This window comes from Passer domesticus, chromosome 2 (genome assembly GCF_036417665.1).
Source record: "Passer domesticus isolate bPasDom1 chromosome 2, bPasDom1.hap1, whole genome shotgun sequence".
Classification (NCBI taxonomy): Eukaryota; Metazoa; Chordata; class Aves; order Passeriformes; family Passeridae; genus Passer; species Passer domesticus.
The window spans coordinates 20,127,042-21,222,455 of record NC_087475.1 but is presented as its reverse complement, the minus strand read 5'-3'; the positions used below and the strand labels follow the sequence as shown (position 1 = coordinate 21,222,455).

Sequence of the window (1,095,414 nt, the reverse complement as noted above, 5' to 3'; positions counted from 1 at the left end):
GGATTTTGTTACTCAGACATGTGGTGCACCTCATAAATGCAGAACTGTGTTATGCAAGAAATCTGCCTATTCACATTATTATTTTATGAGTGCTCATATTTCAGCTTTGCAATTAGCCTGAACATCTGGCCAAATAAAATAGTAATTAAATGTATGAGGCTGGCAGGTCAAATACAGAGTGCTTAAAAATAAGTGCTGGTGAATACAGAGAGAACTTACTGTGTGTGGTTGGATTTGATAAGTTGACTGGGAGGCCAGAAAACTGTTTAATAGAGGCAATACCACCCTGTATGCATAGATATCCTCTCTATGTGATTCAACTACACTAATTATATTTTGGTGCATGGATTCAATTATCTTTTATTTCTAATTAACATTTTTTCCTTTTGATAAATTCAGGAAGGCTTTGTTGTGCTCTAATACACTCAATACAAGAAGCTATAGTTGACAACTGCTGTACTCATGAAACAACACTTTAGCTACATGTATTTTATTAGACAGTATCTCATCCAGTTTTACTTCTGTTTACTTCTGCTCTGAGTCACACCTTGCTGTTCCAGAGGAGCAGCTGCCCTCCTGCTCAAGGAGGGAAGAGCTGGGTGACTGGAATTGAGTCCCTCCCACAGTGGAAGATGAGACCACAGGCTGACTGCACCAATGGACCTCAGTACTGACGAGAGCTGGCACTTGTTAACCCAAGCCATGTTTGAAACTCATCTTAGAAAACAAATATGCAGGCCAGAGACAAACACTTCCTGCACTCACCTCATGGCAACCGAGCAGATACAAATCATCATCAGAATGAAAGCTAGGATGTGTTTCTGTGTGCGGATAAGCACAAGGGTCTCTCAGCAGTGGGCGGCACACTTAAGAAGGCAGTGGAGGTGTTGGTGTCAGAGCTGGGCTGTGCAGGATGTGGTGGGTGCAGTTTGCCCTTGCTGGCCCTTGGAGGACACTGATTCCCTCAACATGAAGCTGGCTGTGGTGGCCTGTGCCTGCTCCCTCACATGCATGCAGCAAGCACATGGATCAGGGACAGTCAGGAGATGGACCTCAAAAGTATATTCCTGGTGGGAAGGGAGGGCCATCTGCTGCAATCCTTGAAGAAGGCAATGCTTTGCCTGATTTGTTGAATAGTGAAGCAAGAACAACGTTTGTGTGAGCTGAAATCAAATGTGTCCATGGTTACACATGAGTAGAATGAATTATCATCCAATTTTAAGGAAGGAATGGCTCCTGTACATCCACTGGAGGCTGGGAACAGCAGGTAAGGAGGCTGTCCTCACACACACTTCTTTAATAAGTCAAAATCCACTGTCAGGGTGCTCTGGAATGTCCCACACTAATTTCTAGATACACCAAAATTAGGTCAGTTTTCTTTCTTAGGCTCTCAGATGAGTCCTAAATTTCCCTGATGACATCCCATAGATAACTGGCACACAGACACACCATACTCACCCCAACAACAGCCTTGAAAGAGCAAGAAAAAGAGAGGAGCAAAGCCTGGCCCTTGCAGAAGGCTGTCCCAGAACAGGAATGTTCCAGTGCCAGCAGCCACCTGGCACTGCTCAGGGGCTGCTCACAGCTTTGGGGGGCCAGGACTGGGGCATCCCTTCTCTCCCTGTCCCACACAAATGCCCTGGAGCAGTGAAGGGAGGGAGGGATTAGTCATTCAGTCCTCTCACAGGGCCTCTTGCTACAGCCTGTCACCTCCCAAGTGCTTTCATGCCACGTAATTATTCCAGTGAAGGCAAAGAGTGTTTATTTTGGTTTAAGGTTTTGCAGCTTGGTCCACACCACAGCATATGAAAAGGTTTACCAACAAATCCACCTCCACCTTTTTCCTGCTCTTTTGACCCCAGTTGTGATAAGTATTGCACTGAAAAATTGTCTCTGTTTCAAAAGGCTCAATATAATCTGCTCATAAATGTGCTGTCTCTTCATACTTTGGTAGGTAACAAATGACTGTGATTAAAAGAAAGGCTCTGGTGATCTGCCAGTAGTTCTGACAAGGAGAGCAGCAATAAAAAGCCATAAAGCCACAAAGGTTTCCAAAGGGCACAATGTTAAAGACTTGCCACAAAACAAGGACAGCTCTGTAATGATCTGCCTAAATAGTTGTCCAATCATTGTTTAACACCTTTGCATCAAACAATTAGCTCAAGAATCTGATTTATTTTAATTAGCTAATCAATATTTTTCAGTATTTTTTCTGCTGATCCTGAATTTCTAACCTTCCTGAGACCTCCCTGAGTAACCCAAGAAGTTAAGCCTCATGTTATTTTTGCATTAACCTTTCAGCTGCCTTTAATTTTTATTACGATTTTTAAATTTTTTTTGTTTACAATAGCTGAAACTGAGCTGAGTTGGAAACAGGTAGAAACAGCCAAGAAAGTTCAGCCAAAATGGATGTGAGCAGGATTTAAAGCCCAGACCTGGTCCCATGCTGAAAAAGAGGAGGGCAATTATTCGGGCTCAAGGAGCTTCCATCATGCCATCAGTCAAACTGTGCAGACAAATCAGATTACTTCTATTTTTGGTATGAAGTCAAAAGCTTAGGGTAGACATGGTCATTATTGTTTCTTAACTTTCAACCAATCTGGTTAATTGTTTGGATGTAGGTACCTTGGGCACTGCACAAAAAGAGATGTATCTGACAAGATAAGGAAAATGGATTTAATGCCTCTTCATTCAGCACATGAAGGTATAAAACAGAGAACTCCTCAGAGAAGGGATTATTGATTCTGCTTGCTCTGTTTTATGATGAGCACTCAGAGAGTGGAAGTGTTTTATGCTAATTTTGTCTCTTAATGCACCTGCCCCAGCAGCCACTGTCCTGTTAGGTAAGTACACATAAAGACCAGACTGAATCCGTACTAAAAAATAGTTTGAGGGTTTATTTTTTCCTGAACACGGCATGAACTGGAATCTTTGTTCTGAAGTGTTTGTGGAGCCTGTGCCGGGCTCATTTTTTTTTTTTTTAAATAAAGCCTTTCAGCTCCCTAGATAAAACCACACCAAAAATTCACATACACAAGCTAAAAGAAGACTATGTCAGTGAGAGTCAACACAAACAGGAAATATTTGTGCTGAAGTCAGAGTCTGCTGTCACTAATGCTTTACCAGACTGTAAAGATTGTAAATGATGGTGCCTCAGAAATCCTAGGGCTGTAATTCTGGTTGAGGAATTTTATGCTGAGCAAGACAGGCAAGGCAACACATTTAAAAACCCAACATATGAATAGTCCATTTATTAAAACAAAAGACTCTTCTACCATAAGGAGGTTACAAAAGAGAATAAAAGAAAACGAATGAAAATCAATCATAAGTAACAAATCTCATTGCAGATATATACTCCTGCTGAAAAAAGGTTCAAGCCTTTATACCTGTTTACATCTCTCCATATCTCTCTGTCTCACACAGTGTCACAAGCTACAGGAAATGACATCAAGCCACTGAGCACAAACCCAATTCCAGAGTACAATGATTCACACACTGATGTGGTTTTGTGAGTATTGACAATGTGAAAAGTTAGATCCAGGGAAAGTTAGATCCAGCTCTGCACATAGAAACTACCAGCCCTGGTAGATGGGAGAGCTTCTGGTCAATCTTTCGTCACTGCTGGTGTTACCTTCAGACAACATGCTTATGGCCTCGTCGGTCTGCTGGCTGTCAGTTGTTGAGATCTTCTTGGAATCATGGATGTTGGTCTGGTAGTTCACTGGTGAGGGATAGGCATTTTCCCCCACAGTTGATGAGGACATAGATTCCCAGGGTATTTCTCTTTTCCGCCATTTCAGGTCCACTCTCCATCCTGTCCAGCCGTAGAAAGCTAATGTGAAGAGAAAGCCCTGCATGGGATTAAGAACCCCCTGGGAAAGAGAAGTGCAAGAGGAGTTACACCAGCAAGGAAGGCTTCATCCTCCACTCTAGCAGAATGATTTGCTTGTATTAAAAACTTCCCTTTCACTGAAAGATTGCTGACTTTAAAAGTCACTATATGCACTCAAATAAAAAATTATCCATCGCAGACACAAACAAATAAGAGAAAAGTACCATGACCTGTTTTCTAAAATGCTGAGGCTATAACAGTAAGCAGTAAGCATGAAATTATTTTCTAGCATGAAGTTTAGCCAGTCAATCCCTTGGTGTGTTTTTAACTTTCTGGACTTTTTTATTCACAAAGTCATGTATATTTTTAATTACAAGCCAAGTAAAATATATGAGAGGAGACACTAGCATAGACAGTGAAGCTTTTCCTGCCTTTAAAAATAGCAGGAATTGATCTGTCTGGAATTGCTTTAGATTCTTGAGCCAGTGAAAATGTCCATCAAAGTGGGATGGAAAAATAGGGAGAGGCACTGAAAAAGAAAATCCCAAGTGATCGCCAAAAAATTTGTCTCTGTTTCCAGTGCCATGAGAGACTTAACGAACTAATGGCTTTATATGCTTCTATTTTTCTCATAGGAAAAGAAAGAAATTATTTTTATAGCCATTTTAAATCACAGATCAGTGCCCAGACTTGATCTCTTGCTCTCCAGGTGAGCAAGGGCAAGGTCCCTGTCACATGAATGTGTTCACTCCTTGTCAGAGGAGAAGGAGGTTGTATCACATCAGTTGCATCACTTAATCTTTCAATACCAAACTGCTCAAATGCTTAATTGCACAAATCATGCTCAGGCCTTATATCTATTTAACAACTCCAGAATAAATTCTCTAGGAAAATGAACCTGCACTGTCACCTCTGAAAAATCCCTTGTCAAATATTCTAATTGGAGAAAGAAGCTACAGTAAGAGACCAGCATTTCACAGCTATTTTTGGTGCCTTGTGTGAATGATTTTTCACCTATTTGTTCCCAAATAATGATCCAAATTTCATTGCATAAGATGCAATCATTCTTTATAATAATTTAAAAAACCCCACCCTAGTTGCAAATGGAGAATTTCCATGAAATGCCCATTTAATTGGGAAACCTTCAGGAATTGTGAGCTAAAACTTTTCAGCTTGCATTATGGCAGAGTTTAGCAAGGTGGGGATATAATTTGTTGTAGTTATCTCTTGTGGATCTTAAAATGGGTAGTGATCTCTCACAGAGAGATTGCATACTCCAGCAAATGGGAGAAATTAGCCTCTAGGACATTTTTTGGCAAAGTTTACATGGGAAAAGCCCTCCCATTGATTGCTCATTCATTTCTCTTACTTTCTGCTTTTCTTCCTTGATTTTCAGAGTGTTAATATCCCTCAAAATCAAAAACCCCACATTATGCAGTTGCTGTTCCACCAGTCTCACAACAGTGATTTCTAAGCCCAAGTAATGTCACAGCTAACCCACCATTATAATCCAGGTGATCAGTGCAGCACTTCTGATGTTTTTCAGGGGCATTTCATTGATATCTGGCTGCATTTCGAGGTAGAACAAAAGGGTCTCGTTGATGATATTGGATGACCAGCTATGGCAGGAGCAAAGAAGAAAAGGTCAGTTATATATTGATGTGCAGGTAAAATATGCTTTACCTTCAAATTATAGAAATTAAAATCACTCTAAGGACAGTAAGATTTTTTAAAATCATAGAATCATAAAGGGTAGAAAAGAACTCTAGGATAATCAAGTCCAAGATGGTTGGACTTCTTGTTAAATCTCAATCTGAAGGGACTCATAGGTCTATGAGATCACAATCAAGAACTGGACCTACCTACTCTCCCAGGCCTAGACAATATAAATTAATATAAGAAAAAAAAACATGATCATTTTAACTTGCTGCAGAACAGTAAATTGCAGAATAAAATTGAGATGAGAAGGAAGTGTGATCCATAATGGGATATCATGCATGCTGACTTCTTTTGCTCGTGCCTTAGAAGAGTTGTGCTCACAGACAAGGAGCTCAAATATAAGCACATGTCATTGTAACAGACTGCAGGATTTCCAGCTGGAGTTAGAATTTCAGGGTTAGATTAAAGACTTCCAGAATGTCCATTCAAAAGCACCAAAAAGCAACACAAAAGTTGACTTTTAAATCCTTGAAAATGTTAACAATTATTTTGAATAAAGGCAATATCTGTTTCCAGATAAGGATGAGCATAATCAAGCCTCCTTCACTGAAAGAAACGGAGTATGTTCTACACTAAATAGAGATTATAGCATATGTCTATAAGTTCCTATGACATCTAAACAGTGAGAGGAGCATTTCTTTATAGTTGTACTGCAGATCCAGAAAAGAAACCATCAGCTTTCATGTCATACTTTCTAAGGGGTTTTATATTTATCCTCTGCACAATTACATCTTTTTAACAATGTAAAACCTCCTGCTCTCCCCTCCTAAATCTGTAGGCATCTCTTCTATCCTATTTTGTCCCAACCTGCTGTCTTTGACTAAAGCATTCTATATTTGACTTCTGGGATGGAAGGAAATCTTCCCTATGCTCTGAGATGAGACTGCCTCAGTCTTTCCCTCCAGTAACCTTTGAGAAAAGTTTTACACTCCAGAGCTTATGTTTTATTAGAGCAAAATCCTAAACCAGAGCTGTGATTTTACTTTTTATTAAGAAAGTCCAGAATGAGACAGAATGGAAATAAACAAATGTCCCCACAATGTCCATGGGAAATTGGCCTTTCCTTTCATGCTTTTTCCCAGATAATCAAGCTGGCCACCATCCCTTAGGTTGCAGTGCACTTCTGTGATGCCTCTGGGCTCTTTCTTTCCACAGCCCTGGGAGCTTGGCTGAATCTCTGCTCCTTATTATTTCAGCAATTTCCAGGAAGCCATGCTGCAGGATCCCTCACTGCTGCCTCTCACTCCTTCCTCTGCTGGCTACCCCACCCTTCACGCTGGAAACTTCACTTCCAAGCCAAGAGGACTGTTATTCCCCCAAAAAATACAATCATTTCCTTTCAGAACACTCCAGTAGACAGCAGCCAAGAGAAGATAAAAGAGGCAGCCTTTCTCCCTGCCCAGCCTGTTAAAGCAATGTAACATGCATTAATACACCTGTGTATAAAGAAGTTAAGTGGGATGTAGAGACTGCTAAGTTTGGCCTTCTCACTTCACCACTCCACTTCTTGTTGTCCCATTCTTTGCCTCCCTATCTCTTTCCTATCCTATGCCAAAGTACTATTTTCATGGGGAAAGACAAAATATTAAAAAAAAAGAAATGGAGTTTTCTTTTCTGGCATTTCCTTATTTTCCAGTCAGTATCCATATGTTTTTCAGACACTTGAAAACTGCAGAGCACAGAGGTGGCTGCATTGTATGGTCATGGTCAGAGCCATGAAGCCAGACTTAGAAGCATTTTTATTGTAGGTCCTCAGTGATGTGTTTGGTGCCAAGAGGCTCTGAGAAATGTTGATTACAGAAAGCCATCAGCCCACAGAGCTGGGAGCCTGCTCTATTAGACAGCTTCAGTCGATGCCCAACCTATTGGGAATTTTTTGCTATTGTTTCTTGTTGCTTTTGCTTTTCTGTTGGTTAAACATTTTATCATTTCCTCACAGCCTTGTGAGTGATTCAGCTCCTTTGTGAACTAGTTTAGAACTGCTTCTTCCTTAGATACCTTCCCTTCCAAGCATAAAGACAAACAAATGAAGCAACCCATCAGTCTATATTCCTGTCCCTGACTCTCTCCCTCAGGAAAAAAGGCCCTTTAAAACAAAATAATGCACCTCTTACCAAATAACAAATACCAGCATAATTTTGAAGAAGCGCATCTGGATCTCTGTCCCTAGACGTCTTTCGTTCTCTGTGTAAATTCCTTGTCTCCCTTTCAGTAAGGAGGCAACTGAAAAGTATACAATATGTTCATTAATATATGCACATCTTGTTAGTTTAGGCACAAAAATCCAGAAGATAGAGGCCTGAAAGAGGGAACAAAGGAATGGATGGATTTTTCTCCAGCAGCTGTTCAGAAGCTGGAAGGACAATTTTCAAGGAATCTCGCATATAGCCTAATACTTAGGAAAATAATTACACACAGCTGGATTCCTAAAATGAAAGATATCCCACTATTTGTTTTTCTCTCAATCCCACTGAAAATATTAAATAGTATGATCAACGTAATTCTATTTCATAACAAAAGGTAGCATGTACCTTCTATATAATGTGTGATATAATTATGTGCTTATAATTATCATGTGATGTTTGAATAGACTCTTCTATCCTATTATGCACATTGTTTTTCATTGTGCCATTGACAGAGCATTAGCTACACCTCTAAAACATGAAGATGGATTGTCAGCAAAAAAAGTTATGTCACATACTGTTCAGATATCACAAGGAATATAAAAATGCAAACACAAATATGCAAAGAACAACTTTTTATGGGAATGACTTCTTAAAAGAACAACTGCTTCTTTGAAAATGAGTATGGCTGAGGGACAGAGAATGAATGGAATAAAGATTGAACTAAGAATACTTGATTTTCTCCAGCTTTTTTATATAATCAATGTGTAGATTAATTCAGGTACTGCAAACATCTAGCGATGATCATATTACATGTAAAGAATGCATTGAATCTGTGACTTTTTTTCAGTCTCACTTCTTCCAAGTACTGGATAATAAATTGAACTGGAACATCAAGATCCCATCTGAGTTGTGTATAATTCCCATCTGTTTTATAATCTCAGATGTGACAAAATTCTGATCACATTTTATTACATTTTTTGCTCTAGGGCTGCCAAGAAGTTAAATGAACTCTCAGATCTCACCAGCTAGGATAAATTACATTAAAAATTCGACGTTGGTACCAAAACTGCAGCAGAGTTAAGCATCCAGGGTACAGTGCCTCAAAAGCTTTAAATCAAATAACATGGAAATGTCTGCCCACCTGCTGTTAGAGGTTAATCACAGAAGAGCTCCTGTATCACCAGAATTTGTCTCTAGGACAAATTCCCATCAAAATGGTGTCTTCGCTTCCATAGGCAACTGCTTCCCACCCTTTGCTGTATCTTTATGATTTAACAAGGAGCTGTCACACATCACTGAGTACAAAGCCATGACTTTCTACAGTGCTATGTTGCTAAATAACACAGACTGATTGATGCTGGCCATCAGGAACATACCTGCTGATACTGTCCTCCTAAACAGGATTGGGTTGGCCACAAGCACTAGCAGGAGTGGGACATAGGTTGTGACGTAATGTGGGATTGCATGTTCCAAGCCATTTTCACAGCTGAGAAGAAATCATTAAAAGATTATGCTTTTTTTTTTCCCCCACAGCTCACTTTTCTGGCTATTCTATCTATGCCACCTTTAACTTGAAAAAAAAATTAAGCAAACAGATGCAAAAACTTTGATTTATGAACCTTTACCATCAGTTCACATGGGATATGAAATTGATTTTAAACACACACTGACTGTGGATTTTTCTCAAATGGAAAGGAAAGCTAAAACCAGGAGTGGGAGAAGGGTGTCTCAGAGAAGCTGTTTCACAGCATGCCCAAGTGCCTGGATTGCCTGGATATTTCTTCAGGGTCTCCTGAAGTCCAGGCAGGTATTTCGAGCATAATCACTGAAAATGATCAGTGGGACATCCTTTGCAAAGACCAAAATTCTCAACTTTTGAATGTCTGTCTCTAAAGCTGACCAGAAGACATTCAAATGACCAGAGAGTGCCACGATTTCAGTCTGTTTCCAGAGCCTGCTTACCTGGAGAGAGAGGGGTAGTAAAGCAGAGCAATCCCCTCCACGCAGAGCAGCACTGCAAGGCCCCATGTCATCATGTGGTACAGCACAATGGTACTGCAAGCACCAAACACCACAGGCAATTAAAGATATCCAACACCACACTTCCCACATGGCAGGGTAAAAACAGGACCCTCACTGAAAAAGAGCTTTACAGACAGGAAATTGTGCATTGTAACACTGGCAATACATGAAACTAAGAGGAAAGCAGGTGGGTCCTGCAGGAGGGCAGTCCTTCAGAAAAAGAGTGAGCCAAAGCAGTTATTCAGGATTGCACATGGAAGTCCTGTTCCCTCCAGCCTGTAGGGTGGAGGGGAAAAGACTTCTTCCCTACCCTTATTGTTGAGAAGGAACCTCTGCATCTTTCATTTCTCCTGCAAATTAACATATTAAAATTTAAGAATGGAAATGAACAGTCAAATAAACCATCCTTTTGTGATTTGTAGAAAATTATGTTTAACTTTCAGAGCTGGATACTGCTCCCTTCTTAGGGAGATTCAGATCTGTGTTTGTAGAAAGTCTTTTGGTGTTTACTCTGATCTCATAATCAAGCCCAAATACATATGATTTTTTTGGTTAACAGGGATGGGGGAAGGAGGCAGGTCCCAGCTGTTTGACAAGAACTATGGGACTTTAGGCTGTTTGGGATAAACCTGATTTTGCAAAGTTAACTCAAAAAGCCTCATGTTGGTTACACCTGCAGAAGAACCATAGCCTTAGTATGTGACTGCCCTGTATCATCTGAGAACAGAGTCACGTAATTCCACTTTTAGCAACAGCAACTGAAGGTTATTTTGCTCTTCTAACAACCAACTTAAAAACATCTTTTTCTTTTCTTCTGTCTGGCATTAAAGCACAGTACTTTCCAAAGGGTTTAGGCGCTTCTGTCACAGGCATTGCAGAAAAATATACGATAAATACATCTTTTTCTTCTGAGGGATTTTAAAAGGGTGATCAGAAGGGCAATAATGACCACACTAACTGAGAAATGTATAAAATAAAATATCAGAGAAAAAGAAAAAAAAATGAAATTAACTATATGAAATTAACTGTATGAAGTTCAGCACTTTCCCCCTAGTTTTATAGTGTAATTTTCATTTTCAGTATAACATGTATTTTTGCTGCAAGAATCAATTTCAGACACAGGGTAGGGACAAAAATAGTTCTCTCATTGCCATCAAGTTTATAGACTACAATTTGGTCCATATTTTTCCAAAGGTTAAATGAATTCAGTTACACTTAAATTGAAGTTGGACATAAATCAGTATCTGAGCATTGCCCTGGCAATTTAAGCACTTAGAACACCACTGATCCCTAACATTACCTGGTAGCTATATGAGCATCAGATGGTTGTACAAGATTCACTTATAGCTGCAAACAGAGACATACAATGTTGGAGGGAAAAAAACAAATTCAGAGCTTTAGCTCTGGTACCTCAGTCCAGCTGATCTTCTCACCACCAAGTAAGAATCAACAGCATAGCAAAACAACCACCAGAAGCCAGCACTATATAGCAGCTGGATCCACATCTAGAGGGGAAAGAAGTGCCAAATGTCACAGCTGCTTCTGCAGGGCAGAAGGGACTCAAACCTTTGGCCTGCTTATTTGTTCTTTAAATGTGTGTATATTACAGATGACATTATGAAGTATGAAATCGTACTCAAAGTCACAGAAACAGCACTGTTGTAGCCTATGGGTCAAGTAAATTGAACTGCATTTGCTTTCACAGCTTATTTTCTGATTTAGAAAACCTGTCACTTACCTCTCTGTTCCTAACCTGAATGTGGTAAGTGAAGCCCAAAGAAATTTATAGCAAGGATGTTTTAATTTTAGGTTAAAATTGCAGTTGTTTCTCAGTAGCTGAGGCATAAAAATATAACTGAGGTCAGTCACAACCACAGTGTGCCTATGCATTTGTGAGTTCTGCATGTGATGGGTGTTTTCTCCATGCACAAGATGGTTATCAAGAAAAAACTCATTAATGAGAAAATCACTCACACTCTGGAAGAATATACCTACTGAACTCCCTGAGTGATTTCTTCAATAAAAATCCAAAGCAAACAGGTTCAAGTCAAGCCAAATTCCACAGCATTCTTGAGCTGACCCCATGCATTTTTCCCATGAGCTTATATAGGAAAAGTGACCTTTCTTTGCCACTGTATATAAATTCCACATTTCTTCCCCATAGGAGCTGGCTCTTTGTAATAGTGTGGGAGTATTTTAATATTCACGCTATCTTCCCTCCAAGCTGTCTTTCAGTTCTTATCTGAATATCCTTTATCACAGCTCCATAGTAGCATCATTTTACATCTGGAAATCAACATACTTGTTACTGAGCCAAACGTTGGTGAATAGAGAGCTAGCACTCCTTCCTCCAAAATGCAAATCAAGCTGGGAAATATTTCCTTTCACCATGGGTGTAGACCCTACCTCTAGTAATTTGTGGCATGAATTATCAGTATTTAATTCAAACATCATGATATTTTCCTAGTGCACAGAGGCAGAAAACAAAATCTCAGTCTTCCTTCTAATGCACTTTACCTATAGCACTCATGTAACTCCATCATCACATTTACATATTTGCTGCAGTTGGAAAATGCACAATTTACTACCCATAAACACACATATGCAAAAATAAACTGCAGTGTCTTTTCAGAAAATCCAACACGGATGAAACTGTCTCCAAAAATAATATAAATCAGATGCACTTAAACCCTAAAGCTTCATATGATACCTTACTTTTTAGCTTGCTGCAGTGCCTGAAAGGGTAGCCCTCTGCAAACCATTCAAGGGAGTTGTCTAAAAGTTTCACTATTTGGAGTTTGTATAGGCTTGTGGTTAAGACAAATAAAACAATAGCACTAAAATTAAAAAAAAAAAATAGAATCGGAAACATTTTATTAACTCACATGAGATACATTAGTGGAAATGAGTGGAAGAAGGGTTATTTTTCATTCCAATATAGTTGAATCTATATTTAAAATGACTCAAATTACAGCATTTTCCTGGAGCATAAGTAAGGGAAAATAAAAATTGTGGTAGACCACTATGCTGCTCACCATCTAACCTGAAATTCAAATGAAAAACAAACAGTCTGCATAGAGTACCCTGTCATGTTTAAAAATACATTTTTATGTGTTATGGGCCAGAAAATGAAACATGAGGAGGAATGGGTTTTGAGAAGGACATTCTTGCTGCACAATATTGAGATTGTTTGTTCTTTCTCAACGAAAAAAACAACATTTGCATCTCATAAGCAAAACTTAAAGATGTGAAATAGAATTGAGAATTGATAGATGCATACAATTTATATTTGTGTCCATTGCACAAAACTATCCTGTTTGAAGCTGCTTTTATATAGGCATATAAAGCACAGTGAGTTCAATTTGGCACAGATTGCTTTGTTTTAAAACTACTGGAGCTGAATAATTTTCTTTGCATGCAACCTATCCCCTTCTGCATCGTGAACTTTGAATTGCAAAGCTAATACTGCTATTGCTCATGCATTAATTCATTGGAGATCCCACATTCCTATTGCATCTGGGAAAAGTGATGATCTGTCTTACTTGTCATTGTCAATGTTTTGGTAAAAAATGTGACCTTTATTCTTTTACAGTAAGCTCAAATTCTATTTCCCAGTGTTTTGATTATAAAATTTGTAACTGAGTTTCAATGTGTACTTTTGGAATGCATTTACATTTTCTTATTATTGCATTTTAACCCAGAAGATACTTAATTAGACTTGGCCAGATGCAGTCATTGAGATGCAGCCCAGCAATCTGAGCTGAAATCCCACATGGCAGGGACAGACCTTCTGCCAGCAGATTTGTGGCTGTGAGTATATTTCTCCTGTTGTCCCTCTGTGTCTAAAACACACACTCTCATGCCACAAAAGCTAATTTGAGCTACCCAAGTTGCTGGTTTCGGGAGGTCCTTGCTGCACCACACAGGCTGCAGTTTCTGACAGAGAGGATGGACAGATAACCTCGCACTGCCAGTGCAACGGAGCCACTGAGGCATTCGTGGTGCTGTGCCAGCACAAACCCAAACAATGGTTCACAGCTCTTTTGGGGTGGCTTATATCCTTTTGGTTCCATGCTCCTAACTTTGGCGTACTCCACTCCCCTGGCACTCCTGTGAAGAGTGAACACGGCAGAACTCGTGGGATCAGCCTGACCCAGCTGCCCTACATCCCTCCCCACCGTACAGCACCAGCAGCACCCTGCCTGCCCTGACCCAGGCTCACAGAGGGAGGCATGAATGCACTTGCAGGGGTGTGGCAGAGGCTGAAACCGTCATATCCAGGCTCTGACTCACAGCCACATTTCCTTTTGGATACAGCAGTTTTCCTTTCAGATTCCCCCTGTGGAAGGGCTCTCAATTGGAGCGGAAGAAAGGGGGGATGATCTCGGTACCTACCGCGCTCCCCACACAGAAAGTGGAAGGCCACACGTCAGTCCCGTTCACCACAGAAATGTTAGCTATGAAGCCTGGGAAGCCCAGCCATACACTTGACCTGAAGATCATACCTAAAGAAAGAAATGTATTAATGCTTTGAATCTGCTGGTGTGATTTGAGTCACATGCTTTTCCCTGGCCACATATTTCACATCGCAGCCCAGATTTCGTGCGTCTGCAGGAAGGCGACGGCTGCAGAGGAGCACAGCAGGGACAACTGTGCTATTTAAATGTCAGTGTGATCAGTCAGGGAAAGTAGCCCCAAGAGTCGGAAGCTGCTGGGACTTCAAACATTACATCGATTAAGATCTCACTTAGAGATGCTGTCACATGCTTCCTTAACATAAACTGGGTAGTATTTAAGAGATTGACATGAAACACTAAATAACTGTTTACCAGCATATATTTGTACACTAATATTTACTTCTCTATAAAATCCCACATTGAAGAAAAGGAGTTATTTTTCACTTTTCTCTGCCTTCAATTTAGAAGCAGCCCTTTTCCTCTGTCACAGGACTGAGCAAAAGCAGCACTTCTGAACTAGGTAACAACAATAATATTTTTAAAAATGAACTTTAAGTTTGTTAGTGAGGTTTTCTGGGTTTGCTTGAAATAAAGCACCAACAGGAAACAGAACAAAATTACCAGGTTTCCCACCAAGAATGAACTGTTTTCCACCCACAAAAGTGAGTGTAATACAAAAACAACAATGGATAACTAGTTTGAGTTTGCCAGTGAAAGAGGAAGGGAGAAAAATAACTTTGTTTATTGTTGGCTTCATCTGACTGAAAGGACCTTTTCCAGGTGCATGCACATATGTATTTTCCACATATCTTTCTTTACTTCCTTTATAATCTTTGGTTTAGTATTGGTACTTATTAGGTACTGTAGGAGAACCTGGCTGGGTGGGAAGGGGAAGAGAAATGAAACTCAAAGACACACAGACAAATAGATACACAAACTCACACACAGCCCCCACCAGTGAGACAAAACAGCACTACTTCTATTATTATTTCTAATGTGAGAGGGGGAAATGCTGCTGTAGAAATAAACTTGTCCTGTATTTTCATAGCACATGTCATGACAACTTATGCCCAATTTGACAGTAAATGACTGATGGGAAAAATTACCAAATGACTGATGGGACAGCTCAAGACATATTAGTTTCATTTTGATTCATGCATTCTGTTTTGGTCTCCATTGGTTTATTCCTCCAGACTATCTGCCAGGGTCTGGGTAGCAGGTTGTCCTTGATAAGGTACCTTTACTCACATTTCAAAAGCCTGTGTCCAGCATGATCTGTGTGCAGCTGCAAGTCAAACCCATTTTTTGTCAATGTGATATGCCCAGAGATGTAGCTGGCACATGAGCAAGACGCACACTTGGGCCAAAAGGATTGAGGGCATAGAGGACAATGGTTTTCAAATGCCATCCTATGGATTGGCTAAATGTTTTATGTCAGACTTATTATCCTATATGCTGCTTCACCTCCACTTTTATACCTTAGTCTGAGAAGCAGTTGCCATTCTAGATTTTAATTTGTTTAAAACAGAGATTCTGGCTTAGATTTGTCAAGAGCTTTCACTTCCACAGTATAACTATTAAACAAGAACCTTCTCCCCAAAGACCCATAATTTCCTGATCTCACTTAGTCCAAATCTGTGAACACAAACAGCATGCTTCCTTCAGAAATCTCTGCTGTCCACTCACCAGCTTCTGAGGTCTGTGGTACTCCAGAGCAAAAAGAACCTGTTACAGCAATGGCAAGGACATCAAGCTGGCACTTACCTAAACCTCCAAGGATGTCACAAATGGAGATGAGGAGAAGGATGGTGGAGGAGGAGGAAGCTTTGGGCATCTTGCGTGGGCTCTGTCCCTTCTTTGGCAGGAGCTGCAGGATGGTCAATAGCAGGCTGATGGAGGCACTGCCAATGCAGACTCCACAGAAGACTTGAGGCTGGAAGTTCATCACCAGCTGTGTGGCTGCATCCCGGTTTGGGCAGCAGTAGGTTTCTAACCTCGGAGAAGCCATGACACATCCAACTGGTGGAGGAGCCCCACGAGCAGAAGAAAATGCTGTTGCTTCCCCAAGGCAGCATTCACTTTTCCTTCACCCTCCCCATTAGTCCTCGGTGGTGAGAATCACGCGATTGATGGATCATGTGCTGCTGCTGCTGCTGCTGCTGCTGGAAGTAAATCCCCTAGAGCTGCCTTTCTCAGCCTCTCCTAGCAAGGAGATCAGATCCAAACAAGAAACCACAGTGTAATCTGAAACATGCCCCATGCTCGCTCAGAGCCATTGGCAACAGTTCACTCACATATTTCTGCTTGCACAGTATGTGATACAGGAAGACTTAAACTCATCAGAGCATAGAAGATGATTTAAAATAAATAAGGATGCAGATGCCAAAGTGGAAGCACTACATTTTAACTGTGTTTCTCTCTAGCCCCATCCCACACAGCACCCTTTAATTACCTCAAATTAATTGGAAAGATGAGTCCAGACACAAGCAGTCCCAGTCTTTACAGGGAAGAGCAGGGAAATAAATTCACACCCAAATCTCAGTTTTAGTGATCCAACCCTCTCATCTCTCTGTAAATAAAATTAGAAACATGATAACTTATCACTGTAGAAAGAGATTACACTTGGGAAGAAAATATTAACCTCATGCTATTTAAATTGCAAGCACAAAGAAATTCTCTCTTTAGTCAGTACTGCCTGCATTAGATCAGCTTGACAAGGAAAATTCCAGGACTTAGGATTTCTCAATAACATATCTCTCTGTCTCTCTCTCTTTTTTTTTTTTCTTTTTTTTTTTAATTTGGTAAGGATTTAATATGAGAACAGGAACTTGACCTGCAATATTTGTTTTTCCTTTATAAGCTTGACAATATCTTTTATGACAGGGTCCTGCCAGATACAACAGCAAACAAATACTATCATAAACACAAAAAGTAGTTCTTCCCTTTAAACTAAGTCTCAAACTCCCTGTATCAGCCCTCACCCTTTCAGAAAACTTGTTTATAGGGACACATTCAGGAAATACAGGAGGCAACACTGCCAAAGGCTCAAAGTCATCAGCATGTTAAATAACACAGTCATGGATTTTATAATTAGACCCTAAAAGAACAAATTACCTAACCTTTTTTTTTTTTTTCCCTCAATAGTCTAGCTTATTTTTTTAGCAGAAATTATGAGGGGCTACTGAATAACAGTGGAATGTTTTGTGTGTAGTGTTTACGAAGACAGTGAGTTTGCCCTCAGCAGGGAAAACAACTGCAGCCCTGGGTGAAATGGTGCCTGCTGCATACATTAGCCAAGAGACCTCATACACTCGATCCCAGCAAAAGAACAAACCCCACCAAGCTCATCAGCCTGCTGGTAGGGCTGAGCAGCCTCCCAGTGCTGGACAGTGGTGGCAGGGCTTTGGTGGCAGGGCTGAGGGGGCAGCTGGAGCCCAAGCTGCCAGGCCTGGTGTGTGTGCACCCATCCTGCTGCCAGGGACTCCCAGGGCTCTGCTCGGGTGCCGGCGCTCGAAGAGCAGGGTGTCAGCCTGCAAAGCCAGACTCCTACACATGGACGGCCATACATCAGCAAGGTGTTTGGACTCCTGCAGCAGTCAGCTGAGGTCTTAGGCAGCCAAGCTTATGGTGTAGACTTTGTCTAGAGAGCTGTTCAGATCTCCTGAAAATAAATGCACAGGGTGAGCTGAGGAGGCTCCAGTGACCGTGATGAGAATTTAGGCATACATGTCATCAAAGACTCTGAAACGCAGGCAGCTGAGCTGCACGTTTTGCCAAGTGTTTTTGCTGCTTTCCAGCATACAGATATTTCCCTGCTCCTTGGATGAGGACTGGTGAGTGACCTAGATGTTGCAATCCCACAGTTTGTTGCTACCATGTATACAAAACCATACTGGTGACAGCAAGTTTGCAAAATCAGATTGCACTGCTCCAGAAAAATAAACTCATGCTGAGGTTGTCAATAGAAGGCTCTGTCATCAGTACAAGTCTGGGACTCCTCAGATTTATTCCACTTCTGCTAGAGCAGTGGTGCATGGAGTTGCCACATTTCTGTCAAGATACTGCATTGAAACCTAGCTGGCTACTAAAAAACTAAGGAATTACAATCCACAGAGACAGATTATTAGTTAAAATTAAGCCATCGTATGCTACATATACAGCTTAAAGACACATAAATGAAAAAAAAAAAGTTTTCTCTGATTTGAAAGAAAATTTATATTGCTTGGCTTATACTTAGAAGTATAAGTACTTATTACTTTGAAATATTAGAGAGAATCTGTTTAATAGAAGACTTTCATTCCTACTATCAGTCTCTAAAATTGTTCCCTTCGCTATTTCCGTAGCCATTTTCTTTCTTTCAAAAATTTGAAAAGCATGTCAAGTCATTATCCTGATTGTTTGTTCTAGCTTACAGCTAGGAATGTTTTGTGTATTTTGCTTTTTCTGCTTATTATTTGTTTTCATTGATCTTGACCATGATCTTCTACTCTGCCCAAATGATTTACCATTTTATTATTATAACTTCTCTCTCCCTTTTTTTCAGCTATTTTGAAACTACTTTCATTCCTCAACTGTACTCCTATACTCGGGATATTAATTTTTTTATACATCCCTTCTCTTCTTGCCACAGTTTTGTCAGCTGTGCCCCCTCCTTTTATTGATTTACTCCTCTGAGTGGAGCATTGGCTTTTTAACCTCTTCTTCTTGGTTTCTTCCTTCCTGTAATTTCTCAGGACTTGATTTCATAGTTTCTTCAGAGGGAGTATGTGGTTTTTATTGGAAGCAAAGCACATACGTTAGGTATGTAGCATACCTAAAGCAAAAAGTAAAATTAAGTGACCCATGAATGAACTGATATTTACCATGATAGAAGTAGAAGTGTCTAAAATGTGCCAACATTTGAGGCTGAGTGGGAAATGCATCTGCCAGATTAATGAGCCATGCAACACCTCAGCTAGTAAGAGCTAGCTAGTCTCTGGTTCTCATTGCTGGGCTCAAAGTATAGAGAGTTAGAACAGTCAAAGAAATTCAAAGCTGGTTTTGCAGTCTTATACTCATGATTAATTTAGCTTCTTGTGATTATGAAAATAAGAGGATAAAAGCTGGGGACAAAGGCAAAGGAAGCAGAAAAGTAGGGAAAGAAATAAGAAAAGAGTTATTTTGTCTTGTTAAGGACCTTTATTTAGTATTCTATAAAACTTGCATCGTTCTACAGGTCCTAATTCCCTACTCTCTGAAGTTATTGACACAATTCCCACTTCTGCTGGTGTATGAGAAAGACAGACAGGTATGTCTCATTTCTGCACCAAGACAGGATCTCAACTAAGCAAATTATGTAGCTTGGAGACAACCATTAGCACACGTACAAGCAACACTAAAAAAACCCCCTCCTGGCATTGTAAATAGTAATCAATCACACTCACTGCATAAGTACAACATTGCACAACACTGCATAACATTGAAAATTCCAGTCACGATTTTGGACATTGGCAACAGTGTGCTTAAGGATGAGAACAATACTGTGCTCCTTTGGAAACAGCTATGTGCTCCATACTTTTAGAAATACCTACTCACTCTCTTCTTGGACCCAGAACACAATGTTTCATCCCAGTCCATTACAATCTTTAAGATGAAACACTGGCTTCTCTGCTTCTAAGGGAAAGCAACAGGTTTACAAAAATATGACAGGCATGCACTTCTGTTGTTAAGGAGTGTGGGTATGGCTTATGTTTGAGTGTGCAGCTGCACATACTTTAATCACTGTTTTAATTAAGTCAGGGACTACAGCACTGGTTTACAAAGGAAAAGGAAATTTGTGGATATAGAGACAGAGGATAGTTTGGTTTTGTTTATGTGTACGGTTCAATGCATCACTGCCTGACAGGTCCCAGTGAAGATCTTAGCTGCCTCACAAATGTAAAAACTATACTTTTGTTCAGGATCTCATAGTCTTTTACACATTACCTGACATAACATTTCCCAAACTGAAGAAAGCTAGGTCTGCCTTCAAGCTCAATGGATGCAGTTATGATCTCTCCAACAGGTCCTGCAAAATGTTCCTTAAACAATCTTCTACATGCTTTAACATCTTTCTTTATTTTATCTACCCAGACCTCCTGCAATTAGATTTAATTTGGAAAAAACTGTGAGATATGCTCATCCCATAATTAGCTGTACTAGTTTTTAAAAGGTAATTTTAAACCTTTAACTTAATGCATAACTGAAATGAATGGAGAAATTCACACTCCATTCTTGCTATTTCTAGTTTTCTGTAAAATTAGGGATCTTGGAACAATAGTGATACTCAAGGTGCAACATCTTATAACAGATTATAACAGCTACTGACTCCATTAAAAACTAGTGAAAGAAAAACAGAGGCATTGCTTTCCTTCCCTCTGTCTTTTAAATATAATTATAGAATTGTAAAATAATAATTTACTTTTAAGGATAGTGGATATTAATTTCAAAGGCTGAGATAAATGTATCTCATTTGCATAAAGGTAATAATATTTGAGTTCTTTTTGTTTTCCCAAATAATAAAAACATAAATATATTAAATGAACACCTAAATAACTGTGTATTTGACTGATGCAGTCGAGTTACTTGTATTTTATTGATTTACTATATACCTTCTCCAGGGAAATGTTATCTTACCTGGCTTTTGTGAAAAAACATATGCAAATTAGTTTTTTAAACTGTGCCTCTAATGAATTTAAATTAGCGAACAAGATTTATGCAGATGAAGTACAAAATAACTGAGTAGATAAATGTATCCAGAAAACTGAAGAAAATTACTTTTGCTTATCGATTAGAAGAAAAAAAAGAAACCCAATTCTCTATGCCAATGCTGAGAATATTGCGGTCTTTGAACTTGCATTGAGATGGATTTTTGTGGCCAGCCTTATTTCTCAACAAATTCCACCCTTAGTCATTGCCATCGTTACACTATTTCACAGAACAAAAAGATACCCCAGTTTCAGCTCATGTGTAATAAAGAGACCTTGTCCCATACCTATGCACACTACAAGACATAGTTTGAATAGGAACTGATTGATGAAGAAGACTGTGAAAGGAAAGAATATTATCTCTCACATACTGTGATACTGAAAAAAAATTGGATAGTAATGTTTGTAGGCATGTACCCCGACCTACAAAAGTTTAATGTCTATCCTGCCCTCAGTGTCTTCCAAAGGAAGAATAATTTCTCTCAGGAGAAATTAAGTAGGACACTCATATCCTTGATACAATTGCTAGATGGTTGGATCTTGTTAGATTACATCTCCCACCACCCAGTAGTTATATTTTCAAAGCCCATTAGCACAAAAAACTTCTCCCATAAAACCTGTGTCCTCAGACCAGTCTATGTAGTCTAATCAAAATATACTTCAGCACTAACTTCACTGCTCTTACAGTGCAAGAGCTCTCCAAGGCTCTATTAAATTGATAAAAATCTCAGTGTACCATAGTCAATTAGATGGTCTTGTTGGACACTGGAAGCAAGTGTAACTGAAGGGAATTCAGACAAAATGTACAGTTCAGGTCCAGACCACAGACACCAGTCAATGTTCCTCTTGGAAACCCAGTGATGAACATCACTGGCTTTTTTAACTCTGCAGTGGTTGCATGGCCAGCAGTCAGACCTGCAGCATCCTGGGAATGGGTGAAGGAAAGTTGCAACCTTCAGTTCCACAAACTGTTGTTTTGAAGTCTCTGAAATGAGCAGATAGCTAAAAAACACAGCTTAGCTTGCTAAGAGAATCCAGAGGAAATGCAGTAATAGCAGCAGAAACATTGTAGTGCAGAAAGGATTTCTGATCCACTCCTTTGACTTTTCTGCTCTTCAGGATTAAAGACCACGACTTCATTGTCAGAGGTGGACTCCACAGTCCAGGGTGGAAAAAGTAATGAGCATCCAATGCAGTGTACTGGATAGTTGACATTTAGGTGAGAAATATGGCTACACTACACTTTTATATTACAGCTTGGCTACATCAGCTACTTCTATTAGTCAGTTTCCTGTGAGCACAACTCCAAGAAATTGCTTGGTCCTAAAACAGCTTCAGAAAATCAGTGTTCTGAGAGTAATCCTCTGTGTACCTTTAGTACTCCACAAATTCAAACCTACAAAAGAAATTAAATTTTGAGGTTCTAACAGGATCTATGTAAACACAGAAGATGGCAATAACCCCCCAATCCAAAGCTGTTTCCTCAGGACTTTATTAACAATGCTCCATTGCCATGAATCTGCTTTACACAAAATTCAGGCTAAAGAAACAGTACCTTCCACAGCCTCATCCTTTCTAAGCCAAACACGAGCCAGGGAAAGCTAATCTGAATGTTGCACTTTTTCTGATGTGCATGACTCAAAAGGATTCCCTCAAATATCCTATCAACCACTAACAGTTCTATTAGTAGAACTGAGAGGAAACCACACCTACCTTTAGCAAAAAGGGTCACAGCAGTCTGTGAGGAGATGGCATGCACAGAAAGAACTTCTGCCCCCTGGACTCCTGGACATACCCAATTCATTACATCATCCTTAATGCCACCACATTCATGCAATATCCTGCATCTGCCATTGCTGGACCACAGCCTCTGGAGCACACCTAATGCTTTAGGGCAAACTCCTATGGCACTGCAACAAAGAAACCCCATATACTTCATGCCTTATGCATGCTTAGATGGACTCTCACAAGGTTCTACATCCTATGACCTTCACCTGGACATGGTTCATGCTCTGTGTAATCAAGCTGAGGGTAGAAAGGTCAGTTGCAATGCAGAAACTGTGTCTGTTTATAGAAAGCACCGAGAGATTTATTTATACATGGCTGATAGGCAGAAAAAGGTCTGTTTGGGGCTGGCTAGCAAATGAAGACAAAGTCCAAGTGAAAAATATCAGATTACAAGGCTTTTATCTGTTCTCATGCATACTCCAGCTTCTTGCTATTTATCTTACATTTTAAAAGCCTTCAGAGCATTCTCTGCACAAAGAGCATTTGAAACCCTCCCTTTGCATTTCCCATGACAAACTTGGCTCCATTGACCATCTTCATCAAGTACAGAATTCAGATATAACATCCTGTGATATCAGAGTTTAAATGCATTAAAGACTCTTGTTAGCCTCTGAGACTATCTTTCACGTATTTAAAATGGGTCAGTGTTTTATGGTACATAAGAGTAAGTGGCACAGCACAGTTTGTACAGAGAATGCTATCATGTAACAAGTGTTATCAAAGAAGATGGACCATGAAAAGCACTCCCTAATGTACCATGATCAGAAACTCGGCAGCAAGAATAAATATTACAAATGATGCTTCACTGAAGTGATGAAACTTCATGAAGCAAAAAAAAAATTTCCCAGGTTAATGAAGCTGCAATGCACAGACATATGATCAAATGCAGCTATGTAGTGTATATATGCATATGCTGCTGGACTCTCTTCCACCACTAGAAAAGCATGGCACCCTTAGGGCCTCACAGTAATGGTCCCTGGCCCTTATTATCCCCCAAACTGTGTCCAAGTGCTGCTTAGTCAGCCTGCTGACAATGAAAGAGTACGGACTGCCACGTACCAGTATTTCAACCTCTGAGCTCTCACTCTGCTTTTTGGTTTCTCTGTAAAGTGGTACTCAGAGATGTAACACAATTTCATTAAGGGCCGTAATGTAAGAACTGGAAAAGGAACAGATACACTGATACCAGAGGGACTATGGCCCAAGGCAGGACTTAACATGTGCCTGAACTCGACTACAAGCTGAAAACTACATCTCCAGGGAAAACTGGTTACCTATTCATCTCCTCTTGCTAGGTGTATGCGATCTTCTGACTCTGCAACCAAATGAGGAGTTGCTCTTTTCTTTGATTTTCAATCTTTTTATCATGCAGCATTGTGAAAATTATAAATCCTTAAGAAGGCTACGGATTATAGGAGTGTGTTGGACTCATCTCCTTTTTCTTGTCTACAGGTCAAATAGGTCTCAAGATCTGAATCAAGAGTATTATCCATAGCAAATTGTCATATTTTTTTCTCTGGCCATTCACAGCCTCAGTTCTCATCCTTCTTGCACAGTTCATGTTGTCACCCTCAGAAAGTTGCTCTGAGGTACAAAGCTTATGTGCTGTGAGAATAAGAAAGAATTGAACAAAGTTTCAATCAAAATCATCATGGGAGACAAATATCTGGGCATCATCTAAACTGGTATTCTTTCATGCATTTCAGCTTTATAGAAAGCTTTAGATAAAGGACACAGGTTTTATTTGTAAAGAAATAAAGAGTTCATCAAGTATTTGAGTTATATATCTGAAAGGTTGAGAACTTCTAAGGTTTTCTCCAGCACTAATTATGCGCTGATGAAGCCTTACTTGCAATACAGGAGAAACAAGACACACTTGGGAAAGGTTTTTAAAGTGCCTAAATCAGAGACATCCTGCTGGAACTTTACAACATGGTATTTTTCATTCTGGGAAAATGGGTAATTTGTTGGAATCAAAGTGTTTTGCAGAAGAGCATGATTATGCTGAATCCATCAGAGGCAGCATGGCAGGTTTCCAAAGGAAAGCCTCTTGGTTCCCAGATATGCCAGGATGTCTGTCTGTTGGGCTGCTACTCAACCTGTTTCTCCGGGTTCTCAGGACTTTCAGACTCCACAACAGCAGCTTGACAAACCTTGAACTACTTGATCAAAAAATCCATCCACTTCTGTGGCAGGAACTTCTTATCACTATTTCAGTTGTTTTGGTCTTTGTGATGATAATTTTCAAAGACATTCGAGCTGGAAACAGGAAAGAGCTGCAAGCCACTGTGCAACTAGAAAGCTACAGTCTAATCACTATTACTGAAACGTGGTGAATATGAATTGCATGACTGGAGGGCTGCCATCAATGGCTATAAACTCAGAAGGGACAGGCAAGGAAGAGGTAGTAGGTATCACAAAGAAATAATTTACAGTGAGGATGGTGAGACACTGGAACAGGTTGTCCAGAGAAGCTGTGGATGCCCCATCATTAGAAGTGTTCAAGGCTGGGTTAGATGGGGCTTTAAGCAACTTGATCTAGTGAAAAATGTCCCTGCCCACAGGACATTGGATTCAATAATCTTACAAGGTCCCTTCCAACCCTTCCAACCATTCCATGATCCTGTATTTCTCTCAAAATATGTACCATGGATCAGCTTTTGTGTTTTGGCATTTGAACTTAAATTGTCAATGTACTATGCATGCTCCAGGGCATCAGCCTTTGATTTTGTATGGCTGAGGCAGAGGCACTTTGTCTCTTCACCAGCCTGTCAGTGTTTGGTGGTTAGCTCCTGGAAGGGCTGGTAACAAAGTGGGAGGCTGTAAAGGCTTACCTCACCTCAGTTCTTTACTCTGTAACTATCTACATCTCTCAAATTTCCTGGCTTCTGGAGGCAAAAAAAAAAAAAAAAAAGCTCTCCTGACATTGCAATGTCCAGCACAATGAATGGCCTCAGGACTGAGAGTAAACCAGCCTATTCTAGAGCCATCCTGCAGGTATCCTGTGCAATTCACTGCAAGGTGACGTGCCTTAAGGAAAAGATATATTTCGTACAGCCACAAAGGTGAAACAGGCTGTGCCTCAACATCATATTGTGCCTGTTCAAATAAAATCCTGCTATAAAGTAATTTGGTCAGTTTTCTTATCTTCTAAATAGGGAACAGAGAGTTTTAATATGTGCAACAGAAAGGAGGTTGAATAAATTCTGTAGAACAAAATTTCACTTCAAATTGTTAATTAAGCTTCAAGTATCAAAGTAGGATAACATGAAGCACCATGGGAGGAGACTGGTTTACTGCAGAAAGCTTTTGTTTTCACAGGGCAGGGACACACAATCTGGGGATGTGAGAAGCATCTCTTAAGCCTGATAGCTTCTTTTGCACAGCAGGAGAAGGCTCTTGGGTAACTTTTATGTATCACAGTGAAGTATCTTTGATACATGTATCCTTGGCACACATTTTTATGCAAAACGATCCCTTTCATACCTTGTTGGCAATAGCTGTATCATTCTCTGTCCTCGGTGTAAAAAAGTGGTCTGTTACTTCCTTTCTTATATTTATGGCACCCTGATGTATCTTGCATTTCTACCTCCTATTGGTAACTTCAGTGTGCTCAGAAAACATTTGGCAAGAGAAAAAGCTGAGAATTTGGTCACCGAGGCCTTTGTTAGACAAATACAGTTACCATTGGTTCTCTTATCACACAAATAAAAAGTAATATTTTAGAATCTATTCAATAAATCCTTTGTTCTTTATGACTATTTGAAACCTTATGAAGACTGGCACAAGTTGCAGAAATTCAAGTAATAAAATTATCACAATATTTTAAGAAGAACAAAAGAACAAGTCTCCAGCTGAGTTCTGAATAAGCTTCAGATTTCACAGAGAGGGAGGATATAAAAGAAATTGACAGAAATTTGACCAGTATGACAAAAAACAACTCCTGCATTGCTTTGGCTGGTCAAACATACGTAAGAAGAACTTTACTTTGTGGTCTCTTAGTAACATTGATAACATCAAAGAATAAAAGGTAAAAAAGGTGTCATTCAAGGTAAGGAAGTCTAATTTCTGAACTGTCAGCCACAAACTGAGGGTCTGCTTGACAGCTGAGTCAGTCTATCAGGTTCTAAGCAAGCATTAGCTAGAAACTTCTTTACTGAGGTCTCTCTTAACAAGGAGTGTGAAGCTTTCAGATATTCCTCCTTCAGGCAACTGCTTTCCCAAGCATGTCCACATCTTCCACTGATGTAATTACAGTAGCAGAGTTTGACAGTTTTCAATGGCTGCCAGTTCCTGGTTCTAGATTTTCCAGTTTTAAAAGCTGTGCTCAGATTTCTCCATCATGCTTCAATACTGATTTTTTAAGACCAATTCTAAAAGCCAGAACAGTAATGTAAATCTTGAATTTCTATGGGCAACAAAATGTTCAAGATGAAGAATTAATGTTTGGCAGTTGAAAAAAGGGGGGATATAAACAGATAAGATATTTTTTTGGTAGCAGTATTTGCTCTTCTCATTAGTGATGTAAGCTCTTTTATTTTATTTTCATTTCAATGTGCATACTTGGGGATACAGAATAATTGTTTAAACTTTAGTGTATCTTCCTTTCATTATCACACAGAAAACAAATTGCATACTGCAGCTCCTTAAAACTTCCAGCTATATGTTACTGAGTACACATTACTGTGAAGACAGCTTGATACATGTTACACAAACATAACTGAAGACTTTGTTTCAGATTCCAAGAATTGGAGACAGGACATCGGGAAAACTACTTATATTTCTGCTTGTCTATATGACAGAAAATAATTGCAGAAGAAATCTGACTGAGGGTCTGTGAGTCATTAGAGACCTTAAATAACTTGATGCAATACCTAGGTTTGGTATAAGGTTTGTATTTTGCCAGATTATTATAAAAGAATGCATGAGTTTGAGTACCCCCTGCACTGTTCCTTCTGTCCCTTAATCACAAGGGAACAGTAACCATCCTAATAATATATTTTTCTTTTTTGTAGATGTCTTCTAATCTTCTGCTGGGATTGACAACTCAGGTGTTCTCAATCCTGAACCCAAAGTTTTCTTTAGGTATTGAAGAAACATCCTGCAGCTAATCCTGGAAGTATTGAAGGGGAGAAAAAAAAAAAAAAAAAAGAAAAAAAAAAAAAAAAAAGTTCAAGGCAGGACAGCTTTATGAGAAATAAACAAACTGAAACAGGAGTTAGAGGCACAAACTACATAATCAATGGTCCATTTCAGAAAGCAAAATATGCGACCTATTACATGAAAATACAAACCTTAAAATCCCACTGCATACAACCAGGCACCTCCATGAGACAGCTCGTTACATGGAAAAGTACCTTGAGGTTCATTAGTCATTCAGAAATGAAAATAGAGATTTGCCTCAATTAGATCTGTTTGGCAGAGAAATGCCAAGGAGGATTGTATGTTAGCACACTGGTATTCCAGGCCAAGTCTGCTCCTGATTTAAAAGGACTGAAACTTCCTATAAAGTGATTCAATTAAACCACGAGAATTTCAAAAAATAAGTATTTCACTCCCAACCTCACCACTAACTCGGTGAAGGCATCAGGCAAACCCAAACCCTGCATTTATTTCCCATCCAAGATTTGCCTTCAGATTAGCACTTCTTGTCCTGCCTCGCACTCTGCCATCAAACTTTTTTTTTTTTAAATCTGGCACTCCAAATCTCTTCTCTATTGGATTTCTTTGCTGAAAGCTTCACCTGTGTTTCCCGCCGGTTCCTGCCGGTGCCCGGCCCGTCCGTAGCGGGGCTGCCGCTAGAGGGGCCGGGCGGGAGAGCGCGGCCCGGAGCCCGCGGGCCCCTCCCGCCCCACAGGTGGTGGAGGCAGCGCGGGCAGGGAGAGGAAAGCTCCTCCTTCCTTCGGCTCCCGCTGCGGCTGCCCCCTGACCTGCCCCCGGCATTGCCTGGTTTCCCCTCCCCGAACACCGCGGCGAGACGGGAAGAGCCGGCAAGGGCCGGCCCCCTCAGCGCTCCCAGCCCCGGCCCCCCGCCGCCTGGCACGGCGAAGGCGGGGCATCCCTGCCCGGGGGACGGCCACAGCCGCCGGCTGCCCCTTCAGCCCGCCCTCCACCTGCTCGCCGCTTTTGTTTGGGAACGGGGGTGGAGGGTAGCGCGGCCGCCCCTGCGTGTGGTGGGGCGGGGGTGTCAGGGGTACGGCCTGGGGCCCGGCCCCGGGGTGACTCGGGGCTCACGGCCGTTCTCGCCGCTGCCTTTGTCTGGCGGCCGGCCCGGGGCTGCCCCCCTCTCCCGCCTCCTCCTCGGCCGGGGGATCGCGCTGCGGGGCTGCCGCTCTCTGGGAGGGGCGAGCGGCTGCCCGGCTGCTGAAACGCGGGTTTCGCCCTCTCTCCGAAGCGAAGGGGAGGCGGGGGCGCCTCTGCCCGCCGCGCTCCTCCCAGCACCCCGCGCTGCTCGGCGGCGTCTGCCCCGCCGCCAAGTTGCCACAAGTTGGTGCCGCCCCCCCGCCGCCGGGCTCCGGCCTCGGCGTGAGACAATACCGCGGGCTGCGGGGGAGGAGGAAGGGGAGGGGGCGGGCGGAGCAGCCCTCTCTCGCCGCCGATGGGGCCGGGCCGGCCGGCGCTGCGGGGCGGGTAGGTGGCTCCGCGGGCGGCCGCCGGCTGGCGCGCACCGGGGAGCGGCCGGCAGAGGCGAGCCAGCCCCGGCGGCGACGGGCGCTCCATGGAGGACGTGGGGCTGCGGGGCGGGCGGGAGCGGCTGGCCGTCGGCGACCCTCGGCTCGGCGGCGGGCTGGTGGAACCGGGGCCCCTGATGGTGATGGTGGAGCAGCGGGCAGCTGAGGGCTACAAGCTGGTGGAGGTGCAGCTGACCGGCGGGGCTCCCTGGGGCTTCACGGTGAAGGGCGGACGGGAGCACGGGGAGCCCCTCATCATCACCAAGGTGAGCGGCGGGGGGTGGGTCCGGCGGCTCCATTTTGCCGTGCCCGCGGCGGTGACAGCCCGGCCGCGCCGCCTGCGCGCAGCCCGGGGCGCAGGTACCGCGGGGCAGCGCAGGTGCCGCCGGGCCGGGCTGCTCCAGGGCCCCGCGGAGCGCTACCGGAGGGTGCGGGCTCGTCCCAGCTCCTCTGGGGGCAACAGGTTGCTGGGCAGGCAGCGTGGCGGCTCCGAGCTGCCGCTTCTGGCCGCTCGTACGCCCCGGTGAAAAGCCGGCGCCGTCGTTGTGGGCGCTGGAAGCTGGCTGGGGGACCCGAAACCCTCTGCTGGGCTCTTCCCTCCCTCTCTCCCCTCCGGGCTCCTGGCGCAGGAGGGTATGGAGACTTTAAACTCGCGGCTCCGAGGTTGAGTTTTCTCCGCTGCCGTTGCACTTGTAAATGCTGAGTAATTAGGATAGCCCTTTTTTTGTCCTTTCTTCTTTAAACAAAAAGGTCTTGTGGATAGTGACCAAATCCATGTACCGAAGACGGGGGAGAGGGACGTGCTTGGTTATATATGCAGTCTCTGGTTGTCTTGTTTTCTTCTCTTTTGTCTTTTTTTTTTTTCTTGTATACTTACAGCTTTAATCTCAGTGTACTGGACACAAGTTAAAGAAATGCTTCACGTTTTGTGGATTTTTTTTTTTCATCTGGATGTGTTTTTACTTAAGAGCCCCCATTCTCAGTAATTGTTGGTTTTTGCAGTTAAGACAGCTTTCATGTTGCACAGTGAAAGCACATGAAAATAGATCCATATGTTGTAGTGGGAAAAAAAATCACATTAGCAAAGCAGATTTTGCTCAAGATCTGTCAGAAAGTTATATATACGCTTTTGTCTACAAGTCCTCCAGACTCTGCCTGTTCCCATTTTGAAAGTGCCAGAGAGTGTCAGAGGTCAACAAGTCCTGTTTTATCCACAGTAGAAATCATACTAATATTATTTTTCCTCTGGTTTCGTTATGAGTTTTCTAGTTGGTTCCTTTCTCCCACCCTTGAAACAACTGTGTTACGGAACTTTCCCAGTGAGAACTTTTCAAACCATCTGTTTCTAGATCACTTCCCTAATGCTGTTTTTCAAGGAACAGCAGTCAGTGTCGGATGTATAGACTGAAATATGACTGCAAGAGTGTTGGCTGCTTATCACTGTCCTGAAATAGAGAACAGCAAAGCTGGGAGCATTTGAGAAAAGGAGAAAAGAGCTATTTTACTATGTATGCACTAGCTATTAAGTTCCAATTCAAATAATTCCACCTTTCTGGTAATGGCAAATTAAGTGCGACATCTAAAGACTGATCAGTGATGCTTATTCATAATGTTACCTAGGTATTAAGTAACAGGCGTAAGTATTTGTGGCATGAGGATGTGGCTGTGGTATGTGGAGAGAAGTGTCTGTGCCTGGGAACCTTTTAAACTGGGTCTGTTGCAAGGGAATAATTAGGTGGAACCACAGAGCTGTGCTGCTGTGTGGAAGAGCAATCTGGGTCCATTCATACAGAGATGAGGACAGATTTAGGAATAAGAGGGGAATCTGGATCCTTGGGTTTAAATTTTGGAGCATATTTTTACTTGCCACAGTGGTATAGAAATAGTTTTGAAACCAGGGACTGAAACTTGTGTGCCCAGGACTATGATTTTTTAGCTGCAAAATTTTCCGTATTGATTTGGCCCACCCATCATGGTATTTTGGTTTTTTACTGTACTGCTTCTAGTGGTGGGAAGGATAATTTAAAAGAGAGTGGTTCAAACAGTCCCTCTTTGCAGGAGACGTAAGGTTTGTCCCCTCTCAGCTGAAGAGGGCTCTGAACTTGTTACCCTGTTCCTGAGTGGGGATCATTGAGTGAGGAGATGCCATTTCACCAGTGCCTCTCTCTGTGGCATGTGTCCGTCCTTCTCAGAAGATTGATGGCTGGTCAGTGGGAGACTCAAGAAAACCCAGTGGACTAAATCCTTCGGGACAGCTGTGGAAAAACTCCTGGTTTTGTGGATTCAAACTGCTTAAGCGTTAGCTGTCTATAAAGCTCTGTCTCACTCTAGTCCAGAGCATCTCTGGGGAAGTGAGGGTGGATGACGACAGCTGCCAGCTCTTCCAGGAATGTGACAAGGTGTGAATGGAGTCTCAGATAGCAGCTGCTTAAGGGGGATTTCTAAAATTCTGCTTGTCTCTGCGCTCTTACAGTCTCAAAAGCAAGATCAGCCTTTGAAGAAAGTTGCACCTTTATGTAAATGCTGGGAAGTCTGTGTAAATATTTGCCACTTTCTTTAGCATATATGGCACAACTGCTGGAGAAGTAGCACCAAAAAATACTGTAATTGAAAAAATCATGAACACATATATGGTGTTCACTTTTCAACATTTTCTCTGTAACACACTTCTCCATTTCTCTGGTTGTGTGGCTATTTTGCTTGCTGATAGGAAGGGAAATTTTTTACTACAGGTATCATGGGCAGACTCTAGGGCAAATACTGGCAGCAAATACTATTTGGGAATTTTTTTTAGAAATTAAGTCAATTAAAACAGGAGTGCCTTTTGATCCACCAAATTGCCAATAATCAGAGAAAGCAAGGCATGCTGAAGAGGAGAAAATGTGTCCAGCCTTACCAAGGGTGTAAGCGTGTGCTCAGCTGCTGGAGTTTTGTCCCTGCTCATTGCAGCGGGGTTGCGTTGGATGACCTTTAAAGGTCCCTTCCAACCCAAACCATTCCGTGATTGATGCTGTGAGGGAAGTGCTTTGGCCCGGGAGAGGTCAGTGCACAGTCACACTGCTGGTGCCCAGCAGTGGGCCCAGCACTTTCAGGGTGGGCAGATTTCCCCATTCACAGTAGCTTTTCTTCCTGTACCTGAAACAACACTTGGAGAAATAGTCCAGAAACAGAACCAGGTAGGCAGAGTATCAAGTTCACCTGCCAGGCACAAGCCTTTTTAGTTTTTTTTTCCCTTGCCCTTTTTGTTATTGCTGCAATAGGTACAGAGAAAAACGGTGCATGATACAGCTTGCTCGATCTTTAAACATTGCTGGTCGTCTAAAGCTTGCCCCACCCAAGTGCAAATGGTGTTGCTAATATTTAAGAAAAAAGTCTTTTAGCATTGTCACTGTGTGGCATACCATTATTTTTAATGTCCCTTTAAAAAATGCTTTACATTTTTTCTGATCTCTGCATGTGTGTGTGATAACATTCCAAAAAAATTGCCCAAAGGCAGCTTGTTCTTGCCTAATTTGACATCTTGAAAGAAAGGACTTGCTTTTTGTGGCAACATGCATATTTCAACAAAAGGTGAAATGAGAACTTTGAGGACAATAATTAGAAGTCTCAAGAGCCTCAGTTTGTATTTTCCTCTTTTTTAAAGAAACAACATCTGAAGAGTGAGGTCTTATTGGAAATAAAGAAAATGAAAAGTCAGAGTGCTCAAGAGTGAATCTCTTGAAAATCTCCCATAGCTGCATTATCTTGATTACTTTTACTTTAAAAGTGCTCTTATCTGAGATGCCCAACTTGCAGTGTCAATCATACTATTGATTGTGGGTGGTGGGTAGAAAGTCATTTCACTTCCTGTACTGACAGTATCCTTAGGAACTCTGAAGTTGTTCTGCAGTCAGCTTTATCCATATTACATTAATAAATATGAGAACATTCTTGAGCATTTCAAGAAAGATTGATGTATCATTTAAATAAATTTCTCTTTAGTACCAGCTTACAAGAGCCTACAGCTATACCTCCTCAAGCTATGATCTCATTGCAGTCTAATCAAGGCTGAGCTTGGCTGGTATTTCAGCAAGATTTCCAAGTGAAACCTGGACTGTTGCAAGAAGTTTTGTTGTTGATTTAGTAGATAGAGTTCTTGTCTCCTGAATCAGTGCTGAATTCATGCCCCAGCTGGAGGTGCTGCCTTTTAAAAAGGAGTATCAGACTCAGAACATTTATTTTCTTTATTCCACTGCACTTTCCTACTGTGCTGCTGTCTGTGGTTAGGTGTGAATTGTAATTTTTATAACCTAACAATCACTTAAATTGTATAAAGAAGTGCTTCTTTATTATTTGGCTGCAAGACTTCTCCATGTGACTTGTATTAATTTGTCATTTCAGTAGTAAGTGGTTACTGTTTTAGTTAGATAATTCTTTATTCTTTGGCCTTAAACATGTAACTAAAAGCAAATACTTGCATCACCATACTGCGACAATATTTAGGGTGGAAAAGAGCTTTATTGGTGCTGTTTACAAATAAATTAAAAAAAAAAGACATAATCAAACACAAATACCAGTTTCTTCCTTCAAGTTAGATGTTTGAGGTAAGCCACATTGTTCGCAGACATTAACAATTCTTAAACTTGGCTGTGGAGTTTGATGTCCAGAAAACCAGCATTTACCAGTAATCCTGTGAAATTCCGGACTGCTTAAACTTAAATGCAGCCATTCGTGTAAATAGCTGATTTATAAGTTCTTAGGAGGCATTGTACTGTAGCCAAAAAAGAATTCTAATCTAGGTCTCTGTATCCCAATAAATTTCATTCACTTCCTTCAGTTCTAGAAAGATAATAATACATGAAGGATTCTTCATTCTGTTTTGTTTGCTATTCATTTTCTCTTGGTCAGCAAACCCAGGCAGAATTACCAACCTGTATGGGTCAGAATTTTAACAAGTGTGTTAGTGAACAACTTTGAAAGAATGTATCAGATCATGTTCTGCGTTTCTTTTGAAATGTTTATTCAGCTTCTTATCTTGCAAGAGGGGCTTATGGTCTGAGTTGGATCTCTTTGTGTTGTTCAATTTGATAGTTGAGAAATATTAGGAAATGTGTTTACAATGAATGTTTTAGGCTTGAAATAGTATCATGTAGCTATTTATGTTTTTCCCCCTGCCAAATATGTTAAAAATTGGGCTTTTTTCAATGCTATAGAAACTGTTCTGGGTGGTGTTTTCTTTGGAGTCTGGTTATTAGATCCCAGGTTTCTATTATTGGAAGGGAGGAGTTGGCTTGCTTTGATGCAGGAAGATCTTATTGCTTTTAATTTGGTAAGCTAGTTGATGAAGGGAATGGTCTCAATTTTAGTGCTTTAATGGCTAGTGAATGACCTCTTTATTGGACTGTTAATTTACTGGCAGAATGGAGCCCACCACCCTCATATGTGGTGTGGAAGTCTGAAGCTTGGGAGGTTGGGTTTGCAGGGTTTTTTTTTTTTGTTTGGTTTGGGGGTTTTGTGGGGTTTTGTTTTTTTTTTTTTTTTTGTTTGTTTGTTTGGGGTTTTTTTTGTATGGGTTTGTTTTTTTGCAGGGGCTTTAACAGTTCAAATGGCACCAGTGTTGGAAGTTGCATTTAAAAGTTATGTTGGATATTGTCACATGTGATCTAAAAACTGTAATGAGTTGAAATGAAAGGATAATTTAAAGGCTTGTGACTTCAGAAGTCTCAGGGCAGTTGAGTTAGGTGCTTAGCAGTCAAACTGTTAGAGTGGAGTTTGCTTGCAGTACTGAAATTGCAGTCTTCCTTTTTGCATTTCATACTACATTTCAGGAGAAAAATCTTCCAGAGGACTCAGAGTGCTCTGTTTAAACTCAGAACGAAGAAATTTTGTTACAACAAACAAACTTCTAACTTTCGGGTATACTGGTTGCTTCCAAATTGCTTTTTATCTTCTCTGCATTTCCCTCTTTCAATTACTTGGGCCAAAACATATGTTAACATATGTTAATGTGCTCTTTTCAGTATGAATTTTGGATACTATCATAGACATTAGTGTGGAAATAAGAGATCTGCAAGACACCTCTAGTTATTGCTTGCTGTTATCAGAGGTTTGCCAGTAATGCAATTTATTATCTAGATATGTTAATGGTTTTGTTTGTTTCTTTTTTAAGAGGAAAACCAGTGTGGGTATGTGTGGTGTTTATGCATATGCTACATATGCTTTTCTCAGTTACTCAATAGACTGTACTTATTTTTATCTGCAGACCTTGATTCATTGTATGTTCTCCTGCTTAATGAGTGTTTAAAGTATGGGAATGTGGAAAGAATAAGGTAAATGGGAATTGAAACGTGGCTGTGAATAGATTAGAGGAAACAACTGTTTGGTAGTAACAAAGCCAGTATTTTATTACATGCGAGCTTCTTTCTTCTCAAGAAAAACAATTTATGTTTAGTCTTCCTACGCATTTGTAATCTATACATAAATACCTAATATGTATATGGATCTAGTTCTGTGGGTCAGTTTGTCTTAGAAGTTTGAGACAGGTCCTAGATATCAAGATTTTTTACCTGCTGTGCATTTAAGACTTACAGTGAATGAAGATTTTCACTGGTAAAATAAAAATTAATGCAGTTATGCTGGGACTTCATTTAATCTATGAGGACTTGCTTTCAGCTGTGTATTTTGAACCTATTTGGTATTGATGCCTTTCTATAAAACTTAACATAATTTTGGACTTTTGGGTTTGGGCTTGTTTTTAGTTTGGGGCTTTTTTGGGGATGTTTGTGGGGTGGGTTGCTTATCTTTAAGATAAGAAACAATCTTGGGAGCTTTCTAATGCCACAGAGCATAATATTTTCAGTTTCTTAAAGGTTATGCAGGAAGTATGCTGTACTCTCCTTATCCTCACATACCCACCCTTTCCAAGAATATTATCGCAACTCCGGGTGGAATTATTGGGAGTTGTAATTTTTGTACTACTTCTAACTTCACAGATATGGTTGTATACAAACAAGAGGGAATGTAAGATTTTTGGAATGGGTAACTCAATGTTTTGTGTTTAAATGCATCCATTCAGTGACAGGAATAGTCTGCAAAGTTTTGAACTGGAATCAGCTTTCAAAAATCAACTTGATGGATTTCTGAATGTGTTTGTACCCTCTGTATATGTTTTGCCAAGCAGCAGACTTCTGCTGGTGTTCATCCGGGTTTAAGATGAATGTTTACTAGAAGGAGATAGTTTTGAAAGGTGTTTTGTAGTATTTAAATTAGACAGGACATAAGTGCTCTGAATTGCTTTCTGGAGGTGCCTGCTACTTGCTGTCAACTGTGTGAGAAGCTGAGGAAACCCCTGGTTCCTCAACACATATCTGGATCTTCCATGGGTACCTGTAGTAAGGTGAAATATTACTGAGCAAGGTTGCAAATAGGTATTTGCAGTGTGTGTGTGCCTATATCTAAAATATTTTTAAAAATTTATTTCTCTGATTGTTACTGAGCATAACTTTTCATTTTGATTTATCAAGCTGATCAGAGGATAGTTGTTACTTACCTAGGACAACATTTACGAACTTAGGAGAGAACTTCCTTCCTCTCTCCATAAATTAATACAGTATTAGTGTTCAGTCTCTGATTAATTCAGGGCATTTTTGGTAAGCACAGATCTCTTATTGTAGATAAGAGAATGGCATCTGCTGCATTATTTTTTGGGGGCTTTATTAGTGGCCTTCATGTGTATCTGAAGGTCATTGTGGTGTGCTGGATCTCCCCCAGGCAGAAGGAGCCAACTTGCTGGTAAATGCTGGAAATGCAGCAAATTGCAGTTTTGAGAAACCAAATAGCTTTTGTCAGGTACACAATTCTTGGGTTGACTCTTAGAGTAGAAACAGATGGAGTTGAGTGTTTGATGATAGGAAAGAGGTGGTTATTTCAAAGTTACTCCAAACCCTGATGAAATGCCAAAATCTACTGAAAGGTTTGAGCTGTTTAGCCAAAAGCTCAGTGTATTGTCACTGAGGGGAATGCCTCACATGCTGCCTACTTCTCCTACCTCACTCCATAGAGAAAGGGAGACTTTCCCTTCTGCCACCAGCCCTGCTTTCTCCCCATTTAAATCTGTCAGTTTCTAAATTGTTACATTCTTTGAAATGTTTACATTCCTCTTACTTACTTAGAAATAGCTATTAACTGATATATGAGCTAGGAAACACATTATCACATCTTAGAGATTTTCTGAAGAACTGTATTTAATAATGAGTATTTAAAAAAAAAGATGTAGAGAGGCCTGTTTTTCAGGGTGGTACAAAAAAGAGTGGGACAAATCTCAGTGTCTGAAAGCTAGAAATGGGTAACATAGTAGGGAAATCTACTTCAGTGAGTGAGAGGGTGTATCCCTTTGGATAGCTAGTAACAGTGCAGGTTCATCCATTCTTGCAGTCATTTCTCTAGCTGACATGACCTTTCAGAAGGAAAATGGATTCTGATTGAGGATGTTATTGTGATTTAGGTGCCTTTATTGAATCTTTTCTTTACTCCAGGCTCTTTGATGTTCTGTCAATCATGTTGATAAGCTTTAGATCATTTCTGTACTCACTGTATAGAAAATATTCTACACTTATGCTGTGCATTTGTGTCATGTAAAACAAGTGGATGTTTAATGTTCTGGTAATAGCAGAGAGGCATCTCTGAGCAGTTTGGCAGAGAGTCTAAGAATGCTTTTGCTGATGTGTGAAGGTTCAATTTGATTTTGTGGAAATTTTGTGGCATAACCTACTGAAATTTTGGGGTTTTTTTTTTATATAATGGAAGTGCATGAACCTCATTCTGAGCTGTGCTTTGAGTGTTTAGGTTTGTTTTTTTAATGAAAAAGGATCCATGTGAAACTTACTTGAAAAAATACCCAGAGCCTTTTAAAATGGCCAAACTTTTTAATTTTAGAGTAACAAGTTCTTTGTCCTCAGTCCTTCTAGTATATTCTCTCTGTAATGGACTTGCAGTCAAGTCTTAATAGCTGAAGGAGGGAGGGATCTATCAATGGGGAGCATGAAAGTACAGAAAATTTGTTTGGAAGTGATGCAGAGATACCTACTGCTGTACTCAAAATTGCAGTTTCAGTACTTTTCCTCTTCAGTAAAATATGCTTCTCAGAAAATCTTCACCAGGCTATACAAACAGAGTATTTTTTTTTTCTCTCTCTTGAGATAAAATATGTCAAATAAAGCAACTTTGCTTCACAGTTGCTTTGAAAACTTCCACATCATAAATTATGAAATAAAGCAGTGTCTCCCAGTTTCCTAAATACATATAAACTAGTCAGCATTCTTTAGGAAATAAGCTTCTGATTTGGTTCAGTGAATACTGTTTGGGAATAGCAATACTTTATTTGGAAGCTGTATATTTTTCATTGAAATACTCTAGTATTTTAGGATAGTATCATAGAAACATGATTTGATGACAGAGGAAGTGAAGTGCTTCCTACACAGTGTCAGTTAGTCATCAGTGTGTTAATTTTCTTAAACAAATTGCATGCAGAAATGGGTTTGTGGGTGTTCAGCTGGCTGATATCTGATGTAATGTATTATACAACTCCTGATGAGTATTTGGATTCTGGATAATGCAATAATTACAGTATTGCAATTTTTTTTCTTTTCTCTACAAATACATATTTTGATGACCAGATGAAAGCAGAACATTAGATTTTCAGCAGAAACATTTGCAGTTGTCTCATTGTTTTTTTAATGGAATAGCAAAACATCCATTTCACAGCCATTCATTCAAGTAAAAGAAAGATGCAAACATACTGTGTTGACATGAAGTAGTGTTTTATTGGGTGTTTATATGTGGAAAGAATTTTAGGATAACAGGGAAAACTTGAAGCTTCATGTGTCTGTTAAACATGATTATTGTTGTGAATAGTTAACTCAAGACTTAAGAGAACTGTATACTTTAAAAAACAGCTTTTATAAACAGTTTGTAATTTTTTTTTACATGACTATTTTGGTCAAGTGCCTTTATTTCCAAATAGGCTCCTGTGAAATTAAAAAAAAGTCTTGTTCTGTGGCTGGGAGATATAAATACTAAATTCTCTTAAATGCAACTCTCATGTCCTAATGCTTCTCCTAAATTTAAAAAAATTGGTAGAACACAACTTTTCAGTTCCGAGGCAATTTTTTCCCCTTTTAAACTATGTATAAAACTTTTGTACTTCTTACTCTTTTCCTTTTATCTTGCCTTGTAAAAGGTAGCATCAAACAATTTGCTCCCCTACTTGTAAAATGGAAACTCCAGTGATGTATTAGTAAAACAAATTTTTTCCTACACTTTTTACCTTCTGGGAACTTGATGTTTTTCCTGACTGCTGTGGAAGATAGCTATCAGGAGCAGGGAGTAGGGCTGTGCCTTTTCTGACACCTTGGAGACCTGAGGAGTTTCTGTAATTACTCAGTCTCTTGTTAGGGAGGGGTGCCAGACAAGTCTTGTGTTGCTCAACTGAATTTCTGCTGTCTGATTCAGGAAATCGTCATCGTAACAAATATTGTAGCTGTGACCTGTTATATGGTGATTAGAATATGCAAGTGAAGATGCATGTGGCTCTTTGGTGGTTGTTTGTTCTCTTGAAGCCAGTAAAGGGTCTGAGTTGGCAAAGCTGCAGCACAGAGCCCTGTCAGAAGCAAAGAACTGGAAATTTACTGCATTGAAAATTGGGAGATCTAGTAAATTAATGACCTCTTTTTCCATGGGTTGCTTGTGTACCTCTGTGGAATTGTCTGCTTTGCCTCTGGTGATGAATAGAACGAATACTATTTTCTCAGAAGTCTTGTTTCTCGTGAAACAGACCTGATGCAGAAGGGCTGAAATATTACAGTGGCAAAGACTTTATAGTCTTTCTATTAAGACCTAGAACACAGATATTTGAAAACCCTTGGGGTACACAGAGTTGTGTAGAAAGGCTATAGCTATGTAATTATGTACATTTTTCTTCACAGCAGACACAAGCACAAAGTATTGTTTTATCTACAGTGTTCATCATAAGTAATGTACTAAAGTGTACAGTTAGATCTCCATTTACAAAATTAAGCCCAGTACCTACCCCAAATGCACAGATGGTTTTAGTGCTTCAGAAAGTAGCGGAGATAAATGGAGTGAGGTGAGTCAGCACCTGAGTGCATGGCAAAAAAACCCCAGTGTGGACTACTTACATAGTAGGTGAGCCAGCCATTTGAAACAATTGTTGATAATAAAACTTCATAAGGAAATATATTTTTGTAGCCAAAATGTGTCCTTGCTGACCACTTGAATTTCCTTCAATTTCTGATGATTATGACACACTTACAGGTCTATAATAGAAAGATACTGTCAATGATGATTGATGATTTCATCAATTGTCTAAGGTCATAGCAGAGCATACAAGTTTCAGCAGAATGAGGGGAGCATGTGCATGTTTTCTTCTAACTGCAGACAAAATAAAAAAAAATTAGTTTGTCTGCACATTACTAGCAGTAATTGGAGGCTACTGTCTGTATTGTGTCAATTGGTGCCATCACCCTGCATTTCAGCCTAAAGGTGTTGGGCTAGTGTGGGCTCCACCTTAAATCCAGTGCTGCAAACATCGAGTCTTTAGCAACCTGGTTTATTTTGCTGAAAGCTGACTGGGGAAATGTTGCATGAGAATTTAATTAACTGATTAGAGGGAGTGGAGATGAGCAGCAGGGAGTGGCAACATCATGGTATACAGTCAGGTGCTCTGCAGTGACTAACAGGCTTCAGTCCAGCTGACTTCCAATGAAAATTAAATTCAAGTACCAAAATAATTTTGAAAATGCTTATCTCCTGTTTCCTAACTTTTGAATTTTCATTAATGAGCAGTCTGAATCTAAAATGTGTTCACCTCTCTTCTGAGGACAGAATGGGCATGACTGTTATTAATATCAGAGTAAAAAGAAAACTATTTTGCCTGTTTTTATTTTTGGCTACCAAAAAATACTTGACATTTGACTATCTAGGAGAGCACATTCACTAAATCAGCACTAAATTAAGTCATGACATATTATAGCTGTGTCTGCATTGCTTATAAGGACTTCTTTGCCTAAAACTTCAGAATTTTCTGGTCCATTTGATTGATGTTGGCTGCAGTTTTTTATGGCCAAGTTTTCTTCTGAACTTGGAGAAATTTCTGTGAAGTTTTTTTGGGCCTCTTGTTTTGATATTAAATAAAATTGGCTTTATACCTTTCAATACCATGCTGTTAGTAATTACTACTTTAAAAAATATTTAAAATGTTTTTGAACTTGGCATTGAATTTAAAAAAAAAATTTCTGATTTGTTTAAATCTGTTGACTCTGGATGCCCCATCCCTGGGAGTGTTCAAGGCTAGGTTGGGTGGGTCTTTGAGCATTTGAGCAATGTGATCTAGTGAAAGGTGTCCCTGCCCATGGCCAGCGTTTTGGAACTCGATGATCTTTAAGATCTCTTCCAAACCAAACCATTCTATGATTCTATTTGTCCATGAAATTTAGCATTAGCATGTTATTCTGCATGGTTGTAAGGAATGTGGGCTAGGGTTGTGTATATATAAAAATTACAGAAGTCTGAAATCATTTTACAGAGTGATTTGGTCTTTACATTTTATATTCTTGTAATAGTTTTGGGTTTTTGTTTTTTTTTTTTTTTTTCTTTTACTTATTTTTTTTTTTTAAGAGATGGCAAAGGAAAAGTGTCATCCTAGTATCCTAGTGGTGTGTATGTAATTTTATCAGCCGAACTGCATTTTCCAAACTAATTTTCGGGTGGGAGTCAGCATTAGAAAGTGACTGGTGTGCCTTGTGCAGTGGGTCCTTTGCCAAAGGAATGTTTGGATTCAGGAACCTGGTCTCCAGGTTCTGGAGGGAGTGTGTTCTAATTTTTCTTCTTTCTGGTGCTTGGGCTCAGACTTCTCTGCATTTCCTTTAACTCATTGGAGTGTTACCTCTTCTTACCTAAAAGTCTTTTTCTCTTGTTATTCTCTACATGAGTGATTCTGAATTCCATTAAATAGTCAACATTTTCTTTCTTTACCTACTTCTTTCACTATGCTATTTCTTTACCCATCTTCAAAGCTTGATTTGCCTTTAAAGGCCAAAGCCTACAAAATGTGAAGGACCTTCTCTCAGGACTTCCAGTTGATTGAGACTTCTAATAGCTGGGAACTTTTACTTCTTCCCCTGAAGCAGGGGTCACTAGAGTATTCAAATGTAGTTGCCACATTTACATCTTAACATAAAGATTTCTTTTCATAATTTTATTGCTTCATTTGTTTCTTGGAACTGGGTGACCCATTTCAGTTGAAATGTAAGTAAAATCAATGTTTGAGCCTTATATATACAATGGAGAGTTTCTACCTAACTAATTGAAGTATGGCAAATTCATCAACCGCTGAAAGGAAATATGATCTCATAATGGAAGCATTGAACAACTTTGATTAGTGAAGTGGTTAATACCACCTGTGGTTAATTACTGAAATGGATTTTGGAATAAGATGGGGACACGATGATTTTTGTAAAACCATGGCTTAGATACTACTTCATTAGAAAGGTATAATATGTAAATAAATAAGAGCAACCAAATGACGTCTGTATTTTCTATACCATAAATTTAAATACAAATGAACAGGAACTCAAGAGCTTGCAGGAAGAGCAGTGACTTTTATGTTTTTGTAGTTGTATTTGAAGTCAATCAGTCTGTTTTTTTTTTAATTCAAAGCCAGAGTACACATAACAAACTGTGACCTGAAGAAGTATCCTGTGAGTTTTGGTACACAAGAGAGAGCATTGTTTTTTCTCTATCTCTGTGAGTCATGCAGCTAAAACATCTCATCCAGCTTTAGTTTTGAAGACAAGAGTGTGTAGCAAGGTAAGGGAATGTTTTGTAGTGTTTGATGATAGTTGTCCAGGTGCTGATTAAATTTTAGTAAAGCACTAGAAAAATGTGTCTCCTTTCTGAGCTATTCTGAGCGTTATTTCCCTTTTCTGATTAGTCTGTGAGTTGAGGCAGAAGGATCATGACTAGTAGTAGTTAGGCATTTTAAACAGCAGAGCTAGCTTTAATGTACAGTGTCAGAAAAGGAATTTTCCATTCTTGAGTACATGTTATGCAGAGCTTGCAGTTTTGGAAGGAAAGCAGGAACACCTTATGACCTCCAGCATATTCAGGGGTTTGGTTTTTGAGGTTTTTTCTTTAAAAAAAAAGTGACAGTTCAATTGCATTTTGTTCTTACTTGATTTATGTTCGCAGATCCATTTCCTGAACTGACCAAAAATCTGATAATGGATGCCAGTTTCTTGAAAAGTTTCAAAGTTAGGTATTAAAATTAAATCTTGAAGTTCATAACCTTTGCTTACTGAATGCTGGCACTCGTTCTCAAAGGAATGGGAAAAAACTCCAAACCTGTAAGCTGTTACCTCAGTTATTGCACCTCGGTAATGCAGTGCAGGTTGTGCACATGAGATGGGGACTTCCCCCCCAAGGCAAGAAGAGACCAGGGTTTCAATATGAAGTTGATGATGCAGTGGCAATAAAAGAAGGGATAGTGCAGGGTCTTGGGTGTTACAGCCAAGGTTGCAGTCACCATAAATTGGCAGGTTTTTATATCCTGGTGCTGACAATTGACACAAGCTTCCAGTTTATTAAAAGTATGTTGAAAATCTAGTATGGTGCTGGAGAACGGCCAAAGTTACTGAAAAAGTGACAAAGTGTATTTTACTCAAGGAAATTGAAACACAGGCCAAAATTCAATGGATTTTTAATCTTAAGAAACTTGAAGACTTGGCCATGTGTGAAATAATAGTATAGTTTCTACCCTTTAAGCATTATGTCCTGGAACTTTGTTCTTATGTTTACTCTTCCTTGGTGGCTTGTTGTTGGTTTTTTTTTTAAGATACTTGCTCGATGCAAAAGAAGTTATTGGCTAGGTGTCAGTGTACCTGAAAGAAAGCAGATCAGAAATAAAGCTGGATTGTGAACTGATGGACCCTTTTAGTATGTCGTCCATTCAGAGTTTCTGAGGAAACAAAAAAAACTACATTGGGATTCAAAACCAAAAAGCTTGAGTTGTGTGGTGGCCGAGTAAATTCCATTAAATCGTAGTATCTGTAATCTGTAAAGTTGTTAATTAGTCACAGGGCAACTGAGCAATGAAAGTTTTGACTGATACCATTCAGGTTAAATATAGGAAAAAATGGGTTTTGTTTTGTATTGCATTGTGTTTACAGGATACTGAAATGAAAATATGTGGCTTTGTTGATAGTTAAACACAGCTTTGAATCCCTGTTTTTCATGATCATAAGATTGTTTATATAATATATGAGATTGGATCCTACTCTGAAATAGTACAGTATTTTCATTTATCATGTAAACTCCGGATGACTTCTGATATTATAGAGGATAGTGCTGGAATTTCTTCAGTCATGCTTTATATTGTATCCATATTTTCTTTTTTTAAAGAATTTAGCTATAGCTTCGGTAACTCTGGAAAAAATTACTGAGATGCAAGTTATAATTAAATGATTATGCTTAATGTCATATCTCTGTAGTTTTGAATACTGTGTTATTTCCTGCTCTTCTTGGTGATTCTTAGTCTTATGCTGAGTGTCATAGTAGTGCTGGGAGGTAAAGCTCTCTTTGTCTGGCCTTCTCTGTGGTGTAGAAAAATTCTTAAAATTATCCATTCTCTTCATAAGGACCACCTTGGTGGTAAAAAAACCTCCTTAAAATCTTTAGGGTTAAAACCAAAATTGCATTTAATTTTTAATTTGGATTCCCTACTTTTCTCATTACTGTACATTGTTTTTAATTCCTTCTCATAGCGTGTGATGCAGTGTGTCTGATGGTGTGTAAATGTATTTGAATTTTAACATGTTTTTAATGAAAACAAAAGATTGAACAACCTGTTCTATTGGAAAGTATCTGAGCCTGTGGCAGGGGGAGGAACTAGCTCTTCCAACCCAAACTCTATTCTATGATTCCGTGATGTGCTGTGCCCTAGCTAGGAAAGTGCTTTAAAGTTCTTTGATGCTAAGGGTGTAACAAGCCTCAGTGTCTATTTGTTCCAAGATACTCCTCTTGCTTGGGGTTGCTTTTGGGTGGAGGCCTGAGGGCGTGCAGCAGCACTGGAGGTAATTATACGAGATGACAATAGCAGCAGCTTGTGGTTATCTCTGTGGCTGTATCAGTTTTGTGCTGGTAATTCTCCCAAGGAAACCTCCCTATGGGCGGCTGCCTCACGCTGGTGTACGGCCGCTCTGTTGTAACCTGGCTGGAGCCAGCCTCTGACTCCTTGAGCGTGGGATTTGTATCAGGACATAGTTTCTGGTTGCCTGGTAGTTTCAGAGAGAAAGATATGCAGGAAATAAATGTGGCTAATAGATTTGCAAATGTGATGAGCTCTTAACATACAGGTCATGAACAATAATGATGTATTGGCTACCCCACTGATGAGGAAAACATCCTGGGTTTGCCAATCAAAGATTTCCATTAAGGGCTAGACATATTTTTTTCTTGATTTGTGGCAGTCTCTATATAATGATTGTTGCAGAAACATCTCTGTGTATTCTCAGAGAGCAGCTACTAATTTGTTCCACATTTAGAATTTCATACATTTAGAGACAACCGGTATTCTCAGGTCTTAAAGAACATACTCTGGTAGTTCACAGAGGGGAAAAAAAAGTAGTTATAGGGTCCTTCTGGAAAAGTTAGGAGACCAGAAATTTTAGTTGAAGATATATGTTGCCTAGGAAGACTTCTGTTAATTTTATTTGGGTGTGCATTTATGGATTCTGCAAGCAAGGAGAAAACTTGTGAATTATTTTTATTTAGTCATAAGTTAATATAATTCTGTTTTGCCACAACTTAGCTTTGGTATTCTGAAATTTTGCAAAAATTGAGTATTTGCCGACTTTATTTAGGTATTGGAGTTGCAATTTCCTCATGAAGCTTTAAAATTCTCAGCTGAAATTCTTCTATTTAATAAATGGTAACTGTTGGCACTGGTAGAGTCTGTGATGAGCCTCTGTCAGTATGTGCTGACAGAATGGTGATTTATCTACTGTCCAGTCCAAACCAGAGAGCCTGATAAGTTAGCAGTGATTTCCAGTCAGTAATATTTCCTTTTAATTTTTCATAAATAGCAATACAGATTTGTATCAATTAATTTCAAAAGCTTCTGTTTGACTCTAGGCTGTAAGTACACTTAAAATACTCTTAGTGTTTTATACTCTTAGTGTTCCTCATACAGTGTTGCCATGAATATCCCAGGCTAACTGGTATCACATGGTTTAAGGATTGTTATATATTGCCTTTATTTCTTTCCCTTCATCATTCAATGTTTGTTCTTGTCTTCAGAGTTAGACCTCTGTAGCTCCTTCATTTGACATTGCCTTATTATGAATATCTGTTCTATGAATGCAGTCTTCCAGTGCTGTTTTTCCAAACCTGTTTAGTCCTGAAAACAACATCTGTTGCTCTTGACTATCACCATGTTGCTTAGAGACATCATGACCTTATACCTTTTTCAGAAAACTCCTTACCTGTAATTGTTGACAGCATCCTCTATTTTAAATTTAAAAAAAATTATATTTTGTTCTTCTTGACTTGCTAACATGCATTTTGTAGTAGCTACTGTATAGGCAGCTTAATGTACTCTGTGTTACAGATTGATCTCCTCCATCTTCCCCCTTAGCATCATCAGACAGGGATATTGTCTGAGTGGGCATATCTGCTGTATCTAGGAACATGAGGACAGCTGTACTGAGTAGGGGCAAAGTCTGCTGGACCCAGTTTCCTGTTTGTGGAAGTAGCTAAGGAATAGTTCTGATAATAACTGAGGAATAGTTCTAAGAAGCGGAAGTATAATGTAATTTTGAAATTATTATTATTTCCCTTTCTTTTAATTTTGATAGAGTTTTTTAGTAGAAAGGTAGGGATGTCTGAATTGTTTGTGTTTAAGTTAATTAGCAAATTCGTGGCAGGACACTTGTTTGGCTTTTTTTGAACTCACTATTTTTGAACTTTTGCCTTCCTTGGTATCTACTGACAATGTTTCCTGTCTGCTTTTAAGTAAATTATGCTATTTTACAGAGGTGTAACTGGCTTTGTTATAATTCTGAGAAATAACTGACGCTCTAGATTTTGTGGATTCAAAATAGTGTGTTACAGTTTATTATATAATAATTATTCTTGTTACCTCTTTTCTAAGCTCAAGTCTGTCCTGATTAAATTCTCTTCATGAAGATTGTGGGTCAGTATCTCTGACTAGCCTGTTCTGTGCTCTTATGTTCTAAATTCTGCCAGATTCTACTTTGGGTGGAATTACATGAGACTTTATTTACAATAACATAGGGAATTGAATGACACAGGACCATCATGTGACTGAAAGAGAGCAAGCTATTCCCTTTCTGGTCATTCCAGATGTTTTATTTACTTGCTTGATGGTGACCACTGAGCTGCTGTTTTCAGAGCACAGCAGAGCATGATGCAAGTGATGATCTCTGGCATGTCCAGAGAGCCTTGCCTTGGATGGTAATTGTTGTGTGTGGGTGTGTGTGGAGTTTTGTGTCTGTTCCCTTATCTACAGTGACTTTAGCAATTCAGTCTTCCTGGCATGGCTCTTGGCAGCCAGTGCAGCCTTGACTAAGCCAGGTAGTCTTGCAGACAGCCTGCAGAAATCACCTTTTGCTGTTGCCTCCTGCCAGTCTTCTGTAGTGTGTAAGTTGGTAGAAACTAATAGTTGTGGGCTTGCCTTCATTTTCTCTGCACTTTTGTGGGGCTACTGTAGACATTAATATATTGCTTTCATTTTGTGAGGTAGCAAGGTTGTTTTAAGTGAGGGGTCCTACTCTGCAATAGGAGTTGCTTTAAAATGTTGCCTGGTCTTGATTTTTTGAAGGTTGTGGTGGAATTTTTTCCCTCCCTCTTGCTATTGCATCAATTTGTGAGTGTTCTACTGATTCTTCATTTTGTAAGAAATTATTCTGGTATATGGAAATTTTGAGGTTTGCCTCTGAAACTTTTTTTTCATTAAAATTCTACAGAATACTTCACTTAACTGTTAGTGGCAATTCAGCATCTTGCTGAGTGTGTTTATTGCACATAAATTGTTTTTCAGGAGCTGTACTCCTGAATAACAGGATTGTGAATGCAGATCAAAATTATTTATTTTGATTTTTCCAATCAAATACTGAGGGCCCTCTCTTGATCTCCAAAATTCTCTAGTTCAGTTCTTGACTTGTGTTAGAATAGCAGCACTGTGATTTTAAGAGAGGAGGAAAGGCTGTATACAAAATTAAGTTACATGGTCTTGATGATTTTAGAGAGTGACCCGAAATAAAATCTGTCTTGCTGTGTGAGTGATGGGTTTGTGCTCACAGATGCCTGGCCAAAAGCAGATTTTACAGGCAGCTGTATTTTCATTCTGTCAGTTCTCCTATACCTTGCTTCTAAGACATAAGCCTAATCCATTTTATGATCAGGGATATTTGCCAGCAAAATTTGAGCATTACTTCAGGGTTTGGGGCTTTTGAGTGTGTGTAGTCTCATGGAATAACAGACCATAACCTGTTATTTTCTTTATAAATTATTAAATATTCTTTATTGCTTAATTGGATAATTGACCTTGTCTTTCTAGGAAGAAGCTGTTTCTCAGGTAAATAGTCCTATTTGTTAGACTCCTGTCCAACCAGTCCTGGATTTGTTGGACAGTCCTGTCCTAAAAGCTTTTTCAGATCGTATTCTGACTCTGAGGCTTGACATGTGCTAATCACTGGGCCCAAACCCACTTACATGTGTTGATAATGCTTTCTGTGTTTCTTCAGTATGTTCATTTTCTGTCTGTGGTGTAGAATTGCCTGGCTCTATTTGTTTTTTCTTTTCTCCAAGTGCTTGGACAACATAATTCACTTATCTGGCATTGACTGGGTAGGAACATCATTTACTTTTCTCAGGCACAAGGAAGCAGCAAGTCTTTTGTTCTGCGTTAAAGCCAGAGTTACAATGTTGCTTCCCTTATTTAAAAAAAGGTGCTGACCTGTGAGTGAGCTTTTTGAAATTACAAGTGTTTGCATGATTATATTGGGGGTTTTTTCGAGGCAACTTGTGCCAAAATAGAGATTATTGGAAAATAAGGGCATGTAAGGTTATGTTGTGAAGTGGATATTACCTGGGGGCCTGGATTCTGTTTCAGGATTTTTTAAAAGGCCCCCACTTCTTTCTTCAAATCACATTTTGGCAAAAGAAACTTCAGTGCAAGATTCAGGCATTCTTTGTAATCTCCTTTTTCTGTTATTTTGTCACACCCTTGTTCACTTACATGAACTCAGCTGTGCTTAGGAGAAAATGTCATTGCTCCCAGCCTACTGTGTGGGCTGGCTGGTTGGAGAATACAGCGGGCTGGCATCTTAGCTGAGCTGTGGGCTTGGTTTACTGTAAATGGGCTAATTAACCATGAGGTGCCATACTGCTGTGTTTGTGTGTAGGGAAGCTGCAGATGGGTAAGCCTGAGTTGCCTACAGTTTTCTGTTTCTGTCCATTGATTTGTTGTAGTTAGATATAAGGAGGTAATAGTCATTAAACAAAACTTGAAATAAAATGCAGAAAAATCAGCAGGACAGCTATTTATTTTTGCTCAACTCGTGCTTAGCATTTCTGGATGTTTTTAAAATATAATACTAGCTCAGATTTTTGTGTTTTGCTATTAAATAACTGAGAACTGTGATTTGTTCTGGAGATTCTTAATAAAGGTTAATTGATGGCAGATCTGTACTTTTTAACTCTTTCGTGCTGAGAGACTTAACAGGCTAAGTATTCTGGTACTTTTGAAGGAAGAATAGAGCAGCAGTTTGTTATTACTATGATTGAGGTAAATTGGGCTGTCTTAAGCATGTCATTATAAACCCACTGTCTTTTGGTAATTGATTTTTTTTTTCCTATTTGAAAGACAGAAAATTCTTGCAAAGTTTTTTCTAATTGCAGGAACTCTTTTCTGAAACTGACAAGCACTAAAAATCTCATACTAGCAACATTTGCATGTCAGTCTGTTCATTAAAAGACAGAAATTTGCTCTCCAGCCTTATAATTTACTATTTTGTACCATATGTAGCCAATTAAATAAAAAACAAGGTAAGAAAATATTGTTTGCTTTTTTTTTCCTATATAAATAAATGGAAGTGAGCATAAAAGCAGCCAAAGGAAACATTCCTCTGTGATTGCAGCAAGGTTTGTCCAAAATAATAGGGTTTGTATTTTGTAAATGTTTGGTTTGCCTCTGATGTTTAACATTTTAGGCTCTTTAATGTATCTGGGTGCATACCAGGCTAAGTGTAAAATTTCAAAACCCATTGGTGGAAGTCTTGTAAGACAGGACCACCTGCTGTGTTTGCTGGGCTGTTTCAATTGCTCTGTTATGCAATTTCTTCTGTTGCAAGTTGAGGAAGACGGAGGAGGCCACTGGGTTAAAGTATTACTTGGCCTTAAGTGTTTATGCTGGTCACCATTTTCCTCATTTGGGAACAAAAAGTTTTATCCAGTGACTTCTGAGTCCTCTGGATCCACAGAATGATGGATCCTTCTTTGTGTGCATCCAACCAACCGGTGTTTTGTGCATATTTATTCTAGGTTTCAACACTGAAGTAGCTGTTAAGGCTATGTGTGAGGCTAGTTCTGCCACTCCAGTCAGCTGGTTAATGATAATTGTTAAGAACAGTAAATTCTTCAGGCTTTGTAAGTGTCTTTATGTGAATATTCTTGCAGGAGTAGTGGGCACTTTGTTTTGGGACTTCAGGTAAACCATGCAGAACTCTATGGTAAATGGTAATAATGATAGCCAAAAAGCATCTGAGTCTGCATGGGAGATGATCGGAAAAATTCCTTTGTGTTGAGGGAGAAACTTTTGTTCAAGGGACTTTTCTTGTACTGGGAGGACAGTACTGCTCAGCATACCTGTAGTTTCACAAACAGTCTTGTGTACATACCTGTGGAAGAAAATCAGATTTGTGAACATAATCCAAATTATTTTGTTTTCTCTGTACTTTAATGTGTCTGTGACTGTCGACTAGGCCAAAAGTGTAGTCAAATGAGAACCTCCAGAGTTCATAAGGAAAATTAGGTCTTATCCTTTGTCCAGTCCTCTGTAAAAGAATGCCTCTCAAAGCTTTGTAAGCACTGATACAGGATGACTCATTGATGTCTGAGCCATTGAAAAAGCTTCCTTCTAGCAGCATTTCAAACAAAAGCTGCCTCTAGGAGCTGTTCTCCAGAGTAAGGTGGTGCCAGTGTGGGAGATGCAGAAATCAAGCTATGGGAACTGCTGTGTGCCCTCTTAGCTACAGTTAATGCTGGACAAATACTACCACTTAGCCCCTTGCAAGATGTAGTGAGGAAATCATGCTTTAATACAACTTAAATACTAAGACAGACCACAGGCAATTGAATGCCATTTTAGAGGCAACTCAAATGAGTTCTGTCACTTACAATGTAGGGTCCCTGTATCAAAAGCATTGTGCTGAGCACCTACTCAGTAATGGAAAAGCAGTGGGTAAAGGGAGCATAAAACCAGTTTGTAAGAAGCCCTGTGGATGTTGACAGTTGAGAATACTTACAGTTTTAAAGGTCTTATTTTGTCCAGCTCTGAGCTGATTTTACATGTAATGGTTTGAGTAAATCCATCTTCAATCAAAAAAAACCCGAACAGATCTTAATAAGAGGCATCTTCAGTTTCCACAAAGGATGCATCTGTAGCTCAGATTTTTTCCCACTGAAAATAATGCTGCCTAGTTAGACTAGATTTCCTTTGCAACATTAGTCAGAAAATGCGCTAGTGGCTAATGATATGGGTGAGTGCTAGGGTGGGTGATTTAAAAGCCATTAGCTTGTGCATTCCTGGTTGTCTTTTCATAATTTTCGTCACTCCCTATATTTAAAAATCTGTCTGAAAATGGGTAACAAAAATAGAGATGATGTCCAGGTTTCAGTGGTAAGAATTAATCTTTCACAGAGATAATTTTAGTTTAGTTTTGTGGGGTTTTTTTCTTTTTTCCCCCTATTTTTTTCTATCCAAGTGTTTTTTGTTCTTCAGCTCTTAGTTGTAGTCAGCCCATGTCCTTTCTACCCCAGCCCCCAACTCCGACACTGAAACGGCTCAAGGTCAAGAATTTGGCTGTTAAAGGAAACTGTTTTGTTTTGCATTAAGATTAATGGAGCTTTAAACTAACTAGGAGAGAGGAATTGTTCTGCTGAAATTATTAAACACATCCACCCTTTTCAGCAGAGAAGTTTTTGTCCTCAGCAGTGCTGGCAATAAGTTTTTAACAGATTGCACGAGCAGTAAGATACTCAGTGCAAGTGTGTAATTCCGTTTTCAAATGAAAGCTGAGACTGAATATGTGTAAATGTGACAATCACAATTAAAACTTAAGTAAACCCTTGTCCCTAGTAGTGCTCAGTAGGAGATTATTCAGTTAGAAATAACCTAAAATTATAGTCCTGTGCCTTTGTCCATGTGTGTGCTTTGTCTGATTGCTCTAACAATACTTGAAAAAGTCAACCACAGTCAGTATGATTTGATGGAAGCATGGAGAGAGAAAGCAGGGAAGGGGCTCTGAGCCTTCCTTGTCTATTAAAAAGACATAATGGTTCCCACCTTTTGCTCTAAACATCTTCAGGAATCCTTTTGGGAGCAATATGGCAGCTGCTTAAGTAATTCTGGAGCAGAAAAATCTCAAAGTAAAAATCAAGCCGAGGTGTTTTGTCAGCAGCATATTTTTCATTTATATTAACTTCTGATGCTTTTTATCCCCATAGCCTTGGAGACAGACCTTGGTGGGCATTCTGTCTCACTTCTACAAGCCTTGAGAAGCATGACCAGCAGCATTGCCCATGCCCTCTCTGTTTAATTCCATGTACAGTGTACAGTACTGGAAGTAAAATATGGTATTGCCAGTCGGTTCTGGCTCAACCCTGTATGACTTTGGCTGACAACAGGCAATAACTTGCTAGCCTTCCTGGTGAGTAGGAGTTCACTGCATGTGTGCTGACCACAGAAGCATCCAGTGTCATTTTTCACTGAGAGATTATGCAGTCCAGAGATGAAAAGTTATGTTTCAGCCATATACTTCCAAATTCTTGAGGACTTCTGTAGCCAGCTCACTTTCATTTATTACTGGCTAAAGTGATAACATCATCTTCTGCTGTGCAGTACTTTGGAACTGTAGGTACCTATTTTCATTTTTTTCCCTTTAAGACAGGTGATAACCTTAGTGAGTATAAGGCAAAGACTGACAACTGGGGGTTTTCCTGCACTGAAGTTTTCTAAAGAAAATAAATCAAATCTGAATTTGTACAGGAATGTTTGCCTTGCATTCCACACACTGAGTCAATTTATCTCAGGGGCTCTCTTTTTCCTCCTTCCCACCCTCTTTAAAGGCTTGGTGACTGGAAAAAAAAGGGAGGGGTGTATGGTAGATTGTAAAAAGAGATTTTTGTAGCCACTGGTGCCAGGAATCATCAAGGAATGCTTAAGTAGTGCCTCTTGTGACAGCATCCAGTCTATTGGAAAAGCATCATGTGCCATCTGGCTTCGATTTTGACTTAATTAAATGCATGCAGCTGACTTTAAGAACTCGGCTAAGATTCAGCTGTCTTGACATTTTGTAAAGAGCTAAGATTTTGTTGGGGAAGCTGCAATAGCCACCTGATTTATGTTGTTTAGTTCCCTTTCAGTGTGGTCCATGCAGTTTGCTGATATTTGAGTGACAATTCTGTTTAAATAAACTCTTAAGACTTGCTGACTCTTGGAAGCCTTATTCAGTAGGGGTTTTCCACTCTTGATTCTGGGATTTTTCTTAGAACTACAGTTATTGTGGAATTTTTTAATAGCGAAAGGAGTTTCTTAAGTTCAGCCAAGTCATTTGTCTGGGAAAAAGTCAAGCTGCTTTGTAAAAGTTTGGTTGCTCCACCCAAAAAACTCTATATCAATGGGATTTTAGCTTTGTGTGAGGAAGGGGTTAGGAGCAGAATGCGTTCTTTGCTGTTAGCCAGTTTTTCTTAATGCAGAGGATAGTGAGGAACTACTTTTCACATTCAGGCAAACCATCCTGCAGTCATGAGAACCTGTCATTTTAATAACATGTTCCATCTTGCATCTTCAATGGCAGCTTACCGATGTGGATGGAGGATGTGGAAAAAAAATTGATGTAAACTTCTACCCATGCAGTTGTAATTAAAAAACACTCTTTTGTTGTTATGAGTGCTAGGTATCTTCATTTTTGAGGTTTTATCACTTTGATCTTTAAAATATAGGAAAAAAGTCGATGGAAAACAAATGCACTTAAATAGTATCTTTATTTATCATCTAGGTGAGATGCACAGACTCATTCAAATTAGCCTTTTCATTCTTACATCGAGTTTTATCAAGTTGACTAGTGATAATGGTCAAGTGTTAATTTAAAACAAGTCTTCTACCATGCTTCTAATACTCCCAAATGGTCAAGTTTTATCTTTTTCATCCAGCTATGAAGGATTGCCCCATTTTTTTCCCCCTTTTTAATCACTGGAAATGTTATATTCTTGGAAGGCCCTTCAGGAAGGAGGAGTATTTTAATAGTTATATGTGTAGTATTATCTGGCCCTTTTCTAGTTCTATATTGCAAGAAATGTTTTCACTTTTTTATCTTTTTAGGTCTCTTACTTTTAGCAAGTTATCCTTGGCCCACTGCCACCCATTGTATGAATGGAATTCTACAGTTCTCATTACGACCATCAGTTTGCTTAGACCTCTTTAGCTGATTCACTAAGTACAATATCCAGATCCCTCCTGCTGTGTCTTAACAGCTGTGCTGCAGGCTTGGGTTGAACACACCCCCCTGCCCCCCAGGCCTCCTAACCTGTAATAGGCACTCTGGCCTGCTTGTTGAAGAAAGAAGCTTTAGGAGCTGCTTAGCTTACCTTCACATCTCCATTTCCCTGTACCCATTCATGGTTGAAATCAGGATTAATGAAAAATTTGCCATTTTGACATCCTTGGTGATCGGTTCACTATCTGTAGACTAAAAATACCATTATGAGATAGCTGTCAAATTTCCTCATGCAAGGCTGCTAAATGTGTCTTAAATCTGCCCTTGGGAACCCTGTTGGGGTTCTGCTTTCATACGTGTTGAGTTCTTGGCCTCTGTTTTCAGTACCTGAACAAGGTTACAAATAACATTTCTTGCAAAGGAAACACTTACTAGTGATAAGGAAGAACGTCTTCCTTCTAATGTTAATCTGATTACTGAGGACTAATTGACTCAAAGCAGTTGAGAATCAAGGAGCTTTAATTTCCTATTGTCCACCTGTACATGTAAGCATCAAGATAAGAAGAGACTATGCATTTTTAAAAGCTTGGATTGCTTGGATTTATTTCTTAAAAGCTAGTATGCATTGCTTGTGCATTGTTATTTATATTTACTGCTAAGTGAAATACTTGAGCTGAGAAGCCCTCCTGAACTTTCTTGTGGTTGGAAATTAATTGATTATCAGAGCATGAGTCTTTCCCTGCATTTAGATTATTTTGCTTGTGTTTTTTGTTTGGTGGGAATGGTGCAGCATCTCTCTGGGCTTGAGGGTGGCACTATTGTAGTGGTAGACATGCCCTTTTATAATTTTATGAAAGCTTTAGTTTACATTGCTCTGGTTTTTGAGACATTTTAGAGGTGATGTAATATATGCAAAGCATATTAATAGATTTAATTCCCATGAAACAGGTAAGCAAGGCAGTGGAAGCTGGGGTGTTGGAAAAAAAAGTCAGGAAAGCTGTCTGATTGTTCTGCCTGTTTTCTCTATGTCCACATTTATTTGAGGGAGACTGTAAGATAGAAACTCGAGCCAGAATTAGGTTGGGATAAGACTAGAGGAAATGATTCAGGCTGACAGCTATTACTCAGTTGAACTGAAGTTGGCCACAAGTTCCTTTGTCACCTCCTGTGAAGTGGGATTGTGGGGCATCCCTTGAAGACCCCAAAAAACTAAAAAACTACAGAGATGCCTGAAAATGTTGCCAGGTCATGAGTCCCTGATCTGTATATGCATCCATTCTTGGGAATTCTTTTACAGCCGAAGGAGGTAGCAGGGGAAGCTTTGCAGTTGATTGTACAGAAGATCTGACCAGAGTTGAATCTCTTGATTGATTTGTGTAGAGTAAGTGAAGATGGGTGTAAAGCAGCTGAAAGCACCATTATTGGGGTAAGAATCCCTCTCTACACTTCTATTTGTACATTGCTCTTGTGTGAAAGGTAGGGAGCATGCCTTTTCTAACCTGCTACTGAGGTATTTGTACTTCACCCACAGCTTTAATTTCAGTTTCTTACTTATTCTAAGGTTTAGCAAAAATGTTTGCTTGTATTGTACTTAGCTTGTAGCAGATGCTTCCTACAAAGGGCTGGACCAGTGCTTAAGAGTTCAGATGAATCAGTGCATTTTTTGGTGCCCTTCAATTCTAATTTCTCTGGATGGAGAAAGTCACATTCAGCTCTGTTGTGCATAGCAGGTTTTGGTGTTTGAGTGTCTAAAAGACCCTGGTGTAAGCTTTTCTTTGTTTGTATAGTTAACTGTGGGCCTGTGTTTCTTATCTTTGATGGTACTGGCTTTTAAACCTGAAGATAATGCTGCTGTTTCAGTTTGCTGCACTTGAGGTGTCTACAAGCACATGCATATAGTTTGAAATGGGGGAGAAGGGCCCCCCAGGTGAAGATATTCACATAAAGGTGATCTCCATTACCCCTTTGTATTTCAAATTGTGAAACAATTACTTAGAGGAGGGAATTTTGGCCAAGTAAACAAAGGATAGAAAAACATGAGGTCTCAAAGTCCAGGAGCCTGACCACTACAAAAACTAAGTAAAGAGTTATGTAGCTGACTTTTCTAGGATTGTTGATCTACTTTCATCCAATGTAATTTGTCATGTGAGAATTTGAAAGACTTTACATTGACTACAGTTGAAATTTTATTTGGAGCATTTCAGCACTGCATCTTGTACAACTGTATCTTGCACTAAGAAGAAATTTATTGTCTTTTGTGTGGCACAATTTACCTGGCACAATTTACCTGTGATTTTTAACAGTGCTGATTGGAAGACACAAACACTGAAAATTGGTCAGAAGTTGAGAACAGGAAAGAAAAAAACTTTTATTCTCTTCATTTTTTAATTTGACTGCTGGAAAAGAAAGTGGGGGTCAGTGCTTCAATGAACAGCAAGGAAAGGTTTTTGAATTAGTTCTCAAATACTTCTTATTTTCAAAGAATGTTTTCTTTTAGGTATGTTTTTCAAGTAGAATAATTTGAACAGTTTCAGTTCTATGCTTTCATAGTTTTTGAGAATTTTAAGGACAGTAAAAACATTTCAAATCATTTGGGTTTTAATAAGCTTTTAATAAGGAGAATATCTCTGTGAGAAAACTGAGGTTACAGCAAGGAAGTCTTACTTCTTAAAAGTTTAGAGATGTAGACTTAAGAGAAGAATGAGCCTTCTGTCCAGTGTGGTTAGGCCTTGAGTGTTCTGGGTTTTGTTGGTTGAAACCTGGCCTGTGACACATAGGATGCATGAATATCAATTTTGGTCCATGGGGAAAACAGAAAGTAGAGTGAACTATGTCACCTGCAGGATGTAGGTGCATTTGTTCTGGGCAGACAACTCCTGAGGGGTTCAAGGTGTTCTTTTCAGCACTGAGTACCACTCCAGCCCTTGCGTATTTTACTGGTTGTAATACGGGTAACTGCAACTTAGAAAATATTGTTGTATTTACAAGGCAAGGAGCACTGCGGAAAGTGCAATCTCCTCTGAAACCATACAGCCCATGTGTATGTTTTGTGGGTAGGAATCTGGGCTGCAATAAACTCCTTAAGTCATGTTGCTCAGATGAGAAAGCAAAATATAGTACAGTGGCAATAGTTGAGTGTGCAAATAGTATATAGACCCCTTTTAAAATATGGGAGGGCTATGACCTTGCATTCCAGAGGAGATTAAGTAGAAAGCATCAGTAAAAGCCATCTGTAATCAGATTCTCTGCACAGTTTTTCCTTTAGTGCTTTTGATCTGAGATGAAGCCAGTGAGTGATGTGAAAGTTGCCTTAGCAGAGCATGAAACTTCTGAGCTTCATGCATTTGGCACATGTTCAAATGGCTCTGTGTGGGGTCAGTTGTACTTCAACCTTGAGCTTTAGGCATGCTGCTAGAGAGTTCAAGCACATTTATTTGTCCTCTACTTTCCTCAGTTAATATATTCTGTCTTAAAAGTGAAAATATTTAGCAGAATGACTTTTTTTTTTCAGTTTTTACACAAGTCAGATGTTAAATGTCATGATCCAGATAGCTTTCCTTCTTTTTTTTTTTTTTTACCACTTCCAAATTCAATTCTAATATTTCAGTTTGGGAGCTGGCCAAAATTAGCTGAGGAGTTTCTTATCTAGCCTCGTCATTCTGCAGGCATTCCCTTAAAACTCTCCTTGAGTCCAGAGAAATGAACTGGTAGAGTCTTGCTGTGTTTCAACTCGGCCTGCTCTGCATCTTGGCAAACAATGAATTTAATAGAAATGTGCTTTAGCATTAAGTATTTTGGCAGTGATCCTACTTCGGTGTTGCTCAATGCAACAAAGAAATAGTAAATATATCCCAGTATTGCTTTCATACCAATTAAAGCAATAACTATTTAATATTTGTGGTTATATCATATTATGGGACATAGCTGGATATGATAATCTGCAGCAGTGTTGTTTGCTTATCCATACTGTACAATCTGAACAACTTCTAAATATAATTTTAAAAAATATTTTGATTGGTGTTGTGTAGCAGTTACTCTAAGTCTGAAAGAAAACCTGTTAAATGTCGGCATGTTTAGGCATTGCCCTAAAAGAATTCCTTAATGCTCTCAAATGTTGCCAGTGTGTTCATTTAACAGAGAGGTGTTTTGTCTCTTCAGCCACAGGACAGCTGCTGACAAGTACACCTTGCCTGACTTGGTTGTTTTGCTTTCTTTCATTCTCCCCAGTTGATTCATCGATTTTTTTTTTTTTTTTCCACAGAAAACCTGGCTTTTTTTCCTGCAGAGCTCTTTAAAATGCTCTTTTGCACTTTCCTGCCATTGACCAAGCAGACAGGCAGATTTTGAAGGCTGGATTCTGTATTTTGTCCCTTCCATCTATCAGTTTGTTTAGCCTCTGGGATGTGATTCTTGGCAAACAGTGTGCAGCCAGTACAAACTAAGATAAACTTGTCAACTGCAAACCAACAGAGAGAATACCTAACTCAAATTTTATACATTGTAACTTCTCCCCCCAGATAAGCTACATATTTTATAAGCTTACATAAAAAAACATTTCAACACTATTAGGATTGCAATGCTATAAATACTTCAGTGCAATTTATACTTGAGATATTTTAGATAAAGGTAATATTCAGTACTGTGCAGAGTAACAGTCCAGTGTAAGTACTCTGTGCTTGAATGCAAAGGGAAGGGTCTTTATTTTAAGGTGAAAGAGAAAAACTGCGACCTTATAAGTTCTTTAATTTTTCTACATTGTAATTTCCTGACACTAGAGCTGAGTGTTTCACAGGGGAATGGCTGGAGTGGGGTGGTGTGGGAGCTCTCAGGGTGGCACAAGACTGCGTTTGTCCCTCTGCTCAGTGCCTTCCTCCATGGGTGGGGGCACAGCCCAGGAAGCACCCGTGTTCTGAGGGGCAGCCTCGCCCTGGCCCCCATGGCGCTGGGCACCCGTGTTCTGAGGGACCTCGGGGCAGGATCCCCTTGTCCCCCATGGCGCTGGGCACCCGCCTTCTGAGGGACCTCGGGGCAGGATCCCCTTGTCCCCCATGGCACTGGGCACCCGCCTTCTGAGAGACCTCGGGGCAGGATCCCCTTGGCTCTCATGGCGCTGGGGACCTGCATTCTGAGGGACCTCGGGGCAGCCTCCCCTTATCCCCCATGATGCTGGGCACTCATGTTCTGAGGGACCTTGGGGCAGCCTCTCCATGCCCCCATGGTGCTGGGCAGGAGCTCTGCCAGGGAGGTGGCTGTGGCCAGGCCACCAAAGCTCCCCATGGCCTCTCACTAGGGCCAGTTCAGCTTTGCCGTCTGCTCCAGTGCCAGGAGACTGCTTTGAGTTGTTGTACATTGACTGATGGAATTGGCACTTTGTTTTTCTGTCTTTGGTAGCAGGGCGACATAAAAGCAAAAGAAAATTGTCAGGTAAGGAAATATTTTTATTTAGCATTCTATTTTCCTTTTTTCTTTTTTTCTTATTAAATTGAAAAACTAACTTCTGGAACATAGCTCATAGTGTCGTAGGTTATAGGTGATGCTACTCTGTGAGAGGAAGTTGACTGTTAGGGTTTTGGAGTTAAAGTAACTTCTTCACTGTGTTCTTGAGAAAATTGACATGTTGCAAAATGAAGTTACAGGTGCTTTTTAAATGTATCATTTACTGTATTGAAAATATCTGTAATATTGAAATTGACTAGAAAGTGACTTTGACTAAAAAGTGACTTTTCCTATTAGTTTCATTTTGCATGGAGTTTGTGCTGATAAGTCTTAAGTATGATTTTTATATCAGCAAATGAGAAACCTTTTTTTACTTCTCTATTCTGGTAGAAGACTAATTTTCTAAGTGAATGGGTTTGTTTTTTTTCTGGCCCTGTGCTGCTTACATCTTTAAATCCTCTTGACAAGCAGAGCAACTGTTGTGCTTCTTCTGCATATGTATAATTAAGAGGCTGATTATATTGCCTCCTAATCTAGATTATCATCCTGAAGAAAAAAATGTGTTCCTTTTGCAAAAGGAATGGTGAAAGGCAGAGGTGCAACATAATACCAGCATGGGGGAAAGCATTACCAATTAATAACTCCATCAAGAGAAGTAGTATTGTGTTCCTTATCACAAGTTGCACAATTTGTTAAAGTCAGCTAGTTTTTCCTTGCTTGCACTTGACAGACACTTTAAGAATCCTGAAAATGCACATTTGGTTTAGAGTGTAAGCGGTAATGTTTTTATCCAGGTTTGAGTCTTAGTTTCCTGTTTGTGGAAAACTTTTTAAATTACACTTTTACAGCTTTGAGCCATTTTAGTGAGTACATTGTAGCATTATTAAATACACTAACTTAGTAGTTTGTTCACTGTTTTGTGCTAAGCTCTTGGAAAATTGATACCGAGCAAGCTGTAGCTGTGAGCCCAGGTGATACAGCTGGCTCTGTGGCAGCACAGTCTGGTCCTGTATCTTTAGAAGATCACTGTAAAGGACTTACCATGTCCAATAGAGTTTATGCTCTGTGTAATCCTCTGGAGATTTGCTTACAGTGAAGTAACGAATTGGGAAAATGAGTAGCATTTAATGCCACTCTAGTGGCTCTGTCAGGTAGCACTGAGAGGGTGAACTTCCAAAGCAGAGCGAATACTCTTCCTGCAGAGTTCCTGTGTTAGTCCCACAAAGTTCCTAAACAACATAGCTGTGTATTGGACCCCAAAAGTGCTTCATTCACTTTTGTCAATTAAAAAACTTTCCCATCTAAAAGGTCTTTTTATTGCACTTTGGGCCTTGCTGATAAATAGGCAATATCACAGTTCCAATATGAAATGTATTACAACAGTATTCTAAAATTAGTGTGTGGATGTTTCTTTGGATCACAGACTTTAAATTTCATTGAAGAATCACCATACCATACCAAAAAACTTCTAAAATAGGAATGGTAAAATTGAAGAATTCAAAGATTATGTACTAAAAAGACAGTACTTTCAGAAAGTTAGTTCAAATTTTGAAATTATCTTGAAATACAAATAAAAATTTTAGTAGATAACTGATAAAGGAGGAGAAAGGGATTTGCGTTTGAAATGAGAAGAAATGAGAACTATGAATGCAAGACAGAAACTTGTGGTTTGGATAACCATGTGGAAAATGAAGTGAAATTTTATCTGTAAACTTAAATTGGATGATGCCCAAACAAGGAAAAAACCTATGACTGATAGCAGTTATGGATCTGTTGTAGCTCTAAAACCTTGTATGTAGCCAATCTGTCTCTCCAAGTAATTTGTTAATATTTCAAAGTAAGAAAATTCCTGCATATTCTGTACAGGAGCATAAACCAGTGGCTTAGAGAAGGAAGGAAGAGGTGCTGTCTAGCAGCTGCCCCATGCTTGCTTTAACTGGTAGTGTCCATGCACTTGGGAGATCTTCATGAAATGTTTTTACTTAGAGTTACATCACGCAGCTCAGAAAATATGTTAACACAGCAGGAGTCTCTGCAGCTTTCCTCAAATAATGAAATGGGAATTTTAGGTCTTTTGCTGCGGAGTTATCTAACTTCCTGCACTTCAGTCTTACTCATGCTCCGGAAACTCCCTAATGTAAAAAGCTGCAGTTCTTCCCTGTCTTGAGTGGCTCAAGAGGTATCAACCTCAGCCCACATCAGCACAACATCACAGCTGCTAATAGCTTGCTGTGTGGTGTAGACCCAGACCAAATCAAATAGACTCTTGCTAGCCCATCTCTGCCTTCCTGTATCTTGGCAAGAGTGAATGTGCTGTTCTCCACAGTTCACTAGACATTAAGAGTGCTGTTCAGCTTAGAGGGAGGAAGCTGAGAGTTTTGGATGGGCTCCCAAAAGGTACATCTATACCTCTATCAGACAAGAAAAATTCATGAACACTAGTGCAGCTTTCTTCCAATTTCCTGTCAGCTTCATGTCTTTCTGGTGTATCTGTGTACTGCTTTTCAAGTGCTTGTGAAGGTACAGACCCTTGTTTCTGAAACAAGAGATGAACATAAGCAGGAGGAACTGAGACATGGGAATTCAGGCTTCTCATGGTGCTTAGCTGTTGTTGAGGTAAAGAAACAAACAGTAACACAGGAAGTATAGGAGTAGCTGTCTAATAAAAACAGCGGACTTGTACTGACTGACCTGCTTAGTAAAAGACTTGGAATACATTTTTAATCTCAATAGTCCTTAATGATGATATTTAGCAATAATACACTCTTTTAATATTAAAAGCAAGCAAATAAAAGAAAAAAGTTTACTTTTAGAATACCATTTCTTTTACATGTCAAAAGGAGCATTAGAGTTATTAGTAAAGATAGCAAGGTTCATCTTCAGGAGCTGAGATTGGGCACGTACTTAAAAGAATTAACTGTTCTTCAGGTCCACAACTAGCTAAACAAAAAACTCCAGAGGTTTACAGATTGGTCATTACAGTGTCTGATGTTTGGCTCATAGAGTGGATATGCAGTTTTATAGTAATTAAGTGCTTGAAATAGGTAATCCAGAAACCTCCTTGTTAAGCAAGGAGCTATTTAAAGAAGTATCCCAATATGAACATCTGTACAGAGAAACAGTCCAAATTCTCCCAGGTTAATTCAGAGGGGAGAGTCAGCAGAAGGCTCTCCAGTTGCTACTTTAGCCAGACCTTCAACTTGCTTTTACCATGATAAATAAAATTTTATTAAAAGGTTTTCCTACAATTTAGAGTGTAAAAATTACTGAATTTGGAGATAATTTAAATACAGCGCAAACAAAATTTTTCAGTATGCCACTGTTGTTGCATACTGTGTAATATAGTATGTGATTTAAATTTTTATCACATAAATAGAATAGATTGTTTCTCTGGTGTTTTTACTGACTTAAAGGCAGTCTTTAATCATCTGTCAGTTATCAAGATGAGCAAGTACAAAGACTCCTGTGCAATGTGGTATTTGAACATTCAACCCCCTGCCAACACTGACATCCTAAACTGGTGTGCTCAGACATGAATTTTTCATGAGTGTGGTTGCATGCTGCTGGAATACACGCTCCGAGAAGAGGTCATGTTTGCTGGCATGGACAGCAGTGGGGGACAAGAAGCTCTCTGTATGATGCTTGTGTGCACATACAGTGGTCCCACCACCAACGTCAGAAAATAAAGTGCAATTATAAATTTTCTCCTGTGTCACAAGAATTATCATACAGATGTTTTTCCCAAAATTCCACTCATGCTCGAGTGCTGCGCAGTGAAGTTGTGGATTGTGCTGCCTGAGCAGAATGTGTCTTTTAATAAGTGCATCTGCACAGATGACAGACACTTTTGCCAAACAGAAATACAGATATTTGTCAAACTGAATAGTTTTGTCATCGTTAAATACACATTTTTTAATTGGGAAAAGCAGCTAATTGTGTGAGCAATGTTTGGATATGGCTTCATTTTCTAAAATCTTTGAAGCAATGTGCTCCTAGAGCTAAATTAGGCCAGTAGCATGTGTAATACAATAAAGCTTTTGAAATAAAGCCTGCAAAGTAAAGCCAATTTGGAAAATGTCCCTTTGGAGTAGTAAGCATACTCTGACTTCTGAATATAAGAATTCTTGAGCACTATGTTATAATTTACTGTTAAATCCATGCAGCTTTTTGAAGCACGAGTGTTTCATGTCCTGCTCAGTCAAGTATGTGCCTTAGGAAGGCAGATGAGTACTATTCCATCTTGTCAATAAACTGCATAAAATGCTGGTGTTTTTTTATGGATGTGCTCTTTTATTACTGGAGCATCATGAGAGATTTACCTTGATTGTATTAGCAGTGTGTCTCCAGAAAAGCAGCCCCTGTCTGACCGTACCAGGCAGCCCAGGTACTGCAAGCTGGCAAAAGTGGACCTCGGCGAGTAGAAATTGCCATACAGTCCTTGGCAACTTGCTTTGTGAACTGTGTTTGGTAATTTTAGGAGCAATTACTTTGCAGTTCCTGCCCCAAAAAAGTATATTCAATGCTGTATTTAGTGTTTGTTTCTTCAAGTTTGACTTCTGGGTCAAAGTGGAGTGAGGGAAGCTCTCTTCCTTTACTTAGACAGTAATAAACAAGAACAGAAGACAATCTAAGGGCAAGGTTACCCAGACCTTTTTTGTTTCTATAATAGTATGCCTTTTTTTTCCTTGAGGGTCATCCCACTTGCTTCCGAGTTTTTATTGCTCTAAGAATGGAGAGCTGAAATGGTGTGCAGAGTGCACAGCAGAAGCATGGCTTTCATACAGTGGGAACAGATATCTGCATCTATTCAGTTTGAAGTATACATACTTAGAGTAAATGGGGTTGTATAAATTATATAAAGGTAAATCAAGACAACTTCAGGTTTTGTTGACTGTTTTAGCCCTGGGGTGGGGGAGGAAGGGATAAATGTGTCTTCTTCTTTGAACTTGGCTTTAAATATTTGAATTGTTGAGGAAGACGATGGAAAAGGATGGCTTCAGTTTGTAATTTGGATACTCTGTGAATGTGCATATCAATGCTGAACAGAGATCAAAAGTTAATGTAAAGAACAAAATCTGTTGTTCAAGTTTAAAGCACTCAAATTTTAGGAGGAGCCTGACCCTTCTTTTGAAGTCTTTTGTTTGTTTTCTTTGCAGAGGAGTGGTTGAGGGAATCAACAAAGACATGCTTTAAAATTCAGCGCCTTACTGAGCCTCTTTTTTCTTTAAAGTTGAATAATTTTGCAAAGTGGAGAAATCTTACTGAAGAAATTGCTATCAGTTATTATGAGAGCAGGTCATTCTCATTGTTTGCTGGATTTTTGTTTAGATGTGTAATGTTATGTTCGGTTCACTACATAATGGGTTCTTAAATGCTTCTGCAGTAACTATTACAAATAACTTCTACTTTTGGGATAAAATCACATTTTCAGGAATGTAATTACAAGAATTATTGGGAACTGTTATATTATCTGTCTCAGAACTGAGCATTTGTGCTATGACAAAAATGGAGGATTCCAAAGAGCAGCTGTGATTAAAACCAAATAATGGTATGAGTTAGTCAAGATAAGCATTCTGTTAAAAATGGACTGTTCAAGAGAAAGTATTTAAAATGGAAACCTAACACTCGGTAAAATTCCTGTGGGTTTTGGCAGGCCCATCATAGTGCTTTTTGAAACTAACACACAGTGAAGCAGGTTTTTTTTCTGTTGCTGGGTCTTAATCAGTGCTACCTGTGTCTAAAAGTGTAGCTTTTTTTTTTTTTTAAACCACAGCAATCTGTAGACATAGGCATAGATGCAACTTAAATTTTTGTAGGTCACATTTAGACTGATAGACTGAATAAAATAGTTTAAATTTATTTTTGGTAAGTATACTGTTGTCATCCACTAGGTCTTTCGATGTCTGTCTCTCAGACCTGTTGAAGTCCTTTACAAACAAACTGCAAGTTGATAAAACTGGTCTTTTCCTTTTTTAATGCACAGTCCTATCTACACAATCATACAGACACATTCAGGGTTTTTTTAAATTTGGTTTGTCAGTGACTCCTACCCTTTCCCTAATCATGCAGTGGTTTTGTAGGCTGTTGGATTGCATTTGGTCTGTTTTTGTCAAGGGCACATGGGGAAATGATGACATTATTTTCCTGGGATGGACAGGAAGGCAGAAAGATAAACCAGTGTTGTTGAAAGCGTATGATAGTTGCAAGGTAAAAAACTTTGAACCTTATGATCAGAAAGATTACTTTGTCAGGTCATATTTTTCCTCTTGGAAGTCTGTTCCTGTTATCAGTTTGAAGAGATAAAATACAAGTTGTTTCTAGGCATAACCTCTTTATAAACCATTCTTATCATTGTTCGTAATAGCTGAAAGTACAAAAATGTAGACCTATAAAAATGCTTAATGTTGACTGCACAGATTGCATACATAAACAGCCTATATATATAGTCATCCGTAAGTAAACTTGGGCAAATAAATGTGGATAATCCAACCCTATCAAACTTATCTGCTTGGAGGTTGTTAGAATAAATAAACTACATCTAGAGAAATCAGTTCTCTTTTGGCCAGATGGCTATTACTTTTCATAGCACAATTATTCACTCCATTCTTATACAGATGATTTTGTCATTTGGAAGGTAAAAAAAAATATAGCAAAATATTTAAGAACAGTGTAAGGCGTCTGTGACTACAGAGGGTCCCTCTGGGCTGGATGTGCCATTAGTTTCTGTAAAATGCAAAACCAAACTTGTGGCTGAAAGTGGTAGTTATTTCTCTGTAATTTTTGAATAAGTTGTGTACAGATTGTCTGTCTAAATGAATGCTGTACCAAACAGCAGTAGGAAGGTGTTTAGATGTTGGTGATGTGCTATGAAAAAAAACCCCAAATTTAAGCTATGCTTTGGAGGTGTTTGGTGTGAGGGAGGGACAGCACTGAAGTTGTTTATTTTCAGGAACAACACTACAAACAGGCTTCTGCCATCACCCCTGCATCCAGCATCTTCACTCACTTTAATCTTTTCCGCTCTTGTCTTGGCCTTATTCTTACTCCAGGTAAGCTGGGTGTGTTTTGGCTTTGCTCTGGCCTAGGTGCCAGTTTAGGGCTGTAGGGACTGTGAGCTGAGAAGCTTCCCTGAGGGTCTTGTGCTGCCCTGAAGGAGCTCTTCCATAGAAAGATTTCCAAAGACTACAGTTTGGCTGTATTTAGTTGCTTTGTAGATGGGGAATATATGCAGGCATGCTGCTCTGGCATATGTGCAAATATTATTTAGAAGCTGTAAAATGTAACTAGTAAAGCTTAGGTACTAATGGCAAAAGATCAGCTATATACTTAACACTCAGCAGCCCTACTTATTTTTTTTAATACATTAGCTCTATGCTTTCCAAAAATCAAGGGTTTTTGGGGGTTTATGAGTTCTGCGTTTTTCTTGGGTTTTTAAAAATTATAATTAATTTATTTCTAGCAGAATTGTTCAGCAATGATGAAAAGTTTCCAACTTCTGTTGCTGAAACAATGGAATCCCTTGGAAAAAAAACCTGTTCAAAAGTAAACGTCTGTTGTTCAGTTTTTTAAAACCTACAAATCTATGTGAAATTTCTCTTCCTGATACTTTTCATCTGGAAATTGCTATCATTAGTTTCTTGGGGGGAAGTTTCATTAATTTTTTTACTTCAAATACTTTAATCGATCTTTAGTCCATAACAGCCCTGTGATGTAAAGAAGCAGATATAATAACAGTAACCTCTTTAGAAATAGTGACTGATGATTTGTAATTGGAAATATTTTCTCACAGGCTTATGGTAGGTATTGTTTGGAATGTAGGTTGAACTAAAATATTAATCAGTTTATATATGAATTGTTAAAAAGGGAAATGGTGGATGTATTACCATACTTCTTAAACATTTCTGGCATGAGGAACTCTGAAGATAGTTTTCAGCTTGGAGTCAGTTTTTACAGCTGTAATAAATCCCCCACAAAAATGGCCTGTTCTAGTGGAAGTGACAGCAGCCCTTTGTCAAAACGGTGGCATGGACACAGTTGTGAAAACTGAATAAATACTTGAAGAACTGTACCAACTTTCAAAATATTATGCTTTTTTTCAAGCAAAAAACAACAAAGAAAGGAAAAGATTACTGGGAAAATATGCAAATATTTAAATACTCTAAATAACCAGCAATTAGGCTGTGATAGACTGTGTCCTGTTACTCGACTCTACCCTTTAAAAAATGTTTCCATTTTGATTTTTAAGAATCGCTTGTTGACAGAAGGGAGGGCTTCTGCCAGCTCAGGATCTGTGCAGTACAATGGGGGACACTTTGAAAGAGCAGCTGGACGAGGGGGATTTCTCTGCCTGTTCAGTGGTTTTGTGACAGTGACCATGTACTGTTTCTCTTGGGTCTAGAGAAGAAAGAAATTGTTGTTAGGGAAATACATTGTCTTGGACTAAGCATTCCTGAAATTTAAAGTTATTTGCTGTAATGTTTAAAAATAATCTCAGGAAGAGCAGATATGGACAATGGCTGTGGGGTGTGAATTTATGATACCAGGCAAAGGGAAAGTTCTGTGCTAAGAACAGAGTGCTAAGTTAGAGTGTCACCAAATGCAGCAGACACCCACCTGCCTGATAGAAGTAGAGCAATTGCCAAGTTAATAATATTGGATTGTATTGTGTAGGCACAGAGTTTGCAAGTTAGTAGCTCATCATTAAGTTGGGCTTTTTTATATGGTGGTGTTTAAAGTTCATGTTGAGTAATTAATGCTGATTATTTAACCTTCAGTCTGTGGAAAGAGGTGGTTCAGGGTTACAGGTACCCTCCACCAATGTGAAGGTTTGTGCGGAATTCCTTGCTTTGTTGCAGGCATGCTGCATTGTTTTGAGCCTTGTTTCCACATATGCTTCTGAGCCCATCTGTAAAATGGGGCTGGAGTTTCTTCCCTTCCAGGTGTCCTTCCAACAGTCTCGTTCAAAGTCCATGTGGAGTGGGAAGGATGTATAGGAATGTTCAGTCAAATGCATTAGGCTTGCTCAGCTTCTAGTGTGTGCATGCCTGTGTGTGCTGCCTTACATACACACACACCCCCATTGTCTTTAGACCAGTTAGGTCCTGCTGGAGTTTGCACCCCTCTTTTATCCTGCCTCAGTCTGAGCCATGAGTGTTGCTGGTGAATGCAGCCTTTGCCACTCAAGAATGCATTTGCAGAATGTATAGCTGGAGTTAGGTTGCATCTGTTATTTTTCTGTTCATTCCTTAAAGTTACACAAATGCCAGGCTTGAACTGTAGAGATTTTTCTCCTTTGTTTAACTCTTTGCAAATCAAAATAATTGACACTTTCCACATTTTATTTGTTCTGAAGATCTTCTACAAAGATTGTAAGGTTTGTGGAAAAACTGTATTAGATACTCATAATAGAAACAACCAGGGAAACATTTCTTGGCTGTACAAGAAATGAATTATGATAGAATAGTTTATCACAGCTGATAGCAGAATGCTGATAAGTGGTTGTGTTTTTTCCTGTGTTTGTCTGTGGGTTTGGGTTTCCATCCCGTCTCCCACCCTGTCCAAAGAGAGTGTGGACAAGAAACTGTTGGCTTTGTAAACAAAACTGGATCTCTCATATGACACAGCATTTCCTCAACCTGTCTCCTGCTTGTTTATACAGGTGCCTATAGAAGAATGTGGGTATTTTAAGTAAAGCATTGGACCTGATAAACACAGAAATGAAGGGGTCACATGCTAGAATTGGTGCTCCCCATCAACACTGCAGCAATTCAAAGCTAGAAATATAGGCCATTATTTTCCCTTTCTGTTTGTTACCAGCAGGGGGAATACAGACTTGTAAGTATCCTTTGAATATGTTTGTGCATCTAGCTGTTAGACATTTTCTCCAGGTTTGAAGGCTCTATCTTTTTACAAGAAGAATTTCACATACTAGATTTACATGTTGTTTTTTCAACAGTTTTTTTTTAAAATCCTCATATCCACATTTTGAATCAGTGTTTCTTCCTGTTTTGTGGATGTGATATAAGCAAAAATAAAATTGGGGAGATATGACAGTTAATGTAGGTACTGTTACAATGGCAAAGTCTGCACTCACAATCCTTCCTGGTGCACAGATCCCAAAGTTTGCTTTTGCTGTTGGCTGCAGGGAGGTCATCAGGGACAGCAGGGTGAGATGGAGACTGTCTAAGCAGATGCTTTTGGTCAACAAACATCCTTTTCATCTCCTTTGGAAACACTTTCTTTGGTAGCATACCAACATCACTGCTAAGGGTAGGAAGTAAACATGTTTACACTTGTTAATTTAGCACAGTATGAGGGTATGACTTTTTAGTACATAACAAAAGCATGGTTTGAGGGCATTTCTAGAACCCTTGCTCATTCAAGATAAGCTGTGTAACTATAGATGTTTGTTGAATACTTATGCCTGTTCTTTATAAGAAAATAAGGTGTTGATTGTTTTTCTTCTATGTCTTTTGTTTCCTGCTATTGCTATAAAAATACAAAGATGTGTGTGCTTATTGGAGTTCAGTTCCTGCTAGGTTACATCCACTTGTATTTACCAGCTGGTAGTGACTGAGGCAGAACTCTTCTTTCTGACTTTAGGATGTCTTTAAAGACATTTGAATACCTTCCTCTGCATTTTCAAGGCTTTATTTCCAGCTCTTGACCTAGCTTTTCTGGACACCTGAAATCCTAAAAGAAATTGATGTTAGGTAGATAAGTAATACAGGCTTCAGTCTTAAAAATTGTGCTTAAATCCCAAACACAGCATAGCACAGCTGACTCTGAAGATGGTGAGTGAAATACACTTGTGATTGAGGTGTGACAAGCAATGACATTTTTGAGTGTATTTGCTAGTTCTAAAATGTTCATGTAGTTTGGTTGGTATTCACATTTCTAGTTAAGGCCTGATGAGATGAAAAGTTACTCAATGGGTGAATAAATAAAGACAATGAGTGTTAAAACTAATAAAACAGAAGAAAACCTAAAGTAGAAACTGGAATGGCATTGTCCAGTTTTGCACAAAGAAGGCAGGTTAATAAAGCAGCATATTTGAAGAGGCCTTTTCCTCGTGAATATTTTTGGCTGTGTTTCTTTATACATGTGCAAAGCCTAATGTTTTTAGTTGTTATGACTAAAGGAAGGACTTCTAGTGTAACAGAAGAAATGGTATTTTTCCTGTCTAACTTTCCCATTTCCACTTAAAAGTGTATTGTCAAGTAGAATCATATCTGTATAGCCATGTGGGGATTTGAGTATGAAAGATTTATGTTCAAATTTATTCAGCTTGAAAAGACTTCTGCTGTGAATGGATGTGTAGTTCTTATTCTCACTACCTGTAGGTGATCTGAAGACAAGATCTTCAAGTCACTTGAAGTTGTCATGAGGATGGCTTCAGCTTTGTGTTTAGGTTTTGATTAAATAGTATTTTTAAATACTTTTTGAGGGTTTTTTTATGAATATTGTTTTGGACAGCCAGAGTCTCTTTGGAAAGCTTGCTTTGTGTGGAATGTGTAGTTTCCCTGATGAAATTAAAACTCAGAGGGGGTAACTGAATACTCCCTGCTGTCAGTGCATTGCCAGCCTGAAGAAAAAACAAACATGCTTACTGAGAACAATGAACATTCCTTCAAATCCTAGGAGGCAGATTTTTGCTGCCTCCCCCCCCCCCCCCCCAATTTTTTTTTTTTACAGACAAAAAGTGTTTTGCAGCCCAGCCCAGGGGTATCTCAGCCTTGTCATTATGTTTGGGTGCCTTGCCTGGGGCATAAGGGCTGAAATGGTTTAAATGGTTTGTCATCTACATTTGGAATTTAAAGTGTCCTCCAAGATACTTTCCCTCTCTGCCCCTGCCATGTGTGTCCCATCCCAACATCCACCCCCCACCATGACCTTCCTCCAGCAATTCTAGTGATTAAGCTCTGACTTTCCTTAATGTTTTTTGTGCCACTTTTCTAACCTACTTGGGCTTCAGATGTGTCCCAGGCTGCCTGTTCTCTTGTTCTGCTCAGCCTGATTTCAGTGTCCCTTATATGGCAGATGCTCTACACTTGACATCTCTGAACTGACATCTCTACTTACATCTAAGCAATTTCCACTGCAACTCCCTTGTTTCCAACCTAAGTGAAGATTTGCGGTGATAATTTGGTATTCTGGTAAATTCTTGATGCTCAGAAGATATGTGAGCAGGTCAGAGGACAGGTCATAACTTGAAAACTAGATGTATGGGGATGTAGAAACTTGCTCTGTCTTTAATTATCTGGGGGTTTTTTAAGATAAGAAGTTCTGTAAATAAAGTTTCTTGATTGCTATTAATAATGAGTGTTTTAGAATGGGATATAAGAATAAGCATTTTTCATAGTGTTCTTTTTGGCTTAGGTTTACAGGCCTGAAGATTTTTAAGACCATCTATCATGAACTTACGTAAAAAGAGCTTTTATGTGCCTGCAATGAGATTGAGTGCTCTATGAGATCATCCTAAAGTACTTTCATCAAGCGATATTACTTTTTTTATTAGCTTATTTAATTTATATTTTTGTTGCTGGACTCTTTCTAAAACCTGTACTGTGAGCTTCAGAATTCATGAAGTTATTTTCCTCTGGATTTATCTCCTTGCTGATTGACTTTGGCTTCTCAGAAGATGGCAGTACTTTATGAAGCTGTCTGCAGTTGGGGTGATTACAAGGAATTGCTCTTTGTAAATTTGATGGCATTTAATAATGTGGGACTCAGAGATACTATAGTCAATGTAAAATATAATGAAGACATAAATTAAAGTCTTTGAAGATCAACTGTCAAACGTATAGGAAGATGTGGGATATGGATTATGAGCAAGTGAGGGAGCAATAAAATTAAATATGTAGATCATGAAGCCAAGCAACTCAGAAGCCAAAGGCTGTGTTGACAGCAGAGGAGACAGGAAGAAACTAGAAAGCCAAGGGATTGAATTGCAAAGTGTTCAATACCTACAGCTATACTTAGAACCATAGACTTCTTTAGGATCATAGAATCCAGCTGTTAACCTAGTTCTGCCCAATCCACCACTAAACCATTTATTAAAGTGCCCCATCTTTTAGAGGGATGGTCCCCACACATCCAGTGAAGGATAAAGATTTTCCTTAGCCTTCCATTGCTTCCTTATGTATTTATGAAAATATTTGATTGTCTTTTACAGCAGTATCCAGATTAAGTTCTAGCTGGTTTAGGGCCTTCTAAAACTAGCTTGTTAGGGCCTTCTAGAAGGTTTTGGGCCTTCTAATTTTCTCCTTGCATAACCTTATAACATCCTTGTAATCATTATTTGAAATCAGTTCAAACTCTTGGTACTTGTTAATCTGTCTGATCAAGCTTGTGAGATTTGTTTTTAATTTTGAAAATGGGTAACTTTTAATGTGGGGGTTTTAGCTTTGTAGGGGTGGGAATTACAGAAGCCTGAATCTTTAATTTATCTTGTGTTTTTGCCACATGTTATGAACAGTTGTATGAAAATTGAATGCATTCAAGAATTGCCTGTGACAGCAAAATAATCTTCCAGTGAATTTCCCTTAGTATCACTGTGTGTTTAAGCCAGAACTGTTAATTAGCTGTATGGTTGGTAAATTTTCAGGTATTTTCCTAAATGTCATGTTCCTGATAATACCTTCGTTTTCTAGACTAGCCTGTTAAGCAATATTTTGGGATTTCATGGCATGCCAGATCTTTGGAGTTGGCGGTGTGTAAATGTTATTGACAACATGGTTGATATTATTGTCTGCCTTCTCTAGAGAAGCAGATTTTTAGATGCCTGCCCAAAGCTCTATTTGCAAGTGTGATTACACATTCTGTATTGAACAGAGGTCAAGATGACAGATGCTTTTCACAGAATCACGGAATGGAGCAAGTTGGAAGGGACCACAGTGGATCATCTGGTACATCCTCCCTGCTTAAGCAGGGTCATTCCAAAGCACAAATTTGCATCCAGACAGTTCTTGAAATCTCCTGTGAAGGGAGACTCCACAACCTCTCTGGGCAACCTGTTCCAGTGCATGCACAGCAAACAAGTTCTTCCTTATATTCCCAAATTTCCTTCAGGCTTTCTAGCTTTCTCAGGAGATTTCCTCTTTTATTTCTTTTGTATTCTAATTGTCTCTGTATAATTACTATTTCTTTATAGTGATTTTTAAAGTGCCTTCTTAATTATGTTAAGTACTTAATTATTGTATTAATTTTTATTGAAGCCAGTATTGAAAGCTCATTAGTTTATTTTAAATGTGGTATTATGAAACCTGTATAATTCTACCATTTTTTACACACTTTTTTTTTTGTCCCCCCCAGATAGAAGATGGAAGCAAAGCGGCAGCTGTGGACAAGTTACTGGCTGGGGATGAAATTGTTGGCATCAATGATGTGGGCCTGTCTGGCTTCCGACAAGAAGCAATCTGTCTGGTGAAAGGTTCACACAAGACACTGAAGCTTGTAGTGAAAAGGTAAGCTTCTGTCATCAGCTGGAACACCAAATGCATTTCAGCCTATAAGCTACTGAGCAACTAAATTTGCCAAGACTTGGCAAGTTAATGACTTTCATTCACTGTTATTAATGTGCATATTATGTGGTGTTCAACTCGTCCTTAAACACAGACCCTTTATTGAAGAAGATGTGGAGAGAGGCAGCCTATTGATCGGCACAACACCCGAGGCACACACAGTTCTGTGAGTGCTGCTGTGACGTGATGAGTCAGGACACTGCCTCTGTCCTCCCGAGGGGCAGTGCCCAAAGCACTGCAGGGCTGTCAGCCCTGCTTCCCTGCCTTCGGTGTGCAGACACTGGCAGTGCTCTCTAGGGCATCTGCCATGCGGGCCAGTTGTGCTGTGAGGAATGGGTTACATGGAAAGCTTTTGGAAAAGCATTTACCCACTCTGAAAGTATTTGAGGTCTCAAGCATTTCATAAGTGATTTGCATAGAATACTTTCAGTTGATTATTAGTGAAGGGGAAAAGTGAAGCGATTTATCAAAACAGATCACATTTTGGTATGAAAACTTTTTGACATTTTGACTTGTGACTTTTATGTTCACACAACTTTTGCTAACTTGAATTAAAAATAATTTTCATAAAATATTTTTGACAGAAGTGAACCAATGTTAAAGCAGCTAAATGTTGTAATTGCTGAAAAAAATTCCAGCCAAGAAATCTAAACAACATGATCATTGTTGGTAACGTCCTACTCTCGTGTATCAGAACTTTCCAGTTAATTACTTCTATCAAATTATACAAGCCAGTCTTTCATGTGAGAATTTGTTAGAATCAAAAAGGAATTTTGATGCAACACAGAAAAATGCCAAGAACTTGAGCTTGACAGGTATGATGGTCCAGTCCATAAATGACTGAGGCTGTCTCTAAGAAGGACAGTCTTTTGTGAAATAGCACTGATAGGTAAAGGAGGTACAAAAGTATGCTTTTCACCTTTGGTTTTAGAAGGTATTTTGATAGAACGAACTATGGGAACCTAGAGCTCTTTCACAGCTGATAGTTTATATCCTTAACAATAGCTACTTCCAGAAACTCTCACCAAATTTTTGTAGCATTAGAGCTAATAAATGCAAAATAAAATATATTCACAACTACTATAAATCATGTTGATGTTCAGCAGTTCCAACTTGCGCTGGCTATTCCAGTAAAAGCACTTGCTGGCAGAGGTTACATCAGTTGTTCCTGTCAGAGAAAGGGAGAACTTCAGGGCTGAGAAGTTTTATAGACACTAAAGAATCTGCCAAGACAGCAAGTCTTAATTACCAAGAAAAGCTTCAGACCGAGTAGAAAGATTCCTCTTTCTTGGTGCTTTTCAGTTTTATGACATTAATTTGCTTAGAATTTGTGAATTCTGATCTATTTTTGGAAAAGGCAGCAGGTTTGGTGCAGAAATACCCTCATGAGAGGCACAGCTGTGTCATTCTTGTTACTCATACCACACGGCTCTCTAATACCATCTGAAAGGAGGTTGCAGTGACGTGGGGGCCATTTTCTTCTACTGTGACAGCAGTGAGAGGACCAGAGGAAATGGCCATAAGATGGGAAAATCAGAATAAACAGTAGAAAAAAAAAAATTCCCTGACAGGGTGGTTAGGCATTGGAATAGGTTGCCCAGGGAGGTGGTGGAGACACTCCCTGGTGTTGAAGGCACCTGGATCTGGTGCTGGGTGTTATGTTTTAGTGGTTTAGGAGTTACTGTGGTAGTGCTGCATGGACAGTTGGACTGGATCTTTTAAAGCGCTCTTTCAGCATTGATTATTCTATGAGTCACTTCATGTACATGATTTTGGAGAACTTTGCAACAGCTAATCAAATGCTGATTTGCTGCTGGGGATTTGTGGCCATTCTCTGCAGTCAGCAGAGTCCCATTGGTGTTCGTGCCCTTGAGCACTTTGCTGCAAAACGGATGGATTTTCATCAGTCCTTTATCATCCCTCCCCGTTTTCCTTACTTAGCATGTGTGCAATGGTCAAAAACAAGCCAGCTAGTCTAGCCAAGAGGCTGAAACAGTGGCTGTTGTTAGAGAAAACATTATTGTCTGAAATTCATTAAGAACTTCCATAGCTTCCAAATGAGGCACTAGCCCTTTGGGTCATTGACAAGCCTGCATAATATTAGAAAAAATTTCATAAAACTTACTGAATGAAACTAGCTGGGGCTTTTGTCTTGGTTTTTCAACTTTGCTCTTTCTCTTGGAAAGTTGCCTTAGGACATCAGTCCTTTGACGGTCAAAAACCTTTTAACTTCCAGTCTCATTTTATTCTTGGCCAGCTTGTTCTCATGCACTGCTGTCACTGTGCTGAAATAACTTCTCCTGTTGGAAGTTGAAATGACACAGGTTTTTGTAAAAGTCTTGTTGCATGCTTTCTTTCAGAAGTTATGGTTTGAACAACAGTATTAATTTTGTTTTGTTTGTCCTAAATCTTAGGCTGATTTTTTATAAGTACTTTAAACAGCTGTGTGTTTAAGCAAACAAGTTGTTTAGTCTTTGTGTGAGCACTCCTGCAGGTCTGAATTGAATTGGATCAGGGAACTGATCAGACTACAAAATTACTTCAGTAGGTTTTCAGCTGGGTAGGACCATCACTTTTCAGAGGTAGTCTGCATTTTCATCAATTGCAGCAATCTGCAAATGCCTATTGTAGCATTATTAGATCACATTTAGTGTTACATTTTTAGATCCACACTTACTGTTCCCTGGGGAGATTGGCAACAGTCCTACAATTTCCTTTCATTGTAGAAATAGATGAAGTATTGATCTGGAAGTCATTTTACCATCTTTTTGTCTGCTTGCCCTGTGTCCTTTGTCTATCACTGTGATGGCTCTCTATAGCATTGGTTTAACATTTTATTCTCTGTGGTGTCAGTGTGATAATCTGAAGCACAAAATAGACAGAAGGTTTGAAGTTCAACTCAGTCCTGAAGCTTAAGAGAATCTTTGTTTTAATCATGTTGTTCTTGCTATCTGTGAGAGTTAATGTGCATAGCCAAGATCTAGATTTTATGTGGAAAACATTTTTCCTTGGGGTTGTTTGTCTTACCTATTTGTATACTGATCCAGAAGTGAAAAGCAGACTTCTAAAAATCTCTTATGTTATGAAAAAATTACTTCTTAACAAAATTCTTCTGGAAAGTAGAGAACTTTTCTTGCTATAATGTCAGTATAATTATAATATATGTCAGTAGAATCGAGGAAAATCACATTTTATTTGCCATTGCTGAGAAGTGTGTCCCCAGGAAATTTCTCCTCAAAGCAATAGAGCCACAGCCTGATCCTATGTTGATCTAACTGTGTGTAGGAAACAGCAGCACATGCTGTCTGTTTGGAAGTCTAATGTACCCACAGCAAAGACCAAGGGAAAATATTTTAGCGAGAGTAATGTTTCATCCACAACAATTACTTTGTGTCTGTGACAAAGATTTCTTAAGGGTCTTAGATTTTCCGCAGTGGTAGCTGGCTTCCAAAAAATTATATTTACCTGCTGTTTTTAAAGAATATTTTTTTTGACTCACGCAGGGAACATAACATTGGCTTCTAATAAAACTGTCTGCAGTGCCAAATAGTCACCATAAATGTGTTGGCTATCAGCATATATACTTTGCTGTATTTTCTGGAAGCATTGCATAGTTGTGGTCTAAACCAAATCAGGACTCTGCAACTGGCTCAACAACAAACATGACAATTATGTGGCTTACATATATTGATGGTAGAACAAGTGCAGTGTACATTCAGTCCTGATTAAAATAGGACTCGGGAGGCTGCATGTTATTTTCTCAAGTGAATTTGTAGAAACAATACATCTTAATTGCATGCTAGTTCTTCAGTGTAGTACTGAGTAATTTCCTTTCCTAGGGAAATGGCAAGCAGTCTGTGTTTAGGACATTTCTTACAAGAGAATTTCTTTTGTTTGGAAATGGTGTCCATATCTGCATACAAATGAAATTGGTCTGAGTGTTGATACTGAATGTTGATGTTGAGGTGATTGCCATATTCTGTGTACTTTAATTATTTTGTATATATTTCTAACTTAAATTCCTTCCATTACGTACCATCTTCACTGTTTTGCGTGTGCTAGACATAAACATATATTACAAATCTGTAGTAAGAGCGATTTTTCACTATGCATTCATGAGACACATTAAACTGTTAAAAAATGGCACATAGGTGAGGCTTTCATGTGTTATTTATTAAAGGCAGGGTGAGATTTTCACCTCTGGGAGTCACCCTAAGAAGTTACATGGGTTGTCCTCTTGGCTGCTTGAGTCCTCTGTTAGCAGCAGTTGAAATGGGTGGGCGAGGGAAGGAGCAGCCTCTTTTCCACAGGGTCTGCCAGTGATGAGAAGCTGGAACTCATTCAACTTGGCCAGCTCTGCAGGTACTGCCAGTGTCTGAGAACAAGCTCTAAAGTTCTGGACTTCAGGCACACTGTGTACATAGGAGGGTTTTTTCTTTTCTGTAGCATTTTGGTGTTGTGCCTTCTTGTTGTCGAAGTTCAAGCTCTTTTTGCAATGCTGAGGAAGTCCCTTGTTAAAGGAGAGGCAAAGAGCAGGAGCAAACACACTTGCCATGGAAAGCGTAGTGTGAATGCTGACATTACTGTGCAAATCCTAACAAGGAAAATGACTTTCAAGATACTTGTGCTATAAACACCAAGACATGGAAATTGAGTTATCTGTATTTGCATGGCACTTCATGAAGACAGTCAACTCTTAATTAAAGCACATAAGAAGGAATTTTTAATTAATGTCTTGAGGGCTCCAAGATTGAACAGTACTGTTTCAGACACCTGCAACCTGAGCAGAAATCTGTGAATAAAAGCCTTGACAGTCATTTGCAACGTTCAGTTGGGAGATCACTGAAATTTGTCAGTCTGAGCAGAAACCTGCTAAACACCACCAGTGACCTTTCTGTAATGGGTTTTGTGTAACTTAGCAAGGAGATCTAGTCTTACCTATTTATGACCTGTGGAGTAGCTAACTCTGTACTTCATGGATCCTTGTAGCTGCAGAAATACTGTGAAACTTGAGAATATCAATTTGTGAGATGACTTGGAAAATGGAGGGATTTTTTTTTCTGTACAGTTATGAAATAGAGATGGAGGACTGTGAATTCTGTCTCTTACCTGTGTTTGGCCTTGATACTTCTATTTTCATAGATACCAAAATGGTATAGGAAACAATCTGCAAAATTATATGTATACTAAATTACTTTTAAACATTTAGTATATTATTTTGTCTATGGTTTTGGTTAAGCATTGCTCAATAAATCAAATGCACTTGTGGAGACCACTGTTGATTATAAGTGAAATCTAATTTGTCTTTCAATTAGATTTCATTTCTTCTGGAACTGGGGTTTGTTATGGCAAAACAAATGACAGTGGTTTCTCTCTTGTTGCCCAGTAGCCATAATTCCTCCTGTTTAAAGGCTGACCTTGGCCTTAACTGACCAAGACGGATTTTTTTAATTTTTTTTTTTTTAATTCCTGTATTTTCAACCAGACTTTGGAAACATACAAGAAACTGTAATAGGTGTTTTCAGGGCTGTATCTGCATAGATGTACCACTGCTGTGAGAAGGTGTGATAGCCCCTTGCCACCCATGTTTATTGGAACTGACAGCTGTGTAACAGGATGTGCTGCTGTTGATCTTTGGCAATGGGGATTTGTAACAGACACATGCAGCTTTCCAAGTGCAAGGCTTGAACATTTCTGTGGGACTACAGCTGGTGCAAGGGCTGGGCACTTTTAAACTCCCACTTTGCAAATTCACTTGAGAAGTGGGTTAGTACTTTGCTGTGGGCCCCCCCTTTTGCTCTCAGCAGGATGGACAGGTGTAAATGTGTGTCAGGTGGAGACATACACTGCTCCCAGCCAGGCCTGGTGATGGAGAGGGGAGTAAGCCACGTGTTTCAGGATATGTGACACGGCATGACCAGGCTAGGGCACCTCTTTGTCTCCTTTACTGCTGCCAGTGAGGTACCATGGCTCACAGTGGGGTGGCAGGAACCAGATATGCACAAACATGGCACATCATGCAAACTGCACAGCACCTCCAGGCCCAGCTCAGGAGAACTTTGGGGTGGATGTCCTGTGCTTTAAGGAGTGCCTAGTAATCCCAGCAGGATCTTTCTGTGAAGGAATGTTTAATGGAGCATCTGCCAAATAAACCACCCTGTACACACACACTCAGTTGGGGCACACAGAGTAGACCAGCTGATGGGGAGATCCCCTGCTCAGGTTTGCCTTCCAACTTCTCCATTGGCAAGCACAAGGCTGGCTGGGCCTCCACTGTGTTCCTCATCCTTCAACTGTGTGATCCTGCACTACTGATGGAAGGGGAATGGAGACATGACAAAAGGAGGAACACACACTTCCATCTTATATTTTCAGCAAATTATACCTTAGAAAAGTCCTGATGAGAACCATTTTTCCTTGTTGCATTGCAGTCACTTAACCCAATATATTAACAGCATGCATCCACATTCCCTTTGCTGTAACATTAGCAATACCACCCAGGATATTTCCCATGCCAACAGCCTTTTTGGTGGGGTTGTACATCTAAAAAGCACTTTTATTTCCTAATTTTCTGCTCACCTCACCTGCTTCTTGGTTACATTAACATGATTTGATTCATGCTATTAGTGGCACACTGATGGATGCTTGAGGTGATTGTAAGCTTTAGTTCTCCAGTTGGAGGTGTATTGTCCCTGGTTTCAAAGAGCAAGTTGTTGTCTTATGATTTTGGATGTTTGTTTTATACAGCTGTCAGGCTTCTCTCAAATATTAATGTCATGACTGACGTGTTTTTGTTTTGTGGCAACTTCCATAATTTATTTCTTTGCAAATCTAAAAAATCTGCCCTGTAAAGCTTAAATAACAGAAAGCCAAAATGACAACAGATGTCACAATATTTTACCAAGGCAACTCTGTTAGGCCAATGGTTGGGCTACTCGGAAGGCCGTAGACATTTCCATGTAGGTAAAAGGAATATTCTGTAATTTGAATATGCTTATTCAAAAGATTACTTATGCCAGTGCTATTCAGTTTTTTTAAGTAATTACCAAAATTGGGCAACATAGCTTTTTTGTGGAATGGGATATCCATCAAACGGTAGCAGCTGGTGAGTCATGACTGGATTTTAGTAGTGGGTTTTTTCCTTCAATCATGCATGCACTTGTCAGAATGGTTAATTTTGAGCATGAGTAGTCTCATCCAATTTAGTAAGAGCACTCACATGACTGAAGATAAAAAAATATACAAGTGCTTACAGGATCTAACCAAAGCTTTTTACAAGGTGGTACATTGGAGTTATTCTGAAAACTGCCTTCCACTTGTGAATTTTCTTGGAAACTCTAATATGTAGCCCTTTGGGTGAGACAGAGGAAAACAAGTGAGCCTTCTAAACTTTGGGGATCTGTAGACTTACTCATTCCACATAATACTTTTGCATGCCCACACAGATAATTTTTTGTGTTCAATAATACTGTAGATATCTTCAGATCCTGAGTGAAACAGAATTATAAACCCATCCATTAAAGACCAAATGAATAATCTTTTTATGTCAGAGATGATCTTTGCCATGTTGAAGGCATGCTTCTGTGTATGTTCTATATGTTTTGAAATAATTGTTTGGGACTGCTTTTAAGCACCTAAGAGTGCTGGGTTTTTCAACACTAGTCAAGGATGTTGAGATGTACTTGTCCAGTTTCAAGAGAGAAGGAATAATACTTCTGTTTCAGTGTGTTGCAGTTTTCTCCTTGTGGAAATTTTATTTTAGTTTACCTATTTCTTATCCTGAGCATTAAATGATTGACAAGTTGAAGAGCTGGGCACTTACATGTTTCAGCATCAAGTATCTACCATATTGAGTGTAGAGATTTTATGCTCTACTTGCTCAAGCAACTACATGTAACACCTTTCAATTCGAGAAGATTATAAAGAAGTTTTAAAATATTTTCTGAATCCAACCCTTAACTTCAGAAATGTGACCACTTCAAAGAAGGGCAGGAATGCAAGTGTGTTGCAGATTTAGTAACTGAATAACTGAAGAAATTTGCATCTTATCTCTTGCACAAGAAACTCAGGGTATTTTATGGTTGATTCTACTGAATCTGCATAATACTGGATCAACTGGCAAAAGAGTCACAGCTGCCACACTGCTGAGTTATATAGCCCTTGTGCTTATAGGCAAACTTCATGCTGAGTGCAGAGGAAGGACAGAATGACAAAAGCTGAAGTTTGGGGAAATTTCTGATGGGTTGTAATCAAAACCAATTGTCAGTTCTTTGATCTGGCTCATGGAGCAGCCTTGGCAGCAGGTGGGCAGCTGAACCAGGGCTAGCATGTGATGGGGAAGAAAGCACTCTGGGGGATGGTAACTGGTCTGACATAGGTCATGTCAGAGCAAAATAGCTTTCTCAGGTAAAACCTTAGCCATACCAGCTTGTGGCACAGTTCTTTGTGCAGGCTCTGTAATTTGCATCATGTGGCTATAGTGTTTTAACCAAGATGGAGACGAAGTAGGGCTGGGCTGTCTCCTGAAATGCCCTGGGAAGAGGAATTCCCTTTCCCCATTCCTGTTTTTGGGTCACCTTGGACGTGGTGAGGTAAATTATAGCTGAAATCGGTGTGGGAAAACACCACACCTGTGTAGAAAGACTGGTATTTGGAATGTGGTTTCTGAGGAACCTCAAGTCATTTGGGATGGCTATTGAAAGGTAAGCTTATTGTGGTGAATGGCTGGGAGGCAAAACACACCTGTTGTTTCTGACCACAAGCAGCACCAGGGTTTCTGTGGCTGTGTGCCCCAAGGATGTGGCAAGTTCCTTCTTGCTGAAGGCAGCATTTCGGGCTGGCACAGGCAGCCGTGTGCTGCTCTGGCATTCACCCTGCCCACCCTGGGCAAAGATGGCAGGAGGGAATGTGTCTGAAGGCTGCTCTGCTTCCTGCTCCTTCACCTCAGCCATGGTAAGAGCCTAAAACCCCTCATTGGGACTCCTGTTGCTGCTGTTAGCATTGGCCCTGTCAGAGGCTGTGTTTTTCTTCAGTGTTACTGGTGAATAATGTTTCTTTTATATTTACCTTCAAGGTTAATTTCTTTAGCACTTTACATGGCATGATAATTTCCAAGATACTTGAAAATAAATCCTGCCAGAACCAATTTATTCAATGTGTAAAGCACTTTAGATGTTTCCCAATGATAAATACTCATTAAAAATGTTCTATTTTCCTTCTGAGGAATTTGATAAATTATGGTAAAAACTGAGGTAAGAAGGTGATATCAGGAGTTTAATTCTATCTAGCCATCAAAAGGTAGTAGAATGTGCAAAAACTAAGGATGAGGGAAAAATATTTATGTAGCTTATACAATGTACCATAAATCCCAAGAGCAATACTTTTATCTCAGACATCCACATGTGTCTCTCTAGTTCCCCAAGGCAGAGCAGGGAAAAACAGTTCCAGAATATGAGAGCTTTATCATGGTAGTCTATTGTGAATTCAGAAGGCAGGAAGATTTATGATGTTATACCTCATACAAATTAATACCCCTTTGTTGACAGTGCATATCTTATTTATAAATGAAATTGCTGTTCCATCCTGCTCAAGCCTGTACGTTGGGCTGAGGAGCAAGGAAAGCCTGAGCAAACTGTGATGGTGAGATCCTGATTTCTTCAAGTTAATGACTGAAGTCTTTAAGAGCACTAGGTTGATAACTTATTTGCATTTATTTATTTTTCACAGACAGAGCAGAGCATTTTGCAGGTCTCTTTAGTTCTTTTTATGTAAAATGCAATTTATTAGAGCATAGGATAGGGAAGGAGCTGCTGTGCTGTGACAAAGTCATACTCCTTCCAGCATGGCTTCCATTGGAAGAGGCTCTGTTGGCTGTAGTGTGGTGTTGCTGTTTGCTTCATTTTTCAGGTGCAGGATGACTGTGAAATGGGAGGTCAGACCATGATACATGGGAGGAGAAAACAAAGAGCAGTGCTACAGGCCCTGTAGGTCTCACCATGGTTAACAGCAAGGCAAAAGGCGATTGTGTAAATGTTTATATGAATTTTGGCATGTGAGAATGGTCATTTAAGGTAGAATATGCTGCTTTGCTAAAATTTTAGGGATTTCTACAGATTCCCATGTAATAGAATTCTGTCAATAACTTGTCTGTCAAAATACCGGTTCAATTTGCCATTGTAAGAATATCTTAATATTAATAGGTTGCTTTCATTACTGCTTTCTCTTTTGGAGCCTCTCCTTCCCCCTAGAAGTCCGTAGGTTAAGCATGTGTTTATATTTTTATTTTATTGTTTTTAAGTTCTAGGTCACTTCTTTTTTGGGGATACTTTTTGGAAGTCATTTCCTTTTATGATAAGATACTAGAAGCTGAAATTGCAAAAACAGGAACTCCTTCTGTTTTGCATGGACAAAAGTGCTGCAGTTCCATTTGCTGCTTCCAGAAAAATAGGTTAACTTTGTTGTTATAATTTGTTGGCACTTTTCTTGAAAAGATAAGTAAGAAGGGAGTACAGGGTATTCAGATACTCAGTACATAGAGATCATAAACAACAAGGCCTCAGTTTTGTTGTTTTAACTCATTGCATTGAGTTTTAGTCAGCTACAAATATTCAGAAAAAAAACTGGTAATACTAGAAAAGCTGTTAATTTCTGTTGTTGGAGTGGATCATTTTAAAGGTGCAAAAAAATCCAGAAACTGTCGACTAATCTCCCTTTGAAACAAAGAGAGTCAATACTCTATCTCAAATTCCACCTTCAAAAATGGAGACATCCAGAATATTTCCTGACTTCTGAAGATCACAGCTATAGCAATTAAAAGTCTGATGTCACCTTTTAGATGTGCAAATAAGACTGCATAACCACAGTCCTTATTTTTTATTACAGTGAATAGCTTAAAGTCTGATTTCTCCCCATGACTGAATCCTTTGCTGGTAGCGCTCTCTTGTGGCTGTTACTTTCATTTAAACGACTTAAGGGATTTCAAAAATATGTATATTATTTAGAAATTTTGCCTTAGGACACAACAGTCTGTGTTGGATAAGCATACTGTGGTGGTTTTGCATGTTCCTAAATTAAAAGTGGTAATATATATTTTAATGATGCAGGAAGGTCAGTCTAGGCAAAAGTGTCCCAAGCATGTTTCCCAGAAGAGCTCAAAGGGACAGGCATATTGAGCATGCAGGTTTTTAACCTCTTTTTTTGGTATATTTTTGGTGAAAAGCCATACGCCTTTGGATGGTGGACAGATGGGGGAGGCTTGGAGAGGAATGAAATCTGCCTTGGCAGCCAGTCAGGTGGAGGAGAGACAGGGATGGGCACCTTCATTAACTGGCTTGATTGCAGATGCTGCTGTTCCTGTGGTGCTGCTCTTGGTGATGAGCAAGTTACTTCCTACAGCTTTGGCTATTAAAAGGAATTAAAAACATTATTTGGGAACTTTTCAAGTGAAACTGGTATGTGTTTTCCTGGTGAAAACTTGAAAACTTTTCACCCTGAATCTGTGTTTTCTCATTCTGGGGGTGGGAAAGGAGAAGGTGGGGGATTAACTCTTGACCTATTTTGTTTTTTAATGCAAATTTTTTAGCTGATGTTTTAATTTTCAGTAAGGAGGCAAAACGTGGAAGCTCAGATTGTGATGTGCAGGGGTTTCCTTTGAACTAGGGACAGAGTTTTCTCTTTCAAGGACAGTTACCAATGAGCAGTTGTTTGCTACTACATAGCCTCGATACTACTGGGATTGTGCATCCAGTGTAATAGTTTTATAAGCATGTTTGCATTATGAATACCCAGGGTGTGATGTTGGATGTAGGCACCTTTTCCTTGTATGCTGTAACCCAACAGCAAGTGGAATAATGATTCCAGGTTGTTTACTCAGTTGTACTCTCTTAGAGAGGCAGGTTCACACTTGAGATAAGGCTTTGAATGAGAGGGGTCTTGGCCCTTGACTGAAAAGTCTCTCTTCTGTAGGCTGAACTCTTGTGTGTGGCATTTGTCTGATCACCAGCTTCACTCATCTTTGGATCCTATATGTCACATAAGCACTGTGATAATCCTAGTTTTTTCAGGGATATTTTTAAAATTTCAACTAGTCTTCTGGGAAAACTTTCATAGCAATTATGTGACTGTTTTTAGCTGTTTTCCAGCAGTACTGACATGCCCAGCAGTCTTTGAAGTGAAGGTAAGATGAGCTTTGCTGTTTTGGCTGCAGTCTAGCAGGACAGCTCAGCAGTATCTGATTGCAGATTAAGACTGAAAAGAGACTTTTTAAGGCAAATTAAAAATCCTATTAGTCAACTGTATTTTGAGGCTCAGGTTTTCTTTTTCTTTAAAATTAAGGAAATACTTGATTTTCCTCATCTCTTACCACTGTATAAATGTAATTCTTACTGATTTTTTAGACGGCAGATTCAGTAGTATCTACCCTATCAATTTATTCTTCTGTTCCGTAGAGAGAGGATGGAAATCCAGGAAAAAAAGTTATTTTTTCCCACTTGAATTTTATTTCTCTGTTTTTCCAAATAAGTCACTAAGAATAATATTTGTCAGGTCTGCATCCTCATTAATACAGCAGTAACTCCATGGTTGTTAGACTCTTTCTGAAACATTGTTAGAAAAGCCAGCCATTAAGTCAGAGTCTGCCTTTCTCCAGACTGAGTATGCACATGCACACACAGGCATGTGTGTTAATGTTAATAAGCAAGGTGTCATGCTGGGTTTAGCTTACCTTTCTTAAAGGCTCTTTCCAAAAAACCCTCATTACATTACGTTTAACATCTGTGAGTAATCTATACTCTCACTGTTATATGAAGTGCAGTTGTTTTTTAAGAGAATATATCAATCTGGCTGAGAAAGTTTTAGCCAGATGCCATCTAACTTTCCAGCGGGTTCACACAGTTGAGCTATTGGACTTCTTTGTAATTTTTAATTCTGCCATATGCTGTCTTAACTGTATTTCTTATTAAAATCTAAATATGTATGCTTGCATAGAATGGGACCACTTTTTGGCCGTTAGCCAACCTCCTTCCTGAAGTTTGAGCATTTCTGTAAATCCATAGAACTTCCATCTTTTCCTTTACAACTATGAATGCATCCTGCTTTGACCTGTGAGAAGTTGTTCATCTTACACCTGCAGGATAGGGGTCAGTCACTTGGTAAGGATGCTGTGGTGCAATCAGTCCACTCTGTTCTAGAGCAGAACCAAAAAAATGTATAGCTGTTGTTTAGTGTGATGGGCCAGTGAACCTAAGGAAAACATGATTGTGGCACGTAAGATAAACTTTCTTCTTACACACATTGTGGTGTGTAAGAGAGTTTATCTTTTTTCTGCTGTGCCAATCCTTAATGGTGCTGTATAATTAATCTTCATTTTCCCCCAAAGAAACTCTGCGCAGCCTGTTACTGTATCCTTTATATCCTCAGGTATAATGATGGTCCACAACCTTCAAGCAAACTTACATGTGCAAATCTGGCTAGCAGAAGGGGATTAATTGTGTGACTATGGAGCAAAGCTTATTTTTTCAGAAGACTTTTAAAATAAATTGCCCTTTGAAAGAACTCCCCAGAATTTGTAACATCATTCTCCCTGGGGGATGGAGATACCTGCCACTTTTTTCTGTAGGTGATGATTTCCAGTGCCTGCATACTGAGGTGGTTTATTTCTAAGGATGTAACAGGCTGCTTCTCTTTTAGGGAAAGTGCTGTTCCCTGAGAAGACTGTGTAGGAAAAACATCTGTAACTCTCCAATGCCACTGATGATCCATCAGCTCTTAAGAGATTTTCTTTTAGCTTTGTCATCTCATGGGGGTCATTAACTTCTTTACAACGCAGTGCCCCAGACTCATTTATTTACCTGCCCATGCATTTGCTTAGAATTTTGGAAAAGGATAGAACAGATCAAACGAGCAGTTTCAGAAAGCAGCATAATGTCAGTGCATTTTACATGCACCATGTCAAATGCCACTTCAAACGAAAACCAAAAATCCCCCTTTCCTTCTCCGTGAGGAAGAGTCCTCTGGTTTCATTTTTGGGGCTTTGCTCAGCTGTTCCCCGCCGAGCTCCGCAGCAGAGTCGCGGTCTGACTAATCTGAGCGCCGCGGCCTCTTAGCGGGGAGCGCTAACAAGGCTCCTTTGTGAGTCTAATTATATCCCTAAGCTGGCGGCCGCAGATTAGCACAGGACAGCCGGTGGCAGAGGCCTGGGGAGTCCCATGCTCTGCCGGGGACAGAGCCCGGGAGGGTGCCACCAACACCCCGCGGTGCCGCCTGGGCCCCGTCGCTTGGCTCTCGGGCCGGTCCCGCTCCATGCCGGGAGGCTGCTCCGCCAGCCGGGAGCTCTGCCGGGACCCGGAGGGAGCAGGCACCGCCCAGCAGAGCCTGGGTAGGTACCTGGGTAGGTACCGACGGCTGTGCCAGGGTGGCTCCTGGCAGGCGGGACAGGACGTGGGACACTCATGAGCTCCGACAGCTCCTCACCCCTTCCTTCCGATGTTGGGATAAGCCGGTGCTCAGGGCGCCTTTCTCTGGGTTTTTTGGTGTCTTTTGTAACTTGTTGGATGAGTGGGATAAAAAAGCTATGCATTGTTGTCTCAAATGCATCCGATTAAAATTTCATTGTAGAATTGTTGGAGTCGCAGGTGTGGAAGAGGGGAGGTGACTTTGAAAAGAGTATTTTGTTGTTTGCTTTCAAATTTGCCTCCCATTTCTGAGGCAGACATGGCTTCAGTGTGCTTTGTTTTGCTGAGCAAAACCCCTCATCTCCCAGCTGGGCCAGCCACTGGGGTGGCATTGCCACTTTCTAAGAGATCTGCAACCAGTTTTCTTGGGCTGGTCTCTTCATCCCAGTATGGCATGGAGACAAATGGAGTGGCAGAGTCACTCTTAGTAAAACTCAGTGTCAAGGCCTGAGGGTTTTTAAGCTTTGAGCTTTTAGTGGTGTGGAAAGAAAACTTGGTGGAAAAAGTTTCCCAGGCCATGAGCTGTTTGCCAACATGTGCAGAGCTTACACGAGGGTGGAAGGGGATTTTTACAGAACAGTGCAAGAGGAAATGAGCATGTTGATAAATGTGAGACCAAAATGGTTTGTTCTTCATGCTAAATCTAAAGAAAGGGTTGTGGGATTTCTCTTTGGGAAGGAGAAGAATATGAAGTACTGAGCAAAAGTGGGGGGAAAACTGCCTAATCATTGAAATACACTTGTCTTACATGGTTTTGGGAAGGGGGAGAGAATTAAATGTTCAATTTAGGATATTTTCTTCTTTGTCACTGCCAGGCAGTCACTGCTTTCTACTTTTTGAGAACATAGATGCTGTGAAGGTGGGGTGCTGGAACAGCGTGGGCTCAGGATGTGTTTCTGTCTGTATCTTCTTAGTGGTGACCAGACAGGCCAGTCAGCTCCATTAGGGAAATCCTTAATCTAGGGAGGCTAATGGAACTTCTCACACAAGAGGGCTGCTCAGGTAGGATCTGCCCACTGTATTTGTGGGGAAGGATCCCAGAAGAGTTAGTGTTGGTTTATAATAACATAACATGTGCACTAGCATATAAAGCCCATCACACATTTCTGCTGACTTCACTGAACTTTGAGTAAAGCTATAAAACAGTAGACTTCCATTAGTCACTTCAAGCTCATATGTGGTATTCTCTGTGTCTCAGTGATTTTTTTCTATAATGAAGGCACCTTTTCTATTCTTTGAGGTTGTTCAGACATTCTTGTGCAAAGCTCTGCACCACCCTAGAAGGAATGTTAAAAGCCAGTTTTGTTTCCCATCTGAAGGTGACTAAATGTAGCATATACAATGCAAACAGCTGAGTACTCGCTGTTAGAGGTGTATTCACTGCTCCAAGTTTAGCAATAGTGATGTAGGTATAATTTGCATGTGAATGTAGTCATAGTATCTGTGTGGTCTGTTGTGAGATTGTCTGTAGATACTTTGGTTTATGCAGGAAGAGAGCATGGATGAATTCAGTTATTAAACTATTTGATCATTTTGGAGGGATGCTGATAGTCCTGCAGCTTTTTAATAAACAAGCTTTGGCAGCAGGACTATTTATGAATATTAACTAGAGAATTTTTTCCTGTATTTTGTCATCAATTGTAACTGATCTGGACTTGGAAAATTTAGATAGTTTCTGATTTGATTTCTGTGTATCGAAGCGCATGTTTCAACCTGTGGGCATTTATTATTCTACTTTTGCCAGATTTACTCTCTTGTAAAACTTGTACTTGGTGATAATTAGGGTGGCTAAAGATTAAGATCTGAAGGGGTGTTGTGAGCAGGGCTGGAAGAAGAATGATCTATTGAAGATTTGTGGTGTTATTGCTGTGAAGTGATTCTGTTTTCAATTTTGCTTGGAAAATAGCTTTTATTTTGCTTTGAAATGACTGAACCCAGCGTTCAAGTCTAATGATGTTAAATTGGGTGCATATCTTGGCACATTAGGTTTCTGTAAAATAAGCCTAAAAACCTACTTCCCCAAGCAAAATCAGTGCTGTTCCAGGAATCCCAGAAATGAGAGTTGTCTGGTCATTATTAACATTCTAGCTCCAGGTGATTGTTTTAGGGCTGTCATATATCTGCTCAAAATGAGGGTTTGTACTTATTCCCAGCATAACCAAATCAAGGGAAACAGCTCTGTTTCTCACAGAATGAAATGTCAGAAGATGAAGCAGGACATAGAACCAGCCTCAGCAGAGGATCCAGCTTCTTGCACTTGCCTTTACTGCAATCCCCATCTCCCCGCTCGGGATGGAGGGCATGGGTTGCCTTTCTTAGGATTAGGCTCCTGCCCACAGGGTGATAGGAGCTCTCGTAGAGACAACATGACACCTGCCCATGAAGATTCCTTCTACTTCCATTAAGAGTCCAACAAAACGTTAGAAATATTTGGCCTGAGTTAGTACAGGCATAGGAAGAGAGTAGCTCATGCTCAAAGAAGTTGCAGGAAAATATCTGCCCTTTGCCCATGGAGAAATGGTAGATGGATGTGTAAGTGTTTCAAATTGCACTGCTGTGTGTTATAATGCTGTTATGGCTGCAGTCATCAGTTGGGGATTAAGAACGGGATTTAACTTGGAACTAACAATTAATTTCACCTGAAACTTGAGCTGCCCTGGGAGGTAAGGAGGGAGAGGTTACTTGGATGATTGTGCAACTGTAACCACCTCATGCCTTGGGCTTCCAACATGTTAAGGCAGCTGAGATTTCCTGCCCAAATTACGAGCTCTGTAATGTGCCAAAACTCTAATGTCTGTTTTAATCTGAAAATAGTTTTTTTATGACAATAAAAATCCTTTTTACAAACCATACTGTATATCAAAGAGTGATTTACAGTTGCATAGCTACCCCAGTTCAGTGGAAGAAGTAAAAATTTTTACATTCACTTGTATGTGTAATCCATAAGGGGCTCCTCAGCAGAGGATATTTTTGGGGAGTTTGGGTTTTTTGGTTTTGATTTGGTGGGTTTTTTTGGTTTGTGTTTTTTTTTTTTTTGTTGTTGTTTTTGGGGTGCGTGGGGGTTGTTTGGGGTTTTTTGTGTGGTTTTTGTGTGTTGGTTTTGGGGGGTTTTTCTGGGGTTTTTTGGGGGAGGGGGTTGTTGTTGTAGTTTGGTTTGGGTTTTTTGTTGGGTTTTTTTTTGGGTTTGGGTTATTTTTTTTGTTGTTTTTTTGTTTGTTTGGTTTTGTTTTGTTGGGGTTTTTTTGAGCAGATTTTTCTTTCAAAATCTCTATTGTCCTTCTGAGACCAAGATGCCTCAAGGGAAAATTTCTACATGAAAAGCTTATTCAGTTCTTTATTAATGTGGAAAGTACTGTAATTTTTTACAGTATTACACTCACTTTTGTCTCAGTTATGGTAAATGAGTCCTGGACGCTGTATGATGTGACCAGAATTTATTTGGAAGATTACTTGAGAATTCCAGGTGTTGTGAGAATAGGCTGAGAAGCAGTACTAGAGTACTTAACAAGTGCAAGCATTTAAATAGATGAGCAATAAGACTTTATGTGGGCCTGTTGAGTTGGTTCTACTTCTTATTCCAGTGGGGTTGTTTTGGCTGAAAATAACTATATTGGGGATCAGCAGTATTGTTCTAAATATTTACTTAATTAAATATTTCATTAAATGTTCCTGCAGTGCATCTGATTTAACCGTTCCTTTTGTGAACAAGCCAGATGTAAATCCAGACAGGTTTTGGCTTCATGTGAAACAGAGTTCCATTCAGGTGTTTTTTGTATTCAGGGAGTGACCCTGAAAGAAAGGAGGAGATGGTATGTGTTGTTTTTATAAAGCTCATTACAGATCTGCAAAAGTAAAAGACATGGCCCTAAAGTACTTGCCACGATGATATTTACCAAGAGGTTTTTTTTGTTTTTTTTTTTTTTAATGAAAAGACATTTTACACATCTTAAGTTTAATCTCTAATATAAGTGAGGGTGTGATACCTCTACAGTTAAAATTTCAAGTCCTGATGTTTCTGCCTCTCCTGGGAAAGCCCCGTTTTTTGGCCTTTTGGAGGGGCTCATGCAGTTACTGTATCTTCTGTCCTTACTTGGACATTTAAGGCTCTCCTGGATGGACAGTTTGTATGCTGGCACAGAGTGTATGTTAGAAAAAGCATTTAAGTTGCTGCTGTCTAGCCCTAGGACAGTAGGAACTTGGGGCATCTAAGACTGAATCAGAGGGAAAGGCAGTAGGACAGCCCTAAGAGAAAGGAAGGGAAGTGGCTGGGGCTGTGATGCTCTAGCAAGCAGCATGGAAGTGAGTTCATAGGTGGGTAGTGGGACAGGTTTTAGCAGTGCTTCAGTATATTGGGAAGACCAAAAAAGTAGTGGCTGGAGAGAAAGTGTGGATATTTTGGAAATAGAAAAGCCTAAAAAGTCACTTTTTATATATGTATAAATCTACGCATGAATCTATATAGAGAGACACATGTGTTTGTGTAATCTCTGTTGGATATGAGTGACAGTGAAGGTTTACTTTGAAATACATTTTAGAAGTTTTTTTTTAATTTGGGAAATCCATTAATACACAATTTCTGCATGGAAATTTTCAGGAGGGCTTTCTATATTTTTCTTCCTTCTCATATTCTTTCTGACATATATACCACTCTCTTTCCTTTATTTTTAAATAAATGAAGGAAAAATAAAGCAGGAGACTGTTCAGAAAAAGTGTTCCACCTCAAGTTTTGGATGCTTTTTCCTCACTTGGTTTGCTGTTACATCCAAAGCTGTAGATGTACCTTTATGTCAGGAGACAGGACAACACTGAAAATGATAAGGAGAAAGGAGCAGAGAATTGTATTTGACTTAATCAAGAGCTTTTTTATGGAATTGGTAACAACTGGTTTAGCCTAAATTAGGATAACTTGCATGAATTTAATTACTGAGAATGGCACAAGGAATCATTCACATTCCTTATAGAGTTTTGCTGCTGGGTGATAGCTTCTTGCCAGGTTTTAGTTATTTCATTTCCATATTTCCCTGGCAGATAGATCTGCCAGTGGTGACTAACGTAGTATGAAGTAATTTGAATTCTATGAATATAGTTGTCTGAGATAGATAATGCTGTATGTCTTTGTACTGGATGATGACTCCTTTGGTATTCTGTAGAAAGGAATGTTGTTTGTCTGTTTTAAAGGGAGGGTAAAAAGAAAGATCAAATTAAGTGCTCATTAAAAAAAATAAATTCTTCATTTTAGAAAAATCATCCAGTTCTAATCATGAGCTCCCATGTTAGACAGTTGGATGAATTCTTCAAATCTGCAGTGACAAATACATATAACAGCTTCTAGAATGAAAAGCAGTTACATTGTCAATTACTTTTTATTTGAGGTCCCTGTGGGTAACTGCAGACTCATGGTGGTATCCAGCCTCCTGTTTTTTTTCCTACCAAGGATTCAGAAGACTAACAAAATCCAAACATGTTTTAATACATTGAATAAATGATTTAGCAGTTCCTTTGCAGTGGCTTTTTGCATACCCAGTTAATTACAACATATGTTGGTCTTCTAGTGTGTTTTAATTTACTGAACAAAAGATTGGTGAACTGCAGAAAACTCTCATGGATTGGGATGACTTTTGTTCCCCCAGCATATACAGATTGACTAAAAGATATTTATTAAAGAAGTATTGGTATGTCTAACCTGCTGTTATTGTAGGGAAAGGGAGGTGAGAAAGCTGAGAACTTTGAAGCTGTTTGGGATTTATAAGCAGACAAACAAGAGCACCTGTGCTGTCTCTACAAATTCTTGACATTTTCTCTACATGGAGTTAAAAAAAAGTGTGAACGGCTTGCTGAGGATGTTGCAAAACTGAACTCTTCCTAGGCAGTTTGTGTGGCTGGCATGGAGCAGCAGTGTTTGTAACTGGTTCTGTTTCTGTAGGACAAACAAGAGCAGCGTGGTTTGGTTTATTTGGCTTTGACACAATCTAAGGGCACCTTGGGAGCTGTACCTTGCAGTGCACTGCTCGAATGTGCTGCTTGTTTGAGAATGCCAGTGATGTGTGCACTTGACCTTTAAGCTTGTGCAGGTTTGCATTTTATCTCAGGGCTGCAGCCTTTCTGCATTTCCTTAGCCTTGCATCTTTGGCATGTCTTGTAACTCATCACATTGGAATTAGGGCAAATTTCTGGTTCTAGACAAGGGTTAAAATGACTGCCAGTAGTTTGGACCTCCTGCTGCAATTTTGGAAAAGTGAACTTGGGCTATTTTAAAAACAAAGTTTTTAACAACACACGCTTTGCTGCACTGCTGAAAAGCTTTGAGTTGCACTGTGGTGAATGGAAGGAGAAGAGTTTTATTTTGATAGCTGCTGTTCAGCACTGCTACACTGACTGGTTCCCAAATTCTTGTGTTTGTACCTTGAAACATGGTCTACAGTTTTCTGTAGAAATGTGACTGAAAAGGGACTATATCTATTTTTAAAGAATCTGTAACATAAATGATCACTACAACAGTTTTCACTCAAAGATTTAGGGCTGACAATGTGTAATAGTAAGAGTTAAAAAGAACAGATGCTTCTGCTTTGGGATTTTTTTTGTCTCTGTAGATCCAGCTCAGTTCTGACTGAAGCCACTGACTCATCCATCCTTTTACTTTTGAAAAATTGGGATTTCTTATCTAAACCTAGGTTTTATTAGGGTAAAGACCCCACCTTGAGTATTGTATCCAGTTCTAGCATCTCCAGCACAGGAAGGATGTTGGAGTGAGTCCAAAGGAGGCCACCAAGTTGATGAGAGGATTGGAGCACCTCTCCTATGTAAAAATCCTGAGAGAACTGGGAATGTTCAGCCTGGAGAAGAGAAAGCTTTGGGGTGACATAATGGCAGTCTTCCAGAACCCAAAGGGAGCCTACAAGAAATTGAAGAGAGACTATTTTCAAGGGCATATAGTGACAAGACAAGGGGGAATGGCTTCAAATTGAAAGAGAGTAGGTCTAGGTTAGATGCTAGGAAAATCTTCTTTGCTCTGAGGGTGGTGAGGCACTGGAATGGGTTGTCTGGATAAGCTTTGGATGGCCCATGCCTTAAAAACATTCAAGCCAGGTTGCACGGGGCTCTGAGCAAATGGTCTGCTCAAGTGGAAGGTGTCCCTGCCTTCATCCAAAGGGTTGGAACGAGATGATCTTTAAGGTCTCTTCCAACCCAAACCATTCTTTGATTGATTCTATGATTTGTTTCTTGTCACAGCAGGTACAGATGAACAGTGGGTGACACTGCATTTGCAAGGACTGGCGTCTAATGCTCACTGTGGGGAGCCTTGGCTGTCAGTGATTACTGCGGATGTGGAGCGCAATTCTGCAGTGCCAGGGCTGCAGCCGCTAGGAGAAAAGCCGTGTGGCGATAGCAGAGTGCCGCTCTGGCGGCCTGCGGAGGCTCGGTTGGGATGAGGAACAATCCCAGCAATGCCGCAGGAGGCGGCAGCTCGGGAATGACGGCGGCCGGAGCCGCGGCGCAGCGCAAGGCAGCCGGCAGGGGGCGCGGGCGGGGCAGGGAAGGACGGGAAGAGCTCCTGGGGAAGGGATGGACAGCGGCCCCTCCGTGCGGCCTGGGCTGACGGCCGGGCCGTGCCGCCCCTGACTGCGCGGCTGCCGCTGCCTGCGGGAGAGGTGCGGCCCCGGGCTTGAGGTGTGTGCCTGCAGATGGGCCTTTGCTCCTTCAGCAGGGGGCTGGAATGAAACATTAGCAGACAAAGCAGATAGTAGGAAGAAATTCTTTAGGGTGAGGGCGGGGAGGCACTGGAACTGGTTGCCAGAGAATTGTGGATACCCCATCCTTGGGAGTGTTCAAAGCCACTGTGGCTGCGGTTCACTGAGGCTGTGAGCAACCTGCTCTAGTGGAAGGTGCCCCTGTCCATGGCAGGGGTATTTTAACTGAGTGAACTGATCTTCCAACCCAAACGATTTTGTTGTTCTATGAAATAAATTCTAGCAATGGTTTTCATCTGGATACAGCCCCCTGGAGCTGCCTGTCACATTTTTGCTTTGGTTACTCCAGATGCAAATGCCTGTATGGCAGGGTTATGACAGAGGTGCTGTTTGGTAGATAAGAATGATACAATTTCTATTGGAGAAGGGGATGCTGGGGAAACACACATTTCTGTTGTATCTGCTGGCTTTTTATCTTTTTTCCCTTGTAACCTATCTTCTGTGCTTATCAACATTTTCCTTCCAGCAGCTTCTGTAAAAGCACTGGCAGAAAGATAGTTTCAGTGAAATGGTTTTAATAATGCTTCTATTAATGCTGCAGGTTTTCTGAGTTGTAGGTTCAGATGATCTCATTCTGTCACTCAGAAGTAACAGAGAGATAGTACATTAGAATGTAAATGCTCAGCTTCCATCTTCTTCAGTTGTCTGCAAAATATTCCTGTTTTGAATCTTTGAATCTTTTCTTTCTAGTCCTTCTATCAATTTGCTGAGTTTTGGAATCAATATTTATGTTGCAGTCCACTTTTTAGAAAAAAATTGTTTATTGAAGTGCAGGATAGATTCTTACCATTTAATTAGAATTACTCTCAGAAAGTACTGTTGACTGTGCATGGTGAATTAATTTTTCATCATGTTGTGAATTTCCCAACAAAAGCAGGTGTCTGTGATGTCTATGAGATTCCACCTTCTAGGTATCCCACCAGTATTTTTAGGCTGTTCAGACCATTATGTCCAAAGAAAACCTAACCAAAACCACCTCAAAAATCCTGTGTGGCCACAAAAATAGAAAATTTAACAGAACTTGTAAATTCATGTCCACTTGACTTGCCTTATGCCATTACTCAGTCCAGTCTGTTCCTCCCCTTGCTTGGCTGCTCAGGAAGATGAAAGTGGTGGTGGATATTGTAGCACAGAAAATGCCTTCTGAAAATGACATTCATGTAGCGAGGAACTATCTTATCAAGATCTTGACAAGTTCCATGAGGTACGGTACTGACTTTACATGTGCATCCCTTCTGTTTCTTCCCAGTGATTGGATTCCTCCTGCCATTTGTCAAGCCCAAACTGTCACAGAAGCCCTCTTCCCAACCTTCTTTTCCTTATGCTCCAAACACTGCTTGTATTGTGCTAGTTTCCTAGTCTTGTGTTTCCTTAGCAGTACATCATAGAAAAGTAATTGTCTCATAAAATATAAACCTTTTCAGATGAATTGATGCCTTGAGATCTACTGCATTTGACTTACCAGGTATTTGTGGTTTGCTGAGTTGTTGTCAGTACTGTTAAAGATAAACAGTGGGGGGAAAGTTCATGTGATGTTCTGTGCAGCTGAGCAGTGGAATCATAACTTTTTTCATAGCTGCACACATGCTTGGAGCAAGCAAGGATTGTCTGGAGCCCATCATCACACAGCTGAGCAGAATCTTTTGCATTTGTTTGTACTGAGAGTGCTGGGCTCCTCCACTCTCTGAATGTCATGTCCTACCAAGAACAAGCAAATAGAGATGCTCTGCTTAACCATTTTCTCTTTTGTCATGCTGAGAAGAGTAGGCTTTTGTTTATGGAAACAATTACTTCTTTTTTTAGTGACAGTAATGCTGCTACACTTTGTAGTGAAATTACAGTTTCCTCTTAGAATTGTTATTCTCCTTTTGTAATCCTGCATGCAGAGTTTGGAAATTCATCACTGATTTCTTTAGACCTTCTTAAATGTACTCTGAAAAGCCATGTACTCAAGAGCTGACCTGTTTTGAAGATACTGCCTTTAGTTTTGGTCTGCAAATGCAGTGGCAGTCTGATAACAGACAAATTTATGAAAAGGGAGAATGAGTAAAAAAATGTAGAAATACCTTTTTACAGTTCAAATTGAAAATATGGAACACTTCTTCAGTGTAGGAAATTACTTAACCTTGGAGTAATAGATTTCTTAAGTGCAAAAGTGCATTAAAAAGAATCTTAACAGATCTTATAAGCCTTTATTTCAGATTCAGACTTCAAAAGATGGGATTTGTCAAACCTCGTACTGCATCTAAATTTTAAATTACACTTCCTCCAGGATGAGCCAAGAAGAAGGGCAGGATGAACTACTTTCAGAGAAGGTCCTGCTTCATTCCCAAGTGAGAGGGTCTAGACAAATGGCCTGTAATTTGCATCTGCTCACTGAAACAGAAGTAGCTGGATTCCACCCAGAAGGCTTATTTAACCTTAGGGAGAAAAGAATGCACTTACTCCATGAGTGCTGAGAGCTGTAACAAACAGCAAGTCCTTGGAAAGCAATGCAACCTGTAGCTACTAATTCCTGAGCAGAAGGAAGGGGGTAGGAGTAGGAGCAATTTTTCAAAACAGTTTTTAAGGTGCAAAGCTCTAATAACAATCTACTGTTGATAGTTCTTAGAAGGGATCTCTTCTGTTAGGTGAGCAGGAGCATTTGGAGGTGATATCCAAGTAAATATTTGGGGACTTACATGATTCACTGAACTGATACCTGAGATGTATTCTTTAAAAAACAGTCCCAGAAAACACCATAACAAACAAAACCTCCCTGCATATCTGGGATGCCAAACATTTCAAGAGCTGAAGCAGAACTTGCCTGGAGTTAATATGATTGCTTGTATCACTACCTTGTATGAAACAATGTACATGGCTTTATTCCTGCCGGTCATTTACTCGTTTCTCCCTAGCTCCTCCCAAATGCGTCTACCTGCAGTAAAATCTTACCAAAGCCTTACTGTTGTCAAGTTGTAAAAGAGTTCTTAGTCTAATATTAGCTTTAACTATTAAATCTCTGGATACGTGTCAGGCACTTTAAAATTTATCCGTCTCTGTTCCTTGTAATAAACATCCATCTTGCCACCCATTAAAAAAATAAATTTGGCATTTCACTGCATCTCAAGCATTTTAAAGAAATGGTGATGTCTTTTCAAAACTGGCATGCATGCATGTAGAAAGTTTTGCTGTCATTTAAAGTCATTATGCCTTTGTCCTATCTATGAAATGTTTTACTTCTGTCCTGGTAGATTTTTTGCTGCGTATCACCTTGTTGAACTGTTTGCATTAAGTAGCACCCTCTGCCTCTGTTGTTTTCAGAAGGAATGACCTAGCCTGCAGGCCGCACTCCTGGCACGCAACCAAATTTACGGAAAGTCAACCGGAGGCAGCCACGTCACACCTTGCGTCGTCTAATGCCTGCGCCTCCTGGCACTCGAGCTACCATGCAAGGTGAGTCTCTGCTTCAGTTTCACACATTCAGCTCCTCACAGCGAGGCTACAGCAGTGCAGGTCATGTTGCTGAGGGTTTTGTTTTTAAAAACAACCAACGCAGAATCGTGGTGTTACACTTCTTTAGAGTTGCCTGTCCTTGCAGTGAGTGAAGGGGGAGTTGGGGAAGTTTGACGTGTGGATGAGTGGATTTCTGAAACAGTTTGTGATATGTGCATGTGATTGAAAGGTAAGAAACTAGCTTTAAAGGCAGTCACAAGGTTATGCTTCTTGCTCTGCATTTCCTTTCAATGCCCACTGGTAAAATCCTAAGGCGAAGTAACCATCAAAATTAACATTCATAAAGTGAAAGAGGAAAGGGAAAAGAAAATAAAAATACTGTTTCAAACAGTTAAAAGGGCTTTTTCTAAAGAGCGGGTGCAGAATGCTTTACTGTTGTTTTTTAAGGTATTATTGGTTTAATTAAACTGTCTTTCTGTAATCCTTCCCTGCATCTGTGATCTTGCTTGTCTAGAGAGGTAATAAGACCGATGATTTTCAGTCACTGTTTAAAGCACTTTAATATTTGTTAGATCACATTCAATATTAATGGAGAAAGGCTGGCACCCAGGCAGTTTTAGCTGTGAAACTCTAAACCTTTAGGTAACGCCTGTTTTCTGTCTGGTCACAGGTTCTTGTTTGTTTCCTGCTCCTAGGTGACATTCTTTACGATTTTCATGAAACATTTTATTGGTTTTTGGGAGGGAGGGGGTGGGGTTTTCTTTGATTTGTTGGTGTGGGGTTTTTTGTTTGTTTTTTTTGGTCTTTTGTTACTTTTTCCTTTTCTGTTCCCATTGGGCCATAGTTACACTGAGCATTACAGAAAATTAGTCTGGTGTGCAGTCCCGGTTTGGGAAGTAGACTTTGGTTTTCTATACTTGGTGCTGTACATTCTCTGCTGAATCATTACTTCTTGAGGTTAATATTTTGTGGTAGTCAAAGCAAAAGAATATTAATACTTCAGTATTTTATTTTTTAATCTAATTTTTACATTTAGATGAACATTCACAATGTTTTTACATTGTTTTCTTTGGGAGCTCCGTACTGTTTTTGAGCTAAGTTGCTGTCTGCCCTTGAATAAAGTTGACAGAAAGGGGTTTTTAAAAATGTCTTTTGTAATACTTTATTAGTAGAAGTTTTAGAACCTTTGATTACAATTTATGCTGGTTTACACTGATTTAAAGTTTGTATTTAAATATCATGTAGATGGGTTGATTTAGATTTATAGATTTTAAGACAGTAAAAGTCCTTGTACATAGAAACAAAATTCTGAAATTTCTAAAATCTTTTGTAGGGTTCCTCATTGCAATACTATAGCTAAAGAGTATTTCTGCTATTAATATAGTAAATTCTATACTAAGCTGTAAATCATTATATGCTTCCTGCTCTTCCTGGTGGTTGTCCTTGTACCTTGTGAAAGTAAAATACTACAAGATGTGTCTCAAGGTGTGTTTTGATAGGAGCTGGGTGTGTCCCAATACTTTAAAAAGAGAAAAAAATGGTTCCATGCCAGTTTGAAATGAGGTTTGGTCAGGGAATTGTGCATGTAAAGGAAGAGGGGATAGGAATAGAGCAGTTCTCTCCCCTCACATATCAGAAATAGCCACAACTGCTGGCAGACACTAATACTAATAAAAATAAGAGATTCTTTCTCACATGCTGCTGAATGTGGCCTTAGTGGCCTTAGCACAATCTCATACCACAGTTCCCAGGTCACTGCCATCCTAAACCCCTTGGCTACCTGTGCTGCCCACTTAAAAGACAATATCTTTGGGAGATTTGTGATAACACAACCTGGTGTCTGTTGTCCAAGACACTTTCAGTGGCAGAACTGCTTTTACAGTGCTGCTGCTGGAGGATACTCAACATTCCCATCGTGGCAGCCCAAGGACTTTGATACTTTGGGGATCTCAGTTGCAGAGTGGGGTACTTTGGGCTTGCTGATCTACCAAAAGAGGTGAGCAGCCTCAGAGATTCCCCACTTTACAAGTACATTTCACAAAAAGCTCAGCTGATCGGAAGGCACAGCAATCAGTAGCTGAAAGCAGCAGTATGCAAGGAGAGAATGGAAATAGCCCGAGGAGGGGATATTTCTAGGCCAGGCATCCCATCCCTGGGCTGTTTCTGGAATTTTGTGTCCTTCCTTGAGCTAAGCATCTGAGATGGGTATTCAAAGCCTAAAATCTCTTCTCAATGTGCCTACCTGCATTCTCTCTGTGAGCGTGAAAATTCACTAAAACACGGAGAGTTTGTGGGGAGAGGGGGCACTCAAAACACTTATTTGTGTTGATGGAGTAGGGCACAGCTGGCCAAAACAGCCCCTTGAGGACTGTCCATACTGTCTACTGCTAGGTTAAGGTATGGGCAGTTTGATTTGCTTTAGGGTTTTTTTGGTCAGTTGGTTTATGCTGGGGCTTTCTTTTTGCCGGCCTGATGAATTTGAACATTTGAAAAGGTGGATGAAGCTAGAGGAAGACAGCCCAGAAAAGGCTGTACCAGTATATAGGAGAGAGGGTGGTCCTGGAATCCAGCCCTCCACATCCAGTGCAATATGTATGGGGTTTTTATCATGTGACTTTAAGGCAAAAATTGTAAGTTATTTTGGGAGCACTAGGCTAGGTCTGGATGCCTCTCATGCAAGGCTAGAGAGCTGGAACTTGTAAAGTTTTTGGTGCCTTCATTTCTCTCTGTGAGTCTTCTGTCTTTTTTGCAGAAGTCGTGTCTTAACATTGTGCAGACTTTTTTCCTGGCCCATCCTAAACTAAGGCTGAGTGCACTTTTCAGGGAGGAGTGTAACTGAACTATCTTAAGTTGCTGAAAGTTCAAATGCTGCATTTTCTTGCAGTAGGGTATACTATAACAGAGGAGCCCTTGGGTTTTTTTCTGTGCCCCTGTTGTGCAGATGAACCCAATCACCTCTTCTGCTTCATTCTGGTATTACAGGTGCGGCTGTGGGACAATGTACTTTGAGAAGAACATCCTAAACTGAGGTTTTGGGGCAGTTAGGGTCAGATTCATCTGATTTGTAATCCCATCCAGTTGCTGAGAGGAGATAATTTCTGTAAGGGTCAAGGAGCAGAAGCTCATGCCCCAGGGTTGGGAAGGGTGTTTACTGGCCAATGTGGCCAAAGGGTGGTGTTTGTGGTGTTTGTAGATTATTCCTGGACTTCACCTACCTGACTTTGACCAGCAGCATAGGTGCTTCTATTAATCTGCTCTAAAACAGCCATTGAGAGAAGGTTATCCTGGGATCCCAGCCAGGCTGAGGCAGAACTAGCTTCTGTACTCTGTTCCATGTCAGGGTTCACAGGAGGATTGCCCTGCAGTTTAGGACCACAGAAGGCCATGCTTTGCAGCAACATGCCATTAGAAACCTTCCTGTCCTTCTTTAAAGTGCTTGCTGTTTCTGCTGGGTTTCCATTAGGCATTTTCTAGCAGGGCTTTGACCTCCAGAGATATCTCTGCTTCATATTGGATACCAGTAGATTTACATGAGACCTGTAAACTGAGACTTTCCTGCACAAGTGGCATGTTTCTTTTAATTAATGCAAGTATCTGTTTGGATTTTATGAACTTAAAGGTCTTTTCCAACCTTAATGGTTCTATGATCTCCTTAGTGCTCAAGGGAGTGGGAATATCAGCAATTCTTAGTAATATCTGGTTTACATTATTCTTTGACCAAAAAATCCTAGTAATGACCATGATACTTTTTACATGCAACACAGTATCACTTAAGATGACAATTCAGACCTTTTTAAAGATTCAGCAAGATGTTTTAAATGCTGGAAATAAATGAATGAAAGAACACAAAACCTCACAAGATGAGGCCATTGTTAGTGTATCTTGTAAATAAAATGCTTTTAGAAAATAAGCATAAAGCATATCTTATTTCATATAAATTGCTTTTGACCATGTTGTATAAGAAAAGGAGTTTAAAAGGCTGTAGTAGTAGAGGGGGGAAAAACCAAATTCTGTTAGTACTGAATTCCAAAGAACTGTTGAGTTGATCTTTGCAGTATTTTTGACAGAAAAAAAGACCTATATCTCTCTTTGTATTTTTTTTAATGTGGATTGATCTAATTTCATTGCTAGCTTTCACAGGTCTCTTTACAGCCCAAGATTTGATAGATGCTTCATATAATTATAGCTACAGGGAAGTGGAATAATTCTGGGATTTCTACCAAGGGGCTTTGCATGCAAAGACAAGAATTTGAATTTGGTATATAAAAGCAGGAGGAGCTGCCAGTGAAGTTCAAATAGGGAGATGTGATGAGAATAATTGGCAAGACTGTCATCTCAGCCTCAGTGTGTTGGATTGACTGGAGGTGGGTACTGTGAGAGAGAAAATAAATGAAAGGAAGTGAAACAAAACTCATGGGATAAGAAGGTAACAGAAGCAGCAGGATTTCGGAATAGTGTCCTTAGCAAAAGACCTGAAGAAAGTACTTTGTCAAAGATGATGTTTTTATGGAGGAAAGAATGGTGGGGAGAAACTGGTGGCAGCAATGAATCTTGAAGGAAAGTTAGAAGTTTATTAGGCCGTGCAGAGCTTGTTGCTTTGGCATTTCCTCGTGACGTTTTCCTGCCAATCTTGTGGAACTGGGTGGAATGGAATGTTGTTTTAAGAGTGTCAGCTTGAGAGTGGTTTGAAACCACACTGCTAAGGTGCATGTGCAGGTGGTATTTGAGACAAATGCATTTAGTGTGTCTCTGCTTAAAAGTTAAAACACCAAACAAATAGGCAGATGTGGATATAACTTTATTGGAGTAACTTATTGACAAGGGAATAACATCATGGGCTGAAGAAATCTAGAGTCATATTTGAGCAATGAAGAGAGAAAGTATGTGAGTTTAACAGCTGGAAGAATCAGGGTACCTGGAAAATAAGCTGAAAAATAAGTTGGTGTTTGTCCCAGGAAAGAGGGATGGATCTCAAACTAATTTTTTCTAAAAGCAAAGTCAGCAAAATCAAAAATTTGCAGGGGGACAAGGAACCCTTCAAGGAGATAAATGCATATTACTTACTGGCAAACTTACATAGGGAAGCTGAGGTAGTTACTAAGTTTTCAAGCTTTGAACTGGTGGTGGAGTTTGAAGTTGGAGCCCTGACTTGGTGTTCAAATTTTGTTTTGTTAGATTGTTTGTCTTTAACTGCTGTGCAGATGGATTTAACCAATATTATTAAAATGGATGGTTATAATTATGTTGTGGCATTATTTGACATTTTTGATATTTATTCTGACACTTTTTTTTTGTTTTGTTTCCTTCAGTAGTTGTTCTTCTTATGACCTGTCAAACTCATGGGATCAGTCAAGTCTGTATCGCACTTCTGACCAATTCAGCTCTTTGGGAAGTATGGACAGCTGGGACCACACTCCCCAAGTAGCCCAGTATGGAAGACTTTCTTCTGCAAGGTCTAACAGTAGCATTGATCATCTAGGGAGCCAAAGTAAACGGGATTCAGCCTATGGGTCTTTCTCCACAAGTTCTAGCACCCCTGACCACACTCTGTCCAATGCAGACACTTCTTCAACAGAGAACATGCTTTACAAAGTGGGGCCCTGGGAGACTGCTAAGCATGGAAGCAAGTCTGGCCAGTTTTTGAACGACAGCAGTGGAACAGAGGACAAGCCTGGGTATTTGCCAGCTCCCATCCAATATGAGAACAACAAAAGTCCTAGAACAGAGGAACAGCCAGATGGCAAGCTCCCTAGCTCGGGAAGGTCCAGTTTTGGACCTGTCTGGTACGTTCCTGATAAGAAGAAGTCTTCATCTCCTCCCCCTCCACCTCCACCCCTTCGTAGTGACAGCTTTGCTGCCACCAAGGGCCATGAGAAAGCCCAGGGCCCTATGTACTCAGAGGGTGCCAGCACGCAGCACTTTACAGCCCTGAACCGATCTCAGCCCAGGAGTGACTGGAGTTTGGAAACTGCAGAGCAGCAGCGACGGCCCTCCAGAGCATGTGACAGGAGGATCAGCAGCTCAAATTACAAATCTGATCTCAGTCCAGAACACACTTTTTCTTCAGCTGGTGAAAGGTACAGTAGTAATGCAGGAACTGTGAACAAACTGCAGCCATCCTTGTCCAGCACCGACATTAGGTTTGCACAGTCTGCTTACTCTTACCACCACCAGCACCAGTATAGTGATGAAAGCACCTTTTATCCCAGTGCAAGAATCTTAGCTGCACCTAAAGATCAGCAACATTATCTGTCCTACAGTGGCATTCAGGAGTTAACTACAGATCATTTTCATGGCTACAGTCCAAACCAAGCCAGTCTGCTCAGCACTTCCTCTTTGAACAGTGCTGCTGAACAGAAAGTGGACAACAGTGGACAAAGTCGATATTATTGTGTGACAGCAAAACAGCCTGCTCAGGGAAGCTCAAAGCCACTACAACTCAAGGATGACAGCTGGAAACCTGCAGTGGGAACTGATTTGTCACTTGGACCTCATGAAAATTCTGCAGTTATTACAATGGCCCCAAACCCAAAATACTATCTACCTCAACAATCTATTGAATCTTCACTGACAAGGTGTGAGAACAGTAGTCATTACCCAGTGGACAGAGAGGGAGATGCTAGGTGTGCTGTAGTAGAAGAATCTAAAAAACCTAATCATACTGAAAAATCTGGACATAAGAAAAGCTGTGAGAACACCTCTGAGGAAAGTGAAACTAGGCATGGTCAGCAGGAGTATGTAAAGGGCTATGTCCCTACCACTGAAAACAGATCTGCTCAGAAAGATTTTAGGTGGGGAAAAGATGAGAGCAGCAAGATATCTCCTCAGAAGACGCCAATGTTGCACTCTTTAGCTCAGGAAGGGAAAAAACAGTCTGACAACAACCCAGAAGAGGTATCAGAACGACAGACCTCATTTGATACTCACCTGTCTAAACAGGCACGAAGGAGTGATCGTTTTGCAACAACCCTCAGAAATGAGATCCAAATGAGAAGAGCAAAGCTACAGAAAAGTAGAAGTACTGCTACACTAGTAGGGTCATCTGAAACAGAGGAATGCAGTGAGACCTGGAAACCAGATTCAAGTGACAATGTCATCATGTCTCCTGACACAAACTTTACCAGCACCTATAAAGATCACCTCAAGGAAGCCCAGGCCAGGGTTCTGAGCGCAACATCCTTCAAACGTCGGGACTTGGAGCCCAGCCCTGCTGAGTATCTCCCCAGGTCCCCTGAGCGGAAAACTGGTAGTTACAACTCTTCATTACTGGCTTTGGCTTCTGAAGATGTCTCTGGATTCCTTGAGGCTACACAAGCCAAACCAAACCCTACAGGGAGTGGCACTCATCACGTTTCTCGGATTGGAGCCAGAAAGAGGTTCACAACAGAGCAAAAACTGAAGTCATACTCAGAACCAGAAAAGATGAATGAGGTGGGCATGTCAGAGGATGAATGCCATGCTCATTGCCATCCAAACATATCAGAAGAAGCCCTGGGCTCATTTGCAGACAGGTGGAAATTTTTTGAAGAAACAAGTAAGCCTTCATTTAGAAAATCATCACAGAAACCAGGTCCCCATTGTCTAGCAGAGGGACAGCCTGCGAGGCCAGATAGGAAAGCACAAGAGGGAGAGGAGCTCTGGTATGAGAGAAGAGGTCGGGTAGCCTCTGTTGGACTTGAAACTGCTCATGCTTCAAAAGACAGTGTCCAGCACAGCAGCAGCAATAGGGCTGCTGAGAGGATTGGGAAATCTGCACAGCCACTGCGCCTGGGAACCTTTGCAGAGTATGAGGCATCGTGGAAGGAGCAGTGGAAGCCAATAGAGCCAAGGGGCTCAGGAAGGTACCACTCAGCTGATAATATCCTCGATACAGGCCATGAACAGCATGGGAAATCACAATACACCCATGAGAGGTCCAGATCATCCCCTTCCACTGATTTCTACAAACAGGTACAAGTATCTTTTGCATTTTCCTTTAAGTTGCCCAGTGTGGTGGAGGACAGTAGAGGAGTGGAGGGGAAGAGAGAATTTTAATGAAAATTTCCAATTTAGGAACACTATGTAATATGGTGTTTGCCTTTTTTCAGTAAAGGAGTGAATGTTATAAGTAGCTGTCTTAAGTAAAATGAGGAAGATCTAAGTTTGTGCTGCACAAGAGCAGTTGGATCAAAGTAATTTCTTGTGTGCTGTAGTCAGGTGGAAAAAAAACCATGATTGCTTTGCTAATACCCTCTTTTTTATAGTAGAGATTTTGAAGGTTCAAAGCAATTTTCACCCAGACTTATCTTTTCATGGGTGTGGCTATATTCCCTGTTTAAATTCTCTGAAACTATGAAGAAAAGTGTTCCACATGTCAATAATACATACTTTTCTGTAATTTTTTAATGGTCTAATAATTTCCGTGGATTTCCTCTTTTCTTCTAAACTTGCTTCATGCAAAATCACATAGGACAAAATTTCTGCCTGATAAAGTTTAGAGATTACAAATATGCCTGTTAATGTTAAAGCCACAGCAACAGTGAAACTGCTTAATGTTTTGTTTTATGTCAGTTTGCTTGATTTAAGATGTATACATTTATTCCTTAGAGAGATGCCAAAAGTCTTTCAACTTGCAAGTAAATATTACGTTAATTTTTAACCAAGCAGGGCCAGGCAATGGTTGGCAGGTGGCACTGGAAGTAAACAGAGAAACCAAGTCTCTTTGGTTCTCTGTTAAAAGATGTTGCTCAAGCTACTATGAGACTGCCTGATAGGTATAAGGAGTCAGAGTGTGTTCAACCTGTGTTGAACTTCGCCTTCTGCAAGAATAGAATTGAAGCAAAGTAGTTGTATGTTACTTTTTCTTTATTTTTCTCCTCTTGATAAAAACAAAGCATATATACATACACAGGTCACCTCTGTGTGTGTGTGTAGACATGGAGTAGAATGAGAATAGCTCAAAGAGAAACAAAAATGTTGATCTCTTAAAGTTGTGGACTGTCTTTCCATACTTTTTTTATGTCTTTTAAGTTTGGCAAAAGTTATTTTTGAACTCTATGTGCAGACTTAACTATGTGGATAATTTACTAGGGTAGGGATTCAAAGCACTGAAAATATTCACCTGGAAGTTACTTTGCAAATTAAATTCACTGAATTATTAAATAATTGCCTACCCAGCAGAAAAAAAAAAATCATGCAATCTATTCCCTGTATGCATTTCTGGTTTATTAGTCAGTGCTCTTAAGTTCAGTATAGGCCTCCTGGGGCAAAAAGCAGACACCTGTTTAGGCACCTGGAAAATATGGTGATAAGTGCATTGAAGATGCTTACAGCAGACTGAAGTAAATAAAGATGTTTTGCATATATGATTCAGATTATTCCAGTGCTAATGCACAATTAAATTTCCTGTAGGTTCAGTGTTTGTAATGCAAAGCTATGCTTTGGGTGGGGTTGTTTGAAGATAGGGAGATAATAACGTTCTGGAACAGCACTGTTGGTGTTTTACTGAGAAACTCAAGTACTCGCACGGGGATTCACAATCTGGTGCATACTTGCATCTCCTAAAATGTGAGCAACTCTTCTGCAACTTCTGTGCCTCTTTTTTTTTGTTTGTTTTTGCCAAATGGAAGTTGCAAACGTTTATAAAAATGTTAAGCTCTTCTGTAGATCAGCAAAGCAGAGCAGCAACGTGAGCGCAGCCAGGTCGGGAGTGCAGCGCAGGAGGTCACAGAGCACGCTGTACTGCTTAAAACCAAACAAGCTTAAAGCATGCTATGCTGTTGACTTCATGTATATTTGAACAGAGCAAACCCACAAATAAGAGGTTCCATAATCACAGATTTTTCTGGGAGCCTGAAACATGATGACTTGGTCTCTTATTTGTACTACAAACCTCTTTTAGGAAGTATCAGTTGAAGTAAGGAGGCAAGCAGAGGATTTAAATGAAGATGGGGAGTGTATTTTCTCTAACAAACTGGATGAGAGGAACTGCACTGTAGGGTAAGTACAGTCTTTCTTCATTTCTCTCTCTAAAAGATTTGGTTTTGACCAATCTTTTTGACAAATTTCTCTGATCTGATCTTTTCCTGACTCAAACTGCAAGTTCTGCTCTGATTTCAGAGTTTCTGCAGTGTGTTCTTCCCTTACTTCCCTCCTTCTCCCCAACTACTTCAATGTGCATGATAGAACTAATTTGGGACTGAAATTTTTGGGGACTCTAGTGTGAGCTTAAAGAAATTGTTGAGTGTTGAGCATATTACAGTTTGTTCAAAGGCAGTTGATTCTTATTTGTGTGCATGAATTATTTGTGTGATAGTTACGGGTTTTTTTCGTGGGTAGATGGGGTCCTGGGGTTTTCCTAAAGAGATTTCCAGTATTATCCTTGGCAAAAACAGCATGCTGCTGAAACATAGTACTGCTGTAAATTGGCCTTTGCTTCTTTTGTGCCTTTACAGAGTGCAGTACATGAATAGAAGACACTAAAGTTTGTTTTACTCTTTGAAGAGCTCTGATTTTCTCTGTTAAATCATGTTTTAATTCATAGACAATGTTTTCAAACCCTTTTTAAAGGTGTGACTGTATGCACAGTGTAGTTAAAATCTTTTAAATGTCTAGCATGCTGAGGGTTGTCCTCATCCTGGCCCCGATGTGGTGTAAGCAGTGATTTCAGCAGTTGCTGGTTCTGCGGCTGCTGGAGCCGAGCTGAGGTTGTGCACACCCTGCTGTTGCCAGGTCTGACAGCTCTGGGTTTCGTAACAGAGGGAACCCATGCATAGGAAAAAAGAATCTCTGTAGGCTTTCCTCAGTTCTGTAAGTGGTATTAATCTCTCAAGGGAGAGGGAATTATGAACTGTATCAAGCATACGCTCTAGCTGTGACCATAAAACCTTGTAAAAAGTTTGTATTTATTTGTGGGTTCATATGATTGCATTTTGCATTGCTTATAGCTTAGCTGAAGAGACCACCCCCTATTTTGCTAGTTTTTGGTAGCCCTTTGTACTTAGGGCAGCGATTCCAAAACAAGCAGCCCAGAGGGTGTGAGTGCTCACAGGGTGGGAGGCGGGCAGGATGAGCCGGGAGCGGCCGGGCTGCTGGGGGCGGGCAGCATCTCTGGACAAGTGAAATGATTTCCATCTAGCAGCGCCGAAGCCGAGTCACAAAAGCATGTGAATAATACTCCTACGCCAGCATTTTAGCAGTGTTTGTGCAGCACAATTCTTGCTTTATAATCATGGAATCCATGAAAATCACATGACTGGGCACCAGCTGCAGTAACTTTTTTTTCAGCTGGAGCTTATTTTGACATACTATTTCAGATGTGGTATTTGGCTATTTTAGTGCATTACAGAAGGTTTTGTGAAATGGTCTTTTGCACAGTCTTTGTCTCAACATTGATATGCAGAGGCTTGATATGCCTTCTGTATTCAAAAGACTAACTGATTAAAATCCCTCATTTGGGCATTTAATTCCTGTGTTGTGAACTACCACTGCGTGATAATGAATGGCTGCCTTATGGGAAAGAATATATATTTCCGTGTGCTCCTTTTTTACAAGGCATTCTTGTGCTCAAAAGGAACTGGCCTCATGGCATCGACTGATTTTATGATTTTTGAGCTGCCCTAAAGACATTTAGCTTTCTATTTTTAAAATGTAGCAATCTGCAAATGACTAGCAAATCTACCTAATTCAGGGTATATTCTAGAACATGAATAGTAACCAAATCTGAGATCTTCCTTATGGTCATTTTTAATACTCTATTTTAAAATTTATGTTTGGATACTCTATTTTAAAATTTATGTTTGGATTAAATAGTTGGCAGCTGTTAATTTGTGCTGCTGAGACCTGTGTGCTCTGGTGGCCTTTGTGCTACCAAAGTCAGTGTGATGGGGCTGAACACAGGAGTGGCCCTTCTGCATTTGTGGGCATGAGATTTGCAGGAACCCAATCTGAGAGGTGCTGTGGAGTCCACAGGTGCTTTTTCCTGTCCTATACTACAGAGTGCTTCTGGCCTCCCTCCCCTTCAATTGTTCTGAGAAATGAAAAAAAATTAACTGGAAATAAATTTTGAATAACTACCATTTACAGCTTCCCTGATTATTTTCCTCAGAAATAGGAAATACAAGTGTTTTTAAATGCACTGACTCTAGAGTGAAAAAGGGTTAGAATATTGTAACAGCAAATGGCTTTTTAAAAACAAACAAACAAAAAAGAAGATGTTTGATATTTTTTTCTTCCTGAACATTTTGCTACAGTATTTTCTTGACTGTTCTTTTTTAGCACACAATCATAAAACGTAAATTAACGGTACTTTGAAAAATTTGGGGAGGAGGGGGTGGTGTGTGAATGTTGAGTTGATGAGGATGGTTTGTGAACCTCTTCATCTCTGAGCTCTGCTTTTCCGCTCTGAGGTTACTGAGTGCTTCCAATGAATTCAGGTTGTTTCATCTTCCTTTTTAGGAGAGCTGCACCATGTTCTTCTGAACTGCAGTATTTAATAGTTTAGGGTATTACTTTGTAGGAAGAGAAAATAGTGGTCCATAGCAGCCATTGTCATCTCTTATGGAAGAACCAAACCACTCTTGTTACGAACTTACAGGGATGCAGTCATCTAACACAAGATCAGTATTTTTATACCGACAGGTTGCAGTGATTCTATGGATGTTCTTAACTTAGGACAGCTTAAAAGCATTATACAATTCGGCTGATCTGTAAAACAAAAAAAGTGCTGCTTTTTTATTTTTGTTGTGCCACTCTTTATATTTCAAATGAGTTACAAAAGCTTACCTTTTTATGGATGTGAAGTCTGTGCTTCTTTAAATACGTCTCTCTTTCTTCATTTTTAAAATTACTTAAACGGATTATATAATTACCTTCCTTATAGAAGTCCCCACAATTTCTAAGCTGAAATAGACTTTCAAGAAGTTAAAGAGGGAAATGGATGCTCTGACCAGTTGGCTTCCTGCAGTATGACATGCACACATAAGTCGTTCTGCATCAAAAGAATCATGCTTTATGATTTAATTCTTAAGATTGCCATCTACCAGAGATGTTTACAGCCATTGCCTTTATTTACTTTCTAAGAACATTTGACTCCTAGCTCTATTAATTTTTTCCTGTGATGTCTATTAAAGTTACATAACTTGAAAAAGTGAAAAATTATATCTGAGATCACAAGCTACAGAAAATATTTCAGCGTTTAATAGGTGTCAAGTCCAAGAGTATATGCGTGTCAAGTGTAGGACTACAGTGTGACTCAACTCTTAATTAAACACTGTAAAATATTTTTCAGTGTTTTCATGCCTTAGTAGTTACTCCCATTTGGGCTGAGCTCTTGAAGACAGAGGAATAGTCTTTACAGTGCAAAACCATAATATAAATAATTTCTTAATGCTTAAATTGTCCTAAATACCCAAGTATAATGTTCTAGAAAAATCTTTGATGATCCAGAAACAGGAGCCTATGGACATGTTCCCAAGTTTTTTATTAGGCTCTTTACAAGGAAGATTTTTCAACACCTGGTGAATATCTAGGCTCCATGCTCACCAAGAGGAGCAACAAATTATTGTGCAAAGAAGCAGGAGGACTTTCAGCAACACAGGAATATGACTGACCTTATGTCTTCTAAACTGAATGAGATAGAAAAGAATTTAAAAATTACCACTGGTCTATTTGTGTATGTGTTGATTTGTATCATGCATATATGGATGTTTGTGTGCATATATATACAGACATAAAAAATATACATGTGTATATTGATAGTTATTCCTCTTAGCTTTTTCTGATTTGTGACCATTACAGGGGTTGGGGTTTACATATCTATGAGGACTAATTAACAGTGGGGAAAAAAACCCAACAATTCACAACACACATTTGGACAAATTAGTTGCCTCATGTTTACAATGGTGTAAATTATTCATTGGAAATATTCTCAGAAACTACAGTTTTTCATAACTCCAGAAATTTTAAATTCTATATTTTGTTTGGGTTTCTTTTACTGTGATGTCAAAAAAATTAATAAAGTACCAATATATAGTGATCAGCTTAACTAGGAACTGAGCTACTGAAATACAAGAATTGAAGCCTTGGAGGTTTTTATATGTAGCAAAAGGGCCATTTCCTTAATTAGTTAATAAGAACTTTTGTCAGCACTGTGTTTCATATCTATTTTAAACTTCTTTATTAAGAATCATAAAGTCCTAGAATAGTTCAGTTCGGAAGGGACCTTAAAAATCATCTAGTTCCAACCCTCCTTCCATGGCCAGGGAACTTTCTACTAGACCAGGTTACTCAGGCCCCATCCTGCCCGGTCATTGACACCTCCAGGCGTGGGGAGTCCACAGCTTCTCTGGACAACCTGCCTCAGTGCCTCACCACCCTCAAAGTAAAGAGTTTCCTTCTAATACCTAATCTAAACCTGCTTTCCTCCATCTTAAGGCCATTCCCCCTTGTCCTGTCACTACATGCCTTTGTGGAAAGTCCCTCTCCAGTTTTCTTGTAGCCCTCTTTAGGTACGGGAAGGTGCTGTAAGGTCTCGCTGGAGCCTTTTCTTCTCCAGGCTGAACAGCCCCAACTCTCTCAGACTGTTCTCAATGAGATGTTCCAGTCCTGTGATCATAGTAGTGGCCCTCCTCTAGACACATTCCAGCAGGGCCACATTTTTCGTCTTTTGGGAACCCTAGAGCTGAATCCAGTAATCAAGGTGGGTTTCACAAAAGCAGAGGGGGAGAATTTCCCTCCCCTGACCTGCTGGCCAGACTGCTTTTGATGTAGCCATTTGGCTTTCAGAGCTGGGAGTGCACACTGTCAATTCATTATTGAACTTCTTGTCCACAAACACACCCAAGTCTTCCTTCCCACCGCTGGTCCTGGTCCATTCTCAGCCTGAACTTCTGCTTGGGATTGCTCTGACCCAGGGGCAGAGCCTGTTGCTTAGCCTTGTTGACCTTCCTGAGGTTACTAATTTTTTGTTGCAGTTAACAGTCTGTGAGTTGCTTTCCTTGACTGAACATTGCAGGACAAGTATGTCTCAGGCATTGAGGGACTTACCAAGACATTACCAGAGCTATGTAAACAAAATGTTTTCCCCCTTTTCTGTGTGAGGAAGAAATTGTATGATCTTGTGCAACTGCTTCCTTAGAAATCAGTGGAAAAATTACTCTGGCAAACATTTCATGCATGTGTTAACAAGCTCCACAGCTTTCTCTTCTCCAGACTGAACAATTCCAACTCTCTCATCATGTCTTCACAGGAGAGGTGTTCCATCCCTCTGATCACCTCCCTGGCACTCCTCTGGACTTGCTCCAGCAGGTCCGTGTCCTTAGCATTTCTTTATTATGAGATGCAGATTCTTAAGACATTTAGGCATTTCTCAGACTTTTTTTTTTTTTTTTTTGCCAGTGATGTCATTGTGTGTGACATATAGCAATGACACAGTACAGTCTGGGCTGTTAAAAAGTTTCTATTTTGTTTGAAAATGGGAAAAACCTACTCTTCCTGTGCGTATAGAGGAGAGTGAGCATCTATTCATATATGAGAAACCCCCTGTAACCTTTCATCTTCCTGAGGTTTCTGTGAATACTTGTAATTAGTACAGGTTTCACTGCCATGAACTTTCAGTGTACCAGTGTATGTGACTGACTAATAACAGATATATAAATATCACACTCTGAGACAGCGGAACCTTGAATCACTGGTACATGATGGCAGCTGATGGGTGTTGATGCTTAAAAACAGGCCAAATGTCTACCTAGACAGGTTTTTTTTTCTCTGTGTGAACCAGTAGCAGATCCTTGGAGGGGCAAACAGAAAACCAGGGCAAACCAGGAGCCATGCAGCTGGGTATCTTGTCAAGCCTCTGCTGGTTTGCCTGTCTTTGAGGTTCGTTTGATTTTGGGGGTTTTGTTTAGTTTTTCACTGCTGTGAAGTATGAAGATTGTATGTTCATAGAACAGTCTGTGAAATTCAGCTTTTCCTTCTTGTATAGCAGCAATTTCTGTTGTACATCATTGTATAGGTTGATGAAGTACAGGAAAATCTCTCCTGTGGGTTACTTTGCATTTATTATATCTGAATAAATTCCTCATAGCAGCAGCAGCTGCTGCCACCTAGTTTTTCACCCCTTTGTGAGTCATCTGTGTCTAATGAGTTCTGATGTGAACGATGTGATGAGATGAGTGAGGACTCTCTGTCACGGGAGTCAAATTTTTAAGAGCCTCGGGTGAGACAGAATTTAATTTTCTAACTCATCTAAAAATCCAAAGTCTGTGTCACCCAGATCACTCTTGTCCCTATGTGTAGTTAGTCTTTCTAAGATTGGTAGTGCATCCAAGACATATCTTTTCTACACATGCCCAAATTATTCTTTGTCAATTTTACTCATTAGTGCAGCTGCTGAATCTCTTAATAAAATATCTACTTTTTTGCTTATTTCAGATGTTAGGTTTATGATTCTGAAGTTCTCCAGATTCATAATGAGTTGTTTTTTTTTAATCTTGGCTCTCTTTCCCTCATTCTTTCTCTTCAGCACCCTCACAACTTCCCTCCCCTAACAATGAGTATGTCACTGTGCTTGAGCAGCTGTCCAAGTATCAGAGGAGTGGGTAGCTGTGCATCAGAGATCCCAGTTCAGCAATTTCCTGTGGAAGTTTAGGTGATTGTCATATGGCCCAGGTAGCTTATGACTACCCACTCTTAATGGTGTGCAGCATCTGAGAATAGTTCCTGCAAGGCTGTTTGCTGGTGGAGTTGTGAAGGGGAGACCATGTCCATTTTTTGCTGCAGCCTTATTTATTTGTATTCTTACTATTGTACTTTCATCCCTATAATCTGTTTGGCAGATATCAGTGTTTGAAGAAGTGCTTTTTTTCCCCCCTTTTTTTTTTTAATCCTAACACCCCTAAGGATTTGTACCTCAGCTTTTTTTTTTTTTTAATTTCTTTATTTGCTGTATTTGCTTATACATTTGCTTTGCTAGGTTAGTTCTGGATTTCCTCATTTGAGTAGGACCTAAGTTCTCTGGCGGATGTTCCTTTTAATTGCTATTTAATTCAGCCTTTGGAGGGGGCAGAGAAGAGGGAAGGAAGAACGGTGGTTGGGTGTTTTGGTAGGTGTTACACATTTCCTCTGAGTTTCATATATTGTATCTTAGGTTGCGTGTTATCTCTTAGCATTGTACCATCTGGCTTGTTATCTTAAAAAATATTCATCTCATGTATGGAAATGTCCTTTTCAAAATTAAATAGCACTGTGTGGATTCTTAATCTTTCAAAAAAGATTTCTCTAAATGCATATGGCCACTGGCACAGAGTAGCTCTTCAAATAGCAAAGTTTGGACCAGATTCTTCTCATGCCTCAGCATCAAGGCAGAAGTTGCATGATAAATTGTCCCACTTGTAGTCCATTTTAAAACTTCCAGGCTAGTTGAGCTGAGAGATGTGTGGGCATCTTCATAAGCATCACAAATGCATTATTTTGGGATTTGGAGGTTGGTTGTGGCTAAATAAATTGTTAAAACTTGCAGGCTCCTGCCACTGCCTCCCCGTTCCTCACTCTCCTGGCAGCCGGCGGCTGTCAGGTGTGCATTCTGCAGATCAGTGAGGTGCTCCACTCGGGCTCACCAGCAGCTCATTAAATGGGTGCTGGACTGCCTCCAAAACCTGTGCTTGGTTTACAGTACTACAGTAATACAGCCCTGTTTCTCCCCCATCCAATTTGTGCATTCTCCACACCCTTAAAATGTGGACTCTCCCTCTGTCTTTATTAGGTGAACTTTGAATGGCTGTTTCTAAACTTGAGGGTGGCTATCCTATCTCATATATCCCCTTTTTTCTACTTGCAGCTTTTTGCTACCAAGTTATTTTTGCTTTAATTGCTCCTGGCACATCTCTTCTGCTCACTGTGCATGCAGGGACAGCTAGGGGTGTGTGAGGCCATCATGGGCTGATAGAAGGAAGTGTTGGAGGGTGGTTTCTTCTTATAGAAAATCTCCTTCCTTGCCCCTAAAGGTATTACCAAGCATGAGGAGCTGGAAGAAGTCCTAGACATTATTCTGAACTTGAGTGTGAGTAAATGAACACCCAAAAATGTTTGTGGAGAGAGAAACAGAGATAAATTCATACACATTAGTTCATTTTTGTATTCTGGTTTGATCTTATTGCTTTTCCTGGAAATAGGATTAGAATGAAAACCATCTAAAGACATGCATTTTTTGTTGCGTTGCTTGAAATTCAGCTATCTTCATGTAGCCCTGTTGATGATACCAGTTGTGTATGGAGATTTAGAGCTAACGTAAGATGTAGTCTCCAGTGGTTAAAGTCATAAAAACATCATGTGTTGACTCATTGTAGATTTTATTTTTCCTTAAATTACTCGATGAAAAGCATAATTGGAAATAGGTGACTGATTTGTCTCTTCAGTGTAGCAATTCATGCTTTTCTGACATATGGAGTGGCTTTATGGTGCTCTGGTACTAAAAGCTAGCCTGTGAAATGTTCACTTTCTGCTATAAGCCCTTAGGCAACATGGTTATGGTTTGCTGTCACGCAGGAGACTGTTTATATCAGTAAATGTGAGTGAAATCTTGTGCTAAAAAGTAATGTGGCAGCTATAGCTTCCATTTCTCTGTACGGGCCAGCCAGACTTGCTGCAGTCTGTTAACCAGTTGTATTGTATTATGTGGAGTTTTTTCTTGAAATCAAATAAGCAGCTTTTGGAGGCAGAAAAATTTTAGGGGGGTTTATTTACCTGATATCTAGCTGCTCTATGTGGTTTTGTGTGCAATTTAAATAACATTTTCCTCTTAAAGTGATCATCTTTAAAATTATCTTTTCGTACATATTAAAGCCTTATCCACGACTTTTCTATTGAGTCTTTAATGTGTTCATGTAGATAAATTGAAAGGAGTTTGAGCTTTGCTCTGATGAAAGCCACGATTCCTTCTAAAGGTGGAGCATGGGGGTGGCAATGTGCTCATGCAGCATGAAAGCATTCAGTTCTTTCCCTGCAGAATCTCCTGCAAGAGAGGGCGCCTGTGCACACAACACATGCAAAAAAATTCAGGCTGGAGGGCTGTTGATGAAGACTCTCCTCTAGAATTAAAGACATGGTTATTTGAATGTTGTTTGGAAAGGAATCTAGTGACACACTGATCTTTTAAAGTCATTGTAAATAGTTAAAACTTGCAGAGCTGTAGTTGTGGAACTGCAGATAATGATTTTCACAAATGAAAACCCTTAGAAAATTAAAGGACTTTTAGGTTTTGTTTTATTTTTTTTTTTAATAAGCAAATCCAGGAGGTGGGGGTGGGGGAAAGGAAAAGCTTTGAAGTCTCTGAGATCTTTTCCCTGAGGTCAGAAGTTTCTGGTGATGTAACATACAATACAGACTAAGCCTTCACTTATCAAGGTTAAAGTTGACAGAGCTTGTATGAACTTGTCAATCATAGGAAGCAGGCAAAAACAAGCCAGCTGTTGTAAGGCATGGCTTTGAAAATCCTGTGTGTTACAGTAAATGAGACGCAGAGGTTGAGACAGATTCAGTTCTGCAAGGCTTTCAAACTGGCTGGCACATTTGCAAGGATGCAAAGCTCACGTATCCAGTGAATATGGGTAAAAAGCTGTAAATCCTGGTAAGATTGTCTTGTCTTTAGTGTTAAAGCATGAAAGAAATGGCTAGAGGTGTGTGCCTTGTTTACCATTTTTTGTCAGTTGTGAACAGGAATTTGCAGTGTTAATTCATACAGTATTTCTTTTGTTCTTCAGGTCTTTGAGCACAGGCTGCATCCTCTGCCTCTATCAGCAGAAGCTACAGTAGCAAATTAGCAATGATGCAATGCTTGGTATAGAATTTTATTTTGCTTAGTGCAGTCAACTGCTCTGTTTGCTGATGGGTTGGGAGAATGGGGGAAAACGTGAGTTAATTCCAGCTAAGATGCTCTGTGTGCATATGCTCGCACACGCGCGCTGTTTTTAGCAGCTTTTGTTTTCACAGTTGGCATCATGCACACTGGAATTAGAAAGCAGTGCCTTTCGAAAATACTTGTTTTCTGGACTGAGGGCTGCAGTGCCGTTGTTGTGGCTCAGGGTGCCAGGCTCAGGGTTCCTCTCGGCTAGGGGTGGTGCGAGAGCTTTTCATCTTGTTATTTGCCTGGCAAGCCTGTTACTGTGAGTACAGGCTTGCACGAAGACCTTTTCCACAGCAGCAGGAGCTGTTAGCTGGGAGTGTAAGAGAATTGGATGTGACTATTAGAAGCAAGCGGGTGAGTGTGGCTCAGAGTGAAAAGATGGCTATTGAAATGTGTGCATGTTAGTTAATTTAAATAACTGGATTAGGATGTTTTTTTTTTCCTTTACAGATGAGCTAGCTATGTGTTCTTTTTTAGTGAGAGAATGCCTGAGAATCCCAGGTGACCTAGTTGTTATTCACAAAGTGTTTCATTTTATAGCTTGTCTTCTGTTACCTAATTCTTGTTCAGCTGCAAGCAGCTGTTTTCAGTAGTAATAGCAACAAGAAAATAGCAACAGCATTATCAGGACAAAAAGGTCTAAATAAAAAAAAAAATCAAAGGAGTGGCAACTGGAATGTAGGGGTTTTTTTAGTAAATTTACAAAATAACCATTCTTCTTTGAGCTTTTTTTTAATGTGACTGTGATTTCCTTGTTAGCAGTGTTGGAAAATACTGTCTTTTGTCTCTGCAATGGTTGCCATTTGTGTAATATGATGGTTCTCGTTATACTGTTGGGATATTCTGATGATTGAATTCAGTGTGTAAGTACTGAACACGTTAACTGGCTGACTTGAGTAGAAGTAATTTTAATTCCATGCAGGTAATCCCCTGTATGCAAGGAGAGGCATGCAATAGATAAAGCAATAAGAATACAGCCATAAAAATTACCTTTTATTGTTTATTTTTGATGTGCAGCAGAATGGAGGAGGGGCTTTTGTTTTCTGAACTAAGGAAGGGAAAGCATCGTTCCTCCTGCCCTTCCCCACAAAATTCTTTCCTTCTGCATAAAGGCCCTTGTGCTGCTATAAGAAATATAAATTTAATCAGATTTTTTTTTTGTTATGGGCCTATGTCTTTTGCTATTACCTATGACTGGCCTACATCCATCAACATAACTTTGTTTATTTACTGCAGAATTGGAGTGGATATGTTCTTTGTTATTAATTTATTTCTGATTTTCATGGGGCAAGAGGTAACATTTTTAGAGAGGCAGAATGAGATATGAAAACTCATTGCAGTGTATATATTGCCATGCAGGCAGGACAGGAGAGAAATTCTGGTGGGATCGATGGACTGGCAAGCAGTGTCTGTTACCGTATTTCATTCTGTGATAAAGCCAGGTGATAATGCAAGGGTTGTTAAGATAGAGTGACATTTTGCTTTATCACATTGGGTGCAACAACTAAGCTGTATTTAGTATGACTGACTAAACAGATAGCTGCCATTGAGGCACAGCTAATGTTAACAGGCTTTCAGAGACAGAATTGAAAAACCAAGACTTGTGCCATGATAAACGGGTTGTAGTGTACCAGTGATGTGCTGTGGGATATACATTGTGAAATATCTTGCTGGTTTTGTACCTTCAGTTGTCTTCTGACAGGCCTTTTTTTTCCCCCTTGAGAGAGAGAAAGCATTCTCTCATCATTCAGTATTCATTATTCTTTTCATCTTAACACGTGTTTTGGTTTTAGGACTATTTGCTTCAGCAGTGCTTCTTGGATTGCTAGTTGCCATCATCTGTCTCTTCAGACCAAGGCAGTGGACAGCTCTACTTCTTTGTAGTGGCTTATATGCTGTGCCTCTTCATAGAAGGACTGTTAGGCTACAGCCATCACGGCTCTTTAGAGGGTTCTTTATTCTCTGCATTTATCTTTTAACATTTCTAAGTAGTTTCATAGAGCTCTAATGTAGCATCTTTGGAATATGTTTTGTGTGTTGCTATCTGATGGACAGTGTGCGCTGTACTGACTCAGTAGTGAGAGCAGATAGAGTTCATAAAAAAAATGAGCCAGTGGTGAAATAATTGCCCTGGTATTGCAGGTCCAGATTGTGGTTTTGTGTTGTCAGTGTCTCCTGAGTATTGCAATAGTAAAACCAATTTAAGGGCTTAACTGGTCCTGGACCCTCTTCAAAAAGAAAGGATATGGGACTCAGATGAGGGTTCAGGTAAATAATAGAAGGGAGACATCTCTGTGCAAGTGAAGTCCTGAGTCAAGCTGTAGTTCACTGAGAACTCAGGTTTAATTCTAAGTTGGCTAAGCTTGGTTGGCTTAATGGTTGTCTAAACACAGGTATCTTGGGAGATCTGAGATAACCTAGCATATCCCACTTGGCTTCCACCTGCCTTCTCTTAGGGGAGCTGATGTCTCTGAACCTTTAAAGTTTCTGAAATCATAGAAGACACCCATCATGCATTAGTTAGTGCACATGAATATGGATTAAAATGTGGCATTAGACAGCAATTTTTTTCCTGAATTTCCAACAGTCTTGCCCTATGCACCCCATTCTAACTTCATAGCATTGTATTGTCTCAAGCAGAACTATACTGGATAGAAGAAACTACCCTTTATTTGTGGATTATTGCAGAAGTGCTTTTGGATTCCCGTGTGCCACGTGCCAGACAAATACTCAATGAAAACATAGTTTCAGCACATGAAGTTCATAGCTTAAAAAGTATTGGCAAGAGCTGTGCCTATAAACAGGATTTTGTCATATGCAAAGACAGTATTTCCCAATTGCTTTAAGCCATATAATTATCAAGCCAGGTCAGGTCCTTGATCAGTTTTCTGTGGGGCTGTACAATTCCTACTGCTAGTATGCTGGAAAGAGCAGGAAGACAAAACTCAAAGTGCCTAAGAAGGAGACTGCCTCTTCTGGAGGAGTATCTGCATATGGTGACTTTAAAGGGACTGCAAAACTGTGGCCTTGATTTTCGGTGTTTGTTTTTGTAGGGTGAGGATTTTTATGGAAGAGTCATAGTCAGGTATGAAGGCCTTTTTCCAGTGTAGCTTGTAGTTCTTGAGAAGGAATTTAAATTAAATCAGAAACAGCCACTCCATTTGCTCTTCTTTGCCAACAAGTTAGTGCAGGACATATCATTGGTTACATAACTGTGCTTATGTTTTATGGTGAAACTTTTGCACAGAAGTCAGGTCTTTAATGAATGATACATTTTTCAAATGTTGGCTAATACATTTTTGCAAAGCTTATCTAGTCTGGGGTTTTGAAGTTGGAGCGTCTCGTGGCACTGTTTGGGTTGGCCTGAAGTGTTCTCAAGAAACTGTAAATCAGACAGATAAAAATCAAACACATTGCGTTTATTGAAATCGCTTTCATTTATTGAGATACAACATTGGATCAGATCATTCTATCTCTCTATCCAGATTTAGTCAAGTCTTGAGTATGGGGCAAATGAAGAAAGTGGTTTGGAGTTGTTTTTTATGGCAACCAAAAATGTTATTCTTCTGCTAGGCATCTATACATAATGATTCATTTTCGTAAATGCTCACTGACTCCACTGGCAGGCTCCAGGTTAATGTGTGTGTATGTGTATGTGGTTTAACCTTCATGCAAGAGCTAACATTACTGTTACCTCTCTCTGGTTTGTTGGAATAGCCTGTTTGTATTATTGCTCGGGGGACTGAGGTGTCCAGGCTGGGGATGAGACTTGGGAGGTTTTTGCCCAGCTTATTCTTTATGTGGCCTTTACATTTCAGTCTTGAGTGTGTATGCCCCAAGCTAACAGAGCCAGAAGGAAACTGAGAGAGGTACTTGTCCCTTTAGGTAGAAAGTACTTTGTGCCAGTATGGAGATCCACATTCCCACCCCCACTGCAGTAAGTGATGCTGGTATGGCTGTGGCCACTGGGAAAGTGGAAGACACAGAGCAGAGCTCCTCCTGCATTGACTGATGAGTGCTCAGCCTCTTGTCTCTCTACACAGATCCCCTCTGGGAATGCTGAGCCCTCTGCTAAATGAGAGCTTCTCAAAAATGTGAAGGACTGGTTTGTGTAATGAAGCAATTCCTTCTTTTCAGTTAGAAGCCTACATTGGTTTTCTGCCTCCTGCTGTTTAGATATGAAAGCTCCTACAGCAAAATACTAAAAACAAATGCAGTAGAAAAGGCTCGTGTTAGACTCCTGTACTAGACTCACCCTTACTGAATACTACTTTGTAGCAACAGCATAAGACTCTTAATTACACTTCCTTTGCAGCTGAGGTTAAGTGACTGCTGTAAGTTGCCTGACAGTGAAAGCTGTAATGTGCCGTGCTGGGTGGGGAATGTGGTGTGAGCTTTCCTGCTTCTGTTGTCTCAGAAAGGCTCCTGCCACTTGGGTGATTGTGGCATTGTATTATGGGAGTGGGGGAGCTTTGGGTTTGAAGACAGCTAAGAGTTTAATGTTTTTGATGTTGGCTGGTTTCTTATCTAGAATGAAAATAGTAATTAAGTCAATTGTCATGTTTTCAGATGATTTAAAACTGTTCGGTCTCTCACTTTGTGATGTTTGGTTATAAATTATGAGTTCCTTTCAGTGGTATGTTATCTTTGCATAATCCTATGGGCCTCATTTCCAAACCATCTGTATTCTGGGCATATTATTACATGATGGACTGACAAATAGCAAGCAGTTTAGTGGACTTCTCAGTATTGATAATAATATAACACCTTTGCAGGTTCTTGCCACTGTGTTCTCCTGGGGCTTGAAGCTTGTTTTCTTTTCCTCCTTTCTGAACAGTAAGCTTGCATCTCTCCAAAATAATGTGATAAGCATGTTTTGCATGAAGACGCACTCACACTGAATGCAATTTAGCTTCAGTGAATGTAGCCACCACCTCTCCTCAGACCCATTTTGTGCGGCGCTGCAAAATTTTTTATTAATTTTGTGGAAGCTGTATGAAGTCATGTGTGTAATCTCTGAATTTTATCTCCATGTTTGCAAATATGGCATTTCTAAATTTCTCTCTGCTGCAATTCTTTATGTTCTTTTGCTCAGTTTTGGAAGGTGACAGGACTGCTAGAGCATTCACTGCTTCTGAGCCACTATATTGGTTACATGTTTTGGATACTCAGATGTGTCAGATTGGTTGTGTTCTCTGTCCTGTTTGCTTCCACCAGCACTCCCAATCCCCATGTGCATGTGAAGTTCATGGTATACTTTGCAAACTGGCTGAGGTAATGCATGTAATTGATGTCTTCACAACATTTTGTGTCTTACCCTTGATTTTTCTGTGCACCTGAGAGCATCTGTTGCACTGGTTTTTGTTGTGGCTTATGGATGTGAGGGTGAATTGGGAGGCCTGAAGAGCTTTTGCATGGGTTAACGAGGAGAAAATTGTGCTGTTCATTGATTATCTAGACAATGAAAAATGCTGGCTTAAACACAGTATTTCCTATGGAAGGCCTGCAGTCTTCATTTGTAAATATTTCCATTAAAATTAGTGGATCTATTTACAGGCCTCGTTCTGCTTACTTTGAACTCACTAAGGAAAATGAGCTGACTCTTGAGATTCCAAGATGCCATGTAACCAAATCTGAATAGTGTTGGTCTTTCAGGCCTTTTGTATAATTTCTTACTTCACCAAACTGTCCTTCGTCTGCTGTTAAAAGAGGAGTCAATAAATACTGCTTTGTAAATCAAGAGTTGACTCTGAATTTGACAGACAACTTGAAGTCATCTGAACCAACTATTCTTAGTTAAGAGCAATATGAAGAGACTTGAATGTCAACAACACTAATCTCCTCATTCATGTTAAATTTAAAATTTACTGGTTAAAGTTGAATTTTAATCCTCCTTTAAAGCAGAGGGCAATCCAGTCTCCTCTTGGGGCTCCAGAGGTACCTTCTCCTTTGTCTTTATCTGGTGAGCACAAATGTACTACGTGTCTTGTGGCAAAGGACAAGCATGGAACTGCAAAAGGCTGTTTCCTGACTGGAGAGACAGGGTGTGAAACTGGAATAAACCCAAAACCATTTAGGATAAGATAAGGCCTTTTTGGCCGTTGTTTGTCATTTGTGCTGACGGGGCAAAGAAGTTCAACCTTAAAATAAGTCTGACCAGAAAATAAATTCCTAAATTTTCTTTTTTGCCTTAATTCAGGAGATAGTGACTTTCTTTCCCCAATTTTTTAGCTTCAGCAAACATTTTGTTTGCTCTCATTTCATTTTGCAGCAGACACACAAAAATTCAACCTCCAGATTGGTAATTAAAGTTCCTGGTATCCAGTTCACATTTAAAAATGTTTCTGAAGTATTATTGCACCTAGATAAGAAATGTGTTTCACATGCTTTGTTACTGACTTTGGAGCAAGAGGAGAATTAAATTTTAGTATTAGAATTGCTCTTCTGGAGACAGTTTTGTTTTCTACCAACATTTGGCTGTTTGGCTGTGCATTTAACTAAGCTGTACAGAGTGCAGCGCCTCGGGTTACCCAGAGGTTGTGTCGCGTCCTGTGGCGCTCCATACCCTAATTTAGCCTGACATTATGTGTGGACTCATCACGTTAGATTAAGTACAACATGTGTGCCCATACATGAGAGGATGTTTTTGTGCTGTACAGTTACCATAGATTGGAGGAGTTGGTGTTCAGTGTTGGATGTTATCTCTGTGTTCAAGCTTCCTGGGCTGGTGCATTGGCCTTGCACCGAAGGGAATAAATTACGCAGCATACTAAAAGCATGTTCTTTTCTCTAGACAAGCTGACACAGGGGCCCTGAGGGAAAACCCACAAGAGAAGAGTGATCAACTGGACCAGAATTTAGGCAATAAGTGGAAGTCTTCTGTCAGACCTTCGCATGTGCAAGAACCTACAGTTCTGCCTCACGAGAGTCGGGGCAGGTCTGGGACATTGCCTAGTGACTACCGATACTCTCAGGAAAATGTGAATGAGAAGAGCAAGGATTGTAGCCTGCCTCACCTGCCCTACTCTGAGCCGCAGACCTTGAATGAGAACCACTCCTGTCAGTCCTGGGGCAAAGGAGAGGAAAACCATAGAACAGAGCCAGTGCCACTGAACAAGAAGCGTGGACCTGCTCCTCAGAGGCCACCGCCACCTAAAAGAGATAAATACAAGCGACCAGATATTTCTGCACCGTCGCTCGGCGCCTCTTCTGAATCTCTGCTGGCAGCAGCTAGCCGGCCCTTTCTGTCCTCATCCCCCAGCTCCGCCCAAGTCTTTGCCAGTCAGTCCTCTCTCTGTCAGAGCCCTGCAGCTTTCAATGGAAAACTGAAGAGTGCTAATCCACAGCAGCTCCAGCAAGTGTCATCCACAGAGAATGTTTGTCAGAACTTAGAAGAAAAAACACACCTTAAGTCTGAGTCTTCCAAGTATCGGTATCTTCAAAAACCTGGCATGGAGTCATCAAGGTCCCCTTCTCCCCAATTTGCACCGCAGAAGCTCACTGATAAGCCTCCTGTGTCCCTACACGATGAGAACCCAGCCAGGTACTAGATGTAACTCCTTTACTATTTTATTAACACTTTTTGCCCAGTTAGACTGTATTATTGATTGTCTCTTCGTTTTCTTTACACATTCTTCAAGTTCATTAAGCACTGAGCCATTGCAGCATATTTTAGAGACCACAGACATGTGTGAAATTCCTTTTGGTACTATTAATGTCCTTCAGCTGGTCTGTGGTTTCTTTTAGTTGATTTGTGCTGCCCAGGTGTTACACCAGTAGATAGCAGAAAATGAAAGGGAAGGGCTCTAAGGGATTTTCCTCTGGAAGTACAGGCAAAGTCAGAAAAGTCCCTGTCAGCATTCCCCCAACCTGAATCTGTATATAAACATGAATCAGTGTTGGGAGGGACAAAGCAGATGTGGGAAGGGAAGCTGGATTCTTTGTGAAAACATCTGTTTTGAAAACATACAGAGTAATATACACTTGCCAAATCATGACTGGTTTTATGTTGCTTTTACAGTGAAATGTGGCACTTCAGGTTGTCTGTTAGGGGTCCTCAACACTTTATGTTGACAAGGACTGAACACTCAGTAGGGGATTGTCAGTAGTTTCCCAGGGTAGATAAACTCAGAATTAGACAACTGACTGAAATTAATGGATTGCTGCATCTGTCATATGCTGCTAATATCATAAAAGGTTACTCTCCCGCAAGATAACAAACTCTTCCAGGAAGCTCAGGAATCTTGGTTTTCATAAATCCTTCAACACTATAATTCATGGTTAAAGAATGAAAACAAAACCTCTAAATTTTTGCAGAGGTTGCTTCTCTGAGCAAAAGCAGTTGGCATGGCTTTTCTCTACTCTAATGTAAATGGTTGAACAAACTCAGGCTGTTTTCCATTTTGCCTCATGACATGAAAACATGAATCACTTTTTTTCCTAAATAAGCCTTGATGTTTTTCCTCTTACAACTGGAGGAAAAAATGAGGTTTCATTCTGCTGTGTTTTTAACATGAAGTAATAATATAATTTACCATGAAAAGTGCAATATGTCATATGAACCCTAGAGCCCATGTGCTAAGGTAGATGACAATAATGACTTCCTTCATATTTTGCTTTGACTTCCGTAATATATTACTTTATGAACAGATACGAAGGATGCATAGAAAGGCAATTGTATTTGTCCTACCTTTTTGCTAAGCTTTAATGTTGAAATGAGCACTGAGGTGTGCCTAATTATATGCCCATATCTGAAAGACTAAATACTTACCCTGCGAATCTTCTGCTAACATTTAAAATTCTTAGGCCCAGACAGCTCTTGTTTGCACACAATGTATTGTCCCCAGTTAATAATTAAATTACTCACTAAAACAGGTTCAGCCAAAAAGGACAAGTGTGGCAGCCATACCTCAGAACCTTTTATAGGGTATTTATTTTATATGAATAAAATATGTTAAGTAGATTTATCTTAATACATAGTTAATCAGATTTGGCTTATTATTTCTATTGGCTCCTTGCATGTGAGTGTTTGGACATGCCACTTTACATGCTGGGGGCAGCTAATGTTTGATGATGTTAGCTTATAGCTTTTGTACTCTTTTAGGAGAAGTGTCTTGTTCATCAGCAGGCCAAGGTGAGTGTGTGTGCAGGGTTTCCTGCAGTGATTTAGGAAGAATAACGTGTGTGGGGCAAACACACACACATTACTGTATGGTGTGCTGATGGTGTACTGTACCCTGATGATGTGCACAACCCAGCTATTGCCAAAGACAGCTGTTTAGCAACAGCAAAGCTGAAAAGAGTACATCAATAGATTTCAACTAAACCTAAACTCAAGTCAAGGAGGGATTCTTTGTGTTGGGTTAAGCTTTGGAATGTCCAGAGTTGCTGCAAGTTAAAATTTCGTGCTGCCTTTTCGCAAATGGAAAAGCTTCAGAAACCAGCAGGGTAGTGATTGCAGAAACAGAATTTTTGAAGCACCTGGTGTTGAACTGTCTTTGCTTTTACTGAGAGCGATCGATTTAATGATGCTTGAAGTTTCTGGAAAATCTTTGACTAGGCTGAGAAGAATGTACTCAAAGTCTCAAAACAGATGCTGGGCATTTTAGATGAAGAATTGCACTCAGCTCACTTCTTTTCCTGTTGCCCCCCATACATTGATGCATTCATCTTATATTTCCCCCAAATTCCAAAATACGTTTCTCTTCACATTCTAATGGAGCTTCAAATGTGTGGGCTTTAATTAAAATAAGAAAAGGAAAGGGTTGGGGGTGGTGGCTGGGCACTGCCCAGCTCTGCTGCAGGTAGGAAGAGGGTCCCAGTCTGCAGGTGGGGAGCTGGGTCTAAGCAATGGGCACAGCTCTTCAAAGTGGCAGTCCTCTTGAATGAAAACAGCCTGATGAAATGGGAGTGGGGAGGTGCAGCATGGGCTGGAAAACCTGCCCCAGGAGTTGAATCAGTATGTCAAAGCATATCCACAAAGCACTTGTGGAAAGTAAATACCTACTGGGGGGCTGCATGTTCATTCAGAGGCAAATATACATTTAAAATACAAGATACAAAAAATGTCAAGTCAAACAGATTCTGCTGTTCCCAACAGTAGAAAAGTATAAGCTTATTTTAGAGAAAGTGACACACCCACACTTAGAGAAAAAGAGCTGTAGTATGTCTTGGTCACTTATCTGAAAGGCGGTGAGCTACCCAGCCAGATGAAACCAGATATTTTAGCTAGTAGGCAATGTTCCTTTCCTTGCTGTAGAGGTTCCAAACCCACATTATGACAATAATTTTAAACTTTTTGCAAACTCAGAACCACTAAACTAGCCTTCAGTTTCTTGTATGGTTTACATACACTACAGATGTTTCTGTAATGTTATTTAACATGTTATTGTCCAGTTTAAAAATCTAAGTTAGCATCTGCTTTAAATACCTTTCCTTACTGAATGGCTAAGGTGGCCCTTTGTGCTGTGGAGTACAGAACTTCTGCTACAAGCTTCTCTTAAAAAGAATATCCAGAAATGTGTTACCCTCTTCAATGACCAGTTTCTCTTCTTTAAGTAGAAAACTAGCACACTATATGATCTATTTATTAAGCTTCTATGTCATATGTGAAGTTTTATAAGTGCAGATTTTTTAACCATGTAATTAAGTTTGGAATTATTTCCAGATTTCCCATGTGTGAATCTTTGTTATTCTTGTAGCTCAGCAAAAACCTAGCCTGTGGGATGCTCCCATCTGGTCTGTTGTCTCTTCCCTTGGAAGAGCTGAGAATTTATGTGAGGGCATCACAGACTCCCCAGGCAGCTCAGCTGCCTGTCAGGCCAAAAGGCGAGGCCACTGTTGGATCTGTGTGAGGCAGTGAGGGTGGGCTGAGGGCACGTTTTCCTCTGTGCCTGTGGCAGCAAAGGGATAAAAGGTGATTCAGTAGTGCTGTCTGAAATCTGGGGCCTGGCTGCTGAGATTGGACCCTTGCATTAATGGAAACAAACAGAAGTCCTATATCATGAGTATTGTACAAGGTTGATGTTAGGATATCTTACAAATGAACTATTTATTTAATACTGTTGAAAACTTGTGGGTGGAAAAGATTGTGTAGGTTTAGGGTTTGAGATACAGTGCTAGGAGTAGTCCATTATCTCACTCTCTTACCTGTCTTTTTGGGTTTCCCCTCTGATTTGCAGATATGAATTGAGATTTAAGGTTCTTCCATTTCTAAGGATGAATTTTGTTTATTTTCCAGAATTGAAAGGGTTATAGACAACAATACTACAGTGAAAATGGTTCCCATCAAGATAGTTCATTCTGAGAGCAGTGCAGAGAAGGAGAGTCGGCAGAGCCTTGTCAGTACCATGGAGCCTCCTGCTTTACCCAGTGGTTTGGAAAAGGACCAGATTAAAACACTCAGCACTTCTGAGCAATCCTATTCACGATTCTGTGCTTACACCAGGCAAGGTGTAGAGCCAGAGCCAGAAGCCAGAACCAAACCAGCTGACCCTCAACCAGCTGAAGAACCTGGAAGCAACTTGAAGGACAGCAGTGCTGCCACACAAGCATCCAGCTATGTAAAGGCCAAAGAAAAGACCTTGGAAGACTGGAAGTCAGAGGAACTTGCCAGAGAAATTGTGGGAAGAGATAAATCTCTAGCAGACATACTAGATCCTAATGTGAAAATAAAAACAACAATGGATCTGATGGTTGGTATATTCCCTAAAGATGAACATCTCCTGGAAGAAGCTCAGCAGCGCAGGAAGCTTCTGCCAAAAGTTCCCTCTCCAAAAATTTCAGAAGAGAAGTGAGTATTACTTTCTGTAAGCTGGTGTATCTTTGTAAGCTTCTATCCAGAGTGTGTCAGTATTCCATGGGGGCTGGAGGTGAGTCTTACTTCTGTGGAGGGTCTTTTCTGAGACTTCTGTGATAAAATAGTAGTCAAGCATATACTACTGATACCATTAATGACAGAAACAACGCTGTTGTACAGTATGAAAGATTTCCCATACATGGTTGAAAGCCAGTTTTTGACAACTTAAGAAATAATTCACTTTTGCCATTTCATCGTGATTACATATTTTACCAAGATCATCCAGTCTAGTAACTGGATAGAGAAGGAACAATATATCTTGCCTTTTTTATGTGACGAAAATTTATGATGACACCTTGAAGCAGGCATGAGGCATTTCCTAGAAGTGAATGAGATCAAAGAAAGAAAATAATTGAATTCCATTCACACTGATGTTCTATTTTTTTGTTTCCTTGATACAAATTATCTGATAAGTTGTATCCTTCTCAAGAAGTTTATGATTCTCAGATCAAGAAGTTAAATATTTATGTTGCACTATCCCAAAAGGATACTGTCTATGACACTGAGATTTTTTTTGCACTACTTTGTAAAATGTAACTTTCCATTTTGTTTCCAGATGCAATATCTTTGATGCACTTCAGTTCTTGTAATGATGTATGATCTTCTGTGTGGTTTCAGTTTTAACTTTTGCTGAGCATATACTGAATTCATACAGATTTTATTCTCAGATAGTGTTTATTTATCTTATTTGTATAGGTAATGGTTTTCTCTTGAACCCCCTGCTTGCTTGGGGAAATGGTGGCTCTAAAACATTCTCCTTTGTTTTCATTGATTAGGGTGTCAAGGCAGTTAATGAAAGTTTTGACTTTTTCCCAGGAAAGAGGAGCAGAGTACACCATCTGCCATCTCCCTGACAACCAATTCTACTTACTACAGCACATCTGCACCAAAGGCAGAGTTGCTGATTAAAATGAAGGACATGCAGGAGCAGCAGCAACAGCAGCAGAGTGAGGATGATTCTGAAGATGAGCTGGATCATGACTTGTCAGAGAAGAAGGTAAAAGACATTTCTAAAAGTGTAATGGGAGGCTCTGAGTTATGTTCATTACTTTAAATGTGAATTTGTCTGAACAGGCTTCAATAAAAGGCCTTCTAGATGTGCAGGATCAGTTGGAAAAAATCAGCCTCTTTTGGTGCTGGGGGCATTTTGTTTGTTTGTGTAGATGAGTTAAGTGTGCACCTGTGAATTCAGCCACTTCATATTAGGTGCTTCTTGCAATTTGTTGCATGTTTTGGAAAGTCTCAAAGGGAGAAGTCTTGATGAGGTTTTTTAAAATACCATTTTTCATTTCAGGTCCTTCTCTATTTCTCACTATGTAAAAAGAAACAGGAGTGCTTATGTGTATCCCACTGAAGCTGTTGGTGGTTTTAATTGTTCCATATTTTTGAAATTTAGGTCCAGAATTTGGGTTTGTCTTGAGAGAGAGGGAACATACACACACCTTTTTTCTTTTTTCTTTTTTATTTTCCTCCCACTTTGTTTTCATGAACAGCAAAATATTTCTCCTGCCTCTCAAATTAATAATGATTGTGGGAGATAATTAATTAGCCTGGTGAATTCACTGGAAGTTGCTTGTCACAAGGGAGGGAAGCAGTCTTCTTATTCATCCCCATCCTTTGGTGTTTTATTTCTGATTAAAGGTCACCGTAATTCCCTAGATACTACAGTGTGGTTGTGAGGTTGGAGAAAGTGTTGTCCTACAGTAAAATCATTGCATTCATCTCATTAGTAACTTGGCACAAAATATTTTAATCATTGTTCCCAGTATGGATAAGCTGGAGGAAATGTTCTGTTTGATCAAGTAAAGTGATGTAGTTTAACTCTGTTTACCTAAGCCAGTAATGCAGATGTGTGCAAACCTTTTCTGTCCAAGTCAGCTCTCTGCTTAAAAATCAGCTGCCAGGGTGTACTTGATAATCCAGTCCCAAAGAAATAATTTTTAATTATTAGGACTGTACTTAGTTGCTAAGAATGAGATATTTCAACCTGTGGTTCAGAGCAGGCGTGGCTGGCACTGCATTTGAGTGGGCTGTTGTGTTTTCTGTTACCTCTGTGTTGTTTCAGCCTCCCTCTGCATCACACTGTTCATTGTGCTGTGCACTGCCAGGGCATGGTGAGGCTGCTGCAGGAGCCCGTCCCTCACCCTCTTGCTAGACAGCTGCTGCATCCAACAGCTGTACTATTTAGACAAACTAGTGATTTCATTTCATTTTAAATTGTTTGGTTTTATCTGGTGCCACATGTGATTGTCACATTCATGATTTTGCTAGGATTAGTTTTATTCTCATTAATTACAGAATAGGAGGGAGGTAAAATTAAACCTTTCTTATTTGCTCAACAAACTAAATACTAAAACTTTTATAAGCAAGAGTGACATTTACTTGTGTTGGTTTCTTAACAGGAAAATAATGTTTACCTTTTCTGTACTTTTCCATCCATCCCCCAGCTTCAGTATATACCACTAATCATATGTCACAGGAAGGTTTTTATGAAGGGCTTTTAGCAGAACCCTCCCATCTTCTCCTCTAAGTGTACATGTTGTAGCACACGTGCCCTGCTGCTTGCTTCTCTCCCTGCTCTTCCACATGGAGATGGAGCACTCAGTTCAATGGGCTTTCATCGTGGATCTTGTCAGAAAACATATAAAACTCTTTGTAAGTGGGTCGAGGCATCTTTATTAAATGAGCGGAAGATGGAGCTTGGTCCAGCTTCTCATATTTGGCAACAGTTTAACAAGGGATTGTTAGGGACCTGAACATTTTAATGGCACACTTTATGACTTCAGTAATTTCAGATGGGCCATATGCCCAGAACCTGTTTCTTGATTCCTGGAAACTGGTAGTTCTGTTATGAGATATGTTAATTGCAGTTCACTGTGGAATGATTCCTGTATTTGTCATTCTCTGCTCTGCAAACCAGAAATGTGGGGTGATATTTTTTTCTTTTGAAATAAGTATTGGAATTTCATATAGGGTTGTGAATTTTTTTTTTTTTTTTAGCTAATCCCTGTATTCCCAGCTAGCAGGAATGGAATGTGTGTCTCTTCTGTACTGAGTTTAATGTAGGTTTAGCACAATTATAAAATACTGATCAGATTTTGAAGATGCTATAAGAGTGGTTTTTATAGTAAAGAAAATCCATGTATGGCTGTGTAGAAGTTTCCTCTTTGCCCTTAGGAAAATTTCAGCAACTGCTGAAGAGTATAAAAATAATTAATGTATACCAATTTTTATCTGGTTTGAGGCTTGAATTCCTTAGGAATGGGGTAGTGAGCTGAAAGCAGAGTATAATTTACATAAAAGCGTGCCAAGCAACGAGCCACCTGAGCAGTGCTGTGCTGAGCCACCTTCTGTGTTGCTAGTCAGATCAGCAAGAATGACTTTATTGTTTTCTTGTGTACTGGTACAGAATTCACAGCTATAAATTATTCATCTGCCAGTCTGAAGATGTAGACTGCAGCTCTTCTGGCTCAGTAGATATTGAACATAATACAGGTTTTCTGCTGTTTACTAAAAGGATGTAGTGAGTTCACAGTTGCTGCATGCAGAGGCTGCTTCATCTGGGTATGAAGCAATCAGTAATCATAATCCAATGCTTAATAGATATGACAGTCTTAGTATTTATGACCTTCTCACCTCAAAAATTGTTGCTTTAGATGTTAGCTTCAGCTGCTTGGGATGTTACTAAACAGGATGTTAGTGGGAAAATGGCTTCTTCTTAATTAAAGAAAGTTGAAGCATAGCTGCAGAAGTGAAAAAACTTGAGATAATAACATAGAGCACCATAGTATCTTGCTGTGTTTCAAATGGTGAAACAGCAGCATAGTGCATGTCATCTGAGGGAAATGGGAGTGTAGCACTGTGACCTACATAATCCAAATCAAACTGCATTTGCATTGAGAGAAGGGGGGAAAAATCAAATCCTGCAGATTAATCAGTCAGTAAAGCAGGCATCTGTAGAACTGCTTACTACCTTAATCTTTTGGGCACCAAGGCTAACAGATAACCCAGATCCAGATTAACCTGGACTGAGTACATTAAATCAAAAAGGAAAAAACCAGTATGGATAATCCATGGGTTGAATTTCTACTTTCAGAAAGGCTGCTGCATTTTCGCAGTGTAGTTGCTTTCTGTTAAGATGACAGACTTTGTTTTGTGCTGGTTTTTGTTCCCAAAATAAATTGGCAATGACTGTTCAGTGGCCTCTGTGAGCAGCAGCTGCTATCAGTATGTTTCTCACTAATCATGAAGGCTTATAATTAGATTTGCATTTAGAAAGCAGAGTTCCTAAAGAATGTCATGAGTAATTAAAAAAAAAAAGCTAGGGGTACTGTGAAATAATGACTATTTTAAAGGATGTAATTTTCATTCAGAATTTGCACTGAGGTGTATGTTTAGAGAACGCTTTGGAAATTTTTCTTACCTGAAATTAGCTGAATACCAAATAGGCACGTACATTTAAATAACAAGGCATTTTTAGGGTGTGAATTATCTCAGAGTTGACAGCTGGCTGAGCTGACTTACACCAGTGCACCAGCTGGGCATGTAAGAAACAAGAGCTCTTGCCCAAATGCAGGCAAGTAGCACAGAGGGACCACAGGTGATCAAAGGAGATCTGGATTCTTAGTCTGGTTTCTGCTGGTTCTGCACCTGATGTGCTTTTCTAAGACAGAACAAGTGTACCTCAGGCAGTGGGGACTATAGTGCAGAACTCCCCAAACTTCAAGTGAGGCTGTGTATTCGCCTGGCCCGGGACAGTGATGCATCTTTGGTCCTTTGGCAGAGCCACTTTGCAGGGCTTTGCGCAGAGCTGCTTTCTACAGTACAGTAGATTTTATTCCCTGGTCCCTAGGGATTATGACTACCCTGCAGAAATGTTGTAAGGCACTGTTAATGCTGAGATTTTCTGAGAGTGGAAGGACTGCTATTGGAGGAATGCTAATATTATGCAGAAAGGAAAAGAAAGCTTGACAGTGCCCTAGTTTTAACTGCATCATGTGGAAAATACAGGATTGTTTTTCTAGTACTGTGTATGTTCCTAAGTGTAACTCTTCAGCAAGGTGTTATGGACCTGACCTGATATTTAGAGACACAGACACTTGCTGTACTTTCTGCTGTTCATAACAGCTTTAAAGCTGCTCAAATAAAAAGCAGAAAGGCTTCTTGGTAGGGTGAAAAGCTTTCATCTTTTTCCACAAAGGTAATTTGCTTTAGCACAGGTCTTAAGCTGAGCATTGTGAAGCTATGTCCTGAACCTTTGAATGCAGAGGTATAGACCTTTGACAGAGGCATGTATTTATTTGTAATGTACTCATTGTTAAAGCCTCATGGAAGTTTGAAATGTATTAAACTTCTAGGTGACATGACTTTCAGAAGTAAGGAAAAATGCAGTAGTGCTAATAAATTCTTATCTCCTTTATTTTCCACAGCAAGAACTTATTGACAGCATTAGTAGGAAGCTGCAGGTGCTGAGAGAAGCACGGGAGACACTTCTGGAAGACATCCAAGCAAACAATATCCTGGGAGAGGAGGTAGAGGCCATTGTGAAAGAAGTCTGCAAGCCAAATGAATTTGACAAGTTCAAGATGTTTATTGGTGACCTTGACAAAGTGGTCAACCTCCTGCTGTCCCTGTCTGGTCGTCTGGCCCGGGTGGAAAACGCCCTCAATAACCTGGATGACAGCACCTCTCCAGAAGAACGGGTGAGAAGGGCCAACAATAATATTCCTACATTTAGGGAAGCTCATGGGAGAGGGGAGTTTGCCTGGTTTTGTTTATCTAAGTTGCAGTGCTCAACATGAGGGATAGTGTGTGAATAAATATCGTAAGATTTTTTTTTTAGATTTCTTAAAACTTTCCTCTTTGCCTTCTTTTCCTGGAATACTGAAACTATGAGTGGCTTGCTGGGAAAAAGTGGGTTTGGGGTGCAACGTACTAGAAAACAGACTTCTTGGCAAAAGTTAAAAGAAAATGGGAATCTACTGATAAGAGCATAAAAGGAGGTGAACGAAAATATGCTAACAATTCAAAATGTGAAAAGGAGTGTTTGTGCTGTAATGCAGAAAGCTTGCAGACTTCTTTATACTCAATAAGGATCTTGATACAAGTCTATAAGGCTGTTAAAAAGAAAATGCTTCTCATCTACTACAGCTTCCTTCCACAATGCCTAGTGAGGAGCAAGAGCAAGAAACAACAGAAGGACAAGCCTTTAAAAAAAAAAGTGGGGGGAACAGGGGGAAAAAGAATTTTTCAGTAGAAAACATGTTTTACCCAGGCAGAATAGCCTGGTAGTGATGTGGAGGACTCCCAAGAGAAGTGGAAAATTTCAAGAGCAGGAGCATTCAAGGTGCTCTTAAGCTGTTGGATCCCACCTCTGCTTGCAGCAATTTTTTAACATCAAATCCCATCAGGCCTTACTTAGGAAGGAGATAGATAGCAATGCAGATATGCACCAAAGGTGAGATGCATATAGTGTGAAACTTAGGCTAAAATAAATAGAGAGTGTGGAGGGGGTGTGTGTTTCAAGTGAGTTTGGCTTCTATGGTTAAATGAATGTGAAGTAGGATTTTTGGCTTGTAGCTGTGGACTGAAACAGTTCACCTAAACATCATGACAGAATTCTTTCCATAGGCTGTGGCTTCATGTTGTTTCTTCAGCCTGTTGCATTATTTCACACATAAGAACCAGCAAGTGCTGGGACTGATCTGAAGCTGTGCTTTTGCTGTTTGGCCCCAACATAATTGATTAATGACTGTTCAGACTTCTCTCTGACTGAGTTGGAAAGGAAAGTATTTGACAGCTTATTAAAGGGCAGATCAAAGCTTCTGAACTTGGAGAAATTTAATCCCTCATTAGACTTTTTTCTAAGTGAGGTTGCAGTTGCGTGATGGGGAAGGAGCTACCATGATTTGTGTACATAGGGAGCACAGTTTGAGAGCTGTGATAAAAATAGCTTACTGGCCAGATGTGGAAAAGGAAGATGGTGAGGAGGTGGTGTAGTAAGGACAGTCAGAAATTGTCTGTGTCTTCTGATGTCAAATTTATACTGACAGAACTCCAAATCCCTAACATATTTCAGTCTCCATTCATCTTCGCATTTACTGACACCAACATCAGGAGAGATCCATCAGGACTGAGGTGAGCCCTGGGGAGGAAGACTTGGGGGTATTGGTGGACGGAAATCTCAACATGACCCAGCAATGTGCACTTGCAGCCCAGAGAGCCAAACGTGTCTTGAGCTGTATCAAAAGCAGCATGGCCAGCAGGTCAAGGGAGGAGACTGCTCCTGTGAGACTGCTCCTGTGAGACCCCACCTGCAGTGCTGCATCCAGCTCTAGGGCACAAAACACAAGAAAGATATGGATCTGTTGGAACACTTCAGAGTAAGGCCACTCAGTTGATCAGAGGCCTGAGCACTGCTCCTATGAAGACAAGCAGAGAGTTGGGGCTGCTCAGCCTGGAGAAAAGAATACTAAAGAGGTCTTAGAGCAGCCTGCCAGTACCTAAAAGGGGCTTACAAGAGGGCTGGTGAGGGAGTTTTTATAAGGACATGTAGTGATAGAACAAGAGAGAATGGCCTTCTTTGTTGAAGGAGGACAGGGTTAGATAAGACGTTAGGAAGTTCTTTCCCTGAGGGTGATAAGGCACTGGAACAGGTTGCCCAGAGAGGTACCCACCCTCCTGCCTGGAAATATTCAAGACCAGGTTGGATGGGGCTTTGAGCAACCTAGTGTGGTAAGAGTGGGCATTGGAACTATATGATCTTTGAGGTGCCTTGCACCCCAAACCATTCTATGGTTCTATGAAATGTATCTTGAAGTGTTGAATTTAGACTGGTGCTTGTGGCTTTCTTGGTTGTCGTTTAGTATTTGTCCTTTTAGTAGGTCAAATGATAGTATGTCATGAACCACTAATGTACCACATAAACAAAACAGAGGATTTTACTTCCAGTGTTGGGGAGCATATTCCCAGTGACTACTGACTTTTCTTTCCAAGATGATGTTGTCTAATATGTTGTCTAATGTCTGATAGCTTTCCACTTTCTAGGAGCCAGCAAGAGCTTACCAGACTTTCTCAATAAAAGCAGTCAAATAATGACTGTTGAATTCATACTTTGACTGTCAGATGCTCTGCTGTAGTCTTTTTTTTGCCACAGTATCAGGTTTTTTGAAGTTCAGCTTCTGAAAGGGGCTTCATCTGAAGAGCTACCGGCCCCCTTCCTCTTACAAACAAGGCCAGTGTCTTCTCATTGCTTGTGCTTTGTGTCCACATCCTCTTGCATTCACAACATTCTGGCTAGTTACTGCTGCTCAGCGTGCACACACCTGCAAGGCTGCTCTGGGAGCAGTCTAGCCACGCTTCTGAGTTTGAGGCTGTCTGCTACTCTGCTACTTGCCCTGGTGAGTTCAGGAGAACTTTTAGTGCCATCTCTTTGCAGCAGATAGTTCTGCTTGCAACTTGTAGTGGGATTTTTTTTCCCCTGGCATAAGCTCAAGGGAAGATTAAACTGTTTTTTCTAAGAGTGTGTGATTTTTCTGACTTGTCTTCCATAGCTGTTGTGAATCCTGAGTTAATCTAGGCTGTGTATTTTAAGTACATTGAGAGCACAAATCTGAAAACATTTCACTCTTGAGCTTTGTTCTGTCTGTAGAAAGAGTCAGCACAGGATGCATGTGCAACTCTTGACAGGTAGGTTTATTAAAGCTCACTGGTCTGTAGCCCCCCTTTTGTCTCATACTTCCATCTTGAAAAGACTGTTTTATATCCTACAAAACACTTCTCTGTAAATCCTTCAGGCTTATTAAACAGCATGTGTGATTTAACAGAAGGTGCAAATTAAAAAGATGGACACATTTATTAGAATAGACTGAGGTTTATTTGAAGGAAGCTTCTCAAAGAAAATTCATCTCTGAAGCAAAGCTAGAAGTTATGGATTGGTACCTCTTAGGGACACTTTTTAGTTAAGTTCAGACACTGTGTAGAATTATTGATGTCAGAGTAAGCCAGCCATACTGTCACTGGAAAAAAGCCATCACTTGTAGGCAGACATCTGAGATAGGTTGGATTGATGGTGCTCCTGTGTCTCTCCATGTACTGCCAAAGGAGTGTAGCCAGGTGATTCAGGTGGGACTGTTGGCTGTGTGGACAGATGATGCTGGGGGAGAGGCTGCTGTCTTCTGCTGTCCTCTCTCTTTTGCTTCCCTTTTGTCCCCCTTTTGCCCTTCTGTTGTCTTGCCTCAGCTTTCACTCTTGCTCATGTCTGAAGACCACAGGACTTCACATGTCATCAGGAAGGCTTGTGGATGCAGCAGAATTGCTAAATACACAGTGTCAGGAGCTGTATAAGGACAAATGGCTCCATTAACTGGTCTGTTTTGAGTTCTGTAACCACAGCTGTGCCAGTGCTGTATGGAAGACCTAAAACAGCTGAGTCTTAATTTGAAGAACTATTCTTCAAAGGCAATTCTATTGTATACAGCTATTTATAACTATTAAATAGTAAAGGAATCTTTGAAGTAATGCTTTTGAGGCCAACAGAAAGTAATGGTGCGTCTTTCATTGATTTACTACATTTCTTATCAGTTTGTTAATGCATTTTATTAGTCTAAATTTTAAGGTGCCTTCTTTTTCCACCTTTCTAAATATTCAGGAAGGTCTCTGTAGATAAAACAGACTTGAGAGAGAATTGAACAGTGAAGCTGTTGTCCCAACCTAGTGAACCCAGTGAATTTTAACTGTTTTTCTTTTTTCCTAAGCGGACATTGGTAGATAAGCAAAAGCTGCTGACCCAGCAACATGAGGATGCAAAGGAGCTGAAGGAAAACCTGGACCGTCGAGAGCGCATTGTCTTCGACATTTTGGCGAACTACTTGAGCGAGGAGAACTTAGCAGACTATGAGCACTTTGTGAAAATGAAGTCAGCCCTCATCATTGAGCAGCGAGAGCTTGAGGACAAGATCAAGCTGGGGGAGGAGCAGCTGAAGTGTCTGACTGACAGCCTCCAACCCGAGCGGCTCAAATAAGGGCACTGTCCAACCAGCAATGGGAAAAATTGGAAAGAAGGAAGGGATAGGGCAGTTTCCAAGTATACAAATGAGTCTCTTGGCTTGCTTGAGTGTCTGGTAGAGAAACAAATGCACAAGAGAAAAATAGCTCTCACAACAGCAATAATGCTCTCTCTTTTTTTGAATGATGTATTTAATTTTTTAGAACACGTTTTTATTGCTGGACTGTACAGCTGTTCCTCATTGCTTAACTTCCAGAAAGCTCCACAAAAGAGGGGAGAGTCTTAACCTTTCTGCTCAGTGTGTTCAAAGTCTGTGGCAGTTGTGCATGCAAACAATGGTTTTTAGAATAGGTTGTATACTTCCTTTATGTTCAGATGCTGCACAGTCTGCTGGGAACCCCTACAGCAATTCACAAATGCACACACATATAGAAGCTCTAAATTTAGTGGGTTTTTATGTTTTTTTAAAGACACATTAAATAGGGGAAGCATGCATCTTATAGCTAATATATTCAGATTGCTGAAATACAGTGTCTCTCTGATCCTGTGGCATCAGACACTTTTTTGTAATATTGTATATAGGATACACATTCCCCTTAGAAAACAACTTCAAAATCAGTCTAGTTAAATGCTTCTTAAGCAGCTTGCAAATTACCTAATGCCTACCTTGATGAAGATTTTTTTTTTAAATTATTTTGCAAGACATATTTGTACACCCTCTAAATGCAATGCAAGTGATTTTCTTTACCAAGTTGTACTTGATTTAAGAAATGGGCTGGAAGTACTGTGCTGATTTTATTCAAACATTTTTCATCTAAATTATTTAGAAGGCTCATTTGCTTTTTTTGTGCTTTTTTATGCATGTTTTTATTCTTCTTGTCCCAAACCCACTACACTTCATGAAAATAAATGTAGGTTAAGGACATTGCTTTTCTTTTTCTTCTGGTTGTTCAACATTGTGATGGTTTTATATAGACAATTAAGTTATACTGAAGTTGACCTACATAATGCTGTTTGTTCCTCTTTCTCAGACTACCAAATGCAATAGAAACAATTCTGCCGTGTAAATACTGTGCATTACTTGCAGCAACTCTGTGTTGTAACTGTGAACATAAGTGGGGCTGTTTTCCTGTTTTTTCCATTGAGCAGTGATAAAGGAGAAGATGTTGGTTCACAGTGTCAGATCACTAATCTGACCTCCTAATACTGCCATTGACTTAGACAATTTCCAGTGGCTCTAAAAAGAGGTGCTAACTCATGTTTGCAGCACAGTAATGGGTTATGCTGACTTGCATAGATACCTGCAGTAAAATTCTGTTGTCTTTAGTGTCAAGTTCTATATTAAGACAAAGTTTTGCAGGCATAGAAAGTCTGGGAAGACTTTGTGTATATGCCATTTCCATTGTTGTAAGGAAAAGATTTATCTCTCCTCAGACAAACAGGTTCCCCAGCTAGAAGCCATTTTCAAGGCTGATGTGAATGCCAGTCTGTAGCTAAGCAGGTTGAAAATACAATCAGTTGTTGAAAAGAGGGCAAAGAATTCTTCCCACTACTCCTTCAGTATGGCAGCATTCACAAGAGTTTTTCTGTCCTTCTTACCTGAATCCTCTCTTTTGTGGGGAGAGAACTGGAAAGGCACTGATCAGTGAATTCCTTGTGAGTTGGGGAGCTGGGGAGCAAAAATCCTCTGGAACCAGTTCCTTCACAGACAGGTGCAAACATTAAAAGGACTGTTGCCCCCACACACACCCTTATCGTGCACTACTTCGTATACCTGGACCAAATTTTAATTTAAATGATGTTGATGTGCATCAGTTGAGGTCAAATGGAGCTACCATTTTACAAGACCTACAGCTGACCTTAGTTTCTCCCTCCTTGTTCAGAAATGTAGTCTTCTGGCATCTCACAATTATTTGCTGCTATGTTCCTAGGACAACTGGTCCCTTTGTCCTTAAACCTATCCCTTAACCATAACAAACCCAAAACTAAACATAAATAAATTATGCTTGTCTTAGCTTGGAGAAAAGTGTGCATTGTTTTATCTGTGGCATTTTAAAAATTTTACATATTGTGGTTACTCTGAAATGTGTATGTGAAATGTGAAGAATAATATAATTACAATGTGTTTGTATACAGTACTTTGATTTAGATCTCTGATAAAAGGTAGCAATATTGTGAAAGCTGTATCTATTATCCTTTTCACAGAACAGTTGTGTAGACACTAATATCTCCTTTCCTTCTTCAAAACTTTTGAAAATCACTCACCCTGGAAACATGAAGATGATGGCCTCCCAATGTTATATGTAAATCTGTAAATAGCTGTACTGTTGCTTTTTGAAAAAAATCTGGTGCTAATGTTTTGCCTTTGGCGTCCTGGGGATGGCTGTTTCTTCATCCATTGTTGTTCTCAATTCTAGATCTCTTTGTATAGTGAAAGATTTCCATAGTGCTTCTCCAGCTGTTTGGATCCTGCAGCCCAGAGTGAAAATGTACAGTTTTCCTGCCTGACACTTAACATGTACCCTACTGACAAATGGTATTGCTTGACTTCAAGAAAATAAACTGTATATTTCAATGTAGAGTTAGTTTTTGTGTGCAGTGTTAATGTCAAAAGCTTCTGCTGTGCTTTGCTGCTTTGCAGTGTTGGCCATCTTGTGGTGCCCATCAATAGTGCTTTTCAAGGCCAGGCTGGTTATCTTGTGGTCTGAAGTAGTTTGTTGTCTTTGCCAGCTTATTTAATGTGTTGAGTATTTAATCATTCTCAAGTTCCCAGTGTAAGTACCAGAAATGTGTTTGTGTCTATTTAATATTTTAAGAGTGTGAATATCAGATGGCAGAAAGGTAAAATGTGTTATGAGGTCGATAAAATTAATGGGTCTCTCACCACAGAGGATGCCAGGGGAGCAGTTTAGATTTTCCTGCTTGGGCAATTCCACTGTTTCAGCTTCATCCTCTGTTTAGAATGGATACTTCATATGGAAATATCCAAAGTCAGTTTTCTGCAAGAACAGATCACTTGTGAACTCTCCAACTCTAACAGACTTTCGCAGAAACTTCAGTTTAATGGGGTTCTCAGATTAACTGCAGAACCTGCTGCCTTATTGGGAAACACTGGCAAGTATGCACAAATTTATATTAGAGGTGACCACAGATCACAGAACCATAGCTTAATCCTGGAAATTAATGTCTGTCATTTTCTGTGAAGGTCTTTGTAAAATCTGGGAACAGGGAGTTAGGGAAAGAAAAATACTTGGGTATTTGTAAGATTTTTCTAAACTTCTTTTCACCCTTTTTCTCCCTCTCTTTATACATGGATGGACCCACCAGTTTGTGCCTATTTTTGTGAGCATTATGTATAATCCAGGATGGCAGCTCCAGAGGAATGGTCTAGTTTTTGTGTACTGTTTGCATTTTTTTTTAAATTTACTTTCTTTAAAATGAAATTCAGCTCTTTATTTTCTCTCATGGGGTATATGAGATTTCAAAGATTTCAAAGGAGTCACCATTTCACGGTGTTCTTTCTAAATCAGGTTCTAGTGACTAATTTTAGTGTACTTGTCTCAGTTTTTGCAGCTGAAGTAACCTGTTGGCAATCCAGTAGCTCTAGCAAGGCCTTATGATATGCAGTAGAAAGCAACTCCTGTTGTAGTGGTGTCTGGTCATTCATTGCAGAAGTTTAAAGGCCTATTCTAATTAAGGGCTTCTCAGTTATGCAGGTTTTTTAGAGGATAAATCGTTTTTTTTCTATATACTTGAGCAGATCATGGCCACAGAATGTTATGAAAATTAACAATTACATCTTTAAAATGGATTCTATATTGTCACTTGTCAGCAGTGGTAAATTGGTCTCACATTTACTTATCACAGTTTTTATCACTTAACTAATTATAATGATCCATAAAACTAATTATAATGATCCATAAACTGTAAGATGGGGTAACCCATGTGAATTAGCAACTCACCTGTGAAATCTTGGGTTTCATTCTTTCTACCTGCTGTTTTGGTAATGTTTCTGTGAATAAAGTTGTTCCATTTGAAGAAGGTTAACTTACTGCATTCCAGAGGAAAATCTGAATTGAAATCAATTGGGACAGTTCAGTAACAGGAGGTAATTCTCACTCAGGCTACAGTAGCACACCTGCAAGCAGAGCAAGTATCACTTTAGTTCAGCTTACATTAAACATCTTTTTCTTGGTTGTAACCATATGGGCCAGTATCTTAGACTGAGTTTTATTTTAGTCACAGCAGTTGAGCCATGAGCACAAGGCTAATAAAAATGCAATTTTTTTCTCATATGTTAAAAATCCTCACAATGGCTTCATTTTTAAACGTTTTGATATCTGTCTTGGAGGCAGTCTTGAGTTCTGCAGGGGGATATGGCCTTGTGGCCGGGATGTGCCTTCCACTACTGCCAAGCACATCAGGGTCAGTGGAGCCTGTGTCCTCCCTTCCTCTCCAGTCCCCTCCATGCAAGCTGCTTCCTGGTGGAGTTAACAAGAAATGTTAAGAAGAAATGTCTCACTGCCATTGCCTGCTGCTGCTGACCAACTTGTGCTGGCTGCTGCCAGGGCTGGGATACCCAGAATATCTGTGGTGATTTCTGGCACCCCTTCTGAAGTGAAGCAGAAGGAGGAATTCTGTGTAACTCCTGCTATCTAGGTGTCATTTGTTAGCCTGCAACAGTGCCACTAGAGAGCAACCAGATTCCCAATGCATGTCATCTTTTATTGGAATACTTTAATTTGCTGCTCACGATTGTCTTAATACAGGAGAGATTTTAATTAAGGCAAATGGATTTGTGACTGTGAAGCTGAAGATGCAGTGGAAGATACAGAAATATAATCAAACTTTCAGTAACACAAAATCTCCAGCAAAAAAGCCTGCATGCTACATGTCCCAGGTGAGAACTGTCCAAAATTTTAGGTCTATGTTCCTATATTTTAATGGAATTAGTGAAAGAAAGCCTTTTCTTAAGTGCATACCAAGCTGCAGCTGTGTTAACTAAACTATTCATTCCCAGCAGCTTCTGTAAGAGGAGCCAGTGCTGGCTCTGAGGAAGCTGTGGTCCAGCGTTACCAAGAGTTGTTGATTTGCTGCTGTTCCTTGTGACAGCAGCATTTGCTGGGCTCCTTATGGAGAACGTGTTCTGGGGTAATGGGTGTCTGCTTCTAACAGTTTGACCAAAACATTTTTTTGGTGGAGCTGTGAAGTGCAAAAGCCTGAGAGGAATTAACAAAATCGTCATTATGAGAATAATTTAGTTTCAACATCTGTTTCACTTCCCAGCTGTCTGCTCTTCATAGTGTCTGTTACTGATAAATTACACTTGTGTTTTTGCTAAATGCCTCAGAGAAATATAAATACAGTGAGCAGTTGCAGGCTAAATAATGAGCAATGGAAGGAAGATAATCTTATCTCAGTATCTAAATATGAAAGGCATGAGTCCTGTGCATACTATTCATTGCCACTCCCAGGAGTTGCAGCTTCAGCAGCTTTCTCACACAGGTATGGTTCCCCCAGAGATAAAATGGGAAAACAAGTTGTGATGATTGAAAGTGGCCAACACTGATGAGAAAGGGGTGGAGCAGTCATTCTCGTATTAATGGGGTGATACATATCACAAGGAAGTGAAAACCAAGAAAGCCTGGAAAGATCAGTGCCCTGAAGGAAGAAAAACTAAACCAGTGGTAAAGTGCTTTGGGACTCTGAATTTCCTGTTTTTCTTTCTCTGTACGTGACACAGCAGAAGTGTTCTGTCTTCATGTGCTGGGGCAGGCTTTTTAGTTACTATAATGTAAAAATACCTTAAAGCATCTTTGGAAATTAAAGTTATGGGGAATAACTCGGAATTTCAGAATCTCAGATCTCACTGTGTGAGACCATTGTGTTCTGTGCATTCGGTGACAACCCTTTATAGGCTCAAGAGACACTGGAACAGCTCTCTGGCACTAAGGAGCCTCAAAGAAGTTACCCTTTGAGGAAGAAGCCATCCTTTCTCTGTGGTCATCCTAAATTTGCTAAACAGCCCAGCTAGCTGCACACGCTGAGATGCTGAAGTCACACAGGCTGGGAGATGAGGGTGTTTACAGCACAACACACATTTTCAGAATGAGTGACCTGGCTTGCTCTCTGGGGTTTTGCTGAACTAATTGCCACCTCTTCAGAGCTCAATTTAATACCAGGCTTCTGGTTGAGGGCAGAATACCAATTCAGCACCCAACAGAATATTATATACCAATTACCAATAATACTAATACCCAATTCCTGTTGAAGTTGGATTATTGTGTTCTGCCAGGAAAGCATAATTTAGAGAGCAAAACACTGAAGATCTAAATATTCAGCCTTTCCATCAACAGGGAGTAGAGGATCTTGGGTTTTTGTTCCCAGGACGTTCTTACATAGTTCATGGTAGGCCATCAGTGAATTTGAAAGCAGAAATATTCCATGGAGAACTGTTACCAGAATGTGCCCCATGAAAAAAATTATAGAAAACCCAGTACTTGCTATTTTTACACAACAGGGAAGAAATAAACCTAGGTGAGTAAACTTCATTGTCACGCTGGTTTTGCAAAGGTGGAGTTACTTAGACCAGCGTTTTTTGCAATGGGCAGTTCCACAAAACCAATAAGTGATTATTACAACAGAAGCCCCGTGATAATGGTCACTGTTTGCAACATGTATGGCAAACAGAGAAGAGGAAAGTTGCACAGAGAAAAATTGGTAGTCTGGGTGTGTTCAAACAAATTATCATTTCATATGGTGAAATGCAAAGCAATTAATCAAGGAGACAATTATGGCAATTACATGGACATGGCAATGACATAGACCAGACTCTCTAAATGTGTGTGGGATCGCAGTGAATGATCAGTTCACATGAGCTCTGTGCTCTAGGAAAAGGCTGAAACACAGGAAACATAATAACTTGTGATGCAATATTGCTGGAAACTTCATAAAGTTTCTAAAATATTGTGTCTAATCCCACAGTCTATATCCAATGCAAAGGACGGGGAAATGAGAGAAGAGACATAAATTATTAGGGAGTAGAGAGAGTATGTCAAACAAAGAGCACTCGCTGATCAAAACTGGGATTTAAAAGTTGTTGTGTGTGCTATCGAGCATCACACCCAGCATGAGACTCGTTTGAGCAGAGGAAGCCCTGTCAGGGCCCAGCAAGTCCAAGACAGATTAATGAAAATAAAAATTTGTTGTAAATGTTCAAGGGTGTCAGGAGTGCAGTACTGTAGTCATGAATGACAGGGAAAGTGCATTATGAACGTTGGCCATAAAGCCTCTGGAAGTCAGGAAACTGGGAATGAAAATTTTATGGTCCCTATAAATCTACCTTTTGTGTTTGCTGTTCTTACATTACACAGTCACGTACCGAGGTGTGACTACTTCGGTAAATATTTAGATTGCCTACAGTTTTGTAACAGGGGTCCTTAAAGAGCAGCAGGAATTATAACATGGCTTTTGGAGCTGACAGGCCAGGAAAACAGGTGGGAGTTTGCAAGCCCTTGGCTTGAACACTCCTGGCAGCATGGCTCAGACAATTTTTTTTTCTTCCATTACAGACCCCCTCCCCACATGCACCTGTGGAAACTGCCACAAACCCTTCTCCTTTTATTGGTTCAGTTACTAAGTTTGCTTTTGTTTTCTCTCCTACATTTGGGGTTCCCTACCAGTGCTCCTGTGCTGACCAGTTTAGCTATCCATAAAAGCATTACCTCTTATCAGAACCTTCCAGGTGGTTGTCCCCACATTTTGAAACTGTCCCAAGCTGCAGCATGTGCTGGAGCATTGATGACCTTTCATCTCTGCCTTGTAACTTTTAAGCTGGATGTGGAAGGGCTTTGAAGGAAAGCAGGGACAATGTGACACTTCTTTCCCCCACTGCCCAAGTAAATGACAGACCAGCACAAGGATAAATAGTAGAGCTGTCCTGCCTTTGCACTGGCAGTGCTGGAATAAAATGCTTTTGAAAAGCAACTTCCCTTCACATATTTAAGGAATTTGCTCTGTCTGGAGCTCTTTACAGAGCTGCATCCTGGTCTCCACTGGCATCCAGCTTGTGGCTGTTAGGGTTTTACTAATAAATCTGTTTTGCTTTCTGTAGTATCCTATTTTACTTATGTTCTGGGTCACCAGAATATTTCTATGTACTTCCTACTGCATTAATCTAAATAGGGTACTGGTCAGATGAAAGATCACAGTCATTGTTTAGCTATTACAGTAGCCAGGAATTAGGGCAAAGGTACAGAAATACTTTTAGGGTGTCTGTAAAGATCCTAAAGATCTCCTATGTCAGATCATGGCCATGATCAGCTAACGAGCAACCAGTTATTCATATGGTTCTCCCAAACTACTATAATATTTCTCCATCATTTATGCAGGGAGTTGCTTTGTAAAGCCATTAAACCCCCATGTTCTGTTAGCAGCTAAAGGTTTCTATTGATCTCTTACTTTAATTCCCTTTAATGAAAATACATTGGTATTTGATTTCCTTGTCACTTCTAGCAGCTGATAAGAACAAGCTGCTAGAGCAGCTGCAGTGAAGTGACAAAAGCCTGGTGGTGTAGCACTGCAGCTCTCTCAGAAACACTGCCAAGGCAGAGTGAAACCCAGTGTGACGTGTTGATAACATTCTCCCGTCAGGTGGTCTTTTCAGCTGGCTCAAAAATGTCAAGTCTGAGGGAAATGTCTTTGTTAAGCTTTGAATGACCTACTTTTGGGTATCTGGGAATAACCAGGAGCCTACCCAAACCACAAGAGTGCATCTAATTTTAGCAGCCCTTCATTTCATGCATGCCAGCTTTTGTGTTCTGCATCTCCAGGAAAAAACTTCAATTTCTTGCTGAGCGAAAGACAAGTTTTATTGGTTTTAAATCAGCCCCTTGTGAGACACAATCACAGTGAAATGATTCCTCTTAAATTTTTTGAGCCTGTAATAGTAATCTCAATTTTGCTTCAAAAACTAATAGTGAGCCCATTCCAATGGATCTACAGTTGCTGCTCTCTCAATAAAAGGTCTAAACAGCCCATGCTGGAGGTAGCCTGGGCAGCTGTGTTTTGTGTGTTCCCACTTCCCCCTGGTTTTTAACTGACCAATATTAACAGGGTTAGATTCTTTGTAGGAAGTTTCTGTGAGTCTTCTGCCTCAGTTATAAGGGAAACTAGGGAAAGTTAAGGACAAAAATAAAGGGCTGTTAGTGTGTCATCAGGGGCTCTGAGGACACTGCTAGTGCTGTAGATACTGGACAAAAGGTTTCTGACATATTCTGGATAGAAGAAGCACTAAAATGTATGTGACCACTGTTAGGGATATTAGTGCCGTGCAAGATTGAAAGGAAGCAAGTTCAGACATGAGTGAGGTACAGTCTCCCTTGTTTGTAATACCTAAATTGGATATTGAACAGTGTTTCTCTTGCTGGGAGGGATAATCCCTCCCATAACATAATCCCTCTCATATAGTGACAGAGTGCACTGTAATTTCAGACTGAAATGTGTTTGAATCCCACCTGCACTGGACAAGTGGAACTAACACAGAGGATGGTAGGGACTGAACATTGTAGATGTTTATTTGGAGCTTCACAAAAGAGAAGAGAAGAGAAGAGAAATCAAGGCCACACAAAATATAATAACATAATCACAACAAACCTATTAGCAAGTTCTCTGGAGCCAGAAAACTTCCCAGCCAAATGGGATTAACTATAAAAACAAGCAGCACCTGCTGGCAGCTCTAAACAGGGTTGGTGTCATTTGGGATTGAGCTGAGTATCTGATAATGTGTAGTGCTTCCCTGTGGAGTCCCTTGAGGCTGGCAGTGGGCTGCCTCTTCAGAGGCAGCTGTTGACAATGTATTTGTGATCTGTGTCTGAAGAGGCCTGGGCAAAACAGGCAGAAGGTCAGCTGCTGTTGGGCTGTGAAGCACTTAATGATGAGAGATGTGTTGAGTTCCGTAGAGGTGTTTGTCTCATCTCTGAATTTCCCAGGTTTTAAAGAACAACTTTGTTTGGCCATAAAGGTAAACAGTTAGGAAAGGTGTTTATGGAAATACTTTTATTATACTCGAGCAGTGGTTTTAGAGGCCCACATTTAGGTTCAGTGTTGGATTTGGAGAGTTGCTGATCTGATGATCTGTTGAGGACAAAGCAGGGAGCGACCAAGAGTGAGGATGCAACAACTCTAATGCCCAGCTCACTGATCACAGAGTGGCAAGCTGCTGCAGGGAGGCTGCTGTGCTTCCTGGAAGAAGCAACCTTTGTCACAGAAACAAAAAATGAGAAAGTGCTTGAACTTGAGTCTCCAAGCTGTCTAGGGGCTCTCTCAGCTGCCTATGTGGTACCACTCGCTGGGCAGTGTACCTTGCACAGTGTCTTGCTTTTCAATGTGTAGCAAATAAAAGGAAAAATAACTTGAAACAAATATTTCCTGTTCTGTGGTATTTAACAATGAAATTGTAAACCACAGAAGGGACCGGGCTTGATCTAAAGGTCTTTGAAGTCAGCAGAACTATTTCCACTGATTTCAATGTGCTTTGGGTGCAGGCCATGGAGGAAGAAAGCAAATGTTTTCTGCCTCAAAAAGTATTAACCATTGGCATTCAAGCAAGAATAAAGTCTTAGGTTTAAAATGTGTTCCTTTAAATAAGGTAGTCAGAAACTTAATTAATTTCTATCTGCTTCCTAATATTTTGTCACTCTTACACTAAGAAGGAATATGTTTATAGAACTCATAATCATACACTGAGAAGAAAAAATACTTAATACTGTTATTTGCCTCCTATCTTCTTTCATTCCATTTTGTGTGTATTGTATTTCTCACCAATGTAATGACGCTTATGCTGCTGGTTGCTATCACAGATTGAGAACTGTAGATTTCCAGTTGAATTAAACTTCACTGTAGTGATGGTGGCTGACAAATACATTGACCTCACTATTTTTCAGTACAATTTGATCTCTTAAACATCACAGTGGGTTTGGTTTTGTTGTTGTGTTAGTTTTTGTCAAAAAATTGGTTTTTTGTGACTGAGAAGAAATAGGTCAGATACAGGATTTGGTGAGAATTGTTCTTCTAGGAATAATGTAGGGGATGCCGCTCCTACTGCATGGTGTGCAGCAGCTTCATGTGTAAAATCAGCAATGCTTTTGCCTGCAAATTTTCTCCCTCACAGTTATTAAATGCAAGAAAAGGAATCTACCTGCCAGCTGCCTACTGCCCAAGGATGCTGTCCTTGTGAATCAGCAGCCCTGTCAGGATGTCAGGAGGCCATCCTGGAGTCTGGCAGATGACAGCAGCCCATTGTGGGGTGTGTGTGTGGTTTTGTGTTGGGTTTCTTGTCACACAAGAGCAGAGCCTGAGCAGCTGAGTTTGCCTGTGCACCCAACCAACCCCATCCAGCTGTGAGCCACCAGAGAGGAGATCCCAGGCTGCAGGAGAGGACAAGACTCTGTTGTCATGGCCAGCACAAGACCTGCACAAAGAACCAGTGAACTGGCATCAGCTGGAAAATACATCAGGAGAGGATTAAAGGTGATGCAGGAAACAGGAGGGTATGAATTAATGATATTTTTCAGCCTTCTTTAGTGAGGGCAATGACCAGCCTTTGTGCATGTTACAATGAGAAGAATTTTTCAATGAGGAGAATTTTTCAGTGGGGCCTCCCCATTTCAGGGTATTTCTATGAAATAAACTTACTTGTCTTTTGAGACCAAGCTTTGAAATGTCACAGAATCACAGAATATTCTGAGTTAGAAGGGACCCACAAGGATCATCAAGTCCAACTCTTGAGGGAATGGCCCATACAGAGATTGAGCACACAATGTTGGTGTTGTTAGCACTGTTCTGTAACCAGCTGAGCAGTGCCTCATTTGGAATTTATCAGGGTTTAGAATAGGGTTCAAAGAGAAGAAACCAGAACGGAGTTAAGAACATTCTTCCAATTTGTAAGAGCTGTTGTTTACATTCATGGGAAAACCATGAAGCAAGGCAAACATAACATAATTTTGGAAAATGTGTGTGGTTTTTTAAGCATCTGAAATAGCAAGCATAGTACTATTTGTACTAAAGTGTGGGTGCTGCCAACCAGAGTCCATCAAGACAGCAGTTCAGCTTGAATTTGCTCCTTAGAAAAACTCCTCTTTCTTCCCTATATTTCTTCCCACTGCAGAGCTGCACAGATTTAAGTTGCATAAATACAGGAAGAAAAATTTAAAAGAGAAAGGATTATGAAATCACTTTGTTCTCTTTCAGATGAGAATTCTGTGTCTTTCAGGCTGCCAGACTGGGGCATCATGGTGGTCTCAAGCTGAAAAATCATAAAATCAAAAAGGTAGATGTTCAGAAAGGGTATCTTACAGAAAACTGTCATTTCCATGGGAGTTATCTATAATGTTTGGGAAGTGTTTTAAAACAATTAGAATAAATGGCTAATGGCAAAGCTTTCATATTTTTATAATATGTTAATGATTAACTGACTTCCTACATCTTTGTTGACTTAGTGGGAGAGTGACAAGGAACTGTGAGGTACCTATTTGGTAGCATAACAAGTTGGACAATTCACATGGGCATTTTTTTCCACCTCCCTTTTGAAACTTTCCTCATCCAGCTGACACTGCTTCAAAGCCTTAGGCAACTCTCAGACTCAGAGAAGTAAGTCCCCCTTTTTTAAAAATATTACTTATTTTATGAAATGCTGATAGAGAACAGATGGGGAGAGATTTAAGTATTCATTTGTTTTCTATAAAGAATGCTTTCCCAACTGGGAATTGAAGAATTAAGTTTTCAAGTATTAAATCATAGAGATATTGATAAGAAGAGACCTTTATAATTACTGTACTGTTGGGTTTTTTTTAAAATTCCCTTTCTGCTGCAAGACTTACATTAAACAAAAAGATTTGGTTAGTAAACCATGTCCAGTATACCCCAATAAAGCTGCATCTAGGCTATAATACTTTTCAAAAGCAGGATTTGAATGTTAATTTAGAAATGCATGTGATGCCTGGTATATCTAAAGCAAAATATTTGCTTAAAACATGAAATAAGTGGAAATAAGTGGATTTCTGCTTACGTGGGCTGCAAAAAATAATTATATGCTTATTTTTCATAAGAACAGTTTATCATGAACGTTCTCTTTAAGCTGGTTACAAGCTGCAGTAGAATTCCTAGGTTTTTGGCAGGCAACTGGGTTCAGACAGGGAGACTCAGACATCGCTCTACTGTCGGAACATTTTAGTGTATTTTATTTTAGCTGTGCTGTCATTTACTAGGAAGCAAGTACAGTCTCTTATCCTTTTGGAAGGCTCTCCTTGCACCCACTTCCCCCATCTGTGAAGGAAGCCTGGCCAGCAGGTTGCTGTGTGCAGGTTGCTGTGTGCAGGTTGCTGTGTGCAGCTTTTGTGCTCTCCCACTGCCCCTTTAGCAGGTGCTTCCTTATGTGCCCTTGGCTCAGGGAATGCTCCTGCCTCCCGAGCAACTGCCTGTGCAGCACTTCCAGGCTGACATTCAAGTTGCTTCAGGAGTTCTTCATTTCCCCTGCAGCTCCAGGAAGCATTTGTTCCTGTTCTTTTGGCTGGGAGGTGTCTGCTGTTGGGTGACATCTTCCCATGCCCCAAGTGTGTGTTAGTGCCTCATCTTCCCATCGTGTGTGAGTTCTCTGGGACCTGGATGTGCTTGCCTTATTTACACTACTGAACCCTTAGTGCTCTTTTCTCTGTGCCAGACACCCAGAGTAGGCAAGCTTTTGTGCTCCCTCTGCTTTCTGAAGCTTCTTGAAAGGATCCAATCTCAACACAACCAGGTTATCTACCTTAGTTTTTCAAGGGCTGTTATTCCTGGAATGTCTCTAAACTGTTCCACTTTGGCTCTAAATGGAGCTCCCTTCAAGACAGAGGCAAAGCAATCTGTAGCAACGCTGACAACATTGAGTCATCTGGGTCCTGGGTCAGTCCCACTCCCATCTCACTGCCTACCAGCCTGCAATATTTCCTTATAACAAGAGCATAAGATGGGCTCAGATAGAGAAAAGTAAATTAGGGTGTGAGAAAACAGTGAGAATATATAGAATCGGTTTCATTTTGTCCTATTATCAAAGCAAATCAAAACATTTTCCTGAAATAAGCAAAGACTTTTACACAGCTAAGTTTCAATGTATTCTTACTCGATGGAAGAGAAATGAAGATCGCTTTGGTTTGCTGGTTTTGAAACACAGTGAATAAATGGAAGCAGCAGAGTTTATACACTGGACATTGACATTTGGAGGGAGAGGCATGTTAAATCTGGACATTCCCTACAAATCTGGACAACCCTACAATGATTTCTAAGACTCTAGGCCCCATTAATTTGTCTTTTTTAACTGAAAATAACTATGTTAGTGACAGCTAAAATCTAAACATCAGATATCAGAGCTCAAGACTTCATGAGTGTCGGGGAGATGTATTCAAGGAATGGGTCACAAATGCAGCTAATTTTATTTCTAAAAAAATAGGAACAAAAGAACTGCCACAGTGAGTGTTTGAAATGTCTGTAGAGAAGGTAGGAATAGACTGATTTATCAGCCAGTGGTGGCAACTCTTATGGACTGGACCACAGCAAGTAAATGGCCTTAGACAAAGTTGTCCTTCAGCCAGAGCTGTGCTGAAACAGTGATGGCAGAAGGATAAAAAATATTTCTGAAGCTCTCTTCTAGACACATCCAAACTCAAGGATCCTAAGGCTTTAATCAGTCTTTGAATATCATGTCAAGGATCATGCAATTTGTGTAAGACTTTCAAACATTTCTGTGACAAGACCCAGCTCCATCTCACATTTCCCTGCAGTTTCAGTGTCTGAGAGCTTATGTTCCATGTTGATGGAACGTGGATGTGTTGGTGACTGGCCTGTCCAGCTCTGCCTGGTGCCTCAGGTCCCAGAGGGGTAAGAGATACTGCAGAGGGGGTGCTGCTGCTGGGGAATGTATTACCAGCACACACCAACCAAAGGACTTCTCCCAAACAGCAAACTCCCTTCAATGCCTCTGAAAGCTGCAGCCCTCTTGCTCTCAACCCATCATATGGAATGATGAATTTAAAGACAAGTCTTGCAGGTGATTGTGTGGCTGGGGACACTTTCTTATGCCACCCTACAGTCTGGACATCTGTCCCTGGCAGAGGCCTTCATCCCCCCAGGAGGGAGCCTGACACCCAGTAACCTGAAAGGCCCAATTATATTTAAATGCATGAACTAAGAGAGTTTGATAGCTTTTTTCTCTCTTGCATTTACCTGCAGGGCTTTTAAAGTCTCTGTTTCAGGAACTAAAGGCAGGGTGAGTTTTGGAATGAAGATCTGAAACCCAACTAATGCCTATAGACTACTGAATGCAATTAAAACAGCTTTGAAGACAGAGTATTAACTGCAGAAGTAAAAAGCATTTGGTGTAAAAGAGGTTTTTCCACCCTCAGAATCAATATCGTAGCCCCAGACTTTTGTTGCTAACAATTACTGGAAGAAAAAGAATTGTTGACAAAATTACAAGATAACTCAATTTCTGTTTATTCCTGCTGCTGAGAATATCAGGAGGTGGGGTTGTGGCCACAAAGAACTGATCTATTCAATTGCAACGTTTCATTTTAGTCATTTTAAATGCAAGCTTGATGCACAGATGACCCAAACCCCCCCTCTGTGAAACCACTTAGCGTTGTGAGAGCAGCTTGCTTTCAATTTTTTTCTTCTAGAAGCAAGCTTGCAGCTATAGGAAAGTCAACATGGCTGTCAGGCATCCTCTCTGTTTCCTGAAGCTAAGAGTGGGAAACTCATGCCTCATTCTGTCCCTCAAGTCCATGTGCAATGGCACAACATACTTTCCATAAAGAAAAACAGCTACTTACTGTGCAATGCTTAATTTAAGTAAAATCAGAAAAAAGCATCTAAAAGCATCCTTCAAGCTTCTGGTTTTGAATGAATACACTGACATGTTTCATCTTTTACTAGTAACTTCTGTCTTTGTGCAAATTTGCATTGAATGCTAGCAAATTTACATTTAAATGCACACCCCCCTATGAAGACAGGCTGAGAAAGTTGGGGCTGTCCAGCATGGAGAAGAGAAAGTTGTGTGAGGACCTCCCAGCAGCCTCCCAGAATCTGAAGGGGACCCCCAGGAAAGCTGGAGAGGACTCTTCATCAGGAGCTGTGATAGGACAAGGGGGAATGGCTTCCACTGAGAGACAGTAGGCTTATATTAGATATTGGGAATAAATTCTTTGCTGTGAGGGGGGGTGAGGCACTGGAATGGGTTGCCCAGAAAAGCTGCAGACTCCCCAGACCTTGAAGCATTCAGGGCCAGGTTGGACGGAGCTCTGAGCAACCTGGTCTGGTGAGAGGTGCCACTGCCCAGGTCTCTGTTTTTAAGCTACTATTTCTAGACTTTCCAAACACTACCCCAAAAGCTGCTGGGGTGCCTGTTGGATTGAACTGAGTACATTTTAAATGAAAATGTGGATGAAATCATGGGATACTGGAAGATGGTACTGTGGCCACCTCTCAAAACCACTTCTCACTTCTTTCTGTGAAAAGGGTTTTCAGTCATGCTTTTCATCCACTGCCACTGACACCACACAGACCCAGCTTGCTCCTGCTGGCCAGATTGCCTTTGTAGGCTGACTCCATCCCAGGGAGTAGCTGGTCTGCAAGGCTGGAATGCTGAAATCTGCAGCTCTGAGTGAGCTCCTGAACCAAGGAGCACATGCCAGTGACACCACCTAATTACTCAGGAGATCTCCTGTAGCTGACTGAATATGAGTTCATTTGCCTTAGGACATTTCCTCTAGTGACTGCGTTACATCACTGTATTATTCAGACCATACAGGTAACCTTACTACACTAATTAAACTAATTCAAAATATTTATGTAATTACTAAAGCATGAAACTGGCCAGTGCTGTCTGTGTTAGCACAGCCTGCTATATGATCTGAGCTTTGAACTGTATTTTATCCAATATAGCTCAAACATGCAGGGACTGAGCTTTCCCATTTTTCTTCCAGAAGGTTGAAAAGGGCATTTGCACAGGGACCAGAAGTTTTAATTTAATTTAAAAAATTAAAATTTTGGGGTTTTTTGGTTTGTTGGTTTTTTTGTTTGGGTTTGTTGGGCTTTTTTCCTGTGGATGACAAGTTGGTGACAGATCAAATTCTTCCTTTCCAAAAGGGATGCCTCTGTTGAAATCCACAGGAATGGCACTGCTGGTATTTGAGCCAAGTTCAGCACCTGCATCTCCCACCTACTGTGGATAGAGACTTGTGCAGGGTCAGCCCCAAGGTCCTGCTGAGGGAAAAGCTGACAAAGCCCTGACCCAGGCGCTGCTGTAAACCCCGGCCTGCTGTGACCTTCCTTCCTTCCTTCCTTCCTTCCCTCCCTCCCTCCTTTCTTCCCTCTTGAGGCCTCACAGCAAGGCAGTCGCCTTGGCTGAAATCCTGGAGGACGACGCCCTCTGCAGCTCGCTCCCTGTTTTATTTGGCATCTGCAAGAGAAATGTCTTGTTTGGTTTGTTATGGGGTTGGTTTTTTTGGTTTATTTTTCTTTGTTTGTTTGTTTTAAATACTTGCCACTGTAGTTCTGAAAAATCAATGTATCTTTCTAGATTTGGGAGAAGAGGAGTTTCCCTGATCCTCTTTGCCCAAAGGCTTCCTTTAAAATCAATGCTTCTGGCAAGTGATAGATGCCTGTTTCTTTTCATTAGGTCAGCAAAACTTGTAGTGTGCTTATTAATATTCATAGTAACAGAGACTGGAATCGGGAACTAGAACTTTTTAAAAAAATTTTTACATGTTTTCTTATGTCTATAAAAATCCTGTAACTATTTTACCTTGATATTTTGTTCCTTATTTTCCTGCTGCATCTCCGTACCAGGAGGTCACTAAGTATAGACTTCGGTTTGATTTTCCAAAATAAAAAAGTATGAGAACTGTAATTTAATTTCATCATGGATTTTAAAAGTACGTCTTTTGAACCTTGTTTTTGCTCTAAGTCAGTGATACCAGCCTAGATCAAATATGCTCCAGTGGGCAGGGTGTGGAGAAATGAGCCAAAATGAATCATTTCCTACATAAGCAATTTTTTGTGTGTGTCTAGACACCTGATAACTCATCTAAAGCCCATCTTTGTTAGCTGGTTATTCTCCAGCATTCTCAGAACTTTTGTATAAGCCTTAAAATCTCATCCTGTGTGTTTGCTTGTTTCATGCTTTTTTTTGAGAATCATAAAGGGAAAAAGATCTTTCCCCAATATTTAATTTTATAATTAAAATGGGCACGATTCTAAGTATCTCATCACATGCAGGTTTGATAGTGGGCTCGGAATCACATTTGTTCTTATTTAGATCTGTGAGCAGACAGTTGGGTACATTCAATCAATGAAGTTGTATCAGATAATGTAGTCTGGAAAGATGTTGGTGATAAGGATGCACCTGCTGACACATCTTTTATGACCTTGACAGCAGCAAGTTGTTTAAATGAATGTTTATGATGTGCACGAGAAGTGTTACAGACATATGGGCTCTACAAAAATGGTATCTTCACGTGGTTCAGGCCTGGCTTCTCTGTGCTCCACTGATTCCAAGAGAAAGGGAATGGAGTCAGCACAGGACTCCTCTGCTCTCCCTCTTTCCTGTCCAGCACCTTCCCAGCACAGGACAGGAACAGAAATGATGCTGTTTTGAGGAATTGGGACAGGAAGAGGGACTACTGTGCTCCATGCCTGGTTACACAGTTACTTAGAAAGGGAGGGTTATGATCACTTTGTAAATAATGCAGCAAAATAAACATAATGCAGAAAGTGTTTATAAATTGGTTTTAGTTTAAGTAGATAAACATACGAGAGACTCTTCTGGAGAAGAATTTTCTCCATGCTGGAGAAGATTAAATGTACACTTGCAATAATGGAGTTTGATATATCCCACAGGAAATCTACTGGAGATACATAGATGAACTGGAAGGCCAATATGATAAAATTGCAGATGTTGCTGTGCTTGTCTGGCATCAAAAATCACTCTGTCCCATCCTCTCATGGCTGGCATCACCTTCAGGACTGAAGTAAGTATGTAGTGGGCACTGGTATGAGAAGAGGGACACTGTCTGCTTAAGGCCATATTGCTATGAATATATTTCTTTTTCAAGATTTCCACAGGTGGATTTTTGCAACTAGATTGTATTGCCAACTAAATCCCTTTACCTACCTTAAGATCAATAAATAGAAAAATTGTTGCTTTAGTCTTTATGTTTAATATTTAGTACAAAAAATATGGTGGCAGACATATCTTATTAGAGTCAACTTGGTACAGTATTTCTCCAGTCCTGAATTAAATGGGATCAGTAGAAAAAGCATTTTAGAAAACTTATGAAATATACAGATCCCTAGAACCTTTCAGATTTACATAAATTTGAGGCCACGTCTTCACTGATCACAGATCATTCCTATAGGTATTCAAAAAATGGTACAAAAGACATGGGAAATTAAGTGTTGATTTGTTTATATTTTTCTCTTTTTTTAATTTTCTTTTTTCTTTATAAAATAAAACCCTAATTTGCATTCAGAATGTACAGTCAGCAAACAAATCTTAAATCTAAATTACTAAAATATTTTCCAGCACAGTTTTAGGAGTATTCAAACTGGGGAAATTGGGCAATTTATAAACAAGTGGGATTTGCAAAGGTAAAGCACCGAAAAAACATGGGTAAAGTTTGAGGGTGGGAAAGCAATGACAGTATAGCCAGGTTCCAGCCCCCACAGAGTGTTACATTTCTGATTAATTCAAATTTTTCTGCTAATGCATTCATGGCTAATTAATCTGAAAATGGTCAGAGTTCAGTGGTTGTTGTCAGATTTTGTGGTGTGGATTTTCTGTCTGACACTGGTCCCAGCAGCTCTCAGTAAAGACAGCACAAAAGCTGAAGTCTGTACAGATTGACCTCCAGCATCAAAGCCCAGCTGCTGGGAGAAAGGAGCACAGATTCTGCTTTGTAGGATCTCTTGCAACAGTCGGGAACCTGAGGATTTTCTCAGATTTTGTTCCTGCTAGCCAGTAACTCCAGGGCTCCTGATTATATGTAATGTGTTAAAGGATATTTGAACATAATTATTAACAAAGAAGACAATAACTTGGAAAAACCCATCAATTTTCCTTTTGTGAATGTAAAAAGGAGATCTTTAGGGGAGCTAATCAGGCTAATCAGGCCTCTTTCTCCTCTGTGTGACACTATGACATAAACAGAATTAAAACCTGCATATTACTTGTCCATGGATATTAAATTTCAATAGTTCATGGAAGTTGGGGAAAGATGACTGCCATCTTCCCTCTACATATGCATTCTCTTTTTCACTGACAGGTTCACCTGCTCACCCAACTAATAATTGCCTTTGTCATTTTATTTTTTGTTTCTTTGCAGTGCCTCTCTCTCTTTGCATGGCAACTGTGTGTGTGACAGAGCAGGAAAGCGCCAAAGGATGAACTCCCTGGTCAGCACCTCACACCTCCAGCTTGCTGCCTTTGCTCTGGGCACCATAGGCTGGATCCTGTGCACTGTTTCTATGGGAATTGTGGAATGGAGAGTGTGGCATGTGGACAACACCTCTGTCATCTCCTCTGGCATTGCCTGGGTGGGGATTTGGAAAGTCTGCTTCATCAGTTACCTTTACGTCTCACCTGGCTACAGAGAACAGTTTTGCCATAAATTCAGTGGCTATGACTCCTTCATCCCCCATGAAATTTATGCTGCTCAGGGTCTCCTGCTGATCGCCATGTTCATGGGCTTGCTGGGACTGGCTGCTACAATATTTGCTCTGAGAAATGTGTACATGGGAGTCACTCACAAAACTCTCATTGCCCCATTCTTCCTGCTGGGTGGCTTCTTCTACATATTTGCTGGTCTGTGTGTCCTGATTCCTGTGAGCTGGAATTTCTATTCTGTAACTCACAACCAGAGCATAGCTTTTCCTCCTTCTTACTACATGCCCTCCAGTCCAGCAGCGCAGGAAGCTGGCGCTGCCATTCCTGTTGGGATTGTGGCTGTCATCCTCCTGATGCTAAGTGGGATATTTTCTCTCTCATACAGATTTCCCATGACTGCAAACACTATCATGAAATCCTGACAGGACAAATCTCCCCATGCTATTTCAGAACAAGAGCATAGTTAAGAGATAAGGACAGTAGCATGAGTGGCTGTAAAGTTAAGGAACTGCAGAATTTAATTTTATTTTATAGTAGCCATGCTATTTTATTATATTAACCAGTTGAGTCACCATCTTAGTATTTACCCATTAGCAGAGGTTTGTCTTTAAGATAACTGCTGTTGAGCAGCAAATGTGATTAAATTTTGCCAGTTGTCTTCTTTTGTATATACAAACATTATTGATTGTGTGTGTAAAATGTTTACCATGCTCAAAGAGCTGACTTTGAATGAACTGTCCTGTAAGAAAAATGTGAAGTAATATGTATTAAATGTGAATTTCTTTCCTTGTCAGTACTAAGCTCTTTTGTTTTTTATTTAGTTATATCTGTAGCAAAGTATGTTTCGTGACAAGTGAAGACTTTTAAAACCAATAATATGATTGTCATCATGGTTGTGTCAAATGACTCTTCCCTGAATTGTCTTATAAATGTCTTGCCAGTTTCTCCTCTTCCTCTAGGGCACATAAAGAGCCATTCCTTTATTGCTTCTGTTTTTCTTTCAAGCTATTTGCATTTTATGTTGCAACATGTTTGCCTGTGGGGAAGGTGTGCTCTTTAGTTCCTAACTGAGGCAGAGCCAAAAAGTCTGCAAGTGTTTGCTTCTTCATCTGACACATCACTGAATCCAAATGTATTGCAAAAGACGGAAATAACTTGTACAAGTTATTACAGAACTAATGTCAAAATCAGTGCTCTCAGTAACCAGGAGTCCTCAGTGCAACTTTCAGGGTATGATTCATCTGATGCAGAAATTTATATCTAAACCGGTCACTTCAGGTTCTGTTTATAATCAATGTAGAGACAAAGACTGCCTTTTTCCAAGATGCCTAAAATGGCTGGGAGAAAAACCTTTTTCTCTTAACCCACTGTAATGGCCATAGGAACCACAGCTGCTAACTGTGGCACATACCACCAAACTTCACCTAAAGAAAAAAAAAAAAAAGATAAATGTCCCAAATACTGCAATAAGGTTAATTAAAAAAAAAAAAGTTTAGCAATTGAGAGGAATGAACCAACAATGTTGACAGATGATCTCTTGAAAGAGGTCCTCAAGATGTTGTTACATTTTTAAAGAAATGCTACAGAAATCTAAGTAATTTAGTTTGACTCTTTTAATTGTCCTCCTTTTTTAAAATACGCATTCATAGAAAGAAGGAAATATTTTTTTTTTTAATCTAATGGTTTTTGGACATTGAAAGACAAGGCAAAATGCCAACAAACCAGGACATCTTGCTGGTGCCTGTTACTAGCCCAGCTTGTTCTAGCAGTCCCATTTTTCCTACACATCTTCCCCTGGGCTTGACTTTGCAGTATTGTCTGACAATATAGAAACTCCACAGCACCTTCATGTCCTCTCCAGTCACTTTTGAAACAGCACTTTATCTCATAATTGGTAATTTTTTCATTGATGCAAGAATCTTATCTTTTGACTCTTTATGATGGTGTAAAGCACTTTCAAGTGGTGTTTCAATGAAGGCGGTTTAATAGCTTGTTTCTTATATATTGTTTCCTGTTTGGTTTCTAAAGTACATTCTTTACAATGTTGGTAGGTTTCAGTAGTACTGTCATCTCTTCCCTCAAGGCCTACAATAATATTAGATTATATCATATTATAGTTGTAAGGGGAAAAAAAAAGAGATCTATCCATGTCTTTATGCCACTAGTAAACTTATTGCAGTAGTAAACTACCAATATTCCCTGGCAAGAAATTACAACTTTAGGAGAAAATACTGATTCTTCAATCCTTTTTGAGTTAATGTATGCACAGAAATGTCAGCAACCCCAACTGCATTTGTTAATTATATTCACTAAATCATTGGGTTCATTTGGCTAAAGAAAAAGGAAGAAACATCATCAGGGACATGCCAAGTTTCTGTGTTGCTGCCACTGCTGTTTCCACTGGGAATTATATTCATCTGTACCAATGCATGGCTATTAAACATTGATTGTGTGTCAAACATGACTAGATGGTGATCAAACTCCTCAGCTAAACACTGGAATAGATTACCTAAGGAGATGTATGGATTCTAAAATAAAGTTTTGTCAAAAAAAATAAGGCAAATAGTGCCAGGAAGACTGTAGGTACAAGTGAGCCCACAAAGGACAGAGGGCTTATCTAGATGGAATTCTTGGCATCCTTTCCCAGTCTCTCAATAGTCACATGATCCAGATGCTATGTGATATATGGTAAAATACAATCCATGTTCAAATACTAGTCTATATTAAAAATCTGAGTCTGAAGACAAGATAGGAAAAAAATCTTACAGAATCATGGAATGATCTAGGTTGGACAAGACCTCTGAGATAATCGAGTCCAACCTTTGGTCATCACTTTGTCAGCCAGATCATGGCACTGAGTGCTATGTCCAGCTGCTCCCTGAACACCTCTAAGGATGATGACTCCACCATCTCCCTGAGCAGCCCATTCCGATGCCTGACAACCCTTTCAGTGAATAATTTCCTCCTGATGACCAGCCTGAACCTCCCCTGGCACAGCTTGAGGCTGTTTCCTCTTGTCCTGCTGGTTGCAGAAGAGACTGACCCACCTGGCTACACTATCTTTTAAGAGAGTCATAGAGAGTGATCAGGTCACCCATGAGCCTCATTTCTCTAGGCTAATCATAGCTCACAACAAAGGACAGGCAAAGCTTCCATTGATTTCAATGCATTGATCCTGTCTGACCTTGATCCACCAGGGCAGTGTGATTCATTAAAATTTAGTGAATGTTTGCATTCATTGCAGTTTCGATACTGGAGGAAAGTAGAGCCCCTGTGCTTTTCCTTCACCAGCAAGGTGGCATAGTTTCTTTGTGTATATTTACGTGACACATTTGTTTTAGATTTGAGAAGCTAAGTTATCTTTCAGTAGGTCTGTTTGTTACCATGCCAGTTGTGCTTATATAGGTACTTCTAGAGGTTGTCTGTAAAATCAGGCAGCTGAAATGGTTTTGGTTTAAAACTCAAATATGCAAAATTATTTTGGAAGGATATTTTTAACCTAGACTGCTTTAGACCTCAATAGCCTGACCCCACACTCATTGGTAGCAGCACAGTTGAGGACAGGCAGGAAGCTGTAATGTAGCAGGAGCGAGTGGCCAGGGTTGTGAGGTAGGGAGATAAGGGACAAAAACCTCCTAAGCAAATTTCACCACAGAATAGATCATATCATGAAGCTCTGTCTCCAGCTTCAGTGCAAACTGGGACCTGCTCCCTCCCCAGTGACAGCACTGCTCGCCTTGTGGGCTCCACCCTGTCTAGGAATGTCTCCACACTGGCCTCAGTCTACACATAAACCAGTCTCACTTTATTTTTCTGAGTTTACAATAAACAAGTACCTTGTGATTCACTCACATGTCTGAATTCACTGCTGGGGGAAGAACCTGAATACCAAGACCCCCTTTTGGTTTTGCTGGGTGATAATGATGAGGCCCCCATCTTTGACCTCCATAACACACTCCTTGGAATTAATCCACCACAGGATGCATTTTCTTAATCTTACATGTACCATCTACCTCACTTGTCCCTTCATGGCCACAGACCAAAAAATATATGAACATACTTTCAATATTCTTCTAAGATGGATGATCAAATAGAGAATGGAGCTGAACAGTGCCTAACAGAAACAGCCCCACAGCACAAAGCCTGCTGAGTTTCTCCCCCCAGATGAATACGCAATTCAGGACAACTGTCATTTGTGTTCAGGCAAAGGAAGCAGGATGAACTGGAGACATTGTAGTGCAGAGTAGGTCATCAAATTAGTCAGGTAAACAAAATTTTTATTTGAGTCAGCAGTTCTACACGAAGGCAGTCTCAGCTGCAGATTTAGCTGATTTAAAACAATGTTAAGCTCAGAAAGAAATGTCTTTGTTGTGACATGGCTTATAGTATATTACAATGACGAGAAAGGAGGTTGTTTTCACAGATATTTTTAGACCTTCAACCATTTTCCCCTTAGAATGGAAAAACTGAAATGTCACAGCCAATTTCCTCCTCTTTGGGCCATGAAATACTTTAGGACAAAGAGGTTTTGCTTAAAAAAAATGTAAGTCTGGCTGGCATAATGTTAATGGCAAATTGTTTTCTTAAAATAGGAAACCAATGTACATTAAATTAAGGGTTCCCAGAAGAGACATGTTCTATGTGAAAAATATACCTTTTTGAAAACTGATTTGGGATTCCTTTCATTTTTGCCAGCATCTGTATTGTCAAATCCAGTATCAGCTCATAAAAACATATTTTTCAACTGACCTATTTCCCTTTCCACTGCTCAGATAATTTACTGTTTCCCTTGCTTGAGAGGGTTCAATAATTAGCCGGGTGCTTTGGAGTGTGCTGGCTCTTAATTACTGTGTCAAAACCAACTGCATGCCAAACAAGAAAATATAAGTGAATCTCATCTCAGAATTATAAACCAAATAAATACTGGCTTAAAATTGGGAATGGAGTACAGCATGCAGCGTTAATATCCAGGTCACAGAATGTCACATCACTGCCTTCCTCTTGGGTTATATGTGGGAAAAACCAAGTATGAGGTTAATTCCCAGGATGCTGTTTTGAAGAAGCACATACATTCTGACTGTCCAAGGTCACTTCATGTGCAGGATGATTTTCAGCAGCTGAATATGTGGCTACATTATAATATAGATAGGGAAAGGTAAAAAATTAGAATGGGTGAGATAGCATGTGAGAAACAGAATGGGAGGCATTCATGGTACCCACAACCACGTAGGTGCATTGCAGCTGTCAGCTGACTAAAATTGATGGCGAGGGGAGGAGTCCCTTGAACACCAGAAGTGCTTAAAAAACCCTAAAGACTACAGAACTAGAAATAAAACATTCACTGGCTGGGGAAGAGATTTGAAATATTGGTGTTATTGCTGAACATGGAGATGTTTCATCTATCTCTGTAAGAAGTACATAACACCCAGCAGCTATCCCCGGATAAAAAAAGATCTTGAGGGAATTTGAAATCACTTCAAGTCAGACCCCTAGTGATTTATCCATATAATGCTGTGGCCATCCACTTACCTGACTTTCAAAAGTCCTACTGAAAAGATTCATTGGTCTGCATGCAACTTTCAGAATAATTGATTTCAGTGGACCTCACATCTGAACTTTAGTATTCCAAATATGTGTAAGATCTGACACAAAATTTTTCCTTACAACAGTTACCCATTTAACTGGGTAAAATAAAGATAGTAACAACTCACAAAAAGGTATGATAATGAATATATTTAAGTAGAATGATTAGTATGATAGAAGCCACAGAAAGCATTACAATAGATCTGCTGAACCACTGGTTTGTGCTCACACTCTGAAGCCAGACTCAGGGATGCAGGGGTCCCCTGGGTGTGTGATGCTGCCTTGCTGTTACCAACTGAGCAGGGACAGAAGAGCAATGGTGTCATGCAAGGCAAAGGGAGAGAAACTGGGACAGCAAGGGGAAAGGAAGAAGAAGGAGAGGGAATGAAAGGGAAAAAGAGGCAAATTGTAGGATGCTATAAAAATATAAAAAATTAGTGCTGATTGACATCATGATAATAAATATTTGACTAACAAGTGATTTTGTCAAACCTGGGAAAAAAGGATAAACAATAAAGAAGGAACCATGTTTTAAAGAGAAGCCAAAATGAAAAACAAAAAATGTCACATGAAAAGGGAGAGAGATGATTCAGAAGGCAAAAAACAGCAGAGAGGGGCCCACCAATGCCCACATCTAACCAGAGCGACTTTGGCAGAGTCCTCTTTGAGGGCAAGGATTTAGATGGGAACTACATCCATGGCAGCCCTGTGGACATCAGGGGCTCCACTGACAGAGTGCCAGCAGCAACCACGTGCGCTGAGCCCCTCTCTGCTGCCCAGGCCAGGAACTAAAATGATTTGCTGTGCTTCCCTCTACCCCCCATGTATCCATCCTGGATGTGCTTGCCTGTGGCACGGCTGTGGCAGTTGTCAGAGGTGTCTGCACCATGCCCTGTTTGGTACCACCCTCAGCTGCCCTGCGTGAGGTAAGCTGGGCTGGATGCTGGGGGCCACCTCCCATGCAGCACCGAGCACGGCTTACCAGGGACACCCCTGTCATCGCCTCCAGCACTGCTCAGGTGGGAACTGGGAAACTTGAATGGCCACTGCAGAGTCTCCAGGGACTTTTCAACAAAGGTCTATCACAGAGTTAAGATCAGTGAAGACTTTACCCCCTGGAAACCCTGGTTGTTCAGGAACTTTCACTGGCTGCTACAATTCTGGGAACACTAGAAATGACCTACAAGATTTCTTCTAAGAAAGAGTTACAAGGGATGTGCTCAAAGTCGACATATCAGCTTTTTCCTAGCTAGGGGGATGTTGAAAATTATCGCTGGCCTATGTGTGTTAATCCCTGAGAGCTGCAGTTTCTGGTCTGCAGTGCAAGCCGCGGTGCCTCATTTCCCCCTCTGCCCACGCCAGCCTGGGGCGCAGGAAGCGCTGCTGCCGCTCCTACCGGCATCCCTTGTCCTGCCGCTCGCAGTGGGACCTTTCCTTTTAGCATAAACATGCCATTGTGCTGGATGCCAAGGCTCCTTCTGATAAAACAGGCCTCAGATGCCTGCGAGAAATGTGAGGCAGGGCTACAGCATAAACATAGCAAACCAGTGACTTCATCTGGCCAAGGAGCTCGCTGGGTTCAGCTGTGACTCTTCAGTGACAATCATCCATTGCTGTCAGTTCATTCAAGGGAATGGAAATACACTGTGTGACTAATTATTTTCAGATGAAGAATTATTTTTTATTAGCTAACTTTGAAACACTGTGGTGTTTCATACAGGTAGCTGAGTTCACTTCAGTGTTGCTGACGAGTGTTATTTCTAAAGTGACCTTCTACATAGGTTGGACTTTTGTTTTTCAGAGATATCAAAATTCAGCGTTCATTTAATTGAATTTTGACTGCTGCAATACAATGCTGCATCAACTATTCCTTTACCAAAAAGGCAAAAAATTATGCTTTTTTAATAACGTTGTTTTAGAACTAAACTGCACTATATAGCACAGAGATCATGGCCTACATTACACAAAATATTTGCCCTGGTTAAGAATAGATTTAAATATTTTAACCTAGGAATAAAATGGGATTGTGAAAGTCACTATACTTTTTAATATAAGGGTCTCAAACTAACTGGTATGATATCCCTCTGGCAGGAATGCACTGAGCACATGCCAGTTTATCCTATCTTTCCATGAGCCCACACCATGAAAACATGAGCCTTTCAATGGGATTAGTTGCAAAGAGCCTTAATAATTTATCTCCTTTCTACTATTTCTCAGAAATGTTTGTATCCACCAGAACATCTCTCTATAAATAGCTTTATTTCCAGTGATAACCCATGAATTCTCAGACTTACATTTTGCAGCTGTAAATGGTAAACATTGCTTAGTGTGCTAATAGTCCAGAATTCCCAAATGATCCTGGTGACGTTCAAAACCAATACTGACATTCACCAAAATTGGTGGCATCTTCAGTGTCTGCAGGGCCCTGCTAGCTGCCAAGCTCAGCCCAGACCTCAGAACCTGCTGTCATGTGCTGCTCTTTCCTTTGAAATGCTGGTTGTCAGTCCATGTGAAGAATGAATTAACACTACCCATACACTATGTGAGGAGGAGATTGGTCCACAAATTTCACAAGCTTTGATGTGGACATTTAAGCAGCAGTCTCATAAAGATCATTACTAATGGTCAGAAAAAGTTGCTTCTGAAAAAAACCATTTCTTGCTTTTCAGAGGCCCAGAAGTGCTTCAGAAAATCTGTTCTGTAGCTGAAACTTCGTATTTGTGGCAGCAAATACAAAGTGCTCTGGAGTAGACCTAAGCAAAACTAACCTGAGTTTGAAAAGAAAATTCAGTCTTTTAGCCTTAAAAGTGAATCTTACAGGAATCTGATTATAGAAGTCAGAGGGAATTTACAAAAGTACTCAGCATCTTGCAGGATTGCTTTTTAATTTTACTCTAAAAAGGCTGAGCTCTGATGTGCAAAACTGCCTAAGGATATACTGTGAAAACTTCTTGGTTTAAACTAAACAAAAAACTAGGCACTTTGAAGAAAAGTATCAGAAGTCCACACCACCTGAATTCTCCATTATTTTATTTGCAAATCATCTGACAAGGAACTCAAATTCATTTTAAGTTGTCCTTATTTTAATGTCCACTGTGATACCTCAAGAGATCTAAGACTTTTTCTTGTCTAAATAACCAGTGCAATCTGGAGATCACACAAGCATATCAGCAGTGAGGGACAGGCCACGGGAGGCACAGTAGAAGAGCAATACTGGACAGAGGAATAATAAAAAAAGTCACGAGTGGTAAAGAAGAAGAAACTTGAGTAAGTCACTGAGGACAAAACAGAGAGAGAGGAATTCAGAAGGAAGACAAAAAGAGTAAGTTACATAGAGACAAGGTGGCTGGACTGTAATTTCATGGTGGACAGAGTGCTTAGCACTCCAACCCAGAGAGCACAGGGCAGGTATATGTGACAGTGAAGAATGCAAGCAACTGCAGATTTATATAACAGGTACAAAATATATTTTTTAGTACACAGGAGCCTTGGCAGTTCCTGTCCTCATACTGGTATTCATCTGCCTAAGCCTTTCTCAGGAGTTAACTTTTGGAATTAAAGGGATTTGTAAACTGAGGCACACATCTTATTTTGGATGACCAGCATCATCGTCCTGAGAAAGTATATCCATGTACTCCCAACTAATAGCTTTCTCTGGCCATTCACTGCTGATGAATTATGCTGCAATAGGAAGATTTAACCCCAAATCCAGTTTAATCCTTTGTTTACATAAAGTCTTAGAAATCATGCTCAGTTACTGGAAAGCCAGCAGAGGAAGTCCATATTAACATAGCCTTTTACACATGCTCTCTCTGATTATTTCAGTGCTAACACAAAAAGCAAAAAGTCCCAAAGAAAAAGAGTTCCTTGTCTTTTAAAACAAGAACAGTTTACAGTAGAGTGGATAGACCAGACAGGAGGAGCTTCTGCTTTCAAGCTTTTACTAATCACAAAGTTTTGTATCAGTCCACTTTGGCAGATTGGTGACCAAAGTCTGGTTTAGGAACCACAAAAATGCTGTTAGCCAGCTCCTGTGGTAGGTGATTTAATCTCTGTGCAATGCTAGACACACAACTGTTGGGAGATGCATTCATGTCTGTAGCACTCAGAAAATTGTTTGCATTGCTCAGACAACACCTGGAAGGCTGAACCAAGGATCAGTGATTTAATTACCATTAAAAGTAAGCAAGTAGCTACAGATACCAGCTTGGTTTTAGGACAGGCTGCCTTTTTGCCAAGTCATCACTGGGAAAAAAATTATCAACTGACGTCATAAAATGAAACCAATTAACATTAGTTGGGAAACTGAGTCTTGTCCTTTAATAGATAAACACAAAAATTAAATATTTCTGAAAACTCTACTAACCTTAGTTCAGCCTTCTTGGAGTAATCACCTGGCCATGGGATTGTGAAAAAAACCCCAGCACGTTGTTTGTGATTTCTGTGCTAGTTATTTGAATTGTAAAACTTAAAAGGAAATGATCTTGACTGAGAAACTTTCTACTCACACGAAAGGCATGAAAGAAAATATTTTTCTTACAGCTTAAGTAAAATTGTTTACAAAGAAAGATGCCTCTTAAAATAATTTTGGTCAAGTGTTTTAGACCACAGATGCAATTTCAGGACTGAACACTTGCAACGACAATCCATGACAGATTTCCTTAAGGGAAATCATCATAAAATAGTTTAATTTGGAAAGGATCTTTAAAGCTTGCTGGTCCAACCACCCCACAAGGAGCAGGGACATCTTCACTGAGATCAGGTTGCTCACAGACCCATCCAACCTGTTGAATGTTTCCAAGGATGGGCATCCACCACCTCTCCAGGCAACCAATTACCGTTTCACCACCCTCAATGTAAAAATCTTCTTCCTTATCTCTAATCTAAATTGATCCTCCTTTAGTTTAAAACCATTACCCCTTGTCCTATCACAACAGGCCCTGTTAAATCTCCTAAATTCTCTATGTTGATGAAGTTAAAGTTTTCCAGTTAAATATCTCAGTTGAAAGCTTAGGATAGTAATTTGAGGATTTTTTTAGAAATGCAGCCCACTAGAATAAAACAAGCTGTCACTGCTACAAGGTTCTGGAATTATTCCTTTGGCTTTCCTGCTGGAGGTGTGGGCTGGGCTGAGGAATGAGATGGTGTCAATCTCAGACAAAAGTCTGGATGCTCACACATTGGACTCAAAGACCTTGGAGGTCTTTTCCAACACTAGGAATTGAATGATTCTGTGTCAACATCCTCTATTATGTGAATTTCAGAAGCCCAGAAACATTTTATAGCTTTTTTTCCCCAGCACAGTGAATGAAAATTAAATTCAGTATTTTTCTTTGATCAGATATTAGAAGAAAACTCACCTGCAAACCCCATGGTAAGAGCAAAACACCACATAGGGTTAAACGTCTCGAAACTCTGGGGACACCCTGTTCCTCTGATCCTTCTGCTTTTAAAGAAATGTGCTCTTGTGATAGAAAATGGTGATTAAAACCCTCACAGGCATTTTTAATGGAGGTCGCTGCATGTTGTGAGGGGCTGAATCCATTAAAGCTCTGCAGGATACAACGTAGACTTCAGGTCACCCCAGAACTCAGGCCTTCCTTTCTGTAAATTCATACTGACGCCAAGCATACAGTTTTCAGTGGATGTTTAGTTTTCTTCATGGTCAGCATTGCACCTGACAAAGATGTGACAACAGCTGGTCACCTTCAGTTAGCAATTTCCTGTCCATCATTTTTATCTTGCCTAATTGGAACTGCTTTCCAGGTATTAGGGTGAGGTTTGTATATAGTATTAATGCTTCCTATAGAATGGAAACTGTGGTACACTGAGGTCACTTTCAGCTCATTTGTGATTCGTGGTTCAGACTCTGGAGAGCCCCACATTATTTCAAAGAGATTTTCTAAAAATTTTTGTCATTTGTTATATAATCCTCCTGTCTCCACAGGAGTTATTGCCCACCAAGACTGCTGTATGGTAGCTGCTGCCATGGAGATAGCAAGGATATGGTTGGACCACTTTGCCCTGTGGGATATCTCCAGCAAAGAGTTTCAAAAATATCTAATTTTATCTGGTGGGATGAATCCTAACCACCTTTCCTATCAACTGATTCAATGCCAGAAATCTTGAGTTCCATCAGTATTTAAAAATCAAGGCATTTCTTTTTCTCCTGAATCCAAATACTCTTCCAGCCCAGGGGTTGGAAGATGCCTGAGAAGGAAGATGCCTCCTTCTCAGGCAACGAGGAGTGCTGTTTCTACCTCCTGGGGTCCCACAGTTTGGAAAGCAAAACTTGGTACATAGATTTTGTTGTGACCATGTCAAGTATTTGAAGGTTTATAGGTTAGCTGTGATTTCTGTGGCTTAACTCATGTACATGTCCACTCTGTATGCCACAACTTTGTTTATATTCACGTTTCAGAAAAGGAAAAACCTAACGAAACCAAAACAAACAAACAAAAAACCCACAAACAAACAACAACAAAAAAAACCCCACCAAACAAAAAAATCCCACAACCTTTGTCTGTCTGGGATTGTCCTAGAGTGTTTTTGTGCATTCCTACCCAGATTCTGCAGTTTTTTGGGACCTCCCAATGGCATGGGGAAGGAGGCTGCAGAAGAGCGTACAAGGAACCTGACGAGAGATGGGCTCACGGGGCATCCGTGCGGCCTGCAGTGAGAAAACAAAGCTTTCCTGCAAATAGCTTCAAACCAGGTGTAAGGCTAGTCATCGGGATGTTCAGCCCAGGAAAAATCCCATATCTTTGGGAGAAAGGCCTGTGGAAAGGGGGCAGTGTGGAAGCCGGGGGCTCCGCTGGTCCGCAGCCCCCTCAGCGCCAGCCGCCTGCTCCCTCGGGCCGGGCGCCGCGATTCGCTTGGCGGCTGCGGCGCTGCACCGCCGCACAGCGCTCTGGCGGAGGTACAGGGCCTCTTGCCCCTCTCCTCCCCACAGAGAGGACCGGGACCTGCGGGGCCGCGGCCCCGGGCGAGCCGGTCCCAGGAGAGCGGGCCCCGGGCGAGCCGGTTCCGGCGGGCCCCGGGCGAGCCGGTCCCAGGAGAGCGGGCCCCGGGCGAGCCGGTCCCGGCGCGGCCCCGGCGGGCGCGGGCACAGCGCTGCTGCCGGCGGCCGGCAGAGGGCGCGCGGGGGCAGAGCCGCGCCCGCCCCGCCCCGCCCCGCCCGCCGCAGGGCGCGTGCCCGGCGGAGCGCGCGGCCGCGTGTGTGCGCCGCGCTCTGAGGGAGCGGCGAGCCGGGCGAGGGAATGTCCCCGGCGCGGGCAGAGGGCAGCTGGGAGTGCCGGAGGGAAGCTGGCCAGGCGGGCACGCTGCCCTCGGGCACCGGGAGGCAGAGCAGAGGGGGTGCGAGCTGCCTCCTGCAGAGGGTCCGAGCTCCAGCCGCTCTGCTCGGGGAGCTGCCGCTCGCCGCTGCCCACAGACGTACGGGGGAGGTGAGAGAACGTCCGGACAGAGGTTATAAGGTGATGCATTTTCACCACACCCCCACAAACCCATGAGGAGGGTGAGGTGAAAATGAATCACCTTAAATCACACCTGAGCACGTGAGGGTGCTGAGGTGTCACATTCAGAAGTCACAGAATGGGTTTGGGTTGGAAGAGACCTTGACTATCCTCCAATTGCAATCACCCTGCTGCAGACGGAAGCACGCTTCACTAGGCCAGGTTCCTTGGAGCACCATCCAGCCTGGCCTTGAACACTGCCAGGAACAGGGAATCCTCAGCTCTTCTGGGCAGCCTCTTCCAGTGTCTCACCAGCCTCACAGTAAAGAATTTCCTCCTAATACCTAACCTAAACCTGCTCTCAGTTTGAAGCCATTATCCCTTGTTCTGTCACTACACAATCTTGTAAATTGACTCTCCATCTTTCTTGTCGGCTCACTTCAAAAGAGGCTCCTGAAAAATCCATTCTCTTCTACAGAGCGAACAACCCCAGTTCCTTTAGGCTTTCCTTGTAGGAGGAAAATCCCTGTAATCAGCTCAGTGGCCCTTCTATGGACTTGCCCTAACAGGTCAATATCCTTCCTCTGCTGGGGACCCTAGACCTGGATTCATTTCTCATAATGTGTATGACCAAGGTGCTGGAAAACTGGTTTTACTGCCTACTGGCTTCAGCCCTTTTCCTCAAAGTTCCTATAATTTAAATAATACCCTATTTGTTGGGTTTTTTTGTTTGTTTGTGGTTTTGGGGTTTTTTTGTTTTTTTTTTTTTTTTCCCTGACATATTTTGTCCTATTCCACTCACTTTCAAGTTCTAGCACTTCTAAAAAATCAATTTTGGAAATTCATCTGACTTCATTTATGCCAGGCTGAGACTATGCAGGATTTGAGCCATGCAATACTGGCATGCCGCACGAGCTGCACCACCTAGGGTGCTTGCTCTGTTCCCACACTGCTGTTCAAAAGGATGTTAGTGTCACTTGAAAAACCTATGTTCCTGTATTTCATGAGATGGTATTGCTGTGTGTGTATCATGGGGCAGAATACATGTAACACTCCCAGGCTTCCACTCTGTTAGACTGAGAACGAAGCTCAGAGGTGTGGGCCTGACACAGGAGCAGCACTGTACCCTAATGCTGGTTTAGTTCTTGTTAAAAGTGCATTTGAGTCTGGCAACATGATAGACCACGTTCTGCTGCAGCCTGAGCTGGGGCAGCGACTGGCATAATAATTTATTGATGTACCTATGAAGGATATGCTTATTTTACCTATTTTAGTCATTTTTAATGACTAAATTATACTACTGTGGCAAAATAATCATGATTATTAAGACTTTTTTTCTTTTTCAGTTTTTATGGCAGACACTTTTTGTTTTCTGAATACCTAATTTCCCTAATGCCAGAGAGATTTTTCTCCCTTCTTTCTTTAATTTTCCTGGTGTTTGACATTGTTTGGTAATTTCCCTTCAACAGCACTTTCACATCTCCAACAGTTCAGGAGATCAGATATTTAAAAAAATGTGTCCTGAGAAACACCGTGTGTATCACATGCCAAACTCTTGCAAATGTTTCAGGTTGTTCACATTTTAATCTGTCTGATGAAGAATCTGTGACTTATCTGTCTGATGAAGTTAATCTGGAGGAAGGCCTGGACAGGCAGTGATGAGATGTTTGGATTCAGTTTCAACACAAACCATCAAATGACATCTCTTATGCCAGTAAAAGGAAACCAACCTGAGGAGCCTTCTGGTAAACACTTCCTTCCTTTGGAGAATTTATAGAAGGGAAACAAAATAAACCTAGCCTTTTATTTAAAAATAACTTGTGGTTCTCTCACAGACACAACTAAAAACAGCCTTGACCAGGTAGGAAACACCTGATTTTTAATATCCTCTCTAATTTTAAATCCATCATTTAGGTATGTGGCTAGCAGAGTATAAAATCCACTTTAAGCTCTATGATAAACATTCAGAAGGATTTATATAATTAGATATTACAAAACTAAGATAACATGATGGTGCAAAAATCTTACAGCTATCAAAGACAGCTAGTAAGTTGCCCTTTGCTCTGCCATTTAAACACAAACTGTTTGAGCTGGTGTCATTCCACACTGATTTAAGGAAACTGGGAGAGAGGGATAGCTGCACAGTACACTTTACCCAGACAGTCTGGGATGGGATTTTTCAAAACATTCATGGATATTTGATCCTCAGTTGCTTTTGACCAGAAGCTTTCCTTTTTCTTGGACTGCAAAGCAGTATTGGGCACTTAATATGTAAGTCCCCTTCTACTCCAGCTTTCAGGATTTTATCTAAATGAAAAAAATAAAGTTCAATTGGGATGGAAAAGAAAAACTCTTTAGCAGGTAACATTAATAGGTAATCCTTAAGACAGAAGGCAAAAACTAGATATGCAAAACTTATTCTGCCCTCAAAATGAATGGTGCTACACCTACTTTAAATGCCATGACAGCTCTCATTTGGATCAGCACTACCCATAAATCAGCTTTCTTATAAATAACTACAAAGCTGGAAAAAATTGCCATCCTGTGCAGCAAGAGGGAGTGTTTGCATTTACAGAGATATGTGTTTTGCCCTGACTAGTAGCATAAACATTTTTGCTGGCTGAAAATTTTCATGCTTGGTTTGTGTTCCAGAAAAAGAGATGGAGATGGAAAGAAGAAACTTAAAGTAACGTAAATTCCGGGAAAATATTTTACATCTATACATAGGCAGGTTTCAGTAAATATAATTATATGAAAGATGACAAAGCACATAATATGAAAAACAGAATTAAAACAACAAACAGAACCATGAAAGAGGTAAAATTTATATTCTTTGCTTATAATTTTCAAATATGAGTTGGTTACCAAAATGCATATGCCCTGTGAGTGGGCAAGTAAAGTTCCTATTGAACAACCTTTAGGACTTTGAGTGATACTGCAAACACATTAAATTTTTTTCTTGCAACCAAGAAATAAATGCCCATAATCAGTATTAGTAATTAAACTGGTTTATTTTTAAGTGGCATGTGTATGCCAATTAATGATAATAATTATTGTGTTGGTTTTTCCTTCAGTGCTGCCATCAGTATCCCTTTGGCTGTTTAGCTTTTATAAAGACTTCAGAATGTTTCCTTGCAGTACAGGCTATTTCCTTTGGACAGATGGCTACTTACTGTGCTGGCTCTTAACCTGCAGTACCAGGAGCAGCCAAACTGGAGGCTGTGGTTTGTGAATCATACCTCTATCTTTGCCTCCAGCATCACTTGAATAAGAACATGGAAAATCTGTTTCCCTAAGAACTAGAGGTTCCTGTGGAATCTAATGTAGTGTGTTGCCTTGATTTTCATGTCAACGAAATATTCTTCCCTCTAGAAATGCATTTGTGTTCTGTGCATGTTTTGTGGGAAGATTAGGAATACTTTTCAGCTTCTCCTCCTGGAAGGTATTTATGAAGACATTTCTCAAAACCAGTTGGATTTGAACACGTGAGGGAGAAGGAATGTCATTATGCCTTCTCAGGCCTCTGCTTCTGGTCTCTTTGAGCTGGAATTTCTATTCAGTTGTAAACAATGCAAGTATCGTCTTTCCTCCTCCTTTCCGCCTGCCCTCCATCCCAGCCAGGCAGGAAATCGGGTTTGCTCGTCCTCTAGGGACGCTGTATGGCTTTGCATGGCTTACATGGGGCATCTTGCTTAGATAACCAGCCAAGTCTCTGGAAATAAATCCTGTGCTCACAGCACCTTTGTCATCGATCAGTGGGGCACGTTCGGTGCCAGCAGCTGGCTGCAGGAAGTACTTTGGCCTATGATCCTGTGTGGATAGGTAATATTTGAGTTAGCTGAGAACAAATAAAGCTGATGGTTGGAAGTCACAAAAACAAAACTTGTTTTTGCTAACCAGCTAGCACGTGCAGGGATTTGGCAGTGTGATTGCCAGCTGCCACAGCTCACAACTGAGGTCACCTTCTCTTTGTATATAAACATTAGTCATTTACTAAAGAATGCAAAAAACAGGTGTTAGTGTTCATTGGTAATCTGTTCTTTCAAAGGGATGCTGTAAGATAGCACCTGACATAGAACAATTCTTTCTATGCCTGTTGTTATTAACATAAACACACTTGTACTGTTACTTAGGCAGTGCCATTGGTATGCATAGTACAGAAAAGATAAACAAAATGACAGATGCTTAAGCCAGATGAAATTACAATTAAACTAATGACAGACAAAAATAAAGGAAGTGTGGCAGGAAATGTGAAAGAACATAGAAATCATTGCAAGCTATGCCTTTTTTTTTAATGGTGTTGTTTTTAAAGAGGCAGTTCTGCATTTTATGGCCAGTATAAGAATTGAAGATTGAAGCTGAAAACTATTATCTTTATAGATTTTGAAATGCAGGAGTGCTTTTCCTACATGATGAAAGAAGATATTGAAGACTAAGAAATTTGCATGAAAAAAACCACAGTGATTTGTGGAAAAGCAGAATTAAGCTGTCATCTGAAGTTGTGCCCTCTGGAACAATTTTAAATTTAACTTTCCTATCAGCTTTTAAACTTAACCTTCCTATAAGCTGTAAAACGTAGCAGGGCTTCTGATGCTAAGGCCCTGTCTACTCTCAAATCTACACATTTAGGTTGACAGGACAGGAACAGGAGCAGATACCCACTTCAAACTTAGGGGTTGGAGAAGTCCAAAATGAAATTAAGAAAGCATTTAAATAATATACATCTAAATATGAATGTATTAATAAAAGGTATCCATTCTTCTACAGTAGACTTTACATTTCTCTAAAATCACAGTAATTTTTACATTTTGCTGCTTTGAAAGATCAAAGACTTACTAGAGAAAAGTCAGGCCTCCCTGCTTTCCATTCAGGGACCCGCTGAGAATGAGATTCACCGTCCGGCGCTGAGCCCCATCTTGCAGCTCTCGCATCCCCAGTGGCGCTGCCCAGCTTTTGGTTCTCCACCTCAGCAGTGGGACACAAGGTAGAGGGAAGGGGAAGGAATGTGTCAGCAGGGAGTGTTGCCTTTCTGCACAGTGGGGTAAGAGGTTCTAGCCACAGGGTGCTTATTTCAGTATAGCATCACTGCAGCTGGAGCTTTGGTTAGGATTTAACAGCTGTGACAAGGAGTGGTTGGGTCAAGTTGCATCTTCACATGATGTGAAACATGGATGGTCCACGTATGTTGACTATACTCTAAAAAAGGACTGTCCTGTTTCATATTAATTTCAATGGGATTATATGATTTATGGCACCAGTGAAAAATACAGTATAGCTCTAAACTGAAGACACTGGACTTTTATTCTCCCATGTAAAAAGGGGATGCTAAAAATGAGAATGAAGAAACTGTGATCACTAATTATTCCAATTATGTTCTAGTGTTTAAGAACGGTAGGAGCCTGTTCTGCTGAAGAAGGACCTTGAAAAGCCAAGACAGACATGTATAAAGTGTAATACAGTATTGCACACTGTCAGTCTAACTGCAGTCTCACTTTGTGCAGGTATTATCAAATTGTTTTTCAAAGATTAGTGGGGTAGCTTTGAAGTTGTTACTGAAGCACTCCTCCACTTCCAGACAAGTTACACTGGGATGATACACATTCAGAAAAAACAGTGATGCCAATGCAAAGTAATCTCAGTTTTCCTTCAGGTATGATGTTCACAACTACATTTTTTAAATGTAGGAGACAGACAACTACCAAAGAATTGCAATGTTTTAAAAAGTTAAGTTCTTCCAAAAGAGTGTGAAACAGTGGGGGTGAGCAGAGAAGCAGCACCCTAGCAGAGCTAAAGCATTTTTCTCCACTTATGACAGCATCATTTTCTTTTTGTCGCAAATTGTCATAGCCTTCCAGCCAAAATTATTGGAATTTTTTCCATTGTACATGAAGTATTTTTACACAATAATTCCATCTATTCTTAGCAAGATGCTCTTTAGTGTGAATTCTGTCTATTGTTAGAAAGTGTTATTGAGAAAATATGATTCTAATCTTGTGACTTTTTGCCTTGATATCAAGAGAGTCACTGCCAAATATGCAGTCATGTCTTTTGTTAATAAAAACAAGTTACAGAATCTATTAATAGAGTGGTAATAAATAATGATGTTGCTAGGGGAGAGGATTATATCTCATTTTACTTCTAGTAAAATGGTACTCCCAAAGGGCCATGATATTAGGAAAATTAGCTGCTGTTAACCTAGTTCTCTACAGACTGTCTCATAGGAAAAAAAAAACAAAACCCAACATGTTGGAATAACCACTGCGGAAAGGAAAATGCCATTTATAAGTTTTTCCAGCCAAAAGAAAAACATTGTTTTATTTCAGTCCTAAAGCATACCACTGACCTCTGCTTCAAGGGACATCTTTTGCACATTGCAGTCATCTAACTTTGTGATAATGTTGACAAACACAACGAAGAAAGAAACAGAAACTCACAATGGAAAAGAGAACAACAGCTGAAGTAGTCATTGCTCGTTTTCTAGATTTTCCTTTAATAGGACATCCTAAACACGCTGACCAAAACTTCTGCAGAGCTAGTGGTTACAGAAAGGGCATACTAATGTGTGTCAGGTGGATGGCAACAGGAGGATCCAATGGACTACCAAAGCTTTCATGTACACAATTATAATGTTCTGAATAGCATTGTCGATTAATACTTTTTTGATTTAATTTTTCCTTTTTTTCCCCCCCTCTGTGTGACCTCTCCATTGTCTTATCAGGTCTGACGATAAAATTAAAACAGAATAATCTATAATCTTCAATTCAGGCATAGATTGAAATGATGTCTCACCAGAATTAAAGCGTATCATACATACTATTCCATTTTGAGCTTTTTATGATTTGATTTGGTTTGGTTTTTGTGTTGATTTAATTCCAGGAAACATTTAATGGCCTACAGATTTGTTTTCTCCCAGTTGTGTCAGTTGTTGGCAAAAATGGTTTCTGAGACCTACAAGCCAAGGAATCATTTAGTAGGCATCTTTAGGACAGGCAGGCCTGGAAGCTGGGCATGGCAGCCTCCTTTCCATCCATTGGATATCTTCAGGAAGCTGGCAACTGTTAGAAGGAAAAATAAGCAGTCCTTCAACTTTACCCCATGGAAATTTCCCTCTGGCAATGTCAGTGTCAGCATTTGTGAAGGAAACACATGCAACCCTTAGACACGCAGTCTGTTGTCAGTGGCATTGCTCAGTGCTGGTCATACAGGAAGGTCTCTTCCCTGCATACTCTGTGTCATTTTAAACCTTTCAACTTTGATTTTCACAGGACTTTGCATTTTTCTCTTCTGTGTCCCAAAACCTGGAAGTGTTTAGTGCATGAGGCAAGACACTGTGCTCAGAGAAAGTCTGGTGATTAAATCAGCTGCTTCCTGTCCTGAAGAACTGGATTGCAGCCCTGTCTTTGCCACAGAATTCTTCGTTCTTTGTGATGATGGACACATCTATGACAGACACATGACAACAGTCATTTATAACAGAGAAAACTAAAGGGTAGTATCTTCATTATCTGCTTAGGCAATTCATGGTGTGTAACTCAGTTATAAAATCCAGAGCTTCCAAGGCAAGAATAGAGTTCATAGAGAGGAAAATACATTGACTTTGCTAGAGGAGCATGGAAAATAAGTTCTTTCTATTTGGAGTCAGACCAAATCACCAAATCTGCAGAGTAATATTTGCATGACACAAGGAGTAACAGCACAGATCTCTCCAGCATCAAACTGTTCAGAGGGTGCTGACTTTGACATAAGGATTTTTCTGTGCTAATGAAGCATTGAATAAAAGAATAGATTTTTAACGTTGTGTCAGATTGCTGTGTTTAGTGACAAAAGCCCATTGCTGGACACTGGTCTTAATTCAATATTGTGAGCTCAGCAGATGCTTTTCTTAGGCTATATTATTCCTATACCAAGCATAGAAATATGGTTTTTACAATATTAAGCATTACAGAAGCTTGCTGCTTTTCCTCTAATAAGGTAAAATAAAGAAAAAGGGCCTTTGTTTTACAAGGCTTTCAAAGGGCTGAGAAATCTTAAGATTTTGGAAACTGATTAGAGGTTTTAAACATTGGGAAAAAATATCTAAGCAGCCTATACAATCATTTAAACTTTGCTTACTGTTATTTGTGATTCAGTGAAAATATTAATGCACCTATATTTAAAACGTCATCTCTGGGGATCTGTTTAAATTTAAACATTATGTAAATTTGACAAGAACTTGAGGACATGAACTTTAAGGGTTCTCAGACCACATTGAAGTCTGCCTAGGTAATTTGTCTAGGTGGTTTTGGTGAGGAGATACTCACTAGGGGATGATGTAGGGAAAAAAATTCGAAGGACAATCATCCAAATAATTTTGTTTATTTTTCTTTTGCTGGTTTTAACCTTTGATCAAAGATTGGACTTGATGATTTTGGAGGTCTTTTCCAACATTAATGATTTCTTGAAATTAAAAAAATTAGAAATTCTTTGCACGTATATCCTACATCTAGCAATGATCTGTTACATGATTGTAAAATATCACCTTGATTTTTTCAAGGGCTGATGGCTTAAAAGAAAAATATACATCCAAATGGGTTGGCAGTGCTGCTTAGAAAAAATTTAAATGAAAACAACAAAAAAAAACTAAACTAAAAGAAGTCCCTGAAAAATTATTGATGACTGCTATGTAAGAGGAGGAGCTTTCTAGTTATGAATGCAATACTCCTATAGCATTAATATAATAGTATGATGGTTGCATTTTTCTGATCTGGGTGTACTGAGGAATTCTGTAAGGAATTCTGCTTTTCCGAACTCATATAGCCTTTGGAGGTTCCGATAGTCAGCACTTCTGTGCATATCCACAGCACGTGAAAAATGGCCTGAAGGCCAAAGTAAACCACTAAATTGCATTTTTTGCCCTTATTTCAGGTAGGACAGACTAGTGGGGACTATTATCCAACCCTGTTTTTTAATTTGTTGGTCAGCCATTGTGGTGAATGATGGGCAGTGATCACTTCAGTCCAATTTGCAAGAAATAAAGATGAGATTTCTTCCTCCATAAGGCTGGGAATATCACAAAACCACATCACAGTGAGGATGGATGGGAGATATGTTTCATCTCCATGAAGAAGACAGAAAATCATAACAGTTTTCTTTAGTACAACAGATAGGAGGAATCAAACTGGTAACAGCACAAAGGTTCAAAAGATAATACTTCTCCAAGGGTATAGATAAAGATATCTGCCATATATATTGTGGATGCTAAAACAATTTGATGAATTTAATAAAGACAGTCCCTTGGAAGCTGTTGAATACAGGGGTGCTGGCTCTGGGCAAGAATATCCTGAGCTGGAATTTGCTTTTTTCAGTTCTTCAAAAAAGTGACTGTATGTCTGATTTGTCCTTAAACTCCTTTGGGCAGCTGGGAGTGGCCACTGTTAGAAACACTGTGCTGGCCTGGATGGCCCTTGATTTGACTTGCTAAAATCATCCTCATGTTGCAGAGGTATTATATATGTGTGTATATATATTTATGTTTCCAGTATCCAAATCACAACATGCATTGCCAATGATACTTGTCTTGCTGAACTGGAATGTGTACTTACTGAAACACATGGGAGCTGGCATGTTTCTTTTAGATGGGAGAAAAAAAAAAGGGTGTTGCTGGGAGGTTGTTTTGCCTTGTTTTTTGCTTCTAAGTGTAGGCAATGTCACAGACATCTTTTGATGAAAATGAAAAATGAACTGTAGTAATGTGCTTATGTAAAACAAAATTGGGCATATTCTGCACAGCAAACATCTTGTGTTGGAATAAATGTCTCTCTGGTGATGTCAATGTGAGAACAAGCACTCCAGTGTTGTTGAAGTAATTGGGAGTCGCTGAGCAAATGTGCTGGGGAATCCTGCATAAAGCCTATATATGGTAATTTATCTAGAATGTTCTCTATTTCTGTTTTGTAAAAGCTTTACGTGGGACAGTGACTATGTTTGCTGTCTTTCAAACTGATACAAGACACACACCAGTCTTCAGGCCTTTCCTTGAGCACCCTGCCCAAGGGCTGGGCAGCACCAGCAGCAGGGAAGGGGCCTCCTTGCCATGGGGTGGACAGCACCACACTGGTCAGGAGGCAAAAAAACATCTCCTGTTGGAGCTAGAATGCAGTGGGCTGTGGCCACCGGGTGTATAAAATGCTGACATGAGAGATTTCTTTGTCAAATCTAACAGGACAAATAACTCTCCCTTACTTTAAGTATAAAGTGAAATGAAATTCTGTAAAATAAGTTTTTTTCCTTCAAGTTTAATCTATCATTTGAAAAAAAAATCAAGCTAACTTCAACACATTTTTGTAGAGAAGTTGCTTCTAGCAGCTTATGATTATACAATTAACACAAAATTGTCATTGCAGTCACTGAAGTTTGTATACAGTACAATAAGCCTTAAACTGCAATCTCAGTTGAAGTATATTTTTCTGTGTTGGAGTTGCCTCTGCTAACATTTCCACAGGTCCTCCCTAGCACCCACCATCTTGTCCTCCAGCCTTTTGGATCCTCTAGAGTAGCTCCACCCTCTCTTCCATCCCATCTTATTTTGGGCACATGAGAAGTCTGAGCTCAGACTTAATCCGTTTCTTCACATTATTTTTTAAAGAATAATTAATAGCAGCATGAATGATGAAGCAAAACAAGTAATAATGTGCCAGTATGCAATCATATTGCAAATGGTTTGAACCATTAAAGCATTCCAGGTCCCCTGTGGCCAATTGCTAAGACCTGGATGGAGGAGGAAAAAACAATTGCATTCTGCCAGGAGAAGCTGTTAAATTCCTGTGAGTGAATGTGGTCCTGACTTAATTACCACTTCCAAGAGACTATTTATAGTTGTCTGGGAAAGCACTTAAGTGAAATAGGCTTAAGTTTGCAAATAGAATAAGTGTGTGAGTATTCAGAGTTAAGACAGAGTTGAGAGAGAGGCTCTGTGGGGTAATTACCCCCTACTCTGCTACCCCTACCCTCTCACTCTGTGGTGGCATGCTGGAGCAAGAATTTACATTGACTAAACTAGCTTGACAACTCACCAGATCTCTACAGAGAATTTTAAACATCTGAAATTTAAAATATTGTGCAGTTTATACACAGCACTTCATGATGGCCTTCAGACTTGAACATTGGCTGGGACAGATTGTACCACAGGCACATGAAAAACTTCTGAGAAAAGAAAACAATTTTCTCAGTCTCTGAGAAAAAAAAACCCCAACATTTTTTATAGCTATAGTCATCTGAAATGTTTTAATAGATAAAATGCTGAATATAGGAATTTAAATAGCTGGCAAGAAGAAGTGTGGTGTAAAGCATGGGATTTATGATAGGACAGTGGGATTTCCTAAGGAGAGCACTTATGCTGCTTGAAGAAAATACTCACAGCTGATAAATAAATAGAAATGTTATATTAGGAATGATAAAAGAAATTCACATTGTCTTTATCCTCAGAGACAAATAAGTAGGTGACAAAGAAGATTAGAAAGGGATATGCAAGCTGAATGTTAGCAGGCCTGCACACTTAGGGAATTGATCTATATTTAAATCTATTGCTATAGTTGTTTAATATCTAACTTCTGTATATTTAATAAATTTTCTGTTTGTAGCTAATAAAGTCATAATAAGCTGTGAAGCCCAGAGGACTATCATATCTTACCATTTCTACATTATTTGGTTTATTTAAAATTCAATAATTAGTTCTGTATCTGGTGTATTAAATTAATGTCATAAAATAAGATTTTGGCATGCCACAGAATTTTGAATGTGCACTATAAAGGCATATTGTATACATATTTCAGTGGTTCATGGGCATAATGATAGGAGGAAAAAATAGTGGTGTAAACATTTCATTGCAGTGAGTATATAAGCATTTGAATTGCATTTATTCAAAGGCAAACCACAACCTTAATGCTTGAAGTAAAAATACTGTAAGAGAGTATTTTCTTAACATGCCCAGATGCACTGTCCTCTTTGTCATCTACCTCACGTGTCATCTACACACACTATGCACTATGGCAATGCAACAGGAAATGCAGCACCACACAATAACTTGTTATTATTTATTTCTTCAGTTGGACCCCAAGATTCTAACTACAGACCTTCCATACTCCAGTTAAGTAGAATTACTATGGAGAAAAGAAGCAGGGGGAAAATATTAAGGATTACAAAAGGCTCATAGGATTATTTGTCCTTTTCTCAGATGACTTGTTGCTGCAGAATAAATGCCTCCCGATAACACAGTTTTGTTTGTGAAGTCTTTCAGTAATACTTCATTAATTAGATTCAGACTTATCCTCTGTGGTTTTTTTTCCCCATTGATCTGGAATTTTCAGTCTACTTTTCATGTGGAAATACCCTTCCTTGTGAAAAATGTCAGATTTGCTTGATGTATAGAGGGAAAAACTTGCTTCCTTCACACAGACACAACTCCTTTCTGTGTAACCCATCCTGAAAGTCCTCAGAGATTTTACATTCCTGTGTTGCTTCCTGGCACCCTTCACACCTACAGCTGAGCCAGAGAATGATCATCAACAGGCCCTCTATTCCTGGAGCCCTGCTCTTGGCTGCTGACAGCAAGCGAGAGTTGAGGGTTTGCTACTTTTTGGTTCCTCTGAAATGGATGACTGCTGATCATCCTTCCAACTACACACTATATCTGTCATCTATTACACCATCCCTGAACCCTATGTAATCCCCAGAGACTGGTTCTTGTCCAGTTCCCCTGCCAGTTCTCAATCCAGTTCCCTGTCCAGTTCCCAGTCAGTACTCCTCAGGAAGAGACAATGTCCCACCTTGTTCTACATACTTAAACCCAAGTATCAAAACTCTGCTTTGCCCAGCAAACTTCTGAAAGAACTTCAGGTACCACACCAGCTCAAGGCTGCAAAAGCAGGGCAGCCACTATGGTTTCCACCATGCTGGAGGATGCTTAAATCTCTGTAAGGCAGCCCAAGGAAAGCCTCCACCTGAGACAGATTTCTCAGCAGCAAATCCATTCAAGCAGCTAATAGATTGTTATAGACAGAAAGCAGATTTGTTTGCTTTGGAGAGACGGGCCTTACAATATACCTTTCTGTGTATTTGTGCACATGTATACCTGTGTATATATTTCTATGTCCTTGCTATCTCCAATTTATCTTTGTATTTATATTTCTATTTTTGCATACACGAGTATGTGTGGGAAACATAAATGACCCAAAGGGACAGAGCTAATGAGAAATTATGTCCCAGTCTCTTATGATTTTAATCTGTTGTATATGGGAAGAGATGGCCATAAGGATGATGATGAGGAAGACTTGCTCTGCTCTTCCAGATGACATCTATGATCCCAGAGAAGTGACAATTTTTAGTTAGGTGTCAAGACAATACAAAGGTCCCACAGAGGATGGAATATCTGGGAAATGGGAAATAAATTGCAAATAAGTATTCACAATTAGAAGATGGGGTTGGAGTTGTTATACACAATGAGATATCAGTTATACACAATGAGATACCAGTTCTGAACTGGCTTCCAGCAATTGTGAGAAAGAAGTGGAGAGCCAAAATGAAGTTGGGATTTTTATGCAGAGTTAATGGCTTTTGCTGTGGATAGCAATAAAATTAGAACTTATTATATACAACCTACAGTGGGAAATATTTACATTTTCTGTGGAAAATGTGATATCATTCAAGACCTGGGTATAAGAGCATGTATAACAGAGCTGTGTAGGTAGAACCTGTGATTATAAACACTGAAGATGGCAAGGGAGGGCATATGTAGAAAAGCTGCTTATGTAATTTTGAGTTAATGGGTATAGGTGTGCCTAAGGAATGAGTGAATGTGTGAGCAATGTTTGTGGGTGGGAAAAAGTGGAAGGAAAGGAAAACAGGTGTGGAATGAAGGTATGTGAAATACATGAGAACTGAGATGTGTATTAGGTTTATTTGGAGAAGATGTGAAAAAAGGAACTGTGTAAATGTATGTAGTTATTGCTTTATATGAAATATGATTTATTGCCATTTGTTCAGATTGATTAAAATATGTACTGAAAGCATTTAATTTCTTGTGGTGAACATTTATCTATTTTAAGTCAAAATCTTCCGTGTTATTACATGTTCCATACTATGCAGGTCATCTTTCTCTGGTAGAGTGTTTCCTTCTGCAACCCAAACCAGAGATAAGCTGTGTTGCACCAGTTTCTCTGTCCTCTTTTTCCTATTACCCTCTGGACATAGGACAGACATTAAAGAGGAAGGAAAATAAAAGGGAGGGAGCAGCCATGCAGGCCTGGGAGGGGCTCATTGGACAGCACAAAATGCATTGCAAATTAGTACTTTGGCATGAAAACGACAGTGACCTTTTCAGGTTCTTCTCTTCTTGAATGTTACTCAGAAATAATCCTTGGCTCTTGAATATTTTGTTCATTTCCTCACAAGGAACGGGCAGAAGGATGAGGTAACATCTGAGGAAGGGTACTGTTCTGGCCTGGAAAATAATTGAGAGTTCCTGCCTAGCACTTTGGCATGGATGTGCTGCAGACAGAAGGAGTTTCAATTCTGGTGAGGCAAGTGCTAGCCCTATCATATCCTACTGGTTCCCGTAGGCAGCCCTGTGCACACTTGGCTGGACTCTTGGAATCAGGTTTTTCAATATTTTTATTCATGAGTCTTTAAGAAGCTTCAGCTACTAATTGAAGCTAATGATTTTTCTAGATACAGACAGCCTAAAAGTTAGACATGAAGTCTTGGATCATTTTAAATCTAAGTTTTTTTTAGGACATGTTCTCATATTTAGCCAGAAAACTTTGCTGAGGCAGAATCGTGTTCAAGATTTAGGAAGATGCAACATGTTGCAGAAGCAGCTACAATGCACCTGAAAATCTTGGATGTGTGCTTTACATAGTAGCATATGCATCTTCAACAGTTTTTATAATGAATGCCTGAGATCCAGGACACACTGGATATACGGATCATATTTTACATGGAACATGTGCATGTTAATTCTGCCTGAGAAACCACAGCCCAGCCAAGTCCTTTTCTGGCTCTAACCTGGAGCAATTTGCCAAAGTTAAGACAAGAATTTAGTTGAAGGGCTATGACCTGAAGGAAATGTTCCACACTTAATCCTGCCAGTTTCCCTTTTGTTCACTGCTGTGTTGAGCTCCCTGCCTCCTTTTTTACTGACTCCATGGTCAGTCTCACACTGTTTCTGCAACTTCCATCTACAGGTTTTTCACTGAAGCTTGATCCTCTTTTGGGACTCTGGGGAGTGCTGAGGAAGAACCAGCCCATGTTGGAGGGCAGTGTTGCACGTATCCTCAGCAGGGCTCATTAGTCCTGGTGGATTATTACAGCAACCTGGCTGTACTGCTTCCAGGTATTATGAACTAGTCCAGTGTCTCAGAATGGTGCTGAGCTGGGCAGCTACTGTGCTAAGGTAACTGCTGCAAAGGCATTCAAAGCAGTGAAAGGACAGTTGAGCTGTGGTGCACAGTGGATGGCTGTTTGAGGTTTTCCTGAAACAAAAAAAAAAATCCAATGTCCCAAAAGGTTAATACAGACATGGGCCATTTAGAATGCCTACCTCTGCTAAACAAAACTTCTGAAAATCTGGGAGACATACTTAAAATAATAGAAGCTGCAACCACCAAAAAGCAGTTTGTACTGTGCCTTAACTCTGCCCGCTTTGAAATAGTCTTCAGAAACATCTGTAGCACAAAAACAGCAGCTTGCTCCTGGAGATACTGCTGAACTCTTGGGACCACCTGAGATGGAAGTAAACACCGTTGAGATGAGCTGATGCAAACATAAGCTGTTGTGCTTATGAAGATCAGATCTACAGCCTTGCATTTGCTAAATTTTATACCTTTACTACATTTTTAATCTACTTCACTTTTGCTGTCAGAGCTTCCTGCACTGCTTTGCATTCATCACTAAACCCCCCTATTACTCTATTGCACCTCATGGCTGACAGTGACCTGGTAAGAAAACTACTGTCTACTGCTATTGAAATAACCTACAAGGCATAAGTAGAAGTAGAAATATCTATTCTATTATCCATGCTGCCTCTCTCATGCACTGCTTTTGGATAACCAGTGGTTTTTTTTTTTGGGTTTTTTTTTTTTTTTTTTTTTTTTTTTTTTTTTTTTTGAGTGGCAGAAAAAGTTCTAAGAAGTCAGGAGAAAAAGTCCTCTAACTTCCTGCACTTATAACCATACTGCAGCAATTAATGTTCATAAAGATGTAATTTAAAACGGTGAATGCAAGTGAAACATAATTGGAATTGCAATATAATCCCTGGCAGGGTATTGCCAATTTCAAGGGGCTGAGTTAAGACTGTTTGAGAATATATTGTTAACCCCCTAGTTTTCAGAAGCTTAGCCTGCATTACCTTAACTCTTTATGTCCAGATTTTTAAAGGTTTAGCTGAAGGCAGGCATCCTGCCACGGCAGTGTCCCATATGCCAATTTTTAACCCTGTTTTAACAAAGTTTCATGGAATTAACTTCTAGACGATAGCCGGAACTCTGCATTGTGGTCTCCAGCAGGCTCAGGTCAAATCAGATACAGCTGGTTTCTGCTCTACAGAATGGGGTTAAGGGACCAAGTTGAGATGTCAAGCAAACCAGATGTATGCTTTTCCACCCTCCATTATCCAACCATGGATACAGCATGATCTCCGTGACTCGTCCTCTCCACCAACATTTTTTGAGCCTCTGCAGTGGACTGCCATGCCTTTCCCATGTCCCTGTGCACATCGTGATTGTTCAGCTCCTCCGAGGCATTTCTGGCGAGCACCGGAAAAAGATAACCCAGCGAGGACCGGGCATGGCTCCCCTTTTCCTTCACCGCCCCCGGCCCCCCACGGGCCGTGGCAGAGCACAGGCCCCGCGGCAGGACAGGACGGGCCCCGGCAGGGCCTCAGCCTCCTTTCCCCCGGCCCGGGCCCGGGGCGGAAGGCAGCCGCCCTCTGCTAGAGCCGACGTGTCTGGGTCTGGGCCCGGCTTCCGCGGCGCGGGGTGCGCCGGGCCGGGCCCCGCTGCTTCCCCCGTGCCCCACAGAGCGGGCCGGGCCGGGAGGTTCCGCGGCGTGGGAACAGCCGGGCGGGGCGAGGGAGGGAAGATGGCCGGGGCAGGCGCCGGGCGGCAGGCGGCGGCGGCGGGGCGCTGCTGACCGGCGGGCGGGGGCGCTCGGGCCGGGATCGGGGGCTGGGAGCCGGGGCGGCGCGGGGCAGGTCCCGGGCGGGGTTAGGAAGCGCGGCGGGGCTGGTCCCGGCTTGGAGCGGGGCTGGCGCGGGGGAGGATGAGCTCGGCGCGGCGCAGCCGGAGCCGCCCGAGTCCCGCTCCCTGCGGGGCCGCCTGTTAGTGCTGGAGGAGGAAGAGGAGGAGGAGGCGGCGGGCGGCCGCGGCCCGGGCGGGACTGGAGCTGCCCCGGCGGCGGGCGGGGAGCGGCTTTCGGCCGGAGCAGGGCGGCGGCGGCCCGGCGGCGGAGCGGCCATGCCGTGGTTGAGCGGCGGGCGGCGGCGGCGGCAGCAGCAAGCGGCGGCGGGACAGGGCGGCGGGCCGGCGGCGGGCGGACAGCGGGGCCGGGAGAGCTCGGAGCTGCCGCTGCCCGCCGGCTGGGAGGAAGCGAGGGACTACGACGGGCGAGTCTTTTACATCGACCACAACACCCGGCAGACCTCGTGGATCGACCCCCGGGACAGGTACGAGTGAGACAGGGGGAGAAAGAGGGCCTGAGTCCCGTTCACCCGGGGCCGGGCCCATCGGCGACATTTTCCTTCCCCCGTCCGCGGACGCCGGCAGGGTGTGGGCGGAGGTGCTGCTGCCGGCGGGGCAGTCGGAGGCTCCGGATCTGCGGCCCAGAGTGGGGGCTCTGTCACACCGGCCCTCCGCTGCCCATCGCGGAGCAGAGCCTCCGCCCTTGCTGCTGCTGGGTTTATCGGAAGTGTTAAATGTTAAATCTGATCCAGAAAAAAAAAAGAATTCAGGCTTTCTGCCCCCCACCTCCTCGCGGTGGGTGCTTGGACTAAGCGTTGTCTAGGTGCGGGGGAGATGGGGAGGCAGGAGCGCTGACACCGCCTGTGTTTATACTCCTCGCGTACCGGAGCAGCCCCGCTGTAACCGAGCGGCTTGGCCATCCTGATTTATTAGCCGGGCTGAACTAATTGGCAGCAGCAGGCTGGAGGCATGCTGGAGTAATTTGGTAGATTACCTCCTCATAAAAGATAACGCTGCGTGGAGGTAAGCAAACCGGGAAATTCCTGCACTTAATTTGACAAATACGCGGTCTGCTGCAAATTAGCAGCAAAATTCTGCAGCTGCGTGGTGTCCGGGGCAGCGTCTGCTCGGCCCGGCGGTGCGTGGGGAGAGCGAGTTAGGCCTTTTCTTCTCACTTAGGGTGAATAAATACGGGCAGGTCTTAGGCTTTAGCAGAAATGCGTTCTAAGCAGTATTTAAGCGTCGTAGCTGAAGTCTGGTGGAAGCGTGGGCTCTGCTGCGGGTGCTGCCCAGTAAAGGACGACCTCGCTTCAAAGCGGTCGCCTAAAAATTTCCACGCGGAGTTAGTGAACACAAGTGTCAGTATTTTAGGTGTCTGCGAAATAAGAAACATATGTCTCTGTGTATGCTTTTCTATATTAAACAATGTTTTTATAGTTAGTGAAAGTTGGACAAGGACAGTTTGAACCTCAGCCAGAGAGAGCTACCTTGCCAGAAGTATGCCTGGAATGTTAAGCAGGCCACAGAAACATTAAGCACAGTCTGGGTTAAAGACTGTAGTAATTTGAGAGATTCCTGTCGTTTTGCACGACAATGCATAATTGTTTAAAATGGCCTAAATATTTACCTACCGGATAATGTTTTATCTCATTATGTGAACGTACTTATGCGTGCACGTATTTTTTTGCTGAGATGTTAAGTATTTGTTAATATGCTTTAGACAGCACTTTTTTTCAATGTCAGAATGCATGTACACGTTGTTAGGTTACTTTTGATACCGTGTTGTAAAGGTAGTCCATGTCTGTTGCTTCTCTGCATCTCATCCTTTCCATTAAATTTCAGAGTATGCGGTTTTGTCTTCTGCAGTATCTTCTATACAGACAACAACAGGAATGATTTAGCCATTTACTACAGTGTTAAAATTGGCCTACTGTTCAACTTATGTAGTATTGCTAAAATTATGGCTCCATGTTTGGAAGAAATAATTGAAATGCCACACGTTGCTTGAAATTTTGTCTAAATACTTCACTCCAAGGTTTAAACTTAGATCTATTTTTCCCGTTGGTTAAGAACAGGCTGCAGAGCAGAGATCGAGATATTTGGATTGGGGCAGATAGAAAAGAGATGGTGTTTTCATGAGCACATTATCAGTAGTTTGTAGAGAATTCAAGTACCAGGAGCTGGTTCTATGACCGCAGAGTTAATCTCTGGTTGGGAATAGACCACTGTTATTGTTTTAGTGAGATGTCCAGACATCTGGCATGGCAGAAAGTGACCAGTCTTTTTGGGTTTCATTGCAGTTATTCAGATTCCCATGGGCAGCAGAAAACTAGGAAAGGATCAAGGTAGTTGTTTTCTGAGGAAGTTTAGGAAGGAAAGGTAAGAGCAGCAGTGAAGTGGTATTGAAGCTGTGTTTTTGCAAAAAGTGGTTAAGTAGAGGGTAAAATAACCTACTTGTGTTATATGTACCTCAGCATTATGAGTTAGGCATAGAGTGATAAGAGTTCAGCCCCCCATTTCTGTGTTTGAGTGGTTTTATTTCTACCCAGGAGGAATTGGACAAAGCTGTGAGACCTCAGGCCATGCTGCACTTGATCAAGGGCTCTGAGAATCAGCACCTCCAAGCTTTCCTATGGCTAGTAGTCTGTAAGCATCCCCACAGGCTTCTCTTTCCATTTAGCTGGCACTCAGTAGTTTGTTTTTTGTTTTTCTTTTCAGGACTCCCCCCTGAGATTTCTGAGCCTTTTGTATAGTTTGGTTAGTGAATTTGATTTGAAATAATTATTAAATTAAAAATCCCACCACAAAACAAAACAAATTTCCCACCCCTCCCCCAATGTTTTTCCCATTGAAGCCAAAAAGACAAAGAAATGCTAATTGGAGAAGTGCTCTATAAAGGATTCTGAAGTTGGGGAAAGAGAAGATGATGAGGGTAAGGGGGCAAGTCAGAATAATCAAGACTGAGAAGGGATAAAGGGCTCATAAGTGGATACCTTATGGTTTTCTGTGATAAGAAAAACGAGGTGAAAGAGTGATAAAATGAGCAGATTTGAGAAGGATGTTCTCTTCAGTGAAAAATCAGTGGTTGGGTTCGGGAGGATGCTGTGTTGCTCTGCATGGATTGTGTATAATGAATGGATTGCGGATGGTGGTTTAGCAGATCCTGTAGATCTCAGACGGGAGCCATTCAGTGCATGTTTTAATCTCGTGGTAGCAGTCGTCTTTTATCTTAATAGATTGTAAATTCTTCAAGGCAGGGAGCTGCCTTTTTATCTTGTGTTTGCACAGTACTTGCTACATTGAGATTCTATTCAATAACGGGATTGTAAATGAATTTATGAAAGACTGACGGTGTTTGTGGTTGATATTGATGATCCTTGTGGCACTGGAGATCTTACTACTGTTGCTGTTTCTTACAAGACAGTTTTCAAGTGATTAGAGCTTAGAAAAAATTCTTGGAGTTTGGCAAAAGCTTTTGAGCTCATGAGTCTTGCTAGATTTGCTGTATGTGGAAACTACACCTAAAATACAGTGTTGGTTTTTTTTGAATAACTAGGGAAGAGGGAGTCTTTCAGCTTCTTAATGTGACTTGTCCTCGTGGTTTAAAGATTTGAATCATATTCTTTTGGAGTGGGGATTTTAGACTTGGGTGGTGTAGGAGTGTTTTTGCATGGAGAAATCACCCATTTGGACCAGTTGGGGAAGAATTATAAAATCAGTATGGGCTTGGTGAAGATCTAGTAGGTTTTTTTAGCAGCTGCAGGTAACTTCCTGCAACATGGACTGCTGGTACTGGGGATTTTTTCTGTCCTATGTCCTCATTAACATTGTAATTCTGAGGCCTGATAGCAGAATGATGTGAGCACAGGAGGAAAACCCTGGCGTTGTAGAAGAGGTGGCTTGAAACAAGGAGTATGGGATCAAATGGTGTTGGCCCTGGAACTTGACAGGGAAAGGGGTTAATTTGGTAGGTTTTGAAAGCAAAGCAACCAGGAGCTAGGGGTAGAGAGAAGGTGGATGGTACCTGAAGTCTGGGAAGAAAAAAGTAGGGGAACTGGACTGGAAACCAGTAGAGCAGGGAGCAACAGGTAAGGAGAAACTGGTCTGGTGAGGGTTCAGGGTGTGAGGCTGTGAGGCTGTCAGCTCTTTTCTGTACATGGAACCCTGAGGGAAAAGAAGAAACACTGGATTTGGATGAGGAATCTTCAGGGTGAGAAAATACCGCAAGGGGCAGTATGCAAAGCCTAGGTGAAGAAGGGAAGATGACTCAAAGGTGAAATATAAGAACTATGTGTGAGATGTAAGTATGGGGGTCAAGAAATGTAAGATGTGCGAGACAGGAGATTATTAAAAAGTCAGAATTGTAGAGACTGGAAATAAGCAGGAAAGGCTAATGGATTTGAAATAAGGAGTCAAATTGGCAAAGTCACTAGCGGCAGGTGTCTGTTGTTTGGAGTGCAGAGTAGAAATGTTTTAAGTGAGTGCTGGGCAGGAAAGTCCAGAAGTGCTGACTGCTTTTTGCTGAGCTATTTCAGGACTCCTGATGATTTATTTGATTTTAATAAGTGTCTGTATTACCCAGCTAGTTGACTTCTCCTGTTGGGTGAGACAAGTCTGCTACTACTGTTGTGGCCTCAGTTGTGGCAAGTGGCACAACAAGGTGTTCAAACATGTGCTCGTGTGATCCTGCATATTGCGATTTCTCTTTCCCCAGACTGGCTTTACAAAGGAATAAGAAATCGTAAGTAAGAAGCCTAAATAAAAAGCATATTCATGTCAGATATTCAAATCCAGAAATTTCCAGACTTTGGGTCTCTTAGCTACTGCTTGTTTCATATTAAAAGAGCATTTTGAGTGACAAATTATTTTCTCATAACTTTTCTTGCTTTATTTGATGCATGTAAAGGAGCAACTCTGAGGGCAGATGGGAGAGCTGTGAAGTGATGAGAATTGCTTCTTTTTGCCCAAATTGGAAGATGGGCCTTTAGTGAGGCAAAGGATCTTTTGATGTGCCACCATGCCATAAGATTAGAAAGTCAGTGGCCTCTTTGTCAAGGCAAGAGAATAGTTCCTAGTGTATTGGAATTTATCAACTACAGTTGGCAGTATTCAGCAGTCCAAAGACAATCATAGGAAGCATTAAATTTTTCTCAAAAATAGCATTTTTCTGGGTCTGCCTTAAGCCCCTGTACTGAGAGTTACAATTAGTGACATTCATTATTGCATTCAAATAGTTATATTCCAAAACATCAGACAGATGAAGACAGCAGTATAGTGAGTACCACTGCCATTTTTGAATGTTGCCTTCAGGTTTGTATATCTTTTCATACTTTTCTTGTCTACTTCCTGTTTGTTGTGTTTTGATGTTCAACTCTGTCAACTTGTAGTTTTGTTTTGAGCTAATACCATTTGTGGAATGGGAAGAAAACAAAGTGATTGTTGATCATTACTTTAGTCTTCCCTAGGCAAATATTTCAATGACTGGACAAATTTAAATCATATGCTGTATTTGACTATGATGCAAGTTGTTAATATAAAACATAAAATGAAACATGTAAGGTACAGAAAGGTATTTCTGGAAGTGATTCTTTGAAAATGTTTAAAGTGGAGCAGAACTGTTTAAATACTAATTTGATCGTGATTTTCTAAATTTGCTTTCTAGGCTGTTGTTACCAAGCTCGCAAGAGATGAAGAAGCTTGGAAAGGAAAAAAAAAAGAATGGTTAAATGAATATAGATCTGGAAAATATGCTCTCCCATGGGAGGAAAAGAGTTGAATTTATTCAGTTGAAGAGGTGTTTAAAAAGTGATTTGAGTACTTTTCATAAAAAGAGATGATACTAGAGACTTCAGAACTCTTTTAGGTAGATTTGTAATAGCATCTGATAGTCAGAAGTTAAAACCAGAAATATGCTATGATTTTAATCATAGTAGATATTAGATGTCAGAGTAGTTTTTCCACTCCTTTATAGCTAAAATCACCTACTTTTTTCCCCAATTTAAGTCAGTTATCATTTGAAGTTATATTGTTTATGAGACATCAATTTTTACTGCCTCCATTGCATAATATATCATTTGACCTGTATTTAAAATATATGTAGGCAAATATATCTCATAAGGATTGGCAGAGCAGCCATCCTTCCATAAGAAGGGGAGAGCTGCTCTATTTGGTTGTTTCTCTTTATGCACCCAGGAAGAAATCCTATTTATTGTCATTACTTCAGGCATCTAGGTCACTGTATTTGCACCATTTGCTTACCTCAAGTTGGCAATACAGTGGACTTGATAGAATTTATATAAAAAGCATTGCATATAAAACAATATTTGAGATCCAGATGTTTTGAATTTTCTTTGTAAATGTCAAGCCTGGATGCAGCCACAGCATGGATGGGAAAGCTGTGCAGCTGTGTGGACTGCTCTCCTGGCATGTGATGGGAATACATGTTGCAGCAAATGGTGTTGAGAAAGGGCTACAGTGCCCTGAGCCTCTCTGGGCAATGTGCACATATTTGTACTTAAGCTCTTGTTTGGACTAATTCGGTAATATTTTTAAGGGCATGCTGTAGCTGACATTTGTTTTGAAAGCTTCACATATATGTGTGCTATGATAGATCTACTTCTGTGCCTTTCACGAGGGAGATAAATTCATAATTTTTTTCATCCCATCTGGTAGGTCTTCAGACAGATATTTAGCTTCATATTGTGTGAATCCCATGAAAATGTTTCTGATTAAGAATGAATGAAGACACAAGCATCCTAGAATTAATGTTACTAGGTATTACCTAAGCTCTTCAAGCTGAGTCTTTTGTTGGATTGGTAGATTTGGATTAGGTCTTAACATGTTGCAATGTTAATCAGCTGATTCATGTAAATACTTCTAAATTACTGCTTTCCCCCCTCTCCTCCCTTAATCTCACCTCTCTGATTTAAATCTTTTAAAAAAGTAACTTGATTTCAGAATTATATTGCTGCTGGAAAAGCAGTGCCTGTATGAATTGAGCATTCATGTTTTCTTGAGATTTAGCATTATTATAAATGAGTGCTACATCTCCAGTCACTGAGTATTATAAATGTTTAAGTAGTTTTTCAGTGTCTTGAAAAGTAGAGGTAGAAGGCATCCACTGATTCTTCCTAAGATAAAAGGTTTTCCTTGTAGCACAATAATAGTGATTTATGGTTTATTTAATTGGCTTTTACTAGTTAAAATACATATCCTTTGAAAATCTGTCTTAGGCAGCATAAAATTTCAAGACCTAATGCATGTGTGCTAAAAGCATCAAAACATCTATTGAGCCACGGAAATCTCATTAACAAAAACAGCCACCGCTGTTAAGCTTCTTGATATTTTGTTAAAGGTGAAGGGGTTTTTTTGTGTGTGCAGTTTTTACCTCTTAATGGAAGTGTTTTCAGCAATTAGATATGTGATGTAGAAACCTGTCTTACTGTATTTGTGTGCATGCTAGAAAAAACTAAATTAGCAGTTGTGTGTTACAGCAATGTGATGGCACATGTTATGAGGGCTGTTTCTTGAAGGGTTCTGTGACATGGTATTGACTCACATCTGTGTTGGGTCTTGCAAACTGAGGAACCCTGTTCTGTTGGAACTTGTCCATGCTTGAACCTGTCAGAGAAGGTACTTTGCTTTTTATATATATATAAATTAGTGTGTATCTAAGTTGGTAAAGACATAGTCATTGTTTTTATTGTAATTAAACTGCACCAGGCATTGTAAAAAGAAAATTGGATGTTAACATTAGCATATGTTCTAAAGGATATAAGGAGGGAAGTCTCTGCTTTTCAGGATCTGCCATGTGAGAATGAAAGATTTGAAATGTCAGAAGGCTAGGGCTGGAGTTTTAGTTCTATTATCTGGAGAAAAAAAAATCCTATTTAGGCTTGGATGCTAGTGATTAGCTTGAGAGATAACTTCATGTTTTTAGCAAATACAAATATAGTGACAACACTGTGTAAACATAAGAACAAATGACATGTAGGCAGTAAAAAAACTTAGAAACTTATCTATAGTAGAGCCCTGTTAACAAGCTTCGCAGAGGTGCCTGTTAAATATAATGTTGATTTATAATTTTGTGTTGTTTGTTGGAAGGTAGAGCTTTGTAAAGTTGTAGGTGAGGCCAAACGGGGCTATTCTGTTGATACATTGTTGAAAAAAGCAAAACTAATACTTTTCTGCCTACAGTTAAAAATAGAACTTCCTGAATATCTTATCTGCTGCAGATGTGACAGTTCACATTCACAAGCAAAGTCAGCCAGTATTGCAGCTTTTAAGTAATCTTCAGCTTGTTTCTGGTTGAAAGAAGCACGCTAGAGAAAACACGCTCTAGGTATTTTTCCTACCTCGTTGCCTGCTGTGGCAGGGCAGGGAGCACGCTCAGCAACATTTGGCAATACAGTGCTCTTGAGCTAATAATTCCCTGCTGCCAAAACCAGTAATGTCTTCCCTGCCAAACCACATGGTCTCGCACCTCTCTTGCCCTGGTGCTCTTGCTTATCTGACCTTGCAGTAAGAAAAATGAGAAATAACCCCAACCTAAGCAGTATTCAATGTCTCTTTTTTTTAGGAAGGGTAGTATTCAGCTGGTTTAGTTCCCTAAGCTGACTTAACCTTTGGGGCAGATGGGTATTTAAGTGGTTTATGTCAATTAAGTTGGATTCAATAAAGAATTGGATTAGGCAAAAAGTGATGAGTCAGTTTAAAACCTTCTTTGAGTAAATCCTCTTTGTGAATGGCAGCCTTGACTACTGATTTTTAAAATACTCCCATAGTAAAACAGTACATCTCTAAACAAGCTTCAAGTTTTAAAAGGAGGGGAATCAGTTTTCAGACATAAGATAGATGTTTAAAGGCCAGGAGAAGGAAAATAGGTGTCAGAGTCAGTTTTTTAGAGCAGCAGCACTGAAGTGGCTATTAGGAGGTGATAGAGCTGCGAGTAGCAGAACCGATTTGGGGACTGAGCTTGTGGTATCATCACCAGCTTGGATACACTAAAGACTTGGTGAAGTCGCTGGTGAGACTGCCATTGCTCACAGGGAGCAAAGTTGGTCTGTGAGGGAATTGGACCAGATGTGTGTTAGGAAAGTGAGTATAAGTTCAGGTAGATGTGGGAAGGATCTTGGCAGTGGAGCACCTCCAAGGAAGATCTCAGTCAGGTGTAGAAGTGTAGGGTGTGTCTGAGGAAGGGATGGAGCATGAAAAGGCATGTCAAGGTAACAAAAAAAACCACAGGGCAGCTATTTGGGTGAATTAAAAGGTGGTTTTGTCACCAGCGTTTCGAGTGAGAACTGGTCAAAAGATCATTACAGTGCATCTGGGGAATTTTTTAAGTGAGGTGAGTGTGTACAGGTGGAAGTTGCCAAGTCATAGAGGAGGAGGAGGTTGTAAATATTAGGATTAGATGAACAAGATTTTTGTCTTTGCTTGTGGAGAGGAGGAGGGACTCTGTGTTCTTTTTCCTTGATACCAATCTAGCCCATTTTGTAAGAATAAATCATTCAGTTCTTAGCTAGTCATTAGTAGCAAGGAATGGGGGTGTAGGCTTTCTTCTACCATGGCACGGGGTCTTGGTCATTTCTTATTCTGTCCCCAGTAGGAAAATTAATTTGAGCATAATACAATGAGAGTGTGCTAAAAGGTTGGCAAGCCATGATCTGTGACTTTACTAGCTGATTGAATTCTTCTAGTTAGCTATTTAATACTGTTACCCACCTGGTGAGTCTTGCTCTAGGTACATGTTGTATGATCAAATAAGCTGGGATGTTTCTCAATTTGTTTCTCTTCTTTCTGTGGGCGTTGGTTGGAGTAGGGAAAGGCTTTTGCATCCAGTGATGAGCTTGGTGGTCTTCCCGTGGTTTGCAGGATGAAGGCAGTTCTGTGCTGTACTGTTCACACTTTGGCTGAAGGAGCTGGTTGCCATCAAGGGCTGAGTTAGTAAATATCAAAACCTAAAGCAACTACATTTTTTTAATTTTTGTTTTCAAAGACTTTTCTATTTCAGTATATTTAATTGGCAGTGGGACAAAAATGAAGTGCAGCGATATCAACACCCTTGAACCAGCAACGGAGAATCAAAGGCTATCTTTCATAGCATTCTGAAAGAGTTATTTTCAAGATGAAATATCTATGGAGAATCTTATTGAAACTATTTTGACTTATATTGTACTTACGCTGAAGCTCTTTTGCACAATGAGTGATTAGGATTCTTTGTGGCAAAAACAAAGTTTGGTATCGAAGCTGAAAATATAGCATGTTTCAAAATTGATTTATTTAATGTTGGATTGCAGTTTAAACAGCTGAAAATAAGACTTAAAAAGCCATCATGCACAACATTTTCTTAGAAAGCGGGACTTATCCATGTTTGGGAAAGCAGCTGAAGTACTGCATAATTATCTAATTCTATAGCATAAACAAATTGTGACCCACTTCTCAAAGGTGGAGACAGTCCAAAGTTACTTGACTTGAACAGCAATTCTATGAGTGCTTAAAAGAATTACAGAATAAAAAGTGTGCTGCTTTTTTTTTTGGGGGGGCAGTCTAGGGACAGTTAGGAGCTTGAGAAGAATTGTACATGTTTGGAAATAACTGTTTGAACACTTCTGTGTCTTTTGTTTCCCCCAGATTACATCTTTTGGATAAGACTAAGAATCACAGTATTAAAGATATGATGAGGCACATAGGTAAAAATTCTTGAACCCCAAACTTCAGAATAAGTTAATCACAAAACCCAAGAAATAATTGATTTAATGACAGTTATGCCTGTTGGATCACAGGTCAGTTTTAGTAGCGTCTAAATAGTTTTTAACACTATAATTGATGATTAACACAAATTAACCTGATGATCATCTGTTAGAGATAGCATAACTGACCTCTACTTCATATAGTTAAAAAATAAATTGGAGGAAATGATTTGAGATGAAACTACAATAGGTAATTTGTCAAAATTTGGTTAAAAAACATGTATATTCATATTGTGTGTTTGTATCTGCTTGTTTTCAACTGTATGCAGTGTACTGATTGGCAACATTTGAAAAAAGCGTATGCTACTCTGTGTTGGTTTGACTTGTCTTATTTTTGCTTTTCTGCCAGCTCATAGTTTATTCAAGGGAAAGCCTAGTGGTGCTCTTGTGGTTGTGGGTGTACTGAGATTTGTGATAAACAAGCACCATGTGCTCAAGACTCTGCACGGGCATTTGAATACTACTTCTGTGCTTAATGTGGCTGCTCAGTTGGGACAAATTATAGAATTATTTTTTTAGAAAAATGTTCACTAGTACCAGCTTGAAGAAAGATGGTTAAAAATGTTGTGCTTTGAAATGATGGGCTTGTTTATTACTTTTCTTTGAGATTCCTCTCAAGTAATCAAATGTAATCCATGCCTCGATAGATGCACACCTGTGAGCTTCCATTTTCTTATTTTGATAATGCTTCAGAGGCTGAATTTTTCTATTAAAAGTACTTTGACAATCCATTGTAGCCTGTTTCTTAATTGCAATTTGATTTTGATGCTTATGTCTCATCTGTATGGCAAAATACATAGTTTTAACTAGATCTTCATATTGCACAAAGGTTTTAAAAAAATTTTCCCCAGAAGGAAAGCAAAAGCATTTTAATTAAAAATGGTAAGGTATTTTTTATCAGCTGTATTTTGTGTGTGGACTGGTTGCCATCATTTTGTGTTGCCTGTTGGGGAACTTTGGGAGTAAATGTCATGTCATAAGGAGGAATATCTGTTGTGAAAACTTCTTTTTGATTTCACACAGTTCTCAGCCCTTGGAAATGCAGCTTAATGCATGCATGGTCCAATACTTTAATGTCTTTGTTTATAGCCAGGACTGCAGAAAGAAGCAACTCTCCAGTTACCTCCATTACCTGCATAAAAAGTGGCTGCAGCGTGTATGGAGTTCAAGAAACAAGAGATTTCTTAAGCCTTTTGCCTTAGTCAAGGAAAGCACGTAGAGAGATGGAAGGAGAGGTCCTAGAACTTGCCTTCATTCTTTCTTTTGTGTTGTTTGTATTTAATAATCTTTGTATATTGAGTCATGTGTACTGATGGACCTGAACAGCTTCTTGATTTCTCATAACAATGTGCAATGCATGGAATTTAAGAAGTGTTTTCTTTGATCTTAGTGAATGGCTAGTTTCAGCTAAGTACCTTGGAACTGATCTACAGTGTGAAGTATAATTACTGTTCTTGAAGTGTGTTACTTAATGTCTTCTATTCAGGAAGATGATGTTGTTGAGAGAAAAATTAAGTGCTGAATGCTGCGTACTTGTCTTAAGCAGAATTACAGTGGTAGGTTGGTATATTTTGGTGTGCTCTCTATGGGTTGTTATGTTTTGGTTTGTTTTAATAGAGTACAGCTACAGTTTTTTCCCTCAAGAAATTGTGAAATAAACCCTTTAATTTTTGTTAAATAAAATCTTTTCCTTTACTCCCTTTTTGGGGTAAACTGTCAAGAGGTTTATGATCAGGCTGACTCTTGGATTCTGATAGATTGATGGTGCAATGAAGATACTGTATTTCCAGTCCCAGGAATTATTTTCTTACTGTAAAATAAACTACTTTGTAAATTCCTGGTTGTCATCTTTAGTAGTTTTCTGTATGCACTTACATGAAGTTTTGGTGAAGTGTTACAGACTTCTTCAGTGGGATGTGATAGAAGGCTTTTGGAGCAAAGAGCATTTTTAATCCATGAGCAAGTATCCAAACACAATTGTGTAGGAAGGAGTATGTAAGTGGTCTGTACTATGTCATTCAATCATCTGAAATTTCAGGCAACTTAGCATCTACAATATTTGTTTATGGCTATAATCTCAGTGCTTCTCTTAGTAAGCATGATTCTGATTTTACATCTTTAAGGTTGGAGTTGAGAAATGTTTGTGGGGAGTGATCCATGGAAGGTTTGCTGAACCATGATTAGTTTTGTGATGTTTTTTTTGTTGGTTTCAGTTTTTAAAGAAAAGTCATGGTAGTGTTTCCTGTACGTGGCTGTAAATGGCACTCAGAACATCCTTACTCTTAGTACTGGCTCTGTTCTTAGAGATTCAAGTCCTTTTAGGAAATTACCAGCTAACTTAATTTTTAATACATTTCCAGAAATGGCTTCTGGAAGTTTTGGCATAGATTTTGATATCCCAGCTTTTTTTGTCTTCTTGGAGTGTGTCATGTGCTTAGAAAAAAGTCTTAAGTTTTCTCAGAAGAAAATATAAAAAAAACCTTGAACATTTCTTGGAACTTAGATGTAAACTTGTTTTAATGCTAAGCTGGATTATAGGGTGCATTTTTATTACTTAATAAAAGACAAAACAGCAAGTGATTCATATGAATGGAGATAGATGAAATTTTTTTTAAACTAGTTCATAAAATTTGTGACAATGTTTAGGAGATGGGCTGAATAAAGCTCCGGTGGAAAGTAGTTAATTTGTGCAATCATCTCCCACTGAAATACCAATACTTGCATGTAGAGTGAGCTCTCTTGTAATATTGTATATGGGAAATTATTTCTGGGAGTAATCTTGTATATCTGTCTGTGCCTGTTGAGGGCTTCTGTTCAGTCACAGCGATGATGTAGCTGATTTTCTTCTTGGGACATCTGCCTGCTGGGAGTGAGATGTGTCCTGTGTTCTGTCTCATAATCTGCCAGACAGCCCATAAGCAATACTGCACTTGCATTACTATTGATAGGACTCAGTTTGGATTCTTGAGTTAAAGACTCTCTTTTTCTGTTTTCTGACTTGTACAAAAATTTTTGGCCCTTACCTGTGTCTTCTGCAAAAAGTATCTGAAAGGGAATATTGGTAATTTATTTTCTTCTAATGTGGAGTGGGTTCAGAATTTTTAAAAAGTTTTGTTGCTTTAAAATACAGCTGCCTCATTTTATCATTAAAACATACGGTAATAAATTTCTGGAATATCTCCTTTGGGGTAATTATGTTTGGTATGTGAACATCTGGAGTTTTTGAAGTTTTGCACATATGACTGTTTGCCCACATGGTCCTTAAGATATTTGTTTTATTCTTTCTGAAGTGACTTGATAAAGAAAAACATGTTCATTTTTTACTTGAATCACAACTGTAAGTTTATTTTCTTTACATTTGGAATCTATGGAGCATTTATAAAAGGCTTTTCTGTTCTCTTTAAAATACAAATTACTCTGTGTCCAAACCTCTGGTTCCATTTGGAACACCCTGAAAATACAAATAGTGTCCTGACTGTGGAAATTTTCTCCCTACTCTCCAGTCCTTGAATATGGTTCTTTAGAATGCAAGTCTTTTGAGATCCTGTGTTCATTATTTTCCTGTCTTTTGCCTTTTTATGTAGCTTATTAAGAAGCTTATTTTTTAAAGATCAAGACGTAAATACTGATACCCATATCCGAAATTTCCAGGTTTTCTGTAAAGAAAAAAAGCAGATGTTATACAGACTAATAGGCTCTTAATGTAATATTAGTATGTGATGTTAGAAGTGAATTATTTCCCCTTTATTGTGATTTCTTTCTCAAATTAGGAATACATTTTTTTTCTCCCCATTAGCTAAGATGGTCAGTTTTCCAGATTTTTACAAGAATAATTTCAAAACAGTTGTGACAGCACTTCAGTTAAAGAATTTTTTACTGTTTTAAGGTACTACACTTGGTAGAATTTGAAATACATGAGCTTTGTTGTGCTTTTGGGGGTTTAAATATTTGGGGTTTGTTTTAGAAGATGGAAATCTGTGCTATGAATTGAGTGCTAATACAGGAGATTTTCCTTGAGTCCATTTTATACTCATTTTATATACTCTGTGTATGCTAGGCAGGCACACTTTTAAAATGTTGGGGGTTTTTTTTCATGGCAAAAATAGCTTGCAGCTTATTGAAAAACAAGGCAGACCTGTGCCTCAAAATCCAAACGAAACTGCTGCTTGGATGAGGCTCTAAAGAGGGCATTTATATGTTGTGGAATGAATGGCATGCCTGCACTAACTCCCGCAGGCCGGATATTTCCAAGGTATGCGCCTTTTCCCCTTTGGATCCGAAGGTTTCTCCCTTGGCAAGGTCTGAAGGACCCCTGGCTTTTGTGGGGAGGATGAGGTGGGGAGTCGGGGCTGGCAGGGGAAGAGTAAAATGAGCAAGGTGACTGTATGTGTGTGATGCTTTTTTCTTTATTTTCCACCCAGACTGCCCTTCTTGTGCTTTGTGAGCTTGTGTTGTTTTTCTAATCATTGTTCTTTGAACAGTGTAGTTAGGAATTTCCTGTTCACGTTTTACTACAATGGTTTGTTTAAAATGATAGACCACAGTCTTTCCTGACCTAAAACTAGATTAGCCTTGAATGTCGAAAAGAAGTTGGACAAATAAAGAGGATAGGCTGTATTTGCTTATGTCATGGAGAGAGGCCTTTTAACCATGGTCTCAGTTGTATCAAATACCACAAGTCATGTTTCTTAAATATTTATTAAGACAAATAAACATAGTTATTGTATGAACTGGCGGGTCTCCAAATTTCTGTCTCTTTGATTCTCATGGGTGGGTTGCTTTTAATCAGGAGAAGTATTATTTAGTCAAGACTGATATCTACTGGATTACTGAATCCAGCCATAGCTCAGTTTTCTCATCTCCTTTGCTTTGTTACATTTTTAAGGGCAACAAAATAAGCTTCAGGAAAGTTGAAGTTTTAAAATACTAAGCAGCAAATTTTGGGAAATACATTGGGTGCCTGTGATAAGGAAAGTTTAGTATAGTCTTTTTATGTACTGCCATATGCTTGCTTTCAGATTTTGGAGGAAAAAATCTCCCAAGCCCAGCACTGTTAGATGTAAAATGAATTGAAATATCCTTATTATACAATTTAAGTTTATCTAGAACAGCTTCTTTGTATAACACTGCTAATCTGTGTCAATAGTGCACACCTAAAATGATGGAATAGTACAGGTGATAAGGCTATTGATTTTTATCTGGAAAGAGATAAAATTTCAGTGTTAAAAGCAATATATGAACTTGACTTTGGGCTATTTTATGGAAAAATACTGTATCATAAATGATATTATGGTGTGGCACAAAAATTTTATTCAGTTTTAGAGGAATGGCATATTGAGCTGCCCGAGTTGGGTACTGAAGTCATCAGTAACAAGTGTCAAGCTCATGAATATACACTTTATACATTGCTCTTGGGTATTTTTAATGCACGATTTGCTGTGACCATGTGCATGTGAAATTCTGGTAAACCTGCTAAATCACTTTTTCAAGATGGGAGATGTCACATTTGTAAGGTTGTGGAGTCTCTAGCTGATATGACACACAGGCATGTCATTACAAGGGTGTTGCCAGTTAAAATACTCAGCTGTTATGGTATTTCCAGCTTAGCATCTAACTTTGTTCCACCCAGCAAATAGTCACATAAATAGGACTAGCTGTGGATTTTTAAAGGAAATATTTAATGTATTTTTAAAGAAAATAACATTTGGAAGGAAAAATATTTGGGTAGCTTGTCTAGGGTAGGGCAGGGAGATGCCTTGCAGGGTACAGAGTTTGATGTGCTGAAGAAGCTCTCAGTAGAGGTTATATGGAAAATGTTACTGTTTATAGAAATCAGGTATTTCCGTGAGTACCGGAACTGGTGAAGTTTGGTTTCCTGTGGGTTTGAGTCTTACGGCTGATTGGCTTTGGAGTCCGGGAAGGTGAAAGTTCTGTTGGATGCTTTTTGCCTTTTGTTTGGGCTGTTTGCATTCACTTGCTTCTGAACAGATTTTCTGGTACCTGGTTAGGTGTGAACATGTGTTTCTCACTTTCCATTAGACCTTCTACATTCATAAGCTTTCATAGGTATTTGAAATAGGGGGTTTCCCTAAAATTTGAAATCTCATCAATGGAAAAAAAAAACCAAATAGACTTAAGTCTATTACTTGTGTTATTAATAAAAATCACATATCCATATTTTTATAGGAGATGGGACTATGAGCCCTTGATTTATCTTTTTTTTTTAAATGACACTGTTGTTAGCTGATTTTTAGTAGCCAGTTTTGTTTGAAAACAGAGCCAATTCCTAAAAACCAAGTGATGCTTTTACCTATTAAATGGTAGAAATACATTTTGAGATTAGTGTGCCAGATTTTGTGGTACAGACTTGGACTTTAATAATTCTGTGTGTATGTGCAGTGGATGCACTATTCATGCACAAATGAAACAAAGCATTAGATTTAATTTTCCAGTATAGCTGTTAGGCTGAGTTGTGTGTGCTTTTAGGTTTGTTTTCCTGTATGCACAAGCAAAAAGTGTTGTCTTGAGTGGAGAGCCAGAGTCCTGCTGAAGGTTTATCATTGAGATTCCTGCTATTAATGTACCTCCTGGAGCTGTTAGCAGTCGTTTTTTTGTTCATAAGTATCAGAGATGTATTATGTGAAATACTGTCAAGGGCAGTGGGTGCCATTAGTTTCTCTGTCAGCAAAAATTGTTCGCTGTAGTTTTGACCTTTGTGAAGCACAGGTTTTCTACCTGGAAAAGCTCAGTAAGTTAAGGTGTGAGTAAACAGGGCCCTCAATCTTCCATATGAATGCTTTTTGTGTAGCAATACAGGTGAGTAGTTTATTCCACTAGATGAAGTAAGTGAGGTGAATAAGGTGAGTAAGCAATTTCATTATGAGACGCTGTCAGTTGTGTCTAAATGCTATGTTGCAGATTTGGCTCATGCTTTGAGCTGGTTGTGAGCCAGTGGCTGTGGTTAATTCATCACCAGACCTGAGCTAACAAGCCCTGTGTAGGCTAGGTTATATTAGATGGAGCTCTGTGCCACACTGAAGTATCTGGAAGCTGTACTCATGGGAGCCACAGCAAAGCTGTTTTGAGTCTGCTGGAAACATCCTGTGTAGACAAATGTAGAAGTGTTTGTGTGAGGTAAATAATTTATAATATGAATTTACAGTACCTTTACTGTGATGTTACTTTCTTTACAGAAGTCAGTTAATATTATTTTCTGTGAGCTGTAGGCTCTAGTTATTTCTTCTGAAGTTGTATTTATAAATAATGCATAACATCTCTATTATCATAGGATGTATCACCAGTGTTAAATGAATTGATAATGTTCTTGCCTCTTGCAGTAGTATGGCATCTTATATATAATAAAGTTATATTAAGCAAAGATCTTTAAAATAAAGCCATGACTTCATGAATATTTCTAATATGATCCAATCATTTGGAAGGCTAAGTTGAATCTTCCCACTTCTGCGCCCTGAAAGGAGCTGGAGGAGCACATGCTGTGATGCAGCACAGCAGCACTGCCATGGTGCTCACAGAGATGCTGCTGGAGCTCACCATCCTTCTGTGGAACAGGCTGGCTATGGCTCTGGAGGGCTCAGACTGCTCCCAGTACTGTGAAAAGGCATTTATGTGCTTACAGGAAAGAAAAATGCCAGAGAAGAAAATGGAGACAGTACTAAGAAAGTGTTTTTGTCATTGTTTGGAGAGTTGTATATTGTATACAGTCAAAATTTACCCTTCCAAAAGCTTGCAGTTGGCAGCAATGTAAAGGGAACAGTGCACTCGGTGCCATTAATATGTGTGTGCATGGGAGAGCACATGCCTGATCTAAAAGGTGTGTTTGAGAATGCTTTTGTAGTTAGCTTGTTTTGGAAATTAAAGATCAAAGCAATGTAGGTTCAAAACAACAGAACAATGTGCTGGGCTTAATTGTACAAAATACATGAGGATGAACTGTTACTGAGGGCAAGGCAAGTTCATTTTCATGGTTACTTTTGAGAGAAGTAAGAAATTACTTTTATTTTTATGGTGGATCTCTGAAGACAATTATTTCTTTTTTTCTTCTCAACATTGATTTTGATGGATGCTAAAAATTGCTGGAAGAACTTGTCCATTCTTACAATATGTTTAATACCTATTAAATTAAACCATGTGTTAGAACAAGCTACTATTTAAAATGGCATTTTTGTAATTAGTTTTCCTTTTTAATACCAATTAGAGTCCATAAACTTTTTTTGTTTACTTTTATGCTGTTCTTGGATTGCATAAGCTGTTACATTATGAAATTGTTTTGGCTCAGTTGTCAATAAACTGTGTGTTATCCTTTTAAGTATTCTGAATTTGTATTATGGCAACAGCTATGTTATCCTGTCCTTTGCTTCTGTCAGCACTCATCTTCTACAAAGAAGAAGTGTCCCTTTTATGTGTTTGCTGGAATTTTGAGAAATGCAGATTACTCAATTGGTGGAAATGTGTGTTTGTGCGAGGGTGCCTGCCCTCAGCATCATTTTAGTGCCACCTCTGAAAGCAGTGTGCTTTGGTAGTTGATGCATTGCCTTGCATGGTGCTCTCTTTAGAAAGTTTGGGCTTTGGTTTGTGGGGAGTGGGTGGGATTGGTGTTCTTGCCCAAATCAGCATTCCACTTGAGGCTTGACGGGTGTCTTAAATTGGTGTATTTGTTAATGCTTCTTTGTTGAGAGGAGTTAGGGAAAATTGTCTCCATAAAACTAATTTTTGAAGAAATTAGAAGCATCAAGTCATTGTGAGTAAGATGCATTGCTCAATATATGGCCAGAGGGTAAGAGGGGGCCTAGACCAGTCATATCTGTAAAATTCAGGCTTTCACTAACATGCAGCACAGCAACAGGGTTTAACTGGCTGTGAATGATGTTCCTTGCCTCAGAAAGCTGCTTCAGAAAACCAAACAAAGATGACCAGATAGGCTGAGAAGACTTGCTGCAGAATGGTTGTTAGAAACACTTTGTCAGTTGCATAGGGAAGGAAGAGATTTAATGCAATATGATAATAATTTATTTAACTGGTGATATTTTCATTATATTCTAATCAGAATTGTAGGGCAAAATTGTCAGGGAAGTTAATTTGAAGACAATAAAAATTTAAGTCTTTCAACTACAATGAAGAGTAGGGAAGGGATGGACGTTTGCTTGTCTTACAGATTCTGTCTTTAGTAGTTCCTTGTTGTGCTGTGGCAGTATGAATTCAGAAAACCAAATCCTGTGAATAAATCCTGTGGATTTCATGCTCTGGGAAGAGCAAAGAGTGGCTATGTATGTAAGCATCTGGGTTCACTTAGGGGAAGTAAGGCCTGCAGAAGGAAGCTTAGATGAAGGGTGATGGCAGAAGAGAGGCTTTCCTGGCAGCAGCAGTCTAGGAAATGGTGAGAAAATCTCTTCAAATTATTTGTTCAGTTGTGGCATAAGCTGCAGGATGGGGGAGGAAAGAGGGACTGCTCCTGTTTCTTTTTCCACAGCTGTCTTGGAGAGGCTTTCTTCTTGCTTAATAGATAATGGTGAAAGGTTTTTAGAAAATGACAGAACATGAAATTGTGTGGAGAAGGGAATGTAAGAGTCATTACCATGTTTTTCTGGGATTTCCCTGTCAGGCTTGTACGCTGCCTTCCCATGCGCCATAGTTTCCCTTTCAGTTCACTCAGGTTTCCTAATAGCATTTGAGAAGCTGGGGTAAGTTTTGAAGTCCTGCTCTATTAAACACACTTGAGTCACAGATTTTTCAGCACACATCTGGAATAGCAGTTGTGGTTCAGTTTGCTTCATGCCCTCCTTTTACTGGATCTCCTGGAGCATTGCTCATCAGCCCAGCTAAGCAAGCAGGCTTAGAACACTTCTGAAAAATCCACTTCTGTGGATTTTTTTCTCTTTCAGGCTACTCAGAGTTTGAGTCAGTACATCTTTCAGTAACTGGAAATAGCTAGTATTGTCGGGAAAAGTTTGTTACCTATCTAAAATTTTGCTGATGAGCTCCTAAGTCTAGGAGACAGTCCTGCCTACCATCCTCACTTCAGAGACTGGGAGGGCCCCATTGATGGGGGCATACTCTTGCATATAAGTAGTTTTGAAGAAAATAGGTGCATTGGAGTTAAAGAAACTGAAACTTTATATTCTTCCTCTGCTAGTAACACAGAAGGCTGGGAAATGCAGGGAACAGTTACTCTAACAAGATTTTGCATAATTTCTGTGAGCAGATAATTTTCTGTATTTGAAGTAAAGGAAACATATGTCCCTTCTGCTGGAACTTAGAATTCTAACATGTCAGACATAAACCCCATTCTCTTCTGAATGCATCTATCCAGCCTGCTTGTTGCTTAGTACCAGACAAACCTCGTGGAAATGCAGATGCTTTTCTTTACCTAATTCTTTTTTTCCTGCTGTTCATTTAATCTGCATTTCTGATGTCTTTGTGGCTTTTCTGTGGTTGCATGTGAGCAGGTGGTTTCTGTATTAAAGATAGACTTGATGTTATATGAGTAAAAGAAGCTGGGAAGAGATTTAAATGGCAATTACTATGGAAAAATAATGTTTAGTGAGTGTATAGTTGAGGTTATGACTCAAAACACAGTAGCTTATTTAATTTCCACACTTTTTAAAATAATTGCTTGGTCAGTCAATCATTTTATGTATTTTAGTAGTTAATTTTCTTCATGAATGCCTAGTTATGTCCTGTGCAGATCTTGTGTTTGAGTTTATTTGGTATTTTTTTAACAATGTTAATGGATAAATGTATTAATTAGTTGATTCCCAAACATGTTATCTATGTCATTATCTTATGTTGTTAGGTCTTTACCTTTCATGAGCACTGAAAGAAGTATTCATATTGGGGATTGCTCTTCCAGGGGGCTACAGTACCATTGTCTAGCAGTGCATATTCAGAGGTGCTTTTGGGATTTTAATTTTTCATTTGCTGTATACTTGAGTTTCTCAGAAACTTTTGAAATAGACTGTATTCTTCTTCCAAACTTTAGATGGCTCTTTAACGTATGGATCCTGGTGCTTCAGTGTTTTCTTCCTGAGAAGTTTTTGTGATGCATCTGTGTGGTTTTTTAATGTTCATTAAAATTGAATAGCCAAGCACAGACCAAGCATTGTAAAATGCCAGAATTCATGTGTGTGTCATCATTGTTGTGAACCTGTCTTTATGTGGCTGTTCTGATTTTAACTGGGTGAATTTTTCGGTTCTTCTTTCTTGCCCCACCACCCCCCAACCTGAGTGAGGCTTAGTGCAAGTTAGGCTAGTGGTTTGTTATGAATAGTAGATCTTGCTCACCACATGCCTTTTTTACATTGCCTCTCTGCTCGTCTGATGGTAAAATAAACTCCATTCAGTATCCATGGGACCCCCCCCCTCCCACAATTTGCAACTTTCCCTTTTCTCAGTTACTTTTTTTGAAATTCTGGTGAGTGAAGCATACCTGCTCTTTACTGTCTGGTCAGATGAGTGTTAGAAGTAGCTGCGCTATGGAGTGATGGGATTGTGCAGGTTGGGGCAGCAAAGGGAGACACATTGGAAGGCAGCAGGGATATCTCCAGTTCAGTGGTACCAAGCTGTTAATTGAGCTTTCATACAAAACTGGAGGTGGGATTTATGGTATAGTTGGAGTGTAGAGCGCAGAAGAGAACAGAGCCATGTGCAGTCTCAGAGCTGAGGGATGTAGAGGCTGCTTTGTTTCCCCATCCAGCCAGATAGTCTGTGGCCTGTTCACACTACTGCAGGTCAGTCCCTTCTGTTTGGGCTCTGCTGTTAATCTTCTTCCTTGTGTATCCTACTTCTTTGTCTGTGCTTCCTTGGAGCATTCATTGCTTTCTGATTGGCACTGTCTCTTCTTCGAGCGCCTGGTTCCCATGTTCCTCATTCTTTCGTATCCCTTTGTGTCTGCTTCTTTTTTTTGCTCCATGATGTTCAGGTGCTAACAGGGGATGTATTGAGGCTGGAAGGAGAAACTGACTTCCTAGTCTCTTCCTGGAAGGAGCAGGGTTGTACTGGAATTGTTTTTCTGGAGCTGCTCCTTGCAAAAAAAAGAGGAGCAAACCTCTTGGATGTCCTGAACACTGGAGTTGAATGGCTGTGTGGCCGAGAGATCCTGAGAAGCTGGAATGTGTTCAGTGGAGATGAAATCTGCAAAGACCTGAGCTTCCGTGCTTCACAGAGTTATGATGAGCATGTGCAACGATATTCCCCTCTTCAACTCCCTTGTACCATCACCAGACTTGAATGTTTTTTCTTTGGGAATGTAGGATACCTAGAGAATTCGGATCCCAGGGTTAGCCATGCTGAGGTTATCTGGGAGACTGATGTAAGAATAGAAGCGGGGGGTGGGGAGGGACGGGACAGCATTTTTCCTGTTCTTCATTGTTTCAACTAGCAGAGCTGTTTTAATTGACTCTTACAAGGGTTGAGAAGGAGGCACACCCTGAGGAGGGAGAACTTCAGCCAAGGCAACTCTACTCTAGCAGAATAAAAGCAATAAAAAGTTGCCTAATGAGTGAATGCCTAACGAAGCATACCAGACTTCCTAATGAATGGGTGGCACTGCTTTATAGTAATGTGCAGATGTTATAACATCATATTGCAGCAGACTTTAGATTTTTGCTACTTTTTGGTTGTTGATACTCAGTGCTTCCAGATAAAGAATTCAGATGTTTATTCTGCAATGTACATTTTTTTCAATATTTACAAACACTTCTCTTGTCACTATGGAAGGTATGCTCTAGGTCACCCATGAAGTTGGGCTAGATGCAGGGATTACCAGCTGAAGTTTTGTGGTTTGTAGTATGCAGGAGTTGGATTAGATGATGACAGTGACTTTCTGACCTTAAAATATGGACCTGGACAGCTGGGGCCACTCTGTGCTGCCATGGTGGAAGTTAGGGACTTCCTGTGGCTGAGTTCCTCAAAGGCTCAGGGCAGGGAGGGAGGGAGCTGAAGCTTTCTACAGCTCTTAAGCTTTGCTTCCTAGTAGTGGAGCTGCTTTTGGATATGGGGGATTGAGCACTGCGCACTGAAAATATCTGCATTTACTAACTGCAAAGGAATGCATAAATATAGAAAAATATGCCAGTACAGCTTATTCCCAAAATATGTTACTATGTGGTGCAAGGGACCTTTGGGTGAGCAACATCCAAAAGGAGACATTGGAAGAGATACTTCCACTTCTAGAGAGACTTGTCATTTACAAATGATAATAATAATACAAACCACAGAAGCCAGTTTCCTGAGTTGCTGTAAATGTGTGCTTTTAACACTCCTTTTCTAACACAAATGTAGGAAGCTGGCAAAGCAGCTATTTCAGTGCTCTAGAAAAGTTTAAAGTGAAATAATCTAAGGAAACGGAAGCCTCTATTTTTAACCTTCTCCGTCATGGGAGATGGGGTGGAAGAAGAGGAGGCCATCTATTGTTGAAGTCTCTTCAATATCTTACTGTAAATTTAATCAGATTTCCACTGCTGTTTTAATGAAGTGGTATTCGTTGATGTTCAGTTATGTTCAAATTAAGATCACTGTAGGTTTGATGGCATGGTCAGTCTTCTAGAATTTTGCCTTTTCTCCTGTTTACTGGTTTTTACTTTCCCATTTTCTGTTATATGTGAAATTTTATACTGTAAAATAACTCTCAACACTGCTTGTGCTGTTTTATGGTTTGATTTATTTTCATATATTAAAAAAATAAATTTCTGAGAGTTCGAAGTGTTTTTTTACTTTGGGTTTGAACAGATTCTTTTAAGGTTTTTTTTTTCATACTGCATTATTATAATTCATTAGAAGTATGTTATTTCACTGGATTTCTCTGGATTTTTTCACAGAGTATTTTTTATTCTTGTCTATATGTAAAAGCATGAAGTTATGAGTAATTCCTTATATTACTTATTGGGAACTACTTCATTAGTCTAACTGGAAGCTCAGATATAATACATTGTACAACTAGTGGCAGCCATAGAAAAAATAGCATCAAAATTTGTAAGTTCAACCTCTTAAAAATGTTCAGAACCTTATGCTCAAATGAACATAAATATGTACAACTGACTTTGGGATATATTACTAAATGATTAATATTGATTGGGGACTATACTGCATTAATTTGCAAGGTCAGCATTAAGGAAGACTGTGGAAAGCAGGTGTATTTGGGGAATGATAATAACAGTAGGGTAATTGGGAGAGCAGGGGCTGGGCTAAGTTTTCCTAAACGCTTGAAAATTACTGTCTGCCAAGGGTGCTAACCTGGAGTGTGGAAACACTTCTAAGAGTTTAAGTGCATGTCTTAGAGAATCTTCTCCACAACATCTGTGTTAACATTATATATATGTAGATAAAATGAGTTTCTGTTTGTGACTGATAGATTGGGACTATTGAGAATCAGAAGTTTAGGAATTATATAAACTAATGTGTTATAAAGTGTAAATAACTTGACAGCTGTATCTGTAATTTTAAAGGCAAAGACTAAGCTGTGGAGAAGGAAATGTAGCAAGGCTGCAAGTCATTGGAGAACTATTGCTTTTTACTTCAGGCATTTATTTGGCTTAAAGAAATTATTTTACTTTGCAGGGCGGTTATTGCTCTATTGGTATAAAAGCAGCAAAGGTTTTAGAGAGATGAAATTTCTTCTGTTACGTCTCCTGATTATGTTTGGAAAATAAGACACATTTTAAGCACAGTTCTCTTTAATGGGTTTATTTTTAGACCACTTCTAATATCTTGTAGGTAATCATTAACTGTTTTTGTAATTCCACTTAAAATATGGAGCTTTGAAATCAGTGGGTAGATTGAGGATGCTAAAATATACAATAGTCACTAATCACCACTTCTAGGCAGCTGAAACATGCATCCATTTATGCTTAACTAAGGGTCTGTTACTCCTGGAAGAGTGGAAAAACCTTAAGTAATGAGGTGACTGCTGTAGATCAGTGCTTGAGAGAAATGGACTCTGAAACCCAAAAGCATCAAGGATCCTGTCAACATATTTCCACTTCAGTTGCTTAGTGCTACGTCAGGCTAAGTAACTCTTCAGGCAAGTGATGGAAACTTCAAGCCCTCAGATGCAGTGTGCATGTCACATTAGTTGCACTCTTTCACCCTCGCATAAAATATTGTTTTATTAATGTAGTTCAGAACTTAAGAAGAGGAGCAGTCTGGAAAGCCTTCCTTGCAGATCTGCAGTGCAGTTTGGGCAGGGGGCTGCTGCAGGGCAGTGTAATGTCCTCTCTGGTTACAGGTTTCCCTCTTTGCCCATGGGCACCCACTCCACTGAGAGGGGCTTGGAGCCAGAGCTGTGGCCTTTTACAAGGCAAAATTTCCCTGCTCTACAGGCGAAGTCAGTGCGTGACAGCTCAGTAGCGTGTTAGAAGACATAACATAGAAATGGTAAAAAAGAGTCCATAAAATTTCCAGGAATGTGATAATTGAATATGTTTGAGAAATGCCATATGTGGTACTTTTAGGAAAAATACAGGATGAGTATAACACATTTTCTTGTGTTGGAAGACAAGAAGGAGAAAAGCTGTTTTGAAAGATTAAATGAGAAACTCTTGTCTTGAATTTCTAATATTAGCTGGCATTGTAGACTTTTCTGGGTGTGAGGCCTTTGTTTACTGTTTTACCTCACAATTTGTTTTGAATAGGATGTATGTGAAGTCATGGTATGCATATTCTTTTGGCACTTATCTACACATCACTTTGTTCCAAGACTTGAAAAGAACGGTCTCTTCACTATGTGTTTTTTCAACTGGTTTTTTTTTTATACTCAGGCCAGTTGCATTTACTTTTTCCTCCCATTGTTTGCCAATTTCTGCTTAATTTCTCTAGAAATAGTTTCTGGTAACTTCCAACTTGCATTTTCTTTTTTATTAATATAATTAAGTAGTACTTCTTGGTGCAAATAGTTTCATGAAAATAATTTCAGTAAAACTTAATTGAATATACTCAAAGTATAGTAAGTTTTTTGAGGATTGCAGCTTGAAATATTTTAAAACATCAAATTAACTAAATTTTTACTGAGAGTAGTGCTAGGCTTGTTTGTGCATATAGGCATGTGGATGTCTGTTTCTAGTGTCATTATACTTAATTTTACCTGTATGGGAACATTAGGTATAGCCTTTTCTAAAACATTGTTTCTTTCAGACTACAGAAATAAAAAAATCCCTTTAGCTGATGTTTGTTGGCATGTTTTCAGAATGTTGGATCTTCTTAGTGTATGAGAGAGATTTTCACGGAGTCATGAAATATGCAGGTTGGAAGGGACCTACAAGGATTACAGAGTCCAGCTCTCAGCCTTGCACAGAACCATCTCCAAGAGTCACACCGTGTGCCCAAGAGTATTGTCCAAATGCTTCTTGAACTGTGTCAGGCTTCATGCTGTGACCACTTGCCTGGGGAGCCTGTTTCAGTGCCCAGCCACCCTCTGAGGGAATAACTTTTTCCTGATATCCAACCTAAACCTCCCCTGACAAAACTTCAGGCCATTCCTTTGGGTTCTGTCCCTGGTTACTACAGGGGAGTGATCAGTGCCTGCCCATCCTCTTCACTGTATGATGAAGCTGTGGACTGCAGTGAGGCCTCCCCTCACTCTTCTCCAGACTGAACAGACCAAGTGCCCTCAGCTGCTTCTGATATGGCTTCTCCTCATGGGCCTTCACCATCTTTGTTGCCCTCCTTTAGATGCTTGCTAGTATCTTTCTTACATTGCAGCACCCAAAACTACCCCCAGCACTGGAGGTGAGCCCACCGCAGAGCAGAGCAGGACAATCCCCTCCCTTGCCCAGCTGGCCGTGCTGTGCTTGATGCCCTCCAGGACAGAACTGGCTTTCCTGGCTGCCAGGGCACTGCTGACTTACATTCAAGTTGCCAGCGACCAGGAGCCCCAGGTCCCTTTCTGCAGTGCCACTCTCCAGCCTCTAGTTCCTCAGTATGTCCATAAATCCAAGGTTGCCCCATCCCAGGTTCAGAATCTGGCACTTTCCCTTGTTGAACTTCATACAGTTGGTGATTGCCCATCTCTCCTAATTTGTCAAGGTCTCTCTGCAGGGCCTCCCTGTCTTTGAGGGAGTCTGCAGCTCTTCCTGATTTTGTATTGTCTGTGAACTTGATTGTATCCCTTCCAGTCCTGCATCCATTGGGTTCTAATTGTGTATATACTTCAAGATTCTACAGTTAACCTTATGCATCTTCAAGTACTTGCCTTCTAGTCAGCCCAGAGGCTACCAGTTAATGTAAGATTTTCTGTGTTGTTAAGACTTGTCTAAGTGGTTTAAAGAGTTCACAAAAATGTTTCACAGTGCTTTCTTTATTGAAGAATGTCTAAGTTAAGCTTTAGTCATTTAACACTTGAATGGTGTTTAGACTATTAAATCAATACATTGTGTGGACAAATCACTTGTGTGTGTGTGTGTGTGTGCACATATACATTTACTTATTTCCAATCTGGATAGTTGGTAAAGAAGAATGATACATTTAAGGGAGAGAAGCACCTTCAGCAGTGAAAAGATAGCCATTATAAATGTACAGAAACTTGAACTGGCTGTTAGAAAGTTGTAGAAAAATCTTTGCTATAATGTTTGAGACAATCAGGTCAAAATTTTGAAGAAAAGCTTAGTTGAACAAGGTCAGACTTAAAGGTAACAAGTTAGTTAATGCTGGTGTAATCTGTCTGGATATAGGACACCTGAGGTTAGCAAGAGAATATAGTAGACGGGCAGGCAGTTTTGAAGAACGTGACACTTTTAATTCTCTGCTGCACTAGTAAGCAGTACTAGTGATAGCCAACACATTTTAATAAACTGGTAGTGAAAGAGCCAGTGTAATAATGAGGATGTTCTAATCTGTTTTGATGTAAACCTTGAATGATCATGCAAGAGTCCTCAGGAAGTATTTAACTGCATGATAGTGTCTTGCAGCATTTAAGACCATTTTACTTCTTACTGAAATATAAAGCTTCTTTTGGTGCCTTATTTGTTCTAACACATGGAGCTTCATGGCCTTGAATTTGGAGTTTTATGTCCCATTTTTCTGCTGCTGGGGACCATTTTCCTGTCTGCTGCATTTTCTTCCTGCTTTGAACTCCTCCCATGATTCTTGTTCATGTGCAAAATGCTTATTACTAAGAACTTGCTGGTAAGATCTTGCCAGATGCACTTTTTCACCTTTGCTCGGGTGACTTCCACTAGGAAAATGCAGGTGTTTCCTCCTCATCTGATAGTTGTGTACAGAAGTTGTGACCGGCAATCGGAAGTGAATATTTTCTGTGTATAGGCATACACTTATACACAAGCACATATACACTCCTCTGTGTAAGGGTGAAGCACTTACTGTCTCTCCCAAATACTCCTCTGCAATGATTTAGTTAACCGATGGGCTGGATCGTGGTCAAATAAGCTAGCTGGAAATTTATATTCTTAAACCAGAGGAGTCTTTACAAAACTAAAGTTAAAACTGTCAAGCAGTTTGTTAGAGCTGAACATAGAAATGGGTTTTAGCATGTTCTGAGGACATAGAAATCTGACAGCTTGATGACTTGCTTGTCTCCAAGAGAAGGTTGCAGGATCGTGATTTGCAGGATGGGAGAAATAAATGGATAAGTACGTGCCTGGCCTTTACTGAGACCTTTATTGTCAATCAGATGTAGTTGGAAAATGCTGCTGTGCACAGATGTTAAAAAGTTATAAATGTTGTAAATGTTGATTCAGAATCAACTAGAGCACTGCATACTTGCTTGCTCCAAAGCTGTGCTGTCTGGACACGTGTAGTGTCATGTTAGGCTTCTTACACAAGGGAAGAATTCAGATTGTTTCATGAATTTTGAAATCCTCTGTTTTTTATTTTTTAGCTTGGGCTTTTGATTTTTATTCATTTGGTTTTAAAGTTTTTTTTGAGTCTCACACATTACGGAAGTCCTCAAGAAGATCTTGTAAATATTGAGAGATTTTTGAGTAGCACTGGCAGAAGAAAAGTTGTAAATATTTTGCATGTTACTCTTTCTAGCAAAGAGCATATTCAATATGAAGGTGGAATTTAAAATCAGTTTTGGAATTAGTTTGAAGGTGCAATTTGAAATCAGAAACTGTAGTTTCCTAATTTTCCTTCCTTAGCTGTCTTATCTGCCACACATCCCTATTATTTTCCTCTTACTGTTTATACCCAGTTACCATATATACTTTTGTCTATTTTCTGTTCTAGATGTCAAGTCATCTGGCATCCAGTCTGCTTTTCTTCAGCCAGACCCTCCAGGAATTGTTGTTGCCCCACTTGCTAATCTTAGGATTTGGCTGGTGGCTTTGTACAGTTGCTGGTCACTTCAGGCTATCTATGCATACACAAACTAAATAAGTTTTAAAGCATTCATGGATAGTCCTACTTAACCCCTCTGCCCATTTTTTTACTGTTTATTCTCTGTAAAAAACCACAGTAAATTGCAGATACAAAAATAGTTTCCTTAAAAGCATTGACTTTTAACCTGGCTATGATTTTTGGGAAAGGCATTTTCATTGTGTACATGAAATATTTTCAGCAAGTATTTCTTACAATATTTGTGTTCTGATTTTGGATGTGGATCATAGCTGTTGTTAAGAAATGGATAGCTGCTGGAAGACTTGGCTGCTTGTGTAGAACTGTTTCAGCAGTTCCTGAGCAGCCAGACAAGTTATGCGAGAGCTGCAATTGGACATAGCATTTTATGTTTCAACATACAAAGCCAGTATTTTTCAGCTGTTTTGGTTTGGGGGATTATGAGAAAGGGTAAAAACAAAAGTGTGTTATTTGGCTATTGTTGCTTGCTAGTAAAGGTTTATTTTTTCTAGAATAGTGAAAGGTAAGAGGGTGTCCTTGGGTACATTTCTTAGAGGTGCTTATAGACAATGTAAGCTGCTATTCTTGTAAGTCAACAAGTAATATAGGTTCTCTCTTAGCTGTGTAGCTTTACATACATTTTGCATCACAAAATCTCATTGTGCAGAGTTTAAATGAAAAAAATGCTCTGATAGTGATCACACATTTTCCTCACGGTTCAAGATGTTGGTTTATTACTGTACAAATCGGTAGCTAGTGCCATCCTGTGCCTTCTGTTTTACACATTGATTTGTGCTGTGTTGGCTTGTGTTACTGTAAATTGAAGCAAATACACTGATTGGACTGTGATCATCAGTTTATTTGCTGTAGAGGAAAAAAAAAAGAAAATAATGAAATATAATAATAATAATAACAACATAAATAGATGCAAAATAGTGTGGTCTTAAAAAGACCAAATTTTAAGTGACCTTTAGAAGAGTTGGTGCTGTGATTTCCTTGCTGCAGGGTACTTTTTTTTTTTTCCAAGGGAAATGTATCCCAGCAATGACTCTGAACACATTACCTTCTTTTAATTCTTTGTCCTGAGCACAGAATTTCGTTTATGTAAGTTTCAGTCTGACCATCTCTATAGTGGATTTATTTTAAGGAAGAATTTAATAGATGTTCAGTGAGTTATTTTAACCTCAGAGTCTGAGGTTAAGTCACATAGTAAGATGAAGATACATAAATGGAATTAAGAAAAAGGTTAAAAGAAACTTGTATCTTGAAAAGATACATATAGTTTGATGAACTTTGTTGTACTTTTGACTAAGCAGTTGGTATGTGATTTGCCAAACTTTATTTCAAAATCCAGTTCATTTTTATGACTTGGCTGCTTGCAGAGAGCTGAGGGGATGGAGGACAGACGAGGAGGAAAACCATGGTGTACTCCAGAGTGCTGTAACAGTGGATCTGGAGCTCGTGGTGGCATTTGCTGCGAGCAGCCCGTGCCCGAGTGCGTGTGCTGCCCGGGGTGAGGCTGCGTGGGTCTGACTGGTGCCTGTTCTGCCCTGCGGAGGAAGCTCCTTCCCTCGGCAGCTGGGCAGTGTGTGCCTGCCGTGTCCCTGCCCTGCTCGGGGCAGTGCCCGCTGGGCAGTGTGTGCCTGCCGTGTCCCTGCCCTGCTCGGGGCAGTGCCTGCTGGGCAGTGTGTGCCTGCCGTGTCCCTGCCCTGCTCGGGGCAGTGCCTGCTGGGCAGTGTGTGCCTGCCGTGTCCCTGCCCTGCTCGGGCAGTGCCTGCTGGGCAGTGGGTGCTGCCCTGCTCGGGGCAGTGCCTGCTGGGCAGTGTGTGCCTGCCGTGTCCCTGCCCTGCTGGGGAGGGCAGCCTGCTCGGAGTCACGGCACAGCTGTGACCCTCTCTGTCACAGAGACGGTCTTGCTGCCCAGGTCAGAGCTATGGTGGTGGAAGATGTCGAAGTGCCTCCAGGACTGCAGTGTAACTTTTAAAAACAACATAATTACAATCCTCCCATTCTCCCCCTCAGTGTAAGCAGCTCTTCTTGACAGTGTCTGTGAAACAACAAAAAAGTAATCTTCCATTCCTTCTCAATTTCTTGGTTTGGTTTATTTGGGATCTTTAATTTTTTTTTCTCTCTGTGCAGTTGGAAGGAATAAGAACCATGGTACGAGACAAGGGGGTTAGTTGAACTTTATAACAATATCTGTAACTTAAATTCACATTTGAAAGGAGGTAAGAAAAAAACATTGAAAGCTTTAAAGTGTGTGCATGATTCCTCATTTTGCCTTTTCTCTTTCTTGTCTTGTGACACTTCAGTAATATGCTTGGCGTAATACTTTCCTTGGAGAAACTATTGCTAGATTTATCAGATTGCTAATTCTTTTCTAGTTATTCTGTTACTCATTTTTAAAATGCATGGTGTTCTTCAGATCTCTAATGTGAATTAATGCAGTTTCCTAGTAAATTGGTAATACAGTTTCTGTATCTGCATTTGGCAGGCAAAAACATCTATTCTATTAGGTGACGATTCAGACTGAGATCAGGTTTAAGGAAATTTTTCTCCTAGTTCTTTGTGGACTTGTATCAAATTTTGTTATTTTGTTATATTTTTGCTGCTGTTGGACCTGACCAAAATCAGAAACAAAATGAAAAACACTGTTGACAGCCACCATTCTTGCATCCTTCTCTCTGTCTCCTGTAGACAGTGACTTTTGTTCAGAATTCAGTGGTTCTTTTTCAGAATTAGCACTCATGGTTAGTGCTTTCCTCTTAATCAAGGCCCACTTTGAAAGGTGGGGTGACCTTTTATGTAATTTAGGTGTCTAGGCATTGTTTAAAGGAGGGCAACTAGTTTACAGCAGTAGTTTTACTTTGGAACACCTTTTTGATTTCCTGTTCAAGATCTTGGAAAAACAGGCTGTGTTTATCTTTATTTAGTTCCTCCCAGGGGAAGTTTTACTTAATTAGACCTAGGGATTTCAAGCAGCCAGGGTCTTCTAATGTGGCATCAGAGCCATGGGAAAACTGAGGATCTTACCTAATATTTTCCAAATCCTTGTGCTTTTAGTGATCTGGTTGTGGTTTTGCAGGTCTATGACAGTGAAGTTGCTCTACTCTGTCTGTGAAACTGCTTTGGAAATGTGAAGTATGTATTTTCTTTGGACTGAGAAGCTTTTCGTTATTATTTAAAGTTTGAGGTTTTCTGTGAGGTTTTTTTGTTGGGGAGAAAGAGGGGGTCAAAATTATATGCTGTTAACAATGTATTTGAAGCTGAAAGCACTTTTGAAGTAAATTATCTGAAATGGTATTTAGCCATTATCTTTTAATGCCTTTTCTTTTCCCCATCCAGTCCCATGAACTGATGCATTCAAGAAATACTTGTTTTGCTGCCACATATTCAGAAAGCTGTAATAATGTGTTGTGGAATCCTTCTTTGTGTCGTAGTGGATAAAGATACAAAAGAAGTATGCAAGGAGGAGAAAAAACTTACTTTAGTCACTTGGTTTTATTTTACAGTTTAATTTCTGTATTCTAACTGTTAAGCATGATAATTGATGCAGAGAAAGTGTGAATAAAACTTGAGTTTTATGGTCTGAGATGTGTCTGTTGGATTGTGTGCAAATACCTGGCTTTTATTTCTTCTTAATGAAAACATACAATTTGGGTACTTAGAACTGACAGATATTAGGTGCATGACATTGCTCAAAGATTTTTCTCTAGGTTTGATATACTGGATTTGGATTATGAAAGCTTTCTTATGTGATTCTTTATTTGGTTCTGAAGAGTTTCAGAGTCACAAAAGATTGGGTACCTAAGGATTGAGGAGCATCATTATTTTTGGAAAGAATAAATTCAGTTAATCTGATGTCAAGGTTGGTTTTTCGATATGTGCAGAATTGGTCCCCATGGAGAACTGTTACTTGTACCTGGTCTGTAGGTCCAGTGGCTGCAGAAACTTAATGCCATAAACTGGTCCCAGCGGATTTTCATCTTCAGCTGAAAGTTCAGAATCCTCTTATTAGTGTCTGCCAGTTGTTCTGGGGGAAACAGGTGATCATAGTTGAGTGTGTTAGTTATTGTTTACTACCTTGATCAGATAGATGCCTTAGTTTTTCTTTACTGTGAATAGCACAGTTTGGGACAGCCCTGTTTTTTTGTTTCATCAAAGATGGCAGCATTTTTGTTGTGTCTTTGTCTTTATAATGCTTTGAAAAGTTTTTTGTCTTTATTTCAATACTTCAAAATGTTTTAACAGATGTACCTTTTACAATTCTTTATAAAAAAATAGAAAAAAATCTGTAATATTTTATAGAACTTAAGCTAATTAAAAAGAAACACAGAAGGTAAAGCAGTATTTCCAGAAGATACTTAATTTCAGCAGTCAACTGCTGTAATTTGTGGCTGACCTCCAATGTAGATATCTGCATCTCTTCCATTTTGTTTTAGTCATTCTGAAAAACCCTAGTTTCCTTAACTGGCAAGAAACTAATCTTGTCCTCAGAGTTGTCCTGGTTAAACCAAGAAGGTATTTTTTCACTTCACTTCATCAAAGCAGTGCAAAACACAGGCAGAAACTTCCAATTCTTAGTTTTGTGTCTTTGGCTGAAGGTCCAACTACATAGGATTGAGTCAGTATGACATTGTGCTTTGTCTGAAGGGAATCCAGTTTGGAGCAACTTTGATTATAGTTTAAAATGAGCAACATCAACTTAATAATGATCTGAATATCTGGAAGACAGCTTTTAATGTGTTGGGTTTTTTCCCCTACAAGCTTTCCTTCAAAACTATTACTTAAACTGTTCACACATGCTTTTATAATGCTGTAATGAAAACTGGTTAGACCAGATGCATTGGTTTTCTTCAGTCTCCCTTTTCCAAAAAGTGAACATTGTCCTCATCCTGCAAGTCTGAGTCCTGGCGGGATCACAGAGAGTATTGAATTAAAGTTTTTGTAGTGTGAAAGGTTACAGTATCATGTGCAGGTTTTATTTATGAATAAAGGGTGAGGGTATGTTTGTGTAACAGGCAAGCAAGTCTCATAACTCACTCCAAAGAAAATCTTGTCTATAGTGCGGTAATTTAAGAGCTGATGTCTAGACTACTTTGAGAAATTGTAAACATTATGTCTTCAGAACAAGACCATGGGGGTTTAAGAAAAAGTGCTGCACTTTGTGTGTTTAATATTTGACTGAATTCCAGGGAGATCAGGAGTATTTTGGCAATATCTGGTCTGCCTGACTGCTAGATAAATTAATGAGAGTGCTTATGTCAGTTCCTAGTAACACTTTCTTTCTTGAATAGAGCATCTTTGGATTTGCATAATTACATGATGTAGACTACATATTTGTCAGTAATGGAAAATTTGTACTTTAAATAGTGGAGCACAAGTTTATGTACATCTTCTTGTTAAACTGTTTATATGTGTTGGAGAATCAACCAAGTAGGATCAAGCTATTATTTGACCTGAATAGCTTGGTCTTCCTACTGTTGTGCAAAGCTGTTGAAATGTGACATTGAAACCAGTAAGGATATTTTTAAAATTATTCTGCTACAGTTAATTTTGAACACTGTAATCACTGTAAAATAGTTTCAGGAGGCTGGTAAATGCAGTTTTTCTGTTCGCTGTGTACAAAGTTTTGTGTTGTTTGTTGGTGATTGAATGGTGTGCTTACTGCACCATTGGGCTAGCTGGAACGTAGCTGTAGTAGTATTTGCATCATTTTAAGTCTTTACTGCTAGGTTATTCTGGCTTGTTTTATTTTGGGGTGGAAAAGCACTTCCAGGTTCAAAGACAGGCATACTTTAGTTCAGACAAAGTTACTGTGTTATACAGGTGTTATCAGATGAAGGACAATTAGGAGTCCTGATGGTCTCTCCATTCAGCATTGTATTTGTAAGCATAGTCCAAATCTGGTGTCAGAAAACCTTAACAACCTACAAGTGGAAGCACAGCAAACAGTATAATGCTGTAGATTATGCTCAGCTTAAGTCAGTTCCTAAATTAATGCATGTATTTAATGTTTGCAAAGTTGTCATCATTGTAGGTATTAGAAGTGACTCAAAATATGTGAGGAAGGTGTTGGATCTATATCCCTCATGTAATTGAAGTTACTTTATTAGTAGCTGTTCAGTAAATGAATTTTGTGACAGCTTTTAGAGGAAAACATTATCCTAGGGGTTAAGTAAAGATTCAAATGAACATTTGGGTAATAAACATGATTAGACTGAACATAAAAGCATTTATATAATTTATTCTTCCTAGTTTTTTATAGACCTTGCTGTTCTAGAGCAGTGTTGGAGTCTTTCTGTATAACATGGAACCAAGTACTTTCAGTGTCCCTGTCAACACTGACATGGCTGTTCCAGTTTTCTATTATCCACTGATCTATTAAGACTTTGTCTAGCAAGGGCTGTGATATTTTAAGCTGCTAGACAGTAATGCTGTTACTTATTAATTACTATTTCTGGTCTAATTGCTTCAGAATTTTTCACAGACATTTGTTTGTCTCTTCTTTTTGAGGGAGAGGAAGTAATTTGGATATGTCTGGACCAAGAGAATATCATTAATAGTTGGAAATGTATAATTGAAAAGAAGAAGTCTGTTACAAAGTGCTGTCTTGAATTTTATGTTTTTTTTTTTTTTTTTTTTTTTTTTTTAAGACAAGCAATTTTGCTACATTGCCACCCGAAAGAAGTTAAAACCTATAAAGCTTCTAGTAGTTTCAGCAGTGGTGAACTCCAGCTTCACATTTGTGTTCTTTGCAATATGGGAGAAGAACTGGCAGGACTGCATGCCATTATAATTAAATTGTTATACATAGAAACTGGAGGGGAGAAGCTGGTCTTACCTGTTTGGAGAGTATCTGTCAGCATATTTAAATGAAAATTTATTTTGAAACTGTATGTTTGTAATTATCAGCACATTCCTAAGTAGCATAGCTAGGTTTTGATCAACTGGTGAAGGTATCTTTAAAACATATAATAATATTCATTGCATTGTAAACTCTGCACCTTTTTGTATTTATTTGCGTTATTTTTATTTTTACAGGATTACAAAGCCACTGACGTTTGCTGACTGTGTTGGTGATGAGCTTCCCTTAGGATGGGAAACTGTTTACGATCAACAGATTGGAGTTTATTATATGGACCACATAAATCGTGAGTAGATATGTGATTGTTTTGAGGAATGCTGGCAAGCTGGTGTTTACTCTTGCCACTAACTTTGCTTCCTATACCATTTATGCACCTTGTGCAACAGTGAGAAAATGTATGCAAATAATTTCTTGCAGAATGTGTTTCCTTATCTTTCATATGGGGGCATAATTGTAAAGAATTCCATTTGTAAAGACTTTTACAACCTATGATTGAACTGTAGTGTATCAAAATATTTTGGTTTGCTTGGTCATACTGTGAAGTATCAGTAATTTTTTTTGTTACTTTTTGTCATACGTCAGAAAGATTTTGTGATATATTCTTACATTTTCTATTTTTCCAGTAATCCATAGTTCACTCTTCTAGATTGAAAACCAATATACATTCTGAGAGAAGTATGCTGATTTTTAATCAGAAGCACTGTGAAGTACAGTAATCTCATTCTTGCTTAAGTAATGTATATTTTGTATTTTAATGCATTACAAAGTGCTATCAAAAAGACAACAGATGTCCCTTTTGGAAAATAATTTTGAACACTTTCCCTTTTGGACTATCGCTGAGCTTCGTATCGTCATTGTGGCACATTTGCCAGTTCTACTTTAAAAAAAATGTCTTATCTTTATAGCTTTGTACTGCTGCTGCTGTTACTGTTGTGCTATCATTAAGCTTCTTATCGCCATTGAGTGAATGCTTGCATATTGTGAGAATTGGCAGTTGGTGGGGACTAAGAAAAGAAGAAAGTAGTTACATGGGCTATATTACAGCAGTGGTAAATAGTATAATCTGAAAAACCAACCTCAATATTATCTACTTGAAATCTAGTCAATTAAAAATGAAAGTGTAATAATAATTTTGGGCTTCCAGCCATCATTGGAATTACTTGTATATTGTGGTTTCACAATTACTTGCTTTAAAAAATCTAAACAACAGAATAATAAATGTTCCCATGGTATTGTTTGACCTATACAGGTACTTATTTGTTGTGAAATTTAACAAAGATCATTAACTAAATGATAAACTTTATACAGCTGTTAATACATTAACCACAGGGATAGATAGACAAGAAAATTCAAAGGCAATAAATAGAGACTGTTAGGTAATTCTTACAATAACTCTGTGTTTTAAAAAGTATTAATTTAAGGATTGCTGTCATGCTAACTTTAGTAATGTTGAAATTTAATAAAAAGTGAGGATTACATTGGAATACAGTAATAGAGTGCACTTACACCAAAGTATGTGCATGAATACACATATTTAAAAAAACTTAAGGTATTGCCAATTATTTTAATTTTTTTTTTAAATTTGCTGGTGGGTTTAGAGTCCCTGCAGGAAATGAATAGAACATGAATTCCTATTGCAATGCCTTAAAAAAGCTACTGATAGGCCTCTGTGATAGGAATAACAATCACCATCACATGCAAAAACAGGGCTTCCTTTTGCCTTTTGAATTTTGTTTTTAGCAGCTTTACCACAGACTACAAGTTTGAACTTACAGAAGGGATATTAATCATTGTATGCATGTCAGATCTGGCTTGCGTTTTTTTCTGTGCGATTTAGAGCAAAAATTGTAGAAGAGAGTCTTTGCAAAGAGCAATTGAGTTCCCAAATTATCAGTGGGTAGACAGAAAGAAAAGATAAATATTACTGGGTCTGGAAAAGTAAAGTTAATCATATTAGGTGTGAAATAAAGTTAATGTACAAACAGAGGGATAGAAGCTGAACTGAGTAAAAAGAATCATTCAACAATTAACAAGGTTGCAAAATTGGCCTCTTTCATGATAACTAATTACTTGCAGCCCACAGATATTATCCTAAATGGTAATTCAACCGTCACAGTGAAATGGGTTTGTCACCCTTAGGCTAATACAGTGCTTTCATATACCAGCAAGATTTATAATAAGAGGGAAGACAGAGTTGATATTATAGCTGGATAATTATTATTCAGAAATTAGTTGGACACTTGATCCAATTTTTAAACTGTGGACAACAAAGGTACCAATCAAGGCTACATAAACTTCCTTTGTACAAGTGAGAACTAATGAGTAGATAATCATGTGCATCATGAGGTCGTGTCAGACAAGTGGCAGAGATGGTCTAGGAGCTGAAAAAAAGTTTTTATGAAATGAGTATGTCTAAACCGCTTGGAATGGTAGCTTCAGGAGAAAACATTTGGATTGTCTTTTGTGGCTGACTGGGTTAAATGCTTTATGCATTGGAGTTCTGTTAATTGACAAAACAGTTAGAAGTGCTTCAGTGTCAAGAAATACTGTGAGAAAATGCAAGGGATAATTCAGAGAGAGTCTTTCTACACTTACACTTACCAGGGACCTCTCATGTTTTGTGCACTGTCTCAAGCTTTTTGCCCCTTGCACCTTTAAAAAAAAAAACAGCAATACTTCTGATTTTTTTTCTGAGTCTCTCGCTATGTTTGTTTACCCAGGAAGTGAGAAAAAGATTTCTAGGCAATAGTTTTCCATTTAAACTGGAAAAAAACCAAGGAACAGAAGAATCTTCTCTAAATCTCAATGGTGCTTCCAACCCTGATCTCCATCTTGTTCTGTAAATTCAGTACTTTGTTGACACCCTTACTAAGCTGCTCTTGGCTGTTATCCAACCATTGCTTAAAAACCTTGGCGGTTGCCAGCCACAGAATTCCTTTCTCTCCTCCTCAGAGTCTTGGGAGCCTTTGAAGTCTCCTCTAAGCAGTTGGGCATTCCCCAGTGAGGGAATAATATATTCTCTGCATTTGTCTGGGACTGTTCTTGAGTTACTATAGTGGGTTTTTTTTAAATTGGTTGTAAAGAAAAGAAGGAAGTTAATTTTATCATACAATGTAGCTTTAGTCTTGTTATGTGGCAAACTTGTTTAGAAATCCAGGGCAAAGTTTCATAAACCAGAAAAAAGCAGTGAAGAAGTTTTCTACCTCCAGTGACTGCTGCTAGCTTTTCAGAAGGCTTCTGAAATAATTCTGTGAGAGATGCAGTGCCCTAAAGTATAGGATCTCAGAAGTTTAATGTGTGATAGAACATAACACCTTAGCTGGGGCTGGTTTTTGAGATTAGGACTAGTAATTTACCATTCAAAAACAAAAACTGAATCCTAGTAAGCCTATCTGTTTTGTAAATATTTACTGATTTCTCATTGTATCCATGGGGGTTTAGCAGTTTTAGAATTTGCAGAGATTTCAGAAGTGCTTATGGACAGATGAAGTAGCAGTGGAAATTGAAATGCCCTCAGTGAAGGGTGGGCAGCAGTCAGAACTCTGTTTTCTTCTGCTTGCCCTCCATGTAGAGAAGGATTTAAGGCAACAACAAGACAAAGCGCAACCTGTCCTTGGTAGAGGAGATATTTTCAGGACACTGGAGTCAGAAGGGAATCAAAATCTCCCCTGGGAAGTGGGGAGAAATTGCAGTAATGTTGGCGTTATCTTTATAGTGATTCAGTGTGAGGAGTTGCAGGGAGAGAAAGGTACTACTTTTAAGAGAAAAGGTTATTTAGGAACCTAATTTGCAAATCTGTTGGAAGCACTGTTCTTTGCTGAGCTTTCTGTTTTTGTTTATATGCTTTTCAGATGGCTCTCAAATGGTAGAGCTGCTAGCATGACCTTGACACCATTAGAGTTCTTAATCTGTTGTGCTTAATCTCCTACAGTTTTGTATTTCATCACTGGCACCCATATACTGAATTATGTACTCAGAATTAATGCAAAACATAACTGACTTTCATCTCTTGTAAGAAACCAAGTTTGGAAAAAATTGCTAAGTGCTTAGCTCCTGACTGTGCTGCAGGTGTTGCCACTACTTTGAACACTGACATTGTGTCTGCAGCAGCTTCTTATTGATAGAGCTTCAGTCATCAGAAATTAATATTACATTGAGACACAAGGCTTTACATCAACATCGTTATGTAAAACATATTGGACTCACAAAACCCCCCAAAATGGGCCAATAATTTTTTAGGATTTTAATGTGTGTCATCCTCAAATGCCTTTGCAACTGCAAAGAGATTGTTTTGCAGTAATAGCCTTGAAAATCAATAGATACGGGAAAGATTTTTTTATGTCGAAACTTGTTTTTGTGTTTAGATAAAAACTGGTCTAAACCCTGGCAAGGAAAAGCATCAGACTGCTGTTTCTTAAGACAAAAAAAAAGAGAAGCTATTTAAATGCTTTATGGATTTGAGACTTAGATGCTGACTTCTCTGTTGAATTACCTTATTCTTCTTAACTGTGCAGGGGTAGCCTCTGTCCTTTTAGGATGTTATGCTTGTGAAGTTGTATGCAGTATCATGAGATAGTTTCAGCTATTTATAGACTTATAGGTCAAGCATTGATATACCTTTCATTTTTCCTTGTGGTTCTGGGTTTTTAGGAAGTTCTTGGAATTTTCAAGTTGGCTGTGAGGGAAGGTTAGGGACTAATTACTGTTTTCTTTGGGTTTGCAGTGGTTTGTAAAGAGAAGAATAACATTTAAATGCCTTGTACATTTGAAAAGCCTTTCCTGTTCTTTCACTCTGCATCCTTCCTTCTCATCCTGGCTGGAGTGATTTTGGGCACTGTAGTGTCAGGTGTGCTGGTTGAGAATGGACATTAACAAAAATAACTTGGACTTGGTGGCACAAAGTGTAATATAATTTTATTTTAATGCTTTTACTTTTCTCTCCTTAGAGCTCACACAAATTGAGGACCCAAGGGAACAATGGAGAAGGGAGCAAGAACGCATGCTAAAGGAATATTTAATAGTTGCCCAGGAGGCACTCAATGCCAAGAAAGAGATTTACCAAATAAAGCAGCAGCGTTTTGAACTAGCCCAAGAAGAATATCAACAATTGCACAAAATGTGTGAGGATGACAGCCGTTCCTATGCCAGCTGTGAGTTTATAACCTTTTCTTGATATTAACACCTGCCCTCACAAGATGTGATGTAAGAAATAGTGTGAAATATTTCCTTCACCTAATTCTTCTCTGAATGAAGGTCCTGACTACAGCAGTGAGGTGCTGTCCTTTGACTCTGCAGTTCAATGTCTTCCAATTCCTGTTACATCTATTACAACAGACATTTAATAGGGATTAATGTTAATATTAAAAAGGGATGTAACTTTAAACAGGCATATATCCCAGCTGGTATTTCTACCCATCTTGGAGCCAGGTGTAGTGATGCTTCCTGCGAGGCAACAAAGGGCTGAATGTTGCTGGATCAGCTGCCTACCTGTGCTCCTAAACTCAAAGATTATTTTATACTTAACATAGGAGGAGGCCATCAGCTTAGGGGAAACCTTCTCTGGATCCATAATCTGCTTAGCAAATTTACAAAGAGTTAGGGACAAGCTGTTGTGTTCAAGAGTACCTCTGACCATGAACTAGGAAACAATATTTCATTAGTTCACCTCATTCTTGAGTGCCAGCCTGTGATACTCATGTTGGTGATAGAGAGCTTTAATTTCTGCCCTTTTCATTCTTCAGATATCTCTGGTAGCTTGAAGTAGATAATACACCTTTTCTGAATTCTGAAGATCTTTCACCACTGTCATGGCTGTTTTGGTTGGTGCAGTAGAAATGGTGTCTCTGTCAAAGAGTCAACCAGACTAGTTCAAAGAAGTGGATATACTCAACAGCCACATGGAAATCTAGTGGAGTTTTACTGGGGATTTTTTATTGTAGTTTTTCAGTGGCTGTACAATCGTTGTTTTAACTGCATGTTTCCTGTTAAATGCCAAGGATTTAATAAGAATGGGAAGCTCTGCTTTAGCCTTTTCTGAAAATGTTCAAGAAATCTGATTGTGGAAGGGTGTTTAGAGCAGGTATCTGGATAGAAGTGTTTAGCTACTAATTCAGTTGTATTTATTAGTCCAAGAGAATTCATACATGTGCCAAAATCCTAAAAAAAAGATGTTTTCGAGAGCTGAGGTGTCCCAGATGGTTTGGACCAAGTACTCTTTTACTGTTGAGCTGGGATTATCATATTTTTATTTACTTCATATATATATACACATATATGTATATACATAAATATATATATACATGTATGTATATACATACATATATATAGATATATTCTGTCATTCAGTTTGTAACATAACTGAACAGTTGTGACTAGTCTTGTTTCCTCCTCTCATGTTCAAGTTTCTGAAGAAGTAGAAAGATATTTTCCTATTAAGAAAGAATTTTTTAAGAAGAAATTATTGTGTAAAGTGTGTTTAACAACTATTTAAAGACTTCTAATAGAGTAAAAGGTAGTGTCATCAGTATTTTTTGAGATTATAAAGTCTAAATTGACATTTATTACAAAACCTTTCTAGGACATTTGGGCTTTTTGTTTTTTTTTTAAATTTGCAATAATTCTGTGTGATATTTTGTTGAATTATTTCAGGTAAATATACAGAAAGAAAGTTAGATAAACAAGTTATTTGAAACAGCAACAAAATATGAGTGAAAATGACACAATTTCAGATTATCTGTAATGAAAGCAAATGCTTTGTCGATTTACTTATGTTTGTCAGTCTTCTGATAGTTCAGGGTTTTGTAGGTATATCTGGAGTTGATAATGAGAATCTGTAAGAGCAATTACTTAAAACTGTTTGCTTGCTTTGAGGTGGAAAAATATTTTAATTTTCTACAGATGTGTTAATATATTTTATATTGGTTTAAGGTCATATGTATTGGTTTTGAGAAAATGAGATGGGCTGATTGCTCAGATGATTTTTAAAATTTTTTAAAAATGTGCTTTCCGGGATTAATCATGCTGTCCACTCAAGATCCTTCTCTCAAGATCCTCCACTCAAAGCTCCTTCTCCACTTGTTTTTCTTAATTTGACTCCTCCGCTCCACTGTGGGATGCTTGTCTCTCCTTTTATTGTTCAGAAATATCAGTCTTCTAATGCGAGTGCAATTACATTACCGAAGTTGGATGCTTATATAGCGAATATCTTTGCCTCCGCCACCACTTGTTTCAAGTTACTGCATTTAAAGAACTAAAACTTCACAAATTGTTTTTCTCCACTTTTCTTGTGGGTGCTGCCATTGACTCAGTGTCGTGTGCTTATGTGTGGGAGGTGACCTCAGCGGTTGTGGGTTGGCAGGGAGGTGCCCATGCAGCAGTTTTGTGACTCAGTTGTGATCAGCACTGTTAAAAAAAAAATCCATAGAAAATCCTGGATTTAGAGAATTAGTCCAGGCATGACTACTCATTTTGGCAAGTTCCTGCACGCTTGACATGACCTTGGCATTGCAGTATTCTTTAGAGTCGAAAAGGCCCAGCCCCAGACACGGATACAGGTTTCAGTGCAGCGGCCTTCAGCTCTGCAAAAGGATGGAAGGTCTGACAGCACAACCCCATCCATTCACATACCAGGCATTTTTCAGTGGGCCAGTGCTGCCTTGAATGGCTCGCTCCATAAATCACGGTTGCTCTTGTCCCATCTCTCCAGGACCTTTATTTCATCTGTGTAGGCTTTAGCTTGTAGTGCCGCAGCTCGAAATCATTGCCTGGCTGTAGATGCCCTGGGTTAAGAGCTCACTTGCCAGGGTTGGTTTGTATTTCAGTTCCCTACACTATTGCTTTAGAAAGCAGCTTCTCTTCCTAGCTGATATAATTTTGTTCTGACAATATTTTTTTTTTAACTTTAGTCCCAATCATACTGTTAATACAGTGTACCTAGGAAGTAACTAGTAATTCTTAATACTACAGAAATTGCTTGCTTCAATAGATGCCATCATCCTGTCACAGAAGCTAATTCTTTTTAGGAAATACATAGTGCTGTTATTTGCAATTTTTGGTGGTGTTCAGATGAAAAGAAAGTTTCTGGTGGGCCAAATGGAAATCTTCAGTTGTACTTCACCATAGAGGATAATTTTAGAACCTAGTGACTTGTAAGAAAAAGAATTAATGAATGGTTTATCAAATAGTGTCACATCCTAACAATTGTATTTTAGAAGGGGGGAAAAATAAAGTAAAATACTGTTTTCCATCTGTTTAGCATTCTCTGGATTTTCAGCTAATACCAAGTATGACCCATATCAGATTAAAGCAGAAATAGCCAGCCGTCGTGACAGAGTGAGTAATCTTTTTTCATTTTGTGAAAATATGAATTGGGTGTGGGGAAGGGAGGGAGGAAGGGTCTGTTTTTCTTTTACTTTAGCATTCACGCTGAATGTTGCATGCATTTATAGAAATACAGTATTGAAAAGTGCTTTTTTATTCTAACCCATTGCTCTATTAAAACAGCTCTATATTAACTGCGTTTCAGTGACTTGAGAAGTAATGCTTCTTCCATGTTACAAATGCAAACATTTTTGTCACAAATGTCAGAGGCAAGCTCAGCCAGGCTTTCAGAAATTGCTTTCTCTCTACAAACTGCCACAAGTAGTAAATGGTCTGCAGCCAAATTCTTTCAGTTCAAGCCCACTGTCTTCATACCATTTACTGATTTTCAGTGAGGTTCTGCTGGGCTGCAGATTTAGCCACTTATTTGGAAATCTCTTCACAATTCAGTAGACCTATTGGCCAAATAGAATTTTTCAGCTGATTGACCAGAGCTCTTTTATGAGGAGAGGGAAGTTCAAGTATTCTGACAATTGTAGGCAGTTCTCTAACAAAAATGTTCCTTATTTATGTATTTAAAAAAAACCAAACAAAGTAAAGTAATGGTTTTGATAAATAAGTATTTTAAAAAATACTTATCCTTGCAGGATAGTGTTCCATTTTTGTTGTAGTGACCACTTTTCACATGAGTGCCACTGAAAATAAATCCTGTTCACCACCCTTCAAAGGCATTTATTCTATCTGTATATATTTATTACATGCTGCCTAGTGTTTGCTTGTTTTACATACTCTAAATGTCAGCATATTCTAAACAAGAAAACAAGCCTTATTTGTTTAAGTAATATTTGAAGAAAATAAAAAAGGTTTTCACATATGACTGTTTTCCTCTCTTCGTCCTTAAACAAAATGACATGGGATCTTATGTTCAAGTGACTGTGTGCATAGTCATTGAGTTGTTTCAGGAAATAGAATGAAATAGGCACTATAATGTACATGATATTAGTGATGCATTTTCTCATTTTACTTTTGGTGGGTGTTAAAGGAGCTGGTAAGGATATAGTGCTTAGGGGCTCGTGCTATGAATTTTGATGAAAGGGAGAGAGCTGTGCAGGATGGTGGGACTGATAGTCCTGGTTTGCATCCTGATACTGATGCAAAGCCCCTTCCTCTTGGAATAGAGCTGAAGAAAAAATAAATTTTTTTATTCTCTTTTTTGTAAACTCTGTTTTGTAATGACTTTGTATTGAATTTGCTGATGTACATATGAAAATCAAGAGCGCTCTGGGTAAATTCTAGCAAATATGCTGAGTTTGGTAGCTTCAGAAGAGAGAGCTTTTTTCCTTCCATCCCTGCCTCTCTTTGTGCTCGCAGTTTAGTCTTAACCTCACTACCACATACTGAAACACCCCTATTCCCCTCATTGTCTGCTGTCCCTTGCATTCTCCTCTCCCTGTTGCCTTCAGTTATATGTCAGCTTTGGAGGGCAGGAGGCTCTTACTTTGCAGATCATGCTTGGCTCTTCCATGGTCTGCACAACCTACTCAGGTAACTGTTTCCATAAAACTACAAGAATAGGTTTTTAGAGACATCTTTGCTATGTCACTTTCAATTTATGCTCATTAATTGGATTAAGATAATTGACAAGGGGGTTGAGAGGGCAGGATAGTATGAAAATAACTGTGGAAAGCCAGGCTGCCATTTCTGGGAGACCAGCTCTGCTGCCAGTAATTTTGTTTTCCAGGATTGAAAAATTAACAGCATTGAATGTTTCATCTTTTTTAAAGTTGACTAAAGAATTTAAGACAGTTGAGAGGTGTCTTTGCTGCAAAGGGAGAAGAAAATTTTTATGGGTTGAAACTTGCTAGCTGTTAACATAAACTATTGGAGGAAGAAACCTTATAGAATAGATGAGGAAATTGATACTTTGAAAGCTGAATGTTTTGACTGGTTTTTGATTGGGACTTCAGATATTTAGGACAGTCTTCTGTTATTTTAATGCACAATTTTAAAGCAAAGAGAGAAGATAAATTTTCACTTCCAGTTCTTTAATTTAGCTTAAGATTTTTAATTAAAAAACCAATTATTTTTATTGTGGAATTTACTGTTACTCATTTTTACTTTTAATTATTTTGTGTTATTCAGCTTTCTAGGCTGAAACGAGAATTGGCACAGATGAAGCAGGAGTTGCAATATAAAGAAAAAGGAGTGGAAACTCTGCAAGAGTAAGTTAAGAGTTCATGGGAGGATCTTTTTTGGGGTTTGGGTTTATTTTTTAATTGCCTTCGAATGAATTTCATAGAAAAGTGTTGTCAAAAATAAAATGTTAAAGGCTTTGCTTCAGACTTTCTGCTGTGATAGGGACACAGGATGACACAATGTGAAAGGATAGAAGAGTTAAACAGAATTGGTTGGAGCTGTGATTTCGTAGGTTCACATGCAAGAATAGCTTTATAGGCCATGTTCTTTAACTTTTCTTCGAGATACCGCCAAACTGGAATTAGATTTTAAAAAATATTTCCCAAATACTTTTTGGAGATACCTACTGCCTGGAGCACAGCCCAAAGCACCATGCTGTTGAGTAGTTTCCCCATGGCAGTACCAAGGCTTTCTGGCTGGGCACAGAACTTTTCCTAGAGGGAATTCTGTACACCACAATGCTTCTTCTCCCTGTTACCTGATGGTCAGACCATCTCATTCTGCACTGTATGGCTGATTTGTGCTTGTACTGTAAAACTAGTGGTCTGTGAGACCTTGGATTGTGTTGCATGTGTGCAAAACATCTGCATGTAAAAGTGGCTCATTGTCTCCTCCCGGTAAGGAAAGGAAGCTCAGGGCAATTTGCCCCTGCTCCCAGGGCAGTCAGGCAGCCCCTCTCTGTTTCCTGTGTGCACAGTAATGCCAAAGGCTGTGAGATGTTGTGGTGACACTCTCCCTGCCACTCTTCCTGCAGGCCATCTGATGGGAAGGGAGCTGTGTGACTTCCATCTGTGTGTCCTTAGTCACCTGCACACGTAGCTCATACACGGTATGCCCAGTGGGATAGGGAGAGAGGTTGCCAGGCCATGAAAAAGATGGCAGGTAAACACAGGTTGTTGTGGCTTCCAGATTCCTTCAGCAAGGCCAGTGGCTAGACCAAGAGCTTGAACAGCACTTGGATCTGCCTTGGATATGTGGCTGTGCATTTAGAAACCTTGGCCTTTTTTCAAGCATGCATGTGAACAAACTGCCTAATGTAGGAGCTTCCTGAAAATGTTGTAACTGTTGCATGTCTGATGGATTTTGCAACTTAAGTGCAGCAGCTGCAGAAGTATTTTGAAGCTTTGGATTTATTGTGTTGGTGCTACAAAGCATGGGCTTTCACATCAGGAATTTTGATGAAATTCCAGGGATCTTGGAGCAGTTAGGATACTTATTTTCCAGTTTTGATTGGTACTACGATAACAAAACAAATTAAAGGAAGATTCTTAGATTTAACTTTTAAAAAAGGAGTAACCCATGCACTTATTTTTTGTGTGTTTGATTGGTTTTTAGATAACAAAATTTTCTGATTTTTTTAAACAAGCCTCTTTTGCTTTATAGTGCATTTAGAAAATTTCATAGGAGAAAACTTGTTCAACCAAAATACCAAAATTCTTAATTGGCAGATACAAAGTAATCATTTACGGGCATAAATGTATTTTTATTGAAACATTTAGAGGTAGTTGGGGGAATTGATTAACTGAAAATTAGTAAAATAAAGCACTGAAAGTATCTGCAGTTTCAATATACTAAATAATATTTAAAATATAGTCAGCATATCAGTATGGTGGTGTAGATATGTAAACAGTGACAGAACAAAACCAATTTTGTCTTATGACTCTTAATCATATTTTCTTAAGAGTAAGAATTGCTATTCCATTTCTGCTTTTTTAATTGTTTTCCTTCTCTTGATTATTGCGTTATTTTAAGGGTATAGGTTCAATTGTTTTATAAAAGGACTAACCACTTGACTAGGATGATGAAAGTATTCGAAGACCATTTGAAACTCAAGATTGTTTTAATTAGTATAATTCATTTAAGATAGTCCAGTAAAGTAGTGCAACTTTTTGAAAAATAAAGTCTGCAAATGATTAAGAATACAAATGTTAGTCTTGGATTATAGCCCAAATCAAGTTGCCCATGTTCCAGGATGGGGTTATAGGAGAGACATATAAGAAAGGAATTATTTTGAAGCATATCTTATTAGTCAGTAGTCAGTCCAGTCATGTAGTTTAGAAGTTCAGGCATAACAACTCAGTGCTCCAGTGCTGCTCATTGCTGCTGTTGCTGCAGTCGCCCTCTGTCCCGCTGATGCACTGGGTGGCACTTGTGCTTGCAGGAGCTGGGGAGAACCTTTTGACTGTGAGTTACCTGGAGCTGTGCTCTGCTCTCTGCAGTGACTTCTTCACTTGTGAAAAAGACTTGTGGTTTTGTTTTTGTTTTATCCTTTTAAGTGGTTTTTTTATTTGCCCTTCTGGTGAGATACATGTGGTTTTTTTGGGAGTATTTTGCTTCTAGGAGGAAGTGAGCCAGTTTGGAGAACACTTAAACTAACAGCTGAAGAGAGGAGCTTCTCTCACCTCCTTGTGTAGTCAGTAGACAAATTAGCCTGAAAGCCTAACTGTGCTCTAGCCTGTCCTTGTGCAATCTCCCCGCTACCTCCTGTGTTTGTTGGGAGGGAAGGGTCACTCAAGTCAAGTACCAAGGCTGAAGTAGTTTAGTTTTTCCATATCCTCAAAGTAAGTATATTGTCCGAAAAGAATTTCTCTGCTCCTTCTTTAAAACAAAAATGCTGGTGTTTTGTTTTTTTTTCTGTTCCCCCCCTACCCTGCTTCCCTTTCCCCTTTAAATTTTATTACATTTCAGACATTTCCCACTTCTGTTACGTTTTCTGAAGTTTTGGTCTGCGTCATTCTTCTTCCTTCTTGTGCTAAGTCAAATCTTCAAGTAACTGCCAAACTGCAAATGGCATGCATCCTGTTCAGGTTTTTTAAAGGCATGTACATCACTTTATTTCAAGTGTAAGCCAAGAACAACATTAGGAGCCCATGAAACTTGGGCCTTTACATCTGGCTGAATGTTTGCTTTGAAACTGTTACCAAAATGGCATCATGTGCAGATATTGGAACTTGCTGCCAGGTGACTCTCTGTGCAGTCTTGCTTGGTATAGCTCTCAGAGAAGAGACAGCTTTTATGGAGAGGGTGGTTGGGTTGCTCAGTGTTTCCACCATTTTATGTTGCTGTCTGATTCAAATGCCTTTGTTAAATGCAAATCTCTTACATTGACATTTTCCATATACAGTGTCTGCCTTGGACTGTGTTTTGTTTTCTGTTCTTTTTAATTTTAGTAAAATGGCTTAACCATCTTTGAGGAGAATGAAATGAAAACAAAACCACAAAATTACTATAGAAGTGGGGTTTTATGAGCGGATACCCAATTGAGGGGGATTTCGATACCTCTGCAACTTCAGTACTGTCAGAATTCCAATATTCATAGAGCTGCAGCTTTCTATCAGGACTGTACATTCTGGAGTTTCATCTAAATTTGATAATGTTGTGTGTGATAAACCTTTGGACATGGGTTTGTGTTTGCCCAGTGGAGAGTTTGTAGAGCTCACTGTTCAAAGCCTGCAAAGATCCCCACCCTGCAGGGTGGTGCATCTTGGCCTCCGCCACCTTTGCCCAAAGGTGCGTCTGATCCTGTCACAATCCAAACTTACAGGGTTAAAAATGAGCCTTTTCTGGAACAGATTCCTTCCTCTGGCCTAGCAGCAGGGACTGAGAAGGAGGAGCAGTTCCTTCTCCCCCGTGTTTTCAGTGACCCTACTGCTCCCCGTCAGGAATTTTGGAGGAAGAAGGCGTTTAGCAACAAAGGAAATGAAAACTTGGCCAGTTGGCCAGGAGAGCAGAGTGAATGCTGTGAGAAGTTGGGAGTGACGAGGAATTAGGACTGGCTAAACAATTTGTAGCTACAGACTAATTTAGAGGTGAGATCTGACAAAAACTTTAAAATTAGATTTTTGCTTAAGTACAGGCCTGTGCTTTGGTGGAGGAAAATGGAGGAACATGGGATCTGCCCTATAGGACTGAAACGATGACAAGCACATCAATAGTCTGTGTATCCTAGAAACATCTTCATGTCTTCACAGTCTTGCATGTTAGTTGAGTATTCTTAATATCCATACAAAGGTCTGATCTATATTTTTGGCATGCTATATTCCATTAATAAAATGGAAGACTCCTGCTAACTCTATAGCTTTCAGAAATAAATCTTTATGAAAAGAGGGAAAAGAATGAATAGACAATAAATAACAGGTAATTTTGTAAGCTACTTTAGTCAGTTTGCGTTGCCAGCAATACTGATTTAAGCCTAAATATTTTTGGCAGTAGGAACTTCTCTGATTCTTTCCTAAAACAAATATCAATTCATAAGCTGGGCTCCAAAGTGGCGTCCAGGAACATGAATATGTGGATAACTGGGCAGAAATCTGGTTGAAATTAAATAATTTCCTTTTCCTGAAATGCCACCTTAGTCCTGGCAAACTGTATAATGAGCAGTTGTGTAGAATGCATTTTCATGTCTAATATTTGAATATGGTTCTTAACATTACAGTTACCTTCAGATTAAAATGTGTTATCGTGTTATCTTTTTTACGTGACTTTTAGCAAATTGGATTAGTTGTTTTATCCTGGTTTTATCTGCTCAGGATTTTAACTGAAAATTAGTGAAGACTCAAGGAAACATTGTGAGAACAAAAACAAACAAACCCCAGCTTTAATACACATAACATTTAAGTCCTTATTCTTGAACCACTATTCATAAAAGATTTTATGTTTTCTTATGTAACTTGGGGAAATTTGTTTTCAAAGAAAACTTTTGAGATTCAGACTTATTTTGTGTTGTCTCCAAAAAGAGTAACTGCAGAAAAAAACCAAACAAATGAAAACAGTAGAAATCAACCTGTTTTTTTCCCTAAATATTGTTAGCTGCACAATAAAACCACTGGATTTTAATTTACTCCTTTTGATTTTTCATTTTAAAGTTTTAATTTTAAAACAAGCAATCAGTTGTAAGGGGAATTGCAGTGCTTGTATTCTAACTGGCAGAACATGCTGAGAGACTCTTGTTGACACTAATGTAATAGCTGTCTTAAAACTTGTTGGTTAGTCACAATATTTTAAACAGAGTTTGGGTATCCTTCTTCTGTATGTATAGCATACCCTCTCCTACTGCATCTGTTTGTAGATTGATGTCTGTCAGGAATGATGTGCGTTTTTACATTTAATTCTGTTAATCTCACATACCTTTTCCTGAAGCTATTTGTTCTTAGCATTGGCCTAAAGACTTTACACTTACCACATTTTCTCTACATACATTGTTTTCCTGCTAGATTAACAGGAAAATTTAGTTTTCTATATTTTAACGGGCACTTTACATGATTTTCAATAGTTGCAGTAAATAACCTGTTAAAACTCCATAGTCATCTGTTGTAAATCCAAGACCTAATAGTTCTTCTGACAAGTTCACTATAGTCTCTTGTCTTATTCTTTATCTGTAAATCAAAGCAAATTATCAAGATGATATACTGGACTAGTCTTCTGCATCCCGATATGTTATCCTTTACTATTGTGAAATGTTGGAAAAGAGGTTGGGAACTCAGCCAATGGATGTTCCACTTGAGTGATTTTAATATGTCAAGATGGAAACATTAGTATTACTTCAGTCTTATGTCATAACTTCTGCTCTTGCTTCTTGATTAAAGGTTAAAATCTTCTGGGATGTTCCCATATCATGTCTTTCAGTGCAGAATGATAATGTCTTACAGATATCTTATGGATAAGATAGTCAAAGAGGCCTATAATGGCAGGATAGCATTTGCAATAAAATTTTAGGCATTAAAAATTTCTTCCTGAGAAAATGAAATGCCTTTGTTAGGCATTTCTAAACTTCTTAAGCAGGATCCAGTAGAAACTCTGGAACAGATACTGCAATATGTAATGCTGCATGAAAAATATGACAGCTAGACTGCTCATGGTTACTTTTTGAGTTATAACCATCTAGGTAAGTTTTAGGTTCATTTTGCTTTTGGTGCATGAAATCACCTGCAGGCATTACTCATAAATAAGCTCTGCGTTAGGATATTAAACCCAGGAAATTTGTTGCATCTGCAGAACCTGGATAGATAATTGCTTTGCTTTGTCCTTAGAGTGGTCTTGGCACTGAGTGCTGTGTTAATTCCAAGTAGAGTATCATTTCATTCCTGGAAATGAAGTGGGACATGAATAAACAAGAGGTCTTGAAAAGTCCGTGTGCTTTCTAATTATGTGAAAATTCCTAAATTTGTCTTAATATTTTCAACAGGATTGATCGTAAGATGTCAAATGCTCATACAAATTACAGACTGGATGAAGCACAAGCTATAATGAGTGAACTTCGAACCATAAAGAAAGCTATATGCACAGGTGAAAAAGAAAGGCAGGACCTTATGCAGGTAAAAAATATGCTACTGAACTACTAAATAGTAGTAACCTACCTCTGTTTTTTTGCTTGGGTTTACATTGGGTTTACCAAGTTTAAATAAGAAAGTAGGATGGCCTAAACTGATTTTTCTGTTTGATAATTGCCAATAGCAAACAGTTCAAAAAAGGTAAGTAGTCATTGTCTATACTGCAAGCACAGGACTTCATATACATTTCATATTTTTGTCTTAAGTTTCATTTATGTCAGTGTTTCATTGAATATAGCTTTCTATTGTTGCTATGTTGCTAGTTGCTATGTAATTACATGGTATTAAAAAAAAGCCTTTGTGATTTGTGGTAGTTGTTTATAATTTTATTTTATGTCTCTTTGTATTACCTATAATGAAGTAGAATTGAGTGTTCATGTGCTAAAATGTTTATTCTTGTGTCAAGCATGTATATCCCTTTATATGTATTTCCCCAAACTGGATCTCTGCCGCTGTCACACTTTTTGCCACAAGCTCTCAAGTTTGACAGTGTATCAAGGCTCCTGTTAGCTTCAAAATGTTCTCACAAAACTTTCAAATAGTATGAATAAATACAATGTATATGCAAGTGTGAAATTGATGGATTAGAGCATGAGGATTGAGGCGAGATACAAACCTGAGTCGTGGTCTAACTTTTGAATGGATTCTGTGCCCTGCCTCGAGCTCTCAGCTGTGTGCATGTTATTAATGTGATTGGAGCTTGAGCAAAGAACAATGACCCTCTGCCACCAAGGGACTTCACTACAGACTTGCCTAAATATGCTGCATATACAAAGAGGTGATAAGGACAGTTCTCTTCACCCAGTCTTCAAATATTTGTTTAGAAGAAGACATATTTGTTACCTAAAGTTGTGGGACCATACTAAATTACCATTGCCATGCAAACATTTTCTTTCAGTTTTCTCTGCAGTGGTGGTTTTAATTTTTTTTTTCTTTTCAGTTGTTAAATGATATGGGAAGTTTATAATCTTCATATAATGAATTTCCATAGTTATGCAATTATTAAGTCTCCAATGCATTACACAGAGATCATCTGATGGACCACAGGTCCTTGTTGAAGTAGACAGAACACTGAAGTTGCTATGAAAAGTTTCTGCCTTGGCAATTTTTAGCATACTTGTTATTTTGGGCTGGCCAAGTTTTAAAGTGATTCTCAGTCTTCTATGTGCCTAGCTAGCAAGAAGTGATTAGAAAGGCACTTCTTCATGGATGCAGTAACACACATTCTAGGAAACTAACTGGTAATATAAGGACTTATGTGTGAGATCTTGGAGCAGTTTAACTACTGGCCTTGTTTTTACTTCCCCAGTAGATTTTTTTTACTTCTTTTCCTTACATTTTCAGTCCTCAGTGGCAGTAAATCCAACTGTAAACATTGAGATGCTTTGAAAATCATATTTGGTAAACTAACTTTAAATGTGCCTGCAGATTCTTTAAATAGTGTAGTGGGGTTAGAACTCTAGGATCAAGGATTAGGCAGTGCTGGCAGGACCAGAAAGAGATTGCACAAGACAAAAGCAAAAATGAAAAGTGTTTCATCCTTCATGGCTCCGTGTGATATACAGGAAATATGAGTCTATTCTCTCTAGGTAGAGAGATACTTCTAAAAGAAATATCTTTTTTTAATTAATGACAATATTTTGTGATGGAATCCAGTATTACAACATTAGAGTATATGCAGTCCAGGAGAATGTAGAAAACAGTTGTTCCACACAAGTGTAGCATGCAAAACATTTCTTCATGTTTTGTAATAATGGCTATACAGAGGTAAATGCCATCATTTACAAGCTCTATAGCTGTAAAAATGGTGTACTTTTGCCAGTTTAGTGTGCTCTGCAAAAATATCCAGCTCTCTTTTTAAATATTGATTAAAAAAATTACTTTTGATGTCACCGAAGTAATCTGTGCTATGACTTTTAATAACTATTTGAATATTATTGTCATAGATTTAGTTAGCTTTGTCAAATAAGTACAAGTCTATTTTAAATGTCTTCCTAATAAGTTCAGAATTCAATTTGCATTTTCCTATTCATATTGGACTTGTATTGTCCTTGGAAACACTACATTTTAAAACTATTGTTCAGAAAAACTTTCTTTGGAAATATTTTTTATTTTGAAATTTGTTAATAGACGATTTAGAAGTGTAGTGTAAAAAATATGGGGTTTTATTTCAGAGAAAGAAAACAGACTGTTTCTTACTACTTTTTAATTTAGATCTGGCCAATGTAAGCAACAGAACTAAACATAGTAGAAGTGACTCAGTCTTGTGTAGGTGCTTGGAAAATTGTAGCTGTTGTAGAAGTATGATAATTGGTTTAGTTGTGTGGGTGAGGGTGGTCAGATTTAAATTGGATGCTGTGATTACAAATAAAGCAAAATATGCAGTGCTACTACTCAAAAAAGTGGGCAGACTTCTTATATAAGGTTGAATAATAAAGGTGTATGGTTAGGTTCCTGAAAGCAGTGTGTTTATCTCTCCTCCCCCATCTCTTTCTTAATTTTGTTTCTGTTCAGTGTGTGTATGCTTTTAAAATGTCATCCTTGTAGAGCAGTGGACTTTGGTTTTTGTGGGGTTTTTATTTCTTCTCTTTTCTTTTCACTTTTTCACCAGATAAATTGGCTAAATAGGTTAGATAGGAAGTGCAGTGAAATTGTGCAGAGTGCTCCCAAATCATATGGCAGCAGGTAGTGGTGAAATGACAGTGCTCATTTCTCTCCTTTTGGGTAAGTCTGGGCTGGTGTGCCTAGAACTTCACATTAACAGTAGGCTTATTTGGCAGTTTCCGTGGGATTGCCATAAACAATCCTTAAACTTGAGATGAAAGATGGATTCCTCTGTGTAGCTGGGGAGGAAATTACTCCTACTGTTTATAATAACAATTCTAAATTGTTTCTATCTAAAACTGTGCTAACTTGAGTTGTAATTTTCCATGTTAGGGGTGCTGGTGCCTGTTTTCACTCATCCAGCTAGAAGGACTTAATGCATTTATGCTTGCCCTAGGGCATTGTCATCTGTGCTTGTAGATGTAAGTTAAGGTGATGCTGCTTGGTGACTGCCACCTGTCAAATGCTTTCTGATTTCTGAGTAGGGGCCAGGATTCAGCAGCTGTGCCTGGATAGGAAGCCTGGCCAGCAGCCAAGTAGCCCTTCACTACCTGCCAGGGACAATGCTAGAGGGCATCAGGAGCGTATCAGGAGTTCATAAAGTAGCTGAAATGCAGGCAAAAATTTAAATTTAAGTTCTGGCATCAGGATCTGTGGTATTGCACATACCTGTAACGTAATATGTGTTAGCCAGAGGTGGTAGATGGAACATAACTTATTGGGAGAAACCTCAGGCTTTCTGAATCCTGAGTTTTTGTTGATGCGTCTGGCTGTGCTTTATGGGGAAGAGGCCATGATCTGGAGTTATTATTTCCATGTTACAAACCCATTAGGGATACCTCTTGATCCTCCATACAGAAGGAGTCTTGACAGGACTGGATGATTTCCAGTGAGTTTTGAAGAAGAGGGTTAGACAGGAGTCTACAGTTTTCATAAAGTAAAAGTTGTGAGGTTTTCCCATGTTGTGGAGCAGTTCCTTTCACAAGGATAAAGGGACACTAGCTAGGGATCTCTTGGCAATTAAACTTGAAATTGAACTTGCAGTTTCAGGACTGAGAAGAAAATACGTTTTTTGTCCTTCATACTAAAATGGCTCAGTTCAGTTGGGAGGTGGCAGAAGAATTAGATTTTTTGGTGGACCCAAGACCAGTTAAGCTTCTGGAGGCAAGTAGTGGTAGCCTTGTCCTACTGCCAGCGCATCTGGCATTGCTCTGTGCTGTCCTCTCTCCTTGCCAATGCTGCTTGTGAAATCCCAGCCCCTCTCAGACCTGTGGAGAGCAGGCAGAGACTGAAGAGGGAGCAGCACAAGCTGTCCCATACGTGGCATGTACCATGTGCCATTCCTAATCAGAAGGAAACAGAGTGTGTGATTTGAAAGGCTGCCAGGGAGGAACACAGGACCCCACTCTTGTGACTGGGGAGCCCACTTGCTCACTCATCCTGTACCAGGCTGGCTGTTCTCCCTCCTTTTCATCTCTGGTGGAGGCTGGCCTGAGGGAGGGGCTGGTATATGAGAGCAGAAGGAATGGACCATGTATGATAGAAATGGAGGCCATCAGAAAAAGCTGCTTTTTCTGGCTAGTTTCAGGCCTGCTACAGTTCTGGATGCTTCCTAGGCTCTGAAACCAGGTGCCTTCATCTTCAGCATGGCCTTGCTCTTCTTGTCAGTAGCAAACAGTTGCTGTTACACAGGTTCATTTCTGGGCTCAACTAATGGCATTTGATGTAAGAAAAAGCAGCACTGCTGTGCTACTCTTTTGAAAACAACACTTGAAGACTGAGAAATCTTCTGATAATTGGATATGGACAGTAACCTCGGCTTGTTGCAAATCACCAGAAGTCAGTGCCACTGAAATTCCTGAGGACTAACCAGCCTTTTTCTCAATGCAATGCCCGTGATTCTGTAGTTCGGACACTAGAGTAAGCAGTTTTAGTAAGTTTTTTATGTGTGTTTTTTGAACCAAATTTTTTGATTGTGTTATAATTTATAAATTACTACAGATCTTCAAATTTCTGATATTTTTTCCCCCACATTTTTAGATTGTCCCTTTTCATGTGAAGGATAGGTGAGAGGACAGAATGTTTTTCATTTTTGTGGGATGTGTAATGCTGTCATAAATGACAGCCGGTGATTTTGTTACTAATACTGCATTATCTGTAATTTTTGAACAAGAGAGAATGCACAATGAGAAAGAAAAAGTGATACTAACAGTTTTGTTCTTTTAAAGGTTTTTTAAGAGCCTGTCAACCAAGCTTATATTGTCAAAAAAGTTATTTTTGCTATTTTGTGTGATTCTGTCATATTCCCCTTTCCCCTCAAAGACTGATGTTTCTGCTTTACTTTGACAGTTTGTGTCATTGTCTAGACATTTCAGCGATGTCCCTTGCTTAACCCAAAGTGTAAAATATCTCTTAACTATGTGAACCCTGGCTAAGAGAGCACAGGGATGATATCTGCTGTCATAAAAGTGCAATCAATACAAGGTATTCATCAAGTTGGATAACAGTAGTGACTAAGGAATGTAACCTGTGCAGAAGATGGCAAAAGGGCAGGTGAATCACATTTGTCTTCCCTATCAGCTAATGTGAAGTTGACAGCTGCTAGATTTAAAGAGCTGCAAGCCATACAGAAGATAAGACATTCACAGATCTAAAACAAATAATATAAAGTCTGCTTACTGTTACATGTATCTTTCAAAAGGAGAGATTTATTCCAAAGCAAACCTTTTGCATGCTGGTAACACAGCAGTGAATTTTACTTCCTGTAAGTTGCTCTGTATAGGCAGGCTACCAGTTTTTTAAAAACAATAAAATATATTTTTTTCTGTTATTAAAAAGTATTATAAGAACAGTTTTTTCTAATATTTTAAAATATGTCTTCTCCTTTAGAGCCTGGCCAAATTAACAGATGGATTCAGGAATAGCTGTTGTATTACAGATTCCCTGCAGGATCTCCAGCACAATTCTAGTTCACTCAGTGACTCCTGTTTACCTCAACAACACTGTGATGCTTGTTCTCAGACTGACATCACTGGAGAGGTATGTGACTGTTCCTATGTGAAACATGTGCTGTACAAAATTAGCTGCTTTTGAACTACAGCGATACAGTGTTATTAACTCTTTTAATTGAAGAGGTGTTGGCTGGAGCAGAAGGAAAAATCTAAAGCAGTACTGGTGGTGAGGGAGTTTCATTTGCTTGTTTTTTCCACTGTGTGCAAGCTGTGGGCTTGGGGGTTCTGCTGCTGGAGCGTGGCAGAAGGATGCAGGGACATGCTCGTGGGCAGTGACAGGTAAAGTCAGCTCTTGGAGTCAGCCAGCCCAGCAGAGCACTTCTTGCATTACCACTGTGGTGACTGCAGGCTCAACTTGGAGTAACAGCTCTTGCGGAGGTATCCATGGACCTCTTCTCCTCATATTCTCAGCTCTGAATTACTGGTACTTGTAATGAGGCAGGGAGGAGGAAAATTCTTCAGCCAGCTTGAAGTTGCAGTGGAGACATGATTTTGCATAAGATGTTAGCATTGTGGTAGTAGTGATAGCAGTGTATTTTTTAAAGTTTTATTTTTTATATCTTGTTTTTATCATGCTCATATTCATTGTTCATATATGTTGAAGATGTGTAGTAGATCTCTGCTACTTTCCTCTAAGACAATGAAAGTATTTTTTTCTCAAAGTATTTTTCTTAATCAACAAAACTTATGATATAGTCTATTATACCTTTGTGCTCAAATATGCCTTTAAATATGATATTTGAGGAGAACATACTGGTTTCCTTGGAAATCGTTCTATCTGAATGAAATTGTGTACTCCAAATAATAGTAAGTAAAAATTCAGCTTGCCCTAGTACTATGCAGCCCAGTTGTTAATCAGTAATAAAACATATGCCTCTGTGGATGACTGACACCAAAGCAAGAAGGCAACTTGTTTGTAGTTTGGTAGTATGGTAGTTTAGATGTTACTTTACATTTAGAAATCACCTCATTGTTGGCTTTACCATCCCATTTTTCATCTATTATAGTCCTCCTTCACTGCTGACTAGTTGTCAGATTGGATGTCTCTAGAAGGTCCCTACTGAAGAGAAAATCTTGTTTTTGAGAAAACTGAGTTAATGCTAGGCTGTCTTTCAAGGTGTTAGGTAGATGGTGTCTTCAGGGTGTCATTTTTCAGATGGGATTATTGAATTCTGAAACAAATTACCAAAAGGAACACAGGAGCATTTTCCCATTTGCAGTATACAATCCAAGACAAGTACACAGTGGAAATTATGTTTATCAGGTATAGGCTTTTTGTAAGGGAAACAAAAATACATAATTACCCGAATCTTTTCACAGAACTATTGTTAGTGCCATGTGAGTAGAAAAGAGGTGGAGTTTTTACCCATGGGATGATGGAGACAGAAAAAGGAGCAGCTAGAGGAGAACTCTGGAGGTGCAGCAATGCACTTGTATAGGAGCTTAGGTTTTGACTATTAGACCATACACAAACTTCTGAGGAGGGAAGTGCTAATGCCCTAAAATAGAAATTGCTGTAGAAACATTATGCAGTAGGAGTTGCAGCATAAATGCACATTCTACAACTGCTGCAAGGATCAGGTGGGTTTTTTTGCACTAATCTAAAATGCACTAATGTTGTAGGTGCTGGGTAACACATCACAGTACAGGGAGTGTAATCTGAATTGCTTCTAATAAAAGTATTCATAAAATAGCCATATAAAATAGCAGAATATTTCAATTAAAACTCTCTTTGTCTTGTAGACTTGGATGAAGTTGAAAAGCTTTGACCGTTTATCAATGATTCAGTTTGCTAACCCTTTATTTCCAGGTTAATAATTTATTGAAAGGGCTTATTTATCTTCTCTACTTTAAGTAATAAATTAGTTTTGCATTTCTAAGGCATAAAATTGACTTTTTATTATATTACTACTTAAAGCATAGAGGTTTCTTTAGTGAGTCCAGTAAGGTAGACTAATATATTCCTTTCATTATTGTGATGAGAGTGTTTTTAACTTATTTCTTTCTTTATTTTCCTCCTCTCCTTGCTCTTCAACTCTGCAAGTTTGGGTTTGATGACAAAACAAGACTTGTAGACAAAGTAAGACTGAACTGGCAATATGAAGAGGCCAAGAAAAGGTAATTAAAGATAAATCTATTGGGTTTTATATTTACTTTAGTGATTAAAATTTTCAAAGTAGAACTGGACTCAGCCTCCTAGCTGAAATGTCTTTGGGAAGACTAATTTGCTCTCTATTGAGTAGTTCACAGATAATTAAAGTTTAGGTAAATATAGGACTTTATCATCAGATTATTATATTTGTTTGCAGAGATAAAGCTAAATGTCAGCCCTGTTCTATACATGTATAAACACAAAATTGTAGTGGTTCAATTAAACTGTTTTACATTTTTTCACCCTCTTTCTCAAACCTAGATATAAACAGTCTTTAAACTTAGACTTATCAGCATGGTCTGTCAGGATACCCAAAGCTTTGCATACCTGTGTCTTAAGTTCAGTGTACTGAAGCCATGAAGAAGAAAGAATGCTGAACTTCCTGTGAGATAGATGATGATGTTCAAAAGAGCTGAACAAAAGGGTACATAAAAATAAATGTTGAAATTAAAAAAAAAAGTCTGATAAAAATGATAGAAAGTATTATTTGAAGTAGATTGATTCTTCACTAAATCCTTCAGTCTAAATGCTTATTTTAAGTATTTCTCTTGTGGAGGCCAGTCTTGCAGCGTTTTTTCATTTAGCTTATTGAAGTTTTAGAAGTACTATCTACTTAAGTATTTTAGCAGGTCCTCATTGAATCTCATTGAACCTCATATTCAGAACAAGAGTGTAGGTACAGGTGATTACTTCAAGTCAGTCAATTAATGCACTTAAGATTATTTTGATTTGTGCTGCTAGAATATTTTGTTACTTAATTTGACTGACACTTGAAAGATTCAATATAGTTAACTTCAAAAACCATACTTCTAAAATTTGTATAAATTAGGATTTCTTTTTTTTTTTTCAATGTGTTCTATTCTGCCAGGTTTTACATCTCAGAACAAGAATTAGAAAAATGAGTTAAATTCTTTTGCCTCTTTTTTTTATATCGTGGTGACTTTTTCTTTGGGGGCATCTGTAATGCTGTCACATGTCTTGGCCAGAATTGGAAGTTTGTAGGTAGTACACCGTTTTGTTGTTCTTGGAAAATTTACCCACATTTGGACACAATACAGGCTTCAAAAAATGAAGTTGGTACAAGCAAGTTAAGTAAACACAGCTAAATCTTCAGGATTTGTAACTTGAATGGAAGTCTGTGTCATGCATACTGTGTATAAATACCAGTGACTATTACCCAATAAAGGTTAAATAATTGGGGGAAAAAGAACAAAACAAAAATGTCTCTGTGTTTGCTCACAGGCTAACTTAGCACTTAATAGTCCTGTGATAATTTAGCAACTTATGAGGTCCTGAAAGAACAATGATAGAATTTAGTTTTATATTGTTCAGTTTAACAGGGCCATTGATGCTGTGAAGATTGTATTAAAGTGTGTTTAGTTCAGCTTCCTGACATAGCTTTTCTGTGTTTTTCAAAACAATTATCTTCTTGTTTGTTTATGACAGGGAAAAGATGGAGTGATGTTTTTTCGGAGGGGGTAAAAAAGTGTTGGGTTTTTATGGGTTAATTTTTTTTTAGTAGCAAAGCATTTCTCAGCTGGAAATGCCGAACATTTGTTTCTGCATGGAATGCAGTATTTCTGAACATCAGAAGTGAGCTGGTGTTTGATCTTAATTAAGTGTAGAAAATATGGGTAACTAACCTTCCAACTAGAGAATGGTGATTGCAGTAAGAGCAGTTTTGCTTTCCCAGGATAGCAGCTCTGACAATGGTCTGTTATTTAGCAAAAGCATGTTAGTTGCTTTAAAAGAGTAGCCTTATTCTGCCCAGTGTGTTGTACGGAAGTAATCAGCTTTCAGCTTTTGAGTGGAACTGCACAAAGCTCATTGCCCCTACCAGTTATCTCTGTGGTTGCATTCTTCATTTATCATGCATTCCTTCCCCTTAGCTTGCTGGCATTTCTGTAGGGCTTTTGTCTCTACTAAATATCTTTGTGTTCATTCTCCCTTGGCTGGTGAAATATCTACTGTTACTGCACAGTGTGGGTGACGGAATGTGCTGCGATGGATTAAATCTACAAAGTAGAAAATTAAAATGCTACAGTATGTCACAACTGTAAGGCAGTATATTGTCACTGCTTGCTTGTCAAGTGGGTGTTGAAACATACAGCAAAGAAGTACAACGTACAGACTTTTAATGGGAGACTTAAAATGCACTGTAGTAGAAAAGTATGTCCTTTCCCTGAAAGGAAAGCAGGAAAAAAGCCCCACAAACTGAAGGACAGAGTGCTGCATTTTAGTTGCCTTTGTGAATCTAGCCATATAGAAGCAGAATATTTGCCTGATGTAAAGATTTTAAAAATTAAGATATTCCCTCTGTGTGGAGTTTAAGCAAGGAAATGCAGGGATTTGAGAAATTCAGGAGATCAGATCCAGTGATTGCAGAAGAATTGGTTTGCACTCCCAAAATATCCTTCCTCCCTTATAAAGGATAGTTTAATTTTAATTCCTCCTTCAAAAATCTCTCTGACTGCTTAATGGTTTGGCCTTTGCATAAATTAAGACATTCACATAGCTTTTTTCCCCCTCCATCACTTTCCCACTGGAAGGAAGTTGGATGATTTGCAATTTAATTTTTCCCATGGGTATTTCAGATGTTGTGCACTGTGGGTTCTGACATTTCCAGCATGCTGGGGAAGAGATCCTCTCCCCTGTTTCTGATCCAGGCTCTCGGAGGAGTTTTGTAAATTCTGCTTTTTAACTCACCAATCATGCTGAAAGGAGGCTCAATCACTTTTCTTCCGCTCTGTACTCTTCCCCCTGTCCCATTATTTCTAAATAAACTGTACCTTATTTCCATGAAATTTCTCTTCTCAGATCTGCCAGTGTGGCCCTCCAGAGAAGCAGGAGGGGGAGGGAGGACGGTCTTTTTGAACAGACAGCCCCAAGCTGCCTGGATAAATACTGTTTTTAGTTTCAGTTGCTATTTCAGTGAGACCACCTCTCATGAAAGCATTTGCCTACTGGAAAATGTACCCCTCAAGCACTTTTCTGAATATACTGCTTCATAGCATGAGAAATCAAAAGCAAATTGTTTTTCTTTGATAACTCGTAAGTTGTGTGGTTCAGTAGAATGACTACATGAAGTATATTAGCAAATGTTCATGAAGTGTTGTTGCTGCAGTGCCTCATATCCCATGACGTGTGTTAATTGGTAGATGAAAAATAATCCCTGCAATAAGAAGCAATGAAAGTTTTAGTTTTTTGTTTGTTTGTTTTTGTTTTTTTTTAATAGTCCAGTCTGATGGTGGCTAACTTTAATGAACTAATAATACATTCAAACATCTCCAGCCAGCTTACTAGTTACCTAGTTAGGGTAAAATTTATTTCTGTCTTCTGTGAATTTGAATTCAAAGATGTTATTTTTCCATTCATTTCATAAAGGCATGCAGTGGATGTCAAGGGATTTTATACTAACCTTGAAAAAACCTCTTCCTCAGATATGCTTAATATTTCTGCATTTGTCTTTAAGGATGTTACTTCTTTCTGTTCAGTGTAGTTTTATTGTTGCAAACTTGTCTCATTTCAAAAATTGAATTTCAGTTTGGCCTTTAAAACCACTAGCATAAGCAGAAGTGTGTCAGTGCAATTTGTGCTTATAGTGGCAAAGTACATGTTGATTGGATATTGATAGCAACATTCCAGTACTAATACTATAACACAGCCAAGTAGTTTCCTTTTAAAATTTATCTTGTATAGGTAGGTTTCAAGGTTTAATTACTGAATCTCTAGTGAAATTCAGTGGATTTGTATGTTCTATTCTGCTGAACTAATCTGAAAATCTAATTTAAGGATGAAGTAATTTTTTTTGATAGCACATAAATACCTGGCTCATCTAAATCTAAATCTCCCCGTGTTGGTTTTTAAACATAAAACATTTTCTTTGGGTTATAAAGGGAGCTTAGACATGCTTTTGAACTTCTTTAACGTTTTGTACTATTTCACCTGTGCATTTGGGAAAACTTGCTTTTAGCACATTTTTGCAATTTTCCTAAAATCTGCAAAATGCCAGTGGACTCTATGGTTTCATGAGTTTCTTAAGCCAATTTAAGACCTTGTTGTTATGGAATGAATTGGGTTGTCAGGAAGACTGGATATTGTACAGAGAATACTCATGTTGTCTGCCAAAGCTACAGTGGCACATACTTGCAGGAACAGCCAAAATAGACACAGTGGAGAAATTTTGTGAGCATTTGGCTGAGTTCCCCAGCTTCTTGTTCTTTCCATTTCTTTCTTCATCTTTCTCTGACATTCCCCTCTTTGGATATGAATCACAATCCACACTGAAGAGGGTCAGTCAATACCAGAAATTACTAAGTTCTTACACCTTTCATTATGTGTCTTCAGTCCCACAGCCACCTCCTTTGGGTATTGCATGTGGGAGATATTCCCTGTTTCCTGAAGTGTCAGAGAGGTGGGTTCAATTATAAGCCTAGGGAAAAGAGTAAGCAGGGCTGATTTATGTGATCTTAGCCACTGTTTTCTTTCAAATAAGAATATTTTCTTGATTTTTATCTCCACTGGTCTTCCCATAGCACAGGTAACAAAGGCCTCAGTTCTAGAGTGGAATGGTATGTCAGCCAAAAGCCTAGGCCTTTAAATGTAGAGGAGTATTGTTGGGTTTCCTTTCTTCTCCTTGTAAAATTCAAACCATGGTAAGTTTGAAGAACAAGTGCCAGCTGTAGGATACCCATAATTTGTCCATTTTACGAGCAAGAGTTAATACCTTTGAATTGGTTCAGAGTATTTCCTTCCCCAAGACACCTGTCTTGTTTATAGTCTGAGTAAGAATCTAACATGGGGTAAATTGTAATTGTAAATCACTCATCTCACAATAAGTGGTTTTTACATATCTCTCATGCTCTATTTAATAAATATCCGCTTGAGGTTAGCAATATAACTTCATTAGTGCTACCACCCTTGAAAGTGATTTTCTGGACCAACAAAATCTTTAAGGCTCCCCAGGTCTTTTCAGTGACAGAAAGGTTGCTCCATTTTGTCAGGGGGAGAGGGAGCTGTGTAGAGCTATAATGATTCAGACATGCTACTAAATTTAATTAAATTGTGTCTAATTAAATTTTGGAAATACATGCCTTTTTCTTCCTCATGATGTAGTTTGTATAGTAAACTAGTGACTGTGCTGATCTCCATCCTCATGCTGTGTCTGCATTATCTTCAGTGAGACATCATTCTAGATACCTAGGTATGGCCATTTCAGAGCAAGTGTGCTATTTCAAGTCAGTGTTTGCTTAAGATCATCACCAGCTTAAATTGGATGTTATCCCATCTGTGCCCCTCCCTTAACAGGAACTGTTATGTTCATCTCCATTCGAAATTTTTAAATACTGAATTAAGCACCATGTTGGCCTGCCTACCTAGGGAACCAGTCATTTGATACCACCTACTCCAGTGAGGAATGCAAGCTCCCCAGCACTTGTTATGCAAGGATGGGAATGGGCAAAATGCCTGGAATGTTGATGGCCCAAAATTAATAGTTTTTTCCACAGGAATATGTTAAATGGCTGGATCAGTAGGGACCTCAGCATCTGGCATTAGGCCAGATAAAAGCACTCTTTTGCAGTCACTACAGTTAAAAAATAGTATCTTTAAAATACTCATTAGGAAGGAAAAATGTGTTTGAAAAAGAGGCTTCATAAAGGATCCTAAATATTTTTATTTCCACTTTAGGTTGCAATCTGTGTCAAGTCATTGCTTTATTTAAGTGGATGTTTTAAGGCAGGTTAATATATGCACTGAGTTTGATAACAGCCATTTTCTTCTAACACAGCAGCAGTGAGAATGGCTGGTGTAGTACAGGCATAAAATCTGGCATAGGCAAGCATAGTGAAATGGCTTATTCATGTATTTATTGTGATTGGAAGAAAAGTTTGTGTTTGAGGAGACAGATTCCAGTTATGGAACATACTTAAGAAGACATTTTTATTAAGTTCTGAGCACAACTAAACATGACTACTCAGGGGTTGTTTTTTTTTTGGTTTTTTTTTTTTTTTTTTTTTGTTTTTTTTTGTTTTTTTTTTTTGTAATTTTGGATGAATGAGACCATCAAGGCCTTAGGAGTGTCTTCTGTCCAAGGAGATAAATATTAAAACGTTTGTCACTGGTAGCTTCTTGGAACAACTTACCATACAGAGGGATTACCCAGTAGAAAGCAAGCAATAAAATTACCCCAAAACTTCAGTTCATATGCAGGAAATAGAGGTTGTAGAAAACTGGTTTATTGGTGCTTCAACAGATTCCTGCATTATATAGTATTTTGTGCCTGCTTTTTCTTTGTGTAGAGGGAAAACTGTAGAAAGAAGAAGAGCTAGCTGAAAGAGCCAGCTAAGAGTGTCGAGGGATTCAAAGTAAATACCTAATCAGATTTTGGAACTCTTCAGTGATACAAACCTTGTCCACAGCAGTACTTTCCCTTCTTTAATAACAGTATAATTAAGTTATTGTATGAGAACTTCCTACTTTCAAAGCATCACCATAACAGAAATTGAAGGGAAAAAACAAACTTTACGCTGGAATGTCATACACAAAGGGAGTTACGTGCTCTCAGCAAGCTCGAGAGTCTAAATTAAAACCTCTTGTATTTATCGAAGGTGGTGTTTTACTCCACAGACAAGTGGAATCATTGTTTCACTGGCACTGAAAGAGGGGGATCTCTTCCCTGATCATACTTCTCTCTTCCTTGTTGCCTTTGTTAGTGTTCATTTGTACCTGTGGTCTGCTTCTTAACCAGCTCACCCTGCAGTGTAAAAATAATTAGCAAAACAATTGAGAGTGTTACAATGAAGGAAGGGGTCAGCCCTTCAGCTGTCTTATGAAGAAACACAGAGACTTCAGATGAATCTCATCTTCTTTTGTCCACAAGCTGTGTAAAAGCTTATGAACACAATCAAATAGTCCAGGCTCATATGATTCACACGTGCTTGCCAAGCTGTGATAACTCAATTGTACCGGAATTCTGTGATTCTGTTGAAAGGATCTTGAGTCCTTTTTTGTTTCATTTGGCACAGAACACCTGAAAATCAATCTGTATGTGCTTCAGGAGTGTTTACTGAATATTTAACAGCAGAGCAGCCTGGGTAGGGGAGAGAAGGGATCCTGACCCTGCTTGCTCTTCCTGGCCCTGACATTTGGTCAATGGGGCGAGGTGCTCTTCAGGAAGCTGCATCTGGAATTCATGCACAATAGCTGAAGCGTGAAATATGTGGACTGTATGTATCGATCCACAATAGTGCTTTCAGTAGCTGTTGGCAAGAAGTTGGTTATTAATGCAAGGAGGAGGAAATGGTATTGAAGGGCTTGATAAAATATTCTGCTTTAGACGAAGATGTGACTTAATACCCAGTTTCTTTACTTGCTGAAATGAAATCTAAGGGAAGTGGGGGGAAGCTGCAGTGAAAGTCTTATTCATATATGGATACAGTCACTGCAAAATTACTTGTGTTGATAGTTTATTGCCTTCCCCCGATCATAAGATGGCCAAATACTTCCCAGATGTCAGTAGGAGATAAACCTTATTGCATGAGCTTTTGTTTTCAGATGGGGGAAGCATTGCCTTTGTCAGGTCTATGCCTTTTCTTTTATTCATAATCACATTATCACACTGTAAATCTTCTGTTTGTGTGTTATGTGCCCTTACCTTGGTTTTTTGTTATTAATTTTCTTTCTAACCAGATATTTTGGAAAAGATTATTTTAATCAAAACCAATGAACTATAGCCCACTTTCATGGCTGGCTTGAAAGTGCCTTTGTTTATTTATTTATTTAAAGGGTAGCAGTCTTTTAGAGGTACTGATCTCTGTTTGAATGCTACCATTTCAGAGTGGAGATGAAACTGAGGTTTAAACTGCATAAATGTTGTACAGTTCTTGAGTTCCAAATGTTCAAAAATCAGAAATCTGGGTTTTCTCTTACTTACCTCTAATTTTAGCTTGAATTTTAAACTGTCTAAATTGTCATTGCAAGACAAACATAAATACCTAACAATAAATATTCTCCCTCTTATGCCAAAAGAAACATTCATTAAATGTCTAGCTTTAGTGTTCTTGGTAATACTGATAGAGTTCAAAATCTGTTTTTAAAAGAACATTTTCTTAGAATGTCAGCTGTGGAATTATTCTTAAACTGTTGTTTGATGTAATGGTTGAGCATTGTTGAGATATAAGAAACTGCTTCTAACTATAAAACGTACTATAGAAGAAACCCCAAGTTAGCTTATTTAATTGCATATTTTATGATAGATTCATCTAAAGCCACTTGTATTTTGTAACCAGTAAATCTTTCTTCCAGATGTTTCTGTTTTAATAGCAGCTCTAAAATGTTAAATTTTTTTAAATTTGTCATTTAGGGTAGCCTAATATTTTCAGCCCCTTGAACCATTCCTCTGTGAGGTGGGACATGTTTGCATGGACCTGTTGTCACTAGTTAAGCGTCTCACCTTCAACTTCCTCAAATTCTTACTGCACTTTTGAAATCCCAATTTAAGATCTGATTGTAGAAGAAAGAGGAATGAGAATATGTTCAGCTTCATCAGCTGCACAGGCAGTAAACTTGAGCTCTAAAATATTAATTGATTTATTACAAAATGAAAAAGATGTGAGAGCAGATATTTTCCGTACAGTAGATAAAAACACTGTAGTTCTCACACATCTGCACATGTAGGAACCCTTGCAGTTGTTTGCTGTTTAAAAAATACACAAAACAATTGAAAAACTCCTAAAACCAATCAACTAAACAAAACCCCCCAAAACCAAGGCCCACCTCAAAACCCAGAAACAATCCTCCCAAACCCCTCTAAATTTTCTTGGTTTGATATTCAGAAGAAAAAAGGCACAGGCCTTTATCATGTTCTGATATTTTTCCTCTTGTCTTTCTATTCTGCATTTTGAAATTCATATATTCTCTTTTAAAGAGTTTCGAATATACAACAGCAGCTGGCCTTGCTAGATAATGAATCCTGGCCAGGAATGGCTGAAGCAGACAGGGACCGTCTTCAGCTCATCAAGGAGAAGGAGGCTCTTCTTCAGGAGTTGCAGCTCATCAGTCAGCAGAGACGATCCCCAGAAGACATTGCACGTTTGGAGGAGGAAAAAAGACGCTTGGAGGATGAAATTCAGCGAGCTCGAGCAACGTCTGCTCATGGGGCCACTGAAAGGTTTGGGACCTTGAATTGTTTTCTTCTCTGTTGTGAGATCCATGTAGGTAGCTTCAAAAGGAAGAGTAGGGAATTTCATTGTGTTTAAGGAAAAAAGTAACTGGCTAGAGAAATTTAGTTTCAAAAAAGTAGAACACCACTCCTGTCACTATTTAATTCTATCTGTCTTGAACTTTTCTGAAGCAGAATTGCAGGCATGTTGACTAGATAGTTTCCCTTTCATTCATCTAAAATTTCTGAATAGGAAGAAGAAATCTGAATAGAATCTTGAAAGATGCTGGAATAGGTCTGAGTGATACTGTCTGATAATAGAGACCTGAATGATAGTACCTGGATAGTGAAAGATTTTTCTGTTCTTTGCAGTGGAGAAGTAGTCATTTCCAAAAGCATCAGAACAAAGATCCTTTGCTATATTTAGTTTCTGACTTATAACAGGAAAGTTAAATGATTATGTTTTTGCTGCCTTTTATATACAATATTTCCTTTTCATTTGCAATGTCAGCAGTGGGAACACATCCCAGTTCTGACATTCAGAGAACATAGTAAGCAAAGTCATTTTTGAAAACTTAAAAATCAAGTTATAGATAAAATAAACAATCCAAAAACATATTAGTGGAAACACAGTGTTTATTTCTAAGTTGCATAGCTTTTCCTGTAGACAGAGAAAAGAACAAAACCTCTTAATCTCTTTTTACCATAGACTGCTTCCAGTGAAAGTAAGAAACTACTTGTTCTTGCTTCTTATAAATAGTGGTAAAACCTCAGCTTTGACACTTCAGGAAAACCTACAAGAACTGGCTTTAATGTGATCTGTGTAAAGGTTAATATTTACACAACTAAGACACTTTAAAAATATTTGAAAGTGCTTTCCATGTACAGATTTTGACAACTTCAGTTCCTTTGAAAATGCTTACTTCAGACAGCAAATTCAGGCAATAAATAGAAAATTCACAGCCAGCCTACAGGTCAGTGTAATATATTTTGCAATTTTTGCCATATTGTTACACTGGTTTTCCAGCTTAAACTGACAGAAAAGGGAGTTCACTTTACTCTGTCGTGTAGTAAGTTTTATTTGTTGTTTTTGGGCTCTCATGTTAGGTAGTGCATACTGTGTTGGCAAGAAGGTTAAGCTGTTTTTCCATGGAGTTCATGCTGTGGAAACCAGCATTCTACTGTTGTACTTGATATTTCAAATGCTAGCAGAAAGTTGAGCAGAAGTTAGAATAATACTGATGGGCACTCTATTTTTTATGACAAATTGGAGGAAAGCTTAACTATTAGTAGCCCTGATTTTTTGATTGCTTGTTTTAGTCTCAGAAATAACCAAAAATATTTCTAATTCTGCTTTTGTATTCCCACTTTTTTCTGAATTACAAAGGTGTTTCCTTCTTAAATAATTTACACTTCTGTTACTAAGTTTTAAAGGCACTGAGTTATGCACAGATCAGAATGAACTTAAAATCTGTATGACAGCGGGTTTTGTTCTTTGTTTTTGTTATGGTGCTGTTTTTGTTAATATTGGCTGTCAGCCTTAGTTGGAGGCATTTCTTACCTTTTAGCACAGGTACCTACCCTGCAGTATCAATCACTGTGGAGTGTAGGTTCCTAAGTTTGTTTTTTACAGTAGATGGTGTGAATATCTCTGCTTTCACCTGCAAGCTTTTGAATCAGTGACCATTCATCCTTTTCTTTTGGTTCCTGCATGCAGTGCCTATATGGTGTAGGTTTGCATAGCTGAGCTACAGCCTTTCTTGTGCTCCTAGCTAACCTGGCCTGGGGTGCACAAAGGGAGGACAAAAGCCTGAGAGATGCTGTTTTATCCAGGAGAATTCCCTTTCTGTTGATTTTCAAGTCCTGTTCATTAGCATGTTGAATTCTAACAGCCATCTTTGCAGCTGAGGAAGGTCTGAGGCAGCCTAATAACTTTGATCTGCTTTCTCCAAACTGTTTGTCAGAGTCTCCATTTCCAGCCACCTGGTGATGTAGGGCTGGAGCTGTGACTTTCCTGGACATACAATATGTACAACACAAACCAGAATACTACCCTGATATTATCTTGAAGTTCAGTGGTTGGGCTTGGAAAAACAAGACATCAGGAATATTATTCTGGATCCAGAAAAAGAGTAGATGGTAGATAAAATCTATTACTTGAAATTCTAATAATGTCAGAATACTGAATTTAAGATATCTTATAGGTGTGTGAGATTGATTTCATTACAGTTACATTCCATTTGTGTTGTGGTAGTGGTACTGACTAATTCAGCTGCTTGTTATTAGAATGGGCAAAAAATGAGTTGCAGCATGAAATTTTTCTTGTAATGTAGTAGTCAAGATGCTGTATCGCCTGCTTAAATATAATGATAAATAAATGCACCTAAAACACATGGAATAAAAGCTTAAATTTGACATTGGTGGTTATGCTTAATGGAAGTCCTTCAGAAATTTTCTTTTTATCTTTGAAATTTTACACTAATTGTCTTGGAATATTTTTTGTGTGACAAGGTGTAAGGGCATAGTATTTTAATAGCAGAATCAGCAAGAGAAGAAAAATAATCTTGAAGGGTCTGATATTTTTACCTAGGACTTCTTGTGACTGCTAATTGCTTTTATGTATTTTCAGCATCATGACTCTTACATTATGGTTCAGTTACTTTTCTTGTCTGGGAATTCTCCTGGAGTCTTGGTTCTTGTGTTCTTGCTGGAATTACCATCACTGCATATGAGCAGCATAAATTAAAACTTTTCATTAAACAGTGCAATTTTTTTCAGTATTCCAAACTTCAATGCATTGATATTTTTCCACACTTAGGAAGCTCCTAGCACTTTTTGAACAGTACTGTGATGAAGACAATAGTAATATGTATGTGTTTAATTATAGGATACTGTTACAGGAGAAGAGAAATTGTTTGCTTATGCAACTAGAAGAAGCTACACGTTTAACCTCATATTTACACTCCCAGTTAAAAAGGTAAGTTATGTAAAACCAGCAGGCTTTGAAGTAACTACAGCAGAGAAGTATATTAGTAATGTATGAAGTTTATCTTCTATACTTCTGTTAATGTATGCCAAGTAAATTAATTTTTCACTACATTTATACACTTTTCTCTGTGGAATGTGATGATTTGGATGGAGTTTTATACATAGTATTAGTGATGGCTATTTGGGGTATATTTTTAAGTGTAGCTGGGGATTTTATATGTTATCTTATGTTCTGAAAAGGAGATAAGTTCTTAAAATCTATTGTAATATTGTTATAGTTTCACTATGGGCAGATACCATTCTTTTAAGTTCTCTGGTTTCTTAATATTCTGATACCTTTAAAGGTAGGGGGTTTTGATGCCTGGTAAGATGACAGAATTTTGCTATTTAAATAGGAGAATGTGTTAAGACCCACACCAAAGTCCAGAATGTTTTGCATATTCACACTCACAGCTGTCTTTTGAGATGCAGCTCTTGGGGATTCCTCAGTTTAACACCATAGCAGCATCAAAAGCTTAGTTCCTGCTGAGTTCCTGTCTCTGTTCATCTCTCTCTCTGGCGCTGATATTCTTTTCCCCCTTAACTGAGAATGGTGAGAGGAAGCGGAATAGGATTCATCCTAAAGTCTTTTTATTTTGCATTGGAAAATCCTGTGAGAGTGAGGCTTACACAGCAGTTTTTTAGGACATTGCAAATCCCTTTGCACTTCTTCGGCCTGGATTGTTTATGATCAATCATTAATGTAAATTTGAGCTGGATCATGGTAATCTATCCTTCCTGGCTTTACACTGAGTTTGCTGAGCTAGAGCCTACTCTGGCCTCTTTTCTGCCAAATCAAAGCTGTTTACATGTTAGATGAATGAGTAGGCTCATCCTGCTCTTGGATGTTGTTGGACTGTTGTCTTCAGGCACTTAGCCCTGATCCGATTATCACATGTACTGCTCCAGTCATGGCTGTGCTTGAGACTAGGGCAAGAGACATGAACTAGACTTTAAAAATCATCTTTCATCATGTCACTGTACTGAATACATGTAAAATTGCTTGTGTAATCTGGATTAGTGTTTTAATGTCTGCATTGGTAGTTCCGGTTATATTTGAAAGGGCATTTTTGTGTTTTCTCTTTCTTTGCATGCCATAGTCTGTCAGCTAGCACCCTCACCATGTCCTCTGGCAGCAGCAGGGGATCCCTGGCCTCCAGTCGAGGATCCTTGGCCTCCAGCAGAGGCTCCCTCAGCTCAGTCAGCTTCACGGACATCTATGGCCTTCCCCAGTACGACAAATCAGACAGCGTTACAGACTACGGGCAGCATTTGCGCTTTGACATAATTCCCTTCGAGTCTCTCACCAAGGACGTGCCCTATGCTGATCCCATGGGACACTCGAATTTCAATAAGCAGCGGAGGTCCCTGGATACCCCGCAGTCCCTGGCATCGCTGTCATCGCGGTCCTCCTTGTCATCATTGTCTCCTCCGAGCTCGCCTCTGGACACCCCGTTTCTCTCTGCATCACGAGATTCTCCATTGGCTCAGATGTCAGAAGGGTTTGAGGAGATTGCAGGCATGGGAGCCCTGGAAATGCTCAGGGCTCAGAGCACAGCCTTGGGTGACGATGATGCACAAGGCACGAGCTCATCTCAGACGTCTGCTTACCCTCTGGACAATGAAGGGCTGCGAGAAATGGGACCACACCTGACTGCTGTCCAAACTGGTGGAGGTGAGTTTATGGATATTAGTATTTTGCCACATTGTCTTAGAAAATGTCAGCATGCTGGTGCAATAGAGATTGTTCCTGAGTTAGGCTAATTTTACTACCATCAGGTAAAAATTGGATGGTAGGTGTTATCTGTTCAAAGCCCAATCAAAACACAGAAAAATCCCCCAAACCCAAACTCTGATTTTAGGGCAGAGAGGTGCAAGAATAGAGAAATCCTTGTCAATAGATCTCAAAACAGCTGTGAATTGACTGGAAGAAAGGCAATGGAATATAGACTTTTATTGGTTGTGTAGCCTTTCAAGGACCTAGCAAGAATGAATAAAGTATTAGTAAGAAAAAGTATAGGTTAGTTACTTCTGAGGCCTCCAGTTGTGCTGATACTGCCTTTATTCTGATAATGGAAAGCAACACAAACCCAGGAGAGACAGGAAATAATCAACAGCTGCCCCCTACAAAAAAAAAACCCCCGAACACAAAACATGAGGTGATGCTTCTGACTGCACTTGAAGGCTGGCTGACTACATGCTGAACTTGTACATATTCCAGCCCAGGTTCCCTTGTCCAAATACTGTGATGGAGCAGGAGCCTCAGTGGCATGGCTGTAATGAGTGCACAGTGCACTCATGAACAGATGCTTCATCAGCAAAGGAGTATCTGTTGTCGGGGATGTGTGAGATGATGTGCATCTCCTTAGCTGGTTGTCTCTGAGCACCTGTGTGTGCTCTGATGGCAGAGGGGTGATGGGTGCAGCTAGCACAGCACATGCACTGTTGACTTTTCCTTTCCTGCTGGTCTGTCAAATTGAGGGACTTGCTTTAGCTTGCCTTGGCAGAAGCTTCTGAAAGCACTGCAAGTTGAGAAACATAAATTAGAGAAATCAAAAGAGGAAATAGAAAACTTTTGAAAAAATGAAACAAAATTAAAAGCCTGAGCATGCAGGCACATGACAAATTTATTTTCCTGTTTTGACCAACCAAATGAAGAACTGCTCTTAATATGACAAAGATAACAATGGTTAACATTTTTGTATGTTGACTTGCTTGTTTTTTTAATAATACCATACTAGTAGAGAAAGGTTTTTAGAGTTTAGTTTAATATTAAATTTTGTGAATCCCATCCCATTTCTATATCCAGAATTCCATGTTAGCATTGTGTAGAATGTTGCATTCAGGACTCATGATGTCAGGAATAATATGAACTACAACCGGAGAATGGATCATATTATCCTACCAAAATCTTACTTGGCAAGTGATAATACAAAGGAACATTAATGGTATTTTACAGAAAGCCTTTCAGGTTTTCATTTTAAAAAAGAAAACATTGCCACAGTGCTAAAATGCCTGTATTGTTCAAAAGCATTTGAGTCTAGACTTAACCTACTTTCCTTAATGCAGCTAGCACTGCCAGAAGATTCTGCAGCAGAACTTACTTTTACTAGCTGTAAACATTTCTAGTGCCCATATTGTAGCTTTCAGACCAAAATAAACAGAATTCCAGAGACCAGCATGAAAACTTGTGCTTAAATTAGTGCTGTGAAGAGGCTTCCTGAGGCTTTCTTTAAACCTCAAATCAGACCACAGCATGTCTTCACCCATTGTGGTAAGTGAAAGTATCTAAGTAGTTCATTTATAGCTTGTGTGTGTTTCCTAGAAGTGAAGGCCTAGTGTGAGGGCCTAGGCAGCAATACAGGATGGAGGGCAGCTTCCAGCTTTGATTTTCCTTTTCTCAGTTCTCTGCTGTGTTTCTACACGTTTCACATTTGTCTGAAAACCTCTGTGCTTAATCTGCTGTCAGTGCTGGGGTGTCCAGCTCCTAGCCCAGAGGTTGCAGCTTTTCTCTATGTACAGAGTATTTTGTGTTGCTTTTTGAGGAAGAACGTATAGTTAAAAGGTAGCCAGGCTGCCTTCTTATGAGACTTTTATTTTTAATATTTGCATTTGGAAGCAATTACTTAAAAAAATTTAACCATTCTGATTTTTGCCTGCTTTGAGTTCCACATTCACTAGCTGATGGTTTGGAATTGTAATGCAGTTGTTTGCAAGTAGCAGTTGGAAGTTTTGAAAGTATTTTGGTTTTGTACTCTTTTCCTGGAAGAATTGGATGGAGCATCCAGCTTGTATGCCAGAGCTGGGGGCTGGCAGATGCTGGGGTTTTGGGTTTCTGTGAGGTACCGTGCAGTGTACCGTGCTGCTGCCCCCCGATGGCCTGGCAGCAGAATGCTGTGCTGCAAAAACAGGTCCTGGTTCCCACAAACCTTTGCCTGCTCCTTCACTAGGCAAAGCATGAGGTAATTTTGGTAATTTGCAAATAATGGAGGCTGGGAGGGTTAGCACTGAATAAACTGCATGAACTTTGCACTGATGCAGCACTTGAGCAAGTTCAAGGGGTTCTTCAGGATCTGCAGTTTTGATGTTCAGTTGCTGATCTGCTGTTTTATTGTTCTGCATCTGTCACAGGGTCACATTGTGAAATAAGTTTTCATGTATGAATAGAGGGAATATGCTTGAAAAGTTAAATCCATCATATTTATAAAGCTGGGAGTGGGAGGAAACATGTTAATAAAATATTGGGCTTGAATATCTTCATTATCGCTTCTATACACCAACTCTTTCAAATGCTAAATTTCTTTTAATTCCTAAATAATCTCTTGTTTATAAAATATGGTCAAAAATCTAAAGGGTGATTTGTCACTGTATGTTTTTTGTCTTGTTTCTCATGCGGCACAACAGAAAAATTCACTGTAAGTGAACCTGAAATTTCTTATTGTGTGTTTTTCTGTGTGATGTGTTGGTTGTTTTCTTTTGGGGTGGGTTGTTTTGTTTTGGTTTTTTTTTGGAGTTGCATGAGAAGAAACAGGAGATTCTGCTACCTTTGGTTTTGTTTGATATTTTGCTGTATCTGTTTAATCATTATGGCATACTTAATATTCTTGCTATGTCAACTAAATAACACATTCACATCTGTAGTTAAATTCCTGGGAAAGGCGTTCTTTGACCTTCAGCTTTATTATATAATAGTAGTGTCTGACAGCCTTATGGTAGGTAGGATCTGGTTTTGCCTCAGATTAGTTTTTATGAGAGTGTTCTGCTCTTTTATTATTGCATTTTGAGCTGACATGCAGTATTTCTAGTCACCTAAGCTTGTGAAACATGCTCTAGATTTATTTATGTGATTTCTTAGCAAATGAAAGTTTGGACAGCAAAATTTGCTTTGAAGTTCACTTTTTCAACTAATGACAATGAGGATGTTCTTTCATTCAGGGCTGTCTTATATTTATTAAGGTTTGGCACCCAGTAGTTCTGGAAAATCATATATATTGTTTACTGATTTTGTTATTTAAATGAGAAAATGTAAGGTAATGGTCTGTCTTAGAAACATAATTTTTAAACAATCCCTTAGCTTCCAGCATTGCAAAGACTGTGCTAAACTTTTTTCTTAAACCAAAATTTGGTGTGTCTTTGATCTTGACCAATTTTTCTTGCTGATTTTTATGCCCCCCCCCCCCCCCCCCCATCCCCTCTCCAAGTCAAGGGAATGTTCTGGTGTTTGCATCTCTCCCAAATTTGCTGCAATTGTCCAGAGGTTATTGAATGCTTCCGTGGCCTGCAGACAGTGAGCAAATCACTGTCAAGTTACAACATTGTTGTAATGTGTCAGCTTTTCATTTTAGTATACTGGTGATTGATGCCAGCTTTTCCTTCCAGCCAAACTGGGAACATGAGCCTCCCAAGGACAAAGTCCACAAGATCTTTCCTCTGCTACGTTTATACAAAGTGTTCATGTAGGGGTGAGCCAAGGGCTTATTTGCAAAAAGAAGTCATTCTAGTATAACTTGTTGAAATTAGTACAGAAATTATAGAAGCACTTCTAAAAAAATTACACACTTTTGTGAAGTTCAACTTCTTTCAAGTGATATAAAATTTTGGAGACACTTTAATATGTAGGTGTCTCTACAGATTGCTAGTTCTTCATTATTGTTATGATTCTTTATGGATGCCAGTGACAGAATATTCGTCATAAATACCAGACAGTGAGGTAGGCTCACCTACCTCAAAGGCTCACCAAATCTAAAGTCCTTGGGGAAAAAAAAAAAAAACAAAAAACAAAAACCAAAAAACAACGAAACCAGTCAAGCAAACAAAAAACCCCAATCAAAACAACCCACAAACCCACCACTTCTGTACAAGTGATACAGAGAACAGCATGGTTCAAATACAGTTTTTTGCTTTCTGTGTGCTCACTTGAGCTTGGCTCTCAGTTGTGGTGAGGATGTCATGAGTAGCACTGCACAATGTGTGATGTACAAGAAGGGTGGGATGGGGAGGAGTGGTGGTTCCTTCCCTGGGTGTAGAGGCAAGTACAGGTTGGGCTGTTCCTATCCAGCAAATAAATTTCCTGAATACCTAAAGCTGACTAAATCCTTCATTGAATTTGGAGGAGAGGTCCATAGGGCTGCTTAGGAATCCAAATGACAGAGAACTGGTGCTGCTGATATATAGGAGCTTTAGCTCCAAACAGGACTGGGTGATTTTTGTAACACCTTTGGTAACACAGTGCAGTTAGTGGCTTAATAACAGAAATGTATCTTGGGCTGGCGCAGAACCTTCTGGGCTCCGTGCACCTTCTCTGCCAGTTCCACAGTGGGTTAAAGCTGACCTTAGCCACAGAGCAGTGTGGTTGTGTTGATCTGGAGGACTTTTGCCAAGTTCTCCTGTACTGATGTCGTGTCCTGGTGGTGCTTGGGTGGGATGTGAGGTGGGTACCGTGCAGGAGGGTGGCTCATGATAATGTGCAACAGAGGTGCTTCACAAGTTGTTACTTTGAGTAAAACATGTTTCATCCCTTGTTGGGGCTGTAAGCTGTAAATGTCAGCTGGTGCTTGTCTCCCATGCACTGTGCTACTGTCACTCTGCTGGAACTGTCAATGCTTCCATGCTGTCTTAAGTTTGTAAGCATGAGCAGAAGCAAATAAAATGCTTTCCCCACTTTTGAAGTGCCATCTCTTTACCATTGCTTTCCTGCTTTGAGGACTGTCGTTGAATCTTAAGCAAAAGACGGTAAAAGTTCTTCTCTGCACAGTGAAGATACTGCACTGCACAAGTCTGTTTAGTGGTTTTCTCTAGGACTCAAAGAAAAAGAACCTCAAGTTAGGAGATCTTGTTAAAGTGTTGAAGCCTTTTCTGTGCAGTTCTTGAACGTTACTGCTTGTGCACGTACTTTAAAGGATCGGTAGCTGCTATGCCTACTTGCCTGTGCCAAACCCAGTGTATAACATAATTTTGTTGGTACACTTAAAACATGAAAGTGATTGCTGAGTTGCTGTTTATTGTGTGGCTGGTGATTCACGGAAGAGTGGCAAAGAAGGTTGAACATTGCTTCCTCCTTCCCCCGGTCACTTTTCAAAGTAATTCACCAAGAATTTGAAAAAAACAGTGGTCTGAGTGAGCTGGAAAACACTGGTTCTTTTTGATAATGCTTCTCAGACTGTAAATAAAAGCTGCTATTATGTGATGGTATAAACAGTATGCTTTGAGACCTTGTATAAGGAAACAAATGAGAACAAAACCTCACATTGTGTTATCAGATAACTTTAAAAAAGAATTTGTCTCTATGTTTGTTTTCTACCTATTGTATATTCAGTAGGTAAATCTGAAAAGCTTAGGATATCATGTGTACATATGTGAATTAGTGTAAGTCTTCCTTTAGGAAGGAATTACTCTACCAGAAAAATATTTAGTAACAATACAATTGGTTTATACTTAGTCTTGTCACAGAGCAATTAGCCACAAACTTCCTTCCTTAATTCTCCCACAGAAAATCTCCAGCCAATCCTATTCTAGGCTTTTAAGTTAGAAGAAAAATCAGTGAACTGCATTTGTACTGTTTTGCTGCTAGCTTTGATACAATAAATGTTTCTTGTTTAATTTTGAAGAAGTTGCCTTGAGCTGATGTTGCTCTCCCTTTTTTCCTCCATGGCAGCTGTAACTCTGCGAGGAGACAGCGGCAGAAGATCGGAGAGGAGAGCCAGGCGAGTTTCAGCATGTCTCTCAGATCATTCACTGGCTAGTGACAGTGGCGTGTTTGAAGCTTTAAGCAAAAGGTCAGGTGTATAAATGCATAGTAAGCTGGAAATATTCCTGTTCTGCCACACGGCCCAAAAGAATTAGTTGTGAATTTATGTGTAGGCTTTTAAAATTGCTACTTATTAGTAACATGAAACTACTAGATGGCATGTTTTAAAGGAAAGAAGCTTTTTACATGCAGTCCACTGTCATCTTCAAGTGCCAAGTCCCTTTTGCTTTTTTCTCTCTGACATTTTAACATTGTGTCTCCCTTGAAAGATAGTTTTCTCATCCTGTTAGTCATAGATCAGTAATTTTATTTCAACCATCTGTAATAAACTGAAATTATACAGAGTGTGATTTACAATTCTGAATATCATGTGACAAAAGTATAACTTCAAGGAAGAAATAGACAAACTGTCAAAAGCCAAAAAAAAATACGTAGGTTGACCAAGTGATTGAAGGATGTAGAAAGACATTACTTAATACAACTGTTTTAACACAGGAAGCAGTAACTGGGAAGAAGATAAGGTTTGGAGGATGCTAAAGAGAAATGGAAGACCAAATAAATACTAAAATAACCTAAATATTTTGAAAGACTGTTTCTAAAACCTCAGTTTTTACAATTGTGAATTACTACTACTGTATGTTTTTGTATAGATGTCTCAATTCCTTCTATATTACCAGTCCCTCCTGTATTGCCAAATAATTGCTTATATCTACAAATCACAGAATAAATGTTAGTTCATTATTTAGCAGCTTAGGTCACTGTGTGGTTTACTGTACTTTCTGTTCCTGCAGGAATGAAGATCTGGAAGAGCCTGTTTATGGTGATGTTGCCAATAATGAAGAACCACAAATACATGTTGGATTTCTGTGAGTAATTACTCCTCTTTCTCCCTATCAACTCTACAGGAATTGCTCACTACTTTTCTTGCTTATGATTTTTAGCTTTTTAATAAACTAAGTCATGGTGGGAGTTTATAAGAAGTTTCTGAACTGAAAGCCCAAGTTCAGTGGTTGTACAGATTAGTCAGTCACATGCCACTTGGTGGTGGGGATATGGCTTAACCAAAATTCGTTCAGTGTTCTTTCAGTGCTGACTGATAAAAGGGCCTTCATTACTTCTTTCAGTAGCATTTATTTTAATTGTCTGGGCCATTAATGTGGGTATGGGTAGAGGGATATGTCTCTGTAAGCGAGACCTTTTTATGCCAAATAAAGGAGTATTACCTTAGGAGAATCACAGGTGAAGAGACACAAATGCAGCACAGTCCCAGCTGTACAATACATCTTTGAAACCCTGTGCCTATGGCATGCTGTTGTTGGTAGTGAGAGTAGCCTGGGGAAGAACAGACTACTGTCATACAAGACAGGATATCATATCTTACATGATATGATTCTCCAGAATCCTTTCTGCACCATGGAAACTAATTCCTAAGATTGGAAGTTTTTAAAATATCAACCAAGTTTGTTAGTGGAATTTCAAAATCTGTGCTGATGTGAAAGAGTGAATTTTGAAATTTGTTTTCAATAGCCCATGAAAATAATGCAGATGGATTTGTCTAATGTAGCTGATATGTTGTTACACATGCACACACACAAATGGAAATGGTGTAATTGTTTAAAGTAAAGAAGGTACTTGTTAAAACCTGTTTCCTGTCAAGAGGCATGTGAAGGCCACTTGTTAATTTCAAGCTGAATAATATTTAATTCACTTAGTTCTCTTAACTTTGTTACTGTAGCTAATGCTCTTGATTGAAATTGATTTGTGCAAGGAATTTGTTTAACAAAATGTGCTTTTCATTCTTTAAATCTGTTTAGTCTTCATCTGTATTTTTTAAGCAAATTATCAATAATTGGTGACTAACACAGAAAATTTATTTTCCAGACATGACAGTGGAAGTGAATGTCTGCTAGTCCATGTATTACAGCTGAAGAACTTCACTAGTCTGGTTGTAAAAGAAAACTGCAAAATGTAAGCTTAAATTTCACCCAGAGTGGTCACTGTTTTATGCTGCAGTTATAAATACCATAGATTTATTTGGCTTCATTGAAAATGAAGCCATTTCTGGAGAAGATGGTATGTCTTAATTTCCATGAGGAAATTCCCTTTTATACAACTTATGTCACAATATTCAGGTAACAAGTGTAGTCTCTGTGTTCTTTCATGTTTATTATGCAGAGGAAAGTTTGTTCAAAAATATCTGTGATATTACAGAGTAAGCTTAGTGTATTTTTCTCAATACCTGTGGCAACATCTGTAGGAGGTCTACCTTTCCTTTTATCTTTAAAAAAGAAAACCACACCAGAAAACATGTAACAACAACAAAGGATCTGCAGGCTTTTGTGGCCTGTACAGCTCTCCTTAAGTATCCATGAAAGACCTTCTGATAACACAAGTACTAGCTGAGAATCAGTATAAAAGATAGAATTTTTTAACCTCTGGCAGCTTGTGCTACTTTTTCAAATTTTGTATCACATATAGAACATAGCTTAGTTTATTTTAATAAATGTTTCTTAAATAATCAGTGTTGTCATAAAACACTGTTTTGTCTGGAGATATGTATCCTAGCATATTTTAAAGAAATTAATGTAAAACATGTAAAAATTGTTGATCTTTATGTCTGGGAGAGGTTGTTTGAAAGCAGGAAAATGGAGATATGATTATATTATATTGTAAAATAAGTCATTTGGAGGGAGGTGTTAAATTCAAATACATCTCCCTGAATGAATTGTTGTTTGTGGAGAACTTTACCTTGCTAACTCTGCAAAACTGCACTGGAAATTTTTCATGCAGGTTAGGACTTTAGTGTTGGGTTTTTGCTCTGTTTCAGTGTGAGTGCAAGGGCACATGATAGGGATAAATGTGAGTATTGTGTATTACTCAGCCATGATGCCTTGTCATCAGAAAAAGAAATAAGCATCATCTGAAGAAGATAATAGAGTCACCAAAGTAAATGTTAGTCCAGGGGGTTTGTTAGACATTGTCATCAAAGCAACCAGGTATCTAAATGACTCAAAATGCAGTTTGGTTCTTCATCCTTCTCAACCCTACCTTTGCTGGAATCAAGAAGTTGCCTTGCTGCAGGGTGAAGTGATTAGTCTAGTCAAAAAGTTAGTTTCTATTACCAGAAGGCAGAAGAAGCTTTTATCCAGTTTAATAAACTCCTCTGCGCACCTGTACATTGATTGGATCAAGTGCTGCAGCAGCTGGGGGGAAGTTTGCCTGCGGCACCCAGTGAGCAGAAGAGCTGGATCTCTGCCTTTATACAGGAGAAGAATTTGTATAACTGATGCTCCACAGTAACTGTGATGCAGTTACACCATGAAGAGCTCTTCCAATTGTCCTGTAACCATTTATTTGCCTGCCAGTGTCAGCCCCTCTTTGGTGGTGGCATAGTAGGAGTTCCTGCAGCCATGTAGTCTACTTGAGTGAATCTGAGCTGTTTTTTTTAATCCTGAAGGCTTTGTGGGGTTTTAGCTAGGTTAAATTTTTAACTCAGATAAATTTTCTAATCTGGATCATGACACAGTTGCATGAAACTGTTTGCTAGCATGAGGAAAAGAGTGGGATATTGCAGGGGCTTGGAAAGCAGTCAGGACAGGGAGAACATGGAAACAATTCTCTAAGTAGCTGTGCTGTCAGATGAAAATGGTTGTTGATTTTGTTTTTGGCTTGGAGTCTTAAATGATATGGTACTACATATTTGAATTTGTCTTTAGAGACTATTGATAGATGCAGTGACTGCAGATTTCTTTTGCCATCTGAATTTCTTAATTTCTTAAGGAGGGGAATAGGTTGCTTAGTGGGGGGAAGAAAGAAATGGATTGGTGGCACTGACGGGACAATTCAATTGCCTAAACATAGGCATGTGTTTCCATTTGAAATAGCACAGCACAGCACCTGGCCTCCAGCTGCTGCTGCTCAGAGGGAGGATCTCTGTAGCTCTTCCATAGGTCCTCTTATAATTGTTAGCTTGTTTTAGATGCCTTGGATACCTCAAGGCAGCTCAAGTGCCACTTGGTGCCTCTGCTTCAGCACCAAGTTTAAAAAAAAAAGTATTTGTTAAAAAATACATCATTTTGAGATCAGCTTTGCAGATCTTCTGTGTTAGAATGCAAAGTAAATTCTGGTGATGAGGACATCTCAAGGCAGATTCTTAATATAGAAGTTCCACTGATATTTATGCTTAGCTTGATTTTGAGAAATGCAAAATGGCTGTCTCTGTCTGAATTGTGCTATTTGTCTATTTTGCTGTTCCCAGTCATGTGAGAGTTTATTTGCCACCGCTTGAGTCAGGCACACCAACCACTTACTGCTCAAGAGCTTTGGAATTCCAAACTCCGTTAATATTTAATGAAGTGTTCCAAATCCCCATGCATTCAAGTGTTTTGAAATTAAAATCACTGCAGCTGTATATCTGTTCAGTTGATCATCAGCAACAAGAAGAACTATTGGTAAGTGGTTCTGTTTCTTAAAAGTCATGTGATATGAGAAACTAAAGTTACCTGAGGAATTATTTTTTAAGATTAAAAAGAAAACCTACTCTTTCCATAAGAAGCTCTGATAGAGTTACATGTTAATGTGTCCATTTGTTCATAGGTATATGTATAGTTCTGTAAATAAAGAGGTGAGATTTAAAAAAAAACACTTCATCTGACAGCTTTTAGATTACAATTTCCTCCAGACCTAGGTTTCTGCATGATACTATAATGCCTGTGTGAGGAATCTGTACTATTCAGACAGGTTCCCTCTCAAAAAATAACATATACAGACACCTTGTTATTGTATATCATCGGGTGAAGAGGACTGCTATTCCATCAGCCTTAACTTTGTTGTAGGATAATAGTGGCCCTAGAACGGTTGTGTTACTTCAGACTTTACTTTAAACTGATTGAGGTATCATGTGCTAACTTCCAGTGTGTTAAATGGTAGCTTCACTTAGCTGTTGTGAAATACAAATATGCATAACTAAATCTGCCTTGGGGCTGATGTCATAGCTATTTTGAAGTGAGTGGGCTGTCCTTGCAGTATGGGGTTTGAATGAGTTAGTGAAAAAAAACTTTTAAGCCTATCAAAGTAGTTAAGAGGTATAGGCATCTCACTGTCATGCTGGGCTGTGGATAAGAGGTGTTTATTTGAGCAAATCTGGTCAAGAATGTGTGTTTGTTAATCCACCTTTAAATCTAAGTAGCATCTCATATAAACAGGGATCTTAATGTTGATAGAAATGGACCCAAGGTCTTGTCTGCACTAGGAAGTTTTGTCTACAATATAATTAAAGAGAAATCTCAAGAACAGGCTGGATATGTTGGTGTAAAATGCTTTATACTGGTATATCCTGTTCCTCTGGGAAGCTAAATTGCTGTTGAAGTGTAAGGTATCTTGCTATTGAAACAAATGATTTTATGTTTAGGGTGCTTTTATTCTAACTGCTGTTATTGACTTGACAAAAAAAAAATAGGCCTTCAGGTTATCTTGGTAGGGATTTTTTCACTTTCATGGTCTTCAGCTGGTTATGTCAGAAGTGTCTCTCAACAGTAATTGGTAATAAAGTTTAAGGCAATTTAACAATACTGCTCAAAAATAGAGAAACAATGCCAGTTTCTTCAGATAAGTGCATTGAAGTATTTGAACATCATGATAATTGTTTTCTTCAGCTGTAATTTGAGAAGGAGCATTTTCTCACATTGAGACATCATTTGCTACTTCTCTTTGGAACTGCTGTTATGGTGCCTGTCAACAAGGCCTCTGTCTTACAAGATGCCTTCCACTGGGATTACAGTTTTTCTCATCTATTTAATAATGCGTATATGTCTCAAATTCTTAATGACTGCTTTTCAATTAGGTTATGCCAGTGTAATATTTTCCTAAGTGCAAAAGCCAGACTGGAGTTTATCCTTATTTGTGTAAGTCCTTGTACCTAACAGGAAAAAAAAATATTTTGGAAAATAGTTCTGTTATAAAGAAATAATACACTACACTTGTGGGGGTGGTCTTTCCATTTCCTCAACCTTTTACTTTTTTGTCTTCCATGGCTGAAAGATCTTTTTCTGTCTTAATTTGGTTTATTCCTTCCCTGGTGGCCTTGTCAGTGTTGACATAAGAGAATTGTTATTTTCCAAGAATAGCATATATAGTTCATGTTAAAACATAAAATAAGTATGAGTGCTTTTCTTGCAATCACCAGGCATTGCTGCTTCACTCCCAGTTTCTCATATTTTACAGCCCTGACCAGTTATTCCCTGTATCTCAATTAATTTGATTTCTTCTTGAGTGTAACTTTTTTTTTTTGCATTTTTTGTTTTAATTTTGGAACATCTCTCCCATTTTTAGCAGGATTTTAAAATCCTGATTGCTTTCTAATAAAGAGACATTGTCTATCAGACATCACAGAGCTATTCATAAATACTTCTACTGTTCTGCCATCCAGGTTGTTAACAAATTCATCAGAACAGGCATGTGGTACACCTCTAGCAGACCCACCTTGGTTTCTTCATCCTTTTGAGTAAGCTCCAAATCTTGAGGTAGACATGAAATATTAATTAGTCCTTTCTAATTTCTAGTACTGATAATTCTTAATTGAGTTTGATGGTGATTTTCTACTCACCAGCATTCACTCACTCAGGAATTACTGACTCCCTTTGTAGAGGCAGCTTCTTTGGCAGACTTGCTTAGCTGCCTAACAAATGCAGTGTATAGGGCAGTATCAGGTGTCTTAAGAGTTAGCCCATGCTTCTTCCAATACTGCTGGCAGGAAAACAGTTTTACTCTCTACCTCCTAAAGTAAACTCAGTGTGTCTTAAACATTTTCCAACTCTGATGAAAAAGTGTTGGTATTTGATACACATTTACATCTTCCACTGCATCAGAGCAAGTAGATAATTACAAGACATCTGTGTTATACAGAAAAAGGAAGAGGCATCTCTGTAGCCTATATTGACATGAAGTGACTTTCTCAGTAACATGCAGTATCCCCATGTCGTATTATTTTGTTATGCTATTGTCCTCTGTGCACCTGTTTAAACAGAGCCCCAGGGAACATTTGTCTTGGAAAAACAATGCAATGATTTATTTTTTTAATTATTGTTTTCTACTTAACTGTTTCTCTACCTGCTTAAAGTTGAATGTACATTCTGTCTACATTTCCTACTGCCTTTGTTGTTACAATCATTGTATACAGTTACTTGATTTGTGAGATATGAAAGCCATTTTTACAGGACTTTTCCAGTGATACAAAAGAAGACATTTTTAGCATGTGGCTCATAAGCATGGAAACAGCTTATGCTATTGCTGCAGAGATAGCCAGGGAAACAAAAAGCAGTACCTAAAGGCTGACTAATATAATTGGTAGTTCCAGCTAGTGAACTGATTGAAAAAACCAAATAAATAAAGTAGGCAGCATGGATTTGTTCGCAGCTGTTTTTCAATTTGGTGAACACCACTGAGAAATTTCTTACATGAACTTTCTCTGATGAAGTAGGCTACTTCAAAGTTTGAAGTACTTTTAGTGAGAAGCCTCCATTAAAACTATTTTACCTGAATCTGGGAAATGCAAGGATGGCCTGGAAAGTAGAAAATGGCTTTATAGCCCATTTGACTACCTTATAAATAGGCAGGGGAGAAAAATTTGTTTACACAACGTTTTTATTTCCATTTGAAAGATGCCTCTGAGGGACAGAGAATGGAAGGGTATCAGAATACAGTTATCAAAAAAGCCCCTGAAATTAAAGTAACATTATTAAAGTTATATTAATTTAAACAAATATAGAAATCAGGTACATAGTTGGGAAGGTTTTAAAAATAAAATATTAATAGCTATCAGATGTCAGTTATATTTGCATCAGTCATACAAATTTTATTTTTCAACTTGAAAAAAAATTACTATCTACTCCAATTCTTCCTAGTAGTATAGAAGAGGCAAGAAATTCAAAATCTTAAACATCAGAACAGAACAGAACAAAGCTGTCTGTTTTTAAGAGACAGTAGTATTTGGTGAAGTGGGAGTTTTACACTGTGAGTAAAATACTCTTCAAGTGAGAAGGTGTCTATCCTGCAGAGTATATGTATCTTAATGTGGTCAATGTTTTTTGTTTTTTCATAGGGCATTGCTCAGATAAATCTGACTGATGCAGAGAGTTCTGGTGAGATGCAGCTTCACTGGTACCCTGTTCAGATCTTCACTGGTTCAGAGCCCCAGAGAGCAAAGACCAAAAACCAATGCGAAGACAGTATTCCTCAGTCTTCTGGAAATGTAACTACAGTTAAAACAGTATGGCTCTAAAAAAGTGATTTGTTTACTTTGTTTGATCAGCAGCATGATTGTGATCTTACCTTGGGTGCAGGTTTTTGAGTTATCACAGGAAGTAATAATTTAACTCTTGAAGCAAGAGCTAGATTTTAGAAGACTAATTGAAAAGCAGATCATGTCTGGACAGGTGCTTGAAATAGTACCCTGTATGCATGTTTCCAGTCCAGCTAAAACACATGAAAAATGTCTGCCACTGCACTGGAAGAGGTTGTCAAGAAAGGTGCAATATTCATCCTTGAAGATGTTTTCAGCCCTTCACTGGGCTCTAGACAGCCTGACTTGGCTATGATGCCTTGCTTGCTTTGGGCAGCACATCAGACTAGGTGACCTCCAGAGGTCTCTTTTGACCTAACTTTTTGGATGATGTTCCACAGTCAAATAAAGTCTGCTCAGTTTCTGTGACAAGTTGAGCACCACATACTTTTGATCGTTAAGATTCAAGACAGATTGTTTTTGTTGTGGTTTGGTTTTTTGTTTTGTTTTTTAAGGAACATATGATGGCTTTGTTTTTATTTTTTGTTTGAATAATACACATTAAATACATTGGTTTGTTCAAACAGAAAGTCTAATTTATGTTTCAGGATGCAGTGACAGCCCTGTTAGCTAGGACCACTGCCCAGCTGGAAGCAGTTGAGAGAGAGCTGGCAGAAGAGAGAGTGAAATTGGAATACACAGAGGAAGAAATCTTGGAGATGGAAAGAAAGGAAGATCAGGCAGAAGCCATATCAGAAAGGTAAAAATGGTTTAAATACCTCATCAAACAGATAATAACTAATACTTCCTTAAAAATATTTACACTATGGGTATAGTCTGAAATAAAGCAGGAAAAATTCTGAGATTTGCTCCCTGTTAGTGCTACAAGTTTAAAATTCTGTTATGTCATGATCCACGAACAGGTGGAAACCTTATTTGAATAGCTGGTTGAATTTAGGGAATTCGGGAAGTGGGAAAATATTATATCAAAGATAAACTTTGCTAGGGAGGCAACTATAATGAGTTTGTAATTTAAGAAAACTAAATAAAATTTAGTGGTGACACGAGACATTGTTAGGGCTAGGGTTGCACTTTCATTTCTAATGATACTCCTGGTTTGTTACTTGACTTTTCTTGTTCTTTTTTGTTATTGCTTTCTTAGTATTGTTATAAAGACCAGAACATATGCCTTAAGAAAATTAGGGAAGGTGAATATTTTTCCATTAAATGTATTTCCTTATTTGCATTTGCAGAAATGCAAGTGTGCTATGTTCTCCTGTTGAAAATACTGTATTTTTATTGGAAAAATAATACTCTAAAATTATAAACTGGCTTAGATAATGTAATATGTAAATGGAATGCATAATTGCATGGGCTTTTTTAACACCTGCAAAATTATTGTGATGTTCTGACTTTAGGAGTTGGCAAGCAGAATCTGTTGATAGTGGATGCAGTAATTGTACCCAGACCAGTCCTCCTTACCCAGAGCCATTCTGCGGGGATCCATTAGCTGGACACATGTTTGCAGCTCCAGCAGGCCAGTACAGTTCTGGAAAAATGCAGCCTCCACCACTAAAGGTAATGAGAGCAGACACTGCAGCATGGAAACTGCCACCCTGCCAGGCACAGTGAGCTACTGCTGTGCCTGGAGATGGAGTCTGAGTTTGGCAGGACAGAAGAGAGTCAGTAATGACATTGGCAACTCTGTATGAGCACTGACTTTGTGACAGCTGTGTGGCTATTGAGTTGGTAGAAGTTCACTCTTTAAGGCTGGGGTTTTTTGTTTTCTTACTATTTACTTCTCATCAGAATTTGATTCTTATATCAAAAGGCTAACTCTTTTTACTGTGGCCTTTATCTAATCTATAAATAGGCACTTGTATAAGTTTCTGCATTTATCTGAATTTTTAACAGAAAAGTTCATGATCAAATTCCATTGTTCTTATTTCTATAAGAATTTTTAAAAGAATTGTAAAGAAAGAAATTTTAGGACTTGCATTACTTATTCAGTTTTACAATAACATGAAATAATTGTGCTGAAACTGATGTATTTAAAATCTTTTGTAGTCAAGACATGAGATGCTGGAAATAATCCTTCATAAGCTGAAATCAGGAGACTTCCATTGAAGTATAGGAACATAAGCTGTTTGTGTTTCCTTTAGGGAAGATCATACTCCCCTTATGAGGGAGTGAGTTTTCTGAAAGTTTGAAAGCTTTGCTAGAGTAGCCTATGTTTTCTGTATTTCTGAATATTTTGGTATTCTTGTACAATTGTGTGAACAGTCTTTCAGTCCCTTTTTCCTTCCTTGCCTTCATTTAAGTTCCTCTAGTTTTAAGGTGGTTGCTTCAGAGTCACTGTGTTTACTGAAAGGTCACTCAGTTTTCTTCTGTTGAGGCTGGAGATCAGATGGTAGTTTGGGTAATGCCCAATTGCCAGTCCTGAATGCAGTCCTTGTGCTCTGCAGCTGTGATATAACTGCACCTCATAATTGTTACTGCTCCAGCAAAGGCTTCTGAAAGGTAATCTCACAATTTTGAATGACTCAGTTTTAAAACTTTTACAAAAGTGAGGTGATACATCCTCTCAGTGCTCATTAAAATTTGAATCTAGCTAGCAGGGCAAGTTGTTTACTTTTGATATTGTTGAAATGTCCGATTGTCTTTGCTGGGATTGAGAAAATAAGGAAGAAATAAAAAAATGTCTTTTGTGAAATTTTAGGTGGATAAGGAAACTAACACTGAGGATCTGTTTCCTGAAGAAGTTGCTATTCTTCCAAAAGAGAGAAGCAGCCGCAGGCCACGGGGTTCTGCTTTTGTTCGCAGTAGCACAATTGTTCGCTCCCAGACCTTTTCGCCTGGAGCACGAAGTCAATACGTTTGCAGAGTGAGTAAAGCCTGAAAAGGAGGAGGGAGAGGGGTCTCCACACACAAGTATATGATACATTTTTTATAATTCCACTATAAGATTTCATTGCATTTATAAGAAACGTCTTACTTTTTAATACTAATGAAGAATCTTTAATTGAACTTAGACAAAGCAGTGGGGAAGAGCTTCCCTGACTCTTTTTAAGAGTTTTTACCTGGATGGATTTAATTTGAAATTTAAGAATATATGATCAATTAGGTGTTAAGCTTTTTTCCATGGCCACCTTAGATGTTAGGTGTGGGTGGTTGATTTTACAATGCTATCTAATGAGGTGTATAAGCAGTTAGCTTAGAAGCTGTGTTTAATTTTCACATACATAAAAGTTTAAAAAAGGGCACTGAATGCTTAATCTTAGGTTCATTGTATAAATATTCATATGACTTCAATTGCTGTCATGAATATCAGTCACTGTGGGACATAGGATTACTGGGTGCGCTGATGCAAGTAATTGAGGACCAGCACAGCAGTTTTCAAGGTCACATTTATTGTTTGCTGCGTTCAGTGGCAGAAGACTTATAAGAAGCTGGCTTATGGTATTGCAGATCAATACATGGGTATTGGCTTTGCAATATTATCATAACTTCGATTGTACTCTTTCATAAGCTTCTGAGAGCTTGAGTTTGAAAATTCAGGAAATTATTTTAAAATTTTGTGCTCACTGAACCTGCACTTACTTAAAATCAGATGTGGGGAGAAAGTGGGAGGCTGTTTGTTTGTACCCACGACAGTACATGTTTTGGATGAAATATTATTACTTTTGAGTCCTCCCTCCCTTTTTTATTAGGTTAGATTGTCTTGGATATTTAGTAGAATGGTTGGTGAAACTTACCTGTAAAACATTGATGGTTTGTAAGTTTTCTTAAATTATTGTAACTACCGTATATATAAGCATTATTATATAAAAATGTTTATAAATAACTGAAGAAATGCTTGCTTAAAACAACATGGTTTCAGTGTATTTTAAAAAAGAAATCTCAAAGGCAAAAAAACCCCCAAAAAAACAACCAACAACCCAAATTTCCTAATAAAGATGACCTTGCAAGCAACCTTTATTTTCAATGTCTTTTCTAATCAGCTGTATCGCAGTGACAGTGACAGTTCCACCCTGCCAAGGAAGTCCCCTTTTGTCCGGAATACCTTGGAGAGGCGGACTCTACGGTATAAGCAGGTATGCCCAGGAAAATGACCTTCAGCTTTTATTAAATTGCTAGAACAGTGGTACTTTTATACTTGGGAGCTTTAGATATCTACAGGTACATGCCAAGCCTTTTAGGAAATGGACAAACTTCTGTAATGTAGTTGGGGCAGGGTGTATGTTTTGGATTTGTTTTGGACTTTCTAAGCTAAAAGGTAGACATAAAAAAGATAAATAAAGTTGTGATCAATTTTAAAGAAGGGAAAAAAAGCAAGGCAGGCAAAACTTAGTTTAATGGGGACTGAATTTCTATTGATTTAGATGTAAAGTTTCTTTCAAAATCTTGCAAATTTAGTTTATGAATGCAGGGTGCAGATTCAGAGATGTGTGTGTGAGTGTGACACTAAGACATGCATCTCCCCTCCCATACAGCCTAACAAATAACAGTATGTGAGATCCAAGTATTCAGGAACGAATAGGTTAAGCTCTCTTTTTGCCCTCATGCCACCCTCATGCTGCCAAACAAGTGGGCAGAGAAGGGCAGATGAGGCATTAATATTGTGTATATAAATGGCATAAAATGTAGTCTGATCAGCAGAAGTTAATGCCTTGCTGGTGTAGGCAGGTAAACAGCCATGCCTCCCATTTTGAGTCTGAATGTATCTTAAAACCAATATTGAATGAAGCCCTTTAAGCAGAGTCTTGCTCAGTACACTAATTCTCTGATGTCATGATGTCATTGAGTTTTTCTTATTGCATCTCTTTTATTATCATCATAACATGGAATTTTATTCCATAAACTTCATTAGGTAAATATTTGTAAGGCAAAAGGAAACTGTAAAAGGAAGTAGTAGAAAATATTAATTGAAAAATTTAGCTGTAGGGGTTTTCTTCACCTTACATTATCGAGTGTTTTCTGGGGGATGTAAATAATCTCCAAAAGTTCATGTGGAAAAGACTTTGTGTGTGAAGTACAGCAAATGTATGGTTTATAGACCTAAAGACAGACCAGTAAACTATGTTGAGAATAATATATTGTGCATCTTATTTGAATCCTAATAACTCAACAGTCCTGCAGATCATCTTTGGCTGAACTTATGGCAAGGACATCCTTAGACCTGGAGCTGGATCTCCAGGCATCCAGAACTCGACAGAGACAGCTGAATGAGGAGATATGTGTTCTGAGAGAGTTGAGACAGCGTCTAGAAGATGCCCAGCTCCGAGGGCAGACAGATTTACCCCACTGGGTCCTTCGGGATGAGAGATTCCGAAACTTGTTGAAGGAAGCAGAAAGGCAGGTATGGTAATATGACATATGTACTCAGTTTGCTCAGAAACTTCTTGTTTCAAAATGTCTTCATTTTGATAAGATGTCTAAAGAGCTGTTTGTACAGAATCTCAAACAATGATTGTTTCTTTTACATTCGTGAAGTTAGCACAATAAAAATTATTTGTTTATTTGTTGCTCATTTATTTTTGTTTAGGTATTTGTTATTGGAACTTTAATAATTTCCTTCTGGTATTATAAAGAAATTTTGCTGATTTGATATTTATTCTTTTACAAGTATTTGGAATGTTCCCTAAGTATGTAATTTTTTTTTCCTGTTTTTGGAGAAAGAAGTTGTGGAAAAGGTGGCAAAACTTCTCAACAAATAAAATTGACATTGGATTGTCAGAGGCAAAAGCTGAGCCCAAATTTATATTAAGATCTTGTTTGACAGATCTGTGTGCAGTAAATTTACTTAATTTATTACATGTCTTTCTGAAGAGCATTAATCAATGAAACAACTCAGTCTTTTGCATTTATAGTTCTTAGATGATCATCTGTTTCAGAAAGTGTACTAGTGTGGTTTCATTGTGGTGGGTAGGGAAAAAAATCCATTATTTTACTGTGAATATTTGTGTTTTATTTATTCACATGGCCTTTTTAAGCATTATGTTCTTGTTTTCAGACCAGACAGACCAAATTTGAGCATCACCAAGAGCAAGCAGCTGAAAAGATGCTAAAGAAAGCATCAAAAGAAATATACCAGTTGCGTGGGCAAAATCAGAAAGAACCTATTCAGGTGCAGACTTTTAGGTGAGTGGTAATGCATACTGAAATAGCATAGCAACAGTTCATTAGTCTGGTTAAAGCTTTCTGAAACATTTAGCTTAAATTTTGTGTCTCTTTTGATTTTAATCAGAAGTAATTAACCAGTATTTTAAACTGTATCTGGATTTGGACATGAGTTCACACGAGTTCTTTCTGAATGCTTTGTTCTGCAAAAGAGCCAAAGCTAAGGTAAAATTGCAGTGTTACAATTCTAGTATACATGGGATTAAAAAAAAAAAGCTTCAAATATAAACATAACTTAGGTGATTCTTCCAACTTAGCCTAGTTGTAGTAAAGTCCAGTTCTTTAATACAAGACTGTGGACATAAATAATCTGTTTAATGTAATACATATAATTTGTTATACACACTCTCCCTAAAAAGGACTCAGTAATACTGGAATTTTCTTTCAATAAGCCTTTTCTTTGGACTCTTTCTCCAGAGTTGCCATATTTTTCCCCTTCTTTTTTGTAGACGTTATTTGCAAAACATACAAGGGTGAACTTTGCATTGCAGAACTTGTCCTGTGAAACCTTTTTAAAATTAACTATGACTGAAGTTCAGTGAGTTGTATAAAGCTTCCACCCAGGTTTTCAAAAATAGTAATTGTCTTCAATGGAATGTTGCCAGAAGTATATAGTGAGGTTTAGTAGTTTTTGGAAGTTTGCTGTGCTCAAATAAAAGGCCAGTTCAGTGCATAAATAACAAATACTAACCATTAACCAGAGTAAAGAAACCATGTTCTTGTGGGGAGAAGGGGGAATGTAGGCATAATTTTATTTACTTCTCTTTTCTCTTGTTTTGATCACAGAGAGAAGATAGCTTTTTTTACAAGACCAAGGATTAACATACCTCCTCTGCCAGCTGATGATGTATGACAAGTTGCATTGTAAACATGAAGTATTTATCGCTTTTATTTTAATGAAGTTCTTAGATTAGACAAGTTTCTTTAAAAAAAAAATTGTGCAAAAGCTAATATACACGTTTTGTAAAAAATAAAAAAGGTTAAAAAAAGTAAACATAAACAAAAACATATATATAAATATATATACATATATATTTTATAATAGCGACTGCAACAAGGCTTGGTTTTTCCTTGTTGTGAAACTGACATCTCTGAAGACAACTTATTTTATAAAAGATCGACTATCCTGTTAAGAGCGTGTACAGTTTTTATGCTGTTTTATTTGACTTAAAGGCTGGAAGACAGAAACAAAGTGAGTTCAGGCAAATTCACTGTAGTGTAATTTATTTATAGTGCCTTTTTTCCTTGAAGGAAAATACCTACTTTAAGATGTATTTTAAGACTGAAATTTTGTTCCTCAGTATTTGTCATACAGTAGAATGGAACCATTGAGCTGGTTTTGTTTCTGATACCTGAAATGAAAATACTATGTTCTAAAATTGTCACTTTTTCAGCTTTATTATCTGTAGCTTATTATGTACATTGTATTCTTTAGCACTGTCTGTGTTATAGCAAAATATTATCACCTGCAATGTGTTTAACACTAATTAGAAGTGATGCTAAACGTTGCAGAATTCATTTGCATGTTCTTACTGTGCACTAATAGATTGTTTTCATTTCTGTTGTGTCTTAAAGTATCTTTATATTCTTAACTAGATCCTCAGTTTAAACGGGGGAAGGAAAAGGGTGACAGGTCTTTGTTTTGCTGTTTAATGAAAAGGGAATTTTAGGAGCAGTTTGAGCTAGCTGTGTGGAAAGCCTGCTAATGGACTATTACAGTAATTTCTACAGTTCTACAGATTCTCATCTGATTCAGGAAAGCACATATGTTCTGGTTTCAGAAAGCAGCTGCTTTAAGTAAGGCTGTTTAAACACATGTTCATCCTAAAGGATGTTCTTTGTGGTTACTGCAAGCAAGTTCTGTTGAGCAGTGACACTTTCCAGGAGGAAGGTGTATAATTCTGGAAGGTACAGCTCACTTGATTGCTAGTTGGACCAGCTAAAATCTGGTAAGAAATAATTTTATTTGTAACCATCCATTTTAATGAAAGACTGTCACCCTAAATTCCCGAGAATGCCAGTTTTGTGTCCTTGCATCCTGCAAATATGTAAAAATACTTCTTTACTAAGCTACTATAATAGAGTTTCTCATATTTTCCTAATTATACATTACCTGCAAAGAGAGGTGCCCAACACAAGACTTTCCAAATTACTGGAATAACCCCAAAGGAAGCTCATATTGTCTCTTAATTAAAGATCAAATTGGTTCTAGATTTTTCTATGTCAGGAAATCAGAACAAGGGCCAAAAAACAAACAGACCTATCAGAATATTTTCAAATATTCTGTAAGTTTTCTTTGTCAGTTTCAAGAATTTAGACTCTGTTACCTTGTCAAAGGTCAAGAAAACCTGGAAGAGAAATTGAATTACTTTTACTTATCCACGCTAAGGCAAAAAGTAATAGGGAAAAAAGATTGTAGGCATAAATGTTAATAAACACAAACATTTAAGGTAGTATTTCCTGTTTCCTAATATGGCCTATAGTCATTACAGGCATCAAGTGTTGTGATCATATAGCAATTTATATGAAATTGAAGTATATTTAGCATTTATTGTGCTATTCATCCTGAAGCCTGTTTTGCCTGTAAGTTTTGGTGGGTGTACATTGGGCTCCTTGGGCACAACTAGACCTTTTCAGAAACTATGCAGATAAAAGCCAAATCATGTGAGAAATTTGTAGTGTTTGGGTAAAAGTCTAGGCCAGCAAGCTTTTCAGTGCTCATTACTTTAAAAGACCAGTTAGTCAGAATTTTGTTTCTCATTTCCAGGGGAGGTTGTCACACAGTAGTGTTTATCCAAAGTTAGCATGCAGTGACACCAGAAGTGCTTGCTGTGTATTAAGAACAGACAACACCATGTTCCTGTGAGGCTGGTCAGGTACTGGAAGGGGTTGTGCAGAGAGGTGGAGCACTCTGTGCATAGTATGGATGAGGACTTAACTGGATATAGCCCAGAGCATCCTGGTCACATTAGACCTGCTTTGAGCAGGGATTGGGGTGGGGAACTTGTTTCCACCCTAAATTGTTCTGTGACTATAACCAAGGGGCGGTGTCTGGTGGTGTCTCTGTCAGGGGGTTTTAAATTGTGACCGCTGTGAGATGTCGTTGGTGTATCTTGTGGGTCTGTGATTCTGACTGCTATAATGAGTTCTGTCTTGATGTGGCAATGAGTTATCATATTCAGTATTCATCTCTCTTGTTTTTGTCACAGTTCTGTATGATTGTGTCATTTTTGTATTATTTGAAAGTATTTCTTCTATAAAATAAAATAATTTGCCATAAACAGAAAAAGGGTTTTCTTGTATGTCCAGGATATTTCTTGAATCTTATATCTGACACATTCCTGATGATTTAAGGAAAAGAAATAGTATTTTGAATAACACTGTAATTTAGGTTAATGTAATGAGTTTTCAAATAAAGGTAAGAGAGAAAATCTGGGAAACTGAAGATCTAGAGGGTTTATACTTAAGAACTGAAAGAGATGCAGAGTGTAAGGAATGGCAGATAAGTTCTTCCATGTGCTTATCAGTCATGATAAGTTGACTGCTCTATGAGAAGTTCATAGTTGAATATTCCCAGAATTCTTGGGTAGCTCCACTTAAAACATATTGAATCGCCTTTTTTTCGTAACAAACATTTGCACTTTCTAAATTAGTGTGGAAAACAAGTTGACATTATTAGTTCTGTAATATCTTACTTACAACTAATTCCAAGGTGCATACGACTCAGAAGAATACTGGTTGGCTTTTTTAGGCTGGCATTTACTGCTGCTTTCACAAAGGAAACATTAAATCTGCATAACTACACAACGGCCATTTCTCAGTTTCCCTCTGCAACCCTGCAAGCTGCAGGAGCGCAGGCAAAATCATAGCAAGGACATGTGACTCCTGTCTCTCCAGTATTTGCAAGGCATCAAGGGTATGACAGAGTTTAGGTTATTTTTAAACAGTCTGCTAGAAATAGGCATTTGGAACAGCAACCGTCCCTGTCTCGCTGCCATCAGGAGCAACAGCAGAAGCCATAATGGGTACGTGGCGTTGGGTTTTCTCCTGTAACAATGAAATCTTATTTATATTTCTTGCTGTAGTTCTTTTAAGCACTTTGCAGGACTTAAAGGTAAGTGCAGTATAAAAATAATAATTTTTTAAAATGAGTTAAATGAGCTCTGTCTTTTGGTTTTTGGAGAAGAGGGGCCATCACAGCTTGTTTTGACCCCAACCTCCTTTATGACTGTAGAGTTGTACATCTTTGAGAGGAAGAAGCATTTGCAGAGAGACTTGAGAGACTGTAGGCTAACAAAAGCAAGAACAGCCTTGTCTAAAACAACATGTGAAGAATATATTTTTTTTCTCTGAGATGACTCAATTGACTGAGTAGCATTGGAAGAAAATATCAAGGAGTAAAGTTGGTTTGGTTTTGGAATCTGTAAATGTCAGTTAAATCATTTGCTTGCACTTTAAAAATCTCCATATTCTTGGATTTCAGAGCTTCTTAGGAGCTGGTTCTGGTTCCTTAAAATTTCTGAAAATCTCTTGAAAATCTCTAACATTTGAGCATAGATATCTATTGTATTTTCAATAGAGATTCAGGTATTTTGTCCATTTAGTTTGTCTGCAGTTTGACTAAAAAATGTACTTGCAGTAGGAGATATAATGAGATCAACTGGTAATAGACAAGATAAAACCAGGAAATTAATTTAGGAAAGTCTGTCCAGGAAAAAATGTAGGATTGAGACCCTAACAATCACGTTTTAGGCATACAAAATTACTATTCTGTTTCTAGGGCACAGTGTTTGTGTTCAAGTGTGTGTCTTTGGCATGGAAGTTGCCAGGTGTAGATGTTTCACCAAGTAAATGCTACTTCCTGTTTTCCATATTTTCCTCTCATAAACTGATTGAAGGAAATTGCAGTTGTATTATCAAGAAAATAAACAAGTGCTCAGTGTTCAGCTTCCTTCACAAATTCAATTGACCTATTAATACTGATTTTAATGGACACAAAGAATAGATGCTGGCAAGAAGCTGGCACTTGCATCACTTTTCCACATTTCACTGACATAGTTATGAAGGCCTGGGGCTGTTACTGATATATGAGTGGTAGAGGATAATGATCTGCAGTGCTGTGTGTGAAGAGCATAATCAAACCTCTTCTCTAAAGGCATGATTCTTGCTCCAGAAAGGTGTGGGAACTTCAAGTGAAGCAAGCTAAGTGTTCAAATTTCTCATAAAATCCAGTGTGTGGCTTTGCATAGGGAGTTCCTATCAGGAATACATGTCACATCCATAAATTACTGCTCAAGCACATGGGATGAAAAGGTCTTCCAAAACTGAATTCCTTTGACTTTGAAGTGAGTGGAAGTCATTTATGTGCCTTCAGTCACCTGTGGGTATTTTCCTGGTGCTTGTGCAAGACCTCCTACTCAGCTGTTGTGTCTGCTTGGAAATACAAAGCCCCTGCCTGGATACCTGTAGGGGTAAAGCCAGTCTGCACAATATTCAAATACAGGAAGGTGAGCAGTAAGGGGAATGTCCTGAAATACAACACACTGCACATGTACAAACATGTACAGGGTCTTCAGAAAGAGCAGATACAACCTCTGCCTTGCAGAATACAGCCCTGGTGGCTTGTACAAAATGTGTGCAGTCAGAACTTTGGCAATTCTTACCTTTTTGTAGAAATCAAATGCATTGCTGAGTATGATAAAATTCTTAAACACACCCCTTGCCCCTCAAAAAACACAAACCCTGAAAAACAACAACAACAACAACAAAAACACCCAAAACCAAAAATCCCAATTTACAGTTGAGATGCTATACACAGTTAACCAAAATGTGAAAGTCAGGCTAATTGCCTTTTCAAAAAAGTATTTTAGGAAGTTCTAGGTTTTCAATATTTGGGAAAGCTTAAGCAAATGTTTTGGAAAGGAAAAGTAGCCTGGCCTATAGAAGAGGATCTTTGAAGCAGTGACAGTTGCATTGACGAAAAGGCAGAAGTGGGCGGATGGACGGATGGACGGATGGACGGATGGACGGATGGATGGATGGATGGATGGATTAAGAAATGAAGATAACAAGGATGAAACCTTTTAGGGAGGCTTGCAAAGCATGAATATGACAGAAGATAGAGGGAAGTCAACTTGGATAAGCTTGAAATGCAGTGCCAGAAAAATGGAAGGGATGGTGAAATTGCAGTTTGTCTCATTTCCAAGCTGCTGTGATAGTTCACAGAGCAGCAACCTGGCCTGCAGAGTCACCAGGAATACTTGCTGGCATGCACACAGCGTACTTGCTATGCTTTTACCTCGTGAGAAACCTGAATGTTGTGCTGTTGCATAAAAGATGCACAGAACGACTGATTAGCTCAGGTTAGGGAGGGAAAAAAACAGTGTTCCAGTGGTGACGGAAGAGGCAGGGCAGGGTAAAGAGGCTTGCGGTGTAATCCCGCAGGATTGCGGGCTGGTGCGGCTCCCCGGTCAGAGATCCTATAGACGGAGGATGCGGTCACATGATTGTTACTGCTTCCTCCCCATGACATCACTGCTGCTGCAGCCATACCGCCCAAGGAAGGATGCTATTAAAATCAGTGGGATTGGGCTAAATGATGTTGCATTGCAGGTAAGCAACATAATTCTTCGAAAAAAAAAAATAATTTGCCAGTTGCTCTTGTGCTGCAGTCGTGGGGCCCCAGCTCGGCCGGGCAGTTTCTGCTGGGGAATAAAGCGGCTCATTTTCCCTGCAAGCAGAGGGTTTGCAGGTGCAGAGGCTGCCTGCTGGCTCTGTGCTGTCTCCCGGCTGGCATCTCCCGCAGAAATGCTGCCAGATGGAGCTTTGTAGCTAAAGAAGGCCCTTTGTTCCCTGTACTTTCCAATGGCTCCTTCGGGTGTCTGCGGAATTCTGTACTTACGTGAGCAGCCATCATCATTCAGTCGTGCAGAGAGAGCAGCAGTAGTGGTTTGCTTGAATCCCCTGCCTTTTTTTTTTCCCTGGATGCTTAAAGGAAGTTGCTGTTGTGTCTAAGCTTATAAAGGAATGAGGATTAACTTGCTCGAGGGGTTAAGAGGTGTATTTGGGGAAAGAGGCTTTTCCTTTATTGTTAATTTTTGCTGATGTGGTTTCAAAGCACCTAGTCCGACAGGTTTCCTGCATAATTTGATGTAGTAAAAGGTCAGTTTCTCCTTGTCCTATATAAATGGAAAAATCCTCTTCCAAAAGGAACATAGGAGATGACAAGCGGATTTTTGCGCCCTTGCAAAATGCCGATCACCAAAAGGCTGAAAAATCCCAGGCAAATTGTGCCTTTGGACTTAATATTTGTGGAAGCAAAGTCCAGAGTCTTTTTTCCTGGTGCGGATGTTTAATTATGTGCTCTGTACAAATACGTGAATATATATCTGTAAAGGAAAAAAAATGTTGACTCTCCTGTGGGGCTTTTTTTTCTGTATAGCTTTTAAAATATATTTTAGTGTTTTAAAATTCTTAATTTTTAAAAATCTTTATTCTAATTCAAATGTTACAGTGTGAGAAACTAAATTAATTTTGAACTTATACTAATCAGAAAAGAAAATTATATATATTTTTAACAATTGTGATAAATAATTCCGTGCCTTTGCCAGAGAACAGAGGATGACTAAGCTGCAGCTTCATCAGGCAGAGAGTCAGGTGACTTTTTACTCCTGGCCTACAGGAAGTTTTTTTTATTCTTCCAAATCCTGTTCTTTGTTCAAATAATTTGTTCCCACTATTGGAAAAATGTGAAAATTTGGCACGCCTAGAATCTCTGTGTGCTCTCCCATACATTTAGGGGGGATATTTTGCATCTCCCATGCTGAAGTAGATTGTAAATCTTAGGGAGGGCTGAATTCTGGTTTCCAGTGATTGGGTATGCAGTTGTGTCAGGATCAGAAAATCAGGTGTGGCAGGGGGAAAAAGTAGATAATGAATTATTGAAGTACAGAACAATTGTTGTTCCAAACTGAAAAGAAAAACGAATTTCAATTTTATTTTTCTCCAACAGAACCTCTCCTGTTTTTTTTTTTCGAGACTGAGCCTCTAAAGTGATAGAAATACAAACCTGTTGCTGCATGAGGTGATGGGGGCGGGGGGGAAATTGCATCCTGTCAGTGCCAATGCTGGGTTTCTTTTCTTGGTTCCCTCTGGAGTCAAGGCTGGCTCAGTTCTCTCCAGCACTGGCTGTGAGCCGAGCTGTGCTCTTGCCCACCAGGATCACTGAGACTTGGCTCTTTGCCCATGCCAGGAGCACAGCAGGGCTGCCACGCTTGGGTTCCACAGGCGTGAGGGGTTCCCCCCTCCTCCGGATCATATGGAAGTGCCCTATGGAAATGGGTGCCAGGCAGGGGTTCTCCTGGTCTCTCAATTTCAGTCAGACATCTGTGCAGGAAGACAGGGCACCAGTCTTGTGTGTGTGCTGAAGGCCCTCAGAAATTAAGGATTTAAGTGCCCTAAGAGTTGCTTAGCATAAAAAAGGGGGATCTCGGGATGATCCCCAGCTGGAAGGGGCTCTCCCTGGCAGCACTGGGGTGCCACTCCAGGCCTCCAGCACATGGCTGCAAGAGTGCTCAGCCCTGTGCCCACAGGGGCCTCTCTCACACACGTTGTACCTTTTCAAAGGCAGTGGCTGGTAGCCTTAAACAGGGAGCAGAGGAGAAGGAGATGGGGAGTGTTGACCCTGGGTTAGAGAACTTCTTAAGTGCCTGAGCAGAGCAGGCTCTTGTGGAGTGCTGTAACCTCCTGGGGCTGGGAACTGCTTCACCATGAAGGGCAAAGGGAGCAGGATTGTGACTGTAGCCAGGTGCTGTAGCAGGGGAAAAGGGGATGCTCCCAACCCCCAGGCTCCTCCAGAGTCCAGAGGCATCTTGCTTGTCTTGGAGGCTGATTTGTGTCATTTTCAGCCTTCCTCAGGCCTGAACAGCTCCTAGCTCAGCATGGTGCCCAGCCCTCAGAAGGGGTGTGGTGCCCAGAGGAACCAGTCATTTTCCTGGTTGCTTTTGCCACACGCTGCAGCTTTCAGGGTACCCAGCAGGGGTGTGAGGGTGTGTGTGTGTTAATTTTTCCTCTTAATGAGAGGTTGTAGAGAAAGCATCTTAATTCATTTTTTGTGTGTGCATACATACACACCAGGTGTTAGGGTTTTTTTCAGCTTTCTTCATCTCTAGCCTGGCAGAACTAAAAATTCACACATGATTATTGATGTCAAAAAAGAGACACCAAACCCCTCTGTCAGGGTTACATTAGGCTGGTGTTCCTAAAGCAGTTTTAACATTTTGCTCTTAAGCATCACCCCAAGGAAAGGGTCTCCCCATCTTGCAGAAGCTTCCTCTCAGGGGGATGAAATAACTTGTCTGTGGCTGTGCAGCCCATTGGCATCAAAGGCAGCAGTGAAAGCCAGTGCCCTGTGAACAGGAAAACATTCCCCTCCTGTGTGAAAATGACTCACAGCCTCTGCTCAAATCACGAGAAGTGACATGCTAGAACAGATTAATGGCTTTTCCAATGTGGGTTTATCAGTTTTATTTCAAGCTGAAGGCTCAAAAAGGTTTTCAGTGAGAGATGCATTGAATGCTGCTGAACATTCCATTTCAGGAAAGAGCTGTTTAAGAGTAACTGTGTACCAGGGCACCTCCCTTCTGACAGTGCAACTCTGCTCTCTGTGAACACATTCACTTTCTTTTTGCAGTTCCAAACCTGGTTTTCCACCTTAATCTTAAAATTTTCTGAATGAAGAGTCAAAGAGCAGCGCTGGAAATTTGTTGCTGGAAAGCTCAGCTGTGTCTGACATCAGGAGGAAAACCCTGTAGCACCTCTGACTCTTCAGATGTGGATTAGAGCTCTGTGGCAGTAAAAACCATGGGTTCAGAAGGGAAATTCCCCTCTTTTTTGTGAAGAAGAGGACTTGAGGGAAACCAAGAATAGAAACCATACATGCCCCTATACTGTTAGGGCTGGTTTCCAGGGTGTCCTGTCTCCTGAAATGTAGTTTCTTACCCAGAAGTTGAAGGTTTCCAGTGTTTTGCCTAATCAAATCTTGTTTCCTTCAAAAAGTAGGGGGTGTGGGGTTGATACAGTTCACGAGGCTCATCTGCTCAAACTTCTGGGCTGTTAGCAGAGGAGCATCCTTTAATAGAGATGTTTCAGCTCAGTTTCAAAACTGCAGATGAATATTCCAGAGGTAGTGATGCTTCCCTCCTGCTTTTTCCACAGCCTCAACATGTGCACTAACAAGTAAATTTATTGGAGGGACCTTTAAGACTCACTGGAAACAGAGATGTGAGTTTAACATTTTTTATATAGAGCCAGTTTTGGAAAAAATTCCATTTGGAGCTTGCGGGGAAAGAGCTGGGATTTTTTTCCCCTCTTTTCTGACATAACTGAGCAGCTAAACTAATTTTGCTCAGACTTTCCAAGAAAACTTGAAGGGGGAGCAGGCACACGATATTTCATACCAAAAGAAATTGTTTTCTAAAGGGAGAGTCATCATGGGAAGGAGCAGGGAGTGGCATGTTGGGGTGTGGTTTACCCCTCAGAGGAAGAGAATGGAGGAGAAAAGGAGAAGAGGGAGTGGCTGTGATGGAAGGTGGGAAGCCCTGTTGGTTGGGGGTCAGCTCCTGTCCATGTGGCCCCTGTGCTCCTGGCCAGCTCTGCTCTCTGGGCTCACCCCATGAGCACGGCTGGTGGCTGGGGAGAGCAGCTGAAGGCTGTGGTTTGGTCAGAGGAGTGCCTCGGTTTTCTGCCATTTATCCCAAATGTTCCCTCCTGCCTTTCCCTTCTCTCCAAGGCCCTCTCCCCTGTGATCTGGTGCCCTGTGTTTTTTGAGCTCTGCTGTGGCTTTGTAATTTTTTCCATAGAGGTTATTCAGGGTAAAGCTGCACATCAAAGACGTGACTGTATTTAACTTGACCACACTATCATAGCTGGAAACTCCATAATATGTGGTGGTGGGGCCATACAATAAAATGCTGCAATATTTTACTGTACTGTTTCTGATACTGCAGCCTGCCTGTGCTAGTGTGGTGAGAAGCTGAGGGTTTGCAGAGCTATTTACTTGTATTGGAGGCTGTGCAATTAGTCCTTGAATTGTAGGAAAGGCATTTGCCAATTTTAAAATCTTGTCTTTCCTCTGTATTTTCTCAATTTATAGGGATTTTTTCCCCATATTATGTTTCAAAAAAAGGGCTGTAAGTGGGTTCAGTATTTTCTGCTTTTTCCAGGGGTCTGAACTTGATTACTCTGGTTCAAGGCCATTTTAACACATTTTATATACTTCATTATTAAGACAGAAGGTCAATAACTTGTTTGGCTTGTTCAGTCAAAAGCTTCTAAATTGAATAATCTTAAATTGCCTGTAAATACTTTTCAACCTATAGAAAATCATGCATTTAACTTCCTGGGGATTCAGCCTGCTTACTTTAGCTGAAGACTTCTTCCTTGTAAAATCACCACCCCACAGCATCTTACTTCTTGTTGAGAAGAATGTTTAATAACTGTTTACCTGTCTCCTATATCACACATTGCCATTTCTAAATCATCTTCTCTGTGGCAGGTGGTGGAAGGGGAATTACATCCACACCACCCTGGCCTTCCTTGGTCTCTTCTAGGCTAAGCTGACCTCATTCTCTGAGCCCTCCACAAAAGACATAATCATCTCCCTGTACTTTTAATTTATGTTTTTCATGGTGACCCTGTTAATAATCTTGCTTGCTGCCTCCTCAGCTGTCAGGCCCATTTTCTCTGGCCAGGTGGTGCTGAATACCTGTGGTGTAACTGTGCTGGGCTCTAGGAACTTTCTCCCTCAGGCTCGCCCTCTTAGGGCTCTCTCTGAGCACGGACCCTTCCAACCCCAAGCATTCCATGATTCCGTGATTCAGCTCACTCTGCTGGCAGCACCGACCTGTTTGCCTGGATTCAGGCCCTGTGAGGAGAGTGCTATGTCCATCTCTGTGGCTGGGTCTGAATTCCTTGGGCGTGGGGTGGATGGATGCTGGAAGAGCACCCGGCTCTCAGGAGGAGGTGCCTTTGCTTGACAGATCCCCTTGAGCAGATAAAGGCCACGAGGCTGGGGCACCACTCTTGGTCCTTGGAACAATCATACAAGTATTGGGGGCACAGAGTGGCAAACCATCTGCCCATGAAAAGGAGTCTTGTGAGGATTGCCAATAAAATTTCACTGTTCATTACTGACTACTACAGAAAATAAATCCCAGGTGTTTTCACAGCCCCCATGCACCTTCATTTCTGCGGTAACTGCTGTCATGTCACGCCACATGAACACAGCTCATCTGACCAACAATCCAGGTGAGTGGTGGGCTCAGCTGTGATGGAGTCACGATTCAAAAGCTTTGTGTCTGGAGTAGGATCTCCTCTGTTTTATCACAGTGGATGTGTTGGTACTAGAGCGTAGAAAAGCCCTGAGACAGACATGATCTCCTTTGGTGTGTTGGCTAACGCGTGATACATTTGCTGGAAATGGAACAGGTGATGCTTTGGACACCCTGAAAAGGCACTCCAAATGTGAATTGAGAAGCTTGCAATTGGCATTCAGGCTTTTGCTTTCTTCTCCCAGCCTCTTGCAAGGTTCACTTATTCCTTGTGGCACAGCAGAAGAGAGGTATCCTTTGCTGCCTGCATCCTGTCATGTATCACATAGCAACCCCCCACTTCAAGGAAAACAGCAAAGCATGTAGGTGAACATTTGTCTGCTAGAAACATTTGAAGTGTTGAAGTAATTCAGTGACTGTGATCTGTTGAAAGTAACTTGAAACTTGTTGGAATTGCATTAAAAATCATACTGCCTGCCTCAGTGCAATGTATCCAATTAAAACAGGATGAGGAGAACATAGCATGGAACTAGCATGTCTAGGAGCAATAGGCCAGGGCCAACACTTTTCCTTTGATGACTGTTCAACTCGTTGTTTTCCATCAGTATACTTTTCAGCCTCTTTGAACTATGGGATGTTTTGGTCTGTGCTTGCCATGTCAGACACGTTTCATATCCGATCAGTCAGTCAGCATGCTACCTAGAATGTCAGTTCACTGATACAGCTCTTCTAGCTGTGGCTTTACATTTGCACGTGCTGTAACAGTGCTCTAAAGCTGAGTTTGTCAGCATTTTCACTGTAAATGTAATTTATCACTCTTCTCTAAAACTTAGCTCCACACTGATCAAAGTCAAGCGACGAGCTTACTCACTATGAGACTTGCAGAAAAAATGTGACCCTAAATATGATAATACTGCTACCTTTTGGTTCTTTAGAAAATAGTAAAAAGTGAGTAAATGTAACAAGATCTTGTGTCTATGTAATACCAGCTGTGCTTGTTGGTGTGTTCTGGTCCATCAGCAGCTCCCTGTGTTTGCACCCTGGCTTTTCTAGTTTGTTTGCATGAATCTCTTCTTTGCTTTCCTTATGTGTTTAAAAATGATCTGGTTTCCTACAGTCATAAATCTTCACAGGCTCATACTTGGACCCTTACTTCCAGCTTGCTCTCATGCAGCTCCTCTGATATTTTTAGGGTAACTAACTTGTTCTGGCTTCAGAATACTGTGCAGCAAGCATGGCTGGCTGGGAGATCAGGGACTGACCATGACATTGATCTGGCCCAAGATTTCTGGAAGATGTCTGAGGTTATGTGGCAGCCAGGAAAGCCTCTGTCAGGAGACACAATTCTCAGTCTAGCGCTGTGACCTTTCTTGATTTGTGACTCCGTCCCTACCAGGACTGCTTCATCTAGAGGAACACAGTAGTCTGGCATGGGTCTAAATCCAGGGAAGTCTGCTAACCAGATCCCTGTGAGTTCCAGAGATAGGTGGTTTGGTCAGGTTTCTTTTTTTTCTGGCTCAGTTTCTAGAAATAACCTGTTTGCAATTATTAAAGCAGACTATGGACACACGTGTTCAGTTGTAGATACAGTAAGTTAATTAGTAAAAATGACTGCTCACTGTTAAGGGTCTCTACTGTATTGTAGGGAATAAAATGGCTGATGGAGTTCCAAGTGGATGAAGGGGAAAATGTCCCTAAGAGATTATAGAATGATGGGCTCCACACTGGCCACTGTCTCTCAAGGAGTCACAGCAGACTGCTTAGTGTTGGATGTCTGCCCTAGAAAAAGCTGATGGAGTGCCAGAAATTATTAGGAAAACAATATGGGGACTAAGCAGGAAACAGCCCTTGCACAAATTATGTTGCATCAGCATCTGCAAATGTAGTACAAAGGACAGCAAGGATGTCTAAGACATGGAACAGCAAAGGGACAAAATATGAAAGGTTAGACAATTCCTCAGAAAGACTCAGCACGTTTCATTGTATACAATAAGCTCTGTCAGAGCATCCAAATCTCTTAAATGCTCAGGTCTGAGGAGCTGCATTTGTAACTAATTTTGCATGTCATGGAATTGCAATGCTTCTTTTGAACTGGTAGTGTTGTGATCATTAGACCAGATGAAGATGTCTACCTCTGACATCTCATTCTGATCAATAAACAGAAATTATCCCTTCTGGGAAGTAATCTTTTTCATTCTAATGTAAATAGTTCACTTCCTGTCATCAGCTGTGAAAGGAGTCTAGGTTTTAGTGTCCTGGGTATAGTGCAGATTTCTCATGCTCGATGAGACAACCAGCACCATGGCTGTTCATGCTTTTGCCATCATCAGGGTGTATTGCTGCAGTACACCTGGCTATAATTCATGTTTGGATGAGGTTAATTTGCCCTTAATTTATGTGTGTTAAAATATCTGTAACTGACTGATTGGTGTAAGGTTCCAGTTCTGCTGACAGAACTGAGAGCATCTCTGCAAGCATCACTCAGAGGGCAAGTTAGCTCATCCTGAAATAAACTTTGTAAATTATTACAGATGCCAAAGTCAAGTGAGAGAAATAAATGCAAAATAAAGAGAAGGAAAGGGATATTTATAGTGCTTGGTGATAGGATATAAGATGGAAACTCTGTAGTACTCAGCCCAGAAGTGCTGTAGCTAGGTTTTATTTACTAAAATTGTGTTTTGCATGATCTGATATCACATCTCTGCTTTCAAAAGTGTAGTACCTGATGTGAACTTTCAGGCTGGCAATCATCCAGTTTGCTGCAATTCCCAGGTACTGGTATGGTACCTTGAGTACAAAGTTTGTTTGTTTTCTTAGTCTTCCATGGCTCTGTGGTCTCTAGCACATTTTTTCTCTCCTTGGACATGTTGTGTAGCACGTATTTTTGGGATAGATTCAGACTGAGATTGTAATTATCCTACATACTTGTGGTCTGGCCTGGTATTATCCATCACAATACTGTCATGTGCTGGGCATTGACAACATACTTAAAAAGCTATTTTTTACGTGATATAACTGGCATGATGGGTAATTTTCTTGTGGTATGAAGGAAAACTTGCCAACACTCAGTTTCCAGAAGTTTATTTAGCAGAGGGTGCTGCCTTGTGCAGGCAGACAGTCTGAGCTGCACGTTCTTTACAGGCCCTGCTTTGCTGTATGGGAAGCATTGGGCGAAGCAAATGATCTGCAAAGTATCACAATGTTACAAAGCAATAGCAAGGTCTAATCCTTTCACCTCATTTCAGCTTCCCTTCCCAGTCCCCCTAGGAGACACTGAGCTCAGCGGCCCCTCGCAGCTTCAGCTCCTGTAGTGAGGAGCACCATCCCACCTCCAGATTCCCATTTCACTCAGCCAGCGTGGGAGCCTGCTCTCACCTGCTTGCAGAGAAGGATCGCTCTTCTCCATTGCTGCTCCTCTTAACTTCTGCTTTTTACATCACCCCAGCTTTGTGGCAGCTCATTTGTGCTCTGCAGCGCTGCATGGGACACCTGCTCTGCACTGAGTTTCCTTCCCAGGCTGTGATTCACTTGCTTGATTCTCTTTCAGACAAACAAAACTCCAAGCCGTGGTGCTTGGCGATTACTTGATTTCTGCATTTGAAAGGGCTTTTCCTAATGCTATAGTGGTGACCTGCTGGTTGCCTGTAAGATAATGCTTTTCTCAGCTGCCTGTGCTCAGCACATTGTCTGTGTTGCCCAAAAACCCTACACGGTGGAGAGCAGAGACTCACAAAGCTGAGTATTCATACTTATTACATTGCTGAAGTCCCCACTAAGGCAAAAAATTACATGGTGAGCTTTCAAGTAAAACAGTTGAAAAGGGGAGAGGGGAAGAAAAAAGACACTAAAGAGGGCTGAGCAGAGTTTCAGGGTTTATGCACAGTCCACTAAAATCTTATCTGCTACATTTTTTGCCTGTCCCAATTACAGAGTTGGGAAATTTCCTCACAGTTTCAAAGATTCCAATTCTTGTGAAATTCCCATTTCTATACCTGGTGGAACAAAGGCAGTCATTGGTGCTGTGCTGTCCTCATCAGTGATGAGCAAAAGTTACTTTGTGTTCTATACAACCCCTAAAGTCTGTATATGTCCCCATTCTTACGTGTTTTCATGTTTTTCCCTTGCAACTCCATGACAGTTTTTTTTAGACATATAATTTCAGATTGCAAACTCTAGGTATTCTCTGGAAAACACCATTTCCCAGGCATCTCTTTTAGGATGGATGGGATTAACGATCCTTAGAACAACACTTTGTTAAGTGATGTAGAAGTGCACAGCTGCCTCCTCCAGTCCCAGCCCAGGACCCCTGCCCAGCTGCTGGAGCCCTTCTGGAGCTGGCTGCCACTTTCTCCTGTGCAGACTGAACCAGCAGCTGAGCCTGGATCCCAGAGGCACACACAGTAGCTCACCAATTAGCGTGAGTGGTGAGGTTTGTTTCTGCTCATGTTCTTCATGTTTGCTCTGTCAGGTTTGTGTCTCTTGGACATTTTGATTCTGGTTTCTCCTCCGTTACCCAGCTTGTTTCAATGCCCCTGAAAGACCACCTTGCTGCAATAGACATTCTCCTACTCCCAAGTGCCCTCATCCAAGTTCCCATCAAATTCCTCTTCTAACTGTTTAGTTTGGGGACAGGTATTTTTTATTTCCTCTTGTGCCTTAGTAGGATGTGTAGTGGATATTTCTGCCCCTGCTTTCTTATAAGCAAATATGAAGAGTCTGTGTGTGCCCCTCAGGACTACTGTTCATGCTCTTCATGCTTGACTTCCTGGCTTGTGGAGGTGTTTCAGAAAACTTGGTTCTGAAATGCCTGATAAAGCTGCTTGAATTTATTGACAAACTTATTTTTCCTCTACATACAGATCCTAATATGGTCAATGCAGGAGACATGAATGGTTCAGGCAACCTGATGGATTTTCTGGATGAGCCTTTTCCTGATGTTGGAACTTACGAGGATTTCCATACCATCGACTGGCTGCGGGAGAAATCGCGTGACACTGACCGCCATCGCAAGGTACCGGTGCCTCACATCCCTGGGCACAGCCATCCTGGCAGGGACTAAAACAGAGAGTTTTCCAAAGTTATTGCTTCCTACCTTCTTGCATGACTTGAGGAGAACTTCTAAACATATAGATGTGGGATGACTTGAGGAGAACTTTTAAATATATGGACATGGGATGTCCTGAATTTGTAAGTATGAAAGGGCTGCTGCAACTTAATCAGCTGAGCATCTCTGAATAAATTATTAGGACTGAGGGAAGTAGAGAGTAGAAAAATTGTATGCATCACCTAGGTGTTTAATTATTTTAAACTTAGTACTCTAAAACGGTCAACCCAAATCAGCAACACATCTATATGTGCTTCATTTCAGATTACAAGCAAAAGTAAAGAATCCATATGGGAGTTCATCAAGAGTTTGCTGGATGCCTGGTCAGGATGGGTGGTGATGCTTCTCATAGGACTGCTGGCAGGTATGTATGTGTTAGTGCTACAGCTGTGCCTGAAGCATCTCAGCTGCTGCAGTACCATCTGCTTCCCTTTATACTGCATTGTCTCTCCACTGATGATTTTTGTTTTTAAGCAAAAAAGACAACTTTGCATTCATGCAGTTATGAGTCTAAATAAAAATATGCACTTGCAAAGTCTCCTTTTGAGTGCTGACCTAGAAAAAATGTTTTTGCCAGCAGAAGGATTTTTCTATTGCTTTGGGAAATCTGCATTTGAGTGCTTCATGCTTTGACTTTCTGAATCTTTGCTTTGCAGAAGTCAATTTTATTTTTAGGATTTTTTTTTTCTTGTCATCACTTTAATTCTGCAAGTAAAAAATATGATGTGAGGAAAATATTGGTTGTGGACACTCAAGGGAGGGGGGGGGAGCTTTATAAACTGCTATTTCCTGCAGGTTATCTTCTTTGTGTATGCATGAAGGCAAAATACAGTTTCAGACTTGGTTTCAGATCTGCTTCCAGGCCAGACAGACATTACATATTTAGCAGCCTGCTCAAACTCACATGGCAAATTCATTAACTTCCTCAATTGTTCCTGTCTTCTCCTCAGTTTAGCACATCTTCCTGCTTGGAAAGCTGCACTTCTCTGACCCAGCTCAGACAGCTGCCATTTTTTATGCGTTTTCAGTGATGTCAGGGTGCTCCTGTGTCATGCTACTTGGTGAAAGCACCATGTGAAGTTTCCCAGTTTCCAAGGGGTGATGGGAATTTCCTGCTCAGCATCTGTCAAGTTAATATGTTCATTACAGTTGTTAGGAGCTTCAGAAATACTGGTAAAGTTCTTGAGAAAACATTTCTGAAGTGATGTGTTTGGCAAATGATGTAGTTTCATAGATATGTAATTGTTTCCACAAAAACTTGGTTGGGAGGGTGAGATGGGAAGAGTCTGATTGACTGTGTACTACCAGGGCTGCTGAGTCCTGCCTGAAGGCCAGGGTTGGTCTCATCTGGGATGAAGAGTTCTGCCTGCAAATAAAGTTAGAGCAAGCCCTTGAGGGCTCTAGTGACCTCAGTAATCCTTTCCTTGTACAAAGAATGTGGTAAACATGCACACATTCCTGTTTTAGTAAGAACATCCCAGAAGGTTTTATTCAGTTCTAATTTGCAATGAAACCTTTAGCTGAAATCCTCAAGGCTGTTAAAAACCTGAGTCACTGTCCTCTGATAAGCCCTAATTGATATGCCCAGCTGGGAATGGGGGTTGAGAGTAAGCTCCAGCTGAGATCTGGTGGCTTTTGCAACGTTTTCAGCAACAAGGGTGCAGACCAACATGTTTTGCCTCAGAGAGTCAAACCAAATTAGTCAGATATCTTAACCAGGTTTGGGGAGGGAGGAGATGGTGGTGCAGTCAAGAGGCACTTTGTGTTGTTTTCCTGCCTTTGTAAAATATTGCCTGTTCAGAGAAGCAAGCGTGCTGCGAGGGCGCCTGTATGATCAGATGGGATTGCATGGAGCAGCCTGGCTCCTGCATGGCCCCTCTGCTGAACAGGCAGAAGCTGCTGCTGCTCCAAGGGGAGCTGCCTGGCTCAGTGGATGGACCCTGGGTGCACCCTGGAGCAGCTGGGTCCAGGCATTACCGGAGGCAAGCAGAAAGTATGGCAAGGAGTGGGAGAGAAAGGGAAAAGTGCCAGCAGCAGTGCTCAGGACATCAGGGTCCCATGGAGCATTCTGCCCCTGCTGTCCCTGTGCTGGGTGGGGAGGACAGCAAGATGGGACTCTTGGGAAGAGGCTGCCAGGGGCTTCCAAGTGTCCAAAAGCACTTGGGTCGTTTACCCAGGCTCAGGAGTTTAAATGGAGATTAACTGATCTAGAAACCTAAATCCCACTGATTTGGTAAACTTTATCTTTCAGATTTTGGAAAGTCTCAAAGGCTGCACCTCTACTGCCAACACGATCCAACAAGGGCAAAAGGAGCAATCCTTGCTCTCCAGTGCATCTGTCACTGGGCCCTGTTGCTCTGTGTAGTTATACTGGGCGAGTGAATATTGGTTTTGACTTGCTAGAAAAAATGGACTTTGGCCAGATTAGTTTTCAGTCGATTTGTGGGCTCAGCAGTGCTAGTCACCACAGAGCCACAAGCAAATAAAATCTAGCTGATGGAGGCAGGAAGGAGAGGACCATCCCATCTGGCAGTATGATACATGTATCATGCCACGTATGTCATACATATATATCTCTTGTTGTTTTTGGAGTGTCATTGAACCTGCATCCTTTGTTAGTCCCAGAAAAGTGTAGGTGGAAAAGGGATGTCTGGAGGGGGTTCTGCTCTGGCTTCCTGCTCACAGCAGAGCCAGCTTCAGGGTTACAGATAACACTAACATATACTGAGAATGTAACAGCAGCCATTGGGATCATATAGTTTCCTGTGTGAGGCAGTGCACACATAAATTAGCCTGAGCACAGCACTGCCACTGCCTCTCACGTCTGTGGCAAGTACCCACAGGACCTTGAACATCAGGCTGGAAGGAGATGATGGTGTCTGACACAGTCAAATGGCAGGAAAGGCACTAAGGAGCTCCTGGAAATGAGGCTTTGATAGCCAAAGCCTGCTAATTGCAGAGAAAAGGAACAGTAAAACCCACAGGTGGTGTTTGGTGAGGAGATCAGGTGAAGACTGTTCACACAATGGTCTAGAAAAAGATACTGAACACTACCTAGGCCTGTTTCAGTCAGAGTTTCCATGCTTTCCTCATATAAAGCAGTGCATGGAGAGTGAGCCTAAAAATTTACATATGGATGCCAAAATTGTAGGCATTTGTTTTTAAGGAACTCTGAATTTTTGCTGGGCCCATCATGCCTGCAGACCAGTAGATGTTCCTCAGCCTAACCCTTACTACTGGCCAACTGAAAACATATGCTCTTTATAGATCAGCAAGTGTCTGTGTTTTCTAAAGCTATGTGACAAAAAATGCCGTCATAGTAATGCTGAAATGCTCTGATGCTGAGGCTGGATGTACGAGAATTCCCTTTGTAATTCTGTGCTGCACAGCTTGGGTGATGCTGTTTTCTGACACAGGTGCATGAGGAAAACTGTCTTTTCAAAGCAAATTTTTAGCATTCTCATTAGGGCACTGTAAAGGAAGAATTTTGCCATCATCAACAGAAGGAAAAGGAGCGAAGTAAAAGGCTAATATCGAAAATGAAGTTCAGCATTGTCTGGCTTTAGAGTACTTTGTTATTTTTCCTTACAGGCAGGAGGTTACATGGAAGGAGAAACAAACTCAGCTCCTTTGATGGGAGAAGCATGGAGATAACTTTATGTTCTATTACAGTCTTGGCAGCCAAAATAAGCACAAGAAATTAAAAGCTTGACCTTGAGATGCTGAACTGTCTAACACTTGCATTAATTGCACTTCAAGTTACAAAAATTCAGAACTTTAACTTCTAGCTCTGGTCACATAGGTGGTGAAGCATTCACTATTGCATTATTATCCTGGGCCTCCGTAGGAATTTCTTCTCTTGAAGGCCGGTGTAGTAAATGGCATGTAGTAAAAAGCATTTTCCTCCTTATGCGGATTCCTAAGAATTTGGCAAAAGGGATTAGATCAGCTGCATAATTAAGCACATTGTCTTACTGGTGTTGAGGTGCCTGTGAGCTTATTATATTAGAGAACTGAATGTTTGTTCTTCAGTATGGTTACTAACTTTATTGGGGAAACACATTCAAAAGTCTGTCTTCCTTTGCATCTTCTGCTGGGTAGAATTAGTATGCAGCTTAATATGGTTAAGTGTAAACTTTGAAGGTTACAGAAAATGTTAAAGATCCATCAAGAGGTGCAAAAGGCACAGCATTTGGTGCTCATGTCCAAGAGATGAAAATTCCTTGTTTCTGAAACTTTCAGGCAGTTGGAGGAGAATTTAGAGCTCACTGCAAAGCAGGAAGCTATGCAGGCTGATGTTGCCAGCAATGCAATGATTCATCATCATCTAGCAGTATGGTTCATTGTTTCCATAGAAACTTGGGAAAAATTGAAAAGAATAACCAAATTAAGGCAAGATCTTAATGGAAAAAAAGAATCATTAAAGACATCATCACTCCGTTCTGCAGCCTTTTTGTATGTGTGTGTGTGTGTGTGTGTGTGATCCTGTCTAGTATATCTGTATAGTGCTTCAGATTATTTTTATACTACAGAGATTCTTCACTGCTACCCTGATAACCACTGCTTGTCAGTGTGAGGGCAAGTATCCTTTTTAAGGCTTGAATGATTTGAAATGTGTTTTCCCCCCGTCTCTTTTATAGAAATGAAAATCAGAAATCTTTAGTTCCAGATTAAATAAATCAGCTCTTAGAGCCACTTGTGTGCCCCAGCTGCTGGCGGAAAAGGAGCAGCCCCCAGTCCTGCTTCATGTAATTGCATTCTTAGCAGGAGCCACAAATCTGTAAGTTTTGGAAACATAAAACCAAACCAGTTTGCATTTTGCAAAGTATTTTTTCCCCAATGCATTGATACGCATCGATAAATTCTGTTCAAATAAATTAGCAGTCTCCTGAAATTTTATTAACGACTATTTGTAAAAGTAATGATGACTTCTGTTTTCTATTGTATGTGAGAGGGATTTGAAAAACGCTAAATGACTCTTCTATCAGTTGGTGTTTTAATTCTTTCCAGAAAGTATGGATATAGGGAGAGCACACAGGTCTACCTCTCTTTGTTCTGGCTGCTCCCAGCCTCCCATTCCTGCTGCTCTTGCATTCCTGGGACCCACCTGCTCTGAGGGTGCTGCTGCTGGGGCAGGTTGTTATTGCTGATGAGCAAATGACCTAGAGCAGCAGAAATTTTTTTTTTCCTTGTGTCTGTGTAAAGAGACACAAAGTTTACCTGCGTCTGGTGGCCAGCGGGTGTCACTGTAGCTCCGTGGAATTACCGAGGAGAAGCTGAAACGAGCCTTGTGGTACATGGAGGATTTGAAGGATAATTCTGCATGTCCAGATTGCTAATCAATGTACAGACATATCGAAAGCCCCATTCTGTTAAGTTCGTAAGTCGGAATTTGGCATTACATTGTATCTGCAATGAAATCATCCTTCTAAACAGTTGCTGTGCTGGGACCAGTAAAGCAGTACATAAATATAGATATCCTTCTCCTCCATTACCCCTGAAATACACAGTGAGGTTTGAGACCCGTGGCAAGTGTGTGTGTAGACCCTGCACGACGTTCTTCACATCTCAGCCAGATGGGGAACCTGCCTGGGACAGCCTGCAGCCTGGCATTGGTTGTATCTCCCCTATTTGGCCATAAGTCAGTATGAAAATTATGATGTTTAAAATAAAATTATATGAGAAAATGATAACATTTAAAATAAAAGCTCATGAGAGAGCATTGAAGGTCAGAAAAACTTGCTATTGCCCCCAGTTCTTTGTATTTATTGATGCAGAAAATAGTTTGGGTTAGAAGGGGACTTTAAGGGCCATCCTGTGAAACCTGACCTTGAATGTTTCCAGGGATGGGGCATCTACCTCTCTGGGCAACCCATCCACCATTCTGGGCAACCCAATATTTTTACAATGAGGGTGGTTTCCACCACCCTCATTGTAAAAATATTTTTCCTTATACTTACTCTAAATCAACCTCTCTTAGTTTAAAATTGTTAGCCCTTGCCCTACTGCAACAGGCCCTGATAGAAAGTCTGTCCCCATCTTTCTTACAGGCTCCCTTCAGGTGCTGGGAGGCTCCTTCTCTTCTCCAGGCTGAGAACACAGCCTTATATTGTGCCTGCTTACCCAAATAACAGCTTTTATTATGTTATTAAAATTGGATCTATTGTCCTTGTAACTTGATTGTTTTTAATGCCAGCATTTCTTTTTCTGTGTTTCTTTTCCCAGGTACTTTAGCTGGAGTGATAGATTTAGCTGTGGATTGGATGACAGACCTGAAAGAGGGTGTCTGCCTGTCTGCCTTCTGGTACAGCCATGAGCAGTGCTGCTGGACATCTAATGAAACCACATTTGATGACAGGGACAAGTGTCCCCAGTGGCAGAAATGGTCGGAGCTGCTCGTAAGCCAGTCTGAGGTAGGGAGCCTGATTAGCCTGGGGTCACAGCAGGGCAGGCACTGCCCTTTTCCATACTTGCTGATGTTCCCTCCAGGGGTTTCTCTGAAAGGGAAAGTAATGAACTGAGCACACTGCAGAAAAAGACATTTCCACAAGCAATATCTGCTTAACCTGAAGGAAGTCCTGTGGTTTCAGTGCAATGGAAACTGGAAAACTGTGAGCTTGCACTCTCTTTTTATCAGTATTAAACTAAAAGTGTTTCATAACACACATAGCATAATCACCAGGGGACTTGAGCTGCATTTTCTTTTTTTCCTTTTAAACATAATTTTATGGGACAAAAAAAAGATGAGCACTGACAAATACATTTATGCGGGATATTTTTGGGATTGCAGATGGGGTTTTATGTATTCTGATAGAAGGAGCTGCATAAGAACTGCTTGTTTATCCCTTGCAACCAGTCTCTCTATGACACATCAAGAGATTTAGCTAGCACCAAAAACTGGGGAAAGAGTGGGCTCCCTGGGGGTCACCAGAGTGAAGGATTTGCAGGGGTTTCCTGTTGGACAGGAAGGGAAAAAGCTGATCTGGACAGACATGCAGCTTATATTTTCAGATTGTTTTTCCTTGCACTTTCTTTTTCATAATAATAGTAATTTTAAATACAAAGAATGCTGTTTCAGAGCAAAGCAGGTGAAAGTTTCATTTTGAAAACAATAAAAAGAAGCCTTTCTGTACACCATTTGGCCGATAATACCTGTAGAAAAAATACAAAAACCACATTTCATTTCCAATCTAAGTTATTTAATGTATTGAATAATACTGATCCCTTCACAACTCAAATATTTGGCAGAATTATTTTCTCAAATCCCCCCTTCCTCCTTATGTCTGACTTGAATTTGACAAAAACTGAATATGATGTGTGAATGGGTGATTTGGAGAGGTTGTCTCAGATCTTCCCCCAGTGTGGAGGTTGTCTGGTCCTGCAGACAGTGTTTGAGGACACCTTCAATGCCAGGCAAGTGTGTCATTCATGTTCCCTTCAGTGCTGCTTTAGCTCACAGGACAAGAAGTATAGGTGGGAGTATAGCTCAATTTTCTATAGCTCTAATTAACCCTAGTGGAAGTAAGAATCATTAACAGATTTTGGGGTGTCTGTGTCTTTGTGAAAGTGAAGAAATATTACCCTGATAAAAAGCTACAGCATGGGACTGATGTTGTAATGTAAGAGAACAAAAAAAAACCCCCAAAACCAAAAACAAAACCCCCAAATAAACAAACAAAACCAAACAAAAAAAAAAAAAATAAACAAAGTATTGTTTATTTGGCCACCAGACACAGAAGGGAAAAAAGAGGAAACTTTAAAAATTATAAGGGGATTTGGAAATCCTGTGCATGTGTTTGTCATTCTGTTACTTTGGCTGGAATATAGGAAAGATGCATATCCTTGAGAAAATTTATTGCTTTCTTCTGCTTCTTGAAACCAGCAGTCATGACTGTTGTGTGCTGTGGCCTTTAGAAAAGTTATCAGCCAGGTGAGCACTGTGAAACTTCACTCACTTGGTGTTCAAATTGAGCTTCTCACCTCCTGGTGTACTGTCACAGTAGGACAAATAAGAAAAGGTTCATATTGGCTTAGTTTTAGTTACTTTCCTAAAACAAATGTGCCTCTAAGATCTGTGGGTTCCTGAGGGTCTGCTGGAGGCTGTAAATATTAATAATATATCTGTCTGTTACTGTTACACTGAAATCCCAGGGAAAGCCCAATAAAAATGTGAATTTCGAAAGGAAAAATTCAGTTTTGTTCAAAAGGCTTCTGTTCAAAAGGCTTATGATACGAGCATGTTTTGTGCTGGTTCCTGTAGAGGTAGAGGATTTTAGTAGGTATCAAAATACACTGAACTTGACTGAGTTTCAGAATAATTTTGCTGGGTTTTCCCCCTATGTTTCACTTTGTGCCTGACATTTACAGACGAGCCCTATAAAACAACAGTGCACATTGGAGCACAATTTAGGCAAAAAGTATTTGGAGCAGTTTCCCTAAAGGTACTCTGGTCTGACATGCCTTCTTTTTTTAATGTGTGACTGTGATTCTTTCTCGTCATAGCCAAGTAACTGACATTTTGAGGACTGAGATTTAGATCAGTTCTTCCTTGTGGTTTTGCCAATTTATGGCTGTGATAAACCCTGTACATACATTTTCACAGAGAGTTGTGACTTTTCCTATGGCATCTCTTGAAAAATGTTTCCATTCTAGTGCTCCCATAAAATGAGCCCAAAGCAGAGGCTTGCTATAAATTATTATGGATAACATAATAGCCCATTAGACACCTACCAAGCTATGTTTACTTCCCTAAGCACTGTTTTGTAGGCCAATTATCCTTCACCCTTCTGGCCTTGAATTACTTTGGAAGAGGAGGTGAAGAGGGTTTTTTGGTGTGAGAAACTTTCAAAACCTCAAATTCACTGGCAGATCAAAAGGTCCTCAGTTGTCAGTGGTGATCTGGACTTTCCCTGTTCTGCAGATTCAGTTTGGTCCCAACCCCAGCTTCACTGGAGCTGAGGACCCCACTTTTGATGGCTTGCACATGTCCAGGGTAGAGGAAAGGACTCCATGTCTCCCATGGATCATGACACTGCGTCCAGCAATGGACTGAATTCCTATCCCAGGATCTCCTGTCATGAAGCTGAGAGCTGCAGGACAAGGAAGCCTCTCTAAACCTGGAACCCACTTCTCAGTTTTGCAGCCTTGAACCTGTCAGTCTTGAGGACACACACTGCTGAAACATCCATAGGAGAGGGTCTGCAAGCTGTGAGATCCCCATCGAGTCAGAGTAGAGCTCTGGGCCTCTGGAGTAACCACACATTGGAGGGCATCCTGAGGGGTGTGGTTTATTTCAGTGTTCTGAGTTTGTGAGGCTTGTTTTCAATTGTGTTCCATTTGTTTCTAAACTGGACTGACACCAGATCTGAAATATTGCTTGGTCTTGCAAACTAAAATGCAAAATTTTGCTCAGTTTTCCTTCTTGCTTCATTACTGTTGCTTCCAGGGTGAGTCTTTTGAGCTGTCATGGAAAGGGTCATAGCAGGATCAGCTCTGCTGGTGATCTGCTTCAGTCCCTGACTCCAGTGTACATGCTGAAGACTTTCACTGGTTCAGAGCTTTAGTAATGGCATGTAATGGATGAGAAATGAACCATTTGCTGCACTGAGTTACTGCTACTTCACTTCCCAAAGGTTTTTATATTATTAATCATTAGAAACTGCTGCAATTGAACCTGCAGAATGCCAGATATCTGGAAAATGTAACAGTGAAAGATGTCCCAAGGGATAGGATTGAACTGGCCATACGGACTCTTGTGGGGTCCTGCCACGGCGCTGTAGGTGTATGTGTGACTGCAGTAACGAGCTGACAGAGTTTTCTTATGACTTCTGAGATGCAAAAGAAGAAGAAGAAGTAAAAAGAAACAAAGTAAAATTTTCTCCAGTGAATTTAGAAGCAAAACTACAGCTTCTACTCAACCCCAGAAGGGCCAAATTTTTGTAATGGTGTTGGCCTTCTTTGGTGGTATTCCAGGTTTACATTGACAGGAGGATTTTGCCCTGAGGCAAGATATCCAGAGTTTTCTCTAGAGGAAGAGTAAATATTGTCATAGCTGTTTGTAATTGAAAGCACTAGGAGAAGACATTCACGAGACTGTCTTCAGCTGTAGCAACAAAAGCCCTCGGTTACTATAGCCAGATGTCAATCACTGCCAGTGTGGGATCCATGACTGCTCAGTCTCAGGGGGATAGCCCTGTATTGCTTCAGCATTCTGCTATCATCAGCAAAGCCAGCTGCTAACTTCAGCAAGCACCAGCTTAACAAACTGTCCTTCTTCCAGATACATCCATAAGGATAAGGGTTAATGGTCTTACTGCATTTTCATTTGGACACACCTGGATAATGAAGCTAGCAAACATCCATGCTGTTAAAAGTTGATTCCTTGCAGATTTGAAAACAGGGAGACTTCTCATCTCTTAAGTTTTTTATGACTGGGAACAAGGCTTGGCCAGCCCTGTTAACTGATACAATTGATTAATGCCTGTTTTCCTACTTGATTTATCATAATGTTGATATCCAGGCTGCTGTCCTGCAGAGCAGAGACAGGGGCCCTGATGCTCTTGAGCAGCTGGGATTGCATCCGGTAGGAAGAGTTCACTTGGAGGTGAAGGATTCATACCAATTCATGCACTGAGATTCATCTCAGTTTTTTATTCTGTAGTGTCATGTTGCTACAGGATATTGTTTGAAGGCTTAAGCTCCTTGTATTGATTTGATGCTGCTGAGTAGATTCTCTTTTGTCCATGTAGGTGGGGTTTTGAAATTAATCTAAAAAAAAATGCATGTGAAGAGAAAGAGGTATTCCAAGGCAGATTTTAACAAAGGTTTTGACTTGACCATTGGAAAAAGGTAGAAACTTGAAGGTTACTATTGACTATGCTTTCACTGCACAGTCAACCATTGTTAGTGATCATTAGCATTCCCGTTCTGTTAGAAAAGTAAAGCTATTCAGTTTGAAGATAGTAATTTTTGTCCTAATATTTTAAAATCATTCCAGTTAGTAATAAGCCTGAGATGTGTGAGTGGGTTCTGCCAAGCTGTGGTGTTTTCAAATTATTTTCAACCCTATCATGTACAACACTATATAGAAAGACATTATTTCTGTATGGTTTTACCCTTCCTGTTTGTGAACTGAACTGGCTACTGATATACACAGGGATGTTGTTTGAAAAATCAGCGTCTGCATGGAGAACTGACCTTTGAATACCAGCCCTTGGAAAAGTACATATCAGGGTCTCATTCCTTGTCTCCCACTATAGGATGAACACATCAGATTCCTTCATTAGGTGCCTTTTATTACCTATTGCTTTTGCCCTTATGCTGTATTTGTTTGATGTTTTGGAACTTTATGTGGGTTAGTTAGATTTTTTTAGTGCTTGAAAGATGCTCAGTTTAAGGTATATGGGTCCCTTGCAAACAGACTGTGTGGGCTGGGTTAGGTATTTATTAGTATGCTGCTTCTTTCCATGAGTAATAAAATTATTGGAGTATATAAAGTTATTTGTCCTTCCTGAGGAAAAGCAGCAGTTACCATGTGTATGAAAAATCAGGCTCAATGCCATCATAATCACTAGTAGAAGTGTGAGATTTGCCAATCTGCTTTTGTCTAACAATGTTTGTTACTGTTATTTTTCTAGGGTGCAAGTGCTTACATTCTAAACTATTTTCTGTACATTATGTGGGCTCTATGTTTTGCTTTCCTGGCAGTCTCCCTCGTCAGAGTGTTTGCTCCTTATGCCTGTGGCTCTGGAATCCCAGAGGTGAGTTTCCCTTTTTGCATGAATATCCAAAAAAACCTCAAACCACAACAAAAAAATTATTGCCTTTTCCCATTCCAGAACTATACTATGAGATAGCATAGCAACAAAGAAAATTGTCTTTCCATCTCATCTGTCTTCATTCCTTTTTTTTGCTTTTATGGTGATCATCTAAGTTTTTCATAGTAAAAAGTGTTCATATGTCACTGTGACAGGTTAATGCACGTACTTGTTCGTTGCCAGAGTGTGAATTAAAAATCAACATCTCCAAGATACATACTCACTAGAAGATTACAGAGAATTTTCCTAGGATAAAATTACTTGGGCCAGTTACAAAACCAGTTATTTTCTAGGCTAGACTCTAAATAAAAGTGAAATAAAAATAAGAGGGTGGGCTACAAAGCTAAGGTTTCCTAAACTGCTGAAGATGCCCATCATTTGGGATGCCTGAAAAGTGTCTGGTGCATGTCTTTTGCAAATTGTTTTCCTCAAGACAGAATAATGCACATTGTGCCAGCATGACAACATTATAGCAGCCAAAATATGTACTTGGTTTTCAATATTTTACATATTGAGCCTCAGTCCATAATTAAACAGTTAAATGGAGAAGCTTGTAATTCAACCAGCACAGTAATTAAAAGTCTTTGAAATCAGGGCAATCTCTTGTTAGAAGTGCTATGGAACTACAGAAATTATTATTTAGGAATCTGGCAGACAGAATTAACAGCCCAAAGCTTAGAAATCTTGGCATACTTTTGTTCTTGATCTCTAAGAGAAGCATCCAAATGTTTCAAAAATCTCACCACAAATAATTTAAAATATTTGAATAATTTACATGTTTGAAAGTAGTCATGTGTGTCTTTGTTATGTTTTTAATATATTTGTGGTTTTAAAAAGTTCTCATAGTTAACTACAAAGGCAGTTTCCAAGTGGTTAATGCCTCGTGTGAGGTGAGGCTCAGCTCCAGCCCATTTGCATGCCTAGAGCCCAAACCCAAATCCCACCCTGTAGCCTTTGTGTCATGCACATGCATTGTGCTTTCCGAGCCACTCACTAGCAAAATTAAGACAAAATGTGTAGAAATATGATCTTCTGGACTTTCTCATTTCATAATATGTGCATGGTTTTATGGCACAGTGATTCCAAATATCTAGAACTTTTTTGTGTATTTTATCTGGAAAAAGTCTGTTGTTGTTTATTTGCTTTTTTTTTCTGCTTTGTTAAACTCAAATCCAGCTAAACTCTGATCTTGTAAGCCAAGGAGATATGTAAGAGTTTCATATTTCTATTGATCTCTGTGAGAGTCCTTACTGCCTGTTATGGGGACCACCCGTAACAGCAGTAAAAGTGTGGTCTGCTTAACCCCTGCTCAGATATTGCTGTGGGAAAGCTGCCCTACCTACAGTTCCTTTCTCTCCATCACTGTCTCTTTTCAAGCAGACTGCAACTTTTTAAACTCTGCTGGAGTTTTAACTCCATTTGAAAGTTCAGAGTAGAAAAGGATTCTTCATCTTTTCAACATGTTCTTCCTGCTTTCCAGATAAAAACCATCTTGAGTGGGTTCATTATTAGGGGCTACCTGGGAAAATGGACACTTTTAATCAAAACAGTCACCCTGGTTCTGGTGGTGTCTTCAGGCCTCAGCCTTGGGAAAGAGGGCCCATTAGTCCATGTGGCCTGTTGCTGTGGAAACTTCTTCAGCAGCCTTTTCTCTAAGTACAGCAAGAATGAAGGAAAGAGAAGAGAGGTGAGCTTGGCTTATAAATTTTTGATTTCTCTGTCTGGATACTCAGGGTTTCAAAGAACTCATGCCTTGTATGTAAACATTTGCTTTGTAGGTACTTTCAGCTGCAGCCGCTGCAGGAGTTTCAGTTGCCTTTGGGGCTCCAATTGGAGGTGTGCTTTTTAGTCTGGAAGAGGTGAGACCTGGCAGTTCTCTTGCTTCAGTAAATATATTTTAATTTGATACCCTTCTCCAAGATTACTCATTATTTTTCAAATATTTATAGGCTTATTTTTTCCCCTTTAACAAAAATTATCTATGATTTCCAGTAATAAGAAATAACCAGGTATTTTAGCATAATCTGAGTAGCAGAAGGGCACTGACTTTCTGGAAACAAATTAGATGACTCATCTAGTCATCTAATGGAAATATATCCCTCTGCTGAGGTTTCTCCAGCCTCCAGCTAGCTAATGCATGGACCAAGATGTCAAGCGTTTCTTATACTCTCTAGACAGCAACTCTAGATTTAAATTTATCAGTTTTAAACTAGGTGCTATCCCTTTTCTGAAATCTGAAAATGCCTTTTCTGATACCTTTGTGAACATGTTCTGGCAGTGGTAAGGTCTGGTGCTTGCAGTAACGTCAAATGAAACACATGGTGGTTGTAGTTAAAGGAAACACCCTCTGCGACACTCAGTGAAATGTTTATGGTCTTTGCTTGGTTTTAGGTCAGCTACTACTTTCCCCTGAAAACCCTCTGGAGGTCATTTTTTGCTGCTCTTGTGGCTGCCTTCACGCTGAGGTCCATCAATCCTTTTGGAAACAGCCGGCTGGTGCTGTTCTACGTGGAGTACCACACGCCCTGGTACATGGCCGAGCTCTTCCCCTTCATCCTGCTCGGCGTCTTCGGGGGCCTCTGGGGGACCCTCTTCATCCGATGCAACATCGCCTGGTGCAGGAGGCGGAAAACCACCAGGCTTGGGAAGTACCCAGTGCTGGAGGTGATTGTGATAACAGCCATCACTGCCATCATCGCCTACCCCAACCCCTACACCCGCAGGAGCACCAGCGAGCTCATCTCCGAGCTCTTCAACGACTGCGGTGCCCTGGAGTCCTCGCAGCTCTGCGACTACATCAACGACCCAAACATGACCCGGCCTGTGGATGACATTCCCGACAGACCTGCTGGCCCTGGAGTCTACTCTGCCATGTGGCAGCTCGCCTTGGCTTTGGTGTTCAAAATCGTCATCACGATATTCACTTTTGGCATGAAGGTAAATCGGGGGCTATTACTAATCAAAGGCATCCCCAGCGTTGGTGAGAGAGAGAGAATGATGCATCTGACTCCATCTTATTAGAAGGCTAATTAATTACTTTATTATACTCTACTATATAAATTTCATCTAAACTGAATCTGCCTTGCACTCCCTCTGCACACAACTGCACAGAACTGCACTCATCTCCTGACTCTCCCACGGCTGTCTTGTGATAATCCCAACACACACACACACTCTTGGCCCTGATAGGCCAAGGAAACAAAACATCTTCACTTTGGGTAAACAATCTCCATATTGCATTCTACTTTAGCACAACACAGGCACAGCAAATAAGATAAAAATTGTGTTTTCCCTTTCTCTGAAGTTCAGAAAATGTGAATCTCAGAAATATTCCTAGGAAGAACTGTGCCTTACTTTTCTCTATGAAGAAAATGTGACAACAGGGGGCGGGTGCAGGAGCACAGGCCACAGATGGGCTGCCATGGGCAGCTGTGTTCTCTCTGTCTCTGACCTGCTCCAGCCAGGGGATGCTGCTGGCTCATGTCCCTGCCAGCACCATGCCCTGTGGGCCCCTGTGGCAGCACAGGGATGAGCCCTGCTTTTCCACCTTCTAGTCATCTGTGGTTTTGTTAAGTGAAAAAGAAATCTGTGTGGAAATTTAAACCTGCTGTTGCCAATAAGCAATTTCAAGATGATTCCCACTGCAGCTGTTTTTTAGCTCTCTCATGGATATGGGCTATTTACATTGTTGTTTGTCTTGTTGGATTAATGTCTTAATGTGCCTCAAGGTAGCTATACTCAAGGAAGTAATAATTTTAAATTTACTATTTTACGCATTTAGAGCCTCACAGAAATATAGAAGTGTTTGAAAAGGTCTATTTTTGAATCTTTTTAAGCACTGTAGCTCAGAAAAAAGGGGAATGAGTGAGAAGACTAACGGATGTGTCATTTGAATATTCTGGATTTGCAGCTTTTTCCTTCAGCAGCAACTTCTCCCCATAAATGAGTGATGAAAGGTCCAAGAACAATTTATCCAAGTTTTCCATATATACCAAGCTGTTTGTGGTGAACTCTATATATCTGATTAATAGAGCACATAAAAAACAGGTTCTGTCTGTCTACAGCTCCCATTATCTGAGCATATATTTGTGGATCTGGTGACTGCAGACAATGAGAAGCTTTTCTTAGATATACACTGTATTTTATACTATGTTCAAAACTAAAGTATCTCATTCTTTCTCTTAAACACTACACTTGAACTGAGTGTAGCCTTTCACTCTAGAAACTGATCTATGGATGACAGCCCATTGTTATGCTTGTTCATTAAAAGCCTTGGTTCTTTATTCAAAATGTAATTCTTTATTTATCCTATATATTTAAAAATTGTTAGAATAATATTGAATTGTTAGAAAAATAAAGAATTGACAGTTTCAACCAGTCAGTAAAAGAACAGACCAAATAGCTTTACCCATTAAATTGAAAAGACTCAACTGAGCTGCACCAGCAAAGTTAACACTGTGGTGGGGGCTGTAGCATCCACTGTTATGAGCCCTAGATGCCTCTGGGCTGTGCTGATGAGGTGATTAGTTAAGTTCTCTAGGAAGCTCAAGGTATATTTTCAGACTTAAAAAGATATAATAGGCTTTCCTCTCTGAAAACAACAAAAGCTGCCTGCAAGCCCTTGTCACAGATTTGAATTGTCTTCTCCAGCAGGAAATACAGCTCTAACTTGCTGGTGCACTTGACATCTAAGAGGAAGTGCACTTATCCAAGCAAAGTGCATTTTCATTCTCTTTTTCCCCCCTCCATTCTCATTTAAATACTGTTTTTAATGATTTGTGACTTGTCTGTATAGCAGACAACAAAGTAATGATTCACAGAGCTTCCTGGAAAATATATTGTAAACTGAGATGGAGAATTAGTTGCCTCTGAGCAGTCAGCCCCCTTCCTCTGAATTTTTATTCTTCATTTAATACATTTAATTTAAAATCTGGTCTGATTTACCCTGAAAAAGTAGTAATAAAACCATAAAGTGCTCCATCTGATAGAGGGTGAAATCAAGATGTTGTTTTCAGTTAAGCTTATTCTCAAGCCTATGACAGAACCATCAGCAGCTCCTGACTTCCTGCTGAGAAAGCAATAAAGGCAAAGCCAGGAACATCTTGACTTCAAAAGCAAACTATTATTCAGAAACAGCATTTATCGCCCTAATTCAGTGAGATGCAGCAGATAGGATTCAAAATTTCTTTTAAAAATGCACTAACATTTAATACAGTTATTAATACACAAGTAGCCACATAAACTCAGTCACTGCAGAAAACTATGTCAGACCATGGGGATCAGCCCTGTAGGCTGCCATGAGGCTTGATTCTCTTACTGTTAATTAAAATTGTTTGATACTTGCCTTTTTTGTCAAGGTGCTCATGTGTCTATATTTCATTCCAGATCCCTTCAGGCCTCTTTATTCCTAGCATGGCTGTTGGAGCCATAGCTGGCAGGATGGTTGGGATTGGAGTGGAGCAGCTGGCATACCACCATCATGACTGGATCATCTTCAGGAACTGGTGCAGACCTGGGGCAGACTGTGTCACACCAGGACTTTATGCTATGGTGGGAGCAGCAGCTTGCTTGGGTACGGTCTCTGCTGGTCATTGGTTTGTGTGTGACCAACACTGATGTTTGGGGACACACTCTGGCGGGCCCTGTGTTGGTGTTAGCTGTTTGTGTTGGCATTTCTGGGTGCCACAGAAGTTGAAATCAAGACGTGATGGGCTAAAGAATGGGCAGCTTCTTCTACTGGCTGCTCCAGTGATCTGCTAGATAGTCAGCAACAGAAAGGCTTGCAGTCATCAATGTCTACTTGTAGTCTGCCAAAAAGCAGAGAAAAGGAAAGAACAAATTGAAGTTAGGCTGCAGGTTTCCAAGCAGGAGTACTTTTGCTTGCATTTTTTCCATTTGATGTAATGAAATTCACTGTAACTGGACTAAAGCTACTTGTTTGTTTAGACTGTGCTCTCTCTCAGTACATGAAGAAAACATCCCAGTTTTTGCTAAATTTTAAGCTACACAGAGGCAAAAATTCTGTCTCTTGTTGGCTGTGTGTCATGCGATGGTCAACTGAGCTGTATTTTGGTTTACATTTTGATCATAGGCCAATACTGGATTACACTCAATAAATAGGATTTATTGGATATAACAGCAGTGATCTGTTAACTATTAAAGCAAGATCATTGGAAAATATCTCATGTATCAAATTTCTAGCCATAGATGCAAGAAGAATGTTACAAGCATGCCATCTAAGCATGTTTTTACCTGATCATATCTTTCCCCTCGTGTACTTGCATATTCCATCTCCTTTTGTTGCTGTTATTGATATCATCATCAGCGTATGAAAAAATAGAGGAGAGGCATAATACATGAGTAATGTGATAGGGTAGGCTTGAAATTAAAGATGTATTCAAGGAAGAGCTGGAAAAATTTCAGATTTGGATGCTCATATTGGAAAAGCAGGATCATTTGTGCAATCAATATAGAGGAAGGAAGGGTGGTATTTGCTTGAAAATTTAATGTCTGTAATGTAGATATCAGCACCTGAGCTTAACTGTCTTGATACCCCTCACAGTCAAAACAGAAAAATGAGGTATGGGAAAGATCAGTCTCATCTGGCAATACACATCTAAAGCCAGGCAAATGAACAGATGAATTTGGCCTCAAAAGGGCCTGTTTTTATCTAGAGGTTATAAAGGCAATCTGGATCATCCCTTTGGATGTGAAAACCCACAGCAGTGTAGACATTTAAAAAAAAGCAGGGATGAATCTTACTGTTCAAACAAGTAAAGTACTTCCTCTTTATGATAAATGATCTTAATATTAATTAAATAAATAACGCACAAAAATTTGGCTCTGATGTTGCAGATGATCTGCTAGTCAGTATAGAATTACAGAAGCATAGAATATGCTGAATTGGAAGGGACAAGTCAAGATCATCAAGTTCAAATCCTGCCCATGCACAGAACACCCAAAAAATCACACCATGGGCCCAAGAGAATTGTCCAAATACCTCTTGAACTCTTATCAGGCTTCGTGCTTTGACCACTTCCCTGGAGAGCCTGTTTCAATACCCAGCCACCCTCTGGGTGAAGAATCTTTTCTTGATATCCAACCTAAACCTCTCCAATACAACTTCAGGCCATTCCCTTGAGTCAACTGTCACTGGTCACCAGAGAGGAGAGATCAGTGTCTGCCCCTCTGCTTCCCCTTGTGAAATGTTGTAGACCAGAATGAGGTCTCCCCTTAGTCCTCTCCAGGTTGAACAGACTAAGTGACCTCAGCCAATCCACAAAAAGCTTCCCTTTGAGACACTTCATCATCCTAGTGGCCCTCTTTTGGATGGCTTCTAATAGCTTAATGCATTTTTTTATATTGTGATGCCCAAAGCTGCACACAGGACCCAAGGTGAAGCTGCAATTCCTTCCTCTTTTAAAAGGTTCAAATTAAGGTGCAATGGTTTTTAATAGTGTGGTGAGACATACAGTAGAATGGTCACAGCTTGTACATACTTAAGCTGTTCTGTACCAAAGACTATCTTGCTTGGAGAAATGAAGTATTAAATGATCCTTACTCTGGTATTTGCTCTCAGCTTTTCACAGTCAGAAGTTTAAGGCATTCCTCAGATGAAATTCATATCTGGATCATAGCGTTAAGTAATCAACAATCGAATATTTCTGTATGCTGCTAGATAAAAAGATCTCTTAATGACCTGTTTCTGATTTTTCTCATCTAAAATGGGGCTGTATTTTGAGCCCTAAAAATAGCAGATTTATTACATTTACCTTTTTAACAGAGGCAAAGAAATGTTACCTAATAATTCAGAGATACATACACACTTGTCCTCAGTTATGTGATTATTTTTATCCTTTAATGTAAACTGAAGGAGCAAGGAGCTTGCTTATGAAATTAGTATGGAAAGACTAGATTGAAAAATATAGCTACAACCCTGCCTATGGCTGCATGCCTGGATGGCCTCAAACCAAGTTGTACTCAGTTCAAACTGTTTTACTATAGTGATATCCAAAGCAGGGGTTTAAGCTCTAACATAGATCTTGCAGTGGCCCTAAGCTGTTCCAAGGTAGGATTTTGTAACCAAGTTGTGCCCAGAGATAATGCTCAGCTTTCTCTTCAGTATGACTGCAATAGACAGGCCAGTGTGAAGGCCACCTCTCCACATTCCTACCTGCCTCAGCCATGGCACTTAACTGACTCTTGGAGTCGTTTTGGAGGGCTAATGGCAGGGTTCAATTTTACTTTCTCAAGTATCCGTTAAAGCTGATTTTTTTGGCATCCTTTTTGGTTTTAAAGCTCTGTCTTTTAGCATTCATTGTTTGCTTTTCAATGCTAGCCACTTTGGCATGAGCAAGTTCCCTCAAAATTTGTGATGAAAACTGTAATAGATAAAAATTTCTTTCTTCAGAGAAACAAACCTAAGAGTATAAGGGCAAAGTACTCGGCATAAATAATTACATGCATTTTTGAGTGTAAGGCTCAAAAATGTGAGTTGCTTGGTATGTATACCAGCACTGAGAGAAACTTGAGTCTTTTCCTTGTTGGCAGGTGGTGTTACTCGAATGACAGTCTCTCTGGTGGTGATTATGTTCGAGCTAACTGGAGGCCTGGAGTACATTGTCCCTCTTATGGCTGCAGCTGTCACAAGCAAGTGGGTGGCAGATGCCTTTGGGAAAGAAGGGATCTATGAAGCTCACATTCATCTGAACGGCTACCCCTTCCTGGATGTGAAGGACGAGTTCACCCACCGCACGCTGGCGACGGACGTGATGCGGCCGCGGCGCGGCGAGGCTCCTCTCTCCGTGCTGACGCAGGACAGCATGACGGTGGAGGACGTGGAGACACTGATCAAGGAGACCGACTACAATGGCTTTCCAGTGGTGGTCTCTAAAGACTCAGAGAGACTTATTGGATTTGCACAGAGACGAGAGCTGATCCTCGCAATAAGTAAGTAGAGTATCAATGTCCAACAGATTGGTTTGGAAAGGAGTTTAGACAAGATAGGAGGTGAGGAGTGTTATTCACCTTGAAGAATGGATAAAAAAGCACCAAATCTCACTTTTTCTTTAAATCTGACTTTTATGGTTAGTGGGACATGGAAGATTTTCTGTTGCATCATACCACCTGATAGAATTTTGTGGGCTTGACCCCTGTGGGCTTAATTTTGCTGTCACTCAAAAGAGTAAAATAAAATTCTTCTAGAGGCAACAGAGAGAAACTCAACTCGTATGCCAGAATTTTTGTCGGAACCAGACCAAAAGCCAGTGTAGTGATCAGTTTCTTTCCCTCTCCATGGGCATCCAGAAGGGGCTGGGGCAGTCATGAACTTTGATGATGAAATAACCTGTGCTCCTTTCTGTTGCTCTGTCTCACCTTTTTCTCACATGCAGGATTTTAGTGCTACAGGTGGAAAGTTTTCAGTGCACAATATTTTTTGGTAAAGATGGATGAATTTGTCTGGTATCCAGTGGATAGCTGGCTGCTTGCCTGACAGTCCAACTCCAGGTCATTAAAGATTTTGAATGTCAGGTCCTTTCCTGGTTGATCTGATGACTAAGTGGGGATTGAAGAACAAGTGTATTGGATGAAAGCAAGTTTTTCTACCTTTTCTGGGCCCAGGGCATCCAGAACTGCAGAGGTCTGCAAGGCTGGCCCACTGTCTGCTCCCAGTTCTGGCAGTCCTGTGGTGTTGAGGGCCAGCTGGGTAGGCAGACAAGATGCCATCTGGGCATGGTTGCCTTGTGCTTTGCAGGAGACTGGAATGTCTGGTATATCCAAACCTCCTTGACTTGGAATTCTTCTTCTTTTCATGGTTCTTTTTGGTTCTTTTTCATCCCTGCTGTTCAGGCACCTTAAAAAAGCTGCTGTTTCTGATGGAATTGCACATATTTTTCAGACAAGAAAATTAATAAATGGAAAATTTGGGTTATTTTTGAATGTCACATTCCAGCTCAGTTCCCACAAAGCTGAAACAAAATTTGAAGTCTTTAAAGCACATGTTTTAGATGTATTTAGCCTACCCTGGGTCTGTCTTTTATACTGCCCATGCCATGTCATGGCTTAAACACTTGGTGCCTTCCTAAGTTAATAGTCTTTTGCACCTCCTTTTCAGGAAGGTGTGTTAGTGGGAAAATTGCATGGACTGAAGATGCAGAGCCCTCACTTTAAAATCAGAAAGATCAGAGGCTGCTTTGAGTGAGTTAAAGAACTTTGAGGAACTGAATCTTTTGTTTCGGGTCGTAAATGGCAGTGTGGCTGAATGGTCTTGCCAGAAGATGTGAGAAAATGTCAGGCTATGAACTGACAACAAAGAAATCAGTTAAAATTAAACTCAGTAAACATTTAGATCAAAATGCTTTCCTGTTCAAAAATTGTTTGACATCTGCATTTTTCAGAGGAAAAGCTACTGTCTCCTGATCAGTTCTAATTAAAAGCATCTTTTGTAGAAAATGAGACAGATTTAAAATTAAATTGTTACATGTATAGATAAGTTTTTCTAAAATCCTCAGCCACCAATGATCTTTTGTATCCCTTTTCACCTTGGGCTTAGTGTGAGTTCTGTCATTCTGTACTGACACTATGATAAATGGTTAATCTTTCCAGTATGGTTTGTGTTCTTGTAACTAAAAATCTGGATTTGGTTTCAAAAGACATAGTATATGGGTCCAGTACAGAGCAGGGCAAACCATGCTAACAACCTTTTGATTGCTAATCCTCTTTCTCTGAAGTTGCTTTGCCTGAATTTCAGACTTGGTACTGTTGATCACTACCACAAGGGTGGCTAATGTGTTCTGAACCTCCACCTGAGCTTGCTTCATGGTTGTGAGCATGGAGCCATACACCAATTCTCCTTCAGCCATAAAATTGCTTTCCAAGAGAGAAATATCACACATGGTGAAACATCTCTGGTTCACCTGTTCAGGTTCACCTGTTCAGCCTGACAGAGATACTGGAGATACATCTCAGAACAGCATAAGCCCCATCCATGCAGCACTTCAGCCAGGGAATGAGGTCTTACCAAAAGCAGAGTCAGGCCCACTCCAGTATCTCTTCTTTCACCAGTGTCTCTTTTTTCATGACATTGTGCCCTGCAGAATGCCTCCCCAGTTTGAATTATCTCTGGTACCTCTATGTAAGAACATTTTACTCTTCACTGAGACATGCTTTCAATCAAGAATTTCAGCTTCCTTCTCAAGCCAAATTAATTGTGCCTCAGTAGTATGGTGGTCCTGGGAATACTGTGGGGAATTACTCCAGTTCCCTCAAACACCTGCCTTCTTGGATGAAGGCAATAGCTGCTGAGTCTTGCATCAAATACCCGTTTCCACAAAGCTATCTGCCTCATGGTTTACCCCTACATAATATCTTTCCTACTGAGTGAAGCATGCTCTATAAATGCATCAAATACCTGTAAAGTGAATGGCAATGCCATTTCCAATTGCTCAGCAGCATCCTCAGGAGGATTGTGTCCTTCCATTGATCCTTGTTGAGTGGGTAGGCAGGTGGGGTGGCAGAGTCACCCTCTGGGAAAGAGGTGTCTACATTTTAGATGACATCTACTTTACAGTCTTACAGAGGGGAGTTTTTGACACTGTAAAGCTTTTCTTAAATTTGGCCAGCTCCAGAGGCACCATGCAAAAGGCAGAGCCTTGGACAATAGCCAGGTGGCCTGTACAATATGCTTTTCCCTGTGTGGACTTGAGAGATCAACATAGTTGATATAGGCTGTGAAATGTGAACCCCTGAATATGAGAGGCTGTTTCACATTTGGGAGAATTAATTCATTCTCTAGCTATGACAAGAGCCTGCATAGATTGCTCTGTAAAACCAGACATTGTCATCCATTTGCTTTGCTCTTTCTGCTAATCTGTATCTGCTTTTCTTACCCACTGACTGCAAAAATGATCTGCTCTTCTGTTTTACCTTTACTCCCACTCCCCCATCCAGTGAGACTGCTTACAAAATCCACCATTTTTCTGATGCCACTGAATTTACTCCATAGTACTACATCATTCAAATTTCTCTAGAGAGGTGTTTGACATGGAAGAGTGAAATCATGACTTTGGCTAATCACTGCTGTTCAGGGTCACTGCTGCCTTGGGAACAGCAATGTGGTAACCAAAATGCTTGGCCCTATTTCTTAGGGTGCAGCTTTGGGAAGGAAATACCTAGCTGTCAAAGGTTTTTATCAAAGGGTGGGAGTTACCTTCAGTTTGATTAATGCTACCTCTTAGCACAGATCATATATCAAAGAACTATGCAGGCACATTCACACTTGAAATTGGATGTATGAATTGAAACAAGCTGAGACAAAACTAACATCATTCCTGTAAATTGCAATAGGGCTTGTAATATGTGGGGTGAGAAGGCTGAGAATCACATACTGTACTGCTGTTAGGTTTGAGCCAGCACTGCTCCAGTTCCAGAAATATTACAAGACAATGATCATTAAATGTAAAAAAGAAAAATGCAGCTGAAACATGTTGGAAACCATCACTGCCTATATTACAAATCACAGGAGCAGGTTTCTCACTCTGATTGATGGCAGAGAGTTCCAAGAATATTTACATATGCTTGGAGTATGTGTTCAAGAGCAAAAGCATGTTAATTGTTAATTATGTTAATTGAAAGTAATAATTTAACTATTTCAAATAATTTATTAAAAAAATAAAGTTAAACCCTCAGAGCCAAGCACATGATATGCTTCTTCTGGGGAGTGAAAAGTTGTCTGTCATTTAGAAATCTGTCTCATATAATGTTTATACCCTGTAGTGTTGAGTAGAGATGAGGTAAACACTGCAAAGAAAATAAAGTACTCCAATGGTAAGTCTTGGGGCCTACTTTAAGTAAAAGGCTTATACTGATCATGCAAACTCCAGATGTAGTGTGATGTTCACTTTGTAGTTTGATCCAAGTATTAATGATAGCTTTTGAACTTCTGAAAATGGTCACATATGTGCTGTTTACCCCTGTATTTTTTCTCCCTTTATGATTTTGCTTTAAGTAGGAAACTAATTTATTTTTCCTTTTTAAAATCTAGATATGCAAACTATTTAAGGCATTAAGTGTAAGCCCACAAAATTTACTCTGCATGCCAGCGAGCTGTGCTGGTCTAGAAAAACACCCACACCATCCCTGGATCCCTGGAATGTGAATTTGTCTTTCCCCAGCTTTGTGTTCATAAATCCATTCACCATGTCCACATTTTCCCAAATCCACTGAAAAGTTTTGCTCCAAGCCAGCTGGGATCTTACACAGCTGTTGCCTCCACTCCTTCAGACATGTAATAAAGTTTCTGTTGTGACTCTCACAATGGAGGAAATTACATAGAGTGATTTGAATTTGACAGAAATTGGATTAGTGAAGTTTGTGAATGCAATGAGCTGCATATTTATTCAGAAAAGCACTATCCCAACGAAGGAAAAGTATGTGCCTATAAAAATACCACATTTGCTTTGAGGGAGCAGTGTCTCAAGGAAATTCAAGGTTACTCAGTGACGCACATTTCTGGGACTTCAGTACTTTAAAGACAAAATCAAACCTTGCTTTCCAAAGGAGGGATTCTTTTTTATTACCAAACTTCACTATCTACACCGATTTTTGTGTTGCACAGAGAACGCGAGACAGCGTCAGGATGGGGTGGTGAGCAACTCCATCGTGTACTTCACCGAGGACCCCCCAGAGCTGCCACCCAACAGTCCCCATCCGCTGAAACTGCGGCGCATTCTCAACCTGAGCCCTTTCACTGTCACTGACCACACACCCATGGAAACTGTGGTCGATATCTTCCGAAAACTTGGGCTCCGGCAGTGCCTGGTGACTCGCAGTGGGTGAGTAGTTGACAGTCAAATGAACATTTTTATTTTGCCTTATTTTGTGAATGGATGAATAAGGGAGCCTCACCCATGTATCTCCAGGGCAGCAAAAGAAGTCAGACTTGGAACCAAAATGGTGCTTGGATGGTGTTATATTTCATTCTGCTCTCCCAAATCCTTAGTGTATTCTCATTTAGATAAGGCAAAAATAAATACAAAATAAACTGTTCTGACTTCCACTATAATTCAGTTTCCAGCAGAGGCAGATCTGGTAATCAGTATTGTTTGCAAAGAATATGCCTGTTTTGAGACATCCAGCTAGATAAGATGTTTGTAAAAATTGTGATAAAGGTGTCATTGCAGGAAAATTACTCTGTTCAACTTTCTTTCTGGATAATGGAAAGGTGTATAAACCAAAGGCCCTCAAATAACAGCTGAAGGAGGTGGGAAAACATGAAATTAGGGGAATAAAAAGCTGCACCATGTGGACTAGACACAACATCCCATAGTTCCAATGGAGTTTAAGGTATTTGGGCATCACGGCTCATCCCAGGATCTAGTGATAGCAGGATAGCCAAACCACAGCCATCACTTCCAAATGTGGAAGATGAAAATGTATTCTTCTGTTAGAGAGTCTTTTTGTTAATCAAAAATATTTCATGTCAGTTGTTACTGTCAATGCAGTATCCTCAGCATTAAGAAAATAAGAACCATTATTGGGATACAGATAAGGGTTCTGATTTTAGGTGCCTGGATTCACAAATTTATACCTGGAGTTTTAGAACTTATGTGAAATGAAAGGTGAAAAAACTATTAACAATGACATAGTTTCAATATTCAGTGCGTAATGGTCTTCAAGGACTGGAAGTAAAAAGCCCTTGAATACTGAGGGTTATACAATTTTTGACTCTTGGGGCCAGATATCCCATAGGCCTCATCTTTCTTGACAGATATAATTCATTTAGGTTCACATAAATGAGAAATTATCATTTAAATCTGAAGGAATTATGCTGTCAGGCAGTGAGAGTTTCAGAAACCCTGTGCTTTAGCTTACTTTGTGTATTACCAAGCACTGATACCTTGGGTCTGACTGCTGATCCTCACAGCCTGAGCCTAAAGAAACTTATTATTTTGTTGCACCAAGTATTAGTTGTTGTAGCTCCTCACTCAGTCATGTTCCCAACAACAAGAGGTAATAAGCCAAAGTATTTCACTTAATTATGTGGCTGGGGTAGCAGAAATACATGAGGTGAGAATACTTTTATAAAAAGGTAATAATTGGGGAATACATGAGATGGACAGTACTGTATGGAAGCACTCACGAAATGTCCCTGCAGCTGAACAGGGAAGAAACCTGGATGATATATGAGATTGTTGACCTTTCGCTTCCTTTTCTCCTATAGGAGGCTGCTGGGTATCATAACTAAAAAGGATGTATTAAGACATATGGCTCAAATGGCAAACCAGGACCCTGAATCTATCATGTTTAACTAGACTGGTAAAGAAGAAGAAAGTAACCCCAAAGGAATCCCTTCTAGATTAACATGAAGGCTGTGTTTGTGGTTTCATCTTGCTTAAAGAGAAAAAAGGTAACGTACATGAGGAATGGCCTGATATGCCTCTGACAGAGGGAGTGGATGCAGGACAGCACTTATTTAATGAGGAAGGCAGTTTAGAAGCTCTGAGCAGCTGCAGACACCGAGCTGTGTTTCCTTAATGAGGTTCCCAACAGCTCAATTGGAGCGCTGGTGGGTGTAAGTGATGCAGCACTTGGAGACCAAGAGCCACGAGCACCACTGGGAGGCATCAAGGTCACAGTAACTCCTGAGGCAGGTGTGAAGGGCAGCAGACACTGTTTATGTACAAGCTGCTAAAACACAGAACGGTTTGTGTTCCAAGCCAGAGAGTGTAGATGAGTAATGCCAGTTGCTTTTGTTACTGGAATCATGGCTATTTGTTTGCTACTGAGTTATACCATTTTCATGACAGACAACAATTGTCGTATTTTTAAATTAAAGACTTTTCTCATCTTCATTTATTTTGTAGATGTTTATTGAATCAAGACTGGATTTAAGTCTTAAGAAAAGAGTAAGATTACGCCTCAAATCACTTTAAAAAGTAGTGTCCCTTGCTCCCTGCTTTAGTCTTTTGAATTTTATACTGCTTAGCATTTCTGTCAACCAGCTTTCCCTTATAAATGTTGAAATGGGATTTATTTGTAAGAATTTATTATCTCTCTATGCAATTTTGCATACAAGTACTGTAAAATTTAGTATTTTGTGGTTTGCTGTGGTAACTGGAAAAAACATAGAAGCCCATAAAATAGTTTTCAAAAGCACTAAAAGGACAGTGGTATCTGTCTCCCATCAGTGTTAGTGACAAGAGATTGAATCCCTCACTGTCTTCCCTTATGTACATCACAATTTTTCACAAATGAATGACATTCTGCATTGACTCTTGGTTGTCCACTTAGGTCCTTTTTGTCATTGCTCTTTCTTGGCATTTGTCTTTTTGTATTTGCCAAGAGATGGCTGAAATTAATTTAACAGTCATAGTGTCTATACACTTACTCTGTAAGAGATCTACTCTTTATGCACTTGTCAGTCATAGGACTGTGGAATTCCTCTCCACAGATCTGTGACTGGATAAGATCACAGGGACTGAGAATGCAAATGATCATATGAAAGCTTTAAGTATTTATCTGTTTGCACCAAGAAAACAAGATTTACCAGACCCTGGTAGAGACCTCTAAGTCACTCAGGTAAAAATGTTTAATTTTCCTAAACCCTTGTTCTGATCCTCTGTGAGATAAAGAGGGTCAACCCTTTAGTCCATACTGCTATCAGTAACAGAATACCAAATTGTACTCTCTGTAACACATAATTCACACTGCCTTTGCTTTAAAGATTGGAGAAAGGTTGTGCTCTGAATCCCCTTCAGACCTCCTGGTCCCTTCATTTAGGCATCTAAGACCTCTGGTATTTTTGCTGAAATTCAACCAGATAACTGGTGGTGTTTGAATGCTCCTCATGGATAGAGATGACCTTCCATGCCAGAACAGCCTGTTGCTTGCTCCAGCCCAAACCCAGACTGTTGATGTAACATGTGGGCAATGTGCATGAGTGTTGTGTCCCTGCACTGAGACAGCTACTCAGGTGTGCCCTGAGTTAGATGCCGAAGTTCTATGTCACAAATTCCTCCTCTTATCTCTAGTGACCCTGCTTCCTTCTGGCACATGTCCCACTGCATTCACACGGAGTATGGCCTGAATTGCTGAAGTGAAAGAAACGGAAGTAGAGGGATAATTTTAATCTGTTAAGTACTCCACTTAACAATGGTGTTTGCAACAGACTGACATAAATATATGTAGCTCTGGCCAAAGCCCATAAATATTTAAGTGTATACTTTTTGTTAACTGAACAGCTGCAGTACAATGATGTATTATTAAAGGGATAATATTAACACCATGTAAACTGTAGGACTGAGCAACCCCTTTCCTCTGAAAATAGGAAAGAGAACATAATGTGATTATTTCTTGCGTTTTTCTGTGAAGCTGTCAGCAGCCAAACTCATAAAAAAACTAATCAAGTCAACAACAATGCTCATAAACACTAGATTCCCTCATTTGAACAGAGAAGCCATCATAAAATCAGTTCATTCCCACAACTGAATCCAAATGGGGCTTTATACAATTGTCAGTCTCTACCCATAACTTCCAGAATCTAAGGGATGTAGATAAGCTAAAAAGGCTGACTTTTGAGAGCAATCTCATCCTTAGATTAAAACTATATGACCATGTTCTACTTTCCATGTTTGCTAACAGCAACCAATATAGTGTAACAACACTGAAAAACATAATTTTCTGAGAGAAAGACATGGACTTGCCTAATTGAGGTTAATTTGGCTGTGAATACAAATTCACATATGTATTGACTTGTTTTATCAGGTTAAACTCAATCTGTGGTTATGCATTGGAATGGACTTGTGTGGTTAATTCCCATTAATACCCAGAGGCCTGATTTACTGAAACCAAGTCACCCCTGTGATAGCTTGTTGCCTTGCCTTATTAGACTACTTAGGAGGAGCCCTCAAGGCTTAAAAAAAAAGATCTAAAAAACCAACATGATGATTTGTAGCAAGCACCAGCAGAAGGAATTGAGATTTATGTAGTTGTTGTGAATGCAGTTTGACCCTGGACTACCACCCAAGTAAAAGGCAGGTGAATGGGTGTACAGCTCTCTCCTGTCAAACACATTCCTTCCAAGGTGAAAGCTTTAAATAGCTAAGGGGTCAAGGGAAAAACCTTTGGACATGTAACCACGTAGTGCTGCTCCTTGTTCCAGTGTCTGTTCAAAAGATGTTAAACCAGAGCAGGGGCTGCTATCTGGCTGTCCAGGAATGGCACACTCATGGCTAACTTCAGCTGCTTGGTGTTATCATCAAGGCTGAGGCTGATGCTAGAATGACATGGAGGGCTTTGAGACAGGACAGACTTTGCTAATTAGAAAACTCCCTCCATGCTACAGCCTTTATTGCTCTTCACACTGGTGTCTGAAAGGGAACACTCTTAATATAAATTAATAACATGCTTATCTCAAAAAATGCAGTTGTGATGTAATGATTTATTTCCCCATAACAAGCCCATTATCAGGCACTGTTTTCCATCTGTATTCCAAAATTTGTTTTGGAAGGTACTGAATAGACTCCAAGAGGCATAGATCTCAGCCCTATTTATTTGAATTTGTAGAGCTCAAGATAGTCACGTAGCGTTATCAATCTCAGTTACATGAGTATTTTAGTATATACTGCTGACTTTATGCAACCTCAGTTCAGTCCTTCAAGCAGGACTTCAAAAATATCCAACTAAACTGAACGGTTATAAAAATCTTTGAATGATGGAGGTTCAGTATTGTACCTTTGTTTTGCATGAACTGTGTTAAGTTACATTCAGCTTCTGATGTGTACTTGGAACAATCTGTACCTGAAAGTTTAATAATAAAGTACAGAAATGGATGACATTAGAAAGACCCTTTGGCTGTCCCAGTGACACTAATTATTAATTCTTATGCTTTGAAGAAGCAGAAAAAGAATGTTTAAGGATTACAGAAGACTCACTGATTCCATGTTTGAATGACACTATATTTATGACTATAGTTTTGCTTTGGCTCTGTTTGTTGTTTTGTTTTTTTTAATTGTAGAAAACAGTGTATCTGTTGCACCTTATAAAAAACAATGTTTGGACTCTATTTTTTAAATAAAACTGACTTACAGTACTGGAAACTTTTCTTGGATATCTTATTAATTAGAAAAGTATTTAACTTAATGTCTCTATGATTTTTATGTTTCCTTTTCTCACTTTTAGGGATAGCTCAAGCCTGAGTTCTAGAGACCTAGGATATCCAATTAAATTATAGGTAAGGTAATATTAAGAAGGGAGTTAGTAAAGTTCATGCAGTGGACTTCAGAGGATCAGTCTTGATAGCTGCTTATTTTATTTTCAGAGAAAAATGTTTTTTCTTCAGCATCAGAAATACCTTAGAAATCTAAAAAGAGAAGAAAATATATTTATCTAACCAGGTTGTTCTGTCTACAGTGTTCATGAAACTTTAAAACTAGATGTTGTGAAGCCCCTATATTTTTGTACACATTTTTCAATTGCATTTTAATTCAGAGCTAAGATCAAAGACTGAAAATGACAGGTTCAATCATTCCCATTTAATTGGATGAAACATAATGTAAATCTCTGTCAGAGGCTAAATTCTAGGTGGTAGCAAAGAATATGAGCTTGATCCTGATCAACACTAACTAAGGTGAACATGCCAGCAATATCCTAGCTCAAATTAAATTACTCATTTCAGAAGCTGGTTTTGGCAGTCCCATGGCCTTCAACTCATTCCATGGATTGCTCTGCCCTTAACACAACCCAAAACACACACTATAACCCAGGAGTCGTCAGGCATGCAGCAACTTCAATAAGTAGTAATAATTCCTGTAGTTTGTATTTGGTCATGGGGTTCTGAACTTTAGACCTTCCTGTCATCACTTGTGGTGGTGCAGCTGGGAAATGGAATATAAAATGTTCAGAGGCATTCAGCACTGCTGTGGTGCAGCTGTGTTCCACCTATCCTGGCCTGCCCTCCATTCATCCCAACCAAGCAGCCTGTTATCATCCATGTGCCTTCTTGCTCCTTTAGGGGAGGCTCTTCTTCCATATCTATTTCCTACAAGCTGTATTATTCCCTTGTGCTGTTCTGCTCCTCTGCTCCACATGTGATCCTGCTTCTAGCTCCTCACTGCTGTGGTGGCCCACAGAACAATCTCACAGACACTGTATCCCAAATAAGAAAGGTGCATCTCCAGTGGAGGGGCTCCACTTGTGGCAGACAGGATTTTGCACTGCTGCTTCCTGGAGGACATGGCAAATCCACTGTTGCTGGAATGCTGCACTGAGTTTTTTTATTTGGTTTTTGGCTTGCTATCTCTTAGGATCTGGTTATTGAGTTGTCTCTGCCAAAATCAAGGGGCAAACAGTAAATGTCAAGTAGAGAGAGATAGAAGAGAGCGGGGGAAAGAGAAAGAGAGTGTAAGAGGGAGACTAAGCAAAGATATCACTACCACATGGAATCCTGTGATGTCCTGCTGGACCTTCTTCATCCTGGCCTGCTTGCTGGTGGGGGTTCCCGTGTTCTTGTGGAGGTACCACTTTTATACAGTCCAAGTCCTTGTTATCCATAAGTCATGGGTGCTGTTCCCACCCAGCATGGGATGGGACTTGTGTAAGATACCTCCTTTCTCACAGTTTGCCTTGGTGGGAGCTTTTGTCCAGAAAGGTACCTGGATCTGCCTCACCAGGCCTGGCACCTTCCTGTTGTTGCTGTCAGTGCTTTTCCCACAATTTGCACAGCGGAATTTTGTCCAGTGTTAATTCTACACTTTCACCTCTGGTTAGGTCTGGTATTACTGCCTTCCTTTTTGCCATCTGTGGTTATTCTGAGGTCCTGTTGTGGTGGTTTCCCTTGTGGGAACTTTCTTGTTTAACAGTGTTTGAGGCTGTTCATTGTGCTTCAAGAAGTCCTCACACTATCTTAATGCAACATCAAAAAGATGAACTTCTGAGAAAAATACCTGCTGCATTTCACAGATCAATCTAGTGTGCTCACAATCTCAACCAGTAAACTAGTGACTTCCCAGTGAAGCCAATCTGGAGCTGGGATGTGACTGTGAGGGCTCTATCCTTAAGCAGTTATGGGCTCTTAGGCAGAATGAGACAGGAACTGCTGACCTGTAGCTGCAGCATTTGGTTAACTCTCCATCCCTCCTTTAACCTTTATTCTGAGCATAATTAATATTCTTCGTTTGAGACACTATAAACCCTATTTTAGCACAGTTAATGATTTCAACCCTTGTTATCTTTCAAAATTATGTTATATAGTCAGGATTAAAATAATCTGAGTGCTCGTCCTGGCTTTCCCCAGCCACAGCAGGTAACTGGTTAGGAGACATAGCCATATGTAACAGTCAGCTTGGGGAGAGTCAGCATTTGGCACTTCAGCTGTGTTTCATTTGAGAAATGATTGTGCAGCCTGAACAATCAGTGTACAACTCTCTGTGGGGATCTGCAAAGCCTGATGATGTGTTCCTGGCTTGAACAACATTTAAATCAATGTTTGTGGCCAGCTGATGTTACATACCCTTCAGATTAACCAGTCTTTCTTAATCCACAAAGATTCAGTAGAGGGCACTGAATAAAATGTGCAGATTGCTTAGAAAACTAGACAATAAAGTATATTAGCTAGGAAGAGCTGCTTTATTGTCTCAAAGTTATGTCCACAGAGGCATCCCACTTTTAGGAGAACCATACCATACTCCGGCTGGTCTCACTACTAGGAAGGAGGAATAACTATTATATAAAATAATATCTGTTTGTATTGACTGCAACCAATGCTATTGTTTTTCTCTCCTAATGCATTCTAAAAGATAAATTTTTCTCTGAAATAAACTTTTTTCCCTGAAATAAACTCACTCTTTCTACAGCTGCTAGTAAGAACCGGACTATGGCCACGCAAAATTTGATGTGGAATGCCGCAGGACTACTGCATTAAATGCTGCTTGAACATTTCTCCTTTGATAAATGCAGTAAAAAGGAGTTGCTGCCATAACTGTGCCATACAAAAGGACCATTCTAAATAATTAAAAAATCAGATGTAGTTCTCTGCTTCTAAAGATACCCAACAGGCAAGGTTGAAAGGTTGTGAAGCCTTATGATTAGATAATTTCCAAAGATGCAATTTGCCTAAAGACAAATTTTACTTACCTAACTCCCAGATTATGTGACCTTAGAATCCAAAATTTCTGAATGATGTACAGGGGGCAACCAGACCCTTGAAGTCCCCAAGCATGGGAAGAGAGAGAGACACCTAAGCTCTGCTGTGGTTCACAGATGAGGGAGAGGACACAAACTCTACCAAAGGCTCCAAAATTACCCCGGTCAGCAGTGAAGATTCAGGAAAGAAATACAATATATGCCATCACCAGCCCTTCCTTTCTCACAGTACCTCATGGTTGGAGTCTTTGTTAGGTAAATATCCACACAATACAGGTCTTGTAGGTGTTGATTTAAGTGCAGCTCACTAAGTTACCCTAGTGCAGCTCCTTCTTTGCTAACTGCTGCTCTGGCGGAGCTTCTGCCAAGCTAGAAGGAGCATTCTCCTAAAAGGGACATCTGTAGACTTCTACTTAAAGATGACTCAGCTAGCTATTCTAAATGACATTGAGATGCAGATTCTATATCTAAATTGTTATAGGAAATTTAGGCTTCTGCTTGTACCCTCATATTTTGGATATTGGGATGTTCATCACATTTTTAGGTGTTGCTGTAACCTGAATATAGTATTTTGCTTCATGTAATTGAAGTTAAAATCTAACAACTATTTGTCACTGATCAGAATATTTAAACATGCAGTCACTGTTTGAGATCAATTATAATTTAGATTATTGTACTAATTCATGATTTTTACTCTCTGTCCGACATTTAAGCACCTGAATAATACTAATACTACTAATAATTATTAATCAAATTAATTAATTAAAATTGTGCAATAATTAGAAGTAAAACAAAGATATAAATAAATAGTCTGCCTGAAGATTTTCCACATCATAGATAAATAACATTGATGCTGAATTTTGGCCCTGTCTCAACTTTTAAGGAACACTACTACAAAGCACTAGTCACAGGAACACAAGGAATAAATCATAAGCTCCTCTGCACCTTCTCTTTCCAAGCCTGTGGGAACAGACATGAAACTATTCCTTTTCTCTCTGTGAGAACAGGTTTAGGCAATAGAAATCCCTGCTCATTTGATGACTACAACAACTCCTGCTTAGTAAATCTCTCCATGTCAGGCTGCTTCCTTCCAGATAAACAGCCACCATTCCAAGAGTGCCAGTTTTCCTTCTGTGTATTATAACCAGGTAGGGCACGTAAGTAACACCCCCATCCCCTCCTCCTTTTCTCACTTTGCTGTTTTTCTCCTCATTCAGTCCCAGCCATTCAGTCCCAACACATTCTGCCTCTTTGCTGCAGCTTTTCTGTAATGACTGAAGAACCCCCAAACAAATCAACACATCTGCTCTTTCTGTTCACTTGGGATTTCTGCACAGCATGCAGATTTGCCAGCAACACAGTCAGTAGCTAAGCTACAGTCTAGCCACCAGCATTATTTCCACCAAATAAATATTCAGTGTTTACAAATTGTAAAATACAAACTGTTGTGGGACTAGAGCCAGGGGCCAGCTTGATCATCTGATGGCCTGGTCCACAGTCCACACTATCATATACTGCCTTATTTGCTCTTTTTCTGGCTTCATGTTAGAATTCTGCCTTCTTGCTGTTCAAGCTTCAATAAAACACAGGACAGGAGGAGTTCCTTTTGCCAAGATCCCTTTTTTTCTCAGAATAATGCCCCATTTATGAGACTTGTGACAAGCTCCTGCCTCCTCCCACCTTCATTGGCTACAGGGCTCTGGGAACAGGAATGCACAGAGGAAAAAGGTGGAGAGCTGCAATACTTGGCTGATGATACACCCTATTGGGACTGACTTTTAAGCTGGTCCTCAGAAGTTCTGGCTGGCCTCTTCCATCCCACTGCTCCCTCCTGCTAAGCTCCCAGTTAGTCAGGAGAGGAGTTTTTGGTGAGCGACTGTATCACACTGCACAGCCACACCAGGAATTACGTTTAGCTTTTCTGCAGTTGCACAAAGTCTGCCTTTCTCAGATCAATGGAAACCCAAATCTGTGGCTGTGTCTACCACAACTCCATGTGCACTGAGCACAAGAGGCTGGCAGTTTATCACAGCAAACAGCCATGGTCTATCCTCATAGCTTTCCTGCCCTGACAAGAGGGCCCCATGGTTTTCCTTACCTTTAGATTTTTTCCTGAGCTTCAAAGAGAAGATATTATCAGTTATAACAGTGTTCAAGTACCAGAGGACACTTGAGAGAGGCCAGCATCCTCATGTGATAAGGAGAGCTAGCAGTGCCACACAGGCACTCTGTGCTGCCTCTGAACCTGATATTTTGGGTACATCTGCAATATGTTGGGGCAAACACTCCCCAAGGGCTAATGGCTTTAGTCTGAAAGACAGCAGATTTAGACTAAATATTAGCAAGAAATTCTTTACTGTGAGGATAGCAAGGCACTGGTACAGGTTTCCCAGAGAAGGTATGGATGCCTCATCACTGGAAGTGTTCAAGGCCTCATTGAACGGGACTTTGAGTAATCTGGTCAAGTGGAAGGTGTCCCTGTCCTGTGGGGGTGGAACTAGAGGATCTTTAAGGTCCTTCCAATCCAAACCATTCTGTGATTCTGTGGTTTCATTCTGTGCTGCACCGAATGCTCGAGGTGTTTAGTGATCCACTGCTCCAGGCTCTAAATTTAGCTGCAGTATTTATTAATCAGCATTAATAAATCTAGCAGTTCCAGCGGGTTGGAGCAATGGGGTCCCACTAGGTGGCAATCCAGCCCTCGGCATGGCCGCGGCACCAGTGCCACCAGCCGTGCTCAGGCTGACAGAGGCCACCGCCGTGCCCTTGCTGCGCGCTGACTTATTCTTGCAGGAATCAAAGCTATATAGTTTTTCCTCTAAACGTATAATTTGCCTCATGAATTTTCATAGATATGGCAATTAAAAGCTATTAAAATTGTATTTATTTATGTATTTATTTATTTTAGCTATATATATTCTGTCAGGAAAGGGGGAAGAAAGAAAGAAACCTTTTTCTTTGTTTGGAGTACTTGGCAGGGCTAAAGCACAACTGTCTGCTTTGGCTCCTTAAACTACAAATCACATCTGTAAAAACATAGTGGCAAAAGGAGGAAAAAATAATCTGCTATGCTTTCCTGGTAGTTTCTATGAGGCTTTCATGTAAACAATACATTTTCATCAATTATGCATTTAGGTCACAGGAAGAGTTGGTTGAAGGAATTCTTTTGCCATTTCAAAGTCGCTGTCAGGAGGAAAATACAGCCAAGCTGATGGAGCTAGAAGAAACACGGTTTTGTTCTTTGGACCTGATATTTTTCTGCTTCACTTTCTTTACCATTATTCCTATTTGCATAAGTATGTCCTTCAGCATAGCAATATCTGTGTAGGGAATGCACAGAGGCCCTTTGAGCATGGAAAGGTCTTATTTTGCTATGGCAATTCTAAAAGATGTTATTGTTTATGTTGTTTACATAAAACAACATTAGAGAATTGAGTAAAATGCCTTCCCTGTAAAACATTCGGTCAGATCGGGAAAACAGCATACGCTCCTTCGTAGCATTACCATATGTAACCTTCAGGCTTCTGTGCAATTTACAACCCCATGTTACATCCTTAAATATCCTGTTAAGAGTATAATGAGAATTATGTGCTGAGAAACAGGTTTCACAGTAGCTACCACACAGAACAGGCAACAGCTGATACTAGCTACCAAAAAATGCCAGAGAAGACCTTAAGATCTTACCTCTTCCTTATATTGGTAACCACAGATGTCTCAGAGCACTTGCTTTACTTTTTCTTGTAAAAAATGCCTAAGAACTTGTAGAAATGCTTCTGGTGCTGTGGTGCATCTTACACGTGCTTAGAAAGTTGAACAGGAAACAGAAAATCAAGGTCAGGGCTTTTCCTTCCTACACCTAAGGAGCCTGACCCCATCCTCAAACCCTGGCAAAATTAACACGTAAAGGCAGAAGGGAGAAGAGAGAGATTGCTGCAGTTAGTAGCAGAAGAAAGCTCTGCATTCCCACTCCTGCTCCCATCTCTCCTAATGTATTTTATTTACTTTTCTCAAATGTAAAATAGATAACCAGCCTTGGGAACAGGGACAAAACGGAAGTCTCCCACCTCAGAAGTAAATGCCACAGCAGTTAGGCTAGAGATTTCCTGTGCATACTGTGGCCAGCACCATGCATTCCTGTGGCCCAGCTTCAGCAGAAAAAGGAAAAGTCTGCTTTTCTCTCAGTTCTTTCCTAACCTAAAAGTCCGGGCTCCAGACTGACGAGGATAATACAGCCAGGTGATGCTTTTCCAGCACATCACTTCTTCCTTGGGTCATGCACCTGAAAGTGAGTAGGTTTGACATTCAGCAGTGCCAGAGCACCAGCTCAGGCTGGGTGACAGAAAGCTGGCTTGGCTAAGACAGACCAAGTTATCCCATGTGCTGAAGGCTGTGTCCATGAGCTTAGGGACTCATAGCAAGGAACAAAATGCTTGTTTAGAGATCTGTAGATGGTCTGAAACAGGGCTCTTCAGCAGGAGTCAGCTTGGGCTAGCAACAGCCCTCTGTCCTAGGAAGTGTGGGAAAAAGATTAGCTGAGAGTAAGTGCTGTGTCCACAGAGCTAGAATACCCTGGGACCAGGGCTGGTGTCGTGACATAGCACATATTGCCCTGTACCTGCTTGTTTGGGTCAGTACATTAGGCAATGAGTAAATTGCTTCCTTCTGGCTCTGAGGGATCCATGAGGGGTGACGGAGAATTTGTGAAACATTGTTTGAAGTTTTCAGGGACTAAAGATCCTTATTACAAAACAGGAACCTTTACAACCCTGGTCTGAGGTGTGTCTCTGCTGAGAGTGAAATACTGAGTATGTCCCTTTAATCCAGAGCAATTTTGATTAGTTTGTTTTCATTTTAGAAGTGAAGAGCTAAGCACTACTTCAAAGGTTAAATTTAGCATATTTGTACTAGATATGCATAATAATTTCAGATATTTAAATTTTTTCTCAAAATAGTCTCACCACTAAGAAGAAAACCTCCTGTCTTTAAAAAAAAAAAAAAAGTTAAATTCTGCTGGAATTAAATTTACACATGCAAAAGTTAGCAGTTCTCCTATGTTTATGAAATAAATCTGTCCTATGAGACAGGGAATTGGGAGGCAGGGCTCTTTCATGCCTTCCTCTTGGATGTGTCCTATTTCCCACAAACACCTAAGTATGCATTTCACAATATGAATGTGACTTTAGCATTGGAAAGGCTGCCAAGGAAAGTGGTGGATGGACCACCCTTGGAAGTGTTTCAGAAATGACTGGATGTGGCACTTAGTTCTGTGGTTTAATTGGCATGGTGGTGGTGTTCAGTCAAACATTGGACTCCATGATCTTGGAGGTCTTTTCCAATCTTAATGATTCTATGATTCTGGAGAAACCTCTAGGACTTTTGTCTAAAGCCTCTGGTTCTGTTTCTTGCTGGATTTCTTCAGTAAGTTGATAGTCAATGCTGGCCAGTAAGAATAAAAAATACAAACCAAAATTTTTATCTGATACCATCTGCTAATCCTGGCGTTCTCCCGAGAATGACCCCTAAATCACTGCACCGCTGACTAGCATTAGAAAGAAAAACTGGCATTTCCGAGAGTAAAAGTCTTCATTTCCTTTACTTTTCTTGCAAATACAATAAAGTGGATCATGCTGAAGGAAAGAAAATCTTTTGGTGACATTTTTGTGAGGAAAAAGCACTCCAAAATATTGCAGTCTCCCCCAACCCAAGAATGTAGTTTTATTGCTTAGTCAAAAGCATAAGTCATTTCTACAGCCCCTCTTAACCCCTTGCAGGCACTTAGACTCAGATCTCACCATTTCTTCCAAGGCTGTGTCTTACTAAATTGTGGGAATGAAGTCTTTTCCTTTGTTAGAGTACTAAGCCACCATTTACTTTATAGGGACTAAGATTTACAGCCTGTTTATGAAAGATAAGAAAAATCAGGCTTTGAAATTCCCACTGACAAAGTTTGCAGCAGTGGAAATATTAGCTTTTCTCCTTTACTTATTCTTACTAGGAATTAATTCTGGTTTACTTTGCTCTAAATCCTGTTTACTTTCTGTTTTCCAGCACTGCTAACAACCAGAAATTACCTTTCACCCTAGAACTGTATTTTTCTCTTTCTGTGCAATAGTATATATTAAAGCAAGTTACGTGCTTTTAAACCATAGACTGGCAGGTGCTATATAAATATTTGTCTTTGTTATGATTGCTTAAAGCAGAAGACTCAGAAGTATATAAAAGAAAAAAATAAAATAGCCCCACCTTCTGCCCTTAGTTTTCACATCTATTTCAGTTCAGAAAAAAAAAAAAAGATCCCTCACAGAAAGGAAATATTCAAACTCCCTTGCAGTACAAAACAAGGATAATTTCACTTCATGGTAAATTCTCACATTTGCACTCACAGATTATTTAATTTTGAAATGGCCTTTGAAACAGTTTATCTCCAAAAAAATGTAACTGAAGGGTTTCATAACAAAACACCCTTTTTTATTATTTTCTTTTCAATCAATCAGTATTCTTTCTTGCTTTTGTTGAAGGGCTGTTTATTCAGACTATGTGAGATGGTGGGATGGTGGAAATGGGAAGGATGTCTGTCTTTAGGAAAAAAAAAAAATCTATGTGACACTCAGCAGAATATGTGTTTTCTGGACTGTTCTTTTACTATTGTTCCAGGACCACTAAGGTTTACTTAAAAAACCAAAAGTTTCAGAGAAGCCAGGTGCCTTATATTATATGCTTGAGTGTTCCTTCCTGACTGAGTTGCTTTTCCCATTAGAGATTTTTGTCCCATTCCCATTTGAGGTTTGTTTCCTGTTCCTTTTCATTTCACTTTAGCTTTTCGTGCAATGACATCCAAATAGAAAGAGACAGTCATTGCCATGGTTTTCACTCTAAAACTGAACTTCCTGGCTTTTATGGCTCATAATCAATCCCATAATGTCCTGTGATTTCCATGTATGAGTGGCAAGAAGTAAAAGGGAGTTTATTTTGCCTGTATGCAGACAGGCCAACTTTCACACATTAGGAGTAGCAACTAATCACCCACAACATTTCCTAAAGTTTATGGTGCTGGCAGACAGCTGTTTTTGTTCCAATGTGATGGTTTCTTTGCAGACTCCTGCTGCCAGCAGTGTCTCAACCACTTTACTAGTGCTCCATGCACCACACATCCTGGACTACTGCCTTTAAAACTCCTTTCTACTTTATACAAACAAAAGCAAACTAGTCTGCCAACAAATACTAAGGAGACAGACACACTATTACTGTAGCTATATGCTCTGTGAAAAGGAAATTTCAGTTACCAACACCTAGAACTGAAAGAACAAAATGATAGTATGGAGGCATGAAACCCAGATCCTTCAATAAAGATTTTAGCCTTATATTTCATTTTGATTTTTTCCTCCTTTTAAATCTTGGCCCTTGGAAGGATGAAAATTCACTAGAACTACTATGTATGATATAGGAATTTTAAAAAAAGGTTACCTATATTCACTGAAAGTTGACCAGTGTTACTGTAGATGCATTTGTTCCACAAATGCAATAAATGTGTAGAAGCAAGACCAACTTACCTAAGCATTTGTTGATGAAAATATTTAACAGCCCTTTAGGATTTGACTTGATTAACGTGTAGCTTAAGAGACTGAGGAAAGCATCCATTTGATCTCTGCAATGCTTTGTCTATAATCTCCTATCTGCAAACTCCTTGTCTTCAAAGACTTCAGAAGTATGTCCCTGAAGCTGAGAATACATCCCACTGCTGACAGCCCAAGTGTCAGTCTTTAAACAGAACTGGTGCTGGAAGATTGGCATCTTATGCTATGGATAGTGTGAGGTTGAGCCCACAAACACCAGTCAGCCTGAAGATAAAACCTTCTAGAAAAGAAATACGTGAAAACCTTAAGAAATTCAGCAGAACTCTGAACTGCAGTCAATTACTAAATACAAGAGAAGAAACAAGTAGATTGAGGAAGGAGAAAAATGCCCTTTATCAAACCATTAAACAATCATCTCCGACTAATGAGGTGTAAAACTGAACATTTGAAGTGGATTCACTTTCTTTCTCTCCCACTGATACAGACACATTTGCAATCATGTATATTTGTTCAGTACAGTCATGCTGGTTTTAACTTTCATCTAATTATTATTTATATGATAATAGCTTCTAGGACCCCAGTCACAGAGCAGAAGGCTGCTGTGCTAAATGTAGAACACTTGCAAAAAAAATTTATTGAACCACAAAGATGAACGGAAATCCACCCAATAAATTCAGTGTTGGTATGGTAGTTGCTTCTAATTAATCTCCTACCAAAAAAAAAAAAATACAGTAGCAAGCATAATTTACTAAAAATCAAAAACCCCTCAATCTTAAATTTTGCATGATTTGTTGGAGAATCTAAATGCATGTTACATTTTAAAATTCATTGAAAAGCTTTAAGTATGTTTTAGAAACCTTACACTGTGTGAAGACATTACTTTGTCTTTTATGTGAGCAATTGTGATTGCATGAAAAAAAAAGAACAAGTCCCCAATGCAGAATTTGAGTGGAATTCTGTCCATCCTCCATTATACAAGAACTCAAACTTGTCAGTTAGAATGGCTTTTTGTTACTTCTAGGGGACGTAGATTAAAAGAAACTGAAATAAATGACTAATGCTTATTTTGGAAAGTACCTAATGCAAAAAAAGAAAACATTGTCCCAAAAGACACCAAAAAGCACTTTTCTCAAGCAGGAAGATGCTGCTTGGCTCTTGCAGAACTGCTGGAAAGGATTACAAGAAACTACTTAACTAGACATCAAGGGATGTCCTTCCTCCAAGGGAGTTTAGATTGGATATTAGGAAAAAATTTCTTCACAGAGAAGGTAACCACCACATTGGAACAGGCTGCCCAGGGAAGTGATGGAATCACCATCCCTGGAAGTGTTCAAAAGGCGTGTGGATGTGTCACCTGGGGGCATAGTTTAGTGGTGAACTTGGCAGTGCTGGGCTAACAATTTGACTCGATGATCTTAGAGGTCTTGTCCAACGTAAATGATTCTGTGATTCCTGAGGGAGTTTCTCCAGTGACTCTAAGGCACAGGCAGAGTGCCATGCTCCTTTCCATGGCAACATTGGAGCTGCTGCAATGGGACAATACCCACGAACAGCCTTTGGTCCCAGCAACCTCCACCACAACGTAACGCTGTGGTGAGGATGGGTTTGACAATCAGGCAGGGGGGAAGAAGGAAGACATATCCTAGCCATGTTTTATCTGCTAGCCACAGGCACAGTGTAACCAAACCTGTAGGTGCACGGCTGGCTAAATACAGCAGGCACTGGGAGTCACTTTGGCATCAACTGGAGTCCTGTTAAATGCTTTACTGCATTCCTATTGGGAATGGTGCCTGTGGCCTGTTTTAGGACTCAGGCCACAGTAGGCAGAGCATCACTCTAGACCCTGGAGAGATGAATCCCCTCCAACAAGCCCAGCAAGTGCAGCGTCAGCAGAACTCTGTGGGGTGTGATCTGTCTCTGCTCCCCTCCTGGGCATTGTTTCCAGCTAGTGGGCAGATTTTCTCTCACACAGAGGGAAGACAAACATCTCTTGTGGTGCTACTTCTGAAACCTCAGGGGTCCCCCACTGTTAGCTGTCTGTCTGAGGAAGGTCACTGTGCCTCAGTAGTGGAAACATGGGCTCAGAATTAAAGGCAAGAGTAAAGCCAAGGCCCTCCTATGGGGCCACATAACAACATCCATCCTATGGATTGGCACAAAGCAGGACAGGCAACCCTTGGGAGGCACCCTTCATGTCAGGCCTCTGACCTGGGCATGCCTATGCTCCTGGGATGCTCTTGCAATCAAAGAGGCAGCAAACCTCTCCTCTGAGCTGTCTGCTGGATGCTGTGCTGTTTCTGCACTGGCTGCCTAGGGAACCAGCATCCCCTGGCTGGAAACAAAGGTCTTAAATGCCTTAAGTACAAAATGTGAGAGACTCCCTCCTCTGCTTCACCTCATCAGAGGGTTGGCAATTGGTGGTAACACACACAGGTGAGAGGAGAACAAAGGAAATCTCCTTTTTTTCTGGAAGAAGAAAAAAAATGCTCTATTTTTCTTTTAAAGTACGCAGGATTACCGATTCATTTATTCACAGTACTTGGGTTTTAATCTGTCAGGGAATAATGACCCATTATTTTATACTTATGGGAAATGACACTTTCTAGTACCTGGTATTTGCAGCTGTCAAATTATATATGTCAGCATCTGTCACTCTCCAGCATTACTTAACGAATGAGTTTTGCATATCCCAATGAGCTTCTACAAGAATGGAGAAAAATATTAACACCTCTTCTGGCAGCTGTACAGACTGACTGCTTTTTTGGCATATTAACTTCTGCTCTGTATAGTCTTACCATATACAGCCTAGGCTGCATTGTTACAAAGGTTGTAACAGGCCTATCAAATACACTAATATACATATTTCTGCTTCAATGGACTATTTTCCTTTCCTAATTCGACTGACTTAATGAAAAGTGAAAATGACAGTGTTAAGTAACAGGGAATCACAGAGAATCACAGACTTGTTAAGGTTGGAAGGGAACTCTGGAGATAATCTAGTCCAACCACCCCCAAGGCAGGGTCCCCTAATTCAGGTGACACAGGAACATGTCCAGGTGGGTTTTAAATGTCTCCAAAGAGAGATATTCCATGACCTTCCTTTACAGCCTGTTCCAGTGATTGGCCACCCTCAATGAGAAGTTCTTCCTCATGTTTGAGGTTAAACTTGTGTTTTAGTTTATGGGCATTACTGCTTGTTCTGTCTCTGGGTCTCTGGCAACATCCTCTTGGAACCTACCTTTGAGGTATTTATATGCATTAATGAGATCTCCTCTCAGTCTTCTCCAGATTAAACAGGCCCAGCTCCCTTAGTCTCTACTCAAGAGAGATATTCCAGACCTCTAATCATCTTTGTGTCCCTCTGCTGAACTCTCTCCTGTAGCTCCTGGACCTTACTTGGAGTATCCAGTTTATAGCTGATCCATGCACAGAGGCAAGATCCTTCTTTTGTAGATATTCTTTACACAAGCTCACAGAAAAAAAAACCTTTTCTTCCTTTGTCACAAATCCTTAACATTTTTCTACATTGCAAACTGATACAAACTTTAAAAAACCACTTACCTGCTGCAACATAGAACAAGTTTACCTGGACACGATATACCAGCACCAAGTGGGCAAGCACTCCATTAGCACAAGGGAACAGCTTTGCTTTTAAGGCTCATTGCATCACTGTGATTCAAGTAAAACAAAAAAGGACAGAAGCCAGACAAGTCAAAGAGCAAGGAACACGTGATGCTGCTCCTGAGAAGACGTGTATTTTTACCATACTGAAAGGCATATTAGTATTTTTTGATTTCTTTTTTTTATATAAGAGAGACTCCAATGACAGCTCATATTCATCACTAATGAGCTTTCCAGGACTACCCTGGCTTTTGGGCTCTTCATGCAATCCCTGGGCCTGTCTTAGAGACAAGAATTTACCCTCAGGCTAGAAATTTGGAAAGGGGCAACATATGGGGCTGTGGTCTAGGCCTTTGCTACAGATGGATCAACAACCTGTCACCTTGATTTTAGGGAAGATGACTGTGGTATACTGAAGCAACTGTAATTTTTAGTATTGAGTTCTGTGCATTCTAATGTGGTGTGTTAACTTTTCTCACTGGAATTTCTGTGAGGGAGAAGTGTGACTTCCTCAAGTGAGTCATGCAGAGGAAAGTTCCTGTTGAACTTTTATGTCCAGACACAGCTGCTCCTTGTATCAAAACTTAGGTATTTCACAATCAGCCTCTGTATTTTAAAGACTATCCTGTTTGCTGGGATTCCCTACTCATGCACAGGATTTACTAAATCTCAGTACACTATTGGCATTTAACAAATCTGCGAGCCTATGTGTTTTCCATGGCAAAACACATGGAAATGCTCAAAGCCAGGCTGGATGGAGCTCTGAACGACCTGATCTAGTGAAAGCCAGCCCTGCCCATTCCAGGGCCACTGGAACTGGGTGATTTTTAAGGTCCCTTCCAATCCAAACCATTCTATGATTCCATGACTGAACCACTGAGTTAGCAACAAGTAGAACTGATCTGCCCGAAGTCTCTTCCCACCTTGCTTCCTTCATAGACCTACTTTTCTACAATTCAAATAGATGAAAATTGATGTACCAAAAAGGGATGAAAGTTACTGGATCTTTCTTTACACCAAATTGAACTTTATATCAGCACAGTTGACTCCCAAAGATTTAATAAAGCTTTCTGCTAATGAAACTGGTGGATGCCACCCACAGGCAAGAGAAATCCCTACAGGCAGCTGAGAACTGAAGGACAAGGTAGTGAAACTCATCCTGCAGAAAGTCCCAGAAACTAAAGCTGGCTTCTAGTTCCAGTTCCCTCATACCCACAAACATCTGTGTCATTACACAATACATTTAATCACGGAAATCATTTAAGTTGTTCCCTTGGTCATACCATTTTAATAATTGAGCAGAAAATCAACTCTGATATGTTTCTTTCCCCATAGTATTACATATGAAACAATATATGTCTGTGAGCTAATAGCCACAATGGAAAGCCAAGATGAAGATAGAGCAATACTACAAAGGAAAATAAATCATTGATGTCATGAGTTCACCAAGTACTGCTATTAAAAAAGGAAAATGATTTTCTGAAATTCTTCTTCTGTTATTTCCCTGGCCAAAGTTGGTTATCATATTCAAACTGGATATGTGAAATTTCTTTATATTCTGAAAGCAAAATTTTTCAGCAAAATTGATATTCTTAAATAGCACTTCTTGGATTAATTAAGGATGCATAAAATTGTCTGACATATCCTAATAACAGTGATTCCAGTTATTTGTTTTGGAGGTTGATTTAGAAAAATTTTTCCCTAGCCCTTTATTTATGCTTGTATTGACAAAAGAAATAATTTTTTAAAAGTACCAGTATTCATAATGACTGGAACATATTTTAGCAATATTTCAGATATTAATCATGGGATTAATCTGACTGAACAGAAACCTGCACTATAGATTGTAGTCTGTCTCTCAACTAATCAGCTTTGGTTTCCTGAGTGTGGAAAGGAATAGAGGTATTACAGCACAACCCTAAAGGCAGCATCTAAAATACAAATCCAGTGAATCTCACCACACATCCAATTCTCTCTGTTAAGAAACACAGAGTAATGAGATGAGCTGTAAGCATCTATGGGACAGAAATCTACAGTAAACTCAGAGGAATTTTAAGATCAGAAAATACAAAGAATAATGTGTATCAGGTTACCCTCATATTTATAGGTGATCAGCTCTGTACTTACACGGAAATCTGAGCACTCAGTGCTCCTTTTTATAGAATACTGTAGGCAGCGGGTATTATGTGAGCAGCACGTTTAACAGGGAACAACAAAGTTTGCTACATCAATAAAAATAAGTAACAAGAAACATCAACAACAGAGCTGAGCATAGCAGATAGTTGATCTCAGTTGGCAAAGGCTCAAATTAAAGGACTTCAGTGAAATCACCAATAGTAAACCATGAAATCAGAGCCACTGGCCTGATGCACAGGCTAGACCTAGCATCCCAATATTTTTACTCTTCTAAAATACTTAAACACAGTCTTTCCTGTTTTAGCCATTTGGACATTAATTCATCATGTTTAGAGTGCCTAAAAAACCTTTTTCAATTGGGCAAATGACCAAAGTAAAATATAAACCAGCAGTGAACTAATGTAGTTTGTGTGGCATTAAAGAACATACATGATAAATTTTGGATTTTAAATACAATAAATCAGTCATTTAAATTTAATATAAGCAGCATAATTTAATTCTGTTTCATTAGCCTATATAAACACAATAAAATCTGTCAAATGCAAACAAAGGGCCTCCTAGAGGTGATATTTTAATTGTAATAAAACTGTCATCTAGATTAATAGGCCAGCCGAACAATTAATTTCTTCATAGAAGTTAATGCTGTTCTAGAAAATGAGCTTTAGCTTTAATTTCTCCTGATGCCTTTGTGCTCAGGAAACAAGAACTTTGCTTGCAGTAGAAAGCAGAAACAATCTGCTCCACAGCCCATCAGAAGAAAAAGGAGGGTTGGGGGAAGGTCTGGGCTACAGCACAAAGTTCTGCTTCTACTGCTTCCTTTAGACTATTGCATTTATCATAATCATAAATGGGACTTTAGCTTAGAGAGGAGATTTAGGGAAAGACCTTTTAAGTTAGTCAAACATCATCCAATACACTTTAGCCAGGTAGGAAAAGGGGGTTTTCCCAGATGCCTCCTGCATGGACCAGGGCATCACAAATGCACACCCAGAGTCCCCTGGAATATTGCCTCCCAGATGGGGGGGTAAGTTACCACTCAGCAACACACACCCACTAAGAAAATTGTACCTGCAGTTCCTTCTGGTTGCCAGTGGGAGAAATATATTGGTTTTTGGATTCTTTTCCCCTTAAAACCTTAATACAGCTTGTGGCTTATTTTAGTTGGCTGAGAAACAAAACACTCAGCTCTTCCACTGATTGGCTTTAATTGCTTCACTAGATGCCTTTCAGCTGGTGACTATGAAATATTCACAAGTGATAGAATCTAATTCCAGCTGGGACAGTTGACTATCAGAGTCTAATTTTATTGGATTTACCTCCCCCTCCCCCTTTCTTGTCCCTATACATTGGTGCTGCTTTTCCATATTTTATTGCTTCATCTGAGATTCTTTGTAGCCTATTCAGGGAAAAAAGCAGTGAGGGCTCCTTTCATCAGCCTGTTGTGAAAGCACTATCCTCCACTGAAGGGAAAAATAATCTTTCACTTTAAAGAGTTATGTGAAATTGTTTACCTTATCCTTTGAATTTTAATCCCTAAAAGCATTTCTTTCCTAAAAATAGAGCTGCATACTTTCTAAGCCATTTAGCAGCCAGACAGAAAAACCACCAATGTGCCTTTGACTCTGTTTTATTAATATCACACTTAAAAAAGAAATATCTCTGTGCTCTTCTGAGTGACAGAAACAATATAAAGATTTAACAGGGGACAAGAAGCATTGTAATTTCTTCACCAAAGAAAATAATCTGCCACAGATTTTATGGATGTATTTACAGTTCTCCAAAGCTACTTTTTAAACTGTGTCAGTCTCTTGGATTTCTACATCCTGGGCTGGGTACCTCTGCTCTATGCAGGGGCCAGCAGCTGCTCTTTTATTTGACTAGGCACCTGTTCCTGCCAAAGCCACTACCCAAAACATTCATAGCTGAGAAGGAACAGTGAGAACTTAAATTTCCAAAGGTTGTGATTTCTAGGACTAAAACAGCCTCAAGATTTCTGACAAGGCCCTCCTGCATCTATCCCCGAGCCTGCACACTTGTCCCCCAGCTGCAGGGAAGGCTTGGGTCCTGGAGCCAGTGCTACTCACTGCACTTGGGGAGCTCAGAGGGATGTTTGCAAAGTCGCCCGCAGAACAGGTTAGACATATCCTGATGATTGGTACAGTCCCCTAGTGTTTTCCCTCCCTTCCTCAATGCATAGCCCTCCCTGCCAGGTACTGGGTCTTGGAGCAGAGAGTACATCCATATTCCAGTGACCCAGACATGTTTTTAACAGAAGAAATGTTCTGGAAGATAAAGTGCTGTATTTGCCTTACTGGATAAACTAGTAAAAATGTCTTTCACTTATGTTAGACACTTAATGAATCAGAGAATGATCTGGGTTTGAAGGCTCCTTAAAGATTATCTAGTTCCAGTCTCCCTGCCATGGGTAGGGACATATTTTGTTAGACCAAGTTTATCAAAGCCCTGTCCAACCTAGCTTGGAACACTTTCAGGGATGGAACATCCACAGCTTCTCTGTCAATCTGTTCCAGTGCCTCATGACCTGTACTGTAAAGGATTTCTTCCTGTTTAATCTTAAACCTATCCTCTTTCAGTTTGAAGCCCTTCCCCCTAGTTCTGTCACTAGAAGCCCCTGTAAAAAGTCCTTCTACATCTTTCTTGCAGGCTCCCTTCAGGTACTGAAGGTACTACTGTAAGGTTTTCCTGAAGCCTTCTTTTTGTCATGATGAACAACTCCAAATCTCTCAACCCATCCTCATGAGAGAGGTGCTCCATCATTCTGATCACCTTCATGACCCTCCTCTGGACCCACTCCAGCAGGTCCAACTGAACCAAAACATTTCCACACCCCTTTGATTTTCATTATTGCGGTCTTCTGGGCCCCCTTCTTCAAGAGGAGTCTTCTTCAAGAGAACTCTTGAAGATTCAGAATTAAAAGGCCAGTGTATTAAAATATCTTACAGGGTTACCAGATCTCTAGATATCACCCTTATTTTGTAGATGAAGGTAAACACAGTTTGTACAAATTATAAACCCATAAGAGACAAAGACAATTTTAACAAGTTCAGGATGAAGGGTTTCTGTCCTTGAGCAGCACAACCAGACAGCTGGTGGGCACAGTGGGAGTGGGAATAGGAGAGCTCCCCACCACAACCAGCTGTCGTGCTGCCCAGAACCCTTCTCTGGGCTCACCTCCTGGGACGTTGTCAGTGCTTATGTCAGCACTCGCTGGGCTGAGGCATAGAACAGGGGCTCAGGTGTCCCTCCTGCTTGCACGGCCCTGCACCCCCAGCAGGCACCAGAGCTTCTCCAGCTTCACCCCTGCCATGGCCCCAGCCATTCCCAATGTTTCTGTGTTCACAGAATCCAGGCTAAATCTGTAAGCCATTACAGATAATTTCAGCCTCCAGGGAAAATGTAAAGGTTCTCTCTAAACCGGTCACATTCCAGGTTGAGCTGGGACTGCAGGAGTACACACTGGCCCATGCCTCCAAACTGAGGAGGAACCACTGATGCCTCCAAACATCTCTACCTGGAGTCCTGGGGCCTGTCTGCACAGAGGAGTGCAGCCAAGCCAAGACACCCCTTTTTGAGGCACCTGAGTCCCTGAAACCGGTTAGCATCACAAAAGCCCATGAAGTACTTTAACAAAGTCCACCTGGCCTATTTTCACATTGACATGATTGTGTAGCTTTAGGAAGGGAGTTTGTTTTTAGCTGGCCACTTCAGACAGGAACCCATATAAACACAGTTCTGTACAAATATATATATAGCCTGTGCAAATATTAGGATACTATGCATACAAACAACCATATCATTCACTTCTCCTCAAAGTAAAAGGTCCCTGGAGCAAACTTTGATAATTGCCTTTGTGAGAGCATGATGTCATTTTTTCAGTTGAATTTAAAGGTAATAATGAGATGCAGTAAAACTTACCTTCCAAAGGTTTGGTTTCAAAATGTATCATCACAGAGACTGTCAGACTGTGGTCAGTTTATATGGGACTGGAAATTGTTTAATACAATAGAATATTTAACAATACAATCACAGCTAATGCCTTTATTTAGACTTTATGAGGGTACTACCAGCTGAAATAAGTTAAGTAATTGATATAAAACTATGGAAAACATTTTCCCCTTTTTTTGTGCTCTCTTTTGTTTTCCTGGGGTTTAAAATTACCCTGTTTGTGTGAGCCTTTCATTTAGCAGGAGAGCGATGGAATAATTCCTGCACCTTTTTATATAACAGGAGGTAGTGCTGTAAATAAAAGCAGTTATAAATTCATCATAAGGGGTTTAAGTTTGTCACATCAAGTTCTTCCTAAAGTAGCTGTGAGTCATTCATACTCCTGTTGGCATATTACAGTTTTATCCATTGGGAATCTTTAAATGCTCTCTCATTAAATTTTTGATTTAATGCTAGAATGAAACCAAGAAGTAGGGAAGCAACCAGCCATTTCCAACTGGTTGAAATTCAACAAGTTTTTATTCTGATCACTTAGCAGAACTACTTGAAGCACCTGTGTAATTAACAGCATGCTTGGCACTGTTAGGTGAAGTACCAGCAATGATGCCTTTAAGCACTGACACTGGTATTTGTACCTTTGTTTGGCTTTACAGATGTGTCAAGGTCTGCTAAATGTATAACAAAATTCATTCAGCTACATGCAAACAGTTAAGGTTTTCCTGTTTAGCAGAACCAAGAGCATGGGTCCTTGTTCATGGTTTTGCAGTTCAGGATAAATGTCCCTGGCTGTAGCACACTGGCTATTATGCATCTAACAAAGAAGAGAATTTTCCTGTTGTAGGACCTCCAGACTGAAGTTAAAAGAGTGACATCTTGATCAATATTAATGAGTAGTCTCATCTTTTGGCAGTAGAGAATCATATTTTTGGATCCTCACTGAATGTAAGATATGGTGTAAGAGCAGCTCCCACTAAAATAAGTTGAAAATTTTTATACAGATATTACTGGATCAAGATTTCACCAATATATCACATGCAACTGCTAGCAACAGAATTGAGAAGCAAAGTATGTCCCTCTTCTTTGATAATTTGTGAAGTTATAGTTTATTTTCCATCAAAAAAGGAATTGGAGAATCACATTTACTAAAATTTCCATTGTCCAGTAGCCTGAAAAGCTCCTCTTTGGAGAGGGAGTAAAAAAGGAAAAGGGGGGGAAGGAAGATTAATAAAATGGAAATAGCAGATATGGTTCTGTCTATAGATGCTTAAAAGACAAATTTCAACTTTGCACATGTTCATAGAAATATTTCAGCTGACTTCTGTATGGTTCTCTGGCTGCATGAAAAAACAAATTTAATGGCAAAACTTTTGTTTATACAAAGGGAGTACAAGAAGGAAACGTAGGTCAAACCCAACAAAAGCTAGCTGATATTTCTCCTGTTTTGTTTCACCCCCACCTTTTCATGGCATAGTGCACAGGAAAGCTCCTGGACTCAAACCAATCCTCATCCATCATTTAGGAAATGCAGAAGCAGGAGTGCTGTGGGAAAATGCAAAGGTCTCTTTTTAACTTGTACTTGGATTTAACAGATGGGATTTTCCTACTGGATAAGCCAGAGTAAAAAAAAAAAATCTGGGACAAAGTCACTGGAAAAAAATAATTAAAGATCACAGATGTATCAAATATTGGGTATGATTATATTAAAGGGAAATGCAGTTTTGCAGCTTGAGACCTGAGGATTTCATTATTTTCTTAGAAGCCAATTATACAGATGTAAATTGCATTTTAATTAATTAATGTAATTTTTCATGGAAGGGTTAGAAAATTCTAAAAAAAAAGGTTAAAGAATATATTTAGGAATTCTTAGTTGTTCCAAAGTTTTTCTTCTTAATCCAGAACTGGACACACCACACTTTATCAAATAAATTAATTGAAGGCAGCTTGTGTGTGTTATGTGCTCTGCAGTAGTCAAATGACTGTCAAAAAGAAAAAAATAATGTATTTGAAGAGAAAATACCTTTCTACTAGAGAAAATTAAGGTTCATATGTCATTGAAGTTTATTAAAGCTGGGCTCAATGCCATGTTTTGCCTTGATCCTTCAGATTCCAGTAAAAGATTGATTCCCCCCCCCCCAACAATTAAACTCCCCTGCTATTCTTACAATCATGTGGAATGATACCTGTTAGATTAGTAATAAATTGCTTACATTTTTTCTGAGTATGAGGTCTGTTGATTTTGTAACATTAAGCATTTTTTTCTTTTCTCTGTCATGTATTTTTGGCTGCTTAAGCCATACAGAGGCATGTCATGTATTTGTCCTATGACAAATTTGCTATTCTTAAGGAAAACCACACTGGCTGTGTTGGAGGTAGAATATGTGGACAGGGGCCACTATTCTGTGGCTTTAGCTTCAACTTTTTCTGGTCATTGCATACAAGGCAAAAAAAAATGTGCAGACAAAGCTATTTCTGTGTGAAACTGAGATATTTCTCTTTGCATGGAGAATAGAACAAGGCCTCCAGCAGAAAACTCAGCAGCGTTGCATAGGAAGAAGTTGTATGTGATTAAATGAATGAATGCACAGCTTATTTTTTCCCCTTGTGAAGAGCTACCTGCCATAACCCTTTTACCCTTTAGCCTTATGCCCACTGTTCTTGTCTTGGTCTTCTATGCTTTTTTTTTTTACAATTTTCTCTGAATGCTTCATTGGAGTCCTCGGAGGAGATAATTCTTCTGGGCTGGCTCCCTGGGAGTTGCCTGTGGTCAGTGCAAGAGGGACAGAGGGACAGAGAGCTACAGCTCAAGAGGGCAGATCCAACAGGTCCTAAAACACATGTCCAAAATAGGTGGCTGAATTCTCCTCTAAAGGTTTCTGGCATTCTTTCAATCAGAGGATGAAAGTTTAAGCCAGCCCATTTTTAGGCGTATGAAGATGGTTCCCACTTGGAATGAGCAGTATGGGCACAAAATAACCTGTCCCAGATTGGTGAAGTAATTCATTTGGGATTTACCCAGTCTGAGATACAGAGATCTGGTTGTTATAGCAGCTGAGAAGAGCTTCAAAGAAGTTATTTCCCACTTAAGTTTTTCAGTCAAACTATGAAAGCTTACAAATTAATAATTCCCAGATGGCATGAGAGGAGTTGCTAATAAAATTTTTTTTTTCTTCTTCCTTCACCTCTGTAGATTTAAGTAAGACATGAATAGCCAGTTGAGACAAACCATCAGCATCTAACCTTTAAACTGACACAGTTACAACCATTTTTCAATCATATGTCTAGCTGCAAGAAAGCTTGTAAGCTGATTTGGTGAGTCTCACATGCATAGTGATTGCTGTTTTCTCACCTGGACAAAATCCATGACTATAGAATCATTGGATCATTTAGGTTGAAAAAGACCTCTGAGATCATAAAGTCCAACCATTAACCCAGCCCCTCCTTGTTCACCAATAAACCATGATCACAAGTGCCATATCCTCATGCCTTTTGAACACTTCCGGGGATGGTGATTCCACAACCTCCTGGGCAGCCTGTTCCAATGCCTGATCACACTTTCACTGAAAAAAAATTTCCTAATATCCAATCTAAACATTCTCTGGCACAGCTTGTGGCTGTTTAGTTTTGACTTGTCACTTGGTATAAGAAACCATCCCCACAACCTCCTTTCAGGAGCTGTTGAGAGAGAGAACATCCCAGTGAACCCCTTCTCTTCCAGGCCAAACAAGCACAGCTCCCACAGACACTCCTCATAAGACTCACTCTCTAGACCCTTCACCAGCTCCATTGCCCTTCTCTGAAACCACTCCTGCATCTCAGTGTCCTTCCTGAATTGAGGGACCCAGAACTGGACACAGCACTCAAGGTGTGCCCTCTCCAGTGCTGACTACAGGGGCACAATCACTGGCCTGGTCCTGCTGGTCACACTGTTTCTGGTACAGAACATTGGCTTTTTTGGCTACCTGGGCACACACTGGCTCATGCACAGCAGCTATTGATCAGCACCCTCAGGTTGTTTTCTGCTGGGCCACTTTCCAGCCACTCTTCCCCAAGTCTGTGGTGCTGCATGGTGTTGTTGTGACCCAAATGCAGGACCTGGTACTTCACCTCATTGAGACTCATACAATTGGCCTCAGCCCACTGATCCAGCCTGTCCAGATCCTTCTGCAGATCCTTCCTACTCTCCAGCAGATTGACACTTCTCCCAACCTGGTGTTGCCTGGAAACTGACTGTCTTCAATACACTCATCCAATTCATTGATGAAGATATTGAATAGACTTTTCCCAAAACTGAGCCCGGTGGGGCACTGATTGATTTGTGGTGGGACTCAAAGACTAACTGTGTGGAGAGCTCAATGTTTTTTCAATACGTGCTGTCAGGCCTTAAGGCAGTCCAACAGTCCTCTGTCCTACTAATGGGCAGATAAGAAATTTCATGCCTTCCTGACATCAGTAGCTGCTGAAGTGGCTGCTGCTCTCTCCTGCCCTTCTCTGCAGCACCTTACATGTGCTGAGAATTGTGGCTGTACACAAGGAAAGCATTGCTGTTCACACAGATTGGTCTCTGGCTGCTTTCTTCCAGTTAGTGTAGTTGTAAATGTCTTCATTATCTACTTACACCTACAGAAACTGCAGTAAAGAAATTCCTTCACAGACCACATACCAAGAGACCAGGGGTGAAGGAGTGAGCTGCTTTGCCTTATGTTTCTTCAGAGCTGGGGGTACTTGAGCTATGAGATCTTGAGCTGGAGAAAGCCCTAGAGATAAACTTCTGATCTTGCACTGGCTGGGATTGCTGGCTAAGAGATAGCAGATGCCTCTGGCTGGAAAGTGCTCTCCTAAAGACTATTTCAGAATCTTAGGTTGTTGCAAACCTTCCATTTACATTCCCTGCCTACAAAGTCTCCCATATGAAATATCTAAGCCTTGCATTAGTAAAGCAGACCTGTGTATAGACTGCGTGCTGAAATTTTCATCCAGAATCTGCTTTGTCTTGTGTATTTTTAATATCTCATTTACAAAATAAAAGTGGGGATATCAGCTGAATTCCTTGGTTTTTTGTTTTTCTTTTTATTACACAATTCACATGGCTCCAAGACAATTAAAAGAAGACAGACAGAAAACTCCAAAAATTAACACTGATGCAAATACCACTACAGTCTTCAGTGAGTTGAACTGTGAGGCCCTTCAAGGCTGAGGCATATTCTCCTCTAAAATGTATATGTGAAAATGTGTATGTATTTCTTCCCTCCTTACCCAAGATATTCACAGCATTGTTGCTTGCATTAAAAACTGTCTTTCTCTTCCTTTGACCATTTTTTTGCATAATTCCCTTGAAATAAATAAATACAAAAATAAAAAAATAAAAAAGAAAAAAAGAAAACAATAGAAAAGAATATTGGTAAGGGCTCCTGTTCTGTCATCTGGGGATTATTAGTTTACAAACCCTCAACCTTTGACCTGGCATTTTTGCTGGAGTCTGAGTGAAGAACAAGCTCCCTTTGAAGCTCTCCACATCATGTCCCGAGGAATGCAGGATCGCCAGCGCTCTGACTGCTGAAAGCCTGGATGAGTTATTGTAGCAGGTTTCACTGGCTCAGGGCGGGGGCAGGGCTCCTTCCCCCTATGAACAATTAAGAAGGATCTATCTCATCCATTTTTTTTCCTTTGTAAAAGCTGCCTATCTATTCTCAGTATTCATCAAGGAACCCTCCATGGAGACATGCAGGCACCCAGAGAGAGTGTTTCAGCTGACACAATAGGATGTGCCTGGAGGTGATTATTTCTCTCTGCTGAACGCGAAGGGAGAACATACAGATGATGTCTGATCAGGCAAAATCAGCCAAGAAAAGATTCCAGTTTATAGACACAATTTGAAAGAAGGCCAAACTCTTATTTCTTCAGTATTTGCAATACCTCTGTTACCCAGCACTGCCACACTCAGCACTCCAGACAAAGGACTTTGGGATTACTTCTCCAAAAGAAATATGTTCATCTGTGTGGTTTTAGCCAATCTTGGCATAAACCATTAAAAATACAATCTCAGGGTTTTTTTCCTTGTTCCAAATAAGCAAAGAAGGCTGAGAGAGTCTCATTTCTTATAATTTGCAAAAAAACTGGTGAAATCTTGGTACTCCAAACAGAATTGCTAAATTTCACAATTTCCGACACATTTCATAAGAGCTCACGCTACTTATAATTGCCTTGAAATCATTAAATATTCAAGACTTTTCTGTTTTTAGGAAGAAAAATTAGTTTTTCACCATTATGATTACAGAGAAAAGGTAAAATATGCATATGACTGAAGTGCACTCTAAAATGTAATAAATTTTAGAATAACCTATGTTAATTACATTAATATGTTCAGTCTGTTCTATTCCATTTTGTTCTGTTCAGCTTTACTCTATTCTGCATATTTAAATTAAGACTCAGCCAGGAGGTAATGTGTACATGTTTTCAGAGCAAGGAATAAATTCATTAAAATAAGATAAAGATCACAAGCAGGGCATAGAAAAACAATCATGCATGAAGAAATAAATGTATTCCCAGGAAATATGCAAGAGAAACAGCAGTTTCCCAGTTTCTTCAATGTGTATCCTATATGCTACTTCAAGAACCTAAATTTTCCCAAAAATACAGATGTCAACAAGCATACTTTTCAGAGACTAGAGCTTCATTCCTGTAAGCTATTGCAGACACAAAAAAAAGGCATTGAATAGAAACAATGACACCTATTGTTTGGAATAGTATTATCTTTTATAGTCATTTTATTACTGGAAAATTTAAAATTTTTATTTGTTTTATTCTTTCCTAATTTGAAGAAGCACTAAATGGTTACTCTCTAACAAGGACCTAGCAAGTGTATCATACTCTTAAAAATCTGGAACTTACTGAGTGTGAAAGGAGAGTCCCTTTTTGGAAAGAAAACCGAGTACTTTGGAAAGATAAACAGTACTTCCCATTTGTCCCTGTTTTATTCTAAATGGAATCCTAGCATGAGGCTATATATGAAGTAAAAAGACACAGGGGCAGTGGGCACAGGAGCCATGTGTGGTGGGACCAGCACAGCCCTGGATGAGGCTGGAGCGAGGCGTGCACAGACAGCTCCGGTCGCTCCCTCCCTCCAGCCTGGGACACCACGCAGCTCTTCCCTCCCCACAGCTGCCCTCCAACAGCTGTCAGGTGCAATCAAGCTTCCAATTTGTAGCACATTCTGAATGACAAATCATCATATGTTTTACCCAGGAGACATCCCCAAACCAGACAGAAATTCCCCGTGTTGCACAAGACAATTTCACTAATGCACTGAGGCTGAAATGGAGACTGCAGCCAAATGTGGTAAAAGAGGAAAAAAGCTTAAAAGGAAGCACATTTGGGAGTACTAACAAATGATGCAGGCATGACAATGAGTGCAGCTGAACACTTTTTAACCAATGGGGTAAAAACCCTCCTTATCTACTAGGATTATTTGGTATTAATACAACTTTAATATAAAATCCAAATAAAAACTGAACAAAATGGCGACCTGTTATGTTTGTTCTTTTTGGGCAAATGTGCAGTTCTCAGAAAGTGGAAAAAAAGGCAGTAGCTTCAAAGATAGAGGGTTTTGTGGTAGGTAACTATAATGTATTTATTTTTTTCTTGACCTTGGCCCTGTGACACAGTAGGTAGGAAGATGCATGAGAGAGTGACATTTTAGGCTGGGTTATGCTCTCTGCCAATACCACCATTGCTTAAAAAAGATAAAAGACATGAAAGACTCCTGTCTTTGTTTTACCATCAGATGAAGACTGATGATGGCTCTAAGGTATGGTATGGGTAATGTGGATGTATTGTTTGGAAGTGACTCTGGAATTGAAATCATCTTACCTGACTTGAAATGCCATAAGAACATTGGCGGTACCTGAGTTGCTCACATATTCCTCATTTTGCAGTCAGAGAAAAGAAAGAAGCACTCATGGCTCTAGTAGCATGTGTAGAAACAGACCTTTTGAAAGGAATTACCTATTTCCAGATGCATTTCACCTGTTAAATCCTTCTTGGGTAAGACAGTAAGATGCAACTCAGATGCAAACATCTGCATCTGGTCAGATAAATCTGAGCATCTTATTGACTGAATTTCTAGTGCAATATGGAAAAAAATGCATTGATGTCTGCAAAAAGATGAAAGGGTTTAGAAGGTGACTGGAATTTTCAAATATGCCTATTTCATTTAAGAGTACATGAAGAAATTTATTGGAAAAAAGTCTTCCTTCCTGGTATAAGGTACCTCAAAATTTTTTCAAATGTCTTATTTTATTGTGAATACAGATCATGTCAAGAAGAAACAAGTCAGTGGCTGTTGTGTTCCTGAACAGTTTATGCAATTTTTCTTTTCAAAGGTCTACCAAATCTTCTACAGGCATTTTGTTTGTTTGCTTGTTTGTTTGTTTTGTGGTTCCTGACATGTTGCTTAATAACTTTAATTTGTCATTATTATCTCAATTTAAAACCTGGAATCCCAATGGAGCAGACAAACGGTTGGTGTAACTCATAGGTTAATGTTGCATACATTGGATATGGTCTCTGAGTGTGAAATTTTTATTGTGACATAGAGAATGCAGTTCTGCTGCTAGCTGTGAACTATTGGACACAGATCCTGGTGTCCTTATTTGTCTTTTCACGCTTGTCACGGAACCATTCCTGTCCTACACTGAGACTTCTTGCAAGAGGAATGCACTTCTTTAAAATGTAACATTCATCATCAAAAAGTAATGTACTTTACACAGTTCTAAAGCAAGTCCCAAGAGATTTAGGTTACTTTTTCTTCTCATCTCAAGGCAGTTTTGTTCATATCTTCCCAATAAACTTTTTTGTATTATTCTTTGCTTGATATGACTGTACTAAGGAACAGATAAAAATCAATATGGACTGGTTAGAGCATAACACTGAATAATATGAATGATATGAGTTAAATAATATGAATAATATGAGTTAAAAGCAATGTAAGAAAGTATTTAAATGGAAGAGGCCAGGTGAAAAAGAAATAAAGTGCATCATGCACAGAGAATGTGTTTATTGGAGTAGTCCCAGGTCCAGATCAAAGACATGGCAATAGTGGCTGGAAACCATAAAGTGTTTTCAGTGCCATAAATGTTTCACAAACCCATGTGGAGACATTTAGGATGCTCTTTTTCAGTGTCATATTAAAAAAAGAAAAAAAAAATCCAAAAACCAAAGAACTTCCACACAGACTAGAAATTGTTAAACATCTGATCAAGATTTCTTATGTTCTATAAAGTACTAGCAGGCAGTTGTCTCAAGTACAAATTCTGATGTGAAGGAAAAAAGAAGAAAAAGAAAAAGCTTGGAATAAATGCTGTCTGCTGAACAGCAGCCAAAAGCTGCAGCAGGAGACTCGGTATCAGAAGCATGAGCAATCTCAGATGGGTGCAGAGCAGATCAAGGGAACAACTTCGAAGCAAGACCTTGTGTCTGTTCACTGTGACCTGCAGTTGCCTTTGGCAGAGGGGGGAAGGAAGTCCAAAGCAAGAACCTGGGCATGCTGGAAAGGTTTCTAAGTAGGACATGGATAAGGCCTTAGCAGCTGTGTTGACTTTGGCTGCATGTTTATATGATAACTAGAAATTAATAAACCTGTCAAAAGAAAGGCTGTGGAAGACAGACTGAAAAAGTCTGGTGTTGAGGTTTATACTAAGCTGCCAAGGTCACTTTGGGCTACTGGAACCAAATGTTAGGGAAAGGGAAATTATTTCTGAAATATTTCTGCTCTAGCAATGGGCAAAACCATGGATGAGCAGCCCAGATGAAGGAAAATTACCTGCTCTACCAAAGCATGAGGACCTGCACACATGGGAGGTTGTCCCCATTCAGGTATACCCCTTCCTGCTCCGTGGCTCTTCCAGCATGGCCACAGCTTGGACCAGGGCTGTAGGAACTCATTTATGCAGCTATCTTGTAAACCACCGTGTTAAATATCACTGTCCCCAGACATGTAAGCCTAGCTACAATGTTTTTACTATATTTTTGCAAGGTAGCTTTCCTATTTCCCATCCTCTCCTGTCTTTGATCACTTGCTCCTGTTCTTGATATCAAAATAAAAATATTTTTTGCTTGGGAATTTTATCTGCTTATGTACCAAAACTTCTCCTTGGCCAAAACATCTTTTTTGCACTTGCTGTCTGCTGAAAGACAGAGACTTTTGCGACTGAAACAAGGAGAGTCAAGGCTAGATAAATTGTTGCTAGACTTCATTAGATTGAAAGCACTATTCTGAGTTTGAAAACTATTACTTCGTGGTATTTCAGATTTTAAGTCATCTCATCTAACTTGAGAGAGACTTCCAGTGGCAGTTTGTCACTTCAAAAAAAAAAAAAAATTAATTTAGTAATTTAGTACAGGAAGAACTGCTGTGGGAGAGGAAAACAGACTTGGATAGTGCATCAATGGAATATAGATTAAACATGGTTAACAAAGTCAAACAGTGAATTTTTTACTCAGTTGAAGTAGAGTGAAATCTATCATCCTTAAATGCCCAGCTACACCCCTCATTGATATTTTTCAGCAGTTTCTTCCAGCTGCTCTCTGAAGCTGAGAAAAAATCCGTATGCTGAACTATTTGGAAACATTCCCTTGAAAAATCCCAGCAAACATTTGAAAATCCAGTAAATTAAAGTCAGCATCTTTCACCTGGAATTCTTCATATCTAATGAGTATTTGAAAACTAATATAAGGTATGGTTTCTTGGTAGTTCAGACTGGAGTTATATCTGGTCTGCAATCAAAAGTTGCATTTTTTATACCCAGCACCCTCTTTGCACATTTGGTATTGCTATGACTAAATATGCTGGAATTATCTATTTTGCAGGAAGTTTAGAAAAACCCCAAGAATTTCCATGAAAGGACTCTTCAGTTTCTGGCCAGTACTGACAGTATGAGCTCTACCACCAATTATCAAAAAGCTTGTCTGCCCAGTTTTCTCCTGGCTCATTTTGAGATTTGACCTCATCTCCATTTTCTGCAAACACAGGCCAGTAGTCAGATGTCTGATACCACTCTGGTCTTGTATCTCTTTGCTTACAGCTTTACTTCAGTTATAAGGAGCATGTGCACATCTAAAGCATTTTGAGTTGCCAGTAATCACCTTTGCATTTGTCTTCAGAACCCCAGGGAGATAAATACACACACAAAACACTACCTCAACCAGCCTGAGCTAGCGATGACTGAGCACAGTCACTATGCAGATATCTCAGCACAGACCATAGAGGTTTGGCAACCTATTCAGCCACCAGAAGAGGCCAAGACCCTGCTTGAGGAATAAAATCCTCACATTCAGTAAGAAGCCTTAAAATGTAATTTTTTAAACCTCAAAATTATCTTGCTCAGCTCTGTTAGCTTCAGCAGTTAGGAGTGGACTGAGTTCAGAGGTAGATATACCAAAACTCCACAGAAAAAAAACCACTCACATGAAATTCAGAGACAACTAATGTCAGGAAATCTTACAGAAATGTTTGTCCCATGAAGATATTTCTCCAGTCAAAGAAGACAAAGTTCATGGAATGAAAAACATCCAAGCAATACTGTATTTGTGCCCTTTGGAAGTCCATCTATAGCCTCTGCATGTCCTATCCTTTAAAAAATAAAAAGGAATTTTACATGGTTTATTTTATACTGGTTTTGTGATTCTGCTAGTAATTAACAATATCTCTTTCAGAGAAAATCTTATTTGGATTTAGATGCATTAATTACTATGTAGAGCAACTTGCTGAGATTTAGTCTGATGACTCAGCACTCTGAAAAAGAGCTGTTTGGGGACTAATGTCTACGAAATGCATCTTTACCCTCTACTTTTCATATGCCTTTGCTTTCTGGCAGGCAAACATGTTGGCCAAAACAAACCTTGTAGGTTTGACAATGAAAGTCTCTCCAGATTCAACTGGCTCTTTTTAATGGAGATTATGCAAAAATTTGGTGTTCAAAATTACAGTTTTTTTCTCCAACTACTTGGTCTGTTTCCAAGAGGCCTGAGCCAGGGGAACAACATTAGGAACTGCAACTACATGTTCCCTCATGCAGTGTTTACACAGACCACCAGTCTTGGCTAGAAATTAATGTCTTCAGTATAAGAACACATTCCTTGAGTCTGTGCCTTTCCATTAATAAAACCAGAGCATCTTCACAAGTACTGTATCTTTGAGTGAGATTCCTGTCTCCTGACTCTGGATAGTGACTGAAGATAGTTGCACCTGAGAATACTGAATTGTTTTAAGTTTCATTTACAGTCAACAGAGAAATCATCTAGGGTGTGATTCATCTGGTTTATTTGAGATTTCACAAAATGATGAATTGCACTTAGATGAACATCCTTCTTTCTATTGACTGCAAAGTGAGACTGGAATGTTTACCTGAGGTGTTATTACCCAGTGCTACGCTTGTATCATAAAAAGAGGGAAAGCGATATCTTGTTGGAATAATGCCTTTAATGTAAAGGTCTGTGCTGATACTTCAGGTCTCATAACTAATATTTCTGACTGTGATCTTTACACAGAGGGCTTGGTATTTCTGCTGCCTCCTTTTAACTTGTTTATTGTATCACTTGTAAGAGCTCATCAGTTGCAATCCCTCTTTTTCTGACTACTGTTGGCCCAAATGTCCAAAACTGTAGGATATGATTCATGACCTTTCTTGACCTCTCATTAGGATTAGAGCTGGGCTCCAGCTTATCAGCAACAGCCTGAAACAATTTTAATCAGTATTGACCCCCCCAGAAAAGCAAGCAACCCTATTAAAATTAATGAGATGGCAATTCTGTGAGAGCAGACAAGACTGACTGATGGGGAAGCTACCTGATGGCAGCAGAGTCTCTTGGCAAATCAGACACACTCAGGTGTCTTGTCAACTTTGCACTCACTTTATTTTCCCACATGAGCCACCAGAAATAGACACTTCTGCTTCATTCCACCTAGCACTCACTTCCTCAGGATGAACAACTGCCCCAAGCAATCCAGTCCTATTGCTCTCAAAGGACCATATAGGAATTATGCAGCTATGCCACAGCCATGTAATTCTGACAATCTGAAAGAACAATTTGTAGCACAGTGAGACACAGAGTAAATGCTACAATAGGAGGTGGAATTTTCCTTATTCCACAACAACAAAAAAAAAAATCAACAATATTTTTAAGCTGTGTATTTTTAAAAGCAGAATGTTGATTGTTTATGTCTGTTGAAAGTTCACATTAAAAGTAGTATATCTGGTACTGAAGAATGTTTGTAAAAATCTTGAGGTAGCAGTGGTGTCTCTGGAGAACTTAATTTGAACACTATGTTCTTCTACCTCTCATTTGGTCAAGGCTGTTTTTCTTCAAAGCACATAGCAGCAAGGGATTTCTTTTCTCTTGAGGAGTAAGAAAATGAAAACTCATAGAAATTCAATTGGATAAAGAAGAAAAATTAGAGTGAAATTTTTTTCAAATTCCCATAGATGCTTCTCTGACAGTTTCTTTAAAAAATAATTTGGAAGGATTTCTTTTTGCATGAAAAGAGAAGCTCTGTCATCACATAGAAACACACAAATGGTGTTTTTTAACCATTTGGAAATGTTAGGGAATGGACTACAGACCTCATGCATATACAGCCCAGATTTACTTGCTCTGTCATGTCATCAGTGGCTGAAATACTGATTCCATCTCATGGAGTATCCCACCAGATGAAAGAGGTAATTTTCAAAGAAGTACCTGAAAGATGCAAGTTCATTAACTGTTGGAGTGAGGTGGGTTAACTCCATTAAAACTAGCAGAAAATGCCTCACCTGTTACTCCTGTCTAATTCTGAGCTTTTATTATCTAAAACCCCAGCACATACTGGATGTTGGAAGTTCATGTTTCTTGCCTGATGATAAGTGCTGGTGACTGGAGAGTTCCTCTGGTTAGCATCAGGGTCAAAGCTGGTGATCTCTGGTTTTCTTCACTCCTAATCATTTAGCTGGTCAGGAAAGCTATTTCAGAGAGCATTAGAGAAGAATACATGGAAAGGGGACAGAGCCCTCTGTGCTATGCAGCTTTCACATCCTGAGGGAACAATCAGGTTAGGCTGCAGGGGACCCTTGAAAGTGTGACATTCATAGCATAATTTTCAGAGCTTTCATGCAGGGGACTGACTCCATGGCAAATTAGTGGAGAGCTGGAGAAGTAGCTTAGAGCAAAAGCATTTTATGTTTCTTATCAAACACTTCAAGGTTATCAGAAAGAGTCTCACACATTTGTGCTGTGGAGTTCCATTAAGTGAGATTCCTTCTCCAACAACCCCCACTGCCCAGAAGTTTCTCTCAGCAGCTTTTTGTCTGACATTCTAGGTAATTGCACATGACCTATAAATGCAGAGTAGTGCTTTTGGGGTTTTTTTAGGTTTTTTCTGTTTGTTTGTTTTTATAATTTTTAATTCAGTGAACAATAGCTTTTGCCTTAAGTTTTTGAGATTCAGCATCTTATTTGTAGGGGCTGACATTAATATTTAAATTCTCTGTGGTTTGGGTTACCTTTATATTTTTTGCATAGGCAGCATAAGAAGTGTGCAGGAGGAGGCAAAAATGCAGCTATGGGTTTGTTTTCAAATTTTAAATAAGCTGGAGCATATTTAGACACCAGTACTTTCTGCAATTGTCTTAAAAAAAAACTTTCTTAAATATTGTAGTAGGTTTTGCATTATTTCTACAAACTATAAAGAAGAATACCCAAGAACTCTGATGGTGCTGTGACCCAGCAAACTCGCTATAACCATTACACAGGCTGTTCCACCCTCAGAGAAAAAGTATTTTTCAATATTCCGGACTGAATATTTAGGAAGGTTCCACAGAGTGTGACATTAAAAATACTACAGCTCCATTTCTTTATGATCCATGGAGTGAGCTGGAGAAACCAAATTGAACCTTGATGACAGAAAGAACAGGATCATAGAAGTCACTCCTGAACATAACAGCCTGGGAAATTCCTTCGGAGCAAGCAATAAACAAACAGACTCGTGTTTCTGCAATCAGGAAAGATAAAGGACAGCTATAGATAAATATGGAGGACTCAGGCAATCCTGCACAGCATCTAATAATAGTTTGCTTCCTGTACCTGGAGACAGCAGAACTATATTCTCCAGGGATAAGGCATGGAAGGATGGAGGTAAAGGATCACTAAAGACAGTTTGTTCTACGTTTTATACAATCTCCTTCTTCCTTATGTCTTCTAAATCTGGAGTATTGAATTTGCTTCCTTCAGACAATCTGATACAGTTTCTCTATCGTCCATATACTCTTCCTGTAAAAATTAAGAAAACTAAGAGAAAGGAACTAATACCCTGATCACTGGGGATAGGAAAGAGGAGGCCTCTGCTGTATAATTGATCTTGACTTTGTGTCAGACCTTTTTCCGTCACAAGATGGAATAATTTATATGGCTTAGAAGCATGAATTCTCTGCTGTTAGAGACTGAGAAAAGTTGTTTTGTGAAGGAGAGTCTGCAAACAGCACTGGTGACTGCTGTCATTAAGTTGAGCATGGATGTGGAGAGCTTGTTGCACTGTGACTGGGACAAGGGACTGTGAGTGGCTGCCAAGTCACATGGCAGCTGCAGATTCCTCCTATGTCCCTTTTTTACTGTTAAGTAAAGCCATCACTCAGGTGTGAAGAATCAAAAGAGAAAGAAGGATGCTAAGAGCAGATAGCATACCAAATGGATATTTAAAGCTAGACCTGAGACAGAAAAGCCAGTGAGACATTTCATGCCTAGTTGTTTATTCAGAAAAACCTTGCAACGTGTCTTTTAAACTACAGGACTCATGGCACAGCTGACATTGGAAAAGATATATGTATTTCTGACAAGGCATGCTCAAAGAGCTGTGAGAGCTGTGGGGTGCTTGTGACAAGCTCCTTCCTGACAGCACCAAAAATTTTAGCACTGCAGCCCCTACTTGTTTTGACAAAGAGAGAGAAGCAGAGTCCCATGGACACCCCATTAATGCCTTTCAGAGCCAGGGCAAGACAGCTGAGAATCTGTCAGCATCTCATGCACTGCCACTACAGGAGATTGCAGTGGTAATAGGAATCAAAGCTGGACATCTCAGAATACAGGAAAAGAAAGCACAGAATGGTTTAAAATTGATCTTAACATCAATTTGGCTGTTTAGTTCTGAAACAGTATGTGGGTGAATGCAGTCATGAGGGAAGGACAGCATGCTAATCAATGCTCTGTTGTTAGTAACTGTTAATAAAGAAAAACCAAAATATTGGTGTTGATTTTTGTGATTAACTCTTACTCTCTTCTTGAAATCACCAATGTCCTGGAGATTTAATGCTCCTGAAACTTGAGATAATTCATTCTGATCTTTTAGAATAAGATTAGGAGAGGAGGGAATGCATAAAAATAGTCTGTGTTGATCTGTAATGTCATGTAGTCTTACTGCCTTTCAGTGTCTTAGGAGAAAATCAGTGTAAAATATTAAAAGTAGATTGCTTGAGTTTTTTGTTTTGGTTTGGTTTTGTTTTTCTCTTCTTTTTTTTTTTTTTTTCATTTTTAAGTGCACTAAGTTAAATCATAAGGTATTGGTTTGGCACGGCCTGGTTTTTGGATAGGAGGGGGGCCACAAAGATGTGTCCTATGAGAAGCCGCTGGAAGCGTCCACTGTGTCTGACAGAGCCAATGGCTGATGGCTCTGAAGATGGACATGATGCTGGCCAAAGCTGGCCCATTGAGAGAGCCTGGTAATGCCTCTGTGATGACATATTTAAGAAGAAAATCAAAATAAAGTCAAAAGGTTTTGGCTTCTAGTCAGAGAAGAGGAGGTGGTGAGAACATGGGAGGGAAAAAACATGGAGACACCAAGGTCAGTGGAGAAGGAGGGGGAGGAGCTGTTCCAGGTGCCAGAGCTGAGATTCCTCTCAGGCTGTGGTGAGACCGTGGTGAAGCAGCTGTGCCCCTGCAGCTCCTGGGGATCCACAGGGATGCAGAGATCCACCCTCTGCCCGTGGAGATCCATGGGGAATGCAGAGATCTGCTCACAGCCCGTGGGGAGGTGCCCAGGCCGGAGCGGGTGGGTGCCTGGAGCAGGCTGTGATCCAGTGGATCCAGCGGGAGGCCCGGTGGAGAGAGAGGGCCTTTGCTTCCAGGGTGGAGCAGACTGTCCTCAGAGGACTGCACCCTGTGGGAAGAGAAGCCCAGGCCAAAGCAGTTTTGGGAGGACTGTGTCCCCATGGGAGGGACTCACGGTGCAGCAGGAGCAGTAGGGCTGCTGCTCATGAGAGAGGACGAATGCCAGAGAAGTTAATGGAGAACTGTCTCCCATGGGAGGGACCCCATGGCCTGGCATCCTCTCTCTGAGCAGTGCAATAAAATGTCAGTGATGAACTGACCAAACCCCCATGCCCTGTCTCCCTGCGCTGTTGGTGGGAAGGAAGGAGGGCCTGGGGAAAAAAGGTGTTTTAAGGGCTTATTTTACTTCTCATTATCCTCCTCTGATTCTGTTAGTAATAAATTCACTTTGCAACTAAAGTTGAGCCTGTTTTGCCCTTGAAATATTTCTCCTGGTCCTTGTCTCACTCATGAAGCCTTTGTTAATTTTTTTTCTTCTCTCCCTCTTTGCTGCCCAGCTGTGGTGTGGGGAGTGTGCGAGCAAGTGACTCTCATGAGCCTGGTGTTGGTCCACTGTCAAACCACAACACATAGCATATATCTCACTGAATTTTACTTCTGCTTTATGGTGTTTATGATGTTGGTGGTAATGCAGTTATTTGTATTGCAGTCTCAGCTTCAAACAGAATTTAAATTTTTTAATTCAAAACTCAAACTAGACATTAGTTATCTGTAAAGATGTCATCAGCAGACAAAAGAAACACACTCAGTGTTACCGTTTCTCTGTCCTCTAAATGGTGACCTAATTGTAAAAGGATAACCAGATGCCCACTCTGAGCTGAGACCTTATGTCACCTCTTTACCTGAGATTGGCATCTATTCCCTTGGCCCAAGATACTGTTTTTTACAGAAGCCCTGATGTAAAATCAGATTCCAGAAGCTTCTTTTTCATATTATTGAACCCTTTATTTGTTCTTGTTTCTTTAGAATTTAGCTTCAAGGAATTTGTTCTTTCTTTGATTTTGTCACCTACTGTCATTCAGCACACAAAACATTTTCTCCATGAAACAGTAAGGAGAGATATTTTGTCTTCTTCCTTTCCTAACACACCCTAAAATCTGCCCTAAGTCCTGGCCTCTTGCCTCTGGTATAGGACTCAAGACTGACATGTCCTGACATGACAACCTGGAAAGTCACAAAGCTGTAAAGGTTTGAGGAGCCAGTGGTCCTGAGGATCACTCTTTACTGTCAGGCAGGCAATTGCATTAGAAAAGGAAAGAGTGCTTGTAAAGACTCTGAGCTTATTATCTGGGTAGAGCTTTGTGGAAGGCTTTTTAAATTTTTTTTTTTTTTTTTTTCAAGCAGCACATCCAAATGTTTTATTTTATTTGTTTCTTTGGATGGAGGGAGATGTAGAGAGCTTTCTGCCCAGCAGTTCCTTTCCTGTGATGGCCAATTGTATGTGACTTCTGTATGTGATCATGACAGAGACACCTTCAGCCAGCCAACATGGTGGGACAGCTTCCCAAGGAACTGTGGGAGTGCTTTGTGCCTACACTCACATTGTATTCAAAACTCTTAATCAAAGAAGAATTTATCTTGATTAAAAACAAGTGTTTTGGAATCATAGGCAGTAACAAACAATTTAAACTCATGTTTGAGGCCCAGAGCTAGAACAAAGAAAGAAAATACAGTGAAAAAAGTTTATATAGTCTTGTATTCTTTCTTTTATTATTTAGCCTTTTGATTTAAAAAAAGACATTGCTTTCTTAAAGTAAAAGTATTTTAGCACATGATGACAGGAGTTACCCTGAGTGTACAGAACCTTTTATAAAAGATTTAGGTGCATGTTGCTAAAGGCTGGAGAAAACATAAGGTTTAAAAGCAAGTTGAACAGGAGGAATGCATCAAAGTTTTTGGAATCTCCTTTAGTTTTCTATGTCAAATCATTAGTGAAATTCACTTTTTTGCTTTTGAAATCGAAGTTCCATATAGTTTGAGACAATTTAACTCTCTTCAAGAACAATTCAGTGCTATATGCAGTAAAATTTATAGACAGAGAAATAGATTTTAAATGTCAATGAACTCTCATTTTGTAAAGATTTGATCCTCAAAGTGATCTGCTTTGAAACAATGGGTCTTTATTAACAATGCCTGGTGATCACACAATATATTTTATATATTTATAGAGCTGTACAGCATGTTGCATAAGTGACCATATAACTATGGGATTGGTAGGCATTATAGTCCCTAGTCTGTTAGGTGAGGGAACTAAATCATAGAGATGGTGACTCATTCAAAATTATATACTACACAAAAATAAAGTTTGCCAAAAGATTTTATAATGTTCTAAATGTGAAAGATCAGTTATGGTAAAGGTAAGTAACATTTCAGTTCTCCTAAAAAAGAGTTAAGAAACTGGTCCCACTACTCATTAAAAAAATTATGCAGTGTTCATAAATTATGAACACCTAAAAAACCAATGGTGTGGACAGTAGAACAGTAAGAATGAAGAAGGACTGATTAATGTGGCATAAAATACTCAATGATATAAAATCCTACCTAGGACTTCTATAGAAAAAGGTCATGAGATCCCCCAGAGACATTCAACCCATGAAACAGCCTCTGTCAAATAGGTGCCTTTGGTCTGAATATGTTTTTTGAGTAAAGTTTTGCAAGTAGTCACAAAAAATTTCTGAGCCCACAATGTTTATAACTATCTGTTTTGAGAATAATTTCATAGCTATAATTGAAACAGCAATAATTTCTAGGAAAACATGTTCTTTGAAATATCATTGTACATATGAATACCTAAAATGATAAAATAGAAAAATTATGAAACTATCAGTACATTCAATAAATTAATGTTAAAAGGGTAACAAAAATAGTTGGCATTAAGGAATATAGTCAATTTATAAGCACAAGAAAAAGTACAAACTCAATGTCCCCAACGTATTAATGTTTTCCAGATGTTGACACTATGTCTTCGATGACTAGACAAATGTTAATTCCAACACAAGTGGCCAACCAATGAAAGAATACAGAAGCCATCCTATTAAACCCAGCCAAACCATAGATGCAGTGCTGACAAGAACATATTTGCTCAGGGAGAATAAAAAAGCCTCAGAGGAAGAGGCAGGAGTTATGTCTCCCTTGTGGTAGGCACTGTATACCCTTGTAATAAAGAAGACTGTCTGCAACTCAGCAGTCTTATGTTTCATGCAGCTTGGCTGTACACAGTGAATAATAGGTTACTTCAGCCCTGTGAGGTTCCAATTTTTGTACAATTCTTGGAGATTTTAGAAAAAAAATCATTGCTCATTTATCTGCTCATCTTAAGAGTTCTGAAGAAGCAAAATAAAAATTATGTAATTTAATTTTTAAATTAAAATTTTTTAATTTAATTTAATTTTTAAGTTTTGAAGACAGTCCATATGAATATCTTCTCAAACAGAACACCAAAAATCACTGCAATGCACAGAGTTAACATATATGAGGAGGGCCGTAGGCCAGTTTTATCATACCTCCATTTTGCCAAGATCAAAAATCTTGAGAGCAAACTAGCTGTTTACTTAACACAATACTTATTAAGACATGTGAAACTTATTGCCACATGATATTGTAGAAACTGAAGTAAAATATGACCAGAAAGACAATAAAAAAATCAATAAAAGAAAAGATAACTTGTAACCGTGTACCCAGGGTAGGTCAAGATGGAAGGAAGGTGTACAATCGTTGAGGCCACTTGTGAGAAGATGGTTTTAGATGTCTGCTTTATGCATGGTTCAGAGTATGCTGAAGTGTGCATTTCTGTTTAATCATCGGAGAGTCTTAAGCGACTTCTGAAGATTGTTCAAGTGCCTGAAAGTAAACTGTGCAAACCCTTTAGGATAGATTTCATTAGTACAGAAGATCAATGTTTTTAATGTTCTATGCCCATATGGTCAAATGGAGAAGCAACAATTGAAAGGTCTTGATAAGAAAAATCCTTTAAATTCCTTGTTTCAACCTCCATGTAGTCCACTCTCTAATAAGAAAGAGATATGAAAGTAGCCTTGGCCCTTTATCACAAAGTGCATGTGCTAGGGTTTTTATTTTGCAGCCCATGAAAGAGCCTCCCTTCCTCTGTAAAAAGCAAACTCTTTAAAAATTGTGTTCATAATATACAAATCTACATTCTGATTGACATTTTTTGCATACAAAGGCAATTTCAAATGTAGCTGCATTGCACTCCTTTGTTAAGACATGAACCTTCATATCCAATGTAGGACAATGCATTTGTAACAATTTGCTTTTTGTAATCACTGGTTTAGGTAAAGCCTATTATTGCCATGAGTTTCAGTTTAAAATATTCTTCCTTTCCTTTTTTCTTTTTATAAAATATTAAGAATATTTTATTCTTTCCGTGAGTGGTCAGAGTTTACAGCTAGGTTTGAAGAACATTACCACTTTTTTTTGAGAAACACCTGCTTTTTCATTTAAAGAGCTGAAACTGTAGTCCAAGTTAATCAGCATGGAGCTTTGGACATCCAGTTATAGGACATGTTAAATCATTGTGGTTTTTAAGTATACAGGATATCCTTTTGCAGATGTTTAGTGCATATGGTACTTTTGAAGTTCAGTTTAGTTTTCTTTCTTCTCTTTCCCTCTCCCCCAAACTTTCTCCCATAATTTTTGTTTGTATTGTTATATGCCACTTGGATGGCAATGCTTGGGACTTTTGAAGACCATTTTGGTGCACAGGTTCTTTATCAGATGACAAAGTTTATCCAAGATACTTGCACAGAAGAAGTAGACATGACGCATGGCAGCTTCTTTCTTCTTTTCAGCGTCGGTGTAGAGTAGCAGAACCCAAGAGCACCTAAAATGACTGCATGCCTACATTCAGCAGCTGAGTCCTGCTGTAAGTGTTGGTAGCAGTGCAGTGTACACCTACCTCTGAGCTGGGTGTCTGATTTCATGTTATAGTCAATGGTCAGGACTAGGCAGGACTCTTTCCACTCTAAGCTGACATCTGAAATGTGAAGAGTCATGCCCACATCTGTTTCTGTCCCTTGACTATGAAAGGTATGAACTCCAAAAGCTAGGTAACAACATTTACACCTCAATGTCCACATAAACTGGTACATTCTGCGAAACTGCTGACCAAGTTCAAATTTTACTTGGTATGAACATATAAAAAATGATCCTGCATTACCTTGTTTTTGTTTAAAATTTTGTATGATTAATTTTGGTAATTCAATTCCTTTACTTGCCCTTAATTATGGCAAATAAAATATTTTCCCCTTTTTCATTCACATTTTCATTTGGGTAAAAGCAATTTTCAGTACTGAGGAAGCAACCAATCCTAACTGTAAATTATATAAATATTCAGAGTTGTTTAACTACTCAGACTTTCACAATCAGTATTAAATTAATGATAGTTTCTCACTACGGAATTTTTCTGTATATTAATATATTTATATAATGTGATGCAAATAGGATGCTACATGGTCTTTACTGGGGAATATTTGCTGCAGTTCCTAGGGTACAAGTACTTTCACAAACACTGTAGTCTGCAAGTGTTTCACAGACTGAATTTTTGTGAGCTCACAGAGTAACTGATTATATAAAAGAAGATCTAATGTACTGCAGCCGTCAGGGCCGCTGTATGAAATATGACACACACTTCATGCACTGTATATGAAACATATGCCTGTTCCACGTAAGAATTCAGAGCACAATGCTTTAGTGATAAACACCTGTTGCTAGTATGAGTATTGGTATCACAGGATCTGAATCCCTTTACCCTCAGGTGAGACTGTGATATGCTGCTATCCCCATTTGAGTGAACAGGCAGACAGCACAGCACAGGCTGGCAAAGTGAAATCCCAAGGTCAGAGGTGAAATTGAAGTTGATATGGGCACTGGAAAAATGTATAGACTATCCAGACTTGCATCATACATAACCTTAAATTTTCTTAATTTTTGTATTCTTCTAAATCTCATGATAACATTGCAATAATCTTAATCTTTGGTACTGGTATTACATGCATGTTAAGGCTTACTAGTTAAATTTAATGGTCATCACAATGTATTCATAAAGGAGAAATTTAGAATGACTGGTTTAAAAAAATGCTTTGCATTACGGGGTTTAATATAAGAGGATATTGGAGTTTATTAATAATGATGTAAAAAGAATTAATTGGTTTGTATTAGTCTAGATAGACTTGGTCAGGAAATCAGCAATGTTGCAGTGGACTGCCTTTAGGAGCAAAAGGACAAAAAGCTCAGCTGGTTTAAGGACGTTTGCTCAGTTTACCAGAAAAACTGGCTGAAATAGCAGAGTATCACACTCAGTAATACAGGAGGATTTTACTCCTGTGAGAGACTGAAATATTAATGGTTAATGGCTTAAGCAATTAGCCATTTGCAAAAGCAGCAGAGTGCTTTGCTGATGATGCTCAGGGTAACAGACCAGGCAGAGGGTGTGAGCACCAAAGGAGACAAATCAACCTTTAGTTACAAGTTGGGCTTTAAACCAGATAAAGGAAGAGGCTGATAAGAAGCAGATCCTGTGAGGTGTGATAGTGTTTTGATCATACCAATGTCCCCCTTACACAAGTGGCTCAGGTGTAGAACTGCCCCTTTGCCCAGGAAAGATATGAGGACATTCACACGTAGGACTGGAGGTGTTCATCACCTTCAATGGGCATAACTTGCTCAGATTTGTTGCCATGAGAGGCAGTTGTCATGTCTTAGAAGGTTTCATAAAACATCAATGACTCCCAAAGCACCCTCAGACTCATTTCTGGGGCCTTCCACCAGAGTATGATCCACACACAGTGTTGCATCCCCCACAGCAGGTACTTGGACATCCCACAAAAATTGAAAAGTAGATTAACCCACTGAACCTGGAGTTTTGTGGGTGTCCCCCAGCCTGATGGATCAATAAAGCAAACCACACTTTGACCAACAGACATCTAAACTGCAACAATCAAGCCTTGCATCTGGATCCATGGGTGGTGATATGTTTCTACACTTGTTCTTTCTTTTTCCTTCTTTTTCTTCTCCTATCTTCTTAAAATATATCGTAAGGCAGACTAAAGAATTTCAGTCAATGCCTCAGTAAGTGCATTGTTGTGTGTGGATAGGTTGGCTTAGTTTAAGTTTTAAAGTTTGAGTTTGCTAAGTTAAATTTAGTGAAGCACCTTACTTTGTTTAGATAGTATTTTAAAATTCCCTAAGTACCTAGTTCTACCTTAATGTTCTTAAGTTTGTAAGTAGAAGTTTGTTATTGAACCTCCTGAGAATTTTACTTGTCCCATGCATCACCCAGAGTGAATCAAACAAAAAAAACCCCTAAACCTTCCTCTAAATCTGCAGAGCAGACCCGGGCATAACAGCTTGTTTGAACCTCCACATTTCCTGCCATTTGATGACTTTCCTTTTTGAACTCCTTAAAGGAGAACTCTTGCATTTTCCTTTCTAGTTTTTTATTTTTGTTTAAAGAGGTAAAATCTCTTTAAAGGTTGAAGGTGTTCTTCACTAGACTATCTTTTCTTGATTCCTTGCCTTACTCTCTTTGGAATCCTTTTGTCTAAGCCAGTATTTTTCTATTTCTCATTAACTCTCTCAATTTCATTAAAGAGCTTCTTCTTTTAATTCTCTGCATTACTCATTCTTTCAAAGCATCATATATCTGGAGGAGATGAAATATAATGCAGCTTCAGTGAAGTACTGCAGATTTGAGGAGGAGTTTGCAAAATTAGGAGAGTCACATTCATAAAGAAAATCCAAGACAGGACATTTTTATTAAAACCAAGCCTCTGGGATTTAATTTTTTTTTTTAATCCAGGAGAGAGAAGCATTTCTGGTAAAAATCAGAAGTCAAAGACTATGACTATTTAATTTTTGTAAGGTAAAAAATAAATAAAAGTCTCCCAGAGACAAACTCAAAACATTTGGACCTTATCCATTAGTGTAGCTTCTCAGCCTCATGTGTTATGAAGTCAAGCAGACAGTCCAGAGCAGGAGCTCCTGTGACAATCCACGAAGTCCTGTTCTTGTTGAGTGGATAGAAACAGAGGATGGGGAATCCAAATGACTCTATTTGAGTGAGGCTCAGTTTGAATGAGTCTGTTCCAGATTCTGTTTCTCATTTACTACTATTCACTATTGAAGTGGTGCAAACTGGGAGAAAGCTCCTTAATGCAGTGTGATAGACATTGGAAGGGCCTTTTTAGATCATTCTCCATAATCAAGGAACAGCAGAACCTTTTCTAATGGAAGGTAAAGGCAAGAGGCCAGCTGCAATAAAAACAGGGTCCAAGCCAAGTCTGAAACGAATCAGCTGAACCATCGTGCACCACTCAGTTCTTGGATACTCCCCTTCTCATGCATATGAGTTGTGCTGATTCTCTGATCACAGAGATCTGACCTATAATGATGCAGAATTTCCACACAAAGTGTGTGATTATAAGACCTAATGGAACAAACTGCTGAGCAAAATCTGTTGCTCATGACACATATTCAAGAAAAGTGAAAATAGGGCCCTTTATTTATCTGGGAGCAATTCAAAGGAAAATAATAAGAAACCTATGTGCTAGATTTAAGATAAAAAAATTGAAAGTTGCTGTAAGAGAATGGAAACAAAACCTTTCAAACCTGGCAGGTATGTTTTTGTTGTTGTTTTTTGTTTTGTTTGGTTTGTTAGGGTTTTTTGTTTGGTTTGGTTTTTTTTTTAGGAAAAGTGACTGTTTTTAAAAGGGGATATTCTAAATAATATTCAAAATACATCATGCATAAAAAAAATAATCACACACATGCTTAGAAATCCAACCCAATAGGCAGGCCCTGTTCAGGCCAAAGCCCATTCATGAATAGAGTAGTTCTTGCCTGAATAAAGCATGTTGGACTGACTCCTCCTGACTGACAAATGGCAGGATGAATATCAAGATTAAGGCATCAAAAAAGGAAAAGCATTAGCAACATGCATGTCTGTGGGCAAATTCCTTTCCAGTTGTCCTACAACTTCTCTCTTCAACCTCATCACTGCTGACCTGGGCAATCAGAAGTGTGTAATAATCAGAGCACCAAATCAGTCCAGGGAGTCTCCTAAAATTATCTCTTACCTGAGCTCCAGGAAGGCAGCAGACTTTCCTGTGCAATGGGTCTGGTTGGCATAGACAGCTCTCAGCTCCCCTCAGAAGAAATTCACCTACAACTACCCTTCTTTCTTAACAGACATTTTTGTAATGCCCGTGTTTGGCTGACTTGCTCTGGGCAACCCTCCCAGGTAGATCTTCCTGACCCTCGAGATCCAGAGCCTCATAGAGACTCCATAAGGGTACCTGGGAAAGGGAGGGAGGTTGGAAAGGCCCTGCCACCCCGAGCAGGACCCATCTTTCCACTCCCCTGCTCCTCCCCATGGCATCTTCCACTCCCCTCCTCCTGCCTGATGGCAAGAGGGTCAGGCTTCCTCTGACTCTTGCTGAGCTTCCATCCACTGCTTTTCTTTCGAGAGCAGAAGCGTGTGACTCCACCAGGCTATTGCTCTCTCATATGTGGTTTAGGAAAAAATATCAACAAAATGCTCTTTCTGCTGCATGCTTTTGTCTTACTGTCCTCTCATTGCCTCTTTTTTTGCAGGTCAGTGAAATTTGCCAAGATGACTTCTTATCTTTCTTTACTGCTAAGTTATGTTTCTGCTCTTTTGCTTGATTTGTTTTGTTAGAACTACTCAGGTGATGTCCCTGTGGCTCTTTTCCAGTGATGTACTGGACAATGTGGAGGCTAAATTCAGCCTGGGATTATGAGGTGATTAAGTCTGAGCTATAGAAAAAAAATCAGTTGCTAAGCTCAGCCCAAAGGTAGGTGCCTCATGTCAATTGAGACGTGCTAGGGCATGTGTCATAGCCATAAAGGAACAGCAGATGCCATGGGAAAATTTCTGGAGAAGCAGGCCTAAGCAAAAGGCCCTACAACATCTAAAATAAAGTTTAAACTGAGGAAGAATGTTGTCATCATATAGAGAGAAAATTAGAAAGGTGAAAGCTCAGCTAAAACTCAGTCTGGCCACTGCTGTGAAAGATAACAAAAAGTGTTTTTATAAATACATTAACAACAAAAAGAGAGTAAAGGAAAATCTCCCTTTATTATTGGTACACAGGGAAATGCAACACAGGATGAAGGAAAGATGGAGGTACTTCCTGCCTTTATCTCACTCTTTAACAGGAGAACAGGTTATCCTCAGGGCTGGTAGACAGGGATGGGGTGCAGAATAGACCCCCTGTAATCCAGAAGGATATAGTTAGTGACCTACTGAGCCACTTAGACACTCAGAAATCTGTGGGCCCTGATGGGATCCACCTGAGGGTATCATAGGAGCTGCAGAACAACTCACCAAGTCACTCTCCCTCATTTATTGTCAGTCCTGGCTCACTGGGAAGGTCCCAGATGACTGGAGGTTGGCCAATGTGACAACCATCCACAAGAAGAGTCGGAAGGAGGATCTGTGTAGTCACAGGCCTCTCAGCCTGATCATGGTGCAGGGAAGATTATGGAGCAGCTTACCCTGAGTGCCATCACATGGAACTTACAGGACAACCAGGGCATCCGGCCCAGCCAGCAGAGATTTAGGAAAGGCAAGTCCTTTAGGTGAGGCTTGACCAACCTAATCTCCTTTTATGTGATCTACCTAGTGGATGAAGGGAGGGCTGTGGATGTTATTTACCTGGACTTAATAAAGCCTTCAATACTCTCTGAGGGCATTCTTCTTGAGAAACCTGCAGCCCATGGACAGGTACATTCTTTTCTGGGTTAAAAACCAGGCCAAGACCAATTGCAGGGACTCAATAAGGCAAAGTGACAGGTCCTGTACTTCGGTCACAATAACCATGTATAGCTACAGGCCTGGGGAATGCTGGCTGGAAAGCTGCTCAGCAGAAAAGGACCTGGGGTACTGGTTGACAGGCAGCTGAACATGAGCCCTGAGTGTGCTCAAGGAGGCTGATGGCATCCTGGCCAGTACCAAAAATAGTGCAGTCACCAGGACTAGGCCCAGTGATTATCTACCTGTACTCAGCACTGATGAGGCCCAAATTTGAGTCCTGTGTCCAGTTCTGGGCCCCTCACTACAAGAAAGGCATTGAGGTGCTGGAGAGTGTCCAGAGAAGGACAATGGGGCTGGTGAAGGGTCTGACACGAGTCCTGTGAGGAGCAGCTGAGGGAGCTGGGGTTATTTAGCCTGCAGAAAAGGAGGCTCAGGGGTAACCTTGACTCTACAACCACCCAAAAGGAGGTTAGAGCAAGATGGGGGTCAGCGTCTTCTCCCAACAACTAGAGACAGGCCAAGAAGAAACAGCTCAAGCTGTGCCAAGGGAGGTTTAGATTAGATACTAGGAAAAATTTCTTCACTGGAACTGTGGTTAATCATTGGAACTGCCCAGAGATGTAGTGGAGTCAGCATCCCTGGAAGTGTTCAAGAAACAACTGGATGAGTCACTTAGAGCTATGATTTAGTTGACACTAGTATTTAGTCAAAGGTTGGGTTCAATGATCATAGAGGCCTTTTCCAGCTGTAATGATTCTGTTCTACAATTTTATAATTTTGCAAGGAAAACCTTCTGTGAAAGTATAAAATAGTAGAACTGAAGACCAGGAGACTTTCTCTTATATTTTCAATGTTTGGTATATCATATCAGCTATTTGGTTGTGTAGACAAGTCTGAAGACCAGGTGGCACTCATGATAAAATTTCACATTGGACCAAGTCCCCAGTTATTCATAAAAGGTCACAGAAACAAAGGTAAGTTGACTGAAGGAAAGTAACAGAGATATTCATGTAAGGAAGTGTGCAGGACAGATGCATGAATATTATTAGAAAAATTCATGGTGTGTCCCCATGGTGAAATGAGCAGCAGGTGCAGGGTTGCTGCAAGGGAAATTAAACAGGCAGTTTGAAAGGGCAGATAGATAGCATAGCCCTGGGACACATTCATTATAGCAGAGGAGATGTGAATGCTCCCTTACCACATGCAATTACACTCTGCTGATTTGAAAACAACTGATTTTATTGTGAAAAATAAAGTCATAAGTGGCCAGAGAGCCAAAAGAACTCTGCTGAAAATTTCTGAGTACCTTTTTTTTTATTAAATGGAAGCACCAGACAAGTCTGGAGGTATTAAAACTGGACTTCAGGAAAGACATTATTCTCAGCTTGTGGGACAGGAGCAGTGGAGAGCTCTGGAGAATTCAACAAAACTCCCAAAAGCCTGAGGAATTTTTTTTTTTCTTCATAGAAAACAGTCATTGGAAAGGGCTAGGAAGATGTGAGTAACACTGGTACCTCTACAGAACGAATACTTTGGTATAAGTGTTTCTTAAATGTTTCCAACACATTAATCCTATAAGGTGGTAAATGAAATCCTATTTTAATGAAGGCCAAATACTGCTCCCCAAGAGATAAACTGAGAATGAATTCACTGATCTCAGTGGAGCTAGTGTGGATTATACAATCATGTCATGAAATGAAAGTTCAGTTTGGCTCTTTCTCAGCTAAGCAAGGGAAATGTCAACTTTATAAATGAAACCAGCCACATAGCAACAGCCTGGTTTCCCTTATCCAGCACAGACTCTGCTTTTAATTTCCATTTGTATTAAGGAAGTTTTATTTGGGTCATTAGGCATTTTTGTATCAGCACATCTGCCTTTGACTATAGAAACCGGTGATACGGCTTCCAAAATTAGCAGTGAAGGAAGAAAAAGGAAGATTGAGGAGAACAGCTTTAAAACATTGTAAAATGTGTTAGTTATTACTAATTATTTTAATCCATATATTAACTGGCTGAAAATACAAGATGAGTTGCAAGATTTTATAAATACATCAAAGACTTCTGGTTACATCAAAAGGCATTCACATTCTTTATCTATTATGCTTCGGGCTTAAGGTTTCCTATTCAAACCAGTTGTCATTTTTTCCTTTGAAGAGCAGATGCTCTAAAAGAGCATTGATACTTCAAAAGAATATACCTTGTACATCAAGTAACACTTAGTAAAAAATTTGTCTTATGTTCCTCTCTCCATATCTTGCAGAAGAGAAACATGGAACTTGCTAATACTTTTTGTCAAAACTCCATCACCATTATGATAAATAGAAAATGTCTCATATTTTGCTCCCCTTCAGTCCATCCTATACTTGTTTGAGAAATAGGAAAGATCTGTATTCACACTAAGTTGGACAGAGGAGCAAGACTTCATTACTCTTACACTAATTTGTGTTGCTAGGTGTGGGGAACTTCACTGGTGTGAAGTCATACTGCCCTTTTAGTTCTGGAATGATTGGTACATTGGAGAAGGCCTGAATCATCTGAAACTGAAATCAAACCAGCGTTTTTGAGAAATTTCCCAGAAGATTTCAGTGAACTTTGAATCATTCCCTCAAATGCCTCATAAGTCAAACAAAACAGAGAATTACATCTTAGAAAAGTTACAAGATAAGGGTAAATGTGATGCTTTTTTTCATCAGAGAATACCAAAATGGCCATAGATTTTGGAATATACAATTGCCAGGGAACATAACTAATGAGTGGGAGACAATAAGCAGGTAGAGAAAGTTATATGATTTATATAAGTCACAAGTAAGTGCAGAGCCAACCAACCCAAAATTTGCCAAAAGGGCAATCCTTCTGAAGAAAGGTTGCTACAAAGATGGTGGACCTAAGTCCTCTTAATTTAAGTTAAAACAGAGGGCAATGCCCACAGAGTGGGAGTTTAGTCTGGATGTTAGAAAACCCTGGCAGGCAGGATATATGAAAAATGTAGGAGGGCAGTAAAGTGCTGGAACAGGTGCATGGAGACACTGTGGTAAATCCCTCTCCAGAGGGATGTGACAATGCCAGGTCTGATTGCTGACAGTGGCCCAGCTATTTGAGCTAAGTGGCTCCAGAGGCTTCCTCCAAGCAGTGTTTCTACAATTGCTTTGGTGACTGAAGGGCAGCATCTGCTTAGAATTACCATGTGTTTTAGTGGAATGAATCTTGCTTAAAGTATGGCAATACTTTGTTCACATTGAATGTGAAAGGGCAGGTCGGGTGTAATGGGGTTTGTTTGTAATCAATACAAACCTGCTGTTTTATTGGCATTTTGTTCCAAGTTTATGTTGTAGAAAGCCTCCAGTCAGCATCTCCCAGTGTCCTTGACACCTATGGAGAGGTTTCAAAAGGATTTTCAATTCCAGGAATTACACCTTTAATACAGATGGGAGCTGGTCTTCTGTGCTAGCAGTTTCTCTAGCCACTCATAACAGTGAATTTCTTACCTATTGTACTCATTATTCCAGAGAAATTGCTAAATCTAAGAGGGAAATGGTCATTAAAAGGAGGCATAGGTATTTCAATTTGTTATCAGCTTTTATTTATGCTACTCCAACTTCTTATTAGAGAAGCTAACTACCAGCTTCAGCCCTCTGCAAAAGAGTTACCTCATTTTTTGCAGCTCTAGCCTAGAGCAGTCTGAATGATATTGAAAATGTATATAACCTACAACATATCCAGTAATTAAAAAAATAAATTATTGACACACATGTTTACTGTGAACACCTAGTGTAACCTAAATAGCTCACTGAGTTAATTTCTTCTCTAAAATGATGCATACATTTCAGAAGAACATGCAGCCTTGATTTTAAAATTGCTGCTGCTGTAGAAACTCACATTATTCTAAAGAATTGTCCCAGAGTTCAACTACTCTGGTGAACTCATCTCTATTCTGTACTGTACTTATAATTTGATTTTCTTTCATCTTGCTTTCAGTGTATTTTCTTATATCAAAGGTTCTCTCTGTGTAAACAATGTCTAAACATTGTTGCTTAGGTTGGTTTTCAAAGAATTCATAAGAGCACATGTTAACAATATGATATTGTGTCTTATGTGCCTGAAATGATAAAATAGGAAACACTGAATAGGAAAGACAGTTCAGGTTTCTCTTCCCTCTATTATTGCAATTAAATGAAGATCAAACAAACTCAACTGAGAAATTAAATCCATGACAAAAAGCACAGTACATGTATAAAAAGTCATTCCCATGAGTTTAAAATGACAGCAACACTGGCTGGCTCATTGTTAATTTATATCAAAGGCAATATTTATATCAAAGGCATCTAGTGCAATTCAGTCAATTGGAGATCAGAGTTTTGTCTGCACTATTTAACTCTACAAGTTTAGAAAGGGAGGATCCCAGAGGTACTTCTCTTTTGAGTGAGGAGCAGAGGTTTAACCTTGTGACTCATAGCAAGTTTAAAGCAGACTGTGTCCCCAGATCCCCACCTCTCACATTCCCACTCCCACTTGTTAAGAATAGCATGCCTAAATAGTAAGAAAACAAATGAGCAAATTACTTGGTTTATTTTCCCACTAATGTATGAAAAGAGCTATGGTTTGTCTTTATAAATGTATTAACCAAGGAAATCCCATGATGGAGAAAAGTGTTATTTGGGTTAAAGAACTTAGATAACCTGGCTGTAAAGAAGCTTATAGTGATAATTAGAACACTTCTAGACATTATTACAGTGAAGATCCATAATAACTTTCTACTTGGAGGCATTAAGGCAAAAAAAAATCTAATTAGCTGAAAAATGGAGCTTGATCAATTATAAACCTATGGGGTTACAGGATGTGACTGCCAGCAATGACAGGGGACTGAACTCATTGAAGTCTCTCTGATGCTTTGATTCTTACTGGAATATTTCAACCCTTCTCAGTTCTCCTGCCTGTGAGAGAGGTTCCACCTTGTGTTTTCATGGTATGGGAAGAAAAGAAGACTGACAGTTTCACAAGACATGTCGGTTCATTGCATCGTGTTCCTCTTTGATTCAAGTCCTCCAAAGCAGTAACTATCATTCTCTTTTCACAGCAAAGTGTGCACTTTTCCAACACTGGTGTGAGTATCTAGAATTGTGTTCAATAGGTTGGTGTAAATCTGTAGGTACATTTCTACTCTGCCTCACCTCTTCCGCTGTTACGATGATCCTCTTCAATCCCTTCCAACTCAGAATATTCTGTAATTCTATGATTCTGAAATAATGGCATTGCTCAAGATTTGCATAGATTTCTTTCAGTGACAATTTCTCCCACATTTTCCTGATGGAAAGTGAAGTTCCCTTTCCTTTATTTCACTGCTATGGGTACACATATTCCATTTTGGCATGTTCAGAGTATGACATCCCATCACCTGAACCTCTTACCTCAGGCAATAAGGCCAGCTGCCCGTCTGCACCTTCACTGGCTCGGGTGTCCTCCTGCAACAGAGCTCCTCTGAACCTCAAGGATCCCAAGCATCCCTGTGACCATGTGTTTTCCTGATATTGTCCTCCATAGGGCTTATCAAACATGTTAAAGGCGACACCAAAGACAGCTCTCCAGCTGAGTCTTGCAGAGGCAGACACAGCAGGCATGGCATTGACATTTTGTAGGCACTTTGGAACACCTCAGAGAAGATAAGGCTTTCCAACCCGACAAAACTTTTGGCAAAAGACATAGACACAAAATATTCTGTGCCTCTTTTAAGTTCACACATGTGAAAATGATAACCTCTGCAATATTGAGTAGTTTATATTTACTCTCTCTCTTCTATCTTATTATATGGAGTCACACCCATTAACTTTCATGAAAACAAAACTCTGTAAAAGAGTGTCTGAAAAAAGTTTTATCCCTCATACTTTCCTTAATTTGAGGACACTGCAACTAAGAAATTTTGAAATAGGACAGAATAGGAATTTTGTCTTATTATATCTTAATGTATTGTAGATTGGGATGGATAAAATTAAACAGGAAAATGCTTTGGGCATGGTATCACTCAAATCTGCTTTAAACAGGATTAGATAACTAGGAAGGAAAAAATTACCTGCATTCTGTAAAGCCTTGTCTGTAGTCACTTATCATATTTTACCCCATGAAATAATGAGGTAGATCACCAGAATAGTAGACTAGATACATAAATTAAAGCAACAATTTCTATTTAGATGTTTGTGCCTTATTTTACTCCAAACTGCTTGGGGTTTTTCTGTTAGCCATCTCTAATTTCCTTCTCTGAGCTTGTAGAATCCATTCATTTGAAGGGGACATAAGCCACCCTAGAGTCATAAAGTTGAAGAGGTTACAGAATTTAATCAGCTTGTTTACATTATTTATCTTTTTAATTTTTAACAGCCTATATTTTCTCTGTCATTCTCCCAGGACATTATAGCAGTAACACTTTTCCAGATGAGGCTGCCAAGCCTGAGTTTTCAAAACATCTCCCTTCACAGCTCAGGATAAATTCCACTGTGATCTTACTGAGGAGATTCCAGATTAAAAGAGGAACCATTTCAAGCTGCAAAATCTGTAATGCAAAAAGAGCTGAACTTGATGTAGAATTAGGATATGTCCTTGGTTTTTTGGTTGGTCTGCAGGGACATATCCCAGACACTATCCTCCTGGTGCTTAGAGCTCCACTTTTGTGGAGGACCCTGCCTCCCAAGAAAGCTCTCCACAGAGCCCACTTGCATTTCTTAGCTCTCCTACCTCAGCCCTCCTGGGCATTCAGTGACTGGGGCTGCCATGCAAGATTTACCCTGGAATCAAGGGGCCCAGGAGATACTGTTATTCTTTTTCCTCCATACCTAGCATTACCAACTGCCATGGCAGAGAAGATTTTGGGAAGACAGGCACAGGAGAGAACACACTCACAAGTGTGTCGTGTAGGAAGCTCATGGGAAAGGATAAAGAGCCCCTTTTTGTCTCCTAAAAGAATAGCAAGAAATGAAGCACAATAAACCAAGAAAGTGTTAGAGAAAGTCTCAAGAATTGTACTCCAAAAGTGGAATAGCAGTCTGTGATGCAGAGATTTGGGACTTCGCAGTGTGTAGCCCACGACTGGGCTAACGTCAAAACCACGGCTGTTTGTGGAGTAACGACCATCTGAGGAGCAGCCTTCCAGGGCTTCAAGCCGTAAAAGCTGCAGATGTCAGGAGTACTTTAAAGGGAAATAGCCTTAAGAATGAAGTGTTTGGAGAAATCTTGTTGAGACATACCACACTGAAGATAAATCAATGCAATCATTCCTGGAAAGCCTGGCTGACAAATTTCCCTATTGCATAGTTTGGTGGGGATAGCATAAAATGTTTCCTGCCTTACTGATGCGAACATTCCGGGTAATTTCAGTAAGACCCAGACTAAATCTTGGAATGAAAAAATAGGATAGAGCCAGGAGTTTCCTGGTGCTTATGAAAATCCCCCAGGAGTCAGAAGGAAAATTATAGCTGTATTAAGGTAGTCTAGAATGTGAGAGATAATGCTTGATATGGACTTTTCAGGGGAATTTCAAAATTGATTCAAGAGGTTTCTCATTAGATTCACTCTCTGCTGAGTGCGGTTGCTACAATACTGTAGCGATTTTGGTTGGATAGGTTTTCCTCCATATTAGGAAAACAGCTTTCTAAAAGACAAAAATGACACATGAATGAATATGGCATACAGTAATTGAAAAATGATGTGTCTGTGTCTCGGTCTCCCGTACATGAGCTGATATGGCTAGACTTATTTACAAACTGTTTTAGGTCTTCAGCAGAGGTGATACTGTTGCTTATCACAGATAATAAATATATATACTGAGAAGGAGTTTAGGTTCAGCTGCAAAACTGCTGAACTTCTCATGACAGCATGGTTCTTCTGGAAGGTTTCTGTGTCTTTCAACCAGTGGTCAACCAAAGCAATGCTTAACCAAAAGGGCCAGCTGCCATTTATCCCTTTTAGGGAATGTGACTATCCATACATATTGGAAGTATTATTTAGTGCTAAAAGTGTAATTCTTTCAGGACAAAACCGCTGTTCACAAAAAGTTATCTGTTTTGAAGCAACCTGGTGCCTCTAAAACCCAAGTTTCCAGAAGTTGCTGGCACTGAGCTGGATGTGGATGAGAGCTGAGGGGAATTCTTGGAGGAGCTGGGCTCCAAAGGGGCAGCATGGAAAGAGAGCATCTGGTGGTGGGAGCTGTGACCCCAGTCACTGTGAGCCACACACAGGGACACTCTCCCCAGAAGTTGCAGTCACATCCTTTTGAAGGAGATCAGCAATTCCCGTTCTGAACTTCCTTTAAGGCTTCAGTAAATGCTGAGACTTTTCTTCTCATCCTGTTGAATAAACTGCAGAAGCAGAAAATGTCTCAGGATCCCTTGGGAATGCTTGTTGGCTATCTAAGCACAGACACAGGATTATATAGCTGCAGGTATGGAGTCCTTGGCTGGATCAGTTTATTTTATTGATTATGTGTAAAGTTGTGTCATTCTGGTTGCTCAGCTGAAGCCACATAGTAAGAATTAAAATAGAAGAGAAAAGATGTAGCATGCAAGACACATTGTCCAGAGGTAATTACTTTGGTCCAGTCAGAACATTACTTTTTTCCTAAGAAATGAGGAGAAAGAAAGACAGCGCTTTTCCCCATTGTATTTTTCTGTGCTTCTGCTGCAACAATTAAGTTAATATATCACATCTACTGTGCATCCTAACAAGGCAGGGTAGTCAGGATCTTACCCAACCCATCCAAGAGCAAGAAGCCTGAGATGTTCCTTTCTGAAACCCTGCAAGCAAAGTCTTTATTATGGATGAGGAATGTGACTGGTACTTATATCCTAGACCTTTTCTTTATATCTAAAAGCAGTTAATATAGATTAGTTTTCTAGCTTTCCCATTCCAACAGCCATAATATTCTTCAATTTTTTTCACAGAATTCCTAACCTGGAGACCAGTGATTAGTGTGTACCCCACTGGCATTTGTCTATACATCAGGCAAGGAAATAAGAGTGTAATCCAAAATTAATCAATGAAATGAAAAAGGGTCTGAAGCTACTGTAAGTTTCTTTTTTTAGTAAGTTTGAATTTTGAAGATGAGAGTTTGAATTTTTAGGCTTTCAAGCTACTAACTTTGACTTTTGGGAATAAAAAAGGAATCTAACCCTCCAAATAGTTTCAAGTCAAGTGGAAAAAGAAATTTTTGGCTCACAGCTTCTAAAAGGATAATTCAGCCTAATCCAATCTTCAGGAGTAACTAAAATTTTGATGCCAAATTTCTGTTTCTAGCACAAATTGTTTTGTTATGCCAAAAATGTGTCTTGAAGAATTAAACTGCCTGAGGTTAAAATGTTTTCCCTGATTTACAATGTTTGGTTAAAAATGTATTTAGGCCAATGACAAGCAAAGCAAGGTGTAATTTAACTTGAAAAGAAGTTACTATAATGCTGAAAACCTCTCTGAGAAACTTTGGATATATAAAAGATAAAGGGAAATGCTGACAAACCAGAACTATCACAATGCCACAGAGTAAAATGGTCTTTAATAATGTGCTTTAATTTTGTGAGGTATTCTTTTTATAATTGACAGTGGAAATGTGTATACTTTGCAAATTCTAATCATGGCAAGTGCTGCAAGATCAGCAAAGGTTTATATATAACTTCATCTGCATAAAGCAACTGCAGTGAGCTACATCCCATCTAAAATTAATGAATTTACAGATCAAGCCTGGTATTCAAGCACCTGTATTTAAGTGCCTAGCCTACTCTCTCTTTCTAATTAAGGTGTTACAGTGTGTTAAACCCAGTATCTAGAATTACGTTTCATCAGCTGAATAGCTTTTGAGGTCCAGGGAAGGGGAAAGTTCAGCAGCCTGAACAGACCTTTTGAAACGCTAAATATTTCCTCTACTTAAATATTTTCAATTATTCTACACAGCTTCAGCTGCTGCTGCAGAATAACATGGGCTCAATCTGTCACCGAGTGGTGACAATCATTGTCACCCCAATGGTGACAGCCTTGGGTGCCATGGGCTATCTCACTTGGCACTGACAGCCTGACTCTGGGTAACTGAGTCTCACCTTTTGTTTACTGGGGGTTCTAGAGGCTCGATTCAGTTGTATGAACAAAGTTGGGCTTAAAATTGGCTATTTCAGAGGACTCAGGATGTCAGCGGAATCTACTCAGGTGCCGCAAATATGGGTCAGGCCTCAGGGGACAGCCAGCAGAAAGGCAAAATATCTTACCCAGGTCATTTAAAAAGGCACTGGGTGCCAAGCTGGGGTAACTCAATGGAGCTGTCCATTTTCATTAACTCTTACAGGAACACAAGAATCTGGAACTGAATTTCTGTCTGTATCTTGTATTTAAGCTGGTTATCTAAACTTTCCCCATGATCAGCAAAGAGAGATGTTTCCAGGGTCACTGGCATTAAATGTTTATTTCAATGTGGAACAAATCTTTCTGCAGAAAATCCTCAGCCACTCTGTGTTGGTTAAAAGGGGGACCTATATGGAAGGCTGCAGGAAAACAACAAAGGGGAGATGAGAAAAAATGCCAACTACATTCTGTACTATTTTTTCAGAATATCTTTTTATTAATTCAGATAAGGTCTATTGAGTTCAGTGGAAAATCTTTTAAGTTTTATTGAGAACAATTGTAGGTCCAAAGATACTTCAGGTCAATGAATTCAAAAGAGGTTTTATGCAATAATACACCAGTCTATTCTGCTTTTATAGCCCACCTGTTTTAAGTGAAATATTTGGTGGGCCTGTATTTGCAATATAGTGAATTTCTGGGCAATTGCTACAGGACCATATTCCAATACCTGAATAATTTTGTCTTTTATGTTCTTATAGGGCTACCTAGAGATTAAATTGACCATTTCTGTTCCTCTACAGTCATTCACTGTCATTATCAGAAAATGCAGGGACATGTAAACTCTCCTGCATGAGCAGGTCAGTTCAGAATTGAACCTCCAGTTATTGCTGCTGCCAAGCTATAGTGACCCTTTCTAGAGAAAGATTGGTTCTTCCCTTAAAAGATTTTCAGTACAGAACCTGTGTTTCTACCTTCTGAAAACTGGAGTTTGGTATGTGGGTGGTGTTGGTACTTGTTTTTTGGATTTTTTAAACAGAGAATCCCAGATAATTTTGTGACTACTTCTGGACCACACTATGATTATAAGTCTTTATAAGAGGTAAGAACCATAGCAGAAAATTGAAGGGGCTGTCTTTGTTCAGTGTTGGGGGTTTTTTTACACAGAAAAAAATTCAAAAGAAAAAGCTGTTTGATGTGGAAAATACCATCTCTGCCTCTCTCTCTAAAACATAGATCTAAAAATTGTTATTCCAACTCTCTGGTATTTGAGTAGCTGAACAGTTTAGGCTGAATATTTTCTTTTAGCTAAAACATACAATTTCTAAGTGTCAGACAGCTATAAAAGAAATTGACTTATACTGCTGTATTAAATTAAATTAAATTGCTGTGTTAACTAATTTTCCTCTGTACTCCAGATTAGATTGCTATGGATTTTCCCATAAAAATACTGAATGTCATCTGTATTTTAGTACTAGTCCAGACTCATCCTGACTCAGCTGTGAAGAATTTTGCTGTCAGGAAGACCTCACACTATTCGATGAAGTACTTCAAGTGATTTCTAAGCATGCTATGATCACACTAGGTAAGAAGCACATATAGTTTAGGATTACATACGTTTTTAGTGCTGTTTATCAGAAAGGGATATGATATTATTTCACAGGGTAAGGGCTTTCAGTGGGTTTTAATAAGTTCAGTGCTACAATTTACTGTGAAATTGAAATTGTTTCATGCCAAGGGCATAATCAGTGTGAGAATAAGATTGTGATTTGATAAAATATGAGTTTGAGGGAATAAATTGTACAGAGAGTTAGCAGTAAGGCCTGGCTAAAAATGAGCATCTTAGCTTTACCTTTTAGGAAAAGGAGAATACTTAATTTTGATTCAGAGCAGATTCATGTTTCAGCTAAAACTTCAGGCCTCCTTTTGATCCATTTGAATATGACAAAGGACTTCACTGGGTAAGACAGCAGCTGAAAAGAAACCCTTCATTATTATTTACTTTCCCACAGTGATCACCCAGTAACCAGAGAAAGTGCCTTTGCGGGCTCAGGAGGACAGGACAGCCCATCCCTGGCTGGGACCTCCTCAGGGGAGCATCCACGGAACAGGGGCCCTGGGGAGGAGCTGCTGAGTGCCTTTCGGTGCAGTTACACCATTGCTCTTGGAGCACATTTCACAGGGACTGAGAGCACTTAATGCCCAATGTGGACAGCACAGCTACTGTGCTGTTGTGCTCAGATTTGTCCCCTCCCCTCTATGAGCTGTGCGGGTATTGGCTCAGTTCTGAAATCTCAGTTTGATGTTCTGATGTGAGAGGATAAACTGAACTGAATTCTGCAATGCTGAGAGGAATAGCCACAGTGTGCCAGTGTGCCAGACTGCTATGTGCTACCTCAGCTTTTTCTGCAGACAGGGTGATTGCATTCCGCTTATAAAAATAGCCCCTACATTTGTTTTAAACTCATACTTTTAAAAACATTGCCCTTATGTAATTCCTGACATTTTGCAAAACGCATGTAACTGTGTTCAAGGCTCAAGCACTGGGTTTTTTTTGTCCCTGAAGGTTGGATTTCCAGTACTTGAAGAGTAAAGCCCCACCTCCATTCCTGATACATTTCAGTTTATCACTCTGTTTTTCACTTGCCAATGCGTACAAACTAAGACCTAGGGAAACCTTTTCAGGATGCTAATGGGGAACCCTCCGGTTTGGCAGTGCTAGCAGGGTGCAAGGCTACAGCAGAAAAGGAGGAAATTAGTCTTTCACCCTGGGAAAGCATTGCCTACTGCTTTAAGGAGCCATCTAATCTCAGTAGCCTTTTTAAACAGTTTACATGAAAAGGAAAAAAACCCTGAACCCAACAAACAGAGGGAAGAAGGGAAGAAAGGAAGAAAGGAAGAAAGGGATTTCTGTTGCAAATTGACAGGAATGGTTGTATTGGATTTCTGCTGATAAAATCTCTCCACAGCAAAGAGTTACAAGGAACAAAAGAGGCTTTATGACTTTTTAGAGGGAGAGAAACGGGGACATAATGATGAGGCTGAATATGCAAGCAAACTTCTCCAAACTTACCTGAGTATTTTGGGATTTATCATTTATGTTTATTCATAAGCACCACATCTACCTGGGGTTTTTTTCAGTTATTTAGGTGAGGTTTTTTTTTCTGTTTGTGACTCAGCTATTTGTGAGTGTCCAAAAGAGAGATTGTACCTACAGTCAGAGATGACAGCAACTCACTAGGCTGTTTTAAATGTGAATTAAAAAATCCGGGTTACCATACCGGCCGTACGTTAGCAAGTGCAAGTCAGTTTAAGACAGGCTGTACAAAAAACATTTATATATAATAACTCAAATATTTGTCTTTCCTGCAATAGCAGTATGGAAAATGGAAGGCATTTGAGAAATCCCTGAAATAAAGAATGATATATTTAATACCAATAGACTGCAGAGAAGAGAGAAAAATTTCTAGATGATATTTTCAACATGAAATTAATAGTCAATAGGAGAAAAGCCCTGAAGTTTAAAAAATACAAATTTAAAATATCTTCCATCGTTCTGGAACCATTCAGGTCAGAGATATCTTAAAATTATGAATATTCATCCACTGACACTTACTAGGTCAGTAAAGCAGTAAATATGATTTGATAAACTGCATAAAGGATAGCACACAAAATCTGATAACTTAATTATTGACTATTATTTCCTAAAGCAGTGAGAATGCCAAAGAAATACGAGGAGAAGACTTAAAGCATTCAAAAAGGAACATAATCACCTGGGTTATGTAAACTAGATGTTCTGCCTTCAGGAACATGCAAGAGCCAGGGTTCCACAACATGAAGTCTCTGGCAGCAATATTGGCTGCAGGTATTCTCATTACTATCTTTTCCTGATTTCACCTGCAAAGTTTCTTGAAATCCACTGGGGAGCCAATCATTCCAATATAGTTAATGGAAAGTTTTAAAGATTTGGTTGGGTTTTTTTGTGGGGTTTTGTTTGTTTGTTTGTTTAAGTTCAGAGCAGCTGCACTAAGACTGAAGCATGAGCTGATATTCATGCTTCAGTCTTAGTGCAGCTGCTCTGAACTTTGGATTATGAAATTCACACTTTGTATTATGAAATCTATTAGCTTGTACCTAAAGGTTTGATATAGCAAAGCTGCTGTCTTGTTGATGAGAGCAAAGACATTGAATGAAATAAATGCATTAAAACTGGTAAAAGATAACTACCCAGAAGTTTCATTCATTCTAAATGTTTGAATGCCATCTTGATCTTTTATCTTCAGTCAACCTCTTTACATCCTTAAGTATGCAATTCCAGTGAGTGCTTCTACATCCTTCACTGATAATTGTTCTGAGTTTAACCAGCCAAATTACTTTTTAAAATGAAGTTATATATTCTTAATAGCTCCAAGGATTGGTGTGAGAACTTCAAAAGCTAATTTTATGCTTTCAAGAAAATTCCCAGCATACAGGAGTCTTCCTTGCCTACCAGATGTATTTCACTTATCAGAAATGTTTTTCTAGGCTGCTACCCTGCAAAACCAAACTGACCCATTGCATCTCAGAGCTTGTTGTTGACCAGTTGTTTCTGGGCATGACTAAACTAGAGCAATAACCTGTTTAGAAAAACTCCTTTGGAAAACAAATTTCCTCAGAAGTAGCCAGCCATCTTAAAGCCTTATCGAACATGAAAAATTTGCAACATAAATAATTTTCGTAATAATTGCAGGGATTAGAAAGTAATTATTATGTTTAAAGAGAAGTGCCTGGAGATAGATAAAATCCATGCCTATTGACTCTGGAATCTGGTAAGTTCTGTAAGGGTTTCCTACTGCTAAATTTCATCTAAAATGCTGTTGGCTGTCAATAGGGATGCTTTTCCTCTAAATAGGATAATACACAGACACAAAAGCTCCTTTTAATATATTTTGTTCCGAACGGAATGATCCATTGCTAAGGAACTCTTCCCAGCTGGTGCTCATGATTAACAAACTTTATCCAGGTGCCAGTTTTACGACATCTTGCAACTGCTGACTGCCCACCAGTCTTAATTCTCTTCTGTATGGAGATACTTTTGACTGTTTCTGGGTCAAGGTCAAGCAGAAGTCTTTCCTGTAAACATACCTATTTCCTGAAGATAAATACAATATCCTCCTAATGATATAGTACTTCTGAGTGCTTCTCAAGATTTTCAGAGGACTACTGGCTTTGTAGGCATAAATTCAGTAACAATTTGTCTGTATTATTTTTCAATAAACAAATGGGAGTTTCTATTCTTTCCAGGGCTTTGTATTTTTTTTAATATCTATGTATTAGTGTTATCTTTATTAATTGTCATCTTTTCAATAGCCATTAATTCTGTACATCACAAATACCTTTTTGCATGGAGTTTCAAATACAGTGTAGAGGTACTCTACAATGTATAGAAAAGTGCTTAATTTTGATGAATTAATCATGATTTATTGCAATAATTAATGCAGACAAGTGGAAAAGAGAAGATGCAAATGCAGAAATCATGATAAATAGGTTGTATAGCATACAAGAGGTACTAATTCAATCTCTCTGAAACAATGCAATTCAGATGTGAAATGAAGCAGAGCCAATGTATAGTGAGGAGCATATGGAATTGATGTACCTCAGAACAAATCATCATAGGAAACATTTGGAAATGATCAGGAAAAACAAACAAAGAGATTGCCTTAAATCCTAGAGCTTGCTAATCACAAGCTATTGACTAAAAGAAGCTGGAAAACACAACTATTGTGAACAAAAAATGGTGTAATCAGTCCAGATCATCAATAAAAATAATAAACAGAAAAAAGCTGTAGTACCTCTATACTCTGAAAATGTGTTTCTCTGAATAACTCCTCTGGAGTATCTTTGATGCATTCACTGAGAAGATCCAGGTTCTCACTCTACATTTCAGATAATGCTCTGAAAGCCAAACATCTCACATATATGTAACACCTTACATAACTTCCTGCTTTAGGTCTTCACTGATACTAGCCCTACCTCCTCTGTGGTTCTTAGACAAGGATTTTCTGAATGATCCTGAAATGTACACAAAACTTACATTTTTTATCTTTTTTTCCCCTGCTTCAGTTGTATGTCGCATTATTTTGGAATTCTGCATGTTTAGGATGCCTGGATGAAAGATACTAAAGGAATAGGTTCAATAGAAGACATTTTACATCAGCAAAGAAAGGTAGCTTTGAGTAACAACTATTTTAAGATTTCTATATAATTTAAGTAGTCAAGTCAAATAAAATAAATTAGGTCTCAGTTATTTCTTCATTTCTTTACCAAATTTATAGTTCCCATATGTGAAATTTGTCAGTCTTATGAGAATAGCCAAAATGGCCCTAAGTACCTTGGGTTTAACTTGAACTTAAATGCTCTAATGTGCCTATTTTTATAGAAATAAAATCTCTTCAGGGTTAGCTTATTATTTTTCTAATTTGACATTTTTTTATGTGTAGTATTTTAGTCCATATACTTCAGATTTCTTTTTCTAATTTAGCTTTAGTAAAGTGGCAAGTATTAGTCTATAAAACTTTACTGTAAGGAAAAAAAGTCTAAGGAAAATATTTTCACAAGCAAAGAACTATGAAAAGTCTGAGATAGGTGCCACAGTCTGGGCCAGACATTGTTATCTTCATCACAAATTTGTTGTAATGGGAATGGAGACAGTGACATTTTAGATCACGTCGATATTCACATGAACAGAATTCATTTTAGTTTACTTTCTAAGTTTACTATGATTCACAAGGTTATACATCTGCCAGTGAGCTATTGCCCTATAATGGAAGCATTAAAAATGCTGTGAAGAAAGCCACCTTGTGTCCAGCACTTTGCTACCAGGATCCCGTGCTGGTGTAGCCTCTGCAGCCCTGTAAGAACCATGTTGGTTAGCACTGAGTATTGAGACACACAATTCAGCCATGGCAGGAGAAATTAGTGGTTTTGCTTGCTCTATCAATCAGAATGTTCAAAACCACCACCTGTCTGGAGCAATAGGGCAGCTGTAGGTAGTTAATGTGGGAGCTGAAGGGTGTCTGATAAACACAGCTCTTTCACAGAAGAATGGAATAGTGTATTTGGGCCTCTTTTATATGCTTTTACTTTAGTGTTTTGCTTATCTTCTTAAAACCTTTATTGGTTATAACATAAAGGGGACAGGGATTAGGAAATTTTGCAGCTGTGTTTAAGAACTTTCTCAACAAACATCTTCATAAAACTGTTCCAGGGGGACTTTGGAGATACATTTATTTCCAGATAGTTCTGTTTGCTCTGTGCTTCTTGGGTATTCCCAACAAGGAATCAGCTTAGAAAAGAAGAAAAAAAAAAAACTAATTTATAGGAGTTCAGGGAAAGAAACTTGGATATTCTGACAAAGGAAACTGTTCCAGAAATTTTCTACCACAAGCAGGGGAAATCCTCCTAGCATTCACTATAATGGATTTGTCCAACACTGAGGTGTTAGTTATATCTTCATCAATGAACTATGTAGAAGATAAAGAAAGAGTTTGAAAAGAGTTTTTGGTACTCTTTTGCTTCAAAATCTGTATTGATAGATTTATTCACTGTAACTCTTTCTATTCTGTCTTGATATGACATCCATGAATAAGACGATTTCTTTTAAGATTTCTGAGAGGGAAGATAAATGTTGTCCAAAATATAGGGAACAAAATGCAACACTACTGGTCTCCTGGTCTGCAAATTCTTTAACTGCATGTGGTGTAGGCATTTAAATTCAGAGAAACCTTTTCTGTGGTTACTACATTCAAAGCCAATATTGGAAATTTTTCTCTGTTCTTTTATTTTTCACCAGATTCCTTCTAGTGATACTTTTAGAAATGCTAGAAAATTAGAGAATAACCCATTATTATTCCTTCTACTTTCAACTAACTGTCAATCAAACTTCCCACACAATTCTCCCTGATCTTCCTCCTGCTCCCATAGAAAGTATTTGGCTTGTTAAATATTTTTTTTCCTGCAACATTGTTAAGACATATCTGATTCCATCCCTCCAGCTTGTAATGACCACCATTCCAGTTGCAGGTCATGTTAAAGCATTTTTCTCCAATGAAGATTCATGGTGCTATTTCCCAGATTCGCATTGGAAAAAACAAGCTTACTCCAAAGGAAATAAGACTCTACTGCAATTGAATGCTTTTTCCACCAGATTTTCTCTTCCATCCTTATCCACAAAGAGTTATTTTTCAAATAGGGAACCTTATCTTTGCTTCTTTTGATTCACAGTTCTATAAGTATAAATCTAAGTATATAAAAGAAAAACATTTCTTAATTCAGTAAAGCAGAATACTTATTTTTAAAGCTTTTTATTTTTAATGTATTTTTCCTTGATTCTCAGTGTCAGAATTATTGCCTGTTCATTGAGCAGTGAAATGCATAAAAGGTAAGACTTATTGTTGCCTGGTAGCAAGATACCTTTCTCCTACTGCTTCATGAGATAATGATTGCTTATTAAAAATGTCTATAGTGGGAGGTGTCTGCTCTGAGGAGAAAGGGAGCTGGGGTGCTCTGGTGGCTCAAGCAGACCCTTTGTTCCCAGGCTGTTAGAAAAGCAGATGGATGTGAAGTGGAAAATCCCCAGCTCTGCAATTAGCCCTGAGTTCATCTGAGAAAGCAAAGGCCTGCCTCCAGCTTCAGGTGAGGATGTGTGGCAACAGCCCTGAGCACACTGTGGTGTCCACTCTCAGCAAGGAGGAGCTGATTTGCACAACCAAAGCTTCCCGGGGGAATTTCTCACTCACAGCCCTCCTTCTGCAGGGTAGCACTGCTGAGTATCACCCTCTGTCCACGGACTGAAGAGGCAGAGGGTCACTGCTGTGGAAGCTGCTGATGCCAAGGGACAGCAGGGAGCCCAGCAGTTCAGTGTGGCAGCCCTGAGGCACTCAGAGCTGGCACAAAGGAAAGCTTTGGAGAATAGATCATGTGCTGATTTTTGTCATGCACTTCTGAGAGAATTCCTCAGATACTATTCTGCAGCTTAGAACATATCCAGACTTTGTGCTTTCCCTTGTTCTTTGTTGGGAAGCTGCTCAGAGGGGAACAACGCTAAGCTGAAAGCTGAGCTCTTTTCTTAGAGGGCTGAGCATGTGCAGACAAGCAAAATATTGACTGTAAAGAACTCACTATGTCCATTACCATGAGAAAAATCTCCTTCCCATGTCTCTTTCATATCTCACCATTGCAAAGGAAACCCAAGTCCTGCAATACTAAAAAATTAACCTACTATTTACCTGATATTCACCAATATTCATCGTGAAATACAGCATTACACTCCATCTCCAGACCTTAAAATATTCAAAAAAATAGTAGTTTGTTGATTTTTTTTTCTCATTACAGACAGAAGTTTATATCTCTGTTACTCTTTGATTTAAAATTTAAAAAGTACAATCTTTTCTTTGCCCAGATTAGGACCCATTTAAACTCTGGCAGACCAACAGGCACCTATTCAAAAGTCAGCACAAGCAGAAAATGAAACATCTCTGTCACTTCTCAAAAACCACCAAATAAAAGCCTTAATATATCTTTTTCTTAACATTTGATACAGCTTGATATGTACTGATACTCTCTCCTAATCTAAAGAGAATCTCTTTACTTGCCCATTGCTGCCACTTGGGAGAGGATCTGCCACTGGGACACAACAGCCTCTTCAAAGGACCATTGGAGAGTGACTCTGCTGTTTTGTTTAACAGCCTTCCTGAGAGCAAAAGCTCAATTTGCACTGAGTACATGCTGTCTACTGGTCTTGGCAGATTCTACGTGCGGAGACAGGTCACCAGTGTAAGGAGAGGTGCTACAAGCAGAAGAGTATGCCTATGGTGATATGACAAATTTGATTTTGAATAAAAGCAGACTCTAAAGACAAAACCAAAAGCATAGAGATGGATGGTTTTACTGATGCAATGATTAAGTACAGACAAATTTATGAGATGTTATGACATGTTTTTTGTTGATATAAAATATATGAGTGATAGATAAGAAATTATTATCAGGAATAAAATCCAAGTTCCCAGTTAAAGGTACTGGGAACCTTTACCATGAAACCAAAAGAAGGATAGAAACTGTCATGGCCAATTAAAAGATCCTCCTACTGCTTGTGTTTAATGTTAAAAAATCATGATACATCCACAGGGAGACAGCTGTTAGATGCTCAGAGATACTGTTACTGACCTCAGTAGGAAAGATTAACATGTACCATGAACCTGAATATCATCAGTGTGCTTGTGATAATGAAAGCCATATGGCACAATCAATGCTTCAAGGAGGTTTAATTTTAATGAAAGATCTGAAAGGCTCAGGACAGAGCCCTGAGGCTCACTGACACTCAGAGAACTTACAACTGAAAAAAGCTTGATCAGCACTGGAGCTGAAAGGGTGGTTATGGAGTAACCAAACCTCATTCCAGCCCATGGAGCTTCTCAGACAACAGCTGCTGAAGTGATGCCAAGGGCAGCTGTTCAGCTGAACAAACCTGAAGAAAATCTGAGGAATGTCACTCAAGACCCTTGTTCCTTACAACAACTGTCTGAAAAATACAACTGCACCTTGTTATACACTAAACAAATGGTCAGTTTGAGACAGCATATGCTAAAGGATGTGTGGAAGAAAAGACCATAAAAAATAAGTGTAGATTTTAATGAACTATAGGAGACAGTAATGGCTTGGTTCCAGTCATAATGGAAGCTTCATATCAGGCTTGGAATTCTGGTGTGAATCTAGAATGACTCACTGAACTAATAAAACCGAGAGTTTTCAATGTGGTTTCCTTCTCCAACAGTTGAAACTCTTAAATTAGGTCCATCGAGCATGAATAAACAATCCTTTCCCACCCTAACACTTAATTCCCTAGCTGCTGGTCCCTTACCTGGCCAAAGCACACATTACATTGTGTTACTGACAGACAATAAATGTATGGACATAGCAGTTCTGGTTCGAACTCTGATGCAGACCCCCAGTAGGGACACTTAGAGTGTGTTTAGTTCTGTGTAAAGAGTTGCATAATTTAAGTCATGCACATTTTGTTGCATCCTGAATATTCAGAAAGTCAATTAACTTTTTCTTCTGCTGAGGCCTATTTCCATGACTGTGCTATTCAACTCTGTCACTAAGATTTTTTAAAGGCTCTGAGGTCTATAGAAAGCAAGACTGAGCTACACAATTTAAAAAGGCGTGTATAGGGTACAGTCATTTACATATAAGGAAATTACTAATTTGACTGGACTTTAATTTCAGTTCACTGGAATCTCTCAGATATAATATTTTTTTTCAATGACTTTTAAAGATCATGACACGCTGTAAGAAATTTGCTCTAGAAATACAATTTCAGTATTTCTGATAGGATACAATAATGTCTGTAAATCTCAGAATCCCAAAGTAGAAATAAAAAATAGCACAATGAGTCCTTGGATATACTGTTCACTAATTAACAACCATCTTGTTTTGGAGAAGATAACAGGCAATTGCAAATTCTGTGTTATATGTATGTCTTGCCATATATATTTTCCAAGGATAAATTTAGTAGGTAAGATTTTTGTAAATTATTGGTGTTACACATCTGTTGTCTTTGTTCACTTGCTAATTAAGGTTTTGGGGCTTTTTTCCCAGAACAACTCAGAAAACACAGATGAGATATTTTTCTTATATTTGTAAATCAGTAAGGAATCTTTCAGAAAAAAAAATTCTAAACAATAGCAATAGGAAAGCTCACAATTTTAATGTAACCTAAAATTCCTAGAATGTTCTCAGGAATATTCCAGTGGTGACTGGGTTGGTAACAGGTACTGTCTCATCATTACACCATTATATAAATAATATACATAATAAGAAGCAAGCTACAAGCAAAGCCTGCAGTTTGGCTTTCCTGACTACATGCCATCCCAGTTTCTTCAGAAGGTGATGAGGGGTTCCCTTCTCTCCAGGATCCAGTAGAAAGGGTCCTCTCATTAGATGTGCCAGCTGCTCAAACAGGCAACACCTGTAATTCCAAAGCCTTCGCTTGGCTGTAGAGCCACATGACCACTACTCTAGTTGTTCAAAGGAAGGAAATTATTTCAGGCACTAAATGCCCTTTTCACCTATTACAGAAGTAGCTCCTTAGGCAAATACAGGCACTGATGCTCTGCCAGACAGGTCTGTCTTTGGTACCACAGTGCTGGCAGTGACAAATCCCTGTCTGAAAGCCTAAAGTGGACCCATACAGGGTCTAGGTCCCTTCAGGCCTCTAAATGAGCTCTGTAAATTTGGCTCTGGGCTTTTGGGGCACTGTGGTAACACCTGCCAAATCTCCGTGGGTCCCAAGCTGAATGCCTTATTGGATGCTTCCTCATGTGCATGGCACATATGTGTGCATGTACATGCATGTGTTATCATTTATTTGATCACTTATTTATATGCAAAAGTATCTTCAATATAACTACATTATTAACCTGCTCTTCATACATTTTGCATAGGCAAAAGAGCAAGGACAAGATTTTGAGCAGTGTTTCAAACAGGTTAGCTTGAGTCCATTTCTCTGTAAGCATACATAAAATATATGATGGCATGACATAAAAATGTCAACACTTTTAGAGAAGAGTTTGTCAGATGACCAGAATGGAGACTGAACTAGCTATGAAGGTCATGTGCAGCTAGAAGAGGCAGCCAAAAGGTACAGCACTTGGTGCAGCAGATGATGCAGAAGAGTGCAAGACCTCAGGACAGAAGCCCTGTACATGTGGTGGTGACATGGCACCAGGCATGGTCCCAGCACACGTGGGCACAGCAGAGACCTTGACCCAGAGCAATCTTCCCCAGAAGGACAGAGATCCAGAGCCCTAAAGGACGCCCTGTGCCTCCCTCTGAGACCAGGGAAGAGGAAGTTCTTACATGCAGCCCATGTGCATGGGGGAAGGCTCTAAGCCAACAGGGAAAGGAGCTGGGAGAAGATGTCAGCAAGATGCATGGCCTCAGGGATGGTGAGAAAGAGGGAAAATGGTAGACTGGCTTTTCTATACTCAGCTCTGGTGAGACACCTCTGGAACACCAGGCCCTGTTCTGAGCTCCTCAGTATAAGGGATACATGGAGATTCTGGAGTGAGTCCAGCAGAGGGCCACAAATGTGACCAACTTTGGCATCTTCCGTTTGAGAAGTTGTTGAGAACTGGACTTAGTGGTCTTAAAGGTCTTTTCCAACCAAAATAAATCCATGATTCTATGATTTTATTCAGCTTGGAGATGAGAAAGCTCAGGGAATCTTGTCCTTAGATGTAAATACCAGGTGGGGGAGTAAAGAAGTAAGAGCCAGACTCCACTTGGTGATGCCCAGTGACAAGAGGCAGTGGGCACAAACTAGAACACAGGAAATTCTGTATAAAGATAAGAAAATACTTTCTTCCTCTGGATGTCATCTGGCACAGTTTGCCCAGAGATGCTGTGGAAACCTTCAAAACGTGACAGGACATGGCCTGGCAGACTGCTCTGAGAGGAATTGTTTGAAATAGAGCTTACCAAAGCTCTATTTCAAACACCACTGCTCTGATATACCTACTCAAGTCAAATGATGCTAATTTTTTTGGAAATGTGGTAATTGAAAAAATGTCTGCAAGAAAGCCTTATGACACATAGCATTAATTTTGCACTTATCATACCTGTGTATGCTGATGTATGTGTTATTTTTTTTGCACATATGGAAGCAGCCATGCATAAATTGCTGCTAACAAGAAATACTGATATGCTCTCAAATAATGCAAACACACATAGTCATGTCTTTACACATTTATTAGCTAATTTTTTATCTTGAATTTTTAAATTGTCTAAGAAAGTGGGGCTCAAGCCTGCTTTGGTGACACTTTCCAATGATAAATAAAAATACTTCCTAGCAATAATGAAGGGCCATGCAACAAAAGACACCTGATAAATATCTCTGGTGCAGCAGTCTTTTTTTTTTTTTTTTTTTTTTTTTTTTTTTTTTTTTTTAAACTGTGTGATATTAAAAGCTGCTACATTTTTGTATATCAAACATTTCCTTGTTCAGTGACAGATTCCAGTCAATACCCCATACAGAGGTTAGGGGAAAAAAAAAAATCTCATGTAATTTTTAAAGGATACCAAGCAATCCAATCTCACTAGGAAGGGATTTCTCCAAGAAAGTATTCATTTTTGGGTCAGCTTGTCTGTAGCTGAGGGCTTTTAATATTTCAGCTGAGTTCACCAGGCAGTGTGTTACTACAGTCTTTAACAATTACCAGAAGGAATGCAGGAGCAGTCAAAGCATCTGTTTTCCAGCACTGACATACATAATGTCATCCTGAAAAACATAGGTATCTGGAGCCCTGAACTCTTACTGCCGTGCCTAGAGAAGCAGAGACCATGGCTTTCTTTCCTTTTTGTGTCCCATTTGCTATTTATCATCTCTTATATAATATTTTTGGTTATAGCCTGTGCTCAGCTCACTTTATTTGCTTCTTCTATGTTGCAAGTTTTATTTCTTGTTTCTCCTCTTCTTACTATTGTCTCAACCTGTTTTAAAGCTAGGAACTAGCTAAACTTTTGATTTTTATCCAGTTCTGATGAAACATCTATAGATTTTTGACCATGATTTTGAAACCTTGCTGTGACCCTTCTCTTCCTCTGGTGGAAGGGATGATTCAGAAACAGATTGAAAGCTGCTCTCTGCCCAGGCATGTGTCCACAGTCTCTGTATGAGGTCAAGACAGTTGCTGTAATTGGGGATCTCCAGCATAAGGAGCACCACAATAAAAAATGTACTGTAAAACCATATGGGGAAAAAAAAGTGAATACTTAAAAACTTCCTTGGAAAGGGAGTCCTATGGGATAACAGAACAAAGAGACAGAATAAGGATGAAGAAAACATGTCTGTGGAGAACAGAAGTGCCTGCAGGGACATGCTTTAAGAAGGAAGATATGTGAGTGGCGTAGGAACTAACAAAAAGAATTATTCCCATCTGCCTTTCATCTGGTGGTAAAGAAAGGTCGAAGATATATTCTTTGGCACATTGTTAGACGAAAAGTAACTCAAAATTAGAGGTGAAAATTATGGCAGATTTACAATGTAGTTATTAAAAAACTCAATCAAAGCTGTGAAGAGCCACGGGGTAACAAAGAAGGGCAGGCATTGCTGACAGCAGCTGGATTTACTTTTGGTAGAAAGAAATGCCTCTTGTTCCTGAGCACAAGGCAGATTTTTTTACTTCCTTGTGCCCTGTAGCTCAGCTCACTGGAAGAATTCAGGATTGCTTTGCAGTAGTTTCAATGAAATTCTCGAACTTGCTGAAAAGATACTTTCAAAATAACAAAAAGTTGTAAAAGGTCAAGGAAATTTTAACAAAGCTTTGGATTTAAAAGTGTAGTTTTAATTCCTTATGATGTAAATAATTTCTTCTGTAATTACACGTGATAGAGGAATAAAGATGGCTATCAGCTAAAGTTATTTAGAAGCTAATTGTCTCCTGAAATCACACAAAGAAAACTGTTTTGCATATGGCAAAATCCTAGCATGTTCTTTAGCAGCCCTGTCATTTGTTCTGATATCCCAACAATGTACCAGCCTAATTTGGTTTTGGTATGTTTTTAGATGCAAATACAAAAACAGCGGACCCAGACTTTGGTCTTTCATGCTGAGGCTGGATTTATTTTTTGTTTTACACCAGTTGCTGCAGGATGTCCAAGGAGGCTGGGTGGAGAACAGCCCTGTTCCAGGGTTGATACTCCTCATCCAAGCTGCCCAGGTGAACAGGCCCAGTTATCCTGCCAGAAGACTTTCTACTCAGTGCCTGGCCCCAGCAGGGTTCTTTGCATGGTCCCAGGAAACACTGATGCCCAGCCAAAATATTCATCCCTTCTGCAGCTCTTTAACCTCCAACACTCATTGCACAACCTTGTCCCTCAAGCAGGGACTCAGAAGTCTTGCCAGGCTTGGTATTGCCTTGCTACATTAACCCACCACAAAATGGGGAGATCTCAGTTCCTTGGGTCTGCTCTCTTTCCTGAAGTTGGGCACAGCTTTAGCTGGGAACACCAATGCCTTTCTGCGCATATTCCATAGCTGGAATGTTAGGATGATAACAAAATAATTTTTCCCTTCTGATTTTTTGGCTGTGTGATGACTAGGGATACACCATGTAGAAAAGAGAAACTGTGGACTGTAGGGAACTCTATGCATGACACATCTGTGTAAAAGCTCTCTTTGTCCCTCAGATTGTGTCTGTCGATCTATCTATCTATCTATCTATCTATCTATCTATCTATCTATCCATCCATCCATCCATCCATCCATCTATCCATCTATCTATCTTTTATCTGACTGTATCAATGATCTGCATTTTCATTTCTCCTTAAGTATTGCATGACCAACAGCCAGTAGAGGCCAGTTACAGCAGACATTTGAAGATTGACTGTCCTTGAATTAAACCTAAGACGAACCTGCAAAGAACTCTCAACTTATTTTGCAGAAGAAGTAAACTAAATGTGACAGGAACTCACTGGGTTAGAAAACTTTCAGTTGGTCTGGTAGGTATTAACCACCTCACTACCCCAGCATAATGAAACTCCATTAAACAAAATGAAACCCTAGAAGCCCCTAGGATTATGTGAGCTGCCTTCTACAAAGCAGATTTGTATTCTCCCTGACTGGTGAAAGCCAGTGGAAAAACGACTATCTGCTGCTAATGGAAATTATCAACATCTCCTCCAAAGAATCTTGTTTGTCAGGGTCCCTGAAAACAGGCCTCATTTCAAAAAGAATAAGGAAGTTAGAAAAGCCACATCCCACATTTCCCTATTTCCAGTCTGGGAAAATTGAGGAGTGGCAGGGAATGCAAAGACATCTGCCATCAGTCTTTGTAACTGGGGTGACTTGGTCCTCAAGGAACTATGATATTATTGAGGACCATGACATCCTGAAGTTCCCGTTGTTTGGCTTTCTGCAACTTCAGAACAGCAGAGCATGAGTTACAGAGTCACCGTACCTGGAGTCATTGGCATCAGAGTGGTTTCAGTTTTAATTACTTAAAAAAAGACAGTGATTCATGATAGACAACAGTCTTTCTAGCCTAAATGCTCAGGTTTTTTTTTAATCTTTTCAAAATATAAAGATATAATTTGGTATTATGAAGGGGTGTAAAATGATGTCAGGCCCACAGAAGGCTGATGATGATTTGACATAGCCAGTACCATAGTAAGATTGCTTTTCTTTCAGAGAAATTGAGAGATTTAGAAAAATCTAGAGATTTAAATCTAGAGATTTAAATCTAGACATTTAGGGAAAGTCAGTGAATCAGATTACCCATGCAAGACTTCAATAATGTTATTTGGAACAAAAGCAGTAATTAGCTAAGTACCAGACTCCTATTTATGAGGCTGGATAGAAGCAGATGTATTTGACATTTGTCTGGACAATTGATGTCAGCATGCAAAATGCCTTATTTTAATCACCAGGAATGAAATTAATCCCATCTAGTTTCAGATGATTCAAAATAAAGTTGTGAGTTTAGCTAATCATCCAGACTCTTGTATTCTGTGGAGATTTACAGACATTCATGAAAGGTGATTCATTCCACCCTGGATATTCAGTAGCAGTTGGAATAATCACTCTTCAGAGGTGTCTGTCCTTTTCCCTTGGCTATAGCAGGAAGCTAAGTGCTAGTTTAGGCTAAATGATTAGCATTTAATTGGAAGGCAAGATTAATCCCAGTTCATTTTAAAAATTCCCTGGCTACAACAGGCTTAATCCTGTCCCATGAATTTGGTAACATACTTTACTATTGCCTAGAGGTGGAAATGAAGTGTGTTTGAAGCTATGGAACACGAAGACAGATTTCTGCCTAGTGCTAAGTTACTGGAACCACATTAACCCTTTATCCCAACTTTCTTCTGGGTTCCAGTTTGAAGAGATGATTGGTTTGAAACCTGGATTTTACTTTTCAGTGACAATTAGCTGGGTCTTACAGAAATGCAAAGGTAGCCAAGGCAAAGGGCCTAAGGGACATAAGCCTTTTTTCTTCTATTCCCTCAGGGGCTTCACGTGGAGAAGGGTGAGGATTTTTCCTGCTTTTTCAGAGCATAAGACTGAACCAGACATTAAAGCCATGACCTATCTTGCAGGATTTGAATTAAATATTATCCTAGATTCAGACAGGACTTTGAAAATTATGAAAAAGTTGGATGCCTGATCAAGAATATAATATGAAAATGGATGCATATCACTCCACATTCTGCTTCTAGCCTTTTCTTCCTTTCACTCTTCCCTTTCATTTTTAGCACATGCACAATTCCCAGAGTACTTTAATAATTCTGAATTCCCTCCCAAATTCTTCTTCCAGTGAGAATCCACTTTGATCATGACAATAAAATTAATTTTTCTGTAGTAGTACATTCAATTGCAATTGTGTAGTACTGAGTTTGGATCACAATCCTTCCTAATTTTCTTCTGCAAATCTGGTGCTTCCTACCATCATTATGCAGCAGCAAAAGAAGTGAATCACTGACCCTTCCTAGGGGAGAGTCATATAATAGAGCTTCAGGTTTCTGAGTTTTATAACAGTAATAAGGTTAGAATTTACTGCTGACCTGATATGGAGGAACAAAATCTTGCCACTTAATAAAGATATCAAATATTCTGGATTTTTCCCTTGTAAGAGATCAAAATTACAACAATACCCAAATGTCCCTGGCACTACAAGGTAGCATTTAATGCCATTATACAGAATCATATGGTTTGTCCATAGATTTTATAATCCTGGAAGATACTGTGTCTGGAAAGTAGTTTTATTGCAATTCAATCCATCCTAGATATTGCCATCAAAGATTAAACATCACTCTATCAGCAGTGCTTGTTAGGGAAAAACACCTGGTGTCTGTGCAGCAAAGGTTATTGTGTTTCCCTTTAACAGGAGAGGTTTTCAGTCTTAACAATGGACTAGCTTCTTATAGCTGAGATTAAACCTGAGAATATGACAAGCAGGGTGAGGTGCTGCTCTGTTTATTGAATAATCTGGTGATTTAAACAGGAAGATATAAAGATAATTCTCTCCCCATTGTTTCTTTTATTTTTCCAAGAAATCATATGTATAATGCCAAGTTCTAAAAATGTTATTCTTCTAAAGATTTTTCCACTTCCATTTTTTCCAGGTATATCTGTCTCTCAAAAAAAAGCAATTTTAATTTGTTTAAATGTTGGACTTAGTGTTTTCACATGCAGCTGAAACTAGATTAATTAAAAGTGAATTAAGGTAAGATTTATTTTCCAAACCCATTATTCTGTTACATTAATCACCACAACAATTTCAATATAAAAACTCTCTTACTGAAACCTTCAAAACCACCTCCAGCTGGCCCAGAGACACTGAAAAAAAAAGGAAAAAAAAATTAACCCTCCTTAATTTAAACAGGTTCACAATGAAAATTGTGAGATTCATAGTAACTAGAACACATTTAAGAATGTTTATAATGCTCTAGTTGTTCATTTTTCAGGAATCATGGCTATTACATGCCTTTCTAGATTTTAGCATTAAGTTATCCTCAAACAAACCTTCAATAACTTGTGAACAATTTGAATGCATTTTTCTTTAGCATTTTCCATTTTTTTTTTTAAGCACAAAAAAAAATCTCCAAAAGAGACTGTGGAGTCTTGTTGCCAGGACACTTAAGATAATGTGAATTTTTTTGAAATCTGTTATGAAGACTTAGCTTGTGTTTGACTTACATTGATGGATGAGATGTTAATTGGTTGAAGTATGGATGAACATATGGATAGAGAAGACCCACACTTTGGGAATGTCTTCTGTAAGCCTGCCTCAGCTGGAAAGTGTATGGCTCTACTAGCATAGGAGTTACATGGCAAAAAAAGCAAATGCAACTCACTGCTCCCACTTTGCCTCCTAACCTTGTACATTAACTTGGGAAAGTCTGGTGTTAACACAGCTCCACAGACTCCAGACCACAACTGGCTTGGATATGGCCGGATTAAAAACTGGGCTTTTGCCAAAGTGGACAGAAAGAAAAGAGAGCATAGTGACGGTGTCATGGGTCCTGGCCGTGCAGACGCTCCCTGCTAACGCTGAAGGCAACGCTGATGTCACCCGTGCTCATCCCACACGTGTACAGCCCCCAAATGTGGGAGCTGCCAGAGCAGGAGCCTGGGTGCTGCTGCTGCAGAGACAAGGGGCTGCTCCAGAAGAGCCTTCCCTCAGGGCTCTCCAGGCTGTGAGCAGGACAGGAGCCAGGGCTCTGGCTGCATCCTGAGAAGAGCGTGGGTGCAGAAAGGTGCTTTGCCTTTCTCAGGCAGAGCACCGGTCCCCCAGTGAATGCAAATCCATCTCCTCCCCTGCAATGTGTGTAGAGCAGAGCAGCACCAATCCTCTGTGCACCTCCAGCCACTGCAGAAAGAAAGAGCTGGACTTAATAAATCACATGACAGAGATGGAGGAATCTGTGCCTTCTGCTTTATACTTCTCTGTAGCCATGATATTTTATGAAAAAAAAACCCTTTAGTAGGATTTTTCTCCTATTCTAGCTGAGAGGCCTCAGAAAAGAAATGTAAACCATTAACCGTCTGATGGCTGTGGAATGTGGTCTGGACATTGTTTACCAACAGATGCATCTGTGATTGGGGCATGTTGGTTGTTTCTAATTAATGGCCAATCACAGTCAGCTGGCTCTCTGGGAGTCAGGAGCCTTTGTTATCATTCCTTCCATTCCATTCCATTCCATTCCATTCCATTCCATTCCATTCCATTCCATTCCATTCCATTCCATTCCTGTTCTTTCTAGCCTTCTGATGAATCATTTTCTCTCTATTCTTTTAGTATAGTTTTAGTATATAATTTTAATATAATATATATCATAATATAATAAATCAGCCTTCTAAAACTTAGAGTCAAGATTCACGTCTCCTCGCACAAAGCATCAACCATACTTCTCCATGTATGATAAAAGCTGCCTGTTAGCTTCTTCTGTGTCAGTAAGAATAAATTCAGCCTTTTCTTTCTTTTTCCTTAAGCATATTCTTTTCTGATTCTAAGATTCCCGATTTGCATCACTGTGCTATCCTAATTCCCAATGGTATGGGATTATTTTCACATGTTCTTTTTTTTCTTCCTAGATTGAGCTAGTGATTCATTGTATCCACTAGAGGCCTTTTCTAAACTCAGACCAGTATGAGAATCCCTTTTCTTTGCTCCCTGACTTTTAAAAACTTGAGAGAGCATCAGTAATTCAAATGCAAGTAGCAGTGCTGGGAATGGTTTCTGACTCACTGTAGTTACTGGAGCAAAGGCAGTTAAATAGAGATACTGATAAATCTGCTCCAATGAGTGTATAGCAAAGGGAAAAGATTTTCCTCCTGCCTCCTCCTATATGGGAAAATAACTGTATTCTAAAAGGACAGGAATACAAGAAAGAAAAAAAAGGGCTTTTTTTCTTTTTTTCTTTTAACCTGAGCTTCAAGATGATATGCCCAAGGGAGCCTCCCAAAAACAGGGAACCAAAGTTCAGCTGTAGCATAAAACTGAACAAGCAGAGATTCCATTAGAGATTAAAATGACAAAATTAAGGTCAATTAATTTAGGTCAACCAAGGAATGACCCAGTTGTTAACTACGGGCCATTTTCCATGTCTAGAGTATCTTGCCTATTGCTCTGGAGAAGCCACATCTCCCACAGATTCTGTGGCACATCTGCCAGTCCCTGTAGCTATCTCTTAAACTCTGGGGTTTCCCAAATGGCAATAGATGCCAATGCCTAGGAACTAGTCACATACACACGGGAATTTAAGTGTCTTAGTTTGGAACTGGACGTCTCATAGAATATCTGTTTCCTCTTTCATCTCTCTGGAATCATGGGGTGACTTTTTTTGTGGTTTACATGGCATGTACAGCTGAAGAAAGCATTTAGCAGTTATTGGAAAATGAATCACACCATTGTTTTAGAATAACAGTCATCACTGTCAGCCCTTTATATGCCTTTTCTTGTAAAATAAATTGGCAAGCACCTAGAAAATAGCTTCAAAATGAGTGTAAGTTAATAGGCATTTGTCAAGAACAAATATATCTGACAAATTGTGTTTCCTTCTACAGCAGGGTAACCAGAACCAGGAAGAGCCAAGAGGCAGTACTTGTTACATAGCTAGTTCTCAGTGAGGCTTCTGGCACTGTGACCTGTGGGCACTTTTACAAACAAACAAGGGAAATGTTACCAGACTGAAACTACCACAAGCAGGTATAGGAGCTGCTGGGAAAACTCTGCTCAGAGAGAAGCTGTCAGCAAGTACATTGTCACAACACTGGCACTGATGGGTATTTGTCAGAGAAAGAGAAGGTTTGTCTCAGGCTGAACATTTTTCCATTAGCTCCCAGACACCTCAAAATGTGGAACACAGGATATGTTTATTATATTTGCAGCTGATGCAGACTGTAAATTCACTGCAGCACAGGACTGAAAACAAACATGGTCCTGATGAGGTGGGATTAAATCCACACATGTTCTTGACAAGGTGAAGACAGAGTGGAGGTAGCTCTCCTGAGTCCACAGGGGTTGCAATGGCTGTGAGGGGTATGTTATTCAACTTTGACGTGGTGTCATGAGAAAGGCAAGCACGATATTTGGGTTTGAAGACTTGAATTATTGTTTTTATCCTTTTGCTCCAAACAGCTGATAAAGTTTTGCACTGAATTTTGTATTTGCTTTAGACACTGCCCTTGTAGTAAAAGCAATGTAGGATGAATTGAAAAGAATCCATAGGGAAGCAATGCAAATGATGAGAAATCTCAAAAAACAGGGCTTATAGGAGAAGGCTGAAAAAAGACTAGGGATATTAAAGCTATGACAGAGAACAGAAAGCTGGGGGTGGGGGTGTGTGGAATCAGTCTTCAGGCACAGCAAGGAAAGCATTGCCATGTCTGGGTGCTGGAGGTTCAACACCAGCCCTGATGACAGCAAGGATGCTATAGTCAGCATTTCCAGCACTTGGGCCTGGCCTAGCTCTCTTGGGAGAGCTGATGGGACATCAGAACAGGACTGCAATAACTGTAGGCTGAGAGTTTGCCTTGACTAAAATGATCATAAAGCATTCTAGTTCAAGTAACAATTAACTATGTATCATGTCATGCCTCTGCCAGGAAAGAAGCGTACAGTGTATAAATCCTGTATCACTGTTGGCTTTTGTGCTTTATATTTTTTTCTTTTTTTTCAGTAATAAAAGGTGAATTTCAGTAATAAAAGGTGTGATTCTTGTAGAGTTAGCTTGATGAGTAGTTCTGAGCAAGTTTGGAGGGTATATCTGAGGGAAGGCTTTGGGAATGTGATGGAAAGCTGTCTTTCAGTTAAAAGGATTTTTTTTTATACTGATAATTGGAATTTATGACTCAGAGATAATCCCAAAACTATGTTGATTCAGTAAGAAAAAAAAAATCCTCTGAACTTCATTTCACTCATCTTTCCCACAGCACATTAATCCCAGTAAAATCCCTCTTTGTTCTCTGCTTGCCTGTGCAACTTTGCAAATTTAGCTTTGCTGTTATTACCCCTGACTTCAATAGTTCTACACTACAAAATCATTTTGTTTCAGAATTGTTTCAGTTCCTATGAAATTATATGGAAGAGAAAGCTTGTTTGAGAAGGGGTGAATGGCTTTGTTTCAGGGAGTCACCTTAACCTAATGTGAAGGTGTCAGGCTGGTAGCCCTTCCCTTCCCTTTGCCAGGAAGGGCTCTTATCCTTGATTACAATAAGTCAGAAATCCACCCATTGCTGGTCTGTTATTTTTCCTCACTATAGCCTTCCCTGTTTTTCTCCAGGCTACCTCTGGGATAAATTTCTGGAAACCTGCCTCCAGCTGGGTATGGCCTGTGATCTCCCTTCAATGGGAACTCCTTAGCAAGCCTATGATTCAGTCATTTGTTGACAATTATCTCAAATAGAGATTAGATAAGGTTTAAGTACCACTCCTGGTTTTGTTAAGATCTATTCTGCCCAAAATAAAATTGCTACTGAAAGTCACCGGTTTACTTTAGCAGAAATTAAGCAGTAGAGTTGACATTCTTTATTACAAAAATCAAGACACATTCATACAATCCAAAACTTGCTAAATAAATTCCTATTTCTTATCATAGCCACAATTTCCTTAGCCCAGTAAAAGCAAATCACTGACAGATGGTCAAAGCACCATCTTTCATAACCCAAATAATCTAGATTACACATTCATTTATTTAGATCCCACAATACATCTGTAGTACCTTATTCCAATAACTAAACATCAGTTCATTTACATTTACATAAATTCCATATTTTAACACCATTCAGAGCACAATAACTTTACAAAGATTTTGTCAAATTCCTTTTGAATTACAGTGACTGTGGTTACATTCACTAACTTCTTTGACAGTGACACCTCACCAATGCCTTGGCAAAACTTCCTCATCCTCCAGCATCAAACACCTTCACCACCCTTCAGACACGTTCCATTCCAGCAACTCAGCACACAACCATCTGAATTTTAATCACTTAATCAGTGCCTGCTTCCCCGTAAAAGACAAACCATCACTGCTTCTGCCATATCAACCCACCAAGCTCCCAAACCAAGAGGCCTCAGTACCCATCAAGTTACACCATTTACCAAAAAACCTTGGCTTTTTCAACTAGAGACAGAAAAGTGTCTCCACGTTCTTTATCATGGTGGTGGAAGTGCCCAAATTTTATGAGGAGATAGGACTAATTCTATGCTTCTATGGATTGGGAAATACCTAAGGTTGTAAGACCTTGCTTGCAGATAAGATTGTAGACAGATAGAGATTTAGGCACTAGAAACAGAGGAACATTTTTGTCCACATAATTAAAATTAACAGAAGTAATGAATCATGTTGCCACAACCTGTGAAAATAAGTTACAGTTTAAAAGCTATCTCCATTTCAGTACTCATGAATGTTACAAATCCAACAGTAAGAAGACTCATTTTACAGAAGTTTTCCATGTTGTGCTATTTTCTGTTCCCTGTTCCTTCTTTCTTGAGCTGTATTTCAGTTCCATTATTTTCTGATGATGCTTCCAACTCTCAGACCCCTAAGCATTATGGACCACTGCCGTTTCACATGCTATTCCCATATTCTCTGTGAATAGAAATCCTCACACTGGTCCCTCCAAAGCACACAAGGCTATCTCCGTCACCTTTCACCATGACTTTAAACCCACTAACGCTCTCTGTGTCATGCCTTTTACAAAATATTTCCCTAGTTTGAGTGATTTTCTGACAGTTTTCCTTATTTGACTGTTCCTGGACTGTTAATCCTTTCCCCAACAGAAAGTGCTTCCTGCAGAAACTCTCACCTTTTGTTTGAGAATTCTTTTTCTATCAGCCTGAAGAGCATCAACAATCTGAACTTCAAAATTTTTCAGCCTGAGTCATTTCCTTCCCTTGTATGAACAAGCAGTTTACAAAACTTTGCATGTGAAGGTTTTTTTCAACGGTGCACTCTAATAACTTGAAGAATGAAGCATACCTCACCACAGCATCATTAGATAAATACTCATGCTGTTTAGAAATAGATAAAATGAAACCTCTGAAAGTGACCTATACAGTATAGAGAGGTGAGTCTAAGTTAAAACCCTGGAAAAAGGGATATTTACATTCATCTACGGAATATTTTTTTCTTCTCATTTTCTGTAAGGCAACCATCCAAAATCATCTACCATGAATATAAAAAGGCTTTCCAGTTATGCCTCAGAGAACCAGCCCCATTTCCTTTGCAGAAGGTTTTAAAAAATAACATAAAAAACCAAGTACTTTTGACTTCAGCATCCAACTTATATGTTAAAAGCCAGCACTTCTCAGCTATCTTTTATGCATTTCTTTTAACTTGTAACTGTTGGCTACTTCTCTGCTAGAAGACAGTTTTGCTGAGGAGCTCTTGGTTTCTTAACACAACCAAATCATTTGGCCCAGGAAATGCTATTAATGTATAGCATTTTTCAGCATTGGATAAGCCAATAAATTTAGAATCTAAAATACTTGTGCACAGGAACAGTGCAAGAGAATGCATGTGAGCACATAAAATCTTTGTTTTGTAGTCAAATAAAAGTGTATTTATTCATTGACGCTGCCTGAATGGCCGCTTTACTGAAGTGTTATTATAAAAGTCTTATTTTGAAAAAAACAAGGGCTCACTGGCTCACTCACTCCTTGTTGAGAGAGATTTAATATGACTTTGACCTACAACATTTCACCTGATTCATATTTAAGAGGTAAAATGTAGGCTTCACTGAGGCCAGTGAAAAATTGCCTTCGTACTTCAGCATAATAAGGATTTTAAGGAGCTGTCTATAAATTCCTGTATTATATCCAAAGAAATGGATTTACTCTGTAATCACCACTATAAAAATATACCATTTTCTAAATATATGGAGTGGTAGTCACTTGATCTGACTTTAGCTATCTAAAAGACAGATACCAAATATGCTCTGGCTGTATGTGACTCCTCGTATGACCAATGGCGAACGTTCAGGCGTGGAGTGAGATTCTTCCTGTTCTGAGTTAGGTGGTTAGAATACCTGGAATGAACATTTGCAGGTGCTATTTGTTTCCCATTCCTTAAGAAAGATGCCTAGAAAACACGCTTATGCCTAGGTGACTAATAATTGCTCATTTAGACTGAAGTGTGATTAATTTCATGCACAAAACTTCTTCTCGAATCAACAAGGTTTCTTTATTCCTCTTGCCATCCCACAAAGTAAACTTCTTGATTTCTATAGAACTAACTGTTCATAAAAGAGTTGACTGAATTTATTCTTGTGTCAACTTTAACTTTTATTCAAAACTGTGACTCTCCTTTCCTGGGGTTATCCTGAATCATATATTTAAAAGCACAACCACTTTGTTATCTCCATTCAGACAGTAATGGCTACACTGCCACATTTACATCTCCCCTTATTACCTCAGTTCTTCTTTGGCTTTCCTTTAAGATGAGCCTTTATCTGATCCTGTGTTATTGAATGCCATCTTTCTTTTCGACCAGAATTTTGCACTCTTCCAGATAAGCATCTACCAGACTCACTGCACTGTGGTAGCAATGCTTTCTGATTTTACCTTCCTAGGTGTATTTCCCAGGGATGTTCTTTCTGCCTTTAACTTCCATTTCTCTCTTTCACTCTCAGAGTTCCAGTCATGATTAATCCTCCACATTGCTTCTGTTACTGTTTCAATAGTAACAGATTAAAAATATGTCAGATATGTCAGTTGTAACAAATAAAATTTTGCACACAGAGGTTTTGCTGTATTTTCTTTAGTTTTTCTTTTTTTTTTTTTCTTTTTTAGTTTTTGCATTTTCTTCACTCTGACAATGAAAATCAGTTGTATGAGAGTTCATGCAATGGACTTTAACCGTTTTTTTTCTCATTTGTCAAACTTTCAGGAGAATGAGAAGAAAAATTGTGGGAAAATGATTTTTCACTCTTCAGATGAAATGAGGGGCTGCCTGCCACAAGCACTGCCAAACCTGACATATAAGGAGGCAGCTTTCCATGCTTCCATGGAAATATGGAAAAATGTATCCATCCTCCTTATGCAGACCTTCCTATGAGGATGAATGACAGTTAAAATTTTCTCTTCGATCCTTTTGGACATGCTTTTAGTAAATGTGCCATCCTCATAGCCTGTCCTGAAGCAGATTTCCCTTTCCTTTCCTGACTATGGCAGAAGCTGGAGAAGCTACTTAAGGAATGTCTGGACCTTGTTACTGGAGCCAGTTCAGCCTCTCTTTCTGTGGGGTCAGATTCTATCCCAGAGAAGCCTGCTTATAACTTCATCATGTAATTCTGTTGCCACACAAGACGTGGCCATCCTGTGCCTTTCCTGTTCCTGCCATGAGAAATGTCAGGGAAGAATTAGAGATGAAGACCTCTGGGACCTGGCTTGCTTCTCCTTCTGCTTGTGGAAAAGCTGGAATAACTGGGATAATGGGGACACTGGGGTCTGTTGTACCCATATGCACCAACCAGACCCTCAACATGATTTGCAGAGCTTTTGAATTCCAAAAATAGATAAAAGGTTGTCAGGACTTAGGGCTTCTCTGTGCATGAGAACCAGCACGAATACGGCTCCATAAAATATTTTTCTTTCCCTACACCAAATAGCAGCTTTGCAGTTGATTGATCTTTTTTTTTTTTTTTTTTTTTTTTTTTTAAATGCTACATGTTTCTACTGGCACAGTTAAATACACATGAAAGCATTCATAATTTGATGAGTAACTGCCAGCCTTAAAACTGGCTAATGGCTTATGCAGACTTCAAGATTATTGAGAATGCTGTGCTTGTTCAAATGAAATTTCTTCATCCTGAGAGATTTCCAAGTAACACTAATATGGAGCAGTGACTTAATAAAAATGGAAAGACAAATCATTCCTGTTTCATCCCTCCTGTGGAAGGAAGTAGGAAAATATGAATTATTGATAGTGGATAAATAACTTTTTTATTCTCTTTTTGTGTATGTAATTAAAAGGTTTATCCTAATTTCCTCAATTTTTACATCTTTTAGAATTTACAGCATAACTCAGGGCAGTTTCTTATATAATAAACCCTGTTTGTCTAAATAATGTAGTAATTCTATTACTACACTGTTAGAAGAGAAACAGTATTATTCTATTCTGGACCCAATTTGTACCTGTTCTGGGTTCTAAATTGTTCCTCATCTCACTCTCTACCATAACCCACAGGCATTATATCAGCAATGTTTGTTTTAAAAAAATATTTGTTTGACTAAAACCTAATATGTAAAAAAGCTCCACCAACTTTAAGAAATGTTCAAGGAGCATGTGGATGTAAACTGATGGAAAAATTGAGACAGACGCCACAGCCACTAGAAGAAATTAAAAGGATATGTGACTAATTGTATAGAAGAACAAATCTCCACTTGCTAATTTCTAATTCTTGGTTGTGTGTGCCACTGGTTGTAATTATTAATGCAACAGAGGCTTTTCACATCTTCCTATACCTACAAATCTGGATTAATCTATTTCATCCTCTGGCCATCACTACTACTTGCACAAACAAGATGACAGAAATATAGATCAGACAATCCTCTGCTGGGGGGAGATGTTCTCACTATGCTGGCACCACCTTCACACCTGCCATGGGGAGGCCTTTTTTGCTATTCCATAAGGGAATAGAATCCCAATAGAATAAGGGATTGGAATCTAGGCTTCCCGAGAGACACATACTTCTAGGCTATGAACTACTGTTAGTGAGGACATACAATTTAATAACAGAAAAAAAAAAGAAAAGAACTCCCAACCCCCCAAGCAGACATTAATGAGATTGGGTATATATATTACTGCTATTAAAGGGAGCTGGTTCCAGGGTTATCCTAAAATAATCTATTATCTTTCTGCTTGTGCTCCTTAATCAGGTCTCCTAGTGCTGTTTTAATTAGAGAGAAATGCTATTAAGCCCAGAATAATGAAACCAAATAATTCAGTAATTGTAGAAGAGTGACAGGTTTATCTGCATTCCTTCTTTAAATTATGCTTCAAAAATATTCTCAACATTCAAGTTGCCATATTGCATTAGTATTTTGACTTCTCATTTAATTTCTTGTGTATATCCTGAAAATGGTAACTTTTAAGAAAATAAAAAAAATAAAGCCAACTTTTTCAAACACACACTTCTTGCCTCTCTAATATTTAAAAATTGAAAATGTGACTAAAAACAGAAAGAAAGGTGAAGGAATAGAATAATAACAGAGAAACATTTTCAAGTGGAATTGTCTGTTTTCTAAGTAAAATAAAAATAAGGAAATAAAAAATTGCTAATGAAAACTTTTCCCATCCTGTCATGTAGTAGTTAGCTGTCAATTTGTTACCTTTCAGTGATCTAAATAGCTATAGCTGTATTTTTCCTGTTCAGTGACTATATAAAACACAAAGCCTCCATTTGCTGCCTTTTAAAGGCTTGATTATAAACCATTGTAAGGGTTCATAATTTTCAGGAATAGTTCTAATTACTCTCTATCCGTGTGTATTAACAAGAAATGAGGTGCTATTCCTTAAGAGGAAGTATCTCAATGAATTCAAATAACTATATAAATTAGGACAGTTAAAGGAAGGAGACTTCTAAACTTTTTAGCTATTATCCCTTTTTAAATGGAAGTCCAAGAACAATAGTCTTATGCTAGAGCATTATATAATAACTTGTGTATCTCAAGATTTTATAAAAGTAACACAGCACCTGCTAAGAGAATTGTTCCCACACTTGGAGGAAACAGCAAAGCATTGCCTGAACAATTCACCCAAGAAGAATGTTACTGAGCCATACATTTTAGAGGAACCAGACATTTTAAAACACACCTGTGCTGGCCTTGGGAAACAGCTCATGAGAAACTGCAGTTTTGCTAGCAGCTAAAGTGCTTTCTCCAAAGACATGATTTACTGGGAAGTCTGAGCTGTTCTCACAGGGGCTCCTGCTTCACTTGGGTCTGGCTCTTTGGAAAGTGAAGATTCATGGGCTTGAACCTACCTCTGTGTAAATCAGGACTATCTCCTTTGAAGTCAGCAGATGTAAAAATCTGGGTGAATAAAGGAGGATCAAGGCCTGGGGCTGTCATCCCTGCCCTGCTGCTTTTATTCAGGTTAGGCTTTCAAATATGGAATTGCAATATTATTTTTCCTGTCATTTGGGAATGTGGGTTGAGGCTGAGCTGGAACAAAAGGATGAATAGGTGCAGGCTTTGCAGAGCTGCAGCATGGTGCCAAGGAAGGCAGTGGTGGCAGGTTTTCTGCTGCCCTGTCACTCTGAATGATCTCTCTCAGCACTGCTCCAGAACTCCCTCTTTTGCTACTCCATTCCTCTCTCAGGCAGCAGCAATAATGCCACTGTTATCACACTGTAGTAGAAGACTTCACGACTTCCTAATATATTGTTGCACTTCTAAACCAGAGCAGCCTCATCAGTGATGGTTTTCTAGCCCATATCTTTCCTATATCACCCTTGTGCAATATATGTCCCTCACCTTTAACTGGGAGTATGCTTTGTACTGGAGTTCCTTCTCAAAGCAAGATGAATCCCACCTGGGAAAGTTACACATTATCTTAAGCATCAGTCCTCACGTTGGATGTGAGGTTGTAAAGGTTATGATTGCAGCTGAGGTGTTCAGCGACCTGCGAGAGGCACGTGATATGGCAGGGCTGGCCAAAATTAGTAACATGATGAATGATTGTATTATTTACAGTCTCATTAACTGGGCCTGCATTTGAATCAGAAAACCAATTAAAAAAAATTAAAGAAACAGAATATTCCACTCAAAGAGTGGAGTTAATGCAAAAGCCTACCTCAGAAGAAGACACTTGCACCTGCAATGTTCAACTCCCACACGAATGACAATTTAATCTGTTCTGGCACAGAGATTTGATTTATGCACACAGATTCCCTAAACGTCACAGTCCAAACCAAGAGTCTAGCCCACACTGAAACCATTGTTAACATCACTGTTCTTTAGTCTCAATTTTTTACTATATTGAGTGCTAAATGAATAGTTAAAATGTAAAGAGGGTTTCTTTAATTTCAGAAAGCATATTAAATACAAATAGCTCAACATCAGCACTTCGAAGTGAGTGGGATTTTCCTCATGTGGAGAAGACAAAAACATTGTGCTCATTTCTATATGGGCAAGCAACTCAGTAAGACAGGACAATACTGCATTTTACATCCCTCTACCTCAAGACACATTTCCACTATTGCAAAGACCAGTATGTGAAAATACATCAGAAATGGTAGATCACGTACATAGCAACTTGTGCACATTTTTGTTTATCACCAGCTTCCCAAAGCTGCCCACTGAAGGCCTTCAAGCCAGGTGTGCCCTGGCCAGTTACTGAGGTCCTGCTGTGCACTTCCTGTGTGGGTCAGCTCTTCTTCACTCCTCAAACACAAACTAAAACAGCATTTCCAAATGAAATGAATACCCTCAGTTTTGGTGACACAGATGAGAGCCACTAGCAATGCTCATTTTGTTTTGTTTCACAGGCTTATCTGAAAATTGTGCTGCTGCAGCTAAAAGCAGAATCTGCTAACGACTAGATATCTGTTCTATAGGAACAATTAAAAAGAAATATTTACTGTATTATTAAATAATATTTTAATGGAATCTCCTACAGTCCTTCATGGTGCTATAAAGGCTGGACATCTCAAAAACAACTGGTTAATGAGCTGACATTTTAATTTGTGCTCTCAATAGTATCCTGTTGCATTTTCTACTGTGTAAAGAATATAATGTTTGCAATTAAGACACGGGACTAAAACAGTTGATGCACACTGGTGTTTAGTGACCTACTATTACTAAAATAAGGAAAAATGTGTTTTCACCTGTACTCACAGATTTCCTGCTTTTCACAATGTACCCAGACCAGAGAGACTTTTATGCTTCCTACCTTTGGGACCCTCTGCTAACTGAGAGTCTCTTTGTTGAGCAATTGAAAAATGGGATACCCAAAACTCATAAAAAATAAACTAATGGCAGAAAAAGCAGCAACTTTATTGCTCTCTGAAAGCCAACAATGGGAAAATACAGTAGACTGGAGACAGTCTACTAAATAATTTATGACATATAGCCCATTTCAGAACTTTTTTTTTCCTATTAGGTGTGCATTAACACATAAAAGTCAAACACATGGAAAATCTTATCTGGTCTCAGAGACAAACAGTCCCCCACCCTTCCATTTCCTCAAGCTCAACACTACTCTGAGCTGCTACTGTCTTCCAAAGAGATTGTGTTATTGTTGCTCTAATTCTGCTGAACCCCAAACTGGGATTTAAGTACACTTTTGAAACAATCATTATACCAACACAGGCTTCATCTACTACTTTCATTGCTTGCATCTCAGCAGATTATTCCTCAAAAATCTGCATTTGTTAAACATAGCATTATACAATGTTACCTCATTCCTAGTCACAAAACTTTCAAATAAAGGGAAAAATCCTCATCTAAGACCACATGCTACATTAAGTACCATATTTTGTTTTTATACAAGGATTACTTGCTCCCCCCAGGTTTCAACTCATTACTATGGACCATGCAAAATGCCACAGACCACAGAAGCTACATTTTCAAATGGAAGTTTTTATTGATTAATCAGGCATTGAATCACGTATTGTAAAATAAACAGATTTTGTTTGTTAAAAAACGTCCAGAAGAATACTATTCATAGCAAACTTGTTTCCTCATTGTCATACAGAATACGAAATTTTCCAAGAAACAAGGAAAAAAGGAACACCTGACTAACTGCTGTCACTTTGTATGTGTATATACATATTACAAACGTATATGTGTGTGTATACACAAATTACACACTATATTTGTGCATATGCTGGTGTGTGTATACCCATACATATGTGTACATATATACACAAACATATATGAACAAAGAGTACTGACTGAGTTAATAGGACATTGGAGAAATGTGGCTTAGCTCCAAATGAAGTATTCTGTGTTAAAATAAAGATGATACAGCAAGGTCTGTAGATAAAAGACCATCCTTTTTCCACTGGCCAAAACCACAATCTGTCTTTAGACTCATGCTCTATCTTTACAATGAAAATTTGTGAAATCATTTGGGACCTCTCCAAATTCATGGTATTATTTCCATCCAGCTCAGTCTCTGCCAACATTGTATAACCAAACACTGAGCAGTATTTTCAGTTTATCCACTACTGAAATCAGCTTCTAGATCTAATATTTCTTGCAAAAGAGAAGATACACAGCCTTGCTACATGTACTTTGGTAATTCACTCTTTCCTTTTAGGCAGAAACTTGGCAATAACCGTAGAATAAAAGTCCTTTCTTCATGCATCCTTTTAACACTGCTTTGCATCAGACATCTTCTGTCAATTAATTTAAAAAATTTTCATACGACCTCAGCTAGCTCCCAAACATTCCAGGTCAGATCATCTGGGCATTGTATATCAGACTGTACCAGTAGCATTGTACTCAGTTTTAAAATGTGATGCTTGGGGACTGATTTACTTTTTAATTTTTGAGGTTATACACTTCTTGATTATTAATGACACTATGATAAACAGTGAGGTTCACTGTATATACACACTTTGCCTTTTTATGTCTACTTGGGAAAGATCAGTGGCTCCTACCTGTGAACTATGGGATGTTGCCCAGCTGAAAGCCATGGTATCAGCAATGTACTGCCATATTTTTCTCCATTTAATTCAGCAGTTAGCAGGGCATGTAAAGAGAAATCAGATACATGGAAAGGAATTTATTTTCTATGAAAAAAAATCCCAAACAAACAAACAGACGTGCATATTCTCCTCATCTTTTTCATATTTTTTTTATATAATCATAAGGCAAACTGTAGTAGAGCTTTGTACCTGGAGAATCAGTATTTAAAAAATCTGAAGCTGAGCTTGGGACCGTTTTATTTTGGACCCAATAGTGAACAAAGTGCATTAAGGCATCTTTGTCAAAAGACACCTAAAGCATGGTTATAAATTACTGAGCAAATCTTTAAAGCTGATATTCAATTTATCTTTTCTCTACACAGGCAGATATTCACCACTTGCATAGTAACAGCAAAACACTGTAATAAAACCATTCTTTTAAAGTTGTCATATGCCTGAATCATCTCCCAAAATGATCATTTATACATAAGCATTGCAATAATTACAAAAAGCTTTTATCTGTAAAGGGAAAGAGAAAAAAAAATGCACCTGATTCAGCTCTGAGATAAAGTACATAGAACCTCTATTGCCTTCACTGAAGCTCTTCTACCAACACCAGGATGAACATAGGGTCTCCCTATGCAGATTTCTACTGCTGCTAAAAGCTTACCCTTTACTTTTCATTCACAAAGTGAACTGTGCTTTCCCAAACAACCTGGGACAATGATAACTATGAGCAAACTCCAGCTGCAGTGTTTCTCCATACAGCACATGCAAAACAGATTTCCTTGCTTTGTTATAGACACTACACAGTGTATGACAATGAAACATTTGTATTTAATTTAAAACCAATGGTAAAGTGGCGCATGTCTCACTTCCGAGTTGTTGGCTGGGCTTGCTATGTTGAACCTTGTAAAATCAGCAATAAGCATTCACATGTCTGCCATCAGAATTGTGACATCTTCTATTACAATCAATCTTTAAATGATGCCGTGCTTTATCAAATTAGTCTACAGTCAGACCTTGCATTGGCTGTTCTCCTCCAGTGCTGCTGATTCTCACAGATTGTATTGGTCTTCCACATCCTCAGTGATTCTATAATGTTTCCCAAAGAAGAAAGTGAAGCACTGGTGGATGGGAATATTGCCATCAATAAAATAAATCACCAGATGATTTATCCACTCACATTTCTAGGAGATACTCCACATGTTTTTTATGAACAGAGAGAGCATTGCCCTGTGAACAGAAGTAAATTAAACTTTATTCTTTTGCTGTGTTGGCGAGCTCCACTTCCTCGCTTGCTTATTTTTGTTCTTTTGGTCTGCACATTCCCATGTGCAAAGTAGAAATTGAGAGTTCTCACACTCAACAAGACTGGTAATGAGACCACTTATGTTGGTACAAGTAAAACCTGCAGTATACTGACTTGTCCACTCCGCAGTTTTTATCTTTCCAATTTTCTTCTATTATCCACTGTAAAATAAAATTATTCAAAAGGCTGATGAAACTTTAATTAACAGGACCACCAATGTGCAAAAAACCCCCCACAAAAAAACAAGAAGTCATTTCCCCGATGTCCATACTAGGCTTTCACTTTTCTCTTTTTTTTTTCCATTTTTATAAATAATTTATAAATCTTCCTGTAAGAGATGAAATACAAAACCAACCAAACAAAACCAACTGAAAAAAAAAAAAGTTCTAAGGTATTATTGAAGCCACTTCTTGTCCTTCAGTACAAAATACACAGGAAGAGGTTTTCTCTCCTTGTCAGTTGTGCCCAAATTTGGCAGCATTGTCTGGGATGCCACATGGATCCTCCAGCTCTGGGTGAGCTCCTGGTGGCCCCACCTGGCCGCCCTGGGAAGATGTGCTGTCCTACCTTTTGGCTTTTAGCAGTCACGCCAGCTGCTCGGAGGAGTCTAGGTGGTCGGGGATAGGCAAGCCAGTTATAATGGTCAAACATTTATTCCACACCGTGAACGTGGGGCACACTGGCTGGCCAAATGTAATGTCAAAAGTGTAAAGGTGTAGGGAGTTCAAAGCATCATAAAAGGCAAGGGAACCGTTGTCGTAGTCCAGCAAAATGCCGACCCGCCGGAGGTGAGGCGCGGGCTCAATGGGGATTTCTTTGCTGTTGTGCCGCACCACCCACGTGTTGTTGCAGCGGCAAAGCACCCAGGAGGCAGAATTCTTTCCAATCCACTCGTGCTTCGGTGCTGACTTGTAGGAAATACCAATAGCATACCTGCAAGACGAAAGAACATCTCAAGGAAAGAAATGCTTCCTGCCATTTTTTCTCAGTGAAGTCAAGTGTTAGCCCAGAGGACTTGCTGGAATGCCCCCACCTTTTACTGCTGTGAGTTAAGCTCTAATTAAACAACGTTTCACCACAACATCTGCACAGGCCTAATTAATGCTTTTCTCTATCTCTCTTTTGGGTCTGAGAGGTCAGGGAAACTCATAGTATTATTTCTGGTTTGGCAGCTACGGCAATTTTTTTGAGGGCTTCCCTCTGGTATTGAAAAGGAAGACTGTTGAATACTCAGCAACTCAGGTTTTAAATCACTGGACATCAAATTTCCATTTCCAACATATGGATACAGAGGAATTCATTGATTTTAAAATACACTGCTATCTGTCAGCTAATCTGATCTCTCCTTGCTCCTTTAATATGTGGCCCTGAAGAAGGAATGCAAGAGTAAACATCAAAGGACACATTAAACATCTCCCCCCCCGCCCCCATTTTGCCATTTTCAAATATGTTTTGCCAGATGTTGGTGTGGTTTTCAGATTCAAATGAACATTTTTGAGACTGGGTTTCAGGCCAAGTTAAGCAACCGTAGGTGAAGACATTTGCTCTGCAAACCATAATTTATGGCAAGATGTGCAGAGCAGAAGGATTGTGAAAATATTCTCATTAAAGGATACTGAGGAAAAATACCTGATATGTGATATATAACAGAAATGTAAAAGTTCCTCACGTTCTAGAGACACTGAAGTATTTGTTGGACTTTCAACCGACAGAGATTAATCTGTCATAAGACTTTTTTCCCCATCCCTTAGGACTGGCACAGACAAACAGCATTTTGCTTCTTTGAGACGGTGGGAAATACCTGAAGACCCCACTGATTTTCCACTCCATTAACTTTCATCATGGTGTCTTTGAATACCAAAGGATAACATCTCTTCCATTGACTAAAGGCCCTCTGAAATACACCTCTGTGTGACACAGAGGATCATTCAGAAGCGAAGGAAAGCAGTCTTCTGTTTCCTGCCCCGTGCTTCATTCCCCGGGGCACAGACCTACAGCTCTGCTACTTCATGTCCCCTTCCCAAAAGCAAGTCTGACCTCTGCCCCTGTTAAACTGGATCATCAAGTTGTCCTCAGTTTTATTTAATTTTTTCATCATGAAGGACAGAAAATCTTTTACATTTAGTAGAGACATGATCACATTTATAAAGTTATCTCTATGTAAACAAGATGAAAGTTTTTGATCCCTCAAATTAAAAAAAGTCTTAATAAATACTGTATGTGGGTTCAAAAAAACAACCAACCCCAGCTGTGGAGTAAAAGTCCTGTGAAAGCTGCTAAATACAAAGATGCATAATCTGACAGATTTATTTCTGGAGTCCAAAAGTGCTGGACATTGGGAAACTCGTCTGACAAACTATTTGAAAATACATGCTTGGCCTGCTCATATACTGTTCCTGATGTCTCCGCTACTGGTCTCTGTCAGAGAAACTGTGCCAGCACCTGTGTGGTGGGAACTAGTGATTCTTTCCACATATATTTTTATATACGTACCATGTGCTCCCGCTAATAACCACTTCCCAGTAGTGCCGCCCGCTGTCGATGAACACGTTGCCAGCTACTCCATAGCTCCCTTGGCTCGTGAATCGCTCTGGTGTGTGACTCTTTTTGGATGATGTTTCATCCCGTTCCACCGTCAAGTTATCATGAGACACTTTCAATTTTCTATGAGCAGATTTGGGGTCCAGTTTAAATGGCTGACCTAGAGATGCAGAGATGACAGCAGAATGGTTTGGCTTTGATTTTTAGAAGGAGAGTGGATTAGCAAGCCTCTAAGAAGCCCACAGGATTACATAACCATATTAATTTCCTCCTCTCAAGCATTCTTGAGACAGACTAACCTATCCTGCTCCCTGCAATAGCTAGTTTCTATTGCATTGTCAGTTTACTGTCAACTTCATTGTGCACTAACTTCCCTGTGTCGATAATCCCTGAAAAGAGCCTGCATAATCATCATGTCCATTATCTCTGACCTAGAGGTAACCAGAATACTCTAATTCTTGCATGTAATTGAAACCAATATACATGCTAATAAAGGTCTGAGGGTTGCTTTTTTCACAGCATATTAGATTTAGAATAACTTGTATTCTATTAATTCTCTAGGGGCCAAGATTCATAATAACATCTCCATCATTTCTACAAAAAGTATGTTTTCAAATCCCACAAAATGAGTTTGAAAATAAGAACTAGACTTGTCTCTTTGTTCACTGACAGCTTTTTTTGCAACAAGCACAGTCAACAATTCAGGATTGCTTTGGAAGGATGCCCATGTGGTGCTGGATACTGTGCATTAACAGGAAGGAAGTGAACTGTAACTTGGTCCAAATAATATGGTGCAATAACATTACTCAGGCTGTTGCTCTTGGCAAGTATCTTCGGTGTAGCACAAGGTTTGTAGACAATAACAGGAAGCTTTTTGGTAAACCAAACCTTGTAGATATATAAAGCCCACCACAATTCTGACAGACTTGCTCATTGTGTCAGGAAGAAGAATGATCATTTACCTCCACCAAGAGACAACTAGAAAAGTACAACTCCACAAGTGGTCCAGCAAAGCACTTTTCTCTTCTTACTGTCTTTCATACCAAGGGGAAAAACATGTAATCAGAAGATTTAATGGCATGCACAGAAAATTTAAATTAGATCTCTCATGAAGCCTGTGTGAGGCACTGGCACATGTACTTAAAATAAGATGTAGACTGTTCAGGGCTATCTACTCTTGCAATGTGCATTTAGCTGCATATTATGACCAAACATAGAATGAACCCATTGCAAATTATTTGGGGATCATTTCTTACTACCTGACAGCAGTAACATAACCTCCTGCCTGCCTTTCCAACTGCTTAGTAGCCCTTGTGTGCTGGAGCAGTATCTGAGCGATGTCTCTGTACTAAATTGTGTCTGGTCACATCACACAGGTTAATAGCAAACAGGAGGAAACCAGAAAGGTGTATATGCCATTCTCTTCAGACTCCTTCTTGCACCACTCACTATCACTCTCCCCTACAATAAGCAGGTTTCAGAAGGTGCACAAATCCCAGTGTTTTCTTTGCAGCCCTCAGAACTGCCCATGATGACTACATGAGTGAAGTATTAGCTTGGGCAAGAGGAAAAAACAGCTGAAAACTAGTCTATGCTATTCTACATCTGCTAATAATTTGAGTAACCATTGTTTTTTTGAAGTGGGATCTTTGACTAGTCTATCACCTTGCTGAACTCAATTAAAAAAATGAGGGGGTTGAAGCTAAGTTTTCCAATGTCCGAAAAAAGAGATAATTTTGGAGGATAAAATTAGACTAGTAATTATCTTATGAACACGACACAAAAATAAAATGTTTTACTGCAAACATAAGAAAAGTTTTTGGTTTGTAGAGGAAAAAGAATAAAGAGGAAACCACAAAAGGCTATTTTCAACCATTTCACATATAATGTCTTCATTCCTATATGATATTTCCTGTGACCAGACTACAGATATATCTCTAAAAATAAAACCCCCAACATATTTTCTACACTACAGAAGACTAAGGCGATCTTGAATTATGTTAAATAAGTAGCTGTAATTTTGGAAAGCACTTTAAAAGAGTTGAATGTCTCTGTCCTCTTGTATTTCCCAAAGATCTGACCTAAAAAGGAAGGCCAGAAAGGAGAAGACTCCGTGCATCCTGATTTTGTGTTACTCACTGTTTGTCTTGAGCTTGCCAGGCTCGCTGCTGCGGCTGCCAGCCTGATTAATGGCCTTGACAATGAAGATGTACTTCGTGCCACTCTGTAACCCGTGCACTGTGTAGTGGTTTTGTTTGATATTAGGAACAATCATCCAGCTGTCGGCTGAGTTGCATAAACCTGCAATTTTGAACAGAGCACATCAGTCATGGCACACAAAACACACAGAGGGACATTTAGAGCATTCCCAGGCACCCAACGACCAACATGAACTTTGCTTCTGTACCTTTTAAAGTGTTGTTACGTTTACTGAGCCACTACTTAAAGCCACTAATTCATTTTATCAACCTGCAGCCAAGGTACCTTTTAAATTCTTGCTCTGTGAAGTGAACCATAAAAAGTGGGCATTTAAGAAATGGCTCAGTGGAGACACTAGCAGTCTGAGATTTTTCATATCCCAGCACAAGGCATTCTTTATTGCTTAAGAACTGGAGGATTATGGAGATCCCATCAATCTACTGTTTGGATTAATGAACTCAGTTTAAACCTCAGAAAACGAACGTGAGCAGTAAAGCCAGGAGGGCTGTGGAGGCACCTTTGCTGACAGTCCCCAGGTATGCATTCTTCAGAATCTGAAGCAAATCATGGGAGGCCAAACAGGGTAGAGCATGGGCTTCAGGGAAACCCTTGGCTCTTGTACTTCAGACTTTGCCAGAAAGTAATCTAAGCCAGTAAATTTAATGGATGCAACTTTTTGATTTATGTCCTCATGCTGAGATGCCAGCTGGGAAAGAGCTGGAAAATCTTCCATTTATAAACCTTTTTGGTTTATATTTGGATTACATTTGATGCCTACCACAGAAGTATAACACACAGGAAGTAAGCAAAATAAGGCAGTACCAATATCATAAACAAATCAGGAAAATACCCTATTAAAGTGAACTTTTTAATCTTTGCAAGTTTTTCCTACTGTGATATAAATGCAATGGCAGTCAATCACCCATCACTGTACATTTGGAACAGCTCCTGGTCTAATGGATCCCCCAACCTCTTATTATAGATGTTTACATAAAGAAAAAATTTAACATTTATGAAGAGTATATCTATTCACAACATTTTATATGGTTTTACAGCCAGAAATAGATAGATGCAAGTGGAAGTGTATGCATGTGTTCACATATGTAAGGCTGGAAAATGGAACAGAGAAAGACTGACAGACTTCTTGGCCTCTGTCTTTACTGGGCATAGAACACATTATGGAAGTTGTTGTTATGCAGCTTGTTGGCAGACAGCTTTCAGCTTTTAACGAATGTTCTAACAGCAAACCACTAACGAAGACAATCTTTTAGAACTCAGTAGTAATTCAGCTCTTCATATCAGACAATACCAAAACTTTGTGTAAAATAAAATGTAAAGGCTACTGGTTACAAAACTTGAAAGGAGATCTGTGATACAGGTTTGCAGACTCATAGACAATTCACGGCCATACTGTGAGATTCCTTTCTAATGTGACGTATGCTTTTCATAACAAAAGATCATTAGAAACAGAATTTAAATTCCAGATTTCAGTCTAAGTATTATGATGTTTGTGTCTCAAAATTCTCTTACATTACAAAGTATTTTTGAGAGGCAGGCAGAACAGAGATTCATCCTGCTGTGCAAATGGGGAATTGTGGCACAGTTTCAGGTTGGATTCATTCTATCTTGCCACCTGATGAAGAGCTACAAAATGCTGAGCCTATTTTTCTGTGCTCTGAGGAAAGGAAGAAATCAGTTAGTAGTTTCTTTCACTTTCCCAGCTGTGAACATCCTACCAACTGCAAATGCCTCTCTTTTCTTGTCCACAGAGGAAGCCTAGGTGATCAACATAGGTGAGATCTCAAATTTTAGGTATCTAAAATGACGTGAGATGAGTCACCCATCTGTAGATAATTTTATATACATACATACATACATACATACATATATATATATATGATTGTATAGAACAATTATTTGCCTTTCTCATGAAGAAAAAGAACCCTACTTTATACCCCATGGTAACTCCACCAGCACTTGTAGTGAACTCCTTAAAGCAACATCTGTCCATGTCTTCTCTCACTGAGCCATACACACCAAATTATATTTATATTTTTAGGCTGTGTGTGAATGAGTTTTCTATGAGAAAGAAAGAAAATAAAGGAAGAAGCTTCCTGACATATTTCACAGACTACTCAGAGGAAATCTCATCTTTTCCCAGTTTGCCACAGATATCAATTGCACACTTCTGTACCTGAACTACCACAGTGATTTTGCATTGAGACCATCCGTTACTGGACTCATAGATGCTATTGCAAAATAAATTAAGGTATGTGAAAATAAGAAAAAATGAAACAAAGCACTGGATTTAAAAGAAATTCAGTAAGATTAAGGAGTCTTTAACTAAGATACCTCTGATGAGATGCCAAATAACATATGACAATCAGTGGGATGGACACAGACTGTGGTCCTAGAAGTGTCTTCTCCAACCACAACCACACTTTGAAAGCAAGTTCTGTGGTATGTATAAGCCATATATAAACTGACCATTATGCAGACACAGAAATGCCCAGAGTTTTGCAAACTCATCTAGAAACTGTAGTTTTGTATTACTCACTATAATTCTCTAATTGGCACATTTTTAAGACCTTCATTACACTTTTTACGATACCCTCCAGAGGCCGATTGCTCCTTAACAAAGTATAAAACTTTGATCCAAATAAGTATATAAAGGACAGTAAAGTGTTGCATTGCTATGAGTCTCCTCTCGAGTTCATTCCCTCCTCCTGGCTATGTGGATTTATACACGTTCAATAATCACTGAAGGCCTTACCTACCCTAAACACTTTGCACAGTCAATAGAGAGAGCCAGAAACCTCCTGTTTGACCTGACTCATGTTCTAGAGGAAAGCTCTATCCTCTTTCATGACAGAATACATCTTAGGTTTCTTTTCTTTGTCCTTCCACTCTTAGGCATCCCAGACTACTGATGTGCAATAAATGCTGGATGTGCAGTGACTGACTCGGTTACTTTACTTGACAATCCTTGCTGTCTTAAAAAGCTCAGCTCTTGCCTCTGCACCAAAGGACTCAGTGATATGTTCTTCTGCTTTCTGACTGTCAGCTCTTTGGTAACAGGCTTTAAATTGTACTTTGATTCAAACATCCTGGGAATGAAGTATTGATGATGCCAAACTACAAGTCCAAACTCCTTCAAAAGGGTGAATAGTTACTTGTAGCAGCCAAGTTAAGCATTTACGTATGAAAGAATAATTTGTCGCTGCATCAAAGGAATTTGTCTCCAGTTATGCCCTGTCAGGGCAGCCTTTCTTCTCTGAATACAAAAGAATATGATTAAGGAAGTTCAGGGAAATGAACAAGCAGCCTGATCACACTGGGATCCAGGGGAAGTGTTTGCCCTCTCCGTTCCCTGCCGGTGGCAGCAGGTGAAGTGGAAAAGTACACATCTCCTCACTGGTGCAACAGCAGGAGCCAAGGGTCTCCTATTGTACCCACTCCTAATCCAGGCTGCATTCAGGTTTCTTGTTTCAAAAACCCAGGGCTTTTTACAGGGTTATGCAGATGGTAAAACAATGTATTTTAAAACTGTAGCCTACAAAAATGTAGAGAATTTAAATTACATCCTGGAATGGTGCAGTGAGCACAGTGATGTCCATACAGGATGTGTGAGTTTTCAAAACAAGTTTCTCAGAGTCTGGAGGTAATAATTTGTAAAGCTATTTCCCTGGTGTTGGCTGTTGATGCACTTTAAAAAACAGATGGGAAAAATCCCAAGGTGTAAATCCTCCTAAAATTTACACTGATAGATTTTAATAAAATATTTTCTTGAAAACTGGAAAAGGACCACAAAAGTCATGGGAAGGTTATGTAATCTCTTGAGTATTTTAATTATTGTAAAATGTTTTATTTAAATAAACTATTACCAATTCAAATTGGTAGAGCAAATAAGGTAGGTGAAAGTAACTGATAGCTCTCCACTCCTACTCTCCATTACCATCTGAAAAAAAATATATGCAGAATTTCTGAAAACCACATTGAATTTTTTAAAGAAATACAGTATTTTTATATTTTTAAAGATGCAGAAATTTTCCTGGTTTTATCTCAAATTTGCTTTTGTGCCATTAAATATTCTAGATTAAGTAAAAATCTCTAAAATCACTAAAATCTCTAGTAGAAATCTGAAGACTGTTTCTGAAGGAATCTGTTTTTATTAAAATAAAACTTCCAGAAACAGGTAAAGTCTAGAATATTAAAAAAATGATTTGGTGACTCATAAATTCACTATTTTTCATGGAAGTTTGGGCTCCTAATTGTCTCAGGTCCTTCCAAAAACTTTTATCCTTTCTCAAAGAAAGAGAAGTCCTGTAACATGAAAAGGTTCTGACAGTAGTACACTGCATCCTTCACAGAGTGATTTTTTAGAAATTAGACTGTATAACTAATTATCCCTGATTTCTTTCACCAGGTAAGAGAATAATTTGCTGCTCTTCATCTAGAAGGGAGAGATATATTTTCCTGAAGAATCTTTTATCAGAGCTAGAGAAAAATTTGAACCATCCAGAAACAGACTTTAACAAATCTATGATGTTAAGAAAGGGCATACTCAATGAATGCTTCAAAATCTATTGAAATGGGGTAAAGAAATTATAATGCACATTAGTTAGCTTGTGACAAAGTAATTTTAGAAGCTTTTACCTATTCAGATTGCAGGTGATTAGCTGCCTCTCAGAAATGCAAATGTACAAATGGTATAACTCTGAGAACAACTGCTTTAGTAAAAGCCTACTTAATCTAGAGTTCCGTATTGCTCTTATGCACAGAGCAGGTCTGCCAAGCATTCAATAGCCAAGAAGTGTGGCCACATTTGGAAATAATCTTTCCTGTATGAAATAGAACTCAAATGAAATACTCTATTTGGACCTTGGCCATCAAATGTTAACTTTCCAATTTTTCAGTTAATAAAAAAGAATATAGTTGATTATGTTGGATAGAAAATATACTAAAAAAACATAGTATTGCTTGTTTTTGTTACTGAATTCTTAGCAATCTCTGGATGATATATGCCTCTGGTGGGGGAAATGTACTGTGAGTGGAAAGTGCAGTCAGGCTGGCTATGTGGTTTAAGAAACATTCCAAAATAACAGCCTCCATTAGCACGGTAGGTGGGTATGTATGCAAAGTGATTCTTATTGTCTCGAGGGAAAAAGCTTGTTGGTTTAATGCACTACTTGAACTATTCCCTGGTGACTAATTCATAGCTAAAAACCCACAGAACTGAAGCCAATCTATGAACCTGTTTACATTATCTGCTATATGCAACACACAATACCAATGGAAATTTTTGGGATATGACAGAGAAATAAAAATACAGTTATGTGCAGCAGCATGTGTATGCCATAAATATGAAGAAATTTGTGCTAACCCCAAATCTAAAACAGGATTAAAAAAACCCCAAAACACAAACCTATCTTCATCAAAACTTGAAGGCTGCAGTGCAACACCTGTTAATGCCACTTACAGTGAGAGCAGCTCTCTGTGTTCAACAGCACTACCAAGGTACACTGTGATAGTCTAAGAACAGCCTTGGAAAGCCATTTGTAACAGGTGTGATGCTAAATCCTTCTGCAGGATCAAGAATAGAACGTAACAAAGTGAATAAACATCCAAGCAGTGTTCTAAGAAAAATGAGGATGGGATTGACAGGGCAAGAAGAAACAGTCTCAAGCTGTACCAGGGGAGGTTTAGATTGGATATTAAGAAAAAATTTTTTCATGGAAAGGCTGGTCCAGCGTTGGAACAGACTGTCCAGGGAAGTGGTGGTGTCACCATTCCTGGAGGGATTCAAAAGTCATGTGGATGTGACATTTAGGGCCACATTTTAGTGGTGGACTTGGCAGTGTTAAGTTAATGGATGAACTCAATTATCTTAGGGGCCTTTTCCAACCTAAGTGGTCCTATGATTCCGTGATGTTAGTGGGTAAATCTCCAATACCAGTGTAATTTGGAATGACCTGGGAGAATCTCATATTTTAGAAACCCAGGCAGATTTGTAACGTGTTGGCCAGAAGATCACCATTGGAGGGGTTCAAGTCTATATTAAATAATGGTATTTAAAAATAGGCTTTGCAACATTTTGAAAGGCCTTTCACATATACTTACACATGCACGTATTTAATCTAGGTTAACCTTATAGCTTTCAATTAAACCAGGATATTTGCATAAGAACTGGCTTTGTTAAATACCCCAAAACAAAAATCCAAACAAAACAAAATAAAAAACAAAAATACCACCCAAAAACCCCCCCAAAACCAAAAGCCATTCTTTAGTTTCTTTCTACTTTCATTTATGGTCTTCAGAGCATTTTGTAAACAAAGTTTCTTACAGTGTTAATTTGTTTACTCTTCAAAATTTTAATTAACTATTTTTGCAAAATGATAATATGAAAGTTCAGACTGCATACTGAGCACCTCATGCTATGCTTGAAAATTATAGTGCATCCCTGAAAGCAGACTTATTGATATAGGTTTTTCAGATCAAAGCTTTCACCTCCACATGGGAAACCTGCACTACAGCCTAAAATAGAAATACCTTGTTATTTATTCACTAGTAAGCAAGGAATGAAATCCCACAACCCAAGGCTGTGGAAATGGCACATCTTTTGCTGCTGCCATGTTCATACATAATGCCAATAATCGACTTGCACAGCATAAAGCCATAGATAAAAATGAACTAGAAAACAAGCAACACCAGCTTATCATTGTCATCTCTGCTTGGTAGTGATTTATCAGGGAAGGTTTTCCTTCCTTATCTACCTTGCTTCAATTTTTGAAAAATTACTATTAGAATTTTTATTATCCAGCTTGCTCAGATGTAGAAGCATGTGTTGAAGTTTATTTGGTCTTTCCAACAGCCTTAAATTTTGCAGTGTGTTCTTCAAAATCAGGCTCTTAAGGGAAATATTAAATGGGGGTTTTGACAAAACATTCATCAAATTTTCAATAATCCATCTTCATTTTTAATTCAGTCCTGAATACTGTAATACATTCACAGTATGCTATTTAAAAAAGGTATTAAAATGCCAGCCCATGAATCCTCAGATGTCCTTTCAGATGGCTTGGAAAATAAACCCCTGCTCAGTGATGGAGAAGACGAGGTGCACACAGTAACAGAGGAGTCAGTGGGAGATTTTGGCTCACTACTCAAACTTGGCATGCACCACCATTTTTCCACTGACATAAAGCATGTAAACATGCCCACAGCACTGACTTTCATCAAAGTATCTCAACAAATTTTCTTCTTACAAAAAAATTTGCAAGAAGAAAAACATTTCTCCCCTGTCTCACAACTAAGCCTATCTATCTCAGTGCATGGCCAGGGTATTTGATGGTGGGGAAACATGAGGGTGTACAAAGGTTTCAAGGAACAGGGAAAGCATACACTGATCATTTCTCACCTTGCTCTCCCAGGCATCAACAACTTACAGCTCTGACACTTCCAGAGCAACTTCATTGCACTTCATTGCTCTCAGTGTATTTTTCTTCCATGATCTGTCCAGGCATCTCTTGAACTCAAAAACACACCAAACCCCTGTGGCGATGAGTTCCTTGTCTAAATATGTATTGACTTGAACAAACTCCACATTGATTTGGCTCATTTCAGAATCCTTGTTTAATGAAACAAGTCTGTGTCAGCTCATCCATTAAATATACAGCAACCAGGAAGAAGCTGAATGACTACTCCAAATTCATAGTCAATGACCCTAATGATTGTAGAACACTGAATCCAGAAACATTGACTTCCTGACCTAAGACTGGACAATATATATTTTCTATGTGAGGAGTAGTTATTAAACAATAAAGCAATCCAAAATCTAATTAAGTAAATTCGGACATTAAAGAAAGTCATAGACTCAAAACAGAGAGTGTACCCATAAAAAATGTGCTATAATACAAAATACATAATGTTTCTTAATCTCATTTTAAATGAAACCAAGTTATTTTATAAATTGTTTTTCCACTGGTGTTTTCTGACTTATCCTGCAGTGCACTGAGACCTATGGTTTGTAGCCATGAAGACAATAAAAATCAGAGGGAAGGACTTAATCAGTATTTCAGACAAAGGTCCAGATATCAAGTTTCTATAAATGACAATGGGGCTGCGGTTCTAACTAATGACCAGTTCAACACAGGTTCCCATTTGCACACTGCCTGACTAGTACAGAGAATGGAACTGAGATCTTCGAACTTGCTGCATCTGCAAAAAGGGACTTGGGATGCTTTTAAAGTCATTATTGGTTTGGATTGAAAATTTTGGCTTTAAATCTTTCTAGAAAATAATTTGTCCTTTTGTTGTTGACATAGGAGGATTTATATTTAACGACACTTGGTTTTCATAGAAACCATAAGGTTTCTATGAAAAAGAAGGTTTATACTCACAAGAAAAGAGAAGGTTTATACTCACTAACAACGTTGGCTTGTCCAGTGAAGATGGTGTACTGCAGCTCATAAGAAACCACACTGAACTCATCATCTGAAGTCCAGTGCACAGTAATGGTGTCATAGGAGGCTGTGCAGAGCTCTTCTCGAATGGTGGGTGGGTTGGGAGCTGTGAGATACAACAAAGCAGGCACTGTCAGTGAAGAGTTTCCCTTAGATTAGGGGATGTAGTTGATGTATGAGATTGTAGAGACATCATCCAACAGACTTTTCAACAACTTTTCACTAATTGCAGTAGTAACTTTGATTATCAATTAACAGCTATGAAGGAATTCTTAATAACAACGTAAACACCAAGGAACTCCAGATTTTGAAAATATTTTGTATTAAAGTAGTTTTAGTTTCAGATTTAATAGAACAAGTGACATATCTGTGTCACATTAGATGGATACAATGAGAAGTTACTTTTTCTAAAATTGTTCTGATCATTTCACCAAACTTATCAAAATTCCATTGAAGCATATCAAGAGGGAGGGTCAACACTCTTCACTGTTGATTTTAAAGCCGTGTTTGCCCAGCCTACCTTACCACAGATTGCCACAAGTGGTATTGTGGTGGTGCATCCTTCCTGGCCCCGCTCTAGGCTGCACTATGATCTGTCATTCATTAGCAACAGGTATTTAAAAAATATAATCCTGGGGAAACTGCCAACACTCATGCTTTCATGCCGAATTTTCTCCTCTCTCCATTTTTATTGATTTCCTAACTATCCTTTCTAACATAGATACATATAATTTCTGCTGGTTATAAAAGTCACATTTTCCAGCATTAAAAAAAGAATTCTTATCATAACATAATGACCATATGAATATTATAAGCAAATAGTCACCCAGGAGCCCTCTGTCTCTCTTTTTTTATAATCAACAGGCAAAATCTTTGTGTAGTAAGATATACAATCATTTCCCATATTAACACATGAGTTTGTTTTAAAGACCTGTTTAAAGTGAAATTTGAAGCAAATTACTGGAGTCTAATTTTCCTGTTTGCAATCTTTAAAAAGCCAAACACCTAAATAACCAAGAAATGAGTCTCTCTTCCTGAGGGATTGTCCTGCATGCTTGTCTCTGTGGGAGCTTCATTCCAAATCATCTTTGCTACAAGCCACATCATGAAAAGAAGAATCACAAATCCTTTTACTTTAATAATGTTTCTCCCAGCTGTCACAGAGTGAAGAAGGAGGGCACTCAAGCTGAAACAACCAAATTATGTCTGTATTAAAGGAAAAGGAAGGCAACTGTGAATGTTTGTGGTTTGGTTTTGAAGTTTTTTTCTGTCAGCTCTTTAACCTCTGATAGCCACAAACAATAGCCCAAAAAAAAAGTCCCTCTGGATGAATTCCACCTTTACTTTCACAAGACCTTATTTTTATGAAACATCTATTTTTTCCGTCAAGAATTTTTATAGATCATGTCTCTGGCTCACTGATGTATGTTCCCAAGGATTAGAGAGCAGACAGGTTTCCAAGCAGCCTCTTTTAACCAAGGGGCTTAAGGAAAAGTTCAAATGTCTTTCATGATATGACCATGATTTGTGATGCTCTAGATATTGAATCACAGAAGCCTACCAATGCTATTTTTTTTTACCTTGTCAGAGAAACCCTTGGGACAGAAGGATATTAAAATGAAAAGAGATACAAATAAACTCAAGTAAGAACAGCTATCTGTGAGAAGAATATAATCAAAATGTGGGGGGAAAAAAAGGCCCACCATTTTCTGAAAAGATTAATAGTAATATCAGCTATGTTCCAAAAATGTATCCTGTAGAACAATCACTGGAGGTTTTAATTTTTATTTTATTCCTAGACGGAGCTTAATTTCAATATTTTGCTTGTCCTTCAAAGGCTGAACAAAAATTGGAACAACTGTTAAAAACAAATATACAAGTAGATAAATTATTATTTTTCTGATGGCGTTTAACTAAAGTTTTCTTCTGTCATCTCCTGCACCTAACAGCAAAGCATTTTACTTAAGAAATGTACTTGTTATTATTTCAACACAGAAAATAAATATTAATTTATGGAAAACAAAAATTACTGAAGGTTTAATTAATTGCAAACTGCATTTCAATGACGCCTAAGCATCTTCAACTTCTTTGAAAATGGCATCCTAAGTTTGCTCTTCATGTGCACACCTGGCCTTATATCTACAAATCTACAGGCCTTCATGTAATGAAAATGTCTGAAAGAGATTTTGCCTAAGAAAGATATATTTCCCCTGGCTCTTGTGATTAACCCACACTCACCTGAGACTATACTGCATGAATTCAGCTCTTTGGCAACATTCATTTCATAAACCACTCAGAATAAAACAAATACACCTGCTTCTCCTACAGAAAGGCAGGCAAGTCTACATTCAGATGCTTTGTTATGACAAAATAATGTAGCTGTCTGACTGCCAAATTCATCATTGCACAGCACATACTCCTTTAGAGAGTGTAAATTTGTAATGCAATTAAAGACTGACCTCAACCAGTTAGCTTCAATCAGTATTGCAATTGGTAGTGTGTGATTTGGTGAATTATTGCATTATCAGTCCTTTTACAGAGCTCTGTACCACAGGGACCCTGCTCAAAGACTCCAGTGATCTCGAGGCTGCACCAGCGGGTTCCCCTTCCTGGCTCGGGAGTGCTTCACCATGCTCCAGAGGGGAAGCCCAGCATGCTTCCAGCAGAGCAGTGGAAGACACAATCCACTTCTCCACAGAGGATCAGAGCACATATCTGGGAGTGGTAACTGCTTCAGACACTCATACTTTCATTCATCAGTTTTGTATCAACACTTTCTCACATGATAGAAAAATCGTTGCTGAAGGCTGTTTTACTTCATTTTAGCTCAAAACTGAGTAAACACACTTAAAAAGTCAGTAACCACACCTAAAATGCCTGAAACGCACTAATATTAGAAATGCAGTTTCTTAAATTTGCTTTCAGGAGTAACTGATCTCACGAGCATATTCCCTTTCCACCCATTTAGTTTAAGGCACCCTCCTTTCCGTGTCATCTGCATGGCTTTTGCTCTGAAGCAGAACTGATACCTTACAAGGTCTGCACACCTGAGGGACAGTTCAGGGACACTGCCACCTCTCCCTGGTGAATTCCAGCATTAATTCAGTGTCTCCTGGGTGTCTATTGAGATTCTATTTAAATCCTCTCAGCACAAGGTCACAGAGATTGACTAAAACAACCCCAAATTAATTTTGTTCGCTCAGTTTCTCTCTTCCTATTTTCATGCAATGATTGGCTTTGTAAAGATTTCTTATGGATTTTGATACTGAGTATCAAGACCTAAAAGAAGACCTAAGAAACCTGCTTGAATTAATGATGTTAGAAATATTCATATTGCTGGTATGACGTGAGGGAGTTGCAGAGCTGCTCTGAATCTCTTTTTTAGATATTCATTACTGATTCCATCTTGTATCATGACACTGGGCTGAATCAGCATGGAGGAATTGGAAAGGCACAGTTACATCAGATGTGGATACAAATTTTGTGTATTATTAACTTGTCATGTGTGAGTTAGTACCAAGGGCTTGGTCACACATACAAACCATCTCGACCCTATCTTTGGGCAGGCCAGAACTGCTCAAAGCCAACAGAATGAGAAGAGATTACCCCAGTGTTGTCTGGAACTGGTCTTTGATCTTTCAGTACAGAAAGAGTTAAGCAGTAAGATAGGTTGTCAAGAGTTTCCAGAACAAAGTTGTTTCTGTGAAAAAATTGCTGGCATATGCTGGGCAATACATATTTCTTTGTGCAGTTGTAGGTGAAGTGATGGATGAAAAAAAACTTATCATTGTTTCAGATAGGATTTCTGAAGTAGGAAAATTGCAAGGTCAAAGAATGGATGCTCCTGCAATTGATTTCAAAGTATTAGGATGCAAACCAAGCATTTTTGATTCACAGTGGACAAAAAAACTCCTTATGACAGTAATATTCTGCAGAGAGTTTGCAAGTTATATGTATTGCCTATATCTAGCTAGATACATGTCTAGAGAAAGATGGTTTCCAGATGAAGAGCTTGAGCAACTGTTAAGATAAGAATGCTTTCAAAAGATATCAAGGCTATATATAGAGAGACTAGAACAGTCAGATGAAGATTAAAAGTATTGTTTTAATATACAGAGTTTGATATCTCAATGTCTGGTTGGCAACTTTCAAAGAGATATCAGAGATTTTATTTGGATAGCAGAAGCTTTGGACAGACATCTACGTAAATGGTAAGCACAAACTAGTTAAATTTATTTATTCAATAAAGAAATAGCCTAGGAAGAAAGAAAGATAAGGATATAGAAATTGAAGAAGATCTGACAAATATTATACTGGGAAGAACCAAAAGAGAAAAAAATTGCCAGGAGACAGCCAAGGTCAACTGTTTCAAAAGCAACTGACAACAGAGATAATGAAGCTGGAATTTAGTTTTTGACATTTTGTTCAGAAGCAGTACAGATGACAGTCATAAGGTAGGCTTCTCACTTAATTCACAGTATAGATCTATGGCTAGGACATACAAATGGTCTTCGTTTTACTTAACTGTGAAACATGATAAAAGTAAAGCCTAATTCACTCTGTCACAAAGTGTTCAGTTTATGATCTATGAAAATTCCATGCACCAATCTGAAACGAATAATATGAAGCTTTCTCGGGAATTTCTGGACAACAGTAGAGAATAATCAAATGCATTTTACTTTTGGGATTATATATATATATATGTGCACACATATATGTATACCTATATCTCATGTATAGCTATTTACATATATTTACATAAATGTATCTTAACTGTCTGCATAGGTTGCATTTTATGCTCAGATAATTTCGACATGTGCTTTGCATTTTGCCACTGCAGCCATATGCTATTTATTAATGTGAAGAAAAGTCAGTTAGAACTGTTTTTCACAGGGCATCAAGGATAGAAATGGTTTGTTAGGAAAAAAACCCACTAAAATGCATGATATGTAAGCAAGTTTCCTTAGACTGCATTGTGAGCAATTTTTAAGATTATGGATGAGTTAGGAAAAAGGCAGAGAAGGACCTGTGTAAATGACAGTCATCATGATGGATCACAGGAAATATCTTTGTAGCAAGACAACCCTTCATTCTGGTGCAGATATAACCTTCGTTTTCTGCAGTGCACAGCAATTAAGTTGATAATATTGACATATGATGTACGAAGGGGAGAAGACCTGAGGGATTCAGGAACAGACTGCTAGAAGAATTAACATCATCATCTTCACAGATCTAAATCACAGCTATCTGCATTTGAATAAGTACATCCATTCTCTGTTTGGAAACAACTGGGAGAAGTGGGCAACTCCAGAATGGAGTCAAGTGCCTCAATATATGTGCCTCAAAATGAGATGGTTATTTCTCTTCTTTCACCATAAAGGAAGATGAGTGATTATTTTAGAGGAAGATTGTTAGATTAGGGTGAAGGAATCAGTTTTTTGTTTTAATCCTTCATTTCCTTGGATTTTTATAAATTTGGGGTGAAGGCTGAACATGATGGAAAAATTCCTGCAGATTTAGAGATAAGCAGACAACATAACATTTCACTGGTACTGTATAAGAAGCTGAAATTGTTCTTATCACATTATTGTTGTGTTTTATTTATTTGAATATGTGTTTGACACTGATTGTATTCATCTGTCACACAGTGACAAAAAAAAATTCCTTGCAGATACAATTTCTCTTTTAGATATGGTGAGAATCCCACAGCTCCATCAGGCAAGAGTGCTGCTGCCCTGTGCATGCACCCAGTCTTGCGCTTCCCAGTATTAATCTATTTGCTATTTATAGAATCATAGAATCAGAAAATACTTTGAATTGGGAGGAACCTTCAAAGGTCATCTGGCCCAATCTCCAGACAGTGAACAGGGACAGGTTGCTCAGAGTTCTATCCAACTTGACCTTGAATGTTTCCAGGGATGGGACCCATACAGCCTCTCTGGCAACCTGGTCCAATGTCTCACCACCTCCATTTTTAAAGGTTTTTTCCTTATATGTAGTCTTAACTTACCCTCCTTTGGCTTAGATCTATTACTCCATGTCCTTTCTCTACAGACACTATTAAAATGTTTTAAGTCTGAAAGACCACAATGAGATCTCCTTGGATCCCTCTCATCTGCAGGTTGAACAACCCTAACTTTCTCAGCTTTTCCTCTGCAGAGAAGCCAGAAGCCAGTCCTTTGCTTGGAAAAGATAGTGGTTGGCAATGAGGAGGCTGCACCCCCACATTCTCCTGAACTAACACAAGAAAATCTTCTGAAAACTGGGACAAGTGGGACCCAGGAAGTGTTTTCCAATGCTTTTCTAACAGTGCTTTGTGCCTTTCATTGCAAATTCTTGCTGCTAACAGCAGATGCTTAAAGACGTTGCAAAATAAAAACCTACCACATCTCTTCTGTTTTCAATTGAGCTGGAATGAATTGTTCTAATTCTGGCATTGAAATCAAAACACCCTAAATTACAGTAATTTGTTTCTCTTTGTGAGTCATTGTACACTCTGAGACTACACATTACTCAGGATTTCAGTAAGGGTCTAATCCTGTGGGCTTCCTCAGGCCAAAGACCTCAGTTAGGCAAGGTGGGGCTCTGCAGTGTGGAGAGCCCACCCCACGCCAGGCTCAGAGCACACCACACACTCTCCAGCTCCAGACACAGCCAGATCCTCCAGTTCTGTCATGGGGGAAATTCACAGTGTCCCCAACATGAGAAAACATCTTTCACTGCTGAGCCTGTGACGTTGATTGCTTGAACAGCTTCTGATTGCTCGTGGGAACTCTGCCAGGCAGCAATCTGCTGCAGCAAGGAGGCAGCCCCAAGGGAGAGGGTAACACCTGGAGCATCCATCTCCTGGGAAATTTGGTTTGGTCCCTGCTCTCCCTCCTCTGGCTGCTCCAGCTGTTCTTTCACTGCACTCTGCCGCAGTGCCTTTTAATAATTTCTTAAACCTACTTCCTCATGCTCTGGTAGTGAAGAAAGCAAGGAGAGGAGGTGGGAAATGAATCCCAGTTGTTTGAAGCACCCAATGCTTCCTGGGGTGTTCTGGGGCTGTTGGAGGTAATCCATTCAGGATTAAGAGGGAGGGTGTATTTGGTTTATGTAGCAATGTTTTGGCTGGGCTGCAAAGATTATCTCCATCAGAAAAGATCAGGAGCTGACTCAGTATCAGACACAGACAGTTCTGAGATACCTGCCACTGTCCAAAGCTGAGCCCATCACTGGTGCTGATAGTGCCTCTGTGACAGCACTTTAAAGAAAGGGGAAGAAAGGCTGTGTAGAAGGGGAGGGAGAGAGGAGTGAGAAATGCTGTGATAGAAACAGCCCTGCAGATGTCAAGGTTGGTGAAGAAGGAGGGCGAAGAGGTGCCCCAGGTGCTGGAGCAGAAATTCCCCTGCAGCCTGTGGTGGTGGCTGTGGTGATGCAGGCTGTTTCCCTGCAGCACACAGAGGACTACAGTGAAGGAGATGTCCACCAGCAGCTGTGGAGGACCCACACTGGAGCAGGCTGATATGCCCTGGAGGGAGCTGCAGCCTGCAGAGAGAGTACCACTCAGGATAAAGGTTTCTTACAGGAATTGTGGCCCATGGAGGACTCACACTGCAGCAGTCCACTCCTGAAGGACTCATCTGGTAGAAAGGACCCACTCTGGAGCAGTTGTTGGAGAATGGCACCTTTTTGCAAGGGCCCATGTTGGAAAAGTTAATGAAGAGCTGCATTCTGTGGGAGAAAGCCTATGCCAGAGTAGGGGAAGGGTGCCAGGCAGAAGGAGTGGCAGAGATGATGTGTGATGAACCGACTACAGCCTCCATTCCTCAACCCCATGCACCACTTGCTGGGGGGCAGATAGAAGAGATGGGAGTGAAGTTGAGCCCAAGAAGGATGGAGTGGGGAAAAGTTTTTTGTTAGATTTATTTTTTATTTCTCAGTGTCCTACTTTTACAATTAATTTGCAATAAATTACATTAATCTTTCCCAAGTTGAGTCTGTTTTGCCTGTAGCAGTAATTCTTGAGTGATCTCCTTGTCCTTATCTCAACCCATGAGCCTTTCATCTTATTTTCTCCCCTTACTGAGGAGATGCAGTGAGAGCAGCTTGGTGTGCACCTGGCAATCAGCCAAAGTTACCACCACAGGGAGGACTGAAAAAATCCTATCACTACTATTTTATGAGGAATATATAATAGTAGAATCTCAAGAAAAAAAAGTACCTGTAAGGTAATCAAGGCATTCCAACAATTTTTTCTCCCTGGTAAAATCAAGTGCGAAAGTATCAAAAGTATCGTTGAGATTAATTTCAGGAATTAGGACCTGGGAGGATGCAGTTGCCATGGAAACCCTGTAATGAAAAGAAAAATGTCTTTTAGCACTCAAGACACAATGACTTTTATATCAAGGTGGACTTGATCAACATGGTTGTTACAGCTTCTCAAAAAGCTTGATAAAAGCTTGTATACATATTTTATTTATATGGTTTAAGTTAGGAACTTCTCCTGACACTTTTATTTTTGACAGCAAGATCTCCAATTTTTTTTTTACTGAACTTAGGGCTATCACACAGTATCAGATAAGATTTTAGCAAAATATTGGCCAAACAACAATATCCCTTGAAGAATTCTTTTTAATCACCTACGGAACCAAAGAAGAAAGAGCTCTATAATTAGCTGTGTTTAAGCAGTCCTGACAGATGCTGCATCTCTCCCAACCCTTGTTTTCCCAAGCAGTTTCTTGCTCCAGGCATGCCTTGGCACTGCTGTCCCAAGGGCTTGGTGCAGTCCCCCCAGCTCCTCAGCTGTTCACCACAGCACACTGCTGTTAACTTCAAAAGGCACAGGAGGGAGATAAAACAAATAGATGTCAGCATGGTTTGTTTTAAAAGGCTTTTCCCTACAAAGCATGTGTGCATACTTATATTTCCTCCAAACTGGAAAAGCTTCCTCACCTAACTCATTTCGGGAGCTACATTTACATTTTCTCTGTCCAGATGTACTAATATAAAGAGATGAACTTTCACAAGAAAAATGCATTTTCCAGTCCATTCAGCCTGGTTTCACCAAATGCATACTTCTGGAGAGCTGGATACTGGATGTGTTTACAGAAAGTTTGACTGGTTTAAGGAGAGAGATCACTAAATCTTGTGCTATACAACATAAATTAGGCAAATGTTTCAGTTTGGAGATAAACAGACAACTGTGCATGAAATCTATGTCTGCTATCTGTCATTTACAACGTGTCTGATCAAAGTATTTGCTTCAATTTAAAATTTTCCCATATTATTCTTTTTATGTAGACTGGACTGAAATGACTCCAGGAATGTTTAAGAAAAACTATTATCTAAAATGTTTTTTGTGTAGTATTTTAGGAAAATACAATAAGGAGAGTCAAAACCAGAGCTGTACATCTCATTGTCTTCAGCATAGCTGTCAAAAGCTGAGCTGAGGAGGTTACCTGGTCAATATTTTTGTTATACAGTTTTCAGCATTGTTTCTGTTGCAGCTGTGAATGTAGAACTCAGTTTAAAGTAGATCCTAGGACAGATTTTTTTTTACATTGTATTTTATATCAGCAGGTCTTTTTGGGCTCTTTTAGGGGATATGCAAAAGGTGCTCTGTATTTACATGTGCTACAGTCAGTTTTTTGTGAGATCAACAATTCAAAATTTCAGACACCATGTCACCACATTAGGTTCAGAGGATTGAATTTCGTCCTGTAATTCTGCCTACTGTTGACACTGTAAACACTGACACCATACTTGATTGGAAAGGGTTTTTCCAGGATAAATGTATTTCATCCACTGTAAATAATGCACAACTTAACCATCAGAGTGAATGTAATGACTTTGCTTGTGCAATTACCTGTTGTGCTTACAACAGAAAATATTTTACTGCAATTACTTTGAAATGTGTGGATGAAGAAATGCAATGAGCATGATTTCAGGAGACTTCTTTAGCTGCTGGAGCTCAGAGCCCTGGTGAGACTGTTACATGAGCAGTCTAAAAGCAAACAAAATATTGCTCACCACAGGAGAACTAAGAGAGTTACTAGTGAGGAATGACTTATTAATTCTATTTAGCCTCTTTTTCCATTTGCAATTTGTCTGCAAACACTTGGTATCTTTTTTACCTTTGGTTTTATTCACTGCTTGGAGTGATTCTGTGATTTTCAGCGTGTTCACAGCCATCTCATTACAGACATCAATCTGTGATAGCCAAGAATTGTTTGATTGGGCACATAGGTCAGGTTGTCTCATTTCTGCTCTCCCAGTGTCTCTCCTGTGACAGTATTGTATTTATGATGCAATTGTTCATGCTTGCAAGTTCAAAATGGAACTTCTCTGAATATTCTTTGGTAGTCAGTTAAAAAGCACTGTGTCTCCCTACACAGTTTCTGCCCTACTGCTGCTTCTGCTGAATACTGAAAAAAAGGGCAGACCCTCACCTTCAGCTTTTGATACTCATCGTAGTTTTACTACTGGCTTCATCTGCGATGCCACAATGTTGCTTGGTGACACAATATAAACCACAGTCTGAGAGACAGCATATAACCCACTGCCTTGCCTGGCCTTGTCTTTTTAACTGATTTTCAATTCTCTGAATCTGTAATGGGCAACCCAGTGTTGCTGGCTTATTTATAAATTGGTAATTAGCTTTGATGAGGACTGGTGCAGCACACCAGAGTAAGGGAAAGACTTAAAGAAAAAGGCATAATAGGAGCAGGGAATTTAATGTTTTGGATTTGGGGAAATTGGCTGGAAAATGTGAAGATATAATGTGAACCCAGAAATAAAAAAATAACTAAAAATAACTAAATTTTAAAAAAAAGTTATTTGAAAAAAAAAAAGAGCATACTTTTTATGTCTTCCTTTGATAAATCTGGCATGCTGAAGAGGAGCCAGGATCCTGAAAGGAGTAGAAAATCCATGCACCCAGGAGCCCAACACAACAACTGATGTAACTTCCAAACCTCCTGGACTGCTGAATCTCCATCTCTTCAAGATGCAAGGTACAGGTTCACAAAGTTACAAATTTCATTATCTTGTAGCTTTCTATTTTGTGAAGAACATGAATCCATTGAGTCATTCCCGGTTTCTTCTAAGGAATGTACTGACTGTCTGATTTCTTTCTCAATCTCAGAATTTTTCATGAATTAGGAATTTCAGCCATAAATCCATTTTTTTAAGTGTGTTTAACATCAGACATCTGCTTGGCAACCATTCTAACTCTTTCACTTGTGCATGTTGCTATTGTAACCCTTACTTTGCCCCTTTTTTGACTGCTCCTCTTCTCAAATGGATGTTTTGATTTAGCATTACAGTAAGGTTCTTCCCACTCTGGTATGGCACGAAGTAGCATTTTGGGGGAATATGTCAACTACACCTCAGTCTTTGACCACATCTCTGATGTGACAAGGCAATACAGAAACTATGGCAACCCATCTGCCTTAAAGTGAGGTTTTTCTTTTTATTGAGAGGAGCATGTCCTTTACCTTTCAGTGATATTTTTGGCTGTTTGCAGGAAGCGAGCGTGGTCGTTCTCCTTCAGTGACTGCTCAGCCTGAGAGATGAGGGATGTCGAGCGCTCAATGCACTGTTTGCAGTTCGCAATCTGCTGAGCCAGTTTTCTCAGCCTCACCACCTTGAGTGGAAACACAGGAAAGCAGTCATGTCTCTAAGGTCACAAATCATGGTTGGGTTTGCAATTCAGAGGCAAAGCTGGGCAAAGGAGGAGTTAAGATGAATGGCTTTGGTGACAAGCTTTGTGGTGAACTCCATCTAGCCATGTAACATTTTAATAAGGGACAGGCACAGCCTTTCTGCCTGAATATTTTCCACATGGAAAACAACAGAGGAGAGCCAAAACAAGCACAGCTGGCCTATTTTCCAGCAGAAGGAACGTCATTTCCTGGTAATTTCTGCTTACATGATAACTAAGGTCTATTTAGATAACCATTTCCCAGAAATTATGAGATCTGTGTTAAAGGCTACTTATAGATTAACTAGATTTTTTGTATTAATTGAGTTTCAGAAAAAGAAAAAAGCTGAAAATAAAAGTTAACAGAAAAAGACTGTTCAGCTCTGTTAACAATACATGCCTGACCTCATTATGTGCTTTAAGTAAAAGTGGGTGTTTTCTTGTTGGATATTTTTAACTGGACAAAGGCACAGTAGTGCTGGAGAGCTGATTATTATTACTGCAAACATATGTGCTGGAGATAAACACAGTAGATGTGACTGCAATCATTAGCAAAAAGGTTAGGGAAGGGCACAGTCCTCCATCTAAAGACAATGTTGGCTAACAAAACTTTCAGGAACTACAATAGTTCCTGAAAGGTCTGGGAGTCCTTCCCTTTGTTATCACATCAGGATCATAGTTTGAACGGGAGTAAGAAATAGGAAGGAAATTAAATAACTGGAGTTTAGAAAGGCACATTAAGACCCAGTTACATGCAAAATGAGAGAACTAACAACCAAGTGGGTTGGCAGAAATGTCCACATTTATAATCAAGATAGCATTCCCAATATCAGGAATTAGGGCACAGGCTATGAAGTTGCTGATTTGACTTTGAGATATATTTGCATCCTAAGCAGTGATGAGGGTATCTTAGTGCAGCTATCTGACAACAGAAACAAGTAGGAAAATAAACATTTTAAAAAAAACTTTCCAAAAAAGATACGGCCAAATGATTTGTGTCACGTGATATTTGTCTGTCTTTAATGATAGAAACAGCATAGAGAAGAAAATGCTGGGAACACCCAGATTTTGGTAATGCTAATGATTTGATCAGCTTCTAGAATGAACTAAAGCCACAGTGTTTCCTATAACTTTGCATTTGCAGAGATTACAATTCAGTCTACACCAGCCTAACCAGGGAAAGGTTCACTGCCATGTTAAGGAGTTCACCTATTTATTCACGAATTAATTAACAAGCAAACAGTGAACTGAAGTAAATATTAACTTACGAGTTTTCTGCAGTAGAAAGCATGTCATGATTTGTGATGTCTAAATATGAACTATATTTTCCACTTGATTGATTCTTTTATCTTCAAGAAGAGGAAGATGAGATATTGAAATAGAACGAGTCTCATCTCAGTCCCCACACACTTGTGCAATGGTAGGAATGACATCTGCCCTAGGATTATTTTACCTAGTTGATATTTGCTTCTTTCCTGTTACATGTTCTGTGGAATTTTGTAGGGTTTGGGTGATAGGTGAGATTACGAGTGGAGCTGCAGAGGGTGTTCAGACTTGTGTGTAACTGAAGCTGCAGCCTTGCAGGCACAGCCAGAGCTTAGTATGTGTTTCCAGCTCTGTAGCCACTCCTACAGTCCTATAGAGATATTTGCTGTGCTCTTATTCCAGAAAGACTCTTAGTCATAGGCACTCTTAAAGGAAGATACATTTGGCAGAACTTCCTGTGGCTTTTCACATGAGACCTTGGAATCTTTCAACATATATCACATTTGAGTCAAAGCATTCCAGACCTTGACTGGACCTCCACTGATATAACTTTCAGCTCAACAAAATAGAACAAAGAATGGGGACACCGCTATTCAAATAAATTTGGAGTCAATTGTATTACAAATCTTCCATGCTAGTGGAAATTATTTCAGCAAGCAACAGAGTTTTTAAAAGCAATGCGTATACTGCACAAATCCAGATGAATGGTAGGTTTTCTACTTCATTGGTAGCACACCTGGTCTCTCTGCATAGAGGAAAGGAGTTGAAACAAAAATGAAGGCCATCTATTTCATTTGAAGGGAATTATATTCTGGTAATTATATTTTGTTTTGGAAAGGAGTTGAAACAAAAATGAAGGCCATCTATTTCATTTGAAGGCTATTCAGGTTTTTTCACACAGTGTACAGGACCTGTGGTTTCCAACGTGTTTAAGTTAGCCCTTGCCTACAGACTTTTCATTTCAAGTTAATTGGAATATCTTGACATCCATATGAAGCATTTAACCTGCTCTTGAGTTTATTCCTTTCCTGAGCTTTTCCCACACAAGAAGAATGAATATCTGACTTAGCTAGTTTAGGAGTTAAACAGTAAACACCTTGTACCTAGAAAATAAAAACATTAATTCAACTCTAATTCATTTCTGAGTTAACAGTTAGCTAGGAAAATACATTGAAACTTGAGTATCAGAGATTTTTCCTGCTCAATGTGTTTGCTACTAATAATCATGGAGCTTTGTCAATTAGAAATGCACATTTAATTTAATTTCTTTCACACTTTTGAATATTTTTTGTAAATAAGTTAAGATCATATCCTCATGAATGACAACAAATGACAAAATTTTTGATAGTATTTGAATCAAAAGTTAAAGTACCTAGAAAAAAAAAAAAGAAGATAATTGTGAGACATGATTCTATATGCTGTAACATTTTGTGAAAGCTAACACTTTGGGGGAAATACTGTCAGGCAGTATAACAAAGAGAAGGAAGCATTAAGTGGACATAATTAATCATTTACTGATCATGACAAAATTTTTGGTTTTATCCTTAAAATCTATAATCACCTGTAGTAAGAGAAATACCAAATAAACAGTTGAGGTCTAGAGTACTACTCTTCAAGGATCTAATTCTTCTTTGCATGAAAGTATCAGTCAGTAGCCAAGAACTACCAAAGTTCAGTCAGTAGCCAAGGACGTTTACAAATTTCTACCAATAATATCTGTGGTCAAAAAAGCTGCAATCAAAAGGAAACAGTGTTGATCTACGTGTGATCTAAAGAAGAAAACCTTTTACCTTTCCTTCTTTGATTTTGGTTCCAATTATTTGCCGTCTTTGCTGGATTATTTCAATGAGTTGGTCACATTCTTCCATCAGCTTGGTTTCTTGGCGGGATGCATTTACCTACAAAGCAAAACCTTATGATTAGCAAAAACTTTTTTTGACATTTTCCATCTCCAAATTTAAAAACTGCTTTTTCTAAAAATATCGGGATTGGGGTGTTTTTTTCTCCTTTCTGTGTATAATCTATGTTATTTTCAGTCCCCTCTTTTTGATTTTACGAAGTACTGAATTGAGTCTCAATGTATTGTGTGCAGGAGACAGGGCTTGCAAACAGACAATCAGGTGTTTCTAACTCAAGTGAGAAAAGCCTGGTTTGGTGAGTATTGAGTGGTGCCAGCTCTAACCCACACCAGTGAGAAGCGAGGTCTCTTCAGGAGGTGTTTCACACATCATGGTCTGCAGCCATGTGAAGCACTGCAGTGAACACCAGCGTGCTCAAGGGCAAAAGTACTGGAGCAGAGTCCATCTGCTGCAGCATTCCCTCTCACTGCTGCTGGTGCCAGCATCTGATAGCAATATATGTGTAAAGAATCAGAAAAAAGGTAAAAAGTTCTAATCATATCTAGAAAAAAAAAAAAAAGAAAGAAAAAAAAAGAAAGAAAAAAAAAAAGAACTTATTTCAGAGCTATGTTTCCATCTGCACTTTGCTAAAAGAGGGTAAGAAGGTAAAGCAGCTTTCAGCCCTGGCTAATTGCCTCCACAGCCATGTCACCTTTTCCACTGGGATAATAAGAGCCAGTGGAGAACAACAACAGGGAATACTTTCAGGTGACAAGTGACTATATTGCACCCCTTGGCTGTTTTTTCAGTATGATGAGCCCCATGATTCTGCATCAGTATTCTTTTCTTTCCTTCCAACAATGTGTTTAAACATGCATTTACCTGTAAGCACATTATGGAACTCATTAAGCTAAGCAAATGCTTATGTATCTAAATTTGGACCAGAACCAATTTTACAAATAACCTTCTTATGTGAAATCCAAAATGTCCTCCAGGCAAAGAGAGGACTTGTTTATGAAGACCTGCTTTCATCAAGGTTTTGGATTATCTTTCTGAAATCTTCATAAAGTTGAAGTTTGTTTGCACATTTTAGAGGCTTAATTATTAATTAAGACATCAAGTAGATGTCTTAAAGAGAGAAATATAAAAAGAGAGAAATACAAAAAAAAGAGAATACATTTGTTTCTGGAAAGGGCCAGATGTGACTGCAAGTGCTGGTGAAGATGTAGAAGGTTTTCCTATTATGTTGGTTTAGGTGCCCATGGCTCTGCTTTGCTGTTTACTCTGCCTTCTCACCATCACAGTCCATGAGGAGAGAGAACACGAAACAGCCCACCCAAAGCCTCTAGCACTGTCTCTCCACTGATAGCTCAGGTAACCTAGAAAAGTTAGTCAGTCTGCACTGTCCCTCCTACTCCCTTTGCTCCTGTTGTCCCAGTACCTCAGCTGCATCACACGTCTTACTTTGGCATGAAACTCTGCAGAGCTGCTCTCAACAGGCTGTACCATGCACCGGTTTCCCTGCCCTGACTTCAGGTTCACTACTGGACTGAAATTCCACCAAGGAGCAGGGAAGCCTGCACAGGCTCAGCCCGGGCAGCGATCCCACCACTGCCTGTGGGCACAGCTCCTGTGTCAATACCAAGGCTGGCTCATGCCACAGCCAACTTCAACACTTAATTACAGTAACACTTTTGGCACTTCATTATGGTAACACTTGACAGGATTTTTGAGTACCTTCCACTCAAAGTGTTAGTTCTAGCACCACTTACATCACCAATTTGCTTTGTCAAGAAGATCTAATTAATTTTTGGGATAACTGTCATGAAACATAAAGTAACAGGAAGATTAAGTCAACATTGTTTCATTTAATACTCTGGTTGATTTGAATAATAATGTATTAATTGGATCTTAACCTAAAAAGATCTAGACTAAGAAAAACAAAATGCTTGGAAGAAAATCTCTGGATTTCTTTATGCACTGACTGCAGACTTCTCTTTTTCTTTGAAATCTGAAAAGTATACTCTTTTCTAAACACCATTTGAAGACTTTTCCAACTTTATAGCTTGGACAAGCTTGTTAAAAATGAAAATAATATTCTAAAAATTATATTATACATTTGAGCTTTGTATGAAAAAAAAAATCCCTCAACATTTAATCTAGGGGCTTTTCTTAAGCTGAAATACTACTTAATCATATTTTCAGCTCCCAAAGCCTCTGATTCAATAATAACTTTATAATTGAGCACATGCCTAATTTTAAGTGCACTACATTAGCTGTGGCTCTAAAGGGACTATTTGTGAGATTACCATTAAATATTATTTACTTGTATGTTCCCGAGGAGTCATGTGTCAGACCAAAGAGCCACAGGCATGGACCAGGGCTCCGCTGTACAGGTGCTACAAAAATAACAGAATGAGGTTTTTCCTTCTGCTTGAGTCCTTTGATGAACAGCAACCTTGACAATAACTTCCAGCTGGGCTGGCCAAGGAATGTGAGTTCTGTCTGGTCAAATATTTGAGGTTTTACATTCTACATTTTTTCCACATTAAAAAACAAGCCCTCCTTCCAAGGAGTTTGTTAAAAGAGACTGATAGCTGCCTTATAAAGCCTGGTGACTGTGTCACACACTTTGTGAAAGTCTCCAAATCACAGAGAGAGCTGACTTCAGTCTGGGCTCCCTTCACCCAAGATGAAGGTTGATTCTTTAATCTGAGGTATCTGTTGTCTGAGAGTTTATGCTAGACTTGGTGACACCTTTCTATGGAAAATTTCACTATTAATACAATTAGTTTTAGCATCAACCGGTTCCTTAAACATCCATGTCCAGAAATACTTTGAACCTAAAAATTTCTGGTTTATTGGTATAATTTTTATAAATTTCTTTTCCATGCCAGAGTTAAAATTGACTAGGAGGCCTTATGATTTAGCAAGAACTATGACATCCACAAAGAAGAAGAAGGACAGATTCTACTTCTCCTGATTTTGTGGGGAATTTATTCCCATTTCTGAAACACACACACAGACCTTGAATAGTTTACTGAAAAAAAAGCAACAACCTTACAAATTCCAGGTTTCTTTCTAGGTTTTCCAGACATATGGATAGGGATTGTTGCGCTTTGCCTCGGGAAGTAGGCGTAGTTAAAAAAAGAAGAGAAATGGGGGTTCCTCAGATGTCTGTCAGGGAGCTGGAAACAACAAACCCTCTCAGCCCAAAGGGGAGAGCAGGCCAGCTGTTCCAGCTCCACAAGCTGAGAACTGATTTGGAAAGTGTTCTGCTCTCTGTGGAGGCTTCCCAGGCTTTCATCTTCAGAGACCTGAGCTAAATTGCAGCTTAGCTCATAAGAAAATGAATGTGGTGGTTTCAAAGTCCCCAGCAGATGTTTGGGAAATCACAAAACTACAGAATGGCTAGAGATTTGAGGTTACAGTGGAGCTTCTATGGTTAATTTAAAGGCAAACAGAATCAGAGGGCTGGATTCACACCCATGAAAACTTCCTCAACTAATATACTGAAGCAAAGGACTTTTTTAGTGTCTCAGAAGAATTTTTCTTGCCATAGCAAAACTCTTCCTCTGAGATTCCTTATAGGTGAGGCAATCCTCCCCACAAGTGGAAATCTTCATCTGTCTTTTTGGCAAACAATCTCTAAATGACAAGCAAAATAAGAGATCTTAAATTAAAGGGCATCTGCTTTTTAAGGCTATGCTCTCTGTAATAAATTCATCAAAACCAGAGCAATTTTTATTTCCTAGTCATGAGTTTATTATGTAAAATGGAAGAAAGTATGTTGTAGAAAGAGTCTGATCTTTGGAAATTGAGGTATGAATCTGAGTTTCAGATTCATGATTTAAAAAATTGTTTAAATTTCTTAAAAAAGAAATAATTTGCACCTGTGGCTGTACAGGTAAAGAAGAAGTATGAATTTTTCTTTATATGTTTAAGTTGATAGTTACAGAATGACTATATCCTATGGCTATAAATGACTATATACTCATCACAATTACTGTATACTCAAAAGAAGACAAAAATATTAAAAAAGTAAATTGAATGATTCCACTCAAAACCTGTTGCATCATGGTCACACACTTCACTTTAGAACTCAGCCTGAATTTCTTCTTGCACCAAACCCAGAAACTGAGATTAAAAAACCGGACATTTTTATATATAATGGCCAATGCCTATTTGTTCTAGGAAAGTTTTCCTCATTGTCATGTACATGTGGAACACTTTTTTTTGGATTAGTGTCCCTAAATGAATTAAAGGATTATACTCTTCTAAAGAGAGAGAGACTTGTTTATTTTACTCCATGTTGTAAAGTGAGTAACTTCTCTTCATAGAGCTAGAGTACATTGAAGTATTATTTTAACATCATCCATATGGAATTTATTTATTTAATGGAAATACAAAGGATAACCATTAACACACATTTATGAAAAAATTTCTTCCTTTTCGTTTTACGACCATGAGAGTTGTGGATTCAAACTTCCTATATTTCATATCCCTGTTTGATGTTATGGGTTGTTCAATTTAGTCTTCAACAGAGCAAAAGCAGAACTCTTGGAAAATAACTTTTTCAGGTTTTCTCCTAGTCTAAGCATAAATCTGATTTTATCTGTGATGACAAACCATGCCTTTGGAAATACGTGATATTAATCAGCTTGCCATCTGAATATAAATTTTTTAGTTTGAAATGGTGAAAAAAAAAAAGGTCATCTTCCATTTCAAGTGTGCCAGAGGCTTTGTTTTTGTTTGCATTCCACATTTATCTCTAACCAGGAGACCGGTGTTTAGAGGCAGTCTCAAAGCAGGTTAAACAAAGGTCAGTGCAAAAATATGCCATCTTACTCTGGCTACATAGGAATTTTGTGAATGAAGGATCAATTAGGCCAGGAGAGCTAAACCACTTTGGTTCCAGCAGATAAGACTATCAGCCCCAATCCTGACTAAAGGTAAACCTTTTTTAGAAGATTGAAGTACTCATTTTATTTACTAAAATATTGTTTTGAAGTTTTTTGTCCCACTGTGATTTGAAGCACATTGGTGAGAAACTAACCAGCAAGACACTTAGAAGTCCCCTAGTGACAATCTCATCCTAAAACAAAAAAAACCCCAGAATTTCATGGGGAAAAAATAATTTATAGGAATCTCATTATTTTTACTCTTTTTTTACACTTTATGTTAGACCTTTCTTTAAACCTAAATAATGAAAAGATTTTTAATTGAACAATTATTTTTAATTATTTATTGTTTTTAGTTTTTCCTGCTGATATTAAGCCTTTGATCCATATTGAGCAAAATATTCCACTTAATGTGTTTCACGTAGGATAGAAAAACAAAAACTATCAAATAATCACTGAAGTTCAAAGGACTGCCCATCCTTTCATGATATTGAAACCAGTGCACTTGTAAACAATAGTTCAATACTTAAACTGTCATCCAGGATCCAGGGTCTCTAGCCCAGTGCTCACAAGAGGACCAGTGCCTTTGGTCTCCCTGCTGCTCTCGTTGCTCTTTAGCTGTTTAAGTTAGACAAAAAAAAAGTAGGAATTCAAGAGTATTTGGTTCCCATAATGATAAACGACTCAGAGACAGAAGGGTCCATAAATTGATAACATTTTGACTGAAAAGTTACAGTCTCTGATAGCAGGCACAAAATTTTACCTGCTGCATTAATTAACCAGTAGTTAATAGTGAAATAACCTCAATTTACTAGTCTAAGGTAAAAGTCTTGCAAGAATATCAGTCTAGGAAACATCTGCACATCTGGATATGAGAGAAAGGGAGAGGTGGAGCAAATGAGGACTGGCCACCTTAGCAGGCAGTGAAAAGCTCTGTTATTAATTTATATACAATCTGTGTGACCTCTTACCGTAACTACAGCTCCAATTTATAGAAGGTACAAAACAGTTTTAGGTGCAATAACATATTCAGCACATGCTTAATCTGTACATAAAATGTATGCATAAATGCTGCAGTCCCATATTTCTGTAAGACCAATTATACATTTAATTAGTAATTTTTGAAATAAATTTAATAATTCTTTAGGAAAATGGTATTTAACTACTAGACTACAGCTTACTAGGCATGCAACTTAGGACATCCTTGAAGGAATATTCTGTATCACCATATGCTATGCAGCATGTTTTGTCAGTTTTTATTTCTGAAGTTTCTCTTTTCAGATGCTACATAAATTTAAGACTCTGAGTAAAACTTACCTGAGAAATGAAGTTTTATGAGAGTGGAATTAAAAGTAGAATGAAAGTAATTAGAAGTCAAAATGCATCATACCACACATTTGATTAAAATAACCTTAATAGAGAAAGAGTCTCTTGTACTTTCTCTCATTAGAAATTGTCTTAGAAAAAAGAAATGCTGTAAACTCCATCCTAAGGTTTTATTCATGTGATCAGGTTTGCTATTAGTATCTTACTGTGAATGAGAATTCCTAATTTCCTTCAACTCATATTTTTCTATTTCAGAAATAAAAAAATACCATTTACTTTTAGCACTTCAATATAGCAAATAAATGTCGCTGCTGAACAAGCATCTTCACAAAAATGGAAGCTAGTGGGGCAAAGGAAAAAGCAAATTTCTGTGGATGTCTGTTGCAAGTTATCTGCCAAGTTATCACACACATTCCACAGTGATGGTAACCACTTATCTAATCCATTGCTCCTTTCCTAGAAAAAAAAAATCCCCAGCAAAGTAGATTCCTTATTCCAAAGACCTGGTATTACTCTGAAGGCCATTTACTGCAGTTCAGACACCAGGATTTACATACAGGCTTTCTAACTAAATTTTGCTATTACAAAAAATTAGAAAAAACGGAAAACTTCTTGGTTTACTTAGGTTTTGACAAAAATAATCCCAAATCTCAAGGAGTGAGTACCATGAAAATTTGTGAAAACAGAGTACTCACTGTTTTTATAGTAACAGACAAAACCTCTTTATTTTTCAAGGGTCCTTTGAGAATTGTATTGAGAGCTGAGTTTTGATTTTGCTGTCTCTCAAGAAACAGAAATGCCATGCAAAAATTGATAGAGACATTTTGTTGCAAAATTTGGAGGAGCTATCTTGTCACTGAAGTCTTATGAGAAACTCAATATTCCATTATTATTAAATTTTCCTGTTTGGTTCATTTCTTTTTTATCAGCCATGCAAAAAAATAGCAACAGCAGGGTTTTTTAGGTGCTGCCATCTTCTCTTCATTGGTTTTGCACTACTGCTTTACACTGAAATGAAAAATGTATCTGGTAAATGTGAATGCTGGGTATCTGTGCCAGTGAAATAAAGGTTCTTTCAATGAACTACTTTTTATTCAGGTGATTATATAACATGACTATAAAAAACACCATTTGACACTCACAAACCCAATTTTTGACTGGGAACTTTACACTGAAATTTTGCCTGAAGCCCATCTTTAGAAGTGAGCTAGAAAGAGAGCATTTCTATTACATACAAAGAGCAAAGGATGAAGCACTTTGAGGGTTACACAATCAGAGGAAAACGCCTCCTCTTTATGCAACCCAAAATTATTTTACAGTTGTCCAGAATCTGCTTCCTATGACGTTTGGTGAATTCAAAACAAACAAAACAAACAAAAAGACTGAGATGCAGATGCTATAAAGTTGTCTGCAAGCAAAACCTATTTCCTTTCTCCTCCCCCCTAGATAATTGCTCCAATTTTTCCTCCAGCTGAGTTCAGATTATGTTTCTGTCTAACAGATGAGAAGCTTCATGGTATTGATGATATAACAGACATTCAATCATGCATTTCCTAGAAGAGATGAGAAACAAATCCAAAAAACAGAACTCAAATTGCTTAGAAACAAAGTAAATGGCATAAGAGGCTCATGCTCAAATTTGTGCCTTATGTCAATGAATGCCATGGTCTAAAAGGCTTCTGCAGAAACCTCACACAGTCGTGGAGTGGAAATTATGGCAAAGAAGCAAATTTTCTGTGTCACAGCACCTTGTCATTCAGAGAAACCTGCAACACTAAAAGCAGCGGGAGCACCTAGACACTGATGGCATTATATCCTCCCCTGACTGAACTAAGAAGGGGCTGAATCCCGAGCTGCATACAGCTGGAAGCGGCGCAGCCAGCAGAGCGGGACGCAGCCCCCATCACCTTGCATGTGGCAGGCGTGCAGGAGAGGGTGGCAGTGCTGCAGGGCTCACAGGCAGGGCCACACAGTGCTAAAGGCCACACTGACCAAGGGACACCTGAGGTGGGCTGGTGTGGCCACAGGGTTGCTGTCACCCAGGGATTCACCTATAGGGCCGTACCCTGGGCCTGTCAATCCCAATTTTATAGCACTGTTTTTGGAAGATTTGTACAAGGTCCCTGCAGAAAATTTAAAGATAAAATTATCCAAGACAGTTTTTAACGCCCTTGAAAAAGTTTTCTACAGATCCCATCAGAAGTGTGAACGCAGTGAACTAGGTCTACAAAGAAATACATATCCAAGTAGCAGTTGTTTCTATTCCATTCTCTCAGTTTGTGGAGAAAGCTCTATTTTATCCCGTGGATCAGTTTGTCACTTCATGCAGCCACAGGTGCCTTCCCTGCACAGAGTGAGCAGCAGAGCTGTCTCAGCAGGGCCAGCCCTGCCAGCTGCCCTGGGCGAGGGGCTGCTCTGCAGAAAGCAGCAAGGCCAGAAGCATGAGGTTGAGGGCTTGCCATGGTCTCTAAGGAAGGAAAAAAAGCTTTCCTGATTAACAGCCTTCAGGGTTTCTGCAAAAGCAAGTAATGACAGACAGGATTACAGTGGAAGGGAGAACGGAAAGACAGAAAAAATTAGTGCAAAATGAAAAACACGTTAGAGATGTGTCTGAAAGATGAGTAGAACAAGTGTGTCAGCATGCACCTAAACAAACAGAAAGATTTGGGACAGAAAAGAGTGTTATAGTCTTAAGCAATCATATTTCAGGGTGTGTCTCCCTTTGAGAAAATGGAATTTTAAAAACTGTTGCCATAAGCAAATAAGTTAATCCGTGTTAGGCATGAAAGCAGACATGCAGATACTAAAATTGTTGTTATTATTATACAATGTTTAATATTCTATCTTACTTAAAGCAGTAAAGAATACAGGTTTGGCTTGATTTATTTACAGATTTTCTTGCTGTTATGACCAGAATCACCCATAGGAATGCAAGACTGGAAGTGAACTTCTTGAGTCTCCCAAGATCAGGTTCTTCATCAGGATAAATCCTGTCATAAATTGATAACCTCCATCTAAAAATTGGCAAGATTTATGCCTTCCCTGCTGTGATGAGAGGCCAAACCAGATACCCCACCCTAGTGGCTGGAAGGCCTCCAGAGTCCAGATTATCAACATCACTGAGTCCTTGTGCACTCGTGGAGGAAAAAAAATGAAAATAAGTGTTTCAGAAAGGAATAAGCATTAGTTGTAAAACATAGAGAGATTGGGATTTGGCCTTTGCTCTGGATGAAAGTACAGCTGGGGAGGATGCATGGCTGGATCACTAATCTGCCATAAATCTGGTTCCTGGGAAGCCAATGACTCCTCACTTGAGATGAGAAACAGTGACTTTGTGACAACATTTGGTTTGGCTGGCGAGGATTAATTTATTCAGAATACACAGAGCCTGTTTGTTGTTCATATTTGGAAACACCAGCTTCTGCTCCGTATCAAACCAAAAAAGACATTTCTTTTTCTTTTTTCATGTAACATTGAACTTTTTGCCTTATGACATGATAAAGGCTTAAAAATGTTACTATTTATAGCTACAAATAAATGTTAGTGAGCATGACTTTTAAAAGTTTATCTACATCAGAATAAAGTCTTGGTAACTTTAATACAAGGAATAATAATAATTTCCTTTCCTTCCTTGTTTTCAAAGTTCAAACTATATCTGAAACTGAGAGCTTATTTCCTTTTTTATTAATCCAGTTTTAAAGCCCCCAAAATCTAAATCAAAACTATTTCAAATTAGGTAAGGAAAATCAAAGTAGGTAACAAAAGTCTTTAAATTTACTACCTATGTTTTTATATGTTTTAAAATGATGTACAACGTATTGTACATTATTATTTGTAATATAATATATATAATAATAATAAAGAAAGCATTCGCTGTAAAACTAACTTCCTGTTCAGTTTCAGCATTTCAGTGAGTTCATATGTCAAAGCTAATACATTACCAATACATTTCCATTACATAGAAAACTTTTCCTAATATTTTGCAATTTTAAATTTGCGTTGTTAATGTTTTAGCCAATATATTGTTTAATTTAATTTTTAATTCAGGTTCCTGTCTTGGGTTTAATTTCTCTCCTGAACAAGGAAGAAGAAAAAGAGTGTACTGACTTTTCAAAAATCTATCTAAGCCACAGTTTGTCCAATGCTGGAGATATGCACATCATATCAGAAATTTTCACAGGGCTCTGAGAAACAGAGATAACTTCAAAGTTTACCTCCCCATCCCCACTTGCCCAATTTCCAGCACGGCCGAGGTCCAAGGTTTTGACTGAAGCTCATTTCTTGATATTTAGCTAATTTAAATGCTAATTAGACTAATTTGATGAATAAAACATGGTAGGAATTCATTAACAGCTATGTTGCGATTGCTTTATGTCTACAGACAAATTTTCTGACACAGGACTCCAGGGACAGTAGCGCATCTGTTACCAGTTGAACAAGTTGGATTCTTTACAACACTAAACTTAGAGCTGGGAATGCACTGCAGAACTGCAGAGAAGATGGAGGAGCAATTTTAAGTTTTTCACATCTAGCACATCTTGGAGACAGGCCACCAATGAAGAAGAGGGTTTGTGCTGTCCTGAGCCCATCTGCTTCATAGGGTTTGCTCTGAGCTTTAGATGCAGGGGAACAAATGGTGCCTTATCTCTGTCTCTCAATACCCTGATGCCATTCCAGCTGTTCTGCCTGGCCTTATTGGTGTCTATACAAAGGAATTAAACCATTCAGCTAATGTCTCATACTGTGGATAGACTTTCATGGTTTTATGGAGCTCCCTGAAGTTGGTGAGGCTCCAGAGAAGTGCAGCAGATACAAACATAGATAAGATGATCTCTTTGGAAGAATAGGGAGTTGTTTGGCTTTGGTTGGTTGGTTGGGTTTGTTTCTTTTTTTTTAATGTGTTTTGTTTGATTTTGTTTGCTTTGCCTTTTTTGGATGAACTTTTTTTCACCTTTCTGGGGGGGAAAATATAGGTTCAGATCCCACCCTGCTAAAGATTTTTTTGATTCTCAGAGTGGAATAAGTAAGTGAAGCAACTAAAAGGCCTGTAAGAACCTGTCTTCTTTGGAAGACAAATATATTTAATGTATGACTTTTGAGTACAGAGATGTATTTAAGTAGTTAATTCTGACTAAAAAAAAAAGAAAATTAAAACAAAACCAGTGTTAAACAGAAACCTAAATGAGTTTGGGAAACTGGGTGTTCCTATATTTTTGCCTTCATTTTCCACCTGTAAATATTTCTCTATCTCACAAAGCACCCAGAAAGACATGTGTTACAGGTAGTAAGTGATGTGTTCAAGGACAGTAGCAGTGGAGGCCATAGCAACACACCATAATTAAAACAGGACAGAAAGGAATGTAAAGGAGGTTATCTGCATTGAGAATACCACTTATCAGTGAAAAAGCTTTAAGTCAGTTTACCATTTAAATTAATTTCTGCACTTGTTTGGTTTTATTTGTTTGTTTTGTTTTGTTTTTGTTTGTTTGTTTTGTTTAAATGTTTGCTCCTGGATGCTAGAAATGAATGTAAATAAGAATTTCTAATCAAGGTCAGTACTCACTTCTACATGTTGACAGGTCTGAATGAGTTTTGCCAGAAGAGTTTCCAGTTCAGTGTTCCTCTTAATAAGGTTGGTGAGGTTACTCTCCAAATTTTGCTGTAAGAATAAAAGAAAAAAAAACCAACATTTCGGTGAATATTTGAAAAATCGAATTACACAGGTATGATGAACATGAGGCTTCCTTATTGATATATTCCATTACATGTTTGATTAATTAGCTGCTTTGTCTATGCAAGACAAGAGAGCGAAAAAGTTCAAGAAAAGAGTGAATTCTGGAAAATAGGTTTTCTAAGGACCTAATAATAAAGATTAAGCAATTTGTTTTATTCGGGAAGAAAAAAATGAGTAAGGAGAAGACCAGAAATGACAAGAACATATGCCCAAAATAAATATTTATTTTAACTGAGAACATTTTTGACTCCTTATTTCCTGCTTTCAATCTAACATCTGAATTTAAAACCCTGCTGTTAACTGAGGTCTCAGAACTGGTCAGCACTTTCTTCTTAACATTTGAAATGCTGGAGGTGTTTTGATCTATTTGATTTTATTCCCTAGTTCAGCGGAGTTATATTTTTTAATAAATAATTCAAAAGAAAAACATCCTTTCTATGGATAAGAATGAAATACCTGCTCACAAACTCTGCCTTCACTAACTGTTCATAAGAGAGAACTTGTGGCATGTTTCTGTGTTTATCAGCTGATTATGGTTGCCATAAATATCTGCAGCTGTGGTAGAGCAAAGTCTTTTCCAGCTCAGAGATCTGAGGCTGCATCCTGGCTCCCTGCAATTGCATGGGAGATTGAGACCTAACAAAAACAGTTTCAGCCTCCCTTCTCCTCCCTGCATTCACAGAGGGGAACCAAAGCACACGAGGAGCAGGTCTGTGACAGCTCTGACCCACTCCCTGCAGTTACTCAACAGGAATACCAGAAGTGTGTCCTGTGCTTTTCTCCTGACAAGGGTTGCAAGTGTCTCTGCACAACTTTCATTAATTTCAACCCTCCTCATCTTTTATTAATGACCTTCTTTTCTTCACACTACTACTTTCCCTCTGGTGTATCTATTCTTCATTTCAGTCCCTGCAGCTACCATTAACTTACCTGACTTGTATAACCCTCCCCCAATTCCCACCTCCGTACGCACATTTAGAGTGTGTGTGTGTTTTCTGGTGTTATTATTCCCTGCCTATTTCATGCTGTTTAAAACACTTTGTTCTTTGCCGTCCCTTTCTGCAGCCATGCAGTTCCCTTCCCATTTTTGCATGTGGCTACAAACAAATGAAGATGGCAGTATTGAATTGCTGATTCAAATGATACACGCTTTGGCATGTACCAGGGTGATGCTGTAAGCACTGGAGAGGCAGACAGCTCTGTTCCACTAAGGCAAACACAACATTTTGGTGGCTTTTATGTATATGACCCTTTCAAGAAGTGTGATGGGTGCTTGAAGTACATAACTTTGGCATTTTCTTCCCAGCAGAGCCTTGCATATTGTGTATGACAAGCTCTGGCTGCAAAAATACCTTCTACACTACATTTATTTCATAGCCCATTAAAACAAGGAGTAACAAGAACAGGCATTTTTACCAAACTGTTTGTGCTGGATCTTACATTTCCATAAGCCTTACTGTGAACAATCTTAATTGCAAAGGCATGTTGGCTGTGCTGTCAGATGTCCCTTTGTAGCTCTGAGGCTCACAGGCAAAGTCAAAATATCATATATAGTTACAATATCAGATAACTTTTGCCTTCAACAAACAGTTCCTTAAGATGATTTAAATGAGCAAATATGCTTGCAATTTTATTCATAAGACTTCTTAATCTTATACATTAATGTTTTATATGTTTTAACATTTTACACTAAAATGTTTGAATGAAAATTGTGTATCCTTGATTGACGTTATCTAATTTAAAACATATTACTGAACATAAAAAATACTGGCAATTGGTACCTACATATGCTATGTAGAAAAATATATTGAAAATGGTTGTGGAACACTGCAATGATTTCAAATAACTGACAGTTATTTCTCTTCAACTAAGGCCATTAATACAAGAAGAGTCAGCATTTTTCTCTGAAACAGAAATGTATTGACACATAGATTATATATACGTTATTATATTATGAATATTTAAAAAAATCTGTATTTAATAATCTATATTCCTGTGTGTGTATATATATATATATATCTGATGAACAACAAAATATTAGAATAAGTTTCCTATCCCGTGACTATAAATATAAACCCACATATATTATAATGGCTTCACACAGGTCTCTTGATATCTTCTGCATTTCCTGACCATGAAAATGGAAGAAAAGTATGAAACAAGAGAGTTGCCTTAGAGAAATTTGAGTTAATCCATTCCCATGATCTACCTCATTGAACTGTGAAATTTTAAATATGGGAAGTCTGGAATTTTGTTTCCATGCAGTTTGGTATGCAAGAGATTTTTTTTTTTAAAGTCAAGAATAATCAGAATTTTGTTAAATTTTTGATGAAGAACATCAGTTTCTATTAATGCTTTACCAGACGACAAGAACATGGTGGCTGCTGTTTGAAATTAATGTCAATCTTTCCACTTTCACCAGGGCAGTACTGAATGGCAGCTCTTAAAAGTGGTCTTATTCAAAAGTTTTAAAGTTCATAAGACTTGATCAATTCCTGCAGTATGTTCACCCAGATTTTCTCTCAGCAGTATCTTCCTCTAGTACTTTCTCCTATTATTTTCTCAGAAAGACAATGGAGTCATTTTAGCTACCTTGTGATAGTAAAGTAGCAGAGTTTGAGCTCTGCCCTTTTCCTTTACTCCATGTAGGGGGACACAGAAAAGGCCTGAACATTTAAATTTCAGAAACAGATGTTTGCTCAGAGACTTTCCAAAGTGTTGCAACCTCATTTCTCATCCACACCAGGAACTTCCCCAGTTGTGTAAGCCAACACTGCCAGATTTGGAGGTCCGGCCAACTTGGAAAATTAATTTAGTTGTTGTAGACCAGAATTCCTGGGAGACTGAATTTTAGCCAGGTTTGAAGTCTGAAGCAAGTGTGCTCTCACATTATGATGAGTACATGTGAAAATGAGTAGCAGAGTAACCTGAGTCCAAGTCCCTTCCTTCTTCCCACCTAATCTTCTACTGCTGTTCTGTTGGGCAAACCAAATTACAATTGTATTTTTGGTAATGTGCTACGTAAATCACAATTTCTTTAACATTCACATCTTCCTTTTCTTACCTTTTTTTGTCAGTTGCTAATTTTCATTGTTATCTGTCTATTGAAAACTCATCTTAGAAACTCTGGTAGGGGCTTTTGGTTTTTTTAAGAAGCACAATAGTTGCTCTGCATTTCCTCTGTGGACAGGCTTCATGCATGTTAACTCAGTAGATGCAAACTGCTCTCAACAAGCAAAAGCAAGGCTGAATGCTTCCTGACTTACCAATGTAGATCCAGTCCAAGATCTTGACATTCCATGCATGCTTTGAAACTGTTTTTACAACAGTATAAAGTGAAAAGAATGCTTACTGTCCATTTAGCACGATCTGACAATTATACAACATAAATATTCCTATAATCTTGGGATAAATCCAAGTAGATGAAACCCCAGACACATAATTGAAAAGGACAGTTAAGGATGATGTTTCATTTTGACTCTACATGCCTATAAAATGATATGATCCAGGGACAGGAATCTAAGTTGGAAAAATTAATGCCAAAAACTAGAGGAAGGCAACTCAGTATTGATCACATATTTTAAGCTGCTGTCTAGCTCATGAACACGTTGCTGCTGAAATCATGATCATGTTGCAGCAACAATTGCGTGAGGCTTGTGCCCTGATTGAAGTGGAAGGTCAGACTAGATGATCATAATGGTCTCTTCTAGTCTTTAAATCTATCAGTCTATGAAAACCAAATGTGAACCCATGCCCTTTGCCAAATTAACAGTCTCACGCAAAGCATTGCTTGTCTAAAATAAGAAGGTAGCACAAACAGATAATCCTAAGCTACTATGAGTTGGAAATTCTGTCAAAATAAATTAATGTAAGCTTCTAAAGAAGAGAAATGCTGAGTTGTGTGCTCCAGCCTTACATCACAGCAGACAAAATAAAAGCATTCCCAAAATCATCCTCTCAGAGACATTTTCCATAAAAAATATCTATTTTAAAAAGCCAAAAAATAAAATAGATGGCTATCAGGTACAATGGAATTTTCAATTTCTTTTGAAGTAAAGCAACTGTATTTTTCTTATTAAAAATTCTGTTCTTTCTCTCACTGGTAAATATAAGCAGTCATTTGAATTTTCCACTCACTGTTTATCGGAAAGCTTTGAGAATTGATACACTGAAACTGCTGCATGTGCTAAGACATGCAGTATCAGACAGTGTATGTAACAATAGTCCTGACCACCATTTTTATCAAATCACCATTTTATCCACCATGACCAAAGTCTTATCAAGCATTGACTGCAGCTTGCATTTCCTTTGATCCTAGTGTAGAACTGACCAGAGTAAAGCACATTTTGAGACTATCTCCTGCATAGTGGAACTTAAGTTCAGTAATTATATAGGTTTCTTGAGAACCATTCCCCCCCTCCCATCATCTCTTTACAAACAGTCAAAATGAAACAGTTTTTATACATTTTCAGACTGGGTTAGTTAAAGTGTGTAACTTAAAGCCACACAGTTGGACTGCTGTAGATGAGGAATAAAACATCACAAAGCAAAAGTGTGATCACAATTCTAACTTACTCAAGCCAGCAGGGAAAGCAGGGTGGTGTTGACATGGCAGATCAATCTTTAGTATGTGCAGGCTGGTTAGAGACCATAAATGTACTCCCTGTCACTAACACAGTCCATGCAAACATATCTTCAGTGAAATATTTTCCTCTGATCCAAAAGCATTATGCTGCATGTGCTCCAGGTATATTTTCACCTCGTCATAGTGACATACCCCATGAACTAGTGCTGTTGCCCCCAGGACTTGTGTCTAACCTATTAAAAAAGTTGCCTATCAAATCCAGAATAACTGCCAGAATATCAAGCGTGGTATTGAGCCAGGTTTGGGGTATATGTGAACTTAATGCTTCATTTGGTGTTCTTTATTTAAATGGACATGCCAGGTGCACATGGAAAAACTTAAGCTAATTTTTGTTCTATGTACTTGTCCTGAAACAGATGACTACTCTTCTGTAGCATTCATGTGATCAACTCTGTATTTCTCCAGCCAGGGAATAGTAACACTTTAATATGAATGATTGACCTCAAGTCTCAAATGTGCAGAGCCTGACAACTGCACTCCACATTCCTATGTGTAAAGAAATAACAGCTATGATGTTGATAAACTCCTGGGAACTAGGATTTTTACCTCAAGTGATTATAGTATATCACAAGGAAAGACCCATGAGATACTGCACTGTTAATTAATTGTCCAGAACTATTTTTATTAAAAGTGCAATGAAAATATCTGCATGAGAAGCCATTATGACTCCAATGATGTTAACTAAGTTGAGTATTGAATATTTCCATATTTCATAGGAATGTCACAATTTTTTATTAATCTCTATTTAACATGGGACATTGTGGAAATTGAAGGAAATCCAAGCACTTAAATTCTTGACCACATAAAATCTTTATTAACTGAGAAAGCAATATTCTAGGGAGAACCTCCAATTACACTCTTGTGTCTCTGCAAAGCCATGCCCTCAAATATACCAGGGGTTCCTGCCATTTGTAAGTGCAGTTCTGCCCTTTTATTTAACTACACCAATCTGTCTTGTGAATTGCTTTTCAGTCTTCCTCCACTGCTTCTTCTCTTTTGGAGAAAGAAATTTCATACCTGGTGCCTTTGAGGAAAAAGAACAGGACAAGAGCTATATATGTATATATATATACATATAGCAAAAGTGTTCCATGGATGTGTACTAGAAGTTTGGAAAAGAAGCAATACATACACTTAAACACCCATAGCTTTGCCCATAGCAGGGACAATGTTTACCCAGAACACAGGTCAATGAAATTTTCACTGCATACTTATTTTCATAGTTATTTTTTTATTGTAACAGAAGGACAAATAAAAATGAAGTGAAAATATAATTTTATTTTAAAGGCTTTCAAACTTGTTAAAATATTTTTGTTCCACTTTAGATAATGACAAAACTGACTATAAGACAAACTGGGAATTTTTTTTCAATTAAGCTATTAGGAGATATACAAATGTTAACTTGTTTGGGATCTGGGGGGGTGTTTCAGGTTTGTTTTTTTTTAATAAGTAATTAATTGAAGAAGGACCAGAACAATAATCAGGAATCAAGGATCAAGAAGGAACAGATTTAGCATCTTACCACTTTAAAAACTAAAACACAGCTTGGGCTGATATGTGAGTTAATAAAGGTTTGCAAAAATGTAAAAATATGTTTGAGGCCACAATATATTTTACCTTTTTTTCCTGCCTCAATGCAGGAGTCAAACTGGAAGCTGAAGTGTTAAAAGAGCAAAACAAATACCAGACACCCTGAATTTAATGCATGCCATTAAAGACTTATTGTGGCGAGCTAGAGGGCTTATAAACTTATTCTTTTCCCCATAGGTTAATCCAGTGCAATGAAGGGGGTTAAGGACAACTTGAACTATTGCACAGCTGTCCTGCAGCACCCTAGCTAGATGTACTTCCAGCCTCTCAGGACATGGAATGTATTTAAAACCAGGAGTTCAACACAAGCTCCTGCCCATGAGATGCATAACGTAATCCTGCCCAGAAAGATCTGGGAAGTATTCATTCCAAAACCTGAAATTCTAAGTTTTCCACCTAACTAACGACAGGCATCTATACAAAAACAAAACAAAAATACTATCTAAAGAACCAAAATTTATGCAGTGTTAATAAACTCCTGGTTTCTACAGATGTCTGCCTAAACATTTCTGAAAGTTGTATTTATTTAAGAGGTTTTATTGTGGAAAGAAATCTGGGTTTAATCAGTCAATACATATTACTGCATTTTGCGGTTGAAAAATTCCATCTTATCTGAGTGGGTATGTGTAGAAACAATTCAGTATTATGCAAAGCTGGCAGGTTAGAAAGGGCAGTTGGATAGGTAAGAAATGGAGCAGGTCAATGTGGTGATTTGGTCTGCATGAGGTAATAGTGGTGGAGTTGTCACAAGCCCAATTCAGCTCTTTCTCCTGGCCTATAATAAAGCTGACACTTGAGGCAGCTGCACCCTTCTGCACTTGTTTCTCAGTATATCAAACAGCACATTGAAGGATATTATTGATTGCCCTCCTGAGGATATTAATTGTCCATGCAGAGAATGAAGCAGTGAGTCCATCTCCTGGCATGACTAGAGGGTCTGGCACACCCAGACTCACACTGGCCTTGTCTCTCACCAGGCAGCCAGCCTGTAGCAGCTGGGCTGACACGGAGCACCAGCAGCTCCTATTCCAGGTGTGGGAGGGGCTGTCTGGGCAGTTCCACTGCAGGGAGGAAACAGCTGCATCAGTGACCACGACATACTCCCACTGTGTCCCAGCAGCACAGAAGGAGCCATAGAGGCACCACTGGCAAACCCAAGGGAAGCCAGAGAACTGCAGCTTTTTTGGAAAATGCTGGTCCTGCATGTGTCATGGTTCATGAGGCAAGTGTCACGAAACCAGCTAAGGAGAAACCCCAATTCTGGCATAGGGTGAAGTATGCTAATCAAAGCACCAATTACAATTGTGTTTTATGGGGGTTTGTTTCTTGTGTTTATGAACCCTCTGAAATTTTGCCAAGAAGTACACCATGAGCTAGTTACGACCCTCTGGAGAGCTCTGCTTTTTCCTCACAGAAGCCATTGAAAGCTCTGCCTTTTCCTTGCAGTGAAAATACCATATACCATACCTTGCAGACTACATACCATAAAAAAATTGGCACCTGTTCAGTTTGGTGTTCATTCTGTCACATGCTCAATGCCTTGCTGCCCATGGTTAGAGCTTGCTCTAGACAGAAGTGTAAATCTCTCTGTTTTCTTCTCCTCATTTGCTCTATTGCCTGTTCAGCAAACTAAAACCATCTATTAGATTGAGTAAATGCCCTGAAGGAAGTTTGGTGTGAGGACTTGCGTTTCCCACAGTCTTCAAGTTTAGATATAAGGTCAACTTTTTTGAATAGAAGGCTTAAACATTCATCTAACATACTTGTCAACCTGACCTAATAATATAATTATCAGTATTTTTCTATACAAAGCTTTTGACCAAGCACCCGGTCTCACACTGAGGAGTTACTAAAATAACTATCTTGATGCCTTGGACTGGCTACCTAGAACAGAGGCTAGACAGAGTTAGAGAATAAAGTAGGTATTTATTAAAGGCCTTCAATAGATACACCTTGGGAAGTGCCTCTCAAGGGCTACACTCAGGATGGACAATGGTCATGAGTTCTTCAGGATTTTTTTTCTTTTTTTCTTTTTTTTTTTTTTTTATAGTAGCCTTACTGTGTCTTTGAAAAGAGACAAAAAATATTAAGAATAATAAAAAGGATCTAACAATGTATTAAAATATTTTTTATTATTTAAATGATGGAAAATATCTAGAAAGAATAAAAGCAACAAGATCAGATTCCTTGATAGCACCAGTTTATATTATTCATGCATCTGGAGCATTTATAATTTGTAAAACATTGATTTCACAATAAATATTGTAAAACTTCCTCATTTACTATTATTTTAAATGTAGTTCCCTGTAAGGAATATGATATGCAGTGGGTTGTCTGCAGTACATACACATTTAGGAAAAAATGTGCTGTCTAAAATGGAAATGCCACATTCACAAGAGACAATATTGTTTGTTCAGAATTTGCTATCACTTTATTCTCTAACTCTGACTAGCCTCTATTCTAGGTAGCCAGTCCAAGGCACCAATCTTTGGCTCAGATTTCAGGTACAGAGAGGTTATTATATTTAAATCTTTGACTTTTTAATTTGCTATGGATAAAATCAGATAGCAACATTAAATTATCTTAGTAGAATTACATACTTAGGGACTTACTAAAAGAATATGATGGTAGTGAGATGAGTTTAAACTAAATAGGGAGTATAAATTGCAAAGTACAGATAATGACTTGGAAGCAGATTTTTTTCATATTTTTGTCATAGTCAGGTGAAATTTCTGTTCTGACCTGCCTAGTCTTTATTGCCAATACTTTCTCAGAGATCAGCTGAAGATTTCAAATGCACTAACCACCACTACTACCACCAAAAAAAACTACACACCCCAAACCTATAAAAGACAAAAATTAAACCAAAACACCAACAAACCCCCCAAGAGTTTTAGCTGAAAACCTAAAGTTCTGAGTGTGTTTTAAATACTGATGGACTAGAAAAATAACCATGACAAATCCAGCACTTAATTTTTCCCTTGCATTTTGCAACTGATAAATGAAAGAAAATCATACCAAGAAGACACTCAGAAGACAGAAGTATCACCCTCTCTCCTTTAATGTACAATACTAAAAGCTTTTCCTTCCCTTACCTCATCAGTGCATCAGCTCCATTCCCAGACATCCTGCTCTCCCTCACTACTCCTACTTCCAAAACATGCTCATGATTTTGCTCCATTTTTTTCTGGTCATGCTGTGACCTGCCCAGCTGCTGCTACAACATGCCCCTCACCTCCTGCTAGACTTTATGAACCTGAGCTGAACTCAGTTTCTGGCTCTTGATTTACTGGCAGTGTACGGTGCCAAGAGTTTCTGGGAGGAAGGTCTGAAAGTAATGTGGATGCTCAAGAAAATTCTCAGGGAGTGAGGGATGCATGCTACAGACAGCAGAACAGCCAAACAAATAACTCCTTCCTATGCTACGATGATATTTTTCACTCCCTCGTGGAGTGCATTTTCACAAAGAAACAAAATATTCAATTCAGTGATAATCCAACTATAATTTTAGAGGCCAATAATGCAGAACACATTATTTTTCAGCAGTCCTCAATAATGTATATGCAATGATTAAAAAATTGAAGCAGCCAGAAGCAAACATTCCATATGGAAACCACAGCAGACTTGCCTGTTCACTTACCTCAGCTTTGCAGATGATCACAGACATGTTTCCCTTTACTAATGTGAATTAATCAATTTGTATCAACTAATGAGTTGTTCATGCTAGTATGAACAATTGCATGAGGATACTTCAAAGTCATGAGTTTTGGCTCAAGGAGTATGTTTGTAAGTATTCTTGTATTTTTTTACTGTGTTCCTCTAATCAGTTGCAGCATACCCGACCATAAAATGCAACTCAAGCCAGTTCTACTTCATCAATAATTGAGACCCCATGACTATATACTGAACATTTTTTCTTATTTTTAATTTCTGATTACACACAGTTTGAAAAGTAAAACAGAAATAAAATTTCTGTGGGTTAAGAATAAGTGGATTGTGTAAGACTGTTTGTGTATCACCACAGAACTCTGGTTCCACAAAACATTTTAAAAATACATTAAAAATAAATCTTATGCTGTAGTTTGCAAGGTGATAGATCATATAATATAAAACCAAAGGATGCTTTTAGGGAAAGAAGTGCAAGTACAAGCCTAGGTATATGCAACTGTAAGATTTCAAACTCACAAACACAGGTCTGTTTCAATTTCTAAAACATTATTTCTACTCTTCTGAGTTAAAACTTTGCTTTCTTGATATTTCAGGTTTTCACCTGAAAGGCAAAACACAAAGGCCTCTTTTTAAGAGAGCTGGAACAATCAATTAAAGCTCTACACCTTCTAACAAGAAAAGACTTTGAATGTTTTACTAATAAAATAAGGACGAGATTCTTTGTTTATGGCCTTAATATTAAGCACACAAATTTGCACTGGTAAATTCAATAAATCTGTGATCAGAAAGGAGAGCATTTAATCCTTAGAAAACAAAACCAATTTATAAGTGCATATATATACTAGATTTCAATAAATGCTCAATTAAGAACAAAATGTTTATGAATAATAGAGAATAAAACACCTGAATCCACAGTCCATTTTCTATAAGAACAGCAAGTGACAGGTATAGCTAAACCTTTCTTTAACATATTAAAAAATTCAGATAAATCATCATAAATTTTAGGTGCCACTTTTCCCTGGTACCTCTTCCTCCAAAATGCCATATGCAAAAATGATGGTCCTCTAAAGGTGTGATCAATGAAGCAAGTGCCAGATTCTGCACCTAGCACAGGGCAACCCAGGTTGTGTGTACAGACTGAGGAATGAGAAGCTGGAGAACAGAGCCATGAAAAGGGACCTGAGGGTCCTGGTCGATGGCAAGTTGAACATGAGTCAGCAGTGCCCTGGCAGCCAGGAGGGCCAACCCTGTCCTGGGGGCATCAGGCACAGCATGGCCAGCTGGGCAAGGGAGGGGATTGTCCTGCTCTGCTCTGAGCTGGGGCAGCCTCACCTCCAGTGCTGGGGGCAGTTTTGGTGCCACAATATCAAAAAGACATCAAGCTATTGGAGGTTGTCCAAAGGAGGACCATGAGAATGGTGAAGAACCTTGAGGGAAAGCTTTATGAGAAGCAGCTGGGAGAAGAGGATGCTGAGGGGAGACCTCATTGTGGTCATCAACATCCTCACGAGGGGAAGCAGAGGGGCAGATACCAATCTCTTCACTTTCATAACCAGTGACAGCACTCAAGGAAGCAGCATGAAGCTGGGTCATAAGAGGTTTAGTTTGGATATCAGTAAAAAGTTTTTCACCCAGAGGGTGGTTGGGCCATGGAACAGGCTACCCAGGGAAGTGGTCACAGCACCAAGTTTGACAGAGACCAACAACATCCTCTGAATGATGCTCTCAGGCACATACATGGTGGGATTGTTGGGGTGTCCTGTGCAGGGCCAGAGTTAGACTCAATGACCATTTTTGGTCCCTTCCAACTCAGCATATTCTATGATTTTATGAACTTTGAATGATTTACAAAGAATCTTAGAACATTTCATCTTATCCATTCTAGCATACCTAAACTGGCCTGCTGATCATCTTTACATTAGGTGGGATAACAGTAGTAAAATGTAGAAACAGCTTGCCTGAACCCTCCCATATAGCTTTGATTATTTTTCTGTAAACTTTGTAACCATAATATGACAGGCATTCAGGTAATGAAAAATAAATGACTTCACATTTTGCTGAAAAGACTAGCAATTTAGAGAGAAGTGCAAATCCAATTATTCCTACAGAAAGAGGGAGATCTTAACAATTCATTTGACACATTTACATAATGTGACCAATTTATAACGACTTCCTCCAGACAAATTATTCATTTGATTTATGACAGCCTTTGAAGTTTTGCCTACTATCAAGGCTACCAAACTTACTGATGAAAACATGAGTCAATGCTGATTATATAAGTATGCTTTTCATGGCACTTTGGGAAGATATTAAAACTGCAAAGCACATGGCAGTCTCAACTTGAGGCCTTCAATTAATTCAGTTTGATTTTGATCTCAGACAAAGTTTTCTTTGGAGAAAAGATATGAACTTTATTTACCCAGTACATTTTTTCTGTATTCTCTACATCCATTGTTTCTGAGAGATGAGGCTACAGATTTTGTGAGAAATACCTTCTCTTTAGCCATATAAAACATACACAAAAAAGCACACATCTATTCAGGTGCTCATACATGCTCTGTAAAGTGAAAAGAATGAGTAATGCAATGAGCAAGGGGTGTAGAGTGAGAACAGGTTATTCTCTGGTGTTTCTAAAGCACATGGTCACCAATAACATTTTGAGGTCACACAATACTGACGGAGTGCTGAGCCTGATTTCATGTACAACAACTTTTTAATTTCCTCATTTTTCCATTGGCTGAATTAAGATTTCTTCCCCCTGGATAACTGAAGGCTCAAGGGGCCTCATAGAATATCCCTGTACTTAAAGGACACTTACAAACAGACTGGCTCTTCACAAGCAGCCACACAGAGAAGATAAGAAGCAACAGGTATAAGTTGCACTGGGAGACATTTCACCGCCATGTAAAAAAGACTTGTTTTAGAGTAGGAACAATCATTTACTAAAATAGCCTCTCTAGGGACAAGGGAGAGTCCTCATCGCTGGAAGTCTTCAAGATGTAATTGGACAGATAGTCTGCATAGTCATCTAGGCTCCCTTTTCCATGAAAGGTTGAAACAGACCATCTTGGGAGGTCCCTTCCAAAGTGTGGTGCTCTACAAGTGATGATTTATTAATCACTCTTATTAGTTAAGGAGCTGTATCTATAACTGATTCATTATTTTAAGTATGGCCCTGTGTGCATGGCCATGGGCATGTGTATAGATAGGGATTTGTTTTAGCAACCCTCCAGTGAAATCAACCTAAAGGTTAGCTTGGCCTCTCATTCTAGCTTGCTGAGCCTCATGGCTGTATTTTGAGCTAATTTGCCCAGTCTGAAACTATTTCAATTATGACACTGTTCTCTGATTTTGAACACTACAGTGCCTTTAACAAAGTGAGTAATGTACAGGAGAGGAGAACTGACATCTCTGTAATTCCTACTGGCCTGATCCACACTTTCCTGTATCTCCAGATGCTTGGAAAACAAAGCCTGCCAAGACCTGCAAACGCTCAGGATGTCAGGATTTCCCAGAGGGAAGGCTTTTGACTCCTTAGCTCTGCAATGAGCTGGTTCACCCCTGCATAAACACACAAGTCTGTGAGATGGCCAAGAAATAATTGTGCAAATAGCTGAGGAGGGGCTAGGAGAACCATGCCCTATATTGCCTTTGTAACTATGTCAAGAGAGGCTCTATTCTCTAAATTGCTGTTACACTCTGATAGGAAAAACAAGAGGGTTTTGGTAAGCCTTTCACTTTGCTGTAACTGTTCATGCAGGAGATGGGACATACATTTTGGAAATTACATATTCTAGATAATATTATTGAATATTGAAATGACATTTGCATTAACTTCCATTTTTTTCATTTGTTTCTGCCAGAGTGGTTCCTATTGAATATATAAAACCAGCTTTTACCTATGACTTTTGTAATTAATAAGGAACTTATTTTACTTTATAGCTCAATATCTCTGTTTTCTTTGTTTTCAAAATAAAGCATTTGTTCATGAAGTTAACAGTGATGCAAATCTTCCATAGTCTTTGTTTCCATAGTAACCACATTACTTCAAGAGAAAGAACCAAATCACATGCCGAGTACATGAGGCCCTAAAATGCTTTAAATTACTCACTTAACTAATTTTAAAAAAACCTGATAAAACAAAATTTCTTAATAGAGATAAAAGAGTAATAATGGCTACTTTGTTCTTTCCCTATATGAATTTCAATTACTTTTAGACAAGAAAAACATCCTGATCCTTATTTTATAGATTATTAAATTTCCCTAAGATAAATGCCTTTAATCAAATATGCACTAAAGGCTATGCTAATTTTCCTACTGAGTCAATGGGCTTTGAATGAGAGTCATCAGAAGCCAGTAAAGTTAAGAAGGCCCCTTCCATTGTGGATAATAAATGCTGGCAAAATTTTTGTTCAGGAAAGTAATCTGGGTGCTCAAGATAATGATTATTACTTGTATGTTAGAGTGGTATCAGTTATTTCTCAAACAATCTATACATGGTTACTGAAGACAGCAAAAGGAAAGATTCCTAGGTTTGACATAACAGGTATTTTGCTCTTGCCACAGTCTGTTGACATGTGATCAAAATGAAAACTTACTGGATGAATGTTCTGGATTCAAACTTCTAAAACTAGCCCCTTGGAAACATGTTACAAAAAACCACAAACAAACAAACAAACAAAAAACCCCAAACCAAACCAAAATAAAAAAAACCCCTTGCCTTGGTCCTGAATGCAATTTTGAAACTGCATGTCTAAAAAAAGATTTCAATGGTTCTTGATGGGTTTGTCCAGACCTTTAAGGTTGTCCATTCTCATTATTAAATATGTGCTGTGGTACGTCTCCACTGTATGACACTAGCTGCTGGGTGCTTTTCAAAGTAAATAGAAGTCTGCTTTGTTTCATCTTGCAGAGTTCCCTAAAGGTAACCCCAGAAATGTCTTAGGTACAAATGAAATTTGTACATCAAAAATGCTTTTGAGACTCAGGGTCAAACAACTAGCATGAAAATGAAATGTGAATGAAAGAAAGAAAAGGGAAATGAAAGAAAAGGGAATCAAAGTAAAAGCAGTGGATTTCACAACTTGGTGATTTTCTTTAAGTATACTCTGTATTTAGGAAAAACATCTGTTAACCCTGACAGCTGCAGAAAAGGCTCCATGGATCCTGTGGACATGGAGCTGACCACATGCTCTCACAGCAAAGGTGGCTGTTGATGCCTTGAAGGTGTTTAAATGATGAAGGGCTTGCACAAAGGGGCTGTAAGTTTCTGTCCTTGAAGACAGTTAAAATATTCACTAGGCAACTTGCCCTCATTGTGAAAGAGGCTGCTGACTAGATAATTCCAGAGGTCCCTTTCAAACTAAATTATTCTCTAATTCTGTAATTAAGACACTTATTTTTATAAATCATAAATATTACTGAAATTCTGAAAATATGTGGCTAATTAGTTGAACCATAAATAATTTTTATATAAAGAACTTAATGAAATATATTTTTGGCAGCTAACTTTATGACATAGCACAAGTGACAATGTTTTGTATATTTGACTGCACTATGCAAAGTATGTTGTAAACCATGATTGAATACTGTGGATACCTAGCTTTTCTATTACCCTCATTGAATCTATTCTTTGAGTTTTTATTTTCTGCATGATATCAAGCTCCAGTGAATAAAATTATTTTTGGGTAGTATACAGTTACAGAAACATCAGACTTTTTCTGCTTCACCTGGAATCTTTGACAAAGAACAAGACTGTAATTTATTAAGGGATGTTTTCAGTTTTCAGTGCACTTGTGAGAGATAAACAAAGCAGAACAGGAATTGCAAGGCATCTTCAGCCTTAATGTACTCTACTAAATAGAAAAATCTGATTTATTTTTTGTCATTCAGCATTGGCTGAGGAGTCTAACCAGGGGTGGAAGAACTGCCACTCTTTTTTCAGGACTTAAGTCTGCCAGCACATGGATCAGACAGTTGTGGTTCAGTGCTCCTGGGCTGAGCTAATGGGGATGAAAGATTCAAAGACCTTTAAATTTAAAACCCATTAATGGAGAGGACAGATGCAGGCTTGTTTGTAACTGCTTTTAACATTTACTTGCTTGATATGAAAACTGTAGGGCAAAAGGAAGATAAAGCCTTAAAATGTGTGGATTGCTTTCTGTAGAAGTACAAAAGAAATTAACATAATTTAGTCCTATACAGTGTCAGAAAACTGTAAAGACAGAACCACCTACATGAATTACAATGCTTATGTAAAACTTATGCCTACTTCTCAGTTTTCCTTGAATAGCCTGGCTGCCCTGGTTTTCTCTCCCCCCTTAAATTGTGCTTTTTTTTTTTTTCACAGTCAAAAATGGTATTTAGCTGAAGTGAAATCCTTAAATCTTTTGAGGGTATACAGTATGAATCTCCTAATTAGGACATCCGGTAGAAACACAATTTTAAAAAAGACTGGAGAAAGGGGAAAGAAATACTACATCATGCTTTGTACTGAAATAATGTCCCAATTAAATAAAAATACAAGCTAAAAATTACATGCTCTTCATTTTCCCCTAGAGGTTTTGCATAAGGTTAAATGCAATTCCAGTTTGGTCCACCAGATTAAAAAAAAAATGGTGCACTATTATGCATCAGAGCTGTAATTAGTCATTTTGATAATAACAATGGAGTTTATAATTTCACACCAGGCTGATCATCACTTGAAACCATTTATTTCAGCTCAGTACATCCTGTGTTAATTGGAGTGTTTTGCTAGTGGTGTGTTCCCATTAAGATACAGTCTTGTCGTTAAGGCCATTAGGTTTGACCTCTTCCCTTGAATCCAGCCCAGGAAACAGCCATCTGGAATCCATGCATGTGGATAGCTGCATTCAGATGCACTAACAGCTATCCTCCTGTTCCTCACTTAGTTATAGGTGAAATAAAAGAATTAGTATGCAAAATGTTGTAGTCTCTCTTGCATGAGGTCAGATTCTGCAATTACTGTGGTCATACCTGGCCCTAGAATGCACAGGATTTATAATGTCTGCCTGCAGCAAGTTTTTAAAAGTAGTTTTGCTCTACACAAAGGGCTAAATCCAGCCATTAGTTGAATAATAAGAATCAGATAATTTTGAGAGATGTAGCTTAGTTCATATTTAGAACAGTTAGATCAGTTCAACTATTTAGAACATATTTCAGACTTTTTCAAGCTATTACTCATATCAGCAGGGATTGTAGTTTCATCTATGATTATGTGTATTTGACGTTTCCCATTATTAGCTCCTTATTTCACATACTGCAATGTCAAACTTCAGTTATATCAGATTAAATTTTCCAGTTGCAGTATTTCCTTGGCCTGATTTTATTTAATTTTCATTTTAATAGAAATGTCAGATAAAACCACCAGCTAATTTCACAAAACAAGCTACAGAAAATATGCTGCCATCGGTGATAAAAAGTTGTGCTTTGCTGCATCAGTGTTTTGAAATCTGGACTTTGGCAGGAGAGGTTTTCGTGCCGGGTATATGTCTTTTTGCCTTTAGCTGCCAGTCCTTCCAAATTCAAACAAGAGCTGAAAAAATTGTACATCACAATTTTGCAACTAAAAATTCTGAAGACTGACAACACCAGCCAAGCTCCAGACTCCCAGCTGACCAGATGGGACATGTCCTATCATGGTACAGGTCAGGGCTACTCAAACTTGCCTACAATATCCTTGTAATGACTTCCTCCCACCTGATGACCTAAGGCAGGGTTATATTCCAGATCTAAAAGCAGAATTTGTCTCTCCTTGCCCCCAGTTCCCCTCCCTTGAGAACACACTTGTTAACACAGGGAAGTTCAACTGAAAATTAAAACGGAACAAGCACTGTAAGTTAGAAACAGAGAAAGGAGTATGACAGATGGAATTAGGTAGACTAACAATGGATAAAAAAATGCTCCTGGTGAGGCTAGAGGAGGTTCTGGGAAGAAATGGGGATGGATAACTGGAAAAGCAGAGTGAGCAGAGTCAGTATGAAAAAGGGTCCTGAGACTGGGAGATAAGTGAGCTGGAAGCCTCTCTGGAAGTACAACCAGATGAGAGCCTCAAATGAGAGAGTAAAATAACAACGTAGATACTGCAAATGATAACCCCAGGAACAAAAAAGGGGCAGTGATGGTGGAAAGATAAGGTGATGGGAAGAAGAAACAGCAGAAGAAGGACCAAGGAAAAGTCAGCATAGTGAGAATACACAAAGGGGAATTACAGCTGTTTTGGGCAAACAGCTGGGAAAATAAAGCCTTGCAGGATAGAACCACTAGGGCAAGAGAGCAGAGAGGGCAGAGTCCTGAGCAGAACAGTGGTCTGTGGGATGGCAGGGGCTTACCGAATATAGCTGAGCATCCAGGGAGGTCCGAGCAGTCTGGGAACCAAAGGAAAAGGTTCAGAATAAATACAGATGTAGAAGCAGGAAAATACTAATCTGGGGACATGGATGCTGACCATGTACTGGAAAACTGGAAGAGGATCTGAACAGGCAAGGAGTCTGAGACTGGGTGTCAGTAAAGAGGAAGACCAAGTCTAAGGAAGGAAGATATGAGTTAGAAATTAGACTCTGTCAGAGGAGAAGGCCTCTAGGTGAATAATTTAGCAGGACTTTGTGTGGATTTATTTTACAGGGAAAATGTCTGCACCAGATAACTTTCTAATAAATCTCAAATGATCCCTATGATATCAGCTATATTTTCCCATTTAGTAAAACATTTCCATCTGCCAGCAGATGTGTAATCGTATATTACAACAGAATCACATAAACGAGACCAACAGAGACAACTGGTCCCTCAACAGAGAGTCTGGTTTTATTGTTTCTCACAAATCTTTTTTGAGGCCTTGAGAATATTTCTTACGTGCAAAATGTGAGAAGTAAAAACCAGAAATGGTCCAATGGTTGTCTTTGGAATTGCTGCTCTTTTGTAGGCACTTAAAAAGGCATACATCAAAGGATCTTTTACTCTTCTGAATTATCAACTTGTGATTTCTATGAGATTTTGCCATTGATTTGATTTAGGCAGGATTTTACCTGTTCATTGTTTGCAAAGGAAACTGAAATAAAGCACTTGTTCTCCCAATCCATGTTTTAATTAAAAAAAGACAACAAAGTTAGTGTGGTAATTTGGGTTTTCACTTGCTAAGGATACCTCAGTGTAAGGATCAAGACTTTGATCTCTTTTGTAGGTTTTTTTTTCATTTTCTTTTCTGACATTAACAATCAAAGAAGAAGTAAAAGTGCTTTCATTTCCCATATACAATAATTTAAAAAATGTGTTTTATCACTTTTATGGTTTAATCCCAGCTGTCATCTCATACCAGCAGCCAGGTTTGACAGGAGCTCAAGGATCATGTGGTCCAAAGTTTCCTGGCAAAAGCACAGTCTAGACAAGATGGTCCAGCACCCTGACCTGCAGAATCTTAAAACTGTCCAGCTCTGGGGAGTCCAACACCACTTCCCTGAGGAGATTATTCCAATCGCTGATTGTGAAAAATTTACCTTTCATGTCTAATCAGAATCTCCCAGTAGTAACTTGTACAAATTACCCCTCATTTTTCCATTGGACTGCTTGTAAAAAGAAGTCTCTGTCCTCTTTGTAGTCACCTTTTAAATACTGAAACATGATGATAAGGTCTGCCTTAAGCTTTCTTTTCACAAGGCTAAACAAACCCACTTAGCTGGAGTGAAATCCTTAATTCTTTTGAAGATATACAGTATGGGTCTCCTAATTAGTACATCCAATAGAAAATCAATTTTAAAAAAGACTGGACAAAGAGTAAAGAAAGTTCTTGTTTTAGACTAAGCACTACTTAACAACAACAAGTCATCAGCGCATTATCAACATCATTCTCACACTAAATCCAAAATTTAGCACTGTACCAGCCTGACTCTGCCAGCTGGCTTTAGAGATATTTTAGTATTTCACACTTGTCATATGTAAAAGGTAAAATGTTGTCCTTCAATACTTTTATTCAGTGCTAGCCATTTCTCTCGCCCTGCTAGATATTGCTGTTTGTTCAAGGAATAAGGCATTGTCTGGAAGAAAAACTGTTTTTGAAAACAAAATTCATATGCCTGACTTAACCCACACAGAGAAACCCCAGAAAATACCAATTCTCTTGTGAAAAAAACTACTCATGCATAGCAAGATTTACCCCTTATTTAAAAGATTCTGAAAATGGCATAGTGCACATGGCATGATGAGCATGCTTTTAAAAGCAACAGGTTTACTGTGTTACTTTCTTACTAGTCTTAAGGAAGAAACATTCCTGACTGGCAACATCCAGAAAAGAAAAGAAGAAGAAATCATTATGAGAGAGCTGCATTATTTTGAGCACAGACTGGTAGGAACATAGCCCTACAGTTTTTCATGTAAGTTATTTCTTGACTTTTATTCCCAGGAGTGATGTTTATTCTATGGCCTTTGCCACTTCACATCACTGAGTATTTCAGTTTTTTCATCTATAAAAGAAAAAGAAAAGAAATATTGGCTTAACTCTCTTTCATGAGAAATACAAAACTGGCCTCAGGGCAGTACCCAGGAGCCTTCCACAGCCACCCTTCATGTAGTGGGACCTGCTGGATTTCCTGGGGTGGGAACAGGCACTACAAATGTCCTGGCCACCTTTACCTGTCAATTCTCCCCATTGAATTGGACTGGTTATATACAAATAACACAAACAACACTGAATATGAGGAGTTCTGTAGTCTCTAATATGATACTGTCACTTCCTGGCTGCAATGCAAGGCCAGTTTAAGAAAGATGGGTTTGCCCTCCCCACTACGCTAATCCTACTGGCACTACTCTGTGCTGCTACACTGTAAGCCAGGTGTGGGTTAAACCTCTGGAACAAAGTAGGGAATAAGAATTTTCCTTTAAACATGTATAAGAGATCTAGTTTGCGACATCTCCACGAATGCTTGTAGCAGACAAACTGAGGAGTTGATGATCTGTGGCAGAGCGGGAAGAGCGAGTGCTGAAGGCCAGAAGTTGCCGGGTGATCTCCAGGCCAAGGGCAGCATCTCCTGGATTCACTACAAGGTAATCCTGACTCACTAAAGCCCTTTAGCACTTTCAAATACACTCACATAGATCACTATTTTTACTGATGTTGTGATATTAAAAGGAGAGAAATTCACTACCAAAAAGTCAAAGTCAGCACCTTATGCTACGTGTGATAATAAAACAAAAAGGGAGGGAAGAGAACAACTGTACAGCTGTTGCCAGTTTTCAGGAAATCTCATGCTGAGGTGTGTGATCATGTCTCTTTGGTCAAACATTTTTCAATGTGCAAAACAGCCAGTCAACTCCAGATGCAAATTAATGTTATCACATCTGATAATTTAGTGATGATCTATTTACTTTGAATAGGCATGATGGTTTCTGCTATGAATATCTTTCTTCCCATCTATTTTGAAGTTATATATGTGGCCACAAGGTTAGCTTTACTTCAAAATATAAAAAAATACTCTCATTTACTGAAACCACTTATTTCACATGACAACTGGGAATGTATTCATTATGGGATGAGTATACACTTGTATTCAGGAAACTGAATTATAAATGCAGGTTTCCTTACCTGGCCTGCCATGGCACTACAGAGTGATACTGCCACAGCTCCTGAATTCTCAGCAAATTCTGGACTCCAGGATGGGGTTATTTCCTTGGTGAGAAAGAAATGAATTGATACAGATAGAGTTTATGGCACCCTTGCATCTTTAATTTACGGTAGATGCAATTTTAAAGAGAGGAATTAGATGGCTAAGTCAGTGTGTGGCAAGACTCAGAGACTGATTCTGAAATTCCAGAAAAGACTCCCTCAGTATAAAAATCTGTATTGTTTTCCAGAGTAGAGAAAGGACTCTGTTTAAGCTCATTTCTCCAGACAGAGACAAACTCTTAGCTTTATCTGCCTTACGTTTTTTTTTCTTCTTCTTCTTTTTTGGCAGCTAGCGACTTAATTTCAAAAGTTATTAAATAAATTCAGAACATGCCATTGTTAAAAGGGTCATTCTTGCTCTCACCCTTTCATCAGCACTACAGCACGTGGGGCATATAGCCAAGTACATCAAAATATTAATCTTACTGAAAGTAAATCCTTCTCCAAGGTGTGTGATTGTAGCAGCCAGCACCAGTGAGGAGGTGGATAACAAGCTATCATGAAGCAAATAGTGAAACAGAACTATCTTTCCTGTTAATAAGGTCTCAAATGATCTGAAATTACTCACAAAACTTCTCTAAGTGACAATTTCCTCAGAAGTTTCTAGAACCTACACTATTTTCTTTAGGCTTATGATTGTTGAAAGTCTTGCAGCCCCTCTGAACACTAAGTAACTTTTACTCAGAAATGTTAATGTTTAGTTTTTCCAGATGCCTTGGATTAGAAGGACACATTTCCAAAATATGGATTAAACAACCAAAATTCCAAACAAAACAAAAACATAAACTAAAAGCCCACTGGAAAAAGTAAAGGTTAAGTTAAATTTCAAGTACTCAAAAGTATTTTATTTACATATTATTTTTCTGGATAAGCAAAGTACAGCTGTAGAATGATGGGTATCCTCAGAACACCTGTCTCTTGAAGTACTGAGTCATTCAGAAAAATACAGAAATGACTGAAATATTTTAAACAGAAAAAAATGGTTCCAAACTGTGTAGACTTGTACTGGTGAAAGAGGGAAGAGGAGGGAGTGAAAAAGTAGGTTTTTTAACATTCTTGAGGGAGATAATAAAGCGGATAGTGAAGAAAACCTTTGTTTCCTACAGCGTTTCATTTAAATTCAACCTTCTCTCTAACTTTGACCTGACTGCCTATAATATCTCCATGCAGTTATCTTCCACGTCTACAATAGTTGCAAACTGAATGCCTAACTTTAAATAAACAGAGACAGAAATCTTAGATATGCTTAAGTCCTACAAATTCCATTCACATTTCTTGCTGAATGGGGGAGTGAGAGCTCTGTTACTGATCCCGTTGAGGAGGAAAACCACGGTGGGAACTGATCTGACTCAGGGCTTGCTGAAGCATCCGGGTACCCTGGACACCTCCCCTGTGCTGCCCAGCTGCTTGCCCAGCTGGTAGCCTATGCAAAGGAAGAGGGATTGAGGACATCCACAGGTTTTCAAGAAAGCATAGCAAGGAACAAAAACTGAACTCATAGAGCATGAGAAGAAACTGGATTTATTCAGAGCAGCAATCAAGGAAAAAGCTGCTGTTTGTAGCTTTGTTAGACCTGCTGCCCATAGAGCTTACTTTGTAATGCACTTGCCACTTTTCTAGAGACTCCAGCTTAGACTGAGGCTGGGTTATGAACATCAGGAAAGGAACTAACCACAGGAGAAGTAAAAGCAAAGAATAAATTCTTGTCAACATTCCTGAGCATCAACTGCTCTCAAGGCAAAAAGTGTGGTATTGAGCCCAGCTGGAAAGCGCTGCAGTGAATACTGGTTGTATCCCAAAAATACTGCAGGGTGCCACTATAAATAACTGCATAGTACACCAAAATAGATATGAAACTCTGTGCTATGCATTATTACAAGGCATACCACATTGCAATATGCTACTGCAGTAACACTAGCTGCAATAAGATACGTAAAAACACAGTTTATGACAGATTATAGAAAAGTATTTCAGTGAAAGCAGCTTTATATTTGTAGGACATTTTTCTATTAGCACAGTTTCACACTCATATTTGCAATATTTGTGTGCCTGTCAAATTTGAGAAATGAGTCAAAATTAATGACAAAGGTCTAAATTATCAAAGAAATGCATTTAGATCTATGGACCAGCCCATTCCCTTTAAGCACTTTTAAGAAGGCCCACAAGAACTGTTCTATCCTAGAGAGCTGTACTTTAGCTAATTTCTTTTGAACTATAATGCCAAGAACTCAGTGAATTAATCAGATCTTGGTAGGGAGACTTTGCCATTTGTGATGATAGTGCCCCATTTTTACACTGCAGGTAGGAAAGAGTCTTTTTGTCACCTCTTGGCTCAGAGGACTTAAGCTGGAATTCATCAAGTTGGATAAGAACGTGCTCACTCTTAAATTCCTTCGTAATTATAAGGACTGTTACTCAGCACCAGGAATCTATCTGAACTACACCACTCTACAACATGCAAAGTCCACAAAATTAAGCACAGAAAGCAAACAAACAGCCAATTAATCAATTAATATGCTGATTATCAACACATAAGAAAGGACCAAACACTAATTTTTGAGCCTGCTAATGCCTCTTGCCTTCTTCAGTGTATGAGACATTTATCTGTAAATAAAATGTCGCTAGTGAATAACTGTGAAATTAAAAGAAAGTTATAGTAATTAAAAGCAGAGCTGAGGACTGAAATATTCCCTCCAGGGACACTTGTTCAAATACTGCCTTTTTTAAATGTTAGAGAATTTAGGTTAAAACATAAATAGTGATAATTATCCATAGCTCACAGATGATTAAATGATTACTGAATTGATTAGTGTTAGTTGGTTAAAATTAAACTAATTTATAAAATTTATATATAAATATCATAGGGCATGCTTTTAAAACCATAATTCATGATTAGAGAACTGTCCCAAATGTTTATAAGCCAAAAAATCATGAAACCAGCATTTAGAATTTTTTTCACTGAAGTTTTTAATACTTACTATATTGCTATATGGTGGATCCAAAGCTGAAATTAGTCATTAGTTTTGAAATGCCTGTGATAAATCAATTGATTTATCAGAAAATGAAGTGACATACTGCATTCTTTCCTCTGTCTCCCACTATTGAGTGGTGTCCCATATGAGAAGTCTGCTCTGCTAGATACTGTATGAATACAAGACAAAAATGTAGTCTTGCTCCAAAAGTAGCTAAACATTTCAAGCAAAGAGCCTAGCATTAAAAGATAAAAAATGGATGCCATCTTTTATTATAATTATTTTTAAATTCCTTGACATGTAACATTCTGAAAAGGCAAAAATTTAGACTTCATTGCTTTGTAAGTGCTGTCTTTGAGCCTGAAGTAACTTTGCCCTGAAACACTGAGCATTTTTCTAGGTAAGAAGATGAAATATGAAAAGTGGATATTTATTTGGAAAATGGCAGCACTGAGACAGTGACAAGATCAAGGGAGAAGCAGCAGCAAAGTATCACCATATAGGCTGTTCAGTGGAATCCTGGGAAGCTGAAACTCAGGGAACATCAAAACAGAAAGATTCTAAAGTGATAGGAAAGTAACATGGCTGAGTCAATACCTGGGACATGCAATTTTGACAATAGTACCTTGGACAATGAGGAACAAAATGAGTCAAGAGCCAAATTCATGAGGAGGCAGGAGTAGGAGTCTATATGGGGAATGATCAGTGTATAGACAAGCAAGAACTTGAGCATGTGAGCCCCTGCAGGAGAAAATGAAAGGCTAAATATATAAAAAAGTCAGTCTGTCTGAAAATATTGTTTTAGATAGACACATACGTATTCATACACAAATGTATAAAAATATATCTACCTGTGTATGTCTATATATATAGACATATACGCTTGCCAGTGTCAGGTCAGAAATATCTTGACAAAATGAAAAAAACTTCTGGGAATGTCCCATTCTATGGATGCCCCGTCCTTTCAAGTGTTCAAGGCCAGGTTGGATGGGGTACTGAGCCACCTGACCTGATTGGGAGGCATCCCTGCCCATGGTGGGGTCAGAAGGTTAGGTCCTTTGAAACTCAAGCCCTCTTGTGATTCCATGAATGCAGATTTTTCAGCCAATGTGACTGCCTGTTTTTCTGCAGATTGCAGTAATTTTTATTTTTGTTTCAAGCTGTGTTTGCTTCTCCCCAGCTCTTTTGCCTTCAGACCTTACTCTGGACTGGTCTCAACTGCAACAAAGCCAAGCATGCTGATGAGAAGTACAGCCTGAGTGTATGGGATGCTGAGATGTGACTCTCAGAGAGAGATGTCAAGCCTCCCAAATGTCAGTAAAGGTCATAGTGCCAAAAATTTTAAAAATTAGTTTCTTAGATGCACATTCTTTGAGGGGAAGTCTTAAGGAGTAGTAGACAGATGGGGGCAAGGAAACATTTGTTATTGCTGAGGAAGGAAGCCCCTGTGGTTTAAAGAACAAAAGAAAGTGTGGGGGCACAGGGAGGCAAATGAGTATGAGAGAAACCACAGCTGGCTGAATGTGTTCTAGCAAAAAATGAATGAAGATTGTAGAGCTTCATAAGAATGATGGTAGAAAGGTAACTGAATTAACTGAATACACTGGTCAGAAACTTCATAGGATAAGCAAAAAGTAGGCTTTAGCTTTTACATTTTCTATTGGCCCCAAGATTACTCTTTTGTACATGTAGCTACACGTACAAGGAGCTATGCTTTCTTTCCTGAATTGCAGTGCAACTTTTTTATCATGTATCAATATAGTAGTGTGAGAGATCCATGTTCCACCTGTGATTTCAATGTTTATAAATAGTTATAGATTGAGCACATAATGTACAAAACATATACTTGAACTTTGACGTTCCATAATACTGATTGGAACAAGTTTCCTTCAATGTCAATTAAGAGTGTACCTGTAACAGCAGCATGCAGTTCCCCAGTCCTTCACAAAATGCCCCCTTACAGAAACAGTTGTGAATTTCCAACAAAGGGTTCTCCCTAATCATTACTGATTAACAAGGGTTAATCTGGATCCCCTTTTTCTCTGAAGAAATTTCTGGCTTTCTGCAGAAATGTTATTAAAAATGGACCATACCTGGAAAAAAAATTGCAACTACCAGCATACAAAAAAACCTACAATAGAAAGTTCATGCTCAAATTTCTAGTTGTCCCTGCTTCCAGTCCCATACAGGATCCTATCACATTGATATCTACACATGTCTGTAATAACAGTTCTGAAAAGATAGGTAAGGTTCACCTTTGGACCCTTTTCTTTGCAGCACAGATTGGAATGCATTAATTAAGAAAAACAAAACAGCTAAAAACCCACAAGTTATCTTTATTTGGAAGTTACACTGAAATGGAAATTGTATCTTTGTGACCTAATACTGTGTTTAAGTGACAGGAGATTCAGTTGCTGGGTCTGAAATAATAATAATAAAAAAAACTGTTGAAGTGAATTGCAGCACTAAAAGTGGACCTGTGCCCAGGCATCAGACTATATTTCATTTAAAGGTTTTGGGAAATTTTTTTTGTTGTTTCATTTTTTGGTTTTTGGGTTTTTTTGTGTGTTTGTTTTTTGTTTGTTTGTTTGGGGGTTTTTAAATTTGTTTTTAAGGTTTTTTTAGGTTGAAAAAATGAAATAATATAAGATAATTAATTGACTATTAAGAGTAAGAATGGCAGAACACTATCCAATTTTATTTCACTCAGTCTTAGCTTTGTTTTAAATAAAGTAATTCAATAATGAATTCCTAATATAATATAAATAATAACTGTTTCCAATGCTTATCTCATGTCCTTTATGAAAATAAAAGAATACAAAATTACTATCATTATCTCCTGATGTTTTTGGCTCTTGATCAAAGATAAACCTAATCTGATCTGCCTGTGTCTTATCCTGAGATTTTCTACTGGGAGTTGCACTGCAGCTTTCATCATTTGTAAAGTTTCAGGTTGCTCTTTTTGTTCTAGTAAGGCATAATGCTTTGTCAAACTTCTAAGATATTTCTATCTGACATAATTAAAAAAATAAAGCATTTGTTCAGCTTCTCTGTTTGAAATAAACACGGAACTTTTTGGGATAAAACAGGTGATCAAAATCTGAAACCTAGACAGGAATCCAGAAATTTTTTTTCATTTGCTTGAGGCAACATTGTTTACTAGCCAGAATACCAGCATAATACTTGTACTTAACAGAAGAAAAAAACCCTGGGTTCCATCTCAAGTTTTGGCAACCAGTGTGGATGAGACAAACACAATGCTTTCTGTTCTTGCTTTAAACTAAGGGTACAGTCACAAAAACTGTGGGAGTACATTTGGTTTTGAAGTGCTTCAAGGAGAGAGCACAATAGAAGTCATGAAAGAACATTTGTTGTGGTTCTGCAGTGTCATGTTGCTTTTGCTTCACACTGTGGTTTTCTTTCAAGTTCCAACAAAGCTCTTCTCTCATGCTGCCCAAGTTCTGCTAGCACCTTAATTCAAAAGTTTAGATAGATAATCTGGCTCAAAAAGTCAAGAAAGACTGTAGCTATCATAACACTCAAAGTAATTTTTACTCTCCAAGAGTAACTCTAACTAACCCAGTGAGTGAAAGATTTTCAGGTCCAATCCATGAAGCAGTACAAATCCTGTATCATCTCTTTGATCTCTGCTGCAAGTTTTGATGGTGACTTACAGGAATAAATAGTCCCAGCTAGATGTAACAGGCTGCACTTCTAGTTTTCAGGTTGTTTATAAATTTGAGACATGCTATACTCCTGCTTTGCAAGGATGACTTATAAGACACAAAAGTGCTACCTGTAATACCATAAAGGGGCCCTGGTCCAGGCAATTATTAAGACTCACTAGTTTTTGGGGTTTTTTTTAAATTTAAACTGAATATACCAAGAAATTTAAATGATGGAAAAATAGAATCTTGCCTTTTTAATTTTTCACATAAATCTGTCCTTCTTAATGCAGCCCTCTATTTAAAAGAGTATGCTCTTTTCTTTCTAACATGTAGGTTTGTTATCTGGAGGAAAATATGCCAAAGAGAAAGGCATACATTCAGTTTGTTGTTTCTTGTACTGTGGTAAAAAGTGCTGGTTGGAGACATTCCTGGAAAAGATTATTGTTTAACATTTCTATTTAGTACTTTGAAATGGTAGCCCTGGACTTTATCCCATAAATCCTCATATGAGTGATCCTTACTCCTGCAAGTAGTACAGCTGGACAGAGAAACAGATCACTATTTACCATATATTTCCATTACATGGGGCTGATAAACTATATTGTTTTTAACTATTCAAGCCTCTTCCTTCTTAAAAGCTTTGACATAACATGTTCAGTCTATGAAAGTTCCATTATAAATGGTACCACAAAACACAGGATAACTTTTATTTGCTTGCAACATGCATTGAACTGCAGTGATGTCTTCAAGGTAAGGGTCCCACCACAGTTATCCCACCTTGTGGAACCTAAGCATACTGAAAGGTCAGGTTATCCATAAGTGATGAAAAAACAACTTCCCATTATCCCTAGCCTAAGGTAACAAACAGATAAATATCACAAATTATCCAATGCATTTATGAAAGTTTAATTTTTGAACATATAACCTTTTTTTCAACCTTTTAATCCTGATAGTTTTTACACTGTAGAAGTGCAGTATAAAATTATATGTGAATTAATTATGAACTTATCAAATAAATACTGCAACTAAACATCCATCTTTAAGGGTCTCAAAGCAGAGATCTACATTACAGAGTGATGTTCCCAGAATCACAGAGTGGTTTGAAGGGACCTTGTTCCATCCTTCCTGCCATGGGCAGGGACATCTTCCACTAGACCACGCTGCACTTCCAGCAATGCAGCATCCATGATTTCTGGAGGCAACAACTTCCAGTGTCTCACCAACCTCATACAAAAGAATTTTTTCCTAATATCTAAGCTAAACCTACTCTTAGTTTAAAGCCATATCTTTTGTCCTATCACTACACACACTGGTAAAAAGTCCCTCTCCAGCTTTCCTGTAGGCTCCCGTTAGGTACTGGAAAGCTGCTACTGTAAAGGTGTACCCAGAGCTTTCTCTTCTCCAGGTTGAACAGCCCCAGTTCTCTCAGCCTGTCTGCACAGCTGAGGTGTTTCAGCCCTCTGACCATATTTGTGATCCTCTCTGGACCCACTCCAGCTGCTCCTGGCTGGTACCAGTGTGAAACAACAGCAGCAGGTATTAGTGGGCTGTAGGAGGGTTGGCAGTCTGTCAGTGACACAAACCCTGGTAAGCAGCACCTCTCTCTCGAGCACACGGGTGCCTCCCTGCGTACCTGGCAGAAGAGTCACCCACTGCTCTCACCAGTCCCCTTTTCTCAGCTGCACAGGTTGTCACACAGAGCAGATGGAGCTGCCTTACTCAGTTCCAGCAGCAATCCTGATCTGACAGGTCTTTCCTCTTCACTCTCCAGAGTGGTGAAGTGGTTCTGTGATGGCACCTCAGCCTTCAGGGGAAGTGTCATCCTCCTGCTGGTCCTTGCCTATCCAAACTTCCATTCTTCTTCATGACTACCCTCTTCTCTCTGTGTGCTGGTAGGGGAGCTTTTGCCTCTTTGGGCTGTGGGTCCCTGCAGACTGTGTTTGGAATCAGCTGCCTAATTCCTTCTCAGTCCCCGACATTGTGCAGGCTTCATTCCATTTCTGCAGCTCACTCACCAACCTCAAAAGCATAGGGTACAGATACTGCAATCTCCACTAAAAACTGCGGATAAAAACTGGATTGTACTTTTAAGAGGTTATAGCCAGAGTAGAAAAATCCAGGGTGGTATTAGTTCTGATTCCCTAAACATAACCCACAGTATTTACAGTAAGATTTAATTTGGTGATTTTGGATAATTTTTTTTAGGTTAACAAATGTAATTTGAAAGTTTCTCATTAAATGTCCTGTCTATATTCCCCGAGTTCTTCAGTGGATTTCAGAGATGTATACACATTTTACACCCAGAGATACCTTATAGCTGAGCTAGATGTCTCCTGCTGTACTCTTAGGGCCCAAACAGCACAGAAAGTGTGGTACTATCAGTGAATTAACTTTAGATTTGACCTACAGAGGCAGGTTTCTATGGGGTATTGTTAAGCAATTCACTATAGGCTCATTGAACCCCGAGGTCTCTTGCAAACCAAGTTGTCAAATGGCAAAGGTGCTTTGTGAAATCACCTATTGTACATCAGACACCAAACTGAGACTCCAGTTTTCATCCTCTGCCAAGTTCTCAGACATGAACAGCTCATGTTTAACTTCACTAAAGACCCTTTTTTCAACAGCAGGACAGACTGCAGATTGTCACTGGAAGTAAAAGGTTTACAAAACTTCTATTAGACATTAATGCTAGCCTGGGGGTCTTTAGCTCTTGAATGACACAAAAAAATATGGCAAACACACAAAACCACTTTACATAATGACAGTTCCATATCTTGTAAGCAAAAGGGCATTCTGCTAAAGGGCAAGTTCCTGCTCCCATTTAACTGAACAGCACAATTTCCATGAACAAGACTGGGGCCTTTACATAGCTTTTATTTACCTTTTTTCCATATTTTGTAGTCTGTTTTTCATTCTTTCCTATCCTCTCTTTTATATTTTTTTTACAGAGTAACTAAGCAAAATATAAATCCTGAAATACTTTTAAATTACAGTAAAACAAGACGTTTCACTAATTAATTTATATGTCTTAAAAATAAACAGCCTTTCACTTCAGACAAGTTATAGGCAAGTTATAATGCTCAGAGACATCAACAACAGGACAAGGAAACCTGATATTTTCCAGATAAAAGGTCAATAAATAACTAATATGCCCACCAAATATCTGTCTCAGAAGCATCTTATTATTATAACTTATTATATCTTATTATTAAGCATCTGTATTAGAACCAGGAATATCTGAAACCTAGCAATTGCTGTCTTTTCACATGAAACTTGAAAGTAAAAAATGCATTAGGATGTTCAAAAGAAATGTATAAATATATACTGTAAAACTTAAAGTACTTGAGTATCTTTATCTTAACTCAGGAGGAAAGAATTCTGTCTCACAAGGAAAAAAATAGTTTTAAAGAGACATCAATTCTTGTTCTTTAAAGTAGACACTAACTATATGGTGTCTCTTGTAACTCAGTGACCGTATATAATAAGTTATTCCAGAAATTCAGATTCCTACTGAAATGGTGTTGCATGAATTGGGAACATTACCAGGAAGACAGGATGCATTTTCCAACTATTTTTAAAATAGCTTGGTAGCCTACTGGTTTATGAATAAAATAAAAGGAATGAAATGGAGAAATAAAGAATGAAATAAAGGTCAAATGCACAATATCTTAGTGACAGAATTCCTTGCACCGCACACTGAAATGCTTGCAGGGCATTTATAAAAGCTTTAAATATTCACTAGAATTATTTCTTCAAAAGGGCTACTTTTTCTAGTGAAGCAAACATAAAGTGTTAAGTCAGTCAGCAGAAGTAAAATAGACCACTTTTACTATGCAAAAACCTCATTGCAGTTACAAAGTTGGTGGTTGCTTTGTTTCCACCTATGTCTTTTGTAACATGGACAATCCAGGGGACCAGGAGCTTGGGTTATGTAGAAGAGTTTTTGCTAGGCAAAAATTCCTGATCTAAAAGCTCTGAACACTGGCTGTATATTCAATAAATCTGAAAAATTGAAGGTATATAGAATTTCTGGGGCTGCAAAGGCCATGTGGGCACAGTGTGACCCTTGCCAGGGACCTTCTGAAGGCTTATTACACAGTTGAAACTGAATATATAGCATAGTTCATGTTCACGAAGACTGGGATGTCCTGACAGCACAGAATTCCCATGCACAGGGAAAGAGCAGCACGCACATGCTTGGGTAGTGATTGTTGGAAATCCCAAAGATGTTTAGGGTTCCAGATGGAAAGCAGCCAAATTCATGCAACACTATTTGAATTTCTAGAATGACTTATATCTGGTCACTGAGTTATAAGAGACACAATATAGCTAGTGCCTACATTAAAGCATGTGAGCCTTTAGAGTTACCATCTGGAAATTCTGGCCTTAAAAATTTGCACAATCCAGGAGAGGACTGACCTCAGAAAACCTGAGTATATGGGAGCTTTTTATTACAATCTTGTCAGGGCTTAGAATGTGAAAAAGACATCATAATCACAAATACTGATGAACTTCAGTTCCCCAGAATCAGAGAACCACAGTAGGATCCTTGAGACCTTCTGGCCCATGAAATCCACTTGAGCAGAATGGACAAGGCTAACAGAAAACATTCTTATGATCTGACGCAGAGTTGACACAGAAAAAGTTCATTATTAGTATACAAGATAAATTCAGATTAAAAGCTGAGTAAAAACTAGTACCGTAGAAGTAAGACGTTCCACTTGCACTAGTAAGGTGTTGTTTTGCAAAAATGAATAAATGCCATCCACTATCTATCAGTATGTCATGAAAAGTGTTAACTTACAACAGAAGATCCCTCATTGGAAATGGACCCCTGACACTATAACTATAGAATACAGAATTTTAAATTGCCCAATCTAACTTTATTCTCTATTTCAAAATCAAAGTGTTGCCACTGTAAATTTCTACTTAAATAAGAAAAAAAAAAAAACAGAAAATATAATTTTAGACAGAAGTCCTTGTAGAATTTAAACTCCATTGCTTCTCAGGAGGAAAGGTTTATTATGATAGCAGTTAGTTTAAATGAAGATAAATCAACCAAAAATTTGAACTAATCAGAAGCACAGCTTTTAAAATAATGCTTATTATTTGGATAATTTTAATTCCCAGGACTTTATAGTCTGATGTTCAGATCTCTAGGCTTCTTGATTTTAGCTACAATGAATGTGAAAACACAGAGGAGAGAAGAACTCTTGGCATTTGACATGTTCTAAAGCTATCAAAAATCAGTGTTTGTGAATCAACCTTTTCCCAAGGCATCACAGTACTTACTGCCATTTCTTGACTGTTCTGAAAACCTTGCCATCCAAAAATCTCCCTCTCCTCTACCATGTTGAGGGACCTGGTATTCCACAGGACTTGGCAGCATCTCTCCTGGTCCCTCTGCTGCTTAACTGCATGCTGCCCTGTGGTGTCCGAATCAGACACACATCAGGCTTCATGGCATACTTCCAGTGGAGAAGCCTTTGAGAAATTCAGATCTTCCTTAGTGTGTGTGTCACAAACAACAGAAGCCCTTCAGAGCTCTGAGGCTGAAATAATGCTTTCAGGGATGAGTTGCTAATAGAGTTTGCTAATGCCTGTAGTACAAACCAGGCGAAAGCAGCCGTGTTCTTCTGTAAAGAAAACCTGCCTTACATGAACTTATGTAACATTGCTGTGTTGCTGGTGGTGTGCAAAAATCCAAAATGAAATATTTCCTTCTTCTTTCTCCAGTAATTAATTTGTAGTGCCAAAATGTAGAATCCAAAGATCAGGATGATAACTCAAGCAAAATGCTTGATGTTGATGTGGATGAAAACTCACTAAAAATGCTGAGAGAACAGCACAAAGTCATTTTCTGCAAACTCTGTGGGAAGCTTCTAAACCTGAGATTTAACCTTAGGATTTGCAAAATTACACAAAAATGATTTAAACTTCATCTGTTTAAGGAAGTTGGCCCAATAGTGTTGCGACTGAATTACAGCTGGTCAGTTGATTAAAGACAGAGTTATCCAGAAATGACTGGATTTGGGGACCACAAAAATCCAGGCACAGCAGCTGGACCGGAATGGGCCAAACTTTGACCATTTCTCTTTAGTAATAAGTGTCCTGATTAATGATCTTTGAATGTCAACAGCTGGGATCAGATGGAACACAAGCAAAAGAAAGTTATGGATATGAGGAAACAAAGATGGAATGTTGCAAAGATATTACAGTGATCAAAACTGGACTGACCACAAATCCCAAACCAGGCTGCAAGAACAAAAGAGCATTTTAATGGGTGGAAATTATTCGTAATATATTATTCTCCTCACATAATAAAGAGGAAATCTCTTTTTTCCCTTTTAGTGTTGTCTTATATATTGGATTGAAACACTTCCTTCTGGTCCTCTCTGCCAAATCTCAGTATCAGAGGAAATATCAGCTCACTATTGTTATTATATAAATTAGTTGAACTTCATCTAAGACCAGTCTGTAGAACTACTGTGCCAAAAAGGAAAAAAAAAAAATGGTATTCTCTTAACTCACTACATCTCTGTTTTAAATAAACCTACACACAAAATGGGATTCATTTGGAGAATGTAAAGGGCTATAAAGAGCTAAATAAGGCAGTACAGAGAAAGCAGCCTCTGCAGATGTGTAAGCTCCACATGGGCCAGACATAGTCACTGTCATACTGGATATTACCTGATTCTGCACTACGTAAGGCTGTGACTGTAATTGATTTTCTGGGTCAGCAGCCAATCTGAAATACTGGAAACAAAACATGGCTGTTTATTTGGTCCCTGCTCTAGACTGGGAAAAGAACAAACTTGACCTGGGGTTCCTGTTTCTCGGGGACAGAATGAACATCCAGGCTCTATGGACAACCAAGCCAGGAGGGCAGAGATGGGCACTGATGTTAAAGCTGTGTCAGCAGCAGTGTGAGTGCCAAGGCTGTGTGCTGCCAGGGGCTTCATGAGCCAAAGCAGCCCAGACAGCAGCAGGCTGAGAACCCCAGAGCCCATCACCTCTGTCTGGCTGGGCCCAAGAGATGGGGCCAGAAACAGGAAGAGCTCATTCCAAATTTCCTCTAACTTTCTCCTCAGAGACTTTGCTCTTTTGTAGAGGGAGGTGCTGTTTCCAAGGCCTTCATGATGAGATTAAAAACCAAATTCCACAATCCCTGGGTTAGTGGACAAAAGAGGGGTAACATGATTAGAGTTTATCTCCAGGCTACTTTTTCCTTACCTCAAAAAAATTCTGCCATTCTACTAAAAAGTGGAAATAGTTTTAGGATCAAAACTCCATTTGTGATGAATTTGCAGTCACAAAAATGTTACCCAACTCTATTGACTAAATTGCAGGATAAGGCCAGTCTGATCCTTCCATTAAGCTCAAGATTATGCCAGCATTTTCTCAGTGACTTTACAGCACTTTACAGCAGCCAAATAATCTGACCAAAGAGTCCAAAGTTGAAGTCATCAACAAGTAATTTGAAAAAAAATCACAGTGAAGTTGTTAAGCAACTGCTACATTTTTGGGGGTATGGCACAGGATAGAGGCACTTAATTGTCTCCAGCAATGATGAAGGTATTGCATATGAAATTCAGGATAACTGTAAGGCTTATTGAGAGCTGAGAAAACTTGGCAACAAATTATTTCAGCCTCTCATTAAGATTGCCAGTACTGTCATTTGACAAACCTCTAAGAAGTCATGAATATTTGTTTTTCTAGATCTGATATAGCTTTGGGTTTGCAAAGTTACATAAACAAATTAAATCCATTAAATCCATGACAAATCTACAAATTCCACCCTGCCTATTTCTCTTTAACTTCCCTTTGTGTCAGTTCAAACTCAGGACACATCAGTCTGTTGCTAGAGTAGATTTATGTTTCTGCAACACTCACCTGAGGTTGAATGTTAGCTCTAATAACTATTTTCTATTTCCATACAAAAGGATGTTTATTGGTCAGTTCTGAGCAGCAGTATTGAAGGATACAACAGGCTCATTTTTTCTTCAAGTCCAAAACCACAGCTTTTCTCCAAGTACATACATATAATAGGAATTCCCACCTAACTCTGAACTATTTCCTCTTAGTATTTTTAATGTTGTTTCCACATCAAAGTTGTTAAGTTGTTCTGGGAACTTTACTATTCGACATGTTGATCTTTAATCTCAACATTTCCTTTATATCTTTAGTAAATTATTTATTTTGGTTTTCATCAAAACTCTGAAATTTCTCTGTTTGTCCCTTTCCCCAAGCCCATTTTCCAATTAGTTCTGCTGTCAGCTGTTGCTTCTGCAAATTTGCCAGTAACTGCTATGCATTAAGAAATATAAAAAAAACAACAACCAAACAAACAAGAAAAAAAGAAAACACCACTCTCCCCCCATCCACCCCCAAGAAAAGAAAAGAAAAGAAAAGAAAAGAAAAGAAAAGAAAAGAAAAGAAAAGAAAAGAAAAGAAAAGAAAAGAAAAGAAAAGAAAAGAAAAGAAAAGAAAAGAGGACTCAGCTTCATTTGATCAGCCTTCCCTGAGCTGAAGTGTTAGGTAACTCCTTTAGGGACATATAATGTTAAATATTGATGGATATACAATTATGAAGCCATAATAGTGAATATTCATACTGGAAACACAACCCCATGAGATTTGCTTAGCCTATAAAGGAACACAAACATTGTTGTTAAACTAAAGTATGCTCTAAGCTGCAATATTTTATGTAAGCTTGTTTAGAATGGGCATACTAAGGTTTATTAAGCATAAACTTTTAAAGGCTCAGATTTGGCCAAAATGCAAATTTCTCTCTCCTGAAATTAGAATTTAATTTGTGTTCACTTTTGGAACAAATTAGAAACACAACCTGCTTTTTTTATGAGACTGGGTGATCCTGGTTTTAGTTTTGCAATCACAAAAATGATTGTGGTAGTCACTTCATCACAACTCTCAGTACTTGAATGGCAGTTTGTTTGATCTTGAGCAGCCTTACCAAGGACAATGGTGTGTTCATCACGGAAGATGATGAAACAACTTCAAAACGGAAGTTTTTACAGTTGTTTGAGTCGTGTGTTGAATCTCCCTGAGCCAGCCCAGGTCCTGACAGCTCTGGGAAACTCATCATGCAAGAGGCCAGCATTGCTGCCTTCCCCCAGATGGAGGAGGTGGCTGCAGTTACAGTCAAGCATCCACACCGACTGACAGAAGAGGAGGGACAATGTTCCAATGTTTGTGTAAGGGAGCAGGCAGGGAGGACGAGGCAGCTCTGGGCATGAGGCTGCAGAGCTACCCTTGCCTGATCAGGGGTTGTGACTCTCCTGACCCTGATGGTGGCAAAGCTGCGGCTCCTGCAGGCTCCCTGTGGTGGGCCCTCTTTCCTTGTTGACCTTGTCACTGCAGAGAGCGGTGGGGAATTTTTCTGATGTAATATATTCAAGTTTTCTCATCCTGTGCTCCCCTTGCCATCCCAACAGGCTTTCCAGCATGGCTTGGATTAGCCTTAAGTTCTTGTGGTTTCTTGTTTCAGATTTTGGTCTGGCCATTTGTCATCCTGGTTCTGTTTCTCCTCTCTCTGTTCTCAGAATGACAGAACACAGGATCACCTCTTTGGAATAGATTATAAATGCTTCGCTGTTGAATTGCCAGTAATGAGTCTCTGCCAAATTTATACTCTAAAATTCCCCAAGCAGCAATTTAATTACATTATTTTGGATACAGCACCATAGCAGCTGCATTCATTTGATGAGGATTCATTATGGTTTATGGTGAAAACAATGGCAAATTAGCTCTGGTGTGTTTTGGAATTTGCTCTTTATTTAGTTTAGAATAACCCTGTTTTAGTGAGCATGACTCCCAAGCTCGTCTGATCCTGTAGTCTGTGAGAAAGTGGTAAAGCTCTGACAAAAGTTTTTAAAAACCAGATATATCTACACCTGTTGCAGCTCAGCTGTTGAACTCCTGCTGGTTTGTGGTTAAAAGGGAATTACCAGACAGATCCATTCTACTATGTTTCAAAGAATATTACAGGACTATTTCCAGTCATATGTATAAATCAAAATAAATACATAAATAAAAAATCTTCAGACTTGCCCATATTTTTCATTGATGAATCTTTTCTGCAGAAAAGTATTATATCCCTACCAGAAATCTAGTATGGGTTCTCAAGGAAATCAAAACCAAATGACTTCTACAACTACTTCCAAGATCAAACTAAAGCCAGCTTTGTGAAGTATTTGTTTAGCATTTTTTAAACTCTCCGGAGGATTTATAGCAAGTTAGGGAGTGACATGATGCCTAATCATAGGGCAAAAAACACAGCTACAGTGTAAAAACCTCCTAAGATAAAATTTGTTCTTCTACCACTATTCTAAACAAAAGCCACAGCTTCACACTAGAAACTTTTGCCAGAATGCCAACATCATGTGAGGGGCATAACTTCTGCAGGAAATTTTTGTACTGAAAGAAGTCTTTCTATAGATATAGTAATAGAACCACTTTTGTATCCCTCCAGTTTATTGATACTGGTAATTGTAATGGTAAAAATAATTTTTGGCCACTTAAGAACATAAGAAGAAAGAAAGTTTCAGTTTTCAGCTTTCTTAAAATCTGACTCATTTGTTCATCTTAACCAGTCTGTGCTGATAAAGGGAAAAACACTTAACAGAGCTGGACACAGAGAAGTTGCTGTGTCCCCTTTTGTTATACTCTGTTAAGGGCTGTAGGTGGAATTGCTTCTCCTTCCTTAGGATAATATTTAAAGTTCATTCAATCACTTTCCTTCCTGTCCTAATCTGTCAGATCGTTGTCTTTGTTTTGTACCACAACCAGACTAAATCTGATCCATCACTGCATACTTTCAACTTGCTAAACACCCAGGAAATTATTCACTTATTATGCAGAGTTTAGGGGGGTTTTTTGCTCTTGAGAGCTGGCATAGTTAGGGTTGGATTGAGCAGGCAGGGCATAGGAGATAGGGATGAACTGCTACAGGGAGGGGAAAATGGTGGATGCACAGAAACCAGCCTCAAATTGTTATAGCTGCAGGGAAATTGTATTTAAGGCAACTAATTTGTGTATCTACTATCAGCATCTAGGGCAGCAGTCTTCCTAGGGTACACTTGTGCAGTCCATGGACACTGCTGAAGAGGGAGGAGATGGACCAGCCTCCGCTTTGCCTGCTCCCCTGCACTGTTGGGGCTGCTCATGGCCAGCAGAAAATGCAGGGAATCAGTTCACCAAAGGGTTGCACAGCTACTGAGGCTGCTCCAGTGGGACGACAGCAGCATGCACACAAGACAGGGAGACCAACATAATCAGAAAGAACAATTTTTGGTGGAAGCAGCCTTGTTAAATTAAGTTCAGTTATTCCATAATATATCTTCAGTGCTAACAGTACAAGTAACAAAACTCCTAAATTGCCAATGATAACTAATAAACAAACAAGCAAACAATCCCATAACACTTGTTGAAGTAATGTGGGATTTTGGTGGTCTGCCTGAGGCCAGAATTTGATGTATACTATAAACAAAATATAAAGCAAAAATAGTAATAGAGCCAAATTTTTAAGACTGAACAGGACATCTTTTACTCCCAAAGTGATACTGCTTCACAGCACTAGAAAAGAATTAACCTGACTTCTGATTCTTAAACAAGAATAGTGAAATTATGTATGTAATGTATTAGAAAACAAAAGACCAAAGCTTCAAAACACTTCTCTTGTACCCAGCACGCCCAGTTTAAACCAGCTTCCCATTAGGGAAGCACTTAGCTTCTTTGGGGTTTATGACATACTTTCCTTATGAATTTTTCTGTAGAAACAGTGACTCAGAGGGAGCAGCCTGGAGACACGCAGCTTCCAAGATCGGATATTTATTTGCCTGACCTTGCAGACCTCCTTGGGAAGGAAATGAGTTCCTCCAAGGAAAACACGTGACAGCAGATTCAGCCTGTTCTGCAAGCAGGAGTCATTCAGAGAGGCACTCCAGTCTGGAACCTCAGGGTGAACCAGGGTTTCTACTATGCCTACAACATGCTGGAAAAAAACCCCAAACCAAACTACAGGAACAAACATGCATTCCCCTCTTTACCTTCTCTTGTTTTCTTCCTTAATGTGACAGTTCATTGTAAACTATAATCAGAGTCATTAAAAAATAAGCTCTGCCACATCTGAATTTGTAACTTGTGACAATAATTTACCTGTAACACAACAATTTACTTGTATGCCTTTACTGTAAACACTCAACTCTGCACACAATAGATGCAAAAACTAGACTAAAATTAATTCCTAATTTATTCAAAATTATTTTAATATTAATCTGAAGCTTTCACTGTTGGAATGAAGTGTTATGAGATTTTATAGAACTACAAATTGGTTTTATTTGATTTTATTTTGTTTTCCCTTACGTGTAGTAGTGACTTATTTGACAGAAAAATTACATTGCCTTCAAGTGAGAGTATGCTAAATTATTTAGGCAGAGCAAGAACCCATTTAAAACTACTCAAAATTCAGAAATCATTTAAATGTTTTTCATTTTTCAGAAAAATGTTTTAGTAGCTTATCATTCTCTTTACCCAACCTCTTCTAACAAAAGACATTACCAGAAAATTATTAACCTGAAGAGGTAGTTTTACTTGGAGTAATTCACTGCATATTCAGACAAACATTTTCAACTAGTATAAATATGAACAAACCTGGAAGTAATCAAGGAAATTAATGGGGTAAAAAAAGGTTCCTCAGAGGAACCTTTTTTTACCTCACTAATTTCCTTGATTCCTTTTCTTTCTTTGATGTCTTTCTCCATTAATTTCCTTGATTCCTTTTCTTTCCTTGATTTCTTTCCTTTTCTTACCCCAAAAGAACTGCAGTAATAATTGCATTCTGCCTGCATAAGAATTTTAGTGCATCAAAATTTCAGAAGTGTGTACCTACCAAGTCTGAGCAGAAAGCTAATTCAGCAGAGGCAAAAAAGTGCAAAACCACAAAAAAGCTTCATGGTGCTGCTCTATTTGGTGGATTTGACTGGAAAGGTCAGTTTTTCCTCAAGAGTGATCATAAGCAATGCTCAAAAGAGGGTGAAAACATTTTTGTATGGCTAATATAATGCCCTTTCCCCCACAAGCTCCAGCATATTTTTGAAGTTGAAGATTGTAATCAAAGGCATGGCCAAGAACAATGTTGGCCCATACTTAAGGGGCACAGGCAAGAAAAGACTGAATAATTGTATAAATTCACCCAAATTTTGCATGATGTCAGCAGGCATCTCATGGGTCCTTTTGGTAAGTGGGCACCTCATTGACCCCTGGGCTGAAGAAAAGCCTCAATGCAGGAGCTCTGTCACATGACAGATTTTTCAATGTAGTTGAAATGAGTCCTATTTTAAAATGAGGTGAGTTGTAACACCCAGTGCCAGCCTTCCAACAGCAAGCACTTACTCACAAAGCAAATGCAGCTCACCCCTGGCAAGCTGAAGAGCTCCCTGTGCCATGGGAGAGTCCCAGCACTGGCGAGGCCATCCTGGAGTGACCCACTGCCCCAGCAGCCCCCTGTCCACACAGGGGAAGCAGGCACGATCATACAGGCAGCAGGAGATCCATCGCTGCTGCAAAAACACAGGAGCTTTCACTACCAAGCATTCACTTCTATCCTTCTCTTACTTATCTGTACATATATTTCCCTCCCTTTTATAGCTGACAGACTATAGTCCATTTTGTTATATTGGGAAACGCATTGAAAAAAATATATTTTTGGATTGAGAATTTAAAGTTCTTTTTTTTAAAAACTACATTCAGGGATCATTTGCAGTATTTTAGCAGTTACTTGAATTAGTCCTTTGAAGGGACTTCTTGCATGCATGTGTTCCAAGTCTTTGGACAAGAAATAAAATATTTTAAATACCTATTCAGATGAACCTTCATTCATACACAGATCAGAATTTTCTCTTCTCTTTAGTAACTAATTATTAGGATAGATATTGTTCAAACTGAGTTTGAATGAATTATAATCTCCATATGCTGCTCTCTTAATTTGGAAATAAGTTTTGCACACGCTGTCATTAGCTATAGCTTAACAAATCTGCTTGATGCTTCTACCACAAGACACACATGTTGTGAACGTTTGCTCATCTTTAATCTCTTTCAAAGTCTGACAGTATCCTAACAAATAACAAAGCTCTAGTTTATAGTCTCACATTTCAGAATAGTCAGGACATCTCCAAAAATGCAGATGCATTTCAGGGGGAAGGCTACTGAAGTGTGGGAACCTATGGAAGTTCCAGCTGGTCTTAGAGCAAAGCTCTGGATGCTTACCAAGAGAATATTAATGTGTAATACAGGTCCAATGCAGCAACAGAGCTTCTTCTTTTTTACTTCCTCAGAGGAAGTTTTTATTTCTCTAGTAGTTAATGAAAAATAAGGTGTTTTCTATTTCACTTTTGTTATTTTTAACTATCAACCAGATCTACATGTAGAAAATTTCTCAGATATTGAAACACATTACAAGCTTGAATGGACATTATTATTCATAGTCAGCATGACATCCCAGTCACCATGACCTGCATGGGGTAAACAGGAGAGTTTGAAAAGTCTCATGTTTTGATGTATATGTGTGGATAGTTCAAAAGAAAAGAGAAAAGCTGGATTATTTAAACTGGGCAAGCACTTTTTTCTTCATCTGCTTCAAATTGGCCATTGCCTCACCCAGCTCTGATACTCTGAGTATGTTAAGAAATCTTTCAGTACTATTTGCTATCAGAGATGTTCCAGCTAATTTGTAGTCAAACACCTAATTGTTTCTTCTGAGGCACAAATAGAAGTTTAATATCTATAAAGTACTTCAAAATGTGCATGAATTACTGGTAGAATGACAGTAAACAATACAAAAAAAAGCTGTAGTGCTTAGTGTTTTAGGCATACCCCTGGACAAGAAGTATTTGAACAATCCCATCCTGATATAAGTCTTGGGCTGCAGGAGCTCTACCCCCCAGCCCCTCACTCCCATCCCTTCACTCAGCCTAAGAGCAGGTTGATGTTCCCATCTTCATCTGTCCTGATATTAGCAATGATTTATCACCCACAACTGGTGAGCCTACGGTAAACAATGGTGAAAGAAATGATTAATGCAGTATGGCACTAGGAAGTCATTGCATCAAAAAGGCTGCACATTTTCCTATTTATTAGAATGAGCTGATACATAATTTACGTTAAAGATCTCTTCTCATTGGACAATGATTTTATCTTCCTTTTATTTTGAATAAACCTTAAAAAATAATTTGATATCAAACCCAAAACTGCATTAAGAAATTAAAGCTGAAACACTTAGAAGAGAATCTTTTTCTCATAGGATATGAGAGATTCTCTCATATTTTGGAATTTTTTTTTTTCAAATTGAGGGTGTGTAGGTTTCAGTCAATTGAGAATACTGTTATAGCAGTAACTAACATCAGTTTCAAGATCAGAAGTAATTTCTTCGACTGGCACATAAGGAAGGACATACAGAGCCAGAAACTGCAGTGGCACCTCTTCTCTTGGATGAAGAGTAGAAGAATCCAGGCTTTTCAACATAAGGACAAGGGAAGGTGGGGCTATTTTATTTCAAACCAAAATAATTATATGAAATCAAATAGTACTGCTTTCACTGGCTAGTGAACTAGCCAATATTAATTTCAAACATTATTTTAAACTTGGCCATTACATGATGCAAACAGCTCACTTGAATATTACTGTGACCATAAAAAATGTCTATGTACCCATCATGCTTGCTGTTGTGTTTTGTTCTAAGGATGGCTGAATGAATATTCTTTGCAGCTGGGATTACATCTCAAGTACTCGTAAAAGAGCTTATATTATAGGACTTTCTGTTTCAACTGAGCCTTTGGGGATTACCAGAGTAAAAATAAGTAAATTAATTTCTATACTTGATAGATGTAGTTGGCAGAGATACTAGTATAGGGGAACTGTCTAAAAGTCAAAAATACCCACAGAGATTTTATTTTCTTTTTTTTCTTTCCTTTTTTTTATTTAAAAAACCCCTCAACTGTCATGTAAATCTGAAACTTTATTATTCCATCAAATGATCTTTGACTTTCAAACTTTCAGCATTTGATTTCTGCAGCCACTTTTCTCTGGGCCACAAAAAGGCTATGAACAAGAGGTCTGGGGTAATTTAGAAGACCATTCTGAATATCACAACTAATTGAACAGGTAAATAACAAAATGAAAAAGTTAGCCATATGCACTCTAGCTACTTTTCTCATCTGTGCTGAATTTGATTTCTTTCACAATGTAAAATATAATTATAGAATCATACTGCTACTTTATGTTAATATGGTCAACATACTGTAAGGAACCTAAAATTGCAAAGTTTCAAAAAAATAAGACTGAGACTACATTTAGACAGGAGATTTTCAGTTCTCAAGAAATGCAAAGTTTGTGAACATGGAAAAAACCCCAAACCAATACACACTCTTGTTTTCCGTCAAAATGACAGAACTTTGTTCATGTAATAAACATAAAAATATAAATAGCCCAGAAATTCTGGAAGTGCGATAGGCATAATTGAGATGAACAGGGGAAACCATTTCTACACAACCTGTCTATGAGCCTGTCTGTGAACTCATTGCTTTTGTCTTTTTCTGACCCTCTCTGCTTTTCAGAATGACAGGGAGCTCTTACAGAGAAGTCACAGTGCATGTGCAAACACAGGTGCTAGTAGGGGGCAGAGAATTTTCTAAGTTTTTGAAGTGCAGTATTAGCTACTGCAAAGAATCACATCTTGGCAACTGGGAACAGCTGAAAATGGATTATTCATCTTTAATGGAGAGGATCTGTAAGGTACAAAAGCAACCCAAATAAAAGCAACCCAAAGGCCCAGTCTTTCAAGCACATTTTTCTGAGGCACTGAAATAACCCTGTAGATGCAGCCCTTCCACCCTTGTAAACGGAGATATTGCATAGGATCAACATGCCAAACAAAAGAGAAGTATGTATAAAAGTATTATGACTACTCCAGCCTGTAGAAATTAAAAAAGAAAAGGCTATCATAAAAATCAATCCTGCTGGCACCATCAAGGCTAATCATCAAGAAAGTCTGTGGTATGTATTACATGTTTATTAGCTAACCAAGCTATTTTAAGCATTCTACTGGTGAAAACAATGCACTTTCAACTATTTGTTCTGCAAAAGGGTAAGGATTACTTAAATAAGTGTTTTCAGAAGGTGTAAGAATAACTCAGTATAGTCACACTATGATAAAATTAACTTTTTCTTTGCTCTTCTTCAATTTTCACTGGCTTGAGACAACTGGAAAATAGATTTGCCAGAGCAGCATTATAAATGAGATGTGAAAGCTGTGAAGGACAGGAATCCCCTTGCCTCAGGTTCCTGGTGTGGGTGTTTTCTCTCAAGGACAAAAATGTCCTCCCAGCAAAAGAAAACACTTCTAGCTTGGACAGTCAAGGGACGCCCACAGAGATGGGAGTCTGGATGACTGGTTTTGGGGAGAGGTAAATACAGATGGGAGAGAAAGGGAGCACAGTCTTATCACTCATATCAGGCTTTGAGTCCAAAGTGTGCTTTAGCAACCCAACACAGCTTTCCAGTCCATGACCTTCTGCAGGAATTTCCCTTGTGATGGACTATTCAGGCTTTCCAAATTAGGCACCATTTCTGTTTGTTATAAACCCAGTGTAAGATTCCCAGTGCTAATGACATGTACAAGTATTGCTGTTTTGATAGAAAGTGTACATTTTACTTAAGAAAGAGGGTCAAAGTAAAACATAACAGTTGTAAAGACCAAAATTAGAAGGATTATACTGGGATCATTGCTAAATTTGTTTGTGTTTTAAGATCAGAAAAAGTGAAACAAAAAAAGATGTCATGAAAATTATTCAACATAAGATGGAGAGCTAAATGCTTTAGTTCTTAATCTCCATCTCATGCTCCTGTAATTGTGTGTCATTACTGGTCAGAGTAAAAATAATTTGGGTTTCTCTTCATGGAGTAATTTAAAGTAATAAGTTAAATCTTGAAAAAAATCGGGATGATAAGTTTTCTGCCGTGCTTCTTTGGGAGACATTTACATCCAGATTTTGGGGTGGGGTTTTTCCTGTTTCAAGTCTATCATTAACAACCCTCATATTTGTCTGAAAGTGTATTTGCTGCCATATTATTTTTTAAAATATTTTCATTCAAACATAGTTATGCTTTACAATAAATTCAGATTATACATACCCAGAGACATACACATTTATACCCTTGACACACCTCCCAATGCCACTGAAGACTGTGTGCTTTAGCCTACTGTCCATGCTGAGTGGTTTTTTCCTTATGCCCCCTATTAGCATTATCATTCCCTGGTAAAGCACTAAAACAATTTATTGACTCATTCTATTTATCAGCTATAACAAAATGCACTGTCAAACTAAAACCCTTAAACATTCTCCTTTTGAAGACAACTTGTTTGTTATTTTTCCTGTTACCAACACTATCTTTATTACTCTGGTAGGCAGACTACATTTTCTAAATGTAAATTCCCAGTGTTGTAAAACAGTTTGTTGGTTTGCCTTTATACTCTTCTTGTTCAATATCCACATTTATCACTTTATTATTTACTGTTTCTACACAAATCCTCATTCCAAGGGAGTATCTGTTGTGAATTATGTTCCACCAACAACATTCAATCATTGTACTACCTAAAAACATATCAAAAATGAAAGGTCAGGCAAGAGGTCATTACAATACACCAGTTTAGAGCTTGAAAATGGACTTAAAGCCTGTTATCTGAACAGTCTGGACGCTAACCATGGAAAAGTATGACAGTATATTTTATTTAACTTTTAGTCCGTCTTCCCTGGAAACCAGGGTCATGCAAACAAAGATAATAATGCTGTACTATTCCCAATTTTGTTTAGTTCTTTAATTTTTCCTGAATAGATTAGACCTTCAACACCATCATTTCCACTAAAATTGAAGGAAATAAGTACTATGTGAAAGACTTGCCAACTATTAAATATTTTTAATTAAGGTTTAAAAAACTGGCTTATATTATTTGAGGGATCTTGGGCAGATAAAACCCCCTAATCTCATAGTAGTTATAACTATTCTAAAATCATAGTTCATTGTCCACAGTCATATACATGAAGAACTTCAAAATGTATCTAAAATAAACACATACACATATTCTCCCCTGATAAAAAACTAATTTTGGTATTCTGTATTAATACTTTCTGTTATCCTTCTAAACTCTGAAAATAAATACCAAATGGAGGAAAAAGACACAGCAGATAACATCAAGCTAAAGAGAGAAATTTCTAAAGTCTGCCTTAGTAATTATATTTCAATGTAATAAAATAAGTGTGGATGGAAAATTGTTGTAATAAAAGAGCTTATTCCTACATCAATCCTCTTCCATGCAACAACTTCATATTTTTGGATCTTTCCAAATACTGAAGCATAACCAGTTAGTTATATTTTTGCATCTATTTCTGGTTTAAATAATTAAGTAATATCAAATAATATTCCATAATAATCACTACGATCATTCATCATTTTAATTTAATAAAAAAATTGTACACTGAAATATCTATCAAGCAGTATCTAATCTAATAATAATAATGCAATGATAATATGAAGCTGCATCTAATCTAATAATAATGAAAGTCCATGAGCTCTACACTTTGCCAGGATGGATATGATGTTCTAACTATATATTAAACTTGCAAAACTGGCACTACTCTCAATCTTTTATGAACAATGTAAAGGAAGGTGCCATTTATCCAAATGTTTAATAACACGTATCACCATTCCACTGACATACCATGTCTTTCTATATCGATGCTGAATTGATTCTTGTCTTTCTGCTTTTATATATTCTCTATATTCTTTACATATATTATATCAACTCAGCATTAATAAATTTCAAACAAAAATATGGTGAACCAAAGCTAAGCTACAACAGTTTGATTCAGCAAAAGTTCTTTCTTGACCAAGCATTAGAAAAATTGTGCCAAAACTATTTTTGGCAAGAAGATATATGTTAGAGGCTAAATGCTAAGTAAATATGAAGACAAGTATTAAAATTCATTTCCATGGTGTGTGCTGGCTTTACACCATTTCAAAACACATTTTACTGTCTTTCTTTTTCTTTTGTTATACTTCTTCTGGGCTCTTTGCTAATATTAAATGAGTGACATATTTCCATCCACACCGTGTAAGTTTGTTCCTCCTCAAATATTCTCTATTGTTCAAAATAAATCTTATCTTACTGGGGTTTTCCTCATGTCCCTGAGTTTAAATACATCTATCAAAAAATGGTAATTTTATTTTTTCTGGGGAAAAAAAAAACAACCAAAAAACAAAAAAAAAAAAAACAAACCAACAACAACAACAAAAAAAAGTGTGTTTGAATTGTCACTTTTTTTTATTGCAACAAGACAAAAAAGTGAAGAATCAATATCAAAATTAGCCATAAATATTTTCTTTGAGGTAATATGGTGTGGTATACACAGACATTTATTCCTTCTGTATTTAAAACCTTGGTTGTTTTTCCTGCTAAAAATAATTTTTATCACAATTTTGATCACCACACCATAAATCTTGTGTATTACCAATATATTTCCTGTTCTCAGTTTTGGTCATGGTTTATTGCTTTTTCCATTACTAATATGCATTTGTTTACGATCAATTTTAAAAAGAAAAATAAAAACAAAAGCGCATCTATAAGCACTAGACCAACAGTGAGCACGAAGGTGGTATCGTGGCTGAAGGAACACAAATGCCCTCAGTTCCCCCTGCTCCAGTTCAGGTTGAGAAATAGCAGCAGCTCTCAGGGCTGGAGATATCTTTGCCAAAGGAAAACATTTTCTCATTTTGAGATGTCCGCTATTGTTGTTACACTCACTGTTAAACACAGTTCAGTGTAGACACCTCTGTAGTACAGAACTCCTAATTAAGGAGCTTCATTTTTGCCACAAAAGGAGTTAGATTGTAATGGAATCTTTTGTCCTATGCTTAATGAGGGGTGAGATATTGTTTAAACCACTAGCAACACCACTGCAAGAAAATGCAAGTAATTAGCATAGCTTAACACCCAGAACAGCACCAGTTGCTGTTGTAAGTACCAGTGGTGTCATTTTAAAAAGAAAAATCAAAAGAAAGTCACCTTAAGAGGGTGAGCTTTTCTTTTTGAAAGGTAACATTAACCACACATTTTTAACTGATCACACTATGATCATACTATTGGTTATCTCATTCTTTCAGACGTTTTTTTAAAGACTGGAGTAGCCTATATATCAAACCGCATGTATACTAAAAAGTCACAGCAGCAAAACAGCGAGCAACAACCCATTTTCTCAAGTGGGGATTTTCTAATCCATTTTAGTATTTAATTTGCCAGGGTGTGTGCACATTACCTGTAAGTTAGTGAAGACCATCTGCAATCTCATGCCTAATATTATGTTACAGAAAGACCAGAGACTCAGGAGGTCATATCACCCTTAAGGAAGGAAGAGGAAGAGGCCTGAATGTGAAAATGGACATGAAATTTTTGACCATCAGCTACCAAATGCTGGTGGAACTGGTATAGCTCCTACTTCTGAGGGATAAATGCTAATCTACAGAACCGAAAATCTCATTTTCTAAGATTGATTTGTAAACCAGAACTCAGTCCTGTGATGGGAGAGGTAACAATAAAAGGAAAGACATTACTTTCAGATTACCTTCTTGTGAACAGAGAATGGATGCTGGAGCTGCATCGAAACAACCAGGACTAGTGTTCCTGGACCAGAGCATAAATGGGTTGTATATGTGGTGTACTTGGCATGACTGATGTCATCACTGGCATTACCAACATGAAATAGGCTGCTTCATGACTAAGATGAGAGGAACACGATTTCACATGGACTACCAATCGTGTGCATAAAGGTCTTTTATACAGTTTGGGTACAAAGAAATTCTTTGTCTAAAAAAAATCAAACAAATAATGTAAGTAATGCTATGAGTTGTCACTCTGAGACAAGAGCTATTTGGCTCAAGTCTACACTAACCATTAAATTAGAACTTTAATTAGTCTTCAAGGTAGCTGGTGTAAAGATCTTTAGTAGGCTTAGAACTTCAGTTGCCTTACTTTTAGGTTAGCTAAGCTGGGTGACATCCAATGTGAATGTTATTTATCTTTTTAAGCTTCAGAGCTTGCTTAGTCATCTTTGCACAGAAAAGACACAGATCATGAAAAAATACACTCATTTTCTTCCTATCAACAGTATTGAGTCAAAGATCTCACAATGAGAAGACAAGCCTTTTAAAGTCTTCTTTCAAGACTTACATTATCTATGTGCAACAAGACCAAGAAATGTTTACTCCTTTTTTTTTTACATCATCAAAAATATGCTTATCCAGTATGTAATGTTGAACATTCTTTCATGTTAAATAGTGTATTAATAGTGGTATAAAGTTGGTAATCAATACCTTGTTATGCCCCTAAACAGTAGTACCTCTTAAGGATGTAAGCTCACTGGATTAATAAAAAGCACAGTAAATCCAGTGGCTATTCACCTTTATGGCCCATGCTAATGTTATCAATTATAAAACTATGAAAATAACAAATTAGTTCAGAATAAAAGAAAGCAAAAATAACTCTTTGGTAAATAAAAAAGTCTTTAAGAGATGAAAGGAAGTTATCAGGTCCAGGTAAAGAAGTGTCAATCATTATGTTAATATGAATACAATGTACATGTTTGCACAGCATAGAGGTGCAAAACCTGCACAGAATGTGTGTGCAGATTTCACCACTGAGCATCTAAAGTTATCGTAGACATGAGTGCAGACACACGCTTTAATCTGAAAGTATTTCAGTTAGTTAAACCCATAATTCAGTGTTTTTTCCATGTTCAAAATTCTGTTTGGGAAGGCTGGCAGATGAACCTTGCTCTCCATGCTTGTGATTTCTGGATTGCAGTCCATGTTTAAAAAATCCACCCACAGCTGCACACAGGCACATGCAAACCATCCGGAGGGAGCAGGTGGAGGAAAGTGGGGGATGCCAATTCCTGCCTTGGCAGCACAGGAATCAGCATGAGAGAAATGTACACCCAGGTGGGCGTGAGGTCATCTGCCTTGGCCTCAATGTTCAGCAGGAGCTCTGCCTCTGCTGGCAGCCTGGAGAGTCTCCAGAGCACCCTGAGACCTGGCTGCCCACTGCCACCTTGCCCAGGGTGGTGTCCTGCACAGGGCCAGGATGGGGGATCCTCCCAGCTACCTGGTAGGAGATGTTTCAGAAGCTTGTGGGACTGTGGGAATGCTGCAAGATCAGAAACAATTTTGGCTTTGTTACCAGGATTGCACTGCCTGCGAGCCCGGTGGGAGGCAGCGCAGGAAGAGCAGAGCCGGCGTTCAGCTTCCCTGGCTGGATGGGCAGCTGGCATCCCTGAAGCCAGCACAGATAAATGCATCTCCTGTTAGTGGTGATGTGAATGGCTTTTCACAATGAAAGCAACCTAATGAAAAGTGATCAACAGCAAAGCCTGTGCAAAGAATGCATGACATTTCAGTCTGTGTATGTGTACTCAGCGTGAAACATTGCCAGCTGCAGATAGGTAAGAAAATTCACCTGAACAGTAGTTTGTACTGCATATTCCTTATGATAGCTTTAGAGAAGCCCAAACACAAGTAAGAAATTTTTTCTTAAGTAAAATCTGGCACCCTTGACATGGTGAGCAAATGCACAAACAGATCTGTATGTGTATCTCATATGATTAGAGATCACACACCTGCCTTCCCCAACTGCTGCTGGAATGAGGACTTTAGCATGCAACCAAAGGGTATTTTCCTTTCCCAACCACACACTGCTTGGCTAAAAAACTGATAGGTAACACTGACCTTTAGCTTGTCATAGCGGTCACTTAAAGCTGCCACCTGATGGTCACGGTGTCGCCCGACCAGTTTACACAAGGCACAAATTAACTGGTCATCAGTCACACAGTACATGTTAACTTTCTCGTCCTCATGCTCCAAGCACATTAATCCCCTGATGTGAGAGTCCGGGATTGGCTCGATGAGACGGTGGCCGGTGAATGGCTTCTTATTGGGGTGAGTGGCTTTCAGGCACTCCTCGCAGTAGGACACCTCACAGGTAACGCAGGTTTTCACCGCCTCCTGGGCAGGGTCCTGGTCGCAGAACTGGCAGAGGACCTTCTCGCAGGACGACATACTGTTGTTATCGAACGCCCGCTCCCGGCGGGTCTCGCTGGGGGAGTTGGGCCCGCTGACCGAGGCTTTCTGAAACCTGTCGATGATGTTCTGCAGGGTGACGTTGCGCTTGAGCCCGTCTAGACCGCGCTGGCTGAGGGTGATGACATAGCGGCAGGTCGGGCACTGGAAGGCGGTGATAGACTCCACTGGCTCGTTGGTGGCGCAGTGGGAGACCAGGATGCGGTGCGCGCAGTTGAAGCAGAGGCTGTGAGCGCAAGGCAGCAGCAGCGGGTCTTCAAACAGCTCCAGACAGATAGGGCAGGTCAGTTCTGACTCCAGTGTTTCCATCTTCAGGCAAAGCTTTCCTGTGGCGTCAGCGAAATCCAGGGAAGCTGATCAGCTATCTGGAAACACATGTAAAATTCGATTAGGCAAGAGAAAACATGAGGGGTCAGCCATGGGGGGTTGTCAACTTTCGCCACTGCTCGCTGGTCTATCAACCCACCATGCCGGGCGGGAGAGCAATCAAAAGTTTTGAACCTGCACATACACACTTCAAGGTATTTAAACTGTTTTATTCTATCTCCCCCCACCTTCTGTTCACTTAAGGATGAAAAAAACCAACTGTTCTTAATTTTTTTCTCTTTCCCTTTCTCTTTTACGCAATCAAGGAAAACAGCAGATGTTTCTGTGCATTATTAAAACCCAAAATGATGAACTTCAAAAGTCTATTACAGTAAAATTCTTCTGCAAATGCTGCTTTTGGCTTCACTCATCTCTTAGTAAAACTTAAAAAAAAAAATCCTTCAGTTTTGTGCGGTATTGTGCAAGGATTAGTCCAGAGTATTCTAACTGATAAATTTAAAATCTCTATTAACATTGAGTTATTTTATCAGATTGAAATTTTCACTTGCTACTATAGCAATAGCACAGCATTTGGAGTACATGTCTGTGATTATTTGTGCAAATATATATATGAATTTAAACACATAGAATAATGTTTCTAGCATGTGATATCCTACATATATGTATAATATATATAATATATACTCCTATGTATTTCAATAATACATGCAGCTGTATTTATGTGCACCTATATTTTTGTGCATATATACCTGTATACATATGCCAAAAAGTGTATCACATACATGTTTGTAGTAAGATTAATATAGCCACAGGAGCACACAGTGTTTTACTGAAATGCCTAAATGAAGATGAATTGGGTACACGCCAAAGAGTGGCTTAGCGCAAATTAGTGATGATCCCAACCTCTAATACAAGAAAAGCCTCTAGACAGTAAGATAGTGAAATGTGTGATTTGCTTAGGAAGAGTTTGTGTAAGTATCCACTTTTATATGAGTACTCTCTACTGCTAAAACATACGAACTATGGCTTGCTCTAGTGACCTTATTAAACCCCTGAAGTGGATTTGGACCAGAATCAATGATTTTTGAATGGAGGGCATGAGATTTTCTGGAGAAGGCAGTGGTAGACCCCCATCAAAGATCAACTGAAACTTCATTTTTCTTATTTTCCTGTGCTCAGTGTTACAAAGAATGGTTTTGAAAGAGTCGCCCTACGCGACTCTCCCTGCCTAAGCTCCCGTCAAGGACCCGTCACTGCTGCAAGCAGACAGGTCAGTGAAGCAGAAGCAAAAGCTATGCTTCACACTCACAGAGCTGTACCTCTTCACAGTACAATCTATTTAAGCTTTGTTGCTCATAACTGAGGACGGCTTCAGATGGCACAGCTGCATCGTCTTTACACTGTAAAGTCATTGTTCAGTTGTGTGAACTCCTGACTCCTCCCCTGGCCAGGGAAAAAGACAGAAGGACAAGAATCCCCCACAAACAAACCTTGATTCATTAAGGGTGAGAAAAGCTCAGGGCTCATTAGCAGCCTTGGGAACCAGGCAGGCTTGAGTCTTCTGTACTTCATGACAATTAGTGTGGGGAGCATGGTGGCAGTGACAGGAATGCTACCTATAACCCCAACATGAACCAAAGCAAAAAGGAAAGTTCAGCTAACAGAGACAAGGCTCAGACCTCACCATTGGTATTTAGTCCTCCTTGCTGTGTGGGAAGAGCAGCAAGGCGTCTATTCCAGAGGTATGCTTAGAAATGAGGATACTTTGCCTCTCTGCACTAATGCATCCTTTTATTCTGTCAAGAAATCTGAGCATTTAAAAAATGCACTGACCCTATCACAAAATTTGCTTTCCTGTATGTTCCATGATGCTGATCTTTTTTGAAATAAAGTTCCGTTTGCCAAAGACTAATTCATTTATAGCTATCCATCAGCTGCCATAATTGCACGGTGCATCTGGTCAAAATTAAACGTCTGGAAATTTAATATAAGCAGGAAGACAACTCCCCTCTCAGCCATAGCCATACAGCACAGAAGAGATTAAAGCCTTTTCTGCAAATGAAGACCAGTTTGTCTTTCCTCCTCTTCACTCTCTGTCTCACAGAAGTCCCAGAAGATCAAAATCTCATTCACATTGTTTGAATCCCTTCCACACCACAACTGTCTACCTCATCATCCTCTTATCCTGCAGGCTGAACACTGCACTGGAAAAGGGAGAAGGGGATTTGGGTTTGGCAGGAGACAATGTTTAAAAAGACAAACTAATAATTTCTCATCTATTGGCAGCCCTGTGAAAACCTGCCAGCTTTTATTTCTCAGGACCATGTTCAGAATACAGGGCTTTCTTCTATGCTAATCTTTCTGTAAAAAATTCCTTCTCCTCCTCCATGTGCCAAACAGATTCATTCATTCTGTTTCCCTCCCAAAGCACTTTTTTTAAAAGCAAAGTCTTTTTTATGGTACTCATATCAAAGAGATGTATAGATAAACAGCTAGAAGCAGCAGAAAAACATTTGCATCACTGCCTCATAGAAAGATGTTTGAATCACCATCGGGGCTCTACACAAATACCACCATCTCAATTGATGCCTAACTCAAATCTATCTGACCTGAATGAGCAGCAGCTGAGCCCTAACTAATGCTATTCAGTATGAGCAAGGGTGCCAAAATCTGATCTCAGACTGTAAACCTCTTGGAATAAGAACCTATCTTCCAAGGTAAACAAAGCGGAGCACACTGATAGAAACAAAAAAAATTACATTTCCCCCTTTTCTTTTGCAGTTGCAAGTAAGTCAAAACACAGCACATCTAGGACTGAATAATGAATCCTTTGAGAGCCACTCACCAAAGACAGGCTGCATTTTCTGGACAATCAATTAATCCATTGAATTTCTGCTTTCACTTTTAAGTAGGTGCCTAAAGTACAGATCAGCATGCTGATGATCCAGCTACAAAATCTTTCAAACTCACTGGCCCTTGCCTTAAGGTTTCATATTGAGTTTCAGTTTTTCTTTCTCCCTTGAGAATGGTAGAGAATCCATAGCTACAGAAAACAGGAAGATTAGGCAGAAACACAATACGTATTGTTTATATGTGCATATGGTTGTATTCCATATTCAACCTAGCTCAAAAATTGAAATGCACATAGCCTCCAGACACAGAAAAGAATGAAGGAATTTCAAATACACGATTTCCTATTTGCAAAATATGGAATTACTGGCAGGAAATTATATTATCAAAATGTCATTGAAATTACAAGAGTTATTTTTCTACCCACAGGAGGTAATTTTAAGAGCAGATATCAAAATAAAAGAGATTGTCAAAACAAATGTTATTTAAACAACAAAAATATACTTAAGTAACTTTGAATTTGTGACATCCCCTTAGGCATACAATGATTATTTATGCAGTATATTGTAAACATGTACTAAATAAAATCCCAACATCAATCTAGTTCATTGCAAGAGTCTAGCGGAATTAGTATCTCTGTACCTCTGCTTACAAACAGGACATATTTTGTAGGTGGCATTAACACCTTCATTTGCCAAGACATAGCCCAGCAGCAACTGGGATAACTTCTGAGATAACAGATTTAGGAAGCGAGAAAAAAGCTATTGCAGAGAAGCAACTGCAAGCAGAGAAGAAGGGAGTGAGTGTATGTGAGAGAAACAGCTCTGCAGACAACAAGGACAGTGAATAAGGAGAGGGAGGAGGTGCTCCAGGTGCAGATATCCCTGCAACCTGAAAGGAATAAGATGAATGTGTCTTTACAAACAGATGGTGTGAATCTGCTTGTAGATAGGGCCCAGGGACTTGTAGGTAGGGGAGTAACAGGAGAAATCATGAGTTTCAAAATATTCTACTAATTCACATGGAAAGCTGCTCTGCCAAGGTTGTGCTAAATTTCACAACTTCAAGAAGAACAAAGATTTAATAGAGCTATGTTATATAAAGGGTGTGTGTGGGTTTGTGTGTGCATGTTAAGGGGAACATATAACAGGTGAATTGGGGAGTCTGCACCTTCCAAGTGTTTTACCCAATGGAGAAAGGGAGACGGTGATGTGGCCAGGAAAACTGGGCTGAAAAGGAGGCTGCAGCCTCCAACAATTTGAGACCCCATGGAGAAACTCCCTATGGCCTCTCCCTTTGTTCATGAATAAAGTTAGAGGACACTTCTGTTGTGTATCTGGACATAAACCTCTGCCAGCGTGAATTTTTCCACACAAACCCATGGTGAAAACCATGATGAGGCAGGCTGTCCCCCTGCAGCTGTTCATGGTGGAGCTGAGATCCACCTGCAGCCCTTGCAAGACTTCATACCAGAACAAGTTAATGCCAAGAGGAGTCTGTGACCCTGTGGGAAGCCCATACTGGAGCAGATTCCTGGCAGGACTTGTGACCCTGTGATTGACCCGTGTTGGAACAGCCTGTTCCTGAAGGACTGCACAGTGTGGAAGAGATCCACACTGGAGAGTTTGTGAAGAACTGCACTCTATGAGGAAAACTCATGTTGCAAAAGTTCTTGTAGGAACTGCTGTCTCCTATGGGATGGATCCCACACCAGAGCAGGTGAAGAGGGTGAAGACTCCTCTATCCAAGGAGGAAGGAGTGGCAGAAAAAATGTGTGATGCACTGACCGCAACACCCATTCCCCATCTCCTACTGCTGCTAGGGAGAAAAATCAGAAGTGAAATTAAGTCTGGGAAGAAGGAGTGGAGGAGAAGGTATTTTATTTTCCATTACCTGCTTCTGATTTGATTGGTAAAAAGTTAAATTAATTTTCCCAAGTCGATTCTGTTTTGCCTATGACAGTAACTGGTGAGTGATCTCTCTGTGTCCTTACCTTGACCCATCAGCCTTTTATTGCATTTATTTTCCTTGCTCAGCTGAGGAGGGGGAACAGAGGAGTTTTGGTCAGCACTTGGCATCCAGCCAGGGTCAACTCACCACAAGGATAAAACTACACTTATAAATGAATGCGTCAAAAATTCTAGTATATTGAGATCACTTTTGGTCAGTGAAACACTACAGAATTCTCCCCACACTGAAAAAATCCCTAGCTACTACAATAAAGTTAGCAGGCAATGTTTTAGCATGCCACACACTCTCCTGCTCTTCTTCTATTCCAGCTGATCCTACAACCTTCACAAGAGGTGGGAACAGAATCTATCAGGAGTGGAAAAGCAGTGGGAAACCACGTTCTTTTGTAAAGGTGGAGCTCATGGCATGAATAAAGCTGTTTCATTTCAATTGTAGTGAACTCGGTCCATTGAAGGAGGAAGCAGCTGTAGGCCATTCTAGAAAATTTAAGCATCTTACTAACAAGTAGCACTGGGTAAAAGAGTTGGACTTGTGACATGCTCCAAAATTCCTTGAAAATCCTCTCTGGTAGAATCACAGTTTGCAGTGGTTTGGTGAATTATAGGCAAAATATGGCTAAGCAGGCTTGAATAGCATTTTTTGTAGTCATGTTTTCTAACAATTTACTGTGATAATACTACTATAGAATGGCTATTACAGTAAGGCCATTTCAATCCTGGCCCTCCAAACTCATACACAGGATGGACACAAGACCACTGGATAATTTAAGGATTGAACACCTGAAGACTAAGTATTTTTGTTGAAAACACTTGGCAACTTTCTCAGATAGAAAATGAAATTTATTAAAATGTCATTATATGAATATGAAAAGAAAGGTAATACAAAACCTAAGTATGTAATGCAATAAAATGAGTTATGTTTGCATACATATGTCCATGTATGTATACTAGGTTTATAGTACAAGGGGAATTGCAGTCAGCACCCACACTATTCCTGAGTAATCTATGGAATGCTTAAGCAGGTTATTACCATAATACAGAGCTGTAGTTTTCAAAGTCACAACATTTTTCTATTAAGTGCACAATAAAAGTAAAATTATTATCTTCTGTTCTTGTGATAAACCTGCTACAAGCTATAGAAAAAACACCCAGCTTTCAATTTCTTCTGTTAACAGTGAAGAAAAAAAAATAAAAATTTTGCCATATCGTTTTCTAGGATGTACACAAAATTTTCTGGGGAACAACTTTTCTCTCCAAAAGTGAATGTGATTGTTCCATAGCCCATTAAATCAACATTTCAAATGTCATCGAACCAATGAACTCCTGCATAGCTTAGGTGGTCCTTAGTCCATGACAGATTTTACCTTCTGCAGCACAGATATTGAAGCTTGTGGGTACCCATGATGTTAGCAATTGCCAACAGCACAGCTAGTGAGATATTCATGCAAATAGTGACTTGAGTGAGTAATGCAAAAAGAACTAATAATACAACATCAGATTTTTTTTAGAAATGTTTAATGGAAACTTCTGTAGCAGTAAAGAAACAAGCTGCACACACCCTGAAGCAAGCAAATACTTATTTTCCCACTGGCTTTTATCAAAGCAATGAGAATTAATAAATATTCAAAGGCTAGTGTCTGTTCAACAGCTCCCAATATGCAAAAACAAATGATCAGCATGAAAAAAAATTACAAGTTCATCCTATTCATCCATTTTCATTGACAGAAGAATGATCATCTGCCTTGTCTAGAAGTTACATGCAGTGTTTCCATAATGTTGAGATAGTTGTTTGCAACATTTAAATTATATCAATACAGGAAAAGCACACCTGCTATGCTGTTTGCAGTGTTACAAAGCCTTGACAACATCCCTTTCAGGTTGAAATATATGCTAACAGGAGAATATATTTTTGAAAAGATGAATCCTGTTATGTCATGCAGTGAGACAAGAACATCTCACAGAATTAAGGTTTTTGGCATAACATCATATGCTTCTGCTCATGGGAGATAAAACAATAACTAAGGCTCAAAAACAGACCACAAAAAGTCTTGACCTGTAAATCCCAAAGCAATCAATAAATTGCTGATTTAATATTATATATAGCAATATATTAGCTACAATATTAAATATATACATAAACCTATACTACTATACACTTGGAATGCTTTTTGGTCTTTATTTTTCATGTTCTTGCAACTCCTGTATCTTTACATTCTTTAGATACAAGATTTAATATTTCCTCAAAATTCTTCAGGGGAATGAAAGCAATTAATTGTTCAATCTTTAGCACATGTGAATCAGCACTGACCTCCAATTAAATTTATGGTTGAGAGTCTGTTCCGAAAATCTCCTCAACTAAATTCATACTCTTCATTTGAGAAAATGGTATTTATTCTGGGGTATATCATTGCTGTACAGGAACAAATATCAAGTTCACGTCTTGGTCTGATACTAGCAGCATGGAAAACAATAACTGGAGCAACCTCAAAAACTTACCAAAGGAGACAAATTGCTTTGTACCATGCCACTCTTTTTTCCTCATTCATTTCAAGCCAACAGCTTCCTTGATACAGATGCCACTCCACAACAAAAGGAAGGTAAAATAATTTTACCCACCCAAACCCACAGTTTTCATAAGGCTTTGGTTGCAGGGTAGAGCTGGAAATCTCCACACTTCCCCGGCTTGTGTAATGCCTTAGGTGACACAGCACACCCTGATTTTTAACATAGACTATACAGCAACAGAAATACTCAGAAACTGTGTTCCAACACATTCCTTCTAGTCACGATGGGTCACACACAGATATGTTAGTGCAGCTTGGAAACTCTGTAGCTGTTAAACTGCTGCAAGTTTTCAGAGGTGCCAGAAAGAAATTATTGCATTCTCTTCTCACTAAGTTGTTCTATGAATTCCTTCCCCACAGCTAAGTAAAGGGAATCATGGGCACTAAAGTTCACAATCACTGTCTGCACCTAGATAATCACATTTTAATTTCTCACAGGAGGATAGCTTGCTATTCTTACGCTTTATCTGAGTCTGATTTCTTATCAGAGAGAGCATTTAAAATAACAGCAATAATTCCCACAAACTGGTACAAATATAAAGATGTGACCCCAACACACCACACAGGGCTCTGAACTTGAAGTACCTGCAATATGTGTTTTTGATGAACTAAAAATCCTTATATTTATAATCACATTACAAAATACACAGTGTTGACCTCTCACTGTCCTGTTCCCCATATACAATCCTCAAAAAGCCTATAAAATATTTTTTTAAAGGAATGAACACATTTTCATAGAGTTCTACCCTGCAGATTTACAAAGAATATAAAGAGATTCTGGCTATTGCAAAAAAATCCCACCCTACTGTCTAACACTGAAGAGCTCCTTCTAATTATGCCTGCTGTACTCTCAGTACACTGAACTCCCTAAGATCATTGGTGTATTTAAAACTCAAGATTTTAACCAGGTCATTAAGGGGAAATTAGCTGTGAACCATGGGAAGATGGAAGATAAGGAACAAGTCATATCTGTGGTCTGAAGGTTATCTGTTTTAGGTCCCTGACAGAAGCCTCTCACCAGTAGTGGAAACACCTAGCTCAGGCTTTCTGAGTCTGAAAATAATAAAATGGTAATCAGCAGGAGGACTACTCCATTGGGAAGGAGAATCTTCACCCAGGTCCTTGCCAGACCCTGAGTCCTGCTCTGAGAGGAGTGTCTTACTGTCTTTTCCCGTCTTACTGGTGTCACTGGGGCCACCATGGGCACGTTTCTGCCACCACAGCCTGGGGTACCAGGCTCCTGTTCACTGTTAGCAGAATGATTTTTAGGAGCATTCTTCAGCTCGGTAGTCCAGAACAGAAATCTGCAAGTACCTGTTAGCAAATCACTAACTGAAAAAACGTGAGAATGCAGTCCTTCTCTCTTGCTGCATAGTGGTTCCTAAATGCAAGTGGTGGCTTTCATTTGAACAGGTCTCTATAAGATCCCTTGGAAATCAATGGAAATAAGTGGCCATCTCTAAAGCCATCTGATTTAAACTATATGACATTTTCTTTAGTGTTAAGTGATCTGTGTTTTCTAGATCTGTTTATTTTATTCCAGTTATGAAAGGAACTTTAGAATCTAAGAAATAAAGACTACCTCAACTAACAAGTAACTCCAGTGCTCTCGAGCTTTAAAGAGAAAATAGAGAATCTAACATCTATCCTTTTATTCTTATGTGTTCAATGATCACTTGTTAGCCAAATTTGCTTCCAATAAATATCTTCAGATATGCTTAATTTCTATAGCTGTCTAGTTAAAAATCCAAGAGGAAACACAGAAAACTGAGTTGAGTTGCAGGAGAATGATCCCAGAGCAACCACTTTCCAGCTGAGCAGGGATCTTTTCTGGATTTGGATAGTTCTGCTTCTGAATTACTGCATCAATATCACCAATGGGCCTCTCAAATAAAAGGTTCTTAATATCACTCAAAAAATAGCTTAGTAGCTTTTGAGGGAATGGAAAGAGAAAACAATACCTTGATTATTATATCCTTTTAGATGTTCTTCATCAAAAAAGCCTCACTGTTTATCTCAAAACAAATAGAACAAAATTGAGTATTTCCTGTTGGCTGGCAAACAGGTCAGTGTTACTGTAATAACTAGAGTAGCACTTGAGGAAGAGTTACTGGCATGCATCCGCACAGCTTCCAGCTTTTTCTTCCAGCAGCTTCATAAATACCTACTTTCCAACATCACTTAACATCATCTTATCCTTAGACAACTGTTTTTCTGGAAATACTTTACTGGGAAAATCACACAATGACTCTGTACCTGTGAGCTACACAGGCTGCTGATTCTCCTGTATGCTGCATTTTGTAGGCTTTTGTGCATATAGAATTTGCATGCAAAATAACCATAGTGACCAGACCATCAGTCTGAGCATACTGGTGCCAAATGCACATCCTTTGAAAAAATCTCACCTCTCAGCCATCATACTTGAAACATGTCACTGTTTTAGGTTATGTAACTTCACCATTTACAAAGAAATAAATAAATAATGGAATTTGAAAGACTTTGCACAAGGACTGAAGCAGGCATCAGGGAATGATTGTAGTTTTAAAATTTTTCTGATGTAAACATGTATCTCAGCCTTCATCTGTTATTTTAAAAACAGAATTATAACGTTCCAGATGTTGTTAACACTATGCAGATGCTAATGCCCCTTTATCTCTCTAACTGGTTTTATGACAACTAACAAGACAATAAGTCCTTGTTTGAAAACTCAAGATGAAAAATGTTCCATTTTTTCCAGACTTTCCAGCACCAAGAAGATAATTCATCACAGCAACAGAGCAAACCTCAACTCCTCCCTAGGACTGCTAAACACATTATAAAATACTTCCTAAATTACTTGCCATGGCAAGCATACACATATGCATGTGCTCCACTCCCACAAAGCCACCCAGCCGCATACCCACCGCTGGATCCCGCCCTACATCTTCTGTGGGAAACATTGCTGCGGAGACAGGGACCACGCTGACCCTCCAGAAACCAGCAGCAGCCCAACTGGGACAGGCAGCAGACTCCACCACTGTCCCAGTAATCCTGTGGCAGCGCTGACTGCGTCTGAAACTGCAAGACAGTTGTGGCTGAAACACAACAGGAAAATGTCCCCTACAATTGCAGGAAAACCCGCTCCACCTAACTGCCTCCGCCAGGATCCGTGCTCCTGAGGCCAGCCCTTCGTGCTGCACCCACAGCAAAACACCTCCTGTCCCTCCCAAGGGCCAGCCCTGGTGGGCTGAAGGCAGGAAGAAATGGATCTCCTTGCAGAGCATCCCAGCAAGCCACCAGGGCTGTGGTGGGACAGTGCTGCCCCACAGCTTGGGCGAGCTCGGCCCTGGGGCAACCAGCCCGGAGTGGGGCTGGCACACCCAGCCCTGTAACGGGAGGCTGCCTTCAGCTGGCCAAACCTGCCACGCCCAAAAGGAACATTTCCACATTTCTGTTCTCCAGAATGGCAGAGTTCTGCACGACAGACTTGCGGCAAATAATCACTTTTTTTTTGCTGCTTTCTCCAAATATTATTCAAAAATATAACAGTGTAAAGTGTAGCAGGAGTTTGCTGTAAGTGGGGACAATTTGGGAGAGTACTGCACCTGTGTGAGAGACTTCCTTCAAACAACACAGAGACCCTACTGCTTTGAGATTCACCAGGTGAAACACAAGATGATAGCAGTTGCTTCATTTTTTTTTTAAATTTTTATTTTATCTTAACTTGTATGTAAGCAACAAACTGTAACAGGAAACTGAAAATGTTTTACCAAAGTGCCCGGGAGGAATCCTGACTGAGTCACACCAGACATTTGGTCTCCAACAAAGGTGTTAAAAAATCACACAAAGTGGAAACAGCAGGAAAGAATTGCTTCCTTGTGTTCTCTGTTTTTCATGTTGCAATGCCCTCTTTCATACAATGGTAACACAACAAAATGAAACAAAACATACCTCAGACATCTGAGCATAAGATTACAAACCCACACTTAGGTCTTTCTTCCATGGAAGAGCCTGCACTTTGTTCTTTTGAAGCAATAAACAACTGTTGTGATTATTTAATTTCCTATTCATTTCATTTCCTTGAAACAATAGACCAGAGACCTCATACAAATCCATGTTCTTCATAAGGTTTTTAAAGCTTTTTGCTGGCAACGTCTGTTAACTTGTGTGTGGAATAGCGAATTCTAACAGGCAAACTGAGCGTGCAGAAAGCAAGACAGATGGGCAGAGGGATTATGATTATTAGAACCCTCTGCCATGATATTAAATGTCCATGGATTACCTACAGTCAAGTTATAAGCAACACTGCAGGAGCCACAACACAAGTCCTAGACAGAAGAATTTTAGATTCCTCAACACATATCCTGTCCTTGATCTTTTATTGAACAGTATCAGTAGTTTCTTTGGACTGTCTGTCCAGCCATGCTGGTTTATACTCATCCAGATGCATTTGTGATCAACCAGCTCAAAGGATTATTGATTCTATGATTATCAGGTGCTGTCCTACTGCTCTTTGTCCCCATTATAGTCAGTCTACCTTTTCATGCCCTTTGCTTGCAGACAACCAGCCACAGTCTGAAGCAGCTTCAATGAACAAACATTTTTAATATTTAAATATTCTTAATCAATCATAAAAGTGACACCAATCATAAAAGTGAAACCAATTAAAACAATCTCAATTTTGCTGATACATCTGCCTTAGTTACTGCATGAGTTTTACTTCAGTTTGAGGGTAACACTGCATGTATTACAATAGTCAACACAGAGAGATTTCATAGAGCTGAGTATCTCCATGTGATGGTTTGTCAGCAAAGACTTCAGGATACTTTCACTGCTTATGCACTTGTATGCACATATACACATGTATACAAGTGAATTATCATGAGTTCAAACCATGGCCTCATAAAGTTGTACTTGTGTCACTTGTGATGCCAGCTTGCTTGAGTTATCATTCTAAAACCTTAAGATAATGAAGTCATCTAAGAAATATCCTCTACCACACTAATCTCTCTTCTTTCACTTTTGAACTAAAGTGTGGACTGTAAAATAGATGTGTTCTACCCTTCCTCCTCTTCAATATCTATTGAAATTAATGAAAACCTCAATAGAAGTGTCTTTAGACATGAAGCTGGATTCTCATATAGCAGAAGGACCGAGATACATGACTGAATATAATCAAATTGCCACAGTTTAACAAGATAACATCTCTAGTGCTCAGAGCCAACACAGCTGTGCATTTGTGTTCTTATAATCCCCACCAAGAGCTTTGGCAACAAAAGTTATTTCAGCCACCAATAGCTCCTTTCTGCTGAAACCTACCACCTTCACCCCAGAATCAGTAGATTAAGTGCTGAACCACAGCTTGTGTGATTCTTTGCATGGTATAAACCACCAAAAATGATTGTTTAAGGTGTATAGGGTTGCAGTAAGTTACAGCAGTGAAAAGAAGTGGGTAGCTTGTGACAGTAATTTCTTAAACTATGTCAAAATATTCACTAGATATCAACTGGCAACGTCTCTAGCTCAAACAGGATGTGAAGAAATTCAGTCCAAGAGTCTGAGCTAATATATTACTAGAGAGATAAGTTACTGTATCTAAATTTAATATAGCTAAAGTCTCAGAGACTTAATGAAAATCCATCTATTGACCCTCTGTAAAATTATTCTTTCATCATGTGTGGGTTCTAAAATTATGTATTTCTGATGCCAGAGTGTCTAAACTGTGTCTGTTTGCTGTGCAGCCACTGTTTCTGCCAAATACAGTCAGCTCTTCATGGTAAAAGTTTGATCAGCATGATGCTGTTTAGGGAAGCATCGAGTATCATATTTTGCATTCTGCATGCCTCACAGCTGTACTTTGCAGTTACTGTGTTATTCTAGTTACAATGCTCCTGGCAGAAAGAAACAGAGCACCTTAGGAGTTCAAGCAGATAAATAGAATAGAAACAAGCAAGTGCCCTGTTAGGTTGAAAGAAATCATGTTTCCAGAAAACATTCAAAGTGCTAGAAAAAGACAATACCAGGACTGACTGGGAGAAGCAATTTAGATGGGGCACAAAATCATAATCGATGTTAATCCTGAAATTCACCAACCCACAAGCATCCAGCACAGCCTTTTGCTGGGTTCCATTGTGTTGCTTCTAAGTCAGGCATAGATATTTTCATAAAAAAAATTGGACTTGAAAACTGGTCCATGTGGCTCTTAAGAAAGCTAAAAAGTAAGATTTTTCTTTTGCTAGTTTGGAAATATGCAGTTACCAAAGCCATTTTTACTGCCTTGCCTTCTGCCCTTGAAAGAGAATGCTCTATGCCACTCATTCAATGTGCAGAACAGAAATACAATCTTTCTTTTATAGTTCATTTTCTGTGCAATTTTATCTTATTTTGATGGACAGGGAACATAAATTTTTAGATTGATAGGTGCTGCTGCTGGGCACTTATTCCAAACAATCAGTCCACTGTCTTCAGAAAGCAGATACCACAGTGTAGTATAATGGAGCATATTGAAACTGTAATATTAACAAATGGAAAAAATATACTTATGTCTGCAGTTTATAACTTTTCCACAGGCAAGCACAATCACATGAATTACTTGTTCTATACAGCTAATCATAGGATTCCATGATGAAGAAAATCAGCAACAGTGGATTGGTTAAAAATAGTATCTCCCCAATCTTTCCTCTCTTGCCATATGGTCAGTCAGCACAGAGGGGCTGATCCAAATGACATTAGCAACTCTCATTTTTCTGAACAGGGCCAGAGTAAGAGCAGCCTCGTTGCTGTTGTTAACAGCATGTCTGAGATGTAGGATTTTCCTGCTCCAGGCAAATGTCTTCAGTACATTTCTGACTAGCCACATCATCTGCTAACCCAAGTGAAGGAAGTGGAGAAAACACAGATGCCCCTCCCTTCAAGTCAGTATCTACACCTTGCAAGTCTCTTTGCACCCTAAGGACATAAAAGGAAAAAAAAAAAGCAGTCTGGCTTTTTGGAAAAATTAAGAAATATCATGTCACAAAGAGTGATTCATGTGATACAATTTGAGCAATTTCTTAGAATGAAATTGTTTCATAGGAATGCTAAGTGCTAATTCTCCCTCAAATATTTTAACATTAATTGTTCTTTGAGCTTTAAACCTCCTCTGGTCTCCTTGACGGAACTCTTAAGACATTGATGGGTCACTGTATGCAGGTATGCCATTTTCCCCTAGCATTTCATTTGTATCTAAATATCATTTGAATTGGAACCAATAAGCCATGCTATAAATGACCCATCATTAAGGCTCTTTATAGAGAGGCAAAACTATAATTTCAACAGCAGCATGGGATTCTAAAATACTTTATGTCTTGCTGAAGGTGAAATATTTAGCACTTGATTCATATTTGAATAGATGATAAATTGCTCTATCAAATGTCATACTTCCCCAATTTAAACAAAAGCCTATCTTTCTAAACTTCAAAGTAAGCCACAAACAAAAAATCCCCTTGCTTGGAATGTACAGCCGCTGCTTGTAAATTTGGAGGTAAGTGAGGCAGAGAAAGGGGGGGAAAAAAGCTACTCCAACTGCTACACACAACTTGCTTTTAACAATTCCTTGTGATCAATGAAGCCTTTTGCTCAGTGCTGCATTTTGGAACTGCTCTGTTCTAAACTGTTAGATTAACAACACAGCATCCAATTTGTGAATTTGAATTCTAGTCTGACCCCCTGAATCATGGAGGGAATGATCATTGCAGGAGTATGAAAACATCAATTGAACCTGACTGTCAAAATAAGATTCGAAGAATATCAGTGTGCAAGGACGTGTTTTAAAAGAGGTGGGGGGGGGGGGGGGGGGGGGGGCGGGGGGGACCTAACCCAGTCAAAAGCACAGGAACTTGATACTTTTTATGTTTTCTCCTGCAGCATATCCAAAAGGATTTTTTGCCCTTTCAATCTCATCACATGGAAAAGGTTTTGTATTGAAAAGATAAGAAAATGGTTTTCTTTTCCTTTGTTGTTAACTGCTTTTTAGCAGTATGATGCTAAATCAGACTTGAGCTGACACTTACTAAAAGTGAAGCCTGAAGTTTTTAAACACATCTTCTGAAGTCTAAGTCTCTTCTACAGTATTTGAAAAGGCAATTAATCCTAAATTGTGGAGAGGATATTGGGATCTAAAATCTAAACAGCCTAAAAACTTTGGAAGGTTTAGAGATCAGTCTTAATTTTGAGGGTCTTGGCTACATCTAAATCCTCCACTGTTTTATATTAAAAAATTATAGGTTTTTTAGCATAACAGGTATATTAGTCTTTGGTGAATATGCTTTACAAAGAAGATGTCTGATTATGATTTCCCTCTAGGTGATCTGATTCTGAAAACTGGGATAAAGACTTCATTTTAAAGAACTTGACAAACACGACCTGAATCTGTTCATGTTTTTATATCATGGCCACAGGAAACTGCATTAGAGAAGAAATTTAAATTTGTTTTCTTAAGCATTGAAATATAGCCCTTAGTATTATGGGAAGATTATGTGGTATTCATGAGCAGCAGTATGAATCTACAGTTTCAGCAATTACAAGTGTATTTTAGCCTCACATTCAGCTCCCACTTTTGCTGAAACTTCAGTTCTGTTTCCAAGCAGAGCCATAGTTCAACAGCTTTCTTCTGAAGGGAACATCTTACTGAAAACAGTAGTGGCAGTTGCTCTGCAGACACTACGAGATAGCATCAGATACAAGAATTTCTTGGGAATGCTAAATAAAGTTAAGTATATTGACAAATACTTAGAGGATTAGAACCAAACAAGTTTATGCTAATGAAATAATCTTTGGTCCTGAGGGTATTGTCTATTGTCTTCCAGTGATATTCATATATTAACTGCACCAGGATATTTAAAAAAAAAATGAGGATCATTAACAAATTAAAATGAATAGTGTTGAAAAGTATTAGTAAAAGAAAGCTGTGCCTTTTAATAAAGAACATTAACTTATGAAAAACAAAGCAAAGCAATGAGAACTCAAATCCTTACTTACCAGCACAGGGCCTGTTAAGTGAATTAATTGCCTTTTAAATTTCTAAAAGCTTCAGGATAGAGACCCTTGATATGCAGAGAAACTTATAGACCCTTTTGTTATTTTTCTAATCATTTGTCAAGTGAAGAGTCAAGAGAATAACTATTTACAAATGCAAATGTACAAAAGAAAAAAAAATCTGGATATTCAATGTTCTCAATGGAAAATAAATAGCTTAAAGCATAAACATTATATACTTAGTCTAGTTAGTTCAAAGACTAATTCTTGTAACATCACATAAGGTGAATTTAAACACAGACCATCAGAGACTGCGAAAGAAAACATCTCCACAAAGGTAGGCCTTGCCAAGTGTGTTTGATTTATGGGTTGATTCAGGTTTTTTTGATTCTCCAATGAAATATAAATCACTGTAAGCCATTATGTACTATTTTTGTTGCACTAATTACCTGTTCATCTGATTTCTCTTCGATTCAAAACCAAAATGGTTTGAATTCATAAACCAGTATGGATTGCAAAGAACATTCTTACAAACTTCAAGTTTTAATTAATGAGCCACAAGAGCCAGGAACACTTGTTAAACAAATATCTCTAATTAATCCCATCAATTACTCTCCCTTTAAATACTCATGATCTGCAAGAAATTAAATAAGCACCAAGTCCTGGACAACACAGCAATCACTTTTTTCCTATTTATTATTAATTCTCTAATTATCTGTCAACTTTCCTCTTGTGTCATACTCTACTCCTTATTTTCTTGTCAGTGTCTTCTTCAGGGTGGTGCACCTGCATCTAGACACAACTGACTGTCAAATTTCAGATTAAGGACTGATGCAAATATTTTTTCCCATCACCCTGAAAGAAGAGTCTGTCACTCAAGTTGTAGGCTCTGCAGAGCTCCTGCACTTCTCAGTACCACTGTCACTATAGTCCGTGTCACGGAGTTTTCCCCAAAAGTAATGCTGACAAATAGATGAAGAAATGATATATTTTTTTGTTAGAAAGGATATATATTTTTTATACAATATTTTATCTTTCTGTTCTTCAAAAGAATCTCCTACTACTATAGCCTATCATGAAATACAATTTAAATTGCAACTAAAAGCATGATAAGAAACTGTGCTTTTGTACTCAAGCAAGAGAAAAGGAAAAGGCTTAAATAAAAACAAAGTCTAGCAGGTAAACCAAAGAACAAAGGCCCACATATTGACTCAAGAAAAAAAACCCAAACCAGATGGCTATTAAGCAGTAGCAATATCTTTGGAGGAATTTTTATGAAACTTCCAGGTCTTGAGCATGATATTTTTCAGACTAAAAGGAATGGCAAAGTCCTTTAACTGGTCAGGGTATTATGCTTCAAATTTCTGTTAATGAACAGGTCATCACACAGCCAATAATTTTTAAAAGCTAAAATTTCTACAGAACTGGTATTAACATACCACAGAATACCAGGCGAGAATAATGCAAATTGCAGCCATTAATTTTAATCTCCCTGAACCTGAGATTTTTAATACAGATATATCATTTCATAGGGAGCAGTCACACTAGATTAAAGAAATGTTCTCTTCAGTTGCCACAGAAAGCCTATGTCCCATAGAAGATGAGTGAGGTAAAAGGACACTGAGGAATAAACCTATTACTGAGTGATCCTTTCCCAGGAATACTCACTCTGATGCAGTGGAACAGCCATCCATGTGCCCATCTTCCATTAGTTACTCCCTTGAAAGCCTTTTTATACTTTAGCCCTTTATAACATGCCACTGCAGTGAGGTGCACAGGCAATTTTAAGTTTTGGACTTGCTGAGCAATAATTCCACTCCCCCTGCCGCAAAACAAAAACCACCAAAAAACCTTTCCCCCAAATAACCCATTGCTATTAGTGCTTTACATAGTGAAGATTCAAAGAATTGGGATCTTGATTCTATGCATTTCATATTTATTGCAAATTCTATTTTCCTTTCCAGGTAAGATTTATTTGCCACAACTACCATCAGTTTATCCTACCTAGCTTACCTAACTCTCTTTAGAGCAAATAGACAAAGCACATGTCCCTTGAAAAAAGTTACTGGGCTGTTTTCAGTTGCCAGTAGAGACACCTGCTATGCTCTGCAATTTTCCTCTCCACTTGTCAGTCCTGTATATATTATCAGCTCAGGAATGCAATAACTTTTCTTCCCTTTTCCTTTCCTACCTTCTTGATCTAATTAATGCCAGCCAGAATAAATGTGTCTTTGTGAACTAGTCAGACACAGTAGTGGCTGCTCTGGGTAGCAGCTCCAGGTGGCAGTTTGTGCCCCTTCAGATTTCACAAAGCAACCAAACAGGTTCAGCAACATCTGACATCTGAGTATAACTTGGGGGAAAGAGAGAAGGGGGAAAAAAAGACAAGACAGGCAAAACAACCCACCTTTGGATTGCTTTGCACTAATGTCTATGAATGTGATATATAATCAAAAACATGATGATTTTTGTTTAACAATGAGAGAATAATTCCATTTTTTTTCTGTAACGAGCAAAAGGAATCTGCTCAAAAGCTTAAATAATGGACACAGTGCACTTATTAAACAGCAGCCAGTCTACAAAGATTTATTTTCTGGGAAACCAGTCTGGCTGGCAGCTAACTCTCCCTGACAGGAGACACACTGTATTAGTCTTAAAACCACATACTCTTATAGGTGGATATAAGGACATAAACGTCACATTTTCTAACTACCTTTGTTTCTGCTGGACCAATCTAATAGTATCTTCTGCCTGCATTTGTCCTAGATGAAAAAATTGCCCTAGCAGAACATGAACACTCATCACCTCCCTTCCAGCAACAAGAAATGACGAAAAGGTGTTCTATTACTTGAGATGCTGGAGAAAAGAAGTAGCTACAATATACCAGAAAGAACAGTTTGCTGCCACTGGGAATTAGAGCAGATCACTTATATATCATGACACTGATATGTTAAGGGCTCTTCTCCTGCACTGAGTTTTTCAGTTGTTTTCTACCCCTTCCAATTTCTTTGTCAACACAGAGATCCACACCCAAAATGGTGTCAGAATCATCATCTGCCATGGAGTCACACCTGGAATAGAAATCCTTTATTTCATCCATTCACTCCATGATTAGATTTCTTGCAGCTTCTTTTTCCACTTTCATTTAGGAAAAGACAACTTCAGTCATCTCTAATGCCACAGACAGGATGAGCCAGATTAGTGTGGGATGACTATATTGTCAAGAAACCACTCTGAGAAAGGGCAAATGGGACAAGGGGCTGGCCAAATGGGGCAGGTAGGTGGCCTGTGTCAAAGAACAGATAGCTAAGTTCCTCTAGACATGACAGAACAAAACCTTATTTTTAGCCATTAAAAAGCTAGACAAAATTTTAGCCACCTGTTTCAGGTTCTGTCTAGAAAATTGAGCGAAACAGGCATTACAGACTGGGATGGGGAAAATCTTCCTTGGGAGATAGCTCTCCAAAACAGGAAGCATGAATGTGTCTTTATCATCTAACCATCTGTTCCACTAATGACTCAGAGAAAAACAGTACAGCCAGGATGCTCTGGGTACTTGACCATCAGACAGCTAAACCAGCCCTCTCTGGAAGAGCTGTGAGTGTGTAAAGGCAGTGAACACATAGCTCATACCCAGTTTCTATCACTTCCCTCAAACCCTGCTCAGGGTTCCTGGATTACCATCAGGAAAGGATGATCCAGCATTTCTTCAAGACTTTCACAAATGCCAGACCTACTGAAGCCAAGCAGAAATGGACAGAACTGTTTCATCATACATTTCCTCTTTCTGCTAATCTTGCAAATGCACTTGGGAGACTTCCAGTGCAGTGGTGATGGGAAATTCCATCTCAATGACATAAAAATACCCCCACAAATGAGAGCAAGAAATTAAGTCTGTTTTCACTATCTTTCTTTACCCAGTTTTAAACAACATCTAAAATACCAGTTAAAGCTGCTCTCATTTCCAGGTCATAAGAACCAAGCCTTAAAAAAACCCTTATACAAAAAATTACTTTTTTTTTTTGCTTGTGTTTCAACTCACGTCAGCAACATCGCATATGTGAAAGGGTCACATCCTTATTTATAGTATTTCCTGAACTGTTTTCCTTCCCTAAACTATATACACCTCTAGAAAAGAAAGATTAGTATAAATCCAAGAATCGTAGCACAGGTCCTGTGTAAAAGACATAAACAAAATATGGAAAATAAGGTGGTAGCAACAGAGCCTGTCAAGCTTCCAGCCTTCCAGCTCATATTGGAGTGTCTATAATTCAGTGAAACATGATTTCTAAAGCAGAGGGAAGGCCAGATTCAGGAGTATTATTCTGGGAAAGACTCTGTGTCAAAAGCAACTTTTGCAGTCCTAGATAGGAGGATACAGAATCATGGAATCAATTAGGTTGGAAAAGACCTCTGATCATGGTATCCAACCTATGAACCAACACCACCTTGTCCACTAGACCCAGGCACTGAGTCTTTCCTTAAACACCTCTGGGGAGGGTGGCTCCACCCCTCACTGGGCAGCATATTCCAATGCCTAATTACTCCTCCTGTGTAAACTTTCTTCCTAATGCTCCACCTAAACCTCCCCTGGTGGGGCTAAAGCCTGTTGTGACTCAAGTGCAGGACCCAGCTCTTCATCTTGTTGAACCTCATATCATTGGCCTCAGCCCACCAATCCAGGAGCCTGTCCAGACTTCTGTAGAGCATTTCCATCCTCCAGCAGATCAACACCCATGCCCAACCAGGTGTCATCTGCAAATTGACTGAGGGTGGCCTCAATCCCCTCACCCAGGTCATTGATACATATATCAAAACTGTCCCCAGAACTGAGCCTAGGAAATGTCACTGGTGATTGTCTCCCAGCTGGATGAACCCCATTCACCACCACTCTCTGGACTGATCATGCAGACATTTTTTTCACCCAGAGGAGAGTGCACCTGTCCATGCCATGGCCAGCCAGGTTCTCCAGGAGGATACTGTGGGAAACAGTGTCAAAGCTTTACTGAAGTCCAGGTACACAACATCCACAGCCTTTCCCTCATCCTGAAGGCAGGTCACCCTGTCCTAGAAGGAGATCAGTTGGTCAGCAGGACCTGCCTTTCCTAAACCCACACTGGCTGGGCCAGACCCCCAATTGTCCTGCCACATGATGGCCCTCAAGATGATCTGCTCCACTTGGTGCTTCACTGCCACCAAGGTCACACTGGCATTACCCTCTTTGCTCAGGAAGCTGAGTGTACCAGACTATACAAAGAGATTAAATACTCTTTGTAAAAGATGAGAAACCAAAACATTTTCCTCACATTAGCATGGATGAGATGTGTAAGAAACCCTGAGAGATGAAATATTTTAGCAGCCATGCATGGATTCAAAAGGCAGTAGAACAGCCATCGTTATTTAAATGTTTAATGTTGAAAGAAGATTTAATGTTATCCTCAGAGACTCTTTTTTTAGGTAACAAGAGAACAAGTATTCTGTCTCCACATTGATTTTTTAAAGTAATTTAGGAATAATTGTATACAAAAAAACCCTACACAATAAACAAGGAAATAATATAGCAATATATATCAGAATTACCAAAATATATCAGAATTACCAGCAGAGGAGATGGGGAAAAGTACTTTTTTCTCCATATTCCCATTCAAGAATAAGTTATTCTGTCACCAGTGCTAATCTCCTTTGACATAAAGAGCCTGCTTTAAAAACGACACTCAGCATCTAAGGAGACAGATTAAAAAGTCCACCAAGCAGTTCACCAGGAGCCCTGCTATCACTGCTAAGGTTATTATTTCAGGATAAATCCTGTCTCATTTACAAACTTCCTTCCCCTTCTCCTCCCCCAGGGCTGACTTTTGATTTCACAATCTTGTTTTCTCTTTAGAGTAGTGATATGGGGGAGTTCTCTTGTGAGGAACTTAGAAATGGTGATTGTAAAACTGGCTGAGCTTATTGAAGGAAGCTTTGTTCTCTCCTTTTCCTTCCTCCTGGAGCAAGCTGAGTTTTTCCCTTTTTTCCCTTGCTTTCCCCTCCTTCTTTTTGAAATTCAGTTTGTCAAACATCAGCCATACATTCACAAACCCTCCTCTTCTCCACCCCCTTAACTCCACGCCCACAACCTGGCACATCAATGCCCAGAAGCAATTGCCTGAATGGGAGATTTTTAATCACTGTCTTGACTGGCAGCACAGGGATTAAGCTATGGTCCATTTGAGTAGTAGCTTTAAAACAACTTAGCCCCCTGAAGTACTAAACTCTAAACCTTTTTCTTCTGCTCTGTCTTGCCTGTATCTTGCAAAAATCTACATTGATGGGTGCAATGCATGGTTTTTGATCCACAGATCATTACAGAAATTAACTGGCACACCATTTAAAAAAATTACAACTTACCCTTTTGTTCAGAATGCAATAATGCAGAATTAGAAACTTCCTTTTAATAAAGAAACCCTTTGCTGTTTCTTATATTACTGAAGAAAACACTTTTGCTTATTCCTAGATCAACAGATAGTAATTATTTATTTTATTGCTGCAGGTCTTTATACTACCCTATCATCTCCACTACAGCTTTGGAAGGGATCAGATGTAAATAAATGAAGATGTTGATCAAGGCATCTTCTTAACTTAGTATAGTTTCTGACTTAAGTTTCTTAACTTAGTATAGTTTCTGATGGCCACACCTAACAATATACCATCTGGCCAGATTCTGCTACACTGATATCTTTAATAAGCCAGGACAAATCACTGCTACCATAATGCAGTTCCTCCTACTGAGTATTTTTTTTTTCCAGCAGTGTCAATATCTTTGCCATTTGTAATGCAGAATCTGAGAATATTCATCTCTGATAGTAATGGCATCCCATGCAGTAGGTATGGATCATCTTTGCAAAATTTCCATAAATGTTTGTGCTTTTTAAAACAAAGGAATTTGCTGGATTTTTTTTTAAAGCCAAGTTTATACACCATGTCTCTTTTACTTCATTAGTGCCAGTACGCCTCAAGATCAGCACTGCGTTAAATGTCCAATGGTGATTTAATAAAAAAGGGACTAAACAGACTCCTGAGCTCTTTCAATTGTCACCTAAATCAGATTATAACCTTGGCTTTTCAAAGGTGAATAGAATGCTGTAGACTAAATATCCAGCATCATTTACATTAAATCCCACAGGAGCAAACATTTTGAACTCCTTAGGAAGCAAAGAAAGTTAATACTTCATTTTGCTGTGCATTCATGCTGGAATTTTATCACACACCCAAAGTACTGAATATCTTTAGCAAAGAAACTCTATTCCTTTCAGCACTTATATTATTGTATAATATTTTTAAATATTGAAAGACTTATACTCAAAAAACCGCATATATTTTTCAGATCTATGGCTTTGTATTATATTTTTACTTGGGTTAGGAAGTGATAAGAATTAGCATTTCCTGGAAATGAATACACAAAAACGTTATTCTGAAACCACAGTCCTTGTCTTTTTGAGTGCTTTATTATGAAATCAAACTGAGCTTCATTACGGTCTCTAGGTGGAAGGTGCCCTGGACCATTTGTACATAATCAGAATGTGATCAAAGTGGTTTATAATTACAAACCACATAAATAACTACACAGTATTATCAGCCTATCTTTAGATGCCATCTCTTTCACTTGTGGGAAAAATTCATATTCTGTGCATACAAGGAAAAAGCAACAAAACCCCCAAACACTTGCTTTGTGAGACAGCCTTGAGATGAGAAATAAAGTGAAAAACTTCAAAATAAATACTGACCACAACACCCAGAATTATTTTCTCTTACCAAAGCTAATAAAACAAATTATATTATTCAGATCTTTTACATAAGTAATAGGGAAAAGTGTCTGACAGTGTTATGTACAGAATTATTCATGTCTATGCCACCACTAATGCTCTGAACAGTGTAAATCAGACATATGAAACCTGAGCCCTCAATCAGCGAGTGATGTAAATTTTTCAGTTACATTTGTTCAGCCCCCCTCCCTTAAAAAGTCAGACAAGAAAAACTCCGTGTCAAATATGTCTATGTTGCATCAGGAACATGGATATCCTATTTCAGATGCCAAGCAAAACAAATTTTTAAATAATATAAAGAAGAGGGAGGAGAAGATAAACAATTCAAAGCATAATACTTCGCCATTCACTTGAGATTCTATGATAAATATCTTTCTTTACTTTGAGTCAGACCTGCACACGAGGGCTTGAAAATTTTTCTTCTGTCTAGTTTGAAGATAAATATCACCCTATTGTAGTAGAGTAAATTAGTTCTCAGGATCAGTTTCCTCTTTGGTACAGATGCCCATTACATTCAATGGTGCTTGTTCTTAGGACAAAACATTTTAAACACTCAATCTTTTAAAGCATTCTCTCATACATATTTTTAGTCTACTACTTCATATGTTAAAGAATAAGGGTCTGCTTTCAACTTAAATATTTCAGAAGCAAGGATTTGTCTATATCAGAAATATGCCATTGTAAAAATATGTAGTTAAGATATAGGGGAAAGGGCATATTTTTATGGGCAGTGTTATCAAACCTCCCTTGGGTTTCCTGTCTGCTTTTCCTAGATGCTTCGGGAGTGGAGAAGAGTTCCATGATGGTACAGCATCTGGCCCAGGACAATTGGTCAGTGAATAGGTTACCAGAATGCTGTTAGGGAGAATGGCTCCATAATCAACAAAATCACACTTTTGCCAATCTGTTGTCTGGCAACCCTGCTCACTCACCACCCTCCTTGAAGATATTTCTGTATCTGTCAAGCTGGACACACCACTACAGACAGAAATCTCGACATAAGGCTTATTGGTGGGTATTACCTGATGTATTTTAAGTTAGGACCATGTCTTACTGTTAAACTAATAAGGTTGAATTTCCAAGGGGGAAGTGGTAGATAAATTTTCTGACACAAGTCACAGTTTATCTTAGAGAACAAAATATAGATGCAGAGAATTTTCAGAGCTCTCAAACTGGTGTCTTTAGGGTTTTTTCTGAGTCACAAGTCAGGATGCGTCTTGGAATGGTTTTGGTTATGATATTGGTTTATAATATGGATGGGAAATTGAAGGCAAATTGATTTTTTCCCTTTTTTACTGTTATACTTTTATTTTCAAAAAAGGCATATGACAATATATAGGTTTTATATAACCAGTTTGTGTCCAGTTTTTTGGAGAAGTTCTCAGGAGCCTTTAAAAAACAATCCATTTAATATGTTTCTAGTGACCTTGAAAATACAGGGTGTTCCTTCTCCCCATCATCCTGAGTGAGGAAAAGTTAAGCTACAGCCACATAGCCAAAAGCTGCCATTTGCAAGTGCCCATGCGTGCCATGACATTTCCAGTGCTCAGTATGCTACCATTTCCTTCCTGAATCAAAGCTCTCTCCCAGACATCTTCAAAAATCTCAGTTAAAAATCAGAACTGGATCGATGCAGTTCTTCTAAATGATAGCTTAGGCCTTCAAAGTTTGATTTTCTTCCTTACCAGAGTCATACAACAGGCTTCGTATTTTCCTGCAGCATAAATTTGTATAAATTCTAAAATAACGAGGCTTTAATGAAACATAAAATGATTACATCTGTAGGTAGCTTTTTGCTGCTGGCTGTTCCTTAGAGTCTTTGCCATGCATGGCTCATTACACAGGAAACAGTTCTAGTTTTCTTGTGCCCTACCCCCAGTTTGTATGTACTATTCCTTCATGGATCATAACATCTGCCTTTTTATTCCTGGATTTTAAAACATCAAACTGCTAAACACATTTTAGTATTTCTTGGAATTATGGGCATTTAATCACTACATTCAAGCAGCCAAACAGATCAGATGATATATGACGGTTGGTTGAACAGGGAACACTTGTTCATCTTTTTCTCAGTGTTATGAATACAAGAAAAACATAAGGTGTCATTTTGGAGGCTATAAAGAAAGCAGCATTCAAGCATAACTTCAAAAAGAGTTTTAGCCATTGAACCTCAGCAGCTGAGGGCAACAAAAATTTCCCATGGATTTAAAATTCATAGAACTGGCAAATCTTTTGTAGAGGCAAGGGGTAAAGTTCATGCATTTCATAGCTTCACTAACTCCAAGAAACAACAGTGCCTTTATGTACTCCTGAGCTTTTCTATAGAAGAGATCTTTCCATGGTTAGCTGAGATAAGAAATAATGCAATGCAGATACAATACTCTCATACTTCTGAGAAGCATAACATCCTAAACACATTAATGTGCTTGGTCAGCAGATATTCTGCAACTTTGGTAGAGTTACAATGTTTTAACAGTAAAAAGCTGTTTCCCACCTTGAAGAAACATTAGCTGCCTTTTGCAGTTCTGCTCCCTGTTAACTATGGAAAGAGACAGCTCTGCTCGGAACGGGGGTCTGGGAAGACGGAGCAGAGTCTGAATAATCAGGCCCCTATAGGGGTCTGACAACAAAACCCAGAGAGGAAGTTAAAAGGATTAGCACTATAACAGTGTTTAGCATTAGTGCTCCTCTCTCCCAGTCTGGTCCATACCCAACTTCCTCCTGCTAAGCTTGTCCTTCATCATTTTTACTCAGGGTGCTCAGAATACCCAGGTTCACTCATGCAGAACTTTACCTCCTCACCTGAGGAGCAGTCACACTGCTGTGCCCTAGGAGCAGGGGCTTGCTCATTATCTGTGTCTGCACTGCCAGCACCATCACTCAGGACGAGCCTGGTTGGAGAGCTGCATTAGGGAAATGAGCATACAAATGCTAATTCAAGGATATCCGTGCCCTTGCAAAGTGGGAGCTGTGCTTGCTGTATATCTTCCTGGTAGTGCTTTTGTTCAGGTCATGGAAACATTTTTAAGCAACCTCCCAGTCCTCTCCATTAATCAGGCTTGGAGTCATATCCCTGACTAATGCATGAAGTCTCATCCTCTCAGACTTAATAGCACAGATGATGAGCTCTAGATGAGCACTTAATAATGACCTTCTGCTGCTAATGAAGTCTTTGGGCCCTGACTATAAGAAGTACAGTATGGAGTACACTATTATACAAAAAAAAACTTGTATAGTCTGGGTATTGGGTTCTCTGTATCAATCATTTCATTCTCCTGATCTGCTGTTAACTGGTCCAGCATGACTTGTTAATGTGGATACAGGCACTGAATATGCCAAAACCTTCAGGAAAATCTGACCAAAAATTTAAATGTGGGTAAGATTGGAAAGTGGGAAATGTGGTTTCAGAAATAGAATGTACAGGAAAATGTGAAATAATGGGAATGAGTGGGAAAAGACAGGAGATGTTAATGACTGCAATCCTGGTTTATGAAGATAAAAATGTATGGCATGAAGCAGGCAACATTTCCTTCCACAGGTAAAGTTCCCATTAGGATTCTTCCAGGTGTAATACAGGTCTCAACCATAATTACATTTTGGATGGGAGAAAGAAACGCTTCTGAAGTCAACATTTTTTAAATTAAATGGTCAGTTTATGCCCTCATTCAGCTCATCATAATGAAATGCTATTGAGCACTTAAAATTCTGGTACAGAAATAATCTCTGGCTGCCAGGGACTGCAGTACCACTCTAACCTTGGTTGGTCACACTCTCTATAAAGGCTGAAATTCATCTCACATGGCTTTAGATCAGAAAAACAACATAAAGCAAGATTTTGCCGCATGTCTTATACAGACATCTTTGAATGGGCTATAACAGTTTTCAGGAAAAACAAAGCCTTCTCTAAATAATATTAAATTTCTGTTCATCTGATGAAGTAGAAGTGTCTGAAATATAGAAGCCTACAGATGGCAAGATCCTTGTAATCCTGGGATCCTTTCCTACTCAACAGGCATTTCAAGGAATCATTTTCTCTTACAGTTTTTTATGGTTTAATGCAGAGAAAAATCTTACTTATGAGGTACCTATATCCATGGACTACAAAAGAAGCTAGCAGCAAGTGGGCTAAGACATAGGTATCCCCATTGTCAGAAGACTCCCATTACAAAAGTACAGTATATCCAGAGAATTTCCAGTTAAATCAGTACACTTCCTGGAATGCAGTCATGCATGGTTGAATCAAGTTTAAAATGCTTCATTAAAAGAGGGAATCTCATAATATTGCTTAAAACACGACCTAAATAAACAGAAAAAAAAAAAAGTCTTTTCAATGCAACCCAGAGATCATATACTTCAACACCTCTGCTATGGCCACCAACAATAATAGATGACATTGCTCAAAGCCTCCTCCAGCCTGACCTTGAGCACTTCTAATGATGGAACATCCAAAACCTCTCTGGACAACCTGTTTGAGTATCTCACCACCCATATCATAAAAAAAATATAATTCTTCCTTGCAGGCAATCTAAATGCACTCTCTTACAATCTAAAACTGCTGCCCCTTGTCCTATCACCATACTGTCAGTTCATATCCAGCCTCTCTTCCACTGGTATCCCAGTGGAAACAAAGTACTTGTCCTCAGCCTTGCTCTCAATCCATTCATCCCTCAGTTTGTATTGATACTGGGTATTGCCCTGACTTGATTGAGTTCACATTGGTCTACTCCTCTCCTACCTCCTCCTCCCTCTGGATGGTATCCCTTCCCTCATGTATATTAAATGAGTCACTGAATTTCTTGAAAATGTTTAATTACATGCAAATATCTATGAATGCCTTCTAAAACTGTGTAATATCACACTTGGACTTTCTATTGAAGTTGGTTTTAAAAGGTATGTCTTTTATAGGCAGCACTATCTTTTGCTGTCTCATTTTTTAAATACTACTCCTGTCTTTAAAAAAATTAAAAAAAAAACAAAAAACAATTCCATTTTAAACCTTTTAAATAAGGATTAGGGGAGAACACAACAAATTAAGAGTACTATTGGATTTAAGGCTAGCATGAGGTTTTCTTATTTTCTTTAAAATACCTGCTGAAGATGCCTTTTCTTTACACCCTTTCTTCATGCTGTATTGACCTTGCTGAAACACTAACACAGTAACTGTGTGTTCTGACTTCTCAGAGAACAGCAAATGCTCAATATTATTTTCACTATTCTGTATTGTTCTGCCTAGATCAAACCTATGCTACAAAATATCTTTTACCACAATCCATTTAAAGCATTTCACCACTTTGCTTCCTTATTTAAGGGAATATCGAACATAGCACCAGGAGGCTTCAGCTCTTTATGTCAATCTATCCATCATTTGAAGAGATATTGGACAGATGACAAAGATTTGTTATGCAAGGTATTTTTGGGAAAGACATGATTCCACAGGTTCCTTCTTAGATATCTCCTTCCCTTCTTGATAAAATTAATAAGCTACATATTTAGACCCAGACACCTAAAATTCATCTAAGTAAGGCCGATAAACTCATGTTCAACTCACGTATTTAAAATTTTCAGTCCATTGTTTTTCACATCAGTTTTCAGACCCAAGTTCCTGTGTTTGTTCCTAAGTTTTGCTGAGGCAATTGCTGTGGTTTCTGTACCTAAGCTGCTCCCTGATGCTTTCTACTTAAATGCAGGAAGTCTTTGCTGAACTTCTGGGTGCTCTGGAGGGAAGTATAAACCTGTATTAGAAAACTAGCAGCATAAATTGATTTAGACTGTGTCCTCCCCCCGAGGTGAATAAAGAGCATATAGTGGCTGACATGAAAGTAGAACTGCCTATGTTGTTAGATTGGGAGAACTGGAGGTCACCACCCAAACAAGCTGAATAATAAACTCCTCAGTTGCCGTGTGGACATATGGAAATGTAACAGACCACAGACTGACCCAAGTCCAAGATTCCTGGCCCAACACATTTGCATTTAAAAGATAAAGATAAATCTGCAGAATATTAAAAACCTTGTACCAAACCTTTGAAATGATGCTTTAAACCACAGCCAGGTTTTGGCATGGTAAAACATCTGTGAATTATTTCATCCACTGGAATGAAATGCTCTGAATCTTTGGAAAACATGGTCAGTTCATTTTACATGCTCACAGTTAAACTGATAATACATCTAGAGGACAGACAGAAATTTCTAATATCCAATTTGGGGATTTAGATTGTTTTATCGAGCAGCTTTTCTTAGTATGAGCATTGTCCACTTCCTATTATCATTTACGATTTCCCCCAGTTTTCCCCAAATTTCTCTGCTAGTGCAAGAACACTAGCAATTTATCTCCCTTGTTCTGAGCTATTCTGGAGGATTTTAAGGCTTTTGATCTTTTGTACCATCTCTCTTAAATATTTTCTGAGATACTATGACTCATTTCATTACTTGTATAATTAAGATTTGGAGAGTGGATGTTCCTTGTGCCCTCCTGAGCTACCGAAATTTGTTTTTCCCATTCTCCTTACCTCTGTCAAATTTCTCCTGCCCACATAACAAAGTTACAACAAAGTAGGGTGGCATGAAGCCTCTTAATTCATACAAACAGACTTATACCAAGAACCTTCCTATATTTCCTTTTTTTAAAAAAAACCAGAGTCTTTCAACAACAATAAAATAGAAACAATCCCAAATACTATAGTTTACCTATGTGCCAATTTGCATCTGTCTCTGAAACAAGAGTTGACAAGTCCAACATGTGTGAAAAATAACTGCTATTCAAAGTTAAGCTCTGGAAATGGTGACTGACATGGAGCCAGGCGTTCCTTTAGCCAAGGGAATTATCAACTATAGACCAGCCAAAATAAACTCAGAAATATCCTCTGGGTGTTAATCACTCTGAGTATCGTTCTTTCCCACACACTGGGCAAAGATTCTTGACCTCCTGATTTTGAGCAAAATCACCCCTATTAATTAAATAATTTGTCCATTATCACCTGAAGACATATGTAACCTTTTCACCCTGCACAAGAAAGAACACACTAAGTAAATAAATGTCTATTGTAAATATGAGCAAATCCCCAAGCTTGTTTCATTTCCTGCAGTGCATATGCCATCCCAGTACTGCTTAGTGTACATCTGCACAACATAACACATTAACACATCTTTTAAATCTCCTATGAATGTCTTTGCACAGGACTTTCAAATGAAACAGTCCAAAGCTAGGAAAATTAACTATAATTGACCTTACAACTATAATGGCTGGACTTATGCCTGGCCTGAAGTACAGTACTGCACATCCCTCGATATCATACCACTTAGGTTATATAGCTTTTATAGTGTGCTTTACTGAGACGACAACATCAAATGTCATTATCACAAAAAAAATAGCTCTTCTCATGGAATTGCAATCATTAAATTGTGGGGGAAAAGCTTTGGAATTGTCATTTCTGCATAGTGAATCTTTATCTATGCAGTGGAAGATCTACAAACTCATCAGGAGTAATGTTCTCACAATTGGAATGAAACCCTTTTTTAACAGTATCTTAATGGTAAAAATTATCCTCAGAATTTTTTTATATTGGTGCTGCCCCAGAAGCCCAGCTAACAAATTTCAGATGTGAAAATGCCTAAAGTTATTGGTATATTTGACTATTTAAAGGATTACATGTACCTCTAGCCCTCATGCACAAGGTTTCACCATCTGGTAGAGACCATTCATTTGCACACACTATATAATGACCTCAAGACTGAAAGCCAAAGCCTTACAGCTTGACGAGAAAACTAAGCCTTCTATTTTAGTTGCTTTTTACAGACACTAAAATACCCAACACCCCAGAATACTCTTATGAATTTTAAAAAGACACTACAAAGAAAAGCTTGCTAGGAAAATAGTTTTCCAGAGGATTTATAAAACAAAACTCCATTGATCATCCCATTACACCTTTACACTGCAATGCAAATGTGAAGAACAAGTACCATTGGGAATGGCTCTTTCAAGAGGAGAAAGGCCAGGCTGTTTCAATGGAGGTAGTAAGTGTTTAACTCCCTTTGTAAGCCTACAGAGTCTTCTTTGTCCTCTTTACCTTTCTGTCTTCTACCTTCCTTCGCTTTGTCTCCAAGTTCTTGAAGTTTCTGTACTATTCCTCTCTTTCATTTGTGCTTACCAAGGCAAGTTCTGACTTTGTACCACTGAAAAATCCTATTTTCATCCTCAAGATTCTCAAACAAGATTCATTCTTGATTTCTGAATAAAACCTGCTTCCTCTGCTTTCCTAATACAGTTTAAAGGAGACAGATGGTTAATCTTTTCCTTCTCTGCAGAGTTCCTCCTGGTCTCCTCTGCTACACAATTATTTTCCCTCTGTGCCTCTCTCATGTACTTTATTTTCTAAGTAACCTTGTCTAGTCTCAGGAATGCATCCCGATATTTTAAAATGTACTTCTCTCAACAAAAGTAGAGCTGCTTCCCCTGCTATTATGTAGGAATAACACAAACAGCCAGACCTTCCCCTTGCTTTCTTTTCTCTTCCCCTTCCTTTACACAAAGTACCTCAAAAAAGCCAACACACTTAGACCTTCCTTGGCATAGCACCAATCAATGGCACAAACATCTGCCAAAAGTTGTTCAGAAAGACTAGAACACAATTTCTATCTTAGGATTTTTCAAGAAAAATTTGCAAATCCAGTTCAGTGTTAGAAGGCCAGGAATGGAGGGGGAAAATCAGTTTTCTTCTCCTTTGTCATGATCAAGCTTCCAGCTTCACACTGCTAGAGCCAGGAGTTATACTTTATTGATGAGGTTAAATGCACATTTGAAAAAGGAGAGGGATTGAGACAACATTTCCTCTCTCTTTACCCTGCATTTACCTTATAGTTCTGAGAGGTATAGTGTTGTTCAGATACCTGGGGAAGGAGCAGAAGGCCAGAAAAGTGGGGACAGAGAAGTGAGGAGGCAGTAACAGAAAACCTAGAGCAGTGTCAGAGAGTGGGGCAGCAAGGCTCAATACAAAGAGCTAAAAAAACATTGGACTAAGAAAGTGTACTGGAATTAGTCTGAAAACTCAAGGGAACATCAGGCAAAAAATCAGCACCACTGGTTATTAGTCTCTTTTGGTGCATACCTGCATCATCAGCTCAAGACAAATGGGGAAATAAAGTCCATTTCTCTATAAACCTGTTTTCTCCAGTAACAGTTTCCAGATTTTCAAGACCAAAATGACACAATCTGTCTTCCTAAAGCTAACTCTTCTACAATATTTAGAGGTATAAAATCATAGAAACACACAATTGAAAACAGCATGAAAATAGACAATTTAGACGAACTCCATGATCTAATACACCAGGATTTCTGGTCCAGAAAGACAGATAATGCTTGAGAAATAACTAAAGTCCTTTGTGAACAATCATGCAATAAGATGAACTTAAACAGGGAAAATTTCAGGGCTTGTTTTAGTTTTGTTATGTTGGAAGTCCCTCTTGGAGACTGCAAAGTAACTTTATCAACTAAGCCATAATGTGAGCTTAAACAAAGATAAATGTAATGTTCTGTACTTGGAAAGAAGTAATCCCAAGCAGCAGCACAAGCTGGGGACTGATGGGCTGGAGCAGCAGCTCTGCTGAAAGGAACCTGGGGGCAGTGGCAGGCAGTGAGCTGACTGGGAGCCAGCAGTGTGCCCTGGCAGGGAAGGTGGCCAGCAGCCTCCTGGGCTGCACCAGAAAAGGTGGAGTCAGTAACCCAAGAAATGTGGCTATTCCATTCAACTTGCAAGGTCACACCTGGAATACTGTCACCACTTGTGGTCCCTCAGCTGGAGAACTTGAGAAGGGTCCAGCAGAGGCTACTGGGATTATTAAGGTGTTGTAGCACTTGACATTTGAAGAAAGGTTTGAAGGAAACAGGTTTACTCTGACTGGAGAACAGAAGCTTCAAAGGAGATCTAATCACACTCCTTGAATATCTATAAAGCTAGTTATAGAGGAAACAAAGCTACTCTCTAGACAAGGATGCCTGCTGACAGAACAAGAGGCAATGGGCATGAAGTGCTGCAAGAGAAATTGTCTGGATTGAAGGGGAAAAAAAAAGACAAAAAGATTGTAATAGGCTGCCAGAATTGCAGTGGACTCTCATGCACTGGAAATTCTCAATATTGTTTGAAGAAATTGCTGTAGCAACCTGTGCTGAAGAGAAGGTTGGGCCAGATAATCTCCAGAGTACAGTGAGAACTTTCCATGAATCCCTGCACAGTCTTTCCAGCTATGTGAATCATCTTGTCAGCCCACAATCATCATCTTCCTCACACATGAGGCTTCTACTACTCTGGAGATACATGATATTTATTTCCAGTCATTGCTAATCCTTCATAAGCAGTTTACACTTTAGTTCCATTTAAAAGAAGGAGGCACATGGGAGGCAGTAGCAGACTCCTACCCGGAAAATTTCTTTTGCAGTCACGACATTCAAGGAGAGCTAAATTGCGGGAGGATTTTTTAACCTTCAGTAATAAGGCTTAATTAGGAATCAAGAGCAAACGTTACGGCAAAGAAGAGGCACCTCTGAACACACATTCATATTGGGCTTTTGTTCCAATTAAGCCGGTTAAGAAGGGATGTAAGAGCATTTGCATCTGAAGCATGCTCAAAGAATTCAGATGGCTATTACAATTTTTAATTTTATTTGAGCTGAGAATTCTGAGTAAGAGGGACCTTTTGAAGATTAGATATGTCTGTGCAGAAATGGTGAAGAACTTGTACAGGTTTTACTTAGCTCATTTTGACACTGAAATGAAAAAGCTCATGCTGAAACTCAAGAATACATTTCTTATTATTCAAGAAAATAGGAATTTAAAAAAAAATTGTAAAAAATATTGGGAAAGAAAGTGTGTTTTGCTCTCACACTACCACCTGATCTGTTCAGCACTTGTCACAAAAGATGTATTTGAATAACTGCAATAAAAGACTATTTTGAATGGGGGATCTGCCTGACCTCCCCAATAACACTGACTTCAGCAGAAGCAAAATCAGGCTTCAGAGCCACCCACTTTGGACCAAGAAATGTTAAGAAGCAGAAGGGGCAACCTTACCATACCCTACACTTGTTAAATACAGTAAGAGGCATAGCTGTGAGAAGATAGGTAAAGCTAAGGAACAGATGGAGCTTTTCTTTGCTAACATTTACCAAAATACTGTAACAGCAAATTTTTTCCATTAGAGCAAAGAACTGTAACATCTAATCCCCTGGTTGTTCCCCGATGTACCACAACTTGAGCCCTGGCAAATGTCTTACAAGTCCAGATGGCAGCAGAGGGAAAAATCAACATAAATATGAAGGAAAGGGCTCGTGATTTTGATTAAGACTAAAAAAACACCTCATTTTCCCCAAGAGAAATACTGAAGACTTTGAATGAGACCTTACCTTTAGGGAAGAATATGGTATGGCTCCTTTAAGCCACTCAATTTTACATAAGCATCTGGGTAAAGTTAAAAATGCAGGGTCTTAGCAATTAAAAACCTCTATGGAAAAGGTGTACATGGTCATACATGTTAGCACAGTTATTTTACATTCATGAACTTTACTGAGTTTTAAATATAAAGGGGACAAGATTCTTTTCAGAATTTGTAGCTATAATTTTTCTGTGACTAAATTTACTCATTTTTGTTACACAGAGGACATATATGAAAGGGAAACTAGTTTCAGGAGGTTTTTGTTTTGTATCAGTTTTCCCCAGATCTCTAGAATTAGCCTGAAGGATCCTTTTAGAGAGCAAGTAAATATATAAAATATTAGGACAACACTGCAATGCAAAAAGGATGTTAAATTGCTCATCCAAGGAAATGACATAACAAATACTGACATAATTTCCAAGCAGCAAAGCAAAACTAGGTCAAATCACATTGACCTATCTAACATAATAAGCCCTTTTTTTTCAGATTTTTACAATGTAGACTGTGTCTCCAGGCATTAATGTCCCCTGTTATCAATGTATAGTGTTGTCACTCTGCTTTAATGTCTTATCACCATGTTGTGTTAATTAGACCAAAACAATACAGTGCACTTTTGAACTGCTTAAATCCCAGTTTGAAATCTCTTGTCTAAATTATAATTCTGAGGTTTCCCAGTTAGAAATGAAGTCATTAATCATCTACCTGTTTCAATAGGTGGTGGTGGGATGGGGCAAATTTTGCCCTGTATGGTTAAAACCCAGGCTTCCTAAGTTGTTCAAAACAAGGCCCACACAGTTGGCATCTCTCAGTGAGGAATACATCAATACATGCTAGCATTGATGGCATTGGATACAAGGCACAAGCAAAGAACACACTATCTCTTGAGTATTGCATGGACAAACCTGGCCTGTGCTTGACAACTTGTCCCTGTCCAAGAGCTTTATCCACATGCTCTGCCCTGAAAGGAACAGTCCTTCTCCTTGCCCAGGGCAGCCTTCCCTTCCCCTATTCTTGCTGTTCCTCTGCACATCAGATTTACAACACGTGTGATTTTCTGTGAGATTATTTACAGAGTTGTGTTGGCTTGCAATTCCAACAAGAACAGAAACACAAGAAGTAAGAGTCTGTATCCCTGCATCCAGAGCTGAGGTGGAACCAGAGACCAGGCTGAGGGCCTGAGACCTCACTGCCCAGGGACTGGAGCTGGTTCCAAAGGAGGAAAAAAGGGCAGGCAGGAGACAGAGGCAGCCCTTGGTGGTCCACAAAGGAGAAATTGTCAATAATGTACATCTTGCATGTAAAATAAATACAGATTTTGCAATAAAGGTATTCAATCAATGATAAAACCAAAACCCCTTCCAAAACTTCTGAAGCTTGCCTGGTGATGAAGAGCTCCTTGAAACTGTGGTGCTGGTTGTTTTTATGATGGAGTTGCTAGATTTGGCAACCCCAATTCTAACTATACATTGTCAAAAAGTGTTTCTTCTTCCTTCTTTTTTTTTCATGTCTCCAATTACTTCTCAGGAAGAAAACTGCCCAAACTAATACACAAAAACCAAATTAAAAAGAAAAAAACAAAAACAAAGAAAAAAAAAGAAACAAACAAACAAAAAAATCCTACTCCAAACAAAAACCCAAAATCCCAAATCAAAACAAAATAAAAATCAAAAGGGATCATGTTTCCATGTGGGATAACTACTAAAAAAAAGAATGGCATTTTTTGGAGAACAATTTTGCCATAAATTATTGATTTCTCAGTATTTTTTGAAAGAAAACATCAGCCTCAGCTAGTGCCTCAAATAAAGGTTAAAAAAAAAAAAGGGGAGTTCCCAGAGATGGTGTGGAGGGGGAGGGAGGGTCTCGTCTAAGCAAGCTGTTGTTTCACCTGGGTGTGCAAAGTGCATCAGCTTGCCAGAACCACAAATGAGTCTGCCCAACCACTCTGGTGTGTGTGGGGAGGGGGATCTCTCTAAGATCCTGCTTCAGTTGTTCAGTAATTAAATACCTGCAGACCCAAAGATGAGTCAATGCCATTAGTCCTGGGCACCTGCTCCGACACTGGAGCCCCACAGGTGCACAGGCAGCACAGGACAGCCTGGGTGAAGAGTGATGGGAAGATGTTGTTGCCACCAAAAGCATGAGAAATATGTTTGCCTTCCTGACCCAAAATGTGGAGCAACTGTCATAGTGTGTTACCAGCTCCTTTCTGGGGGCATAATATGTTCTCCTTAAATACTTTCCTTAAAGACTATTACACTACAATAAAAAAATCAGCCCCATGGATCTCCTCATGTACTGTCCTGTCATTCCTTTCACAGGATTAAAAGCCTGGAATTTCTTTTATTTGTTTTACTATCTAAAAATTGTTCTTGCACCCAGTTATCTCAACACTTATTCAATCAACAAAGTTGATAAAACATTTTGGGCCAAACAAACATTGCTTCTTTGCCAGCTTTTTTCTCCTCCCACATCCCCCGGGAAGATATAAATACTAATGATAAAAAAACATGACATGACAGCAAATGGTAAAGAATTCTAAAGAATTAAGAACTATTTTTACTGTTTAGAAAAGAGATCAAAATCAGCTTCCTACCCTTTAGCGCTTTTCCCAGCTTTCAGACAGGCTGGATTCTGCACTGCAAGCCAGGGATCTCAGGGATATGCAGTAATTCCTTACAGCTTGCTAAAGTATTACAAGCTCTAAGCTGCACGACTGTAATAAAGACTTTGAACCAAAAACAGGCTAAAGAATTAAATACCCTACAAAGTCTGAAATTCACTTCTAACAAACTCCAACACACATCCAAAAGACAATTAATACAACTGTGTGTGAATACTGGTCTGCTCCTTTCTCTCCGCTCAGTTTCACCCACAGCCAAATTAAACAGTTTCTCCAAGTGCTGAAGAATTTTTTGAGTTTCAGCAGCTTCCCTGAGCCTTCACCACCGCGAGCTCCTTGTTCCCAGCATTTCATTTTCCTTGAGCCCAGGCTCCAGCAGACCCTTACCTCTCGTGCTACTCTGTGGAGGGACTCTGAGGTCTGACAACTTTTTGCAGTGCTCAGAAGCTGTGGAAGCCCTGTGTGGCACTGCCTGCTCCCCTGTCCCGTGCCAGGGGGAAGCTCTGGGAGCAGGCAGCAGTGGGAAGCCGGCAGCCAGTGCACAGAGGGCCGGGCAGCCCGGAGGGAGGGAGCTGGGACAGACCTCATCAAAGGTAGGAGGCCTGGTGGGGATCATGGAGACAGAGATACACATCTAAATAATTCAGGCACTAATAAAAGCTTTAGGTTGGGCTCTGTCCAAGATGTGAAATGAAGCTGAATTTTGATGTATTTCAAGCTTCCATCAATGCAGAACGTGGTGTTACTTAATAACCTGACACTGAAAAACCAACATTATTTTAAAAGTGTTCCACATAAAGTTAATGAGGAAAGTGGCTATGGATATGTATATTTACAACTTTAGGTTGAAATTCTATCATGGGAAGATTTTGAGAGCTTCAAGTCTGACCTCTACAGGTAGGCTGCTGAAATAGGAACAGGATTTTGGGATTGCAAATTGCACACAAAACTCTTACAAATCAGGGAAAGGTAACGGATCAGATGGGCTACTTAACATCACATTATCATCAGTGCCTCCTGAAGCCATATTTTAAAAACACAACTATTTGTATCATCATCTATGGGACTTTGTCTCCTGCAAATGCTTCTTTTGCAAACTGCATAGACAGTGCAGCACCATAAGAAAAAGCACATCCAGCATGAATATTTTTACATTCAAAAGTGTAAATGGGTTATGCTCTGCTTTTTATTATCCCTCCCCCTTCCTCACCAATCTTCCACACGATCTACTCTTGCAGAGCTACAGAAACAAGCATTACTTTGAAACTGATAACATTCATTTGTGTTTTGCAAAACTGATATTTTTAAATGCCCTGATTGGTGCCACCTTTTTCTAATCAGAACCAACCACTCTAACAAACTACCCTTTGTCAGGGGATCCCATCCCCTCTGTTCCCACCAACCTACAGCACACGTTGCTATAGCTACCCTGCATGTCTATTTACCACACAAGTGATCAAAGGGAGCAGACAACGCACATGCACACAAAAAAATCCTCTCCAGGCTTCCTACCCAGCAAAGTCCAGCCACTAATTAACTGATACGCTCCCAGCCTGCAGACTCTGTACACCTGTTTTCTTTATTCTGTATGGTCCACACACAAAAAGGTCAGCATTCTTTAAGATGCTCTTTCTTCCCTTACAGGCCAAACAAACAACAAAACATCCCAGGATGAACTGTATAAGATAAGGCACAAGGATTACAGAACTTCAGGATAAAAATACAACTTTTCTATGGAAGAACGCATTAAGAATGTTAAAAGGTATGCAAAAGAAAATAGGAAATAAGAAACACATGCTAGGAACTTAGCTGAAAGGAAAAGGGGTGATTTTGAATTTTGCATAAGTTTTGCACCAAAATTGTATATAGCCTTTGTTCACTTGGTGAATTATAGGCACACTAAAAGGCGTGTGACTACAGACACGATAACTAATTGTAATGGTTTTATGTATCTTAGAAACACAGCTTTTCATTTTTAGGTGGCCTGTCAGTTAACAGTTGTTTAGTTTAACCTCTTTATGTGACAAAGGCTCAAGACTGCCTCGATCAAAGTCAATGGTACTTCAATAGGAAGAGGCCAAAATAAGGAGCTGCATTTTTTGTCAATGACACTCCTGCGAGCTGCACTTCAGGGATATATTGTGGTTGAAAGGGAATGAAAATGAAGTATTAAAATTCATCAAACATTTGCTTTTCTGTGAAGTAGGCTTAGGAAACAAAACAGAGCCCACAGTGCCCTCTCCAGTTCTGCAGCAAACTCAGGGAATTCAGCCTCATAACTGTGTCCAGCCTCACAAAAAACTCCACCTTCATGAAGGCTAAGCACCTCTTTGCGAGTTCCCAACACTTGCAAATTTCCTTACTTTATAAATAACAAACTGAACTCAGTTCTCTGCAAAGTAGAAAAAAAAAAAAAGTGTTACTTGCAAAGGCTTTTTTCTTGTCTGTTAGTTCTTTTTAATTTTTTTGCAACTATATAAGATAACTTTAGAATTGCACTTATGTGTCTTACAGCACACTAGTACACACAAATGGGTGCATTTCCTGTGGATGTACATTCTGATCAACATAGTTACCCAGATAGGATAGAAATGTTCCTTTTTTGGACCTTATTTGTGAGGTTATTCTACAAGACAGCGAGAAGACAGCTCTTGCTGAGGTTTTCAATGATCACCTAAAAATGACTGCTTCTTTATACTCTCTAATTTACAAATCTCAGCTCAGTATTTACACCAACCCCTGTGACCTGCTGGAGACTAGTGGACTGGCACGGTAATAAAGTAGGTTGAATCTTATCAACAGGCTGCATATTACTACAGTAATTCCTCCACTTCAGTTGGGGAAATTAGTGCATTTTTCTTTCTGTGTGCTATTGTTCAGTAGCTGTGGGTTGCCCTTGGGTCAGATCAGTCATCAGCATAGTACATGGTTTCATTCCAACATCTGCAGTACATTGCCATATGCCTACATCCTCGATGGTTAACTCTGCAACACCAAACTGAGCTCTAGGTCCTACCAAGAGCCTCTCAAAGTGGGAGCTCTCACTCCCAAAGCCTGTGAAGAGGAAGGAGTTAACCCACTCCATCCCAGCTGGCGTAAGGATGAGGGAAAAAAATCACCAAGGAAGGGCAAAGAAAGCAAGAGGACAGGTAGGGAGAGATGATTGTAAGGTGGAAGACAAGGTAAAAAAGAGCTCTGTTGCTTTGACTAGGAGGGCCATGGAAAAGTCACCCTCCCTCTGCATATATAACTTTCCCTTAACAATTTCCAACTAACAGCAGGAATGAGGGCTCCAGCTTCACATGACTTGCCTGCTTCTAGGTGTCTGCTGTAATGGATTTCCTAAACGTTTTATACGGTTACTTCATAGCCCATCACAGCCTTCACTTCCCATAAAACAGCAGTTCTGCTGACAGGGGCTGATGCACACAGTAGCTCAGCACCACCCTGACATCCAGCTCCCTGGACTGTGTCCCTCGAGCCCTAGCACTGCCCACAGAATTTCCCGGCCAAACTGAAAATAGTTGTGCACAGAAGTGCTCCCAATGTTCCCTTGGCAGGGAGAGAAGCGGCGCTCGGGGCAGGTGTTTAAACAAACTCCCCCGAGCAGCGCCCGGCAAGAACGAGCCCGCCTGTGCCTGCACCTCCCTTGGGGATGGAATGTCTCCCCCATCCCTCCTCCTCTTCTGGAGGGTACGTGTGTGCCTTAGCATTCCCCCTCCGCCCCCATTCTCTGTTAGACTTATTTGCCTTGCTTTTTTAACCCACCACTTATGAATCTTCATGATCCCTGAAGCCTATTCTTTAGGTAGAAATATTTCAGGAAAGTGCACGTTTCACAGAGCGTTTTACACTTCTTTATTGCCGTCCTGTAACATTGCTGCTCCTTTTGCGCTCCTCCTTGGTAACCCCCTGTGCCAAAGTACCCTCTTGTGGTGATAATGATTTTTGATGACTACGTGCATCCAGCTGACCAGCTTGGATATATAAAATGCCCTTCATTGTGCTTTGCAAGGACAAGAATGTCTCTCTCTTTAAAGAGTTACAAAACGTGGTGATTTTGCTAGTGGGAGCAAGAAATACTTTTCTTCTTCTACCACCTGCGTTTTTCTTCACCCTTCCTCACCTCCTGTAACTTAGAGAAAACTGGCAAGGAAGCTGGGATTTCCCACCATGGTTTCAGAAAGCGAGTGTAAAACAAATGTTCCATTTGCACTACAGGTGCAAAATCCTCACACATGCATTTCCTGGACATGTACTATAAAAGTCCCCCTGAGAACTGAATGAATGACACCCACACAGAAAACCTAGATAACTTCTGATTACCTCTTATTTACTTACTGCCTACCCAAAAAATAATATATTTTGAGCAAGTTTAGGAAGTGGACTGGCTTTTTAAACTGGGACAGATCTTTGAGTCAGTCTTAAGATACAGCCAGTTGTTTTTCGTCCCACAAGGCACTTGTAAGTGTACATTGTTGCTGGAAAACTATGAAAAACAAGAATCAAAAACACTTTGTGCTTTATAACTGTGAGAATGAAAATAAAAGCTCCTTTTGTCTCCTCAGGTGAATAGAAGTCTTTAAAAAACCCCTAATTTGAATAATCTTAGAAAAAAAAAATCCCTAGAAAACCCATCTCAAAGTACTTTTGTGAAGCTGGAAGACAGCTTGAAACTACTACGTTTTAAAACAATCAGAAGATTAAAGCACTGGCAGGCAAGGAACTCATGCAGAGCTGTTTAATAAATTATCCTTGGGCTGAATTATTGGCATATTTAGGCTTTTAACACAGCAAGTTCTTTCCTTTCGCATGTCACAAACAGGGCTCCGAGACAGCCTACACAATGCACTTAAGCCATGGCAAACTGGAATTGATTTACATAGCTCGCAAACCGCTTCCATGCTCCCGACGAACCCAAAACGCACCATGACTTGCATGGCATCCCTATCCCTGCCTACCGGGAGAACTGGGGAGGCGGGGAGGGGGGGAAGGAATTTTTTTTTTCTTTTCCCACCTGGAAACTTACAATTATAAGAAGAAAATAAAGAGGGGGGGAAAGGCGGCAGGGGCTGGGAGCGGTAGCAGCCGGAGCCGGCGGGCAGTGGCTCCTTACCTGCCTCATGGTGAGATTCCCATCATCCATCCAGCCGGCCAGGGGCTGCTCACTCCGCGCTGCTGTCGGCAGGGCACAAATCCATCAACTTTCCCACCGTAAGCAAGTTTCCCTCCCTCCTCTTTCCTGTCTATTATTCCCCCCCCCGCTTTTTATTCCTGGCTAGGGGGGAGCCCTAAGACAATGTCAAGTTTCCCAACCTTCTTTGCCCAGCCTATGAAAAGTCGGCGGCGGGGAGGCAACTGTGCGCCTGGCTCTGATTTCAAACGCAGCCCAGGGATGGAGCAGTTGGCTGTGGAATAGCCTCGCCAATCAGGGGGAAGGGGAGGGCGGCAGAGAGCATAAAGGCTGTGCCTACACGCGGATTAGGAAAGCTTTCAAGGATTTAAAAGACTGAAAGCAGCTGGAAACAGTGTCTAGGGCTACAAAGAGGGAAGTCAATTTGCGGTGTAAGAGATTATTCACATTCTCATGTAACTGCTCCGGGCCTGCTCGAAGTTTAGCAGACTGCCAGGATTTCGGCAAGGATATGTAAATGCCCGCTTGAAATTACTGCAGCATCAGAGGATGCAGGAACGCTCGACAGCCGCCCGGTAAAGTGGCAATATCCCGTCTCCAGAAGCACCGATTTCCTCATGTCAGATTAAAAGGAAAATTACATAATGACGAAAGCAGGAAGTAAAATTCCGTTTGCCATTTACATTAAGGGCAAGTGTCTGTCTGTTGGAAGGAACAAAAATATACGTGTGGGTCCGTAGGCTATAAAAATGCTTTGTTGCAAAGTTTTATTTGTTTAATCCCGTTTAATCAACTCTAGCTTCAGTTCATTGCCAGCTTTCCCTTCCTTAGGGAGGATGGTCTCCTCATTCCTGAAGCTGAGTTTTTTTATGCAAGATAACACTGGACTCAAAATGCAACTTCAAAGAGGAAAAAAAAAGTGTTTTGTTTAGTTTTTAATGAGATCAGCTGCTATCTGCTGCCCCTCGGTGGCTTTCATTAAAATAAACAAAGAAAAGACAAAATCGGAAATCTCAAATCTGAAGTGCCATTGCGGTTTGAGTTACATCTTTCATAGAATTATAGAATTGTTTGGGTTGGAAGGGACCTTGAAGAAAATTTGTTCCAAATTTCTTGAGTTGAAAAAACCCAACCAACCAACAAAAACAACAACAACAACAACAAACCAACGACAAACAAACAAACAAACAAAAAACCACAAAAAAAACCCCCAAAAGACCAAAAAAAACCCCCCACAAAACTAAGCAAACAAACAAACACCAGAGAAGTGCAAGCCTGCAAATTGATACCAGCCAATCTTCTCCAAAGTGGAGAAGGGTTCTAACTTAATATCAGCTCAGAAGCTTGTTAATCATTCTGTTCTGCTCTTAATGGAAATCTGTCTTTTGATCTGAGGGAACAATCAGGCAAATCTGATGCCTGAAGTAAAGTCCCAATATCACGAATTTGCTTCTGCAATGGCTTTATCTACCAATGAAAAAATTAGTCACTATCCATAAAAACCCTTAGCAGTTCAAGTAATCTTATTGAGTTACAGAAAAAAAAAAAAGTTAAAGGACATGTTTCCAGGATTTTAATTAAAAGCTTCCAAAAATAGATTTCCTTTTAACTTATGATAAGCTCCAGCAGTGGGTATGTCACAGGGAAAGAAAGAAAAGATCTGAAATACGTATTTATTTGTTTTTCCATTTAAAGACAATAATGATTTTTCCACAACTGCAACAAAGAAAGGAGCTTGCATAATACTGTCACTGTCTAGATCAGAAGCATGTCATGGATGGAGAGAAAACTTGACTGAAACCACCACTGGAATTTATCCAGTTCCAGCTTTAGTCTTGCCAGGTCTGTGTCCTCAGCAGGAAGGATCCAGTGATATACTTTAATGTACAACACCAACCAGCTCCAGGGATCAATATAACAGCTGCACGAGGGTAAGACCAACCATTCTTTCTAGCCAACATGGAGACAAGTGAGTGATGCCTCAGTGATGGTCTAATACTGCCCACTTGCACAACAGCTTGAAGCAGCTGCAATGCAGAGAGTGAGGTGCATTAAGAGCACATAACAGGAATGCTTGTCCTTGTTCCCCAAGCATAGCTCAGGGAACATGTGTCACTTGAAATGAGTATGTGAAATGAGAAGACCTTTTACTGCTTTAAATCTGGGAGAATCTTCTCCAGGATGCATTCAAAGGAAATATAAATGTACTTTTTCAAAGTAATTAGAACATTAGGGGTAAACTACACTGGTGAAGAAGATGTAGTAAAAAGTTCAAAACTTACAAAATTAGTAAGGATTATAAAAGATTCACACAAAACCCCTATATTTGATTTCAGGGTTTTAAGGAGGGGATTATTAGGACAGTTCAGAGTTTCACATGGGAACAGAGCAAAAGTTTCTGTAAGAACTCAAATATTATAAAGAAAAAACAATTGCATAACTTTTCTAGAAATGCAGACACCTTTTCTCATACAACATGCACAGCTTACAGAACTGGATGGGTACTGCATTTTACTGAAAACCCAGCAGAATGTGGCATAAAAATGAGTTGATTGTGTAGGATGAAAACTGATTTCTAGTATTTGCAAAAAAACGAAACCATTAAGATTGATAACCTATGTTGAGGGTGGGGTGTGGACTATTTTTTTTTAAATCCAGAGTCACAGAGCTCCTATTCTATTTATGCCATTCAGTTTCCACCTTTGAAGAATGTACTTTGTGATTAACCCACACTCAGTTGCTGGAGTTTTTGGTGTAATACAGTTTTTGTAGTCAGACCAAGATAAGTCTGCACCAGCTGCAGGGGGTGCAGTGGTATTATCACACACAGTGGACTCAGAAAACTAGGTCCTATACTTCACTTCCTAGAGGATTCTGAGTGGCACAAGAGGAAAAGAGAGGATCTATATCTCAAGTGGTTTGAGGGTAGTCAGCATCTAAAGACACAGATGAACAGCTAGATGTGGGGAAAAGGAATTGCTGTCTGGGATGCAAGAAGACAGGTGCTGGTTTTTACACCTTCCTCTGAAGATCAGATTTCCTATCTATATATAACCCAAGTGTATGTCTGTGCATGAGAAAGTCCTGTGGTGTTTGGAGAAGTGAAAGGAGATTCTGTCCCTGACAGAGGAAACCTTTGCAGTCTGTTCAGTGGAACCAGTGGAGGTAAGAGCAGCCAGAGGAGCTGATGCCAGCATTAAGTTCAGACATCACTGGGAGCAAAGACCGGTATAAGCCAGACCAAAGGCATGGTAGGGACTGCAATACTTTTAAAGTATTCATGTTGAATTAATCCAAGTTAAAATGGCTACAAGCACACCAAACCACTGACAGTTTTATGTTACGTGAACACTGGTTATCAGCAGTAATGGTCACATATCCCTTTTATCAAACCCCTTGGAGTTATGAGTGACACCAGCAGACACACAAATGCCAAAGTAGCTCTGACCTTGCTGCTCACTGTGAATGCCTGCCACTGTCCTTATCACACACCAAACACCTCCCAGACACAAAGGGCAGACACACAAGCCCTCCATCCAGCCTCTTGTCTCAAGCATTATGTTTCCCCTTTCACTAAAGTAAAATCAAGGCAGCATAACCTCGGCTGGGCTTCCTGTATTGGCAGCATTGATCAGGAGGATCTTCAGCGTGGTCTGTGCTGTTCTGCTCTTGACTTGGTAAAAGTAGTCAGCAGGCACTTGTGAGAACTCAGGCTGTTGGGTTCTAACTAAAAATCCTTGCTCCTGTTGCTACTTAAGACAAAGATATAATGTTAGTACGTGTCGTGAGCCAGTCTATGTAGTCAAAAAGTTTTGAGAGTTCCTGTAAATGTGCAGAAAACTCACCACTGTGTAATACCAGTTACAAATTTTACATTATGTAAAAATATCACACATTTTTTACAGAGACATAGTAAATTAGGTGTTGAGTGCTCTTTGTCATCACATCAACTATTTCTCAAAATGGTAATTTAAGTGGGAAGAGGCTTAGTTCAGTGCTTATCAATGCAGTGTGCAGTTTTGAAGGTTTTAAGTTGTGACAAGGCAAAGACAAAAGTCTTGATACTAAAAATTTATCACTGTTTCAGATTCTGAAACTTTTGCTCACTGATTTTTAACTAAACCTTCCTTATCTACTTTCATGATTTCTAATAAATTACCAAACACAGGAGTTATTTTGAACTGGGATCAAATGCAAAAGCACCTAATGTGGGATCACTCAGTTTCTGGAGTATGTATATATATGTATATATATTTTTTTTTTTTTTTTTTTTTTTTTTTTTTTTTTTTTTTTTTTTTTTTGTGTAATACAGTTTACGTAGTCCAGACCAAGATAAGTCTGCATCAGCTGCAGGGGGAGCACAGAAGAACAGGAAGTGGCAAAAATTACTTTCTCTCATTAGCTGAATTCCAGCTGCCATGGAAATCCTCCTGGGCCCGGAGAATTTAATATACGCTGAAGACAGAGAACCACTAAATTTCTTTACTGATCTGTGCCAAACAAAGACAGACCAGACCTCAGGATCTGATTACATGGTAGGAGTGAAAGAGTTGCAGCAGAGAAAACAGAGAAAAATATGATCCAGCATATAGGTTAGAAAGGAACAACCCTAGTTAGAAAATTAGCATCTTAGGTATGAAGTCAATCACAAATATATTGCCTTTAATCTGCAATATAGACAACTAATAAAAACATGTTTTTCAAAATAAGACAAGCAGCTAGACTGCTGCACTTTGAGAGAAAAATGTAATATTCACACCGAAACTATTGGCATTGAAATTAATTTCTAATTGTTTTTATAGTCCCTCCCTTGGCAGTTTTAAATTGGCACCTGCAGAAAGAGCAGGATGTCCAGAATACAAAATACTTCTTAATAACCCCATATAACACTAGAATACTTAACTGAAGGCAACACTGGCATTTAAAAATGACCTCTAGAAGAACTGGCACAAAATGTGAGGTTGTAAGATGAAGACAAATTTATGAGAAGGCTGTATTAAAAAAAACAAAAAGGGAAAATTCTGAAATACCCTGAATATCAAAAGATGTTCTCACGATGTGAATGTTATCATGCAATGATTTCAAATGATAGAGTTAACATTTGTGAATGTAAGACTGTACATTCTTGGATCTCACCAAGCAGTACTTAGCTGCTTTTATAAACATTGCTGCAGTGAATGCAATGAAGACAAACTGACTGTGCTGGCAGAATGTCCGAATCATGGCATCTAAATGCAAACACATTTTCTGACAGAATTTTAAAAAAGGACCAGCAGTGTCAGACATCCTTACATGTGCACATACACACTGAAAGCCACAGTGCACAAAGGTGTCCTTAAGGTGGATTCTTGGGGAATTCACTGCCTTTCAAGACTCAGCCTTTTGGAAGGGTATCAGTAAAACAGGCAGCTGTGAGGAAGATCAGGGCATCCTTCAGTCCTCTTGGTGGAGCAACCCTTAGAAGACCATTCACCTTTACAAAATCACTCAAGGTGCTCTGATCTCACTTGGGACTGCACCAGCTGCAGGCAAGAGAGAAGGGGAGATATCTTCAGGACAGCTTTTTTCTTCATAACTTATGCAACCTATGTAATCCTCAGCTGAAACAGACAAAAAGGTGGTTAAACAATTATCCATCTGCACTTGCCTTAGGACTACACTGACTAGACTTTTTGATTAAGGCTTTTTAATCAAAAGAATAATATCTGCTGGATTTCATTTTACTACATCTGCTATGAGGCAGATACTTGATCTGCTAGGCTGAACAAGTTGGTGCACAGTCATGTGTAATAAATTAGTGATCAGAAGACTCTGACAGTCTATTCTAAAATTCTATGGAAGTATAGTAAGCTAAGAAGACTAACAAAGAAGGATGCTATAAGGGTTCAGAATTTCCAAAACATCTGTTCACTAGTATATATAAATGCTGAATTAAATGGAAATCATAATTAATTTACCACTATTTCTCCATTTGATTTCCTAGGTTTTTACAATTAGTTGCTACTTCAGTGATAATTATACTTCATTACTCTTAGAAGTAGTAGATAAAAGTTAAATTATTACATTTTAAAAAATATTCTAGTTCTTAGAAGCCTCCATGAAAAAAAGAATTTTAAAGTAAGAAGTCAGGAATTGCCTTATGTATCTGTAATCTCTATTAGCATAGAAAAAAAGAGAGTAACTTTATTCCATTAAGCATTTTGTACCAACTGCTTATTTAGTGACTATTGCAAGAGTCAGTCATGAAGTGATTCAAGATAAGGAAATAAAGATTCGGGCAAACAGCAGAAGTTATAACAAAGTTATGTCCCTTCATCAGTCAAACATCGAACAGTATCTGTCAAAATCACTATTTTTTTCCTATTCCAGGAGACATATCCAAACATATGATCACACAGGGTCACGGGAGAGTCATCTGGCCACAGTGTCACTAAAATAAGTTAAAGCCTAAACTGATAAATTGTCACTTGAAGCAAGCAGACAACTACTCAAATCCTCATTATCTGAGTGTTAGCTGAGATCATCAAACCGTGCAAATCCTTCCTTTCCAAATAAAAGCCCCTAAACCACAGGTTTAGCAAAAAAAAAAAAGAAGCATGTAACACTCACAATTAAGCCGCCCTGCTCTAAAACAGTTTTCCTTCAACCTGCATACAACAGGTTAGACACATCATATGCCATGCATGAGCGTGTCACAAGTGAGAACCTCTAAGCACTGTCGAGACTATGCCATGTCCAGGAAGAGTTATAGAGAGATTGACTATGTGTTGCAAAACTTTACAAAACAGAAGAAATGCTGGTGTTTTAACACCTTGTCAAAATCTCAGCTGGGACAAGGCATGAACAGGAAAAACTGGGATATTTCTGCATAATTTTTAATTCCTTATATTTCTTGTTCTCACAAAACTTTTGCTATTTCAAGTTTCTGTTGTATTTCCCTGGAGTGACACTACACGGTTTTGGTCATACAGAGGTAAAAAGATATTAGCTCAGGTATCTCTTTAAAAATCCCAAAATTTTAAAAATTTTGTCACTGAAGGGACAACTAACCAATATTTTACTGACTTCAAATCAGTATTTCAGCTAAAATCAATGGAGCCAAAATTGTCTAAAACTCAAGTCAGATTAAAGTATTGTTATTTCATTTTTCTAGTCATGAAAGTTTGCCAGCAGTCTGCACTATTTTTTCTCATGAAAATTAATTTAATAAGATTACTTTTTGCAGTTAAAATTCCTGAGAATATTTTGTAGAGAATTCTCATTTTTTCTCTTTATCCCAGTGTCCTGGCTACCCATGCCAGCCCCCTGCCCCATGGAAAAAGGGCTTCTGTGAAACAGGCAGCCTCTTGGAATGGGGGGTACTAAAGGTACCTGTCAGCTGTGCAGCAAGGGGGTCACATGGAAAACTTGTGATGTGATTCAGAATCATATTTTAAACAGTGGAAATACAAACTGCAGCCTGAAAGTTACTTGTGCTCAGGGTGCAAGGTGTTTCATCTCCTTCACTGGAATTCTCAGACCAAGTATTCAAGCTGTCTTTATACTGCTGAGGGTAATAAAGGAAAGAATAAATCTATAAAGGCTAAAACATCTTTGAACATTGCTGTAATCAGGGCAGCACAGTCTCTGCTATAAGCAGGAATGAAAGACACAAAAAGACTAATCTTTGTAGATGTAACTGCAAGTTTTTGGACTAAATCAAAATATTTAGAATGCAAAAGTGTGTATTAACCAGATGACACAACAATCAGACTACTGAAATTATTTCTAGAAAAGTGTGTGTGTCTGTGTGTGTGTGTGCATGTAGACATCCCTGAATGTGTAGAGAAATATGTTCAAATTTTCCAAGAAAAATCCAAGGTATGTGCTTGGACTTTCTCAGTGAAAAAGAACTGAGTCTTAAGGTGCTCTTCTCTGCAACTGAACAAAATATTTCCCTACTCAGAATACCAGTGGATTGCAGTGTTGGTGGTGAGATGAGGTTGTAGGGGGTGGGCTGGGGAATGACAGCAAAAACCTTAACCCAAATCCCAAATCCTTAAAATCTGGCCAGGAAAACCGCTTTATACAACTGAGAATTTGCTAACATAAGTGACTCATGATTCGACTCACAAGCTTCTGAAGTTCACTGGGGTTACCATCAAGGTCAGATTACCTATGAAATATCAGATTACTACACCTTCCCGTTGCTTCAGAGAAACCCTTGGTACTGACCATGTAATATATTTATGTGGGACGGTTAACACCAAAACCATCACATTCCTCTAATTTCAAATGAGAAAAACAGGCAAAGAATGTAGAAGAAAATCAAAAGAGCCTTCTCATGAGAGGATTTTAAATTAAGCAATTCAAGGATGTGGGCAGATATCACGAAGCATTAGTCACAGAAGTTAAGTTGGAGACAGTTTCAGAAAGTCTTTGCTTATCACATTAATGTTTTTTTCTCACCAGGAGCATTGCTTAAAACTACCTAAGGAGGGTTTCAGACTGGTGTGTTTATAAATAGGCTCACTAGAGCTGCCCTGGGAGGACTGGTCTGGTTGGGTCTCACGCTTCTATCCGTGTTGAGTAGTCCTTTTTTAACTTTTAAACCATATTCAGATGGCACTTTTACGAGTCCCTGTACCTAATTCCTTTTACTTACAGGAATATATATAGTGTAGATTTACCAGTCTCCAAAATAATTTTTACTTTCTTCAGCTCACATTTCCAGAGGTGTCACCTATTCAGTCCTCCCTTTTTGTTAAACAGCACTGGCAATAAAAAGCAATGACTGCAAAGATAATGTGTTTCTCCAGGTTCCAAGAAAACCACTTTTATAATCTGAACCTTTGATTCTCATTTTATAAGCTGCCCTTATAAAAAAAGACTAAAATAAAAAAAGCAGACTGGTCCATGAAAACTATGTGTTCATAGTTGGTGATAAACATTTTCGTAAAGATACTCAAAAAATCTGAAATAACCCAGAAAATCTGACTCAGGTAAGACTGATGGAAAATGAAGCCCAGCAAAGAAATAAAATGCTTGCTATTAGGCATTAATTTTTACATCTCTTATTTTCACAGGTTATTATTAGTTTGCATTTATCACTTCAATGCTGAAATTGGCAGATACTGTCCAGAGTCTTACATCATAAATACACATGCTTATTTGCAGGGAGACTCAACCATTATGACCCTTGCCAGCAACACTTTCTCCAACATTGTTATTTCACACCAACAGTAGGGCAAAAAAAAAGCACAGAAGTAGCTGCTACTTTACATCAGCCCAATGATGAAGGTTAATGCATGCCTTCTAAACTATTTCATGCAGATTTTGATCCCTAGGGCCACACTGTCACATATGCTCATATTCTCTCTCCTTCTTGTTCAGATATCTCTCTTAGCTGTAATTTTGCTGTAATCCACTATGAAACTGCAATGATATGCAAAGGTCCTAACACACATTTCATAAAGCCTTTTCCACATCTCTTGGGCACAAAGAAGGTCCTTTATGTCAATGAGAATGCACAGTGATGTCCTGAATACCCTGTCATCTCAGCAATCCAAGCTTTTGGTGCTCTCAGTTTCCCATCAACCTCCTGAAATTAACAACTAATAACTTGATACTATATGATCCTGCAGAGCAAAATGAGACAGGAAGACCCCTCAGTATGTACAGAGAGGTTAAGCTGAGTTGTGCAGTCATGTTGCTCAATTATCAAATCACTTGGCAACAACTGATTTTGCTTTCCTCCTTCTGCATGTCTGTTCAGAGTGGAAGCACATGTAGACAGTGTATTGCACTTCACATTGAAGTGAGAGAGAAAAAAAGAATCATACTAAGGATTCAAAAATGAAAGACTCATTTGATTCAAACTCAAAATAATTCACACACAATTTCCATACTTCTTTTATCACAGGAACTCGTAATTCATTGGGACTACCCACTTCTCTAAGTATTTGTGTGGAAAAACATAGTACACCACAAAAAAGGACAAAGTACAAAGTCCTGTGGGAAAAGGTGATGAAATTTAAGCAGGGGAGCTCTGCAGGCCTTCCCAACATCCTGAGCCCTAAAGGCTGTGGGACACAGAAATAACGCCACAGAAAATTTCACCTGCCATATCCTCATATTAGACCTTAGAAGTGTAAAGCTCTGGCCACTTACAGCTTCGAAGCTGAAAAAGAAGGGAGACCATCTGAAATGCAACATCTAAAAAAAGAGAAGCTGTCTCTACAGTCAGAAACTGAAGCTTTACGAAATTTGAAATCCTGCAAATAAAGCAAATGGCACAATTTACTTTCTTTTTAGATTGCTAACTGCTGCAAAGAGGGTATCTGTACTTACCTTATTTTGGGTGTCTTCCTGTGAGTTCTCATGTTCAAGCCTTTTGGGAAACTTTTCCCTTCATGTAGGCTTTGTTTGGCCACCACAAACCCCTAAAACCTTCAGCACACTTAACCGAGGGTGGTTATTACAGGCATGCTGTAAGTGAGCAGTGATGTGTGTCGACCACTCTGCTCCCTCCAGTGACTTCTTGAACCCATTAATCTTTTGCTTTTGCTAAATCAAACTGATATATAAAAATAAAGTAGAAGGGCAAGGAGAGATCAGACAGTAGACAGGTGATCTTGAGTCTCAAGCATTTTTTGCATTTGTTTTTCAGTGTGGCCATTTTCAAGAACTAATACTATCAGTGTTTTACAAATATTAGTGGGGCATTTGATGCGCATTTCGTGGAGATGTTGCAGCATCTCAAACAGGTGATAAGGGGTTGCTATGGTTACGATATTTTCTTAAGCTGAATACTTAAGAGGTTCACAAAATACATATTCTTACTTGTTATATAAAATATTAGTTGCCCAACAGGCATTTGCTTATGCACCCCTTTCATTTTTTCATGGACTTTCCACTCCTTTATCTATCAAATATAGTGGATTTTGATACTGTTTAGAGAAAGGAGAAGTCACTAACCATTTTCCTTCTTCAGAAAAGGGGACAAGCTAGGTATCTCATTATCTAGCCTGTTTATAAATAAGTCCAAAAATAACTGCTCCACTGTACTAGAATTGTGAGAACTTTTATTTCAGAGGATTTAATGAGTCATGGAAACATGTTTAAAAGTCTGCACTAAACAAAGAACTAAACATTAGCATGGCAATAGACCATATAGCTTTTAATGGTCTGAACTCTTTGTCTCACATTCAGACACAGACCCGGGATTGTCCCATCACCAACATTTCATCCAGTTTCTTTCAGATGGGTTCCTTTTTTGCCAGTGAATCTGAAGGTGATATTTAGGAAGCCTATTATCAGATATGCAAATTGAGGGGGGAAATGTGTCACATCAAATCACGACTGTTTAATAAGATATTACTCATGGGCAAATGCTTTCATGCACTGCCTACTTAGAAGGGCAGGTTGCATGGAGTTACTGTAAAGGCACCAAATTTCAAACTTTTATACTTGTTTGTACTCTTCACGAGGCAATTAAAAGGAAGTTTGAGCACATTCACTTATTTTAATTTGATTTCCTAATTTGGTTTATTAGGATACATAGAATGTAAATAAACAAAAGGTTTCCTAATTTTTATTATCATCAAAACACTAATGTTTTGACTTTCTTTGGGTCACTGTGATCATTATGTAGCTGCTACCTTATTTTGAAAATTTCCAAGGACATCTGATACAGTCATAGGATGGAGCCCTGCTATCATGAAACTCATTCATTTTAAAATTGTCCCAATTTTTACTGAGGTAAATATGAGTAGGATTACATCCATATGCAACTGATAACCTGACTGTGGTCAGGGAAAACAAAAAGAATCTTCCAAGCTTGGCTAATAATTTAGTTGGATATATTTGAACACCTGTTACTATAATAGTGCTTGTAATCGGTTCAGTTTGGAGTAAGATTGAGCAAGAGCAAATGTGATTGCAACTCCCAGATACAGCTTTCACAGCTTGTATCCAAAGAGATTCCTGGGAAATGAATTAATATTTTGCAGTCTGAGGCAGCAAATTTTTATAGCAGGTCTGAGCAACAGAGTACGAATTCATGTAAGATAATATATTGAGCAGATCTGACTACTAAATAGACCCTTTCCTTATGTATTTTGAGGCGCAGAATGTTGCATATTTCTGGAATGAAAAATGGACATAACATGTTGTACTTGCAAGGTGTTACCATGTTAACAACTAGAGAACCTTCTGTTAAATCTATTAGTATGTGGCTTATCACTTCATAAAAGCTTGAAATCACAATACAACAACAACAAGCACATGTGGTACACATGAAGCCAGTCTGCAAATACAATAATATGCATTCAGCAAGAGGCGGTTTTGTACTGCAGTTAGCTGAGGTAAAATTGTCATGCTTGTTCTACAATCATCACTTTTGTTACCTGCAAAATAAACCCACCCATACTTACCTTGTATTTGGGCTCCTTTCTGAAGTGCAAGAAAGGTTTTTGTTGCCTCCTTGTTCTTCAGCACACACCAAACCTGACTTGGGAAGTCTAGAGGTGATGGTGAAGTCATCTGCCAGAAGGCTTAGCAATTTTAAGGAAATCTGTTCCCAAAGCTGCAGCTGACCCTCTGTTTGCCAAGATAGACATCATTTATCATAATGATTCTGTCATTGGTGTCAGTATTTGGGTAGTTGTAGCACTTACAGGATAAGTGCAGGAATAAACATGCAAAAGTAGATGGGGTGATAAATTATGAGACTGAGAGATGGGAAGAGGAAACACTACAAGAATTTAACGTAAATCATAGAATCATTTAAGTTGGAAAATACCTTTAAGATCGAGTACAACTATTAACACAGCACAGCCAAGCCCACCACTAAGCCACGTCCCTGTGCAAGATAGGTGTCTTTGTACACTTTTAAATACCCCCAAGGACAGTGACACCACCACTTCCCTGTCCCCATGCTTGAGAACCTGCACATCTACATTAAAACGAGCTCATGAATTCCAAACTGGTGCATGCACACAGGTAGGAAGTGGGGCCGGGAGCTCCCTGCCCGGCTCCCTGCCCGCCCGGCTGGGCACAGCCCACACGGAACGGAGTGGGAACGGCTCTGCCAGGCAGATGTGGCACCACTTTCTTGTAGAAGCTGCACAAACTTTCCATTTGCAAGGGAAATCTGAACAGTTTTTGGTTACTTCTCAGCTAAGCTTCAGATCCAAACTTAGCAACCATAAAATGCATTTTTAAAAGCCATATATAGCAGGCAGTTCTTTCATCTATAACACTGTAAGATCCCCTTCTTCCTAAAATGACATGAAATACATTTCTAAACTTTTCTGATGCTAAAGCTGATTTCTCTACACAAAGAGAAGACAGCTTAGGTTCAAACCAGCAGCTGCTTTTCACCTAGCTTTAATGGCTGTGGAGGAAACACACTATTGCTGCATTCCAGGAATTGCATTTTATGCCCCAGCATCATCATATCCCTGAAGTCTCTGTAATTCCTCTGTACTTAGAGTCTTAAAAGGCCACAAGTTACATACTTGAAATTTGTGATATATTTTCTTCCCAGCATATGCCTACCCCCTTGAGACACAAGAGTTTTTGTTAAGGACCAGCTTTTTCTGCTTGCTAAAATAAAATTAAATCACTGAACTCTGACCATTAACGCAGAGAGTGTTCCACACTAGCCTATAGGAACAGAATATCCTGGCAGTCAGCATAAGGGGGGATAAAAACACCAGCAAGTAAATCTTGGGATAACTTAAACTATTCACTCCCAATACATGGATATCAATCCATCTTGCTCATTTTCATTTTCCTTGTGTCTTTCTTAATTCAACAGGTACATTTTTCTTTTCCTTCACAAGTTGTAAGCAGTAAACATAAACACTGAATTTTTGTACAAGACAAAAACCCAAGTTTCAAATGTCATGTGCAGACAGGTGAGAAATGTGTTCAATACCAGGGCAGCTATCATATAAAATGACTCTGTAGAAACAATATTATTCCACTGATTATTACATCCTCCAAGATCCATGCTAAAACCAGATCTCCTCATAAAGAAACAAACTTTTATGCCCATCTGCACTCACAGATTTCTGTTGCTCATTTCTTCCTAGATAGAGAAATAGTAAATATTATGAAATTTTGTGCATATATGCCCCTATTTCCACCTTTGTGAATAATCAGTTTCATATTATTTTTGGATGTGAACAGGTTGAGTCCTTATCCCTCTGCTTGGAAAACATGTAAACCTAAAAGTATACATCCAAGTTTGACCTCCTCTTGGAGATAGATTTATTGTTCTTACCAACCCCTTCCACCCCCAATACAAAAAACAATACAGCTTAACCTTCAGATGAAACTTCCTCTCCAAGCTCATCCATTCACAGTATTTCTTCTTAGGAATTCCTCTATCTTCAGTTAATTCTTCCTCCTACTCAAACTTCCTTTGCTTTAGGGGTAGAGAATGAAACTGCATTTGCCACAACAATTCAGCAGAACTTTAGCAGCTTTGGGCAAGCAAGTGGGAAAAGAGCATCCTGCCACTCCTGTGTGTGTCCAAGAGCAAGGGTGCTGACAAATGATTAGCTGATATCATATTCCTCTTATTTTCAGTCTTGTGAAAAAGACCTCTCAAATGACAGCAAATTTTATTCAACTGAGATTTTAATATTTCTCTGTATCTTATCAGCCCTGGCATTAATATGATGTCGTAGTGATTTAACTTAGGAGTGTGGGAATTGCTGAGGGATGTGCTTATTTTTCTAACAAAAGTTCAGGCATGTTATTATTAGCAATCTCTGGTATGTCATCAATGTCAAAGGCCAAATGCTTTCTTGAAATGTTTAGGAATCAAGTGTGTTCTGAATCAGAGGAGTCTGTTCTCACTCTGCCATTCACATGCACACACAGCAGCATGCTGCAAAAAGACTCCATTTTGCCAGAATGCTCCTGAACACTCCCAGTGCATCTGTTCTGATGGTGTTCAGGTTCTCAACAGGACAAATATTGACTTCAGAGAGCAGACTAAACCTCGCCAGCCAGTATTTCATAAACACTGGACCTGGGAGCTTAACCTATTTTAGAGTTTAACCTATTTTGGAGACCACTTTACACCACATACAGCTCCTTGCATACATAATTGTGCCTGCCAGTTTAGAACCTCAATAATGCTCAGCCAGCTGCCATAGTGCGCTACCAAGAACACAAAAATAATTCACACGGGGGGTATTGACATAAAAGTCTTCAAGCAATTGTATCATCAGGTAGATCAAGAAGAGGGTGTCCCTCACCACTCCCAAGATCTCTCTGAATGTAGCATAGATGTACCACATCACTCTGAGAGCTGGCTCTAAGGAGCTCTGTGCTTCCTCACAGACTTTTGGATTAAACTTTCCCTGTCACATTTTATGAAGAGAAAGAGGGTGACCAATGTGAAAAGGAAACCTGAGAGAAGTAGCCATTCTTTCATTAAAAACTGGCAATAATTTTTTCGACCAAAAACTTGCTTGTCTTTGTCATCAGGGTCATTTACAGAAAATAAGAATGGCAGTAGCAAGCCCAAGCTTTTTCTTTCCCAAGAAAAGGGTTAAGTAATATAATTATTTCATCAGAAGCAGTGGCCATCTGTTATGCTTTATAAAAAGACTGGCAAACAATGTTAAAAACATCCATTACATGCAATAGAGAAAAGAAAAATATGTTTATTTAGCAAATGTTAATGTTTCTGAAAGATGTTTGATTAGAGTCTGGAATTTATCATCATTTGCTAGAGCTCAGGCTAGAAGCCTAACATCATCAACACATACTGTCAACAGGCATTAGCAAACAGTTTCGTCTCCATGTGAAAAAAAAAGTGATTAACCTCTTCCAACTACATCATTAGGTGTATCATCCTCCACAAAACATAATATATGCATTTTTACATCCTCTTCCAAGAAATATCTCTCCAATCTCTTAGTAATTTTTTTTCTCTGTGTAGTCTAAAGACTTAAAAAGACAGTCTTTAGAAACAAAAAGACAGGAGGGCTTTCTAGCAAAAACAAGTCTTTAAACCTTCACAGGAAGATTTCATGCAAGAAAAAAAAGTAATGTGATTTTGAATCAGAAGAAAACTGAAACTTTTTATTAATAAAAAAAGGCAATGTCAGAAAGCATGTAGTGCAGGTGCAAAACTGAAAGTAAGCCTTTCTATGTTGATTGTTTGCTTCTCAACATATAGATAAATACTTAAAAAAACCCAAAACCACAGGATAGTGGAGCTTGCCTGCTGCTGCTGTGGCTGCCAGATATCATAAAGGATATTCTAATGGGAGAAGAGAGAATGATGCTAAATTGTTTTGGTGCTGTTTTGCTACAACCTTACTTAAAGAAAGCAATGGCTTTTGTGCTGGGAAAAGGAGAGAGACAGGGGAAGAGTAGACACACACCTTTATTAAAATGTGTATACACATATACACAAAAGCTCCATTTGAATCAAAGGGTAATGTCCACTGGCTGGTTCATGCAAAATGCAGTATTTCCTCAAAATCAGAAACTTGTGGGAGAAGCAAAGCAGAGGGATAGCAGGGGTATATATAATAGTGAAAACTTTCCCACATTCTATACTCACACAAGCAAAAAAAAACTTTTTCATTTTCATATAGTAGGCAAAAGGGTTGAAGCCAAGCACTTCCATTTGAATTAATTTGAAATAATAGGGACTTAAAAACTTTTAGGATAAAATTCTCCCAGTAGCAATCTACCTGCTCATGGGCTGGTTTATAACACCTCCAGAGTGTTACCACACCACACCTTGAGGCAAGTTTGTCCTGCACAGTCCTGACTGTGAGAGATTCTTGCTGAAGAATGATACTCATCAGGCCAGGAACTGCAGAACCCTGCACATATGTCTGAGAAGACCATGTAAGTTTTATGATCTCTCCTTTCAGAGCACATTACTGCTTTCTGATGGCTTCTGGATTTCCTGTTACTCATTGCACATTTGTGACTTATACCTACCTGTCTTGAAACACATTAAAAGGGCTGTAAGATTTTATTTCCTCCAGACAGAGCAATAATTAAACATAGCAGGCTTTAATATTTGAATCCATTTCAAGGGAATGAGGATACACTAGAGGCCATGGGGAGGGACATGTGCTTTGTGAGTGAAAAGAGCACATGGAAATGCTTTTATCCCATTAGCACAGGCACTGAGGTTGCTCCAACACAGCTGCAGCTGTTGGAGAAGAGTGTGCAGGCTGAGACGAGCTCATGGTTGGGTCCAAATGGGACAAGGGTCCTGGTCTCTTTTCAAGGAAGATCACCGAGGAAGAACAAGCTGTTCACTGCATTGTCCCTCCATCTCTGTTCCCTAATTTTCCAGGAATTTGATGCCAAGCAGCCACTCATAACCAATTTTGGCCCCATCTGTGCCCATGAGTCATTAACTTTTGCACAGTATCTCACATCTTGTTACCATTTGACATGCCACAACCATCAAATTAACTCCACATAATGCTTGAGTGAGCAGCTATAACAATATAGAAATGTGGAGCACAAACAGCAATCCCCAACACACACAGCAGAGGAGCAGTACCATCCCCTGTCACTGGGACTATATATACTCTTGGTCATGTGTCTCAGAGAACATTCAAAGACTGCCATAACTGAGATGTTACTTGGTGGGATAATGAGGCTTTGCCATTCCTTACAGTTCTGTCACAAGGCTTAGGCTATTTGATCTTTTCTGTGAAGCCTCAGCTCCAGATACCAAATCATTATGTGAGAACTGAAGATTTATTTTCTTTTTTGAAAGGGATTTAGCCTTTAGACTGCTACAGAGAGAGAGCTGACAGTCTGACCTGAATATAACCCCTACAATTTGAAAGCCAGAGGCTAGAAAAAAGGCATGCAGAATTGTCTTTAACATGTTATGATTTTTAACCTAAAATATTATGATTGTGAAAGAGGTGGAGTCTGGCAGGAGGTTAATGCTTTTTGAAAGCTAGCTCTCCTCTACAGGTAAAAAAAAGACCTAATTTTGTGCTCATGCCAGCCTAGGCAGAGAGCTCCTGGAAGTGTTAATATGTCTTGTGATAGCCAGAAGGGTGCTGCAGGCTCCCTTCCTATGCAGAGGAGGTTGTGCAAAGCATACTAACTTTCAGGTTAAGTACCTGTTGCTTTAAACAACCTGCTGGCTCCTTTGCATTCATTAGTTTTAGCTCAGGTTTTGCAATTTCTTTAAGTGGAAAGGACTACAGAAATCTTTGCTCATTTGCTATCCTGTTTCCCACACCTGTTTGCTGTTTGGAAGGGGAAAAGTCAAAAAGACACAAACCACATTGATCCTGAATGCATTCCCTTTTGGAAAAAGCAGTTAACTGAACATTCAAAGTTATCAGCATTTTAAGATTTTCATTACCTGCCCTGCTGCTTTTCCTGTAGCCCATCACTGGCAAACTTTTGTGTAACCACACATGTGTGTACATCTCTGGGTGTTACATTTTTCCTTTTTTATGCCAGGATCACACAAAGCACAGAAACCATGGCAGCCAGCTCTAGGTGCATAAGGGAAGCAGCCAGATGGTGGGGGCAGGAGAGCAACTTTGGCCTTGCTGCCTGGTTTGCCAGGAGGTGATGGGTGTCAGTGGGTGTTCCACAGGAGCAAAGAAGGGCAGCTATTCCCAGGGAAAGCTGTTCCTTCCCGGCTGGGTCCCACATCTCAGCCCTTCTTGCCACTTCACTCAACAGCTGGAGCAGACAATAAGTCCCTTTTCCCAGAGGTCTTGCCTTGACCTCCTTTCCAGCTTTTCTTTTTCTCCCAGTGCTTCCCCTTGGAGCAGCACCCTGACCCCACTCCACTTCATGAGATGGCTTTTGCCTGTGACTGCTGGTATGATCTGAAAAGTAAGGCAATTGTTCCCTTAACTCTAATTAAAACACTACCATTTAGAAACCTCCGGGCTTCTTATGATACCTCCTCATTTTATTTTCATTTCAGCTCCCACTGCAACACCAAGTGCAAAATTACAGATTAATAGGGAGTCTTGGGTGAGTTAATGAGGCAAAATGGGCCCCAGTCACTACATTGTTAGAAAACCTGGGTCCTGCAGCAACAGTATTGATGGCCTTCACCCCCACCTAAAAAACGGTAACAGGCAGAAAGAATATGTAAACAGTTATATAGATATGTATAAAAAGCAAGCAAGCATGCAAGAAAGCAGTTCTACTAATCAATGAAAGTAGGGCTGTTTTATATATATATATATATAAATATATAAGAGTTGTGAAAACAGTGTGTGCATGTCTGTATGGATGCTTGTAGGTATGTAATATTATTATTATGATAATTACTTAAGAATACCTCCCATTTTCCTGTGTACTGTAAGGCAGAGACTAAACAGCAAGAAAACCCTTGATTGCATCCAAACTATTCCACCCAGACTACAAAAGTCGCAATCTCCTGGCACTGCCCCAAATCAAATCCTATCACTGCAAATGCAGTAGCAGACAGATACACATGTTATTGCTTATTTTTATAGTGAAATACTGAGTATATAATTCCAGAAGCCTTCTATTAAATGTTTTAACAAATTAAACAATTAAGTAAACATAATCAGATAAATCTGATCTTGATGCCAGCAATATGAAGAGAGACTGGTAAACAATGAGAACTATGCAGTCACTGCAAGAAAGCTTACTCACAAATTGATTCAGAAGGGAAATTACAGGCACATGCAACTATCATGTTGCATCAGAAATAGATTATGAAAACCCACAAATTCTAAAAATTGTTCAGTTGGTGAAGTCAGGAATTTCCAGCTAAATACATTATCTCCAGACAATGATTGGCCCTTTTGCCTTAAAAATTTAACTTTATTTGGGCTCCAGAAGCTTATCAACTCTCACATCGTTTCTGCTACCCCAAATCTCAGCACAAGCTTTACTAAGGAATCTACTTGCTCAGCATCTCCCCTGTGGCTGGGTTCTTATGGCAGGTCTTCAATGCTCCATGGAGCTTGATCCATGTACCTTGTTGTTCCAGGTACCAGGGACTTGAATTATGGCAGCAGAGTGAAGGTTTACCCACGTCACAGCAAGAAGCAACATGGGAGGAGCCCAATATATTGGAAGCACTTGTAAGACAGTGCTATGCTCAAGTTAAATGTGACAATATTGGCTCTGAATTCAAGCTCCTCACAAGATTTGTCAGCTCAGGTCAGGCACACAGCCCCGAGTCCTGAGTGCACAGAGATGGAGCCAACTCAGATGTCTCTGCTCAGGCAGCACAAGTACCTAAAGAAGGTGCTGGAAACCTGCCCACCCCGCTTAGCTGCTCAGGAGAGTTTTGCCTCCAAATGACTGCACGTATCCTACTACATAGCTCTGTGTATGATGTCAGTACAACTAGACTAAAGTGTTTCACACTGTAAGGCCAAAGCTGAGAAGAAATTTTGTTTTTCAAAACTAACACCCAGGTCTTGCTGAATGCTCAGAAGACAAGGCCTAAGGGAAAAGAAGTTAACAGTGTTAAAACACTGGATCATAAACTCTCAAAATTTTGGTGTCATCTTTTATGCATGTAAGAAAGAGGGAGAAAGACAATGCAAAAGAAATATAACATCAATATTTCTGGCCGTTATTGCTTTTTTTAATTAAATCAAGCTCTGCTTGTTGGAATGCTTTTTGATCTCCTGCTAAGCACCTTATACCTTCTCAGCCTTCTTTCATGCTCCCTATACTAGCAGTATCTCATTTGTGTCCTTGTAAGATGCTTTAAGCTGTAACAAGTATGAAAGGTGCTATATAAAACACTATTCTGTTCTCTCATATTCTAGTTAACTTTCAAAACCAAAATACTGCACTTGGATGCACACATGCAGCTTTGGCTGTAGCCATTGGGAGTTTTCTGCCTATATCTGCAGGGATGATGTGGACCTTTCTGCTTTTAAACTGCTCAGATACTGGGGGTGAGGAGGATTGGGGTGGGGTCCTTTCCCTTGGAGTAATCTTAAAAAAATTCCTGCATCATACTGCATCCGTTTGAAACCCCTAAATGTTCATATCCGCAGCAGTCCTGTGGGTCACCTGCCCTGGAAAAAAAATTTCCCTGGACAAAAAGGTATTAAAATATTTTATTACAGAAATATACTTTTCAGGCCTTAAACCAGATTAAATATATGAGAATTCCTAGAAGTCTATATTGTTCCCCTCAGGGATGCCAGACTTTATTTACAAAGCTTATATATTGCTATGGCAAGGAGTTTTCATGGATGAAAACTGCTCAAGGCATTATGATGGATGGGTGGATGGCAATGAATGGGAAAGAAAGCACATAGAAGCTCCACCTGAATGGCATTAAGATTCCCCACGGGAGTCATATGAGGATGCAAGGTTTTTCTCTACTGTTTGCTCTAAAAATGACATACATGCATACATACATATATACATAAATGAAATCACTCACAGCACTCAATAATTTATTTGCTTCATCCTGGCCGTGAATGTGCTAGAATAATAAAACCACCATATGGGTGATAGTACGGTCACTACCAGTGATTCCACACTATTGTAGCTTTACAACAAGATAGCTTAATCTTTGTTTCTTCTGAAAGATCAAAAAAATGGACACATATAGCCCTGCTTTAGAATTATATTTTCTGTTGCTTGCTTTTCCCAGTATTAAAAAGAGTTGACAAATACCTTTTCTTAACAGCTACACTCTCAAGGGCAGAAGTAAATCTAGCAGAATAAGGATTCCTAATTCTAAAGATGCTAATGGCAAATACTCACATGTGTGTAAATAATTAATTGCTTTCTTGCAAACAAGTCTAGTTTTTTTATTCTTTGTTAGTGACCCCAAGGTTTGTTTTTTCTATGAGAAATAGAAATATTTAGGATTGTATCTTCCTAGTCCATGACTAATTTATAGGCTCTTGTGGCGTCAGGTGCAAAGATTCAAGATTCAATTTGTCACCCCAGGCAATTCCCACTTTAAAAGATGATGCAGGTATTCTGCAGAAATAAAGAGAGGAAAACATTAATGGTGTAAAACCAACAGTAGTATCCCCTATGGAGGTCATATCTTTCAAATTCATAGAGACACATCAAGATATTCAATGCCTTTTATACTGGTCTGGAAAGAACATAAAGCCCTCTAATGATCTCCTACAGAAAAAAAAAAAAACAGAGAGCATTAACAGCACATTTTTCATGCTGAACAGTATCAGCTACAGCTGGATGGGGTTTTTTGGCCTGAATTTTTCCCAGAATTTTGTTTGTTGTTTGATTTTGGTGGTTTTTGGTTGCTTTTTTGCTTCAGGCTTTTGGTTTTTTGTTCGGGTTTTTGGGTTTTTTTTGTTTTGTGTTTTTTTTGTTTGTTTGTTTGTTTGTTTTTTGTTTTTTTTGTGGGGATTTTTTGGGGTTTGGGTTTTTTTGTTTTGTTTTGTTTTTTTTTTAATTATTTTTTGTTTTTCTGGTTTGCTTGTTTGGTTGGTTTTTGTTTGGGTTTTGGGTTTTTTTAACTTCAGATTTTTTCAATTTGATCTAGCATTTCCAAGCCTACAGCTCTATCCAAAGATGACAACATAGAAATGGCATAACAGAAAGAGTCAGACATCTAACAAAATGAAATTATTTTCCCCCATTTTTTACTTTTTCCAGATAGATCACCAATCACATAAATATTTACTTTCTGTGTATATGCAGCTCAATGGCTGCATTGTTAATGACTACAATTGTACTCCAACAAATGTGTCCTGTTAATAAGCCCCCACCTGCTTCCCCAGTATGTCTCCCTGGGACTGATTCTGGGAAAACCTCTTCTCATGGGGGAGAGAAGAGCATATGTGAAAGATGTCCTGACCTCTGATCATGAACACTAGAGACCTACTTGGCTCAGAAATTCCGGAATCAGATCAAAACACTGAACCTCTTTGTTATCCTTTCAGTAAAATGGGAGCTCTTTGTACAGATTTCCTTATGCTGAAAAATACTCTGCAAATGCAAGTTAATTACAGTGTAACTACTTGAAAACTTCCAGGAGGATGACTGATTATGGGGATTTAACAACATGATGAATTCTGTGTATGAGACATAACATTTTTCTCTCTTTTCCTATTTGAAATTCATTGTAAGCACTTACATGGAAAAACCATACTACTGTAGAAAACATTTGTTCACTCTTGCAAATTCGGGACTTGCAAATTCAGTATCTTAAGAAAATGCTGTTCACATAGCTTCACGACATTTTAATGTTTTGCTTTGCTTCTTGATTGCATTGGCTTGAATTTGGTATTTAATCTAAGAACCCAAGAAATCTTTAGAAAATAATGTTCTAAGACTATTGAAAATAGGTGCCATAACTTTCCAGAGAAAAACAGGCTACACATTAATATACACTTTTTACTGTTAACAATTTCGAGGAGTGATTAAGTATTTTAGATGTGCCTCCTCTTTAAAAACGTTTGCAGTCTATGTGTGTAGGGATGGTATTTTATGTTCTTTAAATGTCAAGATAGTTCTGCAGACTTTAACATTATAATGACACCAAATTTAAGTCATTAAAGTAGAGATTTATCTCACATTTTAAACATTGAAATTGGAGGTTAAATCTAAGTATGTGAGCTTCTGCTATAATGCAGAAAGACACAAACCTCCAGAAAGCATGTATGAAAAGGCTTATCCTTTAGAATTAACAGTGAAACAATCTGTCATTTTGATTCATGGAGGTTAGCAAAGATAAATCCCCATTTTTAATTAGCTATCCAGGATGGATATCAGAAGGAAAAGTAACAAGGAATAGTATAAAACATATTAGTAATATGAATCTAACAAAAGATGAAACAGAGCCCAAGCACAATTTCCTCTGTTGATGTTCAAGAGGAGGTAAAGTTGAAGTTAAAATCATCTGTTAGAAAAGTTTCCTTGTGGATTTAGACAGAAGAGTTTCCAGCACTACTCTCCATAGCTGAAAAAATATCCAAACTCCAGATACAAAAATCATCTCAAGAATCAGTGTTTAAAGGTTTAAGATGCTTTCTCTTGTATTTTTTAGCCACTCAAACCGAGATTTTTAGCTTTAGGGAGCTTCATGTTACTCATCCAAACAGCCATTTTCAGTTACCACATGACATCTGCAGACTGCAGTAACTTCAGTGGGAGCTCTATCAATATGTGTTCAGGCTTAAAAAAAAATGTACCCATCAATTTCTATGTACTCAGGTCAAGAAATGCTGGTAGCGTCTACATTAATGCAATATGGCAACTGAAGATAGCTGCTGAATTTTTTGAATGCCTGGCTCCACAAAGATTCAAACTGCTCTTTTTTAGCCTAAGATATTTCAAGTTCTATATGTCAAGGCAATTTCTATCACTCCATATTTCAAGGCACGAAATGTTTTTTTTTATGATGGCAAACATTAGGGCTTCAATAACCTTATAAGTTTGCTTTTCACAAAAGGATTCAATACAAATTCTCAGCATTTGTCTGAAACTTACAGTATATTTAGAAATGCAATTAAACTGTTTTTATAATTATGTACAGAGTAGTTCTTTTGTTTAGTGACCTCAGTTGAAGGGAGCAGAATGGTTTGTACTACAAACATGAGCATGAAGTGAATATTTAATACCAAGAAAATAAACCTCTAAATAAGAGTCCAGACTGTCACTAAAACCTACAAGAGTGGATTGCATATAATGCAGCCTTTGAGAGGATATAAGAAATAACAAGACATTGGCAGGCAAATAGACCAAGGAAGCTTCCTGGATCTTTTCCACTAATAAATTCTCTCCATTTTGGCAAGAGATACCCATAATTTGTAAGTGGTTTTGATCTCAGGGAAACTTTCCTGCATTTCTGCGGTGAGGGAAGACTTTCTATATGGGAGGCCGTGCTATCAGTCCCTCCGGGTGGAAGGCCAGGATGGAATTCGACACTCACGCAGTGACTGGTATGGTTTCAAAGATAGTTCTTATCTCTTCTTCTCAGAAACCAAGCAGAAAATCACAATGTTGTGCCTGATGACAGTAGAAAATATAAGGTCATAAATTGCTCCCTGTTTTGCTCAGATGCCAATTCCACACAACAAAACAGATGTTTTTCTCTCTGTCACCACCAGCAGCTCTTACACCAGCTATCATGAAAGCAAGGACAGAAATTACACAGTATGCATGTTATTTGCACTTTTATTCTGCATACTTGTGATACTGGGAACATATAATAAGGGAGATAATTTTCTGGTTTCATTCAATAAAATAAACATTTTTCCCATTAAAATTGAACATTTCATAACAAAATTTTCCTCTTGAAAATAAAAATAAATATACACCTAACATTTCCATCTACATAGTATTATGTACATTTTGCAGCAGTGAAAGATGTACAGCAAGGAATCAAATATGGAAAAATTCTAAACGTTCCCTTGTCCCACTGGGTGTTAGTCCTCAGGCAGCCCAGCTTTAGAAAACAATATTTGATAGTATTCAAGGAATTTTAAAACATATCTGTATGGAGAAAGTTGATTTTTACTTGTAAAATAAATTAGCTGCAGACTAGCAAGACTTTAAACAAAATATCAGGAGAGACATTGTTACCAGAGATGAAGTCCTGCCCAGCAGGTTACTCAACTACAAAGGCATACTTAAATTGTGCTTATCCCAATTCCATGTGGGCTCCTGTGGAGAGATTCCTGGGGCTGCATACATGTGGAACTAATCAATCAGATAAAAACATCCACAGTTCTTAAAAAACATATTCTGTGCTCAATGTGATTTTGGCACAAATGTGTTATTTGATATCATACCTGATCCAGGTTACAAATTGGCTGGAATCTGCCCTCCAATGAAGATGCTTTGCTACCTCAGGTGTTCTACACGTGGCCAAACAGTTTTAACGAACTTCCCTCATTACAGCAATTATTAAGGTCTTAGCTTTAACAATGCTATAGAAAACAGCTATTGAGGAACCTGTACTTGCTTGGCAAAAAAATCTCTGGGGTTGGAAGACAGGCACCACTACCTCGTTATGTGCTTCTGACTAATTAAGATGTTGACTGAGCCTATGTTAACCAAGATCCATCAAACTATGCTTAATTAATATGTAAATTGGTAAACCCTGCCATAATTGCCCTACCATCTGAACCCTAGCTATTGGCCCCAAGACAGACAATGACTTATAGTTTATTTTTTAAGTTAGGGAAATAATTTTCTGAAAACAAAGGAATTGTGAGGTGGAGTGCAAATGTATATTGTTTCAAAATACACATGGATACATTAGACAAACATTATAGATATGCATAACAATGTGAAAGTTTAAAGATGTGTCAGCAAAAGGATTTCATGTGAGTTATACATAACAAAAGGAAAGCATTTTTTCCCTCAGTTTAATTTCTCAGAGGTGATGGTCCCATGCAAAAGACAAATGGTGGTACATCTAGAAGCCAGTTCCAATCATTTAAGAGAGAAGTCATGCCAAATTAGATTAATAGAATATTATGATAGATATCTTGAAAAAACTGTTGGTTAAACCTCTTTTAGTCCGAACATATTAACAGAACTTAAAATAACCTTAGGAAAGTGTAATATTCAGATGACCTGAGATGTAATGAGCATGCCTGATGTTTTCTATCAACTGGTCCTAGAGGTTACCAGCTCAGCATCTTACCAAGGCCACATGAATCAGTCCAAGGAGAGTCTCCCCTTGGCTGGAGATTTATACAGGATTAAAATAATTGAGATAAGGTCTGTATAGGTCTCAATGGTTTATAAAGTCAATGAAGAGTCCTAATTTAAGCATTCAAAATAGGTGCCTTCAGAGGATAGGACAAATACAATTTCCTCCTTCCTTCCTTCTTTCCTTTTTCCTCCTATTACCATAATGAACAGGAACACTTTAATGTTAGTCCATAAATAACTCTTTTACTTCAATAGTAGTGATGTAATAAAAACATGTAAAAAAATCAGCAATTATTCAGATTGTGGGTGCCTGTAGACAGGCTAACTGTGAAAGCTGGCACTATAGCCAGTGATCACTGAGTCCACATGAGCAGTGGAATGAGAAGAACTGCTGAGATGGCCTCCCTTTTGAGGGGTCTGTACATAGGGGCCTCATTTCAGAGGCCCTGGCAGAACTACTTCTCCAGGAAGGCAGTGTGTCACAATGTCCTGTGTCACCTCTCAGTCCCACGTGGGTGTCTGAGGTACCTTAATGCATCTCTGGTGGTACTAGATTCCCATGTCTGGACAAGAGAATTGTACTTCAGGTGTCAGTTGTCACTGGAGCTGAATCACATGTGGACATTTATGTACAGTTGCCCAATTTTTAGAATCTTAATCTGGAACTGAATGCCAACCAGGTTGTATTGCATGTTCTCCAGGCTTTCACTCTTATTGTTCTCTCAGCATCTACTGACATTTCAAAACACTTTCTAGCCATTATTGACTTAGAGAGCAAAAGGTGTGGAGTACAAAAATATTCACAAAATGGAGTAGCACTCAGTGCAAAGTCTAGTATTTAAGAGAAGCAGAGGCAGTCAAAATTCATTGTTCCTTCACTTGCCTCCTGAGAATGCTCTGAAAGTCCTTGAGGTCCCAAAGTCTCAGTTCTTACATTGGTTCTTACCCCAGTTCTACACTGGGTTTGCACTGGGTAAGAAGGACTAACTCAGGAAAAAAGATCCTGCATTTTTGTAATGTAGATGAGTTTTGACTGACAGCTTGACCCTTAGATTCCTTTATTTAGCACTGAACTATGATACTCCTATTCATGGAAGTAAAAATAATCCATTTCACTATTCTGTCTTATGCAATCCAGAAAGCTTCAAAAATCCTTACAAATCTCCATAGATGTCAGCTAACAGCGTACTGGGCTTGGACAGACTCAGGTATTGTTAGAAGCTAAAAGTTCTTTTCCCTTAGGAAATCACTAGTGGTCTTTCCCAGAATGTCAACCAAAAGATCCTTAAAATTTCAGTCAGTTTTAAGTGGATAAGACCACACATCTCTATCATTTTACTCTGCATCAGTATCACAGCATCTTGCCCAGTCTGCCACACCCTGCAGGATGAATTTTAACTTTTACTGGACCAAAAGTCAATCTCCTAAAACCTGGAGGTTTATCATGGAAAATGAATAGTACTTTGCTAGAAAGAACTGAGATTTCAAAGATGAAGATTACTTACATCCAACCAGGAGGCACAACATGCTTGTAAACATTACAACTTTTCAAAAATGAAGGGTTATGGCCATGTATTATTGAAGCAAATCCCAGTGAGAGAGTGGGATGTGTGTGAACTCTTCAAACCTAAATCATATATAATTACATCTGCCACAGATCATACATTCAAAGCGTCCTGCAGATGATCTCCTAATCAGCAGTTAAATATCTGCCTGTTTACAATGAATTTAAAAACAAGAAAATCCCAGGATATGAAGCACACTGTGATTCTGAGGTGCTGGAGGATGTGCATAACAGAATGATGCACCAGCAACCATGCAGATTTCCATCGCAAAGTTTTGAAAGTTAGAGACATATCTAGGAACTATAAATATCATTGAAATATATAAGTAAAAATACTCTACATGTTCTACATTCTATTACTTCATGAGTAAAAAAAATTGAATTGGTAACTGACTACTTTCACAGCATTTTCAAAAAATGAAAAATGATGATTTTGAAGCAGCATTCAAAATCTCTTGTTTTGTCAGGCAGTCAAGTGGGATCAGTGCTTGCTAATTCCTATACTTTTCCACCAGTCTGGACCTCCTGCTGCTTACTGTCTGCAACGTGCAGCTTCCCAGGAGAGCCCAGGTGTGTTTTCCTCCTGTAAAGAATAAGACAAGTAGAATCCTTTTGGAGTATGCTTAGCCTGACTTAGTGGCATTCACTCCAGGTAGTAATTCCTACAAATATGGGCAGCCTTCAGCTCTAAGTGTAAGATTTGTGAATCCTCTAACAATCCTAATAACAAACATAGAAAGTGTTTAGTTGACATGGAAGATGTTTGATGTTTCCATGAGTCTTTTCAGATCTATTCAAAGAACAGATCTTACAGTGGTGCAAGCCAGAGTACAAGTAAAAGAATACTAACAAAACCAGCTGGAAAAATCTGCAGTGTGCCAAGTACATCTTAATAAATTTTCATTAATGTTTATACATACATACATAAGTATAATGTAAATAATATAGAAGACATGCCATTTTTTCTTGTTGGGATTTTTGGTGGGTTTTTTTGGTTTGTTTTTTTGGGGGTTTTTTTTTTGTTGTTGTTGTTTTGGGGGTTTTTTGTTGGGTTTTTTGTTTGTTTTTGTTTTTGTTTTGGTTTTTTTGTTTGTTTGGTTTGTTTTGGTTTTTTGTTTGGTTTGGTTTTGGTTTTTGGATTTTTTTTTGCTCTACACACTGTTTATGTGACATTTAGACCCAGAAATGTGAAAAAACTCACCAAAAAATCACCAAACTCCAGCAGAACACCAGTATGGCAGGCCCACCTCCATAACTTCTTTTACAGAAATGTTTATGTGTTTTGAGAAGCAATATTACTGTTTTGATCTGCATAAACTTTCAGTTGTGACAAACAGTGAGTGGATAGCTAATGACTGCTGGAACATGTTTAGATTGCTCTAATTTTATAAATGAATATTATGTTTGCTTATGTGTTTGGAATTTTGTTCTGCTTTAACTCAATATAAGACATTTATAGCCAAGATTTACTTCTTTATGCATAAATGTAATGTTGGTGGTGACCAAGGCCCTTTTTCCAACAATAATGGCCATATAAAAGTCCATGTATGTCTGCTTTTAAAAATTGATGGGATGGACAATTCTGTGTTTCAGACAGGTAATTTCAGGACTCTTTGGCAAAACAATTTTAGTATAGTTCCTTTACCATACAGACCTGTAAAATCAGTTGTGAGTTCTGTTAAGTTAGATGACTATCTTTTCTCCAAAATACAATTTGAGAAGTAGCAGCAAATACATCTCTTTTATCTCTGTAAAATAAAGGATGCTGTTGAACAGTTTAGAAACATTGAACCAGAGTAATTTCTCTTTTAGAGAACTGAGGATCCTTAACTGGTGTATCAATTGCCACAGAAGGCATCCTGCTTCTTGTTTGCTTGCAGTGAAACCAAGGATGTGAAATAAACATTGCACCCTGGAGATACTGTTACCTTTGCCTACCTACAACCAGGAGAAGCCTAACCAGAAATAGCAGTTTATTGTATTTGCTAGGAGTGACACTTATCACTAAGAGTACATACAAGTACGTGATAAAGACCACCCTAAATTAACTTTTTTTTTTAAGGTAAGGAGTACCTCATAGTTGTGGTGGTATTTCAAGAGTCATGGCCATATGTAGTGGTGCAACACAAAGAGATTAATTAAATTTCCCTTGCTTCTAAAGCTGTTAATAAGCTAAAGAGAGGGAACATTTTTATTATAATTCCTAAAACGCTGCTGTCACATTCTTATATTAATACTGCATTCTTATGTTAAATCACTGAATTTTTCTATCCTTGGGCCCCTCTAGCAGATCTCATTAGTGGTTGTTTTTGTAGAGATTTTTGTTTTTAAGCCAAAAGAGAACCATAGTAACTGTGCATTTCCCAAACCATTTCATTCATGAATGGGAAATGAGTCTTCAAATCTTTACTCACATGAGTAACCACATTGATATCCTTGGGCCTTCCATTATTAGCAGCTAGAACTGTGAGTGTAAATCTGCAGGATTTGGATGTGGCACTTCATTACTTCATAGGAGTGAAATCTGTAGCTGAAATCAATAGCTAAGCATGTGAGGCATATAAAAGATACACATTCTTTCATGGAGGTCTGATTGCAATGCATCTCTCAATTTTGTTTCGGCATCAACAAATAAGCATATCATTGTAAAGAGACATACAGACTATAGGCAGTAATTACAAAGACACATTTTAGATAGACATTCTAGCCTCAATAGAGGAGTTGGGAATAGTCCATCAGAAAGAACAGAATAATAGTGAAAAAGGTCAACACTTCTTGAAAAACTAACATAGTAAGTCACAAACCAAGTTTTTGGTTCTCTGTCAATCAGTAGCGTAACTGTTGTCAATCATTCCCTCTTACCTTGTTTGTGATTTTTGAATGGGCACAAAAGAAACTTTTGTTGGTAATTATGGTCTTTACAATTCATCTGAGTCACAGGCAGGATTTTCAGAGCCTGCCTGTGGAATAGGCATGGTGTACCCCAAGCTGCGCTCACGTATGTCCGACCAATTCAAGCTAAAGTTTCCCACGATAAAATGAAAGAAAATAAAAGATTCTGACCAACACAAGTCACTATTCTAGAAATAACAAAAGGAACAGGATAGCCAGGATCTTCTGGTTTAACACTCCTTTTTTTTTTCCTTTAAGGCCATCATATGATAACTTTTACTTTTCCTTTGGAAGGGTGCAGTTAGACAGGACATGCACCTGTACATCTTGGATCTTCTGAAAGAGTATTTCAAGTCTCTGCTTAACCACATGCTTCCCATTACACTGATATTCTGCTAAAAATTACTGCCATGAATTAAGGCTTCTTCATTTATTTTTTTAATTCCTGAATTCCCCTAGGATTCTTTCTTTCCTCAAACATTTCCACCTTCCACAGATACATTTTTGTTTTGTTTTCTTTGGCTATCAATTTATCTTGGCCCTGCTGAAAACATGAAAAGATTTGTGAAGAAAGGTTCTCACATAAAACCCAGTTTTGGAGTTGATTCAGCAAAGTAACAGATCTGATAACATCAAAGCAAGAACATCTGAAGCTAAGAATTAAGCAGAACAGATTTTTCAACAAATTGCAGCCTCTATAAATTTACCCATTTCCAAACAGCCAAGTCTGTTTACTTGCTTATTTTCCTAGCTTTGCCAAAAGAAAAGCTCAAAGAACTTCGGAAAAATAACAGCAAAGTTGTTCAGCGGAAACCAGCCCCTGTACTGTAAACAGTGCCTCTCCCCAAACTGCAGCTGCACAAAGCAGAGACAATGCAGGGACCCTCAGCATCATTAACCAACTTCCCTTCCTCACCAAACAGCCGCTTCGATAAAGCAATTACAATAGCATCATGGAACAGTAGAACAAGGGAAAAAAAAAATAACCTTACCAGCTTCTCCTACAGTACACAGCTGAAAGGCAAACAAAACCCCCAGCTGCCGTATCGCATGCAATTGGTCTCTGAGAATGAACTGACTGAAAGAACTATGAAAGGCTAAAGTCTTTCGGCCCCTCTGTTCAGCCTCTCTTCAGCTCCCACTCTCCGAGCTTCCTCACAAAGCCATTCTCCTACTCCCTAATCCTCGCACAGGAAAAAGCAGCTCGCACCAAATGACTTCAGCAGGAGCGATCCTCCGGGGGGTGGGGGAAGCGGAGATGCTGCCAGCGCTCAGCCCCAGCCCCGCCGCCGCTCAGCATCCCCGGGGAGGGCAGCCACCAGCCTGCCAGCCACCGTGCCCGACGGGACACGGCACGGAAAAGTGCCCATCTCCAGTCATCCCCCTCCCAGCCTCTCATTTCTGAAATGAGAACACCCCTGGGTGCTTGCAAGAGTCACCCGCGCGCATCTCAGTTAGCCCGCACTGAAGTAATTAGGCTTTTTTTTCCTCCTTTTAAAATTGGCCATGTGACTTCCTAAAGCTCTTGTTGGGCCTTAGATGTTTCTTTTTCACAAAGAACGTGCGAGTAAATCTTAAATATTTCAAACGGTAAAAAAAACCACCACCAACAAAGATGCTTCCCCAGCAAATCAATAACAAAATTATAAGAAAAGAGACCCTAACAGACACAAAATCAATAACATTATGAGGCACCGTATTAAAAAACCGCTGGTGCCTTGCTGAAATGCTTCTGATAGCTAAAATCAGAACAAGCAATTTCATTTTTCACAATGAGAAAATGATTCTATCTTCATTTCCAGTTTATGTAAAAAGAAACAACATTTTTAATACAAATTATCTTGAAAACATGAGATAAATATTGAGATAACATCCCCTGCATAGCCTCTGCTTTTCAAGAAAGTATTAAATCCTTGTTAAAGAAGCACTGTTGTCATAATAGTTTTTAGCACAAGTTTTACTTGCCCACAAGATGCAAAGAACTCAGAAACAGGCAGCTGCCACAAAGTAAATCAAAGACCTAGAAAAGCAGATGGCATAATTTCACATCTTAAATGTTGGCTGTGAGCCTTCCAGTAATAATTTATAAGGAGACTTCCTCCTGCCTGTTCCTCTGCTTGGCAGCATGCTGTTTGAGCCTTTCAAACAAAATAAATAGACTTCAAGCCACCAGCTTCACACACACTAACACTTACCAATGCTATTTCAACCTGACACAAGCTGACTTTGTTCCTCTGTGACCCTGGAGAGAAAACCAAGGTGACATTTTGATGGATGGGATCTCTTTTCACAATGTGGGTTGTGACTTCACAGCCCTGTCTCCCCATTATTGCTTAGCTGAAGGAGGAGACAGGAGCAGAGGAGAATCTTCCACCATACAGAGCCATTTTAACAGTGAACCAAATGTGCAATAAATGCCTGGAACACAAAAACGTGAATTTAAGGGAATCCCTTTCCACTTGGAGTTCAGGTCTAAGCGCAGAAGGAAAAGCCTTCAAGAGGATGAATTAATCCAAATTGTTTATTTCAGACATATTTTAGTATAGGAAAATAGCAACCTCTCCAGAGAACAAAGGAAAGAGGGAAGGAAAGAAAGAATTTGGTTTGTTTCATTTATGACCAAAGAACGCTTTGACTGTGACTTTTGTGAATTATCTCTTAACTGTGCTAATTCAGTTATTGAACCACAAATCATGAACAGTTCTGTACTGGACAAAGGTCTCACTGCAGTAATCTGAGGCAAACAATTGCAATGTGATGGTTTTTTTATTTATTACCTAAAAGACATCATAACGTATCAGAGGATTCATATATCTTAAAATTGATGTCTGCAAATTCAGTATTTGAATGCAGATTCTCTGCTAAAATTATTTCAGAAATCTTCTTAGAAGACTAACATATTTAACATAAAAGTCCTCTTAGATTTCACAGAACTCTTCATGAAGAAACTGCTTTTCCATGGAAAGATCTGAAAAAGGAAGATGGTGAATGAACTCTGAAACGTAAGGCTCCACCTCCACAGGCTTGAGCTCATTAAAGGAATCCTAATGCCTGTAGTTGGCCTCTTATTTCCTTAGAGAGGAGCACAGGCTGTTAATATATCTTGGTCTTTGTTTCTGATTGTTCATCTGATCAGATGGGTTCATCACGGATACTGGAGGGTGTCAGATCTCTGATTTTACAGGTGGATACTGGGGCCAAATGACCTGCCTCAACAAAATCTCTGGCAGAAAGCCAAACCTCTGCTGTTCCAGAATAGCTCACCCCAGCTCCAGTGATCATCATGCTCCAGAAGATGATTTCTGAAACCAGGGCCTAGTCTACTCATGTTTGAGATAAAGCTTCATATGGTCTGTATTTGTTATCATACAAATTATGTTACTATTGTTTCTAGTTTGGGATTCAATATTCACAATTCTGTCAAAAGATATGGGCTCCTGTTCATTCTTCCAAAAAATTGTACTGTCTTTTCAAAAAGATGCACTTTGTTTCAGATAACCATATTTAAGTGCTTCCATAATTACAAATTTTTTTTGAATATAATTAGAATATACGTGAGGTAGTACCCAACTTATGATACTGAAAGATAATCAAACAAAAGACAGAAATTGATTGATACTCCACAAAAAGCAAAATCTGACAGATTTGTACAGAGGAATGTCAGCAATTATCAAGTTTCATAAATTAAATTCCAATTTTTACTTTGTTTTGCTCATTTGTTTGGTTTGGGGTTTTGTTTGTTTGTTTATTTTTTGTTTTGTTTTGTTTTTCCTAAGAACCACCTTAGAATTACACTCTTGGTTTAGGTGATCCCATTGTGGGACTCAGGGCGGGACTCTAGCATGGTGAAAGTAATGTGGTATGAATTTCACCCTTTGAAAAGAAGTTTTAAAAGATGCACTTGTGAACCATTTGCATCCCAATTACAGTTTCTAAACTGCCACCATTGCTTCTTTGCCTCTCCCTAACAATCTGAGAGCATTCCCATTGTAAAGAAGGAAGTATCTTAAACATTTTAGAAACAATAAGGCCTCTTCACAGACCACTTGATATAAATACATTACCTCTAAATAAAAAGTTTTCTACCATCCAGCAGGTGGTTAACTATGCCACGCACAAATGAGATGAGCTCTACCGATCAAAAGGAAGAATGAAGCGTGAAAAATGCAGTCACCTTTGTACTTGGAAGCTTTCATAGAGGAACAAAAAATTCACAATGGGACAAAAGTTACAGGCACTAAAATTTTGGGAGAGCTCGTTTTTCTCATTCTTGTAGCAGAATGTAACTTTCAGACTCATTATAAATACCTGAAGACAGTTTGAGCTTTAGGAAATAGCAGCACTCTGCTCTGTAAGGTTTTCTCTGCTTGCTCACAACTATGTCCTCTTATCTGTAGAATCTGTCCAAAGCACCTTTTTTTTTTTGCACAATATTTACTCCTTTCCTCATTTCTAGGATTAACAAAAAGCATAAGGCTCTTGGACAAGGCTTTCATTTGGATAACAGCCATACATGTTTAATAGCAATCATAAGAGCAGTTCGGAGGATCTTTTCTACAAGCAGAGTGGAGCAGGCAATTGCACTGGAAAAGATTCCAGCAAAACTAAAGATTCCTGAGCTCTTTGAGACACTGGTGAGTGCACTCTGATTAATGCAATCTACTGCACCTCTTTGATTTTTTTTTTAACCTAAACTCCCAGTAATTCTTAAAGGCAGTGTAGAAAATGGAATAATAGAAAGATTTGGGTTGGAAGGGACCTTAAAGATCATCTGGATCATCTGGAGATGGCATATCTTTATAAACAGAAGGAAATGCACATTTTAAAGATACACCATGTGACTTTTAAGCATTTGATTGAGAAACATGAGTTCTATGGTCAGTAGATGCTCTAAGAGTACACTTTTTAATGGGCTCCTTAGCACAGTCAATCAATTTTAAAAGTTTACTATTCAATGGTAAGGTTTTTTAATGATCTATGCTCATATAACACATGTATGTCAAATTTCAGGAATATTCTTTATCTATTTGACCAGATTTTTTTTTTCTGAGAAAGCAGTGGGGTGGCATCTCTGCAAACTGGAGGAGGAATGACCCGACAAGGAAGAAAGGATTAGCAATGAGAGGAGAACACAGTAAAAAAACCATAGTTGGGTAAAAAGGAAGAGAAATTAAAAACTCTGATGATTGGAGTCACTTGAGCAGGAATGTTACTGAAGTCAATGTTTCGCTTTATCCAGGGTTATCTAATAGCATTTCCCTGGGGTTTGATCTCCATGGGTTCAGCCTAAACCCAGTCTCTGCTTTTGTTTCAGGTTTGGATGAAAGCAAGGATTCAGCAGTGCAGCTGCGTTTACATTAGGAGTGTGTGTGTGAAGCTGAGGATATCTAGCTTGGAACTTCAAAGTGCATCAGCCAACACTGGTGCATCAGCCTGTAAACTTCAGTAAATATGTCAGTCTTCCTGAAGTTAGATAGAAGAGCAAAATTAAAACAGTGAAGGAAAAGAACAGCAGGGATACTGCACAATGCTAAACCTCCTTCAGCAATAAGATACAAGGAGCAAAAAAGAGGTTGTCTGTAAATTTGGCAAGAAAACACATTTTGAGTGCCTTTTCAGGGGCTTTGGCAGATATGGCATGCTGGTCAATGATAAGCCAACACTGTCATTTTGGACAGTGGGGCACATCCCTTGTGTAGCCAGGAAAAATTCCCATAATCCAGCCCATCTTCCACAGCCTTCTGCACCAACCTAGGCTTCAGTGGGCAGCATGGGGTCAGGAAACATCCATACTGTGGACATTCCCTGGAATTTTTTAAAGATCAGATATTGTCATCACAACTGTGCTACAGACAGACTGACAGGAGCAGACACACAGACACAGTTATTGAGACAACTGGAGGGCCTTTAAAGCCCAAGCATCAAGACTTTTGTAACCCCTTTAGCATATAAAGACAAACATCTGCTAAAAAATTCTTAGGCTTGGAGCCTCAGACTGTTAAGTCTTTTGGAGGAGACACATGTATTTTCCCTGTAGTTCAGAGGTTTGCAGCACAGCTGGAATTCCAACTATTGAATATTAGTACAGTGAAAACATATACACAATTATTTAAATAGTGATGTTCTTGTCCATTTTTCCAAAACAAAGAGAAATTAATAGAGCTAACTAGGGTATATTTAGGAAGGGGGGGAGAAGAAAGGAGTAAAGAGGGGTACAGACATATGGTATAAATAGCTTATGGGAAACTGCCCTGCAAACTGCTGCAAACACAAGCATCATCAATGCCTTACAGTTAATCAGACCCCATACAAGAAATCTACTTATACAAACAAGAATTTGTAGTACTGAGCTGGAACATAAGCACTGTTGTAGATTTAATCCCTCATTAAAGATTCCTCCCAGGAATTATCATCATATTCATATGACAAGAAAAAATAACATATGACTTTATCTGGACATTATCCAATAATGTATGCAAGAAAAGTAGTAGAATATTAGGTGTGAGAAATGCCTGAGTTAATACCATGCACTGCTCTTGCTGTGAGAAAATGTGGGATTTTTTTTTCTTTTCTACAAAATAGTGTAAAATAAACCTTTTACAATCCAGGACAAATTTCGGAGTATATATTGAATGGCAGAGGATTCAGAAAGCAATAATATGGCCTAGAACTGAAATAAGAAGGAGAGAAACTTGAAAAGGCAGCTTTGCAAGGCTGGAGCACCCACTTTCCTGTTTGAGTACACTGGGAGCTCTCATTCCACAAGTGTTGTGTTTCTGTAACATCTCAGCAGCATCTCCATCCCTCTCTCAGAGGCCACTTCACCCTCAGTGCCCCAGCTCAGACCTGTATGTTGAGGAGGAGGATGGCATACCTGGTGGTCAAACATAAGGGAAACCTCTGACCATTGCAAAAGGGAGCTTCAAGCTGAATCACCAAGCACAAGTAACCACAGCAAATTATTTTTGACAACATATAAACTTCAAGGGCACTTTCCTTTACATCTCATATTCAGATTTATGCAGTCAAATTACCTAAAATTTAACACAATTTGGGTTTTAAGCTCTTATAACATTTTATGTTATTCTTCTGCTCAGGCTGCTCTAACCATTCTGTTTTTCCTCTCTAATGATGTATTTCCCTTCTGCATCTATTTTGTGGTTTTTAATTTGACTGACTAATCCTCTCTCTCTTATAGCAGCTTACTGGTGCAATTCAACATAATCAAAGTAGTCAGAAATTTTATTATAGTCTGCCATGTGTTTCCTTCCACCTAAAGGAACTCCACTAAAGAATAAGTTTAATTATGAACAGCATAAACTTGTGCTAAGGTCAAACCTAACTTGAATTAATGGACAACAACTGAAAAATGGACTGTCCAAAGTTTATTGTCTGTAGTGAAGAGAAAAATGTCATGAAAAAGAGTATAACATCTGCAGCACCAGGCAAACACCATTCTCTCTTGTACCAGCTGTGGATGATGCAGTGAGCTGGCAGGTACTTATGTAACAGCTATTTTCAAAAAAAACCCAAATCCCTCTTGTGCGTGTATGATCCTGCACTTCTAAAACGCCCCCGGAGCAGGTTTGAGAGTTTCTGCATAGCTGTTTGTGGAGCCAGCAGCCTTGGCTCGCGTGCAAATGGACCTGCCTGTGAAACTGCGGGGGATCAGCCGCACAGGAGCAAAGGAAGCGTTTCCACCTCCAAACGCGATGTCAGGAGGATACCTGCCCAGGCAGCGCCTGCAGCTCCCGCGCTGAATTCGGAAGAGGAGAGGCTCCCTCCTATGGCTGAACCGCGCAAAGCTGAGCTCCACCGCGAGCACGGATGCTTCAGGCACAAAGTCGAGAAAGAAAAAAAGAAAACTATAAAATATCTCTATTACATATGTGAGGCACATGGAAACGGAAATCCAGAAATCCATATCTTGCAGGCACACAAAAAAAAAGTTATAATGATGTAGTAATAATAATGACATAAATCTGAATTTTCTAGCTAAACACCTCACACTTTTAAAAATATTTTTATGCTTTTGTAATATTTTAATAGCTAAAATAGCATGGCAGTCGGAGAATGGACACCTTTGTGGAATAAATGTGATCTAGAGAATAATAATGAAGATACATTGTATAAAACAACAAATGTGCCTAACATTTTTTCAAACCCTTTAGGCATGTATGAAGCACAACACCAGGAACAAGTAATCTATGTGATTGGATCCCTACTTATGATCTATTCTTAGCTTTTTTTTTTTTTTTTCTTACACTGGAAAGCCAAGGTTCTGATACTACAAACTTGGAATTTGTAGTTACTGGACTGGAATTACTGGAATTACTGGACTGAATGGTTCAGAAGCACAGGTTTACTTATCTAAAGAAATAGCAGTTGTGTCCTGAGACCAATAATGCCACTTGCCTAAAGAACATAACCATGCCAACGAGAGGGGAAAAATGTTTAAGACAATATTCAGTTATTCGTTTTTGACTTGAAACAGGTTGTGGTTTTTAAATTTCCTTTATTACAATTACAGCAAGTAAACTCTTTCACCAACTCTCTCTGGGCAGCTCAGCTTACGTTCAAGCCTACCAGACCTAAAATGAGCTGTCACGAGTTCTTGGTTTCCATTGTTTTTATGGCAATACTAAAAGAGAAATAAAAATCGTGAATAGCATGCTTGGAGAAATAACATTAATTCCTCTAAATTAATAATGCATTGTTTTACAGCTAAAAAAAAGGCACAGTGGATAAAAATTTTTTCCTTTAATTTGTTTCCCATATTAAGAGGCACTAATCTTGGTTTTTCATTTTTTCCATTTCAGTCTCAATACATGTGAGTGTAAAAGAGTATGTGACCAAGTACAATAAACAACCTCTTGACTGCTAAAATTTTATTGTGGTATACTCAGCACCTGCACTAGCACACTTTTCATTAATGGACTACAGTAAATGTTTATACAACTACCAAGAGAGTTTATTAATGTGAACAAAAATTCTAGCAGATAGATCATCCTTTGCAGCAATTAACCTCTACAATAAAATGCAGTCTGACATATACACAGTTCTCTGAGGCACCTTAGATTAATGAAAGGGGGATATAAAATCAACCCTGATCCTGTGGTAAGAAATCCCTTTTGTCCTACACACCAGCTTTTTTTGTAGAGCTTAAACTATTACAGCTTTTATGAAAAATAAAAAGGACAGGTTTAATTTTCAAATGAATAATCAATTTTTCTGCAAGAGAACCTAATATTCTCTCAGGTCTCTGCATGTGAGTGGAAATTGAAGGATATCTGGGAAAAGCTACACAGAGATGCTCTAAGACACAGTAACTCCAAGAAGTAATTTGCTGTATAGAAACCTCAATATCTGGAATGTACCAGATTTCAGGTCTTTCATTCTGTCTTTCCCACCTTCTCTTATTCAAGGATGTGGAGGACAAAGGAATCTAATCCTCAGACTGTAAATGTCTTCTGAATGAAATTCAGTTTGAGCTGTTAAGTATCATGGACACTAGAACAGAAGGAAGTAACAACACTGCAAGTATTGTACCCTGGGAATGTCCCATTTTTCTGTAATGCAGCCATTTGATTTGTTTTCCATGTGATGAAGTAAAGGAAATTATATTGAAAGTTGCCTGAAGCAACTTTAGTCTAAAATATGCAAAATGTGTTGGTTTTCAGTTGTGTGCCATTTCAACCCACATGGTCACCTCTTGCTGGCACTAACTCAACAACAAGATGTGGCATCTCTCATTCATACAAATAGTCCTGAATTAAACAAGGGTACTGGAAGGAATCTAGGTTAATCACACATGGAACTTCCCAATTCCATGTATAACCTTTACTAGCTAATTCAGACATCCCTGGTGTTTTTTTCTGATGATGATGATGACATTATTTTATTCCCATGCACACACGGACTTACTACATGTACATATGTACATATGCATACACATATATGTGCAACCATATCACAGAAATTACACTAGAAATCACTATAGAAAAAGCATATCATTATATATATTTTTTTTTTAATTGCCACGGAAGCTTGACAGCATTCTTCTATTTTTCTCTCCTCAAGATTTCACAGAGCTTTTAGAACAAGTGAAGTCTTGAATATGCACCTTATTTGAATAAGAATGGGGGTGAATGTACTCTTTGGCAGCAGCAGTGCCTCCAAAGACAAATGTTGTCTCCTATTACCGATTTTCTTGCCGAAAGCCAAGCCCTGAGCCTTGCACTCAGGCTGGAATCTGCTGAGCCCATTTCAGCTGGGCTGGCAGGGGTCTTGCTCTCCAAGGGAGGAGGTCAGTCCCGTGGCCTGGAGCAGAGGGCAGGGGGCTGCAGGGTGACCCCCAGCCCAGACATTGTGCTCAGGGGCTGGAAGGCAGCTCCTCTCATGCAGGATCACGCAGTGGACCCGCCCGACGCGTCTGGCAGACAGAGGTCACCTTCCATCGTGGGGGTTCATTCACACAGGCAAATCTCCTCCTCTGCATGTTTCTATCATTTGAATAGCAACTGTGACAACAAGAATGGTTCCCTGGAGACATTTGGGGTACTGATGAACTCATTTTCAAAGAGCATTGGGAAAAGAGATAGAATTGTGGGTGTCTTACCATTAATAGAAGGCTAAATCACACAACATGTGATGCTCCTTACAAGTAAAAGCAGCGTGTAGCAGTATAAAGGATATTGTGGAGAGAAAGACTAAGAAAGACTAGGTATTAATACACATTTTAAAGTTTGCACTTCGTCTCTATTGCTATTGTGTGCTTTCACTGTGACCTTGGATAATCCTGATCTCGCTGTTCTTTCCTTACCTGTCCTTATAGTGGAGTTTTTGTTCCCTCAAAAGATAAGCATTGTTAAGAAAAAGCCATTAAGCTTTAAGGGATATCCAGCTATGCTGTGGAGGAGAATCATAAGCTTTTCAGTCTGTAAATAAAAGATATATATAATAGAAGATTACCCTACAAAGTCTATATCTTGCAGATATCCCTTGATTTTTAGTTGCTCTTGTTCTTGTTCTATTTGAACTATTTAAAGAAAATAATCATGAAGCTACCAGCTCTATTATTGGCATCTTAAAAAATAAATTGCTGGGTAGAGCTGTTTCCACTCTTTAGAATTATTTAGCATTTTTATTTTCCCACCAGGGAAGTTAACCATATCTTTCAGAAATTATTTATACACCAGTAGTCAGGAAAGTATCAAAAAAAGCTGCTCATTGCCGTTTTCCTTTTACTGCTGATCTTTTCATAGAATGAATAGAAATAACCATAAATTAGAAGAGAAATTTATAGCATATAGTATCTAGCACAGTATGAAGTATCCAATCATTTTGCCTACACACAATTCCATTTCTAAACAACTCACTTAAAATTAGTAATATACTGAAAAGTATTCAACAAATCATGCTGGCTTCAGAGAGAAAGGTGATGTGTTGGACACCCAGGAGCTGCACTGATGGAGTAACCCAGCATTGCCCAGTTCTCAGCAGTATCCCAGAGCCAGATGTGCCAGCTGTTTCTCCCTATTCACTGGCCCAGTACTGGCTGCTTCTTAGCAGACATCACACACCATTTGTAGTACTACAAAGAAAAATCTGTGAGTGAACAGACACTCTGAGGACATCCCCAAGAGCCAGCAGATCAAACATCACCTAGAGAAAAAGCTGCTGGAAGCCTTGTTGTTGCATTCAGTGGGGACAGCACCACATTCTCTGCCAAAGCAGGCATACACTGCCTTTACCAACGCTGCTCCTGCACACACACACATCCTGAAGCAGCAGTAGAGAGGGTATTCAGCAGTTCTGGTGTCCAACCAGTTGCTGATCAGCACTGTGAAAACCTGCAGGGTTCATAGTTACCTGCAGTATGAGTTACAGTGCTATTTCTGATTCATATCACAATTAGCTCTAGGCCTTCTTAGCCTTCAACCCTGTAAGAGACTTAAAAATCCTACTTGTCTTAAACAGTATTAGGATCACTGAAGGATTTGCCCTCTATGGCAAACTATAAAAAAGCTACAAAAGCCCACCCCCCACCCCAAATATGCCTCCAGGATTTCTGGAATTTGGACTTTGAGTTAAGCCACCTGACAGAACCTTGAGATAAGATAAACATTGTACTATTGTCCAATTATCTCAGGTCTAAGGAGAAGTAAACAAGGCTCATTTACTGAGGTCAGGTTTTCACACTCCTTCCCTGCCAGTCAAGGGGGAGGAGGATTTTTTGAGTGAGTGATGGTGAAAGCTCTGGTCCACATATGACAGAAGAAGTGACACCAACCACCAGAGGCTGCAGGCTGGGCTGAGTAAGTAGACCTGAGGAGACGGGATGGTGCTTTTTATCATGTGAATTTTTTTCCCTGACACAAACTGCCCCAGCTGTAAAACTTCCCCACCCCAGGAAGGTCACATTCACACAACACATTTATGTGAGAGGTAGCTGCCATGGCTTAGAAAGGATCAACTATCAAAGATTCTCCAAGTGCCCCCAGACTCATTCCTGAGGCCTTCCACCAGAGAACTGTGTGTGATCCACAAACATTGTGACACATCCAGTCTTGCAAAAGGCAGTGTAAATTTTCCCTGGCCCCTGCAGGGGTGGTGCTTGGGTGTACCCACATATACCTGAGCACATATTAACCCACTGGACTCTGTGTTTTGGGGGACCCCCATGACCAAGAAAACCAGAAGAAGAGGACCAATGGGGTGCCACTGGATCCACAGGCATGGTGACTATCTTTCTACTCTGTCTGTCACTCTCTTTCTTTGCCCTCTCTCTCTCTTTTTCCTATTTTTCTATTGCTCTACTTCACATTTACTGTTAAATAAGGTCCATATTAATGATTTCAGCATAAGATCTCCTTTGCACGTTAATTTGCACCGAGGCATCTCTCACTAATCATAGTAATCAGATCATGAAAAATTCCCAACATATGCACAACTTAAGTGAAAAAAGTATAGCCTACTCTTTCCCACCACCCCTTAAGAGCCAACACCTCCATGAGCATGGAATATGTGTTAGGTCAGAATTTCCAATGAACCTGTACCAATGAACCTTTTGTACAACCTTTTGAAGTTGTACACTGCAGTAGTAGTTTGGGTTAAAAAATGCAAGACTGTAAATTCCTAGATATTCTGTTTTAGTCTGTGAAAGAGCCATCTACTAAGCTTGTACAGTGTCTAAAATATTGTGCTTTTCAAGTACAATATAATATACAAATAATATCATATAATGCAGCATAATATTATGAATAATAAGACAAAGCACTAGAGTTAGAGCCAAAATTGACATTTAGGTGAGTAAAGTAACAAGAGATTTATGGGTTTACATCCTCCTCTTTCACAAGAAAGCCATCTGTGGACAGGGATATACCTACTATTTTTATTAGATTTGCGTCACTGACAGTGACTACAAAGAAAAAAGAGGCAGGAAATGCAATTCATACTCTCAGCAGATATATCTAATGATGCTATATGAAGCATGGGTGATCTGTGGTGCTGAGAGGGATATTAGTGTGCAATGTCTGCTTTTCCCAAAGCATTGGCAGTTGCTCAAGTGGAAAAAAAATAGGTTTTTCAACAAGGGCAAATCATCTATGTGCATATAGTGGCTCTGGTACACAGAAATAATCAGGAATTTGGGATATTAAATACTCTTCATCAGGAAATTATTGTTTCAAAAGGTTTATTCAAAAAGACAAATATTTAATGAAGATATCTAGCTTGCAGTTTGGAATCTGAATCTCCATATCTGAAATGACTGTCATAAGGACAAGCTATTTTGAGGTTTTTTTACCCTTTCTGGGGAACAGCCTAAAAATACTTTTTTTTATTTTTTTTTTTTTTTTATCTCAGAAGATTTTAATGGGATGAGAAAATTGTTTCCTGCCCAGCTCTCATGGTGAGTGGCTGGCAAATGATAGCAACACACAGAATGCAAACAGCTGGATTCAATCACTGCACTTAGTAGGTCTATGAAATGGGATTGTGGATGCACCAGGTACTCTAAGAACCAGTAAAGAGAGTTCTTGCAGACAGGACAGGCATCTGGCAGTAACAGAGTTCTGAGACTATCGGGGAACATGGCACATCACACACCCATTTGATGAATCAATTAATCACACCGTAATTAAAATAGATGTGTAATGACCTGTGCTTTGCTGTCTTTGGAGGTGAGTATTCAGATACCAGAAGACATAGCAAATTCTTGAACTGCCTTACTGAGATACTGGTACTTGAAGCCAAAGTCACACCTTTCTAAAAATACAAATATGTGTTTCCCCAGTAAAGCTACCTTTAGGAGGAACATTGCCTAACGTGTCACTCACACACCATTCGGTGGAAAAATCACTCCATGTAAAAGAAGACATCTTCTAGAGAAAGATGTACAGATCCAAACTCAAAAGAAATGCATTTTTACCCTCCAGTCCTCTTGTCTTCCAAAATTCATTATTTTTAGTATAATGTATATCTATCCCACCACATTACTGATTTAATGGTTTGGATAAGTGTTTTCACATCACCATATAATAGAACGACATTTTCAAAGTGATGTTTTATTATTCTTTTACTGATGGTGCTATCAGACGAAAGATCAAGAAGTGGATGAAACTTAAAAAATAAACATGTTACAAATCTTTGCAATTGTCAGCTTTGCTAAGTCACATACACATAAATTGAAATTTTATAGACATGGGAAAAGTTGTGTTAGCTGAAGGGGATTTGTAAGCTTACTTAAATAACAGGTTTTATATCATCAGTCAGGTTCCAACAAAAATATGTAACTTAAATTTGAAAAAGAGAACTTAAGGAACTTAAGAACTTAAGGAAATCTACTTTTTCATGTAGTTTATGGTTAAGCAAGTAGCTTTCATGGTAGCTTATGGTTAAGCAAGAGGTTAGTCTAGATTGGCTTCTAGACTTCTTCCAACCTGAATTTTGCTATGATCTTATCAACTGGCTTTTTTAAGTTTAAAGCCTCTGAAAAGAATAAACTAGTAATTTGACTCCTATAATTATTTTTAATTAAGAAAACAAAAGGAATATAAAAAGGCAGAGTAATTTCAACAGCACTAACATGTAACACAACCATACAGCCTGTATTGCTGCATCTCTCAGGTAACTGGGCAACTCACCCCAGCAGCAGGAGCTGGGTGTGCCTGTGTTGAGATCCATAGGGATTGTTACAAGGGCCTCTCACAGTCACCCCTTCTGCCACAACTAAAGACCCCCTCTGATCCCAAGTTTTTAAACAAATGTTATAATTGGAGCAAAGGTGGAAATCCATTTGTAGTCTAGGGAATGTGTTATCAGGATATGTTGCTGCAGGTTTGAATGAGCCAAATCGACCTTTAGAACAGATTTCCTAATGTAGACAGGATTTTATAAGAATGGACTAGACACACTTGTTTATACTTAAAGGTGAAGAATTAAGGCCTAAGAATATTAATTAATAAAAAAATTAACAATATTACACTGAATGAAAAAGGCTTTATAATTATGAAATAATAATTTCCTGTTTGAATAAATAATTTCCTGTTTGACTATGTAATGACATATAATGAAGACTGAAGCTAAAATGCAGTAGTGTTTTTTCTGCAAGCATTATAGAGAAAGATTTTTGAAGAAGCTTAACAGAAAACAGTACTGAAAAAGCAGGAAAGTAATGTTTCAATCGGAGAGGCTTCTTACAGCTTCTTTATGCAAGCTTGTCTTCTCATAGTTTCTCTCCTACATTCAGGTAAAGTGTATGGTATGAAGAAAAAGAACAAAAAATTGTTAACAGAATCCTATCAGTCCTTGTTTAATTTGTGTGTGTGTGTGTGTGTGTGTGTGTGTGTGTGTATAAAATAAAACAGCATGATGATGTTATAGATCCAGCAGAATTTGATTTCAACAAAAGCTGAACAAAGCATAAACAGGACACAGGGAATCTACTGAACTGCTGTCCTGCACAGTCACTAATCCCCACCAGGAGTCCCATGCTTTTTATCTATACCTCACCTGAAACATATTTTGCTCTTCTGCTGCCTCATACCTCCTTTTGCTAGATAAAGTGGAATAAGGAAAAACAATGAAAAAATTGAGAGGGCATGCTGGAGATTTGGAGATACAGAATGATCTCTCTGACAAATCTGCTCATAATGGATGAAAATGCAGTCCAAATGACTTACAGAGTCTGCTTCCTCACAAACATATTCAGTGTGTTTCCCACACTTCACATGAATCCACCATGCATTGTTTAAGGTGAATTGTTTTATTACCTTTATCTGTGCATGGTAATTACATCTGATGTTTTGCATTTAACTCCTTCCTTAAACAGCATTTTTGTGTGACTTTAGAGAACAGATGTACATTGCAGGAAGTAATTCAGCAATTCAGAGAATTATTCAATTGTTCAATTCAGAGAAATGTTTACTCTCATTCCAGAGAATGTGAGTAACTAAAGCTAGAAGTATATGCATGATAGACTGCTCTTGAAATGAGTTTTGCCACTGTTTTAATTACTACATTTTTTACTCATAAATTAATTACTTCATTTACCTGTCTAAAGTAATAAGCATACCACAGAAGGTGATCTGATTAATACTCGACACTAATGAATTAAAAATATGTTGGACTCATTTCTAAAAGCTCCAGTCATGAGAGAATCATCATTTTGCTGAATGTTAAGATATATGCAGAGAGCAGCATCCCTGCCCCATGCTATAACATCATGCATATGTATTAAAGTTAAAAATATAATAAACAAGAAAGGAGAATAAAGGGAAATATAGTTTGTCTAAACAGATTATGATGTCTGTATTAGTACAAAGTGTCAATGACCTCTCTCTATTGCTAACACACTAAACATCTTTCCTGTACTTCCTGGAAGATGGGAGAACAGTGATTCTGTATCTAGTTTTTATAACACATAACTTCAAATAAGCTATTGAATGGCTGCACTGCAAATTTCAAACATCTGCATCTCCACTCCATTCACAAATTTACCCAGGTCTTCAAACATATTCATACATGAAAGACTGTATTCCTTTAAAGTTCACAGTTCAAGGCAAGTTTTTGGCACATGAATGTAAAAAAAATCCAAAAGAAACCAAATAGAAATGAAAAATATGTTTTACAATAGCAGCTCAGAAAAGAAGACCATGCCTTTGATTATGAAATTCAAATTAGATACCTAGCAGTCTTGAATTGTGATCCTACCAATAATATCCACAGAGCAGAGCGTACAGTGTGAGTAAACTATGTGTCAGAATAACCTTCAAGGAGCACTGAAAAGAGAGAACATTGCAGAATAGCAAAGCACCATTATTATTTCTCCAATTTTACAGCAAATTACAGGTATTTATGGAGCTCAGCACTCCAAAATAAAGCATGCAAGACTTGAAAACAATGTTGAAATGCAGAACTAGGGGATACCTACATGATTCTCTAACCCCTCCTGACTACTTAAATTTTCTTAACTGCAAAGAAAGACTATGATCTCCTTTAATTTCTTACTCAATCTTCTACAGATGAACTGTACTCTAAAAGTAGACTCTAGAGTTGGTTCTGAGGATTTGAACAGTATTTATCTATTAAAAATATTTAAAGTATAGGACTTTTAGAACTTCAACCGAGAAACACCTGTTAGTATCTAGAAAGATGATAGTATTGAAGAATAAAAGTTCTAGTGTTTCACTGGGAGCCAGAAGACATACCTTTAATAAATAACTATAACAGTCTAGAAGTAGTTACTCAAAAGTAAAAATAACAAAATAATTCAAGTAAAAAAGAAAGTCTGCATGGCCTATTGAGCTATCTTTTACAGATTTCATTGCTCTCACGAGCAATGATTCATTAAAAGTCTAACTGATAGCCACTGTCTGTAGGACCTCTTGTCTTAACAAAATACCTCCTACCTTTTAAAAATGCATAGAATTAAGACTTAAAATGAAACAGCTGTTGTCAGATCATGGAACCACAGAATCAATCAGGGTGGAAAAGACCTCCAAGATTGAGTCCAATCTTTGACCAACCACCATGTCAACTACATCACGGCACAGACTGCCACATCCAGTCATTTCTTGACCACCTCCAGGTGACTCCACCACCTCCCTGGGCAGCCCATTCCAATACCTAACCTGTCAGTGAAGAAATTTCTCCTGATGTCCAATCTGAACCTCCTCTGGCACAGCTTGAGACTGTGTCCTCTTGTCCTGTCACTGGTTGCTTGGGAGAGGAGGACAACCCTCAGCTGTCTGTAACCTCACGGGTGGTTGTACAGAGTGATAAGGTCTTTCCTGAGCTTCCTTTTCTCCAGGCTAAACAATTCCAGCTCCCTCAGCCATTCCTTGTATGAGTCACTCTCTAGACCCTTCAGCAGCTTCATTGCTCTTCTTTGGATGTATCAGACACATCCTGAACAAACAATGGTGAAATATGACTAAGAAAACAAATGCACACAAACAAGAGAAGACATTTAAAGTACTCTCTCTTAACAAAGACTTTTAATCTGAGGCATTATTCTGAAGTATCCTATAACATTGTGTGAACCAACCGAAAATATGAGGAGAGGAGAAATAATCAAGGATACAAGCTAGTACAAAACTGGTTTTTCTGTAAAGGAAAATTTGTGGTCCAGGCACATGACTTGTAGCCAGGAAATCTGACTTTTATTCTCCCAGAATAAAAGAACTCCCAGATTCTTTGCCCCTTTCAAAAAAGCCCTTCCAAAAGCTGCAAATGCAGAAATAAATTAGAAACGACAAAAGGATGGTGATGGAAAAAAAACCAACCAAAACAAAACTGGCAATGTTAATCCAAATTCTTTGGTACTCCAAATTCCATTGTGGATACTTGGTTAAAGCAGCTTGTTCCCTGGCAGTCATGGCTTTCTCATCTAACTCATGGCCTCTGAATGTGCTGGCTGTGTGCCACAAGCCCCTGCACACCAGCAGGTACCCCAGAACCACACACACAGGGGTGTGTAAATATGCAGACAGACAGACATGTGGAAAAAGTGGGCAACAGCAGTAGGTACTTGAAACTGTGTACAAAATTGTTCCTTTCTTAAGATGATTTTACGAAGGAGTGATGACTTTCACTAAGGCTATAATCAGATTTTGCACATCTGTGCAGCAAATCAGCCATGGCAATAACTCCAGACTATCTGCCACAACCCAAGTTTGAGACTAGCTGCTGTGGGAAAGGCTCCTCTCCAATTTTAACCAGAAATTCTGTTTCAGCCTTGGTTTTTCCAGATTAATTTGTGAAACGAATTCCTTTTTAGCATGATATAGTTACACCAGTAGGCATTTACCAGAGAGAATACTTTGAAAATGCCCTGGATGCCAACAGTTATGAGGTGAGAGCAGAACTCCTGGAGAGTCACAGCTATTCATAATTGAAATTTGTTTTAAAATTCTGAGTATTAAATGGCTTAGCACATTTTTGTATGAACCTGCATCTTGTGAAGAAAATACAAAATATTTAGTGCCAAATGTGATGTCAAATCCCCTGTGTGAAAATAGATATTTTAAAGTTTTTTTTTCTTTGCTCTTCTACTAGATGACCTTTTATTCACTTAATCTTAGAAATCTTTCTAATTCTCAAAGCAGTGCTAGAAGTTATTAAGTTTCATTTCCTGAGCATTTAAGAACTAAATTTTATTTAAATTCTAATGGAATAATTTCAAGTTGTGATAAATAATCTCAACAATCTCTTATTTTAATCTACTGAATTTCCTTTTTTTTTTTTGGCTGAGCTGAGAGGGTCATAAGGAAGATATATTCAATTCAGTGTTTCCACCATGAACCAGGAAGAGTTGACAAAGACAGAAACACAAATAAAGAAAAGGCTGCTCCTTTCCAGCTCTCCAGCTGTCAGGACAGTAAATTTAGGATTACAGGGCTAAGTACTGTATCTTATTGAAGAAGTTGCTTTTGTAACCACTTCAGATAAAAAATCCGCAAAGGAATGTATTCAACAGCATTTATGAACTTGGGTTTCAGTAAAATTAATAAATATTCTTCATTTTAGAAATCAAACAGTTGCAGTGAACAGTCTTGCCTGTACTAAAATGAAATATGTGTAAGTAATCCATGAATTTCAGCCCCGTATTTCCATAAACTGTTCAGATCCATGGTAAGGCCTGCACACAGATGCAAGCAAACACCACCTCTCTGAAGATAAACATGAAAGGTCTGTGATATTATAGTTTAATGGCCTTTGAAAATTAAGTAGAATAAACATCTTTTGTGGTTGGTTAAAGAGATGCCATTTGGGCAAGATTCCTTTGGCCAAGAGAAAAGAATAAAAAGCAAAAATTAGGGAAAAGTGGTCAATTTTCTTAAAAATAGGTTATATCTGAATATATAACACTACACTAAATGAGAAGGAAAAAAATATTACTGTAATGCCAAAATTTCCAGTGTAGTCTTCTGTCACATGAAGTGTGCTTATTCAGAGTGTGTACTACTCTGAAATTATTAAAGCAAGAATGATAACAACCCCACAGAACTCCCAAGGAAAGGGTTAAGAAAAAAGAATAGGAAATATTTTATTCTTTAAAATCTTCTAAATAACTACAAATTAAATATACATTCCATACTGAACCAGCCATAAGCTACCAGAGAACCACGTTGGTCACAGCTTATGTTTTCCATGCTTCAAAGCACGCAGCTTACTAAAACATGAAAAAGCTGAGTGGAGCATCAGATCACCATTTCACTTTAAACCAAGTGAGAGAGAATAATTCTCTGGCACAAATGATCTTGATTTATGCACATTGTAGTGTTTGTTCTCTCTGTATGAGAACTGGAAGCCACATGATCATTTGCACTGAACTAAGTATTCCTCAAATTTTTTTTTTCTTCAAAAATATTGAGAGAAAACAATGTATCTCTGTAACTGCATGCACTTCCCAAACATATTAAATAACCATTTCTTCTGATCTCTTCTGATTGTTATAAATAAACTGATAATTTGTGTATTCAGATTATATTATTGTATTATTGTGACCAAGAACATTGCTCCTGGATGTTGTTCTGGTAATATTTTGGATGCCTATACTTTGAAAACCTTTCCCAGCCTGAATATTTCCTATTCAGAATGAAACCAACTGCAGCTCCCTGGACTAGTAAGAGATCTATGGCCACTTACTGCTCACAATTTCAAAGGCATAAACCCAGTTTAAAGAGCAGCTTCTCCTCTGCTCTCCCTAGACCATTCTCCAGAAATGCTTTCTTTATAGTGGCAGTTAATGAATGTTTTTTTAAGAATATTTGGAGAAAAATATTCTCGACAAAGTGTGCATAAAGAATGGCAGCAGTTTCATGTCAGCAACATTTCTGAGATTGTTAGAGTTGACTGCAAAGTTGGACTTCAGCTCTTGCAAATGCAAAGAAAGCTTGCAGGGCTGAGCAGCTTAAAGCTGACAGTGCACAGAAATGGTTTGGCAGGTCATGCAATGTTATTTTACTAAGCTGGTCACTAAAGCCATGCAAAAGCTAGTGTAACTGCTTAAAATGTTAAATTTTTCTTTATATACAAAGTTTACTATGTTGTAGAAAATTATGCAAACATTTGTCACAGTTTGAGGTGCCACATCCTTTCCCAGCTGTAATCTCAGAGCAACACAATTTTTCAGTGTACCAGCTGTGCCAAACAGAAGCATCATGGTTTTCAGACACTGCTACAAATCATTTGGATGGATGTTTCTGGTTCTCCATGATGCAGATGCAAAAAAAAAAAAATTGTGTTTAATTTTACCCTGAATTCTTTCCTGACAGAAAATGTTGCCCATATATTCCTGTCAGAATTTTGGATATGAACTTCATAGCATGGCACAGACACCTTCCAGTGACAGGAACAAGAGTTTAATCATTCATTTTCGTGGAATCAAAAATAAGACCACGACAGGCAAAACCAGACAGGGCTGCAAAACATCTTATCTGTCAATTTTTGATGTCTGGATTGCAATGATCATAGCTAAAATTCTAGTGACTTGAGGAACATGTGTCAACTGAATGTTTCTTGTTTAGTATTGCTTTCTATTTCAAAGCATACAGCAAACTGTCACAGATGTTAAAAACTTCTCGAATTTCATGCCCTCATGCTTAGCTGAATTCTTTCCTGTGAAAGATCCTTGACACTTTATTTAATATTTTTGTTTTGCTCTGCAGAAAATACAGACATAAGATGGAAAGATTAAAACATTTGTTTCTTTCCTGAGGCTTAAATGTTATTCCCCAATTTCCTCAGCCAATAGTTTTGTTTCCTCACTGTAAAGTAAACACCAGTGGACATTTTGTCAAATAATTTTCACTTGAAATTATTTTGCCTTTTTCCCCCCTTCCACTGTTTAAAAACTGCATCTATCTTTAGTTAAACTGAAATGCTATTCCAACTGGACGGGATACACTGTCACTCCTGAAACCGGCTCCGGGTCATGAAGAAGTAATGGGAAATCTTAACAGAAACTTCAGTGGCAGCTGGAAGGAGCCTGTGATGTGCACACTAATGGCTTTCTTTAAGCAGTGCCAAGGTCAATTTATCATTTGTTTCAGATTTTATTATTTGAGCTTATTCATAACATTGCACTATTTCAAAAGGATATGCACAATAAAATATAGTAAGAAACCAGAGAAATCTTGGTTCAGGAATAAAGGTATGGGATCAGTTCCTCCCTCTACCACAGATTGTCAGTGTGGCATTAAGCAACTTGCCTTAGTCCAAAGTCACACTCTATACCTTGAGTAAATATGAGGGAGTGGGAAATAATTTCAGTGGAGAAATGGCAATCAAAGCACCTGAGGATCTATCCAACTGATACCATGCAGTTATTATTCCAGTATTCACATATTCTTTTGTGTATTAAAAAAAGCAAAACCTCAAGATGAACATATATGCAGAAAATAAAAATATAGAACTATATTACCAGCAGCATATTCTGCTGTAATAATCTCAAGCATCCACTGGAATGATGGGAAGTTATCAATATTCCTCAGGAATAATTTTATATCAATCATTCTTTGCATATCAACATCAATCTTTGCATATTAATGTATACTTCATAGCTGGAAACTAAGACTGTTGGCTATATAAGCTGGTAGTAAGAAGTACAGCCAGAAACTGAAAAAAAAAGAAATGTCAGACAGATGTACTGAAGGAAAGAGGTGGTACAACAGCTACTGTCATTGGCACCAGCTGTGAAATACCAGCCCTTTTGTAACATGGGAAAAATTAGAAAATCAAAAGTAGAAATGTAAATCAGTCTGGCTGAACATTGAATTATTCTGTTCAAGAGAAAAAGGTTACAGACTTTTATCACTAGGCAAGGATAGACTTTTAGGTCTAATTTTTCAGTTATTTCACTCTTCCAGGAGGAAAACAACATGGAAAGAATAAAAAAACCTATGAATAGTTATGCATAAGTGCAACTGATCCTCCATAAAAGCATGTGAAAAATGTACTGAAAAGTCCAGCAGTTCTTTCAAAATCTCCAAAAAGCAAAGGGGCTGAATAGCAAAAGCTGTTCAATACTTAGATTTAAGGAGAAAGTAGGGAATGTAGAATGAATTTCTCTTAGCCTACAGTCAATATGCAGTATAAGCAACTTTCTTTGAGATGTAAGTGGAATTTACAGTATCATAAGCCTTCCCTTGTGGGTCCAGCCCTTTAGTCCACTAAAACATCATTACAGTTTAGCTCTATTGACATTTTCAGATGAGGAGCCAGCCACTGAAGTACTTACTGAGCTGAGTTTTTTCTCAAAGGGAAGAATTTCAAACAGAAAGATGTTTTGGGTTCAAAGAAAAATGAAAAGCACTCAATTTGTCTGCTCAGAAGTACTTTGCAAAAGACATGAACAGGGATTCCCCAGAGAACCAGTCTGTAATTACTCAGATACCCTGAGGATATCTGGGACCTCTGCCCCTCCAAGAAAAGCATAGATAATTCCAAACCTATGCCTATGCTTCCTGTTACTATTTGTGAAGTCAAATTTATGAGATTTGAAGCTGGTCTGAGTAATTTTTAAAACTTATTTCTCTAGTCCTGTTGCACTAGTCCTGTTACATTATCCTAGCTCAAAATTTTCACTCTCAAATCAATTTTTTCCCATGTGAGGTGAAAAATAAAACCTGAAGATTTTTACATATTTGATGTGTGGAAGAAGCTGAAATCTATTAAACTTTTTTTAAAAGGTAGAAACCAAAGATTTTTATATTTATAAATAATTTTATTAAAAATAACTCCATGCAGATGATAGTTTTTCAACTAGAAATGCACATACAGGTATCAATTAAACATAGTTTTTATTTTGGAGGGGTTTTTTTACACATTTACAAGCCTAATTAGCTCCCTGCTTTCTCTAACTGTGGCCACAGTTCTCAAACCATCTGCAAATTTCTCTTTTCAGTGACTTGTCAGTGCCTGCCCACTTGTTCAAAAATCAGCAGAACAGGATCCTAGGTCAACAACTAACAATGGCATCTTCTGTTTTCTACAATTCCTGACCCCATCTTGCATTCCTAAAATGCAATGGGGACTTTAGATACTCAAATCTTCTTACTTGCCAAAAGCAGAATAAAAGCAATGTGCTGTCAGCATGTTTTCCCTCTCTGTTTGAACGTAGCAATTTAATCACTTTCAGGAAATTCTCCAAAGTGATGAGCTTAGAAACAAGGGGTTTGATTCTCTCATTTCTCCCTCCAGAGTACTTTAATGGTACAGAGACATTATTTGTATTAATATATTAATTTTCAGGTTAAGAGCAAGCAGGCTTTTCTTGGAAGAGCATTGTGTTTTGCTAGCAATTTAAAGCTAGTGAGCGCAGATGATGTCTCAGGGATTCCACTTTGGCCCTTCCACTCAGGGAGGCACACGTTCCCCCTGCCTCACCACGCCTCCCTGCAGCTGCTGGCCCAGGCAGGGAAGGGATCCCAGTGGAGACCCTGCTGGGAGTTCACAGGCAGAACGTGCAGCAGATCACAGCAGCCTGTGGGGCACCCACATGGGTACCACTCTTCTGCCCAGGGTATTCCATAGAAATGCATCCCCTTCCAGGGCTGCCTGGTTGAAAGAGACCATGAGGTTTTCAAATTACCATGGGGATAATGGCAAAGAAAATATTGAGGCACACAATGCTATAAAGATGGAACCAGGCTGAAAACATCTGATCAACGTGAGAGAGTAGAAAGAGAAAAACAATGTAAGGCCCAGACCTTGCCCTGCTTTGATGAGACAAGTCCTGAGTCCTCATTTTCATGGGTAACTGGAGAAGCTAAAGGAATGCAGTATGGGTCAAACAAGTTAGGAACAAATCCCAACAAAGACTATGGCTCCCTGAACATGCTCAGAAACTTCAGCTACTGCAGTGGTACCAATACAACTTTCTGCAAAACTCCCCATCCTTCTGCTTTTTTTCAGATGAGAAAAAATAGGATGTTCTCCCAGCTGAAAGAGAACATCCTATAAGCAAGTAGGAGCTGCTCATTATATTTCAGTTCCTGAGCATCTCTAACTTAATTTTGGTGCTGAATGGGGTGCATTCAGTAGGAATCTTCCTCCTTTGAAAATATCACCATGACTGATGAAAAGGACAGAGAAGATAAACATCACAAAATGCTGTCAGCGTAAATGTAGGGGATATATATTAACTTTGATGTAAGCCTTTTATGGCATACATAAAAATAAATGACCTTAAAAGTTAATACCAATCACCAAGTACATATATGTGAAATCACAAGAGCCATCAGTGAGTTACAGATCTCTATCTGAGTAACAGGACCCACGTGCTATAGCTCTGTATAAATCATATTTACATAATCTGGCTGTGCTCCCTTACACATATCTCTGCAAAGCATCATTTCATTATCAAGACTGTTTCTTCCCTGTGAAATGTAAATCTTGCAATAGGGGCCTGCTGAGATGCAGGGTTGAGTGCAATGTGACTCCACCATGCTAATTAACTAACAGGCAGGCTCAATCTCAAAGTAAATGTCAATCCATGTGATTAGAGAAATTGCTGCACTGGCATTTTCTTTACTGCCTAAAGAAAGCTACTTCAGAGTCATTCTTTACTTCAAATGCCAGACTACAACACACTCTCTAGTCCTAGGCTACCATTCTTAGTTGCTCTATCATTATCCTGATTTGTTAATTTTCTCCTTTTGAAAAGTCAAATATTACAGGATAACATTATAGTATGTGTGTATTTATATATATAATAGGTGACATTATCAAGATGCATAATTTAACACGAGTTCTTGAAAATGGTACAATTAAACATAAGACAAAAGAAGATAGTACAAGAGACTAGAAAGAAATCACACTGCAACAAAAACAAACTTGGTGAGGAGAATAGCATAACTTAGAGCTCTCTCTAGTGTATGTCAAAAAAAGACATGGCCTAACTCATAAAGTAAAACATTATTATTATCTATCCCAGAAATGATTTAGGATAATTTTCTTGCAGTATAAAGAATTGAAGCATGTAGTTTTAAAGCCATCAGCTTGCTTCCCCCCCCTCCCCCCCTGTACTATCTAAAAGCATTTTTCACAAAAATTTTTTTACCAAAACTTTCAAACAAAACAGCTGCAACCTAAGACACTTGTTCCTTCTCTTCAAAGGGCAGAGACAAGGCAAGTGCAACCTGTAGGTAAATATGTCAGGCCTCAAATCGCCATCCCAGATTCTTTCCACACAAGTTCCATCTTTACATTTGTGTCAGGATCCCCACTTCCATTAAGTTCCTACGGGCAAAGTGGATCAGGCTCAGGAGCCATAATTTAGCATTGGTGGAAATCACTTCTGATAAACAGAAAAGTGGCATTTGGTTTTGTCTGTAGCTCCTCAGGTTAGAGACATCAATTCCCTTCTGCACACACGTAGAGGTTCTCTTTATTGTTGTCATGGTTTAGCCCCATAGAGCCAACCACCAAGCTCTATGGAAATGCTCACTCATTCCCCCACCAGCAGGAACAGGGAGAGAATGGGAAGAGTAAAAGATAGAAAACTCATGGGTTGAGATAAACACAGTTTAATAGCAAAAGTAAAAGCTGCACACACAAGCAAAGCAAAACCAGGAACTCATTCACTGCTTCCCACGGGCAGGCAGGTGTTCAGACATCGCCAGGAGAACAGAGCTCTACCATGTGTCACAGTGACTTAGGAAGACAAATTCCATCACTCTGAATGTCCCCCCCTTCCTTCTTCTTCCCCCCACTTTATATACTGAGCATGATGTCAGACGGTCTGGAATATCCTTTGCTCAGCTGGGGTCACCTGTCCCAGCTGTGTCTCTGCTCCCAGACTCCCATTCATCACCAAGGTCCTCACCAGCATGGCAGCAGGAAAGGCAGAAAAGGCCTTGGCTGTGTGTAACCATCACTCAGCAATAACAAAACCATTTCTGTGTTATCAGTCCTGTGCTCAACACAAATACAAAACAAGCCCCATACCAGCCACTGTGAAGGATGTTAACTCTACTACAGCCAAAGCAGCACAACTGTTTATGATTTCAGCCTCTCTCAGCAGCAAAACCCTTATTCACTCACATCACCCCTGGAACCATGCAGACTAACAGACTTTTCAGGAATGGTCTTTGATCCCTCTCCTGGATGGCCCACATTAGGGTTACATTGCATTCACTAGGTAAGAATCTTGACCTTCTCAACTTTTTACCTCTGAGGAAGGGGAATAGCTCAGCAGACTAGCTCTTGTTTCACAATCAATGAGAAAATTGGTTATATACATGAAAAAAAAGTTGATCAAAACAAGCCAGATATACTAGCAGCAGCTCTACATAGAAAAGTGATATTTCACTGAAAATCTACTTGACAAATAGCTACCAGAAAGAATTTTTCCAAATATGGTGATGTGCACTAAAGTGTGATGATTGTTTCCACTTGGTTTAAGACAGAAATGTATAAATTTTTTCCTGAAGTAAATATACTCTTTTCTCTCTTCTAGTCCCAAAATATTAAGATAATATCCAGCTCCTGGGAAAAAGAAATGAGCACTTTCCTTCTCTTCTAATTAATGGGTATCACCATGTCTTGAAAACTCCTCTTGTCAAAACATGTGTAACTTGTAGCAGTTTGCTATTAGTAATGATGTTAACAATGACCTGTCAAATTAACTAAAAACAAGCGAATTAGGATTGCTTGTGAAACAGACAGAAAGCCTGATGGGAATGTCAAAACTAACAGAAGAGCTTCAACTCTGGTGGTCTTCTAGGATTATATATGACATACTTTGAAAGGTCAGAAACAGTTAATCAGCTTAACATAGAAGACTTGACCAGAATTGTCACTTCAGAAAGACTTCTAAGCATTATACATGCCTTGGTTTAAAAAAAAACCAAAACACCAAAAACCAAAAAAGTGCTTATTATGAAAAATCTCTTCAGTGCATTTTGACATATTCTGTTATAATAATATTTCTGTACCACAGACCTGTCTAGACATTAGAAGGACCATTATTCATTACAATAATTCACCACCACCTCACCAGAGTAACTCTTATGTTCCTTAATTGAATGAATAGAAGATTTAGATTAATAAAATAATTCTTGAACCCAGGGTTTTCTTGAGGAAATAGAGAGTTTTCCAGGACATATTTCCACTTAAATGTAAGTAGCATCTGCAAAAAAACCCATTAAATGGGAGCTTTGGGAGCATACACACAAAGATCTGAATGTAAACCTCTGTTTTGAAAGCATAGCTGCTAATCTCCTGCCTAAAAGGAATGCTCTTCTTTGTCTATCCTTGTTCAAATACAGATATATAACAAGAAAAAAACCCAACAAAAAAACCACCATCCCCCAAAGTACATACCTGAATATCAACGAAAGAATCTACATTTTTTACAGAAATGCAATATTGTCAAATCTGCAGATTTTAATTATGTGTTTTCTTAAAACATTTCATATTAAAATATATTGGTATGTCACTACAAGCAATACCACAAACCAGTGGAATTTGAATATTATATTTATTATTAAATACAAAATAATCTTCATTTTCAATACTTGCAATAGATTTAGAAAGACATATTCTCACATTATCTGGATTTCACATAAGCATCCAAAACATTCCACTTTTCACTGTCTTGAAAACAGAAAAGGAGGCTGAGGTTTATGTCTAAAGACCTGACTCTGGGTCACAAAAGGAGAACTCAAAAGAAAGAGGCAGAGTTAGTTGCTAAGAGACCACAGCTACTGAACACATGCTGTTACCTAATGGCATGCGATGGAGGCTTTGCAGCGAGAGAATGTGTAATGTATCTCTATGTACCAATAACGCCTGCCATTTACTGAGGGCAAAATACCATAATAATAGTGCAGGAGGCCCCTCATTGTCAGCTGAACCATACAAATGCTTAAAAAAACGATCCAAAAACAAAACCAACAAAAAAAAATCCCCTCTAAAAGTTGTGAGGATTAAGCCCCCTTGAATTCATTATTATTTCTTCATGTGCTTTTAAGTTACTAAATTATTACATAATTCACATCTCTGCTACTAATTTATTGATATGAATTTGTATCTTATAATCAGCAGTATAAATTTCCACAACACTGAAACATAGAAAAGAAAGGAGTCTGCACCAGCCTGATCATTCCAGAACTAAAACGTTTGTATGTGATGTTCAGATAATAGAATACCACCCTTTTCTGCAACAAGCTTTTAACTGGCAGAGTCCTTTTTAGAAAAAGCCAGCTTTGGGCTTCACCCTGAATACATGGCAGCACAATGCTGGAAGCATAGAAAAGGCAAACTACTTCAACATTTACCAGGTTGAGATTACAAAACCCAAAAACTTTTTTTAAAATTCTATTTAGAAATTTATTTTCCATATTTATACTGCTTTTTGAACTTAAAAGTTTCTTTATGCACCAAAATGTTGCAGATATCTCAGGAATATCATGTAGAGAATAGATGGCACTTCTGCAGCTCCTCTGCTCTAAAAGGTCTCAGATATGCCTTTTTCTTAAGCAAAACATTCATTCTGTCTCCCATATCACTTTCTTCTTCTTCTTACTCCTCAACTGTTAATCTGCCTGAATTTGCATAAGAATAGGCAGGTGTGGAGCTGTGAGCAAACCCAGCCATGCTCAGCTAAGCCATTCCTGCTCAACCACTCTGCCTGTAACTAGATTCAGCATCCTTTTACAAGTATGTCTGTCCTCTGGCTATAAAAGGCCAGTGTAAAACTAGCTGAAACCAACAACTAAAGTTGCCTATAATGAAACAAAATTAATTCCACATGTGCTGTCATAATCACAGAAGAGTTCAGGCCATCTAGTCCAGCCTCCCTGAAAGGAGCAGAGACATCTTCAAGTTGCCCAGAGCCCCATCCACTCTGACTTTGAATGTCTCCAGGGATTGAGGCATCTACCACCTCTCTAGGTAACCTGTTCCACCATCACTATTCTCAGTTTAAGAATCATTTTATTTGTATCTATGCTGAATCTACTCACTGTTAGTTTAAACCTGTACCACTTGTCCTACCAAATGTGAATGTGGATAAGGTAACACATGGGGTTACCAAGATCCAGGACACAGATGTACATGCTGTTACTTACATTTATTTATGAAATTTATGCAACTTAGCTCTAGCAAAAACAGGTAGGATGCTTACAGAATAAAATCTAAACCAGGATATTTCCATTCTTTTCCCTTGCAACATCACACTGAAAAGGCAGCTTTAAGGTTTCTTGCACAAAGCCTATGCAGAGCCTTTTCCCAGCACTGCTCTTCTCCATGCCAGTGGCTTTTCCAGAATACAGCATCCAGAAAGAAAGTGAAGCTCTTGTTCCTGGAATGGGGAATACTGATGCTCTCTTGAAGATGTGAATCTGCTCTAATTATTCATTCACAGAGCTACAATGAATATTTGCTTCTTAGCAAAATTATTGTACTAATAAAGTGTAATTGTTCCTTTGCAGCTATTGTGGTCAGTAACAAATCCAGCTTGCATGAATGTGCACTCTATTCTTATGCCAAAATTCTCAAAGAAACAAAATATTGTGACATTCTTCCCTTAATGTGTGTGTTTAATTACTGATAAAAGAAATGGGAGTTATAAATGTGAACTAAAGCAAAATTCTGAGTATTCACCTAAATTCAATGAAGTTATTTCCCTCCCCAGAAATTCCTGAAGCTAATTGTTGTTTCCTTTAAATATTCACAAGAGAGGAGGCAGAATTTTCAATCTGTTCAATTCTAGTACCTTTTTTGTTCACTCAAAAAACTAAAATTTCTGGAAAAAAATAAATAGCCCTATGCCTATAATTTGGATCAATGTCCACAATCAAGATAGAAAAAGGTTCAGAGAGCAGAACCTTTCCAACTCAAACACCAAACTCGCAACATAAAGGCAATGAACCATGCATTTAATTTTCAAGATGATTCAATCAGAATATTAAAATGCATTATGATTATAAGACACAGCTAAAAATCCACATCTGCCTTATATCCATAAAATCTTTAAGTGATTTAATAAGTCAACAGGATTTCCAAATTAAACTTACAAATGCTTATGTATAATCAACAAAATCAGCACATGCATGTGTATGTATATGCTTGAGCATTTTAAGCAGAACAGCTTTTATCTGTGAATAAATTCATTATGAGTTATAGTCTTCCAACAGTTATGTTTGCAAGAGCAATAATCATGGTTCTGACTCCACTGTAGTCATTTGAAAACCTCCATTTTCTTTTAAAAGGGTCATCTCTCTTGCAAGGGTACTAAACATAAATAGGTTTGGAACTATAAGTATTCTTAGGTAAATATAAGAATAAGACCAATTCAGGTCTTAATAAATACAGGCATGGAAGTAAGACCAATTGACCTGAGTTTCCATTTCTACCTCCAAACAGTCACCACTTCAGAAAAGGGCAGATGGTTGCATGCATCAAATAAATTCTATAAATTATATTGCACTATTGTGCAATATAATTTACCACCATGTAATCTGTCCTCTAGTAATGTTTTTCATAGTGCTAAAGAGGTATACTGTAGAAAGCATCTGTTATTTTGCATTTCAGTAATCATTTAAATTGAGAAAAATACGTGTTTGTTCCAACAGAAGTAAAAGCCTGACATAAGGCTTGGGATTAATTTGGGGTTTTTGAGTTCAGGAGAGTAGCATGATTTCCTTAATCTTACTGTAGAGATTGAGACTATGAGAGAAAAGGTGTGCTTGTATCGTGTAGACCATGAAAAACACACCTTTGAGAATTGAGCCTGTTGCACAGAACCACATTACACACATAGCATGCATTCTTTGCAATAAAGATCTACATTTCAAAGAAGCAGTTAAAGCCTTTCCTGAGCAGGTTGCAAATCCCTCTAAGAGTTGCACAAACCGAAGCCACTTTGACCTTTCTGTGATGGATTGCACGTGGAAGGTTTTCTAAGGAATTTGAGTGCCAACACCTGTTCCAATGAAAAAGGGGCTCACAGTTTCTGGCTCTGGAAATTCAATTTCATAGAAAAGGGTCTTTGACTTTTGGTCTTGAATTGTCATTTTCCACAATTTGACACTAAACACAATAATCCAGACATGTGAAAAAACCTACTAGAATCTGCACAAAATGCTATTGAGCTAGAGGCTTCCTAGTAAAAAATTAGAATTATATTTTCATTCTATGCCACAGAATGAAAGCATATTTCTGACTTTCCATTGATTTATATATCTATTTGTAACAAATGAAAAAGAGCTATTTATACTGTATCACTAATGGAATCTTACAGAAGTTGCTAAACAACTTGAAAATTAAAATAAGTAAAATTTCTTTTCAATCTGTTATAATTTACCCCTTCCTTTTGCCTAGGATATATAGTCAAAAACACCATATGTGATTACTTCTGACCTCTGAAAGCAAAAGAGTTTTCTACCAATGTATCTAATCTCTGTAACCAGTTCAATCTTAAAAATTTTCTCTCACTTACCTTAGTGTCATGTAATTTTGAAAGACTATAAAAATAGGCAATTAATTAATTTGATTTACAAATTTAAAAGTACTTAATAAGTAGTGGGAGTTCATAGTTTAGGAAAGCAATATACATGTTCTGGCCATCCTACTTGAGTTAACAATAGCACCTACACCATTTCAAGTATTCTCTTTGCTCCTGGTTCTCTGGAAAAGGGGACACAAAACCCCAGTAAATCCCACTGGCAGAAAGAAAAACACTGGGGGGCCCTGAAGTGATGCTCGGCTAGACCTTTGAAAGCCCCACCATGAGTTTCCTCCACAGCTCCTGGGGTGCTTCCAAAGGAAATTCAGTAATTCCAGGTGTGGACACAGACACAGAGATCAGGGCCCTCCTGGCTCAGGCTCAGAGCCCAGGGCAGGCAGGTCCTGCACAGAGCACAAGTGGTACCAACAAAGGTCCCGCAGCAGAGCATCCTCACACATGAGCTGGACCAGGAGCAGCACGTGCAGCAGCTCAGACCACAGGGCACAGGGAGGTGCAGGCCACAGTTTTATTTGTGACTCATCATTTAGGTGAAATAAAGCTAAGAAATATGACCATGACTGAAAAGGTAGCAAGAAATTGTTGATGCTTGGAACCCTGTGTTCTCACAGGGTTCTAAAAGCTTCAATATCTGAGAGTAAGTAGCAGACAGGACAGAGAATGGAGAAATGATATCCTGCTCTTGCTGATGTCCATCTATTTGAGAGTCCAGAACAAACTCAGATGCTGCTTACTCTTGCATTTTGGTTTCCTAATCTTGAATTTCAATATTAAATCTGAAAGTAATACTGATTCAGGAGGCATTCGAAGGATTACCTGAAAATATATACTGAGCAAAGCTAATAACTGGAACAGAGTGTGAAAGTTTTAAGTGCTAATAGGAGAAAGACAAACAGTAAGATACTAAAAGCAGCAGCATTTAACCAATCTCAGAGACAAAGCACTTATCTTTAATGAACAAATAGCAGGGAGAAAAGGCAGGGGCACACACTAGTCATAACAATTACATCAAGAGTCTCTCTGTCGCTAGCTGTCACAAAGACCAAGGAGGAACAGAGCAGATTTATTGCTAGGCTTGTGTAGAGGCTAATCACTAATTCCTGCTGATAGTTTGAAATGTTTTGGATGGTTGATTTTGTCCTATTACCAGACAGAAACTATCAGCCACTACCGAGAAAACAAACACTCTGGCACATACAATATTCCTGATCAATTACCAGGCAGCACAAGGACCGGGCTCAGCTGCTCATCATTTCAGCCATTCACCAGCAGATGGGACTTACAGCATATTAGTATTTCAATTAGTCATCATCCTTATATACTTCATTAGAAAAACCCAATACACTAACTAAAGACATTCAAGAAAGCTCTTTTTTTGTTTGTTTTTTTGACAAATACGTTCCAATTCTAAGAGTCAGGTCTGAGTCTAAGGGAATGACAAACTGATTCAATAGCTCTTCACTGCTTGAATTTGAGCTGACTTTTGCCATGGCCCAAGTTTTGTCTCTTCATCAATTTCTGTTCTGTATGAAATCAGATTCATGCAGAGGCTAGCTGTTGAATCAGTTTGTCTTTCACTTAGACACCTGTGAAATTAACTAATTTACTGACATTCAACACTGAAAAATCCAACAAAACAAAACAAAAACATACCAACAAACAAAAAAGCAAACAAAAAAGGCAAAACAAAACAAACAAACCAAAAAACTCCAAATCCACCAACCAAAGAAAATCAACAAAAAAATCATAGTCATACAAGCAGCAGCACAGGACCCCCAGCCCCCTACAGCTTCCATGGCTGAGCCCCAGCTAAGGATGAGCAAGCAGCTCTGCTCTTTGCATTTTCATTTCCACAGGGAAAAGAGCTTCCACAAGTTGCTATTTCAAGAGCTTGCCAGAGGCAAGAACAATGGTGCAAAATGTTCATAACTACACGTTGCACATGAGGCACCAAGCAGGAATCAGTTTATTAGTGTTGTCAATCTACTTTGATAAGTACTGGGAAGCCTACAATGAAAGGCTTTGTTTCTTCACTTTTCATGAGGCACCTAATTGTCATGGTTATTTTTACTCTCGGTGTCTTACAGTTTGATGTTGAACACAATCAAGTTCCCAGCCTCCATCTAAGCCCATGTGCATACAACCCCATACTCCCACCATGCCTAAGTGACTGTTCAGTTTCAGATTACTGCCAATTAAAACACAGAAGAAGAAGAGGTCCAGGAAGGAGATCACATTGCACCAAGGTAGGACACATATTATTCTATTTAAAATGACTGTAGATGTACTTGAGACAAGGAAAGCTGTGAGGTTTACATTTTAGGAGAAGGAATCAATTATCTTGCTGCTCAAGGAGAAGAAGGTTTTAAAAGAACTCATATGGCACAGTGGAAGACATCATCTTTCACTGCAGCCAGCATCAGCTTATAGGCAGAGCAAGAAAGAAAACAAGCAGGAGAAAGGGACTGGAAGAAGGAATAAGAAAGTATTTTAGCTCCTGGATAACTATTTATTACTAGTGACCATAAATCAACAGAAAGGGAAAAAAACCCAACAATATTTGTCTATACAGATACTGTTCTTATTAAGCAAAATCTGAAATTTTGATGTAAATTATTTGTAAAATAATTCCAGCATGGAAAGCCTCTCTTGTGCATACTCTTGATTTAGTAACACAAGGTCTTTATTTTTGCTCAATTTGACCTCAAGCCCTGCAGCCAATTTCTATTTTTTAGTAAGAATAGATGCTCTACTTCTCTGACTGGACTCCATACTTCTATCCACAGGTTTGTTTCCCATGCAGGGAAACACAAGATGCTTTTTCACTAATTTCCTGTTGTATTTTTATAACATTACCTAAAAGTCACACTGTTAGGTCTTAACCCCTATTGATACCTTTTTTTCTCTTTTCACTAGAGATGTAGTAAAAAATAATAAAAAACAGGCAGATGATATCTATGTTATTGAATTTTGAACATAATTTAGTTGGATTTCAGGTTTTGTTTCTAGAAACTCTAGGAAAAGTATAAGGGTTTCAAGAATGCAACTCATACACTGTCAGAACATAACAAGAGGAGTGAACTGCTTAAAATCCATACACAGCCAATTAACTTATATGGCACACAAATGATTACAGATGTTTCAAAAATGTAACCTTTTCCCTGTTCATGTTTAGAATTCACACTGACAAAATTCCCACCTCCAGTTCCAGCCACTTTGAAAAGGCTCCTCAAATGGTGTGCACAGATATAACATGCAAATGCTTGCATTAGTTGATTAAGCAATGTTGTGTGGCTGAAGCTGTGACAGTCACTAGGTCATCAGTGTCTCAGGAGTGTGTGACATGCTGAGAATGCTCCCCAGCACAGGCTTCACCCAGAACTGCTGTGTTTTCATCCCCCAGGAAAGTACAGCAACAGTAATCCTGCCTCATCATCCTAATATTTAACAGCTGCAAATTCTAAGTCCTTATCTTTTGTTTATTTGTGTCTTGTTGTTTTGTGGTGGGATTTTTAACCCCTCTCAACAGCCACTGAGGAATTGCATAGCATAGATGGATTTAGGCACAAAGGGCATCTGGGGCAACCTCCAGATTAAAGCAGGAATAATCAAACCTTCTAGGACTGTCATGCCAGAGGTCATACCTTCCAAAGAGAGTTTATCTCACAGAAGGCTCTCCACTTCTCTGCAAAACAGCATCTCAGTGAGGGACACATTTTTTCCATGCCTTTAAAACAACCACAGGGTTGGATTAAGGGATGCTAATGGGAAGTCCCACATCTAATGTGGAGGCGTGGGAGGGAAGATGGAGGAGAAATAAAGCAGAATCCCATTCTGTTTCATCCTGATCCAGTGAACAGAGAGGAGGAAGACAGCAGCCACATGAAGGAGCAAGAGGGAACACAGAAACCAAAAGCCTGTGTGAGGAAACCAATTCCAGCTCCCCAAATCTGGTGTCATCCAGAGTGCAAATATCCTTCAACACAGCACTGCTTGGCCTTCCCTCTCCTCTGCCAGGTCTCAGAGCTGCTTTACGTGTGATGCTGCAGGGTGTGCAGCATGGACACCCACTCAAGTCCTGGAATGGCAGAGACCTGCCAGGAGCACAGTTCCGTGGGGCTGGGACAGAGTGTGCTCCCCTGGAAGCTGTGGGGCAATACCAACATCACAGACACACTGACCACAAGGGCCTGTCCTCCCATCTGCACTTTTGTCCTCTTGAATGGCTTTCACCTCTTTCATACTGCACAAAGAATGGCAATATTTGACCTAATAATCCATAACTGTTTATCAGAGTCCTTACAAAGACAAAAAATAATTTTTCTCATTTAAAATGGTGCTCTTGATGTTGGCCCATTTTTATTTTCATTAACAAAACTAAGCATTGTCTGGTGTAATAAAAATGAGACTCATAATATTACTTGCAATGAATAGTTTGAGCTGGAAAAAACCTCTCACTTCAGCAATAAATTGTCTTCAAGAGTAATTTTCTTGCCTCACGCTACAACACTGCCCCCTAAATACATTTTCTCTTAAATAAGAGCAATAACTATTTCTCTTATTTAAGAAAAGAATAATTCTTTTTCTTGTTTAAGAAAGAGAATATTTCTGCAAGATTAGTTCCTCCTGCTTTGAGAAACAGAAGTCTCAGCTTCCCAGTGACGTTTGACATTTTTTGAATGTTTTAGTATTTTATTGCTCATAAGTGATCCATTATTTTATACAAAAGCTATACTGAGCAGGCACCACCTTTTGAATGTCCCACATAACCATCAATAAAAGGTCCTTAAAATTCTCCTTTTGTGCAGTGTGCATTTGATCATGGTAGTTTCCCAAATGCTGAATTCCTTATATGAAGTCAGGTTTGTCTCCCCCTCATTCTCCAGGCAATCTGAACTATAAATGATTTTCATTATCAGTTGTCAAGTCTTCATACAGAAGAAAAGTCATAAAATAACCCCAAGAGAAAACACTTGAAGTGACCTTGTGAATGAGAAAGACCATGATTTATTTTTGATAACAGGATGATTTTGACTCTAATATGTGGTTGCCTTCAGCCCCTATGGTCATCTCAAGGGTGCTATATGGATTCTCTATTAAGCTAGTTTAACAAAGACAGGCAGAGAAATATCCTTGCACTAATAAAAAGAAAATGATGGCCCAAGTCAACATTAAGTCTAGTCAGCCTTTTAAAATATTTTCAGACCTGTCAAAGTAAGTGCTTTATTATAAATGGAACTTATATTGAGATATAATTGAAAAAAAATTTTAAAAAGGAAAAAAGCCCAGAGAGCACCTAAATATCCTTTCATTGTTTTCTTCAGATCATTCCATTAGATGTATCATTTCTAATGTACTTAAACTGAGTAGGCTGTGCAAATCATGGGGTAATCTCAGTGGCTCAAACAAGCAGACTCAGCCCACTGTCCCTTCCCCAGGCAACAAGTTACTTCCAGTTAAGCTTACATGGGATCCCAAGCAGCACCAGTGTGATGGAAAGCAAGGGTGTCAGAACTCCACAGATCACCTGGCTGCTTATGCCCTTTTTTGACCCACAGTTTTAGAGGAAAGCCTTCTCCTTCTAGCAGAGAAGGTTGTGAAAATAATCCTTTTTAAAAACACTTGTGTTGATCTTATTTGTGTTTGGAGAAAGTATCACATATGGGCATGGGATTTCCCCTTGGGAATCTACCAGCAAAATAAATCCTGAAGACACACATTGATCAAGGGAATGAATTCAGTGTGTGCCCTGCTTTCTTGGATAATGACAATGTCATGACATTTTGCTTTCTAGGGAAATAATGATCTCTCTCTTCCTTAAGTGACTGAGCCAAAACCAGCATAACCTAAATTATTTCTTGGAAAACTTTCAGTATTTTCTCTTTATATGCAATAAGATGGCAAAGTCTAGCCCATGCTTTTTTTTATCTGTAGAAATGTACAACTGAGTCACTTCTAACTTCAGGCAGCAATGCCAGTGCTACACATGTATCCATTCAAAGGAAATTATTTTCTGTAAATTTCAATATTTTGATGCTTTTGTTGTGCTGTCAGGAGACCTAATAAGACTGACTAGCAGGCAGAGCATCTTAGTGCCTGTTAGAGCCTCTTTATTCTGTTTTTGTCTCCAGTCCTGAACCTCTGTTGAATGTCCATGTATTTCTAAATATTTCTCAAAGGTCCTTCCATGGATGACCTTGCAGAACCTGCTGCCTTTCCATCTTTCTGGCAGGTATGCCCTGAACATTTCTGTGCCTGTCACTCCTTTTCACCACTCTATGACCTAGCATGTTCTACAGGGTCCTTTTCAGCAGTTTTGAATCAGACTCCACTCTTCTTTCAACTAATGTACAAAATCAGACTCCTTCTGGGCCCATGGGTAATCTTCAAGGACTATGGACATCAGGATTTGGTTTCAGGACTTGCCTGATTCATACTTTTCCTTCTTTCTTCCTTGTGTAAATCTGCATTTTTGTCTTTGTTTCTGTTATTCATTTCTCCAATTCTTTTAAGCAAATTTATGTACTTTAAGTTCTCTAGTACTATTTTCTACAAATTTTAGCAGCCACTAGCATCTGCCTCTGTATTTGAATTGTATAGAGCATTTCAGACTAAACTGGGATAAGAAAAGCTACAGAAAGTAAAGTATATTGGAAAGATTTGTGTTGGTTTTACACTGTGCTGAACTTCTTCCCTACCACAGCTCAAGAAATAGAAGGCAAATCCAGAAAAAAATCTCATTAAATTGTGCCAGACTACTTCTTAGACACTGTTTTATATTGCATGGACATAAAGTCCATTTCTTTCATTGCTTTTTACATTTCGTAATTTTGTTTACTCCTGTAAGGAGTTCCTATTCCATGTGAAGGCTTATAGGAAGAACATTCAGAGTGATAATGAGGCCAGCAAATCTATGTTAAATTAACTTGAGAAAACTATGATGTTGTTGTAGCAAGACTGGGTTTTCAATTAAATGTGATTAAGAAAATAACTACTACCTTACAATTGAAGTCTAGCATCAGAATATCTCAGATTTCAGAGAAACATCACAGGTAAAAAAAGAATACAGAATGCCTTTTGTGGTTGTTGCTGTTGTTATTAGGGAATCTCTCTTCTCAAAAAATTCTGGGTTTTATTTTTTTGCATGGTTTTTCCAACACATTTAATTTCAGACAAGCTAGACAAGGAATGTCAGATCAGGCTCCAAAAATTAAAGTGTGATAAAATATATTTGTCAAGATCAGTTTAATTAGACCAATTGGCATTGCACCAAGACCCATATGGGAAATACAATTTTATCACCAAGAGCTCCAGAAGAGTAGACCAATTCTCTGTCTGACCTACCTTTCCACCTAGGAAAACCAATAATATCAGCAATAATGGTTTCATATACCTGTAAAAATAGCAAGCACACTTAGGTAAAATAAAAATAGACAAGTGAATCTGAAGCTTCACCAACATAGGCTTTTAGTGCTGAAAGTAGCCAGCATTTCCAAGCTATTGGGAACGCAGTGCCACCCCTCCACCCCTTACACTCTTGGTACCATGCAGGGCTCTCACACATGCATGACATCTGACAATCACAACAGGTAACAACAGGCACAGCCACACTTGAGTTTAGTCAACATTATATTTAAAAATCCCTTTTACCAATGGAAAAAAATATATAAAAATTGTAACTCTTGTGTGGTCTAAAGGTTATCACAATTATTGGTTTATAGATGATTTTATTGGCTAGCAGCTTCTCATTTCAAGTAGATTTATAAAATTCAAATCATCGTTCATTCAAAATTCAGATCATATCACATCTTACTAAGACTGAAGCTATTAAATAAAACCTTGAAAAATTGCTTGTAATTAAAACATAAGTGGAATCTTAGCTCAAGCTTTGAAATGAAACAGTAACCAACCTGTATTTTTATAGAATTTTTTGCTTTCAACCTATAGTTTACCACATCTGCTTAAACTCCTTTCCAAAGCTGTACAAAAGCTGAGCTGTTAACAGTTTATTGTTGAGTAAACTCTATTATTAAATTATGCATGTGTTTTTTCCTTCACCTAGGAAGTCTGTTTTATAGATTTCAACTTTTTTTTTTATTTGCATGGTGATTTATATGCATCAGTCATAAAAATAAATTATGTAGTTCATATAAATGACCTGAATACTATTTTAAGGATCACTCAAAATGTGGGATTGGGAAGTTGTATTTCAGATCACTACCTTCAACATATAATAGGCATCAGTTCTGGTTACAAAAAATGTAGAGTACATTAGAACAGTAAAAAAAGGATGAGGAAAGTGCCTTTATTAGCTTTCCCATGTTATAGATTCAAACCTGAGAAAATTACAGCCTCGGGTGTACAGAGGGCCACCATTTTAGGGACGAAATTATGACCCCGTGAAGTGTGTCCAGCCAGCAGGAAAACTCATTACTCACTTCTGAAAACTGAAGTATTTGGCTCAAAGTCACCCTGAGAGTCAATAAAGCAGCCAGGTAGCAATCCATGCTTCCCTCACCCCAGTCCAGCCTGCAGAGTAAAATTATCTTCCCAGTTAAATACAATATTGAACCCCATTTGCTGTTCTTTTTCCTGACTAAGGTTGTTTGCACTGTCCCTTACAACAACCACTGTAGATGCAGCCAAGAGCAGTGGTACTTCCAAAGACCTGTATAATAAAATAGTAAAATATTCACCAGGTATGCTACTGCTGTTCTTTGCCTTACCAGGGTTGAAAAATCCAGAATGGGTAAATTCCAGTGTTTGCTTAGCATTTTGTTGGGACACAGTGCCAACAATTATTTGAATCCATTAAATGAGCCTGAGGTTGTTGTCTGGCACAGGCAAACAGGCATGGAATATCTCACATTCACCTTGCTAAGTTCTCATGCTCTCTGAAACAAGGTGGCCACAGGCACAATTTATTGCAGGGATTATCCCTGGCTCATCCTGGTACCCAAACCATACCTGGGAATAAGGAAGGCATTAGTTTGCCAGGTCAAAATCATGTTCAGGTCCTTCCCTATTAGCAGATCTCTACCTGCCCTGGCCTCCTGCAGGCCCTTTCTTCAGGGGTGAATTTTTGTCCAAGCTAAAGAAAGATAATTGCCCTTTATCTCAAATTCCTAAAAACACTAATGGATCAAATAGTAGCTGCAGCAATGTAATAACTTGATTCCTTCACAGTCACTAGGAAATCAGGTTTTTTATTCACACTCCTTTCACAGTTTTTGAGAAAAAACCAGATCTATAATTTTTGGTGCTTCCAAATATAAAGAAAAGAGTTGTGCCGCAACATGGCCATTAATAATGAAAAAAAATTGCCAAAATATTTAGTTTCTCAAATCATAGGGACCCAAATTAAACTACCCATAGAAAGGTAAAAATTCTTTGGTTTCAGAGTGGGAGGAAAGGCATACATCAGTTTTGATCTCGCTGGCACCTTCCATGTACTTTCTGTTACTCTGCATTTCCAGTGCTGCTATTCATGGCCGGGGAGGGGGTGCGGGGACAGAAGAAAAAATACAGAGAAAGCAAGACGTTTTCGTCAGTCTGATAAGAACAAAGAACTCACATCCACATGGAGAGGCTGCTTTTTATAACAAACACACCTCCTAAAAGTTAATTACTTTCCATTTGATACAGGAGGAGTGACTGGAGGCGCTGCCGAAACACACAGTGCCATCTAATGGAGGAGCCACCGCGTGTAACCCGAGCATCCAGGCGGGGAAAAACAAGTCCACACTGGATCTGTGTCAAGCCACAAGCACACCAGGAATTTTTCAACCAATAGATGATTCCTGACAAAAACGTCATCTCTAAGTTTAGCATTTTTCATTATCAGGCTGCATACGTGTGTAACTGCAGCAAAACCCAGGGGCTGAGGCTGCATTCTCTTCTTTGGGGGTGCACTATAGCAGGGTACCAGAGGAAAGCACACCAACACAAGCTGGTGACACATTCTAAAACGTGCCAGACACCTACAGAAGGGTGGAGGAAAAAGAATTAAGCTTCAGTGTTGCTCTCGTCTCCCCCAGAATCAGCCCTCCCACGAGGCAGTAACAGCACACAGCACCCTGCCATGGGTGCCTCTGCTCAGGGCTCTTGCAAGATCCACCATGGGCTGCAACTCCACATCAGAAAAAAAGTGGTTCCTTCTATAAATACAATTTGTGGGAATGAAATGGTAATGAAAAGTCCTTATATGGTTTTTCAAACCCAAACCATGTCATAGCTGGGAGGGGATTTGCAGGAGGTGTTAAATTAGACAGTTATTTTTAACTGCGGCTGGTTAAAAAATAAAGAGAGAGATTAAAAAAAATAAAAAAGGAAAAAGAAAGAATGTCTGCATTTTTAATAGATAACAAAAATTACAATGGTACTTGTATTCCAAAATCCTCAAGCCTTAGAAAAATATCTTAGGAAGGCAATACAAATTGAAGTTCATTATACAAATAAAAAGAATGCTGAACATTCATATGACAGACACAAAAAAAGGCCAAGAAATAAACTTTTCTCAGTGGAAGATTTGTTAAAAATACCTCTATATTAGAATGATACCAGAAGACTAATTTTGAGGCAATTTTAATCCTTGATTCTCTAATTATTTTAGTCTTTGAAATTTCAAAGTATAACTGCATAGGGTAAAATAATTTGGCATTTTGAAAGTGCATAATATCCTCCTGATAGTTAGCAGAATGTTTTTCAAATTCATATGGCGAGATACATAATGATATCAGCATATATGACTAACATGTAACTCACACCTGGGCTGCCACATCCTTCTAGAAATTATAAGGAAGCTCTTTATTTCAAAGAGCTTCCCTAACCTTAGAGTCCAGTGATAATATATTTATATGCCACATTTTATTCAAGGCTGATTAAATCCATATTTACTTTCAAAATTAAGCTCAAAGCACCACAATTATACATTTTGTATGCATACATGTACAAAATAGTCTTTAGTTGTTTCACATCTCTTGTACCCTGAAAGTACAAACCTGAATGTTTCAGCCCTGTTTTTCTTTTCCTTTACAGATATGAGGAAATTAGAATTCAGCAGAAAATTAGAAGAAATTTTCATGTAAAAAAATTCATTTCATAAATATATAATAGATAAGGATCACAGAATCATTGGGTTGGCTAAAAAAATTCTATGGATTTTATAAATATTTGAGGCCTAAAAATGGCAAGGCAGTTTAAAATAAACTAAAACCAAATGTATAAATGCCTTCAGTGTAACTGTGAATTCAACAGCAAACTATGTTATTATTGACTGAAATAGAACTCTGTCTTTTTTACATTAATAAAGGCACATGTTCAACCATAGTAAAGAACTGTATGTTCCCGTGTGTCTTTCTGCATGACTCATTGTGTTAGAGATAAAGTGATGTTAAAGTAATTTAACCAGTCCATGAGGCTGCAGCTCCTGTTTACCCTAAAACTCATTCTCACATCATCCTTCCCACTTGGCCAGCACAGGGATTCTCCAGTAACGTGGTTGCCCCTACAAGGATTCATGCCACATACCCACTGGTACATGGCATGAATCCACTGGGAACATTTGCTTCATTGCTGGTATCACCAGTTGATTTGGGGTTTTTTTAATCATTCCCAGTACTGGGAAATTGTCCCTTAGTAATCAAGACTAGACAGTGTTTTCTTGGGATTTTCCAGAGAATTGTCAATGGAGGGATGAGAAAGAAACCATAATAACATGAAGTTTCTTGGCATTAGTAGGCTGACTCTGGCTTAACTTCACTTGTGAATTCTCTATCTCCTATCCCCCGCAGCACAGGGGGATGGGGAATGGGTGTTGCAATGAGTTCATCAGATGTCTCTGACACTCCCTCCTCCTCAGGGGCAGGACCCCTCATACTCTTCTGCTGGCTGAAGTTCTTTACAAACTGCTGCAGTGTGGGTCCCTTCCATGAGGTGCATTCCTTCAGGAATGTGCTCCATTGTGGGTTCCCCCAGGGTCACAGCCTCCTTTGGGCACCTCCTTTGGGGACCTGCCTCCTCTGGTGTGGGGTCCTCCACAGGCTGCAGGCAGGTTCTGCTCCAGCAGGGATCTTCGTGGGCTGCAGGGGCACAGCTACCTCAGCATGGTCTCCACCACGGGCTGCAGATGCATCTCTGTTCTGGCATCTGAGGTACCTTTGCCCCCTTCTTCTTCACTGACCTTGGTGTCTGCAGGTCTGTTCCTATCACAGATTCTCACTCCTCTCTGGCTGCTTCTGTGCAGTAACAACTTTCCCCTTCTTAATAAGTTAGCACAGAGGTGCTTCCACTGTCACTGATGGACGCAGCCGGCAGCAGGTCCATCTTTGAGGAAGCTGGACATGGGGAATCTTCTAGCAGCTTCTCACAAAACCATCCACCAACAAAAGCTTTTCCTCACAAACACCACAGCCTCCTTTTCTTACCTCCACCCTCCCACCCATCCCAGGTAGGGATGTCATCTTCTGTTCACTCTGGGCAGATTGGCTTGCCTTACCAAACACAGTTTTCACAAGAGACAAGATGTATGGAATAGGATGCACCATACAATATTTCCACCAAACCTCTCCCTGGTACAGCCTTGCCATCATGCAGAGCTGTACAGGACAGGGAAGAGGTGCTGGAAGGCAGTTCTGCCTCAGCATTACTGCTCACCACAGAGCCCTGGCATGCCTGTGCCACATGCTATCTCCAGTGTAGGTAGCCAGCCACCCAGCCCTCTGCTGTGCCCCAGCCCAGGCATGCAGAGCAGTCCCCAGTACCAGGCATGGAACACAGGCACTCTGTGTGCCACTGCAGCTCAAAGCTCACTGCTGGTGGAGATGCTTCACCTCTGCCAGCAGAGGTTACTTTTAACATGGTGACACATTCACCAGGGATGGTTGGCTTGGATGGATGATCTAGTGGTCAGTGCTCCTGCTTACTGATTTAACAATGAGCTGGCCAGAAGATCGAGTGGCTTTCCCTAAGTGACTCAGTAAGCCAGGGCCACACTTCTTATTAACACCCAAAGTATTTCCTACTACCACCTTTAGCCCTGAATAGCAAAGCTGCCTTTCCAGAAAACAAATATGCGAAACCTATTGTAAAGTACATTAAATTTCAATGAGTGAACAAACTGTGTAGAGTGTGAAAGTGCAGAACATTGACAGATAAATCTTGAAAGAATAAAAGACAAGGGGTGTTTAAAAAAACAAAAATATAAAATTCATACTGTTATCTATTTTAGAAAGGGACATGAGATAGTTTTTCAAGATTGGAGATGAAAAAGCTACATTGATCCACATTTATCCTCGATTACTTCTGGGAGATGAGGGTTCAGCTTCTTGTTTCATCTGCAGAATTCTTTTATGAAAAGTCAATTAAATTTTCTCTTGGTTGAAACATTGTACCTTTTAGTAAAATCTCTGTCCCTTGCTGCTCTATTTCTCAGATTCTCCACTGTAAAGTCAAGATAATGAATGTTTCCTTTTCTCCTACCCTTTATCTGAAATGGCTTTCAAGTTCTGAGGAAGCACATCATACAAAGTGACTAACAGGAGAAAGCCCTATTCTCAGCAACTCCTCTAGACACTACTAGGGAGTTCAGAATATGAAAGGTTGCAAAACTCTTCCTTAATAAAACAGAGGTTAACAAGACCATAAACCTCTATCTGTAAGTTCAAACGTTCTTTCAGTATTACTGCAGTGATAAATAAAACATCCCCAGCATTAAAGTTCCCATCATTTAGGCTTTCCTCTTGATGTTTGCAGTGTGTTTATCAAACTAAAGAGTTCATAAAGGAGTCCCAGGCTCCAACTATCAAGTCAATACTCTTCCCCGTAAACACAACATCAAAAAGCCAAACTGTTTTAAATACACAAGACTATAAAGTTTTCTTTTCATTTGTTATCTCTCTTGCACCTGCTCTAAATAAGTCTTAGCTTAATTGATGGTCTCTAAACAACCAGTGTTTATATTCACTTTGGAGCTGCTTCAGAAGGAAGATAATAGTCACTGTTTGTTTTCCTTCTGTATCCTGGGTGTCACTCAGAGCCACATTGAATGGAAACTTGATTTCCATTGCAGACACCGCCAGGAGAGTCCTGCACCCACCACAGACATTGTCTGACTCTGGTTAACAATTCACATATTAACCATGCTACTCTACCTACCTTTTATGTTTGAGCATTTTTATTGCATTCCAGTAAACCCAACCACCTTCAGGCAACAGCAACATACAGGCTAGTAAACCCTGGCCCGAGGTCAACCACTCCTGCACCAGCTCTCTGGGGCTGTCACCCAAGGAAGTGAACTATTTTTGTCCCTGGGGTTTCACTCCCCTGAACTCACAGGATGGACCATGGAGTTGGTCTGCACCTCATGGTCCTAGGGGCAAATAACCCAGGAGCACTGTATTTAGTGGGACCTGAACTCTGCTTCCCCACTCCTGGCATCATACTTCCTCTGAAGAGTTAGAGCATCTTGTCCTCCATGGCCCAGGCTCCCAGAGTGGGTCACAAGGAGCAGGAGACAATCACAAGCTTTGAATATACTCTTTACACTTTGAACCTGAGTCTGCAGAGGACTCAACAGGATAAGAAAAATTAATGTTATGTTGAATGATACACCATGAAGAGGAAAAGAAAATGGAGAGGCCCTGCCTGATGTTTTGATAGGGGGAATTTTCATATCAGTTTAATCATTCATTCTTCAGTAGGAATCAAGTTCAAAAAAGAAGGAAAACAAAAAAAAATGTAAAATTTTAGCTCATCTGTGACAAAAATGTAGCAATCTCTACAGAATGTTAATGCTGCAAAATATAAAATATTCCTTTTATTACTCAGTGTGCCTCATCTGTGCAGATGGACTCTCTTGTTACCCCAGTGGTCAAGTTCAGCGGACAACCCCCTGAGTAAATAGCACATGGGAAGCTGGGGAGCAGTTGCACCTTGGAAGATTTCCATCAGCCCAGGAGAGGTGCAGAGAAGACAGGCACCAACAGGCTCAGTGCTTGCACAGCTCAGACCTTGAACTTATATGCACCCAAAAAGACAATAGGGACCTTCATCCCGAGCTGAGGGCTCATCATGCAATGATGAGCCAAAATACTGTCAGGAATGATCTCTCAAAAGTGGGACAGGCAAAGGCGTCTTGGCACAGCCCAGCTGCATCTCTCTTGAACTTCAGCGATGCTTCTACGGCACCTCCTTATGGCCAGACACCACTTCTCAAGGGAAGATGGATGGTCATTCACAACACATTTCTGTACATGCATCGTTTGTTAAATTTACTTCTCTATTTAAAAACAAACACCTCTCTTTAACAAAGAAGAAATTAAGACCTACAATATTTAAATTCCCAAAGAAAGTGTGAATCCCAGGAAAATTGTGATTTCCAATATCAGGTCATGGTTAAGGTAACGTTTTCATCACTGCAGAGTTACAGTTTCTCAAGTACATGTTTCTCAACAACACATTTTCTAGTATTATCAAAGAAAATGCAGTGATACCTAGATAGTATGCCTCATTTAATGCCAGCATCCTCTCTTAAGAAACACTTCCCACAGAATGATGGGTGTGCAGAATACTTTGCAAGAGTTCACTTAATTATCTATCAAATCTACCCTTCCCTAACTGGGAGGTAAGTGACAGGCAGTGTCATTTCACTCACAAAATGACAATTTTGAGAAAGCATGCAAATGAAAGTACAGATATTGCCAAAAGTATGCCTACTTAAAAAGTGCTTTTTAATGAATGCAAAAGAGACCAAAAAGCTTCTTTCCCAAAAGGGTGCTGTTATTATTTCCCTTGTGATCTGAGTGAAAATATGAGAAAATAGTGATTTCAGCTGTGAGGTTTTTGTGGTTTAGATAAACATTCTTGCTGTTAGGGAATTGATGTCTGACAAATTCCATTCCTTGATTTATCACATTTCACACAAAAATTCATCTAATTGCATATTGTTATTTTTTGCATTTACAGTACTATCATTGTGGCCCACCATGATTACAGCACCTGTGAAACTCAGTGCCTGGGGGAAAACTACCTTAATACCGTCTCCTTTCTATTAATGGAGTAATTCAATATGTTTACCTTCCTCAGCACTGTCATTTTATACAGCCAAAGCTACATATTTCCTGCTGAAACACTGCAAGAAACATTCTTACATTGTGCTTATTTAATATGCTGGGTAATTCGCAGGGGAAAGAAAAGTATTTAAAAAAAAATAAAGGGATACTCATTTTCCTTTCAGGCAGAAAATCCTTTTTACTACTTATTATGTTTTTATTTTAAATATTTAAATAAAGTCCCTCTTTTCTACAGTTTGGTGGGTACTTTAATAAGAAATTAGAAATCAAATTTATCAAGTTTATTAGTAAGGATTTCCATATTGATTCAGTTACATTTTATTTTTTGATAGTCATCCTCACAGCCTATGAAACTTACAGAACTTCCTGTTATGATAAATATACAGAACTTGTAAAAGACCAAAGAAGCATGGAAATTTCATTTGTTTCCCTCATTAAGTAAAGATTCAAATACTGCATTTTATTGTGCATGCACAGCTTCTCTTTCTACTCAGTGGAACTGAGGGCCAAGTCACATCCCTATTTATTCTAAGATCTTATTCAAACATAATTCAAAGCATATCTTTCCTCTACAACTCTATAAACAATGAAAAGAATTGTCAGCTTTAGTTTTCAGGCTTTAAAACAGATCACTGACTTGACAGTGCTTAGAAAGTGTGCTAAAAAATGACTAATGTTACAGCTTTAAAGAACATGCTTTCAGAATCTCCTTGTTGTCTTACAATCACACTGCAAAAGGGCTAAAATCAAAGATGACTACCCAGCAACAAATATTCCTCTTGAATCTGCTTATCTAGATTTTATCCATTACAACTGCTACAATTTAACTGAGCAAAATGATGTCATTTAATGAACACAGACATAATCAAAATCTATCTGCTTTTTTATTTTTGAAAACCCCAAACCGATAACAATTCAAAGGGTAGAAGGGAAAATAGGAAAATATATGGAAGATGGCCTGCTTGTGAGGCAGATTTGGACTTAAAGGAATCTAAAGTTAGTTACATAAATATAGGAGTCTCATTTTCACTTTAAAATAAGCTTCTAAAAGTGTTTTGTCCTTGGCTGAAGATAGATATCAAAGTGCTTATGAATGGAAAAAACTGCTAATATTAAAAGACTGTTCAGCTGGGCTCCACCTCAGCAGTTGCTTTCCTTCTTTCACTGATGCACACACAAACCTATGTACTCACATCTGCACATATTATTTACTTTTTTTTAAGAGTGCAAATCAAAAGATTTGGCTACATCAAGACAAGGATGATGCCTGAATCTTCTGCAGATGAGTAGCTCAATCCTACAAAGTATGGCTGTTGTGGATTAACACCAGTGGGCAGATAAGAACCACACAGTCACTGGGCACCACTCAGGTGCCACCCTCACTGGGATGGGGGAAGAAGAAAGAAAAAAAAAGACAAACCAACGAGAAAACACAAGATCGTGTTTAACAAATAAAAAATATATATTTGAATAAATGAAAGAAAAGGGAGAGGGAGACTAGAGAAAACAAGCAACGCAAAAGCAATCACTCACCACTTCCTTTGGGTAGACTGATGCTTACAGAGTTCCTGAGCTAAAGATGGCTAATTCCCTATATCTTACTATTTTCTCTTTTATTGGGAGGCATGAATGTATATGCCATGGGATATGTCTTTTGTTGGTTCAGGTCATTTGCCTGGTTGTGAACCTTCATCCTCCATCTATTCACCGGGGTGTCAGAGTGAGAAACAGAGCAGACCTTGATGCTGTACAAACATTGTTCTGCACCAGCTAGAGTATTAAGAGTGTTATCTGTTCTATTTCAGTCAAAATTCTGAAACACAGAGCTGCTATGAAAGAAAAATCTATTCTATTCTAGCCAGGGCCAGTGCAAAGGTATAATTACTTTCATCAATCCTGAGTTATGTTCAGAAGAAAAAGAACAAAAAGAAATGTCTCCTAAGGCATAACAAATGCTGACAAGCAGCTGAGCTGTTATGTTTGTTAGTTTTTTGGCAGTAGACTGTACCTTTCTCTATTAATTTAGAGGGACCAAAACACCTAGCCACTTCTGCAAATGTTCACTTTGATTACACCATTCCCAAACTTTTACAGGCAACCTGGGTTTGTGTATTTTTCTAGAGACATAGTACATATCACTAGGAATTCGGAGAGGGCTTACTTCAAGACAATCTTTCTTATCTGAGAGACTTCATAAAGCATATGCCTGCACATTTGGGATATAATTTTGTGGTGTTGCAACTGATGCAGCCCATTCCCTGCTCTAATAGGTAGGACACTTGCAGAATTAACAGCACCAGACTCCAACCTTTCCCCGGCCAACCTCAGGACAAAAATCATCATGTGCTTACACAATTTACTTGAGGCAAGTTTGGAATTATAAAAATGGCAAGAGCTGAAATATGACAGTTTCTAGACATAGTTACTCCTATTCAACCTCACTGACACATGGAGAATTTCACTCAGTCTCTGCTGGCATCCCTAGTATTGCTGTTGAGCAAGGAGAACTGGGTCAAACTGTTACTTCATGGAGAAACAGATATATTTGTAAGAGTCCTGCCAAATTTCCCACCTGAGGTCTAAAAGGAGGTGTTGATGGAAGATGACCTGGAACCATTTCCCTTTGCTAAGTGGTCAGGGGAAAAGCAGTTATCACTCATCATTTTTTTCTTCTGTAGAAGGCCCTTGCCTACGAGCCTTCCCTCTTCTCACCTGCAGCTGAGGGAGACCTGCCTGTTCACCTTGGAGAGAGCAAAAAGAACATATCCAGCCGTCTCTTACCTATCCTACCACCAGCACTTGTACTTTTCTCCTTTCCTGAAGTATCTCTTAGCTGAACCCAGCAGTAGAAATAGATAAAACCTTTCATATGCTGCTGCCAGAGCTAAGGTGAAGAACAGATGCTTAATGGAAGGAGCTAAAGCTGATCCCATCAAGTAAATGACAGAGAACAATGACGATCCAGAAGTTCTGAGTTTAAAAATACGGGACAAAAAATGTGAAGAAGCAGGGAAATAATGCAACTAATAAATTCTAGGAGATCCAAGGAGATGGAGTAGTTTTCCCCAGATGGGTACAAGGGAGTTGCTACCCACAGCAGAAGATTTCTGGAGGAGGCTTGGATTGAAGTAATTTGCACATATCAAGTAACAAATTTCTAAATTGCAAATTTGGCAATGACATCACAGATTTAGGAAGCTGGTCTACCACTAAAGAGGAAAAAAATCCCTTATGGTACATTTGCATTTTATAGAACATAAAAATATTTATTTTCTGAGATAACAGATATGTAGGTCCAAAAGGATTAAGTGCCCTACTCATTTTACTTAGAAAGCCACAGTTACAAAGAAATTGAGACTGCAACAAGAAAGAACCCTTACCTTTAAACTTGTTACTTTGTTGGCACTCACAATTCCTATTTCAAAAATACATTCCTAGGCACCAGTGGGGGAGTCTTGACAGACTCCCAGAAAAGGCAGAGAGCCAACTTGTAGTTATTTTAAAGAATGCATCAGTTGTCTACAATTTTGCACCCTGGTACAGATCCTGTTTGTCTGAAAAGGATCCAGGCCATGTGAAAACGTTGGACAGAGTCCAGAGTTTTGCAGACTAAAAGCACATAATTTTACAACATTCCACCTCAAATCTTGCATGAAAATGCTGGTTAGCAAATTGTGATAGGTAAAGGGAGGCAAGCAACTTTTAACATAGTCAAAACATTTTTGGGTCAATCTCAAGACTGTGGGAAGAGCAATATCAGCACTGTGGGAAGAGCAAAATGGAAAAGTAACATCTGTAAAATATTTTGTGTTCTAGTCTTCCTGCATCCTTGCAGTGACACTTTACTCTGGTACACATACAGGGAGGTATTGCTCTATATTTTCAGTTTACAATGCATAAGCTCCTTGCCATCTCTTCAAAATTCAGATGAACAAAATCATCTAGCTGCACATAGGGTCTGTTAATCTATTCTGCAACACTGTTGAGAATCAAATATGAGGCTACAGTTCTAAGAAGACCTTCTTACATGATTACTTTTATTGCCATGAGCAGACCTACTAACCTACACAGGACTATGCTATACAGCCAAGTTAAGCAAGTGAGTAAATGTTTGCAAGTTCAGAGCATTAGATCCCTGTTTTGGTCCTCATGACCTAACATAGCAAGTAATATTCACAATAAAATTGAGTCCTTCTCAGTTGTTAGACACTGAAACTTTGTGTGCAAGATAGGTAATTTCTTTGCACCACTCAGTTCTGAGAGAAAGTCCTTTAATGCTGTAAAACCGGCCAGTGATGTGAATTCATCCCAGACAGCTTATGTGCAGGCACACTTGGTGTAGGCACAGCCCCCCATTGCAGTGGGAGTGGCATGATACTCTCCTCAGCATGACCATACATGCACACAGCTGAAAGACAACAGGTAAAGCTGCTACATTCAAACAATCTCATTCCTAATAGGCTACAAGCCTTGCTTAGCCAGAGGTCAAGTTTACCAAATAAACAGGCTTTTAGCAAAGAGTGATCAGGTTCATTAAAAGAGGGAATTACAGCCTGAGCAAAAACAACATCTGCATAACCAAAGACAAATGCTCAGGGCCCCAGACAAGGAGACAGGCTGACAAAGCTGTGGATAAATCAGGATGCCATCCTATTCCAAAGAAAGGACTCAAAAGAGACATTGGTGCCCTGTTATTAATCCAGTCACTTTTGAGTGGTAGACCATAAGAGTAAAGCTGGTAGTTCACATGGTTAAGGGCCCCCACATTAAAAGCCATTTGAACTTGTTCCAACAGCATTGTATAAGAAGCTGCCAGTTGTACCAGTCTGACATAAAACAAGGTCCCTTCATCTTCCCTTATAGAGCAGTTGCTGCAGAGCTATTTGCCTTATAGGACCACATTTGCCTGCTTCATCATGCCATAATTCCAACAGACTAGGGTATTTTTAAAAGTGACTGCAAAGAAAGGAGGCACAGGAAAAATTGCTTTTTAGGCAAAATACTTTATATCAACAAAGTTAAAACTAGACAAAAAGGTTTTCCTTTCAGAAATGCTTCATTATACATCTAGGTAAATTTATGGTGCTCTGAAGTAAAGACAGCAGAAAGGAAGACTCACTCACTTCAGACTTTGATAAAATATTTACAAAAGTAATTTCAGATGTGTGCTCTAAGTTCTTCTGACAAAAAAGAACTTAGATGATTGTACAAAATACAACATTAGAAGCTACTGGGAGCAACTCAAAGCAGCCAGAGACTGGGTCACTTATTCAAGACATGACAGACTCAGGGTTAAAATCCCATATCAGAACAAACTCATATGCACTTTTGAAGCCAGATTCTCTGTTCCTCCTCCACACCCTCCATTTTAATGGCTGTTCTTAAGAAGAGAGCCTTTTAATTAACAGAGGTATTGTCAAAATTAATCAATTCTTCCAAGAAAATGTTTTGACCAACTCATGCTTTCAACCAGTAACAGTAGATGAAAAAATAATAAGAAAACACAAACCAGAAATAAACAACTCACAGGGGCTTCAGCAAATATGGAATATGGCTATTTGCCATATTTCTGAGTAAGTGGCTGAGATGTTCTTTATAGACAAGCTACAAAGCCCACAGTGGGTTCTAATGTCACCCCATGTAATAGGGAAAAAAGTTGATAGATGTGGTGCCTCTTTTTCATCACACAGACTATTTATGTAATTGGTGGGACATTTGCTATTTCAGAGTTTGTTATTTCTTGTGCTTTGAACAGTGATTCCATCCCTAGTTAAACTGGCACACAATTCCCCTGAATCCCAAATGCATACATATTTTCAAATTAAACACAACAACAATTAAAAAAAAAAAAACTCAATCTGAAAATTCTGTAACAATAGAGTTGGAGGAAATAGTTCATTTATCTGAATGCTGTAAATTTGGCACAACCTGGTGCTTCTGCATCAGCACAACTGTCAAAATGCAAGTCAGAATTGAGACATGGAAACTCTACCATGTCATCACATCCACACCACTGCTCCTCTCAGATCTGCTTTCTGAAGAGCCTTCAAATATTTTGCAGACCTCATTTGCCAACAGTTGAGTACACAGTGCTTCACCACTTCCCTTGAAAGAGTACTCCATAAATGTGAGTCATAAACTGAAGAGGAATTTATAATTGGATACAGATCTCTCCCAAAAATTGTCACACACCATATATTAATTTCTGCTTGCTGATCAGTGCAGTATGAAAGCTTCTGTAATACTCATTCAGCATCTTCTTTAATACACGATAGGATGAAATACTCTAAATAATTCCTCTTTTGTGCTTTTGAAACCTTTTCAGACAGTTTTATTCCTTATAGCAGATGAACAGTTCACTGCAAAAGCAACACCATAGTACCTATTGTTTCAGTTTATGAGCTTGCATTTTAATTCTAGAACAACATATATGGTGAAGAATCTCTCTTGAAACAGAAACATGTTTTGTCATTGTTGTGGAAGGGCAGAAGAACAAATGTCCTTGTGTTCTATAAGATGTATGAACAGTGGGGTTTAGCACAGCAGTATTCTTCACTTGAGAAGTCAAAAGAAAGTGTACTTACCAATGCAATTGTAAATTAGATTGGAATTATACCTTACATTCGGCAGAAAAAAGAAACATGCTATGGAAGAAAAAAAAATTACAGTCTTAATATTAGATCCCCTATTACTCCAGTCTCCTGCACCTAGGATCTCTTCCTTAAGAATAAAGTTGGAAGTAATTTTGGAGAGAAGCCAGCTGTCTGGAATCCTTTGTCCAAAACTAAGTGTGGGCTTCTAACAAGTCATAACAGAAAAAGGCAAGAATTTTTCACTTTTTATAGTATCTTAAAAGCTCCTTTCTCCCTGCAGTTTCACAGAAACTTAAAAGACAAATTAAATCAAGGCAATTGAGAACAGAAAAGTCCTGCTTCATTTTCAAATGTTCAACAGAACCTATAGTGCTTACCACCGTACATAAGAAAAAAGTTCTACCCATCTGAGAGCACGAGAAAACAGTGGCAGGTAGTGAAAAGTGAATATAAGAAACAATAGAAAAGCTGCCTTCAGCTCTTACATGTATTTGCTTCTGTTGATGAATTTTGATAATACACAGAGATTCCACTATGCACCTGCAAGTTTTAACAATGAGGTCAGTCTCACTTCACATGGACTGTTCTATTAACTTATGTGTTCAGAGCCTTGAAATTTTGTCTTCCCATGAGCCCAGGGTTCTCTGCTCCCCATAGTTCATAAGTTAAGCCCTTTTCCCCCGGAACTGCAGGTAGACTAATATTGCTGCTTTAAAAACACTGATCATTCTGAGAAAGGAACCCTTAGCTGCAGCTGATGTATCACCAGAAAGAATACTCCAAGGGAATTAGACCTTATGATTTCAAGGGCACAGAAGGTCTATTGACCTTGGGAACAGTCTCTCCTAGACAGGAATGTGTAACACTGTTCCAGCACTCTGCTCAACAGATACATCCCCATTCACCCTCTACTGAAAAACAAACAGTACCTTAAATATGAAGCCTAGGAACCAGGGGTAAACAACAGTGACTTCTGCAGAGTCTGCACCAATTACAGTGAAAGACTGATTAATTTGGACAAACTTTGTTTTTTAAAAATCCAAGAAAAACACAAATCAGGTTCTATGCTTATACAAACATCTCAGTACCTGGTTGCTATCTCTACCTATTAATAATTCAAGAGACCCAAGTTCATGTAAGTGCCAGAATCCTATGGAAGCACCTACCTTTACATAGAGCTTTTAAGGCTTTTGAAAGCCTGTTTTGATTTAGTCTTAGTTTTCCACATGTCACATTTGCAGCCTCCATGTGGGTGGAAAAATTCCTTGATTTTTTGGGTCAACATCCTCATAATGTAAAACATAACAGTGACATTGGTTATGCCCACAATCCAGGGTACCCCCTTCCTTTGGTGACAGCTCTCCCCAGAGGACCACAAAGTCCTGACTTTTGTGACATTGTTCTTCCAGTGAATGGGCAGTCCAGGAGGGAACGAGTTCATATTTACACAGATATATCACCTTGTGGCCATAGCACTGCCTCTTTAGGAGAGGGAAGGTTTCCAGCACACATCTCGCATTTCCTGGGCAAGTTAGTAATAAAAAGATGGATACAACCTAAAGCATCTCTTCTTGGGCTTATAAAACAATGAGCTTTGTCTAGCTCTTGAGATAATAGTAACTAGCAACCACACTTGGAAAAAAATTGCAAGTAAACAAAACTATGCACTGGCACTAAAGAAATTAGTGAAGTTTCTGGAGATCAGAAGAGGGCAGCCCATCTCCCCCTGTAATGGGGATGTTGTAAGTCTTGGTCTGGGGTTGTGACTGCAACAGGCACAGCAGTCAAGGCTTAACATCACACCTCACACACCTTCAAGCCCAGCAAAACCTGGTTGCAGCACACATCTTGGTCAATCTCATGTTAAATTATTTCAGTGGAGGAAAAAATGCGAGACACAGCTCTTTAGAAAGTACAGAATGCTTTCTATTGAATATTGGTTCCATACTTGCACATTGTCCAGATTTTCTTTTTCAGAATATAAAACCATGAAAAACTACTGACCCTGTCCTGATCTAGGAGTAATATTGAACCTTGCTCAGAAGGATGTCATCTTACTAACAAGCTTTACCTTTAGATGTAGTCTGTCCAAACATTTTAAAGAACATTTTCCTCTAGGCAAGACATCAAAAGCTGGGATGAAATAGACATGTGGCTATACATTTGCCTAAAATTACTGAATATTTTAGAAGCCTGGTTCAATTTAATTTTTGCAAATTATTTTTAGATGGAAAACTTCTAAACCTCAGAAAGAGTTGTATAGTGATGTTGCCTATGAATATGAAATAATATGCTTCTCTCCCAAAAACACAGTAATTAACGTTTGTAGTAATTATTGCCATCACAAACCAAGTATTTTTCCTAACAGTTACACATTGGCTGCCTGAGACAACGTTCCTTTCCTCTGTGCTCAGAATAAGGATTGAATTAAGACAGAAACCACTGTGGAAGACAGTAAATTTCCAACAGGAATGAGCAGAATGCATTATGGCATCCCTTTTGCAAGATGGAGTCCCCAGCCGACCACAGTCTTTGCCCAGAGAGCCGTGAAATTCACAGTGACTGTCTCACCACTCTGCCTAAACACTGGCCTGGAGAAGAGTTCTGAAGAACAGCCCCAGCTCTGAAAGGAGAAGTGAAAAATATTCAGGCTCTGCCACTGAGAGATGTCTTTGAACAGTGTGGTAGAAAACAGGTATAGATAAAAAGAAATAATTTAATTAAGATATCTGTGAGCAGATATCTCTGCTGTAACAACTTTGCACCCTCCAAATCAGAGTGGAGCATTCAAAGACAAGTAAACAGATGGACTGATTCAAATGTATGACTGTGATAGTAAAAAGGTTTACTGCTAATAAAAATATTCACCTATAGTTTAAAATCACAGTATGAAATAATTTTCCATTTTTGGGAAGGTCAATAGTCCAGCATTTGCCATTTAATGAATTAGACACTAACAATTAATTTACTTATTATTAAGGAACTCATTTAGTAAACAAACCTCATGAATCATGATCTCACAAAGTAGCTAACCTCAGAAATGCTGAGTCATGAGAAGGTTATGGGAAGTATCAAGTAGAAGGAATTAATCTCACTCCCATTTCCCTGTTTTTCTATTTTTACATTCTCCTTTTCCTGGATCATTGCCTTTAATCTGGGACCTTATTGATTGACTGCTATGCCTTGTACTCTCACAGAGAAATTAATGGATTTAGCACTGCAGTGAACAGCATTGATCGACTGTAATCAAGGACTCAGCACTGCCACACAAACGGGGAGACAGACTCATTTGTGGCCCGTAGCACATCAATAACACATTTTACACAACAAACCAAATTTGTTCTCCAAGAACCTTGTCATGTAACTACCCAATCTACCTCCTACTTAGATTCAGTGTTGAGAACAGCCTCCTCTCCACTAAAATAATCCCCACATTTATTTACAGTAGCTATATTCTTGCTTACTTTACATCAACAGAGATTGTGCTGTTCCAGTTTTCATGGCTACATCAAATGATATAGTAAGAGAAAAAGGAGTGTATTTTGTAGAGTAAATGGCAGTGGTTTAAGACATCGCTTTCACATGTGTAACTATTCACACTTTTACCATGATTTTATTAGGTTTTGTATTCATTCATGTAATCTCTGTATTTGTTGTTACTAAATGCTAATGTTAAAATGGGAGTCTTGGCAATAACTCTTGAGACCAATAATTGGGTAGAAGCTAAAGTAACATAGACAGTCAGAGTTCCCAAACTCTAAAGCAGTGAGTGTATGGTACTGGAATCAGTAAAGAAAGTAGCAGTGGGTCCAAATCTGAGGCTGAACCTGCTCTTCTTTACAGGTAAGGGCCAGCTGTGAGACACCTCTCACTGCTGATCTACTGGCACCTGATTAGAGTATGGAACTGGAGGCATGAAGTGGACATGAAAGGAAAATGCAGGCCCAGCTTTAGCACTGCTAAGGTGCTGGGACATGGGCATGGGACAGTCTGGGCTCTGAAATTGGAAAATATTTCCTGCTAGGAACACAGACAAAATCATAGCAAGCAACTACAGCTGTAAGTGTGAAAAGTCTTTGTGGAGTCATTCCCTGCTCACCGTGAGGATCAGGTACACTTAGATCCTCCACAACAAAATATTTTGTTCAGTATGAAAAATCTCCAAAGTTCAGTATGAAAAATCTCCAAAGACTGACCTGGAGCTTCTTTGGGTAACTCATCACAGTGCCTAAATGCCAGCTATTAGTGAATCTAATGAAACCCACCATTAATGCAAATTGCCTTTTGTTCCATCTGCAGAGATGAAGAACAATTAATTGCTGTCATATTTACAACCATGCCTGTATTATTTATTCTCTTTTCTAGACAGAAATTCACCAAGCTGAGCTCATGCAAGGAAAACCAATGAGTTGCCAGATTTGGGGGTGGCTGCTGCAACTGGGTGTGTTCACCTTTTGTTCTCGTATGAAGGCAGCAGTGGGCAGCAGGAAAAGCTCAGCTCCTCCTTGGACTTCTGGGTGCAGGCAGATACAGAATATTGGTTCATAAGATTCTTGTACAGAACACACTGGGAAGCCAGATTTTCAATAAAACACATTCAGTTCCTGCAATCTATGTCATATTTTCTTAGTACAATTTTTGATTTGCTTTCCATTAGTTTTTCTCCGGGTTTTTTTTCTGTATTTCTTAAAGTATCACATATAAAACTGGGTGAACAATTCAGGATGGTGTTTATCACAACAGAACAGGGCGAAATGGTTACTTCTCATCCTCTTGTTGATAGTACCTTCAGTAATGACTCCCAGAATGGCTTTCACATTTCAGCATTTTGCCTCATCAGCGACTTGCATCCATTTTCTAATTTGTGGTAGCCCACAGATACTCCCGCTGACTGAATTATTCCCCATTTTCTATAAATAAATTATATTTTCTTCTCTGACTATAGAAACTCATAGCTTCTTTTGATTCCATTATATCTTCTTGATTTCAGACCAGCTTGCCAGCTAGTGAAATAACTTTCAAATTTAGTTCTACCTCCCTCAGCCTGGGTGTTGTACTGGAAACTTGGCAGATGACACCGACTCCATCAATTAAACTTTTTGGTTTTGCAAGCCCTTTCTAGAGAGCTTTTTGTTTTAATTTTTATTATATTATAGCAATTCTGCATACCAACTTTAAAATGTCTGTGGGGGAATAAAGGCCTTTCAGCTGATGGTTCTGCTCAACTGTAATCTTCCATTTTCTCCTTGTGCTTTGTTGCTTTAGTTCTCATGTGGCAGAGAAAATGTCCTAATTGGACTCCTCATGGTACAGAAACATATGAATTAAACCTTCAAGGCACATTAGCTTAACCTCCAAAATAAAAATGCAAGCTAACAACTGTAAGTCATTTCACTCACTTTCATTAATGCAAACCAAAGTAATCTGCTTGTGCATTCCAGCAATGTGGAATGATACACTCTAGAACCAACATGGCAGGTCTCTGAAACATCAATGTACCTATGGGATATTGCTGAAAAATTGCTGAGATTAACAGCTAAACTTATTTCCAAATCCAGGTAACCTCTTTCATTAAAGTGAACACACCAGAGCATATATGGATATATCAAAATTCATGGTTTTTCTTACAAGTATTCCATTCATGCCATAAATGTGGTGAGATTCTAGAATTAAGGATATCAAGCTTTAATAATTTTGTTTTCTATCAGGTGCATTTCTCTGTTATCATCATTGTCTGAGATATGGATGCATATAATCTTTCCTTTTGTATTGACTTTTATGTGACTCCCTCCAAACCATTAAAAACCCACTAAAATATGGAATACTTGCAAGTCTAGAAGTGAGCTTGTCACTTTTCTGTGTATATCACATATATGATTCTTTAGGACTCGCACTTTATTAACACAACTTAAGGCTTTTTATTAAACCAATCATACATGCTCATTGAGTCCAGTGATTCACATCATGTAAAAACTGAATACATTAAGCAACACATGTGCAATAAAAGCAAACAGATCTTTGCAGTCTAAGCTTGCATTAATGGTGGTGGTGTGGCAACATATCAAAGGCAAAATGCAACATGGCCAGAATTTCCCACTGGAGTGTTAAGCACAGCTGCATAACTTTGAACCCACAACAAATAGGATATCCCAAACCACCCTGGGTACATTGCTGTATTTAAGGTAAGAATTCATAACTAACTGCTAATGCCTAAATTCCCCAGCTAAAATTGAATGGAATTTCCCATAAAGGAGGCAACAAAGATACGAAGAGTATAGTAAAACAACTACTCATTTTACAGAATTAACACAGCAGGAGCATTCATGTTATTTCATGCATAGTGAAATTAAATTTGTCCAAAAAAAAAGAAAAACCAAAACCAAAAAACACCTTAGGAGGCTGGATTTGAGGTTTTATATGGAATTTTCCAAGCTAGGTGGCTACAAAGCAGAAATGTTAGGAACTCAGCAGCAGGAGCACATGCATCCCTGGAGGAGCAGAGCAGACAAGTCATGTCACTTCCAAACTGACACCCTGAGCACTCTGCAATCCAGTGCATCACCAAGCAGAGCGCTCTCAGCCCGCTGCAGTGACTGAACTGCGCGCACGGGGTCAAAAATGGCCTTTCTTTCATAACACTGAGTGTGAACGTTATGGATGCTAAATGAAGCTGAACTTAATATAAGGATATCTAATGAAAGCAACTGGTTTTTTTTCAATATGCCATCTCCCTAAATCCAGCTTTCAGAGGACGAATACAAAAACACCATTGAGTGAAACTGCTAAAGAAAAGAGAGCGCAACCTCACTGCTACCTCCTAATGAACCCTTAAGTGGAAGATCTCATTTTTTTCAAGGAAAATCCTGAATATTAACTGATTTACCTAAAAGCAAGTATCAATTATTCCAGTCTTTGTGCACACAATCACATGAAAATTGTGACTTTACTAAAAGAAAAAAAAAAAAAAATCAGCAGAGATTTTAGATGCATATGAAATGGAACGTGTTACAATCATAGATATAGATTAGGATTAGGAAACATGCATCTGCCTTTGTACAGGCTTTTAGACTCAAGTATATTTCTAGATATCTTGTTGAACAAAAAATACATTTAATGTGAAAAAAATTAAAATCTGGAATAACACAAAATTTACAATTGAATATTTGTCTTCCCTGGATTACTTGGTACACTTTCAAAATCTAGATTTAATATTACTATATTTAATGAAAGAATACAAATGAAAACAGCAGGGATATACATCCTAAGCAGCTAGTAAACTCAGACCCTAACACAGGTTGCATATTTTTAATATCTTGCCCTTATGAGTCTCAATACAGTGTATATTCCAAAGCTCTAACCCTGATAAATGGTTTTGAAACATAACTTGGAATTAACACAGGGAAAAAAAATAGATTTAAACTTATAAGCTCTCATAAATAAGACTACTTGCAAGATAACAACAGGACTAGAGAATTTGTACAGGCTTAATTTTCAGCTCAGTCATTTTCTCAACTTTTTGGAATGAATAAACACACAGGAAGATAGGATAAAAATTTCACATCTTCATAGACTTTTCATGCTTCACATTTCCCAACCTTTTAAATAAAATACTTGCATTTTTCCTGTCCTAAACAATTACATTACACAATAGTGAGCAAATATACAGATGTCACAGACTTCTAATCCAGAGCACAGTTTAATATTCTGTCATCTAAGAAAATGCCTTTTAAGCCATTCCTCAGCTTCACATTGTCCAGCTTTTTGCCTCCTTCACTTTCATGACTCTTAAGCACTTATGCTCACAGGAGCTGTAATGAAGGCAATGCTAGGCCAGAGGTTTCTCATGGGGAACACCCCATCTCATTTTTAGGTTGTGGTTACAGACTGCAATCATCATAACTGTGTCCTGAAAGTGGCACACCAGAGCCAAGCAAGGTGCTGCAGTATGAGGACAGCTGCTGGACTAGAAAGCTCAGCCCAGATTTGGAATGAAGTTTTTAGCTTTGAATTCCAAATACATTTACCAAAGGCTGAAAGAAGAGAGGCAAGATTTAAAAAAAAGGTTGAAAAAAATTAGGCAACACACACTTTTTGTGGATCACATGATCTCTGGAGAGCAGCATTAGGCAGATGAACTGGGCAGACAGATAAAGATGCCTTTCCTATAATTCCTTATCTTCATCTTCAAAGCAAGTATTTCACTTCATGCAATACAGTGAATTCTACAGAAAAAAGTGATTTTGCCTTGCTCTCTAGACACCCATCTCCATCTTGAGTTATTCTTAGAGCTCTTCAACTGCAGATGGCAATTTTCAATTAGGTATGTGCTTCAGGGGAAATAAGGAATTTACTAAGGTCACTTAAGGGCAATGAAATCACACACGCCATATAAAATGCTTACACTACAAAATGATAGCATAATGGAATGGTAAAGCCTTTAACAAAATCGTAAAGGGAGCATGCAACTAGTACAGCATGTTCCTTTATTATTTCAAGCTCTCCAGTCGCACCTTTGAAAGGTTAGTCTTTTTTTTTTTATTTTATTGAATATGTGTAAAGTTATCAGGAAAAAACATGATGTACCAGACTGCCTCCTGACAATGTGTAAGGGCACTCAGCTTCAAATTATATGCAAATCAGAAATTGAAAGCAAAAATGGAGTGATGGACGCAAGTCAAGCAAGCCTACAAAAAAAAGTGCCCCAACTTTGTTTTTAGGATGAGCAGTTACTAAATGTGGAAAAACATTAAAGGCATTTAGCATGTTACTTCATTTCTAAACAAAAATTTTATGATATATATGCTAAATACATAAAGCACGTTCTGATTTGAAAGTGGCAAATTAATAACAGTTGTCATTAATTAACCCATCAGTAACACAAAAGGAAGGCAGAAGATAATTTGGGTTCATTGTCAATACTATCAAGTCCAAGTATTTCTGCTTTCTTTCAGTCTTGTCCCAGTTACACAACTAAAGCTGGCACCACAGGTGTGTGCACAGACTTGATGTGTTCATTGCCTTCATCTGGGTTCAGCACATTCATCCTCAAAATATAGAGTCCAACATCATTACTGCACTCTGAACACAGTTCTGCCATTAAAATTAATACACAGGAATCCTTGAATGAATGAAAAAAAAAAATCTTTAAACAGGGTCAGAATGTCTTTTGCGCCTTCATCTTTAATCAGTGAATAAAGCACATCACCTTTTAGCATGGGTTAGAGACTCATGCCTAGGGTAGCAGGCTGATTTGCAGGAGCTCAGGACAGAGAATGGCCTATCCCATTATTATTACTTTTAATTATCCCATATTTTAAATAGGATAAAAATAATTTAAATTTTATTTACTTTGAAATTGTTTTCACACTATAAGCAAGGATAAAATTTCCCTGGGGTATATATCTCCCAGGCATCAGTTCTGGCCTGAAAAGAATTTGCTTTTTGTGCCACACCAGAGGCACAGCAAGCTGAGGTAAAACCCCGGGGCAGACACTGGTTTTAGGCAGGTCCCCCCGATGCTGCAAGCTCTGAAGCCGCATCATTGCACATCTCCTGTGGGTGGCAGAGGCAGGCACTGTGGCTGAAGGGAGTGAGAGCCACTCCTCCCCTTGTGTCCCTCGGGAGGGTCACACCCGCAAAGCTCACCCAGGGACAGGCTGCAGCCTGGGCCAGCCCTGCCCCACACGGCCACACAGGTGGCTGCTCACATCCTGGGACACAGCAAGCTCCTGCCGGCCCCAAACACGCTGCAGAGACTTTGAACCACATTTCTACCTTCCTTGGCGCTGGGAAATCAAAAGACCATTAATGATTGCAACATAGCTAGACAAACTGATGGGGGCAATGCAATTTCCTGCAGAGAGATGGAAAAGGTGATTTAAGAGCAGATTTCCCTGGAGTCTGCTCTTGCCTTTTAAATTTACGTTTTACTAATAGCCCTGTTAAAAGTCCTTTCTCTGTACTTCTTTTCAATTCAAAATAATAAAGATATTCCACAAAGCCGCCAGGATGAGAAGTGCAACAAGTGAAATTTATGGTTCTGGTCCACCAGCCTTGCTTTCTTTGTGGCTTCACCACCACCAAAGATGATTCATCACAATAAACCCATTAGCTTCAGCCCTGAAATAGGTATTTGGGAGCTTGCTATGTACTGTGTGGTGTTGAAGCTCATATAACAGTCTCTCCTGAAACTACTATAGCTATCCTTTGTCATTCCCATTAAAACCTCACTCAACATTTAAAGTCAGGAGTTAACAAAAATCTTACACAGAAATTAATGAGAATCTCTATGAACATAAGTGACTTTTAATTCTTTCTTTATTCTGAATTAATTTTAAGGAGGTAATACTATATTACTAATCTCAGGGAGATATTCATTCATAAAAGTCACAGCTATTTAGAAGGAAGAGGGTTTTTAAATAATAATCATCTTTGTTGTAAGCTTCTAACCCCCTAGGACTTTGACTTTCCCACTAGGAAAGATGTAGCTAAATCCCTGTTATATGAGTGCATTCACATGCCTGTGCACACATAAATATGAATAATCATGAAAATAAGAGGAAAGTAATCATATATCTATTAGTCTCTATCGTCAGAAAAACAAAAATCACTCTGAAAATGCATTCTGACTAGGGCTCTGCAACTTTTTTTCCTTAGAAGACACTACAAAAGATCAACTGAAAATATTTTTCTATTTCTATGTAATACACCATAATGGCAGAAAAATAAAGTTCTACAATAACATACTGTTACTTAACAGTAACTGTCTTGATGAATTGCACACCAGTATTCTTACAGCTAGAGACATACTGGAAAATAGCTTTCAACTTCGTTTTTCATTATGTCCTGACTAAAATCTGCAGGGAAATATTTCTCCCTCTTTGTGAAGTTTTTACTGAAAACCTGTTCAAAAATTTTGTCATACTCTGCAAATACTTCCTAAGAAATACAAATCCTTGTTTTGAACTGGGTAATCCCCATTGTAGTAGAACCTGTTCCGCTTACATTTCCTATAACAGCACCTGAAGTTTATTTTTTAACTCACTGCAAAATCTTTATTGCTACAGGAACTCCCTGTATTGTAACAAACACATTCCAGCTATGCTGATTTAGCTGCATTCACACGCATCCAAATAAAATACACCAAAACCCTAGACATGTTAAAGGGGTGAACTTTTTGCAAAATGTACATATTAAGATTTAAAAAAATAAAATAACAAACACGTCAAGAACTTCTTTTCCCAGATATACCAGGATGATAGCACCACGGATTTGCAGCGCTTCAGCCAACAGACCAAAGCATCTCAGCTTTATTTCCAGTCCCAGCTCACATCTGTGTTCCATCAGAGCTAAGAAAGTTTGAGAATCTCTGCAGTGAAACGAAGGTGCACCAGGCTCAGGAGCACAGGGAATGTCAGACGAGCGGCGGAGCTGCTCCCGCAGCCCCCGCGGAACTCACCAGCCCTTTCGGAGGGAACAGCTGGAAAGGCAAATCCCGCTCCGCACCCCGACTCCGCCACCCCTCAGCTGCGAGGATCCGCCTGACATACCTGCTTCTCCATTTTTCCCGCCGGCAGTTTTTCCCTGTTTTCCCGAGGCCGAGGAGAGGGGCACAGCGCTTCCCTGGCGGGCGCTGGAGCGCTGCGGTGCGGGGCGGCCGCCGGGGGCTGCGCTCGCCGCGCTCCTGCCCCGCCCGCCCCTCGCCGGCACACACAGCCCCGCCGAGCTCCCCTAGGTCCAACAGGTTTCCTTATATAGGTAAACACAAATTGCATTCCTGGTGACAGAGGCTAACTGGAAGTAAGCTTAATTCAGTTAACTCCACAGATACCAAATGGGTGCGAGTGCCTGAAGTTTGTTTGGCGCGGCGTGGTGAAGGGTATGCAGAAGGGAGAGCAGTTTCCTCGCAGTGGTTTAGCACCTATGTAGTTATCACATTACTTAAAGCCATAGCAATACTGAGTAACTGAATACTGTGTTCACATTACATTAAACACTTCACGATTTTACACAACACTGAGCCCGCATTTTCATCCTAGAAAAGTGGAGGTGACAAAGGTGTGTATGTGCTACAAGGTGACAAAGGTCTGTGCACACACCTTCTAGAAATGTTACAATAATTCCCACAATACTGAAGTTTCCATAGAAAGACTATCATATATCAAGTGTTATGTGAAAAGGTTAGAAAATGAGGATTGCATTACTGATAACAGTGGAAAGATGCAGTGTAGGAAAAACTTGTTTTACTTTTTCCAGGTTCATTTTCTATACAATGTAATAGTTAAGCATTTGGTGACAGATCTGTCTTTGTCAGAGATGTGTGATTACAATACATTAACAGACACACCCCTACCTAAACAGGGAAACAGAGATAGAGGAAGTACCAAGAACAAGCCTATGCTGCACTCTACAGAGCAATAACATGTGTATTTCACATATTTTTCTCATCACCTTGACTGCTCACTACTTGCTAACCCCTTTCTGCAAATACAACTTGCTTGTCCGGAAGAACTTCAGCAGGCAGTCAATTAATTAATTAATTACAGGGAAAATCATGTAATATGTGTCACTTCATTATATTCAGGCAAGATTCACTGTTAGTTATGGCTTTTCTACAATATAAAACACTGTTGATATGCAAAAGGAATTAGACGGCAAAAAGCATGAGGATAGGGAAAAAAACCAATAAAACAAACGATGGAGGAACACAGAAATATAAGTGAAAATGAGAAAATTTTCAAGATTTGATAAGATTATGAAAAGCTGACTTAAAAAAAAAAAAAAGCGAGCTCTAAAATATAAAATTGTTTTTCATTCTGTCCCCCAGATATATTGCCTATAATTCAAAATGCACAAGAGACATAAATTTGGCTTTCTGGTGACCTATGAAGTGTTAGAAACACCAGTATACCACCCAAAAAGCTGGAAATCATAATTATCCAGTGGACTACAGCATTTCTTATTGCTGCCCAATATATGACTTGAAGATCATTAAATAATATACTGCAAAGAAAAGCTATTCCTAATGTCCAGTCCTAATGGTTTCAATATTTCTTTAGTTATAATTTTCCTCTTTCCCTGAGGCATAAACATTCAGCCTCATGATACTGAAGGAGTTTGGCTTAGAAGTTGAGAAAAATGAAAAACAATACCAATAAAAGTTGTAAGACACTCAATAAATACATCTAAAATAGTCTCTCTATACAGTGTATAGAGAATCAGGAATATGTGGCCAGGGGCTTGGTGTAATGATCTTCATTTAGTTCTTTTGGGACAGATAACTCACTTGTGGCTCCACTGCATAAGAAGAGGATCTTGGCCTTGCCAAGTTCATGCTCCTGTGACAAAGCATTTGCACTGGACTACACAGCCAAGTATTCCCTTACCACCAGTGATCTCATGACCAGTTCCTGAATGAGTATCAGGTTTTTAGCATGAGGCAAGCCAATTAAAATTCATAAGATTCCCAAAACTGCAACAACAAAGGAATTTTAAGAGGGCTACTAGGCTAATAGTAGATTAGATAGCAGATATTACTTCAAGTATGGTTAACACTCTGTCCTTAGGCTAGCACTTTTTCTTTTAGTCAACTCAGACCCACAATAAACATCACATTCATTTATCTACGATACTCTCAGTTAAGGATTTTCCCACCATTTGTTCAGTGCCCATACACATGCTTTACTTACTCTAGTCTCAAGCTGAAAACTCAACTGACTTTCATACTCTACACCTGACATACCTCTTTACCTCCTGACATACCTGTTTACCTCCATCTCTTTACCCAAACATCACACTCAGAATGAGTCAGGGGATCTAGACTCTTACAGCCAGGCATGAAATCTCTTTCTTTACTTCCTGGCCCCCAAGCTGTGATTTCATTAGAATGCTGGCAAAAAAATGAAAAGTTTCCCCGAGTCCTGCACATGCTACCTTTGTAAGAGAGAATCTCTTTGCTTAAACAATGCTTGTAATAAAATAATAATTTATTCCTCAAATATAAATCAGAATGAAATTCATTTACATTTTCACTGCATGTGTCTGCTAAAGTATCAACAGCAGTCAATCATAATAATAGATGTCATAGTCAGATCTTTTTTTATTTCTGAGTTCTGTATTTTTTTAAGAATACTCTATATAATTCTCAAGCAATTCAGCTAATTCTTGAAGCTGAGAGTAACTTAGACTTATTACCCCCATTTACTGCACTGTCACACATACATATCCTCATGTAATGCTAAGACTAATTACGCTGAAACCATCCTCTCCTTTTCTCCAGGAAGAGGTCTGCACAATACAGAATACCAGCAAACTTGAGCTTGTATTCTGCATCAAAGAAAAGATCTGAATAGACCTCTAGAATATATTGGGTTCAATGCTAGGAATTTTAAAAAATCATTAGAAATTAATGCAATTGATGAGAAGGAGTTATTTTCTTAATTGCTGAGATCCAAGCTGCCCTCAGCAAAAGCCCAGCATTAAACAGACACTGTCATTCAGTGTGTCATTAGCTTGTTTCCTGTGCACAATCCATACAAACAGTTTACTGGCTTTAGTTTAGTCCCTGCTGTTAAGATAGTAACTATTTGTAAGCCAAATGACCTTTGTCCAGCAGAGCCAAGAATTACAGTCCCAGGCAGAACCTTAGTTATAGATCAATGTGTTACTGCCTTTCTCTTCCAGTTGTATGTCTTACTAGCCATACTTGCCTCATCTCAAAAAGTGGTTTATAAGAAATATTTTCTCTTGTGAAAAGACTGATGGATTTTTCCTCTTCTTCTTTTGCCCATTTTTTAAATACACAGTTATGTCACTTTTTTGTAGTTTTGTACCAGAAATGGAAACCTAGTACAAATTTTCATAGTGAATTTTGATTGAATGGAATAGGTGAGAGCAGTACACCAAGAAATATATATGAAACAAATAATGTTCATTTCCAATCATCTTGCCATGAGTCTCTCAATATCTCCCTTAAACTTTTTCCCTTTTAAATGCTCAGGGTGAAACACAGCAGGTTTAGTCTCCTTTCACTGAATTCTTACTCACTAACAAGGTTTGCTTCTGAAGTTCTTTGTAGGCTGAAATTGTCCACACTTGAGTGGCTAAATAAATTGGCTCAATTTAGCCAGGTAAGTATAAAGCAACAGAGATCTCTCAGGTTTCACTGCACAGTGCACAGTGCTGCACGTTTTCCAGAATCAAGCTGTTAATGCATTCTCAAAGTTCTAATTTCTTCCATGCAATGGCAACACTTCCTTTCACTTTGATACAGGCAAGATTTCAAACCTCATCTTGGTATCTGCATCTTTACATCTTCAGTTTCCCTCAGAGATGTGCATCACCGGCATCCCACAATGTATGTTCTGTTTGTGGGGTGCAACAAGATCATTCCTTCAATAGTTTATTTTTGTTCTCAGCTACATTACCCAGCCCTCAAATCAGGTAACATGCTCAGCTAGAATGGCAGCACTGAGTACCTGGCAAATGAGGCAGATTCAGTTCTAACAGCCTTTGTTTCACACACAAGTCTCTTCAAAGATATGCAATATCGTAAGGCATCTCTCTTTCCACATCAAATGGTTTTTAGCTTAAAAACCTAAACCCCTGAATACATTTCTATGCACACGTCTGCAAGTGCTTTTTCTTTACTGTCATTAAATAACTTATACATGCAGAATGCTAATATTGCATTTTAAGATACTGTGGCAGCATACACAGATACACAAATACACAGGTACACTCAGACTTTTAGTTTACAAGCTGAAAAAAACTATGAACAAAATGCCCTGGTGCTGAGTGCAGCCTTCCCCAAGCAAGCTAACTGCTGGAGAAACCCATATGAGTGGATTTGTCTGGGATAGAATTAACTTTCTTCTGAGGGGCCAGTATGATTCTGTGTTTTGGCTTTTTGGCTGAAACTGTGTTGATAAAATACTTTTGTCTGGCTGTTACTGAAGAGTGCTTACACCACCTCAACACACAAAGTTGCCTTTTTTCCCCACACTGCCCCACTCCGGTGAGAAGGTCAGGAGTGGGCAAGGAAAGGGGAGCAGACGCTACCAGTAACTACAGCTGACCCACGCTGGCCAAAGAGATGTTTCATATGATCTAACAAATGTTTATTAAAACCCAAGATTGACTAAGAAGAAGGGGGGTGGCTTCCTGAGGTAGCCTTTGTTTGGAGACTGGCTGGACACTGGGTTTTCATTGCAGTGTGCTGGCTGTGTTATTTTGCTCTGCTCCCCACCACATTCACCTGTTAACCGTCTTTGTCTTGACCCGTGAATTTTCTGACTTCTGTTTTTGCTACTTTCTTCCCATATCTCGCTGGGGTGGGGGTGAGACAGTGAACTGTCCAGTCCAGAGACTAACAGCAGAGAAGTTTTGGAAATTTCTCTTTACTACTACTCATCAGTTATTTTCTTTTGCCTCGCAGGAGATACTTCAGAGCAGCCTGTATAAATGCTTCCATCTCATTTCATGGAAAAGTAAAACTCTGTCATGCTACATTGCCCTCTGCAGTGGCCCACTGAAGTCATTTGACTTCACCTTGAAATGCACTAGCGGCGTCTAAATGACAGTCACACATCTGAGAAACAGCTGAAGTTGTTGTCTCTCAGTCACAAGTTCCCTGGCTATAAGCATGTGCACACAGGCACTTCAGGGAAAACCACAAGATTTCCAGGTCAGCAGGTACCCTGGCCACAGACTTGGGCTTGAGAGCTGTGTAGCTACAGACTGTAATTCACATACTCAGATAATAGAAGGCACAAGGGTTTGCTTTTCTTCCAGCAAAGGCAAACTAAAAATTATTGTAAGAAGCTGCATTTATTCAACATTCAGGCTGAAAATGAAAGTAGTCAAAGAAGAAGAAACTAAAAGGTTAAGCTTTTCAGAAGCAGTAACTCACAACAGTGGGCAGCTGAGCATGTGCCTTATCTGGGGAACACTCACTGTATGAATCAGTTAACTTTATGATACAACCCTTACTTTTTATTATTTCCTGATCTGGTGTTCAATTTTACAACCTTAATGCAAGTACTTCGTTAATAAAGCATTACTTATAAAATTTGACCACATTACTTAACCTTTACACAGAAACAAAGATGTCAAAACAAGTTAAGGTCAATGACTGAGGGTATTATTTTTACCTTTGGGAAATGAATTGAGCTTTCTTCCACACCAGTCTTTCAAAATGCACCATTAAATCAATGTAACACAACAAGTTGCTATCTTTACCCTTGTACCACGTGTTCTTCAGGTTTCAATAACACACACTAAACAAGAGCTTTATGATTTCATTAAATACATTTTAAACTCAGGGTTGTGGTATTGGATGAAGCCATTAGCACACAATCCAGCAAAAAAGCTATTTGCATCTGTAGAATTTAAACACTTTATCTGGAAAAGTTAATGAAGTAATTATAATGTTGTTATTAATGAAGATTAGAGATGGATTTAAATGGCATTTGGAAAATAAACCAGACAATTAAACAGGCTTTCAGACGATGTAAATTCCTCAGGGTCTGGGGAAAAAACTCTCAGAGCACCTATACTAAGAAGGACATTTGGAAAACACTTACTTCTTAATACCATAGAATTCCAGACAGCAGAAATTATCTTCATGTCAACATCAACACTGGGGACTGCAAGCACTGTGATGCTTAATGCTGACCAGCTGTGCTTGAAGCTTTGTTTTAAAGTCCCCTCATGATGTCTTTAACTGCAGCACCTTCCATATTAAGCATACTTTTCTGATGATGGGGTAGTATAAATGTCATTAATGTTTGAACTGACATAAATATCAGATTAGTTAAATCAGTAACACAATTTTACATAGAGGAGAAGGTTGCTGCTGTAAATGAAAGAGTCATTGGCAGATGATTTTTTTTTTTATATTTCATCCCATATAATACTCCAGAAAATGGAAGAAAGCATGTGTACTGGAAAATCCTGGAAAATGAGAGGTGCTTCAGAGCAGGAGTGGGCAGGAAGGGCGATGCAGGACTGCATGTTCCCTTGCTTGCCATTAGGGCAGCATCAAACTCGTGGTTTGTTGACACACTTTCCCTGGTGCTTTTGGAGGACTCACAGCTTGGCAACTGCATAAATTCACTTTACCTGACTCCAAAGGTGAAGCACTGAAAATTGGAGCCCAGCCACCATAAGCTCTTCTGTGGGTTCTGGAAGAAAAATATTGCTGTTTCTCAGACCGTGAGGAAGTGGATCACCTGAGAGAGGTGCACCTCTCCTAACCCTTCAGAGGGTGACCACACACATGGTTTAGAGTGCCAGTGACGTTCCTTAAATTGGGAGATATGACTGCTGGCGGAAGAGCATGTGAAAATTAGCTACATGACTAAGAAAATATTGAATAAAATGGATAGTAAACAGATTACTTGACTCAAACAGCACTATTTCTTGGTAGAACACATGGCCTAGTTTGAGCCTTCGTTTTAAACTTAGTTTTAAACTCCATGTCTTTAAGCCTAACTGTGTGTATAACAATATCAAAACTTAGGGAAAGACCAGAGTAAAGGCCAGAGAAAAAATTGCATTCTGGGAGATTGGAGTATTTAAAGGAAGTGTGGATGTTTTTTCTTTACAGGCTTTTCTTATGTGGAAATCCTGAAACACTGGTCAACAGCAAATTTTGTCATGGAGTTCCCAGATGAGGAAAAGGAAGGAAACCATTCAACAGCTCATAAGGAGAAATGTGTGTGTACTGCAAAATCAAATGTTTGTAATAAAAAGTGATCTGTCCCACTCACTACTTATGTTAAACAGTGAACTCTTTTGTTCCAAAACTTATTGAAAAAAATAGTTAAAATGTTTAACTAGTTTTAACTAGTTAAAATAACTAGTTAAATTTTTAGATTTTGTGTCCAAACAAATGAAAATCAAAGATAATACTCTGATGTGTTCTGAAAGAGCACATATTCAAAGAACTGTACTTAAGAGTAGGGGGTAATAAATCATGTATACGCATGACAGCTGAGGCCTCACTTAGGATATCCTTTGACCTTCTCACTATGAAGATGAGAGAGCAGCAAAGATGAAGAACATTAAGAAAGCTGCAAGCTATAAGAAACAAGATGGAAAGGACATGTAGTTTAAACAAAATATGGAACTTTTAAGAAGCTTTTGAGAGAAACAAGATAAAAGAGAGAGACTCGATTGTGGTTGTTCAGGGAAAATGTTCACCTAAAACACAACAAATTTAGATTAGATGTGAGGACAAATATCCAAATAAGAGTTATTCATCAATAGAGAAGTCTGCCAAGAGAAACTTCTGGGATATCAGAAGAGGAAATACTTAAAGGGAGATTAGATAGTATACTCAAAATAGCGAAGCAGATAAACCTGTAAAATATGCAAAAGACTGGAGTGGATAGCTTCTTTCAGCCTATACTAATTTCTTTCAGCCTATGTTTTGGAGTCTTTTTTTAGGACTTTACATATAAAAATTCTTTTACAGTATTTGGTTTGTAAGAGGAGTAAAAATCCAGTTCTGTAAAGTCTTAAGCATTTTAAGATTTCCATCTGTGCAAGTAGCCTCTCTGAATTCAGCTTATTTTAACTTAGTCTATATTATTATATGCATATAATATATAGTGACCCAGAAACGCTCCCTAACTGTCTTAATAAAAAAATATTTTGACAGCAAGCAAAGGATTGTAGCTGTAGACTGGCAGATAGGAACCAACAGAGGTAAATGTTCATCTACTCTAAAGGAAATGTTTCCTCCATTCTTCCATTGTCTCCTCCTAACCAAGGCTTGCTGTTGAGTGACAACTGGACCTCCTTAAACTGGAGTCTTCTTCCCAAGGATTTTATTGCTTTTACCCATAAACTCTCTTCTGATGTAGATTTAAATGTTGCTACATAACAAGTTCAGGGAGCCACAGGAAAGAAAAGGGTGAGGCTTTATCATGCCAGACTGCTCCACCATTATTCTGCTGTTTTGGCCCTGCCACACAGCACCTACACTTCCAGTCACAAACTCAGGTAAAAGGAAAAGGGAAACCATTGTCCTGATGCCTCAGGCTTTAGCTTTTATATTTTCCAGATTCTGTACTGCTTTAGTGTGTAGTTCTGAGCTTCATATTAGGGGATAGTAAGCTCTCTTCACAGCGTAGGTAGATAAAACAATTCCTTTCCTAGCTTGGGACCAGGGACAAAGGATCCAAATTTCAGACCTAGGAGCATAAACAAAGGCAGAACAAAGAGAGAAAAACAAGGATGGGACTTCATAACCTGAGGCTGTAGTTGGACAATTATCTCCAATATGCTAATGGACCAGAACTTATAAAAGTGTGAGATCTTTGTGACCGGTCATCCATTTTGTGACTCTTTGGGGTTCATCTTGAGTGTAGCTCTGGCTGGGCTCTTGTACTGCCCAAGGTGTATCCATTGAGGCCTTTTAATGAATACCTACTTTATTCTTTAACTCCATCTAGCTTCTGCTTTAGGTCAGCCTTCACAAGGCTTCACCCTGCCAAGTTACTTGCTCTCTCAAGCAGCGTTGAACACCCGGTGCAATATGCTGGGATGGGGAGCAATTAAGCTTAAATTCACTTGTCAAGGCAGGTCTCAGGTGTAGCACATAGCACAAAAATCATCTCTGTGTACGTGGAGGCCACCTTACCCTATAGCAGCATCTTCTGTAACCAGATTCCTGCCATAGGAAAGGTCTTCCCAGATCCATGGTACAGCTGCCTCCAGTTCTGAGCTATGGGCTGTTGCTGTATTTGAAGTCGGCACTTCCAGGGCTCAGTTTAGCTCAGCTATTTTAGGCATCTGCTTTAGGAATTATGCCCTCTAAGTGCCTATTTTTCTCTGGGGGCTGTAAAGTGAATATTGATCGTTGGCTCAGACACTTTGTCAGCTGATTCCCACCTCTAGATATTTACTTTTCTGTAAAATTTGGCATCACCTTACCAACTATGGCAAGCAGTCAGGCAGTAGTAGAAAAGTAGCAGATTTCTCACTGGAGGAATAGAAACAAATCATCAAATAACCTCTAACCAGTCATCTTCACTGCCAGGATCCCTGGAGACATTATGTGCAATAAAGAAAATTTAGCCATTTGTTCTTGTAACTAAATATAATCACATCTGTAAGTATTTGGTGGGTAGAAGCTGGCTGGTTAGATTACTTTTTAGCTTTTTAATTTTTTTTTGTTTAACTTCACAGGAGTGCTGACTGTTCTAACACTTTTTAGTAGAGAGAAGCAATAAGCTAGCATTTTTTTTCTTGTCTTTTTCTTTTTCAAAGCCCTCCTGAAACACACTGAACTCTTTTCTAAGAAGTAGGAAACTAACAGGTCTGTGAATGTTGTTTCAGACCCACAGTTTGACCCATTCTAAAAGGAATTAGATCTGCATGAATAATTAAAAAAAATTTCTCTGTTAAAAAATCTACATACTATTGCACAAACATATTGGCCCAACCTATGTTAATCACAAAGGTGAGGAATAAATGCTCAATTAATGGCAGATACAGAAAAAAAGAAGTTTAATTAAATCTAACTGTTAAGAAACTTAGTCTGTGAGCTGATCTATAGCTAGGAAAATGTAGTCACTGTCCTTGGGGTTTCATTATCCTGGCAACAACATCTACTTTTTTCCTTTCCTATTTCCTCTGTTGCTTAAACACCTCTTGTTACTCTATCTTCCAGTAATATTGAAGGTGTAATTGAAGGAAGAAGTGGACAAAATTGTTCAGCCCATTATGGAAAATGCTGCGGTACATTTTTTAAATGAATATGGAAATATTACCAGTTGTGTCTAAAAATTGAAGGTAGTAGTCTCTTGTTTTCAAACCAAGAGTTTTAAATTTAAAACAGTGTTTAAAAAAAAAAATTGTTTACTTTGGGGACTCATAGGTCAGGGAAAATGGGAGAGCTTAAAGTGTCTGGTTTTTATGGGCTAGAGATGCCCGTACAACCTAAAGTGATTAGAAATCTCTGTGAGCAAGACCAAAATCTCTGTGAGAAGTGAAGGCAACTTTCATTCCCTGAAAATTTTACTCTTCTGTATTGGAATATAAGCTTTCTGCATGCTTTGTCTCCAAACTTGATTGAAAAAAACCCTGACAGGACCTGTTGTGACTTAAAACATACATTCCAAAGAGAAGCATCAGAATTTACATAAAACATTTAAATACTGATTTCATTTTAAAAAAAAATTATTTATTCCATTGTTGAAGTAATTAAATGTACTTCAGTAAACACACTATGAAATTATATCGAGTAACACTTGCCCTTCTTTAAGAAGCCATGTTTCAATGGCCTGTCTTCTCCTGTTCAAAAGGCAGGTGCTTGAAGGTGACTTGGAATTTAAAAAAGGAAAAAAATATTGCACATTCTTCATGGTGTCGAAATAGGAGGGGCACTAATAGAGATACTATGACATTTTCATCAGTCATAGGCTTAGAAGAAACTAAGTCCAGGTACCTAGAACAATATCTACAGATTTATATATGAGACACTGTTATTTGGGGTCATTCAATAATGAAGAAATGATACTGTGATATTGGAAACAAAGTATTTTAGAACAAATAGGGAGTTGAAGCTTTAGCTGTTTATATTTATTGAGTGCTACTACTTATAATAACTTCATAAGGTTTGCAATATTAACAGTTATCTCAAGTGAAGTTCCAGTTCAGTTAAATTTGCTCCATGCATGGCATTTTCTTCACCTTCCAGTTCTTTACCTGAGCAACTTTTTGTAATGGCTATGTCAAACAAAAGTCACCCATCAACATTTGAAAATGTGATCTTGTATCAGGATTATTCAAAAAGTTATACTTCGGTTGGTGTTCAGACCACAAGAAAGCTTTGCACCTTACCGTGCTCTCTTCCAGGTCTATAACATCTCTCACACTTCCAAAAAGGGATTCCCAGCACCCTTCTCCTCTTCACTCCTTTTCCAAATACAAGGAGTAGAGCAGTGTGTGCCTTTCTCCCGAACAGCCTCAGTACAGCAGCACAAATGGTTTCAGCAAGGGATGTGCTCTCTCACCCGCTGGAGCTCCTGTTTGCCTGTGTGGGGATGTGCATACAGGCTCAAGATTCTTATTGACCCTAGGTGCAAAGGCAGCTCCTTACCCTCACCTTTTCATGTATCTGCAGCATATTTCTGGTTTGCCAGAAACTGGAAGAGCCAGTCACCCACTGCTGCTGGGTGGGAGTGCTGGTAGATGGGATGACCCCAGGTGTTTTTTTATTGAGAGGCTGCTGAAGAGTTTGGAAAGGAGGTGATACTGCTGACATTGGCTTCACCTCTGCAGGGCTCAGCTGGCACATTTATGATACATTATGGCTTCCTGTAGAACCTAAAAAAAAAAATATCTAAAATTAAAAAACTAGCAGAGGGAACACTTTTTATTTTTCTGTCTACAGCAGCATATGAATAGCAGCAACAATGGGGAAATTCTGCACTAGAGGAACAGTCTGGCTTTTTTTTTAAAGTTATATTGATTAACCTGAAAACACTTTCCAATATTTGTCTTACTTACATATTAAACAATTCCTTGGCTCATACTTGCTCCTAAGCTGTTCAGAAGCTTAGAAGAAGTACAGAAGTAACAGATTATTAACTTCAAGAAGGCTTCAGATTTATCCCTGGACAATGCATTCAGAAAAGCTGCAAGAAGGCAGAGCTTTCTCTGCTTTCAGAGAATGGTGATGCTAGCATGCAGGAAAAAGAAGAGTGTTACAGTGTTTTGTAGTTACTCATTTAAAGAAGACAGTTTTTGAAATGTAATCCCATTGTTAAAACCCAGGGGAGACAGTTCAGGTGGTAAACTGTGATGTCTCTGTAGTCATCCACAGTGTACATTTCCTTGAGGTCCCTGTGTTCCTGCAGTAGGTTGTGCACATATTTACAAACCGTGTGTCTTTTTTCTTTCTTGTAAGTGTGAGATATATGATACATGTGACAAGCCAGCTCATTAGCATGACAGCAAAGTGCCCCAGCGTGTTTGATACTGCAGTTTTAAAACATGGGTGACAGTAAGGTGCTAGTAAATAGATAACAAAGCTAATAATGTTCTGCTTCCCTTTAATTTGTGACAGTGAAGACTTTAGAGTCAGTTAGAAATTTTTCTTTCTTTTTTTTTTTTTTTCCTTCTTTCTGGTTTCTGTGGTTCTGTGGTATGAAGTATGCATCCCTTGGAATCCTTCTTGAGAAACATGTCAGCTTGAGGTTTCTTCTATTTCCAGTGAACAAGAAGATAATTGAAACCCTTCCTGAGTTACAGCTATGTTTCCTGCTGGAGACAGTGACAGATCCAACAAAGCAGAGTGAACACTGAAATGCAAAACAACATTTGCTATGTTATTCCCTTCATACTTTTAACATATACAGAAATTCCCTGGATCAGACTACAGATTCTAAGAGGCAAATAGCAAGAGACGTCTGAAAAAACAGACAGGAGCAGAAACCTTTTAATTTTTCTGCAGCCTGTGAAAGCTCCAAACCCATCACCTACAACACAGCACACCAGCCTGGCTGCTGAGGGGCAAGGAGGGATGCAGATCCAGTGGCCACTCTCCACCTGGTTTCTCTGCTGAAAGCCATTTCAGTTACCTGCCCGTTGTAGCAGTGGGTTGGTTTGTGCCAGGAACACCTGTCTGGGATGAGTGGTGTGGTTATCCTCACTGTGGGGATTGCCTGGCTTTCCAGCTGCTTCTCTGAGAATCTGGGGTCTTCTCTACTTAGTTCCTTTATGGTGGGACCTTTGTTTTCCCCTTATATCTGCACCCACAGACTAGGAGAATACAATGTGAAGCCCACCTGTGAGAACATGGCAGCTACACAAATCTGATGTGACCATAGGGTACAATAGGTTTTTGTCTGATGTGATGGGACACTCAGACTATGCTGGTAGCAGCTAGCTGGACCGGATTTTGTTTCTTCATTGCAAATGGAAATGTTTATATTTCTAAGAAACAAAAAAATTCCACTTAAAGAAAAAAATATATTGGAAAGTGTTTCCCAGACTCCAGACAGATTCTTCTGTCAAAGGAAAAAACCAGCTGCTGGGTAGGGAATACAGAGCTGTCAAATCTGTATCCATGTTGTGCCCATTGTACACGCTTCTGAAAAGGAATCTGTTGGCAAGCAGCAGCACAAATTTGCTGCCTCCTGGGGTATCCAGCAGAGAGCAGGGCAGCCAGAGCAGCAGTGCTGTGCTGAACAGGAGTGGGACTCTGTGGGGGCTGGCATGGTGTGGTTGAGCTCAGCAAGGAGCCTACACAGCCTGTCTTGGATGTAGGATGCATCTCTTATGTGATTGGACACCTATATTTTATAAGGGTTGGATAGGGAGACTTTAAACCAATGCAAATTATGAAAATTCTACTTTTGCCTTCTCTACCAAATTCATGCACAGGCTATCCTAAATAAAGGTAAGATTTCTCTGTGATTGCAACATACAAAATACTGATCACTGTATTTTACATTATGATAAAAGTGTACCTTTTCCCCCCATTTTGATATCGAAAAAGAAAGATCATCTGAGCATTATATTGTTTCTGTCTTACACTGGAATTATATTTAAATATGCGTGAACAAATAAAGCATCAGTATTCACTTCTTTAGGCTGTATTGAGCTTTTTGCAAAATGATTCAAGATTTTGTAATGCTTCTTTTACGTTTACCCTGCAGAAATTCTCATGAAATAAAACAAGGAAAAAGAATATTGCCAAATTACTTGGATATTTTTATAATAATAAACACTGTACTCTGCTATGAGCTAGGAAGACAAGAGATGTAGCTTTCACAGTCTCAGACTAAACACTGAGTCCTTCTTTTTGGCTTCTGTTTAAAAACTCTAATTGATTGGAAGAGAAAGATAGAAAGAAAATATTTCAGTATTTAACACAGTGTAAAAACAGCTACTGCCTTTTGATTATAAATTGTAGCAAATACAAATATATACAAATATAGCACTTGCATTTCCTAAATGTATGTTCTTTTTAACATAAGTTGTGTTACTAAATGCATAGCCTAATGTGTAGGGATGTGAGTGGATAATACAATGGGAGCAAATTTGAAAACATAACATAAAATGTAAAAGATGGAGACAGGCCTGCACATAATTTATATCCTCAAGAATGTATTCCAATTTTTTTCCCATAAAATAGATGGGGGAAGAGAATGGCAAATTTTCTCTCCATTTTCTTTCAAAAAGAAAAATAGTTGGAGCTTTCTCTGACTGTAATGAAGTAACTTACTGGGTGGTGGAAGTAGAGAAAGGAAGCATCAGCTGTTTTTAAGAAACTTATTACTCTCAGTTCAGACAGTGTCTGAACACTTATGAAGCCACTTCCTGACAGGACACATATAGCCAGGAAAAACTCTGTGGGAATCACCCAGTCACTAACAGGACAGTAATACCTGTCCACAGCAGAAGCACGGCAGTGTTTTGTGTGATGTGCTAGTGCAGAAACATCATTTCTGTATTTTAGCATTACAGGCCAATAATTACAGACCATATTAGAGTGAGCTGAGAGACCAAATAGTCCTTGGCGCCAGAAAATGCAATCTCAGGACTAGGATTTAATTGTCATGATTAGTCCAGTTATTAGTCCTGTACGATCACACATTTGGAAGCAGAACTGCTCTCTTGGGGATATCTACCTTTAACCAAGTTGACTCAGGTGTGCAACTTGTGCATCACCTTGCACAATATCTGCAAGCAGTATCTGGCTGTGCTTCTCAGTTACCAGGCTTTTTTGGTGGACTCTGCAATCCATGAGTTTGATAATGCCATAATGTATACTGGCTAGCTAGGTCTTCCTGCTGAAACAGCTCTAAGTGACAAGCTGTCATCATTGTGACTTCAATACATACTGTTTCCAGTCATTTGTAGTATCTCCTTTTTATTGACCTGGTAGTTCATAGTTTGCACTTTCAAACACTTATCAGGTAGATAATGCATCAGCCTACTTGTACACTTCAAAAAGCAGCAATGTTCCCATGGAATACAACTGCAGAATCCTGGTCTCCCACTAGCACAATAGCCTGGAGCCTAATATTAGAGTTTAATTTGTTTTACATATGGAAGACTTTATAAATGTACCATACATATTTCCATGCTGTGGTTGGATTTTATGGAAAGACTGCAGAACTAGACGATAAAAAATATAATGTAATTCCTGAGCAATTCACTATAAACTGAATCTTGGAGAAAAGCCTTTGCGTAAACAAAAGGACCAATAATGCTCAGAGTGACTGTAGGGGCACAGAAATCATATAGAAGCAAGAGAAAAAGCCACCTACATTGAGTTCCAGGAGGAGAAACACTGCATTTTATCATTAAAAAAGTAATTTCAGCATTCTGTGCAATAGGCAGCACGGTAATAAACTACTGTCATTTAGATGCCACTGAAAGAATTGTTTCCATCATCAGTGCTGGTTCATCTTCACTGTACCTCTTTGCCCACTGTTCTGCTGCCTTCAAATCTCGTCCAAGAGCAGACACCATCTCAGACTGCCATTGACAAAGCAGTCTCATGCTACCTGTGAACAGGGACTGGCATCTCTGGAATACACGTGCAGAAACCTGCTGCTCCCCCAGCCTCCCGTCACCCAGAGCTACTTAGAGGTCTTTAAATGTGTTAATGTAGTACTTCCTAACTTGTCCACTTGTTAGTACTTTAATTTCTCCACTAAATTACTTCACAGACTACACATATGTTATTGGAATTTACACCTTTGTGGAAAGCACGCCTGGGGAGGCCAAGAGAAGCCAATTATTTACACTTGCTTTCTACTTCAATCGGCCTGCCCTTTCCTCATTTTATTTCAAACTTCTCCTCTTTATTTACCTTCATTTTCTGCTTCTCTTACCTGCTTACTCCAGGAAGGAGAAAGGCCGCAATGAGATAATTAGATTTAAATTGTCCCACCCCAATCGATACTGCAAGTGGCTGAAGAAAGGACCATTCTCTGGGCCTCAGCTGTATTTATTTTTCACCACGTGCAGCAGCAGTAACACTGTTTCTCTCAGATTTATTTTCCATCTCCTTGGCTGCCCTGGAAAGCTGTGCCCCTGTCAGTCACAGCCAGAATGATGCTTGGCTTCTTTGGGATGATGTTACCATGGTTACAGGTGGTGGGACAGCAGAAGATAACTGAGCCTCCAAAGGTCATGAGTGAAGCCCCAGGTAGCAGCTTGGAGAAGGACAGGATGATATGAAATCCTGCTCCTCTTCCACAGCAACTCTCCTTCCCCTTATTGGTTCTCACAGATGGGGAGCCCAGGACCTCCATGCTGCCCCCACACATTAAAAACAAGCTCTGCACCTGACATTTGTCTCCCTCCTGTATCCATGGGGCAATTATTCATGGTTTACTGAAATATTTTTAGGTGGATCAACCTTTTATTCCATTATTATGAAAAGCAAAACAGGTATATTGCTATTAAATGTTTTGTTTTGTTTCCCAGGAGAGCTCACTCTCTTTTCATCCCTCTAATTAATCTTAGAGATGCTAAGAGGAACATCCCTGGCCTTGCAACAACTCAAATCTCTTAGCAGACCAGCTGCCTCTTTTCACTTGGAGTTTGTGGCTCTCACTGCCATTTTCAGAGTGTCATTGCTGCCAGACTTTGGGCTTGTAAACATCACTCTGATTTTTCCTGCCTCTTTCTTTGTTACTTATAATAAGTATTATTGCAAGTTGTTCCTCTCATACAGAACTCCATAAATTGGTCTTATTACTGCTGGATTAAACTTTTCAGCAAATGTGAATTATAAACCTTCCTGTACATACAAAGTCAGCTGTAGTTCTAGTCAAGTTTTCCACATGGACCTCTCTTAAAATTTATTTTAAAGTTAATGTGGTATTTGTTCATATGGTTTTGGGATAAGAGTTTGCATATGACACCTTCATGCTCTGTACCATATAGTACAATATGCACTTGGGCTACATTTGCTTTAGGGAGTCAAACCATCCATTTTTCACTCTTGTCCTTCTGACTGAGTAATTTGCCAGATGCAGCAAGGAGAACCCAGAGGTGTATAACCAGCCTGAAAGAAAATTAGATGATCCATTTCTGGTGTAATCTCTCTTTCTATTATTCTGGAGCATTTCAAACAGACAAAAACCCACTCCATTTCCATTTGCAAAGCTCGTATGTCATCTCTAATACTGTCCACAACAGTTTTGATCCCTTGGAAGCTAACTTCCACTCAGAAAATAAAACTATCAACCTTAAGAGGAACAGGTGTGCAAAATGCAATTGTTGGGTAAGTAAACCATGGGTTTGGAAATCCCACACATAAGGAAGGAGAGCACAGCAAAACATGACAATGACAAGGAGAAAAACAAAGCCAAATGTGAGTAGCTACTGAGGTGTTTCAAGGCCGTGAGCCAGCACAAGTTGCAGCTCTGCCATGAAGAGGCCCTGGTGCTTACCTGCCACCAGAACCAGAGCCCAAATGTCCCCACAAAGGGACAGGTCAGGGAAGCATTTGAGCTGGAAGACAATGCTCCTGGATGAATTTGCTTTACAAAGAACGGTTCCTTGACCTTCCCTAACCCTGGAGCACCACATGAGCTGGTGCCAACAAAAGAGATTAAGTGGGAACAAGGATTGTGTACCCTCCTTTTAATAGCTGGGGGGATTTGTCCTATGGTAAATGATGGCACAAACCAGTAATTGGTCTGAATTTTTTAAAAATTCCTTCTCTTCTTTGTAAAATTTGATACCAGACAGAGAGAAAACAGGCAGATAAACATATACATAGTTCTGGATATTCAAATATAACATTATATTAATGTTATAGATGTCCAAAATCCAGAAATTTTAATTTTATCTTTAGTTCATATAAATCCTGATAAATAGGTACCAACCTTCAGCTCAAAATTCCTCTTTCACTCACTCAACTTGTGCAACCACTGTAATCTCTGTAGCCTCCGTTTTCCATAATGAATTTTACATAATATGAAACTTTTTTGTCCTCTTGCTTTCCTTTAGGCTTTGTGCTGGTAAATAAATTACAACTAACAGTGAAGACATCACTTAAGACCTCAAAATATTACTTTTATAATCGGCTCATACAAATGATTCCGAAGCCAATAGCAAACCTCAGTCTTACTTGTGGGGCCCACTTCTGCTGGTCTGTAGCCACCCTTGCAGGAGGACTGGAAAACTGCAGAGACAGCCCCATGTGCAGCAGCAGCAGCCAGAGGGGAGGCTGCTCAGGTGCCACAAGCAGAGCCAGTGTGTCATTCTCCTCAGAGAATGGCATGCCAAGCAAGAGCACTGTGAGCAACAGGAGCAGAGCTGCTCATGCAAGACTCTCTACAGGCAGGAACCCTGACATCTGAGTTCACCTTTTGCTTGCATCCCACCAGTTTAAGACATCCAGATTGCTCTTAACTTGGCCACTCTTGCTTAACTTGGCCACTCAGTTCTCAATACTTTGACGTGCTTTATATCATCTATAAATTTTATTCACGCTGCTCTTATATGTACTTTTTCAGTTATTTATAAAACAGTATTTCATAGTCTTGACCTGTAAGTCATCTCTGCAAAATCCTATTTGAAATACTTCTATTCAATGATAAATCTTCCATGACACCACTTTGATGTATACCAGCTACCAAGTGTCTAAATCCATTTAATTTGCACTTAATCAATATCAGATAGTGTTGACTTCTAATCACAATAACATGCAGTTCAGGTCTTTATGAAAGGCAGTTTCTATGGTATGTAAGCAATTGCTTTAATGAAGCGAACTTATCAGGAGTGAAACCAGATCCACAAGCCATAAAGGCTGGTTGACTCATATTCCCATCTTTTGAATTATAAAGAATTAAATCCCATATCAGCATTCTGATCTTCACCCTGCTGTCTAGGACTGATGTCAGCCTGGTCGGTCTGTTAGCTTCAGTTATTCCACCTGCCCTGTTCAGCTACTTGTATTACCTCAGCACATACCCTCCTGCCTGGAGTTCTTTGCCATCAGGTGGATAAGTCAGAGGTTTTATTTGAAGCATATGATATTAATAGATTCATTCATTTTCATAGTTATAATGAAAAGCGTAGGCTTTTCCATATCCTTCACAAAATCTTTTTCTGAATACCTGTTTTATTAACTGAAGTAACATCATGAAAGGTATAAATTGTTATGGCTCTAGCACATATGAAAGTATCATGACTGTTCAAAATCCTAGCCAGAGAAATATTTTATTCAAGGTACAGTAGTATAAGTATTAATACTGGTTTTGCAAACAACCTCTCTCTACTTCAAAATGGATGGACTATAAATACTATAAAGCATATAACTTACAAAGAGCAACAACAAAATAAATTTTTTTCTTAGTTGTTTTTGCCATAACTACAAAAGTACAATTATGCAGAAAGTCTAATTTCCAGCTTAACATACTAGAGGGCACAAGCAAAAAAAAGAAGCTCTTAGAGTGACAGACAGAAAGTTAATTCCTCCCATCTGCATCTGTAGGCATACAACTCCACAACAGTATCAGAGAACAATTCACGATGTTAGCACTTCATTTTCAGCTGCCATTTAAAAAGACCCAGCCCATTTAGTCTACCTGACCCTCAGTTATGTCAGATGCATGCAGCTTTGCTTGGAAAGATCCTCTGTACATTTTTATTTAAGGGCACAGGAAGCCTAAGAAGAAAAAGTTCAAAACATCTGACAAATGTTTCTGTCGTTTGATTTTCATTGAAGAGAGATGCAATGGTTAAAATTTAGCCACATCATATTTTGGTATCAGCCATAGCATTTTGAATTAACTGCAACCTATTCAAAATCTGGTATTTTCAATTAACTAGAGCTTATTCACATCTGGCAAGCCAGCAAACAGAGCGGGAGAGTGTTACAGCAGCTTAGCAGAAGCCTGCCATGAATACACATTTGGACAGCCTGGGAGAGCATCAATGTCATTCTGGGAATGTTCCTGGCATGGTGAAAGAAAAACATCAAAGACATTACTGATTTAAAACTGCCTCCAAGAGTGCAATCTGTAGTGACAGGAAATGGAAAAATTAGCCTCAAAGGGACTGTGAAGAAAGAGCTAGTCCAGCATGATAGTGGGTTCCACACATACAGCTTATGTTTTGTCACAAAAGCAAAATAATGTGGTTTCTTTTGGCTGAAACTCAGAAATAAGTCTTCAGGGCAGCTCAGAAACTGCAGGAACCAAACCAAGTTTGGAAGGGACAGCTCAAAAAGGAAGCCTTGTCCTCTGCATGGTACATCTAATATTTTAAAAGGCTATTGTAACCTAGATACCAGCATTTAAAAAACAACAAAAGACTAATAAGGTCTGAAGATGGAACCCTAAAGAGCTATGAGAAGGAAAAAAGGTTGAGCAGAATAACTATCTGTGAGCTCTGCCTGAGACTACTCCAAACATGCCAAAATAGTACTTGTGGTAACCCAGCAGTGCCTTTTCGAAGTTGACATTGCCTTGGTGTGATTGATGGAATCAAAAGCTTCCAATAAACACAGAGAAGAATAAGGACACAACTTGATCCCAGGGCAGGCTGAGGACTATTATAGTCCATGGAATTACTATGCATGATTCCCATGCCTAAGGCACAAATGGAAATTCTCAAGAAGTATATGTTTTTAAGGTTTAATTGGAAGAATTAATTGACAGAGGGTTTTGCAGTAGGAAAATCTATTTATAAGATGTGTTCCTGTAAGCCATGGAAACAGACTCTTAAGTTCCTTTAGCGGTTTTCAAGCTGAACAACCTAGCTGCTAAAATGTATTTTGGGCAAACAGTTTAAGCATTCAGGGACAATATACAGAGTAAATTTCTTGTTACAGCCTGAATCCAATCACTACATAGTGCCCTGTAGGAGCACTTCAGCACAATATCTCAGGCTGTTTACTCTTTAGTATTTGAATATTTCTCCACAAAAATTAATTTCCTATAGGGAAGACAGGACATTGGTTACACTCCAACTTAACTTGGCTCCTCACTTCTGGGGCATTCCCCTTTATCCTAGGCGACCCAGAGATTAAGTCCTTGAAGAAGTTGAAGGAGACTCACTACACTAAACTTCATGAGCTTCAATGAACTCTTCCAACCTGCAGGGACTGTGAGAATGGTGTAAAAGAGCTGTAGTAAGGCTGAATTTTTGATCTACCACTCCTTGCTGATTCACATGATCTATTCCTATAGAAACTAAATAATATGTATACACAGTCAATTCTTATATTCCTGTGATGTTCTGGAGGTATCAACACAGAAAGCAACGATCAAGAGTTTTGGGAGGAAAAGTGATTTTCATATATATTTCCTTGGGACATAGGTACTTATTTTTATGGCTCACCAAACAAACCATAGATCTTGGGTATTTTTGGCTATGTCTTGCATTTGTCTGCCAAATTTATAATCACGCTTAGGTCTCCCATGTGTCTAAAAGATAATTCCAAGCAGCTGCAGTATTTGACCCAGGGGGCCTGTACGACCACATCAAGAAACTCTGAGGAAGAAAAAGAGCATATGCTACAGGATGGCAGTGGTTGAGGAGAAAGTGTGCATTTGGGATACAGACAGCCTGGAAAAGCCAAGGGGATCATTCTTGCTGAGAGTCAGTCTGTGCCAACAATCAGGCCAAATGCAATCACAGTCTGAATGGCAGCGGGGGAGATGGGCTGTGTTAAGGGGCATAGGACACTGAACCACATCTTGCATTTAATTCCACTTGGAAAATCCAAGGCAGCCAAGGAAGAAACATGATTTAGAAACACTACATGCATATGTGACTACTAAATGGCCTAAGTAGACAACTTACAGGTTTAAAAAATAAATCTGGACAAAACCAAAGCTTTGCACGTGTGCTGAGCGACATTGGCACATTTCTTCATCATTTAGATCTCTTGAGCAAATGAGTAAATAACAATATCTCCAGTCACAAAAAAGTCAGAGGACACAAGAGGTAATATTAAAAGAAAGACAAAATCACCTGGTTTCCTCCAGCAAATCTGCACCTATGATCACAATATCTTTTTTTGATACCCTGAAGAGGAAAACAGAAGTTACTGAGAACAAATTGTACAATTGATATGCTTTTTAACAGCATTGCCCTTGCAGTTGCCAGGGCAGAGATGTTGTACTCTGCATTAAAAGACCTCCTATTTCTCACAGTACAAATAATAGAAAATTCTGGGCCATGGTGCAAACAAAGCCAAGCATATTTTGACTCATGTTAAGTCGGGTTTTTTCTAGTCAAACTGATTGGCAGTAAAGTCCAAATTGCCTAATTGCTTTAGGTAACTTTCTCAAGATTGGCTGTTGTTTTACCTGTTATTCACCTGAACCACGCACAGGTTTCAATTCCCTGACCTTTTTAAAAAAGTTTGTACATTCATCTAATTTGGTTATGCAATGCCATTTTTTCCTCCCCAGTGGGTAGTTTTTATACCATGTTGGGACATTTAACATTGAATTACAGAGAAAGCATTGCCTGAACATGATATTGTACTGGATCTTCAGACAATGAAAACATTATGAAACCTTTATGGGCATCATTCCCACCAGAAAATATTTTCCATATTAAATGTTGCAGTAATTTTACTCCGTAGCACAATAAATTTTTAACAAAAAGTAAATATAAATGTATTTTCCAAGCAGTTGATAAAAAGAATAGACAGGTATGTTACACATATATGACTCTAAAATAAAGAGTTACACAAGTCTTTGTATTTTAATTATTTTTCGCAACATCGTGCTTAAAAAAAAAACATTCCACCACCACAAAATTGAGAGGAAATCAATTCAGCTGGAATTAATTTTGAAATCACAAGGGCCAAAGATACTAAACCAGGCAGAGACATAAACAGGTATAATACAATTAGTACATAAATATTGGTATAATGCCATTTTTAGACCATCATAATAAATTTTAAAGAGTCTTAATCAGTATAACTGAATTGTTGATAATGTGCAATAAAATATAAAGAAAACTGCTACTCAGGCTATCCAAAAACATCTCCTCCCCCTCATCAGTCACATACCCTGACCTTGCATACATTCCTGTATGCATCAGCAGACTGGATTTGGGATTAAGAGATTCAGACCAAATTGAAACATGGCAGGTCCTTTGACTTTAGGTTATGCTCTAACATGTACCTTCATCCTTACAGAACTGCATGCTAAGAGTGTCTTCATTCACCCTTAAGCCTTTAAACCTGCCCTCAACCACACTGATTGAGCACAGGCTTTTTTGCCTCCTCATAGACAAGCTCCAGGGGCACAGCCAAGAAATGGGGAAACCCACTGGGCTCTAGCTCAGCACATTATTTCTGTTGCTGTCTCCAAAGTAAGCATTTGAAAAGAATGAAAATATGCAAGTGGTAAATAGCACAAACAGTGGTAACAGCAGGACATCTAAAACACTGCTGCTTCTACACTTACTGAGAACCCTCAGCTCCTGATAATTGTCCTAGGGACTCAAAAACTGTTCTCAGAACATTCTTCAGAACCTGTTCCAGTAAAATACTGAAACAAGTTGCCCACAGAGGTGGTAGATGCCTGATCCTTGAAAACATTCAACATTTGGTTGGATAGGACTCTGAGCAACATGATTTGGTTGAAGAAGTCCCTGCTCATTGCTGGGGTCTTGGACTAGGTGACCTTTAAAAGCTCTCTTCCAGCTATTCTGTGATTCTGTGATTCTGTGATTCTATGAACATATAAAGATGAAAGTAGGAGTCAAGTTTTTAATAGAAGTAGCTGTCATTGTAAACATCTGAGTCAATATACTGTTTTCTTTAGTTCCCATGGGCTTTTTCCCTTTCCATTACTTTAACATGAGAACTGTGCCTTTCTTTAAAAATGTAACTTTAAAGATTTTCAGCAGGTGGGATAATATGCGTACATTCGATATAATTACTCTATGTTTTTAAGCAGACACTATAGGTGCTCTTTTTGCTAAGTAAACCTGAAAAAATAGTAATACAAAATAGCAATAGCAGAAGTGGACCATTTGATAGAAAAATGAAATTTTTCTTAAGTAATTCTAGCAAATTTCAGTCACAGAGAGGAAAAACCTTTCATATGTAACAGTGATTTTCTACTGTAACATAATCTTGAGAAATAAGGAAAACTCATTAGTAATTTAAAAATAATATTAAGGAATGGCTCATTTCACTTGTCTGAAAAGACACTCCATCTTCCCTGCTGCATTCAATTTTCATTATTGCACAAAAGTAACACACTAAAAAAGTTATGAAGACCAAACTTTACTCTCAGTATTGATTCTTTCAGGAAAGAGATGAATTTAATAGATTATGGAGAACAATCTTATCATTCCATTTTCTAGGCATGAGATGGAAAATTTTTGTCCCATTTATGCACTAGTATAAGTTCCTTTTAAAAAAATTATGTCTATATATATATAGTTATATAGATATAGATAAAGATATAGAATCCATGGTTTCATAATGTTTTCCCTTCTTTACCTCATATGGAAGAGAAACTCTGAGACACAACTTAGCGAACAGGGCAGATCATTGGATTCAGCCATGGGACATAAAACTTGCCAACAGTTACCAATGTTTCAGCTTTTTAACCTATCTCCAGCAAAGGGAATGCAGCAGAAATTGAGGACAGATGAGGACAATGTGGCTGAAGTAATTTGCTGGATTAAGCAGACGTAGCGACTCCAAGCTGAGGGAGGGTGAATGACAGACTTTGAGTGACAAGACAAAACCGATTTTCTCATACAATTCAAGCACAAAAGTTTCAAACTGGCAAGAACTTGAGGATATTTTTGCAGCTTCAAAAATGAGGAACATGAAGGGAGTAGATGTTGCCATTGTTGTAAACTAAAGGTACCAGGAGATACAGGCAAAACACTGTTAAACCCTTTGCCAACTCCACCACCTTATCCTTATGACTTCTTTAAGCTTTTCTATGCCCTAGTTCATGAAGATGAATATAAGCAACATGAAATCACCCAAAACCTCTGGTTACATCTCTGGTAGTTGCAGAATTGTAGAGGTGGGCACATTTAAAAAGTTGTAGGCAAGGCACTGTTGCCATTACCATCACCTGGATGTCAATATTGCCAGCAATGTGTAGCTGGATTGCAGCACATCCCATCACATCTGCACGCTAAGAGTGAGCAGCCTTTTTAAGAGCATAACCTGCATAAACAAGAAGCTACTTATTAGTCATATTATAGACAAATTACGTGCCTTCCTAAGCAGTTCAAGACAGAAATCCGAAATACATAAACACTTGAGAATCTGATGAGCAATCACGTACTAAAGCATTTTGCCTCCTTCCAAAATTGTTAAATACTGTGGATCTTGCTGTAATAGTACCATAGTATAGAATTTTAGAATTATGCTTCTTTAAGTTACTATTTCTGTGGTGAGAGGACTGCTAATTTCTGTCAGCCATCCTGGGTCTTATTGCTTTTATAGTGAGAAGTCGATAAGAGTTTACTCAATAAATTAGTAGTTAATTTTAACTCCCTTTTTTGCAAGTTTGGGGTCAGCAAACACATGTAATTTTATTTGCTTCCACAGATTGCTTTCACTTTTGTTGTGCTTCAATAAAATGTCGTGGTACAGCTCTGGGTATTTGCTCAGTTGTAATGAATTAAGTGATTGAAGACAGGATTTTAATAAACCTACAAAAAGAACAGCAGAAAACTTCATAGTGGTGCAGTCAGACTCCACTAACTCCTAATAAAAATGCACCCTTAATAATTTTTGTCCTAGTTGATACCTGTGAACACCACAATGCATCTTTAAAGAACTAAAAATCAACCCCCAAAGCTTTTGAACAGGCTACCTCAATAATAGCATTTGCCACCTGGTGTTTCCCTCATTTCTTCCCTCTTTTTCTGTGTCTTCTTGTGAATTTGCCAAACCAAGAGGATGACCTCCTCAACTGACATTGTTCCCTGAGCTGCCCAAGGGCAGGGAAACCCTAACAAATCCATTCCCTGACTGATGGGAGAGTTACAACAATATAACAGAGTATGGTAGGATTCCTCTTGACTGCATTTCTTGCCTTGCACTTTTCCATTTATGCAAGACATTGCATAACTTCAAAATTTGTTGAACTGCAAATAAACCTGCTTTCTGGTAAATTATACAAAATATGATCCACAGCAGGAATATTATATTATGTTAATAAGGTAACAATATGGTTTTATGACTTGGGAGTTTTATACCACACTATTTCTAAATCTTCAATAATTGCAGATTTTCTATCATTTGTATAACATATTCAGTATATTGCTTTATAAATCCTCTTAAACTCAATTGCAGTTTTAGGACTGCAAAATAAAATTTCCAAATACTCAACATAAAGTGTCCAGATAGCTGAATTAGCATCTGTCTGTCTATTGGAACACAGCAGTTGTGACTGCTTGGGTCAGGGCTGTTCCGAGGTGCAGGATGTGATGCATCTCAGAAGGAAAGTAGATGTCACCAAATGGGAAGATTCAGTCTTGTTTCAGCCATAGGCGTGCCTCTGCTTGAGCTCAGTAAAGCAATGATTCCAAGGTACCCTTTCATACTTTAGAATTATAGAGCATAAGACACTCAGATGTGAACCTCATTGTTAATGTGAAACTACCAAATGCTAAAATGGCTGAGCTGAAATTCATGGGAAAAAGGTCAGTTAAAGGACTGCATCCTTGAGAAGAGACCATACTTGACCTATTTCTAGATCTCCTCACAGATGTCAGTAAAACCAAAGCTTAGTTGCCACATTTCTTCCCAGCTACCAGTTGACATTAAATTGATCTGAAAAAAAGATTTTAGAGGATTGAATTGACCAAGACCACTCAACATTGCTGTGCTTGTGATAATTATACAACAGTAGGTCACAACATCACTACAGGTGAAAACTCTTCTAATGAATGAGATCTATAAAGAAAATGGAAATTTGCAAAAATCAGTTGAAACACTTATGCTAGACATAAAAAGCTACACAACTTCTTATAGAAGTCTTACTGGATATAAACCTATTAAATCACTTCTGTGACTTTTCTACGATGAATACTTTGATACAGCTATCCACAACATTATCATATCATACCAATCTCTAAATTAAATATATGCTGAGGAACTCCATAGCTGACATTCTCAGTAGAATTGTTGTTACCAATTGCTTTAAACACACAATAAAAGTTCAGTAGAAATCAAGCCCTATTTGTACTCCATTAACTGCTTTGGTAGAGACTGCCTTTGCTCAGAACTGAAGCTCAGCAGGAGAGCAGAATAGGATTTTAAGTAATTTTTTCGGTATATATCTAAGTAAAGTATTCTTTAGGCATCATGACCACCTGGAAATATAAATGACACAAGGTTGCTGAAGTGATATAGTTACAACTTTTTACTCACACATTTTGCTTTTAACACATTTAAAATATTAAATTTTTTGACATTTCATGCAGTTATGTATATTTTTCATCTCAATGTACTTTTAAAAGACTCACGCTTAGGATCTAACCATGTAAATTTCCACCATCTTTTACATCTTTGCCCACATTAGCCGCAGAATGAAACAAAGCAACTCGAGTGGTGCAAGTATCCTTTTGCAGACAGCTTGACAGCTGGTTGAAAGTTAGTAGAGTACAGTTTATTTTTAGGACAACTTCAGTTTTCCTTATTGGAATTCCATTTCTTACAGTCTAAAGAATGCAATTCTGATCACTGCAACTAATTAGTAACTTAAAGTAAACAGAAAAAGAAAGACAGCCGTTATTAACTTTATTTGCATGGCTAGGGGAGGAAAGAATTACCTAAGGCTTCATCCATTTTTCCATTAAGGCCTAATTTAGGACATTGACTCATAAATACATTTTAGGAGAACAATTTACAAGTAGAAATGAGTCTCCAAATGCTTCAAAAATAAGTCAATTGCAACAACAAATTACTGAATACCCAAAAGATGTCTAATTCCCTTATTTGACACCACCTACCATTGCAATTCATACTCAGGGGGATGACACAGATACATTACCTACAACACTGCATTTTTTATCTGTTTTTTCTGTGTTTACAAAGTTATATTCATTCACATAAGACTAACAGACAACCTCACAGATGGATGAGGTACAAAAGTGGCTTATTTCAGCAGAATGTAGACAATATTTTCTTAAATGACACCACAAAAACCCAGCCCTAATTCTGAAGGTACATTGAGGACAGCTCTCACCCACTCAGTTCCCTTCAATGTCTCAGTTTTTCCTAATTTAATATTAAAGGGTCCCCAAAACATTGCACTGTGTTCTTTGGTTTTAAGCTTGAACAATGTAGGAAAAAATGCAGAGATTTTTGCACAGTGGAATATTGTGAAGATACTACTTTTTATGATCTGCCAGGTAAATGCAGGCAAAATGTGGATTAAAGATTCTCACCCAACTTTAGCCTCTGGCCTGAATACTCAGTCAAAATCTAACAGGCAACTGAATAAGCATATCAAGGAAAATTAACTTTCCATTTTCTATAGTGGGCAAAGCATGAGTGCAGACTGTTAAGGTGTTTGACATGCAGAATGTCCTCTTTCATGGTTTCACTTGGGAAAAAACAAAAAGATCTTTAAGATGTCATACAGACAGATATTTGACAATTTGAAATTAAGATGGTTGATTTGGACTCTGGAGAAATCTGAATTCCACTGTATTATCAATTTACACAAAGATAAATTGCAAAATGTCATCTCCAGACCAGAGGGCAGGACAACATTCTTCAATCAAAAGAGAAAACATGTCAGCTTCTGAAATGTTAATATCTAAGCAATCTTGCACATTGATTTTTACAAGGAAAACTCTATATCTTTCATAAGTCGAACGGCAAAATTTTAACCCTTGCAAAGGCATCTGTGATGTTTTGTTAGATTGTAGATGAGTTGAGCAACCTCTTCACAGAGATTCCAAATTTATTTAAATGTTTCCCAATTAAGCTGTCAAATTTGAAAAAACTTATGATCCTTAATGTCCTTCTTAGGTTATGAGATCAAAACAAAGCATGTAGAAAATGGAAAAATAATCAGGAATATACCTCTCTTAAGTCATAACTTAAATTACTTGCATTTAAAAGTTTAGAGAGAGGTTCAGTTAAATGCTCAAAAAGTTAAAAAGTATGCATACCTTCTACCTGCCTAACCAAAAAGGAATGGAGTTAATAATTTTATAATGCTGTACTTCTTTACTGGAAAGCTTCCACCATACTTTACAAACAGTATTGAAAATGTATCAAGTAACACTCCAGAGACTCAGCAAAAATGACTTGCACAGTAGAGGTTCTTTTCTCATAAAGCTGGAGAGGATCTCAACTCTGCCATATACCTCAAGACATTTCAGAATATTCTCCCCAAAAGAGGAGAAAGCCTAATATGGTTTTATAAATTTCAATTATTATACTCATACATCCATATCTGTATCTATAGTAGTGTCTAGACATACAGATACACATTTAGTCTGCATATGTAATATATGGTAATATACATACACCTCATGGATTTGTATACATATCACACACATTCTCACAAACACCTGGCATTTTAATATCTTCCCTCATAACTCAGCATGGTGCACAACTTGCTTAACTTGCTTAACCATTTGATTTTATCTTTTTAAGTATACGAAGAAAAGCATGAAGTAACTTAACATCAAAATGACCTCCTGGAAAAATAATCTTTTAGTTGTAAAGAAAGTGTGCAGGAGACCATAATTTTTCCATATTCTTGCTCTCCAAGGCTGCACACATTCTCTCTACCACAAGTTTCTTCCTAATTTTAACCCTTGCAGAGACATCTGTGATTTTTGTTAGATAGTAGATGGGTTAAGTAACTTCTTCACATGTATTCCAAATTTATTTAAATGTTTCCCAATTAAGATGTCAAATTAAGTGTCTCAAAAGTCAATCTCTGTTTCAAAGTGAGGTTATGCTACAGCAGCATTTTCACTGCTCAGCAAGTACTAGTAACCAGCCTTCTCACCAAGCTTCCTTGTCTCAATTTTTCCTCTATTGACCAACTTCATTTGGCATGATCAGTGCAATGCAGTCAGTATTATCTTGCTTCATCACTACTGTCACTCTCACCTTACAAGTTGTTTTTCTTTTCTTTCCTTTCTGCCAGCACCTTTTGCCTCCCCATCTCCAGCTATTACTACTCTTGTTCTTAGCTTTAAAGTTATGCCTCCCAAAGTGCATGTACAGCTTTCAAAGTCACTTCCTGTCCTTGGCATTCACTCTCAGATCTACCTGCCAGCAGAAATTTCCTCAGTGACCAGCGCTCACCCTTCCCTCAAGCCATTCTCTCCACCAGCATTCCTGCTCTCCCACCCCTGTCCCATGGGGTAATGCAGTACTGCATGTCACTGATTGCAGCTTCCATGCCTGGTTGGCACCTTGTGATAGACAAGACACCTTGAGACAGGCATCTGCCATGTAGGTGCTTAACTCTGAACTCTTTCCACCTAGACCTCATGGCCCTGAATTCTCAATACTGTAATTGAAAATAATTTCTCCTCCCCCTTAACAATTAAGAGACTGCATTGCTAATATTTGTGGAAGAGTGCTGCCTCTCCAGTGATGAAACTGATTGGGAACAAAGAGCATGCTTTGTCTCCAGACAGGAGAAACAATGGACTTACTGTTGTACCCCTGTGTACTACTCACCATCTCCAGATGCCCACCTTAAGATTTTACTGCATTTTGCTAAAACTGTTTGGTTTACTTTTCTTACTGCTTGGTTTGCTATTCTTACTCCTTTGTAACTAATTAAAAATGGCTTTATGAAATATTTCTGGCAAATACACCCACACCTCCCATGATACCACTGCACACCCAGGCTGGCAAAGCATAGACATGAATGGGGACAGACAGGTCTGATGCAAAATTCATTGATGGCTACTCTCATTTGTTCTAATGGACTTATGCTCAAGATTATTTGGCTCATTAGTACAAGTGAGAATCTGCCACAGTATCCCTATCTTTGTTAGCAGATGTCTGTCTTTGGACCATATGTTGGGTGTAATCACTTTCAGTTGCCATTTCTGCTGCATGGTGAGCAATTTGGCAACTACTTCCTCTCATATGAGAGGCATCTGGCACAGACAAAAGCAAACCCTGTAGATTTCTCTACCAAACAGAAAGATACTGAAAATAAATTATGAATATCAAAGACTATATCTGGAATGGGCAGATAGTGCTTCCACAGCTATTTGCATATTTGTCTTCAGTTATTCAGTTTTCTGTATGCATAAAATTCATTATTATAGAAAATTCATGATATACAGAAACATTGTGATGTGTGACTGCACAGAAAGTGAACAACAATTTCATCATATAATGATTTTCATTAAAGCATTGATACTTATGTTATTCTGGGTTTCAAGACATTCCCCCACCTGCCATACAGTGGCATTGAAATTCATGCCAACAATTTGCACTTCACTATCACCAGAGTGTGTTGGTCTTTCTGTATCTCTTCTGTATCTTTTGATTATGAGCACTAAATTAGTAAATCTTGTAGAAAATTAGTAATTAAGGCTGTGGAATAAAGTCAGCTCTGTGAAGTCTTAAATGTTTGTGATTAAATACATGAGGACAGTGAAACTGCTCATAAATATTCTTCCCAGTCTCTTTTGACAAATTTCAGATATTTCTCAGAATTAATACTTAATATCTTTCAGTCTTGACAAAATCATTTGATAGACAAACATAAACCAAACACAGTGTTATTCACACTGCTTCTTTCTACTTGGTCCTCATGTTCCGTTTCAGGTGTTACCATTGCCACTGCACTATAAAAACACTTACAAATGAATACAAATGAATACATGGCCTATGAATGAATACATACAAATGTATGTATACATTTGTATACAAATGGATTTTGATGACCTATAAGGCAAGGTTCTAATTTATAGCATTTTAAATAAATTTTCCCGTTCTGTCACTTGATAAAAACCTGCTGTGTTACTGGCATAGCTGTGAGTACCTTAGGGACTTCTGCCAACTCATCTCTGCCAGTGGCACAACTGACTTCAGCTCCTCTTTGACCAATATGATTTTTATTCTGAAAGAAATGTGGTCTGCGGGAACAACTTCTGCTCAAGAGTTTTATTTCCTGATTGAGGCTCAAATTCCAATTTCCAAGCACAGTGACATAAATCCAGAGTAATATCAAACAAATGATTCCACATCCCATACCTATAGAGAGAAGTCACTTGGTAGATTGCACACAAATGAAAATGAGAACAGAATCTGAACTGCTGATGAGAGAACACCACAAAGATTCACTTGTTCAAAACCTCACAAATTGCAGGCAGACTTTACTCAGCATGTGTAAAAGTGGCAGACATAAGCCAACATTTAGAACAAACACACTCACTGATTTTTTAATCAAATCTTGGTTCAAATTTAATTGAAATAAGCTTAAGAATTCTCAACATTATTGATGGTTCAGTTCTGTGTGTACAGCATGGATGGGAGGAAAGAGACACATGCTGATGAGGGCATATTAGGGAAAGCATCTCAGGAACTTGTTTCCTTAGCAATTTACAAAGCAAATGAAGGTAATGTGAAACTTCAAATCTTACAATATCTGCTTTATTAGACTTTAGTTTCTTGTTACTCTTTTCTCATTAGAAAACTCTTTTAAACACTAAAGCCTCTATATAACTCCTCCACCTCTTTCAAATCCCTTTTTCTAAACATTAAGGTATATAGTAGGCTTCAAGCTTGGTACATGAATTAGCTCCTTGTGATACTGTCCCACAGAGGGTATTTTACTGATCTAATAAAACCACAATGAAATTACTGTACACAGCCTAATACTAAAGCCAAATTATTGATTTTTAGGGCTTCATTTCCAACCCTAAAGTGGCAGCATTCTTGAAATCCATGCAGCTATACGTGTCTTTGGCAAAGAACCAGCCAGCCATCGTGACACACTGTTCAAGCATTACATTTTCACCACTGCTCCAAGAGCCAGGAAATGGTGTGTGCCTGTGGTACATACAGTACAGATGCCACTCAGTCATACTCCACTTCTCCAATTATTTTTTATTGAACTGTTTTTTTTCAAACGTTGAGATGCCAGGACAGCAAGAAGAATGATGGTACCTCAGTGGGGACATGACAAAAAATAATTTAGTACTATAATTTGATGTCAGTCCCAAAGTGTCATTTATTTAGGTTATTGAGGGGCTTGAGAGGAAGCTTAAGTACCTGATAAAAAAATAACACAACCCAACTGGTCTTGTCTGTGCTACAATATTAATTTCCACATTAACAGTGCTTCAATATAAGGAAAAGTTTGACATTTCACCTGTGAATATTTGTTCATGAGGGATTTTATACCATAGTGACTGTATCCATGACTGATCCAAAAAATTGCCTTAATTTCAGTAAAATTGAAATGAAAGTGCAATAGTTCATTCATACAACTAATTGGTGGAAAATTTTGCAATATACTATTAGAGGAAGATTTCAATGTTTACATATACTATAAAGCTTTCAGAGAACATAAGAAAAGCAAAGCAGAAACAATGCATAGGAAAAAAAAGGTCAAGAACTCATATTCATCCTGAAATATATTCCTAAAGGAATAGCTTAAGTGCTATATGAAACTGAACTACAAACTTCTTTTTTCTTTTAACCCTCTGAAAACAATGTAATATGAGAAGAGAAAGAATTAGTGGCAAATTGTGTAGTAGAAAGTTAAATAGAAGAAGCAAAGTAAAGTGAAAAGAATAGACAACCGTTGAACTTTTGTGGAACTTGGAGCTCTAATACAATTTTATTAATTTAATTTTCTTATTCATTTAAATCTTCTTATTTCCAGGAAACCATTGAGAATTATTTGATTTCACATTTTTCCAACCAGTCTTTCACTCACAACAACATATTAATATCTCTAAGGAGGCTTAGTTTTTATGTGAAAACAAGATTTTGACCTGTATGGATTAATAGAGAAGGTCTCAATTTGTACATAAATTACATACTCATATCAAACAAAGTCTTCTAGCTTCTTGCCACCTAGACACAGATTAGCCACTATTACTTGTCAGCCTCATGAAAGAAGCAGCTGAACTGCCTATGCAGTACTCAAGACATGGGAAAAAAATAATGTGTATAAAATGAATACATAAAGAGTGCCTCAGAGGTATTAATGGGAGTAGAAACAAAAAGCTAGCAGAAGAAAATATTTTGCACAAGTTTTTAGAAGCCACTAGTAGTGAAACAAACTGTCATTAGGGTGTACAGCCTAAAGGCATGCCTCCAGGGTGTTCATTGAATTATGATGATGGTAGACATGAAGTTAAAAGTGTCACTTGGTCTCTTCTGCTTATAGAAGAACTTGCCTGACAAAAATGTTAAAGCACCAGAATCAAGTCTGGACAAAATACAGGAGCTGTAATGGCTAATTGTGGGAAGAAGCAGTGAGTTATTCTATTATCTTCTATCAAATATCTCAATGTATGCTTAGTGCATCTGTTTGGCTTTAAGGCTTGACTATTTTTGTCTTCTAAGTACAAGAGCTGTCTGCAAAACTCCCAAAATACTTTTCATAATGGTCCCATCACACTGTGTATTATGTAAATATTTTCCCCTTCTCCAATTCTAGAGCCTGGGCTGTTATTTAAATAAGATGTTTAGCTTTCCATATGGGAGGAGAAGTTTAAGGAAAACTGAAGTAATATCTCAAATGCTTGTTCTGCCACTGTCATTCATAATATTATGTACAAATCAAAGCAAAGTGGATTTTGAGTCTGGAAACTCCCATATATAATTTTCTTATTAAGACTGAAAGTCAGACATTCAGAAATTATCTCCTTTTCAAAGCTCCCTTTATTTTATAATGCTTGCAACATTTCTTCAGTACTTAGTAGGAAATCAGCTGAAGAACAGCTATCTAAAATTGGAAGCCATAATCTTTTGATGGAAAATCAGAGGCCAGTAGGCTGTTTTCTATAGGCAACAGTAATCTCAGTCCATCCATTCTGAAGATTTACAACAGAAAGAGTGGATTAACAGTATTCTAACTCTAGGAATTACCTCTCAATTTCACTTAATTAGAGTTTGAATTCAATATACAGTTCCATGTTGAGCAAGCAAAAATAAGCTAACAAATATGCAGCCTGTCAGTTGCAATGAACCCAGACTACAGAGAGCTGACAGCATATAGTCTCTCATACAGCTATGAAAATTACAGATTGTAGCATGAAAGATTACATATTGTTAAGCAGTGTCAAACCACGTTGTCAGCTCTCACATGTCAAATGTGTAATTACATAAGGGTTATTGCTAGAAAAGCACAAGATCTGGGTGATTTGAGCTGAGTGCCAACTCAGCCATTCATTAGAAAACACTTAGGGTATATATGTAGTTTGGATTAAAAAACCACTCTGTTTCAATGAATTTGATTTTTCTTTGGCTGATTCTTGCACTGTAACACCGATGCCATATTGTCATCTCTAAAGGACACTCCTCCAAGCTGAAAGCATCATCCTGTGAGTGTCTGAGGTTGAAGGCATGCACACACAGGAGCTCACCGAATCTGGCGTGCTACACTAGCACTTGTACACTAGCATGAAGCAAAACAGCCCTTACTTCTGATTTTCTTGCCTATGTCAGCACAAAGCACAGTTAAAATTCTATTTTGAATAGGATACTCACATTTATGATTTTTCAGTGGTACTATGAAAGACTACTTCCCACATCCTACTACCACAGGTATGGCAATATAATACGGGGTGGAGAAATGACAAAGAACTTTGTAGAGAGATGCAATTGGACCAGTTGGGGATCAGGAAGAGAAATGAAACCTGTCATAAGGCAAAATTTCATAAAAATGGCTGAGCTGGCAGACCGACCTCACCACCATCTGCACTGGTCCTGTGACTACATGTGAATTTACAGGCACCTGTGAACTAATTGGTGACCTCTAGCTAAATTTTAAGAGTCACTTGCTACAAGCAGAAGTTATTAACTTTTTATTCAATTAAAAAACTTGTGACTATTACCCCAAACACTTTGTTGTAAGTACATAAATTATAGATGCTGCTTTTAGGGCAAATAAATGGCTATTTATTCACGGGACAAACATAATCACATCAATCAGAACTTAAAACTAATGAAGCAGAACTCAAATCTTCACAGGTGTTATCAAAAGAGAAAAAAAAAATGGAAAATCAGAACCCAAAAAACAAGTAGAATTTTTTCTTGGAAAAATTCTCATTTCTGTCCAACTAAGATTTTCAAGGCTATTTAGGCAGGGCTGGAAGCTGAATCCAAGTTAATGCCAGAATTTTCAGGCTTCTTCCTTGGAGACTGGTATCCTGGAAGCACAGACCAGGGACTGCCATCATCTGCCTTCTCCCACTACTGTCTTCACCAAGAGCAGTGGCAGGTGCTACACAAGCCAGAGGGATCAGTCTCCACCTCCAAACAGACTCACCTTGTGGGCATGCCAAAGGAGGTCACTTCTTTCTTTTTTTAAGACGTTATCTGACAACAATTCTCATTTCAAAGCCAGTTTTCTGGGAAGGCAGGTTACACTTTTCCCTGAACTCCCGTGATGATTTGAATTTATTGTTTTGCATTGTATTAGTGGGCAGTTCCAGCAAAGCACAGTTTCTCACCTGCACTCCCTGACAGTGGTCTGGGACATGGTGAATGAAGATTGGCAAGAGCTTGGCTCAGTTACTCCCGAAGTGTCGAATACCATCTGTGATGGGCATATACCCTAGGGGATAAATCCCCTCTTTCAACTGCTGTCCCAAGTCACAAGGATCTGCCATAATCTCATATATCCTGTGTAATATCTGTCAACTACATAAGGCTGTGAATATATTAGGGAGCCCCATAGTGTGTAGGAAAATTAATTATACCCAAATCGATCATTTGTATCCAGCATTGCCAAGATATCTCACCAAATCATCCTATTTTCCAAAAATCATGGAACCAGATTTACCCTTTAATAGTTTCCTTTCATTAGAAGAGCTCATTTAAACGTAAATAGAACATCTCTTCCTAGTTGAATTTTGTTATTAAAAAGACATTGTCTGCACTGACAGGGCAGCCATGAGCAGCCTTGTCCCAGACCATTTGTCCTATGATGAGGATCTCCTGGCAGCTATTATTTGGGGTTTTCATGCCCATATGTCAGACCCAGTGTATGAACACCCCTGCACAAAGGACACATATTCCTTACCAGCTTGCTCAAGGCTTTTTTCTGTCAGTGAGTGACAGAACTCCAGGACTGCAGTTTCGTGGATTTTCCAAGCAGTCTGTTAAAGTGCTTAACTGCTACCAGGATAAAAATTTATATCCTCGTAATCAAGATTTCCCATGTTCCACATTGTTTTGTCTTCCTCTTCTATCAGTGAAATCACTGGTAGAAATTTGGTCATGTAGCAGTAAAATTAAATTTTTATCCTAAAGCCATCCACATTTAGATATCAATGCTCTTAGGAAAACAGTTATTTTAGTGATGTTTTTAAGTCATGTATAAAACACAATGAGTACCATTAGATTCCTATTTTTCCATAATATTGATAAGAGTTTTACAAATATTTGGCATTTCATATTGGTTAACTCAAATTTATTTTTAGGTATGTGCAAGAGTGCATAGAAGTCTACATATTCATACATATAGGGTTATTTGACTAAATGAGGTCTAATATTTTCTGCATCGTACTTGAAGTCCGCTTTGCAGTAAAAAGAAGGCTTTTTCAATATTGCATGTTTGGTCTAAGTTCACAGAAGTATAGCATGAGATACTTCAGAGAGAATTTAGATGTAAACTAACAGGAAACAAAACAGTAAGACTTAACAGAAATTATCTGGTATTTCTCATTTTTTTTTTTCAGGACTATGATGTACTTCAGTGAGTAGCTGTACACAGCCCACAAAAAGGAAAAAGCAAATGCATTCTAAGGCTTCTTTGGAACTCATACCATATGGCATTGGTCTTAAATGAAAAGTGAAGGCGGTGTAAGCAGTGTGCCTGGCAGATGGGCAGAAGCTCAAGAAGGAAACACCAGATACTGATGGGGCAGACACACAACACATAAGGCCAGTGTCATGCATGGTCCTCTCGTGCTGCCCCTTATGCCACCAGACCTTTTGCCTTTCTCTCTGGCTGATCCCCAGCTGGGTGCACCAAGCCCAGCGACCACGTGGAGCCAGCACATGACACCTGTGTGCCTGGGCAAGGGATGTGCCTTGGATGGTGTCATTCCAGTGAGACCACAGCAGGCCTACCCCCAGTCAGGAGCATCTCTTCTAGCACATCCTCAAATTTGTAAATCCTCACCTGCGGAATTTATGACAAATTACCTAGCACTTTTATACCCTTGATTTGCCAGAAAGATGCCTTAAGTGTCAATATTTGATATGATTCTATGTAGAGGGCATTTCCAACCAGCTTGCAAATGGTGAATTTTCTCAGGATCATAGTTTTGGAATTGCTACCTTAATATTAAAATTCTTAGGTAAATATAGCTAATAAATAACATGGTTATGTTCCCATAATGTTTGTCAAACTACTGTTCTGTTCAGTCTGCTCATCAGCCACATTCCTCTTTTTTCCACTGCTCTGAGTATGAGCCACTTTTAGCAGAGGATTTCTTACTCAGTGTTTATAGCTCATATAAACCCCCTATTGTTCCTTTACACATGATAAAAATATTTAAGGATTGGCAATTACATGCAGTTTAATGGGTATCCTCAACAGTCATTGTGATTTGATAGAGAAAATAATTGTCCTGTACTTCTAGCCCAAGCTTGTCTGACTTTTGCAAAGATCAGCTCTCATTACCTCATGATTCCACAAGCTTCTGTAAGTCCTTGAAGGAACTTTCTTTAATCAAGACCTTTTCCAAACTCAACACTTCTTTTCAAAAACTTTAGAGTTGACAGACTTTAAGTCAAGAACGAATACAACAAACACAGCAAAATTCCAGCTGCAGGCTGTAATAAAGAATTAAGGAATTACAACTACTGACTCCCATAAAATTAGTTCAAGTTCTCACATATTCTTGTATTTCCAATTTTGTTATTAAAAATACAAAGGCTGGTTAATAGTTTCTATATCTATGTTTATTTTCTGAATTTTAAACATAGAGTTCTGCCAACAAACTGAAGTAACAGTTAAATAAAACAAACAAAAAAATTAACCTTTTAAAAATTATTTGCACAGTTTGTGATTTTCAGATTCACCAAGGTTTCTGGGAATAAGTTTTCATCTTGACCCTCACAAAACAGTTTCTGCAAGTTTATAGGCTCAGGAATTTTTGTGAGTGTCCAGATGTCTCAGAGCATCAGATTTATAAAGCCTTAAAGGGAAACAACATTCATATAAAGATGCTTTGTTCTGTTGGAAAAATAAAAAAGCTTCTAATGAGTGTCTTATGTGCAACAACATACACAGCTTAATATTTGCAAATTGGAACTGTTGGAAGTTCATTTAATATTAATGTCATTTTGATATCTGCTTATTAATATACTCGTTGCTTTCAAATTCTTTGCTACTTGTCCCTCGTGTGCTTTGTAGCATACTAAGTTACTTTCTGTTCATAAATAACAAATGTATGTGTGTGCCTCAGGGATGTGGGACTCTCCTGGAAGCAACTCTGCTACGCATCAGAAGGACAGGAGAGCTTGCAGACAGTAGTTCTTATTGCTGCCTTTAAACTTCTGTGTCCAAGATAGGATGTAGGGACCTTTGGGAATGCTTGTTTGTTTTTTTTCCAGTTACTTACAGAATGTATTTAAATGCATGGTTCAGACTATTTTTATTGACCAAAAGTGTAAATGATAGAGGATTCCAGATATTCAGTGTTCCTGACCTTTTTTTTGCCTTGAATATTTGTTGGTTTTTCCCACAAGCTTGTTAGCAAACCCTCCACAAACAATATGTTTCTCAGCTAAAGAATTTTTCAGTCTTACTAGAGAGCAGATTTCTATACAAATTATTTTTTCTAAACCTGTTCCAGTACACTAATACCAATTAATACAGTCTTTACTTCCTTTGGTATTCCCAGTACAGCACAAGAAACTTTGAATTACATCTCTATGAAACCAATGTTGCTTTGATAAACGAAGCATTTTCTCATTAGCAAAAAGTACTCATGCATATGATAAAATCTCCAGCAGGGTTAGCAGCTGTTTATTAATGGCTGTTGGCTTGTTGATACAGACATTTATGTTTAAACATGAGCCAACACATTACTGCAATGGGTATATCTGCTCCTGTGTTTTCCATTTCACCCAGGCATATCAGATCATATTCCTGTTTCTTTTACCATTTGAGTCATTGCAGACTGGGAGCTAGTCCTATTAAACTCAAGCAACCACACCAATGTAACACTAGATAAAAATGAGAAAACAGACAAAGCCCATATTTTTCATGCACAAGCATTTGCTATACATTATGGGTGCTTTATGCTTTTCCTGTTCATTTTCTAGTAATATTTTCTGAGATCTGATACACTAAAGTATTCAAAATTATATTGATGCATTATTCAACAAATCTCTTAACTATGATTTATCTGAAAGCAGAAAGAATTCATCACCAGCAGAGCTAAAATAAACACACTCTTGTGACTCTAAGATTAAATTACTGATATAAACAGAATCTGAAATTCCTTCATACAGTGCTGTACATGAACAGCAGCAGAGAAAGGAATATTTTTTGTAGGGGCTGCAAGAGTGCATAAACCATTTCTTATCAAAGGTAATACTTCTTTCACAAAGGTAGCAGAAGAACTATGTATCTAAATATTTCTTCCAGTTGTATTTCTCACAATAAATGGTGACACAAATGGGAATTTACAGGTAGTGCTAAAGGTTTCATATAAAGCAGTTAATAAAAAGTGCAGTTTACCAAGGTTCTCTTGATGCCAGTTTTCAGCAATGAGTAAAATCTGCAGTATACAGGAGTTATATATTTTTTTATTTAACTTTACCTGGTGTGCTTTTAATTGGCCCCTGAGGAACAAGTTACAACCAGTGAATCCAGTCATCCCCTGGGTCCTGTAACCAGGGGTGCACAGTTCAGCTTTAATTCTGTGCTTCATAATTAGGCATCCATGATGAATACACACACGAGATTGAAACACAGAATTCCATTGTGCTTTCACTTATTTGCAAACCTGAAAAGTTTATTTTTAAGCTCAGCATTGTATAGAGGGTCTTTTCTTTCCCTCCTGTCACATGAAATGCCAGAGAGGGGTGGTTATTCTGGAAGGCCTTTTTTTGTTAAATGTGAACAGCACAGAAATTAAATCCCAGGCCCAACATTTTAGGATTTAAAATAGGAAAAAAAATATAGAAAGCCAAAACCAAAACAAAATTATTTTTTTGCATTAGGAGTTTTAAAGAAATTAATGTAATTCTACTGACTTACTTCATACTCAAGGTAGCATGAGAAGTGTAAGACTGGTGGATTTACAGGACACTGCATTGGGTTAGTGCTCTTCTTTATGTTTTTGTAGATTTTCCTGTCTGTTTCAAGAAGTTCTCACAGCTCCACATATATCTGTCAGGTCTAGGTCTGACTTTCAGGCATGTGAGCTGTTTAAATCAAGGGTCTGAATTAAGTCAAACATCTAGTGACTGGTGAAAAGTTATTATCATTAAATATAAACTTGTTGTCTTTTTTCAAAAAAGATTATTTTTTTTTCAGTTATCTTTCCAAAGTTTTCATAATATTAATCAAAGTTTGATTTATCAAAACACAGCTGCTGGTGGAAAAGACAAATATGTATTTTTGGTGTCATTTGAAAATATTAGAACTTTAAAAGCAACTCTCTAGGACATCATGTTTGGCTACAAGTAGATATTCTCAGAAAATACTTTTTATAGTACATTTTTAATCTAAAAAGCTTATATCTCAACTACTTCATCTCTGTTATATTCCCCATCTACTTGCTGGAATAACTTTATCCACATGACTATTTTCATCTTGTCTCAACTCTTCTCAAACTCCCTCACCCTATAAATTTGCACAGCCTTTAACAATGGTACTTTTATCTGGGATATTATTTTAGATATGACTGAGATACTCATCATAATAGCAGTAAGAACTGTAAGCCTTTTAAAATCTTCCACAAAATCTTGCTCTTTCAATTTAAGATATTACTCCATTACCTCTTTCACAACCCTCCTCTCCAGAGCTTAGCCTTGGGACATATGAGAAATATTTAATCACTTGAAGTGTTAGATTGGCACATTTCCTAGAACAGAAAATAAAATACTTCAGCTTCTGAAATAAACAAAAAAGAGCAAGCTACAAGCTGTGTGTTTTGGACGTTGTGAAATCCTGGATTTTATGTGACCTTTCTCCTCTTCTGGAGCACACACTGGGACACAAATTCTCCTTCCTGATGAAGCACAGATTTCTATACAGCAGAAGGTTTCAGAATCAATGAAAAGCAATTTGTTATGATATTAGCTGCTACAGTAGCATGCCTTCCAAGGAAATATTTTCGTTTAAAGTTATTACTGGAAAATAGTAGATGCACATTTAACTTTGCATTAATCGGTAGTCTCATTGTCTTCAAGTACCGTTTCTTTAAAATCACAGCTTACATTTCTTTTCTCTTGTTACACACAGATGGTTCCACTCAGTAGAAGAAGACATCAGGAAAGACAAATGAAATTTATCTCTAAATGGATATGTTAAAATGTAATGCCTGAATTGACAGGACAGTCTATGCTTTAGAATTAAAAAATTGAGAAAGTGTACTTATGAAAGATACCCTTAGCAAAATGTATCCCAAAACTTATAATCCTGGTTAGTACAGATGTGTGGCAAACTTTTTTCCTAAAAAAAAAAAAAAAAAAATGAGAGTTTATTTCTGGTTTAAGGTTTTAAAATTATTTTTCATGAACTCTCAAATATCAGTTTATGTTGAATAATATTCCAACCTTCAAAAAGTTCCCTTGGTACTGGAAGAACAAAGCACAGGAGAGAGTAAATTCTCAATATGCAAGCAAACATAATAAAATCAGACCTTTATTATGCACATTAATATTTTCAAATACCTCTTTATACAGACATACAAAATTTTCATCCTTATAATCTATAAGAAAAAGTAATTTCAAAGATGGCAAAAGACACCTTCTGACACTGAGTGTAATACAGGTTTTCCAGATATTTTTCTGACTTTCAACTGCTAGCATTTAAAAAAAAAAATCCAAATTGTGTTTTTCTATTTTTTCAAGACCATAATAGAAAGAAAGAAGGAAAGAAAAGAAAGAAAGAAAGAAAGAAAGAAAGAAAGAAAGAAAGAAAGAAAGAAAGAAAGAAAGAAAGAAAGAAAGAAAGAAAGAAAGAAAGAAAGAAAGAAAGAAAGAAAGAAAGAAAGAAAGAAAGAATACCCATAAACACATTAACTTGACCATAAAGTTTTTTGCCTTACTTAATCAAAATTTCTGAAATCCATAGAAGTCTTAACCTGCTACACTTAATGTTTAGATTTGGACCTAGTTCAGAGCTTTACTAATGGACTTTATTGTTCGTCTTCTTAAAATTAATATTAAAAAAAAAGGAGAAAGAATTTAAATAAAGAGTTTTCCAAATAGATGTCTAAGGGTATTTTTAATTTATAACCCTGTGGCAACAAAACAAATCTAAGGGAAAACAAACCAGAATCTCTAAGGGAAAGAAACTGTGTAATACAAATTAATCTTCAGGTATTTTGTCATTCACATTTTCTTGAAACAAATTTATGTCACATTTTCTCAAGTCCCTTGGATTTATTTATTTCTGAGTAAATTAGCAAGCCTTGAAGCTTATGGCTTGTACTTTATTCTTCTCTCCTCAGAGCAGCTACACATAGTAACATCATTTTAAAATGCCCTCTTCCCCAAGTCTATCTGGGTTGACATTACCATTTGCATAAATGACAAAAAATTTACAACACCAAAGTGCTGTATTTTTTGATGAAAAACTGGAAAATTTGTTTTAGGAGCCTCTGAGCAAGGATTCAGTTTGAATCTGAAGCTTTCACAGAATCCTTGTTGTTGCTGTTAAATCGTCTGCTCTGGAGTCACTGTTCAACAGCTGTGATAGGGATTCACAGTGGCTAAACCATTATTTAAGGGAAATGTGAGTCTCACTGTATGTCATACATTAGAGTGAAGAGCATGAAACATCCATTTATAAAAATCTATTTTTACTGTGACAGAAGTAAATCAAAACTCAAGAGTATATGTAACAGCTGTGATGCATTCAATGCACTGTTCTATCCTGTTTAAACTTGTTTTGAAACAGTGTGAGAGGTTATTAGTATAACTGGTATAAAGGGGATTTTGACTGAAAAATATTTCCTTTACAGAGTGATGAGGCAAAACACTAGAACTACCTTCCTGTGATAAACACTGCTACCTTCCCATGTTAAATAAAGTAAGCCATATGACTTAGAAAGACATAATTTAATTTTTTTCTTGTTCCTGAAGGTTGTTGCTAATTATATTTAATGAAAAAGAACTATATTTTTGACACAAGCACAACTGCAGAAGTTTGATGGTCTAAATTAACGAGAGCTAATTAAAGCACTATGAAAGACTGTAGCAGAATGGTATTTTTGGACCATTCAGTTCAAATCTCTGCTGACTTAGAAGACAGTTTGATTCTTTGCTTGCAATTTTTTAGCTAGGATTTGTGCAAGCAAATAGGAATAATAGAGGAACACTATTACTGCAGGTTAGGAAGACAGATGAAAGAAGCCAAAAACACTACAAATGAAGCAGTGCATATCAGATTTCTGAAAGAATTGTTTTTCTAAGCATGGCTGAAGATTTAGCATTGAAAACAAATGTTAAAAGCTTTGAAAATTGTGTGTCTTTACCTGGATTAGATTACACCATTGTAGGTGGAAAATGAGCCAAACAAATTAATCCTGTGTACCTAAACATCACTGAAAACAGAATTGAAAGAAACGAGATGCATTTCTTTTTTAAATAAAGTATTTACATTTGAAATATGATTGACACTATTTTAAAGGTAGTCCTGAAACCTTGTTAAGACTAGTTTGGAGAAATACTTGCCCAATTTTTCCCAGACAATCATGTTGCACATTTTCATCACCGAAATGTACAATATTATAGAGAAATGTATACTTTGCACACTTTACTTTAGTTTACTTGGGCCTGCTTGTATACCCTGGGCTTCTGGAAAGAGAATTTTGAAGGAAGTTAGTCCTAACAGGCTGGATCAGTTGTACACATCATCTATCAGGATATTACAGAGTGGCTTCAATATAAAGCATAACCCAGTAAATTGCTTTTGTGCCCACCAGTTAGTTGCTGCAGAGCTCTAACCTGTCAGGGAATTCTTCTCCAGCAAGTCACTGAAAGTTCACAGCCAGGACATGGGCTGCCCCTGGCCTTAAAGGATCCCTGGGACAAAAGGATACCAGAGGCTGAGACAAATATGAATCCTTTTGTGTAACAAGCCACCCATATACACCCAAGCAAATTGATGACCATAAATATTTCTGTACCAGCCTTGCTGAGGAGATAAACTTTATCCTTACAGTCTATGCAATGCAGAGGCCAAGATCTTTTTGAATAATGGAGGTCAAATATCAAAGGCAGGAGAGCTGCACATAACAGAGCTGTCACAACAGCCTCTTTTCCCTCTTCTGCCTCCAAGAAAATAGTTCTAAGCAAGGTCTGACTCTCCTACTCCCAAAAGAGTCACCATGACCACTCAGCAGCAGAAGCAGAGATGGCTTTTCCTGCCCACGACTTCCCATTCAGCCCCAGGCTATCCCCAAGAGAGGATCTATAGTTTGGATACTGCACTGGGAGAGGCAGGACTCCAGAGCACAAAGTCTAACCCCTGCCTGAAAGAAGCATTGTCCACCCAGCCAGCCTAATATTCAAAAGTTGGCTACAACTGCAATTTTTGTGCAGTGTTCCACCCACATGGCAGCCGCAAGAGATTCTTCTAAAGCACCCGGGAGCCATCAGGTGCCACGTATCTTAGTATTTTAAGGTTCTGTATTTTAGGCAGGATTAGGTATGAAAGACTTAATGGCATTTCTCAGAAGAATACAGCAAGAGAAAATGTGCATCACATTTAGGCTTAAAATGGACTAGGCAGGTGGGGATTTTTCACAGATTATGTTTCAATTGTCCACAAAAATTCATCTCAAACCTTGCTTAGCAAGTGAGAACAAGAGGCATCTGAATTATTGGTTTAATTGAAGCGCCTGAAATGTAAGATAATCCAACAGGAACAGAGACTCTCCATGCAAGTCAGCATATGTTGGCTGACAGCCAGCCAGCAAGGAGTAAGAAAACTAGTGGTCTCAAAGACTGTAGTAGGCTCACAGGTCATAGTGAGACTGTAAGATGAAGACTTCAGGGTACAAATTTAGAGCTTAAATTAGCCAATAAGATGTATGGCTGTAAGGGTGGGATGATGACTTAGCACTTTGGGCATGCAGAATCACATTAATTGTCTGCTGTCCTCTTTAGCTACTTGGGACCTAGCAGAATTATGCTCCCCTGGTGGTTCTCTCATGTTCTATGCCATGTAAACTAAAGTAACACTACACACAATTCTCATTTTTTAATTCTAGCTGAATAGTAAATTTGACAAAATTGTTTCACAAGAAATAAATTCACAGATGTCACAGAGAACTTCCGTTCATTTTCAATCACAGAATCATCCAGGATTTCTCTCACTGAAAAATCCAACAGTAAAAAGCTATGAGCAACAGCAAAAATAGAAAAAATCTTTCTATGGAAGTATCAAAATAATGGTTTTTTATATAATATACACTCCTGCTGGAAGCATGTCAGAATTTATGTATCTCACACCAGAGGAAAGGCAATTAAATTCTCATTCTAGATTCATGCTGGAGCCTGCTCCAAATAATTCATCTTTAATAGGAACTTACTGATTTGTGTCGAGAGGTTGAGGGCCATGTGATCTTTAGCATGACATTTCTCTGTAAACCATACTGTCTTGCAAAACCATAATCTATTCTGAACTACAAAAATTGACACAACTTTTCCACCCTGGCCTAAGAGGCTCAAAAAGTTCATGTGAGTGTTTGATTCCCAGCAAGACAGGATACGCAGTAGAGCTGTAAGTGCAGTGAACAGCTGTGCTCTTTTTGTAGTGCCTGCAGTAACATTAAGGACAGTACCTTCTTCACAGGCAGAAGATTCTGGCGTCTTGGAAAACTTTACAAGAATATTTAATATGTTGTTTTGATTCAGCCTATGTACATAATACTTTTTTAATAAAATGACTGATGTTTTATGAGAAACAGACATTAGTTAGACATGGCACATGACTTAGAAGCTAGAAAAGCAGGCTTGGTTTAATTTTATTTCATTTCAAAGTAACATCATGTAAAAAGCTATGATCACTTCAGTCACTTAAGTATGAGAAACAGTAGACAATTTGGGGAAATTTAAAGGAACTACTATCTCAGGGTTTCTAACAATGCACAAAAAAGATAGAAATGTCAGACAGTATAATCCACTGCTGCTCATTAAGGACCTTACATCAAAGAGTTGTGTTTGTATATGAGAAATACTTGCTCCTATAGGTGAGGTCTCAGGTTATATCTGATCAGGGAACTTGAGAGTGTTTCCCTGCTTTACATTTGTCTCCCTGGCTCAGACTATTTCTTATAAGGACAAAACCCAAATACACACCATCATTCCCCACTTTCCACAGAAAGGAAACCCAAATACAGGGTCAGACAAGATGCAAATGATGCATGGACCAGAACCACAGGGCATGCATGGTGTGCTCCAGCAGAAAAGTTAGACACAGCTTTGAAATATTAGTAGGAAACAAATTGAAGAAAACCCGTTTTGTTTGTAATGTCTGAAGTGCCCCTCCAAAGTGAGTTTCCCCAATATCAGCTTGCCACAAAACCCAGCCTCTCAGAATGGGGCTCTGCAGGAAGAAACTTCACTCAAGCAAAGATTTGGCTACCAACATTTGAAAAATTCTTCAATATGCACTTTCTAGTCAATGAAGAAGTAAGCCAGAAAAACCTGGAGCACTGGCATCGTGAGAGGTACACTCCTCAATTCAGTGAGCTAAGCTAATTTAATTTTATCCCTTCTTTAATGTATCAAGTGAAGAAATCCCCTAATCAGTGAAATATAATATTAAAGCAAAATAGAAGCTTCGATATTAACCCATTGTAGCATATACAAAACTTCACAAACCACAGTTCTGGGTTCCCAGGTTTTCTGAATTCAAAACCACAAGTTTCAACTTTCAAATCAAAATATTATTTCATTATGCCGAAATATTTAAGATGTTGCGACATTTCCTCTTTAGTCTTGGAGACAGATGGAAGAAAAAAGGAGAAACTACCAAAGAAATGAGTGGAAATTATCATAGCACTGCACAACAAATCATACCATCACCATTTAAAACTGGCTCTTTTCTGTGCATGTCAAATGAGACAAGGCTTGCAAATTGCAAAATTAGAGCTTCTATTGGCAATTTCATTTCATTTTTGTTCCTTGCTTCTGTCCCTGCGTCATTGTAACCCTACTACATCTGAAGTTACTAACAGCTATGCTTCAACACATGAAGGAGAAAAATACTCTTTTCTTTTTCACCAGCCTCTGAAAGAGTTTTTAATGCCTCCCTTATCTATATGCATTGTTTATAAATATGTATTATTCAGTGCCTAATTTGGATAGTGATGGACCAAAAGAATTTCCATGGATCACATTTATAGCAGCTCAGAGAAAATTACTTTGTCAAAGACACCACTAACACTATCACTGAAGAAGTTACTTGTGCTAAGCAATGAGTAAAAAACCTCAGACATCTGCTTAAAATACCTATGTGTGTATTAGAATAAAACTAACAGAAATATAGAAATTGTTTCCTTAGAAATTTAAGGCCGATTTACTGAGCTTTAGTCAAATCAATATTGTTGCCAGAACAAATATTCTGGCACACTGGTTTAGTGATTTGTTTTGCTGCAAAGTTCCACTGGAAGATTCCCAGCTACACACTACCCCATTTATTTGCAGGACTGTGTGCAGGAATATCAGTTTTTCCCATGCTAAATTACAACAGCAGGGAGGAAAGGTCTTTCCATTCAGAAGAATATTCAGCATAAACTGCTGCAAGAAGGCTTCCTTTGAAACATTATTTCCTTTTTGTTTAATTTGGTTTGGCCGATATGAAATTTGAATAAAGACATGAAAGACTTACAGGAAAATCTGTGGTGCTTCTAGTCTGTAAATGACAGTTTTAAGCCTCTTATTTTTCTTTTTTATTCCTTTTGTTGCCATACTATTGTTAAAAACACTGGGGAATGGATCCATCCACTAAAACCCTGAAGGAATCTTAGCTATTTGCTGAGCACACACAGCAGTACACAGTCAGTATTTGTCTTGTGCCGTGCAAGGTTGACTCTCTTCACAAATGCAGCAGTATACTTTATGTCTACAAACATCTACACAAATATCTACACTATAAAAGTCTTCTATAATTTCAACAAAATGCCCAAGATGTGACGAGACAGATCGCCGATACGTCTCCTAGCTCAGTGACCCAGTGTAACTGGCCTACGTGGCCCTGTGCACTTTTTTCCATTAAGGAGCTCACCACCACCGAATCAGCTAAATCGGCTCAGTGCTGATGCTTTACTTCACTTCTGACCTGGACTTTCAGTGAATTTTGGTGTGGACCCATAGAACTCTGCTATTTCAGTCCAAGTGCAGGTTCAGCAGAGTGACTAAGCACAGTGGTTATCCTGAAGGGATCAGTACCTAAAGGTTGTGCAGTTGGTTGTGGTGCAGGGTCCCCTAGTCCAGCATCGACCCAGCTGGTTCCAAATCAGAAACAATACACTTGGGAGTGAATTTGGCTGCTTTGCTCCTGAAATAGAGACTGGCTGCCTTCCAAGACATCCTGCAGTCCTTAGGTGATCTGCTATTCTGTTGTGAGTCATGGGGACCCATGACTTTCCCTACAGACACCAGAACTGTAAGAACACATTACTTCTACATTGTGTCCTATGGCTCTGTCTGTGTGTGTGTCTGTGACCACAGGGAGACGTCAATAGTTCATTTAGTACTAAATAGTTGGCTCAGTTTTTTAGTTTTTAAGTTGACCCTCTGCCTTCCCAGGGTGTGGAAGGCCAGCATTCCCACAGGGGCTCCATGAAGTCCAGCATCTTTTTTGTCAGACAGCCATACAGATGGGGCAGCCAAACAGTGGTTATGGTTTGAGAGAGTGGTGAAAAGGGAAAGGCACCCCCTTCCTGGTGAGATTTCACTTTTTGTGACAAGGCATAAAGTTGGCTCAAGACTTTGTGGTGTAATTCAGGAAACAAACTGAACAAAATTACTAGATTTTGGAAGGGCTGAAAGGTGTTTACAACCATCTCTCATTCCACATAAATGGTCTCAGCCTTAAACTTCACCAAACTGGACCAAGCTGTTGACAGTGACTCAGGGGAGATGGTGAGAATGCCTGCCATGGGAGGCACAACTCACATACATCCCATGGGTGGAGAAGACACAAGATGCTGGAGGTGACAGTTCTGGCAGACATGGTGCCACCCCGACAACACACTGAGAAATGGATCCCCAGGAAAGGCTGACAATGAGCATTGCACACCAGCCTCAGGCTCCATCCCTGGGGATGCACAAAGCCACTGTGGATGGCTCATCTGCACTCACACGAGGCCAAATGCTGATTAGCAGTTCAGATTTTCAGTCTGGATCTCAGCTGGGATAGTGTTCAAAGGCAGAAATACGACAGACTAAAAATAGCTGTCAAAAGCAGAAGTTGGAATCCAGTGTAGTGTCTGGGGTTATTCAGGCTTGTGAATATGTGATGAGAGTCTAGGGAATTACAGACCTAACTCTCTTAAGGCATTCCTCCTAAGGCAAACAGTAAAACTCCTGTGATAGGAAATTAAAACATTGAATTGGAGCCTAATCATCTCAGTAGTTTGAGAAAAGAGCTTAATACCTTGACTTTCATTTTATAATTTGCTCTTGATTAAGAAGAGGATGAATTACACATCTGTGTGACTAGATTTTATTCAGACAGTATAGGAAAGGAAGAAAAAAGAATAAAGTTTTGTGGATATTTTAAAATTTATTTCCTTCCTTATTTACAGTGACAAACAGATTACATTACAAAAGCAAGGGGTGATATGTTTAGTTTAGTACCATAGTGACATATTTTCCTCAGTTCACATACCAACTTTTCTACAGCAACACACTCTTATAGAAGAGACTGGAGCACACCAGAAGATATTGCTGGCTGAAGTGCATCCTGCTAACAGCCACCTCTCTACTACACACTAGAAGAATTGAGAAATTAAAGATCGTTGCCTCTTCCCATTAGAGAAGATGTCCAAAGTAAACCATGAGCTGCCAGCAGCTTTCCTTTTAGGGTTTAAGCCACACTCATCCAAAGCCCCCAGTGTTTGTCCTCCTTTTGCTTTATTAACCTATCAAAGGCGCACAGAACTCATCCATGCACAGGCTTGAACTGGCCAGGGATGTGCTGACAGCTTATCTTGTGGCCAAACACAGCATTAGCTCTTCATTCTGCAGTGCTCCAAGCCTCCCCCACACAGCCATGAATGCAGTTCTCTGCAGGAGCACAAGCCCCAGCTCCCACTGCTGCCCTTCCCTTTGAGATGGTATTTGGTGTAACTCCATCCTGTCCACTGTCCTAAAACAGTTTGTGTGTTCAGACAATCTGTGTTCAAGCATCAGCAAACTTTGTGGGGAAATTACTGGATGAGATAGCTGTTTCTGCTTCATTTCAGAGAATTTTAGGAGCCATTGTTGAAGCTGTGGAAACAAAAGGGACATCTTTAAAAGGTCTGACTTATCATATAGCTGTTAAATGTGGACTGACCACTCTTAATCCACAGAAAATTTGTACAAATCTCTTGCAATAAGAAAATAGGTGTGGAGGAAATAGCAGCTTTGCAAAATTGAAGCCCGTGTTTAATTTTCTAACAGGCAAGTTTATGAACCTGATTCCTATAATTAATGCCTATACACACAGTTCCCTGTCCTGAGTTCCATCCAATACAAACACTGTGTTTCCAGCAGAGGGGAAAGCTGTGATATGTGCTGCAGCAAGAAGGCCAAGCACAGGAGAAGAGTGCACACTGCCCAGATGGTGCAGAATGTACAAGACAACCTTGCTGTCTCTCCCATAAAAGATGTGTTTACTTTTAGCAGGTAGGTGTTGACCTAGGAGAAGAATGGGGAAACAATGGTATATTGCCCAAATATAGCCTGCAAAATCATTTCATTTAGCCTCTGACATATTTCTCTTCTGACTTAGACTGTGCTTATGAAAAGAGTATGCATAAGATAGATAGATAGATAGATATTAATATATATATGTATAGAAACAGTTTTCCAGTTGATTAGTTCCTTTCTACCCAAAAGTTGCTGCTGTCATCCCTTCATCTTTCTCCTGTGCTCTCATTACTCCTTTCCATCACATCCTCTTGCCATTTTCATTCTAAACTGGATGCAAACCAAAAAGTATTTATTCTCAATGTATTAAAGCATTAAAAATGTTCATGAAAAGTAAATTCTCCCCAAAACATAGCAGCTTGCTATATATAACTTGAATTACTGCATATAAAGCCTATCTTTTAAAAATTCTAAAAATAGTGGGGTTTTCTCACAACTTTCATTTGTCATTGACATTAGCCCTGCTACAAAAAGCAAAGTAACTATAAATAAACTAGTCAATATCTTGAAAGGGAAAACTATTAGAGCTAGCTATGGAGTGCTTGGGTTTTCACTCCTGAGGCTATACAGCAGTAAGCCCCCTATTAAAGTTGTGTTTTCTGAGATCCCAGTGAACTGCATGAAATTCCAAAGATGCAACCCATGGCTTGTTTTTTAACACATTATGTACTTGTTTGCATGTTAATATGAGCTGCCTCTTTCAGTTTTTGCAGTTTGGCTCTGAGAGAGTAAGATCACCAAAAGCTTTCTGTAGAGGCAAATAATTTATAACATCAGTCAATGAGCAACTGGGTCTAGGTGCAAGAGATACCAGATAATGAATCTAAATGTCTGAGATTTGCCAATAGCTTTTTACTTTATGACTTTGGGCAAAATATTTCACTATTTTTTTTTACTTTATGACTTTGGGCAGAACATCTCACTCTTCTTTATGTACATATGCAGAGCCATTAATGACTGCCTGCTACCAGAATTTGATGGATAACATAAGAAATATTTAAATCATGTTTAGTATAACAAAGTTGATTCTAAGATTTCAAAAGCTGAGATCAGGGTCAAACTGAATTCACTTTTCAGCTATGGAAAAAAAAAAGAAATTTTATTGTATGCTGAACAACACTTTGCATGTTGAAAGATTGTCTAGCACTGGGATTTAGTTAAAAAGGAAGAAAATTTTCTGGATAAACAACCCACTCTTCATATATATTAACAGTATTAACTATCAGGAAAGATAAATCCATGGTGCTATAAGTGAACCTTACTTTAAGGTCAAAGCCATCCCTCTGGCTATTGCTGGCAAAATGTGCAAGATGGAGAAATTGTACACATTTATTTTTTCTCCTCTATTTCTCTCTATCTCTTTAACTTATTTGACCACCCTAGGCTCAAAGCTTGCATTTGCAGATGAGTGTACTTTCCAGGTGGCTTCCCCCAGCCTTTCTAATGGGAGAAATTTTCTCTCTAAAGTGTATACAAACCATCACTTAAGTTTAAAGAAAAACATTGGCTGAGTGATGTCAGTTTTACGATGCTGTTTATTACCAGCTATATAATCCCAGTTTGAGGCAAGGATTACTCAGCATTTACAGATAATCCACTCAGATCACTGCTATACCAAATGAGGACAGCACAAGGTTATACCAATTTAATCACTTTAGTTTCAATAATCATTTCACAGAAGAAAACTACAAAGTGACACTAACATATGACTTTAATAAAAATAATAAGTTTCTTTTAGTTCTCATGTTGAAAGCCACAAGGTGAAAGGTAGAGAACACAAAGCTCATTCAGAAGCATAGGGAAATTGGCAATACCAAACATCTCCTGTGTTTCTCCAGCCTCTGCAGAATTAAGGTCACTTCACACATCAGCCTCCCAGCAAATCAGATCAGGGAAACTGAAACTGAGTATTAATGAAAATTCAGAAATATTGTCATATACTGAGATTTGCCCAGCCACATCAAGCACATTTTAAGAAGCCATGTCTAACTAGACTTGACAGAAATAGTGTCTTAATTGCTAAATTCACAATCTGATTTGTCACATGATTTAGGAAGTAAAGGACCTAACATGTTAGGACACAAACACATGAATGCCGTTCCCTGGTTTTCAGGCATGTATTATTCCAAACAGGTCAGACACCACCCCTGTGGCTCCCAGGCAGTATCACTGAGCTCATCACAGGAGGTGGGTTGTGAATCTCTGCCTAATTCATGACCTGAGCCATGGAAAAGAGTCAAAAGGCAAACAAACAGGTTTTACAAATATTCCCACAAAAGCTGCAATACGTGAATCCCCAGAAGACTGAACTTGCAAGTGACAAAGAAAGAGCAATTTGGCATATACAAAATAGGGCATGCTGACAAAGATAAAGAGAAACCTCCAAGTGGGACTGGGGAGACAGGCACGAACTGCTGATAAAATCCCTCTCCTACCCATCCTCATACAAGAGGTACAATACAACAAGTTATGAAGAACAAGAATCTCTACAATATCTCTTTCACAAAAAAGTTCATTTTCTTTAATAAGATAAATACATTGCTCACAAGAGTCACTAGCATGCTCTCCTAGCCCTAGCCTATTCTGTGCAAGCAGACAGCTAGCACTGAATAATTTGGGAGGGGATGTTACTTGGAGAAGCAGGGTGGGGGAAGGTAAAGAAAACTAATATATCCAGCAGTCCCCCTCAATCTTCTCCTAAAAAGGGTCAAAGTGCATCTGCCCTGAAAAATCCAGGCCATGTCTTGCTTGAATTCCTGACATTTGCAGAATTCCAGACACGATTAAGAGAGCATTAATGACAGGGAAAAGCATGGACCACGTGCTACACAAACCCAAATTATCAAAACCATTGCCAAGTTTATGTCCCAGGGATGCACACTTTGTTGAGTGAAATGGTTCTGATAAGCAAAGTAGGGTAGCTAAGGAAAGCAGAGCATGGCAAAAAAGATCTTTGGTGAGCTATCTCCCTTGGGCTGCCAGGAGGTGCAGGAGATTCCACAAGGCTGAAGTCATCTGAGCTAAGAGAAGGTCCTCAGCATGGGAATGACAGACCTTCATTATCACCAGTCTCCAGCTTGAGAGGAAACCACCCTACCAGCTAGGGAGTTATCTGTACCTTCTCCTAAGCTTTTCTCCTCTTCTCTCACTCCTTCACTAAATCATGTTATCAATGAAAACACAAACAAAACCCAATTTAGACCAGAAGGATCTTTCCTTTTTCTTTTTTTTTTCCTTTGTTCTTCAAAAGAGAGCCAGCAGAATTTCAAACATCTTATGACTGGTGATGAGAACATGAAGAGAACATTTCACAGTATGTGGCAAACATAAATTTTTAATTTAAAGCATGTAGCTGCTTCATGAAAAAAAAATTCCTTCTGGCATAGGCTAAAATGGTTACAGAATCCTGAAAACCAGTACCAGCCATATACATACTGAAGGCCAGCTGTCACCAGCTTGAAGGCAGTGATGGGATCCATAATCTTAAATTAATGTATATGGGGATAATTCACTTAGTGTATTCAACTTTTATATGTTATATCAAATAATGTATTTTCTTAATTGCCATAACTGCCAGGAGGCACAGTAACATATTAAGATGCCAGCTACAATTCACAGTTTGCACCTCTGAAAGACTATTGAAAACCTTGTGAAAGGTACAAAAGAAGGATTTGAGGCATAGAAAATATCTTCAAGAGGCAGACATAGAGACTGAGCTTAACAAGGAGAAGATTGACAGACGACATGGCTGCATGCAGTTATGTCATAGAGAAAACAGCAGGCTCATTAATTGAAGAGCATAATCCTCAGTGGTCAGAAGCTGATGCCAGATAAAGTTAAATTGAAAGTAATCATTTGTTTGGACTTTGTCAATCATCGACAAAAAGCTATCAAAGCAAACCTTCCCTAATTTCAGATCAAAACCGGATGCCTTTTTGGAAGGCATGTTTAACTTAAACAGGAAGCAATGTGTTCAACATGGATAAGGGGATGAAGGGTAGCAGCCTGTGAGATACAGAGAGCAGATCACACTATTGCCTTCTAGCTTAGGCTTCATGAATCCCTGAGTTGTTTTTGTGGACTTGGTCAGATACTGCCATCAACTGTTTCTGTGCATTTCACAAGGCTGGCTTGACCTCCACGTACACACTGGTCTGCACTATGCATTCTTTGCATGAACCTTTCCTCATCCTGCGTCAGAGGCAACTTGTGAGTTCAATAGAAATTCATTTGAACAAATTTAGCAAAAATAAAGACAAATAAATCAGCTCTGAAACCCGTGGCTGAGAACCTAATTTTCAAAATATGTGTAAGTTGGTGACATGTGAACCAATTTCCTCTGGAATGTGTTTCTCCTCAGCAAGGGCTACTTCAATGCCAATGTGCTCTCTCACATCATCTGGTTTGGCTGTGATACTATTAAATGGAAGTGGCAATGGCTAAAAATGCTAATTTTCTGATGTGACTGAGGAGGGTTTAAGGTCTAGGAGGGTTTAATAGCCTTAATATGCATATTTGGAAGAAACAAGGCCTGAAATTTTCAATGTAAAGACCAGGGAATATTAGATTACAGTGACTGAGAAAAGCAGTTGGGAGAAGATTCAGAGACTTGAAAACTCAATTATGCTAAAGCTGTAAGTGCAATTCAGAGAAGTGATAAACCAACCAAATTAAATAACCAAAACAACCAAACATCAATGGAGTTGCAAGAAATGGGGCAGAGGGAAATCAAGTCTCATCCCTGCCGTGGGCTTCCTGCAGGGCAGCACAAAGCAAAATGTCCCTTTCTCTCAGGACAGGCAGAGGGAGCACATGGGGAAAAGCAGCAGCAAAACCCCAGCAGGGCTGGGAGCCCCCGGGAGCAGACACTGCTCCATGCACCAGCCCAAGAAATTTGTGCCAACAATGTGTTCTCTGGAGGGGCTTGGGGGGCACGTGTTGCCCTTTAAGGATACAGGACATACTTGTATCCAAATGTTTGACATGCTGCTCTTTGGACCCAAGCACAACAGGAGAGAGTGGGAAAATGTGAAAGAAAAAGAAAAAGAGAAAAAAAAAGAAAAAAAAAGAAAAAGAAAAGAAAAGAAAAGAAAAGAAAAGAAAAGAAAAGAAAAGAAAAGAAAAGAAAAGAAAAGAAAAGAAAAGAAAAGAAAAGAAAAGAAAAGAAAAGAAAAGAAAAGAAAAGAAAAAAAAGAAAAGAAAAGAAAAGAAAAGAAAAGAAAAGAAAAGAAAAGAAAAGAAAAGAAAAGAAAAGAAAAGAAAAGAAAAATAATTTTTAAAATATATATATAAGAACAAACAAAGAAAGAAGAGGGAAACAGGAGGGAAAGGAATATATTATGAGAAATCTTTCCTGTTCTCTCCGAGCCCACAAATCCTCAGGACCACCCTGGCTATAAGTGAAAACATGCCAAAAACAAAAGAGGAAATGCTTTTCACAGAGCTGTTACATTTCACCTCTCAGCTTTAGAAATGCCAGGCTGCCATTTTCAGAACTTATATAAGTACTCTTTTTACCCTCAATTTTCTTTAGTCATGAATCATTTTACAATAGCAATCTATTTTTAAAAATTATGGCAAGAATCAGCTCTCAGAAAGCAGCATCTGTCATATCCATTCCTAAATGCAAACTTGTTTCATCCCATTCTGAATCCTGGTAGTAAACAAATCCATAAATCCATTTTGACAATGTCATCAGATCAAGCATTTTTTTTCCAGGGGGGCAGGGGGGCATGACAGGACAAGAAAAAACTTAAGAATAACAGAAGACTAATTTTTTTTTTTTTTTTTAATGAAGTGAGAGAAAAGATTAACAGGTCAGTGAAAAATAATTATTCAAACCCACACCAACCTCATTTCTTCATATCCACCAGCACTGAACTGGGCCTGTTTCCACCAGGAGTGAAGGTTTTCCATATTCCATATTCCATATTCCATATTCCATATGGGGGGGAAAAAAATCCCTTCCCAATTACACAGCTATGATGGATTTTGGTGGGGGTTTTTTTTGGTTTGGGTTTTTGGGGATTTTGTTTTGCTGGGGTTTTTTTTGTTTGGTTGGGGTTTTTTTGGTGTTTTTTTTTTTGGTGCCAAATCCAATACAGAAAATTAGTCACCATCCTTCATTCATCTGAGGGGAAAAACTTGAAACGTAGTCATTTCCTTTGGTTGAGGATAAGGACAGAGCCTGCAATAGAAAACTGTAAGTCCACAGTACCCGTGGTCTGAATGCATATGCTTCATGAGATATTCATATGGGACTAAAACACACACGTCCTACATATTTTTATCTGGCAAGGGGCTACATGACATTTTCCATCCTAAAAGATTTGTGGAAGGTTTTATAAAAATTATCTTCATTTAAAATGGAAAAAAAAAATAGCAACAACAACAAAGCCAGAAGTGTTACAATTAAACAAAGAATCCTGGATTAGGGAAATGGCCTTTTTTATGCTGTGAAGTTTAGCTAAACTAGGAACTTTCACTACTCTGTATACACCTCATAGGGTTTTCTAGGGAAACTCCACGTCAAGAGCAATAAATTAAACAGGGACATTTGAAGTATGCCCACACCAGTAAGTGACACAAGGGGATTCTCCCAGGCACTACAGTTTGGCCACGTGTATCATTCACTTCTGGTGTGGTTTTGACTTACACTGTGGGGAGCACTCACAAACTGTTTCCAGGGGTAATTTGGAAGCCAGTTGGGTCCATTGCCCACAGGTGGTGGTCTGCATGGCTGATTTGGAGGGCAGGAGTTTGCCAGCACAGCTCAGAGCTGCTGCCCAGGCTATGGCTGGCCCTGCTGAGTGCAGCAGCCCAGACCACGTGCCAGGCTGATGCTGCTCCTAAGCAAGCACTCTGTGAGCAGCACATCTAGAGCTGCTCTTGTTGTCATCAGAGAATGAGAGTCTCCATATGAGCTCTGTCAAGCTTTTCCCACAATCTCTCATGCAGTCCCAGGGCTTCCCACATCCTCTAGGATGAGGAAGGAGGAGAAAGCTCTGCTCCCTGTTCCCTGCCCAGACCCCACACAGAGCCCAAAGCGCCCCTTGGCCAACAGTTGGACAACTTCACTCATCCCCTTATTCCTAGCAGCAGAAAGCACAACAGCAGTAACTTGCTCAGTGCTTAAATAAAAAGTTACATATGCTACGGGAGTGATTATAGCTTGACAACACACATATCATTTTACTTTTTATACTAATGTTGGAAATTTTGCACCAATTCTTTATTAAATTTATGGTATTTTGGTTGACAAAGCAAATGTCTGTGAAAGTTACGAAATGCCACATTGAGATTTCTGTGCAAACCTTATATATCTACATCTCTGATGTAAGTTTCCTTCTAAATCAGTTTTTTCCCCCCCTTGCAAATTCCTCACTGCCAAATAAATGTATTTCCAGCTGTATCTGTGGGAAACAAATAGTGTCATGCAATGAATGACCAGCTAGGAAATGCACACCTGTCATAAACTAAAGCGCATCTCGTGGGATATATTATATTCCATTCCCAGCTTACCAAGAGAGGATACAATGAAAAAATGGATTGGTGTCAAATGCCAGATGTTTTCAAGCTTCTCTAATTAGGTAAAAATTAAACAACTGCTATGTCCTATATTATAGATATTTTGCAGATGTGTAATTCACATAAACATAAAGTCTGATTTCCATTTACACAGAGGCCTCCTTACACTGCTTTGGCATCACAACATTGCTTAATGTTGGCCTTAGTTACTCATGTTTGCATTTCAAGTTCCTTTTTTTTTATTGAGAGAGTAAAATAATCAATTTCACATAAGCATCCCAGGATAAAGCCCACAGTACAATAGGGATGACTTTAGCAAGGAGTCTTGAGGGACATCAGAAGGAAAAAGAAGTCATATTCACTTTTAGTACTTATATTCTATGTAGAACAAGTCTGCTGAGAATGACTTGAGTTCAATTCATCTGTACTGTACAACTTTACAAATGTAATTGCATATTTAATTGCAACTGTGATTAATTTGCTCATGAGGAACACAAATTAAGCTGTTTCCATTACCTGCGTAGCCCTTCTCCTCAGGCTGTGCACAAAACCCAAAGCTGAAGAACATCTAGGGAAAAAATCATCAAGCAAATCCTGTTTGTACCAAGACAATGGAGGTTTCTCATCTTCCAGATTAAAATAAGAGGAAAATTATCATTAGTCAAGGTAAAGGGGATAAAACTTTAGTTTAAAAAAAAATCAATATTGAACTTAATTAACTATTTAATTCTGTTCCTAACAATTTTTTTTTTGGCAGGGAGTGGGGGGGAGGAGTTCCTGTGTTCTTTCTTAATAAAAGGGCTGGTTTGTCTATCACATACAGTTATCATACATGTAGAGCTATAAGATGAAGGATACTTTGGTGCAAATAGTTCTGCTCACAGGAACTCATACAATTTCTTTGTACCTTCATTCCAAGTAACAATTGCCAGAACTCGCTGTAGTCAGATACACATTTGTAACCGTAACAATTAAGTAGTTTTGTAAAAGAAAGAATATCTGTTTTACAAAGAACTAAAGATGGGAACATGATTGACAGTGCTTATCAGCATCTGACTCCAACAATTTCAAATGCAGTTTTCTCATTCTCCTCAGACAGGGATGTTTGTATTAGCACTGCAACTGCAACACAGTCCCTCCACTGGGGACTGCTGCTGGGAAGAGAAGCCTGATAAACCATATGGCTAATAGAAAGAATGCCTGGACTGAAAATTATTATTACTACAGAAGATTAGACAAACACATTCACAGTGTATCATTTTGCCCTTGGAGAAGATTCAAGCATGGTTATTAATGTATTTGATTTCTTTCTCAGCATTCCTGAATTATTATTTGTCTTTTAGCCATCTGGTCCAATTGTTAATTTTCCTTAGAGATGGGCAGTCACACCATGTGCTTATGGTAACCATCATTCTGGTAACTATTATTTTTTTTGTTATTATAGGCAATATCTGTCCATATTGCACTAGTTGAAAGCATTTATCCTAAAAACTAACAAAACGTCATGTGATAATCCTGATTAAAATGTTTTAAGTTTTCTTGCTATGTTACAAATTGTTCAGAGAAAGTGAGTGTTAGTCTAACCCCCACATTCAGTTCTATTTGGAAGAGAGTTTTGTGAACTGCAGAGAGGTCTGGTTTCTTGCTTAATTTCTTGTTCGTTTTGTGAATAAATTTAAAATTATAAGGAGGGAATTGTTTTTCACATGCATGGAGCATAAGGATGAAGGCTGCCACATGTTCATGGACAGCATATGCAGAAGTAACCTCAAATATGGGCTGACAAGGCAAGGAGAGCCCAGGAGACATCAACAGTTGGGCTAAAACACCATGCCAGTAATGCAAGATACTGTGCAATATGCATGTGGGATAAGTATGTCCAATACTATGTAACATAACCTAAAAATCACACATAAGTCCTATTCCTCCTGATGTAGTCTAAGCTGCAGGACATGTCAGTGTCTATGATGTCAATACTTTTGTATCTTTTCAGTAACTTTTCTCTCATTTGCTTACTTGTTATGTCTCCATCTCTCTCTTATTTTCCAAACTTTTATTTAATACTTGCTCTGTCACTTGTCAGCCTTTACTTCAATCATCTTTCTTCCTTGTGAAAGAATGGGGATAATTTCATGGCACAATGCAGCGTTATCCAAATGCATTTGTGCAGGCTCTGGACTGGACAGGCAGTGTGTGGATTCATTAGCATGCACTCCCAGACTAAAGTTCATTTGCTAGACACACCTCAGGGAACTGTTCATTCAGCTGCTTGTGGTGGCCATGCCTTGGTGTCTCATGTTTGGTGTTTCAGTGAAACATTGCTTCAGCTCACTGTGTCAGCAGACACTGAGCACACCTGCCTGAGATGCTCAGACTAAGGATCACCCTGCATTTTATTGAAACAATAGGCACTCTCCATTCACTCAGGCATGAAAAAAGCTGCAAAATGCTGGTTGAGATATAGGACACAGGATAAAAACAGATTACACAGGCACTGTCCCTTCTATATCCTTCTCTCAACAACATCAGCACGGAACAATTAAATACCAGTAACAAATGGGCAGCATCCATCTCAGCAACACTTTGCTCAGTGGAGGCATTGAAGAGGGCAAAAGACTGATGGCTGCATGTATTGCCATCTTTCAGAAAAGATTAGCACTTAGGTAGGATGCATTGGAGAGAACTTGCCCCAGGAGCTGTGGTCAAGGGGATCACAGAAGAAGTAGGAAGGGGCTGCTCCACCCCATTCACAGCAGGTAGCCCAATAGGCACTCCCACCTCCAGGATCCAAAAGGATGCTCCCAGCCTGGCCCCATGCCTGCCCAGCTATGCCTCCCAAGGCCTGTCTGACAACAGCAAGCTGCTCCAAAAGGAGTCAGTCCCACAGTATGGGGAACAAACAGGAATACACACCTACTTCATACTGGAGCAGAAGAATTTCTTTCATTTTCCACTTGTCCAGCAAAACTACATGTGTGTGAACATGGAAGACAGATGCATGGCTGAACTGGAGCTGTTGGAAACTCCTCACAAACATCTGCATCACTCAGTGGCTTTGGAAACATCAGTAAGGCTTTATGGGATAGTAGGTGTTCAGGTAGGAGAAAGGAAGTTTACCAGCAGTGGTGAATAGTGGGGACAGAGACCTCCATCTCTCCCCCCCAACCAAAAGCCAACCCAACCACCCATTAAAATATTCCTCTATATTCCAGCACAGGAACAGCTCTCACTTCCCCTATAGCCAGATGATATTTTGTGCTCTAACCAGAGTGCCCCTACCCCCACACACAGACCAGACACCCTAACTAATTCCATGTCTCTGCTCCTCACTGTCCTGCCCATTCTCACCAAGGAATGCATTTCCTTCCTCCAGTCAGAGTCCCCTTCCTTGCCTTGGTCACCTCTCACACCACTCCTTCCTACACCCCTGTACTTCCAGCAGCACTGACACAACTGGGAAAGAAGCTGTGGGAAATGTTCTCCTTGGGGAGAAGGAAGCCAGAGTCAGGAGGGTCCCATAGGTTGGACCAGAGAATCCTGCCACTCCACCAAAGATGGGCATCAGTCACCACTCATCCTGCAGTGCCCAACTCCCCTGGGGCTTCCTCCTGTTGCTGCACCAGCCTCACAAGGCATTTGGTGAAGAGATACTCCTCCAAAAGGTGTTCTTCAGCAGGAACACCACAGGCGGCCAGCAGTCACCATCTCCTCATTCCTCTTCATCTCTGTGGACAACTGCCTTTGGCAGTCACATCATTTAAAGAGCCCTATGGTTTTACTTCCACCTACTTCTTTTCCCAGAAATTCACTGATCCCCTAGCCACCCAGACACCTCTCCCCTGAGCCTTCCCAGCCAGGAAAAACTGCTGCTTGGGGGCCTCAGAGCAGACCCAACTTTTAAGATACAGCAGTAGCAGCAACAAAATTATTTGGGAAGGTTTTATGTACATCTGGTCCTCTAATGAGTTTGTAGCATGGTCTCTTCAATGCAACTGAGGGGATAGAAGTGACCAGGAATCAAAGAATCCCTTTGTCCCATGGGAGCACAGAATACAATATATCACCAAACCTCATCTGTTTTAATAGCTTCCCTTCCCAAACACACCCTGCGCCTTGTAAAGCCAAAAGAGTCATTAGACCATTGGCCTCACCTTAAGGAAGTTTACTGTTGATCTGTAATCTCTTGGGTTTTATCTCTGAGAAAAGAGCAGTGGCACGTCTGGAAGAACCTCTGTCTACGTCAGTCCCTATGGCCCTGTTTGCTTACCCCCACTGTGAGCCTTCTCAAGAGCTGAACTGCAAACAAACCAGCTCCTACTTTCAATAAAATTCAAAGAAAGTCTTCGTTGAGATGTACTGGGAATCTTGAGTGCCAAAACAAAACCTTTGTGTTCCAGTCTTAGCTTGAGGATTTAAATGGGGTGCCTCTTTCTTTAACTTTCTATTTCTAAAGAGCATTCTTACTACATCAGTATTTTTATTCTGAATATGATCATTCCTATCACAAAGGAGGAACAGATGGACTTTTTGCCCATGATTGTAAAGCAATTTAGCTCACTCATATTGACTGGGTCAATATTGAACTCCTGAGCTTGAATGCTATCAGTGAGTGAGGCCCTCTCAGAAATCCTTTCCTCAAAACCACAATATTTCATGATGTGTGTAACTCTGAAATGTCTTAAATGAAGCATTCAAGTGTAAAGAAGATAGAGACCTTGGAATTTGGTCTGTGATTATGAACACCTTTCTATTGGATTGGTCAATTATCACACATCACCTCCCAAGTAAAATAGATCACTAATCTTTTTGCATGAACATGTATCTGCATTCTATCAATACAAAGATTAATCAGAAAAAAAAAACCTTTCAGAAACCTGTGTTACTAAATCATACAGAGGAAACAAAATAGAAAGTTTAACAAAGATTGTTTTACCTAAGCTTGTTCAAATAGAAAAAAAACAAAACAGGTGGATATGTGACAGCCATAATTGATATAAATAGTGTTTTTAATTTCAACTCATCATATAAGTATCTTCTTTGTAAGTCTGATGAAATCTTAAAAAACATAAATCTGTTTATCAAGTTCATCATGTACAGAAGCAGAAAGAAATGGTTTTAACTGAAGCAAATGAGGTTTATGTTAGATGGGAGGTTCTGTAAAGCATTTGAGAAAGATGACTGCCTAAGGAAACTCCGAGATTTCTATCACTATAATTCCTGAGAACAAGTTAGACAAATTTGACAAGACATATATAATATATTCACCCAGGTCTTCCTGGCTCAGGAAAGAACAAAAAATTATTCAGTGCAGATCATTGTCCTGTGTTATCTCTGCAGTGATATTAATTGTTAATTACACAGAATTTACTACCTAGCATTTAAGAAACATGTAACATGTGTTTGTACTTTTGCAGCTTCCTTTCTTATTTGATAAATAAGAAAACAGTAGAAAAAATTGTTTCATTGCAGGCTTTTACTAATCTATAGTAAAGTGAACAATTCAGGAGCTTCAGCACCCGTTCTCATGTCCATTAGTGGGATTTAATGGTTCTTCATAAAGGGCTAGCAAACACAGATTGGTTTCTAGAGACACTACCCAGAAATTCTTTGCTATTGGTGCATTGTTTCAAATGAAATGTCATTTAAAGCAAGTTTTATTAGTTTTAACTGTGGCAGCTGAACTTGCAAAAATATTCCCCCTACCATCATCTTGAGATCACAAAAGAAGTCTCAGGAGACTTCAACCAACAAATGCATGGGCTGACTGTGATGATGCTACAAGTCACGTGTGATGGAATAGGGAAATGCAGAACTAGGGTTTTACTAGCAGACTGGAAGGGGATAAAGAATTTAAAGTCTCTTTTAGGGCTTTGTGCAAAATTAGCATCTTATCTGATTCAAAACGCATTTTTCAGATTTTATCAAAGTATTTAATATCAATTTTTTAAGAATAATTTTTTAAAAAATCCTATTCTTCCCCTTACTTTTTCTTCAAAAGCAACATGGTCAGTAAGTGTTAGGCTTTGATTTTCACACCAACTTATATTAGAGTTCAACTCTGCTTTTGTTTTTTAGAAAACAAACATACTTTCAAATCTTTAGAAATGGTTTATTATTTAAAGAATCATATTTGATAGATGAATTGCAATAAATTGTACTAAAAACAAAGCACAGATAATTATGAATTTTGCACAGATAATAAAGAACTTGCAGACAAAAAGCTTCAAAAGCAAAAATAAAATAGCAAGTATTGGCAAGCTATTAATAGCACATATGGAAAGTTCTGAGATAAGATAAGCCTGAAATACTTAGAAGTGTGCATTGAGGTGAATGAAAGAACCTTCACTTTACTCTGCTTCATCAGCAACCTTGGTTTAGAGTCCTCCCTGGCTATGTGCACCCCAGGAATATATTCTCCTGAAAAGCAGTTTTGAAAGCTGAATTGAACTCCGGGAGGGTGGAAAAACTCATTATTTTATTAGGAACCTGAACTTCTTGGATCTGTCTCTTTGGCTACATTTACCAAGGAGCAAAATGCACTGGAAGAATAATTTAAAAATCAAGAAACATTTTTCCAGCAGTGACATAATTTTCCATTTTGGTTATAAATGTTTTAAGGTATTTCTAGGTTTGCTGTTATAGCCCTTTGTTTTGGTACCATCATTGCATCCTATCACATAATAAATATTAGCATGAACAATGTAGCAGTTTTTATAAACTGCTGTACATATTTTAACACCTACCTTCAGTAGCCTTGTCCAAGTAATGAGTTAATCATAACTGTACCAAAGCCTGTGCATTTGAGCTTTTGTATTTTTTTAATTGTCTCTAAGTTGTACTCAATCCAACTCCTCCATAAGACAGCCCTCATTAAGAGTGCCAGTGAAGAATGTTCCTGGGAGTACAGACTGTGTGGAAGCTGAGGTTCACATTTGTGCACGGACACCTCAGGCCATACCACATCACTAGCTTTGGTTCCTGGGTTACACCTGAAAAAGTTGATTTAGATACTTTGGGCTCAAAGGAAGGAGGAAGAAATTGATTCTTAGGAGCAGTATTTACAAACCAACACATTGTGGAGGTTGAAATTTTGTTTTCTCATGTACACGTAAGACCACAGCCCAAAACCCAGCAAGAACTGAGCTCACGTCTTTGGGCATGAGAGCATTGACTTACCCCTTAATAGTACTTACATTATTGCAATAAAGTCAGCAGTAGTTGTGTCGTTGAAGACATGGTTAGAGCATTTCTCTATTTGAGCTTTTTTAAGCCACAACTCAAATTTTGCCAGAGACTGCCATAACCAGGCATTCCTTGGTTGGGGAAAGAGACAGACTGACCACTTTCCATCCTTCACATGGATCAGAAGAAAAGACATGTATTGGGACAGGCACTGATGTGCTGCATTTAAGGAAAACAATTAAGACTGAGACCTGCTAACACACATTCTGTGAAACACCTGCTGAAGACCATGGTCCAATATGGAGTGTGTGACCTGGAGTCTGGTGCCACATGCTCCAAGACTAATTATGCCACAGAACACAGTGGACAATTTCATACCTCTAAGTGTGTCAACATCTCATTTTCCAACCTGTAAAACTGAGATAGTTCAGTCAATCTAATCTATAAAATCTATCTAATCTATATAAAGTATTTTGATATCTAGGGAAGTGCATGCTGTGGAGAAGTTCACATAATCTTGCAGCTGCTTTGAATGGGAACTGGATCTAGCTCATGTTGCAATTTATTTGGGTTGGCTGCTTTGGAGGTGCCAGGTATTAAAAGTCATGGCAGGCCTGGGCTGTTTGGGACCCAGCCTGGTAGGAGCAGACTTATCTGCTTAAGGGAGATTTTACGTGACGAGATCTGATGTGAACTTCATGTGCGTGTGAAGTTGCCCTCCCATGGAAAGCATCAGCCTCCCTGATCTGGAGGGATGAGAGGTGCAGAAGGTCTCACTCAGCATCATAGAGGTGCAAGCAGGGGTCAATTGTGGCTTCACAACTCCTGAGACCAGGACTGCTAAGTTTTGTTTCCCACAAATATCCCAGCAGCAGCACTTCGCTCTTCCCCTTCAGGCAGTCTCTGACTGCGGTCCAACGCTGCTGAGGGAAGGGATAATAAGGAGGGGAGGGAATGGATGCTGTTACATAAATGCTTCCATAGGCCTGACTACTGTTTCCTGGGAAAGGAAACTCCATTCATCAAGTCTGTAATGAACTGACATCTCATCAGCAGGGGAAACAAGAGGAAGGTACTTGTGAAGGGAGAAATCTGTCCCTCTGCATACAAGAACTGTTTTCCTTTGCATGCCTAATCTGTGAGGTGACTAAAGTTTCACCCACCAGTGCTATAATACTCACATGGGAAACATTAAGTTAAATATTACAAAATTAAAGTGTAAGAGTTATTGGAAACTAGAGCCGAACAAAATATTAGAATTTTCATCCTGGGGGAAATTCTAACATTTCAACATTTGTTTTCATCCAAAATTAGAATGGAAATGTTGAAATACCTCTTATTTCAGAGAATGAACATGTTCTCAGCTACTTTAACATTAAAATGAATTTGACAAAGGTGTTACAAGATCTCCTGGGAATTGTTGTTAAGGTATTTTGTACTTAGAACCATGTTAACAAGGGATATTTCATTTGGGTTATTGAACCAGAACTGTAAAAAAATGCTTGGGGTCAGGCAGAACTTTCATTTGATTTTTGCTCCCTTTGAGGTTATGTAACCCTTGTATTCCCTTTAGCAAATGAAGGGAAAAAAAAAAAAAACAAAACCAAAAACCAAACACCAAAAAACCAATAAAAATAGAGAGAAAAAAAATATTGTTCTGTTCTGAAAAGGAAACAAGTTTTGCAACCATTCAGTTTGAAGATATTCAACAGTGTTCTGGATTTTATATCTGATCCTCATATATGGTTCTTTTTATGGTTAAACTTCAAAATGAAAAAACTAATTTTGTCTCACATGTTCTTGCCAAGAATAGTTATTAATACAGACTCAGTAAGTTACTTCAGTTGATCCACAGCTGAATTCATCAAGACAATAAATCACTGAAAAAAATCTATCTCATTTTTTAAAATATCTTCATAGGCTTCCTTCTTTGGTTGTGTGCCCCCATACTTGATCTTCAAGCTAGGAAGTTGAAATCCTCTCATGGTATTCTTCAACACTGACACTTTAGCAAGCAGCATCCTGGACACTTATTGCTTTTCTTCTCTTCAGGAGGAATAATTATTTTGTCCTGATATTGTGTTGCTGGGTGCTGCTTGCTGGGTAGGTCACTTCTTTTGTTGGAGTATTGCTGGCATGCTGGCTGAAGTCTGTGGACTTAGTAAGTGATGGAAGTATGAGCAGAATGGAAAAATCTCTGGAAAAAATGCCCTCATGGAGGTGAAAAGGTATCTTGCTGTAATTAAATGCACACTAAAACACTTGAGAAGCAAAAAGGGGGACCCCACTGCTCAGATTCATTTTGCAGATTTAATCAGACTAGAAATTTTCCACTTACTCACAGATCATTCATTGATCTTCTGATGTTAGTTTAGTTGACTTGTATTTTCTAAGGTCTCAGGCCATTTTTTCTATTAAATAAATAGGACCTAAGACCTCAAATGTCTATATACGTACTTTTTTTTAAAATTCCTGTCCATAATTTTTTTGCTGTTCTCATACAAAGGCTAAAGGTTAGGGTTTTAGTTTAAACATAATATTTTCATGGTTCATAAGAAAATCTGTATTGGTTTACATTTTTGGCAACTTTCATAATACCCTAGTGATTCCTAGAAGTCCTAGTACTTTCCTGCTGGTGAGAGATACTTTCCATAAAATAACACAGTATAAAAATAGTAATTATTAACTCACTGTGATGTATTTTCTTAAGGTGCGGAGAGTGTATCCAAAGGAATAAATACATTCAGTGTCCAGTTTTGTTGCCATGTCTTCTGGTTAACAATTAGTATGTTGTAAAAATGTACTTTAAAACCAGTATTAGAAATTTCACTAATGAGAAAGACAGGAAATAATCCTAGTTATTTGTAACATCCCTATGTCTGACAGACAACAACAGTTTAGCATTTAAAAAGGATTTAAAGATTATTTTAAAGGGTCTGTGCAGTGCACAAAAGTCACACTCACATTATCTAGGTTGATACCTGCATGAAGTATATTTAAAGGCTGCAGATATTTTATGTTCAGTATACTGATGCAAAAGAATTCTTTATATTGGTTTTTGCTAAAGGATGTTTGAGTTGACATAAAAGTGTGGATTCAGCAAATTCTAAATAATGCACATAAAAAGCCAGGCCCATACACCACACCTATGCACAGTGCTGCTCAACTGAGCTGAGATCTAGAAGATGCCTTAATTTAGGTAAAAGGCTAAATTAGGGCTGTGACTGGGAAAGGTTGGTGACTGGTGGGAAATGGGCTGGCCTTCACACACACTGCCTGAGCTGAAGATGGACTTTGTGATGAGAGGTGATCCTGCCCCAATTACAGGAATTCCTCTAAGCTAAATTTGTGTCCTGCATCCCTTTGCTGCCTGTGCAAATACAGAAGAGTGGAAGAGTAACATTTGCTCCCAACAGGGTTTCAAGCTCACACCCCTGGAACAAACTGTGCTTGCTGCCACGAGCCTCCCTAGGCCACAGAAGCTGAGCCTAGCTGCTTAGACTGAGCAAGGCTCAATCTTTGCAAATGATCCTTGTCTTGCTGCATATCAGATGGTGTTTCTGCAGGACCATACAATCTCTGAGAAAGGTAAATTAATAGTAGTGTTGCAGGGGGTTTTCTTGTAGCTATTCAATATTGACAAATGTATTTTTGTCTTTTTATTGAATTCACCTCAAGAAAGAAATGGAATTATATTCCATTAAAGCTTTTAGAATCTCTCAGAATTATTTTTCTCCACCAAATCCCTTTGAATGTTCACATCAAATTGATTCACTCTAAGATTGGAATACATTAACAGACTGAAAATATTTAAAATTTTATATGCCTATCTTTACCAAACACTGCCAAGAAGAAGTTGAGATTCATCTACAGAACAAAAACAGATACCAAAAATAAATAGTTCTAATGTGAGACATGTAGATTTTACAGAAATATACCCTACAACATATATGTCAACAAGAAAAAAAAAAAAAGTTGATCAATTTTCTGTACCTATTTAGTACAGACAAATTTCTAATATTTTCTTAAGTTGCTTGAAAAGATGCCTACCAAAAATTACATCCAGAGGCATCTCATGTTACTTTAAAGTAGAAAGCAGAGCTGCAAGAGAATATATGGAGCAAAAGGAAATACGGGTAATCTTTCACATAAAAAATTCACCCATAAATCCAACGCATGTAGTAATATATACATTTTAAAGATAGAGAAATGCATAAGCAAAAAAAAGGAGCATTAGCCCATTTGCTTAGGTTTTTCAATTCCTTTCTTCTGGATTTCCACTTGGATGTGCACTCCAGTAGCTGTAGGGTCCACAGAACAGCAAGTAAAAAAGTAATGTCAAATATTAAAGCAGATTAAATAGAGTGAAATGGTGATTATGAAAGGAAACTCTACATTAAAGTGAGCAAGGGAACATTGTGGGTGACAAGCTTTAAAGAAAATTATTATTAGCAAGATAACATTAAGAGAATGTAAGGCAAATGCTGTGATTCCATGAAGTGTATTTAACTACTTTAATATTTTTATCAGTTAAGTAAAATGAAAAAAAAATCAAAATCCTACTTAAGAGAAAATAAACTCCTACCTCCTAACAACAGAACTATACCTGCTTCTCTAGGAATAGCAATGGCATGTGTTCATCAGAGACTGTGCAATTCTCACAAGAAAAAGCCCAAAGCCAATTGCTTTGTCACACTGAAAGAGAAAAAGCATAACTGTTCCTAGGCTGGACATGTGTACTAGAGATTGTACACTTACAGCCTATTAACAAAAACAGAGACCTTGCCACAGATTTTGAGAGAGGTATGAGCAAACCAGAATGGTTTTAGCTAAAAAGAATGAATACTAAATTATCACAATATTCATATATTCTGTTTTACGTCTTGTATTCCCAATTCCTGTCCCTTTATTTAAAATATTTCCACTGCTCAAATTTTTCTAATCTTTCTTTCTTTTATAACTACTTTGTCTGGACATGCTGAACAAGTTATTCCTATTTATTGACTTCAGTCTATGAGGCAAATTCTGAGCATGCCAAAACAACTCCTACAGATTGAGTCAGATAATGTGTCTGGTATCATATTTTGCAGAATACTTAAGTTACACATGTAAACACACATACACGCTCTGAGCTAATTTTTTGAGATATGTTCACTTTAATATGGTTTCCAAATTCAAATGTTTTCCAAAAAAATCATATGACCTTTAATCTACTGATCAAGCAACTATGAGTACAAAATGAGTATTGTATATAGTCTGTGTCATATCAGAACCAGCTGGCTTGAAAATTTCTCTAGGGATGAATGAGGGGAAAAAGTCCTTTGAAATAAAATAATTCTAAGAATCCAGTATGACTCTTAAAGAAAATCTTTCATAATGATTTCACAACCTAAGTCATATTATATCTGAAATGATAAGCCATGTTATATTTGAAATGATATGGGGAAAGCAGTAAAAATTGAAGCCAAGTGTAGTAAATCATCACTTCTAAAAGATTAAATACTTAAGGAACCATTGCCATAAAAGGAAACTTGCTGGAATGAGGGAAGAATGTCGGATATGTTTCATTTTCCAGTATTCTGTGTATAAAAGAAAAATTGTTATTTTGATAATGCAACTTCAATTGCACAATTTAAAACAGTTCCAGAGCAAACAGCATGCAGTCAAGAGTCCCAACAGGTAGTTATTGCTATGCACTTAACACAGAAGCTCAGATACTTGAATATTCTGCTTTTGAGGGAAGAAAAAATACTGCTGCTTTTTACATGTAGAATTTCCATGTAAGTAAGCATTAAAGATTTTTTTAATCCTTTTATTTCTGTAAAATGCTGCACATTTCCATCCTATATAATGTGGAAGCACAAATCCACCAATAAATGTGTTGTCTGAATGATTCCAAACAGCTATTCCTTTCTGTCCCAGACAAGGTAAAGTTGCCTTGGGAAGAAACAACAGTTTGGCAGCACCCAGGAAAAAATATATTCACAGACAAAGAAAGCAGCTTTACCCACCCCTAACCCAAATTTAGCTCAGAGAAAGAAAAATTCCAAAGCATCAATGAAAAGAAGGTAAATACCTTGTCTCTGCAACCAAGTTTGCAAATTCTAGATCATCTAAGTATTGAGAGAGGAGATCCTGTCTAATCCCCAAACTATCAATTCTTCCTTACTACTGAACTGAAAAGTATTTTAGCCTCTGCAAAATTCAGTTCCTATACTTTTCACTACAAATACATCTTCCATTTGCAATTTGGATTGTTCCTACCATTTGCAGACTTTTGAATTTCTTTGTGGATACTGCTCAGACTTCCTTTCCTCTTAATCTTTCTTCCATCCTCTCCCCTATTATTTTTCACAAAGGCAAGACCACAAAGTCACAAAGGTTGAGATTTTAAATCTGAAACACTTCTGCAGAACTGCACCTTTCAGAGATCCATTTGGGCAGCTTGATAGTGTGCCCTTAGCAATAACAGTTATTAGGGGCTACATTGCAGGAGCTCATTTTCAGCTAACAGTCTGTCTAAGCTCCTGTAAAACTGCTACATTATAAATCACTTCACTCTGTTATTATATAAAAGAGGTAGCAGACAATTAGCAATATAATTATAGAATTATTATGCTCCACAAATTATACACCCAGGCCCCCAACACATGTAGCTGCAGGGCCCCAGTGCAGCCAAAGAATTTTTTTATTCTGAAGAAACAGATGTGTCAAGACAAAGTTTTTCCAGTTGCGTATGATTTTAGAGGGGTTCTTTTATGTTTTTTTTACTGCCAAATCTGTTTTATCTTTTGATATATCTTCTCTAAGGAAACGTACCCATTAAGATATGGTAAAGGTGTAAATGAAGTCTGTGAAGTTCAGCTTAAGATTCCAAAATTTAGCAAGCCTAGCTTGCATCTTGAAGTGAGTATGCTTGTGTGACACAAAATGAGCCCAGCATTACAGAGGGAGCTGAAGGCCAGCTGGCTTCTTCTCTCAGAAGAAATCCCTCCAAATTCTGAGCATGTACAGGCTGCTCTGAAGAAGACTGGAGTCACTTGCTGATGGCAGTGCAGCAGCTAAGGACCCCCTTCTGCAGGGCAGAGGCCACCAAGCCTGCCTGCTACTCACTGGCTGCCCCAGGACAATAAAACACAGCACTTCTCCCAAAAGCTTAGTTGAGCCTCATTAAGCAAAAAGGGTTTTGAGACAAAACTGTTGGCTATTTTGTACACATGCCTAGTTAAAATAAGCAGTAATACCTGACTTCTGTTTACAAGAACATAAACATGAACACAGGTAGCCAGAAAAATTAACCCGCTGACATGCAAGAAAAGTCAGAAGTTGGTCACCCTCTACAAAACCTGACAAAAGGCATTAGGAATCATCTGAATTATCTATTCACCTAAATCAATTTGGCACACTACCCTGGCTCTAATCACAAACTTAACACAGAAGCAGATACGTGGAATTTGATCCAATCTTTCCTTTTATGAGAGGGCATGAGGGAGAAAATAACAATTCTTTTTTTGCCCTCATGGTGAGGCAGCTGCTGAAATCTGTTCTAATAATAAAAAAGCAGGAGTCACCAGGATGGGTTTGCATTCTCAAAGAGCAAAAAACAAAAGCAGCAACTGCTGCATCCCACACACCTTTGGTGACTTCCCTTCTGAGATTCAATAGTATCTTTGAGGAACTTAAGGCACAAAGGAACATGTACAAAGTCAGCAGCATTTCAAACATGTCCAGGGAGACAGCAGTTTAAACTGCAGCAGGATTTGCAGGCTGTGGAAATCCTGGGCTGTGGAGTACTTCTGTCAGAAGATCTCCTGTCTCACTGTCTGGGTTCAGTTTTCTCCATAGCTCCATGCTATAATTAGTCTGATAGCTGTGCACTTATTTTAATGAGTAGCAAAGCAGCTGTGGAAGTTGCTTATAGCTGAATTGGTATGTCAGCTTATAAATTACAGTTCTATTGCCTACACATTGAAGCTTTAAGTCCTAAAGACACTTCTCTGCAATTTGCTAATTATTGTAATTTTGATAATTTTACATGACCACCTCTTTACCAAACAAAAAATATATTGAAGAGTTTTAATAGTTTAAACTATCTCAGCAGTTAAAAAGAAAAGCATTTAGCACTTCCACCATGGTTTTCAGTGTGTGAGTGCTGAGGCAACAAGTGGATACTCAACTGTTCATTTAGCTGTCTGGTCTGTAAAGAATGGCAGTGTAGCAGAAATGCCTACACAGATGAAGATATAATTTTATTATAAGGAAGTGAATTCTCAGTCTGCTCTTCTTCTGGACATTTGCTATTTTTTCTCATTATTTTTTTAATGCCCAATGAAAAGCAGCTTCTTTGAGCATCTCCTACTGGCAGCCTCTGAGTGGCACAGCCCTGCCCCAGCAGCAAGCCCTGAATGCGGAGCTCAGGAATCTGCTCTTATCCATCAAACCCTCAATGACCTTCACCCACCCTCACTTTCTGCAGTTCAAGCCCTCATTACTTGGGCACCCCCGCTGTATATTCAGTAGAATTCATGTCAGGGGTATGATTGCACCCCAAAGATGGATTTCAGAGAGGCTAGCACGGTGCTTCAGCTGTGGACATCTATTTTAAAAAGCCAACACCAGCGCGCCCCAGACACTTGTAGTGTGACTTCCTATTTAAACCTTATCAGCTTCACCATGACCCAAAATAGCAGACAGCCCCTCAGTAGCACGGGACCTCGGCACTCAGTGGTGTTGAGCTGTTATTCCACCACTGCCCACGGGTCAGGCCACCAGGACGAGTTTTCCAGGGAGCAAATCTAGACAGACTGCCTGCTCCACTGCCACTGCCCCCCAGTCATCTGCTTCCCTCCCCTGAACTCCTCAGGCTCTGGAATCTTTATTAATAAAGGTCAGTAGGATTCTAGCACGGTGTTCTCTGCCTAGGAAAAAGAGAGGAAAGCACATCATTGAGCATGTATATCCATAGTGAACTGGAGTTAATTCCCTCTCAATTAACACCTCACCACTCTCTCCCCTCATAAAAAAAATCCATCAAAGAACTAATAGCCTGCTCTTGCCAATTCTTATTAAATTATCTGGAAGCTCACACCAGATTATCACAGTGGCTCCATCTGGTCATATAAACCACTCTCTCCAAGTTCTTGCCCTCTGGAAAAATCATCTGCTCCTACTGTGAGAAGAGTGACAGCCCACCTCACACAGAAGAGACATGGCACCTGATGGAATGGTGTCCACCATCAGTGTACCCTAATAAACACCATAGTCCCAACTCCCTAGCATCTTGCACTGGGTGCCAGGGTGAGCTGTCAAGCCCTGCCCAACTTTGCAAAACACAAGCAAAACCACATGGGACTTACAGTTCTTCAAGTCCTTTTCAGTGCATACCTAAGAACCATGAGTCCCTTTGAGAAAACAGCCTTTTTTATTGTAATTGTTTTCCTTTTACGATATTACAGCATGTAAGTATGCATGCACAGTAGTTATAAAGCCAGCAAAAATCAAGAGTGGAAGTTCTGTACCAGCAGGAGGAATACTACTTCTCTGCTCAGTCATGAGGACTGCCCCTAAGGTGATGGGAGAAACAGCATGATCAGGGTGATCTAAACCCAGACATCTTTTTTGAGTTTGGACTGCAACTGGTTCCTAAGCCATGATCTCATCCAGCTGAGGGGGAGCCACAGTGGCAGAAGGAAGCACAGTGACAGGGAAGGCTTGCTCTGCCCTTTTATAGCTCCCACTAGACTTGTTTTTCTAGGCTTTTCTAGCAAAGCAGATTAAAAGGTGCACACCAAACCACACAATAGGTGTATGAAGAAATCCCAGCTCTTCCTGGTGCCCTCTGTAAGTACTTTAACTCTTCTAGCAGTAATGGTAAAATAAAAAACAAACTAAAGAATCACAGATTGCTGTTTGCTTTTCACACTGCGCTTCAGTAAAGATTATTCATTGTCAAGACAATTATTAATTGTCAAGACTATTAAGTTTTAAATTAGAAAAAAGGGTCATTATCTGCAAAGGGCTTTGTAACAACTTCTTGTGTGTCCTTTCTCACACACAGATTGAGTTGCTACGTGCCTGTCCCTGTAAGCCTGGGGATAGCCAGCACAATCCCCACGGCTGGCTGCTCCACAGGCATGGGAATGCAGAGCTCTGTACATTCTGATGGGGTAGTTAAAAATACCCTAGGCAAACTGTGATGTTGGGGTTTGACATGTATTATATTATTCCTGGCTAAAACCCTCTTTTGCAGAGTGATTGCCCCAAAAATTACTACTTTGAGATTTTATTCCAAAAAAATGAATCTGAGAAACATTTTGCTATTAGTTCTCTAAATAACTAATGTTGGTATTTATCCTTTATACTGGAAAATTTAATTTAATAAATTAAATAGAAAAAGCTGCCAAAATTACATTTACCTTTAAAAATAATTAATTATTCGTACACACTGAAAAAATATGCTGGGAGCTTTAATTATTTCTTCATAGCTTGTATCTTAAGTCTGCAATATCAGGTAGATAGAGAAAAACAAACCAACCCCCCTGCACTTGGTCCCCTCCCAGTTTTCATTGCTATTAATTAAAACAGAGAATAAGCAAAACCACAATGAATGCTTTTGCACTTAGATTTTATGGAAAGATTTTGGAATACAAAATTGATTCAATACTCTAAACACAAATCTACAAAGAAATCTCTCCAGATCAAACACAGAAATGTGCACAAATTCATTTTTTCATTAGTTTTGGATAAACAAATTAAAATTGTATTTCATGGTCTCTCATTCCCATTTTTGCTGGATATGGACCAAAGTCCTCCCTTGTAGTGAGAAGTCCAAATTTCCACACTGGGCCTTGCTCTTAGCTCCTTAGAAAACCCCAGTGACATAACCTCTGGAAACTTATCAGTTTTCATCTAAAAGTGTACTTTGAACTGTATTTTGTATCAGTAACCTACAAGATTAGCATCAGACTATGCAGGATGATAGTTTGAATGAGTTTTTCAGTCAAGCTGGGTATCTTTCACAACTGGACATTACTGCCTTTGAAAATGACATTAACACATGTTGACATTGATGGCTGGGATCAAATCATCAGCCTCATTAAATCTCTTCTCTACAAAAGTTAAGGAGGTCTTGAAAACATAAATGCAAGCTAATTTTGAGTAAGAGAGAAATATCAAAGGGCATAATTATATCACCCTCTTCCTCTCCTATTTTAAGAGTAATCTAGAAATCTCAGAGAGAACTTTTAGAAATTTGTAGAAATCTCACTTCTCAACTTGATTCTTGAGGGAGATAGGTTTTCATTCAGTATTATTATGATTTCTTTCTTTCTATCAAAATTTATTGGCATTTAAAGTTCATCTGTAAATTGGTGTCTAGCAATGCATGAAGGGGGAAAAATGCCCTAAAGAAGTTCAACTGAAGTGTGTAAAAACCAATTTAAATCTCTGAAATGAGTATTTCAGAAACAATGTGTTTTGATATGAAAATGAGATTTAAATTACACAAAATATAATAAATTTATTTGTTTGCTCTGTAATAGCCCTTCCAAAATTTTCAAAGCTCTGTGGTCAAATCATCTTATTCCAATTACATCAGAAGAGCACAACTGTGAGGCCTGTGCTTGCAAAATACATTCCTTTAAAATGGCAAATAAAAGTGCCTGACTGAAATTCACAGACTGAAGGGGAAAACAAGAAAAGGGAAGTTGCAAGGAGGGAATGATATCTGCAGCAACACTTAGCAAAGATGAACAAATTGCAGTGGGAAAATAAACGACCACTTCCTTTTCTAAAGAGAAGTTAAATCAGAATAATTTGCTTTGATGTTGATGGGAAATCACTGTATACTTTGAAACACTGGGACCTAATAGGCTGCCATTCGACTGGAACCACAATGTCTGAATGTGAGGAGAGAGGTGTGTGGGCAGAAGAGTTCATATGGACAAAGCACAGACTGGGTTGCCTCCAGTGATGTAAAAAAGGAACAGGACAGCTGTGCTTCAAACCAGTTACCCACTGGATTTCATGGTTATTGTTAATAACACTTTGTAAAGAATATTTATTTAGTGTTAATTAAAAAATTCAGCTCTAAGGGGAAAAAAAAGCAGATGTAAAATTAATGTCCCTATAGAGATTGAAGTGGTCCATTTGGAATTTCAAAGGCAGGAAATTCATGAAAATGATCATACAGTGGAACTGTCAAGCATTCAGTAATATCAGTTACTTAGGGAAAAGGCTCAGTATCTCAGAGGCAGAATCTGTCACTGATTTCTACGCATGTTTAATGGTAACTTATTCAACAATTCGTGTCCATGAACCCAACCTGACAAACCAGTATGAGAGCTGCTATTATTGAAAATGTTCCCTTTATTATCACAACACATTGGTAAGTGCTATAGCTAAGCACACACTCTAGAATGGAGTGTACACTACACACTCTAAACTTGACAAGATTAATATCTGTGTGGGGCTTTTAATTTATGAAAGAACTGCAAACAGGCAATAGTGAATGGACTACAACACCAATTACTTGTTTTTATTAATAAGCTATCAATTTTATCCATTCTGACAAACATTAATTGCTGCTGTTTGATCAGTGAGTTCTACAGCTCCTCAGATGACAAGAGCAAAGCAGGACTGAATTTTGCCACAAAGCCAAATTGCATGGTAAAACCTTTTGTAAGTTTTTCTTTCTCCTCTATAATTAGCTAAAATAACTCTATTGCTGTCGCCATTCTTCTCTGACCAGCTCACCTTATTGCAGTATATTTATCTTTCTAGCTTGCCTGTGCGTAGGGATATCATTCTGCCCATATTACACATAGGGATGGGCCAAGAAAAAAAAATTATTTGTCCCATATGTTCCTTGTGATGTATCTCAAACTACAGCATAATCCACAATATATAAAAAACTCTGTCAGAGCATTTGGCAACATGCTAATGGCAATTCTTCTCAGTACTTTGGAATATTCTTGGTGTCCCCCCATTACTTCCCTTCTTGAAGGAAGGAGGAACATCTGTCAGAACTAAGCTCATATTTTTGTGATTTAGTGCAAGCAGAATATGATTCCTAAATTTCTTTGAGCAAATCCTCTACATTACCTGTACCCTTCTTTACTCTGATCTACAACCACCATGGGAGCAACATACCCTGGGTTTTACAGCATCACCTCTACTACTTCAACCTAAGTTTAATAACAAATGCATGGATATTTTTAGCAGAACCATCTACTTTGCAAGATTTAAAGGAGGGGTTTTAGACACAAGCACAGAAAGAAAAGATAAATTACTATATTGTCTCAAATAAAATCCTCAGCCATACTTCAGCTCCTGCATAGCTGTTTGAGCTCCACTCTGCCAGAACCTCTACCTTTGCCTCTCCCTTCTGTAGGTCCTGGGACCCTGAACTCAGATACATTCCTACCTCCCCAGCTGCTCCCTTTCTTCTGGAGTCAAGTTTTCATGCTAATTCAAGTACCCTGTGACAAATGTAGCTCAGTTTTTCAGACTATTCAGCAGGATTTCTTCAGCCCCACTTTGCTTGTAGCCATCCAGGAACACATGATCCAAAAATGAGCACTGATGGGACTTCTAAACTTGCATGTTTAAGACTACTGTCCTTAGTCAGCCCTGATGTCTGCCCCCCACTCAGTGCAGATCACTCCTTTGGTCTGTTAGAGATTACTAAAACATTCATATTAAATGTCATACAATGCATACATTTTGTCCAGCTCATGATCTGGGTCTCTTGACAGCTTTCTGTGGAGACCACACAGTGCTTTCAAATAGCTGAGAAACACTCAGAGAAGTTAGGAAGAGAAATCCATCTCTGCAGGACCACACTGAAGATCCTTTTAATTCAGAAGATGATGTGAGAGTAGTGAATATTTTGGAACAGAATAAGAGACAAGGGAAAGCAGACAGAGATCTTTCCCTTGTATATTCTACTAGTTCCTGGCCCTGCACAATCTAAAACTTTTTAAGCCAATGGTCACATCAGCATCTTAATGTTTAATAGGCCTGGGTGGAGAGTTCTTCCATGAACTTGTCTTATTGCTGTGCCTGGAAATGCTAGAAAGGCAAGCTCTTCTCCAGTCATTTGCTTTTACTGGGGTTCCCATGACACAGGAGGCAGTGAAATGCATAAGATGTTTCAGCACTTCAGAAGATAAGTACCTGGAAAACAGACAGCTGACTCAGCTTTGGTCTGGATGAGAGCTCAGTGCTGCTGTTAGATGGAAGAAAGCCTCTCAAGGGTAAACCACAAGCCTGGAATTAAATTTTAACTGAATATATCTGCCAGGTTCTGATTACAAACTACTGCACATTCAAGACAGCTTTCCCAGCTGCCAGATGCCCAAGCAACAACACCCCAAAAATCTACACAGCAAGAAGACGCATCATTTCAGAGCATGAATAGTAGTAGCCAACCTCACCCACACTCTCATCACTCCAGAGCAGAGCTCAGCAGAGGGACCAGTCACTTTCAGCTAACCTAACCTGTAAGGTCAAGGGTGTTGAGTTAAACAGTTTAATGGTGGCATAATGTACAGGATCAACTAGCAGAAGTGTTTCAAGCAGTGGGCAGCATGAGCCTATAGTTCAAGATCCAGCTGATCCAGCTAGTGGAGACAGTGCTGACTGTCCCAGTTCTGGCATTCTGCAGAGTCCAGGGCAGAACATGATGGCAGTGGTTTCCTCCACCCACAACAAAGAGTCAGAGTCCTTACATCTACACAGCAAGATTCAGGTTTGCAAACAAACACACAGCACTGACAATATATGAAACAGCCCTGGAGGGAAGAGAGCATACAAATGCCCCCACAGAAGTAAAGTCAATGTGAGGCTCCATTCCAGGAAAAAGTATGTGTATTTCCCCCTGTGTACCTGCAAAAACATTTATGGCCATACAACAAGCCTATAGGTAGACTTAGCAGGTCATGAAAAAGTACTGAAAATATATTTTATTTCTGATGAATTTTTTTTCCTAAAGCAAACACTTTCTGGGAGCCATGGTGATATCTAGACATCCACAGATTTCTCCAGTCACCTTGTGGGTACAGAGTCCCTGAAGAGCTTGGTCTCAGATTCTAACTAGACAGAAATGCAGGAAGAGTCAGAGGCACAAAGGGCTCGCCTGGAGTCAAAAAGGCCCAATATCATAGCGAAGAAAAAACCCTGCTTCTCCTGAATTCCGGGCTAGTTCCCAGTGTATGCAGTCCCAGGGTCTGCACAAAATTCAAGCCATATGAAGGACAAAGAATTATAAAACCTGAGACTGATGAAGATAAACCATGGACAATACTGTAAAGTGGATGTATGTGGTATAAACTCAACAGAGCCAAGAAAATCATAGAGAATCCTTTCTTTTAGCACAAATAGATGAAATTGATGTATATTTGTACAAGTCTTCTCCAAGAGCAAATGCATTAGCCCATGCTGTAATGCAAACCAAATGCAAAGGGAAATTGTGTGAAAAGGGGTTATTGAAAACAATAATAAACATACACACATTTACACATACACACACATATATATTTATATATGGTATTATATGAATTTTATATATATTAAATGAATACTCTAGAGATATCTCATGGAAATCACTCCTGAACTCCAGTTTCCAGGATAAGGTTTGAAGTTAAGACTTCTAAAAAGCTGTGCTGTGAAAAAAAACCCAAAGGACTCACCCATAATATTTGACATTATGGCAATTTGTAATTTTATTTTCAGTCCTTTGACATTCCTGCTAGCTGGGTACATTCTTGTCCTTGCATTTTTTCAACATAAAAATACCTTAAAATATCCTTTAGCTGCATATCAGCAATTGGGTTGAGTGTTCATCACATCTTTCTGCTTAGCTTTCCAATATTTGCAGCAGGAACCACTTGGTCATATGGAAAATAAAATCCTAACATATAGTAGGAGACTGTACAATATGCTCAACTGCTCAGCCATAGCAAAGCAGTCTTTGCAGCACAACTCAAGGTTTGCCATTGCTGCCATAATGGCAAAATAAACCTTTCAGGATTATATTTGGAACACCAAATTTCTGTCCTAAAGAATAAAATTGCTGATGAAGATGGTCACAAAAGGGCTGACCCAGGATTCCTTCAAGCCCTTCTTTGGAGGGTGGCGATATGAGAATGGATCCCAAGTATAACAAGTATTTCTATTAATATATAATTATTTTCCAGTGATGGAAATGTTAAGCCTACTCCAAAAAAAAGCACAGATCTGGTTTGGAACAAATTCCTTTACTGCATCATGCCCAACATATGAATTACTGCAGTGCCTTCGTGGATATTTTTAATTGTCTTGTTATATAAAACATAAACATTCAGGAAAAATGGGAGGAAGATCCTCATTTTATAGAAAGCCTGCTGATTCCCTAAAGACTGGAAATGCATTTCAAGAGTTATTTGTCTTAATGCAAATCTTAAGCCATGGCTATTTTTGATGCAGTGGCTGAACTCATAACTTATAAAATGAAATAAAAACATTTGTCAGGAGTTGCAAACCAATTGTTGAAAGGCGTGCATTTATCATGGGATGTTAAATATAAATTTACACAAGTCCAGAAGGCTTTCCTGTGATGAGCCCTTTACAGAAATATTTAATGTTCAATTCAATTCATTCAAGGCAATTAGCAAAGGCGATCATAGTAAAGTGTCTTTAGCAGCCAATATTTGTCATCTGGAGACTGGAACAAATCTCAAAAACCCAGTTGTGAATATGGGAGTGATTTAAAGTTTATTAATAATACAACAAACAAACCTGATTTCCGTCTCTTCAAGGAATCATTGTAATTTGCAGATTGCTTTGCAAAATGAGATGGAGCACAATGATTAACCTTGTGAGCTACAGAATAACTACTATACACATAACAGATGTCTGCTGTGACAAGGGGCACATTACCTTCATGTTTATATTAAGAAAGAAGAGGGATTCAACTGTTTTATATGGGAGAGTTGTGGGAAAGATCTCAGAAAGCTCCCTATGAGAAGGTGGGGAATTATAAATATTTGCAAGTGTTTATTCAGGTGCCACAACAGTACACTGGTGAAACACAGATTGAATGCAAAGGGGAGTGAGGGGAAAAACATCTGATCTAAACGTTACTAGATTCATTTCACTGGTACAGATATTGACTCAGTTCATCTCACTTGGGCAACACCAGCCCCGAGCCAAAACTTGCATGTTCACTTAACATCAGCTGCACGAGCAACAGGACATTTTTTAATGTAAAATCTTGCTGGAGAAATAATACTACTGAAAGTAATTACTTCTGAATAATTAGAAACACAGGAAGCAGCTTACCTTCATAAAGCTGGGTGGATCCCAAGATGTTTGGAGACATGGCCTTGATACCCTTCTGCTTTCCTTGTGCTAGGCTTTAGTATTGAAAGCTACTGATGCCTTTGCTCTTCCGTGACCACCACCCCCACCAGTTTGTACCACAAAGCCAGGCTCTTCAAGGAATGTATAAAGTCCATCTTTGCATGAGCTGGTACAAGGATTTAGTGATTTTAGTTGGAGTCCTCTTCAACTTCCGATGGGAGAAGGTAATTATTTCTGCCCTATATGAAAAACAAAAAAGCAAAACAGCAAAGCAGACAATAGACAAAAAGGGTTGCATTCAATTAAAACCACTGACATTGTCACAGGTATGTGACTCCATGTTAACCTGGGGCTTCAGGTGCCACCATGTTCAATTTGCCTCATCTGAAAATGGAGCTGTAAGTGATCTCTAGGACAGCTGTCTGATTTCTGCTGAGCTCACTTTACCCACATGGTGACACCTACACACAGACATCTAAATGTAGGTGTCCTCATTTGCAAACTGTATGTACCTGAATTTTTTCTTTATGAAAGAGAGACTATGAAAACCAGGACACAGTTGAGACGGCTTCTTGAGATGGGCTTTCCCTTCTCACCCATAGCTGAGCATGCAGACAGTGAAGTTTTGGAGGTCTTGACAGCAATTACACTGTAGGGCACCCATAATCATGCTCCTCTCTAAAAACTGATCCCATCACATAAAAAATTGAGGAGTCACAACTGGCTGTTTCTCTCTCCTGTTTAACCTTGAGCAGTCCAAATAGCACACGTTTGATTCCAAAATCTTGCTGCTTAAGTTTGTCTCCTAAGGGGAAATAGCTCCCGTGCCCACCAAATTCCTTTCCTCCCAACCACTGCCTGCAGAGAGTGGGTCTGGAAGAGAATTGTTTCAGAGCACACCCAGCTCCATTTGCCCCTATGGACAGCGGCAGGAAATTATCCCAATTAATTGAGCTTTAGGAATGCTGCCATCTGTACTGACAAAGGAAAATCATGAGGCCATTGTCAGCTGGTGCTTCCTTTGCCCAATGCTCAAGGTGGCTGATAAGAATTACTGTGCTAAATGATGATAAACTGGGTGGGGGGAGAAGAAGTTAGGCTCCAATCCAATACACCCCAGGGCTTCCTCAAATGTGGCAAGGATATAAGCCCAGTAGCTGGGTATGAACAGTGTTTATTAGCTCTCCTTTTCTTATAATCCATTTCTGATTCTATTTTAAAGGTCTCCCAGATGAACTCAAATGAAAAAAAATCGATTTATGTTCCAAAGCTAGACAAAACTGGAATAGATAATGTCCAGCCAAGGTAAAAATTAAATCAAATCTGCATTTTAGTTGAGCAGAGCAACTCATTGACTGGCTAGGCAAGCATACTGTGTACTTGGAGCACAAAAGATGTGAAATTCCAACTGTCTTCAAAAGAAACAGAATCAGGTCCTCCAGAAAACAACCTATAAAATATATATTCACTAAAACCCACAGGCATAAGCCTAACTGTATTTATTTCACAGAGGTTATCGGTATAAAATTGCAGTATCAGGCAGCAAAGCAACATTTGGCTCAGTCTCCAATGAAAAAACTGAGAAACGCTGTGCATGTAAGACTTGTGGCACCTCCTGCCTGCCAGTTCTCTCCATGCTTCTAAAATACCAATTTCAGTTGAGACCTGGCAATCTTATGTATATGCAAACAGACACAAATTGCATGCAGTACAAAATGTGCCAGGATCAGAAAGCAAAGTATTACTAAAAATGGCTTTTTCCTACAAACCAGAAACCGAAAGTGCAACTATAAACTCTGAATCAAATCTCATCTCTAATGCAAAACCATTGGCCCTGCATGGTCTCAGTGACACCAATTAAAATTGTCTTTGTTGGAGATGATAATCACAGGAGGTGGGAAAAGGGACACACAACATTTCTGTTTGACCTTGGAACATTCCATATGCATCAGAAATCAGAGTATGAAGCAAAGTGAGAAAACATAATCATGTAGAGTAGATGCAAAATCAGATAAAGGCAAATTCCTTTGGAGAGGAAAGAAGCACCTCAGGCCAACCCACATGAGCAAACAGCCAACGGGAACGGGAGCCATGGCACTACAGAACATGCTGGAGCCCTGACAGATGATCAGCCTGGGGATTGTATAGGATTCCAGGACTGCCTAGGGTTTGTCTTCTACACGGAATTTCATATGAAATATTTAACAGAATGACTTGCAGCAAAAACAAGATGGTATTTGCTAAAAGAACCACTCTGTAATTAAAATATCAGGACAGTCAGAGGAATGCAGTAACCATCCTTATTCCCTGATGTACCTCCTCTGCCTGAGTGTGGAGAGGTGAGAGGAAGGAGAACAAGATTTCCAGTTTACACAGCAGGATAGAAACAATCTTGTGGGCTCCCGCTGTGGTACTCTACTTGTGTACTATCATCTTTACTGAGGCTGCAAACACAAAGGTCTACACCTGCTTTTCAAAATCCAAACCAAACACAACAGATGAGTGAAAGAAAAACTAAAAATAAAGTTAGGATCAATAACTTGCAAATAAGAAACATCATGGAGAAAAAACCAAATGCCTCTACAGGAATGTCACCCTGACAAACTTAAGCTCTAACTCCTTTGATTTTTTACAGGAAGAACATAGGAGCAGTCCGGAAAATGGTGAAAGAAGGAAGAAAATCTAAATGCCATTTTGCAGCTGCAGGTGTCTGGACCCAGCATTTATACTAAACATAAAGAGTATAAAGATAAATATAAAAAAGTATAAAGAAAAATAGTCTCTTCTACCCAGAAGGAAGAAGCTACAGATGTTGCAAACCAGCTGTAAGGACACTTCTGACTGAGGACATTCACAGGTAATTGGAAAAAGGCCTCTAATCATCTGCAAAGCAAAGCTGTGGAGAAGCCTTTCAAAAAGAGTAGTGGGATTAGAACTTAAGTCTATAAAGATGAATTTCTCAGGTGTTGGTATCATATGGATGTCTGAGTTAGCAGTGGGCTGGACAAGGTGATTGAGGTCCTTTCCTATCTGTATGTCTCCACATAATGAACACAATGAAAGATGGCAACTGTGACACAAACACCACGCATCACCATTTCAGAGATTTTTTTTTTGCTGAGGTAACCTGCTCACTTTCATCTAGGTAAGTAAAGTAGATCAAAAATAAAAAAAGATAGCCACTAAAACACAACAACAAGAGAATGATAAAGAGTTGAAAGTTCAAAATTTTGATCAAAAATATTTATGTGGTTAGCAAGGTTTAATTTTCATCCATGATCCTCATTTCCAGAATGCCAAAATTCATTAAGTCCTAAAGGCAAAATTTGTCTTCAAAAGTGCTTACCAAGCAACAAGTGCAGCCCCATGAGCTGCACATTCTGGGTATCCAGCACAACACCTTTGAGCCAGAAGCTGGAGTCTGAATTTTGGTGTTCAGCTTGGTCCCTCAAACACTGCCAGTGTGTGAGAAAGGCACTTCGACTCGAGTGCCTTTACCAGCACAGCCACATGTCTGTCCTTCCCACAGGCACATTCCTCCCTCTGACAAATGGAAAAGAGACGAGGGGCAATGGCAATATTTGGATTAAATTGATTAATCTGGAAGTGATCCAGTTCTAATCAACACTTAAAAGAAAACCCCAATTTCTCTCCTACTGACAAAATTAGGCCTTAGTCTCCCTGATCATCCAGCACTATTGAACTCAGATGCATTTTATATAGCTAATTCACGTATGGTCAGACAAAATGGGAAAAACAACTGTGTCTTCCAACATATTAAAAGGATCCAAAACAGCTCAATCAAAATCATCACTTTTGAAAATATGTTCACCACACTTGCAAAAACTTAGGACCACCTTTTATTTAATTATTTCCAGGAAATAATGGAAGATTTCTATTAAAAGTTAAATCCCAGGATCACTGTTAGCAGAGTGCACAATGTAGGAGATCCTGATTTAATGCAGCTTTCAGGAGTTAGATTTTGCACCATGCTTCAAGATGTTGTTTGAAAAAATGTCTGGTTATTAGTTGAACCCATTATTTTAAAAGCGAGCAATTCTGTAGCAACAAAATATGTGAACAGCTGAAAGAAATACAGAATCATGAATCCTAAGCAAATAAAAACCTTTTATAAAGGAAACATTCCAAAATATATTTCTAAACAATGGTTGACTGCAACCAAGTAATTCACACCCCATTGTGAAACAAACAGCAATAATTTCTAGCAGACACTGGGGCTCAGAAACAAAAAATTATCCCCTTTATTTCCCCCTCCTGTTCCAATTAGGTTTACCAAAAAAGTGTAGCATATATTAAGTAAAAGAACTGAACTCACTTTCTGCTCTAAGGAGATAGTAGTTTAGTAAATGAATTTTTTCCTTTAAGTGCTGTTTCTAGCAGAACAGTCTTTTAAAAAAAATCAATCTACGTTTCAAAGTCAGCTCAACACTCTAAAAAATCACTTTCTATCAAAAATATTTTGGCATGAGGTTTGGCTATTGTTTTCAGCACTCCTTCCAAAGGCTAGTATGCTGTAACAGAGTGGCTACAAGCCCAGACCCCACGTAGGTGGCAGTAGCTGTATCCAGTAATTTTGCAGTTCCTTGATCTTGCATGAATAGGGGCAATGCTCACCTATGCTCTGGCTGAAATCACACAGCATTTTGGTTTAAAATTTCTTTGCGCTTCATTACAATTAATATTTTGTATTGAAACTATAGAACAAATTTCCACCTTAGTCAGACAATGAATATTTTATTTGAAGCACTCCAGTAATAAAACTCGCAATGTTAAAAGTGCAGGGCTTTTGCTAAAGCTGTGTGAGTGACAGTTTCTGGCACTCTTTTGGACAGGTGGGTTTGAGGATCAGCAATTAAGTGTCAAGGCCCCACAGGCTTTCTCCTGGCCCTTCAGGTTTGGGCAGGTGGGGCATCCTTCTCTCCAGGACTCTCCATGGCAAGACAGATGTCCTTGTGTGTGTTTTCTCTCTGCCCCAGCCAATGGCAAAGGGAGGCAGCTGGCTCATGGGCAAACCTCAAGCATGTCAGAAGTTTCTGAGCTCTGTTTAATCCCTAAAAAGTTGGGTCAATTTGAGAAATCTGTATCCCTATCTGGAATAAAGAGCAATCTGCTATGGGGCCTGAAGTTTTAACAAAAACAGAATTTCCAGAGATTTTTAGTGATCTTAGAGTAGGAGAAGAATTAAAGTGCAAAAGTTGAGGGGGAGTGGGGGGTTTCTTTTTAATCATTAACATTTTGTAGTTATCTTTTACTTTGTTGCAAACCCTGAGGCTGTTTTCTTTTTACCAAACCCATTCACCTGTGGCAGAGGTATGAACTTTGGCATTTCAGAGGTTTGGACACCATGCAAAGATTGAAGGTATTTTTTGTGCTACTTACACTGTTATCATCAGTGTACACATCCTACTGGAAGAACAACCACCCTGAAGAAGTTAGCTAATGCTGAATTTCTCTTTTGAAAGAACAAAAGAGTTTGCTGAAGCATGATGAGACTAACCCAATTTTACAGAAATCTCAAGAACCCACTACTACTCAGTAATAAAATTATAACAGAAATCCAATAAGAAAAGCACTTCAAGAACAAAGTTATGTGTAAATGATCTTGCTTTACCATCTGTTCTAAAATGCCATTCCAAAACTTTTCCTTCTAAAACTTTCTCTGAAAGTTTTTTTCCCGAGTTAAAAATTATAGACATGAGAGTTTTTAAAGGTAGAAATTTGAAAATGTTTTATTGATGCAAATGGTTTGTCCAGAAAGATTAGTTAAAGTTTCTTATGACTATGTTTGTGGTCTTTTCCCTCCCTCTTGCCTTCTGTAAATAAAAATAATTCAATTGTAATGCATCCTTATATAAGCTGTATGAAGCAAAGACAGACGTTCTGTCTGTCTATCCATTTTTCTATCTATTCATCCATCATCATTTCCATGGTACTTACAGCGAAGTCTCGATTGGACACTGTAGCATACAAAGCAAGGATGTTTTTTCACAGTGAGTGAGAGATGATCAATGTTCTAAGCCTTACTTAAATTCTGAGGTTGAGGTTGTTTGGAAAATTGGTGACTCTGACAGAATCAGCCCCAGGAGTTTGTATCACTTTCTCTTAGGACGGTGGCAATACAACTGCCAGGATGCTAAAAAAAAAAATTTAAAAAAAAGGTCACTTTTTATTTTGTCTGGTTTGGGAAAAGGAAGCATTTTCCTGTTAGTGGTTTTGATTAACATAACCTGACTTCTCCTTCTCTCCTGTGAGGGACAAGAAGACCCCTCAAGACAGGGGGAATATGGAGTCAAAGTCTGAAGATTTTTAGGCTTTGTAGCATTAGGGAACAGAGCTTTGGCTCTTCTGCAAGTTCCCTGAAAGTCACTACCATGGGCCTTCCCTCTCTTCACCTCTTTGAGCAGGCAAACTAGAAACAATGAAAAGACTTTAGAGAAAAGCCATTCTGTCTCTTACCTCTGTGCATAATCTCCAGATGTTTCAATGCAAGCACAGCTTCCCTGAAGAAAGGAAGAAGCAGCAGCTTACCTCTGTGAAGGCTCCAAAATGGACCTTGTTCTCCATGCTCTGAATCCCTCAGATATCCAAGGTAGATAACTGAATAAATCCCAAAACTGATCAAATCAGGAAAATTACTATGGACCTGAACAGGTGTGCCAGAACAATTAGGCATCTGTACTCTGACTGGACCCTACTTAAGGAAGTAGAAATAACAGTTTTAGAAATTTCAAGACAGTTGGGGACAAATGGCATTGCATACAAAATTTGCACACCATATGAAAAAAACTCTTCAAGCCTTATTTAGGTCTTTTTCCTATCACCCCTCTCCTTCTAAACCTCCAGCATGGAGATTAGGCTCATACAAACCACTTACATCCTCATTTCATGCCATCCAAAAGTTTAGCTGTATTGAGTGTTCAAGAGTATGGGGAGGAAGGATTTACCACAATGAATATTTGCAAATAGTCTACAGGAGAAAGAAAAATTAAATGGACTCACATATAATGAATAACATACTGAAGCTCCCTCACATATAGATGCCAAAGGTAAGTTTGGCTTCTTCAGCTCTGTGTGTGTATATAGAAATATAAAACCACACAGGGTTACAACGCAGAAGCTCTGCTATGTTTGCTTAACAAATGAAATATAGATACTTGAATGAAAATTAAACAGTCAAAACTTTGTTATTGCAGTAGAGGCAAATGAGCGTAAAAATCCATAGAATAAATAATCTATATAATCCTCTGGTTAAAGTAATTCAACAGACTAACTCATATCAACTACAAGGATTTGCTTATGCCTGTCTGCTTGACTAGGTCTCTGTCTTTAACTTAAACTGCAAATAGGATATGCAGTTATCTTCTGAAGGGCTTTGCAATTGCTTTTCTCTAAATTGTTTGTAGGATTCAGCTGGTTCTTAATCTGGATGGGAAGAGATATGTCATACAGAGAGCCTTGTTTGCAATTTCATTTCAGACTTTTGTAATCAGTTTCTTAATAGGATTATATTCAGGGTTCATTCACTTATCTCAGCACTGAGCCTTAAGTTTTCCTTGGCCCTAAATTTTACAGCAACGCTCCTACTGTGACAATGGATAAAGTTGTTTACTCCTTATGTATCTGTAATTATCAGCACTGAGTGTAAATGACATAATGCTGAGCATGTATTTAAAATAACAAAAGATGTAAGAAAAGCTAGATATTATCTCCAAAGTAAGTGTACAGCATGAAGGAGAGACACTCTGACTGCTTAGAAAATATTTAATTCTAAACCCTCAGAAGCCTAAATTGTTGGCAGTCAAATAAAGGGGGAAAATGGGAATAAGCGGGATCACACTTCTCTGAAATTATTTCATTTCTGATTTCCATAAGAACCAGAGATGCCTCTTTGAAAATCCTGATGGACAGTGATTGTAACTGCTCCCTCAGCCTATGTCAATCTCCTGAGGGTTGCTACAAAAAGTCCCCAGGCAGAAACCAAGCCACATTGCTTATTTTTGTTTCCTCTTTTTACAGCTTCTGTCCAAATACTTTGACCCCAAAATTTTAGGGTTTAGAAGACAATAATACTGAGTGTCAGTCAGTCTCTTTAGCAGTTTCACCAGGTGAAAGGAAATTAACTACAAAAGCTGTGAGCACCATGTAAGCCAGCACAGGGCTTTGCCTTAGAACAGCAGCAGAGAATCACAGAACACTTTGGTTTGGAAGGCACCTTTAAACACCATCTAGCCCAGACCCCCTGCCATAGGCAGGGACACCTTCCACTGGAGCAGGTTGCTCAAAGCTCCATTCAGCCTGGCCTTGAGCCCTCACAGGGATGGGGCATCAGCTTCTCTGGGCAGCCTGTTCCAGTGCCTCACCTTCATTGTAAACAAATTCTTTGTTGTATCTAGTCTAAATCAACTCTCTTTCACTTTAAACTATTCTGCCCATGTCTGACCTCTACATGCTCCTGTCAAAAGTCCACATCCAGCTTCTTGTAGGTCCTCTTCAGGTACTGGAAGGTGCTATAGGGTCATCCCAGACACTCCTCCAGACAGAACAGTCCCAGCTCAGCCTGTCCTCACAGGAGAGGTACTCCAGCTCTCTTACCATCCATGGCCCACATCCTTCCTATGTTGGGGGCCCCAGGGCTGGACACAGTACTCCAGGTGGGTTTCACCGGTGTCCTGTTCCTTCATCTTCACAAAGAGCCACAAGGTTTGTAGGGAGGGATGGGGATGTGCAATTTTATTTTATATATAGATGCACGATTGTGGTCCAGAGTCATCTGAACAGAAGGTGCCTGTGGAGCACCATGGGGTGCAAAGGCCCCTGCACAGTGCCTGGCAGGGCCACTGGGCAGTGGAGGAAGAACCTCCCGGAGCAGGCTACAACCCAGCCCCCATTTTTTATAGAAACCTGAAGAAAATGTCAGGTCAGTCCTGCTCCACTGGCTGCCAGATCTCCTGTGTTATCTCTGCTGGAGAGAATTTATTCACAGCCTGCTCCAAATCCCACCCAGCCTCTCCCTGCCTGCTGCTCCCCATGCCCCAGCCCACCCCCACCCTGAGCTGGACCCGGGAAAAGGAAAGGACATTTATAGGGGAGGAAAAAACATCAAAAAAGCCTAAACATACAAGTGAAGAGTTCTTCTATCACTAAGCAGTCCAGCAGTCAGGAAATATGAAAGGTCTGGGAGCACAAAAAAAAATAATTATTAGAGCCATAACAAACAGGGATTTGTATCAGTATTCCCACTGCTGAGGATGATTTTGTGTTTTTTCCTTGAAATCAATTATTGGAGCACAGATTGCTTCATAGGGAAAAAAATACTGACATGGCATCTCAAAAACTTTGTTTTCAATTAATATTTTAAACTATTGTTGCTATTATCATTATGCAAAACAACAAAAATTCCTTTTCTTGTTACCTTTAGAACCCATACTTATTGTGATTTTTGTCAGTTGGAAACTGGCATAAATCACATTCTTGCACAAAGCAAGAAAACAAAGAGTAGCTCATGAAATGGGTTCAGGGGTATATGGTGGAGCTTCTCTTCCATTGTGGGACCTTCCACTTCATTCAAACACACAGCTAGGCAGTTTTTGTATTTATCCTTTTCTCTTCCTACCCCTATAACCCTCTGTAGTTTCATTTCTCATAAAAGGAAAATTTATGCAGTGGTGAAGCACACCTTCAGGGTGTCTTTTCTCTGAGAATCTCAGCTGTGTCCAAAGACCTAAAGTTTCTTATTTGCCTAAAAATCTCTCTGATATGGGATGCAAGATTTAAGGGTAGCAAGACAAGGTTACCAGAGGCCAATCAATGTCCCAGCCCCACAATACTGACCAGCACACAGGAATAGCTCTGCATTTCCTTAGACTATCCCTGGACATCAGCCCTCCTCCACACCCTCTTCAGACAACACTTGCAAACATCAACTCCCAACAGGCAAAAGCAATGCATGGCTCTCAGGTGTGCCAGTCCCACGGGGTCACAAACCTGCTGTCAACAGCTGTGGGATGTAACAAGGCCTGGAGGCACCAAGGAGACAGTCAGACCTGGGACAGAGGGGCCATCCATGGCTGCAGGGAGGGATTCAGGCTAGAGAGGAGACACGCAGCAAAAGGGTGGGGGTAGAGGAGAAGGAGAGTTTTGTGCACACACAGTAAAGGCAGTAGTAACCCAGTGAGTGCAGGTATTGGAGAGGTCAACTCTGGGCAGCAGTGCTAAGAACTTCCTGTAAAAAAATCTGCCCATTCTCCCCAAGTACTGATGACAGGAGAGAATGAAGTGAATTAATCAATCCTTCACTAAATGCATGTATTCCTGAAGTTCAAAGTGTTTTCCCATTCGTTGAACAAATCCTCATTGGCTAGGACATTTCCCGTCACTTATGTTTAGAAATTCAATCAATTACTAAAGAGAGGAAAGTTGAATTATTCCTGTGCTTATCTTCCAGAAGAGCAAACTCTTGCAGACTCTACTTAACAACCCAAGAGGAGAAAAATAAACAAAACATTAGAAAGGTTTGAAGTCATTGTGGAAGAAAGGATCTAATCCTCATTGTGAGAGATACTGATAGTATAATAAGATAAAATAATGCATCCCTTTAAAGTCATACTATACATTTTGTATTGTACCTATATATTCACTGGAAGCAGAACTGAATCATTTAAAAAAAAGTTATGTGAAATGCAGTGTAAAATATAAATGAGCTGGTTAAGGGTCATGTGTCTCACAAACCAAAACAGAACAGAGAGTGTTCAGTCTAGACAGCTGTACCTTCAGCATGAACTGAAGAAAAAGGGGAAATGTGGATATGTGCAGGCAGGTTTCATATGAGCACACATGAAGCTTTGGTCTTCTGGCAAGAAAAGGGTTGGGTGGTGCATCTGCTACACTGCATGGAGGTAAGGAAACAGCACACCCTCAGGCTGGCCACCAAGGCAAAGCTCCCAGTCTTAAAAAAGATATTTTCAGATTTTTAACATCCATTGCAGATAGGGTCTTTAAATAGAACTTTTGTCCTTGACAATACAAAAGTTGTTAAGTAGGGCTTCCAGAAATGTGCACACACCTGTCTCCAAGGGCTTTAAAACTGGCACAGTAACATTTAAATCAGCTGAAAATGCTACAGGATAAGATAACATCTCCTCAGGGTCAAGAACTGACACTGGTTATTCCCTCATTCCCACCCCAACCTTTACTTACCTATAGACATATACTATAGACTACAATTGTATTTGTCATATTTAGGAACTTTTCTCTTGCAAATACCAGTTGTTTCCTTCTCTTGACAGACTAGATTTTTTTCTGCTAAAGTTTCATTGTATAAAGCATGTGTTTCCAAAGACCACCAACAATTTTAACGTGACTTCCTTATACCTGCAGGTGCTCTCATCTGCATTCACACTAATGCTCACAGCCAACTCTGAAGGCAGAAAAGTTCACTGCAAGGACTGAACATACTCAGTGTCCAGTAGGTTTTTAGTAAATACAGACTTCTTAACCATCACTCTGCTGCTTGTGAGGGCTAGATTTTAATGTTACAATAGAAAAAACAGGTTTAAGACACACCTGGAAGAAAATCTCAATTTTCAGCACAAATTTACACGGCCAACTTTGCAAATAATATCCTAGTGTTTAGCATGGTCTTGTTCCAAAAATCCTAGATGGAGTTCAGTAGTTTCCACTCCAAAGAAGCAAAACATTTCATTGCCCTCTGAGATTTCTTACATATTATGTATAAACCTTCAGACACCACAATGAGTGCAGTGCATTCAAAGTAAATGATGTATATTTTGAATTGTCGTATGCAGTAAGTAACCATGAGAACTAACAAGAGAAATACAAGATCATACTCCACCTCGGGTCATGCTTTTCTGCTTTCTTGAATTCTTTCAGATTATTTAGCAAGGAACCAATTCAGAATTCACTGAAAGGCTATGCCTCTAGGACCAAGATCTCATCATGGACCAAAATATCTGAGATAAGGAAAAGAAAGAGAGAGAAGACATTTTTTCTTGCAAGAATTTTTCTCATACAAGCCATAACCAGCATCTCTGTCCTGAAGATACCTGGACAGCAGCCCAAAGGAGCACACTATTACTTCTATCCATCTTGCATCTAAATGAGCACTTTACTGCTAGGCACAATCCTGTGCCCTGGAATGGATATTTCCAGTACAAGAGCTGGTCTTTAGGCCAAAATAAAGAGCATATCACTGAAAATGTTGGTTTTATTTTCTTGAAAATAATCCCACATTTCATTCCAAATCAAGCAAACACTTGTCAGGACCTAAACCAAAAATTTCAGTCAGCACTGGTACCCCCCCAAACACACACTCATTCATTCAAATGGTCAGGACATTTACCAGAGGCATGTAAAAGTAAATTTAAATCTCATTCTCTGTGTAAGGCTATTTAATTTTTATCATCCACCTTCTACATGCCTTGTTCTTCAAGTGATAAGGGTTGTCTGGGCACAGCTCCCTCTCTCTTGTTCACACCACAGAGCTTTGTGGAAAACACTGGGATACTGCCTGGGGCAGGAGCTGCATTATGTCTCACACTCCCAGCATGTCTCACCTCTCAGCACTGTTGCCTATTTTTCTCTAATATCTGCACATTAATAATGGATGGCATAGCACTACCAGGTCGCCCTGAGGAAGATCTGCCTGCAAATACCCTTTAGCCTTGCATTTCATAACCTGTCCTCAGAAAAACTGGGATGGGAGGAGGAGGGAAGGAGTTGAAACTCCTGCTCAGGAAGAGCCAAAACTTGGTCTTCCACATTCCTGCTGGACTGGCTATTGAGCAAATTGCAGAGATGCCTGACTCCCTCCTATTCATCCAGCATAAAACAACAGAATGCACAATACCCAGCAAGTTCAGACACATAGCTTTAGGGTGCCTAATATGCATTTTTCCTTGAAGGAAATAATCCCTCTCCCCAATCCCGTTTCCAAGGGGATTAAAAAGAATCTGTCAGCCCATCCCTCCAGGCTTGCTTATACAAAAGCAGCACTCCATAAGAGCATTTATCTCTTGAGTCAGAATAGTTCTTCCATCTTAGTAAATAAAATATTTTTTGGTTCGAATAAAGAACCATTCATACTTAATATCTTTAAAAATAACTTTTTATATAGTTCCAGAAAATAAACCTGCAGCTAATATCCTGAGTTTGTAAGTGTTAGTGATCTTGCCAATCTAGTACATTGCTTTAAAGAGTAAGAAAGATAATATAGACCCTCTGGGTGGGATTCCTTAAAATGGGCTAAGAGGAGAGAAGTTCTAGATGCAGATGTATGGCAGGGAAACCACCTCTTCGCCTCTCTGGTCCCTGAGTAGAAAAAATATTCATATTTCATCCCTGTCCCTCACAGCAGTGATACATGCATGTACCTTAGATCCCAACACAGATGAAACCCTTATCTTCCCTCACCATCCTTATCTCACTGTGGTGAGCACAGGATGGCCCCTAAGGACAGCTCCATGCTGAGAAGAGTTAAAGCTTGTTCATGGCTGAGAAATGTAGAGGTATGGAAAGCATGAAGTATGCAACAGGACAGAGCAGAGAAACACAGATATACACAACATAGAGAGATCAAGGGTTTTTTTCATAAACAATTTTGTGAGAACAGATGGATGTAAACACTAAACAAAGGCTGCAGCAACTGCCCTTGGTACAATGGGATGAGTTGGAGGGAGGGAGGCAATTTCCTATAATACTAGTCCAAAGAGAAGGGGGTTTACACAGAATTAGCAGAACAAAGCACTTAACAACTTGCCCAGCAGCTTTCTCTACAACTCAGTACTAAAATGAAGGATCTTCTGGAAGGACTGGACTTCATGAACAAAGCATTTGTTACCCATTCCTGTGTCTGGCTACATCAGTGAGGGGTGCTGGGACCCCGGTCATGAACACATGTGCCACTGTCAGTCAGGCAGCAAAAGGTCACTGGAGTGTCCCTTAGCTGAGACAGATTAAGCCAGAAAACACATCAGAGAAGGTCTTCAGTTGCTGCAGGATGTTAAGCACTGGCACCCAGTTTCTGTGGGGGAGTCCCAGAGATGTTGTGGAAAGAAAAAGTTTGTGGCATGAAAGAGGGCAAGCTAAGATTCCTTTGATAGGGATAGGCTCTAAAAAAAAATTTAAATGGTGATTTGTCCAAGTAGGTTAAGCATAGGTATGCAAAAATCTCCAAGCTGCTGTAGCTGGCTGTTGAACTAGCAGGGATGTAGTTATCCCATCACAGTACTGCGTGAACACAGATTTCAACAGCCTGACTGAAAGCCAAAGCTCATCATCCTCTTCAAAATCCTAGAGCTTCCTGACATAGTGATGAGCTGCTTTGGCATACTCATCCTGATGTTTTACATTACAAAGCAGGGTAACTCCCTATTTGGCTAGGACAGAAGGTGTTGGGATCAACAAGGTTGAATCTGAACCTCCTGCTGTACCACTTGTGCTCCCATTGTGCTCCTGTCTTCCAGGACAGTGGAGGCCTCAGGAACCACCAGTGAAGAATAGCAACCCAATCTGCTTTTCCAACTAGAGCTTCCAAAAGGAGGAATTTGGGAAACGTGTGGAGGCTTCCATCATCCCAGTGGTCAGGATATAGTGGCCTTCTCAGACCTTGAGAGAACAAGTTGCTGGCATGCAATTCAGCAGTCCCAGGTGATGCCCAGGACACCACAGCACAATTAGGGATAGAGGAACACCTGGGATACTACCAAAAAGGAGATCTTTGCTTACAAAAACATTTGTCTTGAGAGAAAAACAAGGCAAAACCCAAACATTTTGGGTAGCTAGGGCAGCAATGTCAGTTAAAAATTCTGAAAGGGGACTTGGTCAATTTTTATTTCACGCTGCCTGAAAGTTTATGGTATAAGAAGTCCTTTCTAAACTATTACATCACATCACAGCATGTTCATCTGAGCCCACATCATTGGCTTTGCTGAACACCCATCATGCAATATAGAGGTAAATACTAAGAAACATTTTAGGATTGCTCCTGTCTATGAGAACAGGCATTAGGATGTGGCGCCCCTCATGCTTGGGATGACAGAAGAGCTGAAAGGGGGGCTGCAGTGTTGCTTTTCCCCAGGTGCTCTTCCAAAACTTTGGGAAAGCACCCCAGCCACACCTGGGGCTGTGCGAAGATTTGCGTTGTGGTAATACATGCAATGTCCTCATATGCCCCCTACAATATCCAGAAACAGATGTCTAAAATAAAGGAAAGTCATTCTAAGGGGCAGAGATGACCTTTGATGTGAGCCATGAGGACATTTCTTGGGACACTGCCCTTGTAATTCCATCAAGCTCTTCAGACACTGCCTGAAGAGCACACAAAGGTCTTGCTGCTGTTTCTCTCACAGCACACACACTTGCTTTATACTGGCTCTTCTGACAGCTGAAATCTCAATTCTCCAAATGATACTTTCTGGCATTCAGTCAGGTGAAATGGTCAATGTTACATGAGTCTGCTCTGTCTTGCAGTGCCATCCTGTTAACACGAATCCCCAGATTTTCTCTGGCAGCCCAATCATTCACTATTCACGCCACAGTGGCCCTGGCATTAAACATATAACAACAACAAGTGGAAACACTGGAAAAAAATTTAATGCCCTTGGAAAAGATCTGACAAACAAAGCTAGTCTGTTCTGCTGTATCTACCAGAGTATAATGGTCAGGAAACATGAAAGGTAGTTTAGCCCTCAGACTGGCAGACAGCTGGGCAATGAGATTCTTTCTCTGTTTAATCCCTTTGTGAGAACATGGTCTAAAACTCTCACACTTTACAGAAAAGGTCCACAGGCTCTGACCTGCAACAGATATTTGAGTTTTCTGCTAGTCTTGCTGTGTGACTTCTCTCTTAGTTTACTGAATAAATCTATAAAGCTGAAAGGAAAGGCCTGTATGGATTTATTTTAAGAAAAGTCTTTTTTTCCTGTCTCCCTCACCACTGAACATCTAGTTCACAGAGGACAAGGTTGGCAGGGTTTTGGCTGCAGCCATGAGGAGCTCAGCCCAGCAGCCTGTTTGCTGGGTGGAAGAATTAAGGTATTCAGCATGGTTCTTGTTGATGCCAATATAATGGGTTTACATTAACACAATTGTGCAGTGAGCATAAACTTTCTAAGCAGAAAGGTCTGCTCCAGTTGCCCTGCTAGTGTGTTTGCACAGGCCTGCCAAATAAACAACATTCCCTGCTGGGTGATTGGGAACAAGTGTAAGAAATCCTGAGTGTGAGACGCTAATCCTTAGGGCATAATCTCATCCCTGCTCTACAAAGGCATCTCCAGTCACTGGGGCTGACAGGGTCACACAGCACAGCCTGTGGGCTGGCAGTGAGAGCTGGGTGCATGGCCACTCTGAGCTCGTGCCTGCAGCTGAGCTGAGGATGCAAAAATCCTGGGGCTCATGGCCTGCCCACCTACCCCCTGGCACAGAGTCTTGTCCTGCACAAAACCTCCAGGCAGGGAGGGATGTGCTGTGGAAAGATCAGAGCCACAGAGAAATGAAGACTCAGGGTGTGGAGACAGCAACCCCTGGAGCCCCAGGGCCCTGTGGAAGGGTCAGCATCACCCCTGCTGCAGCCCCAGGGCTGTGCACAGCTGACACTGATGGTGCAGGCTGGGTGTGCTCCCCACAGCAGCGTGGTCAGGCTGGAGCGGGGATTGCTCAAGTGAGGGCTGCCCCCACAGCACTCAAGGAGAGTGGCAAATCCACCAAACTGCCTACAAAGATGTGAAGTGGACACGCACCAACAGGCAAAAGCATCATGACTGTGGGTCACGTTTTCTTTTTCTCTCTCCCTCCCATCTAAGATAGCCTTTAAGGTTTTTTCAGAGGTAAATGTAAACCTGAGGGTCAGCACAAGGCAGCTTTTGGCTTTTGACATGGAGTCCAAACCTAGCCCTACAATGGACATGCAGAAGTGTTTCTGCCCTTTTCTAATATGCAGAACTGCAGAGAAGTGCCCTCCTTGCTGCGCCTAGACAAGTTTATAGAAACACTAGGTTTGTTTAATTTTTTTTAAAGGAAAAAAATTAAGAGAGAGGATAGTACTTGTTATTAAGTTGTAAATACAAATCATGACCTGCAAACTCTGATTTATTCTATTTCTTTTCATTTTCAGGGACTCTGCATGTTGTGGCAAATGTCCAGAATTAGGCAGAAGTTATCCACATTTTATCATTGTGATTGATATGAACTTTGATACAGCAGAACATGGCGTAAACATCTTAAAAGAATGGATTTATTGTATTTGGTGCCCAAATTTATTGCCTTTCTTTGCCTTATACTGTACTCAGTTCTGTCTCAATCAGAATTGACATGGGGTATTTCTTACTTGCTTGAAGGAAAAATTTTCGTGGAAGATTTTTTTAAAAAATCTTGTCTATGAAAAAAGGTGGTAGAGCTTTCTGTCTTCCTAGTCTCCTATGGTTACTTTTATTCTTCCTCTGCCATCTGCATCCCTGATGCTCCTTATCCATGGCCTTAAGCTAATCCCTTGATACCAGAGGAAACAACAACTACATGGTCTCCCTGCCCACTCCCTTAAAACACAGAGTAGAAAACTGCCTGAGGCTGGTATGAATATTAAACCAAAAATCCCCTGCACAGCTCTCCTCACAGGGGAGTGCAGGTTTCTGCTCCCTCTTTAGTACACAAGGCAGATCCTACATTCCCTGTGCATATGAAGATCACAGAGACAAAGGAGCAGAGCAGATAAATACCAAACAAAACCAAGACCCCCACAGCAATCACAAACAGGACACACACCACAGGCACAGCTCTTGCAGCAGGGAGCTGAGCCCTGCCCTGCCCCATCCCAGGAGGGTGAGAGTACCTCCATTTCTCAGGGCTTGCCTGCAGTAACAACTGGATGTTTCCTTGTGGATAGGGGCAGGAGTGATGAATTACCCTTACCAAAAGAGAGGTGTCTCTGGAATCCTTAATTTCTTTTCAGCCCCTCCCCTTGGCACTCCCCCATGATTCTGCAAGAGGAGTGAAACAGAAATTTCTGGTAGCAGCTAGGAAGGGCTCACTTTGCAGCAGTAACACTGCTGCTTTCCCAAGGCTCCTGGCTCAGCTTGCCTGGCTCTCCTTAGGGAAGACTCTCATTTGGTGTCTGAAGGTGTCCAAAGGGCTGCCTCAGAGTATGAGGCTTTCTATTTACTCCCAGCACAAAATCTGCTGCTGGCAGAGGGCACATGAAGCTCTCCCAAGCTTCCTGTGCCTTAAAACACCATGGGCCATACCCACATGCTCAGACCCTTGGGGCATTGGAGTCTCAGCACAACACAAGCCAAAAGAGCTCAGGCAATTTAATCTGCAGTGCTGACCCTTGGACTATCCAAGGGTCCTAGGGCACAGAAACTTCCACATAGATCCCAAGTACTGGGCAGCAGTACTCAGATAGATAGATACTCAGAGTTTAAATACACCTGGTATATCCCAGGAATATTGTTCAAATCACCAGAGGACAGGACATATTGAAGATTACTTCTTCAGTCTTGGCTAGAGCGCAAGGCAGAATGAAGGAGCCCTAAAACCAGAAGAAAAGCAGAACAAAAGGCAGTGTGACTCTGTTCCTGCATTTGTGCAGCAAAGCCATTGCAGCAAGGCTCAAAATTCACACATATTCTCACACTCATCTTCTCACTAGCACCAGGATCAGACAGAATTAATTCCAGCACCATGGAGGACAAGACATGCAAGAGAGCAGGGCCTCATCACACCTGCTGGGTTCTCTGGACCTTGCTCTACTCCATCACACCACTTCTCAATGTTTCCAACTACAAATCTTGACTCTTCAAGGATGGGAAAACTTGAAGATTCGGAAACTTGTCTGTTAGTGGCAGACATGGGAAAATAGCATTCACTTTGCATTACAAAGCTTCTTTGTCTCCATCTTTCTATCCTTATTTTTTAAATTACCTTTGACAGGGGAGCCTCCCAGCTCCCTGGGTCCTACCACTTGCTTGCCACTGTCAGAGTTACAAGCAGTAGGTTCCTTCAAAATAATCACCCACTGAAAGCCCCAGTGGGATGAGGCTGCTACTCCAAAGCTCTCATTTTTCTATCAATTTTACTCCTTTATTCACAGACTGAAAAGTGGCTCATAATACTGGAGCCAGGGCTTTTTGTTGTTTTTTTGGAATATTTCAGAAGAGCCTTCTTGTGACTCTGAGCTCTTTCAGGGCTCCAGCTCTCCCTGCAATCACAAATAAGGCCACAACTACCCAATGTCAATACCACCCTGGGCAAAAGCACAGCTGGTAACCTTTAGCTGCTGTTCAGATCTACAGAAATAGCCTGTGGGTGAAAGGAAGAGTTTGTTCAGCATTTCACCCTTTTAAACCTTTTTTTAGGAGAAAAGCCAGATGCTGCTTCCATATTCAACACTCCAACTCCCCAAAGTGATCATATGATTCTTGTCCTCAAGTGAGCAGTGTGTTTCTACTTCAGTAACCCTGCTTGGCAGGTTACCAGGTGCATTTGTTATTTTCTTCATTATAAAGTGCTTTTTAGTCTGAACCAACCTTCCTTCCCTTCCCTTCCCTTCCCTTCCCTTCCCTTCCCTTCCCTTCCCTTCCCTTCCCTTCCCTTCCCTTCCCTTTCCTTTCCTTTCCTTTCCTTTCCTTTCCTTTCCTTTCCTTTCCTTTCCTTTCCTTTCCTTTCCTTTCCTTTCCTTTCCTTTCCTTTCCTTTCCTTTCCTTTCCTTTCCTTTCCTTTCCTTTCCTTTCCTTTCCTTTCCTTTCCTTTCCTTTCCTTTCCTTTCCTTTCCTTTCCTTTCCTTTCCTTTCCTTTCCTTCCTCCTCTTTTATTTTTGAATGGTATCTCTAACTCACCTCTGTGAAGCTGAAGACAGTAATCAGGGTCAGGTAGTCTTTTTCATAATGATTGAAGAGTTTCTGTACTCTGAAGGAGGCCTTGCTTGGTCAATACTCCTTTTTCAAAGCAGACAAAATTTGGATTTCTATTAAGATGATGCAGAAAGAAATCTTTTTTTCCCTGGCCCATTATATATTTTTTTAAATTAAAACCCATAGCTATGGTTGGAAGTAGACAAAGGGAAATGGAATTGAGCAAACACAGCAAAAGAAAATGGTGATTGAAGTGTCTATTCATGTTCCTTTTGTTCAAGAGACACTGTTAGAAGTTATTCTCTTTCATTAAAAAGTTTGAATAATCATTAGAAGAGTGCACAGAGTCTGGGGCTGAAGTTCTCCCCCAGAGAGTGTTTCAACCACCCAGCTGGAGATCCTGCTCTCACCTGCACATGCTTTCACCCCTCCCAAATGCAATTTAAGAGAGAAGTGGATCCTCTTTCTTCCTTCCTACTCTACCCTCTCACTCTAAAACTCCAGTGGCAAAAACATTTACTTTCTCAGAAGCAGAAGAAAGAGAATTAACACCCATCTTTCAAAAGGAAGATTTTATCTGCCTGTCTCCATTTGCCAGTGCCACTTGGGAATCAATACAAAACACCTTCCTCTATATATATAATGCCCAAATTAGGTTGCTTCTAGAAATCATATATTCATTTTTTAAGTCACTGAACAAACTAATCAAATCACAGTCTGTTCATAAAAACTTTCACTTCATCTGGGAACAGAGTTTCCAGTGAATAAAAAAATTCAACTTGAAAACAAACCAACAAACCAACCAGCCAGTCACACACATCAAAAAAAAGGTTAAATTCCAGACTGGGCAGTGTCTCTCCCTGTACTTCTCACAGAGCTGGGTGTGCTATCTCCCCAGGCCCCAGGAGCAGCACTGACACTGCCAGCCCCACTAGTCCCAGGTTCACCGAGGAACCACAATGCTGAGTTCTCTGGGTAAATTTCACTTTTCCTAGGGGCTGGAAACCTGTGTTGAACATTTACCACCCATTTTCTGGTTTACTAGACCCTCAGGGTGGTATTCACTCCAACAAATTTGGAGTGCTACCATATTTGGGTGACTTATTTAGGCTCCCTTTATACAGCAGAAGAAGGAAAACAATAGGCCCTTCTAGTAACCAGCCCTTCAAAAGAGGCTCTCCTTCAAAGAAAGACACATGTAGGCTGTGTCAAGGTGGCACAGAAATACCCACCTCTTTCCACTGGATAAAAAGGGAGCCTGTTAGTAACTTTTCCAGATGCAGATAGCACCTTTTGAGATGCTTTGCACTTTAGAAAAAAAATGAAATTAATGCTATTCTCAGAGATGGTGCATTTTATGACCCAGTAGCCTGAATGTCTACATGCCTGGAATAGCTGTGTGCTCTCTGCAGCTGTATGGCTGCAGACATTTCCCCTATAGCAAGTGCAGCACAGCAGTGCTTTATAGTTCCCAGTGATGTATAACTACTTAGTGATGTCAAAATATTCTTTAATGCAACTGAGAACCATTTCCACTTTGCAGCTCTGTGAGGTTAAGTATTGCACAATGGAGCTACTATTTTCTTTTCTCTTTTCTCCTATTTTCTCTTTTTTCTTTTCTTTTCTTTTCTTTTCTTTTCTTTTCTTTTCTTTTCTTTTCTTTTCTTTTTCTCTCCTTTTCTCTTTTTTCTTTTTTCTTTTCTTTTTTCTTTTTTTTTTTAATTTATGTAAAAAAGAAGGGAGGGAAAGACAGAGATAAGGAGCAAGATGAAACTCAGACGCCCTGTGTGTTCCCCAGAGGAGAAAGAAGTCCCTGATCTTCTGCCAGACCAGCAATGCAGGGCAAGCTGGTGCTCCAGAAAGTCTGGAATGAGATTTCTGACCTCTACCAAAGCCTGTGAAACAACAAAACCAGTGAAAAACCAGGAAACACCTCCCTCCCCACACCATACAACCACAAGTTCCAGTCCACTGAACCTCATCATTTCAACAGCAGAGAAATTCTGAGTGGCATTAATCTACGGTGGCAGCCTGGGCTCCCAATGCAGACAGCAGAGTGCTTGAGATTTCATGTACCCAAGGCAGCACTGGACTGGCTCAGGTTTTTTCTTTGGCTTTCTTTTCTGGCTCAGGTATCAGAGCCTCTCTCAAGTGCTTGGCTGGGCTCCTGCCTGCAGGGTGAAGCAGCAAGCCTCAAGGCTGCTCCAGCCCCTGACAGGGCTCACTGGAAGAGCTCACAGGGGAGCCAGTCCCACCCTCCTCCTCCTCCCGTGCCCACCACTTGTGAGAGCCACTAATTTTATGTGTTCCTTGCTCAGGACAAGTTTCAGCCAGATCAACAAGCCCTGGAACTCCTCCCACCACTCCACGAGCTGGTCTAAGGGATGGGATAACAAGCTGGGGAAGAGAGACAAGGTGCGAGGTCCCTTCAGCTGAGGAGCACGGTCTTAGAATGCACAACACAAGAGTGCAACCACACCTTGTTTCAAAAGATGGCAGCAACAGTAATCTTTAAAGTAGTGTTTTAAAGTCTGTATTTTCCTTCTCCCCTGGCTGACAGGTTCCTTACATCTGGATTGTGCCTAGAGCTGTACTGAATCCTTGCATTTTTTGTTTCTGCAGCAGAAGTGCAACCCCTGCCCCATGTGCAACTCACAGGCACCCTGTCCTCGGAGCACCCACATCCCATCTCTCCTGGGCTCACCTGTGAGTGCAGCACAGCCCTCCTCCCAGCTGGGAAACACCTCCTGAGAGAGGGAATTCAGCCCAGGAGGGGAAAGTGGCTTATTTACAATCCTAGGTGCAAACCACAGTGGTGTGATAAGAAATGAAATTGAGTTTGCCTAGAGGCCTCAAGACCTCCAGAGGGGGCCTTCTCTATAACTCTCTTCATTAAAGCCTGTGCTTTAATGAAGAGGGTGATAGAGACCATAATCCCTTTACTATAACAGGAATCCTCCTCCCAAGGGAAAGAGTCAGAGAAAAAGCTTTGATACCTTCACCCTAGAGACTTTCCCTGTAAAATGAGTTTTATGGCTATTCAAGAGCATGTGTATTCAAGAGCATAGGATCATTTAGAGATCTAAAATGGGATATCCCACACAGATCTATCACCCAACATAAAACCAGAAACAAGATTTCATGGCTACTTTTCTTACAAAATATATATTTTAAAAAAGGCATAAATTTACGTCACTGATTTCAGCCTGGAAAGACTTACAACTAAAAATTACATTCTTAACCTGCTTGTGATAATTCTGCTCTGCCCTGTTCAAATGAAAATGACAGAAATGATGTAGTCTTGCCAAGTGTTACTTTAATTTATTGGAATTTATTTTGTATCTCTTCCACATGACAATCTATTGAAATGTGTGCACAGAAGGCCATCCTCCAGCAGTGGTCTTATCTTTTGTCTTGCCTTTTGTTTTCGTCTTTTGTTGCATACATTCTATGTAGATGGTAATACACAGATATATATATATATATATATATAAATACATACAAGGAGAGGAAGTAGAAAAAAGCAATCTTTTCATGAGGCTGAGTAATCCTCCAATATCTTTCACTAAAAAGACTGCAGGTGCTCCTGTATTTAGAAGGGCTTAAAATGAAGAGATGGACACCTAGTGAATACAGTATCTGCAGCAAGATTTACACTTTGACTGGTTTTGAGGACTACTCGGGAGCCAATTCCCTGTAGCAAATCTGTATCAAGCCTAGAATAATACTGAGGCAAGATCAAATAGTGATGATTATAAGAGCTCATTTTTGTCTGTCCTTATATTCCACAATCATTTTAATTTGGGGTGGACTGCTTTTATTTTGGAATAAACTGACACAGAGCTGCTGCAACAAAGCGACACACATGAACCTTTTCCTATCGAGTCTCATACCACAATATTTGGAAAAGCCTTGCAACTACCAAAAGAGAATTATATTTATTCTGCATAAAAGGAGCTACAACAGTCAAAAGGCCAAATCCTGCCCCTTTCTACTTGGCTTTGTTCCTTTTATCTCATAACTTCACTGGGAAAATGGAGATTTGATGAGAAATGGCGATATGAAGGGAAGGACTCTTTATATGATGGATTTTAAGCCTCAAACCAAAGTAAAACCTTGAATCTTGTATATTTAAGTTGCATTTGAAGGTGGCCCTTAAACTCCTCCTTTTAGATGTTTTTTACATAGACAAGAATGCAATAAAAACACATCAATATCCTGTAAACCTTCAAAAAAAAAGGAGCAAAAAATATGCTCATTATTTTCTTAGCTTTTTATTCCATCATTACGACACAAGACAGAACTTAAAGACAACATCACTGAAAAAGCCTTCAACTTCATTAAAATTAAGACTAATATGTTTTATGAAATTCTTTTGCTATGATACACTTTCCCTTGTGGAGTGCTAGGAAGGAATTTCTCTGGAAGGCTGCAGCACATTGCCACCCGCTGCCCACCCACGGCTCTGCAGCTGAAAAACAACGTGTACAAAACAGCAACATTTAACATAACGCAACATACAGCTCCCGAGGAAGGGGGACTGACCCCGACTTTGGCACAGTATTTATAAAAACACAGTTGTGAGCTTCTCCCTTTCATGGGTCTGTCTGTGTTTTTTTCTTTTCTTTTCTCTAACTTTCTTAATGCTGGAGCTTTGTTATTTCAAAGGAAAAGCCATATTCTTTCTCAGTGTCACTCATCTCAATTTATTAGTTTCGGTTTTCTGAAATTTGGATTCCAGTTTATTGTTTTAAAACAATACATAAAATCATACATTTATAAATATATATATTATATCCTGCATATATAACATTGGTTTTCCTTTAGAATGGGAGGGCAGACTTTGCACTACATACTTCATTGGTTTAGGCACAATGTTGTTCTGAGTTTCTCTGAGCTGCTTCCTATCAGAACCTAAAAAAATACTTTTATAATCTTGTATCAAATTTTAAAGTTTTTTGCAAATATATGTATAAGAAAAAAATATTTTGTATTTCCCCCTCTAAGCTCACTAATACCCTTATAAAATATATGGCTTTTCATGTTCCACTTTATTTTAGTGTTTTTCAAAAGGCAGTGAAAAGAAGTACAACTTTACTCTTTAACAGCTTTTTTTTTTTTAATATATATATATATATATATAAGCACAGAAACCAGCTTGTGCACTTTCTATAGAATTCCAATGCATATCATGGTAATGTAAGTGCAGTGATTTTTTTAAAAAAGCAGTCACGATTGATTGACATCTGTATATGAAAACATAACATGATTATCATACAATACCCATTACAGAATATACAATCATCAAAACTGCAGATATATAAATACATTTTTAGCAACATCAAAGCAACAGTTTTATCTTATACACAGCATATGAATACAGAGTTATTACACTAAAGTTTTCACCTTATATTTTCTCAAAAGCTTGCTGAAAAACAGGCAGATAGTGTATTTGTAAATTAACTGCTTGACAGTGCTGTTGAGAAATTAAAGTGAACAAAGTTTTAAAAAAGTATAAGCAATTGAATTGGTATAAAACAAACAAGCCCCCCCCCCCCCCCCCGTTTTCCAATGTCACTGTTGTTTTCCTATGAGACGGAGGCATGGGTATGGGTGGCAGTTCCACAGAGTCAGGTCATACAAGGGTTTCTGGGAGGGCATCAGGGTTATCAGCTGATAACAGCTCCCAAATCTGCCACCTCTCCCTCTGCCACTCATTCCAGTCCGCCTCTGAAACACTTTTGCTGTTGTGGCTATGAGGTGCTGTGGAATAGCTGTGACCCGCGGGTGCGTGTGGGGACGGCTGCTCCTGCCTGGACGTGGCCTGCTCAGCGGCTCTGCCTGGGGGCCCTCCAGCTGCCCTCGGCCCCAAACTCTTTTCTGGGCGTTGAAGTCTCCACAAAGAGTGCAGCGTTGAAGAAACACTCGAGCTTGTTTTTGCTGGGCCTGGGTAAGGGGGCGGTGGCCGCTCTTTCCTGTAGGAGGGCTTGGCTGCGCTTTGCAAGCAACCCGCGCTCGAGTCGCGCTCTCTGAGGTCCTCCACACTGCTCAAAGTCAAGCGCTGCTCCGACCTGGAGTGGGCCAGGTCTGAACTCCTGCAGCCGCCTGCCCTGTGTGGGTCACTGCACAGCCGAGAGGCCACGGGCTGGAGCTGGCACTCGGGAATGGCGGCCGTCGTCTGGCTCCTGCGCATCACCTGCCTGCCACTGTCCAGTTCCGAGGAGCTGCCCTGCCATCGAGGGGAGCACGCGGCGAGGTTCCCCTGGGAAAGGGAGCACTGTCCGGGGCGCAGCGAGCTGCTCTCGTAAATGTTCCCGTAAGAACCTGGGGGTGGAGTCAGAAACACAACATGAGGCTGCAGAGCCTTTCATGTGGCATTTAACAACTACTGCTTTTCCCTTGTATCATGCGGTAGAAGAGGAATGGGGGCTGAGGCAGACTGGGAAAGTTGGGGCTCTTCAGCCTGGAGAAGAATGTACAGAAACCTCATAGCACCTTTCAGTACCTGAAGGGGGCTGACAGGGAAACCAGAGAGGAACTCTTCATCAGGAACGGTAGTGATAGCACAAGGAGTAATGGGTACAAATTGAAAGAGGGGAGATTCAGGTTAGATATGAGGAAGATGTGTTTACTGTGAAGGTGGTTAAACACTGGAACAGGTTGCTCAGAGTGGCTGGGGATGCCCCAACCAGTGTTCAGGGTCAGGCTGGTTAAGACCTTGAGCAACCTGGAAGTATCCCTGCTCAAGGGAGGGGGGTAAGGATTAGATGATCTTTAAGGTCCCTTCCAACCCTTATGACTTTATGGTTCTATGATTCTATGAATCCTAGAAGAACTTAGAAGTATTTCTTGAAGCAATTTTAAAATGAAATTTTTAATTATATTTGATAGTTTGAAATGTTGCTGTTTCTGTATTTCACTGAATACAGAGAAGTATAACCACTGTGCTCCTCTGTATTCTACTTAAGGTCACCTTTTAAAAGTCCAGCTCTGGACAATGTGAATTGTCCTACTGGTTTCACTGCAATTTCTTGAAAACAAGGAATTGGTTTCTTTTTTGCTAGATTAGGGCTTTAAAATTGAGAAATTACTGACCTGTGATTACTGGATCTTTGCAGCCACTTTTCAGCGTTGAATGCCAAGTGCCCCAGATATCAAAATGATCTTCAGAAACATCTAAACAGCAATAAGAGCAGGGAAAAGATGATTAATCAATCCTCTTAAAGACATTATTTAGAAATACACAAATAGAAAAGTAAAACCTTATGTAATGTATCAGTCATTAACACCCAGTGGCACCTTCACTGTGTACCTAACACAAGCATCTCATTTGTGAGACCCCACCAGGAGTACTGTGTACAGTTCTGGTGATCCCAATACATGGACATGGAAATGCAGGAAAAGATCCAGAGGAGAGCTATGAAGCTGGTAAGAGGACTGGAGCACCTTGTCCACAAACACTGGCTGAGAAAATTGGGGCTGTTCAGCCTGGAGAAGAGAAAGTTGTATGGAGACCTTGCAACAGCCTTCCAGTATCCGAACAGGGCTGACAGGGAAGCCAGTAAGGGACTCTCCATCAGAAACTCTAGTGATAGGACAAGAAGTAATGGGTGCAAATTGAAAGTGGGGAAATTCAGGTTCGATATTTGGAAGAATTTTTTTACTGTGAGGGTGGTGTGGGACTGGAACAGGTTGCCCAGAAAGGCTTTGGATGCCCCAAGCCTGGCAGTGTCCAAGGTTAAGGCCTTGAGGAATCTGATCTAATGGGAGGTGTCCCTGCCCATGGTAGGGGGGGTTGGGACTGATGATCCATTCCAACCCCTTGACATTCTATGACTCTGTATTTGCCCACAGCTATTTGTTTCAAGATCAGATCCTGCAATGGATTCAGTGAGCTCTGTATGGGCACGGTGCCTGAATTTTCTGAGTCCTTAAGTCCTCTGCCTTACTGCAGTCAGAGAAGTTGTACAAGAACAGGGGGATTTGGTCTACAAAAGGCAGTTTCTGGCAAAGCTCTCTCAGGCAGCCTGAGCCCCAGGGGTCATCATAAGGCATGCTCCATCAACCCAAGGATGCTGCCAGTCTTACCCAGAAGCGCAGACACAGAACAAAAATTTTATGAAATATTGGGTTATAAACAGTTTAATGCCTTTTTCTGATTCCACTAGTCAGTAGAAGAACTTCTTAATTTGTCATGGTCTAGTATCATTGTGATACACATTGAAGTCCAAAAGATGGTTAATGAAATAAAGCTTAATGTAATTTCCTGTTCATAACTTAATAGAAATCTGACCAAATTCTTAAACCTGTTCAGAGATTTAGAAGATAAAGTCCAATTGGCATTTATAAAGCATGTTATTGAGATATTATTCCAAATCCCATTAAATCCAAAGGGAATTAAGTGTCTCAGCAGTACATCTGAAATTAAGAGGTTTTAAAAATACCACCAAACAGTTATGTGCATCCCTAAGCACTGAAAGTTCTCCGTTTGGCTCACTAAGTATAAATTTCATAGATGAACATTTTTTAACATATATATTTTTATAGGAAAAGCATCTGGAAGTGCTGGTGAGCTATTAGTTCAAACCACAGTTCTTTACCAAAGAAATCATTCAGGTATGCACTCCACAGGTAGCTATGGGAATAATGGATCCCTACACTAGTACTGCTTAGTATGTAACTGGTTGCAGAAGTAAAGCTGTGCAGCTCAGCTATGTTTTCCAGTGAGAGGGTGTTGAGGTCATTCTTTACAACTGGAGAAAGTTTGTGCCTGAAATCTTAAAATCTCAGCTTTTTCCAAAGCCTGGACCATACCCTTGCAGGTATTACCGTCCCATGGATCAGGACTAGACTTTGCCATGCTGTCACAGGCAGGCTGAAAAACTGGACATGCATAGTTCTATTTTCCTAATATCTCTAAGTTTTGTGAAGTGCCATACCATGAGCATCCATGACAGCTGGCTGAGCCAATGGGAAGGACTCAGCACAGATCCTTTGGGCTCAACAGAAAAAAAAGGATATTGGTCTATCATTTTTTTAATAAGGTTGTTTACACTATTGCTCCTCAAATCCTGGTAGCTGAAAATGCAAACCAGGCCCTTCTCAATTATTTCAGTCACTGAGGAGGAGCACAAGCAGGATGCACTATACCTTTTCCAGCCTGTGATGCAGAAGAATTCTCCTTTGGCTTGGTTTGCAAGTGTCCAACCAGCGTGTACTGCTCAGGTACCTTGTACAGCTTATCTGGGCTGTGGGCAACTTCTTCTGGCATTGCCACCAGCGAGCGCTCAGACAGCACCGGGGAGTTGTTGTCGTAAGGGGAGACATCACCGCTGGAAGCTTTGTTGGAGTCTGTGGAAGAATGTCTTTCTCCTGTGGAGTAGGAGCCTTCTGACCGCAGCATCTCAGGGCTCCTGAGAATTTTGATGAACAAATTACAGTTAATAAAAAAATGCTTCACGTTCGCAGTTACAGGTACAGTTTGGCATCAAGGCCAGGATGGATGGGGCTCTGAACAGTCTGGTCTAGTGAAAGGTGTTCCTGCCCATGGCAGGGGGTTTGGAACTAGATTACTTTTAGGGTCCCTTCCAACCCAACCATCCTATGATTCTATGATCATACAGATAAAATCAAATACATGAGAATGGTCACAGCTGCTGAAACAAAAACACTTCAGAAACAGTTACTGAGGTGGATTTTCCATGAGTAAAACTTTTGCCATGAAGTGGCCAGCAGAGGCCACTCAAAATCAAAAGATGTTGCTGTCAAGAAAGAAAACAACAAAAACCCACACAACTGTACAGTAAACCAGAGGAAACGAAGCAGTTAATAAATTCCTTATGTTACCTTGACAATGTAGCTTGTGGCAACAATAAAGCTGAAGGCATGATAGGGAAGATTAGTTTGCTGCTAAGCAGTATGCTAAAACAAATTCTTGTATTCTGAAGTTTTACATAGAGAAATCAAGCACTCAGCTTGCCTTTCACACTATGATCCTCTTTTAGAGACATAAGAAGGTAAATATTTTACAGGGGACAAACAGATGTATTTACTGTACTTATGACTGCGGCATCAAACAGCTGGCTCTGCTGATACCTTCTAAAACTTCTTTTACCTTTTTACCTTCACACCCCAACAACATGAACTGCCTTTAATTCTGCCAAGAAAAGGCAAACACAACTCCCACCTAAGTACAGCCAAAGATCAGAGAGAAAACTAATTTCTGAAATGTTCTGGGAACATTGATGGAGATTTCTTGAACTGTCACAGTTTGCTGTGCAGGTAGGAGGCAGGCTGTGAGTCACTGAATATCCACAAAGAACATGTAGAACTACTCTGTAAATAAACATAACTTTTTTTCCCCTGTTGTTCCTTGCTAACTCATATTTCTATTACTCATTTTTTGTTTCTCTGCAGCTCTGTTTCATAGATGCTTATCTTTTGCTTGAGTCAAACACTTTAATATCTGTTCTAATTTAATGTGATACAACAGAGGCTCATTCCTGTAAATGTCTGAAAACGGTCAGCCCTTTTCCTAGTCAAATCCAAAGACAGCTTGAATGTAGTAAGCAGCCAAAACTCATTCATCACTATGGAACAGTAACTGTCTTTCCAGACAAATAACATAAAACTGATGAAAGAAAATAAAGAAAACACACAGCCAGCCACAGCATAGTAAGTATTAATACAGAAATACAGACAAAACTTAACACCACTTTCAACCTGTTGTTTTTTCCCCAGCTGACTTACATATAACATATCCCCAAAAAGAAATATATATACAATCAACAGCATGATTATTATGTTATTCAACATTCCTATTTTTTTTTCCAGTAGGAAAGCAACCATAAAGTGTTGGGAATTAATTAATAATGTTACTCCTCAGTAACTCTCAGTGACAAAACCATTGCTGGAGTTAAACTGAGGCAAACTCAAAAAACAGAGCTGCCATTTGGCAAAGTTGCTCTGTCACAAGCTTCCCAGAGAAGCATGGTAATGCTGGGGAATCATAAGAAAAAAAGCCTCAATTACATAACTTCACAACTAAACTTCTTATCTGAACATAAATCAAATGTAAATTAATCTATAAACTGACATACACTGAGGAACTATAGTTTTGTAAGTATGTATAATTCTATCACAAACCTTTTTTCTTGTTTTTTGCAATTTGCTGCTTTCTTTCTGTCCTCCTAAGTCCTAAAAACCCCTGTGCAGTGATATGAGATGTAAGCAATGTCTTGGGATTTTCAGAAGAACTAGAAGGACCTCTTAGAAAAGGGGAGAAATGCTGGGATCTGCAGGTTTCCTATGACCAAACGTCCTTTTTTCCAGCTTTCTAGATTGAATGCCACCTAAAGAGTAAGCTTTATTGCATATAAGTCTTTGCAGCATCAAAACCTGACTGTGCTGCACAGGACAAAGACAGAGGTAAACCAGCACTTAGCCATAGCAAGGTAACACAAGGAATAAGGGAAATGGAAATGGAAATGAAAGAATGTGGGAACATAAACTTGAGCTTTGTGAAACACTGATTTCATGTCTTACCTTGAATGATCTGTTATAGTCTACCTCTTCTCAAGACAGAGCTCCTGCTAAAAATTTACCTGAATGGAAACTTTCAAGTTTTTGGAAAGATTCAAACATTCAAGTTTCTAAACTGATTTACAGTTTTGGCTGGTAAGTCCATACTATTTTTTATATATATGTATAATATCACTTTCAAATTTGTTCAGACAAAATAGCTTTAAAAATCAAAGTAACTGCTATGGACTCTGTCAATCTTACTACAAAAGACCATCAAATTAAATACTTAAAAGCAGGAAATTGAACTCATACATTTGCAGCTTTACTTCACAAACAAAATAAAACAAGTTGCAAGAAGACTTTGGTTTGTTTCCTTGCAAATAAAGAAAGAATTCTCACAAATCCCTTAAAATTAAAGTTTTGCATCTGTTTGCTTTACTGTTTGAGTTCATTAGCAAATAGATGTTTACTACAATTCAAAATTCTTCTTCCCTTGGACAGTGAGATTCTCTACCCTTCACTGCAGAGAAACTAAACTGGAAGGCAAACATAAATACTGTGTAAGATACCCACTCCTCCATATGCAATATACGAGGAAGGGCAGATTATTGTCCCCACAAAGAATAATAGATGATTATGTGCAATCAAATGTGAGGAAGGGGAAGGCAGGTAAAGTATTTTTCAGGGACTATGAAGTATGTTAAGGAAAAGATTTTAAAAGTGGCTAAGTACCAATGGAAAGGTTTGAAAGCAGCAGAAGGAACCTACGCCACATGAATTTAAAAATACAATTTCAGATTCCAAAACAACAGGCATCTTTCTATGAATTGATGTTGTCCACCAGAGTCCACTTGCATGGGTGAACTGGAAGTGTGTTAATCACAATAATTGCTTCTACTGAGGATATTCCTACTTTTCTACTAGCATCAAGGTTGTTAAAACAGGAAATCCCTTTCTGTTTCTGTTTCTCACAGAAACCCTTTTCTGTTATAACTTAAAGCTTCTGAGAGGGAAAACGATTATGCCTTCAAGAGGCAAATCATATGCAGTGAGATGGCTTGGCAGCACCCAGTACTAATTTCCACACATATTTGAGTAACACAGGTGCTACCAGCAAGGCAGATTACTGTAGGATTGTGATGTGGTTGCTGGTAGAGGACTCAATGTTTCAAGGAGCCTCTGCAGCTTTAAAAACTGTATTTACACATACTGTAAGACCTGTTGTATGGTTTCATCTTTGTGTCACAGATCAGGATGGATTAAAACTCATTATAATAATCCGAAAAAAAATCAAAAAATGCTGTAACTTTGAAACAGTTTTACTCTGAAAGGATTACTAACCATGAGAAGCATTAAATAACCATAAGAAATAGATTTTATTTTTTGTTACTTTAAAGATGCTTCATCTTACAGCTGTAAACCCAAATTCCATTGTCATCAAGCCAACATACAAAAAATTGGGAAGTCACCCACAAAAGCACACTTCACAATTGCTGCCATTTGTAATTAGCGCTTTATCATGAACAACTTCCATGAATTCCCTGACACACTGTTCACAATGCTTAGCTCTTAAGGGAACTGAAAGATGAGGAACACCTGATTTTTTCCTCCTCTGGGGAGGAAAAGAGATTGTGTTTTCTCTGTTAGATCAGAGCCAAGAAAGCATTTATAATGACAGCAAGAGCAGAAATGTGAGGGCAATTGCAGAACAGGACCTTCAAAGCAATTAATGTGACATTAAAGTCTCAAAGTTGATTCTATACTCTATGCAGTCAACTAGCTCTTCTGATGAAGACTGTCTCAAGAATATATAAAGTTTTTTGTTCCACAGATCCACATTTGTATTTTGAGTATGTGACCAGGCAATTTCCAACAGCAATGAAGATATATTTTGGAGGCTCATTTTTATGAAATCAAAACATCTCTTTGTTGTCTGCTGTCTCACATTTCTTATAGGAATAATAAGCAACACATTTGTAGCCTCAAAATTGAGATTATGTTGTGAAATGCATTAATCTCTTAAGAGCATCACACTCCTAGCAATAACACTAAGCAACATTCTCTCTAATTGCCTGGAATATCTTAACCAAGAAGTTGCAACCACAGTGAAAACATATCTCATTAACACTAAAAGTAAATCACTTACATGACAGCAAAGTAGAAAAAAAATTATGGTAATTTTTTCCTATCTCAGTGATATTTCATCTGCCCATTACTGAAAACACAATAAATTAGTACTACTGTAGCTATATGCTCCTGTTTGGCTTCAGAACACTCCTTACAAAATACCTTTTGTCAGTTGTGACCAGCTTTTCACAAAAAAAAATTTTCTCCTGAAGGTGTGCATGCTGGCTAAGAGTAAGGAAGTTCAAGGATAAGTCAATTAAGAATCAGGATCTAACAATTACCTGTTACATCCACAATGATTTGTGACTAACTTAGGCACAACTAGTATGTGTAGTCACATATGAGATACAATTTGATGTCTTTTTGTTACAGACAGTGAAATCCTGCAAGAAGTTTTTGTTAGGTTGAGTTAGAAATTTTATGATCATTCCAAACTAAGGGCTGAAAGGAAGAAGTCTCTACACACTACCTTATGTCATATGATTTGTAGTGTCTGTCCTAATTGTAGTCTTGGCTTCTGGCAAATGTGAAACTAGTCTAAAAGACAGCTTATGTACCTCTAACTATCTTGCACTTACTGTGATCTAAATGTACATATGGTTACTTGCCTATCAGACAAACTAGCTGAAATTACTTCACACAGAGAAAATTACCCAAATCAGATGATCTGTGATAATTTTCTACTTCATGTGGTTAAGTTAGCAAACTAATAAGATCCTTTACAACTCAATATATACTGCACATATTTTTGTTTCCAAATTTTATAGCTAAAGAAAGCTTTTTCCTGAAGGTGTTAGTTACACTATTTCTTGCATACCTTTCCCTTTGAAGCCAGGCACACTATTATGTTACCTTCAACTATACAATGTTAAGAGGGAGAGAAAAAAAATCATAGCTGACTATACAAATTCAATTTTAATTATATTCTGAATGCACTAGGCACTTTCCACAAACACAGGAAGACAAACTCCAGAGAGTTTAGAGTCTAGAAACCCTCTTAAAAATTACTTAAAACAAGTCTGTCAAATTTTGTGATTTTTTGGGTCTGCCATATTGGGATTCACTAGAATAAAGACAATGACTGTGTGGTCCCATGAGAAAGCCAGGAATCCTGTTAATCTGAATGTACAAACTCATAGCATTAAGGCACAAGGGTGCAGGTAAATATACACCATACACAAGAATATGTTATGTATCCTAACTGCTATAGTGACCAGTGTGATTTTTTTTCTCTTCAGATCCTTCACAAAGCACACAATTAAATAATATCCAAAGTTTCCACAGGGCTGCTGTTGTGGCAGTTGCCTTGTTCAAAATGTCCTACATGTACAGCATAGGAAAAGAATGACAGAGTGGTCAAGCAGCTCGCTGTGACGGTGTTAAGGCACTCTAGGGTGTGTTTCAAGGATAGTGGAATACATGCTTCCTGTTACTGAAGACTACAATAAACCCAAGACACAAACCAGCAGATGACTAAAAAACATCCTGTCAGATAATAGTGCACTGAATATTTTTATGTACATGTCATTCTGTTCTCTGCAACAGAACACAATCTTTCCTCTGAATCAGGGAAACAAGTTTTGTCTTTAGAAAATGCTGTACAAGAGTCATAATTTCTTTGGCAGAGTCTGTGTAATAGGGAGGATATTTCTACTCCACTGTAGACAGTGCAGAAGAGCTGTGGAAAACTAGAACCTTTTGGACACTTCCAGTGGGAGATAGAAATTCCCAGCAGAAAAAGGGATGATGAAAAAACAGATTACTCACGATGACTGGGAAGCTTTTCTTCTCAGCAAATAGTCTACAACATCTGGGTCAGTCTCTAATAAGCTAATAAGCACTTCATTCTGTAAGTCAGGGGAAACCTATGGAGACATAAAAGAACACTTAGTTGGAGGTTAATATCCTTTCATATACATTAATTTTGGTGCTATGCTTAATCTAAATGAACAAGTACAAGTACATTTACAGAAAGAATATAAAATATTCAGAAGCTTTCACTTAAAAGAGAAACTTCATGTAAGAACAGATGAAGTAGGACTGAAGATCACTTTGTACACAATGTTCAGTGCTGATTACTGTTGAATAACTGGTTGGTATCCAGTTGGTTAGTCTATCTGGAAATAACAGTGGGATTACTTATGTATCACAATCAAAAAAGCTCCAGTTTAAGGTCCTCACTTTACACCACCCTTCAAAGATCTGAGGACATTTACGAATCTCCATCTCTGCCTCTCCAGCCACTCCGACCAACAGGCTCAGTCAGAGTTTGTGTCACCTTCTTTGGAGATTGGCCTTCTGATTTGCTAACTTTCTCTTTGCACTGAGTATGGGTATGAACCTTCAAAACTCTTGACAGCTTCGAATGCTGCGGGATACAGCAACATTTCCTGGGCAGGCAGCAGAAATGGCACCCCAAAACCTGCACAAGTAAACTTTGTGTTTCCAGCTTTATATGAGTCTTGCCAATCCTCAAGTGAGTTTGTCTGCATTACAGTGGAACATTCAACAAAACTTCAAAACACTGAAACAGATTAAACCATCCAAGAACAGCTCAGGTTCACTCATGACAGATGGAACTCAATGCAAGACCATCTCAGCAAGGGGTCATCAGCTGGGCAATACATGTTTCTGGATGCAATCTGTCAGAGCCTCAATCTCTTGACCTTCAAGTCACACTTCATGGACCATTTGTTCTCCCTGACATTTCCTGGGAAATAGGAATAGAATTACTAACACATTCCCCAGAGGAATATCCCATTTTGGGAGGCATTTAGGGAGTCTCGTTACATAAAAAGCATATTTCTTAAAATAAGGAAATAATTAGAAAATAAATGAAGATATGCATAATTTAATTCAAACTGATCCAAAATCTCTATGAAAAACTTGTGTAACCACATAGTCATTTTTTAATATTGTTTTCAGTCTCTGAACTAGAAAAACAGTCTTACTGATGGTCACTGATACACTAGTCTTTAAACTTTTTTTTTATCGGAATATAATTTATAGAAACCTGGTGCACTGTAATTTCTCCATTTAGACAGCCTTTCTGTACACTAGAAGAAACTCCAGAAAAAGTTTCATGGTAAAACAAAATCCACACCTTTTTGTCTGTAACTTACTATTCAGCTTTTTAATCAAGTAACTTTGTAATAAAATACTGAGAGAATTTTGTCAGAAAAATAAAAAAACATCTTGCCTCATTAAAAAAATATGATAAATCCATCACAAAAAGTCTAAAAAAGTTTCACAAGAAGTTCAGTTCCAACAGAAAGCTTCTATGAACCCCAAACTTAATGGTTCTACTGATTCACAGGACTTTTACCAGAATGAATATGCCAGTAGATTTGTACTGATTGTCTCCTTGCTAGCTACCTACTGGGTTTGGGGCTTCCTCCTGTGCAGCAATTTTGTTCAGTTTAGTTCAGTAACTTGGCAAGTGCAGAATTGATATGCATGTAATTGTAAACTTACACTTATAGAGAACTACAATATCAGTATCTCAGGAAGATGTCACCATAACTATTACTGAATTAATTGTTTCACTGGTAATTGCACCTAAGTAGATGGATGAGAACCTGAAATTTGGGACAGAAGGGAAGCCAAGGAAGCTGGTGAAATAACAACTCTGGAGGATTTACAGGGACATATCAGAGGGTTCTAGGATCGTCAGGACTCCAGCAGAGTACCAGATATTCTGAGATTTTGGGGTTGGGTGCTACATGAGAGTCACAGCTGTTGAGACACAGAAGGGTGGAGAGACCCTTGAAGTGTCTCCTTTGTGCTGTGCCTTGCCACTGATGTGGCACAGAATGGCAGTGTGTGGCTGCCTCCACAGTGGGAAGACCACAGTAAAAATAGGAAATTTCATACACTCTGTAGCACTTCTTTGCAGCAGGGCTGGATTTGGATACTAGGAGATGAAATACATGAACAAGCTGCTGATCTCCATCCTTCATGCAAAACCAAGTCAAAAATGAAGGGTGGTTGCGTTCTGCCTCCTTTCATTCAGCTGCAGAGACTGGCAAAGAACAGTCCTTTATACATCCCCATGAAACATTTTAATACAGCCCCAAGACTCACTGAAATGGGCAAGATTTGGATATGAAAGTGATTATCATCACTGACATTAATGAACCATTACCAGATTTCATCTTCCATAGGAAATCCACTTTTGCATGCTACTGATGTTAACAACAGTTAGTAAAAATGGTGCTCAGTATCCTGGGTTGTTCTGACAAACAGAATCTCTCTGACCCACCAATATGTCAGAATCATTCTGATATTGTGGTCTGGATACCCCACCACATCTCGGTTTCCTAGGGTTCGGTTCACAAATGCTGTTCCAGTTTCAATGCTGAAACCAATCAGTTTCACAACCTCCCCATATATAAAAGTAACAGCAAGGAAAAAAACCCCAAAAAACCAAAACAAAACCAAACACAAAATCATCTGAGCATTAATACACCATGTTACAGTTGTAGCTGAATGCTTAACTCCATATGTTTTTTTTAACGCGGCATAAATGTCAAGTATAAACACTAAAAGCAACTCTGGAAAACAATAGAAATCCTTTTTCCCACACTTCATTTAACCTCTAGAGGAAAGCTGAAGCACTAAAGAGATGAAGGAATAAATCCATCAGAATTAGAGCCCAGATGCAGGTTAGCCTAACCTTAGCCCCATCCTTTCCATATTGAAAGTCACAATGCATGCCTTAAGTATTATGTACGGAGCTGTGTCTGTGCTGAAGTTCTTAAAGAGAAACCACAATAAGAACACTTCAACTATCATATGTATTCTTATTCAAGTATTATCTTAAACTTGATTGTGCCAACCTCACTCTCGGCCAGCAGACCTTCACACAAGAGTACAGTTCTGTCACTTTCTTTTACTAGTGTAGAAGGAAAAATAGCACCTAGCATTTTCCTGTGAAAAGCATTAAAAAAAAAAAGAAAAAAGAAAACTATTGCAAGTGTCTCACTGGTAAAGAATAAAAATAAAAGGCAGGAAAACCACAAAGAAGTTCATCTGAGGCTAAGACATCTGAGGCAGGGCCCATGATTGCTTTCTCATGCTCTACTCCCTTATTGAAAACTGATAGACATCTTCCATTTACAGTACTGTGTGGCCACCAGCCCACAGTTCAGGGCAGTTCATCTTCTTCCAACAATGTCTCCAGCACTCAGCTTTGCTGAAGCACTGAATGTTTCCAGAGCATTCTTTCTGCTTTGGGAACTTATCTCCTCAGTGTAACACACAGTGCGGCTTAGTCTCAGGACACAACAACCAAAGTTTTTTCCACTTTTTCAAGATTACTGGTTTTGTTACAATGCGTATTTTTACTAAAATGAATATAGAATAACAAAGACCATCACTAGGTCTGACTGGCCTCTGCTATCCCCAGAGCCCTGCTCTCTCAGACACAAGTCCTGCTGAGCTGACCTACAATTTTGTACACAAAAAGAGCGTAAGAGAAAGCCACAGAATGAACTGCTCAGGTAAATGCTAGGCATAGGAAATGTGGCCTAACTGAGGTTAAGTAAACAACATATCCAACTCCAAGGCCATCAGCCTTCTTATGAAGAACTTGTTTGCTTCAGCAAAAGAACTGAAGGGAACTCAGGAACTACACAGTTTTATGTTTTATTCCTTTTACCCAACTAATAAACAAGAAAGCTTTGTCCTTCCTCTCCATCCAACCAACAAAAAAGTCTTGGTTAGGGAAGGTAATTCCTTAAATTAATCAAGGATCCCTGCAGAAAAATTGTCTTCCTGACTTATAAAACTGAGATGTGAAAGATGATTTTCAGTCTTGTCTATGCATTGCTCAGTATACAACTGAATGGCTAACCCCATCATTTTCGCAATCTTCTAAACAATGTACCTTTATCTACACAGAAACCATTCTAAGCAAGATATAAGTACACATTTTTAATATTTTTACTTACTGCAAAACATTCTCCTTTCTAGAAGACTACTTTTTGTTACCAATAATTACTGATACTAATTTAATGCAGCTTCTACGGTTTATTTCATTCCCATCTACTTTAATATCAATCAGCTATTTCGTTATTTATCTTGCAAATGCATAAGAGTTATATGAAAAAATATCCACTCACCATGAAAAGGGTTTCATAGTTTTCAATCATCTTTTGCACAACAGCTATGATAGCAGTACTCTCTTCAGCTCGAGCTGAGCTCTGAACCGAGAATTCTTTGTCTGTAGATTTCTGCTTGTGCAACAAGTTAGGGCCAAAGATGGTGGCCAGGTTAAGTGATGTCATTTTGTTCCCAGTGATCTAGAAAAGAGAATAAAAATGAGATGGGGTCTCACAGGGCCTAATGTATACAGATAGGTATACAGACACATCTATACACACTCACACCCCTGCACACCCACATACAAACACACACTCTCTGTCCCCCCTGATTTGGTGGATGCTTCATTCATCAAAACGAAAACCCGCTGCTTGTCAATAAAAAAATGAACAACTTTTAGAAACACCTTGTTTTGAACATCTCTGCAACAAGCACTGCAGATTTTCTGGATATATTTTCAAGTGGATTGGAGGAGTAGAAGGTGGAAGTGTTTTCTGCCCTTAATTCCCTGGGAGCTCAACAGTGGCATCCTTCTGAACTCAGAGCAACCTCCCTCCTGCTTCAGCATCTCAGCACATTACTGTCTCTGAGGACCAAACACTGAAAGCTCCTGGCTTTCTCAAGTAGCATTCAGGATTTGAAACATATACAGTGATACTTTCCCATGTTTAAACTGTTGAGATAATTGAGGAGCAGGCTTTTTTTTAATGAATATTTTCCTGTATTTCTAGAACATGACAAATGGTTACTTGTTTGGTGGCTTGTTTTAGTTTGTTGGGGTTTTCATCTTTTTTTCTACTTTTATAAACCTGTGCTCAAGGAAGCAACGGTAACCTGAAGTTTGAGGAAACAAAAGGATAGGAATACATACTAGAATACACAGGAATTACCTGAAAAATATGTCATAACATCAAAACTTTTGTTGTCATATTTGTTATTAGACTACTATATTCCCTTCTATTCTTCAATAAAAAGTAGAGGTCATTTGAACTAATAGTTTTTAAAAAGGATATAAAGAGACATCAAAAAGAGGTAGTAAAAATAGAATTTCAAGAAGTGAGTTTTACAAAACAGATGATTTCAAAGCAGTATATTTAATTTTTTTTTCTAGCTGATCATTCATCAAATACTCTAGTTAAACTTAAAACTGCACTGACTATACCTGGTTTATTTTTTAAAGAACTCAACTAGACAGCACAGAAATGACAGTAAAAAGCTTTTTCTTGGTAGGAGCGTTGTGTAATGCTGGAAAGCCTCTGCACTAAGTAGGTGCATGGGCAGTCACAGCAAACATGTTGGCTCTTTGTTCACAGACTCATCCCAGCACACTGTGAGAACAGCACACCCCTATTTGCACACCACCAAGCACCCAGCTGTTTCTCAGGTGACCTTGCTTTTTAAACTCTGTCTGAGTTTTGAGCCACCACAGATGCACAGGCACACGGGGCCTCAAGTGTGCCAGGGCAGCCTCTGGCTGTGTCCAGATCTGCATGTGCAGGCTGTTTGTACAAACAGTGAGCCTTTTCTTAAGGGCAGCCTCAGGGCATCCTTAAAAAATGTTGTAAACATCTCCACTGAAATTAACTGAATGAGTAATTTTAATAAAGTTAGTCATCCATCTTCATCTTCTTGAGAGAAGGGCTGTTGAAAGAAATCAAGAAGAGGGCCTGTGTGCCAAAGCTTGGCTGTCTTCCTTCCAATGATAGCAAACAGTCTGATAAAATACTTTCTCTTGCCCTGAATGCCTTTATTCACTTAATTCTTCATAAACAGCTTAAATAATTGTGAGCAGAATACTGTATTATCTATTAAAGGTATCCAGTTGCACATAAGATTCCTGATGCTTACAATACTGTCAAGATAACTTACATAAATCTACCTTACCAAAATATCTGTGGCAAAGCTGATGTACAGTGGTTGAGCCAAATGAACTCTGTTAAGCAGCATCTCCTTGCCCTGCAATAAGATCCTCTGGGTACATTCCTGAACCAACAGAGAACTCTTTGCAGGACCAGAGGGACCACGACCTTAGCTGGGTTATACATGTTTTTAAGCACAGTAAATTATTACAGGCTGCTCTTTCTAAATGCTTTCCATCACAGTGATATAGTTTTTTATCAACTCCTTGCTGAGAACAAAAATAACAGCATTTAAAGTGGATTTAAAAGTGAAATAGGCCTTGAAGTCACATACAACACTGCAAGTTAGGACTTGTAAAGATGGAATAACTGGAAGTTAGGATTTGAGGCAGAAATTTGGCAAAAATAAGTCTCAAAGTGCTAACTGTTAAAATGAGACAATTGCAAAAGCCATCCAAATTTGACAAAATCAGCAGGATTTTCCATCTGGAAGACAAAATTCTTGAGGAGTTTCCTAAGAGTCTCAGAAGTAGTCTCTGCTGCAATTCAGAGGACTGAGAAATCCTTCCACAGATAAACCAGTATATATATTTTTGTCAAGCACTGACAGACTATATCCATTTTACTCAGTTAACAGAGTTGCCCTCCTTTTGCATAGAGCCCACTAGTGCCAGCACTTCCCTGGCAGGAAAGGGGAAGCCTGGATTTTCAGGTCTTCTCCAGCATAAGCTGGCACAGGGTGCAGACGTGAGAATGCTCAGGGCTGGAGCTCAGCCCCATGGCTGTGGGCATTCTTGTCTCTGTGGGGTGAGTGCACATCAAACTCTCCACTGAATTTGGTCCAGACTGCAACAGTCAAGGAGGTCAGAAAGAAAATGGGCAAAGATGAACCCTGACTCCAGCTAGTGATGAGGTCTGTCAGTTGCAAACAGATTAAGTCTCTCCCATCTTTCAAGGATATGCACCACTGTGTATGTTCCAAGGCTTTGAAGATCTCTTTTCAGGCCATGAATTAAGTAAAGTCAAAGGACACAAGTGACCAGGACTCACCTCTTGGCCATCCTTGTCTCTGGTGTCTTCTGCATGGCCAGCTACTGTGGAGAGGAACTGCAGCAGGCGGTGAAGGGTATCGCAGTTACAAGGAGGTAGGAGATAAATGAGAAGCTGTAAGGTGCTGAGCTGCTCATCTGGCTCTAATACTAAGAGGGGAAAAAATATGTTCTAAGAAATCACTCCAACTAACCTAAAAGCAGAACAAATATACTGATCCCAACCCAAAGGAAGGTATAGGAATAGCGTTGTTTAAGAATCATTTTCCTTACAACATCAGAAGAAAAAGAGAAAACTAAGGAAACATCTAAACTATAAGAACTATTGCTGTGGGATTTTTGCCTTAGTTGGTCAACATTTTGCCCTCAACTTCACAGGATTTTTCTTATCTTAAAAGAGAGCAAAATCCATGTTTTACAGTCCATCACTGTAACTGGACTCAAATATTCTGCTTACTTTTCTACTTACTCCATTCATTTAGGTATTGCTGCTGGTATGTAGAGTAGCTGTCAAGCATTCCAGTCAGGTTTATGTTTCAGACATTTTCATCTTGCAGAAGTACCAGGAGATTGGAAAAGCAACCAGAGAAATAAAGGACACTCTGCTACCACTACCATCTGCCATCTAAATGGTAGCCAGTGACAAAGGTGGGACAGAGGCAGGATCTCAGACATGAGGGCTAGAAAGCATCTGAGGAACCCGTACCAGGCAGCTCCTCAAGCTTGAAATGTCCAACTTTACTTTTTTCTAAATCTCTGAGAGTCTGCACTTGGGTCTTAGGCAACACAATTGGAAGTACTTAATATGATGGCTTTGAGGACCATCAAAGAAGAATGAATGAAAGAAACAAGTATGAAGAAACTTGAATTTTTCAAGCCATGCTGGAACTTTGGTCAGTAGACAGATCTAAAAATTTTAAGACACAAGGATTCAAATGGGAGTCTGTGACCTGGCACTGCTGGATCAATGACAAGGTCAGGTTTTAATAGAAAACATTAATTCCATCCTTACAAATGCAAAAATATGTATAGTTAGTGAAATCCTTCTTGTTCTAGTTTTCTGGATTATACTTCTACAGTATAAAACCAAGAAGTAAAACCAAGACCTCTGTAAATTTATACTAAAGAATATACTATATTATTTATATTAATATACTCTATATTGTATTATATTATATATACTATTTTATATTAAATATACTATATACTTTATAGTTTATTATACAAATATTTGAAGCAAATCAAGGCCAGAGCATTAAAAGAAAAGAATAAAAGAAGGCTATTAGTAGAGATCAAAGAATTCAAACAAAATTGATAAATCAAGATGCTGTAGAGCTCACAGAGAGTGTTGATGAAAGGTGTATAAAGCTCTCTGGTGAGAAGTGGGTCAGGCATGTCACGCAGAAATTCCTTTAACAAGGCAGCAACATCATGAATGCTGTGCTCTTCATCTAATACAACATCTACGCCTCGGTCAAACTCTTCACGTAACTGAAAAAAATCACGGGAGAAAACCACAGTCACTTACTGTCCCAGTTAATACATCCCAACACAGAAAATCCTTTAAGATGCAGATTTACTCATTTTTAATTTCAAGACTGAGCACAACTAGTCTTTGGTAAGGTCAAAAATATAATTCATATCTAATTGCTGCTTATTCCATAATACATAACTTAAGGTTTGTAATAAAATACTGGGTTTTTTTCCCAGCTAATATATGACACTCTTGTATGGAAACATATATCCAAGTACAATTTTTGCAGAAATGCAAGAAATGCAAAACCAGAAACCAGAGAGAATAAGGAAAATTACAAGACAAGCTCTTATATCACTTTACTGCATTATCCCTGGAACCAGAAAGACTAAAATTGCATTTTGTAACACTTATGAATTTTGTAGAAAAACATTATCAGGGAGATCATGTTAATATCCACCAAATTCATATTATCTTGTCATTTCAGACTGTATGTAAAGATAGGTAGCAAGTAGACAGGGTCACTAAGACTTCACAGCATTCCTTTACATGCACCTCGTTCTGCCTTCCTAATTTAGTTATGCTCCTTAAGTAATCATCATTACAGAGTTCACAAACAGCAAGCTAACATCATTACATGGTATTGCTAGATTTTTTTTCCCCCTGCTTTGGTCCTCAGACAAATGCTGTATAATTCAAAGGCATCACACTTCCCAAAGGCAGATGAAAACACTCTTCCAAATCCAAGATACCTTATGAAAAGGTAAAAGCTCGCTCTTCTGGAGGGATTTTCCAGCAACAAGAGCAGAATTCTTTCTTCAGGCTGACAGCTTCATCTTTTACTATTTTTGCATTTTGAAAACAGTCAAGAGGTTTTAAAACTATTTCCTAGAAAAAAATTGCACCTTTGCTAACATTATGAGGTATCGCTATGTCACACCTATCTTCTCAGAGAGTGATTACAGCTAAATATTACAAACAAAGAAATCTGGGGTATCAGGTTTCTTCACCAGGAGTATTACAAACATACCAAAGAGAGGAAAAAAGCTATGTCACAAGCAAACTATATGCCTGTAAAAATTTGTGGCAAACCTTGGTCACATGCAAATCTATCTTCAGTGTGTTCAGTGTGAAAATCCTTTGTTTTCAGCTCATACTGAGCTTTCATTATGGGTGTAACAGATATCCATTAAAAACCACAGCCTCCATTCTAATTTATTAGGACTGCTTTTAACATTATTAATATCAGTTATTACTGTTAATGAATAATTATGCTATGAAGACCAAAATATGTTCTTTATCTAATATTATTCTTTGATTTATGGTCAAAGGTTTTCCATTGCCAACTTGAGGACTTCATTCCCAGCTTAATTCTACTCTCCAGACTGGTGACAAATGCAGAACATCCCTGCAGAGCACCATAAATTACCTCAATCCAGAAGATTGTTTCTGCACTTAAGTGCCCAAAAGCAGCTGAGGAAACAGATTAGCACTGCATCAGGAATTCAGACTTCCCAAATAGCTGGCTAAATCATAAACTGCTGTTAACAATCTTGAATATAGCACTTGTGATCTGACATCCTGTGAGACCTACAGAGATGTCCTAAGCAGCAAAATATCACAGAAGCCTTGGTGAGATGCGGCCACATTTCAGGCCCAGGTATCATGGCTGTTAGAACTGTATCTTGTACATTTAAACTTTAAGTCTTTCAGACTCCATTCACATGGAATGCTTTCAGACTTTTGGAAGATACAGGTGGTGAACTACAGCATCCACTGAATCTTATAATACAAGAGATGAGGACACCTGTACTGGAACAGGGGATGGGAGAGCAGAGCTCCAGCTATTTCACTCTTCATCCTCAGGGCTGAAGCTGCCACAATGTCACCAGGCCCAGCAATGTCACCAATGTCACCAGCATCAAGGGTTGCCCACCCCAACCTTGGAAACAATGCTCTGCTCGAGCATCAGCTCCGGACACAAGTTGGTACCTGGCATCCTGATGCACCAGATCTACCACCTTGAGTCAACATGAGCTTGGGGATCTCTGTCCTACACCTCACTGAACATGAAGGAGGAGGCTTGCAAGAGATGCACGTGTTCTATGTTTTCTCTTCCTGCTCACCAATCAAAAACACTGCTGGCACACACATCTACTTACTTATTTACTGCAACAAACTACAGTTGAAACAAGACATTTTCTAACTGGGGAAGGAAGGAAAACAAAATATGCTTACTTTCTACACAAGAAAAACTAATGAACAGCTGCAAAAGCACACCAAAATCTGAGTGCTGGGTTTGGCTTTCTACGGTTCAGAAAATGAGTGGAATTTTAATTGAATCAAGACTTTCCCATGTGTTCATGTTGACAGCATTTATTACTGTAACTACAAGGGCCAAGCTGATGCTTCCTTGTTGTTTAATGAAATATATCAGTTTACCTAGTTCAATAAATTAGTCCATGTAATAAAAAGCATAGATACCCAAATCTCTTGATTTCCTCACCTTCTGAAAACAAAGTAGAACAAAAAGTGGTGAAAGTCATTAATGTTCAGAGTAAGGCTTAGTTTACAAGTGAAGGATAGAAGCTCTCTGCTTTTTCCCCAGACGTATGATGCAATTGTACTCACCCCTAAATGATTATGTACATTTTGACATTGAAGCTTGCAATGCAAATGTGAGGCAAGTCCAATACTTTATCTAGTTCAGTGTTGATCTGAAAACTGCCTCTGCAGATGTTGTTTTAGCCTAGTGTAACACCAGCGACTTAGAAATAGAAAGTACTGGAGAATCAGCTGTAATTCAGTAGGCTATACTGCCCTACCAGCCAAAATCAATTCAGTTTAGCTATTCAAGGTAACTTTCCAGAATGATAAAACATTACACTATGAAGTTTTTGCAACTTTTTGCAAAGAACTATAAATTGTGGAATCAGATGCAGTCAAGCTTTCTTTTGCTTTTTTTCTGTTTGATGTTTATTGTCTTAACTTCCCTGAAGGGATCTTTTCCTGTATCTTTTTATCCCCTCCTTATGCATCATGAAAACAGTGCTCTAATTCAACATGTATTCCCAGCTTCTAGGAATAATAGTGCAATATCTAGGTAGGTATACCTAGGAGCTAACACCCATATTTGACTTTATCTTTGGAATCTAATTGCACACTATCTTTGCTTTTTCATAATTCAGCTGAGACTAAGACTTGGAAGGGTCTGCTCTGACCTTGAAGTCTAGCAGGGCTAAAAGAAAGGTGATATTTAGGAGCAGCAATCTTAGGGTCAAAGAGATTGTTCTGTACTTGCATGTTTTCTCATACCGTGAGTTTTCCAAAGAAGATTTACAGTTTGAGTTTACTTTGGGAGCTTCAGCTGTTTCTGAGATGAAATGAACAGCCAAGATTTTTTTTTCCCTGCAGTGTGACCTTTGGAAAATTTCTTCACTGTAGTTTATTTGGATCTCCAACCCTGTGCTACTTCTCCAGAGCAAAACATACAGAGACTGTTAACCTGCTGAGAACCTGACAAGGATTTCACCAGATGTAAAAGACACTGGAAATAGCCTTTTATGAGCCATCAAAAAAACAGTGAAGTCACTGACCCAGAAAACCTAAATTTCACCATGTTACAGATGGGAAAGAAATAACAACAAAAGGAATCAGATTTGTTTGTATTATAGCTGATGAAAGAAAACCATATCCATATCCATATCCACTCACCTGTCTTACTCTCTTTTTTGAGCTTCCAACTCTGAATATTCCTACTGTCTGGAGACCTGCAAGTGAAACACATCATAGCATTGCTTCATTTTCTCCTGAAAATTGCATTGAACCAAAGCATTCTGACCTACGTGTGTAATTATAAGATTAAATTAAAAGAAAAGCAACATATTTAACCACAAACATGTACTTAACATGTTGATGCAAGATTTGGTTGTGATTAAGAAGCCATCCACTGTGGTTTTTAAGGATCACACTTAATCTGAAAAATGGCATCTCTGTGACATTTCTTGTGATGCCACTTTGGATGTGCCACTGCTGTGAGGAGCAGAAGTATGCAGAGACTGAGGCACTGCTCAGGGTTTGGAGGTGTAACTTCCAGGACTGACACCAAAGGAAACAGGCAGTAAAACAACTAAATGTGTGGGCATTGAGCTGTGTATTTGGATACAGGATGAAGCTGGTATTTGGGCTAACTCACTGCCTCTAAAGTTCCTGTCATGACAAAGTTGAGAGTCCCCTTCAAAGGTACATATTAATAGGGCACTCAGGCACACTATGAGAGGGAAGAACTTCAACAGGGAGTTGTGTGCAGTTTATAAGGCAGGAACAGCTATTATATAAAGGGAAAGCTATAAAGAAGCATTGTGGTACTTTAGGAAAATGCAGAAGTGTGTCATTTAGACTTAATGTGATTAGGAAATTGTTATTTCCTGCTATTTCAAAAGAAATCAGTTCAGACCTTCTAGCCCTGTAGAAAGCCACTAGAAATACAAAAAATTATAATATGAATGGCCACAAAAATTATAATATGAAAATGATTCTTGAATGGCCACATCTTGCAGCCTAACAGGACCTGAAAAATTTGAGAGGTGACATGGTCTTTAGCAATGACAATGTGAGTGGAAATTTTAGAGCCTTACAGGCCTGTGTATGTAATATAATTTTACATGGTTATAAAGTTTTGCAAAAGGGATGAAATTAGCTATAAGCTTGGAAGTTTATGGTCTAACAAGGGCTACTCTGCAGCTCTAATCCCTACAGGAAGTGTAAAATTACCTTGTGAAACAAATGCCTTTTGACAGCCATTAGGCTACACTTGCTTGCTGCAGATGTGTCACCTTGAACAGTATTTGGAGTTGCAGATCTTCATCAGAGAAATTCAGATAGGATTCTGATTTTTTAGTTTTTAGTCGCAACATAACACTTCTTTTTAAATCTTCTCTCTCTGGTTAATATTGATGGAATACCATTTAGCAAACCCAGGAACACTGGCAGGGAATCATCTGAGATGGAGATAACACACATTGGGCAAAGCCTGCAGGCTGCTTACCCATTCCTACACGGACATACAGTGTTTTTTCTACACTGCAGGTCTACAGAAAGGCCTTTACATCTCTGGGATGTGAACCCAGGAAAAATAGGGAAGGCGAACAAAGACAGGTGCTCTAATGTCTAAAAACATAACAATTTTTTGTCATATAATCCTCACAATTGTCCTTTAAAGCAGTCATCAGAAACTGCTGGGGATTTGTTGCTGAAAAAGGACTTATGCATATAGGCAAGTATTTTCAGAACCAGCAACTTGGTCCATTATATAGCCTGGAATGATGTTGCTACAGTGTCCATCTTCTACCATTTTAGGTTTGTCTCAGTGCCAATGACTGTCTTGTGGAAAGCAGATTAAATTTAAAATTGAAGAATTTGCCCCACATTATATCAGATTATTGCACTGTGGTACATTATAGTTTACTCTTAAACAAAGCACAATAACTCATCATAAATTTCCTTTAAAAGAAAACTACAATGTAAAGGAAGTATTTCCATAAAGAGCATCATATGGAAAAGAACTTTGTTATGACAGTGCATTAAAAGGATTAAAAAATTTATCACAGATGATCAGGTGACATAAAATCACAGTATCCAAATGATGCTCAGCTGGATGGCTTTTTTGGCTGACTCAGATACTTTTATGCTTTCCAAACTCAGATACCTTTGCTTCAAGGAGTGAAAGTCATTCATCTCAAATTTAGTCATCCCATACTTACTTGTCAGCCATGGTATCTAATCTCTGTAAAAGGCTAACAGTAACTATCTTTTGGAGTGTTCCTTGATACATTTGTAAGGAAGATAGTTATCAGCTGTGAATTGTGAAAGCTCAGCACTGCTGTTTAAATTGCAGTCCCTCATCTTGCAAAAACCTTTCATTCAGAGTTAGTAAATGATTTCTTGCTGGTGAAATTAGTGTCAAATACATCATTTGCTGTTACAATCACCATTATTTTATGGTTTGCTGATTATCTGGCCATGTGATAGCTCCATCTTGCTGTGGCCAAGTTACTTCAATTATCATTAAAAAATTTTACAAGGCTAAGATACATTGGCAGAGATGGTGAGCAGATACCTAGATTGACTATTGTTTCTGCATTATGTAAAGCTGTGGGAGGCTTGTGTTTGGACAAACATGAACACATAGGAAGAATACTGGCAGGAGTCTGTAATTTCCTTTGGAGAGAGCAGGCCTGAAGCTGGTCAGGAGGAATCAAGCCAGAGACAAACTGAGTATTCAGCCTTCAAGCCTTGCAGTGAACAGGAAGAGGCTACTTGGAGCTTAATATAAATTTAGCATGGAATTCTTTCTTATTCTGACCCCACCATCTTAAAATATCAAAAACCTTACAGTTTATATAGTTAATCTAGATCTCACACCTTAAGATCCAGTGGCTGTGAATGACTCCAGACTGACTGGCACATTTCAGACTTTTTATTCTGAAGGTACAGGTAAACCTGTGGGGTGTGAAGAGCTGTTTCAGCAGAGCTGGGCACCCCAGTACAAGATGGGTGACCTCCAAAAAAAGGCTCTATCCCTATGCTCTATGGGCCAGTTTACAAGCTCATAGCTTAGATCTTCAGTTTGGGAAGCTATCATGTACATAATTACTTGTGAGACAGTATTTTTAGCAAGAGGCAAAACAGGAGGGAAAATGTCTAGCTTTCAAAGACGTCCTTGCATATACTTCTCAAAATAGGCATTTATTTATATTATAGTAAAAATACATCTGCCACTCCTGGGAAAACAAAATATTCTTACCGTGCTTTTCCAAGTGCTGGCAGCAGCTATCTACAAGCCGGGGAACCTGCCTGTAAATAGGGTTCAGGCTTAGTTTCTTATCTCTTGCCTTTTCTTTCTTGCTCTGGGCTTCTGCTGGCAAAGAGAGCTGGAGAGCCTCCAACAATCTTGAGTGATTGTCATCAAGATCTGTGATGGAGTCCACAGACATTGCACCCTGTAAAATACACACACAAGAACAATCAGCAGGGCTGGGGAAATCTCAGCATCACAGGACATCCAACAAAGACTTTTGCCTACCTGCATTTTAAACAAAGTAATATAAAAATACCCCTAGCTACAACATTTTTATAAATTAATGAAGTTATAAGACCAGTGTAATGGATAGGAAAATTCACTATGGCACCAATGTTGTTCTTATCATATTACAACAAATACAGATTAAAACACTGAAAATTGAAATGCTTTCCACTCTTTCACTCCATCCTTTTACTGATGTAAGCCTGCACATACTGCAGGGCAAGGATGAATCATGGTCTGTGGGTGCACCTCAGAAGTATCATATTCATGTGCATGGTGATATATAGATATTTTTAAATCTAATTGCCTACTTCTTCTGTACCTGGGACCATTGTATCAGTGAAACTTATGCAGAATTATTTTCAACCATATACCATGTACAGTTAACAGTTAATATCACAAATACATACATCTGTGGAGTCTGAAATAATCCCACTCCATCACAGAATAAAGATACACCAGAGAAATTGAAGTGTAACATTTTTTAAATAATTCTATTTCACATATCTTAATACTATAAAATCATTGAAGTTCCAATGAAAGCTTTGAAATCCACGTTTCGATAACAGCAAGGTGCAGAAGTTCAAGCAGTCTGTTAAGGATAAAGCAGCACAAGCAGCCGGAGGTTTCTGGCATGTTTCAATTTTCACACTTCAAAAACAAGACTTTTTTTTCAAAGCACAAGATTAGTGTCACTTCAAAATTACCACTTATCTCAAGTCTTATTAAACCTATGAGGCAAAAACATTCTAGGGTACATGTAGTCTTACAATAACAATAATAATAATAAAACACAAAGAAAAAATTCGGGTTTTATCCCTATTAAAAATATCTGTTAGAAACGATTCTCTTTCTTTCTGAAACAAAGCATAAATTTTATCATAACATAAAACGTACTGTACAAGGATGCAGCATCTCATCCTTAGAAATAATAATGAAAATGTAAATTCCTACTTAAAACTTTTCTGACAACTATAGTTTGTTAAAAGCTGACAGGCAATTTATAGACTGCTAGTCAGAACTCCATGTCTATTAAATGAGAACTGTACAATTGCTTACAAGGGAATTCAAAGCTCTAAAAGTATTTTGTTCCATCAGCCTAGCCAACTGAACTTTATGAAGATTTTCAACTCATAGGCAAAACTCACAAAAAGTCCACCGAGATTTCCAACTCATTGATAAATTTCTACTTCATAATACCTTAAAAAAAACCCATTTAACTTATCAGGTATACTTCTGTTTCTTGTAACTCATAGTAGATGTATAAATGAAACACTGTGAAGTTTTTAGGGTTTTTTTACCCACATTACTATAAACAATTACTAGATCCTTTAGAATGCAACTTTTGACCTTTATTTCTGATGTCTCTCAAAAGTACATCTGCTTGATTCCTTTTACCATTTCCTGCCAACAGGAAACAAAAACACAAACAAAAAACCCCTCCAGACCAAACAAGAACCTCTGGCTATGATCCATGTGTGTAAAATTCCAACTGAATGATATTTTGATTTTATTTAAGAGTTTGGCATTCCAAACATGAAATAAATCAATTGGCACTGAAAATCCTAACCCCACCCTCAGCACTGCAGCCCCTGTGTGACAGGTGCCAGCCTTTATACCCTGCCTTTACTGGTCCTTTCCTGTCTGCAAAGCATCCTCGCCTCATGAATCATTACCAGAGTCACTTAAATCGGATTCAGATCCCTAAAATAGATGCAAATACAGTCAGTTCAACGTGGTCCCTGGGCATTTTATCAAAATTGTGGATTAACTGGCACACTGAGCTGGCTTTAGGAAGAGTGACCTTGAGTTCAGTGGCTGAAGTCATGGCTTGGCAATACCAAGTCCAGGCCAGCTCTGATTTTACAAAGTGCACAAGAAAACGTTACCAACATACTCCACAAATCCAGCTCAAACTCAGCCAGACCTACTAGTCTGGGCTCAGCCAGACCTCCCTGACTGCTGAGGAACAGAGGAGGAGGAGACTGCACACCACTGCCCACTGCTCCAGGTCCAGCCACACACACTGCAGTGCCCAGCAACCAAAGAAAATCAAGTTTCATCTACCGGGCATTGCCTTTGCACATAATGGATACCAGTCCCTGCTCCCTCATGACAGGTTCAAAACCTAAATACACTAGGGAAGTCTTAAGCTAAGCACACAGAAACATGAAGGAAAGTGGAATTTAAAGATTCAACTTTCAACTGCAGGGCAAAAATCCTACACAGAAAATGCAGCAACAATGATTTTTGTCAAGCTGTTGGAGAGGGAACCACAGCACTCACAGCATGAGCTCTTCAGCCAGCATTACCACCTTCTACCTCTTATTGAAAATCTCAGCTGAGTGTTTGAAGACTCACTTTTGTGTTTGAAATACACAAAAGTGAATGACACAATTGCAAAGAAGTGAATGGTGCAATGGTAAACAATTCCTCCAGTTTAAGTTTAATAGGACTGCACTCCAGGTGTCTGTGCAGCACTTTTGTGATAAATTGGTTGTATCAGTTGCATGTACTAACCTATATTTTTTTCTTTTTTTGTAAGTATTTTTCAGTTCAAAACAGTGCAATGGTGCTCAAGAGATAAAAGATAAGTGGAGGCTCCCTTACCATCCCCTAAATAAGCTCAGGGCAGAGGAGTAAGTGGACTGATAAACAGAATTATAAAAACAGACAAGATATGGGACATGAGCTGATATTAATTTTAAATAATTGAAAATTCATGAAATTCATTAGCTAAGTTCAGTCCCTAGAGAAAATGCCAGCTCCCTCATGTCATACTGCCCATCTTAGTCTACTCTTAATTCTCTGTAGGTGAAGCATTTCCTACTGCATTCTCATGGCTATGGACTAAAGGCTCCAATTCTGCACTCTGAAAGCTGCAATGCCAGTATTGGCAAAAAAAACCCCAACTATTCAAACAAACAAAACAAGCAAAACCCTCCCTCAGCTTCTAGGAACTTGGTCCTGATGGATCTCTGTGGATGTACCAAAGGATCCATGTTCTTCTGCTTGCTCAGTGGTCAAATATATGTCAGAAATCTTATAATCAAATCTTTGTGAAAAGAACAGCAGATGAGTCACCTCTGGACACATAAGTTATCTTTCTCTCCTATGAAAAAAGGTTCTGAAGCCAATGAGTACATACAGTGAAGTTTTACTTTTTGCCACTGACTGCCAAATTCTGAAAGAAGTTAATGGATTTCTCATTATGCTTAGTCACGTAACTTTGCACTTTTATGTGAATACAAATGCCTGTCGATATGGTTTGCATCGACCAACAGATGTGCATTAATGAGTATACAAGACTGCAAACATCATGCTTTCAGTTTTGCAGACAGAATACAGACACTTCAAGCTTCAGCTGGCAGCTAGACAAACAAAGAGCCCCATGACCTGTCTTCTTCCTTCACTCAGTTTGCAATTTACTCCAGTTGTACCCCTCTTAATCCCTGTTTGGAAGAGCCCAATAGAGAATTTCTATGAAGCAGGTTTTACCCTAAGGAAAAAAGAAGGTGAGGACTTTTCCAGAGTCTGTTCTTGTACCTCAATTCTTGCTCAGATTTCTTAAAAGGGGTTTTATTAAAAATATTTTATTATGCAATATTTTTCTCCCTCCATTGCAAATGAAATTTAAAAGCAGGAAAGTCTAGAACCTCTATTCCACGGTAACAAAAGAATAATTATTACCAACTGCAGAATTAGAAAGATCAGAGCATAAAATTTACTTACAAGGAACAGATTTATGCTAAAAAATGACCAATTTTACATGCAGATTAATATTCAACCCAAACCCACCACTCTGTGTTTTGCTGTCAAAGGCATCTTCCTGGCCTGCATGCAGAAACATCCTTCGAAGACCCTGGTACAAATCTAGTCTGACAACTCCTTACTTACCATGGAGGATATTATATGGGTTAGACTATGAGGATTTTTATTGATATAAGGATAGGGATTAACAGTCAGCCTTATTATCAAGTTAGATAACTTGATAATAAGTCTGACTATTAATCCCTATAAGGGACAAGTTAGAGCTAGATTAAGATACCTATAAATATCAAACACATAGGTTTAGACTTTAAAACTGCTGAAAAAATTAAGTTAAAGACAGATGGAATTTGTTAAATTTTAATGAGTTAGACAGAAGGAGGTAGACAAAGAGAGCAAACAGGAAGACTTCTAGATAATCTCTCTGCCTCTTTGTGATCTGTTACAGACTCACGGGGTCTATATGACCTCTTCCCACCAGCATCAGCAAAAGAAGATTTCCACTACAGTTAAGAGTTTTCTGACATTGATGAGGCTGACTTCCACCTGAAAAAACCCCACTATTCGAACAAAAAGTATTCCACAGTCCACACACAGAACAGGTTTTTCCTGGTCCATCTAGGCCCTCTGGACCTACACTCACACCCCACTGTGATGTGTCTACTTACACGCCTCCTTGCTCGTGGCGCTGGCTCAGGTGTGTTTGGAGAAGTGGATTCATTCGGTGTTTCCGAGGTGGAGCTGAGAGATGAGTTACTGCTGGAAAGTTCTTTGTTCTGTCTTTTAGTTCCAAATGGCAAGAGAAAGGCCACAAAATCTGAAACATCTTTTTGCTCTTCTCTCTGAGAGTCTTGCTTGAGCTTGTAGGCCCGGTCATTAGCAATCACTTGAGACAGAGGCATTCCAAAAGCCTGGGGAATAAATTCTGCAACAACAACAAACCCCTAATAGTTACCAAACATCTGGTATTTATTTAGTACAAAAAGAATTAACTCTTTCTTTGTTAAGAAAAACAATCTGAAGCCCCTTTAAATATATAGTAATTCCGATAAAATATTGGACTCAGTAATAATAACAGTGCCAGCTGTCGTAGCCCATGGTATCTGAATCATATTTCTAGTCACATAATGCAAGATACACAGCACAGGATCTTGGAAAATCACTTGAGATCAAATCTAATTAAGATGTTAACTTCCACCAAAAGTAACTGAAATCAGGCACTTCTGGTTACATGTAGATGGTGCACAGGGCCATCAGAAGCTCTGATAACCACAAAGAGACTGTGAACCTCACTGGGCTGTGCCAAAGCTCTCTCTCAAGTTTCAGATCCCTCCACAGGCTCTTTCTCATGAATGCTGTAGGGCACCAGAGTCAAGGGGTCCTGGCATGTGCATGGGTTTCAGTACAGTTCAAAGAGTATGAATCTACCTGTGCAGAGAGCTTCAAAGTACATTCACCACTCAGACTAAGCCTTCAAGGATATAGTTTTAAATTTACACAAGAACTATACTGTTTTAAATACTGGTATGATTGAACCTGTTTAATAGTGGTATATAAATATAAAGTTCCTTTGTAACAGTAAAAAAGCATGGACACGTGGAAATATAGGAGAACACATTTGTCTTGATTAAGAACATAATCCTTATGTAACTGTATACAAGGATTACTATACAGTTACATCAATATAACTGTAATGTACAAAACCAGCATATATCTCAGATCTCAAAGTAAAATGCTTAAATATTTTGCAAAATAGAAAAATGCTTTACAGTGAATCAGCAACAATGAAATTATCATCAATAATTTTCAAATCATATCTATCTGAGATCAGCAGAAGCAAAACCACTGAGACAGATTTCCAGCTAGAACTGGCTTGTGCTCAAAAGAAATGAAAAAACAAAATAGCCATTGATGCTATTCACCCTGGTGAAAATGAGTGTAACTTCTACGAGGTTCCAGCTTCAGATCTGCTCAGATCAGGAATAAATAAAGTACCAGAGATTAAAACCAAATTTCTTTAAGCATCAAAAAAGAAATTATTAAAAATAAAAAGAAGTACATGGAAAAATTATTATATCCTATACTTCTCTTTTGCCACAATTATGTAAATTATTAAATGCCTCCTGGGATTTTAAGTCTCACTAGATCTTTAAGACACTTGCAAATTGTATCTGGATTTGTATTAAGTAAGGCATTGATAAGAAGAGGACATTTTAAGAATCTTGAATGAGGACACTGCTAGTCTATCACACTAAAGAAACAACAGCCCATTGTTCTGATTTGGTAGAAACATTCCTGCTTTTAGAAGCACGAAATGTTAAGACATGAGTGAACTTTGGTGGCCAGACAAAACTAAATCAGGAAGCAGTGCCTCATATATCAAGCAACTCTGGAGGTGACCTATGAGTAGAATGACACCCAAAACCATCTGCATTTAATTTTGGACAAGAAAGAACATCCTCACACAGATACCAAGCAATGCAGGAATTGCCAGTTCCAGGAGTTCAGTCAGACCTTTCCCTCCTGTACTCAGCAGAGTGTGTCTACAAAATTATGACAGTATTAATTTTTTTTTTTTACTGCTCTGAATTATCTTCCTAATGGACATTTAAGATGACAAATTTGAAACGCACATATGCAACACGTGTCCCCTTCTGGCTGTCTAACCAGGTGCTTTCTTATACTCCCAGCACCCCTTTTATTTGTCCTTCTACAACATTTCCTGAGAAAAGCCAACACAGTATAGTGTTCTGGTTTGGCTCAGAGCTACTTGTGCTTCTAACTGGGAGAGGACAGCAGTATTTAGCAGGCTGGTGCCATTGATCCTACATCAGCTGAGGCAGGATCAGCAGGAGACAAGCTCGCAGCACTGCTTCATTAAACATCTTTCATTAAAATGACCCTCTCTCCCTGACTTCAGTATGTGAAGGCTGGCATTTTGAGGTAGGCATTGCCCCTCCTTGGATATTCCCTGGTGTGGGATTCCAGGTTTTTAATGCTCTTGCTCAGTGTGGCCCAGAGAAAGGACAATGAGCCTCGACTCCAGGCTGCTCTGATGTAGACCTTCTCAGAGGACATGAATTACTTCCTCGATTTCTCAGTGTCTGGCAGAGATGTGAAACTGGATGAAAACCAACTGGCTGAATTTCAGACTAAATACAGATGGTAGTGGTGCTGGCTGGCAGTGGTAATTACATTAAAGAGTTGGCAAACCCAGTAAAGTTTTGCTCATTTGCTGAAATTAAGAGACTCAGTTGCCCCCTCTGCAGACTGCCAGCAGCCTCAAGCTCCCACCAAAATGTGTGTGTGCTTGCACCATGGGCTGTGGTGGCAGGGAGCATATTCTACCCACCACTCATCAGAAGCATTCAATCCCAACAACTTCCTTGCTGGACAGGTAATTAGAGTGAGTGTTAGCCCTTCTGACATTTCAGATTCATTAAAAAAGAAAAGCTGTACCATGTGAAGTAATTAGCAACTAACTCATATCACAAGATGTGTAGGTTTGAGGCTCTGGTCTCACAAGAAACGTAAAAGGACCAGCTGCCTTTTTACAGATGTATGCTGGGGATCCCCTCTGTCAGAGAGGTTTCATTTGCATGAAGAAATGTACCTTAAAGCACTGCCTCAAACCTTGGTCTGTTGTATACATACTGAGTGCCAAAGCTACTAAGCTGGTTATTCTCTGTAAACTCAACAAAAAATTGATCACTTATTCAGTGAGAAGACTGGGCAGCTTAAAATGACATTTTTTAAAAAGCATAATGTAAAAATGTGAAAGAACCTGGCAGATTGGGCAACCAGCTTGGAAACAGACTCCTATCCTCAGCCTGCACCACTTTTAATGCACTCCAGTTTTCAGTGTTTACTGGCAAAGGAGATAATTTACTATTTTGGAGAAGTACATAATTTCTCTTAGCAGAAAGTCAACCTTGCAGCTGAGGCAAGTTTCTTGACAAAATTTTGATTGAAACTGATATGTTCCTAAGAAATCTTTCTTTGGCGGTAAATCATAATTTTCTAATAAAAAGCAGCATGTCACAGAAAAATTCCCAGCCAGATCAAATAAGAGTTTCAGTGATCCCAAATCCTCCTTTTTTCTAATCAAATGATAATATTCAGGATGTTGACCCACATGGTTATTGCTTACCTGACCTCATGTCTCCCTGTCCAAACATAGTTTAAAGGACTTCTCTGAAGTTTCAGCTGGAAAAAAGTACTTTCCATCCCACAGAACATAACAGTCTATTAGGAGCCAGTGAGATCTATATTCTAAATTCTAATGAGTCTTTCAATACCAATAAAGTGAAAAGTAACTATGGTTAGGGTCCTTAGCAATTGGAGTTTTTTTCTTAATACATCATAAATGCTGGTTTTGGGTAGCTAAAATCCTGTAACCAAGATTTACTAAGGTGCTTGTACCATATCTATTTAAATGACAGGAATAGAGATCAGAGAATAACAAGCTTTTAATGGGATATTTAAATGGGGTCTTTAAGTCTCCCCATCTAGCCAGACAGGGTAACTGTTTTGCTGACTGAAATCAATTATTTCAGATCTGTAGAGGCAGTGGTGGAAGCATAAAAAAAGGAAAACAGAAACCTTGGTCCATGATGGGAACTGTGAAACTACTTCCATCTGAAGGTTCTTCAAAACCTGCACTGACTCCAGGAAATAAGACAATGTTCTCAGCATCAGTTCTGTGGCTGAAAATCTCTTATTCAGCTACTCAGAGATCACTGTTGTTCAAGGAGTAATTTAAGGCCCTCCCAATTATATATGCTTTTTTCTGGGAGTAGGTCTGGGCTTTTTTTACAAAAACTTAGAAGAGATTATTGGTGCTTTATTTGACTTCAGTATAAAATAAGACACAATGTTGATTAAAAAAATCCCTTTTTTATGCCTAGAGAGCATGAGAAACATTCAATTTTTTTTTTTTTAAAGAAGCATGGCAAAGTGGTAAAAAGGCTTTTTAAAAAACCCATTTCTGATAAACTACAATAAAAAAAGAAACTTCATTTACTCAGCTCCCTCCTTTGGCTGTGCCAAGGCACACAGACACCACAATAGGCTGAATTACTGAGAACAAATGCAAAAATTCATTAATATCTTAATTTATTGAGCATGAATAGGAAGTAAACACAAAAGACATTTTCAAGAATTTTGAACTAAAGAAAAATCTAACATCTGCTGGATTTGCATATGCCACAGAGTTACCAGGAAGGCCTTTTCTCAGGAAGTTCTGCATACACAGCAGCTCTGCTAAGGCCTCACAGATGAACCTGCCAGGTATTTACATCCCATGCAGAAACATCAGCAAAAGGGATGATTCTCAGTTACTCCAGCAATCACATAACAAGTGATTATAAATTCTGAGCAGGTCTCTTTGTTAACCTGTAGGGTTTTCTGGAACCAAGGCAAAACAAACTTGGTTTACTGATAAAATCTTCTAGGGCGAGTAATTTCTGGGAGGCATCTCTCCCAGGAATGCCTGTGTGTAGTGTAAAAGCAAGCCAGCTTACACTGACACCCATATCACTGGCAAGGGATGCCAAAATACCCTGCTTCTGCAGCCATAAAAATCAGCACTGAATTCATAAGGGAACAATATCCAGCTGCCAGCATGCACAGCATCCTGAGAACGTCTTATCCCAAGCAGCACAGACATGGTGCTGCTCCTTCAGCCTGAGTACTGTTTGTCAGCAGCCAAAGGCAATGTTTGGAGACATTTGTAGACAGTAGGATCCAGGGTCATGATGGCCATTAATAACAAGGAGGCTGGGTAAAGCAAAAACACTTGAACGATGGAAGCTGAAAATATTGTTTAAATGTCTGGGTGGAGTGCTGTTCTCCTGTTTAGTCTGTTTACATCCAGCAAGTTTTGCTATATCCTGCTTTGGTGAATTACTCAGAGATGTAATAACAATTGAAAAAACACTTCTTTTACAAATTTTCCACTTTAACGAGATGTTGACAGACATAAAAAAGGACAAAGATATATGAAACTCATTTAATATGCATTAAATTCTACTGTGGTGTCTTTATTGACCTTCAGAATCCCGACAAGTTGCTGAAACTTTCACTTAACAGACAGGTTGACTGATCCATCTAAATAAAATGTGAGGTTTAGACAGTAAAACCTCCATAGATTGGACTGAGTCTTAAAATACAAGTTATTAAATCTCCAGAAAGTCATAGAAAAAATGAGTACCGTTCCTTTTGGTTGTGCCTTTTAAGCATGGATACCTGGTGGGGTGGGTGGGGAAGAACAGTCTTGGGCATCTCTGCAGAGAGACTAACCTCAGAAACCCACACCTTGGGGCAGTTCAGTGCACGTCAGTGCTACAGGAGAGGGTTTGTCAGGCCAGAGCTGCAGTGAGGCCTCATTGTGCATCCTGGTGACCAGCATGGTGGCCCTTTCTTTCCACCTCTGTGTCCTCCTGTGCCAGGCACATCCCTGTCATCTTTGATTGCAACCCACACACATGATCACATGGTGCTGCATGATTGTCAGGATAACCTTCAGGAGTCTGTCTTCACAAAAGGAAATTTTCAGGTGGCCCATACTCTGGGCAGGACCAACAACATGGTCCCCTCAGCCATTACTTGTCTGGGTATGTGGGGGCTCCCAGGCTGGGATAGAAAAAACACAAAATGTTTGGAATTAGTTACTCTCCCAACTGCAATTGTGTTTACAAAAGTGATGCTGAAGGGATGGAAATGAAGTCTGCATCAAGGCAGCTGCATCTCCTCATTATGATCTATCTGGTAATCAGCTTCCCTGCTTCCCCTCTGATGTCCTGTAGCCTGGTTTTGTTTTCTCCTCACAACAGTGCAACTGGACTAGTTACGAAAAAAGCCCACCACAAAGCCCCCAAAATAAGCAGAAGGAAGGCATTCCTTTCAGGCATGAGGACTAGGGACCTGCCTGGGTGGGTGTGTGCTCCCAGGCTTTTGTGCAGCACACCCCTGCTGACAGTGAGTGAGGAGTGTTTGTCTTGGACCAGCTGCCCAGAAATGGAAAATAACCTCTCTATAGAACAAGCTTGCTGTGAAAGGCATGTTAAGGGATGTTAATTCTGACTTCAGGTGACATGGAGGCCACTGTTCAGGGAAGGTGGTGGGGCTCAATTCTGGTGTGAGCATAGCAGACTCATCCTGATGGAGACCAGCAGCACAAGGCCTTAGATTTTTCTTTCCAGAGCTAACTCATCAGCTGAAAGCTGGGCAATACTGTCCCCCCAATCCTGAGGCTGCAGGAGATGCTGGTGCTGCTGCTTCCCACAGGAAAACAGCCACCTTTCAACCACTGTGCCAGGCTGATGGCCCCCATGGCACAAACCAGCAATCCTGGTTGTTCATTCCCTCTGCTGTCGTGCATTAAGATTCCACTCAGCAAGTATCCGAGTGGCAGATGATCCTTAATAACTCAGAAGGGCAGAGAAAATACACCAGGACCAACCATGGCCAGAAAACCTGACAAGTAAGATGCCATATGCTGCTACTTGGGCTATTTTTGCCTAACATTTGCTGTTGGCAATTAGTAAGAGCAGATATGCCTTTCTTTTCACTCTGCTGACATAACCTGTTCAGAATGTGACTCCTTCCAACTTCCTGGACACTTACTGACCAACCCAAGTTTTTCCTGAAGTAAGGAGAGAAATACAGATTCTACTGTTTGAAAAGTGCTGGGGTATTTTCCTCTCAGAGGGTGCTCCTAATATTTTATAAGTGGAGAGTGAATGTAAAATATCTCTATTACTCAGAATAAGACAGTGAGAGATGGGAGAAAAAGGATAAAAGCAGATGGGATTAAAAAAGGACAAAAGCAGTATGTTTGAAACATCAAATAATAATAAGAAAAAAGGAATTAAAATTAGGAGAATCAGCATAGTGATTTCTAAAAATGCTTGGTATAAGTAACCAGATAGTATGAGCAAGGCTGAAAACCAGGAAGTAGATAAATTTAAAGAATGATGAATAAGTACAAAGTGATAGTCTTTACTGGCAACTAGTGAGCCCTAAAAGGCAAAGTGCAATCAGAAAACTCTTCAGAATAAAAATCAAGTATATCCCCAAACCTACTAACTGAATGAAGCATAAATGCTACCATGCAAGGTAGACACAAAAGAAAATCCCTGAACAGAAGTGTAATGGCAGAAAATAATGTTATCTTGAAGTGCTCAACTGGTGCAGCTCTGTAATTATTAGAAACAAAGGTTGAAATAAACAACGGCTATAAGGAAATGCAAAAGAATGCAAGGCAATATAAGAAAAAAAGTATTGTTTGAAAGATCTTTGGCAACAGAGAATTTAGTGGAATAAAGACCAAGTCTGGGTTAAGGATTTGTATCCATCACCAAAAGGACACTCTCACTTCTCAAGGCACTGCACCAAAGAGCATCAGTGGAGCTCTGAAAGTGCAGCTGCAAAGATCTACCAAGTTGGGGTGACACAGCAAAATTCTGGCTTTGGTGAATTATCAAAGCAGTTTATCATTGCTAAAATCTGCCACAGTAATGAAAAAATGTAAGAAAAAAAAGCCAAAATGTATTTTAACTCTCAAACATCTAAAGAGAAAGTTTCAACAGAGACGACCAAAGTCATGGTACCTCTAAGGGAGGAAAGATGAAAGCTCTCAGTACACCAAAAATTTGTGAGAGATAAAACATTTTACAATGCAGGATGTGGTTAGCTTTTTCTGATGCAGAAGAGCACTTCACAGGCCCTATGAAGATCAGTATCTGGCAAACACACTGAAAGCAGAGCACGTTTTGCACAGAATGATGTTGCTTTGCACTCTTATCTGAATGAACATAGCGATGCAATGACTGACTAATTACAACATAACTAAGTGTAATGAATTAATAGGACATTAAATCATTAAATCCCTTCCTTAATGATTCCTCCTGCATGCGGCCTCAGTCATATATCAAGTAATTCTTGTAACAAATTAGAAGTTTGGTGCTTGCAATGTAATAATACAGGAAGCCACTGGATCTATCAAACCAATGTGTCAGGGCACATTCAGTTTTAAAAAAGATTAATACAAATCTTTTCCATAACCAATTTTAAATCAAGAAAATAATAATAATAATGTATTTTAACTCATCAAACAAATAAAAATGAAAATAATAATATTTTCTTCTTGACAACTGTGTAAACTAATTTGGAAATGGGGATGTTAATTTTTACAGTGGAATTGCAAAGTTCCACTCTTCTGCTAAACTAGACTCAACGTGAGGACATCAGAGTAACCAGATCACTTTTTCTGTCACAAATTCCTGGATGTGAGTGCATGTTTGTGAAACTGGGATATCCATGCTGAGTTTTACAACCATTTTTCCACAACTTCTTTTCCAGAAGTGAACTCAAAATTAGATGCACAATTACCTACATGCAATTTCACAGACACTTTCCAGCATCTCAGTATTTAGACTTAGTTCAAATGGCTCTGAATTACAGGTCAACTTCAGGTTTGGGATTAGGGCCCAGCCCAGAAAGCTGATTAGTGTCCAAACAAAAGAGTACAACCATATCCGTAAATCCACGTCACGTGGAGTACACTAAAATCCAACTGATCAGTAGCACTAAAGCATTTATGTATTTTAAACAATGGCTATTTTCCTAAGGTTAAAGAAAGAAAAGCATACCAACTGACTTGCTTGGGCAGTGCAGGGTTTATGTGCTTTGCAAATTGAGAGTACAATTGCAGGTAAAGAACTGGATCATGTACAGACCACATTCTGCACTGGATGGTGAAAGTGGGGAGAAAGAAAACTGGAGAAAATATGCAGTCCTTTAAGTCTTCCTTTTTTTCTCAAGGAAAAAGAAAACAAAACCGACAAAAACAAATCAAAACCAAAATCTTTCAGTTGAAGAGATCTGACTTATACTGAAAAAAGATAAAACATATTTTTTAAGCTGAAAATAAATTCCTAGACAGTATATCAGCTCAACAACATTCTACTTCAAAAAGTATCTATCAGACCAAAGAAATCTCATATGCAAAACGAAGACCTGATCACCAAATATGTACTGATTTTACCTTTGTCTCTGTTCTTCTCCTTTCCTAAAGAGTCCAGTTTCTTTCTCAATGACTTCTTCCTCTTTTGTCCATCTGCAAGAGGCAAAAAAAAAAAAGAAAACAAAAAAAAGGAAGTAAGTGAAGTAACCCTGAACAAACTGCTGCACAAGCTGTAGGAACATGGAGTGAGATGGTCACAGCACTGGGGATCAGGAAGGGTGTGAGACACATTTCACAAAAGCTGGGGGCTGTCACAGTTCTCTGGCCCAAAGGAGTGTGGCTTTGCTCACCCAAATGCTGAGGCTGTATTGGGGAACATAGATGTATCCCCTGCATGCTGCTGGTCACATTTACACACGCATGGTCACTGAAAAGTTAACAAGGGAGGTTTTTTGCTGGATGCTCTTAAAAGCAATGCACCATAAACCTAGAAGGTTTATCCTAAAGCCTTCATCCATGGTCACAAGGCTGTGATTCAGGTGTGGAACTAAAGGCAGTATTTGGAAAGGGAGGATTACTAACCTCCAGGACAAAGCTCTGCATACCAGCCATACCAGCTGGGTGATAGCTGACCACCTTCCCATGACCCATCTGAGCTGAGCTCATGCTGGGAGCTGGCAGTTGAGTACAGCATGTCCAGATTGGTTCAGATGGATTAGAGCCTCAGAAAAATTTCTGTTCTGACAACCAATATATGGTCCAAGTTTTCATTTAGGTATTAAGGACCAATGGTTTTAAGCAATATCAGAGGCAGGTTGGTTCTTGAAACAATCATATCAAAAGGTTGGCTATCATTATTTCCTTCAGCAGCATCTTTTATAATGAAATGTCAACAAAACAGAATTCTATTTATTAGGTCTCAACAAATACCAGGGATTAAGTCAGGGGCCTGCTTTAACTTGTACCTTTGGAATTTTTTAAGTTCCAAAGCAATATAAAGGGTCTACCACAGGGACTGATATGCTAACATAGACACTGCTCGAGATAAAGTTTAATGAACATGTACTTTTTCCCTTACTGGTTTTGTAATATGGCAAAAAATCAAAAATGAGCACACTATATCCATTTCACTTTTAGGGCAAGAGAGTCACCAAGTAATGTGTCTGAACACATTTTTCTAGTTGTATAAGCCAGTGTCTTAAGTCTTTTATAGCAAGGAACATACCACAAAGGAGTGAAGTGGATTTTTGTTAATGAACTCTCTTTTTTGCAATTAGGGGTCATGAGAGAACACAAGCTACTCCTCCATACTTTTCCCTCAAATCCTTCTGAAAACCAAGTCCAGAAAATTACCCACTAGACTGCTCAAAAATTCTGACTTTTTAATAGCAAATTAATACTCTTTTATTTTAAAAATAACATTTCTTTTTACTTTTTGTAATGGTGGTTGAACTGACTACACTTGCACTCTGCAGTTATTTCCAGGATACCACAGAACCACAGAATGGGTTGGAAGGGACCTCTAGGCCCTTCCTAGATCATCTAGTCCAACCACACCCAGAGCAGGGTCACCTGGAGCAGGTAACACAGGAATTTGTCTGGGTGGATTTTGGATGTCACCAGAGAGGAAGAATCTGCAACCTCCTGGGCAACCTGTTCCAATGCTCTGACCTCCTCAGTGTAAAGAAGTTCTTAGTCACGTTGAGGTGAAAATTCTTGTGTTTTAGTTTATGGCCATTGCTCTTTGTCCTGTTGCTGGGCACCACTGCAAGAAGTCTGGTGCCATCCTCTTGGCACCCATCTTTGAGATATTTATGTGGACTGATGAGATCTCCTCTCGGTCTTCTCAAGCCTAAACAGGCCCAGGTCCCTCAGTCTCTCCTCATAAGCGAGATGCTCCAGACCCCTCATCATCTTTGTAGGCATTTGCTGGACCTTGTCAGTAGCAGATTGTCTCTCTTGTGCTGAGGAGCCCACAAGTGGACAGAGCACTCTGGATGTGGCCTCACTGAGGCTGAAAAGATAGGCAGGATCACCTCCCCTGATATTCCTGATGCACCCCAGGATACCAGCAGCCCTCCTGGATAGAAGGACTCCCAGCACCCACAACCTGGATATTTGGTTCCTGTCTCGATGTACAATTGCCAAGTGCTGGTTGTGTTAACTCCCCTTTTCCCACCCCTGCTCTGGTGACAATTCATCTCTCTGAAATAAGGCTGACTGAATGGATAAGGTATTCTGGGGGAGAGCCCAGCAGTATAATGGTGGTAATTCATTGCCTGATATGGTCTATGATCAGATTTTCCTTTTTTCTTAGCCACATGACAAGGCTATAATTCAAAGTCATATTCTGATTGATGAAAAGCCCAGACTTTTCACACCTTCTGACATTTCCTGTTGTTAAGATTGAGTTTTTAAGAGAAATTCTTTCACCTCTTGGCAATGTGAATAGTTGGTAGCCTGCTTACATACACCTGACAGTACAGCTTGTTTTTATAAGGTTCCCTGCTATCATTGTATTTTGGCTTTATAGCTATAATATCCATGTTACAAATTCAAATTACTACTTCACAGACTCTTTTTGACAGATGATTTGTATTTCCTTGGAGTCACAGAGCCACATTCTCCAAAAACCCATTTATTGATATTCTGACATCCCACTGAAGTCTCGAGAGAATGAATCAAAATTTCATGCAAAATGCAGTGTTTTGCTATGATCACTTACATTTACAGTTTACCCCTAAAGAGTTACATATGAAAATAAGGCTGAGAAGAATGTGAGTAAAAAGCTAGAGTTCAGAAGATCTGCCAAGAGGTCTGAGGTCAGTTCAAGTTCTCAGTTCAAGTTCTCATCCTCCCCAGCAAAAGACATGATAAATTACGGTCTATCCTCTGTACATATAAATATGTTTTCAAATGACTGTTAATACAGGGCACATCAGGCATGAACATTGTTGAAATATTCATAATGTGTTTAAAGACTTATGCAACCCCAGCAGTTTTGCATACTAAATGAATCCCATCCATAATAATAATGCTTAGTATTTATTAGCTGCAGTGTGGTTTTGAAAATATAATTAATATCCAAAACATTATTGAGAAACATGCAAAGCATCACTACCCACACTTAATACCCACTGTATGTTTTTTAACTTATTAGCAAATACTTCTGCAAAACAGTATTGTATCAGTCTGAAGTGCTATAAGGTATGGATGGATTGTTATTTTTAATTTGCACTTTGGAAAAGTCTAAACCACATAATGATAAAAGCTGTTGGGCTGTTATTCAGCCTTTTGTGTCAGTGAATTGTCAATTTATGTCTTCTTTCTGTAGATCAACAATACACTGCTCCTTCAACAGGTTCCACTCAAGAACATTAGCAAGACTAGAGAAGCACTCAAACAACAACAATCACAGAGAAGGAGGTTGCATTTTTTTTTTCCTTTGCTAACCCATTCTGTTTTCCTGAAGGACACCTGTGCAGGCAGCTGTGCAGATCAGTTTGTTTTCCCGAAATGGACTTGATCTGTACAGCACTTACTAATTTATATGTTTGCTGCATTTTTCACTGCAATGCATACATCACTCCCTAGGCATCTATTTATTAAGACTAGCACAATGAATATTTAAAAGACCAAGAGTCTAGAATCAAACTCCTGAGTGCACATTAAATTGCTATGTGACCTGTTTTTCCAAAGTGGTGAGCACTTCCAGGTTCAGTTAATGCCAAAAAGACTTCTATTTGAAAAATTAGGTCATCTCTTTAGGACTCTGCCAGTGAACCACACAGCCTACAGAATACAAGACTATTTGTACTGATCTACAGACTTTTTACAAGAATTGAACAATCTGACTTCTAAGATTATCAAATAAATAAAATTAAATATTTTGGGTTAAAGTTGAAATTCACCTACAGTGTCATCACTAGCACAATTTTTTAAGCATTTATACTATCAAATCCCAGATTTTCTACAGACCATTTGCAGGCTTAGATTTCTCTCTAAGTGAGACCGTAGTTCTACAATCTAGGTAATAAGAAGTCATTTTCACACTGTGGATACATAAATTTCAGCTTTAACAGTTAAAACATGAAAAGAAAGAAAGAGAACTTTGTACATTTTTAAACTTGTTGTTCTGTTGCTTTGCACAAGGCCACCTACCAACCACCCACCTTCTATGACTGAATGAGAGTGCAGGCTGAATCTTGTTACTGTTTACTTCCAGTACTTCTTTATTCAATTTATATTTATGGAGATTAACAAGTCTATTTGGTAGGTAGAAGTGTTACTCAGCATAAGCTAAAGCATCACAAATTAGGTATAGGGAATTAGCTCAATTATAAAGTTAGTGGCACACAAATTTAATATTCAGGAAGTCTTGGCCAACAGCTTCAGATTATGTCACTTAATAGTCAATATCCTGTGAAATCCTAATCCAATATCTTTTTACTAATTAATAAATTATGCAGTAAAAAAGTACAACAGCGCCCAAACTTTGTACATAATTTCTGGGACAGTACTATAGTATTAGGCTTCAGATAATGAAAAAAATACCCTCTCAAATATACTTGAAGTGAACCTGTAACAAAAATAGGATTCTTCAGCACTTTCCTTATACATGGACTGGTGGATTATCTATAAGAATGACATTCCTTTTATGTTACTTACATGCAAGGACACTTTTTATTACACAAAAGCATAATTCATAAATTCATACAGATCCTTCAAACTAATTTAACTCAGTGGGCTTTTGACATAAGAGATGATATGCTGCTGACAGGGTTGGAGAACAAAGAGAACTTGCAATTTATTGGCAAGTTCCTTTGCTTAAGAGAAATTAGTTTCTTGTCTGTTTCGGGAAGAATGTTTGTCAAGTTCCACAATTAAGGGTTATTTTAACACATTATAAAAAGAGGATCTATCTCAGTAATTATTATCAGACCTATAGCTCAATTATAAAAGCAGAAACGGATAAAAAGGTTGATATTGTGAGATTTCTAGCCTACTTCTTCACAGTAATTCTAATTCTATTCATAGCCATTTTTCTTAATAAACACTATTAACTGGATCTAACAGCACTTAAAGAAAAAAAATTAGAATATATCTTCTAAGATTGCAATCAATTCTGTCTTAAAAATTACTACCAATAGCACCACAAAGCACAAAGTCAAACCTCTCTTGAGCACTTGTTGGTTCACTTCACTCATCCAGAGCAACTAATTTCCCAAGTGCCAGCCTCCCACAGCCAGCTCGTGTGCCAAATGTCAAGCTGCAGTCTCTCTAGCCTGTGCAATACTGCAAGTAATTGAGAGTGTCAATCAGAAAACACTGCTAAATTCTGTTGACAGAGCACAATAAAGGCAAGACTGCACTTCATTCATTGACAGTGGCACAGTGTTTGTGGTTGCAGATGCTTCTTTGGGTCACTATACAAAGAAAATTTACTTCTGAATATACACTTGGGGCTGCTCTGTTGAAGAAGTGGGTGCTGGTTTCACTTAGCCATTTCTGTGACTATAAATGTCCATCTTGAAATATTTATTTTTAAAAACTTGTTGAAATGCCCTGTCCCCATGCAGCAACTTCCAAAGCACTGCCAGCTGCAACACAGATGGAAGATAAAATTCAACCAGAGAAACAGGATTTTGGCACATGAAGAAATAAGAAAAGGGGAAGACTGAGCCTTCAGGTATTTCTTATCACACTCATCCTTTGCCTTAGCCATACACACACAAGACCTCCATCAGTGATGCAGATTACTCTATTTATTCAGAAGCCTTGGACTATTGTCCCACTTCTCTTTATAGTCTATGTTCCACACTTTATTTCACTTTGACTTAAAGCAGCATTTCTTTGTTCTTGTCAGCCAGCAGCTGATGGAAGAAAAGCCATAATCATTCAAGAATATCCCACAGCTGCAGTCATGACCTTCCAGGTGACATCTGGCTGATAGATGCTCACCTCAGCCCACAGCACCATGTTCAGGCTGCTCACTAAAGGCACCACACGCACAACAGAGGCAGCTTTCCTCTGATGCAGCAAACAAGCTTCAGCATTCCCTTCTCTGAGAAGTTCCTGAAAAATGTGCTTGTGGCAGAAGAAACAGCATGAAAAGGGCAGAGCTAAAATCAAAGCCAGTTTTTCAGGAGAAGGGACATCCCTCCTGTTGGGCTGTGCACTGGGGGACAGGGCTGGACAGGAGCAGCACCTGAGCCAAACCCTTCTCAGGGCACTGTGAGAAACCAGGAGAGCTGTGGGGAAAGACGACTGCGCAGGAAACAACGCTCTCAGCAACACGTGGTGCATACACTACAACCACCTGAGGAAACCCACAAGCAGCAGACAAAAGTGTGCTTTTAATTCACCTCTTCCACATCCCAGCAGCTCTTTGATAACCTGTGGTTAGCGGATCTTCTTCACACCAAGGCTTCAGTGCCTCTGGGCTAAGGCACTACTGTTGTTAAAATGAAACGCAGACAAATTACAAAGCTCAGCTGTGCAGGTTTTGAGTCACTGAGCTGCTGAAAGTTTAAAAGCTGCACTATACACAATTTCTTTAGTGTTGAACAGTAAGAATTTGAAATCTTGATTTCAAATAATTTGAAATTAAATTATTTATCTAGAATATATGTATAAGTTTCCACGGAACTCTTCTAGAAGGCAAAACTGATGGAAATCTCACCTACTTCAAAAGAAAGCTGCATCCCTACAGGAACTACAGCTTTATTTATCAAATAACATAAATGAAACTACAGTTTTATTAATCAAATAACCTCCTGTGGTTCTGATACAATTTTTTTTTAAAAACCCAAACAACCAATTCTACATAATTTGCTTGCCAGGTACTAATAGATCCTTTTATACACATCAGTTAATACTGAACATCTATTCTGAAGGCAAAGGTAATATATGAATTTATACTTGCTGAGCACATTACCAGTAGACTGCCCTGTCTTTTAGGAAAACAAATGTGAAAAGTGTGTTTCCAAACTAGACTCAAATCTAGAAAAATTGAAACCTATTTGCAAGGCCTATTTCTATCAAAAATACAGACTATAACTGCAGTGAAACAGGTATTAACTCTCCTTCACACAAAACCCCACAAACAACCAAACAGAAACAAACAAACAAAAAACCCACCAAACAACAACAACAACACAAAAATTAAAAAAAACAAAAAAAAAAACAAAAAAAAAAAAACATAAGACCTCCACCACCACAACTAACAAAAAAACAACTTACTTTGGTCACTGCTTTAATTCAGATACAAATACTACTCAACTCCTGTGGCTAGAGGAACCATAAGAAAACATGACATTTCCACTGCATTTGCCTGCATGTTCCCTGGTGTGTTTAAGAATTTAATTAGTCTCCAATATATACGTTGTAAAGAAATAACTAATTCTGTATTTTTAAATATGCTCTTCCATTATTCTCTGTCATAAAGAGACTTGCATTAACTGGTGGGCAAATGCAGGTGCAACATATTCTAAGGGTGAGAACCAAACTCAACTTGACAGGGAATATGGGATTTGAGCTCTGGAGCGAGGTCAGGGCTCCTGAAGGCACAGCCAGAGGGAGAGGGATGTCAGAGCCCACCCATGCAAGGAGAAGAGCTGGGAAGGAGCAGCTTCCCAGGCCTGCCCAGGCCACTGCACTCCTGCTGTGCAGGAAGCTGCAGGTCTTACAGATGAGCACAGCACAGCTGCACCAAAAGAAACACTTCAGCAAGTACAAAGTGGATGCCTGCCTTGTTTGTGCAAGCTATGTATAAATATCCTTAAAATAACAGAATTTTTAATAGTTGCAGAATTTTTTGAACCACAACAAAACTAAGAATTAAGTTTCCTATCTTTCCTTTTAATTTTTTTGTTGTTGCTGTTAAAGGTATTCCTTAATCTTTTTGCATTTGGACTATTGACTGGAAGTAACTGTGTTGGCAAAACAAGGGAAAAAACCCTCTTCAGTTATTTTGCCATTACTGTAATGAAAACATATATAAGTTTTTTGCCATTTAAGTATTTTTTAACTAATAATATATTTAAGATGGCTGCATTACACAAGCTCTGAAGAACAAGATATTTAAGGAATTTTAGTATCCAAACACTAAATTATAACTGTTTGCGAGCTGATTTGTTAAGTCTTTAATTGGACCCCAGGAAAAAACTCATTTTGACACAAAAATAAACAGTTGCCCAAGTACTTTTCTATGTCAGAATGAGGAAAATAGCTGCTGCTGCCATACATAGCTGGGGTGGTGGAAGTAACTGAAAAAAAAAAACATGCAAGGATTACAAAGGAAAGGTCTTTAAAGGATTACAAAGGAAAGGTCAAATGCCCTTGTATGTGGCTGTTAGTGAAAAATAGCAAAAAGCAGGCAGATTCCTGAAAAGGGAAAACAGATACACAATGCCAGGTCTGACTTCCCTGTGCATAAACACACTCAGATTTTCAACTCATACACAGCTCTGCTCGCTTCAGCACCTACATTAGCACAGCACTGCCTGTGTCATAAGAAATCCCAAATCACAGTAATCTAACAAAATAATATCAAAATCCCACCTCCACCCCCCAACAGAGTCCTTAAAAAAACAGCCACAGAAAGCAGTCCAGGTCTTTTGATGGAGCACATGCCTTGTGCCAATAATGGAAGTAAAAAATGTGTCTAGGCATAGGAAAATTAGAGGGAACCACTCATTCTGGGCTTCAGGGCATATTTGCTACATTGACACTGATTACAGGATTCATGAAACAGTAACATCAAGTAGCAGGTGCAAGACAAGAGACAGACACTACTTTTTCACATTACAGCAGTATACAGTGTGACAGGAGTTTCCCTAATCTCCAAACCCAGGAAAGTTCCTGATTTAAATAGCCTGTGATACATCAGGGGCCTTGTGGCTGCCCCTCTCTCTAAGTGGAAGACACTCAGAAACTGTGATGATGGGCAGAGGTTTGAAAGCTTTGAGAAAGACTGAACAACACCCCCTTCTCAGAGTATTTTCATAACTCAGGAAAACTGTCAACACTAAAACAGGTTAAAAAAAACAACCCAGGTTAAAAATTATCTATATTAATAAATGAAAACAACTACAGTCAATGAAAATATTTTATTCAGGAGTAATGTTCTTAAAGCACAGAAACATATACTAGATAATTACTTCATAACATATGCAGAGAAATCACTGGAGTAGTCATCCAGCTTCTGCTGGACCTGCACGTGGTTCTGTTTGACCACCACAAATTTTAGCTGTACTGAAAAAAATTCAAAAAACCAAATGAAATGAGATAGAAAAACACAAATACAAGCTTTAAAACTGCTTTCAGTCCACTGGGGAAGCGGGGCGGAGTAGGAGAGATTTACTGCCTCCTGGCTTCAACTACTTAAATAAAAAGTAATTTTATAATGTGGAGGGGAGAGAGTAGTTTGATGCTATCGCTTGTCAAAATTACTCAATTTGATAAGGAGAGCTACCTTCAATCCAAACACTGCAGGGTGAGCCTGGGCCAGAACAGATCCAATCACCAGATTGTAGCTGGCCTTGGATTTACTGTTATCAATAAAGTCACTTGCACACCTGGGCTGGCAGGCAAAGAAGCAACCTAGCTTCTTCACATCTCAAATCTCAGTGTCAGCATGAGTTGAGCTCTTCAAAGGAAGAGGAAATTCCTCTAACCCTCTGGAATTTAGGAGACAAGCCAGATATGGTTCAGGGCACTCCAGATCTCCACTGTCTTCTGAGCATCGCCTTGTTGTTACTACTCCTTTGTGTAAGTCTGTCCTTGGACTCTCACCTTAAAGAAGAAGCCACAAAATAAAATAAAACAGCTTTCATAACTTACTCTCTCTGGGACTAATTAAACTAGTCCACAGTAATCCTGCTCAGAGCTGTGATGAAGAAATGAAATGAGAGGAGCTCTCGGTGCATGGAAGTGAAATAATGGTGCAGCAGTCTCTCACTGGACAGTTTGGTGGCTCAAATAACTGAGCTGTTATTCCTCTGAAAAATGACCAACAGATCTTACTTCTAATAATGTGTCTTTGTAGTAATTACCTGTCCTTTGTATCATCAATCATAACAGAAACAGGTGTTGAAAATGTAAACCACACAGAAAAAAAGACACAAGGAGCTCTGCAAAGAACACTTGGGTTGACTTCCTGCACAGAAATAGAGTCACATGGACATCTGTCTAATCTATTCTTAAAATCCTTCAGCAGGAGATTACATCTCCATTAAATCTCAAGGCAGCCTTTTCAGTGTAAAAGCCTAATGCAAAGATATATATAGTACCACAGCTCTGATAAAATAAATCTATCTGGAGTCACTTTATCTTTCCTAATCAGTATCTAGAGACATTACACTTCTGGCACCAACCACAACTGCACTTAAACCATGCCTGTGGAAAAACCAGAGAAAATTTTTCTACCTAAGGCAAGAAAAAAAATCATCAGGAATGTTCCCTAATGCACTTCTGAAAGGAGCAACACACACAAGATAACAGAACTAAGCCTGATTTTCAACTGAAATTTTTGAAGAAGTATACTGGAAGAATACACGTTATACTGATGTTACATGTTGGCAAAGCTCTGCAAAGGCAAGCAGAACATGGAAACTTGTAGGCTGCAATGTCAGTATTCTTAATAAAGGTTCAAAAGTTTTTCCTTGGTATATATTTATTGGTATTTATTCTTTGGCTTTGAACCACAATACAGCATGAATTCATAAGTCACTATCAAATCACTGGACATATACATTTGACTATTGGCAAAACTAGGACAGCCTAGATGGGCATTCAGAATCAAAGGGTAAGTACTCCATGAAGTGTTAAAGACAGATTTGGCAGAACACATCCAAGAATGTCTTTGTTACACCAGTGTTCTCTCAAAGGAAAAAAACCAAAATACACCTAATTTTGCAAAGCAGTTTTAGAGCCTCTCTATGTATATTTTGCTTCCCAACACTGATTCTCTCTACCACGTGTCTCAACTTTGAATATGGCCAATGGTCAAGATCAATGTTTTAAAATGAAAGCTGAGATTTTCATGTCTGACACTAATACAGACAAAATACCAAATATACTTACATGTACTTCAAGTCAATAGCTATTTCAAGTGCACTCCTAAAGAAATTACATTAGATAGGATTTTTATTTGTCTCAGAAGAAATTTTTTAATTCTATGGGACACAACCTTGAATATATGTGGTATATATAACATAAAATATATCCTGCAGCAGTCTCTGGATCTGACGTTTCAAAAGCAGTACCCTAAATAAACAACAGACAGCATCTAAATAAGGAATTGCCCTAGTAATGAAATACCCTGGTCATGATTCTATCTTTCTAACTTTTCATGATATTTGCATACAGAAAGGCTGATTGTAATATTTCCTTGTTTTCCTTAGGAATTTAAGCAAGATCTCTGTCCTTCACCATGAAGGGAACTGAAAGACTCCTGCACATCAGGGCTCCTGCCCAACAAGCTCCACAGCTCAGTATTCCTCCAGTGTCCATCCCTGTCCTCATTCCTTTCTTCTCTCTCCACAAAATACACCAACACAACAGCAGCTTCTCAGAAATTACACAAATCTTTATTTTAAATGTGCTAAGCCATAAACTTATTTTGTCATATTTACATCATCAGTGCCATTGATTTTCCTGTGAAGCCTACAATATTTTTTACCTCTGTTCTGTGTTCATACTCCACAACAAAAATGCATGCTGCTTCTTAATCAAAGCTCCTAGTTATTTACAAAATACTATTTAGTAAAAAGACAAGGTTTTTTTTGTTTGTAGTGATTTTTTTTAATGAGTAAAACCTTTTTCTTTTAAACCTATTAGCTTACCTCTGACAGAATTGCTAAGTTGAATAAAGTTTTCCTGATGTAAACAGACATGTAAAGCCTGCTATGTGATACAAGAAAATCTCGGAAATCAATTTGCTGAGCACAGCACAGTCTTTTATTAAAAAAACTGTCTCACAGCAAAAATTTTAAAAAAGGAACATCCCTCCTTCTTAAGTTTTAAAGATAATAAAGTATTTCCCCTGTTACAATGTTAGAAAAATTATATTCTGGCAATCTTGTTATATTTCCATTTTGTTCTTTTCTCAACAGTGGCAAAAAAGTGAATTTGAAAGAAAAAATCCCAACAAAAAAATTCTTCAAATTTCCTTAATGGTAGGGAAAAAAAAGTTTTTTACTTGTTTTCTTATCTCTCTGCCTGGAAAAACTCCTGTCACCTTCACTTTGATAAATGCCTGTGTAACATAGTTCAAGACTGTGTCTCACAACCTCTACCCTGCAGCAGCTGGGACTTCTCCTAGCTTAAAACATTAATTCAATTTTACTTCTGGTTTGTTGTTGGTTTTTTTTTTCCCCCAGACTGAGAGATATCTGGTCTTGTTTTCTTAGCATGAAAATGGAATCCCTGGAAAAATACATTTTTCCATGAAATATTTGAATTGGAGGGCACAGGTGGGAAGTTTCAGTCTGAAAATCAGCAAGTTAAACAGTTTTTATCTCTGACCAGTCTGTCTGCTAGAGCATAGCCAAGATTTACAAATGTAGCATAAAGGAGGAGAATTTATCTCAGCCTTACTTAACTATAATCTTCATGAACTCTACTACATTGAAAGAAAATCCATGGACTCACAAGCCCATGCCAGAGACAGTATTTATATGAGAAGAATCAGCAGAGGCTGGCATTAAGAGGGGTGGTAATAAGCCTCTTCACTCACAAGATACCCTGACACCAATTCAAAAGCAGCCATCCCTGAGCCTGTAACTCCACAATGTATAAGCTACAGTTTATTTAGATGTTTTCCACTGCCACAACAGCTATAATGTATACAACATGGTCAATGATTAAAAACAATGACCAGTTTGGAGCCCTCATAAAAATGCAAGCCCAGATAAAAATCATAGTCACTCTCAGTGTTAAGGAAAATTAATAATGAAATATAACAGCAAGTAATGTAAGCAAAAAAGAGATTGAAAGAAGCACACCCTGCCAAAATAAACAAGAAGCATAGACTTGTGTAACTCTTAATTCCCATTTCTATTCAGAGCTTAACTGGAATGTACTGGGGGCAAAGTACACAAATGAATGGTAAAAATTCAGAAAGCCCAGCCATGTTTTCCTTCATTTCGGAGACAAGGTTGTCTCAGCTCTCAGTCTGTAATCACACACTTATTGAGCCCTGCTCCTTCAAACTCACCTTTACTAAAGCAAGTGTATAGGAGACCAATGCTCACTCCATGTGAGCAGATGCACAGTGTCACATGGCACAAAGCTCCCATGCAAAAACATCCACCAGCACATGTTCAAGCAGCAGCAGCAGCAGCAGCTTCCCTTAAAATGACTTCTCTTAAATGACTGGGACTGCATTTAGGCTTCTAAAGCTACCCTTAGATCGTATTCATTACAACTAAACAAGTGACCTGAGAACCAGATTTGACAAAAATCTCTCTCTCAAAACATCACAGAATCAAAGAATCATCTAGGTTTGAAGAGACATTCAAGATCATCCAGTCCCACTGTCAACCCAGCACCAGCATAACCACCAGTAAACCACATATAACCCCAAATGCTCTCCTTATTGATTCGTGCTCTCCACAAATCCTCCAGCCCCACTGCAAAGCTGAGAAGAAAACATCCTTTTAGGAACTGGAAAGAACACAAGAAGTCATTTTCTCTTCTTGAATAAAGAGAACACCCAAATGTGATCCTTGAGTCTCAAATCCTATCCAAGCCCCTTCACCAACAGGTTCCCATCATGCCTTCAAAACCCAGGCAGATGCTCTAGGAGCTGCATTAGGGTTGAAGCCCTAATTCTCCATTTGCTCAACTCCTAACAATTCCTACCCCTGCTTCCAAATACAGGGTCAGTGAAGTGGGACAGGACTGTTAAGAGAGTCAATATAAACATGTGGTATTTAGGAAACTGATCCAATCAAAACTCATCCAACAACCTCTCAGCTCAAGAGATACCTTGGAGCCAATGAACAGAAGAAAATGAGCTCCTCTGCTGCTCTGATCCCAGATTTACTCTGCCATCTAACTTGAGTTAGCATTTGCTTGTGAAGACCTTCTGTAAAAGGTTCATTTTTCTCACTACTTTTATGCAAGGACATACACAAAATCGTAATGTCACCAAAAAATAGGCACACCTGAAGTGAGTTGTATCATCATTTTTTTTCTCCTATTTTAAAAAGATTGACTTTCCTGAAATGAGAAAAGACACGCTATATTGTAAACATGAACTGCAAAGAAGCATCGGCAGAATGGTACTGTTGTGACATTCAGAATGTCAGCAAATTAAAAATATTTCACAAAGTAATTGCATTGGTAAAGAAACTGTGCAATGCTTTGCCTGGAAATTACATCCTCTTGCAACTTAGCACATTAACCAACACAAGATAAATGATTCTTGGTCTAATTTCTGGTGGCAAATGGGGGGATGACATGGGAGCAAAAAAGGAGTTGATTACAGAATTTGAAAGATAAAAGGCAGAAAAACAAGACAACAAGAAACAAATGTGAAACATCTCATCATATATGTAAAACTAGTACCTCTTGATCAACTTGAATTCATTCGAATAACCTACTTTAGTGCAATTGTAGCAAATTTTAAATGACATGCTGGATAAAGACATTCCTGTGGGAGGTGATCCCTCCTCTGTGACCACAGGATATTTTACTAGGAGATGTTAGTAATGTTCTTCATTAACAGTAATAGCTACAACACAGTATTGAAGGAGAGGGATTACATATGAGGTCTCTCAGCCTGTGCATTTCTACGCAAGTGTGGGAATAACCAGATGAGCCCTGGAAGAGGCAAATGGCACTAGCTGTGACAAAGGGACCCTCTGGGCATGGGAGGACTGAAGCATTATGAAGAAGCAACCAGTAACAGCACTTCTGTGGTTGTAAAGATAAGGCAGAGGCATCTGTACTCTGGTTTAACCTCCATGTAAGCGCATTTGGCACAAAACATTAACAATGAATTTTTACTTTTCACCATACCTATGCCAGTAAATGTAATTATTCAAATGCCTGCAGGAAGCAAATGCCCAGCAGGCATATGCATGTTCTAATATAATTCCCTAGCAAGTTTTGAAAAAATAGCCAAAGAACGACAAAGAAGTCCAACTCTATACACAGCTTTCTAAATTTTCTAATACATAAATAGTTCCACTTGGCTCTTCTCATGAATATTTTCATATGGCATTCTCTGAAGTAGAAGACAGTTGTGGGGTACATTTTTCATTTTTCTGGATCTCTCCAGACATACAGAGCTCCTCTAGCTCTCTCAGACAGTACTAGTTCTAAATGTCACAGTCTTAACAGTCTGTTTTTAACTTGAGTCTCATTTGGACTTGATGGTTGTGATGGTATTTTATTTTATTTTATTTGCAGTCTTGCATACCCAAAGTGCCCAAGCTAGTTTCACATGGATAAAACTTGAAATTCCCAGTTTACACATGATATTTGACTGAGATGATTAACTGGATGGCTACCTGTAAACTGTTGTCATAAACTTTCATTCCACGCATTTAAAAATGATAGGAACATGAAGTGGACTTCAGAGTGTCTCTGCAAAGGGCCTAAACCAACCTGCAATAATTCAGAATATGGCAGATTCTTACTCTCCTATCAAAGTACCAGCACAGATGTAGCATGATGGATTGACAGAGTGATTATTAGATATATCCACTTCAAAATATTATTTATTTCTGTTGTCAAAACTGGTGCCAAGCTTTGAAATATGACGGACAGTTAAATACTAAATGTACCTTAATTCTAGCTTCATCCTTCAATAGATGGTATTGCAACATTTTAAAATTCATTTGTACTAGCTATTCCTTTGTGATGTATACCTTAAAACACAGAAAATTTCATTATCTGGTCATTCAAAGCAAGAATGTAGATGTGAAATTATTTGCCTCTTATCAATAATCTCACTGGTACATCCAAACTGGAGAACAGAACTGAAGAGCAAATTTATTTCTCAGTCAAACTGAGCCAAGAGATACATGAAATGATGGGGCCAACAGTAGCAATCAAACAGTAGCCTGGAGTTCCTGACTTTTTAAAATGCCTTTTATTTTTAAACGTTTAACAAAAAATTATATTCTTACTCAGTTTCTGTGCTTACAATTACACTTTTCAGACTCAATATATCTAAAAGTAATTTCATTATTTATATTTACCCCTGTAGATACATGCTGTGACAATAAAAATAGTTCTTGTGTGTGATTCAAACATGAAAGACTCCCCAAATATTTGGCCTTTCATGGCGGTCCCAGCAGGAAACAGCAAGCAGAACACAAAAGCAATACTCACTCCTCAAAGCTCAAAGTTTCTGAGCAGGTGACAAGTGTTGTGCCTCAAGAGTCCATGCTGGCACCACCACAGCGTGGCATCTCCATCAGTGACACAGACAGTGACACTGAGTACACCCTCAGAAAATCTAGCAACGACAGCAAACTGAGTGGTGTGGTTGCCACACCTGAGGGATGGGTCACATCCAGAGGGACCTGGACAAGCTTGAGAACTGGGCCCAGGAAAACCTCATGAGGTCCTGCACCTGGACAGCTCCTGGCATCCACACAGGCTGGAGATGAACAGATTCAGAGCAGCCCTGCTGAGAAGGAATTGGAGGTGCTGGTGGATGAGAGGCTGAGCCAGCCATGAGCTCCTGCAGCCAGAAAACCAAACACATTCTACACTACATCCAAAGAGACTGGCCAGCACGGCCCCTCTGCTCCACTCTGGTGACACCCCAGCTGGAGTGCTGCATACAGTGTTGGGGTCCTCAGCACAGGAAGGATATGGACCTGTTAGAGCATGCCTAGAGGAGGAACACAGAAATCAGAGGGCTGGAGCATCTCTCCTACAAAGACAGGGTGACAGACTTGGGGTTGTTCAGATCAGAGAAAGAAGATTGGAGAAATCTTAGCATAGCCTTTTAGTAATGAAAGGGGGATCAAAAGAAAGATGGGGACAGTCTTTTTAGTAGGGTCTGTTGCATCAGGAAAAGGGGTAATGATTTTAGAACAAAAGTAGATTTAGAGTAGGTGTAAAAAAGATATTTTATGGTGAAGGTGATCAGACACTGCAACAGGTTGCCCCGATAGATGGCAGATACCCAGTCTCTGAAAACATTCAAGGCCAGATTGGATGGGACTCTGAGCAACCTCATCCAGTTGAAGATGTCCCTGCTTATTGCAAGGGGGTTGGACTAGATGACCTTTAAAGTCTCTTCCAAACTAAGATATTCTATGAATGTCTGTACTAGATTGTCTTGGATGATATTACCACACATCCATCCACACATGTAGGACCTCCATATGTGTCTTTTCATCTTCCTCAGGAACAGCCATTGGCAGTTCAGACTGCCAGAAATTAATGGAAGCCCCTTAGTGTTCCAGTTCCTCCTAAGAATATCCTATAAAATTCATTTCCTGTTGATCAAACTTTTTTTTGAGGGACCAGGGAAGCTGGTGAGGCTTGAAGTAATTGATTAAATCCATCTCGCTGCAAACTGATGCTTTCCTATACTGTTGGTTTTAGCAGGAGTTTTCTGCAGAACCTAAAAAGCTGATAAATACAAAAGCCTGTCTCTTTCACATTTGTTCTTTTCCATGTCATTAATTTCATGTGCTGGAGAACTTTTTTTCTGCTTAACTTAGATTCATTTAAAAATTGCTCCTGTGGCATCACTGTGCATATGCTACCACACAGCACCTCTGGTCAAAGGCAAGAATTCAGTGATCCTTTGTTATTCCTTATGTAAGTATACAACTGCAAAGAAACAACAGGAAAGCCAGATTTGCAGATGATTGCACAACAGCTATCTCTGCTATGCTTGATCTGCAGCCTACAGGAAACAACAGAAACTTTCTCATTGATGAGGTTTAGATCTCTTCCATGGCAACCTAAGTACAGGTCTACCACATGCACATATCCTGCATCAGGATTCCAATAGCTGAGCTTCTCCTTTACATTTCAATCTCCTGTTTCCTAGGAGTTTGATGTTTTATGCTGAAAATTAACTCGTTTTCTAGAATATAAGCAGCTCTGTCTTAGGAAAACTTGGGTAGGAGTCATATTATTTGACATAAATGCCTTCACTGCCTACCTGACCTAGTGGCAGCTGGCTTCCTTCACAATGTTATACAGAGTGAAAAAACCCACTTCTATGGTATGATCTACCTGACCTACACAGACATTTAATTCTGGATATAAGGAACTGTAAGTAAGGCATTTTTCTCTCAGCTGAGTATCAAGACATCCTGGCATGAATGGGTCTGATTTAGATTATCTACCCTGTAGACATCTGCCCTTGATCAGATGATCCCACCCCCAGGTGGCCCAAATTGGACACAGCAGACAAACAACTTTACTCATCATTTTTACATAATGACTGTGGTTAAGCAAAACTGAAATGGAAGACAGTATCTGTGGAATTAAAAAAACCCAGTGTTTACTGCTGTGATATGAAATCAGTGGCTTAACAATCTAAACAGAGACAGCTTATCAAGCCCTTACCTTTGGGGATAGTAATCTGACAGCCCAGGTCACAGTCCTGCTGCAACTGATAAAAAGCCACTTCCTGCAGCCGAGCACGCTCCAGCTCCGAGAGGCTTTGAACGGGAACTGACTTCAGCCGAACACTGCGCCCTGACATGCTGTTCCAAGTGAAATCACCCTACAGGAAATCAAATGGAAAAATATGAAGCATCATATGGTATGCAGAGTTTAATAAACAGAGCCATCTCTTTTACTGCTAGAAAAAAACACCACAGGTTCTTCTCACCAAAAGGCCATTTTCTTGGACATCTCTAACCTTTCAAATATCTTTATTTTCCCTAGAGCACAATTCCTTAAAAGGGATACAGACATGCAAAACAAGAAGTCAATTCTGTCTGAAGCCATTTAATCAAGTATTGTCGCAAAAACACTAGGATTCCACTAACAAAAAGCACAAAGCGGGGCAGGGGGGAATGCACCCTTGCCTGCTTTTCCCAGTTTACTTTCTCTGTACAGTACTTGATGTTAATTCTCTTCCCACACCATCGGTCAGAGAGCAGACCTCCATGGACAACATGCATCTTATCTCCCACATCTTGCTACTCCAGCAGACTTGGAGAATGCACTGGCAGAGCCCCTTTTCCAACACATCTCATCTCCTCCTTATGACGAGGCTGTGTTTACAATATGATCGACTAAAGGACAAGACATTCCATGTTTTTGAACAGCTGCAATAACAACCTATTTGGTAACATTTATAGAGGAAAACAGCATGAGATATGCTACATCTCTGTAAGGTACCAGTTATGCTTGGGGAGCAAACCAAAAGCTTCAGCTGTTGTATATCCCACCTGTGAGAACCTGCACAAAAAACTATTCTCCCAGTATTCAGCTTGGGCCAGAGAAGTAATCATCACTCAAAGAGAAGAGCAAGCACGAAGACAAGGTTAAAGTAAGACTTCCAGAACTCATCTCAAAGAGCACAGATTAGTACAGGGAGAGAAAGAATTTGTTTTTCATTCTAACCATGTTAAAAAACAAACATCAGTCCTGTCAGTAACTATAATCTGATGCAGCTGCTGATAATGAAAAAACTCTGATGCACATCAGCTGGGCGGTAAGAAACCCACCAACCTGCCTTTTATCACAGCATGGCAGACTTACAATTAATAAACTTCACTCTTGTTTTAGTTTAAATTTCAACATCTGTACTGTCATTGCATACTAATTTTTTTTTCACTGTAAACTTATGATTCATCTGTTCTGCACATCCATCTGCAGTCAAAGGATGTCCACTGACATTAAAAATTATTAGCAGAAGCACCTTAATATAAAAACCAGTTAAATTAGACTACTTAGCAGTTATGCATCCTGCTGTATGCAAACATCTTTGTGCACACTGCCATATATTTTGCCCATATATGTGCATGTCTATTTATATACACACATACAACCTGTACATACATTTGTATTTAAACACATATGCACACCCATGACTGCGTGAGTGTATTCACATAGAAGCATGAGACAAAAACCATTAACAAATGTGCAGCACATTTAGCAATACAGATTAAAGGAATTACACAGTTAACACCCTTTCTTGTGATTCATGAAGTATGTTTGAATTCAGCAAGGATTTTTTTTTTGCCAGAGTAGTTTTTGTAAGTCATTAAGCAATCATAATAGATAAAGGCATTACCTCAATGTCAACAACTGGACCTCAATATCTTAAAGCATGTACTATGATCAATGTTTTTATAGCATTTATATGCACATGGGCTACATATGCAAAACTTCTGTGTTACCCCAGTATTTAACTACTGGAATTTACTTCATTTTTTTTTCTCTTTCACCTGTTCTGGCTCTTCTGATGCCTTGCTCTTGACTAACCACATTTAGTAACCTCAGACTAAAGGTTTGCACAGTATTACAAGTCAAACTGTGTAGCTTAACTCAAACAAAACCAAACCAGCAAGAGTCACACAAATGTTATTTGAAAAACTGCAAGTAAACATTTGCATTTTTTAAAAAGCTGTTGTCATTTATAGATAAAAGTGATCAAGAACAGCATTCAAAACCAGACAATGTATACAACAAAACTAATTCCTTTCCAACCCTGATAATGCAAAAGAAACTTTACAAGCACAGAAGTATGCCATTCAATTCTCACGAACATATAATATATAAAATATTCTACAGGCAAAATAGTACAGACAGAGAAATATAGGTTTTTATGGTGGAGTTTAGGGGTATTTTATCTTAAGTCATTTCTCAATCATGAGCATTTTCATAAACAAAAATATCACTAGTATGTCTACCATAAAAAATTTGAAATCCTAACTCTTAATATTAAAACAGGAATGGGAAGCAAAAATTATATCACTAAGAAAATGTTAAGGTAACAGAATACATGTCCTGTTTCCTGCAGACCACAAAAACCAAGTGCAGCATGGGACTTTTAAGAATGACCACAAATTAGGCAAAAGTTTCTTAACTGAATTCTGCATGAACACATGAATTATTCCCCTTTTTCAGGAACGAAAACAGAGTTATGAAAAATAATTTATAAATTATAATTAAATGAAAAAACAATTACAATACAATTACAATAAATGAAAAAAAACCCAGGTTTTTATTCTGACAGTCTTCAAGGCCCCCATATGTTCTTGGTGCTCACTGTCTAGCTAAAAACAGTCATTTGCAACATCTGCACCTTGCAATGCCACAACAGGTTGCTGAGATGAAAGAGTGCAATCACTCTGCCCAATTGCTGTGCACTAAAGAAGACATTCCTTTTCAACACTTGATGGGTTTGATAAAATCTCTGCTAGGTCACATTAACATAGGTTTTTATTATGCTAATGGAACACATGACTAATAAACTAAAATATTTTTGGAAAATCATGTGGTAGGTAGGGCCAATGAAATCTCCTAATCTTTAAAGGCTCAAGAAACGTTTCTTTAAAAAATTCTGTTTCATTTTGCAAATATATATCACTTATAATCACTGTCTTCTATGAGTCAAAACACAGTGTTTGAGAATTTAATTTATTCAAATACTCCTATGCTTTACAAAACACAAGGTAAATTAAATGCCTCATCTTCCTCCCAAAGCACTGCACAGTTATACAAACAGCCTGTAAATTATTGCAAAACCATCCAGGCTTGGGAGAAGTCCAGAAAAGTCAAGCTCCCTTGAAGAATGGGCACTGGTAATTACATCTGCCTAAAGCTATTCAGCACTCTGTGGGGCAACCGAAGGAGGACAAGGGCAGCACAGACACGAAGAATATCTTCTGTTTCTCTCTCCATATGAGAGGCAACACTTCACCAGCCTAATTCAACATCAGCCAGCCCTAGCTGGAAGCTTAAAAGGAGCAGAGAATCTTTAAGCAACAAGTCAGAATGACATGTTTGTTTTTGAAGTTCATGCCCGTATGTGTTCAGACATAGTACACAGGTTGCTCTCTATTATTTAGATTATAGGACTGTAGGTCTGAATATGCTCTGCAAATGACTCCATCACCAAAAAAAAAAAAAAAAAAAAAAAAAAAAAAAAAAAAAAAAAAAAAAAAAAAAAAGCCAACACACAAAGAGAAGAGTGTAAACAGAAATACAGTTCTGGGATAAAGTGATCAGCCTGACAGGACATAACTTCGAACTGCACAGCTGCCTTCATCAAAGAATTTTATGAAACCATAATCTAGACTAAAAGCCTTCTCTGTTTTTTTCCACCAACCAGTCACGTATTTTTCCTCTCAAGTCTGCAACTTCAGCTGCATTTTCTCTCTGACATGCCCATTAACATCTAACATCTTTCCTCCACTCAACCGAGCAGTTCACTCACCAGGTAACTGCCTAAAATATCAGAGCAGATGACTCAGCAAAGAAGATTGCTGGAAAACTGCACCTTTTGCCTCTGAAGAACCTGAATCTGTCCATTTTCCCTGTACTTCTTCTCCACAGTCATAAGCACAATCATAAGCACATTTTTAATAAGACACAGACTGCAGCTTTTCTGATATGCTTTCAAGCATTTTTCTAATAGAAATGTTTGGTAACTCCAAAATAAACATGAAGTGGTACATCCTGACTTAAGTAACACCGTGCACTTAAGCATGTCTAAGCTATTCTTGTGTGCCTGACCTCTTTCTCCCAAGCCTCCGAGAGAAAATCTTGCAGATGTCTTTTAGAAAAGCCTTGTTCTTCCGTCTTTGGTACAATACAGAAACTGGTTGACAGCTGCATAGAATGCTGAATGTAGATGCAAATCTATACGCAGGGATCAATCTTGACTTCTGTGGAGTTTCAAGCCTTAATGAGTTATGTGGATGGGAAATAAGAACCTTCACACGTCACATTTTATAAAAAATAGAATTTAATGCAAGATGGAGAGTGCAATTTTTGTCTTATGCCTTATTGCTATTGCTAATGACTGTCTGTATTCATTTAGGTGAACACATTATCAGATTAGCTGTCTATTTTTCATTAGTCTTTTGCTCAAACCCATTTGAAACCACTAAGATCAAAACCAATTATGTCTACTTTTTTCTATCCTAGCAACTTTTAGCTATGTGCTTGTATTTAAATGGGTGTCCACTATAAAAGAACTCAGTGCTTTTGCACGAAAATATTATATTGCAAATAATTTGGCAAATAGAGTATTAGTGTCTTAATTGTTTGTTTAATTACTTCTTTAAGCTTCATGAAACCACGTATCACTGCCACTTTACAACCTTTTGTTTCCCCTGGTCATTTACTTCAAATCTGTCTACAATTATTTCCAGACTTCTCAGGCATAAACTCTCACAATTTGGCTATTGGTACAGGTAATCCCTCTTCATTTCCCTGGTGTTGCTGTTAGTAAGAACAAAAACCAGCTCTAAAGTAAAAGTCAGTTTTTTCAGCACAGCTACATACTCTGTGCTATTGAATCAACATACAGAATACTGTTCCTGGACAGGATGAGAATGAAGGAGAAAGAGAAAAACTAATTTAAGTAGCCTTTTAAGCATTACATGCAGTTAAGAACTGCATGGAAACTCCTTTACTAGTGTCATCCTAGATAACCACCTGCAAATTAGTGAAGAGTTAAAAAGCAGGAGATGGTACAAGTGTGCTACAACCTGACTCTCTCTGCCACCCCCATTCCAGATGCTCTTCCATAGCCAGCTCAGTGCATCACAGGCAGCACCCTGGTTTCCAGCAGGCATTGCAAACTACTGGAACCTAGGATGCTCTTGGATCACACAGATGCTCTCAAGTGTCTGCTACTACTGCAACAGAATTCCTTCAGATGAATGAAATGCCACCTCAACACTATACTCTATAAAGAAGCACAAGACTTGCTCTGTGACAACAAAGCATTCAGAGGAAGATATCTAAACGTGAATGTACAAAGTATGGGGCCCCAACAATTAATCTTCATTAAGAAAGACTGACTTCATTAAGGTTGTTATCTAGGGTGACATCCTGTTCCCCTTGACGTCAGTGGCAAAATTATTAATATAATGTCTCCACTAGGAAGAGAGTAAGTACAGTACAGATGATTCTGTGTTAGTTTGAAACCTCGCACTAAAGCAACCTTATCTCGTATTATATTGTATTTAAGTGTAGTTTTGTCAGAAAGATCACATTTTACAAAACACTGGTTGAGATATGACAACTACTTAATGGCAATCAATATAACTACTGCACTGACAAAGAAGACACTTCCTCAAATCCTGTCTCATTCCCAAGGCTGGAAATCCATGTATTCAGGATCAGTACTGCAAGGCAACCCCTGTGGGAACACTGGAAAGCTGGTATTGCACTCAGGGGAGACAGAATTCACAGCCACAACAGAAATACTTCACCTAGCAAGAAGGTATGAACCTGTGTCCAGGTAAAGATACCCATTTCAGACTATTAATTACAGTGGTAATTTCCATTTATCAGAAAACTAACTTTAGTCTAAGGATAAACAAAGAGCAGAACAATGAGCATGCTTTCACAGCAGTATTAAAATTGTTTAAATAAAGGGGAAAATATTTCCGGATCAACCCTTCCAAGTTTTCTAAATGCCTCAGGATACTATTTCATGTTTAGAGTACTTAAAAAGCATTCTCTTAAAAAACCTGATGTGTAATGGAGATGTATTTAATTCCTTTTCTGACATTAATAAATCTGAATGATGTACAAAGGTATTGCCTAGCAAAATATTCATCTCTAACATACGGACTCTGTACTGAACTTTTTCAACATATCTGGAAAACCAACCTCCAGAAGTCAGAAAGCTCCCCTAAAATGCATCAAAATATATGGTCAGACTTTTTGCATTTCTTACTTCATCAGATATCAATATTTCTTAAGAGATTTATCAGGGAGAACCACAAACTAGAAGCGGACAAATATCTTTTTGGAGGTTTTAAAACAGAAATAGAACACCTTTAAAAGCCCAAATCCAACTTCAGAATTACAGTTGAAATTTTGTTGGTCTTCACATAAACAGATTTTTGAGTGTTTCCATGTGTAAGAGAGAATTAAGCCACATTGCAATACTCTGAATTTTGCTGCAGGTTAAGGGTACAAGCAGTGCTGCCACAACTATGACTGCATGAAGTAACAAGCTGAAAAACTGCAGTAATTAAACCATCTGAGAGCACAGTAGTAAGCTACAAAAGATTCATCAATCTTAACACAAAAGATTTGGGATAGCCTAGCCTCATTAAGAGAAGAATTATTTTCCCTTCTCTTGGTTCATTTACTGAGCATTTCGAGAGGCTTTTGGTTTTCCCAAGTATTAAAACTTGCTCCTGCTTCATTTGGAATAACAAGAATTCTGCAAGCTAATGTCAGCTGGACCAAAATCCAATACAATAGCTGCACAAGTATTATTTTTAGTGGCAAAGCTGCCTTAAACCAGTTCCTATGACCAACACAAAGGTCATCCTAACAGCCCTTGGTGTTCAGTGCCTGTGAAGGTGAATGAAGAACCACAGCCATGATACACTGAAGACTGGCATCTACTCTTTGAGTTTTCCTGTGCCACAGATTATAGAAAAGAGGGACTCTGTCCTGAGGACAACTCTTGCTCAATATTGCCAGTTACAATCCACTCGTTCCCTGAGTGCCATCTATTCAAGCTATGTCTTTACTAAATGCAAACCTTCCAGTGAGATTCTGATTATTGAAATAGTGCTCTTTCTCCTAAGCCAAATGAGATTAATGTTAAGCAAACAAAATAGTAAGGCTGAAACTATATGTGAACTGTATTCAAACAATCTGAATGAAAAAAAATATAATTACATGTCCTATCTGGATTTATGATCCTGAAGTAGTACAAAATATCCTGGTGAAACAAGGAGGATCTCTGCTTGCTCAGCACCAAAGTTAACCATTTCTGCATCCAGTTAGAGGTGACCACAGCCAATGCTTTGTACAGTTAGGAGTGGCATCTATTTGTATTATGGTCTATATAAAACAAAAAAAATGCAACATTTTAGAAGAAAGGAAATTACCTACTATTTAAAAGAGAGAATGCATGTGAAAAAGTACACATTGTAATTTCCAAGCCTGCAAAAATTGTATCTGCCAAAGTACTGTACACAAAGCTAAAAATACATATTTGAGTGCTTTAGTTTACTTTCTGGGTTTTGAACTTTTCAGACTCACGCAGATTACATAATCTGACAAGGATACTGTCAGAATCTCATAACAAAATTAAAATCAAATAATTCGATAGCTCCAAGAACTAAGATCTGACTAACAGTATACTCTTTAATTCAATACAAAACTCTATTCTTACTATTTCAAGTGGTTCATACCAGTTTTTTCTATAAACTTGCACAACCGACAGAAAGAAAAATGAGGTCTGTTGCACACAGGAAAACAGTCATCCGACTACCTAAATACCAGATCTGGCTGGAAAACAATTCTAGGGCATTATTTTCTTCTTTTGTGGGGAGAGTGAAGCTGGGTGTTATTTACTTGATAGGTACAAAATTCAAGACTTCTCTAAATATTTACATTTGGAGAGTAAAGTGACAGCTCCCAGCTACACAGCTAAAACACAAAGGACTTGGGAAGAATCCCAAGCAAGATTGGGAGTAAGAGTTTGAACCAGGCTTGCACACAATCACAGAATCATTTAGGTTGGAAAATACCTCTGAGATCATCATGTCCAACCTCTGACTGGACAACACCATGCAAACTAAACCACAAACACTGTGTGCCATGTCATCATTTCTTGTATAACTCCAGGGACAGTGACTCCATCACCTTCCTGGGCAGCACATTTCAATGCTCAACAGTGCAGTGTTAAGTGAAGAAATTACTCAGAATGTCCAACCTGAACCTGCCAAGGTGCAACTTGAAGGTATATCCTCTCCTATTGCTGGTTGCAGAGAGCACTAAGATCCTCCTTGGCCTTCCTCCTTCTCCAGGCTAAACAATCCCACCTCCCTCAACCACCCCTGTGAAAGGACCTGTGCTCCAGGCCCTTCCTCAGCTCCACGGCTCTCCTCTGGACATACTCCAGCACCTCAGTGTCCTTCTCATGGTGAGGGACACAGGATGTGGGGTGTGACCTCACTGGTGCCCAGGACAAGAGGAGGTCACTTCCCTTGACCTGCTGGCCACACTATTTCTGGCCAGGATGCCATTGGTCTTCTTGGCCCCCTGGGCACTGCTGGCTCATGTTCAGCCACTGTCAACCAGCACCCTCAGGTCCTTTTCCACTGAGCCACTTTCCAGCCACTCTTCCCCCAGACTGGAGAGATGTCTGGGATTGTTATGGCCAAAGTGCAGGACCTAGCACTTGGTCTTACTGAACCTCATGGTGCTGGGCTTGGCCCATGGATCCAGGTTTACCCCATCCCAGACATTTGCCCTGCTCAGGAGGCCATTGTCTACTGCAACATCTCCCCTCCTACTATGCTGAGCCTCAGTAGAGATTGCCAGTGCTCTCCAGAGCCATCTGCAAACTCATTACATGAACAGCTACTCTCAGAGCTGACTTGGACACCTCTAACAGCGACCACCCACCAACTCCGTACTGTGACCATGTGTGCTTCCTCATGCCCCTTCTCTTTTTCACAAACTGGCTGAGATAAAGGCTGAAAAAAGGTTGTAGAAGCCATTTTCTATTTTAAGGAAGTTTTCTTTGAGTCATGAGTTTATATCACCAGGCAGCAGTGCTGCAGTGTAAGCGACACAGGAGTTCTGGAAGGCAGGGACAAGTGCATTTCAAACATGCAACAAGTTAGCTTTTAGAGAATGGGAGTTTTGACTTCTTTTGCTATGTAATCACTCTAGTTTTATCACTCTCCCACTATGTTCACGTGCGCAAACACCATCCTGTGCACCCTGACACCACTGATGTCATGCAGCCCAGGACAAGTCCGTACTAGTGAGTGAGTTACAGTGCTCTGTCAATCTACTCCAGTTTATTGGGACTGTGTTTCTTCCTTTGTTTGTTGGGGTTTCTATAAGATCTGGGATATCAAATTCCACCCACACCAGCAGCTGTTTTGCTGATTCTGTCTCTTTCCTGAAGACCCCGCAAAGATGATTCTCTATGGAAAAGTTCAGAAAATACACAAACTCTAATTACAAGGAAAAATACTGTGAGTACAAAGAGGTGGCTTTGCACTCCTTAGTATTATAAATACTTTTCATCCATGGAATTACTTTTCCTCTTCTTTCTACTCAATGAAGCACAATGTGATCCCTTTTTGCAAAGCACAGCACAGGACATTACTTTAGCTTAATGCAAAGCACTGTTTTGGCATTTCTTACAAAAAATTTACTGTTTGCACACATGACTCTACTGATTTGCCATTAAATTCAATACCAAACAGAGTTTAAATATTTTTCAGCATTTCAACTATACTGGAACTATACAAACAGCTCTGAATGGATATATAGCTATAGGTCAGACTGATGGATCTTTGTATGTACCTGGAAAGATCACTAAAAAGCACCTTGAAGCTCACCATTGTCTATTAACATGGAGGCTTGTTAAAAATGTGACTTCTAAAGTAAGAAATGCAAAATGATCCACACAAATAAAAACACTGTGCTGTAACATCAATTTTCAGGAAAAAGGTGTATTTTCTAAACTGTCCCCCCCCCCAACCTGAAGGACCCCAAATTCAAACTGTGCCCACCAGACATTCCACCACTTCTTTCTTTGTTTTAAAACAGCACATTTACTTTGGATAGAAAAGGGGGAAAATAGCCATAAAGTTTCCCACTGTTATGAAAAACAGAAACAATTGCTAGAGTTACAAGCTCCTCACAGACCGAGCCAGATGATGAACAGCTCTGGGTCTCTACTTTCTTGTATGCAGTTAACTCAAATTTAAAAATGCAACAGTAACGCAGCCGTGGCCATAAAACCTGATGCATACAGAAACTGTTATTTGCCTAAATGAACCAATGCAGCGGCAGCTGTCACGCCATCAGCTTTCAAAACCCCTTTATCTTCAGCATATTTTTCTCACAACTGTCTGGGTTATGTGCCCTTCATGCACACAGCGTACAAAAAAGAATAAACATGTCACCACAGCATCCAAAGCAAACCACCTGATGAAGCCACTAAAATACAAATCAGTCTAACTACACAGTTTGGTTTCCAAATGTTAATGTCACTTCTCATTCCATAGTTTCATTACTCTCAGTCTTTATGAAAACAGGCATGGTCAGGGAACTGGTTTGAAAACAAGCAGTATTTGAAGGCTCTCAGTTTGTTGATGGCTTTCCAGAGCCTGGTAAGTGCTTGGTAGTGCCTGCTTTTCCCCCCACTGAATCAAAGATGTTCACTTCTCTTCAAACCCATCTAAAGCCCCAAAACATTAAACCTGATGTCACCATGAACACCACATTCAGACCATGTTCTCCATCACACTTTCCTCTATCCTATGACATACAAGATTATTTGGTTTCCTTACCCATTAACTGAGCTCTCTTTTGTCCTCAGTGTTCTTCAGTATTTGATCAGATATTCAGGCTTGAATTAAGGACGCAGATCCAGATATGCCGCATCATAAAATAAATTAAGAATAATGTTGTTGACCTGCAGCTGTGCACTAAGCAGCTGAGAGTGAGCCCGGCTGGAGCAGCTGCGACTCCCAGGACACCTTTTGCTGCCAGACGTCATGAATCTTAAAGAGGAAAAATTGTATTTTCCTTTCTGTGCTTTGAAGCAAGCTGAGAGGCTGGCCCAAGGAAAAGCTCAGTCACACAGACAAGTTCTGACTGGGTTCCCTGCTTCTTACTCCAGAGATGTGCTGAGCTAGGGCAAGGAGCTGTGAGGAAGGGGCAGAATTTCTCCCAAAAATCCTTCAACCTGGGGATGTGCAAGCTCAGAACCAATTGCAACTGCTCCAACTCTCCCTCTATCAGGAGTAGTAGCCAAGAGTGCTGGGCACAGCTGCCGTGGCACCTGAGAACACAGCAAGGAGCTCTCAGCAGCTTCTGCCTGACCTTCTCACACAGCCCTTTATAAAAAACCTTTGAAAACTCACTCAGGCAGGCCAGATATAACATAGTTTGACAACAGCAACATAGAGACTGAGAATTTTACACAGTCTGCTAGGGGAAAAAAAAAAAAAACAACATCCTTGATAAAGGCGCCACTTCATAAATAATGTCTGTCATGTTCACAGTCCCCATACAGAGTGCTGTCATCTATAGTGCGTGGGCAGAGAGCGTAGGAATTTGTGAGAAACAAACAGTGAATCACCAATTATTCTGATGGCAGCTCTGCCCTGTGTGGCTTTTCACCAAGTCATTCTTCAGAGTGACAAGTTTGTTTGTCAGCTGGCACAACCTAGCGCTTCATCGGATTGCACACAGAACCACGGGCTAGAGTTCACAGCAGTGGCAGGGGAGATTATGTAGTGTAACTTTCTGCTTTTTTTTTTCCCCTCCAAATATCTACCCAGATGCTATGTCCACCTCTAAATCAGCAGGCTGAAGAGCTGCCCACCAGCCAGGGTATGAGAGCCCCAGCTCAGAAACTCACAGTCCCTCCTGGGTTGACATCTTGGCCATCCATTAGCCTGGCTGCTGGCAGCACCAAACTCGGACATCAGATGTCCCTAATTTTGGAGCCTTATGAAAGCCTATGGAAATCGATGCAGAGGCCTCAGCATTTTCAGTGCCTCAGATCCAACATCAAATCCTCAAATTATGCAGCTCCTCACCTCCATTTCCAGCCTCTTTCCACACTGCTGCCCAGGGCTGAGAGGTGCCAAGACCAGCTGGTGTGCTGCACATTAGTCACCAAACCATACAACATTTCCAAGGCAAAACAACTCTCTTATCTGAAGAGAGAGCTGAATAACCTCAGCAAAGTACTGTCACTGACTGTCGAGATGCTGCAGCCAAAGAGCAGCATCCTGTTAGTCCTCTCGAAAATATTCTGTACATTTGTAGCCCTTACAATCTTTCTTCAATAATAAGTTTCTTTAGCCCACATATCCTTTGCGCCAATATTCTCTGAGTTTCCTTAACGAGCAAAACTCTATTTATATAACTGGAAATGGGTTTGTGCTCCTTCTTGAGCCTGGCTCACTCAGACCATGTGATGAAGGAACTGCCATTTCCAACTCAGCACAGCAGCTGCCCTGCAAACAAAGTATCTAAAAATCACCAGTTCTTCTTGGTGGCCTTCAAAAAGATAAAATTTAATGTCTGTGAAGTACTGAGATAGCCTTTTCCAGTTTTACTTCCGAGCTCGAGAGACGGGTTTTTCCTTTTATCTTAGGTCTAAAAAAGTGAAACAATATTGGAACTACAGGTACAAATTCAAATTTATTGGAAATACAGGTCGACAGTGTTTCCTTCTTAGAAATTGAATTCTGCTTTGAACCTGGATTCTTCAGATTATTCACTATGCACTAAAAGTGTTTCCTGCCAGAAAACCCAGCGTTCTTTGGGGCATGCTGCCTGCACTGTCTAGTTGAACTTATTTATATATAATTTCTATTAGCTACCAGAACATCTAGGGAGTTATCTTTCCCATTTCAAACGACTTTTTTCCAGTAATGGACAGCTTTATATTTAAAAACATGGTATCAGAATTAAATGTTATAACACAAAATATTCATAGTTTATGGAGAGGTTATATAAAATGTATCCTATCAGCAACCAAAAGGAAGAAAATGAATTTTTGTTTTGTTCTTTGAATTGATTTTTTCCCAGAACACTCAAAAATGTTCATCTCAACATTTTGAATTGAGCTTGGCCTAAACTCTTATAGAAAAATAACACACTTCTGAGATTGTAACTTTGTCATTCACAGACAAGGAATATGGGACTTTCAGTTTGTTTCTTAACTGTGCAAAATTCCAAGGACTCACTCACACTCTAGAGAGGTGCAGGATTAAGAGAACCAAATTACCAGGCATTGAGAATACCTCTGGCTGATCTCTTGTTACACCAATGACCAATTCTAGACATAAATGCCCCATGGGACTGCCAAAAAATAGCTTCAGAAACAGAAATTACCTACAATGTCAGGTTTTTTCAGTGAAAAAAAAATAGGATTTTGTCTTAAAAGAACACTCATGAAAAATATGTTTTCTGTGGACAATAATGATGGCTTGGTGAAAATCTAAAACCCATTTGCAGCTAAGAATGAGGGTTTTGGTCCAAAATGTGCTGGTGCGCTTCATGGGGGCTGCCATTCAAGAACTTTGTATGTATAACTATGTATCTTTCCCCTCCTTTGTATGCAAGAGTTCCTAGGACAGATTCCTTCCTCCACCTCCAGGGATGACATGGCACCACCAAAAGGCCTCCAGGGTCATTAGAAGGAACCTGGAGTATAAAACCCCAAATAGAATAACTTCTAAGAGACACAGTGGAGCTACCATGAATAAAAACTTTGCATTTCCATTAAAAGTAATTGAAAAACACTAGTTTAGACTTTCCTGTATTTTTGAATGCTGCCATGGAGCCTAAGAGACAGACTGAGCATCCACAGTCATACAAGGCTAAATGCACTAGGTTCAGCTGAAGCAGCTCATTCCAAAATAGAAATAAATAAGAGAAGTAAAACAACCTCTATTAAATTTACACTTCATATAATCCTAAAACCTGTGAAAATAGAGAAGTGGTTGCAAGTTGCATATGCAAAAAAGGCACTTTAATTGTATCTCCGCTGTCTGGTCCAGTAACCACAAAACACCCATCTGTTCCAGACACTCTCTGCCTGTGCCTCACAATCTCTAAAAAGCAGAAAGCAAATAAAAACCAATTAAATATATTTAACTTGGGGGTTTTTATCTCTTGATTCTAAGTGTTATCCATCACCAGAAACTGATGACTCCAAAAGAGATGACGTAAGTACTCTGACAAGTTATATTAGACTCTAATAAAAGCCCATACATTGAGACAGATGAAGAGACAACATGCAGCATCATTCCTCTTTCCAGAAAAGGAAAACATCACAAGGAGCTGCAGAGACTGAAAGTCTGATGGAGACTAGAAAAACCATCCTGGAGGAACCAAAGCTGGATTTGCTCCAAAATGCTGCTGCTGTAATCTGTAAGAAGAGTATGCTCGGTATTTTCTCAATGACTTTTTAAAAGCAGTCATTGCAATATCCTGAAAACACCACTTTACTTTTGTTTTCGTGAATACTTTTTATTTTCAGTGTAGCTCCAAAATCCAGGTATGACAAGCAGCATTAGGTACAGCCCACACCTCACTGGCCCTTGAGCCACAAGGACAAACTTCCACCTTTGGACGTATTTAGATATCTGACCTACAGAAAGTAGAACACAAAGAGAACTATGGACTTACTGATATTTTGGAAAATGTTGCACTAGATTTTAAAAAAGTGGGTGCAGGAAGAGTCTTGTCCAGGCCTCAGAGGGAGCTGCATGGCCAGGGAGAAGCTCGCAGCAGCTCCCCAAATGTGCAAGCACAGCTCCAAGTTCTGTTTCAGAAACCAAGCTCAAAGAGCACAGACCCTACTCCCAAAGCATTTGAAAAGACACGTCTCCATCCACAGTCTCCAAAGGAAAGACAAACATAAACAAACTCAAAGGCAGACTGAAAACCTATTTTTAGATAAATGAAGAGCACAAAAGCTTTCCAATGTCCCCTCCTTACCCCCTCTTCTATTTCTTGTCTTCCCCTCCCCTTATTCTCTGTATGCCTTGGTTGTTGACTGTCAACACCCTCTGCTCCTATTTAAAAAATTTTATGGCAATCTAGCAAGCATCCCCAACCCAATTATTTTAATATGTCTGTGTTAAGTAGTCACAACAGCTCCTCTTGCCAATGTTATTACTACTGCAATTAAAATACATATTAGCCAGCTCAAAGAGCCATGAAAGCCTCTTCGAATTTTACCTTTTGTTACTGATTGAGCAAAGTGTTTAGTGAAAAGAAGAGGAACTAAAAGTGTGGACTTTAAGAGCCAGTATGAAGCTTGCAGAAAAAAGGCACCAGACACAGGAAGTCAAAGAGCTTTCACTGCAGTATCCTTGTAAAACCAACAACTGCCTCCCAGGTTGAGCTTCCTGCTGGATCTCGCGCTGCTGCTGTACAAAGACCTCCCCAGGCATGTAACAGCACTGCATACTGCTTTTTGAACTTTTATCAAACTCTACTAGCATCAAAATATCACAGCACTTCAGCTTACTATCAAAGATTTCCAGCAACATATGGGTCTAGAGATTAATTTTGAGGTTTACGAGGGCTAAAAAGCTCTTATCTGCATTATGCCCTTTAATGAGCTAAATAAGATTATTTGATACAGCTCATTAATAATCACAAAGTATACTCAAGGGAAACTCAATCTAAAAGCCTGCATTTTGAAATGAGAGGGATTATACACTTAAGTATCATTGCAATATGCTTCTAGCAGGCTGTGGATGAGTTTTAGCTGATCGCCTTAGTCACATTCTTTGTTCTCCAGATCCCCAGGGAGCTCCTACAGGAACTTCTGCACTACGGAGGAGAATCTACCTCATGCCAACCTCCTTCAGAATTTACATACACTTTAATACAATTACACACATGTACTCACGTGTCGAGCTCTTCAGAGAAGTCCCCTGCCTCAGCAGTATGACAATTTTCAGTAAATGAAGTTGTTGCTATTTGTTCAGAAACAGAGGACGACAGAAAAAAACGGATATAAATAAAACTCTTTAAGAGCCTTTACTCAGGTCTGAAGAATTCAACAGCTGCATCCCATTCAAAAAACGGAACAGAATAAATAACCTCAGCTACAAGAATGGCTTTCCAGGGGCCAAGCTGAAAATTGGGTACATTTCTAAAAGAAGACATTGATTTTAAAGGCATTTGCAACACTTGCACATTTTGTGGCATTTTTACAAGGTAAAATCTTTGTGGTATCTGGTATTTGCTTTAAATCTTTATCTCCAGGAGGTATGTGAAAGTCTAGGCACATCTCATTGTATGTATTTACGTAAGGAATACAATAAAACTCCAGTTGTTGCAGAGAGAAGCCTGCAGGTGTGCTCTCTGTGCTTTTGGAAAGTGACAGCCTGAGAGCACTGTATGCAAGAGAAGTTTTGGTAGAGATGGATACAGATAGTCAATAATGCTTCCAGCTGGAAACTGAGGGAATAATAAAAATGAAGCATTTTTTCAATGTATAACTTGGTGTTTATTATTCCACAGAAGGCTACTTCCCTTACACTTCTCCATTCAAATCCTCCACTGAACATTAAACATGCCTTTTCTCTCTGACTTTTCACACAGCATGGAATTAATGAAAGTGTATGTTACTGCTGTTATTATTCTTATCATTATCATCCAAAAATAATTAATTACAGACTGGATTATCCTTCAGGAATCCCTTAGACTTCGTGAAATTTCACCTTTTCCATTTGACAGAGAAATGAAAGCCAACAACAACAAAAGTGCAGGCTAATTATGGATGATTCAAATGCTGACACATCAGCTGTGGAGCAGACCAGACCTGCAGTGGAATTGTGTTCAAAATACCACCATCTCTAACTAGACATTCTCAGTACCACTTCCAACCAGCAATGAGAAACAGGAACTTTTGGGGAAGCAATTAATTTCGCTTGGCTCACAGAGATAAGGGCAAACCTCCAGAAATGCCTTTTTCCCCATTTCCTCCCATGCAGGGACAGAGTGCAAGGTGGCCAGCACAGGGGTGTATTTCTGCACTGTGGCTAAATAGCAAACATGTAGTGAATGAACTGAATCCCTCCATTAAATACCATTTTCCCTGGCTGTGAGCACCACTAAGTCTCCTCCGAGCTCTGACCTGTGCTAGTAAGGCTGCAGATACATGAAGTTGCTTCTCAGTGGCCATCTCCACAGCTGCCTGATAAAACGTGGGGGTTTGTGGCAAACTTGTCAACAAGTTTCCCAGGGCTGAGCTTTGGTTCAGCCCCAGCCTCTCCCACAGTCCCCTGAGAGAAGTGGCTCGGGCAGAGACTGCCACCACCTTCAGTGCACTGAGCCATCCCACTGGAGCCCAAACCATGCCTCAGACAAAGCTGCAGACCTTGCACTGCTCACTGAACTTGTCAAGGCCACAGTTCATGAATTTCATGCCCAACAGTGAAAATGTCAGCTGCAGATGAACCTGCCATTGCTTAGCTTGTTGTCTGCTGAAATTCCCTGAAGTCCAATTGCCATTTATAGCTATGGGGCTGGGTGGAGCATCCCTGGGAAGAAGGAGATCACAGGCTGCATTCTTCAGCTGCTGCTAGAGCCTTTTCCCCTAGGAGCTGGGCATATGCTGTGCTATTAGGAAACAAACAGTCGGTCGCAGTTTTCAACTATAACTATTACTGGCTTTCAACTAATTTGGTGCCAACCTCTACAAGAATGGTTTTCAGCAGCACAAAATTTCACCCTGAAAATTATCCCAGTGAGTTCCGTTACTAAGGATGTGAACTCCCACAAAAATGAACAGCAATACCGAGAATAAAATACCAGATGAAACAATAATATACTCATCATGAGTTCTGATGCATTGTAGCTACGTAACAAACAGCAAGTAATAAAAACCAATATAAATCAATGATGCTTTAAGCTCCTTGCCTTTTGCTGTCTTCACTCAAAAAAACACCCATAGCCTTCAACAGGAAAAGAGTCAAAGCTCTGTCAAGTCCATCAGGGACCTGGCTATTGCTAGTCTGTCCTATACAGGAGGCATTCGGTTTCAATGGACTGCAGAGAGTTGCAGAGAGAAGTGCAAAGAGCAGAGAATCCACACACTGCAATGACACAGTTAATACTGTCCTCCTCCCTCATCTCTTCCAAAGGGCTAAAACTGCCCTCTATCTGAAAGCAAATCAGAAAACAATAGTACAAATACCATCCATAGTTCACACTTCCAAGAAGACTGTTTAAAAGCAAATAATCTCCTAAATTGCTTTCCTAAAAAAGCTCCATTTTTCTGCTAGTTAATAATTACAAAAGAATTTTCTCAAATTTACTGATGATGGGAAAGAGCACTGCAGTTAGAACATTGTTTTCTTGTAGAGAACTGAAATAACATTTTTTTCCAGATTTCCACAGAGATGTTCAGTGGAAAAATGCCCAGTATCCTAAAACATTTCTCTCTGGAAATTAATTTCACTCTTTCCTTCCCATACAGTCTTTTATGAATGTGCAGAAAAGCACACAATAAAACACTATACAGTCTCTGAACGCACATTGAAATATTATTTTCTGATATCTGAAATGTCTGGCTGTGAGTTTATTATACAGTATTCCAAATCAATAAAGATTTTCTGCCAGCCTAAAGAGTCTCAGGTTGTTTTTTTTAAATAATTTCCTACAACTGCACCTGAACAGAATCAACAAGTTCTATTTGGTTAGGTTTTTTTATACAAATAGGTGCATAAAAAAGAGCAGTGAACTCCTTCATCTAAACCTTCAGCTCTAAGGTAACAGACTAAGATGCCAACTATTAAAGCATGATTGCACATATCAGGTTCTCATTTATTTTCAGTTCTTCTGGTAATTACAGAAGTAATTCTAAGAATCATCCATCATCCTGATGAAGATGCCTTTACAAAATGTGCCTACTTGTTTTTTCACTGTACCATGGGTGAGGGGGCAAGAATCATTTCAGACGTGCAAGATGAACAGTTTTTATAAACCTCAGATTACCCAAACAAAAACTCACAGAAAATTATGAGAGAAAGAGGGCAGGAGAGGGTAAGAGAGAGAGGCACTGACCCAGCTCATTTATCTCACTGAAGAGAGCAGGGTACATTCCAGAAGAGGTAATCATTTCCATCATAGCACCTCACACAACCGATTTGAGTTTCCCTCGCCTTTTGCAACTGGTATGTGACAAGTGTTACTGAGCTCAGCCATGAGCCAGGCAGCCATCCCACCACCTTGTCACTGTCCCTGCAGGAGACAAGAGGCTCCTGTCCAGGGGGAGAGCTGACAGAGGTGCCCCCCCCAAAATCTCAGTGTCAGTGTCCTATCCCCTAAAAGCACTCACCTCCACCACTGGGACTCAGCCATGAGCCGAGGGGGAAGTCCTGAAGGCACACAGGCAACCTCAGCTGGCATCACTTTAGGTTTCTGACCATGTTAGCCCATTTTTCTTCCATGTTTTTCTCTAGTCCTACTGCTCTGTGGTAACTACTCCCCCTCCTGCCCTTCAGCCCTGCAGGACTACCACAAAAGGAAAACAACTGCTGTACAATACAAAGGCAAATGACAAACCAAGCAGCTCCTAACATCACAAAAGAATACAGCAATAAATCAGAGGGATGAGGAGGGAAAAGGACTGTCATTTATCTTCTGCCTAATACCCCTCCTGTAGTACAGCACATGCAGTATTTCAGAAGCAGAATGACTTTAAGGATAATTATCCCTTGTAAACTGTATTCCCTTTTTACATACCTGAGATGAATTATCTGAGGCAACTCTAGACAATGGCAGTCCAAGTTGCATCCCACTGGCCAGGCTGAGCCCCAAGGGATGACTCTGTCCTGCTCCCTAACACTTCTGTCATCAAACAGCACAGCCTCTCAGCAGACAACTGTTTGCTGTATAATGTAGCCCTGGGCTGGCCATACAGACTCGTTCTAGACAAGACCAGGGACTGCCTTTGCAACACCTAAAATTAAAATAAAATGTATTTGTCCTTATTAAAACATGATGCACAAAAAGCACTTGATAGTCTACTGATCTGTGTACCTACAGCTGCATAGATTTATATTATGCTGGCATAAAATCAGCAAATGCTTGAAATAAATACAGGACTTTTTTTTCCTTAACAAAATGCTTGAAAGGTCACTTTGTAGTACACTGCTGTTGAAGAAAACATTTTTAATCAGAATGTTACCTCATGTTTTTATTTGAGTGTCTTGTTTCATAATTAAGGATCCACATTTTGAATGTAAAAAATTATACTGAGTGTTTGTTCCCCACTGACCTTACCACCAGATTTGCTCATTGCAGTTTGAATAAGGCTACTAAATCACTTCACATTTGTCCTCATGTAAACACAGTCACAATCTGCTGTTCCACTCTTGGTCACATTACACACTTCCTCACAGACTTTTCTTTATATAATAGGCATCTTCTGTATAAAGACATACCTTCTGGACAGATGATAAACTCCAAACTGCAGACATTTACCTTGCCAACAGAACTCTGTTGTTGTCTAACACCAAGGATGGAGAATTTATTGGTTCTGCTGACAGCCACCATGTATTTTAAAACTCCACAAGCCAAGAAACATTCATCTAAGCCATCATGTGGGTTTTGTGCTGTGCTGGACCTAGACCTGTTTTCTACATCTTGGACTCTGCCTCACCAGTAAAACAGCCCCAGGGAAACCAGTGCAAAATACAGATACAGCTGGAGCCCTGCAGAAGCTGTGAGAATTCAACATCAAATATGGAAGCAGATATGTGTGTGTAGGCATTATAGATATGGGTATGCATGCATCGCCAACTGAAGAGAAAAATACCTTACATTTAGAACAATTAATAGACAAAAATAGTAAAAACAGAACAAGAACGCTCAGTTGTACCAGGTTAAGAAGCAGAGGGGAAAAGGCTATTCCAAGGAGGAAGACCTTATACCTTTCTCCTATGTCCCCTATTTCCCACCCAGGCTGAGTTACTGTATGCCTCTAGGTGTGCTAGGGCAGCCTATGAAATTCTCACTGTGCCTTGCTAATGCACTAGCAAGCACATCTGAAACAACAACAAAAACCCCACCTACTGAAACTTGTAACATGCTGTAACGAGTTATTACCTGCTTTAATTTGCTGTATATTTAACAAGTTTCCATACAAAGGTATCAACAGGGCCTGAGCATAAAGAAAGCCACGCAAGATACAGGTTACATGGTCCTTTATAAGGTGGAATGGTTTCCAGAGGGTAAAGAGCTAACCTCACCTTGTTTATTCTACTGTGATAGTAAATATTCCTGCCTATTTTGTTTGTATGGCGTCATGCTCTGAAGATTTTGAAGGTTCCTAAGTGCAGACAGACCCCACTGTTCCCAAAGAGGTTTGCAGAGGCCCAGAGAAGTTGGCTTTAGTCACAGGGTTGCCACTGCCATGCCAACCCTGACTAGAGAACAAGCAAGCTTCATGTACATCAATGACAGAAGCTTTTATTTTATAAATATAAATATTCAGAAAGTGTGCAACCCCCAGGGTTGCCCCTAGATTTAGGGGAACACAGCATAGTGCAATTATTCCTGTGTTAGCACTGTTAACTTGCAGCTATGGAAAGACACTCTCTGCTAGCTCCTGAACAGGATCAAAATGAATGTATTTGCAAAGTGTTTTGCCAGTCAAAGAGCACACATGTGGTTAGCTGCCTTAGGTCTAACATCTGCTAAGCTTCAGCAGCCCTGTGATGCTCCCACCACCACGGCTTATCAGTGCTGATGTGGACAGCTGACCAGAAGGTTCTCTCACTCAGGGCTGAAGTGCTGTGTTGTCGTGCTGGAGAAAACCACAAACCTGTAACTGAAGATTGAAACGTATATCCACAAACCACACACATCTGGGCTCGTGCAGGGACCCAGCTGGCAGGGAACAGCCTTAATCCACACTGCAAAACTGCCTCCCCCTGCAGAGTGACCATGTGCAAATGGTGTGTCAGAAATAACTCCTGGCCCGTGCTCGCTCTATACATCGATGGTGCAGATGATTGAGCACCAGAGGAAGCTCTCTGACATGGTTCAATCTCTGTGTAGCATGGCCCAAGAGAGCAGAGCAGGAGGCAGAAAGGCAGGCATGGCACTGAGGTGTTTCTAAGAAAGTTACTCATGCTCTGCAATCAAGGGGAAAGACGTGATGCACTACTGTCAACAGTAAAGCAAGGTGGCATAGAGAGAAGCATCTTCTTGGCTTAATTAAGTCTTCATGATTGTATTATAGCTGTGCTGCCTATTGCCTCACCTTCAGCATGCATATGAAAAAAGAAAGAGGTTCTGGCCTGTGACTGAGCAGGTCAATTCTTCAAACCTGCACAAAAAAAGGTAATACTAGATTTTATGGCTTATTTTTGCTGCCCAAGCTTTGTGAAATACTCATGTAAGAGTGAACTTCTGTGTATACTCTACAGTTTTAATTCACAACCAAAAACAACCTACATTTCTCATTAATATCAGTGCTATACAACAATTAATGTTTTACCCACATTAAGACAGTCTTCCCAAGGTACTCTCAGTCCTACTGATACAGTCACACTAAAACCGGTTTAAAACTTATGAAACTGGCTCCAAACTTCACCCAACCTTCAGCTAGATTAAGGTCAAATGCCAGAAGACTCAAGGTATCCCAAGTCAGAGTTAATTATACAACTGTTACCATTCAATGTTGTTTTCTTACAAAGCAGACACTGGGATTGCTTCTCCAAAATGACATAGGAAGTTGTAGACTGCAGCTAACACAGCAGAAGCTACCAGTGCTATTTACAGACAGCAGCAAGCACTTCTTTCACCTGCTGGCCAGCACACACCAGTCAGTGGAATCACAGGGCCAAGCACTTACGCACAAGATGACTTGTTCTTTTCCATGACAGCCAAATCAGTAAATCTCTGAAAATACAAAGGATATTTCTCCTTTGGCCACTCTGTTGTATTTGACTTGCTGTTGGCAGTCCTTAGCCCTGCAAGAGCTAAGTGCTGCCACAGTGCTGTCTTCATTGCATATTTTAAACCAGATTTGTCAGCTCAGCATATTTTTCTATTTTCACTCCTGCACAATTCTCCTGATTCCAGAACAAAACAAACCAAAAACCCCACGAAGGACTTGTTCTGACAACGGGCTCCCTGATGGCTGCAGTATGCCAGTTACTAAGAGGAAATTCCACTATTTCCAAGCCCCTCTCTCCTGGTTCTTCTGGGACAAGAGAACAGTTTGACACTTTCCTCAACTTTGGAAAAGCAAATATAAAAAAGGAGACCTATAATCTACCAGATTTATTTTCCTACCTTGAGAAGGCTAAGAAGGAGCTTTTGCAGCCTATTTAATCTTTTTCCTTTAGCCCAGAGCAAATTATCTTTCCAAAGGAAAGGAGCTGCTCACCTCACTCTTTGGCAGAAGGTGATCCCATTACTCTTTGAAAAGCAATAGCAGAAGGGATATTCTCATCTCCACAATAAACCACTAACAGGCTCTGTGTAAGTCGTGCAGAGCAGGAAGTTCAGGCTGCATAAGGATTTTTGACAGAGGTTGGTTGTGCCAGCTGAAACAGTACTTGTAATTTTCTGTTCAGTTAATGCTGAGCATTTTACCTCAGCTAATGACTATCCAATCAAACCGCTGTTCAACTCCTTCTCCTACTTAATGCAAAACATTAACATTAGCTCCTAATTAAAGAATTCTCACAGGATATGAAATGTTATGCCATTGAAAATATTTGGATTGTTTTACACTACTATTCCATTTTATTTTTCATTGTGTGAAAAAACATCTGTAATCCACTGTGTCTTACTCAGCATTTCTGCAATGTTCTTCCTTACTCAGACTTTAATATTGTTAATATAAAAACATTGAAAGCTTGAGTAACATAATAAATTTTTTTAATTACTTAAAAAATTAGTGTATTAGCCTAACTTTCATCACCGTGAAAACCACAAATACTTTTGTCCTGAAACTTCACACCAGGACAGCAGAAACACTATGTCTAGTTCACAAAATACATACCTAAACACCTGAGAAGCCAGGAGGTTTATATATAAAAATTGAAATTTTGAGTCCTGAATTATTTCTGGATATTATCAAACCACAGAGTTAAGCTTATTTTCATGACCTGGTATAGCACTACTAGCACAGAACATGACCTAAATTGGCTTATTGTAAGAAAAGCAAAATGCCTTACTTCTCTTCAGCTCCCAGCTGTGACAATGTGAATGATGGATGACCTCAAAGCCTTATTTGCAAAGGCATGAAGTCATTAAGTGCTGGGAAATGGAAAGCCCTTCAGAATGTGATCCAAATGCAGGAATTCACCCATCCACTATTCTCCACTGGGGAGAGCAAGGATGCTTCCTGTAGGGAGATCTGGGTGCTCACTCTCTGGGTAAGGCAAGGGTGACAGTTCTGTGATCACTTAAAACTATGTGCAAATAGATACTAATCCTCTTCCTCCTCCAATACTAAATCTTGAAGCTGTGAAATCTTTTTGTTGGAAACCTATTATTTCTCAAAACTATGAGAACGGGACAAATTCCTGCTGTGGAAATATCAACTCCACCCAGATTCTTAGCTCTGCTCACAGCAGCTCATTGAAGGCATGACCTTCTTAACTTTGATGCACACTTCTGAGCAGAGGTCACTTCAGCCAATACTTTCAGCAAGACAAATGCACCACACCATTATAATAATAAACGCTATGAGAATTTGGCACAAAATGCTATGATCTGTGAACTAAGTTACATTAAGATAGATAAAACAGCCAGGGGAAAGGAGAAAAAAAAAATTAACTCTAGTGAGGGAGTGGTCTTCAAGGCAGCTCTTAAGTAAATATTTTTATCAATTTTTTTAAAAAGTCTTCTGAGAGGTTTCCTAAGAAAAAGATCGCAAACCCAACCCACAAGAAATGTTGAGAGCAAAAACTCAGCACAGCAAGAAGAGATCATGCACAGTTCTCAAATATTTTTGCAGATTCTCCATTTGCTAAAGCTTATTGTTGTTTTTTTAAGGCTATGACTGCTCCCACATTCCTGTCTCAGAATCTACTAAAGCTGTGCTGCTGGCAAGTATTGCTACATTACTTTTAAATGACATTTAGTCCTTTTGCTCTTGGTACTCATGAACAGGGCTTCAAAATTAAAGGGAACTGCCCTCAGAGATTGCAAAAACAGTGGGGACCAAAACAAAAAAAAAGTTCAAACATTTGCATTCTGTCTTAAGATAAATTCCAAAGTCCAATTTTATCACCAGTTTGCTATTCTCATTAAATACTTAATAATAAATGAACAGTTTCCAAATTGACTGCAGAAAATCTGTCCTTGATATCTACAGATTGTTTATTTTAATTCAGATGCTAATATATGACCATTGTTTTCTTCTGATAATGATAAGCAAAGCAGTATGTTCCCCCCTCTTGTTACAGATACTAAAATTTGAGAAAGACAAAGGGATGAATGTTGACCACTTGCCTCCTTGATGCAACATTTGCTACCCTAGTGGGTAAGAGAGTCACATGGTGACTACAACAGCAATTCAGTGTTGTTAAGCTTCACAGTGGATACTCTTCCTACTTTGTGATGCAATATCAACCACATCTATACAGAATTATAAAGCAGAAAAATTATGAAGTTTGCCAAATGAAAGAATAAAGCTGGTCTGTACACAAAGCACTCTGACCGGTTTTTAGCAGACCCCTTGGGAATGAAAGCCTTGTCTGATCAATGAGTGCCACTCCACGAGTGCTGGGCAAGGCACAAGCCCTGGTGCTGAGAGCTGTCGTGGTGCAGGGAAGGACCCCTTCCTTCAGAGCAAGGGTCCCTCTGAACCCCCTGGGCTCCTCCAGACAGGCAGTTCAGCCAGTGGTCAGGGAGGTGGAGGAGAGCCACAGCTCAGCAGCACACACACACAAACACACACACATGTACATACACACAGAGACACATACATACACACACACATATACACAGAGACACACATATACACACACACACATATACACACACACAGGTGCCCTGGAGCTGTAGGGGAGTGTTACCAAACAGACGCCCACCTTCACCTCAGAGGGGGCACATGGCATTTACCAGCCCTGTGCCATCACTGCTTTCAGAAGGCTCCCAAACTCCCCATGAACAGCACACAGGTAAAGTTTAGCCCTGCAAATGCAAACTTGCTCTCCCGATACCTGGAATGGCATGATGTGACAGAATTGGCAGCCATTCCAGGCCAAAGGGCAAGATTTCTTTTCCAAATTCCTGAAAACTTTTTAATCTTTCCATAGAAATGAAGCAGAGATAGCAACACTGTTTTGACTGCAAATGCTTCATGTAAAAATAAGCTCCTAATGACTTCAGACTGAAGGCAAATTTGCCAGTCAGCAAAACATTTAAGTACATGCTTAGTTTGAGAAGTTTTGCTATCTATTGCATGCAATTAATCTCTTGGATTGCAGATGTAGGCTGGGTTTTGTAAGGCTGAGCTATTTTGCACATCATCTCACTCATCCTGCCATCCTTTGACCTAAAGAGGTGCTCACTGTGTTGACTATAGTGAGGTGCAAGAAAATTGCCTTATATGTTTAACTGGCAGATGAGAGAGCTCATGCTTGAAAAATCCTACCCTTAGTGGCAGACCAGTAACTCAGTGAGACAAATTCATCACAGCCACACTCATTATATGAACTCAAAGACTGCCAGCAAGACCCAGGCCAAAAGCTATGTTACTTCAGAGTAATTTCACTTCATAACACCAAGGTAAACAAAATGCATCTTACAGTTTACTTTCCTAGCTACCACCATCCACAACAACTTGGTTTTATCAATTTCAGCTGCAGTGTAAAATACTTTAATCCTTCTGACACACTTTAGAATAGCTGGCAGCAGGAAGACAGTGATTCATTGAGTTACATCAGTCTCAAACAGCTTCCAGTGATATAAAACCAGAGCACAGCGAAGTGAACCTGACTCACTGGATCTTCAGACAGAGACAATCCATTTTAAAATTAGTTTGGAAGACAAAAACACACCAACCATAAGGAATATCCTGGTTATTGTCCTGGTTTATCAGTCCAGAAATTGTTTTCAACATGGAAGTTTACACAATAAATTAAATTCAGTGGTTTTTGTATTTTATGACAAATAAATTTGCCTAAAAATGGGAGATGTTTATACATTTGTATTCAGGCGGCTTCATATTCATAGAAGTCCATTATATCCTTTAAATAAAAGGGGAAAAAAAACCCAAAATCTTATCCACTTTTAAGGAACGGTTTTGTTTTTGTTTGTTTGGTTTTTTTGCCTGTACTTAATCGAAGTTCAGAAGTGTTGAGTATTTGGAAAAGGTTATCTGCATAAGAGAAACTTGATCATTACATTAGGAAAAGAAAACTGCAGATTTTGGAAACTATGATATCTGGGGTTTTTTTCCTGCTTTAGTGTTTTAGCTAGTACAAAAATATTTTCCATTCCTCTAAGACCAGATGGCTTTAAGTTTTAGGCTTGTGGACTGCAATGGCAAAGTCAAAACAGAACTGGAAACACAGGGTTTTCATTCTCATAAAATAGTAACAGTTTAAAAATTTAGTTTCAGTTCATGAGACCCATAACAAAACATTCAAAATGTGTTACAGCAGGAGGCTCTGTTCTCGTGGGGAAAAAGACAAAAAAGAAATTTACCACAATGTTTCATCTGCCTTCTCACCTGGCAAATTCAGAATTTCTCAAACTTTATGTCATTGGCCCGGTACCTCCATCTAGGCAACTCTAAGCCAGAAATTTTTGTCTTCCAGACTCACCTGAAAAGACATTCTAGTAGACCTTGTCAATTTAACATCTGCATCTTTGAATTACCAGAAATTAATCAAACTTTGTAAGTTTTCACACACCAAGTCCTACACTTTTTTTTCATGGAATTATTTTACTTAAATTGTACTGTCTTCTTATAGGGCTGTTCGGCACCAAAGGATACTGAAAACCTTCTCTAGGAAATGATGCTATCCTAGGTGTTACAACTGACTGGGAGCATAGCAGAATGATCAACACAATGCTTGGCTTTGCCATCTGCTCTCAGGCAAGGGAAAATACCAAGCTAACACACCTGAGAATTATCATTGAATCCTTTTCTTCACTGGATGAAGGAATAACTTCCTTGGAAAGTAATAACACCTCTGAAATGCTAGCAGAGCCTGGTGAGACCTGAGGTGACATTTAAATTTATTGTGATTCTCTCTGTACACACAAAATCTCCATCACAGACAGGCTGGCATTCACTGACTGCCTGTGAAGCTGTATATAGAGGCAGATTGCTACAGCACCAGTGCTTACATCTGTTACACAAAAACCCAAATGCAAAACATTTAAAAGTGCTGTGTCAAGACACCTGAAAAATGAAATGCCTCAGTACCCTCATGGGCACATAAATTAGGAGAAAGCAAAAGAAACTTCTTTCCTGCATGCTCCATACCTTGAATTCAAACACAAGGAAAGACAATGTATGAAGCCATATGCTACATGGGACATATGACACCGTACTGTGGAGTTCAGACACTTTCCCCTGAAAACACCTCACAGGGGTAAGCATTTGGCATGCTTCTCTTATCATAGAATTATAAACTGCTTTGGGTTGAAAGGAACCTTAAAGATCATACTTTTCCAATCCATGGGCAGAAATACCTTCTGCTGGACCAGACTGCCACACCCAACCTGGCTGGGAACACTTTCAGGGTTGGGACATCCACAGCTTCTTCACGCCAGCTTCTCTGAGCAAGTGTTTCAGACCCTCACCACCCTTAAAGTAAAGGATTTCTTTCCAATATCTAATTTAAACCTACTCTCAGTTTAAAGCCATTACTCCTTGTCCTGTCACTATTATGCTTCTATCATATCCTCCTGCCAAATGAAGAAGAGAGTATATTAATACAATAATAAGACCCCCATTTTGGAAAATATAATAGTGTTCTTTTGTGGTTCGAAAAGATGCAGACCACCAAATCACAGGAAAGATAAAATGTGGTCCAAGACCTTTAATTATATAATCCAGACAGCAGAACAGGCACTGTCCTCAAGAGTCAACACCTGTCACCAGAGTGTACATGCTAAATTTACAGCAAGAACACAACACAATCCGTGTCCTTCTCAGCTCTGCGTTCATCCAGTGGCTGTGACTCAATAGCTGCTGCCTGCACTGCCAACCACCAGCCACAGATGCAGAGCCTCCCACCTCCCCAGCACAGACTCCCCATGGCCCTCCAGCAGCAGCTGACCTGAACCTCAGGCTGAGTGGTTTCCCCAGCAGCCCAGCCTGCCAAGCCAGCTCAGTCTGCACAGCTGCACATGGGGGAACAACTGAACCGCCTGAGCAGCCTCAGCATCCCAGAAATCCCAGCCAACCCATGTGGCCCCAGCTTGCAGGGGAATCCCACCTGCCCAGGTATCCCATGAACACACCATCCTGTCTGCTCCTGCACATCTGGAGCCACAGTAGTGCACCAAAAAGAAAAAGCAGGAAGCAGCAATAAAAAAGCTTCTTCCTCATTTCCACCCTCCCCTGAGCCAGAGAGTGTGTTAGTTAAATCACTGTATCCATCTCTGTGCAGTCACACTCTTGTCAGGTTGGAATTGGTTTATATCAGTTTAGCTTCTGCCAGACTGGAGCAAAAGATAAATTTTAAACTGATTTTTAATCAAGCCAGATATCTGATCTGACAGTCATCTCTCTCTGTGGAGCTGTGGTATCAATACGGCCTTGAGTCTGTCCTGTCAAAGTTCATTCAGTTACATGGAATTTCAGAATAAGAAAAGTGTATTAACAAACCCTGCAATGCTGTATAAAGGGAAGACTACATTTTTCAGGACCTTGCATCCTACAGGAAAATATAAACATAAGCACCACAGCCTTTGCAACTGATAGAGTTAATAACATGTCCTGTTATGTTTAAAAGAAACCAAGCATGCAGTGTAGTACATGTTCACTAAGTGATTCAGAAGGCATGAAGATTATAGGAGGTTCTTTTAACAGTGCAACAAGCTCACACAATGTTTAGCTCGCCACTTTTTTCCTCATTTCATACTTTAAGCTCACTAATGCTTTTATCCATGAAAAGGCCAAAGAATTTCATTCTTTCAATATCTTTGAACTCATTTCTTATCACTACTAGAAGAGACAAAACACAAACCCCAACAACCATTGCACGAGAACTCTCTGTAAGGCTGGTTTTAATTTCATTTTTTCCTTTTCCTTCAGGATTTCAGGATTAAAGATCAGGAAACCAGAAAAAAAAAAAAAAAAAAAAAAAAAGCTGAAGCATTTCAGGCATTTTCACTTGCTTTCAGAAATCAATCCATCTCCTGTAGTCAGCAGTGCATACCTCCATTAACCCTCTTCCTCAAGGAGCACTCTAGCTAAAAACAAATACAAGTGTTTAAAAAAAAAAGAATACCAACCAACAATTCTTTCAATGAACTTTGGATTTAAAAGGCGAGCTTTGGTACACGTTGTACTAAAAACAGCACAGTGATTGAACTGGATAAATTATCTTGAAAAATGGTCACACTGGGGTTTCAAAACCTACATTATACCACATTATAAAGACTACCCGATAACTTTAACCTGAAAAATTACTTGAAATACAGATATATTACTTAAAATACATACATAATCCACACCGTGTATGCATATTGTGATTGAACTTGACTTTACACAGTGAGACCATGACACTGTTACAAAGTATTCTGCACTTCTTATAAACAGAGAATTAAATCTTCATAGACTATTTCTAGTTTTGTTTTTGCAAATTATACAAGAACACAAGGCCATACTCATTCTCTTACTAAAGAGGAAAGAGAAAAAAACCTTTTTTTACTTAATAAAAAACATATTATTAAAATCAGCAGCTTCCCTAGCTCCATGTCACAAGAGAGCCTTAACCATTTATACTTCTGTAAATAGGCACACTCACACCGGGAGTTATTAACTATAATATCCTTCAATTAAATTTGACAGGCTTATACCATAAAAGTCAGTACAATTCAAGTCACAGTGCCAGTTCACAGGCTGTATCAGCATCCTCAACAGACATATCTAAGGGAAAGGCAGGAGAGAGGTATTTCCTACCAATGCAGTGGGGCTGGCATGCTGGGAGTGGATTTGTGCCACACTTGTCAGAATTCACTTTCCCAAAGAGCCATGAACAATGAAAGAGGCTTCAACCTCTTCAGTAAAAAAGATCTCGTGGAAGCCAGCGCCACACTGCCTGTCAGCCTGCTGTGACAGCAGAAGTGCTGCCAGAGCCCTCCTGGAGAGAGGCAGCAGAGCTGGCAATGGGAAAGCAGAGATTCAGAGATTCAGGCACCAGTGGTGAGCACAGGCTGCTGAGCAATCCCCAGTGTGTCCCAGCAGTGAGCACAGCCTGAGCCCACGGGAGGAACACCCAGGCACAGGCTCCCAGCTTTGCTGCTGCCCACTGCACACCCACACGCCCCCAGATGCCCACTGAGCCTTGCAGAGCCTCTACTTGCAGCCCCTTCAGCATCTCTACACTTACCTTTTGCTGTACTCAACAGGAAAAAAACCACCCAGAAGTGACAGGGCTCACCTGCAGGAGCTGCCTCCGTGTCAAACTTGTGCTGCTGGCAGCAGCATCAGAAGCCACCTACAATTCCTGGCTTTAGGTTCAGGCACCAAACTCTGACCCTCTTCAGCATCACTGACAAAACTGCTCTTCAAGACACAATCTTTTCTGCTCTCATCTCCTTTGTGCATGATAGAACTGCTAAATATTAGTTCTTATTAGCTTAATTGTCAGGGCAGCATCCTCTGAAGCCAAAAGAAAGTCAGATTTCTACCACCAAATCCACTTTTCATCCAAAATATTATGTGTTTTTAGAATGCATGGCCAATTAGGAAAAAAAACTTACTTTTTTTTCGCTGTTACAAAATCCAAATAACTGTAAGACTAACAGCAACCACCTAGAGAGAGAAGGACGGGGAAAAAGTTTCACTTGACTCCAAACCAACCGTTTCCTTTTCTAATTAAAGTAAAACCTAACTTTCACATTGTTCTGCCCATCCACAGAGACTTTTATGCTACATACTGGCAACATCCCCCTGCACGGATGCTTGCTCTAAGAAAGTGTAAATGGTACCAAACACTTCAAAATAACTGTATGGTAACTGTTGTTATTTAAAAAGCAAGTATTTTCTACACTACACTGGACATCTTGCAGAATATCATTATTTTAGATAATTCCTTAGTGTCCAGGAAGCAACACACAGCTCATCTCAAAGTCCTATAGAGCAGAAATATGGACAACTGGAAAGGAGCTATTGCAGCACTGGGGATCATGCACTTCACTTCTTCTCTAACTCCACCATGTGGGATTGTCCCACCACGTAACACAACACAAACAGAAGAGTTTAAATCTCTACTTGCTTCCCTTGAATTGGTCCCATATCTGCCTCTGGATCTCAAAGAGCAGCTTACAGCAATGAATGCTTACACAGAAAACACAGGAGGCACAGTTCACAAGAAGAGAAATGCAGCAGCAACGGGACAAGAAAAATCTCCTTTCCAAAAGAGATTACTCAGATAAAAAATTAAAGAAGGCAAAAATAGAGGAAGACAATTAAAAAAGAAGATATCAGTACTGGTGGGGGGAATTGTAACAATAAGCAGTATTGGACTGACAAAACTAATATTGATTAAAAATTTACTAACCTTATAGCACAAGTAGAAGCAAAAACACTGAATTCAAGTGGAAGATGTTCAGCTTAGTTTGTTGTTAGAGCTGATTTGCAAGTTAAGACTAGACTGATTGCCTTCATTTGTTTCTGAGAACCAAAGTGAGACTTTTAGAGAAATGAGAATCAGGAACTGGTATCAGAAAAAGGAAGATACAAAATGAGTTCATTTGAATAAGACTGGAGAAACCAGAGGCAACAGCTTCTTCATGTAGGCCAGTGGATCTGAACGTAAACCAAAATCTTGCAGATTGACATTTTGATGTCAATCCCTCAGATTGAGGGGTCTCTGCATCTTCTTACTGGCTTACTATGAGCAGCTTCCAAGGTCACAAATGACAACTCAGATCCACAATCTACTGGAAGAACACTGGCACATTAACCATTTGCATATACAAGAAATGCATATCTCTGAGTGCATGCTTTTGAAAACCTGTCTCCTAAGATAGACATTTTGCAAGAGAAGGTCAGCTCTCAGTACCCATGTATGCCCATGTACCACCACCTTGCAATGACTTATAACTGTCATCTATGATTTCAGAAAGGTCCATTTTCATGATTACCCTGACAAGAGACATCAAGTGACAAGAGAATGGTAAGTCCAAACAATCTTTCTTTCACACATAGCTCACTTCTACAAAAATGCTCACTACTTCAATGTCACTTGTTCCAGAATCCCTTCCCCATGGATTTACCACTTCTAAATTTTGAAAACAGCATGACCCAGTTTGCTAATTCATGCCTGACATACAATTATTCTCTTATTTCTTCACATATTAAGCAAGAAAGAACAAAAAGTAAGCTCAACTCACCATGAAGCAATATACCCACTACCTTCACATTCCTCTCTCAGAAAAAAAATAACACACATGGATTTAAGTCCTATTCCCTCACCTTTACCTTTGCTATACAGCCTTTCATATCAGAAGAAAGCATACAGGCATAAAATATTTGCATGGAGCAGCCAAGTTGAGGAAAATCACATGCATCTTGCTGAGCTCCTTTTTCTTCCTACAGATACTGACTTACTGCTGGGAAAAAGGTAACCTCTGTAAATGCACATCATATTTGGCACAGGGCACTGCTGGAACTCAAGGTAGAGATAAACAATGCCTGAAAAAAACTCTCTTTTTCTTTAGCCTCAGCCAACTGCAAGATGTCTAACAGGACAAAAATCCTGTAAGACACCAAAAGGGAAAGGAAGAAAACCAAGAGAGGAAAAATGACAAGGAAAGAGTGGAAGCCTCCAGCAGATTGCAAGGGACATTACATTACCAACCTGCAACCTGAGAGAAAATAAAGGAGTTTCTTAAGATATAGAACCAAACTGGGCTGAGAGTGTGAGATATACTGAATTAGAGACAAGTAAAAAAAGCAGATGAAACTTTGGGGAAAGCAAAGGCACACTGGTGCAAAGAATAAAAAAGAGACAGAGAACTTACAAAAAGAAGATGAAAATCCATGTGAGACCACAAGAAATTAATTTAAATTCATCTAGAAAGCAAAACATCCATGATTTCCCCAAGAGATTAATATCTCTGTCTCTTGATACAAGTTCACATGCAAAGACTATTTATTATTGTTCCCTAAAAATTTCAGCAAAGTATTCTCAAGTCTAAAGCATCCATGGGAAATGTATCTTCATGACAGCTAAAATCAACTGAATTGCAAAGTTTCAAGTATCATAACATGACGAAAAAGTACAGCATCACTTACATTCTACCATCAAAGCCATGCAAAATGACTGAAAAACATGATCTGAAAAACAAGAGAGTTAAGAATTTTTTGGGGCCCCACAGGGATTCCCAGCAACTCAGCTGTTTGTGGAATGCAGCTGCCCTGGGAGGCTTGCTCTCTTCACCAAGCAGGAGCAAAGGGATCCCATCAGATACTAATTGTCCACAGATAATGTTACCAGCAATAAGATAAATTAGAAAATTATCTCCTGAGAGAAGTATTAGGCCATTAACTTAAATTAGTCTGCATGTTATCATATGTTAAAGAGTGGAAAATTTCCACAGAACTTAAAAACTTAGTGCTTGAAGTCAATTTAGATGCCTGTAATCTGATTAGGTCCTTGATTAATTAAGAGAAAAGGATGATTTTGAAGGCCTCTCAGGTAGAAATCACTCCCCTGCAGTTGAGAAAGAGAGCAGCCCACAGTCAGAGGAAGCACTTACATGCCCAGCTGGAACATACTGCTTTGAAAGAGGCAATTAATAGAGATGACCTTGACTGCAAGGTCAGCCACTCTTGGTTCCTCCCATCCCTTCCCAACCACATGGGCAGCCCAGAAGACAGCAATTGTCCATCCAAGTGCAGTATCTCTATGAGGAGAAGCATTGGTAAGATCAGGAACATGGAGATTTCTAGACACAGGCTCTTCTTTCACATGAGTTAGTGTTTAGATTTTGTGTCTATGCTAGGAGTGTTATTTTAGACCCAAGTGAGTTCCTCCTTAAGTTAATGGTTACACACACACTGGTAACTCCAAAAAGCATGCCTGCTATTATTATCAGATCATATTTTTTTCTCCCATCTAGCTGTGCAAAGCATGAACTTAGATCAAGTTAAGCATGGCATCAAGGAAAACAGTTCAAACAGTAAAGACTAAATGGAGGGGGCAAAAGAGATCAGCAATAGGAAGAGCAAGGTTAAGGAAGGAACAGGAAATTCACACCTCAAGGTGGAATTCCTTCAGCCCTGCTGAATATCAAGAGGTGTGGATCAAACTCCCCTTGATCATACTTTGTAGAGACAGGTAAGGTAATTATTTCTTTCCTGAGCAGCCCAGGATGCATCCAGATACTTAAATAGTCTCTTCCTTCATCCTCTTCCACAGATGCTTGGGCAGTATAAAACTGGTGGCAATCAAGTGAATCCTCTCCTATAAAATAAGAGAGGAGCCTTCCAGAAAAGAACCAGGGCAGGAAGAAAAGTCACATTACTACCTACAAACAGAGGAAGGCAGGCAAATTAATAATTTCATTCCTCCTCAGCACAGGGCAAGATGTGGCTAATAAGATTCCTGCTGAATTATCAAATTTTTCCTCTTCAAAACTGTAACAAATATGTTATGTGCCTCACTGAGCTCTCCTTCACCAGAATATGGATAAATCATCTCAGTAAAGTTTCTGCCTTGATGTAATATGCTAATCTGTGATGATTAGAGAAATGTACATATTGCTGTCATCTTCCAAGCACTGCACAAACAATAACTAGCTGATCAATGAACGCTGCACTGGGAACTGTTAACACAGGATTAATGTGTTTGCAAGTATGTATGTGGCTAATGTTTATGGTCAGCATTTAATTTATGTGCTCCATTTCACCTTCCAAGAAAGGTCACTCCCTTAAGGCAGGTCATCCGTCTGCCTGCAAGGGAAGGGTGAGAACCAGGAAGCAGTGGCTGACTCAGTGCCAGACCCCGCCTGACAGTGGAAAAAGCAGCTTCAGAAAAGCCCTGGAATGGTCCCAAAACCTCCCCGCCTCCCAAGCCAAGTGAAGAGAGGGAGAGAAAACTTTACAACTTAGGCAGGGTAAGGCCGGAGGTGGCTGACATTTCAAACAATAGCATACTAAACTGGAAAAGTAAACCTTGGGACACAAAGCAGGTCTGAAACAACTCTGTGATACAGCACCTTGCAAGCACCAGAGGAAGAGTGGATATGGGCAGGAGAGCACCCAAGTGTTTCCTTCTCAAGCCATTCATCACCCCACGTGTTCAGCTTGTCAGAGCCAAAGAAACCTGGCACCACCTCTGCCAATATGCCAGATTTGTTATCATTTTGAGAACCTGATAATATCCCAAATAAAATCCCAAAAGGTAAAAGATGCAGTTAATGCAGCACTATCTCTCTATGGGTAAACAGCTCCCGTCATTACATTCCTGTGAGCACATCTACAGCCTGAGGGGGACAATCTGTGAGTGACCAGTCTTAAACCACAATAAAACCACATTAATAAATCTCTAGATTGACTACATGCACAGCAAATCAAAATTTTTCATTGTAATCCCATTAACTGAGAGCGCTCCAGTTTAGCTTTTCCCAACCTGCCACTGTCATCTCCCCTTTCCAACCACAGAAAATTGCCTATCCATTTCTGAGCTCCAGTCTGAGAAGATAGGCCACTCCTGTCCAAGCAGCAGCTTTGTAACAGCAAGGTAACTGCACAGGATTATTATCTAGATGTAAAACCTTAATTGGTGAAAGCTCCTGCACATTTAACTACCAGAAAAAAAACCTCCAGCTTCTGTTCCCAATTGTTATCTCCTATGTTGCATACCTGTTAGCAGAGTTTAGCAATCAACAAGTGGTACAGTTTAATTTAACTGAGAGATAAGCTAAACAAGTTAGGTGGGATGATAATCACCATGAAGGCCATGTTACTTTTCAGAAAAAAAACCAATGTCAACTAGAGAGACCCAGGCATCTGTGAAAAATGGTACAACTATTTCCCCATTCTGTTTCCATTTCCAGGCGGAGATGCTCTGTGTTGCACATGCTGGGGAAGAGAGGGCCAGTCTCGGATCACCATAACTCCCAGCTTGCTTTCCTCCAGCCCAGGAGCACAGCTGTTTGACAAGGGAATTTACACTCTCAACAGCACAACTTTCCTGCATGAGAAAAGAGGCAGCCCTGACCCACACTACTGAAAAGAGGAATCTCATCTCAAGTAGCAGAGGCTCTTCCATGGCTGCCTTTGCTTCTGCAGGAAAAGCAATGCCCTGGCAGTATGGAAGCTCTCAAAAGCTGAGAGCTGCCACACTCTTACAGCCTGGCTTGATTTACACCCCTGAAGAAGTCACCACCCAAATCAATAATGACCTCACAACAGTGTGATAAGGTACTTGTTATTTTTGAGAAAAATTAGTATTCTGACAATGTGCCCGAATCTAGCTTTGCTAACACAGATGCTCCATGGCAAACACATCTAGGAAGGGGTGAACAAATGGCTGCTATTCTTCCAGAACTTGTGTTAGGAGTTGGCACTGTTAAATTTAGGTGGCAGGAGCTGCATTTGTTCATCAGTGAGTGTTGTAAGTACAGTTGCTGATGCTCCTCTCCTTATTTTGCCCTATCAGTTTTGCCAATAGAATTCCCCATGCAACACCAGCTTCTACTAACAGAGATTATTTCCATACCCATAAATACATGGAGAGCTATGTAACCACCCAGGCTGCACCAACGCAGTGAGAGCTATGGAAATCCTTTCAGTCAGAGACTTGATGTGTGCACAGTTCAGACACCTCACCAGCACCACCACATAGGCAAGGTGGCAGTGACAAACACACTGCTTGGCCAGGATGCAAGGGAAACAGCAGAAGTACAAACCAGGATGGAAGATTCGTCAGACCTGTGAATGTAAATAAGCGTGTGACAAAGAAGTGACAGCCCTACACAAGTACTGCTGTTACATTAGATGTTAAACACATCCCCTTGTAAAACTGCATGTAACTATCAATATTGTGGATTATATATATATATATGATTATATAAATAATGTGGATTATATAAATACTTAGAAACAAAGGCCAGGCCTCACTGAAAACTCTCCAAATATCTTTGGGTTAAAAAATACCGCAGCTCTTTTTGCTGCAAGGCTGGGCTCACATTTAACACTCCAGGATATCATATATCAAAGAGAGCTTCCTTTTTCAAAGAGCTGAGTGCCTTTCTTAGAAAGCTACCAGAACTTCTTTCCTTCTTTTTTTGGCAGTCTCATGTAACCAAACTTATCATATGCAGACATTAGGCAACAGAGATAACACTCCATAACTCTCCATATAGTCGACCAGGTCCTGGACAAAAAGACCAACTGCAACTGGTCCAAACAGAGCTGGAACTGTCAAAAGTTTCACTCTCAGGGTATGAGCACAGCTGATCCAACAAACTCAAATCCAACTCCTTTTAGCAGAGCATCAATTATTCAATAACAAAAGTCAGCCTATCTCAGTCACCCCTTATCTGCACTCTTACGTAAGGCTGTAGCTTGCACGTTGACTTGCCAGGTTTCACAGGCTATGGAAGAGCTTTTTCCAGAGGCTCCAGCAATGGAGCACCATGCTCCAGAATTCCCATGCTCCAGGCACCACCTGGACATCTCTGCCAGGTACCCCCACACAGCAGGATGTTGCCAAGGGAGTGCTTCTTCACAGGATGTGACCAAGGGATGCCCAAAGAATCCTTGGAGAAGGCACATCCTCCTCATCACAGCCTCACAGGGTGACCTCTGCAAGCCACAAGGAGCCCACTGCACACAGCCCCATTCCTTAGGAAAGGGAACCAGTTGGGAAGGGGTTGCACTCACCAGGGATTGCCCCTCACAGAGAGGAGAAGCTCCTCCTGAGGTCTGCAGAACATTCCCTCTGCATGTCCCTGAGCCCTCCCAGCCTGGCAGCACTTGCACTGACACCTTGAGCATCACCTCCCAGCCAGACTCAGCTCCCTCCCTCTCCTGCTGCAGAGCATTTAGCAACTCTCTTCGATGTTAGGCTGACTCCAGGCTGCTCAGAGACAGCCAGGAGACATCTCCTCTAGATCGTGTTCTTATGTTCCTGCTGTGGGTCTTACAGACTGCACAGCTTCAATCTCCCTGCTTCAGCTTCGGGGTTTTTTGGTTTTTGTTGAATATAACAACCTTCTACCATTCAACTTAGATAAGTGCCATTAGTGGTGCATTAGTATTAAACTACAGAATGGAAACCCAGTCATTCCTACAGTTTTATATATTACCTTGCTAACTGAGTAAAATCAATAGAAACTAAATCAGATTTTTTTTCTACCCAATAAAATGCAGTGGTGCCTCAGGTGAGTCTGTGCATCTACCTTAGAGAAAGACAAGGGCACTGGAAAAACATAGTCTATTGTAACAAGGTAAACCCAAGCCAGGTCAGCTTTCCTTTCAAAGATACAGAGTTTTGCTTGCTAAATTTAATGTTTGCGGAAAATTTTGTATATTGTCTCTTAGTATTAACAGCTGACCACCTGTTTTCATAAAGAACCATTTTCTGGAAAACACAGAATTATTCTGTTCAATTTTCCAAATTACAGTTTTCTGTCTTCAAAAAATGCTGAAGATAAAGACAGGAGTGCTGCTTTCTGACAAAAAAATACTATCATTGGTTGCATAAACTGGGCTTCAGTTCAACTCCTTTGCTCTGTAATGTCATCAGTATGAAGGCAGAAAAATCTTTGGCATAATGCTACTTTGAAAATACTTAAGAGTAGCTATTTCTAACCATTTAGCAAGAATTCACTTTCAAGACACTGCAAATAACTTCCTGTCATTTTTAATCTGGGAAAAAAATAAGTAAAAAGAGATGACTACTTTTCTTTCAAGCTTTGTAAGAAAAAAAATGCATGTGTAATATCCATGCCCAAAAGGCTTTGAAATAACACTAGTTTAGGGTACTAAATTAAACTGGCTAAGATTCTTCTGAGTATCTTTATGTACTTCTGCCTCAATCTTCCTAAGCTTTTTACGGATGCCAGCGATGTCTGATTAATCTTACAAATGGCAAATAACCTGCTTTTGCTTTGAGATTATACAATTTCTTCAGGTGAGAAACTCCAGTTTATCTAAAGAGAAGTCTGAAGTAGTTGGCTAAACGAGACACTAAAATATTCATATCACCCAGTAAATCTCCAAGTTTAGTTTTTCAGACAATTTATATAAGTGTGCTGCATGCCTACAGCTGTCAGCAGCACTGGCACACTCCAAATGAGTACCCATGAATCAGAGAGCCAATAATTGTATGAAAAAGAAACTGTATATCCAGTTTTGGAAAAAAAATCTAATAAATACCTGCATGTACTCTCATGCCAGAGCATAATTCACAGTATTAAGTGGAAGACTTACCTGAAACACAGTTAAATACAGCTGAGAGGAGAAACCCTTAACTCAAAAAGTATGAGAGGTCTGCATACCATGTAATTGCACCCTGACCGTCACATTTTCTCAACAATTCTTACCTTTTATAATACAATAGAAGAATTGAAATGTTAACATTTTCAGTTACATATAGTTTTCATATAACAGGTATGTTTATGTGATTCCTAGAAACTCACTCCACATTCACTAACAATTCAGTGGAACTGAAAGACTTCCACTTCGTGTGACCTAAAGAGCAGCAAGAATGCATTGATCAAGTGCAAGTTCTGCTGGCGTCCCTCTAAAAACACAGAGTGCTATTTGGCAGTCATGGAATGCTGGACAAGGGCAGTCAGGTACCATGGAGGGGATGAGAGCCAGCCTAGAAGCTCAGATGGAAATGAAAAACTAACTTTGAGGAGCTGAATCAATCTATTTGATAGAAGAGCAAGAAAGGAGATGGGCAGCAGTTGGAATAGCACAGGCTCCTTAAGGTGAGAGAGATGAAAGCAGGTTTGTCCCACTGAGGGAGAGATGGTGAGACATAAAGGAGAATCTTGTGGTAGGGTGACCCTGAGGGAGCCTGAAGGAGTGAGAGTAAAAGAGATTTGGAGATGGGATTGTGTCACCAGAGCAAGTGACTGAGTCAGAGAAGCAAAAAGGATAAACCATCTCAAGGTCTGGGTAAGGATGGAGGAGGCGAGGGTTGTAGGAGGAAGAAAATGGCAGACATGAGGCAATGGGAGGAACACATTCTTGTTGCAGAACTCAAACTTTGCAATCTCCTTTCTAATAAGTACTGGTCACTAAGACATAAATATCTAAAAGGAGATCTTTTTGTCAGTCTTCCCTTTAGCTCAAATATTTCAGTTATTTCTCTCATCTCACGTGAATTCACAAAATGCCATAATGAATGCAAGAAGGCAGTAATTATCCTCTACTGAGTTTTAAAATGCATAAAATTGGTAGCAAAGGTTTATTACTTTTTCATCCGTGAAAAAAAATGTGCATGCTTCATGCACTGCTTCTCAGCAACTCGAGAGCAGTGAACTTATTCCAGTTAAATACCTCAGTGTCATTCACTTGAAAACTGGGTCTTAGTTCGGTCATACTTTTTTTGAAAATGCACTGTGTAATACTGCCATGAATTCTACTGAAGATAACTTTTTTCTTTTAAACTGAAAAATGAAACACCAGAAACAAACCTACAAATTTAGGAACTCTGGTTATGAGTTGTTAATGCTCAAAATATTAGCAAGGATATCTGTGAAATAAATCTTAGCTCTGAATAGCTAGGTAAACATGTTTGGTTCATGAAAACAAGGCTTAAAAACTGAGTAAAACTGCAAGAACATGTATTTAAGGTTCTATAACTGTGCATATTTGTGTTTCATTTACAAATATATCAATGCCTTAATACCTACTCTTCAGTGAAAATCAGCAACCTTAACTAAGATTTACCTCTGATCTTGCATAAAGAACCCAAGGGGGAAGCAAAGTGCCCCTCTGCAGCCTAAGACTTCCAGTGACATTGCAAAGAACAGGAGCATTATCCAAACTCTCTTCCCCTGAAATTCAGCTGTCAAATACCCTTAAATTTCAGTAATAAAACCAAAACCACCACTAAATTAAAATATGTAATTTTAAACTAGTGAACGGACAACAGGCACTTTTTTGCATCCTAAAGCGAGTGTTTCTATACTCTGGGATGTGATGTGTGGTTTCCACTCTTGTATCATTCCTCCTGGATATGCTGGTTCCTCCTGGATATAAGCTGAGGTCCAAAAAACTGCGAGGGTTAAAGTCTCTCTGTGGACAGCAATTACTGGAGCACATCCATGCCAGGGCTGCTTCTGTAACACTGCTGCAGAGACAGCCAGCAGAATTCCCCTCCTGCCACAGGTCTGCATAATCTTTCATTTACTCTATAATACATCATCATTCCTACACTAAAAAGAACTCCATAGTAACCAAAAAGTTTTAAAAACTTTGCAAAAAAAAAATCACTGTCAGGAGGAAGGGAGGGGATGAGAAGAAAGGAAGCTATGAGATAAACTTGTCCCAGTGACATCCACATAAAACAAAATTTCATCAGGCAGAACAAGGGATGCATTTGTCCCTTGAAAAGCATTCTTTTCAGAGACGCCCGAATCCCTGCTTTCTGTTATGTAAATAATTTCTTTTCTGTTGTCTCTGTTAAGATCATGCAGTCTTGCAAACGAGTCTGAGCTGGGCAAACACAGAGCCATTTCTCAGCTAAAGTCATAAATTACTTATTGTTTTAATATACTGGAAAATTGGCAGGAAGCGGGGGAAGGTACGTCAGTTACACAAGACTTTATACCATCACTTATCCTTGCCTTCCATTAAAAAAGCCTTAGTTGCTGTAGCAACTGTCAAACCACACTCTGGTTCCTCTTCCTCCAAGACACAGAACTTCTCCAAAACACTCACACACAACACAGCTCTCCTCCATCCACAGGACAGGCTTCTGGCACTTTTGCACTGTTTTAGAAGAGGCTCTCCAAGAAGCTGACAAATCCCTGGTAAACCTTTTACTCCAAGGATTGCTCCTGTAGAATAGAAATCCTTAAGAAATCCTTAAAATTCTTGGATTTACCCCCATACATTTACCCTCTTTTTATTCTCTTCCTTTTCCCCCTTCTTTCTCTGCATTATACAGAATGTTACTCCATTCAGCTTAATTCACCACTACATCCTCCAGCACTAAACAAAATGCCTACACATCTGTCAGATGTCCCTTCTCTCATTCCTTCCATCAAGGGAAAGGCACATGCAATGGGGACAATGTCACAAAACACACATTGCAACACCTCTAGGTCAGGAAATCCAACGGCAGAGAGAGGCTTCCTACCCAACACCTGAAGAGAAAACCTCTCTCCACAACTACATCTTCTCAATCATTCCTGGGGAACCCCTGCTCTGTCACCAGGGAGGACAAGTCTTTTCTCACTGGCTGAAATTCTACTCCATGGGACAGAGATCTAAACACACACACACACACACACAAAAAAAAAAAAAAAAAAAAAAAAAAAAAAAAAAATTACAGAGAGCAGAGAAGAAACCGTTAGCATGAAGAGAAAACTCTGTCAGAAACAGGATAAAATCACACACTACCAAAGAAAATCTCATGAGGAAGTGAAAACATATTCCTCCCCTTTGTGCAGCATGCCAATACTAATGAGAAGCAAAGTTCTGGAAGTTCTTACATGGTCAAGGACACTACCCAGGCCAGGATGCTTGCACAATAAAGGAGGGCTTACCCACCTTCTTACCTCCTTAGCAGCCCCATCCTATTTCTAGCTAGAATGTGATGCTTAAAAAAATGTTTATGCCTAATTTTTTTTTTGTTTTAGGGACACTTAACGCAAGCAAATCTGTTATACACAATGGGATGATTATTTTTAATTGTTATTTGGAAAAGAAAGCACCATAGTATTGCACAGATTATCTTCACGGACACATGCAAATTCTGCTCTTCCAAAAGAATTTCCACCTTGGATACACTTACCTTTTCTAGTTTTGTAATTATTTTTCTGAAGTGTGTTGTAGAATGCGGGATTAATGGTTCCACAGAAAATTATTTTTGGCTCCTCTAACAAGACCTAAATTACCCAGCCACTTCACCCTATTGTTCATTTCTTACCATAAGCACCATGAGCATCACTTTCATTCCTTTCTACCCACACACTTGTTTTTCTGACATGGCAAAAATGAATCAAAAATGAACAATGCACTTGTGCTGCCTACAGCAGCAAGAAGCACTGAGGCAGCTATGGGAGAAGGGCATGTGTGTCCATACAAAGTTAATTGCAAAGCAATATGCACAAGCATAGCCTGAACCCAGCTTTCTGTGAGTTTACAGTGGAAACAGCTGCATACTGGCCCAGCTACACATTATAAACAAGGTCACTTGACTCCTGGGAGCAGTGACACACCAGCACTGGTTTGAACCACAAACCAGTCTGTTCCCCAAGTGAACAAAAATCACTCCCTGAAGTTAAGGGAGGAGCACTGTGGGATGTTTTCACTCACTTCCAGCTCTGCCCACCAAAAGCAGTCACTGAATAGGTATTGGTGGCTGCCCTTCCTATCAAAAATTCTCAAACCAGCCAATATACTTCAGCACTTAAGAGATTGTTGGATTGTTCCCATACCTCTGTTCTTCTAGTCTCTCTCTTTTGCACCTTGTGTTTGAGCAGGCACTCTAAGGAGGTTTGTTTTTCTGTGCTCAGTCATTCTTTCATGCTTCTGGTGCTGCTCATCTTTTACCATATCCCGAATTTTTATGGTACCCCATGATTTATCCAGGCTCATGCACTTACATGACAAGGGCTTAGGCTGCTATGCTAGTGAAACAGCCCTGAAGGAAGTGCAGGATACCATTTGCTTTTTATTACCACTGAGCATCTGTACATCTTGCACAGAATGAAGAACAGGGCAGGCAGCAGCTCAAGGCCACCGTGGGACATCCTGACTGTCAGGTTTCAGGCTACACTAGAGAACACCAGAGCAATAAACAAGGGCTGTCATTTGCACTAAAGTTCCCAAACCACAACAGTGAGATTTACATCCAAAAAAGGTGTGATGGAGTAGAGCCTAACTCATTACAGTGTGCTTAAACACAAAGCAAAGCAAGCACTCCATCCCATTAATTCACCAGCTAAGATCTGTCAATCTCCAGCTAAGATCAGTCTGACATCAGCCAGGGATCCTCATCCTAAACATAAAAACATCTGTGCAGTACCAAAGCCATATGCCAGAACACTTTCCCAGATGTGAACAGATTGGATTGAAAAGTTACTGACCATAGAAATTCATCACCACTTTTCAGTTGCATATCAGATTTCAGCTTTTTTTTATCCCTATACAAAATTGTCCAGATTACACAAATTTCTTCAAATACAGCATTTTAAATGTGACAGCCAGCTGACAGAGCCAGCCATTGAGCACAAGGCATGTATTTATAATACTTCCTTAAATACTTCCTCTATTATTTACAGCTTTATGGTAAATGTTACATTATGAGCTGTATCACCCATTTTTGCTGCACCAGTAGTTGCAAAGTTGATCTCCCTTTCAGTACTCCACCTATTTAATCTGAATTCTTTTTGTTTAGAACGATAATGTACAAGTAGCTCTGCTTCCTCAAATATTTTACTAAAAGCTATTGTAAAGGGACACATCTTCAAGCCAAGTTTTACTCATATATAAACAAGGTGACACTTTAAAATGCCGAAATTATAAAATATGGAGCAGTACCTAACTTCACTACAGAAACAGATTTTAAAATACGTTTTTTTATAACTTCAGATTTTTAACTTTAAAACATTATCTCTGTCTGCCTATAAATAATTAAGTGAATCTGTCCTTTAGAACAAGCAAATATTTCATAATATTGTCTTCTGAGTTCTGCTTTACCTACAAACCAAAATGGACCTTTTACCCTACATATCCCACTCCTGGAGCTGATTAGACAGCTCCCTTTGGATAAAAAACAACCTACGAAACAAAACCCCAACGAAAACCCCCAGGGCATAAGGAGAGAAAGAAACTTACACTCATTTCCCAAGACAGGAAGTTTGAGTACATATGGCCTGATAGAAGGAGGGGGAAAAAAGCTCTCAAATGTCTGAGCCTAGGAGCTGGGCTACTTCTGAATACGTACCAGGATACAGCAAGTTCCTCCTTCCAAAAAAAGCACGATAAGTCACACACTATAGCACAAACCCTTAGGGTTTTTGTTTGGGTTTTCCGGTTTCTTTAGGGAGGGGGAGGGTTGTATTCTTGTTTTTATGTTCCTAAACAAAAAGTTTTACAGCAATACAGAGGAGTAAACTGCTCCAGGATAGGGCAAGGAAACATAGGAAAGCTTAGACTAGGAGAGATTTCCCCACATAACCATCTCAACAGTACCAAAAAGCAAAGAAAATCAATCTCTTGAGAAAGTAGGATTTTTTTCCCCTTTAGTTCTTTGGATTTTCATTCTCTTCATTCATATGAGGAGCTACTGTTCCTTAAAGGTGATGCACTGCAATTGCTCAAACAGCTTCTACTTCATCTGCTCCAAAGGCAGTTGCTAAACCCCACCCCCCCAAAAAAACAAACCACAAAGCCCCCACTTCCCTTAGCAACATTTTCATAGTAAAGAAAAAATTTGCAGATATCATGTACCATTAGCATATTAAGGTATCACAAATTTTAAAAAATAAAATAAAAACTTGTATATCAACAAAGTGCAATATAATCACATTCTAATAATAAAGTCAGCATTATGATGTAGAAAACCACCACGAGACTGCAAGATCTTGAATATTTACTGATGAACCACAGAACAGCAATGGTGAAATAAGTCAATACTTTCTTTTTAGAGGAAGGAATCCAGCTCTGACCTATGGTTAGGATATAACTACAATATTAGTTCCTAAAATATCAGTCTTAATCCACAGAGAATTTTCCCAATCAAATTTATTTTGCTGCTGTAGAAGACAGAAGGCTGACTACAGCTTATGGATGTACCATGACATCTGTGTATGGATTTGACCACGTTTCTAACTGCATGTAGGAGCACAGAAACTCATGCTACACAACAGGTCAGGTCTGGCCTGCCCAAAAATTTTGCTTGGATTACTTGCCCTTTCGTTTTTTTCTGCTCCATATTCTGGAAGCTCCATAGTCCTCCCCCAAGCACACACCTGGCATAAATCCTCTTACAAGAAAGTGCCAGCTCCATCCCCATCAAGTCCACAGTGCAAATCTGTTAAGTGCACCACTGGCTCACAAAGCAAGGGCTGTTCTGCTTTACTAAAATGAAAATACAGCTTAAAAAATGAAAATCCCTCACTGCTTTCTACAGAACTAAGCTATCAAAATGTTACAAATTAACATTGCTTATCTGAGCGCAGAACTTGATCTATGCTGAAAACAACCACGTGCGCCATGTAGCACTCAGAAATTAATGACTACAAGCAATCCTGAGATAATCAAGTATTATTAGTATTTGTTAAATGTGATAAGATGAAAAGAAGACGAAACAACACCATGATTATATCGACATACAATTTATATCAAGCTGTGATGTCACTTGCAATATCAAGATGTAGACTCCTATTCACACATGAACTCAAAGAATGTAAGACATTCTGAATTCTGTCCTGCAAATCTTGCAGAGTTCAGAGAGGAAATTACTTTACAAATGCCCTTAGTAATCATGATTCCAGCAGTATTAAATTCACTGTGAAACTATGCATGATATATAAGGTTTGTGGGTTTTTTACAAGGAATTGCAGAAGGAATACATTGGAAACAAAATGCAACACAAACTTACCAGTCAGATGCATCTATATTGATTGATCTATTTTTCTCCTACACCCACACAGATAAGCACCAGAGCATCAGAAAAACAGCTGCTTCTGAGAAATGAGCAGGAGCTTATCTCCAGAAATAATACCATTTTTAAAACTTTAGCACATCTGCTATTTCAGTTGCCTGTAATTGTCACCCCAAAGATTGACTCACATGTCACATGATTTTTACAAAAGCATGGTTTTGTTAAACTATGTATGCCTATATTTTTATTAACATTCTACATATATATGAAATACATCTATGAATGTTTAAGGGGGCAATATGTTTCTGGACATTCCCTTTTCTCATTGGACTATTAGCTGTTCTTGTCATGCCCTGCTCTTTCATGTTTCAATTACTGTTGAAGTTTAGTTGCCATTTGAATTACTATCATGGAACAGGTTAATACAAGTGGCTTGTCCAAATGATTAACAATAACTATAGGAGCAATATAAACAGGCTCTGCTGCAAGGAATAAAATTTTAGAGCATTTTTTTTGCATCTGGATGAAGACATACCATGAGTTTCTATGTAAAACACACCAATCTTGGAAGCCATGAAGCAGGCTTGCTCGGAGTCACACTAGCCCAGCATCTCATCTGAGCTGCATTTCCTGTCTAAGCACCACCAGCTCTGCCAGACAGAGATACCAGCAGAGGCAGCGGAGCAGAGCCTGGTGTCTGTACACACCCCACCAGAGCAGGAACAAGAAGAGCTCCAGCAGCTGGACCCAGCTGAGCCGACGGGCGTGCAGAGGAAGCGTGAGGCTGGACTGGCCAGCACAGTTGGCCAAGCTAAGAGAGAGGCAAAGACTGGGGGCGGGGGAGGCAGGGAGAAGGAAAGAGTTTTACTTGTCACGTTCCCAGCCAACATTATCAATCAGTTCTTGCCTGCTCTGTTCAAAACTGGACGATCACTGTTATTTTAGTTTCATTTTTCCATGCTAGCACAAAATCAACTCCAAGTGGTTTCTAAGTACCCAGGAAGCAGCAATCCACAGCAACTTCCAACACCAGTCAGCTTTGATGAAGCAACCCCATTTAATGAAAAGCTATTATGGTCTCAGCTTACAAGAGGGTGAAGTTTGTGAGAAGCTATTGCATTCCACAACCAATCTTTCACAGCAATGAACACATATATACCCTCACATAAGAAACCTAGAATCCTCCTAAATTCTTTTCTATGGAGAGAAGGTGGATTTAAAAAAATAGCAGTGGGGAAGAGCATTATCAAAAGAAAGAGAAGCAGTAACACATACTGGAAGGCTGCAATAAGGTCTCCTCAGAATCTTCTCATCTCCAAGCTGAACAACCCCAGCTTTCTCAGCCTGTCTTCCTAGGAGAGCTGCTGCAGCTCTCTGATCATCTCCAGGACCTGCTCTAACTCATCCGTGTCTTTCTTATGCTGAGGACCCCAGTACTCTGCTGCCTGCAGCACTCCAGGTGAGGTGTCACAAGGGCAGAGCAGAGGGGGTGAATTGTCTCCCTTGACCCGCTGGCCACTCTTGTTTTGATGCAGAGTACCACTGACCTTCTGGGCCATAAGTGAACACTTCTGCCTCACATCCAGCTTTTCACCCACAGGAACCCCCAAGTCCTTCTCTGCAGGGCTGCTCTCAGTGACTTCCCCTCCCAGTCTGTGCTCATGTCTGGGATCGCCCTGACTCAGGAGCAGCACCTTGGACCTGGACTTGTTGAACCTCATGAGGTGCTCATGGGCCCAACTCCTCAAGTTTGTCCAGGGCCTCCTGGATGGCATCCTGTCCTGCTGTGGTGTCACCTGCAAACTTGCTGAGGGTGCATGGATCCCACTGCCCATGTCACTGATAGAGATATTAAGGGGTGCCAGTGCCATGAGCATCCTGAGGGACACCATTTGTCATCGGCCTCCACTTGGACCTACAGCCACTGACCACAACTCTCTGTCCATCCAGCCAATTTCTTATTGAGTATTAGTCCACCCTTCAAATCCATGTCTCCAAACTGGAGATAAGGATGTTGTGTGGGACCATGTCAAAGCCAATATGGAAATCTAAGTAAACAGTTTTCCCATGTTGACCACTGCAGTCACTTCACCATAGAAGGCCATCAGGCTGGTCAGGCATGATTTGCCCTTAATGAAGCTGCACCGGCTGTCTCAGATCATGTCTTTGTCTTGTATGTCCCTTAACAATGCTTCCATGAGGATCTGCTCCATCATCTTCCCAGTATGAGAAGCAGACTCAGCAGTCTGTAGTTCCCTAGGTCTTCTTTTCTCCCCTTTCTAAAAACAGGACTGATGTTTCCTTTTTTCTAGTCACTGGGGACTTCACCTGACTCTCAAAACTTTTCAAATGTGGAGAAATAGATTCCATCTTTGGAATTATCAAAAATTCAAATAATCTATTACCAGAAGTGTAAACTTTAAATTACTGGGCTGCACATTCACATTTTATCTTTGTGTCCATGTATAAACTTTTTTAATCTAAACCAGGGGAGTAGGGGGAGGTAGTAGATTTTACATTAAATAGAAAATGCCATGCAAAAATTTATGTTAGTAGTAATGCTTCTGCACTGATTCAACTACATGCAAGTCAGTTTTATAAATGCATAGCTCTTGAGGACACAAGCTCTTACAACAGTTCTATAAATATGCTTTGTAAAATGTTTATGTGGGCTCAGTGTGTGGGCAAATTCACAAATAGACATGCTAACTCCCTTCTTCCTGATGACCAATAACCAGAAGAGGAAAAAGAAGAGATCCCTTTTAGAAGAATAGTCTAGACAGTTCAAAAATAGCCTCGGTGCCCTTGCCAGGTACACAGAAAACTGAAAAAGTAGGAACCATGGTGCTTACTAAAACTAGAGTGTTGTTTTGACTGTTTCCCATCCACCCCCAACCTTGTGAAATTCAGCATGGAGATTCGCACTCATTCAGTTCCCAGAGAAGGCCATTTCATCTCAAGGCTTAACTGAGAAGAACCATCAGAAGGTTTCCAGACCTTCATAAAGTGCAAAATCTTGAATATTAGGAGTATTGGTGATGCAAAGTGGCAAGAGGTTTCAGAATCTGAGAGGTTTTCAGAGCTTTAGCTGATCCTTTTCTTATTTGTTCTAATAAAATTCTTTTTTGCTTGCTTGCTAGCTTATGACACATGCTTGGCCTGGGGAAGGAGTTAAAGGTAGCAAGGGAAATCACATTCCCTCTTTCCTGTCTTTGCGTTTCAGAAAAAATAGCAAAGAAGAGTTGTTTATTCTTCTAAGTCAGTGTGCATGTTCTCTGCACTCAGGATGACATTCCCTCACTGGAGACATGCAGAGTCAGATAACATCAATTTATGTTAAATAATCTTAAAATAGAAACACATACAACGCTGTTTTAAACTTACTAGATAATCCTTTCTCACAGTCTGATTCTGCATGTTGTTTTTTGTTTTCTTTCAGTGTGTGGGAGATATTATCTCATGTTTTAGTGGATGTGGTCATTTTCTCTCTGTGGCCAAGTTTATAGATTCTTACAGGTTCTGTTCCCACATTTGGGAACTCTACATTTCCCTCAAGATCCTGGGTAAGCAGGAATTTGTAAAACTGCATTCTGCAAGTGAACCTTCACAAACTTGAAGTGACTGAAACTAGAGAGCCCAGGGACAGCAAGAGCTGCTGCAGGGAGTTTTATCACGCAACGATCTGGGATGTTACAGACTCTTAATTTCTAAGCAGAGTGCTAACACTGCATGCAGACACTGCACCAATATAATAAAGTAATGATGCAACCATGAGATCATATCATAGACTGACACATTTTAATTGACAATACTGAATCACAAATTATGTTTAGCACCACCAAACTCCAAGTCTGTGAACACTAACTCCACTCTGCTCTTACTAGCTGCTATTAATTTGCCATTAGAAACTAAGTACTGTGGAGAGACTAAAGTTCAATTGATTTTTTTATCTTCTCCTCACAAAGTTTTGATATTGCCAACACAAAGACAGTACTGTAGGTGAAAACTGATGAAGTCACCAAGCTGCTAAAGACTGAGCTACCATGACCTGCCTCTCTGATAAATACTTCTGCCATAGCCAGCATGCTCTTTAACTGCTCCATTCCCAGTCCTCCAGCATGCTGTAAATTTGTCCAGTAGCTAAATAGTCAACACAACACACTATACAGAAGACAAAAGAGATTGGGCTTGAAAACACCAGTGCAACTAGAAAAAGAGAAAGTGAGCCTAAATTTAACAGGTTTTGTGTTGTGCCTACCTTTCTCCTGCCCCCCTTCCTTAACTCCACAGTATGCATCAGCTCTAACTTGTTTCCCAAGGAACATCACCAAAGTCATTGTCAACTTCTAGCCTCAATTTCCCACAGAATGCATGCAAGTCCCTAAAACCCCAAAATATTACAAGTGGGGAACATTAATGCTGGATGGAGTCCAGACCTGATGATACAAAGTACAATTAAAGGCTCAGCAATTTAACAAATGACAGAAGCTGCCTAACCACATCAAGAAATACCTTACAATGCACACACTTCAAGGGACATTTTCTGAAGATTTTTAAGTACCCAGTTTCTTGTATTTACACTCTCCAAAGACCATTGTTAATGGTTCTCATAAAGCACAGCACACAAAAATCAGACAAATTAAATGCTGCAGCCAAAGGTGATTCCTCCCAGCCCTTAGAAGTAACCATGCTTACACTGCTAACTGATGATGCATTTTGTAACATTGCTTGGAAGGAAAGAAAACCAGCACACTCAGAAAATCTTCCCTTTTCTACAACATCCATTTTAAGAGAGTAAGGCAACAAGAGTGACTAGATATATTTTTTTAATGCAAAGATGCTAGTGTTTTACTCTATGATGTAATTCAAGCAAGAAGCGAAAGAAAATTAAACAATAGAAAATTACTTACCTGGAAAAAGAATTCTTGTTCCTCAGTGGACTATCTAACTTCATTTAAAAATTACAGCTGCCTGAGTTTCTCTAACAAGCAGAAAAAATTTATACTTGCTTGGCCTAGTGAGTGGAAATAATTATTTTCTGAACTGACAAGTCATTATGAACGTAACTTTGTATTTTTAACCCCAAATCTTCTTAAGTACAAACTGAATCCTAACTTTGATCTAAGGTGTCACACCACCATATTTATTTGAATTCCTCCATCATACAGGGAGACTCAATACAACCCAATTTTCACAGCACGCGCTATTGAAATAACCTGAGGTGACAAAATAGGGTATTGCTGAAGGAACTAAAGCAAATCTTTCCAAATCAATAAAATCCTACACCAGACTTCCAACCTACACCACAAGCACCAAACTTGCCTAATAAGCTGGTATTTATCATTCAAATCTTAGGCTGCAGAAAAAGAATTGTATATATGGTATAAGACTCACAGAGAAACAAGAAAAATAAAAAAATTGACCCAGCCTTCTTCATCATGATCCTGATCAGTTATTTATTCAGCCAAGCACATCATATAAGCACCCCCAACACTATTGCTACACTTTTGCTCCTAGTTACCACAGAAATTGCATTTTGGCATCTAGTTCATAGTCTGTAACAAATGGCCTTTTCTGTTTCAGAGATGAAAATTCTGTGATGAGTATTCCTCCATCTTCCCAACAGGTGTGTTAGACTGCAGCAAGTCAGACATGGTGATGTCTTTCAGGCAGACCTGAGGTTCATTCACAGCAAGCCCCCTCCCGTGACAGAGAGCACTTCAAAGCCTGAGAGAGGCCTCTCAGAACGTGGAGTTTACACTCAGAATCAGACATCTCTGGTAATTCAGCATCAAAAAAAAAAAAAAAAAAAAGACAAGTCATTGAAGTGTTTCTGTTCCTGTAAGCAGGAATGGCTGGAATGAAGGTAAATAGTGATCATGTGCATGGTTCCTTGCATTCCTAGGTCTTCATGTTGGTACTTCACTAAGGGTTTTGTATTTTTTCAGTCAGAGTTCCCAAAGCACTGCTCACTTCTAAAATGCATGAATTGGCTTCCTTGGAAATAGCACTCAGCTGGAAAAGAACATGAGTTATAAAAGTAAAAATTACACCAGGGAATAAGAGAAAGAAATCCTCTGCGTTTACATTTTAAATTTATGAAGCACTTTGCTATAGTGAAAAATTCACACAGCACAAAATCTTGGGGAGCAGACTGCAATTTTGACAGCCTGGTTTTCCTTTAATTCTGTGTTTCTACCATCTTCCCTACATCTTGGTCATTCCTTCCCATCATCCACACCTTTAATCCATACTCCACTGCCCACAGCAGCTTATGGAATCAGAAGCACTCTGGGCACCCTGATACTGCATTATCCTGCAGATAGAGACCAGTTCAGTTTTCCACACAGACAGACTGGTGTGGTGGAAGATGTGTTCCCCAAAAGCCTAGACATTTCCAGAAAAAGACTTTGCCAACAGCCAGTCATCATTCCCTGAGAAAGATGAGCTAATTAGCAAATGAGTACATTTTAGAACTTCTTTAAAATATCATTTCAGGAGCTCCTTGAGTTTTCATGAGGAATAAAGTCTTTTCCTTCTTTCTTTCAACAAGACCTTGAAATCTCATCTTGTCTTCAGGTAGCTTTTTCTACAGCCAAGACCATAACATTTCTGATGCTCTAATTATGAGAGCAGCATTTGCCCTGGAAATATAATAGGAACTCATAGATTATATTATCTAAACTAAGTACTATTTCCCTTCCCACTCCTTTGGAAACTATCCCAAACAAAGCCTAACTCACAGTTTACAGTTCATGCCCACTTAGGACTACATTAACAGCAGCAAACTTGCATGTAAGTAAATGCATCATAATTCTATGCTGTCACAGCTTTTGGATGATGGACTATTGGAAATTTACAGTAAACTCTGTGAAGTGCAGTAAAGTTTTTAAACCATAATTACATAAAAATCTGAATTTCACATTTTATGCTGCCTCTTAAAGCAAGGTTTGAGCCCTCAGAGTTGTGGAGACAGTTTGGAAATGTGAATGTTTAGAAAACAAAAATCAAAAGGGTCACTGAATACAGATTTTTTAAAAATATATCTATATATTTTTCAAACCATCTCATGATTTCTTAATGCTCCAGACTGGACAGTTTGGATGCAATGGAATTTTACAGAAGTTTAAAAGAGGTATGGCATGCTACAAGAAAGATGTAAATACATGCACAGCTTTCTCTCTGTCAAAGCATGATTTGCAGGTGTCCTTAATAAAAAGGCAGCTGGAAAGCAAAACACTTTGAGGGATTAACTGTGGAATTAATTTGCTGTTGGTTTGGTCATTTGTGAATTTTACAGATATGCTCCCACAGCAGAGAGAGGAACCAAATTATTTATAATGCTCCAATAGGAGAGCAGTTCTAGTGTACTACATCTGGAAATTAATATTTATATATTGAAGAAGTTTTGCTATTAAAATTAAACTATGCAAAACTCTAAGCACAGATTGTTTATCTTTTAAAAATACAAGCAGAAATACACATCACTGCAGTATGATAATAAACTAAAAAAGCTCCAACATCCACAAGAAATTACACATTTCATTATCAGACTGTGGTTATACATAAGTTTATGTCCAAACATAACTTTACTTACACCTCACTAAACAAGGTATATCTGTTCAGGATATAAAGATACAACAGTGCAATAGTGATAGTTACCTTCACAGAACTCAGATGATTTTCACTATGGTGAAAAAAAAGTACAGGAAACTGAGATTAGGTCAGTGCTTTACAGACCATTACAAAAAGCAACAAAGAAGAAAAGCAGAAAGAATAAAATCTGATCCCTCTGGTTCTGCAGCCCTTTATAGCTGCTAAGCCCTGCTGACTGCAGTTCAGATCACTCTGCCATGTGCCAGTGTTTCATTAAATGCCAACCTGTGAACTGCAACCTGGCAAAACTACATGTGAACAAAACACATCCTTAAGTCTTGCTGTCAAACCCCCAAGCAACCAACACATACACATACATGAAATAAGTATTTGATATTCTCTGAGATACCATTTCAATACTGAGCATGGTAGTCCATGGTCCACTTCAAATTCAGCTTAGTTGAATGGATATTTAACTGTTAAATGTTATGATCTGAGACAATGAGTGACTTCTCTTCGAGCAACATGTCTTCAGAAATGTGGTTTTCAACTTCTTTGAAGACCACGGTCAACTCTTTCCTAAAATAAAAGCACCCAGAAGTGCTGTAGATAAAGCATCTAAAAGTCACTGTAGAGAACTTGTACTAAATATAGAAGTAATGTGAAGAATTTCACCACATAACACATACATTTTAATAAACATACACTTTAATGGGTTGGTGTGCCACCAATCTCCCCTCTATTCCACAAGATTCTTCTTCTTCCTCTGAGAAATTAAAAAAAAAAAACAAAAAAAAACAAACAAACAAAAAAAAAAAAAACCTGGGAAAAAAAGCCCTCAAATTATTTGCAAAGTAAGTTCACCAAGAAACTGTTTTGGATTGACACTAGTATCACATTTTCTTCTGACATTCTATAGTCTACTATATTTAATCACAATCAATATTTATATTGCCTAACTTTGACACACATCAAGGTAACACGTCTGACATTATACTCAGCGTAGGCAGTTTCCACTTCTTAGGATAACAATTCAGTCAGATGTAATGCTAAATAAGACTTTAAAACAGCAGATGGCATCACTTAGTTATTTTTAACTGTTGCACACTGACCATTTACTGTGTATCATAATCCATTTTTCATTATGATAATCCATAATCCAGGAAATAACAGCCAAGATGAAAACAGACCTGGTTCTAAGCTTTGAGAGGGACTACGAAATAAGATCTGCTATTCCATCTTCCTTTTATAATTCCTTTCTCAGTGTTCCTTGTATAATATCTAGGATATTGCAGGGTGATAAAAAAAAAGGCAGAAAGATGTATTTCTTTCTCAATTCAGATGATATGCAGATTTGAAAAGGTAAACATGAAAGAAAAAAAAAAAGAAAATATGTTGGTACATAGGTTCAAATTGCCTGGAGAAAAGGGAATTCAGAGATGGCAGCGTACCAAGTCATTTTTCTGAACCCTCTTCAAAATAATAGAAACGTGCTCTACACAGGGTATTTAGAAAGCTCCTGTCAGAGTAGTCAGTAGGTGTTACAGTCACAGTGTGTGATCGCAGAGGTGTATTTTTCCAAGTTCTGTGGGGAACTCGAGCTTACAGTGCCACCAGGGAACAGTCAGCTGGACCACCTTCATCAGGCTCGTGCCAAGACTTGTAAATCCAAGGATTGCAGCCCATGGTGCAGACCAGCTGCAGAGGTGACCCTATACTGGCTGATTCCAGGTAAGGCTGCTGGAATCTGTCTCTTCCTGAACCACAAACTATTCTAGAGTACAACACAGGGTTCCTTGAAACCTTGCATGAAAGAGATGCATGGGAAAGGAGAAATAAACCATACAGAGAAAGGAAAAAATAATACCAGAATACAGGAGAAACACTCTCCTCCTCACCCACACACACAAAGTTCTGCTTTTCTTTACCCACTCCTAACATTTTCTCTGGTCTTACTTATTAAAAAATCTTTTCCAAGAGCCACGCTGTACGCACTGTCTGAATTTGGAGACTGCAGTCTTAGAGAATATTGAGCAATTCTCTGCAGGGCTCCCAAGAGTATCCTTACTTGCTGGGTAAGTGCAAATGCCCACCAGAATTCACAGAGTATTTAGTGTGCATTTTATAGCAGCCAAGAGCTTGACCTGAGCATCTTCTGTTGGTAGTAATAGATTTTTAGTGAATAACGAGTCATGAAAACCAACAGGGCAAAGAAACTTGTGTTAGGAAGCTATAGGTTTCTTCAGAAAATAAAAAAGTACTGCAGAAAATACTGAAAACAAATATTACAAGTAATGAAGACATTACAAAATATTTTCATTTTCTGTCTTCATAAAGCTCAGTTTTTTCCCCTAGTGCTCATTCAGACCAGCACTGCACTACCAAAGCATTCATCCTTTATGCCCTAAGCCTAGGACAGAAATAAGCTCTTTTAGTCACTCAGAGCACGTCATTATACCTCTGGAAAGAAAACAGAGCTCCAAACGCTGTGAGGAACAGAGAGGAAAGAAGGGAAATCTCTGATACGATTAATTGTTCAATTTTTTTTAATTTTTTTTTTTTAATGGAAGTCACTTGCTGAAGTGTTGTTAGTGCATGTATTAGACAAAATTCCTTTTCCTTATGGGTTAATTTCTTTTCCAACCTGCTAACAATACAAATTGAATGTTACTGCAGAAGACAGAATCCATAACAGAATGAATTAAACTTATATATCCAACGACAATGTGAATCCAAACTAACAGCACCATTACTAATGTCACCATAACTGTCATTGATACTCACTGTAGCCATATGCTTTCTGCTGAGTCAGTTTTGAAATACCAAAGTCCAAAAGGCAGGCAGAAGATAGAAGAATAAATTCCTAGAGGTTACCAAATAGTTGGTAATGTTATTTGTAGTGAACATCACAACCATAACAACAAGAATTATCTGATACAGTTGTCTACAGTACCAGTGGTTTGCCTCAAGTGATCTTGCCCTGTCCTACAGTAGAGCTTCATCTCCACGAAACACAATTTGGACACAAAATCCACAAGACACAAGCTCGAGATGTCTGTCCTCAGTGTCAGTGGTGAGGTCAGGTAGACTTTAACTTCTAGCTGAAGCATACTCATTGAAGCATCAGACCATATTCTGACATTACTGGGAGGACTAAAATTACACACAGAGGTCTTGCAGGGCTGTCTAAACCAGAAGCGAGTCAGTTGCCTGAGCCCTGCTGCAATCAGCAGCTATTAAATTGGTTTAAACCCTGTAAAATACCACTGAGGACTTCCAGTACATTTATGTACTTAGCATTTCTACATATCTGGTCTCTAGATACAGGTGGAGCCCTTTAAAATTCCTCAATATAGAAGCCATTCTGTCCTATTTGATGAATTTTGTGGTAACTGAATCTCACAATCAACCTATGTACTGCATTCTTTATGCAGAGGCACACATACAGAAACAGAGGGAAAGCATTTTCTAAAATCACAGGGAAAGTTCTGTAGACATGCCTACATTATTTTACAGTCGGCTACATAGAGCTTTTGAGCTAAGCTGTGTTAATGAAGCATTATATTCCCCCCAGGAGAACTCATTTATTTACTTCTGACGGGAATAAGCAGATCTCCAGAGCTCCAGCAATTCATACCCTGAAACCCGAAAGGATTCAGGTCATGATTTGCCTTCCTGCACCTACAGAGTAATTTCCTTCCCAAATACTCTTTCCCATTTTTTCTAGACCAGTCTTCCCACCTAAATTCTGAATTTAAATAAGCAGTAAGAACATTTCTCAAGTGCATAACAATCTACTTACACCTTTATCCCAATCCCAGCTGTCCTAATTGGTTTGCAGACACCTGTGCAGCAAATGCCAAAGGGACTGGTTATCTCTTCAGTTCCTTTAACAGAGTCCAATACTGAAAATATAAAAAATTATCTCCTTGTTTCTGTCTTCCACAGTGCTTCTGAACTGGTGGTAGGAGGAGCAGAAAGTCTCTCTTGCAATGTGAGAAAAAGCGAAAATTCCCATCAGAAGTGACTCACCAACATTAATCATATATACACCAGATTGAAAGGCACTCAGAACATGAAGTCTGAATCCCAGCCTCAGCTAAGAAAATAAGAAGCAAATTTCTCAGTACTACCATATTCTTTTAACTGCTGTATCTGTGCAGTTTTGCACAATGAAGCTGATGAATATAAATTTATTGTTTCTAGCACTGAACTTTTACAGAGAAGTGCTGCTGAATCTTTTGGAAGAACAAGCAGCTGAGTAACATGGAACCTCCTGTGTCTGGAGATGAATAAGCACCAGTGTGAAGATTTTCACATGTAAAGCATTCATATTCACATGACTTACCACCTGGCCTGTGCATTAAAATGAATATCCTTATAACTTAACCAAGCAGATGAATATTGGGGATGGGTAGAAAGATAAGAAGAAAAATAGAAAAATGGTAAGAAAAAGTCCTACTGTCTCCAAAAGGAAATTTCAGAATGAGAGGATTTATTTTCTTATTTAAAAAAACACAACAAAGCCATCTTTGGACATATATACATGCTACTTGAATCTACAAAGCAGAAAATTTTCCCATTCACACATCTGCCATACTGCTCTACATTCTCCATAAACTGGACTCAGGCTTTTTGCCTTTCTAGTATTCTTAAGTCTATATAATACCAACTACCCAGCTCTCACAGCACTATACCCAGAATTATACAGAATATATGAACAATATTCTATTAGCCATAAAAAAATAAACAGTATGATTACAAAAAGTAAACTACACTCCTCCTATTTTTCAGGGAAGTATTCCAATGCCCAGAACCAGATTATAGTCTGTCACAGTCCTGTAAATTCAGGATAAATCAAGTGCTGCTCTAACATCACCTTGGTATAAAAGAAACCAAGCCTCACTGCAATCTAGTGCTTGAGCTACTGCCAAGCTAACAATGTCTACTGGCATTCAATTACATTGCATTTCTGCAAGCTAAGGCACAACTTTATCCTGAGCAGTGCTGCTCTGAGCAAGAGACTTGCTCCATTCGGATCAACACTCACCTGACAAATAGGTTTAATATATAGCACTGTGTGACACACAAAACCAGGCAAGGATATAAATTTAGCTCCTCACTGATTGCTAGAGGACATTTAACTCAAACATTATAACTATCACTGTAAATGATAACAATACTTACGTAAATCCTGCCTATGACTTGCAAAGTTAAGAACAAAATGGTCAGATTTTCTTCTGAGTAGATGTATTTAAAAGAGTCCTGATATACTTCAGACATTTACACTTCCCTAGAGAAAATGCTTGCATGACTTCAGAGCTTCAGTCTGTTCTAGTTCCTCACACAACAGAAGACCTTGCTGCTTTGGACAGACCACGTCTCACTTCTGGTATTCCCTCTCCCAAATCCTGACAGGGAGCAAGACCCCCAGGATGAGCACAGTGATAATCTCACTCTCTGTGACATGGGAGTATGGCTTTTTGCATAAATATGCTGCTTCAGACTTAGGTCACAACCACTCACTTTGAGAAGCTTTTTGAGCTGTGCCCTCATCCTCTGAAAAAAATCAAACTTGACTTCATCATCGGAAATCTGAGGTACCCCAAAACACTCCTCACTTCTGAGACACTTGGATCTGCCTGTGCATCATTCAAGAAAACTAAAATCTAGAAAACAGAATCATAAACAGTCCATGATGCCACATTTAAAGGGGTCCCTAGCAATGTCAGTAAACTGAGTTAGCCAGTGAGAAAAGAGTTAAATGGGACCTGGCAGGGTGGAATAGCTACAGAACTCCAGTACAGACCCAACACCATCTCTCTCTCTCTCTCCCCGTTATGAATACACAGGAAGACAGCTCTGCCCTAAAGGAAGCTCACATCAATCTTTCAGTAAATGTCAGCTGGGGCAAGACCACGCTCATTTGTTCTGCTTTCACACCTTGTTTGTGGAAGTTTTTCTAATGTCTTAACTGGCAAAAACGCTGGACACAAGGAAAGCCTTTTTTAAAACGGAGCCAGGCTAAGGTTCACAAACTTCTCTTGAGGTTCCTGAAGGTTTTATTTTACAGATTCAGTCACTATTTGTAAAGCAAGAAAGACAGATGTTATAATTTTTGGTGACTGGGCTTTTTTACAGTATTTTGACATGCTTGAAAAAAATGTACTCCGTAGAAAGAGTTAGACATCCTAAGATGCAAATGTCCCTGAAGAATAACTTCACATCTGCTGGGTAAAGATTTTATGTAATACGTAAAAAGAAAGACTGGTGATAAAGTGATCCAAATTGCTACAGATGGTCCCAATGCCATGTTATTGTAGTCTGATGGGCAAAAGCATGCAAGATCTTGAAAAGTCATTTTAATAAGGTACAAAACTTCAGTCTAAGGACTACCACTTTGGTTGTTACATAAGATCCTATGAAGAAAAAAATCAGAAGGCGACAAATCTTTGTCTCTTGGTGGATTTTGAGACCATAAAAAATGACTGCTTGATTTTACTTTGAAAATTAACATCTCTACTCTCTTTTGTGCAGTGTTAGAAATAAGTGGGAATACCTCACAGCATTTGAGAGTTGTGACTAATAAGAACAAATCAACCATGATCAGCTTGCAATCTCTGTATATAACAACATATACAGCTTATTGAATCCAGAGCAGCAGAAGTACCTAGCTCTCAACAATCACTCCAATTTACACGTGAGAAAAAACAAGATAAAAGGCTGGTGCCACATGCCTAACATGGACTGTACACAGGTATTTAAATTTAGACCAGGAAAACTGCCCAGCTTTCCACAGCCCTTCTGGCACGATCAGTAAAATGTCAGTCTGGTCTCCAAACCTCAGCCCCACCACATCACACTGAGGTCCACAGAGCAGTGACTGAGAAGGTAGAAAGTACAGGAGGTGGTCTCCCAGAGGTACATGTGAAAGGCCATGTGCTCACAGCACAAATCAAAGAGATGACCAGTTTTCATTCAAAAACATGGAAATAGGCTATTCTGAAAAAAAAAATAAATAAAAGGCCTTCATAGCCAGAACACTACACAGACATGGGAATATATTTCTGAAAAAAAAAAAAAAAAGAACAAAAGTAAACTAAGAAAGGGGTGAATGAAAAACAAAACAAAACAAAACAAACCCTCAAACCCAAAAGTCAGACGTGACCACCAGTGGAAAAAAAAGAAAAAAACAACATAATGAACCAGAGCAAACATAAACAGATTCTTGATTTTAGGGTATTCTCTAACCTAGTGGCTTGTAGCTCTTCCAAGGAACTGGCCTTGGAACCTCCCTGCAAGCCACTCTGAACAGTGAAGCCACATTTTCTGGGTCCTGTGCAGCCCTGTGGCACACTGGCAGCTCTGTGATGCAGCACCTGCTTCATCCTTTCCATTGCACAGGGAGCTTAGGCACGCACTCAAGGCTGCAGTTTCCTCTCCAGAAAAAGCCAAGCATTTCAAAAGCCTGTTACAACTTTGCAGTTTGACACTTCCCTCCCTACTCTCACGGAGCCCCAAGGAAATTGTTTAAGGTCAGCACAAACCATGTGCAGAGGCAGGAGCAGAAGCGCAGCCCCAGTGTCAGATGCAGACCGCACCCTGCAGCTCACTGCCCAAGAATGAGCACATCGCTGCCCAGACCCAGGGCTTCATCCCTTCTCTCCTCCAGATGCTTCACAGCAACTGCTCTCAGACAGGCTGGAACATTGTGTGAAGAGTGCTACATTACAAGTACACTTCTCTGCTCTTAAGACTCTGATTCCTCTTTCTTGTCTGTTTAGAAACACACTGAAGTAAAACACAACATACATAAAACAAATGTCATTGGAAAAGGCCTCAGCAAGATGCTCAGAAAGTCTTCTGCAGTTTGTGATTCAATCTGTTTCCTTCTCCAGTTTAACCTGACACATTGGCTTGTAATTAATCTGTGTGATGCTTCAGATATTTTCACTAAGTCTTACTGAGATAAATTTTCCTCCGATTTAGACTAAACGAGTTCTACACTAAGTTCTCCACTGATACAGAGAAAACAGGGGCTGATCTGAGTATGGAAAATCAGAAATTGCAAGGCAACCTAAATAGAAAACTCTCATGAAATGTAAGTCTCAGAGGCAAGGTGACAGTTTTATCTTCTACATTTCTAATTAATTTCTACCCTGTTAAGTACACCCAAATACAGATTTGCCTTTGTTTCTACCTAATGATATAAAAATCCCAGAAAATTATGCTGGTAAACAGGAATAATGACCTGTCTCAATGGTGATATAAAGAAGGATCATGAAAAATTGTAGAAGTATTCAACACCCAAAGGGAACAATTCATGGGAAGTTAATGAGTAGCCAATATGGGACTGAGCAGGAAATCAACAGTGTCAAAAACCTATGGAAGAAAAGCAGCAAATGTAAACAAGGGGAACACAGAATAAAACAGGATGTTGGCAACAGGTAAAGAAAAATTAAGGGCTTTAGAAAATTAGGAGAATTTAAATGAATTTCAATTGAATCAAAATCCAGTCAGATGCAGAAAGGTGAGGGGAAAAAACAAGGCAAAAAAGGTCACAAATAATTTCAAAAAATAGGGCACTATTAAGAAAAATGACTTGATATAAAAATTTTGGCAGCCTGTCAAATTTTAATTACCTTTTCAATTACTAATTATGTCTTCTAATTGACTGAATGAAAAGACAGACCTTCAAGAGTTCTAATGCTAGCTTTTTCCCACCTCAGTGATCTCCTCATCACAGTGGAGAACCAAATCTCTTCAATGACAAGAACAGGGCATTTGGTACAAGATAATCACTGTCTCTTAACACTACAAGAAACCCCAAGTAAAGGTCTATCCTAAATGAAGAAGGAGGCAGAAATTTCAGCTCCATCAGTGGAATAGGATTTTATATGTGTTTGTGAAAATAAACCTCTCTGAGAAAGCAACCTATGTAAAATGGAAATTATGTTTAATTTTTTTTTTGTAGTCTTAATTGGAATAATTACTTCTCCAACCTTATGAGCATCACAGAGAAGACAGCTGACAAGCATCAGCAGGCACACATGACACACAGCAGTGGTACCTGCACGTGACCACACCAAGTTACTCATACCCTCACCTGAAGCATCTCCTTTTCTTCCTTTTCTTTCTAAATGCTCTCCAGACTGACTTCCTTTTAATCAAATAAGAGACATTAAGATGCTGTCAGGTCCAAAGCCAGTGTTATCACCTCCAGATCACCTTCCACCCCTCCTCTGTGGGCAGCAGCACTGGGACACAGGGAGGGCAGGAAGCAGATTCAGGCACTTCTCCTGCAGTCTGGAGAGGAGTAGCAGTGCTTTGTGCAGGACAAAGGTGTCATGCTTAATGCTGGAACTAATGCCTGGCCCAAAGTGCTCCTGCTCCTTCAGGGATAGTACACAGAACATACTGTTATTTACAAACTATTGAGAAAAGGCCAATTGCACACCTTACTCTTATAATGCCTTTCAACTACAGGTGTCAAATCTTAAAATTATATAAATTAAGGTGGATTGGTCATGGGAACATGAACTCATTTTTGTACTACTACTTTTCCTAAAATTATATTAACAGGCAGATTATTCATTTAAGATAGAGCTTTAAGTCTTTTTGCTCAAATTCAATGGGAACAGTTATGCAATGCATATCAAAATGAAATTAATGTGCATTGAAATCTGGCCTTTGATGAGATTTCATGTATAGACAGTGGTGCTTATTCTGGAGCCACCTGGGAAGACATCCTTCATTGCTTATTTTAATTTTAGCATTTAAGACTAATTCTTTCAATTATTGTTAATGCTTAATTAAGAAAAATGACAGCAGAAGTAATCTCTCTTAGAGGATCAAAAATAAATATAAATGCCATTTCAGAACATCTGTTGTTATAGATTAGGTATAATTAATATTGTTGAAAATGAAAAAAATTGGATTAAACTGATACTGTACATCTAGGAAACCCTGATAAAGTAAAAACTCCTGTTCACAGCTCTGTGAGAACAGAGAGGGTTTTCTGTATTTGCAGAACTGCATAAAATGCAGAGCAAAAAAGATTAATAACTACACTCTAAAATAAGCTAAGTGTGGAAGAGAACATACATGGAGTTCTGCGCTCATGGTCACTAACAGGCAAGGGAAAATTTTACACCTTTCACAGAAGAAAACTGGCTTAGAATTTGTAGGGAAAAACTGTTCTGAGTACCTGAAATTTTGCTGGAAATGAAAGAAAAGTTCAAAGGAAAGCAAACTTCCATTTTTTGCAGCGGAGAAGGCAGCAGTGAGAAAATTAATCTTGTGCATTAATCTTAGCATTCCTCCCAAGTGACTCAGGCCTGCAGAAGAAAACATTCCCACTATCGGGTTAGAAAACATCGTGTTTCCCACACAGAAGGGAGGAAAAAGCCTGAGCAGGGCTAGTTTTACTACTTTCACCCTGATTAATTTGCTTGCAGACCCTTCTGTCATTCAGAGTTTCAAACTGTTGAGGAAAATAGTCGCCATTTACAAAAAAAAAAATTGAATTAGTCCTCATATGTAAATAAGCTTGAGTCAGGGCATTTCTAAACAGTTATTTAACTATTTATAATTTATTATAATAGTCCTTGGTAAAAACATCTTAGAACCACATCAGCAGCAAAACAGAAGATAGGTTAATAAACTCTCTGGCAATGTTTACACACTTAAGAGTTATAAATACATACTTTACATGGTGACAAGAAGAAAAGAGAGCCCAGTAAGCAACAAAGAGTGAGCTCACCCTTGGTGAGCTGGAAGAGTGAGAGAGGTCAGAAAGCCACCAGCAGCACCTGAACCTCCACCATTTCTTATGTCTGAGCCAAATGTCTCTTTTTAAAAGCGAAACCCCATCTCTGTTGGGAGCACTGACCCCACACAGTTCTCATGTGCCTCTGTAAAAGCCAACGCTGTTACTAACAGGCAAAAAAAAAAAAAGTGTGCAAAAAGCACAGTCAGTTCTGATGCTTCACTCTCAAACCCTCCACACCTGCAGATCAGAATCCTCCTGCTGGGCACTACAGCATTAAGGGCAGCTACAGCCGGGCGCTTCCACAACCAGCGGCACTCGGGGCGGCTCCCCAGGCCCAGCCCTGGGGAGCAGCAGCTGTGCAGATGTGCCCCAGCAGCAGCTGTGCAGATGTGAGCCAGCAGCAGGTGTGCAGATGTGCCCCAGCAGCAGCTGTGCAGATGTGAGCCAGCAGCAGCTGTGCAGATGTGCCCCAGCTGCTGTCACCTCAGAGCAGCAGTGCCCGTGCTCAGCAGCCAGGAGAGCCTCGTGCCACAGCAGCCCCAGGCCTGCTCACCCTCCTTGGACAGGAGAACCCACACCTGTGCAGCAGGTGCAAGAGGGAGCAGCAGGATGGTCACACCCACATCCTGCAGGACTCAAGGCAGACCCCAGTGGATTTGAAGGAAGGATGGGCAGGACACAGCTGAGCACTGAAAAATTTACTGTCTGCACAAAACACGTGGGACAGCAAGGTGAGGAAACTCAAAAATGCCTCCTGTAGAGCCAGATAAAAAACACCAAAGCTTAATCAGTTGTAAAACAAGAAGGAATCAATTAAACTATACAGAAGTCTCTACAGATTATTTATTGATAATAATCTGCAAGTAATGAAAGTAAGATAGCACAAAGAATTATTATATACCAACTACATTTGACTGATGAGTTTTCAAGGTGATTTTAAAAATTAACAAATTTCACAAAATGTGTATATTGCAGACAAAATGTTAGATTGCAGACTTTATATTACATATGTGAAAGCAAGACTGTGGCAGTTATTTCAAGACAGAATACCATACAGAAAGGTTGCACTTATGTTCTTATTAAAAAGTTATTAAATTCAACAACTTCTTTCCCCTCCTGTCACCAGGTTCTTAATAACTTCACCAAAAAGGAGCACCAAGTAGACATCCAGATATACTCATTTTTTCATTCATTCACAGCCCACTTATTGTAATCTGCATGCATGTTAACCTATTTACTGACTTGTTATAAGCACGTTTCATACATACACAAACATGGATGTGAATTTGGGGAAGGATTATAAAAAAAACTTCATAAAGAACTCTATTAATTTCTTCAATGTCTGACAGCTTCACTAAAGGAATTCACTGCAAAGACACAACCCAGCCCTAGATTTTAAACCTAGTTAATCTTCACCCAGCAGAGCAGAAACTGGAGATTTTTGTTTCATTAGGAGTGACTGCTGTTCTAATGCTTCAGAGCATCTCAATCACTTTAGAAAGGCATCTCTCACAGGCAGCATCTATAAAAACAGGAATAAAGCCACCTGTTGATCCCTAATAAATGAAATAAGTACTATCAATAAGTACTATCAGAATAAGAATTATCAGACAGATGTTCTCAGAATCAATAGAAAGATAGGGAAACTTAAACCACTGAGAAATGAAATAACATGCCACAAAAAAGTCAGTATAAGAAAAGAAAATTTTATTGGCATATTAGATTGGTCTCGGGGTGGGATATTCCACCTCAAAAAAGTCAAACATACCAGGGTCAACTATAATTTAAGATTTGTTATAATGCCATTATTCTCTATTTCAAAAAAAAAAGTTTTGAGATTTGACACCCATTTCACACAATGAATTAGAAAGCTTAGAATTTAAAATATTAAAGCAACAATCTTTTTATAGGTTCAGATCTTAAAATGCAAACTCTTAAAAATTTAAGTTTATCAGTTCTATTTTAAGCTGTCAGTTTGATAAGACAGAAAACTTGAAAGCTTAAGAGTAGAAACAGTCTGCTGAAGTCAGTAGGTCTACACACACTGAATTCAGTCATGCAGGATTTTCTCTTTAATGCTGATGCTCCAGAACTACCCAGAAAACTGCTTTCATGGTAAATAAAGATTAAAAGTAGAACCCACTTAATTTAGCACTGAAGTCAGCCATTACTCACCTCTTTCATTCCATAAAGATTGACTTCCAGATCTACAAAACTTCCTGGTCACTTATCAAAACACTACCTATTTCCTCCACTGCTTATTATTATTGGGGATCTTTCTCAGGAGTCATTTGGCCTGTCCCTCATTGATATTGTCCCATTCCCTATAATATTTGTCTTCTAATCCATCTCATCTGCCTGGATGAGCTCTGCCCATTTCCTCCTCTTAAGAGCTCTTGCCTCTCTTCAGTGTTGTCTTCCTCTTCACCTGTATTATATCCATACTATATCCTAGAAATGCATTAACAGAAAAGGACAATTACTTTGAAAGCAGTACTAATCCCACTGCTACACTGTTTCCCCTGCTTCTACTCTTCTTAAACAATATTCATTAGCAGTTGTTGGATTTCTTCTTAGCATGGAGCACAGGCAGATCAGGCAGCTGCAGCAGCAGAGCCTCCGGGTGAACGCTGTGGTACGATCGCAGTGGAGGAGACTGTGCTCATGTGGCAGCTCCACTGTGACTGTGAGCTGTCACCCTTCCGTGACAAAGGAACAAACCTCTTTCTGTGCATCACTCAGTAACAGTGACACATTTTATGCACAGATACATCCTAATACAGATATGCAACAAACTAACATTTATCCTGATGTAACTTCCATACATTTCCAAAACGTAAATCACTCAGGAGAGCTGTTTCAAGTCCTGCTGTCACATAAGGTACCTTCAGAGTATACACACTGTACCACTTATAGCTGCTTTCCATAGTCAGAGAAACGTAAAGGAATGTCACTGCAATTAACAACTGACCCTTTTACTTTGCATGTAAGGGAAAATGCATCAGAACATATCCATACCAAAAAAAAATCTTCTATCTCAAATAGAGTCCATCAAACCCCTCTAAAATGCTTTGTTTCCATTATTTATTTTAACCCTGCACAAATGATGTGGGTTTTTTTTAATGAAGGAGACTAAAAATTTAATATTCTTATACAATAAATAATGCAACAAAACCTCATAGCAGGTATACTTTGGAGCAACTAAGAATGTTTAATCACTTTTTCCTAGGATCCTCCCCTAACTTGACATTTCAAAAGTTGTACAGCATGTCAGCAAAAAATAATGCACTGATGGGAATATCCTGACAGAAGTGAAGTAATCTGCCACTGGCACACTTTAAGCAATTTTCTTAAAAAAAAAAAAAAAAAAAAAAAAAAAAAAAAAAAAAAAATGCTACAAGACCTAAAAGACCATTTAACCACTAAACTATAATTTATTTTCTAAAACATCTCTTCATACGTGCTAACAAGCTCCTGCCTCTTTCCTTTAAAGAAATTATAGACAACTTGGCAAATATGTGTCAATTAAACAAACTTTAAAAAGGTCTCCAGCTGTTCAAGCCTGCAAAAGTCTGAGCACCTGAAAGGTGAGAGGTTCCCCCAGATGCCTAATGCTTAACAAGAACTTTCTATATCTCTTGAGACCAAGCCTAAAAGAGTCTTTTATTTCTTGGTGCCAACCCATTTAACATAAATCTATCTCCTTCATATGTGTTTTCTGGGAAATGTAAGCAGAATCCTGTCTTTGAATAAAGTTTTACCTTTTTGAGCCACAAAATTCTTGGTAACATTTTAGCCATATATATCTGCAGCTTACTTTGCATTAATTAATGTGACTTTCCCATAAAAGTCAGCTTTAACATCAAAAAATAACTGGCAAGTGTTAAATAAACTCTTTGGAAAGCAAAGCTCAGGATGAGATGAAGACTCCCTGCAGCCACCCCACCTGGCAGAAAGACAGCAGAGGCCACCAGATGCTTGTCCCCACCACCCCAAACCTAACTGGGGCATTCAAGAGCAGCAGCTCCTGTAAATATTTTGAATGTCACATTCACAAGGAACATAACTGGGCAAACAAAGTGCACCACTGGGATGGAAGTTACTCTGAGAAGATGCAGGTTTTTAAGGACCAATACTTTCTGATTGCCTGCTTATGAAAAATCCCGGGCTAGCATATAGCCAAGGTTTCACAGGTTTTCTCCCATTTTTCAAGTTACAGAGCAACACACACATCCTAAAAAACAGGCAGAAAAAAAAAAATTTACAAGCACTTCTGACATTTTCCCTAACACACCATTGTCTGCTGTTTTCCTTGACTTTCTACCTGTTCTTTCCACCTTAAGCCCATGCATCAGTACTTCAGCCCTTTCACCTCCACTCGTACGTGGTGCCATTCCATGGTGGTATCAATGGGAAACTCACTGTGCCCCAGCTCCCTACACACTTCCATTTCTCCAGCTCAGGCTGGGAGAAAAGGTAAGATCAGAGGCCTGAAAAGAGCCATCAAGACTGAGCAATACACATGTCCAGCATAGCTGTATGCACGTATGCATGCTCTGTGCATGCATACACGAGGTCCAGGGAGATAACAGAGCCAAGGAAGGCAGAGTCTCCTCTGGCTGAGGAGGCTGTCTGGAGCAGGAATTACAGGGCAAGGACAGGACTCTTCCTCAGCACTGGGCCTCTGCCAAGACGAGGCAATGGGATGAAAGGACTTGACCTCTGAAGCTTGCCTGAGGATTAAATAAGCTTCTTCACATGGTGTACGAATGTAACTGTTTTGATTGTGGTTTGCCATCCTACTAGACTGTAATACGAGGTTTTCTCTCAGCATAAACAAATTACATCAACAGTCCTGTGGGACAACATGCACACATTTCCTCCATGAGCACCTCCTCTGTGCAACATTGCACCAACTCTGCATCTTAGCAGGGAGGGAACCCACAGGCTGGGCAGGCCACCACAGGCAGATCCTTGCTGGACACCATCATGGTACTCAGTCAAGAGAATATCAAAAGAGACACTCCATGTAAAATCTAATATGACAAGGATCCTTCGGTAACTTTTGTAAATGACCAAATCTTCTCATTCTCTACCCTGATGGTCACCAGTGACATCTTAAAGCCCAGTGTGAAGATGACAAAGGGCTGGGCTCCAATACCTTTACCAAAAAAAATACAGAAGCATGGAGAAAGTCGTTCTGAAGCTAAGAATATTTTAAATAACAGAGTTAAAAGCAGATACAAAAATACCAATTGACAAAAAACATCACACAGCCTGAAGGACAAGTAACGATTATCTTACATGACAACAGATGCTGGACTTCACCCAAGGTGAAAGGGCACGAGCAGAGAGCATTTCCCATTTTCAGCACCCCATCTCAAACCTCCCAACAAACTAACAAAATTTATAGTGCCATTGAACACTCAACAAGGGGCCTCTGTTATGCTAAGATCCCACCTGAGAAATGTCTCAGCAAGAAGCTACTCCTCTCATTTGTACCACGACAGGTGACATGGAAGTACAGTGACACATACCTGGCTGTTTACCACACATAAAGCACATGTTGGCTTTTGGCCCTCAAAGTCCCCATACCTTACTTCTCAGTTTTACCAGCAGAGGTAAACCCTAAAGCAAAATCTGATAAAAATCTGAAAGAAGTAGCTCTACCATCTGAATGATTTAACTGATGTGTGTTAGAACATTGTTTCCCTCAAGTAGTGATACACTGAGCCTGGTCCTGTTATAAATACATCCAGCATAAGAATAATCACATACGCAGCCAGGGATAAGAGGATTCTGTGTACATGGCAATCAGCCCTGGTCACCCTGAGTGAAACACTCAGGGAACTGCAGGGGGAAAAAAAGAATATAAAGTCTATTGTAAAGATAGAGTACAGAGTAATTTCTATTATTCATTTCATTCCACTGATAAAGACTTTCTCTGATAAACTGGGGAACACAGCCACGAACTTCAGACAGCAGCTTTCCAAAAGGAATAGATCTAGCAGCTTTCTCATTTTAAATTCCATGAGAACCCTGGTACTGCAACAAATCAACCTCTGTATGTTTCCAAAAATCCAGTGGGATATTTGTGTTTAACAACATAACAACACATTAATGCCTCCCAAACATTAACAATGTGACACCGGTAGTCAAACAGAAACTCACTTATTCACAGCTAGAATGTAGGATTAAATCCTAGCTGCTAAGAATTAAAGAACAGATTAGATTAATGTGTAGAAGGGATGATGTGTGCAGAGTTCTCCCTCATGAACTGAAGACAGCTTCTTGAAAGACTTTCTGCAGGTTCAATGAACACTGAGCAACAGAAGTGAGCTGAAGTGAGTACTTGAGCCACTATTGCTGCTGCCTCGGCATGAAGAGCAGCTCTCCACTGAGGGGTCTTGCACGCAACCAGAGCTGGCAAGAGCTGCAATGAGCTAAGGTGCCAGAGGGCTGCAAAAGAAAAGTAGAACATGAGGTATCAAAATCCTTGTATTTTAACACTAAGGAGAAATTGGAAGCTTGCTTATCAGAAACATCTGCCCTTCACATACAGGACAGCAATGGGGAAATCATTCAATGAGAGCAGAAACTTTTAAAAGGGAGCAGGAAGAAAACTATCCTACTCTAACACATCCTTACTTCACTTCACACATCCATGTACTTACTAGCAGATTCTTATTTCAGTCCAGGTCTTGTAGTGATTCCTCTGTGGAGTACTGAGGAGTATGAGCAGATCAGTCCAAAATTTTGTGCACATCACATAATATGAATACTGCTCAGCTTAAGCAGAAATAGTCACTGTTAAAAAAGGAGTCTCCTAAATCATTAATCATTTCTACATCAGCATATATAGTCCAGACACATTCCTTGTTCTGGTGCACCTCTGAGAGTACACATTTACAGTTCAGAGGAAGCCTACAAAGAGATGACAAATCACCTCACACTATAAAACAGAAGTATTTGGCTAACTAACTGGTACTGAGGAGCATCCAAAACAACAAAAAAAGTTGCTCTTTCTTTTCTGCTACAAAGCTCAGCACTCTGCTCCTTCTTTCCCCTTTCTTTTCACTGAGGGAAGGAAGATGGTTGGTCCAGCTGTTTTTATCTCAGTGACTTGCAACACCTGTGCTCTTCTTCATTACAGGTACACATGGCTCATCATAGCTTGTTCCTGAAAGACACTACCAGTCTTCCAATGGACCTCTGCATCTTTGCATCTGATAAAAACATTAAATGCCTTTATAACAGCACTGTGGTGTAAAGTTACAATGTTAGAGGTCTTTGATTTCCTTGCTTTTGTTTCAAAATATTATTCCTTTTTTATGAAAATTTCATAAGATATCTTAATTTCACATGCTGGATTTCTTGGCCCTGAACTACGTGCAAAGCTTTCCAGCTTCCTTAATTTCATACACATGAAAACATGAGGAGGGGTGAGCTGCAATCTAGCATAACTAAAATAGGAAGCTATGAGTAGTGACAGGTACTATGTCTGCTGAATATTACGAAGTTTTGCTGGTTTACAAGCTTTTTCCGTAATGTCAGTGAAAGACACACTACAAAGAAAGAAGACTTGCATCTACAAACCACTCAGGTACATAAAAACCAGAGAACTTCACTAGCTTTAGAGGACAAGACCATTTCTCTCTGTGTTAAAACCTCTCAGATACTACCTCACATTATTGTGTAAGGTAAGGCACAAAGCTACCTGCAACAGAGAAAGCTCAACATGGAACCAAGCTCATGTACAATTGTCCACGCTGTGTGACCAAACAGAGCACTTGGTATTGATTCCAGGCCTGAGACCATGCTCCCTAGCAGGTCACTGCAGTCATGTCCAGCTGCCATCACAAGGCTCCCAAGCCAGCTGCGGCTGACAAATGCTGCCTGAGTTGATTGGAATGCAGATTACTGCCTGCAGGACCAGGGAGGCATGCTGCACAAAGGTACACAAACTAATGACAAGGTCACCTCTCAGGCCCACATCACATCCCTGACCTCTAGGGAAACTTGGGTGGAAAGCAAGAACTGCTCAGCCTATGAGCCAAATACAGCTGGAAAACAACTTGATGGAAGAGGCCCTGGTTCTGAACTTGAGCCAGAAATGTGCCCTCACAGCAAAGAAGGCCAGCAGCTTCCTACGCTGCATAAGCTGCATTAGACAAAGTGTCACCAGCAGGTCAAGGGAAAGGATCCTTGCCCTCTGCTCAGCATGGCTGAGACACACTTGGAATGTGGGATCCAGTTCTGGGCTCTCCAGTGCAAGAGAGACAAGGACTTACTGGAGCAAGTTCTCCAGCAAAGGGTCACAAAGATGAATAAGGAATGGGAGCATCTCTCATACAAGGAGAGGCTGAGAGAGCTGGAGAAGAGATGCCTCAGAAGGTTCTTACCAATCTGTAGAAATACCTGAAGGAGGAAGCAAGTACAGATTCTTGTCTTTGGTGGCCAGTCACAGGACAAGAGACAGTGGGCACAGGCTGAAATTCCACTCTGAACACAGGAAGAAACTTCTACAGTGATGGTAGTCAGACACTGGCGTGGATGCCCACACAGACTGTGTAGTCTCTGCCTCTGAAGATGCCCAAAATAAAACTGAACAGAGGCCTGAGCAAGCTGCTGTAGCTGACCCTGACCTGAACAAAGCATTGGACTAGATGATCTCCAGAGGAACTCTTCCTGTCTTAATTATTCTCTAATTCTGTAGAAAATAAAGAAAAAAGATAAGTCATATTAGCAGTTGTAAAACTAGTAAGAATGCATATAAAGAAATACAGGGTTTTTAAGCTGACAGTGTCAGTCACTAAAGCTTTATCAGGAGACTCAAGAGAGTCATTACCTTCACTCTTCCTCCTTCACAAAGGAAAAACTGTTTTAACTCCATAAAATTTCTTCTGTCAGATAAACAGAAACTTTTATCAACAGTAGCTAACCAACCAGCTGAGAGAATAAGTGGCAAAATAATACTTTAAAAAACCAAATTAGTACATTATGCTATTTTCCCCAAGCCTTCACTGCCAGTCTTGAATTTTTTAAGTTATTAACATGCTAATTAGTACATTGAAATAAAAAGTACCTATTGTGTTAAATAATTACACCCCAGAGAATATTGAAAAGTTTGTGAAAACAAATTTCTTCATAATTCAAAATGATAGCACAATTTTTTTCATTATGCAGCACATGAAAGCGTGCTGGCTGCATGCTTATATTTCATCTACATGTGGCCAGTGAAAATCATTGCCAAAAGCAGTTCTCCTTGAGAGAACAAACAAAAGAAATTAAGTAAGAAATTAAGTAAAAGAAATTAAGAACATAATAAAAACATTTGTCTGAGTAACTCATTACCAAGTTACATGAAATTAATAACCTAATAATCTTTTTCATTTCAAAGAAATCCATCTCACTTAGATTTTATTTTATTATTTCATGCCAATGATGAGACTAACTCAAATAATTTATATTCAAATGTGAATGTGAAGTTGCCCAAGACTGTGTGTCTAGGGAAGAAATCCAAGGAAACAGTCTGGTCTCTTGTTGCAAACCAAATAAAGCAATTCTCAAAATAAAAACTGACATTTTCTACAGTCACAAAGCAATAAATTCAGACCATATCTTCCTTTGAGGAGCTTTTGTTTGTCTCACAGCCTTGAAATTCCTCCATAGGGGAGTGGTACCTTCCATTTGGACTCAAGGCTGTTGATGGGTAGCTCCATTCAAAACTCAAAATCCTGGCATCCCTCTGATGCTGACACTCAGGGAGGAACAGCACTGCCCTGATCAAGTCTCTTGCCTTCTTGCCAGGATGCTTTTTCACAAAAGCTCTGTCCCAACTCAGTGTCTCCGGAGCCCATTTTCCCACAGAAAGGGATACAAATGTGCAGAACTAGCTAATTACATACTCCATGACAAATGGGACATGTGACTTTCAGTGATGTCACAACAGCATCAGCTGTGGAAGTTGACTCAATGTTAAGAAGAAGACAGCATGAAAAGACAGCACAAGTCTTTATGTTTGGTGTTCCCTACTAACAGAGGAAAATTAACTTCTCAGGTTAGCAAGCATTTATCCACAGCTGGATTTAGCTGCATCCTGTACTGCCAAGGCATGCTAATACTTATTGTCAATAAAACTACTGAGGAGTACTATAAAGTAGGAAAGGTTGTTCTGCCCTCCGTGTCATGATGATTATAAATGAAGACAATGCTCAGTTAAAGAGACACTATTCAAAGTCTGGTAAAAAAGCCATTTCAGGAGGTAGAATAGACAGACACTTGGGAATGCTTAAGCTGTGCTGGAGTGTCTGACATACCAGCAATATCTGGGGGTGGAAGAAAGAGTGAGAGAAGAAACAACTCCCATTCATGTTAAAGGGATTAGGATCAGAGGATCTTGCAGACAAAGGTACTCCACAAGGCACACAGAAATCAAGTATGTTTTAGAAGTTTTACATATAATAGAAGCAATGCCAAGAATTTTTTCAGGATAGACTTTACTGCACTACATTTATTTCCAGCCAGATCACACTCACAGCCTGTTGCCCATACTAGAGAGCAGCTTGGCTAAGCCAAGGCCATTCCAGAGAGGCTTCACAGATCAGAAGATGCATTAAGGGATTTCACTTATAGGAATTATTTTAACGTTTTATCTAAGTGATACTACATTAAATCCATTCTAATACCCAAATTAATACAGTTTAGTCTAGGAAAAAGAAAAGATTGTTCTGTGAGCTTGCAAAGCCAAGAACCTCCTGACCATCAACCCAACATACATTTCATAATAAAATCACACGTTGGAGAGGGCATTAAATGTTAAATGTAGTAACGTAAGAGCAGTGAAGCACAGTGCCTGGTGGGAGGAAAGTTAGGTGAAGTGCCCAATTCAACCACAACAATTCCATTTGGGAGAAGACAGAAATGTAAGGCACATAAGAAAGAATGAAGTTGTCCCATTTCTCACTTAGTTTGAAGGCTCACAGGATTTACCTTCTACATAGTAACTGCAACCTAAGGAAGCACACTGAAAAAATGACAAGCAAGTGAGTACTCCACCACTTGCATCCTATTAGCAAACCATATATGCTGAAATCCAAAAAGCCTCCCTCCTTCACTGCAGTCTTTAGTAATTCATGGAAGCCAATTACTGAGCGCTTGTAAAACACTTGTCAGATGCTTCTTTGATGCCCTAGCTCAGCTAGGTTTGTACAACAGACACAAACCACACACTCCCCAGCCACTTGAAACAATTTGAAGGTAAAGAAGCCCAGATGTGCATCAAACCTCCAGCTAACTTTCACAGAGCTTTGCATTTCTGCTGCTGTTTCTGGTTTCCACTTTATTCCAGTACTCCCCCCATTATTTAATGATTTACATAATACCTATATCCATAGCTATCAGCCATCCTTCCCATATAGCCTTAAAAGGACTTGTTTAGATTTGCAAGGGGAGGGAGAGGGGAGGAAAAGGGGTTTCTTCGGACCGCGCTATGTCAAGGTTGTTGGAAGCCAGCAAATCCTGGCCTCCTGATCCATTTTTAAATAGCAAATTATCAAAACAGTCCTCACACAGTTTCCCACTAAAATCACTTTTATGATTCTACTCATAGTGTGAGATAGAAATCTACATTTTGGTGACAAACAGAATGCGAAGCATTCTATAATTTTCACTTTAAAAGGATGCAAGAATCGCTGGCTCCTTACAAACTTGACATACTCAGCACACACACAAAAATTTAAACAAGTCCTTTTAAGGCTGCATAGCTTCTGTCTTAAAAAAAAAAAAAAAAAAACAACCCTCACATATTTGCTGGACTGGGTTGCTAGCGCTTCCCAGGGCTCTTCTCCATCCCTTTATGAGAATCAAGCCATGCCCTGTCCTCAGACACATGGGGACAAACCCACCATCTCATTCCTCACCAGTGGGGAAGGGATGGCCAAGGAACATTTCTGCCACCTGGCAGAAACCTTAGAATAAATTATAAAATATAAGAATAATTTAAAATTACACTACAAATGGCAAAAAAAAAAGTAATTGGATGAAATAAGTGAAACTACACCTTTTTTCTTCCCGACACAGTGAAACTAAGGCTCAATCTTAAGTTTCTTAATGTTCTTGATTACTGATCTTTGCTGGTTTCAGTTCTGCACTTCCTGCCTTTGTGATATTAATGTACTTTAAAAGCCCAAAAGACCAATTGGTACATAGGATCTGTCCCCATCATAAATATATTCCATAATAAATAATTTTAGAGATGAAAATATCTTCTAACTTTTTCAGTTTTCATATCTTCCAGCATGTTTTGTCTCCATGGCTACTCAAAGCTCTACTTTTCATTTATTCCGTGTGTAATCTGAATTTGAACAGATACATACAACACCAATAGTCCTTAGACACAAAAACCACCACAAATTCCTCAATGCAAACTTTTTTAATAGAAAATACTTGTTCTGTGAAAATCAGTATTTCTTGTGGACTTCACGAGTCCTGGGCAGAAGTATTTCCTATTTCAGCCAACATTTTTTATGAGAGGATATGACAAGAGAAAGGTGAACAGCAGCAGACCAAGAGGCTATTCAAGAAACATCCTGCTTCTATGGAATAAGCTCCTAATTGCCAACCTGAGTTTATTTATGCCTACTTTATGATTCATAGCTGTGCTTTCATGGAAAGAATTCTTTTTTTTCTGTTTATTCCCTTCATGTATCATTGACAATAATCGCATCCTTCTCATCTTCCCTTTCACTACACTAAGCAACATTATTCTCCTTCAGTCCTCAAGATGAGCATACCTCTATTTCCTTAATTGTTTTCACACAATTGCTCCAGACAATAATTCATCTTTCTTGAACACAGGGCACTGGAAATGTATTCATATTCCCAGTGAAACTGTATCAGTGCTCTTTGCAATGCGATAAACACTTTTCTTTCTCTCCCAAAAATCTAACACCAAATACAAGGCTTGTGGTTAGAAAAGAAAAAAAAAAAAAAATAATACCATACTCTTCAGAAATGCAACAACTATCAAGGACAACCATCAAGTTATTCTGCTCTATCTGGCTATGGTAGAATTATGCTTCATCTTCCTCTCCCATTTATCATTATTCTTTGTTTTTTAGTGACTTCCTTGTTCTAAACTCTTTCTCACAACAAATGTCAGAATAATCAATCTCTTGGTACTCAAGTCAGATTTTTGCTTCTTCTCAACAGGTAAAAAAATATTCTCCAGTCATATGTGAGCAGCTCTGGAAGGACTGAGCTATCAAATATGCTTGAGATCAGATTTTAAGGTTTACGTGTCAACGCCTACAATATCTTGAGCTGATGTCTAATGACACAGCCAACACAAACCTTGTAAAGAAAGTAACATATTCTACAACAATAAATATAGTCAGGGAGAGGACCCTGTGCCATTATTACTGGCATCTAGGGATAGATACCACGTGGTTCCCAGGTTCCAGGAAGATCAGACACTTGGGCTTTATTCTTAAAACATAGATTCTATTTTTCAGGCCCTCATTTACACAAATAACCTTGGCTTTAATACAGCACCTCCAGCATTACCACTCTATTGAGAGTGGACATAAAAAAGATCTCCTTTTGAGATAATTTCTATATTATTTTTAAGGTATACTACTTATTCAATGCATCATGGCTTCAGTTCAGTCCCTGACTCTGTCTGATGAACATCTTTTATTTGCATGAGCTTCCTCTACAAAGAACTCAGCTTGACCTTTTACAATTTGCACAGAAGCCTTTAGCCTTCCTTGTTTGCAGGATCTCTGCTTACCCTTTATTCTGAGGCAGTTAATTGTCCATTTGCACTTCCAATAGAATGCTTTATGTGTGATTCTGAAAGCTTGGGGACTTTGTTTTCTGGAGAAAAAAAAACTAACTGTCTCCCAGTCTTTTCCGTTTAGTTAATTAATTCCCTTTACTCCCTGTATTTTGTTCAAATTCCATTTGAAATTGGTTAAGTTGTCAGCATTTGTTCCAGAACTGTTTTCATAGTCAGCTCTTCCGTAAGGTCATTCCTACATACCAAAGCCAAGCCTGAAATGGAGTGATCTTTTCATTCAGTAACTATTAGGAGAAGAAATATGTTGACTACTACATCCAGAAATATCCTTCCTATCATTATTAATAGCATCTTCTCCAAGGACTAAAAGTTTCCCATAGATATGGATCTCCCAGTAGTATTTCCTTCTCTAGCAACGGTGACTTCTACACAAAAGCTGAACTTGGCATCTGGAGCAGACCCCTAACACCCCCTCCCTGCACCTCACATCTCAAACCTGCCCAGAGAAGGTAGAGCAGGACAAGGAGCAGGGACCTGTGCACTCGTCCATCCCATCAACCAGCAGCTGGGATAAGCTTCTCACCACCCCCAGGCCATTCTGCCATTGTGTGAACAGGCTGGGAAGCACAAGTAACACTGCTGCCCATTTCATTAAAAATTCACACAGAATCCATTTTTGAAGTAATCTAAATGACAGAAAAATTTAAAAATTCATAAACTTTGCCATGGTTTTTAAAACTCCTTAACTTTGTGGATCCCTTCTATCAAAAAAATGTGAGAGAATTAGCCAATCTGACGTGACAAAATATTTTTATCATTATTAGACATATGTTTACAGACAGACAAGTTTGAAGACAATTTATTCTTAATTTGGCATTTCAGAAGCACCTCTCACCTTTGTAGTGTAACAAAGGCAGCTTTAAGTATGTGAGTGCAGTTGTATTTATTAACACTTTGCATGAGTCACCACTTCCAAATGCCTTATGCTGTCCTTAAAATCATACTGGAATATATTTCCTTTTAACATTTTGCTAAGTGCTACTAAAACTTTACAGCCCTGGGGAAAAATAATGTAGGAGAGAGCTGGCACACTTACACTTGAAACAATGAGGCATACAGATCTGTTCATCCTTTACCCATTCAGATTCACAACAAGCAAAAAAACACCTTTACTTAATGTAATGTCATCCATAAAATTTTGCAAATGTGAATTACATTTTCCTCAGAAAATGCAATACATCCCTGGTAAGCCTGCACAAAGGGCCACTGCTCAGCAAAAGATAATGATCTTAAATCCTAAGAGTAGCCATGTAAGAGAGGAAAAAAGCCAATATGAATTTTTATAAAATATATTTAATATTAAAAATAAATAGGTTCACAATAGATTCTCTTTAAAGAGTAGGTACTGTTCTTAGTCTTATGTTTTCTGTTTTCAAAAGTTTGGCAAAACAGAAAGAATAGCACCACTGAAGTGAGTTAGGAAGAGGGCTGAAAATGTTCACATTGTTTAAGTTGGTGAGGTCATCTCTGTCAAACACCTACAAAAGTTCCAGGCAGATGTGTGCTTTTCCCATTGACAATGTATCCGTAACCTCTGACAGTGAAATGTCAAAGCTGGAGTTTTCCTCCAAATTAAGCTATCCATACAAAGAGGAGCTACTGCCACAGGAGTAGTGGTGCAAACAAAAGGAACCTGTTCATATGAGCAGAGGGTTTGCCCGTGGTAATGAACATTTGCTTCACCTACTGTGGTTTCATGTGGCAGGGACACACCTAGGAGCTTCTTCCACAGCTGCTACTCCAAGTGTCAGGAGTTTTTATACGCCCTGGGCCAAGCCACAGATACTGACAGGAGCCAGGGGGCTGCAGCAGCTGCAGGGGATCAGTGCTTGGGCTGTGGGCTGGCTGCCAGACTCAACAGCAGCAGGGTCACCTCATCTATGCCCTTCTCTCTCCCATCAGTACTTTGCAATTTCTCCTCCTTTTTGTCCCCCATTATCTACAGTTTGCTGTCTCCCAAGTCCACTTCTCCCTTTTCTGTCCCCAAAACCAAGCACCATTAAAAAGACATTTCAAGAGAAACTCCAGCAGAATGAGAAAGATGAGGTAGGTCCTTGGCTTCCCTCTCCTCCTCCACCTGCAGAGGCAGCAGATCTCAGTCTCTGAGAGGACGATTCTTCCTAATTAGGGAAGTGTAGAATAAAGTTGATTAAGGCAACTATTTAAAAGATGGGAAAGTAAAAAGTAAAGCCATCAGCTGAAAAGGTTGCCAAGAGCACTATTCATCTAAATGAAGAACACTGCAGCATTGATGTCAGCTGCTAAGCTTGGGCTCCATTTATAGTTGGGGTGAGGAAGGGATCATGACAGAGGACATTTTCCCTTTGACTTCAGGCCATGAAATGAGATCCTGTCACTCTGCTCTCACATTTTTTCTCTACTGTGTGTGAAGCCCATCCCTGAAGAAGGCAACAAACAGAGAGGACAGTTTCTAGGCAGAGAGACAGAATAAGGGTGTCCTTCACAGCAGAGCTAGCATCCTTTCCACAGGCAAAACAAAATGAAGGAAGGAAAACTTGGATAACTAACAAACCAGCAAAAGTGCAGTTTCACCTAAAAGCTCATATATTCATGTTGCCCCAAGAAAAAAATTCAATCAATATGAAAATTTGGTCACAGGGCTCTGGAAGAGCCCTTCAGCTGAAGCAGTGAACCAAAAAAACCATCCAACTTCTGAGACACAGATCCTGCTGTGTTTATCTAAGAGGTTACACATAGCTGTGTGCATCAGTAAGGGGCAGGGATCCACAGCTCAGGAAGTTCCCCATGTCTTCCATTCTGAGATACTGGCCAGGTGAATTCTGCTAACTTTTCAAGTATTTTCCTTCCCAAGAAATCACATTGCAGTTTTAAGCAATTATAAAGAGTTACAGGCTCATAGACTGCTTTTCTTATAAAAAGTAACAATAAAGAGAACAAATATGCTCCTTTGAAACTTACAGGAAAAGGATCAGTCCCCTAATTTGCCAGAAGTGTAAGTAAGAATTGCACTAACATGTTTCAAGAGTGTTTTTATCTCTTTTCTATTGCCATTCTCTTTGAAGAAGCAGATTCTCTGGAGAACAATAATTAATAGAGTCAGCCTAGAGGTAATTTCCTCCAGTCCCTCTGCAATGTTAAATTGCATGAGTCTCCAGGAAACAGAGTAAAGTGGACAATATAAAAACAATCTAAACCTACTACAAATGGGAGGAAGATGTGTATGAAAGCAATGAGAGGCATGCACGTTTAAGAGAGCTCCACAAAAGCTGCCATTTCCTTGTCATTTTTTCCCTGTTTTCCTTGATGCTCAAACCTACAGACATTTACTATGACTAAAAGTACACGTTTCAGAGGTCATTTAGGAAGTAATTTAAATACATTTAAGATTGCATACATGTAAACCTATGGAAAGTGCAGGTGAGCAGGGAGATTACCAAAGACTCCTGACACAAATACAAGAAATCCATGACTACGAGGCAGGATCATCACACACCACGCCCCCAGAATAAGGCTAAATAGCAGAGACAGTTTTGATCCCAAAGTAGAGAAAACACACACGAGCATCAAAAGAAGGCACCAGAAAGCAGGCTGTCAAAACTCATAAAGGACCTCAGAAACTTCGGGATTAATTATTTTTGTGCCTCAGATCCAGCCTATGTGGTGTAGAAGAGGCACCCTCCTGCAAGCACAGCTACAAGTAAAAGTGCAGCAGTGTAATTACTGCAAGTTCACCTCTGCTTTACTAATACACATACCTGGCCCTTATCTTTTTCTCCAAGTTGGTATAATGTTCATTTCTGTAACTAATGCAATTATTTCTGCTGCTGCCAAAACTGCAACATTTTTTCTTCTTTCTTTTTATTTGATTAAAGTTAACACTGGAAAGAGAAGCTTTTAAGGCAAAGGAATTCTGAGAAATAATTGTGCAAAACTCACAGGTGAGGTTTTAATAATACCAACACTGGAAATACCACAACAGTCGACAGTCACAACTGGGGATTAGAACAGCAAATCTAAGCTTGCATCAGAACATGGCACACTGCTCTCTGTTTTACAAGATACAAGAAATGACTGTACTCATAAAGGAAACTCTATTAAATGGATAGCTGTACTTAGTTTTGGCAAGGTAACTTCAGCATCTTCTAGCAAGTGTGAAGAAGCTTTGTTGCAGCCTCAGGAGGCCAAGCAGCAAGCCTTGCTTGCTCCTCCCATGTGGTGGCCATGGATACCAATGACTTTTGTGAAAAACCAACTGTGATGTGAGGATCGGGTAATCTTATGGATAACCTGAATTGAATACTTCCAGCAGAAAATACAAGAAGAGTATAAAAAACACACACAATTAATACATTGCAATACACATTCATATAGAAAGCAGAAAAGCTTGTGATTACAAAGATCCTTCTTTCCCCAAAGAAACATCTTTTGAGCATTGCTCCTAGCTAACATGATGGTTTGGCCTTCATTTACATGGGTATGTCAGCAGGGCAGTTTATGTGAATGTTTAATTCAGGCTCAAGTGCTGCTCTTGAGTGATGCTGATGCCTCAGTGAGCAAACAAAATCTGCAGTTGAAGTCTGGATGAGCTATCAACCCACAAGACCAGTGAAAACCAAGACACTGGTAAGTAGTTGACAAGACTCAGGATTCACAGAACACCGGACGACAAGGGTATTTTTTCAGCCCTTCCTTGAGTGCCAACACAGTTCCTGCCTATACCAGGAATTGTTTTGAAGTGTTACTCAGACAGAGCAGGCACCAAACACTGGTGTATGCTGGCCAAAGGGGGGCAGTGATCTCACAGCAGCTGCCTGCTGCCAGCAGGAATGGCTCAGGAAGACATCCAGCTACACCATCAGCAGGACTGTCTCTACAATGCCCACCCAAACACCACATAACTTCTATTGTTTGAAACAAATGTGAACATTCCTGTAGCTCTGAGCAGGTCAGGATAGTCCTGATCCCCAGTCTTCACTATATTTGCTTATTTGTAACCATCACTGGGGCTGAAAGTGCCACTCGTAAGGCTGGGACCATTTGAACCGCATGTGGCTCAACATGGACAAAAAGGACTCCCAAATGCAATGAATTTGAAATCTAAGAAATAATTACAATGGGTGACAGGGAACACAGAGCCATTCATTTACCCACTTCTGCTTCAAGCAGGGAAGCCTTGAGGAGATTCAAAGAAAGCTCACGTAAAAGCAACCTCATTTGCCTGATGAATGGAATCAAAATGTCTGCTTCTTTGTCTGCTTACTTGAAGCCAGATTGAGAAATTGCACTTAGAGTTAACTCTATGTCTAAATACCTAAATACGCAGTGATATGAGTCAGAGTATTTATTGTTGCCTTGCTCCAATCACCCTGTTAAAGCTGCATTCAAGCTTGCTTTAAAAGGGATCCACAAAGATAGCTAGAGGCCAGTTTAGGCAAAATAACAAGACATTAATTCCTCATGGTAACTCATCCCAGAATAAATGTGACCTCTCCTTTTCCCCTTTGATTTTGCATTCTTAATAGATAAATAGAAATTCTACTGAGTTCACAGAAAACTGAGTAGTATTACCATTAGTGGGAAAAAAAGCTTCATGGGAGAAAACAGCAAGATGAATCACCAAGAACATAACAAGGTTATTTGTGAAAACCAAGGAAATACGTACACACTCTATTACACATTATTACATCTAAATGCACCAAAATGCATTAAGCACTTTACAGAACAAGCTATGTACAAACTCTGCTCTTGTCAGTTTATAAATCTGGCTTCATAAACACTGAAACCATCCTCACCCCTTGTCAAGCAGCCATGTGACTGCTGGGATTTTCAGAAGCAATGACTGAGATCTGCTCTCTGGAAGTTTGTTTTACACCAGACCTCGGGAGCAGAGCTGCACCGCTTCAGAAAACTTCAGTAATATACACTGTAAAGAAAATATTTGTCCATGTAAAATGAAACCTTGACTTAGCCTGGCCTTGCACCCTTAGGAGAGGAGCAGTGTTAGACAAGAGATCAAACCTAGAAATGTCTCAAACACACAAGACAAACACACACAATGGTATGGCAAACTATACGAGACAAGGGGAAAAACAAAGGGAGTAATTTTAACATCAATCTTCCACATCTCTGCAGCCAAAGGTCTTCATTTGAATTTGAAGGGTTCAAACCAAAGTCCCACCTTGCAAAAGGACACCAGCAAAAGTAAAGGAAATATAATTAACAAATGGCAAAGCATGAAGATCTGAGCTCTAACAACACTAAATTGAGAAAATGTGTATTACCAAATTACACACAACTTCGGAGAAGTGAAAAACTTTGTTATTTCCTGTGACTTTTGGTGAAAGGGACATTAATCTGCAAAGCCTCACACATTTAAGTAAATAGTTATTAATAGCCAATGTATGGTATTATATCGTATACAGAATGACTACCAAAATGTGTAAATATTCCAACAGAAATCATACAGAATGAGTTAGGCTGATAAATGTGCTCTGCACAGCATTTTTATTAAAAATTTTTGTGCATGATCTATAGAGCATCTGTGTTTCATGATAGCTCATTTTCTCACTTTCTTGCAAGAGAAAGAATTTAAGAGAACTTTAAAATAAGCAATAGATAAACCATCACCAGAAACATGATAGTAAAGGAAAGGAATTCAATAATACTTCTTTTGCTGGAATTTCAGGCATGAATTCTACATAAAGGGCAAGTGATTTAAACAACTAGTACAAAATATAGTAAGATATAAATAAACTCTGCTTAATATTGCATGCTAGCTAGAGGAACAGACACTCTATTTGCAGGCATAGATAATAATTGTAAGGACTTCCTGGCAATAATATTTCTTGTCAAACACTTGGATGTTATGCTCAAGAGAAAAAAAAAAAAACAACAGCAGATTGTTACTAATCAGATTCCCTCCCTGTGCACATTTAGTTACGCTTTATTTAAGGTAGAGCAGAAACACTGTCCCCTTCACCATTTTTCAGTCTTGCTGAGAGAAAAGGAGTTACAACAGCATAGCATCGTTTTGCTGCACAACAACAATTACTGGCTATTATTTGGCAACACCACAGGAGAAAGAAAAAAAAGCCACAGCTGGCCAGATGAATAGGGCCAGCTCCTAGTAAAGGCATCTTTTCAAGTTCAGCTGTACAGATCTCAAAGTTGCTGAAAGACAATAAATTTGACAGTCAGCCAAGTAAGTTTTTCCCATCACTTCACAGAAGATGACTAAAGGGACCTATGACATATTTAAGGGTACAAAAATAGTTCTTGCTTACCTGGGTTTGAGAAAGTCTGCACCAACACAAATACATAATGAGCTGACTGTACATGGATGATGGAAATGCAGAAAGGAAAAATTATACAAATTGATATGACACACAGTATTGAAAAAATTAAAGTCTTACCACTGTAGCAAGGGCCACAGTCTTGACTCAAGTTCAGCCTAATTTAGAGACTAGCTGGCACTATGGCAATTTTAACTCATGGCCAGAAATGCTGTACTAGTACTGAAGGATTTAAATACTATCCAGCCATTGTGTCTACTTCCTGGAAGTAAAATACATAATTCAGCATCACTCACAACAAACTACCCAAAATCATGCAGAAAAACTCAATAACTGGAGACTCACACATTTCTCATATAAAAGAATGCTCTCAAGACTACAGTGCTACCAGAAAACAAAGATTTGCAAGGACCGCTTCCAAAGCCATGAATCACCTGTAGTGGGACAACCATTGTTCATTAGAGAACTCACAGCAGGAAGAATGCCTCCCCAAAAAAATACAGTTAGCCAGAAGGGAAATCATCAGCAGATCAGCATCCAAAAGGGACAAGAGCATCTCTTCTTTAAATAAATATAAGCAACTCTTTTTGTTAATGTAACAAAAACATTTGACAGAGTAATGTACAATGTACAGAAGACTACACAGTTTGCTTTTTTTACCCTTTTTCTCCTCTGTATTTCTGACAGAGGTTAATTCTGCCCTCTTGCAACATTTTTATCCTATTAAATTCCTAAAGTTTAGGAATTCGACATTGCTTCACATGGGCTGTGCATTCGTGCATGGAAAACCCTGACTAAAATTCAGATACACATTGGAAGAAGACAGGTGAGGGGTAATAAAGCTCAAAAATTTGCATTTAATTAGTCCATTCTCCTGTGGCCTTAGACTGAATTTCAGATTTACATCTATCTAAATCAGACCTTGTGAATACATTTCACGGTAAGACATGCAAAAATAAAAAAAAAGACAAAAAACCCACAAGTATTTATAGAGGAATTCATATTATCAGCCCTCAGTAACTCTGAAAACAAAGCTCATTACTAGCAACTTTATTTCTTCCAGCCACAGTGTCCAACTGCAAGCTCACTCAGCCACAAGAAAACGCAGCAGCCCAGAACAATGCACCAGCAAGATCCTTGCCAGAGATAAAACTGTGTGTCCTGAATCACAACTGAGCAGGAGTTCACTTTCTGCTGAAGGAGGACTGTGAACTGCCTCTGGAAATCCCAGTGGCTTTAAATCCAAAACTACCAGCCCATGCCGAGAGCCAGACTGGCTCATGCACTTGTGTGACATTGTCGTTTTCACTCCTGGAAAACTTTAGCTTGTGTCCATCATGTACAACTGGAAGCGAGAGGAGCAATTCTCAGCTGCTCACAGTTCATGTCACAGCTGGCAGTCATCTCCTGTGTTCCTCCAACAGGCAGCTCAGGTAATTCAGCTCTTGAGGTTACAGGACGTGGCTCAGCAGCTCCCCTGCTCCTGAGCTGAACAGAGGTGTTAGAATGTGCTGCCTGTCACCCAGATAATGCTGAGAGCTACGCACGTGCATCTCCAGTGAAAACCCACCGCTGAGACAAGAACCTGAGCTCAAGACATGAACATCTTGCATCCCTCACTGCAGGGGCAGCCCCTGAGGCTCACACGAGCTTCTCGTGGGTTGAAACAAAACCTCCTGCTCATTGCTTCTACCTCTACTTGTGCAAGACACTGCAGACACCTCAAGAAGTAAGAGATTCAGCAGCTACAGCTCTGGAAGACATGCACCCTCCAGTTAAAAGCCCAGCCATGTACTTCCCCTCCTGCCACCTGTTCCTACCATTTGTCCAGATGTGCTCAGAGGACAGAACAGGCTGTGAACTCGACAACAAAAGCATTCATAAAGGAGACCACAGAAATATGCATCTGGGAGAGAAGCAACAAGCTAAACAGGGGGTCCTAAATTACTCACAGAGAGCTCTATTTGCAAACAGGAAAACCCCTCTGACATTCTACCACAAGTTCATCAGTGCCATACTCTGCAGTAAAATAAATCGCCCATTTTTATTTAAGATAACTTTCACAGCAATTGGGAATATTTCCAACATTCAATATGTGCAGCTACAAAATATGACATTTAAAGGGATATATAATAACAGCATGCAAATATTAATGACAGCCTGCAATGATACAGGACAAGAACAATTTACCACAGAAGAAAAAGATAAACATTTAAGGATTTAAGGCCACAGTACTAGTTAAAGGATGGTTTTATCCAGAGGGTCGCTGGAATGTGAGACAATTTGCCAAGGGAAACGGAGGGTGTGGCCTCTGCACAAAGTTGGACTCCACATCTGTTTCATGAGCTGGGACATATTTCAGCAAGAACAGGACCAGGCTGCAAGTACCTATGGTTTTCTTCCAGCACAATTTGTTTATGGGTTTGCTGGTTTTTTTGTTGGTTTGGTTTTTTGGGGTTTTTTTTTTTTTTGGTATGTAGAGATAGCTCCACATACTGTGCTCATTCAAAACCCCACCTGGAAGCAGAAATACATTTCCAAGTTTTCAAGCAAGCTAAATCAAACAATGATCTTCAGATTCTTTTCCACAGCTTGCATTTAAACAAAGTGCTTTGCAAGCCTCAGGATCTTTATTAATAGGACCAGAATGGAAAAAATACAGTAATCACACAAATGAGAATTTCAGCCAGCAAGGATACTGGAGCCATATGCCAAGTCACGTACAGATGAGTGTAACAGGACCTTTTACAAACTAACAGGAAAAAGGGAAAAATAGTCATCATTAAACACCATTTAAATTTACATTTCTGCATCATATCTGACATCCAAACAACACGACTGACTTTGTAAATATTTAAAACTTTGCAAGTATTATACCTTTATCAACATCAAAAGAAGACAACATCAAGTTTCAGGAGATTAGACAGGCCAAAGTCTGGGTGCTACAGGTATACTTAGTTATACAAGATGCTTGATTTCAAAGAAATTGATCATCTACAGTAAACAGAAACAGTGAAGACTGGCTAATCTACTATAATTACAGAACTGTAGAAGTTATAAAATCACAGGACCATCTATCTTCATGGCACAGCGAAAGTGACTGATAGATTCATATAAATTAATGCACAAAAGTATGAGATATTGTTTTGAAGTAAACAACTGTATGATGAAATATCATCAGCCTCCAATATAATTTCCACAGCTTCAATCACCTGTTTCAAAAATGTAAAGCATCCAAGTATGAAATAACAGCAGACTGTCCTGCAGGTAGTTAAGATCAGCACTTACTCTTCCTGCATACCTGAGGGCACCACAGCCTGAAAAACCCAAACTTTACTTAGGTTGCCCTTAGCAACTGAACACTAAATACAGTCTATTTAAGTACTGCTGTAATATTCAATTTTCCAACAGCATAACATTTTTTGATTTAGTAGAGAATATATTCAGAAAATCCTTCTAAATGTGAGCTATCAATAACACTTAGATAGTAAGCATTAGAAAGAAAAAACATTACTTACTTTTCTTTTTGAGTCAGCCATGCCTGATAAGATCCAGGTATCTCCCAAGGGAGCACTAAGATTTGACACCCCTTTAGAGAAACTTAATGTAAACCATGTGGACTTGTCAGCCAAGGCATGCTACAGAAAGGCTGTCAGATTCTCTTTGTAAGCAGTACAATGCATGCAGACCTCCTTTATTCCCTAGACAAGTAAAAGCCATTTCATTCCATGAAGTGAAATGTCTTTCTATATTCTCAAATGTCTCAGAAAGGCAGCAATAGTGTGGAATTTGAACTCTGAGTACATCTTTTCCAAGTCACTAGGAGTTCAGCTGTGATTCTGCCGCAGGTAGAGGTATTCCATTCGAACAAGAGCAGCAAACATACCTTGCCCAGAAATACTAATGGGTGAACAACAGTGGTCCTTAGAAGACAAATGAAAGAAGTTAAAAAATCCCTGCTTACATGATGACACGCAAACCAGAGTATTCCTTAGGTGTCATTTTCATTTGAGATTTAAATTCTAAATATATATGAAATTGCAAAACTACTTTACTATATATAACTCTACAGAAACAAATCTCCTGAGTTTCCTTCCTCACAGCTCTACACGGACATTTGTGCATAAAAGGTAACCAATTTGCAACTGAAGATAAATACAAGTAGAACTAACTACCTAAATATATCTGTGACCTCAATCATCTTCCATTTACTTCACTATTCAGGCTGAAAGAAGTGTGAAGACACATCTGCAAATTTCAAAAAGCTTCTGGAAAACAGAACTGAAATACAAACCATCAGCTTGTGTGGGGAATATTGACTAGGTGGAGTTCAACATTTTTACTTCAGGGTGGTTCTGTATCCACACCACCATCATACCTGAACAATCTCTAAAGGCTAGCACGTGTTTCCACACACAGGTTCTTTAGGAAGAGAAGTATTTCCACAGGGAAAGAAAAAAAATTTAAAAGGACCAGAGAACAGCCTTGCTCAAAAATCACCAAAAAAGGACATAACAGAGACTGAAATCCTCATCTTGCACTTCTTCTACATGGCTAACCTTCATTCCAGGCACAGGTTGCTGATTTTAGCCACGCATGACCTTGCTGCTCAGGCAGACCTGAGCCCAGACATCACCCTGAAGCTTTGCAAAGGACTGCTGCTGGTTGATTCAGTCTTCTCCTGGAGAAGCAGTATCAGCATAAACCTTCCTGGGGAAGCACAGCACCACATCTGAGCCTAATGATTGTGTGCCCCTCTGAAGAGAAACCCTGAAAATCCACTCACGTGGGAGTTTTATTAAACAGCATCTTTGTAAGTGCTACTACAAGAACTGTAATTGCTCTGCAGGGACAGATTATGCTAGAGATAGACAGAGAAACGGAATAATAGGAAGCTTTACCTCCTGCTGACTATACACAGGGTGGCCACTCACTCTGTACTTTAGGCCACTTGTATTCCTGTCAGTGTCTGAGAGCAGACTACAAAACCACATCAGGGTGGCTCTGCACCTAACCTAGCAAGCCCTGCCCAACTCAACCTGCATGTGCCCCGTCTTTCTCCTGCACATGAGAGGAAGAACAGTGATATCCACATGTCAGTGAAGAGCTTCCTGAATACATGAGGTGTTCAAGAGCTGTAAAAAAATAGAATCTGATCAGAATGGAAATCCACTTCCTGTAACTTTTTTTAATCCTGCAACACACACGAGCCCCTTGCTTCCTGGATTCCAGCTCTTTGGTGTTAACTCATGGCCACTTTGCACAGCAGATGAAAAACAGCTGGACTCACTTCAAATTCCATCAATCCCAATCAAAGCTTGGTCTTGGTGTTCATACTGAGTGACAAAGAGAGCTCACTTCCTATATTTATACATGCTCTTTAGAGATTAGCAATAAAAGTACTTTCAAACGTTGCAGAAGTGTAAGCATGAGTCACCACTGTCACTGGGAATTTCACACAAATGAAGAATGAAGCACTGGGCTCAACATTCATCAGAAATCATATTCCTCCTTCCAAAAAATCCAACATGCATAAGGTGAGATAAATCCTTGATAAATAAAATCCAAGAATCACATGCCAGAAATCTGACATTTAACTACTCCTCTACTGCTAATTACCTCTTCTGTAGCTTGCTTATTTGGTGAATTTGATAGTTTTCTTCAAAATTTCCTAATTTGTAAACAACACCTACAGAGCAATTAAACTTCCTGAACAAGTTAGCTCTGATTGTGAGTATTCAGGATAGGAGAAAATAAGAAGCTACCTTTTTGTGAAGTAGAGATGTTTAAGATTTTTTGATGGGCAGGAACTTACTCTCCAGCCCACAGCCTGTCCTCAACCTCACCAAACCTAAGTACAAAAATACACTATGATTGATCTGGATGCACACCGGCCCAGCCTGGTCCTATGCTGTTTCTTGCTGGCAAGACTATTGGGAAGAGAGAGAAACCAGTCAAATGGTCTAGGTGAAGACAGCACGCTTATTGGTTCAGCAAGATAAATTACTTGTAGAATTTCCTACAATTATGGTAACAAATGTGGTCTGCTTGTGGCATCTAAGTGTGCTGTTAAAATCCATGAGTGGCTGAAGGCTCAAGTCATAAGGCAATGTGTCCTGAAATCAGAAATGCAAGGATATGTGTTTACAAGTGGATTCTTGCAAAACACAAGCAAGCCCAAAGGAGGATGTCATTACTACAACTGTCATATTGAAGGAAAACATCTATTAGCCTCTTTTTACTCCCTCTGTGCTCCAGAAAGCAGGAAGTTTCCTAGTGTCAGTTTCCAGTGAAAACTGTTTCTTCTGTTTTCTCCAGCAAGGGGTCAGCTGGGCACAGGCTGAGCAAACACACAATACAATGCCCCAAACACTGCTGGAGGCGGGGAGAAACCCCTTCTTTTCTCAAAATACTCTCCAATGTCTGAATTTGAGGTGACCTCATTATCACCAATAGATTCAGAAGCTTAAACCAACTCAAAGTTGTGCAGTCCAAGGACTCACATATCCCTTCCACTCTGGATCCAGAACACTCAATTTTTGACCCCAAGAAAGTCTCATATCTTCTCCTCGGATGAATTCCCCAAGGTATCATTCAAGTCATGGCAGCCACTTCCAAATCCCAGCTCCTCCCCATTTTCTCATATTCCCTGGTGAAAGACAGCCAGACTTTCCTCATCAGGTTAAAATGCCCTTTCCCTTGAGGGAAATCCTTTCTGGTAAATGTTTCAAGACAAAACAAGATTAAAGATATTACACTAAGATTAAAATGGCTATATCCAAACCAGATCATTCTCCAAGCTTCCTGCTTTGAACCACCGAGGGACTGGTTGATTGGGCAACAGCTGAGGCCATTTTGAGTCTTTTTGTCACATGAAAAAATTCTACATCTCAAGAAACCAATGGATCTCTCTGGTGTTTTAGCCAAAATACATGACATAGCTTTTTAGTTTCCCTATAAAGGTAATAAGATGGAGGGGAAAAAAAATAATTTAGCAACAAACAAAAAAAGATCCTGAGTCAGGAAGGTGAAAATCCCTTTTAATGAAACTATATGAAAACTGTTCCTGGAATATTTGGAGATTTTAGTATCAGTTACAAACACCACTATACCAAAAAGAGCTTTTAATTCAGAGTAATTCAGCCAGATGATTAATGGGCAGGTAAACTAACCCATATCTAAAAATTAAAGGGTACAGTTTGGCCAGGCAGCATACATCAAGAATAATATATTATTTACCTTTCTGTAAGTTTTAATAAAAATATCATCTAAACATATAAGAAAGGGAGAAGAGTCTTTGGACTAATGAAAAGACATTAGGCGGGAAAAAATTTGTTTCTGTGATCTAATGCAAGTATAACTGTCTCTCAGTCTGCATTTTGGTTCATTTCTCTTACACCTACTCCTTTAATAATACATTTTTATTCATTTTCAACTGGTTGGTTTATTTTAATTTACTTCTCACTGAAAACAATGTTTCAGTATATTAAAATTACCTCTTTGCCTAGTGGAGTTTTTAGGTAAGTCAACACCAATGCTGAGTTCAAAATGGAACTGACATAATTATCAGTCATTCCACTCTCACTTGACACTCTCAGGATCGAATGTGCTATAGGTGATGTGATCATACCCACTGACATAACAGTCTTAAGCTATTAAGTCTGTGTTTGCATAAGCTATGCCTGCAAACACACTAGGAAGCCTCAGAATCACACTGCCATCCCTGTTGATTTATGGCTGCATTATTGTGTTGCACTGGCTGTAGCACATTGCAGAGCTCAGGGGCTGGTACAGCAGATGGAATGTCCAAACAACACAAATTTTCCAAGTTTAGCTGACTCTAGCTTGGTCCTGAGGCTCAAATACCCTCCAAGCTGAGAAGCACCAGGAGCACATTCCCCTGCTCAGCATCACCTGAACAAATGCTGTTTCCCGTGCTCTGACTACCACAAGACATGAAGCAAAGCAAACAACTGGGGAGGACTGGGAGACTTCCTTCAAAAGCACACTGCTGTTTGGAACGAAGATGCTAGTGCAGAAGCTTCCTTTCATGAAAAACATGAAATTTTAATTATCAGTCCTGAAAATCGGAAGAGAAACTCACCACAGAAATCACTATAATTTCTTCTGCCAATAAATTAATGGCTATTAAATGCTAGAACACTGCATAATTTTTATTTCACAGTTATCAAAACAATCCAAGAACTTGATTTGTATTTACACCACGCAACTACTTAATGAGAACGGTACTTCGCTACATTTAAGCGGTAATTACTAATGTCTCAATACAAGAAAGCTCTACAGTCTTAGCTCATCATCAAGTCAACACACATTTCATCTCATCTAGGTTTTTCACAGCCTCCATGTTAAGCCCATGCATGGATTATGCACAGCATCCAGGTGCCAATTCTCCAGGCAAGCCAGTGATATCAACCATAAATGTCACCTCCAAGATATAACTATGTGTTGCTGCTTCATCAGTGAAATATATCCTAAAATAGTAAAAAATACTTGGAAGTTTCATTCTTAGATGTGCAATTTCCCTTTTGCTTTGATATACAGCAATCAAAGACCAGGGGTTTTGTCAAAGGGGTAATGGTCATCCGATATGGCTGGCCATCCTTCTTCCCTTGCATGCCTGCTGTCCTGAATTCAACGCACTACCTGCTGCTGGCTCTGGGCATAAAACAGGATTGATACCCAACTGACAGAAACAATAATGTTTGCAAGTAGTAGTTAATGGTAGACTGACAAGCACAATCACAGGAAGTAATAAAAGTTTCATGGTGCTAGCACGTGACGTGACTAGCAGTGGTCACCACGCATCGCAATACTCACAGCACCATTACCTGTTGAAAGAAGTGGTTTCAATTTGTTTGGTGTATGACAACTACATTCCTGACGAAATCACTATTACTACTCATACACAGTACCAACGGTATTTGTTTCGATTAACTAATTTAGCTTACCATTACCTCTAAAAACTCTCATATTATTACAGCAGCTGAATGCACTAACACCTACAGCTGAGTGGGTACAAAAATATGTATAGGGACAGACATTAAACTCTGCTGCCCAAAAAAACCCAAGTAGTCTCTTCCAGATTGTTTACACAAGGCTTTAAAAATAAAAGGTTGTATAAAAAGAAGTTTAATTTCATGTCCAATACTGAAGGAATCGAAGTGAAGCAAGTAATTAAAAAAAAAAAAACCCCCACATCGCAGTGTATCCCGTATTTGATACACTTAGAAATCCATCAATCCATCCCGCCAATCCAGCATCCGCGCTCCCAGGACCAGTGAAGCAAGCCTGCTCCGACTGACAATTCCCACACAACTTTAACAACAGCAATAAAAGTATTCATCACTGACATGGGTGCATACGAGAGCGGCACCAGCCCTTGCATGCAACTGCAATAACTCGTGCTGGAGTTTATTTATGACTTCAGGAGAGGAGGCAGCTGGTTGTTTTAACGCGGCTTTTTTTATTTTTTTTCCCTGCCCGAGCAAACGAGAAAATGCTCCTAATAAGGCTGGTGGAAGTGCAGCGGCTTCTCAACAGCACCAGCTCTCGTGAAGGAAATTAAATAAAGTACGGGAGCGGTGCCGGAACCAGCCCCGAGAGCTCTCCCGGCGCTGGGCTCGCCCCCAGCCCGAGACGAGCGGGGGCCAGACGCGGGGCTCCCGGGACGCCCCGAGCGCCTCCCCGAGCCCCGCTGCCCCGGGAGAGCTGCCCCGCCACCGCTGCTGCCGGCTGCAGCCCGGCTGCCCGCGGCCGGCACCGCATCGACCTCTCCTTTATTAATTAAAAATATACATATTTGCATGTCATCTCCAGCAAAGCGCGACACTCCCAGGTAGGAGAGCGGGGGAAAGCCTCCAGCTCGGCGCCCTGCCTGCAGGCTGCGCGCATCGAGTCCCCGCCGGGGCAGGACTGCAGCCGCCTCCCCCCGACGCGCGGCCCCGCGCCTGTGCGGACGGACACACGGACGCTCCCACACCCCACGGCACACGTGGGCGCCCCGGCGCCGCGCAGCCCCTTCCCGCCGGCACTCACCGCGTAGCGCAGCGCCGGCCTCTCGCTGAACACCGAGTCCCCCATGGGCGCGAACGGGCGGCGGCGGCGCCGCTCCCTCCGCTCGGGCGCTGGGCGGCGGCGCTGGGCGCTGACCCCGACCTGCCGTCCGCCGGCCGCCGCAGCGCTGGGCTCCCGCCCGGCAGCCTGCACCCCCGGCGCCCCTCCTCGTAACTCCCGCCTGCAGCCCGCCCCCGGCTGTCCCCACCCCGCCGCGGGAGCCGGCAGCCCCTCGGCAGAGCCGGGCAGCGGCAGGAGGCGGCTCCCGGCGCCGCCGGAGGGGCGGCGGTTTCGGTTCTCCCGCCCAGCGCCGCTGCCGCCCCGCGGCGCTCAGCCCGGCGCACCTGCCAGCCCTGCCCGCGGGGGCGGCTCCGCTCCCGGCTCCGGCCGTCCCGGGCGGACCCCGACGCCGGCCCCGGGCCCGCCGGAGGCGCTGTCCCGGGCCCCGACCGCCCGGCAGCGGCGGCTCCAGCCCACCCGTCTCGCCCCGCAGCTCCGGGCAAACATCGCGCCTGGCAGCACCTGCGGGCGAGGAACCTGGTCCTGCAGGTGAGGACCTAAAGATGAAGGAGAGAGGGACAAATAAATTATAACTTTCCTGTTCATGGTGTTACAGTGCGCAGTTCGGGTGGACTGGCTCGTGATTCTTTAACATGTAGACTTTGAAAAACAAAATGCTATGTCAAGGTCTATTTGTAATTTCATGAATGTGTCTTTACACAAACTGTAGAAGATCAAACGAATTCTGAAGGAAAATTGCATTCTGCTGTGTTATATAATTAGTAGTGACTTCTGTGTGACTTGCCCGGGGAGATTATTCCATCAATGGAAGTGTTTAAAAATGTATAAACCTCCCTCAGCTAAGCATAGCCTAAACAGAGCCTAGGCCAGGCTACATGATTTCCTGAGCCCTCTTTTACGTTTATAATAATTTTTAAAGGCTCTGTACAAATCTTGGCAAGGGCAGCAACACCCCCAGTTACTCTCAGTTGTTCTCTGAGGAAGTGGCCTTATTCTAGTGCTGCATGACATAAATGGAATTCATCAGTTTTTCTGTTTCCAACCTACAATGCAGGCAAGTGCTACTAGCCTATTGCATTATCTCAAAACAGTACTTTAGGGAGAAAGGAGAAGGTATTTTGAGAAAAAAAAATGTGTACAATAACACAAAATACATCCTGGAAAGAGAAATCAGTTGAGCCAAAGTTTTTATGTGCTCTGATGCTGATGTGCTGTACTCAACAAGCTTCCAGTTATGGATCTTCCGTGGATCTTAATCCCTATTGCAGAGGAAATAATCTTTAAGTGTTCCCATGGACAGTCAACTTGACGTGAACAAAGAACACAGTATCTGCATTTACCAATAAAGTCCATTTTTGTCTCTCGGGTGAACAATCTGTGCTACTCCCCTTCCTGGAAAACAAGGCAGGGTAGATACTTGAGCAGTTGCAGAGCATGTATTGGAAAGCAGCACCCAACAGAAAGAAACCTTATATAACAAACCTCAAATCATCAGAATCTCCAGGCAGGTAGGCGGGGAATAAAAAGGGTAAAAAATAAAACCCTGAATGCCTGATTTTCTCTTCTAAATTTCTGCTTCTTATTTCAAGGAGATGTTTTCAGTTGGGGAACTCTGCATATATCATATGCTGTGATTCCCAATATTTGTTTGTCTGCTCTGCAGGTTTGACCACAGAAAGTAGATGAGCAAGATGGGAAGAAGTTTGCAGGGTTTCTATGCTCAAGTTCTATACCATCACCAGCTTCCTCTAACCACAGATGCAATGCAAAAGGAAATGCAAAACATCGCAAAAGGATTAAAACAGGGGTGTTGTTTCTAATAAATACCCCAAGGTGAAAAGAATAGTATGGAGGAGAGCAGAACTTCCAGTGGTAGAAAAGGTAGAGAAAAGCAAACCACTAAAGGGAGAGATGCAAAACTTTGAGAAAACAGAGTAATTCAGGGAAAGGGGAAAAAACAGGAAGGTAAAGAATGCCCTAGAGGGAGAAGCCAGAGAGGGGAAGGACTAAAGGTGAAATTTTGCAGGTCAAACTTGTTTGGCCTAGAAACTCATTGCCACTGAAAAGGAGAGTCTGCCTCCCATTAACCCTCTTCATCCCCCTCTTCCAGCCACACACTCCCTTTCCTCTGCCTCCCTGCTTCTCACAAACCAATACAGCAAATGAAGCACACACCTTTCTTTCCATTTAGCAGACTGAATCAGCCCTCCGAGGGAGGAGATGAGTGCCAGAGCTGGCACAAAAGAAATCTGGAGACTGTCTAGTTGGGAGTAGAATACTGGGGGCAGATGAAGAGCATGCATGGAAGTGCTTTGCAATAATAACAGGTTGTTACATTGGTGCAGCTAAGATTAAAAATAAAGAATACATGATAAGAAAACTGCAGCTGAACTTTTTATGATGACAAAGAAGAGTTATGAGCAAAAACTTACAGTTTGGGGGGTATCAACCCAGAGAAATGCAGATTTACTAGATCCGGTTTTATGCTGTACACATATTATAAAAAACAGGGAGAAAAGATTCCTGTGTCTAGCTAGTATCAGAATTTAAAACTAATTGCCGACTAGCAGTTAGTGTTTTCAAAGGCCAAATCTCAACAAAAGCTTTCTGGATTTTGAACACAAGCTATTGTGACTGTGATTAGAAAGCTCCTTTACACTGTATTTATGGTGGCTCTGATTTTGGAGCCCACCCTGGTCTGCAGTGAAGAGGAACCCACTGAGCTGTACTACTCAGTTGCCTGCAATCATCTGTCCCTCTCTTAAGCCACTTCGCAACCAAGATTTACAGACAGATCATTCTGGCTATTCTGATTACATTTTAACCTTACCATTCTTATTCACTTATGATGCATTTATGATTCCTCCCTGCTGTTCCTTCCAAATTTCTTCCTCCTTTATTTACCTGATAATGTGTACCCAAGGAATGCATGCAGCTCACTTTGGGAAGTGTAAACCTTCCAGGTCAGTTTCTCTTAAGAGAGGATACAAAGCATCACAGTTAGCTTCCTGTATGTTCATTCCAGGGCAACTCAATCAATTCATGCTTTCCACGATTCCCATCGTGGTTGTTCCTTACACAGCTTTCAGGAGCTGTATTGTGGGCTTTACACCTGCAAACAGATTTTATTAAAACTGTCACTCCTCTCCTGTGTATCATTTGTCATTGACAACAGAAAAGAAGAATGAACAGTTTCAGTCAAGATTTAGTTGCTTACAACAGAGCAGCTGGGAAATGAGTAGGTAATGGAATCTTACCTACCTGATCATTAGTGAAGCCAAGTTTTGTTTTTCCAATATTGTTGTAGAAACTTAGTGCTTTCTCAACAGTAACTGCTAATAAACAAAGGAAAATAGCTATTCAGTTGCAGACAGCACACAATTATGAAACTGGAGAGAAGAGACTTCTCTGGTTTTCTGCCATGAACTTCACCTAGAACTAGTGACTCAAGCTGTCTGATGTCTCATCAAATGAGGCAGGAAAAAGTTTCCAAATGCATCCTGTTTTGGGAGGGCAGCCAGCATGGTCCTTACTGCAGTAAAGGATTTGTCTAACCTAAATGTAAACATCTACAATCTCCATCTAAGCACCCTAGGCTTACCATCCTCTTCCACAAGAAGAAACCCACACATGTGGTGTGTATGTATGTCACTCCAAGTAGACATCTAAAGTAGGGCACAGAAATTGAAGTGCTACTTCAGTGGGAGTCCGTGACAATTAGATCAGACTGCTGCCCTTCAGGCATCTGCAGCTAAGTGAGGAGAAGCCCAGCTGGGAGACCAGCTATTAAAGCTCACCTGACTTTCAGAAAAGTCCTTAACAGTCTCAGTGCCTTGGTTCTTTGCATTCAGAAAAGCAGGGGCTACCATACAGGTGAAAACACAATATCTTCAGGTGAAAAAGCTTGACACAAGCATCAAGGTCTTGTTTCACTGCCTGAGCAAGTACATGAATGCAGCTTCCATACAGAGGTAACTCCACATCTGGAAAAGACTCGCCTCTGTGGCTGCTGAACCAGAGCCAGGAGTGATACTGGCAGCACACTGCTTCCTTGGGGAATTAGCACTTTTCTTCTCCTGGCCAAATGTTCATTTGGTTGCTACAAGTAATGGTTTAAGTCTGTTTCCCAAAAAGAAGAGAGAGAAAAGATGACAGACAAGTATATGAAAGGCATAAAGTTCTATAAACAAAACCTAGAAACTAAGGAATTGGAATTTGGGAACAGATAATAGCTTACAAAAATCTTTTGTTCAGAACTTTTTTCTTTTATTTATTTGCCACCAAAGTATGTTGATAATTCTCACCAGAAATTATAACAGAACTTAGGGAAATAGTACTTAATGCCCATGAAGAATGAAGTGCCACCTTACTCCTGGAGATGCTTCTTTACAATAATGATGCAAATCTTCTTAGACAGAAAGAAATCCTATTTGGAAAGAACTTGATCGCTGTAATTTCCTAGATGTCTGAAAGCTCTTTATATGAGATCTAATACATGAGAAGAGTCTGACCCTGTTACTGCTCTCAAGGAGTTGCCCAAGTGTTGTTCATACTGGTGAAGAAGTGAGTGCCTTATTCCTGGGGGGCTGGTACAAAGCAACCTCAATCAAACACTTATCTTGTGCTTGCACCAGGTGGTGCAAGCTGAGAGGAACTGCACCTTGTGCACACCCACAGAACCTCCTGCAGGGTCCAATGCCAAGAAGCCCTCGAGGGCAAACTGGACTCCAGATTATAACCTAAAGCTCCAAAGAGTGCTGTGCAGAGGGGCAGGAGGAGCAGCTTTTCTTAAGAATGTAATCAGTACATATCTAGAGGAGGACCCTTGACTCTGCTCCATGCCCTCTGCCTGTGATCACTCAGCCAGAGCTGCTGACGGGACATCAGCTGGGAAGGAGCAGCAGCAACAAATACAGCCACAGGGAAAGGTGACAACCAAGACAACATGCCCCGGGGCCAAAACCAAGAAATGGACAACTCATGGAGCAATCCTAAGGGAAACCTTTCCCACAATGTGAAAGAGGTTAGCAAACATCCAAGAGTTTGTTAGCACTGGTGTGCTACCAGAACCTCACCCAGGATAAATCACTACACTTAATTTATAAGGCCCTATACATACATACAATTATACATACTGTAAAATTGACTGTAGGTCAGTGGTGTCCTACATGTGTTAGCACATATTATTGCACTATGAGTTATCAGCAGCATAGCAAAGAAATTTAATCTAAAATGTTTTTGGTTTAGAAAAAGGTTAACTTACTTTGTATCCCTTACATGTGCACAATGGTCTCTGTTTCCAGCATCAGTGAAAATTCACTAGAATATCTTTAAACTAAAACTACAAACCACTAACTTGTAGGTCAAAAAACTTACCCTAAAACAGAGCATAAAATATTTTTTCAACAAAAATTAGCATTAACCTCATGGGTCACTAGAATTCATTTGGGTTTTAAAGATGCAGAAGAAATTATCAGTTATCCTGCCATATTTTTCTCTCCTCAGAGGCTGCAGTTTAAATGCAGTTTAACCATTCACAATTTCATGTGAAGATAAATGACAGGCCTATTATTTTTTTTAGGTTTGTTTTTCCTTGCTGGCACATACCAAGATAAAAATAAGAGGAAGAATGCCGGGGTTGGGGGAGGGGTGGGGGGAAATAAGGGGGGGAAAAATAGAAATGTAACTTCCAGGTTAAGAGTATCAAAACAGCTTAGGAGACTTAAGCATGCAAGCCAAAAATCTCAGTGAAGTCTCATCTCTGTAAATCATACACATCTGGGAAAATAACAATTCACTGGAAGATTTTTCTAGTTCCTGAGAGTGGGTAGATTTCCATGTATTTCCTTCCTTGTTTATCTCCTTGCAATTCACCTTCATTGTATAGTAAAACTGGGCTGTGCTCTCACTAGCAATTATCCTTCTCCCTTAAATGTCTTCCAAGAACTGAAGAAGGAGAAAAACACAATTTTCTTTCATTACATATGACTTTTACAGAAATTGCAGCTATATAAGAAAAGTTTTTAAACCACTAACTTGAAACAAGTCACTCACACATATATGATCTGGTTGCTCAGATTAGAAAGAAGAATGCTTATCAACAACAGACAGAAGCACAGGCTCCTATCTAAATTTACCATCTAAATATTTGACAAGAATTTAGGAGCAGGAAGGGCTCTTTCACAAACCAAAAGTTTATTCAAAATTGTTTCATGAATAGTATGGGATTGTTAAAATCCATTTAGTCTGTGGAGTAATAGCTACACAATAAACCTCCCAAGAAGTAACGTGACTACTGTACATTTTGATTTAATGTTGTAATTCATAAACCAGTTTTGCAGTGTAAAAGTAATTACTTCAAGACTGGAACAAGACCAAGCCTCTTGTGACCCACAATAATAATATTCATAATGTTAACAAACCTCTTCAAATGAAGTCATTGTTTAATACATTTCAGGCTATATGTGAAGTGGTTACAAACATCATGTTTTTGTAGTTGTCAATAATTTGGGGATCATATAAGCAGATGGACATTGTGTTCTTCTGGATTTCAACTGTAAATTAAGAGTCAGGATATTATTATTCATAGTATTCACTGGGGCTGGTTGAAAAGCTAGTGTTCCAGCTGAGAAGGAACTTTGCTTTTCAAAATTTGACTTTCATCTGATTGAGTCTAAAGCCAACATTTTCAAAGTTTTTGTTAACTATTAATTCCTATACTTTTTTTTTTTTTTTTGGAGTCAGATAAAGACAAATCATGAAGCAGTCTGCTAGTTAGCAATAAGCCTGACAAAAATTCCTCTTTTCTCTGAGCCCTGGCAGAGCACTCATGCAAACTGCCCTGGGAGTGACAGTCCCTGGGAGGCATCCCAGTACATCTCTGCTCCAGGGCAGGGAGCCTGGGAAGCCAGAAAGGCAGCCTGAGAATTACTATGGAATTAGGATGTGCCACAGTCCTGTGAAGCCCTGAGGTCTTGGCAGTGACAAGCTGCGGGGCTGTGCCATCTCTGGCGGTGCCAAGCCCTGGCAGGCAGCCTGTCCTATGGCTGGAGAGGCCTCTGCAGAGCAGCTCTGCCAGCCAGCCCACACTGGTAATGGGAACTGAGAATTTTCAGGATCACTGGGCCTGGGTTTGGATCGCTCCATGGACTTCACCAAAGATATACACTCTTGAATCAAACCCAGGCCTTGAGCCATGGAACAGCCCAGGAGGATTTTTTCTCAGTCATAAACCCAGAGTCTCCATGCAGCCTGCTTGTAACTCAGGGATAGTTTTCCTGGATTGATTAGAAGTGAATTCAAGGAGTTGCAAATGAAATATTTGACAGCCAGTAAATCAGTTTTTCCCACTATAATAAATTTCTACTTATTAGCATGATTAATGGATTTTGAAATGCTTCTTCTTTTGTATTTATAAAACAGAATTGTATCCAATAACTTCACACACTGAGTTCGTAATTTTGAACTTGTATATATGACTGTCCACTGAATTAGGAATGAGCATTTTTACAGTGTGCTCTAGCAACTTACATTCACTGTCTGGTTTTACTCTGAAGAATGGGTATGGATACAGTTTCACCATGTGGAGTCTGAGGGTTTTAAGCAGTAATGAGTTTTATTTAAGTATCATTTTCCCTGGCCATAGGTTTATTGTTTTCACCTTGAGGCTGCAAATGCATCAAAGCATATTTGGTTTCTAGTAAGAAACTTCAGTCACCTAATGATTCAGGCATACAAGCTCCCCTGACCTGTCCTGACAAGTGAGAGAGAATATGAGGGAACCGACTTCAGTACTCAAAGGGGAGATGGAGAAATGCAGAATGTTAAACACTCTGGATGACTCTTACCCTAACGCTAAAAACATTGTAAAGAAGTTAGGAAAAGAATGAACAAAAACAACAGTCCAAGTGTTCCAGGTGCAGCTCCTCTTCAGATTCAGAGAGTTACCATCAGTGTCTCTGCATGAGTTATGCATCTTGGGCCCCATTTAGTCGCTGAAGACCTACTCTGTATAGACAGTAGAGTTGAAAGAGTTTGGGACATGGCAGTCTAAAGCAGATGCTGTGTTTGATCTGCTCAACACATTTCCAGACCCAGATGAGTGCACTGACTGTATGTGCCCACCTGGAGAAGCTGCCACATCCACTGCAGACACATCCATGTACAGAACCCTAGAACAAGCTGTGCTACCCAAAGGTAGGAATGACCGTGTTAAAGACCTTTGGTACAACTGCCTGGATAGCCTGCTTCAACAGTCATGTGTTTCTACAATCTAAACCAATGCAAGCTGGAGCTTGGGAAGAGATTTCTTCCCCAAGGCAAAGAAAGGCAAGAAGGCTTTTCTTATATGTCCAAGCAAAACAGATTAATACCTTGGATTACCCAACAAGACCGATGGAATAACTTGGTACTTAGCAGTGCACGTTACTGAAAACGCAGCCCAGTAAACATAAAGCAAAAGGTGCATTTATTGTACTTTTGTTCCCCCCTGCAGCAGTCATGACAGTTGTACTTTATGTGACCGCATGTAAATGTGGCATGTGGCTCTCACAAATTAGTCTACATGCCAAAAGAGCTGAGTTTATCTGAAGAGTTATAATATGTTAGTGCTCAAACTGCTTCCCAGTTGTATTGAGAAAAAAGGTTAAATCACCCAGCACTTGGGCGTCTGGTTCTCCCTGTTACCTGGAAACTGGAGCTCTGAGTGCAAGCACTGTAGAGAAAGTGATTTAAAAAGCAACAGGAACATGAAAGCGCCATTCATATAAAACATGCACCATCATCCAAGCAGTTTCTCTGATTGCAGAGCTGTATTGTTTTAATCTGCAGGATCCTTGACTTGATGGAAGTATACTGAATGCCTCATAGCTTGGGTGCAATTATTCCAGTGTATCCCATACTGTAGCTATTCCCTTTGCAGGGGTTGGAGGAAGGTGAAGGAAAAGCACAATCCACAGCCTTCCAGATCTAGGGACCCGGAGGTGATATAGTCACAGTGCTGCTGAGCAAGGACATCTATGCTAATCTGGGAGGGGAAGATCCCCCTGGGCAAAACAGTTTGGGAAAGGCTGGGTTGTATAAAACTGTTGGCCATTCTCAGGCAATTGTTTTGTAAAAAGGTGAGCTATGAATTGAAAGCACTGAAGCTGTTCCTAGAGATTCTCCCACCAGTCTGCTCTCCTTTGGCAGTAAGGACGCCCAGTTCCTTTGTAGTTAAATTCTTCTCCAGTGACTTGTATTGCTTTAACTGTCCTGGTAAGACTCGAAAAAATGTAAGTATGGAAAAGGGCTTGGAAAGATTCACTGCAGTTTTACACTTGATAATACTTGTGATTTTAATGAAGCCAGCATAGGGAAAAGCAGGAATAATGCAGCAGTGAAAGAGAGCCGTGCTAGAGCTGTGCTCTTTATTCTCCCTTTTTGTCCTCTTCCCTTGATTAAACAGTCGAGGAGAAATCTTGGAAGTGATCCTGTTCACGATTTGTGCTCCTAAGCAGAGCCAGAATGCTGCGAGCCAAGCGCCAGGCTGAATATCCAAACTTTTACTGTTTATATTGAGGCATATATTCACTGGGTGCTGGAGTTTGAGACCACTTCTCCCCACACACCAGCTGGGAGGTATCAAAGTCCGTGTGCATTATCCACCCATTCACCTCCAGTTAGAAAAAGTGTCCACAAGATGCTGAGAACATCAAAGTGTTAAGGAAAAGGAATTCATCCACACAGGACAAAGAATTTAGGCTGTTTACAACTTTCTGCTCTCTGATGTTTATTATAACCCCCGCTATAAAATCTGTCTCCATCTGCAGTACCTTGTAGTGAGAGAGTTAATGAAAACCCAAGCCACATTCCAAGGATGGCAATTCAGAATGAGAGCGACCTCAGCATTGTTTTGCTAAGATCTCAAATTGCCAATACTGCAAAATGAAGTCATGCGCTCTGTCAACATGTAGTATGCTCTATAAATGGGATTGCCTGTTCATCTGTCAGTAAAACATGCAGAAAAGCACTATTTGATTGGCCTGAGAGAGGCTGACTGCTTGCTTTGACTTCTTCCTTAAGATTTACTTGAAGCATGAGACTGCTGAAAATCTCTAGTGAGTAAAAAAGACAAAAATATATTAAAATGAATTAAACTCATTTGCAAATAGACCTCACTTTATGTAGTTGGTCTTGAGTTAGAATTTCTTTATCAGAAGAATTAAATCTAAAATAAACTAAAGCACTGAATGTTGAAAGTTAATTTCCATGGACTTCAGTACTAACTTATAAAACTTACATCTTTTTACAAACACAAGATTACTTCAATAGTTAACTTAGGAACCTCAGACAGTTTTAATAAATTTATAGACAGCTTCCAGATTGAATTTTGCTGATCCAGGCTTCTTAGGCGGAGTTTATGGAGCCAGACTTGTCATATGAGCTATTTCTATAAGCCTCAGGTAAATATACACAGGGTTCGTGTTGTTAGAGAAAGTGGTTTTTTCTCTTCTAAAAAATTTAAGTTAATCTCAAGCAAAAACAAAAGTTCATTCAGTACATTTTGTATTTGTTATTTTTGACCCATTTTGGGAAGTATTTTCCTTCTACAGATCTGCACTGTCCCTGCTTCTGTCCAACTCATTTTAACTCTTTCATTTCTTTTACCACTCTGTTTCACAGGCTGCTGCTCTGGTCTCTGAGTTAGAAACAGCTAGATGGCACAGCTGGAGAAAAGGAAAGGTTTTTCAGGTATTTCCTTCTCCTTCCCACCCAGCAGCTCTCATGCCTTTCCTTTTCTACATGGCTACTTTAACTCGAGTTTCATAGAAAAGTTTGACCTGTATTGCAAAACCAATTTAGAATTGTAAGTTGTTTCTCATGTAGCTGAAGTCCTGATGTGGATGCAATTACAGGGATCAAATGGATATATTTTATTTCTGTTGCAATTCAAAGTTGCTATGGCTATCTAAAGCAGCTTTATTAGAGTATCACTCTGTAATAACAGGGTTCTCCACTTTACATAAGTTGGAATTTGTAAACTCCATGGCCAAAGCTATACCTCTTGATTTATGATTTCAGTTTAATGTTGTTCTTTCGATGGAGCATCACATAAAAGTTTACCCATAAAACCCAGAATTAGAGTCAAAAGTACTCAGAGACAGGATGTCAGGATCGAAGCATCTGCAGTTTCCCTTTTAGGTAACACATGGGCCTGCAAGCAAGATGGAAAAACGTCCCTCCCCCAGGTTTCATCTATAACATCTCTCCATCCACCAGTGGTACTAAGCTGAAATTTGGAAAGCAATGCAGTTTGGGTTTTTCTACTAATGTATATAGCATACAGGCAAAGGATTGTTAACAAACACGCTAAGTCTTGCTGTGACAGATAATGTGAGGAAAGGTAGCATTAGGAGATAAAGAATGAAGAAACTGATATGGCAATACAACAGTGATAACCAAAATTCTTGCCCCGTAGCTGAGAATGGACACCTTCATGTGACCAATGCCCGAGCTTGAGGGCCTGCAGGAGCAGTTCCCAGAGATGAACAGAGATGAACTGCTGGAGCAGTTCCCAGATGGCCAGAAGCTCCCACTGCTCCTCTCTGAGACACCACTAAATTTCTGAAAATGGCAACCCAGTCAGCCCAGCAAGGTTGTCCAAGCAATTACTCTTGGCTTAGCTCTACTCACAGCCAAGGATACGAATCAGTGGCCATGCCAGCACAATTTCACTGCTGCCTCATGATGGAATTACAGCTCTTGAAATGCCCTGTGAGGACTGGAGAGACTGGCTACGACCCATAAGAGACTCCAAACAAAACGAGAGTGATGTTCACATGACAGAGACACAGGCACACTGTCTGAGATGAAAAAAGGTAGCTTGTCACCTTTTGCTGGTTCTTAGGAGAAGGCAGGCAGCAGTATTTTGCTGATGATGGTGTTCAGGCCTGGTGTTGTTCTATAGAACACTCCAACAAAAGATATGAGACAACAAAGCCATGTCTGAAAATCACCCATGACAGACTCTTCTGCTCCCTCTGTACTGTCTGCTCCCAGCTGTACCAGCACAATAAGTTCTCTTGTGATCCTGGATAAATTAGTGTGCTAACAGAAATTACTGATCCCATGGGTCCACAGAGAGAAAAAAGTGTATGCGGCTCCTTATTTAAGTAAAATCTTGGCTTACTTAAATGGTCACACTGAACATTTGACTGATTTCTTGCTTGAACCATAAACACCCAACTTGCATACATCCTGGTCTGTTGGTACCTCTGCGACCCACCGGCACAGTACAGTGATGAACAGATGGCTGCAGTGATCTGTTCCATCAGCCTAGAGGGACCCAGAAGACAATGCTTGTATATGTCTGCCTACCATGTGGGTTATTCCAATAAATGGGATAATTTTTAGACTACTGTGGTTGCCCTGCTGATGTGTGAATGAATGCTCTCAGCAATGTGTTACTTCACTTCAAAAACATTGTGAAACATTCACATTCATACACATCTCCCTCTTACTCTTTATTTAACCACAGGCTGCTGACAATGGCTGTAATTCAAGGTAGCAGCTAACTACTCACATAGCTTTGAGTATGTCTATACCAAAGACTGTTCATACTTTTAAAATTCTAAATCTAACTTGGTTCTTTTTTACCTTTGTTTAGAAAGCATTAGAGCAGTGTGGTGAATCCCACAGTGACCCCTGGAAATTTTAACTACGGCATTCACATGGAAAATTGCTTCTAAACCAAAGGCAGAGGAAACTACACGCCTCTGGTTGTGATATCTGCTTTATCAAAGCTTGATCTGCTACCTCTGGTATGACCTCAGATCCAGCTAAGGGTCTCAGATGGAGAAGCCTACACTTTATTTCAACTGGACAGAAAGCCACACAGGAAAGTTTCAGTATTGCACCCTGTGCCATGACCTTTTATCAGTTCCTCCACATTCACCTCCAACATACCATCCAAGGAGCAGAGTGTTTCATTTTGGACTCTGACGTGTGTAATCCTGCCAGAGGTGCAGCACAAAAAGTGCTGCAGGAGGTACCAGCCCATGAACCATGGTGCTCACTTGACGGAGGTTAAAAAGAGCGTGCCAGTTCTGCTGCCCGAGGGCTGGCATGACACACAGACCTACACTCTCCCTTTTTTGGTGGGAATCCAACCAAAACAAATGCAGGGCAACTCTCAGCAGAAGGGAGGAGAGCTCACTGTGTCTACAGTGAACTGAAGCCATCGATGTGCCTCAGCCTTGGCTGCAGCTGGACCATAGCATTCCTCTGGAGCTCATGTATTTCTCAGAGGCTTTTCTGTTTATTTTCTTAACAAAGCTTTGCAGATTTTTTAAGTGAGGGAAGGGAGACTCAGATATTCCCCTCCCTCAGTTTTTAAAAATCAGGCTCAATTCTTTAAATAGATATAGGAAAAAATCCCCATTAGAATCTCCCAATCCTTTAAGGTCTGAACTTCATGGCTTTTTTAGCTGACTCAGGAACTTTTTATGTTTTAACAATCACATTTATTTTCAGTTTAATATTATTAAATTAGCAATTCCATTATGGCAAAATTGATATTATTGTAATTGAACAATATGAGATATATCCAAAGGAAAAGAAATTAAGTGAATCACTCTTCTTTTGATTTAAATTCAGAAGTTAAATCCAAATACCTAAGTGAACTTGACAGTGTCTGTCACTTTGTCTGCAAGTAAATTCTTACTTCTTCCCTCCAGCACTGGAACATAAAGGTGCTGCCAATATGTGGATAAGCACTGTGCATTACACAAAACAGCAGTACATTCATGTCTTGTGTTGTAATGGAAACTCTCAGTTTAAGATCTGAAGAGCAATAATAGAAGGAAAACTTGGAGCTACAATTTTTATCATAGCTGGTAGGATTTTTTTCCCCAAATGAGGTCAGAGAAACAGAGTGGAGAACTACATTTATGATGCTCCTCCTTATCAAATACAATAGGACTGAAGCCCATGCTTCTCCTGGAGGTGACTGAACTATGTTTCCTTCAAACTTAGCTGGCTGTTGTGCCCGTGTCACTGAGGGTGGAATTTGTCTTAATGGACTGCAAAAAAACAAAGAAGTTTCTCACTTAATGGGAAAGCCCTGGAAAGGTATGGTATCTGTGCAGCAGGTTAAACAAACAGCTGCCCTGCACTTTTCAAAGATTGAGACTGTGCAGATGCATGAAGGGTTTGATCCATCCAGGGGTGGATTGCCAGTGGAGGAGTGGTCCTGCATCCCTCTACTCTTCTCATGTCCATCCACTCCAGGTTTAGTGTGTTTGTGGCAAGGCTGCCACTCTGAAGGGAAATGAATATTCTTGTGGTGGATTAACTGTCTGACACATCAATTCCCCCTGAGGTGACTCAACTGCTATAGGTGTTGCAGGGGAAGTGGGAGGAATGGATGATTTCAGGCAGCTTTTAACTGGAGCAATTAAATCTTTAAACCAGAGTAATTAAACATTTGGTGCAACTGTACATTCTCTTTTCCCAAACCGTCTCTATTAAGGGCACACTACTCCAAAAAGAGACAACATTATGTGTTGATTTTTCTGCAAAAAGAGAGCCTTTATCAGCATTAGGAAATAATTCCATTGAGGAATTTACTGTAGCAACAGTGAGAACCAGGAGTAAAAAATGGGTTAAGGAGTTTAAAAACTGAATAAAGATGTTCCCAGCCATCAGTGGCTATTAAACAACATCACTCAGATTATTGTGTACAATACTGTCTATTGTGCAGAAGACCCTAAACCAGTAACCACAAGAAAGGGGAAAACTAACTATGTCTTACACTTCTTAATTGTTCTAGTGTCTACTACACTTTCTTTAATCATCATTCCGGCCTCCCACAGGACCGAGCATTAGGGTGTTAGGGATCCTCTCTTCATCTCCACCAGGATTGCAGTTCTTATGTTAATGTACCCACACCTCACAGGAGTCTGGCACCTCATCTGTGGAGACCCTCAGAGGAAAATGCAGTGCTATCACTAGCATTCTTGGCATGCCACTACCAAAAGTTTACAAGTGCTGAACTCCTCTATAAAGAGTCGCTTGAAAAGGGGAGCTTGAAAAGGGGAGGAAAGAAATGAGAACCATTAAGCCAAACATGTTCAAAAAGAAAAATGGAGCAGGGAAAACAGAATAGCTGCAAAGTGAATTGCTTTTGGACCAAGTGATATCAATAAAGATGATTTTTTTTACTAAAAACATAAATAAGAACAAATACTACGAGGATTTTTTTTTTTTCTATTTTAGACTTCAGATTTGATTTAATTTCGCATGATGTATTAACTTAAGCTTTTGCATAAAGATTCAGGTCTAGACAGATCAAGTTTCTCTGTAGAAGAGGCCTTTAGGCCCCTTTTCTCAGTGGGCTGAAGGGAATGTAGTCAGAGATTTCAGCACTGCTGTTTACTGATGCCCTCATTTCACAGGATATTAATTTGTCCTTTCACTCTAGAAATCAGGATGCTACAAAACAGATCTACAAATGAAAGCAGGTGCTCAAGAACACTCTTGAGGAAGGATGCTTTGCTGAACTTGGAGGCAGAGGAGTGGTGTGGGTTTACAGCTCACATATGCCTGTATTAATTCATGACATTGAAACATGGTCCTTTGATGTACAGACTCATATTCAGAGAACAAGACCCCCTGCTAGATGGCTCTTCTGACTTTTATTTTCAATTCATCAGTGATGGGGAGGCCTAGGCAGAGCGTAGCATAATTTGACAGACACTCTACCCAGAACCCCAAATCCCCCGAGTTGTGTGCACAGCCAGACACTCACCTGCCTCCTTGGGGCACAGCCACGGCAGGGCAGGCAGGCTCTGCTCCCTGCCCAGCACGAGCTCCATGCTGGGAACAGCAGGCACAGTGGGAGCAGCAGAGCTTTCACAGCTGTGGAACAGAGCTGGGCACAGAAGGCACGAGTGGGACAGGAGGAGTGGAAAGGACAGAGTCAAAGCTGACAGCTTTGGTGCCCACGGTCAAGCACACTTACTGACTAGGAAGGAGAAAGTCAGGGCTGTATTTAACAAAAAAAGCAGGTAGGCTCTCTTGAGAAATGCTTGCTGCTTTGAAAGCTCATAATAAAGCAACAGCCTCATCCCTGCCCTTCTGCAGAGCCCACCAGCAGTCCCTGTATTCCCCCACTGTCACCACCCTCTCTGCTCTCCTCACCTCCCAAGTGCTTGGGTTTGTCACAGAAGGCTCTGCTGGAGAGCCCCACTCATTTACTGCTGCTCAGACATGAAAAACCCATTAATACCTTAGCTGCTGCCATTTATGAGCATGGATTAGGAAAGAAACCCAATTGTTTGATAATTTTTTAACCAGACGCTACTTTTAGATTATTTGGGCTTGTTGTCCAGAAGCAAAAGGGCATTTACTTAACCCACCACACTGCAGAGTTTGCAAGTCAGATAATTTGTAGTCTGCAGAAGACACAGACCTGAACTCGAGAGTGTCTGTTGCTCTTTAAAGCTATTTTTGCTGTCTAAATGCTAAGGATTCAGAACAGAAGCAGAAGGTGCACCACAGCTTTACTCCTTGTTTCCAGGGACATATTTTTCATATTTTTCTCCATGAGCCCAGGGCAGTGAGGCAAAGGGAAGGCAGAAGAGTGCAGAAGTTTCCCTTTTCTGCAAGGAAAACAATTTTGAAGAACCTTAGGGGATGGGGACTCCTCTTCTGCCACACATTTCAGAGCTGCAAGGAAGAAAGGAGCTCCTTGTTGGCATCTTTCCTCTTGCTGCCACAGCTGGGAAGCTTTAACATCACTGTTTGCCCTGAGGCATCTCTGCAGCAGGGGACAGTGGAAGCACAGAGTCTGAGGTACTCTGCCCACTTCACCAAGGTTTAGCACCATTACACAGCCACATCTTGTTCAGGAAAGCAGAGCCACACAGAGAGGTGATTGGAAAAACCTTTACCTTCAAAAAAAATTTTGCTTCTGTTCCAGCACATAATGTAAATTATCAGTAGAAAATCTCAATATTTAGTATTTTTTTTAATTTAAAGGAATCTATTGACAAAAAGTTGTTTTTTCAGTGGGATGAGCACTTTTCAAGGTAATATTGTGTTTAATTGAAGCCCAGCTTTTCCATAGAAATTAAAGTTTCCTTATAATCACTCTAAGAACTAAGCTGGTTTTCAGCACATCAAACTCCATGGGAGATGCAAATCCTTAATTTTTTTTTTTAACCAGTCTTACATATTTTCCCAAATACATTGTTTTGTTTGACTCATATTTTCTCTGGTGGCTTATATCTTTGGTCACTTGTAGTAATTATTTTCTTTCTGTTACTACTTTTAAAAATACCAACATTTTGGTTTAAAATAATTTAATAGTGCTCAGGGCTCTCCTCTTAGACTGTGTATTTCCAGCTCTACCTGCCTTCTCATGAAAGGTGGCCTTAAGCCTAATTTTTCCTAACTTTTGAAGTTATCCCTGTCCCTTGTTCACTGAAGTGGCTTGTAATTTCCTTTCTGTTCTTCCCAGTGTTTCCTGATCATTCCCAGTCTTGTACAGTCTTGTTCTGTCTTGTTCAGAGAAAACGATCACTCTGAGGACTTAAAGGGAAGACAAAGGATAAATAGAACTCGGAATCATTACCATGACCTGTAATGATACATGTCCAGGGCATACACCCACTGAGAAACCCCCACTGTATACAACCTGAAACTAAAATCTGCCATTGCTTTAACACACTGCATCTTTAAACTGTGTTGTTTTCCTGAAGGGAAGAACTGGATGTAATCCTGGATCAGATGCAGCTGAAACATTAGGAGCCTTGCCTGGAACAGACTTGGCCTTCATGCAAATTACTATGTGGTGTGCTTAATTTGTTATCTATTAATGCCCAGACCCTCTCCCTCACTGTTACTATATAACCTTTTGTCTCTGGGTTTTAATTAATGAAAGTTTGTCTTCAGAGGTTTTTTTTTCCTCTCATGGACATAACTTTAGGATGCTGAATTTCCTCTTGGGAGTCATAGATTTTGCTAGAACTCTCCAAGGCAGTTTCAGTGCTCCAAAACTGTAACTTTCCACAAACTGCAAGAATCAACTAGTTTAGAATTCCGTATCATTCATAAAAGCAAAATTAAATATAGAGTTACCCTTGACACAAAGGTATTTAAAGGTGTTCATTAATTCCTAAACTCAGTTTCACTGTGACGATACCAGCCGTGAATTTCGTATCAACTACGTTATTAAAAAGCTTGTGATTTCTTCAAAAATAGACAAGCATTGCAAAGTTTTCTCTGTTTTCTAAAAATATATATTCCCCACAGTATATCAACATACTATATATGTATAGTATATATTCCCCACAGTATATCAACCTGTTACCATCTAACCATTTACAAGAGAATCCCTCTATTTGCTTTTTGGTGTGCTACATAATGAAGGGAAAGAAACTGGCCAGCAGCTCCCTGGGTTGTTTACTTAGCCATTTACAAAGAGGAGATCTCAGCAGAAATAAGTGCTGGTATTTCCCCTTATTATTATTATTATATTATATCATCTGAATGGCTCTATCTCTCTTCAGGATGGTCCAGTCCAAATCTCCAGGTCTAGCTTATCCAGAGGGGTTCTACTTACCTGAGACCGAGGAGTTTGTTATTGTGAGTAAGGAACAGCACACTGCTTTTCCTCCTTGGAGCTGTGCACAAACCCTGGCTAGTGTGAGCTCTGGAGGCCAGGATCAGGGTATGGTTCCAGCTGGAGTCTCTCAGCACTGGCACTGCTTGTCCCACCAAGCCCTGGCTCATTCCCTGGGGAACATGGACCAGCCTTTTCTGAACCAACATGCAACAGCACGAGCATATTTTGCTGAACAAAAATCTACTTTCAAGTCACAGAATATTCTCAGTTGCAAGGGACCCACAAGGATCAAGTCCACAACCTTGTCATTATTAGCACCATGCTCTAACCAGCTGAGCTCATGTCAGTCCCATTGACCACTTAGTAATTATTCTACTGTGTATCACACTGTAAAATGCATCCAGCCATTCATAAGCCTGGTGACCCAGAATTCCTTGTTGCTCAGGAACTGTCTCACTTCCAGCAGCACCAAAGGCAAAACCCCACTTTACAGCAGTTACACTGCCCTAAGCACAGTGCCAGGGGCAGGGACTTGTTCATCCAGAGCTGCTGCCAAACCACTGGTGCTGTGGAACCACAGTCCAAAACACACAACGTTTAATCACGAAACTTGCTTAGGCAGCTGCTGAAAAGGAGAGACAAGTTGCTTATATATGCATAGTCCTGAATGGCCTATCTTATGTGGACTTCAAGGTGCTTCATAAATATCATCTAAACCCAAATATTATTTAAGCCATCTAAAAAGAAACCGCTTCTCTGCGGGTCAGAGCTCCGGTTCACACGCACCGAGGCGATGAAGTGGGTACTGACATCCACCAACCATTTGCTGCTCAGACACAGTGACCACAGCATGGAAAGCTGAACAACATCTGAAGCAACTTCCAGAGCCCCACAGACCAGCTACTTCAAAGCAAATTGAAATTGTGTCACTGTATGAAAGGTATAATTCAGGAAGGGTATTTCAGTAAGCAGCTGCTGTTTCAAATCACCAAACACAGGTAAAACATGATTATATTGTATTAAGTAGCTTTCTGAATGCACATTCATATTAGAATAGCAATGCTGTAGTCGGTAGAGGGAACATGGTTTTGAAGCTGAGAGCACAGGCCATGGCTTCTGATCACCTGGAATTCCTTATGCTGGATCATAGCTGTGGACTAGGCAGTACTGCCAACAGCTCACTCCCCTGCTTGTGCACGTTCCTTTTCCAGTGCTTCTCACAATGTTATTACTGCTTTTCCCTCAGGTTTTAGCAAAAACTATAACCTTATTTAGCATTTTCGACTGTATTCTTCTAGTTACTGTGATATTTTCAAAGTTTCTTTTGACTCATTTTTTATTTCCCCCAAAATATTTTTGTAGCCTGGAGAAAGACTCTGATGTCAAGATGGGCCTAGCTTTGAACCCAGGGTGGAGAAACTTTTGATACACTTCCAGACTATTTAATTCTCTACTCAGGTCTCTTGAGTATCCAACAGAACCAACTTTCCCAGGCCCTGCTTGCCTGTGAGATGCTGGAGAGTAAAGCACCCAGTCTTCCTGAGAGGTAAGCTGCTGATTACACAACTTTCAGCATATCCTGAAAGCTGATTCCAAAAAAGAGTATTGTTTTTAGCATCACACAGAGTTCTTCACATACCCTTTAGAGGGGAAAGGAAGTGCAGGAAGGGGAGGGGTTTTTAATACAACTTCCAAAGAAGAGAAGTATGGTGTTGAGAAATAAGACAACCTAAGATCCAGCTCAGACTCAGCCAAATCTCAGCTGCATCACTCAGGAGATTTTGCTTTTGTTCTCTCAATTCAGTGTGGTCATGCATCAAAGGTTGCTCCACAAAACTGTATTGGACTGAAAATTTAACACTCTCTCCTCTAGTACCCAGGATGGGTGTGCTGCAGAATTTCAGTATAAACTGCTGTACATGGAGACAAGAAAGCTCAGAGATTACAAAACCCCTCCTCAAATAAGACCTCTTCTTGCTAAATTAATGTCATTAATGGTTCTTATCACATTCAGTAGCCAAGAAGACAGCCATCAAAAATTATCAAAACTTCATAGCATGTCTTAGAGCAATTCTATTGGTAAAATAAAAAGTTATTGGTAAAACATCAAAGTGTGCTGAACAAAAAACCCTTATTAAAAAAAAAAAACAATTTTCACATATATATTTATATATCCACACACTATATATATATATATATATATATATGGAAAAGGAAACAGGGAAATGCAAATTTTCCCTTGAGGCTGGAAGCAAAATTTTCTTTATTGGCAACTACCCAACTAACTTTCCTTAAAATACAATACAGTAAAAAGAATCTTCTCTTCTGACTTCTTATGTTCAAGTTATCCAAAATATTTACCACGCAGACCAACGCTACAGTCACGTGCACCAAGACAGCCTCCCAAACACTGGTTTTGTTTTATGTAAGAGGACTCTTGGTCCAGACTGGGTGGCAGATGTCTGTGTGGCTGCTGCCTCCCCCCACAAAGCCAGCACCCACACGTGATGCTTCCCTACAGCCACTTCTCCCAGAGAGGAGCTCACCCCTCTCAGCATCTCTTTCTCCCCTCCTGCAATGGACAACAGCTGTAAATTAGGACCACTTCACCAATGCTGGCTGGAAGCCAGAGAGTCCTGCAAACACATGGAGCCACGAGCCTTCCCCAGCTCCCTGCACCAGTGATATTCCCAGAGCAGCATGATTCCTTCAGCGCGGCTGTGATAGCGGAGTCCTGGGCATGAGCTGAGACCTCTCTGTGCCAGGTGCTGCACAAACAGCATAAATCCACAGTTTACTGAAAAAGCAACCAGAACCTGAAATGGACACTCCCTTCCTCCAGAGCAAAGGAAGGGAAAATAAATAAGTGAGATAGATAAATAGAAGCCAGTAGAGAAATTAGTGTCTAGGCTAGAAAATATTTCAGAAATAGGGTGAGCCTCTCAAAATGGTATCTTGAGAGAGAAGCACAGTTGCCAGGAATCAGAATGATTTCCCACCAGGTTTAATATGTTTTAACAAAGCACAATTAATTTCTTCTGTCCTGAAAGAATATTTAAGAATTCTTTTAACCGGTGAAAATTTTCTCAGCCTTCAATTCATGGCTGTTTTCACTCTTGGCTTTGGAGCAAAAAAAAGCTCTAACCTATTTCTCTCTCCCACTGGAGAGAAATTAAAAAAAAAAAAAAAAAGAAAAAAAGAAAGAAAGGAACCAGGCTTAGAAAAGATGCTATCAGCTTCTTTTCCAAGACACAAGGGGACTTTTGAGACTGCAAGCAGGTTCAGCACTAAGCCTCTGAAGCTAGTGTATTTTCCTGGATGGAGTATCTGGTGGAACAGCGGTGGACATCATGGAAGGCAGTCCATTGACAACACACTCCTGGGAACAGCTAACCATCCTGCTGTTTTTCTGCACTTAGCAGGTATTTGATCTAATATGGAGAAGACAGAGACCATATTCTTATGCTATGCCTGTGAGAAGGACAGAAATCGACAGAAATCTGGCTTTTGCCCAAGAAGACGGACTGGATAACTCCTCAAGTCTGCCTTTTTTCAACACCCAGGAAAAAAAGGGTCACCATGTTGACGGATACAATGTAGAAGAATAGAGCTAGTGATGAAAGTAATTTCACCCCTAAGGAGTTACAGCTGCTCTAATTACCAAGAATTAGGAGCAGGCCTGCCCTTAATAGGCCACAGCTAGATCCAATTAGGATGGGTATTGTAAAAGAGTAGGTTGGCTGGTTCAGAAGTTAGATGGGGTTTGTTGGCTGTGCTGTGAGGAAGAAGGGGTCAGATCTGTGAGGAGTTGCCCATGAAAAATCACAAGAAGAGAAGGTATGGAGCTTTTGCAATAAGGTGACAACATCACCATACTTCTCATACTTGTTTGGTTTAAGGTAAAGAGAGATTTCAAAAAATGGATTCTCAAAAATGGAAAAGAGTAAACCCAAGCAAAAGGACAAAATCATGAGACCCAATGAGCAGTTATCAATCAGCAGTAGAAAGAGATTTTGCTGTTTATTTAACTTGGTTTTGCTGCATAGTTTGGCATTTGAGCCATATACTGGCTGGGACAGATTTTTTTCCCCCAGTATTTTCTGAGTGTATTGCTCCCAGGATGGTGTCTTTTTAACAACCCAAGTCACAAATCCAGAGGCCTTTTCTAGCAGCAGTGCCTTCACAAGCATATAAATCTGAAAAGTGAATTTGCTTATGATGACTTAATAATATGCTCACGTGGGACAGGAGGGATCTGGCTAATTCCTGTGCATTTGGTGTCCCCAGCACATGGTCACATGGAGGGGGTCTGCTCTGTTCTACCACAAACCCCGTGCAGGTGGGACAAGCACACACCCCACAAGGAAGCACAAGTGGTGCTGAACTTTAGTGCTTGTGAGTCTTATTTATTTTTCAGAAATCTCTCCCAGAACAAACACTTTTCTTTCCTTGTTTAAAAAAAGCCTAGGCACTAACAAATCCAAGAGAAATCTGCTTTTTAGCAGGGCCTGTTGAAATAGAACAAGGGACAGTGATTTTAAAATAAAGAGGGGTCAATGTAGATTAGATATAAAGAAGTTTTTTACAATGAGGGTGGTGAAATACCGGAACAGGTTGCCCAGGAAGCAACCTGTGGTACATGTCTCAACCTTAGAAACATTCAAAGTCAGGTTGGATGGCAGTCTGGTAACCTGGTTTCACTGAAGATGTCCCTGGTCACTGCAGGGGATTGGATCTAGATGTCCTTTAAATATCTCTTCCAACTCAATTATTCTAGGATTCTACAATAATCCAAAGGATTTCAATAGTTCCTCTTGTTGTGAAAGTAGTATCAGACAAAAACCACCTTTCTTCCTGAAGGAAAGCAAGTTCCAGAAAAGGCTATACAGCACAAATTTTAGAAAAAACATTACATTATTGAGCAAATGATCACAGTTTCCTATCACATTAGGTATTCAAGGTATTTCAAATTGATTCTCCCAGTAACACTTGTAAACCATATTAATAATCATTTTAGAATACATTTACCTATGGATGACAACCAATTGATTACTCAAAGTTCAGTGAGCTAAAAAAAAACCACTTCTTTTTCATCCAGAGATAAATCCTTAGTACCCAAAATATGTAATTAAGATATGCATTCAAGCATTAAAAAAAATATGTTTAATGATAAGTAATTTTCTAAGCCAGCAATGCTTAAGACCTAAAGCATGGATTTTTGTAAGGATGGATTTGCTCATGTAGGCATCTTTACTGTAGATGTGTTTTTATTTGTATTCATTGGTGCTGCAGGTGCTGCACTAGCATCCATAAATCTATCATGCAGTGTTTCTTATACCCCAGAAATTCAGTATTGTACTCTTGAGGGTCAGCATGGTAAGTACATCAAGTGATGTTCTCAGCAACACAGAGGATGTGTTTCAATCTGCTGCCATATTGCAGCTGTAGTAATAAGACTCTGCCACTGAAAGCCTTGAGAAGCTTTGTGCCAGCACAATTAAAGCAGATCTAGAGAGGTTTGCAGGGATGCAAACTAACTTTTCATTTGCTTCATGTGCACGAATTATGTTTAGGTATAAGCCTTTCAGCAGTCAACTGGATGCTGCCTGATGAGATGGTGCCTGTGAGATCTCATTAACTCTGCCCTGTATTTTGAACCTCTTCTCATCTGCAGGGCAGCATTGGCAAGAGAAGCAATAATAATGGTGGAGAGAAAAGGCTCTGCAGTGCTGGCTGAGATTCAGGGCATCTCCCAGCACCCTAAGGAGTGTTGCTAGATGAGATTTCCAGAGGGACATCGGTCTGAAGCAAAAAAATGGATACTATAAAAGGTAGTGTTGGTATGAGCCTGTGCTTGTTTTCTGCTCTGCCACAGCCCCAGAAGAATGAGGTAAATGACTCGGGTCTCTACACAGATCTGTAAGGCATTTCCCCTGGCCCTGAAAGATCCCAGCTTTGTGACATGCACTAGATGAAGGAGTCTCTGCCATCATGAAATCAGACTTCTTCACAAAGACTTTCAACTTCTGGGACCTTCTTACAATGAATACAATTAGCCCCATTTTAAAGCTGGCAACAAAAAGAGGGAAGAACTTACACAAAAGATTGCACACATGGGTCAGTCTTCTGTGGCAGATCCACTTAATTCCAGGCAAGTACTTAAAACACAAGACTCTCATGAATTTAAAACTGAGTTTCCACCATGTCCTGTAATGGAGGTCATGCTGAAGAGTATTATTAAAATTAATTCAGGCCAAAATCTTAGGGTTAAAATAATTTTTAAATGTAGCCTTAAAAAAAAAATACATGAGCAAAGACAAGATCTGCAATAACACAGGGCAAATTAATTACCTAGGCAGACTCCTTTTCAAGTTCATGACTCATGCCAGTATGTAAATGTCTGCATGAAGCCAACTCTTAATGCTAATTTTGTCACTGTAAGAAAATCACAATGTTCTCTGAGAAAAACTGAGTTGCATACCTTTATATTGATTTTTCAAGAGTCTGACTGGCAGAGTGCTCTACTATAAAACTGCAGATTTGTGCTAATGCTCTAAAATGTTTTGCTAAATTTAATTTTTCACCAGAGATATAAAGGACTCCTGACCATGCTGCAGTTGGCCTCAGCTCCAGAGAAGCTGTGGTCACAGCCACTTAATTCATCCCTTTTTACTGAATATAGATATGCAAGTGTAGCACTCAATGAGCCAAAAATCCCATTCCATATAATGACAAAATCACAGTACAAAGGATACAAAGAAAGAGCAGGAGTAAGAAAAGATGCGTTTTTGTTAGAACTAACCTGTGGTTCAAACGTTGCCCCTGCTGCTCCCCTGCAGAAGCTGCTGTGTTTATCAGCCTGGCTGGCACTGACAGCTGCTGTGGACCCAGCCTTATCTGCCCCCACAAGACCCCTTCTTGGAACTATCACCTCTGCGCACAGAGTTAATTTAGAGACATGAGCTACCAACTGGAGGGATCTGCTTTTACCCAAGTGCTCCTTGGGTTCTTTTAATCTGAATGGAGCATTACAAGAGAAAGTAAATGTGTCTGATGGTCCAAATGCACGGCCCTACTCGGCCACCTGGTGCCAAAAGCTACACATGCCATGGCTGAAAGTACCCTTTACGTGGGCAGCAGCTCCATTAGGGTCATGACCTCATTAAACTGGGGAAAAAAGAAACAGGCACACTGACATGAGCATTTCTCTCTGCTGGTGGCAGGCAGAGCCCTGGCAGTGCAGGGAGGAGGGAGCCAGCTGCACTGCTGGGCTGTACCACCCCAAAAGCTGCTGCTCCTCTTCATCTCCCCTGGAAAGTCCCTGGCAGAGAATGGGATGTCAGCATCATGTTGATACCAGAGGTGTCATCAGCACTAGGATCTCATTGTGACAGGGCCTCTCCAAACACGCAGCAACACAAGGGGCCTGAAGCACCATGTCTGACAAGGCACTGAGCTCAGCAGAGGTTTTTGACTGGCAGACTGAGAGCAGGTCAAGTGTCCTGGCAGCTCCTGGCATGCCACAGGCTGCCTTCCCACTACACAAAGCATAAACAGCACAACAAAAAGGTTAAGATGGGGAAAAATTCCAGCATCACTTCCTCTTTGCCTATGGCAGCATGCACAGGGAGCAAGGCTCAGTCTGTAAAAGCCAAGGCCTGGGGAAAATGTCACCTGCTGTCACCTACTGCACCCAGGGGAACAGGCATCCCACTGACCCAGTGTTCACAGAGGCACATAGATCAGGGAAGGGGAGGGGATGAAGGCAACATGGGGAGTCTCCCTGTGCACCCCAACTGCCCCATCCTGCTTGGCAGGGTGGCCAGGCTGGCCCCAGGGGAAGAAGAGATGAGTGGAGAGTAAGGCAGAGAGAGTGCTGCTTCACCACATAAAGCCACACAATGCAGCATTTGCACCCAAGCCAGCACAGATCTGAGCAGGGATGTTTGTATGAAACAATGGCACATGGGGTGGAAGTCTGAGCTTGTGCCTCCAAAGCAGCCCAGTCTTATCCCAAAGTGCTGAACCCAAGCAGCATCTGGAGGCAACTTGGGAAGAAGCATCTCTACATCCCACTTTCTAGGCTATGTGGAGGCAGTACTTACATTCAAAGATGTTGGAGAGAAAGATAACCAAAGCACATATTTTTTTTTCCAGAAAAAAATTATATGTCCTGCACTTTTTGAAAGCTAATTTTAAATATGAAGTGATTGGTTACTAAGCTCCTTAATTCCTTGCAAGAATTCTCAGAAAGTGAGAGAGAATGTGGTCAGACTATATTGATTTTATGACTTTGTTCTTATATTTTATTCATATCACTGTCATGGACTTATGCACACATGGAACAATCAGGCAACTGGACAAATATTAGCATTTCCAGCTAAAGTGAAATAAAACCATTTGCTGGATGTTCCCGTTTCTGTAGCAATCAATAATGGGTATTTAAATTGTTGTTTAGACAGCAAAGCTAAGATGAATGGGGACATTCTAATTTCTTTCCTGCTGCTATGCTTTCAGGCTGTGCCTTTTAAATAAGACCTGGCATGTGCAATTCACATCACAGAATAATTTATACTTAAAAGCTACAGGTATTATTTTAGAACAACATGCCAGCCATCTCCATACAATGGTACATTGATTTGGCCTGTTCATCTTAATTGCAGCAATTGAAAAGCATCCCCAGTAATCTGTTTTGTGGCTTGAATACCTTCTTCATTATTGCATCCAGACAACACAGCACTTGTTGGCACTAACCACTCAGCCTGCCAGGGAAAATCTGTGGCAAACTCATACTCAGGAACCCATCCCATGCTAGACAGCTTCCAGAAACCAGGACATTTCTGGGGCTTGAGATCAAACTTGCATACAGACATGATTATATTCTCAGCATCCATTAATTTTGTTCAGTGTCCCTTCCCAACCACAAAGAATTCTCATCTTTGTGAGGTGAAGTCTATTGGTATTTTACTAAATTTCATGGGAGGCTGGAGAAGGAAACACAGGGTATCAGGAGGTGTTTGATGCAGCAATGATTCTTAGAAATGTTGTGGATGTATTTATTCAACTAAGAGGTTCTTTGCTGGATATATTATTGGATATGTGATTTATTTGTTATTTGATGCTCTGCTCAAGATTAATTCTTTTAAAGGCTTTACTCTGTGTAACTAGAAGGGTGAGGGATGGCTATACTTTATAAAAAACAGGGATGTGGCTTTTTAAATACCTGAGAAAATATTTGCATTTGCAAAATGGGACAAACACAAGAGCCTAAATCAACAAAAAGCACTGGAAGTACACTGTCAAGGACACAGCCCTTAAGGAGCCCATTTAGCTTGTGTAACTTAGGCCATACTTGGAGATGTATAATTCCACAGGAAGATTATGTAATTTCTCTTCTAAGCAATGCAAAAAATAACAGGTATTGATTTGTGTTTCTGAAATGTGCAATGAAAACAAGATGCCTACAGGTCCCAGATGCATTCTGCAATGCCCCTGCTTTCCTGCTCTGGCCATGTTGACTCCAACACTGCATCAACCCCTCTCTCCTCTTGGCCAAGCTGCAATAAAGCACCATGATCCTCTCTTAGAGAGTGAGCAGGACCCCACTTCTCTACTGACAAGATATTAGCTCCACTGAAGCAGAAGCTGATCCTTTGGAGGGATCTGTGGCTCTGGAATGCTGTTGAGCCTTTGCCTTGCAGATGTCATCAAACAGATGCAACAGAGGATAAATCCGCTCTTGTATTTTAAATTCTAAGCACCAAGCAAACCTATTATGAAGACAGCCCAGGCATTAGTGGTGCCCAAATGCTGCTTCCAGATATCTGGTGTAAAGTGACTTACCCTGCATGAAATGAGGAAACGAGCTAAGGAGCTGGAGACATGAGTGGGACACAATCCCCAGGCGTAATTGATGGCTGTTTTCACCTGATCTTCATGTGATGAAACTGAGCCTCTGACTCATTACATTAAATTATATTTCAAACTGCCACAGTAGAGAAGTGAAGAGCAAAAATATCACTCAGAAACTAGAAGCTCTGGCTTTCAACAGCAGGTGGACATTGTAAGGAAGCAGAAGAAACTACAGCCATGGAGGCATCTTAACTTCAGCCAATGTTACTCAACTTGGCTAACAGTATGTCCCTTACCAAAGGCTTTGAATTTCTGACTTTTAAATAAAAAGACTGGCAAAAAAAAACCAACCCAGAATTGTAAAAACAATATTAAATAAATATTCTTTATCTCTTCTATCAGGTATCCATCCATAGGTACTCAGCTGTTGGTATTCAGTCATGTTGCTATTAAAAGCATATCCCAAAAAATCAGGATAGAAATAGCAACGCTCTAATAATGTCAGGTGACAACAGAAAAGGGTATTTAAAAGACATATCAATACAATAAAGATATGTTTTAATTTTTCAGTGGTTAATAAGTTAAGACGTCTGATGTGTTCTTGTGACAGAGCAAGTGCAAATCAATATTCGGCTTTTAAACAAGTGAAATCAGTGGGCCTCCTAAATCCTGTTCAAAAACTATATCTGGTCTCTGTGCCAACAGTTCATATTGTCATGGCCTATTATTGAAACACTGGGTTATTTTTTACATCAATATGGTGGTAAAAATGGAGTTTGAACATTTTCTGTGGGATAGCATCACATATATTTAATTATTTTTTGTGGCGGCTTCTAAAACTCCAAGGAAAACATACAGCTTAGGTCTTGCATTTCTGAACTACTTAAGGAATATTATGTTTTATGCAATCTTTAATTGTTCTCTGTGATCTTTTTTGTTCTCTTTGAAATTACACAGTTATAATAGCACGAACTTTTCATAACAGAAATTATGAAACTTCTGTTCTCAACAGCTTCATGCATGGAAAGAAAATGCAGATATCCACCCAGAGAATAAAGTACAGACATTATTTCCTTTCCTTCACTGTCTTTTTTCACAGCTAATTGCAAAACTGAATAACTTTTAAACACTAGTTGCAACCATGCCAGCCTATATCAGTCACTCATAATATGCCCTTTCACTCAATATTTCTATTGTCACTTTTAGCCATCTTTCAAATGTGAAGAAACAAATCTTTTTTTTTCTCATATCCACATACTAAAATTACTTTGTTTTCTTAACTGCTCTTTACAGATTTTTTTTGCTATATAATAAAATAAGCTAATGTGTCTCAATCCATTGCAGTCAAAACTGTGGCCACACTCACTTTTTGTTCTTGTTAGAAGTCTTATCAGGAAACTCAGCTGCATATAGCCCATAATTTACCTACAAAAATAGCCCAAATAATCTAGCAGTAATGCAGGCTTTATATACGTGAGTCCTTTCCTGTAATCCCTTCGTTGTGATCCTCCACGTGGTTACTATACTAAAGCAACACAGGAAGAGCTCAAGAAAGATATTTAGTGGGCACAGAGTAAGGGATACTGCCTGGTGCAAAAATCCTGTAGTTCCAGTGAATGACATAGACTGAAGCTATAAGGACATGGTCATTTTACTATGAGATTGATGGAATGGAATAAATGTAAATCAAGACACTCATTCATAAATATTCATTTCACAAAAGCACTCTTTTGGTAATGAAAAGCCTTTCTGAAAGAAAGGGCAACATGTTAAGAAAATAAAGGACTGCTTCAATCAGGGAACAGGGTCAATCCACTCTAACTTTTTGTGTGAGGGGATATTTGTGGCTAAGATACTATGACAAACCTTGCACATCTGCAGTATTTTAAACTGTAATATCAACGAGCCTTTCACTGACAAAGGTTTGACACGCATTGAAGGTAAGTAAACATGAGTACTTTCATTATAGGCTCATGCACAGGGAAGTTAAATGTGGCACAGTTGAAAGAAAAAAGAAACCCCCCCCCCAGTAATGTTTGGTTTCTCATTTTATTCAGTCACTAGTCCACATGTTCCCCTGAGTCCATTACATTTCAGTCACTAAATTATTATTTCTCATTCTGTGTTCCTGATATTATCTTGATATTCTTGGCATATGTTAATAACACCCACAGGGCAGATAAACTGTTCTAGTGGTCTCAAAGTAATAAAAGAACAGTTCTTACCAGGCACAGAGGAGATTCCTCAGAAACCCGTTAACAGCTGCAATGATTCACTCAGTTTTCCATGGATCTGTATTTGCTGTGGCATCAGCTTTTCATATTAAGAAACATCAGATTTGGTAAATCCCCAGTAAATGGCAATTTTCCCTCAACTCGTGCAGTTCGACATGCACAGCTTTGAAGACATGCATTGTGGGATGCAGTCCAGCAATGTGTCTCTTTGGTTCAGGGGCTTTGCCCAGCTCTGGAGCAACCTCCACCCTGTCATTTTATCAGAGAGCCAGGATACTGACTTAAATGAGTTCTTGTATTTCAGGACCACTGCTCCCCTTACACTCCCAATCTTTCTTAGTATGGTCTCTCCTCCTCCCATCTTAGGCTTTGTCTAGTTCCAGAGAAAGCCACTGAGATTCACAGCTGCTTTTTCTCACTCTGGGCTCCCTCCACAGAGGCAGCAGAAACAGAAAACCTCCCCAACCTGGACTGCTCAGCTGCTGACAGCAGTGATTTATCCAAGACTTCTCAGCAGCCATGACCTAACAGCATTTCTGAGATGTGACTTGAATTCATGATTATGAAAGAGCTGAATGCTGCAGCTTATGTGGTTTTTAAACCTTCATAGCTGTTGTCACCTCAAAGCATGCTCCAGGTCAAAAGGCTGGGTTTATACACACAAATATATATGTACTTAAATCGTATTTAAACAATGACACAATGTTCCTCGAGGAGGATAACTGCACAACCCAAGGCTCCAGCTAACAAAACTCAATGGATGTGAAGACTGTGTGTGTTCATACAAAAATGACAGATTTATTTGTTTATGTGGGTTTTCTCACAGTGGAATTCTTACCACCTCATCACATCTTATCAGTGACTTTCCATGGTATCAACAAACCCGAGGATACTGGGAAAGCAGAAATTATTATTTAAGTATAACAAGATTGTATTGGATAAACAGGCATAGATTTATTTTACCAGTGGTGATATAACCCAAATATCTAGGTTTTAGGGCAGGTCAGTACATACGAAACAAGCAGAGAAGCCTCTGAGCTTCTCAGGTTGCCTTTGGACAAGGACATGACAAATCTGACGTTAAGTTTAGGTTTCCTACTAACATTGACACTTCAAAGGTGGAGGCTCCTGAGCCAGGGGCCCTGGGAAAGGAGGAATAAAACACCCTCAGCAACCAGACAGCCAGCAAAGGCTTGTAAGGCTGTCATAGCCTTGATGACTGACAGGAAAAATGAAGAAAAAGTCCAGAGTAGTCAAGGGGGCCCCTAAAATCACAAACAACAAAGATAAATATTTTTTTTTAATGGACTTGCCAACTTCTGATGAAACAAATGAAAGCTCCTAGCTGCCCTTGAATGTTGGTTCTGGATGCCAGTATTTCCCAGGCTTTAGGTCTTTTTGCTCTGACTTAGCACATCATGTTGCAATTTATGGAAACAGATTTCACGGTACTTGAGAGTAAAAGAAATGTGATTTTTTTTTATTGTTGTTATTTAGAAAAGTTGATCTAGAAGGCAGCAGTCCCAGCCCCAACGTGCTTTAATGACAGTTTAAGTAGAAGTGTATTTTTTTAATTTATTCAAATTATAATTAGGTAATTATAAGCAATCAAGTGAGAGCTGTTTAAAAGCTACTGGCCACAGCTGTTAGCTACCTCATCTCGTCAGCAATCAGCACCCCCCCAGCTGGGGATTTAAGCAAACCTGTTTTATGACAGCCAAGTGTAAGTGCTCACGTCTTCAATTACTCAGCTGAGAAATCAGTAGCTTCTGGGAGTAGGGCAGTAAGTTTGTTACAGCTCCACATGGATCTGCAAAGGGCCTATCTGACTGTGCCCACCAATTTGAGCTGGTTTTTCTCCAAAAGTGACTGTCAGTTTCTAGTTCATATTGCTAGTAATATTCCTCTCAGGGCTGCTAAGATAGTATGCATTTAAAATGCTGTTCTCCTCTGAAAAATTATTTTAATTAAAATGATATTCAGGGGTCCCATATTCTTTGGTTTTTACTAATTATCTTTGCACATTTTTACTGTTTTCAAGCTAAAGGGTGCTTTCACTAACTGCCAGCTCCCAAATTAAACATGGGATCTGAAAGGGCTTTTTATTTCTCATGTCATGTTTTCCTACCATTCCATCTTCTGGGATTGCATATTCACTGCAAAGAGAGCATCCTTCAAATTCTCTTTGCATAAAACTCACAGATGAGCCTGGCTGAATGTGTCTGACAACAAAGCACAAGGTCCAGCCACTGTGCTAGGTCTGTGGCGGAAATGGGTGCAAGGAAATAATTTAGAGCTTAAAGTAAGCAAGACATAATTACTATGAAATCACTAGCAGAGAGCACAAAACACAGAACAGTTAGGCTGGGAAGTGCACTTTGGACACACAAGCAAGCAGTGCTTAAAGACACAGTGATAGAATGCATCCAGAGCAGTGGTTTTTGTCCAGCAGTTCATTGTGAGGCTGTCCTCATGTCCTCATCCTTCTTCCATCAGCTCTCCTGTAAGGGGTTCTAAATTCACAGATTGCACACACATGGAAATGTAATGGAAGAGAGGATTTCTAATACAGTATAGTCTTGAAAACCTGAATACACAATGGGGTTTTCATTAAAAGTGTTTGCAATACACCAGATTTTTCAGGATGACATTTGTTTTAGTTACTTTGACCTCTACATACTATATTTGTTTGTTTCAGAAATGGAAGCTAACATGCTAAAGTTATACAAGCCAAACCTATCAAGTAGGTAGATCACAGTTAACCTTCCATGGAAACCCTTATTCAGAAGTCAAGAAGATTTAACTTAGCCCACTAGAAACAGTCTGTGGGCACAGATTCTTCCAGTCTTTCCAAAGGGCTCCTACCTTGATGTGTACTTAGCCAACGTCCAACAAAGAGAGCAAAACATTTCAGCCCTTGCAGGTAATGCTGCTCTTTTGCCTGCTCAGAAACTATGAGGTAGAGGAGCAGAGGTGCACAGAGCATAAGCTGGGGACAGATTGGGCCCCAATGACATCCGTGTGCAGTGCTCAATGCATGGAAATGAAACACCCTGCACAGAGAGAAAGGATGCAGAGTAGATTTCCGAAAAGACAGGAGAGTAACCATAGTTGTAAAGATACTGTACAAAAATTGAAGGTTAAACACTCTTTTTGCTGTGCATTGCTCTTCCAAAACAAACAAATAAACAAAAAGAAAAGGTGTACACTAGTAAATACAGCTGTGAGCTAGTTCAGGAGCAGCCTCAGCAACTTGTTTTCCCAAGAAATCCAAATATGATTCCTGGCAACCTCTTCTGTGGGCTCACAGAGGCAACTGGCCCCCATAGGAAAACTGCTACTCACAGGATCCAATGAATGAATTTATCAGAGGGTGCAGGGACAGAGAACATGTACGCAGGAGAAGATGGAATAAGAATGCTCAAGAGAAAGGGGTCAGGGGAACCAGCACCTGCACTTGCACTGAGGACATGATTCTATTCCAGAAAAGTGATGGCTTTATCACTAGCAAATTAAAACAGTTCTTTGCTTTCTAAATGTTTCAGTTACTGTATCAGTCTGACACTTTCATAGAGATAGTACACTCATAATTGTCTCAAAAACATTGTGCACTCAATCCTTGGAAATAAACTTACTGAAAATACTGATAGAATCCACGGACACACAAGTGCTTCAAATTATATTTGGAAAGGTACTGCTTGAGGCCTGACCTATGCACCCAGTTTCTGGATGGATATGACTATTTCTAGAATTTAGAGGTTAATGTGTCTACATCAGATGGGTCAAAGCAACCCTCCTAAATCAAGGTACTCTAGCAACAACAGATCAAGCAGGAATGAGACATAAGGCAGTGAGCAGTTTCCTGGAGGACTCTGTGGCTGGGGCTGCTCTGGAGGAAGAATTCATGCCTCCCAAGTCCTTCACAGCCCCTCTGCAGGAGGTGAAACCCCTTCTAGCCTGCCGGCTCTCTTTCTCAGCCAAGGACTTTCCAACTCATGCCCAAATTATTCAAGATAACTCAGTCCCTGGGGTTTGATTTACCTGGCTCTGCAGGTAAATCTGAGAAAACACAAGGCCAGGTGAATGCGTATAAAGGAACCTCTTTTTTTTTTCCTCCTTTTGTTTAAATTAAGAATATTTCTCATTCCTTCCCGAGCAACAAAGATGACCTGGGAGCCACTGCATGTCCCAACACCCACAGCCACAGCCTGGACAATGCTGCCAGCTCCCCCAAGTCTTGCTCCTAATCCCACTGTAACCAGATAAACACTGGCATTACTATTACTCACCTCTATCCCTTGACATTTGTGATTTTTGTCATATGTGATTGAATGCCAGACCACTTTGAGATATGGTCTTGGTGCTTTTGTGTCCATACATGGGTATGAGAGAGTACATGAAAGTGTGTGAAATGGATTTGACTTTAAAACAAAACTACTTTCCATTCCCATACAGCTCTACTACAGTAGTTAGGTTTTGTTTCTGAAATGTTGCATCATTTACTATGCTGTGGCCTTGACTTTGTTCACCATCATCCAGGTGCTGTTATCATACAGCTATGAAGTAAATGTGTGGCTCTTCTACAAGTAAGAGCAAAGTTAGTTTTGTTTTGTGCATTATGAAAAAGCCCTTCAGATGCCATGCTGTGTACAAGGGAACTTAATCCTTTTTTGAGGAAAACCAATGTATTTCACTTCACATAGCACAACAGCAACAGGACAGCATAGGTGCCACAGGATCTATTAATGCACTGCTCCCTGTGCTGCCCGCAGCAAAGCCAGTGCTGAGTGCTCTGAGCAACTGCAGCTGTGCACCCCCATAAACACAACAGCAACCTCTGCAGATTTAATGGGAACTGAACAATGGCACTAAATACAGAAAACAGGAAAAAACTGAAGGTGTGTTTTAAGCAACTTTAAGGAAATGAATGCTGATCATTCAGAAAGGTGAATAATGAGAAATCTAAGGAGACATGTATAATCAAAGCTTGAACTAGACTGTCCTAAGGGTTGCACACCACTCTGCTGACCCAAAACACAGCATCAAGATTTTGCATCACTCATTCCAGCATCTGCACCTGCACAGCAAAAGGACTGCGGTGTCCTACCTCATCCTTACTGCACCTTAACATACCTGCTTTGCAATAACGCAGCTGCACAGAGTGACATAATAAACTTCACCCTTGTTGTTGCTTTGTAAAACTACCACAACTTTAGGGCTGTTTTTTGTCATGCATGGTCTTTACTAGTTTCTTAGTAAGCATTAATGAATCACTCACACACCAGCAGCAGTGAATGCTGCTGAGCAGGACCCAAGTCATGATGTACCGGCTCCTACCCAGTTCTGCTGCAACAGAATATCTCTGCCCCTCCCACAGCAAATAAAGATATCTCTACAGCCAAATCACACCAGTTGTTCTAAGAAGCCATCACCAACCTTCAATTATCAGAAGGATTTAAAAAGGCTACAGAGAAAAATCAGAGAAATTCAGAACAACTTTATTAAACTGGTAGCTATAAAACAGTAGTTCACGTTGCATGGCAAAGCTCAGTCTGCCTCACCAGGGTCTTTCTTCCTTTCCTTAGAACAGACAATGCTCAAGGGAGCATTTGGAACAAAATTCTTCTTTGCTAATAGCCCACTAATCACTAGGATTGCTACATCATATAAGCACATGTACAAGGAACCTGCACAGCAGCACTGATGTCAGGGATGCCTTTGAAAAATGCTGAAGCTAAAGTCTTCCAACCTCTGTAATTCCCACTGTGTACACTTTTCTGCTGTTTCATTTATTTAGCATGTCAGATGAGGCAATGAGTCCTCAATTCCTTTATAGCCCAGAAAAAGAAGCAATAGTAAAGGTGATTATGCAGCTGCAAGCTCACGTGAAGCCTGACTCAGGATTGCTTTCATAACAGACTGGACACATCGTTTGGTTTTACCTTGAAAATGTAACTTTTTCAGTAACTACCAGGTGAAGTGTGCCAAGAAGTCTAATAATTTCCGTGAACCTTCCAATCAAACCAGAGTTTTACCCCAAACAAGTGCACTTGGACCAAGAACAACTATGAAGAACTTTATTGCACAAGCCAGGACTTTCTGGGTATATGTTCAGAGACCTTGCTTAGAGCAGATGCAATAAATCTATTACTTCCTGTAGGCATTAGGCCCACTGGGTCTATTTGGGACTGCCCAGAAAGTTTTGGAGTGGTAAATTAAAAAAATGAATAAAGTCATCAGTATATTAAGTCATCAGTAGACAGACAAGCAGCTCTGTGCAGTTTATCTGCAGTTACCCACAAGTATGGCACTGAGACCAAAGCTCATATAAAAACACTGGATTTACCTGAATCTGGTGCTACATAATTGCATGGCAGTTCAGTTTGGGATGTAAGACACTTGAAAGAATCATGGAAAAATCCTCAACAGTTACCCTGACAAGATTTCCATGCATGTAGGGAACAGTACATCTAGAGAAACACAGAAGCAGAATGATGTTGAGCATAAGTAGCAAAGTCAGAGTGAGGCCTTGCCCAGTACTGCAGGAAACCAGAAATACATGGAGAACTGAACCATCAGTGTTCGGTCAGATGTCTTGAACAGAAAATTATTGGCTTTTTTAAACACCATTCCACCTGTCAAATAATCCTTAATATAGGTTTTAAACAAATTTACAAATTACAAATCTCTCCATGTGATAATATTTCCATTCTATTTTTATATTTTTTTTATTTATTTTTATCTTTTCATTCCAATTTTATATTGGAAACATGCAATTTATTGATGGTTCACTAACTTAGAGTCCATATCAATTATTAAAAAAACAAAAAACAACCACTTTTCATTTACTTAATCTACTTGAAAGTTATTTCATTTAATTCATGGTTGGTTTAAGTCCATTGCTGTGTATAGTTCCAACAGCACCATTCTTCAGAGTTTAGATATGGAGCAGTATAGGCAGCAGGTAACAGAGCTCATTAAGTGTTAACAATGTTTCATTTCCTTCACTCAACAAAATATTTTCTAATACTTTAATTTTCATGTTACAGTTCTTCAAAAAATCTCACGAATTAGAGGTGTGCATGAATCATAAGCATCCATTTTATGAAAAAAAAATTGTATTTCTGTTCTTTTTTCCATTTTAAAGTGGGGTGAAAGGCTGGAAATGTGACATATTCTACTGAATAGATACTTCTAAGAAATAACAGCCTGTCATACCACCTCCCTTTATGGCTGTCACTCAGCATTTCAAGCAGCCTGCCTTGCTCATAGCCTACCTACTGCACTGGATGGGTAGGAGGAAAAAGCAGGTTTCACCTCCATCAAGAATTGCAGCAGAATTGCATACATCACCAGGGATGTTTTGACTCTAACATACAAGACTCCTCTGAACAAAAGTGCTCTTAAACATTGTGGTCAGCACATATGCACGTGTTCACATACTGTTTGGTGCAGGTGAGAGTGCACAGATGTTGGACCAAGCAAAATCCTTGTGATTCTGTCTGTATGAGGTGTTGAGAGATAATGATAAAAATGGAAAGCCAATGGGATCATCTTTAGCATGAGAACACTATCAGAGCACATCTTCTACTCAAAAGACTGGAAAAACCTTGGGAAAAAACTCAGACAGCCCTTGTAGACTTCTTTTTCCTCTACAACAAGAGGCCTATAGATATAGAATGGAGGTGTGGTAAGGGACAGTAGCTCACCAGTTTCCACAGATATGGTTCCAGCTACAGCTAAAGGGCTCAGATTGTGATGGCAATAAATTAAAAAAATAAAATCAGGAACAAAGCTAAGATTAACAGAATTTGCTTCTATATAAGCAAAGCTCTGTTATGCTCACTTTGAGCCACTGCACTCACAGGTAGACAGACACAGGAACTTGGGACTGAGGTGTGCAGTCCTAGAAATCACCCAGACACACACGCTGTTCGCCTTGTCTAGATTCACTCCGACCTAATCCATGTGTTATTTTAGCTGGCTATTCTCTTTGACCATGGCAATTGGCAGCACCTTGCTACATCCACAGCCTCTGCCTGAAGTTCATGAACCTTTGATGTGCCACCCTCCAGGAAGTCAGCACTTCTCAAGTGGCACAGTGCCAACACCCTCCCGCTGAGCCCAGGTGGCCTCGTGGGCTTAGCTCACAATACTCAGACACCTGGCACACTTTCCTGCAATGGGAATATTTTATCTCCTAACTATGAGATTATTGATAGAAATTTGGGTAAATCCCTGTGTTTCCGAGCTGCAAAGAGCACTCACACAGCTCTGACTCAATGCATACCAGTGGCACAATGTTTGAACAAGCTCTGCTGACAACCTGCAACAACAGCTGGGAGAGGTGTGACCTTTCTCAGTTCAGAGCAATTTTGAAAGCCAGTGATAAATCAACGTCAGCTTTGTTAGCAACCTACTGAAATTACCAGAAGTAAGAGGGAAGATCACACTCTGAAGTAAGCAGCTTGAATAGCTTATGAACAGCATTTACGATAATGTCAGTGAGGGTTTTTTTCAGATATTCTCAGCCAGGAAAAATAATATTGAATTCTGCATCTCAAATCTTCTCCTCTCACAAACATCCACATCAGACAAAACTTTTTGTTAATTGCCTAAGCACACAGGCAGAACTAGGTAAACATCTCCACTTCTCTCGTTGGGAAGCTGTTGCAGAATTTTGGTCCTTTGCTGGTTCAAAATATTTTCTAATTTCCAGCCTACATGTGCCTCTCTTCAGAGGATCTGTTTATACAGTAGGACAGGCCTATAACTGAAACAGTCCTAAGCATTCCCTGATTTTTATCTTCCAGACAGGGAACAATCAAATCCTTTCAGGTTTTGCTTTTCTAACCCAAACTGCCAAACTCTCCATCTCACCTCCTTAAAAAGTCACTTTGCTCCCCATATCACACCACTTCATTTGTCTGATTTGCAAGATCCAGCTCCTTCCTTCCCCTTAAGAAAGGGATATCTGAATCCTCCTTTCTCTTCATTACAACTCCAAGCTTTGAGTCATCAGCATATTTCATTAGTACTGTTATTTTATTGCAAAGGTCTATTGTACTAAATTGCTCCCAAGACCAACAGGAATTTCTCTAGTAAGTTCCAACATTTCAGCTTCCAGCACTAATTGTCATATCCCCATTAGGCAATTCCTTACTCATCTCACATTTTTCTCCTACTAATCTGACTCATTGTATATAATGATTCTCCATGTAATAAAAACATTTTGGTCAATTAAAGAACTATACATCAAAAAACCACCACATTAAGGGAAAAGCTCGGGCAAATACTTAGTGAAATCATCTTCCAGAACCACTAGAGCCATAACAGAGTAAAAGCATCTGCTGGCTGGCCTGTCCTCCAGTGGAGAATACTCAGCTCCCTTTTCCCTTTGTCTCCACCCAGTCTGAGCACATGGAGTGTGGCACGGCTTTAACCTCAGCTGGTTATTTCCATTGTAGGACCACTTGTGCCAAAGCTGATTTGGAAGGATCTTGGCTGCTCAGTTAAGCTGCTCCTGATGGTGGTTTTATGCCAGGATTTGACAGCTTCCACCCAACTGACAGACCTTTTATTCTGTTCCATTGTGCCCTGGCTGCTGTGAGGGCAGCCATGTCCTGTTGGGAGATGGAGTGAGAAAGGAGGGAATAACTTCTAAGACAGCTGAAGTAGGGTTTTCAAGAGCACCTTCAATGACACACTAGAAAGAGCATTTTAAATTAATCTCCCTAAATCATGAGATAAAGTTAATTAAAGCCAATCAAGGGTGCAATTCCATATTACAGGTTATGATGAAGTGCCACCAAGACGTGGCTGCACCAGCTCCTGCCTGACCTCACAGTGTACTGATACCAGAAATTCAGACTAGAAGAAAAACTATCACTTCAGGGTTTTTTCAAAAAGTTGTTTCTCTCTCTCAACCAGTTTGCCAGAAGCACCAATGCCAGCACTAGTGAAGCTGCTTAAAGCTTTACTGGAATAAGCATACTCATCAGGCAGTTGTGCTGCCTGCAAAAACAATTTATAAAAAGACTTAAATACAAGGAATGCAATTTTTTTCCTATTTTCTTTCCTTTTTCTTTTTTTTTTTTTTTTGTTTGGTTGGTTTTTTTGGGTTTTTTTCTTTTTTCTCTTTTCTTATTTCTGTGCCAGTGAAGCCTGTGAGCCCAGATTCACGGTTGGGTGCTCCCATCCCCAGCTGTCTGTCTTGTCCCCTTGCCAGACAATATTTTGCCTGTAACAGGGACAACAAAAAGTACAGCCCTGCCTGTAACAGGGACAACAAAAATGAATGTGTCTGCACTCAGGTGGCCTGTCTGAGCATCATCAACCTGGTCTGTTTTCCCTACTTCAGGCAACATCTAAAGTCATGCCAGCAAAATGCAGCAAGGATGTCTACTGAAAGATCTGGGTTGTGATGACTAGAGATGTAGCTATCACTTCCTCAGAAGGATAAGTGGAAATCTGTCCTAGGCCTATGTTAATCTTACATCCATTTAACTCTTACACACACTTCTAAAGAATTTGTGTTGAGCTAGCTTTTGCAGCATACAGCTTTGTGTTGTCTAAAATACTGTGCCAGAAATGTGACAGTGGTCTGGGAGATGGAAGCTGTTGAACCCTCAGAATGCAAAAATCTACATTAGGAATGAAAATGCTTCCCATTTCCCAGCAGAACTTTAAAGCACACAAATACTCAAGGCAGTCAGTTTGCAGATGAAAGTAAGTTTTTCTCAAAAAATTTCACATGAGATATGCTAACATTTTTAATTCATGTGCTTCCTTCTAAAGATTTCTCTTGACAAAATTGTGAGTGCTGTTATCAACATTAGGAAGTTTTGCCATATCACTTATTCTATGTGCCTGAGTGAAAGACTTGAGCTTCCTAAGGAGTGCAGTAATCTCCCATTGTTTGAAGGGCTGTATTGTTTTCCTGTAGAAGGGTGAAGATGGAAAAGTCCATGTTTATGTACTTAGGTACATTCTTCATACACAATCAGGAAACTCTTAAACTATTTCCAAACCCAACTTCAAATAATGTACAATACTGTAAATCCTGCTCATGTGTAATCCCATCATTGAGATGAATCATGTTCCTCTGAAATAAGAGAAAGTCCCATGGATTGTCTTGCTGAGGAGCTACTAACCATGGTAGAACTAGAACTATGAATGAAAATGAAAATTTTAAATTCTGAATCACATCAAAGTATTAAAAGCATCAATATAAACTGCTAGACCAAATCACCACATTTTATACACGTAGCACATGGTGAACCCAGCATAGTCCTGAGCAGTATCTCTAGAAGCTGTCCCTCTCTCATGCTGTCCCACATACTCTCATACCACCTTATATTCTTGATTTTATGCTATAGAACATATTTCATGCGGCTGTGACATAGCCACCTCTTTATCCCATATACTTTGTTATTATTTCTCTTTGCATTTTTCTCTCTAACAACACACATTGTAGCTTTGGAAGGTCCATCTCACCACACAACTCAGAGGGCAGGGCACCTCCCACTTCACATATGCTTGGCCAGAGTTATGTCTCGCTTTCTGTCTTCAGTTAAAGCAACATGGAAGGCTGACAAAAGAAGACTTGCTGCCAAATTTATTGATCCTGCAGATCTGTGCAGCCAAACCTCTATCAAACCAATCATCTGGCAGCCACACTGGCATAAGGCATCCTCATCTCTCTGACGTCTCATTCCCTTCTGTGCCCACGGCTGAGCACCATCACACCATCACACCTCATGGTGCCAACGTGGGATTGCACTGTCAGACAGGTCAGGTGCCCCCTGAGACCATGGGCATTTTGGCAGCAGAGCAGAGAGTGTGGCAATTTGGAGCACAGGCATAGGGAAGAGGAAGCCAGTGCCAGAGGAAGGCCTGCATTTGGAATAATTAGTCAGAAAGCTCGGCACAGTTTACAGAGATAATCTGCTTTTAAATTCCTCTGGTTAGAAAGTGCATAGAGTTGGAAGGAAAAAGACAATTTAAAAAGTGAGGATCCTCTTTTCATCTCTCACAGAAATCCTCAGAAATACTACTTTTATTTTGCTCTCCGCTAACTTCATCCCAGTGTACAAAACCTAGAAGTATTTCCCAAGAAGCTGAGCTGTTGCTATCTGAATTTTTCTCAATTATCTATAATTATTTTTTTCTACAAGTTATTTTTTCCTATTAATTCACTGGCTTTATATTTAAAATACAAATATTACAAATTCTAAACTTTTTTGCTGTATAATTCTAAACCATATTTGCTGTATAACTATTATAATTTACCATGGTAAACAATTTCTAAGTAAAAGCTGATCTCAGTCAAGTTTCTCATATTAATGCTATGGACTACTCAAAAAAAAAAAAAAGATACTGTATAGAAACAGGTTTTGTTTTATACAACATACAACATCATACCATCTTTTATGTTCTGGGCCTTTTAGCCTCGCCAGGAATTACTTCATCTGGAAAATATCCTGGTTGGGAGACGTACTTGTAACTTTAGATACCATGAAGCACAAGTCCGAAACTTCAAATTTCAGCATTTCTTCATAACAGTAAGGGGTAAAAGAACTCCACTTCAACTGGAATATAAATAAAGCTAAGTGAAAATATTATTGCCTAGCAGTCCAGCTAACAAGCAGTAGCAAAGAAATCAACAAAGTGAAATTAGAGCAAAGTTAAGTCATTTACAAAACATCAAGAGAACTCAAGATTCACAAATTTCCCTTTTTGTGCTGTAAGGCTTGCTACTTTTGTTCTACATGCCTCAACACTGTTTGGGTGTAACAAAATCACAGAAACACAGAACCACAGGATGGTTTGGCTTGGAAGAGATGTTAAAGATCTTGTACTTCCAATTTCCCTGCTGTGGGCAGGGACACCTTCCACCAGACCAGGTTGCTCAGGGCTCCATCCAACCTGGCCTTGAATGCTTGCAGGGATGGACAGGGCAGCCACAAGTTTAATGGGCAACCCGTTCAAGTGTCTCACCGCCCTCACAGTAAGGGAATTCCTTCCTGATACCTAATCTACACATTCTCTCTTTCAGTTTGAAGCCATTTCCCCCTGTCCTTTCACAACAGGCCCTGGTAAAAAGTCCCTCTCCAGCTTTCTTGTAGGCCCCCTTTGGGCACTGGAAGGATGCTGTAGGGTTTCCCCAGAGCCTTCTCTTCTCCAGGCTGAACTACCCCAACTCCCTCAGCCTTTCCTCACAGGAGAGGTGCCCAAAAGTAAATCTGGTTTCCTGACAGCTTACTTTCAAAGAGTGTAAGACCTTGAAGTCCTATTCAATGGCAGAAATTTTCCTTCCAGGTTTTTCATTAAAAACAAACAACAAAAGAAACAAACAAGTACAGAGAAAAACAAAAAAAGTCACAAGCATTTCAGCCTCTGAATTTGTCTGGATTTTCAGGCCTTCAAAGCTTGGCTACTGCCATCCTAAATCTCTAGATGTGCTTGTCTCCAAATATCCAAAAGTGTGCCAAAAACTAAGCCCACCTGCAGATCATAGGAGGGAAGGGATTGAGTTGTGCATAGGTGAGTAAAGCTTTCTGCTGGCCAGCACAGTACCTTGACACCTGAAGAGACATCAGAGAACCACCTCATAAAACTGCTGGTGCTGTCATTCCTGAATCACACATTCTTTGTTATGCAGTTCTACCTCTATAATGCAATTTCTCCATCATAGAAAGTTTATAAAATTTATACCAGGCAAGCACTGCTAAAGAGGCAGTCACCAGAAATGTACCACCTAGTGCTCTGACTACTCTGTTCCTCCACCTCTCCAGCTGCATACTTGGAGGCAGTAATTCTCAATTATCTTCCCAGAGCAGTATGAGATCACTGCACTAAATTCTAATCTCTTCACAAGAGGCTGTTTATACAGGCATGTCTGTTTGGCTATGGGAAAGAGCGCCTCTTTGCACAGGTTTGTCTCACTGAGAATCGCTAAATATTTATGCCAGCTAAAAATTAAGATGTTTTCCTGACTTGTTTAATCCAATTTTAGTGTAACTGCTTCCTAAAGTGATGGCCACACCTTTCCATCATTTCTGTCTTCATGTTCCCAGTCTCCTCCTCATCGCAATGCTAAAAATTGTGTGACTGCATGATAAAGGAAATGACTCGCTGTAAATTCACCCAGTGGCAAAAAAAGCAGCAAAAGATGAGTTTTCTGCTGGTGCAGCTCTCTGATCCAACAATTTGCTATGTAGTCATGTCTTTACTGAGCACTGACACAGGAAGCAAAAAAACACCAACTGCCTTAAATCAGGAAATAGCAACCTAACCAAAATATGGCAACAGTGGCTGAAAGTGTTGTGAGCTCCCTAGAGCTCAGAGTTCAGTCCAGTTAAGGGAGTGGTGCCACAAGGAAATCTTCACCTACGTGACCCCAGGGACCCCTCAGCAGTCTGATGGGTGCAGTGCAAGCAGGACCCTCGCAGTCCCCTCACAATTAAGGGTGTCTGTGTCATAGTAATTAATAGTGCTGTGCAAAGAGCACAAGCAGCAGTTATTGTTATCAGAAAGTCACGATATAAACACCCCTCCAAAACCAGCAAGGCAATGGTCTGTGAGAAGCCAGGAAACTGGGGCTTTTTGCACTTTGCTTTTGTTCAGCATTAGTTACTCAGATATTGTCATACTTTCATTTCAGGGAATGGTTGGCTGTCACACTTTTGCATCTTTGTGTTTTTACGATTTGTATATTCAGAAAAAGTTTTCTGTGAGATTCATTATCACCTTATTAAATGCCCAATCCTGTAGAGCACGGCTGACACAAATACTAACTTTAAATTTCTGGCATCAAATATAGCCACATAATTCTACCTTGATGTTAAATTTTGCTTTTGTCTAATTTAGCTGATATTGAATGGCAGGTCAACAGCAGTAGAACTACAAACTAAGCACACAACAAAAGGTACAAAGCCTGCCATGAAACCAATTCAAAGAAACACTGGTTTATGAGATATACTTGTGCCCAGCCTTGTGCAAAGATAAGGAGATGCTGCCTCCAGAAGAAGTCAAATGTGAAGTGCTTCTTTCCTCAGCAGGAAAAGAGCAGCACCGGGGGGCAGCTCCACATCAGCTGGGCACTCCTGGCCATGGTCTGCCGGGTTTGCAAGGACCTCATTTGTGAGCACAGATCTATCCAGCAGCTGCCACAAAGAAAGGAAACTAAACCAAGAACTTGCAATAAACAGTGTTCTCCCCATCCCAGAAATGTCTTATAGCAAGCCAGTTCACACTTCTAAAGATCCTGTTGTAAAATGAAAATGTCACCAAGCACCAACATGGTGTGGCACTGACACAATATCGCTGCTGACACAGTAATCACCTGCACCAGTGAACTGTGGAGCTAATGTCAGTTCTCCAGTTCCTTGAACACTAACTTTGGCCCCGAAATGTGACCCAAGTAATTGGGGTTAACAACAGCTCAAATTAGGACTCCAGAGAGTTCAGTTTTAGAAAATGATATTGTAACAAAGAGCTATTAAAAAGGTGTGAGTGCAGCTCCTCACTGATTTTAATTATAACAATCCCTATGAATGTCATCTTCTGTTTTCCCCAGGCTCTGCAGTCACAAGGGTGATGTTAACCGTGCTGGAAGGAAGACAGCTGACAGTTACCTTATCTTTGGCCTCTGGATAATGTGGTGACACAAAACTGGGAGGCCTGCCTAGGATTGGGAGCAATCTACCTCCTTCAATCCTTATCAGACCATAAAACTGGGACATGTGATTTCTTTGTCTTTCCTATTGTCTCATGCTTCCATGCTGAACAGGAATGTCAAGAGCACACAGTGTTACCTTAGCAAGCGAGGGTTCATCAGCTGAGATTGACACAGAAAAGAGCCCTCACATAAGGGGCCAACTCCTTCTAGCCAGAGTGGTTCATCAGGAGCTGGATGGGGATCCTCAGCTCACCCACATGATTCTTTGATGCTCTCCTGCACCCTCTGGGGTCCCTCTCACTACTGAATTGGAAGCATTCCTCATGACTTATCAGTCCCCCAGTCCTGGTGCTGAGCTTGATTTCTGGTTGCACAGACCATGACAAGCTGCCTCAGAGGGCAGGCCAGCTCCTTTCTGTATCTGTGAGCTCATCCGAATCACTCCACCATCACACCGATGCCAGGGAGGAAGCAGGAACATTCTGCGGGAGGGAAAGCCCCGCAAAAGCCTCTCCTAGGCAGAGGTAGGAATGAGGAGGGGTAGTGAAACAGGCTAATGTGCTGATCTAGATTGAAAATGTCAGCCTGCTTTTGCTGGCTCCATTTTAACTGGGATGGCAGCTCTGGGTGAGCCAGCTCATCCCCCAACCTCCTGACCTGTATGAGAGAGGTGATCTGTCAGCCTGCTGTGGGGACAGCGAATCAGAGTCACAGTCTTCCCTCCTACACAGTGGCCTGTCCACCTGGACACAAAACTCATGGTTCATAAGCTGTGGTTAGCCAAACACAGTGTCCTCCTTGCCACAAGGAGAAAAAGCAGCACACAAACTCCACTGGGAATGAGCCAGTTTAGATCTTCACTTTCCTCATGATCTTAGCCTTGATGACTAATATAATCCCATATTCTCAACAAAACAAAGTTTATATAGGACTGGTTCATATCCGGGCCTCAAGGGCACATCAAGGCTGAATTTCCTACTTCTCTGTGATAATTAAGTTTAGTTCCAGTAATTTCAATTTTCAAAGGAGTTCCTGTCCCTTATACTGAAAGTTTTTAGGCACTGAAAGCACAGTAAGACATTTTTTTAATGCCCAAGGGGTAGACTGGAACTTTCCAGATCATTCTGAGTGAGAAGTGACTAAAATGGTACCTCAGGGCTCAGTAGCAGTTAATGGTCTGATAGTCAAATTAAATTTGGTCACTTCGGGTTAAATAACTGTTTGTCCTAGCCTTGTAAAACCTTGGCTGTGTTTGACAGATAAACTGGTTCACTGTAAAAAATTGCCAAGACCTAATGAGAGGGGGAAGACACATTGGGGAAGAGCAAGTGAGGAAAGAGTGAGTCTGTCCCTTCTGGCAGATGCAAGCTTTTAGTCTGACCTACTCATAAGGTGACTTAAGAGTCCTGTGAGCCAGGATTGGTCCTTTGTTAAAGATTTTTGCAGTCCCACACATGCTCACATTTAAGATGCTGCTTTCCTTAAGTATTAGTTTTAACACTTGTGCCAAGCTTAAAAGGTGATTCACTGTTGTATCACGGCAAATGCATTTCTGTGCAAATTTGACAAGCACAGTAATAATTCTCCTTTCCTCTTATGATTCTAATCTCTGGCAAGAAACTGTGAAAAACTATTTCCAGCAAATAACTATGATAAGTGCAAACAATTCAGTGACATTTTTATAGCAATGTGCTTTCAAGCTATCATTAAGTCTGTGTGAGAAAAACAACCACAAAACCACCAGAGCACACTGAACCCTGATTGAAGGCTTTAGTGTATCTGTCACTTCCCATTGTATGTATATATATTAAAAAACTCAAACCAACAAACCTTTCTGGCATGCAGAACTGCTGTATTCAGAAAAGTTAGCAACATTAGGATTTAAAAAATGTACATGTATGGCTTTCAGATTTCTACATACTGAACTATTTCATCTCACTGCAGTTACCCATAGGTACTAAATTTTAGGGGTATGTAAAAATTTGAAAGATGGAGACCTAAATTAGCATGTTGCAACTCTTGTGCAAGTACTTGAGACTAAGAAGGAACAAGTGGATAAATAAAACATTGCAAACTCCTAATTTCCACACAAACCTTAAGGAGATAGAGCAGTGAAAACAGACAACTGTTTTATGCTATCTCTGGAGCGTGCTGTGTGTGTTTTGTCTAAAATGGGAGAGACCATAAGTTTTAAAGGTCTCCTTTCTAGTGATTTTGATGTTCATCTTTGTGAGCACCTAACAAAAATCAGTCTAGCCTTTCTAAACCTGCAGACAAGATTATAGTTAAACAGTTTGTCCTTCACAGCTCAACACTGGACTTGTTCCCTTAGGAAACATCACATCAGTGCCAATTCATTCATATTCATGCTTTTTTAAACTGAATTCCACTAGGAACCTTTTAATGCCACTCTTCCATGCAAGCTTATAGAACAATGAAATATATAAGAATATCCAGTGGTTGGGCAGTGAGAGATCATTATATAAGGCTGGCCTGTCACCTAATGAGAAATTAATTTGCTTCTGAAAACATATGACTGCCTACATTAGCCCCTTCTTTTCCACCCCCTTCTGATATGTCTCTGTGTTTAAGGAGTTATACATATGATCTTAGAAGATCTTTTTCCTTAGCCAAAAAGGCAGTACCTATGATAAAAGACAGCAATAATAAAAGATGAAAAATAAGTATGGGACTCCCACTGATTTTGAAAGATCATGGATACTTCCTGAGTGAATTAAAACTCATACTGCCATATACTTTTAATTTATCTCATTCAAAATCCTTTCTACCAATACTTCAAATCTTTACTTGAATGTAAAAGATATCATTTATTCAGCATCCCAGTATTTATCAGCCATTGGTATTTTGCTCTTACAGCAGGATTAAAATATATATTATTCACTGTATTCATATAAAGCCTATTATTTTGTACATGGCTATAAACCACATGAGAAAATTGTTACCTTACATGATTTCAGCATAGTCAAAAGTCCCCCTGATAACCTACTGGGAACTGGACTGATTTCCACCTGTACCTTTATCTTCTGTGGGGTTTCTGCTTCCCCAGCTGGAGGAAACAAAATACAATAGGCTCCTCATCCTAAACCTAGTAAAGATGAGGAGGAAAATGTTGTGAATTAAGCTGAAAAGAGCTTTAAGAAGGAAAACTTACCTTTCACTTCACATTTCCACTGAATGGGGAGCTGGGCAGGAGCATCAACAACTGAGCAATGCAAGATGGGAGAGAAAGGACTGAGGGATGGGAACACAAAAACTACATGCTACTGTGTGAAGACAGTAACAGGAGATAAAATAGAAGTGATGTGAGGAAAGGGATGCAAGAAACTGAGGATGGGGACTAGTGAGCAACTATTTTAAGATAATTTCTTGATGTATGCAATGCATTTCCTTAAGTGTTAAGCAGACCAATAAAATACTCTGCTTCCAGGAGGAATCAGAAAACAAGACCAAAACAGAGTAGAAGTCAGAAAAAAATACCCTAGTTATGGAGAGTTAATATTATTTTAGTCATTATTTTAAACCAGACTGTTTATATTTTGGGTCGTCTTATGTTTCAAAATCACAGGCAAAACACTTATTTTTCAGTACATGATTAATATGTGGTATTTCTCTGCCACATGTTTGACTTCACATGTAATTTGTGGATTTAAATTTTTTTTCACAGCCCCTCTGGATTTGAATTTGCAATGGTCTCTGCCATCATCCTTTACCTCACAAAAGTATTCCAAAGATGTGTTCCCCAAATACTAAACTTACATCACTTGAACCAGCATTCAGCAAGAAACCATCCTGTGGTTTAAGTTTTCCAGCCAATTCTCTTTCAAGCAGTGAGAAAAAGCATTCATAGCATTCTTAGTATTCCCTGCCCTCACAGCACACACTTTACAGTGTTTTTGTTGGAGGCAAGAAGAAGGAAACATACAGAATAACCTCACTGAAAAGAGCCATGGTTTAACACTATAAAAAACTAATTCTCCTGCATCTGCCACAGCATATAAACCCTACTGTATCCTGCCCAGTGGCAGACAACATTAAAAGTGTTGGCTTTCTATCTTAAGCTTGCTCGCCTAAATTAGACATCTAAAATTGCTAGTCCCTTTTGAAAAACTGGAAGGATTTTAAATGCAGACCACATTTTCTGAAAAGCATGCAGTAATCCAAGTCTTATTCAAGATGCTTCAAGCTGGGCAAACAAAATCATCCATGACTATTCTTAAATATCTCCAGAAAACAAATACAGCATTCCATCAACAAACTGAGTTTTTGAGTGCTGCAGCACTACCATGTAGCAATGGAATAACAAGAGGGACAAAGATATAAGAGCAAGCTGATGAGAAGGCTATTAACCATCCCCAAGTGTCCCAGTACAACTTACTGTTAAATATACAGGGAATCTGCCAAGCCATTTTTCTAGATTTCCTTACCCCAAGGCTCCCAACCATTTCAGTCACACGGGAAGGCTGCTCTGTTGAACCTGCCTCTGGCTGGGATACCCTTGTTTCAGCAGTGCCACTTTTTGCTGTACAGAGAACCTCCAGCCCACAGAAGAAACACACAGCAGGCTGTGTGCAGCCTTGCCAGAGGGACTACCTGCACAGCAGGCATTCCTGCCAGGAAAAACTATGGTTTCCAAGGTTCTTATAGCTTCACACCCCATATGTGACCCAGCTGCCTTGGCAAAGGTCTGGAGCACAGAGCTGGCCTCAGCTTTGGGTAGTAACCAGAGAACTCTCCTCTTGTCAGCGTGATGAGTCAACTCTTTTAATTCCTCTTGATAGATGGACTTTTATGCAATTTCACCTGGTTTTCTTTTTCCCAGAAAGAAAAGTATAAATATTTAGGTTTTTGAAAAATAAAGAGGGCCAACTTCCTGAATGTGATCCACATGCAATTCTTTTACTGCTACAAGGAAATGGAGAGTGAAGATATTTGAGTGCCATCTGGACAAACAACTTCCATCTACATAAACATGTCTCAGCAAGTTCAAGTCCCATGGGCAGGAGACTTGTCACCAACTTTCAGATTCACATGACCCTTCTCACAAACACTTCCAGGCCTTTAGATTAGGCATCTCTATTCCTGGCACAGCCTTTTGGTGCATATTCTCTCATATCTGGGGAAGAAGGAGCTCATCTATCTGACTCTGGTCCTACCAGCTCCATGAGACCCCAGTCACAGAACTGCTGCCAAGTATATGGGACATACTTGGTTTGTACATTTAAGCAATTCTTCCTTTTCCCAACCAGTAATGTATTTTAAAAGCTGTATTCAAGTTTGGTTTTAACTAGTACATAATGCTTCTTGCTGTGTCGGGGCACAGCAGTGTGTGAAGGAACAGGGGCACCCCAGACCTGGTGGGAAGACCTGGCACATTCTCAGCCTGACCCTTGGCTCCAGGCAGTGAACTGTGGAGTGTCAGTCAGTTCTCTGGCCTGTAACAGGGCACTGTGTTCACCTAGAACAGGCAGTAAAGCCATTAGGCTGTGCAGGAGATGGCTAAGTCCAGTGCATCACTTGCCTGCTCTGTCTGTCCGGGTACAACTGATGTCCTTACTGGAATCAAGAGGAATCAGTGGGAGTCAAGCTAGGGATGCCTCTCCATTTCTACTGCTCCCCTGCCACCACCTTTCTCTCTCCAAAACCCTCTTCTACCCAGTGTCTCCTGCAATATCCTTCAAACAGTTTTGTCATCCTCTTACTCCCCTTCCAGCCCTTTAAGTGGCTCCTCTCCCTCAAAATGGAGTCAGGCTTATTCCTGCTGTGAGGAGCAGGGAGGAAATCTCTGAACAGCTTATTCTCCAGCATTATTCTGTGGTATGCCTCCTGTGCTGGGGAAGAGGTGGGAGAATGCAAGATAATTTGTAGGTGTACTAAGCAGTACAATGGTAATTGCATTATTAAAATCCTCTAATGTAAGACTGCCTGGAGAAAGGAAGAAAAACAGCTAAACTGCCTACTCAATATTTCTTTGTATAAACAAGACCATGGAAATGTATGCTGTGTACCATGGAGACTGGCTTATGAGAGCCTCCTTACAATCTCTGACGCTCTCTAGGGCTACATTTGATCTGTTGTTCACTCGCCTCTCTTGTTTCTTTGTTCAGCGTTAGCTAGTTATTCAAAAACAGGAGTTCACGCCAGTCACAATAATGCTTTTTTACCTTTACAAAAACCACTAAATTCCCACACCAGTATTTTTCAAGAATCAAAGTCAAGAATCAGAAAGAGGAAGCTGTGAGAAAAAAAACTAGGAATATTGAAAGGATCATTTTATCGGTGTTAAAAAAAACCCAAAAAACAAAAAAGAGAGAGAGAGAAAGAAAGAGAGAACCCAACCGAAAACAGAACCATCATGTATTGATTTTGTACCACTTTTTATACACATGCCAGGTAGACACAGACCTCTTTTTACCTCTACTTGATGGCAGTCCAGACTGAATCCCTTCTTTAGGTAAACCCTCCCTCCCACAGGCCTCTTGAAGCATGCCTACCCTGTAATCATTTCAAAAGAGCACTATTCTTAAACAGAGTTCAGAGCTTCAGTAACCACCTACCTTGGGACTCACAAGCCCTGTCTCTAACTCCATCCCACACTTGACTGCCCCTGTTCTACAGAGCTGGCACTGATAGTCAAGAAGCAAGGTCTTACACCTGGAGGTGCTGCTACAGAGCACATCACCACAATGCTTCAGCAGCTGAAGCCTCAGCCACAGATTTGGCAAGTCTTACAGTCTGCTTAAAGAGTCCATTTGGAATGTGTGCTGACTGTGCCCAATGGCTTTTCTGGTTATCTGTTCATGCTGACATGTAAAAATAAAAAGTATTTTTAAAAGGTATGCCTGGAAGTCAACTAGATTTGGCCTATATCTACAGAAACTACGGTTCAGGGACTGGAAGACACCTCTGAGACACGAGCCCTAGGTATGAATAGATATGACAGTATTTGCCCAAGTAACAATCACAGCTTCCTGAGGAGACAAATCTTTTCATAAATGTGCCTTTACTCCCATTACTTTCATTCTGAAGAGTCTTAAAGTCTCACTAGTTGGAAACCATCTTCTAAATTCTGTCCTAAGGTTACTCAGTGCCACATTATAGCCCTTTAAATCATTAACTTAAATAGCTCTTCTCTTTCATCCCTAGTATTTGGTCCCTACTAAGAAAGGATAATCCTACTGCCTTCCCAATGTCCTTCTTTTGTGAGGCTAAGCAATCTAAAATCTTTTGATCTTTCTCCTCCCTGATTTTAGCAGCACTTACTTGGATCCACTCCAGCCCTGGCTCATTTTACTTGAATAGGAATGCCCAAAATTGCACAAGAAGTCTTAGTAATCCTTTGTACAATGGAGTAACACTTTTTCAAATAAAACTACACATTCACATGTAAATCAATAGTTTTACAAAGTCCATAATGTATGCCATGAATGCTGTCCCTGAGGGGCTGGTATTGGGACTGGTGGTGTTTAGTATCTTTGCTGGTGACATGGACAGTGAGATCCAGTGCACCCTGGCAAGTTAGCCCACAACACTGAGCTGTGTGGTGCTGTTGGCACACTGGAAGGAAGAGATGCCATCCAGAGGGACCTGGACAGGCTGGAGAGGTGGGCCTGTGGGAACCTCATGACTTTCAGTGAGGTCAAATGCAAGGTCCTGCACCTGGGTACAGGCAATTCCAATCACAAATACAGCCTGTGAGGAGAGCAGACTGGGAGCGCCCATGAGAAAAAGAACCTGGGGGTATTGGCTGGCAAGAAGCTCAACATGACATGTTCTTGCAGCCCAGAAAGCCAAATGTGAGATGGGCTGTACCAAAAGCAGTGTGGCCTGCAGCTCATTTGATGCCTAACTTACTCATAAGGGTAGAGGTATGAAACAACAATACTGCTAAGACTCAAATATGATAAGAAGGGAAATACTAGGTGCAAGTATTTGTGCACTTACTGTGAAACTTAAAAGTAGTTTCCATTTTTAACCCATTTTCCAGTTCTTCAAATTCTGCTACTGTAAAGCAACTCATTCTCCAAAGTGTTCTTCATAAATCGTTACAATTCTATCCTAAACGTTTTGGAGCAGCTGTAACATTGAGAAGGCTGTGCAAATAGACAAACACCTGAAAGTCTAAAGGCTTAAAAGTCATCATTTAGGAAGACCACAGAATGAAAAAAACAACTTTTCTATCCTGTGTATGGGTCTCTCTGGGGCCTGGTGTGTCAGAGCAAAGGTTGGCTAGATCTCAGACAGTTCCTCTGTCACTACACATTTAACAAGAGCATATAAGCAGTGGGCAATTATGAAGTTATCCTTACACTGACTGGCTTCCCCCTCAGTTCTAGCAATGCAAAGTGTAAGGAATGCCACAAGCTATATTCAAAGCACACTGGTTTTTATCTATGCACTTGTCCCTCCTCACACCCTGTAGGAATTCAATCATGCGCTTTCAAAAAACACCAGTTCTATTGCAGAAATATAACCTGGGAGCATCCCTCAGCAAGAAATATGTTGTGATCCTCTGCTGGAAGGGATCTATCCCTCTGTCCAGATAATGATAAATTCACTATCACTGCTGTTGTCAAGTACATTTGACCTGCTTCAAGGCAGTATTTGTTCTATCTTGCAAAGAAGCTGGGCAGAAGGTTAAAATCCTTCTTATAACCAGAGACCTAACAAATACTCAGCTTTCCTGGCTGATGGGGCCTTTTGCTGAGAGCTTGGCCAACAACAAGAGGTAATGTGGCTAAATGAAGAGAAGTTGTGCAACTGTGTGCTTTTGTCAGATCACCAGTTACATGGCATAGCCATGCTTCCCAGCTTTCTCTTTCTCAAAGGAGAACTGTTCACAGCAGCTTGCCCAATATCCTGAATAATACACAAGAGCAGGAACTGAAGAGACTTTTGAACACTTTGGGCAGTTTTAGAGGCTACCTCTGGAAGAAAAAGTGGAATTTGTCAAGGAAGTAGGTCACAGATACATTAGTGCTGCCACTTCAATCGCAAGGGCAGTTGTGTTACAAAATGCTCTGCTGGATAAGAAATATACTTTTGCATAGGGAAAGAGAGAAGAAAAATGGAAAAGTTAGGCATAAAGAATGCAGAAAGCTGGTATATTCTAATTTGCAGATTGACCAGAGTTATATAAAGTTTTCTTGACATATTGTTAAAAATGCAGTTACTGGTTTCAGAAAACAGAAGCATTTGTTCCACAAAAACTGGAAATTTTTAAACTTGGGAAGAAGAGAACTAAGTCATACCAAGGAAGATTTTATGTCCTGTGGGACTGAGTATGGTGGAAACAATCTGCAAGTTGGCTGATTGAAATGGATATTCCAGTGTGGAGTGTTTACTCCATTTTGCAGAGCACTGGAATACTTGATCTTGAAAAAAGAGGCACAGCCTATCATCTGTGTTCATCTGTAGGTTTTAATCATACCACTATACAGAGCTTTGTTACCATGTGCTCCACTGAGACTGCTCCAGGAAGCTAAATCCACATGTCTGATTTTGCATCTCTCCGCTGTGATGAACCAAATGTTTCCTGGAACAATTTGGAGCTATTTAGGGAGTCCTGAGAGAATTACTTGATCATTTACTACTCTTGTCAAACAGAATACTTTATTTGCCTTAACTCCCACAAGCCAAGCTAAAGCACATCACCAAACTGACAGTTTTCTGTACGACCACCACACATGGCAGTGCCTTAAGCACATCAGCATTTTGAACTCTGTGCATCCCTGCCTGATGCCTTTGAAACATGACCTCTGAAGTTTCATGAAGGAGGAATGCATGGACAAGATACCGCAAGAAATAAAAAAAAAATAAATATTTCAATCTCCGGCATAGAAGCCACATGGGAAAATCTGTCAGTAAGAGGCTGACACATGATTGGAGAGGTACTTTCTTCTAACCAACAAGGTGTTAGGCCGTATGTAGCCAGGAAAATTAGCTGAGATACACCTGCTAAATTACACTGCAGGGAGAGATCACACTTCTGGAGAGACTCATAAAATAGTGCTCTCAAAGGGACTGTCCTCTCAGGGGTCTCCTGGAGCATCACTCACAGATAACGTTCCTCTTCAAATTGAGTGGCAGGTGGTCTCTGCAGGGCTCTTCACATTTCCCTTTTGATGTGTGGTAGCATTTTGTCCAAAAAATAGACTCCAGTTCTTCAACAGAAAAGTAGATATTGGATGAATTGCCCAAAGTCTTGTTCTGGGTGCATCTACCATACAGACCTCATTTTAACACCTGAACAGTTACATGTCCTGGCAGTATCCTGTCCTATGGGACATGCAAACACAGACATCAGCTCCAGTCCTAACTTCATGTCTCAGGCCTTAAAACTGCACCACTTGTTTCTTCAATGCAAAACATCATCCTTGATGCCACAAGCAGTAGAAAAGAGTCAGCAACTCAAGAGTATGCAGCTGCCAAGCATCTAGATTTAATTCATGTAGGATGCCAGCTTGAGGCAACAATGCAGTACCAAAGGATTTGTCTATGCAAGCTTTAAAGCAACACCTGCTGTGACACAGAAAGGTTGATGCTCTGAGAAGATTACATGCTGAAATTTAAAGAGCAAAATAAATTATATTGGACAAACATTTCCAACATAGCAGATGCTCTAACATGAACCAGTGAACTGGAGGTAGAAGGTTTGCAGGTCAGCTCCAACTGAACTTGTGCTTCTATAGGCAGGGAAAGAGAGAAGCAGAAAGCACGCAAAGCAAACCCTGCCTGCTTTCCCCTGACTCATCTTCCCACAACACACACAGTCCCAGCACGGCTGGTGCACAGGCAGGAAAGCTGATGTGCCATTATGATGCAACAAATTCCAGATACTGTCCACTGAAAAAAAAAAAGTTTGGGGTTATTGAGAAACTACATCAGCCTGGAAAAAGTTGAGAACTGCTGAAGAAAACATTTTCCTTTAACAGGATGAAAAACCACGCAGCTTAAGTGCCCTAGCAAGAGAGCTGCATGCAGCTGTACACGCAGAACAAGACTCCCTCGTGTGGTCTCTGAAATGAGTTCTTTCTTCCTGAAAAGCTGAATCAGAATTGCCAACAAATAGCAGGCTGGGTAAGCCTCTATCAACTTGAGCCGAATGTTGATCTCAAACCAGGAGCATTGAAAAACAATGGCAAAAAAAGTCTAAACCCTTCAAGAGGGCCTACCCCATCAGAAACTTTTACTGAAACAGATACCATTGAACAGCACAGCAGATGCCCAGCTCTTTCCTCCCCAGGAGTGGTGGCTTCCAAAGTTTTTTACTTTTTCTCCCAAAATATTTTTTTTTTTCAATTTCAGTTATTATGGGAGAACTCTGAGGTGGTCAAAAAGAAACATCTGTTTATTTCTGTAAATGAGAACAAAAGCTAGGGTTTGGAAGAACAGAACATTCTTCATATAATTTTATCCTTTTTTTCCCAAGAAGTAGCCATCTTTCCCATAGTTAGGTATCAGATATAGGCTTTGCTTCAAGCTTAATTCTTGTAGCATTTCTCAAGTGTTTTGTCTAGTTCATTTTTTCCTTATCTAAAGAAATAAGGGATCCTTTTTTCCCTTAAGGGATTCTCAAGGAAAATTTAATTTGTATTCAAATACATCTAACTCTCAAATTATTAGAGCCTCTGTGAACCTTTCCTTAAATTCTGGTAAAAGTTGTTAAGCTTTGTTTCTGCCTAACAGGAAAAGAAAGCGTGAGGGAAAAAATGAGTCATCAGAGGCATCCTCATGTTCTGTATCAGTGAATCACTGAACACTCTTTGCATCACAGATGTCCCATGCAGCACCCGCAGTATCTACGACAGTTAGAGATGCACAAACTTGTGTATGTCTGTACATAAACAAAAAAAGAATGATGTTTCCTTTTACTTGACAAAGCTGCATACACACACCCTCTAATCTCGGTCCAGTGAAGTTTATATCTGTATCATCAGCCTTCTTGAAAACTACAGCTTGAATAATGATTAAGCAAAACATTTTCAAACTGTGATCCCTACGTTTGCAGCAAACATGCTGTAAAAGACACGTGTCCTGACGCACAGGCCTCAGCTTTTTGGTCAGTTGAAATTAACACATCTCCACTGGTACATGCTGTAATCATGTCCTGCTGTTCCATTCCGAGTCACTGCAAAACACCATGTACAAGCCCCCAGGAAGTAAGGAAAATCACTCAGCAGAGTTTTTTTAATTAACAATTTTTGAAAAATTAGTCATTATTCCATCACAAAGAACAGTCACTGACAACCTTTAAAGTAAAGCAGTGTAATGTTCTAACTCCCAATCACCGCTTGTCTCCTTATTCCCATACATATAAAGAAATATCACATAGCAAATTGTAGCTTTTTGCTTTCAAAAAATCTCACATACACCCACTGCCTTTACAGAAGCAGCTTTAAAAGCGAATCTGATGGCTATGGCATGACTCTGAGGTCGAAGACTGAAAAAGAAGTTGCTCAGGAACTGGTTTGCTCACTGAAGCATTAGTAACAAAGCAAGAGAGGTTTCTCTGATGTCCACCTGCTTTCTTTTGACCATGACCATGCCTGGCTCCTGCTGACAGGGCAGCCACTCCGTATCCCAGCCCTGCAGTCCCCATTGCCCACACCAGGAGGAACCCCAGAGTTGCAGTGGGGCTGAAGACAGCAAACCCAGGGCATGAAAAACAGTGCTGGAAAAATCCAATCTGATGCAGTGGAGCTGTCAAAACATTCATGTGCTATGGGGTGATATTTCATGAGCCTGCAACTACAGCTTCAAACAAGCCAGGTATACACAGAGTTGTGTGGCCCTTCGGCATCAATTCGCTGGGCTGGCAAAGGCTGCATTTTCCCTGAGAGGATTCATTTTTCCAAAATCTGGGCAGCACTGACCCAGGCCAGCTTATGACTAACAGTGCGGCTGTGAGCCACCATGGATGCGTCTCCCTCGCAACACAACAGAAACAGTCAGATTGCCAAGAAACATTGAGTGAAAATAATTTTATCTCTTTTCACCTGCCAAGCAATCAATTACTTGAAAAATTAATTTGTTTTGCAGCAGCTCATGAGCAGACCTGAACAAAGTCTTAGACCAGACAGAGGACACAGGCAGCACTCTGGGATGGGACACTATCCATGTTAGGGTGGGCTGTTCCACTTGGGTTCATGTGGTAATCACATATCCTTTGAACAGAGAGAGACATAGATCTCCCAGGATTTTCCTGGGAAGCGGTGAGAAAGCTGTGGGAAAGCTCAGAGAAAGAATTAAAACAATTATCTCAATCTCTGCACCTGGCAGGAAATCTCTGTCAAAGAGGTTTACAAGAAGGAGTTGTCCCTTCTTGACCAATAGGTGAGAGAAGATTCCTAAAGGCCAACCAGGTCCTAGGTCCACCATTGTTTCTATAAGAACTGTGGATTTCTAATAAAAAAGTGCTTTTCATACCTTCTGATGATGGAGTCTCTTATCACCTTTGTCTATCCCCAATATCCCTTCGGTGAGAAGTTCAACCAGGGCTCACAGCTCCAGCAGATCTGGCAGCAAACCAGACAGGCACTGTCCAAGCAAAATCCCACCCTTCCAGGTGAAGGCAGTGGTGGAGGAGGAACCAAAGTTATTGAACATGACAGCCACCTTCAACACACCTGTGCTCCTTCCCTGGTGCCTCTGCTGCCTTCAGCAAGCAGCACGAGCAATCCCAGTGACTCTGCAGGAGCCCTGGCAGTCCTCCCATGGAAAACCATGGAATGCCACTCACAGCTGGGGAAAGGGAAGCTTCAGGCAACATGCAGAGAGCTTTACACTTCTGTCAACTGGACCTTGCCAAGCTTCCTCCTTTGTGAATGTCTTTAACCCCTAATTTTCCTGAGAATCTCAGGACTGATGACACATTATGTGACACCTAAAAGGACATACACTTCACTACAAGTACCTAATTATAGTGTACCAGTCATTTGAGAACATACTAGTTCCTGATAAGATCTCAAGATAACAAAATGTATTTATGAATCTCAAGGAAAAAAAATCTCACGTATTTTTCCAGTTTTCTGACAGAAAACCAGATTTGAGGTCAAGGATGGAGGCATTGGAGAAATATATTACGGACAGCAAAATTAAATTATTACTTTTTTACGTGTTTCATTTTCTCTTTTATATAGAAGGAATTATGAAGTACATAAAAAACATTTCAAAATAAGATAACATTTATCATATTCAATGAAAAACAGAGGTTTAAAATAATGGAATAATGGAATTTAATATAATCTATAAACTTCATTTCAGCACAATTTAAAAATGCAGATTACCTTAAGAAGAAAACGAAATTGGCAGGAAAAAAATTAAGATATCACAGTAAGAAAATAGCAAGATAATGAATTAATATAGAAAATGAACAAAACTCTTATTTTCTTCTCAAAATTAGTGGGTTTGCATCTTTATTAGTAAGAAATCCTTATTTGCATTTTTTTTTCTTTGTTCAGAAGCAGACCATATTCCTTTTCTCCACTGGGTGGCACTACTACCTAGAGTAATGTAAGTAAAGCACTACCTGGTGATGTGCTTGACGACTACATGAAGTTGCCATAATGAAGTAAATGTCTCTCACACCTTATTGCTCTGAATTTACAGAATTAAACCACCTAAGACAACCTGAGACATCCATCCTGAGACGGTCTAAGCTGGTCTGCTAGACCATCAAAGCTAGTCTGCTGATGTGCAGAACTACCCCTTCTTAGCCAAGTAGTCATGTCTGATAGTTTTGGAATGAATATTACTGTAAAAAAGACATTTCAGCTTAATTTAATTCATTCAACTGTGTTTGCCAATGCACATGAACAAGATACCTGGGCTCTACAGAGCATCCATAAATCCCACCACCATGTGCCATGACCCTTCTGCCTGTTTTCCTTCCAGGAAAATCAAAGTGTAGGGAAGGAGGAAAGAAACTTAAAATCCAGGTTAGGTGTCAGTTGGCATGAAGGAGGTAACTGGTGTGCACACATGAATGCTGGGTTGGGAAATATTTGGGGTCATTGTTTAGACAGCCATGCAGCACTACCAGGAAATACATGAGGAAAAGGAAAACTTCTCGACAAGCTCTCTTTCCCCCAACTTTTGCAAAATTAAAAAGTAGGTGGTCAGTAGTAAAAAGATCAATCCAGTTGTTATTCAAGAATTCATATAAATAAATGAATATCTAGCAGATAGAGGGGGTTAGATTATAGGATAACAGTCTAAAAAGATTTTCTGATGTTGTTAAGGATATAATTTTAATCTGGTTTGCCTGCAAGTCTTAGACCATGACCCCTGAGCTCTTTTTGTTTGGTTATTCTCTTTCTCTACTGCTTTTCCCCACAAACACTGCTGTTGGCCTCTGAAATAGACTGTCGTTATGTGCGCACACCTACTGCACATCAGGCTTTCATCCTTGAAGGACTTGCACACAGTTATGACAGGACAGTGAACCCAGCACTTTTAGCAGCTCCCTCATTGTGGAGTTCTGTTCTCATCTTACTCTTTTGTTCCAGGCCTTATGCCAGGCTTGAGCATCTCCACAGCTGGGAGGAGGAGCACAGAGGAACCTGTCCTGACCAACCCTTCTAGGAAAATAAAACCAAAATCCAAAACCTTCCTATATCAACCTCAACTCCTCCGAAATAAAAAATCCAAAGACTCTCATGTCTTCAGCAGTGCCCTCTTCAGCAATGAGAAACCTTCCCAGGATTAGGGCCATTTACATTGCACAGCACCTTTCTTCTTCTATTTATTCCAGAAAAATCCACTTGAAAGGATTTACAGCCCAAACTGAGAGGCCTGAGCATGCCCAAGCTGCTCCCACACAGTGAAGGGGAGCTGTGCATTCCTGTCCCCCACCCCTTTGCATGCACAATGGACAGGGCTGCCCACGCCCATCCCTATGCATGTGCAAAGGGAAGCTCAAAACACAATGTGCAGTGCATTTCTACACTGCTGAATTAATATAAACATAATTCAGAAAAAGAGAAACTTCTTTGTGATATGGTCTACCCACTACTTCCTTTGCTTTGGTATTCCCTCTATGAGCATGTACATTTTGGGTAAGAACTTGATTAAAGAGCCAAATTTGTCTTTCCCTGAAAGGTTTGTATTTAAAACCTCACCACAGAAACAAGGATGGAATTTTTTTTCCTCCTTTCACTTATATTTAGAATCCACATTTAATCTAATTTTGTTGCTTCCTGAGACTTCATGATTTTTGTTTCTATTCATCTCTGGACTAGCTTCTAGAAATTGTGGTCTTTGTTCTCTAACAGGAGGCTAGAATAGGTGGAATGAATTTTTTTCAATAATGATTGTTCCTTTCAATAAAGCAAGTTACATATTTCATTTATGTCACCAGGACAAAGTTATTTTTATAATGTGATTGTTATTCAAAAGTAACCAAAAGAATACAATTGCCAAATCCCGTTTATCCACTTACTGTTTTTAATGGTTCATATAAGCTTCCTACCTAAATGTACCATCTTCACAGAACTGCTACTTTAACTATTTGTCCAGTGTTAGCCTAACCCAGTTTTCTCCAGTGATCCAAATCCTGAAAAAAGAGGCAAAAAGGAGAGAAAAAAAGAGAAAAAATCTAATACCAGGTATCCTACACACATACACTTTTTTCAATCCATTAAAAAAAAATTTATTTCACAAAATTTGGAAGAAAAGCTCTAGTGAGAAATAAAAATAGCAACAACATGAGCCAAATCTATCACCAAGAGAAGAACCTCTTCCACTCAAATGTGTTTTGGATCAGCACTTTATGAAGGTGCTTTCTGTAAGTTCATCTCCATTCATGCATTTGGGCAATGGTTTGGGTTTGGCCAACATACTCAACTTCCTGCTCCTTCACCCTATCAATCACATCAAAGAGACAATGTCACCTGCAGAACTTGGCCATACCTTTACGTAAGGCAGAGAAGGTTTTTTCCTCCTTGTTTCTCACTCCCAAAATCTTGGGCTAGAGCCCCACTGTGGGGATGAGCTCTTAGGAGACAGAGCCAGTATTTTTGGCACATACCGTGGGTGCCAGAACTGCATTTCTGGTCGTGCTGAGGCAAGTGATGTTCCCCACCACTCTTGAAAAGATGTCGCTCTCTATTTTAATGAGCATACAAATTGAGCAATTTTCAGCTCCATATACCATGTTGTGTATGAGTTAGCAAGTAAAAAAATTTCCTGCTACAACACCTAGACTGACTAACTCACATGCAGCTGCAGCTGCACTGCTGTGTCCAAAAAACATCTTGCCATATCCAAGAAAGGCTGGGTTTAAAATGCACTCAGGCCAGTAGGTCTGAGCTGTCTTTTTCCTCATATGAGGGATTTGCAAATAATTCTACAGATCTCTTGTAGGCTATGCACACATCAGAGAATGTGCACTGCTATTAATTGCTATATCCTCTTTGTAAAGCAGCCTGTCAACAGGGGACTTGATGCAGAATTTGATTCCTTCACTTGACACTTAATGGCACATTCTGTCATGCATTTTTGATTGATTTTAAAAATACAGCAGATATATCCCACCTTACAGTAGAATTCACCAACAAACTCTAGGTATTGAAGATCTACACACACCTCCTCTTTCTAAAACAATACATTGTGACCTTCTCTACTTGCTTCTTATCACTGTGTAAACCCTTGTGCTCAGCTGTATACAAACATTAAGTCACTGAAGGCAACTGGAAAATTCTGACAGCCACAACCAGCTGCAGCTATTCCAAGACACAACTACCATGAAATCACACTACCTAGAAGGTAAGAAAAGGTTAGACAATCTATTTCATTTCTTAACTATCCTTATGATCAGAGAAATACTGATGTTTACATGTCTCCCTTTCATTCTGTTTTGGAGAGTCTTCTTTCCTGTGGACGCAGAGAATTATATTGCCTCTTTGCCTGTGGTTATATGTAAGAAACTTGGAGAGTTTCTCTTGCATTTTTCTGTAAATTAAACAAACACACTCCTTTCAAACTTTTAAAATACGTAAAAATGTGTAAACTTTTGGTAGATCAGAACCACCTCAAGATGGCTCATATAGTTCTTGATGAAGGATGCCCAAAAGTGGGCATGATACTTTTTCAGTCAAGCTTCAGCAGAGCTAAGCAGGGCAGGCAGGTGACTTTGCATACAGCCTCGTATACAGCAGTCCTGTTTATGCCCACTGGGTGGTTTTGCTTCCAGCACATGCCACACTAAACCACAGATTAAATGCAAGGCAACAATGATCACCACATCTCTCTCTGCAGATTGCCAAGCGAACAATTCATTCCCTAACATGGGGTGTGCCCTTGATAGCTCATAAACAAATACAGAATTTTGTGCTTGACTTGTATCTTATTTCAGACCCAGCTAAGAAAAACATGTTTTAATCCCATTCTTCAGCTTTTGTAGAGTGATTCCTCTCTTACTTTGGCATTGGCTGCACAATGCTAAAATAAGGAACAATTTATTCTCTTATTACAACTTAGTCTCTACCTCACTTTCCAAGTCATTAATAAAAAAGGTTAATTCATACTGGATGGTGACAGATGTGTAGCTCAGTACAGAGGATTGACCTCTTGTTCAGTATGTAATTCCCATTACACTTGCACAGACAGTTTACTGTGGTTATGGTGACACAGCACACCTAACTTCCACAATTCCTGTGAGTACATCTTCTGTTCTTGAAAATTAGCTCTTCTCAAAACAAAAAAGCATTAGGTTGTTTTCCTTTTTTTCTTTTACATAGTCTTTCCTTCAATACATGCTCAAAGCCCTCAGGTCATAGAGAAACTCAGTTAATGAATTCATATTGCCTAGACCACATTTTTTTACCTGTTCTTAGAATTGAGTACTATGTTTCTGGCTGTGTGTTTCTTTAAGGACAGTCACCAATTTGACTGACTTGATAGCCATTAAAAATCCTTGTCAGATCTACTATTTCATTCACTTTAAGATTCTGGCAATAATCAGAGAAACACTCCCTTATTCACTCACTTGAGTCCTCTTGGCTGTGCTATTTTCCACTCCCAAGCTTCACTTCCAGTAGTCCTCTTTCTTTCAATGAACATCACTGACAGCTGGAGCATATTTTTCATTTAATCATTTTGGTTCTTTACTCTGCTATCTCTGCAGAGCAAATGCAATCCCTTATTTTCTAAAAAAGAACTTTACTATTGGCACATCTCTTTTATGGTAACCAAGCAGGACTCAGGCTTTTTTTACTATGGGTCTCTGTTTCTGACTTTTAGACACTACTTTATTGAGGCTTCTGTTCTTTTTTCTAATCTTTGTGGAAAATGCACTGCTTGCTTCTAACAAGTTCTTTGTTTGACTGGGCTGAGTAGGCTGCTCTGCAAGCATTTCTCCTCAATTTGAAATACCACCTCCAGTTCCTCTGTAACATTAACACTATTCACCAAACCACACGGTATTAACAGCTTCATTGGTTATTTGGTGAGAGCCTTTTACATCTAGGAATAGTTAAAAATCAGTTTTTCCAGAGATGAGGGAGTGAAGAGTTTCCCTGGGCTCATATCCATGAAGCCTGAGTCCTTTTTGCTGTGCCACTTATTGGCTTTTCTGCCCTACCTTTCAGATAAAACACTGACATTTTTCCTTCAAAATGTTTTTGTCTCTCGCCCTGATCAAACAGTCAAAATGAGGCAGCAGCCCACCACCTATGCCAAAAGCAAAGAAGAAATTAGTATTAAAATCAGTTCTTTTGCTCTCATAATGTCTTTTTTTCCCCAAAAAACAAGTAACTCTGTAAGAAAATACAAGGAAGAAACATTTATTTCAAGATAACTGACTGCTCTAACCTTTCTAGCTAATGTCATCCTCATTTTCTAAGTAAAAATTCAAGAAATAGAATCTCAAGCAAAGGCTTAAGCAGTTTCTGTGACCTTTCCTTTATGTCAACCCCTTCATCTCCAGCCAGCCATCACCTTCACCCAGCACCCAGACCAGCCCACACCCAGGGAACAAAACCACAAATTCACCGAGTGTGCTCTGGGACAATCTCTTTGCTCTCCTGGGCTGCTCAGACTGTGACCTCTCCAAAGGATGAGTCCCTGCCAGATAGAAACCAGATTCTGTGCTCCATCCAAAGGGAGGCCAGCACAGGAAAAGCTTTGAAAGACAGCTTTATCAAAAGAAAATTGCATCAAATGCACTCTAAGGGACTCTCCCAACAGCTTCCACAGGAATCAAGAGTTTGTGTGACAGAAAACAAACAGAAAGTCACATTAAACACTAAGAAAAATTAAATTTAAAAATCCAGAGGTCAGGGGTTATGGATTTGCAAAGGAGTGACCCAGAGGATGATGACAGCTGCCCCTCAGCAGCAGGAGACTTTTTCAATAATACACATTTTAGGATAATTTTATATTAAAGTAAAATACATTTTCAAGAATTCAGGCACTACAGGGGATGAGTTTGCAACTGATTTTGTTAAGAATCACCTTTCTTTTCTCAGGCTTTTTTGTTGAACTGAGATAGCATTTCACTATCCTGCAACACTACTTTTAGAAATTATCCACCACTGATATAAAGAAATAAAGGACTTTTATCTTGCCTTTATATTAATGTCTTAATCTTGTCATTTTGTGAAAGAGATATCAAAACACGGAAGAATATCCCAGGCATCTGTGATTCTTCAATATTACATGATCCTTTTGTGAAGGTTTTATCTTAAACAGTATCTGTTTCAAGAAAATGCTAATTTCCTACTCAGAAGCCAGTTCTTGTTATCATTTTATAAACATGGATTTTGCAGATCTTTCAAAGCAAGATTCTTCTCTTTGCACTTTTCTAAATTAGGCCAGTACTGCTAGATGTTATCTGCAGGATATGTACAGAACACTCCCTTACTGCACCTTTTGACCTGCATAAGTTTTCCTCTTAAATATCTACTATTTGCTATCTCTGTACACATACTCATGCTTTACTGCACTCATGTTGTACTGTGTAGCTGCCCTTCAAAGCTGTGAATAACCAAAACGACTTTTAGGCAGTCCAGACCAAGCAAGTATAATGTTTCACTGATCAACACCAGAAACTGAGGTGTGAACAAATACAAGCTTGTGGATTAAGATATTTTATATTCCCAACAGCCTCCACTAAGTGAAAGACACATTGCCACACCTTCTCAAGACTATAATTCTCCTACAGCTACATCAGGGCACAGTTAAAATCATTTACAAAGTCTTTTGCTGATCTGAAAGAGTAGTTCTCACATCCAGCAAAACCACAAAAGACCTTGAGGGTTCAGGCTAGACTACAGACCAGGTGCCTTCCACCAACCATAACTGCCCCAGTGGTCACTTCCTTCCTGAATGGAAGAAACACAGTAAACGCCACTGATGCTGTTTTACCCAGGAGCTACCTGGTCCATAAAGTTGGAGGAGAAAACTCCTTTCAGCTCTTCCCTATTCACATCCAAACCTCATCTATGCTCTGAAAATAACCCATGAAAGTCAGCCTGTAGTTAGGCCAAAGGGAAGATGAGATATTGGCAGACACACCATGTCCCTCAAAGCACAGCATCTGATTCTTGCAGCGATGGGCTAGGAACTGCCCTGTCAGTTCTCTGAAAAAGGGTTTTCCAACATGACAGGCCACTGGCATGCTGAGCCTTACAGGCACAGTCACTCAACAAAGCAGAACACCAGGATCTTCACACCATCGAGAAACCAGAACCACAGCAAGAGCTAAAGAGGCTTGGTACACATCCCACATTTAGAAATTATTTCTTGGGGAAATAAACTCTTAAGCAATTTATCCTTTGATATTTGGCTCACAATTCTCCATGGAATCATAGGTACTATGGAAACTAGTATAAATAATCAGTAAAAAAAATGCATCTGTTTCTTACACAATGTTTCTTACACAGTGTTTCTAGCATGAAACCAAGCTTGAACTTAACAGATGAGTTCTTCCAATATGGGATCATTTTGTGGATTTATCTCCCAAATGACCTTAAATGCTTTTATATTTTCCATGACCAAATGAGTGTTTACATTTAAACCTCCTCACTCTCTCTTCTTGATGGCAGCCAATTTTGGAGGAAGCTGCCCGATTTTAAAATGCGATAAATTCTGTACAAGAAAATATTTTCATCTGATTCAGAAACTCAGGGATTGTTACAACAGCTTACCTGAAAACATGAGGAATAATTAGACAGCTGCTACAAAGAATACAGTTTTAGCAGTAACTTATTTGTCATAAGAACTCAAGAGTTAAAATTAAACCCAGAGGTTTTTCAGATTAAGTTCTGGGAGATAATGTGGTAAAGAAAAGGAGTGATAGCAAAATGTCTTCAATTATTTTCTGCTGTGATTATGATAAATGTGTGCTTTTAAGTCTCATGAATAATCTCTGTGAATAGAAAAGGATGAGTCTAAGTCTGGAAAATTTCCAAGTGTGTCTCTCCCACATCCTTTCAATGTTTCAATTTAACAAAAACACCCACACATACATACAGGAGGTCTACTTCCATACTAATGAGTAAAAGTACTCACCAGCAATCTAAAAGAGCCTTCTTTAATAGATCCAATGAAGCTTAAGCACAACTACCATTAATTTAACATTTGGTCATTTTCTTGCCAGCATGCTGCCATCACTAACATCAATATCTCTTTAATGACACACAGGTTCTTCTCGTAAGCAACTGAACTAAAGTATACCACGATGAGAGAGCAGTTTTTAAACCAGTCAACTTTTTGCTTCCCAAGAGTTCAAGGACAGGATGTGATATCCCTTCTTCTGTCATTTCTTAAGAAAATTCAAAGCAAAGAAAGCTCCTCAGAGCATCCCCAAAGTGTTATCCTAGCATTCTTTCTTCATTCTCTACATATTTAATGTGGTTTCTACAGAGCTGAAACACCATTGCCAAACACCAAGATTGACTTAGGGCCTAATCCTTCTCTTGAGGAGGGCAAAATGTTGTTACCTTGCCTTTGCACCAGCTTCCAATGGGACCCAGCCTGTAAGATTGGTCCTCAGAGTGGAAGCCCTAAAAATCCAAAAAGGCAATGTTGTAAAACAACAGCCATCTGGGGAAAGACCAGCACAGAAAAGACTCAAAGCAATAGGCTGAAATCAAAAGGCCCAAGCACAACCTGACCCTGCCAAAGGTGAAATGGATTATTAGTACTAATCCTGGCCAGACTGTGGATTTGCTTTGTTGATATTGTCTTGAAGAAAAGCAACTGTCCTGTACATATGCAAAAATAAAGGGACACACTTTATTTATTTTTGCCACTCTCCAGGAAAACTTTGTTTCATCATCCCAAAGCCAGGGGTCCAACTTAGTTTCTAATTCAAGGAGAAATGCTTATTGTATACAAAGAACTAAAGGGGGAAGACCCAAACATACACTGTCTGCAGTGATCCCTTTCCAGTGCATTAACTCCTCTCTTGCCAGGAGTCCTGAAGCTTCCTGAGACATAGCTCCAGAGAAAAACAGAGGATACAGGATGATAGGATTTCCCTTTATAAAAATCTAGGACTACAGAATAAATTCCTTCATGGGAAGAGCACACTGGCAGCACAACCTATGTTGTGGCCAGAAGCACAGACACTGTGGTAAGAGACAGCACAATGTGGGCTGCTGAGCAAATGACAACCAAAACAAGAAAGCCCTCACAGATCTGCAATTCCAGCTGTAATATTCACGGACATGTCATGCCTACAAGCGTCTGTGTAGGTCTTATTTTAAGAAGTGCACACTCAGTTTTACAACAGAAAGTACAAAGGATTTCTGGCTTAAAGAATAAAAAAGTCATTATACTTGCTTGAAGGGAAAGCATGATTATGATTATTTCTTAGACTATAAGGCATCTAAAGACAGTCCCTGAAAAGCAAATGCTTTCTTAGACCAGTTTCTAGGTCACCCTTCCTGATCAGAAAACATGGAATCTTCTTGGCAGATTTCATGCATTTGGCCTCCTTCATTTCCACTCTCCTCTGAAACTCTTGTACTTGGAGCTACCAAATGTGAAATACATGTTATTTACATAAAGTATTACTGGAATATGCATGCAGATGAAAAAGCCAAAACCAAACCATTCCTTTGTTGTAATTTTTAAGAAGTCCTCATCAGGGACTGACAGGATAGGATTCAACCTCACAAATCCAAGCTGCTCATGAAAGGCTTTTTAAAGGCAAGAGCAACACTTCCAGGATATTACTCATCCCATTCTTTAACAGGTACAAGAAGTGCTCATGTTGTTCTCCCCACAGGATTGACTGCAGAGAGACACTGGGAGGATAATGCCCATGTAGAGATTTACCTTGAGAACATCCAGAATTAGACTAGACAAGCCTCTACCTTCCAAAGTCAAGGAGAAGGGAAGAAAAAAGGACTAGGGATAAGAAGGGTGCAGCTTGAGCCTGGGGATGAGCTGTTTTCAGAGGGTCAGGTTGGTATGGCTGTTCCCACAACGAAGCCAGTACATCCAGCTGGAATCAGAGAACCCAACACACCAGCACAGGGGCGGCCTCCAGCCATGGCATCACAGCAGTAATGGTTTGCCTTGACAATGCTAAAATCAGCACTTTATTCCCAAGTACTGGCTGTCTTCTCCCATGTGGCAGAACACTTTGCCCTCTTCCTTGGAAACAAAAGATTTTCCTCCAAGCAGGTTACTCTGAAGATACATCCCCACTGCCTTATCTTAAAGACATAAGCCCCCAGTGAGGAGAACAGGTTCAGCTAGGGACACCAGCAAAAGCTTTGATTTTTAGTGATTAAGGGATTGAGGCGTGACATTTCCTACTCCCAGTTCCATCTCATCCCTTTCAAATTAAGGACTGGATTCAATCACTGGCTTATTTTTAGAGGCATTTAATCATAATAAAAAGTAAACAAAAAAAACTGGCGATGAGACAAGCTCTGCAGCCTGCCTTCTTCCTCAACCTTGCTACAACTCATTAGAAGGCAGCTCAGTTCAGTTGTGAAAATGCCAGTACCTATTCTGATGCAATGCAGAAACCTGTAATGCATCCCCAGCCCTCTAGACAGCAATGAGAACTGTTCAAAATTAAAAACAAGCACAAGACACGTTCTTACAATTATAAGTAGCTAAAACAGAACATTAGCAAATGCTATTTTAAAAAAATCTGATATCACCCTCACCCTACAGAAGGTCTTAGAATTACCCTGTTACCAAATTCTGAATACAGTGTTTTAAAAACAAAGTGTTAGGCTTATTGCCTGAGTCCAAATATTTGTTTTTTCTAAAAAGGGCCTGAGAAGCCAAGCAAATCAATTGCTTTAAGTTTCTGTTGGAGACTAGAAAGAATCTGAAATTCAGAACAAATAGGATTTGTCACATGATGTAGAAGAAAAAGGAAAGCAGAATAATAAAATGCAACATCAGCATCTCCCTGGGAGAATCGGAGTTTTTGCATCATGTTCTTTCTAGTTCCTAATTTCAAGCTGTGCCTTTTGCATAAAAAATTTAGTATGATCATTCTTACCAGCTTTGGCAGGAAATTCAGTTCAATCAAATGACTACTTATTATCGTCTTTGACCAAAACCATGACTAACATAGAAGAACCCAGTAATAATATTTTGATGATTTTTAGGAATTTCTTACATGAAAGGGAGGGGACCAGAGACAGGGGAGATGATTAAAGAGTGTGCCATCTAATGAAATTAAAATTGAGAAATATCTGTGAAATGGAGTTGAACCTCAAAGTATAACATGTAAGAAACAAAATACCTTACACTTATGATACTGGAATTTTGGAAGGCAGACAACTTTTCCCTGGGGAAAAGTTGATGAATTCTCATCCCTGGGGAAGCACCTGAGGCCATCACAGTGGAGTCCACACTGCTGAGACTGGCAAAGGAAACAATCACTGACCCCCACCAGCTCTGTCATCTGTGCCACACTCGTGGGCAGACCCTTCTGACAGGCCACTGCTGGAGAAACCATCAAGCACACGATGCACTTTGAGCCTTTCCAAGCCACCCTCTCTCTGCTCTCTTTCCTTCACCTTCCTTATGGCAATGCAGCAGGAGTCAGGAGCGGCTGAGCCCAGCATGGGTTCGTAGCTTTGGGCACAGCCCCCAGCTTCACCTCGGCCCTGCCCTGCCTCAGCAGCACAGGCAGGCACCAGACACTGGCACCTCTTTGTGCTGCTGAGGTAGCTTTGCAGTTATACTTAGAATTTAAAAACATAATCACCATTCAATTCTGGAGACAGAGTGATCTTAAATGCCACTGGGAACAAAAAATGATGCTCTTATGGAAAAGAAAGCTGCACACCACTACAGGGTGAAATCACGAGGATGCAAGGCATAAAACCAGGCTGTTGGTGACAGGAATTTTCAGCATATCCTCTTCAGAATTGATTAAAAATGTTCAAAGCACAGAGTTAATTCAGCTTCAAAATATGACATGCTGCTTTCTTGCAAACATTTCCATTGAATATTTTCCTGATCTCCATCTGCATGCCAAATGGGATTGCTGTCAATCCCACTGAGCAGCAGCAACTAACCTTTCCTTTCTAGCTCCTCTCTCCTGAAAGCTTGTCCTATCCAATAAGTGATATTTGGCTTTAAGCTGATTGAAAAAGTCTGTACTTAAATATCCAGGACTTCTGAAAGAGTCTTAAGAATTCAGAGAGGAACTACAGTCAGGTCGTCCTTAGTGGAGACTGTCCTCTGCAGGATGACAGCACCAGAGGGTAAAACTTCTAATATCAAAGGAAACAAATTTCTTCCCCCCTCCACATCTTAACAAAATAAATAAAATAAAACCTGAGCAACATTAAACAAATACCAAGTGAGAAGGCATACCCATTCTGTAAGCCACAGATTGGTATTCTGTTTGCAGTATGAGCCTTAATGAAAAAACACACTTCTCATGTGGCAGATCCTAAATAGCTATCACTTCCAAGCAAGCCTTTTTGACACCATGCTCTTTTTGAGGTCCAAAAATTTACTATTATTGGTGTGCTACACTCCTATTACCAAGAATTAATGTTCTCTGGTCCTTTCTGTATCCAGGTAGTGAAAAATTTTCTGCATTTCCTTAGCCAGCAAAGCTTATATGGATGCCTTATTTATTTCCTCTCATCCTTCACTGATTTCTGCTGTCTTCCTGCAAATTAAGGAAGATTAGAAGCATTTTAACAGTAGTGGAAGATTTCCATAATTTTTCTTTAATACAAAAGAGTCATTAGAAAGAGATAATAGCCGTCTACAAAGAGAGTTGTAAATCTAGGACTGCTCAGCATCGTAATGAAAACAGAATCCCAAAGGCATTATCTTAATGCTTCTAAAACTGCCTCCCTCTGTTTTGGGAAGGAAAGCCGCCATACCAATCACAGCACTTTACAGTTACTGTAGAATTAAACAGAAGGACCACCCGTGGTTGCAAGTGCCTGAAACAAAGCATTCAGCAATACATGACAGCTAAAATGAAGCTCCTCCTTCTTGCTATTAAAATGCAGTACACGAGAAATATTTTATTTTATTGTCTGCTTCAGAAAGACGATAACAGTCAATTTGAAATTTGTAAGCCCTAGTATGGTAATCCAGTTTATCCTCCTGTTCACCATCAGTGTTTATTAGACCCAAAGATGGGAGATAAGAAAAAAAACCACAAACGTAATAAAATGGGAACCAGTGACTCACCTTGGGTACCAAGAGCTTGTGGAGAGGAAAAAGGTGGAAGCTTAATGCTAAACAAGTTCTGAGCCTTCACAGTAACTTCTGTTATTGAATGTGCAGAACATTACAAAGTTAAATGATTTTATTTTCCTATACAGGAGTTATTGCAGTAGCCACAAATGAAGGGAAGTGCATATGGCAGAAGAATATGAAGTATGATATTATTGGTGCAGAAATTTGACATAATACATAAACAAGCTATTTAACTTGCATGTAATTGTAGCAAATTGTTACAGCTCACCTGTACTTACAACAGGGACAGTTGTAAGTGATTCACCTTGCTGTGCTCCATGTCCCTCTAACAAAATATAGCTCTTGCTGACAACATCTTTTTTTTTACAATCATGATGTTTTTCTGGGAGGAAAGACAATGTAAGAGGAAGATGGTATGAGCAGCTTAGATTTCTTCTGAGCCGAACTCAGGAATCATTTGCTTTGTTCACTCCTCACCCTTGTTGCTCTTCTTTTTCCACCTCCCACCCAACAGATAACCTATCAGTACTTAAACAAGAAAGCAAAGAGGAGTGGGAATGTCTTTGTAATTGAGGTCTTTTGTAAGTGTGTTTATTTTTTTTCCCAGCATGTTTATTTTAAATTGCCTTAAATGCTCAGCAAGATCATGTAACTGCTGGAGCCCCAGCCTGGCAGCAGGGGCACCTTGCAGGGCAGCAGGGCTGGGCTGGCAGCGTGAGATGCTGCAGCAGAGCAGCGTGCACAGGGCTCCCTCACTGTGGGACAGCATCTCCACTGCCGCCAGCAGCTAAAGCTGTGTCTGCATATGGGACAGCGACAGAGGCAGCGTCTTGTGCACAGAAATCCTGAATGGGGAGGTCCAGCATTCACCACACAGAGATGGATTTTGTGGTCAGTGCCATTTCTAGCTGGAGGGTCAGTGTTGAGGGCAGAAGGACACCACAGCTGTAGCAGCTTTTGCCAGAGGTGTTCCCTGTGCTTTTTTCCTTTGGGTGCCAAGCATATACTGGGAGATTCTCCTGTCCGCACCATGGTCCATGGTTCCTCCCCTTCTCTGTCACACAAGCTTACTGCCATCCCAAAGGGTGGCACCTCTTTAAAACCACATGAGATCTTAGCATTGGGTTTCACAGTGGCATTCACAGGAGTCAAGCAAGTTATAAACACAAGGAGAAAAGGGGAGAGAAAGACCTTCCCCAAGAGCACACTACAGTTGTCTCTCCCAGTAAATACTAAGCTGTACCTGCCTCTGTTTTTCATCCCACTTAAACTTGTCACTGCCTTGCTTTCTAGCTTTCTAGGATTACACTGAATATGGTCACTGATGCCCTCTAAGGGATTTTTGTAGGGATCCTACTATTAATAGAGCAATTTGCTTCCCCCTCAGAGTCGGCCTGAATGCCCCTCAGCAGCGAGGCACTCGGGATGGAGCACGCTGCACCTCGGAGAACACAGCACCTCTGTGATCCCTGCCAAAATTCTCTGCCTCAAACTAACCAGAGCTCATCCCTGCTGTCATGGCTGCACCCTAGTCTGCCGAGAGAGAGAAAACACCTACATGGAATCTGGCACGTAGGTTTGAGTGAAAGCTAGAATCTGGCCTCTCTACTGGGACTGGGGTGTGGTCTCTCAACATTGCATTCACACCATGTAGAAAAAAACCAAAGAATCCAAACCAAAACTTTCAAAAGACAACTTGCATTAACCCAAAAAGCACAGGTTTTGTAAGTGGAAAATCTCAGAAAAAAAATTTCTTTAAAAATACTTCCATTTTCTCAAGAACTTTTCCCAATGGCCTGCAGCATTTGGCAGCAGGTTCTTGATAACAATGAGGGTCCCTGTCACTACATTTCCCTCCATGGGTGGTATTTCAGAGCATAAGGATGGCTGGGAATGGGGACCTTTTCCCTTCCACCACACAAAACACCTTTCTAGGTCTATAACACCATGGTAAGCAGCAGGGTCACTTTTTTCTCTAGCAAAAGAAACCAAAGGCAGTCCAGACACCATGGAGACCAGGAAAAAGCTGAAGATTCTAAACTGAACAATATTTTAAAACACATACTTAATTTTTTTCCCAAAAACTTCTAGTTTTGACAGGCACAGATTTCTCTTTATTTTTTTCCCAGGATGTGACCACCTCTGACTTAACTGTGCAGGACTTTGCCTTCTCCACAGAATAAGGAAATTAAAAAGAAAGCAGGAGGCTGGCTTTCTCCAAAAGCTTGGTTTAAAGTCCTCTTTGCTATTCAGAAAGCCCTGGTTGACACTGATGAGAAGCATGAATTTGGGTTACTATAGGTTGCCTTATGCTACAAATGTCCCCTGATTTTAGTGGGATATTCTTAAAAAAAAACCAAAAAAATCACAAAACACAGTACTTTCTACTGTGGTTTGTAATCTCAGCGTACAGAACATATAAAATACAAGCAATAACTCAACTGAGTTCATTTCCAAGTTTATTAGGAAGGAGGGTAAAATATACAGTCTATAAATTCAAGTGAGCATTCGTACGCACTTTGCCACTCACGATCTTTCACTGGGTAGCGTCATTCCTGAATTAAATACTATTTTTAAAAGGAACCTGTTGTTCTCTTTAAAATGTCATGCATTCTTTTAATGCCATACACCAACACTGAACAATGAAAACCATTTTATTCTTCTGGAATTCATACTTAGAAAACTCAGTTCTGCAAAAATTAATTATTTGAAAAAAAATTTTCATCACAGGTTTTGAATTCTAATAGCTTTTTAATGTTAATCTACCCTGTTTCTAGGCTACAGGTACTATGGAAGCATGATCCTATTAACAGATAATGTATTTTCACTGGAAAATTTGCCTATTAGAAAGAAACTATCTGAAAAACAAAAATGTTCCAAAACTATACACTAATTAAGTGAAAGCTAAAAATTTGTTGATTTGTCTGTATAAAAATGTTTTAAATCTATCAAAAAATACTCCAACGCTAAAAACAAATTTTTTCTTAAAATTTTGCATTTTCTACTTTTCATACCAGTTAAAAGGACAGAAATGCTACAGAAAGCACATTTCAAATTTCTGGCAGTTGGAAAGCCCTGTTTAAACAGGGTTATAGACATCCCACTGTATCCTTTCATAGGACAGTAAATCATGTACATCCTCACTGAAAATTTGCTCCCTATCTCCTGTATAAAATACACCAGCTTACTGTAAGTGAATTCATTATACTTCTTTTTCAGGTAAGTTAAAAGTCAAGGTGTATCAGAGCTCTCCTCTCCAACTGCTTACACAGACTCTTACAAGCCAGAAAAACCACGTAAACAAGGAGCTGCTGGGGAGAGAGGTTTTAAATGGACACAGAACAAAATGTCAGGATTGCCATCAACATTTTCCTCTATTGCTCTAACTCTCTGGAATTTATTTTCATCATTAAGTTTCCAAAGGCTGTTGCAATACCAGATTTGCAACGTCTTTTGCAGTCTTGGTAGTTACACATCCAGAGTAAGCAGCAAGGCTGGCAAGATCACCACACATTTCAGATGAGAGAGAGGACCCTGCTTGGGTCAAAGGTGAAGAGAAGTGAACCCATTTGGGATACCTGTTTTGGTGGCAAAATGAATCTGAATTGCAACTGTTTGAGTACCTGCTTGTACTTTATTATTTCACAGATTCAGCAAGAGAAAAAAAAAAATTAGGCTCATTTAAGAAAAAACAACAAAAAACTTCAAAGTTTTCTCATTGAATTTAAACAAGAAAAGCAGCCCATGGTTTTACTGCAAGTGAAAGGTAATATTTAAATTTGCACTGAAATGCCTATTCCCTGGGCATGTTTTGTAACACATAGGGAAGGGAGGAGAGCAGCTGTGGGGCTGGCAAGGTGTTCAGCTGTTGGAAATTACAAGCTGCTACAGGCACACAGATAACCATGTTGGCCAGGTCTGGATCTGAGTATGTGCCCTAACCACTGGCACCCCCACCCTTAATTCCTAGGGCTCACCAAATATGTAAGTCTTTTATTTTATTGTTTTTAAAGGAATAGGATTGAAAGGAGATAAAAGGAGTAACATACCTTTGAATATAATTTATTTTGTAAATCATATTACTTTCTTAAGAGATGATGATATGGCTTCAAGTCCTTTTGGTCTTGAATCCATTCTTCATTATCACTTCCTAATCAAGAAGAATTACCACTTTAGCCTGAAGCATTTTGTTGTCCAAAACTATTCAGCCAATCATCCCAAATTTCCAAAGAGTTGCAGAGAGAAATCACATTTCATTTTGGGACAAACTATTTTCAAAAATAATGTTCAATTCAAAAGTATGTTTTTCATGGTTTATGTCGATCCACTGCAAAAAAGTGCCCATAAGCCCCACTTTCAGGTTAAATGTAAGGTATTCCACTCCTTTCTAAGATTAAAAAAATGACCAAGATATTTAACACTGTTAACATTTTTCAATGGTTTTTTGGTGGAAATTTTCTTCCTAGGTAAAATTAAGGGCTTGAGCGCATGGTTCTTCCCTGCAGTCAACAAGTTCCTGTGTGCCAGCTGGTGTGCCATTACCTTTTCTTACACATGCTTAAACAAATGCAAGGAATACAACTTAAGTTCTCCTACTTTCACTGCAATCTAAGCTAAATTGGATTACTTGGTTCCTTCCATGGCCAAGGAACATGAGCACGCACTACTACAAAACAGCTTCTTTACTGAACTACAGTACACTATGAAGCAGCAGTAATGTGATTATGCAACTGACACCCAATGTATCTATTGCAGTGCTCCCTAACTCATAATTTCATTAAGTTTTAATTGCTTTTTTAGACTGCAAATGCAATATTTTAAAGCTATAATGTAATTCATTTGTAATTCATTTCCCTTCCCTCACCACATTACTAATATATACTACCAAATTTCACTGGAGTTTAATAAAACTTGTCCTTTGCTATTAAGAAAGAGCATTCAAAGTTACAAGACATACAATTACTGAGTGCCTAAGAATATTGTCAATTAGCAAGATGACTATAAATATGGAAATCTCATTACAAAGAGCTGTTTGAAACTTAATACCAACCAACTCCTGACAAAACATGCTAAATTATAATTTTGTTCCTACCCTATTTTTCAGGAGAATGCTGGTGTTACAATAAGATACCAGTTACTCTCACTTCAGTCTTGCAAATACCTCTATGTTGAAAAAACCCAATAAGATTGGTTTATTTTTTGCTTCTAACAGTATAGGAAAAGATGGAAGGAAACAGAAAAGGGAACATGTTGAAATTATTAAAGCACAATGGTCATAGGGAATTGCCAGAAAAAACAAACAGTATAAATTGAAAGATGTTTTCTAAAGACTGAATTCTCTACTCCATTACAAAATTGAGTGTTTTCTTTTTGGATGGATAAGGAGCATTTATAAAAAACAGCCCTCGCATAAACTGCAGCACGACAATCAAAAGTACAGCAGGTGTTGAGGGACAGAGGAAGCCTCCTCCTTCGAAGGACCTCAAAACAGGATGGATAAAGCACACATGGCTGTTACTTTGTTAATTAGCAAATATTTGTACACAAACATGCAAGTTTGTCAGTTATAATTCAATTTCCCCTGAGGCCAAACTGTACAGCAAAGCAGTCCCCTCTGGCAGACACTGCAGATTTCTCATTCCACATTCAACATGAAATGTAAGCAGCAGAGTTACTAGTCATAGAAAATCTTTTTGTAAGGGCAATCATCTCGTACTTTTCTCATAATTTTATCACTTCTCAGCCACTAATTGTTTTAGTGTTAATTTGCTGTAATTTTAGTATCAAGAATAATGTGAATATTCCATTACAGAAAAAGCTCTTCATCAACTACTTCAAAATGTGTTAAAAATGCTATTAGTTCTATATAAAAAGTGAAATAAATGCTGTTCTTCCTTGCTTTTAGATTTCACATTTAAAAGTCTAATGAACAACTGTAAAGTGCACAGGGCTGCTATGAACTCAAGCCCAAGCACCTGCACACTTTGAGGCAGGAACTTATTATTGGATATAGATGTTATTCATGTAGGAGACATAGTTTGTGCTTCACCAGAGGAAAATGCTCATGCTCAGAAGGGTCAGAAGGTTCTGACTGTGCTTCTTTCCCTTAAAGCCTACACTCTGATGGGGCTGTGTGTGAAAGTCCACAGAGGGGACCAGCTGGCAGCCAGCAGCTCCTCACACGTGATCTGACTCAGGATGCATTACAGTTAAATCTCAGAGCTTGGGCCCATAAAATAAACTTCATGCAAGAATATTAACAAAAAGTTTTATTTTTACATTAACAGGATACACATAATGCATTTGCTATGAAAATAAATCTCTTTGAGCAAAGCAAAAAATGCCCTTATTTCTAATAATAGGAGGGAAAATTAGAGTTGGCAAACTTAAGAGACAATTAAGCCAGTGTTTCAGAGAACTCCAGATCACTGCCAAAACAAATATTCAGATAAAAGAATGCAGCTTCCACTCCCTGCTTCCTTATTAACTGTGTTTTCTTCTCTAGCCATTACAAAGAGGTTTGTAAAATATACTCAGAAAGTATATGGGTCTCTGTTTTCCATTTGAACTTGATTGTTGTTTCTGAAGATGCTACCAGCTGCTGAAGGAGAAAGCATTGCACTAATATTCACTCTATAAATAATGTAAGAAAAAAAGGAAAGCCACTGCACAGCAAGGTTAAATGAGGACAACGTGGGAAATTCAGTGTAAGGGACTGTGAGGCCTCTCACTTGGCTTTCCAAGTGCAACATATTCATTGCATTTTATTAGCTGATTAACGAGGTGTCTGGCAATTCATCTGGAGCTACTGAAGCCCTTTGATCCATCCTTCTTACAAGCGCTCCTCTTAAGAGACAAAAAAAAGTTCTTTGCAGCTAAAATCCCTGTGTCCAGCAGGAAGATGCTGCAGGGGGCCAGGCTGGAGATGGGCAGCACGGTCTCCCCACACCAAGGGGAGAGGTCCAGCTGTCTCACCCACCCACAGAACTGACCACTCACCCTCGTGAGGCTCCATCCTCCATGCTGTGCCAAGGCTGGCAGGTAAGCTGGCAGTGTCTCTGTGACAGTGATAGCTGTGTGCCACCCCGTGGCTCTGGGAGGCTCGGGGTCCATCCTCCACGCTGTGCCAAGGCTGGCAGGTAAGCTGGCAGTGTTTCTGTGACAGTGCTTGCTGTGTGCCACCCCGGGGCTCTGGGAGGCTCCGAGGTCTCAATGGGGCACGCAGCGGCTGCATGGGCACTGCTGGACACGTCTGCTTGCTTTGGGGAAGCTCTCAACCTGCAAAAGCCCTCGTTACCCTTGCATGCACAGGCATCAATAACCTCAATACAAGAATTTCAAAGAATATTTTCACACAGAAATCATGGCCTCAGACCTGCATATGGTTTGTAGTGTTCAAGCCTAAAAATCTCCAATATTAAAAGCCTTCAGTTTGCTCTTGGGTGCTGAAAAAAGCCTCTCCACACACTGCCATAGGCAGAGACATACAGAGCCCACTGGACCAACCATCTGTGGAGCAACAGCAGTGAAAATCTGGACCAAATGGCTCAAGAATTTTGCTAATCTACAGGTGACAAATGCCAAGGTTAAGCTCTGTATGGCAGGGTACAACTTCCCGAATGCATGCAGCTTAGAGGTGGTGTCTTGCTGCTTAATGTACGGCCTTTAGAATGATACAAAGTAGTACAATCTTCATAGACACCCTCAAAAGACAGAGAATTGCCTTACAAAAGAGGCAGTTTTATGTAAGTGTTCCCTTTTCTGCCATCTTCACTTTAGACCAAAACCCTAGAAGCTGTCCTTATCTTGTAGCTTTGGATGTCACTCCAAGCAACAAAGAACAGCAGATGAAGTGAATCCAGGGGGAGCAGCACAGGAAAGAGGCAGGAAAAGCAGAGTGATAAGAAGCAGGAGGGAGCAGCTTTCATCTTGATCAAGATGAGAGTACAGACTCTCTGGAGAGCAGCTGGGTTCTCCATCTGTACTGAAAGAACAGGGACATGATAGTTTCACAAAGCTCTCTGAGACAGGATGAGGCAGTCCTAGACCTATACCAGCTGAGCATCACAGCAACAGCTGATGAGCTTTACAGTCAAATATTATCCAGAACTGAATTCTTAGCATGCTTCTGTAATCACAAGAATTAGTTAGCATGCTTCTGTAATCAGAAGAAACAAAATTTTCTAGAATAATCCTATTTTATTTTAATCTTATTCCTCCCTAGTAACAGGGTGATCTCAGAAGAATCAGAGGCACTAAAACACTCAGCTCATCAGGGTCTGTACATATATTTTGGGAGGCACCCTGGGGCCTAAGCACAGCCATCTAGTGCCACTTCAAATGCACTTTAGGGTAAACAAGACTACTGAGGGACCAAGCAGAGTGACATAAGCCCTCTGCTGGACCCACAGCAGATGGGACAGCCAAGGGCACCTCAGCTGGTTCCAAACAGTTGTGAACCCCCAAATGCCCGTCTCAGTGCCAGGGTCACCTAAGAAATAAATTAGGATTCTCAGAAAATGAATACACATTTTTCCCTAGCAAGCTGGAAAGGACATTTTAAAAACAGAAATCTACCTGTGGCAGGTCTAAACCTGCACCCTTTAGCAAACAGCAGCTGGTGGAGAAATACCTTATGAGTTAAAGTTTACACAGAGGCATAATTATGGAGCCACTCATTAAGGTGGAGACAAAAAAGTGAACTCCAGTGACATCCTGAAGGACAGGGGTCTTGCGGGAATTAGGACTGCTGCTGCTCCTCCCTCATCTGGAAGGCAGTACCCACTGCAGCTTTCTGTGAGCGAGCTTCTGAGTCCATTAACTGGAAGCTGATGCTGCTGTTAATGATTAAAATCCAAGTTTTATGGATACCTAGCTGTAATGGAGTTTCCTATATCCAGCACCCAGTGCCCAGCACTGACCAGCCTGTCATGGTTACTACAGGGATCAATTGTTAACACAATTTTAAGTGTCAGCTGTGCACAAGTCTCAATCCTGCACAGTTCAATGATAACTTTCTATTAAGAAATCAAATGTGCAGAGTAGAACAATACATGGCCTGCAGTGCTAAAGATTTGCATATAATCATTAACAAAAAGCCAACGCATTACTTGAATTTTTTTAAGAAGGGAATCCTATGCTGTATTTTCTAATAGTAAGTCACAAGGGATAAAATAAAGCTAACATGAAACAGTGATAATAGCTAGTTTCAAACAGAAATTTAATTTACTATGTCCTAACCTGTGTCATATTAAAATCTGTTCTCCGGTAACATTCAAAATTACCTTCTCCAAAGCTTTGATACAGCAAAGAAAGTGTGGAACTATGAAGAACAGGAAAAATTTCAGATGTAGATGAAATCTACCATACCTCCATGCTGATATTTCCAGACTGCAGCATTGATTGGCCACACTAGTGTTTGCTCCCGCTGGTTTTATGTCTTTCCTGGATGGTGAGGGAGGGGAAGAGGGGCAGGCTGTGCTGTGGTTCTAGGGAGAGGCTGATGCTGCTGTCTTTTTCAACACGCGGAGTATTTCCTGCAATTCTTGCCATCATTTCCTGGAGCCACAATTTGACATTTCCCTTAGTAAACCTCCTTTGCATCCAACAGATGTATATTTTACTGTAGTCATTTAATTGATATTCCCTTGACAAGGTACAGAGCAGCATAAGGCAAGACCTAATAGTCTATTCTCAAAAAGGCAAAAACTAGCTCTAATTCTGGTATCCCTGCTGCTCATCAAAGGTGGCAGAAGCCTCACTCTGCATGAGGGGATGTCCTTGCAGGAAGCTTGAAGCAGCTCTGTGCCATCACAAGCAACCAGACACCCTTTTTTTAGCTGAGGTCTCTGCACCAGGAACATGGGGTACAATTTCAGGAGTGAATTAGTGCTTGACCACCTTGCTCTTCAGCTGCTGATGTGGGATTCATTAACCTTTTTAGGTTTGGGCTACCTACCTACCTGTCTGACACCCTGTGGCAGCAGCTGCTCACCCAGGGGGCTGTGAGGCTGGACTTCCAAGCCAGTGGGGCCAGATTTGGGTACAAGCTGAAAGTGCTCCCTCAAGACATTCCAGTGCATGTCACACAATCATCATGGCATCACAACCTTTTGCCTGTCCATTTTTGTACCACTGAAACACTTGTATCAATGCATAAACAGTTCCAAAACAACTGATGTGCTTCAAGAATTTTTAAAGGATCTCATGGTCTTCCTCAAAGCAATCTTTTAGATTCAAAATGTTATTTGCATAAACAGCAAAAATACTCGAAAGGCAAAAAATCTACCAAATCCCTTGAAATTAATCTTCTCATTCAGCCTTAAATAAATGTGCTTGTTATTTGTCATCCAGGATTCACTTAAACAGTTTTGAGGACTTGACCCCAAAGGAATGTATGCATTTCTGGACATGCTGACAAACCAGCAACACCCCAGGCTCACATCCAACACTATCGATTTTCATGGCTGCCAGTGCGAGCTGGAGACATTAGGATGTTAAAAACAGCACAGCTACACTTACAAGCACTCCCAAGAAAAAAGCACGACCAGAAACAATTGCAGTTACTAAATATATTCAGTAAAACTCCCAAAGCATGCAAAAGCCAGCCATGGCAAATGCCTGCTTAGTAACTGGATCCACTCTGAGATTGTCCTCGATGTCCCTTGGCTTAGAGGAAAATGACATCCTTTAATGAGGACAATCAGTGGAGGGGGAGGAAGATGGGGAAGTGAGGGGAAATGCTTTTTCATTCTATAATTATAACTTAATTTTGAGAATAAACTGATCATTTAATGACTCCTACCAGTTTGAAAACAGGATCCAGGAAGAGATGTGACCAAGCAGAGACAACTGCCATGTTCCGTCTCTGAAAAACTCCCAGCTGCTAAAAGCAGTGTCTACCTGGAGGGAGCTCCTTGTGCACCCCCAGGTGGGCTGAGCCCCTCATATCCCTCATGCCTCACACTTCTGGCAGGGACACAGACCTGGGGACACTTCCAGGAAGCCAGAGTGCATTTGGGACATCTGTCTCTGCCATCTTTCAGTAGACATCTGAAAACCAAACTAAAAACCTCCAAAATGAGACTTAAGACCTCAAAACCTTGATGTGGAGTAAAGAGATCCCTGCTAAGCTGCCCCAGGAGCTGCCCTCATGGCAACGCTCATCCACACCACTCTTCTACCTGAACCTGATTTCTACAAAACTGGGCAGAGCTCTCTCCCAACTCCTGCACACAATCAAAGTAATTCATGGGAGATGGTGTGGTTGTGTGAGAGTCACTCGCAGAGCAAAACAACCTAAAAGTAACTTGAAGCTTCCACTGGGTAGTTTCCATTTGTCCTTATCTTTCAAGGTATTTTCTGCAAGTCCAAACTATTTTTTTCATTTTGGATGACAACTGGAGTCATCACATGTGTACATGTCCCACTGAGTATAAGCTTAAGGCACGCAAGAAACAGAGCAGGAGTCCCTGTGACATTACAACAGATGGCAATGGGAGTGGATGAGAAGGTATGACATCACACCATGGAAAGACCTGTTCCAGCAGCAGAAGTCCTGGTAGAGTGAATGTGTGGGCAAGGCCACAGGAGAAGCAGGGGGACGACCACCCCCACCACCAATACAAGGCTGATGCAGCCAGCTGAAGGGACACCTGCGCTGCAAAGCTCCATATCTGAATGTGTAGGAATGGATGGGGTTTATGAACCTCTCCCCCTGAAAAATACTCAGAGAAGCATCTGCATGGAATTTTGAAAGTATAAGCCCTGAAAAGAGGAAAAAAAAAATCAAGAAATAGTTGAAAAGGCAAGGGAAAAAATCTGACACTGAATCCAACATATTGCCAGATGCATGCATTTGCAGGCAAAGCCAGACTCTCCACTGCTCAATGAAAATCAGAAGGTATCTAATATTTTCAGGAGAATCAGTCCACCAGCCTGTGCTAAGGATATCTAGCCTGAATTTCTGCAATTCTTTATCTGCTCTTTGTAAATTATTTCTGATTTATTTCCCCAGCAAAGAGAAGACAGGCTAATCTAAAAATAAGCTGTGAGAGCAAAACCACAGAATTACATTCAGAGCTTCGGCACTTGACAATTTTTAGGCTGCGGTTCCAAATAATCTCATTTTCTTTCAGCATAAAAAGCAGCAAAATATTTTGCTGAAGTGAGGTCATATAATACGTATGTTTGGTAGATAGACATAAATATATCCTTTTGTCCTGACCACTGGGCATGCTGAAAACACTATGTTTATAACATCAGGATGCCTCATTTTCAAGCATGAAAATCCTAAATGGTTAACAAGGCAACACATACTACTCAGGACCCAGAGCTTTCTCTTTCACCTTTTCTTCCTCCCTAAATAAGGCAAATATGATTACGTTAAATTTCCTTCAGAGGTTGTGCCAAAAATTTAAAAGTAATAGGAAGAAAAATCTTTCTGTGTAGATTTCCATCAAAACAGTATACTTGCAAGCAAAATGATGTGCTATTATTTTTAAAGGTTACCAAAAAGAAAGTGGCAGGGTTATTCTGTAACAAAACTTCACACTACACCTGTGTCTCTGTGCAGCAGTAACATGGACCATGTTAGTCAATGTGTGCTGCCAGGTCTTTCCTCCTAAAGAAACTATTTTAAATGTTTTAATTCAACAAAATCACACCAAATTTTAAACTTTCATATCTCTAATTATAGGTTTGATTTTATAATCATCATACAGAGAGCCAACCTTGCCTGCTGTTCATGCATCTGTTAGTATTCCTACCACTGCTGATGTAACAAGAAGCTCCAAACGCTTCTATGCTTTTCATTTTAGCAGAGCTCTTGGTCCTGAACATTAACAGCTTTTTGGGAAGACTCCACAATGGGAAATGGGATTTGATAAATATTCTTCCATTTTGAGTCCAGTCTCCTAAGGTAACAAGGCCCTTTTTCCTGTCTGTCTGTTAGTCCTCCTACAGCAGCCCTTTGGGACAGCACAAGCCACATTCTCCAGGAGCAGAGTGGCAGAAGATGAGTTGCACTGCCATAGACTTTGCAATATCCCTGGCTGACAAGCAGAAGCCCAGAGGGAAAAACCACAAAGTGAGCACAGCACAAGTCTGTTTGACCTGCTGGGCTGGGCTGCCTGTCACTGTATGTGCCAGCCAGGCCATCAAAGGGGACCTGGGAGGGACGGGGCCTGTTCCCCCCTGGCCAAGCAGTGCCAGCAGGATGGACCCACACAGGGAAGGATGGGAGAAACTCTATCAGAAATATCAGTGACTGCCAGCAACTAGCAAGTCAAGCAACTAGCAAGTCAAGGGTGAGACTTAGGAAAGAACACATTCTGTTAGTCCTTTTCCTCAGGGGACAGCTTGTTATTTTGTTACACATAAGTTATACAGAGATGTAAAATAGACCAAAGCTCTTGCTGTTTTAGTTTTTGGGCCCACAGCTCAGTGTGCTGTGAACAGCCAATCAAGAAACAAAATCACAACTATTAAAAGAGTACATGGGTGTGGGCATATCTATACACCCCCAAGGAGAACAGTGCTGGCACCAGCTATGTCATTTCTCCCCAGAAGTGAGGTGGTAAAAGGGTGTGTTGGTGTGTATCTCTGAGCCAGAGGCAGACAGATGCTCAGGGCAGTGGGCTGGACTCAGTCACCAAAGCAAAGCATTTGCTGACCTCCACACTTGCAGTGCCACAAGTTCCCCACCCAGCTGTCAAGTCCTGTCTCCTATCAGCAGACACTGCTACAATTTTAATTTATAAAGCACCATTCTAGAAAGTGTCATTTTTCCTGCAAATCAAAACCCTTCCAGATACCTGCTCACAGGGCAGCACATGCTCAGCAACAGATTCCCTCTGTGGCTGAGAAAACTGACAAGCCAAAGCCTCCTTTCCTCCTCACTGTGTTCACTTCACTGCGTGTGAGGAGTTCTACTGGTAGCTGCTCCCAACCAGACAGCTCATGGCAGTGAGGGCTGGCAGGAGCCCCCAGTATATTTCTGCATGAATAGGAAGTCATTCTCTCTCTGGAGGGCTTATAAATGAGCCCCTACACTTACAGCTACCAAATGTTTCATTCTAGGCATTTTATCTATGTAAACCAAACAGATAACAAGGAGAGCAACGACCTTTGAAATACTTATGAATCAATTAAAGTCCTAAAGATTTCTACTGCACAGTGATAAGGAGCAAATTCGCACATAAGATGCCAAAGCATATGGAGCAACTGATTTTATATGTGTCCAGAAACTGTAGGTTTGCACAAAGAGAAAGGAAGAAAAAAATGAGCTATATACAGATTTCAATATAGATACCAGATACCATGAAAGCAATATGCAATAAATTAATGTGATGGAACATACAAACTAAAAAAAAATGTGAAAGGTTTACCAGCCAGCCTAGAAACTATAAATATAGACTGATGTATTGATAGAATACTTTTGGATTTACCTGTTTTCTCAACCATTCTCTATATGTTAATTTTATGACAGTAGACAAAAGCTGTGTAAAAATACAGATAATACATAACAACACTTGCTCAATGTGTGCAAAATTTATTCTCCTTTTCCTGTGTTGCAAAGGTGCTTATTTCTCTCATAAACACCATGTTCAAGGAAACCTGAATGTGAACATAAATGGCTTAATTTTGTTGTTTTGGTGTACTCAGTTTCACAAAAATGAAGCAGGATAGTGTGAAGGTCACTGTTCAGTATGCACAATGGCAAAAAAATTAAGAAAGTGCAGGGACTCACTGATAGAAATGGGGACTTTAAATAGGTTTGAAAAATAACCCAGTGCAGCAGGACCACAGCAACACTGAAATACCACAGAGGCCTGGATGGTACCATCTCTCCAAATTTCTCACCATCTGAATATAAGAAAGGAGGAAGGGGCAGGCAAAAGCAATACTGAGTTCCATGATATCAATCAACTGTTCAGTATCTTCCCCTTCAATGAAGTTGTGTTCTCCTAACTTGCATCCTTCATAGTGGTTTTAAAACTTTGAAGCTGAAATTAAAGCAGTCTCAGCTGATGAAAAAGCAACTGAATAAACACACTAGAAAACAAATTGCTTGTCTCCATACACTGTCACTGCAGGGGGAGGTGCTGCTGGAACATGTGTATCTCCCCAGGTTATTCTGTGAATCTGTCACTGTGGTATGAAGGCAGCTTTTAGCCTGTCAGCCACATTCACAAGGGCATCACAAGGCAATTGGCACAGTCCACAAACAAAGCCAGGTCCTAAATTCAACTCTTTCACTTAGCTGGGAAACAACTAAAATGTTGTATCCCTTACAGTCTTTCAATAGTGTCAGAGAAAGGGGGAAAAGAGGAACATTACAATAAAGCAATTGGACTTTCTATTTCTAGCTATTTTTTCACCTACATTTTGTTGACCCATTTGCAGGAACAAAAAAAAAAAAGCACCAAAACACCCCAAACCACAAAACCTTGCTATCATTATTCCTGAAAACTCCTTGGGCAAAATGCTTTCCTTTTGGAACATGACAGTTCTTTGAGCATGAAACATGTCACCAGATATTGTCAAACCCATATCCTTACAGAAGAAATAGTCCTGTTTTCCCAAGTGCCTCTCTCTCACCTCCATGATGGCTCCTAGGCTGGCAGACAGTATGTGCCTGTGGGAGACCAAAAATCAGGCTCCCAGATCTCATGACAGCATAAAGACCTCCACTGATATCTATTTAAAACTTTATATGTGCCACCTCTATAATTACATAAAACTCATCCTGTGGGAGCACTGACTCCAGCATTTCTAGCAACCTTTAGAAAATATATTTTTTTTGCCTCCTCCTTTCACGGTAAATTATTCCCATTTAGAGGTTGCAGAGAATGACCCTGCCTATGCTGGCTCTTCTTTGGAGACAGAACTGAAAGAGGCACATGAAGAGGAACAAGTGTTCTCTGAGCTGCACTCTTTCTGGGCAACAGACAATTATGTTTGGGTCAGGAAAAGTTACCTCCTTGAATGGCAATTTATAAAAAACACTGTGGCTTGTAGGACCAGGTCATACAGGCTCTAACTGAATATTGTATAATTTATGTGAAGACAAACTTCAGAGATTTAAATACTTCACTGCAAAAGGTGCAAGAGTAGACATCTTTCATTGTTTTGCTCTAAAGATGTGCCACTGGGAGGGGAAGCCCTTGGAGGACAGCAGGGGCCCTGCTGGTGCTGGAGAGCCCTGGGGTCATGTTTTACATTCGGGCAGGGAGCCTGCTGCCCACATTAACATCCCCGGCCGTGCCTCTGTGCCTGTACCCATACATTACCTGCCTGTTACAGCCCATAAACAGCACAGGGAGAACTGAACCCATGTGCCATTAGCAGCTGAACTGGGCACCCATGCAGGCAGAAAGGGCTGCTCCATTGGCACTGGCATCTCATAGAGCTGCTTCTGCTGTCACCTCTCCCCAGCCCTTCTCCTCCAGTACCCAGGGCAGAAGGATTAGGCTGCTTTGCACTCTTCTCCCTGTTTTCTCTCTGGGTGGTTTACTTACTCATCCCCTTATTATTCACAGTCTCACTGAAATTTATTTCTATCCCACAGACAGTAATGGTGGAAACAGATGAGACATAAAGGAAGTTGCTTTTGTACAGAGAAGGAAAGAAAACAGTCTCTGTAAATAGAGCATGATATTAACAGGCTGATGCCTGACACTAAGCAAAAATAGCATCTTCTCCAAGAAACTTAATTTGCTGTAAAGATCACCAGATATGTGAAGATCTTTGATCTTCACAATTATTCACCCATGAAGCCTCTTGATCTAAATGGCCAACACATTTTCTTTTGGGACAGCACGGAGGGCTTCTCTTTAAAAGGACATAATCAAACATGTTTAAGGGAAGAACTGATATGAAGAAGTGAAGTAGACACAAAAATAGAGCATAATCAGTAACAAAATAGAAAATTAACATGTGAATTAATAAAAGCAGGAGTTTAGAATATGAATGTAATGACTGCCAAGCAGACTATGACATTCTCCTTTTAAGTCAGCATGCTGGCTCCTTGGGAGAAACACAGCTGGTGCTTTTGTTTCTTCAGCAGCCTCCCTTGTACACGCAGAAGAAGTGGTCTCACTCACTTCATCCTCTGTTTATTGATGAGAAACTGAATGCAACCAGGAACAAGCATTGTCAAAATATTTGGGGTTTAGAAAATCTTGCTTTAACTTCTATAAAGCTTGGAGTCAAAATGCAGCTGCAGGCAGCCTATGCTGCAGACTGCCCCAGTCTGCATCCTGGCCAGCACAAGGAGGACTGAGTGGGGCTGGCAGCCCCTGCAAGCACCAGGGCAGGGTCACTTCAACTCTGCCTTGCCCCAGGCACCACCGAGGCTGTGACACAAGGGCATTAGCTTCACCAAAAGGGCCAAGAGGGTGAACTGGCAGCATGCACTGGTTCCAAGGAAATATGAGCAAGAACTAGAAAAGACACAGGAGTGAAGATTCTCCTTTAAAACACATCTGAAAAACATGTAACCACTCAGGGCCTGAAGTGAGACAAACCAGATGAGTTCTTGAGACACAGTATTAGGATTCCCAGAGTAAAATGAGCATCATAAATCTTTGCTTCTTCCAACCAAAAGCAACACTGCCCCAGGTGCAGGCAGCGCTGGGGCTGGGATGGAAACAGCACCGGCTCACCACATCACCCAAGATGAGCCTTCACTAGCGAAAAAACCTGAGAAGCAGCTGTGTTGCCTTGTCCCAAATGTGAACTTCTCATTTCAGAGAGCAGCACAGCTTCTGTGGTGCTGCAGCATGGCTGTTGACCTACAGTTCAGTCCTCCACTCTGCACAGCTGCTGCTGGACTTTCAGAGAGAGAACAGTTAGTCAAAAATTTAAGGTTGAAAAACAAAGTACTCAGTGACATAGAAGTGGTAAAGAGAGAAGCTCACTCCCTTTCTCACTTGCAGTTTGATTCTCTGGATGGCATCAAGAGATGCCCACAGCTCCTCAAGTAATGAAGTATCAGAATAACACTTTTTCTAGCCTACCTCAATAGTCATTGGCATTAACTTCAACAGGATGTTAAATATTTTTCAAGGCCATGTATGTATGTGTGTGTGTGTATATGTATATATGGTATGCTGATTTAATACAGTAAGATTAGAGTCACATTTTCTCATCCTAAAAAGAAATTATAATTTTAAAATTAGATGTTAAACTTAACAGAAAATTAACCTAGGTACATTTTTAATGCAATGAGATTTAAAATAGAAATAACTGCTATATGAATTTTCCCCTCCAAAATGTGAATCATATGATCTAATTATTTTACCAGTATATAAACAGTTTGGGTTTTTTCTCTGGCACAAGTTATGAATACACTCTTTTTCTATTTCTGTCATGTGTAAGCACATTTTTCTCACGACTTCCATATTTCAGTACATGGAGGGTACCCTGCAAATAGCACATTCATGAAGCCATACTGATTGCAATAAACCATTTATATGCAAAGCACTGAAGTTTCAAACCATGTGCTTTTCATTTTATGTGTACAGTAAAATTACTACACCTGGACTAAATCCAAACAGAACCTCAAGTCCCAGATCATTAACAACTTACTTTATGTGTTTATGCTACAATTCTCATCTGAAACGAGACCCTAGGAAGCCATAATAACAAAATGCTGTAAAATTACACAATGCTGTCAAATTGAAATATCTTTTAACACAGATGTATTTACCCAACTTTAAACAGACTTATTTCCAAAACTATGTCAATATCTGCTATAATATTATATTATAATATTATATTCAAACTTTCAATAGTGTTCATCAAGTCAGAATGAGCTGATGAGACTCTTCTGCTGCCAGCAAGAGTGACATGAATGTCTCAGGTTGTGAGATCCCACCGGGAGCTCTGCACCCAGGTCTGGGGTCCTCAGCACAGGAAAACAGGGACCTGTTGGAGCAAGTCTAGAGGAGGACCACAGACCTGATGGGAGGGCTGGAGCACCTCTCCTGTGAGGACAAGGCTAAGAGAGCTGGAGTTGCTCAGTCTCGAGAAGATTCCAGGGAGATCTTAGAGCAAGAAAGAATACAGACTTCTTTTGTAGGGCCTGTTGTGATAGGAGATATGGTTTTAAACTGAAAGAGGGTAGATTTAGACTAGATATAAAGAAGAAATTATTTACTGTGAGTGAGGGTGGTAAGGCACTGGAACAGGGTGTCCAGAGAGGTCGTAGGTGCTCCAGACCTGGAATGTTCAAGGCCAGGCTGGATACCATCTGGTCTAGGGGGAGGTGTTCCTGCCCATGGCAAGGAGATGGAAGTCAAAGATTTTTAAGGTCCCCTCCAACTCAAACCATTCAATGATCCTACACATTAGCAGTTTTTGTTTATACAGGTACTATTTATTACACACATATCCTTAAAATGAGAAGGCCAGTGTGATTCTGACACCTTATGGCCTTGAGACACTACATGTATTGCTATATTCGTGTCATAAGCTGATTTTTCTGAATCAATGTAAAAACTGAAGAATTGCAGAAAATACAATTTTCTTGTCCAGAAGCCATTTCTGTTTTCTTCCTGAAATAACTGCCCATAATCAATATCACTATAAATTAAATCAAGAAGTTCATCAACTCAATCTTTGTCATTCTTTCTTCTAGGTAGCTAGGGGCTACTTTTTACCTTCTTTTAAATAAATTATGTTTATATTCAGTGTCTAGTGCTATTTCACAATAAACAAAGGAAACATTTAGTTTCTAAGATGACAAATGCTTTGATTTTTCAGTAATGTGTCTCCTTGTTTTTCCAGATAAAATTATTCACTGAAGGTGTATGTCATTTTTATTCCATGTTCAACCAAACTCTCTGACACAAATTTACTACTTCTTAATGGACTGTTTATTTTATTTGATACGATAAATTAGCAAAAACACTCCATATAGGCCAGCAGAAGAATGAAAAAGAGAAACAAATGTTCAGATCTCATCCATGCCCTGTATCTAGAATTATTAGCTCACACATGCGTCTCATCTGCCTCCAGCTGAATTTAGGAAGAATGTAAATAAATCAACATCATCTCTGAAAGCTAAGGGGGACAATACTAAAACATGAAATCCTAGAAAAGAGCCATTTCTGATTAAAATCTCTAAATATATGGAAACAATTATTGATAAATTGTATATTCATTATATGACAAAGGACTTAAATGATGTCTGCTCTAGAAACTCTTTCAGGAATGGCCTTGATAGGGAGTCAGAGGATTTTAGGATGCCTGATGAAACACAATTCACCTCTTTTGTACATTTCTTCAGCGACAGTGACATTTTTCAGAGTAAAAAAGAATTAATTCCCTTTGAAGAAAAGAAAAAGCTACATATACAGGAATAAGACCTACCAGCTCTTCATGCCAAATATAATCATACTTATGAAACTGATCTATTTAGAAAATATAATACCACTAAACCAGTTGTTATAGTTGATTAATCCAAGCCCTTCTTGTTAAAAACAGATGGCACATGCAAGAATAACAAAACACATTCTGAAGAGTTTCTGATGAGAAAGACCATTAACTTTCATTAGTTTCTTATATATACAGAGCAGTAACAGCTGGACCACAAATAATTACAAAATATAAACAGAATGGAAGGCTGAAAGCAGAAACCAGTTCACAGCATGTATGGACAAGTACTTTTACAAATTTTGAGCAGATTTCAGCTCAGGATTCTCCTGGTCCTCACATTAAAAAAATAAATCCTCTTTTTGAAACATCATCTGGAAATATATATCTATGAAAAGAGGTAGCATTTTCCACTTTCATGAGTTTCTAAAGTGACTCTGTTTGACTCTACTGAGCTAATGTCCATTTATCCAGCCTTTTGTGATGGCCTGATTGAGGCCCCATCACCCTTTACTTGTCTTTACTTATCCTTCATTTGTCTAATTTGGATGGCATGTTAAATGAGAGCTTGGAAAATGCTCAATTAGTAATAATGCTACTTCAGTGTCCTATATGATAAAATGCCTGGAATGAAAGAAAAGCCACAGGAGAAGGGAAATTACAAACTCTATTGAGTGGCCTGAAACCCACACCTTTATCAAAGGCAATGAGAACAGCTGGAGCACAAGGGAGGAAACAGCAAAACATACTGTCACCATTTGAAAAACATCATTACATGTCTGAAAAGCAGGAAGTTAGAGCTGAGGCCAACCAGGGCACCGTTCAGCAGCTGCAGATGGTTTTTACATACCATGGACTGGAAGGAGGAAGCACCAGAGATGGGCAGCTCAGACCATATGTCAATGGCTCCATGCAGCCTGTTCCTCTGGGAGCCTCCACAGTGGTGACCACGTACAGCACCACACACCTCTCACCTGCAAATCTGTGCTGGCAACATGGGACACCAATTTCCCCAGGGTCCACAGGCATCATGCTCCAGTGCAGCAATCCAGCACCAGCCCAATATCCTCATCCAGAAGGATGCTGTGAATCCCATTGCCCCTCACATTCCCCATACAAAACCTCACCAGCATGGTGCAGCCATAGGCACTCTGCCAAGGTTTCCCACTGCACCTTTAATGGCCAGGGATCATGCCCCTGCTCCTTGGGCAGGGACTGCTGCTGAGGGATGGGCAGAAACCACAGTGTCCACCTTCCAGGCAGACAAGGCTTGCTGCATCCAGCAAAAGCAGGGCACTGATCCAAGCCCCCTCTCACTCAGGAAGTGAACACTGTAAATAATTTCTAAACTTCATCCCACTTCAGTCTGGATCAAAATGTACAGCCTTTCTGCAGCTATGAGAGCTCTTATCCCTTCTGCACAGCGCTTACAGCACCTCCAGACAGGACGCAATGTAACAACCACAATAATTTCTTTGGAAGCCCCAGAATCATCACATGAGTTCTTAGTGAAGAAATTTACATTTCCTCTTCATAATAAGCATTCAAGGAGGAAAAAACAACATCTGGAGCTGAGTCCTCTCTGAGATCATATATCAGGTCACAACCTCAATATCCTTCAACTTTCAAAAGGGGAACAGTTTACAATTTAGCCCCTTTTTAGGAAAAAATCCTTTTTGTTTCCTTCCTATTACCCTTCTCTCTGACATACATATTTTTAAAAATTGAACTGCATGGGTCTCCTGGCCTTACCTGAGGCAGGTATCTCCCTCTGCCTCTCTCCTGGCTGTAGTCCTGTCTCCTGATATGGCCAGCTGCCAGGAACACCAGGGGACAACCCCACTGGCTTCCTTCTCAGAAGAGTAAAAAAAGGAAACTTTGTGTGAAATAGGACACTGTGTGCTAAACCGATGTTTCCAATACACTTCTGCCATTTTAAGATGGATTAAATGCTTTGCTTTCCCTGTATCCTGCAGCATGCTGGAGGCAAAGACTCTCCAAGTTCCCAGAAACGCTTCATGAGGATCACAAGAAGAATTGGGCTATAAGGACTCACGTCTATTACAGCCTTCAGTCAGAAGCAAAGCCTGACGTGAAAAGAGCCAAAGGGAATTTAGGGGGGGAAATAAACACTGTAGTAAAAAACTAAACAAGTGTGTGCAAGACTTGTGCAAGAAACAGCAATGATGTGAGTCATGTGGAAAGGCTACAGAGTATATGCAATTGGTTTCTCTCCATTAGAAGTCTGCTTTAAATTCCCATTAAATTCCTGTAGCTTTGCTTTGATTTTCTCTGATCACAATATAATACCATTATTATGAAAAATAATAAATTTGCATTTAGAAGACATCTGGGAGAATTATCTTCTCCAGTTGGCCTTGATGATAAATTCAGGCATGGAATACTTTCATACTCTTATCATCTGCTTCCTTAAGCATTAGCATTGCCTGCAAAGCCAAATGCACTCTCTTTGGGTAACTGCACCTCAGGCTGCCTAGGGGAGAGCTGAAGAAGCATCCATACCTCCTTGAGAGCAGCCTGCATCAGGAGCTGGGAAGGGAATGAGATTTCCGAATTAGGTCTGGAGCTGAAGACCAGCCTCAGAACTCAAACAAGTCCATGGGGTTAGAGAAGGTCACAGGAAGGGTCTCTGCCATGCAGGGAATTACAGCATTACCTTCTGCTATTTCCCAAAACACACGCACAAAGCAAATTCACATGTAAAATGAACAGAGGAGTTTTCCTCAAGGCAAGAGCCTGTGGTTTTTATGAGTGTAGCCAGCATGCTACTCTGACTCGCAATGTTCAAGCAGCAATTACTGGATAAGAGGGGATTCCAAAACCTGGAAGTGTCACAAGGAGTTACACCAACCTGTTTTGCTTTTCCAGCCCTTGCTTTCATAAGCCAGTGCTTCTCTGAGTCTGCTCACAAACTTTTCTCCAAGTTGTAGAGTCCACCCAGCTCTCTTTAGCCAGCAGCACAAGGCAACTCCTGCCAGATCTGGGCCCTGGCTAGTGCAGAAGCCAGCCCAACCCAGCTCACCTGGGCTGAGCAGCTCAGGAACCAGGCTGGCTGCAAAGCCCCTCGGGCCACCCTGACAGTCAGGGGGCAGCCCCAAAGCCCAAGCTTCCAAACAAAGCCCAAGCCTCCTGCTCCACCAGCAGGAGGGCTTCTTACAGACAAACATAAAATGCAACATTTCAGAAGAAAACATTTTTACATTTACAGAATTCCATTAAACCCACTGGCAAAGCTCCCACCAACTACAGCAGGATGCCAGGATTTTATCCATGATATTTTAAACAAAAATACCCAAAAAATCCACATAAATAAGATGAAAAAACCCCAACCATCAAACAAGATACTGAGAGGCCCTTTGGGGATCTTCACTTAGGGACTATCAGACACCCACATACCATTGCAAAGTCCTTGGTAGGCCCAAGTGCTGTCTCACACCTTTCTTCTTCAGCCACGTAAACACTATAGTGACATCTCCAGAGATAGGAAACCATCTCTCTCTTTCCCCAGGGATCCTGTGGACATCTGATTAAAAATGGTGCTATTTTCTTGGGACTCTTCACACGGATGCAGGAGATGCTGCTGAATGGACGGAGTGGAGCTGCCTATCACCCAGCCCAAGGGAGCACAGTGCCAGAGACAGCAACGGAAGAGCTGGTTCCTGGAGAGTTTTTTCCAGCTACAAGTCTAGACAGGAAGCTTGAAAGAAAAAGAATTGCTTCATAAGAGGTTCAGATTTGATTTTTTACTTTTCAATTAAAAGGATATTCCTTTTACATGATATCATATATTCTATATAGGATAGGTAAGACAGAGTGATTCAGGCACATTAAAATTTATGCTTTCCTTTTATTTTTCCATGACACAAAAGAAGCCAATGCTTCTTGTTCATATTTTTTAAATGCCTATACCTAAACAATTTCTGGAAAATGACACAGCAATTTTTCTATCCAAATGCTATGTTAAACTAGAATCAAGATTATTTTAAAGTAATAATTAAAATAATTTACTCATAATAAGTAAATTACAAATAGAAACATAAGCACCACATTTTCATTTCCTCTGAAACAAGTACTATTACCAATAAAAAAGTAAAATTCAAGTGCAAATTGGAAATTAAAATATCAAGCAGAAATGTATAGAAAGGACACCAAAGGAGCAACTATGGACTTAAACCTCCTCAGGTTATAAATGGTTTATATGGCCCCAGACAGTACTGGAACAAGATGTTGTTTACATGGGGATCTGATTGCCTTGTGGTGTAATTTCTTTCCTTCTCGTTAGGAAAGAGATCTCTGGCACCACATCCAGGTCTGATAAAAAACTATTCCTTAAAAACAGACAAAAAACCACATAAAGACATTAGCAATAGAAAGAAAAATAATTGAGCAAAATGGTGGTGACAATAATTCCCACTATTTCAGTGACTAGTAAGAGGGTAAAAAGCTAAAAATTACATTTGGGAAAAAAATGTTTTAGGGAGTAGAAGGAGTGGCTAGATCAGAGTTTGAGGAAGCAGTAGACAAATTTCAATGTGTGGGATTCTCCAGCGCAACCAAAGTGCAGGCTGCAAAGCTGCAAATGGGGAACAGGAATAATACACCACAAACCAGAGGGTGAAAGGACATCCCAGTGACACTACCAGGGCTTTCAAATGCCTCCACAGGTCTGGCTGATGTAAAAATTTACACTTTATCTATGCATTTTAGCAGGTTAGCAGTGTAATCCCCAGACATTTGATTCCACCTTGACTTCAGCAGTGCATCCTGGTGTCCAGACCCATGGCAGCAGTTGGACAAGGTCCCTTCCAAGGTCCCTTCCAACCCAAATCATTCTATGTTCCTGTCCTTAGCATCTGATCTACTTGCTTTATGAAAAACCCCACTGTAGTCAGCATTCATCCCAGAGAGCTGTGAGTCAGCCCAAAGAGCAAGGATAGCTCCATGGGGAGGCAGAGGTGGCTGAGAAGACTTTGCCACAGCAGCAGCCCACAAGGAGCAGGCTGCTGACCCAGCACTGAAACTCACCCTAGTTGTATTTGCAAAGTAGATAGAAGCTGAAGTGCTGCCTGCAATGTACTGGTGCTCTCTCAAGGCACTGTTATTATGTAGATAAGAAATGGAAAAGTGTGTTGTTTACTATAAACTCTGCTTTAGTGACACTTTTTTTAGTCATGTCTTACTATCTAATTAATAATCACATGGAAGTTGCTGTGCTGAATCAAGGGCAAGGTACAAGGAAAGCAGCTGTAATGCAGATCTCTGAAACTGGAAGCTAAAAATATTTTTTTTAATATTTCAGAAGTGAGGATCTTTTCTCAAGATTGGCAGCAAAAGTTTGCATTTCTTATCTTTTAGTACTAGAAGAGCAAGAGTAACACTGGAATAACCAGATGAAGAAAAAAAAAAAATTCTGGCATCAGAAAATCTAGTTCACAATTTGTGTAGGATGTTATAAAATATCCAGAAAAAAATGGCTTCCATGACATGAAATATATTTTAAATATATTAAATATATTTAATATATATATTTATAAATATCTTAAATATATTTTCATCATTGGCACACACAGATATAAAGCCTCAAAAATCAGTACTTGGTGCTTTTATTTTGTGGGGCAAGTGAAATACCAGTCAAAACTTGCTGTTTGTAAAAGTTACATTAATAAAATATTTGCCCATTGAATATATTCTTTAGCTACTACGTCATTTATATGAATACTGTAATACAACTTACACAATTTGACTGACATGGAGGTAGAAGTTTTTCTAGTAGAGTTTCTTGCTCTTAGTGCAGCATTACTGAAAGTTAAGTGAAAAACAATTCCATTATAAAAATTTATTTGAACATAAACAAAGGAATGTTCCTGGAAGAAAATCATTACAGTGCAGATGGTGACCTGCTTGTAAAATATGTGATTAGCTAAGGCAAAATTTAGAATAACACTACTTGCTTCTTTCCTTTGAAAGAAAATCCTGGGCTTTGAAGGACTTTGCTAAAAGAGGCTGAACATTTCAATACCATTCTGGTAAAATGAATTCTTTAATGAGCTCATGATGCCTGAACTCTTTGTCCAAGGAAACAGGTCATTCTTAGGATGGACAGAGTAGGAGGAGGCTAATTTACAAGCTGATCCCAAGGCAGGCTATCCCAGAAGGCATTTCAAGCCAAGATGAAGCAGGTCCATGGGCATGTTTCTAACTGGCACTTGGCAAAAGCCATGCCTGCAGCTTCACTGCTGTGTCACATCCCATGTGCTGAAGTGCACCTCACAGCACCTATCCCAGGGCAAACGGCTCTCTCCTGGTCTGCACCACACAAGCTTTATTCCCAGAAGGGTTTTGTGCATGGGATGATGACCACAAGCACAATCAGAAGCTCCTGCAGAGTCTGCAAGACAGATTGCTTCTGGAGGTGCTGGGTTTTGCTTCATGAAGGTGCCTTTGCTTCCTGCTAGCCAAGAAAAGCATTGCTCCTCAGTGTGGAAAGAGGGCAAGGACGGAGGAGATCCTGCAACTCCTCTAGCAGAGGGACTGTCTTTGATGTTTGCAGCTTCCCTTATCTGTTTTTATCTTCTTTTTGTTGCTACTGCTGCCTGTCATTATATATTATTTTCTTATTGAATTGCGTTGTGGTTTAGATGCAGTCAGCAGTACTTACTCGTTTAGCCTGACATAAATGTTTAAGGAGGCTCACTGCTGAGCCACATACATGTTACAATATATAACATAAACCCAGCTAAATAGGAAAAAGGATAAAAAGGATAAAAAATTAGTAACAAAAGCAGAATAACAACACAGGTAAGTTGATTCATTTTGAACTCAATTGTTTCTGCTACTTTGAGGGTTTCTTGGTCCTTCTGGCTGTTGCAGCCCAACAGCTTCCACTGCAGCAGGTGGCTCATGCTATGTGAGTTTATGCAAAGATCAAGGGCTTGAGGGATTGAGCATCTCCTGAGTAATTCCAGATTTGCTGGGGTAACTTCAGCTACATTGAGAGATGAGAATTTGATCCTCTGTCCTTAAAGAGATTAGTTTTACGAAGGAGTTATGCAATTCAGAAAATGAAGGCTGTGGTCCCACATTCTTCTCCTCCTGTTTTACTGTATTTAGCCAGCCTGTCATACCGAGGTTGTATGTGATAAACAACTGAAATGTTCATGTCTACCCAGGGCATTTTATAGTGCAAGGGCATGCATGGGCAACTGCTGCTTCCATATATGATGCAGTGTTTTCAAACACTGTGACACCAGTGCCAAAAGTCAGCACACTGACAAGAAATGCACCAGCACCTAAATTAAGTAATTAAAATGTTCTGTATTGCAAAAATCCCATCAATCTCAAAATTTAAGGCTGCCTTCACAGCTGTTTGTGCCTGATGAATTCCCATAATCTCTTAAATAGGCTTTCTCCACATATCTTTGCCTGACAGAGTCAGGGCATTAAGTTTCTATCATTCCAAAAACACTGAGATTTTTCTTCAGTCTTTTCAACAGTGGATGATATATGTTTGCTGCATATCATCACCATCCTTCTGAGCATTACTGAAGTATGCTACAAAATCCCAGAGTTACCCTCTTACAAATGTATTTTTGTTTCACTAATCTCTGTAAAAGAAGAAAAAAGAGAGAAAAACAAAAAGAAGAGCAAGAAACTCTACTAGAACTCATCTCTGACTTTCTTTTCCACATAGAGGATGTTCCCCCTTTGCTTACAAGAGATGACACCTCCTTCACCTGAAAATGGATGGGATTCTTGGTGAATCCCATGACATTATAGAAAGGTAAAACAGAGCTAAAACATGACAGCACCTCCTGCAACTTAATGCTTTTGAGCCAACTTTCATCATCCAGGAGATTTAAATATGGGGAAGGTCATCTACAGAGGAGACCCAGAGACTCAATGGAGCAGGGATGGTGCTGAAAACAGGTAGCTGGCAGGTGTCACCTGTGGTGCCACTCATCTGGGACCTGGGAGCAGAGCAGCACAGACTGGCAGCTCCTTTCTCCCACGCAGCCCTCTTGCTCCCCGTCACAGCCCTGACCTCCCTGATGGCAGCCACCAGGACTTCTCTTCAGGGAGAGGCTGTCCCTCCCCACGAACCCAGAACACAAACCCCACAGACTCACTCCCAGCTCCTTGCTGGAGCTCTGCCACAAGTGACCTGATGGTAATGAAGTGAGGAATTGGAACAAAGTGGAATTGGAAACAATGAAGTTTTATGCCCTGGAACAAGTTATTAATTGTAGGCAACCCATGTTGTAAGCATAGTAACTTGAGACCAGATAGACATTATTACTAACAATCTGATCCAATGCCATGCCTTGAATCTGAGGCTAATCATGAAAATATTTCTCTCACACCCACTCACTACAACAACAAACACAGCCAAGTGTAATAAATTACCCTTTTTTTGTTGATCTGCCTATGTCCAGAGTTTGCTGTCTTTCTGTTAAGATCATTCCAACAAGAACAGCAGAAACACTTCTCCAGCTGACGCATTATCAGTAATTGCACTTCTTGAGTTATTTTGCCTGGTTTTACCACCCAAGAAGATATTAATAGATAAACAGAAACAGTAAAAAGAAGAAAAAAGATCAATACACTAAAAATTGAGCACAACCAGGTCTTTAAAGCAAACACATGTACTCCAGCCTCCCACTGGTAATACACAATTTTCTGAAAAGGTTACACACCTCACATGAAAGTGTTAGTCTTAATGTGTGCCAGCTTAACGTTCCAGCACAGCTCCTCTGTCCCACTGTGGCCCCAGGCCCCAGCCAGCTCTCCAAACTCTCAGAGTAATTGTGCCTGACCTCCTGCCTCTGTCTCCTCCCCTGGCCTGTTCTGACCATGCTTTATCTCATCCATGGGCATCCATACGTGCTCAGGCCCAAGGCAATGAGGTCAGCCAGCATCGTGAAGCACAGGTTCACCAAGCCCTGCTTTACTTACTCCTGCTCTCATGGCCTTTGCCATGATGGTCCAGCCAATACAAGTTTTGTCCTCTCAAAATCAGTGCCTGGATATTTTCCTTGTCACCTCTCCTCTTGAGAGGATTGTTTTGTGATTATAACAATTCAATAAATCCACCAAAGGTCTTCAAAAGCATTTGTCAGAGCTTCTCCGAGCCTGGACAAATGTTATTTAAACAATTTCCTTTTACAGAGCTTTTCCCTCTGAATTTAATGCTTAAAGCAATGATCCATTTTGGATGATACAGGTGCTCAAGTAACAAAACCAGGATTACTGGAGAAATGTGCTACAGTGAAAAATGCTTGGGGGTATGAATTGCATTATGAAGGTTAATCATCTACCAGTTAACACAGGCAGCTCTTTTATAGCATTAAACTGTCTGTAGTAACATAAAATGCAGTGTTGGAATGTAGCAAATGCACCAAAATACCACAAAAGAACATTTTCATATCCATGAACACATATTTTCCATCCCAAATGAAACTATTGCTTCCTTGAAAGAAACAGATGTTATGGCAAAGCTGGTTTCTCTTTTAGACTGATGGTTTTTGTCAATTAAAAATTTTGCAGTTAGTATTCAAAGATATGATTTTGATCAGTCACTGATTTACCATGGAAATGGAAGGAAAAATGAAATCTCCCCAAGATGAAGAATCTTAATCACAGCAGGGAAAAACAATATTTTGTGCTGCTTCTGTAGAAGCAGTGACAAAATTATGAGAAAATAAACTGAGGTAGACTGGCAGCTCAATTTCACAGCACCACTGAAAGCAAAACTGTTATGGTTTAAAATATAACATTGCTCAGTACTCTACTTTGAGTTAAATTGATACAGCAAGACAATTCAAAAATTCTTAATGTTTTCATTTTATTGTATTTCTCCTTTGAAATTCCTAACTATTCAGGACTGAGTAGTAACACAGCGGTCGGGAAGTATGCCTGAAATATTATGAAAACAATATTATTTTTCCATTTGTCACTTGCAAGAAAGTGAGACGACACACTAAGATCACCACTATTTCTTCTTAGCTTCTCTTTGTGGTAGCTGAAAACATCTGTCCCACACACAGAGGTGCAGCACACAGGCAGCTCACACGGCATGAAACATCAACTATTTCCAGGCCAAGCAGATGTAAAACCAGAGAGACTTATCACTTAAAAGTGCAAAGTTGCCTGCCTGACCCTGCATGCTCTACCAAGAGCAGAGTGAATAACATTAATTTTAACAGATAAAACTCTGAAATTTGCTAATGATGATCTACATTTCACTATGGACCCTTTCATTCCTAGTCCAGTCATAGCAAAGACTATGAAAATACACCCAGGAAGAGCCTTTGATCATGGGTGGTTCCATGCTCCATTATATTCATCCTGCACACTGCTGGATAAGACAGCAATAGAAATTTGAGCCAGGCCAGGAACAGATGCACAATTACATTTTTGTTGAATAAGCCAAATCATTATACTGTTATGCAGGCTGCAGAAGGCCAAAACAACATTTGACACAGAGAAATCTTGCTGGCATAAGGTTAACTCCTAAATATTGAAAGAGCAGAAGAAGTCAACATTGGATGACTTTGCTCCACATGGCCACAGCATTTCTGATATGATAACTAGGATCAAAAGTTAGATGGATTTATGACAGGCCCTGCATTCAGCATGAGGAAAACAAATCTTGCAACAGCAACTCAGATTGTAAGAAAATAAATGGTTAACCAATAAATGATCTTGCCTTCAGAACTGCTCAGTCAGAACAGAAACAGCAATGGAGCATCAAGGAAAGGAAGATTTAACCAACAAGTGGGAGGGACTGGGAAGACCCACCACAGCCATTCACCCTCCTTTTGTGCTCAGTCAGGTCTGTAGGAGACAAAACAGTGTCCTCTACTTCTCCTATAATGAAAACTGTTTCAGTCTGATCTCTCTTTTCAATAAGTCAGAGTGGACATTAATGCTCTTTAACACAACTATTAACATGTTATTAAGTCCTCAAACAGCATATTTATAAAGGATATTTCAGATAGGAATTACCACTCTCTGGACCAGCCCAAAATCATTGCTAATGTTCAGTTCTTGCCAGTCATCTCCATACACCAACACTAACAGAGCTAAAAATAGCAACACAATTTTGGAGAAGGATATTCTCCAATGTAAACAGTTTATAAATTAAGGAAGGTTTTTAGAATGGGTGTATATCACCAGGAGAGACAGTTAAGTATGGCACAAAGTAAATTGTCCATGAAAACAAAAGAAAACCTTCCATATTTTCTCAACCTGCTAGAAAGAAAAAATACTGAAATTATTCTTTTTTCTGTCTCTGTTTAAAGTGTCATTAGACTCAACTCTGGATAACACCCAGGAATCTGGAGCCTCTTCTTTAACTAAATGTATATCTTCTAGAACAGAGCTGGAATTAGCACACAGCTTCATGTTTCAGATAACCTGTCTTTAAGTTACAAGCAATATATTACGAAATACTCAAAAATTACTCCTCACCTGCTAAAAGAGAAAAAAAAAATAAAAAGAAAAGCCTGTAGTAATAATAGCTGATAGCTGAAATGCACAGATCATACACACAGATTTTTATCTGCAGTATGATCAGTCCAAACTACAAATCCCAAGTCTTCTAGTAAACACCCTTCCTTGCTATATCTTCCTAGGGGCATATCCATGTTACTTCTAGACACATGCAGAGCAGCATGTGGTGGAACAGAAGAAACATATGGTTTGTGGTTCCTGCCTATGCCCTATTTGACAGTCGTAGGTTTAATAAAAGCTGGTTGGCTTAGGTTAAATTACTGGTGCAAAACCAATCAGACATAGTTGGGCATGTGCACATGTCCTCGTGGGCAGGGATCCCAGCGCATGGTGTGTGCGTATGTGTGCTGGAAATGTCTGTGTGTGGTACGTGTGAACACTCTCTGTTCTCCCTGGTGCTTAAGGAGAGATCCAAGGTAAAAGACAGCAGTCACTGAACCACAGGGAGAAACAAGGCTAGGCAAAGGAAAAGATAATGAAGAAAAAAAGAAGGGAAATTGGAATGCAGAATAAAGGGAGGAAATGAAAAACTGATGGTATGCATAGCAGAAGAATAAATCTGTGGCTAACGTACAGGACAAAGAGTCCTTGCCAAGCACCATGTGTAACCACAGTCACATCTTCCCTTATTATTTCAGTTAACACATCTGCCAAGTGAGGGAAATACTGAGCTAACACAGGTAGGAAGGAAAGATCACAGAAAGTCCTGCGAGTAATTCTGCTGACTTGCTGTTAGCACAAAATGAATTGAAGGTGTCCCAACCTTTTTGGTTCAAAAGCCAAATAAAGCCTATCATTTTGAAGAGGTCAGAGCTACAGTGAACACCTGCTGACAAGACTTCTGCCTTGTTTTGATCTGCACCCCAAAATCACCTGGGAGGGGCTAGCCATGGGAGGCAGGGGCATCACTGCTGCTTGGGAGGGACCTCGCATGACAGGGGCCAGTGGGGACGAATGAAAGCAGTCCCCAGCCTGTCCATTCTCAACGGGACCAGCAGCTATTCCAAGCTGCCCACACTCCGCTTCTCCTTCCCTTCTGCCACCAACAACTCAGGCAGGTCGAACTCAAAGCAATTAACTGCAAAAATCTCCCCTTGGCTCCTTGGCTACTTCCATAGAGAGGCGAGAGTCTGAGGAGACCAAACCCCCTTCTCCCTCTGTTCCACCCAGTACAGCAGAGGAGCAGCTGAGCTGTGCAGGGTGCAGGCTGCTGGGCCCCCCAGCTCACACTGTGGCTACAGCTGTAAGCCCAGTAGCAGCCACACCACAAGTGCCAACACCCTGCTTTGTGTTTTCCCAGGAAGGACTCCCCCAGTGCAGTTTGGGAATTTCATTTTGTACACAATTTTTTCTCCAAAACAAAGCCGTCCAAAGATGCCAAAAGTGATGACCACCCAGCTCTAAGTAAAGGAAGCCCCAGGTAACCCAATAACATTTGCTCTCTTCCACTGGAATCCTAAAAATAGCTGTTGATCCAGAAACTACTTCAGGCCTCTTCACAGCAGCTGGTGGATCTGAAAGCTGTCTTTTACTTTTCCACAGTATCTCCACTGACCTAGCCAGCAACCCGGTCTCCTAATTTGGTAGCAATCCTCTGGCTTCTCCTGCTGTGGGCTGTTTGCTTACAGACCAAGGAAACTGCTGCCAGGCAAGGATCTGTTTCAGCACAGCAAAGAGCAGTAAGGAGTAATTTCTAGGATGATGAAACCTGCACCCCAGACATCTTGGACCCACATGCAGCAAAAGAGTAAGGAAGCATGAAAAAAAGAATGAGTGGTTTGGTATGGCCCAGGCCACAAACAAGACCCTTAATAAAGAAATTGCAGCACTGATACATAATTTTGCCTCACAAAACACAGTTCTTTAACATTCTGGGGGCAGACACATCCTCCTCCATCTCCCCAGTTTACCCCTTGGTTCAGGGAAGCTCCTGTCTCTCAGGCACACATGCTCCACAGTGAGTTATGGAGCTTACATCTCAGCCCGACTAAAAAAAAGGCTGCTATGGAAAACACCCCAAATTTTCATCCAGGTTGTTACAGTACTGAATAGGGTTGGATTGGCTCCTCATACCCCGATGATGGAGTGGGAGAAGCCCATCACTACTAATTCATAGGGGTTTTTTTGCTCTCATATCGTATTTGCCAGTAGGAATCCTACCCTAGATCCAAAAAATACACAATATTTGCGGGGTTCCCAGATGAAGAAAGGAATGATGCATCTGACTCCATGTCCTTAGGAGACTGATTTATTATTTTATGATTTATATTATATTAAAGAATACTAAATTATACTATACTAAAGGATACAGAAAGGATACAGACAGAATGCTAAAAGATACTAATTAATCTCGTGACTCTCTCTCCAGAGTCCAACACAGCTTGACCCTGACTGGCCATTAAGTCAAAACAATTCACACGAAACCAATTAAACAATCACCTGTTGGATAAACAATCTCCAACCACATTCCAAAGCAGAAAAACACAGGAGAAGCAAATGAGATAATATTGTTTTCCTTTTACTCTGAGGCTTCTCAGCTTCCCAGGAGAGGAATCCTGGGCAAACAGATTTTTCCAGAAAATATGACTGCCACACACAATATCGAAAGTTTCTGCTTGTATTATTAGAAATTTCTGATACAAAACATATTTTAAAAAATTTGCAGCCATCTCTACAAAAGTTTCTCATTTTATACTCACAGTCCCAGCATGTCCTCTGTGAGTGTGCAATAACTTCAGGGTGAGAGTAAATTTTGGTGTGTTTCTCTTGTAAAAAGCACATACAAACACAAAGGCAGAAGGGAATTCTCCCTATATTTCAGCTGCAAGGACCCTCTACGCAAGTACTGAGAAGTAACTGCAAAGAGTCCTGTTTCCCCCATGGGATGGAAACACATCAATTCCAAATAATTCAAGGTGAGCCAAAAAGAGAAAAATCGCCCAGGCAGGATAAAAAATTCCAGCTGCACGCTGACCACAATAGAAATCAAGACAACTGTTCAAAGAGCTGTGCCAGGCATCCAGATGCTCCTGCTGGCATCAGATCTTCCACAGTCCGATAGCAGCTGGTTCCAGGGATGGCAGCCAAAGCCTGCACATAAATCAGAGAAAAGGAGAGAGAGAGGGAGAACTGACAGCTCACCACCTGACCAGCACCATTCCTACTATACGGGCATTTGCATGTTAGTTACTAATAATTTTTATATTAGAAAAGCAAGATTGATACCAGGGCCTATGACCTTGGAATGAATAGGATTGACATCTGCAAAAACCTCACTGCTCATGTAGGCAAGCCCACTGAGACAATTCTTTAGGATACCTGGATGAGAAAGAAAAACTGCTAGAGAGCATGGAGCATGAGCCTTCCCTCAAGTTTCACAATTTCTGCAGAATGCTCTGTTTTAAAATGTTCACTTCTTTGATTACTGGAGCAACTGGGGGTTCTGTGCATGTGTACTCATCCCCCTTCCTCTCAAATTGCTGCCTACCTTCTGCTGCTGACACCCTCCTTCAGCCTCATGGCACATGGTTTCAGCATGGCACCAAGGAATTGCCTCAAACTGAATGCCTATTATGTATCAAGAAATTGGAGGCAACTTGAAATACCCCTACAATTAACTGTCCCCAAGGTGTACTTCCCAGGCAGTTTCATGCACGTTTGTGGCTCAGAAAACACATATTGTCTATACTCCTTCCGCTCCCAGCAAGCTGAGACTGATAAAACAAGTCACCAAAGTGCAGGAGGTCAAGTGTCCCCTCTCCTCTGTTCTGCCTCTATTTTTCTCTGGTGAGATCCCACCTGGAGCACTGTGCTCAGCTCTGGGGGCCCCAGCACAAGACTGACATGGTCCTGTTGGAGTGGGTCCACAAGGCTGGAGCCCCTCTCCCATGAAGACAGGCTAAGAGAGCTGGGTTTGCTCAGCCTGGAGAGCAGAAGATTTCAGGGAGACCTCATAGCACTTTCCAGTACCTGAAGGGGGCTACAAGACAACTGGGGAGGGACTCTTCCATGGGCATGTAGCAACACCTAGTAATAGTTTTAAAAAAAGAAAGAGGGAAAGTTGAAACTGGACACAGAGGAATGATTTTTTATTATGAGTGTCGTGAGACACTAAAACAGGCTGCACTGTTGTAAATGCTACAATCCTGGCAGCATTCAAGGCCAGGCTGGATGGGGCTTTTAGAAACCTGGTCTAGTGAAAGGTGGCCCTGCCCATGGGATCTTGAAGAGACCTTCAACCCAAACCATTCTTTGGTCCTGCGATTCCAAGTAACATGGAATTGGCAAACAGAAGTAGTGACTGACAGAGAGTAACTCAGAGGATCTGAGTTAGGTGTCTGCTTCTGGGCACATTTCAAGTAGTCAGAGTTCAGTAACTGTTGTGACATGGTAGAAAAAAAAAAACCTGTTGTGGTTTATATACAGATGGTGACAATTAACTAGGACACTACATTCAAGTTACATAGGACAGAATGAATTAAGCTGGAGCATCACCAGGAGGAAAAAAATATCCTCTGACATGAAAAGGTTACAGAGGGAAAACTTCCAGGATAGACAGAGCTGGAGTGCAGCTCAGCCAGAGGATCCTGTTCCCAGGCCTTTGCTAACAGCAGCAGTAAATATAATTCTCATGAGAGAGATAAGCTTGTCCTTAATGAGGGATGTGGACTGTATTAGCTACAGGATGCATGTTCCTCTCTCTTACATGGAGAAAGGGACACAACAAATACACTGTTCCTGGTAATGTCCCTAGTTATCTAATGACCCAAAAATAAAAACAATATGGCCATTTTTATTTTTCAGTAACTCTCAGTATTTCTATGAATATTTCTATTCATGTCTCCATTAAAATTAAGGTCCTGAAATCCTTCACCCAACCAGAACAGGCTACAGGTGTAGCCTGGCCCAGTGTCAGGTCCCCAGTCCCTGGAGACACCCAGAGAGGAGAACAGGGGCACAGCAAGCACAGCCATGCAGCACACTCCTGTCCAACCCATCTCCAGCTGCCTCCACATCTCCAACACCACAGGGGCTGGTGTGCAGAGAGGAGGACCTGACCCTATATACCAGTTTGGGGGTGCTGTTTTGGAACAGATAAGACTCAATATCCCTTTGCACATAGAAAACATTAGGTGTGCTTCCAAAGTCCATCTTGTGGGTGAGTTTCACCTAAAACAACTTCAGCTTGAGGGCCCTGAAGCTACCCCCAGGCAAACCAAAGCACAGGAGGCTTCTGCTTCAAAATTGTTTCAAAAATTGTTTCTGGTTGTTCTTTGTTCCTTCTCTATAACTTCTAACTTGGGTTGTTTTTTTTTTTTCTTTCTTGACAGCTACTAAACTGTGTCTACAAAATTAGCTGTTATGAACCTAAGATCTTATTCCTAAGGCCCATCAAATTGCTTAGACCCATTATCAGCAGTGAAAATTAGATATAAGAAACCTGAACCATGCCCAGCTTTTTCTACATTCCTTTAAGGATCAGATCACAATTATGATCAAATACATCCCATCTCCAAAACCACAATTAATCCCTCCATCAGATTTTATCTCAACATTCCTGATGGCCAGTGAGCTTCAAATGAACTACTTATTTTGATTAAGTATCTCAGAGGAAAATGTTATTTTCTTCCACTTTGCAGAACAAAAATGTTATGGTTAGAGGCACTGGGCAAGACAGTGTGGTGAAAAGCAGGAAGAGTAATTGCACTCTTACAAACAAGGCCATCACATGAGTAAGTCTGGCTGCTGGCATCTCTGCAGGTCTGAAAGGAAGTTCTCTACACAACCAGAGAAGTTTCCCAAGCTCCAATTGTACCAAGCAAAATAATCTGGTCTCGGAAAAAGAGGATCCTCAAGTCAGAGGCAATGTGTGTTTCATCACAGCTCCAAGGGGTCCCTGGAGCAAAGGGCCAAGGTATGCCAGTGATCCCAGTTGCACAACACGGAAGAGGCCCCGCTACAGATGACAAATTTCATGTCTCACCAAACTTTGTGGGTCTTGCCTGCGTGCTTCAAGTGCATTTGTTTTCTTTCTTGACCAAACCTGATCCTTATAAAAGTCATTATAAATCAACCCCGGCCTAGAATGTTGTTCTGCTAAAAATACAGGCACTCTTTGGTTCCTCTTATGCCTGCTCAGCAAAACAGCACACTGCTGCTGGAGATGCAGTGACAGCGTGCCGAACTGGGCTGCACCAGGGGTGCTAGGACAAAGGCTGGGAATGAGCAAACAGGTGAGAGAGGGGACAGAAATTCCTGACTTTAGAGTCATCCTGGTTGGAACATCTCCTGCCTCAGGTCCATGGGCTCTGGAAGTGGTGACCTCACAACAGAAAAACTGTACTGGAGATGGAGATGTGGTCCTCAAGGGAATCAGACAGTAATATCATCCAGTCAATCATCTCCTGTCTTCCTTTGGTAAGAATTCACTACATCTAAACTGCTCTAGAAACCATCAGCTTCAATCAATAGGATTGTTCTAATAAACTTACATTTATATCTTGAATTCATTCTAGTCTTTAACAATAATTTAAAATTCTTGAAAGTATTTCTCTGCATATATACAGTAATTTATGTGGGTTATACATGATAGAGAAGTTTCTTAGAATAGTTTCCCCTTCATTTATCATGTCCTGAATAACTCATTTGCTGGCCCATGCCCAAAAATAACAGAACTATTCTCATGTTAGTGCTGATAAATCTTTTCTTCACATCATCCTGAATTTTCTTTTCTATTTGATATTATATACACAAGGAAAAAAACATAGACAGATACATTAAAATATACTAAATTAAAGAATTACAACAAAACAGGAAATAAGTTTACTGCAACTTTATATACTGAAAACAAAATGTGGTCACATCAAGGCAAATTCCAGAGCAACAAGACAGTCAACTCAGTATGAAATTAAACAAATACGCAAAAGAAGGTCTACAAGAAGGTCTAGATTTTATCCCAGGATGCAAGTTCAAAGGGGAGGCAAGGTGACAGCTCAGGGTCCATAAACCTTCTTGTATGCATGGAGAGTAGGAACTTGTTGTCAATAGAGGTAATAAAAAGCAGCTTGCAATATCCTACAGAACGAATTGATTATTGGTAGGAGCTTGCTGAAGCAAGTGTTCAGGAACTGCAAGAGATTCATATCTCTATCTCTAATCTACAGACTCCAGGATTTTGATTTTGATTTTGCTGTCTCCCCTTTGGTTGGGATCTAAAAGGAGGTACAGAAAATGGGAGAACATCAATCCACTCAATTTCCCTGTTCAGTAAGACCATCCTACAAGATTAACTGCAGTCCACTTTCAATACAAGAAATCAAAGGATTGTGCAGAAAGGGCTGACAGGAGTACCTGAAATAATCCAATAATTGGATGCAAACATTGGAACCAGATCTCAAATTTAATGCCCAACCCAAAAAAAAGAAGGAAAAAAAAGAGCAAAGCAAGAGCAATAAGGACAACCAATGTCATATATTGCCAGAATATTCCAGGCATAGGCCTAGTTATTTATGAATATACATAGTTTTGACTAAATGCCCAACTACCATGTAAAAATGACGATGATAACTATAATGCAACTTTGTTCACTATAGCATAAATGCCAAACAAAGGTACAATATTCCACGTATACTTTTTCTATTATTTTGTTAGGTATTTATTTTTAAATGGAGTCAGCCAGAACAAACAGCTGCCAAGAATCTCTTCCAGTGTATGAGCAATCTGCTTCTAATATTTACCATGTTGTGGGCTTGCCTTTAGAGAAAAGGAAAAAAAAGAAAAATGTTCAGTGTTTGGATACAAGAAGTCACATGCAAAATGCTACATGTTACCTCTTGCTGCATCTTCCCCTATGCTGTACAGGTAAATTCCTCTTCCATTAGAAACATCTGCATCCCTTCCAGAGGATGAGAGACCAGCCCGATGTTTCCATCAGACAGCAATGGCACTCATCCCAGGACAAGCAGGTGATTTTTTTCAGTCTGCAGCATTTATGATGGCACTGTTCCCTACCACTGCTTATCTTCCAGCTGCAAGTGATAGCGTTTCAAATTTTGAACCAAATAAATCAGAATTAAGATATTACCTGATCCTCTATATTTTTAGAACTAGGTCAATAGTTATTTTATTCCTGGAGCCAGAGAAGTTTGAGCAAGAAAAACTGTGTCAATCAGTACAAAATGTATTCATTAGTTTTGCATGCGTATTGGCTTAGATGTCTAGTCCAGCTTCACCATTTCTGTACTGAAATGAAATACATTATGCTGAAGCAGACAACCTTATTAGATTTTGACCTTCACTACTAACTCTGTCTAGTTAATTTGCTGTATCAGAAATGTAAGTTACATGTGTGCTGAGAGGTGTGCATATTGTGCATATAAGCATTTATGCATTTCTTACACATAAAACAAAATTTCTGCTTTTGCATGTTAATTGTGTCAGAAAAAGAAACCACAATGGGACCATGAACTTGCCTGATAAAGCCCAACTCTATTACAAAAAGCATGCAGTGTCCTTTCTCCTTCTACACAATACAATCAATGCAAAGATAGTATCTTCAACAATTCCCAGATCTATCCTGGTGAACACTTACCTGAAAAACCTGTTAGTCACAGTATTTTCTCCACTCTTGTGGAGATTTTGTTCTGATTTTGTTCTGCTTTCCTAATGTTTTTCCCTTAACCACTGATGTTTTTAACACACCATCTTCCCATCCCAGGTACAGTTATCAGATAACAGGGAGTACCTATTCTGCCTTCAAGTTAAGCCTCTGTGCCAAAGGACAGAATTTTGGGGACCAGGAGGCTCTCAGGCTTTTGGCTCTTTTTATAATGCCCTTCTTAGCTTCACTATAAATCAGCTCTATCAAACATGTAGTTAGGTCATCCAGTCCATAATAACACATCTTCTGTTCAACAAAAAGACTAAGAGGGAAAAAGGGATCAAATTTTCAAACAGGTTATTTATGTGACATGTGGAGACAGTGTATCTAACAAATATTAGTGTAAGTATTCACTTGCATTTAATTTTGTACTTATTAAAAAAAAAATCACAAGTTGATTTGTTTCAACTACAAGATGCTGGGGAGATACAGGAACAATTAGCCTTAATCATCACGTCCTGCTCTTGCCTTAAAGTTTAATATATTATTCAGGATACAGCATCAATTAATCTGAAGAGCACACAGAGAAATTTTATTTATGTATCTGCATCTGAATTTGACAAAAAGAAAAATGTTAAAGCAGAAATATATACTGTTGCCTGTTGCCAGTTTATTGCAAAACACACATTTCAGTCTTCCAAACTCTTAGTGCAGAAAGGTCTCAGATAGGATGGGAACTGGCATAATTCTTCTAACTTGTAAAGCAGTTTATTTAACATTTAAAGATTTGATGTCTCCTCTGTGATTTTTCTGTTATGTTCACACACATTATTGCCCTTCTGTAAAAATAACTTTATTTATTTTTAAAATATAAACTCTGCATGATGAACAAAAATAACAGTGTCTCAGCTTAATTTCCTGCCTCTCCAATTCTAATGCCTAAAGACGTGGAGGAACAAATCAGTAACAATTGGATTTCTGCTCAGATTTCACAAACATGATGAGAAAAGGGTGACAATAGAGACTGTATTTCATCAACCTAACTGCTCTCATCTAACATAAATATTAAATTTTTTTCCTGGCATCCAGCATGAAATAATCACTATAGGTTTTCTCCATCATGTATTCAATTAACCAAAGAAATCTCAAATTCAGTTAAATTCACCCTGCATTACAGAAGGTCAAAAGTGTTTTTAGTTGTTGTAGTTACAGAGTTTGTAGTCCAGTGAAGACATCTCCAGCACTGGGATAATCCTCTACATGCAACTTTCCTCTTCCTAATTTCTGAACAATATCCTGGGAGGCAGCCTAGTAGGGACCCAGACCTCTTTTGCTTTGTTGTATGTACTGAAATGGCAGTAAATAACCATTCAAGAGTTTTTAGAAAATAAGAACAAAGACTGAACACCGTGAAAATGAGGGCAAATCACAAAAACTTCAGTTCACAATCAATAAATTAAACTCCCTGTTTTAAATCAGCTGGTCCTGCAGCACAAACTTAACTTGATAACAAAGGTCAGCAGATACTACTGGGAACAGATTCATCAGGAATAAGGCAAGGAAATGCTACTGTCACTTTTGGAGCTCCTTTATACAAATCCACCATCAAACACTTATAAGAAGCACAATTAAGGAGGAAAATAAACCTGCAAGTATCACATTTCTAGAATTTTTAAATTCAATTCATTACTATAAACTGCTGGAACTTGAACTGCATGACTATGTGCCCGAACCACTATAAAAGAGCCTTAGATGTATTTGACTCCAAACAAAACTACTGAACCTCAGGAAGAAATGAGGAAAAAGAAAAAAAATATAAACACCTGTGGCATAATATTCTCTTCAGAAGCTGGCAAAGTTCAAAACCTTAGCCGGCTATGGTAAGCGTCCTGTAACAACTTGGCATATTTGGGGCTCCATGAGAAGACTGCTTAAGTTCAGCCAGAGAACTTCACAAAATACTTCTGTGGACATCCAGCCTGGGGTGTGGGAGTTGCCTTTCAAAGCTACTAATGTGCTCTGTAGGCCATTGATTTTCACAATTATTTTGGACTAAATATGTGTCAGTAACAGACAGAAAGCTGCTTCCAACTATTATGAAAAGCAATTAAAGAGCAAAGCAGCAGAGATCCAAGAACCATTTTCTGGATTCCCTTATTGACTGCGTGATTGGAGAGCCACAAGAAACCAATCATGCTGGGTGAAAGACAAATGGCATCTTAATACCAACTGTAAATGTCTGCATTTATTTAGTACCCAGAAATGTGATGAATCCCCAGGAGATATATGAATTGCTGCAGGAATTTAGATTAATTCATGCATTAATGTCCTTCACCAGTGTCACTCTTTATCCTTTCTTTGCTGGCTGTTGAGGCTGCAAATACCTGAACCAGGGAGAGAAAATAAATCCTGATGTCTTCTGATCTGGATGGATATGAAGCAGAGCCCCAAAAAGGCTCAGAGAGTTGCCACCTCCTCTGTCTCACAAAGCCTCAGGAAACATTAGCCTATAGCATCTGACAGCACATTCAGAACTAGACAGATAGACAGACAGATATTAAAATTATTTGCATTGCAGTTTTCATACTGAATTTCCTTGATTGAAGTATTACATTAGTTAGAAACCAAGACCATTTATACACACACAAAATCCAGCTGTCGTATTTGGAAAGCCATTTCTAAAACAGTTAGTGTGAGCACAGTTCTACAGAGAACATCCTTCACCTCCCCTGAAGTTTAGTTTTAAAAAGTTATCATAGCAAAAGCTGTTGGGTTTTTTTTAGAGTAACAACTGGTGTACCTTTTAAAATGGCTTATTTATTTATAAAACATTTGTGTGCATGGACAGTTAACATTTTTTAACTGTCTTGGTGCTGCTTTGTTATGACCCCACTGTGTAACACTATGAGATTCTTACCATTCAGGCTAAAGCTACTGAAGCAGAAAGGTGAGGTAGTACTTCATGAGCAATTACTTTCTGTAGAACCCTGAAAACTGGATATTTTAACATCAGGTTATATTTCACAGAAAGACTTGACCAAATGCAAAAAATGTAGAACGTATAGCCAGAGGGACAGGCCACATTCAGCTTAGCTTACCAGGCTAAGCTGAATATTTGAGGCACAACTTTTAGAGGAACATGGAAGATGAACATTTGTTTGACTACTTATGGCACACTACAATACAATAATGATTTCCAAAAATGCTCTGGAGGTGTTAGTGCCTTTAAGACACCTGTTAAGAGTTTAAACAAGCCCATACAAAACAACAGTACTTGCACAACGCACACACTGCCATTATGGTCGAAAGGCTTTAAACAGAATAGTCCAAAATAATGTCACTGCTCATGACTTGCAAAACCACCAAGGAATGATGTTGTTTATGTTAAGTGAATGTCAACAAAAGCCTTCCACAAAACTCAGCTGTCAAGTGTTTTCTGTAAGTCATTACCACTCAGGGAAGGTTTGTATTAATCTCTGTAGTGAGATCCAGCCAGAATTTCCAGCCTGCAGCGGGCAGCAGCAAGACAAAAGCCACAAGTAACCTCTGCAGCCCCAAGGGCTGGTCCCAGTCCTTGACACCACGCTCATCTGACAGGGAATGCTGCAAAGCACATGCAGGGGTGACTGCTTGGTCTTGCAGGAGCCATGCGAGCTTGAGACACAACAGCATCAGCCATTCTCAATTGACAGTGCCTTGCCTCCCCAGTGCCATAACAAAGGTAATTCATTGGGCTGCCTTTTCTGGCCACACGCCTGCAAGGCTGAGCTGTTTCATTCATGACATCTAGCTTTAATGTAGAGCTATAAATGTAAATCCCAACTCTGAAATATTTACCCTTCTGTTTATCTCTTCAGTGCCTACTTCTTTAGTATTTCTTCTATTTTGCCCAATACAATAATGGTGTAAAATGCCTCCTGCTGGGATACACTGTAGCTATAAATGTTGTACAATTCCTTTAGGAAGAGGGGAGTGCTTGCTTTCTAGTAGTGTGAGTCTTACTTTTATGGTCCTATTAATTCACAAGTTACCAGGCTGTAAATCTGCCATTATTCTAATGTACTGTATTTTGGCTCCTCTGCCCTTCAAGCTACCACATACTTTTCAACCTTACAGGAGAAAGAAATCCACATTTGGAAGAAGGAAACATTCCCACAGACAACAGTAAAGAGGATGTTTTAGCCAGCAAGCAAAACATAGAAACCAGTCATCTGATAAATATGTATTTTACCTATAACTGCAAACCCTACAATGTTCTTGTTAAATACATATGCATACTTGGCCAATGAACTCAGAAACAATTTCAGAAAATTAGTAAGACAGTCCTTACAAACTGATCACGTGACTTGTTTGAAAGAATCTGTAAGAGGGTGATAAATAGTATTCCTCTTTGCTTATACTTGCCTTTCCAATGAACGGATTTTATTTATATCTGATTGCAGCAAAAGTAAATATAAAAATTAAATTTAAATACAAGGGTTTGAAACTTTTTGTAGTTCAAACTTTATTCAAATAAATATTACAGAAAACTTTAAATAATTGAAAGAGATTTACTACAGACCAAATTATTCTTCCACAACTACAATTACTCCTACTTAATCTAGTTACCGCAAAATCCAGCAGCCTCCACCCTCCTTGCAGAGGGGTAAAAGTGAGACTGGAAAAGATGTTACAAAAGGGCCATTAACACACTGCAACTTCTTGGAACTTGGAAGAACATTGTCTCCTGTGATGCTTTACAAAACCAAACAGAGGGGTTTTTTGTGATATTATGCTTCTGAATCTCTTTTTTTAACCCTAAATTAGTAATTTAGCATATATAAATATGCATTATCATTTAGCAATATCAATAAAAGGACTGGGAAAAGTGGCAGAAAATGCAGGAGCAAATCCTGTGCACCCCTCCCACAAAGGCCAGGGCTGTCTATCTGGAATGTCCTTAGAGAACTTTATACCAGAATAAAAAGTTGAAGCTGTGACACTTTTATGTAGGGATAAGCTGGCTGGAAATCATGCAGTCATGACCAGCTCCAAACAAAGCCTCCTGTCCCTCTTCCCATGAGGGTGATAACACTAAATCAGCCCTCAGAAAGCTGGTATCACACAAACCATTCCTCTTTTGAGAGACAGGCAGCCTCAAGAGCAAACACCGAAGACACCAAGTTGAGAAAGAACAGATCCACGAGCTGGGAGTTTTTCTTTAGCTCTATGCCAAATATGACCTCATGCTTGAACTACAAACAAAAGGTAATAATAGTTTCTGATCTTAATTTACAAAACAGAGTTTTTACACATTTTTGGAGTCTTACCAGAGCTTAAAGATCCATAAAACCTAATCATTGCCCAGAAGAATGTTCAAATTCCTCTCCAGCAACTAGAAACAATTAATTGCTCTGCATCTAGTGCAGCATCCCACAAACATTCAAAAGGTCGAAACTATTGATTACCAACTGCCAAAGCCCATTTATCAGTAGGGGGAGGGGGGAAAAAATCAGTATTTGGTATTAAAATAAGGTCAAGCTCTTTCTTGTTCATTTCAATCCAGTGCTTTCTACAGTAAAAAATAAATAAATCCCTACCAGACGTCCACAACACAGGACCTAGGGAACCTCCTTGAATTTTGAAAGAAAAACTGAACAGACCTGTCCCACCAAGGACACCAGAGCTTTCAGCAGTTCAGCAGAGAATTCTATTAGATAGCTCTCAAAGCTAATGGAAAAAATTGTTGAGATGAAGTCAACCAAGTAAGCAGTGAAGCAATGACATCAATTTTGCTCTAACAGTGATTCTTCTAGTGCCAATGCATTGCTTCCAGCTGATACCTACCAAGAGAGGCAGCAGCTGGAACAAACTACTTGAATGATGTTATTTCCATGGAGAAAGACAGTGCACATCAGCAGCTATCATGACTAAAGCAACCTTCGATATTATAATCACAGACTCAGACATTTAGGCTGTAGAAGGTACTTGGCACATCAAAACTGAGGACTAAATTAATGCTGGTGCAGCAGATGGGTGGCATCTCAAATATCTATCTCCAAGCACTCCCATTATTATGTAATTAAAACTGTTCTAATTTCAAGGCTGTTTCAGGCTAAACGTTGATATTTGAAATGCGGTTTACTGGCTCACAACTCAGGACAATCTCACTAATCAAAACACCTTCCTGGTGATGTTATCCCCATGATTCTGCTCCTCAGCTGTTTCATCCTACAGGACAGCCAACCAGTGCAATGAACTGAAAAGGTCACCTTGGATCAACTAATTTCACTCCACTTAGGACAGAAGTCCTTTCTAATTTCACCCCAAATGCAAAAAGAATCATATTATTTTAATATCTGAAGGTCAGTCTATCTTCTGTCCCCTCCTTCAGTTTCAGTCACAAATTCAGCCCAGGAGCTTGTACTTTAATTTCAACCAAGTGTTGACTACTTTAAGTTCCAAAACCAGATCTGAAGCTCAAAATTTCTGATAAGCTTACTTCCTCTTCTTTAGGCGTTCCTTCTTCATTACTTCCATTCCATCAAAGACCACTTCCAGTGCAGCAAAACAAAAACTCAGTAAGAAACCAGACTCTGGCAGGTCCTTGGAGATGTTAATCTTTCAGATAGGAAAAGATCACAGTGCTCAGGTGCTCTGTTCCTCTTTCCACAAGTTTACAGACCTGGGGTAGCTTCTCTGCAGAGTAGCAAGTACAATCAATATGGTGAAGAAAAAATCTATTACTGTTAATTGCTAATGAAGTAAAACCCTTAAGACACATGCTGCATGAGTACAAAAACACAATGAAAGCAGTTTAATGCCTACTTAAACCACTGCTATGAGGAAATGCTCATCAATCCAGGGTGGTGAGATGTGGGTGTGAATGACTGACCCACCACAGGGACCAGGGCCAGTTACACAGGAAAGGGGCAGGAGCCTGTTCCCTCCTGGGCCAGCAATGGAGGGGATTACCCAAAGCAGCTCTCTCTGGAAACCAAAGCCAGATCCCCGTAACTCATCATTTAATTAGAAGTACTTTGCAGAGCACACAGCAAGAGCAAAATAGCCTCACAAATCTAAATTGCTGAAGCTGAAAAGAAGAATTTGCGTTGTGTACCCTTAGCAATATGTTTTTGTGATTTTAACTTTTTTAATGACTTCATTCCATTCCTGTAAATCTGTATTTTGAATAAACATGCTTTTATCATTAAATCTCCTCAGTGATAAAGCTGACTCAGAGTAATATGACACACACCAAGACCTGCTTCTTTCCAGGGTACCGACTCATCTTTCCAGGGCAAACCAGTGCTTTCTTTGTTTCCCACTGAATAGCTCAAAGCTTTCCTGAAAGCCTCCCAGCAGTCTGCCACAGCAGCACAAGATTTCAGCTATACTTTCTCAAAAGCTATGTCTGTGCAGTCCCCCTCTCTCAGCAGTGTGAAGTCAGTGGGAGAAAATCCCAGAACTCAAATATCAAAAGAAATCATATTTACACTCAGCTTTCCAGGAAAAAAAAAAAAAAGAAAAGGAAAGGAAGGGAAAAAAAAGAAAGAAAAGAAGACGAACAATGCTGTAACAAATATTCAACAGGGTCCTTAAGAAAACGAGCATAATTCATAATCTTTAGGTACCACCACACCTCAGGGTTCCTGCCTACCCCACCAGTTTGTGAAGAAATAGGAGGACCATCTCAGTTAAGACACAGCCTGAGCCTCAGCAGCTCTGAGCAAAGAGCCTCTTCATTAGGGTGGCTGATTAATAGCTGATTAGCACAGACATTCATCACCCCCAAGCTATCACAGGAGGGGGCCATGCCTGTGGGAAGTCTGTTCTGCCTGCACATGTTTGTAGAAGGCTCTGAATGCAGCAGTTTGGGCAAAGTCCCCGTTCGGGGTACCAGCAACTGCACTGGCTTGCATGCCCAGCTGCCAGCAAATGGGGACACTGGGAGGGATCCAGAGGCAGCTACAGGCTAGACTGAGAACATGTATGTGCACACATACACTGTATATTTGTGTACAAAGATGTGCTATATAGATGTCTAGATTTGTCTTTCACCCTACACAGCTGGAGAGGAGAAGCCAACCAGGCCACCAGTGGCACTCCTATTTGTGTCACAGCTGTGCATCCTGTCTGTGTTGATCTGTGTGTCTGTGTAACTGTGTTTATACACACAGACACACTTATACAGTGCACACATGTGCCTCTTGGGGATACAACCACACCTGGGGACACAGAGCCACAGCAGCCTCACCTCTCTTTGCCTATTAGATTCTGCACCCCCTTACTCTGCACATTCTTGAAATGCTAGCAGCCCTTCAGAACGTATTTGGAAAATTATTAGTATAGCTTAAAATGTAAAGTGCTGTTGGAAAGCATCAAGCACTTCTTCTGAAGACTGCATCACCAGATACCAGCCTGAATCATAAAATGCTTTTTGCAGCTCTGCATGATATCCGTGGATCCATCTGAAAAAGCATAATAACTACAGGAGGCTTCAAATGTCTTTACATAACAATTTGAAATACAAAAATACACTGGCTTACTTTATACTGCTAAAACACTTAAGGTTCTCTCTTTTAGTATTTCAGAAAGCAATCAAAGAATCATCCTTCTTTCAATGCTGGATTCCTATAAAAACAGATTCATCACCTTGATCATGTGTATCTGAATGTTGTTTAAGAGTAATACAGATAAAATATGAATTGGACTAATTCAATTTTATTAAGAAATGTATAGGTAACTGGAAAAAGTTCAAGAGTCCATCCTTACCAAGAAAATAAGGATATACTACAAATACTTTTGGAAAAGAGTTTCCTGCTCTCTGAGAATTCATTTCAGCTGTGGAGTACAATGAGGACATATTATAGCCAAGACAGCACAGGGGCAATTTATTCACTGGCTCTAAGTGATGGGAACAGTCTAGGAAAAATGAAAATCATGAACCAGTCTCCAGCTCCTTGATTCTGAGAGTGGACTGCAGTTAGAAATCAGAGGTTTGCTATTAAGTGCTAGGTACTGCTTTTCATTGGGGTATAAAAACAGAAACAAAGAACTGATTCTCCTCTTCTAGGTTCAGTTTGGAGAAGCAGTAAGCTCTGGTTCTCAGTGTTACTCAGGATGAGATAGGCTATACCATGGAAGCTGCAATCTGTTGTGAACATTGGAGGGTTTTGAGATTGCTCCAATTTCTAGTGAGAATGCAAGTTCTTTGGTGTAGCTTCAGCTACTGGGAAAAGGTCTGACACAAAGCTCACTGAAGTTTCTCTCTGACTACTGACAGCTTTACATCAGGTACAGAGGATCATCCAAGGTGACTAACATTTATAGAGCAGCAACATCAGGACCTGATGGGATACAGCTGGTAAGAGCAGTCTCCACCACAAGGAAGATCCTGAAGGGATGCCTATGGGCAGAAAGGATATTTGGCTATGGGCAGAAAAGCAAAACTGGACAGAAATGCTAAAAGAAGACACCAGACCAGAGTTTTCACATTCCTGATGCTGAATTCTGCACCAGTCATTGCAGGTAACACTAGCCACAAGTTTCTTCAGAGCTCATTAATTAAAACAAAGAGATACAGACTTATTTGGGACATCAAAAACATACTGGATTGGTACAGTACAAAGCACTGTAACTAGGTACACAGATTTCCCATTTAAGGCTGTAGATATTTGGGTACTCTTAAATTTTCAAGCTGTGTCTTAGACTTTATTTAAGCAAACATAGTCAGGAAAAGAACTGACTGTGCCTGAGTTCACATAACTTAAAATGCACAGCTGCAATCCAGGTTTATAACCTATCATCTTGTGGTATATCTGTGACTGCTGCTTCATAAAACCAAAGTGGCGAGAAAACCTCCTATTCTTTCTGAGACTATGCTCAAGAAGTTTAGAAACTTTCTTCCTCAAACACAGACCCTTTACAGGTAATCATGTCTTCCCTGAAGGTAAGGGTTCTCAGAGGTCCTTTGTTAAAGCCACTTAAGTTAATGTGAGGATTATGCTTCACCTCCTGCCTAGTGCTATCAACCTGCACCAACATGACCTCAGAACAGCAGTGCAGGTACAGCAAGTCCCCCTCAGCAGAAGGATGGCCTGAGATGGACACAAATTTCCCTTGGGATGCTGAAGGTACTTCCCCAGGGGTGAATGAGCAAGGAAGAGACTGCCACTGAGCTTAGTTTAGTTTGCACCCTGTTAATGTTAATATAAATAAATTCTTACTTCACTTCAATTTGAGCCAAGGAACAATTTAATTTGTGCTAAGAAACACATACTTAGCATAAAACAGTTACACTGTGCTTTAGTAATACCTCCATTACAGAAAATAAAAACCTGTATGTTTCCTATTAAAATAACAGTGTGCGTTCATGCTGAGGCTAGTTCCCAGCACCAGTTTTCAGTAGTCTAGCTCAGGAGGTTAAAATCCAAAAAGTAAGCTTTTCACCAATTATGGCTCATGTTTTCTTGTTTACATTGCACTCTGCCTTCAGAGAGACAAGGCCAGTCAATTAGAGTTTCAGTTCTTCAACATCAGAGCTATGTTACAGTGCATGGGTTTCCAACACTAACAAAATTACTTGTATCCAAAATAAAACTATTAAATGAAATTAGGAAAAATATTTCATGTTCATAGGAGCAACACAGCTATTCAGAGCAGATTAAATGCCCTGCTTTGCATTTTGAAAAATTAATTTAGAAGACAAACTGCATAAGCCTAATAAAATTGGGACTGCCATACTAAATCGCACAAATATAAATCACACTTATTGCACTTATCTGGTTATTTTTGATCCTAAAAACGGAATTGTTTGAAGACAAAGTCACTTTGTTGACTGTTACAAAACAGCTGTATAAAGGTTTCATTAGGTATATGGGGATGGGACCACAATGGGGACATGCATACACAGGCAGGTCACTCTGCAAGATGCTTTGTGCGCCCCATCATATGAAAATGTTGAGCACTACCATTTTACCTTGTTCTGAATACAATCGTAAATGTTAATCAGAAGCTTAACAGCAAAGGAGGGAAAAGATTTCCACATTTCCTATTAAAAGCTATGAAGAAACCCCCAAATGCTGTGTTCTACCCCATGGGAAAGTTCCTAAGAGGTCCCCAAATGTGCCTCATGCCATTATACAACAGGAAATCTAGTTAGATTCAAATGCTGACACTCTTGTGTGCTCTGTCCAAGAGGTTTCAGGTCATGAAACAGACCTCACTCAGCTAAATACTACACTCATGTTCACAGGACAAACCGCAGCAATACTTTGAAACCACAGCTAATCCTATCCAAATGGGAATGTAATCTGTTTGAATAAATAAGAAATAAAAGGAAGAGTGAAGCCAAGGAATAATGAGTGTTTCTCAGGGCTGTGTGTCTCGGCTGAGTATTTGAAAGTGGGGTTGCATCATTTGTACTTCATATGCTGAAGAAGACAAACTGTGCCCTGCAAGGCAACACGGACAAATGTCTTGGGACAGAAGACTCCATGTGTTAAACTGTGATTTTCTGCCTGCTGGAGAGTGCTCTTTGAAGTGACTGCAGATGAATTCCTCCTGTAATTGTATTCACACAGGCACACACACTTGCATTGTAGATTTTTCATCTGCTTCTACAGCACTGAGCATTAGGCACAGCCAGTGACAGAATGACTGCTTCCACAGCATAAGGTCTGACTAGTGCAGAGCTCCTTGAGCAGCATGCACTAACTTACAGTGATATCCAAATAGTGCATTTCCTGATGCTTTTTGCCATAACCATTCAAAATGTTCCAAATGGCTGCAGTGGAGCCTACATTTATATTGTAACTATTCGTACTGCAAAATGATCTTTATATCCCACACAGAACGGATGGATATTCAAAACTGACCTGAAATCAATGAGTTTTATCTCCACCACAAAAAGCTCTCACTGAATAAATTAAAGATAACATATTTGGTATGTATAATGATAAATAAAAGCATAGTGGTATTAAGTGCCTTCCCAGAGATGAGGTATTTGGCCACGTGTCATAGCTCTGCCATGCTAGCTGTGCTGACTGCAAAGCTTACAGCCCTTGGCTTGCCCCAGTGCCTGTCATCTCCCTTCACTGGAGATTAACACCTGCCCTGCACTGCTGGCACAGCTGCCCCCAAGAGAATTCCAGCACCTTTTCAGCAGAATCAGCTGCACTGAGAGAGCGCAGTACTGGGAGCTAGCCTGGAAAACTGAGACTTAACACAATGTGGATCCCAGAAGTGGCTGTGCTGCTCACCTGGAGCATTGCTGTGCAGGAAGGAGCAGCCTGTGAGCAGCTGGATGGGAACTTCTCCATCTCAGGAAGCTGGAGAGGCAATGGGATCACAAGCAGGACACAAAACTCTATTTCTTTGTCTGACATCACAAAGTGTCACAGGTTTGCACCTACAGACACAGCAACCCACAGACCTACAGACAAACACCAAACCTGTTTTGAGCTCGTGTCTTTTGAAAGTCCCTAAGAGACTGAAGTGCTGAACACTGCAGGTCTGGCAGATTTCTTTCCTTTATGTATCATTTTTAAAGAAACAACCTTTTAATATGTATGAAAGGTGAAATGACTGTTCCCAATATGTCCTACAATAAATCTCCCTGGAAACACCCAAATCTACCTCCCTCCCTCTAGATGATCCCACGCTCCCCACCAGGATTTCCTCAGAGTTTGGGTCTAGGATGAAGGCATCCTAAGCCTGCACCTCCAGTCCTCTACTCGAGTTTTTAGTGTTTCTATTTCTCCTTCCCTATGAATATTCATGAACTAGCTTTTATAACTATTCTTGTCATCCAGAAGAAATTTAAGTGGAAGCACATGTGACTTTTGCCATTTTCCTTTCTGTCCCAAGGATTGAAATAGCCACAGGGAAACTGCCCAAAATGTTATCAGAATCACTTGTCTGAAGTTTGGCAAAGTTTGTGAACTGGCAAGTTCTGGAGCTGTCTAATGGCAAAATCTGGAAAAGAGCTTTTAGCTCAGCACATTTGGAGGAGAGGTTCTCCTGAAACCAAAAGAAGTACAGATGTTTTTAGCTGAACTTAAATTCTACTCGAACTGGTAATGCAGGCATCTTACTCCCTCAGCTATAAAATACAGCCTCACTTTTTTTTTGAAATGATGACCTTGTAACTTTAAAAATATCCCTGAATAATATGATCTAAGAAGAAGTTAGAGTAACTCATTAATTACATAACCATGTGAAAAGAATAGAGCCTCCCTCTCAACAATAAAGATTCTGAGAGATAATATAAGGACATTGGTAGTGCTGTGATCTATATAGGACTCCAAATATGCCTGTAACCAAAACCTCTTTAAAGTACAGCCTGGGTTAAATAAACAAAGACTGATCATTGCAAGCAGCAGTGCTCAGCTGAGTTCAGTCACTGCATATCCAAAGGTCCTGCTGGATGAATATTCAAACAATGCATTCAGCCTCATGACCTTGGACTCTGCTAAAGAAAATTCCAGGAGACCATCGAGGTCTGATTCTTCACAATCTCTCTGGGCAGAGAATGTAGAGATCAATGACCTCAAAGTGTAATGTAACAATCTGGAAGAAAATATAAACCATACTGAACTAGAGTTGTGAAAAAGGTAAATAACTGCAAATAGCCATAAAGCCACTTCAACAGATATGAAAACCACAGTAGGGGCAGGGTAGGAAAGGAAGGGAAGAACATAAAACTGCAGTATCAAATGACAGCACAAAATATGCCAAAGGAGAGCTTTGTAGAGAATGGACATAAAACTCTGTGCACACATTGTGAAATTTTGCTGCTGTAGTCAAACTGGGGACAAAACTACATGAGAAAATAAGCCAAGAGTTGACAGTACTCCCTACTCAGAAGAGCTGTGATGCCTAACACATTGTTCAAGTATATTCATTATCTAGAAGAAAGAAACACTAAAAGGAATCGACTACTTTCCTTAGTAGGAAAAAGCACAGATTTTGCAAAGATCTCACTTTGAACAAAAAAACAGTCCTCTTTTTCAGTATCAGTGCTTACCTTGGACCTAGGCAGTCCAAAAGCAACAGGGGAATTTTTTCCTCCGCTTTCAGTTGTTGCATGTACAGACAACTGCAACCCTGTGCCAGGTGAGCACAAGGACGATGAGTTCATTGACTTGCATTCCACTGGGCACATAGTCAGTGCTCTCATGGGATATGTGGATACTACACAAAGTTGTACATACCCTTCCTGCTTGGCCAGTTCCAGGCTGGGGCTCACACTCAGTTATGCAAAGGACAAAGCCACAAACCCAAACTGCTTGTCCCCTCACTGCAGTCCCTCCTAGCCCACGTAGGTACATGATTTGTGGTAAGTGGGAGTGAGGCTGCAGAGGAGCCCCATCCCCAATGGGGACACTGGGAAAAGCAGGTGACCAGCATTGAAAGCAATGAGCCATGGCATGCCCAGCTGCACTGACCAATCACCAAAGGGAACAGAGGGCACACAGGTGCAATGCTTGAACAATGAGGGTATAAAAGGGTGGGCTGACAAACAAGAAGGGCATGTACAACCTTCTGAAGTGATATGATGCTATTCTGCATGTACTTGAAACCTCATGTAGTATGGTGTTACTGTGTATGGGTGATACTATATGGCAATACTTTGTGTATTGTAGCCTCAACTGCAGCAAGCCCACAGGGCCAGTTCTGAAAATGTCCTAAGGACAGAGCAGTGGGCCACAGCCACAGAAATGCTTCTTGCTTCCCAGCACACAGATGCATTGCTCCTTTGCTCTATTTGTCACAGCCCAGTGCCAGCTGTCTCAGGAGGACACAGCCCTGAGTATATGGGACATCCACCCTGATACAACTGGTCACCGGGAGGCAGCAGAGCATGATTTTTCTTCCCACCCATCCCTGCCACTTCTGTGCTTACATCACTGCTGATGTATGAGCAGAGAAGAGTTAATTTTCTCCAAGACCACATCTTAGAAATACAGAATCATGGACTGGTTTGGGGTGGAAGGACCTTAAAGATCATGCTACCCCCTACCATAGGCAGGGACACCTTTCACTAGACCAAGTTGCTCCAAGTCTCATTCAACCTGGCCTCAAACCCTCCCAGGAAGAGGGTACCCACAGCTTTGCAGGACAACTTGTTCTAGCACCTCATCACTCTCACAGTGAAAAATTCCTTCCTAAAATTTAACCCAAGCCTATCCCCTTTTGCTTTAAAGCCACTCACCCTTGTCCTATCACCTTCAGGTACTGGAAGGAGTTGTAAGATCTCCCTGGAGCCTTCTTTTCCCAGCCTGTCCTCACAGGAGAGGCAGCCCAGGCTTTTGATCATTTTCATGGCCCTTCTATGGACCCATTCCAACAGATCCACATCCATCTTATTTTGGGGGCCTGAGAGCTGATGCAGCACTCCAGGTGGGGTTTCACAAGAGCAGAGTAGAGGGGAAGAAGCATCTCCCTTGACCTGCCTAGGGTGCTCCTACCTGTGTTCTGGAAGAGCCGCTCTGAAATAACAGCAAACAAAACAGGTACAAGAAGGGAAAACAAGAAAGTAAGGAAAATACACAAAAGATGCCTGATTTCTTTGCATCTGTATTCTATATTTATAGTAGAAGGGCATTAGCAAAGTAACATCGATACTTACTATTTCTGAAATATACTGTTGATAGATGAAGATGAGAAAGAGCAGAAATAATGAGGGCCAGGGATATTTTGCATCCAAGGATTTTGGAGAATAGAAGTATCAGTGACTGACAAAATAGATAACTATTTCTGTAGAGATCTCTCCCTTTAAAACATCACATAAGTCATCATAACTCAGCTGCAGAGAGTGTATAACATATTTAACACTCAGAAAATATCTCCAAAAAATAAACTTTCAGAATGTAAAAATTTCATTACTATAAACTTAAGTTTTCTTATTGTATTAAAGAATTTATATTAAATTTGAAGAGTAAATAGCTAGTGATGAAGTTTACAAGGAAGTAAATACTCAACAGGGAAACAAACTTCTAATCACGAAGTTTTTTGTGAATAATAAAGAGCATTTTCTTTAGTTCAGCCCAGTTCAAGAGAACAGGTTTCCTTAAAGCTTGGAGAACTGATTTGGAAGGGGAAAAGTCCTTACTTCCAACCTGTACATACTTGGCAGAAGAGGCTGACACAGCTCCAAAAAAGAAATGGAGACCAAAACCAGTCTGTTCAGACACCTTCACATTCCTACCTACAGATGACATCCAAGATACCTAACAAGCTGCCCTCAGATGTAGAGGCAAAGCACAGTTTGCTTCTTCAAAAATCCTGAGTACCTGATCTAGGCTGAGCACACACTGGTGCATTTGGCAGTCTAATTTCATCTAAAAACAACTGTACCCACATTCTCTAAGGCTGCTCCAGGATGTGAACCCAGTCAAGCTCCATGAGGGCAGATCACCAACAGTGGTTCAAAATACACACACCTGATCCAAATTAAATGGATCATTTTAATGCACACAGAGTGCTGGTTAATTGATTTTCTGGTAATTCCCTCAAGTTCAATAACAATGTGTTTTCACACATTTTCCACTTCTTCTATATAATCAGTTTTATTTAACCAATTCTATAATAGTGATTTTCTGCCTCACAAACTGAATTCCAAGACATCATCACAAATAAAACATGACCACATGCTATATATATTATTCACCATTTTTAACAAAGAGTATGTATGCAATTTGTCAGTCTGAACAGCAAAAGAAGTACTAAATAAAGGAAAAGATTATATTGCCATTGACACTCAACACATGAAACAGCTATCATTCAATACAAATCATCTTGCAAGAAAAATAACTCTGAAATATAATCCAAAAAGTTTTAAGCCCCTCACTTACTAAATTAAATACACATTTAAAATCAGTGATGAAAATCAAACTGGAAACCCAAATATGATTTAAAGGTCTACTAATAAAAACATAACTGAAGACCCAGTCAAGAGACAAAGGGTTATAACTCAGATAATAAACAGCATATGACATCCTTAGCATTTGTGAAGTTCTCATAAAAGACCAAATAACAAACTTGGAGAAATCCAAAAGCACCTGAGTATAAAAGACAAATGAATAATTCTTGGTTTTCTAATTTACTGTAATTTTAATGAAATTACAGATGTAAATGATTCACACATTTGTCTGTATTTTCCAGAAAAATTTTACAGGTTTAGTGATAGTCCCAGTGACCTCTTTCCTTCTCTTTTCCTTGATTAAAGCAAGTTTTGTTTCTCTAGATATCCACAGCTCATGTCTGCAGTTACATTTATTTTAGCAATGGGATAAGGCAAATTTTGATGTTTACCTACCCAAAACACACAAGAAGCTTTGCCAAAGCTTTTTGATGAAAGCCCCCAAACCACTTCAAATTAGCTGCATTTTCCTTGGGAGTCTATCCCTTATTCCTGAAGCCTGTTTGGCAACTCACAATTACATTACCCTAAAAAAATTAACCCCATTTCAAAGAGTTAAAGGTGAATGCATTTTCACAAAAATAGCCAATCTACAATTCACCTGATCTCTGACAAACAAGAGGGAAACCAGGGAAACCATGGACTGGGTACAGGAGACAAGACCATCTACCCCTGTCATTAGCCAGGGAAGCACCAAGCATTTTGGATCATCTTAATGGAGCAGACCCCAATAAAGCAGATCAGAGTGTAAAAAAAGATAATGAAGACACTGAATGAAGACTGAAAATATGTCAGATTAAAACTAAAAGAGCCCTGGCCTTCTGAAGGCCTATGTTTATCCAGATTGTGCTGAAGTGGATGGAATTTTAATAATTTCATTGGCAGCTCACCATTAACAAAGCCAAATAAAACAACACCAAAAAAAAAATCAACTGCAACAACTCCACATTTCCACACATATATAGAAATGTAACAAAGTAACTGTTATTTTTTGAATATACCCAGAATTCTGATCTGGATAAACTGACTTAGAGAAAGAAAAAAAGAAAAATGGCATCCTTCTCTTTCAGGCTTAGCATTTTGGCAGTCGGTAAATTTAATCCCACATGAGAGGCCACCTCATAACAAGACAAAGTGTTCAAACCCAGAAACTTTTGATGATAAAATTGCTTGCGTAACTTTGACTCTAAACTCAAGTGGGAAGCAGTCATTAAGTGCACAATCACCAGAATTTCTCTAGCATAATGGTCTACATGTTTTTTCTGTAACTCTAAACATAACAACATTGTTGTTGGAAAAAGCAGTGGACACGTGAAAAACCAGTCACATGCAAAATCAAAGAGCACTTGTAAAAGTCACATAATAGCAGTCACCAGTTATGCAGAGATTTCTCCCTCATACACAGAAAAGCATTAAGAATGTAAAGAGGCAGCCAAACTAAATTTTCAGCTAAATTAGCTACGTGGAATACTTCTTCAGTGACAGACTCAGGAACTCCTGTGCTCTTTGGTCCTGCAGGCTCTTCTCCCTATGCAGGGGCAGGACCTTGGTTCACACTAGATCTCTGCCCACACCCTTGCCTCTTAAGTTCTACGTGAAGGAAAGAGTTAGATACAAGAGAAGCAAGATTCAGTCTATTCAGGTGGCTCTTGGATGCCAGCAGATGGGGATCAGCTCCCCATCACGTCCCTGTCCTAACACAGCACTTAGGTGGAGATGTGCTACGCTCACTTCTCAGTTTGCTGGGCAGTATTTGATAAGCCAAAACTCCTCCTCCTATGCTAGAATAGCACTGAACAGGAAGATCTGAAGCTCATTTACTAAATACAAGCCTAAAGAGAACTCTGGAGAAAAATATTATGCTCTTGAGCTTCCTCAGATGTGAGGCCAATAATCAATCTTTATATTTGTCCAGTTTTCACACATAAAAGTCAGCCTACCAGAGCCAAATGTGGGAAACACTTTGTCCTTCATTTGAACACACATAAATTATTCATACACAAATTTATACAGGAATATACAGATGTACAAGAAATATATTTGTAATGATATATGGATATTGTTCTTTCAAATCTTATCTTTTCAGCTGCATGTTTGTTTCTGGTCTCAGCATGTATAAGTGAAATTGTATTTACATGGAAACATCAAAATGAGTAATGTCCTTCAGGGAATACAGAATATAATATTGCTTGTATATATAGAGACAAAATGATAGCAACATATCTTGTTGAATGCTATTTCTAACATGAATGTCATGTCAACTGTCTGTCTCCAAAGTGTGGTAAGACATCTAAGGAAAGCTATGTAATACCCCATACAAGAATGATGAAAAGTATTTTGTCACCAATACTACCCCATAAATTAATTCATGTGTTAATTGACCAGCTGCAAATGGGTAACTTAATAATCATACATTGGAGCAAGTCAGAAGGAACACACTTTCTAGATGAATGCTGCTTACTCCTCTTGCAATATCAGTGAGTGTTTGAAGATGAAGATTGCCTAAGCCATGAAGATTGCCTAAGCAAAGATGTACTGACTTATCTACAGAATAAAGAACAGTGAAGTGAATGGAGTCTCAAAATTAAATAAGCCTGTGCATATATGAAGTCTGGAAGGAGACAGATTGCATCTCATATATAAGATTATCAAAACACTCTTGCAGGGACATACTGTAGTCAGCCACAGCATTGCTTATGGAAGTGAAACACAGCAGTGATTGATGGGACAGCCTAAACAGATATGCCCACAAACCAAAATTTTCAAAATGTTCTCTAAAGACATGTGGTAAATATGAAACAGTGTCAAGTAAAAGCAAATCAGGTCCTTATCTCACCACTGCAGTTGACATTGTATTACAGCTTGCCAGCAGGTGTTCAGGTTAGATTAGGCAGGGTAAGATCTAATAAATACATTCCTCCCTACTATGGGGAGGCAAATTAACTGTAAAAACAAACCCCCATCACAGACAGAAAGAAATACTGTGAAGTGAAGACTGTAACAGAGACCTGACTGACAACATCACACCACAGCTTTTTTTTATTGAATAATAATTTTCATTTTATTAAAATAAACACACGTTAAAAATGGACCATGTGTTGTGATTCCCTGACAGAAAGTTATATTGCTTCAGTCCCAAAATAGGAACCAGGATACGCTCTATTTTTCCAGTAAAAAAGAACACATTTCCTTCATGAGCATTACATGATCAACCCTAACTTTAAAGCTGAGTTATTTGTGACCTTTTCCTGTTAGGAAGGGCAGGGTGTTTACACATCTGTTGAAAAACCGTATCATTTGCAAACTAATAGTTAACTGATTCCACAAGGTGTTAAGACTGGTTTTAAATAAGACCACCACTAAAAAAGAAACCAAGGCAATTAATATCAGCATGCTGCTTTATAAAGCTTCATGTTTCTTTGCTACAGCAATCTTCCTTTTAAAAAAAATGCTGAATTTGCTACAAAAATCTCTGATTTTCTGACTAGAAATATTTTTCCTACAGACTAATGCCTTTTTTGCAAAACATTCAAAGCATGGCTATTTGAAGTTGGACACATTCTTCATGTAAGCAACTCTCTCCTACTAAGTCTAGCAGCAGAACTGGAGCCCAGGATCAGAAATCAAACAAAAGCTGATACTTTTGGGAGAGCCAACTGTATTCCTTTAAAATTGAAGTTTTTATTTTTTTCAAATAGTATAAAGATTTTCATCAATTAAGATGAGATACATAATTCAGCTAATTCTAACATTCAACTTAGTTACTGCCATTTAAGACGAAAAGATTCAAAAACAAAAGTATGCAAAATCGTACATTTAAATATTCACTCAAGATTGTAATTTTTCTTGTCCTGTTAATGGAATTGCATGTGTTTAGGAGAAAGGTATCCCTCAGGTCATGGGGACACACACCCAAGGACAGCCAGGAATGTTCAGCTGTGTCACCAGTGCCACCACTGCTGCAGAGCAACCCCGCAGTGGCTGAGCCTGGGCGTGCAAAGCTGTGCCACGAGCCACAACTGCTGCACAGGGAAGGCTTCTGTGTATTTGCCTCCAAAACAACAGATTTCAAGCTGGCAGAACAGGCTTCACTGCATCTGCCACTGGATCCTTTCTGCTCTCCTTTCAGGTGATGTTTGTCCAGAAAAAGGTAAATCAATCATTAGATTGATTCCTCTTGGTAATGGCTACCAGGGTAAGGACTTCTGTAAAAGCCATCAGTGCCCTAACAAGGCAGAAATATTGGAAAGAGGAGCTGCCTGCTCCACTCCAACTTCTCACTCAAAGATCTCCTCAGTCAAGGAACTGAAATCCCCATCTTCAAGGACAAAGGATAACAATTAATTCTTAACAATTCTCAAGTAACAAGGCACCAATAATTCAAGACACATCCCCGAACTTGCATTTCCAAGTAAGATATCTGGCCTCCTAAACGGGGAATGGTCTTCAGGTTGTGGTGGTTTTATTGCATCTTTTTCTCCCTTTTCTTTCCCCAGTACTGCAAAGTGGCCACTGCAAAACCAATTTTTACTGAATTAAGTTTCCTTCTTATCAAAGCAAGTTCTCACAGAAGTAGTCCCTGCTTAAGGGAGGATGACAGTTCTGAAGGGCAGCAGGACTGGGATCAAGAACTGTAGCGTATCACCTTGACTATAATACCCACCAACTTCCTTGAGAGATGTAATTACAAGGTGGAAGCTTGACAGTCTGTCCCCAAAAAGGTACTGAATGGAGAACAGAGACACCCATCCCAATGAAGACAGTGAGGAGCTTTGGCATGCAGCTCTCCTTGTCAGAGGGCTGAGGTGCTGACAAGGTAAATGCTGTGCTTGGCTCTGTGCCCCAGGCTGCTGTGGTCCAGCACGGGGTATGGGCAAGAATGGGGCTCCAGGGAATGGAGCACTCCAGACTACTGTGTATGGTTGAAGGCTGATTTACTTCTCACGGAGAAATAATGAGGAAGGTATTTAGAGAAGAGGCTTACTATTACTGCTGCTGACAGAGAAACAGCTCAGAAGTAGTTAAGTGGTCATGACAAACAGGTAAGAAACCCTAAAGTTCATGAATAGCAACACTGGAGGAGGCTCAGCACAACTGTTACACATAAAAAATCAACAGCCACTTTCTTCTACACCCTCTGGCACCTTCATTAAAGCACAGGCTTGCAAACTCAATGTTTTCATACCACATTACAGAGCTAAGTTTCAAGGCAAACATATGTAAACACCCATTAGGTAAGCGTTAATAATTCACAGCAAGATGCCAGCTCTCCAGTAAGACATTTAATGGGCAAAGAAACCATTGCAGAAGGTCCTTGGAATAAACTGGATAACTTTCAAACAAAATTAATTGCTTTCTGTATTATTATTGTTTATCGAGATTTTATTTTGCTGCTCTTGAAATTTTTTTTTAATAAAAGTGTTTCTGCCTAATGTTTGTATTTGTGTACTTAAAACCACACATATAACCTCTTCCTTTTCTGATGATGATTCCTCTGCCTTTGCCAGCCAAAAGGGCACAATGGGGCTGTATCAAGTGTCAACCAGACACCAGGATTCAGTTGCCTACCACAGGGGGTGGTGCCCTGTGGTGGTAGCAAACAGCTACCACAGTACCTGGGTAACTGGCTCATAAGCAGCACAATCCCACACACTCAGCAGGGTGATGGGGTAACAACGACACTGCCCAGGGGGATCAAAAAAGACTGTATGACACCTCTTGGGAAGAGGAGTGAAACTGCCCCAGGGGAGGAGCTGCCAGAGAGCCAGCCGGTTGGGACAGCAGACAAGGGTGGTGAGCTGTCCCTACATGGGCAGGAGCTGAACTTGGTTTTATGCTTCATCTCACACATAAAGGTGTCAAACTCCTTTCATAACACAAGCATCATCCAATACCACCCAAGTAAGCTATGGCACGTGCTAATCTAAACAGACTTAGTTCTGTAAACTGATCCTTAAATACATTTACTTTTAACTTATTGTGATTTACCGCATTAGTAGGTTTTATTACATTTCTTAGCTTAGTCACTGTGGGACTGTGGCTGCACTACTTTGGGAGCTCAACAGACCTTGTGGCACAGCCATACACTGCATCAGTTTCTCTGTTTAGAGATCTTTACCCCATGCCACACTGTGCATCTACACACAGTCTCCAGGACACTGGGAAAATCTGATGCCTGTGGAAAGGGAAGCAGGAAGGTAACAAAGACCAGTATATGCCATATTCCTCCTATCACTGACCCTTGTCTAGGAGCTAAAGGAAGTTATATTTATATGCAAATTATTAATAGACAGCCTTTTCAATACAAAACACAGGTAGAAATCCTGTGCAGACTGCTTTCTTCTCAATGGCTCTTCCCTCACCTTTCCAATACATTGCTGCGCTGCTTACATTCATCCATAATGCTCTGCAAAGGCATCTTGGCTTTGATGATGCCACCTTTTTCTTTGTAGCATTCAATTGTATCTCAGCCTCTTATCACATCAAATATTAAGCATTTTCCTTCATTCCACCATGTCAGGTCTCTATCACACAGTTTTGTGCACTGGGAACTTAACTCCTTTTCCCCTCATTTCTGAAAAAAATACCACTAAATATTATTTGCTTATATTAATTATATTTATTATTATATGTATTCATACATTTTTATTATATGTCTTATTATGCTTATTATTATAACATTATCCCCATGGTTTAAAAATCTCTAAAACTTAGCAAGGCCAAACATTTGCTTGCTGAGTCCACTAAATATCACAAAACAGTCTCTGTAGAAATCTCGGTGCAACTGTCTCTATCTATTGTCTCTCATGTAAAATTTCTGGAAATAAAAGTCTCGTGTGTTTATACACCTTGTAGAGTGATGTCCTAACCACAAATGGGGTGCCAGGATACTACAGTAATGTAAAAATCACCTCGGCAATGCAAGGTGACCTGTGATGCAGGGACGCCCATACAAATTCTCTGGATTCTGTATGGATTTGCACAGTGCTGGATGCCCATTTCTGTCCCTCAACCCCCCACAGTCAGGGCAGAAACAACAGATACTCTTATCACTCACTTTTACTGTCTCATCCCTAATTTGGGCATAATCCCAATTTAAACCAGTTATCTAACATTTAAATATAATTTCTCTACGCTGCGTGGTTTCCAGAAATAACTAATGCTGCATCCCCTTCCCCCATCAGGGAAACACACCCAGCAGCAATTGCCAAACCCCACCCAAGCCCCAGTGCCCTACTCTGAGGGCTGTGGCACAGAGACCCAGCCCTCACACAGCCCTGCATGGATTAGCCACCAAATCCACAGGCTCATCCATAGCTCTGTTTTTTCAAGCCTTGTCCCTCCCCAGTGCTTCAGTGAGCCACCCCCAGGCAGCTCCTAAGGACCAAGCAATCACCTCCCCACTGCTTGTGTCCCACTCTTTGGGAGGAAGTCAAAAGATACTCTAAGAAGCATCTGTAAATAAACTATATATTATTACAGAGTGGATGTAGCCCTAATCCAGAGGAGGAAGAAGGAAAATGCAAAAACTTTTTTAGTCCCTGAAGCAAAATCTGTAATTGATCCTTTTCCAAGCTGAGCAAATTAATTTTTCCCTCAATGGTCTTGAGCACTGCCTCAACCCTTTTAATTCAAATATTTCCTAAAAAGCTGGGAAGAACAAAAGCAAAATCAGAAACAGAATATTTCCAGAGTTATCCTAATACAAAGCATGAGAAAAATATTTCTTCATTTCTTTCAAATTCAGTATGTTAGATCCTTTTCTACACATTGATGTTCCGCCAGTTGAGCATAATTCACAAATTCCTCACTCTAAATTAAGGCAAAAGCCCTCCAGTTGTCTTTGGAAGCAAGTGACCTCCAGCTATTTGATCTCACAACCACTCCTGTGCCTCATTGTTCTGGAAACTCCTCCACAGGAGGCATCTGAAGGAGGTGGGCAGGGACACCCAATGTCACCTGAAGCGAGCACGGTGGTCCCTGGTGTGGTGGAGCACAGAGCTGTGGAGTTGCTGTGCTGGAATGCAGAGCAATATCCCACAGACTGACCACAGTGAGCAGTCACACACATGTCTGAGGAGCCCTGGCTCTACCCACTACAACCTTCACCCACCCAGCTTTGCAGGGTCTCATCTCCAGGAAACAGCATCTCAGAGCTGGGACATGTTTCCTGACAAAATGAAAGAGATGGACAATAAAACCTTGACTTATATTATTATGAGATAGCACATTTTGTGCTATTTTTCTTTTTCCTGACATTGTACGTTGCAATTTTGTATAAGTAACAGCTTTTAGGTAACCTGGACTCCAGATGTACTTAAAGTATTGTGAAATGGTTAAATTAACATTTTTCCCTGTGGTAATCATTCACGTCAGAAAAAAATACAGATACAATGAGTATTTCCCCTGCAAAAATATAACATAGCAAACATAATTTCCAAGTTTAGAAATAAAGAAACAATATATGTATTAAATATAAATATATTTTACAGTCAAAGCGTTTTGTCACAAAGGTTAAATAATTCCCCTGCAGTTCACAATTTCAAGCATCCCAAAGTACCTCTAGTTTCCTTTACCCTTATTGTTCTCCTAAACTCTTCTCCTTTCTCCCATCAAACATTTTCAGCCTGGCTTTCCTGGGCTACAGGAACTACATCTCACAGAGGGTGTGATAATGTAGAGATGTAATTCCCAATTTCTCTCCTCCAGGGTTCAATTCCAAGCTTCATTAAGGTTTGACAAATAAATTAGAGTGCTTGCCACTGCACAAAATAATCTTCACTTCTCAGGCAAGCCCTAGCAATTCAATTGCTTATCCCAAAATATATATATGACACTTTGAGTGCATCAACACTCAAAGCCTTGGAACAATTAACCCAGTTCCATCTCACACCGTGGTCACTGATCTACAGATCTCTGTTCAGTCATCCCAGTCTTTCCAAAATCTTTCATGCTTTTCCCTAGTAGGGCTTCTCTGCCAGAAAAGGCTGGATTATAAAATAACCAAAATAGTAAAAAAAACATTAAAAAATAACCTTTGGACCTGATGGGAGGTCTCATTACACTTCCCACATGCTGCTTTTTTCTGTGTCCTCGACAGTCCAGCAGCTGCTTCTGCTGCACCAACACCCCCAGCACTCAAACTTGGAAGCAAATCCCTTCCCTTGCCCTTCTGGCCCTTTATCACTGGCTCCGAGGAACATGCCATGCAAACTCCCCCTTGCTTTTCTGTTTTCAGCCTCCTCTAGCCTTAGACTTTCTTTCAAGAGAGGTCAGCAAGCAAGCCCCTCTGTAGCTCCCCCTGCTATGTACCTTCTACAGAAATCCTCACATTCTTCTTGGGAACATCCTAACAAATTGCTCCCTTCCAGCTTTGCTTTGATTTGGCTCAGATGTTGACAACCATATTTTTCCTTTCCCACTGGCTTCCACTCCACCTCCATCTGTCTGAGTCAGATCCAGCACAAGAGGCCAGTCACCCTCTTGCAGAGCAATATGGTTATTAAATGCCTTCATCTCAACTAAGGCAGTGTATGTCAAAAAACTGTAAGGAAGCCAGAAATAAATAATTCACTGCAGTAATCTTATTCTTTTCAACCATAATTCAAGTTAATTCATCTTAAGCCTGCTATCTTCAGCTCAAAAAAGTTCTACAGTTAAATCTTATGCTGAATGCTAAGTCCAAGTAGCTGGACTTGGTCCAAAAGAAGGGGCTTCAAGAGCTCAAACCACTTAGGAAAGGTGTCCTGCCACCTGAGACCATGGCCACCACAACTGCAGTATGGCCATGAAGATAAGCTCATTGCTGCTCCCAGTGTTCCTATTCCCAGGTCTCAACAGCTCTTCAACCTGCCAGGTGATGAAGGTTCTCTCTTTTCCCTACCCCATCATAGAATTCAGCAGCTTTGGCAGAAAAGCTTGTGGAGCACAGGCAGTAAGGATCATGCCCTGTTATCTCCACCCACTGCTCTTGCAGTGGCACCTCACTGTCTCTGCAGGGCTGCATCCTTCAGCAGCCTGTCAGGATAAGGGAAGGATTTCCCTGGTAGAAAGCAAAATGATATCTAGTTTCCAGCCAGTTTGTCAGACAGATTCCCAAGCAACCAGGCCTTCAAGCACCTGAGAGCTTTGCTTAAAAAGGATTTCCAGAGAGGAAGCTCTGACAAATATAGCAGTACAGCCTAGCTCCCTCTCTGAAAGTCCCCTCCAGGCCAGCTATCACACATAAGTTACCAAAGAACATAAGTTACCAAAGAACAGCAGATATTCTCTTTTTAATTTTGGCACTTTTGCCAGACCCCACATTCTACAGCAATCAGAATTTTCATTTTCCATCTGATCAGCTGGATGTTCCTGGTTTAAAGAGCTAAAGTGAAGACATTTGGACTTCAAAAATGCACTGATACAGCCTCCAGATGTGTTTCTAAAAAAACAAGCAAGTAAGCTATCACAAGCAGAAAACAACCAACCATAGCAGAAGCAAATATAATTTAGCAAGTTTTGCTAAAGCATGTATCTATCATCATAAAATAAGCACAAACAAAGCATGAACATTTGAAACAACAACAGCTGAAAGTGCTACTAAAACGAAAAACTGCACAAGGAAACATATGAACAAGACTTAAGACCCCTTTACCGCTAAAAAAAGTATTCAGTTGTGTGGAAGACCTCAGCATTTACAGTCCTTCTCTGGGAAGGAAGAAGAAAGAAAGAAGACTCTAATTACAATAACAGAAAGTAACAATACAGAAGATCTAGATTAAGATTTCAAAATCTATCCAGAGAATCTATGTTCATCTTCAAAAGTGAGTCAAAAGCTTCAGAAAATCTCATTGCAGAGGTGATGATGAGAACTATTCAGAGAGCACCAAGCACTGTGGCAGCCAGGACAGACCACGCACCGCTGGGTCCAGCACCAGCCTTTATCTGACTGCACCACACTGAGGCCACGTGGTGTGGCAAGCAGGGCCACAACTTGCTGAGCCACGCCATGACCTGAGCACCTTGGGCTCAGCACTCCCTGCAGCAAACCAGGACATCACACCATGAGCAAGACAGGGCAGGGACACCCAAGCAGAAGTGAAAGCTCTGCTTTGCCTGGCGGTGGTGGCACTTCAGTGGCAATCCTTCTTTCCAGCCTTGCTGATGTTCACTTAGCCACTCATTTACCACACTGTGTTGTCTTCTGCCCTTCCTTGTCTCCTTCTATTTGAATCACACAGCTGGAATCACCTTTTCCTCTTATGTTCTGGTCCATAAAGGAAAAAAGTACTTACCGAGACTGCAAACACTTATGAGTCCATGCTATCAAAGCTTTGTTTTACTGTGTGCAAGATCCTTCTGTCAGCCCATTTTCATACTCGATGCTGGAGGCTGCACCTGCTTGAAAAAACCTCTGCCAGCTAAATGAAGACTTGCCAAAATAATTTCTCAAGAGCAAAGAAAAGACACACAGGTCTGATATTGATCAACATGCTTCAGAAGCTCAAAAAAGCCCACTGCTGCATTGTAAACAGCAGCAAATTATGACCTGTGCTCCTTTTAAATAGCAGAATGAAAGCATTTATTTCAGCAAGCCAATTCGGTACCAGCTTTTTCCAGGCTGTGTGGCCTCATCTGCTTATTCCAGTTCAGTTTAGCTTTGACTGATCCCAGTTACATAAGTGTACCCTTAAGCTCATAAATTGCAAGGTCAGTATCAGGTTAAACTCTTGCTGTGTAAGACAATATAGGCAAATCCTGAACAGTCCCATTGCCACACCTATTCTTCTGTATATCTGATGCAATTCCCAGCTCAAAGCTCGGCAGATTTCCTTTCCTTCTTGCATACCTCTTAATTTTTTTCCTTCTTCCATTTCTCTCATGGAGAGAAGTTATTTTTACTTTTAAAATGCAAGATGACAAAAATGAAAGTTGGAAAATGTAAATTGACAGCAATGCTTCTGTACCATCATTTCATTACAGGCATTGACCTGAAGTGTTTTAGGCAGCACATCATACAGCCTGTCGTGAGCACACTGAACTACCATGAAATGGTAGGAAAAATTAACGGTGTCCTGCCAAATGTTCAATGTTTTAAACGTAAACAACCCACAAAAACAGACAAAGCTCAATGTCAGAACACGTCTGTCCTAACAACACGCTGTCCAGCACCAGGGAGCCCTTCTTAGCCCTGGGCTCCCTGGGCTGGAAGAAGCAGGCTGGCTTGGTTAAATGAGGTGGCAGGAAACCAACCTGGCAAGTAGTTACTGGAAGTTCCCTGCCAAATCCTGCTGAAGTTCTGCTAGGGCACTGTCTATCTGCCTCTGCAAAAAAACTGGAATTTCAGAAAGGTTTGGTTGGGGTTTGTTTTGAATTTTACTGACATCTTTAAAGAGCTACCCTGGCTTTCTTTGCATTTGTGAGACACCAGGAGAGTAGGAGTAAGAGTAAGGATATGCCTCACAGAGTAGAAACACAGCAACAGCTTTGGAGTATGATTGAATGAAAGAAATTACTGTTCCTACAAGCCTGCTTCCAATGCTGGTGCTGGAGAGCATCATAATTTCTGCAATTCAGCAACTTTTGTCCCATCAAAGGTATGCTGCAGCACAAGGGAGAACAGCAGTTTTCATTCTACTATGGAAAGAAATGATACTTGGAGTCACAGAATCACAGAAAATATTAGGTCAGAAGGGACCTCTGCAGGTCATCTGGTCCAATCTTCTACTCAAAGCTGGGTCTCATCTTCAAAATTTGATTGAATCCTTTGGGCCTTGACCTGTCAAGGGCTGAAAATTTCCAAGAGCAGACATTCCACAGCTTCTCTGGGGAACCCATCTCAATAGTTAACCACTCCTGCTGTGAATGCTTTTTTACTTAGATCCACTCAAAATTCCTCTTGCTGGAACTTGTGACTGTCATTGTGCAACTGACAATATCCAGCTGCACCTTCTCTTTAGTCCCCATGTAGGTAGTAAAAATGGATTTTCATTCCCCCTTGATTCTTATCCAGGCTGAAACAAATCTCATCCTTTTCTCGTGCACTAAGCACTCTCATCCCTTAACTGTCCTGATGGTGGCCCTCCACTCCATTTGCACCAGTTTGTCAACATCACTCTTGCACAGAGCCCAGATGGGGCCTCACAAGGGTGGAGTCCCTTCCCCTGACCTGCCTGTTAACTTTCTGCTCATGCAGTCCAGTATCCTGCTCTCTACATTACACACCTTGCACAGCTCACTAAATGAGTTAGGTTAACTTCTTTTCCTCTGGTCCACATGAGGTGGTGTAATTTATCTGCATTTGGGCTAAAAAACAGGCAGGAGGCTCTGTTACACAATTTACTCCAAGAAAGAAAAGTATGTTTATCTGTTACATTCACTCTGCCTCTATTCAGGAGAAGTTTATGAAACAGAAAGGTTCCATCTGAGCCTTGGCAGGGTGAGGAAATCATCTGTGCTCATACCTCAAGAAGAGAAAAGCGCCGAGAAGCATTTTGGACAGTGTGCCAGAGACTTGAAATATGTAAATTTGCCAATGTAAATCTTACTACCTATTATGCTAAAAAGTTTCTTTAAAACTCTCCATATATGTTGGCTGCCAATCACATTGTACTCCTTTAGAGAATACAGAATTAAGGCCCTTTATCTCTGAAATAAGTAAAGCTTCTAATTGTGTTTATTTAAGTAATTGGATGCCTCATTCTCCTGGCTTGCTATGGTTTGGTACTCCCTGGCAGAGCCCACTCTGTGTAGCATTTCTGAGTCCACTGCCCCCTTCTGAAGACCTAAAAGACTTGTCCCCGTGGTGTGCTGGAACAAAAGCTGTCACTGGATGCAGACACAAACACATGCTTGAGAAACAGTAGTGAAGCAATGAGCAAGAGGCACGCCATATTTTGTCAGTAGGAATGTTATGAAACAGCCACAAGAAAACTCAACCATATTTTTTTAATTTATGATAGAGTAGATAGGGTCTTATTTTGGAGCATGAAAATGTAATTTATCCAAATCTCTCTTTCCCCACCACCCCATTCAAACAGTAGTCTGCACTGTCATCCAATTAAATTAACAGTTAAACAGAGCCTGATTTCCAACCAGGACATTACGAGGATTTAACCTTCCTATACACACATACACTTACAAAAGGAATTGTGGTGATGAGATTGAGAGCAAAATATTACCCAGAATCCTTTTAAGATTGAAGACAGGGGAAAAAGAAAAGGGATTGATTATGGTTTAAGAAGGACAAATATGAGATACGAAAAATCAAAATAACAATATTTGAGAAGTGATAGCAGATGTGTCAATTCACATTCTTTAGCTTCCAATTCTCCCATTTCACTTAATTGTTAGCTGGCCCCAGAGCCTCACAGCACTGTATAAAGAAACAATTGCACATCTTCTAAAAACAGAAGATTGTGAGATCTCTTAAACAGCTTGCCCAAAGACCCTATTGTGCCAAAATTTTTATGGGTTTATTCAATAAATTAAAAGGAATACCTCCTATGGGAAGCAAAACACATAACAAAACTGAAAGCATTTCCTGTAGGAGAAGTATTTTTAAATTTTTACAGAGAAAAGCAAATGAAAGCTGAACACAGCACAGCCAACTGGTTTCTCACCACATTAGTCTCAGTAGGGTGCTACTCAACTGAAATTACTCTTCGGAGAAAAAATGAAAAAGCTAGTGCTCAGAAACTATCTTGCCATATTACAACAGTGGCAGAAAACAAAAGGATAAAGTAAATAAACCTGAAAATAGAAATGGAAATTTTGTATTAGTCTTCCTCTTGCAAAATCAGTTGTACATGCTCAGCGGAGGTACAATTCCATTACTGAAAATCAAGTCCACGCTAATTCCGAGGCAACGTAAAAGAAATCTTAATTGCACTAAAAAACCTAAAACTAAATCTTTCCTTTGTTAGCAAGGTCTGTAACATACTTTGTACTTGGCTGAAAACCAGTTTGTCCAATTATGAGAAAAGTACTTATCATTTGACTTGGCCAACCCAAATAGTAGGCAACAGCTACAGTAAAGCAGCTTTTTTTTTCAGTATGAATTTCAGGTGATGAAAGCAACAAGACACAGTATCTTCCTTTTTAATTTTTGGCAGGGAGGATAAAGGGACCTATGCATAACAAGGTGTATTTGAAATGGATACAAGTCCAACTTAAAAAGGTCCAAGCGTGTGGAACTGAACTCGGAACCTAACAGGAGAGAAAGAGAAAAGCAAGTTCCCAGCAGCCATGAGGAGAGTTTCTGCATTGGACTGACTGCTCATGTGCATCCTCACTGAGTGCAGGGCTCAAAAATCTCCTTCTGACCTCACTCACTCAAGAGTCCTCATGGGTAAACCGTGTAAGTCAGAAGGTCTTTTCTTTGAGAGGATACAGAAGAGATGAAGTAGGAAGATCCAGAAAAGACAGTTCTGGTTTCATAACTGGGGATGCTGATGCAAGCTGTTCCCATGGCCAGGACTGTGAGGATGATGACCCAGGGATGACAGCTTTAGGGTGTGAAACTGATGCTTGGTTTTATGAGCCACAGACACAGTACCTAACCTACTCAGGTCCAAAAACACAAACATGTGGTACCCAACATCTGGTTCCAGTACAACAATGTGGCAAGCATCAGGCACTGGAAGCTCATCAAATCCTTCAAAAACACTCTCAACTCTCCCAGCAATTTAATAATTCTTAGCTGACAACCGGAGTGGAAAAAACATGTAACTTGAAATAGCCAGTCTGTACACATCTAGGAAAAACTAAAACTCAACCAGAAAGCCTCCACATACATTTCCATTGACATGTATTTTTGTAACAGGATAAGAAAAGATTAAAAAAATAAAAATTATTTTGAACAAGCACAGTTTAAAAATTTGTACACAATATTGATACAAAAGTTTCAAAGTGAGGTAAAGAAAGAAAATTCCTAGGATTGAACAGTAACTAAAGGCTTTGCTTCCTTCCTGATACTCTGGTTTGATTAGTAGTCACCAACCAAAAGGAAGGCACACATTTGAATACTCTGTTGAAGTCTGAAAGCTCAGTACATTCCAAAACTGGCCAATGAGTTGCAATGTCAAATGAAGTCTGAACCTCCTTATTGCTCTCCTTACAGTTTCTACAAGTTGAATGAAATATATGGCCTCTTTTCCACAATCCAGACACCTGGTTGAGTTAGCAGCCAGTGGAACCCAGGATGCACAAAAGTTGTATTTTAAAATGTTAGCTTAATTCCAGTGGTGCTTATACTCTCAAACACTGTGCCATATAACCAGAGAATCAAATATGAGCAGTTATATCATGTTTAGGGAGACTAAGGATTGCCATTATAATTTTGATTTTTAGTACCTTTTTTACATTAAGATTTCAACTCTACAACTCTGACACTAATACACTGAAGTTACTACTGTGCCATCATGACTGTTCAGCCCTACTTGTTCAGAACTCACTGCTGGTTTCAATTATTAAATTTACATCTGGAAGGAAAAACAAATCCCCCAAAAAGGCTTAATACCTGTACAGCCCTAATACTTATACAACCAGAACACCGCAGAAGAGACTTCCAAAATGTTCTTCACCTGCAAGCTGTCACAGCAGCAGCTCCTTTCATGCAATAGAGTCTGCAAAGCTAAATGTGCTTCAACTCCACCATGAAGTCAAGACAGCAGTCTGGGTTGTTAATATTTTAGAGGTTACTCAAAATTACTTTTCAGTCTCATTTCTATTATTTTCACAAGTTCCTTTCCCATTACTTAAGCAATGCACACTTGAAGAATTCTGTCTGTCCTAACCATCAACCCCCATATTCTCATCCAATGTCTTCAGACATAATTTAGTCGAGAATGGGAGAGTCCACTTGCCAAAATCGGAAATACTGATATATTTAGTTACTTTTAATTGCATTTCTGTCATGAAAGACCCACAACATTCCTGCCCACCAAATTTTGTAATTATAGAACACTTACACCATTGAATGGAATGGACTCAGGCTGAGACTAATCTGTACGTCCAGTGGTTTGGAATGTCTTAGGAAAGAAAACAAAGCAGAACAGTGCTTTATATATATATTTTCTCCAGAGTTGAGCAGATCACTGGTAAATACCAGTACATACAGTTTTCAGTTTATTAAAAATATATATATATATTAAAAATCTTCCAAAGTACAGTTCTCACACATCTCATTAAGAAGACCCCTCAACAGAAAAAATGCAAGTTATAGATTTAAACATGCTAGACCCCCATTTTGCTTCCAGGACAGTTAGTCAGAGCTCTGGAAGGGAATATGTTCCAACATGTCTTCTATCCATACAGCAAAACCTCTGGGTTAGGTATCAAGGTGCTTAAGGGTAACAGATACTGTGCACACAATTGATGTCCACCTGAACCACCACAGCTTGAGGCTGTTTCCTCTTGTCCTGTCACTGGCTGCCTGAGAGAAGGGAGGACCTTCACTTGCTACAAGGAAAGAGAGAATCTACACTGCCTTCCCAATGGATTTAAACTCTTTTAACTATCAAGCCAGTGAATTTACCAAAGCTAACCTCCCAAGGCACCTGTCAGATGAAGTCTGTTCTGTGAACATTCACTACTTCTGATGGCCATGCCATAAAACACTTCAGCTAAACCAGTGTTGTTCTGATAGCGCAGATTAGCTTCCCCAACATCCTTGCAGCTCATCACAGCTTGGCCAGACAGCAGTGCAGGAGACACTTGGACAAACCCAGGCTTCTCCCCCAAAACCTGGTGAGGAACCAGGGCAACCTTCCCACCCATGCCATGGAAAACTCCTCCTGTAGTGTTCAACAGAAAGCTGGGCAAGCTGGGGATCACAGGGTAAGTCAGGAAGAGGAGGAGGATGAGGAGAACGAGGCGGAGGAGGTGTGGAAGGGCTGAGCTGTCCCCCTGCAGCAATCCAATTTCATCGAGAAGCAAATTGCCAACTAAGGATGCTGCAGGGGCCAGGCATGCAGGTGGGAAGGCTGCAAATGTTATGCTACCATTACTTTAAAACCAGCTCTCCCCTCCAAAAAAGCATACTAGCTGGATATGGTAATGCTTAACTAGTTAGTAACACACACATTATGACAGCAAAATATCAGGCCATGTAAGTTTAAGTGTGTAGGTTTGGTTTCTCACAACAAATAGATTACTCGGATACATTCCCATGATTTGCCATATTTTTTATCCTTTTGCTGTGGCTTTCCATTACCATTTTTAAGACAGAAAAATAAGGACAATAATTAACACAACATGAGACTTCACACAGATCTATTAATCTTGAGCTATTCTGGACCCAGCAAATGTATTTCAGTCAGTCAGTCAGTCAGTGTAAACACTCGCATCCTTAACTTGTGCAGGTCTACTAAGGTATGTTAGCAAGGTAAGTCGAACAGAAATGGAACTACAGATTTCCTACTGATAATACAATAATTTGAATTATGGGACCTTTTACAGTTAATTATAAACAGTTACTTCCTTTTCACCCAATAAAATATGGGTTTTTACGCCTTCTCAAGCACACTTGCTTTGCCACAGCCAGGATGAAGCTGCAGAGACAATAAAATCCTTCACTTACAAAAAAATGAACCTTTTCAAATAAACACTAAATAGGAAGCAAACAACTAAATCCTTTATTAATAATGCTATTTTATAATGAGACCAGACGGAATGACCATTAGGATGCATCCCTAAAATAATGGGGGGAATAAGATAAAAATCATGTATGAGCAGTTTCTTCTAAAATACAGATTAATATAATTTGTACATGTCTTTGCTGAATAACTAAGTTCATATTTGTATAATGTCTTGAAAATAGCAACTCTGAAACTAGCGAGTATCAGGTTAAATGACAACTTAAATGACAACTGACATAAAATGCTACCAATTCACAACGACAACACTGGCCCACTGCAGGAGGCCAGCACACCCTGCTCCTGACATCACAGCCTCACCACCGTGACAATGATATCCCTCCCAAAAAAATGGTTAACTATTTAAAAATGCTCGACACACAGCAAATTAAGGAAGAACCCATTACTTTACATATGCAGTCTGAAGAGGTGCTGTGTGTTTTGACGTCACAAAGATCTGAAAAAAAATGCTCCAAGTGTCCACCACCATAGATTCAGTGAAAAAAAGGAAGACCTGCTTAAATTTACATATCAGAAGCCATGCTGTGAATCTTAGACTCAAGTCAGGAACTGCACAGGAAATCCCATGTATGTTATACTTTTTGATAGACCTTATAAAATCCTAAGTGGATAAACAGCAAATTTATCCTTAATTTGTGTGATCACTTCTTTTCTCACTGTTCACTGATGCTACAAATCCCACAAAGTTCTTTGACACTATGAATTTTTTTACTATCATAAATTCAAGCATCAAGATGAAATATTGCTTAGAGTAACTTCTCATTACAGAACTTCATAATAATCCATTTTTTAAAACTGTTAAGATTCTTCACCACCTCTTTCAACATTAGCCAGCATCATGCCTGAAGTTGCCACCCACATGTTGACACTTCATCCCAACTGGCAGACACAAACAACTTTTATACTCCAAGCAAACAGGGAAATATGGGAGCTCAGGGTAAGACACAGCCTTTGCCCATGAAAACTGAATTTTGTAATCTTGTGCTATCATGATGCCTAGTTTGATTTTGGATCTGATATTGCTGTGTAAGATAACCATTTTACAAGGACTTCCACATCCCACTGCAACAATGGGGCTGTTTAATTGATGCATCTATTTATTACCAACTATTTATAATAAGTTCATCTGAAATGGAAATTGAATGGAAATGCTACTTTCTGATCCCAGTTCTCCAGAAGGCACTACTAAACAGTTAAACAGGAAACCTCATCGCCATGAACAGGATGGAGAATTTCTCAAAACAAAAAAATTTCTTCTTCTTCTGCTACAAAGGGCTCAGCATAACCAACTCGATGAGCAATCACTACCAAGAAACAATGCCACATTTTTTGAAAACATTCATCCACATGGTATGGTATCTGCAGCCCAACATCGATGGCATCCAAGTTGAATGAATAAATATTTGCATTGCAAAGTTGGATTTGTCTTGGAATACAATTGCTCTTCATGTGGTTCTGACACATGTGCGTTTTCAAATAAATCACAACTCACTGGGTGTGCACTTTCAAAATAATTTGTCTATCTTGTTAGAAGCCATCACATACTTCAGTTTAAGAGGCGTGAAACGGGAGGAGAAGGTTTTACGGGCGTGGGACAAAAACACATGGAAGGTTCCCGTCGAGGGAACCTCAAATATCCGGCCCTCCAGCGCCGCAGATGCCAGCTCCCGCCACCAACACCCTCGGCGGCCTCGACGGTGCCGCCGCACGGGGCGGACCCGGCCGGGTCCCGCGGAGCCGCACACCCAGGGCCGGCCGGGCGCTGCCGGAGCCCCGCGGCGCATTCCCGCCGGGGCGGCGGCGCAAGCGGGGACGGGGGCGAGGGCGGCGCGGCGGGTGCCCGTCCCTCGGGGGCGGGCGTGCCTACCTCGGATTTCCACACGACGTAGGCGGCGGGGCGAGGCTCGGGCGGCGAGGGTTGCCCCTTCCTTTGCTGCAGCCAGCGCCGGGGCGAGGAGAAGATGCTGTTGGCGGGGCTGGCGGTGCCGCTCAGCGCCAGGGCCGAGGGGGTGCGCGCCAGGAAGGGCAGCTCGTAGCCGGGACTCCGCTTCCCGCGGAGGCTCTCCTCGTCAAAGAGAGCACTGCCCGGCGGCGACCGCTCCAGTGGGGTGCAGGGGGTGGAGAAGGAGGCGCCGTGGGGCGGCGGGGCGCCCCGAGGACCGCGGCGCTCCCCTGAGGGGCTGCCGGCGGCCCGCGCCCGCGCTGCCCGCCCCGCGCCCTCGCCGTCCTCCCGGCCGCCGCCGATGATGGCGGGGTCGAGGCTGCGCGTCTGGCGGAGCCTCCGCTTGGAGAGGCTCTTGGCTGCGGCGGGGGCGGCGGCGGCCGGGGAGGAGCAGGAGAAGACGCTGCTCAGCAGGCTCTGCGCCGACATCGCGGCGGGCGCTGCCCCGGGCACGGCGGGGCGGCCGGGGGTCCTGCCTGGGCTCTCGCTGCCTCTGCCTCCAGCCCCCGCCAGGGCGGCGCGGAGCGGCCCTGGGGCGTCCCCCACGGCCGGGCTCAGCCCCCGGCAGCGCGGCCCGACGGCGGCACCGCGGGGCTCATGGCGGCGTCCGGCGCTGGGGCTGCTCCGGGGCTGCCGGCGGCGCGGTCACTTTGCTGGGAGGGAGAGGGAAAAAAAAAAAAAAAAAGTTACGAGAGAAAAGGGGAGGGAAAACGGCAGCAGCGGAGCTTTTATCTGGGCTCGCCGCAGGCTGCCAGAGTCACTCCCCCCTCGGCCGCGATGCGCAGGGGAGTCACGGGCCGCCCCACACACACACACCCGGTCGGGTCCAGCGCTGGCGGGGCCCGTCTGCCACCCCACACGGGGCTGGAAGGGCCGCTCCCGGTGTCGCCTGCTCCTCGCTGTCGCCGCGGGACGCCCACGTCGGGGGCGCGGGGAGCAGCCCCGCCGGGCTGCGCGGGCTGCGGGTCCCCAGCGCGGCCGCTCCGGGACGGTGCAGTTGCGGTTTGGGGAGGGATCGAGTAGCGGCGGACAGCTGCTCTCCGGAACGATCGTTCCCGAGGTCAGCCAAGCCTCGGTGTGACCCTTCTGAGCCCTGCGCCGCGTCCCACTCCGACCCCCGCTGCTGCTTATGGACCCCCCGTCCGCCCCGCCCCGGCCCGGCTGCGTCGGGCAGCGATGATGTCTCCAGAAAAAACTTGCAGCAATAAACAGGATACTCACATTGTGCAGCACACAGGACAGGGTCTTCAACAGAGCTCGACTTGTAACTGTGTTCTGGCCCGCGTCTCTCTTGCCGTTCTCTGAAACCCCTGCTTTGAGGGCACATGGACGTGAGCCCCACAGGCAGCATCGGTCACCGAGACTGTAACTCGTCTGCTGAGTACCTCAGTGCCGCAGGAAAGGAAAGGAGTGGGACCAGTGAAGCTAAGCCACCTGAGGACTGAGTAACTGACCATGTTTATCTTCCATTGAGACTTTCAATGTTCTCGCTCCAAACATAGGCAAGGAAACATTTACCAGAGAGACAGAACAAACTTGGGGAAAGCAAAGTTGTAAAGAAATGCAGAAAAGGAATGAACAGAGAGGGACAATACCATTCAGTTCCATGAAGGCAGCCAGCTCCTTCCTCACCAGGAGTGAAGGAAGCAGCCCCTTAGCTGCAGAATCTGACTCCTGTTGCTTCTCCTAGCTGGGAATATTAACAGTCATCATTAACTCACCTCACCGGGGGAATTCAGCAGCCATGCTTGTCAGGTTTTTCCTGGATCTCCAACACCATCATTTACGTAGTGTTTAGATTTTACTAAGGAACTTTTAGCTTCATGGGTGGGTTTGGTTCTGTTGCTATTGTGTCAGTGAATGTTACAGACGCTAAATTTTTCAAGTTGGGAAGCAAAACACACAGTACCAAATCCTGTTTTTTCTTCCTGACTTATACTTTTATTTATGGAGTAAGTGGACAATGCCACACTCCTGTGCAAGTCACAAACCTCCCCAGTCTCAGATGAACTCACAGTTAGACTGCTGATTCCATGGGGCCTAAGCATCTTTCTTTTGACTTGAAAACTCACCAGCTCCACAAACCCCCAGTCTTCCCATAACCATTGCAGGCAGCTCTTAGAAAATTTGCCTAGAAAAAGACTGGTCATTTTGGAAAAAAAAAAAAAGTGCATTAGCACGACACAACGGTTATTTTCTCCTCATGCTGCATTTTCTCCTCAAACCCTAGTACAGGGTTGTGTTGTTCTCCCTGGGGCCCTGGAGCCAATGCAGGTAAATGCTCTATGGCAGCACTTTCAGGTTTCATCAATAATTCTATTGACAGTTCTCTCCTCTGTGGCTTTGTTTAAGGTTCATAAACAGCAACAGCACACAAGTACATCCACTTTCAAAGGGAGGCGTTCTGCTTTTAGGTAATGTTTACAAACGAGATTTTTTTTTTTTTTTTTTTTTTGGTCTGCAAAGTAGCTTTCCCCTCTTATTTTCATAAACTGTCCTATTGCCTAATTCCAAGTTCCTCCACAGCTAAGGTTGCAGCTGTTTCTGTTTAAAGCTTCATTTCATTTTGCCTCCTCATTAATGCCTTCAATAAGGTCTCATGCTTGAGACTAAAAAGAAGGTCTGAAGCATAAAACAATCTGCATTTGTTTTTTGCAGTTCTGAGCCTATTCTAGCAATTTAGTTGAAAGACACATCTGCAATACAAATATATGTATGTGTGGCTCCAAGTATTTGCTCTTTTTTGTCCTGTAGAAACATCATGGGAACATAAAGGGACAGGAAGACATGAGGATAAAGGCAGAGAGGGAAATTCAGAGCTGTAAGGAACTCATCCCATGAGGAGTAGAGAGGACAATCACATTTGCCTCCAAAATTCACCAGAAACAGTTCCCGCCACTCTCTGTGAGGTGCCCTGCCCACTTTGAAGGGCTGATACTCTTGGGCACAGCCGGTTGCCAGCGGGCAAACCCCCAAGTTTGTGATTCAGATCCTTACACAGCCTGTGAAAGGAGACTGAAACCATCAGATAAGGGCATAGTTAGGAGCATACGTCAGCTTACGAGTAGCAGCTCTAAATAAAGTGGAGGCAAAGCATTCTTATTTCCACCTGCCTTGGTCCAGGTAATACTTATTGCCCAGCTGGTTTTCTTCATGAAAGACTCCATGAAAAATTGTAGTTTTCATAAGGCAGAGACCTGGAGGATCAGAGCTGCAATTCAAAAAGTAAGTGCATCATATGTGTAGAGATACTCCATGTAAACAGCTTTGCTACCGGTCTTAGCTGTTGTCTGCATCTTTCAGGGGTAACAGCAAATTACTGATTATTTTTGAAGTTTCTGTTCATTATCACTATGAACTGCATTATTGTGGACCTGGCATCACCATCCTGAAATAGGCTTGAGCTCTAGTGGGCATGGTACAAGCACAGGACAAAAACACAGTCCTAATTCCCAAATTTTACTGATAACTTCCAGCCACAAGATACTGTCTGGGCAGCCATATCTGCAGAGGATTAGTGAGATAATACTAGTTGATCTGATGCTGCTAGCCCTTCCTTTCTGAGGCAAAACACTGGAACAGGCTGCCCAAGGAAGTGGTGGAGACACTGTCCCTGAAGGTACTTAAAAAGCCTGTAGAAGTGGCACGAAATTATTTCTATTTATGCCTCCATTGCCTTGACCTTTACCAACAAAGTCTCCCAGCCCTTTGTGCCTCAAGGTGAAAAAACCTGTAAACAGGAGAAAAGGACCAAGTCATGGATCGTTTCTTGAGGAGTCATAGCCCAATCAAGTCTCAGGAATCAGTGGGGATGAATCTGAGAGTACTCAAAGAACTGGATATCATCACTGGAAGGCCACTTTTTATGTTTGAAAGGCTATCAAAATTAGGAGTAGTACCTAATGGCTTGGAAAAGGCTAAATGTTGCACCTGTCTTCAAAAACAGCAAGGACTACCCAAGCTGCTTCACTTCAGGAAAATAACAAAAGCAAGTTCTCTTGGAAGCTATTTCTGGGCACATAGAGGAGAAAAATGTGACTGGAAAGACCCAGCATGGATTTACCAAGGATAATCATTGTGGAATTCCTATCACTGTTAGTTTTCAAGATCTAACTGCAGAAGGCACTAAGCAGTCGTGTCATAGTTTAGGTTTTGCCCTTCTGTAACCAGAAGGTTGGAGTATAAACCTATTGAGGTTCCCTCCAACTTGAATCCCTTTCTGGTTCTAAACAAATACTAATTTTGAAGCAAAGTGAAGAAAACCTTAACTTTCAGAAGATTTTCAGAGACTTTGTGTAAATGCCTATCACCTGACTTAGTAACAGGCGTGTTACATGGGTAAGTTTTAGAGACACTATGGTCTTATTGTTATTTTTAAAATGTCTGGTTTTATCAATACCCCATTAAACTGAAATTGGAAGGAGATACTGTCACCTGTTTTGATTGAATTTAAAAAAAATAATTTTTTATCAAAATGAGAGTGTGTTCATCTCATGAATTAAATAAAGCCTGTTTTGTTCAGACTTCTGAAAAATCCCTGAATATAAGGGTGATTTGGTAAATAGTAATTTTTTGTTACTCTAATTATTTCTTTAGAATGTATTAAGCATTAAGAAAAAAAAAAAAACAACCCAAAACCACTCTTTTACCTTACTTTTTTTTTAATTACAGAAGAATTCCTGACTTTGTCATTCGTTGGATTTGATTTTTTTGGACAAAAGACATATCTAAAATGTATCTCTTCCAGTCTTTCTGTACAAATCAAAGAACTGTTGTTTGTTTGTGGTTTTTTTTTTTACAGAACTTTTGTCTTTATTGCAGTGGAATTGATCTATAAACATTTCAGCACAGCACTCAAGGCTGCTCCTCCAGAAGAGAGTGCTACAGAAGTGTTTGTGGAAGCAGCTGTGGAGTGGGGTGCAGAAGTCCACACAAGGAGCCAGCACCCAGCTTTTACTCCAGTGGGGTTCAACCTTCACCCAGCTGGTGACCTACTCAGTGCTTAGCTAGGAAAGTGGAATCTGTGTGACAGTACCCAAAAAAACCAAGCCAAAAAAAAAAAAAAAAAAGAGAAAAAGAGGAAGAATGACATCGGGGCGCCTACTACATACCCTCACAGAAGTTATATATACAGCGTGCAAATCTATGATGTAGCATATGGTGTGTATAACTAAATGGGGTGTACATATTTGTAAATGCGTGTGCATATACACATGTGCGTTTAGCTATACATGTATGTACAGAGCATGCATATACACACACCGGTGTTGGGGGTTATTTTTGCAGAGAGAGCGAGACAGAGCGTTGCGCTCTCCGCGCTCCCATCCAGGCGTTCCAGCCCGCGCGGACAAACCCCGGGAATGTCCCGGGAATGTCGCCGAGCCGCGGGGGCGGGGCCGGGGCCGCAGGGGGCGGGGACTCGGCCCTGGCCCCGCCCCGCGGGCCCGCCCCCCGCCGCGCGCGCCGCCCGCAGCCGCCGTGCCGATGCCACGTGGGAGGCGGCGGAGCCGCCGCCGCCGCCGGGCCGGAGTCGCGGCCCCGCTAACGCTGGGGACGGCGCTCGCCGGCCGCCGCGAGGAGGGGAGGTCGCGGAGCCCCCGGGACCGCACCGGCATCGCCGAGACCCGATGGGTGCTCGGCGCGGTGGCGCCCGGGTCGCGGCTCGGCCTCCCGGGCCTAGAGGCGCTGGCGGCGGCGGCCGGGCCTAGGGGCGGCTCCCCGCCCTGGGCGGCGCCCTCGCTGCTGCAGGTGCCGGCGGCGGCCCAGCCGGCCCCGCGGCGGGACGGCAGCGACCTGCCCGCCGGCGCGCCCGCCGCCCTGGCCGTGCTGCGGCTTCAGCCCGGCGCCGAGGGCCCGGCGCGGGCGGCGGCGGCGGCGGCCGGGGCCGCGCCGCGCCTGCGGACCGTCTACGTGAACCCGCGCTGGCTGGAGCGCCAGGCCGCGCTGGGGGCGGCGGCGGCGGCGGCGGCGGCTGCCAGCCCCTGCGCGGAGGCGGCAGCGGCGAGCGGCGCGGCCGGGGCCCCGGCCCCAGCCCCAGCCCCGGCTCCGGCCCCGGCCCCGGCTCCAGCTCCGGCGGCAGCTCCGGCGGCGGCTCCGGCGGCCGGGCAGGGCGAGGCCGAGGCGGCGGCCACCCCCTACGTGGGGCTGCGGCGGCCGCTTGGCTACAAGTTGGCCAAGGCCACCAAGGAGCGGATCTGGCGGGGGGAGTTCATTGACCTCTTTTCCTTGCTCCACACAGAGCTGGCCCCCGAGCACGGCCCGCGCCCGGGGGACACGCTGGACCAGTGGGTCTCGGCCTTCCTGGTGTACGCCAGCGTGCTGTGCGAGAAGCACCCGGCGCGCTGCGGAGCCATGTTCAAGTACCTGGACACCATCCGCAAGCTGCACGCCACCTACGGCGGCACCTCCTGGATGAACTACGACGAGGACTTCCGGCGGCGGGCGGCCAAGAACCCCACACTGCCCTGGGGCGACGTCGACTTGGACCTGTGGATGAAGTGGATGGCGCCCCTCAAGTCGCTTGTCCCCAGGCGCCCGCGTGCTGAGAGCGAGACACAGGCCTCGCCGGCCCAGCCACCACCGCCGGGCCAGAGCCCCAAGCAGGAGGAGAAAAGCCAGGTGTGATGGGCCGATGGCCGCGTGTTGCTCTGCTCCGCTGGCTGGGCATGGTGCTCCCTCGGATGGGAAGAGGAGAAAGGGGCAGTTGGGGTGCCCTTGTCTTGGTCGGCAGCTCTCATCTCATGGCACTGACCCTTTGCTCGTGTTGACCATAGGGACACGGTATAATGGGTGCCCTTCTGGCCACTGTGAGAGGTGTACACGTGGATGGATGCTCTGAGCAAATGTTTGGGCATTTATTGCTCCAGCCACCAGAAAATAGGAACCCCACTCGTTCCTTCTTTTGGTGTATTTTTGCATTTTCCTGGAGACATTAGAAGAAAGATGTTCTGTGGTTTTGTTCTTTTCCTCTTGAGTTGTCCTTAAAATATCAACTTTTTCAGCAATAGTTATCTGTATGTAAGGCAAAGAGTACAGACTCTCCTGTTACTATGGGAGCATGTGGGCAGTTGCAGTCAGCATGGTATGGCAGAAATTGATACGAATAAAGATAAACTTCAATAAGAATGGCCACAGTGTGCAAATTCACCATGATTTGAAGATTAAACCTGTTTTGAGGCTCACTAGATTTAATCTACAAGTTAGAGCTGGAAAAGGATGATGGGTGTGATTAGGAGAAGTAGGGAGGATTTTGTGTACTTGGTTTGCTTTCAGTAAAAGTATCGCTATGTGAATTGGTGTAACCTGTGGTGGATGCAGGCAGGTTCTACCCTTTCTTCTGCCTGAGACATGATGCTGAGCTCCCCAGCTACAGCAGGCTGCCTGTCTATATTAGGGGTTGTGCTGCTTCTCTTACGCTGGTGACTGCAGTCTGCCAAATCCCCAGCACAGAAAATTCAGCTGAATGCTGAATGTTGAGCTTCATGCCAGCTGAATGGTGACAGAGAGTTTCTGTTATATTGGCTGTGTTTATTTTTAACCAGTTTTTTTTTTACAACTGTAGAAAGAACCTTTGCCTTCCAGAAGAATTGTTGTTTTATAGGATGCTGGGCTTGTCTGGGATTGCCAGCACAGAGGGACCAAGTTCTTTGACTCATGTTAGCCTGATCCGTTTTCAAGGCATCTGAAAGTGCTTGGTGTATCACACCAAGTCTTGCCTTTGGTACCTATCAAAAGTAACTTCTGTAGGCCTATCTGTGACAAAGAAAGGGAGCAAACACCACACAGTAAGATAGATAAACCCAGGCCTGTTGGCCTTGCACCTTCCGTGGTTGATGCTCTGTGTTCTGCAACTTTTTCTGATACGTCTGTTTACATTTCTCCATTCTCAAGGTGAACAGCTCAGTTCTTGTTTTCCTGCAGATCTTATGTGAGCACCAGATGGGCAATGGCTTATAGCTTTCATGTCATCTGAGACTGGACCTTCAGCTTGTCATGTTAACCACTCTTTTAACTTCTTCAACAGCAGCTGGTCTGTCAGTGCTGAGCTTTGTTCTGTTGTCTGCTGAGGCACCAGGGGGTCTCGATCCGTTTGATTTCATGGAAATTTCCTGGTTGATTTTTATCAGTAGCATTGATGTATTTTTCCCCCAGAAAATGTGTAAAGAAAAAAAAAATAAACATGTTTATTTTGATGCTTACAAAATATCAAAAGTCTGATGTTTGTAAAATGAGTAGTACTTCAACAGCACAATGAAAAAGTGAAACTTGTGCAATTAATTATTGTGGTTTCAGCCACCTTTCTGTTATTAGAGCAGCTTTTAATTGGTAGCGTATAGTCTCTTACATCTGTTCAAAAATGTCCTTAAATTAAATGATGGTTTAGGCAGCTGTCAAATGTAAATGAGGCCCAGGATAAAGCTTATCATTGGTAAGGTTGCAGCAAGGAAATATTTTCTTGGAGGTGGCCTGTGTGTTTCCCCATATCTCCCCAGTTCCTTGCAAGCTCTCTTTATGTTGTGTAAAACTACTTCAGCAAAATAAAATGTGACATCACACTTGGGCAAAAGAACTGGAAAATTAAAATGGGAGAGAATAGCCTTTTATGGGCTTAAGAGTTTGGACAGAACCTAAGCTTTTCCACATTCACACTGTCAAGAGAAAGAGGAGGTGTTTTACAAAAACATTTTACCAGGCTGTTGTTTTGAAATAATTTTCTTTTCGTAGTTTCAAAAGATAGGGTTAGGCAGCCTGACTGGATTTTGTTCCCCCTCTTAGTCCAAGACTCCTTGAATTTCAGCATCATTTAGTTTAGTGTCTGTATCTCTAAGTCTGCATTTCCACAGATGGTTAAACAGTAAAAATTAAGTCAAAGCGTAGAAAGCGTTGTGTCTGAGCACAACTGTCCTTGCACAGCTGTCCTTTCTAAGGCGCTGGTGAAGAGCTGTATCTTTGCATTACATGGAAAGAACAAAATGGGAAATCTAGTTTTAGTTGGAGTGCAATAATTGGCGTGTGTGTAGGATAGCTGAGAGTCATTCCTGCAAATTTATGTCTGTGTGTATAACTTCAGACAACTCTCTTTTTTTCCTCAGACTCCATGAAAACAGAAGACCAGTTGGGATGGGAGTCAGACTAAGTGGGTGAGTTTATTTATAAAACTTAATACCTTTGGATCTTAAATATTTTCAGATTTGTTAAATACAGAATTTCTTATTGGTGCCAACAGCCTGACTCCGTTGGTGTTTAAGTGGAGCTCTGGTATTCTAGTGCATTCTTTTACCTCTGCTTCTGTTGCGTTGCAAGCTGTGCTAGAGAAGACGTAGGAAATTCATTTTACCCAATCAGCAATTGTAACAGTGGACTACAAACCTGCAGAGCAAGCCAGTTTGCTGGAAAACAGGAATTCCTGCAGCGCAGCACTTGTCACAGACTATCCAAAGAGGGCAAAGATTCAGGAAGGTGAATTGAACACTGGTTGAATGAGGTCAGGAACACTCTCCCGGAGGAGAATCCTGCCCTAAAATACTACTTTGAAAGTAAAAGCCAATTTAATGCGCAGATTAAACCTTCTCATTTGACCAAACTTGTGTGCAATCCTGGATCTTTGCAGATCACAACCGGACACTTCAAAACCCTGTGTATTATATTTGTTTAAAAAAAATAAATCATAACTTGTCTTGTTACAGCTATTACTTTTGCCATTTCATTGAGAGTATCTGCAACATAAATGTGTATTTGACTCAGAAAAGTATCATACACTCGGGATAATAACTCAGGTTGTCAACAGAATTGTTCTGTGAGGCTCACTATCTTCTTTCCATTGTTCTGCATTAACCATTGCTGTCATTGTCAGGTAGCCCAATTGTGCATTACAAAATTCTTCATAAATTATAATGATTTACCTAAGTTATAATTTTGTTTTTATCCTAGTAGAATACTTAAAATCTTGACCATCAGACTAGACCTTTGTAGTCTGGTGTTCTTGAAAATATTTTTCACCGATTCATAGTTTTCATTCTGCATCTCAGTATTTTGCTTTCTTCTTTTTCCTTGCATACTAAGGGGTATGGTCAAGGTAATACTGTGATCCAGTAATGCGCATGATGGTAAGGGTTTGCCTTTAGTTGTTTCAGGAAAAAGCTGCCCTTATGTCCTCTCCCTTTCTCAATATTTCCAATAATCTGCATAACATAAAGTGTTTGTAAATTGATATCAAACTGTTTGTGACTTCACCTAAATAAATTTTTATATTTAAATGCTATTCTTAATCTTACCGGGTTTTTTCCTCCCTTGTTCTTGTATTGCCACTTCGCTTTTGTATTCACTTTTTTTATCACCTGACTTTTTACACCATTTCTGGTTTTCGGTTATTAAAGCGCAACTGCAATTTTAATTAACAAGTGAAAATAAATTAGCCTTTGGAATTTTCTTCCAACATTTTGCATAAAAACTTCATAATGTAGCTGTAGTTGTTGTAGTAGTTATTCGTCTGCCAGTTTTTGAGACAGTGATAGCACTTATTGGGCCTTGAAAATGAAACAGCTTCTGTACTAAAATACCAGTATCTTAATACCAGGCCTTCAAACTGAAACTGATGTAGTGAATGCTGAGATGGCTGCATTTGATACAGTAGAATATAGAGCACGTTACATGTTACGAAATTAGTTTTTGTTTTCAAGAAGGGTCTTAAGCTCAGTCATCTGATCACTCATGCTATTTTTCCCTTGCCCTCCTGTTTTAAGAAATCAGGACTTGGTTACTCACTGGTCTGTGCTGTGTTTGTTACCATCATTGCTACATGAACCACATGGCTGCTCCATCACTGCAGGCATCTCTGCCTGAGCAAGTGCTGTAGTGTCAGGATTTGGGGAGAGGTCTGGGAAGAGGTGGATGTGGGGTGAGGAAGAGTGAGCAAAAATTGGTCTTGTCTGTCTGCCTGATGAATTATACAAGAGTGGGTTTTAACCTACAGGCTCAGAGCAGCAAAGCAGCAGGTTTTGTTTTCTGTGTCCGCTTTGAAAGCAGCCTAGCCAGCTGGAGTCTAAAACACTTCCTAATGTTCTTTGCTGAGTCCTTCTGCCAAGAATGTTTTGGGTTTGTTTGTTACTCTCTCCAGCTTTCATACAGTCTGGTGCCCTTCCTGGCACTGTCTCCACCCAGTCTCCTGGTTGCTGCTGGTTCTGGGTTGGACCACCCTGTCTTTCATATCTGCTGTAGAGAATTGCCAGAGCTCTACCTTGCTCTCCAGTGTCAGTGGCTGCTTTAAAGTCACTGCCACTTTCATAATTCATGTTATTGATAGTGATGTTTTTGCAACATGTGGGACCTCCTCCCCTCCTTGCTGTTTTTTCTCACTCTGAGCCACCCTGTAATTTCTCTGTGGTACTTGTGCATCCTTGCATTAGGGTTTGTTGTTGCATGTGTGCTTTGCCTCTCATTGCTGTTCTGTAAGGTGCTGCAGGAAATTTCCTTCTACACTAGTTTCTCATTCAGACGTTGGACTTCAAGAGGTTTCTTCAAATTTCAGCTGTTAAGTTACTGCCTGGGTTTGCCTCTATCCTTGACACTGGGGATAACTCTTTAACTAAGTGTTGTGTGAGGATAGGGCACACACTTGGAGAGAGGCTTGAGATTGAATCATGATTCTGTTACTCTCAGAGTAACTGTGATTTGCAGTGGAAAGCAGTGATACATAAGGAGTTATTTTTCTACAAATACTATTTCACTAAGTGCTATTTCATAGTTGGGGGATGTCTTT

General features: G+C 39.5%; 8 protein-coding genes and 15 long non-coding RNA genes across 47 annotated transcripts; 14 read left to right on the top strand and 9 right to left on the bottom strand.

Moving 5' to 3' along the window:
• Positions 1-2,974: 2,974 nt before the first annotated feature.
• GPR143 (G protein-coupled receptor 143) lies at positions 2,975-28,899 on the bottom strand. 6 transcript variants are annotated; one of them, XM_064407736.1, is made up of 14 exons: positions 28,413-28,899; positions 26,156-27,782; positions 23,944-24,928; positions 22,595-22,791; positions 20,121-22,277; positions 16,609-16,725; positions 15,921-16,358; positions 14,095-14,204; positions 11,110-11,204; positions 9,640-9,732; positions 9,054-9,163; positions 7,666-7,774; positions 5,334-5,451; positions 2,975-3,872 (listed from the first exon to the last, which is right to left on the bottom strand). In XM_064407736.1, exons 7-14 carry the CDS (start codon positions 16,162-16,164, stop codon positions 3,573-3,575), a joined length of 1,179 nt encoding a protein of 392 aa, XP_064263806.1. In that variant the 5' UTR covers positions 16,165-16,358; positions 16,609-16,725; positions 20,121-22,277; positions 22,595-22,791; positions 23,944-24,928; positions 26,156-27,782; positions 28,413-28,899; the 3' UTR covers positions 2,975-3,572. The 6 variants fall into 6 exon arrangements, with proteins under 6 accessions (XP_064263806.1, XP_064263805.1, XP_064263809.1 ...); XM_064407735.1 differs by having other exon boundaries at positions 20,121-22,791; positions 23,944-24,274; positions 24,823-24,928; XM_064407739.1 differs by having other exon boundaries at positions 15,921-16,145; positions 20,121-22,791.
• SHROOM2 (shroom family member 2) lies at positions 28,899-145,042 on the top strand. Of its 4 annotated transcripts, none has more exons than XM_064407732.1 (10): positions 28,899-29,299; positions 74,880-75,031; positions 100,590-100,721; positions 106,031-108,671; positions 110,602-110,699; positions 127,394-128,143; positions 131,840-132,391; positions 133,274-133,454; positions 137,887-138,159; positions 142,213-145,042. In XM_064407732.1, the coding sequence occupies exons 4-10, from the start codon at positions 106,116-106,118 to the stop codon at positions 142,477-142,479; spliced, it is 4,677 nt and encodes a 1,558-aa protein (XP_064263802.1). In that variant the 5' UTR covers positions 28,899-29,299; positions 74,880-75,031; positions 100,590-100,721; positions 106,031-106,115; the 3' UTR covers positions 142,480-145,042. The 4 variants fall into 4 exon arrangements, with proteins under 4 accessions (XP_064263802.1, XP_064263800.1, XP_064263799.1 ...); XM_064407730.1 differs by lacking the exon at positions 28,899-29,299 and adding an exon at positions 29,373-29,606 and having other exon boundaries at positions 106,034-108,671; XM_064407729.1 differs by lacking the exon at positions 28,899-29,299 and adding an exon at positions 29,373-29,606.
• On the bottom strand, positions 144,808-175,581 carry LOC135293502 (uncharacterized). 2 transcript variants are annotated; one of them, XR_010355612.1, is made up of 3 exons: positions 175,256-175,581; positions 174,099-174,415; positions 144,808-146,601 (listed from the first exon to the last, which is right to left on the bottom strand). It is a non-coding gene; the product is annotated as an uncharacterized LOC135293502 (long non-coding RNA). The 2 variants fall into 2 exon arrangements; XR_010355611.1 differs by having other exon boundaries at positions 175,302-175,581.
• CLDN34 (claudin 34) lies at positions 154,985-164,489 on the top strand. Its single transcript, XM_064407740.1, has 3 exons — positions 154,985-155,111; positions 161,391-161,521; positions 162,875-164,489. The coding sequence occupies exon 3, from the start codon at positions 162,933-162,935 to the stop codon at positions 163,575-163,577; it is 645 nt and encodes a 214-aa protein (XP_064263810.1). The 5' UTR covers positions 154,985-155,111; positions 161,391-161,521; positions 162,875-162,932; the 3' UTR covers positions 163,578-164,489.
• Positions 175,582-176,108: 527 nt separating the features above from the next.
• On the top strand, positions 176,109-187,399 carry LOC135293497 (uncharacterized). The gene is made up of 2 exons (XR_010355609.1): positions 176,109-176,183; positions 177,763-187,399. It is a non-coding gene; the product is annotated as an uncharacterized LOC135293497 (long non-coding RNA).
• Positions 187,400-189,374: 1,975 nt separating this feature from the next.
• LOC135293498 (uncharacterized) lies at positions 189,375-193,304 on the bottom strand. The gene is made up of 2 exons (XR_010355610.1): positions 192,574-193,304; positions 189,375-191,947 (listed from the first exon to the last, which is right to left on the bottom strand). It is a non-coding gene; the product is annotated as an uncharacterized LOC135293498 (long non-coding RNA).
• An 89-nt stretch (positions 193,305-193,393) lies between these two features.
• Positions 193,394-292,619, top strand: WWC3 (WWC family member 3). 4 transcript variants are annotated; one of them, XM_064407725.1, is made up of 23 exons: positions 193,394-193,887; positions 230,500-230,609; positions 235,270-235,473; positions 238,578-238,654; positions 240,785-240,864; positions 247,023-247,152; positions 252,661-252,810; positions 254,827-254,900; positions 263,861-264,103; positions 266,982-267,071; positions 268,222-268,796; positions 274,776-274,896; positions 275,660-275,734; positions 276,750-276,836; positions 279,127-279,319; positions 282,967-283,134; positions 283,755-283,906; positions 284,565-284,724; positions 285,866-286,030; positions 287,148-287,240; positions 288,278-288,505; positions 289,160-289,287; positions 290,113-292,619. In XM_064407725.1, exons 1-23 carry the CDS (start codon positions 193,679-193,681, stop codon positions 290,177-290,179), a joined length of 3,579 nt encoding a protein of 1,192 aa, XP_064263795.1. In that variant the 5' UTR covers positions 193,394-193,678; the 3' UTR covers positions 290,180-292,619. The 4 variants fall into 4 exon arrangements, with proteins under 4 accessions (XP_064263795.1, XP_064263794.1, XP_064263793.1 ...); XM_064407724.1 differs by having other exon boundaries at positions 193,538-193,887; positions 274,776-274,824; XM_064407723.1 differs by having other exon boundaries at positions 193,538-193,887; positions 282,967-283,116.
• Positions 292,620-295,778: 3,159 nt separating this feature from the next.
• CLCN4 (chloride voltage-gated channel 4) lies at positions 295,779-337,672 on the top strand. The gene is made up of 12 exons (XM_064407728.1): positions 295,779-295,938; positions 306,515-306,666; positions 307,024-307,123; positions 312,985-313,172; positions 318,396-318,518; positions 320,056-320,262; positions 320,354-320,434; positions 320,967-321,512; positions 323,961-324,147; positions 327,126-327,524; positions 332,191-332,407; positions 333,796-337,672. The coding sequence occupies exons 2-12, from the start codon at positions 306,523-306,525 to the stop codon at positions 333,884-333,886; spliced, it is 2,283 nt and encodes a 760-aa protein (XP_064263798.1). The 5' UTR covers positions 295,779-295,938; positions 306,515-306,522; the 3' UTR covers positions 333,887-337,672.
• Positions 337,673-350,898: 13,226 nt separating this feature from the next.
• LOC135295236 (uncharacterized) lies at positions 350,899-355,207 on the bottom strand. The gene is made up of 2 exons (XR_010357270.1): positions 355,115-355,207; positions 350,899-350,989 (listed from the first exon to the last, which is right to left on the bottom strand). It is a non-coding gene; the product is annotated as an uncharacterized LOC135295236 (long non-coding RNA).
• Positions 355,208-366,607: 11,400 nt separating this feature from the next.
• LOC135295235 (uncharacterized) lies at positions 366,608-369,668 on the top strand. 2 transcript variants are annotated; one of them, XR_010357268.1, is made up of 4 exons: positions 366,608-366,759; positions 367,784-367,882; positions 368,577-368,742; positions 368,876-369,668. It is a non-coding gene; the product is annotated as an uncharacterized LOC135295235 (long non-coding RNA). The 2 variants fall into 2 exon arrangements; XR_010357269.1 differs by having other exon boundaries at positions 368,574-368,742.
• An 18,777-nt stretch (positions 369,669-388,445) lies between these two features.
• LOC135295234 (uncharacterized) lies at positions 388,446-394,979 on the top strand. Its single transcript, XR_010357267.1, has 3 exons — positions 388,446-388,598; positions 390,854-391,032; positions 394,856-394,979. It is a non-coding gene; the product is annotated as an uncharacterized LOC135295234 (long non-coding RNA).
• Positions 394,980-429,116: 34,137 nt separating this feature from the next.
• MID1 (midline 1) lies at positions 429,117-665,911 on the bottom strand. 5 transcript variants are annotated; one of them, XM_064407722.1, is made up of 11 exons: positions 567,536-567,793; positions 523,516-524,231; positions 471,277-471,372; positions 459,439-459,546; positions 456,177-456,325; positions 452,903-453,030; positions 444,662-444,805; positions 436,181-436,342; positions 433,994-434,201; positions 432,068-432,433; positions 429,117-431,424 (listed from the first exon to the last, which is right to left on the bottom strand). In XM_064407722.1, exons 2-10 carry the CDS (start codon positions 524,173-524,175, stop codon positions 432,085-432,087), a joined length of 2,004 nt encoding a protein of 667 aa, XP_064263792.1. In that variant the 5' UTR covers positions 524,176-524,231; positions 567,536-567,793; the 3' UTR covers positions 429,117-431,424; positions 432,068-432,084. The 5 variants fall into 5 exon arrangements, with proteins under 5 accessions (XP_064263792.1, XP_064263790.1, XP_064263789.1 ...); XM_064407720.1 differs by lacking the exon at positions 567,536-567,793 and adding an exon at positions 665,818-665,911 and having other exon boundaries at positions 429,117-432,433; XM_064407719.1 differs by lacking the exon at positions 567,536-567,793 and adding an exon at positions 599,618-600,026 and having other exon boundaries at positions 429,117-432,433.
• On the top strand, positions 593,650-596,733 carry LOC135293494 (uncharacterized). Its single transcript, XR_010355608.1, has 3 exons — positions 593,650-594,849; positions 595,308-595,377; positions 596,249-596,733. It is a non-coding gene; the product is annotated as an uncharacterized LOC135293494 (long non-coding RNA).
• Positions 601,022-601,965, top strand: LOC135295233 (uncharacterized). Its single transcript, XR_010357266.1, has 3 exons — positions 601,022-601,227; positions 601,557-601,627; positions 601,810-601,965. It is a non-coding gene; the product is annotated as an uncharacterized LOC135295233 (long non-coding RNA).
• On the top strand, positions 610,834-642,496 carry LOC135293492 (uncharacterized). Its single transcript, XR_010355607.1, has 3 exons — positions 610,834-610,942; positions 633,693-633,851; positions 641,251-642,496. It is a non-coding gene; the product is annotated as an uncharacterized LOC135293492 (long non-coding RNA).
• Positions 665,912-677,615: 11,704 nt separating the features above from the next.
• On the bottom strand, positions 677,616-757,804 carry LOC135293491 (uncharacterized). Of its 4 annotated transcripts, none has more exons than XR_010355606.1 (4): positions 756,510-757,804; positions 750,531-750,790; positions 688,235-688,288; positions 677,616-678,582 (listed from the first exon to the last, which is right to left on the bottom strand). It is a non-coding gene; the product is annotated as an uncharacterized LOC135293491 (long non-coding RNA). The 4 variants fall into 4 exon arrangements; XR_010355605.1 differs by lacking the exons at positions 677,616-678,582; positions 688,235-688,288 and adding exons at positions 717,377-718,079; positions 726,546-726,655; XR_010355604.1 differs by lacking the exons at positions 677,616-678,582; positions 688,235-688,288 and adding an exon at positions 717,377-718,079 and having other exon boundaries at positions 756,510-756,705; positions 757,029-757,804.
• A 16,891-nt stretch (positions 757,805-774,695) lies between these two features.
• Positions 774,696-1,084,104, bottom strand: ARHGAP6 (Rho GTPase activating protein 6). 4 transcript variants are annotated; one of them, XM_064407713.1, is made up of 13 exons: positions 1,083,582-1,084,104; positions 833,943-834,102; positions 815,469-815,540; positions 806,089-806,345; positions 801,374-801,569; positions 798,283-798,338; positions 794,435-794,585; positions 793,096-793,244; positions 790,207-790,386; positions 785,852-785,949; positions 779,585-779,847; positions 777,530-777,610; positions 774,696-776,758 (listed from the first exon to the last, which is right to left on the bottom strand). In XM_064407713.1, the coding sequence occupies exons 1-13, from the start codon at positions 1,084,083-1,084,085 to the stop codon at positions 776,070-776,072; spliced, it is 2,856 nt and encodes a 951-aa protein (XP_064263783.1). In that variant the 5' UTR covers positions 1,084,086-1,084,104; the 3' UTR covers positions 774,696-776,069. The 4 variants fall into 4 exon arrangements, with proteins under 4 accessions (XP_064263783.1, XP_064263784.1, XP_064263785.1 ...); XM_064407714.1 differs by lacking the exon at positions 1,083,582-1,084,104 and adding an exon at positions 931,578-931,843; XM_064407715.1 differs by lacking the exon at positions 1,083,582-1,084,104 and adding an exon at positions 893,418-893,568.
• Positions 867,154-868,054, top strand: LOC135295232 (uncharacterized). Its single transcript, XR_010357265.1, has 3 exons — positions 867,154-867,259; positions 867,335-867,388; positions 867,933-868,054. It is a non-coding gene; the product is annotated as an uncharacterized LOC135295232 (long non-coding RNA).
• LOC135295231 (uncharacterized) lies at positions 953,982-957,892 on the top strand. The gene is made up of 2 exons (XR_010357264.1): positions 953,982-954,060; positions 955,898-957,892. It is a non-coding gene; the product is annotated as an uncharacterized LOC135295231 (long non-coding RNA).
• LOC135295230 (uncharacterized) lies at positions 1,012,902-1,060,545 on the bottom strand. 2 transcript variants are annotated; one of them, XR_010357263.1, is made up of 4 exons: positions 1,060,366-1,060,545; positions 1,060,179-1,060,258; positions 1,029,457-1,029,757; positions 1,012,902-1,012,938 (listed from the first exon to the last, which is right to left on the bottom strand). It is a non-coding gene; the product is annotated as an uncharacterized LOC135295230 (long non-coding RNA). The 2 variants fall into 2 exon arrangements; XR_010357262.1 differs by lacking the exon at positions 1,012,902-1,012,938 and having other exon boundaries at positions 1,029,189-1,029,757.
• LOC135293489 (uncharacterized) lies at positions 1,061,379-1,062,569 on the bottom strand. The gene is made up of 3 exons (XR_010355602.1): positions 1,062,516-1,062,569; positions 1,061,784-1,061,927; positions 1,061,379-1,061,643 (listed from the first exon to the last, which is right to left on the bottom strand). It is a non-coding gene; the product is annotated as an uncharacterized LOC135293489 (long non-coding RNA).
• A 711-nt stretch (positions 1,084,105-1,084,815) lies between the features above and the next one.
• On the top strand, positions 1,084,816-1,088,425 carry LOC135295229 (uncharacterized). The gene is made up of 2 exons (XR_010357261.1): positions 1,084,816-1,086,070; positions 1,086,411-1,088,425. It is a non-coding gene; the product is annotated as an uncharacterized LOC135295229 (long non-coding RNA).
• A 687-nt stretch (positions 1,088,426-1,089,112) lies between these two features.
• LOC135293488 (atherin-like) lies at positions 1,089,113-1,093,345 on the top strand. The gene is made up of 3 exons (XM_064407711.1): positions 1,089,113-1,090,274; positions 1,092,749-1,092,796; positions 1,092,883-1,093,345. The coding sequence occupies exons 1-2, from the start codon at positions 1,089,141-1,089,143 to the stop codon at positions 1,092,755-1,092,757; spliced, it is 1,143 nt and encodes a 380-aa protein (XP_064263781.1). The 5' UTR covers positions 1,089,113-1,089,140; the 3' UTR covers positions 1,092,758-1,092,796; positions 1,092,883-1,093,345.
• Positions 1,093,346-1,095,414: the final 2,069 nt, after the last annotated feature.

Excerpts from the sequence above, each read along its gene's own strand:
- GPR143 (XM_064407736.1), bottom strand. The coding sequence starts at position 16,164 with ATGGCTTCTCCGAGGTTAGAAACCTACTGCTGCCCAAACCGGGATGCA. Across the intron at positions 7,775-9,053 it reads TAGGAGGACAGTATCAGCAG|TTGCCTCCTTACTGAAAGGG; the intron begins GTATGTTCCTGA and ends TATACTTTTCAG. Across the intron at positions 5,452-7,665 it reads ATGCTGGTATTTGTTATTTG|CTGGTCATCCAATATCATCA; the intron begins GTAAGAGGTGCA and ends CTCCTGCCATAG.
- SHROOM2 (XM_064407729.1), top strand. The coding sequence starts at position 29,388 with ATGGAGGACGTGGGGCTGCGGGGCGGGCGGGAGCGGCTGGCCGTCGGC. Across the intron at positions 75,032-100,589 it reads CTGAAGCTTGTAGTGAAAAG|AAGGAATGACCTAGCCTGCA; the intron begins GTAAGCTTCTGT and ends TGTTGTTTTCAG. Across the intron at positions 138,160-142,212 it reads GCACCTCTCCAGAAGAACGG|CGGACATTGGTAGATAAGCA; the intron begins GTGAGAAGGGCC and ends TTTTTTCCTAAG.
- CLDN34 (XM_064407740.1), top strand. The coding sequence starts at position 162,933 with ATGAACTCCCTGGTCAGCACCTCACACCTCCAGCTTGCTGCCTTTGCT.
- WWC3 (XM_064407725.1), top strand. The coding sequence starts at position 193,679 with ATGCCGTGGTTGAGCGGCGGGCGGCGGCGGCGGCAGCAGCAAGCGGCG. Across the intron at positions 235,474-238,577 it reads CAGCCGTTCCTATGCCAGCT|CATTCTCTGGATTTTCAGCT; the intron begins GTGAGTTTATAA and ends CCATCTGTTTAG. Across the intron at positions 247,153-252,660 it reads AAAGGCAGGACCTTATGCAG|AGCCTGGCCAAATTAACAGA; the intron begins GTAAAAAATATG and ends CTTCTCCTTTAG.
- CLCN4 (XM_064407728.1), top strand. The coding sequence starts at position 306,523 with ATGGTCAATGCAGGAGACATGAATGGTTCAGGCAACCTGATGGATTTT. Across the intron at positions 318,519-320,055 it reads GTGGCTCTGGAATCCCAGAG|ATAAAAACCATCTTGAGTGG; the intron begins GTGAGTTTCCCT and ends CCTGCTTTCCAG. Across the intron at positions 321,513-323,960 it reads TATTCACTTTTGGCATGAAG|ATCCCTTCAGGCCTCTTTAT; the intron begins GTAAATCGGGGG and ends ATTTCATTCCAG.
- MID1 (XM_064407720.1), bottom strand. The coding sequence starts at position 524,175 with ATGGAAACACTGGAGTCAGAACTGACCTGCCCTATCTGTCTGGAGCTG. Across the intron at positions 456,326-459,438 it reads CCAAAATCAAAGAAGGAAAG|GTGGTGAGGCTGAGAAAACT; the intron begins GTAAAAGGTTTT and ends TTTCCACTCAAG. Across the intron at positions 444,806-452,902 it reads ATGCCTTGATTACCTTACAG|CTCCCAACCCACCCACCATT; the intron begins GTACTTTTTTTT and ends TGTATCTCACAG.
- ARHGAP6 (XM_064407713.1), bottom strand. The coding sequence starts at position 1,084,085 with ATGTCGGCGCAGAGCCTGCTGAGCAGCGTCTTCTCCTGCTCCTCCCCG. Across the intron at positions 801,570-806,088 it reads CGCCACGAGCAAGGAGGCGT|GGTGCAATGTCTGTGGACTC; the intron begins GTAAGTAGACAC and ends TGTATTTTACAG. Across the intron at positions 794,586-798,282 it reads CAAAAAAGAGAGTAAGACAG|TTACGTGAAGAGTTTGACCG; the intron begins GTGAGTGGATAT and ends GATTTTTTTCAG.
- LOC135293488 (XM_064407711.1), top strand. The coding sequence starts at position 1,089,141 with ATGCCACGTGGGAGGCGGCGGAGCCGCCGCCGCCGCCGGGCCGGAGTC.